The sequence below is a fragment of the Caenorhabditis elegans genome, chromosome III (assembly GCF_000002985.6).
Source record: "Caenorhabditis elegans chromosome III".
NCBI lineage: Eukaryota > Metazoa > Nematoda > Chromadorea > Rhabditida > Rhabditidae > Caenorhabditis > Caenorhabditis elegans.
Window position 1 is genome coordinate 12,061,298 of NC_003281.10, and position 1,100,060 is coordinate 13,161,357.

Consider the following 1,100,060-nt stretch of genomic DNA (forward strand, 5'->3'; position numbering starts at 1 on the left):
TCTCTTTTTCATATCCAAGGCCCATTCCGGTTTGATCTACAAAAAATGCGGGAGAAAAGACACAAATTTCTCAATTGATTTCGCATGGTTAAGAACGTGCTGACGTCACATTTTTTGGGCCAAAAATTCCCGCATTTTTGGTAGATCAAACCGTAATGGGACGGCCTGTTGCCACGTGGTATATCCCCACGTGGTGTCAGGCAGTCTCATTGCGGTTTGATCTACAAAAAATGCGGGAACTTTCCCCCAGGAAAATGTGACGTCAGTACACTCTCATTCGATGCTAAATCAGCTGAGAAATCTGCGTCTCATCTCCCGCATTTTTGGTAGATCAAACCGTAATGGGACGGCCTGACACCGCTCCGTCCTCCTCTCGTGGTTGCGCCTAACTATCGCTAATTTGGTGTTTTTTTTCGGTGTTAGACTATCTCTACTCGAACGATGCCACAAACGTCGGCGTGGCAGCTCAACGACACAACTGCTAGACCACCACCACCACCACCACCACCTGGATCTGAAGCTGGAGGATCGGATGGAGCATCTATGAATGGAGCCAACACATTGCCACGTGTATCGAAGAGGGTTTCCGCTGCTGGAAAAACGTCGAATATTCCACGATTCAAACGACGTAAGAATTGAGTGTTTGGCTTGAATTTCCCCGTTGGTGGCTTGCTTGCTTCAGCTTACGGGATATGGTTTTTTTTAATGATGAATCCGTGAATTTTGCAACAAAAAAGCAGCGTCGCACAGAAAAAGAGGCGGAGCGTAATTTTGCAACCCTGCGGCACGGTTTTTTCTCCTTTTTTTCTGAATTTTTTTTTTCGATTAATTTCATTTTTTTTACAACCATGAAATATCCTCACAATCTAATAATAAGTAAATTGGGTAATACTTTCATTCGAAAAAAGACAAATAAAAAATAGAGAAAAAACCGTGCCGCAAGGTTGCGAAATTACGAAATTACACTCCGCCTCTTTTTCGGTGCGATGCTGCTTTTTTGCAAAATTCACGGATAGATTGTTTAATTTCAATAGTACTGAGTTGAAAACTTGAAAAAAGAGACATTTTTATTTGTAAAAAGCTATTAAAAAATGATTAATACCGTCAGACTGTTGAAAACGATTTTTCCGGCAAATCGACAAATTGCCGGATTTGCCGGAAAAAAATGGCCCCTAAATTTTCCGGCAAATCGGAAAGTTGCCGGATTTTAAATTTTCCGCAAATTGGCCGATTTGCCGGAAAAAGCGGCCCCTAAAATTTTCGATTTTTCTATTTTCCGAAATTCAGAAAATTACCCATAAGATATGATTTTTTAAAAATCTAATTTTGTTTATATATTCATGATAAAGAACATCTAAAAATAAGAACAATGATCAAAGTTTAAGCGAATTTTTAAAAAATCGAAAAAATTTCGAAATATCGATTTTTCGATTTTCAAAAATCGAAAAAACCGACACCCTTGATCGTTATCACTATTCGAAAATAATTGAATCTAAAGAATCGAGATCCTGTAAATCTACACTACAGTAGTCATATAAAGAATTACTGTAGTTTTCTTTTCGCTACGAGATATTTTGCGCGTTAAATATTTTTTTGTGTTCCCGTGTAATATAATCCTAATTTCCAGCCCATCTCCCTCATTCGACACGTCCTCTCTCCGCAGTCTTGACATCATCATCATCTCCAGTTGTTCATAGAAAGATCAGTCCATCATCATCTGCTCCATCAACATCCTCCGCACATCGTCGATTCTCGCATCTTCCTCAACAACACTTCCACCATCATATTCATCACAATCAGACCGCAGTGATCAGTGAAGAAACACTGACAACTCCACGAGCATCGACTCTTAATCTCAATCAGACAAGCGTCTTCCCAACGGCAATTTCCCAGGGAAGCATGCCGAATAGTGGCACGAACACTGCGGAAGCGTCAATGACGTCATCCGTATGTGCCATGGAAACCGAGGGAACGAATGGAGATGAGCTCGCAGAGTCCAGGGATATGGTCTCAGAAATGCAGCGGAGGTGTCGAATCGGGCCATCCGGGTATCCGCATTTACTGAAAGCCAAGCGACTCCGGTTCTATAGAAATGGGGATCAATATTTCAAAGGGATTCAGTATGCTTTACAAAGTGACCGGGTGAAGAGTATGCAACCACTTATGGAAGATTTGATGAAAACTGTAATCTGTGACTCGACGGCTCTTCCACACGGAATCCGTCACATTTTCACGATCGACGGCGCTCAACGCATCACTTCCGTAGATCAATTCGAAGACGGCGGTGGTTATGTGTGTTCGAGTACCGACGCTTTCAAACCGGTCGATTATTCGAGAGCCGCCGAGCCAAGTTGGCGTCTGACACTTGCCAATCGATACAATCGACACTTGGAGACGAAGAAGCTGGCGTTGAGTGTCGTAGAGCCGTGTCATGAGAATACGGATTTCGTGTTTCCACGAATTATCAAGGTTATTCGGAATGGGGTGAAGCCAAGGCGGATTAGTAGGCATTTGTTGAACAAGAAGACGGCGAGGTGAGAGCAAAAAATCGCCCCGACCAATCAGCGATTCGCTCCGCCGCCCACTTTCCAACCAATCAGGCGACGTGGGTGGAGTTCGAAGGTGTTGATTGGTCGGGTGAAGTCTCATTTTGAAGGGAATTCAAAAATGATTGTTTTTTTCGCGTTTTTCCTATTTTCCTAAGGAAAAAAAAATTATTTTTCAACCAAAAAAAGTGGCGGCGATTCAAAATTTTGAATGAAAAAGACAAAAAATTCAAAAAAAAAATATGCGAAAGAACGAAAAATTCGAATTTTTCTGCGACCAATCAGCAATTCGCTCCGCCCATTTTTCGCCCAATCAGGTGAGGTGGGCGGAGTTTGAAGATGCCTAAACGAGAACTCCCGCCCACTTCTTCAGATTGGTTCAAAAGTGGGCGGAGCTAATCGCTGATTGGTCGCAGATTTTTTTTGAATTTTTTGTCTTTTTTCTTAAAAATGTTGAACCGTCGCAACTTACAAAAAAAAAATTTTTTTTCATTACGAAAATAGGAAAAAAGCGAAAAAAACAATCAATTTTGAATTCCCTCCAAAATGAAACTTTACCCGACCAATCAGCGCCTTCGAAACCCCCCCCCCCCCCCCCCCCCCACTTCATCTGATTGGTTGAAAAATGGGCGGAGCAAATCGCTGATTGGTCGCAGTGGGAATTTGTCTAAAATTGGAAAAAATCGGTGTTTTTTGTTTTTTTTTCGAATTTTTTCCCAAAAAAAACACAAAAACCCAATTTACACTGCGACCAATCAGCGATTAGCTCCGCCCACTTTCCAACCAATCAGATGGAGTGGGCGGAGTTCGAAGGCGCTGATTGGTTGGTGAAAATTCGGTTATATTCCCTCCAAAAAGAGAACTCCCCGCCCACTTCATCTGATTGGTTGAAAAATGGGCGCGGAGCTAATCGCTGATTGGTCGCAGTGGGAATTTTTAATTTTCTCGTTTTTTTTTTCAAATTTTGTCCCAAAAAAAAACTTAAAACCCCAAAAAAAAAAAAATTCCAGATCCTTCGACCAAGTGCTCCGTGACCTGACATTTGTCGTGAAGCTCGATTCTGGAGCAATTCGAAAACTATTCACACTATCCGGACGGCCTGTTCTCAGTCTACAGGATTTTTTCCGAGACGATGATGTATTCGTTGCGTATGGTGGAAATGAGAAAATGGCTGCCGATGATCTACTTGTGGCTTCGGAAGAGCACAAATCTGTTGGATCGGGAACGTCGTCGAATATGAGGAGGTTTTGTTGCGGCGATTTTCTGGTCAAAATTAGGGTCTCGACACGAAAAATCTGAGTTGAAAAATGTTTTTTAAAAAATCCATAGAATATTCTAAAAAATCGATTAAAAGTTTTAAAAATCGATGAAAATTTTAAAAAAAACCGATAAAAATAGAAAAAATCTTGAAATCGATGAAATTTATTTTTAAAAAATCGATAAAAAATTGCTGAATTTTTTTAATCGATGAAATATTCCAAAAAATTTATTAAAATTCGTTTAAAAAAATCGATAATTTTCCTTCTTTTTTTTTGTTAAATTCTAAAAAAACTGATGAAAATGAATCGATTAAGATTTAAAAAAATCTATGAAATTTTTTAATTTTTTAAATTTAAATTTTAAAAATCTGTAGAATATTCCAAAAAAATCGATGAAAAATTGTGAATTTTCCGCTCAAAAACCGCAATATTTTTTTTATTTGAAAGGACCAAAAAAGTAGCGAAATATTTTCGAAAAATAAAAAAAAAAGTGCTTTTTAAAAAATGGTCTCAAAATTTGAATTCATTTTTTCTGAAAAATCGAAAAAAATTTTTTTGAAATTTTTTGAAATTAAAAAAAAAAACCAAAAACTTTCATTTTTCATATATATAAAATGACGTTAAATATTTCCAGAACAAGCCGCCGTTCAACAATGCCAAATCGTAACGAATCACTACGTCACGATCGATCTGGAAGTGTTATTCCGGATCAAGATCAGCAACGGCTTCCACCTCTTCTTGACGAAAAATTCCAGCTTGTCAGGCTCATTGGAGATGGAAATACGGCTGTTGTCTATGAAGTTATTGATAAGTTCGTGGTTTTTTTTTATTTAAAAAAAATCAGTTTTTCGTTTTTTTTTTTTTTTTTTGAAAAAAATTTGAAAAAAATTCTTTATCCGCTTATATTTTTCAGGCATTTTCAGGCATTTTTACGGGAAGAAAACTTGATTTTTTGATTTTTTTTTTGCGGAAAAATGTCTGAAAATATGACAAATTATGTTTCAAATTACAGAAAAAATATAAAAAAACCAATTGTTATACATAGCTCCTGGAAATGAGATTTTTGGGAAAATTAAAAAAAACACTCTCGAAAAATCGATAAAAAAGAAGTTATAGAAATTTTGTATATTTTTCTTATAAAAAAAGAGAAATAGCCAAAAATTTGAAGTATTTTTCTGAAAAAAATCTGGAAATTGAAAATTGAAGCTTCTAGGTTTAGCCAGAGATGGGCTGGAAAGATTTTTTCCGGCAAATGGGCACATTGCCGGATTTGAAAACTTCTGCGGCAAATCGGCATACCGGAAAATTGCCGGAATTAAAAATTTCCGGCAAATCGGCGAATTGCCGGAATTGAAAATATCCGGCAAATTTGGCAAATCGCCGATTTGCCAAATTTGCCGAAAATCTGGCAATTTCCGAAAATTTGTGAAACTGTACATTTCCCGAAAATGAAAATTTCCGGCAAATTTGGCAAGTTGCCGGTTTGCCGGAAAAACGGCAATTTCCGAAAATTTTTGGCGAAATGTGATATTTGCCCATTTTTTCAAAAAATTTCAAAAAGGCGCATTTTTAAGTGTTTCCGTCTTATAAAAAATCCCTCTAAACACTTCCGGCAAATTGATATCCGGCAAAATCGGCAAATCGGCAAATTGCCGGAATTGAAAAATTTCCGGCAAATTGCCGATTTGCCGATTTGCCAAATTTGCCGAAAAACTGGCAATTTCCGAAAATTTGTGAAACTGTACATGTCCCGAAAATGAAAATTTCCGGCAAATTTGGCAAGTTGCCGGTTTGCCGGAAAAACGGCAATTTCCGAAAATTTTTGGCGAAATGTGATATTTGCCCATTTTTTCTAAAAATTTCAAAAAGGCACATTTTTCAGTGTTTCCGTCTTTTAAAAAATCCCTCTAAACACTTCAGGCAAATTTATATTCAGCAAAATCGGCAAATTGCCGGATTTGAAAAATTTCCGGCAAATTGCCGATTTGCCGATTTGCCGAACTACAACCTACTAATCTCTAACACTTTCCAGAACAAACAACGATGATCGTAAAGCGATGAAGGTGATCGCAAGAGAAAATGTGATTGGAAAAGAGCATCTAATTGAGATGGAGCTGGCGATTCTTCAAAAAATCGATCATACATTCATTGTTCAACTCTATGATCACTGGTTTGTCGATGATTCCTACTACTTGTCACTCGAGTTGATTGAGGTTTGTTTGAAAAATCCAAAAAAAAAATTGAATAAATTCAGAGAAACCACGACGAAAAATCGCGAACGAATGAAAAATCCAACTTTTAAAACGAAAAATTTTCGATTTTTGACTAAATTTGAATCCCCGCCAAAAATGAGGACTGTATAAAAAAAATTTAAAAAAAGGCAAAAAATTCTGAAAAATTCTGAAAATCAATTTTAAAAAAAGGCAAAAAATTCTAAAAAATCGATTAAAATTCTAAAAAAATCTATATAAAATTTAAAAAAACGCGATGAAATTTTCTTTAAAAAATCGAAAAAAAGGAATGAATAATTTGGAAAAAAATCTATGAAAATTTAAAAAAAATTGAAAAAATTCTAAAAGGAATTCTATAAAAAATTGAAAAAAAAAGCGATGAAATTTTCTTTTAAAAATCAAAAAAAAAGAATAATTTGGAAAAAAATCTATGAAAATTGAAAAAAAAAAATTTTTAATCCTAAACAGAATTCTATAAAAAATTGAAAAAAAAAATCGAAAATGAAAAGTCCCATTTTTGAAACGAAAAATTTTATCAATTTTGCAATCCCTCCAACAAAATGAGAACTCTCCTCGACCAATCAGCGATTCGCACCGCCCACTTTTGAACCAATCAGATTGAGTGGGGGCGGAGTTCGAAGGTGCTGATTGGTCGGGGAGAGTTCTCCGTTTGGAGGGAATTCAAATTTAGCCAAAAAAGATTTTTTTAAAAATTAAAATAACAAAAAATTTGATTTTTCCAGATGGGTGATCTATTCGAACATCTGCGAATTGTTCGTCGTGTTCCTGAACGAGATGCTGTTCGAATGATGACGTGCCTCGGGCAAGCTCTTGAATATATTCACGAGCTGGGAATCGTGCATCGTGATGTGAAGCTGGAAAATCTGCTGGTAATTTTTTTAAATACCAACCAGGGATGCCACAAAAAAATTTTTCAAACAAAAAAAATACAGAAAAACAAACAATTTTCGATTTTTGTTTATTTATACCAACTAAAACATGACATTTTTGGAAAAAATTTTTTTTTTGTTTTTTTTTTTTTGATTCGAAAAAACTAAATTTATATAGAAAAAAACCCCGTTTGTCTTATTTTTCAGACGGTTTTCTGCAAAAAAAAAAATTATGTGAAATTCTCGATTTTTAAACAATTTTCTCAACGGAAGGTGTTTCATGAAATGTGTGCACATAATTTTTAAATTTTTAAAATTTTTTTTTGCAAAATTGAAAAAATCTCTTTTTGCCCGAATTCCTATTTGAATTGCCGCCAATTGGATTTGTTCGATGGAGCGCGCTTGCACGTTTTTAAATTTATTTATTTTACTTTTTGTTATTTTCCACCGATTTTTTATGTTTTCGGTGTATTTTTGCATGAATTTTAGAGAAAAAGTCAAAATAAATGCAAATTTTCGTTTAAAAAGCACGCTTACAGGCGTGAATCAGAGAAATTAATTAATTCAGGTTCGAAATCGTTTAAAAGCGTCATTTTTTTCATTTGAACGCCTGTAATAATGCAAAATAGAGGCGTTAAAATGAAAAAATGACGCTTTTAAACGATTTCGAACCTGAATTTATTAATTTCTCTGATTCACGCCTGTAAGCGTGCTTTTTAATCGAAAATTTGCATTTATTTTGACTTTTTCTCTAAAATTCAAGCAGAAATACACCGAAAACATTAAAGATCGGTGGAAAATAACAAAAAATAAAATGAATAAATTTAAAAACGTGCAAGCGCGCTCCACCGAACAAATCCAATTGGCGGAAAATCAAATAGGAATTCGGGCAAAAAGAGATTTTTTCAATTTTGCAAAAAATCATATAAAATTTAGAAAATTTTTTTGAATTTTTTTATCATGATATTCGGTCATTGTGGTACCATAGGCATGTTTTAAAGCAATTTTCCCACTGGCGCTACTCCACTTAAAAAAAAAAGCAAATGTAGAAAAATATTTTTATTGTAAAAAATCTCAAAACTTCCCAGAAAAAAGTAAATTTCAGGCAGTTTTCGAGATTTTTTGAAGTCAAAATTAGGTAATTCATTTGCGCGGGAACTCAATAAAATAGTTGTCTAATTTTTTAAAAACATTTTTGCAAAATTGAAAAAAATAAATATATATTCTGATATTTAGTGCTCTAAAAAAGTGATTTAATTATGATCTCTCAGATCGTGAAAGACGAGTTTGGTGAGCTCGGAGTAAAGCTCGCAGACTTCGGATTGGCCGCCGAGATGCCGAAAGATTTTGGAGTTCTATCAACAATCTGTGGAACGCCGACCTACGTTGCCCCGGAAGTACTCAACAAAACGGGGTACGGCTGCAAAGTTGATATTTGGGCTGCCGGAGTGATTCTCTATGCGATTCTCGTCGGGTTTCCGCCATTCCAGAGCTCTGATGGATCGGAGCAAGACTTGTTCAGTGCGATTATGAGCGGAGAATTCAGCTTCCCATCACCATCTTGGGATGATGTGAGTGCACGACGGGAAAATTTGCCGATGAAAAAAATTTGATTTTTTGAGCAATTTTCCTGGAAAAAAGTGTAAAATTTCAGAAAATACTGAGTTCTCGCACGAAATTGCCAAATTTGGTCAAAAAATTCAAAAAAAAAATCATTTCCTCAAATTCTAGACGAAAATTGATTTTTTTAAACGCTTAAATCAAACGGGAATTTTGCAACAAAAAAAAACCGCACACAAAAAATAGGCGGAGCGTAATTTGGCAACTTTGCAGCACGGTTCTTCCTTTTTGTTTTGGCAAATTACCGATTTGCCGGAAATTCATATTTTCGGTAAATTGCCGATTTGCCGGTTTTGCCGATTTGCCGGTTTTGCCGATTTGCCGGAAACTTTCATTTTCGGTAAATTGCCGATTTGCCGGAAACCTTCATTTTCGGTAAATTGCCGATTTGCCGATTTTCCGAAAATTTTCATTTTCGGTAAATTGCCGATTTGCCGGAAACTTTTATTTTCGGCAAATTGCCGATTTGCCGGTTTAGCCGATTTGCCGGAAACTTTCATTTTCGGCAAATTGTCGATTTGCCGGAAATGTCCAATTCCGGAAATTTGCCGGTTTGCCCATTTCCAAAAATTTTCATTTTCGGCAAAATCGCCGTTTTGCCGTTTGCCGGGTATCAGATTTGCCGGAAATGTCAAATTCCAACAATTTGCCGGTTTGCCGATTTGCCGGAAATGTCCAATTCCGGAAATTTGCCGGTTTTGCCGATTTTCCGAAAATTTTCATTTTCGGTAAATTGCCGATTTGCCGGAAACTTTTATTTTCGGCAAATTGCCGATTTGCCGGTTTAGCCGATTTGCCGGAAACTTTCATTTACGGCAAATTGTCGATTTGCCGGAAATGTTCAATTCCGGAAATTTGCCGGTTTGTCCATTTCCAAAAATTTTCATTTTCGGCAAAATCGCCGTTTTACCGTTTGCCGGCGGGTATCAGATTTGCCGGAAATGTCAAATTCCAACAATTTGCCGGTTTGCCGATTTGCCGGAAATTTTCAATATCTGCAGATTGCCGATTTGCTGGTTATCCAATTTGCCGGAAATTTTCATTTTGCGAAATTAAGCTCCGCCTCTATTTCTGTGCGGCGCTGCAGTTTTTTTTTTGTTGTTTTTTTGCAAAATTCACGGATCGATCGTTTAAATAGAAGCAGGAGCATTAAAAAAATCGAATTTTTCAGGTCTCTTGGTCAGTGCGACATCTGATAATGTGTCTCATTCATACGGATCCATTCCATCGGTATTCAGCCGGTGAGCTTCTCAATGACGAATGGATGGTGGTAAGCTTTCGAAAAAAAAAATTGATTTTCCGAAAAATAGCTTGAAATTCTGGATTTTTGGAAGAAATTTACATTTTTTCTTATCTTTTTTATTTTTGTTTTAATTTCAAAAAATCTATTTAAAGGTGGGGTACCGAAATCTGGGAAATATTTTTAATTGACTTCAAATTTTCCCCTGATTCCGAATATCGATGTGAAAAAATTCAAAAAAATTCCCTGATTTTATATTTGAGCTTTAAATCGCAAATTTCATTTGTGCACCCATGTGCTTTTTCAAATACGCGCCGAAATAAATTATCCTTGGAGCGCGTTTTTGCCTCATTTAATTTTCTCTATTTATTTTTTTTTTTCAGTTTTTCAGCTACATTGGCACGAAAGAATTTATTTTTGAAAAAAAATCCGATAATATAAAAAAACGAATGAAAATAGCTGAAAAACTGAAAAAAAAATATATGGAGAAAATTAAATGAGGCAAAAACGCGCTCCAAGGATAATTTATTTCGGCGCGTATTTGAAAAAGCACATGGGTGCACAAATGAATCTCGCGATTTCAAGCTCAAATATAAAAACAGGGAAATTTTTCTGATTTTTTTTCACATCGAAATTCGGATTCAGGGGCAAATTTGGATTGTCAATTAAAAATTATTCTCAGATTTCGTTACCCCACCTTTAAATGAAATTTTTAACATTTTTCCCCATTTTTCCAGAATCTCGGCGACGTGGATCCCGAGTACGAGGAGTGGGCTCATCGATTTGTGCAATCTAAAATGCACGTGGAAGAAGAGCAAGAGACACCGTACGAGTACTACACTTCTCGACGAACTTCGATGGATGAGCTATCGGAAAGCGCCGCTGTCGAATTTTCGTATTCCTGTGAAAGCTGAATATTGACTATTGACTGATATACGCAATTAAATATATTCGATATCAATTTTCTGATCATCACATTTACTGTTCAACCACCCCCCCCGTTCTTCTTCTCTAAAATAATTGGCATCGTAACGGGTCGTTTTTGCTTTGTGTATTGAAATTTTCTGTGAAAATGCACCCCCTCCCCCCCCCTCCAAATAGTTCTTTTTTTTTGTCTCTTCTCCTATCAAATCGTCTGAAATGTGTGCCGGTTTTTTTTATTATGCAATTGTGCAGCAGCTTATTTCTTCTATAAATTATTATTGATTTATTTGTGAAAATTTAGCCCCAATTTGCTAGAAATTTGTGAAAATTTAGATCCATTTTGCTAACAAAATGTGTGCCATTTAGGCCCATTTTGTTCAAAATTTATGAAAATTTAGGCCCATTTTGCCCAAAATTTGTGAAAATTCAGGCCCATTTTGCTCAAAATTTGTGAAAATTTAGGCCCATTATGACCAGAAATTTGTGAAAATTTAGGCCCGTTTTACTAAAAAATTTGTGAAAATTTAGGCCCATTTTGCTCAAAATTTGTGAATATTTAGGCCCGTTTTGCTCAAAATTTGTGTAAATTTAGGCCCATTTTGCCCAAAATTTGTGAATATTAAGGCCCATTTTGTTCAAAATTTGTGAAAATTTAGGCCCATTTTGCCCAAAATTTGTGAATATTCAGGCCCATTTTGTTCAAAATTTGTGAAAATTCAGGCCCATTTTGCTCAAAATTTGTGAAAATTTAGGCCCATTATGACCAGAAATTTGTGAAAATTTAGGCCCGTTTTACTAAAAAATTTGTGAAAATTTAGGCCCATTTTGCTCAAAATTTGTGAATATTTAGGCCCGTTTTGCTCAAAATTTGTGAAAATTTAGGCCCATTTTGCCCAAAATTTGTGAATATTCAGGCCCATTTTGCCCAAAATTTGTGAATATTCAGGCCCATTTTGTTCAAAATTTGTGAAAATTCAGGCCCATTTTGCTCAAAATTTGTGAAAATTTAGGCCCATTATGACCAGAAATTTGTGAAAATTTAGGCCCGTTTTACTAAAAAATTTGTGAAAATTTAGGCCCATTTTGCTCAAAATTTGTGAATATTTAGGCCCGTTTTGCTCAAAATTTGTGAAAATTTAGGCCCATTTTGCCCAAAGTTTGTGAATATTCAGGCCCATTTTGTTCAAAATTTGTGAAAATTCAGGCCCATTTTGCTCAAAATTTGTGAAAATTTAGGCCCATTTTGCCCAAAATTTGTGAATATTCAGGCCCATTTTGTTCAAAATTTGTGAAAATTCAGGCCCATTTTGCTCAAAATTTGTGAAAATTTAGGCCCATTATGACCAGAAATTTGTGAAAATTTAGGCCCGTTTTACTAAAAAATTTGTGAAAATTTAGGCCCATTTTGCTCAAAATTTGTGAATATTTAGGCCCGTTTTGCTCAAAATTTGTGAAAATTTAGGCCCATTTTGCCCAAAATTTGTGAATATTCAGGCCCATTTTGCCCAAAATTTGTGAATATTCAGGCCCATTTTGCTCAAAATTTGTGAAAATTTAGGCCCATTATGACCAGAAATTTGTGAAAATTTAGGCCCGTTTTACTAAAAAATTTGTGAAAATTTAGGCCCATTTTGTTCAAAATTTGTGAAAATTTAGGCCCATTTTGCCCAAAATTTGTGAATATTAAGGCCCATTTTGTTCAAAATTTGTGAAAATTCAGGCCCATTTTGCTCAAAATTTGTGAAAATTTAGGCCCATTTTGCTCAAAATTTGTGAATATTTAGGCCCATTTTGTTCAAAATTTGTGAAAATTTAGGTCCACCACGGGGTTCTGGCCTTCCTCATTGAATTTTTCGCGCTCCATTGACAATCGCCTGTCGGACAACGCGTGGAAAAGTGTCGTGTACTCCACACGGACAATTACATTTAGTTTTACAATCGAGCCGCGACGCGACACGCAACGCACCGTAAATCTACCCCAGATGTGGCCGAGCCATAATGGCCTAGTTCGGCAAACTCTTCCATTTCAATTTATGAGGGAAGCCAGAAATCCGTGTAAATGGCGAAACACAATCTAACTTTTGAAAGATTCAAAAAAACTGTTTAAAAAATTTGTTTTTTCAGAAAATCCGATACAAAAAAAAGTTAAAATTAAAAAAAAGATTATTGAGGGAATATATTGAGGAGAGTAAAGTAGTTTGTACCGGTAAATTGAATTTATTAAATGCGGATCAATGGTGGTGATATAATGAAGTAGAACATTTGAGCTAAGGTTGAGAGAGAGAGATGGAAGAAAAAAAAAGAAGTTCAATATTCACCTAAAAGGAAACAGAAAACTTTTCAGGAAACATTTCAAGTTGGTATGGTTTTTGGCAAATTTAGACCCAGGTGGCACGTGGTGTCAGAGTGTCACATGTCGGTTTGATCTACTTAGATCTACAAAAAATGCGGCAGAATTCTCAACTGATTTCGTATGGTTAAGAACGTGCTGACGTCACATTTTTTGGGCGAAAAATTCCCGCATTTTTTGTAGATCAAACCGTAATGGGACAGAAAGGCACCGCGTGAGGTGGGGCAATTACAATAAAGTATTTCGAGTTAATCCAATCCAGGTGGCATCAGCATTCCAGTTGGATCTCCAGATGTTCGTTGCTTTTGCTTCTTATCTTTCATTCGTCGGTTCTGAAAATAATATAAATATTACTGGAAGTCAAAATTCTGAAAATGCGTATTGCACAACATATTTGACGCGCAAAATATCTCATAGCGAAAACTACTCTTTAAATGACTACTGTAGTGTCGACTTACGAGCTCAATTTTCGAAACTAACTTTTTTTTTGAATTGTGACAGCTATCACGTGGAGTCAGAGTGTCCCATTTCGGATTGATCTACGTTGATCTACAAAAAATGCGGCAGAGTTCTCAACTGATTTTACATGGTTAAGAACGTTCAAACGTCACATTTTTAGGGCAAAAAATTCCCGCATTTTTTGTAGATCAAACCGTCATGGGTCAGCCTGGCACCACGTGAGCTATATTAATTTGTTTCTTTTGTTTAATAATAATATTCTATCGATAAATTAATAATCCATTTTAAAACTCGAGCCCGTATTACTGTAGTTTTCGCTACGAGATATTTTGCGCAAAACGCATCCTCGGAATCTAGTGTTTTCTTAGTAATCAATAGATGCAGAATTTCTGATACACGCAGTTATACGATTATTGAATCAAATTGTCCATTTGGAATGAAACATCTTAATAATAAGTAGGGCATCCGTGTAGCCTGCCTGCCTGCCTGGCCTCAAGGCGACCTTCGCCTGCCTATCGCCTCAATCTGCGCTTTTTCATCTATTAATTTTATTTTCATCACATTTGAAATTTGAAAATTCACGTCAAAATGCAAAAAAGAGGCGGTCAGGTTTCAGGCAGGCCCCGAAGCCGCGCCTGCCTACCATGGAAGCCAAAAATACTCACTTGGAACCAAATTTTGACTTGTCGCTCAGTCAAATGCAAGTACTTTGCAAGTTCCCACCGCTTCTGCTTACTGACGTAGGTATTGTACAAAAACTCTTTTTCCAACTCCAATGTCTGCGCTTTCGTATACGGCTTCCTCTTTTTACGCATTGCGTGTGAAGAGGACGTCCATTCTAGTTGACCACCGTCTGAAATAAAAATTTTCAAAAAAACTTCAAAAGCTTAAAAACTTTAACAAACCATTCAAATTTCCATCTAAACTTGGCATTGAGTAGTTTGCAAACGGATATTGTTGTGGATAAGAGTATGGCCAAGAAGATGCAGCAAGACTATTTGAATAGAAATCATTGTACATTGATTGATTAACCATCATATTAAACTCTGTTGGAAATCGACCAGCATTGAATGGGTACATTCCGGCTGCAGCCGCTGCTGGCATTGACATACCACTGCTGAAATTGATTTTATTGGTTTTTGTGTTGAGAACACATACTTGGTGTCACAGTGTCTCATTTCGGCTTGATCTACGTAGATCTACAAAAAATGCGGCAGAGTTCTCAACTGATTTTGCATGGTTAAGAACGTGCTGACGTCACATTTTTTGGGCAAAAAAAATCACGCATTTTTTCTAGATCAAACCGTAATGGGACAGTCTGGCACTACGTGTACTTATTGAATTAAGAATATGAAATTTATAATGTCGGGGTATTTTTTGTATATCTTAAAATTAAAAAAAAACAACTTTCGGCAAATTTTGGCTACTTTTCAAAACAAATCAATAATTTTCGGTAACTATCGGCAATTTTTGGCAATTTTTGGCATTTTTTGAAAACTATCCGCAGCTATCGACCACTTTCGACAAATGTTGACACTGTTTAACAAATTTTCAGAAAGTTCAATAACTTCTGAAAACTATCGGCAACTATCGACAACTGGCAGCCTAAAAGTTGCCGAGCTTCCAATTTTTCGAAAAAATTTCGGCAATTTTTGTGCAATCGGCAAATTGGCAAATTGCCGGTTTGCCAATTTGCCGAGTGGCCGGCTTTTTCGATTTTCAAATTAAATGTAGGAGCATTCATAGAATGCGTAAAATTTTGCCCATTAAAATTGAACTTTTGAAATTTCCAAAAAAAATGTGCAAAACCACAATTTGCCGGTTTGCCGATAGGCCGAAAGTTACAATTTCGCCAATTTGCCGGAATTTTTTGATTCTGACAATTTGCCAATTTGCCGAGTGGCCGGCTTTTTTGATTTTCAAAATAAATGTAGGAGCATTCATAGAATGCGTAAAATTTTGCCCATTAAAATTGAAACTCTGAATTTTCGAAAAAAAAATTGCAAAACCACAATTTGCCGGTTTGCCTATTTGCCTGAAGTTTTCAATTCCGGCAATTTGCCGATTTGCCGGAAATTTTTGATTCCGGCAATTTGCCGATTTGCCGTAAAAAATCGTTTGCCGCCCACCCCTGATTATCAAGGCTATTTATAATTCGAAATTTTTCGGGGCCGGCCGCTGAAGTTGCCGAAAGAAAATTAGGCGTTTAGGAACTTCATGCTTATGGAAATGGGCAAAAATTTGGCTATCTATTGCCGAAGTTGTGGTAATTGTCAAATTTGTATTCTAGTTAAAATTAAAAAGTTTCCACTTGACCGCGATATTTAAAATACTTAACAAACCTCGTTGGGAGTGGTGCAACCTGAGGACTGGAAGCAGTGTCGGATCCTCGTTCCGAATGATTGTCCGCTTGTGTCCTTGATAAATTGTTCGATGCAGAACTGCTGGAACCACTAGAAACACCAGATGATCCAGATACAGATTGCTGCAGTTGTGCAGCTCTTGTCGACCAAAAGTTGTGTTGCATTGCTGCTGCTGCCGCCGAAGACGTTGTTGCAGGAGAATCCGAACGTTTAATGAACGGAGACGTCGGTGATTCATCATGAGTTTCATGAGAATCAGAGCTCTTCACAAATGGGGGTGGCATATTAGAATTGTTCATCATCTGTTGCATCACCGAAATCATTAGGATGATGACGGGAGCTCGCTGATGTTCGGGCGTTGTCTACCGTGAGCAAGCCTGCAAGAAAAGCACTATTTTTGGGGTTTCAGCGGGGAGAGATACTAAAGAAAAGTGGTAAGGTCGGGGGTAAAACGAGGTTGTTAGCGGAAAACAAAAACAGGTTTGGCAAAGACCCAAAAGTGGTGCTTTTCTCTGTGGCATTGCTGGGGGGTAGAGAACGAACATCGGCTCGACGGAGGAGCAAGTAGTACAGGAAGTACAGGATACACTGACAGACATACACGTACAGAGAAAAACGAAACAACTTTATGGGTGCCTTGCCAATTGAAAAAAAAGAGTTATTAAATCATGAAAAAGGAAAAAGAAAGTTGAACTTGAATCGAAAAAAGAGTCAAAGAGGACGACAAACAATAAGGGAAAAAATATAGTGAACGGTGTCTAGGTACCGGTTGGAGAGAACGAAGAATGGGCTAAAAACACAACCCTGTGCAAACGAGATTTGGGACAAAAATTATGAAATTGAGAGAGAAGAGAGCAAATTGAATAATGAATAAGAATCAGAAAAAAATCATTAGTTAGAACACTTTGTGTAAATAGAGAAAATCAGTTGATCAATCGCTCGATGCACGGAGTGACTGGAGCACCGTGGGGGAATGGCCCGGAATGTCGTTGACGCAGTTTCTTGTCCTTCATTCGTCGATTCTGAAACAGTGAAGTTAAGAGAAAGCAAAACAATTCATGCAATGTTAAAATGGTTGGAGTTTAGACAAAACAACATATTTACGGTTTTTGACAATGTTCAGGCGCGGTTTCAGGTTTCTAAAGTTTTCAATTATTTCTCATGGTAGGCAGATGCGGTTTCAAGGCCTGATGCCTGCCTGAAACCTGCTCACCTTTTGCCTCCTTTTTGCACATTTCCATTTTTACGTGAATTCACAAATGTCCAACTTATTTATTTGCACTCTGATAATTAATTACGAATGTTACTTTAGTTCAAAAAAGTGTGGCTACAAAAAGTGGTGCCAGGCTGTCCCATTACGGTGTGATCTACAAAAATGCGGGAATTTCTTCCTAAAAAAAGGTGACGTCAGCACGTTCTTAACCATGTGAAATCAGTTGTGAACTCTGCGCCTCTTATCCCGCATTTTTTGTAGATCAACGTAGATCAATCCGAAATGGGATACTCTGACACCACGTGCTGAAAAGTAATTTTTAACTTTTAAAGTATGGTTATTGATGGATTAGCGCCAGTGAGGAAATTGTTAAAAACTACTCCAGTGGTGCCAAAATGATAGCAAAACTTTTCCAAAAAAATTTTGAAAATTTTGACAAGTTTGACAAGTTTGAAAAGTGACAATTACTCAGTTTTTGAAAGTCATAATTTTGGAAGTCTGCCAAAAAAATTCCTATAAAACATTCTAGAGGTCGGAACAGGTTTAAATATTTGGCATTTTGCCAAAACTTTTCTGGAAATTTTAAAAAATTTTTCAATTTTTTCGAGTTCGTTTTGGCTGGCGCTAAATATTGTATTTTTTCAATTATTAGTGCCCAAACCTTGTAAATGTTCAAAATATTGAAATTTAGTATTTTTCAGATGTTCGTTTTTTGAAAATCCAGAGAAGCTCAAAATTAATTTTTAAAAATGAGGAAATTTGGGAATTTACCAAAATTTCTGGAATTTTTTTCATTAGGACATTAGATAAAAATTCACATTTATGATCTCTAGACTTTCCGCTGAATACTGCCTATAACATACCTGGAACCAGACCTTGACCTGCTTCTCATCAAGCATCAATTGTGCAGAGAGTTCTGATCTCCGCTTATTCGTGAGATATTGATTGACAGAATACTCGTACTCAAGTCTTGATATCTGATCTTTCTTGTACGGTTGTCGCTTCTTCTTCCCGTCATGTGAGATTGCCCACGGAAGATGCATTGCAGCGTTCGGAGTTGTTGCCGCACTGCTTCCAGCCGTCGTTGGAATTGTGATATCTGAAAATAAAATATTTTGATTGCAGTAAATCAATAACTATAAAACAAGATGGAGCATATATATATTCTGAGACGTCTGTGTGATGACACAGACTGAGAGCAGGTGGGGGGAGGTTCCAGTCGTAAAATTGGGGTGGGCCATGTTTTCGGGATAGAAGGCCCGGGGCAGACACACATGCCGGTCCCTTTCAACTCTAATTAATTGGACGGCGACGCCAGGAGCTGTCTAGATTACGGTAAACTGAGCATATGGGGGGGCCAGGGTTGTGCGGCAAATCTCAAAATTTGCCGAGCAAGACAAATTCGGCAAAATTGGCAATTTTGCCGTGTTTATTAAGCTCAGAAAAATGTGATACTTTTTGATATAATTTTTTAATTTTGTGTCAATTTACTAAATTTTTGGAGGACAAAATCAAGTGTTTTGGTCAAAATTGTATTGTCAAATTTTGCCTAGCTCGACAAACGGTAATTTCGGCAAATTTGCCGCAAACCCCTGATGGGCAGCCTCTAACTCGTTTTCCGTGAAATTTATGCAACTTTTTAAGGACATATGAATTCAAACAGTTGAAGAATTTCCGGGAAAGTACCTGATTACAAAACTCAAAATTATTGACGCGCAAAATATCTCGTAGCGAAAACTACAGGGGGCTTGATTTTTGAAATGAATTGAGCAAAAAATGAGAAAATAATATGAAGAAGCCACAGTAGTCATTTAAAGAATTACTGTAGTTTTCGCTACGAGAAATTTTGCGCGTCAAATATGTTGCGCAATACGCATTCTCAGAATTTTGTCTTTCCCTAATAACTCACGGCAGGGCGCCTGGTACATCAATACAAACGTGCTCTACTGATAACTTGAGTAAATTAAGGAAGATCTACTCAACTATTACTAACTACGTCTCGGACTCTTCTACAAAAAAAAATTTCCAAAATTCCTGGGAACATCTGCCAACTACCCACAACAGGATGATTTTATAGCCTTCTTGCATGCCCGTTTCTCCAGGTGTTCTTCTATTCTGCTCGGAGATTACGTAAATGTTTTAGGCCTTTTAATACCAACATATTCCGTTTACCTGTTATATCCTAATCCTCCCCATTTACAACAATTTGATATATGATGATCCTTGACGGGGACAATACCTCCTAGACCCCTATTGATACAACATTTTACGATTTATTGAATTTGATGATTCAGTTTACGCTTGCGAATTCTAAAGGTGTTTACTTTGCCATTTCAGTCATGCCATAGAGTTACCCTTTTTTGCTGTGAAACTTACTTGAGAATCGATTTTTTCAAAATTCAAAAAAACCCGAAAGTGTACAGTGTACAGTACTTTATCTTTCAAAAAATCAGAACAAAAAACAATGAAGGGCAAAGAATTTGTAGGAGAAGGCAAGTGGCACGCCGTCGTCGTCGACTATAAAACTAGCGTCATAAAATTCTAGACAACACTACTCCTCACACTGGGACCCGGTCGGCATACACTTTGAACTTCAAATGAACAACTTGCCGAAAGGATACGGAAGAAGATGAAGATCACATCTGGCATCAGAGAGAGAAGGGATAAGCTGTTGGAAGTTAGAGCAGGGTTACGGTACTTTTTAGTCAGGAATGTCATTTTTCTAGAACATCATTTTTCATAGCCGTGAATCATTTCCATAATCGAATCAAAAAAGGAACATCAAAAAATGTGGGTGCTTCGACGATTCTTCAAAACTAAAACTTGCGTTAAAGATTTCTAATTATCGTAATAGTATTGCACTTAATTCTGAAGACACGTAAATCGAGACAAACGCTACAGTAGTCATTTAAAAAATTACTGTAGTTTTCGCTACGAGATATTATGCGCGTCAAATATGTTGTGCAACACGCATTCTCAGAATTTAGCGTAACTGTAATATCACGTGGTGTCAGAGTGTCTCATTTCGGCTTGATCTACGTAGATCTACAAAAAATGCGGGAGTATGAGAAGCGCAGAACGTGCTGACGTCACTTTTGTTTTGGGCAAAAAATTACCGCATTTTTTGTAGATCAAACCGTGATGGGACAGTCTGGCACCACGTGTAATATTTTCACGGCACGGCAAATGGTACATCCGTGGAAATGCGCTCCATCGAACACCGTGCATAACCCGGATTGGACGCGTTATAAGGAAAAAACTTTGGCCTAATGAATTTAGAATTTTTTGTGAATACTGTAACTTGATTAAAAAATTTTTAAATGAACCATCCGTTTTTGAGAAACACGCACCCAAACTGCCAGGTATACGGTAGACAAACTGCGTAAAGGTACCACTTCTCGGGTATAAGCTTTCAAAATTAAACAATATGGTGCAATACTAATAGAGAAAGTTACTAGATGCTTCAAAAAGTGCTCAAAGTCGCTTAAAGTCCTTAGTTCTTTCTCCCGCTAATCTCGATATCGAATTCCGCATTATATCAACATGACAAGCAGCTTTTAGTTTTAGTAATACGTGTCACTAAAATCGATAAAAAAAAACTACGGACGCCGTAGCGAGACCCACTGAGAAAAACATTATGTACCTTTAGAATAGCCCTTCCCGATCCCAAAAGAACATTCCAAAGAAGGCTCCAACATGTCTGTCGTATCCCCATCCAGCTCTTTCTCCCTCATCTTCGCCCATCCCTAACTACCGTATCTCAATTTGTCCTTCCCCTAATTGAAATGGGGGCTGCCCCCCCCCTCCACTCGCTGTTTTTAATCCGAAAATTTGCGCAGCAGTCGTCGTGACGCCAAAAAAGAGAGTCTCTCTGCCTCTCCAAATACGGGGAGCGGGACGAAGCCAAGCAGCCACACGGAGTCGTAAAATCGAAAATGGAGATAACACACAGCAAGCGAGAGAGACGGGGAGAAAAACGAAATATTTTGGGCGAAAAGGCAATTTGTGAATGAGTGATAGGGACATGTATAGCGCCCCCCCGAAAAGTACCATAAGGCGCCAAGTTGAGTTATTTTATAGACTGTTGATTTGTTGCTGGGAGGTTTGAGATTTGAGATTCTATTACACTGGTTTTTGATCTTTTTTATTTGAGAATGGTGATTCACAACTTCCAGCATTAAAAAAAATCTGAAAGTGCACCGTATATTCCCTTTTAGTATGGCGCCCCCCTCACTCGACTTTGACCGTTTATATCTCGGTTCTCTTTGATTGATCATATTTCAAAAATTCAAACGACAAAATCTTTTTCAAATCTATTGTTATGCTCTGGTTTTTAAAGGTACCAAAAATCTTCTGAAACCGCTGAAATATAAGCCGACAAAGTCAATTGATAGGGGGGGGGGTCATACTAATAGGAAATATACGGTAGTATAAACTGCTATACACACCTAGTTCAAAAGTCATGGGGTACTTAGTAATTCTATTCTAGTTAAAGAAAAAACAGTCCCGCCGGATGTCAGTTGCTGTAAACAAAGTTATGTAATTATGGCAATATCAAGGATGTGGAAAAAATCAACAGCAACATTTTGTTAGTTGGAAATTTTTTGCTAGCAGTTATCATATTCGAGTTACCTATACTTGTTTGAGCAATTCAAGCAAATCACCGTAAAAGCGAAAATAGCTAATATATAAACTTAAATGAGTTCAGGAAAAAAACCTAAATCCTAAAAGCTACGTTTTACATAAGACATTAAAATACGGCATACCTTACAAAAAATCGATATTGGTATAATTAGAACCACAGCTTCTGACACTTTGCCCCTTCTCTACCGTACCATAAAACTGATGTAAAGTGTCTGTTATCGATATAGTCTTCTCCTCTCCTTTTTTGCCTTTTCTCCAAAAAAAAAAGAGTGTCGCCAGTGCGTGTTTATACACGTCGTCGATACACACACACACACATATACAACTTGAAAGGGTCGCCGCTGGCGCCGCGAGGAGAGTGCACTCTCCGATTACTGTATGGGGGCAAAAAAATGAAGAAGATTCTATATAAGGAAGAATGACGAACAAAAAAAGAGATGATCGGAAGATAAAGTGGTACGGTAGGAATTGAAGGCGCGTGTGTGATTTGATATCGATTACTAATTGGGCAAGGGCGAGGCGAAATTTATGGGTGGGGGAGGTCTCAACGGTAATTAATAATTTTATGATTGTTATGCGGAAAAGGAAAGGAATGAGATCCAAATAGGCTGCGAATTGACTTATGATCTTTTAGAAAGTTCCGAGTTACGGAGCAGAAAACCGTGTTCTCCTACCCTTGCAACTCGCGGCGGTAAGATCAAAGCTAGTGATAGCGAGGAATGCGGAGGTGGGCGGGCAGATGGAAGAGCACAATGACATAATAGAAGTGAGATGTTGGAACTAACCACTTAAATTTCCATCGAGACTTGGAATGGAGTAGTTAGCTGTGAATTGATACGGTTGTCCGTATGAGTACCAACCAGTTGAGGCCAGCGGATTTTGATAGAAATCCGTGTAGACCGGGTTCATCATCATTCCAAACTCGTTGGCAGTTGGCATTCGACTTGGTCCGAACCCATACATCCCTGCTGTTCCAGGCATAACCATTCCTGTGCTGAAAATGATAGATGTCATTTGCCAAATCAACTTCACACTAACCTAGACGGCGCTAGCTGTGGACTCGACCCAGTTTCAGATTCTCTTTCCGAACGGCTTTCTCCTTGTATCGACGGTATGGCAGCAGCAGCACTTGGCCAGAAGAATGGAGTTTGTTGGACAGAGGTGATAGATTCTTTAGAGTCTTCTGGAGAGTCGTTATTAATCATTTGTTGCATCACCGAAATCATTCCATATATGAGCAGCTTGGGGAGTTATTTGGGTTTGGAGATCTGTTTTTGAACCTGAAAGTTGAGCACTTTGCGAGATTGAGCTTGAAAAAGTAAGGAAAAGAAAAACGAGAATTTAAAAAGCTTATATTTGAACACTACTGTAGCACTTGTGTCGATTTACGGGCTCGATTTTTGAAATGAATTTAGCACGGCTTGTAAGAGCTACAGTAGTCATTTACCGTATATTTCCTATTAGTACGGCCCCCCTCACTCGACTTTGAACGCTTATATCTCGGTTCTTTTTGATCATATGTCAAAAACTCGAACGACAATATCTTTTTCAAATCTATAGTTATGCTCTGGTTTTTGAAGGTATCAAAAATCTTATGAAACCGCTGAAATATAAGACGACAAAGTCGATTGATGGGGGGCCATACTAACTAGATATAAAGCTTTAGCTACGATATATTTAGGATTTTGACGCGGAAAATTAATTAATTAGTAAATAAGCTTATAACAGTAATTATTATTTATCGGCGACAAACGCGGCAATCAAAACCTTAAGCACCAATAAAATAATTTTAAACCTCATAAACCTTTTGAGGGTAATAAAATAAAAGCTGGGGGGGCACATAAATAACATAAATGTTGAAACATGCATGCGAGACAAGTAATAAAGATTAAGAGAGCACTAAAAAAGTTTTATAAACGCATTAAAAAGGTGTTTCCTCTTTCCCCCTTGTGTTGGAAAACACCAAAGAGACTATAAAGAGAATAAGGGGCGGGGGGCCGTGAAAGGTGATGAGGCCGAGGAGCAGAAAGGAGGACACTACATAACACGCACGCTCCACCCACTTGTCTACCGTACCCCTCTGACGAATTGGGCGGCGAGGAGCGGGGCGGGCGGGGAACAGAGAATGAATAGGAGAGACAAGTTGAGTGCAAAAAGCAAGGGAAAAGCAAATTCCATGATTTTGACAAATATCAACTTTTTATTCCCATATATATGATACAAAATTTGAGCGTTTTTTTTTCAATTTTATTATATCAATTCATTTGAAAAAAAAACCCGACCTCCTGCACTCCGTATTCTATGATATAATTTTAGTATAGGAAACCTTCCACCAATTTTACGACTGGATTACCTTCCGATCCGATTTGCCTTTTAGTCAATGGACAGGAAGAGAGAAAGAGAGGTCGCCACTTTTTTTTCTTTTTTCTCGCTTCGGTTTCTGGTCATTCTATTTTTCTTGTCAAGAGGATTTAGATTTGAAATTTAAAAAACCCCCTGAAGCTTGAGTATTTAAGCTTCCCGCACACGTGGTGCCAGAGTGTCTCATTTTGGATTGATCTACGCTGATCTACCAAAAAATGCGGCAGAGTTCTCAATTGATTTTGCATGGTTAAGAACGTGCTGACGTCACATTTTTTGAGAAAAAAATTACCGCATTTTTTGTAGATCAAACCGTAATGGGACAGCCTGACACCACGTGGCGGCTTATACCTCGGCTGTCTTCAGTTTTACCAAAAAATTTGCAATAACCAAAATATAGGGAAACACTTTGCACTTATTTTGTCCGTTTGCAATTGTTTGATAAAACCAAAGCGAACCGAGTTTTAGGCTGTCAAAGTAGAGCAGGGGGTGCTTTTTTAGAACAGTTTTGATTTTTTAGATACAGGTTTTTATTTAAATTTGAGACCCTAAAACTATCGTGAGACTTAGGCTTAGACTTAGGCTTGAGCTTAGGCCCTTTGAAATTCTAGAAACTTATTTCTGGAAAATCAGAATGAAACTTTTCAAAAAAAAAAAGGATTAAATGCTTTTATGGCGGTTCAAAATTTTGAAAAAACACCTATATTCAGCTTTTCCGTGTCGGAGAGGTTGGAGACTTTTTTGTATTTTCCTGGGCTTCCATGTAGGCGTGAAGACGCCTGCCTGGCCTTAAGGCGACCTCCGCCTGCCTTCCGCCTCAATCCGCGCTTTATGCTCTTAATTAAACTTCCATCAAAATGATAAAAATGAGAAAGTTTGAAATTTTTAAATTCAAGTAAAAATTCAAAAAAAATAACGAGAAATTGCATTCAGAAGAAATATATTTTTTGTCAAATGTTCGAATACCGATAGAATAAATTAAAAATTTTAATGCATTTTTTTCATCTTTTTAGATTTTTTTTAAAATAAAATTCGTAAACATTTCCATTTTCCACTCATTTTTCAGTTCAACAATTCCGCTCTATCACTTCCATTTCCCGTTTTCTTCAACTCATTAGGCCCAACGATTTATGATTATACAACCTACTTAAATTTGTCTGCGATTTTTGATGAATTGGGTATTGAGGGGGCAGACATGTTGGAGCCAATGGGAGTTGAAATTTAATTTTAAAAAAATATATAAATTACAAAATTATTTTTGGAAAAAGTGTATTTTAAACTTTTCTGAAACGTTCAAAAACACTATTTTGTCGATTGTCAAATCATCTTAAAAAGTTTGTTTGCAGAAAATTATTTATTTTTTGTATAAAAAAGGCGCAATTAAGTGGTGGTGGAAAAAAAATTTTTTGGACCATTTTTTGAATCTATTGATAATTTCTTGAAATAGAAAATCTGAATTTAAATGATTTGCAAATAGAAAAATTACTCAACCCGATCGCATAATTTTTGTCCAAAAAAATCAATAATTTTCGGCAAAAAACCTTTTTTTTTTTAAATTTTTTTTCGAATTTTTTTGGATGATAAAAAGAAAAGAAATCAAGCAAAACCTGAAAAAAGAGCTCTGGGCTCGGATACTCGGACTTGTCAGAAGATTTTGAAATTACCGCCAAATGGAAGATTTTTCAGAAAAATCGATAAGCAGCAAAAAAAGTTATGAACTATATAACTTGAAGCTCATTTTTCTTCCCGAGAAAAATGAACTCTAATATTTTTTTTAATCTATTGTTCCATCTTCTCGTATATTGTTTACTAAAAAAGAAAATTCCTTGTTAGTTTTAAAAAAAATTTATTCTGAAGAAACTTGTGAAAATAAAAAAAAGCTTTTTTTTTGTCTGACCGATGTTTCTAAATTTTTTCGTTGAAGGTGGAGTAGCGCCAGTGAGGAAATTGTTTAAAAAAACCATTCCTATACTACATATTAATGTATTCTTTGAAAAAAGTGGCAATTACTAGGTTTTTGTCAGTTTTTGAGAAAACTACAACGTTTGAATATTAGTATTTTAAAATTGAGTAGGCAATAAAATTCGAAGGGACTTCCAAAAAGTGGCAAAAACTGACAGTTTTCGAATTTTCAAAAAATCATTCAAAATTTATAAATTTTAAAACATGCTTTAACTAGATTTTTTGTTTTTAGTGCCAAAGGCCTGTACTCCAATTTTAAGGAAATATTTTTCCAAAATATTTTATTGAACAGTTTTCAAATAGCTAGGAAAAAAGGAACGGGTACCTCTATGACTCCCCAATGAGCATTTCATACTCTGGACCATGACTCTTATCATTTGTAATGGTAATAAAATTCAGCGTTTTCTGTGTGTTCTCACAGAAGAAAACGACGTTCACTTATCTTTACCAATCACTTTGTCGGCCCTTGGAGCATCGGCAAAGACAAAAAGGATCGTAAAATGGTAGAGCATGTTAAGATAAAAAAAACAAGGAGTGCCTGATTTGAACATGGTCCGACACCTCTGTTTGGATTGTGTTACCTAACCCGAAAAAACATGTGTTTGACCTTTTTGCAAGAAGGTACCGATATCACAGGTGATAAAAGTGATATTGATTTGAATTTGAATTAAGCACTGCCTTTTACGTAAAACAATATTTTTTATTGATTTAAGCTATTTCAGAACAAAAACTCCTTCCGGAAACACAGTCTTTTTTGCAAATTTCTCGAGCTTATATTGCAGTTATCATTTGTTTTATTAAAAACTGGCCAACTAACAAATTATTTGATAGATATTTTTCTATAGTTTGTAGTTTATTTTTCAATGATGTGTTTAAAACAAAGTGAGATGTAACTTACTATTGAACATCAGAATTTTTTAAAAGACGTGAATGAGTAGTATCAAATTTTGAGTATCATAATAAAAAACATTCCTAACCGACAAAGAGTTTATTGATTTTTTTTAAATTTAATTTATATATTTTTTCTATGTCTATTACTGCTCGGTTGTCTTTAGTTCAACTGAAAAAAAAATCAAGCTCTTTTCTGGAGTTATGCAATTAGTTTAAAGCATTTAAAGTAGATCAATCCAGCAGTATTAGAAAAAATACGGTTAATTAAGTGCTCAAATATGTGAAACTCTATGAATAAATTTCTCAAAAAGTATTATATTTTCCGAAAAATGTTGCTATTTTCAAAACTTTGCCTAAAATTTTTTATGCATTTTTTATCGAGTTTGAGCATTTTAAGTGAATCAATAAAAATTTCCACTGGTCTAAATTCAAACTGAATAATGTTTCTTTAACCAGAAAATATACTCCACTGAACCAAAAAACAACTAGAGCCAAAGTATCAAAGATACTCGCCGCAGAGCACACTTGATGAATCGGTTATTTTCAGAGATGAGCGCACCGAGATTACAGAGTTGAGGGAAGAGGACATCTCTTTCATTTCCCGCGTATTGTTTACAGTGACTAGATGGTGTCATGAGATATTGATTGGCATGTGATGAATATAATGAATAAAATGAAAAACTGACAGACATAGAAAAAAAAACAGGGCTCAAATTTATGATAGTATAATATATAGCTGTCAAAATTTTCAGAAAAAATCTACGCTAAAAAAGTTGAAATATATTAGTTTCATATTCAGACTGATTGAATTGGAAAAAAAAGGAATACGGACAGGAGCATATCAATGATGAATTACATTTGGATAAGGGGTTATACACTATAGTGATCCATCATTTCTTTATCAAGGAGCTTGACACTTATTTGATAACAAATGATAACTTTATGGAATTGAGCTAGTCTCGTGGAAGGAGGTGAAAATATTATGGAAAAACACCAAAAATTGGGTTTTTATTCCAGAAAAATTGATATCTCGAATAATTGAAAATCGATAAAAATATAAAAATGCGGAAAATTCATCAAATATATTAGGGGCAAATTCGGCAAATTACCGATTTGCCTGAAATTTTTAATTCCGGCAATTTGCCGGTTTGCTGATTTGCCGGAAATTTTCAATTCCGGCAATTTGCCGGTTTGCCAATTTGCCGTAAAAAATCGTTTGCCGCCCATCAATGGAATATATGATATTTTTAATAATAATTCAAAAAAAAACATTTTATTCGAAAAAATATACTTTGAAACATGATTTTCAAATAAAAAAGAGCTTAAAGAAAAATAAATTACAATATTGAAAATAAAAAATATCCGGATTTGGTTCGAGGGATCTATGTGTATAGTTTTCAATTTCAAATTACTGATAGAACTACAAAGCTATGAAAAAAAAATGTTTCAAAAATATTTGGCTAATGTATTCTCACAATCAGAAAATATCTACACGAGTTTTATATTTTAATTAATTGTTTTCAACTTTCTCCCAATTTACCAGAACTTGAATTAGGCGGATTTTATGCCAAAATTGCCAAAATGACCAAATATAAAAGTAAAACTTTTCAGCCAAAAATTTGAATATTTCTTTTTTATTTTCAAAATTTGGCAGTTGTTGAGTTTTGCCATGGTTTTTGCCAAATCGGTAAATTGCCGGAATTGAAATTTCCGGCAAATCGGCAAATCGGCAAATTGCCGGAATCAAAGACTTTCCGGCAAACCGGCAAACCGGCAGTTTGCCGATTTGCCGAATTTGTCGACAATCAATTTGCCGAAAATCTTCAGTAAAATCCAGACTATCAAGTTTTTGCTAAAAGATTTCTGACAAGTCGTAAAAGAAATACACCATATGCACCACTCAACTTTTTGTACTTTTTTTGCACCATTAGACACTTATGCTTTTCACCACCCCCATTCCCAAGGTAATAAATTTCAACGTCTAGTGTGCATAAATCTTTCAAGGTGCGCGAAGTTGGGGCTTTCTCCTAAAGTTGAGGATCTACTTAATTCCGGTGATGTGATTTGTGGAGTTTTTAACTTTCGTAACCACATTCTTTCTCATTTTTTTTTTGGAAGGGCGAAAACGAAGGCTATAAAACAAGAATCGGAGGTTTTGTGGAAAGGGACTGAACACGGGTTACGGTAGTTGTTGGAGAGCAAGCACACACACATGACATTGTCGAAAAGGTAAGAGAATGAAGAAGAGAAGGAAAGGTTTATTGTCGTGTCGTCAAGTGTGCGAAAAAAAACGGAAAAGCACGGAAAAACTCATGTATTTGGAAAAGTGACAGGGTATTGTAGGGAATATAAAGAAATTATAAATTTCAAATTTTCGTGGTTGATACGGCCTAAATGATTTTTGAGATGATTAACTTAAAGGTGGAGTAGAGCCGATTTATTTTAGCGAAAATAGACCGAATATTAGGGCTTCCATGTAGGCGTTAAAACGCCTGCCTGCCTGACCTTAAGGCGACCGTTCATTTTTTATATTGGTTCTTATCAAATTGACAGAAATTAGAAAATTAGAAATTTGTAAAATCACGTAAAATGCAAAAAAATAGGCAAAGTTCCAGCGTGAGGCGGGCAGGTTTCAGGCAGGCGGCAGGCAGGCAGCAGGCCTTGAAACCGCGCCTACCTACCATGGAAGCCGTACCGAATACTCATGCTTGTAAAATGACTGAATATAAAAACAAAAAATAATTTTTTTAAATGAAATTTGTGTAACTGTGAAAGTTATTTTTGTAGAAATTTAGTGGTTTGTCAAATCTTTGAGTGACTTTTCAAAACAATTGAAAGCATTTTTTAGATATTTTAGAAGCTAGAAAATTCAGTTTTTCAACCGTTTTTGTACTTTTTGGCTCAAAAAATTATTGTTAGGAGTTTTCAATTTCAATCCATAAGCCGTGAAACACAATTTGTGTAGCTAGCTATCATAGAAAAAAATCATGTCATAAATCAGAGTAATCAGAGCCATGTTAAAACTATAATATTTTGAAGAACTAAATTCATATAAAAATGAATCACAAAACGTTGAAACCGAGGATTCATAAAAATTGAACAAAAATTTAATATCTCAGTGCCTGGTACTGAAGAATGAAGGGTGGTCTATAGAGGTCAAGACACCTCGCAAAAAACAGTGGAACACATGCTATGATATCATAAAATAGACTTTCAGAAAGACCCGCCACACAGGAATTAAAACGAAGTGAAGTGTGAAGAACAGTGTTTGTTCAGAGCTCTTGTGTGGACAAAAAACTACAATTTAAAATTAAAGCTGCCAAGGTCATCGTTTGTTGATTAAAGTACTGTGGTTTTTCTACAGATCAGAATTTATTATTGGTGCCTGAACTTCTGAAAGGACCAGTTTCATATTTTAATTATGTTTAAAACATTCATATTTCAACATTGTCGAAGTTTGAACATCCGAGAGTGCTGTGGATTTCTCGAAAAATGGCGCCCGGTTATTTTGAATCAAACAAAATTTCCTAAAATAAAAAAAAAGTTTTATTATGATATTTGTTCCAGGGGTGTGAGGCAAACGTTTTTATTCGGGAAATCGGCAAATCGCCAATCTGCCGGAATTGAGAGTTTCTAGCAAATTGGCAAATTGCCGAAACTGAGCATTTCCGGCAAATCGGCAATTTGCCATAATGAAAGCTTCCGGAAAACCGGCAATCTGCTGTAATTGAACGATTCCGGCAATTTTGACAAACTGGCAATTTGCCGATTTGCCGAATTAGGCAATGGCAATTGCCGAAAATGTTCGAAAAATTGTGGTTTTGCACATTTTTTGAAAATTTCAGAATTTCAATTTTAAACTACAAAATTGTACGAATCCTATGAAGAACCCTACATCTATTTTGAAAAGTAAGCAAATTCTATGAAAATATCTAGAAAAAACGAGGAAAAAAATTTCAAAAAAGACCAATTTTAAGTGTTTCCGTCTTGTATAAAATTCCTTTTAAAACTTCCGGCAAATTGATATCCGGCAAATCGGCAAATCGGATATTTGCCGGAATTCAAAATTTCCGGTAAGCTGGCAAACAGGCAATTTGCTGGAGTTGAAAGTTTCCGGCTAGCTGATATCCGGCAGACGACAAATCGGCAATTTGCCGGAGTTGAAAATTTCCGGCAAGTTGATATCCGGCAAACGGCAAATCAGCAATTTGCCGGAATCGTGAATTTCCGGCAAATTGGCAAATGGGCAATTTGCCGATTTGGCGCCTACACGGAAGCCCACATTTCCCTACTGGCCATTACAAGTGACTATAAACTCAGGTATTTTCAATTATATACATCTACCCTTTTGAAAAAAAAAAAATTTGTATTTCCAAAATACCAGCTTTTTCGAATTGCCGGCACAGTACAAAAACCCATGTTTTCCAGTAAAGATTAAATACTCCCGAATACCTATCGGCTAATTTGCTAATCCATTAACCACACAAGTAGGTGTTTTCCAGTGACACGTGTTGATCGATGACACGTATACACCTGCATGTCTACAAACAAACAATTAGTGAGCAAAAGAGCCGACACCTTGTTCTGAACTTGGATGACCCCCTTCACAGGTAGGCCGCCGGCAGATTAATGACAGATGGGTTGAATGATTTTTGAGGGAATATATTGTTTTAGTAATATGAAAAGTTACATAAAAGGGGGTTTTAACCTTAAAAATCAACGGTTTTTCTTTTGACAATTAGAATAATTGGAAAAAAAAAATCTTGCCGATTTTGAAAAAACTTTTTCAATTCTTTTTTCTGAATTTTTTTTGAATCGCAACGCAAGATAAGTTTTATGAAGATTTATGTGTACCTTTTTTGCAAATTTATCTAAATACGGATTTTTAAAAATTGATTCTATACATTCTTGGTCAATCGAAAAAAATAAAATTTTTTGGAGTTTTTTTTTGTTTTCCGGCAAATTAAAATGTTTTTTGTATTTTCTAATGTCTTGCCGTCAACGGATCTTAAAAAAAAACCCAAAAAAGACATTGCTGAAAACGAAAAAAAAAATTTGGCTAAAGTGGAAAATCATTTTAAAAAATTTAGCTTATTTTATAAATTTTTAAATAATTTTTCAGAGTTATTTTGGATGATCCGAAACGACCGAATATTAAAATTAAACACTCCAAAAAATTTTAGATTTTTTTAAACTTCGTAGTCAAAGTTTTTGGCAAATTGCCAAATTTTTTGAAAAATATGAGCTTTTAAAGAAATTCAGAGCATGTTCTGACCAGGGGTGTGCTGGAAATCTCAAAATTTGCAGAGCTCGGCAAATTTGGCAAATCTACTTTTTTAAAAATAATTTTCCGTACTTGGTAAATTCGGCAAATTTGTCGAGCTCGGCAAACAGCAAATTTGGCAAATTTGGCAAACTTGCCGCACATCCCTGGTTCCGACCCCTAGAATGTTTGAACACAATTAATTAAAAAAAAATTAAAGTGTAATAATCGTTGGAAAAAATTTTTTTTTGGTCGACTTCCAAAATTATGAGTGCGAAACTTTTTGGTAAATAAAAGAGCAAATAAAAAAATTCCAAAAATTTTTTTAAACCATAATGTTGGGTAATTTTGGCACAATAGGACAGCGATATCTGGCTTCTCTCATAAATTGAAATGGAAGAGTTTGCCGAACTAGGCCATTTTGTCAAGGTCATATCTGGGGTAGATTTACGGCGCGTTGTGTGTCGCGTCGCGGCTTGTAAAACTAAATGTATTTGTCCGTGTGGAGTACACGACTTTCCGGCAGGAGATTGTCAATGGAGCGCGAAAAATTCAATGAGGAAGGCCAGAACCCCGTGATAGGAGTATTTACAAATTTTTTTCCCACTAGTGTAACTCCAATCTCCAATCTATTTCCTTAGCCTATTTTAGGAATTTGTTGAAAAAATTTTCTACTCTAGGATAACTACAGTACCTCGAAAGAAAATATGTTATTTCTACTGATAAAATGTCTTCCCACACACTAATCCTTTTCTAACCCTATCATCTCCAAGTCCCGCCTACTTTCAATCTACAGTACCCCACACAGAGAGTGCCACGCTTTATCATTAATAATTGTGGGCTATTAAACATCGTTAATGTTATTTTAAGATTACGAATGAGTGTTATAGTTGTGAGGAGGGGGTATCAGACAAATAGGAGGAGGACAGGACACAGACAGACTGACTGGCACAAATATGTGTAGTTCACCTTTGAAAATTTTTACTTTGAAAATTTTTCAGTCCGATTTTCAAAATTCCGGTCCATTTTGATTACAGAATAACAACAAATCAATAATCAGTAATAAGGAGACAATCAGAGCAAATAGAGAAAATGCATGATATATGGTGTCGTGAGGTTGTAAACTGGTTGCCTGTCTTCGCCTCCAACGGCGGTTACTTGAAAAGGACTCCACACTGGTTATCAGTTGATTAGACAAGGGGGAAACAGGAGAAATGAAATAGCAGGGGGCAAAAATAATGAATGAATAATGAAAACGAGAGAGAGAAGCGGCTCTTTGGAGCTCAAAGGAAATGACAAATGTTCAGAGAACTGTTGATAACAGGAAATGAGGAAATGACATTAGCCTGAATTTGCGGTGACCCAAGCGTTTCAAGAAAAATTGTCAAAATTCCACTCACGAGATGTCGGGCTCTGTATCTATTGAAATAACACTCTGGTCTTCCTCATATAGTTTTTTGCGCTCCACTGAGAATCGCCTACCGGACAACGCGTGGGAAAGTCATGTCCCATTTCGTTTTGATCTACGTAGATCTACAAAAAACGCGGGAGTCGAGAGGCACAAATCTCAACTGATTTTGCATGGTTAAGAACGTGCTGACGCCACATTTTTCTGGGCGAAATACTGCCGCTTTTTTTGTAGGTCAAACCGTAATGGGACATCCTGGCACCACGTGACGCGCCGTAAATCGACCCCCAGCCGTGGCCGAGGCGAAATGGCCTACTTCGGCAAACTCTTACATTTCAAAATATGAGGGAAGCCAAGTTTTCAAAATTTCAAAAAATCTCAATCTCCCGAGATAGTTAATTTTGGCAATTTTTCTACTGTCTGTTTATAATAAAGTGAGGTATGATAAAAACAAATTCCGACGGTGCCAGGCTGCCCCATTACGATTTGACCTACAAAAAATGCGGGATTTTTTTGGCTAAAAAATGTGACGTCAGCACGGTCTTAAACATGCGAAATCAGTTGAGAACTCTGCCGCATTTTTTGTAGATCTACGTAGATCAAACCGAAACTTAGACAAACCTAAAAAATTCCGATTTTTCCACAGGTTATTTCAAAGAAATTATAATATGTATATCCCTTGCACCATAAAACTTTAATTTTTCTGTTCCTCCTAACCATCTGCATAAATGTACAGATGTGTCTTCGTCGTCTTCTTCTATTTGTGCATGTGTGTATTTGTGTGCTCAATTAAGTCGTAAAATTGAACCATCAACTCGTTTTCCGTTTCCTTCAGCACAGCTCCATGGGACTTAGAACTATCAGGGATAAAAAGAAACTTGATTCAATTAAAATTAAATAAAATCATGAAAAGATGAGAATCTCGATTTTCCTGTCCGATTTTCTTTCAAGTTTGCCGCCTCAGCCGCCTCAGGTTTACGACTTTTTTATCAGCAAAAGATTGGGGAGAGAGCTCCACATTGATCACTGTTTGAAGATGAATGATGATGAGGGAAGATAAAAAGGGATTCACAGAACTTCTAGTTGAAGCGTAGACTGTATTTATTTTATGAGCATGGCCGTAATACTAATTTTACATAGAAGGTTGTCGCAATAGCGAAACTATAATAATTCTGTACTTCTGTGTTTGAGATTGCTAGATTTACAAAGCTTTGCTATAAATTATGAAAATAGACCGTAATTATTTTTTTCTAAATTTTTAATGATTTTTTTCCAGTTTTTCAAAAAAAAAAGTTCTAATGATTAGGCCTTTTTATGAGTATTCTACAAAATTCAATGACCTAGGTTTTTTTGATATATTACTAAAGTTGTTACATTAGAATATCAGACAGTTGAATTTGCCGGAAAACTGAAAATTTAAAAAATCCCAGGGAACTTGAAGTATTACAGAAATTCAGAATAATTTTCACCCAATTGTTAAACTTTGACAGCTTATATTTCAATTGTCAATTGTTCTATCAGAAAATTGTCAACTAACAAAGTATTTTTCAGTTCTTTTTCTATAGATTTACAATTTTTTGGCAATTTTTTGATATCCCTCAAGTGAACCGAGCTATAACCTTTTAAAGGGAGGTAGTTGGATACTAATAGAGAATATACGGCATTGTAAAGGAAGCATAACATATTGTTAAAATCTTAAATGTGGAGTAGCGCCAGTGGGGACATTGTAAAATAAAATCATAAAACACTCAGAAAAGTTTTGACAAATTGCCAAATTTTTGAAAAAATATAAGCGTTTGGGGGGAATCTAGTGCAATGTGGCATGTTTCGATCCTTTAAAAAAGTATAAAAATGTAGAAAAAAAATTTTTTTTGGTCGACTACCAAAATTATGAGTGGCAAAACCTGAATAATTGCCAATTTTTGGCTCCAAATAATGTACAAAAATGCGGAGAAGAGTTCTCAACTGATTTCGTATGGTTAAGAACGTGCTGGGGTCACATATTTTGGGGAAAAATTCCCGCATTTTTTGTAGATCAACCCGTGATGGGACAGCCTTACACCAGTTAGCTATACCGAGCACACTATCGTTTCGAGACCCGTTTCGAAAAAAACAAAACTTACTGTGCTGTTAACAACTTGAGCTTGAAAGGCTTACATCAGCATCAAGCCTAAAACCACGAAATCAAAAAAAATCTAAAATTGATAAAATAAATCAGTAATAGGATTTCATCATTTAACACATCTGCTTATAAATAGCCATTTCGACAAATTTCCCTCCTACTTTTCATTTGCTTGTTTTCTGTGACAACCCTGGCGGTTTTTCTTTTGACATCTTTTGACTTAGGTGATGACTCAATCGGTCACTGATTTATTGGATTTGTTCTGGGTGGTATGCATGGAATGTTCGAACATGTTCTCCATATCTCGACTCGGTTTTTAATGTTTTGCTGGCGGTCTCTTTTTTCTGTTCCCAAACAACTTTATGGTCCTTATTGGCCCCGGGTGTGTAAAACTTGCGCAAGACGTCAAGAAGGTAACATCTTCATTTACCTCCCCGTTTTTCTACAGACAGGTGTTGTATACACACACACACAGATAGCCAAAAAAACTATAAAAACAGATCTGTATCTGTGTGCTCGTGCAAACCGCTTTGGAGGTGCCGGCTGCATCGTCTGTAAAACATCTGGCACACACGGGAGGAGGAGGAGGAGGAAGATGTCGGGAGAAGGAAAAGAGCAACTTTACGACCACCAACAGATTGTGAAATTGAGATAAAACGGATGAAGAAGTGGTGGTATTGATGTTGGAACAAGGGATTGTAGGGACCTGTTTGAACCCTGTCTGGGAATCTATTCTTTCCCAGTCTGGTCGTTTCTGTATGGTTAAAAAATATACGATTTTTTTCAACAGAAATACACTAGGTTGAAAATTGAATAATTGAAAACTGCTTTTGGGGAAGTTTCCAGAACTTTGAACTTGGTGAAAAATGTACTTGAAAATTTCAAAAAGAAAAAAAAATCAAACCGGCAATTTCCCGATTTGCCGAATTTGCCGGAAAAAATCGAAGTTGTAATTATTCAGTTTTTGCCACTTTTTTTAAAAGTCATCGACCGAAAAAATTTTGAATTAATTTTGAAAATCCTTTGAATTTTATGATCTACTTATGTTTTAAATGTCAAAATGCAAACCAGGGGTGGGCGGCAAACGATTTTTTTCCGGCAAACCGGCAAATATGCGAATTGCCGGAATTAAAACATTCTGGCAAATCGGCAAAATTTTTCCTATAAATATTCCTATTTCTATTTCGAAAATTAAGCAAATTCTATGAAAATATCTGAAGAAATCGGGGAAACAATTTTAAAAAGGCACTGTTCAAGAGTTTCCGTCATAAAAAAAAATTCCTCTAAGAATTTCCGGCAGATTGAATTCCGGCAAATTGGTAATTTGCCGAAAATAAAAATTCCGGCAAATTGGCAAATTGGCAATTTGCCAAAAGTCTATTGCCGATCTATCAATACAGTAGATATACACCGACCAATCACCGCAATGGGAGTATCCACTAACTGTTTTGAAAAATGTGTGTTTTTTTTTGAGAAAAACTACAGTACCTACAAAAATCCTCGGGCTTGTCGGGCTCCGCCGCACCTTGCACTGACTTTTTTCTTTCAATTTAATGGCTCATAAGAGTGTGTCTTCTTGGTGTTCACTCTCCCTCTACACCTTTTCCCACGAATCTCTTCTTTTCCGCATCGGGCTCCGCGCCCTCAATCACTCATTAGTTGTTTGTACTTGTCGGCTTTTCGGCCCTTGTTACTTTTTCACTCACACACGTGTTCATCTTCATAGAGGAGACAAGCCGACATGGGAGGTCATAAAAAACACGGAGAGGGTGCAGACAAATTGGTGTAATGGAATTGAGGAAAAAAAGAGAATGGGGTGAGAAATGATGAATTAAAATGTAAAAAGGGGTGATGGGGAGAGAGCTACGGAGTTATACAATATTTCAGATAATTGTAGAACAGTTAAAAATCGAACAATTTTAGTACATATAGTGTAGTCGAAATTGTCTGAAAATACCAAATTTCATAATTAAATCTTTTGAAAACGTTTCAAAAACAGATCTAAAGTTGGTTAAAATTTGATATATGGTCCACTTGTCAATGTCGCAGCGGCAGGTGAATCATCAGAAGTTACCGAATTTTCCCAAATTTTACCAAATCTGGTGATCCAATGTACCTAAATCGAGCTTGAAAACGCAAGATAATTAACTTGTATACCCAAAATTATACGGTGGTTTCGAAAAAGTTAGCTCCCAGCTGCAAGACGGTCAAGCAATAAAAAAGCAATAAAATATCAGTTTTATAAGCTAAAATTGATCTGTTGGAGTAAAATAATACTTTTAGACAATTATAAAGGCCAGACATGCTACAGGGTGGGCCAAAAGTATGGTAACACATGAAGCGCTCGTTTACATGAGCTTTTCGCGCGACTGCCACGTCATACGTACATTCTTCTATCGAATACTGATAGCTGAATAAATTTCCTTCAATTTGACTTAAAATTTGTAATGTTTCCCAATAAGGTGCGATCTTTATCACCTCGACAATTTGGCGAACCCTTTCGAAAAAACGGTAATTTGGCACGCGGCGCTTCCCACACAAACACACCTCCCACGCACGCCAATAATTTTCAGATGTATGATTTTTATGTTAAATTTAAAGTTAAAGAAGTGAAGAAGCGTTTTTAATTGTTTTTGTAGCATATAAAATTTTCTGTGTCGACACTGGCGCCTAGCAAGAACCTTGAATGTCTCATGAATTCAACTTTGCGAAATTTACTCAGTTTTTTGGTTTCGCAAGGCGTAACGACCCACAAAATCATCCGAGCTCAATTTTCTAAAAAAATTCTGGAAAGTCAGGTCAAAACGTCTCGAAAAATACTAAAATGAATTTTTCTGCATACTGCTACTCGCCGCTCACATCCATCTTTCCGGCGACTATGCCATTCAAGACTTAACCTACTGCCGCAGTCCATGACAGAAATACCGTGATAGAAATTATTTGGATTTTTGTTTTTAAAGAATCTCTAGACCAAGGGCATTCTTTGAACTATAAAAACTTGTAAGACACTTGATGGATTCCTCGAGAAAAATGTAGAAATCCCGCAGAATGCCGACTTGCGTGCCATAAAGGTCGTGATCTCAAAAGTTCTGAAGGCCTGCAGCGATGCGGATGGGAATATTTTGAAAATTCAAAACGTTCATCTGGTCAGTATTTTATGGAGAACAAAACTTGTACAAATTGATGTAATAACTCTCTCCACTAGTAAAGTTATAGAGCTGCAAACGTGTTACCATACTTTTGGCCCGCCCTGTATAAAACCAAAAATCATGGTCCATTGGAATTTTCTCGCACTTTATCGATTCCCATCATAAAAACATAAAAATTGGAGTAGACAGAGATTGACTGCATGAGTGAATGGTATTTTAGCAAATATTAAAGAATTAATGTTAGGAATCAATGGGAATTATGAGATACATTTATTATTCCTGGCTCTGTTTTCAAGCTTACGTTAGGAGCAGGGGTGTGCGGCAAATTTACCAATTTTGCCGTTTTTCGAGCTCGGCAAGTTTGACGAATTTGCCGAGCAGCGGTAAATTTCGAAATTTGCCGTAAACTAAGAGGACTTCTAGGTCATTTTGTGAGGTTCTTGGAAGCAGATATAACAGGAAAAATTATTTGTGCTCTTTTTATCTTCTACTCCACATTATTGGCTGCTCTCCCATTTCAAAAAAACCCTTCTCAACAAATTCATACTTTACAGTTAAAAAAAGGCAAATGATCAAACGGAATTCAAAGTTGTGTGTGTGATACAGTTGATAAAAACCAGATCATAGTCACCACCAGTCGACGAAAATAGAGAAAAGACCATAAACAGACTACCGTAACCCCTAAACGGACACTCGGCTGTAAAAGAGGCCACGGAGGCGACGGAATTAAGGTGTGGAAGGGGAATAAGAGAAGACCAGTGGGATTTATTTAGTTTATTGCGTTTGATTGAGAATCACTTGAAATTATCACTGAATAGGATTCGGGAATATTATTACAAAGGGGATTTAAAAAAAAAATTTTCGAGTTAAAAAAAATACATATAGTGAGGTTTGAAAGTTGTCAAAAATATACTGCAATCAGCAAATTTGGCGATTTTGGCAATTGCTGAAATTGCCGGAACTTCTGAAATAGTTGAAGTTTCTTAAATTGCCGAATTTGCTGAAATTGTCGAAAGTGCTATTTCAGCAATTTGGACAATTTGGGCAATTCCAGCAATTTCAGCTATTTGGGCAATTTGGGCAATATCAGCGGTTTCACCAATTTTGACAATTTGGCAGTTTTAGCATTTTTGGCATGTTGGGCAAAAACCAGCAATCTTAAAGTATGCTGATTTTGCCCAAATTGCCCGATTTGCTGTAATTGCCGAAATCGCAAAAATTAGTGAAATTGCTGATATTGTCCAAATTGCTGATTTTGCCCAAATTGCCAAAATTGCCAAAATTGCCGAAATTGCTAGAATTGCCCAAATTGCAAAATTGCCAAACTTGCTAAAATCGTTGAAACCCGAAATTGCCTACATTGCTGAAACTTCTGAAATTGCTAAAATTGCCAAAACCTCTGAAACTTCTGAAATTGCCAAAATTGCCCAAATTGCCCAAATTGCCGAAATTGCTAAAATGGCCAAAGTTGCTGAAATTGCCAAAATTTTCCAAATTACCAAAACTTCTGAAACTGCCGAGATAGACGATAAATTTAAAAAATGTTCAAATAAAAATAAAATCCATTCATTATTATCAACAAAAATATCATACATAGTTTGGTGAAGGACATCACAGAGGTGAAAGGCAATTCAATACATTGGTCATTTCAAAATGTTGAACAATTTCGAAAAAAATCAACCGTTAAACGGGAAACTATTCACTTGGAATGTGAGATGAAAGTTGGAACCTCCATTGGCGTTATTTGTATACTGAGCCTGAGCTGTGCCGGGTGCTCGAGAAATTTGAGATCCAGATGCAGATGGGTACGGTATTGATTGATTATTTGCCATGGCGTAGTTGTTTTGAGCCTAAAAATGTGTAGTGCTTATTTCTGACTATTGTGCCATAGTTTTTGTTTAGAAAAATACTTATTCAAATTAAAATGTGAACTCGTAAAAAGTTCTAACAATGAAAGTTTCTAGAATATTCGAGAGTTTTTGAACAACTGGGAACCTCTCATAATTTAACTTACTATTCGAACAATTGGATTAACTTGATCCTGGAACACCCTCCTCGCTTGTTGCCCATACTGTGCCTGTTGAGTGGCTTGAGTATTCAAGTTACAATAGTTATAATTCTGCTGATTAGTCGTATCCCAGTTGGCCACATTTCCAGTCTTCACGAAATCCGACCACCTCTGTCCCATTTGATTAGCCACCTGTCGATCCTGTGGAGTATAGTTGGAGTTTGTCCAAATCGTTTCCGACATTGTGATGAAGTACATGTCCTGTCCCTTGAAGACCGCTGAAAATTTCCAATTTAGAATAAGACACTTTGATAATAAGAGATTACGTTTCCAGTTGGCTCCTGTGTCGGGAACAGTGTTTCTTCCAACTTCCGAGACGTGAGTGAACTGATAGACACGGACGTGACGGGCGCCGTTTTGCATATAAGATTGGATTTGTGTTGTGGTCAATGAGGTGGACTGATCAGATGCAATCTGAAAAATGGATCGAATTAAATTAACTTGTATGTAAAGTATTTTGAGGGTAGCAACAAAATTGGTTTAGCTCCGAAATTAATGCGCTAGCTCCAAAAAACGCCAAAAAAATGCGATTCAGCAGAGAAAAATTCTAGAAAGTTGAGAGATCGACGCCTAAGCTTAAGCCTTAACCTAAGCCTGAGCCTAAAACTAAACCTAAGCCTAAGCCTAAGCCTAGGCTTAAGCCTAACTGATGAGATGCAATCTGAAAAGTTTGACTAATTTGAAGCATGGCGAAAAATTTGCGGCTATTCAAAAACGCTTGGTTTTTTTTAGTTGGAATTCAGCAAGGGGAAAAATTCAGAACTGTATCCTCTAGCGTAAGCCTGAGCATAAACCTAAGTCTAAGCTTAAGCCTAAACCTAAGCCCAAGTCCAGTCCTAGGCCTAAGTCTCAGCCTAAGCCCAACCCGTACTTCTACCCACCGATGAAATGGTCCTCAATTGAGAGAAATCAGTGACTCCATTTCCATTTCCATTAACAGTTTGCATGCCAGTAGTTGCTGGCTGATCTCTTTGATACCCGTAATTATTGTTCACATTTGAATATTGTGTCACATTTGTGTAGACTCCGTTATTCTGATATTGATTCGAAGTTTGCTGGTTTTGATTTTGATTTTGGCCTGAACTTCCGTATTGATTCTGATTGTTGGTTTGAGAGTAGGTATTCCCTTGGTTGCTGTACACTTGCTGATTGTTGGATTGTTGTTGTTGTTGCTGTTGATAGGATCCTGGATTGTTGTACACTTGTTGATTTTGATTACTGTATTGATTTTGATACGATCCTTGATCCCTTTGTACTCCTTGCTGATTTTGATTCTGATTCTGATAAGTAGTCTGTTGTCCAGCAACCACTCCTCCATAATATGCTCCCTGATTGTTAGTCTGTTGACCTCCCTGATCGTATTGATATTGATTATTTGTCTGTTGGCCTTGAGTATTCTGATACTGATTATTTACTTGCTGCCCAGTACCAGAACCCTGGTATTGACTATTCACTTGGGCTCCCTGCTGGCCTAGGGCACCTGTATTGACCCCGTAATTGTTTGAAATAATATTTGAAACTTGATTGGCTTGAGTCTGATTGAGCTTGTTCTTGCGGGCAAAGTCAAAAATCCAATCATCCAAATTATTTGGATCACTTCCTTTTCCAGTATTAATCAGTTTAAATGCATAATCAGCATCCTCATCTTGGACTGTTCCAATAATAATTGGAATATTTGGGCGTCTAGTTGTCAGACTATCAATTGATCCAGGAAGGAAAGAAGTGTCTCGAACAATCATCCACGTGGCATTAGGACCCCCCGGCTGCTGATTCACAAAGAAATCGACAGTATAGTTTTTCATGCAATTTTGAATGTTCTGGGTTTGCCCATTATTCCACTGATCTGGAGAAATGTTACACAATGTCTGAGCAAGCTGCTGACTTGGATCGTCATATTGAGCATTTGCAGAATTATAAGAGCTTGTCGAAGTTATTGGCTGTGGTTGATAACCATAGTTATTCTGATATCCAGCATTTCCATATCCAGTATTCGATTGATCGTACATTGGTCGTGGTGTGGTGACCTGAACTTGAGGATTTGTTGGTACTGCAGGAGTTGGGTTGTAGCAACTGTAGACTGAGCCACTTTGGACAATTGCTTGGTTGAAGAGATCTGAAAATTGGAATAATTTTGCCCATTTTTCAAATATTGTGACGTTTTAAATGGAAAATTTGAGCCCTTCCAACCAGGGGTCCCCAGCCTAAGCCGAAGCCTAACTCTAAGCTTAAGCCCAAGCCTAAGCCGAAGCCTAACCCTAAGCCTAAGCCTTCCAACCAGGGGTATGAGGAAAAATTGCCAAACTTGCCGATCACGGCCAATTTCAAAACTCGGAATTTAGCAGAGGAAAATTCCAAGAAATGCATTTCCCAACGTTTTTAAAAAAGCGGGTTTTCAAATCCTCTAGCGTAAGCCTAACTTAAGCCTTAGGTTATCTAAGCCTAAGAATAAGCCTACGCCTAAGCCTAAGCCTAAGCTAAAAAAGTAACTCACTCTGACTCATCGGACTCAAACAGTGAGCCGATACTGCACACGCTCCATCATCCTGCCCGGCTACTGTAATTTGGTTCGGGTTTCCTCCAAAGTTCACAATTTCCGTCTTAATCCATCTCATTGCTTGAACTTGGTCCAACATTCCCAAATTTGATTGAACAGAATTTGTGTAAGTAGTGAAGAAGCCGAGTGCTCCGATACGGTATTGCATGGTGACAACTACAATTTGACGTTGAACCAGATTAGAGATTATTCCCTTTTCCTGGTTTTGATCACATCCTCCATTTGAGAAACCATTCGATCCATCGATAAGAACAAGAACAGAAAGGTTGGCGTTGGTATTTCCAGCCTAAATGTTCAAACATCACAAGTTGTTCACGAAAAACAACTTGTTGGTTTTACAAGTTTTAACAAGTTTTCACAAGTTTTTGTTTGAATAACTGAAAGCTACGCTACTATTGACACTGAAATCATCAACATCTAAAAGCTCGAACCTGTGGAGTGTAAACATTAAGATATAGGCAGTCTTCGTTCGTCGGCCCACCGGCATTCAGCTGTGGGCATTTTGGTCGGAAATATGTGGCATCGTGAAGTGTCGTGTTAAATTGATTTAATGGTTGAGGAGGTTGTAAACGGAGGTTTCCGACTGGAGCTTGACAATATGGAATTCCGGTGAAAGCATTCGCCTGACCAGAGTAGAGTTGAGATTGGTCGTTTCCTGAAATTTTTAGATTTAAAGTTTTGGAATTACTTACAATTAAAGGAGTTTTTTTGATAAATGGAAAGTTCCGGCAAATCGGCAAACCGGCAAATTGCAGGAATTAAAAATTTCCGGTAATTCGGCAAACCGGCAAATTGCCGAATTTGCCGAATTTGCCGGAAAAACGGCCCGTAAATTTTCGGTAAATTGTGGTTTCGCACTTCTTTTTTTTTAGAAATTTGAGAATTTCAATTTCAAATGGCAAAATTAAACGCATCCTATGAATGTTCCTACTTTTATTTTGAAAGGTAAGCAAATTCTATAAAATATCTAAGGAAAACGGGAAAAAATTTCAAAAAGGCACAGCTTCAAATGTTTCCGTCTTATAAAAAATCCCTCTAAACTAAACATTTCCGGCAAATTGATATCCGGCAAGCGGCAAATTGGCATAACGGCAAATTGCCGGAATTGAAAATTTCCGGCAAATTGGCAAATTGCCGAACGGCAATTGCCGCCCACCTAGTTCAGAATGCATTATCACACTTTCAAACAAAGTTCTGAAAGCTACAAAATTTCTTCAAAATTTCAAAACGTTCCTGGTTATTTTCGGAATAGTTTGAGAATTTAATGTGTTTAAAAATAACATTTCATTTTTAAAACAAAAATATTTAAAAAGTGGGGATGTTGTGCCAATGTTAAAACGACGGAATATGCAACATTACTCTAGATTTCCGTTTTCAAAAAATTGGCAATTTGCCAAAACTTTGACTGAAAATTTCAAAAAATCTCAATTTTTTTGGAGTTTTTTATTTTGATATTCAGCTACTCTACCAAATTTTTAAATTAAGTTGCGTAGAAAAATGAAAAAAATCTTACAAACCAACTTACCTAAATTGACCTGCCTTCCCTGTACAGAACCTTGGGAACAGCTAACTGTCACGTAATTTGACTGCTGATTCTGATTCTGATTTTGGTATTGAGCATTTGAAACATTTGAAAATGCAGAAAATAATGTCAAAAATAATAGCCTCCGCACAGCCATCGTTCGTCTCAGTAACTGACTGACACCCAGTGGAGTATTTAGAAAATTGAGCGCCAAACTTATCACTCTTTTCTTCTTCTTCTCTTGGGGACCGGTTACCAGTTATATTCGGTTACTTTTCACCTAACCTCTCTTACTTTGGCATCATATTTCTTTTTTGAAAAGGGAGGGAGCAAACAAAGAGGGTTTTGAAATAATGTTTGTCTGGACGGGGGAGAGAGACAAAATGGAAATTGAGCAGAAAAATTGAGGCTATGATGATCAATGAGGATTATATCCCTGATGAATCATTGATCTTCGAATGGTTTTTGGCATTCGGTCAAAATACAAAAAAAGGAGGTCAAAAAGTGACTTATTTTGAAATCTTTAGCAATTTGACAGGGATCTATTGAGAAATTGAAGGTTTTTTAGGATTTGAACATTGATCCTCTACATCAGAGGCGGGCGGAGAATGAAACATTCCGGCAAATCGGTAGGTAAATTGGCCAAACTTGAAAATTTCCGGCAAATCGGCAAATTCCGCGAACTGAACATTTCCGGCAAATCGGCAAATTGCTCGAACTAAAATTTTCCGGCAAATCGGCAAATTGCTCGAACTAAAATTTCTGGCAAATCTGCAAATTGCGCAAACTGAACATTTCCTGCAAATCGGCAAATTTCCGGCAAATCGGAAAATTCCGCGAACTGAACATTTCCGGCAAATCGGCAAATTGCTCGAACTAAAATTTCCGGCAAATCGGCAAATTGCGCAAACTGAACATTTCCTGCAAACGGCAAATTGCGCAAACTGAACATTTGCTGCAAATCGACAAATTTCCGGCAAATCGGCAAACTGCCCAAACTGAAATTGTCCGGCAAATCGGAAAATTGGCCAGACTGAAAATTTCGGTAAAATCGGCAAATTGACCTAACTGAAAATTTCCGGCAAATTGGAAAATTGCCCGAAAATAAAACTTACGACAAATCGGCAAGCCGACAATTTGCCGAATTCGCCGGAAAAACGGCAAACTTAAATTTTGCACAATTGCGACTAGTTTGAGTTCAAATTTATCAAAATTCAGATATGATTTTTCGATTGAAAATCACAGTATATAGTCTCCAAAGCAGCCACGTTGAGGTGTCCTGATCAGACTACATTGTAGTCTTTTTTTCTAACTGATAAGAAGACAACATTATTGTCTGTTCTTTATAATCACTGCGTCTTTGTTTTTCATCTTCCCTTTCTTTTTTATTTTTGGTATACTTTTTTTGCAAATATTTAAAATTCTAATTTTATTCAGTTTTGCCCGAAATGAAAATTGAAGAAAATATGGAACTGCCTGTGATTCTTGTTACAAGCGGAGTTTTACTGCCAGGCGCAAGCCTTAAAATACCTATCAGGTCGAAATTAAAGTGAGTTTTTTTCATTGCTATTGTACTTTTTAAAAAGATTTTTAATGATCATAAAAAAACCAAATTTCATAGCAAAACTTTTCAAAAAAAAATTTGTAATTTTTTTAATTTACTGTCAAAAAGTGGCAATTACCTAAAAAACCAATATTTTTTTGAAAATTTGGCAATTTGCCAAAACTTTATCTGGAAGTTTAAATAATCTAAAATATTTTGGAGTCGTTTTACATAGATCATTGTCGTAATCCTCACCTGCGCTACTCCACTTTTTTTTTTGGATTTTTTTAAATTTTAAATTATTTCTATAAATTAAGCCGATTTAAAAAATTATCTTTTTTATCCAGCATTCAAACAATTGAGAAGTACCTGACACGTAGTTCCAATGACAACTACGTAGTAATAGCCTACAAAGTGTCAACTGATAAAGTATACGAAGTCGCTACAATCGCATACGTTGAAAAGTTATTTGGATGGACGTTCAACTCAACAGTTCACTACTCGCTGGATGTGATCGGATTGCACCGTGCAAATATTGACAAGTTGTCTCTTCCGACATGCATTGTTTCGAAAGTTGTTGATTTGAACGAAGGTAACGGGAGTTTTTGAAGCTTTTAGGAGGATTTTTGTGATTGTTATAGTTTGTTTATTGCTAAAAATATTTTAAAGGTAGAGTAGCGTCAGTGTTGAAATTCTAAAAACCACTCTTATGGTACCAAAATCAAGGGTGCGCGGCGACCGGAAATTTCCGGCAAACTGCCGGCAATTCAGGCAATTGCTGGTTTTGGAAATTTCCGGCAATCGGCAATTCCGGCAATTGCCGAAATTGCCGGAATTGCCGATTGCCGGACCATTTTCAAATCTAAATTGTATTTTAGAAATTGAAAAAATTGTAAAATTTTATAGCCATCTCCAATCAGAATGCAATTGAAAAACTTGTTACTGGCGCCAAAATCATTGCCTCAAACTCGTTGACCGATAAATTTTCACGAGAAATTTACTCACTAATCGATGAAAAGGAATATGGAAAGTTGGCAGATCTCTGTGTCTCGCAAATGAAATTCTTGGGATTCATGCAATTATTAGAGTTTCTTGGTGCAAATGGAACTGATGCAAGAGTTGAAATGTGCATAAAATGGATGAATGAGAAGAAGGATGTGAGTTGATAATTTTTGAAAATGTGCAAAAAATCTTATAAACATTTATATTTTAATTTAGTTTTGACACACCAATAAGGTCAGTTTAGCCCTAGACGAGCGGCGGAGCTTACCCATAAGTTTCGATCTGAAAATATTTCAAAAAAAAATTAATTTTTTCTACGATTTTTATTCCTTAAGTTTGTTTTAATTACTTGTGTTAAATTACCTCAAAAGCTCATATATTTAAAAATTTGGCACTTTGCAAAAACTTTATAAGCGTGTTTAGAAAAAATCCCCACTGGCGCTTCTCCATTTTTAAGTGAAATTTTCTCAAATAGAATCCATAGAATCCATGTTGTAAAAAATGTTGAAATCGTTTTGATCAGATTTTTTGAAAATACAATTTTTTTCAAAATGTCCTTTCTTAAAAGTTTTGTTCACTGGTTTCACTAAAAAAAACTTACCTAAAGTACGGACAAAAACACCTTAAAAATAATTCGAATTTTCAGTAATTTCCTCATAAATATAACATCTTGATAATTGATTTACAGGCAAATACTCTCAAACTAAAAGTGCCAAACTCTTTGGAAGCAAGTTTTCCAGTTGATGGAAAGAAGAGAAAAATTCCAAATGTTAAAAATCAGGTGGAGCAGTTGGAGGAGAAGCTCAATGCAATTGAATTTTCTGATGAAGTTTCGGTATTTTTTTTCTACATCAAGAAACATAAAGTTTCTAATACACAGCTAATTTTCAGGATCGTGTGTACTCGGAGCTCCATCGTTTGAAAAGCATGAACGCCCAACAAAGTGAATATAATATTTTAATGAATTGGTTGGAACTTGTATCATCTCTCCCATGGAACACGTCAACTATTGATGATATTGAGCTCCACAAAGCTCGAACTATTCTCACAGAATCCCATGAAGCAATGGATGATGTTAAGGAACGAGTTCTTGAACATTTGGCTGTTTGTAAAATGAATAACTCGGTTGGCAACCAACTATATATGCACTTCAAGTTAAGACTATTATCGTATTTCAGGTAAAAGGAATGATTTTATGCTTTACCGGACCACCTGGAATCGGAAAAACTAGTATCGCAAAGGCAATCGCTGAGTCGATGGGAAGGAAGTTTCAGAGGTTTGTGGAAAATTAATTTTACGCCATTTTCATACTTATCGAAAATATTTCCAGTCTGCCCATAGTTTGGCAGTGCAGGGGTACTGTAGGAGTTCAAATAGGGGTACTGTAGTAGTACTGTAGGGAACTGTAGGGTTACTGTAGGAGTACTGCAGTGGTACTGTAGGGGTACTATAGGGGTACTGCAGGGTATTGTAGGAGAACTGTGAAGTACTGTAGTAGTGGTAGTGTAGTGGTTCTGTAGGAGTGCTGTGGAAGTAATGTAGGGGTAATGTAGGACTACTGTAAGGGTACTTTAAGAGTATTGTAAGAGTACTGTAGAATTACTGTAGTGTTAGAAAAAAATACAGGTTTTGTTGTCGAAGAGATAATAAATTCTGGTTGACGAGGGATACGGTCGGAGTACTGTAGTAGTACTGTAGGGGTACAGTAAGAGTTTTGTAGAATTATTGTAGTTTAAGAAAAAAAAAAGTTCTGAAGGAATGTTGAGTTGATGTTAGTGGATGAATACGGTTGGGGTACTGTACTAATGCTCTAGGGTTACTGTAAGAGCACTGTAGTTTAGAAATAATATTTTTAATGGGGTAATGGTTTGCGGTTAGTGGGGAATATGGTCGGAGTACTGTAGTAGTACTGCAGGGGTACTGTAAGAGAACTACTGTAGAATTATCGTAATTCTCGAAAACAAAATGAGGTTTTGTCTTTATAATAATTTGGGGTTAGTGGATGGATACGGTTGGAGTATTTTAGAAGTACTGTAGGGTTACTGTAGTTTTAGAAAATAATGTTTTCTGGAGGGATATGTCCGGGATACTGTATTGATACTGTAGGGTTAGTGTAAAAGCACTGTAGGATTACTGTAGTTAACGATAGTTGTGGTATTTTAATTTTGGTGGGAAATTCAAACTTTATAGGAAACACTTTGGCGGGAGTTACCCCTCTCTTTGATTTAGAAATTTTTTTTTCTCCAAACCTTAGTTATCATATTTTAGAGTCTCCCTCGGCGGGATTCGCGATGAAAGTGACATACGTGGACATAGGCGTACCTACGTTGCAGCAATGCCTGGAAGAATAATTGAGGCTCTGAAAACCTGTAAAACAAATAATCCAGTCTTCTTGTTGGATGAAGTTGACAAGTTGTATTCTGGTAATCAAGGAAGCCCGTCGGCTGCACTTTTAGAGTTATTGGATCCAGAACAGAATTCTACGTTCCATGATCATTATCTGAATATTCCATTTGATGTGTCGAAAATCATGTTCATAGCGACAGCGAATGATATTGATCGTCTGGAACCTGCGTTGAGAGATCGGTTGGAAATTATTGAAATGAGTGGATATTCATTAAAGGTACAAACAGTTATAAAGTGTTATTGCCGTTTAAAATTATTAATTTCCAGGAAAAAGTGAAAATTTGCGAGAACCACTTGCTGACCCGTCAATTGACAAAACATTGCATTAGCCATGATTATGTGAAATTGGAGCGACAAGCAATTGTAGCAATGAGTAAGTATTTAGAATTCGCATTGCTTTAAAAGTTTCAAAATTTTCATATTTGAAAATTTATCAAAACTTACGTTTGATCTACGCATATCATCGAAAAATGCGGGAGAAGAGACGCAGACTTCTCAACTGGTTTCCGCATTTTTTGTAGATCAAACCGTTATGGGACAGCCTTTCACCACGTGAAAACTTATAATTTTACTTAATGGGGAAACTATTGTAAATTGTAGTGGAGCCTATGAATACAAAAAAAAATCGATGAAAGTGGCTGAGTTTGAATTTCGCGCGGAAAAGATTTTAAGCGGGAATTCACATTTATTATAGTTTTTGTATGGTGTATGGTCAGAAAATTCGCGGTTTTTTTTTTATTTTAAAGAATTTTCAAAAATTTTCTAGGTTTACATAATATCCCAAATTTGAAAAGAATGTGTTGTTAAGTATTGAAATAAGTATCAAATTTAAATGTAGGCGCCAAAACGCCTGCCTGCCTGACCTAAAGGCGACATCTACCTGCCAATTTTTTTTACTTTTTACAAGGGGTTCTGGCCTTCCTTATTGAATGTTTCGCGCTCCATTGACAATCGCCCGCCGGACAACGCGTGGGAAAGTTTTGGTTTCACAACTAAAATCGAGCCGCGACGCGACACGCAACGCACCGTAAATCTACCCCAGATATGGCCGAGCCAAAATGGCCTAGTTCGGCAAACTCTTCCATTTCAGTTTATGAGAGAAGCCAGAAATCCGTGTCAGAATGAGCAAAATGAGAAAGTTAGAAATTTAAGAATGCACGCCAAAATACAAAAAAAATAGGCGAGAGGCAGGCAGGCACCAGGCCCTGAAACAGCGCCTGGCTACCATGAGGGGCTACCTAACTTTTTTTTCATCTTTCAGTCGAAGAATATACTATGGAAGCAGGAGTCCGCCAACTTGAACGAAACGTTGGTGCCATTTGTCGCAACGTGGCTCTTCGTTTGGCAGAAGCTCTCAACTCCGATCCAGGTGCAGATGTTCTCCCAGTCATGGAACTTCCCATACAAATATCAGCATCCAATATTCACAAAATCTTGAAAAATAAACATATGAAACGAGTGAAAATTGTGGAGAAAATGAGGCCATTACCAGCGGGAGTATGCTTTGGATTGAGTGTCACGACGATTGGAGGAAGGGTTATGCCAATTGGTAGGTTTTAGAAAAAGGTTTTTGAAACTTTGATTAAGAAAATTTTAAAAATTTGAGAAGCATCAAAATCCAAAGGAACCGGTAAAATAGTAACAACTGGGCATCTTGGAAAAGTGCTAAAAGAGAGCATACTCGTGGCAAAAGGATGGTTGAGCGCAAATTCTGAGCGCCTGGGGCTTGGAACACTGGAAGATCAAGATATTCACGTTCATCTTCCAGCAGGTGCGGTGAATAAAGATGGGCCATCTGCTGGAACAGGATTAGCGTGTGCTCTTGTTAGTTTAGCAACGAATATTCCACTGAGAAGTGATGCAGCAGTTACTGGTGAAATATCATTGACGGGTCATGTGTTACCGGTCAGTTGAATGATTATAGATCAAGAAAAATATTAATTTATTAATTTTAGATTGGAGGCGTCAAAGAAAAGGTGTTGGCTGCCCAACGAGAAGGTCTTCGTCGTGTAGTTCTACCAAAATCCAACGAAGAAGAATATTTGAAAATGGATGAAGATATTCGACTAGAAATGGATGTTGTGCTAGCTGAAACCATTGAAGATGTCATTGGAGCAATGATGGATAAATCACCAGTTCTTGCGAAATTGTAAATAATTTTGATAAATCGTTTTTATAAATAATTATTTATGTAACATACTATTTTTAACCACTTATATTTTCAGGACCGTATAGGATAATTCAATTATTTAAATCAAAAGTTTCTATAGAAATGTAGAAAAATGTTAGTTATATCTGAAAATGATATTGAACTTCTTTAAAAGCTTGAAAAATTCCTTAAATTGAGTCAGAAAATTGCCGTGGGAAGTTGAAATTTAAGGCATTTTTCAAGCTTTTTAACAAAATTAAATATTATTTTTAGAACCTACAATTCTATAACAATTTTAGATCTAAAAAGTTGGATTTATATATTACTGATTTAGAATGCTCTTGCTCTAAATGGAAAATAATTGTTTATTTTATTATTTTCTTTTGGTGTTTTCCCCACAAAAGACCGCCCAATGTTCAGTTCTAATGTAGCACTTCAGAAAATCAAAACATATCTCTCTCTCTCTCTCTCTCTCTCTCTCTCTTCTCACTTTGTGTTGCCGACATTCGTACCAAGCTGGCAGCAACCATGTCTGCCAAAGGACACCTATCAAGTATTAGGAAACCCCGCTGAAAACCGACTGGATACGCAAGATTGGCAGTGAGTTTTTTTTTGTGGAAATCGTTAAATTCACTACAATGGTGACCGATTATGATAGTAAAAAATTCATTAAATTTTTATAAATTTTATATGATTTTTTGAAATTTGGAAAAATCTCAGTTTTTGCCACTTTTGGACTTTGAATAAAAATGGTCCAAAATTTAAAAAAATGTAAATTTTGATTCTGATATTTGGCCATCATTGCCCTATTGATGTTTTTTAGGCAAACGAACGAGAACGCGCTCGCTTGCGTGAAAATTTCACGGTGAAATCAATGAGGCTTTCAGAAATTTGATGCAAATTTTGCCATGGGAGCAAAGCAAAGGTATTCCGACAAGGCATCAAATTCTTGTCAAAGCGATTTTGTAAGTTATTGATATCCGTTTTCTGAAAACCAAGTAATATAATATTTTCAGACATATCAAAAATCTCTACGATTTGCTTAGTTAGCGCAATGATTGAAAAAAAACAATTTTTTTAAAATTTTCATCCTTACCTTACTACTTTCAATACCACTTTATTTTAGAAAAAATAACAAAAAATTTATTTCAGATATGTATAGCAATGTGAATATATTTTGCAGAAATGTTTAAAAACATTCAAAACTTAAGCTCTCTGATTGAGATCATAGTTTCCAAAAAAAGTACTATCAAAATTCTATATTCTAAATACAAAAAACCGTACCGAGAAATACCATACAAGTGATAAAAAATAGAAATTTACAATAGAAGAAGAAGAAAAAGAAGAGATTGATGGAAGATGATTCGTTTTTCTTGAAATTTCTTGTGATGGATTGAGACATTTTGCTTTGATAAATGAACGAATCGAGCGGAATGATGCAGTTGTACTACAGAAGTTGATGTCAGACATCTCCTGAAAATTATTTGATACTGGAATCAGGGGCGGGTGGGAATTGCCGTTTGGCAAAATCGGCAAATCGGCAAATTGCCGGTTCGCCGAATTTGCCGAAAATGAGAATTTCTTGAAAGGGTGTTTTGCCAAAAAAAAAGTCTCAAAATACCGAAAACCGATACAAATTATAGAATTCGAAATTTTTTAAAAATAATTTTTTTGATTTTGCAAATAAACTGGTGCATTTGAGATGTTTTTTGTGGGGGGGGGGGGTGAGGATTTATTTAAAAATGTTATTCATCTATTTCTTTGGTTTAATGATTTTAAACATGATTTTTCATTTCTGGGCGTTTTCCACTAATTTACTTTTCTGCGGAAAAATATCTGAAAATTTGAAGAAAAACAATTTCCAATTTTATATCACAAAACGAAAGAAACCAATTATTATAGCTGGAAAATGTTAAAATTAGGTAATTAAAAATTGGGAGTTCAAAAAGAACTTTTAAATTTTTTTTTGCAAATTTCAAAAAAATTATTTACAAAATTAGAAAAATGTTACACTTTTTACGTTTCAAACAATTTTTGATTTTTTTTTAATTTTAAAGGACTAACTTTTTAAAAAGTGGCAATATTCAGTTTTTGCCAATTATTTTGATAGTTGTTGACCGAAAAAAATTGTCCTTAGAATTTTGTGATCTACTTATGTTTTGAACATCAAAATTCAAACCAGAGGTGGGCGGCAAACAATTTTTTTAACGATATTTTTTCCGGCAAGTGGGCAAATCGGCAAACTGCCGGAATGAAAAATTTCTGGCAAAGCGGCAAAATCCGGCATTTCGCCGATTTGCCGAATTTGCCGGAAAGCGGCAGCTGCCGGAAATTTTCTGCGAATTGTGATTTTGCAGTTTTTCTGGAAATTTCAGAATTTCAATTTTAATCGGCAAAATTGTATGAATATTCCTACATCTATTTTGAAAAATTAGCCAATTCTATGAAAATATCTAAAAAAGACGGGCAAAACAAATTTCAAAAAGGCACAGTTTAAAAAAAAAGGATTAATTCGAACATGCCCCATTTTAATAGTTTTCTCAAAACCGGCAAAAACTCAGAAATTTCCACTATTTTTAAAAATGTTTAAAAATGTTTTTGAAAAGTTATACTATGATGTTTGGTCATTTTAAAGCTACACAAGTGGTTTTTAATCATATAAAATCCTTACCTCAACACTAGTCATCCATTTCATCCCACAACTACACTCCAATGTATTCTCTTCTATTCTTGTTTTAAGTGCTCTTGACATAATTGATTCAGATGTATCCAAGTCTCCGATTGTATTTCTCAATATTTTAAGTTCTCCCAGATTCTCAACATTGGCAAATGCTCGTGCAGAAATTGTTCCAAGTTGGCAGGCGTGTAGTTCAATTACTTGGATCGTTGTTAGGCCGGAAAATGCATCGGGTGCTATAGAAGGAACTTTGCTGTGTTCTATCAGAAGCTGCAAATTTTATGATTAAATTTTTTTTTAATTGAATAAAACTCAGCTTGTTAATGAAAATTTCAAATTAATTTTCAAATTAATTTTTTAAACAATTTTTCTAATTTTTTTGGCTAAATTCAAAAGGTATTTTAGTTTTCTCTCTTATTCGAATTTAAAATTTTCAGAAAAAATTCAATAACTATCCTAAAATAGATAATTTTCAAATTATCGATATTTCTTAGCGAATTCTGAAAAATTATTTCAGGCCCAATTCTTTAGATGCGGTTGAATTTTTAGGCTTACACTTAGGCTTAGACTTGGACTTAGTTTTAGTCTTAGGCTCAGGCTTAGGCTTAGGCTTAGGCTTAGACGGGGGAGGTGACAAAACATTTTCAGATAATTTTTCTAGTTTCTTCGAATTCTCCGAAAAACGTCGCAAAATGTCAAAACTTGGGAATTCATATGCGCGGGAATTCAAATTTTTTTTTGCAAAATTGAAAAAAAAGCCATTTTTTAAATTTATTATTAAAAAAAATTTTGAGACAATCTTCTCAAAAATCACAAAAACTTACATGAGATGTATGTGACAAGGTGCTAAATGTGCTCGGTGGAATGTCGAACTGAGAGTTTTTAAAGTGAACCACGTGGAAACGCGTCGAATTTGTGAATATCTCGGGCTCAATGAGCACAACTCCGGAAACAGTGAGAAAATCGAGCTGAAAAATTTAATATTTTTAGTTTTTAATTTTAAACAAAAAAAATCTACAAACCTGATTGATATTTGCAAAACAGTGCCTAGAAAGAGCCAATTCTTCTCCAGAAATTGTCAGCTCTCGAATATTTTGTGCATTTCGGAATGTGTGCCCGTCGATTCGATGAATCGGAGTTTTTTCGAAAATTATCTTGAGACCCATTTGATTTTGAATTCCACTGAATGCGTTCTTCTGGAGTTCTGTTAATCCGGGGCAGGTGGTGAATTTTATTAGTCTGAAAACATACAATTGTTTAGCGGAATGTGAATTAGGCAATTGCTGTCAAATTTTTTCCGGCAAATTTTTTCCGGCATAACGGAAAATCGGCAAATCGGTTTGCAGGAAATTTTCAATTTCGGCAATTTGCCGATTTGCAGGAAATTTTCAATTCCTGCAATTTGCCGATTTGCAAGAAATTTTCAGAGCATTTCGGAATGTTCGAAGCATAGTTAAAATATGCGAAAAAATTCAGGAATTGTCATTTTTTGACCGAAAATTCGAAAAAGTGTTGAAAATTGTTTCTATGATTTCTCAGGTTTGCCCATTTTATATGTAAGTTTATAAATTTTTCTTATGAATTTATTATTTTTGAAATATCAATTTATTTACCTAATCTTCTTCAGCCCCTTAAATGCCAATTTCTCAATTGTTCCAAGATTCGGATTATTCTCAAATTCAATTTGCATCAACTTTTCCATTTTTCGAAACGAATTTTTCTCAATTGTTCGGACAGAAGAGTTTCTGATGACGAGGCTTTCATATCCAGACGGAAGCCTGTCAGGTAGAGTTACAACTTGTTGCCCTTCACATGTCACCTGAAAATATATCAGTCTTGTCACTCAATCATTATTTGAGAAGGTTTTTGAAATTTGAAATTTGAGCAAGCTAAAAAATTTGAAATTAGAGAGTTTAAGATCTATTTTTTGAGACTAAGTCAAGTATAGGTTTTCCGTGTAGGCGTTAAAACGCCTGCCTGCCTGCTTGACCTTTAGGCGACCTCCGCCTGCCTCTCGCCTTAATACGCGCCTTAACTTGATCTTCATCAAACTTATAGAAATGAGAATTTGAAATTTGAAAATTCACGTCAAAACGCAGAAAAAAAGGGAAAAGGCCAGCGTCAGGCGGGCAGGTTTCAGGCAGGCGCCAGGCCTTCAATTTACCTGTTGCTTGTCCTCATCGCATTGGCATCCCATCGGACAAGTGTCTCGGAGGGCATTTGAATATTTCAAAAAATGAAATAAAATCAATAGTTTCCAAATAAAAATGTTGAATTTTTGCACATCGGAAAAAAGATTCATTTGAGTATTATTCGAATGAATAGCATTAACACGTCGTTCCTAACAACAAAATCATCAGAGATCAATCTGAAAAAAAGTACATTTTTTAGATTTAAAAAAAAACCACGAAAAAAAATTCAAAAAAGCAGGTTTCAGGCAGGCGTCAGGCCCTGACATCGCACCTGGAAGCCCTTCCTTACACATTTAATGAGGTGACTCCAATGACTTGTCACTCAAATAATGAGCATGTTTACTCAAATGAGCATGTGTCACTCAAATAATGAGCATGTTTACGGGGGGGGGGGGGGGGGGACACCAACAAGTTGTGTGTTCCGAGCTCGTAAAAAATGAGCACAACAAGTTTTTTAGTTTTTGAAAAAAAATGACTAGATGATGATGGGGGCATAGATGGAATCAACACAAACAACATTAGTTTTAAGTTTTAAAATGTTATAATATGACTCATGATTTGATTGGATTAGAAAGGGAGAGGAAATGAGTTAAGATTTTCAGAGCCACTTTTTAAAAAAAAATTCCAGTTTGTTTTTGCAATGGTAGTTTCTAAAAGTTTCAAAAAAGTGTTTTAAACAGCTCTGAAACGTTAAAAATTTTATTTCGGAAACAAGAGAAATAAGTTGGGAAATTCAAACTTTATGCGAAAAAATTTTGGCGGAAAGTTAAAAATTTCTGCGAATTTTTTTTGGCGGGAAATTCAAATTTTCTGTGAAAAATTTTTTGGAAGGAGATTCAAATTTTCTGAGAAAAATATATTGGCACGAAATTCAAACTTTCTGATTGTGAGAAAATAATTATTGGCAGGGAATTCAAATTTTCTGCGACAAAACATTTTGGCGGGAAATTCAAATTTTCTGAGAAAAAAGTTTTTTGGCGGGAAATTCAAATTTTCTGAGAAAAAATATGTTGGCGAGAAATTCAAAATTTCTAAAAAATAATTTAGCGGGAAATTCAAAAATTCTGAGAAAAATTTTGGCGGGAAATCCAAATTTTCTGAAACTATGTTTTCAGGGAAATTCAAAATTTCTAAAAAATAATTTAGCGGGAAATTCAAAAATTCTGAAACTATGTTTTCAGGGAAGTTCAAATTTTTGGGAGAACACTTTGGCTGAAAATTCAAATTTTCTGAGAAATTTTTTTGGCGGAAAAAAACACGAAATACACGAAAAAAAAAAAAATCAGATCGAAAAACAAAATGTTTTTGCCTAAAAATTTTAATTTTTTAGTGAACCAGAATAAATTTAAACTTTTGATTTTCAGAGGAAATTTTCCAATTGTCATTTAAATTTCGTAAATCTCAAATCAAAACAATAAAACACATGGACCACCCAACAAGTGACAGAGCGGCACACGTCTAATGTCAAAAGGGTGTTTGAAAAGTGGATTGATATCAGAACGAAGAGAAATGATAAACTAACATGTGTGCACTGACACTGAACACTTTATCTCTATCTTTCTCACTCGATCCTCCTTATCACACAATATTTTTATAAAATGTGGAATTCTATCTGAAGATCGGATACTTGAAGGTGTAAAGCGATATGGCCTGGGCTCGCGGAGCTCATCAAGAGTGAAATCGGAAGGGGTGGAGTCTAGAAGTCACTTAATTATCTCTTTGCCTCCGGCGATATTCTGAATATATATTCGAGAAAATTGAATTTGAAGAAAGCGTATTGTGATGGGGGAAATTACCGAAAAATGAGTTTGTAAGAAAAAAGTTTAGTCCAAAGTTGAGAGTTTTTAAAAACAAATAGAGAGGTTTGAGTCAGGGGTGGAAATTGCCATTCGGCAAATCGGCAAATTGCCGATTTGCCGATTTGCCGATTGCCGGATATCAATTTCCCGGAAATTTTTAGAGAGCTTTTTTAGAAGACGGAAACACTAACCTAAAACAGGGGTGGGCGGCAATGGCAATTCGGTAAATGTTTTTCCGGCAAATTCGGCAATTCGGCAAGTTGCCGGTTTGCCAATTTGCCGGAACTTTTTGAAAGGTTTTTTATTAGACGGAAACACTATAAACTGTGCCGTTTTGAAATTTTTATCCCGTTTTCTTTAGACATTTTCATAGAATTTTCTTACTTTTCAAAATAGATGTAGAAACATTCATGGGATGCGTACATTTTTGCCGATTAAAATTGAAATTGTGAAATTTCCAACAAAAAAATGTGCAAAACCACAATTTGCCGAAAATTTCAAATCGGCAACTTGCCGGTTTTGCCGATTGGCAGTTGCCGGAAAAATCGTTTACCCCTAAATTGAATATAATTTTTTTCCAAAATGATCTTATTTTTCATAAATATAATTTTCGCGTAATATTTAAATTCAGTTGATTTCGGTTTTAAAACTAAATTTGAAAATTAAAAAAAAATAAAATAAAAAACTTTCGATTTTTCGAAAAAATTTATACTATTTTTCTCGGTAGAACTTAAAATTATGACGTCAACCCTGTTGATGAACCTGAAATTTGCAAGTGACGTCATACACTTCATACGTTTATTTGCCGCTTTTTACAGAGATCAAAAGAGAGTACAGTTCGAAATTTCTTTAAACTAAATAAAATAGACACCGAATATACCTGTTTGAATTTTTTAAATTTTCTAATTTTTTTTTTTGATATTTCAAACGGCCTACATAAAAAAAATTTAAAAACTAAAAAAATAAAAAATAATAATGTGAAAAAATATGTTTTAAATTTTTTGTAATTACCTAAGATAGAACTCTTAGGATATATTTTGTCTCAAGAAATTTCTAAAATTTTACTGTAAATCTAGAAAATTGGCATATCCCTCGGCAGTTGCCTGAGGCAACATTCTCATTAAAGACGTATCTTTGAGTAATATGAAAAAGCATAAGTGAAGAAGTCTTGGAAAAAGTATCATGTTTCATAGATATATATATTTCTTAGAGAAAGAGATGCACACAGAAACAACAACAAAAAATAATATGAAATTGAGAGAAAATCGTTGAATCAGGGATGGACGGGGACACCTGTCGGCGAAGTCCAATGGATTTATGAGCTGCTCACGGAGCACACGAAGAAGAGCACAAATGACTCTTTGAAATATGTTGATGTTGTAGAGGCAAAATCCTAGGGATTCTGAATAGAGACCTTTTTTCATTAAAAAAAAGGGAAATCGAACATTAGGAATTTTGGATATTTAACTATAAATACCCAAAAAAATTTGAATTTCCCGCTAAATATTTCCCGGATTTCAGACTTCCCTCATGAATTGAAATGGAAGAGTTTGCCGAATCAGGCCGTTTTGATTTGGCCATATCTGGGGTAGAATTACGGCGCGTTGCGTGTCGTGTCGCGGCTCTGTTTTAGTTGTAAAACTAAATGAATTTGTCCGTGTGGAGTACCACGACACTTTCCCACGCGTTGTCCGGCAGGCGATTGTCAATGGAGCGCGAAAAATTCAATGAGGAAGGCCAGAACCCCGTGATATTTTTCTCAGAAAAGTTGAATTTCCAGCCAAAAATTTTTTTCTCAGAAAATTTGAACTTCCCGCCAAAAATTTTTCATCAGAAAGTTTTAGTTTCCCGCCAAAATTTTTCTTAGAAAATTTGAATTTCCCGCCAATTTTTTTTGTGAGAAAATATGAATTTCCCGCTAAATATTTTTCTTATAAAATTTGAATTTCCCGTCAAAATTGTTTTCTCAAAAAATTCGAATTTCCCTCTAAATTTTTTTGTGAGAAAATATGAATTTCCCGCTAAATATTTTTCTTATAAAATTTTAGTTTCCCGCCACAAACTTTTTCTCCGAAAATTTGAATTTCCCGCCAAAATTTTTCTTAGAAAATTTGAATTTCCCGCCAAATTTTCTTGTGAGAAAAAATGAATTTCCCGCTAAATATTTTTCTTATAAAATTTGAATTTCCCGGCAAAATTGTTTTATCAAAAAATTCGAATTTCCCTCCAAATTTTTTTGTGAGAAAATTTGAATTTCCCGCCAAAATGTTTTTTTTTCAGAAAATTTTGATTTCTCGCAATTAAAAAATATTCTTTTAAAAAAAAGTTTTTTGAAACTCGTGCTGAAAACCTTTTTTTAAACTTACGCAAAGCTACAGTAATTCAAATTTTTTACTGTGCGTCGCGTGTCGCGTCGCGGTCAACTCTAATTTTCCAAGTTTGCTCTGAAAATTTAGGGACCTTTTTCTACACAAATTTAAAAGTTCAGAGGTTTTTTTCTGAAAATCTTTGCAAAATTGGTCTGAAAAATGACTAGCACTAAACGATTTAGTAGGTATCTATTCAAAAAAAAGTTACTGTAAAAAGCCGAGCCAATGTTTCCCCTGCCATAACCTGTTTGATAACGTAAAATAAAATTTCAATATTTATATGTCAAATTCAATTAATATTATTAGTTATTATATATATATGTTTTTTGAAAAATCTGTTTGTGCATAGTAATAAAAACAACAAAAAAATGAGAGACAAAAAAGAGAGATAATAAAGCGAAAGAAACGAATTTTTGGGAGTGATTTGATGAGTGTGGGGGAGCCTAGGGATGCCTAGGGGTTTAAGCTTAACCTATTATGAGAATTAAAAAATATTACAAAATGTAGGAAAATTGCACAAAGAAGAATTTTGGTGAGAGAGAGAGAGAGAGAAAGAGAGAGAGACAATACACACGGATCCCTGAACAGAATGTATGTTTGCTGGAGAGAAAAACGGTTCCTAGAAAAAAGAAAAAAATTTTAAAAAATGGAAAAAATGGGAAAAATCACAGATTGTTATGGGGGCTTTATGCTTTTTTGTTAGTGTTGTGTCAAATAAATAAGGAAAATGTTGAAATGAGAGAAAGAAAAAAAGAGAAGAGGAGAAGAAAAGGACTCAGTTTTCAATACTTCCTAACTAGATTCCTCCTCCTCTTCTTCTTTTTTTTTCTTTTTAAATTGCAACTTTTTCAATGGGGTGAAGAACAATAAATAAGTAAAAAAATAGGAAAATTAAAAGGTTTTGTAAGGCACTGTGTTGTACTGGAAGTTTTTAGAAAACTGGTTGCGGAAATGCTGGGAAATTTTTGGGGTTTTGGGAATTTTTTGTGAGCTGAAATTGCTACTCCAACGTTTATTTTTTGCAGAGTTTCAATAATAGAATATCCGACGACGTTCCAAAATTTTCTAAAAATTTTCCAGAAGGCTCTAGAACATTCCAGAATTTTTTCGAATTTTCCAGAAGGTTCTAGAACATTCCAGAATTTTTTCGAATTTTCCAGATAGTCCTAGAACATTCCAGAATTTTCTAAAATTTTCCAGAAGGCTCTAGAACATTCCAGAATTTTCCAAAAAATTTTTTTAGCTTTTTGAAGCCATTAAAATGATCAAAAAAATTGAGGAAGCTTTTAAAAAAAAAAGTATTTTTTTCTGAATTTTTTGAAAATTTTAGAAAAAACCACCAAAATGTAACCTTTTTGAAAAATTAAATAGAAAATTTTTCTGAATTTTTTTTCCAAAATTTCACATATATGTACCTCTAAAAAAATCTGCAAAAAGCCCTACTTTTGCGCAAAAAAAACCCAAAAATTAAAACTTTCCCAACATTTCAAAAAAAAATTCAAAAAAGCCAAAGATATCACAATTCGAGACGTGTCACAATCAGGATGAGATAATAAATTTCCGACAATAAAAAAAAACGTAAAATTTTTCAGCTAAAAACTATAACTGCTGGAGCACAACTTGTCCCTTCATATCCTGTGCATAACTTGGCGGTACAAATGGATCACCATTATGCTCAAAGTCCAGCTCAAATTTTGACGGATAAAATGGATCAGCCTGGCCTTGGACTGCTTGCACAAATGATGTTGGAATAAGGTATGGGATGTCAAGGCCATGTTGCGGCATATGAGTCATTTGTCCTTGTGGAAGAGGAATTGGAGCCGGAGCTGTGATTACTTGTGGTGGAGCTTGAACCATTAACCGAGCATGAACACTTAGGTCTGAAATTAAAATGGTTTTTTGATAAAATCAAAGCTTTTTTAAAAACATTGCAGAAAACCGAAAATGATCAACATTCTAATGTTAAAAAATCGGTTAAAAAATATTTTTCGCAATTCTACAAAATGTCATGTCGCACCATGTTTAAAAATATTGCATTAGGCTTATGATTAAGCTTAGGCTTAGGCTTAGGGTTCGGCTTCAGCTTAGGGTTAGGCTTCAGCTAAAGTTTATGCTTAGGCTTGGACTTAGGCTTAGTCTTAGGTTTAGGCTTAGACTTAGGCTTAGGCTTAGGTATGGACCTAGACTTAGGCTTAGGCATAGGCTTAGGCATAGGCGTGGCGTCAGTGGCGAGCGTTAGCTCGGCGGGGCTAAGTAGATCATATAGGCAATACGAAAAAATTCAAAAATTCAAAAAGGACAGTCCAAAAGTGAGTGATTCATGTTTTAGATACAATCTTGAATTTTCAATATTTGAAACATAAGTAGATCATAGAATTCGAATGAAAGTTCTGTTTTGCCACTTCCAAAAAGTGGCAAAATCTGAGTAATTGCCACTTTTTGACGCAAAATTCAAAAAAATTTCAAAATTTTTAAAAGTTTAACTGTAAAAACCCACCTGGATACGGTGCTGGCTGGAAAATCATTCTCTGTTGTTGCTGTTGAAGCTGCTGTTGCTGCTGCTGCTGTTGTTGCTGATGTTGTTCCAAATTTTCTACATTTACATCTGTTTTAATCTGATGAGCTACTCCATTTTGTTGTTGAGGTGGTGTCTGTTGTTGCTGTTGCTGTGAAACTCCATTACGAGGGGGTGATGGTCCTTGTGAATGGGACGAGTTTGCTGGAAAAAAGTTTATCTTTGGAATTTTGTAAGATGGGAACTTGATGTCAGGGTTTTGTACAAAATGTAGTTTTTTTTTGGGTTTTCAAAAACTTCCAAAAAAACTATGGGGTTATCCAGAGGATTAAAAATCCATTTTTACCATTTTTACCCTATCCAAATGGGGTAAAAAATGAATTTTTTACCCCATTTGGATAGGGTAAAAAAATGGTTTTTTATCCATTTGGATAACCCCATTATAGATGAAAACTATGTTTTTCTTCACAAAATTTCTAATTCATTTTGAAAAACTTTACTTCGACGTTTGTAAATTTTAGCACTCTCAACGTTAGCATAGTTTTTTTTTTATTTCTTAAAACTCACAATTAGGTCTCTGTTGATGTTGTTGAACCTGTTGCTGAGGCGTCTGTGGTTGGGGGATCTGCTGCTGTGGTGGTGCTTGCATTTGCATCTGCTGCATCATTTGTGGTGGTGGACCCGTCATATATTGAACTCGTTTCACATCAAAATGCATTTGGGATTGTTGCTGTTGCTGTTGTTGAGATATCACTGGATTTATCAACTCATAACTCCTTTTCGGAGCTCGTTGAACGAAATCTGCTGGATTCTGAGACATTAATGATGGCACACACTCTATGCTTTGGGCATTGTTGCAACGTTTCTTGGCGCACATTGCTCCGGGGATGTGTCGGTTTTCGAAAAACCTGGAGATTTTTAATTAAGTTATATTTTTTATTAATATTATAGAAGACGAAAACGTTTGTTTTTCTTTGAAAAAAAAATCCAGTTTTATAAATGACTTCCGTACATTTTTTTTAAACAATGTGTCCAGTTTTTCGATTTAAAAAAAATCAAAAAATTTCGGATTTTTCATTTCTCAGAGAAAATATTTGTTCGATTCTTAGAAATTCCAGTTTTTTCACGGATTTCTGGTTTCCCTTATAAATTAAAATGGAAGAGTTTCCCGAACTAGGCCATTTCAGCTCGGCCATATCTACGGCGCGTTGCGTGTCGCGTCGCGGCTCGGTTGTAAAACTAAATGTATTTGTCCGTGTGGAGCACACGACTTTCCCACGCGTTGTGCGGCGGGCGATTGTCAATGGAGCGCGAAAAAATCAATGAGGAAGGCCAGAACCCCGTGAATATATTAAATAAAAATACTATAGGTTTTCAAAAAACTACAAAAATTTGTCATGAAAAATCACCAAGACTTTTCAAAAAAGTACCGAAATTCCTAAATAGATTACAAAAAGTTTCCAAAAAAACTATCGAAAATTATTTTAAAAATTCTGAAATGTTTTTAACCAATTTAACTTAAATTTTTCCAAAAAAAATTAAAAACAAAGCTAACGAAAAATTTCAAAACAAATTACAGAGAATTTCTTTAAAAGTGCCAAAATTTTTTTCAAAAAATTTCAAAGTGTTCCAAAAAGTTAAAAAAAAATTTGAAATGAAATTACCAACAAAAAAAAGACAAAACGATTTCAAAATTTTACCGAACATTTTCAAAAAAAAATATCGAAAATTAAAAATTAAAAAATTTGAAAAAGTTTTTGAAATTTTACCAAAATTATTTTACAAAATTTTTTTAAACCGAAATTTTACAAAAAAATACAGAAATTTTCTAAAAATTACTGAAAATTTATTAATACATTCAAAAAGTTTTCAAAAAAAATTACCAACGTTGTTTTTTTTTTTAAAAACCAAAAACGAACCTTTTATCCAAACATACTAAACAAATTTGGCAGTCTTGCATTCGACAATCCTCACATGCATTACAACCGACACGAGCTTTGAATGTTGGAGCATCTCTCTAAAAAATGCACAATTTCAATAATTTACTTTCAAAAAATTATTTCTCCACCTGCAATCGATTCTCAAGTACTCTTAAACATCTTCTCTCTATACAACTCTGTTTCTTAACACCAGGACCTCCAAACTGTGGTGAATCCTGACAATATGTGCACTGACCACATGGCTTACACTGGCAACCACGACACACTCCACATCTGGAAATGTTTCTGAATATTACTGAAAATTGATGATGGTGCAAGATGGAGGGGAGCAGCAGCAAATTATTAGAGCAGTGATTGATGTAGAGACAAACTGTGTGTGTGTGTGTGTGAGGGGGGTCTTGTAGGACCCTACATGTGCCAACCCACTAGGTACTCTGTTCTCTCTGTGTAAGGTTTTTTGGTTTTTTTTTATGTGTTGAGAAGTTCCATTGCAAACTATTATGAAAAGTCAAAAATATTATTCATGCATTTTTGTAATTTTTTAAAAAATCATTTGAACGAAGCAGCGCCATTTTGAAACTTTTCAAAACAAATTTTGTAACATTTATTATTGTTAGTTAAAAATTGGCAATTACTGAATTTTTGCCACTTCTTGAAAATAAAAAACTATAGCCCTACAATTTTTTTTGCCGGCAAATCTGGCAAATCAGCAAATTGCCGGTTTGACGATTTGCCGGAAATGTTCATTTGCGGCAATTTGCCGTTTTGCCGGAAGTTTTCAGAAGGATTTTTTATAAGACGGAAACAATTAAAACTTTGCCTTTTTGAAAATTTTCCCCGTTTTCTTTAGATATTTTCATAGAATTAGCTTAATTTTTCTAAATAAATGTAAGAAAATTTATAGGATGCGTACAATTTTGCCCATTATAATTGAAATTCAGAACTTTTCAACACAAAAATGAGCAAAAAACACAATTTGCCGGAAATTTTTAATTCAGGCAATTTGCCGGTTTGCTGATTTGCCGGAGATTTTCAATTCCGTCAATTTGCCAATTTGCCGGAAATTTTCAATTTCGGCAATTTGCCGATTTGCCGAAAAAATTTGTTTGCCACTTATTTCTGGATTGAATATCAATATTTTAAACATAAATAGACCATAAAATTCCAAAACAAAAGTGGCAAAAAAATTTGAAACAAAATTAAATTTTTTTTATTTTTTGAAATGTTTTACAATAATATTTGGACATTTTAGCACTATAAAAATGGCGCTACTCCACCTTTAAACTACATTTCCAAAAAAAAACACGAATTTTCAATTCCCGTGTAAGTTACAAAACTGTAAAACTACAGTAGCCAGTCACATGCGGTTAAAGTATAGAGAAGCAGAGATTTCATGCATTTGGTTAGATGTGTGATGGTGTACGTGCTACAGTAACCCATTTTTTTCCAAAAATTTTTGGTTGGCACAGATTTTGGAAATATCTTCCGGAGACATGCTTATTACACATTTGCAAAAAATGCGGGTCTCGAAATGACCGAAACTTCACAGCTACAGTACCCGTACTTAATTTGGGATTTGAAAATCGGGGAATTTATTAAAAGTTTAATATGGTTTTATAATGACCAAATATCATAATAACAAATATTTAATTTAAAAAAAAAAATTTTTCTAGTCAAAAAGTTTTATGTTTTTTGGGTTTCTCCTGTTTTTGGACTCAAAAAAAAAATTCCAAAACTTTTTGAAAATTTGTACTATGATATTTGGGGGTCCTTTTTAGCACAATTGGACTTCAAAAAATTAGAAAAGAACCTTTGTAAATAATTTTTTTTAATCATATAACCATATTCTAGATTCCCAGTGAGACCTTTTGCATGATAACTGTCATAAAAAGTGTAGTTGACATATCAGGTGAGAATTGAATAACCTAGGCGTCTATTAGATCCTTATCTTTATCTTGGTCAAGGTTTTTGGGGGATTTTTGATCGAACTACAACGAAATTGGGTACTATCGGGGTGAAAGAGGTGCAAAATAATTAATTTATTTGAAATATTAATTGCTGAAACATAAAACAGAAATAAAAAGAAGTTGTGGACTCACCTGCGCGATGTCGTCGACCTATGCGAGGACATTTCCCTAGTGGATTGCGGACAAGAAGCTCTACTAACAAATTACACACTTATGAAGAGTCGGATTATATTGGATGGAGGTGGGTGTTCGGGGGGTCACTTTTAGAGGAGCTTAGAGGAGTATCAACCTTTTTTTGAATGAAAAATTACAGTACTAGATACTGTATTTTTGCTTTTGGACTTGCATACCCATTTATCTATTTTGACGGCTTGTCTTGAATTTTAGCAAAAAAATTTTAATGTCAAAATGTAGGGAAATATTTTTCACGTATTTTCTCAATTGCCAATTTTTCGATAAAACCAAAAATAACTGAGATATCAGATCTTGAGCAATCGGAATGCTAGTCTAATAGGAAAAATATGGGAACTTGAAACCAGGTATGTGCGGCAATCGAATTTTCGGCAACTTCGGGAATTGCCGGAAATACCGAAATTTCCGAAAATTTTCAAAATCGCCAAGTGCCGGAATTGTCGCTTTCCGGAAATTCCCAAAACCGGCAAGTGCCGGAATTGCCAACTGCCTGAAATTGCCAAAACCGGCAATGGCCGAAATTGCCAATTGCCGGAAATTTCCAAAACCGGCAAGTGCCGGAATTGCCGAAATCGCCGAAAATTTCCAAAACTGGCAATTGCCGAAATTGCCAATCGCCGAAAATTTCCATAACCTGCAATTGCCGAAATTGCAAAAATTGCTGAAAATTTCCAAAATCGCCAAGTGCCGAAATTGCCGAAAATTTCCAAAACCGGCAATTGTCGAAAACTTAAAAAACCAACAAGTGCCGAAGTTCCCGATTGAAGATAACTTCCAAAACCGGCAAAAGTGCCGAAATTGTCGAAATTACCGAAAATTTCCAAAACCGACAATTGCCGAAATTACCGAAGTTGCCGAAAATTTCCAAAACCGGCAAGTGATGAAATTGTCGAAACTGACAAAAAATTCAAAAAACCGGCAAGTGCCGATATTTTCGAAATTGCCGGAAATTTCTAAAACCGATAAGTGCCGAAATTGCCGAAATTGCCGATTGCCAGAAAGTTGATAACCATCTCCCAAAAAAAAGTGACCCCCCTACACACCCGCCACACACTTACCTTTGTGATCGATTCATGCTCGACGGTACTGGAGGTGTAGCCGAAGCGGCCTGAAGGGGCGGCGCCTGACTGTTTTGTGACGATGAACCGTGGGCGAAAACTGCCACGTGGTGAGGCAGGGGATGGTGCATTTGGAGCATTTGAGGTGGGGGCGGGCCCCCGTTCATTGGAGCACCCATATGCATCATGTTCATTTCCCCCTGCAAAAATAGTATACGTTGATTGAAAATTGTTTGAAAAATTACGAAAAGGGAATAATAGAGCATATCACGGGAACACAAAATTCTGAAAATGCGTAATTGGCAACATATTTGACGCGCAAAATATCTCGCAGCGAAAACTACAGTAGCCTAGGATTAAGTCTAAGCCTAAGCCTAAGCCTTAGCTTAGGATTAAGTCTAAGCCTAAGCATAAGCCTAAGCCTAAGTATAAGCCTAAGCCTAAGTATAAGCCTAAGCCTAAGCCTAAGCCTAAGACTGAGCCTAAGCCTAAGCCTAAGCAAAAGCTTAAGCCTAAAATTGAGAAATTTCAAAAATTTTCAATAATCGAGCTTCGTAAATCGACAGAAGCGCTACAGTAGTTTTCGCTACGAGATATTTTGCGCGTCAAATGTGTTGCACCATACGCATTTTCAGAATTTTGTGATCTACTGATATTGAGATGAAGTTTCAAAAAAAAAAGTCACTAGAAGAAAATGTTTTTCCAGAAACCCTAAGTGTTGTTGGAAGAAGAGATGAAAAACGTGTTTGAGAGGGGGGGGGTGTGAATAGGTACACATGAGTTGTGTGGAGAGAAAAAGGGGCAAAAAAGGTAATAAGATTGAAATGTAATCATATTTCATACAACACATTGACTTGAGCAAAAAGGGTGGAGCAGCAGCAGCAACACATAGTAAGAGGTGGGAGAGACACCTCTTTTTGTTGCCTATTTTTTGCATTCTTATCCCCTTCAGTTAGTTTAGTAAAACGATAGAGAGACTGGGAAGTGTCAAGGTTTGCTTTTTCAGTGAGCCGTTTATTTTGAATTGTTAGGGCTTCAGAAATATCATCAGTTATACTACGGTAAGGTGGTAAGTAATTGATTACATTTAACATGGTATACTGTACCAGGGGTGTGCGGCGAATTTGCTGAATTTGCCGAATTTGCCGCACACCCCTGTCTATATCCTAAACAGATTTTTTCGTTCATTTTCATCAAGTCTCAATTTATTCCACAGAGTCTGGTCTGTAAAACATTTGATACTTCCCCTGATCAGTTCAAATCTTTTTCCTTCCTTCCTATATTTATTTCTATTTGTATACAATGGATCGATGCAAAGCGCGCCCGCGTCCTCCTCATTTTGGAAGTGTGATAGTGGTGATAAAATATCACACAATATTAATGATCAGGAATAATCTGCTCTTTGTGGAAGGTTGAAAGGTAAAATAAAAACGAAGACATGAAGGAAGCAGGGGAGCGGTTTTATCGACGAGTGTTTTATGGGCCACTCCTTGACAACCCCAGGCCACAAGAAAAACCCACAGTTTTTTCGGTACGGTATTGATAGGTAAAATGACCATTGAGGTCTGAAGTTTTTACTGCAAAACTACATGGGATTAGGCTTAGGCTTAGTCTTAGGCTTAGGCTTCGAATTCGGCTCAGGCTTAGGCATAGCTTTAGGCTGAGGATTTTGCTTAGGCTTAGTTTTAGTCTTAGGCTTAGGCTTAGGACTAGGCTTAGGCTTAGGCTTATGCATAGGCTTAGACTGAGGATTAGCCTTTGGATTAGGCTTAGGCTTAGGCTCAGGCTCAGGTTTAAATTTAGGCTTAGCTTTAGGCTTAGGCTCAAGCTTAGGTTTAGGCTTAGGCTTAGGCTAAGGCTTAGGCTAAGGCTTAGGCTTAGACTAAGGTTTTTGCTTAGGCTTAGGCTTTGTTTTTGGCTTAGGCTTAAGATTTGGCTTAGGCTTAGGCTTAGACTTAAAGCTAGGCTCAGGCTCAGATTTAGGCTTAGGCTTAGGCTTAGGGGGAACTTTAGGCTTTGGCTAAGGCTCAGGCTCAGTCTTAGGCTTAAACTTAGGCTCTGGCTTAGACTGGCTTAGGCTGGCTTAGGCTTGTTTAGGTTAACCTAGGCTGGTTTAAACAAGCCTAAGCTTAGGCTTAGGCTTAGGCTCTGGCTTAGACTGGCTTAAGCTGGCTTAGGCTTGTTTAGGTTAACCTAGGCTGGTTTAAACAAGCCTAAGCTTAGGCTTAGGCAGCTTCCTAGAAATTTCAGAACAAAGACTTTCTGAAAGGAAAACAATTCAGCGACAGACAAAAAATGCCAAAATGGAATTTTGTAGTAAGAGAAAAAGCGGTAGATATTTCAAAAATTCAATTTTTTGTCCAGAAAAACCGACTTTGGACTCCATTGACTCTTAGATCGAGAAAATCAAAAAAAAAAAGAAACAATGACCTGTAAAAGGTGAAAGAATGTGAAGATAGATTGAAAGAAGATGAGAAAGAGTTGAAAATTGAGTGAGGTGTTTGTGTGTGTGTGTTTGCATTCCTTCCTCTCGAATAGTGCTTGGGGAGGTTAAAGAGAAGCTTCATTGTTTCACTCTTTGGGAATGGGAATGACGAGTCGTTTTTGTGAGCCGACCTGACATAAATGGCCGGAAAATGTAGAAAAGGCGGGGACTCTCATCAGGGGTCCCAATAAGATTTTGTGGAGTATGTACAAAACATCATTTGATGATGGATTATGATGAGCCCGAAAATGAAGATGCTCTCAAATTGTGATCCGTGGTGACAAATCGACAAGAGGGAAAACGAGACAATGAAGAAGATGAAGTTTCTCATCAAAAAGTATTCAGAAACTGACAAGGTGCTCGGAGCAATAAAAGAGCACACAAAAGTCAGAGGGGGGGGCACGCTCCCCCCAATTTCGAAACAAGAATCGATTGTTCGATATTTGCGCACTGTCCACCCCATGGGGCACTGTGCTGCTGAGTGGAAGGACAGTTTTCGAGGAGAAAACAAATGGAAAAAGAAGGAGAATTTTGTAGTATTTAGTTCAGTGATGATTGATGAGAAACGATTTCGAGAAGGAGAATGGAATAAGAGGAGACCATGAGAGTTAATGCATGATTATTGGAATTTGAATGAGTGATGAGATTTTGTAATTTAATGGGTTCAAATTGGTATTTGATTATCATAACTATCTGACCTCGAAAATGCCAATTCAAAATCCAGAACGTGAAACTGAATATTTATTAAGCCTGTAAGTTAGTTTATTTCAGGGATGGGCGGCAAACGATTTTTTCCGGCAAATTGGCAAGTTTCCGGAATTAAAATTTCCGGCAAATCGGCAAATTGTCACAATGCCGGAATTTAAAATTTCCGGCAAATCGGCAAATTGGCGATTTGCCGAAAATTTTTGGCAAATTGTGGTTTTGCACATTTTTTTGGAAATTTCAGAATTTCAATTTTAATCGGCAAAATTGTGCGCATTCTAAGAATGTTCCTCCATCTATTTTGAAAAGCTAGCAAATTCTATCATATGAAAATATCTAAATTTCAAAAAGGCACAGTTTTAAGTGTTTCCGTCTTATAAAAATCCCTCTAAAAACTTCCGGCAAGCTGATATCCGGCAAATCGGTAAATCGGCAATTTTCCGAAAATCAAGTTTTTTCCGAAAACCATATTTCCGGCAAATCGGCAAACTGAGATATAAACTGTCAAAGTTCATTTCAATATTATTGCTAGAAAAACACCAAAAGTTCCTCTACAACTTCCTCCTTGTTTCCATAAAAATTCGTTTACACAGCTTAAACAGTCCACACTCTTGACCTACTACTACGTGTGTTGGACTTCAGTACATATTGAAGTAGTTTTCAAGTTTTTTCTTCTAAAACTTGGCGTTTGACAGGTTGAAGATCAATTAAAGATGATTTGGGTGCAAGAAGTTGATAGTGAAAATTGAAAAAAATATTTGAAAAAAACAAAAATAAACTTTGAATTTATGGTAATTTACGATATTTAGACGTTTTAAAGAATTAACGTAACCTGCAGAAATACCCTAAATTCCTCAAAAAACAACCAATTTTTAAAGAGAATTTTACCGAAATTTTGACTGAAAATTTTAGAAAATCTAAAATTTTGTGAAGGACATGATTTATTCGGGTATTTTGGATTATTAATATTGTATTTTATTCAAAATATATTTTTCTTAATTAGGTAAAAAGTAGAAAAAATCAGTTCAAAAACTGCCCACTTTTTTTTCAAAAATTTGGCAATTTGATAAAATTTTGACTGAAATTTTTGAAAACTTATAAATTTATTCGAGTGAATTTTTTGTAATAAAAATTCAAGTTAGACTATTATAAATGTATTTTAAACAGATTCCCTCATTTTAACGGACTAAAAAAAGTAGAAAAAAACAGTCAAAACCTATTAATGTTTTTTTTTAGAAAATATGGCAAATTGCCAAAAAAGGGGGGACTATAAATCTAAAAATTCAATTCCAAAATCCCAAAATCCAAGAAATAAACCTAGTTGCTCACTTTGCTCTACACAAATTGCTCTTTATAGGATTACCATCCACCCATCTGCCACAGTCCCCACCCGACTTGTAGAGCAACAACAACAATCAAAACCTAATAATATAATAAGAAGAGTAATAATAACATACAAGTGAACATCCTTCTTCTTCAAAGAAGATTGGGGTGGCCTCTTGACCCTACTGAATGGAGATACAGAAGGGCACTTTGATGTGAAGGACACACACATAGGAAGGGGGAAAAGTCGAATGAAAATCAGATAAAAGTTTTGGAAGAAATTGGAAAAGTTTGAAAAATGGAGATTGTAGAAGAATAGACCATTAATTGGTAATTGGCATTGGGAAAGTGTTTTGTGAGCAGAAAAAAGTTTTGAGAACTGTAGGAAATATTTTTTGAAAATTGGCAAATTTAGGTTCTATAGTACTGAAATACCCAAATATCATGGTCTAAGCCTAAAACAAAAACTAAGCCTAAGCTTAAGCCTAAGCCTAAGCCTAAGCCTAAGATTAAACCAAAGTCTAAGCCTAAGCCTAAGCCTAAGCCTGAACCTAAGCCTAATTAATTTCGACTAAAAATCTTCCAGCTAAAAAAATTTTGGATTGTTTAATTGTGATATTCGGGCACTTCAAACTATAATAATATTTTTTTGAAAAAAAAACAGTTTGGAAAATTTGCCAGTTTACGAAAACTTAAATAAAATTCTGTGAAGTTTTTAAAAATTGTGAGCACAGCACTGGCTCGCAGCCGTACAACTTTCTAAAAAAAATCATAATCAAAATGTAGATCTCCAAAGTTAATTCAAAACTGATTGATTCCCCCAGAAAAATTTTTTGAAAAAATTTAATACAGTAGTTATCCATTTTGAAATAATTTTAAAATATTTTCAGTGCAAAAAACGAAAGAAATCAATCAAAAAACTTGGAAAAAATTTTCAAAGTATTTTCTGTGATTATTCTTAGTAGCTTCTGCTCTGATTTCCTAAAAATTTGAAATCTCGAACAATTTTTCCATAGGCTATATATTTCTATTCCAACCAAAAAGTTTTCTTTGATCTATTTTTGTTAGGTAGCTAAATTCAAGAGACGCAGAGAAAATAGTGATTGTAGTTTAAAACAAATGACACGAAATCAGATAGTTAGTGATAAGACTTTTGAAGAAAAAAAAATGATAAGAAAATTGAAGATGGAAAATGAATTGAAAATGAATTAAAAATCAAGAATTTTCGGAACTTCGAAAAAACCTTTCTGTTGTAGTAGTAAAATGTAGAAACCTAAATATTGAATACTCTCCAAAAATAATAATTAATGTGTGATGGGAATAATCCAAAGAGAAGCGATGATGAAACGTGAGAAGAATTGAATCTGAAAATATGTGAAAATTAGTAAGAAATAAAAAAGGGAAAAATGAAAAATTCAAGGCCCAGAAAAAAAATTGAAGGGGGAGAGGAGGTGCTTATTAAACATGTATTCTCTATTTCGATTCATAGATTCATCGAGGAGTGAAAAATTTGAAAGTCGAATTTTTTGAAAAATGAGCTGTGTGAGCCCCACGTTTCCTAGTTTTTCCATATCGAATATTAATATTTTTTAGGATTCTGGATTTTTTTTTTGGCTTTTTACGGAATTTTTAATGAGATGTACAGATTTTCGGGAGTAGTTTGAAAACGTTAAAATTTTAAATATTTTTTTTTGCTTTGAGTTGGGTATAAGAGATTAACTGGATCTATAAAATTAAATACATAAAAGAAAGTTTATTTAAAATAAAATTTTGGAAAATTAGCAAATCTTTTGGCAGTTTTACAAAATTTTGGAAAGTTGGAAATTTTTGGAAAATTGGTAAATTTTTGGTATGTTTTTAAAAATTTGGAGCCTTTTTATGGATAATTGGGAATCGTTTGGTAAATTTCCAAAATTTTGGAAAATTGACACTTTTCTCATGAAAGTCCAAATTTTGGCAATATTCCAAATTTTTGGTAAATTGCCTAATTTCGGAAAGTTGGAAAATTTTGGCAAATTGGCAAATGTTTAGTAAGTTGATTTTCAGATTTTCTAGAGTATTCGAAAGATGCATTTTTAACGAATAATACATATTTTCTGCATAAAAATTGAGAACAGAAAATGTGGAGATCTTTTTATAAAATTTACAGAGTTGTTTTTTCAATTTGGAAAAAAAATCTTGGAACAGGTACGTATAAAAACTACCTTTTGAAAATAAACATTGAAACTTTCAATTAAAAATTCGGCAGCTTGTCAAACTGTTGGAAAATTGCTATAATTTTAGAAAAAAATTTCAAACATTAAAAAACGTTTTTTTTGTTGGGAAACTTCCAAAATAATTTTAGTTGCATTTTTGTCAAATTATATTTTACCATTAGTACCTTTAAAAATTTTCCAAAAAAAATTAAAAATCGCAACAATCAAAAAAAAAAGTTCTCAAGAAGTCACGCCAAAGTCACTCACTCTCACTAATTGCTATCTTTCAATTTTTCTCTCAACAAACACAAAAAGAACTTTTTGATAAAATTATAAAAACCACGAATGATGGATAAGACACAAGAGATGTACAAAATCTAGAGAGACGCAGACAAATCGAGACATCCCTCCTGGAGCAATTTTTGATACAAAGGGCAACTGTTCGGGGTCAGGACACCTTTTGACACATAAATCTTATTGGAATAAAGAGAGAATTTAGGATGGAAAGAGAGAGAGAGAGAGAGAGAGAATGAGAAAAAGAACGGAAGAATTAATGCATTGAAAATGCAAAGAAAAGAGGTGAAAAAGATTCTTGAAAGATATGGTTGTATTGGTGGGTAAAGAAGAAGAAAAGACACCTAGAGCCTAATGGTTGGGCAAGGTTGAAACATTGTCAAGGACGTTCCCTACAATAAATAAATTTTTTGGTTCTTTTTTCCGGATAATTTTGAATCAAAAATATTGCCTTTTACAATAATTCAAAATTTAAAATTGGAAAATTTGCCTTAAAATCTCCAAAATAGTCTCAAACTCAAAAAAACAAACCGCAACCAATCAGCGGCTTGCTCCGCACACTTTTGAACCAATCAGATGGCGTGGGCGGGGTCCGAAGATGCTGATTGGTCGGGGAGTTCTCATTTTGTTAACTGCTTTTTTCTAAATTTGAGACAATTTTTGATATTTTAACGCAAATTTTTAGATTATTGAAAGTTTTCAGATAACATTTTGGGAACAGAATTATAATTTAATCTCAATGTGACAAAAACTGAGAATTTGCCGTATAAACAATTTTTTGTGAAATTGAATATTTTTATTTTTATTTGTCCGAAGGATTTCTAACAAAAAACTTAGAAATGTATTTTTGAAAAATTTCAAAAAATTACTGGGAATTGTAAAAACTAGATTTAAGACGCCAAAATGATCAAACAGCATAGGAAAAGTTTAAGAAAAATTTTTGAAAATTTTTTCTTCCATTCAAAAAAAATCGGCAATTACCTAGTTTCTGCCACTTTTTTGGAATTTTATGGTCTACTTATATTTCAAATATTAATATTCAAATATTGTAAGAACTCAAAAATACGACAATGGTAGTTTCTACTTTTTAAAATTAAAATAAAAATTTTAAAATTTGGGTCTTTTTGTTGGAAATTTTTTATAAATTGAACATTTTATCAAAAAATGAATTTCCAGTCAATCGTACACGCACTCTCACACACTAAATGATACATTTGTAAACCTGACAATTATCATGTGAGAGTACTGAAGGAGCACCACTTCTTCTTCACTTTCTGACTTGCTTATCAGAAAATGAGTTGAAGTTTTGAAAGTTGAGAAAGAGCAATCTATTGTGGAAGGGGGAGCAGCAGGAGCAACCAGAGAAATATGCAACATTTCGATAGTTTCAGAAATTTATTTACTAATGATATTGGTAATTTTGTGAGGAGGAGCAGGGAAAGGGTTTTTTGCACAAAAAATATGTTCTATAATTTTACAGAGTTTTCAAATTTTTGGCAAAATGCCAAACGGACTATAAAATTGAGATTTTCTAGATTTTTCAAATTATTTTGGCAAAAATTTGGCAAAATGCCAAATTTTGGGATGAATTTTTTCGCTTAAAAAGGGGCTTAAAAGTTAAATTTTTACAATTTAAAACTGCAGAATTTTCTAGATTTTTCAAATTATTTTGGCAAATTTTTTGGCAAAATGCCAATTTTTCTGGAAAACAATTCATGTTTACAATAGGCTTTAAAAATTGAATTTAAATTTTTTAATTGGAAAAAGTTTTGAACTTTCTAGATTTTTCAAAATTTTCAAGCAAAGTTTTTGGCAAAATTTGTGATTTTCAATTAAATGTTCTCTTTAATTCTGGCCTTTTTAGACTTAAAATAAACTTTAAAATTTATTTTAGGACTAAACACTTTAGAATTTTCTAGATTTTTCAAATTTGGCAAAGTGACAAATTTTTTTTAGAAATAAAAAAAATTGTTTTATTCAATTTTAACATTTTTAGGCACCAACTTTAACAAAAGAGGCTTCAAAAGTTTAAATTTGTAAAAAGATTTTTCTAGATTTTTCAAAATTTTTCGGTCAATTTTGGGCAAAATGGCAAATTTTCCTTTTGAAATTTTTAAAGCTTTAAATGGGCTTCAAAAGTCTGAATATAAAATTTAAAATATAAAATTTAGACACCGGAATTCTGAAAATTATGCAAAAATCGGAAAGAAAAATTTTGGACGGCATCAAAAATTAAGAAAAAAATTATTTTGGCAAACCTCTTCAAAGTTTCCAAAATGGGAAAAAGTTTTCAGTTAGTCTATAAATTTAAATTATAATAAAAAAAATTTCAAAAAAATCCCTTTTTCCATACTACTAGAGTTCTCATTAAAACTTCAAAGATTTACATAGGACCCTACACAGTACTTGTAACAGGTAAAGGGATAGTAGTAGCAATCGAAAAGGTAGATAATAAGGAGAGAGAGGACATAGGGGGACAGCAAAGAGGAAAAGAGTTCAGGGTCAGTCTCTCAGTAGTTAGTGCTGCGTCTCTTCATCCCCCCAGCAGTCTCCAATGGTATCTATCGGATTGTATGGTAGGAATGAGGAGAGAGAGAAGAAGAGAAAAATTGGGGATGGATGTGAGGACCAACCAACAAGAATGACACTCCCTTAGAGGCACTCAGGGACCTACAAAAGATAAAGAAGACGGGCGGTCTCTTTCTCAGAAATATAAAACAGGTAAGGGTACACTATGTCAAGAAAGACACCACACACTCTCTCAATAGGTCATTTGGTATTGTTGAGAACTCTTTTCAAGAGGGAAGGATGTTAAGCTCATTATTTAGAGCTGGAGTAGGCCTCTGGTGCCAAAATATCCAAATATCATAATTAAAAATTTCAAAAATTTTCAGAAAAAAAAGTTCAATTTTTTGTTCACAGTCAAAAAGTGGCTGCCATTTTTGGTAAATTTACACGTGTTTTTTATTGATTTTTATAGGACTTTCATGGTAGGCGCGGTTTTAGGGCCTGACGCCTGCTTGATGCCTGCCTGCCAGCTTTTTTGTCTATGTTTGAACTTTCAAATTTCGAATTTTCTCATTTCCATCAATTTGCGTATTGAGGCGAAAGGCAGGCGAAGGCTGCCTTAAAGTAGGTCAGGCAGGCAGGCGGTTTAACGCCTACATGGAAGCCCTACGCGAAACCAACAAAAATACCCAATTTTTTGTTATATTTTAGTCATTTTTTTTTCAGAAAACTATAGCACTAATTTTTTGGCAATTTAGAAAAAATTCGCTCAAAAATATGTGAATCGATGATCATGAAAATATAATAATTTTGAAAAATTGATAACTATATAACTATATGTCCCCTGCCACCCACGCTCTCCGCCACAACAAGGTACTTGATCTTTCGTCCTACTGTAGATTTTCTGTTGAACCAGGGGCACTCATTGACTCCCCACTAGAAACACAACAGTGTTATTTGCTAAAATATGCCTTTGGAGCTTGTTCTTTGGAAGGTGGAGTATCAGGCTTAGGCTTAGGCTTAGGCTCAGGCTGAAACTTATGCTAGGGTTTAGGCTTTGACTTAGACTTAGACTTAGGCTTGGCCTTAAACTTAGGCTTGGGTTTACAGCGTTTTATGCTTATGCTTAGGCTTAGGCTTAGGCTTAGGCTCAGGCTACGGTCTAGGCTTGGGTTGGGAACAAGGGATTCACAGTGTTAAATTTTTTCAGAACAGTAAAAAAAACTCAATAATTGCCACTTTTGAACTGGCAATAAAAATTTTCCGAACATTTTTTTTGACACCATAACTAAATTTTTAGGCTTTCAAAATTTTGCAAACTGGCACAACTCCACTTTTGAATCAAAAAAAAATTGTTGAAATTCCTAAACGATTTGAAAAAAAATTTTAGTGGAGAAAAGTGATCTTCTCTCATTTGATTTATCAAAATGAACTGGGATTCCTGCCTGGGATCCCATATTCCCTTTCATCCAGATGTTCAGAGATGAGGAACAACAGCAAAAATATGAGGATTTTTCTCTTTCTTCTTTTTCTCCCATTTATCATTATTTAATCGGTTTCAATACGAAATGTGTGCCATTTCACATTGAATTTCTAATCGTCTTTTGGAGGGAAAAAGTTGGAAAATTTAGGAAAAAAAATCCATTTAATATTGATTGATTTGTTGAGCAATGAGTTTTCTGTAAAAAAATTTAGTATTAGTCTGGGCAAATTATATTTTTTAAAAAAATTATCACGAAAAAAATTCTCAAAAAATGGGAAAATTGACTGGAAAATTAGAAATAAAAATTCAATTTCATTTTTAAACGAAATTTTTCCAAATTAAGGAATTTTAAAACTAGAAAACAGTCCGGAAAATGGAAAATTTAACAAAAAGTTCGAATAAAAACCGGTCACAGTATCAGTAAAGTTGCATTGCACACAAAAAGATGAGAAGATTTGAATAATTTTTTTTCGTATTTTTGTCACTTTCACAATTGCCAGCCGGCTGAGAACTGGGGAAGTGAGTTTTACTCCAAAGGTCAGACCATATGGTTCTCATTTTCAAACTTTTTGGCTCACGGAACGCCTACGTTAAATATTAGTAGTGGGCAACTAATTGAATGGTTTTGGAAACTTTCAAAATTTTTTGGCGGGTATTCAAATTTCATTGGAATAATTTTGGCGGGAATTCAAATTTTTTAGAAAAATTTTGCCGGTAACTCCAATTTCTTCAGAAAAAAATTTTGGCGGAAATTCTCATTTCTATAGAAAAATATTGGCTGGATATCAATTTTTTGGAACATTTTTTGACGGGAATTCAATTTTTTACAGATACATTTTGGCGAAAATTCAAATTTCTTCAGAAAAGTGTTGGCGGGGATTCAAATTTTTTCTTAAAATTTTTGGCGAAAATTCAAATTTTGTCTTAAAATTTTTGGCGGTAATTCAAATTTCTACAGAAAAAAATTGGCGGGAATTCAAGCTTCTTCAGAAAAATATTTGCGGAAATTCAAATTCTTCAAAAAAATTGGTGGGAATTTAAATTTCTTCATAAAACATTGCCAGAAAATCAAATTTCTTCGGAAAAAAAATTGGCGAGAATCAAAATTTCTTCAAAACATTTTGGCGGGAATTCAAATTTCATCAGAAAAACTTGGCTGTATTTTAAATTTCTTCTGAAAATTTTTGGCGGGAATTCAAACTTTTTAGTCCACTGTAATTCGAATTTCTTTAAAAAAACATTTCAAAGCGGAAAATAGGACTAGTAAATCTCAAATATTTATAAAACTCAGACAGATACTTTTTGAAAAAAAAAAGAAAAACCGCATAGTTCCGAGCTGCAAAATAATCCAGTTTTATGGGCTCTCCCCACCCCCGACCGAATGTCCCAAAAAAGTCACATTTTCTTGTATTACACAAAAGATTATGAGGAGTGTGGAGGATGAGGAGAAGGTGTAGGAATGTCCTGAATGACCTAGATTCACCAAGGGGACACATGAAAAACTAGGGATGGAATAGTAGTAGAAGATGTGTAGAAGACAAGAAGAGACAGTCAGTCAGATGGAGACGAATGAGTGGCCTTGAACCAAAAACCTACACAGTTCTGTTGTGTAGAGAAACGTGAACAGGGGGGTTTGTTTTTGTTTTTTTTTAAGTTAGAGCTTTTTACAGAGTAGCAGAAATGAGGGGTTCAATTTTAAAAAACCAAAATAGTTTGAAATTAAAAAAATGGGAACAAATGAAAAATCCAACTGTGGCTTAACTCCCGACCAATCAGCAATTTGCTCCACCCACTTTTGAACCAATCAGGTGAAATTGACGAAGATGCTGATTGGTTTAAAAGTGGGAGGATCAAATCGCTGATTGGTCGCAGCTTCTAATTTAAGGAAATTTGATCAAATCTGAAAAATCACTTTTTTTTTCTGAATTTAAGACTATTTTTGATATTTTATTGCAAAAATCCCCAACTCTTTAACTTTAATTTTCAAAGTTGGCAAGTTCTCAGTCGACATTTTGGCTCATTCAGAAATTTTTCAAAATTATAAAAGTGGCAAAAACAAACAAAAATTGCCGTTTCTTTCGACTGTAAATAATTTTTAAAAAATTTTAAAAATCTTTTTAATTTTCAAAATATTAATGAAAAAATGTGTGTGCAATCTTTCAAAATTCCAATAAAAATAAATTAGTGGTCCAAACTTATATATATATATATATATATATAATTAACTAGACAACTTTCAACATTCTTGTATTTTTGGACTATCACAAAAATTTTGAGTAATATTAGAGACGGGCTTTTTTTTCCAATTTTGTTCAAATTTCAAGGTAACAAATTTTAGAGTCAGAACTTTTTTGTAATGAAAAATCTGGTACCAAAAAATCAAAAAAAAAACGAGCAATAAGTTTTGAAAATATAGTTAAATGCACTTTCGTCTTTCTTTCTCTTCCACTTCCACTCACTCTATTCTTCTCATTGCTGTCATTGCTTTGTTGACTCACGACTTTTGCCTTCCTTGACAGTAATCTTATTTTTCTAGTTGGAAATAAAGAAAGAGAATGCCTTGTTTGTTTTGGTCCTCGGTTCAACTTGAGTTGCAATAATGTACAGGTTATTATAAATTATTATTCTTTGAATTTTATTTTTAAAAAAAATCTTGCTTTAATTTACATAATATAGACCGCAACAACTGTAAAAAAATTTGAAAAAAATTCTAACTTTTTATGATTCTTTTTTTCAATTTTGGTAGAATAAAAAACGGCTTTCCTGGAAAATTTAACTGGTTTCATTAGGCTTGGGCTTAGGCTTAGGCTTAGGCTTAGGCTTAGGCTTAGGCTTAGGCTTAGGCTTAGGCTTAGGCTTAGGCTTAGGCTTAGGCTTTGGCTTAGGCTTAGGATTGAGTTGAGGCATTTTTGGCCATTATGGGTCTTTTTCTGTCATTTTTAAAAAACAAAAAAAAAGTCAATTTTGAGCCTAAAAGGACATTTTCAAACAAAAATTATTGCAAAGTACGCAATTTTTTGGAATAGAAAAAGTTATTTTTTCTAATGTTTTGGTGTCGAAAATTTATTTAAAAAATATAGTAAAAAACCAAAAAGCGAAACTTTTCCATAAAAATAAGTTCACCAAAAGTTTTAAAATATACGAAATATCATCTGTGACAGGGAAATGTCTCTCGAATTTTCGAAAAAGTGTTGTACTTTGCATTCATTTGATAGACAGAGATATCAAAGAGGAAGAGGTAAAGACGAGAATATTGGTATCATATTACAAAACATCATTCAAAGAGAAAAGAACGGAGAAAGTCTAGGTCAACTAGTAATATTAGTTGGTATGTGAGAGATTGACATATATCTAAAGACAAAAATTATCTCATTTTTAAATCTGTCGAAAAGTTTCGATTTGACGACTGTTCATTGTGTTTGACTTGCTCAACATTTTGACGGGAGTTCAAATTTTTTCACAAAAAAAATCTTGGAAGAAATTCAAATTTCTTCAGAATTTTTTTTGGCGGGAATTCAAATTCCTTCAAAATTTTTTTGGTGGGAATTCAAATTTTTTCAGAAAATTTTTTGGCGGAAATTCAAATTTCTACAGATAAATTTTTCGGCGGAAATTCAGATTTTTTTTAGAAAATTTGGTGGGAGTTCAAATTTTATCAGTAAATTTCGGCGGGAACTCAAATTTTTACAGAAATTTTTTTGCCGAGAATTCAAATTTCTTCAGAAAATTTTTTGGCGGGTATTCAAATTTTTTAGAGAAATGTTGGCGGGAACTTAAATTTTTACAGAAAATTTTTGGCGGGAATTCAAATATCTTTGGAAAGTTCTTGGCGGGAGTTCAAACCTAAAAAAGACAAATCAAGTTTTAAAATTAAAATTTAAAATTTAAAAACAGTGAAAAAAATTGATATTTGCGGCAAAATTTTCAAATTTTGTTTTCAAAATATAATATTTAATTTCTGCAAAACTTGGTTGGTCAAAAAAATCGGTGAAACTTTGAATTTTAAAATTATGAAAAATTGAATATTACTCAAAACACAAAATTAGAATCCAGGATACCCTGTTAATTTTTTCTAAAAAAAGCGCAAATCCGGTGTCAAGAGGCTTATAGGAGAATAATCTGGGTTTTATATTTTCCAAAAATCGGATTACAACTTGGAAAAAAAATTACGTAGAGGTTAAACTAAAAAAAAACCTAGAAACAGCTACTTTTTGAAAGTGCACAGAGAGAAGAAAGAATTGAACAGAGGGAAGTTAGCTAGTGTCTCGTTAAACTTGACGAATGGATGGGAATGGAATAAGAAAAACGAGATGTTCAGGGGAGGAAAAAGTTGAAGATGAACTGCTTGGAATCTACTTAGGTACACTTTGAACTTCTTGGTAAAGGTATATAGGATTAAGGTCTGAACGTTTTGGCTCTACAGCAAAGGTGAGCGGCAATTGCCGTCCGGCAAATTGCCGGTTTGCCGGTTTGCCGGAAATTTTCATTTTCGGCAAAATGCTGATTTGCCGGTTTCCGGATATTAATTTGCCGGAAGTGTTTAGAGGGATTTTTTATAAGACGGAAGCACCTAAAACTGTGTCTTTTTGAAATTCTATTCCCGTTTTCTTTAGATATTTTCAAAATAGATGTAGGAGCATTCATTCATATTTGCCGATTAAAATTGAAATTCTGAAAAAATTCCAAAAAATGCGCGAAACCACAATTTGCCGAAGATTTCCGAAAATTGCCGTTTTCCAGCAAATTCGGCAAATCGGCACTTTGCCGATCTGCCGGAAATTGTCAATTCCGGCAATTTGCCGATTTGCCGGAAATTGTCAATTCCGGCAATTTGCCGATTCGCCGTAAAAGGTCGTTTGCCATTTTCAAAAATTCAGACCAGTTGGTTTAACCGATTAAAATTGAAATTTTAAAATTTCCGATAAATGTGCAAAGCTACAATTTGCCGAAAATATTAGGCAATTTCCGTTTTTTCGGCGAATCGGCAATTTGCCGGAATTTTCAATTTAGGCAAGTTGCCGCTGTTGCCGTTCGGCAAGTTTATGTTCAGCAAAATTGGCAAATCGGCCGGTTTGCCGAAGTCGTCGATACCGGCAATATGCCGATTTGTTGAAAAAATTTTTTTGCCATGTTTAAAAATTCAGACCGCAAAACCTTGCTCCCATATTGCCCAGAGCCAGAATTTCGCTATTTTTGAGAGAGATATTTTGGTGGGGAATTCAAATTTTTAGAAAAAAATCGCGCAAAACTCGTTGAGACTTTTTCAAAAAATTAGGTAGCTTCTACTGCAACTTTTAAAACATTTTTGTTTTAATTTTTTACATTGAATTTTTTTATTTAAAAAAGGTCAGAAATATATCAAAACTGTGTTAAAAAATCAATAAAATCGGTATTAAAACTGTAAAAACCGAACACCGATCAAGTCATAACTTACATAAATCAAGATATTAAAAACCAGGTCAAGGCACCAATTTCAAGGCAATTAGAAAAGAAAAAAAGAAAGTACACAAAGTGCTATTTTTATGCATTCATTCTTTCTCTCTATTCCCCCCATTGAAACAAAAAAAACACCTTCAAAAAAAGAAAGAATGAAGACAGAAAAGACAGAAAGAAAGGAAGAAGAGTTTTCAGTGCTCCTCTGTGCACTCTCTTCTAAATAAATGCTCTTGTGTCTCGTTCCCGCGGGAAGAGCTTCAGGAGATCAGTGGAGAGAAAAAGAGCAAGAGAGATGGGTCAAATGTTTCCTTTGTGCTCCATCTCTTGTGGATGCTTTTTCAGTAGTGTTTACTGAAGAGAGTTTTGCTTCTTTTTTTTTGGGAACTGATGTAACAAGGAAAGTATTTCAGCTCACTTTTAGACTACCAAATAAAACCGGTGCTATTTAGGGGCCTTTAAAATAGGTCCCTACAAAAAATTTAGCGGGAGTCTGAAATTGCTATCCACTACTTTTGAGGCCCGTAAAACTACTCCAAATCATAATTCTTGAAAATTTTTCTTTCAGGCTTTTCTGAAGTAAGCAAATATTCTGGAAGCTTTTTGCAAATTTTCCTTTTTTTTTGCTTAAAATCTAGGGATTTTTCACATTTTTTCCAAAAATTGCAAATAGCTACCAACATTTTTTCTCTCTGAAAATACTCTAAAAATCATTTTAAAAAATAATAAAAATTATGGTTTGGAGAATATTACACATAGCAATTTCAGATTTTTTTAGTCCAAAAAAATTCTTCAATTGACAGAAAATGGCCGAATATAACTTCTTTTAAAATTTCAAAACTTTTCCGCATTTTCTATGATTTTTTCACGGATTTCTGGCTTCCCTCATAAATTGAAATGGAAGAGTTTTCCGAACTAGACCAGGCCATGTCTGGGGAAGATTTAAGCGCGTTGCGTGTCGCGTCGCGGCTCGATTGTTAAACTAAATGTATTTGTCCGTGTGGAGTACACGACTTTCCCATGCGTTGTCAGGCAGGCTATTGTCAATGGAGCGCGAAAAATTCAATGAGGAAGGCCAGAACTTCGTGTTTTTCAATTAAAAAAAATCCGACAAAAGCCAGTTAAATTTGCCAAAAGAAACCGGTATCTCCAAAAAATTTACGGTGCCCAAAAAATTGAGAAAATCATAAAAAATTTAGAAAATTTTCTAAACTTATCTACAAGTATTTTTTTTACTTTTTCCGTAAAACTGTTCCAAAAGTGAATTTTTACAGATTCATATAATGTTTAGGGTTTTTGGGAGTAATTTTTTTGGTCCTTGAGTCAAAAAAAGAAAGCTCTGCAAAAAATGGGCAAAAAAAGGGCAAAAAAAGGGCAAAAAAGTTATGCTCAAGCCGGTTTCAGCTGAGCTTTTCCCATGATTTTCTGAAATTGAAATGACATTAAAAGTGAGCACCTGCACACAAAATATATGATCAACACCACTCAATCACTATATCAATATGCTTAAGTGCTTGCATTAGAGCTCTCAGACACCTTTTTGACAGAATGAGCAAACACAGAGAGCTACAAAAATCAATAATCAGTAGCATTTTGGGAAAAAACATGGATTTATCTTAATATAATTTAGTAGTAAAAGGTGATGGAAGATGTCTTAATTGTGAGAGTATTTGTGTGAGTCACATAGAGAATATGAATGCAAATAGTGCTGGTAGGGTGCCACACAAAACAAAACACAAAGGAAAATAAATAAGACAGTGTGAGTGGAAAGAAGCCGGATATGGTGAGATTGACTGGATATTTGTGTGTGTGTGTGTGTGTGTACTTGTAATGGACAACGGTTATAGTGGATAGAGGATCTACCCACTTAGATGTTTAAAAACACCACTACCTGAAGTTCAGTATTTTTCCTATTGCTCTACTTTGGCGGCTTATAGTGGACGGCAAATCGGCAAATCGGCAAATTGCCGGAATTGAAATTTCCGGCAAACCGGCGATTTGCCGATTTGCCGACCACCCTTGGCTTATATCTCGGTTGTCTTAAGTTTCACCAAAAATGGTTTCACTGTCAAAGTGTAGAGAAATATTTTGCACGTATTTTGTTAAAATTGGCGCCAATTCGGCAGCTGCTTTTACATGGTGCCAGGCTGTCCCATCACGGTTTGATCTACAAAAAATGCGGGAATTTGTTCTGAACCATGCAAAATCAGCGGAGAACTCTGCGTCTCTTCTTCCGCATTTTTTGTAGATCTACGTAGATCAAGCCGAAATGAGAACTTCTGACACGTGTCTGACCACGTGGATTTTGTTTGGAAACTTAAATTATTTTAGACGAATTTGCCGAGTCCAAGCTTTCTGAAATTTGGCGAAAGTGTTTTTTTTTTCAGAATATTTTTTTTTCACAAGTCCAAGGGAACTATTTATAAGAGTTATCAAATTATTATAATGTGTACATCTGAAAATTTCGACAATTCCTCTACTTTGCCAGGCTATATCTCGGTTCTCTTTGGATTTATCAAAAAATTGCCAACTGACAAAATATGTACAAAATGTTTCTCTACATTTTCACAGTATAACATTTTTTGGTAAAATTTAAGACTATAAGCCGTTAAAGTTGAGCAATTTCGGGAATTTTTTTTTCGAGAAATCTGAAGCACTGTATTGCTTGCTTAATTTTAATATTCTATTCATGGATAAATTATTTAATTTTTATTTTGAAAATTGAGCCCGTAAATCGACTACAGTAGTCATTTACAGAATTACTGTAGTTTTCTTTTCGCTACGAGATATTTTGCGCGTCAAATATGATGCGCAATACGCATTCATAGAATTTTGATTTCCCTTTATAAAACGATAAAACGACTAAATATCATAACATAACGTGAAAAAAATTGTGGTAATTTTTCAATTTCGAGTCTAAAAATAGGGAAAACTGACTAGTGAATTTGCTCCATTTTTCGAAAAATCTAAATCATCGACGACTTCCAAAAAAAAATTCCAAAATATTTTATTATTACAATCTAATACTTCAATATAATATGTAACAACAATTGATCCTAAAATTAATTTCTGCACAACACAGGGTCACCCACACCGACTTCTCATTAAAATGGACAGGTTGGTTCCAAAAAGTAGGTACACTTCCTCTCTGTCTCTCTGAGAAAATAGTGGGTTATAATAGTACGTGGGGGGTCCTACTCACAATGAATCATAATTCTCAAGGTTGCTCATAAAAGAAGATAGTCAGGGGGGATGTCAAGGGAAAATTGGGGAGTGGATGGAAGGTAAGGGATCGAGAAGAAGAGGAAAAGTACAGTCTTTGAGGTGAGTTGTTGTAAATATTGAGAACGTTGAGAAGGGTAAATCAATTGGGTAAACACTGGAAGTGGTTGGTGTAGTGGTGAGAGTTGTTCTATCCAAAATCACTGGTTTTTGGTTTGTTTTTTCCTTAAAATCTGAATATATTTGAATATTACCATAATTTCAAGGTGCTCTTTGACTGAACCCTTCGTGGATCCACGTGACTGTCCGAGAAATCCGGCGAACCAGTTGAGCACCCCGCGTACCGTGCTCCGGTGCTCACCAGTACTGCGTCTCTCTCTCTCTCTCTCTGTGCTCAAAAACCCCCCGGCCCTCTCTCCCCTTTTGCAAATAGGCAGTGTATATTGAGGAAACAATAGGGGGCAAACTTTGCCTCTCCTTTCACTGTCCCATACACACACACACACACACACACATACTCTAATTCCTTCCATCATATCTGAGAAAGAGTTTTCGAGTTTTGGGGACCAAATTATTTAGGATTTAAGTTAACGATAGACTAGAGGGCCTGCGGGCCCGCCAGCGGTTGCTCCGGTAGTCGGCTTGGTGTCAGAGTGTCTCATTTTCGGTTTAATCCGCGTAGATCTACAAAAAATGCGGGAGTTGATACACAGAGTTCACAACTGATTTCACATGGTTAATAACGTGTTGACGCCACATTTTTTGGGCAACAAAAAATTCCCGCATTTTTTGTAGATCAAGCCGTAATGGGACAGTCTGGTACTACGTGCTACTATGCTAGTATGCAGCGGCATGAATTTTGCAAAATTAAGAATCCTTGCGGTATGCTCATGGTGTTCTGGCCTTGGTACAACAGCTAGATGAGTGCAAACGCGCTCTACCGAACGAACCCAAATTTGACCGGTTAGGAAATTTTCAATCAAAAAATTTCTTAATAGAAAAGATCGAGAATTTTTTTGCGATCATTTTTCATATGCATCGCAAAATCAAATTTGGGGTTAGTTTTCGAGATAGCAGCCAATATAGTTTTCAGACTGAGTATCATGAACCAATCCATCTAGTTTCTGTGCTACCGTGCCGTCCTCATTGAATTTTTTTCGCGCTCCATTGACAATCGCTCTCCGGACATGGGAAAGTCGTGTACTCCACACGGACAAGTGCATTTAGTTTTACAATCGAGCCGCGACGCGACACGCAACGCGCCGTAAATCTACCCCCAGATATGGCCTGGCCTAGTTCGGCAAAAACTCTTCCATTTCAATTTCTGAGGGAAGCCAGACACATCCGTGAATTTTTGACCATATCCACGTTTTTCTTGTCAAATAACAATAGCATATTCAACAGGACAATTGACAATTGAATTGAGATATGAGAAACAAGAAAAAGTAATTTGACTCCTGACTTCTTCTTCTTCTTTTTCATAGAGTGGATGGTGGATAGTGACATACAAACAGGGCACACAGTTTCGTGTTGACACTCTCTCTCTCTCTGGACAGAACAATATAAGACACGAACATGAAAAGGAAGATGAACAATGTTCCTGCAAAAAAAAGTTGAAGCTTGGAAGAGTTGGAGAAATTTTCACCAAATCAGCAATTGCCGGAAATGAAAATTTCGGGCAAATCGGCAAATTGCCAGGATTGAAAATTTCCATCAAATCGGCAATTGCTGAAAATGAAAAATTTGGGCAAGTTGACAAATCGGCAAATTGCCGGAATTGAAAATTTCCGGAAAATTGGCAAATCGGCAAATTGCCGCAATTGAAAATTTCCGCTAAATTGGCAAATTGCCGGAATTGAAAATTTTCCGGCATATCGGTGAATCGCCAAATTGCCGGAATTGAAAATTTCCGGAAAATTGGCAAATCGGCAAATCGCCGGAATTGAAAATTTCCGCCAAATTGGCAAACTGCCGGAATTGAAAATTTTCCGGCATATCGGCGAATCGCCAAATTGCCGGAATTGAAAATTTCCGGTAAATTGGCGGAGTTGAAAATTTCCAGCCAATTGGCAATTTCCGAAAATTAAAATTTCCGGCAAATCGGCACATTGCCAGAATTGAAAATTTCCGGCAAATTGGCAATTGCCGAAAATTAAAATTTCGGGCAAATCGCAAATTGCCCGGAATTAAAAATTGCATTTTGCCGATTTGCCGAAAAAACGACAATTGCAGAAAATTGTGGTTTTGACATTTTTGGAAATTTCAGAATTTCAACATTATTTGTTTTAAGTGGATCCGTCTTTTTAAAAGTCTCTTTAAAAACTTTCGCAAACGGCAAATCGGCAATTTGTCGAAAATGGAAATTTTCGGCAATTTTGCTCGTTTATTACATGTTTAATCCTAAATTTCGGTATATTTTCAGTCGCTGGGAACACAAATTTCATAAAATTTCGCTTTATTTTGTGTTAAAAACTAAATTTTCTCAGAAAAATTCACATTTTAAAGGAAATTCTTCAATTTGAACTTCCCGCTATTTTTATACTGTCTGTTTTATCAACAGGGCGCGTTTGCACTTTTCAACTTCTGGCTTTTTTCGCCTTTTTTAATCCATTTTTTCACATTTATTGATCGAAAATCTTGCGGATAAAGGCTATTTTTTCAAGATTAAATTAATAAAAATTTGAAATTACTTAAATTGAATCCTAAAATCTGTGAAAATCCCAAAATAATACTCTCAAATCGGAGCCAAGCCGTCAATACATAGAAAAAATCCAAAAAACCTTAAAACTGCTGATTTTTCCACTTTTTTCTACAATTTTCCGACACTTTTATAGGTTTTCCATGCCCTAAGTACAAATATGAACGGGATTATTCGTTTTTCTCCCCTCTCTGGCACTCTTGTCGTCTCTCGCCCTCTCACTTACCCCCGCTGTCTCGTTTTCCCATTTCTCGGTGAAATTTTGAACCAATTTTTTGGTTTTTACACTTATTTTGACGATTTTTCCAGTATTTTCGTGTAAAAATTGAGATTTCTCGTGTTTTTAACGTTATTTTATGTGGTTTTAAGTTGTAAAACTTTTTTTTGGGAATTTATCGATTTTTAAGGTAATTCGCTGCAAAAATGACGAAATCAAAGTCAAAAAAGGAGGATTTGATCCCGGAAATCGGGGATTTCACAAAGTTTTTCAAAAGGTTGGCATAATTAATCGAAAAAAATATAGAAAAAAAATTTAAAAAATCAATAAAATGTTGATTTTTCAGTCGATCAAAATTTTCCGACCAAATAACCGATGTTATTTCGAATGTCTACGAATGGTCGACATCACTGGAACCTTCAGAAGACAATCTTCCACTTCCATTTGTTTCGAAAAACGAAGAAGTCGTTTGGAGTTATCTGAAGCATCAGAATAAGCAATTAGATGGAATTAATAAGAAATATAAGGTGCTTATTCGCGGGATTTTGCTCGAAAAATCCTAAAATAATCTTAAATTCCGAAAAAACACAGAAGAAAATCGAAAAAATCGATTTTTAAAGTTCTATTTTTCAATTTTGGCGAAATTCCCTCCAATTCCCTCCAAAATGAAGAACGACCAATCAGCGATTAGCACCGCCCACTTTTGAACCAATAAGAGGAAAGGGGCGGAGTTCGAAGGTGCTGATTGTTCAGTACAAAAAACGGAGGAAAAACGAAAAAAAATCGATTTTTTTTTCGAATTTTGGTTAAATTCCGTTTCCGACCAATCAACGATTCGCTCCGTCCATTTTTGAACCAATCAGATGAAGTGGGCGGAGCTCAAAGACGCTGATTGGTCGTGCAGTCCTTATTTTAAAGGGAATTCAACAAAATTTTAAAAAATCGATTTTTAAAACGTGATTTTTCAATTTTGGTTAAATTCCGTCTTCGACCAATCAGCGATTCGCTCCGCCCACTTTTGAACCAATCAAATGAAGTGGGCGGAGTTTGAAGGCGCTGATTGGTCGGGCAATTCTTATTTTGGAGGGAATTCAAACAAGTTTGAAAAAAATTGCGTTTTTAAATTTCAAACTAAATTTTCGGGATTTTTGAAAAAAATTTCTAAAAATCCCGAAAAAAATGTCCTAAAAAATTTCTAAAAATTCCACAATTTTCAAAAAATCTAGAAATTTTTAGCAATTTCCGAAAAATTTCTAAATTTCCAAAAATATTGAACTTTTTTTGAAAATTTTTGAAAAAAATCGAGTTTTTTTTTCTGAATTTCAGGCTATTTTTTGGAGTTTTTTTTCACTTTTTTTTTCCTCAAAATTGCTTGAAAATGCTCCGAATTTCAGGGATTTCTTTCCGAGTTGATTGGAAAATCGCATATTCGGGTGGCGGCGAAAATTCAGGATTCTGAAGGTTCGGAAGATGGTTCTGATGGCTCCGATGGCGGCTCCGAAGAGGAGCTCGATGATGATGAGGAAGAGCTGGAAGATGAAGAGCTCGAGGATGAAATGATTGACGATGAGGATGAAGCCGATCTTTTTAATTTAAGCGAGAGTGATCTGAAGACGTTGGACGCTGATTTGAAGAAAATGGAAGAAGAAGAAGCCGGAGAAGAGAAAGAGGAGGTGGAAAAAGCCACAGAACAACCGAAAAAATTCAAGAAATCCATTGTGGACGATCAGTTTTTCAATCTTGACGAGATGCACGATTTTTTGCAAAAAACTGAGAGAGCTGGAGGCAAAAAGGCCGCTCAGGATGAGGAAATGATGTTTGAGGATGAAGTATGTACCTGGATGGCTGAAAATCTGCAAAATTTGGATTTTTATGAGCCGAAAAGTGCCAAAAAGTGCCCAAAAACAATTTTAAAAATACACACTTTTTTCCACAAAAAGTGCGCGAAGAAATTGCAAACTCCGCCCCCCTTTTTCCCGGCCAGAATTCGTAATTTCGAAATTAGAGTGCAATCGCGCTCCAACGCCAACACAACACAAGTATTGCCGGAATTGTTAAATTTTCGGCAAATTGGTAAATTGCCGGAATCGATAATTTCCGGCAAATCGGCAAATTGCCGGAATCGATAATTTCCGGCAAATCGGCATAATTGGAAATTTCCAGCAAATTGGCAATTGCCGAAAATGAAAATTTTGGCCAAATCGGCAAATTGCCAGAATTGGAAAGTTCCGGCAAATTGTCAAGTTGCCGGAATTGTTAAATATCCGGCAAACCGGTAAATTGCCGGAATTGAAATTTCCAGCAAATCGACAAATTGCCGGAATTTTAAAATTTCCGGCAAATTGGCAACTTGCCGGAATTGAAAATTTCCAGCAAATCGGCATATTGCCTGATTTGTGAAATTTCCGCCAATTTGCCGAAAATGAAAATTTTGGGCAAATCGGCAAATTGCCAGAATTGAAAAGTTCCGGCAAATTGTCAAATTGCCGGAATTGTTAAATATCCGGCAAACCGGTAAATTGCCGGAATTGAAATTTCCAGCAAATCGGCAAATTGCCGGAATTGCAAAATGTCCGGTAAATCGTAAATTGCCAGAATTGAAAAGTTCCGGCATATCGACAAATCGCCGGAATTGTTAAATATCCGGCAAACCGGTAAATTGGCGGAATTGTGAAATTTCCGCCAATTTGCCGAAAATGAAAATTTTGGGCAAATCGGCAAATTGCCAGAATTGAAAAGTTCCGGCAAATCGGCAAATTGTGGTTTTGCACAATTTTTTGTTGTTGGAAACTTCATATTTTCTTGTTCCAAACGAGACCCAATAGGCCAATTAGCGATGGAGCGCGATTGCACCTCAGTTTTCAAAAACCGCCTCGCTGCCATAATATATTAATCTCGATGAAAATTCCCTAAGAAAATGTGTGTGTGTGTGTGTTTTTTTCAAAATTTCAATTAAAAAAAAAAAAAAATAATAATTTCAGGATAGCTGGGACGGAAAAACCGACTACACGTATGAGGACTTTTTTGGATCTCGTGAGACAGTTGCTGAAACCGAAAAAATGAATGGAGAGAAGAAAAAAATTGAAAAAGATAAGAAACGGAAGGCTGGAGATAAAGCTGATTTATCACTTGATGATGGGTTTGTAGTTTGTAGTTTGGAGGAATTGGAGAAAAAAACGGAAAACCACAGAAAAAAACGAGAAAATCCCCCAACCAATCAGCGTCTTCAACTCCGCCCACTCCACCTGATTGGTTGGAAAGTGGGCGGAGCGAATCGCTGATTGGTCGCGGTCTCATTTTGAAAAAAATTCGGCCAAAATATTGAAAATCTGCGTTTTTTAGTTTTCAAAAAATGTAGAAATTCAGCAATTTCCGAAAATATTTAGAAATTTCTAAATTTTTGGAAATTTGAAATTTTTTTTTCACTTTTTTTTCGCCAAAATTGATGGATTTTTCATTATTTTGCGATTTTTTTTTTCGTTTTTCTCCAAAAATACTGTAAAAATGTAGAAAATCACTAAATTTATCCGAAAAATCACGTTTATTTCAGCTGAAAAAATCAAAAAATATTTTTCGAATTTTCTAGCTGAAATAAATGTAATTTTCCGGATAAATTTAGTGATTTTCTACAATTTGACACTATTTTTCAATGAAAATCGTTGGAAGCACATGGTGCAACATGACAAAATTGTAAAATTGCCGAAAATAAGTGAAAAAAATTTAAAAATCCCAATTTTCAATCTTTTTTCTAGGAACGCCGAAAAAATTGCGAAAAAAGTTGCAAAACGCGATGTTTTGAATTCCCTCCAAATGAGAACTCATCGACCAATCAGCGACTCGCTCCGCCCATCTCTGGACCAATCAGACGAAGTGGGCGGAGTTCGACGACACTGATTGGCCGGGGAGTTTTCATTTTGGGGGAATCCAAACAAAAGTGAAAAAATCGATTTTTAAAAACGTGATTTTTCCAATTTTGATCAAATTCCGTCTGCGACCAATCAGCGATTTGTTCCGCCCTTTTTTGCACCAATCAGGGTGTGTGGGAGGAGTTTGAAGGAGCTGATTGGTCGAAATGCTAATTTTGCGAATTTTTCGCAAAACTCGGAAAAATCCAACTTTCTGAAACTACGACCAATCAGCGATTTGCTCCGCCCACTTTTGCACCAATCAGGGTGTGTGGGCGGAGTTTGAAGGCGCTGATTGGTCGGGGAGTTTTCATTTTGGGGGGAATTTGAAATTTTAAAATCCAAATTTAAAAAATCGCCTTTTTTGTGATTTTTCCGAATTTAGGACTATTTTTTAATAAATTTTTAAAGCGAAAAATTCAATTCAAAAATGTTCTTCCAGAAAGAACAAAAAACGCGTTCGTTTCGCAATGGATGAGGAACCTGAAGAAGAAGAAGTTGAAGACGAGGAGCAAGAAGACATTAATGATGAAGAAGAGCCCCCAGAGGATGAGCCAGTGCTCCTCGGAGCCGACCTCGAAGAGCCGAAGGAAGAATCGGCGTTTGCCAAGCGTCAGTCCAAGATGAAGGAACGAATCGCTAAGCTTGAGGAGGAGAATTTGGCTCCAAAATCGTGGGAGCTCTCCGGAGAGGTTGCCGCCGATCAGAGAGATCAGAATACCCTGCTGGAGAAGCATGTGGATTTTGATCATGGAGCAAAACGTGCTCCAGAGGTTACCGAAGAGTTTACAGGTACGCTGATGATGGCTGGAAATTGGAAATTTTAGAAGAAAAACTATGGGAAAAGCGAAAAAAATCGGGAAAATCTCACTTTTTGAAACTGCGACCAATCAGCGATTAGCTCAGCCCATTTTTGGACCAATCAGATGGAGTGGGCGGAGTTTGAAGGTGATGATTGGTCGGGGAGTTGTCATTTTGCGATTTTTTATCAAAAAAAATCGGGAAAATCCAACTTTTGAAACTGCGACCAATCAGCGATTAGCTCCGCCCATTTTTGGACCAATCAGATGGAGTGGGCGGAGTTTGAAGGTGCTGATTGGTCGGGGAGTTGTCATTTTGCGATTTTTTATCAAAAAAATCGAAAAAATCCAACTTTTGAAACTGCGACCAATCAGCGATTTGCTCCGCCCATTTTTGGCCCAATCAGATGGAGTGGGCGGAGTTTGAAGGTGCTGATTGGTCGGGGAGTTCGAAAATTGAAAAATCACGATTTTTTTCTTTTCAAAGTTTTGAATAAAACAATTTTTTCGGCAGGAAATTAGTTTTTTGAAAAGTTGCAAAAATTTTATAAACAAATTTATTAAAATTGTATTAAAATTAACACAGAAAAAGAGGCGGAGCCTAATTTCGCAACCTTGCCGCACGGTTTTTCCTCTTTCTTTTTGTTGGTTTTTTTCCAATGAAGTTTCGATTTTACTTGTTTTATTTTCTTTCGAAAAACGAAAATAAAACAATTAAATTCAAAAATTGATTTAAAAAATGAAAACCGTGCCACAGGGTTGCGAAATTAGGCTCCGCCTATTTTCTGTGCGACAATGCTGCTTTTTGTAAAATTTACGAATGGAAATCGCCAAATTTCAACCATAAAATAGGCAAAGAGAGCCTCCGTAACACGGAAAAATTGGCGAAATTTGAGATTTGAAACCGTCGCACAGAAAAAGAGGCGGAGCCTAATTTCGCAACCTTGCCGCACGGTTTTTCCTCCTTTTTTGACCGGTGTTAATTTTAATATCCTCATAATAGCATTTTCATTCGAAAAAGAAAATAACATAATTAAATTCAAAAATTGATTTAAAAAAATTAAAACCGTGCCGCAGGGTTGCAAAATTAGGGGCTTCGCCTATTTTTCTGTGCGATGCTGATTCACGACGGATTGCTCGTAAAATTTCAACCATAAAATATGCAAAAAATAGTATTTTTTTCGCAAATTTCGAGGCTTTAGCTTAAAAATGCCGTTTTTTTTTTCAAATTTTAAGACGAAAACTGCCTCTTTTTCTGTGCGATGCGCAAAATTTTATTTTTTTCTAAATTTCAAATATAAAATAGGCAAAAAATAGCTGATATGACATGGAAAAATTGGAAATTTTCGAGATTTTAGCTTAAAAATTCCGTTTTTTTTTTTTTTTTTTTAATTTCAGCCATAAAATAGGCAAAAATAGAGTTTTTTTCCAGACCGCCTCGAGTCACTTATCAAGCAACGAATTCGTGATAAAGCCTGGGATGATGTGATTCGAGTGAAAAAAGTCGAAGCGAAAGGCGCCAAATTCGAAACTGAAGCCATCGAGAATCAAATGAATCAGAAAACTTCCTTGGCTGAGGTTTATGAGAAGGAATATCAAAATTCGACTGGAAATTCTGCAGATGGAGCAGCAGGAGCCACGAAGCCGAATGAAGCTCATGAAGCTATAAAATCGAAGATGGGAGATCTCTTCCGGCTAATTGATGCGCTAACTCATTTCGAGTATAAACCGGATCAAGCTCGCGAGGAGGTGAAAGTGGTCTCAAATATGGCTGCTCTACGTGTGGAAGAAGTCGGAATTACAGCTTCAACGGAGGCTCAGCTTATGGCTCCAGAGGAGATTTCGAAGAAGATGAAGGCGATTGAAAAGAGCAAGGATGAGAGAGACGCGACTGATAAGGCACGAGAACGTCGGCAGAAGAAGGCTAAGCAGAGGTCGATGCTGGAAAAGTTTGGCGAGGAGCGAGTTTTCGGAGAGCAGAAGGCGGTGAAGCTGGCCAAGAAGGAGAGGAAGGCTGGGAAGGAGAAGGGCGGCGGGGTGGATAAGATTAAGAGCTCGAACTTCTTTGCGAAGCTTCAGGAGACGGTGGCTGCTGAGAAGAAGGATGGAGCGGTGACGAAGAAGAAGAAGAAGATTGTGAAGAGATTGAAGAGTGATAAGAATTCGGCTGCTATTAAGCTTTAGTAATCGATTATTTTGTTTTTTTTTTTGTTTTTTGTTTTTATTTTTCTATTTTTCTATTACTGAAACACAAAATTCAAAATTGTGCATCATGTTTGACGCGCAAAATATCTCGTAGCGGCGAAATGACTACTGTAGTGTCGATTTACGGGATCTCGATTTTCGAAAATGAATTTATTTTATATGCAAAAAAAATACTATTAAAAGTATAGTTATCGATTCTTGAATTTTGCAAAAAAAAAAATTATTCTGTCGCACAGAATGTAGGGCGGAGCGTAGCTGCCGCACGGGGTTTGTCTCCGCCCCTTTTCCACTGTTTTTTTTCTCGAAGTTTCTAGTCTTTTTCTTTCTTTTTTTTTTGGATAAAGAGAAAAATAAAATAATAGTAAAATCGAAACTTTATTGAAAAAATCAACAAAAAAAAACAGTGGACGCTCCGCCCTACTTTCTGTGCGACAGAATAATTTTTTTTTTTTGCAAAATTCAAGGATCGATAACTATACTTTTAATAGTATTTTTTGCATATAAAATAAATTCATTTCGAAAATCGAGATCCCGTAAATCGACACCACAGTAGTCATTTCGCCGCTACGAGATATTTTGCGCGTCAAATATGTTGTGCGATACGCATTCTCAAAATTTTGTGTTCCCCGTAATATTTTTTCATTGTTACACCGCGTTATTCTTGTTGTTTTTTTTTTTTTTTAATTTTTACTTTGTTTTTTTGAAACGTTTTTTCCTTTAAAAAATTATAATTCTCCATGCTTTTTGTTGTTGTTTTCTATTGAAATATTCGGTACAGATTTACCGATTTTTATATCTTTGGTTTTTTTAATTTTAAATGTGTTTTTTTTTTCAACTCTTGGCGCAAATTTTCTGGCTTTTGCGTCTCGAAACGACATATTTTTATAAAATAAAAATTATAGTACTCTTTAAAGGTGCAAAATTTGTCGCTTCGAGACACCGGGTACCGCGCGTGGTGTGTTAGGCTGCCCCATTACGGTTTGATCTACAAAAACTGCGCGGGTAATTTTTGCCCAGAAAAATGTGACGTCAGCGCGCGCTCTTAACTATGCGAAATTAGTTGAGAACTCTGCCGCATTTTTTGTAGATCTATGGTAGATCAAATTCGGCGTAAAATCCCCTAATTTCCCCAATTTTACAGGGTTTTAATCGTCGCCAATTTTCTCCACTGAATCTCTGAATCTCTGTCTCATTTTTCGAATATTTCTCACACACCCACCACCCATCTAAACGTACAGAAACCAACAAAAAAAAACAGTGATTAGAAAAATGCAAAATTTCGGTGGTCCCGGAGGTCCGATGTATGGAGGAGCTGGTGGTGGTGGTGGAGGACCACCACGGGGTCCACCACAGCAACCGCCTCAACCACAGGGTGGTGGTGTTGCAGTGCCGTTTCCGATTCCGCAGGGTATCACTCAGGCTCATTATCATCAGTATAAGGTATATAGAAAAACTTTTAAAAAATCCGGCGAAAAAATAAAATTCCCACCAAAAAGAACTGCGACCAATCAGCGATTCGCTCCGCCCACTTTGCAACCAATCAGATGGAGTGGGCGGAGTTTGAAGCCGAGCAAAACCCAATTTTTTTTAAACCAAAAAATGAAAAATTTCGTAGTTTCAAACTAAATTTTCATTTTTGAAAAAAAAAATCATTTTAAAACTATTTTTTAATTTTCGAAAAATCGAAAAAAAAAGTCTTAAAATTTCTAAAAATTCCAAATTTTTCGGAATTTTTTCACTTCAAAGCTGATCATCCTTCAGGTGACGAAATTGCCTCTAAATAATAAAAAATCCCGAAAACTTCTAAAAATTTTGAATTTGCGACAAAAATTCCACAAAATTTGAAATTTCTCGATATTCACAATTCAAATAACTAAAAAAAAATATCGAAAGCTTCAAAAATTTATTTTGACGAGGCAAAAAGGTTTCTAGGCCATGGCCGAGTCCCCGACAAATTTCAGCGGCCATTTATCTTGCTTTGTTTTCTGCGTGTTTTCTTTCGTTTTTCACCGATTTTTTCCGCTTTTTCTTATCAAAACTAATAAATAAATACTTTTTGCAGATGCTAAAACAATTTCCGAGTAAAAAATTATGTATTCAGTGGGCAAGCAGCGGTGAAAGTGGGCATTGTAATATGATGGATTACGGGAATACAAAACCTAAACTTTTTCTGAAACATGATACATATGATGCTTAGATGCTAAAAGTACCTGATTTTCATAACGAGACCGCTTAAAAAGTTTTGAGATTTTCATAATTCAACATTTTGTGCCAAAATCTCGACTTTTTCACAAAAAAAGTTGAATTTTGAAAATCTCAAAACTTTTTCAGCGGTCTCGTTATGATAATCAGGTACTTTTAGCATCTAAACAGCATATGTATCATGTTTGGGAAAAAGTTTGGGTTTTTTATTCCCGTAATCCATCATATTACATTGACCACTTTCACCGCTACTTGCCGACTGAATTCACAATTTTTTCGTTTGGAAATTATTTTAGCATTAACAAAAATATTTATTTATCAGTTTTAATAAGAAAACACGGGAAAAATCTGTGAAAAACACAAGAAAACAAAGCAAGTAGAAAATGTCGTAAAATGTCGTAAATTGTGTGCAAACACCGATTTTTCGCATTTTTTCTCAGCCCTCGTTCGAAAAAAGTTGCAGTGAGTTTCAGAAATTTGAATTTTCCAAAAAATACAAAAAATTCTAATTTTTCGGAATAAAAATTTTTCTCCCAAAAATACCCATCTAGAACCTTTTAGGCGGCACAATTCTGCAAAATTTGAAAAATTTCATAATTCCAATCGATATATTTCTTTCCCCTTTCCCTTGCTTGCTACCAGTTATAATGCAAATGAGCAAAACTTCCCCCCACCTAGGGAGAGTAGGCGGTGCTTGTCGAATAGAGATAGTGTGCAATTTGAGGAGAGACAGAGAAACGAGAGGGTCACCTTTTCCGTATTAAATAGTCGATTACAAAATATAGGCAGTCAGTATTATTCATAGTTTTTTTGCAAAATGCCGAGATATCGAACGCTGTTAGAGTTTAAAGTGAGTTTTGACTGGCAGCGAAAAATTGAAAATTCGAAAAAAAAAATTTTTTTTAATTTTCAGAAAATTCGAAGAATGTCAAAAATTCCAAAATTTCTGATAGTGATTTCCTATATTTCCGAAATTTTCACAAAAAATTCCACAATATCCGAAAAATCGTTAAAAAATTTCAAAATTTCCGGAAACTCTCAAAAAAAGACTCCAAATTTTCCCCTGAATCCGAATATCTGTGTGAGAAAATTCAAAAAAATTCAGGAAATTTGTTTTTGATTTTTTTTTTCACATAGATATTCAGAATAAGGAGCAAATTTGGAGTAATTTAAGAATATTTCCCAGATTTTATCTAGAATTTTGATCTAAATTCTATTCTAGAAACTGAAGCGTTATAGTCAAGTATAACGGTTTACTATATATTTTTTTCCGCAAAAATGATAAAAATCGATAATTTAACCCTTTTTCCGTACAAAAATTCCTTAACATTCCAAAAAAGCCCAGCCAGAACTTTCATTGCAATCAAAAAAGGACACTACTACACTCCAAATCTGAATTTCCCAAAAATTCCCGAAAACTTTAGAAATTTTCAGAAAATTCTAAGAATGTCAAAAATTCCTGATAGTGATTTCCTATATTTCCGAAATTTTCACAAAAAATTCCACAATATCCGAAAAATCTTTTAAAAATTTCAAAATTTCCGGAAACTCTCAAAAATCTGATAATTTTTTTCTAAAATTGCTTTATTATACTCAAAATTGACTGAAAACACCTAATTTTATAATGAAACTTCTTGAAAAATTCTCAAGAAAAAGTTATGACGACTAAAAAAATGGCCTAAAATCAGTTAAAATTTGAAATTTGACCGACTTGTCGCAGCGGCTGGAAACTACCTTTTTCGAAATCACCGTCAAATTTTGAATATTTGAGTATACAATGTGAATATCTTGCGTTTTCAACTAGATTTAGGAATTTTAAAGTCGATGGACGGCGAGATTTTTAAATTTTTTAAACCTAATCTCGCCGTCCATCGACTTTAAAATACCTGAATCTAGTTGAAAACGCAAGAAAATTGAATTTTACACTCAAATATTCAAAATTTGACTGTGATTTCAAAAAAGTTAGTTTCCAGCCGCTTGACAAGTCGGTCAAATTTCAAATTTTAACTAATTTTAGGCCATTTTGTGAGCCGTAACAACTTTTTTTTTTTGGGAAGTTTTCAAGAAGTTTCATTTTGAAATTCGCTGTTTTCAGGCAATTTTGAGTATAATAAAGCAATTTTTCAAAAAAAATAATCAGATTTTTGAGAGTTTCCGGAAATTTTGAAATTTTTAAAAGATTTTTTGGATATTGTTTCAATTTTTTGGAAAATTTTGGAAATATAGGAAATCACTATCAGGAATTTTTGACGTTCTTAGAATTTTCTGAAAATTTCTAAAATTTTCGGGAATTTTTGGGAAATTCAGATTTGGAGTGTAGTAGTGTCCTTTTTCTGATTGCAATGAAAGTTCTGGCTGGGCTTTTTTGGAATTTTAAGGAATTTTTGTACGGAAAAGGGTTAAATTATCGATTTTTATCATTTTTGCGGAAAAAAATATATAGTAAACCGTTATACTTGACGCCCCAGTTTCTAGAATTTAGATCAAAATTCTAGATAAAATCTGGGAAATATTCTTAAATTACTCCAAATTTGCTCCTTATTCTGAATATCTATGTGAAAAAAAATCAAAAACAAATTTCCTGAATTTTTTTGAATTTTTTCACACAGATATTCGGAGAATCAGGGGAAAATTTGGAGTCGTGTTATTTAAAAATATTTCCCAGATTTTAGATAGAATTTTGCTCTAAATCCTCTAGGAACTGGGGCGGAATACTCAAATATAAGAGTTTGAAACACTTTTTTTTCCACAAAAATGAAAAATCCGGCAAAATTCCCTTCAAAACGAGAACGACCAATCAGCGATTCGCTCCGCCCACTTTTCAACCAATCAGATAGAGTGGGCGGAGTTTGATGATGCGATGATGCATTTTTGAAGAAAAAAAAATTTCAAAAAATATGTTTAGTTTTTTTTTTTTTCAAATTTCCCGATAATTTCTGAGAAAAATCCTTAAAAACATTTAAAAAAAATTTTAGGTGACTAAAATTTCTTAGAAAATTCAAAAAAAATCCCGAAAATTTTCTAGAAAATTCAAAAAAAAATCCCGAAAATTTCTTAGAAAATTCAAAAAAAAAATCCCGAAAATTTCTTAGAAAATTCAAAAAAAAAATCCCGAAAATTTTCTAGAAAATTCAAAAAAAAATCCCGAAAATTTTCTAGAAAATTCAAAAAAAATCTAGAAATTTCAAAATTTATGGAATTTACGAAAATCCCGAAAATGTTTTAATTTCCCATAATATTTGAAAATTAAAAAAAAAAACTTTAAAAAATCAGCAATTTCTAAATTTTTTGAAAATTCAAAAAAATTCAAAAAAAATCCCGAAAATTTTCTTCTAAAAATTTCTAAATTTCAGATAATATTTGAAAATAAAAAATAAAAAAACTCCACAAAAATTCAGAAATTTCTAAATTTTCAAAAATTCGAAAATTACAGAAAATTCAAAAAAAAAAATTTCCAGCAAGAGCTCACAAACTTCCAACAAAATCGGCTTGCCCTGCTGAATCAGGCGCTGAACAGAGGCCAGCTGACACATGAACAATTTCAACAGGAAGTTCATAATGTGAACGAGAGGATTCGCGGAGCAATGACTCAATACGCGGCACAATGCAGTCAACGGGCAGCGGCGGCTCAGCAGCAGCAGCAGCAGCAGAATCAGGCGGCGGGACAAATGCCGCCACCTCAGATGGCACCTGTGATGATGAGTGCAGCTGAAAAGAAGAAGCAGATGGAAATGCAGAAGCACCAACGGATGGCTCAGCAGCAACAAATGCAACAGCAGCAGGGAGGAATGAGCTTTCCACCTGGATCGACACTTCAGCAGCAGCAGCAGCAGATGAGGATGCAGTTTCAACGACAGCAGCAGCAGCAGCAACAACAACTTCAGCAAAATCCACAGAATCAGGGTTACGGTAGAATGGGCGGAGGGCCACAGTACCCTGGAATGCAGCAACAGCAGCAGTTGACACATCAGAATCCTGGAATGCAGCAGCAGCAGATGCAACAACCACAAATGCAACAGACGCCGCGTAAGGGAGAGATGGCGCGGAAAAAAAATGGGCAAAAAAACCGAAACATTTCCGGCAAATTGACGATTTGCCGGAAATTTTCATTTTGGCCAAATTACTGAAATTGCCGATTTGCCGGAAATTTTCATTTTGGCCAAATTACTGAAATTGCCGATTTGCCGGAAAATTTCATTTTTGGTAAATCGCCGATTTGCGGGAAACTGCCAATTCCGGAAATTTGCCGAATGTCCGGCAGTTTGCCGATTTGCCGGAAATTTTCATTTTGGCCAAATTTGCCGATTTGCCAGAAAATTTCATCTTTGGAAAATTGCCGGTTTGCCGAACTTGTGGGAAAATTTCAATTCCGTCAAATTGACGATTTGCCGGAAAATTCACTTCCGGCAATTTGCTGATTTGCCGGAAATTTTCAATTCCGCCAATTTGCCGATTTGCCGGAAATGTTGATTTTTGACAGCTTACCGATTTGCCGGAATTTTTCATTTTGGCCTAATTGTCGATTTGCCGGAAATTTTCATTTTGGCCGAATTGGCGGTTTGCCGATTTGCCGGAAATTTTCAATTCCGGCAACCTGCCGACTTTTGCCGGAAATTTTAATTTTCGCCAAATTGCCGATTTGCCGTAAAATTTCAATTCCGGCAATTTTCTGATTTGCCGGAAATTTTCATTTTCGGTAAATTGCCGGTTTGTCAAAAAATTTCAATTCCGGCAATTTGTCAATTTGCCGGAAAACTCCACTTTTGGCAATTTGTCGATTTGCCGGAAATTTTCAATTCCGGAAATTTGCCGATTTGCCGGAAAATTGCCAATTTGCCAATTTGCCTTAAATTTTCATTTTCGTCAAATTGACGATTTGCCGGAAAATTGTCGAAATTGCCAATTTGGCGAAAATTTTCAATTCCGGCAATTTTGGTTTTAAAAGTTTAAAAAAAGTTTTTTTCAGAAAATCGCAAGCTTTTGATCGAAAAAAATCGATTTTTTAAAAACTTTTTAAAATCACTTTTTTTTTGGTCCCAAAATTTGTCAAAATACAACAAAAAATGGCTTTTTTAACAAAAAAAAATTACAAACTTTTAGTGGAAATTCGCATCAATTGTTTCTTTTCCAAAAGATTAAAATGAAAAAAATAACCAAAAATCCAAAAAAATTTGTATTTCAGAATCCCACGGCCCGATTCCGGTCTCGAATCCGTCGTCTGCTCAGCAAATGCAATACTATCAGCAGCAGCAGCAGCAGCAGCTCCAACTTCAACAAAATCAGCAAATGCAAATGCAGCAGCAACAAATGCAGCAACATCAGCAGCAGCACCCGGGAATGGGTGGTCCAGAGATGGGTGGTCATATGCATGCTCAGCAGGGAGCTCCAGGCTCTCAGGCAGCACCAGTTCAGCAGCAGCAACAAATTCAGCAGCAGGCGCCTCCTCAAGCTCCAGCTGAAAAGACGGAAGATATGAAGTACAAGGAGCTGCTGAAAGAGATGAAGCTTCAGTACTTGGAGGCTCTGCAAGGAATGCAACGGCGGCAGGCTCAGCAGAAAGGTCTCGTGCAGATGGTGAATATACTTGAAGGCGATCGAATCGTCAGCTACGATCATCTGCTGAGTCTGAAGACCCCTCTGCATCGCCTGATGACCAGGGATTGCCCGACGTTCCCACTGATGGAAGAGATCCGGAAGGTTGTGTTCAAGAAGAAGGAGGATCGAGAGAAGGCGATGTTGATGAGCTTTGTTGGGGAGAAGGATAATCTTAGTGCACAGGTGGAAAGTGCGGATAAACGACTCTCCGAGCAGTCGAAGGATGATGATCCGATGGGGGTGAAGCCGTGGCGATCGGTGAAGCATTTGACGATTCGGGTGCCGGATTTTGTGAGGAATCTCACTGGGAATGAGGATAGGAAGGCGTTTCTGAAACGGCCACGAGCGGTGTCCGCGGAGGAAGATGAAGCTGTGGTGGGGGCGAAGAAGGTGAAGGAAGAGGAGCAGGATGATACGTCGAGTCAAGCATCCGAAGATGAGGATATTAGTCTGATACAGTCGGAGTTTGTGGTGTGTAGTCTTGTCGTCGGAGTATATTTAAGAAAAGAATAGCAGTTGAGCAATCTGAATTTTCAGAAAATTTGGGAAAAAGCCAAAAAAAAAAGTTTTTTAACCTTCGAAAAAAATTTGAAAAGCGAAAAATCCAAAAAAACAAAACTATCAAAATAATTTTTTTTAACTTTTGAAAATTTTTGAAAAAGCAAAAAAAATGTCTTAAGTTTCAAAAAATCTGAAAACGATATTTTTGATCCAAATAATCAAAAAAACTTTTTAAACTTTTTAAAAATCAAAAATCCAAAAAAAAAAACCATATTTTTTAATCATCGGCAAATTGCCGGAAATTTTCATTTCCGGCAATTTGTCGATTTGCCGGAAATTATCAATTCCGGCAATTTGTCGATTTGCCGTAAATTTTCATTTTCGGCAACTTTCCAATTTGCCGAAAATTTTCAGCTCCGGCAATTTGCTGATTTGCCGGAAATTGTCAATTCCGGCAACTTGCCGATTTGCCGATTCTCCGAAAATTTACAGTTACGTCAATTTGCGGATTTGCCGGAAATTTTCAATTCCGGTAATTTGTCGATTTGCCTAAAATTTTCAATTTCGGCATTTTGCCCATTTTCCGAAAATTTTAAATTCCTGCAATTTACCGATTTGCCGAAAGTTTTAAACTCCTGCAATTTGCCGATTTGCCGAAAGTTTTAAATTCCTGCAATTTGCCGATTTGCCGGAAATTATCAATTCCGGCAATTTGCCAGAAATTTTCAATTCCGGCAATTTGCCACAAATTTTAAATTCCTACAATTTGCCAGAAATTTTAAATTCCTGCAATTTGCCGATTTGCCGGAAATTATCAATTTGCGGATTTGCAGGAAATTTTCAGTTCCGGCAACTTGCCGATTTACCGGATCTTTTCAATTCCGGCAACTTGCCAATTTGCCGGAAATTTTCAGTTCCGGCAACTTGCCGATTTACCGGATCTTTTCAATTCCGGCAACTTGCCAATTTGCCGGATCTTTTCAATTCCGGCAACTTGCCGATTTGCCGGAAATTTTCAGTTCCGGCTATTTGTCGATTTGCCGGAAATTGTTGATTGCCGCCCACCCCTGGTCAACAGAATTATCAGTTTTTGAGCAAAATTTGACACCAAAAATGTTTTTTTCTAAATTTCTCGGGGTTTTTTTTTGTGTTTTGAAGCAAACCAAGAAACGGGCAATTTTCAAAAAAAAAAAAAATTTTTTTCCAGATAAAAACCGTATTTGACTCGCGAAAACCATGGATCGTACCACCAAAAGCTCGAGAAGAGCTCTCGAATATTTCCCACTGGAATGTGGATGAGCACTGTCTCCCATCGTGCTCCGCTACTCCGTTCATCATTGTCTGCATCAAATCTCCATCACTTTTAGTCAATCCACTGCGTATTTCTCTTCCACGTACCTACCCAATTGATCCGGCCACTGTACAATTTGATCGAACATTCCCACAGGACTCGGAGCACGGTCCAGTACTTCAGAAGCTGTTTGAGAAGAATCTGGGAGCCAAGACCACGGTTCGAACTATGACTGATTTTGTGGAAGCCTACTGCTCGGCGTGTGAAGAATATCAGATTTTTATGCCAAAGTATAATAACGAGTCGTGTAAGTTTTTGGTAGAAAAGATCGACAAATCAAAAATTTTCAACGAAAAAAATTGTTTTTTGATTTTAAAAATTACGTTTTTTTTCCATTAAACTTTACAAAAATATTTACATTTTTGTTTGCAAACATTTTTTTTGCAAAAAAAATTATAAGTTCGAAAAAGCGATTTTTTCATTTTTTCAAATTTTTCTAACATGTTTTTTTCAGAAATTAGCGAAAATCGAAAAAATTCAACGAAAAAAATTGTTTTTTTTTAATTAAAAAAAATACGTTTTTCCCATTAGACTTTCCAAAAATATTACTTTTTTTACAAAAAAAAGTATAAATGTTCGAAAAAGCGATTTTTTTTTTCATTTTTTCTAATTTTTCTAACATGTTTTTTTTCAGAAGTTAGCGAAAATTGAAAAAATTCAACGAAAAAATTGTTTTTTTTTTTAATTTTAAAAAAATACGTTTTTCCCATTAAACTTTCCAAAAATATTACTTTTTTTACAAAAAAAAGTATAAATGTTCGAAAAAGCGATTTTTTTTTTCATTTTTTCTAATTTTTCTAACATGTTTTTTTTCAGAAGTTAGCGAAAATTGAAAAAATTCAACGAAAAAATTGTTTTTTTTTTTAATTTTAAAAAAATACGTTTTTCCCATTAAACTTTCCAAAAATATTACTTTTTTTACAAAAAAAAGTATAAATGTTCGAAAAAGCGATTTTTTTTTTCATTTTTTCTAATTTTTCTAACATGTTTTTTTTCAGAAGTTAGCGAAAATTGAAAAAATTCAACGAAAAAATTGTTTTTTTTTTAATTTAAAAAAAATACGTTTTTCCCATTAAACTTTCCAAAAATATTACTTTTTTTACAAAAAAAAAGTATAAATGTTCGAAAAAGCGATTTTTTTTTTCATTTTTTCTAATTTTTCTAACGTGTTTTTTTTCAGAAGTTAGCGAAAATTGAAAAAATTCAACGAAAAAATTGTTTTTTTTTTAATTTAAAAAAAATACGTTTTTCCCATTAAACTTTCCAAAAATATTACTTTTTTTACAAAAAAAAAGTATAAATGTTCGAAAAAGCGATTTTTTTTTCATTTTTTCAATTTTTCTAATGTGTTTTTTTTTTCAGAAAAAGGCCTAATTTTTGTCAAAATTTCACAATTTCCACAGCCAATTTTTTCAGCCCCAGAGCAATCTTCCCAACCCGGATCCGCACATTCGTCTCAACAACAGAAAACGCCTGAAATGGCTTACCACTCACGCCTCCCCGCAGCTGTCTCGAATCCGATTATAGCTCAAAAAGGAATTGTTATCTGAGAGAGAAAAGCCCAGAAAAGGCCCAATTGGATTGTATGCACTGTGATACTTGTTCGTGGAATTTTAATTTTTTTTGTCTTCTGCCTATTTTATTTCTTCATTTTTAAAAAAATCGAAAAATTGATCGATCCGTGAATTTTGCAGCGTGGCGGCACAGAAATAGAGGCAGAGCTTAATTTCGCAATCCTGCGGCGCAGTTTTTCTACTTTTTTTTTGAAAAAAATCAACAAAAAAAACAGTGGAAAAACCATGCCGAAAGGTTGCAAAATTACACTCCGCCTCTTTTTCTGTGCGGAGCTGCTGCGAAATTCGAAAAATTGAGAAAAAAAATTCCTGTAAATAATTTTTGTACTTTTCTGAAAAAAAAACCAATCCAAAAAAAATTTCCTCAATTTTTCGTCATTTTCAATTTTTTTTTTTCTGTTGTATTTTTCTCCCCTCTTGCTCATTCATCTCCTTTTTAATCGATTTTTCCCAATTTTTTTTTCGGTAACCGTCTTCTTGTCTGTAATTATAGAATGAATTTTTCACAAAAACGCAAAAAAATTTATTAAAATTATCACAAGATTTGGGAAGGGAAAGGCAATTTTGGACCAGTTTTAGAGTTTCAGGGAGAGAAAAGTACCCATAGAAAAAAAATTTTGAGAAAATTTTTTTTTTTCAAAAATAAAATATCAATACTTATAGCTCAACGAATTGGAAGCTATTCGCAAGAGAGCAGAATTTTAAAGTGCTCAGCGCACTGACGTCATTGGATCCAGTTGCACATTTATTCACTGATCTACTGTAGAGCTTTCCGGCGTTCTGGAAAAAAATTAAATTTAATTTTTTTCCAATTTTTGAGTTAATATTGCTGTTTTATGATGCCTTATCAATATGGGAACAGTTTAAAATTTTAAAAAATTTTTAATGAATTTTTTTAAAATTTTCTGATTTTTTTCACTATTAGTTATTTGATAACGCTAAAAAAATATGCAAAAATTTTTTTTCAAGATTCAGAAAAGTTTAAATTTTGGTTAAAAAAATTATATCAAAAACATTTTTTTCAAAGAAAATTATTTGCATATTACAGGAACACAAAATTCCGAGAATGCGTACTGCACAACATATTTGACGCGCATAATATCTCGTAGCGAAAAGAAAACTACAGTAACCCTTTGAATGACTACTGTAGTGTCGATTTACGGGATCTCGATTTTTTAAATGAATTAACATTATTTATTTATCGATAGAATATCAAAATTGATAAAAACGAACTTTATTTCAAAAATCGACACAAGCGCTACAGTAGTCATTAAGTTTTCGCTACGAGATATTTCATATTTTGCGGCGCGTCAAATATGTTGTGCAGTACGCATTCTCAGAAAAAAAAATTGTGTTACCGTAATATGTAGTTTGACTTACCGAAACTTGCCACATTTGATGTGCTCCTTGATTATGACACAAAATGACACTAATCCCTCGTAAGGAATCTAGGCACATTCGGGATGAGCCCATCGGTCGTAGCTCATTCTGAAAATAATTTTTAAAATCAGGAGGTATTCAAAATAGGGAGGATTTTGATTCAAACAATCCAAAATAGTTTTAATTTTCTAAAAAACCACAAATTAAAAACGTCAAAAATTTTGGATAAACTGTACAAAAAATTAACAGTTTTTGCACATTTTTTGCACATTTTTTGCACATTGTATGCACATTTTCTGTACATTTTTTGCACATTTTTTGCACATTTTTTGCACATTTTTTCACATTTTTTGCACATTTTTTTGCACATTTTTTGCACATTTTTTGCACATTTTTTGCACATTTTTTGCACATTTTTTGCACATTGTATGCACATTTTCTGTACATTTTTTGCACATTTTTTGCACATTTTTTCAAATTTTTTGCACATTTTTTGCACATTTTCTGTACATTTTTTGCACATTTTTTGCACATTTTTTGCACATTTTTTGCACATTTTTTGCACATTTTTTGCACATTTTCTGTACATTTTTTGCACATTTTTTGCACATTTTTTGCACATTTTTTGCACATTTTTTGCACATTTTTTGCACATTTTTTGCACATTTTTTGCACATTTTCTGTACATTTTTTGCACATTTTCTGTACATTTTTTGCACATTTTTTGCACATTTTTTGCACATTTTTTGCACATTTTTTCAAATTTTTTGCACATTTTTTGCACATTTTCTGTACATTTTTTGCACATTTTTTGCACATTTTTTGCACATTTTTTGCACATTTTTTGCACATTTTTTGCACATTTTTTGCACATTTTCTGTACATTTTTTGCACATTTTTTGCACATTTTTTGCACATTTTTTGCACATTTTTTGCACATTTTTTCACATTTTTTGCACATTTTTTGCACATTTTTTGCACATTGTATGCACATTTTCTGTACATTTTTTGCACATTTTTTGCACATTTTTTGCACATTGTATGCACATTTTCTGTACATTTTTTGCACATTTTTTGCACATTTTTTGCACATTTTTTCACATTTTTTGCACATTGTATGCACATTTTCTGTACATTTTTTGCACACAAAATCGAACCGTCGATGAGTATTTCCATTGTTGCATTCTCTCCATATGATTACATTTTCTCATTTCCACCCGATTCCCATTTGCAATCCTTCCCTGCGAGTTTTCAGCGCTCAAACAATGTGTTCCATTTGCCATTTTAATCAAATATTTCTTTCCAGCGACAAGTATTTGGTTATTCAGCTGATTTGGTGTGTTATCCGGTAATAGTTCAGGATAGATATTTTCCAAATACCATTTGAACGGTTTACACTGCAAATTCCTACGTAGACTGATTCTCGATGTAAGATCACCGTAGTCGGTGAATGTACGGTAGTTTGGACGAGCTTCGAAGAAATTTTCAAGATATTCATCAAGCCATACTCTTGCCAGCCGGACTGAATTTTTTCCCATTGAATCCGTTTTTATTCCGTATGGGCGTTGGCGGCTGGAATTTAGTTTTTTTTTTTCAAAATCAAAAACCTTTCAAATTCAAGCCAGCAAATTGAAAACAAACTTACCGGAAAATGTGGCCAACTCGGCTGCACGGCATAATCAGAAGTTCTCCACCGCAGGTCCATATCTGAAATTTAGTATATGTATTCCGGCAAAGTAGGCAATTTGCCACAAATGAGAGGTTCCGGCAAATTGACAAATTGCCGAAATTGAGAATTTCCGACCGATTAGGCAAATCGGCAAATTGCAGGAATTGAACATTACCGGCCAATTCGGCAAACCGTAAATTTGCCAAAGATGAAAAGTTCCGGCAAATTGGTAAATTGCCGGAATTGAACATATCCGGCAAATTCGGCAAACCGGCAATTTGCCAAAAATGAAAAGTTCCGGCAAATTGGCAAATTGCCGAAATTGAACATTTCCGACAAGCTCGGCAAACCGACAATTTGCCAAAAATTAAAAGTTCCGGCAAATTGGCAAGTTGCCGGAATTGAATATTTCTGCCAAATTCGGCAAACCGGCAATTTACAAAAAATAAAAATTTTCGGCAAATCGGCAATTTACCGAAAATAAAATGTTCCGGCAAATTCGATAAACCGGCAATTTTTGACTAGAATTTTTTTTTGAAAATTAAGTGCCAACCTGTTTGGCGTAAATATTTTGAACGAAATCCTTGTAAAAAATTGGTTTTTTAATTTTACAAAATTTTAGAGGCCTGTAGGGCAATTTTATACTTTAAACTATTCGGGTTAGCCCTTTGAAACCTACCCTAACACTAATTTCCACATTTTCAGCTCCCCAAACATCCATTCCCTCATCATAACTTCCAATTTCAAAGAAATATTCTTTATCAATCGCAAAAAGACCACCAGCCATTGTAGGCGATTTCAACGGGTTCACATAATTCATCGGATCCTCAAAGTAGGATCGATGGGGGTAATCCCATTTGAATGTCATTGCCCAATTGACACCGCCTGTGCAAACAGGAGATTCCACGTATTTCATAGTGATTGCATCGATTATATCAATGATTGGGCATACGACACGACGGCGATTCTGTTTGATTTGATCGAGAAGTGGTGGAAGCCATTCTTCGTTTACTTCACAGTGACTATCCAGGAATACCTGAAAAAATATATTTTTTAATGTTTAGAGAAAATAAAAATTATACGTGGAAAACAATTTAATTGGTAAAAACTATACCTACTTTAATTTTTACTCAATAGGGTTTTTGCACTACTCACGAGGTGCTAGGCTGTCGTTTGATCTCTAAAAAATGCGCGAATTTTTCGCCCAAAAATACGTGACGTCAGCTCGTTTTAATCATACGAAATCAGTTGAGAACTCTGCCGCATTTTTTGTAGATCTATGTAGATCTAGCCGAAATGAGACACTCTCTGACACTACGTGACTACTGATAATGCACGTGGTTAGGCCTGTTGAATGGGTCGGGGTCGCGGCCCCGAACCATTTTCGGAAAATGTCTGAAATTGAAAAAACATGTTTTTTTGTTGTAAATCGTGTTTTTAAACGTTGACTCTTATGCTTGTTTGTATCGAAAGTAGGGTATGTTTTTTTTTATTGATGAAAATACGATAATTTTATAATTTTCAGCTTTTACACGTGTTTTTTGACAAAAAATAATTTTTCAAGTTTTTGATAATTTTCTGTTAAATTTTGAAAAATGGGTCGGGGACATGACCCCGACCCAAAAGTGGGTCGGGGCCGCGACCCCGACCCAAAAGTCTCGTTGATCTACAAAAAAGGCGGGAGAAGAGATGCAGAGTTCTCAACCTAATTTCGTATGGTTGAAAACTTGCTGACGTCACATTTTTTACGCAAAAAACTCCCGCAGTTTTTGTAGATCAAATCGTAATGGGACAGCCTGGAACCACGTGGAAACCACGTGGGTAATTCATGTGATTTCAAAAACTACAAAAATTTTGTTTTTTTCACAATTTTTTTCAACTTTTATATTTTTTTTGGTCTTTTTTTGGTCGTTTTCATGAGATTTTTTACCCAACTTCGGAATGCCACATTTGTTCTCATCTTTGTGGGGTTTTCCTTTTTTCTGGAAATTCCCCCCCCCCCCCCCCCAGAGCATTGTCTAAGCCTAAGCCTAAGCCTAAGCCGAAACCTAAGCCTAATTTTCAAGACACCACACGCTTTAAAACATCTATGCTCCTTTGAAAAGCGTTGTTTTTTACTAGGGCTCCATGTAGGCGTTAAAATGCCTACCTGTCTGACTTTAAGGCGACCTCCGCCTTCCTCAGTACACGCTTCATGCTAATACGTACGTGAACTATTTTTTAATCTTAAATTTGAATTTTGAAAACTCAATTTGAATAGTAGAAAAAAGTTTCAGGCAGGCTTCAGGCATGCCTTGAAACCGCGCCTGCCTATCGCCCTACTCTTCACATTAGAGAATAGTAACTTACCAAAACTTCTCCATTAGCCCTTCTTGCTCCAAAAATCTTTGCTCTAATCAATCCCTCATTCTTGTCAGTCTTCAAAAACTTTACTTTTTCCCATTGAATAATATGTTTTTCTCTGTACTTGATAGCTTCATCAGTTGCATTCGACCATTCACTTGAATCATCCACAAGTAGAATTTCATGGAGATGTTCTGGTTTTGTACGATCGAAAATTGAATTCACCATTCGGATTAGCACGGAAGGTGATTCATTGAAATAACAAACAACTATGGAGGCAGCTGGTAAGCTGTCGGAATATGTTAGAGAAGAGCATCTGGCATTTCTAGAGTCCTTGATCTTCCTTCTTGATCCAATTCGATCACTTAGTAATCCGTTAAACTGATACTTTTTATAACCTTCAACTTGTAGATCATCTTCGGCTTTTCCATTTATTTTCCCCAGCAAATCTGTGTCAATCTCAATTTCTTTTGAACGATCCGGGAATGTTGTGAATGATTTTGGAAGTGGTGGAGCGGCGATGTTCTGGAATAATTTGAACATTGAAAATTCAAAAGTAGGTATTACAATGCCTGCCTGCCTCTCGCCTCAATACGGGCCAAAAGCTGTTAATCTGATTTTCAACAAATTGAAAGAAATGAGAAATGAGAACTTTTGAAATTTGAAAGTTATTCACATCAAAATGCAGGCATGCGACGGGCAGATTTCAGGCAGGCGCCAGGCCTTGAATCTACTTATGATGGAAGCCCTTTATACCCTTAAAAGCATTCAGATACCTGTTTCTCGACCGCATCCTCTTCATCCTTTTCCGCGCCCTCATCATCATCAAAATCGTGTCGTCCCTGTCCTCCATTATTTAGTTTTTCATGTTTTCTCTGAATATCTGCGTTTCCACTATTCCATACTCTCTCGTTATCTTCTGGATACATTGAGACGTAGAGATATATAGTGAGAAGAATTGAAAAAAGGCATATTAATCCGACTGTTTTTCGCCTCCAAAGTAGGAGCATTCCTAAAATATTTAAAAATTGGAAATTTGTAATTAATTTTGAAATAAAAAAAATCAAAGAATCACGGGGCTCTGGCCTTCCTCATTGAATTTTTTGCGCTCCATTGACAATCGTCTACCTGACAACGCGTGGAAAATTCGTGTACTCCACACGGACAAATACATTTAGTTTTACAATCGAGCCGCGACGCGACACGCAACGCGCCGTAAATCTACCCCAGATATGGCCGAGCCAAAATGGCCTAATTCGGCAAACTCTCCCATTTCAATTTATGAGGGAAGCCAGAAATTCGTGTATATTTGTTCAAGAAAAAATATGGAAAAAAACCACGAAAATTCCGAAAATTTTGAAATTACAGTATTCTTTAAAGGTGCACACCTTTTTGCATTTAGAAAAAAATTGTTGTGTCGGGACCTGGGTTTGGGGCAAAATCCCTCAATTTTGTGTCTGGGAAATATTTTTTTTTTTTGAAATCTCGCCGATTTCTGGCTTCCCTCAAAAATTGAAATGGAAGAGTTTGCCGAACTAGGCCAGGTCATATCTGGGGTAGATTTACGGCGCGTTGCGTGTCGCGTCGCGGCTCGATTGTAAAACTAAATGCACTTGTCCGTGTGGAGTACACGACTTTCCCACGCGTTGTCCGGCGGGTGATTATCAATGGAGCGCGAAAAATTCAATGGAAGGGAAATCCAGAACCCCGTGCAATTTCACAAAAATTATCTTGCCGAGACCTGGGTTTTAGGGCAAACTTGCAGAATTTTACGCCAGAGTAATATTTTTTTTTCAAATTTTTTTTTTCCGAAATTGCTTTTTTTTTTGCAAACTTAAGTTTTGGCCTAAAATTTTCAAATTTACCCTAAACTGTTTCCCAAAAAAAATCTCTAAAACAAAAGTGAAAAGGAAAACTTTTAGGACATATTCGAGAAGTGGGGGGTAGGTATGTGGGAAGCAGCGGGACGGAATAGTGCGGAAAGAAGGACGATTGATGACACAGCTGAACACAGGAACATTAGAGATCAAACAAATTGAGAAGACGCAGACATACCGACAGATCTCTCGATGTACAATCCGATGGACACAAGAGGAGGAACCCCCCAAGTGGACACAGAAAGAGCGATGGGGGGATGAGGATTTTGTTTACTTTATTAACCGATTGAGGTTTTACTCCGAAAAAAAGTGAAAGCGCAAAGTGGTATTTGAACTGGCGGAGAGAGGAGAGACGCAGAGTGGCAGAGTACTCTAGATGTCTATGATCTCTCAATCTTTGAACTTGAATTTCTGTGCATCTAATGCGCGATATGTGGATAATGCATTATGATCCAAAAGGACCGAATATCATAATAAAAAACTTTGAAACATATAGATTTTTCATAATTTCCGGTCAAAGTTTTGGCAAACTACCAAAATTTTGAAGAATATGAGATTTTGAGGAAATTCAAAGAAATTTTGCAATGTTTTAATACGAATAATTGAAACAAAAGTAGAGTATAAAAATGTAGGTAATTTTTTTGGTCGACTTCCAAAAAAAATTATAGTGACAAAATCTGAGTGATTGTAACTTTTTGAGAGTAAATAATAAATTTTTTTTAGCGTTTTGGCACCACTTCACCTTTAGGCAAAACAAGCCTTTTTTGTAAATAAAAATGTAAATATTTTTCAAAAATTTGAAACTAGTAAATTTATCCAGTAAACTGACAATTGACTCATATAAGTGAAAGACGACTTTTTTAAATAAAAATATTTCAAAGAAAAATTTTGAAAAATGAACCAGTTGAAGCATTTCGTCGTTGATCGCAATATTTTGTGATTCGATTACCGCACAAAGGCTTCGTTTTTACGACGGAACAACAAGTTGGGCAAGCGATAATAATCTCAGTTTCTCGTGAATTCAATGCCATTTCAAAATGGGTGGATAGTAAATAGCGGCATCTAAACGTGGAAAACCAAATACAATTTTGAATCTGATGCTTGTTCAGCTGAATTTGGTTGGTTTGAAATGCTGAAGGAATAAATCGAAGCATATATTGGAAAATTTAATTGAATGTGAAATTTTATTATCTCGTATTGAGACAGTGGAAATTATTCAGAATTATGAAAAAAAACTGAAAAAAATTTAGCACTAGCCCTTCAATTGAACTATTATTAGGGGAACGAAAATTTGCATTTATTTTTAAATGTGGTGAAAACGCGCTCCACGGATAATTTGAATAGTTTCACCCGCAACAGTTGGGTCTTGTTAAGCATCAAACCGATAATTCAAATTTGTTTGTCACATTTCCCGATGATTTGTACAATTTTTATTCCAAAATTCATCAAAGTTTATTCACTAATGCAAAATGAAAATCATTAAAACATTGAAAAACATAACAGAAAAATACGAAAAATTCTTGAAAATCTACAAAACTATACATGCATACGTGAGAGAAGAACTCACCAAAATTTTGATAATTTGCCAAATTTTGCGCCAATTTACCAAATAATATTGGTAATTTAACAAATATTGACAATTTACCGAAAAATTTGGCAGTTTTCCAAAAAATGGACAAGTAAGTTACTAAAAAATTAACATTCCAACTCAAACCAATACCAATTAACTTGTTAACTATATATTGAAAAAATAATACATTAAAGGTGGAGTAGCGCCAGCGGGGAAATTGCTTTAAAACATGCCACAATGACCAAATACCATGATAAAAAAATTCAAAAAAATTTTCTATGTTTTATATGATTTTTTGAAAATTGAAAAAATCTCAGTTTTTGCCTAACTCCTATTTGAATTGCCGCCAATTGGATTTGTTTGATGGAGCGCGCTTGCACGTTTTTAAATTTATTTACCGTATTTCTTCTATTAATATGGCTGCAATACTATTTTTCGATGGCCTCCCCGCTTGCAATACTAATAGGGAGTGCAAGACTATTAGGGAGTGCAATACTAATTTTCAGAACATTTTCTGACTTTGAGCTTACTAGTTTTTTCCTGAAAAAGCTCGAATCATATGTAGAAATTCAGAAAATTTGATTTTCATATAAGTTCAAAAACTTCAATCTCGTAGAAATGATGTGAAAACTGTTGCAAAATAGGCAAAAAATGTTGTTGAAATCCTGAAATTAGCGAGACGGGTTTGCAATACAAAAAAGTTAACGCAAGACTATTAGAGAGTGCAAGACTAATAGGGAGTGCAATACTAATTTTCGGGAGGTCTCCGAGGGGCAATACTAATAGGGAGTGCAAGTCTAATACGGAGGCCATATTAATAGAAGATATACGGTATTTTATTTTTGTTATTTTCCACCGATTTTTAATGTTTTCGGAAAATGAAAAGGTAACGCTTTTAAACGATTTCAAACTTGAATTAATTAATTTCACTGATTTACGCCTGTACGCTTGCTTTTTAATCGAAAAATTGCATTTATTTTGACTTTTTCTCTAAAATTCATGCAAAAATACACCGAAAACATTAAAAATCGGTGGAAAATAACAAAAAATGAAATAAATAAATTTAAAAACGTGCAAGCGCGCTCCATCGAACAAATCCAATTGGCGGTAATTCAAATAGGAATTAGGCAAAAACTGAGATTTTTTCAATTTTCAAAAAAACATATAAAATTTAGAAAAATTTATTGAATTTTTTTATCATGATATTCGGTCATTGTGGTACTATAGGCATGTTTTAAAGAAATTTCTCCACTGACGCTACTCCACCTTTAAAAATATTTCATTCAATTTTAAATAAAAACGGTTTTTGAATTGATGCCACATTCTGCTTGCAGACTTCATAGGGGCAAACACGAACCAAATCGACAAGGGCCTGGATGTTGTTCTTTTCTGTGTCATAGGCCATTTCCAGATTTTTACATGGTACCCGACACCTGCAAAAGCATTAATTATATTTTTAAATTGAAAAATAAATCGATTTACCCGCATGGAATCAGTACAACGCCACTTGAATCCTCATCGGAACAGCACAAGTCGAACGGACAAGGGCCATGTCGGAGCTTGAGGCGGATGAAGTCGGTGTCTAAATTTTAAATTTGAGGAATTAAAATAAAAATTGGTGAAAATTAATAAAGCTTACCTGGAGCCCTACAAACTGGGCAACCATCGAAATCCCACTTGGAAGCGGTGGCCAAGCATGTTTCACAGAAAACATGGGAGCACCGGAGCATCGCTTTTGGCGTGGAACATGTGAATCCGATGGGACATCCAATTGAAGCTTGCGGCACATCTTTTCCAAATTTTCTCATCAACTCAAAGGCACCATACGATTTTTCCGGCATTACTTGGACGCTCGCCTGAAAATTGTGCGATTTTTTGTAGGAGGGGGGGGGGGGGGCTTCCATGGCAGACAGGCGTGGTTCACGTTGGCCTTTTGGCCTATTTTTTTGAATGAATTTACAAACTTTTAATTTTGTCATTTTATCAATTCGATGAAAAAAAATTAAAAGTTCATGTATAAGCGCGCCATTAAAAAAAATTTCCGTACATGCTAGAATATTTTGTTTGGTATTTTCTGGTATATTTGGCCATATTGAAAAGTTTTATAAAATAAAAAAGAAGCACTCCATATGATTTTCCAATACTTTTGAATTTTTGAAAAAAACAGCTTTAGGTTAAATTCTGAATGTTTTTAAAAATACTTCCGTACATGATCAAATTTATCAATTTTTAGGCCAATTTTGGAATGGTTCAACAATGTTTTTTTCTAATTATCAAGTTTTCTTTACGGAAAAATGTCTGGAAATGTGACAAGCTATGTTATAATTTATAAAACAAAGAAAAAGCACAGAAAAACCAACCAGTATCGTCGGAAAGTCGAAAAAATGTCAAAAATAAAGCTACTTATTCGCGCGGTAATTCAAAAATTCACCCTTTTCCATTTGTTTTTTTTTTGCTGGAGGGTTATGTCAAAAATTCTAAATGACAAAAAAAGTTTAAATCATTTTTCACGCCGCGGTTCTGGCTTCCCTCATAAATTGAAATGCAATAGTTTGCCGAAATAGGCCATTTTGAGCTTGGCCATGGCCAAGATAGATTTACGGCGCGTTGCGTGTCGCGTCGCGGCTCGATTGTAAAACTAAATGTATTTGTCCGTGGAGGACACGACTTTTCCACACGTTGTCAGGTAGACGATTGTCGATGGAGCCCGAAAAATGCAAAAAGGAAGGACAGAAACCCGTGCGTTTAGCTAACCTCCTCCACCGGCAGAATCAGAAGAAGCTTCATATAGTCCTTGGGCGGCGGCGCCAGAGTTCCTTGATGAATGAGCGTCTCTTTCATCGAACTGTCCGACCATCTAAAAAAAATTTTGTAAAGTTTTCCAGAAAAATTTTAGATTCTAGCTTTTCCAACCTGCAAGTTACTTCCTTATTTCCAGTATCGAAGAAGTCCAGCTTTACATAGTGTCCAGGGGACCTGACTGGTCTCGGGCCGGTGGCGAAGTCCCTGAAACAAATTTTCTTACTATAAATATTCTAAGGTTATGGATGCTACCAAATTGGAGCTCCATCGCTGTCAGCCATTTTAGCAGAGAGATCCGTTACGCTCTTGAGTTCTGTGTGGTACAAAAGCTTGAATGGTTTTTTCAGAACCATATTTGCCTGAATGATTGTTTTTTTTTAAGTTGAATATGGCTATTGAAGAAATTACCTTAAACACAATGTAGATGGAGAAATGATTGGTCCGACTTGCCTCCAGTGCACCCAAAATGTCATCGGCGACGGCGCAAACTGGTGATCGTGCATCGGACTCTGGAAGATTCATGACGTCCATTTTGCAAAACTGGTAATAACGGTTTTTGTAAATTTGTATTATTTCTGTGAGGAACAAAACAAAGTTCAAATTTTAAAAATTGTTTTCCGTGGGCAATTTGTGTTTTTTTTGTTGGGAGAATACGATAAATTCAAGCGCAAAAACTAATTTTCTATACAATGACAACATAAACAAACAAAACGAAACAGCTAGCTAGGTACGTGTGTCGTTCGTGCCGAGACCCAGATTTTAGTGGAAGTTCGAAAGGGAGTTTTTTTCTTTCATAAAATTGTTCAATATGGTCAAACATACCAGAAAATACCAAACAAAATATTCTAGCATGTACGGAAGTATTATTTTTAAAATGCAGAACTTAACCAAAAGCTGTTATTTTCAAAATTTTAAAAGTACTGGAAAATCCGATATAGTTTTTTTTTTCTTTCATAAAACTGTTCAGCATGGTCAAATTTACCACAAAATACCAAAGAAAATTTACTAGCTCGTACGGAAGTATTTTTAAACAAATTCAGAATTTTACCAAAAGCTGCTATTTTTCAAAAATTCAAAAGTACTGGAAAATCATATGGAGTGCTTCTCTTTTATTTCATAAAACTGTTCAGCATGGTCAAATTTGTCAACAAAAGCCAATTTTTTCCAAAACTACAGTAATCCTACCGCACTCCTACATCACCTCTACAGTACTACTACAGTACTCCGACCATATCCACCCACTAACCCCAAAGAAATATCCCTTCAACAGACGAAAAGCCAATTTTTTCCAAAACTTCAGTAATTCTACAGTACTCCCACAGTACCCCTACTGTACACCTACAGTACCCCTACAGCACTACTACAGTATCCCGACCATGTCCCCCCACTAACCCCAAATCAGTATTTCTTCAAAAGGCGAAAAGTCAATTTTTTCCAAAACTTCAGTAATTCTACAGTACTCCTACAGTATCCTTACAACACTACTACAGTACCCCCACTAGGTCCCCCCACTAACCCCAAACCAAGTACACTGCAAAGAAATATAAAAATATTTTTTTAAAGAAATTCAGTTTAAAATTGACCTAAAACGATATGACATCCGGTTGTCTTACTTTGACTTTCTCAGTGCTAATATCTAATTTTTCATTTCTGATGTACTCTATTTTTCCGGGATAAAAAATATTCTTCTGAATTTTTTCCCTTCTTTTTTTTTCTAAAACCAATACTAAATTTCTTGAATTTTGCAGAAAATTTGGAAAAAAATATGGATATAATTACCCATTTCCTATATTTTATTTCAAAAAAAAAAAAAACAAATCGTCATATTTTTGTCCACCTTCTAATCTATCAAATACCAAAGACCCCATCTCAAACCTGAAAAAAATAAGAATTGAATTGCTAATTTTGACGATTCAATGATGAACTCTCATTCATTTACTTATTTTCGTTTATTACTTCTTAATTTTCATTTCATTAAGTAATCCGTTTAGGGCAAATTATAGGAACTTTTTAGGGCTTCCCTGTAGGCGTTAAAACGCCTGCCTGCCTGGCCTTAAGGCGACCTCTGCCTGCCTCGCGACTCAATCCGCGCCTTATGCTCTTAATTTGATTTTCATCAAATGATAGAAATGAGAAAATTAGAAATTTGTAAATTCATGTAAAAATGCGTAAGAGGAGAGGCGAATGACCGGGGTGAGAAAGGCAGGATTCAGGCAGGCCCTGAAACCGCGCTTGCCTACCATGAAAGCCCTAGTGTGCCCACACTATGCGCACATCACAGATTGATTAACTGTGTACCATAGTTTTGAAATTATTTTCGTCCAATGCAGAGCTTATTATTGTTTGTTGTCATTTCCAGAATTGCGTGCCAACAACCCTGAGAAAATTAAAAATAACGAATTTCTCTGAATTCTGAATAATCTGAATTTCTGAACCCTTATTTCATATTTTCTCCCCAAAAAATAAAATTTTCACATGTCACAACACCAAATCTTCACCGGAAAATAACCATTTCAAACGCTGCTTTTTCGTTCCTTTTTACGTTTAATGAAATCCGAGACCATTTTTCCCACAATTCTCTTTTTGAAATGGCACTAAATTCAACGCCAACGCCCTATGTTTAATTAAGCTAAGAAAAAGGTATCAAATTTAAGAGAAGGAGGGGTTCTTGATTTACAAGATTAAGGTTTAAAAATAAAGATTTTCGGCTCATTTGATTATGTTTTTGTGGTGCGGTTTTATGGAGTGGAAAATTATCTTGATTTTGACTTTTTTTGGAAATTTTCTGTATTTTCTCGGATATGCTCTTTTTTCTTTTTTATTTTATTTTGAATTTCATTGATCACTTTTTAAATTGTTCAAAAATATAAAAAAATAATGGAATTGGTTCCCTGAAATATTAGATTTTGTCAACAAAAAATATACCAATTTCAAAAAAAGTTCCAATATATTTTTCTTACTTCTAGAAATTTTTAAGACTATCAAAAATTACGTATCCTAATAGTAGTGAAATTTTGTAATTTCAGCTCGAAATTGTGCTCCAGACCTGCTAAATTTTCTGTAGTAACCTATTTTGAAAATCCTCTTTCAAAGTGATTCCAATCAAAATTTGAAAAAAATATACAAAACTAGTGCTTCCCTGGTAGGCAGGCGCGGTTTCAGGGCCTGCCTGACACCTGCCCGCCTCACGGCGACCTTTCGGCTCTTGTTTTCCCTTTTTGACGTGATTTTACAAATTTCTAATTTTCGCATTTTTATCAATTTGATGAAAATCAAGTTAAGAGCATAAGGCGCGGATTGAGGCGGGAGGCAGGCGGAGGTAGGCAGACGGGCAGGCAGGCAGGCGCCTACATTAATGCACTAATTTACGATTAAACCAATTTTTCAAATTTCTCCAAACAAGCCCCGCACATTTTATGAATTTACCAATTATACATATTTCAAATTTTTTCGAAAACTAATTCCCAAGACTAGGTCTTCCATGGTAGGCAGGCGCGGTTTCAAACGCCTGCCTGAAATCTGCCTGGCCTTTCGCCTCTTTTTTGCATTTTGACGTGATTTTACAAATTTCCAATTTTCTCATTTCTATCAATTTGATAAAAATCAAATTAAGGCGCGGATTGAGGCGAGAGGCAGGCGAAGGTCGCCTTAAGGTTAAGTAGGCAGGCGTTTTATCGCCTACATGGAAGAAAAAATTTTCGAGATTTTGTGACAAAAACCGTGAATTTTGGCAGTTTTCGAATTATAATTATCGAAAAAAAACATTTCAAAATCTTCATATTTTTATGATTTCTAGAGAAAAAAAAGTTACTTAATTTAATTTTTCCACAAAAAATTCACACGGTCACACTCTTTTTGCTCTCATGACTTTACAATGACGTATTCCAAAAGCTTCTCAAAATCATCAAAAAATCCACCCGATTATTCCAGAAAATCCAATCATGCTCACAAGGGTCCCTGTCCTCATTTTGGCTGTCATTGTGATGTTGGCATTGTGCCAAGAGCCTGAGAAACCTGAGAAACGGCCGGCGTTGCTGTCCCGATACGGACGAGCTGTTCTTCCACGTTATGGAAAAAGGTCGGGCAATTTGATGGAATCGAGTCAGAATTCTTTGACAGGTAGGGGGATTAAAAAAATTTTTTTTTTTTGCATTTTGGCAAGTCTATAGAACATTTTGGACTAAAATTTATTTTTTTAGAAAAAATAAAAGTTACTTATAAAACTAGCACTTATAAAATGTATTTTTTGTAATTTTTCTTGAAAGTTTAAAATTGCCGGAAAACTCCAAAAAAATTGGGGTAGCTAAATTAACAAATTTTGAAATTTCTTCGCAAAATTTTGACCGTTTTTAAAAACTTTTATAACATTTATATTCGGTTATTACAACCCATTTTCTATAATTTAAAGTAAAAACAAACTTTTGGTAATTTGCCAATATTTTGGTAAATTGCCAAACTTTTTGGTAACTTGCCCAATTTTTTAAAATATATTTTCAAACTTTTTGGAAAATGCCAAATTTTTGGTATATTGGCAAATTTATTTTAGATTGCCCTACGTTTGGCGAATTGCCAAATTTTTGATAAAATGCCAAAAATTTGGCAAACTACTACATTTATTATAAATTGCCAACTTTTTGAAAAATTGGAAAATTTATGATGAATTGCTAAACTTTTGGTAAATTGCCAAGTTTTTGGCAATTTACCAAAAGTTTGGCAATTGTTGCCCAATTTTTAGTAAAGTACCAAATTTCTGGTAAATCGGCAAATTTATTATATATTGCTAAAATTTTGGTAAAATTCCAAATATTTGGAAAATTGCCACTATGTTGGTAGTTTGCGAAATTTTGAGTAAATTTCCAATTTTTTTCTAATTTATAAAAATTTTGGTAAATTGGCAAATTATTAGTAAGTTGCCACTTTTTTGGAAAATGCCAAATTTTTGGTAAATTGGCATATTTATTTTAGATTGCCCTACGTTTGGCGAATTGCCCAATTAATTCTAAATTGCCAATATTTTTGTAAATTACCAAATTTATTATAAATTGCTACTATTTTGTGAATTGCCAAATTTTTTATCCGACTTTTTCCATTTCAAATTATTCCAGAAGAATCATCGGACGTGGTTTGCCAATTAATCGATGGAAAATACATTTGTCTTCCAGTTGATGCTGTCAGATTCCGACCGTTCTTTTTGTGAAACCTCTCTGAAAATATTGTATTGTTTCTCTGCGTCTCTATGTCGTTCAACCATCTCTTTGCTTTCTCTCTCATTCAAATCCAAAAGAAATTAGAATAAATTTGTTTGTGGTGTTATTCTGGACATCAAGCTTGTCTAGAAGAGATTGTTTGTCTCAAGCCTTTTGGGAGGGCAAATATTCTTTAATTTACATTCATTTATGTATACGGCATTTTAATAAAGTCTGTGTCTGATGAATAACTGATAGGACGGCGGAAAGTTCCAATTTTGGTGCATTATTGCGACCTCAATATTATACCAGTAAATGTACAAATTGTAGAAACCCAGTGTCTGAAAAATTTTAAACAGATGAAATTTATGCCACTCAAAAAAACATTTTCAATAAGTCTCTACAAAAATTTTGCAGTCTAGGAAAACTTTTAACTAGATTTTTTAAAAATTAAATTTTTGGAAAAATCTGAAATTGTTCAGACAAAATTTTTTTTACAGGGTTTTCTTGGAGAGGTTAATGGTTCAATTAAACAGTGAGTAAACGTTAAATTTGTGTTTTAATGTGTGTTTTTTTTTCTTGAAACTCACTATTAAGGACTTTGCAAAATTTCGAAAAAAATATTTTCACGGAATATCGGTTTCTAAAATATTTTTGTAACTTGGGTAATTTACCAATTACAAACTATTACAAACCAAGTAGCTGCGTGCAAAAAACTAAACAATTTTGATACATTTCAAAGGACAGTTTTTCGAAATTTTTTTAGTTGAGCTAGCCCTGCATATTGGCATTAATTTTTGATAAAGTTGTTGACTCCAAACATGATAAGAAATGTCATTAGATAAGATTTTTGAAAAAACTGAATAAATTCAAATGAAAAAATATGAAAAATTTGGTATTTTCCCAAATATTTGGTAATTTACAAAAATTTGGAATTTTATAATAAAATTGGTAATTTACCAAAAATTTGACAATTTATCGAAAATTTAGCAATTTACCAAAAATTTGTCAATTTATCGAAAATTTAGCAATTTACCAAAAATTTGTCAATTTACCAAAAATTTAGCAATTTACCAGAATTTTTACAATTGTCCAAAAACTTGGCAATTTATCAAAAATTTAGCAATTTACCAGAACTTTGACAATTTACCAAAAATTTGTCAATTTACCAAAATTTAGAAATTTACCAGAAATTTGCCATCTACCAAAAATATGTGACTGGTTTTTTTTTAAATTTTCTAATGTAAGTTTTCTAATTTAAACTTCACGAAACATTTCTACATTGTAAAATAAAACTTCGTTCTAGAATTAAACATTTTTCAATTGCGATTTTCTGCAAATTTTTGAACCACAATGATTTTCAGGAATAGCAAAACAGTGTGAAAATATATTGTATTATAAATTCAAAATTTTTGAAACTAGACCACAAAAATTTACAGTTTAAGCCTCCACTTTTGAATTAATTTTGCAACCGGCTGTTCATTGCGCTAAAAATGCCGAGTTAGGTATGATGTTTCGGTGTTCTTTCCATTTTAAAAACTGTTTGTTATAGGCTTGGCTTTTGATAAGAGAAGCATGTAATCCTTAACTTTTCGCAGTAATAGATAAGACTTTTGTGAAAATTCTTGACCAATACACAGTAATGGAAAATGGCTCCGCCCGTGATTTGAATAGAATAAAAAGAGGTAAACGTCTACGTCTAAAACATTTAATAATATAATTTGATGTTAATGTTCTCCAGTTTTAGTAAAACTTTTCAAAAATATTTTGAATCTTTTTAATTTTGTCTCATAATTACTCACAATCAATCAGTTTTGTAACTTTGGTAACTTTGAAGTAGTTTTTCACAATTTCCCCTTTCTTCCATGTAGGCGTTAAAACGCCTGCCTGCCTCCATTTCTTAATTTGATTTCCAACAAATTGATAGAAATGAGAAAATTAGAAATTTGTAAAATAAAATCACGTCAAAATGCAAAAAAAAGAGGCAAAAGGCAGGCCCTGAAACCGCGCCTGCCTACCTTTCAATTCAAGAAAAGTACTTAAATCAAACTAATTAATATTTCAGAAATGCCCAGCATTCTTCAAAAATGTCTCATTCTCATTGTTCTTTCGTGCCTTCTATTTGACTGTGCCGGCATGCACCTCAAAGAAAAACGTCCTCCTCACCTCTACCACCAGCACCATAAACCATCAAAAGCTTGAACCAGCAACAACTCTATCACCTATAAGGCAACGACGAAGGTGTCTATTTCAAATTGATTTTGCATATTTGACCGTTTGCCCCAGTAAATGTCAGGAGGGCACTGATACCGGTAAGTTATTTTTTAATTAGCTGAAAAACAAATTTGTACTTTTTCAGGAAAAGTGGCCGACTACCTTCTGAGTTTGGGATGTTCGGATATGGATGTAATTGAGCGGGAAATGAAAAGAGTGTGTTGTCCTGAGTAATTAATTGTTTGTTATTTTCATATATACTACCTCAATTCTTGATTTTTGATGAACTAATTTTTTTTTTTTTTTTTGAATTTTGAATTTTGAATTTTTAATCAGATAAATTAAATTACAAACAACTCAGTTAGTATTGTATTGTGAGAGCAAAAATTATGCAGGCATTTCTGAAAAAGGCAGAGCTTAAGCGTGCTCCAACTGCCGATTTTTAAATAATTTGGATAATTTCAAAAACGCTTAGGAGTTGGAAGCATTCTGGCAGCTTCTGTAAAATTGAAATAACTTTTTTTTTAAATGCGAATCTTTTTGACCAAACTCGAGTAGGCACGTAGACACGTAGGCACGTAGGCACGCAGGCACGTAGGCACGTAGGCACGTAGGCACGTAGGCACATAGGCACGTAGGCACATAGGCACGCAGGTACGTAGGCACCAGGGCTGGGACTTTTTTGGTTTTTTTTTGTTGTTGGTTTTTTGGTATTTTGACGATTTTTCACGGTTAGAAATAAATTCAAGCATCAAAATTTTTTGTTTTTTTTGTTTTTGCATTTTCGAAAACTTAATTTTTTTGTTTTTTGGTCCAAATTGTTTTTTCGTCCCAGTCCTGGTAGGCACGTAGGCACGTAGGCACGTAGGCACGTAAACACGTATGCACGTAGGCACGTAGGCACGTAGGCACGTAGGCACGTAGGCACGTAGGCACGTAGGCACGTAGGCACGTAGGCACGTAGGCACGTAGGCACGTAGGCAAATCCAGCGGTAAACAGATTGTGTTTATGATGGATTTCGATGCATTTTTCAGAAACTGTGTAAAGCTCAATTTTATGTAAAGAAAATTGAGAAGTGGAAAGAAAAATTGAAAAATAAATATTTATTTATTTGTCCAGTATTTGAAAAATGGTTGCGATTTGGGTTAATTACTTTAGTTTTTTTTTAAGACTTAGTCGTTCATTGCATTTTTGAACAGTGTCTGCATATTCTCAAGAGAATAATCCGTTGAAATCAGGTCACGAATAGCATCGCCTCTTCCTTTCGACGATCTTCCAGTGAGCTTTCCTCTGGCAACCATCAAATTCTCAAGAATCGCCAAAACTCCGCTATCCTCAATTGAGACTCCCTCCGACTTTTCGTAGATCGCATCATGATCTTTCAATATTTTGGCGTTGGCGGCGGACAGGAAGCTGAAGACGTCGTCGTTGTTCGATTCAAGCTCCTGAAAAAAAGAGAGAAAATGAAAAGAATCAATTACAAGGGCACGTTATGCGTGCGCTTCGTACACCACCGTCAGTTCCGGTAACTTGATATGGATAATTGGTTTTAAAGTTTCTAAACTTTTCATCTAATTTTTCTATTTATAGCACAATCCTAAAAGCTGGCTCATAATTTTGCAATTTACCAAATTTTTTAGTGAGATTTTTTGTAATATCGAAAACAGTTTTGGAATTTTTTAACAATTTTTTAGTTTTTTTTTGCGAATTTTTGAAGGATTTTCGGTTTTGAAAATTTTTAAAATTTTGTTTTCTAAAAAAAATATAACATTTTTATCAAATGAATAGATTTTTTTTCAAACTAAAAAAATTTCCAAAGCTTCCAGAAAGCTAAAAAAAATAGCACTTTAAATTCAATAAACTTGGATGTTTTTTTCGACGTTCACTTTTTTTTTTGCAGTTTCCAATAACCTTTATAAAACCGGCAGATTGGCAAATTGGTAATTTGCCGGAAAAACGGCAATAGCCGAAAATTTTCGGCAAACTGTACGCTTGCGCATTTTTTTTTAGAAATTTCAGAATTTTAATTTTTATCGGCAAAATTGTACGCATCCTATATCTATTTTGAAAAGTAAGCAAATTCTATGAAAATATCTAAAGAAAACGGGAAAAATTCAAAAAATACAGTTTCCTGTGTACTTGTCTAAATCGGGCAAATCGACAATTCGCCGGTTTGCCTAGGTGCCGGAAATTTCAATTCCGGCAATTTGCCGGTTTGCCAATTTACCGAATGTCTATCTTGAAAAGTCAGTGAATTCTATGAAAATATCCAGAAAGAAAAAATTTCAAAAAGGCACAGTTTCAAGTGTTTCCGTGTTATAAAAATTTCTTTAAAAACGTCCGGCAAACGGATATCCGGAATTCGGCAAATCGGCAATTTGCCGGAATTCACGAATTTCCGGCAAATTTGGCAAATCGGCAATTTGCCGATTTTCCGGATTTGCCAAACGGGAATTGTCGCCCACCCCTGCTTTATATCAGTTTTTATTTAATTCGGAAAATATCCCTAACTCGATTTTTTTGTGCCCAATTTAACATTTTCTTTACTAACCTTTAACGCTGCTGCATACAGCTTATTCTTCTCAATATTTAACATTGATGTAATTTTCGGATCAATCAGTTTCAAGCAATGATTCACACTATCTTGATTCAATTCTGAAAACTAGAAAATCAAAAATAAAATTCAAAAGTATTCCAGACCACAAGCAACTTCCACACGAATCTGCATTTTCATCGTTTGCTCGCTCACTTTGTCACGAATTATACAGATTGTCGTCATACAATCAGAACGGAAAACTGCCGAACCTTTGCTGAAAATTGGTGGTTTTCTTTAGAGGGGGGCAGATAGCTCAGTCGGTAGTGGTGGCCGCTAGCAGTCTGGAGGTCACGAGTTCAATTCCGGCCTCACCCCCTAGGTTCACCCAGCCTCTATTGGGAAGTGGAGCAATCCACGACTGGATTATCGGCCACAGTCCCCGGCTAGGACGTGGCTTAAATTATAGCCCAGTGGGATCACCACCAGGCAGTGCACCTGAATCCCAGATCCGCAGTGCATAGCACTTGAAGAACGGATCGTCCTTTAATCCTTTTTAATTTTAATTTTTAAATTATCGTTTGCCTACGTGCCTACGTGCCTACGTGCCTTCCTATCACGTATTTCCAGCACTCCGGTGTTTGGTGTTCACTAATTTTTTGAAAGTTCAGGCGTACCCCCGCGTGTAGGCAAGAAACAGGCAGTTATTATATATATATACGAAAACCTTACAAATTAGTTATTTTTGTTTTTGTCACGAAAATCCATTTCTTCAAAAACTCACCTATAGACAACTTGAAGCTGTGTTCCTCCGTTAACTGAGCACTGATAATTGTTAGTTATTGTATCAGCTGGCGGGCATTTCGATGGAACATTTGGAAGAAGATTGTGAAGCCAGGCGTGTGCTTCAGCTATTGAGAAATTGCCTGAAAATTTTTGACGCCTACATGAAAGCCCTAGCCCACAGTTACGTAGCAATCTGCAAAATAATTTACCTGTAAACTGAAGAGTATTCATAGGACGGTACAAATCAAAATCATGTGATCGCATGTGAGAGGATAAAGCCTTGATGTAATGCGTTGTTATCTGGAAATTAATGCTTAAAGTATTTTTCAAAGCTCTTGAATTTTTCAATGAAATTAACTGGTCAGTTTTTCAGACTAAATTAGTAAGTTGGCAAATTGCCGATTTGTCGGACATTTTCATTTTCGGCAAACTGCCAAATTTGCAGAAAATAAACTATAGGTCATCCAAATTACAACTTTTAAAAATTAGCTAAAAAAAAATTTTTGACTGTAAAATTTTGTCATGGACGAAAAAGATGTCGAAAAAGTTTCTTTTTTTTGATATTCAAAAACACGGATTTCTGGCTTCCCTCATAAATTAAAATGGAAGAGTTTGCCGAACTAGGCCAGGCCATATCTGGGGTAGATTTACGGCGCGTTGCGTGTCGCGTCGCGGCTCGATTGTAAAACTTATTGTATTTGTCCGTGTGGAGTACACGACTTTCCCACGCGTTGTCCGTCAGGCGATTGTCAATGGAGCGCAAAAAATTCAATGAGGAAGGCCAGAACTCTGTGAAAAAATGTAAAAATTTCAAAAAAGCCTGCTCCTGAAAATTCCAGAAATGGCCAAAAACCGCAATTTCCTAAATTGCCGATTGCCGAAAATTCCCAAAACCGGCAAATTGCCGATCTCTGGAAATTTTGAAAACCGGACTAACCGAATAAAACAAGGTAAAATTTTTTCAATGTCCGAAATATTAGGGGTTTGAAAATTGCCAAAAATGCTCGGCAATCGAATTTTCGGCAATTTTGGCACTGTTTAATAATTTCCAAAACCGGCAACTGCCGAAATTGTCAATTTTCTCTGATATTTGGTCATTTTAGCACCTTTAAAGTTGTTTTGAACAACCTCCTAACTGGGTCTAATCCACCTTTACAAATGTCGGCGAATGTCTACAATGTCTACGTCTAGCACGTCATTTTGAACGATCTCCTTATAACCTCCTTTCACTGACTCAAAGCTTAATCATAGAGGCTCTTTTCTTCATTTTCCATCTCTCACTCCCTTATGGGCGGCACCATCCTAAGCCCCGCCCCATTTTGCTCAACCGTCCTCTCAGCCGCAAGCCTTCTCATTTTGTCTCAGAAAACGGAGGAAGAAATGCGTGGAATTGTGATTCTTCTGCTCATTGTCGTCAGCCTACTGCTCATTTCGACTGTTCACTCGCATCCGTTCTTCATCGCACTCACAAGATTACAGGTTATTTTCTCTTTTTTTTTTTTGAAAAATATATAGTAAATTGATGGTTACTGTTGTCTGATTACGTGGGAAGATTCTTAGTTATGATTAGGGGTGTTAGCCAATGGACATAGGGTTTTTTGTGGTAGGCAGGCGCGGTTTGAGAGCCCGACGCCTGCCTGAAACATGCCTGCCTCTCGCGTGCCTATCGCCTCGTTTTTGAATTCTTACATGAACAAATTTCCAATATTTTCTCATTTTTCAAGAAATAAGAAATTGAAAAAAAGATTGCATGTATTTTTTAGCAGAAGGCGCGGATTCAGGCGAGAGGCAGGCGTAGGTCGCCTTAAGGTCAGGCAGGCAGGCAGAAGAGTTTAACGCCTACATGGAAGCCCTAATTGAAAGCAAAAGACAATAGTTGTACAATAATTTTTTTTGATAAACTATCATACTTATGGCGAAGGGTACAATTAAAGGTTAATACAGTAAATGAAAAATTTCAAAAAAGTAGGTATTCCAAAATGCCTGCCTGCCTATTTTAAAACTGGTGAATTTGCGCCAAAATGCAGAAAAGAAACCAGGCAGGTTATAGGCAGGCCCGGAAACCGTGCCTGCCTACCATGGAGGTGGAAATTGTGTTTAAGCGTACTTAGGCATTTTGGTAAATTGCCAAACTTTCGAAAACTTTGTGCAAAAAAAAAATCCCTTGGAAAACTTCCAGAAAATTGATATTCGGCAAACGGCAAATTGACAATTTTCCGAAAATAAAAATTTCCGGCAAATCGGCAAATCGGCAATTTGCCGCACACTCTTGGCTCTGACTATGTTTTAATTAAATTGTATCTTCTAAAATGCACCAAATTTTCCAATTTGTTTTATTTTGTCTATCCCGAAATTTGGCACTTTCTGTTAATTTTTAGTGATTTTTAAAAAAACCCAAAGTCTCGAAATTTCTTAAAAATTCCAATTTCACACCTTTCTTTCCTAAACATTTTCAAGAATATGAGCTCGGCAAATGGCAAATTTGGCGAATTTGCCGCATCGCCCTGATAAAAACTAGCACTTGTCAATTAAAAGCCCAAAATTCTAAGTATAGAAACAACACTAATCTATTCTCAAAGTATTGTTTTCAACATATGTTCCCGCGTCTCTCTGGTAGTTTTTTTTAATTTTCTTGAATTTCAATGGTCTCCTCTCAAGGTTCGTTCCACGTCACCAGATACCACATAGTCGACATAAAAGGAGGCAGAGAGAAATATAGAGGAAACACATTGATAAATGAGTCCTTGGAGGCAGAAGGACCCCAATTCTTTATTCATTTTAGTGGTGTCTGTGTGACACCTTTATATAGACATGGAGGGAACATTGCTCAAAAAGGAAACAGGAATTGATACGAATTAGTTGAAGTGATATTTTAAAATTACGAAAAGTTTTACTATGGCTTAGGCTTAGGCTTAGGCCTAGACTTAGGATTGGATTAGGCTGAGGCATAGACCTAGACTTAGGCTTAGGCTTAAGCCCAGATTTAGGCTTAGACCTAGGCTTAAGCCCAGATTTAGGCATAGACCTAGACTGAGGATCAGGCTTAGGCTTAGGCTTACGCTTAGTCTTAGGTTTAGACTCAGACTTAGACTCAGTCGTAGGGTTAGGCTTAGGCTTAGACTTAGACTTAGGCTTAGGATAAGGCTTAGGCTTAGGCTTAGGCTTAGACTTAGACTTAGACTTAGACTTAGACTTAGACTTAGACTTAGACTTAGACTTAGACTTAGACTTAGACTTAGACTTAGACTTAGACTTAGACTTAGACTTATACTTAGACTTAGACTTAGACTTAGACTTAGACTTAGACTGAGACTTGGGCTTAGGCTTAGGCTTCAGCAGAACTGGGGGGGGGGTAATAAAAAAATTCCAGTCAAAGTTTTGGCAAATTGGCAATGTTTTGAATTGGCAAAGAAAGTTCTCTATAATTTTGTAATTTTGTAAATTGCGCTCTAATAAAGTTCAAATGTTTCACCAAACTTTCAGTACAAGTTTCGAGAAATTGACAAATTTTCAACACAAAAAATTGGATTTTTTCAGAAATTTATTTTCTGTTATTATAGCGCTATAAAAGAAATTTCTAAATATTCCTTAAATTTTCCAGGATGCCGAACAACTGATGTCAAAACGAGGTCTCGACAAATGTGGATGCAATCTTGGATGCTTCTACTCGTCAGCTCGAGATTGTATGAGTTGCTGTGCTCTCGCACTTTGACCAACCTCAGTTTTCTGATAATTTCTGAATTGGTGCGTGATGTGTGTGTGTGTTCACTTTTTTCTTGGTCTGGCTCATGAAATGAAATGAAATGAATGATATGATACCTGTTGTTCTGATTAAATTAGAGTTTCGTGGAGTTGGTGAAAAGTTTGGTTTGCCGGAAATTAGCTTTGCCGGTTTGCCGATTTTGCCGGAAAATTTCAATTCCGGCAATTTGCCGGTTTCCTGGAAATTTTCAATTCCGGCAAGTTGCCAGTTTTCCGAAGTTGCCGGAAAATTTCAATTCCGGCAGGTGGCCGGTTTGCCAAAATTGCCGGAAGTTTTCATTTACCTCAAATTTCTGGTTTTCCGATTTGCCGAAAATGTTTCATTCCGGCAAATCGCCTGTTTGTCGAAATTGCCGGAAATTTTCAATTCCGGCAAATTGCCTCTTTGCCGAATTTGCCGGAAATTTTTATTATAGGCAAATTGCCGGCTTGTCGAAATTGCCGAAAATTTTCAATTCGAAAAAATTGCCCGTTTGCCGAAATTGCCGGAAATTCTCATTTTCGGGAAATTGCCGGTTTGCCGATTTTTCCGGTTTTCAGAATTTACCGGAAATTTTCATTTTCGGCAAATTGCCGGTATGCCGAAATTGCCGAAAATTTTCCAATCCGGCGAATCACCGGTTTGCCGATTTGCCGGAAATTTTGTATTCGGCAATTTCCGTATTTGGCGTAAAAAAACCTTTCCCGTCCATTTCTCCTCGAGATTTTTTCTCAATTTTCATAAAGAATTAAAATTGTACAAAAATGCTTTCACAACTCACCTGAGCACATTTTGGCATAACTTTCGGGCAAACATATAGATTAATCACACCAGAATCCCCTTCATTAGCCTGAACTCTCAACTCTAGACGGCAAACATTTGCTTGACAACGATATGATGCAAGTAGTGGCCATGGATTCAACGCATCCTGCCGAACTTCACTCACAACTGACGCATTCTTTTCAACTTCCATCAGACGAATCGGAAGCTGACTTTGCACAACAACAAAATCGATTGGGATGACTAATTCGATAGTCAGGTTGTAGGCTCCGTGAGCAGCGCTGTACTCAAAGTTTTCATGAACCTGGAAACTATGAAAAAATGTGGAGCCTGTGCCACTTCCTTGTCTTTTCGTGATTTCTTCATATCTCAATCTCTCCTCGTTCACTTTTGTTTGGAGCTCCTCAACTTCTGATCTGAAAAAAATTTTTTTTTTTTTTTTGAAAATGATACTTGAACTTTTTTGATCTCTCTCTCTGTGTCATGTACATAATTAAAATGTTAACAAACATCGACGTCATTTGCAGAGTCCACACCAAATATCAAATTACCACACACATACTCACCTTAACTGTTGCATTTTCACACTGAAATTAGCGGCGACTGGAAGGTTTTCGATCATCGGACGGGATGTTTTGGCAAGCGAAAATAGCCATCCTAAACGATTTTTTGTGTTTTTATGAAATGTCGGGGTACGTACTGTAGGGGGCTATGGGGATTCTGTAGGGGTACTGTTGGGAGGTGGTACTGTAGAGGTACTGTGGGGTACTCTGTGGGTACTGTAGGAAAATTATGGCAGTGCTGTAAGAATACTGTCTGGGTACTGTAGGGGGTACTGTAGAATTACTCTAGGGGTAGTTTGGAGGTTTTGTGGAGGATTACTGTAGGATTACTGTAGTTTTGAAAAAATTGGCTATTAATCTTTTGAAGAGATATTGGTTTGGGGTTAGCAGAGGGATATGGTCGGGGTATTGTAGGAGCACTGTGGGGGTACTGTAGGGGTACTGTGTGGGTACTGTAGAAAAACTGTGGGGGTGCTGTAAGAATACTCTCTGGGTACTGTAGGGGGTATTGTAGAACTACTTTAAGAGTACTGTGGAGGTGCTGTAAGAATACTATAAAGGAGATGTAGTTTTGGAAAAATACAAGACGTCGTTTGAAAAGATATGTATTAGTTGGGGTTAGTGGAAGGGGTATTGTAGGGGTACTGTAGGAGTGCTCTAGGAGTACTGTAGGGGTACTGTAGTACTGTGTTCATACTGTGGAAGTACATATGGGGGACTGTAATGGTATTGTAGGATTACTGTAGTTTTGGAAAATGAGTTGTTGTATTTGCGAGATATTGAGTTGGGCTAAGTGGGAGTGGTAGGGTTGATAACCGGCAAACTTATTTTCCGGCAAGTTTGGCAAATTGGCAAATTGCCGGTTTTTTTGCCGAAAAAAAGTTTGCCGCCCACCCCCTCCCTGGTTGATTGTGTTCACTGAGGCATTATCTTGCGAATTAACTGTATTCGAAAACTGAGCAGTTACAAACCTGTAAATGTGCAAATAATAATATCAATCTCAGATTTTGAAGATACATGACCGCACGATATTCCAGTTATCGACTCGTCACAAGACTGAAAACACCTTTTTTTTCATAAGAATTTTGCAACTTCAACAAAAGCCTACAAAAGTTCCGAATAAATGTGCATGATCAGTTTCATCAATAACGTAAATCTCAATCAATCCATCTTCTTTTCCCACAATAATATCCGGAAATTGTCCGCCAGTCACATTGAAGCACACAATTGTTGTGACACAAGCTCCCGACGTTGTATCAATTTCCCATAGGATCTTTCCACCGCCTTGAGGTACACTAACAAGTCCCAGCCTGCCAGTTTTTGTTCCGTAAAGAACCAAAAGCTTCGTATGACCACCATCGCCCATAAAAAGGGAAACTGTGAATGGAACACTATCGAGTCGGACATCATAGGCGAAGTTGTTGCCTTCAATGATTTGAAGAGTTGAGTTACCACATGCGAGAATTGAAGTGTATTCTCGACTCCCCCATGCTTCTTCGAATACAAGGCTTACAACATCATGAATGTCTTCCGTGCAAAGATAACTCTGGAATTTGTTCGTAGATCAATTTTGAGTTCTCTCTTACTACAAAATTGGCCATTTTAGAACAGTTTCAAAATTGTGAATTTTTGCCATAAATTGTCCATTTTTGCCACATTCTCATGGTTTTTGATGTGTTAAACCTAGATTTTCTGAATTCTCCATATACGAATTACCCGTGTTCAACTAATTTAGACAACTTTTTATTTTTGCCCATTTTCATTTTTCTGCCATCTAATGACTGCCCAATTTTTTTCGGGCAAAAAAATATTTTTTTGGAAATTATTAGAAATAGGAAAAGGGCAAATTTTTAGGGTTCTGGCATCAATTTTGAGTCCTCTAACTACAAAAATAACCATTTTAGAGGACTTTCAAAATTGTCATTTTTTGCCATAAATTGTCATTTTTGCCACTTTTTATTAGTTTTTGATGGGTTGAACCTAGTTTTTCTGAATTCTACGTATATGAATTACCCGTTTTCAACAAATTTAGACAACTTTTTATTTTTGCCCATTTTCATTTTTCTGCCATCTTTTGGGCAAAAATTTGGGCAAAAAAAAAGATTTTTCTGGAAATGTACAAAACCACTATATTCTGAAAAAGGGCAATTTTTTAGCGTTCGGAGATCAATTTTGAGTCCTCTAACTACAAAATTAACCATTTTAGATTAGTTTCAAAATTGCGTTTTTTGCCGTAAATTGTCCATTTTTGCCACTTTCTAATGATTTTTGACGGGTTAAACCTAGATTTTCTGAATTCTCCATATATAAATTACTTTTTTTAAACAAATTTAGACAACTTTTTATTTTTGCCCATTTTCATTTTTCTGTCATCTTTTGGGCAAAAATTTGGGCAGAAAAAAATTATTTTTCTGGAAATATTCGAAACTATTATATTCTAAAAAAAGGGCAGTTGTTCAATGCTTGGAGATCAATTTTTCTTTTTTAAGTTAAATATTAAACTCAAATTTGAATGGTAAAGAGCTTAACCACAGTTAGTTTAGCGATGTGCACCAGAGGTGCGCGGCAAATTTGCCAAATTTGCCGAACTTGGCGAGCACGGCAAACGTTAAAATTTGCTACACACCAAAAAGGGTGTTGGAAAATGTTGAAACATTTTCGTTTTTCTATTATTCGAATTTCCGAAATATTGTTTTAAAAAATTCAAAAAAAAATAATGTTATTTTTCATCAACAGAAACAAAATCTGGTTATGACCAACGGGTGGTGCAAAAACCTACATTCGAATCCACCGTGTCATGATATCTACTGTAACTTTTTCGTCCAGTCAAAACCACATCCAATCCACGTACGAACATTCGATTCGCAACTTCAGCCATATTAGTTTCCATCGAAAAAAATGTTTTTCCTTTTCGATTGACTCCTCGAACCGTATTTTGTGATGCGACAAAGATTTTATCCTTTTTTTTCGACGATGCCGGGCCACCGAGAGCCAACGATTGAACAGGGTATCCTGGTTGAGTTTTGAATATTATCTGGAAATTTTTAAATTAAAATCCGGCAAAAATCGGAAATTCGGAAATTTGCCGGAATTGAAAATTCCCAGCATCTCTTCAAACGGGCAAAGTTTCGGAATTTAAAAGTTCCGGCAAATCGACAAGTAGCCAAAATTGAGCTTTTTTGGCAAACAGCAAAGTCGGCAAATTGCCATTTTTCAAATTTCCGGCAAGTTCGGCATATCTCGGCAAATCGCTTCGTGCATTTCCCGAATATTTTCGTAAAAAGTACAAAAATTGCTAGAAGTACGAAAATGTGCGACAATGGGTAGAAACTGGGTAGAACCGATATACCGGCAATTTGCCGACTTGCCGATTTTTTCTTTTTTGGAAATTTCAGAATTTCAGTTGTAAAGGGCAAAATTGTACGCATCCTATGAATGTTTCTACATCTATTTTGAAAAATAAGCAAATTCTACATATGAAAATGTCTAAAGAAAACCGAAAAAACTTTAAAAAAGGCACAATTTTAAGTGTTTCCGTCTTATCCCTCTAAAATCTTCCGGGAAATTGATATCCGGCAAATCGGCAAACCGGCAATTTGCCGATTTGCCGAACGGCATTTGTTTCCCACGCCTGTTTTAGAAAACTACATAGCATGTGTACTCCACCAGAAAAATCTGAAACTGTCTGGAAAAAATCATAAAAAATTTACTCACCGTGGTGTCATTCGATTTTCTCGATAAACAGATTAAGCTTCCGTTCTGTCCACCGACTACTATCTGCAAACATCAAATTGGTTTTTTTTAACTTTCACGTATCTCTGGCCTCCCTCATAAATTTAAATGGAAGAGTTTGCCTAACTAAGCCAGGCCATATCTGGGGTAGATTTACGGCGCGTTGCGTGTCGCGTCGCGGCTCGATTGTAAAACTATATGTATTTGTCCGTGTGGAGTACACGTTGTGCGGCGGGGGTGATTGTCAATGGAGCGCGAAAAATTCAAAGAGGAAGGCTAGAAGCCCGTGTATATATCTGATACATGCTTAAAGTATTTAAAAAAACCCTTACCAAATCGTGTTCTTTCTCCTTATCCGACGGAATAACACGCATGCAACCCCGATTAGTAGTGCCGACTTGAGCGAAATCAGTTCTCGAATAATTTTGCATTTTTTACAGTGGAAGCTGAGAGAAATGTGAGCAGAAAATCCAAGATTTCAATAAATGGAGAACTAGGAACCGCCGAGTCGCTGGTGTTGTCGAGTTACTATGGCAACATGAGCTGGAGAGGGGTCAGGTGGCTCATTGGGGTGACGGGTGAGAAGCGAGGTGTTTGAAAAAGATTGTAGTAGGTATTTGCTTAGGAAATGGGCCATAATGACCGAGTCTAAAAAACAGTGCACTGCGGCAAATTTGCCGAAATTACCAAGCTGGGCAAATTTGCCGAATTTGCCGTTTTTTTTTTTAATTTCACATGAGACGTATGTCATCTAAAAGCTATACTACAAACTTGGTGACCACCAAAATTCAAAAAATAATTTAAAAAAACAGGAATTGAAAATTTCCGGCAAATCTGCAAACTGCCGGAATTGAAAATTTCTGGCAAAACGGGAATTTGCCGGAACTGTAATGATCCGGCAAATCTGCAAACTGCCAGAATTGAAAATTTCTGGCAAATCGGCAATTCGCGGGAATCGAAAATTTCCGACAAATCGGCAAATTGTCGGAATTGAACATTTACGGCAAATCGGCAAAACGGCAATTCGCTGGAATCAAAAATTTCCGGCAAGTCGGCAATTTTCCGAAAATGAAAATTTCCGGCAAATCGGCAAATTGCCGGAATTGAAAATTCCTGGCAAATCAGCAAATTTGCGGCAAATCGGCAATTTGCCGAAAATGAAAATTTCCGGCAAATACGCAATTTGCCGGAATTGAAAATTTCCAGCAAATTGGCAAGTTGCCGGAATTGAAAATTTCTGGCTAATCAGCAAACTGCCGGAATTGAAAACTTCCGGCAAATTGGCAAATTGCCGGAATTGAAAACTTCCGACAAATCGGCAAATTGTCGGAATTGAACATTTACGGCAAATCGGCAAAACGGCAATTCGCTGGAATCAAAAATTTCCGGCAAATCGGCAATTTTCCGATAATGAAAATTTCCGGCAAATCGGCAATTTGCCGGAATTGAAAATTTCTGGCAAATTGGCAAATTGCCGGAATTGAAAACTTCCGGCAAAACGGGAATTTGCCGGAACTGTAATGATCCGGCAAATCTGCAAACTGCCGGAATTGAAAATTTCTGGCAAATCGGCAATTCGCGGGAATCGAAAATTTCCGACAAATCGGCAATTTGCCGACGAAAAAATCTTTCGCGCTTGTCCACGTGTAGTACAAAATTCTGTCGTAAATCGACACACACTTGCAAAATCACCTCTTTTTTAATTCCTGCAAACTGCAAATTTCAGGGGTTGATCTAATTTTAAAAAAAAAACAAAAATTTATTGAATAAAAAAGTCAAACTTTTTCAATAAAATGGAACGGGTTAACAATATATAATCGTTTAAAAAAAAAGGGAGATCATTTTTAGAAAATCAAATATTAATTTTAGAAAAAAAAATCATTCAAGACGTGGTCTTTTCGGATCCTGGGCTTCATCCTCGTCGTGTTCAGGCAGGAATTCACGTTTTTGAGCGGCGGAACTTTCTGTAGATTCTTGAGCCGGAGCAGCAGGAGTTGTTACTGAAAAAAAAGAATATTTTTGAACTTTTCAGGGAAATACTTTTAAATTACTCTAAATTTGCGCCTGATTCCGAATATTTATGTTAAAAAATTCGAAAACAATCCCCTGAAATCTCGTAAATCGACAAAACGGAATTTTTAAAGGATTTTTGGAAATTTTTTTAAAAGGATTTTTCGGAATTTTTAAGGATATTTGGAATATTTTTTGGAATATTTTTTTGAAATTTTTTAAAGTACCTTTCGGAATTCTTTACGATTTTTGAAGGATTTTTTGGAATTTTTTGTATTAAAAAATACAAAAAATAAGGAATTTTTTAAAGGATTTTTCGGACTTTTGTCGGATTTTTTAGAGCTTTTTAAAGGATTTTTTGGAATTTTTTGTATTAAAAAATACAAAAAATAAGGAATTTTTTAAAGGATTTTTCGGACTTTTGTCGGATTTTTTAGAGCTTTTTAAAGGATTTTTTGGAATTTTTTGTATTAAAAAATACAAAAAATAAGGAATTTTTTAAAGGATTTTTCGGACTTTTGTCGGATTTTTTAGAGCTTTTTAAAGGATTTTTTGGAATTTTTTGTATTAAAAAATACAAAAAATAAGGAATTTTTTAAAGGATTTCTCGAAATTTTTTCGGAATTTATTGGTTTTTTTTCCGAATTTTTTGGATTTTTAAAGGATTTTTCGGAATTTTTTAAATGATTTTTTCGGAATTTTTTAAAAGAGTCTTTGGATATTTTTCGGAATATTTTTTTGATTTTCTTAATTTTTTTTAGGAAATTTTAGGAATTTTTTGAAAAGGGGTTTTCGGATTTTTTTTTTGAAATTTTTTTTTTTGAGTTTTTTAAGGAATTTTTTTGGGCTTTTTTGGAATTTTTAAAAGGATTTTTTGGAATATTTTTAAAAGAATTTTTGTGGAATTTTTTTAAAGGATTTTTTGGAATTTTTAAAACATTTTTTAAAAGGATTTTTTGGAATTTTTTTCGGAATTTTTTAAAGATTTTTGGATATTTTTTAGAAATTTGTTTCGGATTTTTTTTGGACTTTTTTTGAATTTTTTAAAGGATTTTTTTTGGAATTGAAATTTTAAAAAATTTTAGGAATTTTTTTGGAGTTTTTTAAGGAGTTTTTTAATGATTTTTCGGAATTTTTGGAATTAAAAAAAAATTTCAGATAGATATTCGGAATCAGGGGCAATTTGGCAAACTTGGGGAATTTTTCGTTTCAAATTTTCGAATTCGAAACTTACCATCTGCTTCTTCAGTTCTCCGCTCAGCACCTTCTCCAAACGGACGGTCTAACGGATCCATAAGCAGCTGCTGATCCTCTTCCACCCGTGGCGGGCTACCGAATGCATCCATCAGTGCCTGTTGCAGGATATCATGTGGCTCTGCCGGAGACGGACTGCCTAAAGCGTCCATCAGCGCTTGCTGTAGAATATCGTCCGGTTCTGGAGCACTTCCAGATGCTTGATCTTCTTGTTCCCCGGCTCCAGAAGGCATGGAAGAAGTTTCCGGGAATCTTGAATCTTGTTCAGGCCGCTGAGCTTCCTGCCCAGCTGCAACTCGATAATCAGAGGAGGCGTCAAAGAATGACGGATTCGCTGGATGCTGATCTACCAGGAATTGTTCTGCTGAGAATTGAGGTGGTGCTGGTCCCATGATCGGAGACTCAAGATCCACGGAATCGGTGGAAGAATGATATGAAGCTGGAGTTGGAATGTCATAGTTGATTTCTACGGGCTCTTCGGGATCTTGTTCTTCTTCGGGCTCCTCGGCAGGTATGGCTTCTTGATCTTCTGATCTTTGATCCGGTGGAGCTTCCGAAGCTTCATTGAACGATTCCATTGACTCAGGATCTTGCTGTCTTGGCGAACGTGAAGCTTCAGAAGGACTTGAGCTACCTTCACCATTGGATTCATCAGAAGACTCATTGAACGAGTCTAGGTGAACTTGAAGATCATCTGATCTTTCTCCAGGATCTTCAAGGGATCCATTTGATGCATCTTCTTCCGGCTCCATCGCTGGTTGATCCAGGATGGCTTCGTGATCTTCTGATCCTTGATTCGGTGGTGGTGATGGAGCATCCGAAACTTCATTGAACGCTTTCATTGGCCCTGGATCTTGCCATCTTGGTGAGCCTGGAGCTTCATAAGAACTATCGGATTCATCCGATGATGCAGAAGATTCTCGGAGATTTTGAGGATCGTCTGATCTTTCTTGGACCGCATCCAAATCCGCGGAATCCAAAGAATCTTCAATGGGTCCAATCGATGCATCTTCTTCAGGTTCTGCTGCTGATTGATCCAGGATTGCTTCTTGAATTTCAGATCCTTGATTGGGCGGTGGTGAAGCTTTTGAAGCTTCATTGAATGCTTCCATTGGTGAACGTGAAGCTTCAGAAGGACTTGAGCTACCTTCACCATTGGATTCATCAGAAGACTCATTGAACGAGTCTAGGTGAACTTGAGGATCATTAGATCTTTCTTGGACCGCATTCGGGTCCGTATGATCCATAGGACCTTCAAGGGATCCATTCGATGCAGCTTCTTCCGGCTCCATCGCTGGTTGATCCAGGATTGATTCTGGGTCTTCTGATCCTTGATTGGGTGGTGGTGGTGGAGCTTCCGAAGCTTCAGTGAACGCTTCAATTGGCTCAGGATCTTGCTGTCTTGGCGAGCCTGGAGCTTCAGAAGAACTATCGGATTCATCAGATGATGGAGAAGATTCTCGGAGTCCTTGAGGATCATCTAATCTTTCTCGAGCAGCAGTCGGATCTTCATGTGATCCACTCGATACATCTTCTGCGGGTTCCACATCCTCATTCGGTCCTGTTAGCTCATAATGCATTGCTGGTGGGTCTTCTGATTCTTGATTGAGTGGTGATGGAGCTTCCGAAGCTTCAATGAACGCTTCCATCGGCTCGGGATCTTGCTGTCTTGGAGCTTCATATGAACTATCGGATTCATCAGATGATGAAGAAGATTCTGATCTTTCTCCAGCTGCATTCAGATCCGTGGAATCCATAGGATCTTCAAGTAATCTATTCGATGCATCGCCTTCGGGTTCCATCGCTAGTTGTTCCAGGATTGATTCTGGGTCTTCTGATCCTTGATTGGGTGGTGGTGGAGCTTCCGAAGCTTCAGTGAACGCTTCCATTGGCTCAGAATCTTGCTGTATTGGCGAGCATGGAGCTTCAGAAGAGCTATCGGATTCATCCGATGATGCAGAAGATTCTCGGACACTTTGAGGATCATCTGATCTTTCTCGAGCAGCATCCGAATCCGCGAAATCCAAAGGATCTTCAAGGGATCCATTCGATGCAGCTTCTTCCGGCTCCATCACTGGTTGATCCAGTATTGCTTCTTGATCTTTTGATCCTTGATCCGGTGGTGGTGGTGGAGCTTCCGAAGCTTCACCGAACGCTTCCATTGGCTCGGGATCTTGCTGTCTTGGCGAGCCTGGAGCTTCGGAAGGACTCGAGTTCCCTTCGGATTCATCAGATTCATCAGATGATGAAGAAGATTCTCGAAGATCTTGAGGATCATCAGATCTTTCTCCAGCTTCCGCGGAATCCATGGAATCATCCTTATCTTCTGAAGCTTCTTCTTGATATTCTTGACCCACTTGGCGTCTTTCCTCAGAATAAATTTGAGAATCGTCAGACTGGAAATTCCCCTCTGAAGCATTCTTGGGATCTTCATCTTCTCGGAGTTCCGGGTCCAGCAGCTCGAGCGGGGAAGGTTCAGGAGCTTCTGGAGCAGCATCGGATCCTTCTTCGATCGGTGCAGCATCAACAGTTTCGGGCGATTTCGGAGATGCTTCCGGATCTTCCAGCGCATCGTCAAAGAGCTCTTCCTCTTGTGGTGGAGCTGTATCAAGGTTCTCACGTTGTGGAGAAGAATTCGGAGATTCTGAACTACTTTCGGATCTTTCACTAGACTCTCGAGTTCCTGAGTGATCCTGGGATGCTTCTTCAGTAGAGCCATCAAGCGATGCTGTGACATCTTCTGAATCTTGGGAATCGTTCTGTGATTCATCGCGGACTCGTGGAGCGAAGAAATCTGCATCAGATCTTTCCAGAAGATCTTCTTCTCCCGCATGTGGTGGAGCTTGATCGGTATCCATCGGAAGGTTCAGAGCATCATCAGTGCTTTCATCTCCAGCTCCCGGAGTATCAGCTACAAATTCAGTGTGATCCTGGGATGCTTCTTCAGTAGAGCCATCAAGAGATGCTGTAACGTCGTTCTGTGATTCATCCCGAGATCCTGGATCTGCATCAGATCTTTCCAGAAGATCTTCTTCCGCTTGTGGTGGAGCTTGATCCATGGGAAGGTCCTGTGGAGTGTGATCCTGGGATGGTTCTTCAGTAGATTCATCTGGGGAAGCTGAACCTTGTGAATCTGCTGGGCTCTTCTCAGATGATGAAGCTGTGACAGTGATGGATCCAGCTTCTCCAGCTCCAGCTATCGTAGAATGCTCGGAGCTCTCGGAGCTCTTGTCAATTTCCATGGCTTCCTCGCGTGGTGGAGGTAGTTGTTGGAAAGCAGGAGTACAAAGATCGGCGGTTGAGATTGGTGGCCGTGGTCGAGGTGGTTGCATGATCACATGAGGTATGACACGTGGTGGAGCTGGTGATGCTCGACGTGGTGGCAATGGAAGAATGATCAGGTGTTGCGGTGGTTTTGTCGTTTTCTGGAAAAAAATTTGGACGTTATTCCGTGTAATTTATCGATTTTTGCCGGGGTTTTCAACGATTTTTTTCTAAAGTTTTCCGGAAAAAACCAAAATTGAAATTACAATATTTTTTAAAGGCGCACACATTTATTTCTTCGCATTTAACAAAAAAATTGTCGTGTCGAGACCGTATTTTTGGGGCAAAATTTCGCGTTTTCTCGATTTTTACTTATTCTGTAAAAATTACCTTATGTTTCTTTTCATATCTGACGACCAATTCCTGATATGTGATGGGAATTTGATAGTAGAACGTCTGCAAAATTTGGAATTTGTTGGAAAAAAAAATTTTTGATTTTAATTTTTTTTTTGTCCATGACAGAAAATAAACCGTTAAAAAAATTTTAATTTTGCAAAAATATTGTCCTATTTTTACTTTTTTTTCTGGATTTTCAGGAATTTTAGGAATTTCAGGAATTTCTGGAATTTTTCCCCGCAGGCCCGGCATAAGCCTAAACCTAGGTTAAGCTTGTGCCTAAGCTTACGCCTAAGCCTCAGTCTCGGTCTAAACCTTAGCCTAAGTCTAGGTATAAGCCTAAGCCTAAGCCTAGGTCTAGGTTAAGCATAAGCCTAGCCTGAGCTTAAGCCTGACCATAAGCCTAAGCCTGATATAAAGCCTAAGCCTAAGCCTGAGCTTAAGCCTGACCATAAGCCTAAGCCTGATATAAAGTCTAAGCCTAAGCCTAACCCTCTTAAAAAGTTACAAGAAGGTTTTTCCTTGCGCTTGGAGCGCAAAAGAAAAGAAAAAGAGCTATTTAGACTTAGGGTACCCAACTGGAATAAAACATTGGAAATCCCAATCCAACCAGCCTAAGGGCCCGAAAAACACACTAGGATGCCCAACTGGAATAAAATATTGGAAATCCTTATGACACACCGGCGGTATGGCGCGGCTTAAGCCTAAATAGCCACTTTTATCAAAATACATTTGAGCGAGGCTCGCGTTTTACTCTAACTTCTCAGGCAACTCAAAAGTAATCTGTGGATATTTTTCAGTAATCTAAATGAAGATTATTTCTAAGAAACTTGAAAATTTTGTAATATTTGAAGGGATGCGAGCAATCTCTACATATTTGCGATCAACCTTTGGAGATTTTTTTTCTTAGTGAAGTTATAGAATGCCAATATACAAACTCCTATCTCATGGGAAGAAAAGTTCAAATTCTGTACCTGCGTATATTTTTTTATAACTCCGTTTTTCCCACAAGAAAGGCCTTCTTCCCATGAGACAGGAATTCAAATATCGGCAGCATTCATAGGTACAGAATTCGAACCTTTCTTCACATGAGATAGGAAGTGGGACCTTTGATGAATATAATCACTCTGATGATATCTAATTCCGATGATTAATCCATTTTTCTTTCTCTCACATTTATGAACTAAAATGATTACTAAATTAAGGCGTGATATTCTAAGGTCTGATAACATATGATATTTATTTTTAAATTTAAATAATAAATTTTTTTAATTTTTGCTAAAGAACGAATAGTTTACAACCGCCTCGCTCAAATGTATTTTGATAAAAGTGGCTATTTAGGCTTAAGCCGCGCCATACCGCCGGTGTGTCATAAGGATTTCCAATATTTTATTCCAGTTGGGCATCCTAGTTTTTTTTTCGGGCCCTTAGGCTTAAGTGTGTCATAAGGATTTCCTATATTTTATTCCAGTTGGGCACCCTAAGTCTAAATAGCTCTTTTTCTTTTCTTTTGCGCTCCAAGCGCAAGGAAAAACCTTCTTGTAACTTTTTAAGAGGGTTTCATATATTTTATTAAAATCGGGTCGAAGCCCTGATTTTAAATCCATATTGTTTTTTTTTTGTCTTCCTCTATCCCTGCAAATAGGAAAGAGAATGTGTTCTTTCTCAAGAAGTAAAAATCATCATAAAATCTTGAAAACTGAGAGCAGGAGGTAATATTTGAATATATTGGTTCGTAAATGTGTGTCTCTCTGTGGGTGGGGTGGCGATGTGTTGGCAGCCAACCCTTCAACGAACTGTATCTCCCGCCTGTATCTCCCTTCAAAGTGAGAATTGAGTTACAAAAATTTGAGGGAATATGAAAAAAGGTGTGAGGATTTCGTAAAAAATCTTTTTCTACAAGAATTTCACCCTAAAACCAAAGATTTCTCAAAGAGAACAGCGCACGAAGCGGTGGTTTAAAAAAAAACGCGAAAAAAAACACACCGAAAGGGGGGGGAGGGGGAGGTCGGAAATGCAAATTTTGACTTTGAAGCTCTCTAAAAGAGCTCACAGTAGACTAGCGCGGCAATAGATATGTCGTAAAATATACATATCTGATCCTGTAACAGTAATTAGAGACCATATTTACAGCCAGCCTACATGCATCACTGTGGAGACTCTGTGGAGAGGGAGGAGGCAAGAGAAAGGGGAGGCAAGAGGGGGCGGGCGGGCACTGCTGAACCTTGAAAACGCCGTAGCTCCGCTCACAATTGGAATTGAAAAATGAAAAGTATATATTTGAAGTCAGCGTTAAAAAGAAAATATGATAGGATTTGAAATTTTGGAAATTGGTGAAGAATGAAAAAAAAGCCTCTGGAGCAAGGCTTGAAGCTCACAACTTCAGGAACGGGGCTCGAGGAACTCATGGCCAAAAACTTTTTGTTTGTCTCGCTTCTCATAGCAAAAATAATAAGATTGAGGGCATAAAATTCACATTTCAGTAAAAAACTGGTCCAGGAAAAGAGGGAAATTGAAATTTCGAGGTCAAAAATTAAATGTTCTAAAATCGTTGAAAATTATCGTAGAGAGCTGTGCTTTCAGCATCCATTCGGTATTTATGTACTAATTACGAATTTAACATAAAATCCCATTCGGTAATGGAAAATTTTTTATTTTTCCAGCAAAAACCTCATTTTTTTGACAACATTTTTTCTGGCTCGATTTTCAGAATGAAAAAATAACTTTTTTGGAATAAATTTTACTTTAAAATGTAGCCAGAAGCTTACTCTACAATACTTTCACCTCAAAACCCAAAATTTGTGAAAGAGAACAGCGCACGAAGCGGTGGTTTGAGGATTGCACCCAAAAAAACAAAGGGGGGAACATGCAATTTTCGCTTTCACACTAAAGAGCCCACTTCTATAGCTTAAAAAAGTCGTAGAATTTTTTCAAAATACACGTTGAAAAGAGCTCGTCGAGTTGTATACACCCCTGAAAAATCGTGAAATAATCTCAAATATTCGAATTTTCATTCAATTAAAACCACCAGTAAATGAGAAAAAAAAACGTGATTTTTGGAGGATACTCGAAAATACTCTTCATATCTCGGCTCAAAGAGCTCCAATCTTTCTGAAATAAAGCATACAGAGGTGAGGCACGCTTCTTGAAGAGAGAGCAAAAAACCGCATCAAAATCCATCCACCCGCCGTCAAGTTACACGCGCGTTTTCAAAGTGAACAAAAAACAGGGCATAAAAAAATTTAGACGCCCGCACCCGGACTCGAACTTTTTTTTATATTTTGAAGCTTAATATCTCGGCTCCTGTACATCGAAATTGGCTCAAAATTCACAAGAAACCTTATCCTGCTACGATCCTCCTGTCATTAAATTTTCGTGAGCTTAGGGAGAAAACTGACAAAACGCCAAACTTTCAAATTTTAAAAAATAGTTGAGGGTCATTTTGAAAACACCTTAAGCTCCATAACTCGGCGAGTTTTGATGGAATCAATTTGAAATTTTACACGGAAGCTTCTTAGTGGCCTATACGTCTCTGTGTTAAATTTCGCTTTGATCGGCCAACGGGAACCCTTTGAAAAATGAAAAAAACGTTATAAACCCAAGCCTAAATAGCGTCAGTGGGGGAGCGTTAGAAACCTAAGCTTAAGCCCTAAGCCTAAGCCTAAATCTAAGCCTAGGCCTTAGCCTAAACATAAGCCTAAGCCTAAACCTAACCTAAGCCTAAGCCTAAGCCTAAACCTATGCGAATAGGCTCATAAATTCGCTAAAAATTGGCCTAAAAATCGATAATTACAAATTTTTTGCGGAAAATTGTCTGAAAATTTCAAAATTAGGCAATTAATTTGCGCGGGAATTCAAATTTTTGAAAAAAAAATTTTTTTCAAATTTTTTAACAGGTCATTACGGTCTATTTTCTGACATTTAAAGCTATTTTTTTCCGTTTTTTTTCAATTTTTTTTTAAAACCAACCTCATCCTTATATTTCCGAATCAATTTCTCCATTCTTTCCTTCAAAATCCGTCGTTTTTCCGGATCGTCTTTTTGGTATTTCAATAGCTTCTCAGTGATTGCCGTAATATCTCTACACTGAGCTTTTTGATGATATTCAAACTTTTTCTGATCTTCTATCCAAATCATCAACGCATCATCTTCGATTTCGGAATAATGGAAAACATTCTGCAAAAAAAAAATTTTTTTTTTTTGAAATTTTTTTTTTCGCAATTTCTCCAGATTTTTTGTAGTTTTTAACTAAAAATTTGGTCAAATTTTCGGTTTTTACGTAAAAATCAGAGAGTTTTAACAAAAAAAAAATTTTTTTTGCAAAAAATGGTTGAAATTTAGCATTTTCTACTGTATTCCGATGTGAAAATGCATTTTTTTTCCTTTTAAAAACTAAAAATTTGCAACTTTTTTGTGGTTTTTTGCATTGAAAATTGAATTTTTTAGACTTTAGGCGTATTTTTATGAGCCAAAAGCCAAAAACCTCGATTTTTAATTCAAAATTTAAATTTTCGAGCAGATTTTGAAGCAAAAATCGACACAAAATCCTTAATTTTCACCATTTTTACACATTTTTAACTGATTTAAAAGCAAAAAATTATGATTTTTAACTCGAAATTCGAGTTTTCAAGCATTTTTTTTTGTCGAAAAATCAAATTTTTAACACAATTTTCAAACTAACCACTCCGACGACTCCGTTGTGAAGTTCAATAATTCTCATAATTTCCCTTAATGCATTTAAAGCACGCATTACAGCTGTACACTCGCCATCCAATCGCGGCTGCAAAAAAATTTTAGAATTTTTGATTTTCCAGAAAAAATTTTTTTTTTTGAAACATTTCAAAATTGTCATAATTTCCAATTTCTTATGAAATTTTAATCATTTTCCCGAAAAAAAAATTATTTTTATAATTTTTCAAAAATATTTTTTCATGTAGAAAATATATTTTCACAATTTTCTATTCATTTTCTACATTTTTAAAAAATACTTTTTTTTTTGATTTCCGAAATTTTTTTTTCTTAGTTTTTTAAATGAAAACTTCATATTTTCCCATTGCAATATATTACAGGAACACAAAATTCTGAAAATGCGTATTGCACAACATACTCGACGGGCAAAATATCTCGTAGCGAAAAGAAAACTACAGTAATCCTTTAAATACGACTATTGTAGAGCTTGTGTCATTTTTTTTACGGGATATCGATTTTTGAAATGAATTTTCGGATTTTCTGCCTTTTTCTAATATTATATATCTTATATATATTTTTGCCAAAAAAAAATCAATTTTCAGTCAAAAAACTCAAAAAAAAATCCGATTTTCATCAAAAATTTCATTGAATTCACATTTTTAGCCGAAAAAAATCCAGATTTCAGGAAAACTCTATTTTTGTGTAAAATTTCCAAATAAAATTCAATTTCCACCTATAAAATTGAAAAAAAAATGGAATTTCTGTTAAAAAAAAAATACAGAAAATTTAATTTTTAGTCAAAAATCGAATATTTTCAATTTTTCGAAAATTAAACATTCAAAAAAATATTACAGGAAGCACAAAATTTTGAAAATGCGTATTGCACAACATATTTGACGCGCAAAATATCTCGCAGCGAAAAGAAAACTACAGTACTCCTTTAACTGACTACTGTAGCGCTTGTGTCGATTTACGGTATCTCGATTTTTGAAAATTCGAAAATCGAGATCCCGTAAATCGACACAAGCGCTACAGTAGTCATTTCAAAGGATTACTGTAGTTTTCGTAGTAAAAAAGAAATTTGTGTTCTTCGAAACATCGAAAAATTTCGATTTTTGACTGAAAATTAAATTTCTGTAATTTTTTTTAAACAGAAATTTTGATTTTTTTCAATTTTATAGGTGGAAATCGAATTTTATTCGGAAATTTTACACAACAATTCGGCTAAAATTGGCTTCTTCTTTATTTTTTTTCGCTGAAAATTGTAAAATTCAGTTTTTTTTTTGAATTTTCTATGCTTTTTTGCTCGAATTTTGGTGGTGGAAAATGAGCAATTTTGAGCTAATTTTTAGATTTTTTCTCTCATTTTAGGCATAAAATCGCACCGTTTCGATTACAAACAACTGAAAAAGTTGTGTAAGAACGCGTTCCCAAATAATATACGGTGATAGATTCAGGTCAACAAGCTCATTTCGCTGGTTTTTCTTCGAAATTTCCATATTTCGATTGAAAATCTCAAGATCGTCGAGCAGAAATTGATGCCAAGGGAGGAATCGAGTCAAGTAGCCTTCTGTTCGAAGTGGCTGCAAAAAATGAGATTTTTTGAATAAAAAATTAAAAAAAAAAGTTTTTTTCCTTAAAAAATGAGAAAAAAAATGAAAAAAAATTGAAACATTTTTTTTCCTTAAAAAATGAAAAAAAAAAAGAAAAAAATTGAAAAATTTTTTTTCCTTAAAAAATGAAAAAAAAAAGTTTTTTTCCTTTAAAAAAATGAAAAAAAAAATTTTTTTCCTTAAAAATGAACAAAAAAAGTTTTTTTTTTTCATTAAAAAAAATGAAAAAAAAAAGTTTTTTTTTCTTAAAAAATGGGAAAAAAAAAGTTTTTTTCTTAAAAAATAAAAAAAAAAATTTTTTTTTTTGAAAATTACCTTGCAAGTTATCAGAACTTGTGATTTTTTGTAAAAATCATAAGCAATTTTCGATTTTAAAATATAATCATCGATAATTTCTTTGAAATAGGATGCAGTGGCTGGCAGTTTTGGTGGTTTTGACATTTTTGTGCTGAAAAAAATGACATTTTTTATTATAAATTATTGTCGAAATACGGCAAAAAGTGCGGTTTTGATGCATGTCGATTTACGGAGAATTTTGTACTACACGTGCACAAGTTTGAGCAATTTTCAATTTTTTTTCGCAATTTTTAGCTAAAATTCTGGTTTTTGGAGCATATTTTCTGATTTTTTTTCAAATTTTACACTGAAAATTAGCAAAATATCGACTTTTTATAATTTTTTAGGGCAAAATTCGATGTATTTATGGCATATTATAATGAATTATCGTTTTCTCATGTTTTTTTGCATAAAAAATCACCAAAAATAGGCCAAAAACTGCAAAATCATGCGAAAAAAAATTCCAGTTAGCTAAAATTCTGGTTTTTGGAGCATTTTTTCTGATTTTTTTTTTCAAATTTTGCACTGAAAATTGACAATATATATTGTTTCAGGTGAAAAAGGGACATTTTTAATTTTAAATGCAAAAAAAAATTCTGAAAAATCAAAGATTTTCGGCTAAAAACTGCAAAACCATGCGAAAAAATATATCCGCACTTGTCCACGAGGAGTACAAAATTCTTCGTAAATCGACATGGGAAAAACCGTGCCGCGCCGAAGATTTTGCAATCTTGCGGCGCGGTTTTTATGCATGTCGATTTACGGAGAATCCTGTACTACACGTGGACAAGTCTGAGCTATTTTTATATTTTTTTTGCATTTTTTGTAGCTAAAATTCTGGTTTTTGGAGCATTTTTTAAATTTTTTTCAAATTTTACACTGAAAATTGCTAATCGTTTTTAATATATCGTTTTTAATCTAAAATCAATAATTTCGTTGTTTTTTTTTTGAAAAAAATGAAAATTTTCGTTTTTTCCGATTTTTCTGGTTTTTTGGAAGAAAATTGTGTGTTTTCTTATGTTTTTCTTCACAAAAAAATCAGCAAAAATTTCGGCAAAATTGTCCACGTGTAGTACGAAATCCTCCGTAAATCGACATGGGAAAAAGCCTGAAAAATGCCTGAAAAAATTCAATTTTTAGCAGGAATTAAATGGATTTTACGAACCAACAAATTATATAGAATCGGGGAAAAAAAGTGTTTAACAAATTTTAATCAACGGGGAAGAAAAGGCAGAATAAAACAAAAAAAAGTAAGTAGTAACAAATCAACGAAAAAAAATCATTTTTCAGTGCGAAAATTTTTCCAAATTTCCGACCACTACTCCTGCTGCTCCGGATCAAGCTCCTCTGGATAATGATCCTTCACCTCCAAGTCTTCTCCATATTGAATTGTAGTGTCAATTGTCAGTAAAAGCTGATCAATACTCTCCTCATCTTCACAATTCAACGGAACAAACTTCACAATCGAATAATCCTCGAGCACCTGAGCAATAGTTCGCGTCAGCTTCCGATGCTTCGAATTCCAGACAGTCTCGTCTTGATCTACAATTGAGCGGGTATCTGTCTCGAGAAATTCGTCGACCAGTTGCTTATTTCTCTCCGATAACAGATCCATCTTCGTTAGAACATTTATCGCTGGGGTCTCAATTGCAACCATTGCAGAGAGCGCTGTAAGAGCTCCGGAGATGAATTTCTCGGCGTCTAAAACGAAATTCGTGTCGATTAGGAAGACGGAGCACACGTTAAAGTCCCATGATTTGAGAGCATCGACGATCTGACGCATAACTGGAAGATGCGAGTAGAGTTCGATCTGTCCCGGGCAATCGATCACGAAATAGTCGTCTTCTCCTTCGTCAAGCTCGTCGTGGAGCCATTCGAGATTTTGGACAAGGTATCTGGAAAAGAAAATGTTTTTAGAATTATTTTTCCATTTTTTTCCGAATTCTAGGCATACGCCTAAGCCTAAGCCTAAGCCTAAGCCTTAGTAAAATTTTTTTTTTCGATTTTTTTCAGCAAAATTGGAATTTTTTCGGTTTTTTTAAAGTAAAATTGATTTTTTTCGGTTTTTTTTCAGCAAAATTGGAATTTTTTCGGTTTTTTTCAGCAAAATTGGTATTTTTTCGGTTTTTAAGCTTAGGTTTCGGCCAATTTTGCTGAAAAAACAGAAAAAATTCCAATTTTGCTGAAAAAAAAACCGAAAAAATTCCATTTTTGTTGAAAGAAAAAACAAAAAAAAACCATTTTTACCAACAAAAAAACCGAAAAAATTCCAATTTTGTTGAAAAAAACCGAAAAAAATCAATTTTTGCCAAAAAATTCCAATCTTGCTGAAAAAAAATCGAAAAAAAAATCAATTTTTACTAAAAAAAACCGAAAAAATTCCAGTTTTGCCGAAAAAAAAACCGAAAAAAATCCAATTTTGCTGAAAAAAATCGGAAAACTTTCATTTTTGCTGAAAAAACCGAAAAAAAATCAATTTTTAATTTAAAAAAAAACCGAAAAAAATCCAATTTTGCCAAAAAAAAATACATTTTTACCAAAAAATTCAAATTTTGCAGAAAAAACCGAAAAAATCTAATTTTGCCTTCTAGGTTTTAGACAAGGTATCTGAAAAGCCTGAGCCTGAGCCTGAGCCTAAGCCTAAGCCTAAGCTTAAGCCTAAACCTAAATTTAAGCCTAAAGTTTACTCCATGCAAAACACCAGAGCTCCATTAGGTCCCAAAATCAACTCCTCGTCCTCCTGAACATCATTGACACTGATCAAATCGCGAACATCTGAAAAAAATATTCTTATTGTTAGTCCAATTTTTTCGAAAAAAAAAATCCCACCAACAACAGCTGGGTAATTAAAAACTTCACATGCCGGATCCAAATTCACCATTCGCAATGTTCTCCCGGTGCTTAGGCAATGATTATACATTACTGAACAGTAGGTTGACTGAAATTGGATTTTTATATAAAATTTTACAATTTTTCAGCGAGAAAATTTCGAAAAATCTCACTTTTCCACTGCCAGCAGGTCCCATGACAAGTTGCGCGTACTTCATTTTGTGCTGAAATATTAATTTTGAATAATTTTCAAAAAAAATTGCAAAAAAAACACTTGAAAATGTGGATATTCGCCAAAAATCAATAAAAAACACGTCGAAAAAATATTAAAAATTGAAGAAAACCCATTGTTCGATGGAGCAGGTTTGCATTGCACAGAGTCACTAGTGTTTCGGGGGAAGTGGATTTCCCAAAACATTTTAGATTTTCAATCGAATTTCTTTTATAAAACAAAAATGTTCAATAGTTTGATAATAATAATGAATATTTTAATTATAGAAAACTATTATTCTCATAATATTTTGTCTGTTTACGTTGTAACTCTGACAGTCAGGTTTTCCACGGAGTAGCCCATTCCTCATTCAGTAGCGTGTCAATTTGCTTTTTTATCCATTTTTGGCACATTTCAGAGCGATTTTTTAGCAAAAAAATGGACGGATTAACAGATGTGGACACAAAAGATGCCAACGTAATGCTCGGTTCCCTTATTCTTTTCTTCGCTACCGGCTGGCTTTTCTACACAAAACAGCTATTTAAAAATTACGAGGTTTTGAACATTTTTCATTTTTTAAATAGTTTTTTCTCAAATTTTTCATTCAGGTACACAACAGAATTGTCCAGTTCATATTCTCCCTGACATTTGCGTTCTCCTGCAGTTTATTCGAGCTGATTATCTTTGAAATCGCTGGTGTGATGGCCCCGCTGTAAGGAAGCTCTACAGAAACTTTTTCTTGAATTTTTTAAACGAAAAATGCTAAAGAATACCGATTTATGGCCTATTTAAAGTAAAAATTTCCTCTAAAAACAAAAAAAAATCGGCGACGCACAGAAATAGAGGCGGAGCGTAATTTTGCAACCCTGCGGCACGGCTTTTTCTCATTTTTCCGATTCGGAAAAAAATGAAAAAAAAAACAAGTAAAACCTTAATTTTATTGGAAAAAAATCAACAAAAAAGAAGGAAAAAACCGTGCCACAGGATTGCAAAATTACGCTCCGCCTCTTTTTCTGTGCGGCGCTGCTAATTTTGCAAATCACGGGATTTTGGCCTTCCTCATTGAATTTTTCACGCTCCATTGACAATCGCCGGACAACGCATGGGAAAGTCGTGTACTCCACACGGACAAATACATTTATTTCTACAATCGAGCCGCACCGCGCCGTAAATCTACCCCAGATATGACCGAGCCAAAATGGCCTAGTTCGACAAACTCTTCCATTTCAATTTATAGGAGAAGCCAGAAATCGGAGCAAATTTTGAAAAAAAAACACGGTTCTCCCAATTTTTGAGCTCTATTTTTCCACTTTTCTTTTAAAAAACCAGCGAAAAAGTTTTAGTGCGCAAAAAAAAGCAAAAATAGCAAGTGCGCTCCAGTGGACTGAGCGAATTCGGCTGTGGAACAGGGGAGTATTCGGAAAATTTTTCGATTTTTAGCATTTTTTCAGGGAAAATTTCACGGATTTCTGGCTTCCCTCATGACTTGAAATGGAAGAGTTTTTGCCGAACTAGGCCAGGCCATATCTGGGGTAGATTTACGGCGCGTTGCGTGTCGCGTCGCGGCTCGATTGTAGTCCGCGTGGAGTACACGACTTTCCCAAGGCAATTGTCAATGGAGCGCGAAAAATGCAATGAGGAAGGCAAGAACCCCTTTAAAGATTTTTAAGATATTTAGGAAAAAATCGTAAATAAAACCAAAAAATATCGATTTTTATTGAATTTTTTTTGATTTTTTAAAATTTTTTCAAAATTCAAATTTTTTACAGATCACGTTCCCGGTGTTGGACATTCTGTCTATCCCTAATTCTCATCACTCTTGTAGTAGTAATACCAGTATACACATCATATCTTATAATCCGTGGAATCGTCCGAAAACACCTGCAACTTCCACTTTCAATCGGTCTATGGCTAGTTTTTATCTACTTTTTCTGGAAAATCGGCGACCCATTCCCAATGCTCAGCCCAAAACACGGAATTTTCACAATTGAACAAGTCATCTCGCGTGTCGGAGTTGTCGGCGTCACAATTATGGCGATTTTGTCGGGATTTGGTGCTGTAAACGCGCCCTATTGCTACATGACATTCTTCACGAGACCCGTCGAAGAGTTTCATGTGTGTCAGCTGGAAAAGAAGCTGGCCCATACGATGGATTTGATAGTTTTGAAGAAGAGAAAAGCGGCTCGATATGAGCTGGAGAAAAAGCGACTTAGCGGAGAGAAAACTCAAAAGGAAACGACTTTTTTCGAGCGGTTTTGGGATAGTTTTAGTGAGCAGAGCAGTGGATCAACGTTGGCTTCACAGATTGAGTATGTGAGAAAAAGTCACTAATTTGACTCAAAATTGGGAAAAAAAACGAAAAAAAAAAACTCCCCAACCAATCAGCGATTCGCTCCGCCCACTTTTCAGCCAATCAGACGGAGTGGGCGGAGTTCGAGGACGCAAAATCCTTTTTTTTTTCAAAAAAAAACTTTAAAATCTTTTTTTTTGTTTTTTTTTCGGTATAAAAAACTTTAAATACCCGTTAAAAAATCCATTTTTTACCAAAAAAATCGCAAAAAAAAGACTTAAAATCCTTTTTTTTTTTGGCAAGAAAAAACTAAAACATCGATTTTTTGCCTAAAAAAGACTAAAAAATCCATTTTTGCCCAAAAAAAAAGACGAAAAATCCATTTTTTTTTGCCCGAAAAAAACTAAAAATCCATTTTTGTCAAAAAAAAAATCTTAAAAAAAGACTTAAAATTTTTGCCAAAAAAACCAAAAAAAAAACTAAAAATCCATTTTTGCCCGAAAAAAACTGAAAACTCCATTTTTTTTTCCCAGAAAAAAAACCAAAAAAAGACTAAAAATCCATTTTTTGCCCAAAAAAAGGCTTTAAAAATCCATTTTTTGCACAAACCCCCTTTTTTCCGAAAAAAAAACAAAAAAAACGAGAAAAAAATCACAAAAAAATTAGCAATCCAATTTAAAACCTGATTTTCAAATTTTGTATAAATTCCCAGACCAATCAGCGATTCGCTCCGCCCATTTTTCAACCAATCAGATGGAGTGGGCGGGGTTCGAAGATGGGAATTTAACCAAAATTTGATTTTTTTAATTTTTTTTTTTTGCGAAATCGATAAATCCCATATTAATATATAAAATTCCCAAAAATTTTTCCAGCCGCCTCAAAGAAGAAATAATTCCACTCGAGACCCTCGCCCGATTCCTTTTCCTAGATCTCGTCGAACTTCGCCAAATGTTGAATCGTGTGGAGTTCAGCAAGACATTCATGGGCATTTATTTCAACATTCTCGGACATTTTTTCTCAATTTATTGCATCTGGAAAATCTTTATCTCGTTTATTAATATCGTGTTCGATCGAGTCGGAAAAGTTGATCCGGTCACGAAAACCATTGAAATCGGTGTACATTGGATGGGTATTCCATTGGATATATCATTCTGGTCACAATATATTTCGTTTTTTCTCGTCGGCGTTATTGCAGTCACTTCTGTCAGAGGTCTTCTGATCACAATGACAAAGTTTTTTGTGTCGATTAGCAATGCCACGTCATCATTGTCGAATATTATTGCACTTTTGATGGCACAGATTATGGTTTGTAGTTTAAAATATGAGAAAAACCGGCGGAATTTTGATTTTTTTTTAGAATTTAAATTCCACAGAAACCGCAAAAAATTGCGGAATTATTTCAGGTATTAAGGTATAAGGTATAAGCGGGGAAATTGCTTTGACCGAATATCATGATAAAAAATTTCTAAATTTTATATGATTTTTTGAAAATTGAAAAAATCACAGTGTTCACCTAATTCCTATTTGAATTACCGCCAATTGGATTTGTTCGATGGAGCGCGCTTGACCGTTTTTAAATTTATTTATTTTATTTTTTGTTATTTTCCACCGATTTTCAATGTTTTCGGTGTATTTTTGCTTGAATTTTAGAGAAAAAGTCAAAATAAATGCAAATTTTCGATTAAAAAGCACGCTTAAAAATGAAAAAGTAACGAATTAATTAATTTCACTGATTTACACCTGTGAGCGTGCTTTTTAATAGAAAATTTGCATTTATTTTGACTTTTTCTCTAAAATTCAAGCAAAAATACACCGAAAACATTGAAAATCGGTGGAAAATAACAAAAAAATAAAATTAATAAATTTAAAAACGTGCAAGCGCGCTCCATCGAACAACTCCAATTGGCGGTAATTCGAAAATAATTAGGTGAAAACTGATTTTTCCAATTTTCAAAAAATCATATAAAATCTAGAAAATTTTTTAATCATTATATTTGGCCATTGTGGTACCATAGGCATGTTTTAAAGCAATTTTCCCACTAGCGCTACTCCACCTTTAAAAAACGAGAAAAATCGGCGGAATTTTGATTTTTTCGAATTTAAATTCCACAAAAACCGCAAAAAATTGCGAAATTATTAAAGGTGGAGTACCGAAATCTGAGAAATATTTTTAAATTACTCCCTGATTCCGAATATCTATGTGAAAAAGTTCGAAAAAATTTCCCTGATTTTACATTCCAGCTTGAAATCGCGAGATTCATTTGCAACCCCAAAGAAATTCTCAGTGGAGCGCGCTTGCTTCGTGTCGATTTACGAGAGATTTTTTTTCAGTTTTTTAGCGTTTTTCCTACATTTTTGAGTTCTGAGCTCAATAAATGTTAAATTGACACAAAAAAAATTTTCAGAAAAAAAACCTACAAAAAATCGACAAAAATTAAGGAAACACGCACGAAATAAATTTTAAAAAACGGAAAGCTCCCGTAAATCGTCACGAAGCAAGCGCGCTCCAATGAGAATATCTGTGAGCGCGCATTTGAAAAAAATGATTCGGGCGCGATTTCAAGGTGAAATATAAAATCAGGGAAATTTGTTCGAATTTTTTCACATAGATATTCGGAATCAGGGGAAAATTTGGAGTCATTCAAGAGCATTTTAACAGTTTTTTCACCAATTTTTCAATTAAATTTTCGATTTTTCAATAAAAAATTGAATTTTTCAGGGAATGTACTTCGTTTCGAGCGTCCTATTAATGCGTATGAACGTGCCCGAGGAGTATCGAACGATTCTGACGAGAATTCTCGGCGATTTGAAATTCAACTTCTACCATCGCTGGTTCGACGTGATTTTCCTAATATCCGCCGTCTCTTCTATTGTTTTCTTGACACTTATTCACAAATCCGGTTCTTCAATGTTTAGGGCATAATTATTTGTTTTTGTGGTTTTGTTGCTGGTATTTAAATTATTTTAAACTTCGGGTCGCATAGAATTTGAAATTCATTTGATAAAAAAACATTTTAAAATTGAATTGCGTTGAAATTTGGTAAAACTCGTAAAAGGAATGAAGTAAATACACAAGATATATATAAACACGAGGTAGCACGCTCCCCTCGAAGCCGAATAATTATTCGAGCGCGCTTGCTACGCTTCGCGTTTCAGCGTCGGCTGAGTTTTGCTTTTCCACTGAAAATAGCAGATTTATCGAATTTTTAGCTTAAAATTTTTTTTCGGCTTTTTACGAACCAACCTTTTGTTAAACGGTGAAAATCAAATTTAAAATGACTAAAATGAACTTTTTTCGTCCACTGGTTGTGAAATGGTTTGAATTTGAAGACATCAGCGGGATTTTTCGTATTTTCTGAATATTTTTCGATTAGAATTCGGTTTTAAACTATTTTTGACTCTAACGTTAGGTTACAAGTGCATTAAAACCGATTTTTAATTGAAAAATATTTAGAAAATAAGAAAAATCCCGTTGATGTCGTCAAATTCAAACCATTTTACAGCCAGTGAACGAAAAAAGTTCATTTTAGTCATTTTAAATTCGATTTTCACTGTTTAACAAAAGGTTGGTTCGTAAAAAGCCGAAAAAAAATTTTAAGCTAAAAATTCGATAAATCTGCTATTTTCAATGAAAAGGCAAAACACCGCGGGCACAGAAACGCGAATCGTAGCAAGCGCGCTCTAATAATTATTCGGCTTTGAGGAGAGCGTGGATAGTAATTTAAAGTTGCGCGGTGCCAATCTCCTCATCCGTCTGTTGCTCCTCGTCAATGTCGGCGAGCACTTCGAGAAGAATCTCCGTGTCATCGTCGATTTTTCGCATTTTTTCGTCGAGATCTCCGAGTTCGGCGACGAGACGCTGATTTCTGTCCATTTCATCGTCCAGATCCATTTGCAGACGGTCAGCCATCACGCGAAGATAGTTTACAGTTGGTTTTTCAGATGTTAGATCGGCTTCTGTGATTTTTGGTTGAACGTGTGGGACGTTGATGATCGTTTGCGTGGACACTGTGCCGTACTGCAATTTTTTTGATTTTTTTAAAATAAAATTTCAAAGTTTTAATAAATATCTATTATACCAGCTGCTTTCTCGTGTTCTGATGAATTAGCGATAATATACAAAGCATTGTAGATATATTTATGCCGATAAATCTTTTTAATCATCATTTCATACCTCAAACATCTGCGTCTCCACGTTTTTTGCCTCTTGATCATCATCACAGAACACGTCGAATGGAGATAAAACCGGTGTGATTGTGGTGGCAGAAGCCAGCGGGGACGGTGTGATTGGCTGATATTTCTTGAGTTGGGCGGTGAGCTTCAGCGGTTCTGGAATTTGCTTGGTGCCGGTGGCCTTCTCGGAGCCAAATGGACTGTTGCGTGCCGAGTTGTTGAGCTGTTGAAGGCCGATTCTGCTCATCTGAAATTTTTTTTGTTGAAAATTACACAAAAATAAGCAGAAAAAATTGAAATTGCGGCGAAAAATGGTGAAAATTTGAGTTCAAAATTCAAAAAAATAGATTTACGCGGGCCCCTAGGCCCGTAGGGTCTCGCCACGAAGCACGAGAAATTAAATTTCGAACCCTGCGCCTTTAAATTTACCGTACCCCAAAAATCGATTTTTCGGTGCAATTTGGAGAAATTAAATGAAAAAATACAAAAAAAAGAAGAAATAACCAGCTCTGATGATAAAAACAGAGAAATTAAATGAAAAAAAGACATCGACAAGGAGCAAAAATGCATTTTATACAGAAAAATAAGTATTTTTATAGCAAAATTAGAAGAATCCGGATTAATCCGAATTATTTACAGGTGCTCGTGTCGGGTTCTTCTTCGGAATCGCCGTTTTCACTTGATTTTTTCAATTTTTCGTTTCCCAAATCGAAGAGTCGCGTGTATTCAGTCTGTTTCGCGTCGAGCATCTCCGATTTTCGACTTTTCTCCACTTCCATCTGCAAAATCAATCGATAACTGTATATTAATATATCGCGTTGGAAAAAAATAAAACCTTCTCATTCAACGCTTTAATTCGATCCACTTCATTCTGTCGATTTGCAACAATTGACTCCCAATACGACATTTCTGGATTTTCCGTGTTTTTTCGATATTTTGTAATCGATTCCTCTGCTGTCTGTGTTGTCATATTTTCTACAGCAATCTAAAATAAATATTTTTCAATTTTTTTTTTTTTTTTGAAAAAAACTTACCTCTTCAGTCTGACATCCGACTTCTGGGGATAAATTGTTGGTTGTTGGCTCCCCGAGCACTACAAAATCACTCATCTCGAGAAAAATCGATAAAAACTGGCTAGAAATTGGTGAAAATGGTGTTGAGAGACAGGTGTTAGATTCGAAACACCCGCCATTGGTGAAGTGCGGTGGAGCGCGAGTGCGCCGCGTGACGTCACGGCTCCGTTGAAATGCAATTACATGCAATATTATAGAGATTTTCGAATAATATAAGAAATTATTGTTAGTTTCTGAATGAAATCTGACCAATAAATGATTAATTACAACATTTTTACAATATATCGTATATTTTGTATTTTAAATTGCTCTTTAAAAAATCGATCGATACACCATAACTTTATTTTACTAGAATAGTATATAAAATTCACTTTTTTTCCATTTTAATGCCAACTTCCTCCCCCAACCAACCCCAAAATCGTTAAAAAAATCGTATTTTTCATTCACAAATGTAGTTAATTTTAAGATTTACAGAACTAATATTCTATGAGCGGAACAGGATTGTTCAAAATGGTGTTGCAACACCAATTTGACGGCCTACTCGAAGTGATGCCTGGTTTGTAATTTTTTTTTCTTAAGAAATTTGAAAAATATCTCGATTTTCCAAAAATTTTCTCTTTTTTACACAAAATTTGTCGAAAAAGATTGAAAGTAATACAATTTCGTGATTTTTGCGCCAAAACTACGGTGCCCGGTCTCGACACGACAATTTTTAGTTAAATTGAACAAGGTGTGCGCCTTTAAGGAGTACTGTAGTTTTAAACTTTCGTTGCTGCGGGATTTTCGATTTTTTTCAATTTCAAGTAAATTTAAATTAAAAATTTTTTATTTAAACAAACTTTAAAAAAAATCGGATTTCTGGCTTCCCTCCATAAATTGAAATGGAAGAGTTTTTTGCCGAACTAGGCCAGGCCATATCTGGGGTAGATTTACGGCGCGTTGCGTGTCGCATCGCGGCTCGATTATAGTCCGTGAGGAGTACACGACACTTTTCCACGCGAAAAATTCAATGAGGAAGGCCTGAACCCCGTATTAAATTACAGTAACCTTTAAAGGCGCATACCTTTTCCATAAAACAAAAATTTGTCGTGGCGAGACCTGGTACAGTAATTTTTGCGCAAAAAAATCCCCAAAATTCCAGAAAATCCCCGCAAAAAACTTCGATTCACTTCTCGGCATATCGCTGCTGTCAATCGATATCTAGATGACAAATATTTTGATCCAAAGGAAGAAAAATGGTCAAATCTTCATCCCAAATATCGAATAGTTTTGGAGAACTTGATCCGCCAAACAGGGCCTCGACTGTCCCCTCAGGTGACACTTTTCCTGCCGAATACGTTTAACGGAGCATTTGCACCCAGGCAACCTTGTGAGTTGGTTTTTTTTCCCGAAATATTTTAAGTAATTCGAAAAACTGTAACACTTTGAACTAGTAAAAGCCAGACAGAATTTTTTTAAAAATTGGAAAATACTCTGAAATATTTTTTTGCACACGTGGTGTCAGAGTGTCTCATTTCGGACTGATCTACGTTGATCTACAAAAAATGCGGCACAATTCTCTCAACAGATTTCGCATGATTAAAAACGTGCTGACGTCACATTCTTTTGGGCAAAAAATTCCCGCATTTTTTGTAGATCAAATCGTAGTGGGACAGCCAGCCTGGCACCACGTGTTTTCATTCAAAAAATTAAAAAAAAAAAACTTATCTTGATTCCATGTTTTTTATGCTTAATTTTATTATATTTCTCTAAAAAAAAACACCAAAAATACTTTAAATCTGTGTTCCAAAATGTAGAAAATGGCTAATTCAGACACAATTTTGTCAAAAATTTGGCAAGATTTTGGCAAAAGTTCAAAAAAGACATTTTTCAACATAAAACGCTAATTTTTTACCTAAAATACTATTAAATTCCAAAAAAAAATGGCGGAAGAATTAAAAATCCATGAGAACTGTTCGACCAATCAGCGATTCGCCCCGCCCACTTTTGAACCAATCAGGTGGAGTGGGCGGAGTCCTCATTTTGAAGGAACTTCAAAAAAAAAAATTGAAAATTCGACTTTTTCGTGATGTTTTCTTGGTTTTTATTTTGTGATATTAACATTTTTGCAATACGGTTTTTTTTTAATTTTTTGGTCCGAAAAAACCAAAAAAAACTCCAACAATCTCTTAAAAATCCAAAAAAACCCCAAAAAATCTTTTAAAAAACCTCCAAACATCTCTTAAAACTCCAAAAAAACACCCAAAAATACCCAAAAAACCCCAAAAAATCTTTTAAAAAACCTCCAAAAATCTCTTAAAACTCCAAAAAAACACCCAAAAATACCCAAAAAAAAACCCAAAAAGGAGAAAAAGCCGAAAAAACCCAAAATTTATCCCCAAAAACCCAAAAAATAATTTCAAAAAAACCCCAAAACAAACCAAAAAATCTCTTAAAAACCTTTTTAAAACCCTAACAAATCCCTAAAAAATCACCCGAAAAATCCGAAAAAAAACACAAAAAATCCAAAAAAAAACTCCCCCAAAAAACCCAAAAAAAATCCAAAAAAAAATTCAAAAAATCCGCCAAAACCCCAAAAAAAAAAACCGAAAACATCCAAAAAACAAAAAATTCCAGTTCAAAAATTTTGCAATATTTCAGTCGGCCTACCATCCTACTTCTACCACACTTGCAAAAAAGCCGAATCAATTACACAGGCGACACATGCCATGAATCAAGAATACACAGTTAAAATGAAGAATCTTAATGATCAAATCGATGCATATATCTATGATACTCATCTGGATATATTAAAAGTAACAGAGAAACGTGGTGATTATTTGAAGAATATTCCTCATGATTTTGGAGAGCATCCTGACAACCCGAGAAATGGTCAAGACAATCCCAAAATAGAGCTAGAGCACAGAGAAATCCTATGGAACGGGCTCAAGGTTGTTCTAGAGAATGGAAGGTTTTACGAGACAAGTACCACAGAAACCAACGTCGTCGAGATATTCCTGAATGATGAGCTTCTCAACGATAAATTATACATCCTCAAAGCAGAATTCTTTGCTGCATTTTATGCTTCAGAAGAAGCAACCCAGATAGAGGTCATGGTACTATTTGACAACTATTTCATGGCTGGAGGAACAATTCAATACGGGGAGAAGCTTGTTTGTCACCTTCAAGAGATTCCTGGTACCTATGGGACTACCAGTTTCTCTTGTAGTTCGGATTTCAAGTCAATGGTCAGGAAATGTGGGCTGCCACCGATTCCGAGAATTGGATCTCCTTGGAATTCTGATTTAATGGAGAGCATCGCTGAACTTCAACAGGCAATTATTCGCCTTGAAAATCGAGTTTATGATAAAGATTACATCGGGAAGTATACTCATGAGAACGGAGGCTTCATTGAAGCCTATTGTGCTTCGTTGAAAAATCTGTCCAATACGTTGTATCTTCTTGAAGAGGGTACAATTGAACTTCCAGCACACTCGAAGAACTGGACTCCGCGAGAAAAGCTGGCTTACCTGTCGAATTTTGCTCCCGAAAAAGAAATGACGAGTTGTGAGATTGGAAAACCATGTGCGAGCTTTAAAATGATTATTGGACTTGCTAAATCGCTTCGGAAAAATCCGTACAACTTTTCGTTTTCTGGAGAGCTTCTGGCCGAGTTCAGTTTTCAGTGAGTTTTTTTTGTTAAAGGTAGAGTAGCGCCAAATGACCATAGTAAAAAATTTTAATTTTTTGAAAAATCGGAATTTGGCCACTTTTTTGGAAGTCACCCTACATAAAAATTTAGCGGCGGAAATTATGTTTCACTACATTAGAGGCCCGTAAAAATTCTAAAAAGGAATTTTTTTGCAGAATTTTGTAATTTGGAGAAAATATATCTAGAGATTTTTCAGATTTTTCAAAAAAAAATCCAAAAAGCTTCCAGAATACTTTTCAAAAAATTATCATTTGGTGCAGGTTTTTGGCGCCTAGGCTTACACTACCTACGATTAGGCCTAAGCCTAAACACAAGCCTGAGCCCGAGCCTGATCCTAAGCTAAAACCTAAGCCTAAGCCTAATCCTAATCCTAAGCCTGAGACTAAGCCTGAGCCTACGTCTAGACCTGAGCCTAAGCCTAAGCCTAAACCTACGCCTAAACATGAGCCTTAGTCTAAGCCTAAGCCCAAGCCTGATCCTAAGCCTAAACTTAAGCCTAAACCCAAGCTTAAGCCTAAGCCTAAGGCTCAGCTTACGCCTCAGCCTAAGCCTCAGCCTGAACCTAAGCCTATGCCTAAGCCTATTCCTAAACCTAATCATAAGCTTAAGCCTAATCCTACGTTTAAGCCTAAGCCCGACCCTGAGCCAAAGCCTAAGCCTAAACTTACGCCTAAGCTTAGGGATAAAGCCTAAGCCTAAACCTGAGCTGAAGCCCAAAATCTACGAAGTTTCGGTCGTTCTAAGACCCGATACCCCAAAAAAAAAAAAAAACTTTCAGAATCAGAATGGCAATGCTGTCAATGTATTTGGTGCTGGAACGAAATCTACCAGATGCTCCACATGACAATTCTCAATTTGTCATGACAACTCTGTCACATTTCCGACGGCTGTATATTGACAATGTGAAAAAAATTTACCAGATTTTTCCGCACTTTCCCGTTGAAATGCGGCCGGTTGTACTGGATGTCATGTGTCAAAGAGGTTAGTTGTTTTTTTTTCAATTTTTGGCGGGAAATTCAAATTTTCTGATCTCCAATTTTCCAGCGACACCAGCGAATTACCAGGAAATTCTAGAGATCTACAGCTATGAGCCGGATATGGTCACCAAAATGGTCCAAAAGTACCCATATATTTTACTGTTCACACCACACGTCACTCGACCACCGATAAAGCTTATCAGAGATTTTTCCGAGTACATGGAGAAGGAAATGATGAGCAGTGAGCAAGCACAAATGAGCCGAGTGGATGTCATTGTTTTGGAGGAAAATGAGCCAGATGGTCAGGAATCCGGTGTAGATTATATACTAGCTAGGAGCAATAAGCGAGCTCGTGTGGATTTTGGTAAGATTTTCGTCCAATTTAAAGGTTTTTAAAAGAGCACGCGCTTCTGGCTTCCCTCATAAATTGAAATGGAAGTGTTTTTGCCGAACTAGGCCAGGCCATATCTGGGGTAGATTTACGGCGCGTTGCGTGTCGCGTCGCGGCTCGATTGTAAAACAAAATTTATTTGTCCGTGTGGAGTACACGACTTTCCCTGTCCGGCAGGCGATTGTCCATGGAGCGCGAAAAAATCAATGAGGAAGGCCAAGTCTTTTTGAAAATCTGGAATTTTTCAGTCATTTTTCAGCAATTTTTTGAATTTTTTTCTCCGGAAAACACCAAAAATACGTTAAATCGGTGTTTAAAAATGTAGAAAATTAACAATTTTCACACAGTTTTTTGAAAAAGTCCAGATTTTTCGAAATGTGTTTTACCTAAATTAATCTGAAATTTCAAAAAAAAAATGGCGAGAAAATGAAAAGCCCAGCTTGAAAAACGCGATTTTTTAAAATTTAAATTATAGCCAAACTCCCCAACCAATCAGCGATTCGCCCCGCCCACTTTTCAGTCAATCAGGCCGAGTGGGCGGAGTTCGAGAACGCTGATTGGTCAGGAAATTTTTTTTTTTGGAAATCAAGCAATAGTATAAAATTTCAGAAAAATTGGATTTGCTGCTCGAAAGTATAATGCCAGAGGAAGCGCCGGCAAGGGACTACCGAAAAAATACCTCTGAAGGACACCTTGCCGAAATTTTTGGGCCAACGAATAATGAAGAAGCTGAAGAAGAGCCCTCACTACCATCATGCTCATATTCAACACCAAAACGAGTAAACCGCGCGAAACCAGCATTGGACAGCCCGTCTGGAAATTTAAGAACTGCAAACAAGGATCAAGTGGATTTACTCGATAATGTAATGCAAAGATCCGAGAAACGGCAGTGGAAAATGTGAATTTGGATAGCACACGTGGTGTCAGGTTGTCCCATGACGGTTTGATCTACAAAAAATGCGGGGATTTTTTTTGCCCGGAAAATGCGACGTCAGCACGTTCTTTTTTCCATGCGAAATCAGTCTTTTCTCTCGCATTTTTTGTAGATCTACGTAGATCAAGTCGAAATGAGACACTTTGACAGCACGTGTTAGTATTTTCAATTTTCGCCCAAAATTTGAACCCCAGTGCCATTATCAATTTGATTATCTGCTTTAATTTCTGCATACCACTGTCAATCTCATCATTTTCCACAAAGTGTAGGGCTTCCATGGTAGGCAGGCGTAGGCTGCCTGAAACCTGCCGACCTTTCGCCTTGAGACCAGGCAGGCAGGCGCCTTAATGCCTACCTGGGAGCCCTACCGAAATGTATTCTTTTGCAATTCAATTTTTTTGAAAATTCATAATTTATTTAATAACTTCCATTGTACATTGTATTTATTTCTTGCGATCATCTTTAATTTTTTTTTTGCAACTTCAAGAATAATAATATTTATTATAAAGATGCATACATATATTATTAAACAAACTAATAATAATATTAATTAAACAATTTAAAAAAAAACTCAAAATTTACTGAGTTTTGAAGAGATAGCAGTTGAGACCAGCTTGTGAGTGAAGGCAGTAACTTGTTGTAGAAGTGACAAATGAGAATGCACCTTGACTACAAACTACAGTGAATCTACCGCCCAGCTCTTGCTCGGCAGCCTCAACTAGTGCAATCTTGACAGCTGAAGACTCTCCGGTTGTCATTTCCTGGGAATGTTTTGGTTTTGAAAATGTGTTATTCGAAAAGGTCGAGGTAGGCACTGGATGCCTACCTATGTGCCTATATTGATTACAATACATTTTTGGAAGTCGGCTAAGAAGTTAAATTCCCACAAAAATAGTTTTCCAATTAAAATTTGAAATCCTGTGACGAATTGTTCCAGCTCTCATTGAAAATTTGCCAAAAAAAAATTAGAGAAACACCTAACAATACCCTACAGTACCCCTACAGTATCACTATAGTACCCCTGTAGTTTTATTACATTACTTCTACAGTACCACTACATTAACCCTATTTTGCATTACATTACCCTTACAGTATGTCTACAGTACCACTACAGTACCCCTATAGTTTCATTACATTAGCCACATAGTACCCTCACAATGTCGCAACAGTATCAATGCAGTATTTCGACAGTAATACCCCCACAGTGCCACTACAGTACCCCTACAGAACCGCTATGAAACCCGTTACAGTACCCCTACAGTTCCATTACATTACCCATACAGTACCCCTACAGTACCAATACAGTGCCACTAAAGTACCCCTACAGTATTACTACAGTACCGCCACAATATTACGACAGTATCCCTTACATTATCCATGTAGTTAGTCTACAGTACCCCTAGTTTTATTACAGTACCCCCACAGTGCCACTACAGTACCCCTACAGTACCCCTACAATTCCATTGCATTACCTATAGAGTACCCCTACAGTACCAACACAGTACCACTACAGTACCCACACAGTATTACTACAATGCCCCTACAGTATTACTACAGTACCCCCACAGTATTTCAGCAGTATCCCTAGTTTTATGACATTACCCCCACAGTGCCACTACAGTACCCTAACAGTATTACTACAGTACCCCTACATTACCCATGTAGTTTGTCTACAGCATTTCGACAGTACCCCTAGTTTTATTACATTACCCCCACAGTGCCACTACAGTACCCTTACAGTACCGCTATAATTCTATTACATTGACCATATAGTATGTCTATAGTACCCCTACAGTACCCTCACAATGTCCCTACAGTATCTTTTCTAAATGTTCTAATTTATATAATTTTTCAAAATTTTGACGAAATCCTCCCTTACTCTTGATCATTGACGCCTTATTGTATGTTTCTCTAGATTTTTTTAAAAATTATTCAAGGTTCTCATCTTTCTCTATATTTTCCAGTTTTTCTCGCCCACTCACCTGTCCAAATACAGGAAATTTGCCGGGCCGAGAACAAAAGATAATAAACGGGAATTATTGAAAGATAAGGAATCGTGAGATGATTATATCTCTCGGAAAATTGGCTAGCATGATGTCATATTTGGAATCAAGAAAATTCTTATAGAAAATTGTTTACCCAGAATTGATCTACTTTGTCAGCTTATATCTCGGTTCCCTTTGGTTTTATCAAAAAATTGTCAAAATGTAAAATACGTAAAAAATATTTCTCCACAAGTTTACAATACTACACTTTTTAGCAAAACTTATGACAACCGAGATATAAGCCGTCAAAGTGGTGAAAAAGTTTGGTGGAAAATATAAAATGTTTTATTTAACACACCTTTTTCATGATTGCCAAAAGAGAGTCATCATTGCAAGAGACATCCTTGGTACTAACTGATTCTTCCTCTTGGACACCTGCGTCGATTTCTGAAATTATACCAAATTTATTTTGATGAAAAGTTTTTTGATTTTAATATTTAAAGTAGAGAGTTTTGGCCAAAATATAAAATTTCCAATTTTTTTTTTTGAATTTTTTCTTAAAGAATGTATTAAAGAATTTATTTTGGTGTAGCTCAAAAGTTTTTTTAATTAAAAAAAAATAGTTTCAGCGCTTTTAATAAAAGTTAAAAAGCTGGAGTAGCGAAATTTTAATTTTTTTTTTATTTTGCATCGACGCGAAAAAACTGCCAAACTTCGTGTTAATTTTTCAAAATCTTAGTTTTTTTTCTGGTTATCACACTCTACATTACCCTACAGTACCCGTACAGTACCCCTACAGTATCCCTACAAGGCCCCCTAAAAAAAAGCGCTACAGTATCCCTACAGTACCCCCTAAAAACACTACAGTACTCTTACAGTATCCCTACATTGCTACTACAGTACCCCTACAGTGGCCCCCTAAAAAAGCACTACAGTACCCCTACAGTATTCCTACAAGGTCCCTAAAAAAAGCGCTACAGTATCCCTACAGTGCCCCCTAAAGAAGCACTACAGTACTCCTACAGTATCTCTACATTGCCACTACAGTATCCCTACAGTGTCACTATAGTATCCCTACAGTATCCCCTAAAGTTCCTCTACAGTACCCCTACAGTATACCTACAGTACGACTTTATTAGTGCTACAGTGTCACTACAGTATCCCTACCGTATTCCCCAAATTAACTCTACAGTACCTCTACAGTATCCCCTAAAGCAACTCTACAGTACCCCTACAGTACCCCTAGAATTTATAACGTTAAATATCAAAATCAAACCTCTCTTCTTTCTTCCACCGCACGCACAAGTTGGGCAACACGGCTGTGGAAGTTCGATACGTGGCAACGGGATTATTGGAATCCGAATTGGCGGCAATTGAATTTCAGTGAAACACATTGGTGGTGGAGGTGGAAGGCAAATTGGTGGAGGTTGACATCCACATCCTCCATTGAAAAATGTGCACGAAACCGTTGAAATTACGGAGAAAATTAGGAAAATTTGAAGAAAGCTTTGCATTTTGTCAGACTTTTTTTTTGTTGGTTTTGGAGAAAAAATCCAAGAATCCAAGGCACCTGGACATCTTAGATATTGTCCTTATAAGCTTTCATATCCAGAATTTCAAGTTTTATCCTTTTAGACTCCGCCTCTTTGTGGGGGGATTTCCAATTTTCTTCTTTTGGCTTTACATTTCTGGATTCGTTTCTCGAGACTTTCGCTAATGAAACATTTGTGAAAAAAAGAGGTGAGAGAAACAGGGAAAATGAGATAAAAAAGGATCCAGTTTTTCTACGCAAGATCATTGAATCATAACTGATTTTGCAATTTAGTGATAATTTTTTAAAGTTTGATACTGAAATTAAGCATAATTAAAAAATTCTAAAATTCTGACGACGTTTTTTTTTTTTTTAAATTTTCACTTTTGTAATTCAAAACTAAAACTCTATAACTGTATCTGTGAGAATACCGGAATTTCGAAATAAATTTTATTTTATCTTTCAACCATCATAATGTGAATTTCCTAACAGTTATAAAAATCAATATGACACAGTGATGTGTACGATTTTCCAATGCAAACAAAACATTTCACTTGCGTACGCAAAATCACTATCAATCAGCATGACTACAGTTTTCGATGAGATACCTGAGAGCATTTTAATCAAAATTTTGGAAAAGCTGGAATTAATTGACAGGTGACAGGCTCTTTTTTCAGTCAAAAAATTGTTTGTTGGAAAATTAAATATTGAATTATTGTAGACAATTTTACACCCCATTGATTACCTTTGCCAGCTTGTATCTCAGTTGTCGTTGGTTTTATTTTAAAAAAAAATCAACTAGCAAAATATACTTTGGCAGTTCATTTTCTATACTAAATAGTACAGTTAATTATTTGTTAAAGGTGGAGTAGCGCCAGTGTGGAAATTGTTAAAAACTACTCCGACGGTGTCAAAATGACCGAATATCATAATAAAACTTTTCAAAAAAATTTTGAAATTTTTTTTCATTGTCAAAAAGTGACAATTACTCAGTTTTTGCCACTCATAATTTTGGAAATGGTCCAAAAAAAAAAGTTTTTTTCTACATGTTTTAATTATTTGTATTAATGAATGTAGGGGTCGGAACATGCGACATTGCTTTGGATTTCCTGAAAAAGCTCATTTTTTTCAAATTTTTGGCAATTTGCCTAGACTTTGACCGGAACTTATGAAAAATCTAAAAACTTTCGGAGTGTTTTATTATGATATTCGGTCGCTTTAATATCTTCAACATTAAATGACATATAATCTTTAAAAGTTCAAAACTGACTATAGTCGGGTGCGAAGAGAACAAGCTGTATTTTTTTTTTGAAGGTAGAGTAGAACTAGTGGGTGAAAAATCAGAAAAAAAATCAAAGTTTTATATGATATTTAGAAAATTGGAATACTCAGTTTTTACCACTTTTTTGGAACTCGTCGATCAAAAAAAAATTTCCTTCGAGTTTTATAGTCCACCGGGTGTTCTAAATATTAATACTCAAACATTGTAGAGATATCTCTAGAGATTCTCTAAAGATTCTAATGCTATAGTTTTTTAAAGGTGGAGCAGCGCCACAGAATATCATAATTCCAGATTTTTCAAAATTTCCGGTCAAAGTTTCAGTAAATTACCAATATTTTGAAAAAAATGAGTTTTTTCAGGAAATCAAAAGCAATGTTGCATGTTTCGAATGGTAGGAAGAAACGATTGCTTTTGCTCGACTTCCAAAATTATGAGTGGCAAAAACTTAGTAATTGTCAAATTTTTGACACTAGATAAAATATTTTCAAAAAATTTTTGAAAAGTCTTTTTATGATATTCGGTCATTTTGACACCATTGGAGTAGTTTTTAACACTTTCCCCACTGGCGCTACTCCACCTTTAAGTGTCAAAAGCCGTTTAAAAAAGCACCATAGGAATGGTTTTTTTAAACCAACTTTAGATAAGTAATTTTCAGGTTAGTCATTCGAAAGACGTCGAAGAAATTCCGGACAACAGTGGACAATCTTATAAACATTAAAATAATACGCATAACAGTGAAGAACAATTTTTCGCGAATTTCATTGGATAATTACGAATTTGAGTACGACAATGTTGGTGATCACTGCATTGTTGCCTATGGGAATATCTCAAGAAATATCAATGGAGTAGATCATAAGAATTTTGCTTTCGGTGATTTGAATATGATTTTGAATATGTCAAAGCTGGAATTAAAGGAGCTTCAGATAATAATAATTTGTGGGCTTCTGGGAGAGCGTGAAAGCTTCATGGATATTTTCGAAAATCTTGATTCTATTCATTCTCGAAAATGCACTATTGAAGGATTTAATTCTCTGGAAATATCACGAATACTTTCATTTTTCAAAGCTGGGGTGCTTGAAGAAATCGATTTATGTTCGTTAAATTCAATATGCAAAAATAAGGAAATTATTGAACTTGAGCAATGGAAAAAAGCATTGAAGTTGGTATCCAGAAGCCATGTGATTCAGGTCGAGAATCTTTTAAGCTTCAAAGAGTTTGAGGTCTATGAGACAGCCATGACTAAGAGGAGAGCAGTTAAAATTAGAGATGTGAGTTTTGATTTACACCGTAAGTAGTAATAATTATATATTTTTAAAGCTGCAAGAGGGGTGGACGGCAATTTGCAGATTTGCCAGAAATTGTCAATTCCGGCAATTGCCGATTTGTCTAAAATTGTCAATTCCAGCAGTTTGCCGATTTGCCCGAATTGTTAATTTTCAGCAATTCGCCGATTTGCCAGAAATTTTAAATTCCGGCAATTTGCAGATTTGCCGGATTTTTTCAATTCCGGCAAGTTGCAGATTTGCCGGAAATTTTTAATTCCGGCAATTTACCGATTTACCGAATATTTTCAATTCCGACAATTTGCCGATTTGCCCAAACTGTTCATTTTTGGCAATTTACCTATTTGCCGGAAATTTTTAATTCCGGCAATTTGCCGATTTGCCGGAAATTTCAATTCCAGCAAATTTCCAATTTGCCGGAAATTTCAATACCAGAAATTTGCCAATTTGCCGGAAATTCCCACTCAAAAATATTTCTTATGTTAGCAAATTTTTAGGTACTCACAACATCAACAAGCTTAGAAACCGGAACTTTCGAGTTTGCATCGTTTTTCAATTTAAATCAAATTGCAACAGTTTTCAATCCAACCTTCAATATGGACAATTTTGTTAATTCGACATGCATTGACTTCACAAACAATGGTGGATCAAACTTTTTAATTCATCTGGGCCCAAGGTGTTTGAAAATCGAAAAAAACTTGAAATAAATGTAATTTTTGTAAAATTTTATGTAAAAACCAGCCGTTCGCACGCGCTGACTGTAGTTTTCGCTACGAGATATTTCAAATTTTGCGCGCGTCAAATATGTTGTGCAGTACGTATTCTCAGAATTTAGTGCTCCCGGGACTCTGGAAGCCCGTAAAGCTTGAAATTTCTTCTAATTTTTGCAGCAATCAAGCTCGAAGCGCTACGACAAATAATAAAAGGAATCGAATCTTCCCATCGAGACGATGCAGTCATCATTATCAGGAGATCTTCCATCTGAAGACATGAAAAGCTCCCTATAATCCCTAAATACACGTGTTGTCGTCACTAGGGGTGGCTATAGGTCGACCTAGGTCGACCTGCGACCTAGAGGGTTAGGTCGCATTGCGACCTGCGACCTAGCGACCTGCGACCTTGCGACCTGCGACCTAGCGACCTGCGACCTTGCGACCTAGGTCGCATTGCGACCTGCGACCTAGCGACCTAGGTCGCATTGCGACCTGAATTACCGACATTTTGTTCTCTTTCGGTTTTGATTCACTTGAGTTGTTAAAATCCGTATAACTCGAAAACTAAAGATTGCAGAATATGTGTATTCCACTAACATTTTCTCTATTAAGATTTTATAAGTTTATGCGTTGTTTCTAAAATTTCATTTTCCACTTTTCGAATTAAAAACGTAGAAAAAAGCACAGAACAAAGCATTGATTTCTACAAATTCTACAATTCTACAAAAAAAAAATTGAAATTTAGAAAGAAGGGGGAACGAAACCCAAAAGTACCATAGTTTTCAAGTTGAAACAATTTTAGTCAGCAGCAAATCCGGCGGATGTCGGCTGTTCTAACTTTTTTCGACAAGGTGTCTTATGGATAAGAAATCGAAAAAAATGTAAAATAAATGATTTGTAGCAATTTGTTAGTATACATATTCTGCAATCTTATGTAGTTTTCGAGTTATGCAGATTTTAACAACTCAAGTGAATCAAAACCGAAAGAGCACAAAATGTCGGTACATCAGGTCGCAAAGCGACCCAGGTCGCTAGGTCGCGATGCGACCTAAATGAAAACAGCGACCTAGCGACCTGGGTCGCACTCTTGCCACCCCTACTCGTCACCTATTCCATTGATCCCAATTTTTCACAATTTGATCATAATCAACATTTTTTTGAAAATCAATTTTTTTTGATTTTTCGTGAAAAAAAATTGCAAAAAAACCAGCGCCGCACAGAAAAAGAGGCGGGCATTTCTTCTTTTTCGATTGAAAATGTTATCCAAAAAGGACGGAAAAACCGCGCCGCAGGGTTGCGAAATTACGCTCCGCCTCTTTTTCTGTGCGGCTCTGCTTTTTTTGTTGCAAAATTCACGGAAAATCAAACAATCTTAATTTAAAAAATCGAAAATTTTCGTTTTTCGCTCGAAAAAAAAAATTAAAAAAAAAAAAATTTTCACTGAAAATTGACATTTTTCAAAAGGAATTTTTCATAATAAAGTGAATATATCAAAATAGAATAAAATAATGGCACAAAAAATCAGTCGTCTTAGGCTTCATCTTCATTATCCGACATCACAATTCGTCTCTTAAATGTGAGCTTCTTCGTGAATGGATCTTCATCATCATCATCTTCTCGTTCTTCCGAAGTATCACGTCTTGTTTCTGTGATTCCATTTCCAGCAATTGAGCCGCCTGTTAGTAGAGCATCCACATAGCTTCTCTGGAAAAAAAAACATAATTTAGTGTATTTTTTGGGAAAAATGGGAAAATTTCGATTTTTTCTGGAAAAAAACAGTCGAAAAAATGCTTCAAAAGGCGAGCTGAATCGGGAATTTTTTTGAAACTTTTTTTGGAAAAAAAAACGAAATTTTTTTTTAGTTCGCGAAAAATTTTAATTTTCTGGAAAATCCAAAAATCAAAGAAAAAAAAATTTTTTTTGTAAAATATCTTTCAATTTTTGCGATTTTCTTGTTTTTTTAAAGAAAATTTTCAATTTTTTTTTTCGATTTTTCGGGCGTTCAGTGTTCATTTTGTTGCTGATAAATTGGAAAATTCATATTTTTTTAATAAATTTTTTTTTGAAATTCCATTCAAAAACATACAAAGAAGTGCAAATTTTCCTTCATTTTCCGCGGAAAAAAAAAATTTTTTTGGACCATTTTTGAGTCTTATAGAGCAGGGGTGGGCGGCAATTGCCGTTCGGCAAATTTGGAAAATTGCCATTTTGCCGGAAACATTCGATTCCGGCAAACTGCCGGTCTCCGATTTGCCGAGAATTTTCAATTCCGGCAACTTGCCGATTTCCCGATTTGCCGGAAATTTTAAATTCCGGCAATTTGGCAAATTGTCGGAAATTTTCATTTTCGCCAATTTGCCGGAAATTTTCTATTCCGGCAAATTGCCAATTTGCCGGTTTTTTCGTTGCTCCAAAAAATCCCCAAAAAAGGACCTTATAAATAACAGCATCCTCTTCCAAATCACTATCATCCTCTGCAGCTGGTAGCTTTTTCTCTTCTTTTTCAGCACTATCATCATCGTCACTTTCATCACTAGAATCACTTTCCAGCTGAGCAAGCTTCCGTTTTCTCCCAGCAATCATTCCCATTAGAGTATTTGGTTTTTCAGCGACTTTTTCCAATTTCTTTTGAGCTTCTTCTTGCTCAATGTGCTCCTCTTCATCCTCAGAATCCGGAATAATTCGTTTACTCTTCATCACGATTTCCTCCTCTTCATCATCCTCTGAGCCTCCTCCGACATCATTTTCACTATCATCATCATCATCATTCAAAAAATCATCGAATTTTTTGCCGTTTTTCTCGGATTTTTTTGATCTCTCCGGAATTGTGGCGCCCAGTGATTCTAGATGTCGTTCCACTTGTCGTGTTGGCTTCTTTTCGGATAATCTTTTCATCACATATCGGACAATATTCACACCAACTGAAAAAAATATATAAAGTTTTCGATTTATATGGTGAGAAGCAGGGATGGCCGGAAACCGGCAAATTGGCAATTTGCCAAAAATTAAAATTTCCGGCAAATCAGGAAACCGGCAATTTGCCGAAAATTAAAATTTCCGGGAAATCGGCAATTTACCAAAAATGAACATTTTCGGCAAATCGGCAAATTGCGGGAACTGAGAATTTCCGGTAAATCGGGAAACCGGCAATTTGCCAAAAATTAAAATTTTCGGCAAATCGGCAAATTGCCGAAATTTTAAATTTCCGGCAAATCGGGAAACCGGAAAATTGCCGAAAATTGAAATTTTCGGCAAATCAGGAAACCGGCAATTTGCCAAAATTCAAAATTTCCGGCAAATTGGGAAACCGGCAAATTGGCGAAAATGAAAATCTCTGGTAACTCGGCAAGTTGCTGGAATTAAAATATTCCGGCAAATCGGCAATTTGCCAAAAATTGAAATTTCCGGCCAATGCGCAATTTGCCAGAAATTAAAATTTCCGGCAAATTGGCAATTTGCCAAAAATTGAAATTTCCGGCCAATGCGCAATTTGCCAGAAATTAAAATTTCCGGCAAATCGGCAATTTGCCAAAAATCAAAATTTCCGGCAAATTGGGAAACCGGCAAATTGGCGAAAATGAAAATCTCTGGTAACTCGGCAAGTTGCTGGAATTAAAATATTCCGGCAAATCGGCAATTTGCCAAAAATGAAAATTTCCGGCCAATGCGCAATTTGCCAGAAATTAAAATTTCCGGCAAATCGGCAATTTGCCAAAAATTGAAATTTCCGGCAAATCGGCAATTTGTCAAAAATGAAAATTTCCGGCAAATCGGCAAATTGCCGAAAATGAAAATTTCCGGCAAATCGGCAAACTTCCGGAACTGAAAATTTCCGGCAAATCGGCAATTTGCCATAAATGAACATTTCCGGCAAATTGCCGGAACTGAAAATCGGCAAATTGCCGAAAATGAAAATTTCCGGCAAATCGGCAAACTTCCGGAACTGAAAATTTCCGGCAAATCGGCAATTTGCCATAAATGAACATTTCCGGCAAATTGCCGGAACTGAAAATCGGCAATTTGCCGAAAACGAAAATTTCCGGCAAATCGGCAAATTGGCGAAAATTAAAATTTCCGCCATATCGGCAATTTGCCAAAAAATTAAAATTTCCGGCAAATCGGCAAATTGCCGGAATTCAAAATTTCCGGCAAACCGGCAAATTGCCGGAACTCAAAATTCCCGGCAAATCAGCAAATTGCCGGAATTTAAAATTTCCGGCCAATGCGCAATTTGCCAGAAATTAAAATTTCCGGCAAATCGGCAATTTGCCAAAAATGAAAATTTCCGGTAAATCGGCAAAATATTTTCGACAAATTCTAAAGTTTCCTCGACTTTTCCGGTACTTTTTCCAGTTTTTTTCAATTTCAAAAATAATTCGAGACAGGAAATTCAAATTTTCTGAGAACAATTTTTTTGGCGGGAAATTCAAATTTCTTGAGAAAAATTTTAATTTTTTCGGCGGGAAATTCGAGTAAAACCGTACGCATATTCAAAGCATCCGGAATATCATCATATTGCTCTTTGAGCTTCTTCAACTCTTCAATCAATCCCGTATCCCACTGCGGCAACGGCTTCTCCTTTTTCGGCTTCTCGTACAAAATATCCATATGAGCCAGTTGTTTCAAAATCTTTTTCCGCGAAATTTCCATTCCCAAATCTTCATTGAGCTTCTCCTGAAGAACATTAACCAAATCTCCTCGGGCTCCAGCTTCTTTCCACTCATCGTACCATTTCTGAATATCTCCAATTGGAAGAACCGAGTCCATTCGAGCTTTATCCGAATTTTTCCATTTTGCTCCGAGTAGATCAAAACCGAATTCGATTAGTTTTTTGGCCACCTTTTTTCGAGATCGGGCACGTGACAGATTGTGCTCGATAAAGTCCAGAACATCGATTCCTGGAAAAAATTTTTTAAATAAAATTTGAAAATTCAGCGGATTTTTTTTTTTGCTTCAAAAAATCCCAAATAGTCCAAAATTCAGAAAAATCAAAAAAATTTTTTAAAAAAACGTCTGACCAATCAGCGATTCGCTCCGCCCACTTTCGAACCAATCAGATGAAGTGTGGAAAAAATTCGATTTTTTCGATATTATCGGTCACTTTTCTATTTAAAAATTTTTATTTTTAACATAAAACCTCTTTTAGCTCCGCCCACTCCATCTGATTGGTTGTAAAGTGGGCGGAGCGAATCGCTGATTGAACGTTCAATTATTTTCTCAAAATTAAACAAAAAATTGTTATTTTTTGGTTAAAATTCCGAAAAAATTGGGTTATGTGAATTTTTTCGCGATTTTTCTAAATAGATTTTTTGTGGAAAAATTATAAATTTTTTTATATTTTCCAATAAAATCTTTTTTTAACGAAAAAAAAATTTTTTTTGGCCCAAAAATTTCAAAAAAAAAAATTTTTTCCCGAAAAAACCAAAAAATCGGCTATTTTTAGATTTTTTTTTGGGCAAAAAAAAAACGAAAACGTGACTTTCAATATTTTCCAGTAAATTATTTTTTTACAAAAAATTGAAAACTGAAAACGAATTTAAAATTTCCGGAAAACCGGCGAATTGCCGGAATTCAAAATTTCCGGCAAATCGGAAAATTGCCGGAATTCAAAATTTCCGGCTAATCGGCAAATTGCCGGAATTCAAAATTTCCGGCAAACCGGCAAATTGCCGGAACTCAAAATTTCCGGCAAATCGGCAAATTGCCGGAATTTAAAATTTCCGGCAAACCGGCAAATTGCCGGAATTCAAAATTTTCGGCAAACCGGCAAATTGCCGGAATTCAAAATTTCCGGCAAATTGGCAAATTGCCGGAATTTAAATTTTTTTTTTGGAAAATTTTTGTTGGAAGTTTTTTGGAAGTTTTTCTCGTCTTTTTTGTCGATTTTCAATTTTTTCGCAATTTTTTGTTGTGTTTTTCGGAGAAATTCAGGTTTTTTAAGCGAAAAAGCCAAAAAATCTGCGACTTTTCAGAATTTTTTTGGAGAAAAAAAACTGAAAAAGCCAAAAAATCTGCGACTTTTCAGAATTTTTTTGGAGAAAAAAAACCGAAAAAGCCAAAAAAAAAAAATCACCATCTCTAGTCTCCATCGTCCTATACTCCTCATACAAATTCCTGAGCTCAATCTCCAAATCCTCTGTCCAAACTCGAATATCAGCTTCTCGGCTTTTAACCCAAGATCCATATCCATTCTCAATCTCGAAACATTCCCGGGGTCCCTTCCAGAACAGGGCTTCAATCGCCAAGTCACCTGTGAATTTTGAGAAGAATTTCTTGAGCAAATGAAAGCCGAATTGATAGAGCTCGTAGAGTCGGCTAGACTTTCGAAGATCTTTGGAAAGGTGAGTGAAGTGCTCGTTGACTTTCGAGAAAACTTGAAAAAGGGAGACTTGGTAGAGCTTGATGGGCAGCTTCAAGTCGAATGCGATTCGATGGAGCATTTTTACGAGGGCTTGGTTGAGCTCAGTGGAGTTTTTCGAGAAGTCGTTGAGCAGGAAGACATACCACTTGAGAACGTCTACATTTGAAAATTTACAAACATAAGAGTCGAATTGGAAGTCGATCTCTTCAACTTTCCAAGCAGGAACCTCTTCTTCCTCTTCTTGCTCCGAATCATATGGCTCCGCCGGATCCTCTTCGTCGGGATCTTCAGCTCTATCCTCTGCCACCTTCATCTCCCTCGCCACCTCGTGCAAATCCGCTTCCAGGATCGCCTTCAGCTCGGCAATCTCCTCCTCAACACCGATTCCAGGTGCTCCAAAGATGGCTTCATCTCCGGGCCAGAGCTTCCTCGAAGTGTGGTAGAGGCCCACAGCTGCTGGGAGATCCCGGGCGCGGAGGGCGCGCTGGATTGCGAGCATCGCAAACTTTTGCTGGACGTCTGGCGTGATGTCGAGCTGCCAATTGACCGGGCTCGTGGATTCGGACTCTGGGAGCTCGTGGCTCAGGATCCGAGCCAAGGTGTCTGTGGATTGCTCCCAGAGGGATTGAAGAGCTGTGGCGTCCATTTTGTCATATTTCTTGTAAGCTGGATCCTCGTCGCAAGTTTTGCAGCTTTCCGCTTTTTTCAGGTCCTTCGCCACTTTTTTCATGTCAGCCTTGAGAAGTTGCTCGAGCTCTTGGAGCTGATCCTCCTCTCCCGGAGAATCCTGGAAATCCTGTAAATCCTCAAAACTCTTAAAGGTGGACTAACGGTTTGGACGATTTTGAACGTCGTATAGACCCAAAATGAGCTCAAATGAACGAATTTCGTAATGAAACTGCTCAAAAAATTTTCAAAAATTTTTTATGGCGGTTCAAAATTTTGAAAAAAATTACACTGATTTTAGCTAAAATCACGAATTTTTCCCATTTTTCCGGGGTCACATCCGTCCGAAGTTGACTTTTTTTTTGGAATTATCGTCCTTTATTACATACAGTGTCGGCCAAAAGTTGATGCGTTTTGTGTTTTTCAGTGATTTTTCAGTGATTTTTCAAAATTTTCAAACAAGTATAACTCTGAAACTAGTAACGTAATTAGGTATGAAAAGTTAAACTAACAAAATGTTGCCCACACGATGACGTATTTATTAGTGTTGCCTACATAACCATGTCAATAGATACAGCGCCCGACACCTCGCGAGTCAATTTTTGACGAATTTTTGTAAAACGCTTGTAGTTCAAGAACGAGACGTTTTCATGAAAAAAATTTTAGTAATAAAATAAACCGTATTGAATAGTGCATTGTTTGTATTTGACTATTTTGTCCAAAACAATGCACTATTCAATACGATTTATTTTATTACTAAAACTTTTTTCATGAAAACGTCTCGTTCTTGAACTACAAGCGTTTTTTTTTTAAATTCGTCAAAAATTGACTCGCGAAGTGTCGGGCGCTGTATCTATTGACATGGTTATTGTGCAACACTAATAAATACGTCATCGTGTAGGCAACATTTTGTTAGTTTAACTTTTTATACCTAAATTTCTAGTTTTAGAGTTAAACTTGTTTGAAAATTTTGAAAAATCACTGAAAAACACAAAACGCATATACTTTTGGCCGACACTGTATGTAATAAAGGACGATAATTCCAAAAAAAGTCAACTTCTGACAGATGTGACACGGAAAAATGGGAAAAATTCGCGCGATTTTAGCTAAAATCAGTGTAATTTTTTTCAAAATTTTGAACCGCCATAAAAAAATTTTGAAAATTTTTTGAGCAGGGTCATTACGAAATTCGTTCATTTGAAGAAGGAGTATCCTGAATGGGGAAATTGTTTTAAAATGTAGTATTCGTGCTCATCCTTACGAATATAACAAAAGAAAAACGGGAAAAATCCGTTAACATTGAACATTTTAAGCCAGAAAAATCGGCGAAAAATCTTCGAAATTTAACTAAAGAAATCCTAGGCCATGAGGATTTTTCGAATATTTTTTCTGTTCTGTATTGTATTTTTAATATAAGAATTTTATACAATTTCTTCTTCCCAGTTTTTTCAAACTTTTTGAGAAAGAAAAACGAATTAAAGTTTGAAAAATAACATTTAAATCAATGTGTTGTTGAACGAATATGGCCTAGAAATCGTGTGGTGGCCTAGGATTCATTCACGCGCGAATTTAAAATTAATCCGCTTTCATCCGCTTTCGTCGATTTCAGTGGCGATTTGCTCAATTTTAACGGATTTCTTCAAAAATTATTTATGGCGGTTCAAAATTATGAAAAATTACACCGATTTTAACTAAAATCACGAATTTTTTCCATTTTTCCCTGTCAAATCCGTCCGAAGTTGGCTTTTTTTGGAATTATCGTCCTTTATTACATATATTGGTAGTTTATCTCATTTAAATTCGTCGATTAAAGTACATTTAAAGCCGATAGGTAACCAATTTCGATGATTTTTGGTTCCATATCGGCTTTAAATGTACTTTAATCGACGAAATTAAACGAGATAAACTACCAATATATGTAATAAAAGACGATAATTCCAAAAAAGCCAACTTCGGACGGATTTGACAGGGAAAAATGGAAAAAATTCGTGATTTTAGCTAAAATCTGTGTATTTTTTTCATAATTTAAACGGCCATAAAAAAATTTTTAAATTTTTTTTGAGCAGTTTCATTATAAGAATTCGTTCATTTGAGCTCATTTTGGGTCTATAAGTTCAAAATCGTCCGAACCGTTAGTCCTCTTTTAAAACTCTCAGGCCACAAGGCCCTCGAAGCATGGTACAGCCCAACCGCTGCTGGAAATCCTCTGGATCTCAACGATCTTTGAATCGAAAGCTTGGCAAACTTCTGCTGAGCATCTACGGGAACATCAAGCTGCGAGTCGATCGGGTTCATTCCCCTCATCTCCGGCACTTCTTTCTTCAGAATTTGAAGTACAAGGCCCTTGGATTCCTCCCAGAGCCGATCGAGATCCTTCTTGCTCATTCCATCAAACTCCGAGCGGACATCCTCCTCGGACATCTTGCTCTTCTTCGTAGCCTTCCGCACCTTCACCTTCTTCGTGACTTTCTTCAATGCTCCTGTCTTCACAAATCTCTCGACAAGCTTCATGTAGTGATGTGTGGTGAGCACAAGCTCTCGGAGAAAGTTGTTAGAGAGCACGGAGCTCGAGAATTTCTTAATGATGAAAATCGGCAGCTCTCTGTACTCCTCAACGTTCACAATATGCTCCAGCGCTCGTTTCGCGAATTTCCGTTCATTCTCCTCCTTGGCATGCTCGTAGATATAACGGTGAAGGAGCACAAGCTCATTGTAAGCTCCGAGAGCATACTGAGCCTTCAGCCCATGACTCTTAGCTTCGACTCCCTTCAGCGTAGTCGCATTCTCCACGTATTCCGTGAGTTGGACGTTATTCTCGTGGAATGCTTCAACTCCGATGCACTCTGAGATCCTTTCGAGGAGATGATCCTGACGCGATAGCCTGACGAATCGGAGGACGAACTTGATCAGGAAGAAGTAGTTGATTTGGGATGTCTTTTGAACTTGCACGAAGACCGTCGTTTTCGAGCTTTTCATAAGCCTGTTGAAGCAAGTCTCAATGATTCGGATCACCATATCTCTCAGCATCCCACGAACTTCAGACGACGCGAAATGCGAATTTGTGTCGATTTCAAACGGTCTTCTATTCCTCGGAGCCCGCTTTTTCGCCTTCCGATCATCCAGAAAATTGTGCTTTTCCACGTTTTGAATCGGTTTGAACACTACTTGACTAGAATTCGCCGAGATTCCCTTAAGACCTTTGATTGTGTAGGATCCACCGAATCTCGAGAACGACTTTCTCTTCTGAGTCTCTTTGACAACGTGGTTTTCGATGATTTTTCGAAATTCCTCCTCGGTCTTCTTCTGTTCAGCTGTCGAAACTTCTTCAGACTTGGTGGCCAGATCCTCAGCTGTCTGCTCTTTCAGGATCAACGCGAAAATGTCGAGAATCGTGACGTGGAACTCTTTTTCTCTCGGCTGATTCGCGATATGCATCAGAGTTTTATCGATTCCCGACTCTAAAAACGCAATAATCACACGATCATGACTGCTATCCTCGATGCGAGTTCTTCGGCCTTCTGATGTATCCGGATTGATGGAAAACACGTATTTAATCAGCAAAACGATACGTTCCACCACAAGCCGAAGCCTCTCGTCGCGATCCTCGTACTCTGTATCGATGAAATAATTATCGATTCGTTTTTTGATGGCAGTGAAGAAGTGGGCGTCGGAGAAGGCGGTTTTGGCGCGACGGAGGTTCTCCTCGAGTTCCCAGTACATTTTCCATTGATCTCGATCGGCGGGAGGCTTGCCGCGCATCGTTGATATTGCAGGTTGGCACAGGTTCACCATTAATCTGAAATTAAAAAAAAATAAAAAAAATAGTGAGATCGCGGCGAGACCCAGCTTTACCTAATAGCAATATCGAATTCATCATCCGTCAAATCTTCACACTTCACCATCGGAACCAAATCCTGCTCGACAAGATTGTGCCGCCCGCATTCGATTCGAGCAGTGTGATCGTCACCGTCTTCGCGTAGATATCGAATTAAATCTCGGATGCTTTCTGAAAAAAAAAACATTCAAAATTGCAGAAAATGAGCATAATTGGCAAAAATTGCTATTTTAATCGATTTTAAATCGAAAATTCCGCTTATTCACCATAACAATCCGGTTCTCGGCTATATTTTCCATCTTCGTAGTATCCGAGAGCATGGACTGCTCCCTGGACGAGCACATTCATTGAAGAACCTGGAAATTTTTAAATTTAGCTGGAAATATTTCGAAAATAGAGAAAATTTGCGGCATTTCCAAGATTAAATTAGCCAATTTTTCGGTTTAAAGTCGAAAAAATCGATTAAATCTCTCGGAAATCTATAAAAAATGCGTTTTAAACTAATTTTCGCTTCAAAATTTGTTTTTTCGCGCGCTGTGCAACCACACTACGTACAAATGGGCGGAGTGTCTCCCCCCACAAAACACAGCACCCGGCGGAACCCGGCAAATGTCCGTCCACAGCAGATTAGTGGTCGCCAACGAAATCGTGTCAATTTGGTTTTAACCCAGTTTAACCAAGGTTAGCTGTCGTTTCGATCTCTCGAGAGAGTGTGTCGAATAAAAAATAATTTTTGGAATCGCTTCATCGGGGAATCCGTTGAAGCAAAATATTCAATTAATTTGTGGAACGTGAAGTTCTAAATTTGAATTTAGAAAGTTAGAAAATCAGAATTCTCGTTATTCCTTAATTCCTTAACTTCGAGCACAAGATGGGTGCGAAAATTGGGAAACTAATCAACGATGACTCTGATGTGAAAGAACTAGATGACTGGGACCCGGAGCTCGGCGAAGACGACGATACTTCTGCCACTTGGGACTCGTCAAGTTCTTCTGGTAGGCTCCTGGCAGGCGTATTGCGGCAAAAGGTAAAATTATCGATTTTCAGATGGAGAAACTGCTGATAATGATGATTTTTGCACACCTACTCACGACATTGGATACTCGAATGATCCATATTATGTGGAAAAGCGAATGGTTGCAGGATCCAATCAATTTGTCTATAATATCGTAAAGAGAAAGTAATAAATTTGGATTTTTCTCGAAATTTTTTGGTTGAAATGAATGTGCAATCGCGCTCCAGCGCCAAAGCTTGGCTAGTCGGCGCGGGAAAACCGTGTAAATTCGAAAATTTTCATTTATTTCCGTTGATTTTTCCCGTTTTCGAGCATTTTTAGTCGTTTTTTTCAGAATTTTAAGGTTAAATTGAGCTAAAAATCATTAAAATCGAGCATTTTTCGTTGTTTTTCAACGATTTCGATGCCGAAATTATGGAAATAATTGTTTCATGCAATTATCACCTTTAATACAAAATTCATGAAAAACGGATAAAAATTACGAAAAAACGGTTTAAATCGGCGAAAATTGTTGAAATTTTCGGCTTTACCGCCAAAAACTAACGAGACGCAAATTTTGGCGATGGAGCGCGATTGCATTTTGAATTAAAACTGGTTTTTTTTTTGCAAAATAAGCATTTTCATGAAATTTAAGATCTCCGGGTGATTTTTTTTGCTGAAAATTCGAAAAATGAGCAAATATCGATTTTTTAAAGCGAATTTTTCTAAAACTATACACCGAAAACCTAAAATCACTATTATACATTGGGAGCGGGGGATTCAAATAAATTAGAAATAAATAAATAAAATTATAGCAACACAAGAAGAAAAAACTGGCAGCGGGTGGGGAAAAAATGGAGAAATAAATAAATTAATTTTTTGGTTTTGGCAAATTTTTAATATGGAATTTCATTCTGGAAATATTGCAGTTGATCGTACATTTTCGAGCGAATATTCAGGAAGCAGTTGGTGATCACCGAGTACATGTATCTGGAAAAAAACATTTTTTTAAAGAATTTTCTACTGAAATTTTGTCATTTTTTTGGGCCAAAACTACAGTACCTTGGGTCTCGACGCGACTTTTTTGTTAAATGCGGAGAGGTGTGCGCCTTTAAACAGAGTACTGTAGCTTCGAAATTTCATTTTTGTCGAATTTTTATGGTTTTTTTGGGTTGAAAACGTCAAAATTTCCGCTAAAATCGATTTTTTTCTTTCTAATATCTATTTCACATTTGGCTAAAATTTGAATCAAAAGTCGGAAAAGATCTGAATTTTGGCAAAATATTTTCACGGATTTCTGGCTTCCCTCATAAATTGAAATGGAAGAGTTTTTGCCGAACTAGGCCAGGTCATATCTGGGGTAGATTTACGGCGCGTTGCGTGTCGCGTCGCGGCTCGATTGTAAAACTAAATGTATTTGTCCGTGTGGAGTACACGACTTTCCGTCAGGCGATTGTCAATGGAGCGCGAAAAATTCAACGAGGAAGGCCAGAACCCCGTGAAAATCGAAATTTTGGTAAAATTGTGTTCAAAAATTTGATTCAAAAATCCTGAAATTTGAAAAAAAACATTCTGTTGAAAATTCGACAAAAAATCAATATATATTTTTTTCGAAAAAATTCAATTTTTTTCTGAAATTTTATTAATTTTGTGATGAGAAAATATCAAAATTTTTTCTGAAAATGATAAAAATAGCGATTTTTGAAAAAATCTTTTTCTTTTTAATTCAAAACGGTGTGCGCCTTTAAACAGTAGTAATGTAGCCTTAAATTTTTGCAATTTTTACGAAAATAGAAAAAAAAACGGTTTTTATGGCAAAAAATGCAAAAAAATAGATTTTTTCTGAAAAAAAATTTTTTTTGTGAAAAAATGTTAAAAAATAGTTTAAATTCTGGAAAAATTTTTTTAAAATTTTTTCTACAAAGTGTAATTTTTCCCATTTTTGAAGCAAAAATCGCAAAATTTCACAAAAAACGTTCGAAAAATAGGAAATTCGCAAAATTTTCAACAAAATAATTTTTTTCTCGATTTTCTGAACATTTTTTCTTTGGATTTTTTCTTCGAAATTTTCGAATTTGCGAATTTTCTATTTTTCGAAAGTTTTTTGTGAAATTTTGCGATTTTTGCTTCAAATATGGAAAAAATTACACCTTTTTAAAGAGAAAATTAAAAAAAAAATTTCCAGAAAAAATCTATTTTTTTTGCATTTTTTGCCATAAAACCCTTTTTTTCCATTTTCGTAAAAATTCGCCAAAAAATCAAGACTACAGTACTCTTTAAAGGCGCACACCTTTTTGAATTTTTTTTTCAATTTTTTTCGAAATTTTCGATTTTCTCAAAAAAAAATTGCAAAAGCCCAAAATTCCACCTAAATTTTTTTTTTGATTTTCAGAAAAAAAATACTCGAATAATAGAAAATTCGCAAAAATTCCAGGAAAAAAAAAATTTTTTTTTGACAAATTTTCTGAATTTTTTTTCTCGAAATTTTCGAAAAAATTTTAAAAAAAATCGTAAAAACCCAAAAATTTTAGTTTCTCAGTTCTATAACATACTTCGCCGCATCTTTTTCATTCATTTCAGGTGCAAATCTGGCTCTCAGTTGATTAATAGTTTTTCCTCTAAAACATGGCAAATGTGTGTCCAACATCAATGAAACAAGTGAAACGAATGATTTGTGATAGGGTCGAACAGCGAGATACGCGTGAACACATAGGGAAGCAAATTGCCGGAATGGTGCCGCTTCCATTTTTCCACCCATTATTGCGACCATCTCTTCGCTGAGCTTAAAGTCTGGCTCGAAGCCTAGATTTCCGCCGGGACTGCTCTCGAACATGAAGCCAAAGTCTGGAAAAATTATTGGAAAATATTAATTTCCGGTAATTTTTTTTCGAATTTTTTCGAAAAAATTAATTATTTTTTGGATAAAAACACCTTCCAAGGTTTTTTTTTTTGCTCGAAATGACAGAAAATAGTCTCAATATTTTTTTTTGAATTTTTTTCTAAATTTAAATAAAAAATTTAGAAAAATTATAAAATTTTTTATAGAATAGATTTTAAATATTGAGGCTATGTTCTGTCATTTTGGGCTTAAAAATTTTTTTTTTTCAGAAATTCGAAAAAAAATTTCGTTAAAAAAATACCGGAATTATTCAATTTTGAATATTTTTTCAAAAAAAAAAATTTTTTTTTTTGGAAATTTCGGTATTTAATTTCGGTATTTTTTTAACGCATTTTTTTTTTCGAATTTCCAAATTTTTTTTTAGATTTAGGTAAAATTTTAGAAATTATTAGAAATTTCTTCAAAAGTGCGAAAAAAATAATTTTTTAAATGTTTTTTTGCCCAAAATGACAAAACATTGAATTTTTTTAAACTGTAACTTTAAAAAATTTAGAACTTTTTTTAAATATTTTATTTAAATTTAGGAAAAAATCTAAAAAATATTGAGGCTATTTTCTGTAATTTTGGGCAAAAAAAAATAACCAAAAAATTAGTTTTTCAAACTTTTTTTGCTGAAAATTTCGCGTTTCCGGCCAAATTTAATTTTTTTGTATGGTTATTAATTCGAAACAATCAAAATTTGTCAAATTTTGAAGATATTTTCAGAAAAAAATTGAAAAACGTCAAATTTTAAAAAATTTGGAATATTTTTAGAACTTTTTAATCGAAAAATCTGAAAAAAAAGGTTCGAAAAAATATCCAAAAAAAAAAAAAAAGGATTTTTCTGTTTTCGTAAAAAGTTTTCAAAACTTTTTAAAGTAATTTTCAGAACAGACCAAAAAAACTGTTTTCAGTTTTTTTTTTGGAACTTTTTTTCTAAATTTTTCGGGTGAAAAATCGAAATTTTCAAAGTTTGGTAGCCAAAAAAAAACGATTTTTTGGCAATTTTTTGTCCAATTCACTGCAACTTTTTCCTCACGAGGGACGAGGAAAAGTGGTTTCTAGGCCATGGCCGAGGGGCCGACAAGTTTCAGCGGCCATTTATCTTGCTTTGTTTTCCGCCTGTTTTCTTTCGTTTTTCACAGCTTTTTCTCGTTTTTTCTTATTAAAACTGATAAATAAATACTTTTTGCAGATGCTAAAACAATTTCCAAGTAAAAAAATTATGTATTCAGTGGACAAGCAGCGGTGAAAGTGGGCACTGTAATATGATGGATTACGGGAATACAAAACCTAAACTTTTTCTGAAACATGATACATATGCTGCTTAAATGCTGAGACTACCTGATTTTCATAACGAGACCGCTGAAAAAGTTTTGAGGTTTCCAAAATTCAACTTTTTTGGTGAAAAAGTCGAGATTTTCGCACAAAAAGTTGAATTTTGAAAACCTCAAAACTTTTTCAGCGGTCTTGATATGAAAATCAGGTAACTTCAGCATCTAAGCATCATATGTATCATGTTTCAGAAAAAGTTTAGGTTTTGTATTCCCGTAATCCATCATTTTACATTGCCCACTTTCACCGCTGCTTGCCCACTGAATACATAATTTTTTTACTTGGAAATTGTTTTAGCATCTGCAAAAAGTATTTATTTATCAGTTTTAATAAGAAAAAACGAGAAAAAGCTGTGAAAAACGAAAGAAAACAGGCGGAAAACAAAGCAAGATAAATGGCCGCTGAAACTTGTCGGCCCCTCGGCCATGGCCTAGAAACCACTTTTCCTCGTCCCTCGTGAGGAAAAAGTTGCAGTGCAATTTTTCAATTTTTTTTTTGAAGAACAAAAAAATCAATACCAATATGAATAATATGTCCATCCAAATCGATCATAATATTTCCATTATGCCTATCCTTAATCTGTAGCAAGAAACTGAACACCGAATAAGCAGCCATACTTCTCACAAAATTTCGTCTTGCTTCTTGGAATGTCTCACTACTCTCATCGCCGTATTGCGTCTGAAATATGGGGAAACAAAAATTAAGAGAAATCAAACTTTTTTTTTTGATATTTTTTGCGGGAAAAATTGAGTATTTATTGTTGTCTTTTTCACAGGAATGTTTTTTTTTCACATTTTTTCCATTTTTTTTCCAGAAAAAATTTAATTCCAAAAATTTTTTTCAACTTATTTTCTATTTTCTCTAGAAAAAAAGGTTTTTTTCGCACTTTTTTCAGATTTTTTCAGATAAATTTTTCAAATTAATTTTATTCTATTGAATTTTTCAGGAACCTTTTTTTGCATTTTTTGTGAGAAAAATATTTTTTAACATTTCTTTGACTTTTTTCTTGGGAATTGTTTTTTTTAGAATTTTTTTTTCCAGAAAATTTTATTTTATTGTATTTTATACCAGGAATTTTTAAAACATTTTTTCCATTTTTTTTTCCAGAAAAAATTTTATTCCAAAAATATTTTTGACATTTTTTTTTGGCATTTTTTTTCAGATAAATTTTTTTTAGTAAAAAAAAAATTAATTTAATTCAATTTGTTCCGGAAGCTTTTTTTGCGTTTTTTGTCAGAAAAATAATTTTTAACAATTTTTAGGCTTTTTTCCGAATTTTTTTCCAGAAAATTAGGTTTTATTGTCTTCTTTCTCAGGATTTTTTCAAATTTTACCTTAAAAACTCCTTTTTGGCATATTTCCAAAAAAAATTTTTTTTGTCCAGAAAATTTTTTTTTTTGGCATTTTTCCGAAATTTTTGCCATTTTTTTCGCTTTTTTCCGGAAAAAATTTAGGTCCAAAAATACATTTTTTTTGACATTATTTTCCCAAAAATTTTCATTTTATTGACATTTTTTGGCATTTTTCAGAAAAAAATTTTAAATTTTCCATAAATTTTTTTCAAATTTTTTTCTGGAAAAAACTGAGTTCCAAAAAAAATGTTGGCATTTTTTTTTAATAACCTTAAAATATTCATATAATCCAAAATCAGTCTGTCTTCCCAGTTGATCTCGACTCTTCGAATTCGGTACACACTCGATAACTCCACATCCTGGCGATGTGGCAACAACTCGATAAGGAAAAACTCGAACAGGGAGCCCAAGACCGGCCCAAACATTCTTCATAAGCTGCATAAGCTGCAGAGCCAACATATCTTGACGAACATCATCACCGACTTTAAAAATTGCGGCTTGCCAGCAGACACGACTGTCTTGCACTTTTTTGAGCTCTTCTAGATCCGCTTCTGTCGTTTTTCCGCCGTGCTCCGATTGGGCTTGAAGTCCGATGTGCTCTAGTTCGCGGACTCCACATCGTTTTACACGGAATCGAGCTGAATACATTTTTTTAAGCATTTTTTTTTCCAAAAATTGTATTTTTATGAATATTCTCCGAATTTTTTTTCTCGATTTTTTCTTCTATTTTAGGGAAATTTTTTTTGCCAATTTTTTGCCTTTTTTTGCAAAAATTGTATTTTTATTAATATTTTTCGAACTTTTTTCTTCTCTTTTAGGAAATTTTTTTTGACAATTTTTTCACCATTTTTTTCCAAAAAAAAAAAAAGTATTTTTATTGCTTTTGTGTCATAAAAATTTTTAAAGCATTTTTTATTGATAGTTTTCCGAATTTCGTTCCAATAAAAAAATTTCATTCACTTTTTTCCGGAAAAAAAAAAATATATAGTTTTGGCATTTTTTCAATAAAAAAAATGTGTCCAATTCTTCAGAGAAAATTGAAATTTTTCAATTTTCTCACTTTTTTGCCGGATAAAATTTGAAAAATTGGAAAAAAACCAAAAATGTTCGTTTTTTCCTTATTAAATTATCCTGGAAATCAGAAAAAAATATTTTCCAAAAAATTCAAATAAATTCTTTGATTTTTCCGTTTTTTTTTCAGAGAAAACTGTTTTTAAAAGGAAAAATTAAAAATTTTAGATTTTCTCGGAGTGTTTAAGTTAAAAAAATCTAAAAAAAGGTCATTTTTTAACTGAAAAATGTCCGAAAATCTATGAAAAATCGGCAAAATTTTTGTGTTTTCAGAGCAATTCAAAAAATTTAAAAGTGAAAATTTCCGTTTTTTTTTGAAATTTTTTTTGGCATTTTTCCAAATGTTTTCCATAATTTTTTAATTTTTTAAAATTAAATTTTAATTTAGAAAATGCCCAAAAATTCTTGAAAAATCGGCAGAAATTTCGTGTTTTCAGGGAAATTCAAAAAAAAAATTTAAAAAGTGAAAATTTCCGTTTTTTCCGGCATTTTTTTTTCGGAAAAATGCTTTTTTAAACATTTTTTTATTCAAAAAAAAAAGTGTTTTTTGGCATTTTTCCGATTTTTTTCCATAATTTTTTAATTTTTTAAAATTAAATTTTAATTTAAAAAATGCGCAAAAATTCTTGAAAAATCGGCAGAAATTTCGTGTTTTCAGAGAAACTTGAAAGCTTTAAAAGTGACATTTTCAGCTTTTTTGACATTTTTTTCGGAAAAAAACCTCAGAAAAATATATTTTTTCTCTTTTTTCGAATTTTTTTCCATAATTTTTTAATTAATTTAATTTAAAAAATGCGCGAAAATTCTTGAAAAATCGGCAGAAATTTCGTGTTTTCAGGGAAATTTGAAAGTTTTAAAAGTGAAAATTTCAGTTTTTTCCGGCATTTTTTTATCGAACAAATACTTTTTTTAAAACATTTTTTATTCAAAAAAAAGTGTTTTTTTTTTGGCATTTTTCCAAATTTTTTCCATAATTTTTTAATTTTTTAAAATTAAATTTTAATTTAAAAAATGCGCGAAAATTCTTGAAAAATTGGCAAAAATTTCGTGTTTTCAGGAAAATTTGAAAGTTTTAAAAGTTAAATTTTCAGCTTTTTTGACATTTTTTTCGGAAAAAAACTTTAGAAAAATATTTTTTTCTCTTTTTTTCGAATTTTTTTTCCATAATTTTTTAATTAATTTAATTTAAAAAATGACCGAAAACTCTTGAAAAATCGGCGAAAATTTCGTGTTTTCAGGGAAATTTGAAAGTTTTAAAAGTTAAATTTTTTTTTGGCATTTTTCCAAATTTTTTTTCCATAAATTTTTTAAACCTAAAAACGGTGCCTTCGCAGCTGACTGCATGGGTGTTCCAGACGAATAGTCCAAATCCAGCAAAACCGCTTCCGGATTCGACGGCAAATACGTAATCGTCTCAATTTTCACGTCAGCCAACGCTTTCAGGCACGCTTTTTTGCGAGCATCGCCTTTCGGGAAAGGCTTAATGGTTCCGGAGATGGCTGTAAGTTGATGGAAAAGCTTAAATTCGGCTTCATGGAATCGACGGGCGGCTCCTTCCAACTGAGATAAAATTTTTTGCATAATATCATTCAGCGCTTCGAATAGAACAGGATCCTTGACTTTACTCTCCTCATCTGTGAACATATTCGTTTGCATATTCCAAATTAATTGATGAGAAAGGAGTTGAGAATGTCCGGCAAGCCATATTATTAGTTCTGAGATGTATCCCATTGTATCGTATCTGGAAATTACTTTTGATTTGATTTTAATTTTTAAATTATCGATTTTTGAAACCGGCAAGTTGTCGGAATTCAAAACTTCCGGCAAATCGGCAAATCGACAAATTGCCGGAATTTAAAATTTTCGGCAAATCGGCAAATTGCCGGAATTTAAAATTTCCGGCAAATCGACAAATTGTCGGGATCGAAATTTTAAGCAAATTGGCAAATTGCTGGAATTGAACATTTCCGGCAAATCGACAAATTGCCGGAATTCAAATTTTCCGGCAAATCGGCAAATTACCGGAATTGAAAATTTCCAACAAATCGGCAAATTGCTGGAATTTAAAGTTTTCGGCAAATCGCCGATTTTTTCCCCAAAATTTCGAAATTTTTGGGTGAAAAAATTTAAAATTTCTAAAAAGTTTTTTTATTTATTTTTCAAATAATTTTCTCTGAAAATTATTTCAGATTTCTTTTAATCTGCAAAAATCTTTTGAAAAAACCAATTCTGAACACCTTCCCCTACCTAACAGCCTGCACAATCTGCGGAATATACAACAGAAGCTCATCTGCCGAGTAACTTCTCAGCACTCTAACCGCGTATTGCATCGAAATCGGATGCATCGGGTAGATCCGAGGTGTCAGCAGCGACAACGCCATCACCGGTGAGCATCGAGCCCACGTGAGCACATGTGACATATCCGATGTCTCAAAAACCGTAGATCCATTTCCAAGGAATAGTGGAAGAGCCTCCGGGATATGGGCTACCGGTTCAGGCTGCCCTCGGACCAGCACATCAACATATTTCACGAGCTCCGGCGATCCACGGAACCTCGATGGCAGTTGAATAGCAAGCTCCGGGGATATATCCCACGCCAGTTGGGCCTGCTCTCTCCATATATTCTTCTCACCGCCGGTCGCCTTTGCCTGAGTGAACGCCCCTCTCAAAAACTCCTCAGAGTCCAGAGCACAATCCTCCTGAGCCAACGCTAGCGGATGGAGCCAAGCACTGAGCCGCTCGATTTCATTAGCAACGAGTAACATTAGCATGTTACGCTGTTTCATCCATGTCTTGATGCGTCTGTCTTCCTCAATCGATAGCTTGGTTTCAATCGATTTTCCACTTCGAATAGACGCACTTGTAGCAGCCATTGACTTCTGGGAGGATAGCGTCAGGGTGTTCGCGTAATTTGTAGATGGTGGAAGCATCAGTGATGTATTCGGTGTCCCAGCCGCAGTTGCCGTAACCGGAGTCCCACTTATCAGTAGGCTCTTCTCAAAATTCGTTTGCATCTGCGACATTGTACTCGACATCACCAAATTCTTATCAGTCTTCGCCAGGGCCTCCTTCTGCATGTAATGCTTGTCATTCTTCAAGTGCTCGAAGAATCTCGTCAATAATCGAATATCCTCTCGAAGCCTCTCCTCGGGCTGAGTAGGACCTTGCGGGGCGATCGTGAAGTAGTGGAATGCACACGAGTAGACGCGCTGGCGAATCAGAACATTTGTTGGTCGGAGCAAACAAGCGTCTTGTTGGACCATACCGAGCACACAGGATAGCAACCGGAACCGTACTCCGACTGCTTCAATTCCACGCGTCACTTGGTTAATAGTCTCCTTTCTCGATGGGCCAGCAAGGCTTGCAGGATTGCTACAAGCTGTTGAGCCATGCAAATGACCGGTTCCAATGTGAGCCGATAGAGTCTGAGAGAACATCATTTCAAGAACGTCAAGCTGCTCTCTAGACGAGTAGGATGCGACGTCACATCGTTCACCGATAAACTCGATCCATTCTCGATGTGGCCGGAAGTTTGCAGACGGCGGGGGACGTTCAAGCTTCTGGCATAGCGGAGAGCCACCGACAACTTCCTTCTCAAAAAGTCCCAAGCCGAATCGAGAAGAGTCGGCGAACGCACGAGCCTGTTCGTGGAGGAACAAGCTGTGAGCTTCAGGCCGAGCGCTGAGCAGCCAATTCCAAGCCATCGTACACAGGGAGACGGTGGATTCGGTGAAATTGAGGAGCGGCGTTCGAACTAGCAGGCTTAGAATCCGTTCGTTAAGGGATCTCAGGCTAACAAAGAGAGCTGTGAGAAGGAGGACGGCTTGCTCCATTTCCATGTCTTTCCCAGATTTGCAGGCCCTTTGGAAGTCCTTCTCCAGGCGATCGATGAGTTGATTCTCAGCGGTAACCTGATCAATATCTCCACTAAGAGTAGTAGCCAGCATTCCTTTGACTTGACCGAGATAGTTACTTCTTTTGTAGAGGGATGTTAGGTAGGATCCACTTTTTCCCGATCCTTCACTAGTTGCATCAATCGCAAGTTGCATAGCGGCGTCTCTCTCCGAACCGAACTTCGATACATACTCTAGCAAGTTGCTATGCGTCGAGGCAGGCGCCCATCTTAAGGCTTCCTTGAGAATCTGCTTAACTCTCATTGAAAAGTCTTTCACAACGGATCGACGACCTTCGATAGAGTCCTGAAGTTGAATAGTCCATCCACCGAATCCCTCGATTGTGAACTGTGGCTCGCGGCACGTCGGATCCTTCTGCAGATTATCCTCAAGTTCCTGAAGAAGACGAAGTATTGTTGTGAGAACTTTCGTGTTCCATAGAAGATACGGAAACGCTTTGACAAGCTGGGAAAGACATGCATCAGCGACTTTCCGAACTTCTCGGAGATGATGATTGAACTTGAATAGCAGGAATTGAGCATGCCAAACCAGCGCTTCTTCCGTCGGCTCATCGTTGTCCCGTCGCTTCATCATTTTTTCGCACCACTCGAGGAATATTCGTGGAGCTGCTGCAAGCATACACGTCCAGAGGCCGGATTTATCTTTCCGCATCGTCTTATCCTCGATATATTTGAAGAATGAGCTGAATGCATCCACATGATTCGCATGGATCAGCCGCATCGTTTCCATTCGATGAACCGAAAGGAGATATGTGCAATTGGCAAAGTCGAATCTATTGATTAGTGGAACAGCTTCAGCCTGATGACTCAGCTCCGCGAGCACCGTATTCCTCATCTCCTGAAGCTCCTGTGGAGAAATCGAATCACTTCGGATCGCCGCATTATCGATTAGCTCGGATCTCAAATTTTCGGTTGCAATTAGGACGGGCGTCTTTGTGGCCGTCTCGCAAACGGCATTATACCATTCCTCGGGCCATAAGCTCGAGGATTCCACGTCGAAGCCGAGCACCGTGCAATAGAACCAAAAATCGCGGAACAGAGAGCGGAGCTTCGTAGTTGGCTCGGAGATTGGCTGCATTCGACGGAGTAGGGAGGCGATCTTTGGCATGAGGACTCCGAGGTTTCCAGCGCTGGTTGACATCTGGAAATTTCAGAGTTTTTTAGAGATTTGGGAAATTTATTACGGGGAACACAAAAATTCTGAAAATGCGTATTGCACAACATATATTTGACGCGCAAAATATAACTATATCTCGTAGCGAACACTACAGTAATATGACTACTGTATCACTTGTGTCGATTCCGAAAATCGAATTCCCGTAAATCGACACAAGCGCTACCGTAGTCATTTAAAGAATTACTGTAGTTTTCGCTACGAGATATAGTTATATTTTGCGCGTCAAATATGTTGTGCAATACGCATTTTCAGAATTTTTGTGTTCCCCGTAATATATAGTGTATACAGTACCATTTTTCTAGTTGTTTTTGTTTAAATTGACATTTTAAAGATGGAATATCGCCACTGGGGGGAATTAAAAAAATTTTTTATCCCGTCAGTTTAAAGGCGCACACTGTTTTGGGTCTCGCCACGATCTTAGCCATATTGACCTGCTGGAAGCTTGAAATTTCCCATATTTTACTGAATTTAAAATTGCATAAACGTATTTGCCAAAATTAATTGAAGAAATATGTGAAATTTCAAATCTGTAGCCACCACTGTGTGATGAAGATCGTGGCGAGACCCAACAAACAGCGAATTTTTATGAAAATATGGAGAAAAATTCAAATTTTTAAAGAAAATTTGGAGAACTTTCAACGAAATCCTCCCTCAGTAGCAATGCTCCATTTTCCCACTAAACTCAAAAATTGTCGGGCATGCACTTTTGTAAAGACTACAAACTACAAAAACTACAAAAACTACAAAAAACTTTGAGCGGAGGTTAGCAAGGGAGTTTGGAAGGGGGGTGCAGTTAAATGCTAAGTGCTTTAAAAAATCAAATTATGCCACAGAAAGCCGTGATTTTGCATTAAAACTCCGCCCACTCCCACTGATTGGTTGAAAAGTGGGCGGAGTGAATCGCTGATTGGTCGAATTTTAAAAAAAAGTTGAAAATTTGATTTTTTCTCGATTTTTTGTTGGAAAATTTGAAAAAAAAAATAAAAATTCTCGAATCACAACGTTCAATCACACCTTGACGGAGTTTACCGACGTGGACAGTGCCACAATGGTGAGCTGCAAATGATTAGAGAGGCAAGACAATTTTTGGAAATTTTTTTGAAATTTTTTTTTTTTCAAAGAGAAAAATTAAAAAATTAATTACCTTTACAGTACTCTTTGAAACTTTTTCGCCGACGCGTCGTCCTTCGATTCCAAGTTGAACGAATAACTCTAGTAGTCTGCAACAATGATTTTTTGATATCTCCTGTTTTCAAAAAAAAAAAAGTTTTTTTTCTAAAAAAAAAACGCGGATATATTTGTCTTATTTTGTTAAATAAATCTTTAGAAATTTTTAGAATTTTTCAAAAAAATTAAAAATTATTGAAGTTTGTTGGAAATTTTCTTTTTTTTCTGGAAAAAGACCAAAAAAAAGGATTCCCCTAGTTTTTATTCAAATTTTATTCAAATCAAATTCAACTTTTTTTCAAAAAAAAAAAATCGAAAACCTCTCAATTACCTAACAAGAAGTGTCATTTTATCATCTTCATTAGCCACCCCGGCAGCCATTCGACTCATTGCCACGTCAACAGCCAGTGAAACATGTCTGAAACAAATGTGTGTCGGTTTTTGCGATTTTTTTTCAAAAAATAAAATCGAAATTTTTTTATTTATTTTTCTCATCAATATAAACGAAATTAAAAACTTTTAATCATTAAAGGTGGTGTAGTCGAACACACCGAATTTTATAATGAAACTTGTTGAAAACTTCTCAGAAAAAAGTTATGACGGCTCAAAAAATGGCCTAAAATTTGTTAAAATTTGAAATTTGACCGACTTGTCGCAGCGGTTGGGAACTAACTTTTTTGAAATCACCGTCAAATTTTGAGTACACCAGTTTAGATTAACTTACGTTTTAAACTTGAATAAGGTATTTAAAGTCGATGGGCGGCGAGATTTTGGTTCAAAGAAAATTGAAAAATCTCGCCGTCCATCGACTTTAAAATTCCTCTTAATCAAGTTTAAAACGCAAGTTAATCAACTGGTGTACTCAAAATTTGACGGTGATTTCAAAAAAGTTAGTTTCCAACCGCTTGACAAGTCGGTCAAATTTCCGATTTTAACTAATTTCAGGCCATTTTTTGAGCCGTCATAACTTTTTTCTGAGAAGTTTTCAAGAAGTTTCATTATGAAATTCGGTGTTTTCAGACAACTTTAAGTCAAATAAGGCAATAAAAAAATTCGACTACTACACCACCTTTAATTTCAATTCCGTAATAATATTAAAAATCATTCTCACGTGTATCTCTGATCATTCGATTCATTATTTCCCTGACTATAGACACGATTCGATGATTCTATGCAGATCTGGGTGAACAGCTTCCACACATTTTCGTAGATCGATCTCTGAGAAAAATCAGGAATTTTAATTTTTGGCGGCGGGAAATTTAAAAATCGAAGCTGCTTACCGCTCCGGCTATCCACATCTCGGCTAGACAACGAATCATAGTCACATCCAATTGAGACGGCGGATTCGCGAATCGTTGCAGATAGATTTGAACCACCATTTCAGGTACTTCGACAGCAGTCGAATCAACTAATCCAACACCAATTCCTCCCAATGTTTGAATTGCATTCTCACATACAAGGGAGACCACACTGCAAAAATTGATGGAATAATCGTAGACTACTTACTAGGAAATAGCCAATCTATAAGATCAATAGAGAATGTGAAAAAAAAAACATTCGCGACAGCTAAAATATTTCTCTGATTCCGGATTTTAAAATAAAATCCTGCCCGACTAGCGGGCCCTATGGGGCCCGCTAGTAGAGGTGGGGTTGGGACGAGTCCGCTAGTTGGCGCGGGTTCTCGGCTTCGCCTCGAACGTGCGATTGGCAATGTTTTGGGTCTCGCACCGCAGGCCTGCGGCCTGCGTTGCTTCCTCTACCAGTTTAGGTAGCTGGCGCAGGTTCTCGGCTTCGCCTCGAACTTGTGTGTTTGTTTTTACTGTTTTAAAAATATTTATTGTCTCCCTGCAGTACACAATTTAGATTTAGAGCGCCTGCGGCGCTCTGACCCGGCAGTAAAAGCAGGCTGGCATAGCAGGCCTACGGCCTGCTCTGCCTGTAATTTAGATTCAGAGCGCCTGCGGCGCTCTGACCCGGCAGTGAAAGCCTACTGGCATAGCAGGCCTTCGGCCTGCTCTGCCTATAATTTAGATTAAGAGCGCCTACGGCGCTCTGTCCCCGCGAAGAAAGCAGACCTCAAAATTAAAAAAATGTTTTATTTTAAAATTAAAAAGGATTTTTTTATTTTAAAATTAAAAAAAAATTTTAATATATTTTTATTTGAAAATTAAAATAATAATTTTCAACCCCTCAATTACAATAAATGAACAGTCTCAAATACATTACCTCCTTTCTTGCAGGAAGAAAGGTGGATAGACTGTTTTACAGCCCATTGGGGACCTCTTACAAAAACAAATGTGGCGATGTCTATTGTTCTTCTATTAAGAGATATGTCGTAAAATATACAAATCTGATCCTGTAACAGTAATTAGAGACCATATTACAGCCACCCTATGCATGAGAGGGAGGAGGCAAGAGAAAGGGGAGGAAAGAGGGGGGCGGGCGGGCATTGCTGAAACTTGAAAGCGCCGTAACTCAGCTCATAATAGGAATTGGAAAAAGAAAAGTATATATTTAAAATCAGCGTTAAAATTAGAATATTATAGCATTTGAAAATTTGAAAATTGGTCAAGAATGAACTTTTGAGCTTCCTGAGCATGGCCTGAAGCCCACAACTTCAGGAACGGGGCTCGAGGAACTCATGACCAAAAAATTTTAGTTTGTCTCGCTTCTCATAGCAAAAATAATAAGAATTAGGACATAAAATTCATTATCCAACAGAAAACTGATCCAGGAAAAGAGGGAAATTGAAATTTCGAGGTCAAAAATTAAATAAACTAAAATCGTTGAAAATGATTGTAGAGAGCTGTGCTTTCAGCATCCATTCGGTATTTATGTACTAATTACGAATTTAACATAAAATCCCATTCGGTAGTGGAAAAGTTTTTATTTTTCCAGCAAAAACATCATTCTTTTGAGAAAATCATGAAATTTGCGATTTCTGAAGTTATTTTTGACTTTTTTGTAAAAAAAAGTATATTTTTGAAGAGTAAATTTCCTGAAAAATACGTTTTTCGAAATATTTACCCCAAAAAGTGCCAAACTGACCGACTTATAGGCAAAAGAATATCAAAAATCACTAATTTGCACACCAAAAACACAAGGGGGAATGCGCACAATTTCATTGAAAAATCGTCATTTTGTGCTTTTTTCGTAACTTTCCGGTTGGATAATGAGAAAACTATTTAGAAAAACGGATTCTACGTTAAAATTTACATTTGGTGGTGTAAAATAAAACAAAAATACGAACGTTAAACATGTTTTCAACGCAATTTTCGAAATTCCGGGATTTTTCGAGTCCGATTTTCAAATCATCATAACTCAGTTCAAAATTGATGAAATTGCAAAAACTGAAAATTTTTAACAATCCCAGATATACAGTTACCTTATCTCGAACATTTTATACTATGACCTCTAAACGTGTGCAAAAAAAGCGACACGACACGCGAAAAAAGTGATTTTTTCGTGTTTCATCGCGAATTTCTCTTAAAAGATAAAATCAAATCAAATAACCATTTAGATACGAAGATAGAAAAAACGATTCTCTATTTCCTACAAAAAAGAAAATTAAAAAATGTGCAGGTACAGCAAAGTTAGAGACGAAAGTGCACACGCAACTTTTTTAATTTTTTGTGACACTTTGTGCGCAAAAAGTGACGACCCTTGCCGGTTCCGGATTTAATATAGGAAGAAGGCAGATTTCACTTTTAGGGGGAGAAAATTTGCATTTGAAAAATATGCGTTAAATCTAGTGGATTAACCTATAACTGTGAAACCAACTCATCGAGAAGCCCAGAAAGGTGACCACAACTGTTTTCTGCTCTGACAACGGCCTGCGGTTAACAGTTGTGCGGTCACCTTTCTGGGCTTCTCGATTACTTGGTTTCACAGTTATAGCACTGCAACTTTTTCCTCACGAGGGACGAGGAAAAGTGGTTTCTAGGCCATGGCCGAGGGGCCGACAAGTTTCAGCGGCCATTTATCTTGCTTTGTTTTCCGTCTGTTTTCTTTCGTTTTTCATCGATTTTTCCCGTTTTTTCTTATTAAAACTGATAAATAAATACTTTTTGCAGATGCTAAAACAATTTCCGAGTAAAAAATTATGTATTCAGTCGGCAAGCAGCGGTGAAAGTGGGCAATGTAAAATGATGGATTACGGGAATACAAAACCTAAACTTTTTCTGAAACATGATACATATGATGCTTAGATGCTGAAGTTACCTGATTTTCATAACGAGACCGCTGAAAAAGTTTTGAGGTTTTCAAAATTCAACTTTTTGTGCGAAAATCTCGACTTTTTCACCAAAAAAGTTGAATTTTGGAAACCTCAAAACTTTTTCAGCGGTCTCGTTATGAAAATCAGGTAGTCTCAGCATTTAAGCAGCATATGTATCATGTTTCAGAAAAAGTTTAGGTTTTGTATTCCCGTAATCCATCATATTACAATGCCCACTTTCACCGCTGCTTGCCCACTGAATACATGATTTTTTTACTTGGAAATTGTTTTAGCATCTGCAAAAAATATTTATTTATCAGTTTTATTAAGAAAAAACGAGAAAAAATCGATGAAAAACGAAAGAAAACAGGCGGAAAACAAAGCAAGATAAATGGCCGCTGAAACTTGTCGGCCCCTCGGCCATGGCCTAGAAACCACTTTTCCTCGTCCCTCGTGAGGAAAAAGTTGCAGCGATAGGTTAATCCACTAGATTTAACGCACTTTTTTTCAAATGCAAATTTTCCACCCCTAAAAGTAAAATCGGGCAGGATTTTATTTCAGAATCCGGTATAGAAATATTATTTTAGCTATCGAATGCTATCTTTTCACATTCTCTTTGGGTCTTGTAGATTGACCCTCCTAGTTAGAAAATATATATGTCAGAGAATAGAAGTGGAGCACACCGGTGGGGGGCCAGATGCAACATATCTTCACATCTTTCGGGCCATGCTAGGAATTATCGGAGAAGAGGAACATTAAGCGAAATCGAAATGCCAAGTGAACATGCGGCAGGATTCTGCTAAGAATGCTTGAAGAAAGGGGTTTTTCGGCGTGTAATTTAATCGGTTTTAAGCTCAAAACCGATTGATAAAATCCAAAATTAATTCTTTTTTCTCTCAATTTGGGGCTTCTGTTAGAGTATAATAAGCTAGTGAGACTTTGCATTTTTAGACCAAAAATGGTCCAAAACTACCAAATTTCGTAATGAGACGCTCTTAAAAAATTTATCTAAAAAAGTTATGGCCTTTCAAAGTTTCGGAAAAATGGTCAATTTTTAGCTAAAATCTCAAATTTTGACAATTGCTCGGTGTCGCCGCAGCAGTTGGAATTGAATTTTTACTCGATTAACATTCTTTAATGCATGTCTTCGTAATTTATTGCATGTTATTTCGTTGATTGAGATGTTTTTTTCTGGGGGCCAATGCGGACACAAAACTGTATCATATTTGTGTCCGTCCGCATCGATCGAAAAAGTATCTCAAAGAGCGAAATAACATGTAATAAATTGCGAAAACGTGCATTAAATGATGAAAATCAAATCAAAAATTAAGTTCCAACCGCTGCGACACCGAGAAATTGTCAAAATTTGAGATTTTAGCTAAAAATTGACCATTTTTTCCAAAACTTTGAGTGACCATAACTTTTTTTGAAAAATTTTCAGCACGTCTCATTACGAAATTTGGTAGTTTTGGGGGCCATTTTGGGTCTAAAAAAGCAAAGTCTCAAATTTCGGTCTTGGATTAGTATACACATTTTCAAAGTAATTTTTTTCTAAAATTATCTAAATTAAAATTAAATTAATTCACTATAATAAAACCAGGAGGCATCTAAAACTAAAGTCAATTGCATTCCATTCTAGCATACCTGAAATCGGGGTGATTCGATCTGAATAAAAATGAAAACCGGATAAATTATGAGAACAAGTACGGCAAAAAATATACAGAAAACATTCCAATACTCACAAATTATTGGCATTTGAACAGACGAAAAGTTTCGTTGAAAGTCCTGCCAAACACTGTTGAACACTATCACTTTCCATTCGAATTGACGATTTTAATGCTCTGCAGATTGCTTTTATCGCTGAATTACGAAGTGCATCGAGAGATAGTTTTCTTTTGGTGATGGCGTCAATCAAGTTGTTACTCGATTTGGAATGCTGAAAAAATTGAGATTTTGTCTTTAAAAATCCAAAAAATAGTCTCAAATTCAGAAAAAACCACGAAAAATCGCTTTTAAAACCATAATTTTTCAATTTTCGCTAAATTCCAACTGCAACCAATCAGCGACTCGCTCCGCCCACATTTCAACCAATCAGGTGGAGTGGGCGGAGTTATATTGGAGGCCGCCCACTCCATCTGATTGGTTGGAAAGTGGGCGGAGCGAATCGCTGATTGGTCGCAGTGGGCCAATTTAGCCAAAATCGGAGAATTCCGCGGTTTTTAGCGATTTTTAAGCGTTTTTTTTGGAGAAAATCTAGCTGAATAGGTCAAATATCCAGAAACTACGAAAAATGCGAAAAAACTAAAAGAAAATTTCAAAATTTTTTTTTTTTAAAGTTATATATTTTTAGGTTTTTGCTTACTTTTTTTCAAATAAAGAAGGAAAAAAAAGTTATGTCGAAATTTTGCTGTTTTGCGCCGGTGCGCCTTTAAAGAGTACTGTAGTTTAAAACTTTCATCGATATTTTTTTGGTAAAAAAATTATTCAAAAAGCTCGTAAATTTTAACATAAAAATTTTTAAAAAACTTTGAAATATCGATGAAATTCAAATTTCACAAAAAAAAAAAAAAACGAAAAAAATTGCGAAAAACGCGGGATTTCTCAATTTTGGCTGAATTCCCACTGCGACCAATCAGCGATTCGCTCCGCCCACTTTCCAACCAATCAATGGGCGGGGGGGCGAATCGCTAATTGGAGGTGATTTCATATGAAAATTTCAAAAATTCGCTTTTTTTTCGAATTTTCCTAACGAACATTTTGATTTTTTTGTTTAAAAAAAAAATCACTTTTTTTCAATTAAAAAAATTAAAAAAATTAAAAAAGTCAAAAAATGACCTGAATAACGTCTCCAGCCGACTTTCCCCTCTCTAACGTCGAATCCGACGCCAACTTAGTCAACATTGGCGCCGGTTCCAGCAGAAATCTCTGCAAATTCTGAATAACCGCCGTCGTCGCCACAGCCGGGAATTTCTCCGCAAGTGTCGCCATACTTGAAATGGCTTTTAGGTAGAGTGGCAATTGTGAAATTATCGTTTTCTGAGTCTGATTGGCGAATAATCGAACTATAATCTCAGTGCAAATCGCATCGGCGTCCATATCATCTATCGCCGCCCACGCGATCAGCTGCAGGCATACTGTAGCTGATTGGATATTCAATTTTTGACGGGATACTTCTGTGGAAAGGCTCGATTCGGAGGAATGTTGAAGGGAAGAGAGCTCGGCGTCCAGCTTGGAAAGTGCTGTTTTCGAGAAAATACTAATTTCTTTGGCGAATTTTTCGGAGATTGGAGAGCTCGGAGAAGCTTCTTGTAGCGAATTTCCACAATTTTCCTGGTTTTTATCGGAATTTTTCACTGAATAAGGCCCCAGCACGTCTTTTAGCAGAGTTAAACAGCACAAATTCGTGATCTCTGACATTGATTTGTACGGATTCCGTTTCACACCACTTCCACCACTAAATATCTCCCCGGAAATCTCGTCGAGCGACTCTAGAAACTTTGAATCCATCAATCGCTGCACCGAATCGAAGAGCTTCTCGAGATCCTCGGAGCTCATCGTGAGCTTCAGGCCTCCGGTGTAGTTGTTGAGCAGGAATGATGCTCCGAGCTTATTATACATTCGGATGAGACGGGAGGATTTTGAGTCGGTGAGAAGAAGGGGATCGGAGGAAGAAGCATCACAGGAGGTGTCGAAGGTGAATTCGTCGCTGCTGATTCGGTGTTTTCTGAAAGAATTTTTATGTGAATTTTGCAACCACGCCACACAGAAAACGAGGCGGAGCCTAATTTCGCAACGTTGCGGCACGGCTTTTTCCGGCTTTCTTAAATTGATTTTTTTCCAAAAAACTTAATTATAGTTTTAGAGGTTTTATGAATTTTGCAACAAAAAAAAACAGCACCGCACAGAAAAAAAGGCGGAGCTTATATTTCGCAACGTTGCGGCACGGTTTTTTTGGCTTTTTCAAAATACAATTTTTCCAACAAAAAAAACTTTAGTTTTAGCGGTTTTATGAATTTTTATGTGAATTTAACAAAAAGCAGCAGCGCCGCACAGAAAAAAAGGCGGAGCTTAGTTTTGCAACCCTGCGGCACGGTTTTTTTAGCATTTTTTAAAATAAAATTTTTCATAAAATAAATTAATTATAGTTTTAGAGGTTTTATGAATTTTGCAACAAAAAAAAACGCGCCGCACAGAAAAAGAGGCGGAGCCTAATTTTGCAACCCCGCGGCAGGGTTTTTTCCGGATTACAAAAAAACAATTTTTCAAAAAAATTAATTATAGTGTTAGCGGTTTTATGAATTTTTATGTGAATTTCGCAACAAAAAAAACCGCGCCGCACAGAAAAAAAGGCGGAACTTAGTTTTGCAACCCTGCGGCACGGTTTTTTTGGCTTTTTAAAATACAATTTTCCAAAAATTCAATTTATTGAAAATTTTAGAATTTTTTATATGTTTTTACCAGCTGTGGACCGCACCTCCGGCGCGGTCCCTGACTTCTGGGTCTAAAACTAATTTTTTCTGAAACTACCATAACCCTACAGTATTCCTACCGTACCACTATTGTACCACTACAGTACCCCGACTATATCCCTACACTAACCTCAACTAACTATCCCTTCAGCAGCCAGAACTTCTGAGACTACAAAGACTACATAGACTACAAACTATGGGCACACAGAATAAGCGCTTTATATATAGTAAATGATTCGATTTTCACCTTTTATTGCATATTTTGGTCGATTATCTCGCATTTTTCGTTGATTTAGGCGCATTTTAAGCCGATAGCCACTCAATTTGATGCCTATCGAAAGGTAAAATTTATCTAAAACAGCGGAAAAACGACCAAAAACTGGGAAATTGCCAAAAATTGGAATTTTTTATCGAAAATAAGGTGATTTGTACTGTTTTTCTGTCAATTTTTCATCATTTTCTTCATTTTTTTCCCAAAAATTCCGTCGAAAACTAACATATCCGCTCCACCAGCGCCCTTGCACTTTTTAGTTTCATCCACGGGTAGCGGAAAAATCAGGGAAATTAGCGGAGTATCATAGTCAGCTGAAAATCGTCCAATTGAGCGTAAAAGTCCCAGAGCATAGCACATAAGCTTAATCACATGCGAATAATTGTGCTCCAGGCTCTCCTGATCCTCCAAAACATCGTAAATTGATGAAACTGCACAGGCGAGAGCATCCGCTTGAGCTGAAACGATTTGTTGGCGGAATCGTGGAAGATGGGCGGCCAAGTCGGATAGTGAAGTGTTGAAGCAGAACGAGAATTGCTCTTGGATAGGGATTTCTGCAACAAAAAAAAATTTTTTTCAAAATTTTCAAAAAATTTTCAAAAAAATTTTTTTTTTCCAAAAACCCACTATCAGATTTGTTCAAAAGCCCATCATCAATCCATTTCATGTGCGGAAGAGCAATTAGAGCACGGAGCAGCATTGGAACAAGCTCATCGGCGTGCTGAAATTAGGAAAAATTTAATTTTTTAGCCGTTTTTTTCAGTTTTTTTTCCGCAAACCTGTCCATGGCTATGCAATAAATAATTTGCGATCGCTATTAGTGAACATCTGACATTATGGCTTAACGGCTGAGCTTCGAATTGCTCTTCCTTGTCGTCCAGCGCGAGAAGATTGAAAATTTGCGATAATTTCGTGTTTTCATTCTGAAAAAACTCAATTTTTATTGAATTTCTAGCCCAAAAACTCACTTGAGCAATGCAAATCGCCAGACATTGCTTATTTGTGAACACAAAATCCTCGATATCTCGCATTTTTTCATGGAAAATCGAGAAAAAATAGAAAAAATCGGTCTTTTCAGTCCATTTATCGGAAAACCGGAGGCAGAGAGAGAGTGTGGAGAACGAGGAGAGCGCAGAGAAAAACAGGGTTGTGGTTTCTAGGCCAGGGGTTTTGTAATACTCTCGGATAAGTTGGAATTCAATTTTTAGAATCGGTTTTCTTTAGTTTTTCGCTAAAATTCTCCCATTTTTGCACTTTTTTTTTTGCATTTAACATTAAAAAATCATTGTATTGGTGTAAAATCTACACAAATTCGCCAAATTCTGACTAATTTGGCTGAAAATCATCATTGAAAATATAAAATAATATAAAATTTATTTTTATTTTCCAGCCATGCCGACGTTCAAGCTTGAAGAAATGGATGATGATGTCCCATACGGTGGAGACAACGATATGTACTTCCGACAGTGGCGTTTGCCGTCGATGAAGCCGATTTTAGATGAAAAGTGGGCCTTTTCATCGAAAAAACGTCTGAAAACAAGGGGTTTTTTTGCAGATTGGACCGAGATTTTCAGGATTCGGTAACGAGAAAAGAGGATTATATGCGAGAAAAAGCTATTCGAAGACAAAAGCACAGTGAGAAGTTCGATAAGAAGTTTGAGGACCTTGTTAAGGCGATGAGCGAGGTTGACGTCGGCTCGAAGAAGGAAAATCGTCCATTTTTGAGAAAACCCACAGATTTGGAGCTGAAAAAAGCACGGGAAGATTTTGAAAAAGAGTTCGCTTCTCCGAGTTCCACAGCTCGAATGGTTCCGTTCACAGCGAGGTAAATCTGGCCGAATTACGGATCATCTGGCACCGTGCCAACCCCGCTGTTTTCTCGAAGAAAAACGTGACACACAACGATGCTCCGATGTTACGCGTGTTGTTTAGCATGAACGGCGGCGTTTTTTTTGCGTTGGCAAGGATATTATTCGAGAAAAAACGAGAAATTTTTCGAATTTTTAAATTTGATTATAATAAAAATTTCTCGAAGAAAATTTCAAAGAAACACCGTTTTTCTTTGAGGAAAATCGAAAATCGAAAATCGAAAAAATTTGAAAATCATTCAGCTTTCAAAAAAATGTTTTAAACTACATCACTTTTTAAAGGCGCACATACATTTTTTGAATTTTGGCAAAAATTAAAAATTTGTCGTGTCGAGACCCCCATGAAATTTCGCACAGTTGAAAAACGAAAAATTTCAATTTTCAAAAATTCGCTTAATATTTCGGCCATTATTCACTTTTTTTTAGGAGGCATTTTCTGTTTCTTTATTTTTTTTCAGGGGTGGGCGGCAAACGGCAAATTGCCGGAATTGAAAATTTCCGGCAAAACGGCGAATTGCCGAAATTTAAAATTTCCGGCAAAAAGGCAAATTGCCGAACTTTAAAACTTCCGGCAAAAAGGCATATTGAAAATTTCCGGCTAATCGGCAAATTGCCAGAATTGAAAATTTTTCGGCAAAACGGAAATTGCCGGAATAGAAAATTTCCGGCAAATCTGCAAATTGCCAGAATTGAAAATTTCCGGCTAATCGGCAAATTGCCTGATTTAAAATTTCCGGCTAATCGGCAAATTGCCAGAATTGAAAATTTTTCGGCAAAACGGAAATTGCCGGAATTGAAAATTTCCGGCAAATTGCCAGAATTTAAAATTTCCGGCAAAACGGCAAATTGCCAGAATTCAAAATTTCCGGCAAATCGGAAAACCGGCAAATTGAAAATTTCCGGCAAAACGGCATTTTGCCGATTTGCCGAACGGCAATTGCCGCCCACTTCGATGTTTTTTCTCATTAAAATAGACAAAATTAGATTAGAAATCGAATTTTATGTATAAATCATTCAGCTTTCAAAAAAAGTTTGAAACTACAGTACTCTTTAAAGGCGCACATACATTTTTTGAATTTTGGCAAAAATTACAAATTTGTCGTGTCGAGACTCCTAATCGAAAATTTACAAAGTTTTTCAGAGGAAATTCGAAAAATTTCCTGGAAAATTTTTAAAAAATCGGTCAGAAAATTATCCATAAAATTCGATTTTTCATCGAATTTTGTTTATATTGATGAAAAAAAATTTTAATTTTTTAAATTTTTTTTTCGGTGCCAACCCCGAAATCGTAGATCCGAAACCTCAAATCTAATTTTTTTTTTCGAAAAAATTTAATAAATCCTATTTTTGCAGAGTCCGCCCACGCCAAAATCCGATTTTCGGCGAAAACATGGCAAGCCTGAAGTCGATAGTTCTTCCTCCTCCTGCTCCAACAAAGCCAGCTTCAACTCCAAAAGATGCTCACGAGACAGTCTTCTACCCGCAAACTCATGATTCATTCAATTTAGATCACTACAACGGGTCTCGACCATCGTTCGCATTTGCCGGAATCCATGGAGCCACGTCGACGCCAGTTTCGAAGCAACCGCCGTTCCCGTTGTTCTCTGAACAAATCACTGAGGAATGCGGTGGCGGTGGCGGCGGCGGCGGCGATGATAGTGTTTTTGAGAGGACTGACTTTGTGACGGCTATGGAATCGCCTGTTCTTCAGAATGACGTCATGAAAAAGGCGCTGGAAGCTCAAAAGGCAAAGGAAATGGAGGAAAAACGAGAAAAAGCGGCTCCGAAATTCGATTTTTCCGCTGGAATCGGCGGCTCAATTCAAGATTCCAAAGCAAAAGCTCAAAAGGGAAACGAAGCCTTCAGAGAAACAGATCTACAGAAAGCAGTACTCGGAGAATATAATGCAGCTCAGAACTATAGGGAAAATTCTCCAAAATCGTCTGATCCGGCGGCTCCGAAATTTGGCTTTTTCGCAGACATCGGCGGCTCAATTCAAGATCCCAAAGCTTCTGAAAAATCAGAAAATATGGGAAAATTTGGCTCAGAAACTTCTCCAAAATCACCAGCAGCTGAAGCCACACGTTTGGCTCCAAATTTCGATTTTTCCGCAGGATCCGGCTCCGGCTCAATTCATGATTCCAAAGCTTCTCCTTCTGAAAAATCGGGACGTTTTGGTGCAACAACGACAGGAAATTCACAGAAATCATCGATTTTCGGTGGGAACTTGCCTCCAAATGAGCCTGGGTTTTTTGGTGTGAAACCTCCTGGAAATGCACCCAAACAAGCAGAAATCCCCGCTAAAACTACAGGAAAACCGTCGATTTTTGGAGCAAACTCTCCTCAAACCAGTGGATTTTTCGGTGTGAAACCTACTGAAAATGCCCCGGAAAATGCTGAAATTCCAGCTAAAACTACTGGAAAATCGCCGATTTTTGGAGCAAAATTACCTCCAAATGAGCAAAAGCTGTCGACGATTTTTGGAGGAAGCTCTCCCAAAACCACTGGATTTTTACGTGTGAAGCCTGCGGAAAATGCCCCGGAAAATGCAGAAATCCCCGCTAAAACCACTGGAAAACCGCCGATTTTTGATGAAAAGCCGCCGGAAAAAGCTCAAAAACCATCAGTCCGGCCATATATTCTATTCAAAAACTACATTGGCCTTCTGAAGACACTCGCCGACGATAAGAAATCATTCGAATCTAGCGCCGATCCACATTTCCGAGCTCTTTTGAAGAGGACCATCACTGAAAAGGTGCCATAACGATTTGATCTACAAAAAATGCGGGAATTTTTTCCCCCGCGAAAAATGTGACGTCAGGGGCGGGTCTGCGTCTAAATTCCCGCATTTTTTGTAGATCACAAGGAAATGGGACATTCTGACACCACGTGTTATTGTAGAGCCAAAAAAAAAAACTCTAATCACTTTTTTTTTTCAATTTTGCAAAAATTTAAAAAAAAAACGGTCGAATTTTATTTGAATTCCCGCGCAAATGACGTCATTTTTTGAGTTTTCTGGCTAAATTGATCGGTTTTTTCTTCTATATATGTTTTATAACACTTTTTGTTAACTTTTCAAAAATGTTCCGGTAATTTTTGACCAAAACATTCAAATTTGCAAAAAAAATTAAATGCTTGAATTTATTTTTAGAAAACCGTTTTTTGGTAAAAAAAAAATTCCTGTAAATTTCCGCTTTTTTTTCGATTTTCGAAATAGTTTTTTTTTTGGAAAGAAATCCAATTTTTATCCCACAAAATTTCCGGTAATTATTTTCTACGAAATTTTTTTTCCGAAAAATCTGTAAAATTTCCGCACTTTTTCCGATTTTTTTGATGAAAAAAATTATTTTTTCCGAATTTCCAAAAAATGTTTTTTAAAAATAATTTTAATTTTGAATTTTTTTTTCAAATTAATTTATTTTTGATTAAAAAATTTTTAAAATAAATTATTTCATGTTTTCAGAAAAAAAGTGAAAAAATTTTTAATTTTAGAGTAAAAAATTTTGTAAAAAATTGGCAAACTGTGACAAAAAGAAAAAAATTTTTTTCAGGTCACCGTGTTCACACAACGCCAAACATCGCCTGAATCTCGTGCCGAAATTCTGGAATTTTTCAAAAATTTACTGCAGAAGCAGAAAGTTCACGGATTCGCAGTTATTGGTAGTGCACCTGTATTGGAGTTGAAGACTGATGACGATGTCAATTATGCAGTTTTTTGTATTGTTGAGAAATATATTGTGAGCAATGATGTGCCATTTTTCGAGAAAAATTGAAAAATCGAAAATTTTTGATTTTTAAAAAAATTGTTTCTTGAAATCAAAAAAAAACCTTTCAAAATTATCAAAAAATCACAATTTTCCGGAAAATCGGAAAAGAAACGGAAATTTTCTATTTTTAATTTTATCTAAAAATATCAAATCTGAAAACAAGTAAAAAAATTGAAAAATTTTTCGATTTTCTGTGGAAAAAACTAAAAAATTCCGATTTTCTGTGGAAAAAACTAAAAAATTTCGATTTTCTGAAAAAAAAAAATAAAAAATTCCGATTTTCTGGAAAAAAACCTGAAAATTCCGATTTTCTGGAAAAAAAACCTGAAAATTTCGATTTTCTGGAAAAAAAACTAAAAATTTCGATTTTCTGGAAAAAAAACTAAAAATTCCGATTTTCTGGAAAAAAAACTAAAAAATTTCGATTTTCTGGAAAAAAAACTAAAAATTTTCGATTTTCTGGAAAAAAAAACTAAAAAATTCCGATTTTCTGGAAAAAAAAAACTAAAAAATTCCGATTTTCTGAAAAAAAAAAAAAACTAAAAAATTCCGATTTTCTGGAAAAAAAACTAAAAAATTCCGATTGACACACAATTTATTTTCAAAAAAAATCGTCAAAAATGAAGAAAAAAACGCTGAAAAACCGAAAAAAAAGCTCCCGTAAATCGACATGAAGCAAGCGCGCCCCAATGTGAATTTTTTTTTGGCGCGCATTTGAAAAAAAAATTATCGGATTTTTAATTTTTTTTATTCCAGAAAATCGAAATTTTTTTAATTTCTTTTCCAGAAAGTCGAAATTTTTTAGTTTTTTTTTCCAGAAAATCGAAATTTTTTAGTTTTTTTTCCAGAAAATAGAAATTTTTAGTTTTTTTCCAGAAAATCGGAATTTTTTAGTTTTTTTTTCCAGAAAGTCGAAATTTTTTAGTTTTTTTTCCAGAAAATCGGAATTTTTTAGTTTTTTTTTCCAGAAAATAGAAATTTTTAGTTTTTTTCCAGAAAATCGGAATTTTTTAGTTTTTTTTTCCAGAAAATCGAAATTTTTTAGTTTTTTTTTCCAGAAAGTCGAAATTTTTTAGTTTTTTTTTCCAGAAAATCGAAATTTTTTAGTTTTTTTTCCAGAAAATAGAAATTTTTAGTTTTTTTCCAGAAAATCGGAATTTTTTAGTTTTTTTTTCCAGAAAATCGAAATTTTTTAGTTTTTTTTTCCAGAAAATAGAAATTTTTAGTTTTTTTCCAGAAAATCGGAATTTTTTAGTTTTTTTTTTCCAGAAAGTCGAAATTTTTTAGTTTTTTTTCCAGAAAATCGGAATTTTTTAGTTTTTTTTTCCAGAAAATCGAAATTTTTTAGTTTTTTTTCCAGAAAATCGAAATTTTTTTAATTTCTTTTCCAGAAAATCGAAATTTTTTAGTTTTTTTTCCAGAAAATCGAAATTTTTTAGTTTTTTTTTCCAGAAAATCGAAATTTTTTTAATTTCTTTTCCAGAAAATAGAAATTTTTAGTTTTTTTCCAGAAAATCGAAATTTTTAGTTTTTTTCCAGAAAATCGGAATTTTTTAGTTTTTTTTTCCAGAAAATCGAAATTTTTTAGTTTTTTCCACAGAAAATCGAAATTTTTTAGTTTTTTTCCAGAAAATCGGAATTTTTTAGTTTTTTCCACAGAAAATCGAAATTTTTTAGTTTTTTTCCAGAAAATCGGAATTTTTTAGTTTTTTTTTCCAGAAAATCGAAATTTTTTAGTTTTTTCCACAGAAAATCGAAATTTTTTTGTTTTTTTTCCAGAAAATCGGAATTTTTTAGTTAATTTTCCGTTTTTTTTTTTACTTGTTTTCAGAAAAAAAAAATCATTTTTTTTCCTTATTTTCGATATTTTTTAAAGGAAACCAAAAAATCGGAAAATTCCGTTTTTTTTTTTTTGATTTTCCGGAAAATCCAGAAAAAGTGTCAGTTTTTACAGAAAATTTCGATTTTTTTGATAATTTTGAGAGGGTTTTTTTTTTTTAATCCAAGCTGAAATATAAAATCAGGGAATTCGATTTTTTCACATTGATATTCGGAATCAGGAGCGTAAATAGCGTGGAAAAGTTAAGAAATTAACAAAAAAAAAAAATTTTTTTCCAGTCACTGGCCGAACTCGACGAGGAACTGGCTCCAACAATTTCCGATCTAATCTCTCGGCTCTCGGTAGCCCATCGACGTGTCGAGAAAGTATTCATTGTGCTCATGTTCAACAAATCGACACTTTTACGACAGAATCCTGAAGAGTGTCTGTCGAAATTTATGGAGCACACGACGGCTGAGAATTCGGATGCGGTGGCAATTGAGTGGAATCAAGAAAAGGCGCTTGTCACGCTTTTCTTTACGGTTTTCGCCAAAAGTGTGTGTTATTTATTTCCCATGTATTTCCCATGGGGACTAGAAAACTCAGATTTAAATAATGGCCTAACAAAAGCACGCGGACGAGGAAAAATCCGAGGCTGTGTAGTCCTCTCGGAGTTTTCTTCGATTTTCTTTTCGGGTTTTTCGCCTATTTTTGTCGTTTTTTTCTCTTCATCAAATAGAAAATCTTGTCAATTTTCTGAAAAAAAAGCAAGAAAAACAGGTGTCCGAGAGGAGTCCACAATCAGCGTTTGCGTGCAACTAAAGAAAATCGAAGAAAACTCCAAGAGGACTACACGGCCGAGGATTTTTCCTCGGCCGCGTGCTTTTGTTAGGCCATTTTTTTAATTGTCAAACGGCGTTTTCTAGTCCTTCGGAAAACATTTTCCGGCAAATTGACGGAAGTGCCGGAATTGACAATTTCCATCAAATTGCTGGCAAATCGGCAAATTGCCGAAACTGAAAATTTCCGGCAATATGCCGATTTGCCGGATTCGAACATTTCCGGCAAATCGGCAATTTGGCGGAATTGAATATTGTCGGCAAATCGACAAATTGCCGGAATTGAAATTTCCGGCATATCGACAAATGCCGAAAATTAAAATTTCCGCTAAATGCCGATTTGCCGGAATCGAACATTTCCGGCAAATCGGCAATTTGCCAGAACTGACGATTTCCGGCAAAAAGCTTATTCCAAAAAACAAAAAAGTTTTTTTTTTTAATTTAAAATTTAAAAAACCTTTTAAGAGTGCAAAATTGGAGTTTTCAAAAGTTTTGAAAAAACAAAAAAAAATATTTTTTCAGACGCCACAATCGCTTCAAAAGGATACAAAATGGTGTTGAACGACGATTTGCTGTGGAAATATGTGAAAATGTCCGTAGATCACGTGCTCGAAATTCCAAAAGCGTCGTTTATTCTTCTGCAATTGATAACGGTATGAGAGGAATTTCGCCGCGGATTTCTGGCTTCCCTCATAAATTGAAATGGAAGAGTTTTTTGCCGAACTAGGCCAGGCCATATCTGGGGGGTAGATTTACGGCGCGTTGCGTGTCGCGTCGCGGCTCGATTGTAAAACTAAATGTATTTGTCCGTGTGGAGTCCGGCAGGCGATTGTCAATGGAGCGCGAAAAATTACAATGAGGAAGGCCAGAACCCCGTGAATTTCAACAAAAAAACCCATTTAAAAAATTAAAAAAAAAATTTTTTTTTTGCAGACCTGCAAGCCCCGTCTCCACACAGATTATGCGCGATGGAACGAAATGCTCGGATCAATCCAAAATGCAATTATTCCGGAATTGGAGTCGAATTCGTTTGAAGGTGATGAAGCGATCGTCAGTCAGTTGGCACAAATGGCTGCCGTACTTCAACAATAACGTTTTTTTAAATGAATTTTCTGTGATTTCTTGATTTCTCGGCCCCCGATTTTACCTATTTATATCGTCATTATTTTCAATTTTTTTTTTGGTGTGAGAAACAAACTTGTACTATGATTTTCTCACATATTCCGCGCTGGTTATCAATTTATTTTTTTCTGTTTAATAAATATTTTTGAGATCCAAAAACTGTTTGTGTTTTTTTTTTCAAATTAAAGACAAAGTGGCCATTTTGAATGCTAAAAAAATGAGCAAAAATGGCTCTAAGGCACGAATAATAGCCAAATCAAAGGACGATTTTTCGGGCGAATCGGCAATTTGGCGGAATCGAAAATTTCCGGCAAATTGGCAAATTGCTGGAATTGAAATCTTCCGGCAAATCGGCATATTGCCGGAATTGAAAATTTCCGGCAAATCGGCATATTGCCGGAATTGACCATTTCCGGCAAATCGGCATATTGCCGGAATTGACCATTTCCGGCAAATCGGCATATTGCCGCAATTGAAAATTTCCTTCAAATCAGCATATTGCCGGAATTGAATATTTCCGGAAAATCGGCAAATGCCGGAAATTAAAAATTCAGGCAATTCGGCAAATTGCCGGAATCAAAAATTTCCGGCAAATCGGCATATTGCCGGAATTGAAAATTTCTGGAAAGTCGGCAAATTGTCGGAATTGAATATTTCCGGAAAATCGGCAAATGCCGGAAATTAAAAATTCAGGCAATTCGGCAAATTGCCGGATATGAAAACTTCCGGCAAATTGTGGTTTTGCCCTTTTTGTTCCTGGAAATTTCAATTTTAATCCGCAAAATTGTACGTATCCTATGAATGTTCTAAATAGGAGTTTCCGGCAATTTGTCGATTTGCCGGAAAATAAATTTGCCGAACGTCAATTTCCGTCCACTCCTGAGCCAAACTCACGTTTTTCCACGTACAAAGTCGTAAATCGTAAATCGACATGCACCGCCTTTTGTTTCCAAAATTCGAGCAATAAATCGACGCTACAGTAGTCTTATTTAAACCATTACTGTAGTTTTCTTTTCGCTACGAGATATTTTGCGCGTCAAATATGTTGTGCAATACGCATTCTCGTAATATTTTTCTAGAGAAACCGTTGAATATTTATCAAATTTTTATTGAAATTCCAACAAAAAAATTTTTTTTTAAAGATCACTGCTTTCTATTTTTCTCATTTAATAGTTGAGAATACAAAGAATCCGGATTCAACAACAAATTCGACGGCGTATCGAATTCGGCGACTCGTCCAGCATCTAATACTACGATTCTGCAACAAAAAAAAGTTTAAAGGATCATTGGAATTTGAGAACTTTACCTATCAGAATCTACAATAGTATCCAATCGATGAGCTATTGAGATGGTGGTTGATTGTGGGAAATGCTGTCGAATGGCTCTTTGTACAATTCCGTCGGTTACTGTATCGACGGACGCAGTTGCTTCATCCAATATTACTATACGGGCTCCACGGAGCAACGCGCGGCACAGACAGAGAAGTTGACGCTCGCCAACGCTGAAAACAACAATTAATTTTAAACATTTTTAAAATTCCGGTGAAAGTGCGCTCCACTGACAAATTAACACGCTCCGCTACTATAAGTTGAGCAAGCAAATTAAGCAAATCGGCAAATTGTCGGCTTGCCGATTTGCCAGAAATTTTCAATTCCGGCAATTTGCCGATTTGCCGTTTTTCCGGCAAATTTGGCAAATCGGCAAATTGTCGGTTTGCCGATTTTCCGGAAATGTTCAACTCCGGCAATGTGCCAACTTGTCGATTTGCCGGAAAAATCGTTTGACCGTAAATTCAAACGTTTTCAGTTCTTTCAAGTTTTCGGTAAATCGGAAAATTGCCGAAATGAAATATTCCGACAAATCGGCAATTTGCCAGAATTGAAAAATTCCGGCAAATCGGCAAATTGACAGAATTGAACAAAATTATCGGCAAACCGGCGAATAGGCATATTTGCCGAATTTTGCCGAACCGGCAATTTGCCGAAAAAATGGCAATTGCCGACACAGCACAAAGCGGCTTTGCCGCTAATACCTAACGAGACCCAACGAGTGGGGGGCGGAACTTCTCCACTTTGCCGTGGAGCGCGTTTGCACCTCAAAACAAACCTCATATTTTTTCCACCTTCTGCAATATATCGATCCAGTGTCTTGTCATCTTCCTGTGCAAACTGTTTCAATTGACAAATTTCCAAGCAATTCCAAATTTGATCGTCGGAATATTGATTGAAAGGATCCAAATTGAATCGGAGAGTTCCTGAGAAGACGACTGGTTCTTGTGGAATAATTATGAGTTTGGAGCGGAGCTGATGAAGGCCTATTGTATCGATTTCCACGTCATCAATTTTTATGGTGCCGGATTCTCCTTCGATCATTCTGGAAATCAAGGTAGGTTTGAAGATAGGCGTAGATAGGCACGTAGGCAGTAGCAGTCACGTAGGTACGCACGCAGAAATGGGCATGTAGCTTGACAAGTATGTGAATAGTTAGACTAGTAGTTAGGCACACAAAGCGGTAGGCATGCATGTAGGTAGGCACGCAGGCAGAAGCAGTTGCATAGGTAGGTAGGTAGCCATCATATAGATAGGCCCATAGATAGAGTTAGCCTTGTAATTTGGTACGCACACACATACTTTTGTGCCTACCTGACTTGGTAACGTACATATGTGCATAGGTAAGTAAGTAGGTTGACAGGTACGTAGGCAGAGTTAGGCGCGTAGGTGGACACAAAGGCAAAAGTAGTCACGTAGGTAGGCAGGCATGCCTGTAGGTCGGCACGCATGTATGTATGCTGGTAGGCATGTTGGCAGGGTTTGGCGCGTAATTAGGTATGCAGTATTTAACTAGGTAGGCATGCATGTTTGTAGGCACGTAGATAGGGGTAGCCACCTAGGTAGGTACGCAGGCATACAAACATGTACAAAGGCAGATTGACAGGCACGTAGGCAGAGTTAGTTAGGTATGCAATTATTTAGTTAGGCAGGCGAGCAGGCACTTAGATATAGGTAGTTTTGTAAGTAGGTACGCACGCAAATATGTAGGTAGACAGGCTTGATCATGCCTACATGCCTACCTTTGTGCCTACCTGCCTTTGCCTGCTCTAAAACGTACCTATACAATGCCATAGTCAATGAACTCTTCCCGGATCCCGTCCTCCCAATGACTCCGATTCGTTCACCTCCTTCAATTTTCAAATCGATATTTTTCAAAACCAGCGGCAAATTCTTTCGATATCTCATCGAAAAACCATCCAACTCGATTTTCCCCTTCACCGGCCACTTCTCCTCATTCTCCAAACTTTTTTCGATTCTCCATGGAGCTTCTGGCTCCAGCTTCTGATATTCATTGACTCGTTCAACTGACACAATATTCGACTCAATTTCACTGACACTTCTCACACAAATGTTCAAAACTTCGGTGATGGTTAGAGCGTATGATACTGATAGTCCAGCCATTCCGGGTGTTAGCCCAAAATATTTAGTAGAGAGTGTGGCTGATAGAGAGGCGAAGAGTACACACGTGTTTCCGAGTAATTCGAGTCGAGTGGCTAACCATCTATTTGACATATGAGATAGATAACGGCATTGTGCAAATTTATCCACATTTGTCGATAAAGCTGTAGTCGTGCGTTCCGTCTGAAAATCGAGTATTGGGTTTTTGGGGTGTTCAATTGCAAAAGTTTGTCTACAGTAACCCCATTGTACCCTGGCATGATGCATGGCAGAAGTAGAAGTGCTTGCAGCCGACAAATTACGGGTTGAAACTGTTAGCAGACAATTCCTTACGGGTCAGAATTGCTTGCAGCCGACAGTTCACTAGTCGAAACTACAAGCAGACGACACCTCACGAGTCAGAATTTCTTGCAGCCGACAGCGCACTAGTCTAAACTGTTAGCAGCCGACATCTTACGGGTCAGAATTGCTTACAGCCGGAAGCTCACTGGTCGAAACTTTGAGCAGCCGACACCTTACGGGTCAGAATTGATTGCAGCCGACACTTTAGATATTTAAACTGTAAGCAGCCGACACCTTAGGTTAACAATTGCTTGCATCCGACACCTTGCGGGTCAGAATTTCTTGCAGCCGATGCCTTATAGGTAGGAACTATAAGCAGCCGACACGATAGAAGTCGAAGCTCTAAGCAGCCGGCCCCTCACGGGTTAGAGTTTCTTGCAGCCGACGTCTCGCAGGTAGAAAATATTAGCAGCCGACATCTTACGGGTCCGATTTGCTTGCAGCCGACACCTTAGAGGCCGAAGCTGTAAGCAGCCGATACCTTAAGGTCCTGAGTTTATTGCAGCCGAAGCCTCACAGATAGAAACTGTTAGCAGCCGACAGTTTACGGGTCAGAATTTCTTGCAGCCGACGCCTCACAGATAGAAACTGTAAGCAGCCGACATTTCACTAGTCAGAATTTCTTGTGGCCGACACTTTAGAGGACGACACTCTAAGCAGCCGACAGTTTACGAGTCAGAATTTCTTGCAGCTGACGCCTCACAGGTAGAAACTGTTAGCAGCCGACAGTTTACGGGTCAGAATTTCTTGCAGCCAACACTTCACAGGTCGAAAATGTAACCAGCCGACACGCCAGAAGTCAAAGCTCTAAGCAGCCGACACCTTACGGGTCAGAGTTTCTTGCACCCGACGCCTCACAGGTAGAAACTGTTAGCAGCCGACACTTTACGGGTCGGAATTTCTTGCAGCCGGCATCAGCCGTAAAGCGCGTTTCCGCACAATAAGTTCTGGAATACAGTGGACGCAACTTTTCCCCTACCTTATCAAACGCCCTGATTGAACTTGCACCATGAATTGATTCAGCAATCGTTGACAAAATCGGTGACCGATTAGCACTCTCCAGACGTTTTAATTGCCTCGATGTAGGAATATAGTAGATCATGACAAAGTAGTAGATCAAAATTAAAGGCGCCGCGCAAACCAAGAAAATTGGAGTTGAGATGGAGATCAGTACAAGGATCATGCAAGCATTGAGTAAGGTTTGTGTGCACATTCGGATGTTGTCCTGAAGCTTGTCGATTACGTCGAGATCCTGAAATGATGGTTATTTCTGGAAATCTGCTCAATCATAGCTTACTCTTGATAATCGATTGATTATTCTTCCAGTTGGAGTTGTGTCAAAAAATGAGATCGGAGCAACCAGAAGAGCATGAATTAATGGAGAATGGAGTCCATAGGAAGCTCGGAGACTTCCGATTGTGAGAACGGTAAAGGCCAGAGCAAGTAGGAGCACTGAAAATTTTTTTTAGATGTGAAAATTTTGGCAAAGCTTTTGGTGAGCGGCAAATTTGGCAAATTTGCCCAGCGCGGAAAATTTGGCAAAACCACATTTTTGATATTTTCTGTGCTTGGAAAATTCGGCAAATTTACCGAGCTCGGAAAATTCGGCAAATCTGCATTTTTGACATTTTCCGTGCTCGTGAAATTCGGCAAATCCGCATTTTTGATATTTTCCGTGCTCGGAAAATTGAGCAAATTTGCCGAGCTTGGGAAATTCGATAAATCCGCATTTTTGACATATTTCGTGCTCGGGAAATTCGGCAAATTTTGCCGAACTCGGGAAATTCGATAAATCGGCATTTTTGACATTTTCCGTGCTCGGAAAATTTGACAAATTTGCCTAGCTCGGCAAACGACAAATTCGGCAAATTCGGCAAATTTGCCGAGCTCGGGAAATTTGGGAAATCCACATTTTTGACATTTGCCAAGCTCGCAAAATTTGGCAAATTTGCCCAGCGCGAAAAAATTCGGCAAATCTGCATTTTTGACATTTTCCGTGCTCGGAAAATTTGGCAAATCCACAATTTTCATATTTTCCGTGCACAAAAAATTCGGCAACTTTGCCGAGCTCGGGAAATTCGGCAAATCTGCATTTTTGACATTTTCCGTGCTCGGAAAATTTGGCAAATCCACAGTTTTCATATTTTCCGTGCACAAAAAATTCGGCAACTTTGCCGAGCTCGGGAAATTCGGCAAATCCTCATTTTTTTCTATTTTCCGTGCTCGGGCAATCCGGCAAATTTGCCGAGCTCGGCAATTTCGGCAAATCGACAACTTTGACATTTGCCGAGCTCGGCAAATCCGGAAAATCCACATTTTTAACATTTTCCGTGCTCGGAAAATTCGGCAAATTTGTTGAGCTCGGAAAATTCGGCAAATTTGTTGAGCTCGGAAAATTCGGCAAATTTGTTGAGCTCGGAAAATTCGGCAAATTTGTTGAGCTCGGAAAATTCGGCAAATCCACGTTTTTGACATTTTCCGTGCTCGGGAAATTCGGCAAATCCACATTTTTGACATTTTTGGTGCTCGGACATTTCGCCAAATTTGCCGAGCCCGGGAAACGGCAAATTCGGTAAATTTTCCACACAATCCTGTTTCAGGCATTTTCATGAACTTTTTTCTAGTTCAAAGTGCTCCTCTGCCTCTAATCTTTTTTGAAGTTACATATTCAAAAGGCCACGTTTCGATTGCTGCTAAAAAATTCTCCATAAAACCCCGCAAACTCACTTTCCAATCCTCCGAATCCTGCGTAAACAATCAAACGTGTCTCAACACTGACTGGACCATCAACCGAACTCGTTGAATTCAAATAGTCCACGGAGCTCAAGGTCGCTTTCTTAATCGCCGCGTTCTCATTTGACCAATCAGATAGCCAAAGAGATCTCATAATCATGACTGTGAAATGAGCAATGAAAAATATCAAAAACGCTGAGGAATTGAATATTCCCATAGTTTTGATATAAAGCTGATAGACACTCTTCTTCACTCGACCCAACTGCACATTCTCCACATTTTTCTCCACTTTCTGGGGCTTCTCCTCAGATTTTCTAGATTTTTCCGAAAAATGTGAATTCGTCCGATCGATTTGACTGCTCTTCTCGATTGCGCCATTATCTCCATTTTCTAACACAGGTACAGGTGGTGTTACAGATGCTTCCGAACTTTCAGCTTCTTCATCAGCCACGTCTTCATCCGAATTTTCACATTCAGACCAAAGTCTTCCAAATGGTCCATCTACATATGCAATGTCTTCGAAGGATCCGTGTTGCACAATTTGGCCGTCTGAAAGAAGCCGATTAGGTTTTTAGGAATTAGGCTCAGGCTTTGGCTTTGGCTTAGGCTTAGGCTCAGGCTCAGGCTTAGGCTCAGGCTCAGGCTTAGTCTTAACTTCAGGTTTGTGCGGAAGATGATTTGGAGTATTTAATTTAAAAATTTGGTCACATTGCACCATACCTTCAATAACATAAATAGTATCCACATATTTTGTATACTGTAGATTGTGGGTCACCAAAACTCGAGTCTTCGATCTTAAGAGCCCATCCGGCCCAATAACTTTATCGAAAAGAGCTCTTCCAACATGTGCATCAACTGCTGATAATGGATCATCCAGTAGATAAATGTCCTTGTCTTGATAAACGGCTCTTGCGAGTGAAATTCGAGCTTTCTGACCTCCGGATAGTGTTATTCCCTGAAAATCGGCAAATTGGCAAATTGACAGAATTGAAAATATCCGGCAAATCGGCGAATTGCCAGAATTGAAAAATTCCGACAAATCGGCAAGTTGCCAGAATTAAAAATTTCCGGAAAATCGGCAAGTTGCCAGAATTAAAAATTTCCGGTAAATCGACAAATTGACAGAATTGAAAATTTCCGGCAAATCGGTAAGTTACCAGAATTGAAAATTTCCGGTAAATTGGCAAATTGCCAGAAATGAAATATTCCGGGAAATCGGCAAATTGCCAGAATTGGAGTATTTTGGAAAATCGGCAAATTGCCAGAATTGAAGTATTTTGGAAAATCGGCGAATTGCCAGAATTGAAAAATTCCGACAAATCGGCAAGTTGCCAGAATTAAAAATTTCCGGAAAATCGGCAAATTGCCAGAATTGAAGTATTTTGGAAAATCGGCAAATTGCCAGAATTGAAGTATTTTGGAAAATCGGCAAATTGCCAGAAATGAAATATTCCGGGAAATCGGCAAATTGCCAGAATTAAAAATTTCCGGAAAATCGGCAAATTGCCAGAAATGAAATATTCCGGGAAATCGGCAAATTGCCAGAATTGGAGTATTTTGGAAAATCGGCAAATTGCCAGAATTGAAAATTTTCGGGAAATCGGCAAATTGCCAGAATTGAAAATTTCCGGTAAATTGGCAAATTGCCAGAATTGGAGTATTTTGGAAAATCGGCAAATTGCCAGAATTGAAAATTTTCGGGAAATCGGCAAATTGCCAGAATTGAAAATTTCCGGTAAATTGGCAAATTGCCAGAAATGAAATATTCCGGGAAATCGGCAAATTGCCAGAATTGGAGTATTTTGGAAAATCGGCAAATTGCCAGAATTGGAGTATTTTGGAAAATCGGCGAATTGCCAGAATTGAAAAATTCCGACAAATCGGCAAGTTGCCAGAATTAAAAATTTCCGGAAAATCGGCAAATTGCCAGAATTGAAGTATTTTGGAAAATCGGCAAATTGCCAGAAATGAAGTATTTTGGAAAATCGGCAAATTGCCAGAATTGAAAATTTTCGGGAAATCGGCAAATTGCCAGAATTGAAAATTTTCGGGAAATCGGCAGATTGCCAGAATTGAACATTTCCGGCAAACCGGCAAATTGTCAGAATTGAAATATTCAGGCGAATAGGTAAATTGCCAGAATTGAAAATTTTCGGGAAATCGGCAGATTGCCAGAATTGAACATTTCCGGCAAACCGGCAAATTGTCAGAATTGAAATATTCAGGCGAATAGGTAAATTGCCAGAATTGAAAATTTCCAGTAAATCGACAAATTGACAGAATTGAAGTATTTTGGAAAATCGGCAAGTTGCCAGAATTGAAAATTTCCGGCAAATCGGTAAGTTGCCAGAATTGAAAATTTCCGGCAAATCGGCAAATTGCCAGAATTGAAAATTTCCGGTAAATTGGCAAATTGCCAGAAATGAAATATTCCGGGAAATCGGCAAATTGCCAGAATTTAAAATTTCCGGGAAATCGGCAAGTTGCCAGAATTGAAAATTTCCGGAAAATCGGCAAATTGCCAGAATGGGAAAATTCCGGAAAATCGGCAAGTTGCCAGAATTGAAAATTTCCGGCAAACCGGCAATTTGCCGATTTGCCTGGTCTCAATTATATGGAGCTTGAAAACTGAAATTTTTTGCAACAAAAGTTTCAAAAATTCATAATTTTGGCAAATTTGTCCATTTTTTGCCCATGAAATTTCAGAAAATCGCCAAAATTGACGCCCATCTTTATGAGCCATGGAAAATCAAAATTCACCCTTTTCAGTAAATTTCAAGATCCCCAACCAAAAAAAGACTCACATTTTCGCCGACCATCGTATTCTCTCCTTGTTGAAAATGTCGAAAATCCGTCTTCAATTGACATGAACCAACAACTTGATCATAAAAATAATTGCTCAACTCATTTCCAAACAGAATATTTTCTTTAATAGTTTTATTGAAAATCCACGAATGTTGGGGCACATACGCAATCGAACCGCCCACTTTGACACGCCCATCCAGAAGGACCATTTCATCGAGAACTGCACTCAAAAGTGATGATTTTCCACCTCCAACACTTCCAACAATAGCAATTAATTGGCCTGGTTTGATGGTGGCGGAGAGCTGAAACGATATTTTAAATAATTGGTAATTTGCCGGTTTGCCGGTATTTTAGATTTTCGCCAAATTTCCGATTTGCCGAACATTAATTTGCCGGAAGTGCTTAGAGGGATTTTTTATATGACAGAAGGACTAAAAATTGTGCCTTTTTGAAATTTTTTGCCCGTTTTCTTTAGATATTTGGATAGAATTTGATTAGTTTTCAAAATAGATGTGGAAATATTTAAAAATAATTTAAATTCTGAAATTTCCAAAACAAATGTGCAAAACCACAATTTGCCAAAAATTTTCGGCAATTTGCCTGTTTGCTGATTTGCCGGAATTTTTGATTTTCGACAAATGCCAATTTGCCGAACATCAATGTGCCGGAAGTGTTTAGAGAAATTAAACTTTTTTTGGCAAATTCAAAAAATCGGCAAATTGCGGGTTTGCCGATTTGCCAGAATTTTTTAAAATCGGCAATTTTTCGATTTGCCGGACATTTTTGGCAAATTCGGAAAATCGGCTAATTGCCGGTTTGCCAATTTGCCAGAATTTTTTCAAATTCCGGCAATTTTTCGATTTGCCGGAAATTTGAATTCCGTCTTTTTGCCGATTTGTCGATTTGCTCGAAAATTTTGGCAAATTCAGCAAATCGGCAAATTGCCAATTTGCCGGAAATTTTCGGCATATTTAGCAAATCGACAAGTTAGCCGTTTTGCCGGTTTGCCAGAAATGCTCGGCGAATTCAGCGAATTGGAAAATTTCCGATTTGCCGGAAATTTTCGGCAAATTCAGAAAATCGGCAAATTGCCGGTTGGTCGATTTGCCGGAATTTTCAATTCCGGAATTTTGCCGATTTGTTGATTTCCCGATTTGCCGAAAAAAAAACCACTGGTCGCCCACGGTTTTTTTTGAGCTTACATCCTTAAGAACCGGCGGATTCTGTGGTCCTTTCCAATTCAACGAAGCATTTTTGAATACAATAGCATTTCCCAAAGCAACTTCCGTTTTTCGTTCCATCTCCTCATCATTCAGGAATTGGCGGAGACGTTTGTTGGATACACGGGCCTGTAAATATGGCCAATTTTTAATATTCTCTTTTACTTTGGTTTTACGGAAATATCTCAAAACCCATGGTAGTTCTTGAAATATTTCCAACTTTCAAAATGTTGCCAAAGAATTTTTCTACATTTTTTTCAATTTCCCAATTATTTAATTTTATGTCAGAAAAGGCTAGAGCAGCTGACATCAGGCGGGTCTGTTTTGAAACACCCAAGGTATTTTAGAAAATCGGCTCAAAACAAACCTGTCAGATGTCAGCTGCTGTAACTTTTTTTTGGAATATAGTTTTGGAATATAGTTATATAGTTTTAAAATTGACGAAAATGTAGAAAAAAAAACAAAAAAAAATAGAAGATTCCATTCCAACTTACCTGAACCAAAGTATTGATCAAATTGGCCACCATTCTCATGGGCTGTCTCAATTGATTGAATATAGTAAGTGCAACAAATGCAACAGACGGAGTAAGTCCATTTTCGTCTGGAGACCATAAAACATAACATGTGAATGATCCGATTGCTACCAAGAAGGGACTTGCCGCATTTGCAACGTCGACAATTCGACTCAAAATGCACACATTTCGGAGCATTTTCACCTCTTTTGCACGAAGGCGGTTTATTTGGTCTTCGAATGACTCTTCCCAGGCGTAGAGTTTTACAACTTTGATTCCGTTTAACATCTACAAAATTGGGGATATTTAATTATTTTGGCGGGAAATTCAAATTTTCTGACAACAATTTTTGCGAGAAATTCAAATTTTTCTGAAAAGAATTTTGGCGGGATATTCAAGTTCTCTGAGAAACAATTTTGGCGGGAAATTCAAATTTTCTGAGAAATAATTTCGGAAAATTTAAATGTCCTGAGAAATAATTTTGGCGGGAAATTCAAATTTTCTGAGAAATAATTTTGCTGGGAAATTCAAATGCTCTAAGAAAAACTTTAACCCAAAATTTCAAATTTTTCTGAAAATGATTTGACGGGAAATTCAAAGTTTCTAAAAAAAAAAGATTGGCAGGAAATTCAAATTTTTCTGAAAATAATTGGACGGGAAATTCAAAGTTTTTCAAATAATTTTTTGGGGGAAATTCAAATTTTCTTGTAGCAATGGCGCCAAACTTAAAATTTCTGAGAAACAATTTTGGCGGGAAATTTAAATTTTCGGAAAAAGGATTGGCGGGAAATTCAAGTTTTCTTATACCAACTTTGATGTTAGATTCAAATTTTCTGACAAAAGTTTTGGCGGGAAATTTAAACTCTCTGAGAATTAATTTAGGCGGGAAATTCAAATTTACTAAAAAAAAAGGTTGGCGGGAAATTTAAATTTTCTGATTGTGAGAAATAATTTTGGCGCAAAAAAGCAAATATTCTGAGAAACAATTTTGGGGGGAAATTCAAATTTTAATTAAAATAATTTTGGCGGGAAATTTCAATTTTCTAAAATGCATTTGGCGGGAAATTCAATTTTCTGAGAAACGATTTTGGCGGGAAATTCAAATTTTCTGAGATCAATTTTTGCGGGAAACTTAAATTTTCTCAAAAAAAAAATTACGGGAAATTCAAATTTTCTAAAAAAAAGGTTTAAATTTGGGGGGAAATTAAAAATTTTTTTCAAAGAAAGGGAATTCAAATTTTCTCATAACAACTTTGGCGCCAGATTCAAAATTTCTGACAAAAGTTTTGTGTCAGGCTGTCCCATCACGGATTGATCTACGAAAAATGCGGGAATTTTTTGGCCAAAAAAATGTGACGTCAGCACGTTCTTAACCATGCAAAATCAGTTGAAAACTCAGTGCCTCTTCTCCCGCTTTTTTTGTAGATCTACGTAGATCAATCCAAGATGAGACACTCTGACACCATGTACCTCATTAGACAACTTCGTCCTTTCATCCTTGATTTTCATCTGTTTCTGTTGGGACAACTTGATAAATCTCGAAGTACACAAATTCAGTGGAATGAATAATATCATAATGCAAACTCCAGCCATTGCCGCCCATCCCAGTGTTATGGCCAACATTGTCATGGCTAATGTTACCTGAAAATTAAAAAAATAACAATTTCAAAATTACCTAGCAAAAAGTATGAATTACCTGAAACGGAACCGACCACATATTCTGAAGATAAGGCACAGAATGAACAATAATTTCAATATCAACAGCTGCATGGTTAAGAATCTCTCCAGCTGTTCGATTTGACCGGGCTGATGGACTTAATCGGAGGATTTTGTGAAGAATTGCATTGCTGAGTACGGTTTGATAGTATACCGCTTGACGGCACATTCCCGCAATCTAAAAATATTTCTTATGTACCAAAAGTGTTCTTTAGGCCTAAAATGGTCCAAAACTACCAAACTTTGCATGTAAGGAGACGTTTTAAAAGTTTTTCAAAAAAAAAGTTATGGCCGCTCAAAGTTTCGGAAAAAATAGTCCATTTTTAGCTAAAATCTCAAATTTGGCAGCTTTTCGGTGTCGCTGCGGTTGGTGCTCAATTTTTAAAAGTTGCCAAAAATAAGCCATTTTTTCCGAAACTTTGAGCGGCCATAACTTTTTGTTGAAAAAAATTCAGAATGTCCCATTACGAAATTTGGTATTTTTGGACTATTTTGGGTATAAAAAAGTAAAGTCTCAAATTTCGGTACACGGGATTTTGGCCTTCCTTATTGAATTTTTCGCGCTCCATTGACAATCGCCTGCCGGACAACGCGTGGGAAAGTGTCGTGTACTCCACACGGACAAATACATTTAGTTTTACAATCGAGCCGCGACGCGACACGCAACGCGCCGTAAATCTACCCCAGATATGGCCTGGCCTAGTTCGGCAAACTCTTCCATTTCAAGTTATGAAGGAGCCACCTTTAAATCGAAATTTTTACATTAAAAAAATTCAATACCTGATAATTTTGAAGTAACGATCTGGTGGTTGAGCAAGAAAACATTATGCAAGCAATTGCAATACCAAATGACAATGGCTGGTCGTGAAGAGATACATAGTCGATTAATTGTCCGAAGTTTCAGAAAATTAGAATAATTTCCAGACAAAAAGTACTTACTTTAAAAGAATTGGATTAAGATAATGAACAATGTCAGCTGTAAGTCTGGCAAGAGTTAGGGTGATTATTGTGGCACGCTGGATACGAATGAATGGCCAAACTATTGAAGTTTCTCCGGATTCTGGAATTTTTTTGGAAATTATTTGTAAATTATTTGTGTTTATTTGTAATTTGATGGAATTGTAGGTATTTAAAATAATTTTTAAAAATTTGTTGTGATTTTTTTTGTGGCAAATTGCCGATTTGTCGTTTGCCGAATATTAATTTACAGGAAGTTTTTAGAGGAATTTTTTATAAGACGGAAATACTTAAAACTATGCCTTTTTGAAATTTTTTTCCTCGTTTTTTCTAGATATTTTCATAGAATTTGCTTACTTTTCAAAATAGATGTATTTTCATAGGATGAGTACAATTTTGCCGATTAATATTAAACTTCTGAAATTTCAAAAAAAAATGCGCAAAACCACAATTCGCCGAAAGTTTTTGGCAAATTCGACAAATTGCCGGTTTGCCGATTTGCCGGAATTTTTCTGATTTGTCGGAATTTTTTAATTCCGGCAATTTGCCGATTTGTCTGAAATTTCAGTTCTGGCAATTTGCTGATTTGCCGATTTGCCGGAAATTTTTGGCAAATTCAAAAAATCGGCAAATTGCCGGTTTGCCGATTTGCCGGAATTTTTCATTCCGGCAATTTTTCGATTAACCGGAAATTTAAATTCCGGCTATCTGCCGATTTGCCAACTTGCGAGAAAATCTAAATTCTGGCTATTTGCCGATTTGCCAAGTTGCCGGAAAATGTAAACTTGTTTTCTAGATTAAAAAATTCGAATGATGGAAAAATTCTTTAAAAAATCAGAAATTATGGTTTTACGAATTTCATTTTTTCATTTTTTGTAGACTTTTTAAAATTGAATCCTCCATTTTACAATCATTTAAAACATTAAAAATTAAAAAATAAAACATTTTCAAACTTTTTTTCAAATTTTAGAGATTTAGATACATAGCTTGTACGGAAGTATTTTTTTAAAAATAGATAAAAATATATAAAAGCTGATTTTTTCAAAAATTCAAAAGTATGGGAAAATCATATGGAGTCATTCTTTTTTATTTCATAAAACTGTTCAGCATAGTCAAAAATACCAGAAAATGCCAATCAAAGTACAATATGTGTACAGATTTTGTATAAAATTTAACAGTAGACTTTTTTTTTCAGATTTTGGGTTTCTTTAAAAATTTCATTTTCATATCAAAAATTTTTTTGATGTTTTCAAAATTCGAAAAATATATTTAAAAACGTAATCTTTTTTTTAAATTCTGAATTTTTAATTTTTTTTTTGAAAATTGAAAAATTAGATTTAAACCTTTTTTTATTAAATTTTTAGATTTCCACAAAATCAAATAATATATTTTCATATAAACAATTGTTTTTGAAAGATTTTTCGATGTTTTTGAAAATCAGAAAATCGAAAAAAATTTCGCTTTTTTTTCAACTTCTGGATTAAAAAAAAATTAAAGGATTAAAGGACGATCCGTTCTTCAAGTGCTATGCACTGGGGATCTGGGATTCAGGTACACTGCCTGGTGGTGATCCTTCTGCGCTGTAATTTAAGCCACGTCCTAGCCGGGGACTGTGGCCGATAATCAGTCGTGGATTGCTCCACTTCCCAATAGAGGCTGGGTGAACCTAGGGGGGTGAGGCCGGAATTGAGCTCGTGACCTCCAGACTGCTAGCGGCCACCACTACCGACTGAGCTATCTGCCCCCCCATTTTATTTTTTCTATATTTACTAAATAATTAGATTTTTTAAAAACATACAGAAATTCCCAAGAAACTCACTTCTCCCCGCTTTTTCCTTATCAAATTCGGCTCTCCACCGTGTATATAACCATTCTGAAGTGGCATTTTCGTTCAAATTATGCAAACTTTCATTGGTAAGTGGCTGTTTTGCACCAGCACGGATAAGGGGATTCAGCCAGCAGAAGAAGATTTTCGAGAGAAATGAACTTTTCTCTTCCGGTGTTTGTTCGATTTTTTGTTCCTGAAGTGTTAATGGGATTAATTTTAAATTTTTTAGAAAATTAAAAAAAAAGTTACATCCTCCCCTAATCGCTTTGTGGAGCTTGCTAGAAGTGCTGTTTCAGCCATCAGAAGCACAAATTCGGCAGTGACGCCGGCGTCAAATGTAGATTCGAATACCTGAAAAGTAGGCAGGCACAAATTTATGCCTGCCTACCTAGGTAGGCTTACACAAATTTCTACAATTCACAATTATTTGGTACAATTTTATTATTACAATTTCTCAAGTGAAAATTCCATGCAAAACTTGACGAGTCCTAAAGGTAGGCAGGCAGGCAGGCATAGGCACTTTTGTTTTTTGTAAAATTTTTGCATATTGGAATAAATAATAATTCAAAAACTTACTAAAACCAGAACCTGAACTGCTTTTAAAACGAGAAGAATCAGAAAAATGAGACAAAATGAGGGATGGATTGAGTGAAGACGTTTTGACAAGAGACTGAACCAAATGCAGCAGTTTGCCTGAAAATTATTTTTTTTTAATATGCAAAAAAACTCTTTAAATTCAATTTAAATACGGCTTCATCGAAATACAGCTGAAAATTAAAAAAAAAAATTAAACAAATTTTAAAAGTTGAATCCGGAAAAAATCTTACCAATATGTACACTCAAAATAATAAAACTGCGTGGCGTGTACTGCAGAAAACCTCATATTCAGGCCTCGCCTTTTTCTCGTCCACTCACGGAGAAAAGGCAAAAATTTGGGGACCAACCAATATCAGGCCGCCGACATCCTACGGGTTCCGCGCGCCGCTATGTTTAACTCGCAGCGGGCGGAGACAGCTCACCACGCCCACAGCGAGTTAAACATAGCGGCGCGCGGAACCCGTAGGATGTCGGCGGCCTGATATTGGTTGGTCCCCAAATTTTTGCCTTTTCTCCGTGAGTGGACGAGAAAAAGGCGGGGCCTGAATATGAGGTTTTCTGCAGTACACGCCACGCAGTTTTATTATTTTGAGTGTAGTGAACATTTTTGGTCAATTCAATTCCGGCAAATTGCCGGAATTGAAAATTTTTGGCAAAATGGCGAAATTGGAAATTTCCGAAATTTGCCAAAAATTTTCGGCAAATCGGCAAACCGGCAAATTACCAAAATTGAACATTTCTGGCAAACCGCTGATTTGCTGAATTTGCCAAAAAATTTCCGGCAAATCGGCAAACCGGCAATTTGCCAGAATTGCAAATTGCCGAAAAATCAGCAAACCGCTAATTTGCCGAATTTATCGAAAAAAAAGTTTTGGCAAAGAGTACTTAAAATTTTTTATAGAAATACGCAAAAGAACGCAGAAGGGGGCGGAGCCTGTTATCGATTTTTCTGGTGCTCGGGCATTTTGGCGTATTTTTGAAGTATATTAAATGAAATAATTAATTAAATTTATACAGAAAATTCCAACAATGTTTAAAAATTTATGAAAAGTACAAGTGATCAGATGAGAGAAAAATCAATACTAGGCTCCATTCTAGGCTACTTTGAGCTTCAAGTTAAATTTGGTCAAACTAATATAATCAATTAGACATTAACTTGATCAAATTCCCTCTTTAAAAAACTCTACATTTCTCACAAAAGTACAGACTTTTTTCATATGTTCCCGCATTTTTTTCTTGTCTTTTTTTCAATCATATGTACAAAAAATGTGTATCAATTTATTTCTTTTCATGTCTGCGTCTCTTTTCTCATGAAAAGAGCTGAAAAATACAGCAAAAAGACGAAAAAAAAGAGAGAATGCGGAAGAGTTCAGTTGTTATGGAAACACAAAAGAAATCATTTTTAATATTCATTTGGAGCAATAAAAACTTTTGAAAGTATATGTAATAGTTTTTTAAGATTGGCATTTTTTATTTTAATGGAGTTTGTTAGGGGGAAAATGTTACAAAAAAATTATTTTTTTTAAAGAAGGGCCGGAAAAATGATGAATACTATTTTTAAAAAAATTGAAATATACACTGAGAAATTCGTAGCTTTTTGCCCCGAAAAATAATTTAATATATAACTTTTAACAACTACATTTTTAAAAAATTTCAAATTTCAAGAGAAATCTAAAAATTGACATCAAAAATCTGAAAATTCACTTGAGGTTACGGGGGGTTATCACTTAAATTCTTTATCATTTTATCATCATTTTCTGCTCAATTGTCTTCTGTTTCTAGTGCTACCTGATTTTCACTACTATTATATTTGCCGCAATTTTTTTCGAAATTTTATTTTAACCTTAAAGCGGATAGATGAAAAAACCTTTTTTTTTCATAAATTACCAAGTTTTCTTCTCAAAAAAATGACTGAAAATGCGCCCGAAAAATTCGAAATAAATTATTAAATTTGCTCGGGAATTCAAATTCAAAAATAATTCCATTAAAGCAAAAATAAAAATTAAAAAATTTTTAAATAAAATTTTACTGGTGTTCCAAAGTAGTAAAATAGTATTTGAAATCAGTTTTTTTTCAAAAACCAAGAAATTGAGCTCCGCCGAGCAAAATATTGTCTATAAATCAAAAATTTTAATATCTTTACACAATTTTTCTCAATCTTTTTCTTGTATTCTCTCTTTTTCCCCATACTTTTTTGCTGTATTATTTGTATGAAATTTGAAACTAGATGGACATTTTGTGCACAATATGCTATGACCTCTACCTGGATATGGTGCTAAAAATTAGAAAATATCATAGTAGAATTTATTGTGAAAATTTTTTTGAAATTTCTTCGGTTAAAAGATAAAAATTGGTAATTACCCAGCTAGTTCCTACTATAATTTCGGAAGTTGACAAAATCATTTTTTTTAATTTTCTAAAAAAAATTTTTTTAAATTGGCACAAAGTTTTGAAAAGGCTGTTAGTGCGGCAAACGATAATTTCCGGCAAATCGGCAAACCAGCAATTTTCCAAAAATAAAAAATTCCGGCAAACCGGCAAGTCAGCAATCTGGCGAAAATAACAATTTCAGGCAAATCGGCAGATCGGCAATTTGCCAAAAATGAAAATATCCGGTAAATCGGCAATCTTCCAACAAAAAAAAACCAGCAAATGGGCAAACCGGCAATTTTCCAAAAATAAAAAATTCCGGCATGCGGCAAGTCGGCAATTTGCCGAAAATGAAAATTTCAGGCAATTCGGCAAACCGGTATTTTGCCAAAAATAAAAAATTCCGACAAATCGGAAAACCAGCAATTTGCCAAAAATAAAAAATTTCGGCAAGCGGCAAGTCGGCAATCTGGCGAAAATGACAATTTCAGGCAAATCGCCAATTTGCCAAGAATGAAAATTTCCGGTAAATCGGTGATTTTCAAAAAAAAAACTTGTAAATCGGCAAACCTGAAATTTTCCAAAAATAAAAAATTCCGGCAAGTTGGCAAACCGGCAATTCGCCCTGTATATTTTAGACAAAAACGAATTGATTTTGAAAAAAAAATTGCACGATATCTAGGCGTAGGTTTGCATACAATTTAAGAATTTTTTGTCATAAAAAATTTCTGGAAAATTCCAAGAAAAAATCCACCAGTCTTTCATAACATAATGCTCATGTTTTTGAAAGTTTCGAAAGCCCTCCGGTAGTAACATGATACATTGGAACCGCCCACACAAGTTACAAGAAATGATATGATATTTGATATGATGATGGTAAATGAGCACAAAAACATTCAGGAATTGTTTTTTTTTATTTTTGGGAAAAAGCTCAGATCTCAGGGTTTTTACTGGGAGAAAATCGAAAATCGAAAAAAAAAATGTTCAAAAAAATATCTGGAAAAATGACTGGGTATTTTTGAAATTTAGAATCTTTTCCAAAAAGAAAGAACGAAAAATCTGATATGTACCACATATCTCCTTTTCCACTGAAAAAAAATTCCCTTTTTTTGTGCTGCTCATTTTTATTTGCTCTTCACACCTATATAACTCACGTAGGAAAGTACTTGAAGAAATCGGAGAAGCGGCAAAAAATGATCAGTTTGATTGAAATAAAGTGCTCCGAAAACAGCATTGTCGACGAGCAGAAGCACTTGCAAAATCTGAAAATTCTTGGGATTTTTCAAATTCTGAAAAATGTCAACACAGACAATGATCAACAATGATCAATTACAAAATAGTGTCAATGATCATCATTTTTTGGTAAATCATCTATTTGTTTTATGTTGTTTGCACAGAATCTACAGCTGGAAAAAATCACAAAAAAAGTTATCAGCAGAATTTGAAAGTTTAATTGGTTCAATTTGAGTGGATTTTTTGAAATAGGCTTTAATTTTAACAGGTAGGACTATTGAAATCAGATAGTACAAAATTAAGCTAAAGCTTGGGCTTAGGCTTAGGTTTAGGCATAGGCATAGGCTTAGGCTTAGGACCAGGCTTAGGCATAGACTTAGGCTTAGGCTCAGGCTTAGTCTTAGGCATAGGCATAGACATAGGCATAGGCATAGGCATAGGCATAGGCAAATGTTTAGGCTTAGGCTTAGGCATAGGCTTAGTTTTAGGCTCAGGCTTAGGCATATGTATAGGCATAGATTTAGGCTTACGTTAAGGCCTTGGGAAGAAATTAGAAAAAGAAAAATTCCAAAAAAATCCAGAAAAAAATGGAAAAAACGTCAACAATTTTTTTATTGGTGACTTCCAAAAAATTGGGAAAAACTGATATATTTATAACTCACCAAATGTGCCCAAAAATATTTGGGAGCTCGCAACTTGGGCTCATTATCTCGAATAATTCGTACAAATACAGGTATGAGAAGCCAGAAAGCCAACAGTGGAATAGCTGCAATTGCATCACGAAATAATAAGCAATAGGGATCCTGAAATATGGAATAGAACATTTATAAGAGTACTTGTAGACTTGTAGGCTTGTAGAATTTGTTCAAATTTTTTTATTTAAAAATTTTGCGGATTTTCCAAGTTATTCAGGGTGTTCAGGAGTAGGTAAATATATTATTTTTAAATATTTTTAGTGAAGTTGAAATTTTTGCCGCCATAATTTTGCACGGTTGTTTTTTTTTTTGAGAAAAACGAAAACGGAAACGCCGAAAAATTAAATATTAAATTTAAATATCTGAAAAAAAATTAAATATCTGAAAATCCGAAAACCTCAATATATTTCTTAGAAACACCCTAAAATCGGTCTACATAAATATATTTAAAAATTCCAAAAAGCTTCCGAAATCTTCACCTTCTCCTAAATTTCCTAAAACTTTAAAAGTCTTCAGAAACTACATTTGGAACAATTTGACAGAACTCCAAAAAATTACAGATCGACTCAAAAACCAAGTTAAAACCCAAGTTGGACAAGAAATTCCAAAAAAAAATACCTTAAAACCATCTCCAAAGCATTCCTGCTGATACCTCATGTCGAGGGGGCGAGGGGGTTAGAAGTCAATCGAAAACGTCAACTTTTATAAACTCTGCCGAGAAGTTTCAACTATTCTACGGGATCACTTTACGACACACACAGGAGTCACGGAGCAAATTTGCATTTTCCAGTTTTTTTGAAACTGAACATGCCATTGTTGAACCTGAAAAACGGATAGACACCACATATCAATTGATCAATTCTGATTTTGTGAACTGTTGGAAAAGTATAACGTGAGTGACGTCATTGGAATTTCAAATTTTGGTTTCAATGGAAATAACGTTTCATCTTGAATTAAAATTGGTTACATAAAAAAGTCCACAATTTTTTTGCCAGCTGCAGTATTTCGTTCCAGAATATAGTTGATAAAATGTAGTCAGAAAAAAAATTTGGCTACATTTTGCACAGTAATATTTTTTTTTAACGATATCCTTCAAATATTTTTTTCAAATTCTAGTTTTTTAACGTTTTAGTTAAATTTCCACGTGGATTAGAAATTTATTCATATTGAATTTTCAAATTTTAGCATGAAAATGTAAGCCTGAAACAGAGCCTTGGGCTACGGACTAATCCTAAAACTGTCTGGGTCGGATAGATTTTGTGTAGATTTACGGCGCGTTGCGTGTCGCGTCGCGGCTCGATTTTAGTTGTAAAACTAAATGTATATGTCCGTGTGGATGGAGTACACGACTTTCCCACGCGTTGTCCGGTGGGCGATTGTCAATGGAGCGCGAAAAATTAAATGAGGACGGCCAGAACCCCCTCCCCCGTGCTAAGCTTATATATTAAGCCTGAAGACTACGCCTAAGTTAAAAAAGGTGAAACTTATAGTCAACGTTTTTTAAAGTGAACAAAAAATATTGTCATTTTATGATTCCCTGAAAAAATGTAAAAGTTCGAATTTAAACTTAAAACACATGGCTTCTTTTCATCACGTTTATTTTGTATTTGCTCAATTTTTTAAAACTGATTGTGAAGCCAAAAAATTGAAATTTAAAAACAAATTCCATTTGAATTACTCTAGCTGGTTTTTATACTTTTAAACTACTATTTTTCCTCAGTCGTAAATATTTTTGACCCTCATTTTTTGCTCCTCGTTTCGCCTTAACTATTTTCTACCAGTTCCTGAAAAATATAATATTAAAATACTGCTTGTACAAGCTTGTCCCTTTATATATTTGTATTTACAAATGTTAACTCGCCAGCTAACTGAGCCAGCTCAAAATACATACACATGGTCTCTTTGCTCAGAAATTGAGCAGAACTAGTGGCTCATGCTCTTGAAAAATATTGTTGTTTTATGATTAAAAACTCAACGAACAGTTGTATCTAGCAGGAGTATTTAAACACTGAACGTAATGGCTGCAAGCACCACTAATTGTTATACCCAAAAATGGAGTAGCGCTTTTGAAAGTTTGTATAATGCAAATATATACTAATGCAAAAAAACACTCCAAAAATTGTATTCAGGTTTTTCAAGCAAACAACTTTTTGGGAAGTTCTTTTTGAGATAGATTTTTTAATAAATTAAAAAAAAAAAAAAGGTGTCAGAGTGTCCCATCACGGCAAGAACGTGCTGAGAAAAAATTCCCGCATTTATTGTAGATCAAAACGTGATGGACCAAAGTTACATTTTTTTCATAAATTTTTCATGGAAAAATTCTGACTTTTTTCGTCCTGGTTTTGCCCTACAGTAATGAGCTTCTTCGTTTTTTTTGAAAATCGTACCGTCGAAAACTGAAGTAGCCACTTGTTCAAACGAGGGCTATTTGTGCATCTACGACAGGAGTTCTTATCAATTGTGTACACCAAGAACAAATAGTTCCATCATAGCTGTTCAAAATCTCATTACTCATCGCTTGTTGTGTATTTAGTTCAAATTTTTTTTTGAGTTACAAGTGTACTTGGATGGCTGTTAAAAACCTCTGTTTTTCGTCTAATTTTTGTATAACAGCGAGAAACCAATTAGGAAGAAAAATTGCGAAACCCAATTTTTCTCTTTCTCTGCGTATCCATCTGCGTTCCCTTGTGATATTTCGATACTCGTTTGCAATAGATGAGACCACTTTTCTTTCTTTTTTGATTCTTCTTTTAGTTAGAAAAACGTTAAATCAGATACAATCCTCAATAAAATAAACTTAATTTTAGCAGCCGACAATTGCCGGTTGCCTTAAAATTGAAGTAAATCCAGCAGCTGACAGCTAGCGGTTGCAGGAAAAAAATTCAGTAATTTCAGCAGCCGTCAGTTGCCGGTTGCCGAAAAAATGCAGTAATTTCTACAGCCGACAGTTCTCGGTTGCCGAAAAAATGCAGTAAATCCAGCAGCTGACAGTCACCGGTTGCCGAAAAATTGCAATAATTTCAGCAGACGACAGTTGCCGGTTGCCGAAAAATTGCGATGATTTAAGCAGCCGACAGTTGCCTGTTACCGAAGAATTGCAGTAATCTCAGCAGCCGACAGTTGCCGGTTGCCGAAAAATTGCGATGATTTAAGCAGCCGACAGTTGCCTGTTACCGAAGAGTTGCAGTAATCTCAGCAGCCGACAGTTGCCGGTTGCCGAAAAATTGCGATGATTTAAGCAGCCGACAGTTGCCTGTTACCAAAGAATTGCAGTAATCTCAGCAGCCGACAGTTGCCGGTTGCCGAAGAATTGCAGTAATCTCAGCAGCCGACAGTTGCCGGTTGCCGAAAAATTGCAGTAACTTCAGCAGCCGACAGTTGCCCGTTGCCTTAAAATTGCAGTAATTTCAGCAGCCGACAGTTGCCGGCTACCGAAAAATAGCGGCAATTTCAGCAGCCATTCAGGGGAGTAATTTGATGAGACTAAACCCTCCCAAAAATTTACTTCCGTCTCAAAAAATCGTTACTGATCACCATCTCTCATTGCAAAACATATCACTAATTGGCGAACTATCTAACGTTTTTAACAGTGATACCCCCTTCTTCCGTCTTACCAAATTAGTCACCGATCCAAATAAATTTTCATCAATTCAATGTCCCATGTCATTCCAATATATAAAACCATTGTGATTTAGTCAATCCACATTCTTTTTCGTTCTTGACGTTAATAGATGCAAAGTTTTGGAGGTGGAGTTTGAGACGCCAATAATGGAAACTGTTTAGATACCATAACAAATTAACCTTTTTTAAAAGATAAAACGGTCATATTTCCTCTTTTTTCGAAAAATGTTCAGGGGTTCTCTCAAAAAGTTGACTTTCTAATTTTACACATTTTGGAGTTCACCGACTGAAATTTTTATGAACGAACAAAAAACGGTAGACCTTTAGTCTTATAAAAATGTTTAATTTTCCAATTTTCCCTAGTGAAGTCATAAGATATACCATACTTTTACCTGCCCCAGAACCCAATTTTCCCGAGCCTACAGTATCCCTACAGTAATCTTACAGTGTATTTACATTTTTGTATACGCATTATGTACATCAATCCTACAGTACCCCTACAGTGCCCAAACCATATCCCCCTACTAACCCAAACCGATATCCCTTCAAAAGACGAAAAGCCAAAATTTCCAAAACTACAGTAATCCTACAGTACCTACAGCAATCTTACAGGGCCATTACAGCACTACTACAGTACCCCGACCATATCCCCCACTAACCCCCAAATCAATATGGTTTCAAAAAACAAAAACTAAATTTTATGGAATCTACAGTAACCTTAAAGAACCCATACAGTACTGTCACAGTACCTCGACACTATCCCCAAACTAATATTCCTTCAAATGAAAAACCAACACAATTTTCTTACAATTACAATAACCCTACAGTACCCCCACACTAGCCCCTAAACCGAAATCCCTTCAAATGTATAAAAGAACACAATTTTCCGACAACTACAGTAACCCTACAGTACCTCTACAGTACTACTACAGTACCCCGAAACTATCCCCCCTAACCCCCAAACCAATATGTCTTCAAAAAAATAAAAACTCAATTTTATCTAATCTACAGTAACCCTAATCTACCCCAACAGTTTTTTTACAGCACCTCGACACTATCCCCACTAACCCCGAACTAATACCCCTTCAAATGAAAAACCAAAACAATTTTCCTACAACTACAGTAACCCTACAGTTCTAGTACAGTACCTCTACAGTACTACTACAGTACCCCGACCCTATCCCCCTACTTACCCAAAATTAATATCTCTTCAAAAGACGAAAAGCCAATTTTTCCAAAACTACAGTAATCCTACAGTACTTCTGCAGTCCCCGTACAGTACGCCTACAGTACTCCGACCATATCCCCCTACTGACCTACAATATTCCTTCAAAATAGGAAAACGGTCTATTTTTCGAAATGACAATAACCCTACAGTAATCCTACTGTACCCCTGCAACACCTCAACTTGAAATTTTTAATCAGCAATTTTTGTGGTCACTCTTCATTATTCTACCGTAAACCATATACATTTTTGTCATTAAAACTCCTATCACCGAGCCAAATGTGCATTTTTAAATGTCAAATTACTCAACGTCTGCTCCATTTTTGCAGTGTCGTTTCGTGCTCTCCTACTCTCTATTCTTCCGTTTTCTTATCATTTCTTTCAACTTCTGTTTTCGAACATTAAGTTTTAAGATCATTTTTCAAAATGGAGACCCCGTTCATTTGGGATCAAAATTCGCAGGTTTCATCCAATAACATGGTAGGTTTTTTTTTAGAATTACAAAAAACTAAAAGTTCTCAAAAACGACATCTATTTCAGAATATCCAACAGCAACAAGGAACATCATTCCAGCCAAACTGGGACTATCCAGCACCCCAACTTGACCCTCTTCACCAGCAAAATAAGCAGACGTACTATCAGAATGACTACCAGCAGAACTTCCAACAGAATAACTCTTGGCAGGGACAGGACCAAAACTATCAACAATATCAATTTACCAATTTAATTGCGTCAGACCAAATTCAGGAAATTGGACAAAATTTCCACAAAAATACAACAATGCACGACGAATTTCAAAAAGCCCAGTATAATCTCATCGTGGACGAACCAATGGATGATGGGCAGCAGGCACGGGATGAAGGTCCTCTGGAACCTATAACATCCTATTTTCCGGCACAGTTCTGTCAGGGAACGGAGGACCCGGTGATTCAGTATGGCTACACACATCCATATACGCCATGCAACAATAACAATAACAATGGTGAGGCAGAAAACAAAGCAAACAGGTATATAATAATTTAAATTTATTTCAAGGCAATGAATATATTCCCACATACAATTATGAGAATGAGGCTCCGTGGGCAAAACTGGAACCCCTTACTCCGATTCTTGATGTTAGCCCTGCTGCATCTGTCCAATCAAAAGTTGATGTAAGTTATAGAGCCTGAGATTCAATAATTTTTCAATGAAATTTTCTGAGAGTTTGTGGCTCATAAATACCAAATAACGAATTTTTTAATGAGGCGCGAAAAAACTTGAAATTTCAAAATTGGCCAAAAATCCGCAATTTAATATATATTACTAAATCTTTTAATGATAAACTATTTGAAGAATTGGCAAACGGTCAAGAAAAACCAGCGAATTCAGCAAAACACGCGAGAAAAAAACGAAAATGACGTCACTCATTTGCGCGGGAATTTTTGAAAATTTGAAAAAAAATCATAAAACATTTAGCAAATTTTTCAAAATTTTTTAACAGGTATATTCGGTTTTTAGGGTCTATTTTCTGTCATTTAAAGTAAAAAAAATTATAATGCATTTTTTTCCAAAAACTTTGAACCGCTATAATTTATTTTTTGCTCTTAAAATTGCTCCAAAAAAAAAATTATAGTAGTAGATCAAAGTTTTTGGAAAAGAATGCATTATTTTTTGCTTTAAATGACAGAAAATAGACCCTAAAAACCAAATATACCTGTAAAAAAAGTTTAAAAAAATTTTCTAAATTTTTTATGATTTTTTTCAAAATTTTCAAAAATTCCCGCGCAAATGAGTGACGTCATTTTCATTTTTTTCCGCATTTTCTGGCTGAATTCGCTGGGTTTTTCTTGGCCGTTTGCCAATTTTTCAAATAGTTTATCATTAAAAAATTAATAATAAATTATAAATTGCGGATTTTTGGCCAATTTTGAAATTTCAAGTTTTTAGCCAGAAAACGCAAAAATATCGAAAATGACGTTACTCATTTGCGCGGAAATTCAAATTTAATTCGCACGTGGTGCCAGGCTGTCCCATTAGGGTTTGATCTACAAAAAATGCGGGAATTTTTTGCCTAAAACAACTTGACGTCAGCACATCAATTGAGAACTCTGCGTCTCTTCTCCCGCATTTTTTGTAGATCTACGTAGATCAAACCGAAATGGGACACTCTGACGCCACGAGAATTCGGCCGTTTTTTTGATTTTTGAAACATTGAGAAAATCATAAAAAATTTAGAAAGTTTTTAAAAATTTTTTACCAGTTATATTTGGTTTTCAGGGTCTGTTTTTTTGTCATTTAAAGCAAAAAATTGTTTGGAAAACTTTAAAAAAAAGGTTTTATAACTATTTTCATATCTAAACTTGATTTCCAGGGCAATCACAAAAAAGAAATGGCGAAGAAATACTCTGCAAAATGCTTGGAAAAGAAGAACGTGGCACTTAAAGAGAAAATGAAAGATGTCGAATTACAATCATGGGAGGGAAAGCGTTTAGCCAAGGACATCATTGAAAATGAGCAACACCTCCAGACAGCTGTGAACGTTGTGTTGATCCCATTCTTGGGTGATAACAATTCCAACAATTTCAACATTTCTCAAGAGGACGTTAAGCAGTGTTTTAGAAGATTTGTGGATGGGAAGAAAATGATTAGTTATGAGACTGGGCAGTGTATGGAAGGAGATGAAGCGCTCAGAGCTCAAAAGGAAAAAGTCGACGTTGCAACTGAAAACTTTGAAATTGCGAAGAAAAACAATCGGAATAAGAAGATGATGGTAGGAGTTCGAAATTATTTTAATTTTATTTAGCTTAATTAGATTTTTGAATTCCAGGCAAAAATAGAGAAAGTTGACGAAAAAACATTTGCCACGCGTCAACATCGTACAAAGAAGATCAAGGAGACGATTGACTATGAGTATCAAAGCATGCTGTTGAACTATGTAAGTGAGCACAAAGTTGAGTCGCGATGTGCGCATAATGTCCGAAATTGGTTTCGAGAATATTCAAATTTCTCCAGAGTTTCTCTGAATCTTCCGGAAGTTTCTTAAAACTTTCAGAAAATAATTCAAACATTCTAGAAGGTTTCTGAACCTTTTAAAAGTTTCAAAATAATTTCAGAAGAATTTTTTATAATTCACCAAATGTTGACTTCCTAGAAGTGTAAAAAGATTTTCAGAATTTATTACCAAAAGTTTCCCCAACTTTCTGAAAAAATTTTCAACTTTTTCTAGAAATTACCAAACATTTCTCAAACTTTCTAGAAGTCTTCCAAACCTGCAAGAAGTGTAAAAAAAATTTCAGAATTTTTTCGAAATTACCAAAAATTTCCCCATTTTTCTAGAAGTTTCCCGAGCCTTCCAAATTGTTTCAAAAAATTTCAGATTTTTTTAGAAATTACCAAAAGTTTCCCCAATTTTCTGGAAATTTTGTGAGCCTTCCAAAAGTTTCAACAAACTTTCAGAATTTTTTATAATTCACCAAATGTTTTTGTAACTTAAAAAAAATTCTCGAGCTTTCTAGAATTATCAAATAAAATTTCAGATTTTTTAAAGAAATTACCAATAGTTTCCCCAATTTTCTGGAAGTTTTCCGAGCCTTCCAAAAGTGCCAAAAAATTTTAAGAATTTTCTAGAAATCACCAAATGTTTCCCCAATTTCCTAGAAGTTTTCCAACCTTTCCAGAAGTGTTAAAAAACTTTTAGAATTTTTTTAAAATCAACAATAGTTTCCCCAACTTTCTAAAAGGTTCCCGATTTTACCAAAAGTGTAAAAAAATTTTCAGACTTTTTTTTTTAGAAATTACCAAGAGTTTCCAAATTTTCTGGAAATTTTGCGATCCTTCCAAATGTTTCAAAAAATTTCAGAATTTTTTTTAGAAATCACTAAATGTTTCCCCAATTGTTCAGACGTTTTCCAACGTTTCCAGAAATTTCACAAAGTTTCTCAAACGCCTTAGCCATTTCCTGAAATTTCCTTGAATTTTTAAGAACGTTCTAGAAGTTTCTGGAAATTTCCAGAACTTATTCAAAGGCTTGCCAATTTTTTGGAATTTCACTTTTCAAATTCCCGCCGATAGTTTTTAAAATAGTTTTTTTAAATTGTAAATGTCGCTAATATCAAAAAATGAATACCCGCCAAGTAAAAAAAAATTCTGAATTCACTCCATTTTTTTTTCGAAATATAAAATATGGATTCTTTCAAATTAAGAACTAATGAACTAAATTTCAGGAAGTGTCAAAGAACTGTACGATTACGAATCTTTGGACGCAATGCTGGAATTCACTTTTACCCTATGTCAAAACCATCATAAACTACAACCAGGATAACTTGATATCTTTTGCACAGAGCCGGGGACAGGAAAAGCAACTGCAACAGCTTATTGAAAAGATTATGAAAGAGAGTGAACAGAATGAGAATAATTTTTTCCCCGGATAACTTTTCATTATTCATATTTGTGTAAATGTATTTGTTTTACAATCAGGAAAAACTTGTACATTAGCTCCCATGGAATTTCAGATGACCCAATCCTACTCCGCAATTCTTATTTGTTTATATTGTTACCGAATAAAATTTGTATAATTTTACATACTAGTTTTGCAGATAAGTTTCAGGCAAACAAGGGTTTCATTTAACACATTTTTTGCAAATAATTTAACTTCACTGTAAGGAAAAAAGTTTAAAACATATATTCCGTGGGTAAATTTGAAGCGAGAAATTTAGGGTAATAAAAATAATCTTAAAAACCAGTTCATAAAATGAAAAGGATAGAATAAAGGTGTTTTGTATGAACTGCCATCGATCTTATAAGGGTTTATTAAGTATAATGGGAAACAGACGAATTGCATCGTAGGACAGAGAAAACGAGGGAAAGGAAGAAACGACACGTAACGGGTTAAAAGGTTAAGAAATGATGACAAATGAGCTTCTCCTCTCCTTATATAGGCTTCCAGGGTTAAAGGCGCAGCCTTTACCTACAACGGGTCTCGGCGCGACAATGCGACCAACGGTCAAATGGCGGCGGTTTGAATCGGGGTGTCTCCTCTACACGAATTGTCCATCGAGTAGAAATCGTTGTCCTTGACCGATTTCGTCCGTTCTTTCTGTAAATTATCAGAAAGAATTTTCAGGCAAATAATAATATTAGTAATTATTTATACAAAATGAGAAGTGAAAGGGTGGGAATCCTTAAAATAGTAAAAGCCGTGGAAACATCGATGAATCGAATAAGCATAGATGTATACGGTAGAAATTTTGTTACGTGTGTCGTTCGTGGCGGGACCCGGCTCTTCCTTTGGCGGCAGTTCAAACTTGGGAGTATAGCCAGTTGAAAAATTAATTAAACCTACATAGTGGTGAAAGTTCAAAATTGTGAAGACTTATGAAAGTTTACAGTAATAAAGCTTGAGCTGAAAGTCAATTAAAGTAATTTTTCACTTCAACTTGTTTTCCAATTTTTGCAAAGCTTTGCTGAAAGCCTCCCATGTTGTTTTGTAAATTCGACAATTTACCAAAGCTTTGAATTGAAAATTGTCGAAAATCAAAATTTTTGTTAACAATTTTTATCATTTTTCCCGTTGTACTTGAACCAAAGCATACATCTGCAACTTTTCTCCGGAATGAATGTTGACAAAATATTATCATTAATGAAAATTCAGAAAAATTTCAGAAAAATTAATTTGCTAATAATGAATGTTTTTTGGAATTTTTGGAGTTAGTCATAAAACTCAAAATGTTCAAAACCGCTTAACAAACATTACATTTCCTCACTGCTAGGCATTATGTTATCGGTGGGTCTTGCGAAATAGCTCTCTTGCTCATTCGTTTCCCAATTATTTGATAATACTTGTCATCATAAAACAAAATTTCCTCAGACTGTGTTCCTATATAACTTGATATTTGATGGCAATTTGGAATAATTTATATTCACAAACTACATAAATTTATTATGTCTTCAGATTCTTTAACATCTTTAACATTCGAGTTGTCAAAAAATGACGTAAGTTTAAATTTCAAAATTTGGTGGCGGCAAGTTCCTGTTCCAGTTCAGGCTGTCATATCGCGGTTTGATCTACAAAAACCGCGGGGGTTTTCCCCCCAGAAAAATGTGACAACAGCTCACTCTTAACCATGCGAAATTGATTGAAAAGTCTGTGTCTATCTGTGTCTAGAAGCGTTTAAATTCCCGCAATTTTTGGAGATCAAACCGAAATGGGGCATTCTGACATTACCGTGTTTTCTGCATTGTTCTTGAAGCTTATATTGCTACTTGTAAAAAACGTAATTTACAAATTTTAAAGCTTCCCGTTTTTCAGAAAAACAAAAGCAGAGAAAAGAACAAATTGCACTCGGCTGTGTGTTTGAAGAAGAAAAAGCAGAATTTGACAGATAACCAGGAACTGTGTGACAAGCTTCAACTAGAAATAAACATTTTACAGTCACAAATTCATGAAAAAGAGAAAACTTTGTGCCTCGGCAGTTGCCAGGAAGACCTGTTCAACTTTTTGCAGTATTATAATAATAACAAACAGGCCATTGAAAAAATGGTAGAACATGGGAAAAGCCAAGATCAAAATTTAATAAAACGACAAAAAGCACTAGCTGATGCAGAAAACGAGTTGAAAGTCAAAAAGGAACACAATGACAATAAAAGGGAGATGGTAATTTCAATAGTGAATTGAACTCTAATTGGATTCTAATTCAGGCAGTCAGAGAAAATGTGAGTACTGTGACAATTGCTACTCGGTACAGTCGTGCAAAGTTCAATTGTGACATGTGTTTTTTTAGTGTGAAGGCTATGATTTTAGAATATGTAAGTTTGAATTTTTTTTTTTGAAAATTTATTCATGGTAGTTTGTTACCATAAAACTTTTCTTATGCATAATAATTTTATTTCTCAGGAAATTCGAAAGTGCCACCAAATACTTGATCTACTCAATCAGATTTACAACTTACGGGTTTCTTGTATTCAATATGTAATCACATTTCAACTTCCATTAATCATGCACATTCCATGCAATGTGGCGGTCAGTCAATTAAAGCGACCAACATTTGTATTGCATTGAATAATCATGTCGGTTTTTATTTTTATTTTTAAATAAAGAACAAACATTTTTGTAGGAACTATAACTGGATTTATTGTTTAATTCAACGGGTTCTGCTGGTAAGTTTTAAAATAAAACCTACCAAAAAATGTGTTCATAAAATTTTAACACTAAACCAATAAAGGCAGAAAAGAGACAAAGAACCCGTCTGATAGCAGAATATCTGAGGTAGGTCCCAGGCAACCGCACCTGCCTACTAGCAATGAATTAGCAAAGTTGAAACGATGTGGCTCCACAACTGTTGTTTTTACAGTGAATCGTTGAATTTTTATTCTAGTATAATAGTATTAAAATAAACGAGTTTTTGATATATTTCTGGATTTTTAAATGAATTTATGACTTTTTTACAAGATGTTCCTTTCTTGAAATAAAAAAGGATGAGAATATCTCGGCATTTTGCTCTAACTTCTTGCCCAAGTTTGGCCATAAAAATATTAACCTGCAGGATCAGAAGTTGGCTAAACTTGGGCAAAAGTTTGGCAAGACTTTGGCAAAACTTGGATTCAGGCGACATCAAAGTTTACCCAAAGTTTCACCCAACTCTTGCCAAACTTCTGGCCAAGTTTGAAACGAAACAAGATAGTTGGAGCAAGTTTGGCAACAGTTGGGTGAAACTTGGGTGCAGCCTGAATCCATATTTTGCAAAAGTCTTGCCCAACTTTTGCCCAAGTTTAACCAACTTCTGATCCTGTAGGTTAATATTTGTAATGCCAAACTTGGAGAAGAAGCTAGAGTCACATGCCGAAATAGCCGCCAACCTTAAAACGGTCATGATTTCCCCAATAACAGTGTACTTCAATTTTTTATACAATCGAAAATATTCCGAGGCTTCTGTTCGTTGTTCGATTTTCCGCAATTGGGCAGATACTGATCAGTCAACCTGCATGTCGTTCAGAAATTCAGTTTTCTATATTTTTTCTTTCGTTCCATGTATGATCCGGATCATTTCATTAGATTTGGATCGGATTAAATTTTTTAATATAATAGAAAATCGGAGAGATTTGAAATTTTTCCATTTAGTTTCAAACAGCTAGCTATGAATATGAAAATAGCTGCTCCATCAAAACGACCTGATTTACAAGGAATTCGTGGTCTGGCAATTATTGGAGTTGTATTTTTTCATTTTTGGCCTAAACAGTTCCCACATGGACGTCTGGGTGTTGATCAGTATGTCATTTTTCATTTACTTTAATAACTATATATTATAATTTTAAGTAAATTTCAGTTTCTTTGTGCTCTCCGGATATCTAATGTGCATGTTACTAAAACAGAAGCTCTCGGAACTACCGAGGTCAGCAGTCAGGTCGTTGTTTTTTGTAGCAATCTGGCCGAAGCCGGTTCGAATGGTTCATAGTACCATTGTATTGTATTGTATTGTATTTAGTACGATTGAAATCGTGATCAAAAATAAATAGTGAATAGACATGAATAAGTTAAGGCCCAAACATCATAGAGAGATTGATAATAATCACAAAAATTGATAATAAACATACAGAAAATGAATTATCATCTGAAAAGTTGATTAGTTGGTACATGAATGTGCGGGTGTCAGGGAGATGAATAATGGGTAACATGAAAGTAGTGGACATAAAAGTATTAAACATGCATAGGACATGAGGTGCCAAAATAAGATTCATTGCGCTAATTTTCTATAGAACTTAATACTCTATTTGTGAAAAAGTGCCTTCGTAGTTTGGTTTTGCATTTCCCCCAGACGAACTTGGTTTTGGTACGAGTTTTACTATTTTTGTCTGTTTTGAAAAATTGGTCAGAGTCAATATCAACTTTGTTCACTAGCATTTTCGACAAGAAAACTTTATCAATAGCTTTACGCCGAGTCTCTAAAGTTGATAAGTAAAATAGTTCATTACGTTGAATAGCGCTATTATAGTCGGGGTCATCTGTTCTGATGTATTTTCCCTTTTGCCTGCTGTATAGTTTCCTAGTGAACGAGTTTTGTACGGATTCAATTAGTCAGGAATTGACTAATCAATACCTGGATAATAAGACAAAATATACCTGAAAACTAGAAGAAAAGAACAAAACACAGGTTTTATATCTCACTCACGTCTTTTATTGAGACCAAAAGTGTGGAGATTGACTCCAAAAGACACTAAAACACAGTGTAAAACACAATTTGAGACACCAAAGTCTCCCAAAAACCTAAAACCTTAAACAAAAACAACAAAAACCTAAAATTGTAACAATGGAAAAAAACGGCGAGCCTTACGGCGTCGACCGGCTTGCAACCGTTCTTGCGGGAGAAGTGATGACAATTGAAGGATTCGCGTCGCCAAGTGCGCAAGGCACGGAAAGTGCGTCAACAAGTGCGCAAGGCGCGAAACTTGTTAAGCGGGAATTCAGAGTTTCTAGGCGTGTCAGAATGACAAAAGAGCTTGCCTTTGATGAAAAATAAGAAGAAAAACGGGCAAACCCGACAAATTGCTTTAATATCTTGTTTTTTCAACGGACTACTTACTTCGGTACCATATTCAAGTATGGATCTCACAAAAGTTTTGTAAAGTAATGTATGGAGCCTCTTACTACAATAGTTCGAAAATATTTGATGGATCATAAACTTAGATTTCATTACTGATTTTTTCCAATGCATTGAAAAGCTAAGGTTTGGTTCAATTTGAAATCCTAGATCTCTGACAATAGTACTCCGAGTATATACCTACCTGTGAAAATTGGAATTCGACACAAAAACCTCTCTAGCGCGGCTTAAATTTACTTTCCTGGCCCACAAACGTACCAATAATATTTTTAAAAAATCTAGAATCCAAATCTATCAAAACATTTCCGGAATTCCATAATTTTTATTTTTGGTTCTTTGTGGAATTCCGGAAAAAAAAATTATGGAATTCCGGAAATGTTTTGATAGATTTGGATTCTAGATTTTTTAAAAATATTATTGGTACGTTTGTGAGCCAGGAAAGTAAATTTAAGCAGCGCTAGAGAGGTTTTTGTGTCGAATTCCAATTTTCACAGGTATATACAGGTGTCTATCGCGGACCTCGATCGATGTCTGCTGCGCATTTAGCATAATGTTTCCCAAAATTTCGATGCTCTGATCAGAGATCAAACTACATAGGGACAGAAGGACACGCGCTTTATATATAGTAAATGATACCAAGTTTCGTAACATGTTTCGTGATTTTCGTAATTGCACAATCCACACCTGATCAGTCTCGGTGAACAAAGTACCTGCACCCTAAAATTATCAGCAGGTCAGAACAACAGAGACATCAATGTCAAACAGCTCTCTTATCAGTTATTGACTCATTTTTCTTAAAGTTTAATGATGACCGTAACACGCCCAACCACTCGGAATCAGGGAAGTTGAGATTATATCAAGATTATAGATTTTTTTTTGATTTTTGTTTCATTTTTCCAGTGACCCCTCTTTATTTGACTTTTTAAATATGTGCAGCGTCATGCGTTTTTCTACTTCGTCCACATTTTTGATAACTCAAAAAGGCTTAGCCGTTTTTTAAAGGGATTTTTGACCCGACTTTGGAATGCCCCATTTTTCCTGATTTTTAAAAAATTTTTCCTATTTTTTCTGGATTTTATGAGTTTTTGGAAATTACTCTTTTTCTCTTTTTTTTTTCCTCCGAAGCCTAAATCTAAGCCTAAGCCTAATCCTAAACCTAAGCTTAAGCCTAATCGTTCAACTTTAGAAGAATACATATATCTCAAATGTCATTGGTTTTGTTTAAAAAATTGTAAGCCGAGTAAATATTTGAGGGAAATTCGGCAATTTCCAAAATTCAAAATTTTCGGCAAACGGCATAGTCGGTATATTGCCGTTTTTCAAATTTTCCGCTAATTCGGCAAACCGACAATTTGCCAATTTGCCGAATTTGCTGGAAAATTTCAAAATATGGGTTTGTCTGATTTGAAATTTCCGGCAAATCGGCAAATTGCCGTAATTGGAAATTTCCGGCAAATCGGCAAATTGGCAAACCGGGGAAATGCCTTTTTGCCGAAAAAACGGCCAAATTGTGGTTTTGCACATTTTTTGTTGGAAATTTCACAATTTCAATTTTAATCGGCAAAATTGTAAGAATGTTCCTACATCTATTTTCAAAAGTAGACAAATTTCATGAAAATATTTTGCCGGAACTGGAAATTTCCGGCAAATTGGCAAGCTGTCGGAATTTAAAATTTCCGGCAAATCGGCAAACTGTCGGATTTGAAATTTTCGGCAAATCGGCAAACTGTCGGATTTGAAATTTCCGGCAAATTGGCAAGTCGCCGGAACAGAAAATTTCCTGCAAATTCGGCGAACCGGCAATTGCCGTTTTGTCAAATTTGCCTATAAAAAAATTGCCGCAATTACCGCTTAACTCTGATACAATATCTAGAACAAAATATGTGCTGTTAGGCTCACCCCATGTTTTTTTTCCAAGTGGGAATTTTTTGACTCTTACGATAGTACCTGTGACTCAACCTGAATCAGTGAGCTTCCGCAAAAATGAACACGAATTACGTATTGACGCTGACTAATTTTCTCTGGAAATTGTCTGATATGACGCCGTTTACGTCATTTCTCTGGCCCTTATCAGTGCCTTTTTTCAAATATAACCCTATAGTTTTTCTCGATTCAATCATTGCCTCTTATCATCACTTCAATTTTGACATTTCAGATTCAAAACACAAATGGAGATCGACCCGAATTGGAACTACAATTCACATAACCACGTGGATTCATGGACTCCAACTCAGCAAAATGCACTTCAGAAACAACAGGATTATCCAGATTTTCCAGCCGATTCAGATCTTGACTATATTCAAAGAAAGTACTCACAAAATGATAATTACCAGAAGCCAGTTTACGAACTTCAAGTATATAATCCGATGAATCATGGGCAATTGGATATTCCAGAAGGTCCATTGGAACCATGGATTGGAGAGGAGGAGGTACTGGAGATGGGGAACAACTATTGTAACAATAATGGTGAGTGGCTACAAGAATATTCGCAGGCCCGTAAAATCTTCAAAAATATAGTTTTTTTGAATTTTTTGGCAAAAAAAAATGTTAAAATTATTATAGTTCACTAAATTAAAAATTCAAATTTTGGGCTGAAATCTGTCTTTTTTCCGGCAAATCAGCGAACCGGCAATTTGCCGAACAAGAAAATTTTCGGCAAATCGGCAAATCTGACTTTTGCCGAACCTGACTTTTGCCGAGCACTTTTGCCGAACAAGAAAATTTCCGGAAAATCGGCAAATTGCCGGATCTGAAAATTTCCGGCAAATCGGTAAACCGGCAAATTTCCGAAACTAAAAATTTCTGGAAAATCGGCAAACCGACAATTTGTCGAAAATGAAAAGTTCCGAAACTAAAAATTTTCGGAAAATCGACAGCCCGGCAAATTGCCGGAACTGAAAATTTCCGCAAATCGGCTATTTGTCGAAACTGAAAATTTTCGGCAAATCAGCAAATTGCCGGAATTGAAAATTTCCGGCAAACCGGCAACTTGTCGAAAATGAAAAATTCCGGAAAAATGCCAAATTGCTGGAATTGAAAAATTTTGGCAAATCGGCCAATTGCAGAAATTGAAAATTTCCGGAAAATCGGCAAACCGGAAATTTGCCGAATTGCCGGAACTGAAAATTTCCGGAAAATCAGCGAATTGGCAAATTGCCGAAAATGAAAATTTCCGGCAAATCAGCAAATTGGCGGAACTGAAATTTTCAAGCAAATTGTCAAATTCGCGGAACAAAACATTTCCGGCAAATTGGCTAATTCGCGGAACTGAAATTTTCCGGAAAACCGGCAACTTGTCGAAAATGAAAGTTTCCGGCAAATCGGCAAACCGGCAATTTGTCGAAAATGAAAACTTCCGGGAAATCGTTAAATTGCCGGAGTTGAAAATAACCGGAAAATCGGCAAATCAGCAAATTCCCGGAATTGAAAATTTCCGGAAAATTGGGAAATTGCCGGAAATGAAAATTTCCGGCAAACCGTCAAACCGGCAGTTTTTCGAAATGAACCATTCCGGCAAATCGGCAATTTGCCGAAACTGAAAATTTCCGGAAAATTGGCAATTTGCCGAAAATGGAAGTCTCCAGCAAACCGGAAAATTGCCGGAATTAAAAATTTCCGGCAAATTGGCAAATTCGCGGAACTAAACATTTCCGAAAAATCGGCAAATTGCCGTAACTGAAAATTTCCGGCAAACCGGAAATTTGCCGAATTGCCGGAAATGAAAATTTGCGGAAAATCGGCAAACCGGAAACTTGCCGATTTGCCGATTTGACGGAAAAAAATTGCCGAACGCTTTGCCGAAATTTCCGCCCTAATTAGAGCTGCCAAAGTAAAATTGAAAATTTGCATTGGCAAGTTTTTAAGTCATAAAATCAAAATTTAAAGGGGGATTTCAGTTTAAAAAATTTAGTACAAATTTCAGATCTTCTCATTTAAATTGGGAATAAACGTTCCGTTTTCAGGATATGCCATTCCACAAGTTGAAGCCAAGAACACAGTTGAATGGCTCAAAATGGAGCCAATTCCTGCTGTTCCGTCACCAGTGGCAATGGAATTAGAATCACCGATTGCATCTATTGATGCACAATTGGATGTAAGTTGTGATAATATTTTTTTTGTTTTCAAGTATAAATTATGTTTTCAGGACTATCGCAGAAAAGAGAAGGCAAAGGGGTACTCTTCAAAGTGCTTGAAAAATAAGAAACTCGAATTGGAGCACAATAAGGAGAGATTTGAAAATTTGACATCGGAGAAGACTGATATAGTTTCTAAAAACCTAGAAACAGAAAAATTGCTTCATTTCGCTTGTGATAGAGTTTTGATTCCATTCTTGGGTGATAACAACTCCAACAATTCCAATATTGGAACTGAAGATGTCATAAGCTTCTTGCACAATTTGGAGGTTGAGAAAAATAAAATCTGGCAGAAAAGTTTGTTGGAACGGCAAAAGGATGATACATTGGTGGTTGCTGAAAAATTGCAAAACATTAAAAAACGAGAATTGGATGTTGCTACCTACAATAAGGATAATAAAAAGGAGATGGTAGGTGTACCTATAGGTCGTAAAGTGTGCTCAAATGCGCGAATTTTTCAAATTTTTATTTATGGCGGTTCCAAATTTACTCCAATTTTTACAATTTTTCTGTGTCGCAGCGGGCCAAAATTGATTTTTTTTAAATTGAATTATCATCCTTTATTGCATGTTTTGATAGTTTATATCAGGGACGACAAATTTGGCAGACTGGCAAATCGGCAAATTACCGGTTGCCGATTTGCCGATTTGCTGGAAAATTTAATTTTCGACAAATTGCCGATTCGCCGGAAATTTTCAATTCCGCCAATTTGCCAGAAATTTTCAATTCCGGCAATTTGCCAGAAATTTTCAATTCCGGCAATTTGCCAAAAATTTCTAATTCCATCAATTTGCCGGTTTGCCGAAAATTTTCATGTTTGGCAAATTGCCGATTTGCCGGAAATTTTGAGTTCCGCCAATTTGCCAGAAATTTTCAATTCCGGCAATTTGCCAGAAATTTTCAATTCCGGCAATTTGCCAGAAATTTTCAATTCCGGCAATTTGCCAAAAATTTCTAATTCCATCAATTTGCCGGTTTGCCGAAAATTTTCATGTTTGGCAAATTGCCGATTTGCCGAAAATTTTCATGTTTGGCAAATTGCCGATTTGCCGGAAATTTTGAGTTCCGGCAATTTTCCAGAAATTTTCAATTCCATCAATTTGCCGGTTTGCCGAAAATTTTCCGTTCATTTGCCGATTTGCCAGAAATTTTCATGTTCGGCCAATTGCCGATTTGCCGGAAATTTTCATTTTCGACAAATTGCCAATTTACCTAAAATTTTCAATTCCGAGAATTTGCCGATTTGCCGGAAATTTGCAGTTTCTGCAATTTGCCGATTTTCCCGTAATTTTCAGTAGGAACATTCTTACAATTTTGTCAATTAAAATTGAAATTCTGGAATTTCCAAAAAAAAAATGTCAAAACCACAATTTGACTAAATTTTTCGGCAATTTGCCGGTTTTCCGATTTGCCGGAAATTTCAATTTCGGCCCTTTTCTGATTTGCCAGAAGTTTCAATTCCAGCAATTTGCCAAAAAATTTTAATTTCGGCAATTTGCCAAAAAATTTCAAGTCCGGCATTTTGCCGATTCGCCAATTTGCCGGAACATCTAAGGCGGATAGGTAACCAAAAATGGCCAAAAATTTGCCACTTTTTGGCTGTAACTATCGGATCATTACGAAATTCGTTTATTCGACGGCGTTTTTAGTATAAAAAATTTTAATTATATATCTAATAATTTTCCAGGCGGAACGAGAAAAAGTAAGTCAAGTAACCTTCGCTACTCGACACAACAGGGTGAAGATGGATTTTGAAACTATTCATTATAATTATGAAGCAAAGGTTTTGGAATATGTAAGTGTTTATTGTGTTAACAAATACCATAGTTAAAGATTCAAAAAATTAAAACTTTTAAAAAAGGTACAACAATTTCTCTCGACTACCATAATTTTGAAAGTCGATCATATTTTTTATAAGATATTTGTATATTTATTTGATTTATGTCTAGGCACATGGTGTCAGAGTGTCTCATTTCGGTTTGATCTACGTAGATCTACAAAAAATGCGGGAAAAGAGACGCAGAGTTCTCAACTGGTTAAGAACGTGCTGACGGGCAAAAAACTCCCGCATTTTTTGTAGATCAAATCGTAATGGGACAGTCTGGCACTACGTGTCTAGGTGAAAAATAATAATAATAATAATAATTTATTACGCTCGCTGGGAGACGTGAAGGAATACAGAATACAAAAGTTATCATTGTTCGCTTGAACTAGAATTGGTGCAGTCGGGCAATTGTTTCCATTCCATTAGAATGTTGTCCGTGTCCTTGCGTTGTCCTTGCGTAGACTCCCCCATCCTTGCGTTGTCCTTGCGTAGACTCCCCCAGTGGGCGAGCGATTCCCGAGTGAAAATAATCACGGAATGAAAATAATCACGGAATGAAAATAATCACGGAATGAAAATAATCACGGAATGAAAATAATCACGGAATGTTTTTCTAATTTCAATATCTCTTGTTTATAATTACAGGACATCAGAATAGAAGCTGAGAAGAATATGCTTTTCGGCTACTATTGGAGCTTATTTGTTCCTCACGCCAGAGAAATTCCTGGGGAGTTCTGGGAGAAGGCCTACAATTCTATACAAAACCCTGACCAGATGATACAATTTCAGGAGCTCCGCAATATTATTTTCAATCCGGGATAATTTTTGGATAACGTTTTTCTGAATTGTGGCGTGTGTGCACAGATTTCAAAAAAAAAATTTAGGCTTACTCTATGAAATCTGTGCAAACATTTTAATTTATTCATTATTTTTTGTATTTATATTGCATTTTTAATAAAATTTATAGTTTTTCCCTGCTTGATGAACTTTAATGAATTTAGGAAACTAGGATTAGTTTTTTTAATTTTCCAAAAAAGGGAGCAGCGGCAGAGCAGGTTCTGCCATGTTACGAAAGTTTTGAAATTGTCAAAAAAAAATCTGTACGAACAGTAAAACAAAATAGTTTATATCAGTGGAAAACATATACAAATTTCAAAGAAATTTAATATTGGAATTTTTGTTCAAAATTTGTAGATCAATAGAAGTATTTTCTTCAAATTTGAAAAAAGCCTTACAGCTGTGTAATATGTTTTTTTTCACTTTCTTTAAGTTAAACCAGTGGGAAAATTATTAAAAGCCCCTTTAATTGTGCCCAAAAAACAAAAAAAAATTTATTTCGTTTCAAAAAGTGGTAATTATTCCAATTGAAAATTTCCGGAAAATCGGAAAGTTGCCGGAATTGAAAATGCCCGGCAAATTGGTAAATCGGCAAGTTGCCGAAATTGAAAATTTCCGGAAAATCGGCAAATTGTCTGAAATGAAAGTGCCCGGCAAATTGGCAAATCAGCAAGTTGCTGGAATTGAAAATTTCCGGAAAATCGGCAAATCGGCAAATTGCCGGAATTTAAATTTCCGGAAAATAGGTAAATCTGCAAGTTGCCGGAATTGAAATTTCCGGCAAATTGGTAAATGGACAACTTGCCGGAATTGAACTTTCCGGCAAATTCGGCAATTTGCAAGTTGCCGGAATTGAAAATTTTTGATAAATCGGCAAATTTCCGGGATTGAAAATGCCCGGCAAATTGGTAAATCGGCAAATTGCTGGAATTGGAAATATCCGGCAAATCGACAAACCGGCGAATTGCCGATTTGTCGGAAAAAGGGCCAAATTGTGACTTTGCACTTTTTTTTTTGGAAATTACAGAATTTCAATTTTTATCGGAAAAATTGCACGCATCCTATGGATGTTCATACATCTAGTTTGAAAAGTCAGTAAATTCTATGAAAATATCTGAAGAAGATGGGAAAAAAATTTCAAAAAAAGCACAGTTTTAAGTCTTTTAAACAAATCCCTTTAAAAGCTTCCGGCAAATTGAACTTCGGCAAACGGCAAATTTTCGGAATTGAAAATGCCCGGCAAATTGGTAAATCGGCAAATCGCCGGAATTGAAAATTTCCGGCAAATTGGCAAACCGGCAATTTGCCGATAGGCAGGCGTCAGGCCGTAAAACCGCGCCTGCCTACCGTGGGAGCCCTAGGTGCTACTCCACCTTAATTTTTTTTGTTTGAAAAAACAGTTTTTAGACAGTTTTAAAACGCTATAACTTGGCTGATTTTTTGGAAATTAAAATTTCATGTTTTTTCAAATTAATGTAATTTCAATTTGGAGTTACTTTTTTCCTAAAAATCTGAAAATTCCTTCATACTCTCAAACCATGATGCAACTCAGTTTTCCGACCCTTTTGTGCATTTCGTTCAACAATATCAATTCCGTTGCTCTGCCATCATGAACGAAACTGCTCAGAAGACTCCTTCTATACACAGTGACACGTCATTGACTTATCATCACGTCTAGAATGTCTGTGTCTCTTGATTAAACATGTACTTTCACCACATAAAAACGGACAAACATGTCTATCTTAGCAGGAAAGACTGGGGCAAAAGACGCGGTGATTATTGTGTGACAGACAAGCAGAGAAATTGTTTCTCAACTTTTATCAGTTAGGTATCATATTATCACATTTGTTGGGGCATCAACTTGTTACTTGCATTTGGAATGGGCAGTGAGTTGAGTAGAAAAGTGAACATACAAGTTCAGAAACTTCAGGATTTTCACAGGTGCAATTTGCCGATTTACCAATTTGCCGGGCATTTCCAATTCCGGCAATTTGCCGGTTTGACAATTTGCCGTAATATGAATTTGCCGGAAGTGTGTAGAGGGATTTTTTATAAGAAGGAAACACTTAAAACCGTGCCTTAAAGAATTGTTTCCCATTTTCTTCAGATATATTCATAGAATTTACGGACTTTCCAAAATAGATGAAGGGTCATTTCTAGGGTGTGTACAATTTTGCCAATCAAAATTGAAATTCTGAAATTTCCAAAACAAAATTTGCTAAACCACAATTTGGCCGTTTTTCTGGCAAATCGGCAATTCGCCGGTTTGCCGATTTGACGGACATTTTCAATTCCGACAACTTGCCGATTTTCCGGAAATTTGCATGGGCCGCTATTTTTGATAAATTTAGTGAATTCTAGAAAAAAAACTGGAAAACTGGATGCAATATGATAATAAAACTTGATGAAAAAAAGCTTTTTTAGGTTGGTCAATCTATAAAATATTGAAATTCCTATTAAAACGAAAGATTTTGAAAACTAGTTTTCCTACTACTAAAGATTACTTCACCCTTTAAATTTAAAAAACTGAAAAGTCCTCGAAAATTTTTTTAAAGGTTTACATTTTTTTTCGAGCAGTTTCAACTTCCAGATAAACTTTCAGCACTTTTTCAGTTTTTCCAATCCAAATTATAGTTGTTTTCAATCAAATCAAATACTTTTCTATACTTTATCATTAAATGTAGACTTGGAAAACACATTTCAAATCGGCAAGTTGCTGGAATTAAAAATTTCCGGCAAATCGGCAAATCGGCAAAATGTCTTTTTGCCGAATTGGCCAGAAAAACGGCAATTGCCGGATTTGAAAATTTACAGCATATCGGCAAATTGGCAAATCGTCTATTTGCCGGATTGAAAAACTGCAATAGCCGGAAATTTTTGTCAAAATAAAAAAGCAAGTTCTATGAAAATATCTAAACATAACAGGAAACGAATTTTTCAAAAAGGCACAGTTTTAAGTGTTTCCGTCTTTAAAAAAACCCCTCTAAAAATTTCCGGCAAATCTGATATCCGGCAAATGGCAACTCGGCAAATTGCCGTAATTTTTTTTTGGCAAATCAGAAAATTGCCGGAACTGAAAATTCCTGGAAAATCGGCAAATTGTCGTAACTGAAAATTTCCGGCAAATCGGCAAATTGCCGGAACTGAACGTTTCCGACAAATCGGCAATTTGTCTAAAACAAAAATTTCCGGCAAACCGGCAAATTGTCGAAAATGAAAATTTCCACTTCAACAATGAAACATTTTTCCTGTAGGCTTCAGACAAAAATTATATTTCGTCCTTTAATCCTTTTTTAATCAGGTTTCACTTCACTGTGAATCTAATGAATTATATTATTAAAACTGAAAATTCCGAGAATTCATTTGGATAAATTCTAAAATCAGGGTTTCAACTACCAAAATATTACATGGATTCTGCTCAAGAATACATTGTTCTTCATTTTTTCAAACCTTTCTCGAGCCACAGAACCGCTTTTGCTACATGTCCTGGAAAGATTTATCTTTCATTTTTCGCTGTAATGCTTCATTGTAATGCTTCATTGCGTCCCATTTCGGTTTGATCTACAAAAATTGCGGGGAAAGAGACGCAGAGTTCTCAACTGATTTTGCATGGTTAAGAACGTGCTGACGTCACATATTTTTGGGCGAAAAATTCCCGCATTTTTTGTAGATCAAACCGTAATGGGACAGCCTAGCACCACGTGATGCTTCTGAAATTTGGTTTTGGAATGGGTTTCTATAGATACCTTTTTTCAGCTTTTGATATGCCTTTCCAACCCATTTTTATACAATATAATACCTAATTAATCTGTCAATTGCATTTACATCCATCGAATGTACAATTGCGATGTATTGGAAATTACAGCAATCAGTGCCCATCCCCCATCAACAGTCTCTTATCAATCTTGCTAATCACCTTCACTGTCCCCCCCCCCCCCCACTGTCTCAACCACTGCTCAGATACCAAGTATGTCGCACAGTATTTCCTACTCTGTTTTCTCTAAGGCTCTCACATCTTTCCTCTGACTATTTCTCATTTTTTTGATGCTGCCCTCCTCCTCTATTCAATACAATCAAACGATGTCATGATGCAGGCAAACATCATGCATTCACTGTCTTCACTCTTCTTAGCAAGAAGTTGTGTTCTCTTATCACACACACACACACACACACACTGTCTCCCCCACCATTGGTCTCTTGCCTTTTTTTTGACTGACAACGACGATTTTGAATCTAAGGAACTGGGGATAGGTATGTTTTGAAATTTTGGTTAGGAAAATATGGAAGGATCAAGCTCCGCCCTTGATGATTACTGTAGATTCCTGAATGCATCAGTGAGTTCACGATGGGCATCAGGGCTCTTACATTAGGGGCCAAATTGCCGAAGTTCCGAAGTTTCCGCAACCAGAAGCTGCCGGTTGCAGAAACTTTGGCAATTGCCGGTTGCTGGCGACGTGTATGTATATCTCGCGTCCAAAACAGGGTGGGTGGCAATTGTCGTTTGGCGAAATCGGCAAGTCGGCAATTTGCCGGAATAAAAAATTACCGGCAAATCGGCAAATTGCCGGAATTAAAAATTTCCGGTAAATTGGCAAATTGCCGGAATTAACTATTTCCGGCAAATCGGGCATATCGGCAAATTGCCGGAATTAAAAATTTCCGGCAAATCGGAAAATTGCCGGAATTAACTATTTCCGGCAAATCGGGCATATCGGCAAATTGCCGGAATTAAAATTTCCGGCAAATCGGAAAATTGCCGGAATTAACTATTTCCGGCAAATCGGGCATATCGGCAAATTGCCGGAATTGAAAACTTCCGGAAAATCAGCAATATGTCGAAACTGAAATTTCCTTTAAATCGGTAAAATGCCGGAATTAAAATTCCCGGATGATCGGACAAATCGGCAAATTGCCGGACCTAAAAATTACCGGTAAATTGCCGGAATTAAAAAATTCCGGTAAATTGGCAAATTGCCGGAATTAACTATTTCCGGCAAATCGGGCATATCGGCAAATTGCCGGAATTAAAATTTCCGGCAAATCGGAAAATTGCCGGAATTGAAATTTCCTTTAAATCGGTAAAATGCCGGAATTAAAATTCCCGGATGATCGGACAAATCGGCAAATTGCCGGACCTAAAAATTACCGGTAAATTGCCGGAATTAAAAATTTCCGGCAAATCGGCAAAATGCCGGAACTGAAAATTTCCGGAAAATCGGCAAATTGCCGGAATTAAAATTTCCGGAAGATCGGTAAATTGCCGGAATTGAAATTTCCGGCAAATCGGGCAAATCCGCAAATTGCAGGAATTAAAAATTTCCGCCAAATCGGAAAAGCGGCAAACTGTCGATTTGCCGAAATTTCCGGAAAAACGCCTTTTGCCGAAAATGTTTGGCAAATTATGATTTTGCACTTTTTTTTTGGAAATTTCAAAATTTCAATTTTAATCGGCAAACTTTTTTCCTACATTAATGTTGAAAAATCCCTTTTAAAATTTCTGGCAAATCGGCAATTTGCCGAAAATCAAAATTTCTGGCAAATCGGCAAAATTAGTGTTTTGATAAGAATCAGCAAACTTTCTCATAAGTTCGTTACAAAAACAGTCGCGAACCAATAAGCGAAAGACGAGGAACCAATAAGCGAAAGACGATGCGAAAAATTTTTTAAAATGCACAATTGGGCCTGGCCCGAAAGTTTCAGACAAGACCAAAAAATTCCAAATTTTACAGAATGAATAACGAAACAAGTGGCAGTCGTGACATGATTCTAAAACACTTTGACTCCACGCAAAACAACCAGAATTCGGTAAAGCTGGAACACGAGTCGTCAGATAACAATGAATCGTCAGGCTCCCAGAACTTTGTATTCAACTTTTTAATGAGCCAACTGCAAAACATGGGTCCAGTGGAGATAAAACAAGAAGTAGAGGCGAAGATGTTGGATGATATAGAAGATGAGTACACTGATAATAATTACAATGAAGGCTACTCAAAGATGGATACAGATGGGGATTTGGAGTGGGAAGAGGAATTTAAGAAATTGAATAAAGATCCGAGTAAGATGGACAAGAGAGAACAGGTTTGTGTGGATTTTTTACAACTTCTAGTACAAAATTTAGGTTAGATGTACATGCCCGCCTAACGCCTATTTTTTGTAGTGTAGAAAAAGATTTGTTATATCTGAAAATAATTTCCAAATTTTTCTGAAAAGCCTCACTCAAATCAGGATAGCAATTGGGGCTCAGCAAATTTTTTTGTCGACGAATTTGGCAAATCGGCAAATTGATGGTTTGCCGATTTGCAAAAAATTATGATTTCCGGCAAAAAAAAACTGCCGATTTGCCGTTTGCCGGAAGTTTTCAATTCCGAAAATGTACCGATTTTCCGATTTGCCGGAAGCTTTAAATTCCGGCAGTTTGCTGATTTGCCGATTTGCTGGAAGTTTTCAATTCCTGAAACTTACCGATTTGCCGGAAATTTTCAATTCCATCGATTTTGCCGATTTGCCGGAAATTTTCAATTCCATCAATTTGCCGATTTGCCGGAAATTTTCAATTCCGGCAATTTTTCGATTTCCCAATTTTGCCCGAAAAAAATTTGCCGGAAAATTTGATTTTCAGCAAAAAAAAAATGCCGATTTGCCGGAAATTTTGCTTTTCCGCAATAAAACTGCCGATCTGCCGGAATTTTGATTTTCGGCAAAAAACTGCCGATTTGCCGGAATTTTGATTTTCGACAAAAAATGCCGATTTGCTGGAAATTTCAATATCGGCAATTTGCCAATTTGCCGGAAATTTCAACTTTGGCAAGAATATCAATTTTAAATCCAAATTATTCAGGAACGTCACCGTCAAATGGCCAAAAACCGTGAGTACGCCCGAAAGTGTGTTCAAAAGAAAAAAGATCAACGAAAGCATGCGGAAATTCGAAGTAATCAAATCAAAAAACGCATTCAACTTCTCAAAAATAAAACGGCGATAAAAGAGAAAAATGCGAATTTTGCAGTGGATTTGAGAAAAATGATGTCAGAAATTGGAGTAGAACGGCTGAAATTGGAATATGAAAATGAGAAAATGGAATTGAATAAGAAGTTTGCTGAAATGTTTGCACAGGATGAAACTGTTAATTTGAATTTTCATGTAGGTTTTTTCTCTAAATTTCAAAAAAAAAGTGACCAATTTGCCGAAAATTTATTTTGCCGGTTAGCCGATTTGCCAGAAATTTTCAATTCCGGCAATTTGTCGATTTGCCGGAAATTTTCAACTCCTGAAGTTTGACGATTTGCGGAAATTTTCAATTTACCGATTTGCCGGAATTTTTCAATTCCGGCAATTTGCCGATTTGCCGGGAATTTTCAATAACGGCAATTTTCCGATTTGCCAGAAATTATAAATTCCGGCAATATGCCGATTTGCCGGAAACTTTCAATACCGGCAATTTGTTGATTTGTCGAATTGCTGGAAATTTTTCAATTCCTGCAATTTGCCGATTTGCCGGAAATTTTCAATTCCATCAGTTTGCCGATTTGCCGGAAGTTTTCAATTTGCCGATTTGCCGGAAATTTTCAATTTGCCGGTTTGCCGGAATTTTTCAATTTGCCGTTTTGCCGAAAATTTTCAATTTGCCGATTTGCCGGAATTTTTCAATTTGCCGATTTGCCGATTTGTCAAAAAAATAGCGAATAAATAAAAAAGTCCTACTTTAGTTTGAGTTTTTTCAAAAATGCAAAACTGAGAACTGCGACCAATCAGCGATTTGCTCCGCCCACTTTTCCACCAATCAGATCGAGTGGGCGTAGTTCAAAGATGGTGATTGGTCGGGGAGTTCTCCTTAGTTTGTAAATCCCGTTTTTAAACTTTTTTTGTGGAATTTCTGAATTTCCGACTTTTTCTTTTGAAAAGTCAATTTTAAAATTATTAACCAAATTATAGAGGCTCGCCAGTGCTCGAGAAGAATTTGAAAAAGCTGCTGAAGACCTACGTCTAAAAAACGGAGTAATTGGGACTTTAGGTTCCCGAAAAATCCGAGCAAAGCAGCAAATGGAGTGGAGACAGCATTTGTATCAAATATCTGCACATGAACATGTTCGTTTATATAAATTCTTACCTGAAACAGTCAAAATGAAGAAAATCCCGTTAACTGAAACATTGGGGAGAATGCTCAAAAATTGGCCTAAATTAGCCTAAAGTTCTAGTTGAAAAAAATTTTATTTCGAGACGAATCATGTAATTTTAGTTCATTTTTTAGAATTTCCCAATAAAATTGTAAATTTTTCCAGAATATTTTTTTAAAAATAACTTATTACAGGAGCATCATCGTGAGACAAAACTTGCCGAGTTGGCAGACGAATATGTTAAGCAAACGGTACCAAAAGCTGCTCCCCTAGTCACCTCAATTCCTAAAGACATGTTAGATCAACTAATTAAAAACAATAAAACTTTGGATTTGGAAGAGCTGTGCCGTTTTGTTGCTGATAATTTGTGTTTGTTACAAAATGATAATGATGATAAAGAATCTGTTGTTAAATAAATTATGGAATTTATCCGATGGTTGTACTTTTTGAAAATGTGTTCTTATTCATTTATTCTCCTTGTAGTCTAAATATTTTTGCCGGAATGGAACATTTCCGGCAAGTTCGGCGAACCGGCAATTTGCCGGACTGGATATTTTCTGACAAGTTAGGCAAACCGGCAATTTTTCGGAATGGAAATTTTCTGTCAAACCAGCAAATTGCCGAATTTGTAAATTTCCGGCAAATCGACAAATTGCCGGAATTGAAATTTCCGGCAATTCGGCAATTTGACGGAAAGGAAAATTTCCGGCAAGTGCGGCAAATCGGCAATTTGCCGGAAAAAAACACTTCGGCAAGTTGTGGGTTTGCAAGTTTATTTTCTGGAAATTTCAGAATTTCAAAACGATAATCGCAACATTGCCATAATTGAATTTTCTGGCAAGTTAGGCAAACCGGCAATTTTTCGGAATGGAAATTTTCTGACAAGTTAGGTGAACCGGCAATTTTTCGGAATGGAAATTTTCTGGCAAGTTTGGCAAACCGGCAATTTTTCGGAATGGAAATTTTCTGGCAAGTTTGGCAAACAGGCAATTTTTCGGAATGGAAATTTTCTGACAAGTTAGGCAAACCGGCAATTTTTCGGAATGGAAATTTTCTGGCAAGTTAGGCAAACCGGCAATTTTTCGGAATGGAAATTTTCTGGCAAACCAGCAAATTGCCGAATTTGTAAATTTCCGGCAAATCGACAAATTGCCGGAATTGAAATTTCCGGCAAATCGATAAATTGCCGGAATTGAAAATTTCCGGCAAATCGATAGATTGCCGGAATTGAAAATTTCCGGCAAATCGATAGATTGCCGGAATTGAAAATTTCCGGCAAATCGATAAATTGCCGGAATTAAAAATTTCCAGCAAACCGGCAAACTGGCAATTCGCCGATTTGCCAAATTTACCGAACTTTTAGTGCTGGCGCGTTTCCTCAGTACAAAATCGACACTCAATTATTTACAAAAAAAAAAATTTTGCTGATAAAAAGGGAGTATAAATATCACCTTAGGCAAGTATCAAATCCAGTCGGCTTCTTGCCTGATTCCTGCGTAATTTGGTCAGTCGGGATTTTGTATGAATATTCTTCTAATAGGTAAACGTAACCGAATATTGTTTTAAAAAAGGCCAAAAAAAAACTCCTTTCCTTTTAAAAACTCTCATTTTGTCGAATTAGTTTGTGATTCCGTGTTCCCCGATTTCGAGAGTTTATGGAAGCTAAAAGGTTAAAAGTCGTTTCGAGACGCAAAAATCTAGAAATATGATTTAATTTTGAAAATTTTAAATTCTAAAGTTATAAAAATAATTTATTCCCTGCGTTTTTCGATATTTTAGTTCACTTTTTGTACGAAAAGTTTCGCATTTCTGCTTCTCTGAGGTAAAAAAAGTTAAGTCAGTAAGTGCGCTCCATCGACAAAAATGGTTTTTTAACTGAAAAATGTGTTTTTTCTCCTTTAAAATTGAATTTTTTACAGGAAAATCAAATTTTGGATACTTCAAAAGGAAAAAAATAGAAAAAAAACGGAACGAATCCAATGTAAAGTGAGTTTTTAGCTCAAAATTATGATTTAAAATGCAATTTTGCAACAAAAAAGAAAAATGAATTTAAATTCTTGTTTTTGAACAAAAAATCGATTTCCATGGAAAATTTAAATTTTTAGTTTTTTTTGTAATCGTGACGTTTCTGTGCTCCAATCGGGCCAATTTCCTCAGCACGGGTCTCTTTTTTTTCTGTAAAATTTCGTTGATAAGAGCCCAAGTACACCGCAAGATTTTATTTGTGTCGTTTCGAAAAATGACTCACTATTATTTATTTGTTCTGCTCGCCGCTGCACGTAGTTTTTTTTTTTTTTTGAAAAAAAACTCGAATCGGAAATGGCAATCAGGCCACAAAAATCACGCATTTTTTCTAGAAAAAGTGCCGAAAAATTTGATTTTTAGAGAAAATTTGGAATTTTTCGTAATTTTTTCCAGCACATTTTGAAAAATTCCCATCATTTTGAGGAAAAAACTCTCAAAATTGCAGATTTAACCGAAATTTTATGAAAAATTCCAAAAAACAGTGCAGAAAGTTTCAAATAATTGAACATTTTTCGAATTCTTCTGAATATCACAAAAAAACGAAATTTTTAAATTTAGCTAAATTCCCTCCAAAATTAAAACTGCGACCAATCAGCGATTTGCTCCGCCCACTTTTCAACCAATCAGGTGGGATGGGCGGAGTTTGAAGATGATGATTGTTCATGGGGGTGGGCGGCAAACGATTTTTTCCGGCAAATTCCCGGCAAATCGACAAATTGCCGGAATCGAAATTTCCGGCAGATCAGTAAATTGTCTGATTTGAAATTTCCGGCAAATCGACTGCAAATTGCCGTAATTAAAAATTTCCGGCAAATAGGCAAATTGCAGGAATGGAAAATTTCGGCAAATCGACAAATTTTCGAATTTGAAATTTCCAGCAAAACGACATTGCCTGTATTGAAATTTCCGGCAAGTCGACATATTGCCGGAATAGAAACTTCCGGCAAATCGACAAATTGCCGGAATTAAAGTTTCCGGCAAATCGACATATTGTCGGATTTGAAATTTCCGGCAAATCGACAAATTGCCGGAATTGAAATTTCCGGCAAATTGTCGGATTTTGAATTTCCGGCAAATCGACGACAAATTGTCGGTATTGAAAATTTCCGGCAAATCGACAAATTGCCGGAATTGAAATTTCCGGCAAATCGACAAATAGCCGGAATTGAAATTTCCGACAAATCGGCAAATTGTCGGATTTGAAATTTCTTTCGGCAAAAACCGGCAAATTGTCGGATTTTGAATTTCCGGCAAGTCGCCATATTGCCGGAATAGAAACTTCCGGCAAATCGACAAATTGCCGGAATTAAAGTTTCCGGCAAATCGACAAATTGTCGGAATTGAAATTCCGGCAAATCGACGACAAATTGCCGGATTTGAAATTTCCGGCAAATCGACAAATTGCTGGAATTTGAATTTCCGGCAAAAACGGACAATTTGCCGAATTTGCCGAAAAAAAATTTGGCGAACCGTCCACCCCTGATTCGGTCATTTAAAGGCGCACACTGGTTTCAAAACAAATATTGTCGCGTCGAGACCCTTTTCGCTAAAATTAGATCTTGTTAGCTTCGAAGATACACTACTTGTCTCAACAAATTTACTTTCTTCAAACTGATCTACAAGGCCAAACTACGATCACTTTTTGTGTCGATCTTTCCTTCCGATCACATCATAGGACTACAGACAGCACTCTCTCCATTTCCCACACTATTTCTTGTCTGAGGAAATGCGGACAGCGTAAACAGAAAATTTCGTGTTTCTTTCTCTCTCGCTCTCTTCGTTATCAGCACTCTCTTCTCTGCTTCACTCTGGCGCCCTCTCCCACCCCATCGCCTAAAATTTTAAAGTGAGGAAGACCCCATTCGCTTCATTTCTGCCTTCGATTTCTGTAGTTTTTACTATTTTTGGAAGTCTAATTTGTTGGAAAAAAGTTGATTTCAATTAATAAATAGTACTTAACGTGAGTATTTCAAAATAGCCATGCAATGGAAGGAAAATCAGGAATTAAGCAAATGAATTGCACAGTTATATATAGTTATTAAAATTTTGCAAAAATAGATGTAAAATCTCCAAATTCCCACTTTTTTGTGCACAATTTGGAGGCTTAAGCTACGTGTTAACTTAGACAAGTTTTAGGCAGGTAGGCATCTAAAATTAGTAGCGAAATTGAAGGTTTCTGCTAAATTTGGCCTGTTTGAACAGTTTTTCATTTTTGATTGGTTCAAAAAATTGCCTGGGATTTTCTTGTTACGAACTATATTACCGATCCAGACAGAGAGAGAGAGCGTGTGTAGTCAATTGAAGAGACACAGACATCTCGGGACCCAAAGGGCGGTGCGCGGGGGAAGAGCCGATTTGTGTCGATTTACGGAGCGTTACTCTTAAAGGAGGACTAACGGTTCGAACAATTTTGAACGTATAGACCCAAAATGGACTCAAATGAACGAATTTCGTAATGAAACTTCTCAAAAAATTTTCAAAAATTTTTTATGGCGGTTCAAAATTTTGAAAAAATTGCACTGATTTTAGCTAAAATATCGAATTTTGCCCATTTTTCCGGGGTCGCAAAAATCAGTTCAGAACTCTGCGTCTAAATTTCCGCGATTCTCGTAGATCAAACCGATATGGGGCACTCTGACACCACGTGCACACTGTATTTATGTATTTATGACGGTTCAAATTTTAGCCAAATTTAGCTGAAATCTTCAATGTTGCCTCTAGGTACATTAGGCATCTAATTTTAAATGCCTACAGGCCTAAAATTTGCCTAACAGTTAACACGAGATAGGAACGCAAAATTGGAGGTTTTAGTTAGGTTTAGCTTTATTTTTTTGAAGTGTTACTCTTCCGTAAATCGACACAAATTGACTCTTTCCCGGGTCCCCAGATGCCTGTGTCTCTTCAACTGACTACACTCTTTCTGGATCGGTAATAGCTTAGCCTTTGTAGCATTCTCTGAAGTCCGATCCGATGACTCGTTCCGTTGTTTTTTTCCTGCAAATTTCCCAGTTGAAAATTCAATGCACACTTTTCAGAAAAGAAACTATCAAAAATGAACAATCAAAATAACAATTTCGTCGATTTCTCGGAAGATGATGATATGATGGATGCGGACTTTTTGGTAACTAGCCTTGAAAATGCGCCGCCTCATCCAATAACCGATTATTCGCAGGGAGTCGTCATACCGGATGACCTGATGAACGCTTCTCTTGAGTTTCAACGAACGGAGCCTTTTTCATTCATACCAGCCGAGGAGGATTTGGCTCCGATGGAGATTCTTCCGAATAATCAAGGGGATGTTGAAATGACGGCGGTGGATAAGAATCCGGATAAGGTATATTAAATAAGAGTTAGGCCCATGAATGCTTACCGGTTTCTAGGTATTGTTCGAACTTCGCGTCGAGACCCAAATTGAGCCAACTCTCAACTATATAAACGCGGAGAATGAGGCAGTTGAATGGGATATAAAGAGTTATTATGGTTAGTTGAATAACGGGTGTATAAATATAACGGATGTATAGTATTAATATATATATATATACAGTGCGTGCAACTTCTATAGCGCCCCCTATTTTTTTCGATTTTCAGTACTTTCCAAAATTTTTTTCGAAAAACGGTAAATGCCATTCGATTTTAAATGTCGAAAAACCCCCTTGTCGTAAATTGTCGTAAAAAACCCCTTGTCAAAAAATATGCGCTATAGAAGTTGCACGGTCGTTTTTAAGACTTTTTGACCTATAGTCCTCGCAGTGTTTGATATTTTTCGATAAAAATTTACGACAAGGGGTTTTTTGACATTTAAAATCAAATGGCATTCACCGTTTTTCGAGAAAAAAAAATTGGAAAGTACTGAAACTCGAAAATAATTGGAAGCGCGATAGAAGTTGTTCGCACTGTATATATATATATATATATATATATATATATATATATATATATATATATATATATATATATATATATATATATATATATATATACCAGCCGTGGCTTCTGGAGCTGACTTCTGGAGCTGAAAACCAATTTTTCTGAAACTACCGTAATCATACAGTACTCCTACCGTGCCACCATTGTACCACTACAGTACCCCAACTGCAGACTACAAAGACTACATAGACTACAAACTATGGACAAACGGAATAAGCGCTTTATATATAGTAAATGATAGTATTATATACTATAGTATTAATATATACATATATCATATATTATAGTATATATATATATATATATATATATATATATATATATAGTAATATATTATAGTATTAATATAGTATTAAAAAGTATGATATAAAAATCACCCGAAAATGGTGATAGGAGGAGTATAAGGGATGATTATCTCGAAAAATCATATATTTCTCTTGTCGGAAATAAATGTTAGCAACAGCAACATAAACATGATTCATACTTCCTTCGGAATTGCTAACACTTAAATTTTTTTCCCTGATCAATGACATTTATTACGATAAGCAGCATATGTGATCAATTAGCTGGTCAGCTATATAATTTATCATTAGGAATAATTGAAATTGAAAAACTTTAGAGCATTAATACTTTAGAGCATCACCGAAAAATCAGTTTTCAGTAATTTTTTTCCTAGTAAATTCGTAAAAATTTATTCCATTTTAAAGGCACATGATGTTTTTTCTGAGTGGGTCTCGTCACGATCTCTGTGCATGTGCAACATTTTTGGATATTAAAAGTTCGAAAGTGCACATATATAAAGCCAGGATTTATATGTATATGCGTGCCAGGCGTGGGCGGCAATAGGCAAATTGCCGGTTTGCCAATTTGCCGAAAATCGTGAATTCCGGTGATTTGCCGATTTGCCGAAAATTTTCAATATCGGCAATTTGCCAATTTGCCGGAAATTTTCAATTCCGGCAATTGCCGATTTCCCGGAAATTTTTAATTTCGGCAATTTTCCGATTTGCCAGAAATTTTAAATTTAGGCAATTTGCCGGTTTACCAATTTGCCGGAAATTTTAAATTCTTGCAAATTGCCGATTTTCCGGAAATTTTTAATCTCGGCAAATTGCCGATTAGCCCGAAATTCACAATTCCGGTGATTTTCCGATTTGCCGAAAATTTTCAATTTCGGCAATTTTCCAAATTTCCGAAATTTTTCAATTCCGTCAATTTTCCGATTTCCCAATTTGCAGGAAATTTTCAACTCCGGCAATTTTGCCGATTTGCCTGAAATTTCCAATTCCGGCAATTTTCCGATTTGTCGGACATTTTCAATTCCGGCAATTTTCCATTTTGCCGGAAATTCTCAATTCCGGTGATTTGCCCATTTGCCGGATATTTTAAATTACTGCGATTTTGCCGATTTGCCTGAAATTTCCAATTCCGGCAATTTTCCGATTTGTCGGACATTTTCAATTCCGGCAATTTTCCATTTTGCCGGAAATTCTCAATTCCGGTGATTTGCCCATTTGCCGGATATTTTAAATTACTGCGATTTTGCCGATTTGCCGGAAATTTTCAATTCCATCAATTTGCCGATTTGCCGGAAATTTTCAATTCCGGCAATTTTTCGATTTCCCAATTTGCCGGAAATTTTCAATTCCGGTGATTTTGCCGATTTGCCGGAAATTTTCAATTACTGCGATTTTGCCGATTTGCCGGAAATTTTCAATTCCATCAATTTGCCGATTTGCCGGAAATTTTCAATTCCGGCAATTTTTCGATTTCCCAATTTGCCCGAAATTTTCAATTCCTGTGATTTTCCGATTTGCCGGAAATTTTCAATTCCGGCAATTTTTCGATTTCCCAATTTGCCCGAAATTTTCAATTCCTGTGATTTTCCGATTTGCCGGAAATTTTCAATTCCGGTAGTTTGTCGATTTTTCGGAAATTTTCAATTCCATCAATTTACCGATTTGCCGGAAATTTTCAATTCCATCGATTTTCCGATTTTTCGGAAATTTTCAATTCCATCAATTTACCGATTTGCCGGAAATTTTCAATTCCATCGATTTTCCGATTTGCCGGAAATTTTCAATTCCGGTAATTTGTCGATTTTTCGGAAATTTTCAATTCCATCGATTTCCCAATTTGCCCGAAATTTTCAATTCCTGCAATTTGCCGGTTTCTCAATTTGCCCGAAATTTTCAATTCCGGCGAAATTGCCGATTTGCCGGAAAAAATCGTTCTCCCCCACCCTGTGCACCTTAGAATTATAAATATTACAATTTTCTACATATGACATCATACATCATATGAGCGAATCTTTAAAATTTGCCCGCCCGTGCTGAGATCGTGGCGAGACCCACTTAGAAAGCACCGTGCGCCTTTAAAGTAGAGTGGCGAATTAAAAAATGTTTTATTTACGAATTTATGATAGTTGAATTGGCAATTATTTTAAAGGAATTTAAATAATAGGAAATAATTGCTGATCGATTTTTGGAATTTACAGTTTTTACCGTTGAAAATTGAAAAAAATATATTTTCTTCCTCATATTTTTTTGCAATTTTAATTGTAATAAATCAGGTTTCATTCCTAATTAAACCAACTAATTTCACATTATTCCTCATAATAAATCAATCATTTCTGATTTTTTGACCCGTCGCTAATTGATGCCGAAATAGGCGAAAATAGGCGTGGTATTGGGATACTACAGGCGGACATATATATATATATATAAATTGATAAGAGAAATTGGCGGTTTTATAGACTAATAAAGTGGTGTTCTTTTTTGCTCATTCTTAATTCGTTGGTTCATTTTTAACTTAAAAAATTGCTGATAATTAGCGGAAAAAATGAATGTCTACATTTTTGTTCCTTTCCGGATACGGGAGACTGTTATTAAAACGGAAATTGGTTAGTCATCATGGTGCCAGGCTGTCGTCCCATCACAGTTTGATCTACAAAAAATGCGGGAAATTTTTGCCCAGGAAAATGTGACGTCAGTTGAAAAGTCTGCCGCATTTTTTGTAGATCAACGTAGATCAAACCGTGTTTCATCCGAATTCTAATTTTTTTGCAGATTTCGATAATCCACAACGCCCAGCACAAGCTGATGAAGCCGCCACATATCAGGAAAATGGCTACGGATTTGTTGATTTTCAGCCATTCGGTAAGGCTTAAAGCTTAAAGGCTTAAAGGCTTGAAGGCTTAATTTCCAATATTTTCAGCCCAGCAGCAGCAGCCTGCTTACAATGGGAATGAGCCGGAATTCTTGATCCAAAGAATGCAAATTACCGATGAGACGTATGCAAATGCTCATTTCCATCAGAATGAGTATGCGATTGAAGAAAGTGAGAAAATTTCTGGCAAATCGGCAAATTGACGAAATTGAAAATTTCCGGCAAACCGGCAAGTTGCCGGAATTGAAAAATTCTGGCAAATCGGCAAATTGACGAAATTAAATAATTTTCCCGTTGCCTACCCGCCTGCCTACAGGCATTGCATTAAAAAGGAAAAAAAACTAATTTTTTGCGTGTTGGTTTTCTTGGAAGATTTGAATTTCCGCCAAAATTTTTTTGCCAAAAAATTTGAATTTCCCGCCAAAAAAAAATTTTCAAAAACAAAAAAAAATTGAAAATTTCTGGCAAATCGGCAATTTGCCGGAATTAAAAATTTCCGGCAAATCAGCAAATTGGCGGAACTGAAAAATTCAAGCAAATTGTCAAATTCGCGGAACTAAACATTTCCGGCAAATCGGCAAATTGGCGGAATTGGAAATTTCCGCCAAACCGGCAAATTGCCGGAATTGAACATTTCTGGCAAACCGGAAATTTGCCGGAATTGGAAACTTCTGGCAAACCGGCAAATTGCCGGAATTGAACATTTCCGGCAAATCGGCAATTTGCCGGAATTGAAATTTTTGACAGATCGGCACTATTGCCGGAATTGAAAATTTCCGACAAATCGGCACTATTGCCGGAAAAAAATGTGAATTTTTTCAAAATTTTTTTAAATCCCAATTTTTTTCTTTTCAGAGCCCTCTCTTTTCTCTCCGTCTTCCACTCCATCCTACTGCTGCACAAGCGGTCCAATAAGCCCAGCATATACTCCAATTGGCAATAATGCAAATGCTTGTGCTCCAACGAGATCCCGCCGTACCTCCACAGCCAGCAACAAATCTGGTGGAAAAATCGGAAAAGTGGCGAAGCTCGGCGAGAAATCGAGCGGCGAGAAGAGAACTCGCATGACAAAAGCCGAAATGAGCCGATTGGTGAGCTTTTGAAGTGAAATTTTGCGGCGATTTTACATATGAATTTCCGTAAATTTTGCAAAAAGTAGCCTTGCCGCACATAAAAAGAGGCGGAGCCTAATTTTGCAAGTTTGCGGCACGGTTTTCCTCTTTTTGTTGAAGTTTTTCGTCCGAAAAAGTCAATTTTGTCAAAAAAGGAAAATCGAATTTTTATTCAAAACAACCAACAATAAAGGATGAAAAACTGTGCGGCAGGGTTGCGAAATTAGGCTCCGCCTATTTTTGTGTGCGGCGCCACGGCTTTCAATTTTTTTTTCATTGTTTTTTCGCGATTTTTCAAAATTTAAGTGTTTTTTCACTAACAATAAATTCAATTTTCCATGAATTTTGCAAAAAGCAGCGTCGCCGCACAGAAAAAGAGGCGGAGCCTAATTTTGTAAGCCTGCAACACGGTTTTCCTTTTTTGTTGAGTTTTTTCTTTCGAAAAAGACAAATAAAATCGAATTTTTATTCAAGAAAAACCACCAAAAAATGGAGGTAAAACCGTGCGACAGGGTTGCGAAATTAGGCTCCGCCTCTTTTTCTGTGCGGCGACGTTGCTTTTTTCCAAATTTTTGCAATTTTTTCTCGCTATTTTTCAGAATTTAAGTGCTTTTTCACTAACAATAAGTTCGATTTTCCGTGAATTTTGCAAAAAGGACGCAGAAAAATGGGCGGAGCCTAATTTCGCATCCCTGCCGCACGGTTTTTTGTTGATTTTTTCACATTTTCACACTTTCGTTAGAACAAAAAGAATAAAACCATGAAAATCAAAATTATATTGAAAATTTTTTTTAACCGTGCCGCAGGCTTACAAAATTAGGCTCCGCCTCTTTTTCTGTGCGGCGACGCTGATTTTTGCAAAACTTTTTTATTTTTATTTGGAAAAGTAGACGATGAAAAATGGATAAACTAAGAATTTTTGAATTTTTTCCATGAATTTTGCAAAAAAGAACATCGTCGCACAGAAAAAGAGGCGGAGCCTAATTTTGCAAGCCTGCGGCACGGTTTTTTGTTGATTTTTCGCTTAAAAAACTTTTGATTATGCCTGATTTATTCCCTTTTTCGAATTAAAATGTTAAACAGAAAAAATTTTAAAAATCAACAAAAAAAACCCGTGCCGCAGGGTTGCAAAATTAGGCTCCGCCTCTTTTTCTGTGCGGCGACGGTACTTTCTGCAAATTTTCAAAAAACTTTTGTTTCTCGGAAAATAATAACGCTGGAAAATTGATGAAACGACGAATTTTCAAATTTTTTTGGAATTAATAATGGTAATAAATTAAATAATTTCAGACAGAAAAGGAGAAGCTGGAGCGCAAAAAAGAGCAAAATCGTGCAAATGCCAAGAATTGCGTAAAAAATCGCAACAATAGCAAGGAAGAGCTCAAGCAGACGCTGGAAATGCTCAGAGAAAAAGTTCAAGAAGCCAAGCGTCAGAATGAGATGCAAGAGAATGGCCTATTGGCGGCCTACGAGACTAATATTTTCGCAGTACAGGGGAATAACTTCCCATATGGAAGCCTGGAGCTGTTTTACGATCAATTGCAAGGATCGAAAGCCGAGGCTGTCGAGCAAGTTCAATATGACAATAATGGAGAAGTGGTGCAGTTGGAAGAGGTAAAACATCGGCCACGGCCATGACCGCGCGGGCGCGCGGAGCGGTTGTGAAATTGATAAAATTGGAAAAAATTGGAAAAAAATGAACAAAAAAATAAATTTTTTTCTAAAAAAATCGAAAAAAAAATTTCTTAAAAAATCCAATTTTTATCAATTTTTGAAAAAATAAAAAATTAAAAAATACTTTATTTTTTATTTTTCATTTTTCACGATTTCTGATTTCTGGCTTTCCTCATGAATTGAAATGAAAGAGTTTTTTGCCGAACTAGGCCAGGCCATATCTGGGGTAGATTTACGGCGCGTTGCGTGTCGCGTCGTGGCTCGATTGTAAAACTAAATGTATTTGTCCGTGTGGAGTCCGGCAGGCGATTATCAATGGAGCGCGAAAAAAAATCCAATGAGGAAGGCCAGAAAGGGCCCGTGTGGGGATAGATGAAATCGGAAAACAATGGTTTGAAAATTTACAAAAAAATCAGTTTTTTTTTCTAAAAATATGAAAAATTGCCAAAATTTTAAGGCTTTTTTTTTTTGAAAAATCGAAAAAAATGTAAAAAAAACAAAACAATCCAATTTTTATCGATTTTTGATAATAAAAAACATAAGAAAAACTGGCAAAATAGCAACAAAAAAAAAGTAAAAATTTAAACTAAACAAAAAATCCAAAAACACTATCAAATATAGTTTTTTTTTAAATTTTTTCTTTTTCACGGGCTTCTGGCCTTCCTCATTGATTTTTTCGCGCTCCATTGACAATCACCCCCGCCGGACAACGTGTACTCCACACGGACAAATACATTTAGTTTTACAATCGAGCCGCGACGCGACACGCAACGCGCGCCGTAAATCTACCCCAGATATGGCCTGGCCTAATTCGGCAAAAACTCTTCCATTTCAATTTATGGAGGGAAACCAGAAATCCGTGATAAAAAACATAAGAAAAACTGGCAAAAAAACTTTAAAAAAATTTTTTTTTTGTGAAAAATCAAATTTTTTCCCCAATTCTCAACATTTTCAGGCCTTCAACAAAACCGAACAGGACTACGGACAATACACGAGTGTCAAAAAAATCGCAGGACTACCTCAAAATACGTTTGCTTCGAAAAAATCCCGTGCGAAGACGGCTTTCGAGATCGCCGACCATCAGTTGAATCTCAAAAAGGAGGAGGTTGAGCTGAGGGAGGCGAATGCGATTAAAGTGGTACTCAATCAAATCACAAGAGAACTGAACCGATACATGGATGGTGCCAAGCTTGCCGAGCAGCAGGCTTTTGATGAGAATTTCCAGCAATTTGAGCCAAGCTGAAGGATTTTTTGAGCGAAAAAAATATTAAAAAATTAAAAAATCTTTGAAAACTAGTTATTTTTATCCAAAATGTTATATTTAAAGCTTCAAAAATCCATTTTTTTCTCAATTTCTCACCGACCAATCAGCGACTTTGAACTCCGCCCACTCCGCCCACTCCACCTGATTGGTCGCAGCTTTCCCATTTTATCCAATCAATTGTATTTTACTTCGATTTTTTCTGTGAAAAATTCCATTTTCATGTTTTATTTTTTTCCCATTTCTCACTCCCCAAATACGGTTAATTGTTTTTTTTTGTTTCAAATCAAATCGGTTTTAAAAATGAATAGCATGAAATAAATTTTAATACTTTTTTTTGTCGAAAAAAAAATAAATCCGTAAAATTTGGAGGGGGGTGGACATTTACAGAAAAATGTGTGTGTGTGTGTGGAAAATAATAATTAAATATTGAAATATTTTTGTGGGAGCAAAAAAAAAAGGAAAAAAATGGTGTTTCGGCGATATAAAAGGGGGAGATTCTTCGGAATTTTTGGGCGAGAAAGAAATTTCGAGAAAATTTCGAGAAAAAATTAGAGGAAATAGTCGGCGTGCGGTTTTTTGGCCGGTGCTCCGCGATTTTCTTGTGGAGCAGCTTCGAAAATTGTGAATTCCTTGTTGAGATTCTCGTCGAGCTCGAGAATTGCCGCCACGTTGCCGCATCTGGAAAATTTTCATTAAGTTTTTTTTTACTGCAAAAAAAGCTCAAGTTTTCCGGGAAATTCAATTTTTCTTTTGAAACAAATTTTTGGGTTTGATCTACAAAAAATGCGGGATTTTTTTGTCCAAAAAATGTGACGTCAACACGTTCTTAATCATGCAAAATCAGTGCGTCACTTCTCCCGCATTTTTGTAGATCAAACCGAAATGGGACACTCTGGCACTACGTGATTTTGGCGGGAAAATTTTAAATTTTCTGGAAACAAATTTTGGCGGGAAAATTTAAATTTTTTGGAAACAAATTTTGGCGGGAAAATTCAAATTTTTTGGGAACAAAGTTTGGCGGGAAAATTCAAATTTTTTGGAAACAAATTTTGGCGGGAAAATTCAAATTTTCTGGAATCAAATTTTGGCGGGAAAATTCAAATTTTCTGGAAACAAATTTTGGCGGGAAAATTTAAATTTTCTTTTAAAAACATATTTTGACGGGAAAATTCAAATTTTTTGGAAACAAATTTTGGCGGGAAGTTTAAATTTTTTTGGAAACAAATTTTGGCGGGAAAATTCAAATTTTTTGGAAACAAATTTTGGCGGGAAAATTCAAATTTTTTGGAAACAAATTTTGGCGGGAAAATTCAAATTTTTTGGAAACAAATTTTGGCGGGAAAATTCAAATTTTCTGGAATCAAATTTTGGCGGGAAAATTCAAATTTTCTGGAAACAAATTTTGGCGGGAAAATTTAAATTTTCTTTTAAAAACATATTTTGACGGGAAAATTCAAATTTTTTGGAAACAAATTTTGGCCGGAAAATTCAAATTTTTTGGAAACAAATTTTGGCGGGAAAATTCAAATTTTTTGGAAACAAATTTTGGCCGGAAAATTTGAATTTTTTGGAAACAAATTTTGGCGGGAAAATTTAAATTTTCTTTTAAAAACATATTTTGACGGGAAAATTCAAATTTTTTGGAAACAAATTTTGGCGGGAAAATTCAAATTTTTTGGAAACAAATTTTGGCGGGAAAATTCAAATTTTCTGGAAACAAATTTTGGCGGGAAAATTCAAATTTTCTGGAATCAAATTTTGGCGGGAAAATTCAAATTTTCTGGAAACAAATTTTGGCGGGAAAATTTAAATTTTCTTTTAAAAACATATTTTGACGGGAAAATTCAAATTTTTTGGAAACAAATTTTGGCGGGAAAATTCAAATTTTTTGGAAACAAATTTTGGCGGGAAAATTCAAATTTTCTGGAAACAAATTTTGGCGGGAAAATTTAAATTTTTTGGAAACAAATTTTGGCGGGAAAATTTAAATTTTCTTTTAAAAACATATTTTGACGGGAAAATTCAAATTTTTTGGAAACAAATTTTGGCGGGAAAATTCAAATTTTCTGGAAACAAATTTTGGCGGGAAAATTTAAATTTTCTTTTAAAAACATATTTTGACGGGAAAATTCAAATTTTTTGGAAACAAATTTTGGCCGGAAAATTCAAATTTTTTGGAAACAAATTTTGGCGGGAAAATTTGAATTTTTTGGAAACAAATTTTGGCGGGAAAATTTAAATTTTCTTTTAAAAACATATTTTGACGGGAAAATTCAAATTTTTTGGAAACAAATTTTGGCGGGAAAATTCAAATTTTTTGGAAACAAATTTTGGCGGGAAAATTCAAATTTTCTGGAAACAAATTTTGGCGGGAAAATTTAAATTTTCTTTTAAAAACATATTTTGACGGGAAAATTCAAATTTTTTGGAAACAAATTTTGGCGGGAAGTGTAAATTTTTTTGGAAACAAATTTTGGCGGGAAAATTCAAATTTTTTGGAAACAAATTTTGGCGGGAAAATTCAAATTTTTTGGAAACAAATTTTGGCGGGAAAATTCAAATTTTTTGGAAACAAATTTTGGCGGGAAAATTCAAATTTTTTGGAAACAAATTTTGGCGGGAAAATTCAAATTTTCTGGAATCAAATTTTGGCGGGAAAATTCAAATTTTCTGGAAACAAATTTTGGCGGGAAAATTTAAATTTTCTGGAAACAAATTTTGGCGGGAAAATTCAAATTTTCTGGAAACAAATTTTGGCGGGAAAATTTAAATTTTCTTTTAAAAACATATTTTGACGGGAAAATTCAAATTTTTTGGAAACAAATTTTGGCCGGAAAATTCAAATTTTTTGGAAACAAATTTTGGCGGGAAAATTCAAATTTTTTGGAAACAAATTTTGGCGGGAAAATTTAAATTTTTTGGAAACAAATTTTGGCGGGAAAATTCAAATTTTCTGGAAACAAATTTTGGCGGGAAAATTTAAATTTTCTTTTAAAAACATATTTTGACGGGAAAATTCAAATTTTTTGGAAACAAATTTTGGCCGGAAAATTCAAATTTTTTGGAAACAAATTTTGGCGGGAAAATTCAAATTTTTTGGAAACAAATTTTGGCGGGAAAATTCAAATTTTTTGGAAACAAATTTTGGCCGGAAAATTTGAATTTTTTTGGAATCAAATTTTGGCGGGAAAATTTAAATTTTTTGGAAACAAATTTTAGCGGGAAAATTCAAATTTTCAGAAAAAAATTGTATTTTTTCCTAAAAATTATACTTTAAATGATAAAAAAGTGACCAAAAATTTTAATTTTTCGTCTTTTTCACGAAAAAAAAATTTCCGTTTTTTTTCCAAATCCATCCCGTACCGATAACAATAGTTGGGCGCCGACCAAACAGTGAGCACTTTCTCGTTGAAATGCCATTTATATCCTTCCATAACCAATTGATGAGCTCTACAGATCAAATCGACTCCGTTCGTTTCGCAAAACGTTTTCGACGCGTCCGCTCCGAATAGATAACCGGCTCCGCGTGGACTTAGGCCCCATCCAACATTTCCTTCTTCGGGGTCCGACCACAGTAGATCACACATTGGACCGTCGTGGGGAACCTGGAAATTTTCAGAATTTTTTTTCGCTTTTTTAGCACAAATTTATACGTTTTTCTATCAAAACGAACAAAATTTGATTAAAAAATTGATTTTTTTTTCAATTTTTGAGGCGGAACGGTGGTTTTGCAAACCTGCGGCGCGGTTTGATTTCTGTCGATTTACGGTGGAGTTTGTGCTACACGTGGATAAGCGTTTTTTTTTTTTTTTCGAATTGTTCTTCAGTTCTGTAATTTTTTTTGTAAACACTATTCAAAAAATATATATATATGGACCCAATTTTTAATGTTGAACACCAAAAAAAATTGGCAAAAATGGCCCAAAACTGTAAATTTACTATTAGAAAAAATTAAAAAATTAATCGACGCTTGTCCGTGTGTATTACAAAATTCTCCGTAAATCGAAATATAGCAAACCGCAGACTTGCAAAACCTTCGCCCCGCTGGAAAAAAGTGATTTCTCGAAAAATTTAACGTAAATTTTGAAATTTCGCTTCAAAATATCCGAAATAGTATCAAATTCAGAAAAATAAAAAGATTTTTCAATTTTGAATTCCCTCCAAAATGAGAACTCAAACTCCGCCCACTCCATCTGATTGGTTGAAAAGTGGGCGGAGCGAATCGCTGATTGGTTGAAGACAAAAATCGCGTTTTTGTGGTTTTTTTCTGATTTTGAGACTATTTTTTGAATTTTTTAGTATTTTTCGGGGAAAAAATCGAAATAAATGAAATAAAAATTAAATTGGTCGATTTTGATGAGAAAAAATTAGAAAAAAGTCTGAAAATTAAAAAAAAAAATTTTTAATGAAAAAAACGGAAATTTTTTTTTAAACGGAAATTTTCGGAAATTTGCCGATTTTCTGGTTATTTTCATTTTCGGCAATTTGCCGATTTGCCAGAAAATTTTAATTCCGGAAATTTGTCGATTTGACGGTTATTTTCATGATCGACAAATTGCCGATTTGCCAGAAAATCTTAATTCCGGAAATTTGCCGGAAATTATCAATTCCAGCAATTTGCCGATTTGCCAGAAATTTTCATTTTCGGCAGTTTGTCGATTTGCCGGAAATTTTTAATTCCGGCAATTTGCCGTTTTTCCGGCGAATTCGGCAAATTTCCGACTTGCCGGAAATTTTTAAATTCCGGCAATTTGCCGATTTGCCGGAAATTATCAATTCCAGCAATTTGCCGATTTGCCGGAAATTATCAATTCCAGCAATTTGCCGATTTGCCGGAAATTTTTAATTCCGGCAATTTGCCGTTTTTCCGGCGAATTCGGCAAATTTCCGACTTGCCGGAAATTTTTAAATTCCGGCAATTTGACGAATTGCCGGAAATTTTCAATTTCGGCAATTTTCCGATTTGCCGAAAATTTTTAAACATGGCAATTTTCCGATTTGCCAGAAATTTTTAATTACGGCAATTTGCCGATTTGCCGGAATTTTTTAATTCCGGCAATTTTTCGATTTGCCGGAAATTTTCAATTTCGCCAATTTGCCACAAATTTTTTAATTCGAACATTTGCCGATTTGCCAGAAAATTTTAATTCCGGCAATTTGTCGATTTGCCGGTTATTTTCATTTTCGGCAATTTGTCGATTTGCCAGAAAGTTTCATTACGGCAGTTTGTCGATTTGCCAGAAATTTTTAATTCCGGCAATTTGTCGATTTGCCGGTTATTTTCATTTTGGGCAAATTTGCCGGTTTGCTGATTTGCCGGAAATTTTTAAATTCCGGCAATTTGCAGATTTGTCGGTTATTTTCATTTTCGAAAATTTTAAAACTTTCCGGCAAATTCGGCAAAATGCCGGAAATTTAAAAAATTGTAATTCACCGAATTTTAACCGAAATTCAAAGCAAAATTCCATTAAAAACAGCATATTTTTTGCGTTTTACCTCCTGCTTCCGATCAATAACACGAATCTGATCCATAGTACTAATCGACGGGGATAATCCACCATGAACACAGAAAACCTTCCCATCAATTACAGCGGCAAGTGATAAGTAGTCGAAAACTTCGGTACAATGTTTCCAAACAGACGCATTTCCATATTTCCGAAGGCATTCATCATAGAACCCGTAGACTTGAGTAATCTGGCGACTTTCGTGATTTCCACGGATCAACATCATTCGATCCGGATAGCGAGCTTTCAGTGCGAGAAGTAGAAGGAATGTCTGGAAAAATATCGATTTTTTGGGAGTTTTTTTTGCAATTTTTTCGCCAGGAAAATTGCAAAAAAGCGGGGGCACCTCCACAGAATAGAAGCCTCGATCCACGAAATCTCCGAGGAACAAATAGTTGGTGTTCGGCACTGGTCCGCCGACTTTGAAGAGCTCCATTAAATCGTAGAACTGGCCGTGGATGTCTCCGCAGATCTGGAAATAGAATTTAAAATGGAAATTTTGATTTAAAAATCGATTTTATCCAACCAACCGTCACCGGAGAATCGATAACCTGGACGTTGCCCTCTTCCGCTAGGATTTCACGAGCTTTTGCGCAAAGTGTTTTGACATCTTGCTCCGCGATGAGCTCACATCTCATCAGCTTTTCTATGTGGCTGAAAATATTTTTTTTTTGTTGATATTTTATTGTTTTTATATCAAAACTGCTACCGATCCAAGTCATGAGTTGTTAGCTGGTCCGATGGGCCGGAAGTCGGTGAGTCGACACGTGAAAATGTGGAATTTGCAGAGTCGGTGCACGCCAGAGCCATTAAAAGCTGTAAAATACGTTGTAAATCGATTTTTTGAATTAATATTTAATTTAAAAACGAAAAAACGAAAAAAACCAATGAAAACAGGCGAAATCGACTTTAAATCCAGAGTTTTTCGTGCAAAAATATAAATTCAGTGTAATATTGGCATTGTGCCAGATTGCCAACAGAGCGCGATTGCGCCGTGTGGACGAGAGAAACCTCGGTCGCGGCCAGGAAATTTTTTTTTTTTTTTAATTTTAAAAATTGTTTTTTCGGAAATTTTCTCTGTTCTAACCAGTTTTTTTGCGAATAATTCAAATAAATTTCAGTGAACAATGTCAAGTTTGGCGAAACTCGGGTACTTTTTCGACGAAAAAGGCGTGCTGAAAACGGAGAAGGACAAAAAACCCTTCAAATTCACTACACAGGAGGATTATGAAGAACTGGGAGAAGCAGTTGATCTGGAAGTTTATGAGCTTCTGGAGACACGTTGTGGGCTGAAGAGAAAGGCGGTAAATTAAGAAATTTTTAAAAAATGGAAAAAAAAATTTAAAAATCAAAAAAAAAAATTTTTTTTCAGCTAAAACTTCCAGGAAAAACCGACGAGGATGAGGATCTAAGCTTCATTTTTGTGTCGAAAAATTTCAAAAAAGCTGCAAATCTTCTAGTATTGATCCACGGAAGCGGTGTCGTCAGAGCCGGACAATGGGCTCGTAGACTCATTATCAATGATAATTTGGAGTGTGGAACTCAGATTCCGTATATCGAAAGAGCTATTGAAAATGGATGGGGTGTTGTGGTGATGAACACTAATTTGAATGAAAGTAAAGATCAGGATTTGAAGGTGTGAAAAAACCCGGGAAATTTCGAAAAATTCGCTGAAAAATCGATTTTCAGTACTCCCGCACACCTGTCGAGCACGCTGAAACTGTCTGGATAGCGTGTATTGAGCCATCGAATGCTAAGAGCATCTACGTGGTGGCTCACAGTCGTGGTGGTTACGACACAGCCAGTGTGGTGGGATTTTCAGCACTTTTTTGGCAAAAAAAAGCGAAAAAATCGATGTTTTTCCGATTTTTCAAGGCGAAAATCCCTGTTTTTCTGAATTTTTTAAAGGAAAATGCAATTTTAATCTATTTTCAGCTTTTTTTTTGGCAAAAAAGAGCGAAAAAACGACATATTTCCGGATTTTTAAGGCGAAAATCCCTGTTTTTCTGAATTTTTGAATAAAAATGCGATTTTAAACTGTTTTCAGCTTTTTTTTGGCTAAAAATGAACGAAAAAATTGACTTTTTCCGAATTTTTAAGCCATAAAACCCTGTTTTTCTGAGTTTTTGGATAAAAATGCGATTTTAAACTGTTTTCAGCACTTTTTTTTTGGCAAAAAAGAGTGAAAAAATCGACTTTTTTTTTGATTTTTTAAGGCAAAAAAACCCTGTTTTTTTGAATTTTTGAATAAAAATGGGATTTAAACTGTTTTCAGCTTTTTTTTGGCTAAAAAAGAGCGAAAAAACGACTTTTCTCCGATTTTTTAAGGCAAAAATCCCTGTTTTTCTGATTTTTTTAAAGGAAAATGCAATTTTAATATATTTTCAGCTTTTTTTTTGGCAAAAAAAGCGAAAAAACGACATATTTCCGGATTTTTAAGGCGAAAATCCCTGTTTTTCTGAATTTTTTGAATAAAAATGGGATTTTAAACTATTTTCAGCTTTTTTTGGCGAAAAATCGACATTTTCGCGATTTTTTAAGGCAAAAACCCCTGTTTCAGGTCTCGCCACGACAAAATTGTGTTCAAGGAATAAGAAAAAAAGGTATGCGCCTTTAAAGATTACTGTAATTTCTAATTTTTGTTTCTGTGAAATTTATCGAGTTTTCGTAGTTTTTCTAAATAAAAATATTTTTTAATCTTTTGAAAAAAAATCGAAAAAAATTTTTTTAATTTAGTTTTCGCGATTTTTTTTAAATTTTTTCGATTAAAAAATATTTTTATTTAGAAAAACTACGAAAAATCGATAAATTTCACAGAAACTAAAATTTAAAACTACAGTACTCTTTAAAGGCGCACACTTTTTTGTATTCAACAAAAATTTGTCGCTTCGAGACCCAAAATTGAGGAAAACATGGAATTTTGCCTTAAAAACCCCGTTTTTTCGCTTTTTTTTTGCCGAAAAAAGTCCTGAAATCTGTTTTCAAATTTAAAAACAGCGGAAAATAGTTAAAAATGCATTTTTATTCGAAAAAAAATCGTGTGAAAAATTAAATTACAGTACTCTTTAAAGGCGCACACATTTTTCTATTTAACAAAAATTTGTCGCGTCGAGACCCGCCAAAATCATATAATTTCATTAAATTTCAGCTCAAAAAGTTTGGCGGAGACGATCGTATTTCGAAAATCTGTCTCACTGATTCTCCATGGTTCGAATTTCCGAAAAGTTGTGCACAACGGGCACGTCCATTGTTTGTCGTCAATTTCTTGGCTCACGGGGTAGTTATAAGGACGCAGAAAACGCGCTCCACGGGCAATTGAAGTCTCGTTAAGAATTTGGCGGAAAAATCGGGAATTCAGACCGGTTTTTCGACCAAAAACCTAACGAGACCCATGGTTCGTGGGTGGAGCGTTTCTTATTATCCGTGGAGCGCGTTTTCACGTTTCAATAATATACCGTATTTCCTCTATTAGTCTTGCATGCAAGACTAATTTTCAATTGACCCGTAGGGGTGCAAGACTATTAGAGGCTGCAAGACTAATTTTCGAAGATCCAATAGCTTTGTAAAATTTACCATTCATCGTCAAAAATTAGACATGAAACAGTCAAAATCGTACAATATATATATATATTTATATTATTTTATCTATTATTTGAACACTTTAAAATTTAATTTAGCTAAAAACTGGCAAAATTGTTGAAGTTTTGACAAAATACTGCTGGTCTGGCAAGAATAGGGGTGCAAGACTATTACCGTATTTCCTCTATTAGTCTTGCATGCAATACTAATAGAGGCTGCAAGACTAATTTTCGATTGGTCCGTAGGGGTGCAAGACTAATAGGGGTGCAAGACTAATAGAGGCTGCAAGACTAATAGAGGAAATACGGTAACAATTCTAATAATAATAAAATTTAATTTTCCAGGCTTTGAACTCTCCATCATACAAAGTTCGTGAATATCGTGAGGGGAACGTCGCCGAGCTGTGGGCCGGCACACAGATACACGAGTGGTCCAGTCATTGTGCAATTGATGCAGTTTTTCATATTTTGGAGACTGAAGTGCGTTATTATGCAATCCTGTGGCACGGAATTTTGTACTACACGAGGACAAGTTCGAATTTTTTGGCCAAAAATATGCTCAAACTTGTCCGAGTGTAGTACAAAACCACGCCACAGATACGCAAAAAATAATTAGTAGAGACATTACATACTCTAATTTTTTCAGATGACCCCCTCCAATTACGCGGAAGTTATGGAAGAGGCGAAGAAACTGGTGGTCAAGTCTGAAAATAGCAAGGAATCGGATGATGAGGCCCCGAAATCGAAGAAAATTTGTGTTTGATCTCAATTTGAAGCAGCAATTGACTTTATCTGAAAATATCAATAAATACGGTTCATTATTCAAAGTACGGACATATTACAAGAAATATAAAATATAAAGTTTTTAGAAAATTGTATGGTACCGGGAAAAGAAAAATATTTAAATTACTGGGCACACTACGAGATTGAGCAAAAATATACAAATATACAGCGAAAAATGGGATTTTTACAACTCTATCATTTATGGTGGTTCGAACATATCTGCCCGAAGACCGTCGTGGAAAATATCATCAGGGATACCATTTTCCAATACGAATTGATCTATATGCATTGCGATCTGCTCCAATGTTTCCGAAATTGCTTGGAGCTTTTCGATTTCCACTTCTCCGCATCTGTTTTGATATTCTAACATCTTCGTCTTTGCACTTTGCTTCGCGCGTGTTTTGCTCGATCCCTTCGCTGTTTCTATCAATTTCTCAGCAGCTGAATACATCTGGAATAAGATCAAATAAAAAACCAAACACTGAGACCTACAAAACTTTTCGTTGAGACGCGCTCGCGAAACAAAATCGGTGGCCGATATTATTTATTTTCACGGCCACATAGCAAAACATTTTCGAAAATGTGTGTGGCAGTTTGAGGTAAAAATTCCAAAAAGCACTAGAAAATTGCCTACTTTTAGATCATACTTGGTCAATTTTGCATAATGGTTTTAATTTAACCCTCAAATTTGTAGACCTGCAGAGAAAAACATTACGCGCTAATATATATTTAGGAAGATTTGAAAATACGCACCGCTCATGTTTTTTTGGCGTTACTCACTAAAGGACCGTCAGAAAGTGCCCACATCGGACTTGCATATGAGACCTGTGCCATTCGATAGTGCATGTCTTAAAACGGTTACTCGTGAATTTTTAGCGGTAAAACTCCAGAATCAAGCTCACGGCGGGCTCTCAAAGATCCGAAAATAGCACTTTAACGAAGCATTGGAGGGCCAATTTTCCATATTCACTTTGGTAGCTGATATCTCGTGGATAACTTTTTCACAGAAAAGCCAATATCGCGTGAAGTGCGGCAACTGCTGTTGTTATTTTTATGCTGCTATTCCGTTTCTAATGCTTTTCTCTCAAACAGAAATTTTTTGGTAAAAAACTTTCAACTACAAACTTGTTTTTTACAACAATATCAACAACTTATCAGTTGATGACTTTTCTATAAAAAAATTATCCACGGAGATATGAGCTACCAAAGTGAATTAAGAAAACTGCTTGTTTAGATCGTTACAACGCTTCGTTACAGTGCTATTTTAGGATCTTTGAGAGCCCGCCGTGAGCTTGGTTCTGGAGTTTTGCCGCTAAAAATTCACGTAACCGTTTTAAGATATGGGCTATCGAATGGCATAGGTCTCATATGCAAGTCCGATGGGACGGTTCCCTAGTCAGTAATATAATTTCTTTTCTTATATGTGAAAGGTTTGAAATTTTTTTAAACATTAAAATTGAATCAACTTTTAAATAACAGATATTCACAGAGTGTATTTAAAAAATCTTACTTCCTTTAGATTTCCAATATCTTCCCTGTTTTCCGCCGTTATCTCATTCATTTTCCTATATTCCTCTTGTTGGAGCTTCCCAACGAAGTCTTCGAAGCTCCCGTAAAAATAGTGTGTATTATATCGCTCCGATAGAACTTGATACTTTTCCACAATTTTGTTCCTTCTGAGTTGTGTCTTATACTTGGTTTCGTTCACAAGTGATTCAACTTCCAGATTCTTATTCTGCGCATCCTCAAGTTTCTTTTTTTGCTTTAAATCGTAAGTGGCGGTGTTTGTCCTGTTCTGTTTTTTAATGTGTTTTGTTTTTTCTTCGGGTGTCTGGAAAAAAATAGTTTTGGAGATCCAATCAGAATCGTTCAAAACAATGTTGAAAATTCAAAGATTACCATGCTCATCCGTTCGATTTTTGTCATTCTAGGTTTTTTTCCTGGTAGTTTTTCGGCAGGGATCTTTTTGATGGCAGTTTTGTTTGTTACCCTTTTCACGCTTGGTGTCTTCTTTGCAGGCATTCTTCGAATTGAGGATTTTGGCCTATGAGTTGGCAAATCTAAAGTTTCAAATGTTATGTTTATTCCTAGTAAAAAACATACTCAAAGGTGGAGTAGTATGATTGTTCATCATATTGTGGGGAGCTTGATGTACCTGCATTGACAAATGGACGGGAGTAGATGTAATTTCGGTTTGAGAAATTGGAATTGAAACACTTCTCGTGTTTTCGACTGAAACAGTGATTACATTATAAGATCAAGTGTGAATATTTGTACAAATTTGTTTTTTTTTGTGGAATTTCGAGTTCGCTGTAGATTTGAACTCTCATAATTTGCATATGTAGTAAACTATTACTTTTCCTGGGCAACTTAAATGAAATTTCAAATTTATAATACTGAGTTTTCTCCACTTTTCGAAACTTTTTATAATGTCATTTTGTCATTTAAGCATCACAGCGGTTTTGAGCATTTTCACTACTAGCCGGACTTCTCATTGTTCAAATGTACCCATACCTTTAGTTGTATACAGAATTTGGAAACGTTTGTCATGTAAATTAAATGTTCCTGTTTTATTTTATAAATTTTATTAGCTGAATATTCGATGTTCGTAAGCCATGCGAGAGGTTGGCTTGCAGCTTCAGAAAAAATCCTTTTTTCAAAAAGGTCTTACTTACTATATTTGCCAGAAATAATCCCAATTCAATTTTCAAATAAGAAAACAAGAAACTATGATAAGTTTCTCACAAAAACAGATTCACTTGCTAAACTTACTATCATTATCGTTAAAAAATTCATGTCCTTCTGAGTTGATCGTCTGGATTGGCGGATAATAATCTGAATAATGGAGTTATTGTTCTGAAGAAATTTCTTCTAACACTTTAACGCACCTTCTATCGTTGGCAGTCGATCTTGAGACGGAGCCTGCGGTGGGGTAATTTCCAGAATCAGCTCCCTCGGCTGTTCTATTATTGCAAGCTCACGACCAGCCGTTTGTTCATTCCGATCCTCTTGTTGTTCAAGTCCCCAATCAGTGTCAGAGTCTAAATAAAATTTGTTTTATTAAGTGATAACCTCTGAGCACTAACGGTTATACAACGGATCCGGTGGAGTCTCGTATGAAATGAACGGCGGCGGATTTTGATCTATAAAAGTGTTGACTATTGAAAAACGTTTTTTTTTTTCAGAGTGAATTTCATCAACTTCCCCACTGACTCCACATTCAACACAAATACTTTTTTCTAGTTTTTTAAAACAAACCGTTTTCAGTTGACTTCGCGATTCCCATAATCCAATTATTATCGGCATGGAAATCTTTAGGATTCTAAAAAAACGTAATTTAATCATTGTTAAAGATAAACTTTCCCACTGCGTCTTCAACCTAAAATGAATGTATTGTTAAAAACTTTTCCCAATTCTTTCCTCTCCGATTTTCAGATCTCATTAATTTTTCTGGTGTACATACCAAAGTTATCTCCAATCCACACTCGTTGTTAGTATCAACATCATTGATCATTTCAGTCCATCCATTGTCCTGCAGCGATTCATTTGCGTAATTCAAGAAACAAAAAATAGACGAACCAGATAAGTGCTTCTCTCTGAAGGTGCAATATCGACATGTGCCGAATCCAAGACGAAGTTGTTCATTTTTCAATGCTGCAGCTCAACTTTTTTCCCAATTTCCAAAAAAGTGTATATTTGTGTTACCATTTTTCCCTCTACTAGACTTGCGCCCCTATTAATCTAGTTTGATGGCTTATATTTTGATTGTCATGAACTTATGAAAAGTGTCAACAGGCAAAATGTAGAAAATTATTTCGCACGTATTGTGAACCGAGATATAAGCCGTCAAAGTTGAAAAATGGGGTGCAAGTTTGATAGTGAAAATTCGATTTATTCTACTCAGTCAAGAATTCAGTTGTACAGGGAAAACACGAAAAAACTTGACTGGAAAGCGTTTGAAAAATTGTAAGAAATTAGATAACGCCATCGATTTATATTGTCCATATTTCCTAATGTTAAAAAATAATCAATTGTTTCTGTTCGATCTGCGTCTCTCGTATGAAGCGCCTACTTTGGCGGCGCTTTCGAAAACTAATAAAACAAACATTTTTCAGGTTTTCAGATGGTCAGTCAATGCTTTCGGAAATTAATAAAAATACTAGAATTAAAGGTGGAGTAGCGCCAGTGGAGAAAGTGTTAAAAACTACTCATATGGTGCCAAAATGATTGAATATCATAATAAAACTTTTCAAGTAAATTTTGAAAATTGCCAAAATTTTGAAAAAAAATAGGGGTTGGAACATACGACATTGCTTTGGATTTTCTCAAAAGCTCATATTTTTCAAAATTTTGGCAATTTGCCAAAACTTCAACCCGAAGTGTAATATTGGATAATTTTTAAGTTAAAATGAGGGGGGCAATGACACAGTTGACATAAGAGCACAAATAAAACCCGAAAAGGAAAGCTTGTTAATTTTTCCCAAAAAAAAGGTATCTTGGTCTATGAGTAAGTTCACTTAACCTCTTGAAAATTTGGCATTATACTTACGCTGACATTTTCTAAATAATTATACACTAGTAAATGTGTGGGTTTATTCCCGTGCCTTGCATTACTATTACTCCAACTTCATTTTTTCTTCATTTGTAGTACATATTTTCATTGGCTTAGCTTAGCTTCAAACAATGATTGTGACTAGTCCACCTGTTCTTGATGTGGGGAGTGTAATAGATTTACCCACCTATTGTCTACAACAACCATGCCTAGGCACTAAAACCACAATTGAGGCTTTAAGTTCATCCGGAATTTCGTTTTTCTCAAGCTCAATTCTAGCTCAGAACGTAGTCAGTTTGATCAATTTAGTCATTCAATTGTTCTGCGTTTGCTTTATTTGGAAAAATGGTTATTTGAAATTAGTAAGTATATTATGTACCTGTGAGAAAACACGCGGTTCTGGCTTCCCTCATAAATTGAAATGGAAGAGTTTGTCGAACTAGGCCAGGCCATATCTGGGGTAGATTTACGGCGCGTTGCGTGTCGCGTCGCGGCTCGTGTTTAGTCCGTGTGAAGTACACGACTTTCCCACGCGTTGTCCGGTGAGCGATTGTCAATGGAGCGCGAAAAACTTATTGAGGAAGCCCAGAGCCCCGTGAGAAAACTAAAAATATAATTCCAGAGCACATTCTTCATTATTCTCTTTATTCATTCGTCTATAATCTCACTTCGTGTATTTGTATACATTATCAGTTCACTTGCCAGTGCATTTATTATTGATTCAAGAACTTTATCCGGATTTTATTTTATTCAACCATCGCTGTATTTGGACTACTCCAGTAATTTCTTCTCCGTAGCCATAACATTCCTTATGTCACTAAACCGATGTCTAAGTTTTGGGGCAAAGCCTTTAAACTCCAGAATTTTCGATGGGGCGAATGTAGTTGCTCCGGTTCTTCTAGCACTTTCCAGCTCTATATCATGTGCAGTTATATGCATCAGGTCTTCTTCAATTGAAAGACACTTCCTTCCCACTACAGGATTTATTAACATTGAGACAAAGTTGAATTGGGTTTCCTTGGTAAGATACCGTATTTCCTCTATTAGTATTGCACCCAATTGTTCAACTTTGACAGCTTATATCTCAGTTATCGTTTGTCCTATTCAAAAATTGTCAACTAACAAAATGTTTGTTAGTTCTTTTTCTATCAACTTGTAGTTTATAATATATTGATATCTTAAAAATGAACCGAGATATAGCGTTTCCAAGTTAGGTAGTCGGGTGCAATACTAATAGAGGAAATACGGTACTCATTATTTAGGCCAAAAGTTGTCTTTCTTTTTTTTAAATTTTTTTTTCAGTTTATAAACCGAATGTTCTTCATTTTCCCACTCGCCTCTATTGCATGCTACATTGTTTTATTTTACGTTCTACGGAGCCAAAACAAGCAGGCTTTCACCAAATCCAAAAGCCGGAATCAAGGAGAGCAAAAGGTATTTGTGCAGCTCTTGATAACTGCCATACTGTATGGGGTGAGTTGATATGTAGACCAGGAGTGTGCGGCGAGCTCTACAAATTTTGAAATTCGCGGCACAATCCTGAAATATTTAGGCTTAAAAATCGTATAATATACTTTACAGGTAACTCAAATATTCTATGAAGCCATTGCATTCTTTCTTATAACTGAAACTTCACTTAAGCTATTCCTTATTTCCATATTCAATGTATTAAATTATCTTCCTGAAATATCTCTGCCCCTGTCAGTGATTGCCAGCAAAATTCGACTTGGCGAAAAACGAATCGCACGTGTTGCTCCAAAACTAACACTTGAAATGAATAGTGTGAAAGCTGTAACAACTGGTGATAAAATTTAAAGTTTAAATGTAAAGTAGGGCTTCCGTGTAGGCGTAGGCGACCGTCAGGTTTCAGGCAGGCCCTGAAACCGCGCCTGCCTACCATGGAAGCCCTAGTTTATATGAAATATTTTTTTAATTATGGAGTAATACTTTAATACATACTGTTTTAAACATTCTATATTTTATGAATTTAATAAACAATTTTTATTGCAAAAATAGAAATGACGGCTGCTTCGAAGGTCTTGAAATTAGAGTTTTTCAAATTATCAATAAATTCTGAGCAGCTTTAAAATAAGCATTCTATCAAAAATTATCACGTGGTGTCAGATTGTCCCATAACGTTTTGATCTACAAAAAATGCGGGAATTTTTTCCCCACAAAATGTGACGTCAGCACGTTCTTAACCATGCGAAATCAGTTGAGAAGTCTGCGTCTCGTTACCCGCTTTTATTGTAGATCACACCGTTATGGGGCATTCAGAAGTTTTTTTTTTGAAGCTTTGAACTACCTAATATTGAATTTTCAGTTATTCATTTATAAGTTTACACTATATAATTATTTTGAGATTTTTTTTTCAGAGCGGGTGGGTCTTATTAATAACAAGCAAAACTTTTATTCAACTCTGTAATTAATCATGTTTCTGATGATCAATGTTCTCTTGGGCTTTCGAATTTTTCTGGATTTGTCCGATTTTTGATTCCTCTCCTTCTGTGATTGAATTCAAGAATGCCGGGCGTACAGTGTCCTCCTTTCCAACCAATGCACAATAGATTCTCACCACAAGCTCAGCAATACGATAGGTCGTCAAGAAGAAGAGGATCTGAATTTTAATGAGCTTATTGTACGGGGAAAAAATATTTATTCTGAGACTGGTTTAAGTTAGGTAGGTAAGGCTAGGTAGGTTAAGTTAGGTAGGTAGAAATAGGCATTCAAGTGCTAGGCGGCAGCGGGCCAAAGGAAACCTACTCAGTTTGAATTTAGTTTGTTTTTTTTGGAAATTCTAAAAATCGGAAGCCTGAAAAAAGCGGACGTTCTTTGGTTTTTTTTGTTTCTAAAAATAAAAAAATTTCCGGCAAATCGAAAAATTGCCGGAATCGAACTTTTCCGGCAAATCGGCAAGCCGACAATTTCCCAAGTTGCCGAAAAATCATCGGCAACTTGGTATCCGGCAAGCGGCAAGTCGGCAATTTGCCAAAAATGAAAATTTCCGGCAAATCGGCAAGCCGACAATTGCCGCCCACCACTGCATGTGATGTCAAACTGTCTCATTTCAGTTTGATCTACAAAAAATGCGGGAATTTTTCGCCCAAAAAACTGTGACGTCAGCACGTTCTTAACCATGCGAAATCAGTTGAAAAGTCTGCGTATCTTCTCCCGCATTTTTTGTAGATAAAACCGAAATGAGACAGTTTGACACCACGTGCCACTGTATTACGGGAACTCACAATTCTGAGAATGCGTATTACACAACACATTTGACGCGCAAAATATCTCGTAGCGAAAACTACAGTAATCCTTTACAGGACTACTGTAGCGCTTGTGTCGATTTACGGGATCTCGATTTTTTTGAAATCTTCGATGTATCGATAGAATATCAAAACAAGGAAAAAGCGAAGAAAATGGAATATAGCCGATCGAGCCCGTAAATCGACACAAGCGCTACAGTAGTCATTTAAAGGTGGTGTACCGAAATCTGGGAAATATTTTTAACTGACTCCAAATTTTCCCCTGATTCCGAATATCTATGTGAAAAAATTCAAAAAAAATTCCCTGATTTTATATTTGAGCTTGAAATCGCGATTTTCATTTGTGCACCCGTGAGATTTTTCAAACGCAAAATGTTGCCGCGCAACGACACTCCGCTAAACAGTGCGCGTTTGTGTAGATTTACGGGATTTATTTTTTGCCTATTATTTATTTTCCTTCAGATTTAACGGGTTTTCACCGTTTTTTCTCAAGTTTTTGCCAAAATGTTCGAGATTATTCATAAGGAAAGCAAAGAAAAGTAGAATATAAAGAAAATTTATTTTAAAAAACACAAAAAACAGACAGGAAACACATTTCAGCATATAATTAGACGAGTGGCGTTGATGCAGCGGCGAAGATGGTCGAAGTTGATCGGAAATCTGAAAACTCGGAAGTTTTATTAATTATGTTGCTGTTCGTGAATGAAATTTCAATTGTTAAAAGCATACATATATTTTAATTATATTTTTCTTCGGCATTGCTGCAAAACAGAGTAATTGTAAGATTTCTTGACAGCTTCTCAATTTAATTAAGGAAAGTGGTATGAAAATTTTTAATTTAGCCTTTTAACAAGTGACTTACTTTAAATCCTTTTCTGTTGTGGATCGTCCTGAAACTGGGTGATTTTGCAGGTCTGCCTGAAAAATTCGTTTTAAAGTTATTAAATTAGCGTTTTTACAACGAAATTAAACTCAATTGACTTAAACACGTGTTAAGAAGAATATTTTTGCAAAAACTAGAGAAAAAAACGGTGAAAAACCGTTAAATCTGAAGGAAAATAAATAATAGGCAAAAAATAAATCCCGTAAATCTACACAAACGCGCACTGTTTAGCGGAGTGTCGTTGCGCGGCAACATTTTGCGTTTGAAAAATCTCACGGGTGCACAAATGAAAATCGCGATTTCAAGCTCAAATATAAAATCAGGGAATTTTTTTTGAATTTTTTCACATAGATATTCGGAATCAGGGGAAAATTTGGAGTCAATTAAAAATATTTCCCAGATTTCGGTACACCACCTTTAAAGGATTACTCTAGTTTTCTTTTCGCTACGAGATATTTTGCGCGTCAAATATGTTGCGCAATACGCATTCTCAGAAATTTTGGGTTCCCGTAATATGATCACCACAAAAAATTGTGCTGCTATGAAAAAAAATTTTTTAATCCGTTTAAAAAATTCCCAGATTTTGATTTTTTTTTAAATTTGCAAATTTTTTAAGAATATAAAAACATATACCAAGTTTCAGCTTGAAATAAAAAAAGGAAATTCCCGCATTTTTGTAGATCAAACCCACGTGTTGATATCTAAATTTTAAACTTCTTTACCTGACACACCACTCCCCAAATCACAAACACATAACTGTTCACATCACGTTTTCCAATCAAAATCGACGAATCAAGTCCAACAGCGAAATTCGAGACTGCTCTCATATTCTCACTAATTTCATTCGGATCACGCATCCAAGTGTGATAGCAGGCAAGTAGGAAAAGGCATGTGGCATAGAGTGAGAAGTAGAGAAGAGCTGGAGAAATTGGAAGAAAGGCTTTCATGGCTCGTTGGGATAGGGATTTCCACGAGGATTTGATGTCGTATTGGGTGGAGGAAATCTGGAATTGAAATTGAGAAGGGATGTTAAAGATGGAGTAGCGGCAGTGGGGAAAGTGATAAATACTACTCCTATGGTCCCAAAATGGCCGAATATCACAATAAAAATTTTCAAAAAATTTTTAAAATTTTTTATTTACTGTCAAAAAGTGACTCATTTTTTAAATACCACTCATAATTTTGGAAGTCGACCAAAAAAAATAATTTTTTCGTACATTTTTATACTTTAATTTTGTTTTAAAATTTTGGCAATTTGCCAAAACTTTGACAAAATCCCCACTGGCGCTACTCCACCTTTAAATATCTGAAAATTCAAATAAAAATTATACCGATTTGATTTCCACCTTCTTCTGCTCGGATTTCTGTTTGCGGAAGTCTAGAACAAAATCAGTAAATTCATTTTCATCGCCTAATGTCTCATAAATGCCCATATCATCTAAAAATCCTTCCAGCTTTTGATCAGTCCACAGCACGAAGCGAAGAACATTCCAGCCGTATACAAGAGAGCCCACCAAGGTGTAGATCACAATGTACCAGGAGTATCTATCGTTTATATCGGCATCTGAGGAACGGGAAATATTATCGGACTTCGGCAAATCGGCAAATTGTCGTATATCAACATTTCCGGCAAATTGGCAAACCAGCAAATTGCCGTTTTGCCGGACTTGCCGGAAAATCGGCACTTACCAAAAAACTTCCGGTAAATTGTGATTTTGCACTTTTTTTGCAAGTTTCAGAATTTCAATTTTAATCGGCAAAATTGTATGAATGTTCCTACATCTATTTTGAAAAATAAGCAAATTTTAGGAAAATATCTTTTTAAAAAAACGGCCAAGAAATTTCAAAAAGGCACAGTTTTAAGTCGCTCTAAACATTTCCGGCAAATGGGCAATTTGCTGAAAACCAAAATTTCCGGCAAATCAGCAAACCGGCAAACCGGCAATTTGCCGATTTAAGCTGCTTCAGAGCTGATTTAGTCGAGTTATAGCGTTTTGAAAAACACCAAAATTTTCTATTAAAAATATGTATTTAACTCTAATTTTTTGAGAATTTTGAGCTGAAGCTTGTATGGTATTTTAATTTTGAAAAAACAATTCGCAAGTATTTTATTAACTTGAAAACAACTTTTTTTTTCAATTTTTGGATTTTTTGGCAATTTCAAAACGCTATAACTAGGCTGAATTTGCTCTGAGGCAGGTAAATGGGCTCATATTACCGGAAAAATTTTAAGAATGCGTATTGTGCAACATATTTGACGCGCAAAATATCTCGTAGCGAAAAGAAAACTACAGTAATTCTTTCAATGACTATTGTAGTGTGGATTTACGGTTTATTTATTTTTAGAACATTCAAATTAGGTAAAGAAATGGAAAAAAATTAATACGAAGAACCCAAAGACAATAGAATATCGCTGATGGAGCCCGTAAATCGACACAAGCGCTACAGTAGTCATTTAAAGAATTACTGTAGTTTTCTTTTCGCTACGAGATATTTTGAGCGTAAAATGCGTTGCGCAATACGCATTTTCAGAATTTTGTGTCTCCGTAATAAGTATTTTATAAAACTAATAATATGGCATATCGAATTCAACTTACCAACTCCGATAAAAGTACTGACAACGAATAGAATATCTCTTTTCGGAGGCCCATCAATCGTTTTATTCGCTAAAACCAATTCCATGTCAGCATTCCACAGAACAGTAGAGAAATCAATGTGCTATAATTGAAATTTAGTTTTTTTTTCAAATTCACGGGCTTCTGGCCTTCCTCATTGAATTGTTCGCGCTCCATTGACAATCGCCCTGGGAAAGTCGTGTACTCCACACGGACAAATGCATTTCGTTTTACAATCGAACCGCGACGCGACACGCAACGCGCCGTAAATCTACCCCAGATATGGCCTGGCCTAGTTCGGCAAAAAACTCTTCCATTTCAATTTATGAGGGAAGCCAGAAATCCGTGCAAAAAAACACGGGTTTCTGGCATTTCTCATTGAATTTTCGCGCTCCATTGGCAATCGCCTGCCGGACAACGCGTGGAAAAGTGTAGTGTACTCCACACGGACAAATACATCGGTTTTACAACTAAAAACGAGCCGCGACGCGACACGCAACGCGCCGTAAACCTACACAAAATCTCGCGGACTCAAAATGGCCTAGTTCGGCAAACTCTGCCATTTCGATTTATGAGGGAGGCCAGAATTCCGTGAAAAACTTACAGAAGAGTTTTCCATCGCTGCATCCGTCGCGTTCTGAGCAATCTCTTGTGCTAGATCCCATGAATCGAAGGTGATATAGGTGTTCTTTTTGATTGTGAAGACACCGAGAACAAGAAGCCCAATGATGAGAAAAAAGAAGGAAACATCTGAATTTGGTATTATCCATCACAGAATTTTCCAAAAAATTGCGGGATTTTTATCGATTTTTCATATAGTTGTTCGTTGAAAAAATATTTATTTCTTCAAAAACTAAAATAAAACTATTTATTTACAAAAAAATCGATGAAAACTCCGCAACTACACAAGTTCGAAACTACAGTAATCTTTAAAGGCGCACACCTTTTTGAAAAATTTAGGTTAGATGGGTCTCGGCGCGGAAAAAGCATGCAATGAAATCAATTTATTTTTTGCGTTTTGCGCGCCAAGACCCATCTGATAGATTTTCTACAGTAATTTTAAAGGTACATACAGAAAATTAATATTTTTAATGTGAATTTCGCGACGAGACCCTTTTAAAACTTACTGATAAATAGTCGCTGGCGTTTTTTACTATTTCCAATGACTCGAAGAAACATTTTTTTTGTGAATTCAGAGCATGAATTTAGTGAATTCAATTCAAAACTGCGGCGGCGTGGAATATAGTTGCTAGGCGTTCATATGATGTTGCTAGACTACTGAAGCACACGAAACTTTATTTTTTTTTGTTGGAGTTCAACATGAAATTCAGCAATTTACGAATAAAATAAGACATAAAGAACGGAGAGAAAAGTGGTGATGAGATCGGCGGTTCGATCGCAAAAATCAATTTTCGGGATGGAAAAATACGAGGATTATGGTACAAGTTGGATTAAATGAATATTAAAAGTGCTTCGAGAATTGGTGATGGAGCTTAAGCACGTTCTCCGCGGATGCGTCTGGCGAGTTGCATGTCCTTTGGCATGATGGTGACGCGCTTGGCGTGGATGGCGCACAGGTTGGTGTCCTCGAAGAGTCCGACGAGGTATGCTTCAGATGCCTCCTGGAAAAAAAAAAAGATTTTAATTAATTTTTTTTAAATTTCAAATTCAAACTACAAACCTGGAGAGCTCCGATGGCAGCCGACTGGAAGCGGAGATCAGTCTTGAAGTCCTGGGCAATCTCACGAACGAGACGTTGGAAAGGAAGCTTGCGGATGAGAAGCTCAGTCGACTTCTGGTAACGACGAATCTCACGGAGAGCGACAGTTCCTGGACGGTAACGATGTGGCTTCTTGACTCCTCCGGTGGTTGGAGCCGATTTGCGGGCGGCCTTGGTGGCCAACTGCTTTCTTGGAGCCTTTCCTCCGGTGGATTTACGAGCGGTTTGCTTGGTACGAGCCATTGTTGTTCTGGAAATTGAGAATTGAGAATGGTTGGAATAGTGAGGAAATGTGAGAGCAGAAGGAGAAGAAGGAAGAGTAGAAGAAGAATCAATATGAAATGGCCCTACGCGTTGCGGTCGCGTCGCGTGTCACTATCGATCGATATTGATTCAGGGAAAGATGGAGCCAAGAATTCTTGTTTGCAGTTTATTCTAGACATTTATATACAGAGCACACAGAAAATGTACTCTTAATATTTAATTTAAAGTACGAATTGGTACAGCAGATGCTCAATAAACTGATGAGCAGCTGCATACAGAAGGATGAATGAAGGAATCGACCGCACCACATATGATTGAAAAAGCGCGCGCACCCTGACACCACCGCGTTGCGGTCGCGTCACGGTCGAAATGCGCGCGCTTAGTAGGTGCGCTGCGGTCGCGTCGCGTGTTCGATCGATAACGTAGGATTTCGGAAGTGATGATGAAATAGGAGGTGTAGGAAATTGCGAAATTCTCATAAAATTTGAAAAAGTTGCTGAATTATTCAAGACTACGTATTTCTAAATTCTTTTCTAAAAAAATTAGTTTTGTTAAGAAGTTTTCTGCTGATTTTCCTGATTTTAATGGATAATCCCGTAAAACCGCACTGAAATTCTCGCCGCGACGCGGCCGCTTCGCGCATAAACGTGGCATCTAACTAGGTCGAAATCGATGCTAAGCCGATAAATTCTTAAGAAACATCTACTTTAATGGACTACTTCCAACCTATACCGAAAAAGGCTGTCAACTCGAGAGTACAAAATAAGCCTGTGGAAAAAAAAGGAGAAGAAATGAGCCAAATTGCAGTATAAAGCCCGCAAAATGGTCCGAAAAGTTGGGAGAGCGCGCGCGCACACGCACGCACCTCTCATCACGACGACAAACAGAACAACTGACAATATATATTCGAATGGTGTCGGGGCGGGGCGGGAACGAGTAAGAAGTACGAAGCCAAATTGGTGTCCACACTATAACGTTTGATACTCAGCCAACACGAAGACACGTGACGACACAGAGAGCAAAGACTTGGCATTGTGCCAAGTCTCCGCCTCCTCCCCCCTTTTGTCGTATCGATTTTGTGGGGTCTGGACCAAATCCGGATTAAAGCTGGAAAACTTATGCCAAGAAATATCAAATCTTTCAAAAATCCTCATTGAAAATCTGGAAAATTAACTTTAAACTTCAGGTCGCGAAGGATCCTGAATCCACGTGGATTTTCAGAAAAATTACTAATCGGGCAAAATTTTTTAAAGAATTTCATTTCTAGCGATAACTTAGCGATTCATCCGTAGATTTTTATGAAATTCGAGTATATTAACCGGAATAAGGTAACGGACCAAACTGGAAATTTTCAGGAAAAAATATGCGAAATGAGCTGAGATATGAATTAAAATGCTGCGAAATTCGAATTTTCCAGACGGAACGAAACAACAAAATGCAAAAATTTTACGCGCGCTAGTTTAATCGGGGGGCCACTCTCTTGCAAACACACACTATTTCCGAAATGCGTGCCGCTTCTCTGCGGTCTCTTCAGTGTCGCCGCTGCTCTCGCGCGATTGCGGACTTTGAACGCATTTCTTGAGAAAATATAGTAAAAATTGGAGTTTCTTGGGATCGAGGAGGATTTTTTATTTAAAATATTCAAAGAAATTGCACTAATAGTAAAAAATCTGATTACTGTTCAAGTTGAAATTTCAAAAAAAAAAAAAAACAGAAACAGTAATTTTTCTCAATTCCACAGAAAATTGAAATACTGGATACTCTAAAAATATTCCTCTTCAAATATTAATATTTTCTAAATGATTTGAGGAAGTTTCAGAAAAAAACGCATTTCCAGATCTAAATAAAGGTTTATAACAAATTTCTGCGGGTAATTTTGAAGATAAAAACAGTAAATTGGACGAAAAATCTTTAATTTTCTAAATTTCGAAGAAAAACATCAAGAAATTAACATGAAAACGAGGAAATCAATCTAATATTTCTTTAAATTTAACGTAAACACAACTGTGCATTTTTGCGTCGGCGTGTACAGCATTGCGTACGTGGCGCCACAATTGACGCCATATTGGTTCTCCGGTTGAAATATCATCATTTTTAAAGTTTCTCAATTTTTATCAGTTTTCAAGGTTTGAATTCGTTTTTTTAGGCGATTTTTTCGATAAATTGGCTTGAAAATTCAATTTCCAGGGAAAAATGAGAGATCCACACGTTTCTTGTCGTGTTATTTCAGTTTTTATTAGTCTCAACTTATTTAAAGCTATTATTTATTTTTTCCAGTGTTAATGGCTCCACCTGCTTCTACTGCTTCATCAGCTGACCCTTCTAAGCCAACGGCTCAAAAATTGACCGAAGAATCCGATGAGAAAACTCTTCGCAAATATTTCAGCACAAAAGTCGATGATGCGCAGGTTTGTTGTATTTTTTAAAAAGTTTAGCCCAAGGGTTTATCAAGTATTTCAGCAAAAAGTGGCCGACAAATCACAAAATGTGCGTCGTCTGCAAGCTCAGCGTAATGAGCTCAACACAAAAGTTCGTATGCTGAAAGAAGAGCTTCAGCAGCTCCACGAGCAAGGAAGTTACGTCGGTGAAGTGAGCAAAGCCATGGATAAGAAGAAAGTTCTTGTGAAAGTTCATCCAGAAGGAAAATATGTCGTCGACGTGGATAAATCCATTGATATCAACTCACTGAACACAGGAGCACGTGTTGCACTCCGAGCCGACAGCTATGCTCTTCATAAGCTTCTTCCGAATAAGGTGGACCCGCTGGTTTCGCTTATGATGGTCGAAAAGGTTCCTGATTCAACATACGAGATGGTTGGAGGTCTCGACAAGCAGATCAAGGAGATCAAGGAGGTTATCGAGCTGCCAGTCAAGCATCCCGAGCTCTTCGATGCTCTTGGTATTGCTCAGCCAAAAGGAGTCTTGCTCTTTGGACCACCAGGAACTGGAAAAACACTGTTGGCTCGTGCAGTTGCTCATCACACCGAGTGCACGTTTATTCGAGTTTCCGGCTCCGAGTTGGTGCAGAAGTTTATTGGAGAAGGAGCACGAATGGTTCGTGAGCTCTTCGTGATGGCTCGTGAGCATGCTCCATCGATCATTTTCATGGATGAAATCGATTCGATCGGATCTAGCAGAGTTGAAGGATCCAGTGGTGGAGATTCGGAAGTTCAGAGAACAATGCTCGAGCTTCTCAATCAACTGGATGGATTTGAGGCGACGAAGAATATTAAGGTGTGCAAAAGGAGCATATTGACCGAATATCAGGATTTAAAAAATTCAAAAAAAAACATTTTTTCTAGATTTTATATAATTTTTTGAAAATTGAAAAAATTTCAGTTTTCCCTAATTGCTATTTAAATTACCGCCAATTAAACTCGTTCGTTGGAGCGCGCTTGCATTATTTTTATTAATTTTTTAAAAAAATTATTCTCATCATTATTTCACTGATTTTCTTCATTTTTTGGGGTTTTTTCATCGGAAAATGAAAGAAATAAATAAGAAAAATGCAAATTGTTCATTAAAAAATAACTGAAAATGCCTAAAACAGGTGAAATTATGTGTTCCGACGACGACGAGCCTGAAATTAATATTTTTCGGACTTTTTAACAAACATTTTGCATTTGTCTTGTTTATTTCGTTTATTTTCCGATTAAAAAACTTCAAAAAATGAAGAAAATCAGTGAAATAATGAGAATAAATTTTAAAAAATTAATGAAAATACTACAAGCGCGCCCCAACGAACGAGTTAAATTGGCAGTAATTTAAATAGGAATTAGGGGAAAACTGAGATTTTTTCAATTTTCAAAACAAAAAAGCATATAAAATCTAGAAAATTTTTTTGAATTTTTTAAATCATAATATTCGGTCATCCCACTTAGCGTAGTCCACCTATAAATATTCCAAGCTTCTATATATAAATGTTCAGGTCATCATGGCAACCAATCGTATCGACATTCTCGACCCCGCACTTCTCCGTCCCGGCCGTATCGATCGTAAGATTGAGTTCCCGGCTCCAGATGAGAAGGCTCGTGCCGATATCCTCAAGATTCACTCGCGCAAGATGAACTTGATGCGAGGTATCAACATGGCCAAGATCGCCGAGCAAATTCCCGGAGCATCGGGAGCCGAAGTCAAGTCGGTGTGTACCGAGGCTGGCATGTTCGCGCTCCGTGAGCGACGTATTCATGTGACGCAGGAGGATTTCGAGATGGCTGTTGGAAAGGTTATGCAGAAGGATTCGGAGAAGAATATGTCCATCAAGAAGTTGTGGAAGTAAAAATAAAAATGCAAATTTCGACTTTTTTTATCGATTACCCCCCCCCCCCTTTCACTGATTTTATTGTAAAAAATGGACCCTATTTATTTATTGTCTTTGACCTCCCGTGCTCTCCTTCTTTTGCTGAATAATGCAATCTTTATTCGAAAAAAAAACGTCTAAATTTCTAACAGGATTATTCATTGCTTCCCATATTTATTCGAGATTCCCTTTTCGTCTAAAAAGTCGGAAATCTCTCCGTCTTTGTGCATTGAAATGAGAATATCACATCCGCCGACGAACTCTCCCTTCACATAGACTTGTGGAATTGTTGGCCATTCGCTGAAAATCTTGACACCTTCTCTTAGCTCCTGATCGGTCAGAACGTTGTAGTCTTGGAATTTTACATTGTGGAAGTCGAGAACCTGAAATGGGAAAATGTGATTTTTTGGGATTTTTTCTTTTTTTTTTTAAAGCGAAACTATTACGGTAGCACTAAATTCTGAGAATACGTATTGCACAACACATTTGACGCGCAACATATGAAATATCTCGCAGCGAAAACTACAGTAATCCTTTAAATGACTACTGTAGCGCTTGTGTCGATTTACGGGCTCTATCAAAGCTGGTAAATCGACACAAGTGCTACAGTAGTCTTATTTAAAGGATTACTGTGTAGTTTTCGCTACGAGATATTCCATATTTTGCGCGTCAAATGTGTTGCACAGTACGCATTCTCGGCATTTTGTGGTTTTGTAATATTTATCATCGAATTTTTGTCGACTTCAAGCTAGGAAAGCTCGAAATAATGAGATTTTTCAAAAAATTTTAAAACAGCGGCCTTTTAAGCTCGAATTTTACCAATTTTACCAAAAGAATCGAATAAAAATCAAATGCTGGCCGTTGTGATACGGAAAAACTGGTAAAATTTATTTTGATTTTTTTTCTGAATTTTGCAATTTTTTTCAAAAAATTTGAAGAAAATCGTTCTTTTGAGGCGATTTTAAGCCCAAGAATTACACTAAAAATGCTAACCAATTAGCGATTCGCTCGGCCCACTTTTGAACCAATCAGACGGTATGGGCGGAGCGCGAAGACGCTGATTGGTCGGAGAGTAGTCAAATTTGAAAAATTGCCTATTTTGCAATTTTTTTTTGTTGAATTTTCCACTTTTTTCCACAAAATCTCCATTTTCCCGTACCAATTTAACATTTCTCGAGAATCCACACGCTGGCTCCTGTTGTGTTCCCTTCATAAAAACGACAACATCATCTTTTTTCACGATTCCGTCGATTCGTTTGCGAACTTCATCGCTAAGTCCGCCACCACCGGCTGATGAAGCTGAAGCCGAGAAGTTGGCTGCTCGAACCATTGAGAACGCTTGACGTGATAGTACGCGCAACATGGCTGGTTTTTTTTGGCTGAAAATCGGGGTTTTAGAGGAAAATTTAGGAAAGCAATTACAAAAAACCACCAAAAAATCGCGAAAGATATTTTCAAATTTTGGCTAAAAAATTGATTATTTTTGTTGAAAAATTGGAAAAATAATTTTAAAAAATCTATAAATTTTCAGTAAAAACCGAAATAAAATCGGCCACATGATTTTTTTTCGGGCGTCATAGGGCACTATTTCGCAATCAATTGTTCAATTTTTTTAAATAGAAATTGATAATATTTAAAATTTCAAAATAAGCATTAGTTTTTAAACTCTTACAAATCGGAATAATAATAAAAAATTAAAATTAGAAATTTTTTCTTCGAAAGGAGAGCACTCGTGTGTTATAATAAATACCAGAAATTGAGGTGAGAACTTGAGCGGGAAAACAATAACCGAAATATTTTGAACCCGGAGGAGGTGAGAATTTACAAAAAATGATGATAAAATAATCAAATAATTAAATATGAATTCCTAGATAAAATGGATAGTAATTGAAATATTCACAAGAATGAATGAGATTTTTTTTCTTTGAGAAATTGAAAAATAAGATTTTCGAGTAAAAGTGCTAGAATGAGGGTAAAATTGGGGGTGGGTTTTTCGCAAAAAAAAAATCATAGAAAATATTGAGCAATCGGTTGCTTTTTCGGCTCTCCTCGATTCTCCACTGTTGCCGCTTCGAAAACTTCAAAAACGGGGTCGCTGTCGATATTTTCCTCGGTGACCTCCATGATTGCCGCCACGTTTCCGCATCTGAAAATTCGATGTTTATTCTAAATTGTAAATAGGAAGGCGCAGTTTCGGGTTTGCAAGCCTGCGGCGCGGTGTCGATTTACGGAGGATTTTGTACTACACGTGGACAAGTTTTGGTCTATTTTTGCGAATTATTTTCGTCTTTAACATTGAAAATGGTTAATCAGGGTTGATTCCGACTAATAAAATCGAAAAACGAGCTTTTTTCTGAAATTCTAAAAATTTTGGGTTTTTAATTTTCCGATATTTCGACTTTTTTTAAAAAGATTTTTCTAAAATTAGATTAAATTTTGAAAATTTTTCTTCTTTTTAGGTGGCTTTTTTTTTTGTTTTTTCTCATCAATTTGAACAAAATTAGAATTTAAAAAAAAAACGAATTTTATGGTTATTTTCTAACAAATTTTGTGTTTTCGGTGTTTCGATTTTACAGAAAATCGGCAAAAAACTTTTTTTTTCAATTTTTCGAATTTCCTTGAAAAACATCGAAAAATGACACCAAAAACCGGTCAGAAAATAAAAAATTTAAAAAAAAAGAAAATTTTCTGACCGTTTTTTTGGTGTCATTTTTCGATGTTTTTCAAGGAAAATCGAAAATTTGAAAAAAAAACATTTTTTGCCGCTTTTCTGTAAAATCGAAAAACCGAAAACACAAAATTTGTTAGAAAATTAACCTGTTTCACTTTTTTTCCTTAAAATTTTACTCGAAATCATGACAAAAGTACAATTTTGATAAAAAACATTTTTTTTTGCGTTTTCGGTTTCGAAAAAATCCTTTTTTGTCGGATTCAGACCATTCTGAACGCTTTTTTTTCACAAAAATAGTCAAAAAACAGTAAAAAATCGGGTTCTCAGTTGTCCACGTGTAGTACAAATCTGCAGGCTCTTATCTATCTGTTTCGACAGTAAAATTCAATTTTAATGCATTTTTTGGAGCAAAAATTCACAAAAATTCTACCGATAGCAGTAATTGGGCGCCGACCAAACTGTGACGACCCGCTTGCGAAAATGAAGTTTATATCCTTCCATAACGAGCTGATGAGCTCGACAGATTCGAAGGAAATCATTATTCTCGCAGAACAGCTCGGCAGCATCTCCTCCGAACAGATAACCGGCTCCACGTGGGCTTATCCCCCATCCGGAGCACCCCTCTTCAGGATCAGACCACAGCAGATCACACATCGGGCCCTCGTGTGGAACCTCAATCTTCCGATCGAGAACTCGGATCTGGTCGAGAGTTGCGATGGAAGGTGACAATCCTCCGTGCACACAGAACAGCTTTCCATCGATAACCGCCGCAAGCGATAGGTAGTCGAAAATCTCGGTGCAGTGCTTCCAGACCTGACCACTTCCATATTTTCTCACACACTCATCGTAGAAACCGTAGACCTGGGTGATCTGCCGGCTTTCATGATTTCCGCGGATAAGAGTGATTCGGTCGGGATAACGACATTTGAGAAGCATCAGAAGAATGAAGGTCTCGACGGAATTGTATCCTCGATCCACGTAATCTCCGAGGAATAGGTAATTGGTGTTTGGTGGAGAGCCACCGACTCGGAAAAGTTCCATTAAATCGTGGAATTGCCCATGGATGTCGCCACAGATCTGAAAATCAAAAATTGAAAAATTTAAGTTTTATCTCTTTAATCACGGCGCGCCAGGAACTCCAGAATTCGCGGGGACATCAGTTTTTTTTTTGGCTTCTATAAGAAATATTTTTTCATTTTTTGATTTATAATATTGTTGAGAGGCATCATCCGAATTGAAAATGTGTAAAATTATGAAATTTGACCGAAAACTGAAGGTTTTGCAGTTTTGCAGAAAAAAAATCACCACAGCTTTCTTTAAAATGTATCAGTTCCGTCAGTTTTTCGATTTCAGAGTCATAAAATATGTCATTTTGTAGAGAAAAGTCTGTTTCACTAAAATTTCAAACGAAAATTCTGAAAATTGAATATTGTTTTTATTAAAGACTGAAAAATCGAAAAAATAAGATTTTATCGTAAAATTGTTGATTTTTTTTTGAATATTTTTATATTATAAATTAAAGAATTAAAATTTCAAACGTAAATTTTTGTGAAACAGACTTTTCTCTACAAAATGACATATTTTACGACTCTGAAATCGAAAAACTGACGGAACTGATACATTTTAAAGAAAGCTGTGGTGATTTTTTTCTGCAAAACTGCAAAGCCTTCAGTTTTTGGTCAAATTTCATAATTTTACACATTTTCAATTCGGATGATGCTTCTCAACAATATTATAAATCAAAAAATGATAAATATTTCCTATAGAAGCCAAAAATAGCCAAAAACTGATGTCCCCGCGAATTCTGGAGTTCGTGAGGTGTCGCGCTCCAATAATTATGAACACTCCATGAGGCCATCAATAACGCACTGTGACCGGTGTATCGATGACTTGAACATTAGCCTCCTCGATCAAAATCTCTCGAACTTTGGCGCATATCGACTTTACTTGTGTCTCGCAAATCAGCTCGCATCTCATTGCAATCTCGATTTGGCTGAAAAATTGGTTTATTTCAAGGAAAAACTGGATTTAAAAATGATTTACCGATCAAGATCGTTCGGGCCTAATTGATCCGGTCCTGCGGCATCTTCCTCGAGCATCTGGAAGGCAGAAATTGAAGTTTTTTTCTAGTTTTGAGCAGAAAACGGTCAAAAATGCATCAAATCGTTTGTTTTAAAACGGAAATCTATATGAAAAAAATTCTAGAATCTTATAAAACAACATTTATAAGGAAATTTTCGAGGAAAAGAGATTTTCCGTACAAAAATAAAAAAGTGGAAGATTTTTGCATGATGTTCAATGGAGCGCGTTTGCCTAGCAAGTTTTTCGCGGCAATTCAAATTAGAATTTTTAGAACAAAGTTTTGCCGGAATCAGTTTTAAGAAAACATTAAAATGCTGAAAATTAAAATCGATTTTTTAAATCGTGAGCTTAAAACTGAAATTTTCGTTTTAATGACAAAAACTCATTTTTCCCGCCATTCAAAAAATGGAAATATTCGAAATACTAGTGAATTTTTATTCATTCAAGCAGGCAAATAGATCTATAAATAAGGAATCGGGGTTTAATATTTAAATCGAATCAGGATGACACCACGAGGAACACCAGTAAATCTCGAATTTCTTGCTTCACATCACCGATCATGACATTCTGGAATAAGCTTCTTGATCCTTGTTATTGTTGACTGCATCACACTGTACTTTGGGCTCATCAACGATCTCTAATTTCGGCGCACTTTCGATAAAAGTTGTAAAAGTCTCGAGCAAATCATTAATTTGTTGAGCCTTGTGCTTGTCAACCTTCCCTTTTGTGTCATCAGAAATCTTAACCTTCGGAGCTCTATCGATAGCAGTCGCAAAACTCTGAAGCACATCGTTGTGCGATAAGCGCATCCGAGTGAATTCTTCGAAATTGAAGGAATCATCGAAGGATCCGGCAGCATCCATATGAGAAGTCTCCTGACGACTTGAACAACCTTCTCCGTCTCGCCTGCTCCTTTTACTGTAGTTTACACTGGATCCTGTGTTGCTTGAGTTCCATGATCTTTTCGTCCATCATGTTGACCTTTGAGTTTCATTTTTCCGTCGTTTGCGACGTACTCAATGATTCGATTTTGATTATCCAATCGAACAATTCCATGCTTTTCAACTCTGAAATTCAATTCCAGCCTATGAGGTTAAGTTAGAAATTTTGCTTACTCAGAAAGAAAATTGGTCTCCATCTTCCCACTCAACGCAAAAATCATACGGATGCTCAAATCGATTGATAAGTTGTCCAAAAGAATCATATTCCGTGCCACAACTCCATGGAATCTAAATTAAAAACCTCGAAGACAATCAAGAAAATTATTTTCACCTGTTCCTATAGGTGGTAACATCAAGTACACCATGCTCGAGAGCACGAAACTTCCCGAACACCCTCCGCTGATCAATTGGTTCGTTGGACTTTTCAGTCTTGTTCACAAGAAATTGGACAAATCGGACAAACTCGGGGCTTTCTATATCTACTGAGCAACGACCATGTCTTCCTTGTAACTCAAGCTGCCCATCAAATGATGTGAATTTGCATATACGATTTTTGTCGTCGAGCTGAACACTGCCAAGCTGTTCGATTCTGTGAAATTGTATTTTTATGGTAGTAACGTTATTCCACATAAATGTTCTCTTTAATGTGATATTATAGCGACACAGAAAGTTGAGTCTTTTGAAATTGAAATGCGATCGCGCTCTACGGTCAAACGAGAGCGTTCCGCCCATTTTTTTTGGGTCTCGTTTAGTATATTATTTTTTGGCGGCAAATCGTAAATTCGAGCAGTTTTAAAAAATTATTATCAATTATAACCAAAAGTTTTATAAAATTGAATTTTATTCAAAAACAAGTATTAACTAGGAATTTAGAGCTCCGTCTTCTCATCCATATCGACATCCGATAAATCGATATCCTCCATTACCGGAAGTTCCTTATCCTTTCCATCCCATGGCTGGGTTTCGACAATTTTCAGGAAGTTGTTGGAAAGATGCGTGGGCTGAAAATTAAAAAAAAATTATTTTGATGGATTTTAATAATTACCTTAATTTCTAGAACTCTTCCTTTTCCATAATTGACCGCATTCAAGAATTCCTTGATCCCATCAACAGAAAATTGTCCAATTTGTGTGCTATACATCATTTTCTTCGGGCTCATCGCGATGAGCACCGGGAATCCGTAATCTCCAATTTCAAATGCTCTCTGGACGTTTTCCTGTGCTCCGCCTTCCATCCAAACCCATCCGAATGATCGTTTTTTGAAGATCGTCGCTAATTCATTCAGCATATCGATTTTTTGTTTTCGGCACTTGGATTGGCAGTCGAAAATGCTCGGAAGGAATGTGAAAATGCACAATTGCTTGTCCTTGCACACGGTTTCAACTACAGCTTTGCCGGTTCCCTCAACAACTTCTGGAGCTGCTCCAAAGTCATCATACTTGGATTCTGCGTAGGAAATCAGATCGGTTGAAGTACGTCCACCTTGATAATCCTCTGCATCGGAAGCTGATGATGTACCTGGAGCGAAGAATTTGATCGTCGGGAAGCCACGGATTCCGAACTTTTGAGCGATGGACTCGTGAGCAGTTGCGTCGAGAGCTCCAAACTGAAATATTATAGGTTTTTGGCAATTCAACAAAATGACTCGCGTAATTTTCGGTTCGCCTTACCTTAACCCTTCCACCCATTTCCTCTGCCGCCTTTTTCCACTCTGGCTCAAGCTTCTGACAGTGTCCACACCACGGAGCAAAGAATTCCACCATCCATGGCTCCTTGCTGTTCAGGACGAGCTTGTCGAAGTTCGAATCGGTCAGAACCACCACTTTTCCCTTTTTATCCGATTTCTTGGATTTTTCTGATGATTTTCCCTTCAAACGTTGCTCCAAGCTCTTTTCAATAGATTTTTTGACAGCATCAGCTATTCCTTTCGCAGTTCTTGGACCATTATAATCGATCGGCTTGGATTTTTCAGTCGCTCCGAAAATTTTAATCGTTGGATATCCTTTAATGGAGTATTTCAATGGGATTTTCTGATGGACTGTCGCATCGATTGCTCCGATTTCGGCAATTCCTTTGAGCAGCTTGGCTGCTTTTTTATACTCTGGGACAAGCGATTTACAGTGGCCACAGCTGAAAATTTACTTTTTCTTTGAATATTGCTAAGAAATGATCTGTTAAAAATTCTTACTATGGCGCATAAAACTCCACTATCCAAATGCGATCACTTTTCAGTACTTTTGCGTCGAAATTCGAATCCGTGAGCTCAAAAACGCTGTCCTTGGCAGTGTAGAACGTCGAAGACCCGGATATAGCTGAAATTATGTATAAATTTTCTGAAGATCAGGCAAAAACTCACCGAAAACTAGAAGAATCCATAAACTCCGCGGCATTTTTGGAGGTTTTTTGCAGTTACACTGAAAATTTATCAGAAAAATTGCATATGTGTGGCGTGTGCAGATCCACGTGGAAAGCGTTGGGGCGCACTTACATCATCGAAATTCGCTCAGCTTTTTTGAATTTAATTTAAAAAAATAAAAAATATATTTACATATAATTTTCCCGTCGCACGACGAGCACGTGGAAGAGGTTTCCTCAACTTACTAAATATTCTATTTATTTCAAACTAAATGGAGTTCATATTCAATGATGACTTGATCTTTTACTACGGAAAATACTTTTTTACTACCTCATCTTTTACTACGTGGATGTTTTACTACGTTTTACTGTTTTGCTACGGACGTATTTTTACTTCGTGGAGGGATACTGTTGGGTTACTGTAGTGGTATTGTGTAAGTAACAGTTTTCAGATTATATACTTTAGTTTTTTTTAATTGCCAGAAATTTATTCACTATGAAATGAGCTTGCTCTCTTGTAAAACTTGTAAAAATTCCAGAAACATTCATGACATTTGAAAAATCCTCTATAAATGTTTCTCAAACGATTTTCTGAAAAAGAAAAATGTAGGTCCGATACGTTTGAGAATGCAGTCTCGCTAAACACTCTTATCTCGGTCGTGTCAAAAAGATTTCAACTACAAAGTTGTTGAATATAGCATGGTCTACAATTTGTCAGTTGAACATTTTTTACCAAATTTTTTTCGCGGAGTTATCGGTACTCGGAGTCAATAAGTTTTGTGAACACACTTTTGGAACCATATCTCCGTTGTTTTAATCTAAAATCGTGATATAAACATTCAAGTTGATCGAAAACAATAAACAGCTTATTCTATACAAGATTTGATAAATGCAAAATAAACATTTTTGAAGTTTTTGATCAAAAGTGTTGAAGTCTAAATTTCAAACATCTGACCGATAACTAACCGAACCCGAATGTTGTTTATTACATTTTAAAAACTTATAAATCAACGGATATGGAACTAATTTGTTGGTTACGCGAAAAAAGTTAATTACTCCCACAGTACCACTACAGTAACCCAACAGGATTTCTCCACTAACAATTCGTAGTAAAAGATACGAAAAATAGTGAAAAATAAAATCCCTGCCATTGTAGTAAAAAATTTTTCATAGTGAATAAATTTCTAGAAATTAATAAAAAACTATACTATATAATCTGAAAACTGTTACTCACACGATACCACCACAGTAACCCAACAGTGTCCCTCCACGTAGTAAAAATACGTCCGTAGCAAAAGAGTAAAACGTAGTAAAACATCCACGTAGTAAAAGATAAGGTAGTAAAAAAGTATTTTCCGTAGTAAAAGATCTATGTGGTCAAATCGTAGTAAAAGATATCACGTATTAAAAGAGCTAACTGTAGTAAAAGATCTAGATGCGGAATTCGTAGTAAAAGAGATTCCGTAGTAAAAGAGATGTTGTAGTAAAAGAGATACGTAGTAAAAGATTAAGTGGTAAAACAGTATTTGCCATAGTTTTGCACCCCTTCATTTGTTCCCTAATTTTAGGAATTCAAAATTTGCATTATAAAATCGTTCTAAAAATTAGGAAAACTTTTACAGACTTGGTATAACAAGTCAAAATTGGCAAAATATGAGTACAATTCGGACAATTTTTGCGTATAAGTCGTAAAATTCGCCCATTTTGGTTCATAAGTTGTCATTGAAATTGATGATATTATGTCATAACTTAATCGCAAACATGAGAAAAAACCTGTTCAAAAATTAGTTTTGCACCTCCATTAGTTTTGCATCAAATTAGGTGTCCGAAAATTAGTTTTGCATGCCTTACTAATAGAGGAAATACGGTAGGTAATTCCCATTTCTTCGGTGGAGCATGGTTCTGCTTAACTAGAATTTGAACCACGGACAACCCTCACCTCATACGGATCAAATTCCTCATCAAGGAAATGAAAATCAGCGACGATTCCCTCCAAAAAGCACATATTCAGGGCAAAAAAGATTGCAGATTCCCGTTATTCGTCCCCAATCTCTGTACATCTCCATACAATTTCACCACGAGGTTCTTGTTGAAAATTCGATGATCAGTGTGTTGTCTCACTTTCAATGAACATTCGTTCAAATTGGCCACTGCAATTCCACCACGGCAACTGAATCGTGGCGATAACATCAAGACAGGGTTGTAAGCAGTCCTCATAGTTGTCCGTGGAGCACGTGTTGCCGGTTTTCGGGTCGTATCTGGAAAATTTTGATGATTGTTGTGGAATGGGGAGCCATTCCACAATGTCTCGTCCTACGATCTCTTCAGAGATCTCTCAGACGAGGATTCTATGACAAAGAGCCGCAGAAGTCATTCTTTCTTCTGCGTCTCTCGCTCTCATACGCTCTCTCACAAGAGTCACACTCGCGCTCCACAGCGACATTAGCTGCGCGGCGACTCAAGCGACGACAGGATACGCAGCCATTGGACGCCACCACTTCAGTCTTGATGCTGCGCTCGTGCCGAACGGTCGTGCGTGGCACTTCGCTCCCGACGTATCCCCCATTTTCATTTGTAATTGCCCCTCACTATTATTCATGTACTTGCTCCGATATCCAAGGAGAACCCGACAACCTCTGATAACCAAAGAGAACCCGACAAACTCCAATAACCAAGGAGTTTCCAGACCTTCCCCCTACTTTATCCTCTCTCCCTCTTTTATTGTAATTCTTATAATTACTATATAAATTAATATATTTATACATTTGTTCTGTCACTAGCTCTATATACAAGTCTCCTCGGGAGCAAGACCACCGCATTCATCCGCACTGCCACAGCGCTCCTTCCAGACTATACATACTCTTTCTTCGGTCTCGAGTCACTCTTCGTTACGGCTTAAAGGTTCGGTCGCCGCCTCCGGGTGCCACAACAATGATTGAAAAATACAAAGTTATGTCCCACTCACTTTATCGGCAATCGTAGATCTCCAAATTTTACAGATCTTTTGAAAATTGCAGGTTTTGAATTGAAGTTGAAATTGAGTGGTGGAATTGTCTGCCAATTATTGCAAAAGTTGATTGACTTCTTCTTTCTTGAAATGTTGACCTCAATGTGATCGAATGTGTGGTGGGAACCGAGGAAACCGTCTCAATATAGGCGTCCGACCAGGAGACGAGGGTTGTTCCTTTTGTTGACAAATAAAACTGATGAATTTCATTGCACAGTTGAACAGGGAGAGTACGAAGGAATGACAAATTCGATTGGAGGATGAGGTTGAGTGGAGAGGGCCAATGTGTTATCCTGGGAAGAGGAGAGGAGGATAATGTTTTGTTGGAAATTATCGATTCTATGTAGACCTACGGGGACTTTGGAAGTTTTTGTTTTCTTCAAATAAATACATACAATTTCAGGAAAATCAGAAAATAGACTTCGACGAGGAAAACGGAAAACAAAAAAAAACCGCTTTCCCAACGGGAAGAAATGTATAACAAAGTTAAGTTGTTAATTGAAAATATTTGAAATAACACTTCTTGTGCCGTTTTACACTTGGGCAATGAGTTTGGCAAGAGATCTATCTCGGACCAAATTTGGGAGTAGCCGAAACCAAGTCTTGCCAAATTCTTGCTAACTTTTGCTCAAGTTTTGCCCAAGTGTCGGGCAAGTTTTGTAAACATTTTGGTATATTTTTCAAGAAATTTTTAATTTTCAGAATGTGTATATTATTTTGTATGCCAAAAAACTGATTAAAGTTAGCCCAAGACCTAGAAATTTCAATTTATTGGATTCAAAAATCAGCCATTTGCTATTCAAAAAGTTTTGAGCATATTTTATTATTTATCGAACTCCTTGCCTATTGTCACTAACCGATATGCACACAGATTGTAACTTGGTTCACTAAAGATCTGTTTAAAATCAAACTTTTTTTCAAATAAAAATAAATTCAGTGAGAATAGAAGAGACCACATAACCAAGTAGTCTGGAAAAGTGCCGAATTTGGGCTGAAATTGAAAAACGTATTTCACAAGAAACACAATCACATGTCCAACTATGCTAAAAAGAACTCCTTCCGACCAAAACGTCATAAAGATTGGAGATGCCAAAAACAACTATGAATCAACTAGGATGGTTTGTTGATACTGGGTACATCATCATACTTGGTACATATTCAGGCATCTCTGTTGCTCTTTAATGCTGTTTACAACTCTGTGAGTACGTGATAGGAGAGGCGATAGGTAGACCTGTTGCGGCCTATCGCCACCCCTAGTACGTAATAGCACCTGTCAACTGTCTGTCAACTGGTTTGAGCAGAACAACTTGCACAAAAGATAAAGGGCGATGCCGACTCCTTGAAAAATTAGGAAGAAAAGACATGGTGTGGCTATGTTTTCTCCATAGGATTGCCTGCTAGAGGCCGCTCTCTTTCCAGGCAGATGATATCTCCCCAGAACGGTGGCTCTGCCACTCTGACGATTAAATATACAGAAATTCAAGATAAAGTCCGAAAAGTAAATGTTAATAATATAGGAACTACCAGAATACCGTCCATGTCTGACAAACAAAATACGCCTAAAAATGTAAACCAAAAAGAATTTATTTCGAAATTCGAAAATCCGGGAACATGTTCCTAGTAATTTTCGTAACGCTTTGTTTCAAATCCTATAAATTTTTCGAACGTTTTTAAAGGTTTTAAGTTTTTTTTAAATTCCTGAAAACTTTTCTCAGTTTCCGTAACAATTTAAAAGTAGTTCAAAACTTTATAAGTTTTTTGGCGGCTTTTGATAGTTTTTAAGACATTCTAAAAAATGGTAAAAGTTGGTAAAAGTTCAGAATTTTTTGATTTTGATTATGAAAAATAGTATCAAAATAATTCAAAGCGTCATCAAAAAATGGGTTTTTTTTCAAAATAGATATAATCTGTTTTTTCTATTTCTAGTGGCTTGCACCACTCTAAAAACTTCCTAAAACAGTTTCTGAAATAAGTAAAAAGTTTTCAAATCCCCAAACTGTATTACAACATTTTTTGTTAAGATTTCTGTTGATTTCCGATAGTTTTGGAAACATTCTGAAAACTCGTAGTTGCTTATCCAATATAGAACTTTCCAAATTCTCAAGCTATCAGACTAGAAATTTAAAAAAAAACCACGGACTGTAAAAGGGTACCTCTGGTCAAGACTGACGAAGCTTTAGAACCTGATTAGCCACAGGAATTTAAAAATGTTTTCTGAAAGTAAAATTGAAAATTAACTGATTTCAAAAAATTTCATCAAAACTCAAATTCAATTTTTTCAATTTTTTTTCGAAATTCTATTTGAGATATTTGGCTAACAATTTTTTGTCCGAATTTGTTCAAGTGTGTCGAATTAATTCACTTAACATAACTACTCACAGAGCCTGTGCTTAAAGCATTTTAAATTATTCGAAGAACTTAATAGAAATCAATGAAATTCAGTACTAAATCAAAAAATCTTGGTAAAGTGGAAAGTTTCAAAATAAAACTATTATATATCCAAAGATTTGTTCAATTGCATTAAACAATCTTTTTGACTGTTTTCTTTCAGGAAATTAACTGAAAATATACTTTACTGTGCTCGTTTTTGAGATTACGGCCAGGTACCCATTTACAGCCCGTGCGGTCGTCTCCCCCTTCTTCCCACAGGTCCACAACGCCCCCTTCCGGCAGCCCTCTATAGGAGACGATCTCACTTTTGTCTGTGTCTCCGCCTCTATCACGCTCTCTCTCTTTCTTGGCTCAGGGGAAACGCCGGGTTGATCGTGTTTGAGTTGATCGTGTTTGAGTTGATCGTGTTTGAAGCGGATTTCCGATCTAAATTTTTATAAATTAAAAAGAACCTTTTTCCAACAAAAAAACAAAAAAAATCCAAAGAAAAGAGTTGAAATTCTCTTCTCGACTTTTACTCAATTTTCACTCGACTTCTAGAATAATTATTCTAGAAGAAGTACGCTTTCCAACTTTCCTTCTCTTTTTTCTCACCCCAATCCCTTCCCAAATCCCTGCACCTGTTATGTTATGCATGCTCCCCTTTGTGTTTGAACATGGATCGCCGGATCGAACGATGGATGGATTCTCTGGAACTGTTACTGGAACAGTCTTTCGTGCTTCGGACAATCAATGGACACTGCTACATCCCTCTCTCTTTCCCCCTCCCCCTCTTTGTTGGAAAGTTAGTACGAAACTTCTGAAATCAGAAGTTTCTCAATCATTTTCTCATTTAGTATCAAACTTCTAAAAACAGAAGTTTAAATATAACACCGCTAAGACAACTGTCTGAAACGGGAGATCGGAATTGAGGCTTAAACACATCATACACCGTACTCAGAGGTAGCGAATAAAGGCTAATGACCAACATCATGCTAGTACTTCTGTTCCTAACGAACAATGAGAACCGATGTTGGGCCCATACTGCGATACGATCGGGCGGTTCTTGCTCTATGGAATACTTGGGTGATGATGTGCAGTTCTTACGGTGTAGAGCATCACATGAAGAAGCAACTCCTATTCTAAGCTATCGCCACCACCTGCATAATCACCAAGCAACAGCAAGAAGCAGCAAAGGACGACCGAGAACGTAAGATTTTTTTTCAAAATTTTTAACATTTTTGATTCAAAAATTCGAAATTTAGTTCTCAAAAATCAAAGATTCCAAAATATTGGAATCAATTTTTTTCTGCCAAACCCGAATTTTTCTTTTTAAAAAATCCTGAATAAAAATTTCTGAAAATTCAGGATAAAAAAAAAACCCAAGAGCTAAATATTTCAGTGGATTCATTCGGTCGGGTATTCCGGAATGGCTCCGGCCACAAAACTGTGCCTTACAAAACTGTGTTTTCCGCAACCATCACACGGTTTCGAAATGGAAAACATCGTTTTACAAGGCACGATTTTGTGGGCGGAGCTAATCCGGAATACCCCGACCGAATGAACCGCCCCCGGCATTCTTCCCAGGAGGCCCAAAAGGCCTTCTGGTGAAGTGAGGGGGACGGCTGACCGCGTGCTCTTCTACTTCCCAGGAGCAAACTTTTCGAATATGCGGCCCCATGTGAAGAACTTTCTTCTCAGAATCATTATTTCCGGTAATTAAAAAAGTACATTTTTACAGAACAGAAGAAGAAGGAACAAACGACGACGGAAAGAAGACATGGACAAAAGGTGGCGATAGTATGGAGTTGAATTGAAACGAGATCTCACTCAAAAGATCTCGAGCGACGATGGATCGGGATGGAACGATGGATTCAAATGCGACGATTGGGATCGGCGGACGGGATGGATTCGGGATGGATGAGGATGGATCGGAATGGATCGGGATGGATCGGGATGAATCGGGATAAATCGGGATAGATCAGGATGGATCGGATGGATCGGTATGGATTGGGATGGATCGGTATGGATTGGGATGGATTGGGATGGATTGGGATGGATGGATCGGGATGGTTGGTTGGAATCGGGTGGAAGCGAGAGCAACGACGACGACAACGACAACGACGACCACAGCAAAGGATCGGGATGGATGAATCGAGAAAAAAATTAAACGATGCTTCAGATAATCTGATTTTTACAGACTTTTTTTACTTTTTTACATTTTTACATTACATTTTACATTTTTACAGACAGACGCGACGACGAACATCAGGATGGGTGGATCGGGATGGATCGGGATGGAACGGGATGGATCGGGATGGGTCGGGATGGAAGATCGGCATGGTTGGATCGGGAGAAGGCGAGAGCAAGGACAAGGATGACAACGACAAGGTCAACAAAGGATCAGAATGGTGAGGAAAGATTTAAATTATGCTTCAGCGAAACTGATTTTTTACAGATCGACGATCAAGTCGACGAAGGAGGATCGTGCCGGAAGGATCGGGATGAGACGACGTTGGAAAAAGGGAGTCCGAAAACACGGGAAATGGTAACAACAAACTCAAATGATGCTTCAGCTAAACTGATTTTTACAGATCTACGATGAAAACAGGATCAGGGCAGAAGGATCAGGCCCGAAGGATCGGGACGAGAGGACGATGGAAAGAGGGAGACCGGAAACACGGAAAATGGTAAGGAAAGATTTAAATTATGATTCAGCTAAAAAGATTCTTTTACAGATCTACGATAGAGACGACGAAGAAGGATCGGGCCGGAAGGATCAGGCCGGAAGGATCGTGACGAGACGACAATGTTCAGAGGGAGTCCGGAAACTCGGAAAATGGTAACAACAAATTCAAATGATGCTTCAGCTAAACTGATTTTTTACAGATCTACGATAAAAGCGACGACGACGAACAGGATGGATTGATCGGAATGGATCGGAATGGATCGGAATGGTTGGATCGGGAGAAGGCGAGAACCACGGCAACGACGACGACGACGAGGACAACAAAGGACCGGAATGGTAAGGAAAGATTTAAATTGATGCTTCAGCTAAACTGATTTTTTACAGAATTATGATGAAGACGACGACGAAGGATGGAACGGAACGAAATCAGGACAACACTTTATAATTTATTTTATATTTCATTTTATTCTTAATTTCACTTTGTTTTAATAAAAAAAACTCTTTTCACTTGTTCTCAATGTGAAACAATAAATCTTTCTCGATTTTAAAACCAGGGTTTTCAGTTGTTTCTATTTTTTCTCCGTCACTCTCTCACGACTCTTTTCCGCCGGTTCGAGTTTTTTCGGAAGTAGATTTTCCGCCGATTCAATTTTTTCCGCAAATAGATTTTTCCGCCGGTTCGAGTTTTTCCGCCGGTAGATTTTTCCGCCGGTTCGAGTTTTTCCGCAAGTATATTTTTTCCGCAAGTAGATTTTTTCCGCAAGTAAATTTTTCCGCCGGTTCGAGTTTTTCGGCGAGTAGATTTTTTCCGCAAGTAGATTTTTCCGCCGATAGATTTTTCTGCCGGTAGATTTTTTCCGCAAGTAGATTTTTCCGCCGGTTCAATTTTTCCGCAAGTAAATTTTTCCGCCGGTTCGAGTTTTTCGGCAAGTAAATTTTTTCGCGCTATACTCTATACGCTATACGCTATACGCTATACGCTAATTTTGAAGTTTTCAAAAAAAAATAAATTTTGGAAAATTTTATTAGATAGAGGTAGTCAAAGAGCATTTGAAGGTAGTCAATGAGCATTTATACATCAGATCTCATCTCCATTTTTTCCGGAATTTCAGGAAATGAGAAAGTGCACGACCTTCTTAGACATCAAAAAGTAACATGTTATTGAAAATTCTGATTTTTCAGCGAAAAAAACTGAAAATTCTGAAAAATTAGATAAAGGTAGTCAATATTCTAAGGTAGTCAATGAGCAAAAGGTAGTCAATGAGAAGGTAGTCAATGAGTTTTTGCCAAAAAAGGGAAGGTTGACAAACACAAGGCTCAACAAATTAATGATTTGCTCGAGACTTTTACAACTGTTATCAAAAGTGCGCCGAAATTAGAGATCGTTGATGAGCCCAAAGTACAGTGTGATGCAGTCAACAATAACAAGGCACAAGAAGCTGATGTGGAAGGATCTGAATATGCGAAGATCTCGATGCTCAATGTACTCGACAAGCTGGACAATATGCTCATTTCTCTTGAATCGGAACTTTTAAATGAGTTGCTAAATGAGATTGAACAACTTCGCGTTGGACCGGCGAATAAGGTAGTTGAGGAATATCAACTTTTCAGTTTAATTCTATCTTTTTTCAGATGATTCCGTTGAAACTATTCATCAATGCCATGGAGTCGATGTTGCAGAATATCACTGGAAAGTTCCAAACGAAAGATGCAGATAGGAGTACACCAGCAAAAGATTTTTTGAAGACTTTTAAGCTTCTTTTGAAATGGTTGAAGGTTCCGTTGCTTGCCAGTTTGCTGAAAAAAGTCGAGGAAGAAATTGACAAACTCGGAGACATTGAACAAGTAATCTTGATAAAATATGTTGGTCAATAAAATCCAAATCTTATTCCAGAATGTCATGATCGGTGATGTTAACCAACAAGTTCGAGATTTACTGGTGTTCCTCGTGGTGTCATCCTGATTCGATGTAAATATTTAACTCTGATTTCTTATTTTATTTTTTAAAGATCTATTTGCATGTTTGAATGAATGAACATTAACTGGAATTAATTATAGGCAGGCTTGAAGTATACTTATGCGTCGGCATGAGGATGTAGGTATCCTGGTACGTGATATATTGTATGCAGAAAAGAAATTAGGTAGGCGTAAAGTAGGCACGTAGGCAGACACGTAGGTAGGCGCACAGGTAAAAATTAATTATGCACGTAGGCAGGCGCGTTGGCTGGCAGTAAATAGGCACGAATGTAATGTGTAACCGCCATGCAGGTTTATAATCCAACATGAGGCAGGCAGGTAAGTAGGTAGGTATGTAGGTTGCAGTAAAATAGGCAGACATGAGCGAGTTGTATATGACGTCATGCAGTAGGAATGTAGGAAGGCACGCAGGTAGGCATCTAGTAGACGAAGGCACACACATGAGAGCCTAGGCGAAAAAATAGACAACCCTGTACAGAACCGCATAAAATTATTTATTCTGCTCAGTGAGCACAGTTATCAAGTAGTTCTCCGAATTCTTACCACAAAAGCCAAAAGCCCAAATAACTTCCAAAAAAGGAGAATTGCACCGACTGCGATGAAATCCAACCAAAAATGCTCCACTTTAAAATCCTGGTCACTAATGAATTTTAGGCCATTTGAACATTCAAATTGTGTAATGACAGGTTTATCGCAGCCTGCAATGTTCCATTTATTCAAATTTCTGAAAAAGTTCTTAGCCGACCTTTAATATCTCCATGATCCTTAAAGAATGCAATCATAATGGCTTCAAACGCATAATGGTACCATGACACGTAGGTCAACGGAAGATAGTACACTGGGACCGCATCGACAGTTATCAGGAATCCACCAAAAACCATAACAGGCACAGAAATCAGTGGAGCAACCATAAGGGACATAGTGATGTCCCCACAGATGGACACGACGGCGTGAGCTGGAAAATGGGAGAGTTGAGGAATGTAGGCAGGTAGGTAGATAGGTAGGTAGGTAGGTAGGGTAGGCTAGTATGTAGGTAGGTAGGTAGGCAGTCACTTAAGCAAAATGCAGGCGTATAGGCGGGCATGGAATTGATGCGGAGACAGTCAGACAAAACTTAGGTATCAGGTAGGCACGTAGGAAGGCGGACACAAGATAGGCACGGGTACAAGCATGTAATAGGCATCAGGTAGACTGCCTGCCTATTTATTGCTGGATTTCTTGTAGAAATGTTTTTTTTGCAAAACAAAAGGACGGTCAGGCATGAAGCAGGCATGTAGGTATCATACAAGAATGAGGTAGGCACAAAGGCAGGCAGACACAAGATAGGCACAGGTACATGCATGTAATAGGCAGCAGGTAGACTGTCTGCCTATTTATTGCTGATTTTCTTGGAAAACTGTTTTTTTTTGCAAAACAAAAGGACGGTCAGGTATGAAGCAGGCATGTAGGCATCATACAAGAATGAGGTAGGCACGTAGGCAGGCAGACACAAGATAGGCACAGGTACAAGCATGTGATGGGCATCAGGTACGCGCTTAGTAGGTAGGCAAGTAGGTAAGTAAGCATAATAGACGCCCATGAAGACTGTCTATTTGTTGCTGATTTTCTTGTAGAACGGTTTTTTTTTGCAAAAAAAACAACGGTCAGGGATGCAGCAGTCTTGTAGGCATCATACAGGCATGAGGTAGGCATAGGCTTGATGCGTAGGCAGGCAGAAATAGGAACGGATGCAGGCATCTAATAGGCATGAGACTGTACAGGAATCAATGCGTAGGCAGACAGACAAAATTCAGGACAAAATTCACAATCGAGCCGCGACGCGACACGCAACGCGCCGTAAATCTACCCCAGATATGGCCGAGCCAATAATGGCCTAATTCGGCAAACTCTTCCATTTCAATTTATGAGGGAAGCCAGAAATCCGTGGGCGGGAAATTCAAATTTTCCGGAAAAAAATATGCCGGAAAATTTCAAAATTTCTGCAACAACAATTTGGGGGGAAATTCGAATTTTCTGCAAAAAAAATTTGGCGGGAAACTGAAATTTTCTGCAAAAAAAATTCGGCGGAAAATTTCAAATTTTCTGCAAAAAACATTTGGCGGGAAATTCAAATTTTCTGTTAAAAAAAACCCAAACCTACCACAGTCAAAAGAAAGCGAAAATGTACTTTTTCCGTCTTGAAATCTGAATTAATCCTCTCCCAACCAATGCAAAAAATTGAAAGAACCAATTTCGATGAATCGTCTTCCGCAATTGCTCGTCGTTTTTCAATTTCTTTTCAACAGTTTGAGGTGTTTGTGAACGTGTGTCAGTTGTCAGTTGATAATTTTGGATTTTCTGAAGAAAAATCGATAAAAGGCGGGAAAAATCAATAATGTTCATTCTAGTGACAAACCTTAATTCTTCTCTCGTAATCTAGTTGCTTCTCACCAATTGATCTCGACAAAACTCGTATGAAATGATCACTGACGCTTGTGAGTTCAGGGACAGGAGATCCTAATCTGAAATTTTAAGAAATTAAATAATTCCAGAATTCACGGGGTTCTGGTCTTCCTCATTGCATTTTTCGAGCTCCATTGACAAACACCTACGCGTGGGAAAGTCGTGTACTCCTTACAACTAAAACCGAGCCGCGACGCGACACGCAACGCGCCGTAAATCTACCCCAGATATGGCCGAGCCAAAATGGCCTGACTCTTCCATCTCAAAATTCCGAAACTAACTTCACCAAAAACCCTTCAACATCCTTTGTAGAACCCTCATATGCAACTTTTCCCTGACACATCACAATTAGCCGATCAGCCAATTGATAAACCCATGTAGATGGTTGATGAATTGTACATATCACTATTTTGCCATCTCATGCCAAATCTTTGAGGCATGACATCACTTGATGAGACATGAATGAGTCCAGGCCAGATGTTGGCTCATCACAGAACAAGATTGGAGGATCGGTGAGAATCTGGAAATATGGGTTTTGGTGAAATATTTTGAAACATCTCTTCGTCCATCAACTTTAAAATTAGGTATTCGAGAATCGAGTTGAAAACGCAAGATATTCAAAATTTTACGGTGATTTCAAAAAAAACGTTTCCAACCGCTGCGACGTCGAGAAGTCGTTCAAATTCTAAATTTTAACCAATTTCAAGCCATTTTTTGAGCAGTTAGAACTTTTTTTTGAGAAGTTTTCAAGAAGTTTCATTATAAAATTCGGTATTTTCAAACAAATTTGAGTCTAATAAAGCAATAAAACAGATTTGACTACACCACCTTCAACTGTGCAACACTTTTAAAAGTAACTCACCTCACAAGCAAACGCCAATCGCTTCTTCTCTCCCCTCGATATTCCCTTCTCCTTAACCGATCCGATTCTCGTATGCTCACAAGTTTTAAGCCCGAACGTGGTGAGCATTTGATCTACCAGGCTCGCTCTTTTCTGTGTGCTCAATCTCTCGGGGCTCTTCATTTTAACAGCAAAATGTAGAACTTCTGAGACAGTCTGGCTAGACATAAATACATCCTCCTGTTGAACATATGCACTTAATTGTTTCATTTCGGAACTCGAAAGGGACCGTCTGAAAATAAAACCAAGGTGTGATCAGGAACATTTGTGGATAGGCCTGGGCCTAAGCTTAAGCCAAAGCCTAGAAAAATATTCCTCTTTACCCATTCATCATAACATCTCCTTTGATTTTCAGTCCATCCATATTTCTTCCAGTTAAAACATTCAAAAGTGTCGTTTTTCCAGCTCCGGAAGATCCCATTATGAAGGTTAGCTCTCCGGCAAGGGCACGACCGTTGACTGAAAAATAGGCATAAGTTTAGGCTTAGGTTTAAGCTCAGGTTAGACTTATGATTAAGCTTGGGCTTAGGCTTAGGTTTAAGCTTGGCGTCAGTGGGGGAGCGTTAGCTATTTAGGCTTAGGATTTTCCGGTTTTTTTTGATTTTTGAGGAGGTTCCTGTTGGCCGATCAACGCGAATTTTTACGGAGTTAGTCTTAGGCCTATGCTTAAACTTAGACATAGGCTTAGGCTTAAGCTTAGGCCTAGGTTTATGTTTAGGCTTAAGCTCAGGTTAGGTGTAGTTTTAAGCTCAGGATTAGTCTTAGGCTTAGGCTTAGGCTTACGTTTAGGCTTAGGCCTAGGTTTATGTTTAAGCTTAGTCTTAAGCTTAGAAATAGGCACATAGGCAATATATTGCGCGGCAATTCAAAATTTAAAAAATTTGTTAGACTTTTGGACTAAGGGCTTAGGCTTAGACTTGGGTCAGGCTTAGGCTCAGGCTTAGACTCAGGCTTAGGCTCAGGCTTAGACTCAGGCCTACCCTTATCCAAAATACGTCCCTGAAGTGTGTCCTTCTTCTTTTTGATTTCCTCTACAGTAATCCCTTTCCATGTCAAGATTCGATCGCAATATTTGGAAACTGTTGAGTCCTTCACAATATCCTCAAATACTCCAAAATCCTGAGAAATTGAAATTGTCTGTTGGGTTTTGTCAACCAAAAATCGATTTTCTGCTTCGTTAATATCGTCCTCGACAATTTCTGCTTTCAGGTTCTCCACAGCGGTTTTCATTTTCGATTTAGAAGTTGATGGCTGGGTCTTATCAGGGAGCAGTTCATCATCTCGGATTGATTGTGTTTTTTGCTGAAAAAAATCGATAAAAAATCGATAAATTTCGATATTTTACTTTAGACCAAAATTGAGCAAAATTGAAAAAAAAATCAATAATTACCTCCGCCGGCTCGGTGAGCGCATCATCTGGTGTTAAAATATCGTTAGTCATTATTGATTTTTTAAATTTAAATTGTTGGAAATAAATAAATTAAATTTATTGATTTTTCACGGAAACCTCGTGCTAGGTAGAATAGCGTGAAAATCTAGATTTATTTTTTTGGTGTTGTTTTACTCCAAAAATCGATAATCGGAAAAATTTATTATCGTAATTCAAACATCGAGCGACAGGCGGACATCATCGAAAGAAGGTAAATTTTACAGAAAAATAGGCAGCCTTTTTTGAGCCTACCGTGTGCGGCAACCATGATTTTCGGCAACCGGCAATTGCCGAAGTTGCCGAACCCAAAAAATTTCGGCAACCTGCAACTTTCGGTTGCCGAAACTTCCGCAACTTTTCGGCAACCGGCAACCAGGTTTCAAAGTTTTTTTTGTTGTTAAAATTATATATTTGAGCTTTCTGGAAAATAGTATGGTCGTTTTTTTCGTTTACAGTGAAATTTTAGCATTTTCAAGGCTCACTTAATGCTTTTTTCTGAGCTACAAAATGTTTCACATTGATATTGACAGTTGCCGGAGTTGCCGAACTCTAAAAATTTCAGCAACGGGCAACTTTTGATTGCCGAATTTTCGGCAACTTTTCGGAAACCGGCAACTTTCGGTTGCCGGTTGCCGCACAGCCCTGGTGCCTACGCCTCGCTCAAAAATCTAATTTTCAGACATTGAATTGATTCCCGATTTGCATTCGATTTCAATGAGGTCTTTTCTACTTTGTCAATTCCTATTGCTACCATTTCTTCTCCATCATCTCAACGCCCAACCTAATGGTTTGTCAATACACACTTTTTTAATCCTAAAATTTATTCTAATTTCAGACCCTCTAACCGCAGCTGATCCAGGAAAAACTAGTGGAGGAGGTGGAGGTATACATTTTACAATTTGAATTTCAGTTTTACCCGCTATCTCCCCCGCAATTTCCCGTTTTTTTTCGGTGTTGCCCGCTATTTGGCCTCGATTTTCAAGGAGTCCTGGCCTTCCTCATTGAAATTTTCGCGCTCCATTGGCAATCGTCTGCCGGATAACGCGTGGGAAAGTCGTGTACTCCACACGGACAAATAAATTTAGTTTTACAATCGAGCCGCGACGCGACACGCAACGCGCCGTAAATCTACCCCAGATATGGCCGAGCCAAAATGGCCTAGTTCGGCAAACTCTTACATTTCAATTTATGAGGGAAGCCAGAAATCCGTGATTTTGCAATTCTATTTCATTAAATATTCTGAAAATTTATGAACTGTTTGCAGCAGGGGTGTGCGGCAAATTTGCCGAATTTGCCGAGCTCAGCAAATTTTCGGATTTTCCGCACATTCCTGGTTTGCAGTTTAACTAACAAGCTAAATATTACATTGATATTTTCAGATCCCCCTGCTGGAGGCCAACCAACTCCTGGAGACGCTGGAAACCCAAATTCGCAAGCTGGAGATTCTGGAAAGCCCAATCCACCAGCTGGAGATCCTACGAAGCTAAAACCTGGAGGTGGAGGCCCTGCTGGAAAACCTGGTCCAAACGCTGGAGACACTACGAAACCAAATTCGCAGTCTGGGGATCCAAAACCTCGAGGTGGAGACCCTGCTGGAAAGCCCAATCCACCAGCTGGAGATCCTTCGAAGACAAAACCACAAGGTGGAGACCCTGCGAAACCAAAACCACAGACTGGAGGTATAGCTTTTTAAGCTTGTTTTTCTGCAAATCAACATGTCTAAACTTCCAGATCCATATGCCACCAACTCTACGGTGAAACCAGCAACTGCTCCGGTAACTCCAGAGCCAACTGTAAAGAACACAACGGCCGCTGAGCCAACTACAGAAGCACCACCTCCTCCGACTACAAAAGCACCACCTCCTCCAACTACAAAAGCACCACCTCCTCCAACTACAAAAGCACCACCTCCTCCAACTACAAAAGCACCACCTCCTCCAACTACAAATAAGGAGGTGACTACAGTAGCACCAGTACCTAAGCCGGCTCCAGTTACCGGTAGGAAATTATTCAATTCATTGGAACTTTTTAATTTCAGCTTCAATTTTTTTCAGCCCCAGCTCCAAATCCGCCTGCACCTGAAAATACGACTGCAAAAGTGGAGACAACTAAGCCAACAAAAGCTGCGCCGCCTGGTAATATATTTAATTCAAATTTATTTATAAAAATTTCGTTTTACTTTCAGCGCCGACCCCGGTGCCTAACCCGGTGCCGAGCCCGCCTCCGCCTCCTGCAAACACAACTGTAACCGAGGAGAAGACTACAGTACCACCAGCTACAGATGGTAAGGCTTTCGCATGACCTACTCGTGTGCCTATTGCCTTATTAGGTAGGCATGCGGGGGCAGGCATGACCTTTTCTTATTTTCAGAACCAGCACCGAAAACTGTTGCCACAACTGAGAATCCGAAACCAATAGGTAATATATTTAGTGCATCAGTTTTTTATTTTCAAGCCTATTTTTCCAGACAATTCTACTCCCCAAAAACCACCCAATCCACCAGTGCCAATTGTTGAAAATACGACAAAAGCTCCAGGGACTGGCAAAATTGGTTAGTTTTTCCCGCAACATTTTATTATTGAATTTTCTGAATTTCCGAAATTTTGTAGCCAGCAATCACACTGAAGAAGGCCCAAAGGATCTAGGTTCTGGTACTCCAGATGCTCAAGCCCAGAATGGAACAAAGTCAGCGGAACAGTTGAAGGAAGAGGAGATTAAGTGAGATTTTTATTTTCAAGAAGAATTGTAGGCCTCAAAACGCCTGCCTGCCTGGCCTTAAGGCGGGCAGGTTTCAGGTCAGACCCTGAAACCGCGCCTGCCTACCATGGAAGCCCTGATTATTATGGGGACGCAGAAAAATGGTGGAAACGTTGTAAACGCGCTCCACGGAGTTAGGTCTCGTGCGATATTTGGCGGCAAAACTGTAAATTTAAACGTTAGTTTCGCCAATGTTCAAGAATTTTTCCACGGTTTCGTAATATTTTCCAATTGATTTTAATGTTTTTTTTTTGTTGCCAAAATTATGCATAACGGATTTCTGGCTTCCCTCATAAATGGAAGAGTTTTTGCCGAACTAGGCCATTTTGGCTCGGCCATATTTGGGGTAGATTTACGGCGCGTCGCGTGTCGCGTCGCGGCTCGATTGTAAAACTAAATTTATTTGTCCGTGTGGAGTACACGACTTTCCCACGTTGTCCGGCAGGCTATTGTCAACGGAGCGCGAAAAATTCAGTGAGGAAGGCCAGAACCCGGCGAACAAGATAAAACGTATCAAAAATTCCTCAAAATTGCCGGAAATAATTGAAAACGTTTGAATTTCCGATTTCTGCCGCCAAACACCTAACGAGACCCGACTGTGGCCATGGAGCGCGCTTGCATATCACTTTTTTTTTCATAATTTTCCAATTTTTTTCCAGCAAAAAGAAATTCGTTTACGAGTTGTCAGCGTGCTCCGGACTCATCATTGTCAGTGTTGCCGGCTACGTGGCATCGTTCTTGGCACATGATTATGCGAAGCAGATCGTGAAATCCATCAAGCAATCGAATAAGAAGCTCAAGTGAAAACTGAAAACTGATTAAATAAAAAAGTATTGGAAAAATTTCATGTTCACAGGAAGTTATCGGAGGGGGAGGGAGGCTAAGTGTACAGGAAATTGAGCAAAACGAACATTTCTTATAAAAATACAGTATAATATCTCTCTCTCTCTCTCACTGCCCGTAACATGTTCATCGGCAGAAGTTATTTGGGGGGGAGGGGAAAATCGATAAAATGTCACTCTCACTAAAAAGGAAAAGATCAGGAAAAAGAATTTTGGCAATACAATTTTGGAGAGAAAATATATATCGTTGTAATAATTTCGCTACCGTAGTCTCTGTAAACAGTCAAATCTACTCGTCTTTGGGGTTGGGGTCTCGACACGAAAAAAATGAGGTTTTACATAATTTTGGAAGAAGAAGAAAAAAAAAAGAAAAAAAAGGATAAATCATGAAGAAGCAAAAGCAAAACAAAAAAACGCAGAATTATCGTCCAGTCGGTTTTTCTCTAGTAGAATCCACATTTCTGATGAGTTCCGTTTGAGCGACCGCCGAGCTTTCGTCTTGGGAAAATGCGAAGCCGTCTGAAAAAAATTGGGAAATTTAATGAATTTTAGGCCAGCGGTGAGCGGCAAACGATTTTTTTTCCGGCAAATGGGGTAATTTGCCGGATTTGAAAATTTCCGGCAAATCAGCAAATTTGCCGGAATTGAAAATTTCCGGCAAATCAGCAAATTTGCCGGAATTGAAAATTTCCGGCAAATCGACAAATTTGCCGGAATTGAAATTTTCCAGCAAATCTGCAATTTCGCCGGAATTGAAAATTTCCAGGCAAATCGGCAAATTTGCCGGAATCGAAAATTTCCGGCAAATCAGGAAATTTGCCGGAATTGAAAATTTGAGGCAAATCGACAAATTTGCCGGAATTGAAAATTTCCGGCAAAACGGCAATGTGCCGATTTGCCGAATTTGTCGACAAAAAAATTGCCGCACACCCCTGTTTTACGCCAAAAAGGCGTTGCAAAAACCGATAGGTTCCACCGAGATTTGAACTCGGGTCGCAGGATTCAAAGTCCTGAGTGCTAACCGCTACACCATGGAACCGACGGCTAGTGCACACACTTGAGAGTGTACAAGATATTGCGGGTGTTAACAAAAGAGATACTTACATCTCGTCTGTTCAGCAAGTGCTAGTGAAGCTTCTGATGCAGTTCTTGATCGTGTACTTCCAGTGGTACTGCCACGTAGAGATGATGTCAAAAGCCGCATGTTTTCGAGTACGTTTGATGAATAGCTGGAATGAAAATCTATGAGTAAATTGTCGGAAAAGTCGGAAAAAAGCTTAGTGAACTGAAAATATGTGAGCTGCTGTGGGGAGGTATTATTACACAGACGTCTAAAAATTGAGGGCCCGTACATGGTGTCAGGCTGTCTCATTGCGGTTTGATCTACAAAAAATGCGGGAATATTTTTCTTTGCAAAAATTTGTGACGTCAGCACGCTCTTAACCATGCGAAATTAGTCGAAAAGCCTGCGCATTGAATGTAGATCAAGCCGAAATGAGACATTCTGGCTCCACTTGGGCCCGTAAATCGACACCAAGGCTACAGTATCTCGCGCGTGGTGAGACCCTTTATCTTTAGACATCTACGTAATAATAAAGGGAGAAGGTGGTGGTGGTGGTGGACAAACAGACGTACAGACAGACACATTAAGCTGGCCTGATCTGTGTTGGTTACAGACAGGATTACTGTAGGTTACTGTAGCTAATTATGTAGGCTTGAAATTGTGAATTGTTCGCTGGTTTTTAGAAAAATTGAGAGATTTTGATAATAAAATTCACAAAAAAAACCGGGGAAATTTTGCGATTTTTGCCCCGAAAATACGGTACCTAGGGTCTTGACACGATTTTTTAAATGCGAAAAAGGGTCTGCGCCTTTGAAGGCTACAGTAATCCCGAACTTTCGTTTCTGTATAGTTTTTCTCACGATTTATTGAAATTTATGTGTTTTTTGAACAAAAAAAATTCGAAAAATTCCACAAAGTTCGAAATTACAGTACGCTTTAAACGGCGTACAGCCTTTTTGCATTTAACAAAAAACTTGTCGCGTCGAGACCCCGGGTACTGTAATTTTTTTTTCCAAATTAGGCGGCTGACAAGTAATAAAACTACAATTTTCGATATCTTACAGCGGCGGTTTTTCGAAAAACGAAAGGGCTAAAGAATCTAATTACGCTAGGTTACCACGGGCCTGGTGTCAGAGAGTGTCTCATTCCGGCTTAATCTACGTTGATCTACAAAAAATGCGGGAAAAGTTCTCAACTGATTTCGCCGGGTTAAGACCGTGCTGACGTCACATTTTTTTGTTGGAAAAAATTCCCGCATTTTTTGTAGATCAAACCGTGATGGGTCAGACTGGCACCACGTGGGTTACTGTAATTTCCCGGGGGAAACCAACAAGAACGCAAGCAGCTCCGAAATGAAAAGCCAAACACATGCGGAAACCACACAAAATTACCGAAAAATAACAGTAGATTCTTCTGTAGACATAGATTACGGTAGGTGTCAATCGGGGGGAATGTAGAATACGGTAGTAGGTGAAGGGTACTGTAGCTCCAGCGATGATGATTATGATTATGACGAATTGCAGAGAACAATGCAAGAGGATTACTGTAGAATTCGGATAGAATTTCAAAACGTTTGATGATTGATATGCACGTGTTTCAATAGTCGATAGAAAAGTTTGCTTGAGGAGTACTGTAGGATGATTACTGTAGGAGGATTACTGTAGGAGGATTACTGTGTCATAACCTCGTCCCACTACCATCTTCTTCATCATTCACCACAATGCTCGTCACATTGTTATCCTCCGCTATGAACGCGCGATTCGTGTACGAGCTCCGCTCTTTCCGACCACGTGGAATCTTGTATTCCACCTCATGCTCGTCACGTGTACTCCACGTGGACAACTCGGTGCTACCGTAGTCGGGGCTCTTGGCGCGATGATGTTTTCCATTTTTTCCATTCAACTGTGACTTCTCGACGTAGCCATTAGGTGGCGGTGATGTAGCACTTGGATGAGATGCCGCCGTCGTCGACGTCGGCTGAATTCGTTTTCGAAGGCTGAATCGATTGGCGAACACGTGTGCACCGTCTTTTGTCGGTCCTTGATAGGCGGCCCAGGAGCTAAATGGGATTTTTTTTTCTGGCAGGGAATTTCGGACACAATTTTTGATGAAAATTGGAAGGAATCACCTGGACAACAGTCACACACAACACAACAATCAATAACACATCGCTGCTCCACTGCACTCGAAATGGCGGGAAAATATTATTTTTTTAAATTTATGACGTCATAGCGCATTTTTCAATTTAAGCGTCAGTTCTTGTGAAAATTGTAGTGATTTTTGAAATAAATGTCTCGTGTTAATTGACATTATTATAAATTTTTCGAATTTCGGAACAGCACCAAAAATGAAACAATTTGACAAACAATTATTCAAAATGCGCTGTGACGTCACAAATTTTCAAAAAATTGATTTTCCCGCCTTTTCGTGTGCAGTGGAGCTGTGATGGCACTCAACTTGACACCACAACAATCACACAACGATCACAAAAACTTCAAACTTTTGGCGGTAAAAGTGCGAGCGAACTTGGTGAGATATTTTTTTTCATAATTTATTTTTGTATTCTATAGAAATTATTTGGGGCGGGGGGGGGGGGGCACAACGGAGCGCGTTTGCAATAGGTGCTTTAGTAGTTACAGTAGTAACCCATGTGGTAAGACCCAGGAACATAAATTCAAAAGATTCGAGCTGCTCAACCAAAAATATGCACATACACACACATGTCATTCCGATGTAGAACACACACACACACATTCAAACATATTCCGTTATTCCGTTCAGTTATTATTTAATCAAAAAAAAAACAGTCTGGCTGCTGCGCGATGGAGCGCGTTTTCTACTCATTAGAAATATCGGTTGAAATGAGAAATTTCTCTCTCTAGAGAAACACGCTTCACTACATGAAACAACACACTATTCAGAATTTTTTCATTTAATGAAGAAGGAGTAGTGCCGTATTGGGAGAGTATGTTATAAATGAGCGAATATAATTATTAAAAAGTTTGGAAATTGCTCGAAATTGTAAAAATAAAAGAACGGCTCTGATGTATATTTGAATTGCCGCGAAAAGTGCATTTTTCCACCTTCTCATGTTTTCGTAATTTCTCCACGACATATATGTATATATTATCTCTTTTAATAATTAAAGAAATAATATACCGCAGAAAAAACATATATGTACATATATATACAGTACATATAATATAGTACATAATATAGTATATAGTATAATATAATATAGTATATAGTATAATATAATATAGTATATAGTATAATATAATATAGTATATAGTACATATAGTACATATAATATATGTACATATATATAAACATATATATACACGTATATCATTTTTGTATATTTAAAGGTGGTGTAGTCGAATTTTATTTATTGCCTTATTAGACTCGAAATTGTCTGAAAACACCAAATTTCATAATAAAACTGCTTGTAAACTTTTCAGAAAAAAGTTATGACGGCTCAAAAAATGGCCTGAAATTAGTTAAAATCGGAAATTTGACCAACTTATCAATGTCGCAACGGCTGGAATCAATTTGTTTTGAAATCACCGTAAAATTTTAAGTCTACAAGTTGATTACCTTGCGTTTTCAGCTTTATTAAGGTATTTAAAAATCGATGGACGGCGAGATTTTTAGTTTTTTTGAGACAAAACTCGCCGACTTTACTCCATCGACTTGTAAATACGTTAATCAAGTTTAAAACGCAAGGTAATTAACTTGTGTACTCAAAATTTGACGGTGATTTCAAAACAAATTGATTCCAGCCGCTTGACAAGTCAAATTTCCGATTTTAACTAATTTTAGGTCATTTTTTGAGCCGTCATAACTTTTTTTTTGAGAAGTTTTCAAGAAGTTTCATTATGAAATTTGGTGTTTTCAGACAATTTTGAGTCTAACAAAACAATAAAAAAAATTCGACTACACCACCTTTAATTGAAACTCAATAAAACGAGAATATTCCAAATGTTTGAATATTCAATCATTTCCGACTATTTTCTATCATTTTTTCAACAAAATCCCACAACGCGACACTACTTCACTTTTTAAAGACTATAACGTTACGTTACTATATCGATTAAATAATGCAATAACTAATTAATAACTCGTACCTAAACCCATTCGCATACGGCTTTTAACCGTCGTTCAATGGCTACTATTATGGTATGTAGGTGCACGTGTTTTCTGTAATATTTTCAGATGGGGTTTTTTTAAACTTAAAATTGGCCTAGAATTGGCCTAAAATTGGCCTAATTGGCCTAGAAATTCCAGATAAGTGTGCAAAAACTAAAAAAAAAAGGAGTGCCTGTGTCTGTTGTCCAGGTGTCTGTTTTTAAGGGAGAGAAGGAGTTGTTAGAAAGAAAAAAAAATTCTAAATTGGTTAATTTTTAGATTTAGGATTTTTTTTGAAGACAAAAAAAGTTAAAATTGTCTCTTTTTGTCGCAGCAAGTACGCTCCACCGAAATTTTCGATTTTTTGGAAAAAATCCCAATTTTTTGTAGTTAATTTCGGTACAAATCGATAATTTAACAAAAAAATTTTGAATTTTCAAAATTAAATTTATATTGTTATTGATTTAAAAAAAATTTAGTTTTCATAAAATTATCGGAATTTTTTTTTGAATTTTTTTTAATCGAAAAAATTTTTAATCGAAATTTCCTCAATTTTCTCAAATTTTCCGGCAAAACCACCTTTCCCGTGGAGCGAATTTGCATCATTTTTTTTTGCCGAATTTGGTGTGTGTAAATAGAAGCGCAAGCCAACCTGGCTAACCGTTCGAATCCGTTGAACGATGTTGTCCGTTTGTTATACATTACAGCAAGTTCACGTGGTGTTGGCATTGCGATTGTGAAAAGACTGCAAAAATTGAGAGGATTACTGTAGTTTTTTTGGATTTTTTCAAAAATTCAAACTTTCGGCAAAATCGGCTAACCGGCAATTTTTTTAGATGGCAAATTGCCGGAATTGAATATTGCCAGCAAATCGGCAAATTGCCGAACATGACAAGTTTCGGCAAATTCGGCAAATCGAAAAACTTGCCGGAATTGAAAATTCCGGCAAACCGGCAAATTGCCGAAATAGAAAATTTTCGGCGAATTGCCAAATTTGCCGGATTTGAAATTTTCGGCAAATCGGCAAATTGAAGGAATTCAAATTTTCCGGCAAATTGGCGATTTGCCGGAATTCAAATTTTCCGGCAAATTGGCAAATTGCCGGAATTGAAAATTTCCGTCAAATCGGCAAATTGACAAATTTGCCGGAATCGAAAATTTCCGGCAAATCAGCAAATTGCAGGAATTGGAAACTTTCGGCAAATCGGCAAGTTGCAGGAATTGAAAACTTTCGGCAAATCGGCAAATTTGCCGGAATTCAAAATTTCCGGCAAATCGGCAAATTGCCGGAAAATCGACAAATTTGCCGGAATTTAAAATTTTTGACAAATTTGCCGGAATCGAAAACTTCCGGAAAATCAAAAAATTTGCCAAAATTGAAAATTCTCGACAAATTGACAAATTTGCCGGAATTCAAAATTTCCGGCAAATCGGCGAATTGCCGGAAAATCGACAAATTTGCCGGAATTTAAAATTTTTGACAAATTTGCCGGAATCGAAAACTTCCGGAAAATCAAAAAATTTGCCAAAATTGAAAATTCTCGACAAATTGACAAATTTGCCGGAATTGAAATTTTCCGGCAAATTACCTTTTAATAACCAAATCCCATAGCAGCGTGGCAAGTGGAATGAATAAAAGTGCAAGCCAGAACGTATAAGATGACATCATAATTGCAGCCATTCCAGCCATATCTGCACCGATTCCACCAATGTGTGGGAAGACTAGAGAGTATACAATAACGAATACAATCCAAAGGCCAATCGATCCAATACACGCGACTACTACAGGCCATGTCCATGAATCACATTCTAGTAGGGCTTTGAAGCAGACAGTGGCCACCACGAACTGCAAGAAAAATTATATATATATATATATATATATATATATATATATATATATAGATGGTTAAAGTTTTGAGATTTTCCTAGAATTTTCAGTCAAATTTATGGAAAATCGCCTAATTTGTATGTTTTGCAATGTTTAAAACAGCGGATATTTCAGGGTTCAACGATTTTTCGGCAAATTGCCGGAATTGAAAATTTCCGGCAAATCGACAATTTTGCCGGAATAGAAAATTTCCGGCAAATCGACAAGCCAGACAATTAGAATGAATTTTATTCATGCGTACACAGCACAACATATTTGACGCGCAAAATATAACTATATCTCGTAGCGAAAACTACAGTAATCCTTCAAATAAGACTACTGTAGTGTCGATTTACGGGCTCGAATGGATTAAAATCGTTTATCGATCAAACATTGAAATTAGGCTGAAAATCAGAAAATAAAGCGAAGAATCGAAGGAAAATGGAATATCGCTATCGCAATTCGAAAATAAATTAATTTCAAAAAATCAAGAAAAATTAAGCCCGTAAATCGACACAAGCTTTAAAGAATTACTGTAGAGCTTGTGTGTCGATTTACGGGATCTTGATTTTTTTTTGAAATTAATTTATTTTCGAGTTGCGATAGCGATATTCCATTTTCATTCGATTCTTAGCTTTATTTTCTTATTTTCAGCCTAATTTCAATGTTTAATCGATAAATGATTTTAATTCATTCATTCGACACTACAGTAGTCTTATTTGAAGGATTACTGTAGTTTTCGCTACGAGATATAGTTATACTTTGCGCGTCAAATATGTTGCGCGATACGCGATAGTCAGATAAACAAGTTTTGGCGGGAAATTCAAATTTTCTGCGAATATTTTTTGGAGGGAAATTCCAATTTTCTGATACATATTTTTTTGGCGGGAAATTCAAATTTTCTGAGAAATATTTTTTGGCGGGAAATTCAAATTTTCTGAGAAATATTTTTTGGCGGGAAATTCAAATTGTCTGCGAATATTTTTTGGCGGGAAATTCAAATTTTCTGAGAAATATTTTTTTTGCGAAAATTTCAAAAATTGGCCATTTTTAGCGGTTTTTTTCCCTGAAAAATTGACAAACAGTGTTTCAAATAAAATTTTTCGTCGGTTTTTTTTGTTTTTGGCGAAATATTTAATTATTTCCACTTTTTTTCAAAAAAAATTAATATATTCTCCTTTTTTTTTTTTCGCGGCAATTCAAATTTTATTTTTTAAAAATAGGAAAATAATCCTAAAAAATTATCATTACGCCTTTAAATCAATAAAATTTTTAAAAAGTTTTCAATTTGAGCATTTTTACCGTATATGCACAATTTCCGAGCATAAGCCATCCGCCAGTGAGCCCATTATCCCAGACAACTTGATGCTCCATTGTCGCGTAAGTCAAGAAGAACAGCGATAATGAATGCACAATGGCTAGGCCAATCCAAAGTGAGAAATTCTGAAGAAAAAAATTAATTTCAAAAAATTAATACTTTATTACGTTAAAAATTCGACAAAATTATCGTTAGAAAATCTCTTGATTTTTTTTTTTCAAAAAAAAATCTCAAATCAAGTGATTTTCTACAGTTTGGCACTAATTTTTAGGTGAAAAAATAAAACATAGGAAATTTTGTAGGATTTCCATCAATTTCTGAAGAAAACGCGAACCCCGATACTAAATGCTCGATTCTGGAAGCTTGCATACAACGCCGGATACTTCATAATTTGTTCGGCGGGAACTGGATGATCAAACAATCCGAGTACGACTGGTGGCCATGCAGTGAATATTACATTGAACATTCCTGAAGAAACGTTGAATTTTTATGAGCTCGTGTCGCGGTTTGATCTCCGAGAATCGCGGGAATTTAGCAATAACAAAAAAATCCCGCATTTTTGTAGATCAAACCGCCGCGATTGGACATATTTTATTAGATTTTTAATTACCAATAGTCCATCTCTCGAAAATAGTCTGTCCAGACCACGCGGAGAACATGGCAAACCACAGCTCGATGATGTAGAGGCAAATATTTTTGTAGAATGAGTACAGTATCACTTTGACTGAACGATCGTGATTCCATGCGCCATGGACCAGGAGAAGTCTGGAAATTGTATTATAGCAAAACTACTATTACACATGAACACCTAATTCTAAGAATGCGTACTGCACAACATAGTTGACGCGCAAAATAATTTGAAATATCTCGTAGCGAAAGTTACAGTAATCCATTTAAATATGACTACAGTAGCGCTTGTGCCGATTTACGGGCTCGAATCGTTTAAAATCAAAGAATTAATCGATAAAATATTGAAATTAAGTTAAAAATGAGAAAATAATGCAAAAAAAAAACGAAGGAAAAGCGGAATACGGTTGGCATATTTGGCGTCCGGTCGTCCGGTTTTGACCTTACTTTGGAATTTTGAGAATTTTCCGAAGCTAGTTTTTCACGGCTGCTGACAATTTCCGAGTTTAGCCACTCACTATACTTGATCATATACTTTGATAATAAGTGCCCAAACTCGGAAATTGTCAGCCGCCGTGAAAAACTAGCTTCGGAAAATTCTCAAAATTCCAAAGTAAGGTCAAAACCGGACGACCGGACGCCAAATATGCCAGCCGTATTCCGCTTTTCCTTTGTTTTTTTTTTGCATTATTTTCTCATTTTTAGCTTTATTTTATCGATAAATATTTGATTTTAAACGATTCGAGCCGCCCGTAAGCCAACACAAGCGCTACAGTAGTCATTTAAAGAATTACTGTAGTTTTCGCTACGAGATATTTTGCGCGTCAAATATGTTGTGCAGTACGCATTTTCAGAATTTTGTGTTCCCGTGTAAATCTTTAAAACAAAGAAAATGTGTTAGAAACTTTTTCGAATGATTTTTGAGAAAATGTTGATTTTTATAAAATAAAAAAAAATAAAATAAATATTTTTCATAATTATTTGAAGTTTTGCAGACCTAATTGTAAGTTAAACTAATTTTCTTCAAAATCAAAAAAATTGTAAAAAAAATTCGCCGATTTGCCGGAAATTTTCGATTCCGGCAATTTGCCGATTTGCCGGAAATTTTCGATTCCGGCAAATTGCCGATTTGCCGGAAATTTTAAATCCGGCAAATTGCCGATTTGTCAGAAATTATCGATTCCGGCAAATTGTCGATTTTTCGGAAATTTGCAATTCCGGCAACTTGCCGATTTGCCGGAAATTTTCAATTCTGGCAATTTTCCGATTTGCCGGAAATTTGTAACTCCGGCAATTTGCCGATTTGCCGGAAACTTTCAATTCCGGCAATTTGCTGATTTGCCGGAAATTGCGTTTTCCGGCAATTTGCCGATTTCCGGCAAGTTGCCGATTTGCCGGAAATTCTCAATTATGGCAATTTTCCGATTTGCCGGAAATTTGCAATTCCGGCAATTTGCCGATCTGTCGGAAAATTTCAATTCTGGCAATTTGCCGATTTGTCAGAAATTATCGATTCCGGCAATTTGCCGATTTGCCGGGATTGGTGAATTTTCTTTTTGAAAAAGATAATGCTCAAAAAATTAAAAAATCTAAAGAAAAATACATCGATTTTTTTGGAAATATACCAAATTTCATATAAAAAAATTCATTTTTCGATTTTTCGAAAATATAAAAATATTGCTAGAAAACCGAAAACTCGAAGAAAAAATTTTTATATAATTTTTTTCCAATTTTTTCAAACAAACCTCCTCAAAAAATGAAATCTCGGAATAGCATAATCCGAGGCCGAAGCAGCCTGCAGGCCTTCTTCCCCCGAAATTCCAACTCCAACATTCGCCGCCTGAATCATTGCAACATCATTTGCTCCATCACCAATTGCCAACACAACATGCTTCGCCAATTTTCGGACCATTTCAACGACTTCTGCTTTTTGCATCGGGCTCATTCTACAACATACAACTGCATGACATCGCAGAGCAAGATCTCCGAAATGTTTCCGAGCTTCTCCAGTTAGAGCGTGAAGCAGTGATTTTCCATCAATAACCATTGCAAATCCTTTTTCCTGCTTCTCAAGTTCAATTGCTCTCGCCACAAATTGCTCCAATTTCTGATAAGTTTCCTCGTAAGTCGTCTTGTCGACAATCAATAATTCTGTATTTGTATGACATAGAGCACATGAATGAGCAATATTAATTGCAGTTTCACGTTTATCACCAGTTAACATCCATACACGAATATCGGCTGCCATCAGTGCTTGGATCGTTTCGGGAACCCACTGAATATTGGGAAATTGGGAAAAAAAATAACTTTTTAGGTCGATAATTTAGTCAAAAATCGATATTTTCATTTAAAAAATTAATTTTTTTCCATCAAAAATCAATAATTTGGTCAAAATCGATAATTTAGTTATTAAAAGGTCGATAATACATTTTTTTAACAATCGATAATTTGAAAATTGATTTTTTAAAATGTAATTATCTATTTTTGACTAAATTATAGTTTTTTTTTTAAATTGAATTATCGATTTTTGACGAAAAAAATCGATTTTTCAAATGGAATTATTGCTTTTTGATTGAATTATCGATTTTTATGGAATTATCGATTTTCAATTAAATTTATCGATTTTTGACTTGGATATAGCTTCGGGAATCCACTGAACATTTGTTTTTTCATTATTTTGAAAAAAAAAATTATGTCAGATTCAAAGGTGTTCTATTTTTTTTTTTTGAAAATCGACAAATTAAAGTTTTTGGTTTTTCGATTTCTTGATTGAATTAGATGGATGAATCAGTTAGAAATCGATATCTTCATTTAAAAAAAAATTTTTTTCCATCAAAAATCGATAATTTAATTATTAAATGGTGGATAATTCCTTTTTTTTTAACACTCGATAATTTAAACATTGATTTTTAAAAAATGTAATTATCGATTTTTCATGTAATTATCGCTTTTTGATTTAATTATCGATTTTTAAAAACTTAAAATTATATATTTTTGACGAAAAAATGAATTTTTAAATATAATTATCGATTTTTTAAAGATTAAATTATCGATTTTTTTTATTGAATTATCGATTTTTTATGAAATTATCGATTTTTAAATGAAAATATCGATTTTCGACTGATTTATCGATTTTTGACAAAAAGAATCGATTGAAAAAATAAAATTAGAGGTTTTTGATTTAATTATTCATAGTCATTATCGATTTTTTACAAATTTAATTATCGATTTTCGACGAAAAAGTCTATTTTTGACTGATTTATCGATTTTTGAAGAAATTATCGATTTTTGAAGGAAAAAATCATTAATTTTCTAAATGAAATTATCGATTTTCGGCTGAATTATCGATTTTTAAAAATTAGATTATCGATTTTTGACGAAAAACTGATGTTTTAAATGAAATTATCGATTTTTGACTGAATCACTGATTTTTTATTTAATTATCGATTTTTTTCCAAATAGAATTATCGATTTTTGACGAAAAACTGAATTTTTAAATGAGATTATCGATTTTTAAAGTAGGAATTATCGATTTTTGGCTAAATTATCGAATTTTAATTCAATTATAAATGTTTTAAAAATGAAAGTATCGATTATTATTTCCAAATAGAATAATCGATTTTCGACGAAAAAGTCTATTTTTTTTTAGAAATTTTCGACTTTTTAGAGAATAATCGATTTAAAAAAAAAAGAAATTATTGATTTTTTGACGAAAAAATCGATTTAAAAAAATGAGAATACTTTTTTTGACTATCGATTTTCGGCCTAATTATCGATTTTTAATGAATTATCGACTTAAAAAAACTAAATTAACGATTTTTTAAAGATTAAATTATCGATTTTTGATTAAATTATCGATTTTTTATTAAATTATAGATTTTTTACTAAATTATCGATTTTTCACGAATTATCGATTTTTGGCTGAATTATCGATTTTTCTTAAATGAAACCACCGATTTTTGATTTAATTATCGATTTTTAAGAAATTAAAATTATCGATTTTTTAAAAATTGAATTATCGATTTTTAGCGAAAAAAATGAATTTTAAAACGATTTTTGACTAAATTACCGATTTTTTATTTAATTATCGTCTTTTGAAAATTTAAATTATCGATTTTTGAATCAAATTTTTTAATGAATTTCTTGAATTTTACAGGGGGGTTTCCATCATTTTCCAACCTCCTGAAGCTTATCCTCAATCGCAGTTGCTCCAACCAAAATCATATTCCTTTCAAGCTTCTCCGCCGCATCAGCGAGCAGCTTAGCACGATTATCAATTGCCAAAATGGCTTTTTTGTACTCCGGAGCCCACTGTGAATACTCTTGCTCCGTGAGATGTCTCATCGAAAAACAAAGTGTACGATATCCAAAAGATGCATAATCTTCAAGATGCTCCGTACAATACTCGACAGCTTCTTCTTGCTCTTTTCCGTGCTCCAACCGTTCAAAGATTACTGTATCGGCGCCTTTTGTGTATAGTTTGATGTCTCCTCCAGCACCATCTCGAACTATCACACTCATTCGTTTTCGATCCGATGTGAAATCGATAACGTCGAGAATTTCGATGGTCTCGTCTTCACCAAACACGTTACAAATCACTTTTTGTGGCTGTCTTGTGTGAAATGATACAGATTGAGACGCGGCTCCACGGACTAAAGCGGCTTCATCTGGACTACTTGATTGATAGATTAGCTGACCATCCTTGTTCTCGGGAACAACTGAAAATATCGAATTTTTACTTAGAAAATTGAATTTAAAGTCGATTTTTTGGTGTTTATAATAATAATTTTCTCAAAAAATGGTCTATTAAATTTCGCACGTATATTCCGGGAATTTGCCGGTTTGCCGGAAATTTTCAAATCCGGCATTTTACCCCAAATTGTGATCCGAAATCCGGAAAATATGTCTAATTGATTCCAAATTTTCCAACAAAAAAAAGCTGATTTCCGTTTTTCAACTCCTCCATTTTTGTCGTTTTTTGATCAATTTTTGTTTTTGAAAATGTGTTTTTTTTAAAGGTTAATGAAACATTTTATTATCAAAAAAAAAATATTTAATTTTTTAAAAAACGTTGACTTTGACAGGTTCTATATGAGGGATGGGCGGCAAACGATTTTTTTTTCCGCAATTCGGCAAAATTGCCGGAATTGAAAATTTCCGGCAAATCGGAAAATTGCCGGAATTGAAAATTTCCGGCAAATCGGCAAAATTGGCGGAATTGAAAATTTCCAAAATTGCCGGAATTGAAAATTTCCGGCAAATCGGAAAATTGCCGGAATTGAAAATTTCCGGCAAATCGTCAAAATTGGCGGAATTGAAAATTTCCGGCAAATCGGCAAAATTGGCGGAATTGAAAATTTCCAAAACTTTTTTTTAAATTTTAATAAAAATTTAAATTAATTTTCATAATTAAGAGTACCGAAATCTGATACCGAATATCTATGTGAAAAATCAAAAAAAAAGAATTTCAAAAAAAACAATACAGTGTTTCCCCATATTCATGTATGTAGAAAAATGTTTTTAAAAAACGCACGCATGGTTTTTGAATTTTTTGACATTTTTCTACATTGTGTAGAAAAATGTCGAAAAATGCAAAAAAAAACATGCGTTATTCAAACATTTTTCTACATACATGAATAGAGGAAAAACTGTATAAAAATACTTTTTTTTTGCATTTTTCGTTATCATATATATATACGTATTCGCGATATATATATATACCCATAAAAATTCAGAGGGAATTTGAATTTTTTTGTTGCAAAATTGGAAAAAAAATCATTTTCAGTATTATATTCTCAAAACCAGTACCAGTATGACAAACAGCCATCATTTTCAACACTTCCAGAATACTCGTCGAATGTTCATCTCCTTGACGATAATCTTCAATTAAACTTGCATCTGCAAACTCATCATCCTCATTATTTCCATAATTTCTAGATCCAATTGATAGTCGTTTAAACTTCATCACATTCCGTGTAAGAGTGCCCGTTTTATCCGACATTATAAACTTGACTTGTCCCAGTTCTTCATTTAAATTCGATGTTCTAGCGATGGCACACGAATCACTATTCACATCGTACATTTCGATATCGTTGTTGATGTAGATTGCCTGGAAATTTTGGAATTTTTCGTGATTTTTTCAGGGAAAATCGGGAAAATCGATAAATATTAAAAAAAATATTTAGAAATTAACCATAAAATTTGATTTTTTTTCAAAAATCAATTTTTTTGAATTTAATAAGTTTACGCCTCATTTTGTGAGCCAACAATTTTTTTTCGATTTTTTTTTGAATCGAAAAGTCGATAATTTTTCGATTTCCCAGATTTTTTTTGAAACTAAATTTTGTTCAGAAAACAGAAAAAAACTAGGCAGCCATTTTTTTTTGTCTACAACTTTGGCAATTTGCCTGATATATTCAATTCCAGCAATTTGGCGGAAAATTTCAATTCCGGCAATTCGCCGATTTGCCGGAAATATTCAATTACGGCAATGTGCCGGTTTGCCGGAAAATTTCAATTACGGCAATTCGCCGGTTTGCCGGAAATGTTCGATTTCGACAATTGCCGTTTTATCCGGCAATTTTGGCAAATCAGCCATTTGCCGGTTTGCCGATTTGGCGGAAATTTAAATTCTGGCAACTTGCCGACTTGCCGCGAAAAATCGCAAAAGAAAAACGGTAAAATCGTGATTTTTCAATTTTGGCTAAATTCCCAGAACTCCTCGACCAATCAGCGTGCTCGACCTCCGCCCACTCCATCTGATTGGTTCAAAAGTGGGCGGAGCGAATCGCTGATTGGTCGGGGAATTCTTTTTCTCATTTTAGGTGAATATTCAGCCAAATCGCGCAAGATTTCTCCGTTTTGAGACTATTTTTAATTTTTGTTTAAATGCTGCGAAATTTCAAAATAATCTACCTGGAAGAATCGAACAACTTCCAGTGTGACTTGCAGTGAAATCGGAATCAAATTGTTGTAGAGAATGAAGAACGTGAGTACACCCCACAGGAATGAGCCTTTTGGATCGTGTTCTGCAAATTTTGGATTTTTTTTTGGAATTTTTTCCATTAGATTTTGTTGTTTTTTGCTGGAGAAAATCGAAAAAAAAAACTGAATTTTTTTTAAATTATCGATTTTTTTAAAAGTTGAATTTTTGAGAAATTCCTGAAACTTTGAAATTCGAGATTTTTAAAAAAGATTTTTTGGAAATAGATTTTTTCCAGGAAATTTTAAAAAAATTCTGAATAAATATTTCAGCAGATTTTTTCTTTTTTTTTGTTGAAAAATTTCGAAAATCGAGAAAAAACTATAGGGAAAAGAGCGAAAATTGTGGATTTTTTGAAAAGAAAATTTGAAAAATTTAAACATATTCGCGATTTTTCTTGGTTTTTTGTAAGAAAAATATAATTTTAGCTTTTTTTAGCCGGAAATTTTTAATCATAGAATTAAAAAAAAAACTATACTTCGAAATTTGTCGGTTTTTTCAAATTTAATGAAATTGTGATTTTTCTAGATTTTTTTTTCAAAAAATTTCACCGAAATTTTCTCGAATTTTTATTTAAAAAAATCGATAAAAAAATGGAAAATTTCCTTTTTTCCAGTAAACTCCCAACCAACTCACCAAGAAAAGACAAATACCAAGCCTGTGGAATATTATTTCCCCTCCAAATTTCCGATCCAGTAGCGGATATTAGCGCGAGTGCGACTAGAACGAAAAAGAGGAAAATAATTCGATAATTCGTCTGTACATCGATTGTTCCACTTTTCAGCGGAGCTCTTTTCGAGTTCATGAGCAGCTTTGAGTCGTGTCCAGTGTAGATGACGGCACCAAATATCCATGCAGTGTTTTTTAATCGGGCACCTGTGTGTGGAAATCAATTTTTAGGGGACACTGCAACTTTTTCCTCACGAGGGACGAGGAAAAGTGGTTTCTAGGCCATGGCCGAGGGGCCGACAAGTTTCAGCGGCCATTTATCTTGCTTTGTTTTCCGCCTGTTTTCTTTCGTTTTTCATCGATTTTTTTCGTTTTGTCTTATTAAAACTGATAAATAAATACTTTTTGCAAATGCTAAAACAATTTCCAAGTAAAAAAATTATGTATTCAGTGGGCAAGCAGCGGTGAAAGTGGGCATTGTAATATGATGGATTACGGGAATACAAAACCTAAAATTTTTCTGAAACATGATACATATGATGCTTAGATGCTGAAATTACCTGATTTTCATAACGAGACCGCTGAAAAAGTTTTGAGGTTTTCAAAATTCAACTTTTTGTGCGAAATTCTCGACTTTTTCACCAAAAAAGTTGAATTTTGGAAACCTCAAAACTTTTTCAGTGGTCTCGTTATGAAAATCAGGTAGTCTCAGCATTTAAGCAGCATATGTATCATGTTTCAGAAAAAGTTTAGGTTTTGTATTCCCGTAATCCATCATATTACAATGCCCACTTTCACCGCTGCTTGCCCACTGAATACATAATTTTTTTACTTGGAAATTGTTTTAGCATCTGCAAAAAATATTTATTTATCAGTTTTATTAAGAAAAAACGAAAAAAATCAGTGAAAAACGAAAGAAAACAGGCGGAAAACAAAGCAAGATAATTGGCCGCTGAAACTTGTCGGCCCCTCGGCCATGGCCTAGAAACCACTTTTCCTCGTCCCTCGTGAGGAAAAAGTTGCAGTGGTGGTGTGGAGTTGCAATTTTTGAATAACTTTTGCTTTTTCCCAAAAATTTTGATCCAATTTTAACGTTTTTTTTTCCCGCAAAATTCACCTTTTTTCTGGAAATGTATGCTTTTTGCAATTTTTTTTTTTTTTTGTTCGATTTTTTTTTTCTTTTTTTTTTTTTTTTCGATTTTTTCGATTTTTTTCGATTTTTTTTACATTTTTGGGTAAATCTTGGCGTTTTCTTTTTCGAAATTTGAGCTTTAAAATTGCAAAATTTAGCCCTTTTTCTGAAATTATTAGCTTTTTTCTTGGAAATTTATACTTTTTTGTTCGGAATTCAGACTTTTTTCATTAAATTTTGGCTTTCACAATTTTTTTTTGAAATTCGAAAATTTTAACATTTTCCGATAAATTTAGTTTTTTAATTGCAATTTTGCCTTTTTTGTGTAAATTTTGGTTTTTTTTCTTGAAATTTTAGCTTTAAAACTGCAAAATTTAGCCGTTTTTTTCTTTTTCTTTTTGTAGTTTTTTTCAATTTAGCCGTTTTCTTTCTGAAATTATTACCTTTTTTCTGGAAATTTATACTTTTTTCATTAAATTTAAGTTTTTACAATTTTTTTTTGAAATTCGAACATTTCGACTTTTCCTCAAAAATTCCTCAGAGATGTGGTCTTTTTTTACGAATTTTTGGAATTTTTTACAGATATTGTTGTAGAAAAATTGTGCCGTTTTTTCTCGAAATTTATCGAATTTTCGGCTTTCTTACTAGGAAATTGACTTTTTTGCCTGCTTCCCCCCCCCCCCCTCCCCGAATTTTTGAGCTTTTTAAACGAAATTTTCAGCATTAAAATAATTTTTTTCACCTCTCAAAAGCAGCTGATCAATACCGAAATGTCTGGCAACTCCATTAATTTCAATATTTCCATTAAATTCATTAACATGTCGTGATGGTGGTTCACAAGTGATTTCAGACTCGAATTGGCTCAATTTTTCCGGAGAAGTCATTGTTGAAGTGATATCCAGCGCTTGTTTGATTTTTAAATTCGTTTCTCCGTCTAAATTCGATGTTTCAATATATGCCATTCCTTGTTGTTCTGATGATGCCAATAGAAGTAGATCAGCAGGGAATAGGCTGTCATTGTCAATTCGGATGAAGTCACCGACGCTTACCTGTGCAAAATTTGGATGGAATAATTTTGTTTCGGACGTGAAATTTATCTTTTTTGTTCGAAAAAAATAGTTTTTATTGGGTTTTATTGAAAAAAATTTTTTTTTAGTTCAAAAATAAGAAATATAAAATTTTTGGGTTTTTTTGAACCAAAAACAATTTTTTTAAAATTTTTTCAAAAATAAGAAATACAAAATTTTTGGGTTTTTCGGAGAAAAAAAAATAGTTTTTATTGGGTTTTATTGAAAAAAAATTTTTTTTTAGTTTTTTCAAAAATAAGAAATATAAAATTTTTGGGATTTTTCGGAAAAAATTTTTTTTTTGGTTTTTTGCAGCAAAAAACCATTTTTTTTTGTCGAAAATTTGAATTCCTGGTTTCTTTTTTTTTTGCATTTTTGGGACTAAAAAACCAAAAAGACTCAATATTCTCTAGCAAATTGTGGGGTTTAAAGGTTTTTTTTTTAATATTTAAATTCGACTTTTTTTTGAATTTTCAAATTTTTTTGGTCCTGGCCATGCTGGTGACAGCTGAATTTTTGAAAAAATGGTTTCGACAGTTTTAATTTAGTTTTTTTTTCCGGCAAACGGCAAATACGGCAATTTGCCGGAATTGAAAATTTCCGGCAAGCGTCAAAGTCGGCAAATTAGGCAAACCGGCAATTTGCCGAATTTGCCCGAAACACGGTGATTGCCGAAAATTTTACGGTAAAATTGATATCCGGTAAACAGCAAACAGACAAATTGCCGAAATCGAAAATTACAGGAAAATCGGTTATTTGCCGGAATTGAAAATTTCTGGCAAATCGGTAATTTGCAGGAATTGAAAATTTTCGGCAAATCGGCAATTTGCCGAAATTCAAAATTTCCGGCAAATCGGTAATTTGCCGGAATTGAAAATTTCCGGAAATTTTGGCAAACCGGTGATTTTTGATAATTTTTAAAAATTCCGAGTTATCTTCAAGCTCAAAATCTTTTTGATTTTTTGTAATGAATTTTTTTTTGAAATTTTTTTGCCAATTTTCAATTTCCAATTTATTTTCAATGTATTTTTCTTCTTCTTCTCAATCTCACATCTTTCCACTGTTTCTCAATCCAATGTCCATCGACAAGAATTTCGACAGAAAATGCGTTAACTTTATTATCACTTCGCCGTCTTTTCACATCTTCGAATATTTCTTTTAGTGCAGAAACTGATAAAATTATCAGAAATGGGACGGCTGTCGTGTATCTTCCAGTCGGGCTAACGTCGGGAATTTGCTGAAAAAAAGGAAAAATTTAAATAAATTAAAGGCGGACTACACTCTGTGTGGGGAAATTGCTTTAAAACACGCCTATGGTACCACAATGACCGAATATCATGATTAAAAAATTTAAAAAAAATTTCTAAATTTTATATGATTTTTTTGAAAATTGAAAAAATCTCAGTTTTTGCCTAATTCCTATTTGAATTACCGCCAATTGGATTTGTTCGGTGGAGCGCGCTTGCCCGTTATTAAATTCATTTATTTTATTTTTTGTTATTTTCCATCGATTTTTAATGTTTTCGGTGTATTTTTGCTTGAAATTTAGAGAAAAAGTCAAAATAAATGCAAATTTTCGATTAAAAAGTACGCTGACAGGCGTAAATCAGTGAAATTAATGAATTCAGGTTCGAAATCGTTTAAAATCGTTACTTTGTCATTTTTACGCCTGCCAGCCTGCTTTTTAATCGAAAATTTGCATTTATTTTGACTTTTTCTCTAAAATTCAAGCAAAAATGCAACGAAAACATTAAAAATCGATGGAAAATAACAAAAAATGAAATAAATAAATTTAAAAACGTGCAAGTGCGCTCCATCGAACAAATCCAATTGGCGGTAATTCAAATATGAATTAGGTGAAAACTGAGATTTTTTCAATTTTCAAAAAATCATATAATATCTAGAAAATTTTTTTGAATTTTTTTATCATGATATTCGGTCATTGTGGTACCATAGGCATGATTTAAAGCAATTTCCCAACTGGCGATACTCCACCTTAAAAAAAAAGAAAAAAATTTCGCACTACAAAAAAACGAAAAAAAATCGCAAAATTTGGCTGAATTCCCTCCAAAATGAGTGCTGCGACCAATCAGCGACTTGCTCTGCCCACATTTCAACCAATCAGCGTCATTCGACTCCTGATTGGTCCAAAAGTGGGCGGAGCCAGTTGCTGATTGGTCGCAGTCCTCAATTTGCAGAGAAATTAGCAAAAATCTCGATTTTTTTCGGTTTTCTCTCGTAAAAGCGAGCAAAATCTCCATTTAAAACCAAAAATTAACCTGAAGAAGGGCGATTGCTAGGAAAAATATATTATTGTAACGCCGGAACTGTTCATACAAAAATCTGGGAAGAAATGAGAATCCATTGTACTTGCAAGTGCTGAAAAAATCAATTTTTTACAGAAAATGACTGAAATTCCAGTAAAAAACCTTATTCTATTACTGCAAAATCGTTGAGCATGCTGGTGGTGGGGATCTCTGACTTTGCCTGAAAAAAAATTATTTAAAAAAAAACCAAATTTTCGGTTATTTCGTCAAAAAAATGCTGAAATTTCACAAAAAAAAGCGAAAATCCAGCTTTTAAACCGGCGTGAGAACTGCGACCAATCAGCGACTCGCTCCGCCCACTTTTCAACCAATCAGATGAAGTGGGCGGAGTTCGAGGACGCTGATTGGTCGGGGAGTTCTCAAAGATGAGCTTTTCGTTTTTTTTGCGCATTTTTTAATGATTTATCAGAACTTCAGATATTCTTGGGCTTTTTTAAGCCTATTTTTGGCCCTTTTTAAGCCTATTTTCGGGCCTTTTTAAGCCTATTTTTGGGCCTTACCAAGATGGATATGTCGATTATTATCTCTTGCCTCTGTGGGCATTATGCTCCAAAAAGTGTTTGACCTCGACTTCTTTGCTATCGATTTTTTGTTGAATTATCTGGAAAAAATTAGTTTTTTTTTTGAAAAAGAGCATTTTATTTGAATTTTTAAGCAATTTTTCGTGGGTAATTCAGTTTTTTTAGGGAAAAAGTAGAAAAAATCCAGGAAAATCAATAAATTCAGCCAGAAAAGGCGAAAATATCGAAAATTTCAGTTAATTTCGTGGGAATTCAAAAATTATTAAAACTATTTATTAAAAACTATATTAATTTATTAAAAGTTATTAAAATAAATAAATTAAATAAATTAATAACTTTTAATAAATTAATAAAATTTGTAATAAATAGTTTAAATAATTTTTGAATTCCCGCGAAAATGAATGTTTCGATATTTTCGTCTTTTCTGGCTGAATTTATTGATTTTTCTGGGGTTTTTCTACTTTTTCCGTTGAAAAAAACCGAATAAACCGCGAGAAAATCGATGAAACTCCAAAATTGGGCTTATTTATGATTTTTTTTCGGCGAAAAAATGTCTGAAAATTTGATTTTTCCTGAATTTTACGATTTGAAACACAAACTTTCAATTTCTGAGGCATTTTCCATCGATTTTCGAAGTTTCAGCGAATGTTCTTTTTTCTTCGCGGAAACTCAAGAAAAAAGTTGTTTTTTCGCAAAATTGGAAAAAAAATCCTTTAAATCTCTAATTTTTATGGTTTTTTTTTCTAAAATTCAACGAAAAATGGTGTGATTTGTGTGATTTACAAATAAACTTTGAAACTAAATAAATATTAAAAAAATATAAAAACCCACGAAAAATCAAACAAATTATCGATTTTCGGTCATAGAATGACGAGGAGCCTGCAGGAAAATCCAATTTTTTTGTTGGAAATTAATTAATTAATATAATATTTATTTAAATAAACAAAAAAAAAAGGTGAAAAAAAACGTAGCAAACACGGAAATAAGTTCACCCCCAAAAAGCAAATAATGTTCGTGTCAACTTCCTTGGGGAGGCGAGAGAGCAAGAAGGTGTGAGACGCAGAGAAAAACACTGGTTTTCCGTTAAAAAAGAGTACATGGCCTTGAAAAAGTGATTCATATATGTTGTATTTTAATTTATTTTTCCATATTGTTCAATTTTTTGAACAAGAATAAAATAAACATGGAAGAAGAAGAACCTCGGCACGTCACGGAAGCATGGAAATAGTGTGTGAACAGAAGAGAGTGCAGGGAGAAAGCATGGAGCCTCTTTTTTGTTTAGAATTTTTTTTGTTTGAAAATATCGATTTTTATTTTGGTTGGGCTTATGTGCCCAGGCTTGGGCTTGGCTTAGACCTAGCTTAAGCTAATAATTCTTAGGCTATTTTAAGGTTCTGAATAGGTGTAACTGTGGAAAACGAGCTGAAATTCGGGCTTTTTCAACTTTAAATGTAACGACCGAAGATAACTGAAAAATTTCTAAAAATGTGTTTCTAAATATATTTGAATTTTTCACAATTTTGCAAACTAATTAGGTCCCGACAAATTTTTGGATAAATCGGTTTTCCGGCAAATTTAACTGAAAATTTAAAAAAATTTAAATTTTTTTTCTCTTGTATGAATACGTCATAAATATTTACTAATTAAATATTGATGTATCCCTGATAAGAAGAGAAGAAGAGAAAAGACACACTGGAAATGAAAACATTTTCGACGAACTTTGATCATTTGCCAAATTTTCTGTCTTTTTTTTTTAGAACAATTCGATATTTAAAGGCTTATTCATACAATGGCTTATTATGAAGTCGCAGAAAAAACGGGACTTTTTTCTACGTTTCCATAATAAATCATCGTATGAATACAGCTTCAGACCCGCTTTTACGTATAAACCCAAAGTGTGCTGAAGTTAAAAAAATTCGTAATGAAATTTCTCAAAAAACTCTTCAAAAATTTTTTATGAAGGTTAAAAATTTCGAAAAAATTACGCTGATTTTAGCTAAAATCTCTAATTTTTCCCATTTTTCCGTGTCGAATCTGGCCGAAGGTTGACTTTATCTGGAATTATCATCCTTTATTGCAAATTTTGGTAGTTTATCTCATTTAATTTCGTCGATTTAGGTACATTCAGGTAACTAAAAATCAATTGGTTACCTACCGTCTTTAAATACCTTAATCAACGAAATTAAATGAGATAAACTACCAAAATATGCAATAAAGGATGATAATTTCAAAAAAGTCAACTGCGGACAGATGTCTGGCGGAAAAGTGGCCAAAATTCGAGATATATATGCTAAAATCAGTGTAATTTTTTTCGAAATTTTGAAGCGGAATAAAAATTTGAACCATTTTTTGAGCAGTTTCATTACGAATATCGTTCATTTCAGCATATTTTGGGTGTATTCGCAGAACTTTCCGAATTCTTTAAACTTTTCAGACAAATCAAGCTCTAGGCAATAGCCCTGGGGGAAAGGCCTACATAATAGTGGAAATAAACCCAAATTCACGTGGTGTCAGGGGCAGTCCCATAACGGTATGATCTACAAAAAATGCGGGAATTTTTCGAAAACTCTGTATCTCAATTTCCGCATTTATTTTAGATCATGCCGTTATGGGACAGTCTGACACCACCACTGCAACTTTTTCCTCACGAGGGACGAGGAAAAGTGGTTTCTAGGCCATGGCCGAGGGGCCGACAAGTTTCAGCGGCCATTTATCTTGCTTTGTTTTCCGCCTGTTTTCTTTTGTTTTTCACAGCTTTTTCCCGTTTTTTCTTATTAAAACTGATGAATAAATACTTTTTGCAGATGCTAAAACAATTTCCAAGTAAAAAAATTATGTATTCAGTGGGCAAGCAGCGGTGAAAGTGGTCAATGCAATATGATGGATTACGGGAATACAAAACCTATACTTTTTCTGAAACATGATACATATGATGCTTAGATGCTGAAATTACCTGATTTTCATAACGAGACCGCTGAAAAAGTTTTGAGGTTTTCAAAATTCAACTTTTTGTGCGAAAATCTCGACTTTTTCACCAAAAAAGTTGAATTTTGGAAACCTCAAAACTTTTTCAGCGGTCTCGTTATGAAAATCAGGTAGTCTCAGCATTTAAGCAGCATATGTATCATGTTTCAGAAAAATTTAAGGATTTGTATTCCCGTAATCCATCATATTACAATGCCCACTTTCACCGCTGCTTGCCCACTGAATACATGATTTTTTTTACTTGGAAATTGTTTTAGCATCTGCAAAAATATTTATTTATCAGTTTTATTAAGAAAAAACGAAAAAAAAATCGATGAAAAACGAAAGAAAACAGGCGGAAAACAAAGCAAGATAAATGGCCGCTGAAACTTGTCGGCCCCTCGGCCATGGCCTAGAAACCACTTTTCCTCGTCCCTCGTGAGGAAAAAGTTGCAGTGAACACGTGCAAAATGACAACAAGATGGAAGAAAAATTAAATTGAAAATCGTATTCATTTTGAAACAAAAAAGTCTATTCTGGGTTCAAAAAGAAATCGAAACGAAAAAATTTCGCAACAAGAATCATAGTTTGTTCTCTTCGCCTTGAAATACACTCTCACATACAGGTGACGCAGAGGTAAACTGTGATCGGAAGGAATGATGGTAACCTGACTATATTGTGTGTCTGTGTCTCTTCTCTTTTTTTTTTTGTCTGCCTGTATATATTTACACAGCGCCAATAGACCCAGATCGAGGAGAGAAATCGTTGTTTTGAGAAGGTTTTTTAACATTCGAAAATATTAGGAATCGCTGTGAAAACTGAGGAATTTTCCTGCAAAATAGGAGTATTTTATTTGAGAAATTGATTTGCGGAAGATCTCTAAAAGTTACATAAAATTGAAAGTTTTGTGGGGAAATTGTTTTAAAACACGCCTATGGTAATACGAGAACATAAAATTCTGAGAATGCGTATTACACAACATATTCGACGCGCAAAATATAACTATATCTCGTAGCGAAAACTACAGTAATCCTTAAATGACTACTGTAGCGATTGTGTCGATTTACGGGCTCGATTCTCGGAAAAAAAAATCATTTTTCAAATTTTGACAGCGATATTCAATTTTTCTTCGTTTTTTCGTATTTCTCAGTCATTTTTGTGCTTATTTTTAATATTTTATTCATTAATAAATTAATTTAATTGAAAAACGTCCAGACGTATTTTTACATTTCCCGTCTATTTCCGTAATAGGCGGTTAATAACGTAGAAATACGTCTGTATGAGTTTACTCATCAAAATGACACGAATATTGGACGTTTTTAAATCAAATTAATTTATTAATAGGTAAAATATTAAAAAATAAACACAAAAATGACAAAGGAATAGGAAAACACGAAGAGAAATTGAGTATCGCTGTCAAAATTCGAAAAACGTGGATTTTTCCAAGAATCGAGCCCGTAAATCGACACATTCGCTACAGTAGTCATTTAAGGATTATTGTAGTTTTCGCTACGAGATACTTTGCGCGCCAAATATGTTGTGAAATACGCATTCTCAGAATTTTATGTTCCCGTAATACCACAATGACCGAATATCATAATAAAAAAATTCAAAAACAATTTCTAGATTTTATATGATTTTTTGAAAATTGAAAAAATCTCAGTTTTCACCTAATTATATTTGAATTACCGCCAATTGAACTCGTTCGTTGGAGCGCGCTTGCATTATTTTCATTAATTAATTTTATTAATTTTCATTATTTCACTGATTTTCTTCATTTTTGAGGTTTTTTTTATCGGGAAATGAAAGAAATATACAAGAAAAATGCAAAATGTTTATTAAAAACTGAAATTAGTATTTCTCGGAGTTTTAGGCATTTTCAGTTACTTTTTAATAAAGATTTTGCATTTTTCTTGTATATTTCTTTCATTTTCCGATTAAAAAACCCCAAAAATGAAGAAAATCAGTGAAATAATGAAAATTAATTCAAATAACTAATGAAAATAATGCAAGCGCGCTCCAACCAACGAGTTCAATTGGCGGTAATTCAAATATAATTAGGTGAAAACTGAGATTTTTTCAATTTTCAAAAAATCATATAACATCTAGACAATTTTTTTGAATTTTTTTATCATGATATTCGGTCATTGTGTCCCCATAGGCATGTTTTAAAGCAATTTCCACCTTTAAATAAAATCGAGAAAAAATGGCGTCAAAAGACATATGTAAAAGCTGTTTCTCTTTGTATATTCACACAGAATATAGCCCGATTTTGGAGGTGAAAAACCGGTTTTTTTGTATTCTTTACGCCACATAAAGTGATATGGAAGAGAAAATCGACATATTTATGTACTTGGAGTACGAGTACATTGGAGAAAAAGGGTGAACTACTGGAAAATCTGGGAAATTTCAGAAAAAAATTCCGAAAAATCTTTTTTGCTGAAAAAAAAATTTGTTCGAAATTTGGGAAATACTGGAAAATTTTCATCAAAATTAAAGCGATTTTTAACGTTTTTGCTTGGGAGATACTATTTGTAATTTTAATGTTTGGTGAGGACAACAGAAATGACCTTCAGCGTACGGAAAACGATTAAAAGACACATTTGAATCGAAAATAGCGTGAAAAACATGAAAATATCGGAAAAATAGCTTTAAAATTGGATTTGAAAGCAAAAAATGTATCAAAAATCGAGAAAAATGCTTGAAAAAGTTGAAAAACTCAAACAAAAAATCAAAAAAGGTTTTTTTAAAAATCTGTGAGTATCGCAACGAAAGCACAACTTGAGGCATGCGCCTTTAAACCAACCGTAACCAAATTCGGAGGCAAAAAAAGATTTCTCGCTGTTTTTTCAGTTTTAAAATCACTTTTCACGTTTCTTTTCGCAGTAATTCGTTTGCAAAACATCTGAAAAAATTTTATTTTATAAGAAATTATATAAAAATCGCTATAAATTGAGTTTTTGCCCCCAAATTCAGCACGGAGCACTTCTCAATTAAATATAATTTTATTTTTTAACATTGAAAGCTTTCATAAAATTGAGCTTTGTTTGTAAATAATCAGTGAAAAAACACAGAAATCTTCAAAAAATAAAGAAAAAGTTTTTAAAAATCTGTGAGTCCCGCAACGAAAATAAAACTTTAGGCATGCGCCTTTAAACCAACCGTAACCAAATTCGGCGGCAAAAATGGATTTCTCGCCGTTTTTTCAGTTTTACAATCACTTTTTAGGTTTCTTTTTGCAGTATTTCGTTTCCCAAACAATTAAAAATCAAATTTTCTTTTCCAGATGGCTCAAACAAAGCCGATTGCCGAGCAAATGGCTGCACTCAACAACTCAGATGACACGTCGTTCGCTGCCGATCGATCGAACAGTCTTCTGAATGCGACGTGCCCGGCGAGAATTCAAAATTCAGTAGATCAACGGAAAATCAATCGATCATTCAATGATTCGCTGTCGTCCGGATATAGTGGAAAATGGCTTCGTCCAAAGCGTGAAGCGCTCAAGATCACTCCATTGGCTCAGATTGACGAGGCGCCGGCAACTAAAAGACATAGCTCGGCGAAGGATAAGGTTTTGATTTAAAAAAAAAACTGAAAAATATGCAAAATCGATTTTTTTTCCAGCACACAGAATACAAAACGCGACTTTGTGATGCGTTCCGCCGTGAAGGATACTGCCCGTACAACGACAATTGCACATATGCTCACGGACAAGATGAGCTGAGAGTTCCGGTGTGTCTGAAGCCTGGAAATCTTTGGAAAATTTTTTTTTCAGAGACGCCGCCAAGAGTATTATTCCCGAGATCCACCACGTGAGCGCCGTGATTCTCGTTCTAGACGAGACGACGTGGATACAACAATCAATCGATCGAGTTCTTCAGCATCGAAGCATCATGATGAGGTGCTGATCGGATGGAAATTCGCTTTTTTGACAAATTTTCGCAGTTTTTTCGCTAAATTTCATTTAAAATATGCTTATTAACACATTATATCACTATTTAGACGAATATCTTGTAGAAATGTTGGGTTTTGTTCGAATTTTCTCTACTTTTTGAGTTGCTTCACGAAGAAATTGTGTTCTCTTTCATTGTACAGAAGAATCTATGTTTTACAAGGGAAAAAAGTAAGATGGTGCAACATTTTCTCGTGAATCGACTCTAAAAGTAGAGAATTATCGAACAAAACCAACATTTCTACAAGATATTCGCCTAAGTACTGATATTATGTGATAATAAATGAAATTTAGCGAGAAAATACTGCGAAAACGCCTTTTCAGACCCAAAACCGCCTAAATTTCTCGAATTTTCAGGGCTAAATCATTTTAAAACTCCAATTTCGCTCAATTTTCCGTGTCGAGACGGTCCGAAGTTGATTTTCTGGAATTATCATCCTTGTTTTGCATCTTTTAGTAGTTTATCTCAAATTTTTCCCGCCTGCAGACAGATTATGTGAGATAAACTACCAAAATGTGCATTAAATTATGATAATTCCAAAAAAAGTCAACTTTCGGCCGATGCGGCACGAAAAATTGCCAAAATTCGAGGTTTTTAGCTAAAATTATCAAAACTTTGGACAAAAATCATCCATTGCGCAGCGAATTTTTGGGGTTATACGTTCAAAATGTTTATTTTAAAATGAAATTTAACGAGAAAATATAATATACTGCGAAAACGGCTTCTCAGACCAAAAATCGCCCAAAACTCGAATTTTCAGGGCTAAATTGGCTAAAAGTCTTCATTTTTGGCAAGTTCTCCGTGTGGCGACGGAAAAAAAGCCAATTTCTGGCAAAATTGAAGATTTTCAGCTAAAATTAACCCTGTTTTTCAAAATTTTGAACAAAAATCGTCAATTTCAGCGAATTTTTGAGGTTTTACGTTGCAAAAATCCTTATTTTTAAGTGAAATTTAGGGAAAATATTACAATATTTTACTTCCAGAATCGGAGACCCAGCAACAACCACGGAAGCTCGAATCGTCGTCAGATTTGTCACAATTTCGAGAGAGGAAACTGCAGATATGGTCCAAGGTTCTAGGAAATCTGGAATTTTTATTAAAAATAAATAAAATAAATTTTCCTTTCAGATGCCGCTTCATTCACGTCGAACAAATGCAACATTTCAATGCGAATGCGACGGTTTACGCGCCACCTTCTTCCGATTGTCCGCCGCCGATTGCCTACTACCATCATCATCCACAACATCAGCAACAATTCCTGCCATTTCCAATGCCATATTTCTTGGCTCCACCGCCGCAAGCTCAACAAGGAGCTCCTTTTCCAGTGCAATATATTCCACAGCAACATGATTTGATGAATAGCCAGCCAATGTATGCACCAATGGCACCGACATACTACTATCAACCAATTAATTCGAATGGCATGCCCATGATGGATGTGACTATTGATCCGAATGCCACGGGCGGTGCGTTTGAAGTGTTCCCCGATGGATTCTTCTCTCAGCCACCACCAACTATTATTTCCTAATTTTGCCGTATTTTCCATATTTTGTTTTGTATATTTATCCACTCACCCCCTCTCTTTGTCCTGTGAATGAACTTGTGCCAAAAAAGCCAAAAATAATTTACTTTTTTTAAAGACATATTAAAACTTGAAAACTTGGAACAATACGGTGCGAAAGCGAAACAGAGACAGAAAAATGAACAAAGAGATCCGTGAAAAGTGAACGATGATTTAGGCTTCTTGTTGGGCGGCGTGGATGAGAGTGATGTTGTCTCCTTTGAGAAGAATTCTGCCGATCTTGTTGCGTCCCTTCGTCTTCATGTTCACCTCCTCGGCTTCGTCGAACACGACATTCATGAACTCGTCGAATCCGATGATGTAGCCCTCGAGACGGTGGGTGACATCCTCGTACAACCAGATTTGGACCCGAGTGCGGTTTTGGAGATATCTGAAATTTGGGAAATTGTTTTCTACTGATTAGTGAAAAAATATTACCTGAAGATGAGGTTCACAGGCTGAACCATCACTTTGTTGAGCTTTCTCGTCGACATTTTTGCGGGATGATCTGTAAAAATCAATATATTTTTTGAAAGACACAAATTTTTAAGATAAATATCAAGAAAACTCGATTTTAGCAGCTATTTAAGCTCAAAAACTACAATTTATGGCTTTAAAACATAATTTTTCACATTTTACATAAATTTCAACGAAAAAAAATGCCAAAAAACTTCAAATTTGAGCAGAAATCGGCTATTTTCTCGACAAAAATAATTTCGAAAATTCGTTCAAAAAAGATGAGTACGCAAGCACCGTGACGCACAGTTGCGGACTTTGTAAACCGTACCCCTGCATAAAAAGGCGGAATTTTGAATTTAATAAAATGCAGTTTAGAACAAAGAAAAGCACGGAGAGAATTGTGATAACTAATTATTTGTATTTAATTTTAAATACTACATAAAACTGAAGATTGGAACGAGTTAAAGCTGGTATTTGCGGTTTATAGCCCCAAAAGTTAAGGCTTGTTAGGCAATTATCGATAAAAACAACGAGAAATTCGTGAAATCGGCAAAAATTTATAGAAAACGTTTGAATTAAATTAAATTTACGCTTTTGCCGCCAACACCTATCGAGACCCTAGTTATAGGGGCGGAGCGTCATGGGAGCGCGCTTGCAACTCGATTTCAAAAAGTTTCGCTGTTTGTACAACATTCTCAGTTGTTCTTAATCAGTTAAATAAGTTTCAAAATTTTCAAAATCATAAAACACAGTTAATGCTAAATTAAAGTCTAAAAAATCAGGTGATAAGGGGTTTGGACGACCAAAAAGCGACCTTCGCTCGAAAATTGATAAACTAACTACACTTTTTCCGGAAAAATGATGGAAAAATCCTGATTTTCTTCGTTGAATCAATTTTTGTTTCATTTTTAACACTTTCACATGAAATATTTCAGTTAAAATGCTCAAGCTAATTGGGTTTCTTATAATTTTGGGTCTCGCAACGGCCGACAAGTGCTCAGATTGTTTGGCTCAGGGGAAACAGTGAGTTGGAAGCTTACAATTCTGAGAATTCGTATTGCGCAGCTTATTTGACGCGCAAAATATGAAATATCACGTAGCGAAAACTACAGTAATTCTTTAAATAAGACTACTGTAGTGCCTATGTCGATTTACTGCCTCAACTTTCTTAATCAAGCTCGTAAATCGACACCAGCTCTACAGTAGTCATAGTTTTCGCTACGAGATATTTTGCGCGTCAAATATGGTGTGCAATACGCATTTTCAGAATTTTATGTTCTCGTAATATACCTTTTTTCAGCTGGTGTGTTACTGTAAATGCATGTGGATTTACGCCATGTGTCACTACAATTACAGTGAGTTTTTTTGAAGAAAAAAAAATTACCCATTTGATCGCCAATTCCATTTTTCAAAAATCAATAAAAAAAAAAAATTTCGGCGATCAGAAACGTTACAGAAAGCCCTAAACTGCCCGGAACTACCAGATAAAGCCCACGCTTACGATGATTCATTTATGAGGAATAAGGTATTGATCACACATTCTGCTGCCTACAATATGGACCCACAAAAGTGTTTTACGTAGGTTCACCTTCTAGATAAACCTTAAAAATCGATACTTTCAGTAGTAAAATGCCTTCGATGAAAGTTTCCAAAACAGTTAATGTCAATTGTGATAGATATGGGCCAAGTGAGTTGTTTTATTAGCCCACGGATTTCTGGCTTCCCTCATAAATTGAAAAGGAAGAGATTGCCGAACTAGACCATTTTGGCTCGGCGCGTTGCGTGTCACGTCGCGGCTCGATTGTAAAACTAAATGTATTGGTCCGTGTGGAGTACACGACTTTCCCTTTCCGGCAGGCGATTGTCAATGGAGCGCGAAAAATTCAATGAGGAAGGCCAGAACCCCGTGTCTGTAGTTTTCTCAAAAAGTGGCAAAAACTCAATAATTGCCAATTTTTGACTGCCAATAAAAATTTCACTAAATTTATTAAATTTATTTTAAGTTTTATTGAAATTTTTTTAAAATTTCCCCACTGGCGCTAAAAAATCCAATTTTCAGAAGCAATGTGCTTCAGCTTCACGGCCATAGATACTGTCCAAAAAGTGATTGCAATGACGTTTAGAGGGACAGAAGGAGCAGCTCAATTGTCTGAAGAAATTTTGGATTTCTTCCAGTAAGTTCGGGAAATGGCAATTTAAAGTTTAATTGGATTTTTGTATTTTTTCTTCTCACGACTACAGTTTTGCACATTTTTATGTTATAAAAAACCAAAAAAAAATTTTTTTGCCTTTTTTCTCAGCTTACCACAAAACAATTTCGACCAAAAATAAATTGAAAAAATTAAAAAATTTTTTGCACGGTTTTCGGACTCAAAAAAAGCTGAATGTTCCTGGAACTATTTGTAAAATTCAAAATTCAAAATTTTCACGAATTCTCTAAAAGGTTCCAGCAAATTCCACAACTTTCTTGAATTTTTCAAAAAAGTTCTTGAGCATTCAACAATTATTTTTGGAATTTTCCAAAGGTTACAGGACGTTCCAATTTTTCAAAAAAATTTCTCGCAAAAAATGTTTTCTCAGAAAATTTGAATTTCCCTCCACATAAAAGATTGTTCTCAAAAAATTTGCAAACACACATTTTCAGCGGAAAAAAGGCGTTCTTCGACTCTGGAAGTGTATTCGAATATTTCTACGATGCCTTCCTATTCCAATGGAATGGAGGTCTTCAACAAGATCTTCGAAAACTCAAATACCAATACCCTGACTATGAAATCTGGGTTACTGGACACTCGATGGGTGGTGCCATCGCCTCAATCGCAGCTTCTTATATTGTGAAAATCGGGATTTTCACCCCGGATAAAATCAAATTAGTGACACTGGGACAGCCAAGAACCGGAGATTATGCGTTTGCCACGTGGCACGACGCAACGTTCCCGTATTCATTCCGTATTGTTCATCATAGAGATATTGCTGCACATATTCCACCAATGGAGGGACAGGACGAGCTTTTCCATCATAGAACTGAAGTTTGGTTAGTGGTTTTGAATTGGTGGTGACCAGGGATGTCGCCAAAAAAATGTTGGACATAATTAAATTCTCCAATCTTCTGAATTTTTTTCCCTCTCCCAACACAGCGGTTTTTGCTACGTGGCCTAGAAAAAAACATAAACTCTGCCAATGATATATCATAAATTGAAATGGAAGAGTTTGCCGAACTAGGCCATATCTGGGGTAGATTTACGGCGCGTTGCGTGTCGCGTCGCGGCTCGATTTTAGTTGTAAAATTAAATGTATTTGTCCGTGTGGAGTACACGACTTTCCCTGTCCGGCAGACGATAGCCAATAGAGCGCAAAAACTGCAATTAGGATGGCCAGAAGCCCGTGACAGAGCGGTTTTCGCTACGTGGCCTAAAAAAAGCATAAACTCGGTCAATTTTTTATCTTTGATGTTCCACGGCGGATGTTTCTGAAACTTGATGAGAATGGTTCTATCGTGGAGATTTATGAGCAACTGCTCCGTATCCATGTTATGATGGTGGCCGAGTTTTTCATATTTCACGGCCAAGTAGTAAAAGCCGCTATGTGCCAACTAAAAAACCAAAAAACCAAAAAACCAAAAAACCAAAAAACCAAAAAACCAAAATAGCCAAAAAAAAAAATCTAAAAACCCAACACGCGGTTCTGGTCTTTCTCATTGAATTTCTCGCGCTCCATTGACAATCGCCTGCCGGACAACGCGTGGGAAAGTCGTGTACTCCACACGGACAAATGCATTTAGTTTTACCATCAAGCCGCGACGCGACACGCAACGCGCCGCAAATCTACCCCAGATATGGCCGAGCCAAAATGGCCTAGTTCGGCAAACTCTTCCATTTCAATTTATGAGGGAAGCCAGAGTTCCGTGCACCCAATTTTTCCAAAAAAACCAAAAAAAATCCATTTTTTTCAACAAAAAAAACCAAAAAAATATATTTTTGCCAAAAAAAAACCAACTTGATCTACTCTAAATTCTGTATTTTCTACAGGTACAACAACAACATGACAATTGGTCAACCCTACCAATTGTGCGCAGAAGCTGATGGCCTCTACTGTAGCAACCGTAACCTCGACTACAGTGGTGAAGATCATGTCTGGTACTTTGGAATCAATTTTGTGGAATGGGGACAAGCCGGATGTCCATAATTCTCAAATTGTTAATTTCTTGCATTTTATCAAAGATTTTGAATGCTTAAAAAACATTTTTGAAGTTTGGAAAAAGGAAAAAAAATTCAGAAAAAAGTACAAAATTTGGATTTGACATATATATTCTTCACCGCCAACTTTATAGTCATATTGACTATATACGCGTACAAAATTTGTTAGTTCTTTTCAGCAGGATTTCACTCATTTTCATCATAACTCACGTCTTCTGGTGTAGAAGAAATTTTTTATTGCTGTATTAAAATTGAAACGGTCTGAAAACATTGAATTTCACTTTGAAACTTCTTGAAAACTTCTTTTAAAAAAAGTTATGACAGCTCAAAAATTGTCTAAAATTAGTTAAAAACAATAGTTTTAGGTCATTTTTTGAGCCGTTATAACTTTTTTTGAAAAAGTTTTCAAGAAGTTTCCTTATGGAATTCGGTGTTTTTAGACAACTTCAAGTCTATTAAAGCAATAAAAACATTCCGACTACACCACTATTCACGAAGAAAAATGAGTATGGTTTCCGTTAATCATTCATCAGTTCTGAGGGGTTTTTTCAATATCCGGCGGTGTTCGTTCATTTATGTTTTAGGAGTTTTTTTTTTAGATTTTCACAGCATTTTCGAAGAATTGTGTTTCCAGATTGATGAGTGAGGCAAATAATCTGAAAACTTATTCAACTGAAATTGCGAATTTAATCAATAAATTGGATATAACTGATGTTTTGACAAGGGATCAGATGATTGGACAAGGATTTGAAGAAGTTACTGCGTACTCTTATAAAGTTGGAAGGTTTGCGCTATGAGAGATTTTTTTTCGGAAATTTCGCTGTTTGAATTTCAGAGGTTTAGGGCAGGGGTGTACGGAAAATTTGCAGGATTTGCCGGCAGATTGCCGGAATTGAAATTTCTGGCAAATCGGCAAATTATTGAAATTGAAAAATAATTTTGGCTCTTTTTGAGCACCAAAAAATATCCACGGAAAATTTGTTACACTTGCCGTGCTCGGCAAATATTTAAAAAACCGATTTTTGCCGAATTTGGCGAGCTCGGCAGTTTCAAAATTTGCCGCACACCCAAGGTTTAGGGCAATTTTAATTTTTTTTTTTAAATTCAGATTAACAATGGCTATGGACCACGCGTCTTTGTGCACAAATAACCGTTGTTGCCGTGGTTTTTGCTTTAGTATTAAACGGATTTTAAAACATTACGGAGAATGTTATCACCTGGATTGTATGGAGTGCCATCGATTTAATATGGTTGTATTTGAACATTCCGTATTTTGTGGTGATAGCCGAACTTGTAAGATACCTGGATGCTTGTCAATTGCCAGAGCAAATGGAAGGATTTCTGATACTGCTGGTGAGATATCTCGGCATTTGGCTCTAGCTTCTTGCCCAAGTTTGGCCCAAAAAGTATTAACATGGGTTAGAAGCTGGCTGAACTTGGGCAAAAGTTAGGCAAAATTTTGGCGAAACTTGGATTCAGGATCTACCAAAGTTTAAGCAAAGTTCTCACCCAACTCTTGCCAAACTTTGGCCAAAACTTTTCTTGTTTTGTTTCAAACTTGGGTAAACGTTTGGTAAAGCCTGAACCCAAGTTTCGCCGAGGTCTTGCCTAACTCTTGCCCAAGTTTAGCCAGCTTCTAACCCATGTTAATATTTTTGTGCCAAACTTGGGCAAGAAGCTAGAGCCAAATGTCAAGATACACGGGGAGCCAGAATGTCTTATTTCGATTTGATCTTCAAAAAATGCGTGAGAAGAGACGCAGACTTCTCATTTTATTTCGCATTGTTAAGAGCGTGCTGACGTCACAATTTTTCTGGGAAAATATTCCCGCATGTTTTGTAGATCAAACTGTAATGAGACAGCCTGACACCACCTTTGAAATTAAAAATGATGAGATATTTTTCAGTGGAGCCCTGCACTTCTACTCAATAAACTGCTAATATTTAATTATTTTATAAATTATTTTTGTAAATATCATCATTTTTAAAACACTCCTACATATGGTAGCACAATTACCAAATATTATAGTAAAACTTTTTTTTTTTGAAAATTGGAAAAATTGTATTTTCCATTGAGCATAGATCCATTGATTTATTCATTTTTTGCACGTGGTGTCAGAATGTCCCATTTCGTTGTGATCTACAAAAAATGCGGAGACGAGGCACAGATTTCTCAATTGATTTCGCATGGTTAAGAACGTGCTGACGTCACATTTTTTGGGGGAAAAATTCCCGCATTTTTTGCAGATCAAACCGTTATGGGACAACCTGACACCACGTGTTTTTGCCGAATTTGCCGCACATATCAAAAATTTGACAACACAATTTTGACCAAAACTATTGATTTTGTCCCCAAAAAATTAGTAAAATGACACAAAATTGAGAAATTTTGATGTTTAAGCAGACATACTACACGGAACTTTTTCAGAAACCAGATGTTTAATAAGAAATTCAGTAGCTTTGGTGCTCCAAAAAACATTAAAAAATATAACATTTTTGGGAGATTCCACGGCAAATTTGCCGTGCTCGGCACATTTTAAGATTTGTTGGAAAAATTTTAAACACTTTTATTCTAAAAAAAAAGAGGGAAACTATTAATTTATACGTGAAAAAACAAAATTTTTTTTTCTGAAACCATGAAAAATCGACATTTTTTCGAGAAATTTGATTTTCGCGTGAAGCACCAAATGTTCCCCCACGTGGCAAAACTCTACATCTCCCATATCAATCAGTTTTCAATTATTTTCGTATATTATTAGACGACTCAAAAGTGTACAAGTATGGATACAATCAGAAGAGATGAAACTTCCCGCGGTGAGCACTCGAGCTCCTCAAGTTTCCGCAGCAATCTCAGCTCAAATTCGGACTCCATTCAGCAGTAAGTAGTTCTCTATTTCACCAAACAAAAACTTGGCGAAAAACAATTCAAAATTGTCTGGGTTCTGCTATGTATGCTTTTAGATCTTCTTTTGCAGATTTCTAGACCCCTGAGGTAGGCACGCACAGTAGGCAGAGTAGGCGTGTAGGTAGGCGAATAGGTAGGCACGCAGGTAGTCGATTTTGCCCAGAGAGTTTCGGTAGTTTTTTGATTTTCAAAAAAAAGTTTGAAAATCACAAAAACCGAAAATTTTTGGGTAGACTTGAAATAGACTCTAGGTAGGCATGAGTTCAACTCTCCACCACGGAAAAATTTTTTGCGAAAGTATGCATTTGTGAAGAATAACAACTGCTACAGCATCTTTACCTATTACGAGTTCCTCGAATTCCTGCTTACATTTAAGATCACTCATTGGAAGTTGACTGGAAAAAAGGAGCCGAATTGTATTGAGAAGTGGGATGAGCTGAAGCAATGGAAATGAGATCTTAAAGAGTTTTTTGTAATGTGAAACTATTACTATTATTCACTGCGTTTATTTGAACGTGAAAAATGAGAATAAAGATGAAAAAATCAAAATGATATCATGGTTGTTCCTAGTTCATTCAGAATCTTCGAGCTCAAAAAACTGAGTGATCTATATATTGATTTTGCCCGCTATTAGTTTCCTAATGAACTTACCATCTAGAATCTTTCTTCCGTCTGCTAAAAGCACCAGACCAGACCACGGCGTGTAAATTGGTACCTCTGGCCTAGAAAAAAGCTTGGAAAACAAATGTACGCAATTATGAAAATGCGGGTGATGTTTGCGGACTTGACTACCGTAGTCCACATAAATTTTAGCAATTAATACTTCCCGGTTTCGTTTTATATGAAAATATTGTTGAATTTAAGCAAAAAAATGCATTAGTTTCATAAAAAAGAATAAAAGAAACACTAAAATTATATGAAGTTCAAATACAAAAAATATGAACTACGCATTGAACGAAACAAAGCAGTTTGAAGCTGCATTAAGGAACGGCGCTTTTACGTGTAAACTTGTGACGGCGGGTATACATTTTATGTACTTAAATTGTTCAAAAACCTTCATTTAGTCAATTGGTGAAGTTTCAAAAACTTTGTGAATCTAGTTTTTGAAAAAATTTAAAATTTGTGGCAATTTTACCGATTTTTCGTGAATTTCCGAGATAAAATTGAAAAATTCAATATGAACTTGTGACGGTGGGTATGGATTTTATGCACATAATTTGTTTGAAATAGTCTACCGAGTAAACTGGTAAAGTTTTAAAAACTTTGTGGATCTAGTTTTTGAAACAAGTTCAAAAAGTGCCAATTTTGCCGAATTTTAGTGGTATTCGGAAAATAGAAAAATTCAATATGAACTTGTGACGGTGGGTATGAATTTTTTGCACATAATTTGATTATAATAGTCTACTCAGTAAACTGGTGAAATTTCAGAAAATTTGTGGATCTAGTTTTTGAAAAAAATTCAAAAATGTGCAAGTTTTGACGCATTTTCCTAATAATTGCCTAACAAATCGAATTTCCACCTTTATTTAGGAAAATAATCGTTTTTAAATGTGATTTATTCATTTTAAAAACAATTTTTTGTATATTTTTGTAGTTCTGATCCATTATGATGTCTCATTCATCGATTTTCAATGGCATTAAAAATTTAAATTCAAATTTCGCGCGCTTTGCCGCGGCCATAGCCTAGGATTCTCACTTTTCACTTTTCGCTAGGCCAGATGCACCAATTTACACGCCGTGAGACACTTTCGATCTATCAGCTGAGTTTAAATAGTATTTGCCTGTCCACTTTCAATGTGAAAAAAACTTCTGTTGGTGAATTTCCTACAGGTCGGTGTTCTGCTATTTCTGTTCTCCAGACGTCTTTATCTAGTTTCAGTTTTGTGAGATCACTATTTTTTAAATGTTTTTTTTTACAAAACTCTAGAACTGATGGTTGCTACAAACTGTTGCTCACTATTTTTCTACACGATGAAACATGTTTCTAAACTCATTCTAAACCAAAAACTTTTCCATAATTTTAACTTAGGCGTGTAGGCAAAGGCTGCAGGGAAAAACGAAAAAGCGAACAAAATTGATTATTTCAAAAACGAAAATGATAATTTTTTGGGCGAAAAAAGTGAAAAAAAACGGGAACACGGGAAACATTTTTTGTTTTATTTTGTTTTTTACAACGAACAATCTACAGTCCTGATAGGCAGAGTAGGCGTGTAGGTACGTAGGCACATAGGTAGCCGCATAGGTACTTATCTATTTGTTCTGTACAAAAACAAATTTAATTTAATTCCAGACAATCCTCCGATTCAAGTTCTCAGAGATCCACGTACACTGAGGTTGTTGGAACTGGACCACTCGATGCTGTGCAAGATAATTCCACTGAGATGCTTTATTCGAGAAGAAGTGCAGAGGATTTGCGTAGTGAGCAATCGAGCAAAACGAGCTCAAGCACTGTCAGCTGCACCAGCTTAGGATCAAGCAACATCAGCTCCAGCAGCAGACAACCAAGCAACGGCAGCTTCAGAAGTTCAGGATCGAGCAATGGCAGCTCGAGCAGCAGCCGACGATCAAGCAATGGAAGCTCCAGCAGTTCGGGATCTACAAGTGACAACTCGAGCAGCAACATCAGCTCCAGCAGCAGACGATCAAGCAATGGCAGCTCCAGAAGCTCCAGCTCGAGCAGTGTCGGCTCGATGAGCTCAATTGCAAGCAATGTCGGAAGTATTGACTCATTCAGTGACGGCTCAGTCAATTCGAATTCCAATCAGCAGTAAGTAGTTCTCTATTTCACCGAACGATTTTGCCAATTTTTTTTTGATCTATCGCAGCCACTTTTTTCTATCGCAGCCACTTTTTCAGACTTCTAGATCCCCTGAGGTAGGCACGCAAAGTCCTGATGGGTAGAGTAGGCGTGTAGGTACGTGAATAGTAAGGAGGTAGGCGCATAGGTAGGCATGCAGGCAGGCAAGAGATGGCAGGATTACCAGCTTGTGATTTTCCTATGAAAATATTAATTTCAATTTCAGACTCGTCCCAAATCCAGAGATCATTCTTGCGGATCCTCGTGCTCTGAGAGCCTGCATGACGTACCAGATTCTCCAGCAAATGACTAGTTTTGATGCCTACACTGAAATGTGTGAATCGCTTGGGACGGATTTCATGGAATACCGCCGGTTCGACTACTGATATTGTGGATTGGCCAATGGGACTCTCAATATGTTCTTAAGAAGCTTCACCCAATTGATAGGTAAGATTTGATAGCATTTGATAGCATTTTCACGGTGCGGAAATTTGCAAATTGTGAATTTTAGTTGTCAATATTTATCAGAAAATCTAGCAGATGTCTAGGTTGACACTAGGTAGGCACGTAGGCATGGTGAGGATAGGCAGGTGGGAACGTCCAATTTTAGAAATAACTTTTAAATTTAAGTGAATCCGTGCCGTGATACTTTCTATTTTTTTGTGAGCACACAGTATTTTTTTCAGACTAAGTGCCTGTGGAGTGTCTCAAACTTTCAAGTCGATCATTGACGCGCAGTGCTCCAATATGACGGACTGTGCCGTGGTGTTGAGTAAAGGATTTGTGGAATTGATTATAAACGAAGCCTGGGTGAATTATCGAGAGTGGATCGACGAATCTTTTCAAGCCGGATGCCGTTTGAAGTACGAAGATCGAGAAATCATTCTACCGAACAAAACACCACTGGAGGTTGCTATGAAGGATTTATCAACGTTTATGCATGGTCGAGAGTTGAGCCTGGATAGTTTTATGGTGACCACCTGGGAAGAAGACATGGATTTATACGATCCTCTCATCTCTCTCCTTCATCAAATTGGAAGTGTTCCAGCCAAATATGTGATTATCGAAGGAGCAACTTCCGAGAAGACAGCCCAAATCCTCCAACATTTTGAGGCTGGAGTTTTGAAAAAGTTGCGAATCAGAGCTGATGTGGCCGATGCAGCTTCCATCCAACCTCTGGTGGCGCTCGATCAATGGAAATCAGTGGACAAACTTCATTTGACCTGTCACGCCAAACAATTCCAGTTCTTCGTCAAGCATCTCAAGCATCTCAAGGCAATGAAAGTCGACTTTTTTGGACACAATTTATCGAAGGGAGATATGATGAAATTTCGCGATGTAAGTTTCTTTAGAGTTTTCAATTGACCTATTCAAGTTTTCAGGAAGTTATCGTGAAATCGAGCCGTTTCAAAGTCTACAAGTTCAAGCGAGTTCACTACAGTTCGAAAGAGTTGCTGCAAGTGCTATGTCCGATGGAGTCTCCAATCGATTCATTTGGCAAGATCGACATTGAAACCGACAACGCTACATTTTCCATCGAGTTCGACGACGATTGGTTCCAGATCAAGAAATCTCTGGAATGATCTTTTGACTTGAACCTGTGATTTGTGAATGAAGGATTAGAACTCGAATTCTCTCAAATTTGAATATTCGTTTTTCCGTCAATAAAAAAACATGGGAAAGAATTGTAATGAGAAGTGGTTCATGTACGAATTCGGGGCTCAACCAGGTTATGCTTTGTGTTCGGCAGGGCGCATTTACACTGATTTGATTTTCAGCTAGAAGTTTCAACTTTCTGAAATTTAATTTCTGACAATTTACCAATTTGCCGGAAATTTCAATTCTGACAATTTGCCAATTTGCCGGAAATTTCAATTCCGGCAATTTGCCGATTTGCCGGAAAATTTCAATTCCGGCGATTTGCCGACTTGCCGAAAATTTAAATTAATTTAGAAAGTTGAACAAAATTCAAGTCCGGCAATTTGCCGATTTGCCGGAAATTTCCATTAATTTAGAAAGTTCAAAAAAATTCATGTCCGGCAATTTACCAATTTACCGGAAATTTCAAATCCGGCAATTTGCCAATTCTCCGCATATTTCAATTCCTGCAATTTGCCAATTTGCCGGAAATTTCAATTCCGGCAATTTGCCGATTTGCCGGAAATTTTCAATTCCGGCGATTTGCCGACTTGCCGAAAATTTAAATTAATTTAGAAAGTTGAACAAAATTCAAGTCCGGCAATTTGCCGATTTGCCGGAAATTTCCATTAATTTAGAAAGTTCAAGAAAATTCATGTCCGGCAATTTACCAATTTACCGGAAATTTCAAATCCGGCAATTTGCCAATTCTCCGCATATTTCAATTCCTGCAATTTGCCAATTTGCCGGAAATTTCAATTCCGGCAATTTGCCGATTTGCCGGAAATTCAAATTCCGGCAATTTGCCGATTTGCCGGAAAATTTCAATTCCGGCAATTTTCCAATTTGCCGGACTTTTCAATTTCAGCAGTTCGCCAATTTGCCGAAAGTTTTAATTCCGGCAAATTTCCGATTTACCGGACTTTTCAATTCCGGCAATTTGCCGATTTGCCGGAAATTTCAATGCCGGTAATTTTTCGATTTGCCGAAAGTTTTAATTCCGGCAATTTTCCGATTTGCCGAAAGTTTTAATTCCGGCAATTTTCCAATTTGCCGGACTTTTCAATTTCAGCAGTTCGCCAATTTGCCGAAAAATTTCAATGCCGGTAATTTTTCGATTTGCCGAAAGTTTTAATTCCGGCAATTTTCCGATTTGCCGAAAGTTTTAATTCCGGCAATTTTCCAATTTGCCGGACTTTTCAATTTCAGCAGTTCGCCAATTTGCCGAAAAATTTCAATTCCGGCAATTTGCCAATTTGCCGAAAAATTTCAATTCCGGCAATTTTCCAATTTGCCGGACTTTTCAATTTCAGCAGTTCGCCAATTCTCCGCATTTTTCAATTCCTGCAATTTGCCAATTTGCCGGAAATTTCAATTCCGACAATTTGCCGACTTGCCGGAAATTTTCATTAATTTAGAAAGTTCAAGAAAATTCAATTCCGGCAATTTGCCGATTTGCCGGAAAATTTCAATTCCGGCAATTTGCCTATACGAAAAACTGATAAATTGAACAGGAAACCCAATAAAAACTAATTTATAAATACATTTCATTCAGTTCATAATTACATTTTCGGGCAACCCTGTGATCCCCAATCAGGCATATTAATATCAAAATAGGTTAAGTGATCCGGTGGATAAGAGTCCAATTGTCGATTACTACAGTAGAGGCCATCTGCTTCCGCACAAATAAGATATGGGTCTGTGCTTGACATGTTGTTGTTGTACCTGAAAATATAAATTTTGCAATGTTTGTCTTACGGTATTGGGTCTCAACACGACCTTTTTTTTCTTTTTTTTTTTCTTCGATTTCACCAAAAATAGCCTTAAATTTGGCTTTTTTTAAATGAATTTTTGGTACTTTTTAAAAAAATTTATGGCTTTTTCGATATTATCTTTTTATTTTTTAATTTAAATTGTTTTTTAAAACTCAATTTCGACATAGAAAGCATCAAAATCAACAAAAAAAATTCTTGAAGAGTTTGAAAATACGGCAATATCTAACGAGACCCAAATTATGGGAGCTGGGCGCTTTAAATCGGCGTTGGAGCGCAATTGCACTTCAAACTCAAATTTTGCGTTTCCACATGTTAAAACAACAGGGAAATTGGAGCTACAGTACTCCTTAAAGGCGCACATAATTTTGCATATTAAAAAAAATCGGTCGTTTCGAGATCTGTGAATAAGGAGTAGCACCAGTAGAAACATGTTAAAAACTACTCCTATGGTGCAAAAATAACCAATTTTTCTGGCTTCCCTCATAAATTGTAATGGAAGAGTTTGTCGAACTAGGCCATTTCGGATTGGCCATACCTTGGGTAGATTTACGGCGCGTTGCGTGTCGCGTGGCGGCTTGTAAAACTAAATGTATTTGTCCGTGTGGAGTACACGACTTTCCCACGCGTTGTCCAGCTTGTCAATGGAGCGCGAAAAATGCAGTGAGGAAGGCCGGAACTTCGTGAATTTGAAGAAAAAAAACTAACCAAACTTCTGTTCTGTGATGGAAAAGCTCATCCTTTCCATATTGCGGAGGAATGTGTGGAACAATATCCCTATGATGAACAATTCGGAATGAATACGGAAAAGTCTTATCATGCCAAACAGCATAATCATAATCGCCGGTTCGCGGTTGTCCCATCGTAACAAGTTTCACTTGATCACCAGTATAAAGTCCTGAATGGACAACATAAGAAGCTGCAATCGATGCAATTGCTCCACCAAGTGAGTGCCCAGTAACCCATAATTCATACTCTGGATATTGGTATTTTAGTCGACGAATTTCTTGTTGAAGACCTCCATTCCAGAGGAAAAAGAATGCATCGTAGAAGTAGGTGAAAATGTGTCCGGCATCATTGAAAAATGGCTTTTTACCCCTGCAAAACTTCAACAAATTCACAAAGGGAAAAACACGATTTTTTAAAATTTTAGCTAAATTCTAAATTCCCCGACCAATCAGCATCTTTGAACTCTGCCCACTTGCTCTGATTGGTCCGAATGTGGGCGGAGCAAATCGCTGATTGGTTTTTTTTATTGATTTTAAGATTTTTTTTTGGTTTTTTTTACAGAATTTTTTTTTGTATGAAAAATGTTTGAAAAATTTTAATATGAAAAAATTTATGAAAAAACCGATTTTTCATATTTTTTTTCTATAAAACTCAGAAAATTTCAAAGAAACGGACGAAAATCTACGAAAAATCGATAAAAATTTTGAAATTTTGAACTACGGTACTTTTTAAAGGCGCACACATTTTAGCATTTTACAAAAAATTGTCGCGTCGAGACCGTGTATTGGGTTTTGGCGCAAAAATCTTAAAAACAGCTGGATTTAACCATTTTTACTCGAAATTTTAAAATTTTTCGACAAATTCTGAAAATGCGTATTGCACAACATATTTGACGCGCAAAATATCTCGTACCGAAAACTACAGTAATCCTTTAAATGAGTACTGTAGCGCATGTGTCGATTTACGGGCACAAAAGAATTAAAATCATTTATTTATCGATTGAATATTAAAATTAGGCAAAAAGTGAGAAAATAATACGAAGAAACGAATGAGAATGGCACTTCGCTGTAAATCGAAACAAGCGCTACAGTAGTCATTTAAAGGATTACTGTAGTTTTCTTTTCGCTACGAGATATTTTGCGCGTCAAATATGTTGTGCAATACGCAGAATTCCGTGTTCCCGTAATAAATTCAATCTCACGTAAAAAAGTCCAAAATCTCTTCAGTCAACTGTGTGGCTCCTTGAGTTCCCCGAAACGACATGACAACGACTTTTTGTGTTGTATCGAATGATGTGAAACCGAAACAATCGGTTTGTGGCCCAACTTCTGAGCAATTTACACTAAAAGTTTTGGATAGTGTCATTGTTGGCATTGAGTTTCTGGAAAAAAAACGCCGTTGGTAGTGTTTAAAAAAATGTTATTTTTTCAAAACACGGATTTCTGGCTTCCCTCATAAATTGAAATGGAAGAGTTTGCCGAACTAGGCTCGGCCATATCTGGGGTAGATTTACGGCGCGTTGCGTGTCGCGTCGCGTCGCGTTTCTAGTTGTAAAACTGAATCTATTGGTCCATATGGAGTTCGGCTGGTGATTGTCAACGGAGCGCGAAAAATTCAATGAGTAAGGCCAGAACCCCGTGTCAAAATTTTTCTCACTTGAAACATTTCTGTGGATTATTATTGAATGCGGCAGCAGTTGTCAATAAAATTTTTGTTCTCACAAATGTATCATCATACGCGTGTGCTTTATCAGGTAGTTCCGGGCAGTTTAGTGCTTTCTGGAAACGTTTATATTTGTAGAGTTTACAAAAAATCAGTTTATCAAATCGTGATTGATAAGATAACTTGTCCCATTACGATTTGTTATACAAAAAATGCGGGGTTTTTCGCCCAAAAAAATGTGACGTCAGCACGTTCTTAACAATGCGAAATCAGTTGAAAACTCTGCGTCTCTTCTCCCGCACTTTTCGGAGATCAAATCAAAATGGGGCTTTCTGGCACCACGTGAAATTGTGATTGATAAGATAACTTACAGAAATTGATGTTAAACATGGGGAGAATCCGCATTCGTTAACTGTTACACACCAGCTGAAATTCGAAAAAATTGTTACATGCCGGGCAAGCCATTTTGTGCCTACACCTTCTTACAAATTTGCCTCACTTTTCCGCTTATGTTTTATGCTATTATGGTGGGCAAAAAAAAAAGAATTATTTAAAATTGAGGTTCAAGCGCGCTCCACGGGCAAAACTTGGGTCTCGGTAGGTATTTGAATCTATTGAATCATTCGAATACCACTTAAAAATTGAAATTCCCGGTTTTGTCTCCAAAGACCTAACGAGACCCAACTTTTGGCGGTGGAGCGCATTTGCATTTCGATTTTAAACACTCACTGTTTCCCCGAAGCAATACAATCGGAGCACTTGCTTGACTCCACAAGCTGAGCGCCTAAAATCGTGAAGAATATCGAAAAATAGACTAGAAAATGCATCGATTCCTAAAGAAATAGGAAAACTGATAAGAAACCCGAATTTTATATAAATTCCGCTGGGCGGCGCACATGTGAAAGCTTATCAGTTGAAAGGAGCAAAAAATTGAGCACAGTTTAACATTTTTCGCAAAAAAAGTTGAACTTTTTATCTGTAATTACATGGCATATCTAGTTCGATTTAAAGTTATTTTTAACTTGAATATTTCCTTTTCTTTCCGTCTTCTTCATTCTATTCGGAACCACTGTTTTCTCACACTTTCACCAAATGTTTATTTTAACAAAAAAAAAACCGAAAATTAATTGTAAGAGTGTACGATGGTGAGGGGCACTGTGAAACTAAAATTTTCGAATAAATCGAAAAAGGCCCAAAAAGAGTGGAATAATGATAATGGGACAGTGATGTATTGATTAAAAAAGAAGGGAGTAAATTCTAGAAAAGAAGGAAGCTAAACATGGAGAGAGAGAGAGAAGTAACGAGAATAATAATAAAACATTTGATTATTTGTCAAAAAAAATCTGAGGGGAAAAACTGGGGGATACATACAGGCACAAAGCTTGCAAAAAAGGGGGGGACTACTGATTAACAATCGGATTTCTCCACGTGCACAACTGCTTCGACGTAGAATTGATCAGTGACAGCCATGTTTGAAGATCTTGAGCTGTATCGGCCGCCAGCATAACTCGAAGACGCTCAATGCCACGTGGATCCGATGTATCCATTTTTGGAGCCCAAACATCAATGTGGAAGCTATTCGGGAATGGGCAAATGTCTTCAACTACCGATGCACCTTCGGAACGGCAACACGTTGAAAGATCCATTAGTGCAGTGTAACCCTACAATAAAAAAAGTTTAATTTTAGACAAAAAAAATAAAAATTTAAAAACCTTAGTTCCCTCATCTTCTGGCTGCTTCCAAAACTTCATCTCTCCATTCTCAAGAGCACACCAGTATCTCGTCCACGATCCGAGCCCCTCGCCAGTTCTCTGATACATTGACAAGAATCCGTGATAAGTGATATCAGCTCCATCGATCGCCTGTTTGCGTACTTTCATCTGTGTAATACCTTCGAGCGGATATACAGTATGTGACATGTTGTACAAATGTTTTCCAGGGCAATTGATGTCGAACGAGAATGTTCCGAGCAAATTGAAGTTGGATGTGGTCGACGAAGTTGATGATGACGATGCTGCTGGATCGACGAATAGGCTCTGGTTTGCTGATGAAGTTGATCCGCCGCCCAGGAATGTGTTACGAGTCTAGAAATATTACTTATTTCCAGGTTCTATTGATATACACGTCTAATTAAAGGCGCACGGGTTTATTCAGAAGGGTCTCGGAGCGCATGATAACCTCATTTATTTTCCATTTTGCAATCAAATTGCTTGCGAGTATGTAGCGAAAAATTCGCTTAAAACAACGGCGCGCCGAGACCCATATGAATAAATCTGTGCGGCTTTAAGAACACGGCCCGAGAAGTGGTACCTGTACGCAATTTGTCTACCGTATACCTGGACGTTTGGGCGCGTGTATCTCAAAAACAGTTGTCCAGTTTTTTTGTGATGCATATAAAAAATGCCCGATATTAAATTCTACATTTTTTGGACCAAAGCTTTTTTCGTTATCACGCGCCCAAACCTGGTCTACACTCAAATTATCAGTAGAGCGCATTTGCATGGATGTACCACTTGCCGGAACGTGAAGAAGATGAAGTTATGATACATTATTAACAGAAAACAGAAGAACAAGACATTTGACAATAACAAACAAACAAACAAACAGACATACATCATGCAATCTTCTCCACAATCTACAGGGTAGGGGCACTCTCTTCTTCTCCTCACTTGCTAAGTTTTCAGCAGCTGTCATTCTCGATTCATGCTCACACTCATCAACAACATCATAACAACACCATTTGTCGATATTCTATAGCAGCAGACATTTCGAATTTTCAACGGACGAGTATGTAAAATATGACAAATATTTCGGAAAAAAACAAACAAACCTTCGCCTTAAACGTCGAATTCTTCAACTTGTACTTATCCTCGTGCGACGTCGATTCTCGCATCGATCGTTGTCCATAAATCTCGACAGTTGCTCGGAAATCCGGTGGAATCCCGGTCAACATCAGTGGTACGGGAAACTCGAGAACACCACGACGATTCAGACCACCGTCGCTTGTCACCATTTTCGACACGTCGACTTGCTCGCCGTAGCGGAGAATCGCCGCGAAATAGAAGACTTCATCGGATTTCTTGCTTGACGCAATATTAGCTGACACATAATCACGAGCCATGTTCACTGACAACTGGGATACTGTTATCGTTCCACGTGGTCCATCGATACTGGAAAAAAATTGAATATTTTTTTAGGTGAAAAAAAAATTCGGAAAAAAAAAACTAACATTCTCGGTCCATCTCGTTTCAATCGATCATACTCAGTGAGAAGTGCTCGATGCTTTTCCACATGACGAAGCATTGCCCATTGTGCTTCAAATTCCTCACGCGATCCACGGAAACTTGGCTTATCCCGGGCCAATATCATTGCTCTCTTGGATTGAGCAACAAGCTGCTCTTCAACTTGAATCGCTCGCTTGATACGATCGTGAGCATCCTTAGCCGACTCGACAATTCGTGCTCCATTCGCAGGCCCGGTGGTGAGCTGTCGAAGTTTCTGTTGTGATGTGAGCGATGATGACATCGGCGGAGCAGATGGACTGATTTGACTGATAACTGGCCCGGCCAGCACTGTCGACGATTCTTCGTTTCTGTCTCGTTGAATTTTTCGATAAAACGAAACAGAGTAGGCCAGTTGAGAACTTGATTTTCGTGATCTTTCAGGTACAGGAAATTGTGTTGTTGCATCGTCATCCTCTTCTTCTTCCGGCTCATAGGGTTCAGATTCATCCTCATTTTCAGTTTCTTCTTCAATAACCTCCGCCGGCGGCCTATTCTTTTCCAAACGTTGCAACGGAGGCTCGCGATATGGGCTCGGCGTTCCAGCCCCAGATCCTTCCATAAATCCAAATGCATTATCAATGAATTTAGAAGTATCCTCTTCTTCTTCCTGAAGAATTCCATCTTCTGATATCACGTCTCCTCCATCATTAAATTCTGGAGCTTCAAACACATCATCTTCTTCTTCTTGCTCATAACGAGTACTTTTCGATGCAGGAGAAGCCGTGTTACTCCGAGCACCTTGCGAGTAGAGCGACGAGGCGGATGGTCCTTTTCGCTCTGATCTGTGACCAAGCTGTTTCGGAATCGCACTCTCCTTCATCTTAATTGCCGTAGCAATCAACGAATCTTCGGTAGCATCAGGATGTATTGGCGTGCCAGTTGCCGACGAAAACTCCCATCTCGACTTCAAATTCTTCAGCTTTCCAACTCCGGCTCCAACTGGTGGCTCATTACCAGCAGTCTTCTCGTCGGCACGAGCTCCCTGCACAACTGGAGTATTCGATTGTCCTCTCCATTGAGTTTGAACTGGAATCGGTGCAGTCGCGACGATCCCCACTACGGGGAACAGGTGCTTCTTTTGTTGAGCAGCATGACGATGGTTTGGAGTCAAGTGGCTCTGCTGGGCTACTGTAGGTGCCAATGGAGCCACGTGGCGTGGCGTTGGAACTGGTGCTGATGTAGGTGCAGGAGGCGCTGTCTGGAAATGGAGAGAAATCCGGTTTGGCTTTTTGCATCCGCAACATTTTGAATTTCCACTGAAAATAGCAGATTTTTCAGAACTATCAAATTTTTAGCTTTAGAATTTTATTTTCTGCATTTTCCGAACAAACTTTTTCGTTAAACAGTGAAAATCGAATTTAAAATGACTAAAATGAACCTTTTTCGTCCACTGGCTGTGAAATGTTTTGAATTTGAAGAAATCAACGGGATTTTTCTTATTTTCTAAAAATTTTTCTATTGAAAATCGGTTTTAATACATTTTTAATAGAAAAATATCTAGAAAATAAGAAAAATCCCATTGATTTTTTCAAATTCAATCCATTTCACAACCAGTGGACGAAAAATGTTCAGTTTAGTCATTTTAAATTCGATTTTCACTGTTTAACGAAAAAGTTTGTTCGGAAAATGCAGAAAATAAAATTTTTAAAGCTAAAAATTTGATGAATCTGAAAAATCTGCTATTTTCAGTGGAAATTCAAAATGTCACGGATGCAAAATCGCAACAATCGTGTTTTGCAGGGGGGATTTTTTCTAGTTTAATTAAATATTTTTTAATTTCCAATCAGTCGCAATAATCAGCTGCCAAGAGCATTTTCCACATCATATCTACTCACAACATTCGCGCTACTACTTTTCTTCAATTTCTCCTCAAACTGAAGCCGTCTCGTAGTCGCAATTGATCCTTCGACTGCGGCGGATTTCGATGGCGAGAAGATGCTCTCCGACAGAGTTTTCGGTGACGACGTGCTTTTTGGAGTCTGAAAGAGAGCAGTTAGTAGGTGAGGTGATAGAGGCGTGAAGCAAAAAACCAAAAAAACATACAAAATGCACAGGCGAGAACATGGATCTTCCGATATCTTTAGAAAACGGTTTTGGCGACGACGAGACAAGTGCATTGATGTTGTTGTTCGAGGTTTTAGTGAGCAAATACGAAGAAGTAAATGTATTAGTCGTGGTTTTTGTTGAAGCCGAGTCCTGTGGAGCATTCGATATTCCAGACGTTGTAGAGCCTGATGCACCGGAGATCGTAGTTAAAGTTGTCGTTGACGATGATGATGATGTCGCAGATGAAGCTTCTTTTGGCACCTTCTACACGACAAAAAAAAAACAAAAGGATTAGGCAACAAAGGATTTTCTCGAAAGCGTGCGAAATTATCACTAAAAAAGGCGTGCGGACTATGTATTTTGGAGTTATTATCGAAAAATGTTTCTCAAAATCTCATTTTTAAGGCTATGTCCCTTTAAGATTTGTGTAGATTTACGAGCTCGTGTACTATGCGTGGACAAACGTGAATTTATGTTCTTGCAGGATTTCACAATTTTTCGCTAAAAAGGGTGATTTTTCACTTTTCGTCCATTTTTCTGCATTTAAAACTGCCAGTCTACCTATTATATATTGTAATTTTACAAGACATGTCTTCCTAAAAACGCAAGGATTTATTCCGATGGGTCTCGTCGCGCTAAAAAGTTTATGATTAAATTGTTTTTTATTTTTCATTGAAATTACGTTGTTTTAAGCGATTTTTATCGACAAAATTCGCTATACGAAGCAATAAACTTTTGGCGCGCTGAGACCCATCTGAATACATCCATGCGCCTTTAAAGGTGGACTACGCTCAGTGGGGAAATTGCTTTAAAACACGCCTATGGTACCACAATGACCGAATATCATGATTAAAAAAATTCAAAAAAATTTTCTAAATTTTATATGATTTTTTGAAAATTGAAAAAATCTCAGTTTTTGCCTAATTCCTGTTTGAATTACCGCCAATTGGATTTGTTCGATGGAGCGCGCTTGCACGTTTTTAAATTCATTTATTTTATTTTTTGTTATTTTCCACCAATTTTTTAATGTTTTCGGTGTATTTTTGCTCGAATTTTAGAGAAAAAGTCAAGATAAATGCAAATTTTCGATTAAAAAGCAAACGTACAGGCGTAAATCAGTGAAATTAATTAATTCAGGTTCGAAATCGTTTAAAAGCGTTACTTTTCCATTTTTACGCTCGTAAGCGTGCTTTTTAATCGAAAATTTGCATTTGTCTTGACTTTTCCTTCAAATTTTCTGTAAAAATACACAGAAAACATGAAAAATCGGTGGAAAATAACAAAAAAAAATAAAATAAATAAATTTAAAAACGCGCAAGCGCGCTCCATCGAACAAATCCAATTGGCGGTAATTCAAATAGGAATTAGGCAAAAACTGAGATTTTTTCAATTTTCAAAAAATCATATAAAACCTAGAAAATTTTTTTATTATGATATTCGGTCATTGTGACCCCATAGGCGGGTTTAAAGCAATTTCCCCAATGAGCGTAATCCACCTTTAAGAAGGCAAGTCAAAATCTTGAGAAAATACGACAATATTAGGTAGATTGGCAATTTTGAATGAGAAAAATTAACGAAAAACCGTGAAATCCTGCACGAAAATAAATTCGCGATTGTCCACGCACAGTACACGAGCTCGTTAAAGGGACATTGACTTTTCCCAACATTCTACCTTTCTCATAAATGTGTGCGGTCCATATTCTTCGTTTGAAACTTGCTGTCTTTCTCTCAAAATCGCCTCTCGATTATCACACGATTGTGCGTTGATAATCGTATTTTCGTGTGTTATATGCTGATTCATCGACAGCTCTCCACAGCTCAGCGACGACGTGGTGACGTTCATCATTTCGGCAGAGCCTCCGAGCACAGTGCTCTGATCGTTTACAGATGATCCGGATCCTCCGGAGAAAATCGACGATTCGTTGGGCAGATAGTTCACATTCACAATTGGCTGGGCGAATTTGATGCGGCGAGCTTCGAAATCCGACATTCCGAGAGCGATTTCGGGAGCACTTTTCGACGATACCGCTACATTTGGGCTTTTCATGGCTTGTGCTCCAGCCGGAGTACACAGGACTGCTGGACGTGTCTCTCCGATCGACATTCGTGGAGATCTTCCCTTCATATATGCTTCTTTCGGCTTATTGTACTGTGATTGGTAGTCATATTCGTATTCATCGATTTCTTGAGCCAACATTGAGAATCTCGACGTCTTTTTGGAGCTTGACTCGTTGACTGTGGCATCTTTGAACGAATTTAATGAATTTTCAGCGTTTTCCTTCATATTTGGAGTTGTCTCCTTTGGCTCTTGAGGGTGAAAATGCACTGGAGTTGACGGGCCGTCGTTGCATTTTGAGGAGCTTCCGAAGACTTTTGTTGGAGATGCAACTGAAAATCAAACATATTAATTAATATATTTATATTTCTGTATTCTTAAAAACCCCAAAATATACCTTCTTGCTTCACAGATGTAATTTTTGAGGTCACTGGCCCATTCTCCTTTGCCACCTCTCCTTCGCCTGACATTTCGGCTTGCCGAACTCGTATGCGTTCCATTAGAGAATCGAATTGATCCCCCATTGTATTTACAGTGTAGTTCTGCAAGAAAACAATGTTTCCAAGAAAATCTCATCAAAACTTGCGAACAGTTTCAACGAATTCGTAAAACGACGCACTTTTCGCAGCTTTTCTTGTAGAAAATAATTAAAATTGACTAATACGCGTTTATATCGGGCAAAATTCGTGGAAAACGTGTCAAAAAACAGGAAAAATGTGAAAATTCACGTCAAAAAATCGAAAAACGTTTAAAATCGAGTTGCAAAATTTGAATACATTGTTTTGGCGGCAACCAGGTCTCGACGCGTGGTGGGACCCACGCGTGAAAAAAAACGCGCCTTTAATCCCGCGCATCTGCGTCTCTTCTTTTCGCGTGCTCTCTCTCTCTCTCCCTCTCGCGGGATTTCGTCAAAATAAAAAAAAATTTCGAAAAAAATCATTTATTCAATTAATATTTACAAGAAAAAGTGCCATATTAAGTCGTGTGAGCACCAGAATTATTGCAACCTGCATCAAAAATTCGAAATTATCACAATATGATTAAAAATGATTTAAATTTTTAAATTTATGCCAAAACTGCGTTCTCGTCTTGCGCAGGCTCTTCGTCCTCATCCTCCAGCACAAGACGTCCGTACTCTTCTTCGTCGGATTGTCGCTGTAAATTAGAGGAAATTGAATTTTGCAGAAAACCAACAATAATATAATTACCGAATAAACAATGATTACAACAAAAACGGCAAGCCAGGCGATAAGACCAAGTGACAAGCTGATAACACCTCCAATAAATGAATAATGTTTTGCGTTGAAAATATTAATCAGCTGATCACGAGTTCCTTGATCGAAATACGCAGTTTCGTTCATCCAAAGGACTGGAACAACGACGTTTGTCGTGTTTTCGGTGACACTGAAAAATCGATAATTATTAGAGATTTCAATTTCGTAATAGGTAAACCTCAAGGATCCCTTGACCATTCCCACATTAATCTGCATAATTCTTTTCGCTTGAGTTGGAACGCCGGCAGTTGGCTCAATATCTACAACAGTCAGGTCATTTGAAGCAGTTGGCACCGAGAGCCCAGTGACGGAATGCCACAGCTCCATTGGTGAGTTGTAGAAGTGTGGATTGGATAGATAGACACGTGGATTGCCGGCTTGGCATCGTGACAAGTCGATAAGACCGGCAGGGAGGCAGTTTTCTGGAAAAATTAATATTAAAATTTAAATTTAAATTTACAATCGAATTTTTTAAAATAAAACTCTCTCTCTCTCTCTCACCAATTTGCACAGTAGTATTATCAAAATATCGCGGCATTCCATTCTTATTACAAAATGCTCGATTCTGCGGAAGAGCAGGATCGTAAAGATCCAAAGGTGGTGCATATCTCCACGAAGGAACCCCATTCACAGCGACATCTTTTGTGTATTCCATTTGAATTGATCTACATATTTGCGGCACAAATATCGTCAATCTGTCTTCTCGTTTCAGCATCGGACTGAACAATTGTCCATCGGTTCCGTTAATCATTCGTGCGTATTTAGTATCCCATGTTCCTTCGGGCATTTCTGTCATATTATTCCACGTGTATAAATGACCGATTTTCGATGGAGATGGCACGCCAGCATCCACTTCGTATATTCCGTCTGTTGTTCCATTTTGCTGAAGAAAAATCAATATTTTGGAAGGAAAACCGTGCGGCATGGTTGCGCAAAATTTGGCTCCGCCTATTTTTCTGTGCGGCACCTTGCAAACTCATATCTTACCCCATAAAAGAATCCAACTCTCCGCTGAAGAGAATTCGTTTCGCAGAGGAATTGAAGAATTTTATTTTTACAAACGATATCGATTATCGGGTCTTCGTATCCGTCGAATAGAGCATCGCTTACTTTTACCTAAAATTTCACTATTATATTACGGAGAGCACAAAATTCCGAGAATTGCGTATTGCACAACATATTTGACGCGCAAAATGTGAAATATCTCGTAGCGAAAACTACAGTAATTCTTTAAATGAGACTGCTGGAGAGTTGTCGATTTACGGGCTCGAATTGAAAAAAATTCGAGCCCGTAAATCGACACAAGCGCTACAGTAGCCATTCAACGAATTACTGTAGTTTTCGCTGCGAGATATTTCATATTTTGCGCGTCAAATATGCTGTCCAATACGCATTCTTAGAAAAAACTATACCGTAATATACGGAGCCTCGGAGACCATTTTTAGCACTGACTCAATAGCAAATTTGATTCGAACTCCAAAAATTGTCACATCAGCCGCGTCGATGAGCTTTTGAAATACAATATTCGGAATTGTAACCTTCATATCCAAATGGCACGTTGGACAAGAAGCATTTTTGTTGAAATGATATAATTTTTGATTTTTATAGAATACTCGGGTATCATTGTCAGCAAATCTATGATAGACCTTCTCTTGTACTTCGCTGAAAAAATTTTTAATGGGATTTTGCTTCAAAAAATTTAAAAATAGCCTCAAATTCTGAAAAAATAACCCTGATATCGAAAAAATTGAAATTTGATGAATTTTTCCGCAATTTTCACCGTGTTTTTGTGGTTTTTTTTTAATTTAAAGGTGGACTGCGCCTATGGGACCACAATGATAAAAAATTCTTTGAAAATTGGATAAATCTCAGTTTTCCTCTAATTCCTATTTGAATTTCCGCCAATTGAAGTCGTTGGAGCGCGCTTGCATTATTTGCATTATTATTATGTTTTTTTTTCTATTGATTTTCTTTACTTTTTAGGGGGTTTTAATCGGAAAATAAAAGAAATAAACAAGAAAAATGCAAAATGTTTATTAAAAAGTAACTGAAAATGCCTAAAACTCTGAAATTATGCAATCCGACGACGACGAGCCTGAAATTAGTATTTTTCGGAGTTTTAGACAACATTTTCCGATTAAAAACCCCCAAAAAGTAAAGAAAATTAATGAAATAATGAGAAAAAATGAAAAAAAATTAATGAAATAATGAGAAAAAATGAAAAAAAATTAATGAAAATAATGCAAGCGCGCTCCATGGAACAAATCCAATTGGCAGAAATTCAAATAGGAATTAGGGGAAAACTGAGATTTTTCCAATTTTCAAAAAATCATATAAATTCTAGAAAATTTTGTTGAATTTTTTTATCATGATATTTGGTCATTGTGACCCGTAAGCATGTTTTAAAGCAATTTCCCCACTGGCGCTACTCCACCTTTAAAAAATTGCCTCAAATTCTGAAAAAATTACCCAAAAAATTGCGAATTCTGTGGTTTTTTTTCTGGTACTCAATAAAATTTCTGGTACAAATCCCATACTCAAAAACGAAAGGTCCAATTTCGTGAAGATTCGGTTTTTCGTGTCTTTTAAGGATTCCATCAACATTTGTCACGTTGAACATCCAAATATTCAACTGCATTGCGTATAATGGTTTCAGCCACGACTTTGTCATTGCATTCGGTACCTCTGTACCATTTTCGTCGCGTGTGTAGCCGAGAAAATCTTGCTGAAAACGGAGTTTAGGAGTTTTTGATTTTTTTTTTACTTCAAATTTTTTTAAAACTCACATCAATAACCTGTCTATTTACAATTCTATCGATTGGAATTCCGATTAACAAGAGAACTCCCGCCGCGGCGAGCAGTAATCCCAAAATAATTGCCGAGCCGAAAAGGCACGGCGCTTTTTTCAACATTTTACTGAAAAAAAAAAATTCAATTTCGCAATTTATAGCAATAAAAGTGTTCTGTAAAGTGAGTAAATTAAAGGATTTTAAAAAAAATCAATAATCACAGAATTTTCTTGAAGAACAGGATTTTTTATGGTTTTCTGCCAGGGAGAAAAGTGAGTAAACAACAAAAAATTGGGGTCTGGTGTTGGTCATGATCACGAGGTGGCTGGCGGACTAGTCTTGTCGGAGTTCTAGGCTACAAGAACTCTTGGGGACACCTGGGGAAATTTTGATGACGTACACAAAGTTTTTTAAATGTTAATTGTTAAATTTGAAAAAAAAGACAATTTTATCGTTAATTTTGCTAGCAAGTTTGCTGAAAATCAATTTTAAAAACAAAATGCGCGGCATATCAAATCTCAATGTTGGCCATGCACCTTTAAATCCACCGTAGCACCTCAAGTCGGCAAATTTGTAGTTGTATTTGCTCTCTAATCATTAAACTCAGATTGAAAACATTAAAAAAAAAATTATACGCATTTATTTAACACATTTTCCATTCTTCAAAAAAATTTGTGAACACGATAAACCGCGTTTTTCAAAAATCTGTAAAATTCGTTTCGAGACCCGAGGAACAAATTAAGCTGTGCGCCTTTAAGGAGTTACGGTATGCCTCGGGAAATGTTTTTAAATATTTTCCTTCCTATTTTTGACGATTTTATTCAAAAAATAACAATATTTTCCTCGATAAAAAATGATTAATATTGAAAATTCAGATGCAGGCACTGCAAGAACGCCTCGAAAAACTTGAAAATGCGACCGGCAGTGAAGTTTGGGAGGTCTTGAAAGCGGTCAGTTTTATACTTTGATATGCTTCTAAATAAATTAAAAATACACTTTTTTTTCAGTCAGAACCCGAACTTCGTCAAGATCTAAGCTCTCTTCAAAAGCTGAAAGCTGACAAAGAATCCGCGGCTCGCGAAGCTCTGACAGCACTGAAAACAAAGAAAAATGAGCTGAAAAATCTGAAAAATGACGTGGAATCCTTGAAAAATGAATATAAAACATATATTGAAATGGTGGAAAATGGCTTAAAACAAAGTGGATTAGATATAAAACAAGTTGTGCAAGTTTTCGAAAGAGTTTTGGAAGAATCTTTGTTAGTTTTTCAATTTTTTGCAATTTTTTGCAATTTCTTAAAATTTCAGATCGGAAAAACGCTTGGCAATATTATCAACAATCGATTCAGCGCATATTTCTGACATAAAATCAATAAAAACCCCTGTTAAATCAATATTGAAGCTACTGGAGGACCCGAATAAGCTACAACTCAGAATTTTAGTGCAAAGCGAGCTCCGGGAGTTTTCAAATTCTGCAATCGAGATTTTCCGTCGAAGTCTATGGGATTTGTTTCAAAATCAAGGAATTCCGATGAAAAATCTCGGGGAAATGCCGAATTCGGAGGATTTTCTTCAAAAAATTGGCGAATTATTTCAATTTTCCACTGATTTAGACAAACTTATCGCTGGAAATTGGGGAAAATCGATTGAAAATCTAATTTCCGCAGCATTTGGACAACTTTCCAACTATTGTATCGATATTATTGAGAACGAGCGAGGAGAAGCCGATTTTGAGTGGATTTTGAAAAGTTCACATGATTGGGCGAAAAATTTGAGTCAAATCCTGCAAAAAACAGTGGAAAAGTCGAATTTGGAGTCGGAATTGAAGCAGGAATTCGAGGAAAAGTTCAACGAGAAATTCGTGGATTTTATTAAATTAATCACGAGAAAATTCTTGGAAAAGGTGCTTAAAATTGATTTAAATCACGCGGTTCCGGCCTTCCTCTTTGAATTTTTCGCGCTCCATTGACAATCGCCTGCCGGACAACGCGTGGGAAAGTGTCGTGTACTCCACACGGACTAAAACCGAGCCGCGACGCGACACGCAACGCGCCGTAAATCTACCCCAGATATGGCCTGGCCTAGTTCGGCAAAAACTCTTCCATTTCAATTTATGAGGGAAACCAGAAATCCGTGATACCCTCAAACTCAAAAAAGCCAGAAAAAAACGAAAAAATCCGAGAAAAATCCAATTTTAGTTTGAATTCCCGCCAAACCAAGAATCGCGACCAATCAGCGATTCGCTCCGCCCACTTTCCGACCAATCGGCGGATTTTTTCGTTTTTTTTTTGTGATTTTTTGAATTGTTTCCAAGCAAAACTTTTAAAATGTCAAATTACAGAACATAAAAGAGCCTACAATATTCTCAAATGTGGCTCAGATGCTCAAAAAGTTCAAAATTTCGTCGGAATTCAACTTATCGGGAGATCGAGATCTACAGGAACCATTTTATGAGCCGAAATTCATGAGCAGATGGATTTTGGTATATTACATAGTCGCGAAAATTTCAGAGTACCCGGTCTTGACACAACTGTTTGCGCCTCTAAAGATTACTGTAGTTTCAAAAAAAATTTTTTTTTTTTAACCAATAAAAACCGAATTTTCATTCGTTTTTTCTAGTTTTTCGTTTAAAAACGTACTAATTTCTCAAAACAGTTGAAAAATACCAAACATTTTTAAAAAAAGTCAAGAAAAACTATGAAAACTTAAAATTTTGCATAGTTTTCCGATAAAAACCCTCCAATTAATTGAAAATCTGAATTAAAACACGTAAAATCGTTGAAAACACCAAAAATTTGGCAAAAAATCCAAATTTTCTCAAAAAGTCTGATATTAAGCACCTAACAACAGTCGGAAACCACTAGAAATTCTGAAAAACTAGGAAAAATTAGGAATTTTCGTAATTTTAATTGATTTTTCATGGTTTTTCGATAAAAAAACCTACTAATTGAAAAAAAAAATCTGATTAAAAACGCAAAAAAATCGGGAAAAATTGGAATTAAATTTAAAAAAATTAAGAAAACTCGGAATTTTCAAGAGTTTTCACAATTTTTGCGGTAAAAAAAATGAAATTTTGAAAAAAAAACCCAGGAAAAACTATGAAAAATCTGATTTTTTCGATAAAAAAAGCTATAAATTAGTGAAAAAAACCAAAAAAAAAGTCGGATTTTTCATAGTTTTTCGGTAAAAATCTATTAAATTTTGAAAAAAAAGTCAAGAAAAACTATGAAAAATTGGAATTGATTGAAAAGCTTAATTAAAACGCGTTAAAACAGTTGAAAACAGCTGAAAACACAAAAAATGTGAAAAAAAATTGAAAAAAACCCTTCAAAATGATCAAAAATCTAAAATTAAGCACCTGAAAACTGTCGGCAATCACCTAAAATTTTGAATAACCCAAAAAAAAACTAGGAAAAATTAAAAAATTTCGATTTTTTGAATAACTTTTTGATAAAACCCCATAAAAATTGTGCCTACAGTATTACAAAAATTCTGAGAATTCGTATTACACAACATATTTGACGCGCAAAATATGAAATATCTCGTAGCGAAAACTACAGTAATCCTTTAAATGACTACTGTAGCGCTTGTGTGTCGATTTACGGGTCCAGTTTTCGAAATGAAAATCGAGATCCCGTAAATCGACACAAGAGCTACAGTGGTGTCCATTTTGGTGTGATCTACAAAAAATGCGGGAATTTTTTTATCCAAAAAATGTGACGTCAGCAGTGTTCTTAGCCATACGAAATCTGTTGAGAAGTCTGCGTCTAAATTCCCGCGTTTTTGGTAGATCACACCGAAATGGGACAATTGACACCACATTTAGAGGATTACTGTAGTTTTCGCTACGAGATATTTCATATTTTGCGCGTCAAATATGTTGTGCAATACGCATTCTCAGAATTTTGTATTTCTGTAATCTTTAAAGGATGACTAACGGTTCGGATGATGATTGAACGTATAGACCCAAAATGAGCTCAAATGAACGAATTTCGTACTGAAACTGCTCAACAATTTTTCAAAATTTTTTTATGGCGGTTCAAAATTGTGAAAAAATTACACTGATTTTAGTTGAAATCACGAATTTTTCCCATTTTTCCGTGTCACATCTGTCCGAAGTTGACTTTTTTGGAATTATCATCCTTTATTGCATATTTTGGTAGTTTATCTCATTTAATTTCGTCGATTAAAGTACATTTAAAGCCAATAGGTAACCAATTTCGATGATTTTTGGTTACCTATCGGCTTTAAATGTACTTTAACCGACGAAATTAAATGAGATTAATTACCAATATATGTAATAAAAGACGATAATTCCAAAAAATCCAACTTCAGACAGATGTGACACGGGAAAATGGGAAAAATTCGTGATTTTAGCCAAAATCAGTGTAATTTTTTCAAAATTTTGAACCGCCATAAAAAATTTGTGAAAAATTGTTGAGCAGTTTCATTAAGAAATTCGTTCATTTAAGCTTATTTTGGGGGTCTATACGTTCAAAATCATCCGAACCGTTAGTCATCATTTAAGGCGCATGTCTTTTTGTTGCATTTAGCAAAACTTTTTCGTGTCGAGACCAAAAAAAAGATTCTTGCAGCTTGAAGTGGAAATGTATAAAATCACATGCGACAAGCTTCTATCATCTGCTTCATGTTTCGAACCCCTTCCATCAATTTTCATTGGAAAAAGTTCGAATTTTTGGTGGGCTTCCGAGGTTACTGTATTCTTTGATCAATGGATTTCACGAATCGATAATAATATTAATTGTCTCGAAAATTTGGATGCTCAAAGAGCATTTTACGAGGTTTTATACGCTTTGATGATTGATTTATGCACACGAATTCATGTGGAAGCCAATCGATTATATTCGGAATCATCTTGGTCAAATGATGTTTATTTAGTGATGAATACGGTTTGGGAGTTGAAAAGATTGGTTCAGGTGGGCAGAGGATATTGATTTTTGAAAAAAACAACAAAAAAAAACGAAATTTATCTTTTTTTTTGTTTTGAAAAATCGGAAAAAAACCATTTTTTATTTAAAAAAAACTGAATTTTCAGTGTTTTTTCCAATTTTTCTTGTAGAATTTTTCTGAATTTTTAATAATTTCAAACTAAAAAATAGATTTATTAATTTTTTTTTTGTTCTGAAAAAAAAAATATTTGAAAAAAAAATATCAAAAATCACGGTTTTTTTTTATTATTTTTTATCTGAAAAATTAAAAAAAACCGCCCAGAAAATTCAATTCAATTTTACAAAATATTTTTTTAAAAACCTTTAATTTATTACATGACCACACCAAATTCTGAGAATGCGTATCGCGCAACATATTTGACGCGCAAAATATCTCGTAGCGAAAACTACAGTAATCCTTTCAATACGACTACTGTAGCGCTCTTGTGTCGATTTACGGGCTATTAAATGGGTTTAAATGACTTATTTCAAAAATCGAGCATCCCGTAAATCGACACAAGCGCTACAGTAGTCATCTAAAGGATTACTGTAGTTTTCGCTACGAGATATTTTGCGCGTCAAATATGTTGCGTAATACGCATTTTCAGCATTTTTTGTTCATTTAATAAACGTCACGGTCCGATAAGTAATACCTGTACGCAATTTGTCTACCGTATACCTGATTTTTTATTTTTTCATTAAAAAAAAATATTTTGTAAAAAATTGAATTTTCTGGGTTTTTTAAAAATTTTTCAGATCAAAAAAAATCATTTATTCTATTTTTCTAACAAAATATTTTTTAAAAAATTGCAGAAATTGTTCTAAATAATAAAAAAAATTCGTTAAAAAGTTTTTGAAAAAAATAAAAAATAACCGTTTTTCTTGGAATTTTTTATATTTAGAGCAATTTCTAAGTACAATTTTTAAAAAATATCGAAAAACACCAATTTTGTTAGAAAAATAGGAAAAAATAATTTTTTTCATCTGAAAAATTTTTAAAAAACCAGAAAATTCAATTTTTTACAAAATATTACATAATCACAAAATTCAGAGAATACGTATTGCACAACATATTTGACGCGCAAAATATGAAATATCTCGTAGCGGAAACTACAGTAATTCTTTGAAATTTCTACGGTGGGCTTGTGTCGATTTACGGGATCTCGATTTTTGAAACTAATCGAGATCCCGTAAATCGACACAAAAAGCGTTACAGAAATCTAAATTTTTCCAATTTTGTAAAAAATTCAATTTTTAATTTTTTTTTTATCGTAAAAATTTTTGTCTATTTTCTAATAAAAAAATTTGCATTTTTAATGATTTTTGTGCAATTCGGTTTGCAAAAAATCTTTAATTTAAAATTTTTTTGAACTTCTAAAAATTTCAATGTTTTAAAGTTTTCTTTTAAAAAAAAATCAATTTTTTTTTCTCTAAATTCAAAAATTGATTGAATTTTCCAAAATTTTTTTTCTGGGCAAAAAAAAAATTTTTCTGAAAATGTACAAAACCGCTATATTCTGAAAAAGGGCATTTTCCTAGTGTTTGGAGAGCAATTTTGAGCCCTCTAACTACAAAATTGCCCATTTTAGAGGAGTTTCAAAATTGTGACTTTTTGCCATTAATTGTCCATTTTTGCCACTTTTTAATAGTTTTTGATGGGTTGAACCTAGTTTTTCTGAATTCTACGTATATGAATTACCCGTTTTCAACAAATTTAGCCAACTTTTTTTTTTGCCCATTTTGATTTTTCAGCCATTTAATGACTGTCCTTTTTTTCTGGGCAAAAAAATATTTTTTGGAAATCATTAGAAATAGGAAAAGGGCAATTTTTTAGGGTTCTGACATCAATTTTGAGTCGTCTAACTACAAAATTGCCCATTTTAGAGGACTTTCAAAATTGTCATTTTTTGCCATAAATTGTCATTTTTGCCACTTTTTATTAGTTTTTGACGGGTTAAACCTAGTTTTTCTGAATTCTCCATATATGAATTACCCGTTTTCAACAAATTTAGGCAACTTTTTATTTTTGCCCATTTTCATTTTTCAGCCATCTAATGACTGTCCTGTTTTTGCAGATTTCAACGGAATCCTGGCCAATGCCACCATTTGAAGTAGAAAAAGCATATGAAGATGAATGGAATCGCCTGAGTGGAATGATTGTTGAATATTTAAATGATATAGTTGATAATATGGATAGATGTGTTCGATCGAGCTATGCTAGTGATAAGCAAAAAGTGATTAAAGAGACATTTTTTCATGTTATTAAATGTTTGAATAATGTTACAATCAAAGCGAGCAAACCATCGACAAGTCGGCTGTTGAATGTATTAATTGAGCAATTATTCAAGAATTTACAATGTCGATTTGATAAGTGGCAGGGTTATTGCAGGTACTGTTTTCCTGAAGAAATCCCAAAAAAAATACAAATTTTCACATAAAAATTCAGAAAAATCACCAAAAAAACGAAAAAAAAATTGCCCGAAATTTTCAATTCCGGCAATTTGTCGAATTTGCCGGAATTTTTTGATTCCTGCAATTTGCCGGTTTGCCGAAATTGGCAGAATTTTCAATTCCGGCAATTTGTCGAATTTGAAAAAAAATTTCAATTCCGGCAAATCACCTAATTTGTCGGAAATATTCGATTCCGGCAATGTATCGAAAACGCACTTGGCCAGATTTATATTTTTCCGCCAAATCAGCAATTTGCCGATTTGCCTGAAACTTCTCAATTCCGGCAATTACCTAATTTGGCAGAAATTTTGATTCCGGCAAGTTACCGAATTTGCCAAAATTTTTTGATTCCTGCAATCTGCCGGTTTGCCGGATATTCTTTTCAATTCCGGCAAACTACCGAAAATTTTCGATTCCGGCAATTTTCCTGTTTGCCGAGTTTGCCAGAATTTTCGATTCCGGCAAGTTACCGAATTCGCCAAAATTTTTCAATTCCTGCAATTTACTGAATTTGCCGGAAGTTTTCAATACCGGCAATTTACTGAATTTGCCGGAAATTTTCGATTCCGGCAATTTACTGAATTTGCCGGAAATTTTCAACTCTGGCAATTTGCCAGTTTGCCGGAAATTTTTAATTTTGGCAATTTACTGAATTTGCCGGAAATTTTTAATTCCGGCAATTCGCCGGTTTCCAGAATTTTTCAATTAGGGCAAATTACCTAATTTGCCGGAAAATTGCCGGTTTGCCGATTTTGCCGGAAACTTTCGATTCCGGCAAATTACCAAATTTGCCGGAAAATTGCCAGTTTGCCGAATTTGCCGGAAATTTTCGATTCCGGAAATTTGCCGAACTTGCCGAACTTGCCGGAAATTTTCAACTCGGGCAATTTGCCAGTTTGCCGGAAACTTTTAATTTCGGCAATTTACTCAATTTGCCGGAAATTTTCAACTCTGACAACTTGCCAGTTTGGCGGAAACTTTCAAAATTAAAAAAAAAAAAAGAATAATGCTCATCGGTTTCCCGGAAAGTCAAAAAATCGAAAAAAAATTTCAGAAAAATCCAAAAAAATTCAATTTTGTAATTCAAAAATGTATTTTTCGAAATATCGAATTATTTTTCGAAATATCGAAAATTTTTCCATTTTTTCCAAAGAAAATTGATTTTTTCAAATAAAAAAAAAGGAAAATTCGAAAGAAAATCAAAAATGCATTGATTTTAATGAAAAAAAAGCAAAAAAAAGCAAAATTTTCTGTAAAATATTGAGAAATGATCGAAAATTATTGAAAAATCGATTTTTTTTTCTCGAAAAATTGGTTAACCAGCAAAAAAACCGAAAAATTTAATAAAAAACATATATTTTCCAGCACTGAAGTCCTCGGATGTTTCTACACTCAAATCTACTCGAATCTTCTGCCCCAACTCGACGAACTTCACAAAACCGATCACTGGAACCGTGAAAACGCGTCTCGATCTGAAATCTGCCGCCTTGATGCTCTTCTGAAAATGGCAGCAAACTCGGACCCATCAGGAGAACTCGTTCGTACAGCATTCCGATCGATTGACGAAGAACAAGTCATTAAAATGCTCGGAGAGCTCGGAATTCATTCGACAAGTGATCACGCTTTTCAGGATTATCAGATTTTGGCGGAAAATTGGCAGAAAATCGAGGAAAAGGGATTCGGATATGGCGATTATTAATTAAAAATTTTTTTTTTTAATTTATGTATCTTTTTTTCTGAATAATAATTTTATTTCGAAACTAAATTGCAATTGCGCTCCAATGCCAAATGAACTGTGACCTTATATATTGGGTCTCGTTAGGTATACTCATTTTTCCTGGATTTTGCTGTTTTTCTGTTGATTTTAATGGTTTTTATGGGAAAAAAATTTTCTCAAAACAATTTGAATTTCCAATTTTGCCGCCAAAATACGTAACGAGACCCAAATTATCAGGTTATCATTGGAGCGCGTTTGCATATCGAAAATCGCGTTATTATTTGCATCTGTAATATCACTGGAACACACAATTCTGAGAATGCGTATTGCACAACATATTTGACGCGCAAAATATGAAATATCTCGCAGCGAAAACTACAGTAATTCTTTAAATGACTACTGTAGCGCGTGTGTCGATTTACGGGGTCTATTTTCGGAATGAAATCGAGCCTGTAAATCGACAGAAGCGCTACTGTAGTCATTTAAAAAATTACTGTAGTTTTCGCTGCGAGATATTTCATATTTTGTGCGTCAAATATGTTGTGCAATACGCATTCTCAGAATTTTGTGTTCATGTAATACGCCTGTAATTCTTTTTTTTTCCGGGTTCTTTATTCTCTTCTTTTTTAAATTTAATTGTATTTTTTTCAATTAATTTCTTCAATACAGTGATTTAAAAAAAAACATCAATTTTTAACCACAGAAAAGGCAAAATCCAAAGTTAATATTTTTAGGATTTTTATTTTATTTTTCAAAAAACTTTCTTTTAGCTCTTCAGAATGGCTCTTCTCCTAGTGATGGGCATCCCAGCTTCTGGAAAATCCACATTTCGACGAAAAATCCAAACTGCTCACCGGGAGCTTCTCGAATCCACGTCATTTGACGATTTCCGTATGATGCGAACGCGCTCCAGTGATAAAAATGCGCGCCAAACTCGAAAATCGTTCGAGTGTCACGTGGAATCGTGCATTTCCGAATCTACATCGAAAATTTACGTCATAGAAGACATTTTCTATCTGAAAAGTATGCGGCACCCGTTTCAAAAAATCGCCAAAAGGCATGGCTTGCAGTTTGGAATAATTTTTCTGAAAGTTGGAATAGTCGAAGCGCTGAGAAGAAATTCGCATCGAACTGGAATCGAGAAGCAGAAAAATGAAACAATTCGGAAAATTTTTGAAAAAATGGAGGATCCTGATGAAATTCTCGAAAATTCGATTGTTCTGGAGACGGATGAGGTGGAAATTGACGTGGAAGTTGTGATGAATAAGCTGAAATTCGATTTTACTGCCAAAAAACCAATAGTTCCAGAAGTTTCACTAAAAAAATCGCATATTCAGGTAAACACGGACAAACACATTTAGTTTTACAAGCCGCGACGCGACACGCAACGCGCCGTAAATCTACCCCAGATATGGCCGAGCCAAAATGGCCTAGTTCGGCAAACTCTTCCATTTCAATTTATGAGGGAAGCCAGAAATCCGTGGACGTATTATCGCGGAAAATTCCGAAATCGAGATGCAATCGCGCTCCACGGACAAAAGTCTCGTTAGGTGGCAAAACCAGATATTCGAAGGTTTTTAAAATATAATTTTTGTGATTTTTCACATTTTCAAAAAATCATTCCGACAAACGAATAAAACAAAAAAAAATAAAATTTTCGAATTTACGGTTTTCCGCCAATACCTAACGAGACCCAAAATTTGTAGCGTCTTCATCTGACGTTGGAGCGCGATTGCACTTCGAAACATTTTTCTGCGTCCCCATAATAATATTGTAACTATTCGGCACGTCACTTTAAAGGAACACATCATTTCTTCCGTTGGTCTCACCACGATAACAGTGGGAACACTAAATTCTGAGAATGCGTATTTCACAACATATTTGACGCGCAAAATATGAAATATCTCGTAGCGAAAACTACAGTAATCCTTTAAATGGCTACTGTAGCGATTGTGTCGGTTTACGGGAATTATTTATTTATCGATATAATATTAAAGTTTAGCTAAAAACGAGAAAAAAACCCGTAAATCGACACAAGCGCTACAGTAGTCATATAACAACTTACTGTAGTTTTCTTTTCGCTACGAGATATTTCATATTTTGCGCGTCAAATATGTTGTGCAATACGCATTCTCTAAATTTAGTGTTCCCCTAATAGCAAGAGCTCCTATTTTTAGCGTCTTATTGTACCAAATAAATCAGTGATATATTTCCAGAAACCTCCACCACCATCAAAACTCGAATCTCTGGATGTTCTAACCCGTCGATTGGTGTCTGAACTAATGCAAAATGATAAAACAATGAATGGTCGAAAACTCAGTGATGCTAGGAAGAAGCTTCTGATAGATTTATCTGGAAATTTGGAAATTTCAAATGAAAACGATCCCAAATTCTTATATGATCTCAAATTGAAATTAATTGAATTTTATGATAAATAAATATTATATAGATTTTTATCTTTGTTTTAATTGTCTGAAAATGCGACATTCGAAATTGAAATTGCAATTGCGCTCCAATGCCAAATGAACTGTGACCTTATATATTGGGTCTCGTTAGGTATACTCATTTTTCATGGATTTTGCTATTTTTCTGTTGATTTTAATGATTTTTATGTCGAAAAATATTTCTAAAAAATTTGAATTTCCGGTTTTGCCGCCAAAATACCTAACGAGACCCAAATTATTGGGGTGCGCTCGCACTTTGGAAAAAAATCAAGTTTTTTTGCATCTATAATATTATACGAACACAAAATTCTGAGATTGCGTATTGCACAACACATTTGACGCGCAAAATATCTCGTAGCGAAAACTATGACTACTGTAGCGCGTGTGTCTATTTACGGACTCGATTTTCGAAATAAAATCGAGCACCACCGTAAATCGAAGTACTGTAGTTTTCGCTACGAGATATTTAAATATTTTGCGCGTCAAATGTGTTGTGCAATACGCATTCTCAGAATTTTGTGTTCATGTAATAAACGCACTGCCCTGAGAGAAGTTGTACCTGTACGCAATTTGTCTTCCGTATACCTGAACGTTTGGGCGCGTTTTTCTCAAAAACGGCTGGCCAACATTTTTGTGATGCATATAAAAAATGTCTGAAATTAAATTCTAAATTTTTTGGACCAAAGCTTTTTTCCTTAAAACGCGCCCAAACCTGGCTAAACTAAAATTATCAGTAGAGTGCATTTGTATGGATGTACCACTTGCTGGGAAAACGTTCTCGGAAATTTCAAGGGAAAACCAGAAAAAAACCCCTCCTCTCACACTGCAACGTGGCTCTGATTGTTCGTGTAGCCCAGTGACAACAAAAGACCTCTCCCCATCCATAACATTTACATATTGATATCATTCGTGCTGGCTTATTCACTTTTATATATACCTTTCACACTTTTCCATCGCGTTTATTCGTTGAAACTGATCATACCGTAATTCTCGAACTGCCGGAAATCAAATGAGACGTTTTTTAGTTTTCGGTGAGTTTTTTTGGTACTAGTCCTAAATCACCCCGCCACTTTTCCTTTTCTACGTTTTTATCGAAGAAAATGTAAGGAAAAGTGGCGGGGTGATTTAGGACTAGTACCGTTTTTTTTCCGGAAAAATTTTCCAAGTGCAAAAAAAACCATTTCGCCTTAAATTTGAAAATCTCGTAGGTATACATGTAGGTACGCCTTCATGCCTACGTGCCTTTTTTTGTTCTGTCTATTTTTCTGCTCAAGGCTATCACAAAAAATTTTACCAAAAAAAAAAAAACGATGAAGCTTGTCAACTCAAATTCGCTCAGTAGGCACGCTCGAACAGGCAGGCGGCAGGCAACGCCTACATTGCCTACTATAAGCAATAAATAATATTATCAACCTTCAAAGCATTTCCTCAGTTTCAGGTTTGCTGTTCGTATCAGTTGCGGGTCAACAGCAAGTACCTGTAATCCAACAGGCTCCGCCAAATTCACCAGCTCAGCAACAACAGCAAGCTCAGGCTCATGCTCCACCGGCTCAGGCCAAGCCGATCGTCCAACAAACCCAACCTGCTCAAAAACAACAAGCTCAAGCTCCACCAGCTGCTCAGCAAATTCCTGTAGTTCAGCAGGCCCCACCTGCTCAACCAGCACAGCAAAAGCCAGTGGCTCAGGCCCCGCCGGCTCAGGCCAAGCCGACTGTTCAGCAAGCTCCAATACTAGTGGCTCAAGCTCCGCCAAATCCGCCTGCTCCCCAAGCTCAACAACATCAAGCTCCAGCTCCACCAGCTGCTAGGCAAATTCCTGTCCAGCAACCTCCCAAACCTGTAGTCCAGCAGGCTCCTGCTCAACAAGCTCCAAAGTCAGTGGCTCAGGCACCGCCGGCTCAGGCCAAGCCGATTGTTCAGCAAGCTCAAGCTCAGCCTGTAGTCCAGAAGGCTCCTACACAACAACCTCCAGTAGTTCAACAAACTCCTCCACCTCAGCAACCTGTGGTTCAGGCTCCAGTGGCTCAACAAGCTCCACCATCACAGCCACAACAGGCTCAAGCTCAGCCTGTAGTTCAGCAGGCCCCGCCTGTTCAACAGGCTTCACCAAAACCAGTGGCTCAACCGGTTCAACAGCAACCAGTGGTTCAAGCTCCACCTAAGCCAATAGTTCAGCAGGCTCCGGTAGTTCAACAAGCTCCACCGCCAAAGCAACAACAGGCCCAAGCTCAGCCAGTACAGCAGCCGCCAAATCCAGCACCGGTTGTACAACAAGCCTCGGCTCCAGTCCAACAAGCTCCGCCAAAACCAGTTCCTCAGCAGACTCCTCCAGTCCAACAAGCTCCACCAAAGCCGGCTGTTCAACAAGCTCCGACCCGAGCTGCTCCGGCTCCGCCAAAACCAGCGCCCCAGCAGGCTCCCCCAGTTCAACAGAATCCTCCTAAGCCGGCTGTTCAACAAGCCCAGGCCCCAGTAGTACAACAAGCCCCTGCTCCACCAGTGCAGCAAGCTCCGCCAAAACCAACACCTCAGCAGGCTCCCCCGGTCCGACAGAATCCTCCTATGCCGGCTGTTCAACAGGCCCCATCCTCACAACAGGCCACACAGGCTCCGCCAAAGCCAGCTCCTCAGCAGGCTCCCCCAGTTCAACAAAATCCTCCAAAACCTACACCTTCTCCAGCACCACCAGCTCAGAAGGCCCAGCCCGTTACCCAACAACAGGCTTCAGCTCCGCCGACTTCACCAAGTGCACCGGTTCAAGCTCCGAATACCCCTACTCAGAAGGCTTCAAGCCAAGATCCGATTGTCCAGCAGGATCCACCACCAAAAGAGCCATCAATTTCTAGTGAACCTACAACCACAAAGAAGCCCAGAAAATCGTTCTCTCCGGGATCAGCCACACCTAAACATACACAACCTTCAGAAAATGGCAAAGCCTCGGGCAAGACTGTTGGCAAGGAAAAGGAGTAAGCTACAGTTTTGGCGCGAAGTTTTGGTGTCAGAGTGTCTCATTTCAGCGTGATCTACGTAGATCTACAAAAAATGCGGGAGAAAAGACGCAGAGTTCTCAACTGATTTCGCATGGTTAAGAACGTGCTGACGTCACATTTTTTCGGGCAAAAAATTGCCGCATTTTTTGTAGATCAAGCCGTAATGGGACAGACTGGCACCACGTGCAAAACGTCAGTTTAAAGGCACTCGCTGTTTTCTGAGAACATATACCAAATTTTGCAATTTAAAATTTGAATTTCCAATAGTTTTATTTTTGTTTGTTTAAATCATGGAAATTTGGCCAAAGCTGCATTTTTTTGTTGATTTTTCAACCTTTTTCCGAAAAAATTTGGTCGGCGCTACTATTTTTTTAACGTTGGCGCGAAATTTAAATTTTCAGATACCTTTTTTTTTTGGGGAAAAATTAAACATTGATTGGCGGGAAATACAAATTTTATGATCAATATTTTGTGCCGGGAAATTCAAATTTTCATTTAAAAAGTTTTAGCGGGGAATTCAAATTTTCAGAGGAATATTTTATGGGGGAAATTCAAATATTCTGAGAATTTGTTCGGCGGAAAATTTAAACTTTCACAAAAATATATAATGGTGGGAAATTAAAATTGTCATTAAAAAAGTTTTAGCGGGAAATTTAAATTTTCTGAAAAATATTTTATAGCGGGTAATTCAAATATGCTGGAATTTTTTTTGGCGAGGAATTGAAATTTTCTGAAAAAAACAATTTTTGGCGGAAAAATCAAATTTTCTCAGAAAAATTTTTGGCGGGAAATTCAAATTTTCCGATAAATATTTTATGGCGGGAAATTCAAAATTTCTGAGAAAAGTTTTAGCAGAAAATTCAAATTTTCTGAAAAACATTTTTTAGCGGGAAATTCAAATTTTTTCATGAAAACGGCTGATTTTTTGGTTTTCCCCCAGCAAGTATCCAAAACAACAAATCCCTCTTAAATTTTTTTCCAGATCCAATTCTCCAGAACTCTCACCAAACGTTATCTTCGCAATTTCTGGAGCATTTTTCGTGTTACTTGGGATATGTCTGTTGAAATGCTGCAAACGAATTTCAACAGAGGATAAATTAAAAATGTTGTGATTTTATTATTTTTTTCAATTGTAGTTTTAACTTGGAGTTTTGTAACGATCTAATTAATGATCTTTTCTTTGTTTTTTTTTCCATTTTTTTATTTTTTTCTAAATCATAAATTTCTCTGATATGTTTTTGAAATGTCTAAAATAAAACCAAATTTTCAATTTCATTTTTAAACGCAAAATTAATATCATAACACTTCGAATTTTCAGAGCGTACCCCCTGTTGCGCTATTTTATAGCCTAAAGCATTGTGCTCAAAGAGCCCCCCCCCCCTCCGCACACTTTTCTTGCTTTTCCTCCTCCTTCCCTTTTTAAGGGGAAGAAAATCGATAGTGTAGTAAAAGCTGAGAGACGCAGAGAAACATGGAAAGTGGCGTACGTCATCGAGGGCTCCGTGGAGCTCCAAATGAGGAGCATGTGCTCATTTTCAGAGGGGAGAAACCTTCTTAACTTTTTTTTGTGTTTGAGGACTCATCACAAAAAAATTTTAATTTCAGACTTTCAATCTAAATGCTCAGAACTTAGTGTTAATCCAAATAAAATTTCTGTTTTAAAAAAATGGAAGAAGACGTAGTGGAGTCGTGTGAAGCAACACCGGTAAGTTTTTTATTTTATTTGTATTATTATTAAATTTTTCAACATTTTGGCGTTTTAACTGAAGTTCGAGAATTTAAAAAAATTTAAATTTTATTTTTGAACTGTTAAAAAAATAATATAGTAAAGTTATAACTATATATATACAACACTATATATACTATATAACTATATATATATATACACCTTTTTCCCAGACAAATTCCACATATGGAACACCTGTTCGTGTAGCATCGCCCCTTATTCATAACGAAGATGACGTCATCCCGACGACTGCCGTGGAAAATTCCTTATACTCGAAATGTAATGCAGTACAGGAACAAGAATTTGAGAGGTTTGTGGGAAGTTTTTTTTGTGGAAAAAAAAATTTAAAATTGCAGATTAGAGTCGCAAAATGCAGAATATCGAGAAAAGCTGCTGAGAACAATTCGAGAACGGGATTTGAATGAGGAACTTTTGAAGTAGGTTTTCCGAAAAATGTCGAAAATAAAAATTCGTAAGCATGAATTTTGATGTAAAATTTTCAGTTTTCAAATTTTGCAGTGCGGAAACTGTAGATAACTTTTTCGCAGCTCAATTAAAAAATAACTTTCAAAAATTGTTCGAATTATATTTTTTTAAGGTTGTGTCTAAAACATGTTTCTAGGCCTAAGGCTTAGCTTAAGCCTAAGCCTAAGCCGAAGCCTAAGCCTAAGCCTACGCCTTAGCGTAAACCTAATCCTAAGCCTAAGCCTACGCCTAAGCAGAAGTCTAAGTCCAAGACTAAGCCTAGGCCTAAGAATAAGCCTAAGCCTAAGCCTCAGCGTGAGCTGAAGCCTAAACCTAAGCCTTAGCCTGAGCATAGGCAAAAGCCTAAGCCTAAGCCTAAGCCTAAGACTAAGCCTAAGCCTAAACCTAAGCCTAAACTTTAGCCCATTTTTGTTTGCAGAAATGTTCAAAATCAGCACAAAAAAGAGTTGGATGCTCAAGTGCGAAGAATTCGAGAATTAGAAGTTCAACTCAAAACCACAACGGACAGAGGACTGGCTCAGGAAGCACATTTTAATGTGACAACTAAAGAAATGTCACAGAAATTTAATTTGGCTCTTCAGCAGGTATTTTTTTTGTTTTTTTGATGTACAATTTTTCAGCAATTTTCATTTAAATATGGGCCACAATTTCAGGCCACAAAAAAAGCCGAACAATGTGATAAGGAAAAGAACGAAGCGGTTGTAAAATATGCAATGAGAGAAGGAGAAATGATGAAGTTAAGGGACGAAATTTCCAAGAAAGATAGTAATATGAAAGTGATCAAAGAGGAATTGGAAGCTGCAAGGAAAGCACAGAGTCAGGAAAATTTGGATGATTTGGAGAAAACCGTGCAGAACTTGAAAGTCGAGATTGAAAAGTTGAAGCATGAACGTTTTGATTTTGAAAATCGAATGAAGATTGCCGAGAAACGAGTTGAGGTGGGACTACGACTTTCAAACAAAATAGGCAAAAAGAGCTTTTTGACTGGAAATTTAAAATTTTCCAAAATTTTTTAAATCCGTTTTTTAATGGTATTTAATAATTTTAGCATCATATGAATCAGGGGAATTTCAAAATTTGCCCAGCTCGGCAAATTTGGCAAATTTGCCACACATCCCTGATATGAATGGTTTTTAATCATTTCCCCACTAGACGTACCCCACGCCTACCTCCCGCCTACATTGCCGCCTGAGCTTACTCTTCTTTCTATTCTGAGCTTAACCTTCAATGTGTAAATACCATACCAAACACCCGATTTTACGCCAGAATGCAGAAAATAGGCGCTAGGTAGGCAGGCGAGAACGCATGATGATTGACCGACAATTCTACAAAATCATGTGGTGCAAGGCTGTCCCATTGCTGTTTGATCTACAAAAAATGCGGCAATTTTTTGCCCGAAAAAGTGTGACGTCAGCACGTTCATAGCCATGCGAAATCAGTTGAGAACCCCCTCTTCTCCCGCATTTTTTGTAGATCTACATAGATCACACCGAAATGAGGCACTGCCGAAAAGTTGAAAAAAATTCTGACGATTTCTGAGAATGCGTATTACACAACTTATTTGACGAGCATAATATCTCGTAGCGAAAACTACAGTAATTCTTTAAATAAGGCTACTATTGCGCTTGGGTCGATTTCCGGATACAATTTATTATTCGATACAATATTTTTGTTGAAAACACAAAAATCGAGCCCGTAAATCGACACAGTCGCTACAGTAGTCATTTAAAGAATTACTGTAGTTTTCGCTACGAGATACTATGCTCGTCAAATATGTTGTGTAATACGCATTCTCAGAAATTAGTGTTCCTGTAATATTTTACATTAATTTTTAAAAAATGATTTTCAGAGTTTATCATCCAACCTATCAGAGTCCAAACAACAGGGAGATATGCTCAGAAAGCAACTGATTCAGGCAAAGGATGATAAACATATTATTCAGGTACAATATTCATGGATTTCTGGCTTCCCTCATAAATTGAAATGGAAGAGTTTGCCGAATTAGGCCATTTTGTCTCGGCCATATCTGGGGTAGATTTACGGCGCGTTGCGTGTCGCGTCGCGGCTCGAATGTAAAACTAAATGTATACGCGTTGTCCGGCGGGCAATTGTCAATGGAGCGCAAAAAATTCAATGAGGAAGGCCAGAACCCCGTGATTTTCACAAACATATAGCTCTTGAGCTCTTGATTACTTTGCTCTTTTCAGCAATACGAAGTAAAGCTTCAAACAAGTACTGCTGAACTTGAACGTCGACTCCGAGAATCTGAGCATGACGTAGAACGACTCCGAACTTCTCAACTGGAAATGGCAACTAAATTTGAAGAGGCTTCAAGAGAAAATACGGATCTTCTTTCCAAAATTGACATTCTTCAAGACCAACTGAGTTTAGAAGAGGATCGGCGGAAGCTTTGTGAAGAGCAAATCGATCGATTGAAAGGAGTTGAAAGTTTTGTGGAGAGTAGTAGCCATCGAATTGAAGAAACCGAAAAAGAACGAGAGACTGCAGAAGAAGATCGAGAACAAGCGGAACTTGAAGCTGCAGAGTATAGGGAGCAAGTGGAGAAAATGTTGAAATTGACACAGGAGTTGACGGAGAGGAATATGGAGTTGCAGAGGAAGTTGAAAGATGAAGAAGGGAAGGTGAGTTTTTGTAGCAGAAGGAGATTTCCAAAAATGTATATATTACGCGGCAATTCAAAATTTAAAAAAATTTTGCTACTTGTGTATTACAAAAAAAATTTTGTTAGAATTTTGGACTATGGGCTTAGGCTTAGGCTGAGGCACAGGCTTCGGCTTAGTTTTGAGCTTAGGCTCAGGCTGAGGCTTAGGTTAAGGCTTAGGCTTTGACTTAAGCTCAGGCTTGGCGTCAGTGGGGGAGCGTTAGCTCCCCCACTGACGCTATTTAGGGTTAGGATTACAGCGTTTTTTTCATTTTTCAAAGAGTTCCCGTTGGCCGATCAAAGCGAAATTGAACACAGAGACGTATAGGCCACTAAGAAGCTTCCGTGTAAAATTTCAAATTGATTCCATCAAAACTCGCCGAGTTATGGAGCTTAAGGTGTTTTCAAAATGACCCTCAACTATTTTTTAAAATTTGAAAGTTTGGCGTTTTGTCAGTTTTCTCCCTAAGCTCACGAAAATTTAATGACAGGAGGATCGTAGCGAAATAAATTTTCTTGTGAATTTTCAGCCGATTTCGATTTACAGGAGCCGAGATATTAAGCTTGCAAATTAGAAAAAAGTTCGAGTCCGGGTGCGGGCGTCTAAATTTTTTTATGCCCTGTTTTTCGTTCACTCTGAAAACGCGCGTGTAACTTGACGGTGGGTGGATGGATTTTGATGCGGTTTTTTGCTCTCTCTTCAAGAAGCTTGCCCCACCTCTGTATGCTTCATTTCAGAAAGATTGGAGCTCTTTGAGCCGAGATATGAAGAGTATTTTCGAGTATCCTCCAAAAATCACGTTTTTTTCTCATTTTTCGCCTCTTTTTTTTGCAGGAAAATTCGAGTTTTTGCGATTTTTACGAGATTTTTTAGCAGTTTATAGTACTCGACGAGATGCGTCGAAAAACATACAAATCATCCAGATCCATCAGCTATGAGCTCTTTTAGAGAGCTCCAAAGTCAAATTCGCAATTTTGACCTCCCCCCTCCCACTTCGGTGTGTTTTTTTCGTGTTTTTTCGCAAACCACCGCTTCGTGCGCTGTTGTCTTTGAGAAATCTTTGGTTCCAAGGTGAAATTGTTGTATAAAAAGATCGTAGGTACATTTTAAAGTAAAAATTATTCCGAAAAAGTGATTTTTTCATTTTGAAAATCGAGGCAGAAAAAAAAATTTTTTCCAAAAACTTTTTTTTTCCCCTTCTCGTAGGATGGCGGTCGTTTGAGATATTTTGATTTTGAGGAAAAAAAATGAAATTACAAATATTTCTAAAGCGATAGAGCAAAAAAATTTCGAAAATTGAGTGAAAACTCACTGAGATAACCGACCTTGAAGCAAGTTACTGCCGTTTTTGCGTTGTTCATTTTTCAACTTTGAGCGTTTATTATTCACTCAATCTGTGATCAATTTTAATTCTATTTTATTACATTGATTTAAAATTTGACGCTAAATCCGAAAAACTAAGTTTCAAAAAAATTTTAGTGAAAATTTTTTTCAGCACCGCCAAAAAATCGAGTTTTTCAGCACTGATTTTTTCGAATTTTTGCGATTTTTCACTCATTTTTTAATGAATCTTTGTTTTCTTTTTTGTGTTCAATGAACAATATTTATGAAAAATGAAATCTACTAACAATTTGTGAAAAATTTATTTTTGAAAATATTTTGTGCCAGTTTGAAATTTTTCAAAAAATTAATTTTCTGCCTCTTGCCCAGAAAAAGTGGTTTGGTCTGGTGTTTCAACAATAATATTTTTGAAATCCTCACACCTTTTTTCATATTCCCTCATATTTTTGTAACCCAATTCTCACTTTGAAGGGAGATACAGGCGGGAGATACAGTTCGTTGAAGGGTTGGCTGCCAACACATCGCCACCCCACCCACAGAGAGACACACATTTACGAACCAATATATTCAAATATTACCTCCTGCTCTCAGTTTTCAAGATTTTATGATGATTTTTACTTCATCAGAAAGAACACATTCTCTTTCCTATTTGCAGGGATAGTGGAAGACAAAAAAAACAATATGGATTTAAAATCAAAAAAAGAAATCCTTATGACACACCGGCGGTATGGCGCGGCTTAAGCCTAAATAGCCACTTTTATCAAAATACATTTGAGCTCTGCTCGCGTTTTACTCTAACTTCTCAGGCAACTCAAAAGTAATCTGTGGATATTTTTCAGTAATCTAAATGAAGATTATTTCTAAGAAACTTGAAAATTTTGTAATATTTGAAGGGATGCGAGCAATCTCTACATATTTGCGATCAACCTTTGGAGATTTTTTTTCTTAGTGAAGTTATTGAATGCCAATATTCAAATTCCCATCTCATGGGAAGAAAAGTTCAAATTCTGTACCTGCGTATATTTTTTTATAACTCCGTTTTTCCCACAAGAAAGGCCTTCTTCCCATAAGATAGGAATTGAAATATCGGCAGCATTCATAGGTACAGAATTCGAACCTTTCTTTACATGAAATAGGAATTTTATATCAACCAAATTAACCCTCCAATAAAGTGAGACATTTGATGAATATAATCACTCTGATGATATCTAATTCCGATGATTAATCCATTTTTCTTTCTCTCACACTTATGAACTAAAATGATTACTAAATTAAGGCGTGATATTCTAAGGTGTGATAACATATGATATTTATTTTTAAATTTAAATAAAGTTTTTTTTATTTTTGCTAAAGAACGAATAGTTTACAACCGCCGCGCTCAAATGTATTTTGATAAAAGTGGCTATTTAGGCTTAAGCCGCGCCATTCCGCCGGTGTGTCATAAGGATTTCCAATATTTCATTCAAGTTGGGCGTCCTACTATGTTTTTCGGGCCCTTAGGCTGGTTGGATTGGGATTTCCAATGTTTTATTCCAGTTGGGTACCCTAAGTCTAAATAGCTCTTTTTCTTTTCTTTTGCGCTCCAAGCGCAAGGAAAAACCTTCTTGTAACTTTTTAAGAGGGTTAGGCTTAGGCTTAGGCTCATACTTAGGCTTAGACTTATTCGGGGCTTTGGAGAAAAAAAAGACAGAGAGAAATTCCCACAAATTTCTAAAAATTTAGGAAAAAAAAAAGAAAAATGGGAAATTCCAAAGTTGGGTCAAATAATTATTTTAAAAATCCGAAAAATCGTTTTCTTGTATTTAAACATTTTGGCGGTTTAATCCTAAATAAATGCTCACTATTTCTCAAAAAAGTGTCAATTTTGGCATTTTGCAAAAACTGAAAATTAAGTACATTTAAATAAAAATCAGAATTTTTTAAATATAATAACGCGATTCATTTTGAATTTCTTTTAAATTTTTCACTAAAAATTTGAAAAATTTAACCAATTCTACTTCATTTAACCTCCCTAAACAAGTTTCAAAAATCTTAAAACGGTTATTTTTTTCATTTTGAAATAAAATTCATATTCCAAGATTTTTAAATACCTTTTCTGCAATATTAGATTTGAGGTAATGCTAATTAATTTCCAGAACACATCCCACAATTCTACTATCGAAAAACTTCAAGTTGAGCTAACAACAAGCTTGGAACTTTGCAAATCGTTTGAAGAGACCAATTTGAAAATTTCAGAGGAACTTGAAAATTTAAAAACAGAAATGCAAAAACCAGTGACATTGGAGTCACTTGAAGAAAATTTTTATAGGGATAAATATGATGAAGCTTCGAGAAAATGTGAGTTTTTGGTAAAAGTTCTAAAAGCACAAATCTCTTTATTTTTCAGTGGAACAAACAGAAGCTAAGCTTGCAGAAGAGAAGAACAACTTCTCTGCATTTAAGAAGAAAACGAGTGCAACTTTGAAAGAGCTCAAATCCGAGTTGAGTGGATATCGGAAGAATAATGGAGCTGGAGACTCTGGAGCGGCTCTCGGAGCACACGTTTTGGCACCGCCAACTTCTTCGGATCCTTCAATGTCTTCGAGGTCGAGGGCTAGTTCAATTACTAGTATTGATCGGGTTACGGTATGTTGGAATAGTTGAAAAAAATCTTCATTTTTCAAATTTTTGAAAAAAAATTAGATATTAAATATTATCGGTTTTTTCTATTCAAAAATCAAAATTTTAATAAATTTAAAAAATGATTTGGTACATTTTAACTTACAAAATTGAAAAAAAAAGAAAAAAAATTTTTGGTTTTTCTGAAATTGAAAAATAGAAAATTATCGTTTTCAAGTTTTGAAATTAAAAAAATTGGTATTTCGATTTAAAATAATTTTTTTTTAAATCATCAAAAATTATATTAAATTCAAAAAAAAAATTCTCTGAAAGCCCATACAAATCAAAACAATTTTTTTCTCCAAATTCAGAACAAATTTATAGAATTTTTTAAACTTTTTAATTGATATTTCTTTCAATTTTGCAACCAAAAATGGCAAAAATCACGTGATGTCAGAGTGTCCCATTTCGATTTGATCTACCTAGATCTACAAAAAATGCGGGAGTTGAATAAAACAAGCTAAAATTTAAAATTTATTTCTCAGAAAATTTGAATTTTCCGCCAAAATCCTTTTCTGAGATAATTTGAATTTCCCGCCAAAAAAATTCGGAGAAAATTTGAATTTCCCGCCAAAATCATTTTCTGAGAAAATTTGAATTTCCCGCCAAAAAAATTCGGAAAAAATTTGAATTTCCCGCCAAAATCATTTTCTGAGAAAATTTGAATTTCCCGCCAAAAAAATTCGGAGAAAATTCGAAATTTCCCGCCAACAAAAAGTTTCTGGCCTGTAAAAAATCACAGAAAAAGTACAATTTTTCTGTCCAAATCGCTCCTTAAACTAAAATTTCTCCAGAGTACATCCCGTGAGGAAGAGGTCTCTTCAGCAGCTGGAGAAGAAGCCAAACGTATTGAAAACGAGGAGCAAAAGCTGAATATGCAACAGATTATGATCGATAAAATTGTAATTTTGCAACGAAAATTGGCTCGGAGGACTGAAAAATGCGAATTTTTGGAAGAACACGTCAGACAGTGCCTCGAAGAACTTCAGAAAAAGACCAAGTGAGCTTTTTTCTGTCATTCACGGGGTTTTGGCCTTTCTCATTGCATTTTTCGCGCTCCATTGACAAGCCGGACAACGCGTGGGAAAGCCGTGTACTCCACACGGACAAATACAAAAACCTAACGAGACCCATTGCTCCGGTGCGAAGCGTTTCTAATTGTCCATGGAGCGCGTTTTCACGTCGGTTTCAAAAAGTTGTAATTTTTCTGCAGACCGAATTGAGAAAATGTGGAAAATTTGAAATTTTCAGTATGTGGCAATTTTTTTTGTTGCATTTTTTGATAATCAATCTGGTAAAACTACATGGTAATCATGTAGTTTTACAACTAAAATTGAGGCGCGACGCGACACGCAACGCGCCGTAAATCTACCCAAGATATGGCCGAGCCAAAATGGCCTAGTTCGGCAAACTCTTCCATTTCAAAATATGAAGGAAGCCTCTACTTTCTTATTTTCAGAATAATTCAACATTTTGCACTTCGAGAAGAAGCTTCACTTCTTATGCCATCTGAAGGATCTTTGGAGAAGGTATTTTGGAATATTAATTTTATTTTAAAAATTTCAAAAAATATATTTTAGTTATTCGCAAATTGTGAATTTGTTCAAGTAAGTTGGAGAATGTTGTGATGTGAATTAATTTTTTTTTGTTTTCAAAATTTTGAAACTTGTTTAATTAGTTAAAACTCGCCGGAAAAATTTTCTAATTTTTAAAAAATTTTTTTACATTTTTGCCGGAAAATTTTCTCTGAATTTTTTTGGCGTCAAATTCAAATTTTATCATAAATTTTTTGGCGGGAAATTAAAATTTTCTCAGAAACATTTTTTCGGCGTGAAGTTCAAAACTTCTCTGATTTTTTTTACGGGAGATTTACATTTTCTCAGAAACATTTCTTTGGCGCGAAATTCAAATTTTCTCAGAAACATTTATTTGGCGCGAAATTCAAATTTTCTCAGAAACATTTCTTTGGCGCGAAATTCAAATTTTCTCAGAAACATTTCTTTGGCGCGAAATTCAAATTTTCACGTGGTATCATGTTGTCCCATTACGGTTTGATCTACAAAAAATGCGGGAAATTTTTCCCTAAAAAATTGTGACGTCAACACGTTCTTAACCATGCAAAATCAGTTCAGAACACTGCGTCTAAATTTCCGCGATTCTCGTAGATCAAACCGATATGGGGCACTCTGACACCACGTGATTTTCTCAGAAACATTTTTGGCGGGAAATTCAAATTTTCTCAGAAAAAGATTTCGGCGGGAAATTCAAAATTTATCACAAATTTTTTTTGACAGGTAATTCAAATTTTCTCATAGCCAGAAAAAGATTTGGGCGGGAAATTCAAATTTTCTCAGAAACATTTCTTGGCGGGAAATTCAAATTTTCTCAGAAACATTTTTAGAAACTTCTAGGCAACTCTAGAAGCTTCTAGAAAACTAACGCAAACGTCAAAATTTAGCTAATACAATATTTAACCCGATAAAAAGTTTTTGTATTATGTAGTTGATTTTCAAAATCCCCGGTCTGAATTTGATCTCACTGAACCATTAATACTTCAGAAAACATACGTGTGAATTTACGAAAAACCTTTTGCCAAAACTTATTGGGTGGTAATTTCCGGAATAAAACGGATATTTTGTCAGGTTCCAATTGGTCGTAAAAGTGCTGCATACGCTCTGATGGGTGCCATGTTCACGTCTTCCGGAAATGAAAAGAAGCAAGTTCAAATTATGACGGAAGTGAATTCACGGCTTCAGGCGGTTCTAGAAGATGTTATTCAGAAGAATATATTAATGAGGGTGAGGGAAATTTCCTGAAAATTTTGAGAAACCAGAGAATTTCTAGAAAAACTCTGGAAAAAGACAAAAAAAATCTGGGAATTATAGAAAACTTTTAGAAACTTCTGGAAACTTTCAAAAATTCTGGAAAGTTCAAAAAACGTTTGCGAACCTTGAGGAATTTCTGGAAACATCTGGAAAGTTTTGACAAAATTCTAGGAGTTTTAGGAAACTTCTGGGAACGTTAAAATATTCTGGGAATTATGGAAAACTTCCGGGAACTTTTTAGAGAATTTGGAAAACTTTTGGAAAATTCTGGAAATTTTTTGGAATTCACGAGAAACTGTGATAGAGTCTTGGAAGTTTCAGGAAACTTCTGGAAAGTCTTAGCAAAATTCTAGAAGTATTAGAAATTTTAGGAAACTTTTGGAAAGTTCTGGAAAGTTGTAGGAAACTTTTTTAAAGCTTTCTCTGACATTCTAGATACTTCTGGAAAGTTAAAAACAAATTCTATGATTTTTTTTTGAAAACTTTCTAGGAAATTTGGAAATTTTCTGAAAAATTCAAAAAAGTTCTGAGAAACTTTTGGAAAGTTCGGAAAGTTAACAAAATTCTAGAAATTTCAGAAAATTAAAGGATTAAACGGGAACTTTCCAGAGAATTTGGAAAACTTCTGGAAAATTCTGGGAATTTTGGGAAATTTTTTAAAAGTTTCCTGTAATCTATCTAGAAAGTCCTGAAGAGTTAGAAAAAAGTTCAAGGAATTTTTTTTGAAAACTTTCTAGAAAAGGTGGAAATTTTCTGAAAAATTCAAGATCTAGAAATTCTAAGAAATTTTTGGAAAATTCTGGAAAAGTTTTTAAAAAAATCTAGGAATTTCTGAAAACTTCTGGAAAGCTAGTAGAAACTTCTAAAAACGTTCAAAAACTCTGGAACATTTTTTTAAAAATTCTAGGAAGTTTAGGAAACTTCTAGAACTTTCTAGAAACTCCTGGAAAGTTAAAAAATAATTCTCGGAATTTTAGGAAAATTCCGGGAATTTTCTAGAGAATTTGGGAAACTGGTGGAGAGTTCTGGAAAGTTTAAAAAAGTTTAGGAACCTTGAGAAATTTCTAGAAACTTCTGGAAAGCTAAGAAATTCTGGAAATTCTACGAAACTTCCGGGGAATTTCTTGAAAACTTTCTAGAACCTTCTGAAAAAATTTTAAAAAAATTCTAGTAATTTAGGAAACTCCCAGAAAATTCTTGAGAACTTTCTAGGAAATTTGGAAATTTTCTGAAAAATTCGAGAAAGTTCTGAGAAACTTTTGGAAATTACTAGAAAGCTCTGTAACGTTCGGTAAGCTTTTCTGAAACTTGAGAAACTTCTAGACACTTTGAGAGATTTCTGGAAATTTCTGGAAATTTCTGAAAATTTTTAGGAAAATTAAATCTGAGCTTGAAGTGTGCAAAAAACTGAATATTATTGTTTATAAAACATAAATTCAAAAAGTATAAATTTTCTTAATTTTCAGAGCTCCGTGGACACTTTATCAGCTGATAACACCCGTTTATCACGTGAAAACCGACTGCTAAGCCTATCGCAAGTTCGAACAACTCAGGATAATTAATTGCAAAAATTAAAATTGAACACTTTATTTTTGTGCCTTTCTCTATTCATTCTCCCCATTTTTTCATCATCATCATATCCCAAAAGTTTTCCGCCAAAATAAAGTGACTAAACCCATAAACCCTGCCACCTGGGACCCTTTGTTAGCTCCGCCTACATTTCCATTTTCAAATTAGGGACCGCCTGAATTCACATTTCAGTGCTCAAAGAGCTTTTTCTGGTCTGCCAGTTTTCTACGGAATTTTACGAATTTTTGAAAAATGCCATTTCATCTTGCACTGGGCCTTTCAAACTGTGAGCAAATTTACGAGCCGGGCGGTACAATTGAAGGATATGTTACGTTTGATCTACGGGAAAGTGTTAAGGTTGGTTTGGGTCTCGACGCGAAAATTAAGAGATGTAGTGTTTGATCTACCACATGGGAAAAGTTTTGGCGGGAAAATAAATTTTTATATAAAAGACATTTTTGGGGGTAAAATCAAATTTTCTGAAAAAAAGTTTTGGCGGTTAATTCAAATTTTATGTGAAAGACATTTTGGCGGTAAATTCAAATTTTCTGTGAAAGACTTTTTGGCGGTAAATTCAAATTTTTTGTGAAAGTCATTTTGGCGGGAAATTCAAGTTTTCCGAGAAAATTTTTTGGCGGGAAATTCAAATTTCTCACAATAATAATTTTGGCGGGAATTTCAAATTTTCTGAGAAAACCATTTTTCCGGGAAGTTTAATTTTTCTGTGAAAGACATTTTGGCGGGAAATTCAAGTTTTCACAAAAAACATTGTTGGAGGAAATTCAAATTTTCACAAAAAAAAGTTTTGGCGGAAATTTCAAATTTTTTTCAGAAATTTTTTTGACGGGAAATTAAAATTATTTCGAGGTACTAGGTACGGAAGGGTTACTGTAGGATTATTGCTTAATTAGTGTAGTTATGAGAAAATTGAGCTTCTGCAAAGGTAGGTGCAGGTCGCCTTGTAGGCAATGCTAGGCAGGCAGGAAGTAGGCACTTCCAGGCAGGCAGGAATTTTTAGGTATAAAACATAAACATTTTTCGATAGCAGTTCTAGATTCAAAACTTTTTAAAAGAATTTGAAAATTTTGCGGTCTTCATAAATACCAAATTCAGGTAAAAGCGATCCGAATCTCCGCCGAAGGTCTCGCCACGACAAAATGGTTGCTCTCGGAGAGCTCCAAATCGTCACACGGGCGGTCTCGAGAGGTGTCCTACTCTGCAAAAGTGACCTATTTGGACGAGGAGCAAATGGTGTGGAAACCATCAGAAGGACACTCAAAATCATCAGTATTCCCCGGAATCCATGTGTATCCATTCAAATTTCAAATTCCTATTGGGGTACCGCCAAGTTTTGAAGGAGATCACGGAAATATTCGGTATCATATGAAAGCGACTGTGGAGAGACCGTGGAAAACGAATCGATCGGTTACAAGATATTTGACCATTTTGCCGCCAAAAGATTTGAATAAAGAAGTATTGGCGTCAGAGGAGACAAGCAGTTGGAAGTCGAAAAAAGTCGGATTTTTTCTTTTTAGATATGGAAAAGTTAATTTGCAGGCAAGTACCTATCTGAAATTGACAAAAACACGGATTTTTCTGGCTTCCCTCATAAATTGAAATGGAAGAGTTTGCCGAACTAGACCAGGCCATATCTGGGGTAGATTTACTGCGCGTTGCGTGTCGCGTCGCGGCTTGTAAAACTAAATGTATTTGTCCGTGTGGAGTACACGACTTTCCCACGCGTTGTCCGGCTTGTCAATGGAGCGCGAAAAATGCAATGAGGAAGGCCAGAGACCCAAGAAAAATTGACTGAAATTTTGTGAAAAATTCATATTTAGTCAGTGAAAATTTAGATTCGAATTCCCAAAAAAGGATACGTGCCAGGGGAGACTATATCTATCGAAACAAACATTGACAACATGTCCTCCCGTCCAATTTTAAAGGTGAGAGAGCAAGTGTGCTCTATTGCGAATTTAATAATATTCAGACGGAATGTTACCTGATTCAACAGTGCAGATTTCTTGCATATCGCTATGGAATTTCTGGTCCAACAGATGGCCGACGGGCTTCATCACTTTCAGAAAATGATCGATATTTGTCGCGAAAAAGAGATGAGATTAAGATTGTTTCAGGTAAAGTCTATTAATCTCAGCTGTTAATCTCGAATATACCCATCTCTTACAGTAATCCACGAGATGCACATAGAGCCCCGTACGGAGCACAAAGCAAAAATGCGTCTGAAAATCCCTTGTACTTGTCCAACATTCGACAGTACTCTTATCCACGTGGAGTATTTTGTTGTAGTCAAGCTGCATGTAAAGTGTCGAATGAGGAATACTGTAAAAGCTGAATGCCCGATTATTATTGGTTCAAAACCGCTGGCAGATGAGCATGTGGATCCACGCACTCCTACCTATCAGGAGGTTGCCACGTTTTCGGCGTTAACGCACAGAAGTATGATGTCGGTGGATGAGGTTTGTCCTAGTAGTACTGTAGGGGTACTGTAGGATTACTGTAGTTCTGAAAAATTGTCTTTTGAAGGTATATGAGTTTGGGATTAGTAGGGGATATGGTGGGGGGTACTGTAGTACGCTAGAGGTATTGTTGTATTACTGTAGTTTTGAAAAAAAATTGTATTTTGAGTGTATATGAGTTTGGGATTAGTGGGGGGGGGGGGGATATAGTCGGGGTACTGTAATTGTACTCTAGGTCCTAGAGTTTAGGGGTATTGTGGGTGTACGGTAGGATTACTGTAGTTAAAAAAAAGACTTTCTGTCGTTTGAAGCGATATTGGTTTGGGGTTAGTGGGGGGACATGGTGGGGTACTGTAGTAGTACTGTAGGGTTACTATAGGAGTACGGTGGGGTTACTGTAGTTGACAAATTGACTTTTCGTCTTTTGAAGTGGTATTGGTCTGGGAGTTAGTGGAGGCATATGGTCGGGGTATTGTAGGGGTACTGTAGGATTACTGTAGATTTGGAAAAAAAATGATTTTTCGTCTTTTGAAAGGATATAGATTTGGGGTTAGTGTGGGGATATGATCGGGGTACTGTAGTAGTACTGTTGGGTTACTGTAGTTTTGGAAAAAAAGAGATTTGGTTTTAATAAGGGATATGGCCAAAGTACTGTAGCATTACTGTAGTTTTGGAAAAAAAATGACTTTTCGTCTTTTGAAAGGATATAGGTTTGGGGTTAGTGGAGGGATATGGTCGGCACTGTAGTAGTACTGTAGTAGTACCGTAGGGTTACTGTAGTTTTGGAAAATATGAGTTTTTGTGGATATTGAGATAAGGCAAGTAGACATATGTTGTCTGGCGACTGTTGTAGCACTGTAGGAGCATTGTAGGGTTACTGTAGTTTCAGAAAAAGTAAGAAAATCTCCTGGATTTCCTGAAAATTAGAGACGTTCCTGGAAAGTTCTGAAAAATTTGGAACAGCTTTTGGAAAATCCTGAAAAAGTATAGAAACTCAGAAAAACGTTAGAAAATACTTTGAGATTTTTGAGCAGCTTCTGAAAACTTCCAAAGTTACCAAAACAACATCCAGAATTTTATTTTCACAATTTCTCCGAATTGTAATGAATTAACTTTTTCAGAAGCTCACCCCAAAATACGTCTATTACCCGAAATATGGAAAATCAAGGGATGATGAAGCTGACGAGCCGCCGAGTTTAACAGATCTTCAACTTCCACCAATCGATTCATTATCCGATGATGATTGAGATTATTCTTTGGAAAAATAATAATAATAATAATGTTTCCTATGGAAATTTAAATGTTGAATACATAAACTTAAAGTTCTCATTTATTTTAATTTTTGGGTTTTTGGAAGAGTTTTCCGAACTAGGCCATTTTGGCTCGGCCATATCTGGGGTAGATTTACGGCGCGTTGCGTGTCGCGTCGCGGCTTGTGAAACTAAATGCATTTGTCCGTGTGGAGTCCGGCAGGCAATTATCAATGGAGCGCAAAAAATTCAATAAGGAAGGCCAGAACCCCGTGTGTTCTGAAAGGCACAATAATTAGGCAGACAGGCAGGCAGGCGCGTAGACCTCCGAGAACTGCCGACACACCTGGAAGGGCAGGCAGGCAGGTAGGTAGGGATAGGTGTTTAAGACAAATACAAAAAAACGCAAATATTCATTGACATTCATTTTTTCCAAATTCTCCAACATCAATACCAAAATAGTAGATATGATCGATAATATTATACAACAAAATCTGATTGCTACAGTAATCCCCGTCCGCCTCACTGCACACTTTATAATTCGACAATGGCCACATTTCTTTGGGATACCATATTTCTGTACCATGATGGAACAGCGGAATCGGGCCGATTTTCGGTGGAACGTGTGGAATCGGATCTCTCGAGTTGATGACACGAAATGAGTAGGGAAATGTGGCGTCGTGCCAAGCGGCGTGATCGTAGTCCGCGACACGTGGCTGACCGAAGGTGACAAGTTTTATGCGGGATGGTGGGAATAAATTGAGTTTTGCAATGTATGATGACGTCACTGATGCCAGAGCTCCGCCAAGTGATAGGCCTGTTATCTGGCATATAGTTTTTTTTTCGGGGGTTTTTGTTGAAGGGCTGTGCGGCAAACCTAACTGCATACTTCAGAGAGATATTATTGGTGTCCATGCTAGGCAGGCGCGGTTTCAGGGCCTGCCTGAAACCTGCCCGCCTCACGCCGTTTTTATGGGACTTTTTGGTCCGACCTCGGAATTTCCCATTTTTTTTATTCTTCTGGGTTTTTAGAAATTTCTGGTAATTTCTTTTTTCTTTTTCCTAAGCCTAGGTCTAATCTTAAGCCTAAGCCTAAGCATAACACTAAGCCTAACTCTAAGCCTATGCTTAAGCCTAAGCCTAAGCCTAAGCCTAAGCCTAAACCGCGATATCAAACGTTTTTTTTTAATTTTTGCAAATTTAACCCGTTTTCAATTTTTTTTTTGTCATTTTTTGCTATGTTTGAACAGTGATGATTACGCCGAAATTATTTTTAAAAAATAATTTTAAAAATTTTTTAAATAAATTTTATTTCATTAGTTTCGGAAAAAGCATAACAGAAAAGAAGAAAAATGCTTGGAAATCGACAAAACTAATTGAAAGCCGCCAAAACCTAACGAGACCTTACTGTTAGGGGCGGGGTGTGCCCTTGGAGTGCGTTTCGGTTTGATCTACCATAGATCTACAAAAAATGCGGGAGAAGAGACGCAGAGTTGTCAACTGATTTCGCATGGCTAAGAACGTGCTGACGTCACATTTTTTTTGGGCAAAAAATTCCCGCATTTTTTGTAGATCAAACAGTAATGGGACAGCCTGGCACCACGTGTTATAGTGATTTTTGCTTATCGGAAATTAAAATCAAACGTTTGAAATTTAGGTGAAATTTAGGAAATTTAGAAATAAAAATTTAGCAAAAAAAAAACCAACCCATAACTCGTAATCATCTGTCCTATTTGCCAATATTCTCCGAATGCCATGCTCGAGCCCACCAACCCATAACAAATGAAATGCATTGTAGAAATACTCGTAAATTTTCCCGTTATTGTAAAATGGTCTAGAACCTCTGAAATTTTCGGAAACTTTTCCAGAATTTTACTAAAAATGATCATTTTTCAGAAATTTAGCATTTCCAAATACCTTTCATTTCACGGATTTCATTTTTCACGGATTTCTGGCTTGCCTCATAATTTTAAATGGAAGAGTTTGCCGAACTAGGCCAGGCCATATCTGGGGTAGATTTACGGCGCGTTGCGTGTCGCGTCGCGGCTTGTTAAACTAAATGTATTTTTCCGTGTGGAGTACACGACTTTCCTATGTCCGACTGGCGATTGTCAATGGAGCGCGAAAAATTCAATGAGGAAGGCCAGAACCCCGTTCATTTTTTTTCAAAAATAAAAAGGTCAATTTTCCCGGAAATTAATTAAAATTCGAACCTGTGATAAGTCAGCATTTGTTCCAATAATTGAAGTATTCCTTCAGATCCTCGAAATCCCATAAATATTCGTTTTTCCACTTCATCCACACCAATGTACGCAAAACATTCGGAAAAAACGATGGGCCGCGGATTATATTCCACCCACCTGATACTGTCCAAAAAATATGCAATCCAAGAAATTATTATTTGAGGAATCGCTGAAAATTTTCGTTTTTTTTTTCAGTTTCAGATTTTCGCTGCGGGACCCCTTCTGGCTTCCCTCATAAATTGAAATGGAAGAGTTTGCCGAACTAGACCAGGCCATATCTGGGGTAGATTTTAGTACACGGCTTTTCCACGCGTTGTCCGGCTTGTCAATGGAGCGCGAAACAATGCAATAAGGAAGACCAGAACCCCGTGCAAAGAATCCAAGGTCTCGCCACGAAAATCTCAATTTAAAATCGCAACTTACAATCTGTTGAATAAGAGCACTCTACGGAGTAAGTGCCGATCAATTTACTATTTGAGAAGATTTTTCTGCAAAAAACGGAATTTTTCAAAAGTTATTATAGATCCATAGATTCATTAAAATGGGTCTCACCGCGCAATTCCCCAAAAAAAAAAATTAAATGCTACCGTAAACATTTCATCGCGGTGAGTCCCATCCAAATATATACGCGGTCTCGACACGACAATTGTTTCAAAAATGTGTGCGCTCTTGTAATAGTACTGTAGCTTGAAAGTCGTTCCAGAGAAACACTATTTAAAGGAGCACACATCTTTCTGAATTTAACAAAAACAATTTTCGTGTCGAGACCCGTTGTTGCCAACTACAAACTTCAGACACGGCAACGGATTATCTGAGTATGCTGCTGCAGATAATGGCATCATTTTCTGTCTTGTGAACTCATCATCATATACTGCACTGGCATTCCGGGTGTCCGGGCAATTTAGGATTTTCTGAATTTTTAAAAAATGATTTCTAATTGTACGCAAAAATTCATATCGATCATTTTGCAAAAAAAAAACGGCGCCACACAGAAAAAAAGGCGGAGCGTATTTTCGCAACCCTGCCGCACGGTTTTTCCGATAAAGTTTGGTTTCCACTTGTTTTATTATCTTTTTTCACGGATTTCTAGCTTCCCTCATGAATTGAAATGGAAGAGTTTTCCGAACTAGGCCAGGCCATGCGTGTTGCGTTGCGTGTTGCGTCGCGGCTCGATTGTAAAACTAAATGTATTTGTCCGTGTGGAGTACACGACTTTCCCACGCGTTGTCCGGCTTGTCAATGGAGCGCGAAAAATCCAAAAAGGAAGGCCAGAAAAATGTTATTTTCTTACGAGAATTATTTTCAAAAAAAAAACCGTGCCGCAGGGTTGCGAAATTACGCTCCGCCTCTTTTTTTTGTGCGGCGCTGTTTTTGACGGATCGATCGACAATAGTAACTGAAAATTTACATTGATCCATTTAATGCAAAACGGCAAAATTCCACATCGATCGAACATCGGGCAATACACTTCGCCACGCTGAATACATCTGGAGCATAACCCGGGAGTTGTCGGGATAACGTGAGAAATGCAAAGAATCAGGAGTGGAAAAATAGACAAATGGATTTTCTGTGACATTATATTTTATTTAATTGAAAAAAAAAATTTTTTTTGCAGTTTTTTTTGTTTTTTTAAAGGTGTTTTTATAGGTGTGCATCTGTTCAAATAAAAGAATTATATCATCCAATAATAACAAAAACAATTGATTTTCATTACAAAATTGATATGCCCACACGCTTCTGGCTTCCCTCATATTTTGAAATGGAAGAGTTTGCCGAATTAGGCCATTTTGGCTCGGGCATATCTGGTGTAGATTTACGGCGCGTTGCGTGTCGCGTCGCGGCTCGATTTTAGTCCGTGTGGAGTACACGACTTTCCCACGCGTTTTCCGGCTTGTCAATGGAGCGCGAAAAATGAAATGAGAATGGCCAGAAGCCCGTGCTTGTGCCGCAGAGAAAAGCGGCCGTGTACTACTCGTGGACAACTAGGAATTGATTTTTTTGCATAAATTCTTGATTTTACATTATTTTGGCCAATAAATTTCTAAATTCTGGCTAATAATGATGTTTCCGGTGAAAAATATCAAGTTATCAATTTTTTTTTACTTGCTAATTAGTTTAAACACAAAAAAAATCAGCAAAAATGATTCAAAATCAAGGATTTTAGACTAAAACTTCAAAAAAATCAATTCAAAGTTGTCCACGAGGAGTACACGACGGCTGATGCGCCGCAGGCTGCGAAACGAAGCTCCGCCTCTTTTCCCGTGCGGCGCTGCAAAATTAAAAGTGTTAACAAAAATGAAATTTATTCGAAAAAATCAGAAATGAAGAACAAAAAACAACAAAAAAAAAACAGAAAACTACTAAATATTCACAAAGCATGGTGGGCAATACAGAATTTAATTAATTATATGATGATTATTTGAAAAAAGTTTCCGAAGAAATTTCAGAAAATGTGAGACGCCTTGTTGGGTCGAAGATGAGAATTCGCTCGAGAAGCTCGAAGAGTGGGATGGCGGCACGATCATTTCGGCGGCGTTGCTTCTGAAATTCAAGGGATTTAGGGATTTATAAATCATTATTTTACACAGTCAGCTTACATAAAGGGGTAGTGGCGGGTCGAATGAGGATTTTGCTCTCTTCTTCATGTAGACATTGCCATCGATGCAAATCATTTTTTTCCTGAAAAAAAAAATTATTAAATTATTAAACTTATTTTCTAGTTAAAGGCGGACTACACTCTGTGTGGGAAAATTGCTTTAAAACACGCCTATGGTACCACAATGACCGAATATCATGATAAAAAAATTCAAACAAATTTTCTAAATTTTATACGATTTTGTGAAAATTGAAAAAAATCTCAGTTTTTGCCTAATTCCTCTTTGAATTACCGCCAATTGGATTTGTTCGATGGAGCGCGCTTGCACGATTTTAAATTTATTTATTTTATTTTTTGTTATTTTCCATCGATTTTTAATGTTTTCGGTGTATTTTTGCTTGAATTTTAGAGAAAAAGTCAAAATAATTGCAAATTTTCGATTAAAAAACACGCTTACAGGCGTAAAAATGAAAAAGTGACGCTTTTAAACGATTTCGGACCTTAATTAATTAATTTCACTGATTTACGCCTGTAAGCGTGTTTTTTAATCGAAAATTTGAATTAATTTTGACTTTCCTCTAAAATTCAAACAAAAATACACCGAAAACATTAAAAATCGGTGGGAAATAACAAAAAATAAAATAAATACATTTAAAAACGTGCAAGCGCTCCATCGAACAAATCCAATTGGCGGAAATTCAAATAGGAATTTGACACAAACAGATTTTTTATTTTCAAAAAATCATATAAAATTTAGAAAAATTTTTTGAATTTTTTTTATCATGATATTCGGTCATTGTGGTACCATAGGCTAGTTTTAAAGGTGGTGTAGTCGAATTTTTTTATTTCTTTATTAGACTCAAAATTGTCTGAAAACACCGAATTTCTTGATGAAACTTCCTGAAGACTTTTCAAAAAAAAGTTATGGCCTCTTGAAAAATGGCCTAAAATTAGTGAAAATTTGAAATTTGACCAACTTATCATTGTCGCGGCGGCTGGAAACAATTTTTTTTTGAAATTGTCGTCTAATTTTGGGTATACAGGTCGATTATCTTGCGTTCGTCCATCGACTTTTAAATAACTTAATAAAACTGAAAACGCAAGATAATTAATATCTATAACCAAAATTAGACGACAATTTCAAAAAAAAAAATTGTTTCCAGCCGCTGCGACAATGATAAGTCGGTCAAATTTCAAATTTTCACTAATTTTAGGCCATTTTTCAAGAGGACATAACTTTTTTTTAAAAAGTTTTCAAGAAGTTTCATCAAGAAATTCGGTGTTTTCAGACCATTTTGAGTCTAATAAAGAAATAAAAAAATTCGACTACAACCACCTTTAAAGCAATTTCCCCACTGGCGCTACTCCACATGTAAGTATATTTTCTATGTAGTTAAATTATTAATTACTTGTTTTCAGCTGCTTTTCTCATCATTAAATAAGACGGAGCTTGTTGAAGAATCAATTGCATCAGCTCAAACTGAAGCTGCTCCGTATCGTGCTCGTCATTTCCGTAGAAAAGCAATTCTCCAGTGTACAATTCACTGAGAATACATCCGAATGACCAGACATCGGATCTCGTCGAAAAAGGGAGTCCCATGAAGATCTCCGGTGCTCTGTAGTTTTGTGTCTGCACAACTTCCGATGATTTCAAATCCTCCTGGTTGCTCTTTCGAGCATTTCCGAAATCGATAATACACACATTGAGCTCCTCGCTAGGTGAAATATAGCACACATCTTTCCTAATTTCCGTGGTGAAGGTACACGTGGAAGTGAAGCAGATATTCTCTGGCTTTAAATCCAAATGCACAATTTCCATTTTTTCCAGCTTCTTCATAGCGGACAAAATCTGTGCTCCAATTTCTCGAATCGTTGCAATTGGGAACGAGATTTCCTTGTTCGGCACCTCCGACTTTGTTGAATCCATAACGCTGAATAACGATTTTCCTCTCAATTCCATCAGAATAGCAATTCGGAGATATCCTTCTGGAACTGAAGCCATTTTTCCACTTTTCACGAGTTTGATCAAATTCGGGTGGTGAGCAGCGGCGACAGATTTCATTATCTGTAAATAATTGGGGATTGAAAGCTGAAAAATGGGGGGAAAAAAAATTATAGATTATTTAAATACCTCACTTTCGCGAACCCAGTCTTCGCATCCAAACTGTGTGTGTCCTGCTTTGAAGAGCTTCAGCGCAAATTTCTTCTTCTTCTAAAATATTAGATTTAAAATTTAAAGCACAATTTTAAAACAAAAAAACCTCAGCATCAGCAACCTCAAAAACTGTGCCAAAAACTCCTTCGCCAAGAACCGACACATTTTCAACTGAAAATTCAATTAATTTCTTAAAAAGATAACGTTTTTAAAAGTTTTAAAACAACTTACGATCGGTTCCCCAATTCGTGCGAAATGATTTGTCAGTTGTGCCATGAAAGTCGACAAATCGTCTGAATTCGAGCTTCTCACCACAGCTTGAATAGGCTTTTTTAGCCGGTAAGGAGTGGTGTTGGAGACAGGTGCTCGCACGTTTCATCTGAAATTTTAGGCCAAGTTAGGCAAAATTAGTAGTGAGTCGAATAGGAACAATAGAAATAACAGGTCACATTTGCATTGAATTTGGAATATTTTTAGGTATTTTTTCTCGTAAAATGTAAGAAAATCAATTGAAAAACCAAAGAAAAAGGTTGAAATTTAAATTTCTTATATTAAAAAAAAAAAAAAACTTTTAAGTGCCGGTTACGGTACGCAAGTCCGCAAACACGCTGCATACACTCCACAACTACCGTAGTCCACGGGCGGCCGCATTGCGCAATTGCGTGAATTCATAATCCTAAAAGTTTTTTTTTCATTTTTGTCCTATTTCCTTCAAAGTTTGTTCGTTTTCCATCGATTTTCACCATTTTTTTTGCACGAAATATTTTAAATTATCAATATTCTTGATACAAAAACTTTATTTTTCCTAATAATTCCCGTTTTTCAGCCATGGCTACCCGAAACATGCTCCAATCATATGGAAAACGCGGAATTTACGTTTCACTGGCTGTCGCTGTCGTCTCGACTGCCGCCTTCAACGCATTTTACGTCTGGCCACGTCACAACAAATATGAAGAATTTTTCGCGTCAGTCTGATCCTCGCACAAGTTTGTCTCAACGAAAACTTGCAGAAACTACGATCCGTACACTAGAATGAAGGAGATTTGCGCTGCTAACAAGGGATACATGCATACTTGTCCGAAGGAATTGGCGAAATTGTACGAGGAGAAAGGAAAAGCTGTTGCCGAGCACTAAATTTTCGATGAATTGCTTATAACAAAGCACTATTATGTCTTGTTTTCTTTCATTCTTGATCAGTATTTACATTGTGTTTTATACCACATGCATATCTTCCTTTTTTTAAAACCATTTTGTAACAACGAAAACCTCCCTTTACAGATAATAATGGCTGAGAATAAGAGTTCGAGTGAACTGCCCGATAAGAAGACTCTTGATATGAACAAGGAATGGGTGCAGGAGCTGGAGGCTGTGAGTTTCCAAGTGTTTAACTTATAAATATTTATTTTTTTCAGATTTTCTACAGCTACAGAAACTACGACGTGAGCAAGATCAGAGTTCAACAGTTTTTGGACAGATCATCCAACTTCCTCATCTACGATTTCTACACCTCCAACCTTTCTCTGGAGTATGTGAATAATGTCACCTTCAGTACCCTCATTTATACAAATTTTCAGCGCGACGCAGTATTTCCAAGCAGGAATCACTCAAAAGGACGTCGGACTGAGCAAAGACTACATCCTCCTCATGCGGAAACTCTACAGTATGCTGACGGAGCCGAGCAAGCAGTTCTTCCAGGAGGAATTCGTGAAGGAATGGCAATTTCACGAAATTGATTATACGCCATACTTCGAAACGCTCGTACCCAGATTCAGGGAGAAAGTTGCGAGCCTATTGGATGAAATTTCCAAAAATCCAAAAGAAGTCGACGATGATTTTCAGGAAGAGGTAAAAATATAATTATTTTCGAATCACGGTTCATATCGATATTTCAGCTCCGCTGGCACCTGCTCTACTCACCAGCCACCACTCTTATGGAAATGTTCACTCAATGCCTCAAGAACTTCGACATCGCCGGAATTTGCATAGAAGTGTGCCAAAAAGTGCCACAATTGTTCTTCGATCGTCGGTTGAAAATGTATCACACGGAATACGAAACCGATCGAGTTGAATCACTCATGGCTCTCGTTTTCCGCAGATTGATCCTCAATAAGCGTTGGGTGGATACTAGTAACGAAGAGTGGCGCAATTTGGAACAACTCGCAAGAGTCATATGCTCAGGAAAGGAACCCGCGTTGATGTCCGCATGGGCACTTCTGGATGTGGTGCTTTGCGAACTCTACACAGAGAACAGAATTCCCATGATATCGGTGGAGGTTTTGAGCGAGATTGCTGCAAAAATTGTCGAAAACTTCGATAATTTGGAGTATGCCACGTCGGCGAGATCTAAGCCAGCTGACAAAGTTCTCTTGACTCCCTCGATCATTTGTTTCTTGCTCAACACTATTGATGACGCGAACGTTTCGAATACAGTCATTGAAAACTGTAAAATGATTCTCAAGGCGATTGGTCAATCCATGAAGCAGCCATTCGATGATGAAGCGAAGAGCTACTTGACTTCTGAGGTTTTGAGAAAATTCCCGTGGCCCGTAGAATTCGCATGTTCAACGTGGTTCAAGTCACTGGAAGTTGAGAAGCGACGCATTCCATCAGCGATCTACAAAGCAGTCAATGGAGCAATTGAGGAGACATTCGACGAAAGAAGCGGAATTTTTGGTCAATCGGACAATAAAGGAGACGCAGAACGATGCTCGTCTCCATCATCTCAATCTTCAGTGAAGACGGCGATATCGATTGGCGATAAATCAGGCACCGCTGTTGATAATTTGAAGATGAATGAGCTGAATCTGAGCCCAATGTCAGCAGAAACTGTAGAAGATGAGAAAAGCTGTAAATCCGCGTTGGTCGCAGAGATATTCGAGGAAATCCCACTGGAAACTGATCAAAACATCTCAGTTTTTGAAGATCCACTCGAAGTTCTCACGGAATACCTCGATTATATCATCACGATGGGAGTGTTCGACGTCTCGTGCGCCAACGAGCTCATGTGTCACAGCTCAGTCACGTTTGAATCCACGGAACAGCTGGAGAAAGTTATGAAGAAGGCGTTTGAGGAGAACTTCGAGATCGCAAAAGCCGGCCCACAGCGTATCAGAGAGATTTGTGCGAAGATTTTGGAGGTAATTTTTTTTTGATTTTTCAATAAAATTAATTTCTGAAAATCGGCCATTTCTGAATTTCTATATTTCCAGGTTTTCGCTCCAAGCTCGTCGGAATCGGACCACGACCGTATCGCTTCTTCGCTCATTGAGGTCATTCCAACAGAAAAATATGAGGACACTGGACCAAGATGCACTCAGGATTTAAAGAAATCGGAAATCATTCAGCCTCTGGTCATCATTCCAGACAAAACATCTATGGAACGCTGGCCGCCAACTGGTAGGAAAATGATACTAAATTATCGATTATTTCGTAAATAATTCTGATTTCTTGCAGAATACCGTTATAAACCAAATGAAATCAATGGATCTCGTAACTCTGCACGACATGAACGTGAAGTTCGCAAGCAAGTTGCATTAACCAAATCTTTGGAAATGGCTCAACTTCATCGCAATTTGTGGGCGGAAAGCGAGAGAAATATGGACCACTGGACCCGACCAGCGTCCCCAGGCAATCGTCCATTTTTTGGCGGATCTCGCATGAACTCGTCCACATCAAGTATGTTTTTAAAAGAAAGCCAATATGTTTTGTTTTAATTATAATTTTTGTAGGAGCGCATGGCAGCTCTACGAACGGGTTCCGTTAAGCCGACTGATCGCCCCTGGAATGTTTAAAACGTTCATTTTATTTTTGTTCTTTTGTTTTCAATTTTTCGTTCCTGATTTTTGTTGTAAAATGTATTTCGCATGGTTTTACCCCTTTTTCACTGAGTTGTGGCCCTAAGTCACCGTATTCTTTTTGTTGTTACCCTCGGAATTTTTTAAATAATTACCCTCGGAATTTTTTAAATAATTTTTCCCGATTTTTTCCTAGGAATATGTTAACGTTGAGGTTTCTTCCTCAACGTGAACATTTTAACTCAATGGTGCTCCATGAGGCCATTTCCTTTTCAATGAATTTTTTAAATTAAAAAAAAACGACAAGATTTGGCCTCTGGTATTTATTTAGAAATATGTTCTGAAACTTTTGTGAATATTGTTAGAGTGTGCAATTGCGCGTCAATTCACGTGTTTTCACACACGACACGCGATAGGAGAGAAACCTGAAGAAAAGATCCACTTTTAATGCGATATTTATCCCTTGATTTTATTGATTTTTGAGAAAAAAACGTTGCTTTTTTCCAGTAATGAGCGGATGGTTACGAAATATTCAAGGACAATTAACAGATTTGGCAAATGAAGTGCTAAATGAGGCGAATGATGTGTTGGCAGAGGCCACAGAAGAAGTTCAAGATCCTGATGGAGAGATTATTGTGAGAATTATTAATTTTAAGTTAAAATTGTTAAAAATTGGAAAAATTCAGTTAAAAAACTCGAATTTTAAATAAAAAATCAATTTTTTAAACCAAAAAAAACTTCCAGGTAGCTAAAAAAAAGGCAGCTGAAGCCGAAAAGCAACTTGCAATCGAAACTTCGCGTGTCGAACTTCTTGGAAACGAAAAGAGCCATTTGGAGCAGCAGCTGTATGATGCTCATGTCGAAATGGACGCGATTGGGGCGAAATTCAACGGAATGGTTAAGCAGAGAGATGATGAGATTAAAAAGTTGAAGGTGCACCTGAAAAAATGGAAAATTTCGCGTTTTTTTGCACAAAATTACCCAAAAAATAGCTAAAATTGGAAACAAATTACCCGAAAAAATCGAATATTGAAGAAAAATAGTTAAAATTGAAAAATTTTGGAGAAAAAAGTATTTTTTTTAGCTCCAAATTGCCCAAAAAATAGCGAAAATTGATAAATTTTGGCGCAAAAAATCGAAAAAGAAGCTCTTTTTTTCTTATATTTAAAAATTTTGGCCAATAAAACTTATTTTTCCGTCTTGCAGCCAGCTTTTAGAGTTGAAAATTAATGAAAAATTCGAGAATTCCCTTAAAAAGTGACTAAAAGTACTTTTATTCTGCAAACGGCATCGTTCAGGCCACTTTTTGAGGTAATTTTCGAAATTTTTCAACGAAAATACATATTTTCCATGTTTCTACATTAATTTTTGATTCAAAATTGCTGTTTTTAATTTTTAAAATCATTTTTTTCTCATTTTTTTCCGTTAATTTTGCAAATAAAAGCGGCGCCGCACAGAAAAAAGGTGGAGCCTAATTTTGCAATTCTGCGGCACGGGCTTTCCACTGATTTTTAAACATTTTTTTAAACATTTATATTTTTTCTAGCAATAAAAACGAAGTTCGAAAAAAATCAATAAAAATGAGGAAAAACCGCGCCGCAAGCTTGCAAAATTAAGCTCCGCCTATTTTTCTGTGCGGCGACGCTGCTTTTTCGTTAAAAAATTCCGAAAAATTCATTTTCTAAGCTTAAAAAGTGCCTATCGATTCAAAATGTAGTTTTCAATTTTTAAAATAATTTTCTCATATTTTCCCGTTAATTTTGCAAAAAAAAGCGGCGCCGCACAGAAAAAAGGCGGAGCCTAATTTCGCAACTCTGCGGCACGGGTTTTTCACTGATTTTTGAAAATTGATTCTTTTTCTAACAATAAAACCGTAATTTGAAAAAAAAATCGTGCCGCAGGCTTGCGAATTAGGCTCCGCCTATTTTTCTGTGCGGCGACGCTGCTTTTTTGTTAAAAAATCCCCAACAATTTTTGCAGACCCAAATGGAGCAACTCCAAGAATCCGGCTGGAATGAGTCTACATCAGATATTGATCAGATTTGTGAGCTCAAAAAGCAAGTTTCACACTGGAAATCACTTGCTGAAGAGAAATCTGGAGACGGCGGCGGCGGCGGTGAAAAAGAAGAAGAAGAAATGATCAAATTATCAGAGTTAGAAAAACGAATCGAAGCTCTCCGGCAACAGAAAGAGCACGAAATTCAGTCACTTGTCGAGTCACACGCTGAAAATGTACTTGAAATGAGAGAAATGTATGAGGAAAAGATTGCCGCAATGCAGGTGAGGATGGAATTTTGGCGGCGGAAAAAGAGAGAAAAATCATCGAGAAGAAATTGTGAATTTGGCTGAAAAATGCTCTTTTTTAAATTAAAAAATTGTTTTTTTTTTGTGATTTTGTGATTTTTAGGCCAAAAAAAAAACAAAAAACAAATTATTTTCGCTTTTCGGTTGAAAAAAAAAATTTTAAAAAAAATTGTCAAAATTAACGGAATTTTTCTATATTTATACCCTAATTATTCTCCGGATTCTGAATATCGATGTGAAAAAATTAAAAAAAAAAAATTGTCAAAATTAACGGAATTTTTCTATATTTATACCCTAATTATTCTCCGGATTCTGAATATCGATGTGAAAAAATTCAAAAAAAAAAATTCCCTGATTTTATATTAATTTTTTTTAATCCGAAAGTTTATTGGCTACCTAGTGTAAAAAATTCAAAATTTAGGCGATAAATTTTGCTAATGAAAAGAAAAAAAATTTATTTTTTTAGAAAAGTCACAAGAATTTCAAATTTCAATGTAAAATAAATATTTAAAAATCCGGAAAATCATTGTGAAAATTTGATTTAAAAAAATAGATTTTAAAAATATTCATCCCATACACACGGTTATCACAAGCGTGGCGTCTCTGGTGGCAAAATTGGTCGTTTGTATTTTTTTTATTAGGTCTCCAAATAAGTTCCGGGTCAAAAATCATAACTTTGTTCGCTGTGTATCGATTTTTATGAAACTGTGGGAATTTATGTTATCAACCATGATCTTTCATTTGACAATAGTCACAAAAGTTTTTGACCACCCCAAGTGCCCTAACTCGGAGCCAATTTTTTCAGGCATTTTTCTGATCTCGGTTCTTTTCAGGTTTCAATTGAGGTTTGTGTGCGGATTTTGCTTTGTTTAAAACACAATGTAAGAAAACAAAAAAAAAGTTTGGAAAAAAATCCGTCCAAAAAAATTTTTTTTGTCGGTCGTCAAGAAATCTTCAAAAAATTTTTTTTCGAAAATTCTCGATTTTTTATACAAAAATGATGTAACCATGTGCAAACTATTTTTACACATACAAAACATTTCAATTTATTGCGTCACACTAAACCAATAACAGAAAACACAGCTTTTTCGAAAAATTTTCGAGTTTTTGGAGTATTTCTCGAGATCCAAATTTCATACTCAAATGTTTTGTATGTGTAAAAATAGTTTGCACATGGTTACATCATTTTTGTATAAAAAATCGAGAATTTTCGAAAAAAAATGTTTTGAAGATTTCTTGACGACCGACAAAAAAAAATTTTTTTGGACGGATTTTTTTCCAAACTTTTTTTTGTTTTCTTACATTGTGTACTAAACTAAGCAAAATCCGCACACAAACCTCAATTGAAACCTGAAAAGAACCGAGATCTGAAAAATGCCTGAAAAAATTGGCTCCGAGTTAGGGCACTTCGGACGGCCAAAAAATTTTGTGACTATTGTCAAATGAAAGATCATCGTTGATAACATAAATTCCCAAAGTTTCATAAAAATCGATACACAGCGAACAAAGTTATGATTTTTGACCCGGAACTTATTTGGAGACCTAATATTTAAAGGTGGACTACGCTCAGCGGGGAAATTGCTTTAAAACACGCCTATGGGCCCACAATGACCGAATATCATGATTAAAAAATTTTTTTTTAAAGTCTAGATTTTAATTTTTTGAAAATTGAAAAAATCTCAGTTTTCCCCTAATTCCTATTTGAATTTCCGCCAATTGAACTCGTTCGTTGGAGCGCGCTTACATTATTTTTATTTATTTATTTTATTTATTCTCATTATTCCACTGATTTTCTACATTTTTTGGAGATTTTAATCGGAAAATGAAAGAATGAAAAATCACTGAAAATGTCTAAAACTCTGAAACTATGCGATCCGGCGACGACGAGCCTGAAATTAGTATTTTTCGGATTTTTAATCATTTTCAGTGGTTTTTTCATGAATTACTTGAACTTTTCTTTCAATTTCCGATTAAAACCTCCAAAAAATAAAGAAAATCAGTTGAATAATAAGAATAAATTAAAAAAAAAGAATGAAAATAATGCAAGCGCGCTTTACCAAACGAATCAATTGGCGGAAATTCCAATAGGAATTAGGGGAAGGGAAAACTGTTATTTTTTCCAATTTTCAAAAAATCATATAAAATCAGTGAAATTTTTTTGAATTTTTTAAATCATGATATTCGGTCATTGTGACCCCAAAGGCATGTTTTAAAGCAATTTCCCCACAGAGTCTAGCCCACCTTTAAATAAAAAAAAATACAAACGACAAATTTTGCCACCAGAGACGCCACGCTTGTGATAACCGTGCCGCAGGTGCGGATGTATGGGATGAATATTTTTAAAATCTATTTTTTAAAATCAAATTTTCACAATGATTTTCCGGATTTTTAAATATTTATTTTACATTGAAATTTGAAATTCTTGTGACTTTTCTATAAAATAGATTTTTTTTGTTTTCATTAGCAAAATTTATCGTTTAAATTTTGAATTTTTTACACTAGGCAGCCAATGGATTTTCGGATTAAAAAAAAATTAATATAAAATCAGGGATTTTTTTTTGAATGTTTTACACATAGATATTAGAAATCAGGAGAAAATTTGAAGTCGTTCAAAAATATTTCCCAGATTTTCGGTACTATTTCAAATTCAACACTGCAACTTTTTCCTCACGAGGGACGAGGAAAAGTGGTTTCTAGGCCATGGCCGAGGGGCCGACAAGTTTCAGCGGCCATTTATCTTGCTTTGTTTTCCGCCTGTTTTCTTTTGTTTTTCACAGCTTTTTCCCGTTTTTTCTTAATAAAACTGATAAATAAATATTTTTTGCAGATGCTAAAACAATTTCCAAGTAAAAAAATCATGTATTCAGTGGGCAAGCAGCGGTGAAAGTGGTCAATGCAATATGATGGATTACGGGAATACAAAACCTATACTTTTTCTGAAACATGATACATATGATGCTTAGATGCTGAAATTACCTGATTTTCATAACGAGACCGCTGAAAAAGTTTTGAGGTTTTCAAAATTCAACTTTTTGTGCGAAAATCTCGACTTTTTCACCAAAAAAGTTGAATTTTGGAAACCTCAAAACTTTTTCAGCGGTCTCGTTATGAAAATCAAGTAGTCTCAGCATTTAAGCAGCATATGTATCATGTTTCAGAAAAAGTTTAGGTTTTGTATTCCCGTAATCCATCATATTGCATTGACCACTTTCACCGCTGCTTGCTCACTGAATACATAATTTTTTTACTTAGAAATTGTTTTAGCATCTGCAAAAAGTATTTATTTATCAGTTTTAATAAGAAAAAACGGGAAAAAGCCGTGAAAAACAAAAGAAAACAGGCGGAAAACAAAGCAAGATAAATGGCCGCTGAAACTTGTCGGCCCCTCGGCCATGGCCTAGAAACCACTTTTCCTCGTCCCTCGTGAGGAAAAAGTTGCAGTGTTCAAAAATCCCCCCCCCCCCCCCCATTTTCCAGGTACTTCCCTACAATGCATCATCATCAACATCAAATGCAGATGCCCTTGACGCTGTTATGCTCGAACGAGAAGATCTGCTCCTCCTGCAACATCAAAAATCTACGAATGGAAGTGACGGCGGAGATGGTGAACGGCCTGTCGTTGTAGATTTGGGAAGTCACGATGAACTTGTTGATGAACGAATTCGACAAATGGAGGTGGAACTGCAACGGTGTAGAGATGAGAAAATGGAATGCCAACACAATTCGGATGCACAAATTGAGGATTTGAAGACGCAGAATAAGGAGCTGGCGAATGCTTATACGGAGTTGAATGAGGAATTTGAAGGGTTCAAGGAGGTAGAGCAATCCAAAATTGTCACTGAAATTCAGGAAAATATCATAAGACAAAAAAAAAAGAGCATCTTTTATTCGGAAATTTATGAATTTTCTAGCAAAAATCCATGCTTTTTTCGATAAAAACTAGTGTCAAAATGTAGAAAATCACTTGATTTATCTGAAAATACAATTTATTTCGGTTAAAACAGTTATCAAAAAAAAATTCGACCAAAAAACCAAAAAAGTTTTGAAAAAAAATGTTTTTTGGTTCGAAAAAAAAGGAAAAGAAAGCCCTGGTACCCTGTAAGAACCCTGTAAAAAAAACCTTCAAAAAATCGAGAAACTATGAAAAATCCAACGTTTTTTTCTTAATTTTGAGAAATCTATCCCGAAATTTCACGATTTGTGCGCTAACCAGTGCTAAATCCGGAGAAAAACGATTTTCTCAAAGGTTTTTCCGCTAAAAACACACGACGAATGCCAAAAAAAAAGAAAAGAAAATAATGTTTTTTTTTGAAAAATTAAGAGAATTTGAGCTTTTTCTAGCAAAAAAAAATGCATTTTCGAAGAAAAAAACGCGATAAAATATATTTTTCCATTAAAAACTAGTGTCAAAATATAGAAAATCACCTTGTTTATCTGAAAATATCACTTATTTCGGTTGAAACATCTGAGAAGTTGCACAAAAGGTCGTTTTTGCGCATTTTATTTGATGTTTCAACTGAAATAAACGTTATTTTCCATATTTTGACACTAATTTGCAATGAAAAATCTAAATTATTATATTTTTTTCTCATAAACATGAGCAAAATTTGAAAAAAACTCTATATTTTTGTTTAAAAAATTTTTATTCATTTTTTTAAATTCATTTTATTTTTTAAATCGTTTTTTTGCTGAAAATTTCATACTTTTTTTGTGTATTTTTCACTGGGAATTCCATGCTTAATTCCTAAAAATTGAAAAAAAAAATTAATTTTCAGCAACACACAGCCACTCAAAATGCGAACAACGATCTGAACCGACGCATCGACAGTTTGAAGGCGAATCTAATTGAATATGAGGAGAGATACGAGATTTGTAAAAAAGAATCGGCGGAAACAGCTTCACAACTCATCAAATTAACCAATGACTTTGCACGTCTTAAAACCGGAGTTGATAGTGTCAGTCAACGGAGAGAAGACTGTGATACAATGGTTAATGAGGAAGTTGATAAGTTACGAGCATCACTTGAAGAGACACGTCAAGATAGGGAACATCTTCGATCCGATGTACAGAAGTTCCAGGTTGCTGTTGGAGAAATTGATGTGGAGCTGGATAAGCTGCGAGAGGCTAATCGGCTGTTGTTGGGGGAGAATGTCGCGTTGCAGGAGAACTTGGCAAAGTATACTTTATTTTGTAGGCCTTAAGGCGAAAAAAATTTTTATAGGAAATTTTAATTTCCAGATGGAAAATAAGAAAAAAAAACTTTGAACTTGAACAAAAACAAGCTTTTTTTTGAAAATATATACATTTCTTTTTCAGAAATTATGAAAAATCGGTGAAAAATAAGAGGAAAATTTAAATTTGAAAGAAAAAAAATGCAAATACGCTCCATTGGACAAATAATTTTGGAGGGTGATTCTTATTTTGAAAGAAATTTGAAAATCAGTCAAAATTGAAAAAATCTCGATTTTGAAATTGGTTTTTAATTTTTATCGGATTTTTCTTTATATTTTCATCATAATTTTAAATTTTAAGTGTTTTCACAGTTTCTTTGCCAATTTTCGCGATTTATTGGTTCTTCTGAATCTGCGACGTTTTCCAAGAAAATGCTCATCAAGTTCTCCTCCACCTTTAAAGGTGGTGTAGTCGAATTTTTTTAATTGCTTAATTAGACTCAAAATTGTCTGAAAACACCGAATTTCATAATGAAACTTCTTGAAAACTTCACCGAAAAAAAAGTTATGACGGCTCAAAAAATGGTCTAAAATTAGTTAAAATTTGAAATTTGACCGACTTGTCAAGCGGCTGGAAACTAACTTTTTTGAAATCACCGTCAAATTTTAAGTATAAAATTTAATTATCTTGCCTTTTCAACTCGATTTTTGGTATTTTAAAGTCGATGGACGGCGAGAGTTGGTAACAAACAATTTAAAAGTCTCGCCGCCGTTCATCAACTTTAAAATACCTAAATGAAGTTGAAAACGCAGGATAATTACATTGTATACTCAAAATTTGACGGTGATTTCAAAAAAGTTAGTTTCCAGCCCGCTTCTTGACAAGTCGGTCAAATTTCAAATTTTAACTAATTTTAGACCATTTTTTGAGCCGTCATAACTTTTTTTTTGGTGAAGTTTTCAAGAAGTTTCATTATGAAATTCGGTGTTTTCAGACAATTTTAAGTCTGAAAAAAAATTTAAAAAATTCGACTACACCACCTTTAAAGGTGGAGGAGAACTTGATGAGCCTTTTCTTGGAAAACGTCGCAGATTCAGAAGAACCAATAAATCGCGAAAATTGGCAAAGAAACTGTGAAAACACTTAAAATTCAAAATTATTATGAAAATATAAAGAAAAATCCGATAAAAATTAAAAACCAACTTCAAAATCGAGATTTTTTCATCTTTGACTGATTTTCAAATTTCTTTCAAAATAAGAATCACCCTCCAAAATTATTTGTTCAATGGAGCGTATTTGCATTTTTTTTTCAAATTTAAATTTCCCTCTTATTTTTCACCGATTTTTCATAATTTCTGAAAAAGAAATGTATATATTTTCAAAAAAAAAACTTGTTTTTGTTCAAATTCAAAGTTTTTTTCTTATTTTCCATCTGGAAATTAAAATTTCCTATAAAAATTGATATTTATCTCGAATTATTCTTCTAATTTCCAGTAAAAATACACTGGAAACTCCTAGATATTCGTAAATTATAAAAAAACCACAGAAAAATGAAAAAAAAAAAGTTTTAGCTTGAAAAAATGAAATTCAAGAAAAAAATTCGATTTTCCCTGAAAAATAGAAAAATCTAAAAATATTTGACCTCTTTTGCCTCTTTTTCCTTCAAAAAATTCGAGATTTTTTCAATCTTGACTGTTTTTTTTTCAAATTCCCTCCAAAACGCCCACTTCCATCTGATTGGTTGATTGGTGCTCGATTTCGAAGTTTTTCCTTATATTTTCTTTAATTTCAAGTGTTTTCACAGTTGTTTCTTTGCCAATTTTTTAAAAATTTCTTTTTCTGAATTTATGACTAATTTAAATTTTTTTTAAAGCAAAATCACCACTATTTATTCTCCTGAAAGTCGAATATCGATGTGAAAAAAATTCAAAAAAAAAATTCCCTGGTTATAAAATACAAATATTAATTTTTGAAAATCCGAAAATCGTGTCGATTTAATATTTTCTATTCTTATTCAATTTTCACACCACCGATTCTCCCGTTTTTCCACTGTTTCACAATGAAAATTTCAGTGATTTTTTCTCAATTTCTGACATTTTATTTATGAAAAAACAAACAGTATTTGTGGGTTGTTTTCATTGATAAAAAGTCAGAAATTGAGGAAAATCACTGAAATTTCATTGTGAAACGAAGGGGAAAACGAGAAAATCGGTGGTGTGAAAATTTAATTTTAAAAAAGCAAAATCTACACCTGCGGCACGGTTCACATGGCAAAATTTGTCAGATTTTCAAAAATTATTAGGTCTCCAAATAAGTTCCGGGTCAAAAATCATAACTTTGTTCGCTGTGTATCGATTTTTTTGAAACTGTGGGAATTTATGTTATCAACCATGATCTTTCATTTTAAAATGATCACATAACTTTTTGACCACCCGGAGTGCCCTAACTCGGAGCCAATTTTTTCAGGCATTTTTCTGATCTCGGTTCTTTTCAGGTTTCAATTGAGGTTTGTGTGCGGATTTTGCTTTGTTTAGAATACGTTATTAGAAAACAACAAAAGTTTAGAAAAAAATCCGTCAAAAAATTTTTTTTGGTAGGTCGTCAAAAAAAAGTCCAAAAAATTTGTCTTCAAGAATTCTTGATTTTTTGTACAACAATGATGTAACCATGTGTAAACTGTTTTTACACATACAAAGCATTTCAGTTTGAATTTTGGATCTCGAGAAAAACTCAAAAAACTCAAAAATTCTCCGAAAGAATTATGTTTTCTATTATTATTTTAGTGTATCGAACTAAACTGTTGTGTTTTGTATGTGTAAAAATGGTTTACACATGGTTACATCATTTTTGTACAAAAAATCAAGAATTTTCGAAAAAAAATTTTTGAACTTTTTCTGACGACCTACCAAAAAAAATTTTTTAGACGGATTTTTTTCCAAACTTTTGTTGTTTTCTTACAATGTATTCTAAACAAAGCAAAATCCGCACACAAACCTCAGTTCAAAGCTACAAAGAACCGAGATCAGAAAAATGCCTGAAAAAATTGGCTCCGAGTTAGGGCACTCCGGGTGGTCAAAAAATTTTGTGAGCATTTTAAAATGAAAGATCATGGTTGATAACATAAATTCCCCCAATTTCAAAAAAATCGATAAAAGGCGAAGAAAGTTACGATTTTTGACCCGGAACTTATTTGGAGACCTAATAATATAAAATCAGGGAATTTTTTTTTTTTGAAATTTTTCAAAAAAAAACTACTAAAAATGCATTTTTTGTTGCAGTTACGAGGACACAATGAAGAGCCTAATCTCGTCCAGCGAGCAAGATATTGGAAAATTCCGTGAACAATTCGGCGAAATTCAAGAAAATCATAAGCAACAACGTGAGGCTATGATTGCTGAAAACGATGCGTTGAGAGAGGAATCGGCGGCGATTAAACGGCAAAGAGATATTGTTCTCGAGGAGTCCGCACTGCTTAAAGGTAGTTTTCCTGTGGAAATTTATATTTCCAAAAAAAAGCTGAAAAATTGAAAACAAATTTAATTTGAATTTGCAAGAAAACACATTTAAAAATCAAAATTATTTGATCAATTGAGCGGCGAATTTGCATTTTTTTTTCAAATTTAAATATTTCCTCTAATTTTTTAACGATTTTTCACATTTCCTCTGGAATATAAATTTATATATTTTCAAAAAAAAGCCAAAAAAAAAAAGTGTTTTTATTACATTTTTTGTTCAATTTTAAAAAGTTTCCATTATTTTCCATCTGGAAATACAAATGTTTAATTATTCTTAAAAATTTTAAGTAAAAATATAAAAATACACTGGAAACATGCAAAAAATCGGTGGAAAATGAGCTTAAAAAATTCAAGTTTGAGGAAAAATGATTATAATTCAAAAATCTACCATGATATTCTTCTAAATCTCAGAAATATTCGTAAATTTAGAAAAATCCACAGAAAATGAGAAATCATCTAATTTTTCAAATTTAACACACGATATTAAATTTTAGCTTAAAATAAAAAAAATAAAATTAAAACAATTTTTTCGATTTCTCCTCAAACATTTTTTTAAAAAAATTCGATGAAAAACGCTCAAAACTGCAACTTAAAATCGAGATTTTTGAAATTTTGGCTGATTTTCAAAGTGAGAACCGCCGCGACCAATCAGCGATTCGCTCCGCCCACTTTCCAGCCAATCAGATGGTGTGGGCGGAGTTCAGAGACGCACACGTTGGTCAAAATTTGGCAAAATTGTAAATTTCAGCTTATTTTAAAACTATTTTAAAGTATAATCCTCCCATTTTTTTTCCAGAAGTCAACGAAAAACTGAAACAAAAATCGGCAACAGAAGAGTCAAAAATTGAGCTTCTACAGAAAAAGGCAGACCTTCTGGAACAAGTTTTGGAAGAAGAACGAGCAAATCATCAGAGAGAAAAAGATGAAGCAGTAGAGCAAAAGAAAAATAATTTAGAGTCTCAAATTCAATGTGATGCTGATGATGATGATGAAAATTCGACGGAGGAGCAGAAGCTGAACAATGAGATTAAAATTTTAAAGGTGCATAGAGATGCTGGAAAAATCGAAAAACTTTAACTTTGAATAGAATTGTAGCCTAAATTTTTTTTTTGATTTTCACTGAAAAATGGCCGAAAAAAATCGAAAAATGTAAGAAAATTACAAAAAAATTCAATTTTAAAAGTTTTCTGTTTTTTTGGAAAACATTAAATTTTTTCGATTTTTTTTTCTCTGAAAACACCATAAAAAATCCAAAAAAAGTAAGAAAAATTCCAATAATTACTAGAAAATTTGACTGAAACTCACGAAAAAAAAAAACGTTCAGAGGCTATTTTCGCACTGTTTTTAAAAAAAATTTTCGGTTGAAAATTGAAAAAAAAACGCCGCTTCGAATTCCACAGAAATTTTTTAAAAAATTTGGCAAAAATAAAAAAGTTGCCTAAATTTGTTGAAAACGGGTAATTCATATATGGAGAGTTCAGAAAATCTAGGTTTAACCCGTCAAAAACTATTAAAAAGTGGCAAAAATTGACGAAAATGGCAAAAAGTCACAATTTTGAAACTCTTCTAAAATGGGCAATTTTGTAGTCAGAGGACTCAAAATTGATCTCTGAACACTAAAAAAAATGCCCTTTTTCAGTTTATAGTGAAAATTTTTTTAAAAAAGCGTTTTGTTTCTGTCAAATTTTCTTGTACTTTCTGTATCAAAATTTATTTATCGATCCTAGAATTTTGCAAAAATTTTCGTCACACATAAAGTGGGGCGGGGCGTAGTTTTCGCAACACTGCCGCACGGGGTTTGCCTCCGCCCCTTTTCCACTGCTTTTCTTGTTGATTTTTTCAATAAAGTTTCGATTTAACTAGTCTTTTTCTTTTTTTTCCGAATGAAAATGTTATCCAATTCGAAAAAAAGAGAAAAAGACTAGTTAAATCGAAACTTTATTGAAAAAATCAACAAAAAAAGCAGTGGAAAAAGGGCGGAGGCAAACCCCGTGCGGCAGTGTTGCGAAAGCTACGCTCCGCCCCACTTTCTGTGAGACAAAAATTTTTGCAACATTCAAGGATCGATAATAACTTTTGATACAGAAAGTACAAGAAAATTTGACTGAAAAAAAAAACGTTTTTTTTTTAAATTTTCACAAAAACTGAAAAAGGGAATTTTTTTTAGTGTTCAGAGATCAATTTTGAGTCCTCTAACTACAAAATTGTCCATTTTGAAGGAGTTTCAAAATTGTGATTTTTGCCATTTTCGTCAATTTTTGCCACTTTTTAATAGTTTTTGATGGGATAAACCTAGATTTTCTGAACTCTCCATATATGAATTACTTGTTTTCAACAAATTTAGGCAACTTTTTTATTTTTGCCCAATTTTTTAAAAAATTTGTGTGGAATTCGAAGCGGCGTTTTTTTTTTTTCAATTTTATACCGAAAAATTAAAAAAAAACAGTGCGAAAATAGCCTCTGAACGGTTTTTTTTTCGTGAGTTTCAGTCAAATTTTCTAGTAATTATTGGAATTCATCTTACTTTTTTTTGGGATTTTTTATGGTGTTTTCAGAGAAAAAAAATTGAAAAAATTTAATTTTTTCCAAAAAACAGAAACCTTTTAAAACTGAAGTTTTCTAACATTTTTCAATTTTTTCCGGCCGTTTTTCAGAGAAAATCAAAAAAAAATTCAAGGATCGATAAATAAATTTTGATTGTGCAGGTTTGAGGCAATATATATATATATACACCACGATGGATCTCACCACGATGGGTCTCACCACGAAAGGCCTCACCACGACGGGTCTCACCACGAAAGGTCGCTTTTTTTTCGAATTTTCCAGAAGGTTCTGGAACATTCCAGAATAATGTTTTCAAAAAATTAAAATTTGAATTCCCGGCAAAATGTTTTCAAAAAAATTCCAATTTGAATTCCCATCAAGATGTTTTTGAAAAGTGTTGAGTGGTTTATCGCGTACCTCGATCGATGTCGGGTGCGCATTCATCATAAGTAGCCTCAAAATTTTCTGAAATAATTTCCAGTGCTGAATGTTGTGACGTCATTTGTGACGTCAGAGACATACGGAATAGCGCTTTATATATAGTAATGATATATATAATTTTCAGCTCCAACTACGCGAAGCTCTCGACGCGAACACAGAAAAGACTGAAGAATGTGAAAAACTGCACATTGAGACACGAAATCTCGAACGAGAAGTGGATCTTCGTCAGAATTGTGTCGATGAGATGATTGCACAGACGAATACCCTCCAAATGCAACAAGAGAGCATGTCGACAGCAATGAAAACCCTTCAGAAGCAGATTCTAGCGAATGAACGAGAAATTTGTCAGTTGGAGGAGAAGCTCACCGAGTCTGAACTGAAAACTCAGAGATCGGAGGAAAAAGTGAAGAATCTCGAGGATTTTATTGTTGGGGAGAGGATGGAGGAGGCAGAAGCAGAAGCAGAAGCAGCAGCGGATGGAGGAGGTGCTCGGAATGAAGTTTCACATTTGAAACGATATATTGCAGATTTACAGGTGAAAATTTTGGAAAATTCGGAAATTTTCTGTTTTTGCCGAAATTTCGCCGAAAAACGGCGGGTTTTTGTTGAGTTTGCCGGATATTTTCATGTTCGGCAAAAATGCCGATTTGCCGGATATTTTCATGTTCGGCAAAAGTACCGATTTGCCAGATATTTTCATGTTCGGCAAAAGTACCGATTTGCCAGATATTTTCATGTTCGGCAAAAGTACCGATTTGCCAGATATTTTCATGTTCGGCAAAAGTACCGATTTGCCAGATATTTTCATGTTCGGCAAAAGTACCGATTTGCCAGATATTTTCATGTTCGGCAAAAGTACCGATTTGCCAGATATTTTCATGTTCGGCAAAAGTACCGATTTGCCAGATATTTTCATGTTCGGCAAAAGTACCGATTTGCCAGATATTTTCATGTTCGGCAAAAGTACCGATTTGCCGGATATTTTCATGTTCGGCAAAAGTACCGATTTGCCGGATATTTTCATGTTCGGCAAAAGTACCGATTTGCCAGATATTTTCATGTTCGGCAAAAGTACCGATTTGCCGGATATTTTCATGTTCGGCAAAAATGCCGATTTGCCGGATATTTTCATGTTCTGCAAAAGTACCGATTTGCCGGATATTTTCATGTTCGGCAAAAGTACCGATTTGCCAGATATTTTCATGTTCGGCAAAAGTACCGATTTGCCGGATATTTTCATGTTCGGCAAAAATGCCGATTTGCCGGATATTTTCATGTTCGGCAAAAGTACCGATTTGCCGGATATTTTCATGTTCGGCAAAAGTACCGATTTGCCAGATATTTTCATGTTCGGCAAAAGTACCGATTTGCCAGATATTTTCATGTTCGGCAAAAGTACCGATTTGCCAGATATTTTCATGTTTGGCAAAAGTACCGATTTGCTAGATATTTTCATGTTCGGCAAAAGTACCGATTTGCCAGATATTTTCATGTTTGGCAAAAGTACCGATTTGCCAGATATTTTCATGTTTGGCAAAAGTACCGATTTGCCGGATATTTTCATGTTCGGCAAAAGTACCGATTTGCCGGATATTTTCATGTTCGGCAAAAGTACCGATTTGCCAGATATTTTCATGTTCGGCAAAAGTACCGATTTGCCGGATATTTTCATGTTCGGCAAAAATGCCGATTTGCCGGATATTTTCATGTTCTGCAAAAGTACCGATTTGCCGGATATTTTCATGTTCGGCAAAAGTACCGATTTGCCAGATATTTTCATGTTCGGCAAAAGTACCGATTTGCCGGATATTTTCATGTTCGGCAAAAATGCCGATTTGCCGGATATTTTCATGTTCGGCAAAAGTACCGATTTGCCGGATATTTTCATGTTCGGCAAAAGTACCGATTTGCCAGATATTTTCATGTTCGGCAAAAGTACCGATTTGCCAGATATTTTCATGTTCGGCAAAAGTACCGATTTGCCAGATATTTTCATGTTCGGCAAAAGTACCGATTTGCCAGATATTTTCATGTTCGGCAAAAGTACCGATTTGCCAGATATTTTCATGTTTGGCAAAAGTACCGATTTGCTAGATATTTTCATGTTCGGCAAAAGTACCGATTTGCCAGATATTTTCATGTTTGGCAAAAGTACCGATTTGCCAGATATTTTCATGTTTGGCAAAAGTACCGATTTGCCAGATATTTTCATGTTTGGCAAAAATGCCCATTTGCCGGAAATTTTTGTTTTCCGGTCCACGAAAATACGCGTAGATTGGTGATTTATCGATCTTTTAAAAGAAAGTTAAGACTTAAAATCAATCGATACATATTTTTAAAAAATTGCCTAAAACACTAATTTTCCACTTTTTCGCCGAAAAATGCCTGAAATAGCTTTGAAAATTTTGAAAAAATGCACTGAAAACATTTTTTAAAAAACATTTCCAGCTAGAAAATAATGTATTTTTGGAATTTTTTTTTTTAATCCTTCCCACAAAATAACAAAACTACAAAAACAAAAAAAATCGATTTTTTCAGTCAAAACTCTCGACAATGGAAGAAGAGCTAAAAGTGCTCCGAGAGCAGAAACTTGACGAGAATAACGAGGCGACACAAGTCCGTCAAATGCTCGAACGTGATCTATTTGAAGCTGAAGAAGTCGATCGGGGTCTACTCGAAGGAATTGAGAATCGTGTTAAAGGTTAATCGTGGCGAGACCCAACCTCACGTGGAGCCAGGCCGTTCCATTACGGTTTGATCTACAAAAAATGCGGGAATTTTTTGCCCAAAGAAATGTAATGTCAGTACGTTCTTAACCATGCAAAATCAGTTGAGATGTCTGCGTCTTTTCTCTCGCCGCATTTTTTGTAGATCTACGTAGATCAAGCCGAAATGAGACTCTGACACCACGTGACTACTGTGGAAGAAATAGATTCGTGAAAAGCAGCGTCGCCGCACCGGAAAAGAGGCGGAGCTTAATTTAGCAACCCTGTCGCACGGTTTTCCTGCTTTTTTGCTGGTATATTTTAAAATAAGGTTTCGATTTCCATTCCAAAACAGAAAAATCGAAATTTTATCGAAAATATCAAATTTAAAAAAAAAGGAAAAAACCGTGCCGCAGGGTTGCAGAATTACGCTCTGCCCCTTTTTCTGCGCGGCGCTGTTTTTTCATCAAAAATTAATGTAGAAATGTGGGAAATTTTTTTTTTTTTTTTGAAAAATTTCGAAATTGACTTCAAATAGCGCCGAATTTTGCAAAAAAGCAGCGTCGCACAGAAAAAGAGGCGGAGCTTAATTTAGCAACCCTGACCCACGGGGTTTTCCTCTTTTTTTTAAACTGATTTTTTCAATAAAATTTCGATTTACATTCCAAAAAATTGTAAAATTGAAATTTTAAATTAAAAAAAGGAGGAAAACCCCGTGCCGCAGGGTTACAAAATTACGCTCCGCCCTTTCTCTGTGCGGCGCTGCATTTTGTTGCAAAATTCGTAGATTGATCAGGAGTGATTTATTATTTTGAAGAGAAAAGGCTGCCTCAAAATATTTAATTTTAAAAAAATCATTTAAATAGCGCTTTAAAATTGCCGCACAGAAAAAAAGGCGGAGCTTAATTTAGCAACTCTGCCGCACGGTTTTCCTGCTTTTTTGCTGGAATTTTTAAAAATAACGTTTCGATTTCCATTCCAAAAAAAAAAAAGAAAAATTGCAATTTTATCGAAAAAAAATCAATTAAAATAAGAGAAAGAACTGTGCCGCAGGGTTGCAAAATTACGCTCCGCCCCGTTTTCTGTGCGGCACTGCTTTTTTTATTCCAAAATTCGCGGATTTTTAAGTTAGTTTTTCAAATTTCTTTCAGAAATGGAAGATCAGCTCGAAGCGAAGGTTAAAGCATTGAAAGAAGCTAAAGAAGAATCATCAAAACTCGAGAAAAAGCTTGAAAAAGCGGAAAAAGAGCGGATTGCATTAGAAGTTTTGGAAGAGCAGAACAGATTTTTGAATGAAAAATTGGAAAAATTGATGGAAAAAGTAACCGAATTCAATTTTAAAATTTTTTGAATTAAATTTTTTTTTCAGGAAAATTCTGACCAAACTGGTGCTTCTCAAGCTACAGCAGAACTTCAAAATTCTTCAATTTCTCAATTAACGGAGCAACTGGAAAGTGTGAAGGCTGAGAATGCTCGCTTGGCGTCGGAAATTGAAAAATCTGGATTATCAGAGAATTCTGATGAGCTCAGAGCTCTCCAGCTCGAAAATGAGCAATTGAAGGTGAAAATTATCGATTTTTCCAGGAAATATTGAAATTTTCCATATTTTCTGGGCTTTTGTGAAATCTAAAATCGATTTTCAGAATTTTCCCTTTTTTTTAATATTCAGTGTTCAGAGAATTTCAGTCGAAACTGTTAAAGTTGTCCACGTGTAGTACAAAATGTTTCGTGAATCGACATACAAAAAAGTTTGAAAAATTTATTTTTTTTTAACCAAAAAAAGAACAAAAAATGCAATTTTTGTCAAAATACCAAAAAAATTGATTTTTCGTCAAAAAAACCAACAAAAAATGTTTAAAAAAACTTTTTGTTTTCCACTAAAAATACAAAAAAAAAATCAATTTTTCGTCAAAGTGCTAAAATATCAACAAAAAAACCCAAAAAAAAACTATTAAAAACAAGAAAAAATCAATTTTTTGTCAAGATATCTTTTAAAAAATCGATTTTTCGTCAAAGTGCCAAAAAAATTAAAAAAAAAACACTTTCCCATCAAGATACCTTTTAAAAAGTCAATTTTTCGTCAAAATATTTTTTGAAAAAACCAATAAAAAATCGATAAAAAATCGATTTTTCGTCAAATTACCTTTAAAAAATCGATTTTTTGTAAAAATGCCAAAAAAAAACCAAAAAATGGGAAAAAAATCGATTTTTTGGCAAAAAAATGTTAAAAACCAAAAAAAATCAATTAAAAAAACCGGTGCTTGTGTATTACATGCCCTCATTTCAAAGTAAAATTAAATTTCCACTAATTTCTCTAATTAAATTAAACGTGATATACATTTTTCCTCTCTAGGCTTAGAAAATGTGATTTTCTAAGCCTAAAAATACAAAACTGTGGTTCGCGTTTTTATTTTTCATAACTTAAAAATTCACTATTAAAATGAGGGCATGTAATACACAAGTACCAAAAAACCTTAAAAAAACTTAAAAACTTAAAAAAAAACACTTTTACCTTTAAAAAATCAATTTTTTGTCGAATTATCAACAAAAAACCCAAAAACTTTCAAAAAACAAAAAAAAACCACAAATACCTTTTAAAAAATCAGTTTTTTGTCGATTTATCGAGAAAAAAAAACCAATAAAAAAATGAGGGAAAAATAAATTTTACATCTATCAGGTTGTCCCATAAGTTTTTGTACTATTTTTTTTTTGAAAAAAATTTATTTCTCTCAAGCGACAAGTAGTACTATTCACACAAGTATTCACCATTAGTGTCCACCACTTGTTGCCATTTACTAGGTAACATCATGATGCCACGGGAGAAGAAATCCGGCGAACGCGATGAGAAGAAAGTGGAGAGTTCAGTTTTGAGATGCTCTTCGTCGTCGAATTGCTTGTCGCGCATGTAGTCACTGAGAGACAAGAACAAATGGTAGTCGGTTGGTGCAAGATCTGGAGAATATGGTGGATGCGGTAAAACAGTCCAACCAAGATCTTGCAGCTTTTGGAAAGTCTTCTTGGCGACATGAGGCCTAGCATTATCGTGAAGAAAATATAGTTTTTCATATTTTCCGTTGGTCTTTTCTGCAACTCGGTCCAATTGGGCACAATAGTAATCAGCAGTGATAGTTTTATTAGTTGGCAACAATTCCCAGTGCACGGGTCCTTGAACACCCCACCAGACACAGATCATAATCTTTTTTGGGTGAAGATCAGGCTTTGGCGTCGGTATTCCTTTCTCACCGATCGGAAGCCATTGACGTTTTCTGGAATGGTTAACATAGAGCACCCACTTCTCATCTCCAGTAACCAGATTGTTCAGCCAATCGAACTTTCGACGAAAAGTTAGAAGTTGAGTACAAACGTTGACCCGAGTGAGCTTCTGTGATGCCGAAAGTTCATGAGGCACCCAAATTCCAAGTTTTGAAGTAAAACCAAGGCGACCCAAGTGACGTGCAATTGTGCTATGACAACACTCAAGCTTCTCTTCCATTTCACGAAGACTAAGACGAGGCTCTTCCTCCACCAGCTTCACTAGGTCTTCTTCATTTAACTCTACCGGTCGCCCAGAACGTTCTATTTCTTCGAGACTGAAGTCGCCGTTCTTGAACTTTTGAAACCAACTCTTTGCTGTATTATAAGAGAGTGCTCCCTCACCCATCGCACCGCATATGTTTCGTTCCGCTTCCATTGCTGAATGACCAAGACGAAATTCATAAAGAAGAAGCAATCTAACGTCTCGACGTTCAAGTTTGATGATTGTCATCGTGGCAAAGTAGAAATGGATGAAATGAATCTTTTCTGAAAGGGGACGACCCGACCTTGACACGACCTACGATGAAAAAATTTTAAAACTTTCTAGAAGTTTTGGAAAAATATTTGAAAAAAAGTACAAAAACTTATGGGACAACCTGATAGATATCAAAAAAACGCCAACAAATCTTTAAAAAATACCCAAAAAAGATCACTAAAAAATACAAAAAAAACCAAAAAAACCCAAAACTACCCGAAAAAAAACACACAAAAAAATCAATTTTTCGTCGAAATACCAAAAAAAAACCCCGAAAAACCGAAAACAAAAGCCTAAAAACTACGCATAAAATAACTTCCAAAACACAAAAAAAAACCATTTCTCGTCAAAATATCAAAAAACTTTTAAAAAATAACTTTTTCCTCAAAATATCAAAAAAGCAGAATTTTTTTTTAAATCCAAGTTTTTCACCTTAAAATTGCAGTTATCCCAATCCACATCATCAACCGAAGAGCTCCGAGCAGCAATTGCCGTACTTCAACAAGAAAATGAGCATTTAAAAGGAGTGGCAAAAACGCAATACGAAGAAAGTGTAAAGTATTACGAACAATTTCAAGCGATGGTAACACACAATCAACAGATGAGTGATCAAATGGAACAAGTACAACGACAAACTACAGTAATCCAAGGGACAATGGCCGCCGAGAATGAGGCTCACGAGAAGAAGGTGAAAGAGCTACAACGACTGCGAGAACATTTGATGATTGTTGAGGAGACATCGACAAGAGAAGCTGTTGAGGCTGAGCAACGGGAGACCGAGTTGAGAGCAAGAGTTAGGGAGTTAGAGACGAAGGGGCATCAGGTAAGGAGAAATTTTCGATTTCAGTCCCCGGCTAGGACGTGGCTTAAATTACTGCCCAGAGGGATCACCACCAGGCAGTGTACCTGAATCCCAGATCCGCAGTGCATAGCACTTGAAGAACGGATCGTCCTTTAATCCTTTAATCTTTTAATCCGGAAAATCGAAAAATCTCAAAAAAATTATTAGGTCTCCAAATAAGTTCCGGGTCAAAAATCATATCTTTTTTCGCCTTTTATCGATTTTTTTTGAAATTGGGGGGATTTATGTTATCAACGATGATCTTTCATTTGACAATAGTCACAAAAGTTTTTGACCACCCCAAGTGCCCTAACTCGGAGCCAATTTTTTCAGGCATTTTTCTGATCTCGGTTCTTTTCAGCTTTGAATTGAGGTTTGTGTGCGGATTTTTCTTTGTTTAGAATACATTGTAAGAAAACAACAAAAGTTTGTGTTATGTATTCGAAGGCCGAACAAGGAGAGAAGACGAGTAGTTTATTACATTACTAAACTAAGGAATAAATAAGTTAGTTCATAGAGTTCACGTTGTGCGATCTTCTTAGCCACGTCGTAGGTCAATACACGTTGATACCCAACAGTTTGGAAAAAATCCGTCCAAAAAAAATTTTTTTGGTTGGTCGTCAAATAATCTTCAAAAAAATTTTTTCAAGAATTCTTGATTTTTTGTACAACAATGATGCAACCATGTGTAAACTGTTTTTACACATACAGTTTGAATTTTGGATCTCGAGAAAAACTCAAAAAACTCAAAAATTCTCCGAAAGAATTATGTTTTCTATTATAATTTTAGTGTATCGAACTAATTTGAAAAGTTTTGTATGTGGGAAAATAGTTTACACATGGTTACATCATTTTTGTACAAAAAATCAAGAATTTTCAAAAAAAAAATTTTTTTGGACGGTTTTTTTTTCCAAACTTTTGTTGTTTTCTTACAATGTATTCTAAACAAAGTAAAATCCGCACACAAAGCTCAATTGAAAACTGAAAAGAAGCGAGATCAGAAAAATGAAAAAATTGGCTCCGAGTACGGGCACTCCGGGTGGTCAAAAAGTTATGTGATCATTTTAAAATGAAAGATCATGGTTGATAACATAAATTCCCCCAATTTCAAAAAAAATCGATAAAAGGCGAAAAAAGTTATGATTTGTGACCCGGAACTTATTTGGAGACCTAATATTTAGACAATTAGTTCAAATAATATGAAATTCCAACAGATGTGTGCGCCTTCTGAGTAGTACGGTAATTTCAAAATTTCTCTCATTTCTGCTGAATTTTTATTGATTTTTCATAGTTTTTCAACAAAAAAAAGTTCGTGCTATACAACGAAAAAATCCAAAAAAAATCACTTGTTGTGATTTTATTTCAATTTTTCGCAAAAATCGAACATTTTCGTTTAAGAGCTTGAAATACTGTCAATTTTACTACTTTTTAGTTTTTTCTTTTACTTTCAACATAATTTGTCCATGTTGAAAGGAAAAAAAGAAACACTAAATATATAATTTTCTGCTAAAAAGTAGAAAAATTGGCAGTATTTCAAGCTCTTAAACGAAAATGTTCGATTTTTGCGATAAATTGAAATACAATCACAACAAGTAATTTTTTTTTTGGATTTTTAGTTGTGTAACACGAACTTTTTTTTTTAAACTATGAAAAATCAATGAAAATTCCGCAGAAACGAAGGAAATTTTGAAATTACCGTACTACTCTGATTAAAGGCGCACACATCCGTTTGAATTTTATTAAAAAGAACGGAAATTAACGATTATGAATTTTTTGTTTCGAAATTTTAACTTCAAGCTTAGAAAAATAAATTATTTTAATTTTTTAGTCATATTTTGATTTTCTGAACGTTTGACACATTTTTTCCCGGAAAAAAATATTTTAGAAGGTTTTTTAGGCCAATCAATAATTTTTTAAGAACAAATTTGAAGTTAACTGTGTGAAATTTTTCAAATACCGAATTTTTTTTCTCTATATTTCCCCAGGTAGAAGAAGGCGCTTCCGAGTCAACACAACAATATCAAGTACAAATTGCATCGCTGACGTCACAAGTCGAAAGTCTCCAAAATAAGACGACGGAATGGAAGAAAAAGTTTGAGACAGAAGTTTCGGCACGTCAACAGACACAGGAAGCACTGACAAGCCTTCAGAATGTTGTTCGGGAATTATCGATTGATCATGAGAAAGATTCGGCGTTTGCTAGTCATCGGAATCTTGAATTGCAGACTATGATTGGGGTACATTTTTGGTGTTTTCAGACCAAAAAACAGAAAAAAAAACATTTTTTTTCTTTCATCTTTGTGACAGCCCTGGGTTACTGTAGATACGGGCTGTAGATTTTTTTTTTCCAAAAAAACCCAAATAAAGCTTTAAAGGAATTCTGCTAGCTCTTTTTCACCAAAAATTATCAGAATTCCGCAGAATTTTTAAAAATTGGTTTTAATCAATTTTTAAAGTACTAAAAAAAAATTTTCATTAAAAACATGCTCAGTTTCTCTGTTTGCTACTCGGAAAAAATTAGAAAACTGATTTAAAACAATTTTTAATAGAAAATGCAAAAAAAGCGACAAAATTTGATTTTTTGCACGCCGCGTGCCTTTAAAAAGGCATCTTTTGAAATAACGGTATATTACAGGAATACATAATTCTGCGAATGCGTATTGCACAGCATATTTGACGCGCAAAATATCTCGTAGCGAAAACTACAGTAATCCTTTAATTAAGACAACTGTAGTGTCGATTTACGGGCTCAGACAGCATTTCGTGTTATTTTCCTATTTTTTGCCTAATTTCAATATTATATCGATTTAAGAAATCGACACCAGCGCTACAACAGTCTTATTTAAAGGATTACTGTAGTTTTCGCTACAAAATATTTTGCGCGTCAAATCTGTTGTGTAATACGCATTCTCAGAAAAAAAGGGTTACTGTAACTTTTAAGGAGCACACCTTTTTGATCAAAAGTCGTTCGTTCTTGGCGAGACCCGGAATCGTAATTTTAGTTGAAAAATTACGATTTTAGCTACAAATTATGTTAAAAAATTTTTTTTTAATTCTCTAAAAAATAACGTAAAAATTTTTTCGCATTTAGTGAAAAACATTTTGGTACTAGTCCTAAATGACCCCGCCACTTTTTTTTTAGTTTGTGTATTATTTTCCCTCATTTTAATATTATCCATTTTAATAAAACGTGATGTCCATTTTCCATCTTTAGGCTTAGAAATGGTTATTTCCTAAGCCTAAAAATACAAAAACTCCACACGTTTTTATTTGAAAAAGTGGCGGGGTGATTTAGGACTAGTACCAGCATTTTTTTTTTTGAAATTAAAAAATTACATTGTTTCTTGACAATGTATTTTTTTCCAAATAAATGTACATTTTTTTAGACTCTCAACGAAGAAATCGCGCAAATTCGTGAAGACCTTGACCGCCAGTCACTGGGAAAACAAGCTTCGGAAGAAGAATCCGAACGGAGACAATTGCAATTGGATTCTAAACAAAAAATTATTGGTATGAACTATATATATATATATCGTAGCGAAAACTACAGTAATCCTTTAAATGACTACTGTAGTCGATTTACAGAAATAATTCATTAATTGATAAAAATGACAAAACAATACTGATCGAGCACCCCCGTAAATCAACACCAGCGGCGCTACAGTAGTCATTCAAGGGATTACTGTAGTTTTCGCTACGAGATATTTTGAGGTTTTAAATATAATAGTAATAATAATCACTCATTATTCCAGAAGACCTTGAAGTTCAAATCGAAGAGCTCCGATCTCCGAAAAAACCAACAGAATCGTATCGTATCGATGATTCAACACTTCGCCAGCTATTTCTCAGTTATTTTGTGTCGGATGCCGCGAAACGGCCCGATATAGCACTGCTTTTGGCGAATGTTTTGGAATATCCGGCTGAAGAAATGGATAAGGTGATTAGAAAACGACGATACAGCCCAAGCAGGGCAGCAAGTTTTCCGAACTGGCAAATTTGCCGAAACTCCCCAAGGCACTCCGAAAAAAATGCCTTGCAAGAAACAAGAACCAGGATTTTTTGCAATAAAAAAAACTGAAAAATTATGTTGAAGTGAATAAATATCACGAAATTGCTTGCTAAAACATTTATAGAATTTTCTTAATTTTTTAGTGACTTTCGCTTTTTTTTTAAAGTAAAATTTTCGCATTTTTCGTAATTTTGTAGTTAGAGGACTCAAAATTGCTTTCCGAACACTAAAAAAGTGTCATTTTTTGGAATATAGTAGTTATTTTTTTGCCCAAAAAAAAGGACAGTCATTAGATGGCTGAAAAATGAAAATGGGCAAAAATAAAAAGTTGGCTAAATTTGTTGAAAACGGGTAATTCATATACGTAGAATTCAGAAAAATTAGGTTTAACCCGCCAAAAACTATTAGAAAGTGGCAAAAATGGACAATTTATGGCAAAAAACACAATTTTGAAACTTCTCTAAAATTTTCGCTTTTTTTTTGCAAAAATGATTAGTTAATGTTCAGTTATGGTTTCCTATGTCAATTTTATTTCAATTAATTTTAAAAAAAGGGGAATTCCTGCGAAATACACATTAAAAATAGGGATTTCAAAAAATTCTAACAAGGAAAGGAAGTCAATCTAGTCCCGGATTTTGAATCGAGACATATGCCTTTTGAAAGCTTATGTTTAGACTAGATCACCACAAAAATTTCAGCGGCGGAACTCAACTCTGAACCCCTGAAAGCGCCATCTGAAAGTGCTCCAGTGCATTTTTTTGCTGAATTCTAGGTCAAGTAAATGGCCTTAAAAGTGGCTATGAGCGGTTAAAAATTGTTTTTGGGGGTCTTTAGGGACAAACAAACAATGTGGAAGCTTTTTGGAAATTTTTATTTTTTTGCAAAAAATCTGAAATTTTTGGAAGCCAAATTTTTGGTCAAAAAAATTTAAAAAAATTATAAAAAAATTGAATAAAAAAATTGCCACTCAAAGAATCGAACACGAGACCTTTATTCCGTTTTACCATGCATTTACCATTCGGCGATCAATCCCTGATTTTTATTGTTTTCAATGTTTTAAATCATTTTATAAATATTGAAGAAGATTTTTGTATATGTAAAATGAATAAATACGAAATAGTATTGAAAACTAGGAGGGCGCAGAGAAAATTTTTCAGATGGCGCTTTCAGGGGTTCAGAGTTGAGTTCCGCCGCTAAAATTTTTGTGGTGATCTAGGCTAACCATAAGCTTTCAAATGACATACGTCTCGATTCGAAGTCCGGGACTAGATTAACTTACTTTCCTTGTAAGGCAAAAAAAATAAACAAAAAAACTTTTAGAATATCAAAAAGTGTGACATTTTTCCAAGTCTGTTGCTTAGAACGGCAAATCTTTGAACGGCAAAAACGAGTTTTGCCGAGCTCGCCAAATATTGAGCAATCCAAAAAATAATGTCATGAAAAGAACCAGGAACCAGAAATTCTTGTGAAAAAAAAACAAAAAAAATATTTATAAACACCAAATTTTGCAAAAAAACGGAAAATAGATATTTAACATTAAAAAAAAAATTCAAAATCAAACAAATTACAGTTTCTAGAAGATTCACATTTTCCAGCAAATATTGCCAATTTTTAAAGACATTTTTCCGCGCTAAATTATCGTTTCACTGGTCAATATCACGTTTTTTTTAAGGGAAAAATGTCGGAAAATTTGAAAAATGATACGCCGAAAATCAAAAAGCTTGCGAATTTAACAAAACAAATAATACAACATTTAGGACATTTTTTTACAGTAAAAATGTTGTACAAATTTCGTCAAAATATAACTTTATTAACATTTTTAAAAATTAGACGAAAAAAATCAAATAAAAAAAGAAAAGAATTTTCAGTTCAAATCAGCTGTACGACAATCATTCGGTCAACAACAACAGCAACAATCCTCATCATTCTTCTTCGGATCCGCTCGTTCGACACCTCCACCAAATGGCCCAACGATTGCTGATCAATTTGTGAGGTACTGTAGCTCGACGAAAAATTATTACCCAGATGAAAAGTAACAAAGAATTCAATTTTAATCAAATTTTGTTCAGGTATTTTTGAAAATTCGAAATCTTTTTCGAAATATCGGAAAAACTGAAAATTAACCGTAAAATTTGATGATTTTTTTGTCTAATTTTGTTCATATTGATGATAAAAACTCACCAAAAAAAACATAAAAAGGTATACTTGAAAGAAAAATTCTCATATTTTACAAAAGATCGAACTGCCCATTTTGATTTTTCAGCCATCTAATGACTGTCCTTTTTTTTGGGCAAAAAAAATAATTTTTCTGAAAATGTACAAAACCGCTATATTCTGAAAAATGGCATTTTTTAGTGTTCGGAGAGCGATTTTGAGTCCTCTAACTACAAAATAGCCCATTTTAGAGGAGTTTCAAAATTGTGATTTTTTGCCATAAATTGTCCATTTTTGCAACTTTCTAATAGTTTTTGATGGGTTAAACCTAGATTTTTTGGAATTTTCCATATATGAATTACCCGTTTTCAACAAATTTAGACAACTTTTTATTTTTGCACATTTTCATTTTTCAGCCATTTTTCAGCTAATGGCCTTTTTTTTGGGCAAAAAAATAATAATTTTTCTGAAAATGTACAAAACTGCTATATTCTAAAAAATGGCATTTTTTAGTGTTCTGATAGCAATTTTGAGTTCTCTGACTACAAAATTACGAAAAATGCGAAAATTTTAATTAAAAAATTGCAGATTCCTCGAGGCGGAATCCGAATCGTCTCGAACTGCTCCACACCTTCCAATTCGATCACAACAACAACCATCGACACCTGGGCTATCACTGGAATCACCTAGACAAAAGTATGCATTTTAAAGATATACAGAAGAGATAAAAATTTGAAACAAATTGGAAAAAACGTGTAAATTTGAAATTAAATTAAATAAAATTCTAGCTGAAGTCTCCGAATTTTCCGAATAAAAATTATTGTACTCTATCAAACAGTAATATTTTCAAAAAATTTCAGAAAAAAGACAAAAAAAAGAAGGTTTAACCCTTCAAAAATATATAAGAAAGTGACAAAATTGGGTACTGATTTTTTTGAAAAAATACATTTTTTTTAAAGTAATTTGTTGGTCCAAAAAAGAGGAAGGCTCACAATTTTTTTTTTAATTTCTAAAATTTTTGAAAATAAGTATTTCTATAAATGATATCTATCCAGGTTTAACCCTCCAAAAATAAGTAAAAAGCGCCAAAATTGGCGAATTTTTTAAAATAAAGCCCGAAAAATTTTAGAAAATTCCATAAGAAAGGGGAAAAAACCGTTGGAAATGAGTGCTTTTCCAGAAAAATAATTATAATTTTGCACATTTTTTCAGATCTCCAAATCCACAAAATTCGAGCCAAACAGCGTCTGCTTCATCATCAGCTGCCGCACTCGATTCCATTCTTCGATAGTTGTTCTTTTATAATTCAGTAAAACATCAAAATAATTGTACAGGTCCCCCCGCTTCCCCCCTAAGCTTCGGGTTTTTCACCGAACATTTAAAATTATTTTCTAGGGTTCTTTTTTTTTTTTTTTTGAGTTTCTTCGAGGTTTTCTCATAGTCAAATCAAATTTTTCTAATTGTAAATATACGAGTTTTAGTTTTTTTTTTTTCTGTAAACAATAAAAAATATTTTTAAAAATTTTGGGACATTTTTATCTTGATTTTGATAGATATATTCAAACAAATATATTTCTCTAAATTTATTAAAACCTCTCGGGTTCTTTCTTTGTTCCTCAATTCTTTCGCTCTCTATTCCGTGACGTCTCCCTTTTTGCACTGAGTCTGCATTCTGACGTGACGGTGTTTGCAGACGCCGCATCACATTTTGCCGCGAATTCTTTCTTTCGAAAAAATAAAGTTTTCGTGTGTTTTCAGATGATTCTTCAATTTAAACGCTTTTACGATAGGAAAAGATTCCAAAATGCACAAAAAGAACGGTAAGTCGATTATTTATTATAAATTCTATGAAAATCATCGAAAACGTGCAGAGTACAAAAGATATCGCCAACACTGTCAGACTCCGATGATCGATGTCAAACCCGGATGTTGCGATAATACGATAAAGTAGTGGATACAGGAAATGTTCCTATTAACTGCTCCACCTATTTGGTGAAAAGTGGTTTATATTGAACAATTTCCCCATTCACTGCTTCATTGTGGGATTCCAAAAAGCCACCATAAAAGAACGGTAAGTCGATTATTTATTATAAATTCTATGAAAATCATCGAAAAATTGCAGAAGACGAGAGAGAGAGATCGCCGTCAACCTCAGATTCCGAAGCGGCTCGCCGAGCAGAGATCGCTGAAAAAAGACGAGAAACGTCGTTAAAAAGAAGAGATGAAGAACAATGAGTCGGCAGAGGAGAAACGAGCTCGGCGAATGGAGGAAAAGACGCAGATGACACTCTGATTCCGCCATCAGCGTTGAATTATACGAATCTTAGTAATCCATTCAACGATACAACAAAGCTCACTCAGACGTTTGTCTGCGGCAAAAAGTTGGAAAGTGATCTGACGCAGAATGATATCACTAAACAGTGAGTTTTTGTTGGAAAATCGAAGAAAAATAGCGAGAAATTCGATTTTTGATCTTAAAATTAAAAAAAAAAACATCTCGATTTTTCTTGAAAAAGTAGAAAAAAGCGACCGAAAAATTGATATTTCGAATTTTTTTTCCTGAAAAACCCAATGTTTTCCAATTCCAGAACGCCGCCGAATTCAAGCATATACCGTGACTCGCGGGCCGCCGCCAAAGAAGACATGGAAATGATGAAACGTGACGCGGATCTCCGTGCCGGACAAAAATATCCGACAGAACAGAATTTTCCGACGAGAATCCGCATACGGTGAAATTTCCCGATTTTGAACTCGAAAATCCGATGGAAAACCTTAAAGGTAGAGAGAAAAGATCTACTGAAAATCGTGAAAATTTGGAGGAAAATCGAAAATTTTTTCAACATTAGCCCAACTTTTTCCAGAAAAAACTGAAAAACACAGGATTTTTGCCAAAATTCTCCAGAATTTTGTCCGAGAGGAGTACACGGTGGCCTAGAAAACTTGATGACGTCATTTTTCTCGAATTCACCCTAGTTTTTTAGAAAAAAACTGAAAAAAATATGTTTTTTTTTCCAATATTTGCCAAAAATACTTATGGGGTTATTCAAGTAATGTAGCAAAATGTATTTAAATACATGTTTTTATCTACTTGAATAAGGTTGTGACGTAATTTTTCTACACTTTTTAATTTTCCGACACTACTTGAATAACCCCATTAGATTTGTCCGAGAGGAGTACAAAATTCAAATTTACTAGCGGAAATTAATTTTCAGAGAGAAAAAGTAATTAATTTTCTTTAAAAAATCAGTTTTTGTCGGGTTTTCCCTGAAAAACACTGAAATTCAGCAAAATTTTGTCCGAGAGAAGTACACGGTGGCCTAGAAAACTTGATGACGTCATATTTTAAAAATTCACTCGATTTTTGCCAAAATTCTCCAAGATTTTGTCCGAGACGAGTACAAAATTCATATTTACTAGCAAAATTGGTGCATTTTTTGGAAATAAAACCACTTTTCAGTTGAAAAATTATTTTTTTCTCTTTAAAACTCTCTAAAATTCATCAAAATTTCGTCCGAGAGGACTTCAAAAGTGACCTAGAAAACGCGATTCTTTTCCAGCTTCATGCAAATCAGTCGACGACTACGAGGATCTCATCGAGGACATCAAAACGTACAGAGAAGTCGACGGATGGGCAAACAACGAGACTTGGTGGATGGATGTTACACGAATCGCCAAAGACGAGAGATTCAGAAGAAAGCCGCACAGAATCGAGGTGATGTGCAGACCGAAGTGCAGAATATGTTCAAGGTAGTGCCTGAAAATGCTGAAACTTCAAAAATCCGGCAAAAAGCCCAAAAAAAGCCCATATTTTTTCACAATTTTCATATTTTTTCAAATTTCAATTTCTATTCCGAGTTCTCTTCCTCCACCTCAACCGGCTCCTCTTCCTCCGCAATCGTCGGAATCTCATCGTCACGGCACATCACAAAACGCGGAATCTCATCCGGCGTCGGCTCCCGCTCGAAATCCATATTCTCCTCGTGATTCATCACACCTCCGAGCTCCTTGTAGATTTGCTCCGTGAGCCCTGCCAACTTGACATATTCGTCCTCGACAACCGAGTATTCCTCGGCGAAAACCACCTCGGCAATCTTGTGGAACACCTCTGGAAGCTCCGCGAACTCCTTTCTCTTCTGGAACTCGGCCTTCTTGACTCGAGCCTCTTCGCGGCTCAGACTTCCCCATGGGAGCTCGCCGAGCACCAGGTGAACCAGCTGGTAGAACCATGACTCGAGATCCTGCCGGGCGCCAACTAGTCCATCGTCACTGCACGGAGCATAATCCAAGCAGCCAGCGTAGCTAGCAATCGGAGCTCCATCATCACCAGAAGTGTTCTTGACCAAAGACGAGATGTCCGCCATGAAGAGGTGACGGCTTGCCGCATCGTAGTGGAAGCTGTTGAGATCCATGTTGCGGACGAGGTAGCCATGCTTGTGAGCACATCGGATCACCTAAAAATGAGCAGTTTATCGAATTTCTACAACGTTCCGTTCCGTAAAATTGACAGGAATTCTGGAGATTTCAAGCAAAATAAGCTGAAATTGAGGCTTCCTTGGTAGGCAGGCGCCTGCCTGGGATCGCCATGAAGCCAGGCAGGTAAGCAGGCGTTCCAGCGCCAACACTTAATTTTCGGAAAATTCAGAAAATCGAGGAATTTCTGAGTTTTTTCACTTTTCCAAAGACTAGCAGTTTTGCGCCAAATCGCTAAAATTTCCGGCAAACCGGCAAATTGCTGGAACTGAGCATTTCCGGCAAAGCGGTAAATTGCCGGAATTGAAAATTTCCGGCAAATCACCAAACCGGCAGTTTGCCGAAAATCAAAATTTTCCGGCAAATCGATAAATTGCCGGAATTGAACATTTCCGGCAAATCGGTAAATTGCTGGAACTGAACATTTCCGGCAAATCGGCAAATTGCCGGAATTGAACATTTCCGGAAAATCGGCAAACCGGCAATTTGCCGAAAATCAAAATTTTCCGGCAAATCGGCAAATTGTCGGAATTGAAAATTTCCGGCAAATCGGTAAATTGCTGGAACTGAACATTTCCGGCAAAGCGGTAAATTGCCGGAATTGAAAATTTCCGGCAAATCACCAAACCGGCAGTTTGCCGAAAATCAAAATTTTCCGGCAAATCGATAAATTGCCGGAATTGAACATTTCCGGCAAATCGGTAAATTGCTGGAACTGAACATTTCCGGCAAATCGGCAAATTGCCGGAATTGAAAATTTCCGGCAAATCACCAAACCGACAGTTTGTCGAAAATCAAAATTTTCCGGCAAATCGATAAATTGCCGGAATTGAACATTTCCGGAAAATCGGCAAACCGGCAATTTGCCGAAAATCAAAATTTTCCGGCAAATCGGCAAATTGTCGGAATTGAAAATTTCCGGCAAATCGGCAAAAAAATTTGCCGGACGGCAATCGCCGCCCACCCCTAATTGACAGTGCCAGAAACTGCAATTTTTGGTGATTTTTTCGCTAAAAAAAGTCCGGATAAAGACGGGAAGCATGAGTTAAGAAGCTCAAGCCCAGTCACAGCCTTCGCTGCGTGGCCGGAAAAGAGAAAACTCGGCCACGTGGCAAATGTGCTTGAAAAATGCCAAAAGCCAGAAAATTTTGCGGGAAATTCCTGGTTTTCACAAGATTTTCGAGCCAGCTCGTACTCGACGTTGTGCTCCTCGAAGAGCTCCGACTTTTGAGCAATTGACGGTGGTGGAAGAGCCGGTCCGATGGCTTCTTGCTCAAGCTCCTGATGCTCCATTGTGTCCATTTTTCTTAGAAGCTGACAAGTTGAACGTTTTGAGTGAAAACAATTTCTCAAACTGATTTGAATAGTCGAGAGTTTCTGAAGGGACGTGGTTTTTTTTTTGGAAAGAAATGGTCACGTTTGTGAAAAATTGACAAAAAAAAACAATTATTTTTGCTGATTTTAACAGAAAAATCTGAAATTCAAGCGATTTTTACTGATTTCCAGCCAAGTTTTTGTAAAAAGAGCTGAAAATTTCATATAAAAAAGGGAAATCTTCCAATTTCTGGCATTTTTGCCGGCAAATTCATCAGATTGGCAAATTGCCGGTTTGCCGATTTGCCGGAATTTTTCGATTTTGGTAATTTGTCGATTTTCATATTCATAGAATTTGCCTACTTTGCAAAAAAGAAAAAAAGTGCAGAACCACATTTGCCGAAAATTTTTGGCAAATTCGGCAAACCAATTTGCCGGAAATTTCAATTCCGGCATTTTACCAATTTGCCGGAATTTTCAATTCCGCCAATTTACCAATTTGCCGGAAGTTTCAAATTTGGCAATTTGCCGGTTTGCCGGATATTTCAATTCCGCCAATATACCAATTTGCCGGAAGTTTCAATTACGGCAATTCGCCGATTTGCTGGAATTTTCAATTCCGCCAATTTGCCGGTTTGCCGGAAATTCCATTTCCGGCATTTTACCAATTTGCCGGTATTTTCCATTCCGCCAACTTGCCGATTTGAGAGAAATTTCAATTCCGGAAATTTGCCGATTTGCCGGAATTTTCAATTCCGGAATTTTCAATTCCGCCAATTTGCCGGTTTGCTAGAAATTTCAATTCCGGCATTTTACCAATTTGTCGGAAGTTTCACTTCCGCCAATATACCAATTTGCCGGAAATTTCAATTCCGGAAATTTGCCGGTTTGCCGGATATTTCAATTCCGCCAATTTACCACTTTGCCGGAATTTTAAATTCCGGCATTTTACCAATTTGCCGGAAGTTTCAATTTCGGCAATTTATTAATTTGCCGGAAGTTTCAATTTCGGCAATTTGCCGATTTGCCGGAATTTTCAATTCCGGAAATTTCAATTCCGGCATTTTACCAATTTGCCGGAATTTTCAATTCCGCCAAATTATCAATTTGCCGGAAGTTTAAATTTTGGCGATTTGCCGGTTTGCCGGATATTTCAATTCCGCCAATTTACCACTTTGCCGGAATTTTCAATTCCGGAAATTTCAATTCCGGCATTTTACCAATTTGCCGGAAGTTTCGATTCCGCCAGTTTACCAATTTGCCGGTTCGCCGAGTTGCCGGAAAAAGAATTGATCAAAATTCAAAAAGAAATTTCTCAGGTTTCTCAAAAACTTTGAAGTTGAGAAAAAAATAAAGTGCCAATTTTTGGCAAAATTTTAAAAATTATCGTTCAAAAGTTTGAAATTTTGAGCTGAAAAAAAATATTTTGTGCAGAAAAAAATATTTTGAGCTGAACAATAGTATTTTGAGCTGAAAAAAAAAATTTTTAGCGGAAAAATAATTTTTTTCAGCAAGAAAATGGTTTTTTGAGCAGAAAAAAAAGTATTTTGAGGTGAACAATAGTATTTTGAGCAGAAAAATAATTTTTGTGCAGAAAAACACTTTAAAGGCGGAGTAGCACCAGTATGGAAATTGCTTTAAAACACGCCTATGGTAGCACATGGACTGATTATCATAGTAAAAATTCAAAAAATTGTTCAAAATTTTATATGCTTTTTTGAAAATTGAAAAAATCTCAGTTTTCGTCGAATTCAATTTGAACCTACCGCCAAATGATTTTAGCGATGGAGCGTGCTTGCTCGTTTTATTTTTATTTTTTGTTTTTTCACCGGTTTTTTCATGTTTCAGTGTATTTTTACGGGATATTTGAAGGAAAGGTGAAAAAAAAGTGATTTATCGATTAAAAATCAACATTAACGGCGTAAAAACAAAGAAGTGACACTTTACACGATGTGGAGCCTGAAATGATTCAATTCACAGGTTTACACTTTTTAATGTTGATTTTTAATCGATAATTCACAGTTCTCTTAACTTTTTCGTAAAATTTCCTGTAAAAATACACTGAAAACATAAAAAATCGGTTGAAAATTTGAAAAATAATCACTGGGCGGGAGGTTCAAACTGGATTCGACGCAAACTGAGATTTTTTTCAATTTTCAAAAAATCATAAAATTTAGAAAATTTTTCTTATTTTTTTACTATGATATTTGGTCATTGTGGTACCATAGGCGTGTTTTAAAGCAATTTCCCCACTGGCGCTACTCCACCTTTAAAAATTCCCTTGAAATGAGGAAAAATAATATAAAAATGATAGAAAAACACCATTTAAAAAAATAATGATTTTTTCTTCAATATTTGTAATTTTTCAGTCAATTTTAAGCCCAATTCAAACAAATTCCTTTTAAAAATAGCTGAAATTCCTAAAAATCAACCAATTTTTTTAGCAGATCTTCTACGCTGACCTCCTCAACATGACAGAGGCGCCAAGAATCGGCTTAACACCATGTGAAGACCCGGATGTTGCGATAATACGATGAAGTAGTGGATACTGGAAATGTTCCTATTAACTGCTCCACCTATTTGGTGAAAAGTGGTTTATATTGAACAATTTCCCCATTCACTGCTTCATTGTGAAATTTCAAAAAGCCACCAAAAAGAACGGTATGTTGAATAATTATCATAAATTCTATGAAAATCATCGAAAACTTGCAGAAGACGAAAGAGATCGCCATCAACGTCAGACTCCGATGATCGATGTGAAGACCCGGATGAATTATCATAAATTTTATGAAACGCACTGGATATGTCGATGTCAAGCCAGACAACATCGGTAAGCGTGGATGCTATGACAACAAAAAAACTACATATTTTCAACAATGAAATTTCACCAAAATTAGTTTCAACAAAAAAAAATATCAAAAAGTGATATAAACTCTCAAAGTAATTGGCTATCACAAATCTTCCATTTTTTATACTGTGTTATAATTTAATTGTGTTGGCAAACACATACGCCGCCCATTTGTATGAAAGTAGCTTGCAAGTGGGCGGGGTCTGTGTTTGCCAACATAGTTAAATCATTTCACCTGTACAGTTCCTATGAATTTTGTTTTTTTGAATAAAATGCTTAACTTTAAATTCAAATTTCTTCATTTTTGGTTTTCAGGACGAAAACTTGATTGAACCAGCGGGATCTGACATGATTATCGCCCGGAAAAAATTTGCAACTTCAGAAATTGTGGAGACGAAGGTGAGGCTTCGTTTTTCTTTTATATAAAATTGATGCATCTTGTTTCAGAAGGTGCTGCTACATCACGAAAAAACCAACCTGAGTTGGCAAAGGTTCAGTGTGAAAGACACCAGCGAAACGTGAATGTATGAAATGGACCTTTTCAAGCCAAGCGGAAAGTGAAGGAGGAGATGGAACGGGTACTTCGGTACTAGGGAAAGTCGCCAGTATACTGATCTAGCTCAGAAAACTAGTTCAGGACCCCCCCCCCTCTGGAGTCTGAAAAGCCGAGGACAGACGGGAAGGCCGCGAGGCACATGGTGGGTAACTTGATCAGAAGCCAGTAGATCTTCGGATCCGACGGCTCTGGTTAAGAGGAATCCTGGTATAAGTTGGAGTGGAGACACGGTATCGCTGACAATGGGGCAACCCGTCAGCGGATCACCACAGCAATCTCACAATCCGGTGGTTATGCGGGTGGGCCAATCTGTTGGAGGGTGTTCCTAGTTGTCTGACCCGTCAGATACTAGGAATAAAAGCTTGCTGCTGGCTTTGACAGCACTCATGATGGCCCCTCACCTCAAACTTCCATAAAGCAACTGGTGGTCCCGTTAATTCGGGCCCTTGCCACTATTGCGCTCCAGGCTCGCCAATGGATTGAATGGGAACGTTTTCACTCTGGTGAGCAGTTTTTGTAGAAAATTTTAATTTTTCCACGCTTTCAGGATGAATTAAACACAATTAATCGATTCGACAACTCCTACATTTGTCCAGAGCACGGAAAAAGTTACAACTTCAGAAATTATGGAGACAAAGGTGAGGCTTCGTTTTTCTTTTATATAAAACTGATAAATCTTGTTTCAGAAGCCTAGCAGCTTTGGTTCTGTTTGGATTTGTCTACGATCGCAAGAAAAATGTAAGTGTTCAAAGTGTTTAAATTAGAAAAAAAGAGAATAAAAATTAAATTTCAGACTATGGAGGAAGAGAGGGAGGAGGTCCCTAGAGATACCATAATCAACAGCGACAAATAGGCGGATACGGAGGCGGTTATGGCTCCGGCGGAGGTGATGGTGGAGCATCCTATCACCAGCCGTACAATCAGGATCAGAGACGTGGTGGACGAGGTGGCGGTCCTCCAAAATATCAGAGATCACCGTATCGAGGTGGCCGAGGGCGACGGAGGTGGAGGCTTTCAGGGAAATTCATCACGGAGAAAATCATTATTCAATCCATCTTTCTTTGTTTTTTATTCTCTTAGTTTTCCTTATTTCATTGCCATATTGATTTCTTCATAAATATCCCGATTAAAAAATATCCCTTTTCAGAAGTTTCAGAAGTTCAGAAGAAAAGTTTAGAACATTTTCAGAAATTGTTTTTTTGCCCAAAAAAGGACAGTACGAATTGGGCAAAAATGAAAGGTTCCTAATATTGTTAAAAACGGGTAATTCATATATGGAGAATTCAGAAATACTAGGTACTTGTCCTTCAAAAACTAATAAAATGTGGCAAAAAATGACAATTTTGAAACTGCTCTAAAATAGGCAATATTACAGTTAGAGGACTCTAAATTGATCTATAAACACTAAAAAATTACCCTTTTTAAAAATATATCGGTTTTGAACAATTTCAGAAAATTATTTTCTTGCCCAAATAAAAAAAAGTACAGTCATTACATGGCTGAAAAATCAAAATGAGCAAAAATAAAAAGTTGTCTAAATTTGTTGAAAACGGGTAATTCATATACGTAGAATTCAGAAAAACTAGGTTTAATCCATCAAAAACTATTAAAAAGTGGCAAAAATGGACAAGCATGGGCAAAAAATTACAATTTTGAAAGTCCTCTAAAATGGTTAATTTTGTAGTTAGACGACTCAAAATTAATGTCAGAACCCTAAAAATTTGCCCTTATCCTATTTCTGATGATTTCCAAAAAAATATTTTTTTTGCCCAAAAAAAAGTACAGTCATTAGATGGCTAAAAAATCAAAATGGGCAAAAATTCACAATTTTGAAACTTATCTAAAATGGTTATTTTTGTAGTTATAACACAAAATTGATCTCCAAAAACTAAAAAATTGTCCTTTTTTAAATCAAAATTCATATTTACTAGGGTCCTTTTTTGTTTCTTTGACGTTTTCGTAGTAAGCAAAATCGAATTTTTCTAATTGTAATTATACGATTTTTAGTTTCTTTTTTTCTGTAAACAATAAAATATTATTGTAAGATATTTTTAAAAAACAAAAAAAATTCAGAATAACCCATATTTATTTTTCTCAGCAAGTGTTCTTTTGTGTGTGTGGGTATGTATTTGGGGGTTCTTTTTTTACAGGGCTTCTTGTGTGTGATATATTATAAGTGTGGGTGGCGGTAATGGGGGGGGGGGGGGGGGAGGCATGACAACTATTAAAAACAACGGAAAATAAGGGCGGTTTTGGCACTGTGCCAACAATTTTCGGAGGAGGATGAGCAGGGCGAAAATGAGGAGACAAAAAGTAACAGCGAAATGAAAAAAAAAATGAAAAATGTTAGAAAAATAAAAGAAAACAGTAAGAAAAATAAAATCCCGTTGTGTAAGAATAGAGACATATCCGTTGGTTGCAGACAAAAAATAAGAATAAAAATAAAAGAAAAAATATGATATTTGAGAGAAGGGGGTGTAGGCGCTTTTGAGGGGGGAAATTTTCATCTATGTACATGAAAAAAAATCAAAACTGTTTTTGTATTGGTCCTCTTATTTTTTGGTGTGGGTGTGTCAAATCTACATATATATAGATTATGGTGATCTACACAAAAGACAAACAAAAAAAACGAAAAAGTCAGGAAAAATAAGAGAAAATGGATAGTTTCCAGTGAATTTTCGTTCTGAAAACTCTGTGCAATGCTAACAAGTGTGGGGGGGGGGGGGCATTCTAATTTCAAAAAATTCAGAATTTTGAAAAATATTTGAAAATGTACCGGCAAAAATGATTAAAATGTGTGGTTCATTTGTACATCTATACATATACATATACATATACATATACATATACATATACATATACATATACATATACATATACATATACATATACATATACATATACATATACATATACATATACATATACATATACATATACATATACATATACATATACATATACACATCTGTACAAAATGTACATCTTTTCGGGCCAATTTTCAAGAAAGTTCTTTACTTATGGGCTTATGTGATGTTTAAAGAAATGCAAACATCATTTTTTTTTCTACATTTTTCGGCACGTAATGAATAGGGGGAGATGTATTAAAATACATGTCTGCTTTTTCAGCACCACATGAATAACACCATTAAACCCAAAAAATCAATAGAATTCGCCATTTTTCGCCACACATTTAAATCATCGTTAACGATAAATTTTCAAATCTTGAAAAAATTCACAAGTTCTTGATGGGGATTTACAACTTTTTTTGGGGGAAAAATCAATATCTACGTTGCGGCAGAAGACGGGCCCGGTGTTGAGCAATCAATTGATGGTGGTGGAGCTTCTTCGTCATCATCATCATCATCTTCAACTTCAATACCTTCTGGAATACTGTGTGGTGGAGAATCACTGGACGAAGCGCCGCCAGTTGATGTACCCGATGCGTTACGAGTTGGTGGACCACCACCACCCGCTTGTTGGGATTGTGGTGGTGGTGGTGGAGGCTTTTGGCATGGATCCAGTACGAGATTTTTGAGAATATCAGACAGTGAGACTACTCCGACGACCTGAAAGAATTGGAATAATTTTTTGGAAACATTTCGAATTTTTCGAATTTCAGGCGCGCGGCTTCAGGGCTTGCCTGAAGCCTTCCCGCTTCTCGCCTATTTTTTTTTGTTGCAATTTTACGTGAATTTTCAATTTTCTAATTTTCTCATTTCTGAATTCTTCATATACGAATTACCCATTTTCAACAAATTTAGGCAACTTTTTATTTTTGCCCATTTTCATTTTTCAGCCATCTAATGACTGTCCTTTTTTTTGGGCAAAAAATTTTTTTTCTGAAAATGTACAAAACCGCTATATTCTGAAAAAGGGCATCTCATTTAGTGTTTGGAAAGCAATTTTTTGAGTCTTCCAACTAAAAAATTGACCATTTTAGAGGAGGTCCAAAATTGTCCATTTTTGCCACTTTTTAATGGTTTCTGACGGGTTAAACCTAGATTTTCTGAACTCTCCATATATGAATTATCGCGTTTTTAACAATTTTTTGATTTGTAAAATGTTCAATTTTTTTTTGAAAATTGGAAATTTTTGAAACCACAAAAAAATTTCAATTTTCCCAAAAAAAGGTATTTAAAAAATAATTTACGAAAAAAAAATGGAAAACGTTCGTTTTTTGCGGAAATTTTTCAATTATTTAATTTATTTAAAAATACATCTACAAATTCCTACATTTTTTGTACATTAAAAAACAGTTTTTTTTTCTCAATTTTCATATGTTTCTCTTAAAAATGAAAATGGGCAAAATAAAATAAAAAAGTTGCCTAATTTGTTGAAAACGGGTAAATAAAATATGGAGAATTCAGAAAATCTAGGTTTAACCCGTCAAAAACCATCAGAAAGTGGCAAAAATGGACAATTTATGACAAAAATTGACACATTTTTGTAGTTAGAGGACTCAAAATTGATCTCTGAACACTAAAAAATCTTTTATTTTTTGAATTTCTCTAGAACACCAAAAATCACAAATTTTCCGTAATTTTTGAATATTTTTCAATTTTCTCTCACCTTCTTATCCTGATCAGTCACAATCAATCGATGAACTTCTGCCTTCACAATTGCTTCAAGTACTTGGAACAGGGAATCCGTTTCCAGGCATGTCTGAACTCCTTCGAACCACTGAAAAAAAAAATCAAAATTTGGCCTATATTTGAACTAAGAAAAGGCCTTAAAATAGTCTGAAATTCTAAAATTCCACATAAAATTAAAAAAAAAACTTTAAAAAATCGAGATTCTTCAATTGTGGCTCATTTGCATTTATTCCAAAAAAAAAAAAACTGCGCGACCAATCAGCGTCCTCGAACTCTGATTGGTTGGAAAGTGGGCGGGGCGAATCGCTGATTGGTCAGAGCGGTTTTAGCACGATTTTTTCGTTTTTTCGGTGTAAAAATGTTACCTCCGATCGATGTTGCAGAGCCTCTTGTACTGTACAATCCAGCTTATCATATGAACTTTCGGCGGCCAAACTGATCACATCAAACTTTGCATAAATATCAACAACTCGTCCATTTTCATCAATTAACGGAAGTGCCGAAACTCGATTCTTGAGGAAAAGCTCCAAAGCGTCGTGGATCGGCGTATCCACGTGGCAACACAGAATGTCACCCCAGGCACCGATTCCGAGTTCACGTGGAGTACACGACATGAACGATGGACGAGGTAGATCACGCATCTGCAAAATTTTGTTTTTTTTTTTTTGAAGCAAAATAGTGAAGCTGTATGATTTTCGAGTGTAACTTTTTTCAAAAAAAAACCGGCAAATCGGAAAACCGGCAACTTGCCGGAATTGAAAATTTCTGGCAAATGGGCAAATTGTTTGAATTTGGCAATTTGCCGGAATTGAACATTTCTGGCAAATCGCAAATTGCCGGAATTGAAAATTTCCGGCAAATGGGCAAATTGTTTGAATTTAAAATTGCCGGGAATTTGGCAATTTGCCGGAATTGAACATTTCTGGCAAATCGCAAATTGCCGGAATTGAAATTTCCAGCAAATCGACAAATTGCCGGAATTGAAAATTTCTGGCAATCTGCTGGAAATTAACAAATCAGCGATTTGCCGGAATTGAAAATTCTGGCAAACCGGCAAATTGCCGAAATTGAAAATTTCTGGCCAACCGGAAAATTGCAGGAATTAAAAAATTCCGGCAAATCGGGTAATCTGCAAATTGCCAGAATTGAAAACTTCCGGCAAATCGGCAAATCGCCGGAATTGAAAATTTCCGGCAAATCGGCGAACCGGCAATTTGGCAAAATTTAAATTTTCCGGCAAATCGCGGAAAATCGCCGGAATTGAAAATTTCTAGCAAATCGGCAAATTGCCAGAATTGAAAATTTCCGGCAAATCGGCGCATTGCCAGAATAGAAATTTTCCGGCAAATCGGCAACTTGCCAGAATTGAAAATTTCCGGCAAATCGGCAACTTGCCAGAATATGAAATTTCCGGCAAATCGGCAATTTGCCGGAATTGAACATTTCTGGCAAATCGCAAATTGCCGGAATTGAAATTTCCAGCAAATCGACAAATTGCCGGAATTGAAAATTTCTGGCAATCTGCTGGAAATTAACAAATCAGCGATTTGCCGGAATTGAAAATTCTGGCAAACCGGCAAATTGCCGAAATTGAAAATTTCTGGCCAACCGGAAAATTGCAGGAATTAAAAAATTCCGGCAAATCGGGTAATCTGCAAATTGCCAGAATTGAAAACTTCCGGCAAATCGGCAAATCGCCGGAATTGAAAATTTCCGGCAAATCGGCGAACCGGCAATTTGGCAAAATTTAAATTTTCCGGCAAATCGCGGAAAATCGCCGGAATTGAAAATTTCTAGCAAATCGGCAAATTGCCAGAATTGAAAATTTCCGGCAAATCGGCGCATTGCCAGAATAGAAATTTTCCGGCAAATCGGCAACTTGCCAGAATTGAAAATTTCCGGCAAATCGGCAACTTGCCAGAATATGAAATTTCCGGCAAATCGGCAAACTGCCGGAATTGAACATTTCCGGCAAATCGGCGAACCGGCAATTTGGCAAAATTTAAATTTTCCGGCAAATCGCGGAAAATCGCCGGAATTGAAAATTTCTAGCAAATTGGCAATTTGCCGGAATTGAAAATTTCCGGAAAATCACCAATTGGCCGGAATTGAAAATTTCCGGCAAACCGGCAATTTTTCGATTTGCCGAATTTGTCAACAAAAAACAGTACTTTTTTTCAATTTTTTACATTTTTAGAAAATAATTGTTTTTGTATTTTCTGGCACAATTCAATAATTTGAACATTCACTAGATTTTCAGAGAATTTTTCGGGAATTTAATAAATAATTTAGCCATTTGAAAATTATTCGCAAATTTTTATAAAAAAATCACTGAAAATTCATTTTTATTTTCCAAACAAAAAAAAGAAAGGAAAACTCACATAAAGTGATAAGAACTTCATAATTCTCTTATGTGTCAATATATATGTAATATTTCCAGTTTTTCGATCCAAAACCGGCAGTCTGTGTACTTTTGACTCGCACAGCAGTTCAACTGCTCTATGGAGGCTCTCATTTGGATCAATATATACAAATGGTCGAAGTGTTCCGTCCAACTCGAATTGATCCCGCCAATGGCTGATTTGTTGATCTTCGAGCGCGCGGATTCGCTCGGAGTTGTCTCCTTTGTCGTAGTGCCTGCAAATTTTCTGATTTCACACACACATTTTTAAACAGCAATTTATGACATATTTTCAACGACCTGTCTAGAATTTTTGCTGATTTTTTAAATTTTTTTTTGAGAAAAAAAAATTTTTTTTTAAATTTTTTAAAACTTTTTTTTCTGATTTTTTTTGAGTTTCCTATGCAAAAAAAAATATTTATTTTCCTGGGAATTTGAAAACAATACAATAATTTGAATTTTTGCGAAAAATCGAAAAAAAAATCAAAAAATTTTTTTTTTGTTTGCTTCTTCAGCCATCGTACATGTCGTGTACTTCTCGTGAACTTTTTTGTGGAAATTTTTAAAAATGCTTGAAAATAGACCGAATATAATTGTGAAACTTAAAAAAAAAACCTCAAAAAAAAATTCTTAAAATATTTTTCGGGCGGTTTCTCTAGAATATAGAAAAAACGAGCAAAGTTCAGCTGTAGTAAATATTAAAGTTTTGCCAAAATTCAAGGTTTCAGCTGAACTTAGTAGGTTAGGTGGTACCCGAGATTTCAGGCAAATTTTTCCGGTAAATCGGCAAACCGGCAAATTGCCAGAATAGAAAATTTCCGGCAAATCGGCAAATTGTGGTTTTGCAAATTTCATTTTTAATCGGCAAAATTGTACGCATCCTATGAACATCTATTTTAAATAAACAAAAATTAAAATTTTCCGGCAAGTTTGATATCCGGCAAACCGGCAAATTGCCAGAATATAAATTTTCCGGAAAACCGGAAATTTGCCGAAAATCGAAATTTCCGGAAAACAGGCAAATTGCCAGAATTGAAAATTTCCGGCAAATAGCCAGAATAGAAAATTTCCGGCAAACCGGCAAATTGCCAGAATTTAAATTTTCCGGAAAACCGAAAATTTGCCGAAAATCGAAATTTCCGGAAAACATGCAAATTGCCAGAATTGAAAATTTCCGGCAAATAGCCAGAATAGAAAATTTCCGGCAAACCGGCAAATTGCCAGAATTGAAAATTTCCGGCAAATCGGCAAATTTCCAAAATTGAAAATTTCCGGAAAACCAGCAAATTGCCAGAATTGAAATTTTCCGGCAAATCGGCAACTTGCCAGAATATAAAATTTCCGGCAAATCGGCAAATTGCCAGAATATAAAATTTCCGGCAAATCGGCAAATTGCCAGAATAGAAAATTTCCGGCAAATTGGCGTTTTGCACATTCTTTTTTTTGGAAATTTCAGAATATCATTTTCAATAGGCAAAATTGAATGCATCCCATGAATGTTCCTATATTTATTTTGAAAAAAAATTTGAAAATGTAGCAAATTCTATGAAAATATCTAAAGAAAACGGGCAAAAAAAATTTCAAAAAGGCACAGTTTCAAGTGTTTCCGTCTTCAAAAAAATTCCTCTAAAAATTTCCGGCAAATTTTATATCTGGCAAACCGGCAAAATGCCGGAATTGAAAAATTCCGGCAAATCGGCAATTTTCCAATTTGCCGAATTTATCGACAAAAAAATTTGCAAACAGGCAGTTTTAAGTGTTCCATCCTTATAAAAAAACCCTTTAAACATTTCCGGCAAATCGGCAAATTGCCGGAAATGGAAATTTCCGGCAAATCGGCAATTTAAATATTGCCCGTTTTGAACCACCATTTAATTTTTCCAACTTCTCAAAAAATTCAACTCACTTGCACAAAATCTTAATAAAATCCGTAATTGTTAGCATTCCGGTGAATCGTTGATTATCGGTATCCCATAGTGGTGCAGCACGTACTCCGTTATAAACCAGAGCGTAGAATGCCTTTCGAACAGGCAAATGTGTGTCGAATACCACTAATTTGGACGATGTCGGGATAAGATCGTAGCATTTGTGAGCCTTCATGAATAAAGAATATACAGCGTCGTGGTTATCTGGAAATGAATTTGAAGAATAGTTGGGGTAGGCGGGGGGTGGAGGTTTTAAATTCAAATTTTCATAAAATTAACAAATCTTGAGAGCGTTAAAAATTTTGGAGCAATAAAAAAATAACACTGCAACTTTTTCCTCACGAGGGACGAGGAAAAGTGGTTCCTAGGCCATGGCCGAGGGGCCGACAAGTTTCAGCGGCCATTTATCTTGCTTTGTTTTCCGCCTGTTTTCTTTTGTTTTTCACAGTTTTTTCCCGTTTTTTCTTATTAAAACTGATAAATAAATACTTTTTGCAGATGCTAAAACAATTTCCAAGTAAAAAAATCATGTATTCAGTGGGCAAGCAGCGGTGAAAGTGGGCATTGTAATATGATTTTTGGGAATACAAAACCTAAACTTTTTCTGAAACATGATACATATGCTGCTTAAATGCTGAGACTACCTGATTTTCATAACGAGACCGCTGAAAAAGTTTTGAGGTTTTCAAAATTCAACTTTTTGTGCGAAAATCTCGACTTTTTCACCAAAAAAGTTGAATTTTGGAAACCTCAAAACTTTTTCAGCGGTCTCGTTATGAAAATCAGGTAGTCTCAGCATTTAAGCAGAATATGTATCATGTTTCAGAAAAAGTTTAGGTTTTGTATTCCCGTAATCCATCATATTGCATTGACCACTTTCACCGCTGCTTGCCCACTGAATACATGATTTTTTTAGCATCTGCAAAAAATATTTATTTATCAGTTTTATTAAGAAAAAACGAAAAAATCGATGAAAAACGAAAGAAAACAGGCGGAACACAAAGCAAGATAAATGGCCGCTGAAACTTGTCGGCCCCTCGGCCATGGCCTAGAAACCACTTTTCCTCGTCCCTCGTGAGGAAAAAGTTGCAGTGAATAAATTGAAAATGGATTTTTTTTTTTGCTCATCTGACTCAATTTAAGATATATTTTAAAGCTGGAAAGCATTGTAACTGTTCAGAACTAGTTATTTTTTATTGAATTAGAGCAAAACCGGCCTACAAAACTATATACTTAGTTACTATTAGTAGTAAGTATTCAGTAAGCACCAAGGGTGTCAATTCCCGTTTCCCGTTTTTCCCGTTGTCCCGTTTTTGGGGTGTTTTCACGGGAACGGGAATTCCCGCTGTCCCGTTTTTTTTATTTTCACGGGAACGGGACAATTTTCCTCATGATTTTGTTTCAAATTTTAAAGTTCTGTTTTTGAGTTTTGTACCAAGACGCTAAGCAGAATATGTATCATGTTTCATTCATGCAGATTAATGACTTACATGCAGTTTTTTTAATCAATTCGCCTCGAATACACTAAAATTTGCGCCAACTGTGCACTCTTTTTTTTTTAACCGCCCCGTTTGTCCCGTTTTTTGAGTGTTTCAAAAAAACGGGAATTCCCGTTGTCCCGTTTTTAAAATTTTCACGGGAACGGGAATTCCCGTTTTTGTAATTTTTACGGGACATTGACACCCTTGGTAAGCACTAACAAGGGAAGGCTCTGAACTCGTTATCGGACTTCGTTACGTCACTGTATACATTCGATAGAGAATGGTAACAGATGATCAATCCGAAAAATTTAGCTGCTTCAGAGCAGGTTCGACCAAGTTACGACACTTTGAAGTTGCCGAAAAAAAAAATCCAACTTTCAATTTTTTTTTTTGAAATCGCCGTCACATTTTGGGTGTAGACGTCAATTATCTTGCGTTTTCAACTTCCTTTAGGTATTTTAAAGTTGATGGACGGCGAGATTTTTAAATTTTTTTTGACCAAATCTCGCCGTCCATCGACTTTAAAATACCTGTAAATGAAGTTGAAATCGGAAGATAATAACACTGAATACTTAAAATTTGACGGTGATTTCAAAAAAAAAAATTGTTTCCAGCCGCTTTGCAAGTCAAATTTCAAATTTTAATTAATCCATTTTTGGCCATTTTTGAGCTGTCATCACTTTTTTTGAGAAGTTTTCAAGAAGTTTCATTATGAAATTCGGTGTTTTCAGACAATTTTGAGTCTAATAAAGCAATAAAACAAATTCGACTACACCATCATTAAAATTAGTATTCAGTACTTAATTTGTGAGTACTAACTAACATATTCAGAGTATATTCTAAATCTAGTACTTCAGATAAATGTTGAAGCTTGAAAGAATTGAAATTGTTTAAAATTAGCTCGGTATCGAATTAGAGCATAACGACCGAAAACGATATACTCTCCTAGTAGTAAGTTAGTAAATACTAACTATTCAGAGTATATTCTGGATCTGGAAAAAAAAATCATATTCTTTTTTTTTTAATTTTGAATTTCGAAGCCTCCAAACCAAAAATTTCGATGTTTACTTCCAAATCCAAACTCTCATATTCATAATTTTTCACTTCTAAACAAACCGAAAAAGATGGCGTTAATATCCGGCACCGCAGTGCCAATCGACATCGAATCAAACGACGAGAATAGTGATGCCTGTAAAATTACAACACTCAAATTACTAACCCGCTTCAGACGTGTGCCACGTGTAAAAGTCAAAGTTCGGATCGGAAAGCGGCGCCTTGACAACACCCGATGGCCCAATTGCTCCCGGTGAGACACGTAGTGATGACATTGAATTCGCATGCTTGCGAGGTACACGGAAGATTATTACCGGAGGTTTTGGGATCGGAGGCTCGGATCCTTGTTTCGGTGGTCCACCTCCTCGAAGCCTCATCTCATCAGCTAAATCTTGAAGCTTCGTGTGCGACGTGTTACCCACTCGCGATTTTCCATAATGTCCTGAAGCTGGCAACGATTTCACTGTATCATAGTTATCCTGTGTATAATCCTCTTCATCCTCCTCCTCCTCCCCGGCTTCATGAATCGCTTCAGCATCTTTGGCTCGTCGTTTCGTGCTCCGTCCGAAAAGTGTCCGACGAAGGGTTCCAGACGCCTTGCTCTTCGCCGTTTTAATCCATCCTTTTTTGACGGGTTTCGTGACTGGCGGAGCTGTCGTTGGCTCGTCGTCAACTGATATCACAAGTTCACCGATTGGTGGGAGGCTACTATTGTCGTTGAGCTGATTTGATGGGGGCCCTCCGAGAATATTCTTTTTGGCAACCATAATTTCAATTTCAATTTCAAAAAGCAGCGCAAAAATCAATACAAAAGAAGTAGAAGAAGAAGAAGAAGACACACACTAAGTTGTACCGTGTGCTGCAACAAATATGTGATGCGACATCAACACATTTGGATATAGAGAGATTTCTGCAAAAATAAGCAAATTGTGAAAAAAAAAAACGAGAAGACGAAGAAGATAAATACGAGGAAACGGAGAAAGTTATGAGAAAAAACGTTCAGTTTGAATGGAATTGAAATTATAGGGCCTCTACACGACAAATATTCTGTGCACCTTTAAAGAGTACTACTGTAATATCGCATTTTTCATAGCTTTTCAATTAAGACCGGCAGAAACAGAGATAGTATTTAAAGGCGGTGCTAGGCCTTTGTTGCAGTGAACATAAAAAATATTTGTCGTGTCGAGACCAGGCACGTGGTGTCAGAGTGTCCCATGCCGGTTTGATCTACAAGAATCGCGGAAATTCAGACGCAGAGATCTCAACTGACGGCAGAATTTTTTGGGGTAAAAAATACCGCATTTTTGTAGATCACGCCGTGATGGGACTTAAAAATCATTTTTCGCTCCGAGAGAAAGAGAAAAAGGTCAAAAATTGATTTTGTTGCGTTGAATGAAAATTATCACAATTTTTTTATCAGAAATATCAACTTTTTGTGTTGATGGGGTAAACACGATTACGGCGGCGGAGAAAGTGACTTAGTGTTGTTATCAGTTCGTCGAAAATGAAAAATGAAAATGAAAACTACGTGGAAATTGCATAGGAATTTCTTTTTTTTTTGAAAAACGAGGAGCGACGAGTTGATTTGTGTTGTGGAAATATGGTTACTGATAGCACTTTTAGTAGATTTTTGATTCTTACGTCCTTTTTATTTTGAAAACTACAGGACTATTTCCGATTCAATTCTATTAGAAATAGTAATTCTCAGCTTTTGAAAACCATCAGTTTCTAGCCTAAAAATGGAAAAAAAAGAGCACTTTAAATTGTTAAGGTGGCCAGAAGAAAGGGTGGGCATTTGCGTTTCAAGAAAATTTCAAGAAATTTCAAGTTTTCTGAGTATGTAAAATTGTAGTGTTGAAAACTGTTTTTATGTAACTTATAGAGTTAGAAGAGAAGTATTTAATCTATTTTAGATATTTCAAAAATATTGAGCTTCAACTATTTTACACCTCATTTTGTGTGAGGAAATTCAAGAAATTCAAGACAAGAATTTTCTTGAAACTCAATATTTTAGAAACATCTAAAATGGAAAATATACTTCTCTTCTAACTTTATAAGCCAAATAAACATAGTTTTCAAAGCTACAATTTTAAATACTGAAAACTTGAAATTTCTTGAAACGCAAATGCCCACCCCTGGTCAGAAGCCAGAGAGCTTACGATTTCCAGTAGAATTTAATCGGAAATAACCGCAAAAAATCATTCATGACAGGCTGCTTCCCTGGTAGGCAGGCGCGGTTTCAGGGCCTGCCTGCCCGCCTCACGCTGTCCTTTCGATTAAAATTAAAAATTAAAATGAGGCGAGAGGCAGGCGGAGGTCGCCTTTAGGTCTGGCAGGTAGGCGTGGTAACGCCTAGGCCTAAACTAGGACCCAACTTTCAAACAAAACAATTGATTGAAGCACGCAGGGGAAAATCTGATCCAAAAGTGATGCGAGATGTTGCCGAAACATAGAGAGAGAGAGAGAGAGAGAGAGAGAGAGAGAGAGACAGAGAGAAAAAGAGAGAAAGATAGCAATCAGTGAAAGAGGTTCTTCTTATCACTGATAACTGACACTGACCACACTACAGGACCTCTTCCTCCCACATATTCTCTAGTGATGGTCACATGGTGGTGGTTTTAACCCGTAAGAGGAGTGATGGAAGAGAGAGAGAGAGAGAGAGAGAGAGAGAGAGAGAGAGAGAGAGAGAGAGAGAGAGAGAGAGAGAGAGGAGGAGGAATATAAGGAGATAATGTACTTATCACAAGGAAACACTTGCGAGAGAGAGAGAGATAGTACATCGAGTGAAGAGGGCACAGGCATCAGGGAAAACACACTGTTGTTTTATGGGTTCAAGAAAACGACTATTTTCTTTTTTTTCCCCACTAGTAGGGATCAGAGATGTGCAGCATTCGGCAAATATAGAGGTTTTGCCGATCTTCCGGCATTCGGCAGAATTTTAAAGGAACGTCATATGACACAGGCGATTGTTTCAGGGCAAATCGACAAATTCGGCATATAGCCGTTTTTCAAATTTTCGGCAAACCGGCAATTTGCCAAAAATGAAAATATCCGGCGATTCGACAATTTGCCAAAAAAGACAAAATTTCCGGCAAATCGGCTAACCGGCAGTTTGCCAGAATTGAAAATTTCCGGCAAACCGGCAAAAGCCATTTTTCAAATTTCCGGCAAACCGGTTAATTTTCCAAAAATTACAATTTCCGGCAAATTGCCGACTTGCCGGAATTGAAAATTTCCGGTAAATCGGAAAATTGCCGAAGATTAAAATTTTCGGCAAATCGGTAAATTGCCGGAATTGAAAATTTCCGGCAAATCGACAATTTGCCGAAAAAGACAAAATTTCCGGCAAAGCGGCTAACCGGCAAAAGCCATTTTCAAATTTCCGGCAAACCGGCAAATTTTCCAAAAATTACAATTTCCGGCAAATTGCCGATTTGCCGGAATTGAAAATTTCCGGTAAATCGGAAAATTGCCGAAGATTAAAATTTCCGGCAAATCGGTAAATTGCCGGAATTGAAAATTTCCGGCAAATCGACAATTTGCCAAAAAAGACAAAATTTCCGGCAAATCGGCTAACCGGCATAAGCCATTTTCAAATTTCCGGCAAACCGGCAAATTTTCCAAAAATTACAATTTCCGGCAAATTGCCGATTTGCCGGAATTGAAAATTTCCGGTAAATCGGAAAATTGCCGAAGATTAAAATTTCCGGCAAATCGGTAAATTGCCGGAATTGAAAATTTCCGGCAAATCGACAATTTGCCAAAAAAGACAAAATTTCCGGCAAATCGGCTAACCGGCAAAAGCCATTTTCAAATTTCCGGCAAACCGGCTAACCGGCATAAGCCATTTTTCAAATTTCCGGCAAACCGGCTAACCGGCATAAGCCATTTTTCAAATTTCCGGCAAACCGGCAATTTTCCAAACACTACAATTTCCGGCAAATTGACGATTTGCCGGAATTGAATATTTCCGGTAAATCGGTAATTTGCCAAAAATGACAATTTCCGGCAAATCGCCAATTTGCCGAAAATGAAAATTTCCGGCAAATCGGAAAACTGCCCGAATTGAAAATTTCTGGCAAATCGGCAAATGATAGAAATTTTTATAAAACAATTTGGGAAAAAAAACGACAACTAACTATTCGACATTTTTCAGCGAAAAAAATTGGGAAAATTGAAAAAATCAGAGACAATTTTTCAATTACAAAAGCAATCATCAAACTCAGAGAACGATCAAATTTTATGCTGAACAAGTTGATGATGGTTCCACCCATATTCGGACAGCAGCAAAAGTGATCTACGAAATAGACTATTTAATGAAAAAAAGGAGAGTGTGATCGTAGAATTTGTGGCGCAGAAAGTCAGAAAATGATGATTTACGAACATTTTCGAAACTATTCGAAAATCTTGGGGGGATGAGATGAGATGACACACGTGGCAGAGATTCGCTTTTCATTATTTTCTGTCTCATCTCTCTCTCAATTTTTAAGCGTTCTATTTTTTTGTCATAATTTTTCAAAACGCGAAAATTATGGAATTTTTTCTTCTAATTTCGAAAAAATCTTATAATTAGGTGTGTTATGAATCAGAGGTGGGCGGATATTTTTTCGGATATTTTCTAATAATGAATTTATCAATAAGTATTGATGTAGTTATTCTGGAAGAAATGTATCCGAACAAAAGAGTAACTATTAAGCAACATTTTAATATGATAAGACCTAGAAAAATTCTACAAGTTGCCCTTACCGAGACCTTAAAACTTATTAGCCGAGCAACATCGGATATCGGATATTACGGATATTACGGATATCGGATAATGGACTTGCATATCGTTTATACAGAAAACTTGTAGAATTTTTCTAGGTTTTATCATATTAAAATGTTGCTTAATAGTTACTCTTTTGTTCGGATACATTTCTTCCAGAATAACTACATCAATACTTATTGATAAATTCATTATTAGAAAATATCCGCCCACCTCTGTTATGAATGGACACGACACAAAAAACATCATACTTTCAACAAACTTCCATAAAATACTCAAAATCGAGAGGAAAAAAAAAAGTGTCACGTAAATTTGCATATGACATTCCTCGAAACTCTCTCTCGTGCTATTCAAAATTTCCGATCGAAATTTGAATAATCCTATTTAGGTGAGAATGATGAAATGAAAAAAAAGTGCGTGAATATCATGTACAGAAACTATCACAAACACAAAGCGAAACTTGCTTCAAAAAATCCAAAAGAAGAAAAACGAAAAAAAAAGTCGACATTTTTAAATTTCGGCTGATTTCCTCCAAAATGAGGAGAACTCCCCGACCAATCAGCATTTCGCTCCGCACACTTTTGAACCAGGGGTGTGCGGATAATAGCCGATTTAGCCGAATTCGCCGATCGGCTAATTCGGCTAACTCGGCTAATATTAGCCGAATTAGCCGTTAGCCGACTTTTTGGCAGTTCGGCTAATACGTAGTTATCCGTTAGCCGATTTTGGCCGATGTTAGCCGAATTCGCCGATCGGCTATTTCGGCTAATTCAACTAACATATTTTTTTGGAAAACAAAATGTGGTGAATTTGTATGATTTTTTTCTATTTGAACAGTCGTTCATCCCTGAATTTGCTCAATAACAGTGAAAAAATTAACCCAAAACCTGAATTAACAGAATGGACAAAAAAAGCTTAACCAAATGAATATTTTCCGAATTAGCCGAATTAGCCGAAAATTAGCCGATTTGAATGACTGAGATTAGCCGAATTAGCCGTTTGCCGAAAATTTTGAAATTAGCCGTTAGCCGAAAAAATCGGTTATCCGCACACCCCTGTTTTGAACCAATCAGCGTCTCTGAAGGCGCTGACTGCTCGGCGAGTTCTCATTGTGTGGAGGAAATTTAGCGAAAATTGAATCGATTTTTTGCATCTAAAAATATATATTTTAATGGATCTTCCTTCAAAAATTGTGCCAAAACCTTCTCTGGCGGATTCAAGGATGGATTGCCGTTCGATAGAAAAAAAATGCGAAGAAGAAGAAGAAGAAGAGGCCCTCTGCTGGGTGCTGCTGTGCTGCTGCTCGACGAAAAGAACAAATAATAAAAAATGGGAAAAAATAAAAAAAAATAAAAGAAGAGGGAAAAGCATTGGGAAACAGCAAAGAGCAGTTAGGTGTGTATAAAAGTTATTAATTTCAAAATTTTTTCAAAAGATAATTTAAAATGGGAAAAACTGGGAACTTGGAAAATTTATATAAAATGCATAATTTTTCAGATTTTTTTTCCAATGAAAGTTTTCAATAATTTTATAGCCAATAATTTTTTTTTCAATAATTTTATAGCCATTTAGGCATAAGATTTTATTTTTTTTATTTTTTTTTATTTTTTATTTTTTTTATAGCCATTTAGGCATAAGATTTTTTTTCGTTGCGAATTTTAAAGTTTCCAAGAAAATGCCAAAACTAAAAACTAGGTAGGTCATAAATTTGCGCCGCGGGAATTCAAAAAATTCAGTAACTTGAAGGGTTTTTTAATTGCAAAAATTACAATTTTTAACATGGTAAAACTCGAAATTCTCCTCAGCGCAAAAACTAAAAATCAAAACATTTTTTCTCAACTTTTCGTCGTCAGACTACTTCAGTCTTAATATTTGCACACCACCAATAATAAATCCATTTGCACACGGCAATTCAATTTTTTTTTCTTATTTGGTTGTTCATGTCATTTCATCGATTTATATAATAGTCTTATTTATAAGCAAATATACGCATTTTATTCAAGCAAATGTACCCAATTTCCGGGAGAATTCTTTTTTTTTTTTTGGATTTTGGTTTTAACAACCTTTGGGCGCCGCAGAAATTTCTCGAAATTTTTATTATTCGGTGGTATATTTTTAGATTTGGAAATAGTTTTTTTTTTAATTAAGTTTATTTTAAAATTAAATTCTAGCGAAATTTTGCACACGGAGTTCTGGCCTTCCTCATTGAATTTTGAATTTTCGCGCTTTATTGATAATCGCCCGCTGGACATGGGAAAGTCGTGTGTACTCCACACGGACAAATACATTTAGTTTTACAATCGAGTCGGGACGCAACACGCAACGCGCCGTAAATCTACCCCAGATGTGGCCGAGCCAAAATGGCCTAGTTCGGCAAAAAACTCTTCCATTTCAATTTATGAGGGAAACCAGAAGTCCGTGAATTTGCGGCACAAAAATACGGTAGTCGGTCTCGACACGACGACAAATTTTTCGCTTAATGCAAAAAGGTGTGCGCCTTTAACAGCAGAGTACTGTAATTTGAAACTTTTGTTGTTGTGTATTTATTGATTTCTCATAGTTTTTCTATTAAAAGTACTGAAATTTTGGCAAACCGGGAGAAAAACTATGAGAAAATCAATGTAAATCAATTTCACAGCAATCAAAGTTCCAAATTACAGTACTCCTATTAAAGGCGCACATCTTTTTGCATTTACGAAAAAATTGTCGTCGTTTCGAGACCGGCTACCGTATTTTAGGGGCAAAAATCGCAAATTTTCTGGGTTATATGTGGAAAAACTACTAGATTCAAAAAATTGAAATTTCCGAAAAATGCAACCAGACACTAGGTAGGTCAAAAAAAAATTTCTAAGCTAAAAATAGGCTAAAAAAGTGCAAAAAAAAATGCGCTCAAAATGGTTGCTCAGGGCACCCATCTCCACGCACTCACTCACTAGAAAATTCCATTGAAAAATGGGCGAAATGTTGGTGGAGATTGTTTCGAAATACACATTCGATTAGAGATCGAGAGAGAGAGAGAGAGAGAGAGAGAGGGAGAAAAGAGCACAAATAAATGTGCTCACAGAGCCTCCGCCAAAATTATGCGAATTTTTCGAAAAAAATCCGCGGGAAATTGCACATTTTTCAGCGATTTTTGAAACATTTCGAAGCCAAAAAAAATTCAAAAATAATCATAATCCATTGATAAGTGCACGGAAATTCACAAAAAGCTCAGAAATTATCAAAAATTTTCGTTGGAAAAATAAATGTTGCTCAAGAAAATCGTTTAAAAAAAATGCTGAAAAGCGGAAATAGAGCAAGAAAAATATGCGCTTTCCGCCAATTTCAGCTCTGAAAAAAAAGAGCATTTTCAGATTTTCTTGGGAAATTGCGCCATGCATTAATAGAGGAGGTCTCGCCACGAAAAAGGAGCAATAAAATTGGATGCGCCTTTAAACTGAACGAAAGTGCAAATCCAGCTGGCGGAAAAACCAAAAATTCAAAATTTTTCAATTATTTCTTCGGATTTTTGAAAATATGTGTAAAGTTGGAAAAATTCCGGCAAATCGGCAAATTGCCAGAATTGAAAAATTCCGGCAAATCGGCAATGTGCCGAAAAAAAAAATTCCGGCAAATCAGTAATTCGCCAATAATATAAAACTCCGGCAAATCGGGAAATTGGCGAAATTGAAAAATTCCGAAAAATCGGCAAATTGCCAGAATTGAAAAATTCCGGCAAATCGGATTTGGCATTGGAGCGCAATCGCACTTTAATTCGTTAAAGGGTCATCCAAAAAAAAAACGTTTTTTTCGTGACAAGACGCCCTACCGTAATCTGAAAGAAAATCTGGAAAATCCTCGATTTTCTCATCGAAAAATTTCGGATTTTTTGTTGCAATTTTGACATAAAAATCATTGAAACAAAGGAAAAAAAACTATTAAAATACACCAAAAATATACAAAAAATGGCCTAACAAGACCCAACTTTTGTGTGTGTGCGGGGGCGTTGTTCGTTGGAGCGCGATTGCTATTTCATTACAAATTGGGTATTTTTGAGTTCAAATTTCAACTACCCAGTTCCCAGTTAATCCGATTAGAACAAACGATCAAAAATCGAAAAAGTCATTAATCTAGTTGGGCGCTGTTGTTGATAGGGTCGTTTGTGGGGAAAAAAGCAAAAAAAAAAAGAATAAAAAGGGAAAAAGTTGTCCCAAGGGGAGCCTGATCGAGTTAAGACAAAGCAGAGAGCAAAGCAGAGGAAGAAGATAAGAACATCGGAAAGGGAAACTCGACAGAGAAAATAGTGTAGAAAAACAGAAACTGGTGGGGCCGCGGACTTGAAAAACAAAAAAAAAAAACCAAGATGATGCTCACGTGGTTCTCAGGATCCAGGCTCCAGGCATCTCTCGTCAAGCTCAAGGACACATGAAGCCAATACGCACCCCGGGGGGAGATCTGGGACGCAGACGCAGACAGTTAGAGAGATGTGTGAAGAACGAGAGAACAAGCAAGCAACAGTTGGTCCCCGAGCCGCCGAAACAAAAAAACGATGAAGATGAGCACGTTTGCACAACAATCGATTGAAGTCATCAAACGATTTTTCCGGCAAATCGGCAAATCGGCAAAATGTCGGAATTGAAAATTTCTGGCAAATCGGCAAAATGTCGGAATTGAAAATTTCTGGCAAATCGGCAAAATGTCGGAATTGAAAATTTCCGACAAATCGGCAATTTGCCGGAATTGAAATCTCAAGCAAATCGGCAAATTTCCGGCAAATCGGCACATTGCCGGAATTTAAATTTCCGGGAAATCGACAGGTTGCCAGAATTGAAAATGTCTGGCAAATCGGCAAAATGTCGGAATTGAAAATTTCTGGCAAATCGGCAATTTGCCGAAAATTTAAATTTCCGGCAAATCGACAAAAACTTTGCCGAATGGCAATTGCCGCCCACCTCTGATGTAGGTGCCTTTTGAAGGGGAGAAAAATGGAATTTTAAAAATGGTAGATCAAAAGTGAACGAGCTAATGATCTACCGTAAAGTGGGCAAATTTCGCCACTAGTGTCGATTAACGGACAGCAGCGTGTAAGATACTCGTAAATTCGCACAAGTTACAGTAGTTCGATGTCCGACAATTTGCACGTAAAATGTGGCAAAAAACGTCAAAATACGTATGAAACCTCTTTACGGCAAATCCGAGCAATCGGGTAAAAATAATTAGAAAACCGGCAAGAGCAAAGGTTATAGGAAAACGCTGCTAGACATTTCGAAGCTCGTCTGACTTTTGATCTACTCTTTCCATCCGGCACCACATCGTCGCTGTGTGTCGTCAACAAATCCTTCTTCTTCTTCTCTCCATTTCATTTCCTATTCAACGTAGGACATGTCATATATATATGGCTCTTTTTCTAGCGCTATTTGACCTCCCACCCGTTCAATGTCACATGAGACACCACCACGCTGACATTACGGTTTGATCTACAAAAAATGCGGGAATTTTTTGCCTAAAACAATGTGACGTCAGCACGTTCTTAACCATGCAAAAGCAGTTGAGAACTCTGCTGCCACATTTTTTGTAGATCTACGCAGATCAAACTTAAATGGGGCACTCTGACATCACGTGCTAGGTGTGTCTGCTCAAATCCCTGCAAGAAATTCTCAAATTTCAGCGGAAAATTGACATTCTGTCGGTCGGCGAGGGGAAGCGAGAAGACGTTGACTTTCGGTCTACGGAAGTGGGATACCAGCGGCATTTATGAATTAATAACCGGGTTTTGAGATTCCGAGAATTTTACGGGGAGCAATAACATGCTGGTTAGGTTGAACTTGTATCGTGTCTAATTTCGGCTTGATCTACGTAGATCTACAAAAAATGCGGCAGCGGAGTTCTCAACTGATTTCGCCGGGTTAACAACGCGATATTATATATACGTCACATTTTTGTGGGCAAAAAAGTTCCCGCATTTTTTGTAGATCAAACCTTGATGGGACAGCCTGACACTACGTCCATCGTTTGACGTCTTGCAGGCGGGAGAACAAGGCAAAAATAAATCAGATCAGTCCAATCACAGAATCAAACGATCAGCTTGGAGGTGGTTCAAAGGGATCAAAATTCCGTAGAAACCTACAGAATTCTGCAGAGTAGATTTCTAGCCAAAGAAGTGAGCACTTCAAGAACATCAACAAGAAACGCAGGAGGCAAAACGAAAAGCCGAGGAGAAGGGGAGAGACAACAAGAGAGAGAGAGAGAGGGAGAGAGAGAGATGGAGACGCGAAGAATTCATTTGCAGAAGGATGATGAAGCCGCGACGTCTTCTTGGTGGTGGTGGCGCTGGTGCTGACCACCACACGGGTCACTCACTGGGCTTTTCGTCCGCAAGTTGTGTATGTATGTATGGAAAACATGAAGCAGGCGGTGGAGATAGGCGTGAGAAGCAGAGAAGAAAATAAGAGTAGCGAGAGAGAGAGAGAAATGTCCGAGATAGTCAGACAAAACAAAGAGTCAATTGAGGTAGAGTCGTCTCGGAGAAGCAAAGAAGTTCTGTGTTTGTGTGTGTGTGTGGAGGTTAAGATGCTCCCGCCGCGAAGAGCACAATAATACGGAGGAGGTGACGTCATTTTTGTAATCAAACGCAGGAAACACATTACGTGCATATTTCATAGTATCGATTAAAAATCCACCTATCAGGGAAACGCAAAGTTCTGAGAATGCATCATATCTGACGCGCAAAATATCTCATAGCGAAAATTACAGTAATCCTTTAAGTACGACTACTGTAGCTTTATGTATCGAGCCTGCTACAGTAGTCTTATTTAAAGAATTACTGTAGTTTTCGCTACGAGATACTTTGCGCGTCAAATTCGTTGCGCAGTACGCAATCTTCGAAATAAGTCAAAAAGTCCCATTTCGCTGTGATCTACGAAAAATGCGGGAGGGAGGTAAGACGCAGACATCTCAACTACTGATTTCGCATGGTTAAGAGTATGCTGACGTCACAATTTTTCTGGGCGAAAAATTCCCGCATTTTTTGTAGATCAAAGCGCAGACTGACCGCGTATCTAGAAAACGCATATTTATTCTCAGAAATGCACAAAAAAGCGAGTTTTTTCAACAAAAAAAATCAACAGAAAGAGATGAAAACACACAGTAAAACTAGATTCGCCATCTTACTGATTAGAAATCCAATTTTAGAGGCCGAAAAAAAGCGGAAAACTGAACAACGGCAAATAGGATTTGCAGGTCTTTCGCCTTTGGCATTGCGCGGAAGGAAAACAAAAGAAAGAAAGCTGGAAAATTATTTCACTGGCTAGAAAATGGTGTGTGAGTGTTGGGAAAGTCGGAGGAAAATATCTCTAATAAAGAAAATCCATCCTAAAATATGAACTCTTCTGTTCAAATTCTATAAGTTCTTCTGGATTATGGGTTGGGGTTAGTGGGGGGATATGGTCGGGGTACTGTAGGATTACTGTAGTTTGGGAAAAATAGACTTTTCGTTTTTTGAAGTTAGTGGGGGGATATGCTTTGGGGTTATTGGGGGATATGGTAGGGGTACTGTAGGGGTACTGTAGGATTACTGTAGTTTAGGAAAAATTGACTTTTCATCTTTTGAAGTGATACTGCTTTGGGGTTAGTTGAGGGATATGATCGGGGTACTGTAGTAGTACTGTAGGATTACTGTAGTTTAGGAAAAATCGACTTTTCGACTTTTGAAGGGATATTTGCTTGGGGTTAGTGGGGGGATATGGTCGGGGTACTGTAGGAGTACTGTAGGATTACTGTAGTTTAGGAAAAATCGACTTTTCGACTTTTGAAGGGATATTTGCTTGGGGTTAGTGGGGGGATATGGTCGGGATACTGTAGGAGTACTGTAGTTTGGTAATAAAATTCAACAAATTCATCCTAAAATATGAATTTTTTACATTTTTTTTTTGTTGAAAAACCATAGATTCTTCATTTGCATTCCTTCATCTCGTCGTCATTCATTGACGATTTCGGGCATATCATTATCGATTCCCGATCCGATCATGTGACTTTTACACGTGGGGTTTCATAGTTTTAAGCCCCAAAAAAAAAGCCAACTAACCTCTTTGATTAGCAGTGCCGTATGATTGATCGTCGGCGACGAGAGATCCAATCCCGAATCGAAACTTTTCAACGTTCCACCAGCGGTGAACGATGCCCGATGTACTCGGCCACTGATCGTTTGACGACGTCCCGATGGGCTCATTCCGATTGGTTGAGGAGGAGGAGGAGGTCCATTGCATCCGTCACACGAGGCACTTGCACGCGCGGCAACTGATTGTGGTGAGCACATTGGGCTCGACGAGAGTTGAAGCTGAATAGTTGAACATTTAATTTTTGAAAAAAAAATTTTTTTTTTTTAAGCTGAATTATATTTGAATTTGAACTACCGCGCAAATGAGTGACGGGATTTTTTTCAAATGTGAAACATACGTTGTCAATTTTTTTCAGAATAAATTCGCTGAAAATCTAAAATTCTACATTTAAAAAAACGTTTTTTTCCGGAAAAAAATGCATGAAAAACTTACAAACCCCCCCCCCCCACCTGTTTAGCTGGAAAACGCAAAAAATGTCAAAAATGACGTCACTAACTTGCGCGGGAATTCAAAAATAATTCAGTACTTTTTTTTTCAACATTTTGAAAAATTCGATAATTTCTGCTGTATTCGGTATCAGGGGTGAGCGGCAATTTTTTTGTTGACAAATTCGGCAATTTGCCGGGAATTTCAATTCCGACAATTTGCCGATTTGCCGGAAATTTCAATTCTGTCGATTTTCCGGAAATTTTCTATTCGGGCAATCTGCCGAATTGCCGGAAATTTTCAATTCGGCCAATTTGCCGATTTGCCGGAAATTTTCAATTCTGCAAATTTGCCGGAAATTTTCAAATCGGGCAACTTGCCGATTTGCCGGAAATTTCAATTCTGCCGATTTTCCGGAAATTTTCTATTCGGGCAATCTGCCGAATTGCCGGAAATTTTCAATTCGGCCAATTTGCCGATTTGCCGGAAATTTTCAAATCGGGCAACTTGCCGAATTGCCGGAAATTTCAATTCTGCCGATTTGCAGGAACTTTTAAATTCGGGTAATTTGCCGATTTGCCGGAAATTTTCAGTTCTGCCAATTTGCCGGAAATTTCAATTCTGGAATTTTGCCGGAAACTTCAATTCTGACAATTTGCCGATTTGCCGGAAATTTCAATTCTGAAATTTTGCCGGAATTTAAATTTCCGGTAAATCGGCAAACCGGCCATTTTCCGATTTGTGCGTCAAAATCGAATGTTTTGAATTATTCAGAATATCGAAAAATCCTTTTTAAAAATATTTTTTTCGCCAATTTTTCATTCAAATTTCAAGCTTCTTTCTCTCAAAATCCTACCGAATACGTGCGATTCCTTCCACGTACAAAATCCACCACCTGTGACACTGGACTTCTTCGTTTCATATTTGAATCCTGTAAATGATTGGCCATTTGAGTATCAACGAATAGTGGACGAGAACGTGGTGAATATGAGTTGGATGCTGAAATTTGAGGCGATTTTTAGTGATTTTTTTTCACATTTTAGAGAAATTCTAGATGACTTTTTGGATTTTTCACCTAAAATTTTAACCAAAAATAATAATTTTAGTTTAGGAATTCCCGAAAAATTACACAAAAAAAGGCTTTAAAAAAGAGGCAAATTCGCAAAATTTGCCGTTTTCCGAGCTCGGCAAATTTCCAAAAACCGGCAATTTCAAATATTGCCATTTGCCGGAATTTTTCATATTCGGCAATTTCCCCAAAATTACCAAAACTGCCGAATTTTCGCCAAAAAAAATAAATTCACAATTTTTAAAGCTCTAGAAAATTTATCAATTCATCAACTTACGATGAACAGAGCTCTGTTGTACACCCGAATTTGCTCCGCCGCTTGACGATGACGATGAGCCCGAATTGTTTGAGCCTGAAAAATTGGAATTAAAATAAAGAATTTCGAGAAAAAAGTATTTATTGCAATTTTTGAAACGTCGTTTACCATATTTTTCACCCACTTTAAAATTTTTAGCAATTTTTCTTACTTTTAAAATACATACATATATATCTATATATAAGCATAGCAGTTTTGGTAATTTTGGGGCAGTTGGCGAATATGAAATATTCCGGTTTGAATGTTATGTGTATGTTTTATACATATATATCATTTTTGACACCTTTTTAAGAAAATTTTGTACTTAAAAATTAAGAATATCGACCCACAAAAATGTGCATGGAATTTATATATATATATATATATAATATATATAATACATACACATAACATATACAGATTATATATATATATATATATATATATATATATATATATATCTTTTCTTTAATTAAATACATATATATCTATATATAAACATATATAAATTCTATAGCTATTACACATCTTTTTGTGGGTCGATTTATATCTATATAATATATATACAGATTTTACGCATAACATATACATATTGTATATATATATATATATATATGAGGCTATTTTCAAGAAATTTTTCGACTGAAAAATGGAGAAAATCGACCCACAAAAAAATGTGTAATAGAATTTTTTTTCCAGAATTTCTTGAAGTCAACAAAAATCAATAAATTTTTTTTTGATTCTCAACATTTTGAAAAATGTTCCACCCTTGATCCCATACATAGTCCATTACGCGATGAAGAACACGGATTTGATGATGATGATGATCCAAATGATTTATCACTGCTCAAAATTCGCTTCCGAAACTTCCGAATCAGACCCTTCGACGGAAGTGGTGATGGATGCTCGTGCTCTGTTGCTCCGTGATGCTCGGGCTCTTGTTCAATCATCGTTTCCAAACTTGTTCGATTACCACAAGAGTATCGATCAATCGTCGTCGGCTCTCCGTCAAACGAAAACGACTTTTCAACTCGTCGAGCACTTCCCGGAGCACTTTTACTTTGCTCTTTTGTGCTTGACCATCTTCGTCGGGGACTTATCGCTCCGCCGGGAAGAGCCGCCGCCTCGTCTTCTTGGCTCGACGGAGTTGCCGCCAAGAACACTAAAAGTGCCGATGGAGTCCCTGATCGTTGGGTATAGGGATCGGGTGATGGTGGAGGTGGGAATACCAGATTCGACGGGGATACTGTAGCCATTCAGTTCAGATGTGCTGATCCCTTGAAAATTTGAAATGTCGGAAAAATAATAAAGGAATACGGAGGGAGAGAGAGAGAGAGAGAGAATACAGATACAAATATAAACAGGAACACAAAATTCTGAGAATGCGTACTGCACAGCATATTTGACGCGCAAAATATCTCAACTACAGTAATTCTTTAAATGACTACTGTAGCGGTTGTGGTCGATTCACAAGCACTACAGTAGTCATTTAACAAATTACTGTAGTTTTCTTTTCGCTTCGAGATATTTTGCGCGTCAAATATGCCGTGCAGTACGCATTCTCAGAATATTGTGTTCCCGTAATATTATACAAAAAGTTGTGTAATGGTAAGGAGCAAGTAACCTCCAAAAAAGCAATAAACGGAATTTATGAGGAACCTTATCACACGGAGAAAGAAAAAACTGTCAATCAGAATTCGATTTAATTTAGAGACTCTAAATGCGCCGAATTTCATTACGAAAAAACTGCCGGAAAGTGCATTTCAGTACTATTTTTTCGAAATTTTTTGAAGCTTCATGGTGCAATTCGGTCGTATTATAACCACTATGATGTCATCAAAATAACCGAATAGCATTAGTAAAACTTTTCAAAAAGTGGCAATTACTGTGAGTTTTTGCCACTTTTTTTGGTTGAGAACACTATAGCCCTGTTGCATGTTCAAACCAAGAAGGGTGACCGGCGAACGAGTTTTTCCGGCAAATCGGCAAATTGTCGCAATTGAAAATTTCCGGCAAATCGGCAAATTCTCGACTTTAAAATTTCCGGCAGATCGGCAAATTGTCGGAATTGAAATTTCCGGCAGATCGGCAAATTGTCGGAATTGAAATTTCCGGCAAATCGGCAAATTGGCGGAATTGGAAATTTCGGCAAAGCGGCAAATTGGCGGAATTTAAAATTTCCGGCAGATCGGCAAATTGCCGGAATTGAAATTTCCGGCAAATTAGAAAATTGCCGGAATTGAAATTTCCGGCAAATTGGCAAATTGCTGGAAAATCGGCAAATCGGCAAATTGCCGGAATTGAAATTTCCGACAAAGCGCTAAATTGCTGGAAAATCGGCAAATCGGCAAATTGCCGGAATTGAAATTTCCGGCAAATCGGCATATTGCCGGAATTGAAGTTTCCGCTAAATCGGCATCCTGTGCACGAAAAAAAACTTTCAGACTTTTCATTCAAAAAAAAAAGATCTAAAGTGCCTTGGTTCTTTCCGGATTTCAGATTAAAAAAAATCGAGCGAAAAATTAGACAAAAACGAGGCTTTTTCCACCTCAAAAAGCCAATAGATATTTTTCTCTTTTCTCTTCCTATGCACATATAATGCAATAACAACAATAGTGACACACACACACACAGCCACCAACCAAATGGGAGGCAAATAAAAAGAGAAAGAGAGAGAGCTTCAAAAAAAGATGGATAAAATTGGAAAATCCGGGGAGATTATCCTGGAAACAAAAATGTTAATATTCTAAAGTCGCTTCTTTTTTCGGAATAAAAATGAAATGTTTTCCGGAAGTAGCTATAGCTTTGAATTTTTGAATTCACTCGGTGATTAGAATTCCAAACATATATACATCCGGATTCTGCTGGTCAAAAATCGCAAGAAGAAACTGTGATTTCAGAAGCTACACGTGGTGATCTACCAAAAATGCGGGATTTTTTCCCCAAAAAAAATTGACGTCACCACGTTGTTAACGATCGGCACGTGGTGTCAGGCTGTCTCATTACAGTTTGATCTACAAAAAATGCGGGAATATTTTTCCAGAAAAACTGTGACGTCAGACATTCTTAACCATGCAAAATCAGTTGAGAACTCTGCATATCAACTCCCGCATTTTTTGAAGATCAAATCGAAATAGGACATTCTGACACCATGTGCAGAAGTCTGCGCCTAAACTCTCCCGCAATTCTCGTAGATCACACCGGCCAAAATGGGACATCTTGGCATCACGTGAAGCCTGGAGGCGTGAGGTAGGCAGGTTTCAGGCAGACCTTGACACCGCGCGCCTACCAACCATGGAAGCAGTAGCACAAGCTTCAAAATTGAACAACGTGAGCTCCAGCGGACCGAATTTCAGTACGAGACAACTCAAAAAAGTGACCAATAAATTTATTGCATATTTCCAATGCTCATTACGTGTTAATTCGTTGAGTTAGGCACATTAAAAATGTCTAGCCGACTTAAAATGTTCCTAAATCACCAAATTTACGCGTAATAAATGATCGGAATGTGCAATAAATTTTTCGATCATTTTTATCGCTTCCGACGAAAAAACTCATAGATATCATATTCTCCGGCCGGGTGCAAACCGATTAAACAAAAATCATAACACAGACGACACGACGAGATCATGACGATTTTTGATTTTCACAACATTTGGAAGCGTTGTCTTTTCCGTGAGTGTCTTTCTATTCTTCTTCTTCTTCTTTTTCTCTTCCTACCACTCCTCACTCATATCATCAAAGGTTCATACACACGAACCCGTTGGCACCGCACGTTTCATAACATTTTGGGCGCGATTTTACTGATGTGCCTGACCTTAAGGCAGGTTTCAGGCAGGCATCAGGTCCTCAAACCTCGCCTGCCCTCCACGGAAGCCCTGACCGGGTTTCGGAATTAAATAATTTAATTTTCCGGAAAAACGATAAATCAAGAATTATCGGTTTTCTCCGGAAAAAAACCGTGATGTGAGAGTTGGTTCCAAGACATGGAACACTGAGAAACGAATTTCCGACAAAATGGGGCGGTGGAGTCCATGCATGGACACGTGATTGTGCACCGGGTGCCCTTTCAAAGGGACACTGAGTCACCGTCGCCTTGCCCAATAACCTCAGCACCCAACTAGTGTCGTATCATGTGAGGAGCAGAAAAAGAAGAAGAACAAAAAATGACACAACTGATGATGACCAGTGGTCATCCAACAGTTGTGACTTTTTCTCACCAAAGGTTATGGGTTACTGTAGAACTCTTGCTCACGTGGTTCAGTGAACCATGAGCCAAACGGAAATGGAGACCTACATCTCGTGAGCTTTAATTACATAACGTATAGAGCTAGTGGGCCAGCAAACAGAAACATTTTTTTTTTCGTTTCAAAAAAATTGTAACTTCGTATAGTCACTGTGATTAGCTTTTTTTCGGATCTTCCGAAAATTAAGCGAAACCTTGGTAGATCAGGGGCTTGCCGAGCAATCAGACGGCGGAAATCGCCAGAAAAACTATTGTACACAGTTAATGTGGTGTCAGGCTGCCTTAATCACCATGGCTTGATCCACAAAAAATGCGGGAATTTTCGGGAAAGCCATGCTAAATCAGTTGACAACTCGGCGTCTCAACTCCCGCATTTCTTGTAGATCAAACCGAAATGGGACACGCTGACACCACGTGGTTTAATCTGACTCGACACAGAATGTTCCGAGATGAAACTATGTATTCGAGCATTTTATTTGACTATATTCAAAAATGCATACATTTGTTTTTCAGGCCAAAAGAATCAGTCACAATAAGCGTCTCCTTTTCCGTAAATTTTCGTGGTAACTGGATCCTGTTTTCGTGATTCGAAAATGAGAAAAAATGAGAAAACAGAAGAAGAAGAGCGTTCAGATTCAAAAGTTGCAATTTTTAACAAAAAGTAATATTTTTTCCACTTCCACTCCACAACACGATAGCACCAACCATTTTTCCCGATGATGACCATTTGATTTTTGATCAAAAAATTTCGTATCATTATCACCACCAAAATGTTAAAGTAATGATCATGTTAGTTTCTGGTTGTTTTGATTTAAAAAAAACATTGTAAAAGTACAACGGGCGCAACAAAACACATATCAAATTGTGCGGAAAAAACTAACTGAATTCCACAGAAACGAAGCGGCAGTGCAGAATAGTAAACAGGAAAAGTAGAGTGTACTTGAAGAAAGGCTTCACGGGCTCACTTCATTTCCAGACGTTCGTCTTTTTTTTTTTTGGGAAACCGTTGGTGTCAACAATAGAACGACCGAGGTATAAACATTTTTAGATGAAAAAAATGTTTTTTTTTTTGGAAATTTCCGGTTCTAGTTCGACTAGTTCGAACTCTGTTCGTTTTCCAGATGGCTCGGGCTTCCAGGTTTTGTCGAGTTCCAATAAGCCATGAAAAACGTTCAGAGGCTTAATGTGTAGGGTTAAGCAGAAGCTATGGAATTACCAAGGTCAGACTACCGAAAGAAGCCTAGACTCGTGCAGAAGGCTTCAAGACAGCGGTGCGCGGCAAATCCGGGAATTGCCGGTTTTGGAAATTTTTGGAAATTTCTGGCAATCGGCAATATCGGCAATTGCCGGTTTTGGAAATTTCCTGCAATCGGCAATTTCGGCAACTGCCGGTTTTGGAAATTTCCGGCAATCGGCAATTCCAGCAATTGCCGCTTTTGTGAATTTTCGGCAATTCCGACAATTGCCGAAAATGAAAATTTCCTGCAATCGACAATTTCGGCACTTGCCGACTTTGGAAATTTTCGGTGATAGACAATTTCAGCTATTGCCGGTTTTGGAAATTTCCGGCAATCGGCAATTCAGGCAATTGCCGGCTTTGGAAATTTTCGGCGATTGGCAATTCTGGAAATTGCCGGTTTTGTGAATTTCCGGCGATTGGCAATATCGGCAATTGACGGTTTTAGGAATTTCCGGACAATCGACAATTCAGACTATATTTCGCCAATTGCCGGCTTGGGAAATTTCCGGCGACAGGCAATTTCGGCAATTCAGCCAATCCTTAAAGGATTAAAACATTTTCAGCTTGAAAAGAGAAAATTGCTCCCAAATCTACAAACACTATCAAATTTATATTTCCGCCAATTCCGGCAATTCCAGCAATTGCCGGTCTTGTGAATTTTCGGCAATTCTGGCAATTGCCATGCATCAAGCTCAAAGGATGAAATTCAGTCCGCAATTTTTTCTCGAGATGAAGGAGCTATGTCCAAAACCAAATACCTCCAGAAAATGAAAAATGAAATATATTGTTTGGCTTTTATTAGAACAACTTTATCAGCTGCTGCTGCTGTTGCTGTTGCGCCAAACGGCCGGTGTCTCCGAAAAAGACCAAAAACCAAGTGTCCCAGAAGTGTGAAACTCATACGAGATTTGTCGAGGGACTGACTTATCACACACTGATTAGAAACCAAGGCACTCACACAAATGGGCTGAACTGCGCCTCTACCAATTTCCAATTTCCCGTGCTACACACACACACACACACACACACACATCTTCATTTTTTTTATCAAGCAAGCACAATCTTCATGTGGTGTCCTCCTTTTCGGCGTGTGTCTTCTTCGTCTCTTACTTCTCGTAGAGGATCGGGCGCCTGGTCGCCATCGGCCGTCGTCACGTGGTCAGCAGCAGCATTGGGTTGGAAGAGACGGAAAAAGATGTAGAGAGAAGAAGAAAAAAAGAAGAAAACTAAGACCTAAGGTCAGTATCAACAACTGCAGCGACAGCAATAAGTAGTGGAGGTAGGGGGGATTAATTCTATTAATTCTATCATCAAGAGCAAAACATATTACGGGAATGCGTATTGCACAACTTATTTGACGCGCAAAATATCAAACTACAATACTTCTATAACTGACTACTGTAGCGCGGTTATGGTCGATTCACAAGCACTACAGTAGTCATTTAACACAGTAATCAATTATAGAAGTACTGTAGTTTGATATTTTGCGCGTCAAATAAGTTGTGCAATACGCGAACTTTGTGTTCCCGTAATATTAAGATTCAACACATGGAGTCAGATTGTCTCATTTCGGCTTGATCTACGTAGATCTACAAAAAATGCGGCAAGAGAAAAGACGCAGACATCTCAACTGATTTCGCATGGTTTAGAGCGTGCTGACGTCACAATTTTTCTGGAAAATGATTCCCGCATTTTTCGTAGATCAAACCGCAATGGGACAGCCTGGCAACAATTATATATGTTCTCAAGTCGAGTTTGAACATTTATTTAACGTCAAACGTGTTCCTCCATCTCGCCGCGTGATAACGATGATTCTTGGGGTTATTTATTGTTGGAATAAAAGCTTATCGCTTGGGGGGGGGGGGGGGGGGTTATGTGTGTAATTTTGTGATTGACTGGTCAAATTGTGAGGCGACGAGAGTGAGTTTGGTGAGTTCCACAGGAATGAATACTTTTTATTCATGTATATATATATATATCAGGGGTGGGCGCAATTTGTCGACAAATACGGCAAATTGCCGACTTGCCGGAAATTTTGATTTTCGGCAAATTGCCGACTTGCCGGTTTGTCGATTTGCCGGAAATGGTTAGAGGGATGACGGAAACACTTTAAACAGTGCATTTTTTGAAAATGTATTCCCCGATTTCTGCGTACAATTTTGCCGATCACAATTGAAATTCTGAAATTTCCAAAAAAAAATGTGCAAAACCACAATCTGCCGGTTTTTCCGAAAATTTCAATTCCGGCAATTTGCCGATTTTGCCGGAAATTGCCAATTCCGACAATTTGCCGATTTGCCGGAAATTTTCAATTCGGGCAACTTGTTGATTTGCCGGAACTTTCAACTCCGCCAATTTGTCGGTTTGTCGGAAATTTCAACTCCGGCAATTTGCCGATTTTCCGAAAATTTCAATTCCGCCAATTTGTCGGTTTGCCGGAAATTTTCAATTCCGGCAATTTGCCAATATGCCAGAAATATTCAATTCCATCAATTTGCCGAAAAGTTTCGGCAATTGCCAATTTGCCAGAAATGTTCAATTCCGGCAATTTGCCGATTTGAAAATCGTTTGGTGGAGTAGCTTAAATGAGAATTTTGGTTCATTTAAAAAAAAATCCAAAATAGTCTCCTATTCAGAAAAAGCACAAACAAAAAACAAAAAAATCGTGAAAAATTGAAAAATTCAATCTTTAAAAATCACGATTTTATTCATTTTATTCTCCGCCCACCCTTTCTGATTGGTTCAAAAGTGGGTGGAGCGAATCGCTGATTGGTCGAAGTTCTTAGAAGGAACTTAATCAGCATTGAAAAATCGAGTTGTTAAAAGTCTGAATCCTGATGTCCTTAGTTTCTATAGAGACTACCGGCAGTCGAGCTCCAATACCTCCGTCTTAAAATAGATCCAATTCAAGGTTAGACACATGTAATTCGAAAAAATTCATTGAGATTTCTCCACAATCCAAAAGCAATAACGAAACAACAACGTCTAGCCATTCCATCTCTTTTTTGGCTCTTCAGATGCTCTTTTTTCATCTGTGTGCTTTCCTGCACCCTATATGGGTGGCTGGTGGTATTTGACGGAGAATAAACAATCAAGAAGAGAAGCCTGGTCTTTTTATAGCTATGAAAATCTGAGCACTTTCTTTTTTTTTCTGGAAAGTGGGAGAAGCTGCAAAATTCCGGCGAGGAGGATTGCGTGATAAAGTCGAATGAATAGAAAATTCCAGTATAATTGAACATTAGCAATTCAGAGTTCACACGTGGTGTCAGAATGTATCCCATATCGTTGTGATCTACTAAAAATGCGGGAATTTCGAAGAGCAGACTTTTCAACTGATTTCGCATGGCTAAGAGCGTGTGCTGACGTCGTCACATTTCCCGCATTTTTTGTAGATAAAAACTTTATGGGACAACCACGTGAGTTCGCCAGAAAATTTCCAGCCAAAAGAAAAATCTTCCGAGAGCCTGAGAACGGCGCTATCCATTTAGAAGGCGAAAGGCTCCAATTTCAACAGGAACAATCAAATTTCATTCGATAGAATTTTGCGCGGGGTTCGAAGAATAGTAGAAATTCTTGAAGAAGTTGCCTGAAGACTGGGAAAGCCTATAATCTCAATCTCTGAATAGTCCGAGGATATTTCAGGAAAGTCGAGTTCCAATTCATAAGCCGACAAAAGAAACGTGACTAATCGGATTTTCACAGATTTTTCAACAAAAAAATCTATTCCAGGAGGCCGAATAGTCCAAAGTTTCAGAAAATCAAGCAGAAATAGAGATTTTTCAGTAAAAATCGGAAAATCAACAAATTCTAGATACCCTTGGGCTCTAGAACCGGACGAAAAATGGAATAAAAGTTTCTTTCCATTCGTGCTCATTGCTGCTCACAGAAGAAAAAAACCGAACCCACAAGAGGGCACACGGAGCAGCACATCATTTCAATTTCGTTCATCAAACCAGAGTGTCTAAAGGAAAGAAAAAAGAGAGTGGATTGAGGAGAGAGAGCAATCAACGCGATAGAAGGTCCTTGTTCCGTTGATGGCAGGAAAATGAATCAATGAGTAAGAGGAAAAATGGAAAGAGAATAGAGGGGTTCAGCATATTGTAGAGAAAAAGAGAAAATACAATTTCAAACGGTCGACCTACAGTTCCTACATATTTTCCAGCTATTCTACGTGTTTTGTATCTATCAGTATCTATATATCAGTATCAGTCTATATAGTATCTATATACTATCTATATGTATCTATATACCCGAGAATTCCAAAAAATTGCTTTTTTAGTTTCGCCAAAAGATGTAGCAACATGAGAGTAGTTTTTATGTTATTTAAACTGATTATTGCTTACTTGGCCCAATTATTGTACATGTGATTTAAAGGAGGACTCGGATGATTTTGAACGTATAGACCCAAAATAAGCTCAAATGAACGAATTTCGTAATGAAACTGCTCAAAAATTGTTCAAAAATTTTTTATGGCGATTCAAAATTTTTAAAAAATTACCTAAATTGATTTTAGCTAAAATCACGAGTTTTTCCCATTTTTCCGTGTCACATCTGTCGTCCGAAGTCAGTTTTTTTGGAATTATCGTCCTTTATTTCATATATTGGTAGTTTATCTCATTTAATTTCGTCGATTAAAGTACATTTATAGCCGATAGGTAACCAAAAATTATCAAAATTGTTTACCTATCGGCTTTAAATGTACTTTAATCGACGAAATTAAATGAGATTAATTACCAATATATGTAATAAAGGACGATAATTCCAAAAAATCCAACTTCGGGCGAATGTGACACGGAAAAATGAGAAAAATTCGTGATTTTAGCTAAAATCAGTGTAATTTTTCAAAATTTTGAACCGCCATAAAAAATTTTTGAAATTTTTTTGAGCAGTTTCATTACGAAATTTGTTTATTTGAGATCACTTTGGGTCTATACGTTCAATCATCATCCGAACCGTTTTGGGAGAATCACCTTTAAGGTCCATTTTCAGATAAGTAACGAGAAAAAAGTCACATTTCGTTACCTCTCCACAGTAAATGCTGCTAAAACATGATAAAATGCATAATAAAACGACTTGTAATCAACGGTAGGGCAACGATGTAGGCTAGCGAAATTTGAATTTTTTCTACAGAAAATGTACATAAAAACGTGTTTTTTTTTTTGAAATTAAAAAAACACATGTTTTGAGAAGTCTTGTTATTAAATTCAGTAAATTAAGTCCATTTTAAACCATTTTTCTGTTATCCTTTAAAGTTTAAAGTTTTCTCCCAATTTTTGTTCAATTGGCTTTTTTTTTAAAATCAAATTCAAAATGAGTTTTTAAAAAACCCCCACCGTTCAAATCAGGCGGTCTTTTCAGCGATTTCGATCCTCCAGCTGCTCCTCCAATAATCGGACTTGGCATTTCAACATCTTTCATACTAATATCATCAGCCACCATACAACAACTCGTTTCATCCATCATTTCATCACTTGTATCATTATTCGTTGACCATATTATTGCTTCTTCAGCTGTCTCGTCCGTGTGACTTTCTCGGCGATGTTGTAGCAGGTGACCTGAATATTTATATATATATATATATATATATATATAAATATTTTTTTTTCCGTAATTTTTGGAGGGAATAGGAATTTGGAAAATTAAAGGGTTTTTTGTCCTTAAAAGTGGGTGTAGTCGAATTTTTTTAATTGCTTTATTAGACTCAAAATTGTCTAAAAACACCGAATTTCATAATGAAACTTCTTGAAAACTTCCCTAAAAAAAGTTATGACGGCTCAAAAAATGGCCTAAAATTAGTTAAAATTTGAAATTAGACTTTGTCAAGCGGCTGGAAACTAACTTTTATGAAATCACCGTCAAATTTTGAGTTTTTGAGTATAAAATGTGATTATCTTGCATTTTCAACTTCATTTACAGGTATTTTAAAGTCGATGGACGGCAAGATTTGGCTAAAAAATTTAAAAATCTCGCCTTCCATTGACTTTAAATTACCTGTCAATGAAGTTGAAAATGAAAGATAATTAAATTTTATACTCAAAATTTGACTGTGATTTCAAAAAAGTTAGTTTCCAGCCGCTTGACAAGCCAAATTTCAAATTTTTAACTAATTTTAGGCCGGAATTTTAATTTTGAGCCGTCATAACTTTTTTCTGAAAAGTTTTCAAGAAGTTTCGTTATGAAATTCGATGTTTTCAGACAATTTTGAGTCTAATAAAGCAATTTTTAAAAAATTCGTCTGCATCACTTTTAATGTTAGAATACAGTCCCAATATACCAAATATAACTGTTTAAAAAATTATAAAATTATTCTAAATATTTTTTTGATTTTTTGTTTAATTTTGCAACAAAATAAATAAAAAATGGCCGAATTATTTTTGAATCTCCCGCAAAAAATTTGAAACATAATTTGTTTTTTTAATTTTTCGAGAATTTTTTGCGTAAAGAATGCTTTATTAAATGTTAAATTATCGATTTTTGGGTCAATTTTAGAGTTTTGACAAGTTTATTTCCGATTACAAAATATTCCTTCTTACGGAAAAATGTCTGAAAATTGACAAATTATGTTTCAAATTATAAAACCATTTTAAACGCCAATCATTTACGCGGGAATTCAAAAATAAATCTTTCTTCTATTTTTTTAATTAAAAAAATCATTAAAAAATTTTGAAAATTTTTATAAACTTTTTTACAGTTGTATTCAACAATTTGCCGATTTGCCGGAAATTGTCAATTCCGACAACTTGCCGGAAATTTTAAATTCTGCCGATTTGCCGGAATTGAAATTTCGCAAAAAAAAATTTTGTCGCAAAAAAAAATTAATTTTTCGAATAATTTTGTTACATTTTAGGCCAAAACAATTTTCTTTTTAAATTGCTGGCAAATCGGCAGTTTGCCCGAATTGAAATTTCCGGCAAACCGGCAATTTGCCGATTTGCCAAATTGGTCGACTAGAAAAACAACTTTCAAAAAGTGTTTTTTACTTTAAATTCGGCAATTTTGTTGCAAAAATTTTGAAAAAACAAGAAATTTTAAAAAAGTTCCATTCCATCATTCAGATCAAAATTATAAAACGATACAAAATTAGTATTAATTAAAAAAAAAAAACTAAAAATTTTTAAAAAACCGAAATTTGAACTAAAAAATTGCAAAAAAATAAAATAAACGGCTGAAATATAATTTCTTTGTCGCAAAAAACTAATTTTTTGAAGTGAAATTGTTGAGTTTTAGCTCAAAAAACCGTTTTCTATGCGGATTTTCAGCCGATTTTTACAAGTTATAATCGATAATTTCAGCTCTTCATCACTTCTCAATTCCTCTTATTAACCTGAATTATTCGACGAAGACGACGGAGAAGTCGGAAAAAAGACTAAAAGTCCGCCGTTTCCAAGACTATGCGAAGATCGCATTCGAAGCCCAGGCTGAGCCTCCGAATTCGATCGATTTCTCATCTGATTTCCAACAATTGAGCCACAGAAAACCTCTGGCGGCGGAGAGCAGACCGGCGGGAATCCGAGATCTGCAAAAAAATATCAAAATTTTGAGATTTTTGAGCCAATTTTATTGCTCACCTTCATCTAAAAGCGTCTCTGATGGCAAGTTTAGGCTTGCTTGCCTCATTCGTCGTCGATATCCATCCATAAATCTGAGAAATAATTAATCATTGAAATATTGATTTTTTAAAAACAAAAAATTTTAAAAAAAACATTTTAAATCGATTTTTTTCGAACTTTCACGTGTTTCCATTGAATTTTTTGAGAAAAAAAAAGCAATTTAATTATCCACCTTGACCCGTGAGGTGAAGTTTGCGACGGTGACGGTAATTGACGAAGGGATTGTTGTGCACACAGAATTTCTGCAATTTTCTTTTTATTTTATCGATTTTAAACTATCATTTTTTCCACCTCTGGGACTAGCGCCCGGTGTATAAGGTCTTTTGTGCCCACTATTCTGCTGTTGCTGAATTTCCCCGGTTTCCACGTCGACCGACGCTCGCGAATACACGTTTCTGGCCACCGGCGACGTTGGTGATGTCGCTGATGATTGGCGTAGTGATGACATAGTTTTCCACCTAGAAATTGGAAAATTTTAGCAGGAAAAAGGCGTTTAGAATATAAATATTTTCAAAAAAGCATTATCGTTGCGGGACCAATGGTGAAGTATAGTTGGTGCGCCTTTAAAGGACACCGTACTATTTTTCAATTAATATTTGTTTTCTTGTCGAAATTTGTAATTTAATAGTTGGAAAATTAATTCTTAATTTAATTAAAATGCCTTGCAAATTTTTCACATATTTAAAAATGGCTTCAAAATGCCTAAAACGTCGTAAAAACAACATTTCGCCTCGAAACCCATAAGACGTAATACGACATGTGCCTTTAAAACTACAGTAACCCATAATTTCAAATGAAATTTTTTTTTTTTTAAATTGAATTTCAAAAATTCGGAATTTACCAGGAATGCCAAAAAAAAATTTTTTAATTCGTTTTTGTGAGACAATTTTAATGTATTACCTAGATGCAAAAATTTGCACCAAAAATATGATACCGGGTCTCGACACGATCTACAGAATTAAAAAAATTGAGGAAAAATGTCTGTATGGGGGTCTGGGAACGTATGGGGCGCCAATGTTGGCCTTGCCTTCGAGACGAAGAGAGCGCAAGACGGGGGGACAAGGACAGTGGAATAAAAAAAAACGCAAAAAAGTGCGAGTAAACGATGCCGGGCGGTGGCGGAGGGGAAACATTCGGGACATGAGATGGGATACTGTGGAGTAGGGTCAGGACACACACATACACACACCAACTGGTGAAGAATGATGTCATTGGTGTGCGGAGGGCAAATATAAATGTGTTGGTGAAATGACTGGTGCGCAAGAGAAGCAACAAGAGATCACAAGGGCAATATTCAAATTGGTCACCGGATTGAACAGTGTTAAACGTTCAAATACTGGTGTGGGAGATCGTTTTTAAAATGTTTTTATGAGGATCTTGTGTCAAGGTTAGATTTTGGTTTGTGAGCGATAACCTAGCGGAAAAATTCGAAATGGGAGATTTCCGGAAGGTGTCAGACAATTTTCCTAGTCACCAGATGTTCGGTCTTTCCACGTGGTGTCAGAGTGTCTCATTTTGGTTTGATCTACGTTGATCTACAAAAAAAATGCGGCAGAGTTCTCAACTGATTGGTTAAGAACGTGCTGACGTCACATATTTTTTGGGGAAAAATTCCCGCATTTTTTGTAGATCAAATTTAAAGGTGGAGTGGCGCCAGTGAGGCACTGAGTTTTTGTCAGTTTTTGAGAGAACTATAGCACTGTATAATATTCGAATTAAAATTAGCCCATAAAACTCGAAAGATTTTTTTTTTGATCGACGACTTCCGAAAAAGTAGCAAAAACTGAGCAATAACCACTTTTTGAAACAAAATAACTTCTAAAAATTTTTCTAAAACTTTTTTTTTCAAAAAAATGAGAAATGAGACTGATTTGCAATAATTTCCCCACTGGCGATATTCCAACTTTAACAGAAAATAATAACGTTTACCGTATTTCCTTAATTAGTTTTATATTCCGGCAAATTCGACAAAGCGAAAAATTGCCGGTTTGCCGATTTGCCGGAAATGTGTAGAGGGATTTTTATACGACGGGAACAATTAAAACTGTGTCTTTTTAAATATCTTTTTCCCGTTTACTGTAGATATTTCCATAGAATTTGCTTAATTTTCAAAACAAATGTAGGAACATTCATAGGATGCGTAGAAATTTGCCGATTGAATTTGAAATTCTGAAATTTCAAAAAAAAAAGCGCAACATTTTTGGCAATTGCCGTTTTTTCGGCAAATTCGGCAAACGGCAATTTGTCGGTTTGCCCGAAATTTTAAATGCCGGCAATTTGCCGTTTGCCGAAAAATTTAAATTCCAGCAATTTACCGATTTTTCAATCTGCCGGAAGTTTTTAATTCCGGCAGTTTACCGATTTGCCAATTTGCCGGAAATTTTCAATTCCGGCAATTTACCGATTTGCCAATTTTCCGGAAATTTTCAATTCCGGCGTGCTTTTATAGTTTTCAGTTTTCTTCAATCGAATTGGGCTCATTTATTCGCCCTCTTATTCATAGAAAAAAAATAGAAAAAAAAGTCAACGTCGCGAAAAATTACCAGCTTGCTTGGTTCTAGAATGTTCAGTTGGAAAAAGAGCTGGAGAAATAAAAAGATCGGATCTAGAACGGATCTAGAACAAAAATCTAGAACATCCTTGAACCGTGTCAAAACGTCTATACAACACATTTACGTTCTGTGAATCACAAAGTTACAGAGAAAACTGATTATAACGGTAAAACACGTAGTGTCAGGCTGTCCCATTACGGTTTGATCTACAAAAAATGCGGGAATTTTTTGCCCAAAAAATGTGACGGCAGCACGTTCTTAACCCTACAAAATCAGTTGAGAACTCTGCCGCATTTTTTGTAGATCTACGTAGATCAAATGAGACACTCACGTGGTAAAACGTGGATGTTTCAAATACGTCTAGACAACAATCATTAACTATTAATCCTCAATCCCGGATGTTCTACTATTCAGGTTATCACTTGCTGTTTTTGTTGCTGTCATCACATGACGCATAAAAAAGGGAAAAGCAATGTGTCATAATTATTGTGTTGTACATAAATATGACATGAATAGTAAAATGATCAGCATTGCTAATCATCAGACATCATAGATTATTTTCGTGATTTTTATGAATATGTTCTTTCTTTTGTTGCTTGATCATTGGGGAACTGTTTTGGGGTTTTCTATGCCTGTCATACTTAAAATGGGCCAAAAAAGGCTATTTTAAGCCGGTTCAACAAAAGTTCGAAAACAAAAATGTGAATTTTTCAAGAAATTTCGAGCATTGAATATTAAAACATACAGTTTAAATGTGAAAATCGTTAAAAAAAATTTTGGGGTGACTTTTTCGCGCTCCATTGACAATTGCCCGCCGGACGTGGGAAAGTCGTGTACTCCACACGGACAAATACACTTAGTTTTAAAATCGAGCCGCGACGCGACACGCAACGCGCCGTAAATCTACCCCAGATATGGCCGAGCCAAAATGGCCTAGATTTGCTCATTTTAAGACCATAATCCTTCTTCAATGAACTGTGTTTTGTGTTCTGTTTCAATATTCCTCATATGTTATTCATGTTCTGCCGATATGTTTTCGCTTTAAGACTTTTTATTTTCGGACTTTTCGAGTGGTTTGTATCAGGGGTGGGCGGATATCCAAATTTTCGGATATTCGCTATTTCGGATGATCGGAAAAAAGTCGGACAACGGCTATTTCGGATAAAAATATCCGAAATATCCGAAATATCTGATCTGCTAATTCAAATATTTCGGATAATAATATCCAAAGGAGCCGCCAAACGGATATTCGCTATTTCGGATATTTGGAAAAAAGTCGGACAACGGCTAATTCGGATAAAAATATCCGAATATCCGAAATTTCCGATCGGCTAATTCGGGTATTTCGGATAATATCCGCCCACCCCTGGTTTGTATGTATTAGAAAATTGAACATAACATTCGAAAATTGTGTTAGTCTGTACTTTTGTTTGAAAATTCAATATCAAAGCTTTTATGAAAACTCGGCTCGGTGAACTATAGAAACCTCCTTAAAATTGTTGGCCGAGTTTAGGTTTTTCTAGGCCACTTAGCAAAAATACGATCAGTTATCGTCTAAGTCACGGATTTCTGGCTTCCCTCATAAACTGAAATGGAAGAGTTTGCCGAACTAGGCCATTTTGGCTCGGACATATCTGGGGTAGATTTACGGCGCGTTGCGTGTCGCGTCGCGGCTTGATTGTAAAACTAAATGTATTTGTCTGTGTGGAGTACACGACTTTCCCACGCTTGTCCGGCGGGCGATTGTCAATGGAGCGCGAAAAATTCAACGAGGTTTCAACGAAAAATTATTGGCGGGAAGTTCCAACTCTCAGAACGACAGTTTTTTTTTGTAATATTAAATAGATAACTAGGTTTGAATGGAGAACACAGTGAGCAAGGCAAACGGAACAAAAGATATATGTGTTTGTGTGAGTGAGTGTGTTGGGAATAGAAAAAAAAGAGTGACCACCACCAGCTGCCTTTCAATGGGGGAAAAAAGGACATATTGACGGAATAAAAAGAAGGAAAATGAGATGGGGGAGGGAAACGGAGTCAGAGCAGATGGTCGAATGGCCCGGGGGACGGTTGTAAAAAGTAATAGTCAAAAGGTCAAACAATTTCCTTTTTTTTGCATTTCTCACATATTCCCGAAGATTTGGCGGTCACTTTGGGGCGGTTTTCACGACATGGCCTCGAAAAAACTCGGCCACCAATTTATCTTTTTCTTCCACGATAAAAAACATTATGGTAGAGATTTTTCCTTTACTTCATAAAATATTAAAACTGAAAAAAAAATTTAGCAAAAATTCGAAATGACAAAAAACCATTTTTACCTTAAGGAAATCTGTGCTAAATACCATATTACGGGAACACTAAATTCAGAGAATACGTATCGTGCAACATATTTGACGCGCAAAATATCTCGTAGCGAGAAGAAAACTACAGTAATTCTTTAAACGGCTACCGTAGCTCTTGTGTCGATTTACGGAGCAAATCAGAAATTTGTTTCGAAAATCGTGATCCCGTAAATCGACACTACAGTAGTCATTTCAAGAATTACTGTAGTTTTCTTTTCGCTACTTGATATTTTGCGCGTCAAATATGTTGTGCAATACGCATTCTCAGAATTGAGTGTTCCTGTAATAACATTTTTCTCGCTGTGCGCCTTTAAAGAGTACTGTGGAATTTTTATCGATTTTTTTAAAAATAATTTTTATAATAATTTTTATTTAAAATAATTTTTATTTATTACAAAACTTTAAAAAAAAAGAAAGAGAAAAAACTACAAAAAATCGATAAAAATTCCACAGTACTCTTTAAAGGCGCACAGCGAGAAAAATGTTATTACAGGAACACTCAATTCTGAGAATGCGTATTGCACAACATATTTGACGCGCAAAATATCAAGTAGCGAAAAGAAAACTACAGTAATCCTTTAAATGACTAAAATTGTCGTGTCGAAACCCGAGTACCGTATTTTTTTTACTTAAAAATCGCTAAATTTTGCGTCATCAGATCTGTCTATTTGAAATTAATTAGAGTTTTAAAATCTTTAAAATTCCCCTTATTTTAAGTTAATAACAAGCCAATTTGATGAGAAAATGGGGCGGCTCAGAGCATGGAATCTCTCTCCATTTATGTTTTTTTTTTGCGTTTTTTTTTCTCTAATTCTATTCTCTTTTTTTCTTTTTTCTCTAGACCATGCATTTCAATCAATTTTTCTGGCCGAAAAACACGAAAACAAAGAAAAAAGAAAGAGAGAGAGAGAGAGAGTTGAAGAACGGAAAGAAATTGAATTTTTTTGGGAATTTTTGGGAATTTTTTAATGCAACTGCGCTCAATTGCTACGTGGCCGAAAAAAATAAAACTCGGCCACTATACAAAAACTGGTTTATTTTGTTGTTTTCTAATATTTATGGTTTTTTTTTTTTGAAAAAATTGATGAGTTTTGTGAACATATTACTTTGAAAAGGTCTTAATAAAAATTTCCGCCAAACCGGCAATTTGCCAAAAATGAAAATTTCCTGGCAGATCGGCAAACCGGTAATTTGCCGGAATTGAAAATTTCCGGCAAATCGGCAAACCGGCAATTTGTCAAATATTCAAATTTCCGGCCAATCGGCAAATCGGGAAATTGGTGGAATTGAAAATTTCCGGAAAATTGGCAAATTGCCGGAAATTTCAATTTGCCAAAAATGTAAATTTCCGGGCAAATCGGCAATCCGGCAAACTGGTGGAATTGAAAATTTTCGGGCAAATCGGCAAACCGGGGAATTATTGGAATTGAAAATTTCCGGCAAATCGGCAAACCGGCACTTTGCAAAAAATAAAAATTTCTGGCAAATCGGCAAACCGGGAAATTCAAATTAAAAAGGGAATTTTTATGAGGAAATAATATTTTTTTGCTTTGAAATGCTAGTTTAATGATTGTCAAACTTTTTAAAAGTTTCTGATTGACCAATTTTCCCAGCCGTCTTAAGGTAGTGTTCGCTCATTGGTCGACTATTACGTTTTTTCTCATTTTTTCCCTTTAAATTTCTTTTAATTTTTAATCTGATTTTTCGGAAGGTTGTCTACTTTCAAATGATGTACATAAATACATGTTTGCACCCGGAAAGAACCGAAGAATTATCTGATAACATAGTAAATAAAAAAATTCGGAGAACAATTTTTTGACAAAAAGTTGTCACTAGAAAAATAATTGTCAAATATTATAAAATAAAAAAGTTCGAAAAAACATAATCCTAGATATCTTTTATATTAATGATATCATACGAAATCATAGGATTATCAGCGGAAATCCATTAGAACATTTAAAAATAGAATTGATTTTTAGTTTTTACTAAATTTTTCAGATTTTTAGACGGCTACATGTTTTGTCACGTGCGTAAAAGTTTCTGGCACGTGCTTCTACAATAAATTTAATTTTTTGGTCAGTTTCTGGGAAAAAGTCAGTGTTTTTAGAAATTGTGATTTTTTTATTTTATTTATTATTTTGATTTTGATTTTCGGCAATTTGCCGATTTGCCGACTTGCCAGAAAAAATCAATTGCCACCTACCCCTGGCCAGAAGCGCATTCTAATAGCTCTTAGGAGATCTTAGAAAAATTAGAAGAAATCAGTAAATTCCTGTACAAAACCAAGAAAAAATTCGGCGAGAACAAATAAAACCCACAAATTCTTAAAACTTTTAGGAGGTTTTGGGAAAATTTTTAGTGTTTGAAAAAATATATAAAAATTATTAAACAATTTTTTTTAAAAATTATTTTCAGTCGACAAAAAATTGAGCATTGAAAATCGTTAATCCCTAACTTCAAAAAAAAATTCTGTATGAAAACTGCACAAAAAATATTGAATGAATGCAGAAACTGAACACAAAAAACGGCCGTTTATCAAACTGTTTACTATTTGTTGGAACGCGGCACACAGCTATAAAAGTCAACTGGAAACAATAAAAATTAATCGAAAAGTAGAAAGAAAAGTGCAAACCAATTGTTTCCTGCTGACAAACAACGTTCAAATATTGGGAATACGTGAGATATCTTTAGTTTACCGAATTACTCTTGGTACATGACTATTTTGAATACATTTTTATTTTTGGAGGAGTGCAGGTTTTCAAGGGTAAGATATTTTATTTGAAAGCTTCTAACAATTAGTTAGATCAAAATTAATTTAAGTTTTTTTTTAAATCAATTATTTTTTGGAAAGATGTAAATATCAACCTTAATTCTAAGTAGTAAATTCTGTTTCTTGAAAAAAAGGAAAAATTTTCCAATTTTATGCGCAACTGCAATCAGGCAGAAAAATAACTAACATATTTTAAAAAATTTTTTTAAATTTACAATAATTAGTTTTTTGTGTTCGGAAACTTTTTAATTTTAAATAAGTTTAATTATTTCTCAGGCAAAGGCCAATAATCAATATTTTATACCAATTTAGGTATGATTAATTACATGAAACAATATAACTAGACTTTTTAATTAAAAAAACGAAATTTGGAATTTTTTAAATCATAGTATATTCTAAGTTAATTATTTGAAAAGCTTGAGAAATAGTCAAATAATTAGACAAAATTTAAATGTTTTTAGAGCTAGAAAAAAATAACTTTTTGGAATAAAAAAATTAATTTCAAGTTTTATACACATAGTTGTTTCAAAATTGAAGTTTCAAATTATTTTTAGGCCAAACATTCGAAAAAAATTCTAAACAATTTTTCAAATTTTTTCCAAGTTTTCTGATAAAAATTCTGGATATTTTTAGGTTGTTGTGCCTAATTTTCCACACTAAAAAAGTGAGCGTTTTTCAAAGTTAAAATGTTTCAAAAGTGTTTTGGAAATTTAAAAATTTTAAATTAAAAATTATTTTTTAGGCCAAACAGTTTGAAATTGCTGCTAAATCCCTTAAGTTTTAACTAATTTTCAAATTTTTTGGGACAATATTTCTAGGTAGCTATGCCTGTTTTCGTAGGAAAATATTCTAGGCACCAATCATTACAAGCTTTTTCTAGACAAACCCATAAATGAAAAGTGCAAAAACAAAACAAAACAAACTTTCAAAGATCAAAAAGTATTAGCCTACTTCTTCTTCTTCCAGAGAGCCCCATGGCATCTCATGATTCTTTGGCCTAAAACCAAGAGATACATTGGAGAGATGAAGAGATTTAGACAATGAGGCAAAGTGCCAACGATCAGACATAGTGTGTGTGTGTCTGCGTCTCTGACCAGTAAGAGAGACAGGCACGTGTGGTCCAGGAGGAAAGAGAGAAGGGGAATCACAGAGAGAGACACAGACGGATAAGATGAACGTCCTGACGGTGAATTGTCGTAAACATTCTCTTCTTTTTTTTTGGTTTTTTCTTCCTTCCCATCTGCAAATAAACCCCCCCAACTGCCTAACTCTTCATGTCTGGGCATCGCGAGTTTAGGGTTTATTTTTTTCAATGGAACAGATCAAATTTGGAAAGAGTACACACATGGGATGTAAATCAGGGCAACAAAAATTGAAATTTGTGAAAAAAAAACAACAAAAAAAAGTAAAATTATTTTGAGCTTTTATTATAGAAAAAAAGAACATTTTGCTGGAAGATTTTTGTAAAATATGAAAATGTTTAAAGTATAGAAAAGGGATCAATTTTTGTTAAAAATAAAAAAGTATGCGCCTTTAAAGAGTACTGTAATTTCCATTGATTTCGCTTAGTTTTTCTCACGATTAGTTTATAAAAATTTTTAATTTAAATATTTGCGTTTTTAATTAATCAATATAGTTTCGATAAAAACTATGCAAATTAATTCAAATTCGGTGAAAAATCTGCAGCAACAAAAGTTTAAAACTACAGTACTTTTTAAAGGCGCACACCTTTTTGGCTTTAACAAAAATTTGTCGTGCCAAGACCGGCTATCGTATACTTTTCGTTAAAAATCGCAAAACTTCGCGTTTGGGTCATATAATATCAGGGGTCAAATTCGGCAAATCGGCAAATTGCTGGTTTCCCTATTTGCCAATTCACCGATAATTTTAATTCCGACAATTTGCCGGAAATTTCAATTCCGGCAAATTGGCGATTTACCGGAAATTTCAATTCCGGCAATTTGCCGACTTGCCGGAAATTTCAATTCCGGCAATATGTCGATTTACCAAAATTTTCAATTCCGGCAATATGTCAATTTACCAAAAATTTCAATTCCGGCAATTTGCAAATTTACCGGAAGTTTCAGTTCCAGCATTTTGCCTATTTGCCAGAAATTTTCAATTCCGGCAATTTGCCGATTTACCTGAAATTTCAATTACGGCAATTTTCCGGTTTGCCGGAAATTTTCAATTCGGGCAATTTGCCTTTTTGCCGGAAATTTCAATTCCGGCAATTTTCCGATTTGCCGGAAATTTTAATTCCGACAATTTGCCGATTTGCCGAAAATTTCAATTCCGGCAATTTGCCGATTTGCCGGAAAACATGTTTTGCCGCCCACCCCTGGTTCAGATAACAACTACAATTGAGAAAAATTTTTTTAAATTTACAATATTTGTGACAAGTATAACAATAATCTAAATATAAGTTTCCAAAATTAAGAAAAAAATACAGAAAAATTTACGGAATTTATTTTTTTTTCAAAAAAAGTGTTTGCAAGTGAGTATACCATATGACACAATGATGAGTGTATGAGTAAATAGTTCCACTTTTTTTTGGATTTTTCTAATTTGCCGAAAAATATAGTTTATCTAGAATAGTTCAAGCTAGAATATTGAACCTGTAGTATTGGAATTTAAATAAAAGAAAATGACCCATAGTAATACAATATAAGATTTCAAAATTCTAAAAAAAATATTTCTAGAATTTCAAAAAAATGTTTTCATGGGCTTCTGGCCTTCCTCATTGATTTTTTCGCGCTCCATTGTCAATCGCCTGCCGGACAACGCGTGGGAGAGTTGTGTACTCCACTAGGAAAAATAAATTTAGTTTTACAAGCCGCGACGCGACACTCAACGCGCCGTAAATCTACCCTGGCCGAGCCAAAATGGCCTAGTTCGGCAAACTCTTTCATTTCAATTTATGAGGGAAGCCAGAACATGTTTTCTGTCTATTTTCTGCCATTTAAAATCAAATTTGAAATTTTAAAAAAATTTTAAAGCGTCTCGAAATATAATCGATTAATGCACTATTTACATAAGCCAGATGAAAAAAAATTGCAAAAATGCAAATTTTCTTTCTGAAAAAAAAAACATTGTTGTTTTCACCCATACAATTGTTCACTAGAGCGCACTTTTCTACTTCCGGAAACCTTGGAACTCTTGCATTTCTTGTTAGGATGCACTTTGTGTTTTTCAGCGAGAAAATAGATTTTTAGATTTTCTGTGCAAAGAATTTCAATTTAGGGGCATTTTGTAAGGGATCTAAAAATATCTGTGGCGCTGTAGGCACATTTTTAGGCGCCAGCCTACGTGCCTACTTAACTTCTAAAATTATGCAAATTGAGAAAAAACCACAAACGAACAACGAAAAAATCGCGAAAAACTTTTGAAAAATTTGTTTTCTCAAATTTGGCTCAATTCCTTGAGTTCCTCTAAAATGAGAACTGCGACCAATCAGCGATTCGCTCCGCCCATTCTTCAACCAATCAGATGGCGTAGGCGGAGTTCAAAGATGCTGATTGGTCGGGGAGTTATCATTTTGGAGGGTATTCAGGGGCAAATTGCCGGAATTGAAATTTCCGGCAAATCGGCAAATCGGAAAATTGCCGGAATTAAAAATTTCCGATAAATCGGCATTTTTGCCGGAATTGAAATTTCCGATAAATCGGCAAATCGATGAAATGCCGGAATTGAAATTTCCGGCAAATCGGAAAATTGCCGGAATTGAAATTTCCGATAAATCGGCAAATCGGCAATTTGCCGGAATTGAAATTTCCGGTAAATAGGCAAATCGGAAAATTGCCGGAATTGAAACTTCCGGTAAATCGGCAAGTTGCCGGAATTGAAATTTCCGATAAATCGGCATTTTTGCCGGAATTGAAATTTCCGATAAATCGGCAAATCGATAAAATGCCGGAATTGAAATTTCCGATAAATCGGCAAATCGGCAATTTGCCGGAATTGAAATTTCCGGTAAATAGGCAAATCGGAAAATTGCCGGAATTGAAATTTCCGGTAAATCGGCAAATCGGAAAATTGCCGGAATTGAAATTTCCGATAAATCGGCAAATCGGCAATTTGCCGGAATTGAAATTTCCGGTAAATAGGCAAATCGGAAAATTGCCGGAATTGAAATTTCCGGTAAATCGGCAAGTTGCCGGAATTGAAATTTCCGATAAATCGGCATTTTTGCCGGAATTGAAATTTCCGATAAATCGGCAAATCGATAAAATGCCGGAATTGAAATTTCCGGCAAATCGGAAAATTGCCGGAATTGAAATTTCCGGTAAATAGGCAAATCGGAAAATTGCCGGAATTTAAAATTTCTGGCAAATCGGCAAACTGCCGGAATTTTGGCAAAGTGTGGTGTTGCACATTTTTTTTTGCAAATTTCAGAATTTCAATTTAAAAAAACGAAAAAAAATTTCAACAAGGCACAGTTTTAAGTGTTTTCATCTTATAAAAAACCCCTCTAAAAATTTCCGGCAAACCGGCAATTGGCCAAAAATGCGTTTCCCTGACTATTTTGGTTTTTTAAGCAGAATAAAAAACTAACTTTCTCTGTGAAAATGCCATTTGTGTCATCATTAGCGGCATTAAAAGTGATGGAGGCTGGGGTCTATCTGAAAAAGTTTTCTGATTTAAAAAATAAATTATAAATTTTTTGAAACAAACCATTTCGACTACTTCTACTACTTGTACACGGATCGTCTGGATGTGATGAAACAATGATTGATGGCAAGTCGAGTTGCATCTGAAATGGATTCAAATTTACTTTTAGGAATTTTAGGATAGGAAAATGAAAAATTTTAGGAATGATATTGGGATAAAACTTGATTTTTTATAGTTAGTCCTTCAAAATTTTGAGTACAGACAAAAGGAAATCCGGGAAACTAAAGATTGTATTTTTTTATTTGTTACCAAAAAAATCAGTAAATTGCAATTTTTTTGAATTTCTGTTCGAAAAAAATTGTTCACACAATAAAGAAATCAAGGGTGGGCAAACGATTTTTTTCTGGCAAATCAGCAAAATGCCGGAATTAAAAATTTCGGGTAAATCGGCAAAATGCCGGAATTGAAATTTCCGGCAAATCGGCAAATTTTCAAATTGCCGGAATTAAAAATTTCCAGCAAATCGGAACATCACCAAATTGCTGGAATTGAAAATTTCCAGAAAATCGGCAAATTGCCGGAATTGAAATTTTTGGCAAATAGGCAAATAGGCAAATTGCCGGAATCGAAATTTCCGGCAAATCGACAAATTTGCAATTTCCCTAATTAATTAAAAGCTATTTTAAGTTGAGTTATTTTTATCAAAAAAAAATTAGAAAATTGCAATTTTTCGGTTTTTTTTTTCAATCAGAAAACTAAAAATTAATCAAAAGCTATTTGGACTTTAGTGAGAAAAATTTCAGAAAAATTAAAAGCTTAATATTTTAGTTCAACAAAAATTGTTTCCTTTTTTCAAAAAAAAAGATCATACATATAAAAGAATGTAGGAATGGAGGAATGCAAAATGTCAGTGAGCCAGAAAAAAAAGGGAATCAAAGAAAATGGAGAAAAAGTCAGTAAGAAAAGGAAAAAGAGAGGGGGGGGGGGAAATAACCAAGTTAATTATATCCTTTTTCCTCTTTCTCTCTCTCTTTTTTATTCCAATTGCAACAAAATATTCGTGTTTTATTGCAATTTTATAAGGTTTCCGTTTTATTTTGTCTATAATTAAGATGAATATGGCATAGGCACGTAGGTAAGGAAGGTAGGCAGACAGGCTTGATTTAGGCTTGTAGCTAAGCATATATGTAGCTATGAATACAAGCGGTTGGCACGCAGGTAGGTAAGCGGAAGGCATAATGTAGGCACCTAGGTAGGCATACATATGCGGTGGGAGCGTAGGTAGGTAGACAGGCATGATTTAGGCACGTTCGTAGGCAGGTAGGCATGATTTAGGCTTGTTGGTATGCATACATAAAGACATGCTTTTGGAACGCAGGATGGTAGGTAAGCAGGCATAATGTAGGCACGCAAGTATGCGTATGAAGACATATGATATTCACGTAGGTAGGCAGGAAGGCATGATGTAGGCTTGTAGGTACACATACATGTAGCTATGAAGACAAGCGGTTGGCACGCAGATAGGCAGGCAAGTATGATTTAGACACGTTGAAAGGCAGGCAGGAATGATTTAGGCACGTTCGTAGGCAGGTAGGCATGATTTAGGCACGTCGGTAGGCATATGAAAACATGCGGTAGGCATGTTGGTAGGAAGGCAGGCATGATTTAGGATTGTAGGTACGCATACATGTAGCTACGAAAACCAACGGTTGGTACGTAGAGCGGCATATGAACACATGTGTTAGGCTCGTAGGTAACTAGTCAGGAAGTCATAGTGTAGGCACGTAGGTAGCCATATGAACACATGTCGTAGGCGCGTAGGTAGGTAGACAGGAAGGCAAATTTAGGCATGCAGGTAGGCATACATGTTTACACGCGGTAAGCAGATATGAACAAGCATGACTTTAGCCGTACATACATGTTCAAACCTACATGCTTGTTCATGTTTTCCCGCCTAATCGCCTATTTATTTGCCTGCCTACCTACCTACATGCCTCGGTGCCTGCCTGCCTGCCTACATGCCTTCTTCTACCTACGTTAATCCATCATTTTCAAAAAATTGCCAAAATTGCGTGCTCTGTGAAGTGTGAAAAATTGGAGTGCGTTAGAAAAGAGAAAAGAGAGAGAGTGCGGGGGACACAAAATTTCAGATATTTCTAGACATTGTCACATGAAATTCATGGTTGTTTACGTCTCTGTCGATGACGAAAAGACAATTCGAAGAATTAAAATTAAAATTCTAATAATTTAAAATTCATTGCACAACTTTCATTTGGAACTTCTTGTGTTCTCAAAAGCTTGTACATACGAAAATTATTTCCAAAAATTTTACTTAAACTGCAAAACCAATCCCAGCCGTTGATTGGTTCGAGAGTAGGCGGAGCAAAGCGCTGATTGGTCAATCGTATTTTTTCGCGACTGGATAATACGTGTTTCTGAATAAATGTGCCTAGAAGAACATTTTGAAGGAAAACTAAAACGTATAATTTTAAAACTTGAAATCTGAAAATTGTACCCTATCTATAATTTTGGCTTGTTGCACTGAACTTGAACTATACAAAAATTTATGAAATCAATCTAAAATTCACAGATTTCTGGCTTCGCTCATAAATTCAAATGGAAGAGTTTGCCGAACTAGGCCAGGCCAAATCTGGGGTAGATTTACGGCGCGTTACGTGTCGCGTCGCGGCTCGATTTTAGTTGTAAAACTGAATGTATTTGTCCGTGTGGAGTACACGACTTTTCCGCGCGTTGTCCAGCTTATCAATGGAGCGCGAAAAATTCAATAAGGAAGACCAAAACCCCGTGAAATTTTGCAAAAAAAAGCTCGAAAATCAAATAATGGTGTTTAGCAAAATTTTTGAAAAAAAAAGTAGCTCCGACCAATCAGCGACGTGTGCCACGCCCCTTGCGCTGATTGGTTGGCGCTGGTTAATTGAAATTTCAAACTTAGTTTTTAATTTTGGTTTTTGCGTGAGAAGAAGTTCAAAACTTTAGAGTGATATTCCAATCGAAACACTCAGAAAAATCACGGGGTTCTGGCCTTCCTCATTGAATTTTTCGCGCTCCATTGACAATCGCCTGCCGGATATGGGAAAGTCGTGTACTCCACACGGACAAATACATTAAGTTTTACAATCGAGCCGCGACGCGACACGCAACGCGCCGTAAATCTACCCCAAATATGGCCGAGCCAAAATGGCCTAACTCTTCCATTTCAATTTATGAGGAAAGCCAAAAATCCGTGAAAAATATAATTTTGAAATAGAAAATTTAAAAAAAAAAAGCGCCCGCCAATCAGCGACGTTGGCCACGCCCCTTGTTTGTTGATGATTGGCAATGTTGTAACGATTTGAAGTCAATTTTTTGATTCGATTTTTTCAAAAAAAAAAAGGATTTCAGATTTTCAGAGTGATTTTTCAGAGAAAATAGAAAAAATAACAACATGAACATTTCTCAAATAGCCTCATTTTCTCATTCTTAGTCGTCTCTTGGATCCCATCAAAAAACTCTAAAAACAAAGCAAAAAAAAAAGAAAAAAAACGGAAGATTGTGATCAATTGGTGGAGCACCAAATGGAGCACATACACATGTGTGTGCTTCAAAAAACAACTCTTTACATTCAATGTGTCCAAAAAGAATTTGGAAGGGTGTTTTTTTTTCTCATTTATCCTCTTCACATATAGGGAGAGAGATAGGAGAAGCTGAAAATAACAGAAGCAGATATTTTTTCTCGGAATTTGTAGTTTGTGCACTTGCGGAAAGAATATTGAAAAATTTTTTTGAAGTTCGGAATTTTTTAAAATTAAATTTTGCAATGAAATTTCAGAATAAAGTTTCAAAAAAAAAGCTCCAAAAATTTGAAAATTTTCATAGTTCAAAATAACCGACTGAAATTTTTGTTTAATTCGAAAAATGGAAAATCAAGAATTTTTGCTTTGTTTTACTTTTTTATTGGAGTAAAAATCGAAAAACAATTAGAAAAAATATTTCTAAAAATATTTGTTAATTTTAGGCACGGGGTCCTGGCCTTCCTCATTTAATTTTTCGCGCTCCATTGACAATCGCCCGCCGGACATGGGAAAGTCGTGCACTCCACACGGACAAATACATTTAGTTTTACAATCGAGCCGCGACGCGACACGCAACGCGCCGTAAATCTACCCCAGATATGGCCGAGCCAAAATGGCCTAGTTCGGCAAAAAACCCTTCCATTTCAATTTATGAGAGAAACCAGAAATCCGTGCTTAGGTGTCGATAAACCAGAATTTCAGTTTTTTTTAAATTATTTTTTTTGTATTTTTTTAATGAAAATTTTACTTTTTAGCTAAGAATTCTTTTAAATCTTCAGAAACATCAAAAATATTTGAATCTCTCGGAAAAAATTGTTTGCTCAGAAAATTTGAATTTCCCGCCAAATTGTTTTTCTATAAAAAATTTGAATTTCCCGCTGAAATTTTTCTACAAAAATTTGAATTTCCCGCCAAAATTGTTTTCTCAAAAAAATTTGAATTTCACGCCACAATTGTTTTCTCAGAAAATTTGAATTTCCCGCCAAAACTGTTTTCTCAGAAAATTTGAATTTCACGCCAAAATTGTTTTCTCAAAAAAATTTGAATTTCCCGCAGAAATTTTTCTATAAAAATTTGAGTTTCCCGCCAAAAATGTTTGTTCAGAAAATTTTAATTTCCCACCAAAATTGGTTTCTCGGAAAATTTGAATTTCCCGCCAAAATTTTCTGAAAAAAATTTGAATTTCCCGCTAAAATGTTTCTCAGAAAATTTAAATTACCCGCTAAAATTTTCTCAAAAAGTTGAATTTCTTGCCAAAATTGGTTAATCCGAAAATTCGAATTTCCCGCCAAACAAAGCTGACTAAATTTTTTTAAAAATTTCCCATTTTTACAGTAAAAAACCTTTAAAAATGTACTAAGTTTTAATGAGAAAAATTTGAAAATTTATCAAAATCTAATAGCAACGCTCGGAATTTAATGACATTTTTCCTATAAAATTCCAACAATTAAAAAATTGCCAATTATTCGATTTTCAAAAAAAAATTACAAGTTTCTTTTCATATAAAAATATCCGAAACATTATCAAAAAAATAAAAGTAAAAGTGAACTTATGAGGGTTTCCAGCAAAAATCTACGAAGCAAATAAGAGGATTTATGAGAGAAGTGTCCAGAAATAGAAAATTAAGAAGGAAGATCATAAGCGAAAGGAGCTTAAAGCACAAGTCGGTCACCAATATTTAGAAATTATAAAATTTTTGGATTTAATTTTATGATACTTGAAACTATCCAAAAATATATATAAAAGATAGCAAAAAGTTCCGAAAAATCTGTCCTAAAAAGCGTATTCTGACCTATTTCAAATATTCTGAATTTTTTTAGTTGAAAAAAAAACACATTCTTATAATAATAAATTCTACGTCTTGTAAAATATGTAAAATAAATGATAAATGAAGCCAATAATTATGTGTTTCTCTTCCTAGACTTTTACATTGTTCACGTTTTATGAGATGTTTAATCGGCTTATAAATAGTTCGTAAGAAAAACATTTTCATGGTTTGGTAAACTTCAAATTTTATAGAAAACCGTTTAATGCAGTGTAAAACTTAAATTTTTAATTTCTAAATTAAATAGTAATTTATATTTTCCTATATTGTTATGTGGAGTTTTATTTCGTTGAATGAAAGGCTAAAAATTAGGAAGCTTAAAAATTTGCAAAAAAAAAAGAAGCAGGAGAAAATGCAAGCTATCTGCTTAGCATTCTGAGGCATAACTAATAAAATATCTTCTAATGAATTTCTAAATGTTATTATTCATTCCTCTCTTTTTTTTCTACCTCAAGACACCATACACGTCAGAATATATGTACTTTTATGTTCTAAATATAAAAACAATATTTCATAAATAGATCAGAGCTCGATAAACTTTGAAATAGGATTTTAATGATTATTACATGATCATTTTTCAAAACTTAACCAGTGGAGATTTTAGATACCAGAAAAACAAATCAAATATCATTTTCGAACACACTTCGAAAACTTTTTTTTTAGCTTTTTGAAAATTTTCAGATTTCAAAAACAATTTCAGACTACAAACCTGGCGTTTTTAAAACGCTTAAAAGTAAAATCAGATTGTCTTTAAACAAACACAAATCTGAAATTATCAAATAATATATTTTTTTTAACTGCACTGAAAAAAATCAGAAAATTCAGAACACATTATTTAAAAAGTTAATGTATGTTTTGTCATAAGGCGCGGATTGAGGCGAGAGGCAGGCGAAGGCCGCCTTAAGGTCAGGCAGGCAGGCGTTTTAAGCCCTACTTTTCCTTGTTAAATATCAACTTAATTGATCGAATTTTTAAGTAAGTAAGCTGAAACAAAAGCAACTAATACATATACACGCATTAAATCGAAATCGAGAAAAGAGAATGAAAAATTATAGAGGCATGTAATGATGGGCTTCATTTGAAATTCGACTCGAAGCCTTCGTCTTATGTGCTTGAATTAGTGTTATTAATGTTTTCTTGGCAATGGAGAGAAATGGGGAAAAGAACAATTGGTATTCTGGCTCATTGAGCACAAAGAGCATTGAATTTAGTTTTTGGCGAAATTTTTTTTTTTTAGAAAGATTTAGAATGTTCCAAAAATTTCTTAAATTTTCCAGAAGATCATTCCAGAAATTTTTCGAAATTTCTAAAAAGTTCTAAATGATTCCTAAATTTTCTGGACCTTTCTAAAAAATTCTAGAACATTTCAGAATTTTATCGCATTTTCCAGAATGTTCTCGATCTTCCTAGAACTTTTTTCAATTTTCTACAAAGTTCTGGAACATTCCAAATTTTTCTTGAATATTCCAGAATGTTCTAGACGCTTCTAGAATTTTCTTGAATTTTCCAGGAAGTTCTAGATCAAAGCCAAAGCCTAACACCTAAGCCTAAGCCTAATTCTAAGCCTAAGCCTAAGTCAAAGCCTAAAATAAAGCCTAACGCCTAAGCCTAATTCTAAACCCTCTTAAAAAGTTACAAGAAGGTTTTTCCTTGCGCTTGGAGCGCAAAAGAAAAGAAAAAGAGCTATTTAGACTTAGGGTGCCCAACTGGAATAAAATATAGGAAATCCTTATGACACACTTAAGCCTAAGGGCCCGAAAAAAAAACTAGGATGCCCAACTGGAATAAAATATTGGAAATCCTTATGACACACCGGCGGAATGGCGCGGCTTAAGCCTAAATAGCCACTTTTATCAAAATACATTTGAGCGAGGCGGCTGTAAACTATTCGTTCTTTAGCAAAAATAAAAAAAAAACTTTATTTAAATTTAAAAATAAATATCATATGTTATCAGACCTTAGAATATCACGCCTTAATTTAGTAATCATTTTTACTTCATAAATGTGAGAGAAAGAAAAATGGATTAATCATCGGAATTAAATATCATCAGAGTGATTATATTCATCAAATGTCTCACTTTATTGGAGGATTAATTTGGTTGATATAAAATTCCTATTTCATGTAAAGAAAGGTTCGAATTCTGTACCTATGAATGCTGTCGATATTTGAATTCCTATCTTATGGGAAGAAGGCCTTTCTTGTGGGAAAAACGGAGTTATAAAAAAATATACGCAGGTACAGAATTTGAACTTTTCTTCCCATGAGATGGGAATTTGAATATTGGCATTCAATAACTTCACTAAGAAAAAAAATCTCCAAAGGTTGATCGCAAATATGTAGAGATTGCTCGCATCCCTTCAAATATTACAAAATTTTCAAGTTTCTTAGAAATAATCTTCATTTAGATTACTGAAAAATATCCACAGATTACTTTTGAGTTGCCTGAGAAGTCAAAGTAAAACGCAAGACGAGCTCAAATGTATTTTGATAAAAGTGGCTATTTAGGCTTAAGCCGCGCCATACCGCCGGTGTGTCATAAGGATTTCCAATATTTTATTCCAGTTGGGCATCCTAGTATGTTTTTCGGGCCTTTAGGCTTAAGTGTGTCATAGGTACAGAATTCGAACCTTTCTTTACATGAGATAGGAATTTTATATCAACCAAATTAACCCTCCAGTAGAGTGGGACCTTTGATGAATATAATCACTCTGATGATATTTAATTCCGATGATTAATCCATTTTTCTTTCTCTCACATTTATGAAGTAAAAATGATTACTAAATTAAGGCGTGATATTCTAAGGTGTGATAACATATGATATTTATTTTTAAATTTAAATAAAGTTTTTTTTTTAATTTTTGCTAAAGAACGAATAGTTTACAGCCGCCTCGCTCAAATGTATTTTGATAAAAGTGGCTATTTAGGCTTAAGCCGCGCCATACCGCCGGTGTGTCATAAGGATTTCCTATATTTTATTCCAGTTGGGCACCCTAAGTCTAAATAGCTCTTTTTCTTTTCTTTTGCGCTCCAAGCGCAAGGAAAAACCTTCTTGTAACTTTTTAAGAGGGTTTCATATATTTTATTAAAATCGGGGCGAAGCCCTGATTTTAATAAAATATATGAAAAATCTCTACATAGCGTCAGTGGGGGAGCGTTAGCTAAGCCAAAAAAAAAAAAAAGCCAAAACCAAAGCCTAAGCCAAAGCACAAGCCTAAGCCCAAACCTAAGCTTTAGTCAAAGCCTGAAATCAAGCCTAAGCCTAATTCTAAGCCAAAGCCTAATCCTAATATTAAGCCTGTTCGTAAAACTAGGCCTGTTCTCGGTGAGACAACTACCCAATATTTTTCAATGTCATCAAGCTTGAAATCCGCTGGCTGGAATTAATTTGCAGAGGAATAGGCTTCACGCATTTTAATTCATTTATTGTGTTGAAATCTCTACATGAATATCTAGTAAACTCGGTTGGAACCCGTTCGGACCGGTATTTTGAAAATAAAGGGGGGGGGGGAGGTGGGAAAATTACAGCAAAATCTTGAACATTTGAATCTAGAGAAATTTAGAAAATATCGTCCATTTCCGGTAATTCTTCCAATGCTGATCGAGATTTGGGCGCATCCTTCTCATGAACTCTTTTGATGTGCTTCCTCAATTCTGATGGAACCGGATAGGATTTGTGGCAAATTGTGCATTCAAAGCGATTGGATTGTGAATGAACACGAGCCTTGTGTGTTGACAAAGCGGTGACCGTTGTGAATCGTTTTCCGCATTCAATGCAAGCATATGGATGCTTGGGCTGAAAATTTTAAATTTTAATTCATTAATTTTAAATTTTCATTCATTAAAGGTGGAGTAGCGACAGTGGGGAAATTGCTTTAAAACATGCCTATGGGGTCACAATGACCGAATATCATGATAAAAAAAATTCAAAAAAAAAATTAAAAATTTTATATGATTTTTTGAAAATTGAAAAAAAATCTCGAATTGCATCAATTTCCCATTTAAACTTCCCGCCAAGTGATTTTATCGATGGAGCGCGCTTGCTCGTTTTTATTTTAATTTATTGTTATTTTTTCTTATTTTTCGCCGATTTTTCATGTTTTCAGTGTATTTTTATGAGAAATTTGAAGAAAAAGCCAAAATAATGCAAATTCTCGATTAAAAATCAACTTTACAAGCGTAAATCTGTGAAATCAAATACTACTGGCTCCAAATCGTTTAAAAGTGGTACTTCTTCGTTTTTACGCTTGCAAAGTTGATTTTTAATCGAGAATTTGCATTATTTTGACTTTTTCTTCAAATTTCTCATAAAATTACACTGAAAACATGAAAAATCGGCGAAAAATAAGAAAAAATAACAATAAATTAAAATAAAAACGAGCAAGCGCGCTCCATCGATAAAATCACTTGGCGGGAGGTTTAAATGGGAATTTGATGCAATTCGAGATTTTTTCAATTTTCAAAAAATAATATAAAATCTAGAATTTTTTATCATGATATTCGGTCATTGTGGTACCATAGTCGTGTTTTAAAGCAATTTCCCCACTGAGCGTAGTCCACCTTTAAATTCTTATCCTTACCGATTCAGCGCTAATGTATCTCACAGCCGTGACATTTGGATCGTTCTTGGCATCTGGATGTTTTCTACCAACATGCCGGAGCATTGATTGTCGGCTCGCGAAGCTCTCTCCACACACTTGACACGATTTATCCCTATAGGAGACTGGGCTTGTGATTGGCCCAGGCTGACAGCTTGAGAATGATGCATAACTGACGGTGGAAAGAGCTGGGCTTGACGGCAAACTTTGTACTTTCAGAATCTTCGATACTCGCTGTTTTTCAATAATTTTCTCCCTATTCTTGCAGTACCATTCGTGAGTTTTGACAGATGTTGATGGGAATAGCTCCTTGCAAATCGAGCACGGCGCCTTCCATACTTCAAGTTCATCCGCATCCTCTTGATGATGCCGGATTATGTGACTTTGCAACGATTTTTCAGATTGAAAGACCAGTGAGCAGTTGTCGCATTGGATTTCCTTGAGATGGAGGGCCATATGAGCATCAAGGTTCTTCTTGCGCTTATAAGCTTTTCCGCACAGCTTACAACGATGCTTTAATCTAGACAAATCATGCACTTGATCAGTGTGAATCTGGAGAGCTTCAGCGTTCGGGAATGCTTTCGAGCACATAACGCAAGTGAAAATCGATCCAGCAGTGTGTGGCTTCAACAGAGAATCTTCCAGCTGTTGCTTTTGCTCGACTTTCCATTGTGATTGGCTCATTCGGATAAGCGATTGAAGTTCCTGGAATAAAAAGTTTCAGTTGCAAATTAAAAAAAAATAATCTTACCTTCGCCTTCTGCTCAAGCTTCTCATCTCCAGAATCGTTTAGCCTGCGCTCGATCCTTTCTTGGAGGTCTTGATAAGCGTCTTTCCGTTCGTAAGGATACTTGATTTGGACATCTTCCTCTTCCTCGTCTTCGGATTCAACTTCTTCAGCTACCTCGGGAACTCTTCGGTCTTCCGGCTCAAATTCCAATTCTTCAATGAGTTTTTGGAATTCATTGACATTTTTGTTCTTCTGAAAATAAAAAAATAAGTAAAATTGGTCGGCGGTAGTGAGAAGACCTCAGCATAAAGCATCTGAGTAGGTTTAATTTTCCCAAGTTTGAGTTTAGTTTTTTTGGTTGGTTTAATTGGTTTAATTACATTTTTGTTCGAGGATAAACATTGTCACTGACACACCCAATGGCTTCGAATAGTGTTTGCCGAAAAAACACAAGATTTGATCGAAAAAAAAGCCATTTTTAAAGAAATTTGACATTTTTTAATAAAGGATAACCGTTGAAAAGTTGTTAGCGTCCGCTTCAGAATTTGACGATGATGAGCAGCTTGTCACAGGAGTTAAATCAGCGTACGACATTGGATAATCGTAAATCTCCATTAAAAATGAAGAAATAGCGCAGAAAATTGACGAAACTGGTTGTGTGTTCACTTCGAAAATCGATGAGCGCGTGACGAAAGAGGGGGGAGACGCGTCGCGGTCGTGCGACGCGTGCAGCAATGCTTCGGTGTTTGCGGACTTGCTTACCGTATACCTGGAGAAAATTGCGATTTAAAAAAAAAATTTTACATAGTTTTTCTAGTAAAAAAAGGAAGAAAAAATGGATCTGTGCATTAATCCTTTAAATTTTCGTCCAAATATTTGATATAATTAAAAGAAAAACTCAAAATTTCTCTGAAAACCGCATATAATTTTGAAGAAACTATTACCATTAACTTTTTTTGCGCGCCGATACCCATCTGAAAAATATTGTGCACCTTTAAAAACACATTTTTAGACTGGAGAAAGAAAAAAATTCGATTTTTTTAAAACTGTTTTTGGAGAAAAAACCAAATTTTTTGAAACTACAGTACTCCTTAAAGGCGCATACCTTTTTCCGCATTTAACAAAAACAATTTTCGTGTCGAGACCCCCGGGGACCTTAGTTTTGGACTACAGTAATCTCAAAGTCCTATTCAATTGGATTGGAAAAACGAAAGGGAACAAAGAATTCTTCTTTTTTCACTTTTTCGACCTTTCTTCTCTGCGTCTCTCCGATATTCACACTATTTTTTATTTCAAAAAAGTATTGCACTTTTCATGGCCACCCACTATCTTTTTGGCGCCCAGGTGGCCTTGGGAGGGAAATTTTTTTTTTTTTTTAATTTTTCGAAAAATTTGAATTTTTATGTCTGTTTGCTTGTGTGTGTGCGTGTGTGTGTCTATAAAATGCAACAAAAATGTAGGTTCTTTTGATTTTTATGATTTTTTTGTCATTTTTTTTTTGAAATTCTTCAAGTTTTTTTTTTTTGTTTTTGCTGGTTTGTTGCTGGAAAAATGGGATATTCCAATCACAGGTATAGGGGATAGAAAAAAAGAGAAACAGAGAAAATGGGGGACAAAAAGAGAGAGGATTACCGCGTGCAGAGAGGTCGTTTGTGTGGTTTTTTGAATTTTTGTTGGAAAAATCTTTTAAAAAAATAATAGTAGGAGATTTCGAGAGAGAGAGAGAGAGCAAGTTTATTTATACAACAGTACTAATATTGAGGGGAAAATGGGAAAAAATTTTGATTTCGGGGGAATTTTTTGTTGAAAAAATCCAAAAAATCCAAAAATCCACACACAAAAAACCTCCCCGAACACAAAAATTACACCAAACAGTGGGGGGTGGGGAAAAAAAAAGACGACCTCGTAATTGTTAATGAGGGAAATAAAAATAGTTTCGAAGATCATTAAGAAGAGACTGAGAGAGAGAGTGGGATTGGGCGGCGGCGGGCGTTTCGCGGGACGAAAAATGAATCCCGCACGATGAAAAAAAAAAAATGAAAAAAAAAGGAAAAAGATAAAATAGGATATTTCAACTGTGAAAAAAAACAATAGAAAATGATGATGGGATGAGATTTTTCACAGCTCAAAAGCTTGAAACCCACAGAAAAAAAACAACGAATGGAGGGGAGGGGGGAATCATTTTTAAAAATATATATTACAGATATAAATGTGTACGTATATTATATTAAAAATGATTTTTTTTTAGAGAATAAAATACTACAGAAAACACGGCTCAAGTGAGAGTACCGAGATGATGAGACACATATTATTGGGTGGGTGGTTGCAATATTAAAGAATCGCAGATTTTTCCAGCGAATCTGATTATTCGGTCGGGGATTAGGCAGCGGACAGAGTGGGGGTGTAAATACATTGAAATATTTGAGAATCATGGGAGAGAGAGAGAGAGAGAGAGATATGCACAAAACAATGAATGACCATCAAAAAATCTCAGGAGGATTGAAAATTGGCGATGAGCAGCAGTAGCAGCAGTAGCAGAAGCAGCAGCAGAGAGTTCAAATTATAGACCGATTGTCGACGGCATCATGAACTTTTTCCGTTCCAGCAGTGTTACCGTTGACATCGAACTGAAAAAAAAATACGCGTTTTGAGAAATGTGCATTTTTTTTGTTCTTTTTCGGATATACTCCTCTGACAAAAAATAAAATTTCCTGAGCAAAGTAAAACTCCTACGTATTCTTGCATAGAAATTAAGGATCTTAAAGATTCTTGCTACTCAGAATTTTCTGAAAATTTCAATTTTTTAAAAAGAAAACTCAGAATTTTCTGAAAAATTCAATTTTTTAAAAATAAAACTTGCTCGAAATCAAATTCTCAACAAATTTTAATTTCAACAGTTTTTCAAAAACCGTGTAAAACTTTTCAAATTTGCTCTCAAAAATCAAAAAAAAAAAAAGCAAAGAAAAACTAACGAACTCTTTGATGGAATGATCTCGTGCTCCTCTAGCCGGCGATGGTTGTTGATCATCATCATCATCCACGCCATTCATCAATTTTTCCTTGAAAGCGACAGCTACCGCGTTGGCAACAACAACTGCATGCTGTTCTTGTGGCGTATAGCCACCCCATTCGGTTGATGAATTCGATTCTGATGGTGATCCACTCGGCTCTCTCCAATCATCTGAGTCCGACACCGTTCCGCACATCTGCAAAAAAGAAAATAGGAAAATGGGAATTTATTCGACTTTTTTCAAGATTTTTCAAGACAAGTTTAAAAAAAAATTCAAAATTGCTATAAAGGTGGTGTCTGTCGAATTTTTTAAAATTACTTTATTAGACTCAAAATTGTCTGAAAACACCGAATTTCATGATGAAACTTCTTAAAAACTTCTCAAAAAAAAGTTATGATGGCTCAAAAAATGGCCTAAAATAGTTAAAATTGGAAATTTGACTTGTCGCAGCGGCTGGAAACTAACTTTTTTAAAACCACAGTCAAATTTTGGGTATAAATGTCAATTATCTTGCGTTTTCAACTCGATTTAGGTAGTTTAAAGTCAATGGACGGCGAGAAAATGGACGGCTTTTAATTTTTTAACCAAATCTTGCCGTCCATCGACTTGAAAATACCAAAAATCGAGTTGAAAACGCAAAATAATTAAATTTTATACTCAAAATTTGACGGTGATTTCAAAAAAAAAAATTGTTTCCAGCCGTTGCGACAAGTCAAATTTCAAATTTTAACAAATTTTAGGTCATTTTTTGAGCCGTCATAACTTTTTTTTGAGAAGTTTCCAAGAAGTTTCATTATAAAATTCGGTGTTTTCAGACAATTTTGAGTCTTATAAAGCAATAAAAAAAATTCGACAACACCAAGTTTAATGACAGAATACCGTCCCAATATAGCGAATATAACTGTTAAAAAAATTAAAAAATGTTTCTAAATTTTTTAAAATGATTTTTTATATATTTTTGCAAAATAAAAAATAAAAAGGGCCAAATTATTTTTGAACTCCCGCGCAAAAAATTTGAAGCATAATTTGTCAATATTCCAGACATTTTTAATTTATTAAATGTTAAATTCAGGAATGACACAGAAACGCGGAAAAAATCGCGAGAAAATGAAAAATCCAACTTAAAAAAAAAACGGGATTTTTCAATTTTGACTAATTTCCATTCAAAATGAGAGCTCCCTGGCCAATCAGAGTTCTCATTTTGGAGGGAATTCGCATTTTTAAGAATCGTATTTTTAAAAGTGGGATTTTTTCCTTCTTTTTCGAGTATTTAAAAAAAAAGCCTCACTACCTTTGCCGGAACCGGCGTCGGTTCCGCTCTGTCCGCTCTTCCGTTTCCCGAAAGCGGCGGCGAAAGTTCTTGCAGCGGCGGTTTCAGTTTTACCACTCCACCACCACCACCACCACCATTCATTTGATGCCGAACTTTTTGCTGGTGATGCTGCTGCTGCTGGTGCTGATGCACACCCACGACAGTCTGATGTTCATCTACATCCATATCATCATCATCATCTTCTTCATCCTCGTTCTTATCATTTCCATTCATTCCATCGTCTTTTGATGATGATACAGTTATTTGAGCTTCATCAACTTGATCATCAACCTCCATCCGTTCAACTTCACTATCATCCGATTCTGTGTGTGTTTTGGTACTTCCATTCGTCGTGGTTTCGGTAAATTCTGCAATTAAATAATTAAAATAGGCCCAAAATAATCTATTTTCCCAGGTAAATCGTTCAAAATCTCACTTTCAGACGTTGTTTCCCGCTTTTTCAGCTCATCATCCACCTCTGTATCTCTCCACGATGATTGTTGGCATCTTGAAGTCCATTCCCGTTCAGTTTCATCATCGTTGAATGCGAACCGATTACTGCGAGCGAAATACAGAGATTTCGGGCTTAGATCATCGGTTTCTTCTTCGGTACCAAGCGAACTGTTTCGAGCACGGAAGGTTCTGGAAGAAAAATATAGTTTGCATATTAAAGGCGCAAGGATTTATTGGTATTGGTCTTAGCGCGAAGAAAAAAGTTTATGGCAGCTTTCTCTGAGGCCCCACGAAAAGGGGATCTGCGAAAAGGAGAGCTGGCACTGTGCCAAACGCACAAAACGCTTTTTTATTCTCATTCAACGCACGACGTTTTTTTGTATTTTCACGCTAAACAGCGCGCGATGCGTAATAACGGAGTGTGGTTATAACAAAGTCGTGCGTTGAATAAGAATAAAAAGCGTTTTGTGCGTTTGGCACAGTGCCAGCCCCCCCCCCCCCTTTTTTGTTCTGCTCCCCTTTTCGTGGGGCCTCGCTATCTCTGTGATTTTGTGGTTTTTCCTCGCATTTCCAATTGAAAAAAAAACGGGTTTTAAATAATTTTAACCTGAAATTTCGCTAAAAACGAAGAAATTCCATTAAAAATGCACAAAAAAGACTGGAAGCCCCAACAAAACAGAATGCAGCTCAGAACAGAATTTACCAAAACAGAATGCAGTGGGCGGAGCCAATTCGCAACCACCGCATGCTTATTTCGCAAGTCTCGCACGTTTTTTCCTTGATATTGTTGCATTGTTTCAAGAGAAAAAAAAAACGTGCGAGGCATGCGAAATAAGCATGCGGTGGTTGCGAATTGGCTCCGCCTACTGCATCCTGTTTTGGTAAATCCTGTTCTGAGCTGCATTCGGTTTCGGTGGTGCCTCCAGTCTTTTTTGCATTTGTAATGAAATTTCCTCGTTTTTAGCGAAATTTCAGGTGAAAATTATTTAAAACCCGTTTTTTTTTCAATTGAAAATGCGAGGAAAAACCACAAAATCACAGAAAAAGCTGCGAAAAAATCCAAAAGCTTTCTCTGTGATTTTGTGGTTTTTCCTCGCATTTCCAATTGAAAAAAAAACGGGTTTTAAATAATTTTAACCTGAAATTTCGCTAAAAAACAAAGAAATTTCATTAAGAATGCGAAAAAGACTGGAGGCACCACCGAAAGGAGAACAGGAGAACCTAAAACTACGCCCATTTTTCCGTGCCGCGCGCAAATTTTTGCAGAAATTGCTGCAATTTTTCGTTTTACAAACGAAACAACGAAGCTCCGAAATAACACATTCAGAGCTTCGTTGTTTCGTTTGTAAAACGAAAAATTGCAGCAAATTCTGCAAAAATTTTCGCCGCCCGGCACGGAAAAATGGGCGTGGTTTTGGGTTCTCCTGTTCTCCATTCGGTGGTGCCTCCAGTCTTTTTTTTTGTTGCATTTTTTAATGAAATTTCTTGGTTTTTAGCGAAATTTCAGGTTAAAATTATTTAAAACCCGTTTTTTAATTGAAAATACGAGAAAAAATACCACAAAATTACAGAAAAAGCAGCGAAAAAAACCAAAATCTCGTGAAATTAAGATTCTTATTCAAAAATCTCACCTTGAACTATCCGCGACACAATACTCGGCCCATGGATCTGTCGAAGTGCGTTCGTCGTTGTCGTCTCGATTGCGAGGCATCCGATCGAATACAACTCGCCCACCTCGTCCCATTCGTCGGCGTACAAAGCCAAGAGATCGAGAAACTGAATCCTGTGAATCCCGAACAAAAGTTTCAAAGAACTTCATGTTCGACGGCACCATATCCGTTGATTTTGACGATGATGATGAAGCCACTGCTGCTTGAGTCTGTACTGGAGGTACTGTAGCAGGCGCTGTAGGCACATTGTAAACGGTGAGAGCCGCGCGATAAACACATCCTCTCCTCCGCTTGAACGCAAATCGCCCATTCGCCAACGACTCTCGAACTGGCTTCGTTGTAACCGTCGGAACATTTCCACTGTGTTGTCCAAAGAGCGACGGCGGCCGATTCCAACTTTCTGCATTCTTTTTAAGCCAGGCTTTCGATATTAAATCCTTATCAGCAATCTTTCGTCTCGGCTTCTTCCTCTTCTTCACTTCATCTGATCCGTTGATTTCTGCCAGTGGTGGTTTCACGACTTCCAACGTTGCTGCTGCTCGAATCTTTTCGGTGATCTCATTGAACGAACTCGGAGAACCACCAAAATCTGACATCTCCATTCGTTTCGCTAAAATCTCCGATTCCATATCAATCAACGCGAGCTTCTGCTTTTCTCGTCGGGCAGTCATATCGAAGAGCTGTTGAGCTTTCGACATGTCATGTACCAACTTGAGAATCTTCTCATACGAATCTTCATCGTTTTTCCGATTCTTTCGAGTCTGCATTTTCTCGGCACGTCGACGGAATGCAACGTACGGATTGATAACACCTTGTCCATCCTGTAAAATGAATTTTTAATTGAAAATTCTAATTTTTGCGTATAGAAAATGAGTGAATTTCGTAATGAAACTTGCCAAAAGCATTCCAAAAATTTTTTTATAGCGGTTCAAAACTTCGAAACAAATACACTGATTTTAGCTAAAAACTTGAATTTTGGTCATTTGCCCGTGTCACATCTGTCCAAAATCGACTTTTTATGGAATTATCATCCTTTATTGCACATTTGGCTAGTTTATCTCATTTAATTTTGTTGATTAATAAGGTACATTTAAAGCCGGTAACCAGCCAAAAACTATCAAAATTGGTCACTTATGGGGTTATTCAAGTAGTGTCGGAAAATTAAAAAGTGTAGAAAAATTATGATAGTTTTTGGTTGGTTACCTATTGGCTTTAAATGTACCTTAGTAATCAACGAAATTAAATGAGATAAACTAGCCAAATGTGCAATAAAGGATGATAATTCCAAAAAAAGTCGATTTCGGACAGATGTGACACGGACAAATGACCAAAATTCAAGTTTTTAGCTAAAATCAGTGTAAATTTTCCGAAATTTTGAACCGCCATAAAAAACTTTAAAAGTTTTAGAGAAGTTTCATCACGAAATTCGTTCAAAATAGTCAAATTCTTACCTTCCGACATTCTGTCCTGACTCTCGGAATTAATCCACCGACTCCAACACAACCAGACGTCGTCGCAGCCGATGTTCGCTTCGACAGCCAATATTCGTATATTTCGTACACGATTGATGAGTCCAGTGCTGCAATTAAACGATATTTTTGGGGGGGGGGGGTTTCAATGGAAATTTCGTCAACTTACATTTATGCAAATTAATCACCGAATCTTCGCTCGCGATCTGTGTCTCCGATGAATGGCTCTCCACTGTGTCGAATATCTTTTCCAAAACGCGCGGGTCAATGTGAGTGTGATCTGATAGCCATGCTTCATCTTCTGTGTCGTAGTCATACTCGGGTTCGTCTCGTTCGAGTGCTTGCCAGGCTGAAAATAAATCACATTTTCATAGAAAATTCCGGTTTTTCTCCTTTTTTCGCAAAAACTGTTCAGAAAAAAGGGAGGTAACTAAACAAATATATCGTCATCAAATTCTGATCCTTTTCAAATGATAACTGATAAGAAACGCAGAAAAATGTACTTTCTCACTTCAAAACAGAGAAGTGTAGTTAAAAAAAGAAAAAATTTGATCAGGGAACAATATTTCGCAATTTGTTTTCTTATTTTTCTGGGAGTATGGGGGTGAAAGTTCATTTTTGATGCATTAAAGATACCGAAATCTGGGAAATATTTTTGATTGACTCAAAATTTTCCTCTGATTCCGAATTTCAACGTGAAAAAAGTCGAAAAAATATACCTGATTTTATATTTAAGCTTGAAATCACGAATTTCCGCGCCCAAAAAAATCGCATTGGAGCGCGCTTGCATCGTTTGATTTGTTTCGTTTTTCAAAATTTATTTTCGCCGAATTCAATTTTTTAAACCAGTTTCATTCATTTTGGCAGAAAAAAACTCGACAAAAATGAATGAAACAAGCGAAAATAAATTTTAAAAAAGACGAAGAAAATCAAACGATGCAAGCGCGCTCCAAAAAGAACACACAAACACAAAGCTTGAATATAAAATCAGGGAATTTTTTTTTGAATTTGTCACATCGAAATTCGGAATCAGGCGAAAATTTGGAACCAATCAACAAACATTTTTGAAGGTTTTAGCCAGGAAGTCTGAAAAATCAAGTTATTTTCTTTCGAATTCAGAGAGGAATTTGAAAAAATAATAAATACAAGAAAACCCAAGCGGAAATTAATTTCAAAAAACCGGAAATTAAATTATTTTCGCCGAAATTTTGGTTAAAAAAACTCACCATGAACTTTGATATACTTTGAACGGTGCATTTTATTCTTGTTGTGATAAGTGGAGTGATAGCGTTGATCTTCGACTCGGTCGACTTTTGGAGTTGGAATGACATGGTTCAGCTGAATACCCGATGTACTGGCTTGCTGGGCAGCAATCGCTTCTTGCAGGTGTTTTTCCTGGAAATTTAAAATTTAAAATTTAAATAATCATTTAAAATCATTATTTCTGTTTAATTTTTTTTTCAAATTTGCATTATTATTCCTGGTGCTAGACTCCTGGAATTTTATTTAGAATCCAATAAATTTGCAAAAATTTTGAGAAAAAATACCCCACAGGGCATGTCTTGGAAGAAGAACAAACAAATGACGTCACCAGGGGTCAAGAGGGTGGGAAAAACTAGAAGATTGACGGAAAAAGGTGTAATAAGTCGGCATAATTGGGAAATTGTGTCAAAATTTGGACAGAAGAAGGTTGTTAGCACTCAGAGAACACTTTCTGTGATAGAAAAAGTCGTTTTTAACGGAATTTATTACTTTTTAAATGCTTTTTCTCGAGATTTCGCCTTCATCTCAGGCTTAGCAAAATGATTTTTTAAAGCCAAAAATTAAAATAGAATTAAAATATTAAAAAAAAACATTTTGCGGGTAGGACAAAACATTTTAAGTTAGTTAATTGAGCTGACTTTGAGAAAATAAAATCTAAATTGGAAATAAATTCAAAGTATGAAGTTTCCGTCGAAAAATAACGATTTTTTCATAATAAGAGTTATGTATAACTGCTTAAACTGATTTTTTTTATGATTTAAGAGTTGTAATAAAGGCCCACCGGCGGCTAAAAGAGAAAAGAGAAAAATCAAAAATCAAAAATCAAAACTTAAAATTAAATAGAATAGGATGAATTAAGAGAATTGTTAAGTTTAAAAGTGTAAAAAAGAAATAAAAAATGAAAATAACTATAAAAGCGATCCAGAAAGGCAAAGACAAAAATAGTGACGTCATCAGGGATCAAAAATTTGAAAATTCTTCAAAGTAGTCGGAAAACGGAATTAAAACATGATTCGGATAGAAAAAAGCACCAGGAATTCGAAAAAAGACATTAAAACTCGAAAAATTTCAAAATGGAGCAGTAATCCATAATCCACCAAAAACCAACCTGTTCTTCTTCTTTTTCCATGCCAGACGGCATTTGTGTCACCGCCCGGTTTCCAACACTGCATTCTGATAGGTCCGGAAGTTCGTGGCCCCAGTATACAGTCATAGACCGGTTCGAGTCGAGCGCCCGGGCTCGAAACGCCTTCGAAGTAGTGGCCATCTTTCTGTACTCCCACGTTGTAACTACGGTTAAGAAGAGCGGCGAGGACGCCGCACGTGTTGAATCGCCACGGACTTTGCGATGAATTCATCCGCCGATGACGGCGAGCATAAAAATCAAAAATGAAATGAGCTGAGCACTGTGTTTTAAGCAGTACTTTTTGAGTCTTTTTGTGTGTTTGGGGGGGGTTAGCAGTGGAATACAACAGAAGGCCCTACACTCAGGCCAACTATCGACTGGTTGAGCGCGGGGGGGGGGGGGTCTCCTTCTCTTCTCACAGACACTCACACTTTGCTCTCTTTCCCTCGCGCACACTCTCCTCTTACCACACTATCTTCCTCGTCGCCACTCTCTTCGTCTCTCGAAAATGTGTTGTCTCTCGTCGGAAAACACTCACTAGAGAGGCACACAGAGCGGCCACGTCGCACCACACACAATCGCACACACACACAAATAGACGACGCGACGCTGCCGCTCCGCATTACTCAATGCCGTTGAGTGCGGCGCGGTCGCGTTGCGTGAGTCTCGTGCTGATTTACGAGAGGTGTGGTCGAGAATGAACTTTAATTTTTGGAATTTTCAGCGATTTTTAGGGGATTTTCGTTGATTTTTTTAAAGTTTTATTAAAATATTCGTCCAAAAATAGCCTGAGAAGCTCTTTTTGTTCAAAAATTTCTTGTTCATTAGTGGATTTTTGTTACTTTTTCGAAAAGTAACTTGTAAAAATTATTTTCGAATTGTTTTGCAGTTTTTTCTCTTAGAAATTAATTTAAAAACGTTGCAATATGCTTGAAATGAATATCAGTGAAACTTTTTGTCGAAAATTCAGTTTCGCAACTTTGAAAATTAATTTCGTAACATTCCGTTCAGTTTTTTTTTTCTAGAAGTATCTGAAAATAATTTTATTCGTGAAAAAATCACACTTTTCAGGTAAAATGGACGAGGATAATCATCGCATCGAGGAGAGTGAAATTGACGAGGTAATTTTTTTTTTTTGAAAAAAATTCAATTTTTCAACAAAAATTGAAAAAAGAAAAATTAAAAATTTTTACAGATCATCGAAATCGACGATGATGCCGAGATGAAGTACGCTAGTGACGACGAGGATCAGCAAAGTACTTCGAAGTATGGTTTAGATCGAGAAAATAACGATTTTTCATTGAATTTTTACACAAAAATTCGGTTTTTGCCATTAAAATCGCCCATTTTCCAGCGCCGACGTTCCTGCAGAAATCATCGATGATTCTCTAATGTCTCTCCAGGCACACGCTCAAGACTGTTTCACAGTGGCTCTGGCTTCAAATCGTTGGCTCGCGACCGGTGGAGAAGACGATGTGGCTTTCCTTTTCGATCAAAACCAATCCGAATCCGAGCCAGTGCTTAAGGTGGAGCACAAGGATTCTGTCACTCAAGTGATGTTCAATCATAGCGAAACTTTGCTGGCTACCGGCGATTTGAGCGGGAAAATCATGATCTCTGAGATGGCGACGAAGAAAGTTCGCGCGGAGGTTGGTAGAACACCCACCGTTGTATTCCACTACGCTCTGTGGGGAAATTGCTTTAAAACACGCATATGGTACCACAATGACCGAATATCATGATTAAAAAAATTCCAAAATTTTTTCTAGATTTTATATGATTTTTTGAAAAATGGAAGAATCACAGTTTTCACCTAATTATTTTTTAATTTCCGCCAATTGGATTTGTTCGGTGGAGCGCGCTTGCACGTTTTTAAATTTATTTATTTTATTTTTTGTTATTTTTTATCGATTTTTAATGTTTTCGGTGTATTTTTGCTTGAATTTTAAAGAAAAAGTCAAAATAAATGCAAATATTCGATTAAAAAGCACGCTGACAGGCGTAAATCAGAGAAATTAATTAATTCATGTTTGAAATCGTTTAAAAGCGTTACTTTTTCATTTTTACGCCTGTAAGCGTGTTTTTTAATCGAAAATTTGCAATTATTTTGACTTTTTCTCTAAAATTCAAGCAAAAATACACCGAAAACATTAAAAATCGGTGGAAAATAAGTAACAAAAAGTAAAATAATTAAATTTAAAAACGTGCAAGCGCGCTCCATCGAACAGATCCAATTGGCGGTAATTCAAATAGGAATTAGGGGAAAACTGTGATTTTTTTTTCTATTTTCACAAATCATATAAAATCTAGAAAATTTTTTTGAATTTTTTAATCATGATATTCGGTCATTGTGGTACCATAGGCGTGTTTTAAAGCAATTTTCCCACAAAAAAAAATTGCAGATCGACGAATGTAACGATCTGGAATGGATGTGCTGGCATCAAACTGCGGATATCTTATTTGCGGGTGATAAGGACGGAATTTTATGGATGTGGTTGATTGGAAATAAGGGAATTGCACAGTCAAAGGTAGGGGAAATTATTAAAAATTGGAAGAAAAAAAACGGTGGTTTTATCGAAAAATTGACGTTTTTCCGGTTTTTTTCGAGAGAAAAAATGAGGAATTTATGATCTTTGGTGTGTTTTTCATAGAAACTTGAATTATTTTCAGTGTTTTACTGAATATTTTCCGAAAAAAAACTTTTAAAAAACTTCCGATTTTCCGGTGTTTTTTCGAGAGAAATCCAAAAAAAAATTCTCGATTTTTTTCGCTGTTCAAAACTTTTTTAGGAGCAGAAAATTGGACAATTTTTGACTTTTCGTTATTTTTCGAAATAAAAATCGAACAATTGGAGTTTTTTTTAAAGGAATAAAACCCGAATCCCCGTTTTTTCGGTGTTTTTTTTGAGAGAAAATCGAAAAAATTGTGTTTTTTCTAAATTTTTCAGAGAAAAAAATGGAAAAAAAATCTGAAAAAGATAGGAAAATTATAATTTTATCAAAAAAAAAGTTGATGCGGGGAAAAAGCAAATTTCTTTTAAAAAAACGGAAAAATGCCGATTTTGATAAGAAAAAGAAGAAAATTCGTAGAAATCGGTTTTTTTAAAGAAAAATCGAAATTTTTCGTTTTTTTTTTTTCAAATCAGAAAACCGAATTTATCAAATAATTCGATTCTGGATATTATAAAACATTGTAAAAATCAAATTTTCCACTCAAAACATCAATTTTTCGGTTATTTCATTTCCACTATATACTATTGGCTGTAAATGTCTCATTTTTCTCATGAAAAAGACCGAAATTATGGTTTATGACATACTACCACAGATGTACACAAGTTGACCCCCTTCCAACAACTGAGCTCTGCACATTTTTTAGTACGTACCATCTGCTACTATGACCTCTGTAATAAGAACATCTGGCAGTGTGGTACTGCTGCTGCTGCGTCATATACTAATCCTGCTAACCTATGAAAGGCGGAAAATTGAGGTCTCGGGTGGAATTAGCAAGAAAATGGCCTAAATTTTCCAGAAATTTCAATTAAAGGTGGTGTAATGGAATTTTTTAAATTGCCTTATTAGACTCAAAACTTGTCTGAAAACACCGAATTTCATAATGAAACTTCTTGAAAACTTTTCAGAAAAAAGTTATGGCGGCTCAAAAATGGCCTAAAACTAGTTAAAATTGGATATTTGACTTGTCAAGTGGCTGGAAACAATTCGTTTTGAAATCACCGTCAAATTTTGAGTATACAAGTTGATTATTTTGCGTTTTAAACTTGATTAAGGTATTTAAAAATCGATGGAATCGATGGCGAGATTTTTTTTTTTTGAGCCAAAACTCGCTGTCCATCGACTTTTAAATACCTAAATGAAGTTTAAAACGCAAAATATTTACACTGTACACTCAAAATTTGACGATGATTTCAAACAAAAATTGTTTTCAGCCGCTGCGACAAGTCAAATTTCCGATTTTAACTAATTTTCGGCCATTTTTTGAGCAGTCATAACTTTTTTCTGAAAAGTTGTCAAGAAGTTTCATTATGAAATTTGGCGTTTTCAGACAATTTTGAGTCTAATAAGGCAATTAAAAAAATTCGACTACACCACCTTTAAAAGCGGCCGCTTTTAGAACTTTTCTAGTCCAAATCCGTCTACATTTTGAACTTGAAAAAACACCAATTTCAAAAAAAAAAAAGATTTCTCAGAATCTTAGAATCCTTCAGAGTTCAGCCTTGAAAGTCCCTTTTTTTCGAAAGTGAGGAATCTCTTGTAAAAACGGCGTTTTTTTTTTTCGTCCCTCGCCTTGTCCGAATCTTTTTGTATGGTTCTCTGCACTCTCTTCTCCACTTACTACTTCGTCATTAATCTTCCATTCTCCTCTTCTTCGTCGTGTTCTCTGGCGTCTCCACAATCTGTATCTCTGCCGTCTACAACTGGTCACTCGATGTCTGCGTCTCGGTGTCATTTGTGTCCTCGCCGTCTCTGTGTTGACAGATCTCTTCATGGGGGTTTCGGTTTCCGCGTTTTCTCTAACCGACACTCTCTCTCTCTCTCGTGCAATACAATGACGAGAGAGAGAGGGAGAGAACCGGAGAAAAATGGGAACTGACAGCATCCCCAGCGATTGTGGCAGTGGCTGCAGCGGGGGACTGACATGGAGAAGCGAAATTCTAGGGACCGAAATGCAATTTTCCACGGAAAATGGTTTTGACGAGTTCGTAAAATCTCAAATTGCAAATTTGAAAGCTACGTAACTTTTTTGTAGAATCGGAGTTGCCTCGTGGTGACAGACTGTCCCATAACGGCATGATCTACAATAAATGCGAGAATTGAGACGCGCAGTGTTTTCAACCGCAAAAATTCCCTCATTTTTCGTAGATCATACCGTTATGGGACAGTCTGGCACTACACAATTTGCCTGAAATGCTGAAACCCGGATTTTTCACGTTACTAAGATCCCTCTCGGAACCTGAGATCTCGCAGGAGGAGAATATTGTAAAACGAGATGATCCGCCGCCGAAAGTGACACGACACACTGAAGCTGCTCCTAGAATTCTCCGATTTCCCCCTGTTGCCACAAAAATGAGAATTTTTGAAAATCAATCTGACCTTGTCGTCCACCACCACCACTTCTTCCCAGAAACGGTTTTCCCAGAAAAAGAAACGAATGCGCTACGAGAAAATTGCTATTTTCGCTATTTTCGCATCGACGGACGGGTTCACCACTCTGCCGCGCTGAGCAGCACAGCTCTATGAATAAAACATTAGTTTGCTGACTGACTTGTGTGTGTGTGTGCCAAACGGAAACATACACACACACCCAACACAAAAAGGGACTCGGAAAGGCAAAAAAATTTCAAATTTGAGTTGGTTTTTTCCCCCTTCCTCTTTCTTTTTTTCTGCTTCGTCTTGCCGCCGCCGAGGCGACCCCATGGGGGAGCGAAATCCAAATAGTGACGGCGGTGCAAAAGACCACACACACAATTTGATACCCGGCTACCTCCCTGAAGGCTACCACCTGTCGGTGCTAGAGAAATTGAGGGAGAACCCGCCGAAATGAGGTGAAATGACCGGTTACACGGAGAAGACAGGGTGGGGGGGAACAGAGATAAGCTACTGTGTGGTAATTAGCATTACAAGTGGACAGAGGTCCCCCTCTCCCCCTTCATCACTCATCATTAGGGGGATTGACAGATTTGACATAGTTTTATTGGAAAAGATATTGGTAGTTTGGTTAAAACCGCCACGCTTGATCTACGTCTTGATCTACAAAAAATGCGGCAGAGTTCTCAACTGATTTCGTATGGTTAGGAACGTGCTGACGTCACATATTTTTGGGCAAAAAAACTCCCGCGTTTTTTGTAGATCACACCGTGAAGGGACAGTCTGGCATCATCAGACTACATAAGTTTGAAAAGTTGAAAAAGAAAACTGGACTACTGCACCAGTTCTACGTTTTCCCATCAACTTGGCCCTTTTGTGATTGTTTGTAAGCCTGAAAGTAAACTCGTAAAGGCCATCCATCTATTTGTCTGTCGGGCCTATCCATCCGCTCCCCCATCTCCTCGTTCCATCAACTTCTACACCGCAGTCTTCATCTCCGATGAAAGTAAATTTGCTTTCGGGTTGTTTGTTGGCGACGGCGGCGGCGGTGGCCTCGAAACGGCGACCAAAAAGACGGTGGTGGGAAGGAGGATTTTATAGTGCAATCCTTTTTTTCGGCGATTTGAAAGCAAAAAACCTTCAAGCAGGGAGAGGGAACAGAGTCTGTATGCATTCTGAAAGGAAGAGTTAGGTTCCATGTAGGCGTTAAAACGCCTGCCTGCCTGACCTTGAGGCGACCTCCGCACCTTTTGCTCTTAATTTGATTTTCATCAAATTTCAAGTAAAATGACACCGCGCCTGCCTACCTGCCTACCATGGAAGCTCTACGATGAATCATCTTACTGGAAATTTTCAGAACGTTCTGTGTTAAATTTCGACATAATCTGCACGTGACTGAAAAATGTTTTCTGGAATTTTCGAATTGTTCCCGACTCTGATTCACCATTGTTGCGGTCGGTGTTGACCCCCTTTTTGCCGCCTCGCTGACTGCTCCTCTCCTACTCGTTGTGGTCTTGTGATAAGAGAACACAATTCGGTCGGGTGACTTGTGTATGTGTGTCTATTTGATCATCATCAAAGCTCATGGTTCTCATGTTCCCGTTACGCAATATGCCACCTATTGCGTAGGCAGGCAAGGACTACGAAGCCTAGAGCCTAGAAGCCTAGAAGCCTAGAAGCCTTCCTTAAACCGGAAAATCTGGAATAGCAGATAATCTCCGTTGTTGTTCTTTTCAATTGCACAACCACCAAAAACCAATTACTTGGCGTCTTTTCTCCATCCACTTTTGATAACAAGTGTCTCATTAAATTAACAAGCAAACACAGCCGTCTGTCCATCTCTATCCGAATTAGTGTTCTTGAAGAGAGAAGAAAATTGGCCATTTGACCTCTGTTTCCCGCGCGCGCGCAGTGTTTTTTGCTGCCGAGAACTCTCCTTAAGGCGGAGTCTATAACGAGCGGATAAATGGGAGGAGGCAGGTGTTGTTGAGATGATGATGATGCAGGCAGGCAGGCAGACAGACAGAGACAGCAGGAGAGATTATCAAAAGGACACGTAGAGTTGTTGATGATGATGATGATGATGAAGATGTGAATTGGAATAATTGGGAACTGAAGCAGAATGGAGATAAGATGGTACATCTGAACATGCTGAAAGTTGGTGGAATCCTATCCTTACGGTTTGATCTACAAAAAAAGCGGGAATTTTTTGCTTTAAAAAATGTGACGTCAGCGAGAACTATGCCGCACTTTTTTGTAGATCTACTCTGACTCCACCTGGAAATCGCCTGGAAGCCTGGATTATTGCTGTCCGGCAGAAGTTGTTGTGAAGTGAAGCAAATGTAATGATCGAAAGCGAAAGTGCAGCACAACAATGGAAGTGTTGTTCTCTACGCGGGCGGTAGCCACCGATTGCACAACGAGCTTTCTTTGTCCGTAGCTCTTTGTTTGATTGATCTACGAAGTAGTTACAAAGTAGATCAAGAGAAAAGAGCATAGTTACTGGATGTCTAACAAGGAACTTGATTTTCTCGATTTTCAGCTGCAAAATTGCTTGAATAGTCAAAAGGTTGTGACGTAAACGCATATCAGAGATCCATATTTATCACATGCGGCAGGCCTCATGATGGATAGGGTTTCCATGGAAACGTTCGGTGATTGAAGAGGCGGTGGTCAGCTAAAGCCAGCGTAAACAAGTGCTCCCCGCTCCGACGACGAGCACAAATCGAATTGGGATTTGGACCGAAAATAGAGTGAAGGATTTGAGAAGCTCGGGCTCAGAATGGGGCTCAGAGGGGCTTCTTGTTAATCCTGTGCTCGCTCTCTTCTGAGAACTCTGCGTAGTGCAGGGGTTGAGCAGATGGCTCCAAGGACCCCGCTTTCATTTTTTATGAGATACTCTAATGCCTCGTTGTATGGAAAGAAAGACATGTGGTCCTTTTAGAACCCGATGGGGGTCCGCCGGCTCTATAATTAGCAGCGAAGAGCAGCACAAAGAGAGAGAGAGCTCTATTTGAGACACAGCAGGAAGAGAGTTTTGTATTAGAAAGGAGGAGGAAGTTGGGTCGTTTAGTGGGGATAATGAGCAACAATTAGTCTATTGTCGAAATTAATTTGGCTCCGATGGAGATAAAACTGGAATTCGCTGGCTCAACACAGTGAATTGACACTGAAATTGCGGCAATATGCAAGTCATCACGGTTTGATCAACAAAAAATGCGGGAATTTTTTGCCCAGAAAACGTGACGTCAGCACGTTTTTAACCATACGAAATCAGTTGAGAACTCTGCCGCATTTTTTGTAGATTTACGGTAGATCAAGCCGAAATGAGGCACTACGTGAATATGCCGAGTTATCGAAAACAAAATACCAGATTCCCTGAATGAGATATCTTTTTCTTCAGATTTTGAGAATTTTTGTGTGATTTTCGAAAGTTTTGAACTCGAAAATTGTCGAAAAATTTTGATTTCGATGATCTAGGCATTTTTTAGGCGATTTCTGCTTTTCCGAGCCTCTGAAAGTGAATCCTTGGCATAAATACGTCGATACTCAGCGAACTGTCATGCCTTTGGCTTCAAGTTAAATCGCCTGCCTGCCTGGCCTGAAGGAAAACACAGGAATAGTCGTGAGGCGGGTAGGCTTCAGGCAGGCCCTGAAAACGCGCCTGACTACCACAGAAGCCCCCCTACTTGCCACAATTAAGTCGCTACTCAGCGAACTGTCACACACCTTGTTCTCCTCCACTCTTATTGGTTCTGTATAACATGGCTGTTGACACTTGAGAGAGAGAGAGGCTATCTCGACTATGCATCTTGTATGTATTATTCATTATCACGTGATGATGATCGTCGTCTCTTACTTCTTTTTCGAGAGTGAAGAGATAGTGCGGAAAGATAACTAGAAAGAGGTGCAGAAACACACAGACAGACGCAGTTTTTGGCGCGCGCGCGCGAATGTTTTGATAGTGGTGATAGTGGAGAAAGGAAAAGGAGAAGAAGAAGAGCTCTTCGTATTGTATACACACACACACACACACACCCACTAGTGCACATACACAATCATAACAATAAATATATAAATATTTGGAAGTGGGAAATACGAAACTAGAACTGGAAATGTTGATGGTGTACGACGATGGCCGTAGGGCTTCCATGAAGGCGTTGAAACGCTGCCTGCCTGGCCTTAAGGCGACCTACGCCTGCCTCTTGTCTCAATTGATTTTCATCAAATTGATAAAAATGAGAGCATTAGAAAAAGTTGTAAATTCACGTTAAATGCAAAAAGGAGGCAAAAGGCAGGCGCGAGGTCCCTACGGAAATTAATATATATATATTTTTAGAGAGCAATTTGTACTTTCTGAATATATATTCGGATTCTATATTGGGATTCTGGACTATATTTTGACTGAAAATGCAATAATTTTTCCAATAATCCAAATTTTCAATATTTTCCGCCTGTAGCGATGATCTGAAAATTCTGAAAAAATGAAAAATCAATTCCAGGTATATGCTGGAAATGGTTCATCGTGTACAACAGGATGCCTGATGCCGGACGGAAAACGTATTATGTGTGGATATTCGGATGGAATCGTTCGTAAGTTTCTCTGAATATTACACATTCTTGTAAAAATTGTTTAATTTTTCGAGTTTTAGGTATATTTTTCCCCCATTAAAATGTTATTTCTTATACCATTTATATTTTATCTAAATGATGATTTAATAATATAAATCATTTGGTTTGATTTTCGATAATCTTATCATAATCTCCACACACTTTTTTCTCGTGTATCCGATTCGAATTAAACTTAGAAATAAGAAGGAAAAAAAAACAAATCTTTTACGGATTAAATGATACGATTGACGACATTCGAGGATTAAAAACGGATAATACTGATAAAAAAGATGGCGATTTTTGGAGTTGAATGGCTATTTTTATTTGGAATTTTTGAATAAAAAGGGAATATCGAGACAAAAAAAGTATTAAATTTTAATTAAAAATCTGATTTTTGTTTAAAGTTTCGAGAAAATGTAGAAAAAATGTGAGAAAAAAAAAGACTGGGAAGCTATAGATTTTTCAAAAAAGGGCAATTTTTATGAGTTTTTTAATAAGAAATGTTTATTTTAAATCGAAAAAAAACCACGTTTTTGGAATTTTTGATAAGGAAGTCAGAAAATCTTTAGATTCATGAAAAAAAGAACAATTTTGGCGGAAATTATGGAAAATTTCCGGCAATTTTCCGAATTTGACGAAAATGAAAATTCCCGGCAAACCGGCAATTTGCCGAATTTGCCAGAAAATTTTCGGAAACCCCGCAATTTGACGAAAATTAAAATTTCCGGCAATTTTCCGAATTTGACCGAAAATTTTCGGTAATTTGCAGAATTTGCCGAGAATAAAAATTTCCGGCAAACCGGCAATTTGCCGAATTTGCCCGGAAATGAAAATTTCCTGGAAACCGGCAGTTTGCCAAATTTGGCCGAAAATTTCCGGCAAACCGACAATTTGTCGAAAATAAAAATTTCCGGCAGTTTGCCAAATTTGGCCGAAAATTTCCGGCAAACCGGCAATTTGTCGAAAATGAAAATTTCCGGAAAACTGGCAATTTGCCGAATTTGACTAAAATGAAAGTTCCCGGCAAACCGGCAGTTTGCCTAATTTGCCCGAAAATTTCCGGCGAACCGGCAATTTGCCCGAAAATGAGAATTTCCGGCAAACCGGGAATTTGCCTAATTTACCCGAAAATTTTCGACAATTTGCCGAATTTGCCGAAAATGAAAATTTCCGGCAAACCGGGAATTTGCCGAAAATGAGAATTTCCGGCAAACCGGGAATTTGCCTAATTTGCCCGAAAATGAAAATTTCCGGCAAACCGACAAACAGCCAAATTTTCCCGAAAATTGTTGGCAAATTATGGTTTTGCCCATTTTTTTCTTGAACTTTCGCAATTTCAATTTTAATCGGCAAACCCTTTTTTTGTTGATTTTATAACTCGTATTTTATAAAATTTTTACAGGTTTGTGGCTTCTCCGTGAGGAAACGAGCACTCATCTCTACTTCCACTCCCCAATTACTGCCATCGATCATCATGTAACACAGACAGTTGCAATTATTGGAACACAATCTGGTACAGTGAATGTAGTTAACACTGCTTCACCGGATAATGTGCTGAAAAAGATTTCACTGTTACCACCGCCCGGCGTCAAATCGACAACGATTACGGCCGCCGGAACAGCTGCAATGGAAGAGGGACGACAAGAGGAAGAGGAGGACGAGGATGTTGGAAATTGTGTTGAAAGTCTTGCGATGGCACCGTCACATCCATGGTTTGCTGTTGGACGGAATGATGGAACTATGTGTATTTATGAAATGGATTCCAATTCACCCAGAAGCATTTTCCAGTCGAATCAGATGATGGTTAGTTATATTATTTTCTGTGTTCAATATTTTAAAATAAATGGGTCTTTTTTGGCGGCCCAAAATGACAGAGTACAGTCCGAATATACCGAATATAAATGTAAAAAAAATTATAAAATTTTTTTAGATTATTATGATTAATTTTGAATAATTGATTTTTACGGCAGCAATTCCAAGGTTTCGGCAAATTTCTCTGCAATTATCAAGATTTGTTGAGAAATAAGGTCCTTTAAATATCAATTTTTGCCGGAAAACGCAAAAAAATTGTCGAAAATTGTGTAAAATTGCCGGAATTGAAATTGTCAGACAAATCGGCAAACCGGAAAATTTTTTTCCAAATTAAAAAAAAATCATTAAAATTTTGAAAAAAAATTTTTTTTTAACAGTTATATCCGAAATATTGGGACTGTAGTATTCTATCATTTCGGACCAGTGCTCAACCATTAAAATCTCGAAAAAAAAGCTTCCCAATCAGAGTTGGGACAAAAATAATTTCGGACCAAAAAAAAAAAAAGAAACATTCCGATTTTCGATCTATTTTTCTTTTTTTTTTCGATTTTATTTTTGAAAACTAGCAGTAGCGCTAGTGGGGAAATTGCTTTAAAACACGCCTATGGTACCACAATGACGGAATATCATGATAAAACATTTTTCTGGATTTTATATGATTTTTTGAAAATTTGTTGGAAAAATTTTCAAAAAATCATATAAAATTTAGAAATTTTTTAAAAATTTTTTAATCATGATATTCGGTCATTGTGACCCCATATGCGTGTTTTAAAGCAATTTCCCCACTGAGCGTAGTGTAATTTTTTTTTTTTTGGAAAATGAATGTAAATTACATTTATTTCGCTATTTTTCTTCCTTTTTTTGATCGCTTTTTAACACGAAAATAACGACGGAAATCGAAAAATCTATAGCCTTGGTAAAGTATATTTTGCTAAAAATTATTTGACAATTTTTAATGTCTAAAAACCCCCGGGAAAAAATCCGAAAAATTGGAAAAATCACGATTTTATTGCAGGCAATTGTAAAAGTAATCTGGTCGATGGAAGGCAATGCACCATACGTGACAGCTGGCTCAATTGATGGAACTATCCGTATTTTTGATGCCAGAGACAGCTCGCTGGTCAAGGTAATTTCGTTTTTTCTTACAGCTTCAAAAACGAATTAGGAGAGGAGTACACTGCAACTTTTTCCTCACGAGGGACGAGGAAAAGTGGTTTCTAGGCCATGGCCGAGGGGCCGACAAGTTTCAGCGGCCATTTATCTTGCTTTGTTTTCCGCCTGTTTTTTTTTCGTTTTTCATCGATTTTTTTCGTTTTTTCTTATTAAAACTGATAAATAAGTATTTTTTGCAGATGCTAAAACAATTTCCAAGTAAAAAAATCATGTATTCAGTGGGCAAGCAGCGGTGAAAGTGGGCATTGTAAAATGATGGATTACGGGAATACAAAACCTAAACTTTTTCTGAAACATGATACATATGCTGTTTAAATGCTGAGACTACCTGATTTTCATAACGAGACCGCTGAAAAAGTTTTGAGGTTTTCAAAATTCAACTTTTTTGGTGAAAAAGTCGAGATTTTCGCACAAAAAGTTGAATTTTGAAAACCTCAAAACTTTTTCAGCGGTCTCGTTATGAAAATCAGGTAGTTTCAGCATCTAAGCATCATATGTATCATGTTTCAGAAAAAGTTTATGTTATATCTCCAATTTGTAATAATAATAGAAGAGCTTTATTAGAAAGCAGTAATAATAAGAGAGTTCGAGAGTTCACGTGCTTCTCATTGTCGAGTTGTTATCGCCAAGTAGTGCGAACACGTTCACGTCTCGCCGTAACAGTTTAGGTTTTGTATTCCCGTAATCCATCATATTACAATGGCCACGTTCACCGCTGCTTGCCCACTGAATACATGATTTTTTTACTTGGAAATTGTTTTAGCATCTGCAAAAAATATTTATTTATCAGTTTTATTAAGAAAAAACGAAAAAATCGATGAAAAACAAAAGAAAACAGGCGGAAAACAAAGCAAGATAAATGGCCGCTGAAACTTGTCGGCCCCTCGGCCATGGCCTAGAAACCACTTTTCCTCGTCCCTCGTGAGGAAAAAGTTGCAGTGGAGTAGCGAAATTCGGAAAATATTTTTAAATTACTCCAAATTTTCCCCTGATTTCTAATATCAATGTGAAAAAATTCCAAAAAAAATTTTACTCTTTCCCTGATTTTATATTAATTTTTGGAAATCTGAAAATCCGTCTGAAAATGTGTAAATTCCAATTTTTTTATTTTTAACTTTGTTTTACATTGAAATTCTTGCGATTTACTTCAATTTCTGACTTTTTATTAATGAAAACAATAAAAATTACATGAAATATAGTTTTCCGGCAATGTTTTGCTGAAAATCTGATATTTCATGTAATTTTGTTTGTTTTCATTTTAAAAAAGTCATAAATTAATGGAAAATACAAGAAGAATTTCAACATAAAACAGGAGAAAAATCGAGAAAATCGGTGTGAAAATTGAATAAAAATTGGAAAAATCCAACGAATTTTCCGGATTTTAAATAATTAATAGAAAATCAGGAGAATTTTTTTTTTTTGGAATTTTTTTTCCACATTGATATTCGGTATTAGGAGCATATTTTCGTTTAAAAATCGAAGAAATATTGTTAATTTCTAAATTTTCAGGAGCTTCACAACGGCGGAGACGAGGTTTTGGATGTTTTGGTGATTCAATCGAATCCTCATCGCTTCATGACTGCCGGCAGTGGAGGAATTGTTCGTGTTTTTGATTTGAACTGAGAGAGATTTTCTTTAGAAATTATACTTTTTTCTACTTTTTGTTGTGTTTTTTTTTGTCCTAAATTTCTGGTTCCTGTTCGCCTTTCCGGTTTTCCCGATTTTTTTCGATGCAAATGACAGAAAATAGACCGAAAAAACTGTTTTTAAAAAAAAAATTTTGGCAATTTTTTCAATTTTCCGCCCACTTGTTGGATATATTCATTTTTCTGACAAATTTGACTGGTTTTTCAGTTAAAATTGTCAGAAAAACTGAAATATCCAAGAAATGAGCGTAGCCTAATCGCCCTTTTTTATTTTTGAAAAAAAAAACATTTAGGCCAGTTTTTTGTCATTTAAAGGAGGACTAACAGTTCGAACGATTTTGAACGTATAGACCCAAAATGAGCTCAAATAAACGAATTTCGTAATAAAAGTGCTCAAAAAATTTTTTAAATTTTTTTATGGCAATTCAAATTTTTGAAAAAATAACACTAATTTTGGCTAAAATCACGAATTTTTCCCGCTTTTCCGTGTCACATCTGTCCGAAGTTGGCTTTTTTTGGAATTATCGTCCTTTATTACATATATTGGTAGTTTATCTCATTTGATTTCGTCGATTAAAGTACATTTAAAGCCGATAGGTAACCAAAAATCATTGAAATTGGTTACCTATTGGCTTTAAATGTACTTTAACGAAATCACATGAGATTAATTACCAATATATGTAATAAAGGACGATAATTCCAAAAAAAGTCAACTTCGGACAGATGTGACACGGAAAAATGGGAAAAATTCGTGGTTTTAGCCAAAATTAGTGTTATTTTTTCAAAATTTTGAACCGCCATAAAAAATTTTTGAAAATTTTTTGAGCAGTTTCATTACGAAATTCGTTCATTTGAGCTCATTTTTGGTCTATACGTTCAAAATCGTCCGAACCGTTAGTCCTCCTTTAATTCCTGTTATTCTAGTTATTCTAGTTATTCTAGTTTTTTTTTCTGACCATGCTATATTTGAAATTCGCCGAAACAAAAAAATATAATCCCCATTGAAGCCCCCCCAACAATTTTCGTTTTTGTTATTCATTTGATACCAATTCCCCCATTTTTTTTGTTTTGTTTTGTTAACACCTCGTTTTTTATTTCTGTTCTGTTTTCTGATATTTTTTTTGTTATTTAACATTTTCTGGTTTTCTAAGTTTATCATACATAAACTATTTGTTGTTGAACCGTTCAAGATTTTTTTTTTGATTCGCGACAAAAAATCCGGCAAAAGTACGGTGTGACTATCTCAATTGGTTATAAAACTCGTCTTTTAGGTCTTGAAACGACAAATTTTTTTGATAAATGTGAATGCGCCTTTAAGGAGTACTGTAGTGTCAAAGTTTTTTTTCGATTGAAAAATTTTTTTTTTTTTGGAAAAATTGATGAAAATTAGGATTAAATTTTTTTAAATCGTTCAAAAAAAATTTTTTTTTTAATTTTTTTGCGCTATTTTTAATAATTTAACTATAGTTAAACAACTAAATTTTCATCAAAAATCTATGAAAAATCAAAAAAATCAACGAAAAGCTCTCAGAAACGAAATTTTCAAACTAAAGTACTCTTTAAAGGCACACACACCCGTTTACAAACACAAAAAATTGTCGTGGCGAGACCCCGGCAAGCACAAAATCGTGAAATTCCGTATATGTGTAATATTTAACCAGTTTTCACGAAAATAACTTTTTGTGCGATTTTTCCGCCGGGGTCTCGTCACGACAAGTTCTTGTTATTTGCGAAAGGGTGTGCGCCTTTGAAGAGTACTGTAACTTTGAAATGTTTGCCTTGGATTTTTTTTTGGGAAAGCCGTGTACTCCACACGGACAAATACATTTAGTTTTACGCCGCGACGCGACACGCAACGCGCCGTAAATCTACACCAGATATGGCCTGGTCTAGTTCGGCAAAAAACTCTTCCATTTCAATTTATGAGGGAAGCCAGAAATCCGTGAAAATGGACAAATTTCAACAAATCGTGAGAAAAACTCTTAAAAATCGATGAAAATTTAAATTAAATTTTTTTTTCATCAATTTTTTGTATTTTTCTCACTTTTATTGATATTAATCGATAACCTATGGGAAATTTATTTTAAAAATTTTTATTAAAAATTCTGTACTCTTTGAAGGCGCACATCTTTTCGCATTTAACAATTGTCGTTTCGAGACCCAGGGTACCGTAATTTTAGCGCGAAAATCAGTCTTTTTTCCAGAAAAAAAAATGGAAAAACCGAATTATCAACTGTATCGTAATACAACATTGGGACAGGCCCTTCAGAAAACGCTGGATGATTTTGTCGGCGATCAAATGATACCTGATAGCTTATCGAAGAAAATTATGGATTCTTTCGACAAATCAATCAATAAAATTCTTCCGCATAAGGCGAAGAATAAGGTAAAACTGGGGAGAAAAAGACAAAAAAAAAGTTTTTTCTTTTTTTTTTCGAAAAATTTCGCTATGAGCTGTGAAAAGGCGCTCCACGGCTCGATGAATTTTTTCATTTTTTTTTTCATTTTAATTTTTCGCGCTCCATTGACAATCGCCTGCCGGACAACGCGTGGGAAAGTCATGTACTCCACCACACGGACAAATACATTTAGTTTTACAATCGAACCGCGACGCGACACGCAACGCGCCGTAGATCTAGCCCAGATATGGCCGAGCCAAAATGGCCTAGTTCGGCAAAAACTCTCCCATTTCAATTTATGAGGGAAGCCAGAAATCTGTGCCCACTCAGAAAACAATTTTCCCGGAAATTTAAATAATTATTTATATATAAAACAATGAATTTTTCAATGCGAAAAATTACAAAAAAACACAGCAAAAAATAAATAAATATATAATTTTTTTTTCCCCAATTTTTCAGGTGAATTTCCGTGCTGACAAACTTCGAGCCTATCGGTATTGTGACAATGTTTGGACATTCATCGTCGAACAAATTGATCTACGCGATGCAGTTGAGGGCGGGACAGTGGATCGATTGAAAATCGTGGCCTGTGACGGACAAACCAAAGGACAAATCGGTCATGCCTAGAGCATACGTGCTCTATTGAGAAATAATTTCGAATTTCCTGCCCCTGTGATATATTATTTATTTTCCCAAAAATTTATTGTATATTTTAAACTTTTTTCCATGGTTTAATCTCGTTTTTCTGTGTATTTTTCTTATTATTCTGTGATGATGTGTAATATTCCCCATTGATTGTGACTATTTTTTGTGATTTTTGATATCTAGCTCATCCCTTTGAAATATCGATTTTTGAAAACATTTCTGTGAAACAATTAATATTTGGATTTTTTTTTCTTGTGATAAAATTTTATTAAATAAACATTTATTTTATTGTGCAATTTTGGCGCCAAAATACGGTAATACATGGTCTCGTCACGATAAGTTTTTGTAAAATTTTTGTAAAATACGAGGAGGTGTGCGCCTTTGAAGAGTACTGTAGTCTCAAAATTTATATCGATTTTTGGGGTTTTTCTGGTGGTGCTAGGCTGTCCCATCACGGTTTGATCTACAAAAAATGCGGGAATTATTTGCCCGAAACAATGTGACGTCGACACGTTCTTAACCATCAGTTGAGAACTCTGCCGCATTTTTTGTAGATCTACGTAGATCAAACAGAAACTGGACACTTTGACGAAAATCGCTTAAAAAACATCAAAAAGTAATCTTAAAAATCGATATTTCCAAATACTGTCACTTCAAAGGCACATAACCTATTTTTTTCTGAAATAGCGATCGTGCCGAGACCCAACTGAATAAAAGTATCTCTCTTCAATGTTTTTTTTATTTCTTAATTATTTTTTCCAAGAATTCACAAATATTCATTTCCCAATACGTTCAAATCCAAAACTTTCCCGCCGTTTGCACCAATGCAATCGCGCTCCACTGCTAATTCATCATTTTTCGTCCAATTTTCCTCATTTATCGCCCAGTTTCAATCAATTTTTCTCGTTTTTTTAACCGAATTTTTTGCTGGAATTAAATTTAAAAAAATTAAATTAACTTTCAGACAAAATGGACTCATTGGGTAGCTCAAAGAAGAAGAAAAAAGCCGAAAAGAGCGCGAAAAACGAGGTTATTCAAATTCGCATCAGTGTCGCGAAGCCGGGCAGCAAGAAATACACTCATGTCGATTGGGAGGAACTGCTGAAGAATAATGTATTAGGGAATATTGAAATAAATGGAAAAAATTGATTTTTTCAGGGAAAAGAGCGGGACGAAGATGATCTCCGCAGATTTTACGATGAAGACACACTTTTTATGGCAAAAAAGCTCGGGGAGACGGTGGGGATTAATCCGGATTATCGATTTTTTTGAAAATAAAGCGTTTAATGGAGCTTTTACTTTCAGAGAAGCAAAAGTGGAAAGAAACTTCGCGTTAATTTGGACCAGCTGCAACATTTCAACCGAAAGTGTGGATATGATATGGATGATGACTTTATTGATGACACAGAAATAGTAAAAATTTTATAAATCAATAAATTTTATATATCACGCTCTCCTCGCGCGCTGGCGCGGCGCACCTCACGAACTCCAGAATTTGCGGGAATTCGTTTCGCACGGGGACAGCAGTTTTTTGCTATTTTTTGGCTTCTATGGAAATTATTTTTAATTTTTTGTTTTATAATATTCTTGAGAAGCATCATCCGAATTGAAAATGTGTAAAATTATGAAATTTGACCGAAAACTGAAGGTTTTACAGAAGGAAGCCACTACAGTTTTTGAAAAAATGTATCAGTACCGTCAGTTTTTCGATTTCCGAGTCGTAAAATATGTCATTTTGTAGAGAAAAGTCTGTTTCACTAAAATTTTCGTTTGAAATTTTAATTCTTTAATTTACAATATAAAAATATTCAAAAAAAATCAACAATTTTACGATAAAATCTTATTTTTTCGATTTTTCAGTCTTCAATAAAAACAATATTCAATTTTCAAACGAAAATTCTGAAAATTGAATATTGTTTTTATTAATATTATTAAAGACTGAAAAATCGAAAAAATAAGATTTTATCGTAAAATTGTTGATTTTTTTTGAATATTTTTATATTGTAAATTAAAGAATTAAAATTTCAAACGAAAAATTTTAGTGAAACAGACTTTTCTCTACAAAATGACATATTTTACGACTCGGAAATCGAAAAACTGACTGTACTGGTACATTTTAAAGAAAGCTGTGGTGATTTTTTTCTGCAAAACTGCAAAACCTTCAGTTTTCGGTCAAATTAGATAATTTCACTGCAACTTTTTCCTCAAGAGGGACGAGGAAAAGTGGTTTCTAGGCCATGGCCGAGGGGCCGACAAGTTTCAGCGGCCATTTATCTTGCTTTGTTTTCCGCCTGTTTTCTTTCGTTTTTCATCGATTTTTTTCGTTTTTTCTTAATAAAACTGATAAATAAATATTTTTTGCAGATGCTAAAACAATTTCCAAGTGAAAAATTATGTATTCAGTGGGCAAGCAACGGTGAAAGTGGGCAATGCAATATGATGGATTACGGGAATACAAAACCTAAACTTTTTCTGAAACATGATACATATGCTGCTTAAATGCTGACACTACCTGATTTTCATAACGAGACCGCTGAAAAAGTTTTGAGTTTTTCAAAATTCGACATTTTGTGCGAAAACCTCGACTTTTTCACTAAAAAATTTGAATTTTGGAAACCTCAAAACTTTTTCAGCGGTCTCGTTATGAAAATCAGGTAATTTCAGCATCTAAGCATCATATGTATCATGTTTCAGAAAAAGTTTAGGTTTTGTATTCCCGTAATCCATCATTTTACATTGACCACTTTCACCGCTGCTTGCCCACTGAATACATTTTTTTTTTACTTGGAAATTGTTTTAGCATCTGCAAAAAGTATTTATTTATCAGTTTTAATAAGAAAAAAACGGGAAAAAGCTGTGAAAAACAAAAGAAAACAGGCGGAAAACAAAGCAAGATAAATGGCCGCTGAAACTTGTCGGCCCCTCGGCCATGGCCTAGAAACCACTTTTCCTCGTCCCTCGTGAGGAAAAAGTTGCAGTGTCTGGAGTTCGTGAGGTGCCGCGCCAGCGCGCTCCAATAATTATGAACGCTTGAGGAGAGCGTGTAAATATATATATATATAATTTATTTTTTCCAATTAGTTGAATTTTTCCAGGTTGACGACGAGCCTACAACATCGAAAAAGGGTGGATTTTATGTGGGAAAGGGTGATGTGAAGGATTCAAACGACGAGGATGAGGAAGAAGAAGAAGAAACCGATGTGGAAGAATCGATTCAGGAAGTTCCGAAGAAGGTGAAAATCAGGAAAATCAAAGAGAAATCTGGCGAAAAATCCAGTAAATCCAGTGATTCTTCATCATCCTCCTCGTCCGATTCGGAGGATGCTGCTGGGCCTCCGAGAATGACAGGAGCTCCACCGTCAATTCGAATGGTTTCTTCTTCTTCTTCTTTGAAGAAGCTTCCGGCCCCTCGAAAACCATCCCCGCCGCCGGCTGTAGAGCCCACAAGATCTGTGGAAATTATTGAGAAGCCTGAAAAGACTGAAAAGCCCGCCGAAAAGCGAAAAACCGCGGCCACCACATCCGCACTGGAGCCTGCTGAAAAGAAGAAAAAGCCGGATAGTAGTAGTAGTTCGGAGGAGATAATTCTTATTGATGATAATGCTCCGGCTGCAAAGAAGCAGCCGGAAAGTGCTCAAAAAGGGTCCACCACAGTCACCATGTCAGCCAAGAAAATCTGCAAACAACAGGAAGAAATCGCTGTACGTAGGAGGCAAAACTATCAGCAAATTGAGCGAAAATAGACTCAAGTTGCCCTAAAAATCTCCATTTTTTGGAGATTTTCTCGAAAAAACCAGAAAACGGGGCCGAAATTCACCGAATATAACTGTATAAAAATTTTTTTTTTCAATTTTGCAACAACAAAAACAATTGTCATTTATCCGGTTGTCTTTCCTCCTTTCTAAAATTTTTTTAGCAAAAAAAAACTCAATTTCCATTTAAAAAAGTCAATTTTCCTCATAAAAACGTGGAATTTCAGCCAAAATATGCTCATTTTTCAACAATTTTCACCTTAAAAACCGAAAGTTTTAGCTTTTGCCGGTTTGCCGGAAATTTTTAATTCCTGCAATTTGCCGGATTGTCGGAAATTTTTAATTCCGGCAATTTGCCGGATTGTCGGAAATTTTTATTTCCGGAAATTTGTAATTCCGGCAATTTACCGGTTTGCCGGAAAATTTTAATTCCGGCAATTTTCCGGTTTGCCGGGAATTTTTAATTCCGGCAATTTGCCGGTTTGCCGGGAATTTTTAATTCCGGCAATTTGCCGGTTTGCCGGAAATTTTTAATTCCGGCAATTTGCCGGTTTGCCGGAAATTTGTAATTCCGGCAATTTACCGGTTTGCCGGGAATTTGTAATTCCGGCAATTTGCCGGTTTCCCGGAAATTAAGAAATAAGAAAAAAATTCGCCGAATCTCTAAATTTGACGTAAAAAATCGATAATTCAACATTTTTTAAAAACTTTTTTCGCGGAAAAATATTGTAAAATTTGAAAAATTATATTTAGGGTAAAAAGTAGACTTTAAAAGTAAATTTGGCCAAATAGGTTTTTAGGGTGAAAATTGTTGAAAAATCGGTCAATTTGCATGAAATTCCACGTTTTTATGTGGAAAATTGACTTTTTTTTTTTACTTTTTCGCGGAAAAACATGGTAAAATTGGCTGAAATTTTAGGCTTTTTTAGGTGAAAATTGGCTGAAAATTGACTTTTCAGGCGGAATTTGAAGCACTTTTTCATGGAAATTTTGAAAAAAAAAGACAATTTTTCAGAAGCAGAAGCCGTCATCATCATCTGTAACTCCATCAAAACCAGCTGCTCCAACAGCTTCAACACCGAAAAAAGAGGAAATCGGGACTCTTGAGACGTTCCTGAAGAATATATTTGCAAATTTAGATGCAAAAGGGAAACTTTATCAGGAGAAAAAGTTGAAAACTTTCGATACGGAGACTTTAAAGGAGATAACAACGTTTATAGATGTAATGAAGCATCATAAAACTGAAAAAGTTAATATGGAACCGTTGATTTATTCGTTGGCGAAATCATTTGGAATGACTACGCAAGAAGTTATGAAACAGGTTGGAAACGTTGAGAAATGAAGTATTTTTTCTCGAGAAAATTAGCGAAAAAAAAAGTCAAAATATTCAAGAAAAAGTGCAAAAATTGCAAACGATTTTTCTGGCAAGTCGGCAAAATTTCAGAATTAAAAATTTCCGGCAAATCGGCACACGGAAAATTCCCGGCAAACCGGCAAATTGGCAGAATTAAATGTTTCGGCAAACCGGCACATTGCCGGAATTGAAATTTTCCGGCAAACGGACAAATTGCCGGAATTAAAGTTTTCCGGCAAACCGACAAATTGCCGGAATTAAAGTTTTCCGGCAAACCGACAAATTGCCGGAATTAAAATTTTCCGGCAAACCGGCCAATTGCCGGAATTAAATGTTTCGGTAAACCGGCAAATTGGCTAGAATTAAAAATTTCCGGCAAATCGGCAAAATTCCCAATTTACTGGCAAATCGGCACACGGGAAATTCCCGGCAAATTGGCAGAATTAAATGTTTCGGCAAACCGGCACATTGCCGGAATTGAAATTTTCCGGCAATCGGACAAATTGCCGGAATTAAAGTTTTCCGGCAAATCGGCAAACCGGCACATAGAAAATTTCCGGCAAACCTATAAATTGCCGGAATTGAAATTTTCCGGCAAACGGACAAATTGCCGGAATTAAAATTTCCGGCGAACCGGTAAATTGGCGAAATTGAGAATTTCCGGCAAACCGGCAAATTGGCGGGATTACAAAATTCCTGCAAACCGGCATACTGCCGGAATTAAAAATTTCCGGCAAACCGGTAAAATGCCGGAATTTAAATTTCCGGTAAAATCTCGCCAATCCGACAAATTCCTAATTTACCTGGAGATCGGCAAACCGGCACACAGAAAATTGCAGGAATTAAAATATTCCGGCAAAACGGCATATTTCCGGCAAATCGGCAAACCGGCACACAGAAAATTGCAGGAATTAAAATATTCCGGCAAAACGGCATATTTCCGGCAAATCGGCAAACCGGCACACAGAAAATTTCCGGCAAACCGGTAATTTTTCCGAAAAAAAAATTGAAAAAAAAAACTCCCGAAAGGTTTGCCCGAAATGTCGATGATTTCCAGTTCCTTATAATTTTTTTGGCAAATTTAGCAAACTGCTTTTTGCCGATTTGCCGGAAACTTTCAATTCCGGCAATTCTGCCGATTTGCCGAAAAAATCGTTTGCTTTAATTGCTTTTTCCATCATACAAAGCAAAAAAAAAACCCCCCACTTTTTTCAGGTCGAACAAGAAATTTCGTCGAAAAAGGCAACAACTCCAAAACCTTCAACAAATGCAGTTTTATCGACAATTTCATCTCAAAAATCATTGGAAAAAAATGCAGCCGATTGGAAATTAACACAAACGGATTTACCCACAATGGGAGAAAAAGATATACAAATGTTGACGACAATTGTTCGATCATGGAAAAGTAAAAAAGAAATATCGAATTCAATGGTGACTGGATGGCTGAAAGATGTGAATCAATTGAAAATGAACGCAGATCAAGCGAGGAAAAAATTGTACGGGGTTTTGGAATTATAATAAATTAAAAAAAAAAAATTTTGCAAACAAAATCACTCAAGAGAAATTTTTAAATTCCGCGTCAAAAATTGGAAATTTTACTGGAAAGCGTATTTTATTTTTAATTTCAACAAAAATTTGGCAACATTTTTGGAGCAGAATTCGAAAATCGCAAAAAAAAAATTTTTCAAAAATTTTTTTTTTAATTTTTCACATTTTTTTAAGCCTAAAAACAATAAAATTTCATTTTTAAATTTTTTTGAAAAAGTACTAACGGTTCGGACGATTTTGAACGTATAGACCCAAAATGAGCTCAAATGAACGAATTTCGTAATGAAACTGCTCAAAAAATTTTCAAAAATTTTTTATGGCGGTTCAAAATTTTGAAAAAATAACACTAATTTTGGCTAAAACCACGAATTTTTCCCATTTTCCGGGGTCACATTTGTTCGAAGTTGGATTTTTTGGGATTATCATCCTTTATTGCATATTTGGCTAGTTTATCTCATTTAATTTCGTTGATTAAGGTACATTTAAAGTCGACATGTAACCAATTTCGATGATTTTTGGTTACCTATCGGCTTTAAATGTACTTTAATCGACGAAATTAAATTAATAAATTAGATAAACTACCAATATATGTAATAAAAAACGATAATTCCAAAAAAGCCAACTTCGTACAGATGTGACCCCGGAAAAATGGGAAAAAATTCGTGATTTTAGCCAAAATCAGTGTAATTTTTTCATAATTTTGAACCGCCATAAAAAATTTTTGAAAATTTTTTGAGCAGTTTTATTACGAAATTCGTTCATTTGAGCTCATTTTTGGTCTATACGTTCAAAATCGTCCGAACTGTTAGTCCACCTTTAAAAAAAATTTAAAAATGAAATTTTATTTTGTTTTTAGGCTTAAAAAAATGTGAAAAATTAAAAAAAAAATTTTTTTGAAATTTTTTTTTTTGCGATTTTCAAATTCTGCTCCAAAAATGTTGCCAAATTTTTGTTGAAATTAAAAATAAAATACGCTTTTTGTCCAGTAAAATGTCCATTTTTTGACGCGGAATTTGAAAATTTCTCTTGAGTTTACCCCTGTTTGTTTGCCGGTTTGCACTTTTCCTACACTTTTTCGTCCGATTTTACCTGGAGCAAAAAATTGCGTAAAACTATTGCTTTTTCTCGTAAATTTTCCTATTTTTAACTGGAAACCTAGTTTTGCCAACAAAGTTTTTCTGAAAATTCCAATTTTTGGTTAAAAAAAAATTTTTTTTGTAAAATTCTGAAACCTTTGTTCAAAAGCTAGTTTTCGGTGAAATTGTCAAAATTTATTATATATATATATAATTTCAAAAATGTGTGAAAAATTCCTTTTTTCCGTGAATTTGCAAATGTATGCAGGGAAAATTTGTTTTTTTTTCCTTAAAATTTCCAATTTTCGTTTAAAAAACTAGTTTTCCCCGTAAAATTGTTACAAATTTTGTAAAAATTCTAAAAGTGGAGTATCGATAATTGGAAAATATTTTTAAATGGCTCTCTGATTCCGAATATCTATGTGAAAAAATTCCAAAAAATTTTGTCCTGATTTTATATTTGAGCTTAAAATCTCAGAATCTCTTTTTTTTTTCGAATTTGGCGCGAGAGTTGTCGATTTACAAAATTTTTAATAATTATCGGATGCTGATTTCCGTTTTTTCAACGATTTCCCTTCATTTTCGTTCAGTTTTTTTTTCCAAAATGTAGTTTTTAAGCTTAATTAAATATAATATGTTATCAAAAATTTGCTCGTTTTTTGATAATATAATGTTTAATTAAGCTTAAAAACGTTAATTTTCATTAAAAAAAAAACTTACCGACGAAAATTAAGGAAACTCGTTGGAAAACGGAAACCAGCGCATCCGATAATTATTAAAAATTTCGTAAATCGACTCTGACGCCAAAATTCGAAAAAAAAGAGATTCTGCGATTTTAAGCTGAAATATAAAATCAGGGCAATTTTTTTGAATTTTTCCCATCGAAATTCGGAATCAGGGAGTCATTTAAAAATATTTTCCAATTATCGATACTCCACCTTTAGAATTTTTACAAAATTTGACAATTTTACGGGGAAAACTAGTTTTTTAAACAAAAATTGGAAATTTTAAGGAAATAAAAAACAAATTTTCCCTGCATACATTTGCAAATTCACGGAAAAAAAGGAATTTTCCACCACATTTTTGAAATTATATATATATATATATAAATTTTGACAATTTCACCGAAAACTAGCTTTTGAACAAAGGTTTCAGAATTTTACAAAAAAAAAAATTTTTTTAACCAAAAATTGGAATTTTCAGAAAAACTTTGTTGACAAAACTAGGTTTCCCGTTAAAAATAGGAAAATTTACGAGAAAAAGCAATAGTTTTACGCAATTTTTTGCTCCAGGTAAAATCGGACGAAAAAGTGTAGGAAAAGTGCAAACCGGCAAACAAACAGGGGCAAACTCAAGAGAAATTTTCAAATTCCGCGTCAAAAAATGGACATTTTACTGGACAAAAAGTCGAAATTCGGAATCGGGGGGAAATTTGGAGTCATTTAAAAATATTTTCCAAATTTCCTTTGAATTCTCGAAATTATATATGAAAATTATATTTAACATTCTCAATTTTTGCAGCTTCGACATCATAAATACTTTGCCGGATTCGTCTGAAAAAAATGGTGGTGGTGGACAGCAAGATGCCAACGATGTATGTGGAATTTCGGGAAAATTTCTGTGAAAATTACCATAAAATTCGATTTTTTTTTCAAAAATCTAATTTTGTTAATATTGATGAGAAAAAAAACATAAGGAAACATGAAAATGTCTTCTAAAAATATGAAAAATATTCAAAATTTAAAGCTAATTTGTGAAAAATCGGAAAATTTTCATTTTTCGAGTATATACATTAAAATAAATCGAAAAACCCTTTTTTTGCAATTTGCCGATTTGCCGGAAATTTTTAATTCCGGCACTTCGCCGGTTTGCCGGGAATTTTCAATTTCCGAAATATGCCGGTTTGCCGGTTTGCCGATTTTTTCCCTTTTCCATGAAAAAGTGCTTCAAATTCCGCCTAAAAAGTCAATTTTCAGACAATTTTCATCTTAAAAAACATAAAATTTCAGTCAAATTTACTTCAAAAATATATGCCGGTTTGCCGGAAATTCTTAATTCTGACAATTTGCCGGTTTGCCGGAATTTTTTACTTTATCCAATTTGCCTCTTTGACGGAATTTTTCATTCCGGCACTTTGCCGGTTTGCCGGAATTTTTAATTTTTTTTTCAAGACCATAATAATAATAATATTAATTAATTTTCTCGAATTCAGATTCCAAAACACGAACGATCACGTAAAGCTCGAATGTTTCTCCACCAATGGGTCTATTTATCTCGTAAATTTTTGGAGCTTCAACTTCCAAAATTGAAACATCATTCTCCACCTGTCGAAGGTCTCGCAAAGAAGCAAGTTATCGCTGCAAATGCAATAAAAGAAGGTGTTAGGAAGCAAATTTCACTTTTTGAAAATAAGAAAGAGTAAGATTTTTTTCCAAGTTTTTAAACAATTTCCTAATTTCCTAAAGAACTTCCAGTCGTCTGCCCGGTGATCCTGTCTACGTATTCCAGTTTACGGAGCCTGTTTTGTAAGTTTTGAAAATTTGAAAAAAATTTCTGACTTTTTCTATAAGTATTTTTGAAGAAAAAAAATCTGAATTTGGAAAAAAAGGAATTTAGATTTTTTAAAAAATGTTGAAAAAGTTCAAAAAAATTGAAAAAAAAACCAGAAATTCAAATTTAGAAAAAAAAAATCAAAAATATAGAAAAAATCATTGACAAAAAAATTAAAAAATTTTAAATAGGCAAAATTCCCAATTTACCTGCAAATCGTCAAACCGGCATACCGAAAATTTCCGGCAAACCGGCAACTTGCCGGAATTAATATTTCCAGCAAACCGGCAAATTGGCGGAATTAAGAATTTTCGGCATGCCGGCATATTTCCGGAATTAAAAAATTCCGGCAAACCGGCATGTTTCCGGAATTAACAATTCCCGGCAAACCGGCATGTTTCCGGAATTAACAATTCCCGGCAAACCGGCAAGTTGACGGAATTAAAAATTTCCGGAAAACCGGCATATTTTCGGAATTAAAAAATTCCGGCAAACCGGCAACTTGCCGGAATCAAAAATTTCAGGCAAACCGGCACATTGCCGGATTTAAAAATTTCCGGCAAACCGGCATATTTCCGGAATTAAAAATTTCCGGCAAACCGGCACATTGCCGGAATTAAAAATTTCCGGCAAACCGGCAAATTGCCGGAATAAAAAATTTCCGGCAAACCGGCAACTTGCCGGAATTAAAAATTTCCGGAAAACCGGCAAAGTGCCGGAATTGAGAATTTCCGGCAAACCGGCAAATTGCCGGAATTAACAATTTCCGGCAAACCGGCAAAGTGCCGGAATTGAGAATTTCCGGCAAACCGGTAAATTGCCGGAAATAAAAATTTCCGACAATCCGGCAACTTGCCGGAATTAAAAATTTCCGGAAAACCGGCAAAGTGCCGGAATTGAGAATTTCCGGCAAACCGGCAAATTGCCGGAATTGAGAATTTCCGGCAAACCGGTAAATTGCCGGAAATAAAAATTTCCGACAATCCGGCAACTTGCCGGAATTAAAAATTTCCGGAAAACCGGCAAAGTGCCGGAATTGAGAATTTCCGGCAAACCGGCAAATTGCCGGAATTAACAATTTCCGGCAAACCGGCAAAGTGCCGGAATTGAGAATTTCCGGCAAACCGGTAAATTGCCGGAATTAAAAATTTCCGGAAAACCGGCAAAGTGCCGGAATTGAGAATTACCGGCAAACCGGCAAAGTGCCGGAATTGAGAATTTCCGGCAAACCGGCAAATTGCCGGAATTAACAATTTCCGGCAAACCGGCAAAATGCCGGAATTGAGAATTTCCGGCAAACCGGTAAATTGCCGGAAATAAAAATTTCCGACAATCCGGCAACTTGCCGGAATTAAAAATTTCCGGAAAACCGGCAAAGTGCCGGAATTGAGAATTACCGGCAAACCGGCAAATTGGCGGAATTAAAAATTTGCCGCAAACCGGCATACTTCCGGAATTAAAAATTTCCGGCAAACCGTCAAATTGCCGGAATTAAAAAAAAATTTTAAAGTTTTTAAAAAATAAATTGAAAAAAATTCAATAAAAATTAAAAAAAATAATTCAAATTTTTTTCTTTTTAATTTTAATTTTTTTTTTTTTGCAGAACCGCAGTCGCCCCATACTTGGAAGATCTCGTCGATTATGCGCTCGCGGCGAAAAAAATCGAGTTAATTGTATCCGGAATCGACGCTCTACACCAATCAACTGACGGAAAAATTACCATAATTCAATTTTATATTGAAATCTGCCGAAGACTTCAGAAATTATCATTTCTCGCCGTTGAAGAACCAATGAAAAGTCGTCTGAAAGAAGCAAATGAACAAATTATGAAGCATCAAGTTGTTCAAATTCCAAAATATCAATTGAAATGGCCTGATGGACAGGCGGAGCCATCTCTGAAAGGGCTTAATCGAGAGCTTTATGGTAAAGATTTTAGATTTTGGATTAAAAAAATTCTGAAGTTATATGTAAATATTTAAATTTAGTGGAAAAACACTCAAAAATATATTTTTAAACTTGAGAAAAAAAATTTTAAATTTAGAAAAAAAATCTGAAAAAAAAATCTTTAAAAATTTTAGTTTTTTAAATTTTTATTCCAAGTTTTTTTTCGTCAAAATGTTCAATTTAGAGCTAAAAATCGCGGAAATTTACTGAAAAAATGCGGATTTTAGCAATTTCGCGGAAAACTATATAGATTTTTAACAAAATTTCTGAATTTTACGAAATAAAGCAAATTTTTTGTCTCCAAAAAATTGAAAACTGAAAAAAAACGGAAAAAATCAGAATTTCTCGGTAAAATTTTTTGTTTTTCACAATTTAGTGAATTTACGGAAAAAAAGAAGTTTTTTTCAACAAAATTTTGAAATTTAACATTTTTTTTAACAAAAAAAATTCGCAATTTTCCACGATTTCTCACACATTTTTTTTGCGGGAGATTTTCAAAATTTGTTGGAAAATCACGAATTTTTTCTTTTTTCCATGATTTTGCCAATTTTATGGAGGAATTTCAATCAATTTTCACAACAACAAAAAAAAATATTTTCTTACAATTTACAGGTAGAAATTATCGGAAAATTGCAAAAAAATTGTGGAAAAATTCAAATTTTCCATAATTTCCAGTTATTTTACCATTTTTTTTCCATAAAAAATCACCAAAACATGTTGATTTTTATGTAAAAAATGAAAAAAAAAAAAAATTTTAAGGAAAATCTGAATACCCCAAAACATTGCAAAATCTTCTTTTTTTTTTTGGAAAATTTTCTCTGAAAAATTCAAATTTTCCATAATTCCCAGTCCCCCCCCCTTTTTTTCCTAATTTTTCTCGTCAAAATGAGCAAATTTACGAAATTTTTTTAAAAAATTCGGAAAAAAATCGCCGACCAATCAGCGATCTCGAGCTCCGCCCCTTTCGTCTGATTGGTTCAAAAATGGGCGGAGCGAATCACTGATTGGTGGAGGGAATTCGAAAAAAAAAATTTTTTTGAATTTTTTCCAGAATTCGACAAATCAATTCTCTCCATGGTGGCGGCTAAACCATCAGCTCCTGCAACTCCAAAAGCTTCATCATCTACAGCCCTCCGCCCTTCTACGTCATCAACTCCATCTCAGCAGCAATCCACGTCAACTGCAAAAGCTATGACGTCATCATCAACATCAGCAGAAGATGCGAAGCGCTTACTCGCAATGAATCAACTTGTTCAGGTAGAAGCAAATGGAAATGCGGATGAACACGATCAGAATATGAAACCACAATTTTGAAGATTATTGATTTTTTTTTTTTGCTTTTAAAAATCCACTATTTCCTTTTTTAGGCCAAAAAACCCCGACATTTTGAGATTTTTTGGTGGAAATTGGTGAAAAACGGACTAATTTCGACGAAATTTTGCGTTAAAAACCACAAATCGAAAAAAATCACAATTTTTACTCCCCGACCAATCAGCGATTCGCCCCGCCCACTTTTCAACCAATCAAATGAGGTGGGCGGGGTTTGATTATGCTGATTGGTCTGCGAATTTTTTTTGAAAATTTTATTTTCCCCACCTAGATTAGTAAAAATTTCAGATAACTCCCCGACCAATCAGCGATTCGCTCCGCCCACTTTTCAACCAATCAGATGAAGTGGGCGGAGCTCGAAGATGGTGATTGGTTTGGGGCAAAATTTATCGAAAATTCTTTGAAATTTAAAAAAACTCGAAATAGTTGCAAAACGAACCGCTAAAAATTCGCCAAAATTTTTTTTTTCAAAAATTTTAAAAATTCAGGTTTACGCGGGAAAATATCTGCTCCCGACCGGCAATTCAGTAAGTTATTCATCATAGTATGTGCTTGCCTTCTCACTTATTTTATGTCCCGACATTTTCAAGTTCCAGCTCCAAAAATTGAGCCAAATTTTTTTTTGGAAAATTGTGAAATTTTCAAAAAAAAATTAATTTTTCCTGAAAAATACGTTTTTTTTTCCACCCGTAAAATTCCCAATTTTTGGCGCGGAATTTGAAAATTTGCTCTTGAGTTTGCCGGTTGTTTGCACGTTTTCCCTTTTTTTTTAATAGTTTTTGGTGTTTTTTTTTTTTGGAATTTTTTGTTGGTGGTTGGTTTGCACTTACACTTTTTCGTGAAATTTTTTGAATTTTCCGCGGAAAAAATGCTTGAACTTGCTTTTTATCGTAAATTTTCAAAAAAATAAGTTTTTTTTTTGTAAAATTGCCAATTGTTGGAAAAAAAAAACTAATTCTTTTTGGTAAAATTCCGAAATTTTTGTAAAAAAAATTTCAATTGAAAATTCAGTTTTTTCCCTTAATTTTGTTGAAAAAATACGTTTCTTTATCGTAAAAATTGCAAATTTTTTCAATGAAAAATACCTTTTTGCTATAAAATTTCCAAAATTTCGCTTAATTTTAGGCTTGTTCCTAATTATTTTCTCCCCACAATGTCACATTTTCCCCAGTTTTTGCTCGTTTTTTTTTCTGATTTTACACCTCATTTTTCACATCTCACACACACACAATATTTCCTTTGTAAACTAATTATTTTATTCAATTAATTGTATTTTCCCCCTTTTTTTGTTCGATATAAATGTTGGTTGTTGTAAAATTTCGAAAAGTTTGCTCCAAATTCAACGAAACCACGGAAAAAATCGCGAAAAATGAAGAACTCCAATAGGAGGACTCCCCGACCAATCAGCGATTCGCTCCGCCCACTTTTGAACCAATCAGAGAGGAAGTGGGCGGAGTTCGGAGTCGCTGATTGGTCGGGGAGTTCTTATTTTGGAGGGAATTCAAACAAAAATTGAAATATTCAATGTTTCAAAAATCTTAAGCTTGTTCTTAGGCTTAGGCACAGGCTTAGGTTTAGGCTTAGGCTTAGGCTCAGGCTTAAACTTAGGCTTAGGCTTAAACTTAGGCTTGGACTTAGGATTAGTCTTATGCTTACTATTAGGCCTAGGCTTACGCTTAAGCTTAGGCTTAGGCTTAGGCTTAGAATTTAGGCTTAGGATCCGGCTTAGTCTTTTGATTAGGCTTAGGCTTATTCTTTTCGTGGGTTCCCTGATTTTTAGGCTATTTTTGATTTTTTTTTTGTGTCTGCATGCTTGCTTTCTGCACACCCATTAACACTGCAATTGTTACAAAACAATGATTGTTTAAAACAAAAATTCAAAAAATTATAGACGGCAGACATTTGTGATCCAACAATTTGTCTAATGAATGATGATATTCTACTGATTATGGTAACAGCTGTCTATTCGTGTGGTATACCATTGGTTAATCAAATGAATATGCTTAAAGTGAGTGCTTTAAATTATAGAAAATTGGGTCAAAATTGCCCATTTTAGAGGAGTTTCAAAATTGTGATTTTTTACTTTTTTACAATAAATTGTCCATTTTTGCCACTTTCTAATGGTTTTTGACGGGTTAAACCTAGATTTTCTGAATTCTACGTATATGAATTACCCGTTTTCAACAAATTTAGGCAACTTTTTATTTTTGCCCATTTTAATTTTTCAGCCATTTTTCAGCCACTGTCCTTTTTTTTGGGCAAAAAAATAATTTTTCTAAAAATGTACAAAACCGCTATATTCTTAAAAAGGGCATTTTTTAAGTGTCCAGAGATCAATTTTGAGTCCTCTAACTACAAAATTGCCTTTTTTAGAGGAGTTTCAAGATTGTGATTTTTTGCCATAAATTGTCCATTTTTGCCACTTTCTAATAGTTTTTGATGGGTTAAACCTAGATTTTCTGAATTCAGCATACACGAATTACCTGTTTTCAACAAATTTAGGCAACTTTTTATTTTTGCCCATTTACATTTTTCAGCCATTTTTCAGCCATAATGACTGTCCTTTTTTTTTGGGCAAAAAAAAAATAAATTTTCTGAAAATGTTTGCAATCACTATATTCTAAAAAAGGGCAAAGAAAACTCTAACTAGAAAGTTTTCAGAATGTCCTATGCCAAGTTGGTCAAACCCGAATGGCTCAGACATTGGCAACACAAAAAACTCAAAATAAGCAGTGCCTGACCCAAAATGACTATCAACTACTTTTTGATTATTTTGGAAAGTTTGAAAAAGCATTAGAACAACGAAAAGCAAAAAAAGAAGAAGCTGAAAGATTGAAGAAATTGGAGGAAAAATTGAAAAAAGAGAAGGAGAAACAAGCAGAGAAAGATAGAATTGAGGCGAAGAAATTCGAAGAGCGGATGAAAAAAGAGCAAGAAAAACAGGAAGAAAAAGAGAGAAAAGAACGGGAAAAACGAGAGGAAAAGGAAAGGAAAGAGAGAGAAATTCGAGAAATTATGGAGAGGAAAAAGAGAGAAGAAGACGATCGAATTGCTGCGAAATTACAAATTGCTCAACAATTAGAGAATGACAGGAAAATGAGAGAAGCTGAAGAAAGTGCACGGAAGGAGACGGAACGGAGGGCTAAAATGGAAACTGTTAGTTATTTGGAAAATCCTTTTTTTTTCAAAAAAAGTGTATTGTTTGACAAATAGTTGTGTAACTTTGTCTGAAGCTGAAATAGACCCAGAATTTTTCTTAAAAAGCTTAGGTTTAGATTTAGGCTTAGGCCTAGGTTTAGTCTTGGGCTTAGGTTTAGTCTTAGGCATAGGCTTAGGCTTAGGCTTATGCCTTCGCTTCGATTTGGACTTAGGCCTAGGCTTATTCTTGGGTTTTTGATTGAGCTCGGGATTAGGCTTAGGCTTAGGCTTAGGCTTAAGCTCAGGCTTGACATAGACTTAGGCTTTGGTTTAGGCTTAGGCTTAGACTTCGGCTTCAGTTGAGGCGTAGGCCTAGGCTTGGGCTTTGGCTTGGGCTTAGGATTAGGATAGGATTAGGCTTAGGCTTAGGCTTTGGTTTAGGCTTAGACTTAGGCTTAGTCTTAGTCTTAGGCTTAGGCTCAGGCTCAGGCTGAGGCATAGGCTTAGGCTTAAGCTCAGGCTTAGGCTTAGATATAGGTTTTGGTGTAGGTTTAGGCTTAGGCTTAGGCTGCGTCTTAGGCTTAGGCTTAGGCTTAGGTTTTGGCTTAGTCTTAGGCTAAGGCTTAGACTTAGAATGAGTTTTACGCTTAGAACCAGGCTTTGGCTTAAGCTTAGGCTTGGGCTTAGGCCTAGGTTTAGATAGAGACTTAGACTTAGGCTTAGGCTTAGGATGAGTGTTAGTCTTACGCTTCGGCTTGGCGTCAGTGGCGAGCGTCAGCTATTTAGGCTTGGGTTTATAGCGTTTTTTTCATTTTTCAAAGGGTTCCCGTTGGCCGATTTAGGCTTAGGCTTAGGCTTACTCGAACTTTTTTGTCTATTTTTCTTGAGAGGAGCTTTAGACCACCAGGTAGATCAAAATTAAATTTTTTGAAACATTCGCGATCGTTTTTTTTCCGAAATAAACTTTACTATGTAAATAAAATAAATTATAGACTTTTTTGAAACATTTATTTTAGGCTCGGGCTCAGGCTTAGGCTTAAGCGTAGACTTAGACTTAGACTTAGGCTTGGCGTCAGTGGGGGAGCGCTATTTAGGGTTAGGATTACAGCGTTTTAGGCTTAGGCTTAGGCTTACTCGAACTTTTTGTCTATTTTTCTTTTAGACCACCAGGTAGATCAAAATCAAGAATTTTCGAAACATTCGCGGGCGTTTTTTTCCGAAAATAATTTTACCACATAAATAAAAAATTGATGAACTTTTTTTGAAAAATTTGTAAAAAATTTTTCACTTCACCTATAAATCTCTTTGCATAAATTTCCGATTAGAAATCTGATTCTGACTATTTCAAAAGCATGTATAAAGCAACAAAACTCTTCCCGTTGTGTCGTAAATGTGAATGTATATTTGAATACAGGAAGCAGCAAATGCACTACAAGGACTCGAAGAGGACCTTCTCATGGATGATATCGATTTTATGACTCAACAACAAACAAAAGTCGATGAGGTGTGATTTGCATGGTGCATGACGAAATTTGTTGTTTAAATTTGTTTTTAAAATTAATTTTTTAAAGTTAATTTTGCTGCATTAAATCGCAGATTTCTGGCTTCCCTCATAAATTGAAATGGAAGAGATTTTTGCCGAACTAGGCCAGGCCATATCTGGGGTAGATTTACGGCGTGTTGCGTGTCGCGTCGCGGCTCGATTTTAGTCAGTGTGGAGTACGCGTCCTCTCCACGCGTTGTCCGGCAGGCGATTGTCAATGGAGCGCGAAAAATTCATTGAGGAAGGCCAGAACCCCGTATGCCTGAAAACTCTGAAAAGCCAATAAGTGGGCGGGGCTATGATTCCCCCCAAGCAAAACAACTTTGAAATAGTATTTATTCGTGTTGAATTAAATGTTTTTCATCATTTTTAAAATATATAATTCGAAAGTTCCCAGGAATCTGTGTCTCCCGATTCTAAATATCCCCAATTAGACTCCGCCCACTTTTTGGCATTTGCAAGTTTTTTTTTCGGTTTTTTTGTTGCATAACGCCCGTTGATTGCATGATTTTTAATTTTTGTACAATATTTTTCTTAAAAATTGCTGCTTTAAAAGTTGAGCTTGAAGTTTTTGAAGTACTCGAAAAAAAAAATTTCAATTTTTTAACAAAAAAAACCGAAGCTTTTTCAGGAACGAAAAGTGGCGGAAGCTCGGCGAGCAGTTGAACGTGAGAATCAGATCAAAATGATGAGGGCTCAACAGCTGCAAAGACGGCAGGAAGAGGCTCCGCCCCCTCAACAAGCTCCAGCTCCACATGTAAGTCGAGTTGAATAGGGCCAAAAAATTATTTTTTAGAAAAAAATCACAAATTAAGGAAAAATTCAATTTTAGTTTGAATTCCCTCCAAACCGACAATGACGACCAATCAGCGATTCGCTCCGCCATTTCTAAACCAATCAGGTGGCGGGGGCGGAGTTCGATACGCTAAAATACGTCGAAATATCAAAATGTCAAAAAAAATGTTTAAAAAACGTCAAATATTCAAAATAATCAAAATTGCAGAAAATGAACCGCCCGACCAATCAGCGATTTGCTCAGCCCACTTTTGAACCAATCAGGTGGAGTGGGCGGAGTTTGAAGACGCTGATTGGTCGGTGAGTTCTCAATTTGGAGGGAGTTCGAAAAATCGTTTCTGTTCAATTTTTCTGGTTACGAACTTTTAGAAAATAAATTTTTAATTTCAGACACAAAAGATTCAAGTGAAAAATGAGCCAGTAGATCATTCATTCGATATTCTAAAAGAAGCAGAAAAAGATGCACACATAATTCCAACAAAATCAATAAAAGCCGAGCCGCTGGACGTTCAAAAACCGCTTAGCGCATTTGAAAAGCTTGCATCACTTCGTGGTAGGACCCAATCTGCTGATATGAGAAGAGGCGGGGACTCTACGGAAATGCCGAATGTGACACAACAATATCAAGCGGAGCAAAATCATCTAGCACAAAGTTCGAATAATTCTCAGTACAATGGTAAGGGGAATATATTATGGAGACGCAGAAAAAAGCTTCATTTGAAATCAAACGCGCTCCACGGAAAATTGAAAACGATACGCCCCTGTACCATGGGTCCCGTTAGGTATTTAACGGCAAAATCTATGAACAAATTCTATCAAGTTTTTAATGATTTTTTGTTGAAATTATTCAGGCATGTAGACATGTATGCATGTAGGCATTTAGGCATGCAGGCATGTAGGCATGTAGGCATGTAGGCAAGCCCTGAAACCGCGCCTGCCTACCATGGAATATCTACTGAAAGTAAACCATAAAGTCGAACAGCTTTCAAAAAAAATTTTAAGGGCTATTATTTTCTAAGTGTTAACAACGAACTGATATATTTGCAGCACCAAGTACAAGTTCCCAGCCACAACATTTCCCAACAGAGCCTTCAATACGCCAACCACCTCCCCAACAGAGTTACAATTCCAACCAAATGCTCCAAAATCCACGACAGCAACCCCAAAACCAAATTGTGCAAAATTTCCAAAGTGCTCCGCAACGACATCCCCATCAAAATCCGCAAATTGCCACGTCATCTTCATCTGGAGGAGTCAATCAGTTTTATAATAATGGTGGAGCTGCACCGCCAGTTGTCGAACAACAAGCCGCTAATAGAAGTTTGTGCTTTATAATTTAGTTCGAGAAAAGTAGCCCTAAGCTTGATCCTAATCCTAAGCCTAAACTTAAGCCCAAATCAAAGACTAAGCTTAAGCCCAAATCTAAGACTAACCCTCTTAAAAAGTTACAAGAAGGTTTTTCCTTGCGCTTGGAGCGCAAAAGAAAAGAAAAAGAGCTATTTAGACTTAGGGTGCCCAACTGGAATAAAACATTGCAAATCCCAAAACCAGCCTAAGGGCCCGAAAAACATAGTAGGATGCCCAACTTGAATGAAATATTGGAAATCCTTATGACACACTTAAGCCTAAGGGCCCGAAAAAAACTAGGATGCCCAACTGGAATAAAATATTGGAAATCCTTATGACACACCGGCGGTATGGCGCGGCTTAAGCCTAAATAGCCACTTTTATCAAAATACATTTGAGCTCGGCTCGCGTTTTAAAATAACATCTCAGGCAACTCAAAAGTAAAAAATATATATAATAAAAAATATATATATAATAAAGATTATCACTAAGAAACTTGGAAATTTCGTAATATTTGAAGGGATGCGAGCAATCTCTACATATTTGCGATCAACCTTTGGAGATTTTTTTTCTTAGTGAAGTTATAGAATGCCAATATTCAAATTCCTATCTCATGGGAAGAAAAGTTCAAATTCTGTACCTGCGTATATTTTTTTATAACTCCGTTCTTCCTACAAGAAAGGCCTTCTTCCCATGAGACAGGAATTCAAATATCGACAGCATTCATAGGTACAGAATTCGAACCTTTTTTTACATGAAATAGGAATTTTATATCAACCAAATTAACCCTCCAGTAAAGTGGGACCTTTGATGAATATAATCACTCTGATGATATTTAATTCCGATGATTAATCCATTTTTCTTTCTCTCACACTTATGAACTAAAATGATTACTAAATTAAGGCGTGATATTCTAAGGTGTGATAACATATGATATTTATTTTTAAATTTAAATAAAGTTTTTTTTATTTTTGCTAAAGAACGAATAGTTTACAGCCGCCTCGCTCAAATGTATTTTGATAAAAGTGGCTATTTAGGCTTAAGCCGCGCCATTCCGCCGGTGTGTCAAAAGGATTTCCAATATTTTATTCCAGTTGGTCATCCTAGTTTTTTTCGGGCCCTTAAGTGTGTCATAAGGATTTCCAATATTTCATTCAAGTTGGGCGTCCTACTATGTTTTTCGGGCCCTTAGGCTGGTTTTGGGATTTCCAATGTTTTATTCCAGTTGGGCACCCTAAGTCTAAATAGCTCTTTTTCTTTTCTTTTGCGCTCCAAGCGCAAGGAAAAACCTTCTTGTAACTTTTTAAGAGGGTTTCATATATTTTATTAAAATCGGGGCGAAGCCCTGATTTTTAATCCATATTGTTTTTTTTGTCTTCCTCTATCCCTGCAAATAGGAAAGAGAATGTGTTCTTTCTGATGAAGTAAAAATCATCATAAAATCTTGAAAACTGAGAGCAGGAGGTAATATTTGAATATATTGGGTCGTAAATGTGTGTCTCTCTGTGGGTGGGGTGGCGATGTGTTGGCAGCCAACCCTTCAACGAACTGTATCTCCCGCCTGTATCTCCCTTCAAAGTGAGAATTGGGTTACAAAAATTTGGGGGAATATGAAAAAAGGTGTAAACATTTCAAAAATATTAATTTTGAAACACCAGACCAAACCACTTTTTCTGGGCAAGAGGCAAAAAATTAATTTTTTGAAAAAATTTCAAACTGGCACAAAATTTTTTCAAAAATAAATTTTCACAAATTGTTAAGAGATTCCATTTTTTATAAATATTGTTCATTGAACACAAAAAAGAAAACAAAGATTCATCAAAAAATGAGTGAAAAATCGCAAAAATTCGAAAAAGTCCGTGCTGAAAAACTCGATTTTTTGGCGGTGCTGAAATAAATTTCTACTAAAATTTTTTTGAAACTTAGTTTTTCGGATTTAGCGTCAAATTTTGAATCAATGTAATAAAATAGAATTAAAATTGATCACAGATTGAGTGAGTAATAAACGCTCAAAGTTGCTTTGAGAAGCGAGACAAACAAAAAGTTTTTGGCCATGAGTTCCTCGAGCCCCGTTCCTGAAGTTGAGCTTCAAGCCTTGCTCCAGAGGCTTTTTTTTTCATTCTTCACCAAAGTAATAAACGCTCAAAGTTGAAAAATGAACAACGCAAAAACGGCAGTAACTTGCTTCAAGGTCGATTATCTCAGTGAGTTTTCACTCAATTTTCCAAAATTTTTTTGCTCTATCGCTTTAGAAATATTTGTAATTTCATTTTTTTTCCTCAAAATCAAAATATCTCAAACGACCGCCATCCTACGAGAAGGGAAAAAAAAGTTTTTGGAAAAAAATCGAAAATTTTTTTTCTGCCTCGATTTTCAAAATGAAAAAATCACTTTTTCGGAATAATATTTACTTGAGAATGTGTAAAAAATCTTTTTCTACAAGAATTTCACCCTAAAACCAAAGATTTCTCAAAGAGAACAGCGCACGAAGCGGTGGTTTAAAAAAAACGCAAAAAAAGACACACCGAAAAGGGAGGGGGAGGTCGGAAATGCAAATTTTGACTTTGAAGCTCTCTAAAAGAGCTCATAGTAGACTAGCGCGGCAAGAGATATGTCGTAAAATATACATATCTGATCCTGTAACAGTAATTAGCGACCATATTTACAGCCAGCCTACATGCATCACTGTGGAGACTCTGTGGAGAGGGAGGAGGCAAGAGAAAGGGGAGGCAAGAGGGGGCGGGCGGGCACTGCTGAACCTTGAAAGCGCCGTAGCTCCGCTCACAATTGGAATTAAAAAATGAAAAGTATATATTTGAAGTCAGCGTTAAAAGGAGAATATGATAGCATTTGAAATTTTGGAAATTGGTGAAGAATGAAATTTTTCACACTAAAGAGCCCACTTCTATAGCTTAAAAGAGTCGTAGAATTTTTTCAAAATACACGTCGAAAAGCCCTTGTCGAGTTGTACACCCCTAAAAAATCGTGAAATAATCTCAAGTATTCGAATTTTCCTTCAATTAAAACCACCCGAAAATGACGAAAAATAGCGACTTTTGAGTTTCACTCAAAATATCTCGGCTCAATGAGCTCCAATCTTTCTGAAATAAAAAATACAGAGGTGGGGCAAGCTTTTTGAAAAGACAGCAAAAAACCGCATCAAAATCTATCCACCCACCGTCAAGTTACACGCGCGTTTTCATTTACCACTTTTGTCGGATTTTGAAGCTTAATATCTCGGCTCCTGTAAATCGAAATCGGCTGAAAATTCACAAGAAAACTTATTTCACTGCCGTCCTCCTGTCATTAAATTTTCGTGAGCTTAGGCCGAAAACTGACAAAACGCCAAACTTTAAAATTTTAAAAAATAGTTGAAGGGCATTTTGAAAACACCTTAAGCTCCATAACTCGGCGAGTTTTGATGGAATCAATTTGAAACTTCAGACTTAAGCTTATTGGTGGCTTAAACGCCTCTGTGTAAAATTTCGATTTGATCGGCCAACGAGAACCCTTTCAAAAATCGAAAAAACGTTATAAACCCAAGCCTAAAAAGCGTCAGTGGCGAGCTAACGCTCGCCTCTGACGCCAAGCCTAAGCCTGGTTTTAAGCCTAAGCCTAAGCCTAAGCCTAAGCATGGTCCTAAGACTCAGTTTAAGCCTAAAACTTTTTTATTACAGGATCATCATTCACAATGTCTCATTCAGTTCAACAACACCAATCTCCTCTCCAACAACAATTTCCAATCAATTCATATCAATCACCGAGTCATCATAATAATAGTAGCTCAATGAGCAATTCCTCATTAATGCAAACACCACACAGTAATAGTTCAATGATTGCACGGAGTCCACAATTTCCATCTCATACGGTGAGTATTTTTGGTCATGAAACTATTCTGACTCTTCAAAAATTCTACGACTTTTTTGGAATTTTTTCTGCATTTTTTGAATGTGTAAATTATTTTAAAGCTCATACAATTTACATTATATTACATTATATTACATTACATATATTTCAGTCCCCAATGTCCCAACGATTCCATACCCCACCATCAGTTGGGCATCAAATGGTGCAGAGCCCATTGTCTCAACCGAATCCTTCGCCTCTTCAACATTTCAACTTTTCGCCACATTCCTCCAGTTTTTCATCACAAAGACCTCAGTAAGTTTCAGGGTTTTTTTGGAATTTTTGTTCGAGGAGAAATGATTACAGAATGCCGCCACAACGTCAAATGAGCCAACAAAATCTCATGCATCAACAGCAACAACCACAAAATCATACTCAACATCAGTACCAACATCAGACATTCAGTTCTCAGCAACAACAGCTTCAACAACATCAACACCAGTGAGTACATTTTCAGAAAAATTATTTTTTTTGCCCAAAAAAAGGACAGTGGCTGAAAAATGGCTGAAAAATGAAAATGGGCAAAAATGAAAAGTTGCCTGAATTTGTTGAAAACGGGTAATTCATATATGGAGAATTCAGAAAATCTAGTCTTAACCCATCAAAAACTATTAAAAAGTGGCAAAAATGGGCAATTTATTGTAAAAAAGTAAAAAATCACAATTTTGAAACTCCTCTAAAATGGGCAATTTTGTAGTTAGAGGGCTCAAAATTGCTCTCTGAACACTAAAAATTGCCCTTTTTCAGAATATAATGGTTTTGAACATTTTCAGAGAAATTATTTTTTTGCTCAAAAAAAGGACAGTCATTAGATGGCTGAAAAATGAAAATGGGCAAAAATAAAAAGTTGCCTAAATTTGTTGAAAACGGGTAATTTATATACGTAGAATTCAGAAAATCTAGGTTTAACCCGTCAAAAACCATTAGAAAGTGGCAAAAATGGACAATTTATGGCAAAAAATCACAATTTTGAAACTCTTCTAAAATGGGCAATTTTGTAGTTAGAGGACTCAAAATTCCTCTCCGGACACTAAAAAATTGCCCTTTCTTTAGAATATAGTGGTTTTGTACATTTTCAGAAAAAAAAATTTGGTTTGCCCAAAAAAAGGACAGTCATGGCATGAAAAATGAAAATGGGCAAAAATAAAAAGTTGCCTAAATTTGCTAAGCACGGGCAATTCATATATGGAGAATTCAGAAACTCTAGTCTTAACCCAACAAAAACTATTAAAAAGTGGCAAAAATGGGCAAATGTGTCATGCAAAATTGGTAATTTCCAGAATCCGGCACCAAATGAATACCAACTACCCACCGCCACCAGGCTACAATCATCATGGCCATTAACTCTTCCAGGAGAAGTAAAACATTTTAAATCTCGTGTAAACAATTGTAAACGCCAAAAGTAAAATCCGTCAAACGGTTAATAATATTATTCTATTACGAGAACACTAAACTCTAAGAATGCGTATTACACAACATATTTGACGCGCAAAAAATAACTATATCTCGTAGCGAAAACTACAGTAATTCTTTGAATGATTACTGTAGCGCAATTTAGAAAATTTAGAAAATCGAAAAATTCAAAAGTTTTCTGAATTAAGATTTAGTTAAGTAAATTTAAAATGTTTCAATTTTTAATATTCTATCGATAAATAAATTATTTTATTCTATTCGAGCCCGTAAATCGACGCTACCGTAGTTTTCGCTACGAGATATTTTGCGCGTCAAATATGTTGCACAATACGCATTCTCAGAATTTATGTCTTCCCGTAGTAAACCTCCATGTTAATTATTTCCCAATTTATTTATTTTATGTGTTTCATGGCATTAATTTTATATGTTATCAATTTTAAATAAATATCTCGAAAACTTTATGATAATAATATCTAGAAAAAACCCGAATGAATGGAACAATTGAAAATAAATTAATGATACACCCACGCACAACGGAGAATGGAAAACAGAATTTCAAAATTTTGAATACACATACTTATAAATAATTACTAGCATTATATTTTTGAGTACTCTAATCACTGAACTACATGTTTAAAAAAAAGAGAGAATAGATATGTCCAAAATTGAATTTTTTCTGCGAATATTACTTGACTAGTGAGTTTTCGAAAAAAATCTGTTTTTTAGAATTGATTCTGTGACAACACAAACTTATAAATAATTACGAGCATTATAATTTTGAGTCCTCTATCCACTGAACTACACGTTTTTAAAAAGAGAGAGTAGATATGTCCAAAATTGAATTTTTCTGCGAATAAAAACTAATGACTACTGTAGCGCTGGTGTCGATTTACGGGGGTTTTATCGATTTTGCGCGTCAAATATGTTGCACAATACGCATTCTCACAATTTTGTCTTCCCGTAGTAAACCTCCATTGTTTCTCAATTTATTTATTTTATGTGTTTTATGGCATTAATTTTATATTTATGTTCTCAATTTTAAATAAAAATCTCGAAAACTTTATGATAATAATAAAATAATAAAACCCGAATGCAAAAGATGGAACATTTGAAAATAAATTAATGGTACACAAACACACAACGGAGAGAATGGAAATATCACGAATTAGGGGAAAAAGTGGGGTGGGAAAAGGCAACTAGAAGAGATGGGGGGGACCCGTTAAAAAGTTTCAATTTATAAAAATATTCTTCTTCGATTTCTCTATAATTTCGATACTTCATTATCAACAATTGGTTTATCGACGCGGCCGGGATCGTTGACCACTTGAACTGCTTTCTTGTACCATTCGGCTCCATTTTTATGAACATCTTCCGTTTTTTTCGCGACTAGTTCGTCGGGTTTTCCTGGAAAAATTCGTACTTTGTTTTATGATACTCTCAAAATAATCGAGATTGCAGAAAAAAAACCGCCCGACCAATCAGGTGATTCGCTCCGCCCACTTTTCAACCAATCAGGTGTAGTTGGCGGAGTTTGAAAGCGCTGATTGGTCGGGGAGTCACGGACGTCGTCTGGCTTCCCTCATAAATTGAAATGGAAGAGTTTTTGCCGAACTAGGCCATTTTGGCTCGGCCATATCTGGGGTAGATTTACGGCGCGTTGCGTGTCGCGTCGCGGCTCGATTTTAGTTGTGTAAAACTAACTAAAAAAACAATTTTTTGTCCTTCAAAAACTGAAAAATTTTCGTTTCTCGATTTTAGAAGAAAAAACCGAAAAATTTAACAATTTTCAATTTTTTTTTTTTAAATAATTTTTTGATTTTCTAAATTTCGAAAAATGCAAAAAACAGTTAGTTCTTAGAGCTTTTTATTCATTTTATTGCGTTTTTCGGAAAAAACTTTTTTTTTGTTCTTTTTTTTTTATATTTTGAGGGAAAAAAATCGATTTTTCTAAATTTTTTGCAATTTTTTCCTATTTTTGAAGAAAATTATTAGTTTGCTTATGTTTTTTTTTCAGAAAAAAAATTGTGAAATTTTTTTTTGTTAAACATTTTTTTGAGTTTTCTTTTATTACGAGGGAACGCAAAATTCCGAGAATGCGTATTGTGCAACATATTTGACGCGCAAAATATCTCGTAGCGAAAACTACAGTAATGACTACGTTTGTGTCGATTTACGGGCTCGATTTTTAAAATAATGTATTTATCGATAGAATGAATATTAAAACTAAGCAAATTTCGAAAACCGAGCCCGTAATCGATGTACGGGCTCGATTCACAAGCGCGCTACAGTAGTCATTACTGTAGTTTTCGCTACAAGATATTTTGCGCGTCAAATATGGCGTGCAATACGCATTCTCAGAATTTCGTGTTCCCCGTAATAAACTAATTGCATAATTTTTAATACAAATTTCTGGCTTCCCTCGTAATTTGAAATGGAAGAGTTTTTGCCGAATTTCGGCCATTTTGGCTCGGCCATATCTGGATAGATTTACGGCGCGTTGCGTGTCGCGTCGCGTCGCGGCTCGATTTTAGTTGATTTTTAGGTCAAATTTTGAGATTCAGTGGTTTTCTGAAATTTGCAATCTCCTGACCAAAAAATGGATAATTCAGCAATTCTGTATAACTTTTTCGCTGCAAAAAACATTGTAAAACTTGATAAATTATATTTAAGGTGAAAAGTGGGCCAATTTATAATTCTAAACTGAATTTGGCTAAATTTTTCGGTTTTCAGGGTGAAAATTGTTGAAAAATGGGCCAAATTGACTAATATACCATGCTTTTAGGTGGAAAATTGACTTTTCAAGCGGATTTGCGGATTTTTCACAGGAAAACTTGCAAAAATTTAACACGGATTTCCGGCTTCCCTCATAAATTGAAATGGAAGAGTTTTTTGCCGCGAACTAGGCCATTGTTGGCTCGGCCATATCTGGGGTAGATTTACGGCGCGTTGCGTGTCGCGTCGCGGCTCGATTTTAGTTGTAAAACTAACTAAAAAAACAATTTTTTGTCCTTCAAAAACTGAAATATTTTCGTTTCTCGATTTTAGAAGAAAAAAACCGAAAAATTTAACAATTTTCAATTTTTTTTAAAATAATTTTTTGATTTTCTAAATTTCGAAAAATGCAAAAAACAGTTAGTTCTTAGAGCTTTTTTATTCATTTTATTGCGTTTTTCGGAAAAAACTTTTTTTGTTCCTTTTTTTTGATATTTTGAGGGAAAAAATCGATTTTTCTAAATTTTTTGCAATTTTTTCCTATTTTTTGAAGAAAATTATTAGTTTGCTTATGTTTTTTTTTCAGAAAAAAAATTGTGAAATTTTTTTCAGAATCCCGAATCAAGAATTTTCGATTTCCACTAGAAACCCTGACCATAGTTTGGTGGATTTGCATTCGGATCATATCCTAATCTCCTTAACATCGGCGCAACCGAATCCATATCAGCAACAACATCCTCAGGAATCGTTCCAACCCATTTGATAAGAGCATCAAGATTAACCGGTTTAACGACTTGATCCGAGCTCCGTTCCACATTCGATAAAGAAATATCTTTTCCAATAAGCTGCTCATGGTGCAGCACTTTATCATCCCACGGAATATCCAAAAACTCTGTAATTCGCCGCATTTGTGCTTCCGGATGTAGCACCAGCTGCTCATAATACACTTTCAAACAATTTTTCTCTCCAACCGATTCACACTGATCTACCATTATTTGAATTGCCGCATTCCATTTCGTCATGCATTGACGGAAATCGTTCAAATCGAATCCGGTAATTGTGACTTTTCGTGAGATTATACTATTCACGGTGGCCCGTCCATCACGGATCATTAGAAGATATTTGGCATTTGGGAAGAGTTCTTTTAGGTAGACGGCTGATTTCATTGTGAATGGATCCTTGTTGCAGAGACGAGGAGCCCGATCTCCGTGGCCAACCATTATCTGATGAAAAAAAAATTAAATTGTTAAAATTGGCGGTTTTCACTAAAACTTCCTATAAAAGCTGAATTTTTAGGGGTTTTCACGTGGCTTGCTCTACGTCTTGATCTACAAAAAATGCGGCAGAGTTATCAACTGATTTCGCATGGTTAAAAACGTGCTGACGTCACATTTTTTGGACAAAAAAATCCCGCATTTTTTGTAGATCAAACCGTAATGGGACAGCCTGGCACACTACGTGGGTTTTTAGATTTTTGTAAAATAAAAATATTTTTCTTTCGATTTTTGAAAAAAAAGTTTTTTTTTTTCGATATTTCTCTTTTTCTTTTTTTAATAAATTTTTAAATGATTTTTCTCTATAAATAAAAACAAAAAAAAAATACTTTTCAAGGTAAGATTTTTATTGAATTTTATTTTTAATTTTAAATTAAAGAAATTAATTAATTAATTAACTTTTTTGAATTTTTAAAATTAGATTAATTTTTTTTTTAATTTCGGAGTTTTGTTCGGCAAAAATTGACTTTCGGTTTTTAGTTTTTTGGTAAAATCAGATACATTTTTCTCGGATTTTTTTACCTTTTTTTGGTTGTACTTTGGTAGTTTTTGTGGTTTTTAAAGATTTTTTTTTAGAAAAAAAAAATTTTACCTTTGCCAAAAATTTACTATTTTCGGTTTATTATCTGTTTACTATCACTTTTGTTTTTTTTTTGTAAAATTCAATTTTTTCGTGTGTTTCGGGCTTTTTTTGGTGGTTTTTTAGAAGGTTTTCTATGATTTTTTCGGGTTTTTTTGATGTAGATTATACTATAAAACCGTCTGCTACCTAATTTTAAAAAATGATGAATTTTTTTTTTAATTAAAAATTAATATAAAATTTAAAAAATTTGCATTTTTGGCGTCTATTTGAAAGTTTAAAAAAAATCTTTTTTTACAGAATTATGTTTTCCGGCAATATTCTAGTTTTAAAAACCGATCTGAAATTTTCCAGATAATTTTTTTTCACAAAATACTGTTTTTTATGATTATGATTTTTAAATTGTTTTGGAGTAGGCAAATATTTTTTTTTTTATTTGTTCCACCACAACAATTTTAACGTTATTTTTTTTCCGAAAAATCTCCAAAAATCCAGAAAATATTCTCAGTGCTCAGAAGTGTATGTCTCACCTCCATGATAAACGAGCTGATCGCATTGTTAATCACTTCACCCGTCACTCCAGCCTGCTGCAGTCGATTCCACTCCTTTTCCGACTTTTTCCATTGTGACCGTAGATTCAGGATGCGTGGAATGACACGTGTCTCCTCACCACATCTGACTTCTGGATGAGCGTCAAGCATCGCACGCATCAGAGTTGTACCGGAGCGAGGAACACCACCTGAAATGTTGAATTATAGATCAAAACTTGACCTGAACAACAGTAAAACGGTACACATGACACTAGGTACCAACAAAAAGGACTTTACGTACTCGATAAACGGGCAAACTAACAGAAAAGAAGATGTCGCTAGAGATTTAGGTTTTCTCATCGCTCCAAATCTAAAATTCACGGAGCATTGGAAAAAAGCAATAAATGCATCCAAATATCAACTTAGTCAAATATTTAATATGTATAACAGTAGAAACCCAAGATTGGTGACCTTGCTTTACAAGACATTTGTTAGACCTCTTCTTGAGTATGGAACGGTAATTACTAGCCCAATTAGAAACTCTGAAACAAGAGCCATTGAGTCAGTTCAAAACGCATTTACTAGACGATTATACAGTAGAACACAAGGCAAATACATCTCGCCAACTGACCCGGAGTATAAATCTGCATCCGAACGCAATGAACTTTTTGAGCTCACAACACTACAAACGCGGCGCCAAATCTATGACAGAAAAACTATTATGAAGATGATTAATGGTAAACTAGATCTCAACGTACCTCAATTTTTTACATATTCTGAAAACACACGAACACCGTTCCAAAAAGAAAGTCTCATGGAGCAGATGTAAAACTAAAACTAGAAAGCATTTTATTGTAAACCGTACGCTGAGTAACCCCAAGTTTCTAAAACATATATCAGATCTTGAATAACGAGATGTCTGACAACTGATGATTGCAACATGGACTACCCATATAACATTATTTCCTCCCGCCTGACCTAACGGTTCTGTTAACAAACTTTCGTTCCTATTTATTTTTCTTGTTTCTATCCCTCTTATTCAGTGTATTGTATTTATGATCTATTGTATGTGTACATTTTTCTTTTTTCTTCAACTTTTTCCACGTCTCGAGCGTAAATAAATAAAATAAAAATAAATAATATATGTATATGAAATTTTGGGTTTTGAAGTGATATTGAGTTGGAGTTAGCATAGGATCGGGGGTACTGTAGTAGTACTGTAGGATAACTGTAGTTTGAGAAAAAAAAAGTTAAGCTCATGCGTGTATCAGAATTGGGTTTGAAAATTTCATTTACGAATTTTTTTTTGTTGAGAAGCAAAAAGCAAAAATATTATTAGCAAAATCCCAGATTTAGCTAATGCTTCTTTAAAAGTGGTGTAGTAGAATTTTTTATTGCTTAATTATTAGACTCAAAATTTTAAAAAATTTTCAAAAAAAAAAATTTCTTAAAACACCGAATTTCACAATGAAACTTCTTGTAAACTTTCCAGAAAAAAGTTATGACGACTTGAAAATGGCCTAAAATTAGTTAAAATTTCAAATTTGACTTGTCAAGTGGCTGGAAACAATTCGTTTTGAAATCACCGTCAAATTTTGAATATACTATGCAATTATCTTTGGTTTTCAACTCGAATTTTTTTCAAATCTCGTCGTCCTTTGACTTTAAAATACCTTAATCGAGTTGAAAACGCAAGATAATCAAATTGTATACGCAAATTTGAAGGCGGATTTCAAAAAAGTTAGTTTCCAGCCGCAAGACGGTCAAATTTCAAATTTTAACTAATTTTAGGTCATTTTTTGAGTCGACATAACTTTTGTTTGAGAAGTTTTAAAGAAGTTTCATTATGAAATTCGGTGTTTTCAGACAATTTCGAGCCTAATAAAGCAATAAAATAAAAAACAACTACAAACATTTTAGCAGTCGAACTGAACTTTTTCAGTGCATTTTTTTCACTGGGCTTGTAAAATTGCTCCAAATATAGTTTTTGTGCAGAATTTTTGATAATCCCTATAGACCTATAGGGGGTGGAAAAACACAGCTGTTTGGAATTAGTTAAAGAAAAGCATTTGAAAAAATTAAAAAAAAAAATTTCCAGAGTGTAAATCCACGTTTGGAGAAATTTTATGAGCATCCGAAGTAGTGACATGTAGTGAAAAAATGTTCAGTGTGACCGCTATTTTCTGGCTCAAACACGGTTTTCTGGATTCCCTCATGAAAAATACAGTATACATGCTTTCCATGAAACATTGAGCTTGATCTTTGTGACACACACATTCCGAGCTGTCAATTATGATGGCTCCTTCCGTCCCCGTGTTATCATAACCCATATAATAAACTTATCTACCTATATATATATGTCTGTAAACATGGTAGCTGTCAATTATATCAATAGAATGTAGTTTAATTGGTTTTCCAACGACGACAAAAACTTTAAAACTATGCTTAAAATGTGACACGCACTTGTGATACCGTATGAAATCTGACACATTTATGATTCCCAAAACCTGAAAACCTACAGAAAAAAGTTTGACAGCTAGCAGCTATTCAGGAAAATGATACGAGCCCCCAGTGCCAGCAATTGGGGGTTACTGTACTCCCAGGAAAAACACAAACTTTTTTAGGGATCAATGAGCATATTAAATTGGGTTAAAGCACCAATGATTATCAGAATAATTGCAGAGTACGGGAGAAGAAAAACAAAATACAAAATTGATAATAATAAGATTGTGTGTGTGTGTGTGTGATTGACATTATTTTCTTTTTCGAATGAAAATGTGTAGATTTTAAAACGCTCAAAATATTTAAATATATTTTTGATCGAATTCTTGAATTTTCTATGAGATTTATACCTGCTCGGGAATCAAAAGACTCAATTTTTAGGACTTTTTAAAAAAAATGTTTTCAAATATTTAGTTATTTAATTTTTTTTTACTATCATAGAGAAGGAGCTATATTATACTCAATATGGGCAAAAAAACATTTTCTAAATTTTTTAATCCAAACTTTAAAAAAGTATTCCGAAAACTCAGCAATCTTGAGCCATAGCAGGGGTGGGCGGCATATTGCCGGTTTGCCGATTTACCGGAAATTTTCAATTCCGGCAATTTCCCGGATTGTCGATTTGCCGGAAAAAAATCGCTTGCCGCCCACCACTGAGCCATAGTAATACAAAATTTGATCGAACTGAAAATCGCCCAAAAATTCATGAAAGTTGCCCTTTTTAGGTGCATTTTTCAGATTTTTCAGAATTTTCAATTGAAATAAAAATTATTTTCAGGCTCTGACACTAAAATTTTGAAGGTTTTATTGTTTATTGTAGAAGTTGTAAATTTCCGGCAAATCGGAAAATCGGCAAATCGTCGGAATTGAAAATTTCGGGCAAATCGGCACAATGCCGGAATTAAAATTTCCGGCAAATCGCAAAATTGGCGAAAATTAAAATTTCCGGTAAATCCACAAAATGCCGGAATTGAAAACTTCCGGCAAATCGGCAGAATGCCGGAATTGCAAATTTCGGGCAAATCGGCAAAATGCTAGAATTGAAATTTCCGGCAAATCGGCAAAATGCCGGAATTGGGAATTTCCAGCAAATCGGCAAAATGCCTGAATTGGAAAATTTCCGGCGAATCGGCAAAATGCCGGAATTGAAAATTTCCGGCAAATCGGCAAATTGGAAAATTACCGGAATTTGAAATTTCCGGCAAATCGGCAAATTGGAAAATTATCGGAATTTGAAATTTCCGGCAAATCGGGAAACCGACAAATTGCCGACTTGTCGAATTTGCCGGAAAAACGGCATGTGCCGAAAATTTCCGGGAAATTGTGGTTTTGCACTTTTTTTTTTGGAAATTTCAGAATTTCAATTCTAATCGGCAAATCGCTGGAATTGAAAATTTCAGGCAAGTCGGCAAAATTGCGGAATAGAAATTTCCGGCAAATCGGAAAATTGTCTGAATCGAAGCTTCCGGCAAATCGGGAAACCAGCAGCTTGCCGGAATTGAAAATTTTCGGCAAGTTTTGCAGGGGCAATTTGCCGATATTCCAATCCCTAGAATCTACAAGATTTCACCCAATTCCACCAATTTTCCAATTCCTTATTACTGCCCCCCCCCCATCTTGACCTTGATTTGTGCCCTTTTTCGCGAGATCCAATTCAAATTCATTCATTACCTATGAATATGAAAGGAGACGTTCTATTGTATCCATCATCACTTCGTACTGACGTTAATTGATGAAAAGGTAACGACTCGTCGCCGTCGTCGGCGGCGGCACCATTGAATTTCTCCCGATGGTTACTGTAGTACGGGTCGTCTGCAGTTCTGGAACAATTGGAATTTTGATTTTTTGAAAAATAATATTACAGGAACACAAAATTCTGAGAATGCGTATTACACACGGTCTCCTGGAGTGTTCAGGCGCCTCACGAACTCCAGAATTCGCGGGAATTCGTTCCGCGGGGACAGCAGTTTTTTGCTATTTTTCGCTTCTTTAGGAAGTATTTTTGATTTTTTGATTTATAATATTCTTGAGAAGCATCATCCGAATTGAAAATGTGGAAAATTATGAAATTTGGCCGAAAACTGAAAGTTTTACAGAAGGAAGCCACTACAGTTTTTTAAAAAAATGTGTCAGGATATCCTGTTTTGCGATTTATGCGTCGTAAAATATGTCATTTTGTAGAGAATTAAAAGTTTCATAAGAATTTTCGTTTGAAAATTTAAAATTGTTTTTATTAAAAACTTAAAAATTGAAGAAATCAGATTTTAACGTGAAATTGATGATTTTTTGAATATTTTTTTATTAGAAATTAAAGAATTAAAATTTCAAACGAAAATTCTTATGAAACTTTTAATTCTCTACAAAATGAAATATTTTACGACGCATAAATCGCAAAACTGGCAATCCTGATACATTTTTAAGAAAGACGTGGTGACTCCTCTCTGTAAAACTTTCAGTTTTCGGCCAAATTTCATAATTTTACACATTTTCAATTCGGATGATGCTTCTCAAGAATATTATAAAACAAAAAATCGAAAATATTTCCCATAGAAACCAAAAATAGCAAAAAACTGATGTCCCCGCGAAACGAATTCCCGCGAATTCTGGAGTTCGTGAGGTGCCGCGCGAGCGCGCTCTAATAATTATGAACACTCCAGGAGGCTGTGATTACACAACATATTTGATGCGCAAAATATAACTATATCTCGTAGCGAAAACTATGACTACTGTAGTGCTTGTGTCGATTTACGAAACTCAATTATTAATCGATAAACTGTTAAAAGAAAACACAGCATAATTACAAAACATGACGGAAAAATAAGAAAATTGAATATCACTGTCACAGTTCGCAAATCGACACAAGCGTTGTAGAGCTTGTGTCGATTTACAAGCTACAACAGCGATGTTCATTTTTCTTATTTTTCCGTCATGTTTTGTAATTATGCTGTGTTTTCTTTTAACGTTTTATCGATTGAGTTTCGTAAATCGGCACAAGCGCTACAGTAGTCATAGTTTTCGCTACGAGATATAGTTATATTTTGCGCGTCAAATATGTTGTGCAATACGCATTCTCCAAATTTCGTGGTCCCGTAATACACAAAGTGGGAAAAACAAGGAGCAATTTCTATTTTTTTAAATAATCCAAACTTTACAAAAAAAAGGTATTACAAAAATACAGTAAAGATGATAACTTTTTTTGAAAACAGGTGTTAAATTTGGCATAATGCTTTACCTCGCAGTAATAAAATAGAATAGTATAAAAACGACGAGGAAGAGGACGAGTAGCAACTCTCGATTTTTTCTCATTATAATATTCGCCTTTCTCATTCAATTTTGGCTGCTGCTGCTGCTTCACTATGAGTGCATCGGTGGGTGGGGTTTTATTGTCCTGAAACACAATTCGGTATATTGATTTATTTGCCGTGGGAAACAAAATCGGAGAGAGAGAGAGAGATAGAGATATTAGGTAGAGAGAGATGTGTGATTCGGATAGTGTATTTGAAGGTTGAAAAAGTGAAAGAAGGTCACCATACTTAATTAATACAATTCCAATACAGGTCGGAAATGATTAGGAATTATTTTTCGTTTAAAGGTGGAGTACCGAATTTTGAGACGCTGCTTTTTTAGACCCAAAATGGTCCAAAACTACCGAATTTCGTAATGAGACGTTCTAAAAAAATTTCAAAAAAAAGTTATGCCGCTCAAAGTTTTGGAAAAAATGACCTATTTTTAGCTAAAATCTCAAATTTTAGCAACTTCTCGGTGTCGCAGCGGTTGGAATTATTTTAATTTGTTGAAAATTTATAATTACTCGTTAAAAGCCGCTCAATTCTCCGTCGATTTTTGAGCATTCTCATATCAATAAATTTTTCAAGCCTATAATCTATGTCAAGTATAGCGAAAAGAATATCCGAATGGAAGAAGAAGGTCAGTGCAAATTGAGGACACACTCCGAACATATATAACTATATTAACTATATGGTTTCTGATTTCTTATTTTCTGGTTGTTAACTGGTGGAAGGACATAACGCAAAGAAACTATTAAACTTTGTAAGAACAAATCGGAATTCCAACGATATCCATAGATTTTTATCTCGGAATTGTTTCTGGATAGACGGACGATGATGTAAGACGGTTTTTAATATATAACGGTTTTGATAATTTTTTTCGAGTTTGAACTTTGATTTATTACGGGAACACAACATTCTGAGAATGCGTATTACGCAACATATATGACGCGCAAAATATGAAATATCTCGTAGCGAAAACTATGACTACTGTAGCAAGCTTGTGTCGATTTACGGGCTCGATTTTCGAAATGATTTAAAATCATTTATGTATAAAAATATTAAAATAAAATTTTCCATCAACGCTACTTTTTGAAAAATTCGAAATTCATCAAAAAAAATTTAAAAAAAAGGAGCCCTTTAACAAAACATATTTCCATGGAATTTTCATGTTTTAAATTTTCCCAGTTAATTTTTGGGTCACTATATCGTCTTTTCTATACAATTTCTTTATTCGTTCGATTTTTCGATTACTTTTAGAAAAAAAACTCGAAAAATAGAAAATTTTCGGTTTTCCGAAAAATCTAAAGTGATACTTCTGAACCAAATCATATTTCCGTGATATTTTCAAATTTCCAAATTTTCCAATTAAGCGGCGAAAAAATAAAGAAAAGGCGTTCAAGTCCCTGTGGATGTCAAATAGTGTGCCAGTTGCTAGACAACCGCTGAGCTTTGCTCCAAAGTGCTGACATTTTTTGACGTCGTCCACTTGATGAGACGCTTGATGAAATGGAAAAAAAAGTATTTCTAGTGAGCAAAAAAAAAAGGAAAAAAGCACATCCTTGTAAAGCGAGAAAAAGCAGAGGCTAATCAACGAACGTTGGGGGCATGCTTTCCGCTTTTCAGAATGCCAATTTTCTATTTTTTTTCTTTTTTTCTCTGAGAGCAAAAAAATGAGTTGAAGCCAATTTTTGGCAATTTTCCAAGCCATCTAAGCCATAATGACTGTCCTTTTTTTTGGGCAAAAAAAATAATTTTTTGAAAATGTACAAAACCGCTATATTCTGAAAAAGGGCATTTTCCTAGTGTTTGGAGAGCAATTTTGAGTCCTTTAACTACAAAATTGCCCATTTTAGAGGAGTTTCAAAATTGTGAATTTTTGCCAAAAACCAGCCAAAACGACCAAAAATGAGGTAAAATTTGGGCGAAAAGTGTTATCTTTTGAGAAAGAAGAGCGGATATAGCCGCCGTAAACATACTTATACATCTTCTTTTGCTTTCATAGAGCCCCCCTCATCTACACTTCTTTGCTCAAATATTTGCACAAAATCAATTTCTGGTGGTTAAGAGAGAAAGTGGGGGATGGGTGGGTGAATTGGTAATGTGTGAAAAACAATTTTTCCGGACAATCGACGAATTGCCGGAATTGAAAATTTCCGGAAAATCGGAAAATTGCCGGAATTGAAAATTTCCGGCAAATCGGCATACTGCCGGAATTAAAATTTTCCGGCAAATAAGACAAATTGCCGGAATCGAAAATTTCCGGAAAATCGGCATATTGCCGGAATTAAAGATTTCCGGCAAACAGGCATATTGCCGGAATTGAAAATTTCTGGCAAATCGGCAAATTGACGGAATTAAAATTTTCCGGCAAATCGCTGAACCGGCAAACTGCCGAAAATGGTGAGAATGAAATCGGGAGAATTTTGGGAATTGAATTTAAGAAATATTTCAAAATTGGGAAAAATTACTGCTTACTGAAAAAATCAGAATTTTTCAACTGTTATATGTACAATAAAAATGCACGAAGAAAATTGTGGAAATGCGCTCGAGGGTTAATTTGAAACGTTCCGCCCCTGGAACCATCGGTCCCGTTAGGTATTTGGCGGCAAAACCGTAATTTTTTTTTATTTTTTAGTTAGTTGCGCCAATTTCCAGGCCTTTTTTCGTAAATTTTTATGCAGAAATTATGTTTTCAAATTTTTGTAATAATAATAGATAAAAACGACGGAAAATGCTTGAAATTGGACAAAAACTAATTGAAAACGTTCAAATTCACTTTTTTTTCCCGCCATCAAATACCCAACGAGACCCATGGATCGAAGGCGGAGCGTATTCAATTTGCCGTTGAGCGAGTTTGCAAGTCGATTCCAAAAGTTAAACAGTAACAATTCCAAGTGTCTTTTTTTGTGAAAAGGGGAATAATTTGAAATTTTGATTTGCTTTTTTTTTCGGATTTTTCAAAGATCAAAATTCAATAATTTTCAAAATTTACAATTCAAAAACGCCGAATTAATAATTAATTTTCGCCTTTTAGATTCCAAAAATAAGAAAAAGAGCAGCAAAAAAGAGCATTTGGTTGAAATATTCAGAAAAACTGCGGTGATTTATGTCCGAGAACTGCCTTTCAACACTTTATTGTCTCATGGGAATTCGAAAAACGTTTGGAAAGAACTTATGTATAAAAACATTATTTTCAAGCGGGAACTTAAATTTTTGGCAAAAAAATCCGAAAATCTCCTTCTCATCGCATTTACGACACACAACACTAAGCACCTGTCATAATCTCGCCTAACAAATGGAGTGAATCGAAATTTGCGAGAAACTAAGTGATGAAAAATGAATGGAAGAGTGGGAGCGCGCGCGCAGGACAGAAAATTGGGGGTGCGAGTGAAAAGAGAATTAGATGATTGGAGACATCTAGAAAGTTAGACAAACTGCTGGAGGGTGTGTTGTCCTTTGGGTCAAAATGAACACATTGGAAGGTGGAAGGAAGGAGGATGACAGGTGACACACACGTGGTCGCTGGCTGTCCTTTTGCATAATTTTGAAGCAAACGCGCCTCATTGAGAATTCACGTTGGCGCCAACTCTGGCTATCCATTGGGTGTGAGAGACGCAGATACTACTTTTTTCTCTGGACGTGAAAAACGCAAAGAATAACCGTTTTGCCGTCTGCGTCTCTTCTTTCACACGCTATTTTGGTTGTGGACGAGGAATTTTCCTCTTCCAGGATTTTCTAGGCCATTTTCTCACATTTCTCAAGTTTTCTCGTCCGCGAGAAAACGTGAATTTTGAGACAGCCAGCGAGCACATGGACACAGCATGTTATATGCCAATCGGTACGCGTACTTTTAAAGGGTGAAATTGCTTTGCCTATCGTGAAGGTTTGCCGATTTGCCGGAAACTTTTAATTTCGGTAAATTGACGGTTTTCCATATTGCCGGAGTTTTTAATTCCGGCAAATGTTGGCAAATGTTTTTCGTCGACAAATTCGGCAAGTCGGTGAATTGCCGGTTTGCCGGAAATTTAATTTTCGATAAACTGCCGGTTTGCCGGAAATTTTCAATTCCGGCAATTTCCCGGTTTGCCGATGTGCCAGAAAATTTCAATTCCGGCAATTTGCGATTATCCGGCAAATTTGGCAGGTCGGCAAATTGGCGAGTCGCCGGAAATTTTCATTTCCGGTAACTTGCTGGTTTGCCAATTTGACGGAAATTTTAATTCCGGCAATTTGCCGATTATCCGGCAAACTTGGCAAATCGGCGAATTGACGGTTCGTCGATTTGCAGGAAACTTTCAGTTTCGGTAAATTGACGGTTTGCCGATTTTCCGGAACATTTGATTCCGCCAATTTGCCGATTATCCGGCAAATTTGGCCAATCGGAAAATTGGCGTTTTGCCGATTCACCGGAAATTTTCAATTCCGGTAAATTTGCGATTATCCGGCAAATTTGGCAGGTCGGCAAATTGGCGGTTTGCCATTTTGCCGGAAATTTTAATTCCGGCAATTTGCCGATTATCCGGCAATCTTGACAAATCGGCGAATTGACGGTTCGTCGATTTGCCGGAAACTTTTAATTTCGGTAAATTGACGGTTTTCCATATTGCCGGAATTTTTAATTCCGGCAAATGTTGGCAAATTTTTTTCGTCGACAAATTCGGCAAGTCGGCGAATTGCCGATTTGCCGGAAATTTAATTTTCGGTAAATTGCCGATTACCCGGCAAATTTGGCAGATCGGAAAATTGGCGGTTTGCCGATTTGCCGGAAACTTTTAATTTCGGTAAATTGACGGTTTTCCATATTGCCGGAATTTTTAATTCCGGCAAATTCGGCAAGTCGGCGAATTGCCGATTTGCCGGAAATTTAATTTTCGGTAAACTGCCGGTTTGCCGGAAATTTTCAATTCCGGCAATTTCCCGGTTTGCCGATGTGCCAGAAAATTTCCATTCCGGCAATTTGCGATTATCCGGCAAATTTGGCAGGTCGGCAAATTGGCGAGTCGCCGGAAATTTTCATTTCCGGTAACTTGCTGGTTTGCCAATTTGACGGAAATTTTAATTCCGGAAATTTGCCGATTATCCGGCAAACATGGAAGATCGGTAAATTGACGGTTTGCCGATTATCCGGCAAATTTGATTCCGCCAATTTGCCGATTATCCGGCAAACTTGGCAAATCGGCGGTTTGCCGATTTGGCGGAAAATTGGTTTGCCGTCCACCCCTAAATTTTTCTAAATTTTTTAATTTTAATATAAATTTTTAACTTATAATTAAAAAAAAAAATTAAGCTAAAAATAAGTTTCGAGTATCACCGTATGATGTTTGGACTAGGTTGGACGGCAAATTATTTTTTCCGGAAAATCGGCAAACCGGCAAATTGACGGAATTCGCCGATTTACTGAATTTGCCGATTTACTGAACAAAAAATTCTATCAACTAGATAAAAACACACACATAAAACTGCTCAAAACGTAACAGAATACTCGTATGAATAATAATAATAATGTTTTGGTTGATATATTTTTGGAACAAAAGCGACATTCAATGTCACAAAGTGATATTTACGACCGGTCTAACAGTGGTGTTTGCTTTGCAGGTTCACATGAAAGTCCCATTTCGTTTTGATCTTCGAAAAATGCGGGAGAAGAGACGCATCTCATCTGATTTCGTATGGTTAAGAGCGTGTGCTGACGTCACTATTTTCTGGAAAAATATTCCCGCTTTTTTCGTAGATCAAACCGCAATGAGACAGCCTGACACCAAGTGCGTTTCAGTTGAAAACATTACTATAAAATTATATATGAATATCACAATAGTTATTTTTTTTTTCAAAACCAACCACCACGAGAATTCGTATAAACGATGCTAATTTCTCAGCGAGACGACAAACGTTATTATTACTCACTGACTATGAGCAGCAAAGAGAGAAAGTGACTAACAAATCTTGTTTACACCCTACTTTTCAAGAATGAATAGGCTTTTGGTATGAAGCAGCAATCTATGATTAAAATTATAATTGCTTGGAAAATGTCGGAGAGTATAACTATTTTGCCTTAGTATTTATTTAAATGTGAATTTTTTTTAAATTCAAACAACAATTTAGCAAAGAAAACAGGGAAAATGTTGGACCAAATTCGATGCTCGAAAATCTCGAAAAAAAAAGTGTGGGACAAGAAGTATTTAATATCGGTGACGACGAATATTTTAAAACCATATAAAAACAAATTTTGCGCCAGAAATGGGTCTCGACACGATAATATTTTGTTAACTGTGATTTAAAACTTTCTGCGTTCAAAATTTTATAATGATTTGTTGAAAAATTATTTTTTTTTTAAACAAAAAAATATATATATTTTCTATCGAAAAACAATGAAAAATCGATGGAAATTGCGCAAAAACGAGAGTTTCAGATTACAGTACTCTTTAAAGGCACACACATTTTCTTAGTTAACACAAAATTTATCGTGGCGAGACCTGACATCGTATTTTTGGCGCGGCAAATTCGCAAAATTTCACGAATGGGTAATAAATGTATTGTTTTTCAATGTTTGTTTCTAAAAATTGGAAGATAAATAGATTTTCGAATATTTTTTGAAAAATCGGGGAACCTTAAACATTAGTCGATTTTTCGATTTTCTCTGATTAAAAAACGGAAAAATCAAATTCAACCGATTTTTCCGGCAAATCGGCATGTTGCCGGAGTTGAAAATTTCCGGCAATTGCCGCCCAGAGCTCATTTTGAGCACAGAACACAAAAGAGCAAATAAGCAAAGTACATGGCTTGTTTATATGCTCTCGAAAACTGATAAAAATCAGCGAAAAAGTCTATTATAACTGATCAGAAATTGAATTTCAGAGAATAAAAACGTCAAATTCCCGGAAAACATGCACGCAACAGTTTAACGTCAAAGCCCATGTGGAAAGAAGGGAAGAGAGGCTTGAAACAAGTTTTTGAGAGGAGGGGAGGCGAAAAGAGGAAAAAAAAACATTTTTCGAAAATAAGGTGATCGGCGATGGAACCGGTTTCAAGATGGGTAAAAATGAAGATTTTTTGGTGTTTTAGTGTGAAGAAAAATCGATTATTAAAAAAAAAGTTTTTAAAAATTTTAATTTAAAAAAAAAAAAATTTTCCTATGAAAAAGTATGCGCCTTTAAAGAGTACTATAATTTTACTTTTTCGAATTTTTTTTTTGGATTTTCAATAGTTTTTCGATAGTAATTAAGCAAAAATTATGAAAAATCGATAAAAAATTACCGCAAAAAATTTGTATTGTAATACTATTTAAAGGCGCACACGTTTTCTCATTTCGCCGAAATTTATCGTGGCGAGACCCCGAGTCCGGTATTTTTGGCCCAGAAAACGCATGACATTTCTAATAAAAATTTTTCGTTTGTCGATTTGCTTAAGCTTTTCATCCAGAAAATATGAATTTTTTGTTTATTTTCTAAAATTTTTTTTTCCGATTTTTAGGTTTTTTTTTGAGAGAGAAAATTGAAAAATTGACGAATTTTTGAAAAATCGGTTTACAATTTTTTCAAAGATAAAAAAAAATGTAATTTTCGAAATTTCATTGATTTTTCACCGTTTTCTCCAGTTTCCGTTTGATTTTTGTTGAAAAATATCTCAAATATTGGCAAAATCAATGCAAATCGGCAAGTTAAAAATTACGGCACTTTAAAGGATCATACCCCCTCTTGAAAATTTGCCGTGGCGAGACCCCGTTTCTGAGGGGAAAATATAAAAATTAGATTTTCAATTTTTCAGCAGTAATCCGAGTAATTGTTAGTAGTTTTGTTAGTAAATTTTTCAATTTTATCAAATGAAAACCTGAGAAATTGCAAAAAAAAAACACACACAAATATATTTAAATTTATATTTTTAGATTTTTCTGAAGATAATAAAAAATCTATATTTTTCCAAATTTTGTTATCAAATTTGATGAGAAAAAAACATAAGAAAACGCGCATCGTATTTGACGCGCAAAATATCTCGTAGCGAAAACAGTGACTACTGTATTGCTAGTGTCGATTTACGGGCTACAGTAGTCCTATTTAAAGGATTACTGTAGTTGTCGCTACGAGATATTTTGCGCGTCAAATATATTTCGTAATACGCATTCTCGGAATTTTGTGATCCCGTAATAGAATTGTCTTTTAAAAAGAAGGAAAAAAAACCACAATTTCGTCTCAGCTCGATCTACGAAAAATGCGGGAATTTTTTATACAGAAAATTGTGAAGTCTGCGTCGAAATTCCCGCGACTTTCGGAGATCAAACCGATATGCGACATTCTGACACCACGTGACGCATTTCTTATGAAAAAATCGTAAATTTTTGCGCTTAAAAATAATTTCTCTGGTTTTTTTAAAAACAACTATACAGAAAATGGACGTGCACTTTGTAAGGGAGCTTTGCCATTTAGGTGAGAAGCAGGATATCATTTAAAATGAATTGGATGAGCAGAAACCAACTAGGCGTCGACTTTCAAAGAAGAAATGAGAAAAAGTATAGTTTTCGAAAAAAACGATAACTTTTTAGAGATTGTAGAAACCCAACAATGCATGAAATTGTTGTTTCTTTTTCTTTTTGTTTGTCTTGTTCAATAAATAAATAAAAAAATTACGGGAGCACAAAATTCAGAGAATGCGTATTGCACAACATATTTGACGCGCAAAATATAACTATATCTCGCAGCGAAAACGATTTACAGCGAAGTTCCATTTTCATTCGTTTTTCAGTATTATTTTTTTTCCATTTTTTGTTCAATTTTAATATTCTATATATCGATGAATAAATGTTTTTTTTTCGTTCTAAAAAAATTGGAAAATTGAAAAAAATTATTTTCCGAAAAAAGTGGCAAATATTTGTTCTAAATATTCAAAAAAAGATTTTTCTATTTTACAAAAAAAAATTTCAAATATTTAATGATTTTTTCTGGGTATTTTTTTTCAGAATTTTAAGAAAAGTCATTTCAAAGTCATTTTCTTAAAAATTTGAAAAAAAAATACCCAGAAAAAATCATTAAATATTTGAAATTTATTTTTTGTAAAATAGAAAAATCTTTTTTTGAATATTTAGAACAAATATTTGCCACTTTTTTCAGAAACTTTTTTTTTTTTTCAATTTTCCAATTTTTTTAGAACGAAAAAAAAAAATTTATTCATCGATATATAGAATATTAAAATTAAACAAAAAATGGCAAAAAAAATAATGGAACTTTGCTGTAAATCGTTTTCGCTGCGAGATATAGTTATATTTTGCGCGCGTCAAATATGTTGTGCAGTACGCATTCTCAGAATTTTGTGTTGCCGTAATAAAAAACAGCGAAATAAAATTATCATCTTAAGAAATTTAATCATCCTTATCATCATCATCTCCAACATCAGATTCATCTTCACTACTTGATGGATAAGTGACATGCCGCTGCGTCCTTACTTCATCCGTCGCACCTTCCTTATTCCCTTCCACAATTTCCCATTTCACACTATCCGCTTCCAAATCTGCACGGAGCAGTCTCTTGAGCTCCTTCTCAACCTCTGGAGCATCCATAAACTTTTTCTTCTTAGTCTTTCGAAATCGCTTCTTCCTCGCCGATTTCATGGGAGGCGTCAGTCCGTGCGGGTATTGCCATTGTTTTGCCTTTGCCGCTGCTGCTTTCTGAGCAGCATCTTCAGAGCTTGAAGCTATTGAATTGATGGAATCATGGGTGCAGACAAGGATCTGTGAGACATCTGCGACTTTATACAGGCTTTTGTTGTCTAATGTCTTGTGGATTTCTGTTATAGTGGGAAGATCCAGGATTTTTCCATTTAACAGTTGATTTCCGATTCTGACTGTGGAATTTCGAGCGTCTGAATTCAAATTTAACGAGAATTCCTCGTGTTTTCCGTCCGATTGAATGATTTTCTCGATTCTACCCACACAATCTTCAGGTACACGTAGTACAATGTGACTTTCGAAGTCTGGTGGATCGTCGGAAGATGCTACTGGTGTGTCGTCGAAGAATGATTGTGGCTGAAAAATTTCTATTTTTTTGGAAAAAAAACACATTTTTTTGCCCTAAAGGTGGAGTAGCGCCAGTGGGGAAATTACTTTAAAACATGCCTGTGGTACCACAATGACCAAATATCATGATAAAAAAATTCAAAAAATTTTTCTAAATTTTATATGATTTTTTGAAAATTGAAAAAATCTCAGTTTTTGCCTAATTCCTATTTGAATTACCGCCAATTGGATTTGTTCGATGGAGCGCAATTGCACGTTTTTAAATTTATTTATTTTATTTTTTTGTTATTTTCCACCGATTTTTAATTTTTTTTGTTTTCAGTGTATTTTTGCTTGAATTTTAGAGAAAAAGTCAAAATAAATGCAAATTTTCGATTAAAAAGCTCGCTTACAGGCGTAAAAATGAAAAAGTAACGCTTTCAACGATTTCGAGCCTGAATTAATTAATTTCACTGATTTACGTCTGTCAGCGTGCTTTTTAATCGAAAATTTGCATTTATTTTGACTTTTTCTCTAAAATTCGAGCAAAAATACACCGAAAACATTAAAAATCGGTGGAAAATAACAAAAAACAAAAAAAATACATTTAAATACGTGCAAGCACGCTCCAACGAACGAGTTCAATTGGCGGAAATTTAAAAATAATTAGGTGAAAACTGTTTTTTTTCAATTTTCAAAAAAGGATATAAAATTAGAAATTTTTTTTGAATTTTTTTACTATGATATTCGGTCATTGTGGTATAATAGGCATGTTTTAAAGCAATTTCCCTACTGGCGGTACTCCATTTTTAAATGATAGAAAATAGACCCTAATGACCGAAAATTTTTTTTTTATATTCCGAAATTTTTTACGATTTTTTCTCGATTTTCAAAATATTTTTTCATCAACGTTTCTCCGTTGTTCTGTCAATTTTTCCGAATTTTTCCGGTTCAAAATTGGCTTAAAATCGATAATTTCGTATAAATGCACATTTTTTTGCGAAAAAAAACCTGAAAAATTGTCAAACGGTGTTTTAGGTAATTTAAAGCAAAAAAAAAATGTTTTTCGCCTTTAAAATGTGTTTTTTCACGGGAAAAATATGAATTTTTAGATCGAAAAAAATATGCATTATTTGTAAACTTTACAAAAAAGTAACTTTTTTGTTAAAAAAGCTGAAAAACGGTGTAATTGCTCACTTTCGGTCCTCTCTTCATCGGCGGCCGCACTCCCGGATAAATTGACATTGTGAACTGCAATTTTTACAATTTTTATGAAAATTTTTAGATTTTTTCCTTAAAAATGCAAAGAAAAACATAAAAAATCGGGAAGAAAAACTGAAAATTAAAAAAAAAGAATTGTTTGTCCTGTTTGTCCTAGAGGAGTACACGGCGTGGTGGCCGAGACCCCGACTCGGCCAGGCAAGTTTTTTTTTTTTTTTTTTTTTTCAGCAATTTTAAACGTTTTTTTTTGAGTTTTTTCACGAGATTTTCACCATTTTTTTCCAGAAAATCAATGAAAATCGAAGAAGAATTTATCTCTGCTAGTGTAAACCCACGGTCGCACTGCCTGACCGCCTGCAAAACCGCCCCACTTGTCGCCTATGCCTCGTCACTTCAAATCGCAGTTCAAACAATTCCAAAAGTGAAAATCGAGATGAATTTTATCATTTAAACTTCAAATAAATTACAGGATGACTCAGAAGTCGGTGTTATCAAGAGCACCTCGGAGCGTCGTCATCAAAAACCGATCACCGTGCTGAAAAGACTAAAATCTTCGGAAATCGTCGCCGATGAATTTGTCACTGGCGGTGTGGATTCTCGTGTAGTTTTATGGAAACTACGTGGAGAACACGTGGAATACGTCGCAGATCTGACAGGTTGCGATGGAAGTGTCGGAAGTGTGTGCGGATGTGTTGAAGATGGACGGAAAGTTGTAGCCGCTGCTTGGGTTCGTTTCAGAATTGCAAAAAAAGCAGCGGCGTCGCATCTCCATTCGGCTTGGTTTTTCATGATTTTTTGTAGATTTGAAGAAAAAAAACAACAAAAAAAACAGAGAAAACACAAAATTGTCTTTAAAAATGACAAAAATGGCCAAATCCCAAGTGTTTTATTTCGAAAAAAATAAAAATCCAAGCTCAAAAAAATCAGGAAAAAGCGTGCCACAGAGTTGCAAAATTGCGCTCCGCCTCTTTTTCTGTGCGGCGCTGTTTTTTTTGCAATTAAAAATCGATTTTTTTGAAAATATCGAAAAATTGAAGAAAAAAAAAATTTTCTTCCAAAAAATAACAAAAATGGCCGAAATTTGAGTTTTTCTTTCGAAAAATCAAAAATTTTCAGCCGAAAAAAAACCACAAAAAATCAGGAAAAACCGTGCCGCAGGGTTGCTAGGCTCCGCCTCTTTTTCTGTGCGGCCCTGCGTTTTGCAATTAAAAATCTAGTTTTTTGAATTAAAATCATAATTTTTTTTTTTAAATTTTCAACTTTAAAAAATTCAAAAAAAAAGAGAAAAATCGAAATTTTATCGAAAAAAATTCACAAAAATCAAGAAAAACCGTGCCGCAAGGTTGCAAAATTAGGCTCCGCCTCTTTTTCTGTGCGATGCAATTTTTGCAATTTTATATTCAATTCTATATCTAAAATTTATTTTTTTTTTTCAGGTATCCGAGACGTCAAACGGCTTTCACGCATGGTGGACATCTTCAATTGGAGATCTTCTAAATTCCACTGAAATTAAATTGGATCACAAAGCATTTGCGCTCTGCCTAGACGCTATTTCCATTCAAAATTCTGTACTCTTAGCAGTCGGAACTTCAAAACGATTTGTAGAGTTATATGGAGAATCGGCAGACAAAAAATCGTTTTCTCGGCTGATTTCTGTCGCTGGACACACTGATTGGATTCATTCGATTGCTTTTAATGGTTAATTTTGCATTAAAAAATATGAGAAATTGGCGGAATTTCAGAGAAAAAATCAGTTAAAATGGCTAAAAAGAAAATTAAAAAAAAAGGGAAAATTGTTCCGAAAAAGGTTTCAAAATTAGGTAATTTTAGGTTTTTCAAAGAAAAAAAAAACAACGTTTCTCTACCAAAATTTAAGTTTTCAATTTGAAAAAAAAGTTCTCCAAAATCGAAAAAAACGAGAATTTTCCAAAACAAAGGTTTGAAAAAAAACCTCAGAATTCGGAACAAACGAAAATTTTAACCTTTTTTCTGAAAATTTTGTCAGACCGATTTTCAAAAAAAAAAAAACTTCGAAAAAAAATTCTGAAAGCAATATTATACAAGAATACACAATTTTTAACACGGATTACGTCCTTTTTCATATTTTTCGGTTTTTCTCAAAAAATAAAGAAAGAAAAACCCGAAAAATTGAAAAAAAACACGTTTTTTTAAAAGATTTTTAAAAATTTAAGGTTTTTAAAGTTAAAAGTAAAAAAATCTGCAAATTTCAGTTTTTTTTTCTGAAAAATTCGTTGTTTTCCAGTTAGTTTTCAAAAAAAAAACCGAATTCTGTTAAATATATTTAATTGACTCCACATTTCCTCTGATTCCGAATATCTAACAGTGAAAAATTTCAAAAAAATTTCCCCGATTTTATATTTCAGCTTGAAATCACGATTTTCATGTGTGCCCGCATCACTTTTTTTTTTCAAATTCGTGCGCGAAGATATTCGCATTGGAGCACGCTTGTGCATTGTTTGATTTTCTTTGTTTATTTTATTTATTTTCGCGAATTTAGTTTTTTAAACTAGTCATTTCATTCATTTTTGTCGATACAAAAATATTTTCCAGAAAAAAATGAATGAAACTCGTTAAGAAAACTGAATTCGGCGAAAATGCAAGCGCGCTCCAATGCGAATTTATTTGGGCGCGTATATGAAAAAAAGTGATGCGGGCACAAATGAAAATAGTGATTTCAAGCTGAAATATAAAATCAGAGCGATTTTTTGTATTTTTTCACATCGAAATTCAGATTCGGGGGAAAATTTGGAGTCAATTAAAAATATTTTAAAAATTTCTCTTTTCGATTTTTTTTTTGAAAAGTAACTGAAAAATGAAAAAAATTTCCGAAAAAAAATCTGAAATTTGCGAATTTTTAAACTTTAAAAACTTTTTTTTTTCTTTTCAAAATTTAAATTTTCAAAAAATTCCGAAATTTTCCAGACAATAGGGAGGTTTCTCTATTTTTCCGAAAAAATTCAATTTTTTTTCGATTTTTCGCGCAAAAAATTTGAGAAAAACAATGTTTTTCGTTCAAAAATTGCGAAAATTTGACGATTTTTCCTGAAAAAGTTTAATTTTTTGAAAAAAGTAGTTTTTTCCACTAAAAAAAGCGGAAATTCCCTTTTTTTTTTTAATGTAAAATGTTTTTGTTTTTTTTCGATTTTCAAAAATCAATGAAAAAACGAAATTTTTCGATTTTTTCTGTAAAAAATTTGGGTTTTTTTTTCGATTTTCAAGTAAAAAAAAAGGAAAAATTGTCCCGAAAAAAATATATTTTTTGAAAAAATCGCTTTTCAATCAAAAAAAAACAAAAATTTTCGATTTTTTGCGAAAAAAATTTGAGAAAAACTTGGTTTTTTGTTTAAAAATTGCGAAAATTTGTCTAATTTTTCGGTTTTCAGAAAAAATTGTTTCCAAAAGTATTTTTGCAATAAAAAGTTGAATTTCTCTATTTTTTTCCAAAAAAAAAAAAATTTTTTTTTTAATTGTTCAAAAAAAAAATTTTTTTTCTTTAAAAATTTTAGTTTTCTGAGAAAAGTAGTTTTTCCACTAAAAAAACAGAAATTCCTTTTTTTTTCTTTTTCAAAAATTGTTCCGAAAATTTTTTGGAAAAAAATTTCGTTTTTTTTTCAATTTTTTTTTGAAATAATTCGCAATTAAGAAAAACTTAGTTTTTCGATTAAAATTGCTACAATTTGTCGATTTTTGCTGTGAAAAAAATTTAATTTTTCTGATTTACAACTTAAAAAGAAAAGAAAAAACAAAAAATTGCGAAAATTTGTCTATTCTACCTGTAAAAATTTTAACTTTTCGATTTTCAATTTAATAAGATAATTTTCGATTTTAAAAAATCCCCAAATTTTCCAGACAATCCCGATCATCTTCTCGTCGCCTCAGCTGGACAAGACACTTATGTCAGACTATGGGCAATTGAACCAGAAACTGATGAAAAGTCTGAAAATATTCGCGAAGATTCTTCAACTACACCACCAGATGAACTGACATCATCAGCTAATCTCTTCTCAATCAACTATACACCATACCGTTGTAGTTCACATGCTGTAATGCAGGGACATGATGATTGGGTTCATTCGACAGTTTGGTCAAATGATGGAAGAGTTCTGCTCACGGCGAGCAGCGATAAAACTTGTATTATTTGGAAAGAAATCGATAATCTTTGGAGAGATGATGTTCGGCTGGGAATTGTTGGTGGAGGACAGGCTGCTGGATTCTTTGCTGCAGTTTTTTCTTCATCGTTGGATTTGAAGGATTCCGGCGAAAAGTTAGAGTTATTCGAGTTTTGGAGTAAAAAAAAACAAAAAAAAAATCTAAAATTCGGTTTTTGACTCCTCGCGGTTGATTGTTTGGAGTTTGCCAGAAAAATAGCCAAAAAAAACAAAAAAAATTAATTTTGTCTTTTAAGAAAATTTTATTCGAAAAAAACCAGAAAAGAAACACAATTTCCTTCAAATACAGAACAAAATTATTTGTTTTTCCGAATAAAAAAAACCAAAAATCCAAAATTTGCCTTAAAAACCCAAAAAAAAACTTTTTTTTTCCAATAATCATTTTTTTTCGGAAAAAAACCAATTTTTTTCAAAAAAAAAAACTAAACAAAAAATGCATTTTTCCGAGAAAAAAACCAAAAAATTGATTATTTTACTAGGAAAAGCTCAAAAATAGCCATTTTTGCCAAAACAAAAATCATTTTTGTCAAAAAAAAAACCAAAAAACCAAAAAAAAATAGCAATAAATAAGAAAACGACAAAAAAATGTACCGAAAAATCCCGATTTTGCCTAAAAAAAGACATTTAAAAAATATATTTCTGCCAAAAAAATCTTTTTTTTTTCAAAAAAATCATTATTTTACCAGAAAAAGCTCAATGAATAGCTTTTTTTGCCAATAATGTCTTATTTATGACAGAAAATTCTAAAAAAATTGATTTAAAAAAAAAAAAAAACAAAAAATGAATTTTTCGCCACAAAACCCAAAAAAATTCATTGTTTTAACAGAAAGAGACCAATAAATAATCTTTTTTGCCAAGAAAAACCCATTTTTGGCAAAAAAAACCCCAGTTTTTTTGGCAAAAAAAACCCCAGATTTTAAAAAATCCCAAAAAATCGATTTTTCAAGACAAAAGAAACCTTAAAATTAATTATTTTTTCGGGGAAAAAGCCCAAAAATAGCCTTTTTTGCCGAAAAATCCAATTATTTTTCCAAAATAAAATTTGAAAAATTCATATTTACCACAAAAAAAAGCCCCAGAAATCAATTTCTAAAATAACATTTTCCAGAAATGCCGAAAATGTGGTGATCAGCAGCTCATATTTCGGCGGCCTTCACTGTTGGAAGTCCACAGACGAACAGAAAACCTTCTGGACAGCACTACCAATGACTGGTGGACATGTTGGAGAAGTTCGCGATGTTGATTGGCATAGATCTGATGACGGGGATTCCGGCTTTCTGATGAGTGTCGGGCAGGATCAGACTACGAGAGTTTTCGCGAAAAATGGGAGACAGGTAAAAAAAAGTTTTAAAAAAATTGAAAAAAATGAAAAAAGGAATGAAAAAAATGAAAAAAAAATGAACAAAAAATGACAAAAAATGAGACAAAATTGAAAAAAAAAACGAGAAAAAAAAATGAGAAAAAAAAATGAAAAAATTGGAAAAAATGAAAAAAGGAATGAAAAAAAATGAAAAAAAATGAAAAAAAAATGAAAAAAAAATGAAAAAAAATGAGAAAAAATGAGACAAGATTGAAAAAAAAATGAGAAAAAAAAAGAGAAAAAAAAATGAGAAAAAAAAATGAGAAAAAAAAAATGAAAAAATTGGAAAAAATGAAAAAAGGAATGAAAAAAAATGAAAAAAAAATGAAAAAAATGAAAAAAAATGAAAAAAAAATGAAAAAAAAATGAGAAAAAATGAGACAAGATTGAAAAAAAAATGAGAAAAAAAATGAAAAAAAAATGAGAAAAAAAATGAAAAAATTGGAAAAAAATGAGAAAAAAATGAGAAAAAAATGAAAAAAAATGACAAAAAATGAGACAAGATTGAAAAAAAAAATGAAAAAAAAATTGGAAAAAAATGAAAAAAAAATGAGACAAGATTAAAAAAAAATGAGAAAAAAAATGAAAAAAAAATGAGAAAAAAAATGAAAAAATTGGAAAAAAATGAGAAAAAAATGAGAAAAAAATGAAAAAAAATGACAAAAAATGAGACAAAATTGAAAAAAAAAATGAAAAAAATATTTGAAAAAAATGAAAAAAAAATGAGACAAGATTGAAAAAAAAATGAGAAAAAAAATGAAAAAAAAATGAGAAAAAAAATGAAAAAATTGGAAAAAAATGAGAAAAAAATGAGAAAAAAATGAAAAAAAATGACAAAAAATGAGACAAAATTGAAAAAAAAAATGAAAAAAATATTTGAAAAAAATGAAAAAAAAATGAGACAAAAAAGAATTACTTGGATTTTTCGCAAAAAATACCGTACACTGTGGTTTCGCCACGAAAAGATGTGCGCCTTTTTTTCAATTTTTTCTCATTTTTTTTCTCATTTTTTTCATTTTTTTTTTCATTTTTTTTCTCATTTTTTTTCTCATTTTTTTCTCATTTTTTTTTTCATTTTTTTCTCATTTTTTTCATTTTTTTTTTCATTTTTTCCTCATTTTTTTTTCATTTCTTTCTCAATTTTTTCTCATTTTTTTCTCATTTTTTCTTTCATTTTTTCTTTTTTTGTTTACATTTTTTTCATTTTTTTTTCATTTTTTTAAAAATCATTTTTATGACAAAAAAAAATGAACAAAAAAAAAATTTTTTTTTTTAATCCTCCAAAATGAGAAATCCCCGGCCAATCAGAGATTCTCTCCACCCACTTTTCAACCAATCAGCGTCTTTGAACTCCGCCCTTCATCTGATTGGCTGGAAAGTGGGCGGAGCAAATCGCTGACTGGTCGTGCAGTTCTTATTATCTTTTTTGTATTTTTTTGTAGGATATATGAATTTCATTGCGAAAAATTGAAAAATCTAGCTAAAAAAGCAATTTTCAAATTTCCGACCAATCACCGTCTTCGAGCTCCGCCCACTTCATCTGATTGGTTGAAAAGTGGTGGGCGGAGCAATCGCTGATTGGTCGGTGAATTTTATTATCTTTTTTTGGTTTTCTGTAAGATATATGAAGTTCATTAAAAATTTTTGAAAAAAAAATTGAAAAATCTAGCTAAAAAGGCTATTTTTGAATATCCCGACCAATCAGCATCTTTGAACTCCGCCCACTTCGCCTGATTGGTTGAAAAGTGAGTGGAGCAAACCCCGCTGATTGGTCGCATTTTTCTAGCGTTTTTTTCTGAATTTTTAATCATTATTTTCAAATTTTCAGCAGTCCTACGTAGAAATCGCCCGTCCACAAGTCCACGGACACGACATGCAGTGCCTTTCATTCGTGAATCCATCGATTTTCGTCTCCGGAGCCGAAGAGAAAGTGTTCAGAGCATTTCGAGCTCCAAAATCATTCGTTAAAAGTTTGGAGGCGATTAGCGGAGTCCCCACGGAAAAAAGTTTCGGTGACAGTGATCTGGCAGAATTTGGAGCATGTGTACCTGCTCTCGGGCTATCGAATAAACCAATGGTTGAAGGGGAGACTGTTGATGGTGAACACTGGGAAGAGGATGCTTTTAGAGCTGCTCCCGTTGTTCTTACGTGTAAGACATTTTTTTGAGAAAAAAAAAATTTGTACAGGATTTTTAAAAAAATAAAGGTTTTTTTTTGGGTTTTTTGGGTTTTTGTAAAATCGAAAAATTTTTGATTTTACAAATTCTTGAAAACATTGAAAAATTTCGAATTTCTTCAAAAAACATCGAAAAAATTGAAAATTTTTGATTTTACTTGAAAAACATCGAAAAAATCAAAAAATTTCAGATTTTCCTCAAAAATCATCGAAAAAATCGAAAATTTTCAATTTTTCTCAAATAATTTCGAAAAAATCAAAAAATTTCAAATTTTCCTCAAAAAACATCCAAAAAAAAAACGAAATTCTTTCGATTTTTCAGAAAAAAATCGAAAAATTTTGTACTTTCCTCAAAAAACTTCGAAAAAATCGATAATTTATCAAAAAATTATCGATTTTCCTCAAAAAACCTCGAAAAAATTCAAAAAATTTTCGATTTTTCTTGAAAAATATCGGAAAAAAAATCGAAAAAATTCTATTTTTTTTGAAAAACATAGTAAAATCAACAATTTTCCAAATTCCTCGACAAAAAACCAAAAAAATCAAAAAATTTCAGATTTTCCTCGAAAAGAAATCGAAAAAATGGAAAATTTCAGGTTTTTCAGAAAAAAAAATCGAAAAATTTTCGATTTTCCTCGAAAAGAAATCGAAAAAATCGAAAAATTCTATTTTTCTTTAAAAACATCGAAAAAACCAAAAAATTTTCAATTTTCCTCAAAAAAAAACCAAAAAAAAATCAAAATTTTTTCGATTTTTCTTGAAAAAAATTTTAAAAATGCTTCACCAAAAACGAAAACCTGAATTTTTCACCCAGACGCGATTTTTGTGCCAAAAATACGGTACCCCGGGTCTCGCCACGACAAATTTTTGTGTTGTTAACTGCAAAAAGGTGTGTGTGCATCTTTAAAAAGTACTGTAACTTCTAACTTTCTGTGAAATTTTTTTAAAGGTTTTTCGACGTTTTTATAATGATTAGTTGGAGGAACAATTTTATTTTTTGTATTTTTGCAACAAAAAATAGTTTAAATCGAGAGAGAATTTCACGCCGGACAATGCGTGGGAAAGTCGTGTACTCCACACGGACAAATACATTTAGTTTTACAATCGAGCCGCGACGCGACACGCAACGCGCCGTAAATCTACCCCAGATATGGCCGAGCCAAAATGGCCTAGTTCGTCAAAAAACTCTTCCATTTCAATTTATGAGGAGAGCCAGAAATCCGTGTTTTTGGTTTTTGTAAAATCGAAAATTTTTCGATTTCTGTAAATTTAGCTTTAAATTTTGGCCATTTTTCTTCTTTTTAGAATAATTTTTAATTGTTTTTTTTAGCAAAAAAAATCTAATTTGATGGTTAATTTTCTGAACATTTTACGTTTTTCGATTTTAAAAAATTCAAAAAAAAATGACAGGAAATTTTGCGATTTTCGTGAAAAACGAGACACTAATTTTTTTGCAAAATTCAGAAAAAAAAATCCGAGCGGGGTCTCGCCACGACAAATTTTTGTTGTTAACTGCAAAAGCCATGTGCGCCTTCAAAGTGTACTGTAAATTTACTTCTCGGAATTTTTTCATCGATTTTTTATTGTTTTTCGATTGAAAAAAATAGTCATTTCACTAGATATTGACGTGATTTCTTAAAGGCGCACAAATTAATTCAACTGGGTCTCGCCGCCGCGCAAAAAAAGTTCAAATGCACTATTTCTCATTAGAAATGCTTTAAATTTCGCACTATTTTATCGCACTATTTTATTTTCTTAACTTTTCAAAAAAAAATTTTAACGATAAATTTAACTAACAACGGAGGACTTTCATTTAAAAAAAACAGGGATACGAGGAAGCACCCGCGCAATATAAATCCGAAAAAAATCCGTGCGCCTTTAAGGAAGCATGACAAATTTTTGTGAAATTACAATAATTTTTCTCACGGGTTGTTATAGTTTATGTGTGTGTTTTTTTTCAATCGAAAAACTATGAAAAATCGATAGAAATCCAGAAAATTTGCAAAAAATTACAGTACTCTTTAAAGGCGCACACCGTTTTTCCGAAAAAAAAAATCGAAAAAGCATTAAAATTTTGCAATTAACAAAAAAATTAGACTTTTTTTCCAGCTCCTCCAACAGAAGACACTCTACAACAGAACACTCTATGGCCTGAACAGCACAAACTATACGGACATGGATATGAAGTTTACGCTGTTACTGCGAATCCTACTGGAAATGTACTGGCGACTGCGTGCAAGGTATAAATTTCCAAAAAAAAAAAACAATAATAAATGCTTTTTTCCAAGAGAAAAACCAATTTTTTTCAAAATTTTGTGCATAAAAAACCCAAATTTTCCGACGAAAAAATCTCAATTTTCGCCAATTATGCCTACCTACCTATGCCTACCCGGTGCCTACATATGCCTAACTACCTAGCCTATATTTTGTCAAAGTTAGATTTAAAAAACGAATTTTAAAAGTTTTTTTGAAAAGTTTTTTTTTTGAAAAAACTTTGTTTTTCGAATTAAAAAACGCCCAAAAAATCGAAAATTTTCACTTTTTCGAATTGTTTTCTGAATTTTTTTTTGCCGATTCTTAAGGTTTCCAAAATTTCAGTCCAGTCACGTGGAGCACTCGGTTGTAATGCTGTGGAGCACGTCGAATTGGTCCAAAAAGTCTGAAATAATTGGTCATCAGTTGACAGTTACCCAAATCGCGTGGAATCCATCTGGAACACGACTACTCACTGTCAGCAGAGATCGAACCGCCAAGTTGTACACGGAGAAAAATGGAGAAGGTATACTTTTTTTGTGAAAAATTTTGGGTCCCGCACCGAAAACTCATGTGGTACTGTAGTTATTGTTCGAAAATTGATTGTTTTTCAAAATTTGCGAAAAGAGTATTAAAAAATCGATATTATTGGAAAATTTTTCAAAGAAAATATTTTTTTTCGAAAATTTTTGGCAGATATTTGGGACTGAGATTTTTTTTTTGATTTTTGAGTAAAATTGAGTAAATTTTTGAAAATATTTATTGAAAATTCATTCGAAACGTCCTGAAAACTAGCTACAGTACCCCAGGAGGAGTTTTCGTGGCGAGACCCGAAAGTGAGTACCAAAAACTGATTCTGAGAATGCGTATTGTGCATCATATTTGACGCGCAAAATATAACTATATCTCGCAGCGAAAACTACAGTAATTCTTTAAATAAGACCACTGTAGCGCTTGTGTCGTTTTCGTTTGATTTTGTATTTCATTCATGCGTTTTAATATTTATTTTGCTTATAAATACTTCGTTTTCAATGCATTTTAATGAAAACAAATTTATTTAAAATACATTGAAAACGAAGTATTTACAAGCAAAAAAATAAATATTAAAACGCATAAATGAAATACAAAATCAAACGAAAACGTGTTTTTTGAAACCGATAAAAGCAACGAAAATGTGTAATTTCATTGAGTTTTCCCGTTTGCCGCGCGCTCGCGACCCCCGGTCGAGGTTCGCTTTTTTCACGGCCACATGCACAAAATTTGGAGAATACGTATTTCACAACATATTTGACGCGCAAAATATGAAACATCTCGTAGCGAAAAGAAAACTACAGTATCCTATAAAAAACTACTGTAGCGCCGCTGGTGTCGATTTACGGAAGTAAATTCATTGCGAAATCGAGGCCCCACGAAAAGGGGAGCAACGAAAAGGAGAGCAACGAAAAGGGGAGCTGGCACTGTGCCAAACGCACAAAACGCAATTTTTCTCACGCAACGCACGTTGATTTTTGAAATTTTCTTCTAGAAGATACGCTTAACAACACGCGACGCGTAACATCGGAGCATCGTTGTATCGTTTTCTTCGAGAAAAATAGCGTTTGGCACCGTGCCAGATCCCCTTTTCGTATCTCCCCTTTTTGCAGATCCCCTTTTCGATCTGCTCCCCTTTTCGTGGGGCCTCGCGAAATCCTAGCCCGTAAATCGACACAAGCGCTACTGTAGTCTTATTTAAAGAATTACTGTAGTTTTCGCTGCGAGATATAGTTAGTTATATTTTGCGCGTCAAATATGATGCACAATACGCATTCTCAGAATCAGTTTTTGGTACTCACTTTCGGGTCTCGCCACGAAAACTCCTCCTGGGCTACTGTAGCTAGTTTGCAAAACGTTTCGAATGAATTTTCAATAAAATTTTCGAAAATTTATGCTAAAAAGCTGGCAATTATTAAAATTTTCCTTGTTTTTTTCTTCACAAATTTTGAAAAAAAAAATCTATTTTCCATCAATAACTACAGTACCACATGAGTTTTCGGTGCGGGACCCAAAATTTTTCACAAAAAAAGTTTCATTAAATAAAACGAAAAACTCGGGAAAGAATTAAAAATGCAACTTTTAAAATGCGATTTTTAAATTTTGACTGAACTCTTTTCAAAATGAGAACTCCCCGACCAATCAGCGATTTGCTCCGCCCACTTTTCAACCAATCAGGTGCTGATTGGTTGAAAAATGGGCGGAGCAAAGCACTGATTGGTCAGGGAATTTAACTAAAATTGAAAAAAAAAGTCGGATTTTCCATTAATTCCCGATTTTTTTTCGTTTTTTCTTTTCTAAATTTCAAACGATTCCAGATTTTTTGCTCCATCTTTATTTTCCAAAATTTCAGTTGACGGCTTCGACTACGATTGCGTTTGGACTTCCGGCAAACAGCATACTCGAATCATTTGGGCTTGTGATTGGATAGACGATGAGCACTTCGTCACAGCTTCCCGAGATCAAAAAGTCATTGTTTGGGCTGAATCCGCCGGCCAAACAGCTCCAAAAGCGACAGTTAAACTCGATGAGCCGGTCACTGCGATTGCTGCTGTTTCAAAGGATGTTATAGTTGCAGGACTACAAACCGGAGAGCTCATTGTTCTTCGATTTGATTCTGAAGGACTTCACGTGATCGAAAAAATTGGAGCCAACCGAATTCCCATCGATTCTGCAGTTTTGCGTTTGAGATTCTCGAAAAATGGAAGAAAATTAGCTGTAGCGACGACTGATGCGAAATTGAGAATCTTTAATGTTTCCCAGTGATTTATTCCAAAATTGTTGACTAATTTGTTATTTGTTTCTGTTTTCAATAATAATTTAAAAAAGTAAAAACACAAGTCAAAAATTCAAAATTTTTATTCGAAATTCCAAGTCGAAACTCACCTGGCTGATTCATTTTTGTGAGCCGGGAAGCGGGTCACCGGCTCACCTGAACATGGCGGATTAGTTTTTTCTCATATTCGAGGGGATTTTCCTAATAGATTTCGGGGTTTTCGAACCCAAAACTGTAAAATTTTTCCTTCTTTTTACTCTCGTCAGGTCAAAATTTAACTAAATTATGTTCCTAACAATACCCAGGGGGCAAATCCAAAACTTTTCCCATAAAATCCTTTTTCCGGGGGTCCTAGTGTGTGTGTGTGTGTGTGTGTGTCGATTCGAAAATCGTGTAAAAACCGATTCGATCCTCGATCGATATGGTGTGTCCCCGCTTTTGATCGTCCAGCGATCCTTTAGTTTCCCTCCTTATAGAGTCCTCCTCCTTTCCTCCAATAGTTTGAATGAAGCGGAGTGGAGGCTGAAACAAAACATTTTATTCGTGGTTCCTCCAACAAAAGAAATTATTGAATAATAATAGGTGGGGCTGATGAATACTTGGATGTGGTTGTTTGAATTAAGGATAGGTGATAAAAAATAGAAGAAATTGTGGATATATATATCCAAAAAGATCGATAAAAAGAAAAAGGTGTGTGTAAACAGGAGAACATGAGGCATGGAATTGTATTAGAAACAGCACAAAAAAAAAGAAATTAGCAAGATATAGTTGTATCAGAACTCTCTGTCAGACGACTCAAATTGCAAAACGATACCGTTTCAAGAATCAGACGCTGTCTCTTTATTGTGGAGATGGTGAGCGAGATGGACTGCGACTGGCCGAGCGAGAACGAGAGCGGGAACGGCTGCGAGAGCGGGAACGAGAACGACGAGGTGAGTACTTTGGCGAAGCACGACGTTCGGCTCTTGGAGAGCGCGAACGGCTACGATCACGGCCACCACCACCGCTTCCGCCTCCAGAAGAGTTGTCCTCACGAACGCGAATGTAGGCAGTTTCACCCTGAAAAAGAAAAATTTAATTCAATTTTTGATTTATTTTATAGTTTCAAAAATAGTAAAAACTCACCTCATGTGATCTGAACTTGGTGTCATCAAGCTTGCGAACAGCGTACTTGACATCCTCGTAACGAGTAAACTCGACGACTCCAGTTCCATCTCGAGCCACATCCGCATAGCAGACGTCTCCAGCATCACGCATATGATCCTTAAGATCCTGCCACGACCCGGTTGGTGGAAGACCTTCAACGATCACTCGGTATCCGGTTCTTCTCTGAGGTCCACCTCCACGACCACCACCACGTCCTCCTCGGAAGTCTCCACCGCGGTGATCACCTCCGTCTTGGAGTGGGCGACCGCCTGGGCCACGTGGTCCGACTCCACGAGTGAACTCGACGCGAATGCGACGGCCATCGAATTCGTAGCCATCGCGAGCACGAACCGCATCCTCGGCATCTCTGGAATAAAATTGATTAATTAAAGTATTTGAAATCAATAAACGAACCTGTGATCTTCGAACTCGACGAAAGCGAACGCCGGTCCACGTCCTGACTTGATATCGACGTACTTGATGCGGCCATACTTGTGGAAAATGTCCTCGACTTCCTTCTCTCGGACGTCTCCTGGCAGGTTGCCAACGTAGACTTTTTGGTCCTCTGAGCCGCCGCGTGGCATGTTTAGTACACTGAAAATGAAGAAATAATTATGATTATTTGCAAAAAATCGGCGACTGAAGATTATTGATAATAAAAAAAATACTGGGCCTAAAATCCTTCAAATTACTGCATTTACTTGACTGAAAAGAAACCCAGAATCGAGTAAAATTTAGAAAAATGAATATTCTCAAGCATTTCTTCGAAAAAATAATAAAAATTGTCTGAAAAAACAAGAAATGAGTGTGCCACGGCCTTCGTTTTCGAAAAAATAACGACCGCGACGCGACCGCAACGCGTCATATGAGCATTCTCCCGCCAAGTTTGAACGAGTTCGGTGGAGCGCGCCTGCGTTATTTTTAGTCACGTATTTTTTTATTTTTTGTGGTTTTCGGTTTTTTATTAGAAAATAAGAAAAAATAATAAATTTCAGAAATTCTAAATGCCAAATGAAATTGAGGAAGGCAGTGGTTTGGACGTTGGTGAGTTTTTAATCGAAAATTTAATTATTTAAATCGAAAAACTTGATTTTTTCAGCCTCCCGACTTGCTGGAAAGAAGAAATGGGTTACTTGTTCCATTCTGCTTCTCGTAAACCTGCTAAACTACATGGATCGATACACAATCGTGGGAGTTATGTCGCGGCTTGCAACATTTTTCGATATCGACGATAAGGGGCAAGGCCTTTTGCAAGTAAAAATTGAATAAAATTGTGGAATATTAATTAAAAACCGAATAATTTCAGACAGTTTTCATTGTGTTCTACATGTTTTTCGCGCCATTATTCGGATATTTGGGTGATCGATACAATCGAAAAATGCTAATGATCACTGGAATTTGCATATGGATTTTAGCAGTCTTTGCATCGTCTTTTTGTGGGGAAGGGGTAAGGGAAAAGGGAAAAAAACGATAATAGAAAGGAAATAATGTTGGAATAAATTACTAAGACAGTCTGAGCCCACTTCCAGTGGTAGATCAAAAGGCGGAGCCAAAAACGCGGGAAAATCGCGGTCTGGAGGTCAATGAGCCCGATGGGAAGGCTCTAGAGGTCAATCCAATAATGGAATAATGACACCGAGAAGAGAGAAGATAAAAAATGACGTTTATAACGCTTTTTTTGGCAATTTTTGCAAAAATCATGCGAAAAATGCTATTTTGTGGCAAATTTTCACTGGAAATACACAAATTCTGAATATTTTGCCGCGAAAATCGAATAAAAAGAGAAAAAAAAGAATATTTTTGTAAAAAAATTCCTATAAAAAGCGGAAAAATTACCAAAATTCTAAGATATTTTTTGGAATATCAAAAAAAAAAGTGCTTCAAAATTTTGAAGAAAAAAAATTTAAATCTGAGTTTTTTGGGGCAATTAATGCATTTTTCACCAAAAAAAGAACACAAATTTGGATTTTTGTGAAAAATATTCTTTAAAAAAGCGGAAAATGTCCAAAATTCTGAGAAAAAACTAAAAAAAAAAAAAAAAATTTTTTTGCAATTTTTTTGAAAAATCCCTCAAGTGAATAATGCGTTTTTTCTCCAAAAAATTGATTTTTGTGAAAAATATTCTTAAAAAAGCGGAAAATGTCCAAAAATCAGAAAAAATGGAGTTTTTTTTTCAATTTTTTTGAAAAATCCAAAAAATACTGATTTCCGGCCATTTAAGATAGGGCTTCCAGGTAGGCGTTGAAACGCCTGCCTGCCTGACCTCAAGGTGACCTTCGCCTGCCTCAATCTGCGCCTTATGCTCTTTGATTTCACGCAGGCCCTGAGCCATAATTTTAGCTTTAAAAAACCTGAAAAAAATGGAAAAAAAAACATGCAAAAGGCGATAATTGAGAAACTTTTTCAATGAAAAATGGGCAAAAAATGGTGATTTTTGGGACAATTTTTCGTGAATAATGCGTTTTTTTACCCTAAAAAATTGATTTTTTTTTAATTTTTAAATAATTTTAGCACTACTACCTGTTTCTCCTGTGCCGCGGAATTGTTGGAATCGGAGAAGCCTCGTACTCCACAATCGCTCCAACCGTCCTATCAGACCTATTCAGTGGTGGCCTCAGAAGTCGAGTACTGATGATGTTCTATTTTGCAATTCCAGTTGGAAGTGGTCTCGGATTCATTTCTGGGTCAAGTATTTCACAGGCAACAGATTCATGGCAATGGGGTGTTCGATTTTCTCCGATTATTGGAATAGCTTGTCTTGGATTGATGTTATGGTTGTTGGATGAACCAGTGAGGGGAGCTTGTGATGGAGCACGGCAGAATGGAGATGAAGCTGATTTGATTGGCGATATTAAGTACTTGATGTCCATGTTAGTGTGCTTATTATCAGAATTTTTTTTGATTAAAAAAATCGGAAAAATTGAAGAAAAAAAATGCGTTGCTGCGGAATTTTTTAAAGTGTAAATTTATTTAAAAGTTCAAAAATAGTGTGATTTTTAAGTTTTTGGGACTATTTTTTCGACATTTTCGAGCAACAAAAATTCATTTTTAATTTAAAAAAATGCGTCTCTATATTTTTATTTTTTTTAATTCGAAAATTTGAGATTAAAAAATTTATATTTAAATGATCTAATAGTTTTTTTTACTAACAATTTAAAAGTGGTGTAGTTGGATATTTTTAAAAAATTACTTTATTAGACTTAAAATTGTCTGAAAACACCGAATTTTATATTGAAACTTCTTGAAAACTTCTCAAAAAACAAGTTATGACGGCTCAAAAAATGGCCTAAAATTAGTTTAAATTTGAAATTTGACTTGTCGCAACGGCTGGAAACAATTTTTTTTTTTGAAATCACCGTCAAATTTTGAGTATACAATGTAATTATCCTGCGTTTTCAACTTCATTTATGTATTTTAAAGTCGATGGACAGCGAGATTTTTTAATTTTTGAAACCAAATTTCGCCGTCCATCGGCTTTGAAATACCTATAAATGAAGTTGAAAACGCGAGATAATTAAATTTTATACTTAAAATTTGACGGTGATTTCAAAAAAGTTAGTTTCCAGCCGCTGCAACAAGTCAAATTTCAAATTTTAACTAATTTTAGGCCATTTTTTGAGCCATCATAACTTTTTTTTGAGAAGTTTTCAAGTAGTTTCATTATTAAATTCGGCATTTTCAGACAATTTTGAGTCTATTAAAGCAATAAAACTATGTTACGTCTATGTTAGTTTTTATTAGGAAAAAAATTCAAAAAAATTGTTTAAAAAAAAAAAATTTACTCGGACAAAATTTGAAAAAAAAATTAAATTCAATAAAAATGCCCTGATTTTATATTAATTTTTTAAAATCCCAAAATCCATTGGTATCCGTTTTCATATCAATTTCAAAATCGATTTCAATCTTTTCCCATTGTTTTGCGTTGAAATTCATGACTTCCATTAATTTCTGACTTTTTATCAATTAAAACAGCCAAAATTGCATGAAATATTAATAAAGTTACAAATTAATGGAAAATCACTAGGATTTCAAAGTAAAACAACGAGAAAATCGCTGTGAAAATTTAAAAAATTAAAAAAATGAATGAAAAATATTTGAAATTCGAATATTTTAATTTAACAATAGGTAGCCAATGGATTTTCGGATTAAAAAAAATTAATATAAAATCAGGGATTTTTTTCTATTTAATTTTTTCACATTGATATTCGGTATCAGGAGAATAAATAGGGTGTATAGAAAAATTTTAATTTTTTGCTTCAAAACATGTCTATGGTACCACAATATCATAGTAAAAAAATTTTTTAAAATTTTCTAAATTTTATATGATTTTTTGAAAATTGAAAAAAATCTCAGTTTTTGCCTAATTCCCATTTGAATTACCGCCAATCGTTCGATGTTCGATGGAGCGCGCTTGCATGATTTTAATTTTAATTTAACAATTTCTCTCATTTTTGACTGATTTTTCATGTTTTTTTTCGAGTAATTCTATTGGAAATTTAATGAAAAATTCAAGATAAATGTAAATTTTTCACTAAAAATAATTGAAAACAGAGAAAGAACATTTTCCAACGACGTTGAGCCTGAAATAATCTATTTCAAAGATTTAGGCTTGAAAAATTTACATTTATCTTGAATTTTTCATTAAATTTCCAGTAAAATTACTCGAAAAAACATGAAAAATCAATCAAAAATAAGAAAAATTGATAAATAAAAATTAAAACAGAGGCAACCGCGCTCCATCGAACATCGAACGATTGGCGGTAATTCAAATGGGAATTAGGCAAAAACTGAGATTTTTTCAATTTTCAAAAAATCATATAGTTTAGAAAATTTAAAAAAATTTTTTTACTATGATATTTGGTCATTGTGGTACCATAGACATGTTTTGAAGCAAAAAATTAAAAATGTTCTATTTTTTTGGCTCGATTTTGTCGAAACAAATTGAAAAAAAAATTTCAAACTTTTTTAAAAAGAAAATTACAAAATTCAATTTCTTAAATCGAAATTTTTTCGAAGTAAATGAATAAAATCGCTAGAAAAAGTTATTTAACAAAAAAAATATTAATAATTTGTAGTAAAACATTCTACCTCGCCTCGGCCGCCTCAATTGCCTCATTCTTCTCAATTGGAACAATGAGCTGGTGGACTCCACAATACGTTGGATTCTCGTATGCAGTTATTCATAATGTGCCAAAAGTACCGGAGACGGAGCTTACACAGTAGGGTTTTTTGAATTCAAACAAATATTTTTTTTTAGATGACAACACAATTTTTGCACGTGATTTCGTCGAAAATTTGTGTGAAAATTTTGAGAAAAAAATCTAATTGAAGACTATTTTTTGCGCTTGTTAAGTATATTTTCAATCGAAAATTTGCATTAAATTTATTTATTTTTTTCAAATTTAAAGTGAAATTGCACCTGAAAACATGGAAAATTGGTTTAAAAAAATAAGAAAAAATAACAATTAATTTATAAAAAAAATTTCCGGCAAATTCCGGCAACGTGCCGGTTTTCCAGAATTTCTAAATTCCGATAAATTGCCGATTCGCTGGAAATGTTGAATTCCGGCAATTTGCCGATTTGCTTGAAATCTTAAATTCCGGCGATTTGCCAGTTTGCCGGAAATTTTAAATTTCGGCAATTTGCCGGTTTGCCGGAAACTTTCAATTCCGGCAACTTGCCGATTTGCTGGAAGTCTTAAATTCTGGCATTTTGCCAGTTTGCCGGAAATTTTAAAATTCCGGAAGTTTGCCGTTTTGCCGGAAATTTTAAATTCCGGCAATTTGCCGGTTAGCCGGAAATTTTAAATTCCTGCAATCTTCCGCTTTGCTGGAAATTTTAAATTCCGGCAACTTGCCGGTTTGACGGAAATTTTCATTTTCGGTAATTTGCCGGTTTGCTGAAAGTTTTAAATTCCGGCAATTTGCTGATTTGTCGAAAATTTTCATTTTCGGCAATCTGCCAGTTTGCTGGAAATTTTAAATTCCGGTAATTTGCCGGTTTGCCGGAAATTTTAAATTCCGGTAATTCGCCGATTTGCTGGAAATTTTAAATTCTGGCAATTTGCCAGTTTGCCGGAAATCTTAATTTTCAGCAATTTGCCGGTTTGCTGGAAATGCTTATAGGGTTTTTATATGACCGAAACACGTAGAACGGTGCTTTTTTGAAATTTTTGCCTGTTTTCTTTAGATATTTTCATAGAATTCGCTAAGTTTTCAAAATAGATGTAGGAACATTCATACAATTTTGCCGATTAAAATTGAAATTCTGAAATTCCCAAAAAAATGTACAAAACCACAATTTGCCAATTTGCTGGAAATTTTGAATTCCGGCAATTTGCTGATTTGCTGAAAAAAATTATTTTTTACAGTTATTTTGGCCCATTACGGTCTATTTTCTGCCATTTAAAGCAAAAAAAAATTCTGACACCACTCCACCTCCAAATTATTTAATTTTCAGAATCAATCTAATCTTCGGAATCATAACATGCATGGCTGGCCTATTGGGTGTCGCTACAGGCTCAATTTTATCACGAGCATGGAGAGATGGTAGCTCAATCTTCCGTAATCATGCCACCGAAAAAGCCGACGTCTATATTTGTGCTCTATCAATGTTCGTGGCTCTTCCATTCCTCTTCTTTGCCATATTCATTGCTGAATACAGTACAAATGGCTGTCTAATTCTCATCTATTTCGCCATTATGTCAATGTGCCTGAACTGGTCTGTAAATGTGGATGTTCTCATGTACGTAGTGGTTGCAAACCGCCGGGCAACTGCTCTCGCCGTTCAGACAATGGTTGCACATTTATTCGGAGACGCAGCGAGTCCGTATATCATTGGAGTACTGTCAGATATGTTACGAGGAGACGATGCATCTGCAGTTGGACACTTTTTTGCACTGCAAAAGGCTCTATATGTACCAACTTTTATGTTGGTCGTTGCTGGCGCATTCTATTTGGCTGCCACTTTCTTTGTTGAGGATGATCGGAAAGAGGCGTTGTATCAGATGGATGGTGGGTGTAGAAATGTATATAAATTTGAATCTAAATTGCTCCAAGGGTGTCGGTTTTTCGATTTTTCGATGTTTTTTTAAAGTGAACATTGGGAAATTGAAAAGCGAAAAATTTTGATTTTCCTGAAAATTCCTGAAAATCGGAAAATGTTAAGTTTAGAAAATTAACCATAAAATTTGATTTAAAAAAAATATAATTTTGTTTAAATATTTAATTATACATATATATACATATATATATATATATATATATTGCCTCAAACAATCAAAGGGTCAAAAATCATAACTTTGTTCGCTGCAAATCGATTTTTATGAAACTTTGGGAATTTATGTTATCAACGATGATCTTTCATTTGACAATAGTCACAAAAGTTCTTGACCACCCCAAGTGTCCTAACTCGGAGCCAATTTTTTTCAGGAATTTTTCAGATCTCGGTTCTTTTCAGCTTTGAATTGATGTTTGTGTGCGGATTTTTCTTTGTTTAGAATACATTATTAGAAAACAACAAAAGTTTGGAAAAAAATCCGTCCAAAAAATTTTTTTTGGTTGATCGTCCAAAAATTTTCGAAAAAAATTTTTTGTCGAAAATTCTAGATTTTTTCTACAAAAATGATGTAACCAAGTGTAAACCATTTTTACACATACAAAACACATCAGTTTAGTTTGATACACTAAAATGATAATAAAAAATATAATTTTTTCGGATAATTTTTGAGTTTTTTGAATATTTCTTGAGATTCAAATTTCAAACTAAAATGAATTTTATGTGTAAAAATGGTTTACACTTGGTTACATCATTTTTGTAGAAAAAATCTAGAAATTTCGACAGAAATTTTTTTCGAAGATTTTTGGACGATCAACCAAAAACAATTTTTTGGACGGATTTTTTTCCAAACTTTTGTTGTTTTCTAATAATGTATTCTAAACAAAGAAAAATCCGCACACAAACATCAATTCAAAGCTGAAAAGAACCGAGATCTGAAAAATTCCTGAAAAAAATTGGCTCCGAGTTAGGACACTTGGGGTGGTCAACAACTTTTGTGACTATTGTCAAATGAAAGATCATCGTTGATAACATAAATTCCCAAAGTTTCATAAAAATCGATTTGCAGCGAACAAAGTTATGATTTTTGACCCGAAACTTATTTGGAGACCTAATAAAAAAGAAAAAAAAATTATTTGCAGCCCCCGATAACTGGCACCACGACGATCCTTCGGAAGACTTGGATGACCTACTTTCTCACGAGAATCCTGAAACAGTTGAAGGAGTTGAAGAGCATCCGGCTGATATGATTGTACCGCTTGCACATTCTGATGGAGATACAGCTTGACGATACGATGAGGAACAGCAACACAGACAACGACCTTCATTTAATTCTTCGGTAAGTTTAAACGGTTTTTCTATCAAAAAATTGAAAAAAAAAAAACTGCTTGAAATTCTTGTTTTTTGCGTAATTTTACATTAAAAACCGCCAAAAACCGCTAAAATCTGAAAGTTTTGTACATTTTTTGAATACCGCTTCTTATGAAATTGGATTTTTCAGGCTCATTTTATAACTTTTCAAACCCTTTTCCGAAAAAAAACCACCAAATCGCCGATTTTTAGGCCAATTTCCTTCGGGTTTTCAAGTTTTATTAACGGAAAAGCGCCTGAAAAATTGACAAAAAGATCGTTTTAAATGAAATTTTGAACAAAAAATCGAGAAAACCCGACGAATTTAGCCCGACAATATCGAAAATGACGCAAAGAATTTTTGAAAAATTTTCAACTGTAATATTCTGTCGTTATTGGGTCTATTTTCTGCCATTTAAAGCAATTTTTTGCGTAATTTTACATAAAAACCGCCAAAAAAGACCGAATTTCATAGTAAAATTGTTCAAAATTATGTCAAAAGTGTTTAAATTTTTAGTAAAAATAGTTTAACTCTAAAATTTCGTACTTTTGAGATTTTTTTGCAAGAAAAATGTCTCAAATTTGTTTAAATCCGGCCGAGTTTCAGATTTCAACCGTTTTTGTTTTTGGCAAAATTTTGTAAAGTTTTACTATGAAATTCAGTATTTTTTTTGGATTTTCCTGATTTTTTTCCGAATTTCAGCAGATTTTTACAGAATTTAACCCTTTTTTCTTTTAAAAATTTGTTGAACTTTCTATAAGTAGCGTCGCGCAGAAAAAGAGGCGGAGCGTAATTTTGCAACCCTGCGGCACGGTTTTTCTTCAAGATTCCTCCTTTTTCATTCAAAAAAAAAGAGAATAAAACAAGTAAAATTGGAACTTTATTGGAAAAATCAACAGAAAAAGCCATGCCGCAAGGTTGCAAAATTACGCCCCGCCTCTTTTTCTGTGCGGCACTGCACAATTCACGGATCTTCAAAAAACCCGAAATATTTTCAAATTTTCAGAAAATTTTTGGGTTAAGACGGAGCTCAAAGACGCTGATTGGTCAGAGAGTGGGCGGGGCGAATCGCTGATTGGTCGGAGAGTTCTTAGTGATTTTCTGGTTTTTATAGAAAATTCCGATAATTTTTGGGATTTCGATTGTTTAAAAAAATCCAAAATAGTCTCAAATTCAAAAAAAAACCACAAAAAACGGAAAAAATCGCGAAAACTCCCCGACCAATCAGCGACTCGCTCCGCCCATTTTCGGACCAATCAGCGTCATCGAGCTCCATTTAACCCAAATTTTATAGATTAAAGATGAACGTAAAAATATAGAAAAATATTCAATTAGTTTGAAAATAAAATTTATTTTTTAACAATTTTATTTTCAAACTAATCGAATATTTCTATATATTTCTACATTCATCTTCAATCTATAAAATTTGGGTCAATACGGAGCTCAAAGACGCTGATTGGTCAGAGAATGGGCGGGGCGAATCGCTGATTGGTCGGAGAGTTCTTAGTGATTTTCTGGTTTTTATAGAAAATTCCGATAATTTTTGGGATTTCGATTGTTCAAAAAAAAATCCAAAATAGTCTCAAATTCAGAAAAATCACAAAAAAACTTTAAAAAATCGCGAAAACTCAAATTTTCAGACCCCAGACGACATTGAAACACTCGCTTCCGTAGACGAAGATGGTATTAATCTAGAAGAAGACGCATGTACAATTAAATTCGATTCGATTCGCCGGAAAAATGACGATAATTCCGTGGAAAACGGGCAAAATGCCGCCGATTTATCCGATGAAACGGATGAATGGGATGTACAGAGACCAGATTCAGGAGATGATGATCCTTGAGTTCGTTTTAGACGTCGTCGTCGTGATGGTTGTGTGTGTGTGTGTAGAATCGTTATTTCCGTTGTTGTAGCTGTTTCTCATAATTTTTAAATTTTTTTTCCCAGCAAATTTGGGTTATTTTCGATAATTTTAACAATTTTTGCTGTAAAAATTATCTAAAATTCAGAAAAACCGCTAAAAACTTCCCGACCAATCAGCGATTCGCCCCGCCCACTCTCTGACCAATCAGCGTCTTCGAACTCCATATTGATACAAATTTTATAGATTGGAGATAAATGTAGAAATATAGAGAAATATTCGATTAGTTTGAATTTTTTTTAGATTCGATGTTTTTACATACATTTTTGATTTTTAAAATTTGGGTTAATATGGAGTTCGAAGACGCTGCTTGGTCTGAAATGGGCGGAGCAAGTCGCTGATTGGTCGGGGAGTTTTCGCGATTTTTCTGAATTTGAGACTATTTTGGATTTTTTTTCAAACAATCGAAATCCCAAAAATTATCGGAACTTTCTATAAAAACCAGAAAATCACTAAGAACTCTCCGACCAATCAGCGATTCGCCCCGCCCACTCTCTGACCAATCAGCGTCTTTGAGCTCCGTATTAACCCAAATTTTATAGATTGAAGATGAATGTAGAAATATCATTTACTATATATAAAGCGCGTGTCCTTCCGTCCGTTTGTAGTTTGTAGTTTGATCTTTGGTCTTTGAACTCTGTAGTTTGTAGTCTCAATCACCTAAGAGGGGTCCTATAGCCCCCGCCCCTTTTGTGACGTCATCACAAATTGGCGGGAAATTCAAATTTTCTGAGAAATCATTTTGGCGGGATTTCAAATTTGAATTTTTTGAAAATATTTTGGCGGGAATTCAAATTTTAATTTTTTTGAAAATATTTTGGCGGGAATTCAAAATTTAATTTTTTTGAAAATATTTTGGCGGGAATTCAAAATTTAATTTTTCGAAAACATTTTTGGCGGGAATTTAAATTTTTAATTTTTTGAAAATATTTTGGCGGGAATTCAAAATTTAATGTTTTGAAAATATTTTGGAGGGAATCCTAATGTTCAAAAAGTGGACATTTTCACCTTTTTTCATGAGATATTTTTGTAGGATTAATTGAATTGATGATATGTGTCAAACATGTCAAATTTTGCCAGTCGTTAGCACGCGCCTTGGCGCGTGCTAGCGGCTGGTAGAGAAATATTCGATTAGTTTGAAAATAAAATTGTTAAAAAATAAATTTTATTTTCAAACTAATTGAATATTTTTCTATATTTTTACGTTCATCTTTAATCTATAAAATTTTGGTTAATACGGAGCTCGATGACGCTGATTGGTCCGAAAATGGGCGGAGCGAGTCGCTGATTGGTCGGGGAGTTTTTTCGCGATTTTTTCCGTTTTTTGTGGTTTTTTTTGAATTTGAGACTATTTTTTGGATTTTTTTAAACAAGCGGAATCCCAAAAGTTATCGAAATTTTCCTATATTTATTCATTTTGTATATCTGTAAATCTATGACCTTTTTTCTTTTTTTTCGATTTTTTTTCCTCATTTTCCTCTTAATATGGTGCATTTTAGCTGTGATTTTCTCATTTCCCATGCTAGTTTTTTATTTTTATTTTTGTCAAAAATTCAATAATTCTGGTCAAAAATTGGACCAAAAATTAATTTTTTTTCTCTCTCTGTCCTCCCCTCTCATCTAATACCTATTAATTATTATTATCAGTTACGTGTAATTTTTTTTCCGTTTGTGCCTAAAAAAAACATAATTTTTGGAATAAAATTCCGTGATTTAGAATTTTTTTTTGCAATTTTTTTTCGTGGTTGTGGTAGTGGTTTTGTGATCCATTTTAAGCTTATTTCGATTTTTAATTTATATATTTAATTTTTTTTTTTTCAAAATTTTAAAACTTCTTTCAGAACTAATGAAGCCGAGAAGGGCACCAGTAATTGTCAAAGCTTTTGATGAAAATTTTCAGAGACCCACCGAGGAAAGAGGTACATCCAAATGAGTCGAAATTGAAATTTTAAGAAATTCAAAAAAATTCAAAAAAAAACTTTTTTTTTTTTTCTTTTTTTTTATTTTTTCACAAAAAAATTCGATTTGTTGGTACTTTTCAGAACAAAATTAAAAAACAAAAAATAACGATTTTTAAATTAAAAAAAAAAGATGAGAAATTGATGAGAAAATGACGGAAATTATGAAATTTTCTAATAATTTTTTTTTTCGATATTTCCAAAATTCGAAAATTTTTGTTCTTTATTCTTCAAAAAAATCTTTTAAAAAACACTGCAACTTTTTCCTCACGAGGGACGAGGAAAAATGGTTTCTAGGCCACGGCCGAGGGGCCGACAAGTTTCAGCGGCCATTTATCTTGCTTTGTTTTCCGCCTGTTTTCTTTTGTTTTTCACAGTTTTTTCCCGTTTTTTCTTATTAAAACTGATAAATAAATACTTTTTGCAGATGCTAAAACAATTTCCAAGTGAAAAAATCATGTATTCAGTGGGCAATAGGGCTGTGCGGCTGATGACTCGGCTGATGGAGCAAATCAACGTTTTTCAACGTATTAGCAATGATCAATTAGGGAATACTTGTATTTGCCATATCGGCTGAGTCTTGAGCTTCTGATTCTAGAAAAAAGTTTTTAAAAAAGTGCACACCCCTTCCAGAAAAACTCGTTTTTCCAATCAGCCGACAGCCGACAGCCGAGTTACTCGGCTGATTCAAAAAGCCGACTGTTTTGTCAAGGTGTGTGCACTTAAAAAAAACTTTTTTCTAGAATAAGAAGCTCATGACTCAGCCAATACTGCAAATACAAATATTCTTTAATTGATCAGTGCTAACACGTTGAAAAACTTGATTGTCTCCATCAGCCGAGTCATCAGCCGCACAGCCCTAGTGGGCAAGCAACGGTGAAAGTGGGCATCGTAATATGATGGATTACGGGAATACAAAACCTAAACTTTTTCTGAAACATGATACATATGATGCTTAGATGCTGAAATTACCTGATTTTCATAACGAGACCGCTGAAAAAGTTTTGAGGTTTTCAGAATTCAACTTTTTGTGCGAAAATCTCGACTTTTTCACCAAAAAATTTGAATTTTGAAAACCTCAAAACTTTTTCAGCGGTCTCGTTATGAAAATCAGGTAGTCTCAGCATTTAAGCAGCGTATGTATCATGTTTCAGAAAAAGTTTAGGTTTTGTATTCCCGTAATCCATCATATTGCATTGACCACTTTCACCGCTGCTTGCCCACTGAATACATGATTTTTTTACTTGGAAATTGTTTTAGCATCTGCAAAAAATATTTATTTATCAGTTTTAATAAGAAAAAACGGGAAAAAGCTGTGAAAATACAAAAGAAAACAGGCGCAAAACAAAGCAAGATAAATGGCCGCTGAAACTTGTCGGCCCCTCGGCCATGGCCTAGAAACCACTTTTCCTCGTCCCTCGTGAGGAAAAAGTTGCAGTGAAAACGCGAGATTTTCCGACATAAAAATTCAAATATCGAATAATTTCCAGTGCTTTTTTTTCCATTTTTGAAATCAAAATCAATTTTTTTAAAACAATAATTAGATTTTCCGGAAAAAAAACCCCGCGAAAAAGCGAAAACGATTTTTTTTTTGCAGATCCATACGATGATGTTCAAGTGGAAAAAGTGCTCAAAGATTTGTCATTTATACGAATTAAATTAGATCAGATCGTCCTACCGGACATTAATCCATTCATTCAGAAATTGCATAACTATCGGGAATTTTTCGGGTGAGATAATCGTCGTTTTTTTGTTTTCGGAAAAGTTGAATTTCCCGCCGAAGCAACTTTTTTTTTCTGAAAAAAATGAATTTCCGCCACAAAATTACCGCCAAAAATTGAAAAATGATGATTTTCCATCCAAATTTTTATCAGAAAATTTGAATTCTCAGCTAAAAAATGTTTTTTTCTCGAGAAAAAATTGATTTTTTCGCCGAAATTTAAAGGAGGACTAACGGTTTGGACGATTTTGAACGTATAGACCCAAAATGAGCTCAAATGAACGAATTTCGTAATGAAACTGCTCAAAAAATTTTCAAAAATTTTTTATGGCGGTTCAAAATTTCGAAAAAATTACACTGATTTTAGTTAAAATCACGAATTTTTCCCATTTTTCCGTGTCACATCCGTCCGAAGTTGGCTTTTTTGGAATTATCGTCCTTTATTACATATTTTGGTAGTTTATCTCATTTAATTTCGTCGATTAAAGTACATTTAAAGCCGATAGGTAACCAAAAATCATCGAAATTAGTTACCTATCGGCTTTAAATGTACGTTAATCGACTAAATTAAATGAGATAAACTACCAATATATGTAATAAAGGACGATAATTCCGAAAAAGCCAACTTCGGACGGATGTGACACGGAAAAATGGGAAAAATTCGTGATTTTAGCTAAAATCTGTGTAATTTTTTCGAACTTTTGAACCGCCATAAAAAATTTTATGAGACATGTTTGAGAAGTTTCATTACGAAATTCGTTCATTTGAGCTCATTTCGGGTCTATACGTTCAAAATTGTCCGAACCGTTAGTCCTCCTTTAAATAAATAAAATTTCCAGGCCAATTTATTCTCAAAAATTTGAATTTCCCACGAAAAATTTTGCAAAATTTATAATCTTAACAAATTTTTCAATTTCCAGATTCCAACTCGAATACACATTTCCATGCCTAGATGCAGTTTCAAAATCGCTTAAAACTACCATTAGAATTCCGGAAAAAGAGGTCGATATTATGAAGATTGTATTTAATCATAGAGTCAGTTTTTCATCTGAAAATTCAGAAAAAGCGTGAAAAATCACTAAAAAAATCGCGAAAAATGAAAAATTCAACTCAAAAAATCGATTTTTCAATTTTTTCGTTGAATTCCGTCCAAAAAAAGAAAAGCGACCAATCAGCGTTTCGCCCCGCCCACTTTTCAACCAATCAGATTTTTATTTTAAAAAAAAGCTTTAAAAATCAAAATATGACTTCCCGACCAATCAGCATCTTCGAACTCCGCCCACTCCGCCTGATTGGTTGAAAAGTGGACGGAGCGACGATCGCTGATTGGTCGCAGCTCATTTTGGAGGGAATTTAACTAAAATTGAAAAATCGCGTTTTTAAAGCAATTTTCGTGTTTTTTTTTTAATGGTGCGTCCATAGTCTGCGGAAAACGGGAATTTCCCGCGTGCGGAAGCGTCCATAGTCTGCGGAAAAAACAAGGAGTTTCTCGCTTTTTTTTTCCTCAAAATTCAAAAAAGTAGGCGTGGCCAACCAATCAGCTGTTGTTTCTTGTTTTCCCATTGCTCAGCTTAAAATTTTACAGCCTCTAATTGGTTGAACACGCCCACTATTTTGAAATTGACCAATAACAAAGCGAGAAACTCCTTGTTTTTTCCGCAGACTATGGACGCTTCCGCACGCGGGAAATTCCCGTTTTCCGCAGACTATGGACGCACCATAAATATTTTATGTTTTTTGTTGGATTTTTGAAGCAAAATTTGCTGGGAATTATGAAAATTTGTTAAAAGTTTTCAGCTTTCAGTTTGAGTTTTTTCCAACTAAAAAAAGTGTAAAATTCTGAAAAATAACGAAAAATAAATAATTCAACTCTAAAAAGCGTGATTTTTCAAATTCCCTCCAAAATGAGAACTGCCCCTGACCAATCAACGCCTCGCCCCGCCTACTTTCCAACCAATCCGCGATGAAGTGGGCGGAGTTTGAAGATGCTGATTGGTCGGGGAGACTTTTTCTTTAAAAAATCGAAAATAGTCTCGAATTACGAAAAATCACAGAAAAACGCAAAAAATGGCGAAATTATAAAACTCTGACCAATCAGCGTTCTCGAACTCCTCCCACTCCACCTGATTGGTTGGAAAGTGGGCGGAGCGACGATCGCTGATTGGTCGGGCAGTTCTCATATTGGAAGGAATTTAACTAAAATTCAAAAATCGCGATTTAAAATTTTTTTTTTTGAATTTTATGTTTTTTGTTAGATTTTCTGAAGCAAATTTTGATGGAAACACTCACGAGGGACGAGGAAAAGTGGTTTCTAGGCCATGGCCGAGGGGCCGACAAGTTTCAGCGGCCATTTATCTTGCTTTGTTTTCCGCCTGTTTTCTTTTGTATTTTCACAGCTTTTTCCCGTTTTTTCTTATTAAAACTGATAAATAAATATTTTTTGCAGATGCTAAAACAATTTCCAAGTAAAAAAATCATGTATTCAGTGGGCAAGCAGCGGTGAAAGTGGTCAATGCAATATGATGGATTACGGGAATACAAAACCTAAACTTTTTCTGAAACATGATACATATGCTGCTTAAATGCTGAGACTACCTGATTTTCATAACGAGACCGCTGAAAAAGTTTTGAGGTTTCCAAAATTCAACTTTTTCGGTGAAAAAGTCGAGATTTTCGCACAAAATGTCGAATTTTGAAAACCTCAAAACTTTTTCAGCGGTCTCGTTATGAAAATCAGGTAATTTCAACATCTAAGCAGCATATGTATCATGTTTCAGAAAAAGTTTAGGTTTTGTATTCCCGTAATCCATCATATTACGATGCCCACTTTCACCGTTGCTTGCCCACTAGGGCTGTGCGGCTGATGACTCGGCTGATGGAGACAATCAAGTTTTTCAACGTGTTAGCACTGATCAATTAAAGAATATTTGTATTTGCAGTATTGGCTGAGTCATGAGCTTCTTATTCTAGAAAAAAGTTTTTTTTTTAAGTGCACACACCTTGACAAAACAGTCGGCTTTTTGAATCAGCCGAGTAACTCGGCTGTCGGCTGTCGGCTGATTGGAAAAACGAGTTTTTCTGGAAGGGGTGTGCACTTTTTTAAAAACTTTTTTCTAGAATCAGAAGCTCAAGACTCAGCCGATATGGCAAATACAAGTATTCCCTAATTGATCATTGCTAATACGTTGAAAAACGTTGATTTGCTCCATCAGCCGAGTCATCAGCCGCACAGCCCTATTGCCCACTGAATACATAATTTTTTTACTTGGAAATTGTTTTAGCATCTGCAAAAAGTATTTATTTATCAGTTTTAATAAGAAAAAACGGGAAAAAGCTGTGAAAAACAAAAGAAAACAGACGGAAAACAAAGCAAGATAAATGGCCGCTGAAACTTGTCGGCCCCTCGGCCATGGCCTAGAAACCACTTTTCCTCCTCCCCCGTGAGGAAAAAGTTGCAGTGAGAAATTATGAAAATTGGCTCAAAGTTTTCAGCGTATCGTACTTCTCAATATGCACAATGATCAGATTGAACACTGGCAGAAATCACAGCTAACTATTCATCTACTCGTCAATATGATTGTTAATGGCAGGCAAACTGTACGTAAATTTTCAGAATTTTCACATGATGTCAGGTTGTCCTATCGCTGATCTACTGCACACAAAAATGGCGGGAAAAATATATTTGAATTTTTGCGCCGTCACAGCGCATTTTTATGGCATTTCCAATCACTCTTCAAATAAATTTTCGTGTGTGTTAATATATAAAATTGATAATTCAACGAAATTTGAAAAAAAAATTGGCAAGTTAAGTTGAAAAATCTGTCACCGAAATTGGAGAGAATTGTCTTTTTTAGACCAAAAATGACCCAAACCTACCGAATTTTGAAAATTTTAAGTTCTAGGTTTTACGAAAATGGTGGTAAAACTCTTTTTTTTTAACTAAATCTCAAATTTTGGGAATTATTTCGTTAATTGAGATACTTTATCGGTCAATGCGGACACAAATATGATACAAAAGTATCTCAATTAACGAAATAGTTCCCAAAATTTGAGATTTTAGCTAAAAAAAAAGTTTTACCACCATTTTTCGTAAAACTTAGAACTTAAAATTTTCAAAATTCGGTAGGTTTGGGTCATTTTTGGTCTAAAAAAGACAATTCTCTCCAATTTCGGTGACAGATTTTTCAACTTAACTTGCCAATTTTTTTCTTCAAATTTCGTTGAATTATCAATAATTTTATATATTAACACACGAAAATTTATTTGAAGAGTGATTGAAAATGCACGGCCTCCTGGAGTGTTCATAATTATTAGAGCGCACTCGCGCGCGGCACCTCACGAACTCCAGGATTTACGGGAATTCGTTTCGCGGGGACATCAGTTTTTTGCTATTTTTGGCTTCTATGGGAAATATTTTTAATTTTTCGTTTTATAATATTCTTGAGAAGCATCATCCGAATTGAAAATGTGTAAAATTATGAAATTTGACCGAAAACTGAAAGTTTTACAGAAGGAAGCCACTACAGTTTTTTAAAAAAATGTGTCAGGATATCCTGTTTTGCGATTTATGCGTCGTAAAATATGTCATTTTGTAGAGAATTAAAAGTTTCATAAGAATTTTCGTTTGAAAATTGAAAATTGTTTTTATTAAAGACTGAAAAATCGAAAAAAATAAGATTTTATCGTAAAATTGTTGATTTTTTGAATATTTTTTTATTAGAAATTAAAGAATTAAAATTTCAAACGAAAATTCTTATGAAACTTTTAATTCTCTACAAAATGACATATTTTACGACTCTGAAATCGAAAAACTGGCAATCCTGATACATTTTTTTTAACTGTAGTGGCTTCCTTCTGTAAAACTTTCAGTTTTCGGCCAAATTTCATAATTTTACACATTTTCAATTCGAATGATGCTTCTCAAGAATATTATAAAGCAAAAAATCAAAAACATTTCCCATAGAAGCCAAAAATAGCAAAAAACTGCTGTCCCCGCGAAACGAATTCCCGCGAATTCTGGAGTTCGTGAGGTGCCGCGCGCGAGTGCGCTCTAATAATTATGAACACTCCAGGAGGCCGTGAAATGCCATAAAAATTCGCTGTGACGGCGCAAAAATTCAAATATATGTTTCCCGCCATTTTTGTGCATGGGACAATCTGCAACTACCATGTGATTTTTGATAAATAATTTTTTTCAATTTTCAGACTCGTCCACTGGCGAAATGTCATGTGAAACTTGCCGAACTAGTTCGCCCGCCGTATCTAATTTCCCGGGATTTTGATTTTGTTGGAGACGATTTCGAGGGTACCGCCGAACTTCGAATCGATTTGGGAAGCCGTGTGCAGTCGCTGACGGAAAAACTGACGAATCTGCGGAATGAGAGAAGCTTTGACGATAATACATTTATAGTTTCCGATAGACAAGTTGGACGACGGACTCGATCACGGAGCTCCAGCAGGTGTAGAGCACACTCGTCGCAGAGTTTGGGAAGTGCTACGAAGGATTCTGCGAGGGCTTCTGCTTCTTCGTCGGCGGCGCCTTCTGAGATACATAAAAGGTTGAGTATTTCACTGCAACTTTTTCCTCACGAGGGACGAGGAAAAGTGGTTTCTAGGCCATGGCCGAGGGGCCGACAAGTTTCAGCGGCCATTTATCTTGCTTTGTTTTGCGCCTGTTTTCTTTTGTATTTTCACAGCTTTTTCCCGTTTTTTCTTATTAAAACTGATAAATAAATATTTTTTGCAGATGCTAAAACAATTTCCAAGTCAAAAAAAAATGTATTCAGTGGGCAAGCAGCGGTGAAAGTGGCCATTGTAATATGATGGATTACGGGAATACAAAACATAAACTTTTTTCCAAATATGATACTGCTTAAATGCTGAAGCTACCTGATTTTCATAACCAGACCGCTGAAAAAGTTTTGAGGTTTCCAAAATTCAACTTTTTGTGCGAAAATCTCGACTTTTTCACTAAAAAAGTTGAATTTTGAAAACCTCAAAACTTTTTCAGCGGTCTCGTTATGAAAATCAGGTAATTTCAGCATCTAAGCAGCATATGTATCATGTTTCAGAAAAAGTTTAGGTTTTGTATTCCCGTAATCCATCATATTGCATTGACCACTTTCACCGCTGCTTGCCCACTGAATACATAATTTTTTTTACTTGGAAATTGTTTTAGCATCTGCAAAAAGTATTTATTTATCAGTTTTAATAAGAAAAAACGGGAAAAAGCTGTGAAAATACAAAAGAAAACAGGCGCAAAACAAAGCAAGATAAATGGCCGCTGAAACTTGTCGGCCCCTCGGCCACGGCCTAGAAACCACTTTTCCTCGTCCCTGGAAAAAGTTGCAGTGCGAATTAGGTTCTCCACAGAAAAATCGTTGATTTTTTAAGAAAAAAAAATTGAAAAAAAATCGATTATATATATTCAGATCGCAATCTGTCACATCAATTCCTGCTGCTTCAACATCCACCACCACTCCGACACCGATTCTAAGACCCTCAACACTTCAAATTCCTGCGCAGTCCTACGTGGCACCACCACGGCCAAGAATCGGATCGTCGGCTTCTTCGATGGGATCTGATTCGGTTTTTGTTCGGGATCCTCCTACTGCTCAAGGAGCACCACCACGAGTTTTCGAATTTCCAGACTCCACAGAGTCTCAATTCCGTGAGCGTACTCATCGAACGGTCACGGAGTCTTATGGTGCATCGACAGTAGCCGATACGGTAGAAGAAGTCAGTCGACATGGTGGAAAGTATTATTTGGAAGTTACAGTCCATCAGGCTACTGGATTACCTCCTATTGAAGATGAAAGGTATAAATATATATACCAAAAATACATGGTCTCGACACGATATATTTTTTTCAGATTTTGAAAATAAAAATAAATAAATAAATAAAAATTTCGGGAAAACTGTAGAAAAAAAAAGAAAAAATATGAAAATTCAGAATATTTGCCGTTTTTCCGTTGGTGTTCCGGGAAAAAGACGACATTTTTTAAAGGAGGACTAACGATTCGGTTGATGGTTTGAACGTATAGACCCAAAATGAGCTCAAATGAACGAATTTCGTAATGAAACTGCTCAAAAATTTTTCAAAAATTTTTTATGGCGGTTCAAAATTTTGAAAAAATTACACTGATTTTGGCTGAAATCATGAATTTTTCCCATTTTCCCGTGTCACATCTGTCTGAAGTTGGATTTTTTGGAATTATCGTCTTTTATTACATATATTGGTAATTAATCTCATTTAATTTCGTCGATTAAAGTACATTTAAAGCCGATAGGTAACCAAAAATCATCGAAATTGGTTACCTATCGGCTTTAAATGTACGTTAATCGACTAAATTAAATGAGATAAACTACCAATATATGTAATAAAAGACGATAATTCTAAAAAAGCCAACTTCGGACAGATGTGACCCCGGAAAAATGGGAAAAATTCGTGATTTTAACTAAAATCAGTGTAATTTTTTCAAAATTTTGAACCGCCATAAAAAATTTTTGAAAAATTGTTGAGCAGTTTCATTACGAAATTCGATTATTTGAGCTCATTTTTTGGGTCTATACGTTCAAAATCATCCGAACCGTTAGTCATCCTTTAATTGAAAATCTTTAAAAAATCTGAAAAATTGTTAAAAATTCGGAAAAAATATTAAACTCTAGTTTTTTTCAAGCAAAACTCTGTAGATTTTCAGGAGAAAAAATTTTTTTTATTGGTTTTGTTTAAAAAAAAAAGAAATCGAAAATAAAACTAAACAATGTTTTTTGTTGAAAAAAATAAGATATTTTTGTGAATATTTTAGAAAATCGAAATTTCTTAATATTTTTCTTCGTATTTTCGGTGGTTTCCAGAGAAATTATTTTTTTTTGTAAATTTCGAACATAAAATTTGAAAAAGAAGCACATTTATTACAATTTTTCGATTTTTCGACGTTTTTTCTGAAAAAATCGAAAATTTTGGATAATAAGTTATTTTTCGGGCACAAAAGTACCCGGTACCCGGTCTCGAAACGATCGATTTTTTGCAATAAAAAGTGTGTGCGCCTTTAAGGAGTACTGTAGTAAAAGTTCGTAATTTTCCAATGATTTTTTGAATTTTTTTGTTTCACAGAAAATTTATTTTTTTTGTCGAAAAATGTATATTTCGATGAGAAAAACTGAATTTTTCTGTGAAACAAAAAAATCAAAAAAATTATTGGAAATTTTCGAAATTTTACTACAGTACTACTTAAAGGCGCACACACTTTTTATTGCAAAAAATATGTCGTTTCGAGACCGGATACCGTTCTTTTGTGCCCGAAAAATAACTCGACATACATTTCTTTCTCGATTATCAAAATTTTTCGATTTTTTCTGAAAAACGTTGAAAAATCTTTAAAAAAATTATTTTTTGTCTCGATTTTCACAAAATTTCCTTAAAAAATGCTTTTAAAATAGTGCGTGTGCCTTTAAGGAGTACTGTAGTAAAATTTCAAATTTTCCGATAATTTCTCTATTTTTCCACAGAAAATTTCATGTCTCACGAAACACGAAACAAATTTTTATCGAAAAAAAAAGTTTTTTTTTCGATTTTTTTTCTGGAAAAACGCCGAAATTTGTCAAAATTATCTTATTTTTCTAGATTTTCAAAAAAAAAGTCGCATTTTTCCTAAAAACTTCAAATTTTTCAATTTTGCAGTGGCTGCCTCGCAAGCCCATCAACGCTCGTTTCAATTCTCGGACGTGACGGTGATCTCCGCTCGCCGGTATTCCGCAACTCTCGAAACCCGAACTGGAATTTTATGGCCCGATTCGCTCTAAGCTCCGAACGCCGGAATCTCGTCGTAAAAGTGATTCATCGAGGCGCCCTCCTTGATCTACCACTGGGATTCGTCTCAATTCCGCTTCCAACACCGAATTTCAGTAGATCTGTGTATGAAATGACGGATATTACAAAGATGGCCGCAAAGTATACACATCAAGTTCCAATGTTGACGATAAGTGTGGAAAAAGTGCGGAATATCGATGATGATGATGATGATGAGGAGAATAATCATCATTATGAGCAGTTTCGGAAAAGAGCTCACTCGTCGAGAAGTACCCAGTCATCTCCACCGCCGCCGTCAGCTCAATATTTGCTGCGTATCGAATCTCCGCCAATTTTGGAGAGCAGTGAAGTTATCAAGGAGCGGATGCAACGATGTATGGCGGATTTGGAGAATATGATGAGGGGAATTAACAAATAATTATTTTTTTTATTTCTTATTACAACTTTTTTTTTGTTCTTAATTTCACTTTATTTGACGTGTTTGACACTTTTTTACTATTACGGGAACACTAAATTTTGAGGGGGTGCGCGTATTGCACAACATATTTGACGCGCAAAATATGAAATATCTCGTAGCGAAAACTACAGTAGCGCTTGCGTCGATTTACGGGGGTTAGTTATTAAAAATGAGGCCCCACGAAAAGGGGAGCTGGCACTGTGCCAAACACACAAAACGTATTTTTTATTCTCATTCAACGCACGACTTTTTTTAAATTTTTTACGCTAAACGATGCGTAATAACGGAGTGTGGTTATAACAAAGTCGTGCTGGCACAGTGCCAGCTCCCCTTTTCGTGGGGCCTCATTTTTAATAACTAACCCCGTATATCGACACAAGCGGAGCTACAGTAGTCTTCGCTAATACGAGATATTTCATATTTTGCGCGTCAAATATGTTGTGCAATACGCATTCTCTGAATTTTGTGTTCCCGTAACACTACTACTCGATTCGATTTGTTTTCTTTAGATACTCAAAGTATAAATGAAGAATCTCATGTTTGTTGCGTAGTTGGCGATCCGAGAACAGAGAACAGTAGAATAAAAGTGTGAAATTTGCAATTTCTCGAGTTTTACAACTAAAAACGAGCCGCTGCGCGCCGTAAATCTACCCCAGATATGGCCGAGCCAAAATGGCCTAGTTCGGCAAACTCTTACATTTCAATTTATGAGGGAAGACAGAAATCCGTGAATTTCTCTCGATTATAACCCCAAAATTGTTCAAAATATTTACCCTCCAAAATGAAACGTAATTCTGTGCAAACACCATCGCCATTATCCAATGTTCATCCCTACGCAAAAGTGCACTATTCCACGCGTTTTGTTGATTTTATATTCCGTCTTCGCCACAATAAAAATGCGAAAATACATTGATTTTCGGGGTTTTTTGTTGCTTTTCACTCAAAATGCTTCCCTTCCAGATGCCAAAAAACCATGAGACGCCACATCATCACGGAGAAGTAAGAAGTTGGCTGGCGGAAAGTGGGCATTTTTTAATTTGCGCCGGTGGAATATTGATTTGTTATTTTGTTTTTGGAATTCAACAAGAGAGAATGTGAGTGCGAAAATCAAGAATTTAATAATTAAATGGTTTTCTTTCCAGCGTCCAAGGAAAGTACGAGCTTCCGGATGAATCTATCGAGAAATTCACGTTCACACAGGCGCTCGTCTTCTTTTTATGCACAGCAAACACAATTTACGCGTTTTTAATTCGAAAAAAGACGGAAATTGACAATGTGCCAACGAAGTAGGAGCCAAAAATCTAATAAACTCTCTAATTTTTAATTCAAAAAATCGAATTTTTAATTCAAAATTTCAGAATGTACGCCGCCTCGGCAGCCAGTTATCTTCTAGCAATGGTAGCGTCGAATCAGGCACTCCAATACCTGCCGTATCCGACTCAGGTGCTTGCGAAGAGCTGTAAACCGATTCCAGTAATGATATTCGGAGTCTTGTTCGCACATAAAAGCTATCACTGGCGCAAGTACTGTTACGTACTGATGATTGTCGTCGGCGTTGCAATGTTTTTGTATAAAAATAAGAAAGGCGGTGCCGAGGACAAGGACTTTGGATTTGGAGAGCTGCTTTTGGTACTTGGAGAATCGAGAATTTCCTGAAAAAATTTGAAATTCTTCTCTTCCAGATATTCTCACTTGCAATGGACGGAACCACTACCTCAATTCAGGATAGAATCAAGAAATCATATCAGAGGACGGGTACTTCTATGATGTTCTACACGAATTTATATTCTAGTCTTTATTTGTCAGCGGGTAGGTTTTTTCACAGATGGACACTACGCTCAGTGGAGAAATTGCTTTAAAGAACGCCTATGGTACCACAATGACCGAATATCATGATAAAAAATTAATTTTTGGCCGAAAAACGTCTAAAAACCTTCTAAAATTCCTGAAAACCCCTCAAATTTTTTTCCGATTTTTCAGGAATTTTCTCGAAAAATCATCAAAAATCCATATTTTATCAAAAAAAACACAGAAATGCCCGATTTTTGGCCTTAAAACGTTCAAAAACTATTTTTTTTTTGCTGAAAATCTTCAAAAAAGCCATCGAAAACTGCAATTTTTCACTGGAAATATTTAAAAACTCGATTTTTATCAAAAATAACCCAACAAAATGTCCACAAACTTCATTTCTTTTCTAGAATTTTCATCAGAAATCGTAGGAATTACGAATTTTCCTCCGAAAATGTTCAAAAAATTCAGGGAAGAATTTTTTTTTTGGGATTTTTGAACATTATCGGAGGAAAATTCCTACTAATTCCTACGATTTTTGATGAAAATTGTGAAAAATTCGTGATTTATTTTTTGATATTTTCTGAAGAAAAACGACGTTTTTGGACATTTTTTAGGTTATTTTTGATAAAATATGGAGTTTTTAATTATTTCCAGTGAAAATTTGCAATTTTCGATGGCTTTTTTGAAAATTTTCAAAAAGAAAAAAGAAAAGGTTTTTGAACGTTTTAAGGCCAAAAATCGGACATTTCTGTGTTATTTTTGATGATTTTTCAAGAAAATTCCTGAAAATCGGGGGTTTTTTTTTAATTTTTCAGGAATTTTAGGTTTTTGGACGTTTTTCGGCCAAAAATATAATTTTTTATCATGATATTCGGTCATTGTGGTGCCATAGGCGTGTTTTAAAGCGAATAAAAATAATTTTTATTCCAGGCCTCCTCGTAACCGGTGAACTTTGGTCGTTCTTCTATTTCGTACAACGTCATCCATACGTTTTCTGGGATTTAACCGGGCTCGCAATTGCTTCATGCCTCGGACAATGGTGCATATTCAAGACAATCGAAGAGTTCTCACCGTTGACTTGCTCAATTGTCACGACAACACGGAAATTGTTCACAATTATAATATCGGTGCTCTTCATGAATCATCCGCTCTCTGGACGCCAAATTCTCGCCACGACAGTCGTTTTTAGTGCACTTACAGCTGATGTTGTTGATGGAAAAATGACGGCTGCAAAGAAGCCATTGGCTGCAACTGAGCCAAAAGTGCATAATAAATAAATGTGTTTCTAGGATCTTCTAATAATTTTTTTTCTGTTTTCTAGCTCTAAACTTGTATTTATTTCATTCTTGTTCTACCAAATTCCCACGGATTCTACGCTTTATGTTTCTAAATTATTATTCTTTTTTATTTATATCTGCATTTTCTTCTAAAAACTCTGGTCATTTTCTTGTTTTTTTCTTGGTAATTATAAAAATTAGTCATACAAATCTTGTTAAATATCTGGCTATTCAGTGAACAAACCATTTTCCGCTCTAAATTCGACCCGAATCAATCGAAAAATGGCTCAAAACGATGCCATCTGGCTGCAACCCCCCTGTCGTCTCTCAATTTTGTGTACTCTCTCGCAGCCACGCACGCGACGCAACGCACTCGCGTCGCGGTCGCAGTTCTTTTTCAAATTTATCGCGCCATTTTTGTTTTGCCTCATATTTATCGGCTCACGATTGATTTTCGTCGAAAAACGCGCTTAATCGATTCCTTTTTACCTGAAAAATGTTGTTCCAATTGGAAAACCAGTTGAAGATCGATGAATTTTCAAGAAAATCATTCAAATAGGCAAAACCCGCTGAACTTTGAAATTCGATTTTTGAGTTTTTTGAAGAAAATATAATTATTTCATCATTTATGTTGGTCCTGTTGGTCCTCAGCATAGAAAATTCGGACATGACATTAGAAATTCATAATAACTGCTCCCAATATCGGGATTAGAACGATTTTCAGCTCAAAATATGGAAAATTGGTTACATAAACCGCATATTTGTAGCATTAATCTTGAACAGCTATATGGCATTAAAAAAAAATATATATATACATTGTTTTTTCTCTCGAAGTTTCTCTTTTTGTTTCTAAAATCCGGAATATAATTTAAAAAACCACATAAATTTCAATTTGCAGTACGAGTTCCCCCCGAATCACAATGCCGGCAACACCGGTGCGTGCTTCAAGTACTCGAATAAGCAGACGTACATCATCAAGATCAGTGGCTGATGATCAGCCATCAACTTCGTCTGCGGTGGCTCCACCTCCTTCACCCATTGCCATAGAAACTGATGAAGATGCGGTAGTTGAGGAGGAGAAAAAGAAGAAAAAGACATCAGATGATTTGGAAATTATCACTCCAAGAACTCCAGTCGATCGGCGAATTCCCTACATTTGCTCGATTCTTTTGACTGAAAATCGATCGATTCGCGATAAATTGTACGATTTTTTAAATTTAATTACTTTCCTCAAATCCGAATAATTATTAGATCGCGCTTCGCGTTTCTGCATCCGCGGTATTTTGCCTTCCCACTGAAAATAGCAGATTTATCGAATTTTTAGCTTAAAAAAAAAATGTTTTTTCTGCATTTTTCAAACAAACCTTTTGTAAAACAGTGAAAATCGAATTTCAAATGACTAAAATGAATTTTTTTTTTGTCCACTGGTTGTGGAATGGTTTGAATTTGAAGAAATCAGCGGGATTTTTCGTATTTTCTGAATATTTTTCTATTAAAAATCGGTTTCAAACCATTTTTTGACTTTTGAATAGAAAAATATTGAGAAAATACGAAAAATCCAGCTAACTTCCAGCTTGTTCAAATTCAAACCATTCCACAACCAGTGGACGAAAAAAGTTCATTTTAGTCATTTGAAATTCGATTTGGTTTGTTTGAAAAATGCAAAAAAAAAATATTTTTTAAAGCTAAAAATTTGATAAATCTGAAAAAAATCTGCTATTTTCAGTGGAAAGGCAAAATACCGCGAAGCGCAGCAAGCGCGCTCTAATAATTATTCCGCTTCGAGAAGAGCGTGTATTATTTCATTGTTACATTTCAAAATTATGAATTAATGTTTTTCAGGGTTCTGAGCAGCGGTCCAGTTCGTCAAGAAGATCACGAAGAACAGATTGCTCGAGCTCAACGGATACAGCCAGTTGTCGATCAAATTCAACGAGTCGAGCAAATGTATGTGAAGCTGAAAAATTGCACCACAAATCAATTATTCTAATCTTGTTTTACAGCATACTCAATGGTTCAGTGGAAGATATTCTGAAAGATCCTCGATTCGCAGTAATGGCAGATCTCACAAAAGAACCACCACCAACACCTGCACCTCCTCCTCCAATCCAGAAGACAATGCAACCGATTGAGGTGAAAATTGAGGATTCAGAGGGCTCAAATACGGCTCAACCGAGTGTTCTGCCCAGTTGTGGAGGAGGAGAGACGAATGTGGAAAGAGCCGCCAAAAGAGTGAGTTTTGAAGATAGATTGGTGTGTAAAAAATGAATGTTTATATATTCACTGCAACTTTTTCCTCACGAGGGACGAGGAAAAGTGGTTTCTAGGCCATGGCCGAGGTGCCGACAAGTTTCAGCGGCCATTTATCTTGCTTTGTTTTCCGCCTGTTTTCTTTCGTTTTTCATCGATTTTTTTCGTTTTTTCTTAATAAAACTGATAAATAAATATTTTTTGCAGATGCTAAAACAATTTCCAAGTAAAAAAATTATGTATTCAGTGGGCAAGCAGCGGTGAAAGTGGTCAATGCAATATGATGGATTACGGGAATACAAAACCTAAACTTTTTCTGAAACATGATACATACGCTGCTTAAATGCTGAGACTACCTGATTTTCATAACGAGACCGCTGAAAAAGTTTTGAGGTTTTCAAAATTCAAATTTTTTGGTGAAAAAGTCGAGATTTTCGCACAAAAAGTTGAATTCTGAAAACCTCAAATTTTTTTCAGCGGTCTCGTTATGAAAATCAGGTAATTTCAGCATCATATGTATCATGTTTCAAAAAAAGTTTAGGTTTTGTATTCCCGTAATCCATCATATTGCATTGACCACTTTCACCGCTGCTTGCCCACTGAATACATGATTTTTTACTTGGAAATTGTTTTAGCATCTGCAAAAAATATTTATTTATCAGTTTTATTAAGAAAAAACGAAAAAAATCGGTGAAAAACGAAAGAAAACAGGCGGAAAACAAAGCAAGATAAATGGCCGCTGAAACTTGTCGGCCCCTCGGCCATGGCCTAGAAACCACTTTTCCTCGTCCCTCGTGAGGAAAAAGTTGCAGTGTTATTGTAAATCTCACAAGAGTCTGGCATGATTTCTCAAAGGCGCATGGATTTATTCAGCCCTAAAATTAAATAAATCCATACGACTTTAAAGGTGGAGTTCGGAAAATGAGGATTTTACTTTAAAATGCTCAAACTAGTCCCAAATGCCGAATTACCACAAAAGAAAAACGGAAAAAAATTCATCAAGTTTGAAAAAAATGCGGATGATTTTGTTGAAATTTCAACGCTCGCTAATATTCCTAATTTGAACCGCGCTTTTGTCCGCGCCGCACTCTGTAGAATTGCATCCGCGCTGTTTCCTTCCTCTTCCGGCGCCCTACTTCTTTTCGATTGGAAATGATGAAAAAATGAGACAAAACTAGAATTCACGTAGCGCGTCGGAAATGATGAAAATATCATGGATGCAGCAGATCTACGGAGTGCGGCGCGGACAAACGGCGCGGTAATTCAAATGAGGAATATTAGCGAGAGTTGAAATTTCAACAAAATCAGCCGCATTTTTTTCAAACTTAATGTATTTTTTTTCGTTTTTCTTTTGTAGTAATTCGGCATTTGGGGCTAGTGTAAGCATTTTAAAGTAAAATCCTCATTTTCCGAACTCCACCTTTAAAGGTGGAGTACCGAAATTTGAGACTTTGCTTTTTTAGGCCCAAATTGGTCCAAAACTACCGAATTTTGTAATGAGACGTTCTGAAAATTTATCCAAAAAATGTTATGGCGGTTCAAAGTTCGGCAAAATAGGGCCCATTTTCAGCTAAAATCAAATTTTTTTTTCCAACTTTTTCGGTGTCGCAACGTCTGGAGCCTAATTTTTATTTATTAATCACTTTTTAATAAATATTGTAGCCTTTGATTAGGCGTTTATTCGCTGATTTAAGTACATTTATGGTTTTTGGGGCACAAATAAAAGTTTCATTTTATGCCCCAAAAACCATAAATGTACTTAAATCAGCGAATAAACGCCTAATCAAAGGCTACAATATTTATTAAAGAGTGATGAATAAATAAAAATTAGGTTCCAGACGTTGCGACACCGAAAAAGTTGGAAAAAATTTTGATTTTAGCTGAAAATGTGCCTTATTTTGCCGCGAACTTTGAACCGCCATAACTTTTTTTGAGAAAGAAATTTTCAGAACGTCTCATTACGAAATTCGGTAGTTTTAAACCAATTTGGGTCTAAAAAGTTTCAAATTCCAATAAAACATACCAAAGTCTTGTGAAATTACAATAAACTATTCCTAAACGTATTATAATCCATTCTCAATTCTTGCAGGAAGCGCATGTATTGGCTCGAATCGCCGAGCTCCGTAAGAACGGCTTATGGTCGAACAGTCGTCTGCCAAAGTGCGTCGAACCTGAACGTAATAAAACGCATTGGGATTATCTACTGGAAGAGGTCAAATGGATGGCAGTTGATTTCCGAACCGAGACGAATACGAAGCGAAAAATCGCCAAAGTTATAGCTCACGCCATTGCGAAACAGCACCGCGACAAGCAGATCGAGATTGAGAGAGCCGCCGAACGGGAGATCAAGGAGAAGCGAAAAATGTGTGCAGGAATCGCGAAGATGGTACGGGATTTCTGGTCGTCTACGGATAAAGTTGTGGATATTCGAGCGAAGGAAGTTCTGGAGTCGAGGCTCAGGAAGGCGAGAAATAAGCATTTGATGTTTGTAATTGGACAAGTCGATGAAATGAGCAATATTGTGCAAGAAGGACTTGTTTCATCGTCGAAATCCCCATCAATTGCATCGGATCGAGATGATAAAGATGAAGAATTCAAAGCACCTGGCTCTGATTCAGAATCTGACGATGAGCAGACAATTGCAAACGCGGAAAAGTCACAGAAAAAGGAAGATGTTCGACAGGAAGTTGATGCTCTTCAAAACGAGGCAACTGTGGATATGGATGACTTTTTGTACACTTTACCGCCGGAATATCTGAAGGCTTATGGTCTGACGCAGGAGGATTTGGAGGAGATGAAGCGCGAGAAATTGGAGGAGCAGAAGGCTCGGAAGGAAGCTTGTGGTGATAATGAGGAGAAAATGGAGATTGATGAAGTTCGTAGGATGCTCCTAAAAAAATTACCTAAAAAAAATCGATTTTCCCTGGAAAAAATCCTCTGGAAATGACCCGAAACGTCATGGCGGCTCGAAATTTTGAAAAAAAAAACCCCCCAAATTTCCAGCTAAAATCTCAAATTTTATTGCATATTTTGGTAGTTCTTTTGTTGTCCGAGGTGCGTTTTTCAGCTGAAAATGTACCTGAATCTGCAAGTAAACGACCAATATATGCAATAAATGATGATAATTAATTTCCGATACTGAAATGTGGGCGAAATTTGAGATTTCGACTGAAAACGTCTTAAAAATCACCCAAAACCCGGCTTTACCGCACGAAGGTTTGAAGAAAATGGCCAATTTTTAGCCAAAATCTCAAATTTCGTCCACTTTTCAGTCAGAAATTAGTTTTTTGAAATTAATTAACACCTTTTATTGCATATTTTCGTCGTTTATTCGTTGATCGAGGTGCTTTTTCGGTCGATGGGTGCACAAATTCGGTAATTGTGCATCCATCGGCTGAAAATGCTCCAGAATTTGCGAATGAACGGTGAAAATTTAAGATTTTAGATTGAAATAAGCCGTTTTTTAGAGAAAATTGGTCGTTTTGAGACATTAAATTCAATTTAAATCCCCTCTTTATTTTCAGAGCCCATCATCAGATGCTCAAAAGCCTTCCACCTCAAGCTCAGATCTCACCGCCGAGCAGCTTCAAGATCCAACAGCTGAAGACGGCAACGGTGATGGTCATGGTGTACTTGAAAACGTGGATTACGTGAAGCTCAACAGTCAGGATAGTGATGAACGACAACAAGAGTTGGCGAATATCGCAGAAGAAGCGCTGAAATTCCAGCCAAAAGGATATACACTTGAGACGACACAAGTCAAGACGCCCGTACCATTCCTGATTCGAGGACAACTGAGAGAATATCAAATGGTTGGATTGGATTGGATGGTTACACTTTATGAGAAGAATTTGAATGGAATTCTTGCCGACGAGATGGGCCTGGGAAAGACGATTCAAACGATTTCCCTGCTGGCTCATATGGCTTGTAGTGAATCGATTTGGGGACCACACTTGATTGTTGTGCCGACGTCTGTCATTCTGAATTGGGAGATGGAGTTCAAGAAATGGTGTCCGGCTCTGAAGATTTTGACGTATTTTGGTACGGCGAAGGAGCGTGCCGAGAAGCGGAAGGGATGGATGAAGCCGAATTGTTTCCATGTGTGCATCACATCATACAAGACGGTTACTCAAGATATTAGAGCTTTTAAGCAGAGGGTGCGTAGAAATTTTGAAGATTTGCGGCGAATTTGGCGAATTTGCATAATTTTTTTAAAACCAATTTTACCGATAATTGCGAAATTTTTCAATTTTATACAGTGGTCGGAAATTGCTATAATTAGTATAATTTTTGCAAAAATTGGTACTTTTTTCGAAATTTTGAACCACCATAAAACATTTTTGAACAATTTTTAAGAGGTTTAATAACGAAATTCGTTCATTTGAACACATTTTGGCGATATGAATCGCCCGAAAATGTCCCCCAATAGACCTAATTTCTTAACAAAAATTTAAAAAAAAATGGCCCAAAATTGTCTCAAAATTTCGAAAAAAAAACCGTAATTTCAGCTGAAATCTCAAAATTTGCCAAATTTTCCGTCTCACGGAGATCAGAAAAAGTTTTTTGCATTTTTTTGTGGTTTATTTTAGCGTTATTTCGTTAATTTAGATACATTTTAGCCCAATTTTTGCAAAAATTATACTAATTATAGCAATTTCTGACCCCTGACAAACTTTGAAATTATCGGTAAACTTGGTATAAATGGTTTTTTTCCAAATTTTTAAAGCGATATTAAAGGTGGAGTACCACAATTTGAGGCTTTGTTTTTTTTTTTGGACCCAAATTGGTCCAAAACTACCGAATTTCGTAATGAGACGCTCTGAAAATTTCTTTCTCAAAAAAAAAGTTACGGCGGTTCAAAGTTCGCGGCAAAATAAGGCCCATTTTCAGCTAAAATCAAAATTTTTTCCCAACTTCTCGGTGTCTCAACGCCTGGAACCTAATTTTTATTTATTCATCACTTTTTAATAAATATTGTGGTCTTTGATTGGGCTTTTATTCGTTGATTTAAGTACATTTATGGTCAGTGGGGCACAAAATGTAACTTTTTTTCCCAAAGACCATAAATGTACTTTAATCAACGAATAAACGCCCAATCAAAGACCACAATATTTATTTAAAAGTAATGAATAAATAATAATTAGGTTCCAGACGTTGCGACACCGAGAAGTTGGAAAATTTTTTTATTTTAGCTGAATAAGGGCCTTATTGTCTCAAACTTTGAACCGCCATAACTTTTTTTTGAGAACGTCTCGTTACGAAATTCGGTAGTTTTGGACCAATTTGGGTCTAAAAAAACAAAGTCTCAAATTTCTTGTTAGAGATTTTTTAAAAATTGATATTTTTTTTTTCAGGCCTGGCAGTACCTAATTCTCGATGAAGCTCAAAATATCAAAAACTGGAAGTCCCAACGTTGGCAGGCTCTTCTGAATGTCCGTGCTCGACGTCGCCTTCTCCTGACCGGAACTCCACTTCAGAACTCTCTAATGGAACTGTGGTCGTTGATGCATTTTTTGATGCCAACAATATTCTCAAGTCATGATGATTTCAAGGATTGGTTCTCGAATCCGTTGACAGGGATGATGGAAGGAAATATGGAATTCAATGCTCCACTAATCGGACGACTTCACAAAGTGCTCCGTCCGTTTATTCTGCGGCGGCTCAAGAAGGAAGTTGAGAAGCAGCTGCCAGAGAAGACTGAGCATATTGTGAATTGTTCGTTGTCAAAGCGGCAGAGATACCTGTACGATGACTTTATGAGTCGTAGATCAACAAAGGAGAATCTAAAGTCTGGAAATATGATGTCGGTGCTCAACATTGTGATGCAACTCCGAAAATGTTGTAATCATCCGAATCTCTTCGAGCCGCGGCCAGTTGTTGCTCCGTTCGTCGTTGAGAAGCTTCAGCTCGATGTTCCGGCTCGTCTCTTTGAAATTTCGCAGCAAGATCCCTCCTCCTCCTCAGCTAGTCAAATTCCGGAAATTTTCAATTTATCCAAAATCGGCTATCAATCTTCCGTTCGATCTGCAAAACCACTCATCGAAGAGCTTGAAGCAATGAGCACTTATCCGGAGCCACGAGCACCAGAAGTTGGCGGATTTCGGTTCAATCGGACGGCTTTTGTTGCAAAGAATCCGCATACGGAAGAGTCGGAGGACGAAGGTGTTATGAGAAGTCGTGTTCTGGTGAATTTTTAGGAAAATTGAGAAAATGATCTAATTGTTGAATTTTTTAAAGAATTTATGGGCCACAAGCCGATTTGCCGGAAATTTTGATTTTTGGCGATTTGCCGAAAATTTTGATTTTTGGCGATTTGCCAGAAATTTTGATTTTTGGCAATTATCCGATTTGCCGGAAATTTTGATTTTTGGCGATTTGCCAGAAATTTTGATTTTTGGCAATTATCCGATTTGCCGGAAATTTTGAATTTTGGCAATTTTCCGATTTGCCGGAAATTTTGATTTTTGGCAATTTGCCGAATTGCCGGAAATTTTGATTTTTGGCAATTTGCCGAATTGCCGGAAATTTTGATTTTTGGGGATTTGCCGGAAATTTTGATTTTTGGCAATTTGCCTATTTGTCGGAAATTTTGATTTTTGGCAATTTGCCGATTTGTCGGAAATTTTGATTTTTGGCAATTTGCCGATTTGCCGGAAATTTTGATTTTTGGCAATTTTCCGATTTGCCAAAAATTTTGATTTTTGGCGATTTGCCGATTTGCCGGAAAAACATTTTGTGAGCCAATTTTCTCGAAATTTGGGCTTCAATATTTTCAAATTATTCCAAATTTTCCACTGATTCCGAATATCTAAGTAAAAAAAAATTCCCTGATTTTATATTTCAGCTTAAAATCGCTAATTTTCGCGTCAGAGACGACGTCATGTGTCGATTTACTGGATTTTTAATCTTTGTCGGATGCTAATTTCCGTTTTTCAACGAGTTTCCTTCATTTCCATCGGTTTTTGACGAAGTTTTCTTTGAAAATATGTTCTTAAGGTCAATTAAACGTTTTATTATCAAAAAAAACTAGCAAAATTGGCTTTAAAAACACATTTTCACAGAAAACTCCGACAAAAACCGACGAAAATGAAGGAAACCCCCCGTTTGAAAACAGAAATTAGCATCTGATAAAGATTAAAATCCCGTAAATCGACACATGGCGTCTGGCGTCTCTGGCACGAAAAGTCGCGATTTTAAGCTGACATACAAAAAAAGAGGGATATATTTTTTTACGAATTTTTCACATAGATATTCGAAATCAGGGGGGAAAATTTGGAGAAATTTGAGAAAATTTCTCAGATTTCGGATTAAAAATATTCAATTTTTGTTTTCTTATATTAAAAAAAAATTAACTTTTATAATTTTTCAGCCAAAACCAATTAATGGAACAGCTCAACCACTTCAAAATGGAAATTCAATACCACAAAATGCTCCAAATCGTCCACAAACTTCATGCATTCGTTCAAAAACCGTCGTAAATACAGTTCCACTGACCATCTCCACCGATCGAAGTGGTTTTCATTTTAATATGGCCAATGTTGGAAGAGGTGTTGTTCGTTTGGATGATTCAGCACGTATGAGCCCACCGCTCAAACGTCAGAAGCTCACCGGAACTGCAACGAATTGGAGTGATTATGTTCCGCGACACGTTGTTGAAAAGATGGAAGAATCGAGAAAAAACCAGCTGGAAATTGTTCGAAGGCGATTTGAGATGATTCGTGCTCCGATTATTCCACTGGAAATGGTTGCGCTGGTTCGAGAGGAAATTATTGCAGAATTTCCACGTTTGGCTGTGGAAGAGGACGAGGTTGTGCAGGAGAGGCTTTTGGAGTATTGCGAGTTGTTGGTGCAAAGGTAGAATTTTGAAAATTATTACTTTGCTTTTTTTTAAACCAAAATTGGCCCAAAACTACCGAATTTCGTAATGAGACATTCTGAAAGCTTCTCAAAAAAAAAGTTTTGGCCGCTCAAAGTTCGGGAAAATAAGGCCCATTTTCAGCTGAAATCAAAATTTTTTCCAACTTCTCGGTGTCGCAACGTCTGGAACTAAAATTTTGGAAAACGAGAAATTTTCCATTTTTTGCAAGCTGAAAAATCAAAGTTTTTTTTTCCTCAAAATTGGACAAACAAAAAAATTTTTTTTTGAAAATTGATCGAAAAAATTCAAAATTTCTATAATTTTTCGATTTTTTAAATAAAACTTTCATCATTTTTCTTCCAAATTTAGTTTTCTCGATTTTAACTTTTTTCAAAAAAAAATTTTTTAATACGAAAAAAATTCAATTTTAGCTCTAATTCTTTTTTAGACCCAAATTGGTCCAAAACTACCGAATTTCGTAATGAGACGTTCTGAACATTTCTCAAAAAAAAGTTATGACGGTTCAAAGTTCGGCAAAATAAGGCCCATTTTCATATAAAATCAAATTTTTTTTCTAACTTCTCGGTGTCACAACGTCTGGAACTTAATTTTTATTTAATTATTACTTTTCAATAAATATTGTGGTCTTTTATTAGGCGTTTATTTGTTGATTTAAGTACATTTATGGTCAAGTGGGGCCCAAATAAAAGTTACATTTTGTGCCCACATGACCATAAATGTACTTAAATCAACGAATAAACGCCTAATCAAAGGCCACAATATTTATTAAAAAGTGTTGAATAAATAAAAATTAGGTTCCAGACATTGTGACACCGAGAAGTTAAAAAAAATTTTGATTTTAGCTGAAAATGGGCCTTATTTTGCTGAACTTTAAACCGCTATAACTTTTTTTTGAGAAATTTTCAGAACGTCTCATTACGAAATTCGGTAGTTTTGGACCAATTTGGGTCTAAAAAAGAATTAGAGCTAAAATTGAATTTTCTTCGTATTAAAAATTTTTTTTTTGAAAAAAGTAAAAATCGAGAAAACTAAATTTGGAAGAAAAATGATGAAAATTTTATTTAAAAAATCGAAAAATTATAGAAATTTTGATCGATTTTTTCGATCAATTTTCAATAAAAAATTTTTTGTTTGTCCAATTTTGAGGAAAAAAAAAACTTTGATTTTTCAGCTTACAAAAAATGGAAAGTTTCTCGTTTTCCAATTTTTTGATGTGGATTTTTATGAGAAAAAATATATAATGTCACAAAAAATAGATTATTATCTAAAAATCGAAAAAATTAAATTTTCCAGTTTTCAGGAAAAAAATCGTTAAGAAATTGTTTTTCCATTAAAGGTGGAGTACCGAATTTTGAGACGCTGCTTTTTTAGACCCAAAATGGTCCAAAACTACCGAATTTCGTAATGATACGCTCTGAAAAATTTTCAAAAAAAAAGTTGTGACCGCTCAAAGTTTTGGAAAAATGGCATATTTTTAGCTAAAATCTCAAATTTTGGCAACTTATCGGTGTCGCAGCGGTTGGAACTTAATTTTTATTTAATTGTCATTCATTAATGCATGTTTTGGCATTTCATTATGTGTTATTTCGTTGATTGAGATGCTTTTTGTGCCTGCATCGACCAAAAAACCATCTCAATCAACGAAATAACACATAATAAAATGCCAAAATATGCATTAAAGGATGATAATCAAATAAAAATTAAGTTTCAACCGCTGCGACACCGCTAAGTTGCCAAAATTTGAGATTTTAGCTAAAAATGGTCCATTTTTCTAAAACTTTGAGCGGTCACAACTTTTTTTTTGAGAAATTTTCAGAGCGTCTCATTACGAAAATTGGTAGGTTCGGACCAATTTGGGTCTAAAAAAGCAGCGTCTCAAAATTCGGTACTTCACCTTTAAAGTTTTCAATTTAAAGTATAAATTATCCAATCAAAAATTGACGAAAAAATTTTTTAAAAATTTTTTCTTCCGAAAAAAAAATTAATTTTAATTTTTGTTAGATTCGGAATGTACGTCGAACCAGTGCTGACCGATGCTTGGCAGTGTCGTCCATCATCGTCTGGTCTTCCATCATATATTCGCAACAATTTATCAAATATCGAGCTGAATTCTCGTTCTCTTCTCCTCAACACCTCCACTAATTTCGATACCCGAATGTCGATCTCACGTGCTCTTCAATTCCCAGAACTCCGTCTGATCGAGTACGATTGTGGAAAGCTTCAGACGTTGGCTGTTCTGCTTCGTCAGTTGTACCTGTACAAGCACAGATGTCTGATCTTCACGCAAATGTCAAAGATGCTCGACGTTCTGCAGACCTTCCTTTCTCATCACGGTTATCAGTATTTCCGCCTCGACGGTACCACTGGTGTCGAACAAAGACAGGCGATGATGGAGCGGTTCAACGCGGATCCCAAGGTGTTTTGCTTCATTCTGTCGACGAGATCCGGTGGTGTTGGAGTCAATCTAACCGGTGCTGACACTGTGATCTTCTACGATTCGGATTGGAATCCGACGATGGATGCTCAGGCTCAGGATAGATGTCATCGTATCGGACAGACGAGGAATGTCTCGATTTATCGATTGATTTCCGAGCGAACAATTGAGGAGAATATTCTGAGAAAGGCAACACAGAAGCGGCGACTTGGAGAGTTGGCAATTGACGAGGCTGGCTTCACACCCGAGTTCTTCAAACAATCTGACAGTATTCGGGATCTTTTTGATGGAGAGAATGTGGAAGTGACTGCTGTGGCAGATGTTGCGACGACGATGAGCGAGAAAGAAATGGAGGTTGCGATGGCAAAGTGTGAAGATGAAGCTGATGTGAATGCGGCGAAGATTGCGGTGGCCGAGGCGAACGTTGATAATGCGGAGTTTGATGAGAAATCATTGCCGCCGATGAGCAATTTGCAAGGAGATGAGGAGGCTGATGAGAAGTATATGGAGTTGATACAACAGGTAAAATTCGGCGGAAATCGGAAATTTTCCCATTTAGAATATCAAATTTTGCCCGATTGTGTCGTTTTTTGATTTTTCGATTTATTCGATTTGTTTTTGAGGGAAAATCGGAAAAATGTTCAGAAAATTAACCATAACATGTGATCTTTTTAAAATCTTAGCGCAAATGTCTTCTAAAAAATAAAGAATGACCAAAAATTTTAAGCTAATTTTTGAAAAACCAAAGAAAAAATTTAGATTTTTCGATGTTTTCCGAGACAAAAAGACAAAAACGGAAATTGTCGAAAATGAATGAAATTTTTAATTTTTCAGCAAAAAAAAAATAGTACTTAATTTTAAAAAATGTGATCATTTCGGTAGGAAAATCTGGAAAAATCGATTTTCAAACAAAAAAAAACCGAGCCTCTACAATCTTTTTTTTTCCCGAAATCTCCAGAACTTCTCACAATAACAACTATATAAATTTCAAAATTTCAGCTCAAACCAATCGAACGATATGCCATTAACTTTCTTGAGACACAGTACAAGCCAGAATTTGAGGAAGAATGCAAAGAGGCAGAGGTATATTATTCCATTCATCTGACTTTTTTTTTTTTTTTTTAAATTTAAATTTCACCAAATTAATTACAGGCTCTTATCGACCAAAAACGCGAAGAATGGGACAAAAATCTCAACGATACCGCCGTCATTGACCTCGACGATTCGGATAGTCTGCTGCTCAACGATCCTTCGACTTCTGCCGATTTTTATCAGAGCTCAAGTCTTTTAGACGAGGTACGCGATCGTCGTCGTCGCAGCAGCAGCCTTCTCCAAAAAGCCGCTCAAAAACCGGCAAAAAAGCCTCAAAACTTCCAAATTCGTGCTCGCTCCCCGTCTAAGCGTAAATCTCAGGCTCCTTCCTTCGATCCATATGTTTCGTACGCACCGCACGCGCTCGCTTCTCCCCCGGATTCCCCGCGTAAGAGAAGATCACGTGGTGCGCGTAGTTTAGGTAGTGGTGGTGGTGGTGGTGGTGGTAGTAGATCTGTTGGAAGACCTGCCCGCCGATCAGTGAAGAAAGAAGAATCAGATGATGATGATGAGGATTATTGCCAAGAAGAGGAAGTGAAGCGAAATCCGGCAGAAAAGGTCCCGCCGAAAAGAAAACGAGTTGTGTTTGTGGAACCTCCAGAGGTGAAGCCGCCGGAGCCGAAAAAACGAGTTGTTGTTCCTGCTCCATCATCATCATCATCAGCTCTAACTACTCTTCCACAACAAGGACCGCTGATTTCGTTGCCAAAAGCTGTGCCAGTTGTACCTCGGCCCCAACAACAAGCACCACCACAGCTCATCAAAAAGCACCAGCAGACTCTGATGCCTGTGAAGGTGCTCAAGATTAGTGGTGGTGGTGGTGGTACTCCAGGACCATCCAGTGTATCGCCAGGTCCATCAATCCTCCGAAGAACCGTTGTTCCAGGCATAGGCGCTGGTGGTGTTGGACGCCTACCGCTTGTCAGAATGCCTGTTCGCCCTCCATTTCCTGGCTCGCAAGCTCCTGCTCCACCGCTGAGAAGTGGTGTTGCTCCAACAGCTCCTGCAGCAGCTCCACGCCAGTTCGTCGTTCCGTCGTCGAGAGTTCGAGTTATCACGACGAGAACTCCGGTCGCCACCACCATGGTGCAACAACAACAAAGCCCGAGCCCGTTGATGTTTCCAGTCCGGGTTGTGCAAAGGCCCGGGCCATCTGGACCACCACCACCTGGACCTCCAGATCGCCCAGGATTTGGAATCTATGAGAAGCCGAGATTCTCACTTGGATCACGAAGAAGCCGTGGAGATTCGGGCCCGGAAGATCCGGCGCCACCACAGCCACCACCACCCACCACTTCTAGGCCACCGCCACAAGCCTAGGCGCTAGGATTTTCCTTTTTTTTTTGTTGATTTTTGCTCTTTTTTTGCTCTCTCATGATTTTATAATCTCATTTTGCTTTAATATTTCCATTTTTTTGGATGTGTGGAATTTTTTTTTTTGAAAATCGGGAAAAAACGAAAAATTTGAACTTTTTGGTGATTTTCAGAGAAAAATCCGTTTTTAAATGAAAAAATCGGAATAATTCAGATTTTTCGAAAAAAAAAACCGAGAAAATTTCAAATTTTCAGTTTTTTTTTTCAAAAAATCGAAAAAAAAAGTAAATTTTCAGAATTATCAGCCAAGTTTTTGCGATTTTTTGAAAAATTTCAATTTTTGGCAATTTTTGGGAAAAAATCAATTTTTAATTCAGAAAATTGGAAAAATTAAGATTTTTCGAAAAAAAAAACGAAGAAAGTTTCAAATTTTTAGCTTTTTTCAAAAAATCGAAAATCGGAATTTTTTTAATTTTTCGAATAAAAAAAATCGAAGAAATTCCAAAACTTTGCGTTTTTTCTTGAAATTATCTGAAAACCGGAATTTTTTTTCAAAATTCGCCATTTTTTGCGAATTTTTGTAATCTTTTTCCGAGAAAACTCGATTTTTTAAATCTTAATAATTCAGATTTTTCGATTTTCTTTTGTTCCAAAAAGTCAAAAACCGAACAATTATTTATTTCAAAAACTCTAAAAATTTTCAATTTTTTGGAAATTTTCGGGTATAAAAAAAACCCATTTTTAAATCAAAAAATCGGAAATTTTTGTGATTTTTCGATTTTTTTCACTCCAAAAAAATTCCACACAGCAAAAAATAAACTCCGCGCATTTTTGAGCGCACCTTTCAATGTTTTAATTCTTATCACGACGTCAAAATTCGGTTATTTTTCACACACACACATTTTCCTCCCGAGCGGTTCTTTTTTTCATGAGTTCTCCCATGTTTTGTTTTTATATTTGAGACATTTTTTTTTGTTGATAAGTTTCAACTTCTTCTTCTTCTTCTGACTATAAACGTTTTTCTCCATGTTTTTTGCCTGTTTTCTGCCGATTTTTTGACACCCAAAATTTTTTTTCATTTTCGCTCGAAAATGCACGTCGTTGGCTCTAGCTTTGGCAAGTTTTTAACACTGATTTTCTGGTTTTTTTTTTTTTTTGCAGAATTTTTCAGAGATAGGGGGCTCATTCCAGCAGGGTTTCCCACTATATTTCGCATTTTTTCCAAAAATTTTTGTATTTTCAAAAATTTCCAAAAAGAAAGGGGTTTTCTTTACCAAATTTTTCTCGCCACTTTTGGCTTAATTTTGGCTTTAGAGATTCGATCGAAAAAATTGCGAAAGTGGCGAGAAATCTCACTGGTTTGATGTTTGACCCCCTACTATAGAAAATTTGAAAAAAAAAAAAAAAAAAAAAAACTAGACGAAATTTGTGGAAATCTTGCTGGAGTTTGACGAGTCGATGGTGGATTTTTCTTGAAACGAATGAAACGGTGATTTTGGATCGGAGAAATATGGCGAAAAATGGTGAGAAATGACGAGGAGGAGGAAGAAGCTGAAAATCTGGAGGAACAAAAATTGTGTGGAAGTCTCGGGAAGAAATTAGAATTGAAATTTTAAAGTGTTCTGAGAATTTTTTGTGTGAAATTTTTTTAAATCTGTAGATCAAATATCAAAAAAAAAAATCAGAACTATTACGTGTTTATCCACAAAGATGAGAAAAATCGCCATATCTGGCGCGCAAATGAACCCGCGGGAAGAGACAAAACTACTGTAGTTTTTAACCAATTTGTGTAGATTTACGAGCTATTGCGTCATCGAATTGAATTTAATTTTCAGGCGTTTCACACGTTTTTATATTGAAATTTATCTATTTATTGAATCAATCTTAAAAGAAAACACAAAAAATTTTTTTTAAAAATTGCGGCTCAAAATTAAATTCAATTCGATGACGCAATAGCTCGTAAATCTACACAAATTGGTTAAAAACTACAGTAGTTTTGTCTCTTCCCGCGGGTTCATTTGCGCGCCAGATATGGTGATTTTTCTCATCTCTGGATAAACACGTAATAACATTTCTCGGCACAATAAATTTTTGCTGAAACAAGTGCGCGCCTTTGAAGAGTACTGCAATTTCAAACACGGTTTTTTGGTTGGAAAGCACAGTACTTTTTCAAAGGTGCACACCTTCTCGAATTTCTCTTCGTGTCGAGACCAAGAATGCCATTTTTCGATTTTTAAAAAATCAAAAAAAAAATTACCTTTTTAAAGGTGGAGTACCGAAATTTGAGACTTTGTTTTTTTCGGCCCAAAATGGTCCAAAACTACCGAATTTCGTAATGAGACGTTCTGAAAATTTCTCAAAAAACAACGTTATGGCGGTTTAAAGTTCAGCAAAATAAGGCCCATTTTCAGCTAAAATCAAAATTTTTTCCCAGCTTCTCGGTGTCACAACGCCTGGAACCTAATTTTTATTTATTCATCACTTTTTGATAAATATTGTGGTCTTTTATTAGGCGTTTATTTTATTGATTTAAGCTTATTTATGGTCTTTGTGGCGTTACATTTTGTACCCTAAAAACCATAAATGTACTTAAATCAACGAATAAACGCCTAATCAAAGGCTACAATATTTAGTAGAAAGTGATAAATAAATAAAAATTAGGTTCCAGACGTTGCGACACCGAGAAGTTGGCGAAAACTTTGATTTTAGCTAAAAATAAGCCATTTTCCCAAAACTTTGAGCGGTCATAACTTTTTTTTGAGAAAGAAATTTTCAGAATGTCTCATTACGAAATTCGGTAGCTTTGGGCCATTTTGGGCCGAAAAAGCAAAGTCTCAAATTTCAGCACTCCAACTTTAGCCTTTACCTTGGTGAAATTTTTTAATCTGTAGTATACTTTATTTTTGGCCGACTTTTTGAACACAAATTCGGTGTTAGTTTAAAAAAACAATCAAAACTAACATATTATCCAGACGCGAAATTTTTGTCGGTTTTCTTCGCGCCAAAAAGTACGGTAACAGGTTTCGGCACGATACATTTTTGTTAAAAGGTGCTGCTCCTTTGAAGAGTGTCTAATAATTTTCAACTTTCGTTTCTGTTGGAATTTTCTTCAATTTTTCATAGATGTTTTCGATGAAACAAAAAATTAACACAAAATCGTCGTGTCGAGACCCGAAAAAATTTTGCGTCTGTGCAACAAACCCGGAAAATTAAAGTAGCATATTGATCCAAATTGCCGATTTGCCGGAAATTTTGATTTTCGGCAATATACCGATTTGCCGGAACATTTGATTTTCTGGAATATACCGATTTGCCGGAATTTTTGGTTTTCGGAAATTTGCCGGAAATTTAGAATTCCGGCAATATGCCGATTTGCCGGAAATTTTGATTTTCGGCAATATGCCGATTTGCCGGAAATTTTGATTTTCGGCAATATACCGATTTGCCGGAACATTTGATTTCCGGCAATATGCCGATTTGCCGGAATTTTTGATTTCCGGCAATATGCCGATTTGCCGGAAATTTTGATTTTCGGCAATATACCGATTTGCCGGAACATTTGGTTTCCGGCAATATGCCGATTTGCCGGAATTTTTGGTTTTCGGAAATTTGCCGGAAATTTAGAATTCCGGCAATTTGCCGATTTGCCGGAAATTTTGATTTCCGGCAATATGCCGATTTGCCGGAAATTTTGGTTTTCGGAAATTTGCCGGAAATTTAGAATTCCGGCAATATGCCGATTTGCCGGAAATTTTGATTTCCGGCAATATGCCGATTTGTCAGAAGAAATCGTTTGTCACCCACACGTGTATTGATTTGATTTTTCTAGATAAAATTCTACGACGAGCTGGACGATATCATGCCAATCTGGCTTCCACCATCACCACCAGATTCGGATGCGGATTTCGACTTGAGAATGGAAGATGATTGTCTCGATCTGATGTATGAAATTGAACAAATGAACGAGGCTCGCCTACCACAAGTTTGTCATGAAATGAGACGTCCGTTGGCTGAAAAACAGCAGAAACAGAACACGTTGAATGCGTTTAATGGTAATATTTTCAAAAAAAAATTTTTTTGAAAAAATTCAATTAAATTCGATTTTGAGCAATTTTTATCGTGAAGATTGCATAATTTTGAGATTTTGCGCCAAGATTTTTGTTAAATTGAAAAAAAGAGATGTGCGCCTTTATGGAGTACTGTAGTTTTGAAAATTGAAATTACAGTACTCTGTTTAAAGGCGCACACATGTATTACGTAGCGAAAAGAAAAGTACAGTAATTAGTTAAATAAGACTACTGTAGCGCTTGTGTCGATTTACGGGCTCTGAATTTTATATGAATTTTTGAAAACTAGAAACATCTCAAATTGCATAAAATTACCATTTGAACCTCCCGCCAAGTGATTTTGTTCGACGGGGCGCGCTTGCACGTTTTCTATTTTAATTTAATTCAATTTTTTTTGCTTAATTCTCACCGATTTTTCATGTTTTCAGTTTGATTTTGATGGAAATTTGGAGACAATATCAACATAAATGCTTTTCAATCGAAAATGTGCATTTATATTGACATTTTCTCCGAATTTCCATCAAAATTAAACTGAAAACACGAAAAATCGGTGAGAATTAAGCGAAAAAATTGAGTTAAATGAAAATAGAAAACGTGCAAGCGCGCTCCATCGAACAAAATCAATTGGCGGGAGGTTCAAATGGGAATTGTATGCAATTTTCAAAAGGTCGTATAAAATTTTGAAGAAAGCAAATTAAATTTAAAAAATCGAGCTCGTAAATCGACACAGGCGCTAATTTTCAAAAAAATAAAATGACACCCAAAAAATCATAAGAAAATCATAAATAAATATTACGGGAACACAAAACTCAGAGAACCCGTATTGCACAACATATTTGACGCGCAAAATATGAAATATCTCGTAGCGAAAAGAAAACTACCGTAATTTAAAAACATTTAAATGACTACTGTAGCGCTTGTGTCGATTTACGAGATCTCGATTTTCTAAATAAATTTTTTAAAAAATGATGTCAGCGATATTCCATTTGACTTTGTTTCTTCGTATTATTTTCTCATTTTTGCTTGATTTTATTTAATTTTATAATTTTATTTAAAATCAAGCAAAAACGAGAAAATAATACGAAGAAACGGAGTTAAATGGAATATCGCTGACATAATTTAAAAAAAAAATTTAATTAGAAAATCGAGATCCCGTAAATCGACACAAGTAGTCATAGTACAGTAGTCATTTAACTAATTACTGTACTTTTCTTTTCGCTGCGAGATATTTCATATTTTTATTCATATTTTTATTTATTTTCATATTTTTATATATATATATATATATATATTTCTTGGCGTTCTAATGCAGTTTCTCTCAATTAATTCCAGACATTCTATCGGCAAAAGAAAAGGAATCGGTGTACGATGCGGTCAACAAGTGCCTTCAAATGCCACAATCCGAAGCGATCACAGCAGAATCTGCAGCGTCTCCAGCATACACGGAACACTCATCATTCTCGATGGATGATACAAGCCAGGATGCGAAGATTGAGCCAAGTTTGACTGAAAATCAACAACCCACCACCACCGCCACTACTACTACTACAGTACCCCAACAACAACAACAACAGCAGCAGCAAAAATCGTCGAAAAAGAAGAGAAATGATAATCGAACGGTACGGAGGTTACTAGCGAACAATTTCAAGAAATTTTGAATTTGTGAAAATTCAATTCCGGCAATTTTTCGATTTGCCGGAACTTTTAATTTTCGCCGAATTGTCAATTTGCCGGAAATTTTGATTTCCGCCGAATTGTCGATTTGCCGGAACTTTTCATTTTCGGCAAATTTTCGATTTGCCGGAACTTTTAATTTTTGACAAATTGTCGATGTGCCGGAAATTTTGATTTTCGACAATTTGCTGATTTGCCGGAAATTTCAATCCCAACAATTTTCCGATTTGCCGGAAATTTCAATCCCAACAATTTTCCGATTTGCCGGAAATTTCAATCCCAACAATTTTCCGATTTGCCGGAAATTTCAATCCCAACAATTTTCCGATTTGCCGGAAATTTCAATCCCAGCAATTTTCCGATTTGCCGGAAATTTCAATTCCGGCAATTTTTCGATTTGCCGGAACTTTTCATTTTCGGCAAAGTGTCGATTTGCCGGAACTTTTCATTTTCGCCGAATTGTCGATTTGCCCGAACTTTTAATTTTTGACAAATTGTCGTTTTGCTGGAAATTTTGATTTTCGACAATTTGCCAATTTGCCGGAACTTTTAATTTTTGACAAATTGTCGATTTGCCGGAAATTTTGATTTTCGACAATTTGCCAATTTGCCGGAACTTTTCATTTTTGCCAAATTGTCGATTTGCCGGAAATTTTAATTCCGGCAATTTTGCGATTTGCCGGAAATTTCAATTCCGGCAATTTAAAAACACTAAAAACCAAAAATTTTCGGTTTTCCCGTTTTTCGATGTTTCAGCTTTTCTCAAAAAATTGCGATTCCCCGAAAAATCGAAACAATTTTCGGGGTTAAAACCGGGAAATTCCTAAATTCCTATTTAAAAGAATTGAAAAAAAACTCTCAAAATTCCAGGCTCAAAATCGAACAGCTGAAAATGGTGTGAAACGAGCGACAACTCCACCACCATCATGGCGTGAAGAGCCAGATTATGATGGAGCCGAATGGAATATAGTTGAAGATTATGCACTACTTCAAGCAGTTCAAGTCGAATTTGCAAATGCTCATTTAGTCGAAAAATCGGCGAATGAGGGAATGGTGTTGAACTGGGAATTCGTGTCGAATGCCGTTAATAAGCAGACAAGATTTTTCCGCTCGGCCCGTCAATGCTCAATTCGATATCAAATGTTTGTTCGGCCAAAAGAGCTCGGACAGTTGGTGGCTTCTGATCCGATTTCCAAGAAAACGATGAAAGTCGACCTATCGCATACTGAATTATCTCATTTGAGAAAAGGACGAATGACTACGGAGAGCCAATATGCTCATGATTATGGAATATTGACTGATAAGAAACATGTGAATAGATTTAAAAGTGTTCGAGTGGCGGCAACACGGAGACCTGTTCAGTTTTGGAGAGGCCCTAAAGGTAGAGGAGGATGGCTTCATAATAGTCACTGCAACTTTTTCCTCACGAGGGACGAGAAAAAGTGGTTTCTAGGCCATGGCCGAGGTGCCGACAAGTTTCAGCGGCCATTTATCTTGCTTTGTTTTCCGCCCGTTTTCTTTCGTTTTTCACCGATTTTTTTCGTTTTTTCTTAATAAAACTGATAAATAAATATTTTTTGCAGATGCTAAAAAAATTTCCAAGTAAAAAAATCATGTATTCAGTGGGCATGCAGCGGTGAAAGTGGGCATTGTAATATGATGGATTACGGGTATACAAAACCTAAACTTTTTCTGAAACATGATACATGTGCTGCTTAAATGCTGAGACTACCTGATTTTCATAACGAGACCGCTGAAAAAGTTTTGAGGTTTCCAAAATTCAACTTTTTTGGTGAAAAAGTCGAGATTTTCGCACAAAAAGTTGAATTTTGAAAACCTCAAAACTTTTTCAGCGGTCTCGTTATGAAAATCAGGTAATTTCAGCATCTAAGCATCATATGTATCATGTTTCAGAAAAGTTTAGGTTTTGTATTCCCGTAATCCATCTATTTACATTGACCACTTTCACCGCTGCTTGCCCACTGAATACATAATTTTTTCACTTGGAAATTGTTTTAGCATCTGGAAAAAGTATTTATTTATCAGTTTTAATAAGAAAAAACGGGAAAAAGCTGTGAAAAACAAAAGAAAACAGGCGGAAAACAAAGCAAGATAAATGGCCGCTGAAACTTGTCGGCCCCTCGGCCATGGCCTAGAAACCACTTTTCTTCGTCCCTCGTGAGGAAAAAGTTGCAGTGATAGTCTAAAATTCGGAGGAATTTTTTAAAATTGGAAAAAATTGTTAAATTTTTTTTTTCTGGAAATTGGAAAATCACAAATTTTCGATTTTTGTTTGTTAAAAAAAAAAAGAAAATTGGCATAATAAAACATTTCTTTTTTTTTTGAAAATTGGGAACTTCTTAATATCAGATTTTTTAAGTAAGATTTTTTTGATTTTCCGGAAATTCGGAAAACCTGAAAATTTTCAACATTTCAAAATAAAAATTTCCGTTTTTTTTTTCTGAAAATCTCCAACAAAAAAAGGTCAAATCGTCAGAATTATTGTTGGAAGTGGCGGTTTTTCACGATTAGAGTTCAGTATTTTTTCTTCTGAATTTCAAATTTGAAAAAAAATCGAATAAACTGTAGAAAAATGATAGAAAATTAACAAAAATTCTGATTAAAGGTAAAGGGAAAATAGACCGTAATGACCGAATATAACTGTTGAAAATATCAACAAAAAAAATTCTGAATTTTTTGTGACTTTTTCAATTTTTCAAGAATAAAAAAAACGACCGAATAAAATATTTGAATTCCCGCGCAAATGAGTGACTGGTTCTGGCCAATTTACAGTCTTTTTATAAAAGAAAAAATCTAGAAAAACCGGCGAATTTAGCCAGAAAACGCAAAAAATTAAAAATGACGTCACTCATTTGCGCGCGGAATACAAATTTAATTAGGCCGTTTCTTTGATTTTTGAAAAATTGAAAAAACCATTAAAAAATTTAGAAATTTTTTTGAATTTTTTACAGTTTTTTATTCGGTCATTATGGGGTTATTCAAGTAGTGTCGGAAAATTAAAAAGTGTAGAAAAATTACGTCACAACTCTGTATTCAAGTATATAAAAACATGTATTTAAATACATTTTGCTACATTACTTGAATAACCCCATTAGGGTTTATTTTCTTTAGAGCAAAAAAAAACATGTTTGGCTCTACTCCACCTTTAAATGAAAAAATCGACAATTTGTGATTTTGCAATTTCCAGAAAAAAAAGAAAAAAGTTGCTTTTTGGAAAAAACCAAAAAAAGCCATTTGAAAAATTTTATTTTCCAAAAAAAATTATTTTGCAGCTCTAGAATCTCGAAATCTGCAATCTCTAAACGGCGGAATGCCACCACGACACGAGTCGAGACTCGCCGAATTCGACGTAAAAACCAATATTCGCCTGGACGCCGAGGACATTGTCACAATGTCCGACGAGTCGATTGTCGCCTATGAAGCGAGCAAGAAGAAGCTACTGGCCAGTCGTCAAACAAAACCCTCACCACGTCAAGATGTCCGATTCCATACGCTGGTTCTTCGGCCGTATACCGTACCTGTGACAACTGAGTACTCGGCTGCACCTTCTCGTCGTGAAATGCGCATCGCTGTTCCACCGCTTCAGCCTTCGGCTTTATCTACGATTTCCTCAGTTGCTGCTGCTGCCACGTCTGGGCCACTACCATCAATTCAGCATTTGCAGTCGTCGTCTACGGGCTTGGGATCTCAGCAAAATTTGCAAAATTCGCATAATTCTGAGCAAAGAAATAATGTGCAAAATATGCATCAAAATCAATATAATTCAAGTCAAAATCCGCCAATACCTATCCGACAAATCGGAGCAGCATCATCACACCAACATGATCAAGGATCTCAGGGGCCTGGGGGAAAACCACAAGCCTATCACCTGGTGCAACAGGGATCACAGCAACAGCAGCAGCAGCAGCAGCAGGCGACGTTACAGCGAAGAAATGCGGCGGCGGCGGCAGGGTCGAATGTGCAGTTTATTCAGCAGCAGCAGCAGCAGCAGCAATCGGGTAAAAATTGTATGGATTTATAGGAAATTATATGAATTTGCGCGGGGATAGCCCCGGCGAAAAACGGGAAAAAGCGACAATTTAAAAAAAAATCGTGTGAAAATCTCAATTTTTTACAATTTTGAAAGTAATTTTTTATTGAAAAAAGTGGAATTTAGGCATTCATCCAGAGCAGGGCTGGGACCAAAAAAAATTTTTGGACCAAAAACCAAAAAACAAAAAATTGAAATTTCCGAAAAATCAACTTAAGCATCAAAAATTTTTTGTTTTTTTTTTTGTTTTTTGGTTTTTTTTGGTATTTTGACGAAAAAACGATTTTTTGGTTTTTTGGTTTTTCGAGACCAAAAAAACCAAAAAATCCAAAAAAATGTTTGCCGTGTCTAGTCTCGACCTAGACACGGCAAACATTTTTTTTTTTTGGATTTTTTGGTTTTTTTGGTCCCGAAAAACCAAAAAAACCAAAAAATCGATTTTTCGTCAAAATACCAAAAAAAAACAAAGAATTCCCAGCCCCTTTCGCCAAAATTGCCGGATATTTTCAAACCTCAAAAAAAATTTATAAAGGTGGACTACATCCTGTGGGGAAATTGCTTTAAAACATGCCTATGGGCTCACAATGACCGAATATCATGATTAAAAAATTCAACAAAAAAATTACTAGATTTTATGTGATTTTTTGAAAATTAAAAAAATCTCAGTTTTCAACCTAATTCCTATTTGAATTTCCGCCAATTTGATTTGTTCGATGGAGCGCGCTTGCTTTATTTTTTTTTATTCATTGATTTTATTTTTATTAGCATTATTTCACTGATTTTCTTCATTTTTTGTGTGTTTTTGGTGGGAATTGAAATGAAAAAAAACAAGATAAATGCAGAAAGTCTGTTAAAAGGTCATTGAAAATGCTTAAAACGGCAACAAGCTTGAAATTTGTATATTTTACACAGTTTTACGCATTTTCAATGACTTTTTAACAAACTTTCCGCATTTATCTTGTTTTTTTCAGTTCAATTTCCATTAAAAAACACACAAAAAAAAATGAAGAAAATCAGTGAAATAAGGTTAATAAATAAAATAAATGAATAAAAATGATGCAAGCGCGCTCCAACGAACGAATTCAATTGGCGGAAATTCAAATATGGAATTAGGTGAAAACTGAGATTTTTTTTTCAATTTTCAAAAAATCATATAAAATCTAGAACCATTTTTTGAATTTTTTAATCATGATATTCGGTCATTGTGACCCCATAGGCGTGTTTTAAAGCAATTTCCCCACAGGGTGTAGTCCACCTTTGACGAGGTTTGAAAATGTCCGGCAATTTTGCCGAAATTGCCGGAAACTTGAGATTTTTCAGTGAAAAATTCCAAATTTCATGTGGAAAACTGTTTTTTTGTTTTTTGGAAAATGCAACAAAAAAAACTATTTGGCGCGAAAACGCGGATAGTTTTGCCAATTTTCAAGGATTTTCCGCTATTTTTAATGTTTTTATGCCGAATTTTACTTTAAAAAATCATAATTATTCGGAAAATGCTCGAAGAGCATTTCCAATTGTCTGTGGAGCGCGTTTGACTAATCAGATAATATTCCAGGCGGTCAAGGACAAAGCTTCGTTGTCATGGGCTCGCAGAGCTCATCAAATGATGGACAAGGTGGAGCATCGACCGTCGGAGGAGGAGGAGGAGGATCACAACAGCCTCACCAGCAGCAGCAGCAGCAGCCACAACAAAGAATACAGTACATTCCACAAGTTACCGGTAGCGGAAATAACGGTGGAGGTGGTGGAAGAGGAGGCTACGGTAGTACACTGGTCATGCCAAGAGGAGGACGTGTTGTCAGGGTTGGTAGAAATACAAAATCGCGAAAAAACGGCATTTCCGGCTTCCCGACCAATCAGCGATTTGCTCCGCCCACTTTCGGACCAATCCGCTGACCGAGGCATTTGATTGGTTTGAAATTGGGCGGAGCAGCGAATTGCTGATGCGAAATACGGGAAGTTCTCATTTTGATGGAAATTCTGCAAAATTCTTTAAAAAAAACAAAATCTTCTCAAATTCGGAAAAAATCACAAAGGAAATCGAAGAAAATCGCGATTTTTGATTCCCCGACCAATCAGCGATTTGCTCCGCCCACTTTTGAACCAATCAGCGTTCGAGGCATTTGATTGGTTCAAAACTGGGCGGAGCAGCGAGTTGCTGATTGGATTTTTCAGTTTTTAAATTTTTAAAGCTTTTTTTAACGGAAAAATTCGAGAAAACCATAGATTTTGATGAGAAATGATGAAAATTTTCATGAAAAAATGGAAAAATGATTGGAAATTAATCAAAAAATCTTGAAAAAAAATTTTTTTTCAGAGAAAATGCTTCATTTTTGGCTCTGAAACGCCTCTTTTTTATTTGTGCCTCCCCGACCAATCAGCAATTTGCTCCGCCCACTTTTGAACCAATCAGCGACCGAGCGATCCGATTGGTTTGAAATTGGGCGGAGCTAAAATGATTTTAAAAAAATTCCCGATTTGTTTAATCTAGAAATTTAGAAAAAAGAAATATAGAAAAAAAATAGAAAAAAATTAAAAAAAAAAAAACAAAAAATCGGAAAACGTCGGAAAATATTACGAAAAAAATTTTTTTAATTGATTTTTTTTCGAAAAAAACTAAAATTTTAACCAAAAATTCAAAGAAAAAATTTGTTTTTGATTTTTTTTTCGAAAAAAAAAAAAATTTTAACCAAAAATTCAAAAAAAAAATGTTTTTCTTGATTTTTTTCCAAAAAAACTAAAATTTTGACCAAAAATTCAGCAAAAAAAAAATTTTTTAATTGATTTTTTTTTCGAAAAAAAATAAAATTTTAACCAAAAATTCAAAAAAAAAATTTTTTATTGACTTTTTTCGAAAAAAACTCAAATTTTAACCAAAAATTCAAAAAAAAAAATTTTTTTTTTGATTTTTTCCGAAAAAAACTAAAATTTTAACCAAAAATTCAAAAAAAAAATGTTTTTCTTGATTTTTTTCCAAAAAAACTAAAATTTTGACCAAAAATTCAGCAAAAAAAAAATTTTTTAATTGATTTTTTTTTCGAAAAAAAATAAAATTTTAACCAAAAATTCAAAAAAAAAATTTTTTATTGACTTTTTTCGAAAAAAACTCAAATTTTAACCAAAAATTCAAAAAAAAAAATTTTTTTTTTGATTTTTTCCGAAAAAAACTAAAATTTTAACCAAAAATTCAAAAAAAAATTTTTTATTGATTTTTTTCCAAAAAAACTAAAATTTTGACCAAAAATTCAGCAAAAAAAAAATTTTTTAATTGATTTTTTTTCGAAAAAAACTAAAATTTTGACCAAAAATTCAACAAAAAAAAAATTTTTTATTGATTTTTTTCGAAAAAAACTAAAATTTTGACCAAAAATTCAACAAAAAAAAATTTTTCCAGCCAGCGGGAACTCTACCAGGCGGTGGACGTCTGTATGTCGATCATAACCGTCATCCATATCCAATGTCGTCAAATGTTGTGCCAGTACGTGTTCTACCAGCCACGCAACAAGGACAACAACGAATGATGACAGGACAACGTCGTCCGGCTCCAGCGCCCGGTACTGTCGCCGCAATGGTGTTGCCGAATCGAGGAGCTGGTGGAATTCCGCAAATGCGCAGTTTGCAGTGAGTTTTGCACGGAAATTGGACGATTTTCAGCGAAATTTTCGGGAAAAATGGCTATTTTGTGTTTGAAATTGCGAAATTTCACGATTTCGTCTTAAATACGGTGCCAACCTACCCCATGACGGTTTGATCTACAAAAAACGCGGGAATTTTTCACACAAAAATATGTGAGACGTCTGCACGTTCTTAACCAATCGGTTGAAAACTCTGCCGCATTTTTGTAGATCTACGGTAGATCACTGCAGATTTTAAGAGAGAAAAATAAATAAATAATCCCACAAGGTTTTTAAAATTTTTTTTTCAATCGTAAAAAATAGCGAAAAATTGTTTTTCGCGTCGAGACCCTACGCACATTTTTTTGCAATTTTCGCTTCAAAATTACGGTACCGGGTCTCGACACGACATTTTTATTGTGTAAAATACACAATTTTTTGGAATTTTCATCGATTCGAATTTAAATATTTTTAAATGATTTAATTAATTCTTAACGAAAAAAAAAAAGTTCGAAACTGCAGTACTCTTTAAAGGCGCACACATGTATGTATTTATAAAAAATGTCGTGTCAAGACCGTACTTTTGGCTCACAAATTGCAAAATATTGCGGAATTTTTTTTAATTTTAGATAAAAAAAAACATGAAAAATCTATGGAAACTAAACTTATAATTTAAAAAAAAATTTTTTTAAGGTGGACTACGCTCAGTGGGGAAATTGCTTTAAAACACGCCTATGAGGCCCCAATGACTGAATATCATGATTAAAACAATCAAAAAAAATTTTCTAGATTTTATATGATTTTTTGAAAATTGGAAAAATCACAGTTTTCACCTAATTCTTTTTGAATTTCCGCCAATTGGATTAGTTCGGTGGAGCGCGCTTACATTATTTTTAATTATTTATTTTATTTATTCTCGTTATTTGACTGATTTTCTTCATTTTTTGTGTGTTTTCCTCGGAAAAAGGAAGAAATAAACAAGACAAATGCAAAATGTTTGTTAAAAAGTAATTGAAAATGCGTAAAACTTTGATATTCTGAGTTCCGACGACAACAAGCCTGAAATTAGTATATTTCACAGTTTTTCTCATTTTCAATTACTTTTTAACAAACATTTTGCATTTGTCTTGTGTATTTCTTCCATTTTCCGAGGAAAAAACATAGAAAATGAAGAAAATCGGTCAAATAACGAGAATAAATAAAATTAATTTTAAAAAAGATGCAAGTGCGCTCCACCGAACAAATCCAATTGGCGGAAATTCAAATATGGAATTAGGGGAAAACTGTGATTTTTCCCATTTTCAAAAAATCATATAAAATTTGGAAAATTTTTTTGAATTTTTTTAATCATGATATTCGGTCATTGGCGCCCCATAGGCGTGTTTTAAAGCAATTTCCCCACTGAGCGTAGTCCACATTTAATTTTCCAAAACAGCACATGCTAATCCTCCAAGTTATTCCAGACGAGGCAGTTACACCGGCGGTGGTGGTCAGCAACGAATCAACGTGATGGTTCAACCACAACAAATGCGCAGCAACAATGGCGGTGGAGTCGGTGGCCAAGGAGGCCTCCAGGGTGGTCCAGGAGGTCCGCAAGGAATTCGTCGGCCACTCGTCGGACGGCCACTACAACGAGGAGTCGATAATCAGGCGCCGACGGTTGCTCAGGTCGTTGTTGCTCCGCCGCAAGGAATGCAGCAGGCATCACAAGGACCACCCGTACTTCATATGCAGAGAGCGGTTTCCATGCAAATGCCGACGAGTCATCATCATCAAGGCCAACAGCAGGCTCCTCCGCAGAGCTCACAGCAGGCTTCGCAACAGGCTCCCACATCGGATTCTGGGACGAGTGCTCCGCCACGACAAGCACCACCACCACAAAACTAGAATTTTCCCCTATTATCCTATTTTACCCCCCAAAACTCTATTAATTAAATAATTTCCTTCCTATTTTTTTCTTCGTGTGAAGATTATTTGTCCCCCAACCAAGGGTGTCGGTTTTTCGATTTTTCGACGTTTTTCAAAAAAATTTCGATTTTTCGAAAAATTAGCTTCATATTTTGGCTATTACTCTGCTTTTTAGAAGAAATTTGTATGTTTTTTCTTGAAAATATAAGCAAAATTAGATTTAAAAAAAATCATATTTTATGGTTAATTTTCTGAACATATTTTTCAATTTTCGATTTTCACAGAAAAACATCGAAGAATCGACAAAATCGAAAAATATGTTCCGAAAATTAACCATAAAATATGATTTTTTTTAAAATCTAATTGTGATTATATTTATAAGAAAAAACATACAAATTTCTTCTAAAAAGCAGAGTAATAGCCAAAATATGAAGCTAATTTTTGAAAAAACGAAAAATTTTCGATTTTCCAAAGAATCGAAAAATCGAAAAATGACACCCTTGCCCCCAACTATCTCTGTATATTATTCATCTATTATTGATTGTTTCTTTTTGTTCCTCGAAATTTTTTGAAATTAAAGTTCTCTTCCCCACCCCGATTTCCGTTGCTTTATTAATCGCGATTGATTAATTGTTTTTCCATAAATCCCCAACTATTTATCTCTGTATATTATTCATTTATATTATTTATCTTTTATCTGTGTCGATTTACGGTATCTCCGGGCCGTATGATTTTGAATTCTCTTCTCAAATAAAATTGTTTTTCATCTAACATTTGATACGTGTTTTTCTGATTTTTTTGTATATATATTTTCCATGTATATATTTCTTTTTCTTTTTTCTTTGCTCCAACTTTATTTTAAATAATGCTTTTTTATCAAGAGATTTTTTAAAAAATCGATTTTTTTTAAAGCCAGGAATTCTGAAGAATCGAAAAAAATGGAACTATTTTTCAAATAATGAGAAAGTTTTTTTTTTTCAAGAAAAAAATAATAAAATTCTGATTTTTTTAATAAAAATTTAATAAGTTTTTGAAGATTTTCATTGAAAACATCTAAACTATTCGATTTTTGATTTTAAATTTTGAAAATAGAATTTTTTAATATATTTTTTTCAAATCGTTAAAAAGAGAATGCCGGAATTTTTTAAAAATTCTTTAAATTTAGAAATAATCGGAAAATTTTCGATTATAAAACGCTGTATAAAACGAAAAAAAGTGGATTTTGATGAAAGAAAAAATTTTCTTGTAGTTTTTTTCAGAAAAAAATTACTTTTTATTCTCCATTTTTTGTTGTTGAATTTTTGAGAAAAAACTCATTTTGAAAAAATCGAATTTTTTATATTTTTTCTAATCGTAAAAAAAATTTTAAAAATGAATTCCGGTAATTTTTTAAAAAATAATATTAATCTATAGTTTTGTAGTTAAAAAAATGTTTCACATAAAAATCTAAAAATTTTTGATTTTAAATTAAAAAAAAATCGAATTTTTTAAAATTTTTTTCAAATCGTAAAAAAAGAAACAATAAACAAAAGAATTCCGGAAAAAAATTATATTATGATTATAAATTTATAGTTCTTTACTTTTTTAAAAGATTTTATTTTAAAAATTCTAAAATGATCGATTTTTGGTTTTTTAAAATAATCAAAAATGTTTGATTTTTTTTAAACGTGAAAAAAATGCAAAGAAAATGAAATCCGGCAAAAATTGTAATATAATTATAAATCTATACTTTTGTGGTTTTTTCCAATATTTCTATAAATTCTTGATTTTTAAAATAATCAAAAGTTTTGATTTTAAATTTTGGAAAAATTGAATTTTTGTATATTTTTCTAATCGTAAAAAAATTTTTAAAAAAATCGAAAGCGGATTTTTTTCTGCTATTTTGTTTTTTTTTTGAAAACCGGAAAAAATACCAAAAATTGATAGTTTCGACCACTCTGGCTAGACTACCAAAATTGAATTTTTTTTTTCGAATTGAGAATGGCCGTGGTCTCATCAGTAGCTAGCCATTCTCTTTTTATTTCAATTTTTAAGAAAAAAGTCTCTAAAATTTTGAAAAAATCGATTTTTTTTACTTACTTTGATACTTTTTTTATATCTTTTCAAATCTTAAAAAACAATTTTAAAAATTGAATTCCGGAAATTTTTTTAAATAATATAAATCTATAGTTTTTTAGTTTTTAAAAAATATATTTTTATAAAAATCTAAAAAGTTCGGCTTTTGACTTTTGAAATAATCGAAAATGTTTGTTTTAAATTTTGAAAAAATATAAAAAATTCGATTTTTTCAAGATAAAAAAGCGAATTTTTTGAATTTTTTTCAAATCGTAAAAAATGTCTGTAGTTTTTTTAAAGACTCTCATAAAAATCTGAAATGTTCGATTTTTTATTTTTAAAATAATTTTAAAAAAATTTTAATATTTTTTATCGTGCGAATTTTTTACCAACTATAATTTGGAATAATTTTCAGGATCTCAAAATATCCCACAATCGCGCAAATATGCCAGGAAGCAATGAAGATTGGATAAAGAAGGAGGTCGAGGACCAGGACACCAACGCCAACAGCTCGAGCTCCAGCATAGCCGTCTCGCGTCAGCTCGAAGGGAATTCTGCTGTTCCTGACGCCATCGACCTTCTGTCTTCTCAAATCAAAAGAGAAGTTGAAGAGGAGGATGATCGCAACGATGAGACTGGACCCCGTTCGGAGCCCGTGGATGTTAAGCCGTCTCCAAAACGCCCAACGAAGAGGTCAGCCGAGACCTGGACGACGGCTCGGCGCCAAGCAAGAAACGGTCTACGGCGGGAGACGGTTCAACTCATCGATTCGCGTATGTGAATGTTGGAGTCCGCCATCCATACGATCCACGCCATCTTGTCATGGAAACTTCATTGAATGAAATTAGGTAAGGAATTATTGAAAATAATTATTATATATCCATTTTAATTCAATTTTTTTTTTCAGAATCGAAGATTTCGAAATAATCCAGTATCTTCCGATGCCCTTCAGGACTTCGATTCCCATGAAGCTAGTGATCTTCGCAGTGAGAAGTGAAGAATCTGCCGAGAAGATCCGCTCGTTAATCGATCCTTCGATGTGGATCGCGGCTTTTGGTGGCGGAACCGAAACTCAAAAATTCTTGTGGAGCGAGCTGACGGTGGAGGATTTCGTCAAGGCACACATAATGGCCAGCAGGTAAGCTTTCGAACATACTTAATTTTTTAAAAACTAAAATTCAGCGCAACCGATGACGTGCCATATGAGGCAGCCATGGCGGATCGAGAATCGCTCAAACAAGCTGTAAATGATGCCAGCTCTCTGAAAGGCTTGAAGGAGGTAATAATTTAGAAATGACAGAAAATGAACCGTGATGACGAAATACATCTGTAAAAAAATTATAAAAAATTCTAAGCTCCGTTTTTAATTTTTTTTTTCAGTTATATTCTGTCATAGCGGCCTATTTCTCTGGAAAAAAAAATCCAAAATAGCCTCAAATTCGGAATTATGCTTCGATTTTTTTTCTGCGGTAGTCCTGAATTTAAGACGATTTTGAATTTTTGTAGCTGCCTTTCGCCACAATTACGTTAAACATTTCAGAGCATGTCGAAAGCTGGATGGAGGATCGTGAGTAAGATGCGGAAAGATCTCAATGGAGCCTGATGATCCCCTTCCCAGCACACAAGACAGTTTTAATTTTGTGTCTGTATAGTTTTATATTAAGTTTTGATGATAATGAATTTTTTTACGGTTTTATCCATCACTTGGCTCGATTGAAGCTCCTATTGTGCAGCACACACGGCGTGTAAATTAGTGCATCTAACCTAGGAAATGCGATTTCTAGGCCATGGCCGAGGATCCGACTAGATCTTTTTTGATGGTGTTTGTACAGAGTTAAATTTCATTTTGGAGGGAAATTGAAGGAAATTGAAAGAGAAATTAATTTAATAATATTAATTTGATTTAAATGACCAGAACAAAACAAATAAACTGAATGACAAGCCAATCGATATTCGTCCAGACTGGGATGATGTTATATGAACTCTTTCACCTGAAACATTTAAGTTTTTTTAATAAAAGAGCAAGCGCGCTCAAACGCGAAAACGCTCGATCCACTTAATCTGGATTTTGTGCCGATTCATTTATTTCAAGCTATGCTCGTTTTTTTCTGTTATGTTTCATTAAAAAGACCGAAAACATAACAAAAAGTGCCTGAAAACGAAAAAAAACCGGCGACATTAATTGAAAAATTCAAAACTACAATTTCGCCGCCAAAACCCAACGAGACCCAAAGTTTCAGCGCGGAGCGTTTCCACTTGGCCGTGGAGCGCGCTTGTATATAAAAGGACTTAATTTTTTAAAATACTTACCGCAGTTACTTCCAATGTATGTCAAATTCACTCGATTCTCCATTGCAGGGTTACTAAAATATGCTCCAAATAGTTGGCAAGGCGTTGACTTGAATAAATCGGGATGGTTATCTTGGATGATTGCAGTTCGATTTCCTTTTGTAATTATGTTCTAAAAAGTCATTGTAATCATTTAAAAGTGGAGTAGCGCCAGTGGGGATTTTGTCTAAATGCACTTATTATGATCCAAAACAACCGAATATCATCATAAAACACTCCAAAAAGTTTAGTTTTTTCATAATTTCCTGTCAAAGTTTTGGCAAATTGGCAAAATTTTGAAAAATGCGAGCTTTTGAGGTAATTTAAGGAAATGTCGCATGTTTCGACCCCTACAATTATTTAATACAGATAATTTAAACAAAATTAAAACATAAAAATGTAGAAATTTTTTTTGTTTTGGTCGATTTCCAAAATTATGAGTGGCAAAAACTGAGTAATTGCCACTTTTTGACAGTAAATAAAAAATGTTCAAAATTTTTTGAAACGTTTTATCATGATATTTGGCCATTATGGGAGCAAATGAGTGGTTTATCTATTTTTTCACTGGCGCTACTCCACCTTTAAGCATGTCTGCCTCACCATAATCCCATTTAATCCAACGTTTCTTAGATTTGGATTCGAATATATTTGAATGACTGGAAAATATGTTACGTTACCATTCAATGCACCAATATAAGTCATTTGATCGAGAAAATTCAAATCGGTGAGATTTGTGTTTCTGATAGTCAATGTTCCGAATAAAAATTGTAACACTCCTAATTTGGAAACATATTTTTCATCTTCATGGTCTATTAATAGATCTCCAAGGATATACATACATGTATCTGATAGTTTGCTCATTGATTCAAATGTGCAATAAAATGACGCATCCAATGGACCAGGATCTTTGCAAAGTTTCGCTTCAATGTTTTCAGTAGAAATTCCAAGGTTCAATAGGGCAACTATCTCAGTAATGGTGACACAAAAATCAGGATGAAGGTTTTCAAAATTGAAGTATTGCCTTTTATTGTATGTACTGTATTGTATCATACTGGTTTGCTCAACTGTATCTATAACTTTCTGAAATTTTATGTCATTATTTTCAGAAATCGCACTAGGCAGGCAAGCCTGCCTTACCGTCAGAATTGGCAGTCCCAGTCGAATCATTTCCGGATTATCTTGTACATTCAATGCTACACTAGCTATATCCGAGTTATATTCGATAGTTTGCAGGTTTTGTAAAAACGACAAACTCTGTAGATTAGTGTTCCGAATTGCAATAGATCCTCGAATCATTGTGACATTCAAAAATGAATCATAATCGAAGGTTGCATTAATATTCACTAAATTTAGACCAGAATCTAGAGTTTTGCATTTGGAGTACTCCTTAACATTTGATACATTAACTTTTTCACCATCACATCCTGAAATTTGACTATTTTTATACTGTTAAAAAATTGTTTCTCACCACAATCCTTTAAGTTCCCTCTGACAATGAGCTCATTATACATGTGTAAAAAGCCGCCATCACAGGAAAATTCCAGTTTCGGATTATTCTCGATTCTAATATCACACGCCTCGATACCCCGATCACGGTACAAGTAGAGATCGTAGAGCACACTGGGGTCGTTTAATTGTGAATTGTTTCGGATGTAAACACCGTCTGAAATCTGAAGTTTAAGAAAAAATTAAGTAAGTTTTAATCTACATGTTGATCCGTTTTTGTTGAAAGTATCAAAAAATTAACTGGAGTCAGAATGTCTCATTTCGTTTTGATCTTCAAAAAATGCGGGAGTTCAGACCTAGACATCTCGTCTGATTTCGCATGGTTAAGAGCGTTCTGACGTCACAATTTTTCTGAAAAAATATTCCCGCATTTTTTGTAGATCAAATTAAAATGAGACAGCCTGACACCACGTGGAGTTCCTTATATACAAAAAAGTTGATTTTTCGCTCGTGATTTTTCGTTGTAACATCATGAAAAATCCAGTGTTCTCTGCAAACCACTAAAATCCACTTTTTTGTTTCAGCCGCTCCGCAAGCAGCTTCGTCGAGGTCATGGCAGCGGCCGAGTTTCCCACTCCGCTGAAACTCGGCACTTAATATATGAACGACTAAGCTAGCAGGGCCGCCATTCTACCTTACCAGCAAAAATGAATTCGTTCACTTACACACATCACACACCACATTAAAGTTTCCTTTTTCTTTGTCAGCTGTAAAAACCGAAAGGCTTGTCAGACTAGTATTCTCAATATTAAATCCTCCTTTTAGTGTTCGCATCTTCTCAAATGCTTTCTTCATTTGCTCCACAGTTAGATCAGTTTCAGAATCAATAAATATAATTCCACATACTTCTTTACACTTTGGGAACGATTTGATTGTCACCGAGTTTAGCTGGGTTTCATTGAATCTACAAGAAGGCTCTGGAAACAAATATTAATGTATTAATATTAAAAAAATACTGTTGCTGACTTACTGCAATAAAATACAATGAAGACTTGCTCTAAAGCTTTGATTCGAGTTGAAAGAACATCGGAAGTAGGCACAGCGCTTGCAAGGAGAATTGGGATGAATAAGTAGATTATTGATATCATGACTAGAATTTGGTTTAAGCTTTGAAATATGAAAACTCGAGACCTTGTAAGGGGTGAAGAGAAGTTGGGAAACTACCAATTATCCACCGAATCACGGGTCTTAGGAAAACCAAAATGTTGAAATTCGTCATCAAATTTATTTTTATATTTTGAAATAGTAAGAAAAAAAAACCTTCCAAGCATGGTGTGCTCTTATATATTCCTGTTAATCAACCTATTGGTATTTATTCCTTATTGTCTAGGCAACAGTGCAAATGAATTTCGAAAAGCTTTAAAATATTACATACCCAGTGAGTTTCTGTACAAACCAAACATATAGAAAACGGTGGAGTATAATCAAAAAACTTTTTAAGCTTTAAATGACTGAAAATAGACCCTAATTACCGAATATAAAATTTTGTAAGATTTTTTCAATTTTTCAAAAATCATGAATTCCCGCGCAAATGAGTGACGTCATTTTCGATATTTTTCGGGCTCAATTCGCCGGTGGTTTTTCTTGACTTTTTCTTTTATAATTGAAAAAAGTAAATTTTTCAGACACTTTTCCGTGAATAAAACTCGATAATCCGAAAGAAATTACCGTAAAAATCGATAATTTTACATATCAAACAGGGTGCTTCAAAATTAAAAAACACGGGGTTCTGGCCTTCCTCATTGCATTTTTTTCGCGCTCCATTGACAATCAATTGCCGGCCGGACAACGCGTGGGAAATTCGTGTACTCCACACGGACAAATACATTTAGTTTTACAATCGAGCCGCGACGCGACACGCAACGCGCCGTAAATCTACCCCAGATATGGTCGACCCAAACTGGCCTAGTTCGGCAAAAAACTCTTCCGTTTCAATTTATGAGGGAAGACAGAAATCCGCGAAAAAACCCCGAAGAATTGAGCCAGAAAAATGCAAAAATATCAAAAATGACGACACTCCTGACGTCAAAATGAGCACATCACGAAGAGAACTTTTTATTCTGAACATAAATTCCGGCAATAGAAATTACAACTAGAGAATGAATAATTTCAGGGTGTCAAGGTGGGACATGGCAAAGTATATCCGCCCCAGAGCAATATGAAACGTGTAATACTTTATATGGAGGCCTGGAGATAACTTCAACCTCAGATATATCCAATCTACGAAGTTTAAGAAATATTATAACTGTGGAGGGATTGATTAATATTGAGAACACGAACCTTCAAGATCTCTCATTTTTTCAAAGTCTGAAATTCATAGAATATCAAAATGTTGGATCTACTGTACTCAACCTTCGTAATAATTCACAAATGACACGTCTGGGTCTGCCAGCTCCGGTATTCAACGCTTCACAGATTTTAGATACATGTATTTCATAAATAATTTTTCAGGATATTAGTACTGTAGGGCAGATCCAAGAAATTGCATTCATTAACTTTGAGAATTTGCACAAAGACTTTTGCTTGACAGTCGCAGAAGTTGTACATTATTTCGAATTAAATAAACTTTCTGTCGATAATTTCCATGTGAAACTTTGTGATGAGGAAGACTCGAAATATGTTATATGTCACGCTGAACCGCTGAAAACATTATTGAACAATTGTGAAGTAATTATTGGAAATTTGATAATTGAAGCTGGCGATGAGGGTTATATTTCAAAATTGGATTTTACCAAGTATCTATTCGGAGCATTAATAATAAGGAACACTAATCTAAAAAAGATTAAAACTTTGTTTCACTTGAGCCTTATTTGCTCTTTCGAGGGTAAGCCGCTGCACCAGAACAAAGGGCTCCTATATAGGCACCTAAACTGGGTGTCACATGTGTAGATTGACTATTCCCTAGTTCAATATTTTAATTTTCAGATTCTTTGCCACTTATTCAAATACATTCAAACGTAAACTTGAAAGAAGCAGTGTTGGGTGGAATAGTCGTGAGTGATTTTTAGTTGAAACAAGTATTGATTTGATTGTTAAAGAATCTGATAACCGGAGGAGAAAGGGTTGCAATTTTTCAAGATAATCACCCTGATTTGTTTAAATCAAAGGAATGTGATTTGTTCGACCGAAATAATAAAACAGATTTTTTGAAGACCCTCGTCAGTTTGACATATATCGGAGGAGACTGTGGTAAGTTATTCATGGATTCATCAGGGCTGGAAAACAGTTCAACTACGTGTTTGCACTGAACTCAAAAATTAGCTTATATCTCCGTTGGCGTTTGTTTTATTAAAAATTGCTAACTGACACAATATTTGTTAGATTTTTTTCTACAGATTTGCAGTTGAACATTTATTGATATCTTTTAAACAAACCGGGTTATAACCATTTGAAGTAAAGTACAGTACGTTTTTTTTCCCACTTCTACGTTTTTTTGGCGTGCGTGGCGAGACCAATGCCGGGACCATCGCGCGTAAATGCGCCCCCGTTTAAAGTCATAGAAGTGGAAAAAAACGCACTGTCCATAGATGGGTGAAATATTATTAGAGGAAACCTGGTAAAAATTGCAGTTAAAAAAAATTTTGAACTCATTCCTTAAAAAGCGGCAAAAACATCGGGGTGTGCCAACAAAGTTACACTTAAATCATTTATTACTTTAGGAATAACTGTGTAAAAAATAATGTTTCAGGAGACGAAAGAGTTAATATCACATTTTCAAATGCAAGTTCCCTCTCCATATTCTTCGTTATATCAAGTACCGTGTTTTTTTTTATTTGTTTGTTTTTCAAAATATGACGTGATACATATATGAAAAATCAAAGGTAATTTGGATATTTGTCGTTCATATTTCTTCTGAAGCTCTATACTCAAAACTACACTCAAAATTACTGTTTAGAAAATATACTTTCACTCAGAATGACCAATTGAAAAATAGACTTGCGGTATTGTATTTTTTAAGCAATACAACTTCCAGCATTAAAAAAAACTTTTGATTGTGCTTGAAATCTTCGAACCGCCTGGGTTGGAGAAGGGATAGGCGGCAATTGATCATCTAATTTGTTCCGGCTCATTGGCATATTGCCAGTTCGCCAATTTGCCGGAAATTTTAATTTTCGGCAAATTGCTAATTTGATGCTTGCCGAAATACATCGTTTGCCGCCCACCGCTGGGTTGGAGTCCACCGAAAATGTCAGTCGGTGGCCATTACTCAACATATCATTACTTATATATAAAAGAATATCGTACGTCTGTCTCCTTTGTAGTTTATAGTCCGTGACGTCACATATATTTTAGAAAAAATGAGATTTTGTCTTTTGAAGTTATATTGGTTTGGGGTTAGTAGTGGGATATGGTCGGGGTACTGTAGTAGTACTGTAGGATTACTGTAGGAGTACTGTAGGATTACTGTAGTTAAGGAAAAATTGACTTTTCGTCTTTTGAAGTGATATTCGTTTTAGGTTAGTGGTGGGATATTGACAGGGTACTGTAGTAGTACTGTATTGGTACTGTAGGGTCACTGTAGGATTACTGTAGTTTGGGAAAAATTGACTTTTCGTCTTTTGAAGTGATATTGGTTTTAGGTTAGTGGTGGGATATTGACAGGGTACTGTAGTAGTACTGTAGGGATACTGTAGGGTTACTGTAGGATTACTGTAGTTTGGAAAAACTTCACTTTTCGTTTTTTTGAAGAGATATTAGAAACCTCGAGAGAAATGCTCTAGAACCTTCTGGAAGATTCGAGAAAATTATGTAATGTTCTAGAACCTTCTGGAAAATTCGAGAAAATTTTGCAATGTTCGTGTCGAGACCCATCGTGGTGATACCCATCGTGATGAGACACATCGTTAAAAAAATTTGGCGGGAAGTATAAATTTTCTGAGAAAAGTCATTTTAGCGGGAATTTCAGCTTTTCTAAAAAAGACTTTTGGCGGGAAATTCAAATTTTCAGAGAAACCTTATTTGTTTTAGTACCTTCTGGAGGCTTCAAGAAAATTCTAGAATGTTTCACAACCAACTGGAAAAATTAGGAAAATTATGGAATGTTCTAGAAACATCTGAAAAGTTCGGGAAAACTCTGGAATGTTCCAGAACCTTATGGAAAATTTGGATGTTCTGGAACTTTCTGGAAAATCGGTAGAGTTCTTGAATGCTCCAGACTTTTCATGAAATTTCTGGAAAGTTCTAGACTGTTCCAGAATCTTCTGGAAAATTCGAGAAAATTCAAACTTCTGGAATGTTTGTGGCGAGAGCCATCGTAAAAATTTTTTGGCGGGAAATTCATATTTTCTGAGAAAAATTTTTTGGCAGGAAATTCAAATTTTCTCCTTTATTAATTTGGAGCCAGTCGGAGCACGCGCTTCGCGCGTGCGAACGGCTGGTTATTCAATGATTTCATATCAGCTGACAATTAAATGTGATAGACAAGTCTATAATTACTGGTCTTTATATAATACTAGCCTTTGAAACGCCTCGAAAACTTGTGTTTTGCCAATATTCTTCATTTCTCCCATGGCAACTGTACCCAAAAAGTATATAGCTACTACAATAGGCACCTCTAGAGATGAGTCTGGTGGGTCACTTAAATTTCTTTTTGAAAACCTCTTTAAAAATCACTATGACAAAATAGTATTCCTACTTGCTACATTTAACACACTCTATGTAATTGCTTCATTCTCCGGATTTTTCCTGAACATGGTGCATCTTGCAGTTTTAACAAGGAAGGCTCTGAGAACAAATTTGGTGTATACTGTGATGATTGGTATTTGTCTCAATGACTTGATTCAATGCTTTTGCACAATTTGCAATTTGTTTATGGAGTGGAATATTGTGTATAAAGTTGAAGACTGCGAAGAAAAACCATACTTTCACATTTTAACTGACATCTTGGCAGAAACAGTTCAATACATGAGCAGAAGATGCTCTAGTTTACTTGGACTCTTTATTGCAGGATTTCGAACGATTTCCGTATTATATCCAATGAGTAATGTTGCCCGTTTGAATATAAAAACTGGATATTTCATCATTTTTCTAATATCAGGACTCTGCGCCGGATGGAGTGCGTTCTACTTCAGTCAAATTAAAATTTACAAAGTAGATCGGTACGTTGTTTGAATTGCACACAACTTTCAAAAATATTCAGTTTCAGGTGCTCAAATGTTAGAACATACTTGGATACACCACCAACACCAAGCTACATGCCCTATACATTGGAAAAGGGAAAGCATGTACTGACATTTCAGGTTTTGGATGGAGCAATGGCTCTTTTAGTTGATCTACTTTACATAATTCTTGTTATCCTACTTCTTGTAAAGCTGCACATGACAGCACGAATAAGGAAAAACATCAGTAGTGATAAGTTAGTAATATAGTTTTTGACAATAATGAACACGAATCAGTTTTAGATCAACAAACACATCCAAATTGTTAACCTTAATGGCTTGCTCGTTTTGCTGTTCGGAAACGTTGTACGGATCCTTTTTCTTTGCAGATAGATTTATGTTGTATGGCTACAATGATCGGTAGGTACTCACTAGCTATCTTTATTTATGAATATCTTACAGACGCTTTTTCGAGCAGGCTCAATCATTTGTTCTAACCTTCCAAATTTTCAACTCTGTAGCTCACTGCTTCATCTGCTTTTTTCTGTCTTCGCAATACAGGGAGACAGTTAAAACTATGATTCGTATCAAGACACCGCCTACAGTGATGGTTTTGGAGAGTTCGGTGCACCCAACGACAAGAGAAACTTCAAAAACGTCAAACCTAGTTATTTGATTTTTGATGTTGATTTGCTTTAATGTTGACTTAAAAAATAAAGAATAAATAAATATGGCGAATTTAAAGATGTGTTTTTTGATATTTTAAATTCTTCCTGTGCGTTTTTCTACGTCTCGCAAACGTCAAAAAAAAATTGTGCCTACGTCTTGCACTTTAGCGTAAACTCCGGTGTTGGATGTTTCAGCAGTGTAGAATTGTAGTGCACCTGCTGTTAATCAAAAAATGTGTTGTAAACGATTGTCAGATGGAGCTGCGACCAAGATTTAGAGATCTTCAAATGTCTGAACTAAATAATCATTTATTAATTTTGAAATAACTCATGTTTCAGGAAACGAAAGGTAATATCAAATTTTCTAAAGCAAGTTCATTTTCCATTATGCTGATATTTGCTATATCAAGCATTTTCCTTTATGCAGTTGAGCTTTTAAAATAAAATGATTTTCTGAGTTAATTTTTCCTAATTCTGAAGCTTGAAAGTTGGAGCCCACTGGTAATTGCTGCCTTGCTCACGAGTTCCAAAATTATTCTGGTCAACCCTTACAAGCTGATACCGTCCATTTTATTCAAATTTACCTCACGATCCTCACCAGCTGGTAGCGATGACTAATAAGAAGTAAATTTTTATAACTAGAGTCTGGTTCAAGTTTTGAACCAACACCTTGCTTTATCAGTTCAGCGTTAGCTCTATCGAGTCTAATTTTTTTTGCGTCAAAAGAGTCATTGTAACAAACTTTACAATTCTACGGAAACCGTTTTTTCAACAGAAAGAACTTCTAAATTTTCGTTTAGACTACTGGTTTTTGCAAACCTCGGCAAGTTCCAGTTAATGAATTTTGACCCTCCGAAACTTATAGACATTCCTAATAGCAACTAGTGGGCTATACATGCCACATAGAGATCGCACACTGAAAATGGCAGTCTGTGGTCAATGACTTCATATCAGCTGACAATTTACTTCTGATCAACAAGTCTAGAATTACGGGGGCTTTAGTTAATAATAGTCTTTCATAAGATTCTAAACCCACGCTGAGCTTCACCAACTTTTCTCTCATGCCAACTATTCCCAAAAAGTATTTAGCTACTACAACACCTTACTACGAAGATGAGACGGGTGATGATCATATTTATATGTTTTTTTTTGAAAACCTTCATAAACACTTTGAATTAGTGACGGTTCTTACTGATGTAACTAAACAACTTTATGACATCGCTTCATTCTCCGGATTTTTCCTGAACTTGGTGCACCTTGTGATTCTAACCAGACGGGCTTTGAGAACAAATTTGGTGTATACTGTGATGATTGGTATTTGTCTCAATGACTTGATTCAATGCTTTTGCACAATTTGCACTTTATTCATGAAATGGGATATTGTGTATAAAGTCGAGGACTGCATCGAAAAACCATACTTTCACATTTTAACCAACGTCGTGGCGGAAACAGCTCAATACATGAGCAGAAGATGCTCCAGTTTACTTGGACTTTTCATTGCAGGATTTCGAACAATTTCCGTATTATATCCGATGAGTAATGTTGAGCGTTTGAGTACAAAAACTGGATATTTTACCATTTGTCTAATATCTGGGCTCTGTGCCGGATGGAGTGCGTTCTACTTTAGTCAGTTTCAAATTAAAAAAGTCGATGGGTATGTTATAGATAATTCTTTAAAGAATGACTAACGGTTTTGGTGATTTTGAATGTTTTATGAAATTTTGAGATTTACCGCATCGTATAGATTTAAAATACGCCCAAATGAACACATTTTGAAATAAAACTTCTCAAAAAACATTCAAAATGTTTTTATGGCGGTTCAAAATTTCGAAACAAAGGGCTAATTTTAGCTGAACTCTTCAATTTTGTTAGGACATTTTTTTCTGTGTCACGACGGCCAATAGGTAATTTTTTTTATTGAATAACCCTCCTTTATTACGTATTTCGGTCGTTTATTTCACATTAGTTTAAGCAATAAAGAATGGAAAAAGAAGATATTTTTCAGCTGCTGCATCACAGAAAAGCTCGCAAAATTGATCTTAATATTAATGTTTTTTAATTTTAAACCACCTTAAAAGATAAATTTTTGCGAAGTTTCAATACGAATGTCGTTAACTTATGCACATTTTGAGCCTATACGTTCAAAATAACCAGAACCGTCACGTGTAGTCAGAAAGTCCCATTTCGCTTTGACCTTCGAAAAATGCGGGAGTCGAGACGCATACATCTCATCTGTTTTTGCATGGTTAAGAGCGTGGTGACGTCACAATTTTTCTGGAAAAATATTGCCGCATTTTTCGTAGATCAAACCGCAATGAGACAGCCTGACACCACGTGAACCGTTAATCTTCATTCAAAAATAATATCCATTTTCAGATGTTCAGATGAAACTTTAGATGAACCAATGCGGACAAGCTATGTACCTTATGCATTGATAAAGAAGAAATATGTACTGACATTTCAATTTTTGGATGGATCAATGGCTCTTCTGGTTGATGTACTTTACATGCTACTAGTTACATTACTTCTCATAAAGCTGCACAAAACTGCGCGAAAAAGGAAAAATTTAAATAATGACAAGTTAGTGCTACTTTTTTGAAAACTTGAAAACAACGAGCCCATATAAATTTGAGATCGAGAAACACATCCAAGCTGATCATCCTGATGGCTTGCTCGTTTTGCTGTTCAGAGACTTTGTACGGATCTTTTTTCCTTGCTGATAAATTCATTTTCGATGGTTACGATGATCGGTAGACCAAACTAACTCGTTATTTTTACGAACTAATAAATATTTTCGCAGAGAGACGTTCGACAAGGCTCAACCATTTGTTCTAACCTTCCAAATATTCAACTCTGTAGCGCACTGCTTCATCTGCTTTTTCCTCTCTTCACAGTACAGGGAAACAGTAAAAGATATGATTTGGTTCAAGAAAACGAAGAAACTGATGGTTTCGGAGAGTTCTGTACACCCAACCACAAGATATACTTCAAGAACCTCAACTTTTACTTTTTAATTTTTTTCATTCGTATTAATCATCATTATTTATTAATAAAAGAATATGGTACTTTCGTTCTAAACAATGTGTGGGAAATTCAAATTTTCTGAGAAATTATTTTTTTTCCGGGATTTCAAATTTCTAAGAAACATTTTTTGGAGATACCTTCAAATTTTGCGAGAAAATGTTATACGGGAAATTCAAATTTTCTGAGAAAAAAAAAACCTTTGTTGGGATACTCATCGTGGCAAGACCCATCGTGGTAAGACCCATCGTGGTGAGACCCAAAATTTTGGCGGGAAATTTAAATTTTCCGAAAAAATAACCTTTTTCCGGGAAATTCAAATTTTCTGAGAAAACAGTTTTGGCGGAAAGTTCAAATTACCTGATGAAAATGTTCGGCGGGAAATACGAATTGTCTGAAAAATGTATTTTGGCGGGAACTTCAAATTTTCTGAGAAAATGGTTAGGCGGGTAATTCAAATTTCTGAGAAAAATGTTAGGCGAAGCGGGAAATTCAAATTTTCTGAGAAATTTTTTTGCTGGAAATTCAAATTTCTGAGAAAAAATACTGACCGAAAATTCAAATTTTCTGAGAAAAAATACTGACCAGACAGTTTTGGTGGGAAATTCAAATTTTCTGAGAAAACATTTTTAGCGGGACCTTCGAATTTTCTGTGAGAAATGCTAGGCGGGAAATTCAAACTTTGTGAGAAATTTTTGGCGGGAAGTTCAAATTTTCTAAGAAATTTTTTGGCCGGAAATTCAAATGTTCTGAAAAAACATTTTTAGCGGGAACTTCAAAATCTTGAAAATATTGTCAAGCCACTTTAAACAACAACTTCCAAAAAAGTATTAGTTTCAATTTTCTGTAATTGCCTACTTACCTACCTACGGTTTGCCTGCCTACAAGTTTACTTGATTACCTATTTCTTGAATTTTGCCTGCACTGTGGCCAGACAGATTGATGTTTGCAATTTATAGACTTTATTTAGTGCACCTGCAGTTGATTAAAAGGTTTCGAGTATCTACGTCAGCCAAAATTTTATTTGAAATGTTGTCAGAGATCAAAAATCATTAAATTAATACAACTGGAAAAGTATGGATATACATAATAATAATAATAATAATAAGGCAATCGAGATTTGTCCAGATTCAAACGAAGTTATATTCACTCTTTCACCTGAAACATTTTCCACTATACATATAAGGACCCACGTGGTGTCAAACCGTAATGGCGCAGCCTGACACCACCAAGGGTGTCAATTCCCGTTTCCCGTTTTTCCCGTTGTCCCGTTTTTGGGGTGTTTTCACGGGAACGGGAATTCCCGTTGTCCCGTTTTTGGGGTGTTTTCACGGGAACGGGAATTCCCGTTGTCCCGTTTTTAAAATTTTCACGGGAACGGGACATTTTCCCTCATTTTTTGGCTTTTTAAATATCTGTTTAATATTGAAAAAATCGATAAAAATGTTTATAATGCAGTTTTTTTTATAATTTGCCTCGAATACACTAAAATTTACGCCAACTATGCACTCTTTTTTTTAAACCGCCCAGTTTGTCCCGTTTTTTAAAATAAAATAATATACCGCAGTTACTTCCAATGTATGTCAAGTTCACTCTAATCATCAAATTGGGCGTACTATAATGTGCTCCAAATAGTTGGCAATTAGTGGATTTGAACAGATCCGGGTGGTTGTCTTGTATGATTGCAGTTCGATTTCCGTTTGTAATTACGTTCTAAATAATAAACTGATAAGATTAAGCATTAAAGTATTATATTACCTCAACTCCATTCAATCCAACTTTTCTTAAATTTGGATTCGAATATATTTGAATAACGGGAAAGTCTGTTACATCACCATTCAATGCACCAATAAACTTAATTTTATCCAGAGAAGCCAAACTAGTAAGATTTGTGTTCTTCACAGTCACAGTCCCAAATAAATATTCTGTATACTTTAATTTTGATAAGTATTTTTCATCACCTTCCCCGTTTATCACTAAATCTCCAATGATAACGAGACATATCTCGGGCAATTTACTCATTGACTCAAAAATGCAATTTTGATAGTCATCTAACTTCCCAGGATTTGTGCAAAGTTTCGCTTGAATGTTAATAGTTGAAATGCCATAGAACAGAAAGTACCTCATCTCGGATAATGTTAAACAGAAATCTGGGTTTAGATTTTCAAAATTGAAATATTTAATTTCATCATCCCATGTATAATAAGGATCTGTCATGTCAACAACACCCTGAAATTTGAAATAATGTGCTGTTAAAAACCGAGTTTGTGTACTCCGCGTGGATTTATTTAAATGCACGATGTCCCAGTTTTTAGCTAAAATACTTGATTTATTTAGCATCTTTTTTTACGATTAAAAAAAATTTAAAATCAAAATCAATAAGGCACCAAATCATGATCTACTTTTTTCATAGAAAACAGTTTTGACTGGAAATTCAAATTATTTGAGAAATATTTTATGACGGGAAATTCAAATTTTCTGATAAATATTTTATGGCGGTAAATTCAAATTATTTGCGAGATATTTTTTGGCGGAAAATTCAAATTATTGGAGAAATATTTTTTGGCTGGAAATTCAAATTTTCTGAGAAATATTTTTTGGCGGGAAATTCAAATTTTTTAAGAAAATATTTTGGCGGGAAATTCAAAATATTTGAGAAATATTTTTTGGCAGGAAATTCAAATTATTTGAGAAATATTTTATGGCGGAAAATTCAAATTATTTGCGAGATATTTTTTGGCGGGAAATTCAAATTATTTGAGAAATATTTTATGGCGGGAAATTCAAATTTTCTGAGAAATATTTTATGGCGGGAAATTCAAATTTTCTGAGAAATATTTTATGGCGGTAAATTCAAATTATTTGCGAGATATTTTTTGGCGGAAAATTCAAATTATTGGAGAAATATTTTTTGGCTGGAAATTCAAATTTTCTGAGAAATATTTTATGGCGGAAAATTCAAATTATTTGCGAGATATTTTTTAGCGGGAAATTCAAATTATTTGAGAAATATTTTATGGCGGGAAATTCAAATTATTTGAGAAATATTTTTTGGCGGGAAATCTGAATAATCTTGAAATTATTTTCAAGCCAATTTTTTTTTTGATTGGACACTTATAAATGCCAAAAGTTACAAAAATACACGTTTTTGTATTTCTCACATGACTCATTTTCAAAATCACATTCCCCCTTACCGTCAGCTTCGGTAATCCAAGCCGAATCATTTCCGGATTATCTTGAAGATTCAAGACTATACTCCTATTAATCATATCCTTGCTGTATCGAATAATTTGCAACTTTTTTAAAAACGATAAATTTCGCAGATTTGTGCCACGAACATCGATATTTCCTCGAATCAGCGTGATCTTCGAGAAAGGAGCAAGATCAAAAGTTTCATTGATATTTGATAATTCTAGGCCAGAATCTAGAGTTTTACATTTGGAGTATTGTTGGACATCTGATATATTGATTTTCCCACCGATACATCCTAAAACATCGAATTTATTATTTTTCTGTAACTGCACGGGGTTCTGGCCTTCCTCTTTGAATTTTTCGCGCTCCATTGACAATCGCCCACCGGACAATGCGTGGGAAAGCCGTACACTCTACACGGACAAGTACTGTTAGTTTTACACAACTAAAATCGAGCCTCGACGCGACACGCAACGCGCCGTAAATCTACCCCAGACATAGCCAAGCCAAAATGGCCTAGTTCGGGAAACTCTTCCATTCCAATTTATGAGGGAACCCAGAAATCCGTATAACTGTCATGTTCTCACCACAATCCTTCAAATTCCCTTTGACAAGAAGCTCATTGTACATGTGTAAAAATCCACCATCACAAGAAACTTCAAGCTTCGGGTTGTTCTCAATACGAACTTCACACTCCTGATCACCCAGGTCCCGGTACAAGTAGAGATCGTATAGCATACTAGAGTCATTCAGTTGTGAGTTGTTTCGTATGTGAACGCCGTCTGAAACCAACGGGCTAAAAAAAATAAAAAATAATAAAACAAATTGTTTTATGACGTAGAGCATTTTTTTTATTGCTTTATTAGACTCAAAATTGTCTGAAAACACCGAATTTTGTAATGAACCTTCTTGGAAAATTCTCGAAAAAAAGTTATGACGGCTCAAACAATGGCCTAGAATAGCCGTTTTCAACTCGATTTAGGTATTTTAAAGTCGATGGATGGCGAGATTTTGTCTAAAAATTGTAAAAATCTCGCCATCCATCGACTTTAACTTACCTACACCACCTTTAATAGGAATATCTAAACTTACACACATCACACGCAACATTGAAGTTTCCTTTTTCCTTATTCGCTGTAAAAACCGAAAGGCTTGTCAGGTCGGTATTTACAATACTAAATCCTCCTTTAAGCGTTCTCATTTTCTCAAATGCTTTCTTCATTTGCTCCACAGTTAGATCAGTTTCAGAATCAATATATATAATTCCACATACTTCTTTACACTTTGGGAATAATTTGATTGTCACTGAGTTTAACCGGGTTTCATTGAAACTGCAAGACTCTTCTGGAAAAAAAAGAAATTTTAAACACAAACCAGGGGCAAACCAGGGAAATTGCTGACTTACTACATTGGAAAAAGTTGAAAACTTGGTCCAAGTCAAATCTTCGAGTTGAAAGAATATCGGAACTTGTTAAAACGCTCGAAAAGAGAGCTGGAATGAACAGGCGAATATTTCTTCTCATTTGGACTGTGATTTAAGCTTTGTAAGATCGAAAACTTGAGAGGCAACAGTAGGTAGGAATTATCCGCCGAGTCACGAGAAAAACTAAATGCTCATTGTGAGCATAAAAATATATAATTAGAACTTTGAAATTTGTCATTTACCAGACAAATCTTTCTGCCCTTACACTTCAATATTCTCTAGTTCTAAAAAAAAGTTCTAAAAAAAAAAAGATGTATTCATGTATTTCCCTGCTAAAATATTTATTTTGCATGTCAATTCTTTCAAATTGCATGGCAGATAGAGCAAATGATGTTCAAAAAGCTTTAAGTTATTACAAGATTAGTAAGTTTCAAGAGTGGGCGGCAAACAATTTTTCCGGCAAACCGGCAAATTGGCAAATTGCCGGAACTAAAAATTTCCATCAAATCAGCAAACCGGCAAATTGAAGATTAGCCGAATTTGCCGGAAAACCTGCTCATATATCTATTTTGAAAAGTAAGCAAATTCTATGAAAATATCTAATGAAAACGGGATAAAAATTTGTTTCCGTGGCAAATTGATATCCAGCAAACGGCAAATCGGCAAATCGGCAAATTGCCGGAATTGAAAATTTCCGGCAAAGCGGAAAACCGACAATTTGCCCACTTTCCGATTTTGCCGGGAATAATATATTTGGCGATTGCCACCCACCCCTGTTCTGATTTATATAGTGTTAAATTTTTAAAAGCTCCAATTTGAAAATTTAATTGACTAGTTTTTTTCCAGATGAAACGTGTGTCTTCAACGAAACAGAAATCAACTCAAAAACTATCAAAAAATTTCCCAAGTGTGATAGAGTTTATGGCATCATTTTCATTGATTCAAATACTGATTTAACAGTTTTTCAATTGAAAGAGGCATTCAAATATATGAAGAGTCTAGTTGGCGGCCTTATGATTGAAGACACTACAAATCTGACAAATCTCAACATTTTCGCAACAGAAAACTCTTCCTTTTGGATTGCGTGTGCTACATGTATCAGAACAATTTTCAAATAATAATAATAATATATTGCCTACTTTCAGATGGAGTATTCATACGGAACAACACACAATTGGTAGACTACAGTATACTTGACAAAATTCATTTGTATAAACCATCTAAACGTGAGGAATGTGAATATCGAATTGAGAATAACCCTAAACTTGACGTTTCTTGTGAAGACAACAATTTATATACGTATACGTATTTACAAGTGACAGGAAATTTGAGAGATTGTGGTAAGATATTTAGTTGAAAGTTAGGTGGGGCAACTAAATAAATTAGTAAATGTTGTGGATAACTTTTTGTTATTAAAATTTTATTCATGAAAACACTCAAGTTTTGAAATTATGGAACATATCTCAAATTTTGGCATTTTTGGCAAATTACCAAAAATATGTATAGCAATATATCAAAAATGCGGTATTTCTTGGTAAACTGCAAAACTTTTAGTATATGACAATTTGACAATTTTCCAAACGTATGGAACTTTACCTAGAATTTGGCAAATAAACGAAAGTTTGGCAATTTGGCCAGTCACCAAAAATATAAAAATATCCTAAAAATTTGAATTTTTTGGCAATTAAGCCATTTTTCAAAAACTGACAATTTATCAACAATGTGGCAAGTTTTCACTTTTTTGACAATTTAACACAAATTTGACAATTTTCCAAATTTCTTGGCAATTTTCCAAACATATGGAACTTTACCTAAAATTTGGAAATGTTCCAAAAAATATGGCAATTTTCCGAAGAAATGCAAATTTGCCGAAAAATTGGCAATATATCAAAACGAAACGAAATTTTACAAATACTTGGCAATTTCCAAAACATATGGAACTTTACCTAAAAATAAGCAATTTTCCAAAAGTTTTGCCAATTTTCCAAAAATATGGCAATTTACCAAAATTATGGCGATTTTCTCAAAAATTTGGCAATTTACAAAAAATATGGCAGTTTTCCGAAAATTCAGGAATTATCCAAAAAATTGGCAATGTACCAAATTAACCAAAAGCATGTTAAAAAATTTGGCAATTTTCCAAAATTTTGACAATTTAAACATTTCAAGTTCAATTTAAAAAATTAAGGTAAACTATTTTATGAAACTAATATAACTTCAAAATTCGCTCACCTAGTTCACCTTTAAAATAATAATTTTCTAAAAACAAAACATTGTTAATTTCAGGATGTCAAGGTACAATAAGAAATGTATCTTCTCCAGAACATTATGAGACATGTAATACATTATATGGCGGCTTGCAGCTAAATTCAACCTCAAATATATCAAATCTACCAATGTTAAGAAATGTCATAACTATGAAGGGATTAATTAATATCGAAAACACCAGCATTCAAGATCTATCATTTTTTCAAAGTCTGACAACTATAAAATATCGAAATGTAGAATCTGTTGTAATCAATCTTCGCAATAATTCACAGATGACACGATTAGGAATGGGGTTGCCAAATCAGGAATTTTCGGTATTTTTACTTTAAAAAAAGTTAGGTTTGGGATGCGGGGGCGTCTTTAACCCGCCTCAAGACTTGAGGCTCAAGTAACACGGATTTCTGGCTTCTGGCTTCATAAATTGAAATAGAAGAGTTTGCCGAACAAGCCATTTTGGCTCGGCCATATCTTGGGTAGATTTACGGCGCGTTGCGTGTCGCGTCGCGGCTCGATTGTAAAATCGATTGTAAAACTATTTGTGCGTGGGGATTACATGACTTTCCCACACGTTGTCCGACAGGCGATTGTCAATGGAGCGCGAAAAATTCAATGAGGAAGGCCAGAACCCCGTGAAATAACACCTGACATAGTTAAAAATTATTTAAATAGTCTAATTTAAAAAGTTTTCAGGACATTTCTAGTGTATACAATGGCCAAGAATATACCCTGGTAAACTTTGAAAACTTGCATGGAGATTTTTGCTTGACAATCTCGGAAGTTATTTTTTATTTCTGGTTTTGCACACTTTCCGTAAAGAATTTCCATGCGAAACTTTGTGACGAGCAAGACCCAAAACATGTTATATGTCACTTTGAATCGTTGAAATCGTTACCGAACAATTGTGATGTAATAATTGGAAATTTGATAATTGATGCTGGCGATGAAGAATTTATTTCAAAAGTGAAAGCTACCAAATATCTGATTGGAACACTGATAATAAGAAATACAAATCTGAAAAAGATTGATACTTTGTCTGAATTGCTTCTGATTTGTTCTTTTAATGGTAAGTCGGTGGAAGTTTTGCTTTTTACGTTTTTATTTTCATTGATTTTTGATTCACAGATTTTTGGGTTCCCTCATAAACGGAAGAGTTTGCCAAACTAGGTCACTTTGGCTTGGCCATATCTGAGGTAGATTTACGGCGCGTTGCGTGTCGCGTCGCGGCTCGATTGTAAAACTAAATGAATTTGTCCGTGTGGAGTACACGACTTTCCCACGCGTTGTCCGGCGGGCGCACGGGGTTCTGACCTTCGTGTACTCCTCACGGACAAATACATGTAGTTCTACAGCTAAAATCGAGCCGCGTCACGCAACGCGCCGTAAATCTACCCCAGATATGGCCGAGCCAAAATGGCCTAGTTCGCGGCAAACTCTTCCATTTCAATTTATGAGGGAAGCCAGAAATCCGTGCGGGTAATTGTCAATGGAGCGCAAAAAATTCAATGAGGAAGGTCAGAACCCCCGTGATTGATTTTCAGATGCTGTGCCACTCGTTCAAATACATTCGAATAAACAAATGAAAAAAGCTAATTTGGGAAGAGTGATCGTAAGTACCGATTCATCGAAATTTTAATATTGATTGGAATATTTAAGAATCTGGTAACAGGAGGTGAAAGAATCGCCATTATCCAAGATAATCACCCGGATTTGTTCAAATCAAGGGAATGCGACTTATTTCCTTACTTATACACTTTTGTTAATTTGACATATATCGGAGGAAACTGTGGTAGGTCGTATCAAAATGAAGACATTGAGTTCTAAATCATACTAAAAAAATTTTTTTTTTTTCAGGAGAAAGAGTTAATATTACATTTTCAATTGCAACACCACTCTCCATTATTTCAGCATTCATTTTGTCAAGTTTAGCTTATGCAATTAATTTTTAATAAGAGGTTTTATGATACATGTTCTAATAAAGAGTTTCTTACAAACCTTTCAAAAATTCAAAGTTTTTATAGCGAACTCACGGATTTCTGGCTTCCCTCATAAATTGAAACGGAAGAGTTTTTTGCCGAACTAGGCCAGGCCATATCTGGGGTAGATTTACGGCGCGTTGCGTGTCGCGTCGCGGCTCGATTGTAAAATCGATTGTAAAACTATTTGTGCGTGGGGATTACATGACTTTCCCACACGTTGTCCGACAGGCGATTGTCAATGGAGCGCGAAAAATTCAATGAGGAAGGCCAGAACCCCGTGAAATAACACCTGACATAGTTAAAAATTATTTAAATAGTCTAATTTAAAAAGTTTTCAGGACATTTCTAGTGTATACAATGGCCAAGAATATACCCTGGTAAACTTTGAAAACTTGCATGGAGATTTTTGCTTGACAATCTCGGAAGTTATTTTTTATTTCTGGTTTTGCACACTTTCCGTAAAGAATTTCCATGCGAAACTTTGTGACGAGCAAGACCCAAAACATGTTATATGTCACTTTGAATCGTCTCCATTATTTCAGCATTCATTTTGTCAAGTTTAGCTTATGCAATTAATTTCTAATAAGAGGTTTTATGATACATGTTCTAATAAAGAGTTTCTTACAAACCTTTCAAAAATTCAAAGTTTTTATAGCGAACTCACGGATTTCTGGCTTCCCTCATAAATTGAAACGGAAGAGTTTTTTGCCGAACTAGGCCAGGCCATATCTGGGGTAGATTTACGGCGCGTTGCGTGTCGCGTCGCGGCTTTTAGTTGTAAAACTAAATGTATCTGTCCGTGTGGAGTACACGACTTTCCCACGCGTTGTCCAGCTTGTCAATGGAGCACGAATAATTCAATGAGGAAGGCCAGAACCCCGTGCGAACTTTCAATGAATTTATTATTGAAAGACCGATAATCAAGTTTGAAATTTCTGCGCTCTCAAATTTGTAGGTACATAGGTGGTCATGTGTTTTTTCTACCTTGTCATTAGTCTATGATTGCTTAAAAAATTTGACATTTTGCAGAAACCTTTCAAAATCAGAATGATCATATTCTTCTGGTAGTTTTCTACGAATGTCTCTTATTGTAAAAACCAAGCTAAAAACTGCCACTTTATCGAACTACTATCCCGACGGTTATTGGCCAGAACCAGAAACAAAATCTCCGTTTGCTATAGACTACTATCAACTAATTTTAGACAACGAGATACTAGTTGATGCTGATTTAATACAGCCGTTTATTGAAGGTTTCAAGACTGTCAAAGGTTTTTATTTCAAAAGAAAACATTAATAATAGTAATGAGGTTGATAATAAAAAATCCTGAAGTTTTAAATTCAGCACGGCAAATTTGCCGAATTTGCCGTGCTAGGAAAATTTTGAGATTTGCCGAACATCCTTGAAATACATATATTACCAGACGTTCGCACGCGGAAATGCGCGTGCTCCGACCGGCATATGCCAAATTGTTTTATTAAATTGTAAATTGAAAATGTAAGCTTTTTGTACACTAAAACATTTTCCTGAAGTTTGATGGACCTTTCTTGAACTTTTCGAACAATTTTAAAAATTTCCAGATTTTTCTAGAAAGTTCTAGCACTTTCCAGATTTTTCTTAAAAATTCTAGAACTTTCCAGATCTTTTTAGAAAATTGCTTCTCAGAAAATTTGAATTTCCTGCCATTACTTATGGGCCGATATCTCTTCAAAAAACAAAAATTCAAATTTCCCAAAACTACAGTAACCCTACCGTATATCCACAGTACCCTCACCGTACTACTACAGTACCCCGACCATATCCCCCCACTAGCCCTAAACCAATATCCCTTCAAAAGAAAAAAAACTCAATTTATCCTAAACCACAGTAATCCTACAGTACTACTAAAGCAGAAGCCAAAACTTTGCACACTATAAAGACTACATAGACTACAAACTCCGGACAGACTAACTGTATTTTTTTCATATATAAGTAATGATTTATTCTTATTTTAGATGTATTGATGTTTGTTGGATTCCTATTAAACCTGTTCCATTTCCTTGTTCTCTGCCAAAAAGAGTTACGTTCAAATGTAGTATATAACGTTATGCTTGGCATTTGTGTTTGGGATATTCTAATATTTCTAATCAATATTATATGGATAACGCTTGAATTGAATTCTTTTTACAACGACGAGATGGATTTTTGTAAATCCACTCGTCCATACATTCACATTTTCATTGAAATTGTATCTATTGTCGTTTTTGAAATTGGTAGACTGGCTTCCTCGACATTTTCCATATTTTTGGCGGTATTTCGATCGTTTTCTATCATGTTTCCAATGAGCCCGTATATTATTAAAATTATGAATAATCAATATGCATTTAGGGGTATTTTAGCTAACTCGGCTATTTCAGTTTTTTGTTATCTACCCTTGTATTTTAGTTACAAAATTCGAAGAGAAAAATTGTGAGTTAATTTTTTGTGGAGTTTTGTGTGTTTAAAACCTTAAAAATTTAAAAATAAAAAATTCAGATGTGACCTACCTTCCTATTACAAGAGATTTGAAATCAAAGAGAATTCAAATTTCCAAAACTTTTACGCAAATATCGATGGATTTTTATATATCACTATGAGTATTTTATATGTGGTTTCCACAGCAATACTCGTTGTTAAGTTGCGAGAAAATAAGAAGAAAAGAGTTAATTTAGTGAGCAACGATTCGAGAAATAAGTAAGTATGATCTGCATAAATAGTCGTATTGGAAAAAAAAAATTAAAAATTAATGCTTTTACTTCAGATCGGAAAACACTTCCAATCTCGTAATTCTGATGGCTTTTTCGTTTTTTATAAATACACTTATAAGTGGGACCTACTACCTAATTATAACAATTGGTAATCAATTATCAACACATATTGCCAGTATTGTGTATAACTTTAATTTTCGTTGAGTGAACAAGAAAACACAAAAATTTCAGGTTTCATATCAAAAACTTTGAGAGCTTGCTGAAAACAATGACGATTGTCAATTCAAACACACATTGCATAATTTGTTTTTTGATGTCTGCAAAATATCGAGAAACTTTGGGAATTGTGATTCGAAAGAAAACATCGGTATTTTCAATTGAATAGCATCAAAATATAGGAAAAAATTTTAGACAACGTTCACCAAATTTTCAACAGCATCTGTTACATCTGCAATCCAACAACGTTTCACGCAATAACCGAAGAGAATAAAGCTTTAGAATTTAAAACCAATGTAATGATTACTGGGATTTCAGCTATGGAGTCCGAGCTATGACATTTATAACAATTTTAAAAAATTTGTTTCGATTATGCAAGTATTTTCGAGAAACGGTCCTACAAAAAGGTTGCGTTCTGCAAATGCATTCAAGTGGTGAAGATAATCAAAATAAAATTTTATTTTTAAATAAAAATTCAAAACAAAAAATCACGAATTGTTCACAGGATACGAATTAGAGAATTGAAGAACTTTGGAGAGACGACAGCTAATTTAAAGCAACGACTAGGAAGGGACCATCATGTAGTAGCTCCAGTAGAATAAGCTGAAAATAGCGATTTTTCAAAAAGATTAGGCGCGAAGTTCTAATTTTAGATTTTCAAAAAAAAAGTGAGATGTAGAAAGTTCGAGAAAATTCTGAAATGCTTTGGAACCTATTAGGAAATTCAAATTTTTTTTGGATAATCTGCCAACTTTCAGAAGATTCGGAAAGTTTTTGAAATGATCTAGAACCCTCCAAAAAAATTCTAGAAATTTTTTTAATTGTTGGTAGAAAATTGTCTGATATGTACTAGAACCTTCTAGAAAATTTTTAAAAATTTTGAAATATTCTAGAACCTTCTAAAAAATTCAAAAAAAAAATGAGATGGTCTGGAACCTTCTAGAAAATTCGAAAAAATTTTGAAATATTCTAGAACCTACTAAAAAATTCAAAAAAAATTTGAAATGTTCTGGGACCTTCTAGAAAATTTTTAAAAAAATTGAAATGTTCCAGAACCTTCTAGAATATTCGAAAAAAAAAACATTGAAATGTTCTGGAACCATCTAGAATATTTTAAAAAAATTCAAAATGCATTGGAACCTTTCTAAAAGGTTCGAAATTTTTTTTGCATTATCTGGAATCTTCTAGAGAATTCAAAAAAAAATGTTGAAATGTTCTGGAACATTTTAGAAAATTCAAAAAAAATCTGAAATGGCCTGGAACTTTTTAGAAAATTCAACAAAATTCAGAAATATTCTAGAACCTTCTAGAATATTCGAAAAAAATTTGAAATGCTCTGAAACCATCTAGAAAATTCAAAAATACTTCGGAAATGTTCTATACCTTTGTAGAACATTTTTTTAAAAATTTGAAATGTTTAAAACCTTCCAGAAAATTCGAAAATAATTCTGAAATGTTCTAGAACCATCTAGAAATTTCGAAAAAAATCTGAAATATTCTAGAGCCTTTAAAAATTTTTTTATAAAATTTTAAATTGTGCTAGACCCTTGTAAAAAATTAAAGAAAATTCTGAAACGTTCTGGAACCTTCAAGAAAATTCAAAAAATATTCAAAAATATTCTGGACCCTTTTAGAAAATTACCACCTTGGTAACTTACTTAAAAACAATAAAGCATACTGGAAACACAACCCGTGAGTATTTATCAATAAGATTAACATCTCGAACACGAATCGTCGGAATCACTTTCCGTGCTCTTCGCCCAATTCCTGATATTGATTGTTTCATGGATACATTCATTCGAGCCAAAGTCATTCTTCGCTTAGCTCTGCAAGTTACGAAAAGTTGAACTGCACTACAATAAAAGACCCACCTAGCCGAGCTTCTCCCTTTGAGATGATGTGTCTTGTGATTTAAGGAAGCATGCGGCCTTGCTCCTTTCAGGGAAGTCGTTGAATATCTCGGATAGTCAGGCGATTCCGATTCTTCACTTATCGTGTTACCAGCTCGGCATAGTGGTGGAATTGGTGAAGATGAACGCTTCTTGGGTTTTGAGGTGCTTTCAAACTGGAAATTATGTTATACGATAATTAATCGTTTAAAAAAAATTATCAACTCACATTATTATTCTGAGCAGCTGTGTTACTCGTGCTCATCGCCTCTTCAAGAGCTTCAACCCGCCGATCTTGAGGTTGAGGTACACCCTGTAATTTTTTAAATTTTTTTCCAAGTTTCCAGTTTTCCAAACAAAAACTCACATCCATCAACCCACTGGGCACCCATTTTTGAACATTCACCGCCGACTCGCGGTCCTCTTTATTCGCTCCGTTGACTGGCCACCTAGGACAGGGTTTTATAAGGTAAAAAAAAAACCAGCTTACTCGTTTCCTCCGCCACCCTTTCCTCGTTCACGTCCCCAGTAGGAGTAGTTGACGGCTGCGTACTCTAGAAGTGCGGCGAAAACGAAGACGAAGCACATAACCTGAAGGATGAAAATGCCAAATTCCGACCAATCAGCGCTCAGCACCGCCCTTTCTTCAACCAACGAGCGGAGCCGGGCGTCGCTGATTGGTTTGGAAGTGGGCGGGGCTTGACGCTGATTGGTCAGTGTTGGAAACTTGATTTTTTAAAAGTTGTGTTTACTTTTCTAGTGGAATATCAAAAAAGCCTTCTTGACACTTTTTTTAAAGGTCTTTTTTCAATTGAAAATATTACGAGAACACAAGATTTCGAGAATGCGTATTGCACAACGTATTTGACGCGCAAAATATAACTATATCTTGTAGCAAAAACTACAGTAATCCTTTAAATGACTACTGTAGCGCTTGTGTCGATTTACAAGCTCGATTTTTGAAGTTAATTTCTTTACGAATAGTGACAGTGATTTCTCTTTGAAAATTAAAGTTAAGCAAAAAAGACAGACACGAAGAAATTCATTACGAAAATCGAGCCCTTAAATCAACACAAGCGCTACAGTAATCATTTAAAGAATTACTGTAGTCAGATATTTTGCGCGTCAACTATGTTGTGCAATACGCATTTTCAGAATTAATTTGAAACGTGGCACGGCCCGAGAAGTGTTACCAGTACGCAATTTGTCTACCGTATACCTGGACGTTTGGGAGCGTTTTTCTCAAAAATGGCTGTTCCAACATTTTTGTGATGCATATAAAAATGCTCGAAAATAAATTCGAATTTTTTTGGACCAAAGCTTTTTTCCTGAAAACGCGCCAAAACTCGGCTAAACTCAGATTATCAGTAGAGCGCATTTGTATGGATGTACCAATTTTTAGGGGTCGTGTGTAATACGGGACCACAAAATTCTGAGAATGCGTTCTGGGCAGCATATTTGACGCGCAAAATACCAAACTACAGTAATCCTTTAAATGACTACTGTATCGTTTGTGTCGATTTACGGGCTCGATTTTTTCCGTAAATCGACACAAGCGCTACAATAGTCATTTGAAGAAGTACTGTAGTTTTCACTACAAGATATTTTGTGCGTCAAATATGTTGTACAAGTAACTAGTTTGAAACTCAAACTCACCAGATAAATATCAATACTCTTCACATAACTGATCCTCGGCAAACTCTGCCGAACTCCCGTCGAAATCGTCGTCATCGTGAGCACAGTTGTAATACCAAGAGCCACTCGAGCACTTGTAGCTTCATGATTAATCCAGAACGATACCCACGATAGCATTACAATAAGAACACATGGAAGATAGGTTTGGAATATAAAGTATCCAACTGATCGTCTGAGTTGGAAAACGAGAGACAGTCGTTGATAAGATCCTGTTGCAGTGGAGACAATGCTATCTTCGGTGTGGAATCCGGTTATGGTGAACTGGGGAACATCGGCTTGTTCGACGCCGTGCACTGCTAGTGGGTAGTTCCATTTCATTAGGACCTCGGAAGTTGTGTACCCGTCTGGAAATTAAGTCAATGGGAAAATTTTTAGTAAAAAGTTTTTTAATTGAATTTTTGTATTTTTTCGACAAAACAATAGCTTTTTTTTTGAGAAAACTATACGATGTTTCGAATGAAAAAATTGAAAAAAAAACATTTTTTTGATCGACGACTTCCACAAAAGTGGCAAAAGTATGATTTCTCTAATTTTCAAAAATCATAAAAAATTAGAAATTTTTTGAATTTTTTAAACTATGATAATTGGTTATTGTGATTACTAAATTGTCGGTTTGCCGATTTTTCACAAATTTGCCGAAATGAATTTCGGCAAATTTGTCGATTGCCGGATATCAGATTTGCCGGAAATTTGTTTGGACAAAAGTTTCCAGAAAACGCCGAGATTCATTTAGAACTTACAAGATTCAATCTCAACTGTGCAATTCTGCGAATCCAGCGGAAAATTTCTAAGATTCATGGAGCAACTCAATGTTGACGTGAGCCTCATTCCATATGCAACCTTTCCATCGACATTTATTCGGAGCATCTTGTTTCGTTCAGTGACTTCATGCAAATAAGAATGCTTGTCATTGGCCAGAAATGTGTCAGGTACCCAGATGTTTCTGGAATAATTTAAGAAACTTCTAGAAGGCTTGCCACGGTTTTTAGAAAATTTTTTTTGTTTTTAGAAAATTATAACTAGAAGTTGTGAAACTATTCAGCTCAGTTTAGTGCAGCGGTGGGGCGGCAAAATCGGCAAATTTATGTTCCGGCAAAATCGGCAAATCGGCAATTTGCCGGAATTATTAAATTGCGGCAATTTGCCGATTTGCCGAATATCTGTTTGCCGGAAGTTTTAGAGGGATTTTTAATAATACAAAATCACTTGAAACACTTTGCAACTTGCCGGAAATGTTTAGTTCCAGAAATTTGCCAATTTGCCAAATTTGCCGGAAATTTTCCAATCTGGCATTTTGCCGATTTGCCGGAATTTTTTTTTCTTTCGACAGTTTGCCGATTTGCCGAAATTTTCAATCCCGGCAAATTGCCAATTTGCCTGAAATTTTTAATTCCGACAGTTTGCCGATTTGCCGAAAATTTCAATTCTGGCAATTTGCCGATTTGCCGGAAATTTTCAACTCCGGCAATTTGCCGATTTGCCGGAAATTTTCAAATCCGGCAATTTGCCGATTTGCCCGAAATTTTCAACTCCGGCAATTTGCCGATTTGCCGGAAAAAATTGTTTGCACCTTTTGTCTATTGCACATGTTTTTCAATATTTTTTATTTGAGAAATTAGCCTCAAAAAATAAAAAAAATTTTTCGGCAAATCGGCAAATCGACAAATTGCCAGAATTAAAAATTTCAGGCAAATCGGCAAACCGGCAAAACGCTCAAAAATTGCCAAAAAATTTTGAGCACGTTTACAAATGTTTCGGCTAAAATTTATGTTATTTTCAGATAAGTGCAGCCCATATTTGCTCTAGTTCAGGGATGCAAATTTCCAAAATTTTTCGAGCTCGTCAAATTCGGCAAATCTCTTTTTTCAATATTTGGAGAGCACTGTGAATTCGGCAAATTTAGCAAATTTGCCGCACACCACCCCTGCGCTAGTTGTCAATCTTACTGTGAAAATTCTCCGCTCAACGTCATCTCATCAATCGGAATCTCATTGCTCCACCGTAACCGCTCATCTGTCCAATATTGATGCAAGTACATTGTGAGAGTGTAGTCCTGAAATTTTTTGTTTTAATGTTTCCCCGCCGAGCAAGTTCTTGTGTGCTCTTTTTCCCTCTAACCATATCAACTTCGGAAATCGAGTCGAACGAGGCAATGATGATGTCCATCGTCAGAAGAAGAGCGTCTCCTGGAAAATAAGAAGGCATAGTGTCTTGTTTTTGGAGCAGCAAAACGAATGGGTGAGTGTGCTGACAGCTTTTTTGTTTGGGCATGTGATAACTGCTCCCCGGGGAGCCGTGAACTTGAGAGCCCGGGAAAGGAGTTTTCGTGTTTCTCAGTCCTGACAACTTTACGATGGCAATAGGAGACAAGGAAATGGAATAAATAATCAGTGAGCCGAAGATCAGAATGTATATTTGGAGCATCAGAAACATCAGAAACCGGACAGCAAAGACTAGAAAAATTCAGAAAAATTTCTGAACCCTCTGAAAAATTTTTAATGAAAAATTGTATTCAGCCACTAAAAAATTAACTGAAAAATTATTAATTTTTCCATTTCAATCACATTGTTAAAAATCAATTAAGAAGGCGCGAAGGTCAGGCAGGCAGGCACGTCGACTTATATTACGGGAACACAATATTCTGAGAATGCGTATTGGACAACATATTTGACGCGCAAAAAACTCTCTAAATGACTACTGAAGCTCTTGTGTCGATTTACTTGCTCAATTTTTAAATTTATTTATTTATCGATAGAATATTAAAATAAAACAAAAAATACGAAAAAACGAAAAAAAAAATGGAGTATCGCTCGTAAATCGACACGAGAGCTACAGTAGTCATAGTTTTCGCTACGAGATATTTTGCGCGTCAAATGTGTTGCGCAATACGCATTCTCAAAAATGTTATGTTACATATGATAATTTAGATTTTGGGATTTGAAAATTTGAATTTTCCAATTTTCAAAAAAACTTCCAAATTTTGCGATTTTTCACCATTTGCAAGTGTTGTCAGAGTGTTTCATTTTGGATTGATCTACGTTGATCTACAAAAAATGCGGGAAAAAACGCAGAGTTCTCAACTGATTTTGCACGGGAGCGAAAAATTCCCGCATTTTTGTAGATCAAACCGTAATGGGACAGCCTGGCATCTGCTCAAAGCGTGATAATTTCATCGTCGATGCAAATGCGCTCTACCGTTCAGTGAGTATAAAACTGCTAAGATAGATTATTGCTCGTAGATCATGCGTCAAAATCATTTGTTCAAATTTCTACCCGTTTTTGGGATAAATTCATTTTAAAATTTGTGACTACAGTCTAAAATAGAAATTGCACCAGATTTTACGCCAAAATACAGCCATGTAGGCACGGCTGCCCCATCGCTCCACTGCACACGAAAATGGCGGGAAAATATTTTTGGAAAATTTGTGACGTCACAGAGCATTTTGAATAATTGTTTTTCAATTTTTTAGCGTCGATTTTCGCGAAATTTTTTCTGAATTTTTAAATAACTTTTTCGTGTTAATTTTAATTTATTGATATTAGCAGAAATGCTAATTAACACGAAAATTAATCTGAAAAATTGTAAAAAATTTAATGAAAATCGGCGCTTAAATTGAAAACCAGTTATTCAAAATGCGCTGTGACGTCACAAAATAATATTTTCCCGCCATTTCGTGTGCAGTGGAGCGATAGGACAAAATGACACCATGTGTCTTTTTTCAGTGCATTTTCAGCATTTTTCAGCATAGCATTTTCATGAGCACCTATGAGCCGCTTTAACAATTACCTTCTTCAAAAAAAAGGCGAGGGTGGATTCTCAGGCTCTCACATGTTTCTTCATCCAAATAACAAGAAAAAAAGTGAATTGAATTTTAAAATAATCAACTCCTTCTACCTCTTTTTTTTGGTCCCGATTGCCTCTCTCCCTCTTTTCAGCGAGCAAAAAACTGACCGAAACTCCCGACTAAAACAGACAGAAAACGGCTCTGCGGGGAAGAATCAAATCAAACTCTATCGAATTTTATGACGGAAATAGTGTGGGATATGGAGAGGGTTTAGCGGAAAATTGAATGTGTGACACACTTTTTGTTTCTTGACAAAAAATACAAAAGTCGATGAATTGGCGTCTAGAGTACTGGAGAGAGCGCAGACAGCGAGACACTCTGTTTCTCTGCGTCTCTTTGAGGAGCAAGTGTAGGCTTACCTCCAAAACCAGGCCTCAGCCTGATATCATAGTCCAAGAGTAGGTCACTAAGCAGAGAAGAAGCATTCGAGTACATTGTCTGGCTCCGGTTGCTCCAAGATGAGCTCATTTGGTCCGAAGTTGAGTTGTTGTGAGGTCTATAAAAATTGTAAATTTTGAATTTTTTTCTAAAATGATGAAGCCCATAAAAAAATTTTTGGAGATTTTTTGTGCATTTTCCACTGCTCGCGGAGCCCGTAGAGTGCTTCAGAAGCTGGCTTTTAAAAATTTCAGGAAAATTCCAAAATGTTTGCCTACTGTTAAAAATCATTAAAATTATCAAAAGTTAGTAAAATTTGTTTAGGAACAATTTTACGGACGCCGCCTACCTACCTACAAGACTACCTAGGTAGGCAGGCACGTAGGCACATGTGCACCTACACTTACTTTGTCCCATTTTGGCAGAAAATCGTTGAAACCAGCAGCAATGTGATGGACACGTGGAATATCCTCCGAGTTTTACTTCGACGCATTCTGAATTTTTTAAATTAGAGAAAAAATGCTGAAAATTGTAAGAAATTTCCAAAATCTACTAAATCAAGAGGATGCTGCTCAGCATATTTCGAGACAGGGTGGATAAGACTTGACGTGAGCACACAGACAAGTGAGGGGCGGTCCCAGAGCACCCCGCGGAGAGAACAGTGAGACGCAGAGATGTATAGAGAGACCCTTTTTTGTCTTTTTGACACTTCAAATGTTGCCAGAGATATCGCTTTAAATGCTTGGAGGAATGGGAGAATGAGAGGCGGGTCAGAGGTAGGCGAGAGGCAGACGATAGGCAGGCGAGAGACGGGCAAGAGGCAGGCGATAGGCGGTCGATAGGCGGGCGTGAGGTAGTGTATAGGCGTTCAGGAGGCAGGCAAAAGGCAGGTTAGAGGCAGGCGAGAGGCGACTAAAAGTCGGAAAAGAGGCGTCTTAGAGGCGGGTAAAAGGCGCTCGAAAGGCGTTAAGAAGGCAGGCAAAAGGCGCCCAAGAAACGGCCTAGAACAGGACGAAAGGCGTTCAGAAGGCGGGAAAGGGGCGTCCAAGAAGCGGGTAAAAGGTGCTCGGAAGGCGTTGAGAAGGCAGCCGAAAGGCGTTGAAAAGGACGTTAATTTACAAAGCCAAAATACCAAACACAGTAGCTTAAGCCAAAAATCAGAGAAAGGCAGGCAGATTTGAGGCAGGCGCCAACGCCTGAGGTGCGCCTCGTCCACAACAGGGGTGTGCGGCAAATCTCAAAACTTGCCGTTCTCGGTAAATTCGGCAAATTCGGCAAATTTGCCGCACACCCCTGGTCCACAAAAAGAACAAAAAATTAAAAGGAAAAAGTCTCAACATGAGTTTAACTCAGTTTTTTTAGAACTTTATGAAGAAGTTCTTAGAAATAATAATTTTGCATTGATCCTCTTACACGGACCAAAACACAAGAAAAAAGAGAAAAGTATAGTCTACCCTACCCCATTTCCAGAAACAATACTAAAATATAAATGAAAAATGTGATGCTCATAAAAAATGTTTCATAATGCTCGCCCAGAAAAAAAGTCATAATAAAGCCATCAAAAAATGGGGTGACTAGAAGGAGAATTGCAATTTTGTCGCGGTTGGTCCCAGAAAGAAAGATAGAGGTCGATTCAAAATTCATGAACAATTCCGTAAGGCTCCCCCTAAATTCCTTCCTTCCTTTTTTTTTCTTCGGGAATTTTTTTCTTAGTTTTCTGCCCATGATATTTTTTCGGGTTGTTTCATTTTTCAAGCTTTCTAAAAATTTATTGGAAATTTTTTAAAGGTTTTATGGATTTTTAAAATTTAATAACTCTCTAGCAACATATTGCAAAAATTATGAGAATATCAAAACAAAAAATAGCGAAAATTTTTTAAATTTACATAGTACAAAAACTTGTCGTGTTGATTTGAATTTTGAAATTTGCCGGAGTCAGCAAATTTGGTAAATTTGGCAAACTTGCCGTGGTCGTCATACTCGGTAAATTGAAATATTTTTTGAAGCTCAAAAAGTGCCAAAATTAATAGAAAAAACTAAGTTCACTGGGTTTCGTTCGATTTTTGCCTATTGCGCGTTTAGATTTTTTGAATAAAAAAATGGAAGAAACACGATGCTATGCTAAATTCGGTCCACATGTTTTAAATTGCCGAGCTCCGCAAACGGCCAATTCGGCAAATCCGGCAATTTCGGGAAGTTTAGAAAATTCGGCAGATCCGGTAATTTTGGGAAATTCGGCAAATTCGGGAAATTTGGTAAATTCGCCTAACTCGCCGAGCTCCGCAAACGGCAAATCCGGTAAATTCGACAAACCCCATAATTTCGGCAAATTCGGCAAATTCAGTAACCTCGTCAAGTTTGGTAAATTCGGCAAACTCAGCAAATTCGGCAAATCCGGCAATTTCGGCAATTTCGGGAAATTCGGCAAATTTGCCGATCTCCGCAAACGGCAAGCCGGTAATTTCGGGAAATTCGATAAATTCGGTAAACCAAGCAAATAAGGCAAATTCGGCAAACTTGCCGCACACTCCTGGTGTTGAGACTGAGTACCGTAATTTTGGAGCTCTTAAATTTTTAAGCGTGCGAAACTTTTTCAGAAAATTTTGACATACATTTTCTGTATGCGCATCCAAATAAACAAACCATACAATTTTGGAACTCCAGAAAAAATTTATAAGTGCCCGAAAAATCTTGAATTTTGGTATTCAAAAATATTTGGTATACATAGGTATTGGATAATATTTTTGGTTAATCCAAAAATTTGAGCAAAAATTAGTTCCTGTCATATTAACCTAGAATACCGTTTGCAAAAAAAAAACGCCATTTTTTCATTAACAGGCACATAGTAAAAAGCAATGTTTCAGTTAAAAGTGGAACACGTAGAAAACAACAAAAAAAAACGAATGCAGGAACCCAATTAGCTGCCATGTCACATACACATATTTTTGGTGAGAAGTCAGTAGAAGAACAACGGGAGAAATGAAGGAAAGATGAGCTTCTTCTGCTTCTGCTCCTTCTTCTTCACAAAAATGGTGTGACAAACATGTATTCACCCGCTCCCCTTGGGGGCCTATATTTGGTGGATAGAAAGCGGGTGTCACTTTCTCCTTCTATTTCTATGTGCCCTTTATGCGCGGCTTTTTGTCGTTTTGAATCTCAAAAACCCGATACTTGTCATTTTTGTAATGTTCTAGGACTTTTGGGAGTACAAATTTTATTTTGACGTTTTCCTGCCCGTTCGAAAAATCCTCAAAAATTTGCTTTCTACGCCAGTTTCTAGTAGGGCTTTTTGTCCAAAATGACACGTGGTGTCATGCTGTCCCATAGCTCCACTGCACACAATTGGCGGGAAAATATTGTTTTGAAAATTTGTGACGTCACAGCGCATTTCGAATAATTTTTTTCAAGCATCGATTTTGTGAAATTTTTTTATAATTTTTCGAATAAATGTTTGTTTTATTTGACATTTTTGCTTCAATTTCTAAACTTAACTTGCAATTTTTTTTTAGAATTTCGGTGAAATTTCGGTGAAAATTTTAAAAATTAAGTAACATGAGAAAATTATTTGAAACATGGTAAAAAAATTTAACAAAAATTGATTCAAAATACGCTGTGACGTCACAATTTTTCAAAAAATTATTTCCCGCCTTTAGTGTGCAGTGGAGCGATGGGACAACCCTGACACCACGTGATATCTCCACGTGGTGTCAACCTGTCCCATAATGGTGTCAACCTGTCCCATAATGGTAACGGCATAAAGGTACGATCTACAATAAAAGCGGGAATTGAGACGCAGTGTCGCATGGTTAAGAGCGTGTCGACGTCACACTTTTATCGGCAAAAATTCCCGCATTTTTCGTAGATCATAGCATTATGGGACAGTCTGACACCACGTGTATCTCGAATAAAACAGTTTAAAAAAGTTTTAAAAGAAATTTTCCAAATTTTTTGGAGTTTTCTGACTTTCCCCCTCAAATGAATAAGCTAGTTTTGGATTTTCTTGATTTTTTCAGGGTTGAAAAAATTAAATTCATCAAATTTTTAAGGAAAGCAATTTTTAAAAAATTAATTTTTTCCGGCAATTTTTAAAAAAATGTTTTCAAATTTAAATTTTGCGATTTTAATTTTTTTTTAAATTTTTGTGAAATTTAAAATCCTTAAATTCGGAAATTTCAATATTTAAAATTGGTTATTTTATTTTTTTTATACATAGCTCAGTCCTACTGTACCTTCTCCTACTGAAATGTGTATTTTCCTGACAAAAACATGTAATTTCCTTGTCTCTGAAGAGTTTGAAATTTTCAAGCCTATGATCAACGATTCAGAAGCTTAAGAAATAACAAAAATTGTAGGCTTTTTTGAGTTCTAGTTCCTTCTGAATTTCTAAAACAATTTCAAAAAAAAAAAAAAAAAAAATTTCGTGGCGAGACCATTTTTGGGGAAAATTGCATCAAGGGGGTTCTGGTCTTCCTCATTGAATTTTTCGCGCTCCATTGACAAGCTGGACAACGCATGGGAAAGTCGTGTACTCCACACGGACTAAAATCGAGCCGCGACGCGACACGCAACGCGCCGTAAATCTACCCCAGATATGGCCGAGCCAAAATGGCCTAGTTCGGCAAAAACTCTTCCATTTCAATTTAAGAGTGAAGCCAGTAATTCGTAAAGTCCCAAAATAGAAAATAGTGAGATCCTACAAGGTGATATACGAAAACCAAAAGTAAAGGAGTAGTACGTCCTAAAAACACAACTCTTTGTTTTGAATGACAACTTCTTCTTCTCCTACCCTCTTCTTCATCCCCGGGGCTCCGTTAAATCAATCTGATGATGCACTATTCACAAGCATTTACGGGAAATGTGAGCCAATTTCGAATCGGTGATTGAGGCAAAAAAAGGGGGGGGGAGGGGGAGCATAGAAAAACGCGTTATTTTTGAAAAAGAAGAGCTTTCGTCTCGTCTCTCGGCTCGGACGACAATGACTACTTTTTTAGACTTGTTCACTAAAATTCCAAAGATTTCTGAACATTTCTAAAGAAATCCCAAAACTTTTAAGAGGTGTTTTTTTTTTGCTCTAAATAGCAGAAAATAGGCTTAAAAATCAACGTTTAATTTTTGAAGGCAATTATTATGGTTTTTCGGCGGTCTTTGGAATTTCTCATTGCTCGTTGTTTTTTTTTGAATTTTCTAATTTTCCGGGATTTTTTTCTCTTCCGCCTCCCCTCCACCACCAAGCTTAAGCCTAAGCCTAAGCCTGACTCTACGCCTACGTTTAAGCCTAAGTTTAAGCCTAACTCTAAGCGTAAGCCTAAGCCTGAGATTAAGGATAAGCCTAAGCCTGTGCATAAACCTAAGCCTAAGCTTAAGTCTAAGCCTAAGTTTAAGCCTAAGTCTAAGCCTAAGTTTAAGCCTAACTCTAAGCGTAAGCCTAAACCTAAACCTAAACCTAAGCCGAAGCCTAAGCCTAAGCCTAAGTTTAGGCCTAAGTTTAACTCTAAGCCTAAGCCTAAGTTTAGGCCTAAGTTTAACTCTAAACTTAGGCCAAGGCTTAAGCGTAAGCCGAAACCTAAACCGAAGCCTGAGTCTAAGCCTACGCCTAAGCCAAAGCATAAGTCTGAAAAAAATGTCTTGAGTTTTGCCTGAAATTTCAAAAATAAAAAAAAATTACGCAAAAAAGTTCAAAAATTGAAGAAAAATTCTAGACTATTTTTAAAAATTTTTAAGCTCCTAAAAAACTAAAACATCTAAATCTACCGGTTTTTACCAAAATTAGTGTTTTAATTATTTTCCGAAAAAAGTTAGAAAAAATTTGTTTCCACTCCTTGAATTTTTATCTGAACAACTCTAGAGGTTTCTAGAGGTTTCGGGCTCATTAACACGACTTTATTCTTGGCTCAAAAAATCATATTTCCCAAAAATTTCAGCCAAATCATGGTGACCGTATTCATAATTCCCATCATTGCTCTAATCCATGGACATCATTCTCAGGCTGTCATAGACATGAAGAGACAACGGTAAGATTTACGGACAAACAAACAAACATACAGATATTTCAGGTTAAGCAGCCGAAGCACAACTTACAATCAGACGTTGATCCGCTATACCACCAAAGTTTTGGATACGATTTTGTTGAATCAAGACAAGAATTTTCGACCCGTGAATCCTGGTAAAACATTTCAATGATTTTTATACTACTAAAATATATTTTCAGACAACTCTCCACTTCAAGTTGAAGTTGACATTTCGATCCGATCAATGGGTCCAGTTTCAGAGCAGAATATGGTAAGATACAATTTTTTTTTGAAATTTTGAATCCCCACCAAAACGAAAAGCCACACGGACCAATCAGCGTCGTCGAACTCCGCCCACTTGATCTGATTGGTTTGGGCGGAGCAAATCGCTGATTGGTCGGGATGTTCTCAATTTGGAGGGAATTCAAAAATGTTTTTTTTGTGATTTTCTTGGTATTTCTGAATTTGCAGATTTTTTTCATTTACGATACTCCGGTTTTCAGCTTTTAGAACGTATCTAAATCAGGCTTCTTTAGCCCAAAAAAGTGAAATGATTGTTAATTTTTTATTATTTTAAAATTGCTTTTCCTGATTCCTGAAAGCTCCTAAATAATGTTTGCTGTTGTCTTTCCTCTCCTGCATTTTATCGTGAAAAGTTAATGACACAGAAAAAGAGAAAAGGAAAGAAGGATCTGGCAGGATACACTTAAAATACATGTAACATTGTCACGGAACTCTGTAAAAAAAGAAATTCTAGTTCCTAGATAAGAGGGAAAAATAAGGAGTATGAGGGGAATGTGTTCAACGAAAATTCCATAGTTTGTAGCCTATGTAGTTTATATAGTATGTGACGTCACACTCAACGTCTTTAAGAATTGTGGGTGGTGTCTTCGTGGTGAGACCCTTCGAAAATATTTTGACGAGAAATTTAAATTTTCTGGGAAAACTATTTTGGCGGGAAAATATGATTTTTCAGAGAAAAATTGTTTGGGGGAAATTTAAATTTTTTAGAAAATATTTTGGCGGGAAAATATGATTTTTCGGAGAAAAATTGTTTGGCGGTGCACTCAAATTTTTTTGAGAAAATATTTTGGCGAAAAATCGAATTTTCTGAAAAAATTGTTTGGCGAGAACTTTCCATTTTCTGAGAAAATATTTTCGGCGGGAAATTTAAACTGCCTGAGAAATTATTTTTGGCGGGAAGTATGATTTTTCGGAGAAAAATATTTTGTTGTGGGAAAATTAAATTTTTGAGAAAATATTTCTGGCTTCCCTCATAAATTGAAATGGAAGAGTTTGCCGCGAACTAGGCCATTTTGGCTCGGCCATATCTGGGGTAGATTTACGGCGCGTTGCGTGTCGCGTCGCGGCTCGATTGTAAAACTAAATGTATTTGTCCGTGTGAAGTACACGACTTTCCCATGCATTGTCCGGCGGGCGATTGCCAATGGAAAAATGGAGAAAAATTCAACGAGGAAGGCCAGAACCCCGTGAATATTTCGGCGGGAAATTTAAATTGTTTGAGAAAAATATTATGTTTTGAGGAATTCAAAAAAAAAAAAAACTTTCAGGAAATTCTAAGAAAATTCTGGAACGTTCTAGAACCTTCTGGAAAATTTGTGAAAGCTTTTTAAATATTTTTTTTTCGAAAAAAAAAACAAAGCAATTTTTCAGCTCTGGCGAATGACTTTTTAGTCAATTTTCAGACAAAAAAATAGTGCAAGATTAATTTGTTAATTTTGTTTAAAATTTCCAGGAATTTTCACTGGATTGCTACTTCCGTCAAAAGTGGCTCGACAGACGTCTCGCGTTCACCCCAATCAATCCTTCCAAACCCGAAATTCCACTGGCCAGCAAGATGCTAAAAGACATTTGGATACCGGATACATACATTAGAAACGGACGAAAATCATATTTACATACACTAACGGTGCCAAATATTCTATTCAGAGTACGGTCAGATGGTCAGGTTCATGTTTCACAAAGGTGGGTTGTTCGTTGCTTGAAAAAAGTACCAGCTTTATGCCTGCCCACCTGCCTAAGCCTGCCTACATGCCTAAGTACTTGCCTGCCTTCTTACGCACCTGCAGATTGTCAACGTGCCCACTTAATGCCAATACTTATCTAAAGACCAGTCTGCCTGAGTAAGCCTACCTATCTGTACATTCTGCCTACCTATGTACCTGCCTACCCATGCACCTGCGAACCTATGCGCCTGCAAACCTATGCGCCAGCATATCAATCTGCATGCCTATTGACCTACACCTCTGCCTAATTGTTTACGGCTATGTAAATAATTACGTCTACCTACAATCCTGCCTGCCTACCTATTTACTTGCCTACCTACTCTTACGTAGCCGCATACTGTCCCTTACTAGACTAACAATCACAAGAAAAAAAATCAAAAGAAGCAATTTTTATCAGTGTTCTGCCAGGGCTCAATCCGAAAAGTGAATGTCCTTCCCGACAACGATCAAGTACAAAATCGGCTCCGAATTCATGTTGACAATATCGTGGAAACGAAGATTAGTGTCAGTCAGCGAGATCGGCAGGAGATCGGCTCGGCTCATGGGCTTCTGGATGCTGTAGTAGAAGCGGGACTTCTTCAACAGATCTCTGCAAAGTTTGATGGAACTTTGGCATCAAAGTAAACACGTACTTGTAAGGAAACAAGGCTCTGACAATAGCAGAAAGCCGCGCCGAAGACGGGAACTCCAATTCCAATTGGGCTCGGAGAACATTGTGACCTTGGTTCTTCAGAATGCAGACATGAATTGGAATCGATTCGATTGCTCCGGCGTACTGAAAAAAAAAATCGATTTTATATCGATTTTTGTGTGCATTTTTCTGCATACCGAAATGTTCGAGGTAACAGATTCCGATTGCCCAACGCAGACCTTATCCCCGTTTGCCTTTGCAAGTTGAATACAATACTCATTACAACATCCGGGAGAACCATCGAACAATGGAGTGCTTGATGCTTTTTTACGGCAACCCGAACAGATCACATGATCACATCCAAATATGACGGTATCTGTCCATTCGATAATTCGAGCACACGGACCATCGCATCGAGCTTCTGAAAGTTTTTCAATATGTATTACTAGGACAGTGGCGGGCTATCTAGCGGCGCGCTGTGACAGCCTCAGCGCCATTCGCCGGCGTCGCCGGCAGACGCAAGCGGCGGGCAACATCGGGCGAGTAGCTGGCGCCAACTGGCAATAGAGAAGGCAACTCACTTCCTGAAAACTTCATCATTGACGAAATTTTCTTGGCCGATTGCACGGGCGACTTAGCTTCCAACGAATCATCCGACAAAGAGCTGGTTACAGATCTACTCTGCGATTCTGTCTTTTTCGAAGAACTTTTGATAGATCCCTCTAACTTCTTGTCCGTCTTCTTCTCCAACCAAGTGATTGTGTACGACAACACTGGCTGATTTCCACGGAATTCGGTTGTCAAATCGATTTTCTTAATTTCCGCTGCAGTCTTCGGATCGATGCACGGCGGAAGATACATCTTGGCGTTATCCTGGACTTTGCTCGGCCAAAATGGCATATCCGACAGATTTTGGTAGGGCGAGTTGTTGGGTTGGGTGCCGGTTCCGGTTCCGAAGAGTTGCTCGAATTTCGTGTGGCGTTGGCGTGTTTTCCTATAAGGATTAGAATTTTTCAATTTTTTAAATTGAGAAAAAAATCGGGTTTTTGGTAGGTAGGCGTGCCTACCTACAAATTCGCATGTCTTCCTGTTACCCTGCCTTCTTGCGTTCGTGCTCACCTACTTAAAAGTATGCCTACCTGCAGAATGCCGTACTTACTTGTCTGCCTTCTTACACACCTGCACATTACTCATATCTAACTGCCTACCTACGCGCTTACTCACCTAAAGATCTGCCAACCTATGCGCCTGCCTATCAACCTGCATGTTTACTAACCTACGTGTCTGCCTGATTACCAGGCATTGTCTACCTACCTATCTGTACATTTGCTAAATATATAATTACGCCTACCTACGCGCCTGCCTCTGCCTGTTTGAGCCTGTTTGTCAACCTATGTGCCTAACTTCCTACGTGTTTGCCTACTGCATCGTGTCTACGTGTTTCTCAAGCTAAATCTGCTCTTGCCTACCTACTCTTACTGTCTTATGTGCCTGCCTACCTCCGCGCTTGTGCCTACCTACTCACGAAAACTCACTCAATATTTGGTTCCATGATTACTTCTGTTAAATCCAAATGTTGACCAATTGAGTGTCTTCTCTTCTTTGAATGATAAAATGGGAATGATTGAAATTCTCCCCCCCCCCCCCCCCCCCCCACTGACTCGTTTTGTCATGCTGGAAAAAATTTTAATTAATTTTTTTAATTTACAAGTGGAATGTCACGTAGTGGATTTTTTCCAGTTGCTTTTTTTAAATGAAAAATCCATATATTTTTTTGAAATAATTTTATGGAAAATTAAAATTGTATTTCCAGACTAACAATCCGCTCCCGTTGCCAAATGTTTCTGAAAAAATTCCCGATGGATACACAAGCATGCCCAATTGAAGTTGGATCACTTGGATACTTTTCAAAGGATGTAGTGTACAAATGGAAGGATGTTGAGCTGGACGCAAAAATGGGCAACACGTTGAGCCAGTATCAAGTATTGTCACTATCAAAATCGGAGAGGAATGTTTCGGATTTTAGGTTCTCCGATCGAAGTAAGTAGACAACTATTTTAGAGCTACCATAGTAGGCAGGCACTGCGGTTTCAGGACCTGACGCCTGCCTAAAACCTGCCTGCCTTACGCTGCCTTCACGTATACTTTAGCATAATGCGCAGAAACAGACGGAGGTCGCCTTGAAGTCAGCCAGGCATGAGTTTTAGCGCCTACATGGAAGACCTACTATTTTTTTTCCAATTTTTGCAAAATTTCGCCAACTTTCGTCAATATTCGCCAACTTCTGCCAACTTTTGTTGAATTTTGTCCAATTTTGTCAATCTTAACTCATCATTTTCGCGCTCCATTGACAATCGCCTGCCGGACAACGCGTGGGAAAGTCGTGTACTCCACACGGACAAATACATTTAGTTTTCCGTAAATCTACCCCAGATCTGGCCGAGTCAAAATGGCCTAGTTCGGCAAACTCTACCATTTTAATTTATGAGGGAAGCCAGAAAAAGCAACCAAGATATGGGCGGAGCCTACTCGGCAATTCCCGACAGCCTCTTCCCCAAGTTTGGGCCTTTTCAGCTTCTTACCCAACTCTTGCCAACTTCTAACTCAGCGTATGCCCAAGTCTTACCCAACTTCAACAATTCTAGTGTAAACTCCCTCGCCCGAGTTCTGCCCAAGTCTTAGCCAAGTTTTGCCAACTTCTTACCCAAGTTTGCAAATGTAAAGAACAAACAAGATTCCGAAATCCCGCATGCGCAATGTTTAGCGTAAATCGACACTTTGTCTTTTGATTAATTTCTATTTAAAATAGAGGAATTTCAATGTGATTGAAAGAATTCACAGGAAAACTTGTCCCTTCAAAGGCAAATTCTAAATATTTTTCTCTGATGGCTAACATTGTTTAAAAAAATGTACGAACAAAGTCTGATTTTTATTGCCATTTTGTCTAATAAGCCATATAATTTTTCTAAAAATAAAAAGAAAAGTTATCTTCAGGATTATTCTTCTCCTAGTCAGTCCAATAGTCAAATAATAGTCAGTCAATCCTATGCATCAAATTTTGAATTTTTCTAAGACTGAACTGTTCCTTTAAAATGTAAACTTTTATAAAATTGAAAGACATGAAACAAACATGAATTACAGTAATTCTGTAAATTCTGAACTTAGAATCATTAGGGAGCACACTTGAAAACAAATGAAATAAGGTATGTGAGAATACCGTATCAATCAGATATGTCTGGTACTTCCTCAAAAATATCTATCAGAATATGAGTACGAAATATTATTACTAGTGTGCTTCTTTTCGCGCGACCATCATGGCTCAGCAGGTAAGACTTCGGCACAACGGGAAATGAGATCAAAGTTCAACACACAGGTATAAATTGGGTAAGAAATAGGCAAAACTTGGGTAAGACTTGGGTAAGACTTGGGCGACGCCTCGGGACGACGATGCAGTCGACGACTTTTTTCATTTTTGAGGCGGCGCCCAACTCTTGCCCAAGGTTTACCCAAGTCTTGGCAACTCCTTATAAATGTTTTTATTTTTTGGGCAAGGCTTGGGTAAGAAGTTGCGAAGCCTTGGGTAGGAAGCTGGCGGCAAACGCCGAGTAATATTGATTTTTCCGGTGATTGGTGATTTTAGATTTAGTAGTAACAATATCTGAAAAATATGAAAACTTTTGGAGATCTGTGAAAAACCAATTATAGTATCCGCCTATTTCTTGGCACAGTTTTCAGATTTTTTTTGTAGTTTTCATGTTGGAAAATCTGCAAAAGTATTTTGGCAACGTCTTCGACAATGCAAAAAATTACAACTCTTGAAAATTAGCAGAAAATCAATAATAGGCTCCGCCCATATTTTGGCATAAAAGCCAATAATTTCCAAAAAATTCCAGACATCTCTGTTCTCAATGTATACTTCAAACTACAACGTCAACAAGGCTACTATATCCTTCAAATCTATACGCCGTGCACATTGGTAGTTGTCATGTCATGGGTATCATTCTGGATTAATAAGGAAGCATCGCCAGCTAGGGTCTCATTGGGAATTATGACTGTGCTGTCAATGTCCACAATTGGATTTGGTCTGCGGACGGATTTGCCGAAAGTTTCACATTCTACAGCACTGGATGTCTATATTTTGTGAGTGAAATATTTTTTAGGCAAGTTGCCATGGAATAGGCATTGGGTAGGTACTTGCCTACCTCGTGCCTACTAAAGGCATGTAGGCACGCAAGGAGCCTGAAATATTTATTAGGTAAGAACGTAGGCAGGCATAAGATGGGCATTTTGGTCAGACTCTAATTACCTACTTGCCTACAAATTAAAGTCACATAGGCATGTACATGGGTATGATAATAGAATGCAATAGGTATGAGGTGGGCACGTAGGTAGGCATGGGATAGGCATTATGATGCCCACTTCAACTTACCTACGTGCCTACATCATGCCTACCTGCCTACATTTCAGAACCTGTTTCGTCTTTCTTTTCGCTGCAATGGTGGAATATGCAGTGATAAATTATGCGCAAATTGTATATATTCGGAAACAAATTCACGACTTAAAAGGTCTCGAGCAGAATACCGCGGTGGGTTTCTGGTTCTTTTTATCTAAAACAAATATTTAAAATTTTCAGATGGGCCAAATGTTCACAGCAGGTCTGATGGGAGCCCGCCGCCGTGACACGATTCAGGTGGACGATCTGACTGTGGAGAAGGAAGAAGCTCGGCTTAAAGCAGTTCCATGGTGGAAGAAACTGTGTTTTAAGGATGAACAGGGAAATACTTCAAGTGAGTGGCAGTTGGAAAAAAAAATTAATTTTGAAAAAAATTCTCCAGTGTTCTACCGTATGGCTGTGAAAGCAGCAATTGCCAAGAAAACTTTGAGGAATGGAGATCCGGCTGAGGTATTGATTCATTTTTGGATTAGGCTTAGGCTTAGGCTCAGGCTCGGGCTTTGGCATAGGCTTATGCTTATGCTTAGGCTTAGGTCTAGGCTTAGGCTTAGGCCATGGCTCAGGTCACTGCTTTGGCTTAGGCTTAGGTTCAAGCTTAGGATAAGGCAAAATCTTTCAGGTCGTCAACAAAATCGATAATTTCTCGAAACTGGCATTTCCGACGCTGTACATCATATTCAATGTATTTTACTGGGTTGCATATCTACATCTGATCCCCGATGAAATCGATAGTCTGCCGAATATTGCTGGTGGATTGTATTGATTTTTTTAAACATTGAAGTAATAATAATAATAATAATAGTGATAATAAACTTGTGAGAAAAATTTTTAATTTAAAAAAAAAACATCAACTTCTAGCTTCTAGCGTTCATAATTTTTTGGAATGAACTTGCGCGACACCTCACGAACTTCTGAATTTGCGGGTTCGCGAAACTCAATGAAGTCTCTTTTTATCGACTTTTTTAAAAACATGCCCGACACAACAAAAATCGATAAATGGATCCGGCTCTTTGATTTTTTTTTAGAGGACACTTGAGAGAAAAAATCTTTAATTTAAGAAAAACCATCAAACAAAAAAGGGAAAAGAGTGACTAGAATATGACAGCCTGGAAAGACAATGGAAACAACAACTCTATAAAAATCATATTATTGAACATTTTTCGAGATCGATGCAATTTCTGGAGCCCGTTCCAGGTCACCTTTTTCTGGATTTATTGATTGATTCTTTGAGCAGCATTGGGAGAGTTTCTGGAAGTAAAATTATTAGGATGGATAACACTTTCTAGGCTTCTGGTAGGCCTAGCGTCGTTTGTCAGGCTTCTGGAATAGAGCTTTTTTTTTTTGATATTAAGGATTACATTTTTGGACCTAGAACTTTAAGTTTAGCTGCGTTAGAGGGGTTTTTGTGTTTGGGAGAGTTTCTGGAAGTAATATTATTAGGATGGATAACATTTCCTAGGCTTCTGATAGGCCCTTGTCGGACAGGTAGGCAACTCTATTACCTCCACCAAAACATCAGTCGTCCACAATGCAATAGCCATGATATGCAGTGAAATGACAAAAAGACGATGAGTTCCTGCACCAATATGATCGAACATGAGTACTCCGTAATAGATGAGAACTCCACAACAACGAGCAATTTCAATGTACCGGGCATACCATCTGAAATGAGAATGTTGGACTGGTGGAGTTGAACGGTTCCCACACACGGTTCTGACTTCCCTCATATTTTGAAATGGAAGAGTTTGCCGAACTAGGCCATTTTGGCTCGATCATATCTGGGGTAGATTTACGGCGCGTTGCGTTTATTTGTCCGTGTGGAGTACACGACATTCCGGCAGACGATGGTCAATGGAGCGCGAAAAATGCAATGAGCAAGGCCTGAACCCGGTGAGCCCACCGACTTTGGAAATTTCAGCTTTTCTGACAAAAATCGATAAAGAATTACGTTATCGGAAATTATTGATTTTTTTCTTCAAGATGGAATTATAATCAGAAACGTTTCATCAGAAAATGTATATGTTCCGATAAAAATCGATAATTAGCAATTATTGATTTTTATCGAGAAATTACGGATATCGCTGTCCATTGGAAATTTCTGAGTTTCGATATGAATATGAGATAGGAAACTAGCAATTCCCGACAAAAATCGATAACCGCTACAAATATTAAATCATCGGAAATTATCGATTTTTTAAGAGAACGCTACATATTTGTGGGACATACGCGACGCCGTGAGCCGTCCGGCAGCGGCGCATATCAGTGTACGCTGCCGCTGGCGCAGGCGAATGAAGTTTGCGCCGGCGCCAAAGGATGCGCCGCCGGATTTCAAGCCCCCCTTTTAGCCGTTTTTTTTTAATGTTTTGATGTGAAATTCGTGACTTCCGTCAGAAATTGATGATTGGCGAAAATTGGCAATTATCGATTTTTATCGAATAACTACAAATATTTCTGTTTCAGCAGAACTTCAGAGTTCCAATACAAAATTAGCAATTTCTGACAAAAATCGATAATCGCCAAAAGTACTATATCTTCGAAAATTATCGATTTTTTAAGAGAAAGTTACACATATTGCTGTTTAGCTAGCGCTCGAAAAAATGACCGAGATTTGAAAGCGCTGTGACAAACGCGACGCCGTGCGCCGGTGGCGGCAGCGCATATCAGTGTGCGCTGCCGCTGGCGCAAGCGTATGAAATTTGCGCCGGCGGATTTTAGACGAATTTTTTTGAGTTTCAATATAAAATTCCCGACAAAAATGAATAATCGTCAGAATATTTTTTTTAGTTTCCACACTTACTTCATATCAAAAAATGCTCCAAAACATTGCATCGTAACCACAAAGTATGCAATCTTGACTGTACAATCCAAGTAGCTCAAATGATTCCGGTCGTATTCAAAATGGAAGAATATAGCCAACAACAACAAGAATGACGATGCCACGTAAACTTTCACTAGGATCCTCGCAGGTGGGCTGTATCTGAGAACAGGTTTCTCTGGCTCAGGTACTCCGTGAGCTGGATTAACCATGCTCATCCAATGAAAGAACGGGGTGACAGGAACCCCTGGGAACCAGCCCGGCGGGAATACGGTTGCTTTCAATTTGTTCACAACTCCAGGAAACATGGGCTCTCCTTTCACATCTTTTGTGAATCCTTTGAAAATTAAAATGTCCCAAAGAGCATGGAATTGGAGGTAGATTTGATTGAAAGTGTTCTCGTTGGTAACTAATCCATAGATTGGTGGGTCATCGTGACGTTCGGCTTCAAATGTGTTGAACATCTGGAAATGACAAAAAAAACTTTAAAGATGAAGTTCCACTTGTGGGTGATTTTTTTCTCACAAAAAAAATTGGCGCAAAATTCAAATTTTCTGAGAAAATTCACACTTTTTCAGTCTGTTTGAATTTTTGCGCCAAAATTTTTATCATAAATTTTGAATTCAGCGGAAGAATATTTTATCCTCCATATGAAATTCAAATTTTTTGAGAATAATTTTGGCGAGAAATTAAAATTTCCTATGAAACGGTTTGGGCGGGAAATTCAAATTCTCTGTGAAAAAATTTTCAACAAAACTTTTTCTTGTGGGAAGTTCAAAATTTACGGGAAGGAAATTGGGAGCAAAATTTAAAATTTTCTGAGAAATTCAAAAATTTCTAATTTTGCGCCAAAATATTCTTGCAATTTTAAATATTTGGCGGGTAATTTGAAATTTTCTGAACATCTTTTTGCCGGGAATTTGAAATATTTTAAATAAAGTTTTGGCGGGAAATTTAAAATTTCTCAGAAAAACTTTGGCGGGAAATTTAAATTTTTTAAAAACAATTTTGGCGGGAAATTCAAATTTTCTCGGAAAAACTTTGCCGGGTAATTCAAATTTTTTGAGAATAATTTTGGCGGGAAATTCAAATTTCCAGTGTCAATTTTTGGCGGGAAATTCAAATTTCCAGTGTCAATTTTTGGCGGGAAATTCAAATTTCAAGTTTGTTTGACTAAATTACCTTATCCCAAATAATGAAAACTCCTCCATAATTCTTGTCAATACAATACGGATTTCTTCCATGATGTACTCGATGATGAGACGGAGTGTTGAATACTAAGCCAAGGGGTCCCATGGTGTCCACCAACTGAATTTTAATAATTTTTTAATAAAAATTGAAACTAATATCTAACAATTAACTCACCGAGGTATGCATGATAAATTGGAAAATCTCCGAAAAATATCGATGAACTAAAAATATTGATGGAGGGATGAAGAATGCCTGAATACAGTCATAGATCGCTAATCCAGCATCTTGTATGGCAGCTTGTCGTAGAGCAGTTGAGAAATTGTAGTATTCGGAGCTATGGTGAATTGTGTGAAGACCCCAGAAGAAGCCGGCTTCTGGAAATTTAGTTTTAATGTAAGTTTTAATGGACTTTTCAAAAAAAAAATTTCAAAAATTTCAAAACCCTTTTTTTTCAAAGAGAAGTTGGAATTTGCTACATAGTTCGGAAATTTTCTCGCATGTTTTTTGCGCTTTTTCTTTTTAAAAAAATGGTGCAAAATTCAAATTGCTGAAGATAATTTTTGGCAGGAAATATAAATTTCTGTGAGAACTTTTTGGCAAAAAAGCCAATTTTTTTTGAGAAAAAATTGGCTGTAAATTTAATTTTTCTGATAAAATCATATTTGGCGAGAAATTCAAATTTTCTGGAAAACTTTATGCGGGAAATTCAAATTTTTCGTGAAAAAATTGACAGGACATTCAATTTTTCTATGTAAAAATTTTGGCACGAAGTTCAAATTTTCTGAAAAAGCTTCAGCGGGAAATTCAAATTTTCCTAGGGCATTTTTGGAGCCAATTTCAAATTTTTTGAGAAAAGCTTTGGCGGCGAGTTCAAAGGAACCGATTTTTTTGAGGAAAATTTTGGGGGATTTCAAAATTCAGATTTTTTAGAACACTTCTGGCCAGAAGTTTAAAGTTTCTGAGAAAATTTCTTTCTCTGAAAAATTTTAGAAATTTCTGAAAAAAGTACTCACCATGCACAGCCCGATGCCCCAGATAATACATAAAATCTTGAAAGAACAGGCAAAAAATCCATGTCCACGGGGAATCCCATGGAAGTTCTAATATTCGCCAGTTATCCCACACAATCACGTACAAGAATATCGCGACAGCTCGACCACCAAATCTGGAAAATATATATTTGTCCTCTATCCACTTTGACTCCAACTTTAGTACTAATAATTACGCCTGAGCCTAAGCCTAAGCCTAAGCCAACGGGAACCCTTTGAAAAATGAAAAAAACGCTGTAATCCTAACCTTAAATAGCGTCAGTGGGGGAGCTAGCTAACGCTCCCCCACTGACGCCAAGCCTAAGCTCAAAATGTTTCCTTACTTGAAGCATTGGCTGAGCATTCCAGCACAAATTGACGTTATTGAATCATTGAGTGCAAATCTGTCTTCATGTCCGGAAATGAATAAAATGAAAAACTCGGCAGTAAGAAACACCAGCCACCACGCAGAAACTTCAGCGTTATAGTTCGGAACATCATCAATCGACTCGACGGTGGTCTCGTAAGGTGAGATAAGGTAGAATGCGTGACGAAGATTCGTGAGAGTTAGTCTGAAAGTTGGAGTGGTAACAAGTTAAAGTGGCTAGTAGCCACCTATGCTTGCCTACCACGCAACCTACGTGCCTACAACCAAAAGTAGCTCACCTATCCAGCAATCGATGTCCCAGTGACGTATTTGAGAATACCCTATCCAACCATGCCGTCTCGTTCATCCTCTTTTCATTTGGTTAAAATTTTGTGGAGAAGAGTTCTGGAATTTTTTTAGTCGACTTTAGGCCATACATTTGAGCCTAGGCCTGAGCCTAAGTCTAAGCCCAAGTCTAAGCCTAAGCCGAAGCTCAAGCCTAAGCTTAAGCCTAGGCCTGAGCCTGAGCCTAAGCTTATGTCTAAGTCTAAGCCTAAGCCCAGGCCAAAGCCTAAGCCTAAGCCTAAGCCTAGGCCTAATTTTTTTCAGATTTTTTTAGTGAAGGGGGATAATTGAACAAAATTCAGAACTTCAAGCTTTGGAAAAAAAGAGATGAGAAAGAAGAGGAGACATACATATAGGGAATATTCGTTGTTTAATTCTGGTAGGTTGATCTTCGATTCAACCTTGGCAAAACGGATGACGTAAGAATAATGGTAAGAAGAAGCCGAATCGAGGGAAAGAAGAAGCTGATGTTATTGATGAGAGTGAGAGAAAAAAGAGAGAGGAGGCTACAAGGAAAAGACCGGTCTAAGGAATGGATAAAATGACTAAGACAAGGGAGAAAAGTAGGCATCGGAATGAATAACACAGGCGAACAGATTCACGGATGGGTTTGTTGGTAGATTTAGGCCTAGGCTCGGGTTTAGGCTTAGGCTTACGCTTAGGCTTACGCTTAGGCTTACGCTTAGGCTTACGCTTAGGCTGAGGCTCAGGCTTTGTCTTAGGCTCAGACTTAGGTTTAGCTGCAAGGCCTAAAGTCTCTTGTATCATTGAAAAATAATTTGAAATTCTTTTTCTCACAGTCAAAAAGTGGTGATTTCTCAGTTTTTACCAAAAATAATTTCATGTTATAATTTTTGTCAGTTTAACGTTCTAATCATATACTAATTTTTAATGTTCACAAATTTTAAACCAAAGCATTCCAATTCCTAAAAAAAATAAAAATTTTGGAGAATTTTGAATTTTTTGACAAATTTTTTACTAGCGCCACTTTATCTACATACTTTGGACTAAGATAAAACACAACAAAACATCCATACTTTTCAGAATTCCCTGCTTTTATCTTCCTGCCTAATTGTTAGGCTGGTAAGTTGCCGCTGCATAATAGGTCTGTGATTTAGAAGCTAGAAGCGGCTAAGATGCCCAAGTCGGCAGAAATTGAATTGAGAATTGGTTCGATGGTTGTGTCACTTTGATTCGTGGTCTTCTAAGTACTAAGCCAGGACAATACTGACTTTATATATGGGCATTTTTGTATATATCTGACAAGATAGAGATCTAATAATTACGCAAGTCGTATGAAAATGAAATTTCTCGGATTTTAATCTACAGCCGTAATTTTTACTTCTAAAAAGTATTGAAAACGGGATTAGATATCTAGAGACTTGTGTAACTTTAAGGTATTGAAGACTTTATTACAGTATCGGTAGAAGTTGTGTAAAATATTAGAGTAAGGTGAGATGGATCAAGAGACGCAGGCAGTCTGTTTCTCTATGTTTCTGAAAAAGTTTCGAATTTTTATTGGAAAATTGTCAAATTTTTAATAATTGTATAAACTTTGATATACGACCTAAATTTTTGTTGAATTGCCAAATTTTGGAGAATTTCCTAATTTTTGGTAAATTGGCAACTATTCGAGAGATTGCAATTTTTTTGGTAAATTGTAAGAATTTTGATAATTCTCCATATTTTTTGTAAATTGCCAAATTTATTTTGAAATAGCCGAAATTCTAGTAAACTGCCGACTTTTTGGTAAATTACCAAATTTTTGGTGAACTTCCAAATTTTTGGTAAATTGTATAAATTTTGATAAACGGCCAAAACTGTAGTAAATTTCCAAAATTTTAGTAAATTGGCATTTTTTGGTATGTAACCATTTTTTTGGGAAATTGGCAATTTAAAAAAAAACTGCCAAATTTTTGATAAATTCTCCAAGTTTTGATAATTTGCCAAATTTTTGGTGAATTGGAAAATTTTTGCTAAATTGTCAATTTTGGTATATTGCCAAATTTTTAGTAAGTTTGCAAATTTTGATAAATTGGCAAATTTTTGTGAATTTGTAAATTTATTTGTATTTACCAAATTTTTGTTAAATGTACAAATTTTTGGTAAGCGGCCACATTTTTTGGTAAACTACTAAACGTTTGGCAAATTGCATGAAGTTTGATAATCGGCCTAAATTCTTGTAAGCTGCCATTTTTTTTGGTAGATTGTCAATTTTTTGATAAATTGTATAAATTTTGATAAACGGCCAATTTTTTGTGAATAGCCAAAAATTTTGGTGAGCTTCCAACTGTTTGCCAAGTTAACTTTCGAGATATTGCAAAAATTTTTCGGAACATCAGCAAGTTTGGTAAATTTATAAATTTTTGGAAAACTGCCAATTTTTTGATAAATTGACAATATTTTGTAATTTGCCAAATTTTTTGTGAATTACCTGTGGTATGAAATTCTTAGAAAAAAAACGAAAAACTACAATATCAATTAAATTATACAAAAACGGTTTGCCAAAGTAGAACTACAATTAAAATGGCAAATGTAAGCGTCTCATCTGATACATCCCACTGATCACAATCTCGTGTCGCTCGCGCGAAATTCAATTCATCCCGGTCTGTCGGGCCGCCCGTCGTCGTCATCTGAGAGAGAGAGACAGAAAGGGTAAAGGAAAGGGAAACCTGATCGGTGGCTTATTTTCACTTCATTAGCAGCAGCAACAGCATCAGCTAAACAGGGAGTTCTCTGAAGGAGAAATTGAGTGGTGGCGGCGGTGGACAGCGGTAGATGAGGGATGATGATAGAGGTGGTCACAGTTGAAGTATACATTTGAATAAATTATACAAGTTGTGAAAGGCACAGGATCAAGGGGATCAGGAATTTCGCACTTCGAGACTATTGTATAGAAATCCTCGGCAATTCGATGTACCAAAAATATTGCAAAATCAGATTCACTTTTGGTAAATTGCCAAAATGCTTTGATGAATTGTCTCTTTTTGGTGAACTGCCAAAATTTTGGTAGATTGCCAAGTTTTCAATAAATCACCAAATTTTTTGGTAGATTTCAAAATTTTGGTAATTTATTGAATTTCTGGTATTGTCAAATTTTTAGTAATTTGGCTACTTTTTTTAAATGGCCAAATTTTTTTTTGATAAATTGACAACTATGCTGTAAGTTGCCAATAATTTTTGGTAATTGCTAAATTTTTGGAGAAATTCCAATTTTTGAAACTTGCCAAAAACTTGTTGAATTGACATATTTTTTCGTAAGTTTCAAAATTTTGGTAAGTTTCCAATTTTTTTGGTAAATTGTCAAAAATTTCGGTACAGCTTTTTTTAAATATTAAGTTAAAGTGGCATAAACATTTTTTCCAAAACTACAATCTGATGCCAGAGACCCCCGAAAATCCCGAGAAATCCCGATAAATTTCACTCTTACGAAATCTGCGCGACAATTTCCTAGATATCTCGATTGTACGTGCGAATTGCGGTTTTTGTGTGATGTCCGAGTAAGAAATTCAAAGAATAATATTAAGCATCAAGAGGTGTTGCATTTTGAAGTTGTCTCGCAACTAAAATAGAGATCACTTTTTGGCGGGCGGAAAAATGTTCCCGAATTGTTTATTTCTTTGAATTTTTATATTTCGTTTAATGCTTGGTATAATATTTTCAACCATTTCAAATTTAGGCTTAGGCTTAGGCTTAGGTTTAGCCTCAGGCTTAGGCTTAAGCGTAAGTTTTGGCCTAAGCGTAGGATTAGGCTTAGGCCTAGGCTCAGGTCTAGGCTCGGGGCCAAACTTACGCTGAAGCTAATTCTTAGGCTTGGGCTTAGGCATAGGCTTAGGCTTAGGCTTAGGCTTAGGTTTACGCTTACGCTTACGCTTACGCGCAGGCTTAGGCGTAGGCTTGGGCTTAAGTTTAGGCTTAGGCGGGACAGTGGGGGATAATTCCAACTTCAAAAAAAAGTGCACGAAAATCTGAAAATGTCACAATCTGACGTCCAAAGGCGTTAATAGTTACAAAATCCCAAAAAAATGTACAAATACCGTGAAAAATCGTCTAAATCGTCAATTGCCTAAACATTTATCTTTAATAATTTCACTATATTATGCGCCGTACTTTTTTTGAACATATGTAATATACATATATTTTTGAGTATTTTTGGAAAAAATTGTTTCTTTCACGTTAAGATTTTATATTTTAGCAGGCTTTTAGGATGAGTTTTTTTTTTTTTGGTAAAGTGAACACTGTTTTACTAGGAAATGAATACACACAACATTCTGTGAAAAGAAAAATTAAACACAGAAAATCAAGTAAACCTTAGATTTTTCACCTATTTCTAAACCCAACAAGATCTCCCACAAAGGAACACGTTTCCATGGGATTCGTCTCATTGGTTACGGTTATTACTTTGACCATTCCAGAAAAGAGACGAAAGTAAACGGAACTGTGTTGAATCGAATCGAATCGAAAAATGATGGATTGAATTGGTTTGATGAAGGGGAAACTTTTGTGTTTCGAGAGAACATCTGGGAATTTATGAATAGGTGAGGAGAGAGGGAAATAGTAAGAAGAGGAGGAGGAGGTGGTAGAAGCGCAGATTAAGGTCAACGCACTCGGATTTAGATGTTATTATGGTGTCTTATGGGGCGTTGATCATACTTCTGGAACACTGCGGGCGGCAATTTGAAAATTCAAAAATTCGAAAAATTCGAGAGTATCAACAAAAAAAATTTGGACCAATTTTGTCAGTTACATAGTTGCTGCCAACTTAAATTTAATTTTTTGATCTGTATAATTTTGGAGAAACAATTGTTAGTACAGGCCAATATTCAGACACCAGAAAAAAATTTCGCCAGAAACACAAAAAAACCAACAAAAAAAATCCGGAGCACTGATCTCCCACCAATGCCGACCGTTTCCAAAACTACAGTAGCCCTACAGTACTCCTACTGTTCTATCGTACCCGAAAACTATCACTCACTAACTCTTTTGATAAAGCTGAAAACTACAGTAACCCTATAATAGTACAACTACAGTACCTCGAGACTATCCATCTATACTAATTTCACAGTAATCCTAAAGTATTCCTACCGTACCAATACAGTACCCCAAATCTATATGTCATTTCACAAAAATACAGTAATCCTAGAGTACTCCTACTTTACTACTAGATCCGTCACCTACCCCGACTAAATACCTATCCAAATTCTCAAAGCTCTGAATTTCGGAAACCATAATAGTACTTCTACAGTAACCATAGAGTACTCCCTTGCAGGGTTACTATCGGTTTGGAAATTTTTTGTTTTGAGCTAGAGTTGGGCTACCGTGTGGTAGCAGTACTGTAGGATTACTGTAGTTTCGGAAATTTTTAATAATTAGTGTTGTAGTACTGTATGTGTACTGTATGCCTGCTGTATAGTTACCGTAGTTTTAGAAATTCTGAGTTCTGAGGATAACCCTACATTATCAATACTGTACCCAACGCTACTCAACTTAATCCCTACCCAATCACACTACAAAAGCCAAAAAAACACAAGTTTTCAAAACTACAGTATTCCTACAGTAACCCTACTACGGTACTCCAACACAATCCCCCTACCTCTTTAAAAGCCGAAACTTAAAATTCCAAAAAACTATAGTAATCTTACAAATCTAAATTTTTTCAAAAAATTGCAGGTGCAATCCGAAAAAAGTTTATTGAAACCCCTTTTGGAAACTAACAATTAAATGAAAAACACAAGACTAAAAAACCATGGTTGCCACATGGCATGAACCTGAAGCTAAGACGTCCGTCGTCACTATGCCTCAAAATTCTCAAAGATCAAATCAAAGCTAATAAACAGTTTTTTGTATCCCCTCTCCTCATTCGTTCCGCATACTCTTCTTCTCTTTTTCTGTCTCATAAAACAGGAAGTTTGTATGTTGTTATAGCATACATTGAAAGAATGTGTTATAAAAAAAACTTGCGAAATTTTTTACAACGGTTTTTTTGTGGTGAAGAAACAAAAAAGACACAAAAAATGATTGTAAAGCCTCAAATTTAAATCATGAAAAATATCCAAAAGCTGTTTTTTTTTTCAAAAATTCAAAAGTACTGGTAAATCATATGGAGTCATTCTTTTTTATTTCGTAAAACTGATCAGCATGGTCTAATTTACCAGAAACTGCCAAACAAAGTATGCCAGCTTGTACGGAAGTAATTTTTAAAAAATTGAGAATTTTACTAAAAGCTGTTTTTTTCAAAAATTCAAAAGTACTGGTAAATCATATGGAGTCATTCTTTTTTATTTCGTAAAACTGTTCAGCATGGTCTAATTTACCAGAAACTGCCAAACAAAGTATGCCAGCTTGTACGGAAGTAATTTTTAAAAAATTGAGAATTTTACTAAAAGCTGTTTTTTTCAAATTACAAAAAGATAATTTTGCCTTTTTGGCAGTATTTATATGGTTTTAGATATTAGATTTTTTTTCTATAATTATGGGTACGTTTTTAGACCGTTTGGACAATTATTCTTTAAGATCTCTCAGTCTTCCGATGGTGGATCTGACGGTAGCCGCAGTGACGGTTCCGTAGACGTAGGCTCCTCCGGCGACGACCTTGTCGCACTGGGCACAGTTTGAGATTCCAGTGTCCGTACTTTCCGACGATTTCGACCGTTCTCTTGGCCTTTTTGACTGAATTACCTTGATTAACTGGATTAAAACAGTTTACCAGAAAATATCAAGCAAAATATACTAGCTCGACCGGAAGTATTTTTTTGAAAAATTGAAAATTTAGCCAAATGCTGAAGTTTTCAAAAATTCAAAAGTACTGGAAAATCATATGGAGCGCTTCTTTTTTCTTCAATAAAACAGTTCAGCATGGTCTAATATACCAGAAAATACCAAAAAAAAAAGTATGCTAGCTTGACTGGAAGTTTACTTTTAAAAATTGAGAATTCAACCAAAAGCTGTTTTTTTTTTCAAAAATTCAAATGTACTGGAAAATCATATGGAGCGCCTTCTTTCATAAAAGACACCATTTTTAGTGTTTCCGTCTTATAAAAAATCCATCTAAAAACTTGGGATGTTCAGCAAAAGGCAGGTCGGTAATTTGCCGGAAATTAAAGCTTTCGATAGATCGGCAAAACGGCTAATTGACGACGATAGAACTCTCTAAATATAGTTAAACCGCACAGGTTTTATTCACAATTTTCTAGAGTACAAAAAATGATATTGAACTGGGGAGAACCCTTGGAACAAATGAAAAAAATCTGTCGTTGGCACGCTAGTTGCCGATATTTTGCTTTCTCATGTCCTTTCTAGCTTCTCCTACAGATAAGAGACGTTTTATTACACATTTCGAGATGTTTTAAATCGGAGAATTCGTTTTCTAGTACAATTTATAAAGTTGCGAATTTCGCGCCTCTGTAATGGACTGTTAAAGGAAGTTAAAGTATGAACGTAGAAACGTCATACGTTCGACTAGTCATGGCACTCATGAGAAAATAAGTTATTTTGAAAATAATTGCATCCTTCTACTAATATTTTTCTCAATTTCTGTAAAAAATTGTAACAGTATCTTACCAGGGAACAGAGATATGGCCAAATCTGTTCTCACTTTTCAGATTAAAAAAAAAATAGTGAAAAAAGGGCTGTGGATAATTCCAAACATTCATTTGGCAGAACCTGGAAATGAATGTAAAACACACCGCAGCTGTTAAATCTTATAGAAATATATTTTCTGTCCTAAAAATAGTATATTAACTGTGAAATGAACCCGTTTCAAAACTCCCACGATCAAAAATATGCTGCGTGCCAAAAGGTCGTCAGCATGAAAGGATGCGTTACTTTGACGGTGCTACTACAACTCCGTTGTTTGACAAATTAAGAAGTTTTTTATGTTAAATAGAAGGAAAATATTTTTTCTATTGCTTCAACACAAGACTCTTTATTTTTAACGTTTAAGTCGCCTAAAAACAAACCGAGACTGAGCGCGACACTTGTCACCATAATTATGGACCACCCTGTATATTTGCTGGTTAATAATATTTCAGTTGAACGACCCAAACCGAAAAAAGGCGTGCAAAAAGCGTTGCGGGCGGAAATGTAATGCACTTTATTCAAGATCATTAATAAATTTTCCAAAGGACTATCTACATGAGTTGGTCATCCGTATAGAAGGGTTCCGTGTGTTCTCGAATAATTACCAAATCGGGCATCTCCTCGGGAATCTGAACAAATGAAAAGGTTAACTCAAAAAGCCTGGCTGACCCATCACGGTTTGATCTACCAAAAATGCGGGAATTTTTCTCCGCATTTTCCGCATTTTTTGTAGATCAAACTCATATGGGACACCCGGACACCACGCGACTTACATTCGAAACGGTGTCATCTTCGCGGACTTCTGAAAATTAAAATTTAATTTTTTTTTCGAAAGATTACAAAATCAACTTACTTCTCGACTTCTTCTTACTGAAACGAACATCCATTGGAGCACTTTTGCCGCTTTTCAGCTGCTTCTTCTCGGTCCGCCTATCCGGAGTGAGTGGGGCCCCCGGCTGAGCTGGCTGCGGAGCAAGCGGCTGGTCATGACGATTCTCTCCTTTTTTACTCGAATCAACTGTATCTTCCTGAATGAAAAACGGTTTAAAAAAGGCCTGCCTGCCTACCTGCCTACTAGCCTATACTTGACGTACCTTACTCTTAGTTTTCCTTCTACAGAAGCACATATTGTCACACCTTCAATACGATATTTGCTCACAGCGATACAAATTGAAAATTTATGAAATGATTGATTTTTTTTTTGAATTTCAATAAATGGGCATTTTTATCAAGAATTAGAAAAAAATAAATTAAGAAAAAAAAATTGACGTCAAATTATTTTTTAATTTTTAAATTTAAAAATGTCTTAAATTTCACGCCAACCGGTTTTGCCTGGACATAACGCCTGCTTGCCTTTTCGCCTACATAACGCCTGCTGGCCTTCTTGCCTAGATAACGCCTGGATGCCTACATACGTGCCTTCTCGCCAACACAACGCCTACTTACCTACTGGCCTACACAACGCCTGTTTGCCTTCTCGCCTATATAACACCTGGATGCCTACCTACGTGCTTACTCGCGTACATAACGCCTACTTACCTACTGGCCTACACAACGCCTGTTTGCCTTCTCGCCTATATAACACCTGGATGCCTACCTACGTGCCTACTCGCGTACATAACGCCTGCTTGTCTTCTTTCCTACAAAACAGTTTTTTGCCGACTCGCCTACATAACGCCTGTTAGCCTTCTCGCCTACATATCGCCTGCTAGCCTTCTCGCCTACATAATGCCTGTTAGCCTACTCGCACGTACAAAGTCTGGATGTCTTTCCGTCTACATTACGCCTGCTAGCCTTCTCGCCTACATAGCGCCTCATTGCCTACTCGCCTACATAACGCCTGCTAGTCTTCTTGCCTTCTTAACTCATGCTTACCTACTGGCCTACATAACTCCTGTTTGCCTTCTTGCCTATATAACACCTAGATGCCTACCTACGTGCCTACTGGCCTACATAACGCCTGCTTGCCTTCTCGCCTAGACAACGCCTGGATGCCTACATACGTGTCTACTGGCCTACATTATGATCATCTCTCTGCCTACCTACGTGCCTATTTCAGGACTGCCGATACTTTTCAGTTTTTGGAAAATCTAGCATATCCTTGGCAATGTTTTTAGTTTTGATTTGATGAAATGTCCTAAAAAAACAATATTGGGAAATGTTTCTCAATCAAGAGGTGCACCAATCTTCCCGGTCACACAAAAAACCTAGCTACAAACCTAGCTACATTTACATATCGATCTATTCTCGACCAGATAGTGCTCGGTAACCTCCCCAGAGCCTGAAAAGGGCCCGATCAATATAATGACGTAGCCGTTTTCATTGTCTGTTCTATCTCCCTTTATTCTTATTTGAACTGCATTCACCTCTCTAATGAGACCTTCTGATTCGTTTTGCTGTGGAGACAGCGACTGCATGCTGCTCAACAGTTTTGTGTACGGATATCAAATTCCGGAGATTTTGATGAAGCCTACTGATGTAAGATTTTTATTTTATTACAAAAAATAAATAATTTAATATTTTTACTTCAATTTTCAGAACGTCGAATTAATTTCCAAAGTTTTTGAGAACGTGAAAATTCTTGAAAAAATATTGGAAAATGTTTCGACAGATGCGATGGGCAAATTAGATCTAAGAGTGAGTTCTGTAGAAAATTAAAATTCTCAGAGAGAAAAATATGATAATTTGGCAGGTAATTCAAATTTTCTGAAAACAATTTTGGCAGAAAATTCAATTTTTTTAATGATAATTTTTTGGCGGGAAGTTGAAATTTTTTGAGAACTTTTATTGCAGAGAATTCAAATTTTCTGAAAACAATTTTGGCAGGAAATTCAAATTTCCCGAAAAAAATCAGGCCGGAAATTTTTTGTAATTTTTTGAGAACAATTTTTGGCGGGAAATTCAAATTTTCTGAGAAAAGATTTTGGCAGGAAATTCAAATTTTCTATGACAAATTTTTGGCGGGAAATTAAAGTTTTTGGAGAAAAGTAATTTGGCAGGAAAATCAAATTTTTTAAGACAAATTTTTGGCGGGAAGTTCAAATTTTATGCGAAAACAGTTTAGTGGTAAATTCAAATTTCCCAAAAAAAATCAGGCCGGAATTTTTTTGTAATTTTTTGAGAACAAATTTTGGCGGGTAATTAAAATTTTCCCATACCAAATTCAGACGAGAAGCTCAAATTTTTTTTGGCGCAAAATATTGGCGGGAAATTCAAAAAATGGATGTAAATAGTCTAAAACTTCTAGGATCTTCTGGAAGCTTTTTTTCAACCTTGAAGCTTTTTGAAGGTTTAGGAAACCCAAAGAAAAGAAAAAAATTTATTTAAAATTTATAATTTATGGGCTAAATCAAAAAAAAAATGGTCCAAGTAACACTACAGAATTTAACGTATAAATTTCCAGCTAGTCAACAAAAACATCAACATCGCCTTGCTCCGTAGAATCCGACAAGAGCACCGAGACGTGCTCATCAGAGGAGCATCCGATTGTCGATTTGATTTGGAGCAAGATGCTAAGCAAAACTGTCCAGATTGTTCAGTTTTTATAAATCCACAAAGGGTGACTATGGAAAAGTTGGAGGATTATTTTCGGTGAGTATATATATTTTTTATATTGTTCAGAGCACATCTTTCAGATTTTTGAAAGAAATCGCTGGAGTCAAAGTTCGAAGAGTTGGCGTCGAGGATGTTGCAAAAATTTGTGATCAGAGGGAAATCCATGATAGGGTCATCAATTCTTTGATTGGCAATGATGGTTAGTTTTTACTGATTTTGTTTTGTTTTTCAAACCGTCCCAAATGCATTTAAAAAAAAATTTCCAGACCAACTCGTAGAGGAATTTTTCGGAATGAATGATATCTGCAGTGGATCAGATGAGTGTGGAATTATTGGCGGTCGATGTAGAAAATATGGTCCGATTCAGGAGAATATTTTCGATATTACACTGAAAACACCACATCATTTTGAGCATTTAGAAGTTTCAGACACGTAAGTTCAGTTTGAACAGTTAAATTGAGATATTGAGTTTGGGGTTAGTGAAGGGACATGGTTGTGGTACTGTAGGATTACTGTAGGGGTACTGTAGAGGTAATGTAGGATTACTGTAGAGATACTGTACTATTAGTATTGTGGGGATACTAAAGGGGTGCTGTAGGAGTACGATATTTGTACTTTAAGGGCGCTATAGCGAAAGTGTAGTAGTACTGTAGAGGTAATTTAGGGATACTGTAACAATACTGTTGTAGTACTACTGTAGGGGTAATGTAGGGTTACTGTAGGGATACTGTACTATTGGTACTGTGGGGATAATATAAGGGTACTGTAGGAGTACGGTATTTGTACTATATAAGAATACTGTGGAGTTACTTTAGTAGGACTGTAGAGGTTTTGAAGGATTACTGTAGGGATACTGTGATATTAGTATTGTGGAAATATCATAGGGGTACTGTAGGAGCTCTGTAGTAATACTACAGGGGTACTGTAGGAGTACCTAAGATATAATGTAGTAGTACTCTAGGGATACTGTAGGGGTACTGTAGGGTACTGTAGGATCACTGTACTTTTAGAAAAATAGATTTTGTCTTTACTTGGAGTATTGAGTTGGTGTTAGTAAAGGAATATGGATGAGGTACTGTAGGATTACTGTAGTTATACTATAGGGATACTATAAGGATACTGTAGAAGTACTGTAAGATTACTGTAGGATTACATAGTTTGAGAAATAATGATTTTTTGTCTTTTGATGGGATATCGAGTTGGGTTGGGCTACTGTAGGATTACTGTAGGGGTACTGTAATAGTTATATAGGAGTACTGTAGTAGTTATAAATTCTATAAATTATACTTGTTTTCCTTACAGACTCCTACATAGAATCGTCTTGTCGCTTGCCGATTCGTCGCAATCAAATTTAGCAGTAATTGATAAATATATAAATTCAAGAATTTCATGTGATTCCCTGACTCTGATGCCATCAATCCTACTTGGAACCAGGAAATCGTGGATTCCATGTCAACTCCAAGTTATGCGACAAATCGTAGAGCTGATTGTGGTGAAATGGAATGTGAAGAATTTGAGAATTGAGTTTGGAGAGTTGCCAGAACTAGATCTAAGTTCTGGAGACTTGGATTTGAACCAGAAATTGATTGGTTTAGAATTTGAATCTGTAGCTAATTATTCTTTGGAAAACCTTGATATTTGCCTGGAATTCAGTGAACTTCTCGCTGATGAAATGGAGCAATACCTGAAGTCACCTGAAGAACCTTCACCAATTGATGGATTAATTTCAAATGTTCAAAAAATATTTTCCACTAAATTTTTGACTCTGGAACTTCCCAAGGCATACATTCTCATGACACCTTTCAACTTGAATAAGTTCATCGGAAAGTTCATGAGAATGATTGAAAGCTCTCCGAGCTCTCCGACGATAAGAAATTCCAAAATAACAGTCAAGCTTTATCCAATGAGCTCACAGCTTATTTCTAGAACAGCTCCAGTCTTCAACTACAGAACACAGAATGTGCCGGAGATTTTGAATTCTGGTGCTCGGCTTGTCTCCGGGCCAATAGATCAAATTCAAAAAAATTCAAAAGACTACTTTCACCTGAAAGATATAGTCTCAATACCAGACGATAGATCAATTGGATATCGAACTCAAGTTCATATTTGGAAGGGAAGAAGGTTTTGTTTGGAACACGAAATGGCCAATTGCACGATAGATTTTGAAATTTATTTTGAAATTGAATTTTTGGAGAAGTTCTTCAGGAAGAGGCCTGATGTTAAGGGAGCTGGATTTTTGAGACATTTTTGGACACCTGAGTTACTGGTGAAACATTTTTAATTTTATTTGTTTTTTTGTGTTTTTTTTTGTTTGATGGGGTTATTCAAGTAATGTAGCAAAATGTATTTAAATACATTTGTGACGTCAGAAATGTATTTAAATACATGTTTTTATATACTTGAATACAGTTGTGACGTAATTTTTCTACACTTTTTAATTTTCCGACATTACTTGTTGAATAACCCCATAAGGGTAGGGTAGCAAACATTATTGCAAAATTTTTGAAAAGTGGTATTTACCGAGCTTTTGCCACTTTTCACAAAGCTATAACACTGTTGCATTTTTGAAACCCAACAATTAGGGGCTGCAAACGTTTTTTTCCGGCAAATTGGCAAACCGGCAAATTGCCGATTTGCCGGAAAAATTTCGGCAAGTTGTGCTAGTGCACATTTTTTTTTGGAAATCACTGTATTTCAATTTTAATCGGCAAAATTGTAGACTTCCTATGAATGTTCCTACATCTATTTTTAAAAGTAAATAAATTCTATGAAAATTTGCAGAAAACAAAAATTTCCGGCAAATTGGCAACCCGGTAATTTGCCGAAAATTTGCCAAACTGCAATTGCCGCCCACCCCTGGTTCGAATATTAATTTTTTTGATCGATGACTTTCAAAAATGTGGAAAAACTGAGATTTTTTCAATTTTTAAAAAATCATATAAAATGGCAAAAAATTTTTACTATAATATTTGGCAATTCTGCCCCACTAGCGCAATTCTGCCCCACACCTCATCTTTAATGAAAAAAATTTTTTTTTTTCAAATTTTTCATGTTTTTTCCTGTTCAATTTTTTCTGAATTTGTTTCTGATTTAAGTTTTTAATTGCTTCATTTTTTAAATAAATTAATTTTTCCGTTTTCAAGAAAAATCCTTGTTTTTCTTAAATTAAAATTTTGAAATTTTTAGGCGCACCGGCAAGTTTTTGGAAATATCACCCAGACGCAAATTGCGCAAAGTTTTGTGATTTTGCGGAATTTTCATCAAATTTTCTTCAGTTTTTTAAACATAACACGGCCCGAGAAGTTGTGCCTGTACCTACCTGCGGTACCTACCGTACCCCGGCTACGTTTACGCATGTTTTTCAAAAACGGCAATTTTTTTTACGGCAATTAATTTTAAAAAATGACAAAAAACGATTATCTTATTTTCGTAGATGAAGTTTTACCATAACTCGCTTCACGGATTTCTGGCTTCCCTCATAAATTGAAATGGAAGAGTTAGGCCAGTTTGGCTCGGTCATATCTGGGGTAGATTTACGGCGCGTTGCGTGTCGCGTCGCGGCTCGATTTTAGTTGTAAAACTAAATGTATTTGTCCGTGTGGAGTACACGACTTTCCGTTGTCCGGCGGGCGATTTTCAATGGAGCGGTCAGAACCTCGTGTCGCGTCTTAACCAGGTCATGCTTTGTGTTCGGTAGAGCGCATTTACACTGATGTACCGTTTGCCGGGCCATGACTCATATTACGATAACACAAAATTTTTGAGAATGCGTATTGCACAACATATTTGACGCGCAAAATATCTCGTAGCGAAAATTACAGTAATTCTTTAAATTGCTACTGTAGCGTCGATTTACGGACCCGATTTTCAAAAATAAAATTGAGCCCGTAAATCGACGCTACAGTAGTTTTCGCTACGAGATATAGTTATATTTTGCGCGTCAAATATGTTGCGTAATACGAATTCTAAGAATTTTGTGCTCTCGTAAAATGTTCCCGGAAAATTTTAAATTTTCTGGAAAACTGTGAATCTTTTTTGTTGTTATTTTTCGTAATTTTTCAATCATAGCCAGCATATTCCACACACACACCTAATTCCATTAATCCATCTGAAAATATGTGTGGCAACCTGCCATTCGACCCTAGGCAGCCCCGTCATGCATCGTCAATCACTTTCGATAATTTTTTGAGAGAGAATTTCCCTAGCAGTGAGTAATTGTATGGAGGAACGAGCGAATTAGAGAGTAAAAGTATCCGGATTTTTGCGTTTTTTTTGTGTTTTTTTTTTTGGAAAAATTTTTGGATCATGTAATCTAGGCGAAGTCGAGAATCCAAAAATCCAAAAATTTTGGCTTACCAGAAAATCATGCAAATTCTCTCACTCTCAATAATCATCACTGTACTCTTCCAATCATCCTATTCCAATTATCAATCCTATCACCACAAGGATCACATCAATCCGAACCCACAACCTTATCACCAAGGGAATGCCTATGAGCATCAAGCCTATCAAGGGCTCCAAAATATTCACGATGACTTGGCGAATCAATACCATCAGGAGCTTGGATATCCGACGGGGCCACCACTTCCACCGCCGCCTCCGCCACAGCCGGCTAATGGATATCAAGTAAGTTATCGTATTTTGGGTCTCGCCGCGAAAAGAGTACACTGGAAAATTTTTAATTTTTCAAATTTTTATTTACTGTTTGAAAAATACCGTTTGTAAATTTTGGGGAAGGCGGCAATTTCCGGTTGGCGATTATTTTTTGTCGACAAAACGGCAATTTGCCAGTTTGCCGCTTTGCCAGATATTTTCATATCCGGCAATCTGCCAACTTGCCGGAAATTTCAATTCCGGCATTTTTCCAATTTGCCGGAAGTTTTCAATTCCGGCTTTTTTCCGATTTGTCGGAAAATTTCAATTCCGGCAATTTGCCGATTTGCCGGAAATTTTCAATTCCGACAATTTGCCGATTTGCCGATTTGCCGGAAAAATTGAAAAAAAAATTGGGTGTAACCCATCAAAAACTATTACAAAGTGGCAAAAATGGGCAATTTTTGGCAAAAAATCACAATTTTGAAACTCTCATAAAATGGGCAATTTTGTAGTTAGAGGACTCAAAATTGATCTCCAAACACTAAAAAAATGCCCTTTTTCAGAATATAGTGGTTTTGAACATTTTCAGAAAAAAAATTTTTGCCCAAAAAAAGGACAGTCATTATTAGATGGCTGAAAAATGAAAATGGGCAAAAATAAAAAATTGCCTGAATTTGTTGAAAACGGGTAATTCATATATGGAGAATTCATAAAATCTAGGTTTATCCCATCAAAAACTGTTTGAAAGTGCAAAAAATGGACAATTTATTGTAAAAGTTCACAATTTTGAAACTCCTCTAAAATCGTTAATTTTGTAGTTAGCGGATAAATGGCAAAAAATTCATAATTAACCGGTTTTACGGCTAAACTTTTTTGAATATAGTTCCTAATTCCAGGATCCCCAAAACTATCAAAATCACTACGAATCTCCGCCAAGCCTGTCGTCAGCTTCTGCAGCTTCATGTCTCTCAAGAATCCGGCTGGCCGCCACGTTTGATCCGATAATTTCAGCGAAAATCAATCGATTTATTGATTCGATGAGAATCGATCGGTTGAGGGCTTACGTTTGTGAACGGGTTAGTTTTCAAAAATATTATTATCCAGACGCAAAAATTTGGCGCCAAAAATACGGTACCCGGTCTCAACGCGACAATTTTTTTCTCAAATTTTGATTTAGTTTTTCAATAAATAAAAATATTGTTATCGAAAAAATAAGAAAAATCGATAAAAATCCCGCAAATTTTGAAACTACAGTAATCTTAAAGACGCACAGGCGCACACCTTTTTGCAATTAACATTCCGTGTCGAGACCCGATAATTTTGGCTCGAAAACCGCAAATTTTCGTGTTTTTCTTCTTTCAGACGGCCTATTTTTGCGATGAAGTGCAACAAAAAGAGGTCGGCGACTTGTTTCATCAATACGATCGATCGATAGAAATAATCGATAAAGTACGTCACGAGTTGACGAGTACGGAGAAAGATCAACTAAATATGATGGAGAACTTGAATGACACGTTGGCCGAGCAGACATTCTTCGTTTACAAGTTTCATGTGAGCTAGCCCATAGCCTTTTTGAAATTAGCGTGAAAACGCGCTCCACGGCCAATCCGCCCCCGAGCCATGGGTCTCGTTAGGTATCCGGCAGGAAAACTGTAAATTCAATTTTTTGTCGATTTTCAAGCATTTTTTGTCTTTTTTTTTAATGTTTTCGTTGTTTTTAATGAGTTTTACGCCAAAATTACGGGTTTCTGGCTTCCCTCATAAATTTAAATGGAAGAACTTTTTGCCGAACTAGGCCAGTCCATATCTGGGGTAGATTTACGGCGCGTTGCGTGTCGCGTCGCGGCTCGATTTTAGTTTTAAAACTGATGTATTTGTCCGTGTGGAGTACACGACTTCCCATGTCCGGCGAGCGATTGTCAATGGAGCGCGAAAAATTTAATGAGGAAGGCCAGAAGCCCTAACGAGACCCAATTGGCCGTGGAGCGCGTTTCCACATCGATTTCAAACGCTGGATTTTTCTGCGTCTCCATAATAATTACTACTATCAATTTCAGCAACTAAACCCAGTCGACCTGGCGGTTCTAACATCTGCGAAAGCTTCTCTCACCACTGCTCTTTCTGCAACAGACCCGGATGCTTCATTGAGCAAAGCGATGGGCTCATTTAGCCCTCAGGATTTGGAAAGAATGGCTGTAAGTGTTGAAAAATCAAAAAAAAAAAATTTTATTTATTTTTCCAACAAAAAAAATTGAAATTTCCTTCTCTTCTGAATAAAAAATCAGCAATTATTCAAATAAAATAATTTCGCAATATTTTAAAATTCCTTCTTAAAGGCGCACAGGTAAATTCAACTGGGTCTCGGCGCGCAAAAAGTTTATGGTGGTTTTTCTTTTTTATTTTTTTGTTAAAAACTGTTTAAATCAATTTTTATTCATTCTCTGACTGGAAAACGGCAAAAAAACTGATTTAAAACAATTTTTAACAGGAAAAAAGAAAAAAAAGTACCATAAACTTTTTTGCGCGCCGAGACCCATCTGAACAAATCTGTGCGCCTTTAAGACGGAAATCTTGGAAAATTACGGGAAATTAATAGTTTTTTTCCCGATTTTATTTGAAAAAACCTGAAAATTTTTCGATTTTCTAATAAAAAAGGCCTATATTTGGGGTTTTCTGAAAAAAATTCGACTATTTTCCAATTTTCTCGGAGAAAATCTTAAAATTTTCAATTTTTCTCAATTTCCAGGCTCTTCCAGTCTCCCAACTTCCCGAAGAGGTTCGAAGTCACTTGGCACGTTGCCAGATAACTGCTCCAGAAGTCGTACACGATACCGTGGCGTTTTTGTTGTCAGTGATGGGATCCAAGCAGACAAATTATCGGTAGAGCATAGAGATTTCGCGTATTTCGCGCACAACATATTTGACGCGCGCAAAATATGTTGCGTTACCGTAATAAAATGATGAAATCGGAATTTTAATGAATATTTTAAAGCAGCACAAAAAGTAAAACTGGACGCAATATAAATATAATTACATGGAAAAAAAAATGGGAAAAGTGAAAAAATTTTGAGCCAGATACAACAATAATTAATCGATAATTCACAAATTAACACCCTGTCCAACGAGCCCCTTGTCCATGAATCGTCTTCTCGCGAAACAGAGCCACCACTTGCTCGGACGATCTTGGGGATCCGGGAACGCGAGATCACACAGACGGGCGCCGATTTCTTGGCGAATTTGTTGCAAATAGGCACGCATTTCGTCCTCGTCCGGTTTCGATTGGGGCGCCTTGTACATGCTGTTCAGTGGGAATCCATTTTCACCGGGAATTGGAAGCAAATGACTGAGAGCCAAGGCGTGAAGATCCTTTTGGCCGGCTATCTTGTTTGGGCTCTGAAAATTTGAAAAAATTTGCAAAAAAAAAACATGTTTTTACGCTTTATTTCACTCAAAATAGCCCGAAAAGACCGAATTTTGTAACTAGAATTTTTTTTTATAATTTCCAAAATTTTGAGAAAAAAAAAAGTTGGATTTCTCCGAAGAAAATCGGAAAAATTTCGGATTTTTTCAGTGAAAATCGAAAAATTTTCGGATTTTTTCAGGGAAAACCAGAAAAATTTTGGAATTTTCAGGGAATATTAAACAATTTTTAGATTTTTTTCAGGGAAAAACCAAAAAAATTCGATTTTTTCAGAGAAAACCTTAAAATTTGTGGATTTTTCAGAGAAAATTGAAAGAATTTGGGATTTTTTCAGAGAAAATCGAAAATGTTTCGAATTTGAAATTTTCTACTTAAAAAAATCTGTTTTCGGTAGGAATGTTCAAAATATCCATTGAAATTCGGTATGTTTGGGTCTTTTTTTCTTATTTTTCAATCTAAAAAGTAGGTTTTTTTCGTGCAAAATCCGTACTTTTTGCAATTTTCTGAGGCACTCGGTGATGTAGAAGATGAGATAGATCATTGTACGGTCCGCGGGACCTTTGATCTGAAAATTTCTCAATTTTAATAGGGAAAAATCTCGAAAATCAACCTCAAATTCGCGGAAAAAGATGTTCGGCTTGAAGTAGGTGAGCGCTTCGTCGATGATGTCATCCTGATTGGTTTCTGCAATAATTTTAATATATAATATAGGTTTTTTCAATCAATTTTTGAAGACTTACGAGGCGCTGGACCCTTGAAATTGGTTCGAATCGGAAGTTTTCCCATATTTGTGTTGCCCAATGGCAAAACTTTGAGTTCAGTGTCGAATTTTGAGTGGTATGCCGGCATTTCACTGAAAAATAAGTGTTTTGTTTGGAAAAATGCATAGAAAACGGCTTATTTTCGGATACCCGAGGGGGGGGGGGGGTAAGTACATAATGAGTCACTGCGGCTGCGAAAAAAAATCGATAAATTGTGAAATTCGAGTTTTAAATTAAAATATAAGTATTTTATTCGATAAAAATGCAGTTTTTGAAGCGATAATGTCGTTGCGGACGCGAAAATTAAAGTAAAACCCGAAAATACACTTTTATTCGGAAATTCGTGTTAAAATATATGAAAACTTGGAATTAATATGATTAATATCAGCTTACAAGTTTCCTATAATCAGATATTTAAGAAAAATTGGAAAAAATCAAAGATTTTCTGCTTTTTAAACGTTTTTTCTGATGAAATTCTCTCCAGGAACGGAAAAATAAATAATAATCTCGTGTAAGTTTACGGTAAACAAGGCGCGACATCGGAATATCGGAGCATCGTTTGGAAATTTTTAATGAAATTTCGCGATTTTTTGCGAAAAAAACGATAAATTCAGGGAAATTCCAGCTGCAAAACAAAGCAAAAAACGTTAAAAATGTATGATTTATAATCAATAAGTCAAAATATCACAGTGAAAATGTGCAAAATGTATAAAAATCAATCCCTCATCGCTTTCTTCTGAGTTTGCTCGATTTGCTCATGAAAACTTTGTTTCGAGAGCTGTATATAGTCGATCGGGGAGATTGTGAGCAGCGAAACCCAACGTCCCAGCGATTTGAACGAGTCGGCGGCGAAGATGAAGCTTCGAGCAGTTCTGGAAAAAAATCGGATAATTTTAGGAATTTTCAATCGATTTTTCATCGATTTTCGATAAAACCGATAAAAATTCAGTTTTTTTTTGGAATTTAGTATTAATTTTTCGTGTTGAGACCCGGAAAAAACGCACGATTTGAATTTGATTTCAAAAGTGAAATCCTTGCCAATCTTATTCTCATCACATAATTCGATAAAACAGTCTTCAATAATTAGTAGTAAAAATGGAGGAGCCGACGTCTCCTCTTCGGTTTTATTGTACACGAAAAGCATATTGGCCTTGAGAACACCCCAGCCGGCACGCCATTGGAAATCCTGAAAAAAACTTTTTTTTTTAATAAAAAAATCATTTTTTTGATTTTTTAAATTTTCAAATTACTCCAAATTTCCCATATTTTGTTTTAAAAAAATTCAAAAAATTTCAAAAATCTTATATTTCAGCTTGAAAGCGCGAAACAATTTTCAAACTCGCGCCAGAAAAATTCTCATTGGAGCGCGCCATGCCATGTCGATTTACGAGGGGTTTTTTTGCAGCCAAATTCGGTTTTTTAAACCAGTTTTCTTCATTTTCTTCGGTTTTTTTAAATTAAAATGTGTTTTTTCGTGTAAATTTGGGTATTTTATTATTTTAAAAATTGAAAAATCAGTAAGTTTCGTTCACTTTACACGAAATAAATTATATTTCAAAAAAAAAAAATCAAAGAAACTAAAATTTGCAAGTTTCTTTGATTTTTTTGTTGAAAAATTTTTTTTTTCAAATTTTAAAAATCATAAAATTATTTCACATTTTCACTTAAAAAAACGCGAAAAATATAGAAAACTTGTTGAAAAACTGAAATTTGCAAACAAAATCTCTCGTAAATCGACGCGACATGGCGCGCTCCAATGATAATGGCCCTGGCGGATTTTAAGCTGAAATATGATAAAAAATTTCATTTTTTTATTTTTTGGAACTTTTTTGCAATTCCACTTTTATTACGGAACGACTAAATTCTGAAAATGCGTACCACGCAACATATTTGACGCGCAAAATATCTAGATACAGTAAAAAATATTTTGCGCGTCAAATATGTTGTGCAGTGCGCATTTTCGGAATTTTGGGTTCCTGTAATAATACAAGACGATCAAACTCTAAAGCACCTAACAATTGGTTTGATCTCCACGAAAACGCGAAAATATTTATCTTTTTCACGAGGTCAAAGGGTCACGGAGCACCTGACATGTCTGTGGTGCCATGCCCCGTCTCCCGAACAACTGCTTCAGTACCTGCTGCAACTGCAAAGGTCCCGAAAATCTTCTCTCAAACGTCGGATCCGAACCCAGCCGGAATAGTGAATTTGCGTTGGCGAGCATATCGTGTGTGTGGTGCTGCTGGAGAATGAATTGGATTTTTATATTTTTGGCTGCTGCGGTGGCGATTGGTTGTGAGGCGAGACAGGAGAGAACGGTAAGAATTAAAGAAATTTTTTTAGGTGGAGTAGCGCCAGTGGGGGGAAATTGCTTTAAAACACGCCTATGGGGTCACAATAACCGAATATCATGATAAAAAAATTCAAAAAAATTTTCTAAATTTTATATGATTTTTTGAAAATTAAAAAAAAACCAGTTTTCACCTAATTCCTATTCGAATTACCGCCAATTGGATTTGTTCGATGGAGCGCGCTTGCACGATTTTAAATTTATTTATTTTATTTTTTGTTACTTATTTTCCACCGATTTTTAATGTTTTCGGTGTGTATTTTTGCTTGAATTTTGAAGAAAAAGTCAAAATAAATGCAAATTTTCGATTAAAAAGCACGCTTACAGGCGTAAATCAGTGAAATTAATTAATTCAGGTGTGAAATCGTTTAAAAGCGTTACTTTTTCATTTTTACGCCTGTAAGCGTGCTTTTTAATCGAAATTTTGCATTTATTTTGCCTTTTTCTTCAAAATCCAAGCAAAAATACACCGAAAACATTGAAAATCGGTGGAAAATAAGTAACAAAAAATAAAATAAAATAATTAAATTTAAAATCGTGCAAGCGCGCTCCATCGAACAAATCCAATTGGCGGTAATTTGAATAGGAATTAGGCAAAAACTGAGATTTTTTTCAATTTTCAAAAAATCATATAAAATCTAGAAAAATTTTAAAAATTTTTTATCATGATATTCGGTCATTGTGTTACTCCACCTTTAAAAATTTAAAAAAAAAATCAATATTTCAGTACACAGTTTGCCAGAAGCCTGAAGGCGACCTTCATTATTTCAAAGAAGGCCGAAAAACTGACGAAGAGCTGTGTGCAAAACGTCTTGCCACCGCTTATTTCCATGATGAAGTGAACCAAACTGGGTAAAATTGGGCTTAAAACCAAAAAATTGTTGTAATTTCGTGCAATTCAGATGGGCTTTCCTCGAAGTCGATGTGATCAGCCCGAAAATTCCACATTATTTGCAAGGATATGCTGCAGGATTTGCTGAGGGTAAGTTTTTTTTCAAATTTTACAATTTTTAGCTTTTTTTAAAATGAATTTAGCTTAATTTTTTACATATTCTGGCAAAAAACCGAACAAAATAAGTTAAAATACGCTTTAAAATCCATAAAATTAAGCAAAAATAAATGAAATAAATAAAAAAATGATGTGTAGATTTACGAGAAACATGGCGCGCATGCGGGATACTGGAGTGTCGTTTGCACTGAAATCTCTTTAATAGGTTTATTTAAGCTTAACAATAAGACTAGTTTAAACTCGACGGAAAATTTAAAATTTACGTAAAGAGAATTATATTAGAGAAATAAAATAAACATTTTTTTATGATGGCAGGGTTTATTAACTATTGGTAAGCTAGCCAAAATCTCATTAGAGCGCAATTGCAATAACGGAAATTTCAAAAAATTATTTAAGCAATTATTAAGGTCGCGCCACCCGTCACCTCATCGATCTTCACATCATCAACACCGTCAACGGCTACTGTGACGGAGCGAAGCATTTTTGCGATGAGCTCGGTGAGTTCATGGTTGACAATTTGAAGTGGATGGAGCAGGAGATCAGGGAAAATCCGGAAGATGAGTACTGGCAACAAGTGAATTTGACTGTTAATCAGCTTTTTGGTTTGATTCATGGATATGAAAACCAGCTGGGAGCAGAGATTGATTTCAAGCAGATTGCTGTGCATCCGATTTTGTAAGCTCTTTTTTCCAGGTCTCGACACGACAATTTTTTTTTCAAATGCAAAAATCTGTGCACCTTTAAAGATTACTGTCATTTCAAAAAAAAGCTTTATCGATTCACCATGTCTAGATTACGCCTTCGGTGCGCAGAGCGGTTTTTACTACGTGGCCGTAAAATAAGAAAACTCGGCCACCTTCATAACATGGATACGGAACATTTTCGCAAAAATCGCCACGGTGGAACTATAGAACCCCCTTTCGAGAACATTCTCGTCAAGTTTCAGAAACATCCCACGTCAAAAATCCCAGATAAATCATTGGCCGAGTTTTTGATTTTTCTAGGCCACGTAGTAAAAGCCGCTCTGTGGGTGGTTCATTTTTCAACGTCTGACTGTTTTTCAGCATGATTCAAATCGCCGGCGACCTCGAGGATCTCGCTATGAAATTTAAAAAACCAGAAAATCCGAAGAAAGTCTTCTCAGGCCCAGGACATTGCTCAGCGCTTGTTAAGGTTTAATTTCTCTAGGTTTTAGTTTTATAAAGTAATTTTTTTCAGCTTCTCCCGAAAAACGAGGATATTCTCTTCTCTCATGTCACGTGGTCTTCATACGGTACAATGCTTCGAATTAACAAGAAATACTCATTCAAAACTGGAGATCCAGGACAGATTTACTCGTTTTCCAGTTATCCAGGTAGATCATTTTTCTGAAAAAAAGTGGCAAAAGAAAACGGAGCGAGTTGCTCTGCTCTGATTGGTTGAAGAGTGGGCGGAGCGAATCGCTGATTGGTCGCGATTTTCGTTTTGAAGGTAATTCAAAATTGGTGGTTTTATAAGTTGGATATTTATTTTTCTCCGTTATTTTTGGGGTTTTCTGAACTTGACTTAGGCTTAGGCTTTGGCTTGGATTTAGGCTTAGGCTTAGGCTTAGGCTTAGGCTAAGGCATAGGCTTAGGCTTATGGTTAGGTTTTTGATTGGATTTAGGCTTAGGCTTAGGCTTAGGCATAGGCTTAGGCTTAGGCTTAGGCTAAGGCATAGGCCTAGGCTTAGGCTCAAGTTTAGGCTTAGGCTTAGGCTGAAGCTTAGGCTTAGGCTTGGCGTCAGTGGCGAGCGTCAGCTTTTAGGCTTGTGTTTACAGCGTTTTTTTTTTAATTTTTCAAAGGGTTCCCGTTGGCCGATCAAAGCGTTAGGCTTAGACTTAGGCTTAGGCTTAGGCTTAGGCCTAATCGGAGGCTTAGGATTATTTCAATTTTTAGAAGCAAAATCCCTCAAAAAGTTCAAATTTCCAGCTTCCATCACATCTACTGATGATTTTGTTCTGACCTCTGCCAAACTTGCAATCCTTGAAACAACAATTGGAAATTACAATGAAAAATCGCTCGACCTTATCACTCCAAATACTGTTCTCACTTGGATTCGTGCTGAAATTGCTCACCGAACGGCTTCATCTGGGCTACAATGGGCTGAAGCATTCGGGAGACATAATAGTGGAACTTATAATAATGAATGGGTGGTTGTTGACTATAAACAGTTCCATAGAGGAAAAGAAGTTCAGCCAGAGACTGGAATTATTCATGTTGTTGAGCAAATGCCGTGAGTTTTATAGTTATTTGTAGGCATGCCTACCTGTGTGCCTACAGAGACTAGGCTTTACCTGTAGGCCGCAAAAAATCTTATTCACGAATTCGTGGGGATCTAAATTTAAAAAAAATGCCACAGCAGCTTTCTGTGCCTGCGCCTGCCTAGTCTGAAATGGTTGTACCTAGGAGTGCAAATTTTTCTGTCTACAATTTCGGCAAGTCGGCAAATTAGCAAATCGGCAATTTGCCAAAAATGAAAATTTCCGGCAAATCGGCAATTTGCCAAAAATGAAAATTTCCGGCAAATCGGCAATTTGCCAAAAATCAAAATTTCCGGCAAATCGGCAATTTGCCTAAAATCAAAATTTCCGGCAAACCGGCAATTTGCCAAAACTGAAAACGTTTGCCGAACATTAATTTGCGGGAAGTTTTTAGAGGGATTTTTATAAAACGGAAACACTAAAAACTGTGCCTTTTTGAAATTTTTTCCCGTTTTCTTTAGATTTTTTCATATAATTTTCATAAGATGCGTACAAATTTGCCGATTAAAATAAAATTCTGACATTAAAAAAAACGTGCAAAACCTTTATTTGCTGAAATTTTTCGGCAGATCGGCATTTTGCCGGTTTGCCAATTTGCCGGAAAACATCGTTTGCCGCCCACCCCTGTTTCAATCAATAAAAAATTATTTTTTTTTAATCGACAATTTCCAAAAACAAAAAAAAATTCTCCTATTGACTGAAAATAAACAATTTTCTCAACAAATTTTTTGAAAGTTTTATTATGATTTTTAATCATTTTCCCATTTGCCTTCAATTTGTAATTTTGAAATTTTGAATTAAAAAGAAATTGAAAAATTTGCCGGGAATTTCAATTCCGGCAGTTTGCCGGTTTGCCAATTTGCCGGGAATTTCAATTCCGGCAACTTGCCGATTTGCCGATTTTCCGAAAATTTTAAATCCGGCAGTTTGCCGATTTGCCGGAAAAAAATCGTTTGCCGCCAACCCTTGGTCCAAACTTCCTGAAAAATCCAAAATTTCCAGAGGCCACATAGTCCATTCCGACAAAACAGCCCACTTATTCCGTGAAACCTATTGGCCAGGCTACAATCAACCATACTACAAACAAATTATTCGATTCTCTGACACTGACAAAATGGTGGAAAAGTTTGGTGACTGGTACAGTTATGATAAGACACCACGTGCTCTTATCTTCAAACGAGATCACAATACAGTCACTGATATGAGCTCAATGATTGCGCTTATGAGATCAAATAACTATACAAAGGATCCACTTTCCAAGTGTGACTGTAATCCACCATATTCCGCTGAAAACGCGATTGCATGCCGTTCTGACTTGAATCCTCTCAATGGAACGTACCCATTCAAGTCGCTTGGTTTCCGGGATCATGGAGCTATTGATGTGAAGGTCACCAACTCAAAACTTATCAATAGTCTGCAATTTACTGCTGTATCGGGACCACCTGGAGGTGTTACTAAAGATGTGCCAATTTTCGATTGGAAGACCAGTCCATTGAGAGAAAAAGTGCCACATTTTGGGCAACCGGATAGATGGAAGTAAGGAGCAAAACACTCACGTGGTGTCAGGATGTCCCTTGATCTACAAAAAATGCGGTCCCGCAATTCTCGGAGATCAAAAGATCAAACCGACATGGGACGTTCTGACACCAAAACGGCAGTAATTCTCTCAATGACTACTGTAGCGCTGGTGTCGATTTACGGGCTCGATCACAAAAAAATTCATTTTGAAAATCGAGCCCGTAAATCGACATTTAAAGGATTACTGTAGTGTTCGCTACGAGATATATAGTTATATTTTGCGCGTCAAATATGTTGTGCGATACGCATTTTCAGAATTTTTTGGTCCCGTAATAACACAATATGTATTTTCAGCTTTGCCCCAGTGACCTACAAATGGAGAAAAGATGCTCACCGCCATTACCATCTTTACCAAAAACTTCACAAGGAATTGTCTTCACTATAAACTTTTCTCTTTAAATTAATAAAGCAATCATTTATTTTCTATAAAGTGTAGTTTTTCGGCTTCTGTAGGGTTACTGTAGATCTGTGAAATTTAAGGTACTGTAGTGATACTGTAGGGTTACTATAGTTTTGAAAAAATTAGGGTTTTGTAGTGGTACTGTAGAGATACTGATGGGATACTGTAGTTTTGGAAATATCAAGGTACCGTAGTGGTACTATTGGGCTAATGTAGGGTTACTGTAAGATTACTGCACGGGTACTGTAGTTTTGGGAAAATTAAGGTACTGTAGTGGTACTGTAGGGTTACTGTAGTTTCGGAAAAAAATTAAGGTACTGTAGTGATACTTTAGGGATAGTGTAGGGTTACTTTAAAAATTGAGTTTAGAGCATTTGGAAAGGCTAGTAGGAAATAATGTTGGGATACTGTACTAGTACTGTAGGGTCACTGTTTGGGTACTGTAGTTTTGGAAAAAATTAGGTTTCGAGCATTTAAAAAAATATTGATTGGTGGTACTGACGAGGTACTGTAGTGATTTCGTAGTGTACTTCTAGGATTACTGTAGTTTCGGAAAAATTGAGTTTTAAGCATTTGGTCACGTGTTTCGGGCTACTGTTGTGGTACTGTAGGGTTACTGTAGTTTTGGAAAAAACTATTTTTTTTGTTGCATTTAACTAAAAATTAAATTGTAGTAGCGGTACTGCAGGGTTACTGTAGTTTTGTAAAAATTAAGATATTGTAGTGCTACTGTAGGGGTACTATTATTTTAGAAAAATTAAAGTACAGCAGTGGTACTGTAAGATTACTGTAGGCTTACTGTAGTTTTGGAAAAAACTATTTTTTTTGCATTTAACTAAAAATTAAATTGTAGCAGCGGTACTGCAGGGTTACTGTAGTTTTGTAAAAATTAAGATATTGTAGTGCTACTGTAGGGGTACTACTATTTTAGAAAAATTAAAGTACAGCAGTGGTACTGTAAGATTACTGTAGGCTTACTGTAGGTTTGGAAAAAACTATTTTTTTTTTGCATTTAACTAAAAATTAAATTGTAGTAGCAAAATATAAGGTACTGTAGTGATGCAGTAGGGATACTGTAGGGCTATTGTAGTTTCGTTAAAATTAAAATACATTAAGCTTGTTGTAAGGTTACTGTAGTTTTATAAAAATTGTGGTAGTGTAGGGCTACTGTAGTTTTGGAAAAAATTCTTTTTTTTTGTATGTTGCACCTAAAATTGGTTTTTTAAATCCTTTATTGCAATAGTTTATTGGAATTTTTTTCAACTTAAACTTAAAAAATAGTTTCAAAAATTCCGCTGAAACTATTTCTTACGCAAAAAAAATGTTTTACGCCAAGAAATTGCACGGCAATTTTTCTGACTGCTAGCTGATTTTTCCTGTGTATCTTACGCTACTGTACTACCGTAAACCTTTTTTGTAAATTTCCCAAATTTACCACATTTTTTTTTTGTAAATTCTTCAAAGTGTGAATAGTGTCCAGGTATTATATTGTGTGTTGAAAAGAGAAATTGAAAATTGTCTGGTAGCCAAGAAATGACGGTGGTGGTGGTGTCCTACTTTTTGATGAAAACCTCTTCTCTTTTTGACAGACGGCCTCAAGTACCCATGTCTCCCCCTGTCCATCAGTCGGTTTTACGCCCTTTTCAACATTCTCGTCTTATTTACTACTCTTCTCCCTTCAATCCATCAAGTGCCTCGGGAACGGCGCCATTTATGGCCGAGATTTTATTAGATTGAGACACCAAAAAAGAAGATGAGAAGATGAAGTTCTTGTCTTCGCCATTCCTTTTCTGCTGAAGCTTCTTGTTTTATTTATTCCTGCCAGATCCGTTAGGCTTTTTCTCATTTTTGATTACTACAGTAATCCTGTAGACTTCAATGGGCTTAAAAACCTATTGCTTTATTAGACTCAAAATTGTCTGAAAACACTGAATTTCATAATGAAACTTTTTGAAAAGCTCTCAAAAAAAAGTTATGGCGGCTCAAAAAATGGCCTAAAATTATTTAAAGTTTGAAATTTGACCGACTTGTCAATGCCGCAGAATTTACCAAATTTTACCAAATCTGGTGATTTTAATTAAATTGAGAATACAAGATAATTAACTGGTATACTCATAATTAGACGGTGATTTCAAAAAATTTAGTTTCCAGCCGCTTGGCTAAATTTCAAATTTTAACTAACTTTAGGCCATTTTTTGAGCCGTCATAACTTTTTTTTGAGAAGTTTTCAAAACTTTCCATTATGAATATCGTTTTTTTCAGGCAATTTTGAGTCTGAATTCTAAATTTTTCCAATTTCAGAGACCTTGCAAAACTAAAAAAAAATTATTCAAATTTTAGCTAAAAATTAGGCCATTTTTTTCCAATAACTTTGACCCACCATCACTTTTTTCTGGGGAATTTTCAGAATGCCTCTTTACAAAATTCGTTATTTTTGGAAAATTTAAAGTCTGAAAAGCAATGTCACGAGTTTCGGTACTTAATAATTTTTGAGAATCTGTGTCAAAAAAATTGGAATTTTGAAAATTCCAATTTTTCCTAGGTTTTTTCTGGGTTTTTTCAATTCTTAACAAAACATCCTTATCACTTTATCTAAATTCTAGTTTCCAATCACTTGAAATCAGAAAATCAGGTCGTGGCCGGCAACTTTTTATCCCTTTCTGGTAGAATTGACCGTGAACTAATTGTCTTTTTCACAGTTGATCACCATTTTATCATCTCTCTTTTTTTGGGATTTCGTTTAAATAGAAAAGTTGAAGAATTCGTAAATGTTGCAATGTTTACTTATTGCGAGGCAAGTTTCACGAATTCTCAATTGTATAGACGTTAAGATTTCCATATTTTTAGGAAAAAAAAATTGTAGCATTTTCGGAAATGTATTTACTAGGTTGTCATAAAAAGTTGAGAAATTTGGAAGAAATTTTCCGTTTTTTAGTCCAAAAATTCGGCAAAGCGGCAAATTGTTGCCGGAAATTTTAATTCCGGCAATTTTCCGGTTTGCCGGTATGTCGGAAGCTTTCAATTCCGGCATATTGTCGATTTGCCGGAAATTTCAATTTTTGCCGTTTTTTTCCGGAAAATTCGGTAAATCTGCAATTTACATTGTTTGCCGATTTGCCGGAAGCTTACTATTCCGGCAATCTGGCAATTTGCCGAGTTGCCGAAAATTCAAATTTTAGCCGAAATTTATCGACAGTTGCCTTTTTTGGCAAATTCGGCAAATCTGCAATTTGCCGGAAATTTCGATTACGCCAACTCGCCGATTTGCCAAATTGCCAGAATTTACAATTTTTGCCGGAAATTTAAACGTTTGCCCTTTTTCCTGCAAATTCGACAAATCTGTAATTTGCCGGTTTACCGATTTGGCGAAAGTTTTTAATTAGGCCCGATTGCCGATTTGCCGAAAATTCCAATTTTGGCCGAAACTTTTCGACAATTGCCTTTTTCCGGCAAATTCGTCAAATCTGCAATTTGCCGATTTACCGGAAATTTCAATTACGGAAAATTGCCGATTTGCCGGAAAAATTGTTTGCCGTTTGCATATAGCTATTTTTTTTAAAGTATTGTTGAACCTTCAAACTTCAAAAAATTTTAAAACCACATTATGTCGGCTGCTTGATAAATGCCACCTTCATTCACTTTCAACACATTGACCCAAAACTTTTACTCTGATATTCCTCATTACCTCGTTAAATCTTCTGAACGTATTCATCATTTCTATATCCATAACATTTTTGCAGAAATGACACGATTCCTCATTCTTTCACTTTCCCTCGTGTGCCAGATGGTGTCCAGTGAATTCCGAACGTCGGTTTTTGAGTCGTCAAATCGGTCAGAAGGAGATAAGATTATTCTGACAGCACACGGAATGGGAATGGATGATGTTAATCGAGTCGTTATTCCAGGTAAGGGGTCGGAGTCGGAGAAAGAATTCCAAGTTAGTATCTCCAGCTATTGTTCAACTTTGACAGCTTGTATCTCAGTTGCCGTTGGTTCTATTAAAAATTTGTCAACTAACAAAATATTTGTTAATTATTTTTCTATAACATAAAGTTTATTATTTATCGATATGTTAAAAACGAAGTAAGGTATAACCTTTCGAAGTAAAGCAATCAAGAGAAATACTAATAGCAGTAGGACGTTGCTGGCATGTTCCCCGCCATTTTTCATTAAAATTTAATGATAAAATATGTATAGAAAAATATTTTCTCTATCTGGAAATATTTTTTATTTGGATTGAAACAACCGAGAAAGTGTTTAAAATTCGCACCAAAATTGAAAAATGCCGGTGAAAATTGCTGTCAATTTTTCGGCAATTTTCACCGGCAATTTTCAACTTTCGGGTCATTTTTGAACACTTTTTCGGTTGTTCCAAGCCAAATAAAAATTATTTTCAGATAGAGAAAATATTTATATATATACATATATTGTATCATCAAATTTTATTGAAAGTCGGTTTTACTAGATTTTACTTCCTAAAATTAAAATTAAAATTCCAGTTACAAATGGTCATATTCCACCACTACCATGTGTGACATCAAATGCAGGAACTCACCCACATGGATCTACATTCACCAAGAATAATTTCCATTACACATGCAAAAATGGGACGGCGGAAGTTGTTGGTAAGTTGATTATTTTTTAGACCACATTTTTTTCTATCAAAATTACCAATTTTTAGTTAACTAATTTTCTTTTTTTTTTTGCGAAACCAAAAAATCGGAAAACCGGCGTAGTGTCAGACTGTCCCAAAACAGTTTGATCTACAAAAAATCCATGCGAAATCAGATGAAATGTCTGCGTTTCACATTTTTCCTCTTGCATTTTTTGTAGATCTACGTAGATCAAGCCGAAATGAGACAATCTGACACCACGTGAAAATTTGAAAATGAGAAAGCCAAAAAATGAAAATTTTCGATTTCTCAGTTTTCCGAATAGTTGGAAACTAACATTTTTCAATAAAAACCAAAAAACCGGCAATTTTGCAGCTTGCCTCGCGGATGATGGTTCAGTAATTCAACTTGGTCGAACCTTTGTCCGAAGTGGAATGAAACACTTTTGCAGTATTCAAGGTGACAATGTAACATATAAACAAGAAAGTATGTGCTATGAAAATGGAATGCATTATAATGTTGGAGACTCGTTCCGTAATGGATCATTCAAATTGACGTGTCGTGAACAAGGGATTTATGTTGAAGGTATGCGATTTTTTTTGATTTTTGATCTATTTTTCAGAACTGGAAGTTTATCAATTTTAAAAATAAATTATTTTGAAATTTCTTAGAATTTTTTCAAATATCAAAATTTCTAGAGATTATTTGTTTCATTTTTCTAGATTTTTAAAATTGAATTATTAAAGTAGTGCACTATTGAATTTTTCCTAAATTTTTCTGAACAATTTTTGAAATTTCTGGTAATTTATAAAATTTAAAAAAAAAGAATTTCTGAAGCTTTTTCTAATTTTCTGGACCTGTGGAATTTTTTGGGAGTTCCAGATTTTATTTTGTTTTCTCAAAATAATTTTGTAATTGCTTTTAGAATATTCTCAAATTTACGTAAAATCACCTGATTTTTTTTTCGAATTTCCCTGGAATTTTCGAAAAATGAACATATTTCCTTTAAATTTATAAAAATCATTCTGAAATTTTCTTAAGATTTTTAGATGTTTTATTTTTTAAAATTAAGTTTTTTATATGTTGAAATTACTTTTTGAATATTCTCAAATTTTCATGAATTTTTGGAAGTTTAAAAAATAATTCTGGAATTGCTCATAGACCCTCTCGAACTTTTTTCAATATTTGTTTTTTTTTAATTTTCTTGAAATTTTTTAAAAATTTTTTCAGAAAAATTTTGGTGTTTGCTCTAGATACTTCCAAATTAAATTCCCAAATTAAAAAGAAAATCTAAGTTTTTTAATTCAACTTTTACTGAAATTTCTCATTTCTTACTGTTTCAAATTTGCTGAAATTTCCTGAAAAAATTTCTTTCCAGGATGTTACATGCAAAATAGCTTCAGCGATCTTCTGATGTCCGGAGAATCAAGAATCGAAAATGGAAAACGTCATGAATGTGAAATCATCGGTCCAGGAAAAGTTAGATATGTTGTGAAAAGTGAGTTTCATGATTCCCTTCAAATTATAAAAAGTCGTTACAAGACCCCCAAGAGCGAGGCACTTATCATTGATATGCTGATTTCACAAAACTCTTATCAATTTTTTATGCGAAATTTCCAATACTTTATCGCCGATTTTATGGTCAGGTGTGCTAATTTGCTGTTTGAAAATTCATCGGAGAATCGCAACATTTGCTGAAAATCGACAAGAAAATTGTAGTTTCTGACTATAAAATGTTGCAGAAATGATTTTGAACTTTGTGCTCTTCTGTAGAAGTTGTAATATGTTAAAACTACTGCAAGGATTAGAAATAAAATTGGAAAAAATTTTCTAGATTCTCCCAGAAAGGAAATTTGAATTTCCTGCTAAAATTAATCCCAGAAATTTGACCTCCCGCCAAAATTTTATTAAGAAAATTTGAGTTTCCCGCCAAATGTTTCCTCAGAAAGTTTGAATTTTTGCCAATTATTCTCTTCGAATTTTCACAAAAATTATTATCAGAAAATTTGAATTTCGCGCTAAAATTTATCTTAGAAATTTGAATTTACCGCCAAATGTTTTTTGAAAATTTTAATTTCCCGCAAAAGAAATATTCTCAAAAATTATAATTTTTCGCAAAACTTTTTCTCATTGTCAGGAAATTCGCATTTCCCGCCATAATTTAACACTGAAATTTTTGATATTCCGCATACATTTTTTTACCAAAAAATTTGAATTCCCCGCCATGTTTCTTTTCTCAGAAAATTCGAAATTCCCGCCAAAATTTTCATCAGATGTATTGAATTTTCTTATGATATTTTTCTCAGAAAATTTGAATTTCCCGCCGAAACTTCTGTCTAGATATTCACTGTAACAAAATTTTTAGATTTTTCAAAATAGTTTTTTAAATAAATTAAAGTTGGTTTGAATTTCGAAAATGTTGAAATACAGTGAAAAATATATTTTTGAAAGTTTTTGCAACAATGAAACGTGCTCATTTTTGCAACATATGAATTGGCTTAAGCTCCAATTTCCAGTGCTCGGATGCATGCACGAAGGACAACAATACAGTACTGGTCAAATGTGGACACATCAACATGTCAGATATCAATGCAAGAACGACGGAACCCTATTGGTTTTGGGTGAGCTTTTTATTATGTTTATTAGAAATATTTTTCCGGCAAATCGGCAAACTGCCGAAATTGATAATTTCCGGCAAATCGGGAAACCTGCTAATTGCCGGAGTTGATTATTTCCGGCAATTCGGCAAAGCTACAAATTGTCGGAGTTAATTACTTCCGGCAAATCGGCAAACGGGCAAATTGCCCATAAATTTCAATAAGGCACAGTTTTAAGTGTTTCCGTCGTATAAAAAATTCCTCTAAAAACGTTCGGCAAATTGATATCCGGCAAATCGGCATATTGACGAAAATCAAAATTTCCGGCAAATCGGCAAACCGGCAATTTGCCCAGTTTGTAGTACGGTAGGCTACAGTACTCCCCCCACCTGAATTCCAAAACTTTCAGTTCCTGGTTGTCACTGGACGAGGGAATTATCTCTTATCACACCCATATTTTAGTGTCAACGAAAAGTACAAATTGTGACAATGAAATGATTTCGTGTGAGAAAGGAAATAATTCAAGTTTCAAGATGAAATGTGACTTTTGGTCGTTTTTTGAATTGCGGTGTAGATTTACGAGAAACTTGTTTCTTGTCTAAATTCAGGTTAAATAGATTTTGAAAATATTATTTTTTGAATACTCTGCCGGTTTACGGAGCTCTACGGAATTTTGAAGCTTTCTGGAATTTTTTTAAGAAAAAAATCTGAAAATGTTTTCCTATTATTTATCTTTGAAACTTTCCAAAATCTTCTAAAATCCTTTTTTTAAGAATTTGTATATTTTTTAATTCTTAAAATCTTCGAAATTCGGATATTATCCGCTTTTGGAGCAACTGTACGAGCCCAGAAAAAAATTTTAAAAAATTTTAAATTCTTAAAAACCTTCAAAAGCCTGCTAAAACCAACTTTTGAGCAACTCTACAAGCCCTGAAAAATTTTTAAAAAATTTTTTCAGTATTTAAAATTTTGAAAGTTAGTTAAAATCCACTTTTGAAGCATCTCTACGACCCCTGAAAAATTAAATTAAACATTTGTTTCACCTTTAAAAATCAAGCAAAACCCACTTATGGAGCAACTCTAAGAGTTCTGAAAATTTGAAAATTTTTTAATACTCATAATGTTCACAAATTTGCTCAAATCCAATTTTGGAGCTACTCTACGAGCTCTGAAAATTTTTAAATTTTTTTTTAATCTTCAAAATCTTCTAAATTTTTTAAAAATTTGAAAATTTGGTTATCATTTCAACCCCCTTTCTAGAATTTTCAAAATTCGTAGCACAAAAATTTTGCTCTGATCAGATAACCTAGTGACCGCGTGAGTACACCCTTGCTATCGCTGAAATTTCTAGTGGGCACGAGTTTTTTCCAGCGCGATAATTTCAGAATTTCTTTGGAAAATTCTGAGGGGTCACGAGAATGATTATTGAGGCTACAGCATAGACGGAAAATTTCAAAAAAAAATTATAGGTTGCCTGGACGATGGACTCTTTATTGAATTGGGACGGGATCTTTTGATGAATGGAATGGCTCACAGATGCTATCAAGTCAACACTACGGTATTCTATCACAAGTGAGTTTTCTGAGAAGATTGAGTGATACAGAGAGTGATACATTACGGTAGTAGTGTAGCGGTGAGCTCAATGCAGATTTACTGCACCTTGTGTAGGCTTACGGAGCTCTATGTGCAATTACGGAGTTCTATGTATTTAATTTGGGAGAGTGGTGTATTACGGTAATAGTAGGTACGGTAATAGTATTTTAAAAAGCTATTCAAGGTCTTTAAGGAGTTTAATAAGTCAGGTCATTGTCCGTAAATTAACGGGAAATTCGAATCTCCCGGTAAAAGTTTCCTCCGAAAGATTGAATTTTTGCCAAATTGTTTAATCAGAAAATTTAAAATTTCCGCCGAAATTCCACCCTAAAAATGTTAATTCCTACCAGATTTTTTTTTCAGAAAATTTTAATTCCCTGCCAAATTTTTTTTTCAGAAAATTTAAATTTCCCGCCAAATTTTTAGGAATTCGGGATTGGATACTTTAAAACCTTATCGTGTGAAAAATTTGATGAAAATGGGTAATTCATATATGCTGAATTCGAAAAATCTAGGTAAACCCCTTCAAAAATTAGTAAAAAATGACAAAATTGGGCAATTTTTTATAAAAATTCACAATTTTGAAACTCCTCTAAAATGGTTAATTTTTTCGTTAGAGAATTTTTTCGTTAGTCCTTTTTCTATTTTAAATGGTTTTTTACAAGTTTCCAAACAGATTTTTTTATGCTTTTTGGAACTTGGATCTGTTTGAAAGTACTCTGAAAATTGTTTCCTATTTTTTTGAATTTTTAAAACCTTCCAAAGTTTGCTAAAATCTACTTTAAGAGCAACTCAAAAGCCCTGAAAATTTTAAAAATTTTCAAAAATGTTCTAGTTTTAATTTCAACAAGCAATCCCCTAGAACTTCTAGAATTTTCAAAATTTGTAGTTCGACAATACTCTAACTTACAAAAAACTAACTTGATAGTAAGACGAATATTTTCAATTCAAAAATAACTGAAAAAATTAAATCTACAAAAGCTCCCTCTTTTCCAATATCCAATACTTCAAAGATCTTGTTTTTTAGTTTTTTCTAAGAATGTTCCTATTTTGTCCCAATAGAGCAGACTAGAAGCCGGTTGTTTTTCTATATTTTCAGAGTGAACTTTTTCTTTTTTGTGCGCTTTTCGTAGCTGTAGACTTGTTATTTTCTCAGATTTTTTTTTCCAATTTTCTGGTGAACTTTTTTGGTGAATTAAAGTGCCCGTTTATTAATTTCGGAACAGTCTGGGTTTTTTAGAACCTTTATATTTTAATGAAAATATTTTTAAAAAACTGTGAAATTGCAAAAATTTATCAAATACTAGATTTTCATCACAAGGTAGCTTTCGTAAGTTCTATGTAGATTTACAAAGGTCTATATAGATTTACAAAGTTCTATGTAAATCTACAACGTTCTATGTGAATTTACGGAAGCCTTTGTAGATTTACGAAATTCTATGTAAATTTACAAAGTTCTATGTGGATTTACAAAAGTCTATGTAGATTTTCAAAGTTCTATGTAGATTTACAAAGGTCTATATAGATTTACAAAGTTCTATGTAAATCTACAACGTTCTATGTGAATTTACGGAAGCCTTTGTAGATTTACGAAATTCTATGTAAATTTACAAAGTTCTATGTGGATTTACAAAAGTCTATGTAGATTTTCAAAGTTCTATGTAGATTTACAAAGGTCTATATAAATTTACAAAGTTCTATGTAAATCTACAACGTTCTATGTGAATTTACGGAAGCCTACGTAGATTTACAAAATTTGATGTAGATTTACGAAGCCCTCTGTGGTCTTACACAGTTTTTTTTGGATAATCAAAAAAATTCCTACCATTTCTTGCTCATTTTCAAAAGGTTACACGGTAAGGGATCAGTGATCAACTTCCAGAAACTTCTCTCTCTCCTTCCATCTCTCTCAAAAGTCTAGTCACGTTCCCGTTCAGAAACCACAAAGTCATAAAATTTGAACGACCAGATTTTTTTTTTGCCGTTTGCAAACCAGTAACCATCCTTGATTCATCATGATTTTGATGATCACTATTGGAAAAAATCACTTTGATCAAAAAAAAATTCAAAATTGACGTGTTACGAACGTCTATTTTTGATTTAAAAAAGTTCACATGGGCAATTGGGCTTTGATCATTAAAAAATGTTTTCTATGTAGATTTACGAAGTTGTATGTAGATTTACGGAGCTCCATGTAGATTTAAGTAGAACTACGTAGATTGACAATGTAAGAAGTTCTATGTAAATTTGCAATGTTCCATGTAGATTTACAAAGTTATATGTTAGTTTACAAAGTCCTGTGTAGATTTACGAAACACTATGTACATTTACTGCACCTTGTGTAAATTTACGGAGCTCAATGTAGATTTACGGAGCTCTGTGTGGATTTACAAAGCTCAATGTAGATTTACGGAGATCTATGTTCATTTACTAAACTCCTTATAGATTTACAGAGCTCAATGTAGATTAACGGAGCTCAATGTAGATTTACGGAGCTCTGTGTGGATTTACGGATCTCAATGTAGATTTACGGCGTTCTATGTAGATTTACGACGTTCTGTGTAAATTTACGAAGTTCTGTGTAACCAAAAGCCCAAATTTTTCAGATTCGCTTGTGAGCAATCTTCATTGTCAGAATGCGTTTCCCAATCGATGCACAGAAGATTCAGAAGACACCAGGAAATGAGAATGAGAGCTTAATTTTTTTTTTGAAATCCCCTTTTCCCTCTTTTTCCAAAAAAATATAACGTGTACATTTAAAGACATTGAACTGGTTTATTAATTTTCTTTGAGAATAAGTTTGTATTTTCTGTATTTTCTACACGAATAAATACTATTGTGAACAACAATTGAATTGGATTCAAATGAGATTTGGTAAATGTGGTATAACCCGTGCAACGAACACACACACACAAAAATTTGGGGAAAGATTACTGTAGGAATGTGGGCTACAGTAGCAAGAAGTAAATACAGATAAAAGGTCAGTGTAGAAGACGTTGAAGCTTCTATGCTCGAGTTCTGGTGTCTGGATTTCTGCGTGGGCGAGAAACTCCTTTGGATAGTTTGGTGCAGAGGACGTAGCTCTTGTTCTTGGTGTAGTATTCGGTCAATTCGACGAGGTTTCTGGAAAATGTTAAAGTTAAGGTTATATAAATATATAGGTACTATAAGTAGGTATGTAGGCAAGTAAGTACTATATGAATATATAGGTACTATAGGTATGTATATATATATACTTACTACTTACATACTTACTATATCTTTTGGTTACTATATATGTGACTTTCGATCTCAAGATAAGCATGTAAACAGAGAATCACATGAATTTAGTGGCCTTCGAGAAAAAACATTTCAAAAAACACTACAAGTTGTTTCTTGTTTCTATGATCTATTTGTTTTCCCCCATTTCTTCTCCCTCTCTTATCAAACTTTGCAGAAACTCACTTAAAACTTCTGTCAATGTCCAGCTGAAAAGCCATCGTTCCGTTCTTCTTCTGATAATTCCTAATCACCAAGTGCTCGACTTTCGTCTTTCTCCAAATCGACAGCACATATTTTTGACGGAAAAAGCTGATGAGAAACGAGGAATCCGAAAATCCGTTCGACATTAAAATCCGCTCAGCTGACTTCGGATCGACGTCGACGAAAAACCAGCTTTGTGCTCGGTGAATGTCCTCGAGCTTCACTTTTGAGAGCTCTTCGAAGCTGCCGAATTTCTTCGCTTTTTCGGCTTTTCGTGTGCCTTGTGGAATGAGCTTAACTCCAGACTTTTTGAACTCGACTGGGACAAGATCATTGTCATCAAAGTGAGATGGAAGCGAGCTTGTGGTTGGAGTGGCACCGAATTCCATTTCCATGAAGTCTGGCTCAAAGGCAGATGGCTGAGATGGGCTGACGAGGTCTCCGGTGGAAAAGCTTCGGTATTGTTTGTCACTGAAAATGTTCAATTTAAAATTAAAAAAAAGTTCATAGTTTGAAATTTTAAATTTTACTTCAAAAAAAATCGAAAATAGTTTCAAATTCGGAAAAAAGACGTTTTTTAAATTTGAATTCCCTCCAAAATGAGAACTCTGTGACCAATCAGCGCCTTTGAGCCCCGCCCACTTCATCTGATTGGTTCAAAGGTGGGCGGTGCAAATTGCTGATTGGTCGCAGATCTCGTTTTTGAGGGAATTCAAAATCGCGGGTTTTGAAGTTGGATACTTCTTTTTCCGTCACATTTGTGGTTTTCGAAATTTGACTTAGGCTTACGGTTCGGCTTAGGCTTAGGCTAGGGCTTAGGTTTAGGCCTAGGCATAGGCATAAGCATAGGCATAGGCATAGGCTTAGGCTTAGACTTAGGCTTGGCGTCAGTGAGCTAACGCTCCCCCACTGACGCTATTTAGGGTTAGGATCAGGCTTAAACTTAGGCTTTAAACCACCTATAAATCAAAAAAAAAAACTCACGCTCTAATGGAGCTTGTCCAGTTCTTGATGTGGTCAAGAAGTGCCGAAAATCGGCGACGTGGTAGTAGAAGAGTCATTATTCTGAAAAAGTGAAACTGTTTAGAAATGTAAGGTGAAAGGTAAAAGGTAAATAAACAAGGTTCAAAAGCCAAAAAGAATGCAACTCTTTATATATATGATTACAAAACTGACTGACCGACTACATAAAAAAAAAAGATCGCGATATGGGTGGGAAACCGAGGGCGGAGTCCAAGAGACACGTGTGTGGGAAGAAATGGGAATTGAAAGGGTAGAGACGCAGAGAAACAGAGGAACAATTGGGCAGAGATGGGAGAAGGGGGGGGGGGGGGGGGGGGAAGTGATCGCACTATGATGCTTTGATAATGAGGGTCATGCCATGAACATGGGAAAAGTATGGTTTTCATTGTTTTTTTTCGGAAATTTGCCCGTTTGATCTACGTAGGTTTGGAATTTCCAAAGCGCATTTTTTCAGAGATCAGAAAAATAGACCTTATTATGAAAGGTTATATCTTGCTTAATTTGAATAGGATCAAAAAATATTCAACTACAAAGTGATAGAAAATGAACTAAGAAACATTTTGTCAGTGAACAGTTTTTATATAGAACAAACTATAACTGAGATATGAGCTGTCAAAGTTGAACAACATTAAATTTAATGGTACTCTCCAACAATCTTACTCTAAAAAAATTTACCTGACTTAGAGATGTTTCTGCCTAGTTTTTAAAAACTTGGCAATTTACCAAAAATTTGGCAGTTGACTAAAATGTTGGCAGCTAACAAAAAAAATTTGGCATTTGACCAAAAATTTGCCAATTTATCAAAAATTTGGCAATTTACTGAAACTTTGGCAGTTTACCAAAAAGTTAGCAATTTACTAAAAATTTGGCAATTTACTACAAATTTGCCAATTTACCAAAAAGATGGTAACTTTTTTAAAATTGATCAAAAATATGGAAATCTGCTAAAAATTTGGCAATTTACTAAAAACTTGGCAGATGACTAAAATGTTGGCAATTTACCAAAAATTTGGCAATTTACCAAAAACTTGGCAATTTACTAAAAATTTGCCAATTTACCAAAAAGATGGTAATTTTTTTTTAATTTGAAAATTGATCAAAAATTTGGTATTTTACAGAAAATTTGGCAATTTACTAAAAATTTGGCAATGTACCAAAAATGGCATTTACTACAAATTTGGTAGTTTACCAAAAGCTTGGCAATTTACAAAAATTTGGCAATTTATTTTTTAAAAAATTGGAAATTTACAAAAAACTTGGCTTTGTTTTTAAATTTATACTATTACAGCATAAATTTTCCAAAAAAAAAAATTAAAGTAATTTTTCAAAGAGCAAATGGGCAACAAAACAAGAATATGACAGAAAATAAGTCGATAATGAAGGACCAAGAATGCGGAGAGCGGGGGCTCTTCTGCGTATCGTGTCGAGACCACTTGCCCTGCGGGAAAAACGAATGCCATATGGGGCCGCGATGTGTTCCAGACTACAGAGACTTTGTGAGAGAATCTAGAGATCAGCGGGAAACAAACGAGTAAATATTATTTTCCCCCTCCACAATGCAATTTGTAGATCAAAAGTAGATCAAAAAGTTTTAACAATTTTTAATTTGATTTTACAGAATAACTAAAAATAGGCAGAAACTTGAAACGAGGTCAAGTTTTGCTGATATTTAATTCCGAGAAAGTGTCACATTTTCACCTGAAATTTCAGACATGTCTGGCTTGAAACTAGATTAATATTGAAACGATTTCAAATGTTATATACCATAAGTCAAAACTAGAAAATGAAGAGGAAGTGAACTTTAAATATAATGAATGGCTTCTGTTCTCTGACTCAAAAGTAAGAATTTGTTAGATCAAAAGAGCTTCTGATTTGTGATATTAAAAAAAAAAAGAAAAAAAAGAAGAGAAGCTGAGGTGACATGAAAAAAAATTAATTTCCCTAAAGGCATATGGGGGAAATGGGATGAGGGCGACTAGGAAATAATATATTGAGCGTGGGTGGGCTGGTGGAATCATAAGGCAGCTTTTAGAAAGCGCCTGCCTGCCTATGCCTAAGTAGTTTATGCCGTTTAGCTAGGCAGGCACGTAGGCAGGCAGGCCAATCAAGAATGTCGTTTTTTTTTCGATTAAAAAATTGTGGATTTTTTTTCAAATTTTTAATTATCTTAAAAATGTTTAGGATTAAGGAACAAATACTTTTTGGAAATTTTTTTACAAGAAAAAAATTAAAAATATTTTTCAAAAATAGTTGTCCACAGTTAACTCTATTAAATTTCAGGGGGTCAAAGTTTAAATTTTGCCAAAAAACCCTTTTAAAAAATTACGAAACTATATGGTTTTCCAAGTGATATGTCAAATAAGATTAATGTTCAAGGTTTGATAAGATAGAAAAAATTGGACAGGAAGAACATGAGAAGATTGAAATAAAATAGTTATAAAAACAGGTTTTTCTACACAATTTTGACCTCAAGATAACGAAAAAAAAGTGGGCAAACTAGAGACTAAAAGTCGGAAATTGAATATATTAATACTAATACTTATACTACTTCTAGGAAAAGGGAAAAATGCCGAAAAGGGATGGGTGAAATGAAGGAAGCAGGGGACGATGAAAAGAGAAAAAGAGTGAGAGAGTATTAGAGAACACGACAGAAAAATGTACTTTCTCGTTCGGAAGGAAAAGTGCAACTGGTCACTTTTTCTTATGGCGTCATGTGGAAGTTTTTCTTTTGTTCTCTAATTCTCTCTTGAAAATTTTAAAATGAAAATTGCCACCTTATTTGATTTATTTCAATTTTTTTTAATATGATGGAGTCGGGTTATTAAATTTTGAAAAACATTTTTTTTTTGAATATTTAGTAATTTTGAATTGGACTTTTTAAAATGTGTTATTATTAAACAAAATTTGAACTTTTTTTTTTGAAAATACATTTTTGTAAAACCATCTAATTAAATATTCGCATGGCAATTTGGCAATTTACAAAAAAAAATTAGCAACGTACCAAAATTTTGGAAATTTACCAAAAATTTGCCGATTTATCAAAAAGTTAGAAACTTACTAAAATTTGGCAATTTACCAACAATTTGGCAATTCTCAAAAATTTAGCAATTTACCAAAAGTTTATGAATTTACCAAAAATTTGGCAATTTCTCAAAATGTTGGCAATTTACTAAAAAGTTAGACATTTACCAAAAATTTGGCAATTTACCAAAAAGTTAGAAACTTACTAAAATTTGTTGGCAATTTACTAAAAAATAAAAATTTAGTGAATTGCTAAAAATTTGGATATTGGCCAAAAATTTGCCAATTTACCAAAAAGTCGGAATTTTTTCAAAACGCTTGGCAATTTACTAAAAAAAATTGAAATTTCACTAAAAATTTGGCGATTTGCCAAAAACTTGGCAATATGGTGGCAATTTACTAAAAAGTTAGACATTTACCAAAAATTTGCCAATTTACCAAAAAGTTAGAAACTTACAAAAATTTGGCAGTTTACCAACAATTTGGCAATTCTCAAAAGGAATTTACCAAAAGTTTGGTGATTTGTCAAAATGTTGGCTAATTTTTTCTGGTTTTAAATTTATTTCAAAACTTTAGAATTTTTGAGTTTAAATGCTACAGCATTTTTTTTGGATTTTAATGCTAAAGAAAACTTGCAAAATATTTTTTCCGGAATTTTTTAGAACCAAAAAAAACCGATTTCCCAAAATCATTTCAGATTTTTTTCGAATTTCACATTTTGAAAAAAATAATTTAAGAAAATTAAGAAGCTCACAAAACTGCAAGCTTATCCTTATCTTGCTCTCAGCTTTTTATACTTTTGAGCCAAAGATTTGAAATTAAAAATATCAAATATCTGAGAAAAATGGGGAAACGCTAAAATTCCTGACATGCCTGGAATTATTTTTAGATTTTTTTTCAGACAATGTTTGAAGTGCAATAAAATTTTGCAAACTTCATCAAACTTCCAAAAAGTTGTAAATTATTTCCCAGTCCCACACACTTTTCCACATTTCCACGTGAACACCATCGCCCAACCCATCAAAAGTAAAAAAAAGAAGATGGACAATTTAATCTCTTTAAAAAAAACTAGAAGAATCGAACAACCAAAGATGTCAGAATGAGTAAAGAGTGTAGAGATTGGGTTGGCAGTGTGCCAAAAATAGGCCGCAGAGAAATAGGAAAACAACGGCCCGTTCAGAGGACTCGTGACTTTTTGTTTTGGCTGGGACAGGGAAGAAATAAATATGAACAAAAAATAGGGGAAACCCCCTGAAAGCAGATAGGGCTTTTTTCAAGAAATTGGTGACTTAGCAAAAATTTGACAAATTCCAAAAAATTTGTGATTTACTAAAAATTTAGCAATTTACTATAAATTTGGCAATTTACCAAAAATTGGCAATTCACAAAAAATTTGCCAATTAACCAAAAATTTGACCATTTATCAAAAATTTGATAGTTTACCAAAAATTTGGAAATTCACCAGAAATTTGGAAATTTACCAAAAATTTGGCAATTTACTAAAAATTTGGCAATCTGCCTAAATGTCGGAAATTTTCCAAAACGTTTGCCAATTTACTAACAATTTGGCAACTGGTCGGCAGTTTAGTAAGAAACGGCAATTTACCATAAATTTGGAAATTGACCAGAAATTTGGCAATTTACACAAAAGTTGGAAATTTACTGCAAAATTTGACCATTTACCAAAAATTTGGCAATTTACCAAAAATTGGCAATTCACAAAAAATTTGCCAATTAACCAAAAATTTGACCATTTATCAAAAATTTGATAGTTTACCAAAAATTTGGAAATTCACCAGAAATTTGGAAATTTACCAAAAATTTGGCAATTTACTGCAAAATTTGACCATTTACCAAAAATTTGGCAATTTACCAAAAATTGGAAATTTACAAAAATTTGGCAATTCATCAAAAATTTGTATAAACTCCTTTAAAAAAAAATTTACAAAATTGTTTTTAAAAAAGGTTTTTTTTAAATTTATACTAGTTGCATAAATTTTCAAAAAACAATTAAAGAAATTTGGAAACCAAAAATTTGGTCCTTTCACTAAAATTTGGTAATTTTTCAAAAAATTGGCAATTTACTAAGAATTTGAAAATTTACCAAAAACTGGTAACTTACTAAAATAAATTGAAAATTTACCGAAAAATTTGGCAATTTACCAAAAGGCGCAAAAGGTACCGAAATTTACTAAAATTTTGGTAATTTTCCAAAAACTTGGTGGCTTACCAAAATTTTGGCAATTTACGAAAAAGTTGGTAGTCTACTAAACATTTGGTAAATTACCAAAAATTTGGAAATTTATCAAAAACTTGGCAATTTACCAAAAATTTGGAAATTGGCCAGAAATTTGGCAATTTACAAAAAAAAATTGGAAATTTACAAAGTTTACAAAAATTCAAAATTCATTTTTATCTACATCTTGTAAGAAAAATGTTCCCCTAGTTAAAAATAAAATTTCCCTCTCGTAAATTTAGAAACACGTACAAAAGAAGACACAACCTCCTGGTGATCTATGAAATGTCAAACAAAATTGATCTACAATTTAAATAAAACGAGGTCTCGTCATCGATAAAATATGATCCACTTGCTTTTTGGGTTTTAGCTAATTTAATTTCAGATTTTTAGGCCAAAGACAAAGACACGGGAATTTAAATTTCAGTATATTTTAGACTATACTTCAATTAAGAGAATTATGGGAAAATAATCATGAGCTCAAATATTTTTTGAACTTTCAAATAAGTTCTGATACTCTATTTCAAATTAAAGTTTCTTTGAATTTAAAAGCAGCTGGCTAAGAAAACATTGCTCAATTATTTTCTTCAATGATCCCTGGAAGCGCGTGTTCTTTTCCATATTCAATAATCTTTGAGCCACAAAGAGGCAACATTTGAATGCACACTTCTATTTTTGGAAACTAATTTGTAATTTACTCACATGTTCTGCAACATTTTTCTCTTCTCTGTTTCACTAATCTAATTCAAAGTCGTTTTTTTTTGCTACTATACACTTTTTATGAAGCATGTAACTATGATGGAGTTGTAACTAATAATTAAATAATGTTTCGGAGTACATACATTGTACTTGAAATTTGATTTTTAGTAGATTTCTGAAGAATTAACATATGAATTCATACATATAGATATTGAAAGGGTATGATTGATAAGCCGGAAGTATAATAATAAATGATGATTCATTGGCTTTGGGGAAATGAAAAAAGAAAAAGCTAGGTGGCGTTTGAGAGAGGAAATGACAACTTTTGAGAAGATATTACTGGAATTCGGAAGAAAATTTTATTATCTTAGAATTATAGAAAAAAGGTAGATACAACTAAAGTGAAATCCTTTAAAAAAATGGGGCTAAAATCTGTGATTTGCTAAAAATGTCATAATTGTCAAAATTGGAGAGCGCTAAATTTTTCAGTTCAATAATTTTTGAAATTTTCTTTTAATTTCAAGAGGAACAAGTCTCCGACCACAAAACAGGCCAACAAAATAATAAAACACGAATTACCAAATATTAGGAATTTTGCAAAAAAGTTTAATCTGACAAAAACGAACCCGCGAAATGTCAGCCGCTCCAACTTTTTAACCGTTAATTGGATTATACTCTTTCGAACAGAATTTTTTTTGCAAATTGTATAAGTTTCTGAGTTATGATGAATTGAAAAATTTTCAATATTTTCAACAAAAAAAATGTAAAAATAAATTCGAAAAATGCCGAAAACTGGAAAAACCAAGATGCAGCCGACATCTTACAGGATTTGAAAAAACGCGTAGTTTGCGGCCGACATCTCACTGTTTTCCATAAACTCCTAGAGCGTCGGCTGCAACTAATTGTTGGTTTCGCGTTCCGCAGATTTGAACGATCTATCTTCAAGAAAAAAATTTGCTGCAGACCATTCGCAAATTTTATTGCAAAATTGAAGCGCCAAATCAATTAAATTGTCTAGACGTTTTTGCTTCTTTTTTTGTATAAAAAAGCTAGCAAAATTGGCAGATGATAATTATATTTAATTTTGAAAAAATAAACTTATCACAAATAAATGAAAGAAAAATTTTACTTTTGAATGCAATTTTGCGGAATCACAAAGTTTCTGATTCAAATTATCTCCTTTAAAATTGCATCATTCAATGAAAATATTACAATAGTCGGCCAGTGAAAATATGGCAAAAAATGACGAAATAATTTTTTGATTTCGTTGGAACAATATAATTTATTTGGAAACTTTTGGACTAAAATTTTGGACTATAACAATTTACCAAATTCAAGAAAAAAGTATAGCTTTCAGCTAGATGAAACTGGATATTAGAACATATCAAAATGTGAGGAAAGATTAGATGAGCGCCAAATTGGATTAACACCTGATTGCACTTTTCTTCAAATTTTTTGAAACGTTCTTGTCAAGAACAGATTGAGTGCGACGGAGCAAAATATCATGTTTTATTAGACTCTACTTATTCCAGAGATGACTTGAATTGGCAATTTAAAAATATTTTATGTGAATTGCATGAAGGCGGAGGTTCCAGTGAGGTGTTAAAATGACTGAATATCAAAATATTATTTTTAGAAAATTTTTTTATTTTGAGTCAAAAGTCAAAAGGCCAAATTTTTTGGAAGTCGTCGATTAAAAAAAGTTTTGTTTGAATTTTATAGACTAATTATGTTTCAAATATTAATATTCAAACATTGTAAGCCAAACATTGTAAGGCCACCGGCAAATTTGCCAAATTTGCCGGTGGCCGAGCTCGGCAAATTCTTGAAATTTGCAACACACACCACAAATTGGATTTTTAAAAATGTGACCAAAACTTGACCATAGTGCTCTTAGAAATATCAAAAATTCTCTCATTTTTCGGAGTTTGCTCAGCACGGCAAATTTGCCGATTTTGCCGAGCTCGGCAAATATTGGAAAAAATATTTGCCGAATTTGCCGAGAATTGCTTTAGATTTGTCAAAAAATGGCAAAAGCTCAATACATTTGTTTTTAATTGTGAAAGTATTTTTAGCATCATTAGAGTAGTTTCAAACAAATTCCAAAATTTTCACTTGAGAACTGATGAACTCAAATGTAAAGTTATCAAAATTACAGAAGCTATAAGCTTATCCTAGATGAAAAGGGATAAGCTGCCAACTATACGAAAACTCGTGATTGATATAAAAAAGATTATCCTTTCTCTTCGGTTTTATATACATTTAAGCCAAGTGACTCGATATCAGATTTGAAAAAATTTGGAATTGAAAATATCAGATATGACGCACAACTTTAAAATTTGGGGGTTTTTAAAATAGTTTTAGATTATTTTTAGAATTTCTAATATTTTGTTACAGCCCAGGGGTGGGCGGCAAACGATTTTTCCGGCAATTCGCCAAACCGGCAATTTGTAAAAATGAAATTTTCCGGCAAATCGAAAAACCGGCAACTTGCCGAAATTGAAAACTCCCGGCAAATCGCCAAACCGGCAATTTGTAAAAATGAAATTTTCCGACAAATCGGAAAACCGGCAACTTGCCGGAATCGAAAACTTCCAGCAAATCAGCAAACCGGCAACTTGCCGAAATTGAAAACTTCCGGCAAATCGGCATAATGGCAAGTTGCAGGAATTGAAAATTTCCGGCAAATCGACAAACCGGTGATTCGCCAAAATGAAATTTTCCGACAAATCGGCATAATGGCAAGTTGCAGGAATTGAAAATTTCCGGCAAATCGGCAATCTGGCAATTTGCCAAAATTTTTAATTGATCATAATTCCGGCATCCGGAAAATTTGCCCAATTTTAAATTTCCGCCCACCCTGTCCCATTTCTCCCAGCGATGAATCATCATTTCTGATAGAGTTACGAAACGTTTCGAAAATTGAACAAAGACCTTGATATCGTCATCAAATCGCCTCATAGAATGGTCATCGGAAGAGAGGGAAAAGATAAGAAATAAGAGATCAGAGATTAAAAAATGAACGAAATTGAGGAGAAAACGGTGTACTTTTAAGTGTCAATTTACGGCCTGAATGATGGGTCATTCAGAGTTGAATGAAACACGAACCTAGGTTTTGCAAAACCAGTAAACCCGTTGTGAAAATTGCAAGGGAATATTTTTTCGGGTACTGAATACTGAAAAATATTTCTAGTTTCTGAAATAATATCAAAAACTCAAAAACATCCAATTAAAATCTAAATGAATCTAATTTCAGTGTGTGGAGTTGCAGCCGACACTCTACAGGTTTATGGGAAACCCGCTAGATGTCGGCCGCAAGCTATGCGTCTTTGAAACCCGTACAGTGTCGGCTGCTCAGTAGGTAGAGTTGCAGCCGACGCTCTATGAGTTTATGGGAAACCCGCTAGATGTCGGCCGCAAGCTATGCGTCTTTGAAACCCGTACAGTGTCGGCTGCTCAGTAGGTAGAGTTGCAGCCGACGCTCTATGAGTTTATGGGAAACCCGCTAGATGTCGGCCGCAAACTATGCGTTTTTCAAATCCTGTAAGGTGTCGGCTGCACTTGGTGTGTTCAAAATGACCGCAAACGAGACTAGCTTTTCTTAACTTTTGAGAAGAAAGTGCTGTGAATATTATAAAATTACAAGTTTTTCTCAAACCAAAAGAAGTCACCAAAAAATAATTGAAACGTGGATACAAAGCTAGAACTTCATGAAAAACGAGACGGTAAGAGAGGGCAAACCAGAGCAAATAGTGTTTCGAAAATTCGTTTTCAAATTGAACAAACATAGCATTTTTCCCAGGTTAACAGACCATTGGAGGTCTAGCTTCAAGATCAGAAGATCACCTTTTTTGACCGATTTGGTCACGATATGGGTTTAAAAAAATTTGTAAAAAAACAAAAATCATGCCTACCTGAGCGCCTAGAAGGCAGCTTGCCTATAGGCAGGCGGTTAGGCATCTTCGTGCCTATAGGCAGGAGGGTAGGCATCTTGGTACCTATACGCAGGCGGGTAGGCACCTTCCTGCCTATTGGAAGGATGGTAGGCATCTTCGTGCCTATAGACAGGAGGGCTGGCATCTTCGTGTCTATAGGCAGGCGGGTGGCCATCTTCGGGCTTATATGGAGGCGGTAGGCATCTTTGTACTTATATGCAGGCAGGTAGGCATCTTCGTGCTTATATGCAGGCGGGCAGGCATGCTTGTGCCTATATGCAGACAGGTAGGCATCTTCGTGCCTACCCGGAAAGCGTCGGCTGCTTTTTTATGTCTAGGAAAGCGTCCCCCTCCCCTCAACTAACCGGGCACGCGCACCCGGGAAATGTCGGATGCGACCTAGTTTTTTTTTATAGTTTCCTTCTGCACTCAGATTTTGTGACAACATTTCCTAGCCTCCCTTCTTCTCCAACTTTTGATATCTTATCAATGCTACAGTAGTACAAGAGTACATTGACTAATCACCGGCAATTAAATCACATCTCAAAAGGATAGAAACACTGACGAAAAAGTGCGTGAGAGAATTGATGAGATTCTGTGAAACCCTTTCTTTCGGAAAAGTACACTTGTCGCCTTTTAGTTTCATGTGACAGTGAAGACGGTAGTTTTTGCCCTTTTGCGGAACAGGGATCGGAGGAGAAAGTCAGATGACGGTTTAGTCCTTTTGAACTATCAAACCAATTCTATGAAATGGGCCTAGCTTTAACTAAAAAGTTTTTTTGTAGATGGAGCAATTTAAAAAGTGTGCTGTCGAGAAAAAAATCCGGCAGTTTTGTAGATTTTTTCTATCAATTTTTTGACAATTTTTGAGCACTTTTAAATTGGTGCAACTATTATAAAAATCATTTGTATCATTAAATTTTAATTTTAAAGAATTTTGAGCACTTTTTTAATCAATCGCGGTGTCTCCATTGTGCTCTTTGAGCACTACGCACATCCCGAACCACCCTGACAAATCACAAGGTTTTATGACTCACTTTTTCGTAGCCATGCTTTCGAAATGTGTGATTTCTCTCTTATCTCACTACTACAGCTTTGATTGAACGCGACGGGCAGCGTTAAATTTTATAGACTACAAAATATAATTTTCCGTGACAGCGAGATTCGTCATAACTGTGGGAGGCAATGATGCCGGCTTTTCGATTCCGGTGTTCGGTTGAGGATGAAGGGTTGAAGCAGGGGTGCGCGGCAAACGATTTTTTTCCGGCAAATCGGCAAATTTGGTAAACCGGCAATTTGGCGGTAAAAAGGTAATTGCCAAAAATGTTCGGCAAATTGTGGGTTTGGACAATTTTTTTTGGAAATTTTAGAATTTTAATTTTAATCGGCGAAATTGTACGCATCCTATAAATGTTCCTACATCTATCTTAAAAAATTATTTTTATTTTTTAAAACTCCCTTCAAAAACTTCCGGCAAATCGGCAATTTGCCGAAAACGAAAATTTCCGGCAAATCGACAAATTGCCGGAATTGGACATTTGCCAAAAATAAATTTGCCGAACGGCAATTGCCGCCCAGCTGGGTTAGTCCAAATTTTGCCCGAGTTTGAACCAAACTTCGGAGCGGAGCGTAAGCCGTCCTGTTTGCTAAAAAAAACTGCATTAATTTCTGAACCAGGTTCTCGAAACGCGAACAGTTGGGCCCCAACGCTGCCAACGAAATCAGGCAATTTGCCGGTTTGCCGAATTTGCCGGAAATTGTTAATTCCGGCAAATATCATTTAAAATTGAAATTCTGAAATTTCCTGAAAAATGTGTAAACTTACAATTTGCCAAAAAAAAATTGGAAATTTGCCGTTTTCCGGCAAATTCGGCAATTTTCGGATTTGCCGGTTTGCCAAATTTGCCGAAAATTTCGAATATCGACAATTGCCGTATTAACCGTTTGTCGGGAAAAATCGTATCGTACCCGCTCATCGCTTGCAATGAGCCCTGCACCATAATGCGCACATCGCGAATTTACTGTGTACTCTCTCATTTCCTCTCTTCTATAATTATTGCCACTGATCAGCGATCCACCCTTTCAGGTCACAACGGGCTTTTTCTTGTTTTGTGTTCATTGTTCCCCATCAGTCATCAAATGTTGCCTTATCACAAAAAACGAGGGGAAAGCTGATGCTGATCATAAGTCAATCATTGAATTCTATAATTATGCCATTCAATTTCTCTGCTTCTCAGATTTGATTAACTATTTCCAATTTAGATCTTAGAATAATCTATTCAAAATTTGCAAAACCGGTTGCTTCACAACTGATGTCATATCTTTTGATTTTATTCTTCGACCGTTGTCATCCGTATAGATTCTCACACACAAGGCGTTGAAATATATCTATAAAATTACTGCGGATAAGCGAAAGAGAGGTGAAAGGGTTTGTCAACGACAAACTGATCAAAACGGGACAAGGAAACGAAGTGGAAAGAAGAATAGAGAAAGAAATGACGATGATGAATGGAAAAAGGAAGAAGAGAAACTCAATTGGAGGAGGAAATTCGAGGAGCGGGGGGAAGGATACTGAAATGATAAGGATAGCGGATTAGATATTCTTTGAGGAATAGGGTGAATTATTGCATTGGGGATTAAGTAAGGGATGGGGGTGGAAGGGATACCAATTTCTTCCTCGCGATGTAGGTATCAGGGGTGTGCGGCAAATTTTGAAATTTGCCGAACCCGGCAAGTTCGGCAAATTGGCTTTTTTAATATTTGCCGACTATGGAACAGTCAGAAGATGCCCATCGGACTTGCATATCAGACCTATGCCATTCGATAGCCCACGGCTTAAAACGGTTACTCGTGAATTTTTAGCGGCAAAACTCCAGAACCAAGCTCACGGCGGGCTCTCAAAGATCCAGAAAATAGCACTTTAACGAAGCATTGGAGTTTCCAATTTCACTTTCGTAGCTCATACCTCGTAGATAAATTTTTTACAGAAAAGTCATCAACTGATAAGTTGTTAATATTGTTGTAACAAACAAGTTTCTAGTTAAAAGTTTTTTACCAAAAAATTTTTGTTTGAGATAAAAGCGCGTGAAGTGCGGCAACTGCTGTTGTTATTTTTTGCTGCTATTCCGTTTCTAACGATTTTCTCGCAAACAAAAATTTTTTGGTAAAAAACTTTCAACTACAAACTTGTTCTTTACAACAATATCAACAACTTTTTAGTTGATGACTTTTCTGTAAAAAATTTATCTACGGAGATATGAGCTACCAAAGTGAATATGGAAAATTGCTCCGTTAGATCGTTAAAGTTCTTCCTTACAGTGCTATTTTAAGATCTTTGAGAGCCCGCCGTGAGCTTGGTTCTGGAGTTTTGCCGCTAAAAATTCACGAGTAACCGTTTTAAGACATGCACTATCGAATGGCATAGGTCTCATATACAAGTCCGATGGGCACCTTCTGACGGTTCCCTAGTGAGCACGGCGAATTCGGCAAAATTGCCGTCGTCGTCATACTCGGTAAGTCGCAATATTTTTGATGCTCAGAAAGTGCTAAAGTTAATGGAGAAAAATTAATTTCACCGGTTTCCGTTCGATTTTTGCCTAATTTGGATTTCTCGAATAAAAAATGAAAGAAACAGGATGCTATGATTTTTTGTTTCGCTTAATTTCTGATCGAAACCATTAGTTTTGGACACAATTTTTATTCAACATTTTTCATGTGTGCGGCAAATTTCAAAATTGGTCGAGCTCGGCAAATTCGGCAAGTCAACATTTTTGAAAGTTGGCGAGCTCGGCAAATGGCAAATTTGCTGCACACCCATGATAGGCATACCGAACAGTCATGCGACCTCAACGCGACTAGCACCAAAAACAATTAACTTGCTCACTTGCCGATTTGCCGAACGTTTTGCCGGAAAACGGCAAACCGGCCAATTGTCGGAATTGAACATTTTCGGCAAATTGACGAACCAGCATATTGCCGTTTTTGAAAATTCCGGCAAATTCGGCAAACCGGCAATTTCGATCTGCCGAAATTGTCGGAATACCGGCAACTGCCGAAAATTTTCGCCAAATTGTGCGTTTACACATTCTGGAAATTTCAGAATTTCTAATTTAAACGACAAAATTGTACACATGTTATAAATGACCTTACATCTATCTTGAAAAGTCAGTAAATTCTATGAAAATATCTTTTAAAAAACGGGAAAAAAATTCAAAAAGGCACAGTTTTAAGTGTTTCTGTCTTATAACAAATCCCTTTAAAAACTTCCGGCAAGTTGATATCCGGCAAACGGCAAATCGGCAATTTGCCGGAATTGAAATGCCTTGCCCTGCCGATTAGCCAAATTTGCCGTCGTCGTATGTCGTGTTTTGTATAATTCTTTGCGATTAAGTTTTGATGAAAATTTCAAAAATTCCGGTTGTGCAAAATTTCAGTGAAAATTAAATAATTTTACATAGTTGATTTTCTATGTGTCCATTGGGAAGCTTATAGAATTGTGCTCACCGAGCACAATTCTATTTTCTTCGGTATATTAACAAACATTTGGAAATGCCTGCAGGGAACCAGAGCCCGTTCATAAATGTGACAGTGATGATGGAAATTTCTTCAACCTGATTCAAGGATTTGTTATATCAAAAGCTTAGAAAAACTGAATAGTAATAAAGCCAGAAATCACTACGTGCATATCAGATTAAATTTTGATTCGGTAGATTGCATGGAGATGAAATTTAAACTATTTTAAGATACTATAGTCGAGTTATGTAGTGTGCATGTAACCAGTAGGTTTATTATGTTATTTATTGAAGTTAGTACGTGCATTTTTGCAGAAAGAAATGCCCTGGAGATGTATCAAAAGTCCGTTGCTTGATCTTCAGAAGAAATAGAGAATCCATTCAAAGGATTTACGGCTTTATTGGGAGTAGTCAAGACTCATTTTTAGGGATAAAATCGAACTTTGAGCCTGAAACTAAGATTCTGGATTATTGAAAAAATAAAAGAAATGCATTCCTCGGGAGCGCGTTTGATGTTAGGCACATGAAGAGGCGGGAGACAGGCGTCCCTGTCACGCAACGGTATAGTTAAGAACCTTTTATTGTAAAGCTGAAAAGCAGAACCAAATCGGTTTGAAGTCTCAAAGAAACAAACGATAAGCTAATAACGGAGAGCCGGAAACTTGAGAATCATTGGAGAATAACAACTTGGAACTGTTTCAAGAAATTGTTCAATGATTAAAACAAAAAAAAGCTTTGTAATGCATTTTATTTGCACAAAACGGATGGAAGTTCAATTCAAGCCTTTGGTGGCCCAGCAGATCCAAACAATCCATAGACCAAAGCTTTGGAGAAAAGGAACGAAGAGACCAAAAGCATTTGATACATGTGGTGCTGAAAATAAAATATTTTTGAAATCATTTTGCGGTCATCTTACTCTGCTTGGTGGCGTCATATTCTTGTTGGCAATTTGAAGAAGTGCACCGGAAGCAACGCTGTAGAGGGCACTCAAAATGAAATAGGAGAAAGAGAGACTTCCAGAGACGATTCCAAGCAAAAGCTGAACCCCGAGAGCCGCACCGATTGCACCACCCAACAATGGAGCACGAGCTGTACCAACTTGTCCAGCAATCAACGGATATGCGAATGCAATAACCATTGGAGTAATGAATCCGAGAGGCTGTCCGCTCAAGTAGGTGTACGAGATCGAGTGTCCCATCAGGATTCCTTGAGCCAATGCCAAAACCAACAGCTGAAATCTTGTCGCAGACGTTGAGCCATCCTCGGCATTCAAGTAATATGCACCGGCTCCAGGGAGTACAAGCGATGCGAAAATTGCCGCACCACCTCTTCCGATGAAAATTCCAAAGATTGGCGAGAGCACGTAGCCACCAATGATGCTGGCGATGCCGGCGCCAAGAAGAAGGATCGAAGACCATCCGAAGATTTCAACGACTGAGGAAGTTGCTAAGCCGACTGGTTGTTGGGTCTCTTGAAGAGCCGAGAGGAGCTCCTGGGTTTGTGGTTGGATTTGGGATTGGAGCTGTTGGATTTGAGCAGGCCCTTCTTGTTGGAGAGCAGTGGCACGTTGGCGGAGCCCTGGAAAATTAATAAGTTAATGATTACAAAGGTGATTCGTGATGTGTGCATACTGCCCCCGAATAGTCATTTGCAACAATTGACTTGCGATGCGTTTTGCGCCCTGGCAGAATTGTCATCATAGACATCATCGCAATCGAAATTGAGCACCGATTTCGTTGGCGATGTTTCCACAATGTCAATCCGAGGTTCTCAACTGTAGAACTTGTTCTCACCTTCTGCAGCCTGTTGGATGTCCTGAACATAATTGGCATATGTCTTCGTCACGAATCCAATCGATGCGTCTTGTCCGCCTCCTGTACCAACTTGAGATCCTCCAGTTTCTGGAGCACCTGGTGGAGCAACTCCGGCGTCAACAGGTGAGGCGGCGGCAGCTGGAGCTGCACTCGGGTCCATTGCGGGTTGTCCTCCTTCGGCCATAGTGCTGAAAATTCGGATTTTTTGATGAGCCAGAATAGAAATTTAAATTCGAAATTTCCTGCACAGGTAAAACGTCGTACATGTTTAACACACGTATTATAAACATACCGCGATTTACCTGTGCAAAAAGTTTACAAAAAAAAACTAACCTTGAAGTTGTCCAACTCGAGGTATCGAGTAATAATCGATAATTGAAATTTTTGAAGAATTTTCTCCTATTTATACACACAATCCACGTGAATTGGGACAAAGTAAAATGAGCATAATTTATTGTAATTGTCATCCAAAAAAAGGTCACGGAAAATAACTATGTAACAAATTTAATTTTAATGAAACTCTTGCAAATAATCTCGGCAAGTCTACCAAACTGGGTAGTTCAAAATGCAACTTTAGAAATTAGAAATAAAATTAGAGATGCAGATAAATATGTGATTTGTAATGTTAACTGGAAATGTTAACAGGTGATTAGACGTAGTGGGAATTGGTTAAACTTAATAGTTGCCAAATTCCAAATTATAATTTTATTAATCAAATTCGATCTCGTTTTCCAAGTGACTTGTTGCAATTGGGACATCTATGGTGAACATCCATGAAGCAGCGACACCAGAAGCAAACGATAAAACAGGGAAGAAAAAGGCAGGTGATGAATAGAGCAAAGTTCAGCATTCCAAATACTTGCTCGGTTTTTGTAGTCACGGTTTCCTGGAATAGAAGATTCATTTTTAGATTCATATTTTTAAATACCAGGAATTTTTGGAAATTTTAATTTTTCAAAACTGTTTTAAAACTTTGCGCCCAAAACTCGAATTCTACAATATTACGCTTAGGCTTAGACATAGGCTTAGGCTTAAGCTCAGGCTTAGGCTTATGATCAGGCTGAGGCTTAGGCTCATGGTTAAGTTTAGGCCTAGGCTTAGGCTTGGCGTCAGTGGCGAGCGTTAGCTACGCTATTTAGGCTTGGTTGGGCTTAGGCTTAGTCTCAGTCTTAGGCTTAGGCTTAGGCTTAGGTTCAAGCTTAGGCTTAGGCTTAGGCTCATGGTTAAGTTTAGGCCTAGGCTTGGGCTTGTGAAAAAATTTTAGCGCAAAAATCAAATTATAATTTTTGGAAAATTTTTGTGGCGAAGATCAATTTTTGAAACAAGTTTGGCAGTAAATTCTAGTTATGATTTTTCGAAAAAAAAATGTTGGCGCGAAATTAAATTTTTAATTTTCTCAGAAAACCTGACGCAATAAAACCAATTTGAGTTTTTTTTTTTGCAAAATTCTTCCAGAAAATTGAAAAATTTTTTGGAAATTTTTGAAATATAATATTTTACCTACCTGGCAATTTGTGCAAAATTCGAGATATGGCGTTTTATGAACCACATATTTAACTTCTTCTGATTTTGGAGCACAGCTGTTCACATTGAGCATTTGGAAAAATGAAAATTTTGGAGAAGGAAATTGTGAAATTTACGAGCTCCAGAAGCTCAATTTTATGCCTTTTTTGCTGCAGAAACAATAAAAACTAAAAAAAAAACCAAATGAAATTTTCATTGAAAAATTTCAAAAAATAATTGGAGATTTGGTATTTGGATTCAACGGGATTCAATGGGGAAGACAGAATTTACAGATTTCAGAATTTTTTGGGAAAAAATTATCTTCTCTTATAAGAGAGAATAGTTCCACAATTTGGACATGAATGTCTCGAATCTTTGAATCCGTCAAGGCAGAAGCAGCACAGAAGTGGGAAGAACACGAAGAGCCCAAGGAAGAGCATTGTCCATGAGCAGAAGCCCATTGTACGCTCGACTCTGGTGCATACATTTGTCTGAAATTTTTTTGGATTGTTTTGGGGGAATTGGAGTCGAAAAAAATTTTTTTTTAGTTTTTAGGAACTCACATTACAACGAGGACAGAACTCGGTGTACGGCTCGAAGGATGGAGCCATTTTTGTGCCGACGATGATAATTTCCTGCGGTTGTTGAACCACATAGACCTGTAAAAATTCAGAATTCAAGTTTTAAACTTACCCGAATTTCATTGAAAATTTCAGAGATTTTTTTTCGGAATTTTTTTCAACTGTACATAATTATATTTATAGATTTATTTTTTTAAAAGAATTTTTGATTTTTCGGAAAATCGAGAAATCTAATAGTAAATAAAAATTTTCAGAAATAGACAAAAAAATTCAATTTTTATCGAATTTTGTTTATGTTGACACGGGATTCTGCCCTTCCTCATTGAATTTTTTGCGCTCCATTGACAAGCCGGACAACGCGTGGGAAAGTCGTGTACTTTTTTTTTCAAACCTAATTATATTTCGAAAATTGAAAATTTTTCCACCTTGTTCCAGTTTTATGTACCTAGTTAAGGCGCAATTTTTGACTCGAAATAAATTTTGGAAAAATTCCAATTAAAAAAAAATTATAATTCTGAAATTTGGCCATTTCAGCACCATATCTCAACTAACCGGTCCCTGTCCCGGTCCCTGTTGTGGCATTTGTGTTGGTGGATAAATAATTGTTGGTGGCGGCTGCTGTGCTTCAGCGTATGCTGGTGGAGCCTGTGGATATGGTGGAGCTGCGCCCTTGGAGTCCATTGTATATTTGATTGACTGAAAAATTGAAAATGCGGAAAGCTTAAAGTTCAGAGAATATAGCAAAAAAATGGCACATGGGATAAGTTGAAGGGCATGTGAACTTTTACTAGTGACAAATTTTCGATCACCATATGGCGAGTGAGTCAGTGGACAATCTCTGAGGAATTATAGCATAGGAAGAGAAATTTATATCGATAATTGTTTGAAAAAATCTCATGAGCGCAAGCCTAAGTCTAGGCCTAAGCCACAGCCTAAGCCTCAGTCTCAGACCATGCCTGAGAATGAACCTAAGCCTCAGCCTGAACATGGGCCTGATTGTGAGCTTAAGCCTAAGCCTAAGCCTAAGACTAAGCAAAAGCCTAAGCTTGGAATAAACAATTTTCTGAATTTTTTCAAAAGTTGTATTACTATAATTGGTTGATTTAGCACTATAAGAACCGAGAAAAAATTAAGCTACACTAGAAAAAAATTTAAGCTACTCTACCCAAAGCCTAAGCCTAACCCAAACCCTAATACTAAGCCTAAATCTAAGCCTAAGCCTCGGCCTCAGACTATGACTAAACCTAACCCTAGGCCTAAGCCTAAGACCAAGCCTAAGCCTAAGCCTAAAACGAAAGAAATATAAATTTTCCAAAACAAAAGTAAAAAATTAAGCTGTCAACTCCGTCACTTGCAAGCGTCAAACTCAGAAGAAACATCTGGTTAACACAAACTTTTTGATTCTAGAAAAATGTCAGGTTCCAATAATATCAAAATGACAGAGAGAAAGGCACTGACTTTGAGTTGTGAGAACTCAAGTTTTGAAAAACCTTCCGGCGCGTGTCCCCCATGGCAACCGACGTACGCCTTATAATATCTGATATCATACTGGTAACCAGCCAACTGATTAAATTATACATTTCTCTCTCACCTTTTTTTTTTGTTTTTGACAACTTGTCAAAAGCAAAAGTGAGCTTCGGGGAAAATGGGGAAATATTGAAAGGAGGCAGAGAAGCTAGAAAATGTCCTGCCTTCCTTCCTGCCTGCCTAAAAATGCCTACTATAGCTGGACAATATACACAACATTTGAATTCTAAGTTGTCAATTTCGTGCAAAGAATTGATGAAGCTGAAATGAGCGGCTCATTATTCCGGAATTTTTTTTAATTGTGTATATTTTTGAAAAAAAAATTTCCTCTGAATTTTTAGGATATTGGTAACTTCTGCAATCTTTTTAATTAATTAAAGAAATTTTTAAATTTTTTTAAAATTTTTTCAATTTAGCAAAAAATAGAATAAATAAGAAAATTATTTTTGAATTCCCGCGCAAATGAATTACCTAATATTGCAATTTTCCTAGTAAATTACCCCTGCAGTACTTCTACAGTACCCCTACAGTACTCCTACAGTACCAGTATAGACTAGAAAAATGACAAATGACAGATAAACCGTAATGACCATTTTTTTAATAATTTTTTTTGCCAATTTCGCAAAAAAATGGAATAAATGAGATAATTTTTTGAATTCCCGCGCAAATGAATTACCTAAGTTTGACATATTCCAGCTATTTTTGATTAGGATTTATCCGATTTTTCCTTCCGGAAAAAATTTGCTAAAAATCAATGGTTTCACATGAATTTATATATTTTTTTGCAGGGAAACTGCCTGAAAAATTTCAAAACTATTATAGGTAATTCATTTGCGCGGGAATTCAAAAATCAATATATATTTTTTATTTGTGCAAAATTTTTTTAACAGTTATACTCGGTAAATACAGATAGAAAATAGACCGTAATTACCGAATATAGCTGTTAAAAAATTTAAAAAATTAACATTTTTCAATTTTCTGTTAAATTCTGAATTTTAAAAACAATTATACGTTTTTTGATGTACACATAGAAAAGTTTTGTTTGGAAAAATGTTTAAAGTGATAGAAATTACTTCAATTTTCAACTAAAAAAGTTGTTTCGTACACACTCAACACGTCATATTTGTCGCCTACATTGAAGTTGCAATTGTCAAGGTCGATCAAAAAATACAAACAAAAAAGCGCGGTGAAGTTAAAGATCATAGGAAAATATATGTAAAAAAATAAAAAATGTGTTTAAAATTGTTCAAAAGTCCACTGATTTTCGATTGTTTTAGTCCGTTGCCAGGACAACACGGGGAAAGGAAGGGCTTCTCGGAAAAATGGCAAAGCATTGGAAACGTGACTGAACAAGTTTTAATCTTAAAGTCAAACTAGGTAAGTTGTGATTATAGTTGAATTTTAATCAAGTATTAAACTAAATACAAAAAATCATTTATTTTTATAAACCTCTTTGCAAGCAGATCCACGTAAGTTTGTGTGAATCATGAAAACATGAGGAATCGTAGAAGGGATATGTAGAGGAATAGAGATGAAAAGAAGAACAAAAAAAATTCGATTTCCATTCCCGTCAATCGAAACAAAACGAAGCGGCGGGTGGGGTTGAATTGATTATATGAAAGGGAGAAAGGACAGGTTAAGAACACATGTGAAGGGATAGGATGAAAAAGAGACTCAGACAGCTAGAGTTTATAGCTTCTCTCCTTCTTGGAAATATTTGGTTGAAAAAAAATTTTCTTAAAGGTGGAATTGCGTAGTCTAGAACTGTGAAAAAATGTCACAACAAAATATTTGTTTTAATTAGAACTTTATTTTTGCAACACAAATTCTGGTCAATTTTAATTGGTTTTTCTTAATTCCGCCTTTGCATTAACTTGCGTAGAAAAACAGAAAAGTTGTGGGCTTGGCATCAAGGGAATTTTTCGATAAAATTAAAGTTTTACAAAAATTACACACAAAAATTTTGGAAATTTTAAATTTTTTTTTCAAGTCAGCAAGCGGGAAGAATTCAGTTTTCACCAATTTTTTGAAGTTCCACTTCTGACGGCAGTTTGATTCTAATTTTTAGAAAAATTATGAGCGATAGAATTTCTAAATACCCGAAAAAAATTTACCCCACCTTTAGGATAAATCTATTTGCTGACGTATCCTTCCAAAATACACAGAAAAGTTATGTGATATATGTGGGAAAACCTAGGGCTTAAAGGCTGAAAACCAACAATTCTCGCACGTGGAATTTTCTCATTGTCATGTTTTTCTAAAAGTTTGCATGGGTTTTTTTCTCCGATTCTTCGGCGTTTATCAGATATTTTTTTGTAAAGCAAGACATATTTTTTCGGTTAAAAATTGAAAAAAAATCCAGTTTTTATTTGGTAATTTGCTAAAACTTTGACTGAATTTTTTTTACCAAAAAAATTAAGCATTTATTTTGATAATTGGTCGCAAAATGGCATTTTTTAAATATCAAAGTTTAAACTGATAGATGGAAAGATAATAAAATACAAAGCAATTTTATTTTTTTCTGGTAAAAAAAATATCAAAGATCTAAAAACGCAATTTGGGACGGCATCTATGATGACACGACTATAAAGGAACGCCAGAAATTATTAATTGAATCCAGGAAAGCATAATTAGAAAGAAAAATGAGCTTACGAAAGAAACGTGTCATTAGAAAAAACAACATTCAAAAACTTAGTACTCAGAGAGGATATGACGTCAGAGAGGAAATGTGCTCAAAATTTCAAAGTCAAATTAAACTAGACTCTTTTCAACTTTGAAACTTTAAGTGGACATGTCTAAAATTTTAATTGAATGTCTAAAAATAGTTGAACTGGTGGGAAATATATTAGACGAGGGTTAGTGGAGGAATTACTGAAGGGGTACTGTATGGGGTACTGTAGGGGTACTGTAGGGTCACTGTAGATTTCAAGAATTGATTATTTGTATTTTGTATTTTGAAGCACTATTGAGTTGAGGTTAGTGGAGGGGTATGGTCGGGGTCAAGGGTGTCAATGTCCCGTAAAAATTACAAAAACGGGACAGCGGGACGTCCCGTTCCCGTGAAAATTTTAAAAACGGGACAACGGGACGTCCCGTTCCCGTGAAAACACTCAAAAAACGGGACAACGGGACAAACGGGACACGGGACTTGACACCCTTGGTCGAGGTACTGTAGGGGTACTGGGGATACAGTAGGAGAGCTGTTCGGGTACTGTAGAAGTACTGTAGGGGTACTGTAAATTAATTATAATTTTGGAAAAATTGAGTTGTTGTCGTTTGAAGGGATACTGAGTCGGAGTTTTTGAAGAATTAGAGTCAGGGTACTGTAGGGGTACTGTAGGAGTACTGTAGGGGTACTGTGAAGTGTTTTATTTTTGATTTGGCAGATTTTAACATTAGGAAGTTTTAAAATATTCTAGAAACATTTCAAATCTTCTGTAAAATTCTGAAAAACTCTTGAAACTACAAGAAACTTTTGAAAAAAAAAAAACGAAAAAATTTTCAATATTTTGAGAACATTCTGGAGATTACGAAATCTTCTAGAAACTTCTAGAGACTTCTATAAAATTCCAAAAAATCCTAGAGAGTTCTGGAAAAATCTAGAAAAAAATTAACTTCAAATCGTATTATTTTAAAGAATTTGAAAAAAAAATTAATAAATTTCGCAATAAATAGGAGAAGGGAAAAATAATAAAGTATGTACATTACGTCTCAAGTGAAACCTTATACCTTTTCCCACTTCCCATATTTTTCCATTTGAGTTGTGGTTGTGGGGTAATATTTTTTGGCAAAATAATAATTTTCAGAAAATTAAAAATTTTATTTATTTTTCACTTTTTCTGTTTTATTGTAACTGTTTAATAAAAATAAAAATAAAAATTTTCAACCAGACACGGGGTTCTGACCGTCCCCGTCCTTATTGAATTTTTCGCGCTCCATTGGCAATCGCCTGCCGGACAACGCGTGGGAAAGTGTCGTGTACTCCACACGGACAAATACATTTAGTTTTACAGTTAAAACCGAGCCGCGACGCGACACGCAACGCACCGCAAATCAACCCCAGATATATCCGAGCCAGAATGGCCTAATTCGGCAAACTCTTCCATTTCAATTTATGAGGGAAGACAGAAATCCGTGACCAGAAAAAATACAGGAAATGAAGATAAGGGTACTTTCTGACTTTCTGACTCAGCCAAGGTTTTTTCTCGAAATTTGTTTGCACAATATTGAGCTGATAAACACGAGGAATTGATGAATAACAGGTCGAGAAACTAGCTTTTTGTGCAGTTAGCATTAGCACTCCCCGCCCGGAAAACGCCTCTCTGAAAAAAAAATTTCGGGAATATAGACAGCACCAGCCAATATAAATAGCCTCAAGCCCCCAATTGAGCCAGATATCATTTTTTTCCAAAGTGTAAAGGTACCGGAATTGTAGAAAATTAAAATAAAAAACTTATTCAAATAATTCAAATAAGAAAAAAGTATGAAATTTTGGTTTCAAATTTTGAAATATTTCAACATAAAATTGGAAAAAGTAGACATAATATTTATGTGAATGTTAACATCACAAAAGGTGATGGAGGGAAGGAAGCAGAGGAACAAAAAACAGAGTGATGCAAAAAAGCAAATAAAAAGGGGAAGAAATAGGGTGACGTCATTGTTCAGTGCAATTTTATAAAAATAAAAATATATGTTTACTGTAGAGGTACTGTAGGGGTTCTGGAAGTGGTGGTACTGTAGGAGTACTGTAGAGGGGTCGAGGACTGTACTGTAGATCCCTCCAAAAAAATTAGCGATGTTTCCAAAATGCTCAGTGAGCACAGTCGACCTGGAATCGAGCGTGCTAGACGCCAACAGCCGACTTTTCCCATCAGCCGCATAGCCCTGCCAGGTTGGTAGACGTGCGGTTCGTGAGTAGGCGTGAAGTAGGCCGTCCAGTAGGCAAACCGAACTGGCACAAAAGACGTATATTAGAGTGGCAGTTGTGTTGAAAGTTTTTTTTTTTTAATTTTTTTGCTCAGAATTAACTTGAACTCAGAAAACAACTCAAATTCCAACAAAACTTAAAATTTTTTTTTGACAGTCAAAGGCAATTACTGAAGTGAGTTTTTTTTTCGAATCCCTACAATGTTTGAATTTTAATATAATAAATCCAAAAAAAAGTGGCAAAAACTCAGTAATTGTCTTTTTTTTGTACTTTTTGCAAAAAATCCTTATTTCAGAAGTTGAAGCAAACTCAGAATATTTGAAATTAATTTTTCTTCATTTTACAAGAAGAAAATATGTTTTTTGGTTAAAATTTTGTGTGCAGTAGAGATCTATAGAGAGATGGAATAAACTGACACCAGATGCTCACTTCTGTGCACACTCTGGAAGTATTTAGAGTAATTTAGAAGCTTGCAAAATGTCCATATTTAACTTTCCGAAGAAAATGTTTGGTAGCCCCTTTGCATGTGCTCGCTGGCTGTCTCTTTCACGGTGGCACAGCAGCTAGATGGGTGCCAACGCGCTCTACCTAACAAACACAAATTTGACCGGTTAGGAAATTTTCAATCAAAAAATTACTTAATAGAAAAGATAGAGAATTTTTTTGCGGTCATTTTCCATATGCATCGCAAAATCAAATTTGGGGTTAGTTTTCGAGATAGCAGCCAATATAGGTTTTCAGACTGAGTATCATGAACCAAGCCATCTAGTTTCTGTGCTACCGGGCTTTGTATAATTTCGATGAAAACGCGCCCCATTGAGAATATTGTCGGTGAAATTCACTCGGACAAGCGAAGACAAGGAATGAGGCCGTCTCGTTGTCTGCGTCTCATCTTTTACACGCTATTTTCTTCTCCGAGAGGACTACGCGAACGGGGGGGACTAGGAATCCTCCTATTCCACCGTTTTGAAGGCCATTTTGCTCATTTTTTCACGTTTTCTCGTCCGCGAGATCTTCCACATTTTTCTAACTTTCCAGAGATTTCCAAATCTTTCCAGTTGAATATCAAGCTTTCTAGAAAACTACCCAGCCATCTGAAGTTTTTTCCAACTTTCCAGAAAAGATTGCCAACATTTTACAATTTTATATTTGAAAGAATTATTTTTTTTTACAAAAAAAAAACAAAAATAAACGTGACACCATTTACCTCCATGTGGAATTTTGTTCTACGTCTTGTAGGTTTCCGGTATAAAAGGCTCTGTCAAACGGTTTTTCTCTCATTCTTCTATTTTTCTCCATAATGGATCCACAACATGGATCTCCGCCACCATCGTACGCACAAGCTGTCGCAGACACTGACGACGTCATTCCGGAATCGAAGAAAACTGCATCTCCCGGGGACTTGGTTGTTTCGGTAAATTGCTATTCTTCAGAATATGTGTCTGGGTTTTAGGCAAGCATACCTACTACGTGCCTACTATGCCTACTATGAGGTACAGTGCTGGCCAAAAAGATATCCACTTTTGGTTTTTTGTGTGTAACTTTTTTCTAAGTGGTTATTTTGTTTTGAAACTTCACCACAGTGTTCACAAAATCTAAAAACACAATATTCATCAAAAATGTTCAACAGATTTTGAAAAAACTTCAGAAAAATTCAAAAAAATCGAAAAACTAGAAATATTGAAAAAACCGAGGTTGCAAGGAAATGACAATTAAAGTACCGGAATATGAGCAATTGGATTTAAAAACAACATAATTATGCTTAATACTTTGTCGCGTATCCGTTTGCATCAATAACAGCTTGACAACGACGTGGCATCGAGTCGATCAGCTTGTGAATAACTGACATGGGGATAGCTTTCCAAGCGTTTTCCAACTGGTTGAATTTGGCATCTGCATTTGAAGCCCGAATACCTCCAAGACGTCTTTCCAACTCTTCCCACAAATGCTCTATTGGATTCAAGTCCGGAGACTGACTTGGCCAATCGAGCAAATGCACACGACGACGTTGAAACCAGGAACGCACATGAAGAGAAGTATGCTTAGGATCGTTATCCTGCTGAAACACGAAGCCACGGCCCACATTTTGAAGTGCCCAGGGTCGCATTGTAGTTTCCAAGATGTTTTCGTATTGAAAACGATCCATAATGCTTTGGATTCTCCTTAGTGGGCCCATGGAAGTGCTGGTGAAGCACCCCCACACCATGACGCTCCCACCTCCATGCTTAACGGTTGGGCATTGATACTTTGGAGAGTACCTAGAGCCAACAGGACGACGTACCCAGGAATTTCCATCACTCCCGAACAAATTGAACTTGCTTTCGTCAGACCAGATGTGTTTAGCCCATTCCTGACGTCCCCAACGAAGATGCGCTTTTGCCCACGCAACTCGAGCCATGCGATTTTTCTTACTGATGAACGGTTTCTTGACTGGCTTTCGTCCGTGTAGTCCTGCTTGCTGTAAACGTCGACGAACAGTTCGTTTACTTGGTACAGGTTCATTTGGAGAACTTATAATCATTTGAATATCCGTGGCGGTCCTATGCGGATCTTCTCTTGCTGATCGGAGGATGTTGCGATCCATCCTATGGGTTGTCACTCGAGGCCTGCCGGGCGAGATTCTCAAAGCGACGGATTTCTAAACATTTATTATTAAAAAATAATATTTTTCGAACTCACCTCAGTTTGGTACTTCTTGATTACTTTCCAAATAGTCGACGGAGAACGTTGAATTTGCAGCGCGAGCATTTTCGTGGGTATTCCTTGTTCGAAGCCAGCTACAATGGCTTTCTTGACGTCCAAGGAAAGATTTTTACACCCAACAGATTTTACCATACCTTAAAAATAATTTATCAACCAAACAAATCCAGTGCAACAAAAAGAGTGCGTTTTATTGATAATTCAAAAAAAATAATGAAAATTGGAAAAACGAAAAAATCAAAAAATTGAAATAAAATTCAGAAAAAATCGATAATCATGTAATGTTTGGTCCGCAAATTTGCGTAACATTTCGCTTTATGCACACGGAAAAATTCAAGTCAAATGGATGCTTGAGAAAAAAGTTACACACAAAAAACCAAAAGTGGATATCTTTTTGGCCAGCACTGTATAAGGCTTAGGTCGTCTTCCGGGCAGGCACAAAGGTTGCCAATTTTTGTGTGTTTACAAAAATCACTCAGAAAATCGCATTTTTTTTACGGCTATAGAATTGCAATGTCAGGCTGCCCCATTGCGGCTTGATCTACAAAAAATGCGGGAATATACTCTAAATTCCCGCAATTCTCGGAGATCAAACCTTATACTTGAGTTTTCAGAGAAAAGAAGCTGGACAAGTCGTCGTGGCAACACCGGTAAAAAGATAATAAACCAATTCAAAACATGGATAATTAATTTCAGTACATGTATTACGAGAAAGTTGCTCCATCATTCAAACCCTACCAGGAATATTGTCCAAGATGCAGAGTGAGTGCTCTACTTCACAAGCTTATATCTCGGTTGTCTTTAGTTTTATTTAAACAATTTTAACTAACAAAATATGCAGAAAATATTTCTCTATATTTTCTCAGTGAAAAATTTTTTGATAAAACCCAAGCCAACCGAGATATAAGCCCTCAAAGTAGACACATTTTCAAACAACAATTTTTTCAGTGTACCGTTGTGACAGTTGTCGAATACGAAATGGGATGTTTCGCTTGGCTTATTATCATATTGATTATCTTCGTCGCCTTTTTCCTCATCTACATCCTTTGTTGCATTGATATCCGTGACGCAATTCATCATTGTCCGAACTGTGGAATGGTCCTGTCGCGTAAAAAGAGAGGATAATTTTTGAGAATCTCAACAAGTGAAAGCCCAATTCGTGTACTCGTTTAAATTGCACTCAATCACTTATAACGTTCGGAATAAATATTTTGTCGGGGTTTCTTGGCGGGGTAAACCACCTCGTCCCAGACTTGTTGTTTTACTGTGCGTCGCGTGTCGCGTCGCGGTTCTGTTCTCGGGAATACTAGTTCGGTGCACCATGACCTCATCAGTCGTGTCGAGATTTTTTAAATAATTGGAAATTTTAAAATTTCTATTTTTCTTCATTTTAGACATCAAATTTTCCTGAGTTTGTTAAGCACGCCGAATTTGCCGACCTCGGCAAATTTTGAATTTTGGCCACTTTTAACATCATCCAGCAGTACATGCTGGTGGCCTGCAATGCTATCGTGTTTCGTTCAGACCCAAAAATCGGGGATCAGGGCCACCCTCTTACTCTTAGAAACTTTAGGCCACTTCTTTCCCTACTACCAGCAGAGCAGGCCTTCAATGAGACTACGTATGCTTTTGGAAAGACCAGTCTATCCAGATTGAGGACCGCAGGCCCGAATACACTTAGAAAAAACCAAGGAATGATATTATCTTCGAATGACTATGGCTCAGTCAATTTTGGTTCAAAACAATCCGAATTTTCCCCAGTTTTCCAACTTAATTTTCTGCAAAGCGTAGCGCGTTAGGTGCGATAGTCCTTGTAAAGTAAAAAGATTGAACCAAAAAGTTGAACAGTTAGAAATTTAAATTTTCGAAGCTTTACCCGAATTCCCAATTTGTTTCAGTTTATGGTAAAACCTTTCACTAAACTCATGCCACTGTGAACTGTTGGGAAGATCCCACCGAATCCTACAATGTAACAATCACTGTAAAGCAAAAAGAGTGAACCCAAAATTTGAACTGTTTTTTCAAAAACTGGAGATATTTTAATTCTCGCAGTTTTTCTCAATTTTCCAATTTGTTTTTCAGTTCATGGTAAACACATTTTACTAAACTCATGCCGTCGTAGACAGTTGGACAAGTCCACAGAATCTACAATGTAACAATCACTGTAAAGCAAAAAGAGTGAACCCAAAATTTGAACTGTTTTTTCAAAAACTGGAGATATTTTAATTCTCGCAGTTTTTCCCAATTTTTCAATTTGTTTCAGTTCATGGAACAACCTTTTTTACTAACAATGTACAAAAGAAGAAGAGGGGCAGACAGCTCAGTCGGTAGTGGTGGCCGCTAGCAATCTTGAGGCCATGAGATCAAGATTGGATCAAGATCTATCATGAGATCAAGATCTATTGGGAAGTAGAGTAATCAACGACTGGACTATCGGCCATATTCCCCGGCTAGGACGTGGCTTAAATTACAGCCCAGTGGGATCATCACCAGGCAATGTACCTGACTCCCAGATCCGCAGTGCATAGCACTTGAAGAACGGATTGTCCTTTTAATCTTTCAAAAAGAATCGAAGGATCTCCCGTGTGGTTGTGGGGACAATGAGAGGGAGGCTTAGATCACCACCTAACCTGTGGTAGATCGCAGCCCTATCCACAAAGAAAATCTGTGGACGTCCTCAAAGAAGGCCGCCCGTGCCCTCGGACTGGCCAACAAACTTAAAGGGTGGAGAGGAACACTAATGACGAGCGACTGAAAATGGCGCTAGCGTCACGTTTTCGCACATTAACAACAAAGAAGCCCACGGCCCGAAAAAAGCCCAAGCAGCCCACGGCTTAAATTGCAGACCAATTACCATACTACGAGTGCTCCTTTTCGCTCCATGAGTCGTCGCCGCTGTCGTCCTTCCGTCCAACCTTCGTCCAACAGTCCCTCCGTCCATCCGTTCAATCAATTTTTGCTGGAGTATCTAACGCATCTGAAATTGAAAAATATTAATATTTGATTTCAAAAGCCCACGGCCCAAGAGAAGCCCGAGAAGCCCAAGAAGTCCACGGCTTAAATTGCAGACCAATTACCTTCCTATGAGTGCTCCTTTTTGCTCCATGTGTCATCGTCGATGCCACCCATCCGTCCCGTGCTGGAGGATCCAACGCGTCTGAAATTGAAAAATATTATTTATATTTTACTTTTTTAAAGCAAAAATGGAAGACGCATAGCAGAAAAAAATCAATCAATATTTTGAAAAACGGGGAAAAATGCCCAGAAAATTTTACAATTTCTCTAGCCAGAAAAAAATTGGAAATTGTTATTGTTTTAAACTACAGTAATCCTACAAAATTCCTACAGTACTATTACGGGAGCACTACAAAATTTTGAGAATGCGTATTGTGCAACATTTATGACGCGCAAAATATCTCGTAACGAAAACTACAGTAATTATTTAAATGACTACTGTAGCATTTGTGTCGATTCACGGGCTCAATTTTCGTAATGTTATAAACACGTGTGCGCCTTCAAATAAAAAACAACATTTTGTTGACGCGTTTTAAAACATCGAAAAAAATTGAAAGAAACAAAAGTTTGTAACTACAGTACTCCTTAAAGGCGCACACCTTTTCGCTTCTCAGAAAAACTTGCGTCGTTTCGAAACCCTATACTTTAATCTTAAAATCGATAAAAACGCGAAGTTTTGCGGTGAAACATTTGTCAACGTGCAACTCGAAAAGAAAAAATCACGAAAAATCAGAAAATCCATTCTGTGAGAAAAAAAAAACAGCCGTACTCCAAGCCACCCATTGGAAAAAATGACAAAAAATGCAAAACAATTCCTCACCTGAACAGAGAAAAAATGTCGCGTTGAATGAGAGAGTGGGACGAAAAAGGAGTAGATCAAAAAATAAATGTTTGTGGCAGGTCTGGAATCTTTCGAATACTCGTTTTAAAATCATTTTAAACACTTTTAAATCATTAAAATTAGATTTTAATTAATCAATTTATTAAAATATCAGTTGTGGTAAAATTTAACTGCGCCATCTGATAAACTGATTTAAGATTGTATTCGCTGCCGCTGAATTAAATGTTTTGCGCGTCAATTAAAATGCCTTGTACGCGAATGCGCGTCGCCTGCAAACACAAACAAAATGCTCCTAAAACTGGCTATTCTTGCCAAAATCTTCGACTGCGTTGAGATGATTTCGGCGTTTCTTTTTTTTGCGAAAATTCGGTCATGTAGAAAGTGTAGAAATACTTTGCTAAATATTTTTGATATTTTAGTCGAAAAATTGTATCAAAGAAAATGACCGAATTTTCCCAAAAAAAAGCGGCTGAGCGAGAGGAAACCCTTTTGGGATGTTTTTTTTTCTTTGAGACTCAAAAATTTCTTTTCAAAAAAAGACAACTTCTTGTAATTTTTGAGAATGCGTATTGAACAACATATCCGACGCGCAAAATATCTTGTAGCAAAAACTACAGTAATATGACTACTGTAGTGTCGATTTACGGACCCGGATTTTTGAATTGTTTGAATAGTGATAGAAGAAAATTAAATATCGCTGTCACTATTTAAAAATAAATTCAATTCGAAAATCGAGCCCGTAAATCGACAAGAATTTTCGCTACGAGATATTTTGCGGGTCAGTTATGTTGTTCAATAAGCATTCTCAATATTTAACCATCTTAATCATGAAACTTCAAAATCGGAAGAAAAAAGTATATTCTAATATTCAAAAAAATCTTCAGTCTTCCTCTTCTTTCCAGTCTGGCACGTGGAATGCGAGATGGAATAGTTTTGGGGGCACGCAGACATTATATCAAATCTCGATAGGCTAAAAATGGCGGGGAGTTGGAAGAGAAGAAGAATCTGGAAAAATATGAATGTGGGGGGCTATTGAAAAGAAAATGAGAATCATATTCATTAGAATAGTTGGGAAACAACTAAACGGAAAATTGAACGATAATGGAATGCGAAATGTGGAAGTCGTCAGAAAACGTGAGATTAACGTGAACAAAATATGGATCTCCACGATTTCACAAAAACATAATGGTGGGGCTAGCTTTGGAAAATAATGAACAATGTATAAAATTATTGAAGTTATATCGGTGTATTGAAGATCGTCTGGGATGGAACACATGATGAAGGAGATCAGTCTATTGATTCGCTCCAACTCCGTCGTCGGCGGCGAGAGATCGGCGATAGTAGTCGTTGGAGGCACCTTGATAATCAGACGATCCTCTGTAGTACTTCCCGTGATTCTTATTCAGGAACACAATCAAATCGTGAACTCCAATCATGATGCGCTGAAAATTGATTTATTTTATTTTTGGAGCATGGGACTACGCTCAGTGGGGAAATTGCTTTAAAACACGCCTATGGTACCACAATGACCGAATATCATGATTAAAAAAATTCAAAAAAAAATTTCTAGATTTTATATGATTTTTCGAAAATTGAAAAAATCTCAGTTTTCACCTAATTATTTTTGAATTACCGTCAATTGGATTTGTTCGATGGAGCGCGCTTGCATTATTTTCATTAATTAATTTTATTTTTTCTCGTTATTTGGCTGGTTTTCTTCATTTTCTATGCTTTTAAAAAGGACAAATGCGAAATGTTTGTTAAAAAGTAATTGAAAATGAGTAAAACTGTGAAATATACTAATCTCAGGCTTGTCGGAACTCAGAATATCACAGTTTTACGCATTTTCAATTACTTTTTAACAAACATTTCGCATTTGTCCTATTTATTTCTTTCATTTTCCGAGGAAAAAACATAGAAAATGAAGAAAACCAGTCAAATAACGAGAAAAAATAAAATTAATTAATGAAAATAATGCAAGCTCGCTCCATCGAACAAATCCAATTGACGGTAATTCAAAAATAATTAGGTGAAAACTGAGATTTTTCCAATTTTCAAAAAATCATATAAAATTTATAAAATTTTTTTGAATTTTTTATCATGATATTCTGTCATTGTGGTCCCATAGGCGTGTTTTAAAGCAATTTCGGGCTCCTGAATTCACGGAAAATCGTTTTTTTTTGCTATTTTTTATTTATATTAATGTTGAGAAAAATGATACGCATTGAAAAAATGTAAATTTTGGAAATTTGGCCTCAAACTGGATCGAAACCGTCAGTTTTTCGATTTCAGGATCGTAAAATATTCAATTTTGTGGAGAAAACGCAGATTCACAAAAAAAAATTGATTTTTAAAATTAAACAAGGCAATTTCCCCATTTTTCAATTTTAAAAATCAATGTTTTGTGAATCTGCTTATTCCCTACAAAATGGGATTTTTTATGATCCTGAAATCGAGAAAATTGACGGTTTCGATCCAATTTTCGGCCTAATTTTTCCAAATTTTACACCTTTTCGCCAAAAAAAAACAGATTCCGTGTGGAAACCAGATTCAGGAGACGCTCCAGGAGTTGAACTTCGAACATACGTTAATAACATGATCATTCCATTGAGTGAGCTTCAGGTAGTCCGGGAGCTTTGCGAGCATTCTCAAGAAATGCACAATTCCGTACTCTTGAGATGGACGGAATCCACTATCCTGCAGGGCGGTCGGGTTTGTGATGTCGATTCCCTTCTCCATAGCTCGCTTTTTGACAAGGTCATTGTACTGTGGCCGCTCGAACTTATAGAGCAGTTGGTAGCTGGAACTAAACAATTCATCCTTACATCGTAACTGTTTCAAGTGGGATTGGGGCGACTATTCTACGAAGCGGAGGGCATTATGTGTACTCACTGCTACTTTTATCGAACGAGGGACGAGGAAAAGCGGTTTCTAGGCCATGGCCGAGGGGCCGACAAGACTTAGCGGCAATTTATCTTGCTTTGTTTTCCGCGTGTTTTCTTTTGTTTTTCAAAAAAATTTTCCGTTTTTTCTTATTAAAACTAAATAAAAGATAAATAAATATTTTTGTAGATGCCAAAACAATTTCCAGGTGAAAAAATTGTGTATTCAGTCGGCAAGAAGCGGTGAAAGTGGTCAATGTTATATGATGGATTACGGTAATACTAAACCTAATCGTTTTTCTGAAACATGGCATTTATTCTGCTTAGAGACTGAAACTATTCGATTTTCATAACGAGACCGCTCAAAAAGTTCTGAGATTTTTGCACAAAAAGTTGAATTTTGAAAATCTCAAATCTTTTTCAGCGGTCTCGTTATGATGAAAATCGGGTAGTTTCAGTCTCTAAGCAGAATATATACCATGTTTCAGAAAAGGTTTAGATTTAGTATTCCCGTAATCCATCATATAACATTGAGCACTTTCACCGCTACTTGCCGACTGAATACATAATTTTTTCACTTGGAAATTGTTTTGGCATCTGCAAAAATATTTATTTATCTTTTATTTAGTTTTAATAAGAAAAAAACGGGAAAAGTCTATGAAAAATTAAAGAAAACACGCGGAAAACAAAGCAAGATAAATGGCCGCTGAAACTTGTCGGCCCCTCGGCCATGGGCTAGAAACCGCTTTTCCTCGTCCCTCGTTCGAAAAAAGTTGCAGTGGTACTAAACATTGGGCTACGTGCAATTTGCATGCATCTGTTTAACATATTCGAATTAACCAACCCCAAAGTGACATTAAAATAGTCGACGAGTCCACGCGCGGTGCAAATCAGAGCCAAATTCGTGATTTTTATATCAGCTTCCTCGTATTCGATGAGCAGATCATCGACCGTTCTCATTTGCTCATTACTGACCGGAATGGTTTTGATGTACTGAAAATGTTGGATTTGAAAATCGGAAAAAATGATATTTTAATTTTTTTTATGCTTACGTCCTCGATGATTTGATCAACTGAATACTCGTGTGGCACGATGTTTATGAAATAACGGCAGACAAGATCGTAGTCATCGATCAGGATCTTTCTCAGTGGCTTCGGAAGCTCGACCTTCATATCGTCGGCGGTCATAACCGGCGCAATTGTCACCGATTTCGCCTTTTTTCCCTTCGACGTCCCCGGAGTGTCATCACGATCGTCTCGTGGTGCTTCAGCCGCAAGACTTTTCTTCTTCGGCTTCAATGCAGTTGTTGGCAGCTCTGCGTTGTGTTTCTCTGCATACTCCGAGGCTGTTCCCTTGAAAATGCGGTCTTTCTCCTCGCCGACTGGGATTTTCTCATCGTATCGATTGTTCCAGCCCTTGAAGTGAACGCAGTAGAGTTCCTTGCCATCGCTGTTGGTTTTGATATCAGTAATTTTGGCATCGTATGGTTTGCCTTTGTAGATGCACGCGACGTTCTCGCCGACTTCGAAGTTCTTCTTTGAAGACATCTGAAGGAATTAAAGAAATTAATCGATTAATTGGTGTTTTAAGCGAGTTTTAGCAGCAATTCTAGCCAATGATGTATATTTGAACGATTTTTAATCAAAAAATAGATTAAAAATATCGAAAATTCGATAAATTTATCGATAAAAACAAAAAAAAAGCTTTTCTCAAAGCTCAACGGCATTTTCGCAATTCAAACCCCCCTGCGGCGCGGTTTTCTAAGCAAATGCAATAGCGCCGCGCACGAAAAAGTACGCAAACACCACGACGCAATAATGCAGACTTCCAATTTTGAGACGTCACCACTAGCTTTTTGCTCATTTCTTTTGGGTTTTTTTGGATTTCTATTCAATTTTTATTCTCAAATATATTAATTTTCAGATGACGGACGAGCCGGTGAAAGTTGTGAACAAATGGGACGGTCCAACAGTGAAGAATGCCCTTGATGAAGTCGTCAAAAAGGTTTGCTCTCCGAAACTCCAAAATTAAAATTAAAATTAAAATCTTTCGTTTCAGATTCTGAACGACAAAGTCGGATGGACGGAATCGCATAATCTAATGAATCTGCGTCTTCTCATCTCATTCATCGGCGTCGCGTTCTCCGCGTTCGCCTGCGGCTACGACTACTACGAGCCGTTCCCAAAGTCGAAAATCGTGCTCGCCGTGTGCTCGGTTTCCTACTTCATATGCATGGGAATTCTTCAAATGTATCAGTGGTACGTCGAGAAGGACTGCATCTACGAGGCCACCGAAGTCGACGGAAAACAATCGAGAAAATGGGCGTGGAGCTCGGAGATCAAGGCTCACGACGATAAGTACACGCTGTCGGCCGAGTTTAAGAAGGAAGGACGCTCTGGACAGGGAAAAATCACGAAATCTATCGGAGCTTATATCGATAACGATGGAGAGATCATCGTGCCACTTGTGAAGAAGGAGGTCGACGACTTGTACAACCGCTTGATTCGTAGCGAACAATAATTTATTTAATTTATCTGGTTTTCTTGGCCTAATTTATTTCCCCTTTTCTTCGCTTTTCATGGGTGCCCCTTTCTCTCTCCATCTATCCTGTTTCTTGTCTGTCAAAAGCTAATATTTCCAGCATTTTATACAATATGAACTTGTCAATTTCGGTAAGAATTCATTGTACAAATAGCTTGAAAAGAACAATTAACAAACACAAAATTTTAGCAATTTAACAATTTATTAGCAGATCCCATCTACTTCTTCATCTCGAGCATCTCTGCGTACTTCGCGGCCGAGCCCTTGAACAATCGACCCTGCTCCTCGCCGACTGGAATTTTCTCATCGTAACGGCTGTTCCATCCTTTGAAGTGAACGCAGTAAAAATCCTTCCCATCAGTGTCGGTTATGATGTCAACGATGTACGCGTCATATGGCTTTCCGTTCTGTGTGCACGTGACTTGCTCACCGATTATGAATTGTTCTCTACGTTTTCCGACTAGCCGCGGAGCGTTCTCTTTCGTCGCTTGAGGCTCTGTGGATTTTTCATGGTTTCTAGCGGACTGAAAATGCAAAATTTATTATTTAAAGCTTCAATATTCTCTGAGCAGTACCTTGCGCATTGTGACAACTGGAGCTCGGTAACCATCTGCTATCCCTTTAAAAATACGGTCTGTCTCCTCGCCGATTGGAATTTGCTCATCGTAACGATTGTTCCATCCTTTGAAGTGAATGCAGTAGCACTCCTTTCCATCCTTGTCGGGCTTGATGTCGGTGATGACCGCGTCATATACTTTTCCCTTGTAGGTGCATGCGACTAGCTCGCCGATTACGAATCTTGTGCCAGCTGCATCATTTGTTGAGCTGCTCTCACCATCCTCGGCTCGGCTGCTGGCGGACTGAAAAAACATGAATTCAGTTATTTAAAATTCCAAGATTTTATGAGCAGTACCTTCGGAGCTGCGGATCCCTTCGCTTTACTGGCATCCTCCACAGGTTCAATTCGAGCTTTCTTCTGGCTCTTCAGCGCTTCATCTTCGGTCTCCTTAGCAACAGTCAATCTCTTCATTGCTCCAGTGGCCTCTACTGTCTTTCTCGAGGAATTGTGAGTAGTTAGCGGCGGCTCCACTTTCAGAGCACTTTGTGAAGATTCTTTGGCTTTTGCTTCAGGATCGGTGGCTTCAGAGTTGCTCTCACCAACTTTTTTAGCGGACTGAAAAAACATGAATTCAGTTATTTAAAGTTTCAAGATTTTGTTAAGCAGCACCTTGCGCATCGGAGCTGTAGACCCCTTCGCTTTACTTTCTTCGGCAGAATCTACTGGCTCAATTCGAGCTTTCTTCTGGACCGTTTCCTTCGGAGCTTCATCCTCAGTCTCCTGAGCAACAGTCAATCTCTTCATTGCTCCAGTGGCCTCTGTTGTGGTTCTCGAGGACTTGCGAGTAGTTAGCGGCGGATCCACTTTCAGAGCGTTCTGTGAAGATTCTTCGGCTTTTGCTTTAGGATCGGCGGCTTCTGAGCTGCTCTCATCAACTTTTTTAGCGGACTGAAAAAATATGAATTTATTTATTTAAAATCTAAAGATTTTATGAGCAGCACCTTGCGCATTGTGGCAGCTGGAGCTTTTGCAGCCTTCTCCGTTGCGCCTGAAGATGTTCCATTGGAATCTGCGGAAGATGAAGCTGTCTGCTTTTGCTTTCCAGCGACTACAGCCGTCACCACAGTCTTGTGGCTCTTCTTGTAATAATCCTCCACTGTCCCTTTGAAAATACGGTCTTTCTCCTCGCCGATTACAATTTTCTCGTCATATCTACAATTCCATCCTTTGAAGTGAACGCAGTAACACTCTTTTCCCTCTCGATTATTCTCGATTCCGATAATTGTGGCGTCGTAGGGATGGGTCTTGTAGACACACGTGATGTCCTCGCCGATGGCGAAGTTTTGCTTTGGAGTACGATTAGGAGCCATCTGTAAAAATTCGTTTTTTTTTAATGAGGGAAAATTGGCGAAAAGAGTGGAGAAATGTGACGAAAATGGAAGAAATCTGATGGCGGGTGGAAGTTCTTCTCCAAAATATGGAAATATATTTTATTATTTTGGAATTCAAGTTTTAGAAAGAAAACTGTGCTTTTAAATCACAAAATTATAGGTTAAATTACGGGAAAATTTAAAAAAGCGCGGAAGAAACTGCTGAAAATCACTAAAATCAAGAGGAAAATCTTCCTGAAATTTCTCTAACTTATCTGATCTTTTGCGAGTTTTACAGCGCGATTTTTAGGGAATTTGTGCGGATTTCTGTATTTTTCAGAAGTTTAAGTTAATTAAATGAGTAAAAACTACTAGAAATTTGGGAAAACTGCTGAAAATCACTAAAATTAAAATGAAAAGCGTTCGAAAAAACGAGGCCCCACGAAAAGGGGAGCAGAACGAAAAGGGGAACTGCAAAAAAGGGATCTGCGAAAAGGGGAGATACGAAAAGGGGAGATACGAAAAGGGGAGCAACGAAAAGGGGATCTGGCACTGTGCCAAACGCTATTTTTATCGAAGAAAACGATACAACGATGCTCCGATGTTACGCGTCGCGTGTTGTTAAGCGTATCTTCTAGAAGAAAATTTCAAAAATCAACGTGCGTTGCGTGAGAAAAATTGCGTTTTGTGCGTTTGGCACAGTGCCAGCTCCCCTTTTCGTATCTCCCCTTTTCGTATCTCCCCTTTTCGCAGATCCCCTTTTTGCAGATCCCCTTTTCGTTCTGCTCCCCTTTTCGTAGGGCTTCCCAAAACAGGATGCAGGGACGGGACCTTTTCGCAACCACCGCACACTTTTTTCGCAAGCCTCGCACGTTTTTTCTTTTGAAAAAATGCAACAATATCATGGAAAAAACGTGCGAGGCTTGCGAAAAAAGTGTGCGGTGGTTGCGAAATAGGCCCCGCCCCTACTCACGCGTGGCCACGTGGCACACGTGGCACACGTAGCGATTGAAATAAACAAATTATAACTTAAATTAGTTTGTGAAATCGGTTTCTCTCCGACACACGCGTCACACAAAAATGCGTATTTTGTGTATTTTGTTTTCATTGGTAATCTTCGGATTAATAGTTCATGTATTGGTGAGTTTTTTAGACATCCTTCGATTTTTCTAGACCATAATGTTTCACCATTTTTCAGCCAACAACCACCACACCAAATGTGCCTGTTTCCGCCGCTACGAACACTTCAAACGTGACCGCTCCTACAAAAAGTCCTAATGCGACCGCTCCTGCCGGCAATTCGACGAAAAATGTAAACGTGACCGCTCCTGCCGCCAATACGACGCAGCTTGCTCTTGTGAGCTCGGCGAGCCCTCAAACCTGCAAAAATGGAAACGGCACACACTGCCCGTCATGTGCATACATGATCAATGTTCACAAGGACACGCCGAAGTACATCGGATATGGCATCCTGATCGCCTTCGTCATTTTCCACATTTTTTTGTATTTCTACCTCGAGGATCAGAAGGCGAGGGTAAGTGAAATTTTGCCAGTGGCCTAGCTTTTTATTGATTTAAGTTATATTTAATGAAAAGCGAATTGCGTACTCCACGTGGACAACTTTCAACATACGAAACCTTCTTTTCAGGAGCAGAAGAAGTATTTTGAAGAGCTCATCGCTGAGCAGATGGCGGCTAGGAAGCGAGAAGAACAAGACGATCAGCAGCACGAGGATGAGGAGAAGGAACGCCGAGAGCGGTTGGCTTATGGAATTGCCGCGAATCCGGTACGTTTTATTATCGATTTTTTTGCAACGTGGCCTAGAAAAAGCGAGAGCTCGGCCAAGATCTTTGAAGGTGGCCGAGTTTTCGCATTTCGCGGCCACGACGTAAAAACGGAATTATTAGCATTGAAAGAGCATTGAAAAACACAGTTTTAAATTTCAGTATGTGGTAGCAGAGAGCAAGACTCCCAATGGAAACGTCACAAAAGTGATGGAGAAACGACGATCCGCGGTGGCCCCGCCCATCACACCAGCCCTCGGAGCAGGCTCGACCAACGGACCATACGAGAGTCGGACCAAGACCGCTCAAAAGGAAGAAGCAATGAGCTGTCACTTGCAAGTGATCGCCGACAATTGGGGACGTGGAAAGGAGCTCATTTCGCTCATCAATGATTTGGATCTCCCTGCGCCGCTGGTGACGACAGAGGAAAAGGCGCGGTACGCTTTGGAGCTCGTGCAACATCATGTGGAGAAAATGACCGAGCAGAAGGTTTTCCTGCACGGATATCTTGATGATGGACCGCCGTTCGTTTGCTCATCGGAGACCTTGGAGAAGGAGATCTTCAGCGATGCCCGTCTTGAGCTGAAGCTTGAATTGACGTCACCGGTGCACATGAAGATGGACGTGTTCTCTGTGAAATTGGAGCCACAACAGAAGACAGTGCTGCCAGAACCCACCAAGGAAACGCCGAAAACCGACGCTCTCCTCACACCGGGATCTCATGTAAGTTTAAAGGCACACGCTGGGTCTCACAACGATTTTTGTTTTCAGATTAAGGGAAGATCAATGGCGGCTGAATCGTCGAAGCGCAAAGCCCCGAAGCTGTCCACTGATTTGACGAACTTGGTCCCACTGCTCCAACAAGCTCAGATGCTTCCAGTCACCGAAAAGGCCACCAAGGAGAAGCTCCAGACTCCGGTAACTTAAATCTCATGATCTTTTTATCTAAAATTTCAAATTTTCAGAAGCAATCGCCAATGCCAGGCACTCCGGAAAATACGTCGCTCCCACCGTCCTTGATTAAGAAGAAGAAGAAGGAGTCGACATCGGAACAAGCAGCGCCGGAAGCGGTCGTCACTGTGGACAAGCCACACGATTGAAGTTCTCCTGAGCCCCCGACCGCCTCTCAACTTACTTGTGATTTTCCCCCGTTTTTAGGTCTTTTATTTTTTCTATGGAGCCCCATTTCCCCTTTTCTATGCTCATCGTTCCCCACAATTGTATTATTTATGACCTCGTATAGTCCCATTCATTTTTCAGACTCCCCATCCGTATTTATTTCCCCACACAATTTCACTTTTATTACTTTTCTCTGACAATAAATTTTTTTTTGTCAAATTTTGTTTCTCTTTCGACATCAAGGAACTTTCAGTTTAATGATTTAGTGGATTTAGTGATTTAGTGGGTTACTGTAGCTCTTAAAGGCGCACTCAGTTTTTTACGGGCGAGATTCAGGTGTTTCTAGGAAGTCTGTTTGCGATCATATTTTATCAGATTTTTTTGGCGCATAGATTAACGCGGGGTTTTTTTTTGGCGCATAGATTAACGCGGCAAGGATATCTCGCACCGATATATCAAAATTTGGCGGGAAAACGAAAATTGTACCCATTTCTGCCTAAAAATAATTCAAAAAATCGCAAAATTCGGGGGATTTTCAACGCAAAGATCAGTAAAATATTGAAAACGAGTATTTATTGAGGATTTGTGAGCAATGGGGATTTGATGTGAGGTAAAAAAAAATAAAAACAAAAGGTACAAGAATAAAATATACATATAGGACCCGCAGAAATTGAGATTTAAAAAAAAATTCAAAAAAAAGAAGGAAATTCAATTAATTGTGCATACTATTGGTCATTTCTAGCTTAAAAGGATCACTGAAAAGTGAGGGACTTTGTCGGAAATTATAATTATTCGATGTTGAAGAAGAAGAAGCTCCATTAACCAGCGTCGGGGAATCCCAACTTCCAGGATCCATTGGTTCTTCACATCCTCTTGATGATTCCGTATTGGATCCTACATCATGATCCGCTTCAACTGCGGATAGCTCTTCGTCTCCTCCGCCTCCAAACTGCATCTGCTCCAGGCGGGCTCCGATTCCAATTCCAGTGGTGAAACTTTGATGATCAGAGAACGGAGATGGCGATTCATCGTCGGATTGCAGTGTTTTCAGGAATTTTCCAATCTTGTTAAGCCTCAGCGGAGTTGTCGCAGTGCTCACATCAGTCAGTTGGCCTGAGGAAGAAGCCGGACTGATTGGAGCCGAAGATCGCCATGAACCGAAAGATCGGAGAGGATATGAGCCATCGGAGTTGATTCCACGGAATTGACGAGTCAGATGATTTGAGGAGGACTCTGCGTAGATGTGCTCTCCGGCGTAGGGATCGCTGCAAAAATTTGAATTTTTTAAAAGGAATTTGTGTTTTTTTGGAGGCACCACAAAAAGGAAATATGTGGGAAGGAGATCTAGGCGAAGATCTGGTCAAAGAGAAGGAATGCTAGACTTTTTGGGTTTTTTAAGAGAAAATCGGGAAAAAAAACTTGGAAAAAAAAATTTCCAATTTTTTTTGCTGAAAATTTTGGTAATTGTGTCCCTCTTTTCAAAAAATTTGATAGAAATTGATTTTTTCTTCGATTTTTCAGCAAAAAAACTGCTTTTTTTTGACAAAATTTTTTTATTTTTACAATTAAAATCGAGCCGCGACGCGACACGCAACGCGCTGTAAATCTACCCCAGATATGGCCGAGCCAAAATGGCCTAGTTCGGCAAAAACTCTTTCATTTCAATTTATGAGGGAAGCCAGAAATCCGTGTAGAATTCGAATTTTAAAAGTTTTTTTTGGTTTTTGCTCAAAAAAATTTTTTTGTTAACAACACTGCTTGGGCATGTTTTTCGATTTTTTTTTTTGAAAAAAATTCACAAATCAAAAATTTTTATTTTTTCAATGTCAAAATATCGAAAATTTTCGTTTTTACAAGTCAAAAAATTCAAAATTTTCGTTTTTTGAAGTCAAAAATTCCAAATTTTCGTTTTTCAATGTCAAAAAATGTAAAAAATTCGTTTTTCGGTGTTAAAAAATGTAAAAAATTCGTTTTCCGGTGTTAAAAAATTCAAATTTTCGTTTTTCCATGTCAAAAACTGTGGAAATTTGCGTTTTTCGATGCCAAAATATCGAAAATTTGCGGCTTTAAAAGTCAAAAAATATAAAATTTGCGGTTTTAGAAGTCAAAAAATTCAAAATTTTCGTTTTTCAATGTCAAAATATCGAAAATTTCCGTTTTTCAATGTCAAAATATCGAAAATTTCCGTTTTTCAATGTCAAAAAATTCGAAAATTTTCGTTTTACGATGTAAAAAATTCGAAAATTTGCGTTTTTCAATGTCAAAATATCGAAAATTTCCGTTTTTCGATGCCAAAATATCGAAAATTTCCGTTTTTCGATGCCAAAAAATTCAAAATTTGCGTTTTTCAATGTCAAAATATCGAAAATTTCCGTTTTTCAATGCCAAAAAATTCGAAAATTTTCGTTTTTCAATGTCAAAATATCGAAAATTTCCGTTTTTCGATGTCAAAAAAATTCAAAATTTCCGTTTTTCGATGTCAAAAAAATTCAAAATTTCCGTTTTTCGATGTCAAAAAAATTCAAAATTTGCGTTTTTCAATGTCAAAAAATTCCCTTTTCCCCCAATATCTCTAAAAATTAATTTTTTCAATTTTTGATTTTTCGGAAAATCGAAAAAAAATCAAAAAAATGGGCGTGATCTCCATTTCTCGCCAGATCTCCTTCTCGCAAATCTCCTCTTTCCATGCAGTTGCCTCGACACCTACCGTATCCCCCCAACAACCACGGGCGCCCCATTCCTCCTATCCACCAACTGCTGACTTCCTCCAGCACTATCCCTCGACCGCAAACTCGTCGAATCCCGCTCGTCAGCCTCCGTGATCCGATTCAGCGCTCCGTAGATCTTCTTATTGCTCTTCCGTTTCCGCTTCTCTTCCCGATACGATGGCATATTGCCGAATTTGATCTGCCGATCTGGGGATTCCTCGTCCTTCTCATCGCTGGGCTTCGGGATCTCCACCACCGAACGTCGCCGATAGCAAAGCATCAGACAGACCAGGCATAGGAGTAGGAAGACTCCGAATCCGAGAAGAATCGCGAAAAGGGTAGCAGTCTCCAGGGTGGTTCCAATGTTCAGGTGAGGTATCATGATGGTTTTTCTCTCGGATGATTTTTGTGAAGATCCCCCCGAACCTTCTTCCCCAAATCCCATACTTCCTTGATAAGTCGACGAATTCGATCGAATATCACAAGCCACCCCAGACCACCCATTAAAACACACACATCTCGCTGTAGTCGTACAATGGCCGTGGCCGGAGCACAAAAGAGCAAGATTATTGGTAGGACAAGCGGTCGCAGAGCTCACCGAGCTCATCTCCACGCAACTTCCAGCCACACAAACTCTTCCGGATGCACAATTTGTGCCGTCGGATGTCAGACCAACCGCGGCTGACGCAATCGATTTGCACTGGATTTGGTGTGAGTTTTCCGTGAAATGAAAGGTAAAAGCTTTGAGTGACGAGTCGATCGGAGTTATACTTCCACTGTGGCAATGTAGGGTTCCACATCGGGTATCCTCAATTTGACATGGGTGATAAGTTCCGTCGGCTTGCCGCTGTCCACAATTCGCGTACTCGGCTCCTTTGGTATTCTGCTCAAAGCACACTGGCTCCGCAACTCGAGCTTCTCGTCCCCAAAGCTTCTGACATTGTTGGTGACTATCCGAACAGTTTCCTCTCCAGCATTGTCCATCAGTTCCACAGACGGTACCGTCGATTAGATGACCATCAGGCGGGCAGTCTCCCGATTTTCCGTCACATTGCTCGGCTACGTCACACGGAGATTTTGAAGATCGACACGTGTCGCCAGCTTTTCGAAGTTCGCAACGATGACAGCATTTGTGATGGGCGGCACATTGAGCATGTGGACGGAGTGTGCATGTTAGCGGGTCACAGCAAGGATCTTGGCAATTCTCACGACTTCCACAATCACATTCTTCGGAACCGTCGACGACACCGTTGCCGCACTCGCGAAGTTCCGAGACCTAGAAGAACAATTTTTTTTTGAATTTTGAATTTTGTGTAAAGGGTGGGCATTTTTTCTGGCAAATCGGCAAAAATTGCCGGAATTGAAATTTTTCGGCAAATCGGCAAACCGGTAAAATTTAACATTTTCTCTTTTACAAGGCATAGAAATCTAGAAAATTGCCGGAATTTAGAATTTTCGACAAAGTGGCAAATTGCCGGAATTTAAATTTTCCGGCAAATCGGCAAATTGCCGGAATTGAAAATTTCCGGCAAATCGGCAAATTGCCGGAATTTAGAATTTTCAGCAATATGCCGGAATTTAAATTTTCCGGCAAATCGGCAAATTGCCGGAATTGAAAATTTCCGGCAAATCGGCAAATTGCCGGAATTTAACATTTCCGGTAAATAGGCAAATTGCAGGAATTTAAAATTTTCGGCAAAGCGGTAAGTTGCCGGAATTGAAATTTCGGCAACTTTCCGGCAAATTGAAAATTTTCGGCAAATCGGCAAATTGCCGGAATTTAAAATTTTCGGCAAATCGGCAATTTGACAAATTTGCCGGAATTGAAAATTTCTAGCTAATCGGCAAATTGCCAGAATTTAGAATTTTCGGCAAATTGCCGAAAATCAAAATTTTCCGGTAGTTCTCAAATCGGCAAATTGCCGGAATTAAAAAAATTCGGCAAACCGGCAAAATTAGAGATCATGTAGAAAATAATTACTTGAAATGGCTTATTCAGCAAACACTGAATATTCCCATCCTGCCATATTCCATGCATTCTAGCCACCGAACACTTTGAGAATTGCCACGAGAACGGAGAACCACCACCACCGCCAACTCGTCCCGGCTGCTGCCGCATCACACATTCTGGCGATGGTTCACACGAGCACGCAGTCGTATCATGCTCCAACCCGAGCAAATGGCCAATCGATTGAGCCAGAAGCTCGCCGTTCCAGTGTGTCGCGAATTGTTCGACACCCTTCACAATTACTGCCGAACGAGCGGTGCAGATACTCCGAATCGCCGCATTCGACACTTCTTGATTGGCAAATGAGCCGGCTGTGAAGAGGATCGAAGCGTCTTTTTGAATATGATAAATGTGCCCAGAAGCATAATCGACGACACCACTCAAAGTTCGCTCAATATCTTCCCAAAGATCGATTCGTTGAACATCAGTCCAAAGTTCGACGTATACAGCGGAAAGGCGAATGTTGAGGTCACGGGAGAGCATCTGGAAAAATATAATTGAAATTTAGGAATTTAAAATAAATTTACTTTAAAACACGCCTATGGTACCACAATGACCGTATATCATGATAAAAAAAAATTAAAATTTTCTAGATTTTTAATGATTTTTTGAAAATTGAAAAAATCTCAGTTTTCCCCCTAATTCCTATTTGAATTACCGCCAATTGGATTTGTTCGGTGGGGCGCGCTTGCAATATTTTTAATTATTTATTTTATTTATTCTCGTTATTTGACTGATTTTCTTCATTTTCTATGTGTTTTCCTCGGAAAATGGAAGAAATAAATAAGACAAATGCAAAATATTTGTTAAAAAGTAATTGAAAATGCGTAAAACTGTGAAGTATACTAATTTCAGGCTTGTTGCCGTCGGAACTCAGAATATCACAGTTTTACGCATTTTCAATTACTTTTTAACAAATATTTTGCATTTGTCTTATTTATTTCTTCCATTTTCCGAGGAAAACACATAGAAAATGAAGAAAATCAGTCAAATAACGAGAATTAATTAAAAATAATGCAAGCGCGCTCCACCGAACAAATCCAATTGGCGGAAATTCAAAAATAATTAGGGGAAAACTGAGATTTTTCCAATTTTCAAAAATCGTACAAAATCTAGAAAATTTTTTTGAATTTTTTATCATGATATTCGGTCATTGTGGTACCATAGGCGTGTTTTAAAGCAATTTCCCCATTGGGCGCACTCCACCTTTGAAGGGAGGCGCATTTATCCGGAATGGTCTTGCCGCGCGTTTAGTCATCATTTTTAGCACTTTCTGTGTAAAATTCGCGAAGATCACATGTAGATCACAAAATATTTATGACTTATTTTTGTATTTCTGTTGCTTTTTCACAAATTAATTGTGATCTACGTGTGATCTACGCGAGTTTTGAACAGAAACTGTTAAAAATTATGACTAACCGCGCGGCAAGACCATTCCTCATAAATGCGCCTCCCTTTAAAGTCGTAGAAGTGGAGGAACAAATGCACAACGGGATCTCGATTTTCGATTTTTGAAATTAATTTCTTTTCCAACTTTAATATCCAAAAATCCAAAAATCGAATCCGTAATCGACACAGAAGCGCTACAGTAATCATTTAAAGGATTACTGTAGTTTTCGCTACGAGATATAGTTATATTTTGCGCGTCAAATGTGTTGCACAATACGCATTCTCAGAAATTTAGAAACTCACCGAATCCGCAATATTCAATGATTCGAGCATATATGAGATGGCATCCAGATCGTGAAGTCCGCGGGCTTTCATCTACAAATTTAAAACATTTTATCAGAGAGACGGAGCAAAGGTTTTGCAAGGCTGAGGTGCGGTTTGACGCATGTCGATTTACGAAGGATTATAGAGGCACCACGGATTCAAGAGCTCGTGGAATTCCGAATCTACCATTTCCGATTCGGAAATGGTAGATACGGAAACGGTAGATCCGAAATCCCACCAGATCTTGAATCCGTGGTACCTCAATATACTTCTGTTAATTTTGCAAAAAGCAGCGTCGCACATAAAGAGAGGCGGAGCCTAATTTCGCAACCCTGCGGCACGGTTCTTTCCGCATGTCGATTTACGAAGAATTTTGTACTACACACGGACAAGTGTGCCATCTGTTCTGCGCGAAATGTAAATGCAAAACTGCACCCTCATTTCAATTTTCTGCTTGCATCATGCCAATAAAAATTCCCGGAGGGGGGTATTTGTCAGATTATAATCTGCGGGGTTTCGAGGAGGAAGGAATTAAAATTCGCGGGGGTTAAAACATGGCAGAACGCGAGTTCTGGCGTTCTGAGTGATTGACAAACTGCCAAATTTCTATTGAGATGAGTTGAAATTCGTATAAATTGATTTTGGCGGATTTTTGGAAATCCTATAGATTTTGTGATGAAAAATTGAATTTCTAAAAGTTTTTTTATAAAAATATGGGGCTTTAAAATTGAAATTAGTGGAAAAATATCACCAAGAAGCGAAATTTTGCGATTTTTGAGCCAAAAAAAAACGGTCTCGACACGACAACTTTTTGTTAGATGCGAAAATGTGTATTCGGAGCCCAAAATTGCTCAAAAGTAAAAAATGCCAATTTTCACAAAGTTTCCGAGAAAATTTTTGGATTTTGGTGCCAAAAAAAGGTTTTTAAAGCTAAAAATAATTTTTTTTTTATTAAAAAAAAATGAAAAATCAATTTTTTTAAAAATGTTTTTATAACAAAAAATTGTCGTGTCGAAAGCGCAAAATATCGAAAACTTTCGCGCCTGGATAATAAGAAAAGCTAGAATTTTTGAATTTGCCAAAATTACGGTACTCGGGTCTCGACACGAAAAATTTTCTGTTAAATACGAAAATGTGTGAGCCTTTAAAGAATACTGTAGTTTCGAGCTTTTTTTTTCGTGTTTTTAACAAAAAATAACGATGAAAAACGAAAAACATAAAATACAGTACTTTTTAAAGGCGCACATATTTTCGCATTCAACAAAAAAAAGTGTCGTGTCGAGACCCGTATTTCCTACATTTTTCTATTTTTTTTCCAATGTTTCAATACGATAATGTGTGTGCCTTTAACGAGTACAGTAATTTCAAATTTTGCAGAATTTTCATCGATTTTTTAATTTTTTTTAACAAAAAAAACGATAATACGTTACTTTTTAAAGGCGCACATCTTTTCCCATTCAACAAAAAAAATTGTCGTGTCGACACCCGTATTCCTGACATTTTTACATTTTTTTTAAATACAAAAAGGTGTGCACCTTTAAAGAGTACTGTAATTTCAAATTTTGGGGAATTTTAATCGATTTTTTAAAATTGTTAACTATAAAACGATGAAAAATCGATAAAATACTGTAATTTTTAAAGGCGCACATCTTTTCCCATTCAACAAAAAAAATTGTCGTGTCGAGGCCCGTATTTCTGACATTTTTCCAGTTATTCAACACAAAAAGGTGTGCACCTTTAAAGAGTACTGTAATTTCAAACTTTGGCGGAATTTCATCAATTTAAAAAATTTTTTTACAAAAAAAAAACGATAATACGTTACTTTTTAAAGGCGCACATCTTTTCGCATTCAACAAAAAAAAATTGTCGGGTCGAGACCGCAAAAAAAAACCGAAAAATTTCGTTCCTGGATAATAAGAAAAGCTAGAATTTTTTAGAATTTGTAATAAAAAAATTTGTAGGCAAAAAAAGTATTTCTGAAAATTTCCCTGTTTTTTATAGAAATTTTCAAAGAAAAATTTTTTTTTCAGCTAATTTTTGCGACTTTGAAAAAAAAACGTTTCGGCTCAAAAATCGTAAAATTTCGATTCTGGATAATATTTTTCCACTAATTTCAATTCAAAAATACTTAATTTGATTTTTTTCACATTTTTCATCACAAAATCTATAGAATTTCCAAATTCCTTTCAAATTTTTTTTGACGCTGAAAATCGAAAAATTTCGCGTTTGGGTTATTTAAAAAATTAGAAAAAAGTAGGATTTATGGCAGTTTGAAATTTTTTTCGATAATTTCAGGCAATTTTATCGGATAAATCGAATTTTGCAGTTTGAAATTCATTCCAAAATTTCCAAAAAAAATTGCAAAATTTCGGCAAAACCTGTTTTTTTTTCAATTTTTTTTTAAATAAAAAAAAGTATTACAAATTCATAATCAGCAATAAGCGCAACTTCCACATATTTCGTCCTTTTCGAAACATCTCGTTTTTTATTATGCTCATGATGATGGCTCCGATGCTTATGAACATGCTTCTTCATCCGCCGTTGACCAACCGCATGAGCCATCGAACTTCCACACTTTGCCTCTTGACTCCATTCGGATTTATATAGAATATGCGGATGCCTTCTCGAATTCCGATCCCCGCCATCTAGTGGCCATATTCCGAATGTAGTTCCGTTCGCGAATGAGATAACTCCACGGAGCCCGTTGCACGAGCTCAACGCCACAAATGAGCTCTCCTCTCCGCCTACAGTACCCTGATAGTAGCAATTTTCCACACGATTTTGAATAACCCGCTCGCCATCCGCATCCAACTTGTGGAAAGCCGTCTGGTTCAGGAATATGAAATTATTTCGTTCCAAGACCAGCTTCAGACGGCCCAGTTGATTGGATCGTATCACAATTGTCACGTGAGAGTAGTGTTCTTGAGCTTTTAGGAAATAATTTCGCGTGTCAATTCCGATTCGTTCGTTTTTATCGCGAATTTGGAAGGGGTGAACAACTTCGTAGCCATCTGCACGCATTGTTTCCATGAAGGCTTTATTGGCAGTCGTTTGACGGATATCTACTGAAAATTCAAAAGTTTTTAGGATTTCTTCTGGCTTTATATACATTCCGAGATTAAGATAAATTCCGTGAATATAAAATTCTGAGAATGCGTATTGCACAACATATTTGACGCGCAAAATATGAAATATCTCGCAGCGAAAACTACTCTTTAAATGACTACTGTTTTTCCCTTGAAAAACGAAGAGAATTAAAATATTAAATACTAAAAAAATCAGCAAAAATGGTCCGAAAATGAGAATTTTAGGCCAAAATTGTAAAACCACTTGTCCACGGGTAGTACATAATTATTCGTAAATCGACATGCATTAATCCGCGCCGCGGGTTTGCTAATTTAGGCTCCGCCTCGTTTTTTAAGCCGAAACTGCGCCATAGTTTTGAATGAAAAATATCTGTTGATTTTAAAAAAACGGAAAAATTTGAATTTCCCGCCTAAATTTTTCTACGGGAACACTTCCGAGAATGCGTTTTGCACAACATATTTGACGCGCAAAATATGAAATATCTCGCAGCGAAAACTACTGTTTAAATGACTACTGTAGCGCTTGTGTCGATTTACGGGCTCGGTTTTTTTGAAATTAATTTATTTTCCTTCTTTTTTGTGTTATTTTCTCATTCTTTGCTTAAATTTCATATTCAAAAAATTTTGTCGATTTAAGGGATCTCGATTTTTGAATTCAATTTATTTTCCTTCGTTTCTTCGTATGATTTTCTTATTTTCTTATTTTCTACCTAATTCGTGTAAATCGAGCCCGTAAATCGACACAAGCGCTACAGTAGTAATTTAATGAATTACTGTAGTTTTCGCTACGAGATATTTTGCGCGTCAAATATGTTGTGTAATACGCATTCTCAGAAGTGTTCCCGTAGAAAAATTTAGGCGGGAAATTCAAATTTTTTCGTTTTTTTAAAAATCAACTTTAGATATTTTTCATTCAAAACTATGGCGCAGTTTCGGCTTAAAAAACGAGGCGGAGCCTAAATTAGCAAACCCGCGGCGCGGATTAATGCATGTCGATTTACGACGAATTATGCACTACCCGTGGACAAGTGGTTTTACAATTTTGGCCTAAAATTCTCATTTTCGGACCATTTTTGCTGATTTTTTTAGTATTTAATATTTTAATTCTCTTCGTTTTTCAAGGGAAAAACTCGATGAATTCATTATATTCCACCAACAAAAAAATTCGAATTTTAGCTAAAACCGCGCCGCAGACTTGCAAAATCATCAAACTCCGCCTTTTTCTAAGTCCCAAACTGCCAAAAAAGACCGCAAATGCTAGTTTTTCCCCGCTTTTTTTTTGAAAATATTTTAAAATTTCGGTGGTTTTTCATCAACATAAACAAAATTTCCCAGAAAATCGAATTTATTCGATAACATCCTTTTATGTATTTATTGTATTATTTTTTAAAAATGTAATCGCAAAAAAAAAATAGATTTTTCAGAAAAAAACATTGTTTTTTTTCCAAAATTTTGCTTTTTTTGCTGAAAAATCGCCAAATTTAAAGATATTTTCGAAAATTCGGGAAAATTTTTTTTTTCGCTTTCCATGCCACTCACCTTTACCCAAAACTCCCCCAAGAGTGCACATCACTAAAAGCCCGAGCATCGTTATTTTTGATGCACAAATCATGTTCTGTGAGTGAGTGATGATGATGATGTTATTATGATGATGATATCCTGTTGTCTTTCCAACTACACACCATTATCTATCAGAGTAGATGGAAATTTGGGCAGTAGTATAGGTTTTGGGTTTTTGCAGATCTGAAAAAAGTGAAATTGATGGTGAGATTTTTCTAAGAAACTGTTTAAAAATTTGAAAAACGAGTGAAAATTTAGTTTAGAAGAGATCGGAAAGAAGAAGAGAAATTATTAGAGAGATTTAGGAAAAACTCAAGAATTAGAAATCTGGGATTTTTGGTGGGAAATTCAAATTTTTGTATACTTTTTTAAAATTTTTTAGCGGTAATTCAAATTATCTCAGGAAACATTTTTGCGGAAAATACAATTTTTCAAACAAAAAAATCTGGTGCGAAATTTAAATTTTCTCAAGAAAAAAAAACATTTTTTAGGCGGGAAATTCAGTTTTTTCAGGATGATTTTTTTCGCGGGAAATTCAAATTTTCAAAGTTAAAATAGTGGCGAGAACTTCAAATTTTCTAAGGAATAATCAGGCGGGAAATTTAAATTTTCGTACACTAATTTTTTAGCGGTAATTCAAATTTTCTCAAAAACCTTTTTTTTTGGCGGGAAATTCAAATATTCTCAGAATTTTTGCCGCTAATTGAACATTTTTCAGATACTGTTTCAAGGGGAAATTCAAATTTTGCAGAAAATTTTTTGACGGGAAATTCAAATTCTCTCTGGAAATATTTAAAAAAAAAACATTTTTTGGCGGAAAATTAAAATTTTCTCAGAAATTTTTAAAGCTCTAAATTTGAATATTTTCAGATATTTTTAAAGGGGACATTCAAACTATTCCAGAAACATTTTCGGCGGGAAATTCAAATTTACTCAGAATTTTTTTTGGCGGGAAAATAAAATAGGTATTCGTGTGGTTAGTCAGAATAAACAAAAAAAGTTCGTCGAAATTTAATGGGGCAGAAATGCAGTGAATCATGGCTTTCTCGACTAATACTTTATTTTCAAATCTCACGTGGTGCCAGAGTGTCTCATTTCGACTTGATCTACGTAGATCTACAAAAAATGCGGCAAAGTTCTCAACTGATTTTGCATGGTTAAAAACGTGCTGACGTCACATTTTTTGGGCAAAAAATTCCCGTATTTTTTGTAGATCAAACCGTAATGGGACAGCCTGGCACTACGTGAAATCTCTGGAAAAGTACAGCTTTTCCTCGAGCTTTTCCTATATTCCCATTCAAAAATTTTCATGAAAACCGACACAAAAAGAGAAAGGAACCGGTGGTTCGGATGGAGAAGAGGCACACTTTCAAATTCAATCACAAAGTACTCGAAAAACGGATAGAAAATCTCTCTTATGCCTCGCTCTACTTTGGTCATTTTGAGAGTAAGTGTCGAGAGAGAGAGATGGGAAGAATTCTGCAAAAATTTGCATATGAATGGAAATTTTCGCGAGTATGAAATATAGCGGCGCATTCTCATATTCATAAATGCTTTGTCGAGAGTCTCGTCACACACATTCAAAATTTTAAACCATTCAAAAGGCCACAATTTTCGATAACGGGAATTGTGAAAACTTTTTTGGTTAAAGTTAGAATAAAAATTCGGGGATTAAAGGTACCCATAATGTATAAAGCTGGGTTCGGCAAATTCGGCAAATCGGCAAAAATTTCGGAAATTTGCCGGTTTGCCGGAAATTTTTCTATTCCAGCAATTTGCCGGTTTTCCGGAATTTTCAATTTTATTCCGACAGATTCGGCAAATTGCTATTTTTTTCAAGATTCGGCAAATCGCCGGAAATTTGCCGGAAATTTTTCTATTCCAGCAATTTGCCGATTTGCCGGAAATTCTCAATTCCGGCAATTTGCCGGTTTGCCGGAAATTTCGATTTTATTCCGGAAAATTCTGGAAATCGGAAAATTGCCAGAAATTTGCGGGTTTGCCGAAAATTAAAAATTCCAACAATTTGCCGGTTTTCCGGAAATTCTCAATTCCGGCGAATTCCGGATTTGCCTGAAATTTTTCAATTCCGGCAATTTGCGGGTTTGCCGGAAATTCTTAATTCCGGCAATTTGACGGTTTGCCGGGAATTTTAATTTCATTCCGACAAATTCGGCAAATCGGCGAAATGCCGGTTTTCCGGAAATTCTCAATTCCGGCAATTTGTGGGGTTGCCGGACATTCTCAATTCCAGAAATTTGCCGAAAATTTCAATTTACTCCGGCAATTTCGGCAAAAATTCAACTTCTGAAAGTTGAACTTTTCCGTTTTTGCCGAAAATGTTAAAAACCAGAATTTCCCGAAATTTTTCAAAAGCGAAAAACTGCTAATTTGCCGAAAATTGGAAAACTATCTGTTGCCGGAGGAGTTGCCGAAAACTTTGAAAACCAGAAATTTCCAAACTTTTTGAAAATTTTGAAAAAACCACAAATTGCCAAAGTTGCCGAAAATTCAAAAAAAAAACACAGCAACTGCCGAAATTTTTAAAAGCCAAAAATTCCAAAACACAACAATATCTAAAGTTGACGAATTTTCGCCGAAAATTTCCAAAAACGCAGACATTGCCGTTCAAAATTGCAGAATAAAAAAAGAGCCCAGTGAACGAGAGAGCACCGTCACGAAGAGTATCAGACAGTGAAACAGCAGGTGACAGATCTACCACGGACCGTCCTCTTTTGGGTGGTGTATTCACCCAATTGGGTACCCAAGAGGAGAGGGGACACACACACACAATACCCTGCCCTTCAGAAGATGACAGACATGCGTGGAGGGCCCAGAGAGACAAGACAAGGAGGACACTACTCAAACGACGACAGGTGGTTTCAGAGAAGATCACAGCCTAGAGCAGGACACCCGGTCATATAGAAAGACGACATGTTCGATTACACATTTGGGCATCCCCCCTCTTTTCTCTTTGCCATTTCACTGAGAACAGGGGCAGGTGGCACTAGGAAAACATCATATTACCGAAGAGCTTCTGCAGATTACCCCCAACTAGATTATTGGGTTTCAAAACACGGATACATTATTAAATAGATCATTTTTGAATTTGAATTGTCTCAGTTTTAGAGGTGGTGTAGTCGTATTTTTATTTATTGCTTTATTATACTCAAAATTGTCTGAAAACACCGAATTTCATAATGAAACTTCTTGAAATCTTCTCAAAAAAAAAAGTTATGACGGCTCAAAAAATGGTCTAAAATTAGTAAAAATCGGAAATTTGACCAACTTGTCAATGTCGCAGCGGCTGAAAACAATTTTTTTTTGATATCACCGCCAAATTTTGGGTATACATGTCTAATACCTTGCGTTTTAAACTTGATTAAGGTATTTAAAAGTCGATGGACGGCGAGTTTTGGTTTAAAAAATTAATTAAAAATCTCGCCGTCCATTGACTTTTAAATACCTTAATCAAATTTAAAACGCAAGATATTAGACATGTATACCCAAAATTTGGCGGTGATTTCAAAAAAAAATGTTTCCAGCCGCTGCGACATTGACAAGTCGGTCAAATTTCCAATTTTAACTAATTTTAGACCATTTTTTGAGCCGTCATAACTTTTTTCTGAAAAGTTTTCAAGAAGTTTCATTATGAAATTCGGTGTTTTCAGACAATTTTGAGCCTAATAAGGCAATAAAAAAATTCGACTACACCACCTTTAAAAATCATTACTAAAAATTATTCAAGTAGTGTCGGAAAATTAAAAAAAGTGTAGAAAAATTACGTCACAATTGTATTAAAATACACAAAAAAAACATGTATTTTAATACATTTGTGGCGTAATTTTTCTACACTTTTTGATTTTGCGACACTACTTTAATAACCCCATAAATGAATTTTCTAATCGACACCAAAATATTCAATTAATGTTGCAAAACGTATTAAAATATATGTTTTAATACATACATTTTAATATAGTTGTGACCAGTGGAAACGATTTTTTGGCAAATCGGCAAATTGCCGGAATCGAAAAATACCGGCAAACGGCAACTGCGGCAAACTGCACATTTTTTTTGAAATTTTAGAATTTCAATTTTATTCGGCAAAATTGTACGCATCCAACGAATGTTCTTACATTTATTTTGAAAATTAAGAAAATTCTAAGTAGAAATCAAAAGAAAACAGGAAAAAAATTTCCAAAATGGCACAGTTTTAAGTGTTTCCGTCTTATAAAAAATCATTTCCGGCAAATCGGTAAATTACCGGAATTGAAAGTTTTCGCCAGATCGGCAAGTTGCCGGAATTTAAAATTTCCGGCGAACCGGCAAATTGCCGGAATTAAAAATTTTCGGCAAACCGGCAAACTGGAAATTTGCCAAAAATGACAATTTACGGCAAACCGACACATTGCCGCAATCGAAAATTTCCGGCAAATTCAGCAAACCGGCAATTTGCCAAAAATGACAATTTCCGGCAAACCGGCACATTGCCGGAATCGAAAATTTGAATTAAGAAAACTCGGCCACCCTCATAACACACCATTTTGGAGCATTTTCTCAGAAATTGCCAAAAATTGCCACCGTAGAAACGATTGAAACCTCTTTCAAGACTATGTTTCAGAAACTTGTACCTTGAAAAATCAATGATGAACCCGATGGCCGAGTTTTTGATTTTTCTAGGCCACGTAGCAAAAACCGCTCTGTGATAAGAGGTTTTGTACGTTTAAAGTTACAAAAAACACCCCAATGCGAAGAAAAACAATTCGGCCAAACGGCATATTCGGCAATTTTGCCGGACATCCTTGTTTCAAGTGTACCAAAAGCGAGAACACAAGTCAATCTGTCTCTTGAAGCTTCTCCTCCTACCCAGTAGAGAATTGTCGTCCGAGAATCGGGGTGAACGATCAGATAAGACAACGTCAAGAGCCCTCTCCGTGCACCACTAACACTAATTTCACTGTTGTCAAAACGACATCAAGATCTTCATCGTTCCCACGATAGAGGCGAACGAGGAGAGCACGACAAAACGGAGCCAAAGAGCACTGAAAGGGAGGAGCAAAAATAATGAATAGGCGAATAGTTGTGTGGGTGGTCAGTGCGCTGTCCGCTGGGCGACCAAGAGCCATCACATAAACGATTAAGAGGGTGGGATGGAACTGAAGAAGTGGAGGAGGAGGAAAGACGTCTTCTTTTGGAATTTTGCTCTGAATTGCAAAATGGGGTGGAAGGAAGTGGTGAAGGGGGGACAATAATGAAGGAAAATATTATGATGAATATTATTTTCATTTTTTGCGGAATTTAAATTTCCGGCAAGTCGGAAAATTGCCGGAATTGAATATTTCGGCAAATCGGCAAACCGGCAATTTGCCGAACTTGTAGACAGAAAAAATTTCCCGCCCACCACTGGTCCAGATAGAGAACATGTGCAAAATTGACAAAATTTGGTGTAATTTGGCAAAAGTGACAGAAGTTGGCAAAAATTTGGCAAAAGTGGCAAAAGTGGTAAAAGTTGCCGAAAATTTGGCGAAAGTCGGCAAAAGTTGGAGAAAATTTGGCGAAAGTCGGCAAAAGTTGGAGAAATTTGCAAAAAGTTGGCGAAAGTTTGCAAAAGTTGGTGAAAGTTGGCGAAAATTTGGCGAAAGTCGGCAAAAGTTGAAGAAATTTGCAAAAAGTTGTCGAAAGTTTGCAAAAATTGGTGAAAGTCGGCAAAAGTCGGCGAAAGTCGGCAAAAAAAATTCGCCAAATATTATTTTTAACAAATTTTCGGTGTTTTTAAAAGAAATTGGATAATTTTCGATTTTTTTCTCAACAATTGAAAAAAAAACAAATTTTAAACTATATCAAAAATACGTTTATTTAAGTAATTTTTCAAATAAAATATATTTTTAAAGTTATATTGAAGCTTTAATTTTTTTTGAACATGAATAAAAAATGTTTTTAAAAAATCGAAAATTTTTGATTTTTAGGCAACATTTTTTTAAATTACAAAAAAAAATAATTTTTCAGATTTTCAAAGATCTGTAGGTTTTTGGTTTTTTTTTCTCAATTTTTTTGCCAAATTAAAAGGAAATTTCTAAGGGTTTTAAAAAAGTTACTCCATTTCACAATTCTGAGTCACTCTGGGCTACTGATGAGATTCTGAGCACCAGTGTGGTCACCCTGTTGAGCCGATATATTTCGTCATACTCTATTCTTATGGAATAAGGGAATAAACGGAGTAAACGGGGAAAGATTCGGGGGTCCAGTTGAAGGACATGGACTAAAAAAATAGAAAAAAGAAAGGAAAAGAAGGGTTTTAGTTGATTAGGTTTTCACGCCTTCTCTTCAACTAATTTTCTTTTTATTTTATTTTAAAGGTGGTATTTTCAAATTTTTTTATTTCTTTATTAGACTCGAAATTGTCTGAAAACACTGAATTTCATAATGAAACTACTTGAAAACTTAACAAAAAAATGTTATGACGCCTCGAAAAATGGTCTAAAATTAGTTAAAATTTGAAATCTGACCGACTTGTCGCAGCGGCTGGAAACTTTGTTTTTTGAAATCACCGTCAAATTTCGAGTATACCATGTAATTATCTCGCGTTTTCAACACCATTTAGGCATTTTAAAATCGATGGGCGGCGAGATTTGATACTTTTAATAATTTTTTACCAAATCTCGCCGTCCATCGACGACTTTAAAATGCCTAAATGAAGTTGAAAAGGCAAGATAATCACACTATATAATCAAAATTTGACGGTGATTTCAAAAAAAAAGTTAGTTTCCAGCCGCTGCGACAAGTCGGTCAAATTTCTAATTTTAGCTAATTTTAGGCCATTTTTTGAGCCGCCATAACTTTTTTTTGAGAAGTTTTCAAGCAGTTTAATTATGAAATTTGGTGTTTTCAGACAATTTCGAGTCTAATAAAGCAATTTTTTAAAAATCGTCTACACCACCTTTAAGCTTCTTCCAGTTTTCAGTTTCAATGACAACGGAAAATAAATTATTTCAGATTTTTGTTCTGACTACTACTTGGCGAATACTTTTATTTACTGCATGCCGTTCACTAATATTGGGGGAAAAATCCTATGAAGAATTGGATTTGTAGTAACACGAAATTCCATCTTCCAGGGGGTGGTTTGGCAAAAAAAAGAAAAGAAAAAAGCAAAAAATTCTGATATACTGAAAAATTTATAAATTTTACATTATTATGTTAATTTCGCATTTTTCCAAAAAAAAAATCACAGTCGAAAATTTAAAAAAAAACTATTTTTTTTTACGTTTTTGCAAAAAAATATAATTCAGGTGCATACTAGGTGTGAATAATAATTTATTGTTCACGGTTGGTATTGGTCATTAGCAACACGTGGTGCCGGGCTGTCCCATTACGACGGTTTGACTTACAAAAAATGCGGGAATTTATTCCGCAAAAAAATGTGACGTCAGCACGTTCTTAACCATGCGAAATCAGCTGAGAACTTTGCCGAATTTTTTGTAGATCTACGTAGATCAAGCCGAAATGAGACACTCTGGCACCGCGTGTAGCAAAATCCAGTCGAACGGCCGTACTCGGCATTTGCCGGCTAATTCTTGCCCAATAGTTATTAACTTGGTTCAGAAATTGGCGAACCCTGGGTTAACCTATTAAAGGTGGACTAATGGTTCGGACGTTTTGAACGTATAGACCCAAAATGTTCTCAAATGAACAAATTTCGTAATGAAACTTCTCAAAAAATTTCCAAAAATTTTTTATGGCGGTTCAAAATTTCGAAAAAATTTTACCGATTTTAGCTAAAATCTCGAATTTTGCCTATTTTTCGGTGTCACATTGGTCCGAAATTGACTTTTTCGGAATTATCATCCTTTATTGCATATTTTGGTAGTTTATCTCATTTAATTTTGTTGATTAAGGTACATTTAAAGCCGATATGTAACCAAAAATGGTCAAAATTACCTATCGGCTTTAAATGTACCTTAATCAACGAAATTAAATGAGATAAACTACCAATATATGCAATAAAGGAGGAAAAAGTCAACTTCGGACCAATGTGACACCGAAAAATAGGCAAAATTCAAGATTTTTAGCTAAAATCAGTGTAATTTTTTTCGAAATTTTGAACGACCATAAAAAACTTTTGGAAATTTTTTGACAATTTTCATTACGAAATTCGTTCATTTGAGAACATTTTGGGTCTATACGTTCAAAATCGTCCAAACCGTTAGTCACCCTTTAAGGCTGTTTTAGCCGAAGTCTAAAGGTTTTTTAATTATTCAAAGCTTTCAAAAGTCAGGCATCTGTTGACGCCTGCTTCTAGCTATGGATATTAGAAGAGTGGATTTGCCCATCTGTATGATATTTGAGACAGGCAGGGCCTCCCACTGCGGTGTTTAGCACAACAGTTGACACAAAGCCGATTAGTCGCCATCTTTTGTCGTCGAAGAACTGTCTCCAGGGAAAACAGACGGGCGGGAAGAACACCATGCGGAGACGAACACCGAGGGATTCTAATTCTTGATTACTAATTGAATTAGATAAGCGTGTGTAGTTCAATTACTACAATGTTTCCATAATGAAAACTTGTGTGGAGTAACTGTATTTAGTACTAGTGCCAAAAGTTTGAAGCAGAGGTTTTCCAGCAAATGTGAAAATTGCCGGATTTGAAATTTCCGGCAAATCGGCAGGTTGCCGGAATTGAAATTTCCGGCAATTTACTGGAATTTAAATGTTCGGCAAATTACTGGAATTGAAATTTCCGGCAAATCGACAACTTGCTAAAAGTCAAAATTTCCGGCAAACCTGCAATTTGGCGAAAATTAAAATTTCCGGCAAACCGGCAAATTGCCGAAAATAACAATTTCAGGCAAATCGGCAATTTGCCGAAAATAAACATTTCCGGCAAATCGGCAAATCGGCAATTTGCCAAAAATCAAAATTCCCGGCAAACCGGCAGTTGCCGAAATTGAAAATTTCCGGAAAATCGGCAAATTCTCGAAAATGACAATTTCTAGCAAATTGGCAAATTGTTGATATTTGAATTTACGGCAAACCGGCAAATCGGCAATTTGCCAAACGTCAAAATTTCCTGCAAACCGGAAATTTGCCGATAATTAAAATTTCCGGCAAATCGACAATTTGCCGAAAATCAAAATTTCCGGCAAATTAGAAATAAGCCGAAAATCAAAATTTCCAGCAAACCGGAAATTTGCCGATAATTAAAATTTCCGGCAAATCTGCAAATGACCGAAAATAAAAAATTCCGGTCAATCGGCAATTTGCCGAAAATCAAAATATCCGGCAAACCGGCAAATTGCCGAAAATAAACATTTACGGCAAATCGGCAACTTGCCGAAAAGTCAAAATTGTCGGCAAATCGGCAAATTGCCCAAAATCAATATTTCCAGCAAACCGGAAATTTGCCGAAAATGAACATTTCTGGCAAATCGAAAAATCTTGAAAATTAGGGTTCCACTCGACGAGGGGTTCAGAGGGGGGGGGGGGGTAAAATCGTAAAACCCGTGCACCCGAGCAAACGCACTAAAGTGTCCACAGATGCGTAGAAGAAAAGGGAACGGCTGACTGGGCGTGTATAGGAATTAAATGCCAAGAATGGGGCGGCGGAGTTCAGAAAAAATTATTCCGAAAGTCGAGCTTCACATGGTGCCAGGCTGTCCCATTACGGTTTGATCTACGAATAATGCTGCGCGCCTCTTATGCCGCATTTTTTGTAGATATACGTAGATCAAGCCGAAATGAGACACTCTGACACCACATGGAGCTTCCGCGCATAAGGTGCCATCTGTCTCAATAGATGCAAGTATAACCAAAAACGAAGTGACAACTTTGATGAATTACTAGTACCATGGTGCATTTTTTACACTCACTTTGAATAAAAAATCCAACGAAGAGGCCCACCAGGAAGCTTAATGCTGATTTATGGGTGGATAACGAGGACGAAATAAAAATTCGGGAAAATAGCGGATGAAGGAAATTTAGGAGGGAACGAGGTGCCATGTCTGTCCCAATACAGCTTGATCTACAAAAAATGCGGGACTTTTTCCCCAAAAAATGTGACGACGTCAGCACGCTCTTAACCATGCGAAATCAGACGAGATGTCTGCGTCTCAACTCCCGCATTTTTTGAAGATCAAAGTGAAATGGGACTTTCTGACTTCACGTGGGAGGGGTTCCAAGCAGGGATGTCGTTTTTTTTTTCAGTCAAAAAACAATTTAAAAAAATTTTCTAAAAATGTGTTTTCGGAAGCAAAATATCGAGAATTTTGTGTTGGTTTTCTGGGGAAATACGATTTAAAAAAAAAATTTTTTTGGATTTTTCAGGAGAAATTTGATTTTTTTGGATTTTTCTGGAGAAATTGGTTTTTTTTGGGTTTTTGTTGGAGAAATTCAATTATTTTTGAAGAAATTTCGGTTTTTTCTGGAGAAATTCAATTTTTTTTTTGGATTTTTCTGGAGAAATCCTATTTTTTTTTGTTTTTTTCTGGAGGAATTCAATTATTTTTTGGTTTTTTGAAGAAATTAAAATTTTTTTTTTTGATTTTTCTGGAGAAATCCGGTTTTTTTTTTGACGAAATTTAATTTTTTTTAAAGATTTTTCTGGAGAAATTCGATTTTTTTGTGGTTTTTTTTTTTGAAGAAATTCGTTTTTTTTTCCATAAAAATCTGAAAATCTCAAAAATTTACATTTTTTTGATTTTCCGAAAAACCGGAAAATTGAGCAAATTGTTTAGAAAATTAACGAAAAAAATTTAATTTTTTGCCGAAAAAAAATGTATACTTTTCACATTTCCAAGAGATCTTTTCCCCGCGAAACAAAGCTAATTATAAATTCATTCAAATTTTCGGCACTAAACAAAAAACGTGCTTCTTCTTCAAAAAAAAAAGGCGAGATATTTCTCATCCGGAAAGGAGCTTCAAGCAAGCGGAATGTGTCAATCATTCATGAGATAACGGCGGAAGGATTAAGATGAGAAAACTGAAGAAGAAGACGACGACGTGTCTATGACAGGAAAGGAGAGGAATATTATTCAATTTTTTTCGAAAAAAAACATTAAAAATTCGCTCAAAAAGTTCAGATTTTTATTCAAAATTTCAGATTTTTGACAGTTTTCAAAAAAAAAAAACATAAAATTTTAGAAAAAAAAATAGAACTGTCACTAAATTTCAGATTTTTCAAAAAAAAAAAAAATTAAAGGTGGTGTAGTCGAATTTTTTTATTTCTTTATTAGACTCAGAATTGTCTGAAAATATCGAATTTCATGATGAAACTTCTTGAAAACTTTTCAAAAAAAAAGTTATGGCCTCTTGAAGAATGGCCTAAAATTAGTGAAAATTTGAAATTTGACCGACTTATCATTGTTGCAGCGGCTGAAAACAATTTTTTTGAAATTGTCGTCTAATTTTGGTTATAGATGTTAATTATCTTGCGTTTTCAGCTTTATTAAGGTATTTAAAAGTCGATGGACGAAGAGAATTTTTGGTGAAAAAATTTGACAATTGAAAATTTTCCTATTTTTTTCTGAAAATTTTTCGGATTTTTCTTTAAAAAATCGAAATTTTATCGAGAAAAAATCTACAAAGGTTGCGAAATTACGCTCCGCCTCTTTTTCTGTGCGGCGCTGCTTTTTTGCAAAATTCACGGTATTCTCGACATTCACTGCAATTTTTTCCTCACGAGGGACGAGGAAAAGTGGTTTCTAGACCATGGCCGAGGGGCCGACAAGTTTCAGCGGCCATTTATCTTGCTTTGTTTTTCGCCTGTTTTCTTTCGTTTTTCACAGCTTTTTCCCGTTTTTTCTTATTAAAACTGATAAATAAATATTTTTTGCAGATGCTAAAACAATTTCCAAGTAAAAAAATTATGTATTCAGTGGGCAAGCAGCGGTGAAAGTGGTCAATGCAATATGATGGATTACGGGAATACAAAACCTAAACTTTTTCTGAAACATGATACATATGCTGCTTAGACGTTGAAATTACCTGATTTTCATAACGAGACCGCTGAAAAAGTTTTGAGTTTTTCAAAATTCAACTTTTTGTGCGAAAATCTCGACTTTTTCACCAAAAATGTTGAATTTTGGAAACCTCAAAACTTTTTCAGCGGTCTCGTTATGAAAATCAGGTAGTCTCAGCATTTAAGCAGCATATGTATCATGTTTCAGAAAAGTTTAGGTTTTGTATTCCCGTAATCCATCATATTACAGTGCCCACTTTCACCGCTGCTTGCCCACTGAATACATAATTTTTTCACTTGGAAATTGTTTTAGCATCTGCAAAAAATATTTATTTATCAGTTTTAATAAGAAAAAACGGGAAAAAGCTGTGAAAAACAAAAGAAAACAGACGGAAAACAAAGCAAGATAAATGGCCGCTGAAACTTGTCGGCCCCTCGGCCATGACCTAGAAACCACTTTTCCTCGTCCCTCGTGAGGAAAAAGTTGCAGTGACATTCTCAAAGTAAACGACAAGCTTCCATGTGCAAAGGAATAAGTATCAGAAAATAGTAAAAGTGATCCGGAAAAAAGGTGTAACTTGGCTCATTGAGCCCCAGAAGTCATTGACCTGGAAGCACATTTGCGCGCCTTTGCACCCTCCAGACACTTTGTGGTTAGTGTGTGTGTGGCGGCATTGGGCTGTCAGACAGAGAGCAGTGAAACTCATAAATCTGGCCGTCTCCTAAACGATTAATTGCCTCCTCCTCCTCCTCCCTCCGGTACCCCATTTCATTGTTATGCTTTTGACCGTTTGCCGCCCGCTGTCAGCTCAAAATTCATGGATTAGAGTGGAATTTGCAACATGACAATGTTGAAATAACTGTTGGGAAACTCGAGAAATGCCATCTGGTTGTGATTTGGAGCGAAATTTCTTTGGAAAATGTGCTTTAAAACATGCCTAGCAGGGCTGGGACATGGTTTTTTGGTAGAAATTGACGGAAAATTGAATTTTGGGGTTTTTAAGACCAAGAAAACTAAAAATGTTTTTCAAAAAAGCTGTTTTAGTTATTATGACGGAAAAACAATCGAAAATTTGTCGTTTTTTTTTCGGGGAAAGTTGATTTTTTAGAAAATTCGATTTTTTTAGAAAATTCGATTTTTTTTGAAAAATTCGACTTTTTTCTCGGTTTCTTGGAGAAATTATTTCTTTTCTTTTTTTTTTGAATAAATTCGATTTTTTTTCGGTTTTTTGGAGAAATTCGACTTTTTTGCCGAATAAACTGCCAAAAAGCTGGAAATAAAGGGATTTTAGATAAAAATACGGGATTTTTACACTTTAAACCGTCATCAGTACGAAATTCGGTAGTTTTGGGCCATTTTCAGTATGAAAAGCCCCCTTAAACTAAATTTCACAAATTCAGGCTTGAAAGATCTGAATTACACCCTGGAAACAACTAAAATGCGCACAAAATGGAAATCTTTGAGGAAAAGGATCAAAAACTGGAATTCCGCCTACAAATGGGAAGACACATGAAAAAACTAGTAGAATATAGTGTAAAAATCAATATTAACGTGCAGAAACAAGCGAAAAACATTTTAAAACAATTTAAAACCATTTAAAACAAAAATTAATTAAAATTTGAAACTCGTGCCGAAATTTAAACGCTTCACCTCTCAAAACACGCTTTTACCGTAGTCCGATCAACAGAGCGGCCGACAAGTGACGCATAAGTGTACGAAACACGCTCCTCAACGCACTCCTCGCCCGTCTCTCGTAAATCGATAGAAGCAACGTTTTTGAGCATTTTTTCAGGGAGCATGTTGATTTTTTTGATATTTTTTGTCTTAAATTGATGAAATTTCAATTAAGCTGCAAAATGAAACTAATTTTTTGAGATTCTGACGAGATTTCGATTTTTTAGAGCTGAAAAATGCTTTTTCATGGTTTTGTTGATTTAAATTGTTCCTTTTGCGATTTTCTCATCTTAAAGCTCATTGTTTTCAGGTAACATGGCCTCGTTGACCCGAGCTGTAACCCGACTGGCCATCGCCGGCCGCCAAGCCGTCCGGACCATCGCCACCACCACCCCAGTCTCCGGACACGGTGACGACATCATGGAGAAGTGGCCCGCTGATAGTGAGTTTTTTTTTTTGAGTAGGAGTATTTGATATTTTCCCAAAAACCGGCAGTATGAGAAAATAGCTAAACAAATACTACGTGCTAAACACCACATTTTAAAAAATGCTTTCAAAAGTTCAATTTTTTGATTTTAGAGTTCGACAATCACTTCATCAACTACCTCAATCGCCCAGAAATCGACGGATGGGAGGTCAGAAAGGGTATGTTCTCGAAAGCACTGCAGAAAAAATTGATTTTTCCCTTAAAAATGGATTTTTCCGGAAAAAAAATGCACCAGCTTTCCGTAGATCAATTTTCTAGCTTTCAGCTCTCTCCGAGTTGCATGACTACGACGTTATCCCAGACCCAAAGGTCGTCGAAGCTGCCCTTCGTGCGTGCCGCCGTGTCAACGACTTTGCTTTGGCTGTTCGTTTCCTTGAGGCTATCAAGATCAAGTGCGGAGCCCAGAAGAACCGTGATACCGTCTACGCCTACATTGTTAAGCAGGTTCGGCCCCAAAATTCTAATTCTTACAAGCTGCGGCTGCTAGCCGCCAGCTCATTCTAGTCACATCTTCAGAATCTTTAATTATCAGCGAATTTTGAAGTGTTTTTCACTGGGAAAAAAACACGTAGTTTCTTTTTCCAGGTCGAGCCAGTGCTCAAGGAGCTCGGAATCGACACACCGGAACAACTCGGATACGGAGAGCCAGAATTCTTCGTGCCAGAGCCGGAATATTGGTGGGAGAAGAAGTGGTACAAGGACTACGGATACGACAAACACCCAAATATCCAAATTTAAATTTTCCATTCTGCAAATTTAGTGGCTCAGTCTGTTTATTTGATTTTTAGAATGTGGATATGATAATGTCACCGCGAGATAACGATAAACGTTTGGATCTGACTGTTTTTCAGAGCCCCTTTAATGTTCAACTTCCCCCTTAAATTCATAATTTTAATTTCTTCTTTTTCTCCATTTACATCTCTTCTAAATTTTGAATAGAATTTTGATGGATATGGATCGGTTGAATGCTGATGCGGGGGCTTCTCATTTTCGAAACCCAATTTTTTATTAGGACATTTATTCGATTAGTCATTTTTCAGGAGCCGTCGGAAACGTCAGAAGTGATTAGAAATGCATGAAGGCTTCGATTTCGGCTCTCCCGGAGCTCAATATTTTCAGGGTACCTCACATCCAATTTCCAAGTCATCCTGCAATTTATTCGGACATATTGACGCAGCCGGACGGACCATCGATGAATTATTAATATTCCATATGGATAACGATGTCATCAGGAGATGACGATTACTTTTTCTGACTTTTCCCAACTTTTTTGTGGACATCTTTTCGTACTCGCTGGAGCACAACGGACACTTTTTGAAACATTTTTTTTGCCTTTTCTTGGATGATTGATGTAATACAGTAGGACGACATGTACTTGAAAGAAAAAATCCCATTTTTCCTGAAGGATTTATAGTTTTTACTAAATTTTTTTTTTCGGTTGCCCGGCAACATTTTGCCAATTTTCAAGTGGTCCCCCGCAGGTTTTTATTCGAATTTCAAGTGTAGCGCCCACCACATGACGTCTGAAAATTCGAGAAGGAAGTGTCATTGGAATGGAAAATGTAGAAAACAGTGAAGTTTCGGGATAAAACTTGAAAAAATCTAAATTTTTTGCGTTTTCACTGCGAAAAACTTGATTTTTTAGCTCAAAAACGATTTTTCTACACAGAAAACGAAAAAAATTGCGATTTTACGCTCAAAATACGGTGCCGGGGTCTCGACGCGACAAATTTTTGTGATTAGCGAAAAGGTGTGCGCCTTTAAATGGTACTGTAGTTTGAAACTTTTGTTGCTGCGGATTTTTTAAATCAAATTTTTAAATATATTATTTATCCACCAAAAGGAAACGTGGAGAAAAACGATTTTCCGTTCCTGGTCTCGACGCGAAATATTTTTGTTAAATGCGATATAGGTGTGCGCCTTTAAAGGGTACTGTAATTTCAAACTTTTGTTGCTCTGGAATTTTTATTGGTTTCAAATTTTTGTTTTTTCGAAAAAAAATACGTTTACATAGCTAAAAAAATTTGAAATAAAACAAAAAAAATATGAAAAATCGATAAAAATTCCGCAAAAACACAAATTTGAAACTACAGTACTCTTTAAAGGCGCACACTTTTTTCGCATTCAACAATAATTGTTGTTTCGAGACCGAGGACAGTAATTTTGCGCAAAAATCGCAATATTTCGCGTCTGAGCAAAATGCGGAGCGCAGGAAAAATACGGATTTTGAAAACACGCTCCACGGCCGATCGAAATTTCTCCGCCCCAGAATTTTGGGTCTCGTCAGGTATTTGGTGGCAAAAATGCTTTTACAAGGTTTACTAGGTTTAGGGTTACTGTAGTTCTAAAACTTTTTTCGTGGCGAGACCATATTTTTCGTGATAAATTACAAATCCCCGTTAAAAAAAGTAATACTAAGTTATAAAGCTCCTCTGAGACCTCCTAATATTTGGGTGAACAATCGTAAATTTTTAGGTTGTCTGGAAAAAAATATATAAATATTATTACAAGCTCCCTTTTATGAATTATTCAAATTCTCGCGCCAAGAATTTATCACTGGAGCGTACTTACCAAACTTTAGTCCATTTTCTAATCAAATCCACCACCGTACATTCTCTTCTACTAATGGACTTTTCTTTGAAACGTCCCAAATTCCGGGCAGAATCACCGAATTTCGTTCCCCAGAAAAAATTCCAGTTGACGTTGCTCCGCGCGCTAATGAATACCCCAGAGACTCCAGAAAAACTGGGAGCCGCCCGTCTTTTTTGTTTTTGATGATTTTTGGGACTAAAATTCCAAATTCTAATTATTTTCCATTTTCCTACAAAAAAAAATTTTCGGAGCTCATAGGAAGAAGTTATATCATGGAAAAAATCTATCTGGAATGAGCGTTAATTAGAAAAAAAAATAATGGGAAAAAAGAAAACAAAAACAAGAAAAAGGCAGATAAATAGGTTAAGAAAGTACAAAAAGCCCGAGGGAAACTGACCTGATGTTGTTGACGACTTTTCTTGAAGAATGCGTGGGCTTAAGAAGCCTATTTACTACCTAAAATTGGCCCTTCTTCACGGGCTTTCAGAGTCCCTCATATCTTGAAATGGCAGAGTTTACTGAGAACCTAGGCCGCGGCCAAGGCCACGGATTTCTGGCTTCCCTCATAAATTGAAATGGAAGAGTTTGCCGAACTAGGCCATTTTGGCTCGGCCATATCTGGGGTAGATTTACGGCGCGTTGCGTGTCGCGTCGCGGCTCGATTGTAAAACTAAATGTCCGTGTGGAGTTCACACGACTTTCCCGGCGGCCGATTGTCAATGGAGCGCGAAAAAATCGATGAGGAAGGCTAGAAGCCTGTGCATCATTTCCGCAAATTTTTTGAAGCTCCGTCGCGGTCATGGCCGATGTTCCCAACTCTCTCGGAACGCTCCGTCTTCATAAAATGGGTCTCATTAGGAATTTGGTCGTTTTAGCTATTATTCGTTATTTTTAATGATTTTTTTCGATTTTTTGATTTTTTGATTTTTTTCGTCACAAAAAACATTAAAACACACTGAAAAAATTAGAAAAATTAACGAAATCAGGAGATATAAAAAAGTTTGAATTTACGATTTTGTCGCCAAAAACCTAACGAGACCCAAGTTATGTCACTATGCGGCAATTCAAAAAAAGACAAATGTGTTATTTTGTTCTGGAAGTTACAATTTTTCACAAAGTCAGACCAATTAGAGCAGCCTCTTTCGAGTGAAAAAAGAAAAGAAAACACTTAACGAGCACACACAAATTTTAGAAGAAAAAAAAACGGAGCACCACGTGGAGAATTGCACGAAAACAACATTAAGCGATGGTTCTATACTTCCTTTTTTGTTCTGAACGTTTAATTTGGGAATAGTTTGAGCAAAGCCTAGGCTGGTCTAGGCTGGTCTAGGCTGGCCTAGCCCAGCCTAGCCAAGCATATTTTAGCCTAGACTCCCAGCTTGGCTAACCTTGCCTAGAATCCCAGTCTTGCCTAGCCTAGCCAACCTTACATAACGTATCCTACGCCTACCTAGTCTAGCCTCACCTAGCCTAGCCTAGCCTAGCTTAGTATACCCTTAACTAACCTAGTCCAACCTTATCTTACCTATCTTATCCTATGTCTACCTAGCCGGGCCTAGCTTAATCTAACTTCCCAGTCTTGCCAAGCCTAGCCAAGCCTAGCCAAACCTAGTCAAGCCTAGCCAAGCCTACCCTCACCTATCCCTGCCTAGCTTAGCCTAGCCTGGCCTAGCCTTACCTAACTTATCCATCGCCTGCCTAACCTGGCCTAGCTTAATTTGTCCTATTCTTACCGAGTCTAGCCTAACCTAACCTAGTCTGTCCTAGCCTAGCCTAGCCTAGCCTCACCTAGCCTAGGCTCACCTAGCCTTGCCTACTCTTCACTAGACTCCTAGACTTGCCTAGCCTGACCTATCAATACATCTGCTCTGTTCAAACATTGACCTCCTCTGTCACTTAACTCAATATGCCCCTGGGCCTCCTTACGGAACCTCCGATACATTTTTTTTGGTTTTTTTTATTTTTTATTACTTCCGGGGCAGATTCTCAGATGTTTGAGGTGTTTTCTCTTTTCCAATTTTCCCGGAAAATTTTAGCGAAATCCTGCTAATCCGGGGACCCCATCCCCTCGGCTAATTAGTATTTGTTTTTTTTTTCGTAAAATTTTTAGTGCTACCGTACTCTTGAATTTTGTTTCATTTTTTTTTCTTCTCCTCGAGCTCTACCAAGCCACGCCCACAACATTTCACTTTCAACACCGAGCTCCGCCCATTTTGAAGTCTCCTCTGGCTCCAACTGAGAGCTCTCTTCATATGATGATCTGCCTGCCCACCGCGCTTCTGCTCTCCGCGTTCGTCGTGGCCGCCAGTGGCCAGGAGGCACCGGCTGGAGCCGGAGCTTCTGGAGCCGCACAGGCTCCACACAATCCGAAGGATTGTCAAGCGGTGAGTCAAAAAAAAACCATTTTGTTCTAAGAAGTTTAAAGTCATGTTTATAATTGGGTTTAAAAAAGTTTTTTTTTTCAAAACTGCAAGTGGAAGTTATAATGAGATAGTTTAGTGCATTTTGGAAAAGTTTTTCGAAAACTAAGTTAGGGCCTGCGTGACGTCATACATCCCATGGTTCTCAAAATTCTGAGAATGCGTACTGCGCAACATATTTGACGCGCAAAATATCACGCAGCGAAAACTAATGACTACTGTGTATTGGTTTGATCTACGCAGATCTACGAGAATCGCGGGAACTTAGACGCAGACTTCTTAACTGATTTCGCATGGTTAAGAACGTGCTGCCGTCACATTTTCTGGACAAAAAATTTGATAAATATGATATTCTTTTGATCCTCATGACGTTTCGGTTGTAGTAAACTTAATAAGATCACAATTTCTGCTCATTTTTCGGGGGAGGATTGGATGCACAATAAAGATTAAACAACTTGCGATGAATAGAAAAAAAATCTATTTTCTTTTTCATAGTTAATCTAGATGATTCTAACCTGATCATACTATTCTCTGTTTGATTTGAATGTGTTTTTTTGTGGGGTTGGAAAGTAGTAGATCAAAGTTTTTTTAGAACTCCACTTTGGTAGATCATAACTCGGTTCATTTTATAGATAGCAAAATTTTTTAAACTATAAAGTTGCAGAAAAAGAAAAAACCTATATTTTTCTAGTTAACAACTTTTTGATAAAGCTAAAGATAGCCGAGATATGAGCTGTCAAATACGGGCTTCATCTCACCGTAGTCCTCGACAAAAATCTGAACCTATAATTACAAGGCTTCCGGTTGGTTTTTTTTTTGAAACCATGTAATTTTCGTGCTTTTCCCAAGGATTTTGTTCCGGAATAATCACTGGGTTTGAAAAACGTACTACTGTAAAAAAACACATTTTCCAGATTCTGGCCAACAACGGCGATCAACAAGAGGCGCTTTTGTGCCAATTAAGCGAGAGCAGCATGCTTCTTGCTCAGCTCGGAGCTCTCGTTTCGGAGGGAGTTGAACGTCTCGTTCAGACTCACGGTAAGTAGGCAGGTAGTAGGTAGGCAGTAGGCAGGCAAGAGGCAGGCAGTAGGAAACAGGGGCACCGCCGAAAATTTTTTTTTCGATTTTTCGGTTGTTTTTGAGCATAACAGAAAAACAAAAAATTTAAAAAAAAACCGAAGATCCGGCAGCCCTGGTAGGTAGGCAATAGGCAGGCAGTAGGTAGGCAGTCGGCAGGCAGTAGGCAGAAGGGGTGCCTTTGCCAGGTTTTTCGGTTTTTTTGGGCAAAACCGAAAAATCGGAATACCGTAAAATTGGAGTCTGAAAAACGAAAGTTGGCAGTAGGCAGGCAGTAGGCAGATAGTAGGTAGATAGTAGGCAGGCAGTAGACAGGCAGTAGGCAGCAGAGGTGCCTATGCCAGGTTTTTTTGGTTTTTTGAGCATAACAGAAAAACAACAATTTTTTCAAATAAACCGAAAATCCGGCAGGCAGCAGGCAGGCAGTAGGAAGGCAGTAGGCGGGTAGTAGGAAACAGAGGCACCGCCGAAATTTGTTTTTTCGATTTTTCTGTTTTTTTTTTAGCAAAACCGAAAAACGAAAATTAAAAAAAAAAAAACAGAAAATCCGGCAGGCCAGGTAGGCAGTAGGTAGGCTGAAGGCAGGAACTAGGCAGTAGGCATGCAGTAGGCAGGTAGTAGGCAAATACTAGGTAGGCAGTAAGCAGGCAGTAGACAGGCAGTAGGCAGCAGGGGTGCCTATGCCAGTTTTTTTTTGGTTGTTTTATAGCAAAATCGAAAAATCGAAAAACCGTAAAATGGGAATCTGAAAAACGAAAGTTGGCAGCAGGCAGGCAGTAGGCAGGCAGTAGGCAGGCAGTAGGTAGCAGGGGTGCCTATGCCAGTTTATTTGGTTTTCTGTCTTAGCAAAACCGGAAAACAGGAAAACCGGCAAGCCTAGTAGGTAGACAGTAGGCAGTAGGCATGCAGTAGGCAGGTAGTATGCAGGCTGTAGGTAGGCAGTAGGCAAGCAGTAGGCAAGCAGTTGGCAGAAGGGGTGCCTTTGCCAGTTTTTTCCCTTTGGTTTTTTTTTAGCAAAACCGAAAAACGAATTTTTTCTTTAAAAAACACCGAAAATCCGGCAGGCCTGGTAGGTAGGCAGTAGGTAGGCAGTAGGCAGGTAGTAGACAGGCAGTAGGCAGCAGGGGTGCCTTATCCAGTTTTTTTGGTTTTCTGTCTTAGCAAAACCGAAAAATGGAAATACCGTAAAATTGGAATCTGAAAAACGAAAATTGGCAGTAGGCAGGCAGGCAGCAGGCAGTAGGCAGACAGTAAGTAGGCAGTAGCAGGCAGTATGCAGAAGTAGGAAACAGGGGCGCCGCCGAAATTTGTTTTTTCGATTTTTCGGTTTTTTTAAAGCAAAATTATTTCAAAAAAAAAAGCAGAAAATCCGGCAGGCCTGGTAGGTAGGCAGTAGGTAGGCTGAAAGCAGAAACTAGGCAGTAGGCAGGAACTAGGCAGTAGGCAGGCAGACAGTAGACATCCGATTTGCCAGCTGCATGAGTCAAACTTCATTTTCTCTGCATCAAATAAGCCTCCGGTGACCCAGCCGAAAGCCTAGACTATCAATCACGTTCCGCCATTTTCTTGAAAAAGCCCCTGACTTTTAAAATGTAAAGCGCCAAATTCTTTTTAAATTCTTAATGATGGTTGTGCTCTTGCTTTGAGGTCTGATCCCAATGGGAAACGTTGTTGCAGGATTGGCTCTCGAGGAGGAGACCAACGAGGGAGACAATGACATGGAGAAGCGCAAGCACGAATACCTCCGATTCGGAAAGAGAAAGCACGAGTATCTCAGATTTGGAAAAAGGAAGCACGAGTACTTGAGGTTTGTGATTTTTTTTTAGTTGTAAGGCAGGCAGTAGGAAGACAGTAGGCAGGGTGTAGGCAGGCAGTAGGCAGACAGAGAGTAGGTAGACAATAAGCAGGCAATAGGCAGGCAGGGAATAGACAGGCAGTAGGCAATCAGTAGGCAGGCAGTAGGCAGACAGGGAGTAGGAAGACAATAAGCAGGCAATAGGCAGGCAGTAGTAGGCAGATGTTATTATGGCGCCGCAAAAAGCTGCAACTGTTAGATGGGGGCAAATACGCTCCAACGTACAAATGAATACACCCAGGAAATTTTTGGAACCAATTTTCTTAACGAGACCCAAATTATGGCAGCGTTTGGAGCGCAATTGCACTTTTTTTTCGAAAAATTGTCATTTTTGCGTCACCGTAATACTTCTCAGGTCTCTACACGAATTTGCTTGTTTTTTTTTAATACAGAAGGAATTCAAAAGCCTATAAAGATTACTGTAGTGTCCTGCAAAATATTATTTATTTACACAAAAATAATACGGACAAATTCTCGAGGAAATGATAGAAAAACTTTGAAAAATCGATGAAAATCAAAGTCGCACACCTTTTCGAATTTAACGAAAAATTTGTCGCGTCGAGACCTGTATTTGTGGCTGAAAAATCGTGTAACAAACTTGCGCGTAAAATATGATGTCTGTGCATCGAATTTTATGCGCGAATTTTTTTTCCCACTTTCACGGGGTTCAGGCCTTCCTCATTGCATTTTTCGCGCTCCATTGACAATCGCCTGCCGGACAACGCGTGGGAAAGTCGTGTACTCCACACGGACAAGTGATTTAGATTTACAACTAAAATCAAGCCGCGACGCGACACGCAATGCGCCGTAAATCTACCCCAGCTATGACCGAGCCAAAATGGCCTAGTTTGGCAAACTCTTCCATTTCAATTTATGAGGGAAGCCAGAAATCCGTGATTTTTCGAGCACAATTTAACGGAGAGAACAAGCTCTGATCTTCGCACTTTTCCGTAACACTATTAAACTTCAAAAATTGAATTTTCGACTCAAATTCGGTGTTCTTTTTGTTTGTTTCTAAATCAAATGTCACACGATGTCTCTAAAGGAAATTGTGTTCCATCAAATTTCCCCTATTTTTTTCAGATTCGGAAAGAGAAAGCACGAATACTTGCGTTTCGGACGCAAATAAGAAGGGAATATCTACTATCATCGAAGAAACATCTTTGAAAACCATACAAATAAAAGAAGAAAAAGACGGAACTACAGTACACCATTTTTTTTTGAAAGATTTTTTTTTCTATATTTTTCTCTCTATCTCTTTTCTCTCTCCCTCTCAGCATTGTCGAAAGAAGAAATTGTAATAAATCTTGTCGTTGGTTAAGAGTTATTTTCTAGAAGTCAGAGGAAGATAAGTGCGCAACCGACATTAAACAAGGTTCACGATGAACCACTTTAAAAACGATTTAAAGAAAGCAAACTTCTGGGTCTTGTAGAAATTTCTGGGAATCTGGATTTTTTGACAAGTTTTGCTGGAATGCTCAGAAAAAAAAACACTTCGAATTTTTTAAAATGTACGGTAAATTTTTTATTAGAATTTTTGTCAATAATTCCAAAAAATGAACAAAAACGCAATTATAAGATCCCTTCGAGATAAATGGAACAAAAAAAAAAGAATAAATATAAGTAGATCGTATTAGAAATTTACATGAAAATGAGCAATAAAAAATCCCAAGACTTCTGCCGAATTACTGCACGTAAACTCCACGATCGTATTTATTGAACTTTTGCGAGCGCTGTAGAATCTTATCGTTGACAAGATTTGCAACGAAAATGGCAGCGATGCCGAGGAAGCATCCAACGTTGAGTCCAGCCATTGCCTGTAAGAAATTAATTTTGAAAAGTTTGTTAAATTTGGCAAGAGTTCGCGAAGTTTGGCAAAATTTAGCAAAGTTTGGCAAAAGTTGGTAACTTTTGGTAAAAGCAGGCAAACGTTTGCGAAAGTTGGCAAAAGCTGACAGAAGTTTTTGAAAAATTGCACGATTTTGAAACTTTTCTAAAATGGGCAATTTTGTAGTTAGAGGACTCAACATTGCTCTCCGAACACTTAAAAAATGCCCTTTTTCAGAATGTAGCGGTTTTAATTTGTACATTTTCAGAAAAATTATTTTTTTCCCCAAAAAAAAGGACAGCCGTTAGATGGCAGAAAAATGAAAATGGGCAAAAATAAAAAGTTGCCTAAATTTGTTGAAAACGGGTAAATCGTATATGGACAATTCAGAAAATCTAGGTTTAACCCGTCAAAAACCATTAGTGGCAAAAATGGACAATTTATTGCAAAAAATCACAATTTTGAAACTCCTCTAAAATGGGAAATTATTTAGTTAGAGAACTCAAAATTGAAAAACTCCGTTTTTTTTAGAACACTGACAAAGTTTAGCAAAGTCGGCGAAAGTTTGGAAAAAGCTAGCGAAAGTTGGCAACTTCTGGCAAAATTTTTATAAAAAATGGCAAAAGTTGGAGAAAGTTGGCGAATTATGGCGGATATTGACGAAAAACTCCAAGATTTTAATTTAGAACACTGGCGAAATTTAGAAAAAAGTTGCCGAACTTCTGCAAAATTTGGCAAGTGTTCATTTGGTGTCAAAGTGACTCATTTCGGCTTGATCTACGTAGATCTACAAAAAAATGCGGGCGAAGAGACGCAGAGTTCTCCACTGATTTTGCATGGTTAAGAACGTGCTGACGTCACATTTGTTGGGCGAAAAATTCCCGCATTTTTTGTAGATCATATCGTAATGGGACAGCCTGACACCACGTGAGTGTTGGCAATAGTTGGTAAAAGTTAGCAAAAACGAATTGCCAAATTGCCTAGAATTTTCGAATTTTCAACCTACCCCAATCCATCCAAATCGTTCGCCAGTTTCAATAATTGTTCTCTGAGAGATTGTGCCACCAATTCCAATAATGATAAGCCATCCTATAATTCCAGCAGTTGAGAAGATGATTTCCTGAAAATTAGATTAATTTGCAAAACCCAGTAATTTAATAATTTCTAGCTCTTGGAAACATAGCTTAACCTAATTATCCACACAACTAATTACGCCTACCCACACACACACACTTTTTCCAAGACAATTCAATTTTCTAAACAAAAAACCTGCAAATTTGAAAATTTATAACTCACCGCAAATCCACAATTCGTTAGCGGAGTATCCTCTCCACGTTTTGCCAAAAGGAATGACATGAGAATTGAGACAAGGCAGTAGAGAAGTGTCAGTGCAGAGACAATATAAATGATGACAATGTCATAATTAATTGAGATGTATGCGGTGACATATGCTGGGTCCAGGAGGATCAGTGTGACAATTGTGAGAATCTGAAAAAAATTTATATATGATTTTCGGCAACATGTTTCATTAAATTGATGATGAATGGCAATATATTATGGGAACACAAAATTCTGGAAATGCGTATGGCACAGCATATTTGACGCGCAAAATATCTCGTAGCGAAAACTACAGTAATCCTCTCAATGACTTCTGTAGCGCTAATATTTTATCGATCAATAAATAATTGCCGTAAATCGACACAAGCGCTACAGCAGTCATTTAAAGGATTACTGTAGTTTTCGCTACGAGATATAGTTATATTTTGCGCGTCAAATATGTTGTGGAATACGTATTCTCAGCATTTTGTGTTCCCGTAATATAGAAAAATGATTGACTGATACGAAAATATTTTTTTATTGAAGTTAAAGAATGTCAAAAAAATGCTCAAAAATGCTCCAAAATTAGCTGAAAATTGCCGATCTCCTAAAAAAAATAATCCGACAGAAAATGACAACTTTGATGCAGTTTTTGAGCATTTTAATCAATTAAAAAAAAATTATTTAGGTGTCATTTTGTAGAATTGTTTCATGAATTAAAAAAATTTACAAAAAAAAAGCGTTATTTGCAATTTGCAACACAAAGTTTCTTTCTGAATAATTTCCCAATTTTATTTTGAATAAAAAGTTTTCCAGCAAATTAAAGCAAATACGGTAATTTTCTTACGGGAACACAAAATTCTCAGAATGTGTATTGCGCAACATATTTGACGCGCAAAATATAACTATATCTCGTAGCGAAAACTACAGTAATCCTTAAAATGACTATTGTAGCGCTCGTATCGATTTACGGTAATCATTTATTTTATCGATATAATATTAGCGCTACAGTATAAATAATTGATCCTTTCAAAGATCGCCCCCCGTAAATCGACACAAGCGCTACAGTAGTCATTTAATGGATTACTGTAGTTTTCGTTTTCGCTAAGATATATTTTGCGCGTCAAATATGTTGTGCAAAACGTATTCTCAGAATTTTTTCCTCAATTTCCAGTTTATTTCCAAATGTATACAGTTCCGGTGCATGACTAATGTCTTCAGGTGGGTGGCGGGTCGTCTTCAAAGTTTCACCCCGCAATATGCAAATATTTGTTTGTAGAGCGAGTATGCTCTTTACGATGGAAAGTCTCAAGGTCTACAGCCTACTGATAACAATGGTTAACATTGTTTTACGTTATATATTTGGAAAATGAGTGAGAGATAGGCTAGACGCAGACAATTTGGAAAAGCAAAACAATTTTAGAAAGAAGTTTCGAAAAAATTCGAAAATCGATATTATGGGAACACAGAATTCTGAGAATGCATATTGCACAACATATTTGACGCACAAAATATAACTATATCTCGTAGCGAAAACTACAGTAATTCATTAAATGACCTTGTGTCGATTTACGGGCTTATATTAATTGATTAACCGAATAGTGACAACGTTAAAAAAATCGAGCCCGTCAATCGACACCAGCGCTACAGTAGTCATGTAAAGAATTACTGTAGTTTTCGCTACGAGATATTTTGCGTGGCAATAATTTTTTTATATTCTCGGTCCCTCAGAGGTGCTGCGTGGCCTAGAAAATTCTAAAATTCGGCCAGACATTATTTAATGTAAGCTGAGAGGCCCAGGTTTTCAATTTTTCTAGGCCACGTATTCTAGGCCACCCATTCAGCGCGAAAAAAACTTACAATAATCACAATTTTAATGCCCATACCGATGAGCAGCTGGCTTGGAAACGCCATTTTCTGTAAATATTAAGTAAAAAGAACTGAAAAATAAATTATACATTAAGAAAAAAGTAGGGGATAGGTTGGAACTTCGCTCCATTGATAATGCAAAATTTTTCACAATAGAGCTTATTTGCATAGAATGGGATTTCGAAAAAATTGATATTATGAAGACGCAGAAAAAATCGGCTTTTCAAATCGAGGTGCAAAGGCGCTCCAATGAAAAATTTGGGTCTTGTTGGGTATTTACGTCTGGCTTCCCTCATACATTGAAATGGAAGAGTTTGCCGAACTAGGCCATTTTGGCTCGGCCATATCTGGGGTAGATTTACGGCGCGTTGCGTGTCGCGTCGCGGCTCGATTGTAAAACTAAATGTATTTGTCCGTGTGGAGTACACGACTTTCCCACGCGTTGTCCGGCTTGTCAAATGGAGCGCGAAAAATTCAATGATGAATGCCAGAACCCCGTGAAGTCGGTTTTTCAAATCGAGGTGTAATCGCGGTTCAAATTTGGGTCTCGTTAGGTTATTGGCGTTTTCAATTATTTTTCGTATTGTTTTTGTCGAAATAATGTTTCAGCATTAAAAAATACTGAAAACTAAACAAAAACGACTAAAAATGCTTGAAAATTTACGAGTTTCCCGCCAATACCTAACGAGACCCAAGACCCAGGGGCGGAGAGTGTTAATTTCGCCGTGAAGCGCGCTTGCACCTTGATTTCAATTTTTTTTTCAGGTTTACGAGCGATGCAAATAATTGTTTCAACTCAAAAAATCTTCTATTGGGGGAGTACACAAAGGGTTTTCAATAGAGCGCGTTTGCTGACCTAATTATTTAACAAAAATAATTATATTTGGACGCCACGGGGTTCTGGCCGTCCTCTTTGAATTTTACGCGCTCCATTGACAATTGCCCGCCGGACAACGCTTGGGAAAGTGTCGTGTACTCCACACGGATAAATACAGTTAGTTTTACAAGCCGCGACGCGACACGCAACGCACCGGAAATCTACCCCAGATATGGCCGAGCCAAAATGGCCTAGTCCGGCAAACTCTTCCATTTCAATTTATGAGGGAAGCCAGAAATTCGTGGGGGCGCTTTAGCAGGAAATTTAAAAATTTTAAAATTGAAGGATCAGAAAACCTGCCCTATTGAGAATTAATCTAAGTCTTCTAAATTTAAAAGGGCCCAGAAGTTTGATTTAAAAAATCGAAAAAAAAAACAATTTTCCGTATAGTCATATGATGACAGTATACAACATCAGTTTCCCTGCAGAAAGTCGAAAAGTGAAGAGAGATGGAGAAGCAGGCGAGAGACCTCCCATCGCTCGCCGCGCCGGTGAATCATGAAAGAGCAAATATAGAGTGTCTGTGTCTCTCTCTGTCTTCAACACTATTTTCATACTTCTACATTTCTGAACCTCTCATATTTCAATGTTCCATGGGGGGCTTGACTGTTTGCCTACGGAATTGCATAACAAGGTGAGCAGGCAGGTAGGAGGGGGGGAACCGAATCGATAAATTGTATACGTTGAGGAGGTTGACTATTTGCATTTCGGCGGCTTGAGCCCTAGCGGGAAAGGGTTCCAAGCTGCTGAACATGTGCACAAATGAGCAAATGAAAATGTTTATGTAGAGGAAAAGCTCGACTTTGATAGAATCGATAGTAATTTAATATGAATTTTTTGAGGAAATAATGGAAAGGGCATCAGAATTTAGCGGGTCTCGACACGACAATTTCTAGGCGGAACAGGCAGAAAACAGACCGTAATGACCGAATATAAGTATTTAAAATATTTGGAAAAAATTTTTTTAAAAATTGATTTTTTTTTGGATTTTTTTGCAGAAGCCGGCCGTTTTTTTTGGAAATTTTGAAAAAAAATTTAAAAAAATTGTTTTTTTTTAAATTTTTTTTTTTGCAGAAAAAAGGATATTTCCAAAAGGTTGCCGGGGCTTAATCAGTCTTTTTTTTGTTTTGAAAATTTTGGAAAAAAAATTCTTAAAAATTAGGAAATTTTTTTTTTCAATTTTTTTTCAAATTTTAAAAAGCTCATTACGGCCTATTTTCTGCCATTTAATGCCGAAAAAAAAATTTCCAGCAAAAAGTCGTGGCGAGACCGCTATTTTTGGTGCAAAAATCGTTTGTGTAATATAAAGGGCGGGTAGGAAGGGGGAGGAGAAGATCTGAAAGAGCACATGAAAAATTATGGAAAAAGCGGAAAAATGTAAGCGAAAAGGGGAAGAAATCGGATGTTTGGCAGAAAAAAAATATTGGAAAAAACACTGAAAATCTAGAATTTGTGCACAAAATGGGGAATTCGCTTCAAAAAATCCCACTTCATCTGATTGGTCGAAAAGTGGGCGGAGCAATTCGCTGATTGGTCGGCCAGAATTTAGCCAAAATTGAAAAAAAAAAAACATTTTAAGCCGTTTTTTTTTGTGGAATTTCTGGATTTTTTGGGTTTTCCAAAAAAATCCAAACTTTTTGGATTTTTTTTCAATTTTTCAAAAAAAAAAAACGGCTTATTAGGCTCCGCCCACTTTTTGGAGATGTTTTTTGAAAAATAAATTCCAAAAAAACACTTAAAATTTCCGGATATCCAAGAAGTGGGCGGAGCCTGATAATAAATTTTTTGGATTTTTTGTTTAATTTTTCAAAAAAAAAAACAAGGCTTATTAGGCCCCACCCACTTTTTGGAGATATTTTTTCTGGAAAATAAATTCCAAAAAAAAAAACACTTAAAATTTCCGGATATCCAAGAAGTGGGCGGAGCCTAAAAACCAATTTTTTTTGGATTTTTCAACAAAAATCTAGAAAATCAGTGTTTTTGTGGTAACAACAAAAAAATATATAAAAAAAGTTCAATTAATAAATCACATGACTGGCGGAGCTCTAGCCGAGATGAAATCAATAGCTCTGTAGATCAGTGAGCTAATCGGACGGGGGCAACTCGAGCTCATCGCAACATTCTGAAGTGATCCACGCATTTGCGCGAACGCTTGACGAGTCGACGGATTCCGTCTGGAGGCGTATCTCAGCGAAAGGAACCGGTAGTAGGCGAACGGCAGGAGCAGTGATCCTTTTCCACTGAAAATCAGCGAGACGAGCAGTGGAACGAGAAAGATTTCCGAGCAAGCGATGATTCCGAGAGCATTTTGGGTTTGATGAGCAGTGAATTGTTCCAGTTTTGGGATGATTGAGCTGGTGTGACCGGTTTCACGTAGGATTTTCGTCTGAAAAATTACTTATTAAATGTGGAGTAGCGTCAGTGGGGAAATTGGTTTAAAACACGCCTATGGTACCACAATGACCGAATATCATGATTAAAAATTCAAAAAATTCAAAAATTTTTTTCTAAATTCTATATGATTTTTTGAAAATTGGAAAAAAATCTCAGTTTGCGTGGAATTCCTATTTGAATTACCGCCAATTGGATTCGTTCGATGGAGCGCGCTTGCACGTTTTTAAATTTAATTATTTTATTTTTTGTTACTTATTTTCCACCGATTTTTAATGTTTTCGGTGTATTTTTGCTTGAATTTTAGAGAAAAAGTCAAAATAAATGCAAATTTTCGATTAAAAAGCACGGTTGCAGTCGTAAATCAGTGAAATTAATTAATTCAAGTTTGAAATCGTTTAAAAGCGTTACTTTTTCATTTTTACTATGTCAGCGTAGTGCTTTTTTATCGAAAATTTGCATTTATCTTGACTTTTTCTCTAAAACTCAAGCAAAAATACACCGAAAACATTGAAAATCGGTGGAAAATAACAAAAAATAAAATAAATAAATTTAAAATCGTGCAAGCGCGCTCCATCGAACAAATCCAATTGGCGGAAATTCAAAAATAATTAGGCAAAAACTGAGATTTTTTCAATTTTCAAAAAATCATATTATCATGATATTCGGTCATTGTGGTACCATAGGCGTATTTTAAAGCAATTTCCCCACAGGGTGTGTACCTTTAAACAGTTATTTTTGTGGTCATTTAAATCGAAAAATTTCAACTCTACTACGGCCCGAAAAACCGATTTTCGTAAGGACATGTTATATATTTAAAGGGGGAGTAGCGCCCGTGAGGATTTTGTCTAAATGCACTTATAATGATCCAAAACAACCGAATATCATAATAAAATACTCCAAAAAAAAATATATAGATTTTCATAATTTCCGGGCAAAGTTTTGGCAAATTGCCAAAATTTTGAAAATTACAATCTTTTTGAGGAAATTTAAAGAAATGTCGCATGTTTCGACCCCTACAATGTTCTAATACAAATAATTTAAACAAAATTAAAACATAAAAACAGTCGAAAAAAAAAATGTTTTTTTGGTCGACTTCCAAAATTATGAGTGGCAAAAACTGAGTAATTGCCACTTTTTGACAGTAAATAAAAAATGTTCAAAATTTTTTTGAAAAGTTTTAGGAGGCTAAAAGCATACAATTTTGATCATGTTTCGAATTTCTCTCAACTCAAAAACGTGCGTAAATGACCACCAAAAAATGCAAAAAATTCAGATTTTTTTTTTCAAAATCAGGGTCATAAAAAATGTTTTGGGCGTTTTTTGAGAAGTTTCTTTATGAAATTCAATAGTTTTGGGTCATCACTGCAACTTTTTCCTCACGAGGGACGAGGAAAAGTGGTTTCTAGGCCATGGCCGAGGGGCCGACAAGTTTCAGCGGCCATTTATCTTGCTTTGTTTTCCGCCTGTTTTCTTTTGTTTTTCACAGCTTTTTCCCGTTTTTTCTTACTAAAACTGATAAATAAATACTTTTTGCAGATGCTAAAACAATTTCCAAGTGAAAAAATAATGTATTCAGTGGGCAAGCAGCGGTGAAAGTGGTCAATGTAAAATGATGGATTACGGGAATACAAAACCTATACTTTTTCTGAAACATGATACATATGCTGCTTAAATGCTGAAATTACCTGATTTTCATAACGAGACCGCTGAAAAAGTTTTGAGGTTTCCAAAATTCAACTTTTTCGGTGAAAAAGTCGAGATTTTCCAAAATTCAACTTTTTCGGTGAAAAAGTCGAGATTTTCGCACAAAAAGTTGAATTTTGAAAACCTCAAAACTTTTTCAGCGGTCTCGTTATGAAAATCAGGTAATTTCAACATCTAAGCAGCATATGTATCATGTTTCAGAAAAAGTTTAGGTTTTGTATTCCCGTAATCCATCATTTTACATTGACCACTTTCACCGCTGCTTGCCCACTGAATACATAATTTTTTACTTGGAAATTGTTTTAGCATCTGCAAAAAGTATTTATTTATCAGTTTTAATAAGAAAAAACGAAAAAAATCGATGAAAAACAAAAGAAAACAGGCGGAAAACAAAGCAAGATAAATGGCCGCTGAAACTTGTCGGCCCCTCGGCCATGGCCTAGAAACCACTTTTCCTCGTCCCTCGTGAGGAAAAAGTTGCAGTGGTTCAGTCCAAAACTTTACCATAAAAGTGCAAGCATGAAGAGCCGCATAGATAGTAACTGGAAGAGCAGCCATGCTTACTGGAGCAGCCATCAGGAATACGACAGAATAGACGAGATAATGGAATGAATCTTCGATGATGAGACGCTGAATAAACTGCGCATTCAGTGCAAATTGTCCTTGAATTCTCGTGTGAAGACGGAGGGCGAATGTGGCGGCGGCTGAAAAAAAAAAGTTTTTTTTTGGAAAAAAAAATCTCAAATTTTGCGGTTAAAAATTGGATTTTTATTCAATTTTTTGTCATATTCTGCACATTTTTGCAAGAGCATCGCATAGAAAAAGAGGCGGAGCGTAATTTTGCAACCCTGCGGCACGGTTTTCCAATGAATTTTCGATTTTTCTTTTTTCTCAATAAAAATTGGATTTTATTCAATTTTTTGTCATATTTTGCACATTTTTGCAAGAGCATCGCACAGAAAAAGGGGCGGAGCTTAATTTTGCAACCCTGCGGCACGGTTTTTTCTCCATTTTTCTCAATAAAATTTCGATTTTACTTGTTTTTCTCTTTTTTTTTCGAATAAAATTCTATCGAAAAAAGATAATAAAACATGTAAAATCGAAAGTTTTTTTTTAATCAATTTCAAAAAAGCAGTGGAAAAACCGTGCCGCAGGGTTGCAAAATTACGCGCCGCCTCTTTTTCTGTGCGATGCTGCTTTTTTTTTTTGCAAAATCTCACATTTTTTCGTTGATTACGGTACTTTTGTAGCCGATATCGACGTTTAATGCACCGTGAATTTTGCAAAAAAGGAGTATCGCACAGAAAAAGAGGCGGAGCTTATTTTGCAATCCTGCGGCACGGTTTTTTAGCTGCTTTTTTAAAATTGAATGTTTTAAAATAAAATTTTTGATTTTTCCTCTTTTTAGAATAAAATTCTATCGAAAAAAGATAATAAAATATGTGAAATCGAAATTTTATTGAAAAAAAAAATCAATTTCAAAAAAGCAGTGGAAAAAAACCGTGCCGCAGGGTTGCGAAATTACGCTCCACCTCTTTTTCTGTGCGATGTTGATTTTTTTTTGCAAAATCTCACATTTTTCGTTGATTATGGTACTTTTATAGCCGATATCGACTTTAAATGCACCATGAATTTTGCAAAAATCAGCTTCGCCGCACAGAAAAAGAGGCGGAGCGTAATTTCGCAACCCTGCGGCACGGTTTTTCTACAGCTTTTTTAAATTGTTTTTTTTAAATAAAATTTTTATTTTTCTTGTTTTTCTCTTTTTTTCGATTAAAATTTTATCGAAAAAGGGTAATAAAACATGTAAAATCGAAATTTTAATTTTAAAAAATCAATTTTAAAAAAAAACACTAAAAAACTGTGCCGCAGGGTTGCGAAATTACGCCCCGCCTCTTTTTCTGTGCGATGCTGTTTTTTTTTGCAAAATAAAGGACAAAAATTAGCAGAGTCTGACGAAAATCAAACGGAGAAATCGATAATTTTTGGGGATTTTGGCTAAATTATGCAATTTTTTCGAATTTTTTCGAATTCCCGGTCTGAAATTCGGGCTTTTAGGCTTTTGCCAAATAACGTACAAGCTGCGAAGATCTTATAATACGCAGAATGAGCCGGCACCAATCCAATAAACGGAATCATGTAGTTCAGAGCAAAAAAGACGGTCAAAACTCGTGCGGCGAATAGCACACACTCCATTGTGTTCGCCGAAACGTATTGCTGGAAAATTATTGATTTTTAGTTGGAAAAAACTGCAAAAATTCTCACTGAAATCGAGGAATAAGCTGGCGGTGGTGGTGGTGGTGGGGCACTCGAAGATCCAGAAGATCCAGCTCCGGTGGATGAAGATTGATGATCATCGGGTTCTTCGACAATTTCGACCATTTTTGTGAAGTTTTTCTGCAAAAAAATCTGTGAAATTGGGAAAAAAGGAAAAAATTGAGGTTAGGAGACGTGGATTAGCCCAAAAATTGCGTAGAATGTTCCGGAATCATCGATTTTTTTCTGTTTTAAACAAAAATTAAGGCAACGCATATTGAAAATCAAAAGAAAACACCAGCGGTTTCTATGGAAATCAATTAACGAGTATGTGGAGCCGCAGAGCACACATTCTCGATAATACTTGAGAACGACCGCAAACACTTTGACGGCACGTTGCACAGAAAATATTTTTGTGATTTTTTACTTTATTTACTCATAATAATCGTTTTAAACTGCTTTTATCGGATATAAATTCATAAATTTGAAGAAAAACTGCAGAATTTCTCTAGCTAGAAATAAAAAATAAAATTAATTGTCGTCAAGTTGTGCGCATTGTACGCAAGCAGCGTGACGTCAGATTGCACAGTTTTCTTTTTTATATAAAAAATTTAATTTAATCTTTTTTAAAATCAAATTTCCGCTATTCAAATAGATTTTAAGAGCTTATTTTAAAATAAATTAAAATTTCCTGAATTTCAGAATGCTAAAACTCGCTTCATCCCTCAGAACTGGTCTTATAAGCCGAAGCATCCGAACATTAGCGCCAACAGTGAACCCGGCCGAGCAACAGCAAGTTCAAGCAGTTTTACCCGACAAACTGTACAGCTCAGTTGAAATCGAGTATCGTGGGCACGACAAGGCGGTTTTGAAGTCATATACGTCGTTTTTGCAGGTATTTGAACGTTTTTCAGGTCTTTTTGATTTTAAATTGCATTTTTCATTTATTTTCAGCAAGTCTGCCAACACCTGGAGATTCCTCAAGGTCGTCTCGAAGTTCTTCCGTATATTCGATGGGTTCAGCCGGCTCTGCGCTCGAAATTCGTCCATAAAAAATATAAATTGCATTATGAGACGAGAACACACATTTCTAAACTTGAGGTTGGAAAATAATTAAACGCCTATGGGGTCACAATAACCGAATATCATGATAAAAAAATTCAAAAAAATTTTCTAGATTTTATATGATTTTTTGAAAATTAGAAAAATCTCAGTTTTCCCCCTAATTCCTAATTGAATTTCCGCCAATTGGATTCGTTCGGTGGAGCGCACTTGCTATATTTTCATTAATTTATTTTATTTTTTCTCATTCTTTCACTGATTTTCTTCAATATTTGCGTATTTTTATCGGAAAAAGAGAGAAAAATGCAAGATAAAATCAAATTGTTCATTAAAAATCACTGAAAATGGGTAAAACTCTAAAATTATGAGTTCTGGAGACAACAAGCTAGCTTGAAATTAGCATATTTTACAGTTTTACCCATTTTCAGTATTTTTTTTTTATGAAGAATTTGCATTTTTCTCTCTTTTTCCGATAAAAAACCACAAATATTGAAGAAAATCAGTGAAATAATGAGAAAAAATAAAATAAAATCAATAAAAATAGAGCAAGTGCGCTCCACCGAACAAGTTCAATTAGCGGTAATTTAAATAGGAATTAGGGGAAGGGAAGAAAGAGATTTTTTCAATTTTCAAAAAATCATATAAAGTCAGGAACATTTTTTTGAATTTTTTTATCATGATATTCGGTCTCTGTGACCCCAAAGGCGTGTTTTCACCTTAAATTTTTTTTTCCAGATCCTCAACGTGACTGGCTCCACAGCTTCAACATTCCTCGAATACATCCAACGAAACATCCCAGAAGGCGTCGGAATGCGTGTCGGATTCACCGAACTTCAACCACTACCGCTGACAATTCAGAAAAATTGATTTATAACCAAATTCTAGTGTGTAGATCCTTATTGTTATTTCGTTTTTTTTTCCTTCTTCAAATTGTTTACTTTTAATGAAATAATAAAGGTGGACCTCTCACCTGATTGGTCGGAAAGTGGGCGAAGCAATTCGCTGGTTGGTCGGCCAAAATTTAGCCAAAATTGAAAAAAAGGTGTTTTTTTTCTGTGGAATTTCTGAATTTTTAGGATTTTCCAAAAAAAATCCGAATTTTTTGATTTTTTAACAATTTTCAAAAAAAAACTGCTTTTTAGGCCCCGCCCACTTCTTGGAGATAGGTTATTTTGGAAAATAAATTCCAAAAAAAACACTGAAAATTTCCGAATGCCCAAGAAGTGGGCGGAGCCTAAAAATAAATTTTTTTGGATTTTTTTATTTTTCAAAAAAAAACGGCTTATTAGGCCCCGCCCACTTCCTGGAGATATCTGTTTTTCTGGAAAGGAAAAAAATTCCAAAAAAATCACTTGAAATTTCCGGATATCCAGGAAGTGGGCGGAGCCTAAAAATAAATTTTTTTGAAAATTTCCAGTAGATCTTTGTTGTTGCATTTTTCTCTATATTTTCAAATTGTGTTTGCTTTTATTAAATATATAAAATGAGACCAAAAAACATGGCAAAACAAGTGAAAAAGATCAAAATAATTATGATTTCCCGCCCGAATCATCGATCAATAACGTTCACGTCTTCTGTCATCATTGCGATGATGCCGGCTCGAGCTTCGGTCATATCCATGACGATCGTGATGACGGTGTGGCGTGGAATTCTGATGACGTCCATTGTACGGAGGAGCGGATCTATTAATTTGTTGCTGCATCATTTGATTTACAAAATGTTGATGAGGAAGCATTTGCGGAGTCGAATATTGTGGAGGACCTGGAAAATATTGATTTTTCGATTTTTTTTCCGACATTCTTGCGTTTTTCGGCTGAATTGGTTACTTTTTTCAGCGAACTTTTTTCAGCTTTTTCAATTTTATTCAATTTTTTTTAGTTATTTTAGGTACATTAAGCTTGTTCTCATGAAATTTAGGTCTAAAAATCTAGAACTTTTCAGAAACTTCTGCAAAAAAAATCGATTTTTTGGAAAAATTAACGAATTTTTCCGACATTTCTGCGTTTTTCTGCAGAAAATTTATTGGTTTTCATTGAATTTTTCTCTAATATTTGATTTTAGGAATGATTTTTCAGACTTTTTGCCGCAAAAAAAGTCCCTGAAACTCTCTAAAATTGGCCACTTTTGAGCTTCAGCAATTTTTTTTTGCGGAAAAATGTCTGAAAATTGGACAAACGATGCTCTTTTTTTCGTCTGGTGTAATTTTTTTTCCCAATTTTTGAGTTATTTTAGGCCTAATTAGGTAAATTGAGCCTGCTTTTATGCAATTTAGGGCTAAAAATCTCCAATTTTTCAGATTTTTGAACAAAAAAAAATTTTTTCTAATTAAGATTTTTTCACCGATTTCTCACTTATATTGAGGGGGTTTCGGAAAAATTATAGATTTGTTCTTCTAAAATTCCTCAAAAATTGGCTCAATTTTTTAAAAATCAAATTTTCCGGCTAATTTCCGCAAAAACCTTGCAAATTATCGATTTTTAGGGTTTCAGCATGTTTTTTTGCGGAAAAAAGGTTGAAATTTTGAATTTTTTGCAAAAAAAAATTTTTAAAAAAAAGATTTTTTTTCCATTTTTCAGTTATTTTGAGCCCGTTCTCATGTATTTCAGGCCTAAAAATCTCCAATTTTTCAGAAATTTCAACTAAAAATCGATTTTTTTGCTACCTCTTTCCCCTCCGCTTCTCCAATGTCCTCCGGATCCTCCCATCAGTGGAGGTGGCGGTGGAGGTGGAAGAGGATCATATTGTCGATGATGACGAGGAGGCTGCTGCTGCTGCCATGAGTCACGGTTGTTTCCGTTTCTGGAAAAGACAAAAAAAAAATGATTTTTCGGCCTTTTTTTGTTGATTTTCAACGTTTTTCTTCGATTTCTGAGATTTTTAATCAAAAAAAAAATGTTGTGAGACAGAAACCAAGCCAACGCCGGGTATAAAATAAAGCCGAATTTGATCTTTTTATCATCGTCTGAGTTAGAGATGAAGCTTCTTATCGTATTTTTCGCTGTAATTTCTGTGGCTGCGGGGCAGAGCGTGAGTTTTTTATAATGTTTTTTATAATTAAAGGTGGTGTTACACCACTGGTGTAGTAGAATTTTTTTTAAAAATTGCCTTATTAGGCTCAAAATTGTCTGAAAACACCGAATTTCATAATGAAACTTCTTGAAAACTTTTCAGAAAAAAGTTATGACGGCTCAAAAAATGGCCTAAAATTAGATGAAATCGGAAATTTGACCGACTTGTCAATGTCGCAGCGGCTGGAAATATTTTTTTTTTGAAATCACCGTTAAATTTTGAGTCTACGAGTTGATATTTTGCGTTTTAAACTTGATTAACAAGGAAAGTCGAAAAATTTAATGTCTGACTTTGGCATGACATAGTATTTTTTTCGATAAAAGAGTGAAAATAATGATGCCTCCAAAAAATTTAGCTGCCCGGTCCAGGTTCGGCAAAGTTATGACGTTTTGAAAGTGACTGGAACACCTTTTTACAAAATTTCAAAATTTTCAAAAAAAAAAAAAATTTTCTAAAAAGAGGAAAAAACTGTTTTAACTTATCCAAAAATGAGAAAAACATTTATCATACACGTTTTTTCTCACCACAGACCAAAAAGCACATTGCTTGATCTACATAACTTGAGGAAAATTCCAAAAAGTACATTTTTTTGCAGATTTAATTTGTGGGTTTTCTTGAGAGGTATAACCTAAAACTTGCATAGCATATGTTTTTCATTGTTTTGAATAATTTACACACATTTGCTCCTCTTTTTAGAAATTTTTTTTTGTTGAAAATTTTGAAATTTTGTAAAAAGGTGTTTTAGTCACTTCCAAAACGTCATAACTTTGCTGAACCTGAACCGGGCAGCTAAATTTTTTGGAGGCATCATTATTTTTACTCTTTTATCGAAAAATACTATGTCATGCCAAAGTCAGACATTAAATTTTTCGACTTTCCTTGTTAATCAAGTTTAAAACGCAAAATATCAACTTGTAGACTCAAAATTTAACGGTGATTTCAAAAAAATATATTTCCAGCCGCTGCGACATTGACAAGTCGATCAAATTTCCGATTTTAACGAATTTTAGGCCATTTTTTGAGCCGTCATAATTTTTTTTGGAAAAGTTTTCAAGAAGTTTCATTATAAAATTCAAAAAAAAAATCAATTTTGTTTCTTTTCAGATCATCTGGAACAATAACAATGCTAACAGATTCCCAAGTTGCTTTGGTACGATTTTTAACGCTAAAAAATCAATAAAATTCAATTTCCAGCCTGCTCCACTGCCGCCGGCTTCGTCGCCAACATTGACGGCCAGTCTACAAATGCTCGGTGCACTGACGCTGCTTCAAATCCAGCCGAACGATGCCCAGGATGTTGTGCATCCGTTGCTCTTGCCGCCGGGCTCTCCGCAGATCGCGCCTCCGGATTCCCGTCGACAAACGGAAGAAGCTGTGTTTGCTGCGTCAGATCGTGCTAATTGAGCCTTAAAATCCTTGAATTAATCCAATAAACTCTACCTATTCCTGTTCCGATCATCTCTATAGCTATCCCGTCTTCCGTCTCGATCCGGTGCCGCTACCGATCGAACTCTTTCCTCGATTTCTCCTTTTTTTCGCTTATATAATTCCTCCTGATTTGTGCCATTTCGCGGCTTTACTTGTAGTTCTTGATTGAAAAGTCGCACTCCATTCATCAATTCAATGGCGAATAGTACAGATAATTCGTCCTGAAATTTATTTTTTTTTTTAAATTTTTCAGCGAAATTGCTTACCTCAAACTCCACCAATGCGAATTTTGCATTAGAATCCCTCACATCTCTCAGAATAACTTTTACAACGGGGCCGGCTTGAATAAAAAGCTCTTCGAGCAATTCTTCATCGACTTCTTCTGAAAAATTGGCCACGTATATTGTGCGCTCTTCTGGAGGCGATGGCGTTGGTTTTATTTCCATTTTTTGCTGAAAATTCAAATTTAAATTCGAAATTTCGAAAAAAAGGCTGAAAATTCACTCATGTGAGAGAAAAAGCGAGAAAAACGAGAAAAACCAAATAAATCCCATTCCCATTCCCGGATGGCGCAAACATGTCCTCGCTGACGCGTTTCTCGATTTTGCTGGCGCATATCTCGTGCATAGAGAAAAGCCAGCACGGCACTAGAAAAGTAGAACCTAGCCGACAAAAACTGGTTGTTTTAGCAAATTTACTTAACCTTTTTCCGTTTTTTGTGAAAATTAATTGTTTCCAAAGTATATTTCAGGTACTTTTACTAGTTTTTTCCGTGTGTCGAGTGGAGAAGAGGCTCGCAGAGCTCTACAGTTCGATTTAAAGCAAAAATTAATATTTCTCCATGGAGCGAGCGGTGTATTTATTTTTAAAATTTTTATACAGCTAAACCGCTCAATTCCTGAGAATTAGCTTTGTTTGAAACCAAACTTAAATTGACTTAAAAATCCATATTTCTACCTCAAAAAATAAATCGAATCCGTCTCAAGAGCCCTTTAGCCACCCTTTAGCCCCCTTCTTCCTCAGAAAAATGTCCGCTTTTTTTTAATTCAAAAGAAAAAAGGTTATTTCTTCCTCATTTTTCTCCTGTATGACGAATTTACCTGCTTTTCAGATCGTCAGAGCGCCCAAATGAGTCATTATTTATTTGTTTTACTAACTATTTCATAGCAGTTTCAAAAAAACTAGAAAGTTCTTTTCAGGTTCAGGCTATGAGGAACAATATTTTTCTAGATTGATAAATAAATATTTCTCCGTTGTTCCGCAATTTTTATCGAGAAAAAACAAGATCAGGCGCCCCCTCGTGGGGTTTTTTTTCTGAAAAGTGCAATTTCCTGCCTCTCTTTTGCTAGACGATTCATTAAAAACCCACAAATGATGATGATAAGACATCAAATTTTGATTTCTTTGGCATTTTTTACAAAGATTTTTGATTTTTTTTAAACGCTAATCGTAATTTCGTACTTTATTTAGTGTGTTTAAACCATAAATTGTTAGAAATCTTGTCTCAAACACATATGTGCTCATGAGCATGCTCACAAATACTTTTTGATGACAAAAACAATTATTTTCACTGATAACATGTAATAAAACATAAAATGAACATAAAACATGATTTTTAATGCAAAAAACCCCTTTTTTCGAAGAATTTTGATTAAATTTGATATTCCACTACTTTTCCCCAGCTCTTTCACTTTCCGCCTTTTCTGGGTCTCCCCCGTCGTCTCCCATATCTCTTCTTCCCCGTTCGTTCTCCCATTTTCTTGGCTAATTGCCAAGAAATTGGAACAACGCCACATCTGTCTCGCGCGCCACTGCAACTTTTTCCTCACGAGGGACGAGGAAAAGTGGTTTCTAGGCCATGGCCGAGGGGCCGACAAGTTTCAGCGGCCATTTATCTTGCTTTGTTTTCCGCCTGTTTTCTTTTGTTTTTCATCGATTTTTTTCGTTTTTTCTTATTAAAACTGATAAATAAATACTTTTTGCAGATGCTAAAACAATTTCCAAGTAAAAAATTATGTATTCAGTGGGCAAGCAGCGGTGAAAGTGGCCAATAATCATATTACAATGCCCACTTTCACCGCTGCTTGCCCACTGAATACATGATTTTTTTACTTGGAAATTGTTTTAGCGTCTGCAAAAAGTATTTATTTATCAGTTTTAATAAGAAAAAACGGGAAAAAGCTGTGAAAAACAAAAGAAAACAGGCGGAAAACAAAGCAAGATAAATGGCCGCTGAAACTTGTCGGCCCCTCGGCCATGGCCTAGAAACCACTTTTCCTCGTCCCTCGTGAGGAAAAAGTTGCAGTGCACCGAATCATATGTTGAATTCATTAAAAATTTCCAATTTTTAAAATGTTTTTTACAGTTTATAGAAATTCAATTTTTGGAATATTGCGGTAAAAACGGTCTCGACCAAGGGTGTCGGTTTTTCGATTTTTTTAGAAAATCAAAAACCAAAAATTTTCGATTTTTCGATTTTTGAACAATCGAAAAATCGAAAAATTTTTCAAAAATTAGCTGAATATTTTCGCCATTATTCTTCTATTTAGAAGAAATTTTGATGTTTTTTCTTATCAATATAAACAAAATTAGATTTAAAAAAATCATATTTTATTGTTAATTTTTTGAACATTTTTTTTTTCGATTTTTTGATTTTCCAGAGAATCGAAAAATCGAAAATTTTCGTTTTTCGATTTTCAATTTTTCGATTTGTAGATTTTTCGATTTTCACCTAAAAATATCGAAAAATGACACCCTTGGTCTCGACACGAAAGATTTTTAGAAAAAAAGGGAGAAAAAAACCGTGCCGCATTAGGCCTAAGCTTCGGTTTAGTCTTAGTCCTAGGCTTAGGCTTAAGCTTCGGCTTATTCTTAGGCTTAAGCTTAGACTTTGGCGGGAATCTGAAACATTAAAGGCGCATGCCTTTTCGCATTAGTCAGAAATGTGTCGTGTCGAGACCCCTTGTTGATTCTTCCGAATTTCCATTGTTAACCAAATGATATTCATTGTCGGAAGGAAATTATATTATACATATAATCTCGTTCAGTATAGTACAACGCCGCTTCCGTACCGCCCATTCATCACCTGTATGGCTGCGTCTCGTCTCTCCTCACTCTCGTCCCTGCCAACCTAAAGTTTGCCTTTCTTACCTAGTTTTGTTAGCTCAGGGAGCACACAATTCTCCTTTTTTTTCTCAAGATAAACATTATTATTTTAACTTCTCTGCGCGATCAAAGTTGCAATCGATATACTACGATTTTTCTCGTTTTTTTATGGAAAAAACCCCAGTTTTTTTTTCAGAAATGGCAAAAAAACAGAAAAAATCAACGGAAAAGTCGGAGAGAACAGTGGAGTTCAAGGAGCCACCGAAGCCCGCGAACAGTGAGGAAAGGTTGGTCTCGACGCGACAATTTTTGGCGAAAATTGGACAGAAAAAATTGATAAAGAAAAAAGTGAAAAATTTTCGATTTTCAAAAAAAGTACATTTTCTACTTTTTTTTTGACGGTTTTTCGATTTTCTCTGAAAAAAAACTGCGAAAAATCGGAAATTGGCATTTTCCGAAAAAAAAAACCTTTTTTACGCCAATTTTTCAGACATTTTCCCCGAAAAAATTGAAAAAATGTCACAAAAAGTTTTTTTTTTTACTTTTTCTGTAATGAAAACCCCAAAAACCCGATTGATTATAATTTTTGCGGAAAAATGCCAGAAAAATTGGAAAAAAAACCGTGTTTCAATTAAATATGCTCAAAAATTGAGAAATTAACCCATTTTTAATTTTTTTTGTAATTAAAAAAATCATAAAACATTTTATAATTTTTTCAAATTTATTTTCGTTGATATATGGTCCATTTTGTATAATTTAAAAAGAAAAAATCCATAAAACTACCGTGTTACAGTAATACTAAAGTCTGAAAATGCGTATTGCGCAACATATTTGACGCGCAAAATATCTCGGAGCGAAAACTACAGTAACCCTTTATATAACTACTGTAGCTCTTGTATCGATTTACGGAAATAATCAATAAATAATCGATAAATCGACAAAATATTAAACGGATTTTCAGAAAATTGAATAAATCGCTGAGAATCGAGCCCGTAAATCGACACAAGCGCTACAGTAGTCATTTAAAGGATTACTGTAGTTTTTTTTTCGCTACGAGATATTTCATATTTTGCGCGTCAAATATGCGGTGCAATACGCATTCACAGAATGTTGTGTTCCCATAATACGGTAGTTTTAGGATTTTTTCTCGTTTAAATTTTTAAAAATGGACCGTAATCACCGAGAATAACATTTTTTTTAATTAAAAAATTTTTATGATTTTTTTTTCAAATTTATGTGGAAAAACAATTTTTTTTTCAATTTCTCAGGCATTTTTCCGCAAAAAAAGTATAAATTTTTTAGGAAAAATGTCTGAAAAAAATTCTTTAAAAAATATTCTTGATGAAAATTCAGTCAATTTTTTTTTCAATTTTTCAGGCATTTTTCCGTATAAAACTTATAACTAAAAGTTCAATTATCGATTTTTTTCTCAGAAATCAAAAAAAAATTATTTAAAGAAATATTCTTAATGAAAATTAAGAAAATTAATTTTTTTTTTCCAATTTTTCAGACATTTATCGATTTTTTCTCAGAAAATCAAAAAAAAAATTGCAGATTAAAGCCAGCTGGCCGAGGAATGAAACCATCACCATCTCAAAATACATTAAATCGAATGGAACGTGAAACGATCGTTTTCTGGCGCCGACCCCACATCGTCATACCATATGCTCTCATGGAAATTGCACATCTCGCCGTTGAACTATTCTTCAAAATATTGGCTCATAAAACGGTGCTCTTGCTCACAGCCATCTCAATCGGGCTCGCCGTATACGGCTATCATGCTCCAGGAGCACACCAAGAACACGTTCAGACCATCGAAAAGCACATTCTGTGGTGGTCGTGGTGGGTGTTGCTCGGCGTTCTCTCGTCGATTGGACTCGGCTCAGGATTGCACACATTTTTGATCTACTTGGGACCGCACATCGCCGCGGTGACAATGGCGGCCTACGAGTGTCAGAGCCTGGATTTCCCGCAGCCACCGTATCCGGAGAGGTGTGCGGAATTTGCTGAGAATTTTGCTTAAAAACTGTTAAAAACTGAAAAAATAGCAAAAAAAAAATCAAAAACTAAGAATTTAGTCGAAAATTTGTTATTTTTGAATGTAAAACTGCTAAAATCTTCTCCACGAGAAGTACACGAGCGTCGTAAATCTACATACGCGTTTTTAGTGTTAAAATTCAGTTTAAAATTGTTGAAGCGGCTCATTCAGACGATACGAGACGAAATTTGCTGAAAATTTACGGCAAATCATTGGGAAACACAAAAAATTGCCCAAAAAAAGAACAAAATCCAAGAATTTTGGGCAAAAACTGACAAAAATATTCAAAAAATCTATTTGCAATTGTCCACGAGGAGTACACACAGTTTGGCCAGTTTTTTTCTAAAAATCTTGGTTTTGAACAATTTTTGGGTTTTTATAGTTCAAAAATCGATAAACTGGCCATTTTTAAATGTAGAAAACTTGAAAAAAATGGCAAAAATGATCAAAAACCAAGAATTTTCGGCGAAAACTGCCAACTTCTCCACGAGGAGTACACGAGGCGCGCGTAAATCGACACAAAGAGAGATTTTCTGGGATAAATATTGAATTTATCTGTGCCCTTTAAAATCTCGACGAACTTAATTTAGTTCGAGATTTTACACACATAAATAAAATGAGCAAATTTGTTGAATTCGCGGCGAGACCTACTCAGGAAAAAACTACGTGTGCCTTTAAACGGAGATCTCAAATTTTTTTGCGAATTTACGATATTAATTTTCACATCACGGATTTCTGGCTTCCCTCATAAATCGAAATGGAAGAGTTTTTTGCTGAACTAGGCCATTTTGGCTCGGCCATATCTGGGGTAGATTTACGGCGCGTTGCGTGTCGCGTCGCGGCTCGATGCACGACTTTCCCACGCGTTGTGCGATTGTCAATGGAGCGCGAAAAAATGCAATGAGGAAGGCGAGAACCCCCCGTGATAAATACTTTGGAAATTTATTATTTACCGTTATTTCACGAAACCTTGTTAGTTTAAAGGCGCACGCTATTTTTGGGTCTCGCCACGATTTTTTTCAAAATTAGAATTTTTGAATTAATTTAAATTTCAAAAAAACCTCAAAATCTTCTTTTTGTTTTCAGCATCCAATGCCCCTCAACAAAAAGCTCAATCGCCGTAACATTCTGGCAAATCGTGGCGAAAGTTCGCGTCGAATCACTGCTCTGGGGAGCCGGAACTGCTCTCGGCGAGCTCCCACCGTATTTTATGGCTCGAGCCGCCCGAATCTCTGGCCAGGAGCCTGACGATGAAGAATATCGAGAGTTTTTGGAGTTGATGAATGCTGACAAGGAAAGCGATGCAGATCAGAAGTTGAGCATTGTTGAACGGGCGAAAAGCTGGGTGGAGCACAATATTCATAGATTAGGATTCCCGGGAATTTTGCTGTTCGCCTCGATTCCGAATCCGCTTTTCGATTTGGCTGGAATCACTTGTGGACACTTTTTGGTGCCGTTTTGGAGCTTTTTTGGAGCAACTTTGATTGGAAAAGCGCTGGTTAAAATGCATGTTCAGGTAATATATTATAACCTTTTTTCCAGAAAATTTGGAATTTCCGCCACTTTTTTTTCCCAAAAAAATTGAATTTTTCGCCAAAAAATTTAATTTTACAAAAAAAATTTTTACATACAAATCTAGATTATTCTCAAATCTAGATTATCATTGATAAATTCATAACTTTTCCGATTTTTTTTCTCGACTTTCTCAAAAAAAAATTTTTTGAGGGTTTTGTCGACAAATTCGGCAAATCGGCAGATTGCAGATTTGCCGGAAATTTTTTCAATTTTGGAAATTTGCCGGAAATTTCAATTCCGGCAATTTGCTAGTTTGCCGGAAATTTTTTCAATTTTGGAAATTTGCCGGAAATTTCAATTCCGGCAATTTGCTAGTTTGCCGGAAATTTTCAATTCCGGCAAATTGCCAGTTTGCAGGAAATTTTCAATTTTGGCAATTTGCCGATTTGCCGGAAATTTTCAATTTCGACAAATTGCCAGTTTGCAGGAAATTTTTAATTTTGGAAATTTGCCGGAAATTTTCGATTCCGGCAATATACCGGTTTGCCGAAAATTTTTAATTCCGGCAAATTGTCAGTTTGCAGGAAATTTTCAATTTTGGAAATTTTCCGGGAATTTTCAATTCCGGCAATTTGCCAGTTTGCCGGAAATTTTCAATTCCGGCAATTTGCCAGTTTGACGGAAATTTTCAATTCCGGCAAATTGCCAGTTTGCAGGAAATTTTCAATTTTGGCAATTTGCCGATTTGCCGGAAATTTTCAATTTTGGCAATTTGCCGATTTGCCGGAAATTTTCAATTTTGGCAATTTGCCGATTTGCCGGAAATTTTCAATTTTGGCAATTTGCCAATTTTCCGAAATTTTTTAATTTCGACAATTTGCCGATTTGCCGGAAAACCCCCTGCTTCACAGTTAATTTTCCATATAGAACTACTATATTTCGACATTACATTTGAAAAAAAACCGGAAATTACCAATTAATCTTATTACTTTACAGATGGGATTTGTCATTCTCGCATTCAGCGACCATCATGCCGAAAACTTTGTGAAAATACTCGAGAAAGTGAGTTTTTATTCATTATACCTCAATTTATATGTAAATTTGTGTGCAGATTCCGGCTGTCGGGCCATATATTCGTCAACCAATCAGTGATTTACTGGAGAAACAGAGAAAAGCGCTTCATAAGACGCCAGGCGAGCACTCGGAGCAGGTAAATTGAGGAGATTTGAAGGAAATTTGAAAAAAAAATGAGACAAGTATTGCTAAATATAAAAATAAAATTTTTGACAAAAAAAATAAATTTTAATAAGATATTTATATTTTAACAATTTTCTCAAAATTTGAACAAAAAACTGAAAAATAAAATTGAATTTTAACAAAAAAGTTATATATCAACAAAAAATCAAAATTAAAAATACAATTGTAGCAAAAAATTAATTTTGAAAAAAAAAAGTTTTAATGAAAAATTTGAATTTTAACTGAAAAATCAAATTTAAACGAAAAAAAGTTACAATTTTTTGGTTTTTTACATAAAAATTAAAATTTTCACAAAAAAAATCAAATTCTACCAAAAAAATTTAAGTTCTAAAAAAATAAAATTTTGAGAAAAAAATTTAAGTTCTAAAAAAATATAATTTTGAGGAAAAAAAAGGCTTAATTCTGACAAAAAATCCCTTAAAAACTGTTTAACTAATAAATTTAAATTTCTACAAAAAAAAAAACATTTAAATTCTAACAAAAAATGCTTCAAAAAATTTTTTAACGAAAAAATAAAATTTTACTTTTTTTTTTAAATTTAACAAAAATTAACAATAAAAATTTTAACAAAAAAAAATTAAATTTCAAAAAAAATTTTAATTTTAACGAAAAATTCAAATTGAAACATTTTTTCTCTCTAATAAAAAAAAATCAAGTTTTTACGAAAAAGTTAATTTTAACAGAATAAAATTTTTTAAAAAATTTTTCACAAAAAACATTTGAAACTAATAAAACATGCTCTGAAACTTTTTTAAACAGCATTTCAACGAAAAAAATGAATTTTAGCAAAAAAAATTAAATTGTTTAAAAATCAAATTTTTCAACAACAAAAATTTTAATTTATTTAAAAAAACTATATTTTAACAAAAAAAAATCAAAATTTCACAAAAAGCTTTAAAAATTTTTTAACAGAAACATTTCAACGAAAAAATTAAATTAAACAATTTATTTAAAAAAAAAAAGAATTTTAAAAATAATTTTAAACAAAAAAAAATTATATTTTCAAAAAATTATTAACAAAAAAAACTTTAAGATCACATTTTTTATAAAATAAATTCAAATTTCTCAGAGCACATCCTACCTGGCTTGGGGTCTCTCACTTATGGTAACCTTCATGATTCTCTTCTTCTTCCTCTCAATTGTCAATTCACTGGCAAAAGACTATCACAAGCGGTTATGGGAACGAAAACGGCGACAAAACAAGGTCGAGTAATTAGGTACAACTGCCCTGACACACTGCCCATTTGTCATTAATTTTCTAATTTTTTTCCTTTTAAAAAAATATGGAAAAATTGTTTTATTTCAACTTTTCAATTGTTCAGGATTTGATAGATGAGGAAAATCAAAGTTTTGAAGAGGAAGAAGAAGAAGCCGTAACTCCGCCATCATCATGCCCGCTGCTGTTATCAGATGGATTTGAAGGAGTTGTTGTTAAGAAATGAGAAATAAGAAATAATTGTATAATTTTTTTTTCCAAAAATTTAAATTTCTAAACTAAAATTCGAATTTTTGCATGCAAAAAACACCCACTTTTTGATCTCAAATTTGCACTTATTAAGCACTAAAAACCAATAATTTCTTCCCTTTAAAATCTAAAAAAAATCTTCCAATAACCCCCCCACTGATAACAACAACAAGGCATTTTTCACTCGACGACCGGTGGCGGAGCGCACGTCTTCTTATTCTTCTTCTTCTTCTTCTTTTCCTACCTTTTCTATCCCACTTTTTCCCCGGAATTTTGAGATTTGACATGATTTTTCAGAGAATTTCGAGTTTTGAGAAAAAAAAAATCAAAAAAGCGATTTTTTGGTCAAAAGCCGAAATTTAAAGCTAGTTTTTTTGGAAATATCGATTTTTTTTTTGAGAATTTTTCGATTTTCCAAAAAAAAAATCGAAAGTTGTTTCCCGAAAAGCCGAAATTTTTTTTGAGATATCGAAAAATCGGAGAATTTTTCGATGTTTCCCAGAAATACTAAAATTTTGAATTTTCCGGAAAAAAAATCGTTAAAAAATTAGTTTCTTTTAAAGACCGAAATTTAAAGTTTTTTTTTTGGAAATATCGATTTTTTCCGAGATATCTAAAATTGAAAGAAATTTTCGATTTTCTGAGAAAAATACGAAAAAATCGAAAAAAAAACCCAAATTTCGGTTTTTTCGTAAAAAAAGTCGTAAAAATGTAATTTTTTTCCTGAAAAATCGGAATTTTTTACAAAATATCGGAAAATACTCAAAAAAAAGCTGAAAATTTCGATTTTCCGGAGAAAAAATCTTTTTAAAAAAATATTTTTTTTTTCAGAAAATAAGAAAAGCCGAAATTTATAACTATTTCTCCGGAAATTCGAAATTTTTAACGAAATATCGGAATAATTTTTAGATTTTTCAAGTTTGACTTTGCGAGAAAAAAATCGGAAAAACCTCGATTCGACGCCGAAAAATGCTCCTTTTCGAAAAGATTTTTGAAATTTCAGAAAATCGACATGCAAGCGCGCTCCACGGCGAAATGACAACGATGATCCACCGCCCTCAAAAAGTTGGGTCTCGTTAGGTATTTGGCGGTAAAACTGGTAAAACTCCAGTTTTGCCTCCAACGAGACCCAATTTTTTGGGGCGGTGGTGGAGCGCGCTTGCACAAGCTGAAAGCATTTTTCTGCGACTCGATAATATTTTGAAAACCTGTGTCAATTCTCGAAATTCTTTTTTTAAAAAATAATCCCGAGCTTCTCTCAGTCCTCCTCTATGAGGATGTTCCTTTTTTTTGGTTTTTCAATTTTTTTTAAAATTCCAAATTTCTGTTGTGCAATTCACTTCCCCCCAAGAAATCCCAAAAATCCCCAGTTTTCCCCAAAAATGTTCCGTTTTCATGTGATTTTTCCCCCATTTTTAAAACATTTTTTTGACTTTTTTTTAAAATGATTATTATTATTGTTTTCTATTTCATGGCCGGTAAATTATTTTTTTTCTTTCTTTTTTTTTGCTCTTTTTTTTCAAGAATTTTCGAATTGTTTGAAGGGCTGCTCATCTAATCTTTTGTCATTTTGTTCTGATGCCATCATTTCTGAGAGGACCTTTGAAGACTCGTCACGAAACGGGAGGGGGGCTCAAGTGAGCATTATTATTATTATTATTGTCGCAAAAAGTTTACCCCGGGCTCCCCCTGGCTCCCCTCTTTGAGCAAGGGTTTAAGGGCTCATTTTGATGACGAATTGCTCATTGGGATTATAGTCACGCCCCTCTTTTGGAGCAACTACACAACTGAGCCACAGTAATCCTTGGGGGCGGGGTCAGTAGGACCCCCTCCGGAATAGGGAAAAGCTCAGTTCACCGCCAAAAATGTCCTCTGCTGCTGCTGACGAAAGTGATGCTGTGCTCGAGAATCTTATTGCGAAAGGTGGGTTACTGTAGGTTGAATGGGTCTCGCCACGACAATTTTTTTCGATGAAAGGTGTGCGCCTTTAAGGAGTACTGTAGTTTGGAATTTTTATCGATTTTTTAAAAATAGTTTTTCGATTGCATTGATTCTTGACAAAAACTATGAAAAATCGATAAATATTCCGAACTACAGTACTCTTTTTAAGGCACATACATTTGTTTGCATTCCACAAAAAATGTCGTGTCGAGACCGCAAAATTTCGCGATTGAGTAATAAAATAAAAGTGCCAAATTTCACAGATTCGATGTAGAAAATGAAGGTCTTTTGAAATTTCTCAATACTAATTTACACATATTTTTATTAGGATTTTTTTTAATATAAAAAATCTTCTCTTGTCGATTTACGCAGTTCGTGTACTCCTCGTGGAGAAGTTTGTGTGCAGTTTTGCCCATTTTCGCTAATTTTTGATTAGTTTTTAAAAAAATTAAAGTCAGATTCAGGCAAAAATATATGAATTTGCTGTTCAAATCCCCGTTCGGCAAATTCATTTTCCGGCAAATTCGGTAATTTGCCGATTTGCCGGAAATTTCCATCTTCGGCAATTTGCCGATTTGCCAACTAGCCGGAAAGTTTCAATTCCGGCAATTTGCCGGTTTGCCAAATTTTTCAATTCCGGCAATTTGCCGATTTGCTGGAATTTTTCAATTCTGGCAAGTTGCCGTTTTGCCAATTTGCCTGAAATTTCCATTTTCGGCAATTTGCCGGTTTGCCGGAAATTGTCAATTTTGCCAATTTGCTGATTCGCCGGAAGTGTTTATTTTCGGCAATCTACCGGTTTGCCGATTTGCCGATTTGCCGGAAATTGCAGTTCCGGTAATTTGCCGCTTTGTCGGAAATTTTCAATTCTGGCAATTTGCCGATTTGCTGGAAACTTTTAATTTTCACTTTTAATAGATTCCCGGCCAAATAGCATAAATTCTTAAAAATATAATAATCCCTAAAAACTGAAAACTTTCCAGAAATCCTTCCCCAAACCGGCAACTGGGAAGGAACCGAGGAATTTCTTAATCGAATTGTTCAGGTAAATTTCGAATCATTTTTTTAAAAATTTTTCAAGTTTCCCTGCGTTTCCAGGTTCTTCTGAAGTACATCAAAGATCAGAATGATCGTGATCAGAAGATTCTGGAATTCCATCATCCAGATAAAATGCAAATGTTGATGGATTTGTCTATTCCAGAGAAACCGGAGAGCTTGTTGAAGCTTGTGAAGGTAACGAAAAATAATTTTGTTCTTTCCTATTAAGCTCAGGATTAGGGGCTTAGGCATAAGCTTAGGCTTGGGCTTGTGCTTGTGCTTAGGCTTTGGCTTAGGTTTAGGCCTAGGTATAGACTCGAGCGGCTCAGGAAATATTAATTAGTTTGAACTAGGAGTTTGAAATATTCGGATTTAGTTTAAGAGCGGAAAAAAAATTGATTTTCCGAAATGCGATCAATCAATGATTCGCTCCGCCCAATATTCTACCAATCAGTTGAAGTGGGAAGAGCTGGAAGACGCTGATTGGTTTGAAAGTGGGTGGGGTAAATTGCTGATTGGTCAGCTTTTATTTTGGCGAGAGTACTAGCGAAGGGTTGCCAGAAGGAAAAAAAACTTAATTTTTAAAGAATTTGGCCTATTTTGTAGTTTTTAGCAAATTCGACTATAAAATTTTGGGAAAATCTTAGATAAGCCTAAGCCTGAGCCTAAGCATAAGCCTAAGCCTAAGCCTAAGCATAAGCCTAAGCCTGAGCCTAAGCCTAAGACTAAACCTAAGCCTAAACCTAAGACTAAGCCTGAGCCTCAGCCTAGGCTTAATCATATGACGCAGCCTAATCCTAAGCCTAAGTCCAAGCTTAATCCATGCTCAATCTTGAGCTTAATACGAACAATTTTGAAAAATCAAAAATTCTTCAGCTCTAACGAATCTGTCAATTGCTAGTCGTTCAGAAAATTCAAATATTCTCAAAAAAATTTCATTTTCAAAGTAATAATAATTCCATCGTTTTTTCATATCCTTGTCCCACCAAAAAACATTTTTTTTTCATTTCCAAATCCTATTTCCGCACTCATTTTTCTCATTTCGCCCTCGGGGCACAATATAAACCATTAACATGCTCTTTTCCTCTTTTCTACCAGACATCTCGAAAACACTTGAAAATGGGGGGCTCCAGTGCTCTTTTCATTTGCACACACATACAATTTCCCCAAAAAAAGGACATTACAGAGCTGTGAAGATGTGCTTCGATTGGGTGTACGTACTGGACATCCACGCTTTTTCAACCAAATCTCGTGTGGACTCGACTTGGTTTCGATGGCTGGGGAATGGCTTACCGCAACTGCAAATACTAATATGTGGGTATTTGAGGGGAAGGATTAAGCTTAGGCTTAGGTTTAGGCCTAGACTTAGGCTTGGGCTCAGGCTTAGGCTTATGCTAAGCCTTAGGACTAAGCTTAGGCTTAGGTTTAGGCCTAGGCTTAGGCTTGGGCTCAGGCGCAGGCTCAGGCTTATGCGAAGCCTCAGGACTAGGCTTAGGCTTAGGCTTAAGCTTAGGCTCAGGCTTAGGCTTAGGCGTAGACTTAGGCTTAGGCTTAGATCGTGAAGGGACTTTCAAAATTGGCTTCAGAGTTTTTTCAAATTTAAAAACTCCGAGAAAATTACCAAAAACTCAGGAATTGCTCCTGAGGCACACAGATGAGCATTTTTACGTGTAAATTGCTCAATTTTGTTGCGATGAAGTTTTGAGAAAAGTCCCGCAAAACTTTCTAATCCAGCAATGAATATGGAAGGTTTTCTGAAATGCAAGCTTATGTAATTTTTTACATCTTTATACATAGATTATTAATAGAGAGGTTTTTTTAAACTAAAATTTGCTAGTAGGCTAAAACCTATTCAGAGTGGTACAATGCATTTAAAAAAAAAGAAAAATTGTTTAATTGTGTATTGTAATGTGATTGTATAGTGAAGAACTGACCTCATTAGGCTTTCACATAACAGTCAAATTATACTCAAAGTGATGCTCGTACTTGGCTGAGCTCTAACAAGCCGAAATTATAGGCTCAGTTTAAGAAATTTAACAGTACTTGCCGATCTTCAAAGTATACGTCAAGAAAGCGACAAAAAATTTAACAAAGGCAGTAGGCAGGCAGGCGCTCTTTCCTATGATAATAGTTAATAATATAGTTTTCAAATGTATAATATTTTAATAAAGCCTTTAGAAAATTTGAACATTTTTAAAAAAGTCTGGAAGCTAGAATCTTTCAGGTTCACCTATGAAATCGCGCCTGTCTTCATCCTTATGGAAAAGTCGGTAATGGCCAGAATGTGGGAAGCAGTTGGATGGGATCCGGAAAAAGCTGATGGAATCTTTGCACCAGGTGGAGCAATCGCCAATTTGTATGCAATGAATGCGGCACGTCATCAACTTTGGCCACGTAGCAAGCATCTCGGAATGAAGGATATTCCGACATTGTGCTGCTTTACTAGCGAGGATGTAAGATTTTTTTAAAATTTAAAGAATTAATTTTTGGCTGTTACTTATGAAACATTTATTCAACATTGAAATATTCCTCAATTTTTTGAATTTTTTTTGCGGGTTTTCTCAAGTTTATACGCAAAAATTGATAGTCCTTGTAAAGTTATTCGGCAAAATTTGGCAAAACTTGTTTTCCAATATTGGCCGAGCTCGGCAAATTTGGCAAATTTGCCGTGCTCCGAAAATAGAAAAAGTTTCGGATATTCCCAGGCTATTACTGAATCCTTAGCACAAGCGGCAATTTTCGTTCGGCAATTTTTTTTTGTCGAAAAATTCTGCAAAATTTGACAATTTGCCGGAAACTTCCAATTCCGGCAATTTACCGGATTGCCAATTTGCCGGAAAATTTCAATTCCGGCTAATTGCCGGTTTTGACGATTTGTCGGAAATTTAAATTCTGCCAATTTGCCGATTTGCAGGAAATGTTCTATTTCGGCAAACAGCCGGTTTGCCGAAAATTTCAATTACGGCAAATTTTTTTGTCGACAAATTCGGCAAAATGCCGGTTTGCCGATTTGCCGGAAACTTCCAATTCCGGCAATTTATCTGTTTGCCGATTTGCCGAAAATTTTCAATTTGCCGATTTGCCTGAAATTTCCATTTTCGGCAATTTTTCAACTTGCCGGAAATGTTCGATTCCGTCAATTTACCGATTTGCCCATTTGCCGAATTTTAGAAAAAATGTTTCTCCACGAGGAGTACACGAGCCGCGTAAATCTACAGACGTTTTCTGATTTTTTTTCCGGCAAAAGCCGGTTTTCCAATTTGCCGGAAACTTCCAACTCTGGCAATTTACCGGATTGCCAATTTGCCGGAAACCTTCCATTCCGGCAAATTGCCGGTTTGCAAGTTTGCTGGAAATTTTTATTTTTGGCAAATCGACGAATCGCCGGTTTGCCGATTTGCCGGAAACTGTCAATTCTGGCACATTGCCGGTTTGCAAGTTTGCTGGAAATTTTTATTTTTGGCAAATCGACGAATTGCCGGTTTGCCGGAAACTGTCGATTCCAGCAAATTGTCGGTTTGCTAGTTTGCTGGAAATTTTTATTTTTGGCAAATCGACGAATTGCCGGTTCGCCGATTTCCCGGAAACTGTCAATTCTGGCACATTGCCGGTTTGCAAGTTTGCTGGAAACTGTTACTTTTGGCAAATCGACGAATTGCCGGTTTGCCGGTTTGCCGGAAACTGTCGATTCCGGCAAATTGTCGGTTTGCTAGTTTGACGGAAATTTTTATTTTTATTAAATTGACGAATTGCCGGATTACCAATTTGCCTGAAACTTTCAATTTCGGCAAACTGTCGGATTGCCAATTTGCCGGAAACTTTTATTTTTAGCAAATTGTGGGTTACAAATTTGCCGAAAATTAAAAAAAAATTTAAGTGCAAACCCTGCCGATTTGCCGATTCGTCGGAAAAATTGTTTGCCGCCCACCATTTTTGAATAATTTTGTTCGGTCAAATTTTTAAAATCCAATTTTGTGGGCCGTGCGGCAAATTTCCAAGTTTGTCGAGCTCGGCAAACGGGAAATTCGGCAATTTTTGAAATTTTTTCTCTGCCACTTTTTTCCTCTAAAACCTTAAATTTGCAGAGTCACTACTCCATCAAATCTGCCTCCGCTGTTCTTGGCATTGGCGCAGACTATTGCTTCAACATTCCAACCGATAAAAATGGAAAAATGATTCCAGAAGCTCTAGAAGCTAAGATTATCGAATGTAAAAAAGAGGGTCTGACCCCGTTCTTTGCCTGCTGCACAGCCGGCTCAACTGTCTACGGAGCATTTGATCCATTGGAGCGAGTCGCAAACATCTGTGAACGTCATAAGCTCTGGTTCCACGTGGATGCCGCTTGGGGTGGTGGAATGCTCCTGTCTCCCGAGCATCGGTACAAGCTGGCAGGAATTGAGAGAGCTAATTCAGTGACATGGAATCCACATAAGCTCATGGGAGCACTTCTCCAGTGCTCGGCATGCTTGTTCCGTCAGGATGGACTACTGTTCCAGTGTAATCAAATGTCGGCTGATTATCTATTCCAACAAGATAAACCGTACGATGTGAGCTTTGATACTGGAGATAAAGCCATTCAATGTGGACGGCACAATGATGTTTTCAAGCTTTGGTTGATGTGGAAGAGCAAGGGAATGGAGGGATATCGTCAGCAAATTAATAAGTTGATGGATTTGGCCAACTATTTTACCAGGAGAATTAAGGAAACTGAAGGATTTGAGTTGATTATTGAGAATGTGAGTTTCGGTGAGCAATTGCCGGTTTGCCAATTTGCCGGAAATATTCAATTCCGGCAATTTGCCGAGTAGCCTTTTGCCGGATATCAATTTGCCGGAAGTGTTTAGAGGACTTAAACCTGTGTCTTTTTGAAATTTTTTCCGTTTCTTTAGATATTCATAGGATGCGTACAATTTTGCCGATTGAAGTTGAAATTCTGAAATTTCCAAAAAAAAAAATGTGCAAAGCCACTATTTGCCGAAAATTTGGGCAATTGCCATTGTTCCGGCAAATTCGGAAAATGGGCAATTAGTCGGTTTGCCGATTTGCCGGAAATTTTCAATTCCGACAATTTGCCGGTTTGCCGATTTTCTGGCAAAAATCGTTTGCCGCCCACCCTTGGATCATAATATTTTGGTCAATTTTTCGTTTTTTTTTGTTAATTTTTCTAAACACTTTTTTCGATTTTGTGATTATCTCTGAAAAATCGAAAAAATATTAAAAAAAAAAAGGAAATTGAAACATCTAAACATTTTTTAAACTGCTTGAAAAATATCTAAAACACTTTAAATCGAAAAAAATCAAATTACATACCTTCGAGGCGAGTTATGCCTGTCTTGTAGGCAGGTAGGCACTGCTAGGCACCTACTAGGCAGGAATTTTGAAGCCTGCAGTATGATTACTTCTTTAATTTTTATGAAATTTATAAAATGTTTCACTGGGTTTAAAAAAAAATTAATTTCAAAGTTAATTTAATTAAAACAAAAAAAAACTTCAAATTTTTCAAATTTTCAGCCCGAATTCCTGAACATTTGTTTCTGGTACGTGCCTTCAAAGATTCGAAACTTGGAGCCTGCTGAAATGCGTGCTCGTTTGGAGAAAATTGCCCCAAAAATTAAAGCCGGCATGATGCAAAGAGGTACCACAATGGTTGGATATCAACCGGATAAGCAGCGACCAAATTTCTTCCGAATGATTATTTCGAATCAGGTATGGAACAGGCGTTTAATGTAATTTTTTGAAACAAATAATTTGGTAATTTGGCAAAAAATGAAATTTTTTATATTTTCTATTTTTTGACTGTAAAGAAAATATTTCAATTTCGAAAATCTTGTGGAGGCAACTTTTCAATAATTTTTTTCTCAAAATTTTCAGGCAATCACTCGCGAGGACCTCGACTTTCTCATCAAGGAAATTGTGGACATTGGAGAGTCTTTGGAATAATTTTTTCGCGCTGCTTCTGTACCTTTATATTATTTTGAGCTCCCCATATGCTTCTTAGATTTGAAAATGTTCAAGAAAACCTGAAACCCAAAAAGAAATGTATATTTTATGAAACAGTATTTAATTTATTTATTGCATTATTTCATATTATATAAAGATTGTAGTGAATACGACACTTTTTTATAGATTTTCTGAATTCTCTGTATATGAATTACCCATTTTCAACAAATTAAGACAATTTTTTATTTTTGTCCAATTTTTCAGCCTCTAATGACTGCCCTTTTTTAGGGCAAAAAAATAGTTTTTAAATGCAGAAAAAAATGCATAAAAGCCCTAAAAATTGAAAAAAAGGACAATTTTTTAGTATTTGTACACTAATTTTGAGTACTCTAACTACAAAATTAACCATTTTAGAAGAGTTTCAAAAGTGTGAATTTTTGTCAATAAATGCCAATTTTTGCCACTTTTTAATAGTTTTTGATGGGTTTAATCTAGATTTTTGTTGGATTAAACCTAAATTTTTTGAATTCTCCGTATATAAATTACCCGTTTTCAACAAATTCAGACAATTTTTTATTTTTGCCCATTTTTTTCAGCCATCTTATGACTGTCCTTTTTTTGGGCAACAAATAATTTTTCTGAAAATTTTCGAAACTCAAAATTGATCTCCGAACACTAAAAAAAATTGCCCTTTTTTTAGAATATAGTAGATTTGAATATTTTCAGAAAAATTATTTTTTTTGCTCAACAAAAAAAGGACAGTAAGATGGCTGAAAAAAATGGGAAATTCATTGTAAAAATTCACAATTTCCAAACTCTTCTAAAATTGTGAATTTCATAGTTAGAGGACTCAAAACTGATCTCGGAACACTAAAAATTGTCTTCTTTTAGAATATAGTAGCTTTGACCACTTTCAGGAAAATTATTTTTTTTGCCCAAAAAAAGGACAGATGGCTGAAAAATTGGACAAAAATAAAAAGTTGTCTAAATTTGTTAAAAACGGGTAATTCATATATGGAGAATTTAGAAAACTAGGTTTAACCCACAAAAAAACTATTAAAAAGTGGCAAAATTGGACAATTTTTGGCAAAAATTCACACTTTTGAAACTCTTCTAAAATATTTAATTTCGTAGTTAGAGAACTCAAAATTAGTGTACAACAACTAAAAAATTGTCCTTTTTTCAATTTCCAATGATTTTGTACGATTTCAGAAAAATTAATTTTTTTTTTCCAAAAGGAAAAAAGTACAGTCATTAGATGGCTGAAAATTGGACAAAAATAAAAAACTGTCTAAATTTGTTGAAAATGGGTAATTCATATATGCTGAATTCAGAAAAACAAGGTTTAACCCTTCAAAAACTATTAAAAAAGTGCAAAAAATGGGAAACTTATTGTAAAAAATCACAATTTTGAAGATTGATCTCCGAACACTAAAAAGTTGTGATTTTTCTGAAAACAGTGGTTTTAAACAGATTTAGAAAAAACAAAATTTTGACCAAAAAAATAATAATAAATGTAAAAAAAATCATTTTCAAATTTTTGATTTATGAAAATTAAAAATTTTGAACTTTAAAAAAAAAAAAAAAATCAGAAAAAGTGGGAAAAAATTTACTATTTATTTTGAAAATTCCGTAAACTTTTAAATGATATAATCGCCCCTTCCTCCCCTTCTCAAAAAAATTTATTTCTGTTTCAAAGAGAGTTCGGTGGCAAATCAAATAATAAAATAAAAGAAAATTCTCATCTTCTGCAAACAATGGCCGATGCATTTTTCGATCCAACTGCTCCCGTCGCGAATGATCAGAAAAAACCCGATGACGAGTACCACAATCTCGCCGCGATGCCCTACGACAATCTGAATCCAAATGCGCCGACAGTCGGAGGAACACCGCCACCGCCACCGCCAGATGCTCACGGAGCCGCCGGTGGGCTCGTATCGGATAAGAAGGTGGCAAGTGGTGATGTGGTTGGTGATGGGGTTCAGGAGTTGCCCGAGTCGGATCCTTCGTCCATTAAGCCGAGAGTCAATAAGGCGAAGATCAAAAAGTTGAAGAACAAGCTTGTGAGTTTTTACGTTATCGATTTTTAAAAATATTGATTTTCTATGAATTATCGATTTTTTCACAAAATATCGATTTTCTATAGATTATCGATTTTTTAAATACCGATTTTTTATAAAAGTTCGATTGTTCGCAAAATATAGATTTTTTATAGATTATCGATTTTTTTTACAAAATATTGTTTTTTATAAATTATCGATTTTTTTTATTAGTGATTTTCAATAAATTATCGATTTTTCAAACATTGATTTTCTATAGATTATCGATTTTTAAAATATTGATTTTTTTTACAAAATATCGATTTTCTATAGATTATCGATTTTTTTCTAAATATTGATTTTCTATAAACTATCGATTTTATTAAAATTATTGATTTTCCATAGATTATCGATATATACATTTTTAATTTATCGATTTTCTCCCCACTATTGTGCAAAATATTCCTCCCAAGAAATCTTCAAATATTTCCAGAAAAACGCGAAAATCGTCTACTGGACAATGCTCGGAATTTGGACGATTTGTCTGGTTTTATTCGTTCTCGTTTACTTCAGTATTTTCCCGCTTTAAATAAAACAGTTTGGGTGGAAAATGAATAAAGATATTGGATTTTTCGTTCGATTTTGTGTTGTTCTTCAAAATATAGATTTTCAATAAAAACTATTGATTTTTCAACAAAAAATAATATTGATTTTCTTTCAGTGTTCGATTTTTCAGGAATACAATTATCGATTTATTTTAAATTATTGATTTTTCATAGATTATCGATTATTTTTTAAATATTGAAAAAAAATGATCGATTTTCAAACATTGAGCCATAATGAATTTTTGATTTTTTAAATATTGATTTTTCATAGATTATCGATTTTTTTTTAAATATTGATTTTCTAAAATTATCAATTTTTAAAAATACTGGTTTTATAAGATTTATCAATTAAAAAACTGATTCGTAGCAAATTAACAATGTTTCAAAAATAGAGATTTTTTTATAAACAATCGATTTTTTAATTATTGATTTTCTATAAACTATCGATTTTTTGAAAATATCAATTTTCAAAAAAATGATCGATTTTTAGAATATTGATTTTTCGAATATTACTGACTTTCTATTAATTATCGATTTTTCAGAAATATTGATTTTGAATAAATTATTGATTTTTTAATATTTCGATTTTCTTTCAAAAATTTCAAAAAAAAAAAATTAAAGCCATTTATTATCGATTTGACAGGATTGGACAGTAAGGAAAAATATGAACATTAGTAGGCATCTCTGGATGTGCCAAATGAATACAACCCGTGTGAGTAGGTCAAAAAACTGACAGGAAAAGTCGAGAAAAGTAAACGTTTTGAAAAAAATGAAATTGATTGGAAAAAAAAAACGTAGAAGTTTGCCCGTATCGTAATAGATTAGAAGAACGATGGAGGACTGGAATCAAGCAGTTTCCTGTTGTTGACACGTGTCACAGGAATCGATTTTCTCGTCGAACGGCTCCACTTGGACAGTGGCGACGGCAACTCCGAATCGCCGGCGGATCAGGGAACGGGCTTCGGCAACATTTTCCATGGCGCGGTTAGGAGATTCTGGAATATTGGAAGAGTTAGAAAAATATATTTTTATTAAATATTAAAATTCAATATCATGAAAGGCAGCACTTTTCCCTTGCAGAACATTCCAGGAAATTTCCAGAAAACTTTGAATTTCCCGCCAAAATTGTTTCTCAAAAAATTTGAATTTCCCTTCAAAATTCTCATTTAAAAATTTGAATTTCCCACCAAAAATCATTGGAAAAAATTGAATTTTTTTGCCAATTTTTTTAGAGCACATCTGAATTTTTTTTCAAAAGTTTCATTTAAAAAATTTGAATTTCTCGCCAAAACTGTTATTGAAAATTTTGAATTTATCTTCAAAACTTCAATAGCACGTGGTGTCAGGCTGTCTCATTGCGGCTTGATCTACTACAAATGCGGGAATATTTTTACAGAAAAATTGTCAGCACGCTCTTAACCATGCGAAGTCAGATGAGATGTATGCGTCTCAACTCCCGCATTTTTTGAAGATCAAATCGAAATAAGACATTCTGACCCCACGTGCAACAGAGAGACAATTTGAATTTCCTGCCAAAAAATTTTTAAAGGAAAACTCGATTTCCCGGCAAATTTTTCGAAAGAAAATTGTTTGAATTCCCGCCAAAAATTTTATAGCCAAAGTTTGAATTTGCCGCCAAAACTAACAGTTTAAAATTTTGAATTTCCCGCCAAAATTCCTATAAAAAATGTTCGAATTTCCCGTTAAAAATTATTCTCAGAAGATTTAAATTTCCTCCAAAATCTTTATATCAAAACTTTGAATTTCCCGCCAAAAATTATTCAGAAAATTTAAATTTCATTCAAAGTTTTTCAGAGAAAATTTGAAATTTTTAAAATCCAATTTTTGCTCTAAATTGAATTTCCCTTCAAAATTTTCATTTAAAATTTTGAATTTCCGGCCAAAAATTGATTGAATAAATTTGCATTTATATCCACAATATATATTTAAATTATTTGAATTTCCCGGTAGAAACTTCAATGGAAAAATTTGAATTCCCCGCCAAAATTATTTTTTAAAAATTTGAAATTCCCGGCAAACATTTTTAAAAGTAAATTTGAATTCCCGCCAAAATAACTATTGAAAAATTTGAATTCCCGCCAAAATCTTTATTGAAAAATTTCAATTTTCCGCCAAAATTTTCTCAGTTTTACTCAAAACTCCAAAATGAGAAGCCACTCACCAAGTGCCAAATGCACCGAAAACGCAGTCTTATCCATTCCAATAGACCATAAATGCAAATCATGAACACCTTTTACACCTTCCAACGCACTCAACGCCTTCTTCACATCACTCAAGTCATAGTGGCTCGGTGTGGCTTCCATCAAAACGAAAAAGATGTCCCGCATAACTGTAACCGTCGTGAAGAGCACGATAATCGAGAAAAGGAATGTGCAAATCGGATCGGCAAGTGTCCATCCGGTAAACCTAATGATAAGGGCAGCAATCAGGACTCCAATGGATTGCACCAAATCTCCAATGACATGAATCAGAGCAGCTCTAACATTCACATTCTTTCCATCATGAGCATGTCCATGACTTGAGTGTCCTCCATGAGTGTGCCCATGACCTCCAGTTCCGAAGTGCAACACCAATCCCATAACGATATTAAAAAGGACTCCGACGCCCGCGGTGATGAGCATCACATCAGCATCCACCTCATGCTCATTGTTCACAATTCGCTGAATAGCGACGACGACGAGCACTGTCGTGAGCACCCAGAGAATGATCACAGACGTCAGAGCACCAAGAACTTCGGCTCGCTCGTAACCGAATGAAAGACGCTTCGATGCGGGAAGACGTGCACAACGAATCGCAAAAATTGAGATGATGAATGAGAGAAGATCACTGAGCATGTGTCCGGCGTCTGTCATAATTGCTAGCGATTGAGCCCAGAATCCACCGACGAACTCGGCGGCGATGAAGACTGCGGATAGTGCTGCAACTGCCCATAGCACTTTTTCTGCTCGGCGACCCTGGAAACGAGAAATATTAGTTGGAAAATCCAAACAAAAAATTTTATGTCCATTTTTTTTTTGGCGAAAAAATGTTTTTTTTTAAAGTTATACACTGTGTTTTTAAAAAAATTACTACTAAAATTGTGCGGTAACACTGAATTCTGAGAATGCATGTGGTGCCAGGCTGTCTGTCCCATTACGGTTTGATCTACAAAAAATGCGGGAATATTTTGCCCAAAAAATGTGACGTCAGCACGAACTCTGCGTCTCTTCTCCCGCATTTTTTGTAGATCTACGTAGATAAAGCCGAAATGAGACATTCTGACATCACGTGAGACTGCGTATTGCACAACATATCTGACGCGCAAAATATCTCGTAGTAATTCAGTAATTCAATAAATTACTACTTTAGCGCAGTTTTTCTTTGCTTTTTCGTATTATCTTTGTTTTCATTCTTTGCTTAATTTTGATATTATATCGATAAATCTATGAACATAGAGCCGCGTAAATCGACACTACAGTAGTCATTCAAAGAATTACTGTAGTTTTCGCGTCGAAATATTTTGCGCGTCAAATAATGTTTTGATTTTTTCAGAAAAATATTCAAATGTATAAATTCTTGTCATATTTTTTGCGTTTTTTTTTCGCATTTTTGTCAAAAAAACGTCCCGCTAACTGAAAAATGCCTTGATTTTTATATATTTCAAATAAAATTGCAATTTTTCAAGAACATTTTCAGGGAAACTAATTTAAATTTGGAAAAAAAATCAGTTATTGAAATTTTCGACACTTTTCCAATATTTTTCAACATTTTAGGATGAAATATTCAATTCACAGGAAGTCGTCGTATTGCTAGATATTTGTGGGCGGCAAACGATTTTTTCCGGCAAATCGCCAAATTGCCGGAATTGAAAATTTTTGGCAAATCGGCAAATCGACAAATTGCCGGAATTGAAATTTCCGGCAAATCGACAAATTGCCGGAATTGAAAATTTCCGGCAAATCGACAAATTGCCGAAATTGAACATTTCTGGCAAATCGACAAATTGCCGGCAAATCGGCAAATCGACAAATTGCCGGAATTGAAAATTGCCGGCAAATCGGCGAATTGCCGGAATTGGAAATTTCCGACAAATCGTCAAATTACCGGAATTGAAAATTTCCGGCAAATCGGCAAATTGCCGGAGTTGAAAATTTCCTCTGATATGTATAATTGCGAGCTCGTGTTTTGGCTTGATTTTAAAAAAAACACATTTTTATGCTAAAATGGTCGATTTTGGGCTTTTTACATAGATAGCAATAATTAAAATTAAAAGCAACATTTTTTGAAAAATTTAGTTTTAATATAATGGTCATTTTAATAGAGGTAAAAGTTGAGCCATGTTGCAAAAAAATTTGCTATGTACCTTTTGATATTTCTCATCATGACTATGCTTATGCGCTCCTCCTCCTGCTCCACTACAATCCGAAGAGGAATCATCATTATTGTGTGTGTGTGAGTGCCCATGACCCCCATGAGAGTGCCCATGCCCATGACCGTGATGATGGTGGTCAATAGAGTCGGCAGATACTCCAGAATCCGAAGAGGACACCGACTGGGTGTCCTCTTCGATGTTGGCGGGCAGGTTGGATGAGGAAGAGTCACGTTTGTCACTGGATAGGCGGATTGATGACGGAGATATCATTGAGATTGTCATAGTTCTAGAGATTTCAAAAAATATATTTAACGGGAATTAAGAGAAATGAGTACGGCACGTGTATGTGTGTCAGGCTGTCCCATCAAGGTTTGATCTACCAAAAATTCCCGCAATTTTTGTAGATTTTCGTAGATCAAAACGACGTGGGACACTCTGACAAGAGCAGCGAAATTTCAAAATGAAAAACTTAGTTACTTAGTTCCGCGATTTTTTTTGTTGTCCCCTTTCAAAGAACAACACAAAGACTGGGGAGCGGTGGAATGCGTTTTGACAAACAAATAAACAAGACAAAAATGGGGTGAAAAAAGAGAATAAGGAACACAATAAACAGGAGAATAGGAAAAGGAAATGGAGAACAAAATTGAATATGGGAAAACGTTCTGGCTGATAGGAAAAAAAGGAAAAAAATTGAGTGGGAAGGAAGGTCGCAAGATTTTTTTATGCAAATTTTTAAAAATCAAAGATCTTTCGAGTCATGCAGGAATTTGTTTTTTTTTTGGATATGAAGCTCCAAGAGCTCCGCGAGCCAGCTTACTTTTGGACGTATTTCAATAGAAATACATTTTTTTCTAAAATTAGATTCTTATGAAAAAGTTAGTACTTTGAATTGAAAAATTCGAAGGTTTTCAGTGCATTTTTTAAAGTTTCAAAGCCAGTGAAATTTCGTGAATATTTTCAAAATCTGTATTTTTTTGGATTTTTTTCCAAAAAATTTTTTTTTAATTTTCAGTTATTTTTCAAAAAATACCGACTTAAATGCCAGATTTTTTTTCTTCAAATTTCATCGTTTAATTCAAAAAAAATCCGGCAATTTTTAGATTAAAAAGAATAGAAAAAAAAATATTTTTTGCCTTAAAAAAGTTTAGAAAATTTTCAAAAAATCGAAAAATTTTATATTTTATTTTTCAAAAATACAATTTCTGAAAAAAACCTCAAGTGGTTCTTAAATTAGGTAAACATTTAATTTTAAGCTTCTACAACTTTTATGAAAAAAATTTTGACATAAAATTTTCAAAAAAAAATCAGTTTTAACAAGATAAAAAGAAATTAGCTTGAAAACTCCGCTTTGCACAAATTTTTAAGTTTTTTGGAAAAAAATTCCAGGAAAAAGTTATATGAAAAACCAAAAAATTCATGCCAAAAGTTCAAAAAAGCAAAAAAGCAAACAAATTCTTACAAAAAATTGGAAACTTTTCAACAGAAAAAAAAACTTCAAAAAAAATTCTTATTGCTTTCTGCAAAGCAATAAGAATTGCAAGACTGAAAATGTGAGGCATTCAAAAAAAATTCACAAGCGCATAATAAGAAACACGAGGAGAGAGATTATAGATAGTCAATGAAGGAAAAGCAGAAGAAGAACCAGATTGTATTTCCTGCCATCAAGCATCTATCTATCTAGCAAAAACGAGAGACTTGCAAGTGAAAAGTGAAGGAAAAAAAAAACGATTTTGATCTACCTCCCTGTAAACGAGGCGAAAGTGTAAAAATTATTGTTAAGCTACTGGGAATTTAATTAATTTTAATTTACAGACTTTGGCAGACTTCTAGAAAATAAAAAGGTGAAACAAAACTTTGGTCAAGATCGTTTGATGTGCCGTTTATGTAGGCGAGAGATGGACATAAGACTGCCTCTAAATGGTCTTCTGAATTCAAAAAGACACAAATTCTATGTCTTGAACTTCAAAAAATAAGTTGAGAAAATGTAAAGATCAAGTATTTTGTGTTTTCATCCATCAAAAATCCTTCAAAAATCTCAGAAAAAAGTTGTTGAAAATTTGAATTTTTTGGGGTCGAATTTCCGGTATTCTCTACTTTTTGGCTACATTATTATTTTTTCGACAAACTCCCAGAAAAGTTGTGGAAACTAGGGAGGAACTACAAAAAAAAAGGTACAAATTTTCAGGGCTTGAATTGAACTTTTTCAAACTAGTTGGGGAAAGAAGGAGTCAACAAAATAATTAGTGATTTTTTAGAACTCATCAGAATTTTTACAAAAACATTTTACTTAGGCTTAAGATGAGGCTAATGCTTAGGCTTAGGCGTAGGCCTAGGCTTAGGCTTAAGCTTCAAATTAATTTGTGTTCAAAAATTGTGATCTACAAGATTCTTAGGAAAAAAATAAGAATCCTTTAAAAAAATCATCTTCTGATCGCTTGATCTCTGATTTTAATACAATTTATATATAAAAAAAATATTATTAGATGCCCTTTAAAAGGCTCATGTGATAACATAAGTAGCAACAATATCACGTGGAAAAATATTAGGTAATTTAAAAATATTTTCTAGAGAACTGAAGAAAGCAATAAAAGTGCAGAAAATGTGAAACGGAAATTGTTTCGAAAAAAGACAAAAAAAGAAAGAAAAAAAGGAGGCCGAGATGATTTACACACCTCCCACACATATGAGAAACTAGTTTTTTTTTGTTGGAAAAATGATAGAGTTGAGACAAAAAAAAAGAGAGATCAAGTAAAGTGAAAAGGACGTAATGTGAACCGAACTCTTTATCAGTATAGGTGTCTTAAAAAAGTGTCAGCATTTTCGTGATTAAATGTCGGGGCTTTTTCATAAAATTTATATACATGTCGACGGAGGAGGAGGAGGAGTGAAAGTGTGATAAGGGGGAGACGTCATTCTAGTTTGTGATACAGTTTCGTGAAATGTATTCCGGAGAAGTACTGCAATTAGAAATGACCTTATTAGGAGTGTGCGGCAATTGTGGCGAATTTGCCGCAAACACCTCAAATTGGATTTTAAAAAATTGACCGAAACTATTGATTTTGTTCAAAAAATTATAGTAAAAAAACATAAAATTGAGGTATTCAAAAATTAAACTTGTGCTAAGAATTTAGTAATTTTGGAGCTCCTAGAAATATCATTAAAACTTTTTAAAATTTTTTTTTGGAGTTTGCCGAGCTGGGCAAATTTTGACTCCTTATGATGGCTCAAAGAGCTTCAAAATTTAAAAATCTTGCCAAGGTCAGCGAGTTCACTCACAAAACTTATAGGATTAGTGAAAGGTTACTGTAAGAGCGCTTAGTAACGTAACCTGTGCAAAAAGATCTACTTTTAGCCACAGCGACCATGTCGTATTTTCTATATTAGTCTCGCACTTAAAGGTGCTTTAGTCAATTTTTTAAAAATTGCTTTATTAGACTCTATATTGTTTGAAAACACGAAATTTCATAATTAAACTTCTTTAAAACTTCTCAAAAAAAAGGTTATGGCGGCTCAAAAAATGACTTAAAATAGGTTAAAATTTGAAATTTGACAGACTTGTCAAGCGGCTGGAAACTATTTTTTTTTGAAATCACCGTCTAATTTTAGGTATGGAAATCAATTATTTTTCTTTTTCAACTCAACTTGAGTACAATTAAGGTCGAAGGATCACCAGATTTGGTAACTTGCGACATAGACAAGTTGGTCAAATTTCAAAATTCAACTAATTTGAGGTCATTTTTTGAGCCGCCATAACTTTTTTTAAAACTTTTTTCAGCATTTTTCAAAAAGTTTCATTATCAAATTCGGTGTTTTCTGACAATTTTGAGTCTAATAAACTTTACTGATATCTCAACCAATTAAAACTTTTTACTAAACAAAAATTAATAATAAAAACTTGGCAATTTTTGATCATTCCTAGGACCGCCAAGATGAATTTATGGGTTGCACTACTATTCGAGGAAGTATGGTATACTATCGACTACTGTAGTTTCGAGAGCATCAGGAACCTTCTCTTACAGAAAATATTTGATAATTCCTAGAACCGCCAAGATATGAGCTACGGGTAAAATACGGTATATTATCAGTTGCTGTAAGGTCACGTGTCGCCTGTTCCGGTGAGAACATCAAGTTCAAATGCACAACGAGTAAGTTATTAAAACAAACAAATAGAAAAAAACACATGTCACTTGAACTTCTGACTCAGCATGATTTCATCAAAAATCGTTCATGTATTCCGCTTTTCATAAGTTTCTTATCAGTAAATGTCAATTGAAGGAAAATAGAAAAATGAAAAATGTGAGGGTCAAAGATGGGGGAAAATTGAAAGGACTGTTTATAGGGCGCCAACTATATTTATAGTACTGGCGGGAATTTTGTAGGGCATATTTCTGAAATTTTGAAATTTTAAATTCTAGAAATCGTCATCACATGGAAGCTATGTAGTGGACGACGCCTTCAGAATTCTTTCAATTTTTCTCATAATTATTAAAAACGACGAAGAGACATAGACAACACCGGACATATCAGAAGGCGTTGATATGTGACAGTAGCCATCAAACATAATGTATCAAGTGGACATGGAGAAGGACCGGAATTTGGCAATTTTTGTGTGGTGATATTTTTGAAGATTCAAAGAGAAAAATTTTAAGATACAGAAACCGACGAAACTTATGAAATTTCGGGAATAAAATAGATTTGAGCCTAAATCTTAGCCTAAGCCTAAGCCTAATTGTAAGCCTAAGCCTTAACCTACGCCTGAGCCTAAGCCTAAGCCTAAGCCTAAGCCTAAGATCATTTAAACATTTTTCCGTTCCTCATGATCTTATGATGAAAGTGTGAGAAATGTGAGTTAGCAAGGAAAAATGATCGAAACATCACGTTTCTATCTCGTTTCCAAAAATGTTCAACCAATCAGTTGAAAGTTGAAATCAGAAACTACAATTGATAAAATGGAAAGTTAAAACTACGGAAAAAAATCAAGCAGGCAATCTAAAATTTCCGTAAAAATATATTACGAGAACACAAAATTCTGGGAATGCGTATTGCGCAAAATATCTCGAAGCGAAAACTACAGTAACTCTTTAAATGACTACTGTAGCGTCGATTAACGGGATCGGGTTTTGCAATGAATTTCTTTTTTTTTTTAATTTTTATATTTTATCGACAAATCAAAAATCGAGTCCGTAAATCGACACCAGAGCCCAGATACATTCAGTGTAGTCTCAGTCGACCGATGCTAACAATTTTTGTTCCGATGGTTCAATGACATCATCACTGTTCTTGCCCTTCAAAGATTGAAAAGTTTGTACGGAGAATGGCCAAGAATCGGTTTTGATTGGATGTATCTATAGTAAATAACGTAAGAATTAGAAAAAAAAATATAGAAGAGGTCAAAAATCTACCTCCAGAGACCAAAATACAAAAAATTCTTAAATTAGAATTTGGGGCTGTCCAGTAATTATTTGAAAAGAGTAGCTTGAAGAAAAATCTGGCACAAGATTCTGGTCTCATAGCGAAATAAATCGGGTTATTGTAGTTTTAATGAACTCTTGGAAGCTACGAAAAAGAATCAGAATTAGCTGAAATCACGGAGTCTTCTGTTCCATTTTATACCACGTTTCCTGGGAGCAAACACCACCAAATTCGTGGCACTTTTCTACAAAAAAAAAATCGTAGCGAAATATCAGCATAATGTTGAAAACATAATGTAGAAACTAGCAACTAGAAAATCGTGCGGGAAATGAAGAATTTTTTGACTGAAACTGAGAGAGATAAGGATTGTGATTGTTTTTCTGGAAAAATGATTTAGTTTCATAGATTGAACATCATTTTTCGATTGCTTTTTTTTGATATCGTTTTATTTATAGGCAGGCACGCCTTGGCACGATTGCCTTAGTTTCGCCTACCGCCTATTTCCCAATATAGTATGCTCAGCCTTCAATCTATAGGCACGTTTGTATCCAGGCATAGGTCGCCTTGAAGGCAGGTATGCCTACGTGTGTGCCTTGGTTTTTTGTGCCTACGTGTGCCATGAAAATAGGCAAATAAGCAGGCAGGTATGTTTCATGTACTTTCAAGTCAGGCAGGCTTTTCATGCGAAAGTGTGCCTAGATGCCAGGCACGCAAGCATTCTTGTGCCTACCTGTCTTTTTGTGCCTTGAAGTCAGGCAAGCAAGTATTATTGCGCCTACATACCCCGCCTTTCATGCCTAGGTGTGCCTTAAAGCCTATAATATTGCCTAGGTACATTGCCTTCTGTGCCTACATTTACCGTGATATCAGGCAGGCAGGTAAATGTCTGCCTACACGTCGAGCCTTTCAAGCCTACATGTGCCTTGAAGCCTATAATATTGCCTAGGTACCCTGCCTACCGTGAAATCAGGCAGGTCGGTATTTTTGTACCTACCGAGCCAAAAATCTTCAACTCCGAATCTATAATCCCCAAAATAATCTCTATTCTTTCTTGACATTTACCCCATTTCTTTCAATTCAAAAAAATAGGTCTCACCTTCGGTTTCTGGTCGCCACCATCATCATCACGCGGCGCTTTTATTTTCATAATAATTTCAGAAGCAGTTTTTTCGAAAATAAATTGAATAGAAAAAAAAAACTGACACCAGAAAAATAAAAAAAAGTTAGAGGAGGTTGGGCGGAGGAGGACGGAGTTGATAACAGAGAAAAAAAGGCTGATTTTGAACGGTAAACCATCAGATTGGGCTGGGTTAAATCAACTGGAATTGTTGTTACTGTCAAAAAAAAAACAAAAGAAAGTGTTTGGAAAATATGCCTGCCTGCCTCCATGCCTGCTTTGGAAATTATATTTTTAAAAATAGAAAATAAATCTTGGAAAAGGCCCCATCACGGATTTCTGGCTCCCCTCAAAAATTGAAATGGAAGAGTTTTTGCCGAACTAGGCCAGGCCATATCTGGAGTAGATTTACTGCGCGTTGCGTGTCGCGTCGCGGCTCGATTTTAGTTGTAAAACTAAATGTATTTGTCCGTGTGGAGTACACGACTTTCCCACGCGTTTTCCGGCAGGCGATTGTCAATGGAGCGCGAAAATTTCAATGAGGAAGACCAGAACCCCGTGCGACCTGTTATAATCTTAGTGAGAAAATTAGTTAGCGGCAAATTTGCCAAATTTGCCGGGCACGGTAAATTTCAAAATAGTGGGCTTGTCAAATTTGCCGAGCTCGGCAAAAATTTGCTCATTTCAAAATTCGCCGCACAACCTGTAATTTCTGATTTTTGGCAATTTTCCTTATGAATACAATTGTTTTGGCACTGCGCCAGAAATTCTTGTTGTTTAACGTTGCACTTTCACTTTACAGCGACCTCCTGTCCTTAGAAAAGTTACACACTTGACCATAAATAGGGGATTATCGGTTGGTCATATAGTGGTTTGATTTTTTGTTTGTTTGTTTGTTTGTTTTTGCTAGATTTTGCAAAAGAGACTATCACTGGCACTGCAATGACAAAAAATCATAGCAACAAAAATTCCACAAATTTTCTACATTTTATATAATTTTTTGAAAATCGGAAAAGTCTCAGTTTTCACTAATTTTTTGGAAGTCGTCAATCAAAAAAAACTGATGTTTCAAATCCCGGGGTGGGCGGCAAACAATTTTGTCCGGCAAATCGGCAAATTGTCGGAATTGAAAATTTACGGCAAATCGGCAAGATGCCTATTTGCAGAATTTGCCGGAAAAATGGCAAATTGACGGAATTGAAAATTTCCGGCAAATTGCCAAAGTTGAAATTTTCGTCAAATCGGCAAATAGGCAAACTGCCGGAATTGACAAATTACCGGCAAATTGGAAAATTGTCTATTTGCCGAAAAAAAGCTGAAAAAATGGCAATTGCCGAAAATGTTCGGCAAATATATAAAGAAACCGGGGAAAAAGTTTCAAAAAGGCACAGTTTTAAGTGTTTCCGTCTTAAAAAAATCCCTCTAATCACTTCCGGCAAATTGCCGGAATCCAGCATTTCCGGCAACTCGGCAAATCGGAAATTTGCCGGAGTCCAAAATTTCCGGCAACTCGGCAAACTGGCAAATTGCCGATTTGCCGAATTTGCCGAACGGTAAACACTGCAGAGATTCCAACATTTGAGAGTGCCATATAGTTTTCTCAAAAAGGGGAAAAACTGACTTTTTGGCTGTCAATACAAAAATTTTAAGAAACTTTTCGAACTACTGTGATGTTTGGTCCTTTTGGCCAACTTCCACACTGGTGCTGCTTCACCTTTAAAAATTAAAAAAAAGTTTTTGGTCGACTTCTAAAATTATGGCAATTGAAAGTGAGCCCCACTTTGACTCTAAATTGAATAAAAAATGTTTTAAATTTTTTGAAAAAGTTGTAGTTTGATATATTTTTTTATTTTTTCAATTTTTTTTTTGCACAATATTTATACAAAAAATTCCAAAAAAAAAAAAAAAACTAACCGTATCCTCCCGTGAACTCGCAGAATCCGTAGATCCACCTCTCTCGACTCTGGCAACCATATCGTCGTCGTTCTCGTCCCAATAATGACAATGAGTCGTCAGAATTGAACGTCTTCCAACAAAATCTCCTCCTCCGCCTCCTTCGCCATCTCCCTCCTCCGTCGAAAACGCTACAAATCATAGTCTAAGTTTAATCCGGAAACCGCGTCTTTTTCTGACTAGAGGCGGTAAAAAATTGGTCAAGATCATTTTGTGTGTTTTGTTAAACTACATAAGATGGTCTTCTGAATTTCTGCCGTGCAGAAATCATAGAAGACACATTTTTTGTGATTTTGATCTGCTAGACGCGGGAGAAAGTTTTTTTTGGAAAAGATCAAAAAATGACTCAGATTTTTTGAATGTACTCAATCAAGACAAATTTACTAAAATAAAACCCCGCCAAATTACACATTTAAAGAATTAAAGAAAATTTTGAAAATCTTTTTTATTAGGTTACAGAGCGCTTGTTTTCAACTGAGCGTTTTGCAATTAAAATCGAGCCGCGACGCGACACGCAACGAGCCGTAAATCTACCCCAGATATGGCCGAGCCAAAATGGCCTAGTTCGGCAAACTCTTCCAGTTCAATTTATGAGGGAAGCCAGAAATCCGTGTTTAAATATAAACTTTTTTTGCAAAGTTGAAAAAATCATATTATAAATTTACAAAAATTAATCAGTTTCTAAAAATACCTACATTTTAAAATAGAGGTGCAATTGCGCTCCACGGACAAATAGAAACGGTCCGCCCACAAAACCATGGGTCTCGTTAGGTGTTTGGCCGCAAAACCGGAAATTCGAACGTTTTTGATTGTTTTTCGAAAAACGAAACAAAAAATAATTGAAAACATTTGAATTAACAGTTTTGCCGCCATTACCTAACCCAAAGTTTGGGGGCGGAGCACTTTTATTTAGCCGTAGAGCGCGCTTGCACCTCGACATTAAAAACGAGCATTGTATGACTTTAAACATGCAAAAATCCTCTAAATTTCTCATTAATTTCTCACAAAATTGGTGGTCGAGTTTTTCTTTTACTGCGCGGCCATGTGTGCGGAAAATCTTTTGATTTCTATCAAAAAGTTGGCGCTGATCATCTAATCAAATCAAAGAATTAATGACATCATTTTTATCATTCATTCTATTTCGTTTTCTCATGTGAAACTTTATTTTCTTGTGATTTTCACGGCTTTCTGGCTTCCCTCATAAATTGAAATGGAAGAGTTTTTCCGAACTAGGCCAGGCCATATCTGGGGTAGATTTACTGCGCGTTGCGTGCCGCGTCGCGTCTCGAGTGTAAAACTAAATCAATTTGTCCGTGTGGAGTACACGACTTTCCCACGCCTTGTCCGGCGGGCTATTGTCAATGGAGCGCGAAAAATGCAATGAGGAAAGCCAGAACCTCGTGCAAAAACTCACTCAAACTTGACAAGAGCCACAGTTTGTTGCAGAAATGTGTTGTTGAAAAATTAGAAATGATTAGCTTTTCTTCAATTTTTATTTATTTAAAATGTATTTATTTTTCGTCCATTTCACGTGCAACAGAGCGCGTTTGCTCAAATTATATTTTTTAAACTTTTGAATCATTCCAAAATTCTTATCGTGAACCTTCTTATCAGTTGCACTTTTCGCGCCTGGCACCAAATTGTAAAATTTGAATTTTAAAAATTTTCGTCATTTTTAGAAACTTGTCCTTTTAGGTCTTCTGCAAAAAAACTCACTTTCAGCAAAATTTTCGTCATCTGAAACCAGTCCTCTTCTGTCTGAAACGTCGATTTCAGCCATTTTCTGAAGAAAAATAATTAAAATTATAAATAGGGAACATTTAAAATTAGATTTCTAAATGTGCTCGATTGAGAAAATTCGCGGTCTTGGAACGACAAAAACTTCGTTAATTGCAAAAAGTTGTTGTGCGCCTTTAAAGAGTACTGTAATTTCCAAATTGTGTTTCTGCAGAATTTTTTTTAATCAATTTTTCATGGTTTTTCGATAAAAATCTCAAACAAAACACGAGAAAACAATAAAAAAATTTTAGAGTTTTTTGCAAAACTGGAAAAAAGCCTTTTTTGTTTTTTTTTCTCAAATGTAAATTCTCATAAATATTTTCCAGGTTTTCTACAGATTTTTTTTCTTTTTTATTGATTTTTATTGAAATTTAATTTAGATACTTGATAATTTTATAGATTTTTATCGAAAAAACGATAAAAAATTAATGAAAAATCCGCAAGAACACAAGTTTGAAACTACAGTACTCTTTAAAGGCGCATGCCTTTTTGCAATGTAAAAATTGTATTTTTTTTAATTTTTAAATTTAACTTTTTCAGTTTTCTCCGGGTTTCATTGAAATTTTCTTTTGATATTTGATAATTTAATCGATTTTTATCCAAAAAACTACGAAAAATTAATGAAAATTCCGCAAATACACAAGTTTGAAACTACAGTACTCTTTAAAGGCGCACACCTGTTTGCACAAAACTAAAATTGTCGTGTCGAGACCAAAATCCTAAAATTTTCGTTTGAAAAAAAAAAGAACATAGAACATTAAAAATTTTCGGTCAAAACCGACAAGAGAAGATTGCAAAGAAAAGATATAGAGAAATCGTGAGAGAATTAGAGAAAAATACAAAAAAAAGATAAAGAAAATTGATAAAAAAAAGAAGAAATTTGTGCTGTCGTATTGATACGAACAATTGGTTGTTCAGTGGCAATAAATTGCAAAAATTAAAATTTTTCGAGCATTCGGTCTATTTTATTTGTTATACGCCCTATTCAGGACACAAAAATCGATAAAACAGTGTGGGGTATCCTCTCCATATTGAAAGGTGGGAAGGGGCTGACAAAAGAAATATGCGGGGAACACGGGAAAAGGCACCTAGAAACAAAACATGAGGGTTCATAAATAAAAGCAAAATCTATTTGATAAAACACATCGGAATGGCACAGGAAAATCTACAAAAAAAAAACGTATTCTAGTAATATTTTCATAGAAAAAAAAAGCATCACAAAAAATGAATTTAAGGCTTCGATTGAAGAGTCTCCAACATCGGATAATGCTCCTTGTACTCCGCAACATGAGCATCCAGCTCATCTCTCTGACGGCGAAGTCTGAGTGGAAGCTCATCATAAACATCCTCGAACAAATCATGATAATGCGCCTTCTTCCGCTTCTCAGCTGCGGCGAACTCGGTGAGCACACGCTTCTTCACCTCTTTCTGCCATTCCATCTCCTTCTCCTCATTCCACCATCCACGTTCCGTGATGTACTTCTTGAAGCGAGTGATCGGATGATCCTTGTCTCCCCATGTTTGAACTTCATCGGAAGATCGGTAGGCGGTCGAGTCGTCGGATGTTGAATGATGGCCGAGGCGGTAGGTCATGGCCTCGATGAGCACTGGGCGGTTGGTGAGGGCGACTCGGCGGGCTTCTTTTGTCGCGTTGTAGACGGCGAGAAGGTCGTTTCCATCGACTCTGGAAAAAATTTTGAAATTTTTTGTTATTTTTTAAATTTCCAATTTTATATTTCAAAAATAGCTCATTTTTCCTCTTTTTAGAAGATAATATTAGATTATATAGATAGAATATTCGCAAGTGCCGCACAGAAAAATGGGCGGGGCGTAATTTTGCAACCCTGCGGCACGGTTTTTCCTTTATTTTTGATGATTTTTAAAAAATATATTTAGGTATGCAAACAGATACTGAACAATCGATCCGTGATTTATTTCTTGCAAAAGAAAAAAGCTGCGTCGCACAGAAAAATGGGCGGGGCGTAGTTTTGCAAGTCTGCGGCGCGCCTTAAGATTCGATTTTTTTTTCAATTTTTGGCAAAATTAGTCAATTTTCTGAAAATCTACAATTTTCTCTTCTTTTTCGTAATTTTGTTCCACTTTTTCCCGCGATTTTCTCGTAAAATAAACGGCACGCCGCAGGTTTGCAAAACCTAAGCTCCGCCTCTTTTTCTGTGCGACCACAGAGTTCTGAAAATGCGTATTTCACAACATATTTGACGTGATAACATATGTTGTGCAATACGCATTTTCAGAATTCTGTGATCGCACAGAAAAAGGAGCGGAGCCTCGTTTTCGCAAACCTGCGGCGCACTTTTTTAGGCTGAAATTCTTATTTTGGTGATTTTTTACCGATTAATTGTGGGTTTTTTCTTTAATTTTCGTATATTTTTTTTATATTTTCGAATTTTTGCCAATTTCACGAGAAAATCGCGAAAAAATGGAGGAAAAAAAGGGAAAAACAAGAGAAAATTGTAAAATTTCAGAAATTACAATTTTTTTTGTCAAAAAATGATTCAAAATCAAGCAAAATCAAGCCAAAAACTGCAAATTCTTGCGCTCCGCCTCTTTTTCCGTGCGGTGGCACTGCTTTTCAACGAATCCAGTTCTCTCTACCTAATAGTATGAAGACCATAAGCCGGTCCCTTTCCAGCAATTCCATCTCCTCCATACTGTTCACTAGTCGGCGTAGAAATGGCGTATCCGTTGTTTCTACAGAAGAAAATAATCGGGCATTTGAGAGTGGCGGCGAAGTTGAACGCTGCGTGAGCATCTCCTTCAGAAGCGGCTCCATCTCCGAAATAGACGACTGCGATGCGATTATTATCCTTTTGTTGCTTGAAAGCGTACGCTGAGCCGACGGCTTGTGGAAGTTGAGTGGTCAGTGGAGATGAGATTGTGACAAAGTTTCGCTCTTTTGTTCCGAAATGCATTGGCATTTGGCGGCCTGAAAATGGAATTTTTGGTTTTTGAAAAAATCTTGGAATTCGAAGACCAGCGGCTGCTGGAGCTTTTGTTCAAAAATTTTCAAATTTTTTTTTCGGATTTTTAAAAAATTCCACTCAATTTTTCCTTAAAAATCGATTTTTCTTCGAGTTTTTCATCAGATTTTTCCTTTTTTTTTAAATTTTTTCGTGATTTTTTTTGTAAAAAAGACAAAAAAAAACGACGCCGCACAGAAAAAGAGGCGGGGCGTAATTTTGCAACCCTGCGGCACGATTTTTCGAGACCCGAAGAACTCGGGGGATGTCCAATTGGGGGGATTACCAACTCGGGGGATTGGCCCCGCCCACAGAACCGTGGCTTGCAATACGCCCATTTCTGCAACTGCCGCACGGTTTTAAAAATATTTTTTCTTGTTATTTCTCGCTCTATTAATAAAAATACAGTTTTAAAACCGTGCGGCAGTTGCAGAAATGGGTGTATTGCAAGCCACGGTTCTGTGGGCGGGGCCAATCCCCCGAGTTGGTAATCCCCCCAATTGGACATCCCCCGAGTTCTTCGGGTCTCGATTTTTCCTGGCTTTTTGATGATTTTTTTTCAAATTTTTTGGATAAATCGATTCGTGATTTTTTTGCAAAAAAAGCGCCGCCGCACAAAAAAAGAGGCGTGGCGTAATTTTGCAACCCTGCGGCACGGTTTTTCCTCCTTTTTCAATGGTTTTTTTCAAAATTTTTTTGAGAAATCGATTCGTGATTTTTTTTTGAAAAAAAATAGCGCGGCACAGAAAAAGGGGTGGAGCGTAATTTTTCAACCCTGCGGCACGGTTTTCCTCTTTTTTTGATGATTTTTTTCAAAATTTTTTAGATAAATCGATTCGTGATTTTTTTTTTGCAAAAAAAAGCGCCGCCGCACAGAAAAAGATGCGGAGCGTAATTTTGCAACCCTGCGGCACGGTTTTTCCTCCTTTTTCAATGATTTTTTCCAAAAATTCACAATTTTTCTTATTTTCTTTTTTTAAGTAAAAATGTTACCTAATTCGCACAATCTTATGAGTAGTAAATTGAATAATATTTTCAAGAAATATTGTAAATTTTCGGAGAAAAAAGGAAAAATCAACAAAAAAGAGGAAAAACCGTGCCACGTCGTTGCAAAATTACGCCCCACCTCTTTTTCTGTGCGGCACAGTTTTTTTTTGCAAAATTCGGGAATCGAAGTGAAGAAAAATTGAAAAAAAAACGGAAAAATAGGTTGACTTTCTCCAGAAATATCGATTTTTTAAAAGCAAAATCAAGGTTTTTCTCGGACCTTTTCCCAAGTCATCCGCATTTCCATAGCACTGATTCATGAAATTCTCCATAGTATATCCTCTCCACAGCAGGACCCCGGCTTCACGATATTGTCCATAAATCAGATCCTGTGGCTCGAGAGCGGCGGCACTTCCGACATGATTTCCTTCTTCTCCGAAGCTTGTCATATAAAACGAGATGCGTCCTTGACGCTGCGAATCATACAGGATCCGATCCATAATATTCAGCTGTGTCATCGTTTTGTACATTTTCAGCGAAGTTTGCTCGTCGAAATTTGGGTCCTGCGACTTGTCGATGACGTCACCGACGGCGTTGGTGACTCTGTAGATTGGCAGTGCTGGCGTGTCGTCGGCGTTCACGATTTCTAGTTTTTCAGTGAAAGCGGCCTGAAAAAAGTGAAGTTTAGTATTTTAAATGGGGAAAAAATAGAAAAATAATAAATTAAGAATAAATTACTTTTCTATGGCCCAAATACTTTGAGCTGTACTCGCTGAGCCGGAAAGCGTCTCCTTCAACGGTAGAAGCCATGCTTCTGACGGTTGCCACCCGTCTCGAGGCGTTGAGAAGTGCTCTGTGCATCTGAAGGGAATAAGGAATTAAAATTTTTGAATTAAAAATATTTTTTTGAATTTTTTCAACAAAAAAGATACAATAAAACGTGGCAAATAGTCTATTGAATTTGCCACAAAAAAAATGCAAAAAAATGCAAAAAACCTGTGGAAAAATCACCAGCCACAGAAAAAAGTCCGCAAAATGTCGTCAAATGTGGTGTATTGACGACACTTTGTGTCACTTTTCATGTGTTTCAATCACTTTCAGTGATAAGAGCTGAGAGATATTTGGCGGAAAATCGATAAAAATCAAACAACTAACAATCGGCAGAGTTTGCAACAAAAATCTGAGCCGGTTCTCTTATTCTCTTGAAAAATCTACAGTAACCTAGCAGAAGTTTAGAGGCCTAGGTTTTTTCTTTCGAAAGCTTTCTAATAAATTCATTGACTTTACAATGAAATTGATAAAAAATAAATCGTTATTTCATCGAAAAAACTCTAAAAATCCACAGTACTCCTTAAAGGCGCATACCCGTTTTTATTTCACAAGAACTTGTCGCGGTGAGACCTTTTTGCTCAAAAATCTTTTTAAAAAAACGAACCATTTGATGATTTCCCCAGGGAAAACGCGTGTTTCTTCGGCGAAAGACAGAACAAGAAATTGGATTTTCTAATCTTTTTCCAGAAAACAGGGCGACACGGGAAACTGAATTTAAAAAAATTTAAATTATTGATTTTCTTTAGATTAGAGAAAAAATTAATCATTTCTCGATTTCTATTCATTTCGAACGAAAACAGCAATTTATTATCGGTAAGAACTTTTGAATTTCGACTGAAAATGTGATTTTTTCATTGAAATTCTGCAGATTATAAAACAAAAATATTGCAATTTGTAAGGATTCCCACCCTTTTCACTTCACATTTTACATAAATAAATACTAATTTATTTGCCTTTAAATTCTCTCTGATAATTTACAGAAAGAACGGACGAAATCGGTCGAGGACAACGATTTCTACAGCGAAGGCAATCCGCGAGGAGGAGAAACTCCAGTTCAAACCGCCGCCAAGCTACAGAAGGTCGCCTTGTCGCGCCGAGACCCGTCGTCGTTAAAGGCTGCGCCTTTAACCCGGAATGCCTATATAAGGAGAGGACGACGCTCATTTGTGATCATTTATTAACTCTTTAACCCGTTACTTGTCGTTTTCCCTTTTCTCTCGTTTACTCTGTTTCGACGATGCAATTCGTCTGTTCCCTTTTACTTAATAAACCCTTATAAGATCGATCAGTGTGCGTGAGTGGCAGTTACATCCTATACCTTTATTAATTATGAGCGAAGAAGATGATCACGACGTGGAGACTGCACTGATGGTGAACCTGTAATTACAGGAAGACGGGGACGATTCGAAACATTTTTCTATGGAATTGATGTCTGTTGTTCGTGGATTCCGGTTGGTTGGGACCAGGGCTGGGACTTTTTCGTTTTCGCGTTTTCGTTTTTTCGTTGTTTTCGGGGTTTTGACGAAAACGAATTTTTTCGTTTTCGTTTTCGAAAATGTTCGAAAAACGAAAATAAAACGACTTTATTTAATTCTGGTATTTTTTCCACTTTCTTTCGAAGTTTCGCCGAAATTTTGAAAAATCAATTATTTTCTGCTAAGACTCAGAACTGAAGATAAACTTTAAAAACAAAAAAAGCAACAGTTTTCAGTTTTGGAAAACAATTAAAATACTCTTTTGCGTAACAATAGATTCATTCATTTTAAGACAGGAAGTTTCTTTGTTCTGAGCTCCAATGTTGGGCTATCTTATTGAATGCACCGAATTTGGCTAAAAATTCATTCAAGCAACAAGTAAAACATATTTCCACAGTATCTAATAAATTTTTGATGATTTTTGCTTCAAAAAATGCAAAGTAAACTCAAAATCAGAAATACCACAAAAGAAAAGCGTGAAAAATCCCCGTGATTTTTCAATTTTGGCGTGATAGACCAATCAGCGATTCGCTCCGCCCATTTTTGAACCAATCAGATGGCAGCTCTAATTTTGGAGGGAATTCAAACAAAAATCGCAATTTTTTATTTTTTTTTTGTGGTTTTTTTCTGAATTTCAGACTTTCCATTTTTCAGACCGCATACTTCATCTTCATGATCCTCATCCACTGTTTTCTCAACTTTTTTTCTTTGAAGAATTTCTGGAATGATGAAAAAATATATTTTAAAATGTGACTGTTTCGGATTTCATTCATTTTATTTACTTTGTGTCAATTCTTCTCGCTTTTATGTCAGTTGGGTTTCAAATCATTGGGTTGCTGTATTTTAGTGTGCTGCTGGTTCCGCTGTTCTTGTTCAGTGTAAGCACGTGCTCGCTGGCTGTCTCAAAATTCACGTTTTCTCGCGGACGAGAAAACTTGAGAAATGTGAGAAAATGGCCTAGAAAATCCTGGAAGAGGAGAATTCCTCGTCCACAGCCAAAATAGAGTGTGAAAGAAGAGACGCAGACGGCAAAACGGTTATTCTTGGCGTTTTTCACGTCCAGAGAAAAAAGTAGAATCTGCGTCTCTCACGCCCAATGGATAGCGAGAGTTGGCGCCAACGTGAATTCTCAATGAGGTGCGTTTGCTTCAAAATTATGCAAAAGGACAGCCAGCGACCACGTGTGTAAGTGGGATCACACACACACAAAGAGAATGTGTACTGCGCAACATATCTGACGCGCAAAATATCTCGTGCACGTGGTGTCAGAAAGGCTCATCGCGGTTTGATCTACAAAAAATGCGGGAATTTTTTCCTAGAAAAATTGTGACGTCAGCATACTCTCAACCATGCGAAATCAGATGAGATACCTGCGTCTCTTCTCCCGCATTTTTCGTAGATCAAATCGAAATGGGACTTTCTGACTCCATGTGCTCGTGGTGAAAACTACAGTAATTCTTCAAATGGCTACTGTAGCGCTTTCAATTTTCCTCCACTTCTTCGGCTTTAAAGGAGGGTTTTTCCACGCGTGACGGGACCAGTAGCCATTTAAACAGGATTACTGTAGTTTTCGCTACGAGATATTTTGCTCGTCAAATATGTTGTGCAATACGCGCTCTCAGAATTTTGTCGAATTTTTTATCCAAACTTTTCAATCATAATTTTTTAATATTTTCAGATCCTCGAGCCCATGTCATCTCCAAAACCCGAACCATCGACTGTGACGTCACCGCCTCGTTACAGCTACTGGGAACGAACGTACGGAGGGCTCGGAGATGTCTGTCAATTCACCAACAACTGCAAAAAGTCACTAGGAATTTTTATGGAACTGGGTATGAAATGAAATTGTTGTGAAATGAATTACACGTAGAAAATGGAGATTTCCATGGGAAACAGGGGGGAAAATGAACACTAAATTGCATATATATCTGGGCAAAAAATCTAAAAAATCGAATTTAAAATTAATCTAGATTAAGCTAGTTTCCTTCATTCCTGAGCTGCTGAGCTTTCGAAGAATCCGGCACAATCATCACACTTTTCGGCGTTTTGTCTGCAAAATGGAAGACGTCGAAGATGACCTCGATGACGATGAGCACGATGATCATCCACTCCAGATGGGATGCGTGGCGAAGGGCGATCGTGTTGTCGACCATCTTCACGAGCTCCTCACAGTAGTCGAGCCGCTTGTTGAGGAGACTGGAAACAAAATTTTTAAATGGAAATCGGGACAAAAAATTTGTATTTTTTTTTTTGAAAATTGGAAAACAAATTTTTAATGAAAATTTAAAAAAAAATTGGAAAAAGATTTTTTAACGAAAACTTGTATTAAAAATCTTTTTCTTTTTTTTTTGAAAATTAGGAAATATGACTTTTCTGGAAAATTAAGAAAAAAATTTTTTTAAAGTAAAAATATTGAAACTTATTTCCCGAAAACTAATTTTTTTTTTGAAAATTAAAAAAGTGTTTGTTGAAAATTTTTAAAATTAATTTTGATAATTTCGATTTTCCGGAAAATCGAAAAATTACAGGAATTTGAATTTTGAGATTTTTTAACGCAAAAATACAATTTACCGGTTTCGGCTTTTTTTTTGAAATTTTTCATCGAAACTTTTCAATTTTTTAAGAGAAATTCGAAAAATTACCCAAAATTCAATTTTTTATAAAATTTTGTTCAAGTTGCTGAAAAAATCACTTTTTTTCTAAAAAATAAAAGAAATCAAACTTTTGAAGCTATATTTAAAAAATTCGATCATTTTTTTTTCGAAAAATGAAGAAAATTTAAAAATTTAAAGCTAATTTTCAGATTAATCGATTTTTTTCTCTAAATATCGCAGTTTTTCGTAAAATCGGATTACAAAAATCCGAAATTTCTGTGAATCATGTTCTGGCTCTAGATTTTTCGATTTTTACGTAAAAAAAACCAAAAAATTCTGATATGTATCGAAAAACTCATAAATTTTTCGATTTTTTTTCATGTTTTTAGCAAAAAAACTTCTATCGAATTCAGTGTGCGCCTTTTTTGGAATATATTTTAAAAAAAAAACAAAATTTTTTAAAGGCGCACACTCTTTTTAATTTGAATTTTTTTCGCGATTTTTTCAGATTCCTAACCCTATCCGTCTGTCTAGTGAGAAATGGCGTCCCGTCATCGTATAATATTTCTCCAATTCAGGTCGTTCCCAATAGAAATCCTTATTCAACAGGGTACAATCAAGATTAATCGAGTGTCGAAGAGCTGCGAATTCTCCGGATCTCATGAGAGCCTGCTTCCGGCTCCACGGAATCTTTCCCAGAGTTAGCGATTTTGTAGTGTTGGAGAGTGGCTCCGCAAGATTGTTTAGAAGACTTTCCCAGACTCCGATTTTCACGGAAGCAGCGAATCCCTGACTGAGTGCAAATCGCTCTAAAATTGCTTCGTTCGAGCCGTGGAAGGCGTCCAAATGTTTTCCCGAGAGGTAGAAACGATCTTGACGAATGGTGGATCCTGTAGACCTGGAAATAATAATTTTCTTTTTTAATACTTTTGAGTTTTTCTTAATTTTAAAGTTTCTGCTGGAAAATGTCATTTTATTTTTCTTTTTTTTTTGAGTTAAAAATTGCAAATTTTGCAAAAAAAAAAGAGGAAAAACCATGCCGCAGGGTTGCAAAATGACGCCCCGCCTCTATATCTGTGCGGCGCCGTTTTGTTTTGCAAATTTCGCTTATATTAATAAAAAATTGTAAATTTTTGAATTTTTGTCGAGTTTTTCCTAATTTTGAAGCTTCTATTGGAGAAAATTATCTAAATTTTCTTTTTTGAACAAAAAAAGTGAATTTTGCAACAAAAAAGCAGTGTCGCACAGAAAAAGAGGCGGGGCGTAATTTTGCAACCCTGCGGCACGGTTTTTACTTACTTTCTTTTTTTGAATGAAATGTTATCCAATTTGATTATCATAAGGTTGTGAGGCTAAAACTCAAATTTAAAAAAAAAGAAGTAAAAACCGTGCCACAGGGTTGCGAAATTACGCCCGCCTCTATTTCTGTGCGGCGCCGTTTTTTTTTTGCAAATTTGACGATTTCAAGAGAAAACGTACTGCTCTGAAAATTTATAGAACATTCTATCCTGCTCATCCATCACAATCATCGAGTCATATGGAGCATCTGCGTATCGTTCGAGCTCCCGTAGAATATGCGATCGCTGACTAGAATCAACGTTCCAAAAAACGACAACTCCATCTCGAAACACGAAAATTTCACTGAGTTCGCCTGGATTGATGGTATATTCCAGTTTTTTGACAAAGTGCAAGCTGTCATCCGCGTCCTCGTCGATTGCAGTTATATTATACATTCCATTGAGCTGTGCATCCATGATGACCTCATTGAGGTTCAGTGATTCTGAAAGTGCCATGGCGACGACTGAAGGTTCTCGTAGGGATTTTGGAACAACCGATGAAGCAACTGGGCGTCTCTTCTTCATCTTTCTAACTTGAACCCGTTCCAGATTAATTATCTCTTTGGGCTGGGTCTCGCTCCGCAGAAGTGCTGTGAATGAGAACTGGCGCCTGGCTGGACCCGGCTTTGTAGCTACTAGAGCTCCCCGAAGTATTGATTTGAGCATCTGTATTTTATAATGATTCTTTGTTACCATGTACAAATCTCATTCCAAAAATCCAATATTTACGAAATTTACGTTTTGCACAAATAGCGACATTCAATTAAAATTAACGATTTATTTGCCAACACATGGACTGGAACGAGTGAAGATTACTTCAGCTTCTTCTTGATGCGGAGCTCGCTGGAGTGTCCGCACTTCTTCTTTCTGCAGTTGCTGGCACGTGGTGGGAGACGAGCATAGCACTTTCTGCAGATCTGCTTGTCGCAGTTGTACTTCTGGGCGAGCTGACGGAGAGATGGCTCGATGATTCCTGAATTTAGAAATATTTCTCAATGCCTGAACATTAGAAAAAAACTAACCTCCACGAAGACGGAGCACCAAGTGGAGAGTAGACTCCTTTTGGATGTTGTAGTCGGAGAGAGTACGTCCATCCTCGAGTTGCTTTCCTGAAATTAGAAAATTATATTGGGTGTTTTGCCCGGAAATTAATTCAAGAATATATCAGGTCTGAATAATAACGTACCGGCGAAGATCAATCTTTGCTGATCTGGTGGGATTCCCTCCTTGTCTTGGATCTTGGCCTTGACATTCTCAATGGTATCGGAAGCCTCGACTTCGAGGGTAATAGTCTTACCCGTCAGAGTCTTGACGAAGATTTGCATGACTGAAATTATATAATTTGAAAAGAAACCGAGTAAAATTGTCAGAAAATGACGGCGAGAGCGAAACATTTGGAGGAGAGCGTAGGGGCAAAAATTATTGATTTTTCTTTAGAGACTAGTTTCAAAGGTGACAAAAGACGTTATAGACCGCATAATGTGTGTAACTACCCATTTAGAACAAAGAGGAAAGAATATTTTGCGTTAAAAAGCTGTAAAAATTCAAGAATAGAGAAATTATTTAGCAAAAAAATGAAATTTCATAATAAATTCGTTTTCCAAGCTTAAAATACAACAGAATCTCCACTTTCTATGCTGAACAAGCGTCCAGAACAATATTTTGATTAAATTGAACAGAAATTTGGAAAAATTTCGCAGAGAAACGGCGAAAATCGAGCAAAAAAACGGAAAAAATTTAGGCCCAGCGACACAAATGGAGGATTGCCGTGGTGATGGGTCTCGCCGCGAAATTGAGAGACGGCGAAAGTACGGTAGAGAGCTGCAGGATTTACGGGAAGGGGGAGAAGAATTCGAATATTATTTTTTTGTTTCAAACGTTTTTCGAACGTTTTTTTATTGATTTCTTCGAGTTTTGTTATGAAATTTACAGTTTTATTGATGAAAATTTTGTTTTTTATTGCAGAAAACTTCAAAAAATGCCAGGCGCTGACTACAGTGCTGTAAAAGGTGGTGGATTGAAATTAAAAGCCGGAAAAAAGAATTTGTAAGTGACATATTCAAGTTTAAAGTGTATAAAATCCTCCATTAATTCACTCGTTGCAGATTCAAAGTGGGAAAGGAGAAAAAGAAGAAGAACAAAGACGACAAGGAGAAAATCGATCCAGACACCGTCGAAAATGGTGGTTGGCGCAAAATTGCCGATGAATTCGATATGAAAGGAGGAACCAACGTCGCCATCGAAGTTGCCAGTGGAGCCGGCTCAACGCGAACTTATGTCGCTGCAATGGACAACGGAAAATTCACAATTGGATTTCCACATCCGGAGGGAGAAGGCCCGAATCCTGAGGAAATTTTCGCGCTCGTCAAAACTCCAGACGATAGTAAAATCAGTTTGAAGACAGGATTCGGAAGATATGTTGGAGTGGACAGCGAATATCAATTGGTTGCCATGGCTGAAGCTATTGGATCCCGCGAGCAATTCGTGTTGGTTTTCCAGGAGGGAAAAACCGCGTTCCAAGCCGTCTCCTCACCACTTTTCCTCTCTACAGTTCCAAATAAAGAGGGGCATATTTATGTGGCTAGTAGAACCGCTACGGAGAATGAAATGGTTAATGTAAGTGCTAATTTAGATATAAATAGATAAAATCCGATTAAATTCAATTTCCAGATCCGTACAGACGCTATACAAGAAGGCCCAGTCGATTGGAGATCTGTGGAAGACCGCAAAAACGCTCGGGAGTGTGAGACGGCCTACGTGAAGATGTATCAGCACTCGAAGGTTGATCTCAAGAACCGACATATTGCGATTGACGTGAAGGACAAGAAAGGAGTTAAGAAAGCGCAGGCCGACGGAAGTGCACACGAGCTGCTGCTGGACAGACGGATGAAAATGAAATCTGATCGATATTGTTAATAATCTTCACTTGTATTTGTTCTGTAAAATTCAATAAATTCTCTAATAATTATTCTTTTACTTTCTTTTTTTGTTTAAGGATGGAGTATCGTCAATGGGGAAATTGCTTTAAAATACTCTTATAAGAGCTCTTATAGGGCCACCAAAAATCTCAGTTTTCACTATTTGAATTACCGCCAATTAAGTTTGTTCGACGGGGCGCGCTTGCATTATTTTTAAAATTTAATCTTATTTATTCTCGTTATTTGACTGATTTCCTTTATTACTTGTGTATTTTTATTGGAAAAAGAGAGAAAAATGCAAGATAAATGAAAATTGTTCATTAAAACATCACTGAAAATGCGTAAAACTATAAAATTATGAGTTCCGACGACAACAAGTCTGAAATTAGCATTTTTCACACAAGTTTTACCAATTTTCAGTGATTTTTTAATGAACGATTTGCATTTTTCTCTCTTTTTTTAGATAAAAATACACAAATAATGAAGGAAATCAGTCAAATAACGAGAATAAATAAAAATTAATTAACTAAAATAATGCAAGCGCGCTCCATCGAACAAATCCAATTGGCGGAAATTCAAATAGGAATTAGGGGGAAAACTGAGATTTTTCTAATTTTCAAAAAATCATATAAAATCTAGAACATTTTTTTGATTTTTTTTTTAATCATGATATTCGGTCATTGTGACCCAATTTTGTGACTTTTTGTGACGTTTCAAAGCAATTTTCCCACTGAATTCAGCTTCAGCTCGCTTTTTCAAAGTTTTCTCTTCCGAGACGAGATTAATGAAGGCCATATGCCGTCCTTGGATGGCATGCAAGCTTCAAGTACTTCCCCTCCACTCTTTTCCTTGAAATCGTACCTTCCTTTCGCCTATACTCCATATGGAAATCCGGTTCCACTGTCAATTCACCGGATGTTGTTGTATAAAAGAGGAGGCATATGAACTGTAGTTTACCAAATTCTGCCGAAAAAAAAAATGGCAAAGTCTACTACAATTTTTCTAGTATTAGTTGCCGGTGCAGTGGTTACCGAGGCTGTGAGTATTTGGAAATTAAAAAAAAATAGGTCTCGAAAATATGATTTTTAGATTTTTAAAAGGTATTTTGAAGCTGAAATTGCAATTTTTCAACTAAAATTACGATTTGCCAGGTCTCGCAAAGAACGATATATATTTATATATTTTTGAACAAAAACGGTGTGCGCTTTTAAGAATTACAGTAGCCTATTTTTATATTTTTAAATTTATTTTAAAGCTGAAATTGCAATTTTTCAACTAAAACTACGATTCCGGGTCTCGTACAGAGCGACATTTAATTTATTTTTTGAACAGAAAGGTGTGCGCCTTTAAGAATTACAGTAACCCATTTTCTTTTTTTTTTCTTAAAAAATCTTTTTCTGTTGAAAAACTACACTGAAATATTACGGGAACACAAAATTCTTAAAATTCTTCTTGCACAACATATTTGACGCGCGAAATATTTCGTAGCAAAAACTACAGTAATTTCTTAAATGACTACTGTAGCGCTTGTGTCGATTTACGGGCTCGATTTTTTAAAATTAATTAATATTTGAAATCGCAGCATTATTTTCTCATTTTTAGCTTAATTTTAATATTTTATCGATAAAAAATAATATTTTAATCCACCCGAGCCTGTATATCGACACAAGCGCTACAGTAGTCATTTAAAAAATTACTGTAGTTTTCGCTACGAGACATTTTGCGCGTCAAATGTGTTGTGCAATACGCAAAAATTGAATTTCGTGTTCCCGTGATACACGAAAATTCCCTAAAATCCAGAGAAAATTTTGGAAAATCGAAGAAAACTTGGAAATTGGTTACTAGTTTTTTTAAAGGCGCACACAATTTTTCGCGCCAAATTTTTTGAAAAACTTATGCTCCTGGCGAGATTGAGTGTGCCACGAAACATTTCCACATCAAAAAAAAATCGATTTCTTCAACAAAAAAAAATCTCTGGTGGGTATCACAATTTCGCGAAATTCTGGCACGCGCTATTTTGGGTCTCGTCACGATCTCAGTCATAGTGACTGCTACAGGCGCCAAATTGTACAGAAATGTTCATTTTGGATAGAAAAGAAAATATAACAGATTTTGCAAATATTATACATTTGCGTTAAAAATTTCTGAAACTCTTTTCAGTGCTTATCATCCGGAGTGTGTGGCTCATCATACTGTGCTGCTCCGCCGGCAGTCTCATGCTCTCCATCGTCATGTCAACCCGGCTACTCTTGTGGACAGTACGGTTGTGCGAGGAACCGCGCCAGAAGTGCAGTGACACAAAAAGTCGAGGGAATCTTTATCGATGACTCTGGAAATTCCAAGGAAAATTCGAGAGAAGTTGGTGGTCCAGTGGGATTACCGAAGCTGAAGGTACGATAAGAAGGGTGACATTTTGGGTCTCACCACGATCAGTTGAAAAAATTTTAGGGTCAGAAAAACAACATCTTCGGAATTCGCCGCGAGTCTTCTCGTGGATCCTCTGAGGTTCCCCAGCCAACAGCCGTGAATTACGAGAACTCCACATTGCTACAGTATACCGTAAGTTTTTTTTTGATCTACTAAATGTACGGTAATCAATCATATGTTAATTTTGCAAAAAGCATCTCCGCACAGGAATAGAGGCGGGGCGTAGTTTTCAAATCTGCGGCACGGTTTTTTCCTCTTTTTGATTTTTTTTTCACATGATTTTTTCAATAAAGTTTCGGTTTTATTACGGGAACACAAAATTCTGAGAATGCGTATTGCGCAACATATTTGACGAGCAAAATATATCGTAGCGAAAACTACAGTAATTCTTCAAATGGCTACTGTAGCGCTTGTGTCGATTTACGGGCTTATCAATCGACAAAATATATATTTTTAAATGGCAAAAACTTTAAAAAAAAACTAAAAAAATGGAATATCGATGCTACTATTCGAAAATCGAGACCCCGTAAATTGACACAAGCACTACCGTAATCATTCAAAGAGTTATTGTAGTTTTCGCTACGAAATTGCGCGTCAAATATTCTGCGCAGTACGCATTCTCAGAATTTTGTGTTCTCGTAATACTCGTTTCATTAAAAAAAAGGTAAATGCTATCCAATTTTTTATCATTAGTTTGTGAGGATATGTCATGTTTCACAAACTAATGAGAGTTAAATTGGATAAAATTTTCCTTTAAGAAAATAATAAAAAAGAAAAACCGAAAGCGTTCTACTGGAGTATCGACTCCCGCAATTTTCGGAGATCAAAAGTTCAGGCTAAAAAATTCTGCTCCTGAAGCTTAATCATACGTTGACCCACTTGTACTTCTTTATAAAAAATCACAGTCTTGTACCTATTCCTGAACTTTTGTACCGTTCCACCACTTCAACTTCTTCCCCCTCCTCCTCCTAGTTTACCCGAATTTCCGGGATATTGCGCAACTACTGCATATCCGGTTGTATAATTACCCTCCCCCTGGGGGCGTCTTTTGATGTTTCAAAGTTTTCCTTTCACTTTCCACCCATATATATATATTTTATATATTTATTACAGAATCCCAACTTCATCTTCCGACAATGTTGCGAACAACGGGGACTTCCAGACGCTTGTCTCAATAAGTGTCATTTCAATACCTATACGAAAGATGCGGTAAAACTTATTAGTAGATCATTTTGAAAAACAATATATTTCAGCTCCAAGGAATGTACTTCAAAACCGACGGTTGTCCACTGGAGGCCGCCGCTGATATGCACTTTTGCGCGGCTCAGGGTAGAGATCATACACAGTGTTGTGTTCGAAATGGTGTTACTACTACGCTGGCCGGGCAAAAATGTTTGACTTTTTGTGATCAGAGACCTGATAGGTAAGTAAGCTTCTAGTTAACCTCTAATGAAGCTTAAGGGGCCAAAATATAGGCGATGAAAATTGTGTTATCACTGAGTCCCCCATGTAGGTACAAAAAATTTATCTTGACTAAATCACGTAGTAACAAGGAATCAACAATGAAAACTACAAAGAAACTGCGGTTGTAGATCATTTAACAATTCCTAGGAACAGTATTCTATATAATTTTTATCTTTTTCAGAGTAACAAAACTTGATTATTCCTACGTGCCATGCTACGATCGCTTTGAAAACATGAAGCAATGCTTCTACAATGAGATCAAGCAACGGGCCGAGCAACAATTTGGAGCATCCCGACGAAAATAACCAAAAAAGATTTGCTTATATGTATTTTAAGTTATTCATATTCAATTTATCAACTACCCCTTGACATTACCGTGTCTTTCTTTCATTTCATCAGATAAAAAACTAGAATTCAACTGGTACTGGTTCTGAAGGCCTTTTCCGGCCTAAACTTGGCCCAAACCGAGGCCCAAAAACTACATTTTCCCTTTTACAAAAATTTATTCTCTAGAAATCTCAAAAAATAAGGTTCTTCAATGCTTTCTCTTCCTCTTGTTCTTCATCTTTGGCTTAACGCTCAACTCGGCCACCTTCTTCACGTAGGTGTAGGCCATGTACGAAGCTACGTAGGCGGCAATACTGGTTGCAACAAGGACACTTCCGGTTCCAAGCTCGGCAGCAAACACTCTCTTCCTGAAATTTTGATGTTTGAATGTTGAAAAAGCTGGTGGAGAATCTCTCACTTCAACTCCTCCTCATCCTTTTCTGCCTGTGTTTTTTTATTGCTCGAACTCTTCAGTGGTTGTGCTTCAGGAGTTCCATCCTTTTCGCCAGAAGTTCCGTTTTCGTGGACCGGATCGACGGTTTCTGAAAGATAGATTTTGAAACTGGTCAAGAGAATAATTGGTACCATTTTTGGGTGGAGTCACTGGTGGCTTTGGTTCTGGCTCTGGTTCAGGTGATGGTGATGGTGGCGGTGGTGGCTGTGGATTAAGAGGCGAAGCCTCGGTGACTGAAAGAATTGTTGAAAAATGAGCTTCCAATAGTATCAGAAGTCGTGAACTTCTGCCCACTTACCAGGATCCACTGGGGCATCTGTTGTCTGCTGAGGCAGTGCTGTAGATTGCGATTCGTTCGGACCATCCGTGACTGGTTCTGGCGTTGACTTTGGCTCTGGCTCTGGCTCTGGTGATGGTGGTGATGGTGGCTGTGGATTTGGAACTTCGGTAGCTGAAAATTATTTAAAAATGAGCTGGAATGTTTTCCAAAAATTTCAGAACACACCAGGCTCCTCTGGGGCATCTGTTGTCTCGTCAGGCAATGCTGTTGAAGCTGTTGATAGTGGTTCTTCCGAAGTTGCTGGATCAACGATCACAACAGGCGGATTTGTCTGCACAACCGGATCAGAAGTCGTCGTACTTGGATCTTTCGCAGTTGCTGGTCCAGAGATCACAACAGGCGGATTTGGCGGCATAACCTGAGCAACGGTAGTGTCATTTGGTTCTTCCGAAGTTGCTGGATCAACGATCACAACAGGCGGATTTGGCGGCATAACCTGAGCAACGGTAGTGTCATTTGGTTCTTCCGAAGTTGCTGGATCAACGATCACAACAGGCGGATTTGGCGGCATAACCTGAGCAACGGTAGTGTTGTTTGGTTCTTCCGAAGTTGCTGGTCCAGAGATCACAACAGGCGGATTTGGCGGCATAACCGGAGCAACAGTAGTGTCATTTGGTTCTTCCGAAGTTGCTGGATCAACGATCACAACAGGCGGATTTGGCGGCATAACCTGAGCAACGGTAGTGTTGTTTGGTTCTTCCGAAGTTGCTGGTCCAGAGATCACAACAGGCGGATTTGGCGGCATAATCGGAGCAGCAGTAGTGTCATTTGGTTCTTCCGAAGTTGCTGGTCCAGAGATCACAACAGGCGGATTTGGCGGCATAACCGGAGCAGCAGTAGTGTCATTTGGTTCTTGCGAAGTTGCTGGATCAACGAACACAACAGGCAGATCTGTAGGCACAGTCGGAGCAGCAGTAGTGTTGTTTGGTTCTTCCGAAGTTGCTGGTCCAGAGATCCCAACAGGCGGATTTGGCGGCATAACCGGAGCAGCAGTAGTGTCATTTGGTTCTTCCGAAGTTGCTAGTACAGGGACCACAACAGGCGGATTTGTCAGCACAACCGGATCAGCAGTCGTATTCGATTCCTTCATGGTTGCTGGCTTAGGGTCTCCACCATCGAGATTCAGAGGTTCATCTGCAGCAGGTGTAGTCGTACTTGTCTTGTTCGTAAATGAAGATGTACCGTTATCATCATCAGGGTTCAGACTCCCATCTGAAGCTGGAGTAGTCGTACTTGTCTTCTCCGTCGATGAAGAATTATCGCCTTTATCATTCGGAATTAGAAGTCCATTAGAATCAGGTGCAGTCGTACTGGTCTTGTTCGCAGATGAAGATTTCCCGTCGTCATCACCCACATTTGGAAGTCCATCTGTAATATGAATAGTATTATTCATCCTATCCGTGAATAAAAATTTACCGTCGTCATCATCAGGGTTCAGACTCCCATTTGGAGATGCAGTAGTCGTATTTGTCCCTTCTGTGGATAAAGGCTTTCCGTCTCCATTTGCAAGTCCATCTTGATCAGTAGTAGTCGTACTAGGATCCTTCGCTGTTACTGGCTTAGGATCTCCACCATCAGAACTAGTCGTACTGTTTCTATCCGTCAATAACGATTTCCCGTCTCCATCATCAGGGTTCAGACTCCCATTTGAATCAGCTGTAGTTGTGTTTGCCTTGTTCATCGATCCGTCTCCAGCCGGATCTGATTGTGTTCCGTTGCTTGGAACACCTGCATTGGGAGATGGATCAGCATCATCTGAAAAAAGTTCGTATTGATGGATTTTTGTTGTCACAGAAATCTTCACAACGTACCATCTTGTCCAGCTCCAGTACCATCATCATTACCATCACCAACTCCATTACCATCATCGTTGGACCACAGCTCATATCTTTTGACTCGACCAACTGAATCTGGATAGCGTTCTGAAACAAGTAAAGTTATAGTTATGTAATAGCACGGCGGACTACACGTGGCAAACCGAGCCGCGACGCGACACGCAACGCGACACGCAACGCGATACGCAACGCAATACGCGACGTGATACGCGACGCGACACGCAACGCAATACGCGACGCAATACGCAACGCGACACGCGACGCAACACGCAACGCGATACGCACCGCGACACGCAACGAGATACGCCCCGCTTGTCAATACTGCGAGCTCCCGGATGGAGAAAGAAACATACCGTAAACCTCTCGTTGACCAACCGCTTGATGAAGGAAGAACGTTATCAATAACAATTGACAAAGACGGAATGATCTCATAACGACACGAAGAATGCGAGATCACTTGAAATTTCTGAAAAAGAGAATAAAAATCGATAGATTTTTTCGATTTCCCCCCGAGAAACACTCACCTTTGAAGATTTGGTTGATTCCGCAAAGTTCGAATGTGAGCAATAAAATTTTTGAATATTGATTTTCGGTAATTCCAACAACTAAAAAACCACGTGTTCAAATAAACTTTGAAAGCTCACGTTTTCAAATTTTTAATTAATCAATAATCAATTAAAAAAGCAGAAAAAATCCAGCTTCTTGACACGATGCTTATAATTTTCCTGCTCCTGCCAAGCCTATCAATATCTGGTACCTCAAACTACAGTAACCTTTTTCAAAATTTCTATACTTCAGGCGATGAGCCATGTAGCTCCAAATCGTGCTCAGCAGGACCAGCTGGAAATACAGAATGCCAGAATTATGGATATTGTAACTCGGAGAAAAAAGTTTGCTGTCTAGGTAGGCAGAATACATTTTTTAAAAATATTTAAAATAAATTTTCAGGTCACTATAAAAACTGTACTTCTCCTGAAAGTCGTGCTATCCGGCCCAGAATTTCTTGTAAAAACCATGAAGATTGTGAAATGAGCTATTGCGATCAGAAGCTCGGAATTTGTTGCTCAGGTAAATCAATAAATTGGGGGAATTGTTAAAAACCACTCAAAACCACGAAATTTTCTTTTCCGGCAAATTGCTGATTTGCCGGAATTTTTGAATTTCGACAATTTACCGATTAGCCAATTTACCGGAAAGTTTCACTTCCGGCAATTTGCCGATTTGCCGGAAAATTCAATTTCGGCAATTTGCGGGATTTTCTGGCAATTTGCTGATTTGTCGGAATTTTCATTTCCGGCAATTCGCCGATTTGCCGCAAATTTCACTTCCGGCATTTTGTCGATTTGCCGATTTGTCGGGAAGTTCCAATTCCGGCAATTTGCCGATTTGCCGCATGTTCCGTTAATGGCAATTTGCCGATTTGTTGGAATTTTCATTTCCGGCAATTCTCCGAGTTGCCGCAAACTTCAATTCCGGCAATTTACCGATTTGCCGTTTTGCCGGATATTTTGATTTTCAGCAAATTGCCGATTTGCTGGAAATTTTGATTTCCGGCAATATGCCGATTTTCGGAAATGTAGGTTTTCTACAAATTGCTGAATTACCCAAAATTTCAATTCTGGCAAATTTGCCGATTTGCCGGAAATTTTGATTTTCTGCAAACTGCCGAATTACCCAATATTTCAATTCCGGCGATTTGCCGATTTTCCGGAGATTTTGATTTCCGGCAATTTGCCGAATTGCCCAAAATTTAAATTCTGTGAAAGTTGCCGATTTGCCGGAAATGTAGATTTTCTGCAAATTGCCGAATTACCCATTATTTCAATTCTGGTATTTTTGCTAATTTGCCGGAAAATTTTATTTTCGGCAATTTGCCGATTTGCCGGAAATTTAAGTTCCGGTAATTTGTCGTTTTGATCATTTGCACAAAATTTCAATTCTGGCAACTTTGCCAATTTTGCCGGAAATTTCGATTTTTTGCAATTTGCCCGGAATTTCAATTCCGGCAAATTTGCCGATTTGCCAATTTGGCTGAAAAAATCGTTTGTAAACAATATTAAACCATAAAATTCAAAGCAAAAATTTTTTTGATTGACAAATTCCAAAAAAATCTGCAAAAACTTAGGGTTGCCCAGTTTTCTAAAAATCATATAAAATTCAGTTTTTTTTTTCAGAAGGGACTCACCAGAAGGATATTGCCCTAATAACCTAACATTTTATGGAATCGAACCAACTTGCAAAGGAAAATTCTCAAGAACGTGCTCTATAGATTCATATTGTTATCGAGGGCATTGTTGTCCGAGGCGTATGTAGTTTTCGGCAAATTGTCAATTTGCCGGAAAATTCTATTCCGGCAATTTACCGGTTTGCCGGAAAATTATCTTTAAAAATATCTTTTAAAACTTTCCACACTGGAAACTATATTTCAGACAAAGTCCACGGATCTACAGTAGCCCGCCGAATAAGACCCTATTATACAAATCGAAAATGCAGTCCCTACGAGGCTCCGCCATTCCGCTACACGTTTTGCACACGTGACACTAATCGATTAGCAATTCTTGGAATGTATATGGCAGATGGGTCGGATAACATTGACACAGAGAGATATTGTGGGAGTAACCGGTAAAAGTCTGATTATTTTTTGATTGAAAATTGGATTTTTTCAGGGACTGCTCAAGTACATCTGTATGTGTATTCACTAATTCAGTTGGCACTTGCTTTGTGGATCCTATGGTATGTTGTATTATTATTTCTGATTTCTGATTTTAAAGCCATAATTGAACTAAAAAATAATGTAAAAAATTCAAAAATTCTAGAAAAAAATTCTAGTAGAGTGTATAGTCGTGAATATGTAAAGCGGGAACACAAAATTCTAAGAATGCGTATTGCACAACATATTTGACGCTCAAAATATCTCGCAGCGACAACTACAGTAACTCTTTAAATGACTATTGTAGCTCTGGTGTCGATTTACGGGCTTGATTTTTGAAATTAATTTCAATTTCTGCTCAAATTGTGACAGCAATACTCAATTTTCTTTTGAATTTTTTTGTTGTGTTTTTTGTCATTTTTGTTTTTTCTTTCAATATTTAATCGATTAATAAAATATTTCCGTTACTGTAATTTTCGCTACGAGATATTTTGCGCGTCAAATATGTTGCGCAATACGCATTCTCAAAATTTTGTGTTCCAGTAACAGTTTCTGTGCAACCACACTGTGCCCCATTTCGGTTTGATCTACGTAGATCTACAAAAAATGGGGGGTGGGCGGCAATTGCCGTTCGGCAAATTGATTTATCGACAAAGTCGGCAAATCGGCAAATTGCCGGTTTGCCGATTTGCCGGAAGTGTTTAATTCCGGCAAATTGCCGGTTTGCCGATATGCCGGAGATATTCATTTTCGATTTTTTTTCTAGATATTTTCATAGAATTTGCTTACTTTTCAAAATAGATGAAAGAACATTCATAGGATGCGTTTTGCCATTTGGAAATGAAATTCTGAAATTCCCAAAAAAAAGGTGCAAAACCACAATTTGTCGAAAATTGTTCGGCAAATACGGCAAATCGGTAATTAGCCGGTTTGCCGATTTGCAGTAAATTTTCAATTCCAGCAATTTGCCGGTTTGCCGATTTGCCAGAAATTTTTAATTCCGGCAAAGATCGTTTGCCGCTACTGTAGCTCTTGTGTCGATTTACGGGCTCAATTTTCGTAAATAAACACTACAGTAGCCATTTAAAAAATTACTGTAGTTTTCGTTACAAGATATTTTGCGCGTCAAATATGTTGTGCAATACGCATTCACTGAATTTTTTGTTTCCGTAATACACAAAAATGGCTTAAGATCCATAGAAAAGTGCAAAAAATCTTTTAAAAAAACTTGGAAATTCGTTACTGTGGTAACGAATTTTTTTAAAGGCGCACACAATTTTGCGCGGCGAATTTTTGAATTTTTTTGACTGAATTTTGTGTTCCCGTAATAGTCAAAAAAATCCTCAAAAAAATATTTTTTTCAGTTCACACCTGAACCGTTGAACTTCTATGGACCTCTCTGGATTGCTCTATACACCATTATCCCTACCACTTTTCTCATTTTCGGATTGGTCTGCGGAATTAATTTCTGGAAGAAGGACTGTTATTATGCAATTTAATTGATTAATTTATTGATTTAAATGAATATTATTTGTTTGAACCTTTGTGTTTTTACTTTAAAGTATCGGAAAAGGTCACAAAAATACCTGTTTATTGGACAATGCCACTTCGTGTGTTCCCTTCAAAACACTTCAACATTTTCATTTTCAACAGTTTAAATCAAATTTTAATAATTGTCAGCTGTCATGATTTTTCCGAATTTCTTCGTATTTGTTATAGTTATTTTGCTGTCTGCTGATGCGAAAAAGATTTGGACCAAGGCTGATTTACCACAGTTCAGGTGAGCACACTCTGAAAATATATATCCTTATAGGGATGCTGTAGGATTACTGTAGTTTTGGGTAAACAGATTTTTTATTTTGAAAGGATATTGGGTTGAGCTCAGTGAAGGGATAGGGTTGGGGTACTGTAAGAGTACTGTAGGGTTACTGTAGTTTGAGGTAAACATATTTTTTTGAAAGGATATTGGGTTGAGCTCAATGGAGGGATAGGGTTGGGGTACTTTAGGATTACTGTAGTTTTAGAAAAATACTGAAATTTCAATCTTCTAAGAAAAATTTTGGCGGTAATTGATTTTTTTTTTGGAGAGAAATTTTGACGAGGTTGAATATTTCCGAGTAAAAAATTCCGAGGGATTTCACATTTTTCGGGAAAAAGCCTGGCGGGATTTCAAATTTTTTGGGAAAAATTTTGGCGGGAGTTCAAATTTTTTGAGAGAAATTTTGGAGGGGTTCTAATTTTCTGGGAAACAGTTTGGCGGAAATTGAAATTTTATCAGAGACAAATTTCAAGGGATTTCATTTGAAATTGTCCTCAAAAAAAGTTTGGCGGGATTTTAAATTTTTCGGGAAAAAATTTGGCAGAATAAAAAACATTCTAGACAGCAATTTCTGGAAACTTTTAAAAAAAGTTCTGGAAGGTTTGGAAAACTCTAGGAAAAAGGTGCAACCATTCATGTATTTTTTGGTCAAACTCTGGATATTTTCAGACCCAAAAAGCCAGTGGAAGAGCCCATCCCAACAGGCCCACGAAATCGAATCGTCGAGTGGAAAAATAATTTGAAATTCCAAGAAGTCAGCCCGAAGAATAATGTTTTCTGTCGGGTAAGCGTCCTTCTTACTTCTAAGTAACTACTCCAGATTTATAGATTTTCGGGCTTTGTGCTCACTATTCAACTGGTGTAGTTGTGCTGAGCATGCTCTCAAAATGGAAGGATCGTGGAATGATCTACCCGTACAAAAAGTACGACGGAACACCTGATTCCAACTTACCAATGACTGATTTGCACAATTTCGTTAGTAAGTTCTTTATTGTAAAGTTTCAAAATACCTACATATGATACTTTTCAGAAACTCTCCATAACAAGCCGAAAAATAATTGATTTTTTTAAATTCTATAAACGACTAGATTTTATATACGAAGTTGCAAATTCTTCATAAATGTACAAATACAGTTGAAAAGAAACGAGAAAAGACAGCACGGATTTACCCGAACTCTGAAGGCAAAGAAGAGGCGTGGGTGGGAAACCACGAAGAGATAAGTTAATGAGTGATCGGATCTTAACGATCTTAACGACGTGTTCCGTCCTCGAAGAAGACACCTCCGTCCAAGGCGCAATACTTTGGACAGATTCCACGTTCTCCTTGTGGTCCTGGCTGTCCTGGTTGGCCAGCTGGTCCGGCTTGTCCTGGATGACCTTGTTGGCCTGGTGGACCTGGTGGTCCTTGTGGTCCTGGCGCACCGTCGGATCCTGGACGGCCTGAAAAAAAAAACAAAATTTTTTTGATGATATTGAACCTTATAAAATTGATATTTAATACTTACCAGCTTGTCCTTGATCTCCTGGAAGTCCAGATGGTCCCGGTTCTCCTGGTGCTCCTGGATCTCCTGGCAGAGCTGGAGTGGAGATTGCTGGTCTTCCTTGCTCTCCACGTGGTCCATCTCTTCCTCCTTCTCCGTTGTTTCCGGGTGGTCCTGGTGGTCCTTGTGGTCCAACTCCTCCATCATTTCCATTTCTTCCTGGATGCCCCGATTGTCCCGGGTTTCCAGCATCTCCTGGTGGTCCTGGTGGTCCTGGCTCTCCTGGTGGGCATGGTGTGCATGGTGGCTCGGTGATCTCCTCACACACTGCTGGTGGGCGTCCTGGGAATCCAGGTGCTCCTGGAGCTCCCGGCCGTCCTGGAGCTCCGTTCTTTCCTGGTGGTCCGTCTGGTCCAGGAAGACCTGGCAGACAGCATCCCTGGCAAGCGGCGGCGTCACGCTTCAGACGTGTCGTCTCGTTGGAAGAACGACGCAGGAAGAATGGAAGATTCTTGTTTGGAGTCTGACGGAAGTTGTGCATTTCCAACATCACGTCACGGGCTGAGAGCTGCAAGACTTTCATATTTTATTGATTTATTGATTTTCCTCATGACTCATACCTTGCAGAATTGCATCTCATCGTGGACACGAAGGTGTACGGAGTGGATGTAGTTGTTGACAAGTGGCAACGTCACAAATACACTGACCAAGGCAATCAGTGAGAATGTGACGGCCGAGTAGGCGACAAATCGGAATGCCTTCTCACGTGAATCCTCCTCCATTTCGTGTATGACTTCTGGAATTGGGTCAGTGAGGAGTTGAAGGGAAAAGCATTCATAAGAAGATACATATACATAGTATACTAGAACTAGAATACACTAGATGATTATATATATACATAGTTAATACATAGGTTCAAAAGGCTTGGCCCGGAGCCTTATTTTCAGACCCTTTGTTTATGTTGCAGAGGAACTTTGAAGCTTAAGATTGAAGTCGCTAATAATATTTTAAAAATAACAGAGTCGGGATCAAATTTGATATAAATATGAATGTATGAAAGTACAAGTGTAATTAGTTAATTATATGAAGCTTAAACAAGAAGAATACTTATAGAAAGTAAGAAGTTAAAAATGTCATTTTTCTAATTAAAGTTTAGAAAAAGTAACAAGTTTAGCTCAAATATATAAGTTAACAATTAACAGAACAAGAAACTAGAAATTAAAATTCTTATCAGATAATCAGATAAAACGAAAAGAAAGTCGATGAGATAGCTTTCAAAAGGTGACGGTATCACAAAATGCCATTGCTACAGAGCTTATATAGACGACATATTGTACACGATACTACGACGCGCGCCGGGTGGGAGGCGGAGAGCGGAGAGAACGTGAGAAACAGAGGGAAAAACAGTGAACAAAAAAAGAAGAAACACTCGCAACGCAGAAGCTGAACCGAACTGTGGCATCGTTGCCGTCATCATCTTCAAAAAAAGTGAGGGGCGGGGATCTGGAGGTCGAGAGTTGGCTTGAGGAAGAGGGAAGGAGAGAAAGTTCTAGACGTACTTGATGGTTATGGAGAAAGGGAAATAGGAAATAGGGAAGTATGTATGATTAAGGGTTTGCGGGAGGAATGAGAAAGGGAAATGAAAGTTATTGTAAGGGTTCAATGATTGGAAGTCAGATGGTGGAGCTGATCTATTACGGGAGCAGTAAACTTTGAGAATGCGTATTGCGCAACATATTTGACGCGCAAAATATCTCGTAGCGAAAACTACAGTAACTCTTCAAATGGCTACTGTAGCGTTTGTGTCGATTTACAGGCCCGGTTTTTGAAACTACATAAATCGAAAATCGTAATCCGACAAAGTAGTAATTTGAAGAATTACTGCACGTGGTGTCAGGCTGTCCTATTACGGTTTGATCTACAAAAAATTCGGGAAATTTTTGTACAGAAAAATGTGACGTCAGCACGGTCTTAACCATGCAAAATCAGTTGAAAACTCTGCGTCTCAACTCCTGCTTCTTTTGTAGATCTACGTAGATCAAATCGAAATGGGACACTCTGACACCACGTGTTACTGTAGTTTTCGCTACAAGATATTCTGCGCGTCAAATATATTGCGCAGTACGCATTCTCAAAATGTTGTGTTCCAGTAACAGTTTCTGTGCAATCACGCTGTGCCCCATTTCGGTTTGATCTACGTAGATCTACGAAAAATGCGGGAGTTGAGACGCACAGTTCTCAACTAATTTGGCGTGCTAACGTCACAGTTTTCGGGCAACAATTCCCGGGTTTTTTTTAGATCAAACTGTGATGGGACAGCCTGACATCACAGCGGTGCAAGTGTGCTCTACCGAGTAATTGGGTGTAATTGGGTGAGCATATTAACACCAGTTAACAGAGCATTCTCCGTAGAACCCCTGCACCCCTGTCCATATTCGAGTGAGCAGTCAATTTCCAGCGACCATTGTTCTGAAGCTCGCTGTGACTGCTCCAGCAGATCTTGTTCAAAAAATGTTATTAAAAGTATTAAAAGTCACATTTTGAGCTCATAGCTCATTTTCAAATTTGTACGAAATTATGTCACCTATTAATCAGAATAGTACATGAAATACCCGTTCAATTCCTAATCAAGTAACACCAACACCATCAATCATCTCTGTGTTCATCGTCTCCTTCAACACATTTTCTATAAAAAGTGAATCATTTTCTCATTTCCCTGTGTTGCGCGCGCCGCGCGCAGCGGATCGTCTCGGTTGCGCGACCGCGACGTCTTCAGATGACACTTAGCTTCTGCTGCTGCTGTTGATTCTGAAAATTCGCGTACAGAATTTTTATTCATTTGGCATCACAAGAGATCGGAGAAGGAAGAGGGAGAGAAAATGAGGAACAGTTATGGGGAGGAGGAGAACAATAATAATCATCATCAAATGTACAGGAAAAGAGAAAGGAAATTATTGAAAGGGAAATTTATGTGGAAGCAAAGGGCATTGAATGCTAGATGTGATTTTAAGGCAAGGGAATTTGAAAAAAATTCTTTAAAAAAATCCTGGAATGTTCTAGAACCTTTTGGAAATTTTTAACAATTTCTGGAATGTTCTAGAACCTTCTCAGAAAATCAAAAATAATTTTGGAATTTTCTAGAACCTTCTGAAAAATTTGGCAAAATTTTGAAGTATTCTAGAGCCTTCCGAAAAATTCAAAAAAAAATCTGGATATTTTTTTGGGGTTTTATTTAAACAAAAACAACTATCAATATTATGCACCAGTTGTGACTTTTTCAACGCTTTTTGAACTGCGGAGCTCTACACATCATCCTCAAAACCCTTCAGCTTGCTCTTATTCCTCTCAATCTCCACATGTTCGCGTTCTTCTTGCATTCGCCTTCTCATCTCCATCGGCATATTCGGCAAATCCTCTGGCCAATGCTGGTAATAGAGCTTCTTGATTCGTTCGGCCGGCGTCTCTCGCTTCGCCCGCAGTGTCTCGTTCATCGTCTTGTACTTCCACGGAAAACCGATCTGGTCTGGTTCGGGCGCGTAGAAGTCGAGTCTGAAGAAAGTGTGAAAATTTTTGCGTGTGAGAGAGGGGTCTAGAGGGCTATTCACTAGAACATTTAAAAAATCCAGACGCTTCTAAAATGTTCTAGAACCTTCAGAAAAATTCCAAAAAAAATCCTGGAATTTTCGTGAACCTTCTGAAAAATTTGGCAAAATTTTGGAATGTTCTAGAACCTTCGGAAAAGTTTTAAAAAAATCTGGAATTTTCTAGTACCTTCTGAAAAATTCGGCAAAATTTTGGAATGCTTTAGTACCTTCTGAAAATTCCAAAAAAATCTGGAATGTTTTAGAACCTCCTGAAAAATTTGGCGAAATTTTGGAATGTTCTAGAACCTTCTGAAAAATTCTAGACACCTCTGAAATGCTCTAGCACCTTCTGAAAAATTTAAAAAAATATATTTTGGAATGTTCAAGAACTTTTTGAAAAATTACAAAAACATCTGGAATGTTCTAGAACCTTGTGAAAATGTTTTTTTTTTAATTCTGGAATGCTCTGGAACCTTCTGAATAATTCAAAAAAATTCTGGGATGTTCTAGAACTTTCTGAAAAATTTAACAACATTTTGGAATGTCCTAGAACCTTCTGAACATTTTTTTGGAAATTTTTGGAATGCTCTAAAACCTTCTGAAAAATTTTTAAAAATTCTGGAATGTTGTAGAACCTTCCCAAAATTCAAAAAATATTCTGGAATTTTCTAGAACCTCCTGAAATTTTTTTTAAATTTTGGAATGTTCTAGAACTTTCCGGGAAATTCGGAAAAATTGTGAAATGTTCTAGAATCTTTTGAAACATTCATAAAAATTCTGGAATGGCCTAGAACCTTCTGAAAAACTTGGCAAAATTTTGGAATGTTCTAGAGCCTTTTGAAAAATTCAAAAAAAATTTTTGGAATTTTCTAGAACCTTCTGAATCTCTCTAGACACCTCTTAAATGTTTTAGAACTTTCTGAAAAATTCACAAAAACGCTGAAATTTTTTAGAACCTTCTGAAAAATTTTATACACCTCTGAAATGTTCTAGAACGTTCTGAAAAATTCACAAAAACGCTGAAATTTTTTTAAACAAATAATAAAAATTTTCAGAAAATTCTGGAATGTTCTAGAACATTCCGAAAAATTTTAAATCGTTCTGGAATGTTCTAGAACTTTTTGGAAAATTTGGAAAAATTCTGGAATGTTCTAGAGCCTTCTGGAAATTTTAAGAAAATTCTGGAACTTTCTAGAACCTTCTGAAAAATTTTAGACACCTCTGAAATGTTCTAGAACCTTCTGAAACATTCCAAAAAAAATCTGGAATGTTCAAGAACCTTCAGAATAATTTGGCAAAAATTTTGGAATTTTCTATAACCTTCTGAAAAATTCACATAATTCTAGAATTTTTTTAGAACCTTCTGAACATTTTTTTAAAAAATTATAGAATTTTCTAGGACCTTTTGAAATTATTTCAAAAAACTTCTGGAATTTTCTAGAACCTTCTGAAAACTTCGGGAAAATTTTGGAATGTTCTAGAACCTTTTGGAAAATTTTAACAAATTCTGGAATGTTCTAGAACCGTCTGAAAAATATGGCAAAATTCTGGAATCATCTAGGGCCTTTTGAAAAATTCACAAAAATGCTGGAATGATCTAGAACCTTCTGAAAAATCGTAGACACCTCTGAAATGTTCTAGAACCTTCTAAAAAATTTTTTAAAAATTTCTGGAATTTTCTAGAACCTTCTGAAATTTTGGCAAAATTTTGGAACTTTCTAGAACTTTTTGAAACTCACTTTGTACTCGGGCCTGGTGCTCCAGGCCCTGGTGGAACATTATACCCCATTCTCCTCAAATCCTCCTTCCTCTGCTTATTCAAATGCCTCTGTAACTGCACATCAGGCACCGCTGGCCACTCTCTTCTCCAATCCGGAACTATTTCCGGAACCAACAGGTCACCCTTCGGTTTCGGGGTGAAAAGGGCCGCCGAGTCAAGAGCCAGATAAGGAGCCGCAGTGACAGGCTCAGGAGGTGCCAGTTGAAGTTGTGGAGGAGCGACAGGTCGAGAATAGGAATGAGATCTGTGATGATGCTTCTGATGGCGTCGAGCATCATTAGGATCCAGGTAAATTTTTGATACATGATTTCGACGACGCCTTCTGCTGTGCTTCGGGCGTGTTGAGATAAGGGATCCGGAGAGTCGAGAGAAGAATACTATCACAACAATGATTGTAATAACCTGAAGGGAACAATGTAGAATTTTTTTTTTCTTATAAGTTACTTACATTTATCGCAACTGACATCACGAATTCAAAAATTGACATAGTGAGTTGCTCATTGAATACATCCTAAAAATTAAAATTCTTTTCAGAAATTCTCAACTTTATTTTCAATAAAATTTTAAGAGTTTTTAGACACCGAAGTCACAGTCTTCTAAATAAGATACCTATTCGTTTCGAAAAAAATTAAATTAAAAAAAAAAAATTTCAGATGAATTTTTAGATAATCGAACATTTCTATAACGCGCACTTTTTAAAATTATAATAAATGAAACAAAATAATTATTTTTTATTACAGAAACAAAAATATTCAGGCAATGTTTTTAGGTTGCAATTACTATAAAATACTGCTCTTCAGAATTTCGTGTTCCCGTAGTGAAAAAAAAAACCTTCTGAACTTACCCCACTCCACCACAAAACCGAGTAAGCTGTTGTCATAATGCATAGCGGTACGGAAGTTCCAAACCACGGCCAAATTAACACTTTCAAATACTGAAAATGTGGTTTTATATGTTTAGAAGTAAAAGAAAGCTCACCTTAAAAGCTGCATACAAAAGTAAGACAGACGTGAGTAGATTTAGAATGGCAAAAATGACGCAAACGATTATGATGACGTACATGGCTGAAAATTGAAGATTTGTTCTTTTTTCGGTAGGCAATGTTTTTTGACCATATTTTAAAAATCATACTTTAAGCTGGAATTTTTTTTCCGGCAATTTTTAGTTTTTGGCGGAAAAGTCAAATTCACTCACTATCAGAAGAAATATTGGCCAAAAGTTCAAACTTTCTAATAAAACTTTTTGGCGGGAGATTCAAATTTTCTCCGAAAAATTCCGGCGGAGTATTCAAGGGTTCTTATGAAAATTCGTGCAAAAAACTCAAATTTTTCAGAAAACATTTTGGCGGGAAATTCAAATTTTCTCAGAAAACACAATTTTTCTCAAAAAAATTTTTTTGCCGGGAGTTCGAATTTTCCCAGACAACATTTTCGCGGAAAATTGAAGTTTTCTGAGAAAAACTTTCTGGCAAATTGCTAATTTTTGTATTGTCAGAAAAAAAAACTGACGGAAATTCAAATTTTCTTGGCAGAAAAAAACCAATTTTCGTAGAAAAAATTTATAAAAAGGGGGGGGGGGGGATATAATTTTCCTGAGGTAAATTTTTGCCGGGAAATTCAAATTTTATTAGACAAATTTTTGGCGGAAAACTCAAATTTTATCATAAAAAATTTTGGCAAGAAATTAAAATTTTGTTAGAAAACATTTTGGTGTAAAATTAATTTTTTTAAAAGTAATCTTTATTTTGATAAATTTTCCATAAATTCAAAATCAAAGTAACGCTGCTCTTATTAAAAAATTTTAAACGTTTTCTTACCATTAGCTCGTCTTCTTTCCGGGGTCTCCGTATAAATCTGATAAAGTCCAGGGAATCTTGCTTGAAATCCATCAATTCTAAAAATATAATTTCATTTTATTTTTTATGTCTTGATTTTTATAATTTAATAATTATAGTTTAAAACAAAATCAAAATGAATAAACTCACGCTCCAGTTGCCGGAAGTTGTCGATTTTCATACTCTGCCAGGATATTCTTGACAACTTGAAATTGCCATCCAAGAATTCCGAATTGAATAAAGCAATAGATCTGAGTAATGCATTGCAAATTTCAAAAAAAAAAATTGAAAACTCAACTTACAATATTCCAGACAGCAATCGCAATTGTGGCCCCCCGCAGGCAATAAAGCGGGTCCGCCATTCAAATAATTAACTGATATGGTCTGGTTATTGATTATGTTCTGGAAAAGTTAAAAACAAATTTAATCGTTTCTAATAACAAATTCTCAATTTTCTTATTCAGAAAAACCGGGAAAAGTATGACTCAAAACCTGTCTCACCATGTGAGAGTGTGTTGTATACTATAGGAAAAGGTATGTGGAAGAAGAGAGTGCAGAATGAAATACAAACAGTGAAGGAGCCATGCGGAAAGTCATCCCCACACAACCGATGCATGTATTTGTTTGCTTTTGAATGTAACCGCATAGCATCCTCCACCTTCCCGCAGATGTGTTGTCCTTGTTTAATTTATTATTGAATTTTCGAGAAAATCTATTTGAATATGTGTTGGTAGCAAAAGTATTTTCTAGAACTGAAGTGCAAGGTGGTATATATAAAACTGTTAGGCTTAAAGGAGGAGCAGGCAAGGTTGTAGGGCCTGACAACTGAATTCTGGCAACACTCATTTGGTTTCGCCGGCTCATTTTTTCGTGATCTGCATGGAAGTCCTCAAGTACCTATTAATAACGAGCTGAACATTTAAAAATATTCTAACATCCAGATTAGTCTTCTGAAATTGGGGAAAAAATGACCTTTCTTCAAATTTCCCAAGTTTCGAATTTTTGGTAATTTTGGATTTTTCTGGCTCATGGAATTTTTGGAAGTTCTGAAGTTTCCGAAATTTTTGAACATTTCGAATTTTTTGAAGTTCTGAAATTTTTTTGAAATTCTTTCCTAAATAAATTCAGAAATTCAGAAAAATTTTAGCTTTGGAAGTTTTTAAAATTTAGAAATTGCTAAAATTTTGATTTTCTTGAATTGTTGGAGTTTTTTAATTTCGGAATCTCCTTTTAATAAATTTTAAAGATTTTAAGAAAAACCCAAAAAGTTTAACATTTCGAAGTTTTTAGTTGTTGGAATTCTCTAAAATTTTTGAAATTTTTTTCTAGAATTTCAGAAAATTCCGAATTTCAAAAATTTCCAAAATTTAAAATATTACTGAATTTTCAGTTATTTTAAAAGACAATAAAATATTTAAATTTCTAAAGTAGGGAACTTTCTGAAATTCTAAAAATAAATTTTTAAACAAAATTTCAAAATTTCAATTCCAAAAATATTCTTCGAAATTTTTGAAATTTTGTAAACCAATTAATTAAGAATTTCAGAAAATTCCAAAATTCAGAAGTTTCAAATATTTTACTGGCTTTTGAAATAGTTGGAAATTTAGTAATATTTGAAAATTTGGAATTTTGGAAAATTTCCAAATAAAAAAAAATTCCGAAATTCTGGACAACTTTCAAATTCTGAAATTTGTAGTTTTGTTGGATTTTCAGGAATTTAGAAATCACTAAAATTTGAATTAAATTAAATTTGAATTTTTGACCTTTTTAAAAGTATAAAAAATATGAATTTTTATCATAATTTTTAAATTTTAATAACTCCCGAAATTTCAAAATGTTTCTGAATATCTGAAAAACCTTAAACCTTTTTGTATATTCAGGAATACAGAAAAATTTTAAAAATTCTAAATTTAGAGTTTTTGAATACTCTAAAAATTTTCAGTACTTCCAAAAATTGCAAATGCCAAAAAATTTCGGAAATTCCAAAAATCCAAAACTCCAAATTTCAAACCAATGTTTTCCTTTTTAATTTTTTTCCTCCTCAAACCATCATTTTCATATTGTCTTTTTCTTCTGCAGCTTCTTCTTCGTCATCTTCTTGCATACTATTTCCTAACTCTCTTTGGCAAAGAGTCTTTGCAAACCTTTCTCCCCTTTGGTGTTCCCCTTCTCTCCTAAATCTCTTCACAACCTAATAGTCTCTAATAGTTTTGCCCAGAAAATGTTGGAATGTCTGCTCATCTCCGTCTCTTCAAATTTCGCGTTTTTCGCGCATTAAAAATAGAACGCAGACACCGAGAGATGCGATGCAGGGAGGCCTTGAAGGGTGTGCGGTGCCATTGAACCACGTATGTTTTTTCCAATTTTCCTGCTTCTCTATCCATTCTTTTCCACTTTTAATCATGCCCAGGACTACTTGCATACATTAGGACGTCTTGTTGAGTTTCAAATCATATATCTAGTGTTTTTTGTAAGAGCTTTAAAGGTAGAGAATAATTTTAGGTTCCTAAAGTGCCCTAAAAATCTAGATTCCACTATAGTTATCCTGGAAACCTAGGAATTCATGACATTGTGGAGTGTCGCCAGTGGTGTGAAGTGCTTTAAAACATGCCTATGGCACCACAATGACCAAATATCTTTTTTTTTTGATTTTTGGTCACTTTTCAAAAAAACTTCCTACCAATTTTATGATCTACTTTTGTTTCAAATTTTAATATTTAAAGCAAACGATTTTTTCCGGCAAATCGGCAAATTGGAAAATTGCCGGAATTTAAAGTTTCATGCAAATTGGCAAATTGCCAGAATTTAAAATTTCACGCAAATCGGCAAACCGGTAACTTGCCGGAATTTAAAATTTCATGCAAATTGGCAAATTTCCGGACTTTTTTTTTCAGACAAATCGGCAAGCCGGTAAATTGCCAGAATTTAAAATTTCAGGCAAATCGGCAAACCGGTAACTTGCCGGAATTTAAAATTTCATGCAAATTGGCAAATTTCCGGACTTTTTTTTCAGACAAATCGGCAAGCCGGTAAATTGTCAGAATTTAAAATTTCAGGCAAATCGGCAAACCGGTAACTTGCCGGAATTTAAAATTTCATGCAAATTGGCAAATTGCCAGAATTTAAATTTTCAGGCAAATCGGCAAGCCGGTAACTTGCCGGAATTTAAAATTTCATGCAAATTGGCAAACCGGTAACTTGCCGGAATTTAAAATTTTATGCAAATTGGCAAATTGCCAGAATTTAAAATTTCCGGTAAATCGGCAAACCGGTAACTTGCCGGAATTTTAAATTTCATGCAAATTGGCAAGTTATCAGAATTTAAAATCTCAGGCAAATCGGCAAGCCGGAAAAATTGGCGATTTGCCGAATTCGCCGGAAAACCGTAATTGCCGAAAATTTTCGGCAAACTGTGGTTTTGCACATTTTTTTTTGGAAATTTAAGATATTCATTTTTAATCGGCAAAATTGTGCGCATCCTATGAATGTTCCTAAATTTCTTTTGAAAAGTACGATGAAAGCATCTAAAGAAAACGGGAAAGAAATTTCAAAAAGGCACAGTTTTAGGTGTTTCCATCTTATAAAAAGTCCTTCTAAGCATTTCCGGCAAATCGAAAAACTGGCAAATTGCCGGAGTTGAACATTTCCGGCAAATCGGCAAACCGGCAATTTTCCGATTTGCCGAATTTGTCGACCAAAAAATTTGCCGAATGGCAATTAATGTACTCTATATTTAAACAAAAATTTCTAAACAATTTGTGTCCCAGAATAATTTGCTTTTTTTCACTTAATTTCCTTTTTGCTGTGAACCTTAAATTCGGATTTCCTAGAGCAATTTCTTTATATTGATTTTCAGATGAACCCGGCGCTCTCCCCAGACCAACCATTTTTCGACAACCGAGTATCATCTTCCTCTCGCATTGAACATATAAACAATGATGGCCCAATGTCATTCACATCTTCTTGTATGAGAGATATGGGAAGGGAGAAGATTGAAATTGTCGAACGTGGTCTGCTCCATGCTCTCTATTGTCCAAGAGCACATCATTCGTGTTGCCTTCTGTGCACCCGAATGAAATTTGTCATTAGTCACACGAGGAAATGTGTTAGGCGACGGAGGGAGGTGTGCGAGGTGTGCAGTACAGTTGTCTCGATTACGGTATTTCATGCAAGAGTTTGTGACGAAGAAGAGTGCCAGATTCCGTTTTGTCACGAGATTCGAGATGCGATGGAGGTAATTGATGTCAGAATTTTTCAAAAAAACCGTAGGTTTAGGCTCAGGCTTAGGCTCAGGCTTAGGCTTAGGTTTAATCCTAGAGAGGGAGTTGGGCTTAGGCTTAGGCGGAGGCTTAGGCTTAGGTTTAAGCTTAGGCTTAGGCTTCGGCTTAGGCTTAGGCTTAGGCTTAGGCTTAGGCTTAGGCTTAGGCTTAGGATTAGGCTTAGGCTTCTGTTTAGGCTTAGGCTTAGGTCTAGGCTTAGGCTTAGGTTTAGGCATAGGCTTAAGCTTTGGCTTAGGCTAAGACTTATGCAGTTTTTGATAGGTGTCAAATGTTGGCCAAAGAAAGTTCAAATTTTCTCAGAACTTTTCTTTGCGGTAATTTCAAAAATTTAAAAGAAAAATATTTTGGCGGGACACTAAAATTCTCATAAACGGTTTTGGCGGGAAATTAAAGTATTCCACACAAAAAAAAATTTCGGCAGAAAAAACCTACTTTTGCAGAAAAAATTGACAAGAAATTTCAATTTTGTCACACAAAAAATTTGGCAGAGCCTAATTTTTTCTAGAGCATTTTGACAGAAAATTGAAGATTTGAAAGAAAAATTTGGCGGGAAATTTAAATTTTTAGAGAAAAAAGTTTCAAAACTCGCGGAAAATTAACCGCCCACCCCTGGTAGCTATGCGAAATATATTCTTTAATCAATTTACTAAAAATTATACAAAAATCAATTAAATTCCGTTTTAGACATATTCCGCCGGATCCTACCATCTCTACGATCTCGACCACTTGGTGCATCGAGTCGTCCGTCGCCTACAGGATCTCTCCCCCGATCAACAACTATCAGATGAAGAAGACGGAGAAGCTGAAGTCGCTGGAGATCAGCACTGGAATTATTTCAAATTTCTCGAGCAAGATCAAGTTGCCGAGGTCTCTTCCACAACAAATGACTAATTCATAGTACTTGTTTTTTTTGCGTTGCCAAACAATATGAAGTGTAAATATTTATAAAGTATTGATTAATTAATTTAATTTTTGATTTGAAGTTGGAAAAAAACTAGGGTCACGTTTTTTGCCACGTTGTCAAGAGATCGATAAGAGAGGGGAGGAAAATCGATATTCCAATTATTTCATAATTTCTCCTCGAATCAATTGATGGTCAATGAGGAAGCTGTTTAAAAATTAAGCAGAAGATTTACGAAGAAAATAAAAGAACCAGTGGACAATGGCTCAGTCAAATGCTTTAACAACAACAACAACCGGATCAAGTGCACCATCCGTGATTCCTCCAACTGCTCCAACAGCGTCTGTAAAGACAAAGGCACCAACGAAGGGACCTGTTCAACCACAAAAGAAGCCTACTACGGTGGATAACGGGAGAAGAGCCTACAGAAATCAAGTGGTGGTAGAGAATGTCGATCGGCAGGCATTTCGTGGTGTAAGTCATTGGATCCTTTTCTCCAAAAAAAAAGACGTGGTTTATTTAGGATATGTGGATTTGAGCACGTTTGCATAGTAAAAAGTTTCACGGCAATTTTCAAGTTTAATTCATTTTTAAAAAAATGTTGAGTCACCATATGGATTCTAAATGAAACCTATGTCATTTGAAGGAGGTCTTTCAAACTAGCTCGCTACAAAAATTTAGAGCACTTTAAAGTCGATCTGAAACTTTTTCCGTTCATTTTTCCATATTTTAGACAAACGGCTTTTTTTTTCGGCAAATTGGCAAATTGCCGGAATTGAACATTTCCGAAAATTTCCACATTTCTTTTGAAAACTTCAGAATTTCCATTTCAATCAGCAGAATTATAAGTGTTTCCGTCTTATAAAAACCCCTCTGAAAAATTCCGGCAAATCGGCAAATTGCCGGAATTGAGAATTTCCGGCATGTTGGCAAACCGACAATTTGCGGGAATCGAAAATTTCCACTTTTTTTTTTTGGAAACTTCAGAATTTCAATTTCAGCCAGCAAAATTTTAAGTGTTTCCGTCTTATCAAAATTCCTCTGAAAATTTCCGGCAAATCTGATATCCGACAAACGGCAAATTGCGGGAATTGAAAATTGCCGGCAAATTGGCAAACTGGCAAATTGCCGTAATTGAAAATTTCCGGCAAATCGGCATATTGGCAAATTGCCGGAATTGAAAATTTCCGGTAAATTGGCAAACTTCCAATTTGCCGAAAATGAAAATTTCTGGCAAATCGGCACACCTACAAATTGCCGGAATTGAGAATTTCCGGCAAATTGGCAAACCAGAAATTTGCCGAATTTATCGACAAACCAATTTGCCGTCCATCCCATATTTAACAAACCTGGAGGACCAAATTAATGTACATTTTTATTACAGATCGAATCGTTTCTGAGTTCTCTCGGACAAGCTGTCGGACTCGGAAATATCTGGAGATTCCCAACAACCGCTTATAAAAATGGAGGTTTATCATTTCTCATCGCATACGTTGTATGTGGAATACTGTTCGCCGTTCCAGCAATTCACATGGAATTCGCTCTGGGACAGTATGCAGCCAAGTCGCCGCCTGCGGCCTTTCGAAGAATGATGCCTATTTTGGAAGGAGTCGGATGGATGACTTGTCTAGTCGGAGCGATCATAGGTGTCTACTATATGATTGTCATCTCGTGGATAGTTTTGTACCTTTTCAATATAATATACGCTACCAAGATCAGCAAGTGTAATAATGATTGGAACAAGAATCGATCGACAATCTGTTATGAAGGTGTCAAGCAGAAGTTATGCAGCGGATATATGCTGAATAGTTCTCTGGTGATGACCAATTTGACTAGAAATGCGTCAGTGCACAGCAAAATGATGTATATTGATGGAAAGTGCCAGAACGCGACAAATATGAAGTTGGCAGTCGGGACTGAGCAGTTTTTTACGTATGTTGTGGGGAATCGTTTTTCGAAAAACTAGGCTTTTTATAGCGTTCATAATTATTTGAGCGCGCTTGCTGACACGTGGACTACAGGGCTGGGACCAAAAAACAAAAAATTAAAAGTTTTTGAAAAACCAAAACTGGACACACGCATCAGAGCCAAGGGTGGGCGGCAAATTTGCCGGTTTGCCGATTTGCCGGAAATTTTCATTTTCGGCAAATTGCCTATTTGCCGGATATCAGATTTGCCGGATATGTTTAGATGGATTTTTTTGCCAAACTGTGCCTTTTTGAAATTTTTTACAGTTTACTTTAGATATTTTTATAGAATTTGCTTACTTTTCAAAATAGAAGTAGGAACATTCATAGGATGCGCACAATTTTGCAGATTGAAATTGAAATTCTGAAATTTCCAAAAAAATGCGCAAAACGATAATTTTCCGAAAATTTCCGGCACATTCGGCAAATCGACAATTTGCCGAATTGCCGGGTATTTTCAAGTCCGGCAATTTGCCAATTTGACGATTTGCCGGATATTTTCAAGTCCGGCAGTTTGCCGGTTTGCCGATTTGCCGGATATTTTCAAGTCCGGCAGTTTGCCGGTTTGCCGATTTGCCTGAAATTTTCAAGTCCGGCAGTTTTCCGGTTTGCCGATTTGCCGGATATTTTCAAGTCCGGCAATTTACCGATTTGCCGCAAACTTCAATTCCTGCAATTTGCCGATTTGCCGGAAAAAATCGTTTGCCGCCCCCCGCCCTTGATCTACGCGAATTGCAGAAAAATTTAGACGCGTCTAGACCAGGGGTGTGTGGCAAATTTGCCGGCAAATTTTGAGATTTGCCGCACACCCTCTGATTTCGCAAGACGTCACAATTTTCTAGGGGAAAAATCCCGCATTTATTGTAGATCAAACCGCTATGGGACAATCTGACACCACGTCGTACATAGAATATCAACCAACAATATAATTTTTTCCAGAAACTTTGTTGTCAAACCATCGACAGGCTTTACCGACTTCAACTCGATCAACGTCCCGATGCTCGCCGCAGTTGCTGTCTGCTGGGTCATTGCAATCATTAGTTTGATACGCGGAATGAAGGCCATCGGAAAACTGTCCTATTACACTGTACTTCTCCCGTATGCTATAATAATTGCACTCATGATTCGCGGGCTTACTCTTGAAGGCGCCAGTACTGGATTACACTTTCTTTTTTGGGGAAAACCAAATGAATATGGACATTACGATTTTGCTGGGCTTTACGATCCGGACGTTTGGATAGCTGCGCTCATGCAAATGTGCTTTTCGCTGTCCATTGGACAAGGTGGACTCATGAATATTGGATCGTATAATAAGAAAACGTACAATTGGTATCGAGTAAGTTTATTATTATCGTCATTTATATACGGTACCTGGTCTCGAAACGAAAAATTTTTGTTAAAGGTGTGCGCCTTTAAAGAGTACTGTATTCTTGAACTTTCATTGTTGCGAAATTTTTATTGATTTTTCATATTTTATCGACACATAAAGCGAGAAAAAATCGTCGCTGAAAATTGAATTTATATATTTTTTAAAACATTAAAAAATTCATTCAATTATATTATTTTTATTGAAAAAAAACTAGGAAAAATCGATAAAAATTTCACAACAATGAAAGTTGAAAGCTACAGTATTCTTTAAAGGCGCACACCCATTTGCATTTGGCAAAAGTTTCGTCGTTTCGAGACCTGTTCCCGTAATTTTTGCCGCAAAAGTTTGCACCATATTTTTTGCCCAATAATTTCGAAAATTCAATAAAGGCGCGTAAATTATCTGGAGGAAACTCCCCCGCAGGTACGGTAGCTGGGAAAATTCGTTCGTGCCAGGACCCGAGGTCGTGGCTTAGGGTATTGAACACAATATTTTTCAACATATTTGACGCGCAAAATATCTCGTAGCGAAAACTACAGTAACTTTTTAAGTGTCGATTTACGGGCTTGATTTTCGAAACGCAATAAAATAATTTATTTATCGATTGAAAATTGAAATTTAGCAAAAATTTAGAAAGTATTACAAAGAAACGAATAAAAATAGAATATCGCTGTTACACATTTTTTAAAATTTCCCCCAGTTGAACATTTTCCCAGCTCCGTTTATGGCAGCCCGCCGGCATGACGCAGCGTTTCCTTTTTCAATGCATACACTCCTTTTCGCGGGTTTCCGGCGTGATCAGGTGGCCGAGTGGTTAAGGCGATGGACTGCTAATCCATTGGGGTTTCCCCGCGTCAAATCTCATCCTGATCGAACATTTTTTGTTTCAGGATGCATACTTGGTCGTCTTGTGTGACACGCTCATGTCTCTTCTTGGCGGTACGGCGGTCTTCTCGACTCTCGGCTTCTTGGCCGAGCAAAGGAACATTTCGATTTCAAATCCAAAAGGCTTCAATGAAGTTGTCCAGGAAGGTCATGCGCTTGCATTTATTGTCTACACTGAAGCAATCGCCCAAATGCCTTACCCATTCCTCTGGTACGCATTATTTTTCGTAATGCTTTTTCTACTGGGAATTAGTACTGAAATTGGTGAGTTGTTGGCAATTCTAGTTTTCATCTACATAATTGATATCTGATATCATAAACAAAGTTACAGTAATCATTGAAACAGTGTGTTCTTGTCTTGCGGATCGCTTCCACTACCTTCGCCAACACCGCTGGATTACTGTAGTAACAGTTTCAACGACATTCTTTCTATTAGGACTTGTCATGACGTCTGATGTAAGTTGATATGTTAAGTATACATCCTATGTTTCCCGTATCCAGGCTGGCTTCTATTGGTTCGACCTCTACGACGAGTATAGTGCAGGAGTCTCAGCGACCATTGGAACTGCAATCATGTGCCTCACAGTTTGCTGGTGCTATGGGCTTGATAATTTTCGAGCAGATATCCGAGAAATGTGGGAAGAACCGGAAAGCCGGCTCGATAAGTACTTGGGACCGGGCGCCTATGTTTGGACTATTGTCTGGAGATTTGTTACTCCGATCTGTTGTTTGGTTATAATGTTCGCTTGGATATGGGATAAAAAGTACCCATTCAAAGGAGACAGCAAGAAGTACCCTCCAGTGTTTGATGTATGTTGGATATAGCTTTTTGAATGGCTTAAAATATTTTATTTTCAGGCTTTTGGCTGGTTTGTAGCAGCGCTCCCATTTTTCGTTGTTCCAGTGTTTGCAGGTTTTGCAATCAAAAGGTTCAAGGATCTGAATATTGTAAGTTCTCGATAATGTGTGAATTTTCGCGCTCCATTGACAAGCCGGACAACGCATGGGAAGTTCGTGTACTTCACACGGACAAATACATTGAGACCGAGCCGCGACGCGACACGCAACGCGCCGTAAATCTGCCCCAGATATGGCCAAGCCAAAATGGCCTAGTTCGGCAAACTCTTCCATTTCAATTTATGAGGCACGGATTTCTGGCTTTCCTCATAAATTGAAATGGAATAATTTGCCGAACTAGGCCATTTTGGCTCGGCCATATCTGGGGTAGATTTACTGCGCGTTGCGTGTCGCGTCGCGGCTCGATTTTAGTTGTAAAACTAAATGTATTTGTCCGTGTGGAGTACACGACTTTCCCACGGGTTGTCCGGCAGGCGATTGTCAATGGAGCGCGAAAAATTCAATGAGGAAGGCCAGAACCCCGTGATGAGGGTGGTCAGAAACGCGTATTGTCTAATTTATTAAAAAATAATAATAATTTTCAGCCAATCCGTGGAGTTTTTATGGTTCAAAAACAACACCCCGCTTACGATCGAATCAGTGAAAAGTGGCCGGAGTGGAAGCAAAAAATTGGAGATAAACTGCCAGAGCTGGAACCTGGCGAGGATGACTTGGAAGATGGCTTAGAAGGATCTGATGACGATTTATTTTATGAGTACTGAGGTGTTTTCTGAATAAAGTCGGTTTTTAGAGAATCTTCTTCAAAAAATTGTTTAACATTACGGTCTCGATTTGAGGTTTAAGTATAAAAGATCTTATGTCGTATCTTATGTCAATTGCCGTTCGGCAAATTTATTTTATGGCATATTGCCGGTTTCAGTGTCAACAGGATTTGCCGAAAGTTTTTGATTTCAGTAAATTGCCGGTTTGCAGTTAGCCAGAAGTTTTCAATTTAGGTAAATTGCCAGTTTGCCGATTTGCCGGAAGTTTTTGATTTCAGTAATTGCCGGTTTGCCGATAAAACGTTTTTTTATAAGACGAAAACACATAAAACTGCCTTTTTGAAATTTTTTTCCTGTTTTCTTTAGACTATTTCATATGTAGAATTTGCTTACTTTTTGAAATTGACGTGCAAACTGCCGATTAAAATCGAAATTCTGAAATTTCCAAAAAAAAATGTGCAAAACCACAATTTGCCAAAAACTTGCCGGTTCGCCAATTTGCCGGAAACTTTAATTCCGGCGATTTGCTGACTTGCCGGAAATTTCCAATTTTGGCAATTTGTTGATTTGCCGATTTGCCGGAAATTCCCAATTCTGGCAATTTGCCGATTTGCCGATTTGCCGCAAAAGTTAGATTCCGGCAATTTGCAGATTTTCCGGAAACTTCAAGTCCGGCAACTTGTCGATTTTCCGGTAATGTAAATTCCGTTATATCGGCAAATTGCAGGAATTTTAAATTCTGGCAATCTGCTGATTTGCCGGAAATTTCCAATTCCGGCAATTTGCCAATTTGTCGGAAAAATCTTTTGCCGCCCAACTCCGGTTTTATTTTCATCCCTATATTTGAAAAATTTCACCTTAAAAACTTCCACCGATGTGTCTCTTTTTTTCCCTTGAACTTGTTGTGTTAGTTTGCCAGTCAGTTAGCATTATCTCCGTCCGTCCTGTCAGTTTTTTTCCGTTTCTCCTTTTCCTGTCGACCGACAATCATCTCCACACCATCTTGTCTTCTTCACCGAATTCGGAATGATGTCAGACTGTGAGAGTAAATGGATTGGAATGGCAGGTCACACACACACACATATACTTACAACCAGATCAGAGAATAAATGAGTCGATTGGGAAACACTGACGGTTTTACCATTGATCATTTGATTTTTTGTTCGAAAAACGGTTTGCAAAACTTGGAAACTACATTATTGTTCCAGTTTCAACTTGTTTCTTCTGTTCGCAGTTATGTACTCTAATTTTAAAGTGAAAGCACTTTTTTTAGAATAACTTCGTAGGGTCAAATCAACAAGCACTTAAAGGTGGAGTATCGTCAGTGGGGAAATTGCCTTAAAACACGCATATGGTACCACAATGACCGAATATCATGATAAAAAAATTCAAAAAAAATTTCTAAATTTTATATGATTTTTTGAAAATTGAAAAAATCTCAGTTTTTGCCCAAATCCTATTTGAATTACCGCCAATTGGATCTGTTCGATGGGGCGCGCTTGCACGTTTTTAAATTTATTTATTTTATTTATTCTTATTTTCCACAGATTTTTAATGTTCTCGGTGTACTTTTGCTTGAATTTTGAAGAAAAAGTCAAAATAAATGCAAAATTTCGATTAAAAAGCACGCTTACAGGCGTAAAAATCAAAAAGTAACGCTTTTAAACGATTTCACACCTGAATTAATTAATTTCACTGATTTACGCCTGTAGACGTACTTTTTAATCGAAAATTTGCATTTATTTTGACTTTTCTTCTAAAATTGAAGCAAAAATACACCGAAATCATCAAAAATCGGTGGAAAATAACAAAAAATAAAATTAATAAATTTTAAAACGTGCAAGCGCGCTCCATCGAACAAATACAATTGGCGGTAATTCAAATAGGAATTAGGCAAAAACTGAGATTTTTTCAATTTTCAAAAAATCATATAAAATTTAGAAAATTTTTTTGAATTTTTTTATCATGATATTCGGTCATTGTGGTACCATAGGCGTGTTTTAAAGCAATTTCCCCACTGGCGCTACTCCACCTCTAAATTAATTCTACAATTTTAATTTAATTCATGATTAAAATTTCTCAAAAAGCGCAAAAAAAAATCAGCCAAGTCTTCACAAACTTGATGTGAGACAGTTCTTTTCAGTTTGAAATCTAATATAATAATATATTACCCGGGCTCGAAATGTTAAGATTTTGGCCCCGAAACTACGGTACCCGGTCTCGACACGGCAATTTTTCGTTTAGCACAAAGAGTGCGCTTTTAATGGGTACTGTAGTTTCAAACTATTGTTGCTCTGGTGTTTTCATAAATTTTTAACATTTTTTTTGTTAAAAGAACTAGATTACAGTTAAAGGCGCACACCTTTTTGCATCTTACAAAAAAAATTAATTTTTTCACAAATGTTTTTATGTAGTTCAAATTTAAAAAAAGGGGAAAAAGTCAATTTGTCAGTTTCAGCAGTTTCAGCATTTGTGGTAGTTTCAAAAAGTTTGGTCAATTTGGGCAAAATTGCCAATTTCAGCAATTTCAACAATTTAAACGACTTCGAAATTTTTGGCAATTCCGGCAATTTTGGCAATTTCGGCAACTGTGAATAGTGGGAGAATTTGGACAAACCTAGAAATTTCAAAACTTTCGGCAGTTTCGGAATTTTCGGCAATTTCAAAAAATGGTTGAAATTTCAGCGATTAAAAATATTCGGCAGTTATGGAAATTTTGCCAATTTCAGCAATTTCAAAACATTTGGCAGTTTCAAAAAGTTTTGCCAATTTGGGAAAACTTGGCAATTTCACAGATTTGGGTAACATAATAAATGTTTTCAATACGCACAGTTAAAAAAAAACTACGTCATTAAAATCGAGTTCCAAAAGTAATTGCATGTTCCACAAATCATCAAATCTGAAATAACTAGCATATACTTATCGTCTTCTGTCCTGTAACCAGTTTTCTGACCGGTTCATCACCAGATATCAGTGTGTGTCCGTCAAATTGTTTTTTATTCTCTTTTTTTTTTGTTTTCCGATTTTGGACGTGTCGGGCACTATTTTCCTGTGTTGATTGATCATAGAGACAGTGGAATTTAAGTGGGGTTTCCTCGGTTGTAGGACTGGTTAAACTGTTTATATCAAATTGGAAAATCTAGTAGATACCAAGGTGTGAGTAGTAGTAGAAAACCGAGTGAAAATAGTTTTGGTGTTTTTTGTCCAGAAAAAAGGAGCTGGGTACTATAACACTAAACTAGTAAAAATGCATGCAAAGCAAGACAAAAGCTTCCAGAAACATGTAGGAATTTTTCAGGTAACAGAAAATGGTTGAAAATTATAAAGATGGTAATTTAACCAAAAAAAAGGGTTGTTATATTGTTTTTATATTTTATATTATTCAAAAAAATTTTACATGATTTATAGAAAAAAAAGTATAGAAATTAGAAAGAGCTGATATATTTTTGTTTTTTTTTTTTAATTAATGCGCAAATAAATTATTGTTAGTATTTTTAGTGTTTTCCAGCTAAATTAATTGGGTTTTCTACATTATTTTCGAAACATTTTCAGTAAAGAACACTTGAAATAAATTTGCCTTTTTTTGAAACAGGCCTAAAAAATCGATAATTGAAAATTTTTGAATAATTTTTAATCCATAAAAATGCCTAAGAATCGGACGTTGATGAAAAAAAAAGTCGAAACCAACACGTGGAGTCAGGAAGTCTCTATTCGCTTTGATCTTCGAAAAATGCTGGAGAAACGACGCAGACATCTCATATGATTTCTCATGGTTAAGAGCGTGCTGACGTCACAATTTTTTGGGATAAATATTCCCGGATTTTTCGTAGATCAAACCGCAATTTGCGAAGGAATTCAAATATAATTCTGTCATTTTTTTTTAGTTTTAAAAATTCAGAAATTTTTCATAATTTTTATAGTGATTTTCTTGGTAGCCCATTGGATATCATTTTTAGTAGAGTCGTTTGGGTGAACTTTTTAATTAATTTAATTACCGTATTTCCTCTATTAGTCTTGCATGCAAGACTAATAGAGACTGCGAGACTAATTTTCGAAGATCCAATAGCTTTGCAAAATTGATAATTTATCGTCAAAAATTTGTCTTGAAACAGTCTAAATCGTGCAAAATACATACTTTTCTATTGTTTTATCAATCATTTGAACACTTTAAAATTTAATTTAGCTGAAAAATGGCGAAATTTTTGAAGTTTTCACAAAATACTGCTGGTCTGGCAAGAATCGGGGCGCAAGACTATTACCGTATTTCCTCTATTAGTCTTGCATGCAATACTAATAGAGGCTGCAAGACTAATTTTCGATTGACCTGTAGGGGTGCGATATACTTATTCAATTCTACTTATAATATTTGCTTTCAAATAACATAAGTTTCATATAGAAATTTCACAAAATTTATTTTCTAAACTGCGCAAAGAACTGATCAAGTTCTTTGATCTAGCATAAATATTGCACCGAATTTTGAATTTTTGCGGATGCATAATATATTTTTTTTCTTTTAAACCGCATAACTTCCGTGATCCCCCAAGATGACAATCAGGCGAATGTTATTCACTTGGGTATAGTGTTATCACTAAACTGGTGAAAAAGGAAACTCGCATCCCTTGGTCAAGGAAGTCAATTCTCGATTCCAAGATTCCAAATGAAGGACACAACCAATCTTCGTGTCTTATGGTCGTTGAGACCTTCAATTTGGGTAAACAGGCCCAGCGGACATGAAGACTACTACTACTACTACCAGTGGCGAGAAATTCAATTTTTTGGAATCGGTAAAAACTGTTTTTGTGTTTTTGCAATGTGACTCTTGAGACTAACGGCTGTTATGGGAGGCAGAAAAGAGAGGAAGAGTGAAAGTAGTGAAGTGTAGAAGTGCGTGATTCGTTTTGAACATTTAATTTGATTTGACTTCAGGTTTTTCATGAAACGGAAACTATTCCGGCTGACAAAAAATGACAAAACCCTGCCCCCAGGCGGGATTGAACCGCCGACCTTCTGTTTACGAGACAGACGCTCTGCCACTGAGCTATACGGGCATGATTTTGGCTTCAGAAACTTGGTGTTAAGACGCAGGAGTCGAGAGAGGTAGAATAGTCAGACAAAAAGCATGGAAGGGGGGCTTGGCAAAAATGTAACATTTTTCGAACAAGCAATTTGCAAAAATTTTCTAGTTTCTTTTTAATTTGCACAAAAAATTATATCTCATAGCGAAAATTACAGTAATTCTTTAAATGACCACTGTGTGGATTTACGAGCTCGATTTTTGAATTTTTGACTTAAAATCATTCATTTATCAAAATAGAATATTAAAATTAAACAGAAAAATAACAAAATAATACTAAAAAAACTGAAGAAAATTTAATATCGCTGTCGCAATGGAAATTTATTTCAAAATCGAGTCCCCGTAAATCGACACCAGTGCTACAGTAGTCATTAAAAGAATTTTAAAGGATTACTGTAGTTTTCGCTACGAGATATTTTGCGCGCCAGAATTTTTTGTTCCCGTCCTATAACTACACTTAACTGGCCAAGTTTCAAAATCATGTCGAACAAAGTAACAAACTTTCAAAAGTTCGACCACAGAACTTCCCAATAAAAAACTTGTTTTTTGATCTCTACATAATAACAATCAGGCTAATTGTTCAGCTAACTGTGATGCCATTCCCAAGACGCGTTCTTCTCATCATGTGCTGCCCTTTTTCCAAAAAATAAAAAATACAAGAAAATATCATCAAATTCTGCTACAAATCACATCTGATCTACTATCTCTTCTACCACTCTGCCTTTTGACTTGTTTAGCAAATGAAGGTCAATTTAGAGCGAGAAAAGATTTGAAAAAGAAAATAAAACGGTAATTTTTTTTCGGATAGCATCGGGAATCAGAGACTATGTGGTTGTTCCGTGTGACGATCTACAAATTTTTCGAGAAATTTGAAATTTGGTAGAATAAGAGTAGTTGAATATTTGCCAGGGGTTATTTTTGCAATTTGCCGGTTTGCCGTTTTTGCCGGAAATTCTTATTTTCGGTAAATTGCCGATTTGCCGTTTGCCGGATATCAATTTGCCGGAAGTATTCAGAGGATTTTTTTACAAGACGGAAATACTTAAAACTGTGCCTTTTTGAAATTTTTTTGCAAAACCTTTTTCGGCACTTGCCGCTTTTCCTGCAAATTCGGCAAATCGGCAATTTGTTGGTTTGCCAATTTGCCGGAATTTCTCAATTCCGGCAATTTGCCGATTTGCCGGAAAAATAGTTTTTTTGGTCTTTCTGAAAAAATGAATTTCAAATTAATTTACTGCAATTACATAGATTTTTAAAATACATTTTGAAATAGGCCCCAAAATCTGGATTTTTCACCAAATTCGATTTTTTTTCAGGTATTTTATGTTTCTGGAAGATTTTTGGAAAATTTTACTTTTTGAAAAATTCTGAATTTTTTTTAGGTGAAAAGTATTCTGATTAAAAAAAAAATTAAAATTTATAAAAATAACACTATTCAAATTTTGACTGGAGATTTGCCAAATTAACAACAAAAACAATTTTTTAGTACATCTGTTCAAAATTTTTTTGAAAACTGTTCATTTTGTTTCAAAAAGTGGCACATACTGAGTTTTTGCCACTTTTTGAGAAAACTGTAGCACTCCTATGTATACTATATTTGAATATTAATATTTGAAACATAAGTATTTTGGGGTGGGCGGCGATTTCCGTTCGGCAATTTTTTTCCCACCAAAATCAACAAATCGGCAAATTGCAAGTTTGCCGATTTGCCGGAAATTGTCAATTCCGGCAATTGGCCGTTTGCCGAACATCAATTTGCCGGACGTTTTTTAGAAGAATTTTCTATAAGACGGAAACTGTAAAAAATAGATTTAGGAACATTTATAAGATGCATACAATTTTGCCGATTAAATTTGAAATTCTGAAATTTCCGAAAAAAATTTGCAAAACCACAATTTGTCGAAAACTTTCGGAAATTGCCGGTTTGCCGATTTACCGGAAATTTCAAATCCGGCACATTGCCGATTTGCCGATTTGCCGGAAATGTTTAATTTCGGCAGTATGCCGATTTTCCGGAAACTTCAATTCCGGTAATTTGCCGATTTGCCGGAAAAAATCGTTTGCCGCCAACCCCTGGCACACGGTACCTACTTGCCAAAAAAAGTCAACATATTACTGTAAAACACTTCTACCAAATGCAAAGGCCAAAAAATTTGGAGAGAAAAATCCCGAACCTTATTGGCACTCGATTTATTCGAAAACAGAAAACGGATGTTTTCTTTTAGAGATTCAAAGAACATAAAGATTTGCGTGCCATTTTCCAACTTGACAATAACAAATCCAAACGGTGGTCAAGGTTGATTTTTAAAAAGGTGTTCAGGAAAAAACAGGAAAAAGATTAGATGAATTAGTTAATAGGAAATTGACTTTTTTATTGTCGTCGTGCTAAAAACTTCCCTGTTTGGGAAAATGGAACATATATAGATATATCTTAGATGTACATTATTTTCCTATTTTCTATATATCCCAATCTATATAGGTATCTGTATTAATTTCCCCCAAAAAAAAAACGAAAACATCAACTGTTTCTACCTTTTCTATTTACTTCACCCCGTCTCCTCCCACACGATAGTTGCCACAATCCAAAGTGACCATGACTTTTTCTATTAAATGGGCGGAGAGGTTCTTCGCGCGACCTGAAATCACCGCCGAAATACCATTGCCGGAGATGGAGACGCAGGCGCCAACGGAATCGAGACCTAAAATGAAAATACCGTTTAGCAGGGAACCGAATGCTAACTAAACGGTTCTACCGGTGGGGTATAAAAGGACGGCGAAACGGATGGGAAAGGCAGTCAGGGAGACCAGCATCGAGATGGACATTGACGTGAGGCTCAAGGCTTACCGGCTTCTAGCCTTCTCGGCAGTCGCGTTCTGCGTTCTTTCCGTCGTTTCAGTAAGTCTAGCTTTTAATTTTTTATATTTAATATTTTTTTCTATAAATTTTATTATATGATTTTATAATAAAAAGGATTTTATTTACTTCACTTTTCTTGAAAAAGGTTGAAAAAATTCCAGGTATGCATCACCCTGCCGATGGTGTACAACTATGTCTCTGGAATGAGAGTTCGTCTAGTTCAGGAGGTAATATCATATATATCTTCCTATCCCTTTAATCCTGTTTTAAACCCTGTAAATTTAGGTCTCATTCTGCAAGCACTCTGCCAATGAGGTCTTCACTGAGGTCAACCATCTTCGTGCCAGCGCTACCAACAGCACCCGTAGCGCTCGTCACGCTGGATACGGAGGATACGCTCAGCCACAAGGAGGAGGTGGCGGTGGTGGAGGCCAATGCTCCACATGCTGCCGTCCAGGACCACCAGGAGCCGGCGGTACTCCAGGAAAGCCAGGACGTCCAGGAGCCCCAGGAGCATGGGGAATGCCAGGAAACCCAGGAAAGGGAGGAAGCGGACCATGCCACCCGGTTGTCCCAACTCCATGCAAACCATGCCCAGGAGGACGTCCAGGACCACCAGGACCACCAGGACGCCCAGGATCGGATGGACAGCCAGGAAGACCAGCTACTGGAGGAGGTGCCGCACCAAGACCAGGACCACCAGGACCAAAGGGACCACGTGGAGCCCCAGGAAACTCTGGAAGAGCCGGAGCACCAGGACAGCCAGGAAACGATGCTCACGGATACGGAGGAGGAGTCGGAGCCCCAGGACCAGCCGGACCACGCGGAGCCCCAGGACCAGCTGGACACCCAGGATCGTCGGGAGGTGGCCGTCCGGGACCAGCCGGACCAAAGGGAGCCCCAGGACAGCCAGGAAGACCGGGACCCGATGGACACCCAGGACAACCAGGACGTCCAGGACAATCCGGTGGATCCGGAAATCGTGGAGTGTGTCCAAAGTATTGCGCCATCGACGGAGGAGTCTTCTTCGAGGACGGAACCGTTCGCAGAAAGTAGAGAATCTTCGATGTTCATTGTGAATTTTGTATCACTGCCTTGCCTTTATTCACTTCAGGAATTTTATGTTTTACTTGTAATCTCAATAAAAATGAACTTTCAAATTAATAATAACAAACTAATTTTCTAGTTTTACATCAGATATCTGCTGAGCTTCTGCTCCTCTTCCGTCAAAATTAAATCAAATTGGCTGAGCAGCGGCCCAGTCAACTAGCGAAGTTAGGACATAGGTTTTCTTTTTTTTTTTTGTTGAAATGGGCAAATTGCCGGAATTGAAATTTCTGGCAAATTGGCAAATTGCCGGAATTGAACATTTGCCCAAATCTGCAAATTGCCGGAATTGAAATTTCTGGCAAATGGGCAAATCGCCAGAATTGAAATTTCCGCCAAATTGTGATTTTGCACTTTTTTCTGGAAATTTCAGAATTTCAATTTCAATCGGCAAATTTGTACGCATCCTATTTTGAAAAGTAAGCAAATTCTATGAAAATATCTAAAGAAAACGGGAAAAAAACTCAAAAAGACACTGTTTTTAGTGTTTCCGTTTTATAAAAAATGCCTCTAAACATTTCCGACAAATTTGATGATCCGGCAAACGACACACCGGCAATTTGCCGACGAAAAAAGTTGCCAAACGGCAATTGTTACTGGATCTTATAGTGATCAAATTTTGGAAAACTCAAGTACAGTCAGAAAAGCAGTCAGAACCCAGGGTCTATTAAAACATCTTTTACACATTGAAAAGTTACATATACTTGAAAAAAGGAGACATAGAGAAAAACTCAGATACTGTCTCTGACAATTTTTCTGCTTTGTGCCACTGAATGGTAAACAAGCTGAAAGGTATAAAAACTATTGCAATTTTTGACAGAATGGTATTTGAAATCAAGGATGATTATTCTACTGTTTGTGGTTTCCAGTGTAGTTGGAATTGTTAGGTTAGTTTTGTTTTTTTTTCAGATTTAGTATCGTAAATGGGGAAAACTTTAAATATCATTTTTTTAAACTTGAATCTACGAGAATGGCTAAATTTGAATTAAAAAGTATGTTCATTATAGTTGCTCTATTTATTTTTTGATAATTGGTACGTCTATCAAGCAGAAAATGTTTTTTTTTTTTAAGTTTTTAATATGTACTCCAGCGGTTCATCTACGTAAAATAATGTTCTATAAAATAAAAATAAAAGCGCGGCAATTTAAATTTTAATGGAATTGTTCTGACTTTGATAAGTATTGAGCTACGTGCCAGGGATGGGAGGCAAATCGGCAAATCGACCATTTGCCGAAAATGAAAATTTCCGGCAAATCGGCAAACCGGCAATTTTTCGACAAAAAAATTTGCCAAATGGCAATTGACGCCCACCCCTGATATTACGTTAATTCTTTAATAAAATTTCAAAACTTTTATTATAATCTTACAGTTACTATTTCTGGACATGGACCTATTGGAGACGTTGTGGAATTCCTGGCCCACAGGGTTACCCGTTCTTAGGATCAGCTTTAGATATGATGGATCACGAAAACCCTCCATTTTTACAACTTAAAAAATGGACAAGCCAATATGGAAAAGTTTATGGAATTACTGAAGGACTTTTGAGAACACTGGTGATCTCTGACACCAATTTGATACATGAGGTTTTTGTGAAACAATATGATAATTTTTATGGAAGAAATCTGAATCCAATTCAAGGTGATCCTAATAGAGAAAAGAGAGTGACCTTATTCTCAGCTCAAGGCCATCGGTGGAAGAGATTGAGGACTATTGCGAATCCCACGTTTTCCAGTAATAATTTGAGGTATTAAAACAATTTCCTCAAAATAAAAAATGCTAATTTCAGAAAAATACAAGTTACTGTAGAAGACAGTGCTCTCGAACTTTTGAGGCACATTGAGCAGCATACAGCAGGCGGGAAAGCTATTGACGTTTTGGAGTAAGTTTAGAGGTTTTTTGAATGACAGAAAGTAGACAGTAAAACTGTAAAAAACATTTTAAAAAGTTATATTTTTTTGTACGTATTTTTTTTTTAATTTAGCAAACCTCTTTAAAAATTAGATAATTATTTTCAAAATCCCGCGCAAATCACTTACTTAATTTTGACATTTTCGGGGTTTCCAGATAAATTAATTGGGTGGGATTTCCTCCGTAGTTTTATTTATTTAAAAAAAATTGATAATTTAAAAAAAAAGTAAAACATGGATAATTTTACTTGAATTTCTATTGTTTAAGGAAAACAAATATTTAATTTGCGCGGGAATTCAAAAATAAATATCTCCTTTTCTATTATTTTTTGAAATTATCTACGTTTTATATCATTTATTGAAGAAAAAGAAAAATAGGAAAACACAAAAATGTCAAAATTAGGTAATTAATTTGCGCGGGAGTTCAAAAATAATTAGCTCTTTTTTTTTTAATTTTAGCAAAATTGAACTTCATAAAAAAAATTCATTAAAAAGATTAATTAAAAAATTAAAAAAATAGAAACTTTAAAAAAATTGTTACAGTTATATTCGGCCATTACCGTCTATTTTCTGGCATTTAAAGCACAATTTTTCTTGACACACTTTTAAACAAACTAAAAAAAGTTGTAATCCTTTAACTAAAACTTTCAGATATTTCCAAGAATTCACAATGGACGTGATTGGACGCATAGCAATGGGACAACCAGACTCACTAATGTTCAAAAACCCATTACTACCTTGTGCTCGAGACGTTTTTGGCAAACCACGGACCGCTTTATTTCTATCTGGAATTTTATTCCCATGGATTGGTCCGATGATTCGAAAAGTTGTATTCTATTTCACAAATGTTTTTAATAATCCAGCAGCACAAATTATGTATCAAACTGCAAATGCGGTGGAGCAAAGGATTAAGCAAAGAATGGCTGAAGAGAAAGCTGGAATTGATCCAGGGGAGCCCCAAGATTTTATTGATTTGTTTTTGGACGCAAAATCGGATGACATGGAATTAGAGAATAATGAGGATTTTACAAAAGCCGGAGTGAAAGTCACTAGACAATTGACAAAAGATGAAGTTGTTGGACAGTGCTTTGTATTTTTAATTGCTGGATTCGATACAACAGCCTTATCACTATCATATTCTTCATTCCTCCTGGCAACTCACCCAAAAGCTCAGAAGAAATTACAAGAAGAAATTGATAGAGAATGTGCAGATCCAGAAGTTACATTCGATCAACTATCAAAGTTGAAGTATATGGAATGTGTTATAAAGGAGACGCTCAGAATGTATCCGCTGGGAGCTTTGTAAGTTTTAAATTCCAATAATTTTTTTTAGGCGCTCAAGCTTTTTTTCAGATGCTCAAGCTACTTTTTTAGATGCTCAAGCTATTTTTTTTAATGCTCAAGCTATTTTTTCTTGTATCTTGAAAATTAGTAATTTCCAGAGCAAATTCTCGCCGTTGTATGAGATCTACTAAAATTGGAAATTATGAAATTGAAAAAGGCGTCGACATTTTATGTGACACGTGGACACTTCACTATGACAAAAGTATTTGGGGAGAAGATGCTGAAGAGTTTAAGCCTGAAAGGTATGACTTTGAAGCTACTACTTATTAATTTAAAAATTTGTAAGATGGGAATCAGGAGACGAGCATTTCTATCAAAAAGGAGGATATATTCCATTTGGATTGGGACCTCGACAGTGTATCGGAATGAGATTGGCCTATATGGAGGAGAAGCTTCTTTTGTCACATATTCTCAGAAAGTATACATTGGAAGTTTGCAATAAGACCCAGATTCCGTTGAAGCTTATTGGTTCAAGAACTACACAACCGGAAAGTGTCTGGTTGAATTTGACGCCGAGGGATGATAATTGAATTACGGGTCTTTTGTACATATTAATTTTAGTATACTTTGTGAAATATTCTAAAATCTTTATCCTCCAAATTTTTTAGTATATAAAATGCTTCTTAAAAGTCTGTAGAACCAATTTTTAATTTTTTTTTAAACTGGGTTACAAAAATTTTTGTCTTAAGATAGAATGACTCAAACAAATTTCGATTTCAAAAATTAAAGCCAGCGTCTTTCAAAAAAGCAAATAGCGTCTCATTTACAATAACCAACACTGGAAGGAATACAGGAAGGGAGAGCACAACAGAGCAAGCGGGAAGACTGTAGGTCACACTAAACCGACAGAGGCCGCATAGATCAAACTGAAGATAAGACATATTGTGTGTAAAGGACCTCACAACAATTCTATAGAAATATGACTTCATCTACTGATTGGAAGTCCAAAATTTGCATCAGCAATCACAAAATTAATAATTCTGATCACAAATAGTCAGAAAAGAAGTCTCACTGAAACTCTACCCACAAACCAAAAAATTGATAGACAACTAGAAATTGGAGACTTAGACAGACCGGCAAATAACTTTTGTGACCAAATAGTGATTTGTGGGGAGTATGACGATAAGGTAGTAAACCAATAAGATGTATAAATAGGAAGAGAGTTTATTTGGTTTTGTAGACCATTCAAGTTTTGAGTTTAAAAAAATTGAAATGGCAATTATATTTCTTGCTATTTTAACTTCAATTATTGGAGTTTTAAGGTTAGTTATTGCAGTTTTTTGTATTTTAAAATTAAATCAAAACAAAAACTTTGCAGCTTTTACCTCTGGACATGGAGTTACTGGAAGCGTCGTGGAATAGCTGGACCATCTGGCTATCCAATTCTGGGAAGCGCTTTGGAAATGTTGAGCTCAGAAAATCCACCATATCTCCAACTGAAAGAGTGGACAAAGCAATATGGAAAGGTTTATGGAATAACTGAAGGACTCTCAAGAACACTAGTGATTTCGGATCCTGATTTGGTGCAGGAAGTGTTTGTGAAACAATATGACAATTTCTTTGGGAGAAAGCTGAATCCAATTCAAGGAGATCCGAATAAGGACAAGAGGGTCAACTTGTTCTCGTCTCAAGGTCATCGATGGAAGCGGCTGAGAACTATTTCGAGCCCAACTTTTTCTAATAATAGTTTGAGGTGAGTTTCTATACTTGATATTAGGCCCGAGTCTACAAAATGCAATTTTAAAAGTTTCCTAACTTTCAAAAAAAGTTACCAAAATGGATGTGTTATGAACTAAAAGATTTAGAAAAATATTTTTTTTAGTATTTGGATTTTTTAAATTTCAGTTGGAAAAACAGACGGATTAAATTTATATTTCGTTTAAAATCAGATTAAATTAATACTTTGATACGATTTGATTTTGAGGTATAATTTTTCAAAATTACATAAATTTGTACATAGAACAACTATTTTTCGTTTATCTGTACATATAGATAGAATTACACTCACTACCAAATAAATATCGTAGAGTACTAAAATGACCAAATAAAATAGTAAGACTTTTCAAAAAAACTTTTGATACTTTTTTATTGACTGTCATAATTTTGAAAGTCTGCAAAAATACATTTAAATTGTTTGTATTTAATTATTATAGGTGTTTCCACCTGTAACAATGATCGAGATTAATACAAAACCCATGATTGAAAAATTTTGAAATTATGTATATTTTTTCGGGCGCTTTCGACTATAATAAATGTATCTAAAGTCCAAACTCCCACTGAACTATTTTTGAATAAATGTATGAATTTTCAAAAAAAAAAAGCCCATTAGCTTGGAATGCCAGTGTTTCATTAAAAATTAATCTATATATAGACTATAGTCAGCGTTTTTTTTTTTAATTTTCAGAAAACTGAAAACAACCGTCGAAGAATGCGCCGTGGAACTATTGAGACACATCGAGCAACACACTGATGGCGGGCAACCAATTGATTTATTGGAGTAAGTATCAAAAATAGAACTGATTTTATACAATGTTGGGCATTTTCAGTTTCTATCAAGAATTCACTCTCGACGTAATTGGACGTATTGCAATGGGACAAACCGATTCTCAAATGTTCAAAAACCCGTTGCTCCCATATGTCAGGGCAGTATTTGGAGAACCACGAAAAGGGCTTTTCCTCTCCGGATCACTTGCTCCATGGATTGGACCGATTCTCCGAATGGTTATGTTTTCATTGCCGAATATAGTGAAGAATCCAGCGGTACACGTGATTCGTCATACTTCAAATGCAGTGGAACAAAGGGTTAAACTGAGAATGGCCGATGAGAAAGCTGGAATTGATCCAGGAGAGCCCCAAGATTTTATCGATTTGTTTTTGGACGCAAAATCGGATGACGTAGAATTAGAGAATAATGAGGATTTTACAAAAGCCGGAGTGAAAGTCACTAGACAATTGACGACTGAGGAAATTGTTGGGCAGTGCTTTGTATTTTTAATTGCTGGATTCGATACAACAGCCTTATCACTATCATATTCTTCATTCCTCCTGGCAACTCACCCAAAGGTTCAGAAGAAATTACAAGAAGAAATTGATAGAGAATGTGCAGATCCAGAAGTTACATTCGATCAACTATCAAAGTTGAAGTATATGGAATGTGTTATAAAGGAGACGCTCAGAATGTATCCGCTGGGAGCTTTGTAAGTTTGAAATTCCAATAATTAGGGTTTGAAAAACTAATTTAACTAACTTTTATAGAGCAAATTCTCGATGTTGTATGAGAGCTACTAAAATTGGAAATTACGAAATCGATGAAGGCACAAATATTCTTTGCGACACATGGACACTTCATTCGGATAAGAGTATTTGGGGAGAGGATGCTGAAGAGTTTAAGCCTGAAAGGTAGGTCTAATTTAGGATAGTGCCAGGGTACCGTAGCAATACTTGGGGGATGCTATAGGATTTCTGTAGTTTAGAAAAAAACACATTTTGTTTTTTGATAGAATAGTGACTTGGGGGTACTGTAGGAGAACTATAGGATTACTGTAATTCTGGAATAAAAACAAGGTTTTGGTCTTTCAAAGAGATTAATATTTTGCAGTTTGAGAATAAATGTTTGGATGAAAAGAGAATGTAAAATCCAGGAAAAAACACAGTTTTGCTCAAACTCACTACTACTACCCTCTGCTAGAGCATATTAGAATCAGGGGTGCGCAGCAATTGCCGTTCGGCAATCGAATTTTCGGCAATTTCGGCAATTGCAAAAATTGCCCATTGCCGCGCAGCCCTGTGCTGGGGTACTGTAGAACTACTGTAGTTTTGAAAAAAACACACACTTTTTGTCGTTTGAATGAATAGTGACTTGAGGTACTGTAGTGGTATTGTAGGAGTACTGTAGGATTACTGTAGTTTTTGAAGAAAAATTGAATTTTGAAGATTTAGTGGCTTGAAGGAAAACTCTATACGAAGGCCAGCTTTGAACTTTTTGAGATAATTCATGGGAAAATTAAATTCAAATATCTTCTAATTCCGTTTTGCAACAAAATGCTTCACGAAAGAAGATTATAACTTTCTGAAAATTACTTCTTGAAATTCTGAAATTTCTAGTCGATATGAGGATGTTTAGAACATTTTCTAAAAATTAATAATAAAATTGGCTCTAAAATTGTTTTTCATAAATAAACTGCAAAATCAAAATAAAAAACCATATAATCATAAACTTGAATTGTTCACTAATTCTTATGTACCAATGTTTTAAAAAAAGTAATTTTAGATGGGAATCAGGAGATGAGCATTTCTATCAAAAAGGAGGATATATTCCATTTGGATTGGGACCTCGACAGTGTATCGGAATGAGATTGGCCTATATGGAGGAGAAGCTTCTTTTGTCACATATTCTCAGAAAGTATACATTGGAAGTTTGCAATAAGACCCAGATTCCGTTGAAGCTTATTGGTTCAAGAACTACACAACCGGAAAGTGTCTGGTTGAATTTGACGCCGAGGGATGATAATTGAATTATTATGGGTCATTTTTGATATTGTAAATGTTTATAATTGATATCCAAATCCAATATATTGGATATAAATTATTTGTTCTCATGACAGTCTTAATTTATAGAAAAAACGGGAAAAAAAATTTCAAAATGGCAAATCAGCAAACCGGCAATTTTACTTGTCAAACGGCAATTGCCGCCCACCCTGTTTCGGCAAACGACAAATCGGCAAATCGGCAAACCGGCAAGTCGGCAAATTGCCGGAATTGAAAATCCGGCAAGTCGGCAGTTTGCCGAAAGCCTCTTGAAAGTCTTGATTTCAAATATACATTTCTGTTCAAAAATTACAATTTTTATAGATTTAGAATCTTACAAATCTTCATTATGGAAACATTTTTCCTAGGCATGTAGGCAAAAATGCCTAGCCGCCTTTAATGTGGCTTACGCTTGCCTGACAAAATGACGCGCGCCGCTGGAAATCTTTATCGTACGAATAAAATACAAAACTAGTAGATCTCTTATTTCCAAATCTCAATTTTCCGTGTTTTTCTCAGCAACCGGCTTCACCGCAAATGATTGTCTTCTCATTTCCTGATTCTCAGCCATTAGCTTCATCACATGCTTCTTGACATCATCTGAATCCATTGAGCCTCCATCTTCCAGCCATTTCTGCACCTGACACGTCGACTCATCCGGCTCCACGAGCAAATCCAACGTTCTCGCGTCTTGCCAATTGCTCTCGTCTTCTTCGTCGCCGGTAGCTTCTTGTCTGAAAATTTCAATATTTCCTGGGACAAGCTACCAATATCCTTACCCCATCATAAATGCATCGGCAACTTCCGTCACAAAATCCACTCTCCGTTTCATTTTTCCCAAGTTTTTAATAGTCTTTCTGGTGTCCTCATCTTCAGATTCAAATCCAACGTGCATAGCAGTGCCGACTTTATTTTTCACCGAGATGACACTTTCAGACGACTTGCTTTTTCCGATTTTCTGGAAAAAAAAAATTTTCTTCAAAAAATTGATCCAATTTACAAACTGATCATTTGAAATTAGTGCCAAAATATAGAAAATCACTTGATTTTTCTAAAAAAATTACATTTATTTCAGCTGAAACATCTGAGAAAATGCTGCATTTTCTCAGATGTTTCAGCTGAAATAAATGTGCTTTTCCATATTTTTACACTAAATTTAAATGACAGTGGCCCGGGGACGAGGTTTACAACCTTCACGGCCACCTCTTCCATTTGCAGAATTTCTGCTCCAAACTCACAATTTGTGGCTTCAAATTAATCTGCGGTTTCAGTTGAAAAGCCCATCCCATGACTTTATCCAACGTGGCAATTCCAAAAGTCCATTTGGAAATCGATTGAAAAACGAAGAAATATGTCATATAAACGGCAGCTTTCTCCTTCAATGAGCCCGTTATCGGAGCGATTCCGGAGCCTTTCGTCTTGAATTTCTTGAGAACTTCTAGAGAAACAGCGAAAACTAGAATATATGCCAGGTAGAGATGAAAGAGGAGGTATGCAGTGATACAATCAACTGGGTATTGGATTGAAATCGGGATGATCACACGGATATACGATGTGTATATTGAGTAGAACTCGGAGAATCGGATTCCTGAAAATTTGAGCAATTTGTTTTGCCATTTCTTGCCAAGTGACTTACCATTTGACAACGCTTTTGTACACTTGACAGTCACTTCTTTCCCAGTATTCCATAGAGATCGAGCCTTGAACTGAACATCCATTTTTGTGATTGATTTTGGAGATTATAATTTGTAAGGAATAAATTATTTTTCAAAGAATCTAGACGCCACGTGAATTTATTTTCAAGATTTTTCCAGGGGTTTAATTTATTTTCAAGGGTCACGATAATTTATTTTTTAGAAACAATCAAGGATAATATTGTTATTTTTTACGTGAAAATAGCATATAATTGATGTTTCCTGCTAAAAAATAAGAAACAATATTGTTTTTTTTTTGGTTTTTTTGTTGGTAATGACCAAATAACATAGTGAAAAAATTTTAAAAAAATTTCTAGATTTTATATGATTTTTGAAAATTGGAGAAATCTAATTTTTTGCGATTTTATTGGAAACCGTATATCGAAAAAAATTTCATTCGAATTTTATGCTCTACAACAGGGATGGATAAATCCGGCAAATTGTCGGAATTTTTGACTTCTGGAACATTGCCGATTTTCCGCCTTGCCGGAAATTTTGATTTTTGGAAAATTGCCGATTTGCCGATTTGCCGGAAATATTGATCTTTGACAAATTTCCGCCTTGCCGATTTGCCGGAAATATTGATTTTCGGAAAATTGCTGATTTGCCGGAAATATTGATTTTTTTGGAAAATTGCCGATTTGCCGGAAATTTTGATTTTCTGAAAATTGCCGATTTGCCATAAATTTTTATTTTCGGAAAATTGCCGATTTGCCGGAAATTTTTATTTTAGGAAAATTGCCGACTTGCCGGAATTTCAATTTCGACAATTTGTCGTTTTGCCGAATTGCCGGTAATTTTAATTTTCGGAAAGTTGCCAATTTGCCAATATGCCGGAAATTTTGATTTTCAGAAAATTGTCGTTTTGCCGAAAATTTAGATTTTCGGAAATTTAATGCAGTCGCCTTTTTCCGGCAAATCGGCAAAAATTTTGATTTTCAGAAAATTGCCATTTTGCCGAAAATTGCCGATTCGCCGGAAATTTCAATTCCGGAAAATTGCCGACTTGACGGAAAAATTGTTTGCCGCTGGCCCCCGGTCTACAGTACACATTCCTCTTTTTTGCGTCATCTCAACTATTAAAATCTGATGCCGAACAAAGCATCCACACTCTCTGCATGCACAAAAAATCCATTCAAATGCATATGAATCATGGGAATACGGTGAACTGATAGAGTGTGATAAAGTGAGAGAGCTGCAGAGATTTAATGTATTCGGCTCGCCTCTTCGCCCATCACACCAACGAATCATTCGGTCTTCAAGGCTACCTCGGACATGGTTGGCCCAACATTTTCTTTTATATTTTGCTAATTTTCTATTTGAATTTTAAATAATAAAAATAATAAATATTAAAAATAATTTGCTTCGAGGATGTGAACCCTTAAGAATGTAAGTGTTTTAGTTAATGAAATTTTATGAAATTTAAAAACATAAATTTTCAGTTCAAAATGCTTCAGCTTCCTGATGCACGCAGTATGCGACAGTGCCAGTTTCTGCGTTGGGATCGTCTGAAAAGTGTAAGAGGTAAGATTCATGACAGTGTCAGATTCACGAATAATTAAATTTTACAGTGAGTACAAAAACGGAGGGTGTGGGTGGCTGAATGATAATATTGGTAACAAGTTTCGGCATGGTTTTCCGTGAATCTGAAGGTAAGAGCTTTTTTCAAAATGAATATTGGTTTCTTATAACTCTCGCGCTTACTTGTTGATTTGAAAGTTTCAAAGCTGCAATTTTTGAGGCCAGCCACATCGGAATTCAGGTCCATAGATAGCCACATCGGTCAACCGCTATTGCCCGCTAGCGCCCGCCAAATTTGCGTAACTCGCATTTTTGATTTTCTGTGAAATTAAATCAAGCTTGTAGGTGCTCAGGTAGGCGCATATTTGCCTACGTTCGTGGATTACTCTAGACGAACCAATGATCTCAAATTTCAGCAAAAGCTTCGGCTATGGCCGCAGGAACAGAAATAAGGATTGGTGAGCTTCACTCAGTACGGAATAGGACTAGCTTTTGCTTCGGCATCGTCTTCGTTAAAATCCAGAGGTAAGAATTTTGATAAACTAGAATAAATTTTATACCTTTTCCTTTTTTTTCAGCACTTCAACGTGGGAAGTACGAACAAGTACGAACCCCCAACTGAACTCCAATAATTTTTGAATTTTTATATTTCTCTATTAAATTATGGTATGTTTTCTGTAATGTAAATAATTTTTTTAAAATTAGTTCCTATTATATTTAAAATTCAAAACAATTATAGTAGTACATCAAAATTTTGTAAAAACAAGCCCGTAACCTACGGTAGACAAGAAAAAGCGGAAATAGCTGGTGACAGCGAGCCTACATGCCTACATGCCTACATGCCTACATGCCTACGTGCCTACATTAGAGAGACGTGAAAAATAATTGGCCCTTAAATTAAATAAATTTAAATATTTTTCAGTTATAGCGTCAAGATGTGGTTTCACAGGACCAATATTATCTGGATTCTTATCTCGTTTTCTTGTATGACGTCATGCCATTCTACCAATCAAACAGTTACCGCTGGTGCAGGAAGCTCTTCTCCTGGTAAGAAATCGCCTGCTACCGCCCGCTACCGCCCGCTACCACCCGCTACCGCCCGCTACCGCCCACTACCGCCCGCTACCACCTGCTACCGCCCGCTACCGCCCGCTACCGCCCGCTACCGCCCGCTACCGCCCGATACCGCCCGCTACCGCCCGCTACCGCCCGCTACCGCCCGCTACCGCCCGCTACCGTCCGCTATCTCCCGTACGTTCGGTATGTCCGATACCGCCCGTGTCGCATGTTACCGCCCATACCGCCCGCTACCACCTGTTACCGCCCGCTACCGCCCGCTACCGCCCGCTACCGCCCGCTGTCGCATGTTACCGCCCATTACCGCCCGTTACCACCCACTACCGCCCGCTACCACCTGCTACCGCCCGCTATCGCCCGCTACCGTCCGCTACCTCCCGCTACCGCTCCGTTATGTCCGCTACCGCCCGCTACCGCCCAGTACCACCGTTACCGCCCGCTACCACCGCTACCGCCCGCTACCGCCCGCTACCACCCGCTACCGCCGCTACCGCCCGCTACCACCGCTACCGCCCGCTACCGTCCGCTACCAACCGCTACCGCTCCGTTATGCCCGCTACCGCCCGCTACCAACCGCTACCGCTCCGTTATGCCCGCTACCGCCCGCTGTCGCATGCTACCGCCCACTACCGCCCGCTATCGCCCGCCATTGCTTTCTCAATTCAAAACTAAACGAAATTCCTTTTTAGTGGATAAACTTGCTGATATTGTTACCAAGATGCAATCACTCGCTCGCCTAGTTAACGGAATCTCCTTGGAAATTGGATTCATCGATGGATCCATCCCATCTGACGACGCAATTGCTGAACTCCTCTACACAGATCCTTCCAAGCTTCAGGAGATGATGTCTGTGAATTCCAGTGTGGCAAATCGTATAACTAATGGCTTTGACACTATTTATTCCGACATATCCAGCGCTCCAGACAATGTTAAAATTATGGAAAAACGGTTGGCGGTCCTGGAGGACATTAGTCTAATCCTCGACACTGTTAGCCTTGAGAAAGTAGACAGCAAAGACTATGGAACAAAACTTCGCGACGTTGGAGAGTTTGTGAATAAATTTACCCAGATCCATGAGAAATATTGGACGGAGATGAAGAAATATCTTGATGACATGCACCGAATCTTCACTCACCTTGTGACAGATTCTCCGACTGACTCAGAAATTGAACAAACGGTAGAGTCGTTTCCAGACTATGTCAAGACATTTGAGAATGTGCAAAAAGCAGTGCCATACTTTGAGCAAGTTGTTACAGTTTTACGGAGAGCCAAGGAGATTGATAATATGTTCCTGGTTTTTCGACCATTGATATTTGAAAGTCAGCTCCGTTCTCAGCTTGCATCTACTGGAAAATACGACCAGGAATCTATAGATCTTCTGGGTAAGCTGTTCGAAGACGTTCTAGAGTTTTCTCAAGACTCAAAGTCTTTTCTGGAAAATCTTGAATCCATCGAAAATCTGATTTGGAGTAAGGCTACTACAACAAACTTACCAGTTCAACTTATGATTGGATTCACTGAAGGATCAAAAGATATTGAGCTGCTTCAAGAATCTTCTGGAAGCATTTTAAATTCTTCAAGAGTATCTAGTAGCCTTGAAACGGCATTTAAATCCTTCGGCAGTTTTGGAAAGGATATTTCTAATTTTGAATCGTCATGGAAATCCACGCTCAAAAGAGCAAATCAAAGCTCACTTGATGAAATGAAAAATATGCTAAAAATAATGTCTTCGTTATCGTATTTTAAAAGTGTCTCCGCTCACCTGGAAGCAATCACAAAATGTGATGCATCTGGGAGTTCCTCAACAGAAAGTCTGACTGAGTTACCTGTGATTTACGCCAATATGAAATTTTTGGATCAAGGATTGAAAATGCAAAGTAGTTTTGATTACATTAATCAATTCAAAGATCTTTCCTTATTGATCACACGTTTTACAATTGGTCCGGAAAAGGATAAAATACAGGAAGCAAGGAGTGTTATTGCATGGTTCAATGTACAGAATGCAAACAGAATACAGAACGCAAGGAAATTTGTGAGCGATTTTGAAAAATTGCAAACTTCGATGACAAAATTGGGCGATCTTCTCAAAATTGTTGGGGAGTCATTTTCTAAAATCGAAGGCTATCAAAAAATGATAACTGATCCAAAGCATTTGAGCTTTTACCAGTGCTTAACAGCAGCTAAAGATAAAGAAGGAGGCGTTAGGGCATTGCTTGAAAATTTTGCAGTATTCAGAGCAATTCCTAGTTCAACTATTGCTAATACAAAATTAGTTGTAGACGGTATCACTGATTCTCAGCACAAGCTTCAAGCACTTCGTTCGATGGCTTTGAAAATGAAGAGTGTTGATGGAAGAGAAGCATTGGCTTTGAAAACTTCATTTCCGGATTCTCAAAAAATTGCATTTGATTTGGGATTGGCTGTACTTGGAGTCTCAACCATCAAGAAAGTTATAGACAATCGAAGTGAATTGGCACCTCTGACGAAAGAATTGAAAGATATTGAAGAAGCAGCCGGGAACTCTACAGAAGATATTTCAACGTTGCAAGATCTCAAATCTTCTGTTATCTCGATGTTCAAAGGAATTGATGATTTTCTTTCATCTGACTTTTCTAGCGATGGAAAGATCTTTGAGGAAGCTGCCAAGATACCTGGAATCGCAGGTTTTAATTACAAATCATTGAAGGCTGCTGTAGAAGCAGTTGATACGACTGGCAAGTTTTCCGGAATTGTCAATGCCCTGGAGGTTATTACAAATTTGGACTTGGACTTTGAAAAGTATGATATTAAATCAGCTTCTTCTTCACTGAAAGCACTGGATGCGTTTTTCAATAAATACGAAGCAACCTTATTTCCACCAACTACTACGATTCCTCCAGCTACACCTCTATCATCACCTGCTCCTTCAAATCAATCTCCGCCATCTCAACCTCAACCAGGACCCCGAGGATCCTCGCCACCAGCACCGTCGGCACCTTCGGCACCTGAAACTGATACGAATAGTCTTGCATTGGTCGACTTAACCGATTCACCTGCTGATCCGACCCCGGAAGTCTCGGGATTCATGTGGTTCATTTTGTGAGTTTTTTTTTTTAATTTGGGAGCTGGGACTCCTTCAACAAGAGTTATCATTGGGGCGCGCTTGCTAACCTTTACGTTTTCTACTACTGCAAATCAGTTTTTAAAGTGAACTTTTGGATACTACGGAGCATATTCAGAGTTTTCAGGCAAAACGGAAAGTGCAACGCGTTTGGGAGATTTTCAATCAAAAAATTTAGTACGGAAAACGCTCAGCAGCAAATTCAGGTAGTGCGCATTTTTTGAAGCGAAAATTGAAATTTTCTAGACTTTCCATTATTTTTTCCTATTTTTTAGTAAAAAATTTGAATTCCTCGCGCAATTTTACATTCAAACATTGTTTTTCTGGGATTATAGCTTGATGTTTTAATTTCCCGGGGTACGGTAGCCCCAAAAATACGCAAACACCGAGAGGCTCACGACAAAATGCACATTTTTTTCTATTCGTGGCGTTAGCGGTCTGAAAATTGAGTCCCGGGGACAGAAAGTGATGAAACACTCTAAAATCGACTCAGCTCTTGAATTTTCTCGAAATTTGGATCTGAAAAAATCCTTTTTTTTCAGAAAATTCGCGAAAAATCTCGAAAAAGTCGAAAACACCCTCGAAAAATTTTAAATTTAGTGCAATTTTTGAGTTCGCAACGAAATTTCGCTTGGACAAACTTTTAGCCGAAAAATTTGATTTTCGGTGTACTGTAACCTCAAGTGTACGCAAACACTGCGGATCTTACGACAAAATGCACATTTTTCCTTTTTTTTTGAGGCCAGTGGTCTGAAAAATTACCCCCCGGGGTAGAAAACTACGGGAAATATGAAAATCGACTTTAAAATAATTTTCCAGGATATCATATATTTTATTCTTTGTGATGGGCACTGCTGGTACCGTGTTTTTCGTGAAGCGGTTCTTGAAGACGGGTCAAAATGTGAAGCCAAAAACTCCAAAGAAGAAGATCAATGGAAACTCTAGTGCAAAGGACGATGTTACAAGTCATCATAATTCCGACCCGCTGAGAAGTGCAAGAAGCTGAAAATTCCAATTATTGAACTGTAAAATGTTATGTCTCTGAAAATGAATGATGATTTTGCCCGGTTTTTCAGAATTAAAATATATTTTTAATGGAAAATTTCGATAGTTTTGGTCAATTTTGATCAAGGTTTTTTATAATTGCTCAAACTGGGGTTTTCATGGTAGGCAGGCGCAGTTTCACCTGCCTGGAACCTGCCTTCCTTGCGCCGGCCTTTTGCCTCTATGCATTTTGACATGAATTTACAAATTTTTAAAGTTTTCATTTTTATCAATTCTCATCAATCTGATGAAATTCAAATTAATAGTAAGAAATTAAAACAAGTGGCATGAGGCGCGGATTGAGGAGAGAGGCAGGCGGCGGTTGCCTTAAGGTCAGGCAGGCCATGTAGGCGTTTTAACGTTTTAACGCCTACATGGAAACGCCTACATAGTTCAAACAGTTGAAAACTTTTTTGAATGAACGGAAAATAATGATTAAAAACACTTATGTGGGGCTGAAATTATTTTAATTTTTTTTAATTTTTAGGAAATTAGGCACACCACTGGAAATTGTTTCCTAGAAGTCTTTTTTAAAGAAAATTCAGTGAAAAATCCACAAATTCCAAGTAGAATATTGTTGTTTGATCAGGGTCACATTTTTAAAAATATGTCAATTCCAGCTTGTTTTTTTTCAAATTTCTCCTTCTCTCTCTCAAACTCTCACAATTTCCCATCTTGCTGCAACAACTCAAAAATCCGTTGAAATATACATAAGTGTATGTGTCATCTGGCATACACGTGTTTGGTGCTCGCGGAGCATTTCACACATTTCCCCCAGTGTGACCTTCTCCTACATTTTCCCTTACCCACAGGAGAACATCTCTTGTCAAACTGCTCCGCTTCAAACTATCCGTCCAATCTGACCTTCTAATGGGCACCAACAATGTGAATTCGTGTGAGTTTTGAAATTGGAGATTACTTCCAGGGAGTATATGGGCCGTAGAATGTAGAAAAAGGGATGAACTTTTTAGTGTCGAGAAGGCTTTTTTTCTTCTTGAAAACGACATAAAATTGATCCCCCTTCTATGAAGATTCGTACATGAGGGGATTACTGTGCGTCTAGTCGTTTATCATTATTTTTGGGGCTCAACTGACCGTGGGCGGGCAGCAACTAGTCTTTGTTAAATTTTGGGAATAACTATTCTATTTTAAATTTTTTAAAGCTGCATTTTTCCAACTAGAAAATTTTTCCTTAAAAATTTTTATTTATCCCAAAATTTTCTGTTTAGTAAAATACTAATGCAAAAATTTGAATTTACCGCTAAATTAAAATACAATTGAATTCCCGCCAAAAAAAAACCAGAAAAAAATAATTAAATTTTTCGACCAACATTTTCTCAAGAAAATTTAAAATACCACCAGGTTTTAATTTCTTGCCAAATTATTTGCAAATCTGAATTTTAACATTTTTTGTTGGGAAAATTTAAATTTTCCGTCAAACTGTTCAACAGAAAATTTGAATTTTCCGCCCATTTATCTGAGAAAATTTTAATTTCATGCCAACAGCTTTTTAGAAAACATTTTAATTTCCCGAAAAAATTAAATTTCTCGCCAAAAATTCTCATGACAAAGTTTGATTTCCTGACAAATTTTTTAAATAGAAATTTGAATTTTTCGGCAGATTTGTTAAAGAGAACATTTGAATTTCCGCCAAAAATAGAATTTATTTATTCCATGATTAATTTGTTGATGAGTCCGAAAAAAAATAAGGAAGAAAAAACTTGACACGGAGTTTATTTTCTGGAGTTGTTTTTTATTTTTAAGAAATTGGGAATGTGGCGAGGAAGGGGTAAACTATTTCGAATGACTGAAAACGAATAGAGTAGCTTTTTTTTAAATTTTCTTATTTTCAAAAACAGGTTGTAGGAACCTGAATATCTATCTAAAAATTCTTTTAAAAAATCTTGATTCGAATTTCGTGCCGCAAAATAATTTTAGTTATTTTTTTCAATTTTTAATACATTTTTTAAAAATCTACTTCCCTAATCAAAGTAACCAATTTTATTTTAATATTATCCTTTCAACTCAAACTTTGCTCATCTCAGACATAGTAAGAAGCATGTCAAAAATCCGAGACTAAACATGAAAAAGAGCTCAAAAAGAGCAATTTCTCTGTTACTTTGACCCAACACGCCTCGTTTTTCCTATCAATCAAACTCTTAAAAACCCCCCAAAATTTCCGAACATTTTTGAAGAAAGTGGGTCGTTTTTTGGATTATTTTTGTCCTAGGAAAGTACGTTTTTTTTTGTTTTTTTTTCTGGGATTTTATAGGTTGTTTTGAAGTTTTTTGAATGTCAATTTGTTTGATGTTTAAGGAGAAACTCTAATTTTTATTTTTATTTTCTTATTTTTTTAAAGCTTCCAAAAATGTCTCCAATAATTTAAAAAACTAAAAGCAAACAAATAATGTGCCTCTAATCTAATTTAATTTCTAAAAAAAAAAGAATTCCTAAAACTCAGAACGTCACCAATAAAATGCCCACAAAATTCCGGAACAAAAGAAAACGAGCAATTTGTTTTTTTTTCTTTCTTTGCTCCAGACTAATGGGGCTTAAAAAGAAATAAAATAAACTTGAGTGACCCAATCAAAAAGCTAATAGCTCATCAATCGTGTGTGTGTCCCTTGTCCCATCAGTCATTTTTTCTTGTTACAAAAAGTTTAAAGACTAGTGAAGCTATTTTTAAATAACAAACTCAATCATGTCTCAACTTTGTGAGTTTTTTTTTTAATTATTGTAACTCAATTTCAATTTTCTCAATATATTTTCCCCCGAAAATTTATAATAGTGCGTAGGAAACCCCTGAAATGCTAATTGACTAGACCAAAACTGAACCAAAATAACCAAAAACTTTTTTTCAAATTTTTCAATTGACGGAATTGAAATTTCCGGCAAACCGGCAAATTGGCGTTTTTCAAATTTTCGGTAAATTCGACAAACCGGCAAATTTGCCCTATTTGCCAAATTTGCCGGAAAAACGACAATTGCCAAAAATTTTTCCGGCAAATTGAAGTTTTACAACTTTTTTTTTGAAAATTTCAGATTTTCAATTTTAATGTGCAAAATTGTACGCATCCAATGAATTTTCCTACATCTATTTTGAAAAGTATGCAAATTCTATGAAAATATCTAAAGAAAACTGACAAAAAATTAAAAAAGGCACAGTGTTTCCGCCTTATTCCGGCAAGTTTATTTCCGGCAAACGGCAAATCGGTAATTTGCCGAAAATTAAAATTTCTGCCAAATGAGCAAATTGGCAAGTTACAGGAGTTGAAACTTCTTGGCAAGTCGGCAATTTGGCAAATTGTCGATTTGCCGAACTTGTCGACAAAAATTTTTGCAGAACTACAATTGCAGCCATTTTTATTTAGTTTTCCACGATATTTGTAGGTTGCTATTGTATTCTTTAAGTTGGCAAACTCTGATCATGTCCATCGAATATTTTCCTAGTTATTAAAATTCTAAAAACCTTTGCTCCCCGCTTTCTTTCAATTACTTTGATGCATTGAAGGAATATATAAAAATTGAGTGAGTTCAAAGACTTTAAATACAAAATCAATCTGCAAAATGTTCCAATTTCCACCCGGAACCAATTGACCTTCCATTTCTTTTTATGACTACGACACACTTCCGTTTTGGTTCATAAATCTTTGCAGAAAAATTGAAAAGAGGTGTTTCCATGTTTCCAAGAAAAAAAGGCAGCAAGTAAAAATTACCACAGCGGGATATCAAGAATTTTTCGGAACCTGGACCACCAATCGAAATTTTCACTTTTTCTCTAGACTTCCCTTTCTTCATTTACTACTACTAAATAATATTCCAATTATACTTCTTCTCTCTTTTCTTATTTAATTAAGACAAGTGAGACGAATAACGAGAAGATCTAGTGGCCAACAAACAATTTCTTGAAGGCTGGCTCTTCTCAAGAAATATATATATATTTTTGTTTTTCTGAATATTTTCTGAATATTTTCTTGTCTAAAAATGAACAACTTCCACCCAAACCCTGCTACTTTTGCTCTATCCTCTGCGGCTAAAATGATGGTTCCAGGTATGTGAAATTTGAGAGTTTACTGAACAGGGTTTTAGGTTTTTTTCCAAATTTGGCGGAAATTAAATTTTTTTTTGATAAAAGTTTATATAACTTCGAAATATTTTTTATGTCTGAGAACGTTCCTGGATTCTTTGTGGGGATTCCAGAATTTTTTAAAATTTTTCAGAAGATTCTAGGGGATTCAGGATTTTTTCGAAATTTTCCAAAATGATCTATAACATTCCAGAATTTTTTTTTTAATTTTTCAGAATGTTCTAGAACATTCCAGAATTTTTTAAAATTTTCCAAAAGGTTTTAGAACATTCCAGAATTTTCTCGAATTTTCCAAAAAGGTTCTAGAACATTCCAGAATTTTCTCGAATTTTCCAAAAAGGTTCTAGAGCATTCTAGAACTTTCTGAAGTTTTCCAGAAGGTCCTAGAACAATTCAGAATTTTTTGAAATATTTCGAGAAGGTTCTAGAACATTTCAGAATTTTCTGAAAAATTCCAGTAGGTCCTAGAACAATTCAGAATTTTTGAAATATTTCCAGAAGGTTCTAGAACATTCCAAAATTTTCTGAAAATTTCCAGAAGGTTCTAGAGCATTTCAGAATTTTTTGAAAAATTTCAGAAGGTTCTAGAACATTCCAGATTTTTTTTAAAAATTTCCAAAAGGTTTTAGAACATTCCAGAATTTTCTCGAATTTTCCAAAAAGGTTCTAGAACATTCCAGAATTTTCTGAAATTTTCCAGAAGGTCCTAGAACAATTCAGAATTTTTTGAAATATTTCCAAAAGGTTCTAGAACATTTCAGAATTTTTTGAAAAATTTCAGAAGGTTCTAGAACATTCCAGATTTTTTTGAAAACTTTGAAAAGGTTCTAGAACATTCCAGAATTTTCTGGAAATTTTCAGAACATTCTAGAACATTTCAGAATTGTCTTAAAATTTTTGTAAGGTTCTAGAACATTCCAGAGTTTTCTGAAATTTTCCAAAAGTTTCTAGAACATTCCAGAATTTTTTGAAGTTTTCCAGAAGGTCCTAGAACAATTCAGAATTTTTTGAAATATTTTCAGAAGGTTCTAGAACATTTTAGAATTTTCTGAAAAATATATTTTTTATATCCTTTGCGGTTTTTTGTTAATCTTTTAGTACATACCGAAATTTTGAGTAACAATTATATTACCTTGTGAATGTGTTTTCTCCGAACATGTACATACAATTATAATTGCTTGTTGAACTTTCCTTGCTCTTTTTCCTTCAATTTTTGGCCTCTGCCCTTTTTTCAACTCAAGCCCGTCACTTAAATGTCTAGAATTCCAAAATTGGGGTCAAACTTGTTGAGGGTGTCCTCCAGCCATGTGCTCTCCTCATATTCAGTAAAATGATATTTTTGCAGGCGGCACGTACGGAAGTGTTTGTGGGAGGGTAAATTGTGAAAAGACAATAAGAGAGTTGACATTTTTTTGTGCAAAAGAAAATGGAAGGGATTTTGAAGAAAATTGTTGGAATGCAATTTTGAACAGAAATCAGAATTTATGAGCAATTTTAGTAAATTATTTAGGACCAAACTTCCTCATTTTACTAATAGAAAAAAAGAACACCGAGGGGCTTTCTACAATAATTAAATCTTTTGAAAACCAGGAAGGGTGACAAATTTCATTTTCAACAAAAAGATCCTGGGCTCTGTGAGCCAGATTTTTTTTCAGCGAATTTTGTTAGCACTGTCTTTTTTTCGTTTGTTTTTTGTCTATTTTTGGAGCTGTCAAAAGTGCCGAAATTGAAAATACCATGTACCCCTGATTCAAACTTTGTTGTTATATATGTAAATTAAAAATTGCGACAATTTGCCGTTTTCCAAATTTCCGGCAAATTCGGCAAACTGGCAATTAGCCGATTTGCCGAAAATTTTCGGCTAATTGTGGGTTTGCACATTTTTTCTGAAAATTTCGGAATTTTAATTTCAAACGAAATAATTGTACATATCCTATGAATGTTTCTACATCTGTTTTGAAAAGTAAGCAAATTCTATAAATATGTCTAGAAAAAACGGGGGGAAACATTTTCAAAAAGACATAGTTTTAAGTGTGTCCGTCTTATAAAATACCCCTCTAAAAACGTCTGGCAACTTTAAATCCGGCAAAATGCCGAATTGCCGGAGTTCTAAATTTCCAAAAAATTCCGCAAACCGGCAATTTGCAGATTTGACAAATTTGCGCCGCCCCCCCCCCCCCTGGCATGTACGGCGAGTTTCAAAATTTGTCCAGCTCGGCAAATTCTGGAAACTTGCCGAAATTGTTTTTCGGAAATTTTTGCCGTTTTCGGTAAACTGCAAATTCGGCGAATTTGCCGGTGTGAAGAAGAAGCTGTAATTTTTTTATTGTCTAGTGTATTATTTTTATAAGAATGCAAGTCTATAACCAAAAGCCATTGGTCACAGCCTGCCAGATGTCAAACTTTTGTCTCTTCTTCTTCTTTTTTCATGTGAAATCAAAGTAACAAGTGTATGACAGATCCTCTCTTGCCTCCCTCACAAGCCTATTTGACATTCCAATCTCCACCACACTTGCTCATCAATTATTTATGCAAAAGTCAGAAGGATGAGTGATGATGTAAATGGGTGTGCGTCGCCACAGAACATGTCACGCAAATTGAGAAGGACTTTAACTCGCGAAATATCACGGAAAATTGAGAGATTTACGGATAAATGATGAGAAAAAGAACTGGAATCTAATTTAGGCGGGAAGAAAAAAGTCTAATGATTGAACACCACAAGAGCTGAAAACTGAAATTTTCTCTGAAGCTCGAGGGGCAGGAGGCGGAGTTCCCCTCTTCTTAGTGTTCCATTTGAATCTGATACTTTGAAGCTATTCTGGGCTCTCTTTTTTCCAGGAAGCGGGGGCTCTCTTTTCGGGTGACATTTTGATAAAATTCTATTGTCCGGCCAGAAACAAGATGTGTGAGTTTTTATTGCCAAAATAATAAAATATTATTGGAAAAAATTGTCAAAATATATATAATTTTTTGAAAGATGAAAAAATCTCTTTTTCGGATTTTTCCATTTTTTTTGAAGTTTTATATTTTTGGAATTTTATGATCAATTCATATTTCAAATATTAATATTCAAATCAGAGTGGGCGGCAAATTCCAGTTTGCCGATTTACTGAAAATATGGCAAACTGCCGTTGGCCGGATTTAAATTTTCCGGAAGTTTTTCGAGGGATTTTTATAGGACGGAAACACTTAACACTGTGCTTTTTTTACATTTTTTTTCGTTTTCTTTAGATAATCGAATTCGCTTAAATTTTAAAATAGATGTAGGAACATTTATTGAATGCGTACAATTTTGCAGATTAATATTGATATTCTGAAATTTACAAAAAAAAATGTGCAAATTTTAAATTCCGACGATTTGCCGGTTTGCCGATTTGCCATTTTCATATAAATCTATTGTCTGGTCAGAAACAAGATGTTTTAGGTTTTTTTGCCAAAATAATCAAATCTTATCGTAAAATTTTTTTTATAAATTGCCTTGAAAATTGAAAAAATCTCAGATTTTTCCTTTTTTTTTTGAAGTCTTGGAATTTTGGAATTTTGGAATTTTATGATCAATTCATATTTTAGTTATTAATATTCGTTTGGAAAATCGAAAAACTGCCGGTTTGCCGGAAATTTTTATTTTCGTCAAATTGTGTTTTGCCGGATATCAGTTTGTCGGAAATTTTTAGAGGGTTTTCACACCTAAAACTGTGCCTTTTTGAAACACCAACACACCTAAAACTGTGCCTTTTTGAAATTTTATTCCCGATTCTTCTTTATCGGTGTACGGTATGATTTCTTTAGACAATTTGATCGAATTTGCTTACATTTCAAAATAGATGTAGAAACATTCATAAAATGCGTACAATTTTGCCGGTTGAAATTGAAATTCTGAAATTTCCAAAAAAATGTGCAAATCGTCAATCTGCCGAAAATTTTCGGCAATTGCCGTTTTTTGCAGCAAATTCGGCAAATCGACAATTTGTCGGCTGGCCGATTCGCCGGCCAATCGTGATTCAAATTTTGTAGGGGCTCGAACATGCTATAAGGATTTCAAAAAAGTGGCAAAACTTCTGTAATTGCCACTTTTTGAGTGTCAAACATATCTTTTTTCCAAAATTAAAAAAAATGTTTTACTATGATAGTAATTTGTAGCACCATATAAGTGGTTTTTAACATAAATAACGCAATTAAAATAAAATAAAACTCGTAGAAAAATGTTTTTTGATCTACTTAAAAAATTATCTATTGATAAAAATTTTACTAGGTTAAATATTTGGCTGTCAAATTTTTTGTTGAATTCCTTTTGGAAATTGAATATTTTATTTTATTTTTGTCTCAAAATATCGCAAATTTTGATTGAAAAATTCGATATCTTAATGGTAATTTCACCAAAATCGTACACTTTCGGTCTTCAAACATAGTTTTTCTTTAAAAATGTATTGTATGACGTTTTATCAATATATAACCTGATTAGAATCTCCTTCTCCTTGTTCTTCTGAATTCTTTCAGAACTCCCAATGTCCGGTCCATTAAACCTCTCCGGAAAAAACTCCCCGCGGAGCCATTTAGAAAGGAACTTAGTCAGTTGTTACGAGACAAAAAAAAAACGAGGAAAATTTATTTAAAGTGTGAAGTAGTTGGACAAATTTGAGGGAATAAAGAGTTATTGTTAGGAAAATGTTTTAGAAAAATTTTTTTGGGGAAATAATGATTGTTGAGACTTTGATGTTGAACCCATAAGCTGGTTTGCTTGATTTCTACTAACCTCGACTCAGTTTAAAAAAAATTTCCAATTTTAAAATTTCCACAATTTCCAGACTACGAAATGTACAAAATTCACCGCCAAGGTCAACAACTGAATGGTGTCAATGGAAGTGATCAGCAGAAAAAATTAACCAAGAAGGTGGGTAAATCCCTTTTTGAAATAAAAATAAACTTCCAAAAAATTTTTGGTCGGAAGTCGACCAAAAATTTTTTTTCAAAGATTTTTTTTAATAGCATTTTAATTTCTTGTTGAACCTATATTAAATACTCAAAAAGTCACATTTTCTGAAAATTTCGAAAAATCTGGATTTTTTGATTTGATTGAATAGCAAGACTAGACCGTCTAAAACAATTAAGAGTGTTCAAAAATTTTAGTCAAAGTTATGGTAAATTGTTAAATTTTTCAAAAATGTGGACATTTTGAGAAATTTCAAAATAACATAAAGATAATAAACATGTGGAAAATAATTTTTCAAACCATTTCTAAAATAATAAAATAAAATCTAAACTATTGTGGCTTTTTAACAGTTAATTTTCAAACAAATTATGAATAGTTTTTTAATGATATTTTGTAAATTTAGCACAGTTTTAAAAAATTCAAAACTGCAAAAAAAAAAAGTTTAAGTTGTCTAAAATCTTCATTTTCGTAATCATTCAGTCATTCCACATCAGGGACATGCGGCAAATTTGGCGAATTTGCCGAATTTGCCGAACTTGGTACGTTGGTGACCTACAGGTTTTCTGATTTTCTCTGTGTCCCCCCTTTCGGTGTGTCCATGCCTGGCCGATGGGAGGCAGAGCAAATCGGGAAGACTGTAGGATGCTATGTGCCAAGTTATAGATATAGATCGTACTATAGATAGGCATCAGGGGTGTGCGGCAAATTTCCCGAATTTGCCGTTTGTCAAGCTCGGCAAATTTTGAGATGTGTCGCACACCTTTGTTCTACATGTACGAAAATTTAAATTTTAAAAATAAATATAGCTTTTTTCAATGCCAAAAGACTCGAAATATAACCAAATAAACGAAGTTTGTTATAAAAATTCTTTAAAATGTCTTAAATTTTTTTTGACAAAAAATTCCAAATTTCGAGCCTAATTACAGATAAAATCTCCCCATCTATTTCCATTTAAACTGCTACAAAAATTTTTGAGAAAGTGCAATAAGTTCTCGTTATGAAATTTGGCCAATTAGATATTCATAGCCGCCTAAAATCAGCCAAACCTTTTTTTCCTCCCGAGACAAAAATCAGATGGACCGGAACAAACTCCTTCTGCGCAAACACACAAACCGCATTAAAATCCTATTCATTTTTTTTGCGCAAAAGTTTAAAATTTTTTGTCCAAAAATAAGGCGGTCATTTTAATCCTCATTCCATCCTTCATTGGCATCATCCAAATGCCTGCTCTTGGAGCACTCAAAATCCCAAAACTTTCTAAAAACGTCTCGAATTACTTCTCTCCAGCTTTAGCCACTCAATGCACTCTGACAAATTGCTCATTGCCATCGTTTGGAGATTTTTGTCTAGTTTTGGATTTTTAAGAATTTTTTTGCCAAGCTGAATACTTATGTAATGCTTGAAAACATAAAAATATAATTAAAAAATTTCAATTTTGTTTTTTTATTTTTTTTAGGCCTTTGGGAATGTTTTAAACAAATTTTTTTTCTCCGATGTTCACAACAAAAGTGACACAAGACTCAGCGACCGACATCTCACAGGTCCGATTTTGGAGAAAATATAAAAATGGGCCTGTGAGATGTCGGCCGCTAATTCTTGTGTCAATGTTGTTGGGAAAAAATCGAAAAAAACTCATTGTTTTTGAAAACTTTACCGAAAAGCAAGAGGATTTTTTTTTCAATTTTCACAACAATTGCAACACAAGATTCAACGGCCGACATCTCACGAGTCAATTTTTTACGTTTGCTCCAAAATCGAACCTGTAAGATGTCGGCCGCTAAGTAATTGTAATAGAATATTAAATTAAATATGAATAATGTGCTTGATCGACATTTTTTTTGGCTTTCAAGTTTCCATAAATACTTCTTTTTTTTTCCAAACTTTTGCAATTTTTTAAACATATATAATTGAATTGAACCATTCACTCAAAATCACCAGCCCACTTTCCGCAAAAAAAAAACGAATTGGCTATCGTAAAATAATAATAAAAATGAAAAAGCACTCAACTTTTTTCTTCTAATTTTTCATAGCTTCTTCGAAGATCATTTTTCTTTTTATCATTTTTCCTTCACTCGTGGCAAGACCTTCTCATTCTCAAGTTCTCATTGGAGCGCACTTTCCCACCTTTACTTGATTATTCAGAAGTGCAGAGTATATGAATGCATTTTTCGAGTATTTTGACGAAAACGGTCTTCCACCGCCGAAAGCGGCGCAATCGAAAAAGGTTCGATTTGATTTAGAGAAGGTAAATGTTATAGTGAAACAGAAATCCCAATAAAGTTTGTTTTTCTACCCAAAATTTCAGAACACATTTCAGAAATCAAAAGGAGTCTCGGAGGATGATGATGAGGATGAGAAGACGAAATGTAAGGTGGCAACTATTCGAATCGAGGATCATGATGAAGAAGTGGAAAAGAAGAAAGTTGAAAGGAAAAAGCGAACTCAAGAGGATATGGTGGCTGATTTTGTCAAGATTTTGGAGCAAATGAGTGAGTGATAAGGTTTTTATGTAGGTACAAGTAAGCCTACATTGTGCCTGTGCCTATGTGTGTATTTCACATCGAAATTGAGAAACTAGGCAGTAGGTAGGCCCTTGGATAGGCAGGCGTAGATTTGGCAGCTTAGACTTGAAATAGGTATTTTGGCAAGCAGGCACTTGATCTGGTATGTGTAGGGGAAGCACTGAGGCACGCAGGCAGACACAAGTTAGGTACTTAAACAGACAGGCGGGAGGCAGGTAGGCATAGGTAGAAACTGAGTCAGCTAGACATGAGGATGGCATTGAGGGGTAGGCTCGAGGTAGGTAGGCAGGTAGGCATGAGATAGGTAGGCAAACGGTAGGCACTTGAGCAGGCAGACACAAGGTAGGTACTTAAACAGGCAGCCTTAAGGGAGGTAGGCAAAAGGCAGACGCTAAGACGCCAAGTTACTTTGATAGGCAGGAGTAAGGCAGAGTAGGTTCATTGGCATATATACATGAGGTAGGCACTGATAGGCAGGAGATAGGTAATTTGGCAGGCAGGCATGAAATAGGCAGGCAGAGGTAGACATTGAGGCAGGTGGAAGATTTCACTTAAAATTTGAAAAATATGAACTGGAAATTTTTCCGTTTTGTTCAAACTTTTTAAAACGTTTTTTAAACAAAAATTTTCACAAACTTAATTCTAAAATTTTTCAGTGAATCCACGCCAGGCAGTAACCTCAATAATATCTGCTGGAATGGGGGTCGCCGCAATTACAGTAGCCATCATCTTTTTCGGAAGTCTACCAGAAAGTGCACAAAATGCAAAACAACTTGTGGTTGTTCTGGCGGTGTATGGTATTCTACAAATTGTTCTGGCGACTGCATTCTTCATCACATGCATGCAGACAACGATTGCCGTCTCGAAGGGAGTTAAGGTAATATATTTTTTCTTTTTGAAATTTTCAAGAACTAAAAAGAAGAGATTGTTAAGTAAGTGTCTGAAGTCATGAAACATTTGCGAACCTACTTTAAGCTGTAGTCCGATTCCCTATTTTTCTATTTCAATTTACGATTCAATTTTCAGGACGCATTTCAAATTGTTGTTGGTCTTCTGGTTGCTTTAATTTATGTGGCTGTTACACTCATATCGTTGGCTGTTGGAGTCTTTGGTAAGTTGCTAGATTAATTAAGATTAGATTCATAAGATTAGATTCACTATTTTAGAAAATTATTTTAGAATTTTAGTGAATTAGAGAGAGGCTTTTGCTATTTTTTTTTTTTGCTTGCTACTAAACCTACGACTTTGGAAACAAAAAATAATAAATCATTTCCAGGTTTCTACAAAACCCTGTGCATAGTATCATTTGTGGAATACGAGGATCTCGAATCACAATTCTACTGTCCGCCGCCCGTATTCTACACATCTTTAACCGTATTCATACTTCATATCGTTCTTATTGTCGCCAAATGTTGCTGTTGTAAATAATAATTACTATGTTTTTGACCATCAATCGACCTCATATTATGTACATTCATAAAATTTTTAAGAGTAAAAGTTTGAAATTCATTTGGTGCACATTGAGAAACTATCATGCCCCTCTCTCGCCCGGAAAATTCCCTCAAAAATGTCAAAAAAATCACAAGTCAAAAGCTCGGTTGCTCCCTCCTTCAAAAGGCCTCTAAATTTGAACTTAAAACATAAAGCACAAAATAAAGTTTTTCATTTACAATAGACAGTTCACTTTTCCTTCTCTTATTGACTTTTCGGTTTCTCCTCGACCTTCTTCTGGGCCCGTTCGTATTTCCTGACTTCGTAGTTCGGATGTGCCTTCTTAAACTCTTCCAACTTCTTATCACAATAATCTTCCATAATAACTGTTGTGTCATTCATGTTTGCAGCTCTTTCCGCTGTAGGTCCGTCATTATTATCGTGATATTTATCAGCAAGTATTTGTTCGTGGTAATAGGTGATAGCATCAAAGCTTCGCCAATACAACACTCCTTCCTTTGCCATGACTCCTTTCGTGATGCACACGATCAAATACATGAGTTGCTGTGCACTTTGAACGGCTCCAAAACGACAGTTACGGACAGGGCACACAACTGAAAATTGAATAAAATACTTATACTTTGCTTCAAAATAACATACTGCTAAGCAAGTTGGTGGTACGTTCAGTAGTACACAGTTGAATTCCATACTTGATAGCCACGAGAGTTCCAGTACGTCCGACTCCTGCCGAGCAGTGCACCAGAACACTTGTCTTGTAACTTTCGCAGAATCTGATGATGTCCAGTGCATAGTCAGGATTTTTCGGAGCTCCGTGATCTGGCCAGGCAGTGAAATGAAGAACACTGACAGTCTTTTTCAATTTCTTGTCCTGCCTGAAAAGTATAGCAGATTTATTTGAATTTGGCTTAGAGGAGACCTAACGGTTAAAAATTTTCCAAATCTCAATCAGCATACTCATTTAACTGTGCAGTCACTAACCCTGAATTGAAAAATTGACTGCCTTCGGGCCTCAGATCGCCACATTTCTACGAATGTCTTTTTTTTTTCAAAAATCCCATCAAAAACCGCGCCGGCCGCCCAAGAGCCGCCCAAGACCTAAACCTGATCTTAAACCTAAGCCTGAGCCTAAGTCTAAGTGTAAGCCTCAGTCTAAGCCTTTAAGTCTAAGCCAATCCTCAGCCCATAATCTTTAAAAAAGGTTCAGTCAAATACCCACCATTGATCGTTCTTGTATTCAAGGTTGTACATTACAAAACTCTTCTTGTCGGTGAAATTTTCCAATTTAGTATTGATAGACTTTGTCGTGACCGTGTACCTTCCAAACGTCATTTTCTCGCCAACTTTTTCCGAGTAGTATGGTGCAAATTTCCTATCTAAAACGAAGATTTTTAAATAAAGATATTATTTCAAATCAGTCAAACCGTCCGATTCGATCACAGATGCCAACTGAGCCACAATTCCCACATCATACTGATCAATTACAGCCCAGTGCTTCTCCAGTGTGCTCTTTTTGGGTTTTGGCGGCACCTTCGATATCTTCTCAAGATGTTCTGTACCATCCATAGGTCCCTGAATCATGGATTTTCTTGAATATAGTGAACATTTCGAAAACTCACTTGAGCCATAATCCACGAGATCTCTCCAAACTTCATTACATTCGCATTGATGAAAGGATCGGGAAATCCTACCAGTTTTGCCATAGTCTTAGGTTCACAAAGGAACAGTGTGTGCCTGAAAAATTAACTTTACGGTAAATGTATTTTTAAAAAAACAATCAAACCGTCTCTGAGAAATGTTCGCTTGAGTGTTCGTGCTAACCATTACGTCCAACTTCCATATGGTATCGTATATACCTTCAGCCCATTCTTGGGGGCTCTTCGTACATAGCTTCGCCGCTGCCACACGAATACCTTGAACCACAACATCCGAGAGAGCAAGACTCTCCTCGGGCATCACTGAAAGTTACTTAATTAGGTTTAGAATTTACGCTGAAAATATATTTTTTTTGATACCGTTGCCAATTTTCCATATGAGTATAATTCCGAAACTAGGAATGATAACATAAAATGCTCAACTAATCGAATATTGCTCGTAATCATGAATATTTGTTCTATATTTTTGAATTATTTACAAAAGTCATGGCAATAAATACACATTTCTACAAATGATCAGCATGAATAACAACTTACTTTGGGTATCTTGCAGTTGGAAACTTTGAAGTGATGGATGATCAGCCTGAGTTTCATCGACACTAAGCTCCTTGACAACTGGAGCAGGAGCCGGAACAACAGGAGCAGGAGCCGGAACAACAGGAGGAAGGACCGGAAGTGGAGCAGGAGGATCATCAGGTTTATCTTCCTTCTTCTTCTTCTTTTGGAAAAACACGAAGAATAGAATCACACCGATTATTGCAACAACTAGGAGACCACCAACTGCACCACTGAAAAAATAAATTTTAAATATTTAACAACAAAAATCTAAACTTACATGATATACAATAGCATATTTGACTCTTCTGGAGTAGCTGCAGGTGTACTCGATGCCACAGGTGGAAGCAATGGAGGGCTCGAAGGTGACGGGTTTCCATTCAAGGATCCTTTGTTGTTGGGTATCGGCACAGGAGCAGCTGCAGTTGGGTCAGAAGTAGTAGGTTGTGGACGGAGAGCCGCAAGATTCGAAGCATAGGAAGCAAAGAATAGATCCATGGCCTTCAAGGTAGCAGGTGCCTCTTTGAATTTGTATTTCTGGAAGTCTAAATCCATCGTGGAAAGTTTCTCGAGAGCATCGATGACTGATGAATACTTTGTGCCATCCACTGCTTTGACTGCATCCATAATTGCAAGAAAATCAAATCCAGTGAAACCTTTTATGCTCGAAGCTTTATCAAAAATCTTTCCATTGCTCTCGAAATCTAGTGTACTTCTTTTCCTCTTCAATCCCTGGAATCCGTTGATTGTCTTGACAAATGTAGTTATCCCCGAGAGTGTCGTAGAAAGAGATTCTGAAAGATCTTTCAGTCTCGAAAGACTCAGTGTCAGTGTTGTGTTAGATTTTGAAGTTTCGATGATTTCAGCGTGTTGCTCCTTAATTGTTTCCAACTTGACTCGATTATCTTGAACTTTCTTGATTTGTGACAGTCCTTGAACTGCCATTCCCAAGTTAAATGCAGAAATCTGTGAGTCTGGAAGTGAACCATTGAGAGCTAATGCTTCTGGACTTGTGACATTCTTGAATCCTGTGCCAGAAACTTGCAAACTCTTCAGACTTGGTTGGGAACTGATCACACTATTTACAATAGCATTTTCAGAAGGATTGGAAAGACTCCGAATGCTTTGAATGACTGATATCATCTGAATCATGGGCATACCATCATCTGCTAGGTCATTCAAACAATCATAAAATTTCAAAAAATGAGGAGCATTGACTTCGTTGTGGTAACTACCAATATTTTTGAATTTTCCGTTGACTTCGTCGGCAAGCTTCGGCATTTCACCAACTGCTGATTGAAGAGCATCCAAATCCTTTTTGAAATTTACCAAGATTTCCAGAACTTTTTCGAATTTTGGCTCACTTTTCATATTTTTAATCACAACAATTTTCCCTTCATCTGTCGTAGGCGGATTGACTAGAATGTCTTTCAAAACTGTTAGGTTTTTGAGTTCATTCAAGTATTCAAATCTGCTCAATTGTCTAACTTTGAGATTAAGTTGATTCATAAGCTCCACTACTTCGCTTATTTCGGAAATGTTATACTTTGGATCATGAAAATCAGAACCGCAATTTGCAAAACTGTCAGTTGTATTGATGATCGAAGACACATCTGGCAACGTTGTTATCTCTTCTTGGATCTTCGATATTTCCTCCATTGAATGTTGATTGTTCTCATCTTTCATAGACTGCCATTTGGATTCAACTGGAGCAAGGAGTACCTTCAGAGGATTCAACAATCCAAAACCTTTTACGAGATCACTTGCGATCACAGAATGATTAATAATTCGATTCTTGATCCAATTGTGGTATACAGCTTGAATTAACTCTTCCAAATCAAGTTTTCCCGATGGAAGTCCGGCAATGTACTTGTAAGACAGCTCCAGGCCATTTACATGACTACCGATAACTTTTCGCAAAGCTTTTAAGACTGGTAGAAGAGATTGTGAACTTTGAATCGACTGGTGAACATTTTGGAACTGCTCTTTCAGTGCGTTCATCAATTCATCCTCGTAGCTTACTTTGGCGACAAGCATATCTCGAAAAGTTTTCTCAGCAAGTAAAAGTTCCACGAATGAGTTTGCATTTTCAAATGAATTTTTCAATTTGTTAATAGTATCAACAATATTGGAAAAACTCAAATCCTTATCTTCTAGTATTTTTAGATCGCTGACAATTGCTTGAAAGTAATTAGAAACGTCTTCCACAGGTTTTCCATCTTGCCAATTGCTAATCTTATTTAACAAAGGTATTACTCTGCCAGTAGATAAAATGAGTTCACCGTCAATCGACAAACGTAACTTCGAAAGGATGTCAAGTTCCGTTTTATACTCATCTTTTCCAGGTAATGTAGAGTAGTTCCTCATAATAGAACAGCCCTGCCTAACCTTTTCAAGAACAACCAACCGATTTTGAATTGCAGTGACCAACGGCGAAGTATACTGGAATGCAGTTGACCGATCTTCTAGTTCTTTCAAGCCGGTTTTGATGGCTGCGGGATCCATTGAAATCAACTCTTGCAGCTTGACAGGTCCAAGATGGAGAAGTTCCGCGATTGCATCATCAGACGGTATGGATCCATCGATAAGTCCAATTTCTAAGGAAATTCCATTGACCAGTCGAGCGAGGGTTGCATGTTTTCCAGGACATCGGAGAGCTTGTCATCTGAAAAACAAATGATATGAAATTTTGAACAATCTTTAATAATTGATTTTTCTGTTTATTTGAATTGAATATTTTGTTAAAATCAAGTTTCAACTTTCAAAAACCGCCAGCAAAACAGCGAAAAGAAGGAGAATCATTAGAATAATTTCGACAGCTTCTTAGGCATTCAGGTATTCGGGTTGGCAGCAAGCAGGCAATATTAGGTAGAGTAGGAGCTGGCAAGGCAATGTGTTTCAAATTTCCAAAACACAGCCTAGACTGGGGCTACGTGGAAATACGTGGAAGCCTTCCACTTTATCAATTGAGCACGTTTTCATATTAACACGTTTCATGGCAATTTTAAAATTATGAAAAATATAAAAGTCATAAGTTTAATTTCCACGTAGCTCCAACTCATGATGATGTGCAAAACGCTTCTAGAAAGATAGTAGTCTCCTAAACGCCCTTAAATATGACGCCACCTACGGTATACATAGGTGTACTTGACTTCTGATGCCTATTTCAAGTCTGATAAACTCTTAGCTGATTATTTAAACTAAGGGTCACTCTTACATTGAGAGTGATCTCACGTAAAACACAAGGCTGGCTCAGGTCGCCTCTACCTACTCGGCAAATTGATCCTCATGGAGCGCGGTCGGGGCGCGACTAGATTACTGGTTTGCGATCCAATCACACGTTAATTTCGTACATTTTTCAAACTCAGAATGCACACGGAGCAGACTCGATTAGAGCGCGAATGTGGCACGTAAAAAGCGCGAGAAAAAATGTTACTGGAGCGCCTCGACCGTGCAACAGGAGGAGCAACTTGCTGAGTACATAGCAAGCCTAATAGGTTCATAAAAAGCCGCCGCAAAATTGTTTCAAACCACATAGTTCAAGAATTTGTAGAGAGCATATCATTCTTACTTGGAGCACGACGGAAACGGTGAAGAGCAGGCAGGCCAGTGTAGAAGTCCGTGTCAAGATTTGGTGATGATGTAATGATTGCTGAGTTGATCGGTTCTGAGGACGTCGCCTGTTGGAAGCAAAGTAATATCCAGATAACTGGAATGCAAACGGCACGGAGCCACATGTTGTATATCTGCAAAATATACAACTTTTAGACACTGAAAACAAAACAAAAAAGAATAACTTACCGATTAATCACTTGTTTCGTTACAGATGGCAATTTGAAAACGAACGAAGTTGATGACAAAATCGAATATTGATTTTTCGATTCTTTGATTTTGATTTGATTTTTGATCAAAAAGATAGATAAGAAAGGTAGAGCAGAGTTTATGGGGTGTCACGGTAAAATAAAAATACAAAGAAAGTTGAATGTGGTTACAAATTGGAAAAAAAATGCCACGCGAAAATAGTTTTTAATTTTTAATTTTTAATTTTAATTTTTAATTTTTAATTTTTTCAAGTCAACAAATCTTTCAAATTGTCCTGTTTCACTTCATTTTATGGCAGTGCTCGCCATAATTTTTAAAATATTTTTGATATTTTTTATCTCTCTCTTCTTTTCATTACTTTATAAGTTCCGTACAAAAAAAAAGTTCAATAAACGTTTTCAATTGTAACACGGAACTGTTTTTCCCGTTCTTTTTCCTTGCAAATCTCTCACTTTCTTTTTCTTTTTAAAGTAAAAACCTCCACCAACATTTCTACCATTGCGCCGAAATATTGTTTGAAAAAAAAACCTGTTCAAATTGGAAGGAAGTGACTGAAAGAGGGATCTGAAACTGTGTGTTCAACTTTGAAAAATTATATCTCGGCTGCCTGTAGCTTTATCAAAAAATTGTCCACTAAGAAAAAACGCACACAATATTTTTCTATATTTTGGTAGTTTACAATTTTTTGATAATATGTAAGACAACCGAGATATACATAAACCGTCAAAGTGGAGATATAGGAACCCGGAAGATGTCGGCCGCATGCACTCGAAATTTGAATAATTTTTTTAGCTCTTTCATATTGTAGTTGTTTTACTCTCCAACCGCAACTTTTTTGGGCAATTTTCGCGCAATTTTTCATGGGTTTTGCCAGACTTTGGAATGTCTACTTTTTTCTGAATTCTTGAATTTTTTTAAATTTCTTTTTTCTCTTTCCCCCACCCAGCCTAAGCTTAAGCCTGGACCTGAGGCTAGGCCTAAGCCTGAGCCTAAGCTTAAGCATAAGCCTAAGCCTGAGATTAAGGCTAAGCCTAAACCTGTGCCTAAGCCTAAGGCTAAGCCTGAGACTAAAGATGAGCCTAAGCCTAAGCCTACGCCTGAGCCTGGGCCTGCTGCTAAGCCTAAGCCTAAGCCTAAGCCTAAGCCTAGGCCTAAGCCTAAGCCTAAGCCTAAGGCTGAGCCTAAGCCTAATAGAAAGCCTATCTTCCAGTTTCTCTTTTTATGACATTGTGAGTTCATAATTTTTGGCAGAAAATTAACTTTTTTCTTTTTTTTTGCTTTAGATTCAGGACAAATATCTGACAAATATTTTAATTTTTGCTGTTCCCATTTTTATTTGTCTTTTTTTCAATTTGAAATCTGAATAAATGAATTACTAAAACAATCAAAATTTTGCATTGTTTGTTCAGCCAGTACGGTCTTGGACGTGTTGAGCCATTTCCCACTTTTCCATCCCTCAACTCGGCCGGAAATTGAGACCACATGTGATTGTTGATCTAGAAAAGAAATAGAGAAATTTTTCAACAAAAAAAACACGTGATCCGTCGAAAAGGAGACGAACGGTATACAAAAAAAAACTTGTGACATTGGGTGGAGAAGAAGGTGTGAATAGAAGAAAAATGAATAAGAATAGAATTCAGTTGATTGCGAATTGAATTGACAGAATGTTAGTAATAAAAGAAAAAAGAACAAATGACAATTTAATTTTAAAAAAAAACATAACATTGTGAACTTCTAAAAGATTATCTGAAAATGTTACAAAAAAAAATTTTAGATTTCGATTTAAGTAACTTAAATACAAATTTTTAAATTTTTTTTTTTTTGAAATCGGCCATCATGAAGAAACGTCTTGTACGGGATACGCCAAAAAAATTATTTGTTTGAAATTGGATTTAGAATATTTTTTGCATGTTCGAGGTCTAATTGGAATATTTTTTGAATATCAAAAACAATTTTTTTTCTAACAAGTAAAAATATTAGTAGAGTTTATCCAAATTAAAAAAAATTTTGCATTTACAGTCAAAAAAATTTATACGAGTTTGTGCTCATTTCTGCTTTTAAAAATTAGAAATTTTGCAAAAATCAGAACTCGTTACAATATAGTTAGAGTATAAGTTATTTTAAAAAAAGTTTTTTTTGGTAATTTCTAAATTAAAGAGTTTCCACTGTTTGAGTATAAGCTTAAAATATGAAAAAAAACAGCTTTTAAAAGTTTTTAAACGTTTTTTCGAGCCATGGCTCTGATTTTTTTTGCAAAATTTAATAACACTTTATGGAAAAAGTAGAGATTAAAAATTTGTGAAAAAATCAAAATTTACTTTTTCAAATTTTTAAAGTGGGATTTTGCTTCAAATTAGAACTAGAACTAGAACATTGATTAAATTTTTAAATATTTTTTTTTTCAATTTTGTAAGAAAATTTAAAATGGCTGAAACGTATTTCGTTTTTCTGATAAAATTTAGATATTTTTCTGATTTTGTTAAGACCGTCAGAAAATAATAATCGAAAAAAAAACAGTTAAATCCGTTTGAAATATATTATTGCAAAATTGAAAAATCTTTGAAATTTTTGAAAATTTTAATAAATTTTATAACTGTTTGTAAAATTGGTCAAAAATTCCATGTTTCTGTATAAACTTCGTTTTTTTTGTGTTTTTTGTGTCTAACAAAGCAAAACATTTCCATTTTCCAAATTGAAAATTTTTCCTGCAGAAAAATTATCTCCCAAAAAACTTTTCACGCGGTGTCATTTTTCCAGTTCCTCGTACATTTATCTATCTCTTCACCAATCTCCCATTTTTCGACCTCTTGTTTTCAGTTTCCTGCTTCTCAGTTTTCAGCTTTTACAGCCCGTTCTCCATATGTTCATCTATCATCTATTTCTTGTTTTCTCTTCCCGTCTGTCTCTGTCCATATTTACTTTTTCTCTTTTTTTTTCTTTGGAAAAAAAAGACAATTTCCATCCATAAATACTCAATTCAATGGGGGAAGTGCGGGAGAAAGGAGAAAGAGATGAAGAAAAATCGAAAAATGAAATGGAATTTAGAAATGGGCACTGTTTGAAATGAATTATGATGAAGAAGAAGTAATGAAAAAAAATTTCAAAAAATAATAGTTACTAATAGAAACACTATAATAATTATTGAAAATTTACAAAAAAATCTATTCGGAGGTGTCAAAAAAAACTTCAAGCCAAATTTTCAGGGTTTCAGAATTGTGGTAACTTACTCGACAGAACGACTAAGACTACTTTCCTTGGTAGGCACAAATCAGGCCCCCGGCGCCTGCCTGAAAAAACTTTTCAGTTCAAATTATGTATCGAAGTGGCTGAAAATTGTTAGTTTTTAACGGAAATTTGTTTTTCAATCTCTCAGATGTTCTAAGAATTTTTGTATTTTTTAACTTATATTGTTGAAAATTTGGGTTAGTGAGTTTCAGACCATTCTGTAGAAAAAAAATGGAATTTTTTTATGCAAAAATTTATGCTGAAAATCGTAAAATCTGATAACTGAACAGTAGTTTTTAATTATGGAATTTAGAAAAAAAATAAATTTAATTAGAATTGTCTTCTCATTTTCAGTGAAAATCCACATTTATTGGAAATAAATCTCAATTTCTGGGGAAAAATTTGACGGTCTTTTCAGGAAAGTAACAATAATATTCCTGAAATTTTAATAATCTAAAGTGATTTCCCTTTCTGGGGAAGCGTAGGCTAAGGCTTAGGCTTAGCCTTAAGCTTAGGCTTAGAGCACTAGTTGTGTTACCCAAAATTTACAAGTAAGAATTAAAATATTCCTTCTCTTTTCTGCTTCGAATTTTTCCTATCAACATCACAATTCCCAGACTTTTTAAAAATTTTTCAAGTAGATCATTTCCAACGCTTTTTTTCTCATTCTTTGCATAAATATTCGCTCAACAATTTTGTTGTTCTCCCTCATCCCTACATAGTTATGTTTATATAGACAAATGACGTCATTCGGCTCCCCTCCCCCCAATATTTTTTTTGTTTCCCACAAAAACATTTAAATGCCTCATCCTCTGCACTTTTGAAATATTCCGGTGAAAACCCATGAATGATACGAATTCATTTTTCGTATGACAAAAAAGAGAACATTTGATAAGTGATAACCGAACCGTCAAGTGATAAGAAACAGCAAAATGGGTGTCTTTCTGATGAAAGAAATACTGATAAGAATGTGGAAAGCTTTTGGGTGACCATTCCCAATTTTGTGTGGGCAGAAAGTAGTGGGAAAATGATAGCCGATGGAGGGTGTGCACTGGAAATTTTGAATTTGCAGAGGAGTTTTGGGAATTAAAAGTGTAGTGTTGTTTAAAAAAAAAATTAATTTATACAATTAGCTAAGAAATATACTCGGAATTTGGCTCTAACTTTTTGCCCAAAAATATTAACTTGGGCAAAAGTTGGGCAAGACTTTGGCAAAACTTGGATTCAGGCTGCACCAGAGTTTAACCCAGGTTTAACCTAACTCTTGCTGAACTAAATTTTGATGAAGCCTGAATTCAAGTTTTAATAATGTCTTGCCCAACTTTTGCCCAAGTTTTGCCAACTTCTGATCCAAGTTAATATTTTTGGTCCAAGCTTGGATTCAAATGCCGAGTGTATGTATTAATGTAATATTCTAATGGAAAATAGTATTACAAATTTTCAAAAACGTCTTGGAAACTGGAAGAAGATACCTGGAAAAAATTTGAAATCTAACACAAAATGAATTAGAATTTGTAAAGGTGGAACTACTCCTATGGTGCCAAAATGACCAAGTATCATAGTAAAACTTTCCAAAAAAAAGTGGAAATTTTTTATTTACTGTCAAAAAGTGAGTTTTTGCCAATGAAAAAAATTTGGAAGTCAACCAAAAGAAGTTTATTTTTCTATGATTTTAATGCCTTAATTTTGTTTTAATTATGCGTTAAATAATTCTACTTAAAAGCTCTGTTTTTTCAAAAATTCGGCATTTTGCCAAAACTTTCTGCCGAAATGTTTTGGTATTTTTTATTATGATATTTGGTATTTTTCGATTATTGTAAGTGTGTTTAAACAAAATCCTAACTTGCGCTACGCCACATTCAAGGTGGTCCTAAACAACTGTAGATTTTTCGAAATTTTCAGTAAAAGTTATGGTAATTATCCCGATTTATACAAAAATTTGAGGGTTTTTTTTTGTTGAAAAATTTGCAAAAATTATAGCAGATTTGAACAAGTTCAAAAAAATCGCTAAAAAACAATTTTGTGGTCGACGTCCAAAATTATATGAACAGAGTTTCCACTACTTTCTCTGAAAAAATTAAATTTCTAGATTTTGATTTTTTAAACGTTTTATCATGCCACGTGGTGTCAGGCTGTCCCAATACAGCTTGATCTACAAAAAATGCGGGAATTCTTTGCCCAAAAAAATGTGACGTCAGCACGTTCTTAACCATGCAAGATCAGTTGAGAACTCTGCGTCTCTTCTTCCGCATTTTTTATAGATCAACGTAGATCAATCCGAAATGGAACACTCTGACACCACATGTCATGTCAGTTGGTCATTTTTCCAACAAACAATGTTTTATTTCAGCTTTCCAAATAAATTTCAAATATTTTTTCTCTATTCTCAAATACTCCAATTTCCATTTTCGTAATGCCAAATACAATGTTGCAAAATTCTCACCGAAAAATTTGAATCCCTTGCTCAGAAATCCCCCGAAAATGTCAAAAACATCATCATCAAAAAATAGTGCTCTTTTTGTCTCTTTAGAAGCTGCTGCTCATGTAAATCTGGGTTCTCTTCTCTCCGTCTCTTCATCTCAAACACTATTTCTCTTAATTTTCAATTCAAAAAATAGTGTGAAAATGATAGAGAGACAGAGAGCGCATTAAGAGGTTGGGGCGGAGATGAGATACGCAGAGAAGCATACAAAAACAAACTGTCAAGCTATCTGCGTCTCTGTCGTTGTTTCATCTCTAGCCACTCAGTCAGTTGACTTACTTCTGTTTAGGACACGCGTGTCCCTCTTTCTCGCTGGAAAATTGGAATTCAGAAGACACACAATTTCTCGAAGATGTCCAGAATAATTACCAATGCTATTTGAAGCTTCGTTGATTTCAACAAGGAATTTCAGAATTTGCAGATTATTTTTTTTTCGGTTGGTCAAATCAAATTGTGTCAATTTCCGAAAAACTAAAAAAAATAAAAAGATTTTTCGTTTGGATCCGAAAATCTGGACCAAAATTCAAGTGAGATTGAACAAAAAAATTATTTTTAAAATATTTCAAACTTTGAAAAGGAAAATTTTTAAAAAATACATCAATGGGCCTACCACAAGCCTGGATACCTACATGCCTACTTCGAGCCTGCCTACCAGTGCTTGTCACAAGCCTGCGTACCTAAATGCCTACTTCAAGCTTGCCTAGCTGCGTGCCTACTCCGAGCCTGCCTACCTAAGCTCTTTTCACAAGGATGTGCGCCTACATGCCTACTTCAAACCTGCTCACCTACGTGCCTTCTCCAATCCTGCCTACCTAGATTCTTGTCACAAGCCTGCCTACCTACCAGGGCTGAGCGGCTGTCGGCTGGCGCAGCCAGCCGACAGCCGAAGTTTTCACGATTTTCGGCTGGTAGCGGTAGTACCTACCTTCTTCTCATAAGTCTGCGTATCTACATGTCTATTCCAAGCTTACCTATCTACGTGCCTACTCCAACCCTGACTACCTACGTTCTCGTCACAAGCCTGCGTACCTACGTGCCTACTCCAAGCTCATCTGCCTACGCGCCAACTCCAAGCTTACCTACCTACATGCCTACTTCAAGCTTGTCTATGTACCTCCACCTTGCCTATTAGGTTGGCAGGCAAACAGGATTTTTTGTGCCTTTTTCCGAAATTAAAAAAAAATTTCAAGTTCTCAAAGTCGCTCGTAAATATTTTAGTTTCAGAGTTTCCACCTGCAAATTATTTTTTCCAAAGAAAATTGAAATATCCGAGTGTACCTGAAAAAAGTTGAGTTTTAATTGTCTGCACCCCCACCTCAAGATCCCTGGACTTGTGTGTTTTAGTTTAACAAATGCAGTCCCTTCTCTCTATCTATACATATCTGCGTCTCACCATTTCCAGTCATCTTTCGTTTACCCTCACTTGTTTCCTTTTTCTTGCACCCCCATCCCATCCCATCGCCCCTCCACTCCTCGCCCCTTCGGGGGGCCTCCGACGAGGGGCGATTCGTCGGATTGTCTGCGACTCTACCATTTTGCACAGTGTCTTGGATTCGGAGGAGAGTAACTACTCGATGCCATCATCAACGCATACACACAGCGCAAGGGGACAACAATCGAACAATTGGTGGTGGGGTGGCGGGAAGAGAGATCACATGAAAGTTAGAGACGTAACTCTGTATAGGAGACCGTCGGGACGTTAGACACAGCTGTTTGTGAATGAAATTGAGAAGGAAAAGGAAACGAAGCACAAGGAAACACACACAAAAAATGGAGAAGAAGAAGAAGAAAATGGAGAGGACAAGAACTGTACGGTATTTATTTGGTTTACTATTCCCACCTTTCTTCAAAGGGGGACCCCTTGGGATCTTTCGGGACCCCCTTCGGAGGTGGCGGCAGGATTTCTAGACATTTCAGATCTTCAGACTAGCGGCTTTTACCTCCACCAGAAAAAAAAAGTTGCAGTTCTATGACTCAGGACCTTTGATTTCGCGGAACTCAAATTCTGGAGAGAGCAGAACAACCGGAGAGAGAAGTCAGCTGACAAGCGGCGCGCGCCGATCAACGATCTGACTGATTGCCCGCAGGTGTCTCAACTAGATTATGTTGCAATTTTGATAAACTTCTAACAGTTCGGGTGAACGTAAAAAGGAAAATGTTACAGTTTTACAGTCGTACTGGGAAAGAAAATACACGATATATCAGGTTTTGGAGTTTTTGTTTGATTAAGTTGTTACCTGAAATAAAACATTAAATTTGGAGTATAGATTTCAAAAATATATAAGATTAGTCTTATGATGGTACTAAAGTAGCCAAATTTCATACTAAACATTTTCGGAATTTTTGGAAATTTTTTTAGAGTCAAGAATGGTGAAAATTGAGTTAACACTGTCGCAAGCTGGAGCTCCTAAAATTTTGAATTTAAAATATTTTAAGCATAATATAATTTAAATCTTGAACTGGGAGACCACATTTTTAAAAAAATCATTAACTTCCAAAAAAAAATTGTGAAAACTGAATTTTCAGCTCTTTTCCTCGAAACTGTGCGGTCCAACAGTGTAAACGTATTAGTATTGCACCCGACTACTTAACTTTGAAACGTTAAATCTCGGTTCATCTTAAAGATATCAAAATGTTATTAACTATAAAATAATAGAAAAAGAAATAGCAAATATTTTGTTAGTTTACAATTTTCAAATAGAACAAACGATAGCTGAGATATAAGCTGTCAAAGTTGAACAATGGAGTGCAATAATAATAGAGGAAATATGGTATTTTTATAACACATTTTTTTTACAATTTATACATTATTAAAATAAAATTGTGCGTTTTCTCTGTATATTTTTTTTTCAAGTATTTAAAAATTGCATCCGAAAATTTTCAAAACTTTAGAAAGTTTGCCAAAGCTTCAACTAAATATTTTCAAACATTTCATATGTAGTATCATAAAAATGTGAAGTCAAATTAGTGACATTTTGAATAATTTTCTTGGATACCAGAGTCAATTCGTGATGTGCGGATAATGGCTCACTGAGCACATAATAGCAAAAAGTTGACAATTTGTGAATCCTGCGTCTTCAATAATTTTTTTTGATATGAATAAGTATCAAATTTCCCACAAGATTTTTTTTCCATCTAGAAAATATGCCTCCATTCTTGCATCCCCCGTTTTCTTTTTCTTCTCAGTGACTGAAAAATAGCCTTCGGGAGGTAACATTTTTTTGATTTATATAGTTTCGAATCAGTATCCTCTAGACCCTACATAAAAGTATCAAGTGTCTCTGAGAAAGTCCATAGATCAAAGCGCCTACGTCAACTCACGTGGGGTGTGGAGTACCTGAACAGATAGAAGTTTTATACTTGAGAAGGTGGGAGTCATGTAAAATTCGAAAGAATTCCAAAGATATGTATGATTTATTCCATATTCAGGAGTTTATTGAGATGTGTAATACATAGTAGTTGTGCTTAATCAGAAATGCATTCCTAATTTGCTCACTTCACAAATTCGATGCTCAAAGATCTGTCAAAATTCATCAGATGACTCTAAAGGAGCCGAGAGGGGGATTATCAACCATCTGCATACAAGGTCCTCAATGCGAAATGACGCGTCGTAAAAAGAGATGATTGACTCATTTGTTAATAGGCATTGTGCACCTGGAGCAGCATTGCACATAAAAGAACCCATAGAATTGGATAATTTGGGGATAATTAAAATTTTTATTTAAGAGCCCATATAGCAAATTCTATTTTCGGGCAACGCGATATTTTCCGCTTTCCTTGCCAATTTCCAATTTTCTCCCCTCTCTCTACACCCATTTACTCAATGTCTTGTGATCTTTGGAAAGTCACACGTATTTTTCACTCTATCGTTCTCCTCTCGACTCGTTGTCTGATTGAAATTGGTGACAGTGAGAAATAAAAGGGCGAATGAAGGGTGAAAGATTCAGAATTGATAAAGATAAATGTTTTTTGTTGGTTATGAGTAAGGTTTTGAAAATCAGGTAACATGATTCTTGGGATTATTTGAAGTACCAAAATGACTAAATATCATAGTAAAACTCTTCAAAAAAAATTGTTCACAGTCGAAAATGGCAATTACTGAATTATGCCGTTTTTTGAGAGAACGTCAATTTTTACAGTGTTTGAATAACTATACTTGAAACATAAATGTACCATAAAATTTTGGCGGCAAAATCTGAGATTTTTCCAATTTTCAAAAAAGCATACAAAATTCAGAAATTGTTTTTTGAATTTTTTAAACTACTATATTTGGTCTTCAAAGTGAATCTTCAAAGTGTCTATATTTTAATTTATGAAAATAGAAAAGAACCATAAATCTTCCAATAATTAACCCATGTAAATAGACACCATATTATCCATATTAGACTTGTACCACTTTTTCTCTACTTTGACGACCCATATCTCGGTTGCCTTTAGTTTTATCAAAAAATGTGTCACTACGAAAATATGGAAAAATAATTTTCACGTAGTTTGTTAGTTGAAATTTTTTAATGAACCCAAACGCAACCGAGATATAAGCTGTCAAAGTTGCAAAAATTGCACATTTTTTAAAAATTTAACCGGGCCCAGATTGCAAAAAGGCTTGGCCTATGTCCTATATCCCCGAATAACGTGGATCTCAAAATGTTACCTTACTATAGGAATACATTTTTCAAAAATTTTGCACAATCTAGTCACCGCTACCATACGAAAACACAAAAGTTCTTGGCCGAACGGAGACTTATGCTGTGCACACAAACCGGTCGCCTCTCAATTTGGTGCACGCATTCCGAACAGTCCGTGGGTCATAGTGACGTCATTTGTCATCTGGCACGTTGCCATCTTTCTTCTTCTTCATTGCAATCAGGAGAGAAAGAAGAGGACACGCGCAATGTCGAATATACATTTACGCTGTAACACACACACATTTATCCCCCCCCCCCCCCCCCCCCGCCGTCTCTTATTCGATCGAAGGTTACAAAATTAGAAGAGTTTCAGTCATGCGGATTTGGGATTTTGGGATATTGGGAATTAAAGCTGATAAGAGTATGAAAAGATCTAAATTTAAATTTAAGTATTCCCATGGATTACAATCTAAAAATACTACCCTCCACCTTGTGATGAGACCGGAAAAACAGATTTTTCAAGGAAATGAATTTATTAAAATTGTGAAAGTTATAGGTACCAAAGCCCGTCCCAGATGACATCAACAATCAAAATATCCATTTAATCTCCAGACGAGGAAACCTACTCTGCTGGATTTTACACTAAAAGTCGCAGTAAACAACTTCAATAATAGCAGAGACAAAAATAATATTATTAGCTGGTCCTCACTTATTTGAAATGTTATACAAATTAACTATTACGAGAGCAGAAAACTTTGAAAATGCGTATTGTGCAACATATTTGACGCGCAAAATATAACAATATCTCGTAGCGAAAACTACAGTAATTCTTTAAGTGACTACTGCAGCGCTTGTATCGATTTACGGGGCTTGATTTGAGACAGCGATACTCCATTTTCCTTAGTTTTTTCTTGTTTTGTCATTTTACAAAACAAATATTTTGTTGATAAATCAATTAATTAATTTAAAAAATCGAGCCCGTAAATCGACACAAGCACTGCAGTTGTCATTTAAAGAATTACTGTAGTTTTCGCTACGAGATATTGTTATATTTTGCGCGTCAAATATGTTGTGCAATACGCATTCTCGGAATTTTGTGTTCTCGTAATACGATATACTTCAATTTCAATTGAAACTATGTGATCGCAATCAGGTTTTCAATCAACAAACTGACATTTTTCAAAGTTTATATTGTTCTGATGGGCATGTAGACACACCGGCGCACCCACAAGTACACAGTTTCAGTTTGTCGGACAATTTCTGCAAAAGTTCGTTTGTTCGCACTAACGACTGCCCATCATCATCAAGATAATCGTCTGCCGTTTTTTTTTCCTCTAAATGAGGCACTTATGAGAAAAATGGCAGGTGTCAGTTTGTGGAGAAGACCGCAAATAGGATTTTTATCAGATTATCAGATTGACGTTTTTAAGATTTAAGAAAGAGTTTCTGAAATAGTTGTATTATGCTCATTTTGGATAATAATGGGAGTTTGAAGGTGAAGTAGTGTTAAAAAAGACCGTAATAATTAAAAAAAACGGTTAAAAAATATTTAGAAAATTTTATAATTTTTTATGATTTTTAAATTTTGCAAAAAAGAAGTTAAGTGATAATTATTTTTGAATCCCCGCGCTAACGAATTACCTAATTTTGACATTTTCGCGTTTTCCAGCTATATCGTTTGCAAAATTTTCAGAAAGTTTTCCGGTGAAAAATTGGCTTTACCGGAAGAAATTTGCTGAAAAAAAAATCAAATTTGCCTTAAAGATCGGTAATTTTACATGAATGTATAATATAATTTTTCTGGAAAATTTTTTGAAAATTGACTTAAAAATTCGTTGAAGAAGAATCAGAAATTCTAAAATAATTATCTCTTTTTTAAATTTTTGCAAAATTGAAAAAAAAAATCACAAAACATTTTTAAAAATGTTGTAAATTTTTTCAAGCAGTTTTATTTGATAATTACGGTAATAAGGTATAATTTTTTGACACTACTCAACTTTCAATAGAGTATTTCCATAAAGAACCTTATTTATGAAACATTGAACAGCATTACATAGTGTTAGTCAGGCTGTCCCATCACAGATTTGATCTACAAAACATGCGGCAATTTATTTTCCAAAAAATGTGCCGTCAGCACGTTTTTAACCATGCAAAATCCGTAGTCCCAGGCTGACCCATTACGGTTTGATCTACAAAAAAGCGGGAGTTTTTTGCCTAAAAAATGTGACATCAGCTCGTTCTTAACCATGCATTATTTTCCCGCATTTTTTGTAGATCAACGTAGATCTATCCGAAATGGGACACTCTGACACCACGTGTGGAGAACTCTGGGTCTTAACTTCCGCATTTTTTGTAGATCTACGAAACCGAAATGGAACACTCTAACATGTTAACAGCACGGGAAGCACCCTAAACGAATTCTACCCGGAAATGCAGAATCACCAAAAAAAAAGAAATTTTCATTAGAACATGTGGGACTATTTTATTGCCTCTGTTTAACATTTCCTATTTCCCCATTTCCACTTTCAGCTGCTTCACAGCCTCATGAACTTTGATTTGTTACTTTTCCATCTTTACCAATTCTTCAAACTGGTGTGTTGTGTGCCGTTTTGGAGGAGAGAAGGGTCCGACACACACACACGCGGTTTTATTATTAGAAGGCTACTGCTGCTGCTGCTGCTGCTTCTGTTGTATATATGTGTGTGTGTGTGTTTCGCTCACGCACTCACAAAACGCTCACACACACACTCATTTTCTCCCCCATCGTGGGTGCGCGCGCCGCACAGAATATTCCATGCTTCAACAGAAATGCCTGCGTCTCTGGAAAAAGCGAGCTATTCGGGAGTTGTGGGACGACGCTCGCGCGCATACACGGACACACGAAAACAGGCGGAGAGGCGAGAGAATTGGAGAGGCAGAGACCTCCCACCATGCGTTGAAAATTATTGACCTGCTGACTGGATATGGAAAATGTTGGAAAACGAATCGGCAATGAGGGATTGGAAAAAACGGTCATGGATTGTTGGGCAGGAAATTAAACAATTAAATAGTTAAATACAAAATTGTTTTACTTTACAGTCCGTCAGAATTTTTATAGGTACCCTTCCGAAATCTAGAACTGCACAGGACCAAAGTACAGTAGATTACAATTTTCAGGAGGCCATTCGTTAAAATTTATGCTTCCAGGAATAAAGTTCACCCGTCCAGTAGAATTTATGCCAAGGAAGTAAAATTTTAAAAAAACTTAAAAATGGAGTAGCGCCAAAATGACCGAATATCAATATACAACTTTTCAGAAATTTTTTAAAAAATTTTTATTTTCTGTCAAAATGTGACAATTATTCAGTTTTTGCCACTTTTTGGAAGTCGACCAAAAAAACAAATTTTTTTTTCTACATTTTTATACTTTAATTTTGTTTTAATTATTTATATTAAAACATTGTTGAAACATGCTCATATTTTTCAAAATTTTGGCAATTTGCCAAAATTTAGTCCGGAAATTATGAAAAATCTAGAATTTTTTGGAGTGTTTTATTATGGTATTCGATCGTTTTGGATCATTATAAGTGTATTTAGACCATTACTTCATGATCTTCATAGAGATTATTATTTTTATTTCAAAATGATTTTCACTGACGGATGTTTCAGAGCATACCAGACATTCTTAAGATAATTCCACTAATTTATTATTATTATTACATACATATACATAAACTATATAATTTAAATGTCTCTTTAAAAAATATTATTGTTATTCAGATGTCTGTATTTCTCTGTTCATCAGCGATAGAATACTACGTATCTCCACAATTCAGCCAAAGGCAGGCAGTATGGGGACAACTTGCAAAACAATCATTTTTGTGTGTGTTCGTTATCATCACATTGACCATAGTAATATGAATGTACATGTGTGTTTCACAAAACACAAAAAACATTTTTTTTTTTTTGAAATATATGTAACTCATGTGGGCGATATATTGTTTGATGTACAAAAAAATTTATCGAGTTTGGGCATAATTGGTGCCAAAAGGAAAAGCTTACAAAACTCATCAAACTGAAATGAATACAGAACAAAAAAAATTATTTAATTGGCCAGACTCAATTTTGGAATATATAAAAGTTAAAGTTGGCCCAAAAATTCCTGCATTTTACATATTATTCTGACAAGAGCTGAGCAAGAAAGTTCCCATAAACAGCCAACACCTCAAAATTCAAAATTTCGTTTTGTTACTGTTTCACAAACATTTCGCCTCCTCGTTTTGTTTAAAATACAACACTACACAAAGATGAATCATATAGGGTTACCCTTATTGTGCTAAGGAGTATAATACTTTTAGCGAATTAATTTATATACATACATTATACTGTTCAGAAATTTCGACCCTTTTGTAATGGATTATTTTTTAAGTATCAATCGATATGTGAAATAAATTTTTTTTTTGTGCGAAAACTTTTTACCTGAAAAATAGTAAAATACAAGATTTGACTAGTCAAACTATTTATATGGATATTTTACACCGACAATATCAATTATAACGTGCCCAAGTTTTCCCAATTTTTCCCAATTTTTTCTAAACTTCCATGTAATATTATAATTTTTCAACAATTTTTCCGGAAAACAAGAGCGTAAGAAATGAGAACAGGCATAGAGGTTATCGATTCAACAATCAAAAACATTTAGAACCTGAAACATACGCAATTTTGGAGGTTTTTCCACTGGAAGCAGCCGCATCATGGTGCACAAATCGATGAAAAGGAGGGAACGAAGAGACTGCTGGACAGCGAAATTAAACTTTTAAAAAACTTTCAGAATTTTGAATTTGACAGTCTCAGAGTGTTCTTTGTATTCTTGTCGGTCTAGTCATGTATTTTTCATCGAAATTCAGCAAGGATAAACCACTATTATTTCCGTTCGGAAGATGGTGCGCGCTCGTCAAAAACGAGAGGCGGCGCTGCATTTGCGGAGGAATCGTCGCGTCGCGGTCGCGCGTCGTATATATAGAGACGCGGTCCAGTGCGATCTTTCTAGTTTGCAATCGGTGTGTCGCACGACGGCGCGCTGTGTTTGGTGCACTGAAGAAGAGAGCGCATTCACTCTCGCCTGCCTCCACAGAAGACGTGCACGCGCGCGCGCTTCCTCACAAGTGCTCGACGATTACGGTAGCGCTTGTAGAAGCACGCCACATCTAACAAAGACTAAATTGACTTCTAAATCCACCCCCTAAATAATTTGGGGTTCATTCGAAAGCGCTCGACAAGCTGTTTATTACTATCATGGCCGATTATTACGGACTTTTTACTAGTGATACGAGATCCGTGTCTGACGGCGAGTCCGACGGTGAACGCCGACTTCGTAGAAGTCGTCGAAAACGCGGCGGCGGTCGTTTCAGACCCTACTCGCCAGACTATTCTGACGATGAGAAGACGAAGCCGACTAAGAAAAATCAGAAGAGACCTGACAAACAGGACAGGTAGGTGCTTGCTCGGAAAAGGAGACTGAACTTCATGGATGCCTGATGATCTAAAGTGTTACAAGTAGATTATTTAGCCAAAATATCTAGTTCAAGTATTTTCCTTTCGACCTTTTGTCCTTAACTAGTTCTTCACATTCCTTATAAAAAGTAGGTATATTCCTTTGTAATCCATCTCTTTCAGATTCGGAATGGCTCCACCCAACAGTACCCAGTTCTTATTAGAGGATCGTGAAGCGAGAGCAGATGCCGAGTTTGAGGTTAGAATACACAACACTGATAGTGATCTACCACAAACCAATTTGGCGGTTTGACTAGACCTCCAAAATTGTTGTTTCCGTCAAAATCTACTATGGAATTCAGTGTTACCACGTGATTCGCGTGACTTGAATCTGAATTCCAAAGTGCACTTCAAAATGCCCGGATTTTTGCCAAATTTCTTGAGAAGCCCCGTTTAGGGGTTCTGATTGTGATTCTGAAAAAAAATTTCAAAAATCGATCAGAATCGAGCCGTTACGCCCGTGTGCAAACGCCACCTTCTTTTCTCTGCGTCTCTTCGTCTCCAATGCATCTAGTCCCCTCGGAAGAGTGAGCGGCCCGACTGGGGGCGACCTTATAATGAGATGGGAAGACGGAGAAAAAGGACGAGAGGAGAAGAAATTTGACGAGAATTGGGTGTCACGTTTTCTGAAAAAAAGAAGTGAAATTGCACCGTAGTCCAGTACGGTATCTCCACGAGATATCAGATCCTTTTTCCCGACCCTAACCCTAGATTTTCCAGAACGAGCAGAAATTCGAGGCTGCCGAGCGTCGCCGGGTCCGAACAATGAGCGGATCCTACGAGCATATGCGCCCGGCCTATTGGTGCACAATTGAGCCTGCAACAACGACGGCGGACTTTGGAAGCGACGACAACAACGATCTTGACAGCACCTCCGGTGAGAGCGAGGCCGATCGAGAGATGGAGCGAGAATTCGAGACCGACTACCTGGAAGTGAAGCGTGAACGGATTCAGAGTATGACTAGATCGCAGGTATGCGTTGTTTTGCGTTTTTAAAAGAGTGGGGGGGGGGGGAGGTGGAAAGAAGGGCTGGGAGAGAAGAGATGGAAAGTGAAAATGGAAATGGCTGTTGCTGGTTAATGGGGAGGGATGGTTACGGTATGTTCCGATACTTTTTCTGAAATTTTCAAATTCTCTGGAGCTGGGGTACAGCTATTTTCATTTTCTCATTCAAAAGAGAGGGTTACGGCAGATCATGTTTCATTTCCAAAAGTGATGAAATATGAATCAAGACACGATAATGCGTATTGCACAACATATTTGACGCGCAAAATATAACTATATCTCGTAGCGAGAACTACGGTAGTTTTTTAAATGACTACTGCAGTGCTTGTGTCGATTTACGGGCTCCATTTTTTAAATTAATTAATTGATTTATCAACAAAATATTTGTTTTGTAAAATGACAAAACAAGAAAAAACTAAGGAAAATGGAGTATCGCTGTCTCAAATAGCGCTTGTGTCGATTTACGGGATCAACAAATTTTTGAAACGAATTGTGGCATCGATATTCAGATGGCATCGATAAATCGAACGGAAACTCTTTTTGTAAGCCATGCCCGTAAATGGACCCTACAGCACCGCCCGGCAAGTGGTACATCTATGCAAATGCGCTCTACTGATAATTTGGGTGTAGACCAGGTTTGGGCACTAAAAAAGTTTTGGGCCAAAAAATTTAGAATTTATTTTCGGACATTTTTTATATGCATCACAAAAAAACTGGGCCTCGGTCAGGTATACGGTAGACAAATTGCGTACGCTTGCCGGGCCGTGTGCAGTAGCCATTTAAAGAATTACTGTAGTTTTCGCTACGAGATATTTTGCGCGTCAATTATGTTGCGCTAGACGCATTCTCAAAATTTTGTGTTTCCGCAATAGACCGTAGTTTTTATATTAGTCGTACCCCTTTTTGCTCGGATTTTACGAAATTTTTTGATAAAACCAATGGCAGCCAAGATATGAACAAGGTAAAAAATAATTCTCACTACCATAACCCTCTCTTCTCATCTTGTTTTTTAAAAATATTTTTTTTAAAATTTGTGGGCGTAGAATGAGCAACGGACAGGTAAGTGTCAGGCATAGGCGGAAAAAAAAAATTATTTCCCTGTACCAAGAACCCCACGTGAAATCTTATAGAGTCTGGCATCAGCTCCCCGCCCGACCATACAGAGACATAAAGAGAGTGATAAAGTGTTTGTGCCAGGAGAGATGAACACCTTCAGATGCCTTCAGACCTTCAGACCATCAGATCAGCATTCCAGAAATTTCAATATTTTTTCTCACTACTAGGACTTTTATTACACTCTACATACCATGCATACATACATATATACATATATATATATATATATATATATATATATATATGCACCATCTATGGGTACTTACTGGCCGCCGCGCAGCTCATTCAAGACCTGACAGCTCGCCGAGCCTTAGCCCTAACATATATATTTGCTCATTGCTCATCACCATCATCATCACCGTTCAACGTTTTTTGCCCTCTCCCCGCCCCGTCTTTTGTTTTCTTCTTGTGCGGTACTCGCTATCTCTAACTAATATCAACATTTTTTCAGCTCGCCGCCGAACTTCTCGAGAGAGATCAGGACACGCAAGTTCTGACACGAGAGTTAGGATCCAAGGAGACCGAGAATCGACACCTTCGGAGCCTTCTCTCCGCACATGGGATCTCTCCGGATGAGCCAGTGACGTCGACCACAGCGATTGTAGTTGGACAGTCGAAATCACCAGTTGTTGCCAACTAATTTACTCCCTTAAAAACGTAAAATTCCCCGCTTCCCCTTCGCAAAAAGTCTGCTAGTATTCCGGCTGTTTAAGAAAAATAAAAAATAATCCGGTAGTCGTTAATCCTAGACTTCATTTTATCCTGTTTTGTAAATAAAAGCTCCATGCAAAAACAATGCACATGGGCTCTGGGGCAGATAGAGCACATTTGCATTGTTTTGAAAATCAATTTTTTCATGTTTTTAATCCTGTTCTTCTTCTTCTTTTTTTCAAGCACAAAACTTGTTCCACCCCCCCCCCCCCCCCCCTCATTTAGCATTTCCCTTGTTTCATTTTTCAATTTTTGATTTACTTGTTCTCCCTGAGGTCTCCCCCCGATTATGGGTACTGTTTCTTCCCTGAGGCTGGTACCTCCTTTTTATTCTTTTCGCTTCGAAACCCATCCCGTTAAAAAATCCTCATCATCCACGTGGTTTTTATACATTTTGGACACGATGATCACTGCTTTTTTAGCATTACGGGTATCCTTTTTTTCGATGAATTCGAAATTCTCACCCATTCTTCCTCCCGATTATTTTTTTTTGTTGCCCTCGCCTGAACGTTTGTGTGCCCCTTTCGATCCACCGTCCTCTTTTGGTATTTTACACGAAAAAAATTGAAAACATGAAAAAATATATAAAATCATTAAACCTTTGTTATCTTGTCAACTCTACTGAAAAACTTGTTTAAAAAATTTGAAGATCAGAGCACATTTGAAATTCCATATTCTCCATAATTCTCAGTTTAAAAAAATTTGAACATCAATACACATTTGAAATTCCATATTCTCCATAATTCTCAGTTTAAAAAAATTTGAAAATCAATGCACATTTGAAATTCCATATTCTCCATAATTCTCAGTTAAAAAAAATTTGAACATCAATACACATTTGAAATTCCATATTCTCCATAATTCTCAGTTAAAAAAAATTTGAACATCAATACACATTTGAAATTCCATATTCTCCATAATTCTCAGTTCAAAAAAATTTGAAAATCAGTGCACATTTGATATTCCATATTCTCCATAATTCTCAGTTTAAAAAAATTTGAAAACCAGTGCACATTTGAAATTCCATATTCTCCATAATTCTCAGTTTAAAAAAATTTGAAAAACAGTGCACATTTGATATTCCATATTCTCCATAATTCTCAGTTTAAAAAAATTTGAAAACCAGTGCACATTTGAAATTCCATATTCTCCATAATTCTCAGTTTAAAAAAATTTGAAAATCAATACACATTTGAAATTCCATATTCTCCATAATTCTCAGTTTAAAAAAATTTGAAAAACAGTGCACATTTGATATTCCATATTCTCCATAATTCTCAGTTTAAAACAATTTGAAAACCAGTGCACATTTGAAATTCCATATTCTCCATAATTCTCAGTTTAAAACAATTTGAAAAACAGTGCACATTTGAAATTCCATATTCTCCATAATTCTCAGTTTAAAAAAATTTGAAAAACAGTGCACATTTGATATTCCATATTCTCCATAATTCTCAGTTTAAAAAAATTTGAAAAACAGTGCACATTTGAAATTCCATATTCTCCATAATTCTCAGTTTAAAACAATTTGAAAACCAGTGCACATTTGAAATTCCATATTCTCCATAATTCTCAGTTTAAAACAATTTGAAAAACAGTGCACATTTGAAATTCCATATTCTCCATAATTCTCAGTTTAAAAAAATTTGAAAACCAGTGCACATTTGAAATTCCATATTCTCCATAATTCTCAGTTTAAAAAAATTTGAAAAACAGTGCACATTTGATATTCCATATTCTCCATAATTCTCAGTTTAAAACAATTTGAAAAACAGTGCACATTTGATATTCCATATTCTCCATAATTCTCAGTTTAAAAAAATTTGAAAAACAGTGCACATTTGAAATTCCATATTCTCCATAATTCTCAGTTTAAAAAAATTTGAAAATCAATACACATTTGAAATTCCATATTCTCCATAATTCTCAGTTTAAAAAAATTTGAAAAACAGTGCACATTTGATATTCCATATTCTCCATAATTCTCAGTTTAAAACAATTTGAAAAACAGTGCACATTTGAAATTCCATATTCTCCATAATTCTCAGTTTAAAAAAATTTGAAAAACAGTGCACATTTGAAATTCCATATTCTCCATAATTCTCAGTTTAAAAAAATTTGAAAATCAATACACATTTGAAATTCCATATTCTCCATAATTCTCAGTTTAAAAAAATTTGAAAAACAGTGCACATTTGATATTCCATATTCTCCATAATTCTCAGTTTAAAAAAATTTGAAAATCAATACACATTTGAAATTCCATATTCTCCATAATTCTCAGTTTGAAAAAATTTGAAAAACAGTGCACATTTGAAATTCCATATTCTCCATAATTCTCAGTTTAAAAAAATTTGAAAATCAGTGCACATTTGAAATTCCATATTCTCCATAATTCTCAGTTTAAAAAAATTTGAAAAACAGTGCACATTTGATATTCCATATTCTCCATAATTCTCAGTTTAAAAAAATTTGAAAAACAGTGCACATTTGAAATTCCATATTCTCCATAATTCTCAGTTTAAAACAATTTGAAAAACAGTGCACATTTGAAATTCCATATTCTCCATAATTCTCAGTTTAAAAAAATTTGAAAAACAGTGCACATTTGAAATTCCATATTCTCCATAATTCTCAGTTTAAAACAATTTGAAAAACAGTGCACATTTGAAATTCCATATTCTCCATAATTCTCAGTTTAAAAAAATTTGAAAACCAGTGCACATTTGAAATTCCATATTCTCCATAATTCTCAGTTTAAAAAAATTTGAAAAATAGTGCACATTTGAACTTCCATATTCTCCATAATTCTCAGTTTAAAAAAATTTGAAAACCAGTGCACATTTGAAATTCCATATTCTCCATAATTCTCAGTTTAAAACAATTTGAAAAACAGTGCACATTTGATATTCCATATTCTCCATAATTCTCAGTTTAAAACAATTTGAAAACCAGTGCACATTTGAAATTCCATATTCTCCATAATTCTCAGTTTAAAACAATTTGAAAAACAGTGCACATTTGAAATTCCATATTCTCCATAATTCTCAGTTTAAAAAAATTTGAAAAACAGTGCACATTTGATATTCCATATTCTCCATAATTCTCAGTTTAAAAAAATTTGAAAAACAGTGCACATTTGATATTCCATATTCTCCATAATTCTCAGTTTAAAACAATTTGAAAACCAGTGCACATTTGAAATTCCATATTCTCCATAATTCTCAGTTTAAAACAATTTGAAAAACAGTGCACATTTGAAATTCCATATTCTCCATAATTCTCAGTTTAAAAAAATTTGAAAATCAATACACATTTGAAATTCCATATTCTCCATAATTCTCAGTTTAAAAAAATTTGAACATCAATACACATTTGAAATTCCATATTCTCCATAATTCTCAGTTTAAAACAATTTGAAAAACAGTGCACATTTGAAATTCCATATTCTCCATAATTCTCAGTTTAAAAAAATTTGAAAAACAGTGCACATTTGATATTCCATATTCTCCATAATTCTCAGTTTAAAAAAATTTGAAAAACAGTGCACATTTGAAATTCCATATTCTCCATAATTCTCAGTTTAAAAAAATTTGAAAAACAGTGCACATTTGATATTCCATATTCTCCATAATTCTCAGTTTAAAAAAATTTGAAAAACAGTGCACATTTGAAATTCCATATTCTCCATAATTCTCAGTTTAAAAAAATTTGAAAATCAATACACATTTGAAATTCCATATTCTCCATAATTCTCAGTTTAAAAAAATTTGAAAAACAGTGCACATTTGATATTCCATATTCTCCATAATTCTCAGTTTGAAAAAATTTGAAAAACAGTGCACATTTGAAATTCCATATTCTCCATAATTCTCAGTTTAAAAAAATTTGAAAATCAATACACATTTGAAATTCCATATTCTCCATAATTCTCAGTTTAAAAAAATTTGAAAAACAGTGCACATTTGATATTCCATATTCTCCATAATTCTCAGTTTAAAAAAATTTGAAAAACAGTGCACATTTGAAATTCCATATTCTCCATAATTCTCAGTTTAAAACAATTTGAAAAACAGTGCACATTTGAAATTCCATATTCTCCATAATTCTCAGTTTAAAAAAATTTGAAAATCAATACACATTTGAAATTCCATATTCTCCATAATTCTCAGTTTAAAAAAATTTGAAAACCAGTGCACATTTGAAATTCCATATTCTCCATAATTCTCAGTTTAAAAAAATTTGAAAAACAGTGCACATTTGATATTCCATATTCTCCATAATTCTCAGTTTAAAAAAATTTGAAAACCAGTGCACATTTGAAATTCCATATTCTCCATAATTCTCAGTTTAAAAAAATTTGAAAAACAGTGCACATTTGATATTCCATATTCTCCATAATTCTCAGTTTAAAACAATTTGAAAACCAGTGCACATTTGAAATTCCATATTCTCCATAATTCTCAGTTTAAAAAAATTTGAAAAACAGTGCACATTTGATATTCCATATTCTCCATAATTCTCAGTTTAAAAAAATTTGAAAATCAGTGCACATTTGAAATTCCATATTCTCCATAATTCTCAGTTTAAAAAAATTTGAAAACCAGTGCACATTTGAAATTCCATATTCTCCATAATTCTCAGTTTAAAAAAATTTGAAAATCAATACACATTTGAAATTCCATATTCTCCATAATTCTCAGTTTAAAAAAATTTGAAAATCAGTGCACATTTGAAATTCCATATTCTCCATAATTCTCAGTTTAAAAAAATTTGAAAAACAGTGCACATTTGAAATTCCATATTCTCCATAATTCTCAGTTCAAAAAAATTTGAAAATCAGTGCACATTTGATATTCCATATTCTCCATAATTCTCAGTTTAAAAAAATTTGAAAACCAGTGCACATTTGAAATTCCATATTCTCCATAATTCTCAGTTTAAAACAATTTGAAAAACAGTGCACATTTGAAATTCCATATTCTCCATAATTCTCAGTTTAAAAAAATTTGAAAACCAGTGCACATTTGAAATTCCATATTCTCCATAATTCTCAGTTTAAAACAATTTGAAAAACAGTGCACATTTGAAATTCCATATTCTCCATAATTCTCAGTTTAAAAAAATTTGAAAAACAGTGCACATTTGAAATTCCATATTCTCCATAATTCTCAGTTTAAAAACATTTGAAAAACAGTGCACATTTGAAATTCCATATTCTCCATAATTCTCAGTTTAAAAAAATTTGAAAAACAGTGCACATTTGAAATTCCATATTCTCCATAATTCTCAGTTTAAAAACATTTGAAAAACAGTGCACATTTGAAATTCCATATTCTCCATAATTCTCAGTTTAAAAAAATTTGAAAATCAATACACATTTGAACTTCCATATTCTCCATAATTCTCAGTTTAAAAAAATTTGAAAAACAGTGCACATTTGAAATTCCATATTCTCCATAATTCTCAGTTTAAAAACATTTGAAAAACAGTGCACATTTGAAATTCCATATTCTCCATAATTCTCAGTTTAAAAAAATTTGAAAAACAGTGCACATTTGAAATTCCATATTCTCCATAATTCTCAGTTTAAAAAAATTTGAAAAACAGTGCACATTTGAAATTCCATATTCTCCATAATTCTCAGTTTAAAAACATTTGAAAATCAATACACATTTGAAATTCCATATTCTCCATAATTCTCAGTTTAAAAAAATTTGAAAAACAGTGCACATTTGAAATTCCATATTCTCCATAATTCTCAGTTTAAAAAAATTTGAAAAACAGTGCACATTTGAAATTCCATATTCTCCATAATTCTCAGTTTAAAAAAATTTGAAAAACAGTGCACATTTGAAATTCCATATTCTCCATAATTCACAGTTTAAAAAAATTTGAAAAACAGTGCACATTTGAAATTCCATATTCTCCATAATTCTCAGTTTAAAAAAATTTGAAAAACAGTGCACATTTGATATTCATATTCTCCATAATTCTCAGTTTAAAAAAATTTGAAAAACAGTGCACATTTGATATTCCATATTCTCCATAATTCTCAGTTTAAAAAAATTTGAAAACCAGTGCACATTTGAAATTCCATATTCTCCATAATTCTCAGTTTAAAACAATTTGAAAATCAATACACATTTGAAATTCCATATTCTCCATAATTCTCAGTTTAAAAAAATTTGAAAATCAATACACATTTGAAATTCCATATTCTCCATAATTCTCAGTTTAAAAAAATTTGAAAATCAATACACATTTGAAATTCCATATTCTCCATAATTCTCAGTTTAAAAAAATTTGAAAATCAATACACATTTGAAATTCCATATTCTCCATAATTCTCAGTTTAAAAAAATTTGAAAATCAATACACATTTGAAATTCCATATTCTCCATAATTCTCCGTTTAAAAAAATTTGAAAAACAGTGCACATTTGATATTCCATATTCTCCATAATTCTCAGTTTAAAAAAATTTGAAAAACAGTGCACATTTGAAATTCCATATTCTCCATAATTCTCAGTTTAAAAAAATTTGAAAAACAGTGCACATTTGATATTCCATATTCTCCATAATTCTCAGTTTAAAAAAATTTGAAAAACAGTGCACATTTGAAATTCCATATTCTCCATAATTCTCAGTTTAAAAAAATTTGAAAAACAGTGCACATTTGAAATTCCATATTCTCCATAATTCTCAGTTTAAAAAAATTTGAAAAACAGTGCACATTTGATATTCCATATTCTCCATAATTCTCAGTTTAAAAAAATTTGAAAAACAGTGCACATTTGAAATTCCATATTCTCCATAATTCTCAGTTTAAAAAAATTTGAAAATCAATACACATTTGAAATTCCATATTCTCCATAATTCTCAGTTTAAAAAAATTTGAAAAACAGTGCACATTTGATATTCCATATTCTCCATAATTCTCAGTTTAAAACAATTTGAAAAACAGTGCACATTTGAAATTCCATATTCTCCATAATTCTCAGTTTAAAAAAATTTGAAAATCAATACACATTTGAAATTCCATATTCTCCATAATTCTCCGTTTAAAAAAATTTGAAAAACAGTGCACATTTGATATTCCATATTCTCCATAATTCTCAGTTTAAAAAAATTTGAAAAACAGTGCACATTTGATATTCCATATTCTCCATAATTCTCAGTTTAAAAAAATTTGAAAATCAGTGCACATTTGAAATTCCATATTCTCCATAATTCTCAGTTTAAAAAAATTTGAAAATCAATACACATTTGAAATTCCATATTCTCCATAATTCTCAGTTTAAAAAAATTTGAAAAACAGTGCACATTTGATATTCCATATTCTCCATAATTCTCAGTTTAAAACAATTTGAAAACCAGTGCACATTTGAAATTCCATATTCTCCATAATTCTCAGTTTAAAACAATTTGAAAAACAGTGCACATTTGAAATTCCATATTCTCCATAATTCTCAGTTAAAAAAAATTTGAAAACCAGTGCACATTTGAAATTCCATATTCTCCATAATTCTCAGTTTAAAACAATTTGAAAAACAGTGCACATTTGAAATTCCATATTCTCCATAATTCTCAGTTTAAAAAAATTTGAAAAACAGTGCACATTTGAAATTCCATATTCTCCATAATTCTCAGTTTAAAAAAATTTGAAAATCAATACACATTTGAAATTCCATATTCTCCATAATTCTCAGTTTAAAAAAATTTGAAAATCAATACACATTTGAAATTCCATATTCTCCATAATTCTCCGTTTAAAAAAATTTGAAAAACAGTGCACATTTGATATTCCATATTCTCCATAATTCTCAGTTTAAAAAAATTTGAAAAACAGTGCACATTTGATATTCCATATTCTCCATAATTCTCAGTTTAAAACAATTTGAAAAACAGTGCACATTTGAAATTCCATATTCTCCATAATTCTCAGTTTAAAAAAATTTGAAAACCAGTGCACATTTGAAATTCCATATTCTCCATAATTCTCAGTTTAAAAAAATTTGAAAATCAATACACATTTGAAATTCCATATTCTCCATAATTCTCAGTTTAAAAAAATTTGAAAAACAGTGCACATTTGATATTCCATATTCTCCATAATTCTCAGTTTAAAAAAATTTGAAAATCAATACACATTTGAAATTCCATATTCTCCATAATTCTCAGTTTAAAAAAATTTGAAAATCAGTACACATTTGAAATTCCATATTCTCCATAATTCTCCGTTTAAAAAAATTTGAAAAACAGTGCACATTTGATATTCCATATTCTCCATAATTCTCAGTTTAAAAAAATTTGAAAAAAAGTGAAAATTTGGAATTCCATATTCTCCATAATTCTCAGGTTTAAAAAATTTGAAAATCAATAAAAATTTGGAATTCCATATTCTCCATAATTCTCAGGTTAAAAAAATTTGAAAAACAGGGGACATTTGGAATTTCATAATCTCCATAATTCTCCGGTTTAAAAAATTTGAAAACAATAAAAAATTTGAACTTCCATATTCTCCATAATTCTCAGGTTAAAAAAATTTGGAAAACAGTGCAACTTTGGAATTCCATATTCTCCATAATTCTCAGTTAAAAAATTTGAAAAACAGTGCACATTTGAAATCCATATTCTCCATAATTCTCAGTTTAAAAAAATTTGAAAAACAGTGCACATTTGATATTCCATATTCTCCATAATTCTCAGTTTAAAACAATTTGAAAAACAGTGCACATTTGAAATTCCATATTCTCCATAATTCTCAGTTTAAAAAAATTTGAAAACCAGTGCACATTTGAAATTCCATATTCTCCATAATTCTCAGTTTAAAACAATTTGAAAAACAGTGCACATTTGAAATTCCATATTCTCCATAATTCTCAGTTTAAAACAATTTGAAAAACAGTGCACATTTGAAATTCCATATTCTCCATAATTCTCAGTTTAAAAAAATTTGAAAAACAGTGCACATTTGAAATTCCATATTCTCCATAATTCTCAGTTTAAAAAAATTTGAAAAACAGTGCACATTTGATATTCCATATTCTCCATAATTCTCAGTTTAAAACAATTTGAAAACCAGTGCACATTTGAAATTCCATATTCTCCATAATTCTCAGTTTAAAACAATTTGAAAAACAGTGCACATTTGAAATTCCATATTCTCCATAATTCTCAGTTTAAAAAAATTTGAAAAACAGTGCACATTTGATATTCCATATTCTCCATAATTCTCAGTTTAAAAAAATTTGAAAAACAGTGCACATTTGAAATTCCATATTCTCCATAATTCTCAGTTTAAAAAAATTTGAAAATCAATACACATTTGAACTTCCATATTCTCCATAATTCTCAGTTTAAAAAAATTTGAAAATCAGTGCACATTTGAAATTCCATATTCTCCATAATTCTCAGTTTAAAAAAATTTGAAAAACAGTGCACATTTGAAATTCCATATTCTCCATAATTCTCAGTTTAAAAAAATTTGAAAAACAGTGCACATTTGAAATTCCATATTCTCCATAATTCTCAGTTTAAAAAAATTTGAAAAACAGTGCACATTTGAAATTCCATATTCTCCATAATTCTCAGTTTAAAAAAATTTGAAAAACAGTGCACATTTGAAATTCCATATTCTCCATAATTCTCAGTTTAAAAAAATTTGAAAAACAGTGCACATTTGAAATTCCATATTCTCCATAATTCTCAGTTTAAAAAAATTTGAAAAACAGTGCACATTTGAAATTCCATATTCTCCATAATTCTCAGTTTAAAAAAATTTGAAAAACAGTGCACATTTGATATTCCATATTCTCCATAATTCTCAGTTTAAAACAATTTGAAAAACAGTGCACATTTGAAATTCCATATTCTCCATAATTCTCAGTTTAAAAAAATTTGAAAATCAATACACATTTGAAATTCCATATTCTCCATAATTCTCAGTTTAAAAAAATTTGAAAATCAATACACATTTGAAATTCCATATTCTCCATAATTCTCAGTTTAAAAAAATTTGAAAATCAATACACATTTGAAATTCCATATTCTCCATAATTCTCAGTTTAAAAAAATTTGAACATCAATACACATTTGAACTTCCATATTCTCCATAATTCTCAGTTTAAAAAAATTTGAAAACCAGTGCACATTTGAAATTCCATATTCTCCATAATTCTCAGTTTAAAAAAATTTGAAAAACAGTGCACATTTGAAATTCCATATTCTCCATAATTCTCAGTTTAAAAAAATTTGAACATCAATACACATTTGAACTTCCATATTCTCCATAATTCTCAGTTTAAAACAATTTGAAAAACAGTGCACATTTGAAATTCCATATTCTCCATAATTCTCAGTTTAAAACAATTTGAAAAACAGTGCACATTTGATATTCCATATTCTCCATAATTCTCAGTTTAAAAAAATTTGAAAAACAGTGCACATTTGAAATTCCATATTCTCCATAATTCTCAGTTTAAAAAAATTTGAACATCAATACACATTTGAACTTCCATATTCTCCATAATTCTCAGTTTAAAACAATTTGAAAAACAGTGCACATTTGAAATTCCATATTCTCCATAATTCTCAGTTTAAAACAATTTGAAAAACAGTGCACATTTGATATTCCATATTCTCCATAATTCTCAGTTTAAAAAAATTTGAAAAACAGTGCACATTTGAAATTCCATATTCTCCATAATTCTCAGTTTAAAAAAATTTGAAAAACAGTGCACATTTGAAATTCCATATTCTCCATAATTCACAGTTTAAAAAAATTTGAAAAACAGTGCACATTTGAAATTCCATATTCTCCATAATTCTCAGTTTAAAAAAATTTGAAAAACAGTGCACATTTGATATTCCATATTCTCCATAATTCTCAGTTTAAAAAAATTTGAAAAACAGTGCACATTTGATATTCCATATTCTCCATAATTCTCAGTTTAAAACAATTTGAAAAACAGTGCACATTTGATATTCCATATTCTCCATAATTCTCAGTTTAAAACAATTTGAAAAACAGTGCACATTTGATATTCCATATTCTCCATAATTAGTGCACATTTGATATTCCATATTCTCCATAATTCTCAGTTTAAAACAATTTGAAAAACAGTGCACATTTGATATTCCATATTCTCCATAATTCTCAGTTCAAAAAAATTTGAAAACCAGTGCACATTTGAAATTCCATATTCTCCATAATTCTCAGTTAAAAAAAATTTGAAAAACAGTGCACATTTGAAATTCCATATTCTCCATAATTCTCAGTTTAAAAAAATTTGAAAAACAGTGCACATTTGATATTCCATATTCTCCATAATTAGTGCACATTTGATATTCCATATTCTCCATAATTCTCAGTTTAAAAAAATTTGAAAAACAGTGCACATTTGAAATTCCATATTCTCCATAATTCTCAGTTTAAAAAAATTTGAAAAACAGTGCACATTTGAAATTCCATATTCTCCATAATTCTCAGTTTAAAAAAATTTGAAAAACAGTGCACATTTGATATTCCATATTCTCCATAATTAGTGCACATTTGATATTCCATATTCTCCATAATTCTCAGTTTAAAAAAATTTGAAAACCAGTGCACATTTGAAATTCCATATTCTCCATAATTCTCAGTTTAAAAAAATTTGAAAAACAGTGCACATTTGAAATTCCATATTCTCCATAATTCTCAGTTTAAAACAATTTGAAAAACAGTGCACATTTGATATTCCATATTCTCCATAATTAGTGCACATTTGATATTCCATATTCTCCATAATTCTCAGTTTAAAACAATTTGAAAAACAGTGCACATTTGATATTCCATATTCTCCATAATTCTCAGTTCAAAAAAATTTGAAAACCAGTGCACATTTGAAATTCCATATTCTCCATAATTCTCAGTTAAAAAAAATTTGAAAAACAGTGCACATTTGAAATTCCATATTCTCCATAATTCTCAGTTTAAAAAAATTTGAAAAACAGTGCACATTTGATATTCCATATTCTCCATAATTAGTGCACATTTGATATTCCATATTCTCCATAATTCTCAGTTTAAAAAAATTTGAAAAACAGTGCACATTTGAAATTCCATATTCTCCATAATTCTCAGTTAAAAAAAATTTGAAAACCAGTGCACATTTGAAATTCCATATTCTCCATAATTCTCAGTTAAAAAAAATTTGAAAAACAGTGCACATTTGAAATTCCATATTCTCCATAATTCTCAGTTTAAAAAAATTTGAAAAACAGTGCACATTTGATATTCCATATTCTCCATAATTAGTGCACATTTGATATTCCATATTCTCCATAATTCTCAGTTTAAAAAAATTTGAAAAACAGTGCACATTTGAAATTCCATATTCTCCATAATTCTCAGTTTAAAAAAATTTGAAAAACAGTGCACATTTGAAATTCCATATTCTCCATAATTCTCAGTTTAAAAAAATTTGAAAAACAGTGCACATTTGATATTCCATATTCTCCATAATTAGTGCACATTTGATATTCCATATTCTCCATAATTCTCAGTTCAAAAAAATTTGAAAACCAGTGCACATTTGAAATTCCATATTCTCCATAATTCTCAGTTAAAAAAAATTTGAAAACCAGTGCACATTTGAAATTCCATATTCTCCATAATTCTCAGTTTAAAAATCAGTTTAAAAGTTTAAGGTCTGACAAAGAAGAATTTTTGGAGCAAATTTGATAATTTCATAAAACTTGAAATTGATGTTTTAATCAAAACTGTGGTCATGTGATCACATTGGATCATGCAGTTTTATTTCAAATTTTAAGTTATTTTTCTGATATGGAAGAAAAATGAAAATAACATTAAAACTAACTAAAACTAACTAAACTAAAAACACAAATATTTTCATTCAAAAATAATTTCCAAACGTTATACAATGCATTTTTTTCCACTTCTACGACTTTAAAGGCGCGCGCATTCATACAAAATGGTTCCGTCATTGGTCTCGCCACGCGCTCAACAAATCAATGGGATGCGCGTGGCGAGACCATTGCGCGAAAATGCGCGCGCCTTTAAAGTCGTAGAAGTTGGAAAAAAATGCACTGTAATGGTGGTAGCATTTAATAAACATCGTCTTTTTTGAGTCTATTCAAATGAATATCGTAGCTATAAAAACATGATAAATTTTGAAAGAGATATGTTGAAATTTTTTTTGAAAAGCAGTTCACATTTGAATTTCCAATTTTTCCATAAATTTCAGTTTCAAAATTTTTAAAATCAAATCTTGAATTCCATATGACTCTTTTATATCATCCACCCTAAATATCTTCTTCTCTCCAAACTAACCATTTTCATGCTTCTTATGCTTTGTGAAATTCTTACAACAATTTTCGTAGCAAAACAATTTATTATTTTCGAAATGGGCAAAAAGTGACATATTTTCCCGTAAATGATAGCGGAAGAATTTTGAACATTTCAAATTTCAAATGAAAGTGTGGTTGATTTGAAAAAAACGATTTAAAATTAGAGAAAAAAAATCGAAAAATAAGACGCCTATGGCACAAAGAGCAAAGTTTCAGAAAAAGTAATCAAAGATGTAAAGAAAGAAGGGAAAGTAGGAGGAAAAATTTATGAAAATCGGAAATAACCGGAAAATCAATAAGTTGGTTGCTGTTGATAATTGTTTGGTGGATAATAATTTCCTCCTTGTGGATATCCTCCCTGCTGCTGCTGCTGTGAATAACCGCCTTGCTGTGGTTGTTGATAATATTGTCCGTATTGCTGTTGCTGCTGTTGTTGTGGTGGATAGTTTTGCATTTGATATTGTTGTTGTTGGGAATAATCATCTGGAATTTCAATTATTAGGTCTCGACACGACAAATTTCTGTTAAAGGAGGACTAACGGTTCGAACGATTTTGAACGTATAGACCTAAAATGAGCTCAAATAAACGAATTTCGTAATGAAACTGCTCAAAAATTTTTCAAACATTTTTTATGGCGGTTCAAACTTTTGAAAAAATTACACTGATTTTGGCTAAAATCACGAATTTTTCCCATTTTTCCGTGTCACATCTGTTCGAAGTTGGATTTTTGGAATTATCGTCCTTTATTACATATACTGGTAATTAATCCCATTTAATTTCGTCCTTTAAAGTACATTTAAAGCCGATAGGTAACCAAAAATCGTCAAAATTGGTTACCTATCGGCTTTAAATGTACCTTAATCAACGAAATTAAATGAGATAAACTACCAATATATGTAATAAAGGACGATAATTCCAAAAAATCCAACTTCGAACAGATATGACACGGAAAAATGGGAAAAATTCGTGATTTTAGCCAAAATCAGTGTAATTTTTGAAAAATTTTGAACCGCCATAAAAAATGTTTGAAAATTTTTTGAGCAGTTTCATTACGAAATTCATTCATTTGAGCTCATTTTGGGTCTATACGTTCAAAATCGTCCGAACCGTCAGTCCTCCTTTAAATGAGAAAAGGTGTGCGCCTTTAAAGAGTACTGTAGTTTCCAACTCTAGCTAATGAAACTTTTTTCAGAAAAAATTCGATTTTTTAGCGAAAAATAACCAAAAAAAAAACTGAAATTCGATTTTTTCGGTAAATTCAAAAATTGAAAAAAAAAAAATTTTTTTGAGCTGAAACAAAAATTAATACATTTTTAATTTATTATCCATACGCAAAAATTAGCGATTTTTGCCACAAAATCACTGTACCCGGGGGTCTCGACACGACAAATTTTTGTTAAATGCGAAAATGTGTGCACCTTTAAAGAATGCTGTAGTTTCAAATTTTGCAGAATTTCCATCGATTTTTCTAGAAAACTCGGCTGCAACGAAACTTCGAAACTACAGTACTCTTTAAAGGCGCACACATTTTCTCATTTAACAAACAATTTTCGTGGCGAGACCCAGGGTACTGTAGTCTTGAGACAAAAATCGCCAATTTTTGCGTCTGGATAATAAAATAAAAATGTTTTAATTTTTGTTTAAGCTCAAAAATAAATGTTTTTTTTTTGATTTTTGAATATACCGAGAAATCAAATTTCACTTTTTTTTTGGTTATTTTTCGCTAAAAAATCGATTTTTTCTTTCTAAAACTTCGAATTTTTCGTAAATTTTCCAATTTCTCACCATGATACTGTTGATCGTCACGCTTATCATCTCCACAATCGAAAATCGATCGGCAACAGAAATAGGCACCCAGGCAGCATCCACAGCAGAGGAGAAGAAGGATAATGATGACACTGCAATAAATTTTGGGAATTATTGATTTTTTTTTTTTGGAAATTGCAAAAATTAAAAATCGTCCAGTTTAGAGCTAGATAGGAAAGTTGAAAACTCAAAATTTTTGGAATCTGAATATATATATATATGGCACAGAAAAAGAGGCGGAGCATAATTTCGCAACCCTGCGGCGGTTTTTTCTTTTTTGTCTACTGATTTTTTTGCAAAAAATATCGATTTTTCTTGTTTTTTCTCTTTTTATCAGAAAAAACAAGAATAATCAATTTTTCTTTCTGGAAAAAAAATCAAAAAAGAGAACAAAACCGCGCCGCAGGTTTGCAAAATTACGCTCCGCCTCTTTTTCTGTGTGGCGCTGCTTTCAACAGTATAGAAATTTTTTTTTTAATTGTGGAAACATGCACTTAAAAGCTTCAGGAAATTTAAAAAAAAACAGTGTCGCTCAGAAAAAGAGTCGGGGCATAATTTTGCAAGTCTGCGGCGCGGTTTTTTCTTCTTTTTTGCCTACTGATTTTTTTTAGCAAAAAATATTGATTTTTCTTGTTTTTTCTTTTTTTTCCAGAAAAAACAAGTAAAATCGATTTTTCTGTATGAAAAAAAAACAAAAAAAAGAGAAAATACCGCGCCGCATGGTTGCAAAATTACGCTCCGCCCCTTTTTCTATGCGACGCTGATTTAAATTTTTTGAAACACTGTGAAAACATGCACTAGAAAAATTGCCTTAGGGATAGGAAAGTTGAACAGTTTTAGGAAATTTCAAAAAAAAAAAAAAGTGTCGCACAGAAAAAGGGGCGGGGCGTGATTTCGCAACTCTGCGGCGCGGTTTTTTCTTCTTTTTTGGCCTGTTAAGTTTTAAAAAAATTTATACTTGTTTTACTCTCTTTTTTTTTTCAGAAAAAAATAAGTAAAATCGGATTTTTTTTTTGGAAAAACCGCGCCGCAGGGTTGCAAAATTACCCTCCGCCCCTTTTTCGGTGCTTTTTTTTTGGAAAATTGTGAAAACATGCATTATTAGTGAGGAACATGAAGAGAATAAGTACACACACACACATTAAAAAAACACCAAAACCTATAAAATCAATAATCCTGCACCAGTCCAGCATTCCCGTAGTTGTCCCTAAACATGATTTTTTTTCAATTTCTAGTCAAATACACGTAATTTATATACAATTTTCATGGAAAAAAAAGTTTAAAAGACACAAATTTTCAGACAAGGACAAAGTGTGAGGGTTGGCTGACGGCTTCAGCCTAATGAATTTCTGAAAAATCCGAAGACAAAAAGACACGAGATAGTGAGGAGGAATGTTGAGTTTTTCAACAATTTTTTTTGGTGAAAAGTTGCAAAATTGAACAATTTTTTCATTTCTGCACAGATTTTTTGATGAAAAATATGGGAAATTGCAAAAAAAAAATCGTTTAAAATAGGAAACAAAGCGCAAACAAGTACATGAGTGCGATGGTTCCAGCCGATCCACCGGATCCGTGACTTCCACCGGCTCCTCCGGCAGAATTTTGGTTTTGAACTGGAGCCGGACAGCAGTCGGTTCCACAGCACACTTCACGTCCGGCTTTGCATGCCCATACAATGTTCTTCGGTCGCGATCCGTCGGGGTATTGGATCTTGAAAATTTTGATTTTATTATCACTGTCGGAAATTTTCAAAATTTGCATTCTCTAGAAACTTAAAATTTAAAATCTAGAGTTCACGACGTGAAGCACTATTTTTTCTATCTTGATTGAACTTTTTTAAAAATAAAATACGTTATTCCCAACATTTCCCGGACAATAAATTTCATTGTTCGTCACTTCGATTTGATTCAATAATGATTGGTGTTATTCTCTTTCAAATCAATTTTCTGGTAAGTTCTCGTTCACATTTATTATCAAAGCTCCGAGATTTGATCGCGCGCCGGGCCGCACCGCCGGCGAACAGCGGATGGCTCTGTGCGCCGACGGCGGAGGAAAATGGTTACTGCCGTGGGTGCCGGTGGCGGTGAAACATTGCTAGTGCTGTGGGCGCCGGCGGTGGTCAAAAATGGTTAGCGCTGTGCGCGCTGACGCCGGCAAAAGCAATTAGCGCCATGAGCGCCGGCGGCTGCTCAAAATGGTTAGCACGGTGTGAGACTTCGCCAGTGAACAGCGGTAAGTGCTGGGTGTGCCGACAAAAAAAATGGTAAGCGCTGTGTGCGGCGGTAACTACGGCGGTGAAAATAGTTAGCGCTGTGTGCGGCGACAAAAATGGTTACTGTCGTGTGCGGCGGCGGCTAAAAATGGTGATCACCGTGTGCACCGGCGGCGACCAAAAATGTTTAGCGACGTATGCGCCGGCGGCGTCGAACGACAGATAGCTCCGTATGTGCCGGCGGCTGCGAGACATGTTTAGCGACGTGTGCGCCGGCGACGGAGAAAAACAGTTAGCGCTGTGTGCGCCGGCGACGGCTAAAAATGATTCGCGCCGTATGTGCCGGCGGTGGCTAAAAATTGTTAGTGCCGTGGGCGCCGGCGGCGGCGATCAATGGCTAGCGATGTGTGCGCCGGCGGCGGGTGAAAATGGTTAGTGCCATATGCGTCGGCGGCGGAGAAAACCAGTTAGTGCTAGGCGCGCCGGCGGCGGTGAAAAATGGTTAGCGCCGTGAACGCCAGCGGCGGCCAAAAATGGTTAGCACCGTGGGTGCCGGCGGCGGCAAAAACGGTTAAAGTTACGTGTGCCGCCGGCGGCGGCGAAGAATGGTTAGTGCCTTGTGTGTCAGCGGCGGCCAAAAACGGTTAGTGCCGTGTGTGCCGGCGGTGGCGAAAAACGGTTAGTGCCGTGAACGCCGGCGGTGACAAAAACGGTTAGCGCTGTGCGCGCCGGCGGCGTCTTAAAATGGTTAGCGCTGTGTGCGCCGGCGGCGGCGAACAATGGTCAGTGCCTTGTGTGTCAGCGGCGGCTGAAAATGATTAGCGCTGTGTGCGACGGCGATGGCAAAAAACGGTTAGCGCTGTGTGCGCCGGCGTCGACGGCAAAAATGGCTAGCGCTGTGTGCGCCGGCAGCGTCTACGAAAAAGTGATTACCGTCGTGTGCGCCGGCGGCGGCTGAAAATGACTAGCGCTGTGTGCACCGGCGGCGGCGAAAAACGGTTAGTGCCGTGGGCGCCGGCGGTGGCCAAAAATGGTTAGCGCTGTGCGCGACGGCGATGGCAAAAAACGGTAAGCGCTGTGTGCGCCGGCGTCGGCGGCGAAAATGGCTAGCGCTGTGTGCGCCGGCAGCGTCTACGAAAAAGTGATTACCGTCGTGCGCACCGGCGGCGGCTAAAAATGGTTAGTGCCGTGTGCGCCGGTGGCGGCGAAGAATGGTTAGTGCCGTGAACGCCGGCGGCGGCCAAAAATGGTTCGCAATGTGCGCGCCGGCGGCGGCTGAAAATAGTTATCTCTGTGTGCCGGCGGCGGCGGCAAAGAATGGGTAGTGTCTTGTGTGTCAGCGGCAGCCAAAAATGATTAGAGCCAAGTGCGCCGGCGGCGGTGGCGAGAAATCGTTAGTGCTAGGTGCGCCGGCGGTGGCCAAAACGGTTAGTGCCGTATCCCCTGGCGGTGGCTGAAAACGGTTAGCGCCGTGCGCAGGCGGCGGTGCAAACGCTCGATTTCAACCCCTAATCAAAAACTTTTCATTTTACAGGCGATCGCACTATTTACCATCTTTTGTGCAAATCGGAAAAAGAAGAATGGGGCAGATGGAGAAGGCGGCGATGTCTCTCTTGTTCAACCGGGCGCTCAGAAGAACGCGCCGGCACCTACTACAACAGGAGCAAAACCAATCAATGACGATTTCTCGGTTGGTGTTCCATTGCCGAATCAACCGTTGGCCGATAAGTCAGAAGAGAGGACAATGGCGTAAGTTGCATACAGCTGGACGAATTTAGCCGCGACGCGACACACAACGCACCGTAAAAAAAAACGTTCCGCCTCCAAAAGCAGGGTCTCGTTAGGAAATTCACATGCATTTTTAGAACAATTTCAGCCTGAAAATCAAATAAAAAATAGAAACGGAAAAAATAACGAAAGGAAATTTTTATTTCGCCGTGGAGCGCCGCGCTTGCATCCCCCGAATTAAATTAAATTTTTCCAGAGACATCGAGTCGATCCAAAGTGAGAAAGTGCAGATTCGAGATAAAAAGATGAAGTCAAAATTGGCTGCTCCGGGTGCTCCGCCGAAGCCTGCACAATCTCCCGGTGGTGGTGGTGGTGAGAAAATTAATGTTTTGAGATCACCGGCTGCTGCTTGAGAACTTGAGAATTCGTCGTCGAAATTTTCAATAAAGTGGTTTTTTTTTAAATTTTGAACCATCGACACAGATGAAACTGGTGCTACAGTAACCCGCGTGGCGGGACCCAAAAAGTCGAAATTGCCTGGAATTTAGGCAATATGGGGATTGATTTTGAAAGCTGAGAATGTGAGGAATATGAATTTTGCAACGAAAAAATTCTGTGAAACGCTTCAAATTTTTGAAGAAAAAAAAACCGCCCAATTTTCGGCGAATTCTTCTTGCTACTCACATTTTGAAGAACCTGCTCCGGTGTTGGAGTAGTTGATGATGGAGAAATCGTCGTTGAACCATCTGGAGAGGCTGTCGTTGTCGATGTTGTTGTCGGTGTGGTGGTGGTGGTGGATTGCTGGAAAAAATTTGAATTGCGTTTTTTTTTGTTGTATTTATTAAAACAAATATTCAAGTTTAAATCAGGGCCGGAAAATTTAAATTCCGGCAATTTGTTAGTTTGCCGGAAATTTTGATTTTCGGTAATTTGCCGGTTTACTGGTTTGCCGGAAATTTTCAATTCCGGCAACTTGCCAGTTTGCCGGTTTGCCGGAAATTTTCATTTTCAAAAATTTGCCAGTTTGCTGATTTGCCGAACATCAGTTTGCCGGAAGTTTTCAGAGGGATTTTTAATAAGACGGAAAAATTTAGAACTGTGAAAATTTTGGCAAATCGGAAAATTGCCAAATTGCCGATTTGCCGGAAATTTTTATTTTCGGCAATTTGCCGGTTTGCCGATTTTCCGGAAATTTTGATTTTCGGAAAATTGCCAGTTTGCCGATTTGCCGGAAATTTTTATTTTCGACAATTTGCCGATTTGCCGAAAATTTTCATTTTCCACAATTTGCCAGTTTGCCGATTTGCCGGAAATTTTCAATTCCGGCAATTTGCCGATTTGCCGATTTGCAGGAAATATTTATTTTCGACAATTTGCCAGTTTGCACGATTTGCCGGAAATTTTTATTTTCGGCAATTTGCCGGTTTGCCGATTTTCCGGAAATTTTGATTTTCGGAAAATTGCCAGTTTGCCGACTTGTCGGAAATTTTTATTTTCGACAATTGGCCGATTTACCGATTTGCCGGAAATTTTGGTTTTCAAAAATTTGCCGGTTTGTCGATTTGCCGGAAATTTTAAATTCCGGCAAAGTGCCGATTTGCCGGAAAATTTCAATTCCGGCAATTCGCCAGTTTGCCGATTTGCCGAAAATTTTCATTTTTTAAAAATTGCCGGTTTGTCGATTTGCTAGAAATTTTCATTTTCGACAATTTGCCGGTTTGCCGGAAATTTTCATTCTCCACAATTTGCCAGTTTTCCGATTTGCCGGAAAGTTTCAATTCCGGCAATTTGCCGGTTTGCCAATTTGCCGGAAATTTTCATTTTCAAAAATTTGCCGGTTCGCCGATTTGCCGGAAATTTTCATTTTCAAAAATTTGCCAGTTTGCCGATTTGCCGGAAGTTTTTAGAGGGATTTTTGATAAGACGGAACAATTTACTGTGAAAATTTTGGCAAATCGGAAAATTGCCAGTTTGCCGATTTGCCGGAAATTTTTATTTTCGGCAATTTGCCGGTTTGCCGATTTTCCGGAAATTTTGATTTTCGGAAAATTGCCAGTTTGCCGATTTGCCGGAAATTTTTATTTTCGACAATTTGCCGATTTGCCGAAAATTTTCAATTCCGGCAAATATCTTGTTTGCCGGTTTTTCGGAAATTTTAAATTCCGGCAATTTGCCGAGTTTTTTTGCGCAAAATTCAATTTTTTCCGGTGAAAATCGATTTTTCAAAAAAAATTCAAGTTTTTCGACAAAATTTGGAATTTTTCATTATAAATTTCGAGTTTTCGAGATAATTTTATACAGAAAATTAGGATTTTTACTAAATTTTCGACAAAAATTGAAATTTTCTCGAAATTCAGAGTTTTTGGTACTTTTTTGACGGCAAAATTGAATTTTTCAGATTTTTTCGGTGAAAATAAAAATTTTTCATGAAAAAATACAAGTTTTTAACACAAAAAAAATCGATTTTTTACAAAATGTTAAAAAATTCCAAAAATTGAAAATTCTCGGATTTTTTTTTAATTTCGTTAAAAATGGGATTTTTAGAGAATAAAAAATCGATTTTTTAAATGGAAGTTCCGAGTTTTAGGAATATTTTCCAGCAAATTTTTTTCCGGCAAACCGGCAAATTGCCGGAATTGAAATTTCCGGCAAATCGGCAAATTGCCGGAATTAAAATTTTCGGCAAACCGGCAAATTGCCGGAATTGAAATTTTCCGCAAATCGACAAATTGCCAGAATTAAAATTTCCGGCAAATCGGCAAATTGCCGGAACTGAAATTTCTGGCAAATCGGCAAATTACCGGAATTGAAATTTCCGGCAAATCGGCAAATTGCCAGAATTAAAATTTCCGGCAAATCGGCAAATTGCCGGAACTGAAATTTCTGGCAAATCGGCAAATTACCGGAATTGAAATTTCTGGCAAATCGGCAAATTACCGGAATTGAAATTTCCGGAAAATCGGCAAATTGCCGGAATTAAAATTTTCGGCAAACCGGCAAATTGCCGGAATTAAAATTTTCGTCAAATCGGCAAATTGCCGGAATTGAAATTTCCCGCAAATCGACAAATTGCCGGAATTGAAATTTCCCGCAAATCGACAAATTGCCGGAATTAAAATTTCCGGCAAATCGGCAAATTGCCGGAATTAAAAATTTCCGGCAAACCGGCAAAATTCCGGAATTGAAATTTCTGGCAAATCGGCAAATTGCCGGAATTAAAATTTCCGGTAAATCGGTAAAATGCCGGAATTAAAATTTCCGGCAAACCGGCAAAATTCCGGAATTGAAATTTCTGGCAAATCGGCAAATTGCCGGAATTAAAATTTCCGACAAATCGGCAAATTGCCGGAACTGAAATTTCTGACAAATCGGCAAATTGCCAGAATTAAAATTTCCGGCAAATCGGCAAACTGCCGGAATTGAAATTTCCGGCAAACCGGCAAATTTCCGGCAAAAAACTCAAAATTTTGATTCCCACCTGCGCGGTCAACTGGCTCAACGGAATTGAGCACTGGAATTCTCCATTGCGAACTTGTCCGTGATTATCCCAATTATAGTTACGTCCATTGTAATTAAATGGCTCGGTTGCCGACTTGATAATAGCTTTTCCGGCTTCATAGGCTAGAATTCCTCCGGCTGCTCCGAGAGCTCCACCGATCAGAGCTTTCTTGAATGTTCCACTGCTCGATTGAGAGCCGAGACCGGTGCCTGGACGGAATCTGGAAAAATTTGACGGTTTTTGGTTGATGTCAGGCTCCTTGAAAATGTATTTTTATTTATTTTTAATTTTTTCAGTTCGATGCAAAATTCATAAAAAAATATCAATTTTGGACACAAAACTCGTAAAAACCACTACTTTGAGCTAAAAAAAGAAAAAAAAATCCAATTTTTTATCAGAAAAACTGAATTTCGTAATGTCAGGCGTCTGGCAAAATTCTAAAAAATTTTAATTTGGTTCAAAATTCGAAAAAAAACCCTATTTTGACCTAAAATCGCACATTTTCGGTCTATTTCTGCACAAAATGCGTATTGCACAACATATTTGACGCGCAAAATATCTCGTAGCGAAAAAAAAAACTACAGTAATTCTGTAAATGACTACTGTAATGTCGATTTACGGGATCGATTTTCGAAATGAATTAATATAATTTTCTATCGATAAATACTGTTGAAATTAGATTATCGATTCATGAAAATTTGCAAAAAAAAATTTGTCGCACAGAAAATTGGGCGGGGCGTAACTTTCGCAACACTGCCGCACGGTGCTAGTCTCCGCCCCTTTTTAATGCTTTTCCTGTTGATTTTTTCAATAAATTTTCCATTTTACTTGTATTTTTCTTTTCTTTTTTGTTCAAATGAAAATGTTATCCATTTCGAAAAAAAGAGAAAAATACAAGTAAAATGGAAAATTTATTGAAAAAATCAACAGGAAAAGCATTAAAAAGGGGAGGAGACTAGCACCGTGCGGCAGTGTTGCGAAAGTTACGCCCCACCCCGTTTTCTGTGCGACAATAATTTTTTTTGCAAAATTTAAGGATCGATAAATTAATTTCAACACTATTTATCGATAAAAAACTTTTTTATTTTATTTCAAAAATCGAGATCCCGTAAATCGACATTAGTGCTACAGTAGTCATTTAAAGGATTACTGTAGTGTCTTCGCTACGAGATATTTTGCGCGTCAAACATGTTGTGCAATACGCATTCTCAGAATTTTGTGCACCCATAGACCGAAAATGTGCCTAAATCAACGCTAATTTCGAAATTTTAGCTCAAAATAGGGGCTTTTTGAGTTTTGAACAAAAATATAAATTTTTAAAAAATTTTCCAGACGTCTGACATTACGAAATTCAGTTTTTTTTTGGTACAAAATTGAATTTTTTTTGAAATTTTCGAATTTTGAGTTATTTTTTATTTTCAAGACGTCTTAAAAAATGTGTCAAAGTGTCCCATTCCGGTTTGATCTTCGAAAAATGCGGGAGAAGAGACGCAGACTTTTCAACATTTTCCTGGGGGGGAAAATTCCCGCATTTTCTGTAGATCGAACCGCAATGAGACAACCTGACAACCACGTTGGAAGAAGGGGTGTCGAATTTTTTTCCACTAAAATTTAGAATCAAAATAGTTTGGTTTTTAGATTTTCAGAAAAATCTCTTAAAATTTCTGAAAAATTTGAAGGTAGAGTACCGAAATTAGAGACTTTGTGCTTTTTTAGACCAAGATTGGTCCAAAACTACCGAATTTGTTAATGAGAAGGTCTGAAAATTTCCCAAAAAAAAGTTATGGCGGTTCAAAGTTCGGCAAAATAAAGCCCATTCTCAGCTAAACTCAAATTTTTTCCAACTTCTCGGTGTCGCAACGTCTGGAACCTAATTTTTATTTATTTATCACTTTTTAATAAATATTGTGGTCTTTGATTAGGCGTTTATTCGTTGTTTTAAGCACATTTATGGTCTTTGGGGCACAAAATGTAACTTTTATTTGTGCCCCAAAAACCATAAATGTACTTAAATCAGCGAATAAACGCCCAATCAAAAACCACAATATTCATTAAAAAGTGATAATTAAATAAAAATTAGGTTTCAGACGTTGCGACACCGAGAAGATGTAAATAATTTTGATTTTAGCTGAAAATGGGCCTTATTTTGCCGAACTTTGAACCGCCATAACTTTTTTTTTGAGAAATTTTCAGACCTTCTCATTAACAAATTCGGTAGTTTTGGACCAATTTTAGTCTAAAAAGGCAACGTCTCAAATTTCGGTACTCCACTAAAATCCACCTTTAAAATTTCGGTTAAAAGTTGAAAATTTAATTATTTTTCGACTTTTTTCCAATTTCTTTCGTGATTTTCTTGAATTTTAGAGACTGTTTCAGGTATTTTAAGCCAAACTTTGAAGCCCGTACCCTCCATTATTTGGATGGAATCCTCCCTGATTCGGGTGGAAGCCACCTTGATTCGGGTTCGGATGGAATCCTCCCTGTGGATTATTGTTGAAATTGTTGTTCGGTCGTGGCTGATTGAATCCACCGGATCCTTGATTCGGATGGAATCCTCCTTGATTATTGTTGAATCCTCCTCCTCCGGTTCCTTGTTGAACTCCAGTTCTTGATCCACTCTGTCCGCGACTCGAGAATCCACCACCACCTCCACCGCCACCTGACAGGCTGCCACCGCCACTCGAAGATCTTCGGGCCTCGATCGGGCCGGCGGTCAAGACTAGAAGACTGATGAGGCCTATATATAGATGCCGGAACATCTGAAAAACCAATAAAAAGTGTCGTTTTTCAAATTGGTACGGGAAATCATCTTAGAGAGAAAAACGTTTATTCATCATAAAAATTATAGTATTTTTCGTCATTTATCGCGAAAGATTGAACAAATCGCGAAAGAATAAAAATCTAACTTAACGAGATCTGCATGACCAATCAGCGATTCGCTCCGGCCCCTTTTCAGCCAATCAGAAGGAGTGGGCGGAGTTCGAAGACGCTGATTGGTCGTGCAGTTCACTTTTTGGAGGGAATTCAAGCAGGGGAAATTAGCCAAAAATGATTTTTTGTTTCAATCTTGTGAGTAAAGAATAAGTAAATTTTCAGATTTCTAGAAAGTCGGCAAAAATTCACTTTTTTATAAATTAAAATCAGCATAGTTTTGATATATCTCAAGATTTTTTGATTTACAAAATAATAATGATAATTTGCAAATGATTTTTTGCCTGCAAATCGGCAAGTTGCCGGAATTGAAATTTCCGGCAAATCGACAACTTGCCGGAATTGAAATTTCCGACAAATCGGCAAATTATCGGAATTGAAATTTCTGTAAACCGGCAAATCGCCGGAATTGAAATTTCGGGCAAATCGACAACTTGCCGGAATTGAAATTTCCGGCAAATCGACAACTTGCCGGAATTGAAATTTCCGACAAATCGGCAAATTACCGGAATTGAAATTTCCGGCAAATTGGCAGATTACCGGAATTGAAATTTCCGGCAAATGGGCAAATTGCCGGAATTGAAATTTCGGGCAAATCGACAACTTGCCGGAATTGAAATTTCGGGCAAATCGACAACTTGCCGGAATTGAAATTTCGGGCAAATCGACAACTTGCCGGAATTGAAATTTCGGGCAAATCGACAACTTGTCGGAATTGAAACTTTCGGTAAATTGTCAGACTTGAAATTTGCGGCAAATCGGCAAATGGTCGGAATTGAAGTGTCCGGCAAATCGGCAAATCGGCAAATTTCCGGAATTTAAATTTCCGGCAAATGGGCAAATCGCCGGAATTTAAATTTCCGGCAAATGGGCAAATTGCCGGAATTGAAATTTCCGGCAAATCGGCAAATTGCCGGAATTGAAATTTCCGACAAATCAGAAAATTGCCGGAATTGAAATTTGCCGATTTGCCGAACGGCAATTGCCGCACACTTTTTTGAAAAAAAAAAGGATTATGTAACAAAATCCGTCAAGGTGAGCACAAAACAGCCAAAATAGGGGAACCACCGGAAACACTCGACTCAATAGCCCAGCTCAATATGGCTCAGGCTCATATATTCAGAGCAAAAAAAAACAGAGCAATTTGAACAGCTGTAAAGTCAAAAGTTGACTTTGCTAGTTATTACGGGAACAATAAATCATGAGAATGCGTTCGTGGAGCATTTTATTTGACGCGCGATATCTCTTAGCGAAAACTACAGTAAGAACTTGAAAAACTATTGTTATTTGAGTTCTTACTGTAGTTTTCGCTAAGAGAAATCACGCGTCAAATAAAATGCTCCACGTACGCATTCTCATGATTTATTATTCCCGTAATAGTTCACAGTGGGAAAACAACAACCGAAAACTAAACCGGAACCGGCCGGCGGATCGAAATCGAGAATGGGCGGCGGTTGTGGTGGCTTTATCGATTTTATCGGTATCGGTCTCTGTGTCTTCTTCTATTCACGAGAAGGGAAGGAGAAATCGAGAAATCACCAGGGAGTGAAGGTCAAAACGGCAAAGTTTTTTTTTTGTTTTATTGTGGTAAGTTTCGTGATTTCATCACTTCATTTGCCAGATACTAGATGACGTGGAAACTAGACAGTGTTGTTTTGAATCGATGGGTGGAAAAAGTGAAATGGAAAAAGGGAAACGGTCCTCGTCGTCGCGAGACGAAAAACATACACAGTCGGGGAGGTAGGTGTAGGTCAAGAGAGGAACCACGTGTGGGAAACTTCTATATATGATGCTTATATATGACGAATTTATAATTCGATTGTCTAGTGGATGGTACCTAATTGGATCGGTGACTAATGGGGTTATTCAAGTAATTTAGCAAAATGTATTTAAATACATTTGTGACGTCACAAATGTATTTAAATACATGTTTTTATATACTTGAATACAGTTGTGACGTAATTTTTCTACACTTTTTAATTTTCCGACACTACTTGAATAACCCCATAATACAAGAGACGTGTTATTTGACTTTGTAGACTTTTTTGTCAAGAAGTTATTTTATATTTAAAGGTGGAGTACTGAAATCTGATCAATATATTTTTAAATGAATCCAATTTTTCCCTTGATTTCGAATATCTGAGTGAAAAAATTCGAAAAAATTTCGATGATTTTATATTTCTGCTTGAAATCTTTTCAAACACCGAATTTTCGCGCCAGGGCGGCCATGTGTCGATTTACGAGATTTTTGTATATTTATAAATATACACAAATTTCGTAAATCGTTTTTTACAATATAATTATGAAATTTTAAATCTTTATAAGACGCTGATTTCCATTTTTAACGAGTTTCCTTCATTTTCGTCTGTTTTTGCCAAAGTTTTTATTTTGAAAATGTGTTTTTAAACGTCAATTAAACATTATATTATCAAAAAACGAACAAAAAATTTCCGATGGTCACAACTCGACGGAAAATCTGAATCTTTCCCGGCTGAAAGTTTTGTTGACGTTTTAATAATATACTGTTTAATTAACCTTAAAAAACTCAATTTCAAAAAAAAACTTTGGCAAAAGCCGACGAAAATAAAGGAAACTCGTTGAAAAATGAAAACCAGCATCCGATAATTATCAAAATTTTCGTAAATCGACACATGGCGGCTCTGGCGCGAAAATTCGGTGTTTGAAAAATCTGCACAAATGAAATTCGCGATTTCAAGCTGAAATATACAATCAGTAAAATTTTCTCGTACTTTTGAGGTTTACAGTTTAAGACAACAAACCCAGAAGGCCACCTTTAAACTAAACTAGAAAATAATTTAAAAAAAAATAATTGACTGGATCTCAAATTAAAATTATAATCCTCAACTTTGCTAATTATAACAATTTTAAAACCAAACTAGCAACATTTTCCATTGAAAAACGCTAAAAAAACGCCGAAAATATTGGAAATAGAATAGTTCTCTCCCAAACTATATGACGAGACGGAAAGTTCGAGAATCATCAGTCGAGGCAACACAACAATATGTTTCGCCTATAATTCGACATAACAACAGTGAAACCATTATAATAACCATTGTGAGACTAATTTTGCGTTGACGATGATTTCGATTTATATGATGTGTGGATTCAGAGAAAGAAACGGGAATCGAGAAAATCATAGTCTATTATTATTTCTTCGCAATGAACGAATTATGAGGAAAATTTAGTTTTTTTTAGTAGTTTTTCCTTTTCATCAAAATTTAGTGATAGAATGTAGAAAAATCGTTGCTTTGTAAATATTTTTTAAAAAATGTCTGAAAGTTGGAAAATTTAAATATTTTTTTTTCGACTTTTTTGCATTTTTTTTAAATGTTTCAATTAAAATAAGAACTATTTTCCAATAAAGCACATTTTTTTAAAAACTTCCAATCACTAAATATCGATCGAGTTCAGCTATCACAGAGTATATAATTTTATTTATCTTGGGATGAAAATTGGGAAATGCGAAGAAATACCGAATATCAGTGGCAAGGAAGTAGTAGTTCGTGAACAAATAAACCGACACTTGGACAGACAAACAAAATATGGTCAACAGCGACTGTTTTGACCAAAAAATGATGTTTTTTGGAAGTTAAAGCCAAAAATCTGAAGCCCAACTAGCCTAGAGCCTTCAGAAAATTCAGATTTTGAATGCATAGACCCAAAATGGCCTCATATGAACGAATTTCAAAATGAAACTTCTCAAAAATTGTTCAAAAATTTTTTATGGCGGTTCAAAATTTCGAAAAAATTACAACGATTTTAGCTAAAATCTCGAATTTTGCATGCTTCTCTGTGCCGCATCTCACCGAAGTTGACTTTTTTGGAAGTATCCTCCTTTATTGCATATTTGAGTAGTTTATCTCATTTAATTTCGTTGATGATTAGAGTACATTCAACCAAATATCATTGAAATTGGCTTCAAATGTACCTTAATAATCGAATTTAAATGAGATAAACTACCAAAATAAAATATGCAATAAAGGACGATAATTCTAAAAAAAAGTCAACTTCGGACAGATGCGACACGGAAAAGTATGCAAAATTCGAGATTTTTGCTAAAATCAGTGTAATTTTCTCGAATTTTGAACTGTCATAAAAAATTTTTGAATCAATTTTGAGAAATTTAATTTCTAAATTCGTCCATTTGAGCTCATTTTGGGCCTATTCGTTCAGAGTTTTTGAGCAAAAAAATCTAAAAATACGACGTAAACTAGTTAAATTACTCTAGACTTTCAAAAATTGTTTGGATAACACTGCGGAAAAGCTCAGCAAACAAAAGTCCCACAGTAACAATGAGAAATGACGAATGGAATCAAAGATGACGGTTTTGTCGACTAAAAAATTGCTAAAAATTGCTAAAAATCAACTGAAAACCGAACAAAAAGATGGCAAAAAGTGTCGAAATCCGATGGATTCGTTGAGACATCGAAAAAGGTGTGTCGTCGTCGTCGTTGGTCTCCCGCGTAACCAGAATTTGAGAGAGAACGACCTCCCATTGTCTGTGTCTCTTCGATTTATATAGTACATCTCGTTGCGTTAGGCGCAACATTATTATTGTTGAATTTGGACATTCATGCCTTTGAATGCAAGCAGGGAAATATGGGAAATTGGGAGAAAATAGAGAATTTGAGAGTCAAATTTAGTAGCAAAATTCTGGAAAAATCGCTAAAAATCTTGGAAAAAATTTTTTTTCGAAAAATTGCAAGTAAGAAAACAGAAAAAATGAAGTTTTAAAATCATTAAATCAAAAAAAAGTTGAAAATCGATATTACCGTATCTCTTAAAGGCGCATGCATGGTAACAAGCTATGGGTATCACAACGATTTCATTTTCAAGGCTGTAAAATGAATTTTTTTAGACAAACATTTTTTCCAAATAAAAAATTAATTATTCAAACTGTCTCTTCTCTTTTAGAGCCGTTTTTCATCTTTAAAAGCCAAAAAACAGCTTTCAAGTACAGTAAGAACTTAAAGGCACATGCATTAATCAACTCTTTTTGGTCCCACCACGAACAATTCGAATTAGTTTTTTTTTTAGTTTTATGCGCATTTTGAATATTTCTGGAGCTTTTTCTCCAATTTTCGCTCAATTTTCGTGTTTTTTTCTCGAAAATTTCACTTTTTTCAAGTTTAACTTCAATAATTACACATTTTTGCATAGTTTTCCGCTTCGAAATATGGTATTTACACTTGTTAGTCACCAAAAATGAAAAAAAGTCGCTTTTATCGTCTTTTTTTTCGGTTCCGATAACGATACTATTGTTTCCTTTGCTTTTAGAATTTGAAGGGAATTTTTTCTTTTCTACTTTTCCATTTAGCAGTTCAATTTCCCCCCAATTTTGAATTATTTTATTAAATTATGTAATTCGCCTGAAAACTATATTTAATTGAAATTTCTTAAAAGTGGTGTAGTCGAATTTTTTTTATTGCCTCATTAGACTCAAAATTGTCTGAAAACACCGAATTTCATAATGAAACTTCTTGAAAACTTTTCAGAAAAAAGTTATGACGGCTCAAAAAATGGTCTAAAATTAGTTAAAATCGGACATTTGACCGACTTGTCAACCGGCTGGAAATAATTTTTTTTGAAATTTGAACGTCGTGAAATTTTGAGTATACAATGTCATTATCTTGCGTTTTCAACTTCATTTAGGTATTTTAAAGTCGATGGACGGCGAGATTTTTAATTTTTTTTAAACAAAAACTTGCCGTCCATCGACTTTAAAATGCCTAAATCGAGTTGAAAACGCAAGATAATCAACTTGTATACTCAAAATTTACAAAGTGATTTCAAAAAAGTTAGTTTCCAGCCGCTTGACAAGTCGGTCAAATTTTCGATTGTAACCAATTTTAGGCCAATTTTTTGAGCCGTCATAACTTTTTTCTGAAAAGTTTCCAAGAAGTTTCATCATAAAATTCGGTGTTTTCAGACATTTTTGAGTCTAATAAGGCAATAAAAAAATATCGACTAAGAAATTCACCAAGAATTCTTCACGAAGACTGTTCCGTTGTGTGCACCAGATTCCCCGCCAAAATGCACACTTTCCCCCGTCTCCACGCTCCGCATGCTATTTCGCCGAATTGTTGACTCTGGTGGCTCCGATCTCAAGAGCCACAAAACGTTTCTTTTTATTTTAATATATAATCTACTTTTTGTACTTTTTGCAGTATATTGGAAATATTCATTATTATTTAATAAATAAATCTGGGGATATTTATTGATTTTATGTATTTTTAAAAACAATTATTTTTTTATTCTCCCGCCGAAAAAAAAATAAAAGATTGCCCCTCATTCTCTCATCGCTGCTGCATTTCACTTTATTCACACGTTTTTTTCCCCCGGCCATCCATTTTTCATTTTCGGACACAAAAACGGACACTCTATATATTTCTTCTCCACTCTCCTCCACCTCTTCCTCCTATCTCTAACCTCCTGCGTCTCGGATCGATGAGTTGAAAAAGAAAAAGAAGAAGACACACTACATACTTCTGTTGCTGGAGACACACACACACACAAAATGCAATAATCTTGGTGCATGTTAATCCGGAGAAGAACAACCAGAAGCCGTGTGTTGGAAAAAGAAGAAAAAACTTGGTTTTTACTGCGAATTTCTTCATTTTCCCGGGCTTTTTCGGCATTTTTTTACTCAAAACCGGCAATTTTCACTAAAAATTTCAAAGGCCCGGTTATAAATGATTTTTTTTTCAAGCAATTCCCGTCTAAAAACCTTTTCTGCAGCAGTTTCCATTAAAAATTTTTAAAATTCCGGTTGAAAATTGGTTTAAAAAGCTGATTCCAGCGCTTTTTTTTCATTTTCCGGGATTTTTTCGGCATTTTCGTTAAAACCCTTTTCTGTGACGGTTTTCACTTAAAAAAATTCGAAAATTCCGGTAAAAATCGGTTAAAAGCAGATTTCAGCGGATTTTTCGAAGCATTTTCCATTAAAAAACCTTTTCTGTGGCAGTTTCTACTAAAACTTTCGAGAGTCCCGGTTAAAAATCAATTTAAAAAGCTGATTCCGGCTCATTTTCTTCATGTTCTCGGATTTTTTTCTGCAATTCCCATTTAAATTGGTTTAAAAAGGAGATTCCTTCGCGATTTCCCGAAAAATAATTCGAAAAATTCGATTTCACCCCTTTTTCTCATTTGAATATCATCTATCAATATCCGGCATTTTTCCAAAATTTTCTCCGAAAATTTCGATTTTAGCTCACTTTCTCATCCAAAAATTATAGCTTTTGCATTTCCTACCCATAATACCACCGGATATTGAATATTATCCATCAATCACGTTTTTTATTCTGAATTTTTAGTGTTTAGTAGCGCTTGTGAGTTTTTTTTGCATTAAATAGGCAAAAAAACGGTCAAATTTTTCAGAAAAAAAGCTAATCTCAACAAAAAAATTCGGTTTTATTCAATTATTACCCTTTCCTACACTTTTTGTTCGTTTATCTTCCGTATTAACTAAAATTGCATGCCTATCGACTCAAAAATTCTACTAAAAACGAAAAAATATCGAGATAAATTGCCAAAATGTGCAATAAAATATGATAATTTAATAAAACCTCTATTCCAGTCTCTGCATCAGACCGAAATTCGGGATTTTTGCGTTTTTTCGATATTTTTGGAAAGTTTCATTATGAAATTCGGTTTTTTTTGGCCCATTTTGTGTATATTTCTGCCACATTTTTTGCTTTTAATGGGGAAAATGGACCGTAATAGCTTTGAAAAATGTCTGAAAAAGTAACAAATGTAACTTACATCAAAAATTCTTTGAGAATTCATTTTTTTTTACAAAATTGAAAAAAAGTCATTACAGCCCATTTTCTATCATTTAAAGCACATTTTCACCGTTTAAACCTTTAAAAAATCATAATTTCTCTATCAATTCTCCTCCGTTAAATTGTCTAATTCTTCTTTTTTAAATTTTAATTCCCAAATATCGAATTCAATTTCAGTAAACCTTTGCCTACCTCCCCAGAGCGCGGGGCTGCTTGGTGTTGGGGGTTCCCACGTCACAAATATACCTATCAGAATAAAATCATGTGTAAACGGATATCAGCATTATTGCCAGCTGCCATCGCTTGGGCGCTCATCATTGGATGCTCCGTCTCATTTTTCTGGTTCATCGCACCGCAGATTTGGAATCAATGGCACACGTGAGTGTGCGATATTGCGAATTTGGGTCTCGACACGATTAGTTTTTTTTTGTTAAATGCATAAAGGTGTGCGCCTTTAATTGGGTACTGTGTATATTTAAACTTATGAAAAAAATTAAATCGATGAAAATTCTGCGGCAACAAAAATGTATAATTACAGTACCAAATCAAGTTTTCAATAAAACTTTATAGAAAATAACCTTGATTTCAATAAATCGTAAGAAACTTTAAATAGTATTTTTTTTTAAATAGTATTTAAAGTTTCTTACGATTTATTGAAATCAAGGTTATTTTCTGTAAATTTTTATTGAAAACTTATCTTGGTACTGTAATTATACATTTTTGTTGCCGCAGAATTTTCATCGATTTTATTTTTTCAAAGTTGAAATATACAGTACCTGATCAAAGGCGCATACTTTTTTGCATTTAACAAAAAGTAATCGTGTCGAGACCCTTATGCCTTATTTGATTTTTTGGCGCGAAATAGAGATCGATTTTTTTTCCAGACCGGGGCTGATACTTATAGCAATCGACGTGGTGCTCTTCCTGATGGTTTCCTCGAATCTTTTGATGGCAATGCTTCTCGATCCGGCTGTTCATCCATATGGTAGACACAAATCTGGAGAAAAATCATGAAAAAATAATAATTTAAATTTGAAAAAAAAGGAAATTTATCGAAAAATCAGGGTTTTAAGTCTAAAATTTGTCTGAAAAAATGCTATTTAATTTTTGTTGAAAAAAAAATTAAAATTAAATATTATTTTCAGATGGAATTTGCCATTTTTTAATTGAAAAAAAAACTGAATTATCCATGAAAATCCAAGCAAAAACTGCTAAAATCTCGAATTTTGCCAACTTTTCCTCTGTCACAACGGTTGGAATTATTTCGATGGTTTATTTCGCATTAATCTAAGATTTTGATTCAAAAATACCGAAATTGGAAGAAAATCGACCGAAAATGTCGAAAAAATCAACGAAAAGCACGCATAGAACAGTGATAATTGAATCAGAAGAAAATTTGCAAAATTTGAGATTTTTGTAAAAATTGAGAATTTTGAGCACGTTTTGAGCTCATTTAACAACGAAAAAATTCTGAAAAGAACCTATTTAATATTGAAAAAAATCGAAAAATCAATTTTTTGCAAAATAAGATTGAAAAAAAAATTTAAACTGAATTTTTAAAACATTTATTCGACATTTCTTGATTTTTTCAGTGAAATATTTAATGTTAGCAGAGTTTCAGCAAAAAAAAATGCAAAAAATAAGAGAAAATTAGTTAATTTTGGCGGATTTCAGTTACGCAGGAGAATTCAAAAATTTTTGCAAAATTTTTTTATTCAAAAAAAATTTCAAATTCATATTAATCGACTACTGAAAATGTTGAAAAAAACAACGAAAAATACGCATAGAACAGTGATAAATGAATAAAAATCGGAAATTTGCAAAATTAGACGATTTTTCCGAATTTTTAAACGATTTTGTTATGAAATTTGGAAATTTCAGCTTATTTAAACAACAAATTTGAAAAAAAAATAGACGAAACCCTCCCAGAAATGATTTTTTTCCAATTTTGCAACAAAAAAATTAAAAAAAAAATCGAAATTTCTTGATTTTTTCTATGAAATATTCGATATTTGCTTATTTTTTTGTGATTTTGCTGAAATTTCAGAGTTTCAGCAAAAAAAGATCTCGCGAATTTTGGCGGATTTCAGTTACGCAGGGGAATTCAAAAAAAAAATGAAAAAAAATTGCAAAATTTTTTTTATTCAAAAAAAATTTCAAATTCATATATTTAATTCGTTTTTCTTCTAAAAAACCACAAAATCTCAATTTTGCAGCGATCGGATCCGAAGAACCGACACAAGTGGATGATCTACGTGCTCCTCTCTACAAAAATGTGGATATCAATGGAATTACAGTACGAATGAAGTGGTGTGTCACGTGCAAATTCTATCGTCCACCCAGATCAAGTCATTGTAGTGTTTGTAATAGGTAATCAAACATTATTACATTAAAAATTAAATTTATTATTAGGTCTCCAAATAAGTTCCGGGTCAAAAATCATAACTTTGTTCGCTGCGAATCGATTTTTATGAAATTGTGGGAATTCATGTTATCAGCCATGATCTTTCATTTGACAATAGTCACAAAATGTTTTGGCCGTCCGAAGTGCTCGTACTCGGAGCCAATTTTTCAGGCATTTTTCAGATCTCGTTTCTTTGCAGCTTTGAATTGAGGTTTATGTGCGGACTTTGCTTTGTTTAGAATACATTGTAAGAAAACAAAAAAAGTTTGGAAAAAAATCCGTCCAAAAATTTTATATTTTTTTTCAAAGTTTTTTTTTTCGAAAATTCTTGATTTTTCATACAAAAATGATGTAGTCATGTGTGAACTATTTTTACAAATACAAAACATTTTAACTAAGTTCGTCACACTCAAATGATAATAGAAAACATAATTTTTTTGAAGAATTTTTGAGTTTTTTGAGTATTTCTCGAGATCCAAATTTCAAACTCAAACGTTTTGTATGTTTGAAAATAGTTTGCACATGGTTACATCATTTTTATACTAAAAATCAAAAACTTTCGAAAAAAAAATTTTTTGACGACCGACAAAAAAATTTTTTTGGACGGATTTTTTTCCAAATTTTTGTTGATTTCTTACGATGTATTCTAAACAAAGTAAAATCCGCACACAACCCTTAGTTCCAAGCTGCAAAGAAGCGAGATCAGAAAAATGCTTGAAAAAATTGGCTTGGGGTTAGGGCACTCCGGGTGGTCAAAAAATTTTGCGACCATTTCAAAATGAAAGGTCATAGCTGATAACATAAATTCCCAAAGTTTCAAAAAAATCTATAAAAGGCAAAAAAAGTTATGATTTTTGACCCGGAACTTATTTGGAGACCTAATACATTAAAAATTAAATTTATAATAAATTATCTAAATTTCAGATGTATTGAAACATTTGATCATCATTGCCCGTGGGTGCATAATTGTGTTGGAAAACGGAATTATAGGTAAGGACAGGATTTAAGATTGCCCCCAGATTTCAAAATTACACTTTTTTTTTGTGCTTTATGGCACAAAAAAATTTGAAAAAAGCTTTAAAAATTGGCAAAAGTTTAGCCAAACAAAGCAAAAATTGACAAAATGGCAAAAAAAAATTCGCGTTACCAAAAGTCTTGAAAAAATTGTTTTTCGAAAAAAAAATATCATGAAAATGGCAAGAAATCTAGCAAACAATTAGACCAAAAAGATTTTCAAAAAATGCCCAAAAAGGCAAAAATTACAACAAAAAAATTGGCACTTTTTATTTTTCAAAAAAAGTGGCAAAAATAGCGAAAAAAAAGAAGCAAAAAATGGCAAATAAGATTTTTTAAAAACCAACAAAAAAACCAAAAAGCAAATAAAAATCGGCAAAAAATTTCAAAAAATTGGCAAAAAATTTGAAAAAAAGGCAAAAATTGTCACAAAAAAATTAGCAAAAAGTTAGACCAAAAAAATGTTTTTAAAATGTCAAAAAAAAAGCGAAAAGAGCAAAAAAAATTGGCAAAAAATTTCAAAAAATTGGCAAAAATTGCCACAAAAAAAATAGCAAAAAGTTAGACCAAAAAATGTTTTTAAAATGTCAAAAAAAAGCGAAAAGAGCAAAAAAAATTGGCAAAAAAAATGTGAAAAAGATTTTTTAAAAAATCAAATTTTTTTTTCAAAATACCAATTTCCAGGTACTTTTTCTTCTTCCTATGCAGTTTGAGCATTCACATGATGTACGTCTTCTTCCTATGCTTTGCATATGTTTGGTCAGGATCGTAAGTTGCTATCCAAAAAAACTACAGTAATCTTCTCAACCGCCGCTAGATTTGATTTAAGAGACACAAACGCCCGTGATCACATTCTATCACCTCCATATCTCTGTGCAATTGTACTTCTGGCTCTTTGTGCAGTTCTTTGTGTTCCGGTCATTGGGCTGACCGTATTCCATTTGGTGCTCGTGGCTCGAGGACGAACTACAAATGAGCAAGTTACTGGAAAATTCACGTCTGGATATAATCCATTTACAATTGGATGCTGGGGAAATTGCAAGAAAACTCTGTGTCATAGTCAACTGCCGACGTAAGAAGAAAAAAATCGAATTTTTCTGAAAAAATTTAAAGAAAAAGCGTTGAAATTTTTTAGAAAACCGAAAAAAAAAAATTTCAGTAATTTTTGAATTACCGCACAATTATTTTTTTTGCAAAAAAAGACATTTTTGTAGAAAAAAAAATTAATAACCCGAAAAATCGATAAATAAATGCCAATTTCCTGGTTTTAAGCCAATTTTGTGAAAAATAATGGTTCTAGATATATTTAAAATGAACACTTGAATAAATTTAGCTGAAAATGGCAGAAAACGTAAAAAGAAGTAAAATAACCGGAATTCAAAGCAGTTTTTCAAAAAGCATCTAGCTATTTAACCAAGAAAAATGAAGAAAAAGCCAACAAAATTTAGCTGAAAATGGCACAAAAATGAAAAAAATATGAGAAAACGTTTAAATTTTTTTCTGAAAAAAAGTAAACTAACCAAAATTCAGAACCCCCTTTTCAAAAAATAGAAAACATTTTTTTTTCGGTTTTGGTTGAAACAAAAAATAATAAACCGAGTTTTGAATTCTGAAAATCAGTTTAAATTGTGCTCTACATTAGCTTTTAACAAATTTTATTGAAAAAAAGAATCAAAATTTCATTTTTCTGAAACAAACCTAATTTTTTTCCTTAATCAAAAAATATGTATCCTAACCAACCGTTTTTCGATTTTTCGAAAAATAGAAAAAAGTTCAATTTTTACCAAATTTTGTTAAATTTTATGAAAAAAAACATGCGAAAACTTATAAATTTTGTCTAAAAAGAGGAAAAATGACTAAAATTTCTTACCAAGCTTTTTTTTTTGAAAAATTGAAAAACCTAGAATTTTCGATTTTTCAAAATCGAAATATCGGAAAAACGAAAATTTACGATTTTAGTTAAAAAAAAATAAAATAAAAACCGATTTTTGAGTTCTGAAAATCAATTCAAATTGTGCTCTACATTAACTTTAACAAATTAAAAAAAAAGATTTTCCGAAAAATATAAAAAAAAAGTTCAATTTTTACCAAATTTTGTTAATTTTGATTTAAAAAAAAAACATGAGAAAACATATAAATTTTGTCTAAAAATTAGAAAAATGACCAAAATTTTAAGTTTTTTTTTTTGAAAAAAAAAGGAAAAACCGTCACCCTTAATCCTTACGTAGATTCAAAAATAATAGATTTTTTTCCTAAAAATTAAAAAAAACTCTGCGTTTTTTTTTTCAGTTTCAATTCAGCAAAAAAATGGTCTTAAATGCTAATTTATCGATTTTAAAAAAATAAGTCGCAATTTATTCTTTGAAATATCGGAAAAAACGAAAACGTTCGATTTTAGTTTAAAAAAAAAGAAAATCAATTTAAATTGTGTTCTTTATAAATTTTTTAACAAGTTTTATTGAAAAAAGAATTGAAAATTTCATTTTTTTGCCTTAATTTAAAAAAAAATTCTGGAAAATAGAAAAATCAAAAAAAAAAGTAAATTAACAATACAACTAAATTTTTTCTTAATTTTGTTAATTTTGATGAAAAAAAACACAAGAAAACATACTTTCGTCTACAAAATATGAAGCTTTTTTTTTGTTGAAAAATTAAAAAAAATGAAAAAAAAAATTTAAATTTTGGATTTTACCTAAATCAAAAAAAAAATCGAAAAACCGGCATTCTTGATCATAATTTTTCGATCAATTTTAGAGAAATGAGGAAGCTTTTTTCCTAAAAATTTTTTTTTTAAATCTGCGTTTTTTCAGTTTCAAATCCCATGTGATGGAATTCCGAAAGCAACGAAAAGAAGAGCAAGCTCGTCTTGCGAACCGTATAAATGGCCCAGTTGAAGAGCAAAATGCGCATGCAGATGATGAACGTGACGAGACATCTGTACTATATGTTCCCGATCAGAAACGAGCCGACGGAAAAATGGTCGCAGTCGTGGAATTCAATAAGAACAACTCTGTGTTACGTCAGCAGAACACGACGACAACGACGTCACGGTCTGAAAGTCAAAATCGGATAACTGAAAGTCAAAGTCAATCGATGTCGATGAGTTCGGGGTGTGATGAGTCGAGGATTACTGTAGGAGGAGGAGGCGGAGGAGCTGAAGCCGATGGTTCTACGTGTAATTTATTTGAAATGGAGAGAGGAGGAGGTAGGCACAAAAAAAATCTGTAAAAAATTAGTTTATCAAATTGAAAATTGATTTTTTGTAAAAAATTAATTTATTAGCTCAAAATTTTTTTTTGGTTAAAAAATTAGTTAAATATTAGTTTAATTAGTTTAAAAATTAAAAAAAAATCAAAAAATTAGTTTATTAGCTTAATTTAAATAATATTTAATTTTTTAGTTCTAAAATTTAAAACAAATTAGTTTTTTCGGTCAATTTAAATAATATTTAATTTAATATATTAATATTTAATGTTTATATATTTTTTAAATTTTTTTAGTTAAAGATTATATAAATACTAGTTTAATTAGTTTAAAAAAACAAAAAATGTTAATTAAACATAAAAAATTAGTTAAATTAGTTAGCAAAGTTGAAAAAACGTTAGTTAAAAATAAAAAATTAAAAAAAATTAGTTTATAAGCTCAATTTAAATAATATTTATATTAATAAATTAATATTTAATTTTTTTAGTTAAAAAATTAGTTAAATAAGTTATTAAATTTTTTAAAAAAATTTTGATTATTTTTGGTCTGAAAAATTTCGATTTTAAAAAAATTCAAAACTGACCCCTAGTTTCAGCAATTTTGGTGTTTCGAATTTGGAATTTTCATCGGTTTTCTCTCTTAAAATTTTATATCAAAGTCAAATTTTATAGAATTTTCAAAATTTGCTGCATTTCGAAATTTGGCCTAAAATCGGTAAAAAACGTGCCAAAAAATGTTGAATTTTTGAAAAATGAATAAAAATTGAAAAAAAATTGAAATCTTTCGATTCATTTATTACTACTGTAACGCTTGTGTCGATTTACAAAAAGCGACTACAGTAGTAATTTAAAGAAATACTGTAGTTTTCGCTACGAGATATTTTGCGCGCGTCAAATATGTTGCGAAGTACGCATTCTCTGAATTTTGTGTTACCGTAATAAAAAATTATATACTGATTTTTTTTGCAGATTTTAAATCCAAATCCCACTGAAATTTATTTTTGGTTTAAAAAAGCAGTTTTAAAATTCTCTGTACTGTTAAACAGTACAACAGTCAACAGTACAGTCAACAGTACAGAGAATTTTAAAACTGCTTTTTTAAGCCAAAAATAAATTTCAGTGGGATTTGGATTTAAAATCTGCAAAAAAAATCAGTATATAATTTTTTATTACGGTAACACAAAATTCAGAGAATGCGTACTTCGCAACATATTTGACGCGCGCAAAATATCTCGTAGCGAAAACTACAGTATTTCTTTAAATTACTACTGTAGTCGCTTGCCGTAAATCGACACAAGCGTTACAGTAGTAATTAAAATTCATTCGAATTCATTCGATTCTATGATATTTTGATGAAGATATTCAATTTTTTTCCAAAAATTCAACGAAAATTAAAATCTATTTTCAAAACCTTATCAAAGGTGTAATTCGGAAAATTTTCGGGGGTTTTTTTTTCAGAAAAATTCAAATTTCTAGAAATTTTTCGAATTTCATCAAATTTCGATGAAAAAAAAACCCACTAGAAAACATACAAATTTCCTCTAAAAATTTAAAAAAAAAAGGGTCCCTTTGAATCTAATTGTTTTCGAACGGCCCATTGATTACTCCCACGTGGCTCATCGTTCCAAGTTTTAAAGGAAAATTAATGACGTTTTTGTCTTGTTTTTTTAAGAAAAAAAGGGTTTGCTCTTTCATTCACTAAATAAGATAAATTGCAAGAAACTTGTTTTTTTTTTAAGAAATTTTTGAAAAAAAACATCTGTCCGAACTCCCAGTGGAACAAATTATTTTTGCAATTTTGGAAAAAAAAATTCAGTAAATTTCGGTAGCGAGGGTGTCTCGGTTGTTTTCCGAAAATCGAACAAAAAACGTTAAAAAAATTATTTTAAAATTAATTTTTTGCTCCAAATGACCGAAAATATATCCTAACGGTCGTTTAAAAAATTTAAAATACAAAAAAAAAATTTTTAATTAAATTTTAGTTTTCCGGCTTTATTAATAAAAATTTTAATTTTAATTTTTATAGTCTGGCATATTTCCGAAGAAAAACTTGTTATCTCAAGTAGTTTCTTAGATAAAAATTCAAAATTGGGCTAAAAGTCGATAATTTCACGTGGATTTTCAATTTTTTACATAAAATTATTTAGAAAATTTGAAAAAAAAAATCATTAAAAATTTAGAAAAATTTTATAAATTTTTTTAATAGTTATTTTTCGGTCATTGCGGTCATTTTCTGTTGGAACACAATTTTTTTGTGCGAAAAATGTGCAAAAAATGTGCAAAAATTGTGAAAAAAATGTGCAAAAAATGTGCAAAAAATGTGCAAAAAATGTGCAAAAATCGTGCAAAAAATGTGAAAAAAATGTAAATAGTAAATTCAGGAACACCACGGCCGAACTCATCACTTCGAAGTGCTCGAGTTCACGATGAGACTGTTGATACTCCATCGGCAACTCATCAATCGTATGAAGAAGCTCTAGAAGAAGCATTACACGGCCCAGCGTCACCGGTCACAACTGAAGATTCGATAAATTCGAAATCCGGGAGACGGACACCTTCCAGGACGGCGACGTCTCCAACTTCTGGCAGTGCTAGTAGGTTTTTAATTTATTTGGTAATTGTATTAATTAATTCTATATAATTTTAAAAAAAGTGCCAATCCACCAATAATTCAGCAGCAAAAAATCTGAAAAAAACGTCGATCTGAAGGTATTTCAGATTTTATTTAAATAGTCTTTTTTTTGAAAAAATCGGTTTTTTTTCCAAAATGCGCCCACCGCGTTTTTCTGCTCATAGGCGCTCTTAAAAACATAAAAAGTCTGCAAAAATTGTGAAAAAAAAACTAAAAAATTAAACAAATTTAATTGATTTTGAAACCTTTTTGAAGCCAAACTTTAAAAAAATTCAAAAACAAAAAAAATTAAAATCTATGAAAAACCACCACACTCTGCAAAAAAATTTTTTTTTGGAATTTTTGTTCTCAAAAAAATCCATTTTTTTTTCATAAAACTGTGCAGAAAACGAAAAACTGGCCCAGATTTATTGCAAAATCGAAATTTTTCCAATATTTCGAAAAAAAAATTATTCAAAAACCATACATTTTTTTCTGATTTTCCGAAATATAAAAAAAAAATCGATTTTCCAACAATTTTTCTTTGAGAAAACCAATTTTTTTCAAAAATCTACATTTTTTCGACGACACCTTTGCCAAAATTCGAAAAAAATTCAAATTTTAATGAAAATTATATTTTTTCGATTTTCAGGATTTTTAGACTTTTTTAAACCAATTTTTCTCTGAGAAAACCAAAAAATTCAAAAAAAAAATCGAAAATTTTTCGACGACACGTTCGCCAAAATTCGAAAAAAAATTCAAATTTTAATGAAAATTATATTTTTCCGGATTTTTAGACTTTTTTAAACCAATTTTTCTCTGAGAAAACCAAAAAATTCGAAAAAAAATTCAAATTTTAATGAGAATTATATTTTTCCGATTTTCCGGATTTTTAGACTTTTTAAACCAATTTTTCTCTGAGAAAACCAAAAAATTCGAAAAAAATTCAAATTTTAATGAGAATTATATTTTTCCGATTTTCCGGATTTTTAGACTTTTTTAAACCAATTTTTCTCTGAGAAAACCAAAAAATTCGAAAAATTGAAAAAATCTCGAATTGCATCAAATTCCTATTTGAATTACCGCCAATAGTTCGATGTTCGATGGAGCGCGCTTGCATTATTTTAACTTTTATTTATTAATTTTTCTTATTTTTGATTGATTTTTCATGTTTTTTTGAGTGGTTTTACTGGAAATTCAATGAAAAATTCAAGATAAACATGAACAATCAATCAAAAATAATAAAAATTGATAAATAAAAGTTAAAATAATGCAAGCGCGCTCCATCGAACATCGAACAATTGGCGGTAATTCAAATAGGAATTTGATGCAATTCGAGATTTTTTCAATTTTCAAAAAATCATATAAAATTTAGAAAATTTTTTGAAGTTTTTTACTATGATATTCGGTCATTGTGGTACCCATAGGCATGTTTTAAAGCAATTTCCCCACTGGCGCTACTCCACCTTTAATGGAAAAAATCAGCAGAAAAAACCGCGCCGCACGGTTGCAAAATTACGCCTCGCCTCTATTTCTGTGCGACGCCGATTTTTTTTTTGCAAAATTTACAGATCGATTGATTGATTTTCTATAAAATTTCACCAAAATTGTCGAAAAAAAATTCGGGATTTTTTTGAAATCCAACGCATACAAAGACATAGTTTCGATATTTTTTTTTAGTTTTTCAGCTATATTGATAGATTTTTTAAATTTTTTTGTTGTGATTTTTAATTTAAAACACAATTTGACAAATTTGCCGACATCTGGCAATTTTTTTGGATTTTTTGTAACGAAAATTTGTGTTTTAAATGATTAAAAAAACGCAAAATTCAAATTTTGCGGCTATTTTCTGTCATGTACAATTATTTAGGAATGTTTAATAATATTGAAATTGTAAAAGTTTAGAATTAAATTTCAATTGAATGGTCTAATAAAATGTCTAAATTCATTTCCTCCTAACCGTTCCTCCTAATCCCCTCATGAGTCTTACAGCACCTTCCGCCGAGACCACCACCGCGTCATCAGTGATCCTCAACGGTGCATCATCAAAGCCACGTGGATTCACGGACGCCGTACGGTTAGCCGATATTTTGGCGCGAAATCAACAACAACCAGTGTGACGTCATCAACTCTGCAGAGCCCCACCTCTCCTCATACAAAAGTACATATCTAGGCATTTATATTTATTAATTGAAATTTTGGTTTTTTTTTTTTGAAAATTCTGTTTTTTGATCATTTTTCTTTGTATTCTCTTTTCCTGTTGCTTTTTGAATTTTTTTTTCCCAAATCTCTCTCTCTCTCTGTTTTATTGTTAACTTGTGCATTTTTCAAAAAACGAATCCGATGCTTCTCATTAAATACAACGACCCCCCCCCCCCCCTCTACTCCATTGATCCAAAAAACGATTATCGCTTTATCACTGGTACTTTGCTTGTTTTTTATCTTTTTTTTGAATTTCTATGTCTTTTTTCCCTCTCTCTATACCACTTTGTGCGAGAAAATGTGAAAATTTTCCGAGTATTTAATTCGAAAATCTGGATTTTTTGGTTTAAAAATTATTGGAAAAACTAAATTCTTTTAATTTTGAATTACCCATATTCGGAGGATTTTCATGTTACTCAGACGCGGCTAAATTTTTTTGGCAATTTTTGCGTCCGGTCTCGACACGACAAAGAGTACTGTAATCTCAAAAGTATTGCTTTGGATTTTTTAAATCGATTTTTCAACGTTTTTCTCATATTTTAGTTTTAAATTTATTTAAAAATTTAAATATATTCAAAAAACCCATAAATTCTTTAACAAACGCGGCCATGAAATTTTGAAACTACAGTACTCTTTAAAGGCGCATACACGCGAAAACTGCCAATATTTTTCGCGTCTGTGTAATAGACAGTAATATTATCATTTCCTCTTCTTTGTTCATCCAATGCTTTGAATTATTTGGTATTTATTTTTGTGATTTTCGTGTTTTCTTTTTCCGAAAAAAAATGAGCCGTCTAAATGTTGGTATACATTAAAACAAGAGAAGATTAATTAATTATTTGTTTTCACTGTCTGCGTCTCTCCTCTCTCTCTCTCACCAACACACAACTCCCGGATGTCCCGCCCAATTCTCGCGCACTCTGCTGCAGACATACAGACCACGCCCACTTTTTGGGACATTTGGACACCGCCGACGGAGGTTGACTTTTTTAAAAATGCGAAGGTTTTCGAACATTTGTGTGATATTATTCTCGTTTCTTTATGCGACAGGTTTGTTTTTTTTCTCGGATTTTTAACGTGGCCGCCGAAAAATTGGTGGCTTTTAAAATGGAATTTTTAGGCCACAAGTTCCCTGGATTTTAGAAAACTCGGCCACCGATTTTCGCGCGGTTTTCAAACCCTGAAGTGCAATCGTGCTCCAGCGCTAATGGGGTCTCGTTAGGTATTGGCGGCAAAACTGTAAATTCAGAATTTTCAGCGTTTTTTGTGTCAAAATTTTTTTTTAACATGTTTTTAACATGTTTAACATGTAACATGTTAAATCAATTGGAAATTTAAAAAAAAAACACTAGAAACAACGAAAAATTCTAGAAAATTTTTTGAATTTCCGGTTTTGCCGTCAAATACCTAACGAGACCTATTGGTGTTGGAGCGCGATTGCACATTTTGATTTCAAAAACCCTCACAGAGCGAGTGTACAACGTTCGAATAAATGCTCCTTATTCATTTTATAAGCGTGGCCGAGTTTTCTGATTTTGCAGCCACGTAGTAGAAACCGCTCTCACAAGGAGTTCTGGCCTTCCTCATTGCACTTTTCGCGCCCCATTGACAAGTCGGACAACGCGTGGGAAAGTCGTGTACTCCACACTGACAAATACATTTAGTTTTACAAGCGAGCCGCGACGCGACACGCAACGCGCCGGAAATCTACATCAGATATGGCCGAGCAAAAATGGCCTAGTTCGGCAAACTCTTCCATTTCAATTTAGGAGGGAAGCCAGAAATCCGTTCGCTCTGTGCCCTTATTGTGGTTTTTATTTGTCGTTGGAGCGCGATTGCACACTTCGATTTCGAAAAATCGAAGTTTTATTGGAAAATGATCAGCTTTTTACATTTTTGAATTCAAAAATAAACAAGAAATATATAAATTCAAACGAAATTCAGTTTACAAGTGGATCACAACCACTTGACTTGAATCCTCGCATTACCTCTTCTCAACTAATCCCATTCTCAATCCATCTGCCCCTTGGAGCTCGACGGAGCCCTCCCTCAAAGTTTACTTATATAGAATAAACTACCAGCTCGCCGAGCTTAAGGGCTCCTTTTCCGAAACGTGTCAATTATGCAGGCTTTAGCCTCCCGAAACGAGGCGTGTAAAAAGGGCAGGTGGTGGTGGCCGAAAACTTTTTGTTTTAGTTTTAGTTGTAGCAAATCGAGCGGAAAGAGGAAGAGCCACTTTGTTGTTTTCACGTGGCTCCGAGAGTCCCCCATTTCTACCTGAGAGACATCTCTCCGGCTGGGATATATCGTGGGGCCTGAACAAGTGGCAAAAATCTCATAAAAATTGAGAAGATAACTCTTTTTTTTGGGTAAAATTGCAAAAAAAAAATCACATTGAACTTCATTGCAAGCTATGTCATTTTCGAACTATCCTGTTGAATAGGCTCCTAAAAAAATTAGCAGCAAAGGAGCAATTTGAACTTTTAAAAAAATTTTTCAGATTTTCAAAAAAAAACATTTTTTTAAATTTTTTCTAAAACTTTGGCAAATGATTAACAATGTTAATATTAACCATTTTAACACTTTCAGACTTAATCTTAATCTTTTCGGTGTTTTCTGTGCTTAAAAATATAATTTTTAACTACTTGCCAGTAATTTTTTTGTAATTTTCTGAAAAATTTCAAAAACATTTTAAATATAGAATTTTTGAAATTTCCACTAAAACTGTGTTTTTTTCGATTTTAATGTTGTTATTGCAGTGTTTTATTATAATGAAAAAATTTTTAAACGTTAAAAAAAGTAGTTTTTTTTTGAAAAATCTGAAACAAAAGTTTCTTCAGATTTTCAAAAAAAAAATTCTAATTTTTTCTGAATCTTTTGCAAATCATTAACAATGCCAATATTGGCATTACAAAATTTTAATTTTTTTCGCTATTATTCAAGCCAAAAATCTGGCAGCCCAACTGAAAAATTGTCCATCTAGGATAAGCCACATAAAAAAACCGAAAATAAATTAGTATTGTGTTTAAAAATATTTAAAAAATCAAAAATAGACATGTTTAGTGACTTGCTGAAGTGCCTAAACAATTTCGAACAATACAACATTTTTTGAAATTTTCAAAAAATGATTAAAAAGTTCAAAATACCTAAAAAAAATCATTGACAATCCCAGTTTCTAGGGGTTTCGCACCTTTAAAAAAATCTGAAAGTTCGAAAACTTTCAAAAAATCCTCCACAGAACATTTATCATTTTCAAATTGATTCTCTCTATTTCTCTCTTCATCTGGGAGGTCAGGTTAATGGCCTCATTTCGGGGCGGCAAAACAACCTGAAAGCCCTTTGAAATATGACAAAATTTGAGCAGACATCCCAAGAAACTTACCACACGCGGGGGGGGACTTAGCAAGGATGGTGTCATGTTGTGTTGTACAGAGGGGAGGTCATAAGGTCTAGTACTTTTTAAATCGAGTTTTAGAGAAGTAGAATATATTTTAGAGGCACTTACAATAGTTCAACATAGCCGAATATCATAATAAAAAATTCCAAAAAGTTTCAGGAAAAGTTTTGGTAAATTGCCAAAATATCTCAAAATCTGGTTTTTTTTCAATAATTTCGAGCATGTTTTAAAGAAATCGGAAAAAAAATGTTTTTTTTTGGATTGACTTCTATGATTGGTCTGAAAACTAATTTCCCCCCCCCCCCCCAATTTTTGAATACACACGTGGTGTCAGAGGGTCTCATTTCGGCTTGATCTACTTAGATCTACAAAAAATGCGGGAGAACAGACGCAGACTTTTCAACTGATTTCGCATGGTTAAAAACGTGCTGACGTCACATTTTTTTGGGCAAAAAGTTCCCCGCACTTTTTGTAGATGAAACCGCAATGAGAAAGCCTGACACCACGTGAATACAGACAAAAAAATTGAAATCATCAAAATTACCAAATATCATAGCGGAAAAATTTCAAAAAAAATTCTAAATTTTATATGATTTTTCGAAAATTAGAAAAATTTGCCAAAGTTAAAAAAAAATTGAAAAAAAAGTTTTTGCCATTTTTTGGAAGTTGTCGATATAAAAATAATGTTTTCTTCCGAATTTTATATTCTCTTTACCTATATTTAAATATTAATATTCCAACAGTGTAGGAATTGTGACCTCTCAAAAAGCGGCAAAAACTCAGTAATTGCCACTTGTCAGTAAAAAAAGCAAAACATTAATTTTTTTTAAACAGTCTTACTATTATATTAGGTCATTTAGGTGCTGCTTCACCGTTAAAGGTACACACCCCGCGGCAATAGGAAAATTCCGACAATCGGCAATTCCGGCTATTGCCGGTTTTCAAAATTTCCGGAAATTTCGGCAATTTACCGGTACACCATTTTTAAACAAGTCCCAGGGATTTAAATTTTTAAAAGCCTAAGAAGCTCCCTACTAAATTGAAAATCCTTGAAGTTCCCCCGAAATTATGATTTGTTTTCTCGAGAGACCCCGTGTCAACGTTTCCCACAATTTTGCCTGTCACCATGTGAATTCCCGTTCCCCCTTCTCCGCTTCCCGTGTCCCCTGGATATGATGTCCCCGGGGGAAGTCTCAGAACAAGAAGCCGTTTGTCTTCTTCTTCCGTCGGCGAGTTTTTGCTCCCTTATACTCTCCTCTGCTCCTCCTTCTTTTTTCCTAGCCCATTTTGCTCCATTTCAGGGGGGATAGTTTAGGTATTGAAAACGGGGGAAGAGTTTGTCTCCTCAAGAATATATAAACACGTTTAGGGAAAGAAGAAGGAGAAGATGACGAAGAAAAGTTTTGAGGAGCATTGAATAAGGAAATGGGATTTGTTGTAGAATTGAGAGAGAGAGAGAAAATGGGACATGATGGGATATGGGATGACGGGGGGAAAGGTATGGATGACGGGGGGAAAGAAGCGATTTCTGGTTTAGAATTGAACGAACTAAAAATTATAGAATTTGGACTTTACTAAACACGGATTTCTGACTTCCCTCATAAATTTAAATGGAAGAGCTGTCGAACTAGGCCATTTTGGCTCGGCCATACCTGGGGTAGATTTACGGCGCGTTGCGTGTCGCGTCGCGGCTCGATTGTAAAACTAAATGTATTTGTCCGTGTGGAGTACACGACTTTCCCACGCGTTGTCCGGCTTGTCAATGGAGCACGAAAAATTCAATAAGGAAAGCCAGAACCCCGTGACTAAACATTTATATACCGTAGAGTGAACGCAAAATTTGATCCAACATTTTTTTGAGGAGTTCCCTATTGTGGATTTTTTCAGACTTTTGAAATTTCAGTAATTTTAAATAAGAATCAAAAATTCCGGAAGATTTTTTGGAAATTTGTTTTTTTTTTCAAAGAAATTTCCTATCTTTGAAAACTTCAAATCTTTGAAATTCTGCAAAAAAGGAGCTTTGGAGCAAATTTATGGAGATCGAAAATAGTGGAAAAAATTTTTTTTGAAAAAATTCCAGTCCGATTTTTTTTCAGTTTAAATTGCTCCAAGGTACCTTAATTTTCGTAAGGATTTATATAAAACACATATTTTTTTTGAATGAAATGATTTTGATTTAGAAGTTAAAAATTAAGAAGCAACTCTGGAGCAAGTGAAAAATTTTTGCTCAAAATATTTTTAGAGCTACATTGAATTTACGGATTACGGTCAGTAGGAAATTAATTAAATCCTATTTTAATGGTGTTTATGGAACCAAATATTTCATAATAAAAGTAGCTTTTATTCCGAGTCAAAGCGATTTTGGAAGTCGTCGATTAGTTCTAAAAGGATTATTTTTAAAAATTGCAACAGTATTTTAGATTTCTAAAATAAAATAAATGTTTTGAAAATTTGGCTACTGTACTTTTTAAAGGCGCAAACACTAAGTTTTTGGGCCGGTACCTCTAAATAAAAGCCTGGCGAGACCGAGATCGGCTTTATAAGTCACAGAATTTTGCAAATGTGAAATGTTACGGGAACACTAAATTCAGAGAATGCGTACCGTGCAACATATTTGACGCGCAGAACATCTCGTAGAGAAAACTACAGTAATTCTTCAAATTACTATTGTAGCTCTGTAGTTTTCGCTACGAGATATTTTGCGCGTCAAATATGCTGTGCAATACGCATTCTCAGAATTTTGTGTTCTCGTAATAGTATTCAACATTATAATTTTACTCATCCTGCTCGGAAATTCCAAGCATCTGCCTCCTACTCTTCAACTATCACCTCTTCTTCCAAAGACCAAAACTCCTTGAGAATAATATTTTAGAATGACCAAAAAGTTCCACTATTTTTCCCGTTTTCGGAACTCCCCACTTTTCTTATCGTTTTCTCATAATCGGGGGAGCTAGTAGTGGTGTGCTCATCAAAATGTTGAGTAAGTACGAATGCGAAAAGCAAACGGAGAAAGATGCGAATCATTTCCGTTGAATATTCAGTGAATAAGCATAAAAGAAGTTGATGGTCAAAAGTATAGAAAAAGAAGTAAAGTAAAAATATGTAAATGCAAATTTTTCGCCTATTTGCAGGACATGGTGCATCGGAGGAGGTAATGGCGTGTCTTCGACAGGAAAGGTCTCGAGTGGAAAATCCATCACAAACGATTGTTAATGTGGTGGCGGAGAATCCGGCTTACTTGCATTGTAGTGTACCTCCAGACGCGGAGCATGAGGTAGGGTATTTTGAAGATCCGGGGAGTTTAAATGTTTGTTCGAATTTTACGAAAAATTAGATAAAAATTATTCAAATCACTATTTCTACGGGAACACAAAATTCTGAGAATGCATATTGTGCAACATATTTGAACCGCAAAATATCTCGTAGCGAAAACTACAGTAATTCTTTAAGTGATTAATGTAGAGCTTGTGTTGATTTACGGGCTCGATTTTCGGAATAAAATTGTAGCAAGCGATTTTTTCCGGCAAATCGGCAAATCGGTAAATTGCCATAATTGAAAATTTCCGGCAAATCAGCAAACCGGCAAGTTGCCGATTTTTCGAATTTGTGGCCAAAAAATTGCCGAACGGCAATTACAGCCCTGCTCTGTCTCAGACTAGAAAAACAAAATTTCATCAAGTACGAAAAAAGACTGCTAATTTTGAAGATTTTTCAACTTTTACTATTTGTCTATTTTGAATTACCGCGCCTCTAAAGGTCTCTAAACTCCGCCCATTTTTCCGTGCCGCACTTCAATTTTTAAGCTTTTTCTGATTTTCGGTAGAAACAGTTATAGTTCTCACAAAATATTTTTAATTGAACATTTATTTTTGTTTTCATGGTATTTTCGAATTATGAACTCTTAGGTCTATTTTTCACGGATTTCTGGCTTCTCTCATAAATTGAAATGGAAGAGTTTGCCGAACTAGGCCATTTTGGCTCGGACATATCTGGGGTAGATTAACGGCGCGTTGCGTGTCGCGTCGCGGCTCGATTTTAGTTATAAAGCTAAACGTATTTGTCCGTGTGGAGTACAAGACTTTCCCACGCGTTTTCCGGCGGGCGATCGTCAATGGAGCGCGAAAATTTCAATGAGGAAGGCCAGAGCCCCGTGAAAAAATATTATTCATCAAAAAAAAGTTGTTTCCAAATATTTAGGTGTTTTAAGATAAACGTATTTTTAAGTCAAAATTAGAAAAGGTGCGTCAAGCCCGTATTGCGGCACGGAAAAATGAGCGGAGTTTAGAGACACAAGTGCGGAAATTCAAAAACACGGGGTTCTGGCATTCCTCTTTAATTTTTTCGCGCTCCATTGACAATCGCCCGCCAGACAACGCGTGGGAAAATCGTGTACTCCAGACGGACAAATACATGTAGTTTTACAACTAAAATCGAGCTGCGACGCGACACGCAACGCGCCGTAAATCTACCCCAGATATGGCCGAGCCAAAATGGCCTAGTCCGGAAAAACTCTTCCATTTCAATTTATGAGGGAAGCCAGAAATCCGTGAAAAATTATTTTATTTTTCGTATTTCATGATGGGTTTCATGGTCTGAGAACGGTCTAATTTTCTAGATTTGGCCTAATATTTAGGTGTTTAGGAATGAAGATAAATATATTTTAGGTGAAAATTAGAAAAGTTGCGTCAAAATTTACCAAAACCGTATTGCGGCACGGAAAAATGAGCGGAGTTTAGAAAAGAGATTTGAAAGAGTTGAAAATGAACCAAAATCAATGCTCTTTTTTTTCAAACTCAATGAATTTTTTTCTTATAAAATCCCAAGGATTCGGCCAAACGATATCAAATTTATTTTTTACTGGAAATCGCTCTGTTACTTGTCTAAATTTTTTTATAATTTTTTTCCGAAAAAAAAATTTGAAAACTTCCTTGTTCCAACCTCCTTAACTTTACTTTTTCTTTCTATTTCTCTATTTTATCCATCTCTTTTTTCTTGATTCCCCTGGTTGCAAAAACGTTGTCTTCTTGTCGTGGATTGAAAAAAGGAAATGGCCAATTACGAGCTTCCTGTCAAAGTGTCCCTCCCCCCTCTTCTCATGCCGCCCATCTTTTTGAGAAGAGTCCTATGCTTAGGGGGTTGCATCATTTGGCTCATGAATCGGTAATTAGAAAGAACAAATCAAAAGGATGGGGGAAGGAAAACGGATGAGGAAGGTATAGAAGCTATTCATTAGGTAATTATTATTCTTATGAATGAAAGAAAATTCGGAGTGGAGAAGGGGGAAGAAGAAGCATTACTCATTAGTTTAACGGAAAAAAATTGTGGGAATTTCCGTAAAAACGTGGGCTAGACAATTCTGAGGGTGCAAAAAATTTTCTGTTACAGACCAATCAGGCCACGGGGTTCTGGCCTTCCTCATTGAATTTTTCGCGCTCCATTGACAATCGTCCACCGGACAACGCGTGGGAATGTCGTGTACTCCACACGAGTATAACCGAGCCGCGACGCGACACGCAACGCGCCGTAAATCTACCCCAGATATGGCCGAGCCGAAATGGCCTAGTTCGGCAAACTCTTCTATTTAAATTTATGAGGGAAGCCAGAACACCGTGCAATCAGGGTTGTTGCAAAAAAAATTTCGACCAAAAAACAAAAAAAATTATTTTTTTCGGGAAAAACTGATACTTTCAAGTTTTCTAAACAATTTTTTTTTCGATTTTTCGATTTTCCGGGGTCGCTGTCTCGATTTTTTGGCGATTTGGGCAAAAAACTGCCTGCCTACGTGCCTGCCTTCTACCTACAGCGTGCATTTTTAACCTTCATGTGTATTTGATATAAGCCTAAGTTCAATTTTACGCTTGGTTGAAAAATTTTAATTTTTCAAATTGATGCAAAAAAAGGTTGAGAACGCCAAGACGTTGGCGGAGCTTAATGTGGAAATTTTTGCATCGGAGACAGAAACTCCTGAGAAAAATGGTATTGATTCACATTTGATTGTTTTTGTTGTTGTATTATTTTCAAACTAAGTATAGAAAGCGATCAAGTTGGAAATTTGCTCGGGAAGTTTTGTATAGGATGTAAAATTTTCCAAATTAAGCCCGCCCATTTCTTGGTTATCTCAATGTTTTTGAATTGAATTTTCAAAATTTTCTAGTTCAAAACTTTAATTTAATACATTTATTTAACCATTTAATTTTCCAATTAATCACAATTTCATTGTCATCCAATTTTACACATTCCTCTATTGACGTATACGCGCGCGCGCGCGAAAAACTCAACGACCGTAATCGAATCGTCCTTCTTGTCGCTTTTGTGTTGTGGAGTCTAGCTGCCCGAAGAAGCACTGTTATTATACCATTATATCCCCCCGATAACTCGCTTCTCCAATAGAACAATGAATGCACATAAAGGTGTGTGTATGGGTATGGGTATGTACAGTATGACAGTTTGTGGGTATGGTTTAGGGAAAAAAGGTTGAGGGGATCCCTAATTAGAACTAGATGGTTTGAAAAAGTAATTCCCAAAAAAAATTGCCTGAAAGTTGAAAATTTCTGGAAAAAATTCTATAATTTGCTGGCAATTTTCAACAAAAATGTTCAACTTTCTAAAAATTCTATGAGCCTTTTTCCAATTGTCTCAACTAAAATGAACGCAATTTTCAAATTCATGTATTAATACAGCAAATATTTTTGCACATTCTAACACTAAATTAAACAAATATATTGGAGAACAGGCCCATTTTGTGCCTACAATTGGGCCCACAAATGCCGCGAGCCCATGTCTCCAAATATCTCTGAATAATTTTTTTTTTGCAGCAGTTTTATACTTTAAATTCCCCAAAGTTTCAAAAAAACTCAAAATATATGTATTATTCCAGATTGCATGGACCCGAGTCTCCGACGGAGCCTTATTGACAGCTGGCAACCGCACCTTCACACGAGATCCAAGATGGCAGGTGTCAAAGAAGTCTGCTAATATTTGGGTATTGAATTTGAGGTGAGAAGTTGGGAAATATAATTGGAGGAGGTTAGAAAACAACCAGTTTGAAATTTATTAAAATAAGATCGCTAACCGTTATAAGTTATTTATAGTAAGTTATATAGTAAGTTATATAGTAAGTTATATAGTTAGTTATATAGTAAGTTATATAGTAAGTTATATAGTTAGTTATATAGTTAATTGTATAGTAAGTTATATAGTTAGTTATATAGTAAGTTATATAGTAAGTTATATAGTTAGTTATATAGTTAGTTATATAGTTAGTTATATAGTAAGTTGTATAGTAAGTTATATAGTAAGTTATATAGTAAGTTATATAGTAAGTTATATAGTTAGTTATATAGTTAGTTATATAGTAAGTTGTATAGTAAGTTATATAGTAAGTTATATAGTTAGTTATATAGTTAGTTATATAGTAAGTTGTATAGTAAGTTATATAGTAAGTTATATAGTTAGTTATATAGTTAGTTATATAGTAAGTTATATAGTTAGTTATATAGTAAGTTATATAGTAAGTTATATAGTAAGTTATATAGTTAATTGTATAGTAAGTTATATAGTTAGTTATATAGTAAGTTATATAGTAAGTTATAGTTAGTTATATAGTAAGTTATTTAGTAAGTTATAGTAAGTTATATAGTAAGTTATATAGTTAGTTATATAGTAAGTTATATAGTAAGTTATATAGTTAGTTATATAAGTTTGTATATTTCCTGTGTATTTTTTCACATTCAATATACAACGTTTTAGTAAAAAAAATTGAGCCAATTTATTTTTTCCTCTGCTACTTATGCTAGCAAAACTCTTTTCTTTTTCAGACGAGCCGAGCAGCAGGATTCGGGATGTTATTTATGTGAAATCAATGACAAGCACAATACAGTGTATGCAGTTTATTTGAAAGTTCTGGAGCCACCACTTCCATCTCCATCTTCACTGCAGAGTGAGTTCTAGTTGGGTTTTCTCTGAGTTTGGAGCATTTTTTTTTAGCTTAAGCTTATTATAAAATTTAAAGAAACTACAGTAACTATTATCTACTTTAACAGTATTTGTGTGAGTAAGTAATAAGTTTATTAGCTAGAGATTAGTTGTAAAATATGATTTCAGTCGTCTTAAAGACTCATAAATTGTGATATAGAAATTTCAAAAGATTACTGATTTCCAGAAAAATCCACAAAACTGATGGCAAACATGTCTGGGGATGAAGTAGTTCTTAACTGTACTGTAACATCAACTGATAAGGATGAAGAAGTACTTGATGTGGTATGGACAAGAGATGGAAATACGATAAACTTTAATGACACTGAAAGTAAGTTTTTGCCTACTGAATATGGGAGTTTCATAAGTAAATTGTGAGCGAAAATAGTTGTCGGTTTTGCCTACCCTTCGCCTAACCTTGCCTTTGCTATCTTAAACTGCTGGGATAGGCTGGGCTAGACAAATCTAGTGTAGGCTAGGAAATCGGTGGGTAGGTTAGATATGTTTAGGATAGCGATAGTAAAGAAAATATCCTAAACATGTCTTTGCCTAGCCCTGCCTGGCCCAGCCTACCCCAGCCTAACCCAGCCCAGCCCAGCCCAGCCTAGCCCAGTTTTTTGTTTTGCTGGAATTGCAAGACTCTGATGTAAAAGTGAGAAAATCATTATACTTCTCTCAAAATCACGACAAACTTCAGCTAAAAATTACCGCTTTCCAAAAATGTGCCAGAAAAAGGCAGGCAGGCACCTAAGACAGAAACGTTACCTACCTATTATCGCTCTTGCATGAATATATGTAATTGAACTTTTGATCTGAAATTGCTATCCTAAACATGTCTAACCTACTCTACGATTACCTAACCTACCCTAGCCCAGCCTAGCCCAGCATAGCCCAGCCTAGCCCAGCCTAGCCCAGCCTAGCCCAAGCATACCCAAATATATATATAGCCCTAGCATACCCAAATATTGAATTGCTTAGAATTGCAAATGAGTGGTTTGTATGTGTAAGTTGATCGACTTGTTCAGTTTACATTACTCTGTCTCGTTCGGGGTAGCCAAAACCTCACAAAACAAACAAGTTCCTTCCGGGGGGACCACCAGAAGTTGGAGACGTCCCCCCACCATTTTCCAATTTCCTCTCAATTACCACACACACTGCTTGAATAAAAATCCCGTGTATGTATACTACATCATGGACGAGCGGAACTATAATTGGCGGATGGATGGATTGGATTAGATCGGAGAGAGCGGGAGAGAGAGAAGCAGGTGTGCAATGGAGCGAGTATGAGTGATGATAGAAGACACCTCGGGATGTTTGGAGGACCGGGGAGGGGGATAATGTTTTATTCATCATTCCGCCACTCATCATCATCTCTCAATTCAATTGAATTGTGTGTATTTAGAAGAATAAAATATTTGGAGGAGATAGGCATACGAAAACTGCCGGGGTCTTCCGTCCTTCCCGTCAAGAGCGGTCGGAACAACTTAGCAGCCGACGTCCTACGGGCATCTACAGTAGCCAAGAACTGGGCGGCAGTTCCTGAACTTTTGGCATTTTTTGAGAAAACTATAGCACATGTTCAAGTCCTTTAGATATTTGAATAGATCATGAAATTCGAAAGAAATTTTTTTTTGATCGACGGCTTCCAAAAAAGTGGTAAAAACTGGGATTTTTCCAATTTTCAAAAAATCATAGAAAATTTAAAAAAATTTTACTACGATATTTGGTCAGGGTGCTATATTCTCTTTTTTGGATCCAATCTACAGTATACATTTTTGAAAAACACCAAAAATATGGGTGAATTGATGCAAAAACTTGAAGAAAGCCAAGAAGTGGGCCGGGCTCAATGTGGAAAATTTAGCATCGGAGACAAAAATTCCTGAGCAAAATTTAATTGTTTCACATTAAAAAATCAGGAAAAATCCCTTTTTTGGTGTGAAGTCTCCGGAAAATTGGCAATTGGTGGTTGAAAAAAAGGCAAAAATCTGATGCAAAAATTGAGAAAATTTACTATAATAAGATAATTCAAAAAATACTGCGAAAATTCTAACTTTTGCAGAAAATTGCCTGAAGGAGGTAGGCAGGCACCTAGGCCTAAAAAGTTGCCTACCTACCATGTAATTAAAATTTTGATCTGTAATTTTCAGTACACTATTTTCACTAATTTTGTGTCCTGTAAATTGCTCTAAAAACAATTTTATTTTTTGGATTTCTAAGTGAGTGAAATTATTTCTCTCCTCTGCAGTTCTCCTTAATTTAAAATTTTCAAACCATGCACTTCTCGCGTTCCTGCCTCCCACCCTAATCCTCTCAATTTCGTTCGAAAATTTACATAACGAGATCTCGAGGTGTTGAGTAGTACAAGTGTTTGAGCTCTCTTATGTATAATAAGGTACTTGATATTTTCGAAAACAGAAATTGAGGTGGTTGGGGGAAGAGGGGATGTTTGACTCCTAGTTGTAGGGGAAGTTGAGAAAATTCGATAACCAAAATGTGTTTCCAGAATACATTCTGAAAGTGAAAAGAGACGCTGGAGTTGTGATTGAAACGATGCGAATCCGGAAGGCGACAATGGAGGATGATGGGAATTACGCTTGTGAGCATAGTCAGCAGAAGGCGTCACAAATTGTTCACATCAATAGTAAGTTTAAATCAAAAATTGCATTTAGAGCAGGGGTGTGCGGTAAATTTGTCTATTTTGCCAAATTTGCCGAGCCCGGCAAATTTCAAACTTTGCCGCACACCTTGATTTGAAGTAGGCATGCATTGTTTTGCCTACCTATTGTTTATTAGGATCAGGGGTGGGCTGCAATTGCCGATCGGCAAATTTTTTGATGGCAAAATTGGCGAATCGGCAAATTACAGGTTTGTCGGTTCGCCGGAAAATTTCAATTCCTGCAATTCACCGGTTTGCCGATTTGCCGGAAATTTTCAATTCCGGCAATTTGTCGGTTTGCCAATTCGCCGGAAAGTTTCAATTTCAACAATTTGTCGGTTTGCCGATTTGCCGGAAATTTTCAGTTCCGACAATTTACCGTTTTACCGGAAATTTTCTATTCTAAAAATTTGCCGTTTTGCCGGAAATTTTCAATTCCGGCAATTTGCCGATTTGCCGGAAATTTCCAATTCAAGCAATCTGGCGGTTTGCCGATTTGCCGGAAATTTTTATTTTCGTCAGTTTGCCGGTTTGCCGATTTGCCGGAAATTTCCAATTCAGGCAATCTGGCGGTTTGCCGATTTGCCGGAAATGTTTATTTTCGTCAGTTTGCCGGTTTGCCAATTCGCCGGAAATTTCAATTCCGGCAATTTTCCGGTTTGCCGGAAAAAGTCGTTTGCCGCCCACTTCTATGTTAGGACACCATTGGGTTACTGTAGTGGTGCAATAGGGATACGGAAGAAGACCCTTTCTGAAAATGGGCGAATTCTGACGAGAATTAATTGCCGGTTTCCTATCACTTTCCTATCAAAATTCAAAAAAAAACATTTTTCAGAAGCAGAAGCTCAAACATCCAACTCTGCAACATTCCCTTGCTCCATATTCTCCATTTCAATTTTTATGTATTTTTTATATTTATAGCTTATTCCTGAACATCTGAAAATTAACTATTACTATTGAATTATCATCAAAAAAAATTCTCAATGATTCTGACTTCCTCTTTAAAGTGCGGGTTTTTATTTTTTAAATAAATTATGCTTGAAACTTTATTAATAGTATTATTCGAGATCATTTTTTTCAGAGAATCAAAATATAAATAAATTACCAATTACGTAGATATCTGCTATTTTTCTTTAAGTTCTTCTAAATCAGGATTTTTCGATTTTCGACACGATTTACAACGGTTCAGTTTCAGGCTTTCAAAGGCCTCTATATATTGTTGGTCCCTCTTTTTAGTGTGCCATGCCAGAATTTCATAAGATTCCCGGTCGTTTGTCTGAAACATAAATGTTTTTTAAGCTTAGTTTTTCAAAAATTACGCTTAGGCTTAGGTGTAGTTTTAGGCTTAGGCTTAGACTTAGGCTTAAGCTTAGATATAAACCTAGGCTTAGGCTTAGGCTTGGCGTCAGTGGCGAGCGTTACGCTATTTAGGCTTGTTAGGCTTAGGCTTAGGCTTAGGCTTAGACTTAGGCTTGGGCTTAGGCTTAAACTTAGGCTTTGGCTTAAACTTCGGCTGAGGCTTGGCGTCACTGGCGAGCGTTAGCTGACGCTATTTTGGCTAGGGTTTATTATGCTTAGGCTTAAGCTTAACTTTATATACTAGGTTTAGGGTTAGACTTAGGCTTAGGCTTAGGCTTAGACTTAGCCCGAGGCTTAGATTTAGGCTTAGGCTTAGAGTTAAGCTTATAGGGTGGGCTTGGGCCTAGGCTTAGGCTTAGGCTTACAAGCTAGGCTTACAAGCTTGAAACATATCAAAATCTGCATCTTACCGCTTCCTCTATCATATACATAAATGGAAGTTGATTTTTTTTGATCCCAACGTCGCCGGCAAGCAAGCCAGTAATGAACACATCTTCAACCTGGAAAATTGCTATACTTACTATTACGGGAACAGTAAATCATGAGAATGCGTACTTGGTGCATTTCATTTGACGCGCGATATCTTTTAGCGAAAACTACAGTAAGAACTCAAATAACAATAGATATTTAAGCTCTTACTGTAGTTTTCGCTAAGAGATATCGCGCGTCAAATAAAATGCACTAAGTACGCATTCTCATGATTTATTGTTCCCGTAATAGTTAGGGTCAAATTTTTAGGAAGAAAATTTATCTTCAAAATTAAAACATCTTGTGAGTTTTGGATCAAGATACTAGAACTACTGAATGTGATATGACGCTTCTAATTTAACGATTTTACAATTTTTCCACATCTACAGAAATAAATTTCCTATGCTTTGTTGCTTCGACAATCCGTTTTGCAGCTTTTCGTGTCAAAAAATACGTTGGTCCCGATAAATATGATGGATAAACTGAGCATTTGAAAGAGTTTTTGGAAATTTGCCTGAAAATTCAAATTTTGCAGTTACCAATGTTGAACAAAGTTACCATTTTGCATTGTCTTCCCCATGATTAACTGCAACTCCAGCTTCATATTTCTCACCGTAAATGGAAAAAGTTGACGTATTGATTGTTTTATCATTGATTAGTGGGGTGAGTTGATCCGGATAGAAAAGGACGTCTTCATCGATTTTGCCAATTAGATTGGGTGATTTTGTTTTTGAAATTGAGTAAAGTAGCAAGGATATTGTCTGAAAAAGTATAGGTTAGTTCAAATCTGGCTTTTCCGATTTTCAGAAGCCCGAAAAATCTGAAATTTTAGAAAATAAAAATAAAACTCTGTGCAGGTGTATATTTTCGGTATTTTGAATTTCAAAAAAAATTGGGAAATTTTATAATTGTCGAGTTCAACGAAATTTATTTTATTATGTTAAAGTTATTATTTTTTAGAAAAAAGCGGCCTGAAAATTTTTCTCTGCGCCCTCTCATTTTCTTATGCTATTTCTCATGTTCTTGTATTTTAAGTCTATGTCAAAGAGTCCGATTTTCTTGTTGTTATATTTTTGACTGAAAAAAAAATATTTTTGACGGAAAAATTTTTTTGACTGAAAAAAATTGTTTTGACTGAAAAATTTTGGTCAAGAAGTTTCACATTTTCGCTTACTTTGACATAGACTTAAAAATACAGGAGCGTGAGAAATAATATAAGAAAGTGAGAGGGCGCAGAGAAAACTTTCAGACCGATTTTTTTCTTTAAAAAAATTAATAACTAAATTTCGTTGAACTCGAAAATTGCCGAATTATCAAATTTCTATTTTTTTTAAATTCGAAATACCAAAAATATGAACCCACAACTAGAGTTTTATTTGTATTTTCTTAATTAAAAAACTTTTTTTTTTAATTCCAGAATGTCCAAAATCAGAAAAAGAGAAATTATTAAAATAATTATTTTTCAAATGACAAAAATTTTTTTTTTCAAAAAATATATACCTTATATGATAAATTGAGATAATTATCCTCCAAATCAATGACAATCATATCTCCAAAAACTTTGGCTTCTTCCAAAACCACTGCATTCAATTTCTCGTCTGCTCCATTTATTCCGACCAGAAATAATGCCTTCATCCTTCCATCGCCAATTATTTGACTATTTTCTGGATTCATCCAAGTTTTTCGTAGAATGTTGCGACGAGCGAAATTGTCACAATTCGAAGAAACAATCATTAGTATTTCCGAATTTTCCAAGAAATTTGGTAGATGAAGCCATGTGTAATTTTGTTGAATATCAGTGAAGGCGATACGAAAATTGGAACCATCGTCGATTGTATTTCCTAGGTTGTTGTCTGAATAATTAATTGTTTGAAATTTTTTTAAAGGTTGAGATATTTTACTATTTTTGACAAATTTTCATTTTACACGACGGAAAATATGCCGTAATGACTAAATATTGACTGTTAAAATTTTTAAAATTTTTTCTAAGCTTTTTTATAATTTTCCTAAATTTTGCAAAAAAAAATTTCAAAATTTTGATTATCATTTTTTTAACCTAATTTTGGCATTTTCGCGTTTTCCAGCTTTTTTTAAATTTTTTTAAAATTTTCAGTCAAGGTTTTGGTATGTTTCCAAACTTTCAACAGAGAAGTTTTGAGCAATATCGACTCTTCGAACTACTTATAAATGACTAAAACAAAATTAAAATATAAAATTAGTATAAAAATTTTTTTGGGCACATCACAAAAACTAACACATATGTACTGTTTTTTTTTAATTTAGAAATTAAAAACTTATAGCTAAAAACTTTTGTAAGTACTCACTCTCTTGCCACTCGTCTTGTATACACTCTCGATCGATTTGGGTGAATTGTTGAGTATTTTTGTATACTGAAAAAAATATTACTGGCGCAGGAAAAAATTAAAAACTTACGAAGCAAGAATCCCGACGCAACAATGATAAATATTACAACTAAACGATTGACTCTTGATGAAGCTCGACGGCTTTGCCGCATTGGTGGACTGAAATTCATTTCAGTCGAAATAAAACTATAAAGTACTCAGTATACTTCAGTATAGTTTTTTTTTGAAAGTTCATTCTGCGGTGGGAAATTTATTTCAAAACTATTAAAAAGCTGTTCAAATTTGGAAAATTCTAACAAGCTTTAGGGGAACAATTTCAGATTTTTTCCAGAAAAAATTGTTGAAAAAGTTTTTAGAATATTTGATTTTGCGGAAAAAATTTCATGTTTACAAATTCTTTCATATTGCTTTCCTACTATTAATAAAGTTTTAAAATTATAAAAGTATCGCAAAAATCCAATTTTAAAAACCTTAAAAACCCAATATTTTTGATTTTTTCCACAAAATTTTATTTCAAGCAGGGCCCCGAAACTAGTGAAACACGTTTTCACTGAAAAAAAATTTCAAATCAAAAGTTCACAGGGTAAGAGCAGAGGTGTGTAAGGTTTGTAAAGCTTTTTGGAAATTTCAATTTTTTCAAAAAAAAAAATCTAAAATTTTTTAAAAACAAAAATTTGAAATATTTGCCCACTGTTCAACAATTCTGAAAACATACAAGGTTCTAAAAAATTCATTGAAAATTTGGGTTTTCAAATTTCGGGGTTAAACTGACCCTCTAAAACGCAAATTATTTCTCACAAAGTTGATTAGTAACTTTCATAGAACATCAACAACTAATATCTAACTTTTTAAGCATTTAGAGAAATGAAAACTCACGAGGTAACAAAATGTTCGTAGTAAGCGAATCTTAACGGTTGTTCTGAAAATTTAAAAAAGGTGATTTTAAAATAAATAGACCGAGAGAACAAAGCACAAAAATATCCACATCATTTCGCATTTTATGGTTTGTTTGGTTTTGCTCGTTTTCCAAAAAGCGATACTATTTCTCATGCTTCGCTTGATATTTGCATACCAAGAAAACTGTAGTAAAAATCTACTTTTTTTTGATTACTTGCAAGCAAGGTTGAAATTTATTATTATTTTTTTCTGAAATTTGAAATTTAATATTTAAAAATTCAAAGAAAAAAAAATTAGAAAACAACTTTTTTTGAAGACGATTTTATTTATTTTTATTTGGGTCTCATCACAATAAAATAGTTATAAATATTTGTATCATCATTTTTTGTAATTATTAATATAGGTATATTTTTTTCAATTCAAAACCACTGACTCATTTCCTTGCTATACATTTTCCCATTTTTCACCCGGTGGAAAAATGTGATAACTGCGAAAAAATTGTTAATTGTACTTTTGTATAGTCGGGTGTAAAGTATAAAAAATTGAATGCTATACTATAAAACATTTAGTTTGGTCAGAACAGTGAGATCTTTGAGCTGAGCATAGAAAATAAAACCTTCAGATAGAAAAGATTAGAATGAAAATAGAATTAACAATTTAAAAGTGGAGTACGGCCAGTGGGGAAATGATCTAAAATGATTATATATTGTAGTAAAAGTTTGCAAAAAAAATTTTGGAACTTTTTTTCCCATTTTTTAAAACCTATTTTTTGGAAGTCGTTGATCCAATAAATTGATTTTTCTTCAGTTTTATATTTTAATTATTTTTAAAATATTAATATTTCTACATTTTTTAAAAAGTGTCCTGGAAAAAATTCCTAAATTTTGGTAAATTTTGGTAAATTGGCAATATTCCCAAAAATGTGGGTTTTTCGAGAAATTAAATTCTATGCTATTTGAGCGAACTACAATAATGTTTAAATGTATATACATCAGCTGAAAATTACTCAAATATTTTTTCTTTCGAATTTTCTTTCGAGTTACAAGCTTTAAAAAAAAAATTTCAAAAATATACCCGCAAGATGTCAGCCGCTCTAGCTTTCCTCACAGTGGAGTTCACAATAATTTGGTCACAACAAAAGTGTAGAAAACGTTAATATAAATATTTTGTCAGTTGAAAAATTGTTGCAAATCTTATCAGCTTTTAGGTAGTACATAATTAAAAAATATGAAAAATCAATTGAAAAGTTATTTTTTTATTGTTTTTTTTTATTCCTGATCGACGTCCAAAATCATGATAGATGAAAAAAAATAAACTGTGAATCAAAAAAATTTTCTAAAATTATTTTTGAAAAGTTTTATTATGATATATAATAAATTTCTATATATTCTATAGTTTTAGCAGAGTGATTTTTAAGAAGGAATTAATATTATTGAGAATAAATTTTTCTTCCTGACGTGAAATTATTAAAGCAAGACTTAGACAGCATGAGAAAAATAAAATTGAATGTAACCAACTGATAACGGAAAATTATCATATCAATGAAATATATTTGCTCACCCACCTGTGTACCGGCTCACTAAATCGTGGGACACCCTCTCCACAGAATTTATTGATGAGTTTCGACCAGCCATCATTGCTTTCGTGCTGTAATAAAGTTTGAGAAGAGTACGTTATTACGGTAATACATAATTCTGAAAATGCGTATTGCACAACATATTTGACGCGCAAAATATCTCGTAGCGAAAACTACAGTAATATGACTACTGTAGTCGATTTAATAGCAAGGGCTCAATTTTTGAAATGAATTTCTTTTTGAATAACAACAGCGATATTCTTCGTATAAATTTCATATTTTTTGCTAAATTTTAATATTCTATCGATAAAAAATCGAAAAACTTCAAGGTTTTTATGGAAAAAAATCTTTAAAAAAAATGGACAATTCGAAAAAATTCAAATTAAAACAATAAGACGTTTTCGAAACATTTTGCCACGACGTTCTTAAAAATTAAAAATTTTTAGACAAACTATAAACTATAGGGAAACTTGAAAAATTCGGGAACTTCAAAAATTCATATTTTTCCCGAAAAACTTTTAGAAAACTAGATTTTTGGAAACTTGTGCAAACTTGTCGGGAGTTTGAAATAGTTTCAAACTCCCGAAAAATTTGTGGAATTTGCTGGAAAGTTTGAAAAACTGGAGAGTTCGGGAAAACTTGAAAAACTTTTGAAAAAAATCTGGAAAGATATAGATAATTCTGGAAAAGTTCTAGAAAAGGGAATGAAATTTAAATTCTAGAAAACTCGAAAAAATTTCTGTGATTTTTGGAAAGTTCCGGAGATTTAGGACAAAGTTCGGACTAAAGTTTTTTAAACTTTAGAAAGTTTAAAAAACTTCTAAAAAATTTTAGGTACTGGAGATTTTTGGGAAACTCGTAAAACTTTTGGAATTTTCTAGAAATTTTTGAAGGGATTTTCTGGAGAGTTCGATAAGTTTTTGGAAATTTCGGAAAATTTCTGGAAAGTTGCCACAAATTCCAAAAGTTCTCGAGCAGAAGCACTGAAAACATATTTTTCAAAGGCGGAGTCTCATTTGAGGATTATTACAGCCAACAAATTATTGTACTTTATGTGAGAACAGAAACAAAAATTGTTGGAAAAAATAATTTTATAGTCACCTTTTTTAGTGCATAACATAAATTCAAAAAAAAAAATTGAACCGCTACTCGATAACCTATAAATCAAAAATCTGGTGGAAACAAAATTGGAAAAAAAGAATCAAAAACAGTCATATAATACTTTGGCAAGTTCGTTGTTTATGTTTGATCATCAAATTTTGCCTCGATGATTTATTTTCTCGTTATATTTAAACCAACAGGATATTACGGGAACTCGAAATTCTGAGAATGCGTGTTGCACAAAATATTTGACGCGCAAAATATAGCTATATCTCGTAGCGAAAACTACATTAATTCTTTAACTAACTACTGTAGAGCTGATTAAATTTAAGCAAAAAATTAGAAAATAGCAAAAAATTACAAAATAACAAATAAAAAAAGTATTCGAAAATAAATTAAATTCAAAAAACACGGATTTCTGGCTTCCCTCATAAATTAAAATGGAAGAGTTTGCCGAACTAGGCCATTTTGGCTCGGTCACATCTGGGGTAGATTTATGGTGCGTGTCGCGTCGCGGCTCGATTTTAGTTGTAAAACTAAATGTATTTGTCCGTGTGGAGTCCGGATTGTTGTCCGGCAGGCGATTGTCAATGGAGCGCGAAAAATTCAATGAGGACGGCCAGAACCCCGTGATATAAATTAATTTCAAAAAATCGAGCCCGTAAATCGACACAAGCACTACAGTAGTCATTTAAAGAATTACTGTAGTTTTCGCTACGAGATATAGTTATATTTTGCGCGTCAAATATTTTGTGCAATACGCATTCTCAGAATTTAGAGTTCTTGTAATATAATTTTTGCTATTATGGTGCCACAAAAATTTGAATTTTGAGATCAACGTGCAGTCACGCTCCAATGCTACAATTTTTCGTAATGTATTGGCGGAAAAAACTGGAAATTTAAAAGTGTTCATTAATAATTCTAACACGGTCACTTTTTTCCTAAATTACTGAGTTCTTCCTGTCAAAAAGCGTCGTTTTGAATTCTGTGAACTCCAAGAACGATATTTATTGATTTTTTACAAAAAAATTAACAAAAAGCACGAGTTTCTGGCTCGACCCCTCGGTGTATTTTGTGCAAACACCATCACGCGCAAATGCATACACTATTTCAACGCGCTGCGTGAAAATTCCTCTTGCGATTTCAAATATTTTTTCCCGCCATTTTCCAAAATTTTGGAGAGGGGGGTCGAGCCAGAAACCCGTGAAAAAGCAATCATTTCAGGCGAAAAACTGTAAAATCGTTTGAAAAAAAATTTAACTTCCAGTTGTCCACGAGTACTTCTCCCGCATTTTTCGTAGATCAAGCTAAAATGGGACACTGGCGTTGGAGCGCGATTGCATTTTGATTTCAAAATTCGTTTTTTTTATCTAGAAATTTGAGATTTCGGCTAAGCCTGCCAAGAGAGCTTGGAAAAATTCGAAAAAATTTAAAAACGAAAAAGGCCCTGCTCTCTTCATTGCCCGTAGCAACCACGTCTTTTTTTTTCGGGACCATGTTTAGAAACCAAGCTTTTTTTAAAAGGAGATTTATTAAATAAGAACAATTTTTGGCAACAATTTTTTCAGTGGGGAAATCGAGGTAAATAAATGGACAAAAAATTGGGGGAAGAGATCAGAAATGTTGTAGGTAAAAAGAAATGGATTTGAAAGAGAAAGAGTGAGAAACCGAGTGGACATGAGATTTTCAAGAGATTTTCAGATGCAATATTATAGAAAAAATACGATCGCACAAAAATAGACAACGACGTAACGACACTCCGCTATTTTTAAGCCCCGCCTCTACGATTTCATTTGCACTGCGGCCGCCACATTTCAGTGCAAATGAAATCGTGGGCGGGGCTTAAAAATAGCGGAGTGTCGTTGCGTCGTTGTTTATTTTTGTCGCGTTCGTATTTTTTCTATAATTTTAGGTCTCCAAATAAGTTCCGGGTCAAAAATCATAACTTCTTTCGCCTTTTATCGATTTTTTTGAAACTGCGGGAATTTATGTTATCAACTATGATCTTTCATTTTGATATGGTCACAAAAATTTTTGACCATCTCAAGTGCCCTAACTCGAAGCCAATTTTTTCAAGCATTTTTCTGATCTCGCTTCTTTGCAGCTTTGAATTGAGGTTTATGTGCGGACTTTGCTTTGTTTAGAATACATTGTAAGAAAACAAAAAAAGTTTGGGAAAAAATCCGTCCAAAAATTTTTTTTTGGTCGGTGGTCAAAAAATGTTTTATTTTGATAATAGAAAACATAATTTTTTCGAAGAATTTTTGAGTTTTTTGAGTATTTCTCAAGATCCAAATTTCAAACTCAAATGTTTTGTATGTTTAAAAATAGTTTGCACACATCATTTTTATACTAAAAATCAAAAACTTTCGAAAAAAAAAATTTGAAGTTTTTTTGACGACCGACCAAAAAAAATGTTTTTGGACGAATTTTTTCCAAACTTTTGTTGATTTCTTACGATGTATTCTAAACAAAGTAAAATCCGCACACAAACCTTAGTTCAAAGCTGCAAAGAAGCGAGATCAGAAAAATGCCTGAAAAAATGGCTTCGAGTTAGGGCACTCCGGGTGGTCAAAAAATTTTGTGACCATTTCAAAATGAAAGGTCATAGTTGATAACATAAATTCCCAAAGTTTCAAAAAAATCTATAAAAGGCAAAAAAAGTTATGATTTTTGACCCGGAACTTATTTGGAGAAGTAATATTTGGGGAAATTTTTCTAGTTGACACGAGGTAATTTGTCGAAAATCGTGAATAGCTGTCCAAGTTCGTGTTGCTCTGGATCTGTGAATTTTGGAAGAAGTTGGCGGGATTCTTTGAGCGTTTTCACACTGTACCAATCGACACGTCCGCGGAGATCCATTATGCAGCATTTGCACTGAAAATTGGGGGAATTTTTTTTTGTTTCGAAATATTATTGGAAATGTTTTTAGAACATCAATTTTTGTATTTTTCAATGCATCTAAGGAAGGTCGTGTGTACTCCGAGTGGACAATTTTTTGCAAAATTTCAGAGTTTAATTAGCAAAAAGGTGCAACTCAACCATTTCAGCAAAAAAAATATTTTTTTAACAAAAACGGAAAAACCGAAAATTTTGTTTTTTTTTCAATATTTCCAAAGCTTTAATTTTGGTAATTTTTCTTATTTTTTGCGATTTTAAAAAATCGAAAAATTGACGTTTTTTTTTTTCTAAAATCGAACATTTTTAGTTACTTTTCTTTTTTTTCAATATTTCTAAAAAAATTCGAGAAATAGCTGAAATGTTGGTCATTTTTCTTCGTTTTTAAACATAATTAAAAAATTGATTTTTTTTTTGGTTTTTTTTTTACTTTTTTTTCCGATTTTTCGATTTTCCGGAAAATGAGATTTTTTCGTTTTTCAATATTTGCAAAAAAAAAAAGAATAATTAAACAATGCTTAAATTTTGGTAATTCTTATATTTTTAAGAGATATTTCTATGTTTTTTCATGAACAAAAACATAATTTGATTTAAAAAAGTTGAATTTCTCTCGAATATCGATTTTTAGAAAGTTTTTTCAACTTTTTGCGCAAACCGTGTTTTTTATTTAATTTTGTATTTTAATTATCATCATGCGAGAAAAAAAATTTTGAGAATACGTATTGCACAACTTATTTGACGCGCAAAATATAACTATATCTCATAGCGAAAACTACAGTAATCCATTAAATGATTACTGTAGCTCTTGTGTCGATTTACGGGCTCGAATGTATTAAAATGATTTATTTATCGATAAAATGATAAAACAATGCGAAGAAACTAATGAAAATTGAATACCGCTATTCTATCACTATTCGAAAAAAAATTAATTTCAATAATTGGAGCCCGTAAATCAACTACAGTAGTCATTTAAACAGGATTACTGTAGTTTTCGCTACGAGATATTTTGCGCGTCAAATATGTTGTGCAATACGCATTCTCAGAATTTTGTGGTCACACGTAATACGTACATCAATAACCCGTCCCTTCCATCCTTCATAATCTTCTGCACATCGAATCTTATCCAAATATTTCATCAAAAACAGCGGAACACGTTCGTTCAAAACCTCCAGTTCGGCAAGTCGTTCCAAAATATCACTGAATAGCTGCCCAACTTCTCCGCGTAAATCACTTTCGGATGCTTCTTCAAGTACAGTAAATGCCGTATCCAACATGACTTCTCCAATGTGTTTCCGTACTTTTTCCTCCGTTATTGCAAGTTCTTCATGGCAAAATAGGAAGACGGCAAAATTGAATATTGAAAGAGACATTTGAGTTGGAATTTGAATTTTCTGGAGATAAGCTTCGACCCAGAAGAGGAGAATGAATTTCGTCGAATCACCGACCTGGAAATTTCAATTTAATTTTCGCTTTTAAATGGTTCAAAAAACCAAAAACGCGATGTAAAAAAGTGAAAATTTAGCTAAAAATTGAGTTTCTGGTTTAAAATACAGCTAAATTTAGGGAAAATATTGAATATACACGGTGGTGGTTCAGTTGCTAGATGGGTGCAAACGCGCTCCACCGAACAAACGTGCATAACTTGGCCAGGAAGTACAAAATCGAAAATTCATCACAATAATAAAGATAGATAATTTCATTGCGCGGTCATTTCTTATATGCATCGCAAAATCGATTTTGAGTATCATGAACCAATCCATCGTTTTTTGCAGAACTAGGCCATTTTGACTCGTAGATTTACGGCGCGTTGCGTGTCGCGTCGCGGCTCGATTGTAAAACTAAATGTATTTGTCCGTGTGGAGTACACGACTTTCCCACGCGTTGTCCGGCTTGTCAATGGAACGCAAAAAATAAAGGCCAGAACCCCGTGTTGGGAAATTCAAGAATTTTAGTATAATAATTAAAAATAACGAGAAAAGTACTAAAAAACCGGAAAAACTAACTAAAAACGTTGGAATTTACGCTTTTGCCGCCAATACCTAACGAGACCCATGCTATGAAGTATCTGTGCTACCGTGTATACGTGTTACTGCGTTGCAATCGCGCTCCAATGCGAAATGCTCCGCCTTCATAGCATGGGTCTCGTTAGGTATTGGCGGCAAAAGCGTAAATTCCTACGTTTTTAGTTGGTTTTTCCGGTTTTTTAGTACTTTTCTCGTTATTTTTAATTATTTTATACTAAAATTCTTGAAATTCCCAACACGGGTAGTTCTGGCCTTCCTCATTGAATTTTTCGCGCTCCATTGACAAGCCGGACAATGCGTGGGAAAGTCGTGTGTACTCCACACGGACAAATACATTTAGTTTTACAATCGAGCCGCGACGCGACACGCAACGCGTCGTAAATCTACGAGTCAAAATGGCCTAGTTCTGCAAAAAACTCTTACATTTCAAAATTAAAACAACGAAAAATGCGCGAAAACCGGCGAATCTCTACCAAAAAATTTGAATTTCCGGGTTTTGCCGCGAAATATCTAACGAGACCCAAAAAAATGGCGGCGAGGCATTTGGCATTGGAGCGTGATCGCAATATGATTTTTTCAGAGACATCCCAGAATTTTTTTTTCGCAAAATGAAAATTCTCTAAATACAACTCGGGAAAATTTAATTATTTTTCGAATTTATTGACGAAAAAAATTCGGCGGAAAGATAAAAAATAATTTATAAACTTAAAAAAAAAAGTGCGCCCCATTGATTTTTTTGCGCCTCTATAATATTTTTTAAACTTTGAACCTACCGTATGTGGGATAACCTCCATTCCATCCTCTCCAAACATTTCGCTATCACAGATTGCGTTGGTGTAGAGCTGAAACAGTTTTTTTGAAAATTGAAAAAAAAAATTTTGCTTTTTTTTTTTTTGGAAACAAAAAAAAACAATTTTTGCAAAAAATTAGTTTTTTTTTGAAAATTAGACAAAAATGAAAATTATTTCTGAAAATTAGAAAAAAGTCTTGTTTTAATTTTTTTTTTTAATCTACATTTTTTTGAAAATCAATTTTTTCTAATTTTCAAAAAATTATAGAAAAAATTTTAATTAAAAATTGAAAAAAAAACGTTTTTGATTAAAAAATTGAAAATTTTATTTTTGGAAAATTGAAAAAAAGTATTTGATTTTTTAAAGTTAGAAAAAATTGATTTTTCCTAACAATTTAAATAATTACGTTTTCGAAAAATTAACGTTTTTCTTGAAAATTAATAAAAAATATTGATTTTTCTTGACAATTGAAATAAATTGAAATTTTTTTGAAAATAAAAATAATTTTTAGCATTTTTTGAAAATTAGAAAAAGCTTTGTTTTATTCAACAAAAAAAAACTAAATTGTTGAAAATTAGGAAGAAAAATAGATTTTTCTTGAAAAACTTTTTTGTTCTGAAATTTAATTAAAAAAATTTTTTTTTTTTTTGAAAATTGAAAACTAACAGGATTTTTTTCGAAATATAAAAAAAATTGAAGAAACGTATTTTTCGAATATGATAATAATTTTTTTTGAAAATATTTAAAAAAATTAAAAATTTTTGAGTTTTTTTTTTCCAAAAAGTAAAAATTTTCTGATAACAATGATTTTTTTTTCGAAAATTTATTTTTTTAAACGTATTTTTAAATTAAAAAAACAAAAAAAGTTTTTTTTTGATTTTTTAAATTTTTTTTTGAAATTTTTTTTTTTCAAAAAAAAAAAGTCCTAACCTCCAATATCCTCAAATGCCTGCAAAACTGAAGAACATCCAAATTCTGAGGATCATGAAGCGACATTTGCATTTCAACATGATTCATCTGAATTGCCATCTTCGCAAACGTCTTATCAATGTTGAACCAGGCGATTCCTCCCAATTTAGTCATCGAGCTGAGCACATCCCACATCAGAGCACGCATTTCTTTTGAGAATTTCTCGTGTCGTTCTTGTAGAAGACATCGGAGAACGGCTAGAATACCGACTGGCCAGCCACGATTGTCGAATAGTTCCGCTGAAACTTATGGGAGCGGTTTTTTTTTGGGGAATTTTTGGGGATTTTTGCTTTAAATTAAGGATGTCAAAAAATGGTCTTAATGAAAAAAGGAAATTATGGAAATTTTAAAAAAATTATCCAAGAAAAAAGTATTTCTCAAAAAATACACTGATTTTGATGAAAAATTGTTTTAAAAATCAAATCAATTTACTATATATAAAACGCGTGTCGTTCCGTCACTATGTAGTTTGATCTCTAATCCACTGCAACTTTTTCCTCACGAGGGACGAGGAAAAGTGGTTTCTAGGCCATGGCCGAGGGGCCGACAAGTTTCAGCGGCCATTTATCTTGCTTTGTTTTCCGCCTGTTTTCTTTCGTTTTTCACAGCTTTTTCCCGTTTTTTCTTATTAAAACTGATAAATAAATACTTTTTGCAGATGCTAAAACAATTTCCAAGTAAAAAAAAATGTATTCAGTGGGCAAGCAGCGGTGAAAGTGGTCAATGTTATATGATGGATTACGGGAATACAAAACCTAAACTTTTTCTTAAACATGATACATATGCTGCTTAGATGCTGAAACTACCTGATTTTCATAACGAGACCGCTGAAAAAGTTTTGAGGTTTCCACAATTCAACTTTTTGTGCGAAAATCTCGACTTTTTCACCAAAAAAGTTGAATTGTGGAAACCTCAAAACTTTTTCAGCGGTCTCGTTATGAAAATCAGGTAGTCTCAGCATTTAAGCAGCATATGTATCATGTTTCAGAAAAAGTTTAGGTTTTGTATTCCCGTAATCCATCATTTTACATTGCCCACTTTCACCGCTGCTTGCCCACTGAATACATAATTTTTTTACTTGGAAATTGTTTTAGCATCTGCAAAAAATATTTATTTATCAGTTTTAATAAGAAAAAACAGGAAAAAGCTGTGAAAAACGAAAGAAAACAGGCGGAAAACAAAGCAAGATAAATGGCCGATGAAACTTGTCGGCCCCTCGGCCATGGCCTAGAAACCACTTTTCCTCGCCCCTCGTGAGGAAAAAGTTGCAGTGTAATCATTTTGGGAAACCTTATGCTAAATGCGCAGCAGACATCGATCGAGGTCCGCGATAGACACCGTATATCTAATGTATTTTCTCAAAAAAGTCGGGGGCCGCGCGGCTGGTTAAATTAAAATTTATCAACAAAAATTGATTATTTTTCCAAACAAAAAAAAATAATTTTCCACTTTTCTGCGTTTTTCAAGGAAAAATAGGAAAAATGTGCCAATAAAGATAAGGACACTATAGAAAAATTGTTTTGATGAAAAAAATACGAAATTTTTTTGTAAAAAGTAGAAAAAATATCGGAAAATATAGAAAATTTGTCTTTCACAAAAAAAAAATTGATTTTGATGGAAGTTTTTTTTTTCAAAAATAAAAAATTATGCGAAAAATAGGAGGAAATTTAAAAAAAAAACGTTGGTAATTTATCCACAAAATTCAAAAATAATTATTTAAGAAATGTAGAAAATTATAATAATACCACAATGACCGAATATCATGATAAAAAAAATTCAAACAAATTTTCTAAATTTTATATGATTTTTTGAAAATTGAAAAAATCTCAGTTTTTGCCTAATTCCTATTTGAATTTCCGCCAATTGGATTTGTTCGATGGAGCGCACTTGCACGTTTTTAACTTTATTTTATATTATTTTTTGTTATTTTCCACTAATTTTTAATGTTTTCGGTGTATTTTTGTTTGAATTCTAAAGAAAAAGTCAAAATAAATGCAAATTTCCGATTAAAAAGCAAGCTTACAGGCGTAAAAATGACAAAGTAACGATTTTAAACGATTTCGAACCTGAAAACATTAAAAATTAGTGGAAAATAACAAAAAATAATATAAAATAAATTTAAAAACGTGCAAGTGCGCTCCATCGAACAAATCCAATTGGCGGAAATTCAAATAGGAATTAGGCAAAAACTGAGATTTTTTCAATTTTCAAAAAATCATATAAAATTTAGAAAATTTGTTTGAATTTTTTAATCATGATATTCGGTCATTGTGGTATTATTATAATTTTCTACATTTCTTAAATAATAATTTTTGAATTTTTTGGAGAAATTACCAACGTTTTTTTTAAATTTCCTCCTATTTTTCGCATAATGTTTTATTTTTGAAAAAAAAACTTCCATCAAAATCAATTTATTTTTGTGAAAGACAAATTTTCTATAATTTTCGATATTTTTTCTATATTTTACAAAAAAATTTCGAATTTTTTCATTAAAACAATTTTTCTATAGTGTCCTTATCTTTTTTGGTACATTTTTTCCTATTTTTCCCTGAAAAATACAGAAAAGTGGAATTTTCGGAAAAAGAATCACTTTTTGTTGATAAGTTTTAACTTAATTTGATTTTTAAAACAATTTTTCATCAAAATCAGTGTTTTTTTTTGAGAAATACTTTTTTTTTGTTAATTTTTTTTTCATTAAAATCAATTTTTTTTTGAGATAAAAATAGCCTTGGTCTTGGCACGACATCTTTGAAGATTACTGTAGTTGCGGAAATTTTATCGAATAAAAAATTGATAAAAATAGGGGTAAAAATCGCAAAAAATTCTAAATTTTCGAAAAAAAAAACATACGTCTCTCCATCGGTGCAATTTGATAGATTTTGCCGAGCAGCATTCGAATGCTCAGCAAAAATTGTCCGACATCCAAGCTTTGCTTTTGTGCCGCAAAGAAATTTGTCGTGTGACGAAGAAGCTCGTATACATATTTTCCCTCTCCGGGCTGAAAATTTAAAAATTAAAAAAAAAATTTTTTTTTTCGATTTTTTGAAAAATAGCTCAAAAATTCGCCAATTTTTCTTAATTTTAGGAAAAAAAATATTTTTCGATTTTTTGAAAAATAGCTCAAAAATTCGCCAATTTTTCTTAATTTTAGGAAAAAAATTTTTTTTTCGATTTTTTGAAAAATAGCTCAAAAATTCGCCAATTTTTCCTAATTTTAGGAAAAAAAATTTTTTTTTCGATTTTTTGAAAAGTAGCTCAAAAATTCGCCAATTTTTCTTAATTTTAGGAAAAAAAAATTTTTTTCCGATTTTTTGAAAAATAGCTCAAAAATTCGCCAATTTTTCTTAATTTTAGGAAAAAAAATTTTTCCGATTTTTTGAAAAATAGCTCAAAAATTCGCCAATTTTTCTTAATTTTAAGAAAAAAAATTTTTTTTCGATTTTTTGAAAAATAGCTCAAAAATTCGCCAATTTTTCTTAATTTTTGAAAAAAAAAATTTTTTCTGAAAATTTGGACTCGCCACGACAAATTTTTGTTAAAAGGGGGTGCGCCTTTAAAAGAGTACTGTAGCTTAAAAATTTTCATGCTGCGGAATTGAATTTTTATCGATTTTTAATGGGGTTTTCTCTCAGTTTATGTGTTCTTACAAATTAATCGAATTTTGCAACAAAAAAGCTGCATCGCATAGAAAAATAGGCGGAGCGAAATTTTGCAACCCTGTGGCACGGTTTTTTACTCTTTTTTCACCAGTTTTGATTTTTTCCAATAAAATTTACGATTTTTTTGTTGTTTAATTTTTTTTTCGAATTAAACTTATATTCAATTTAGTAAAATATTCAAAAAAAATAAAAAAGGAAAAATCGAAATTTCGTTGAAAAAAGTGAAAACCGGCGAAAAATTAGGAAAACCCGTGCTGCAGGGTTGCGAAATTACGCTCCGCCTCTTTTTTTTTGCAAAACTTAAACAAACTTAAAGGAAAACTATGAAAAATCGATTTTCCGCTGCAACACTAATTTGAAAGTACAGTAATCTTTAAAGGCGCACTGTTTTTCGCATATAGCAAAAATTTGTCGTTTCGAGACCAAAAAGGCGTCATAATTTGTCCATTCTTTTTTGCAGAAGAATAAGGAAAATGGCGAATTTTCGCGCTTTTAAAAAAAAAATCGAAATTTTTTTTCTAATTTTTTAAGCGTAGTTTTGGCCTAAAAATCGCAGAAATTTCAGGTTTTTCCTACAAAAAAACCGCCTACCGTATTCGCCCAAACCGCCACAATAAGTGACATATCGTTATAGACAGTACTATTCATTTCAGCCTTATTTCCTCGCGGAGCAACTGATTTTATCACATTTTCCATGAGAATTTTGAATTTTAAATGAACTTCTGGAGATGTGCATTGGCATAGGAACGACAGAATGTGGATGAGAATTGGTCGAGCGCTGGAAAAAAAATTTTTTCTTGGAAATTTTTTTTTGGAAAATTTTTAAAGAATTTTTTAAGAAATTGAAAAAAAAATTTTTTTTTTTTGAAAACTCGTAGTAATTTCCATTTTTCGCAGTTTATTAGCTTAAATTTTCGGGTTTTTTTTTGCCAAAAACTGTATTTTTTTCAGATTTTCTGCAATCGCGCTCTATTGCGAACTTTTTCGGAGGATTGCAATGGAGCGCGTTTTCTCTCCGATGAAAAATTGGAAATTAAAAAAAAATTGATAAAAGTCATTGCGGTAACCGGATAATTTGTCGTTTTAATCGATTTTTATATGAAAAATTGCAATTATTAGTCATTAAATACACAGAAAAATGATCAAAAATCTTTAAAACGGTTTTTAGGATTTCGTACTACAAGTTTTACAGTTTTTGGCAGAAATTCTTGTTTTAGGAGCTTATTTGCGCGGTTTTAACATTAAAAATGATCTATATTTACCATTTTTTAAGTGAAAATCGATACATTTTTGCATTTTAAACTCAAAAATTGCGTTTTTCTTGCAAAAAAAAAATGAAAAATTCAATTTTTCCCCCGAAAATCCAAATCTTACTGGGCATATTCTTCATGCATTGGCTCAAAAATCCTCTGAAACATCTCAATTGGAATACTGGCGAATAACCGATCGGAGCGCTCTCGATTTAGAAGATTATGCTGGAATTTTTCGATTTTTCGCATTTTTTCACCGCTCCGGGCACTCAAAAACCTGTAATTCGGTCGGAACTTTCACGAGAATCTTCATTTTCTCCTCGAAAGACGCTGTTGGATCCTCAAATAATTTAATGTGCTCTTCGATTTGAATTTCAATCTTTTTTTCGGCTTCTTCCTCTTTTTTTGTCATGGTTTCACTGCTTTCGTTGCTGGAAGGTTGAAAATTTAATGAATTATCGATAAATTTTGCGAATTTTAAATTAAAAAAATAAAAAATTACCTCATTTTGAGATCAATAAATCAGAAAAATAGTAGAAAATTGGAAAAATTAATGTTCAGCCGAGCACTTCTTCGTCATGGCGACATGGAGAGACTATGCGAAATCGAGAGACGCAGAGAAGCCGCGAAGCAAGCGCGCTCCACTGTACTCTTTTTTTTTCAGTATTTTTACACGCCACATGTAGCTTTTCAGCCTATTTTTCTGGTTTTCTAGGGTTTTTAGGCAATTTTTTATTTGTTTTTTGTTGAAAACTCAGACTTTAATTATGTAAAATCTAAAGTTTTACCTTAATTTATGATTTTCCGTCGAAAATTGCCTTTTCTCAACTAAAAAAATTACCAAAAATATTGGGAATTTTTAAAATTGCACTTGAAATTGTTGAAATCTCACTTAAAACGAGTTATTTCTGCCTATTTGAGGCTTATATAGCTTGTTTTTTATAATTGCACAACATTGTGGAATATTGCGATAATCGGGGGCACTCAAGAGGCGGTCTCCGCAAATTTTAGCAATTTCTCTACGTTTTTCGATAAATTTTCGGTGAAATTGTTGATTTTCTAGCTTGCCACGTCAATTTCCTGCTAAAAAGACACGTTTTCTATCAAATTTTTTTTTGTTTTTTTTTCCTATTTTCCATGTATTCTAGATGTTTCAAGCATTTTTCATATATTTTCTGTTGAAAAATCGAACATTAACTATGCAAAACCTGCTGTTTTACTTGAATTTATGAATTTTCGCTGAAAAAATTTTTTTTTTGCCTTTTTCAATGGTTAGGACTTGAAAAAACGACCCAAAATATCGGGAATTTCGAGTTATTTCTGCTTGAGCATTTTTTTGAGTTTTTCGGTGAAATTATTGATTTTCTAGCTTGTTTCCGTGCTAAAAACCACGTTTTCCATCCAATTTCATTGATTTTTGAGGTAAAACGAACAAAAAAGGCGGCGAGACCCATGCTATGTCCCTTTAAACCAGCGCGCTCTAATTTAAGAAATTTCCTCTAAAATATGAATTTTCTAACAATTTTTGCCTAAAAAACACGTTTCTTATTCAATTTCATCGCGTTTTTCAGGTAAAACGAACGAAAAATGAGTCGAAAAGGCCCATTAATAAAAAACAACGAGACGGACGTGCCACTGCGTATTGCTATTGTGGAAAAAGATCGCTGCAAGCCGAAAAATTGTGGTCTGGCGTGCAAAAGAGCTTGCCCAGTGAACAGACAAGGTATTTAAATCCTCGGTTTCTTTTTCACAAATAATTGCAACAAATATCCAGGAAAACAGTGTATTGTCGTCGAGGCAACTTCCACGATTTCTCAAATTTCCGAAATCTTGTGCATTGGATGTGGTATCTGCGTGAAGAAGTGCCCATATGACGCAATCAAAATCATCAATCTCCCAGCAAATCTGGCAAATGAGACCACTCATCGTTACTCGCAGAATTCCTTCAAGTTGCATCGCCTGCCAACTCCTCGCTGTGGAGAAGTCCTCGGACTCGTCGGAACAAATGGAATCGGAAAATCGACGGCACTGAAAATTCTGGCCGGAAAACAGAAGCCAAATTTGGGAAATTTCCAAAAAGAGCAAGAGTGGACGACTATTATCAACCATTTTCGAGGTTCAGAACTCCAGAATTACTTTACGCGAATTTTGGAGGATACTTTGAAGTGTGTCATCAAGCCACAATATGTCGATCAGATTCCAAGAGCTGCCAAGGGAACTGTTGAGAAAAATTTGACCCGAAAGCACGATAATGACAATTTGAACTCGGTTATTGATCAAATGGGTAGGTTTTTTCGGCGGAAAATTGGCTGGGATTCGTATTTTTCAGCGAAAATTTTACGTTTAAGTCGTTTTTTTCACTATTTTTCGGTGAAAAACTGAAAAATGAGTGATTTTCCTGAGAAAAATTGAAACGAAAACGCCGAAATTCGCTAAAAACGAAGAAATTTGATTTAAAAAATATCCATGTTTCGCAACAAAAAACATGTAAAATTAATATTTTGTTTTTAAAAAAATCACCAAAAAACCGTGCCGCAAGGTTGCAAAATGACGCTCCGCCTCTTTTTCTGTGCGACGCAGCATTTTTTTTGCAAAATTCGCACGGATCGGCCGTTTAATTTCAACAGTACTATAAAAATCGATTTAAAAACGTCCGCACCATCAAAATTTTGAAGCTACAGTACTCTTTAAAGGCGCACGCCTTTTTGCATTAAACAAAAATTTGTCGTTTGGAGGCCAATTTTTCAGAGAAAAATCAAGACAATTAAAAAAAAAATATTTTCAAAGCTTCTAAAATCAAATCTCTCCAAAAACTAGAAAAAAAATGGAATTTTTTCTTCTCCCCACTGAAAATTAACAGCTTTTTGGTCTGAAAAAATGTTTTTTTAAAAAACCAATGAATCCAATTTTTGCCAAAAATAACTAAAAATTTAAGTTTTTATCAAAAAAAATTTTTTAAAAAACACCCAAAATCCCCATTTTGTCATTTTTTTTTTCGAAAATTAAGAAAAATGGGCGAATTTTTAAGCGATTTTCGAGAAAAACAAAAATTTTACCGTAGTAATTTGAACCATGCAAATTTTTAAAATCAATTTCCGTCTGAATTTTGCAAAGAACGGAGCGTCGCACAGAAAAATAGGCGGAGCGTCAGTTCGCAACCCTGCGGCACGGTTTTTTTTGTAGATTTTTTAAATAAAATAATGTTTTTACTTGTAATGTAGAGGCACCACGTTTTCAAGATCTGTTCAAAAACAAGATCTACGAAAACAAGATCTACGTTTTCAGAATCTGGCACCGTGCTAACTGCGGTTTTCTCGATGAAAAACGAAACAACGATGCTCCGATGTTACGAGTCGTGTGTTGTTAAGCGTATCTTCTAGATGAAAATTTCAAAAAAATATTTTTCTGAACGCTAAACAACACGCGACGCGTAACATCGGAGCATCGTTGTTTCGGTTTTCACCGAGAAAGCCGCAGCTGGCACGGTGCCAGATTCTGAAAACGTAGATCTTGTTTTTGAACAGATCTTGAAAACGTGGTGCCTCAAATTTTTTTTTTCGAAAATTAAGAAAATGGGCGAATTTTTGAGCTATTTTCAAAAAACCGAAAAAAAAAATTTTCAAATTTTTTTTGCCGTAATAATATACCATGTAAAAAAATGTAAAAAATGTAAAAAATGTAAAAAAATAAAAAAACCATGTATTTTTCAGAGCTTCGTGGCCTTCTGGATCGTGAAATCGACCAACTCTCCGGCGGAGAACTCCAACGTTTCGCGATCGCAATGTGCTGTGTTCAAAAAGCCGACGTCTACATGTTCGATGAACCATCCTCTTACCTTGATGTCAAGCAACGTCTGAAGGCTGCCGCGATCATCCGCGAGCGTGTCAGTGATACGAACTATGTTGTAGTTGTTGAACACGACTTGGCAGTTCTCGATTATTTATCTGATTTCATTTGCTGCTTGTACGGAGTTCCTGGAGTTTATGGAGTTGTTACTCTGCCATCTGGTGTTCGTGAAGGTATCAACATGTTCTTGGAAGGATTCATTCGGACTGAAAATATGAGATTCAGAGAGTCAAAGCTCTCTTTCAAGACATCGGAGCAGCAGGAGGATATCAAGAGAACTGGAAATATTAAGTACCCGTCAATGTCAAAAACGCTTGGGAACTTCCATTTGGACGTTGAAGCCGGCGACTTTTCCGACTCGGAAATCATCGTGATGCTCGGAGAAAACGGTACAGGAAAGACGACGATGATCAAGATGATGGCTGGATCGTTGAAGCCTGAAGATGAGAACACTGAGCTCCCGCACGTCAGCATCTCGTACAAGCCGCAGAAGATCTCACCGAAATCTGAGACTACTGTACGCTTCATGCTTCACGATAAGATTCAGAACATGTACGAGCATCCACAATTCAAGACGGATGTGATGAATCCGTTGATGATGGAACAGTTGTTGGATCGAAATGTGAGAGTTTTTGAAGAATCGTGAATGGGGATTTTGCGATTTTGCTTCAAAATGTGCTAATTGATCTTCAGAATTCAGAATTGCCACTAAAAATCGAAAAATACTGAAAATTTCAGCTTTGAAAATCGTTCTCACCACTAAAACTTTTGGAAAGACAGTTTTTGGTCTGAAAAATTTAAAAAAAAACCAAAAAATCCAATATTTTTTCTAACAAATTTTATTAGGAACCGAAAAAATCCAATTTTTGAAAAAAAAAAATTTTTTTTCGTTTTTCCGTAATAAATTCGCAAAAATTGGATTATTTTGGAAACTTTTTGGCAAAATTTGTTTGGGAAAATCTATTATGTGTACACAAAATTCTGAGAATGCGTATTGAGCAACATATTTGACGCGCAAAATATCTCGAAGGGAGAACTACAGTAATCCAGTTTAAATGACTACAGTAGCGCTGGTGTCGATTTAAGGGCTCGATGATTTTCGAAACGCCGTAAATTGACACAAGCACTACAGTAGTCATTTAAACAGGATTACTGTAGTTTTCGCTACGAGATATTTTGCGTTTCAAATATGTTGCTCAATACGCATTCTCAGAATTTTGTGCTCCTGTAATAATTTTTGCCAAATAATTATTAGGAAACAAAAAAAAAAAGTTTTTTGTTAATTATAAAATCAAGTTTTTGCCAAAAAATAATTTTAAAAACCAAAAAATCCGAAAAAAAATATCCATTAGAGCCAGAATACTTTTAAAAACCAAAATGTTTTCTTTTTTTGTCAAAAAGTTTACAAAATAATCCAATTTTTGCAAATTTTTTATAGAAAAACGAAGATTTAATTTTTTTTAAACCTGACCAAACTCAATTACAGGTGAAAGAACTTTCGGGAGGAGAATTACAACGTGTCGCTCTTGCCCTTTGCCTCGGAAAAACCGCCAGTTTGTACCTTATCGATGAGCCATCAGCTTACCTGGATTCGGAGCAACGTCTTCACGCGGCAAAAGTGATCAAAAGATTCATTATGCATGCCAAGAAGACGGCGTTTGTTGTCGAGCACGATTTCATTATGGCTACCTATTTGGCCGACAGAGTCGTCGTTTTCGAAGGTCAACCGTCGGTCAAGTGTACGGCTTGCAAGTGAGTTTATTGTTTATTAGTGAGAAATACAGTGCATTTTTTCCCCATTCTACAACTTTAAAGACGCGCGCATTTATACAAAATGGTCTCGTCATTGGTCTCGCCACGCGCTCAACAAATCAATGGGATGCGCGTGGCGAGACCATTGCTCGAAAATGCGCGCGCCTTTAAAGTCGAAGAAGTTGAAAAAAAAAATGCACTGTATACCGTATTTCTTCTATTAGTATGGCCTCCCTATTAGACTTGCACTCCCTATTAGTATTGCACCTTGAACACCCTCCGAAAATTAGTATTGCACTCCCTTTTAGTGTTGCACTCCCTAATAGTCTTGCGTCTCTACTTTTTTTCGGTGCAAACCCGCGCCTCACTAAATTTAATATTTTAACAACATTTTCTGCGTCGTTTTCAATAATTTTCGTGAAAATTTTTATAAGATTGAAGTTATTGAACTTTTTTGTTGCAATTTCAATCAAATTTTCTGAATTTTTACATAAGATTCGAGTTTTTTCAGAACAAAAATAGTAAGCTCAAAGTCAGAAAAATGTTCTGAAAATTAGTATTGCACTCCCTAATAGTATTGCAAGCGGGAAGACCATCGAAAAATAGTATTGCAGCCATATTAATAAAAGAAATACGGTAATAATTTGTCAAAAAAATTTAAAACATGCCTATGGGGTCACAATGACCATCATGGTTAAAAAATTCAAAAAAAAAATTTCTAGATTTTATATGATTTTTTGAAAATTGGAAAAATCACAGTTTTCACCTAATTATTTTTGAATTTCCTGCTAATTTGATTTGTTCGATGGAGCGCGCTTGCATTGTTTTTATTAATTAATTTCAATTAATTTTATTTATTCTCGTTATTTGACTGATTTTCTTCATTTTCTATGTTTTTTCCTCGGAAAAAGGAAGAAATAAACAAGACAAATGAAAATTTAAAAAAAAACCAAAAAATCTAATTTTTTGCCAAAAAATTTAACAAAAATCAAAAAACACCATTTTTTCGCCTAAAAAATCGCAAAACACCTTAATATAATACCAACAAATTCAATTTTTCGCTAAAAAAAGATTTCTTATAATCCAAAAAAAAAACTTTTTCTGACAAACAATTATTCAAAAAACCAACAAACATAAACGATTTTTTCCCAAAAAAAAAACAAAACATCTAATTTTTGTCAAAACAAAACTACGATTTTTGCCAAACAATAATTTTTAAAAAACCAAAAAAAAATACATTTCTTGTCGAAAAATTTTAAAAAAACCGACAAATCCATTTTTTGCCAAAAATCCAATTTTGGTCAAGAAAAATTAATTTTAAAAACTTATTTTAAAAAAAAACTATCTTTAGAATAAACCAACAAAAATCCAAATTTGGCCAAAAATTTGTATAAAATAAAAAATCTAATTTTTTTAAAACAAAAACTTAAATTCGTTAAAAAGTAATTGAAAATGCGTAAAACTGTGATATATTGAGTTCCGACGGCAACAAGTCTGAAATTAGTATATTTCACAGTTTTACCCATTTTGAAATACTTTTTAACAAACATTTTGCATTTGTCTTAATTATTTCTTTTATTTTCGTATTAAAAAACATAGAAAATGAAGAAAATCAGTGAAATAACGAGAATAAATTAAATTAATTAATAAAAATAATGCAAGTGCGCTCCATCGAACAAATCCAATTGGCGGAAATTCAAAAATAATTGGATGAAAACTGTGATTTTTCCAATTTTTAAAAAATCATATAAAATCTAGAAATTTTTTTTGAATTTTTTAATCATGATATTCGGTAATTGTGGTACCATAGGCGTGTTTTAAAGTAATTTCTCCACTGGCGTATTACGTTTTTTTTCTGTATTTTTTTAAAATTAAACCAAAATAAAAATCATTGATTTTTCAGACCCCAATCCCTGCTGGAAGGAATGAATCGATTCTTGAAAATGTTGGATATCACTTTCCGTCGTGATCAGGAAACATATCGCCCACGCATCAATAAACTCGACTCGGTGAAGGATGTTGACCAAAAGAAGAGCGGACAATTCTTCTTCCTTGATGATAATTAAGCGCAAATCTGAGGCCATACGAAAAGGGGATACGTATATCGCGATGCGTAATATCTGTGCTTTGTTGTATCGTTTTCTTCATGAAAAATTGCGTTGTGCCAGGATCCCCTTTTGGTAGATTACCTTTTCGCAAATCCACTTTTTGCAGATCCCCTTTTCGTGGGGCCTCGAAAATTTCGTTGTTTTTTTTTTCGTTAAATTTATCAAAGTTTTCATTGAAAAATAATAGGGGTTGCTCTTTTCAGCAAGCCCAACTATTTTTCTATTCGAAAATTAAATTCATTTGGTTTCCTAGTATCCTGTTCCTCTTTTTTATTGCTACTTTATTTCATCTCAATATTTATTCCTTCCTTGTTATGATAAAAAGTGTTATTTATGCTTTGTTTATCAACAAAACGTATTAAGATAATTCAACACTCTGAGAATGCGTATTGCACAACATATTTGACGCGCAAAATATCTCGTAGCGAAAACTACAGTAATTCGTTAATTTACTGAATCGCTTGTGTCGATTTACGGGCTCGATTTTCAAAAAATTTTGCCGTGCTTAACAAACTCCGAAAAATTTGATACTTTTTTAAGCTTTTTGGAGCACCAAAACTACTGAAATCTGAACAAACATCTTGTTTCCGAATAAGTTCCGTATAGTATGTTTGTCAAAGCATCAAAATAACTCAATTTTGTGTAATTTTACTGAATTTTTGGCGAAAAAAAGAATAGTTTTGGTCAGAATTGTTGTGTTTGCCTGACAGTTGGGTTGTACGTCATTTTGAGTAAGGGAGGTTGAGCTTGAAAAACCGGGAGATGTCGGGTTTAGCCCGTTTTTCTCTTAATTCTTCTCCGATTAGCTCAAATGGTTAATTCCAGACCTCTAATCTTTATTCAAAATATCTTTTGCGCAAGCAAAGATAACTGACGCACTCTCGTGCTGGCGCACTTCTCGATGCTGGCGCGAAATCAAATTGTCATCGTTTTGAATGAGTATTTTGCCTCATTCTGGGTTTTCTATCGGTGGCGAATAGACGCTTGCCGAATAGAGCCACAGTTTCAGTGTTTTTGGTTTATTTTATTGATTTTATTTGGTTTCTGGCGTTTTGCCACTGTTTTCTCTTGCTTATATTTGTGTCTTTCGCTTGGTTTCTCACAATAATTACCGAATTTGCCGAGCTCGGCAAATTTTGAGATTTGCCGCACACCCCTGATAGGCATGTTTTAAAGCAATTTCCCCACTGGCGCTACTCCACTTTTAATTCTCAAAAGATTTTAAGAATATTTCATGCTAAACTGGTTGTAAAAACATAGAATATTCTTACAATCTTGTAAATTAAATAAGAAATTTGGAGATTCATAGATCGATCGTTTTATTTCAACAGTATTTCTAATTTTTTAAAAATATTTTAACTTTTTCATAAACAAGCTACATAATTAAATCGCTTCAAACGTGAATA

At 35.5% G+C, this 1,100,060-nt stretch overlaps 146 protein-coding genes, 2 long non-coding RNA genes, 47 other non-coding genes and 11 pseudogenes across 289 annotated transcripts; 107 read left to right on the forward strand and 99 right to left on the reverse strand.

Moving 5' to 3' along the window:
- Nucleotides 1–415: 415 nt before the first annotated feature.
- On the forward strand, nt 416–10,773 carry zyg-8 (Serine/threonine-protein kinase zyg-8; the record flags this gene model as incomplete). 2 transcript variants are annotated; one of them, NM_067170.8, is made up of 9 exons in its annotated part: nt 416–628; nt 1,628–2,534; nt 3,557–3,790; nt 4,440–4,616; nt 5,838–6,018; nt 6,780–6,926; nt 8,198–8,497; nt 9,718–9,816; nt 10,524–10,773. In NM_067170.8, 9 exons carry the CDS (start codon nt 442–444, stop codon nt 10,698–10,700), a joined length of 2,409 nt encoding a protein of 802 aa, NP_499571.2. The 2 variants fall into 2 exon arrangements, with proteins under 2 accessions (NP_499571.2, NP_001427166.1); NM_001440214.1 differs by lacking the exon at nt 416–628 and having other exon boundaries at nt 1,900–2,534; nt 10,524–10,700.
- Nucleotides 10,774–12,920: 2,147 nt separating this feature from the next.
- php-3 (Homeobox protein php-3) lies at nt 12,921–16,259 on the reverse strand. The gene is made up of 4 exons (NM_067172.7): nt 15,862–16,259; nt 14,425–14,636; nt 14,185–14,372; nt 12,921–13,392 (listed from the first exon to the last, which is right to left on the reverse strand). The coding sequence occupies exons 1-4, from the start codon at nt 16,203–16,205 to the stop codon at nt 13,309–13,311; spliced, it is 828 nt and encodes a 275-aa protein (NP_499573.1). The 5' UTR covers nt 16,206–16,259; the 3' UTR covers nt 12,921–13,308.
- A 236-nt stretch (nt 16,260–16,495) lies between these two features.
- Nucleotides 16,496–23,019, reverse strand: nob-1 (Homeobox protein nob-1; the record flags this gene model as incomplete). 3 transcript variants are annotated; one of them, NM_001383007.2, is made up of 4 exons in its annotated part: nt 16,496–16,904; nt 17,959–18,194; nt 22,525–22,733; nt 22,778–23,019. In NM_001383007.2, 4 exons carry the CDS (start codon nt 22,963–22,965, stop codon nt 16,806–16,808), a joined length of 732 nt encoding a protein of 243 aa, NP_001369824.1. The 3 variants fall into 3 exon arrangements, 2 of the variants coding, with proteins under 2 accessions (NP_001369824.1, NP_001367008.1); NR_147825.1 differs by having other exon boundaries at nt 16,806–18,194; nt 22,778–22,965; NM_001379944.1 differs by lacking the exons at nt 22,525–22,733; nt 22,778–23,019 and having other exon boundaries at nt 16,806–16,904; nt 17,959–18,138.
- Nucleotides 23,020–37,453: 14,434 nt separating this feature from the next.
- On the reverse strand, nt 37,454–38,180 carry linc-161. Its single transcript, NR_101861.1, has one exon. It is a non-coding gene; the product is annotated as a long non-coding RNA linc-161 (long non-coding RNA).
- Nucleotides 38,181–40,447: 2,267 nt separating this feature from the next.
- On the reverse strand, nt 40,448–46,244 carry cest-12 (Carboxylesterase type B domain-containing protein). The gene is made up of 8 exons (NM_067175.6): nt 46,155–46,244; nt 45,043–46,107; nt 43,949–44,172; nt 43,455–43,803; nt 41,845–43,076; nt 41,230–41,377; nt 40,910–41,181; nt 40,448–40,745 (listed from the first exon to the last, which is right to left on the reverse strand). The coding sequence occupies exons 2-8, from the start codon at nt 45,194–45,196 to the stop codon at nt 40,572–40,574; spliced, it is 2,553 nt and encodes an 850-aa protein (NP_499576.4). The 5' UTR covers nt 45,197–46,107; nt 46,155–46,244; the 3' UTR covers nt 40,448–40,571.
- Nucleotides 46,245–46,476: 232 nt separating this feature from the next.
- Nucleotides 46,477–52,171, forward strand: lonp-2 (Lon protease homolog 2, peroxisomal). The gene is made up of 11 exons (NM_067176.5): nt 46,477–46,588; nt 46,930–47,174; nt 47,489–47,739; nt 48,273–48,419; nt 48,476–48,709; nt 48,763–48,860; nt 49,853–50,207; nt 50,258–50,363; nt 51,252–51,539; nt 51,597–51,895; nt 51,946–52,171. Exons 1-11 carry the CDS (start codon nt 46,488–46,490, stop codon nt 52,141–52,143), a joined length of 2,322 nt encoding a protein of 773 aa, NP_499577.1. The 5' UTR covers nt 46,477–46,487; the 3' UTR covers nt 52,144–52,171.
- A 1,096-nt stretch (nt 52,172–53,267) lies between these two features.
- Nucleotides 53,268–57,184, reverse strand: lron-12 (eLRR (extracellular Leucine-Rich Repeat) ONly). Its single transcript, NM_001379945.3, has 6 exons — nt 56,981–57,184; nt 56,430–56,635; nt 55,839–56,055; nt 55,641–55,784; nt 54,811–55,086; nt 53,268–53,612 (listed from the first exon to the last, which is right to left on the reverse strand). The coding sequence occupies exons 1-6, from the start codon at nt 57,116–57,118 to the stop codon at nt 53,397–53,399; spliced, it is 1,197 nt and encodes a 398-aa protein (NP_001366666.1). The 5' UTR covers nt 57,119–57,184; the 3' UTR covers nt 53,268–53,396.
- Y75B8A.51 lies at nt 55,362–55,438 on the forward strand. The gene has a single exon (NR_052783.1). It is a non-coding gene; the product is annotated as an Unclassified non-coding RNA Y75B8A.51 (non-coding RNA).
- A 527-nt stretch (nt 57,185–57,711) lies between the features above and the next one.
- 21ur-14349 lies at nt 57,712–57,732 on the forward strand. Its single transcript, NR_052784.1, has one exon.
- Nucleotides 57,733–61,440: 3,708 nt separating this feature from the next.
- Nucleotides 61,441–69,046, reverse strand: Y75B8A.6 (CXXC-type domain-containing protein; the record flags this gene model as incomplete). 3 transcript variants are annotated; one of them, NM_001379948.2, is made up of 7 exons in its annotated part: nt 61,441–63,056; nt 63,674–63,895; nt 64,259–64,599; nt 65,611–65,708; nt 65,760–65,904; nt 67,731–67,793; nt 68,849–69,046. In NM_001379948.2, 7 exons carry the CDS (start codon nt 69,040–69,042, stop codon nt 62,776–62,778), a joined length of 1,344 nt encoding a protein of 447 aa, NP_001368600.1. The 3 variants fall into 3 exon arrangements, with proteins under 3 accessions (NP_001368600.1, NP_001368601.1, NP_001368602.1); NM_001379947.1 differs by having other exon boundaries at nt 62,776–63,056; nt 67,731–67,790; nt 68,849–69,042; NM_001379946.2 differs by lacking the exon at nt 67,731–67,793 and having other exon boundaries at nt 62,776–63,056; nt 68,849–69,042.
- On the reverse strand, nt 61,903–61,959 carry Y75B8A.62. The gene has a single exon (NR_101862.1). It is a non-coding gene; the product is annotated as an Unclassified non-coding RNA Y75B8A.62 (non-coding RNA).
- Nucleotides 69,047–69,209: 163 nt separating the features above from the next.
- Y75B8A.48 lies at nt 69,210–69,349 on the reverse strand. The gene has a single exon (NR_052785.1). It is a non-coding gene; the product is annotated as an Unclassified non-coding RNA Y75B8A.48 (non-coding RNA).
- A 1,326-nt stretch (nt 69,350–70,675) lies between these two features.
- Y75B8A.50 lies at nt 70,676–70,818 on the forward strand. Its single transcript, NR_052786.1, has one exon. It is a non-coding gene; the product is annotated as an Unclassified non-coding RNA Y75B8A.50 (non-coding RNA).
- Nucleotides 70,819–70,867: 49 nt separating this feature from the next.
- On the forward strand, nt 70,868–71,005 carry Y75B8A.57. The gene has a single exon (NR_052787.1). It is a non-coding gene; the product is annotated as an Unclassified non-coding RNA Y75B8A.57 (non-coding RNA).
- An 8,873-nt stretch (nt 71,006–79,878) lies between these two features.
- Y75B8A.46 lies at nt 79,879–79,953 on the forward strand. The gene has a single exon (NR_052788.1). It is a non-coding gene; the product is annotated as an Unclassified non-coding RNA Y75B8A.46 (non-coding RNA).
- Y75B8A.59 lies at nt 79,879–79,953 on the reverse strand. Its single transcript, NR_052789.1, has one exon. It is a non-coding gene; the product is annotated as an Unclassified non-coding RNA Y75B8A.59 (non-coding RNA).
- A 2,677-nt stretch (nt 79,954–82,630) lies between these two features.
- Nucleotides 82,631–82,718, forward strand: Y75B8A.58. Its single transcript, NR_052790.1, has one exon. It is a non-coding gene; the product is annotated as an Unclassified non-coding RNA Y75B8A.58 (non-coding RNA).
- On the reverse strand, nt 82,631–82,718 carry Y75B8A.56. The gene has a single exon (NR_052791.1). It is a non-coding gene; the product is annotated as an Unclassified non-coding RNA Y75B8A.56 (non-coding RNA).
- A 5,546-nt stretch (nt 82,719–88,264) lies between these two features.
- Nucleotides 88,265–89,821, reverse strand: linc-87. Its single transcript, NR_101863.1, has 3 exons — nt 89,771–89,821; nt 88,477–88,699; nt 88,265–88,430 (listed from the first exon to the last, which is right to left on the reverse strand). It is a non-coding gene; the product is annotated as a long non-coding RNA linc-87 (long non-coding RNA).
- Nucleotides 89,822–91,601: 1,780 nt separating this feature from the next.
- Y75B8A.7 (U3 small nucleolar ribonucleoprotein MPP10) lies at nt 91,602–98,958 on the forward strand. The gene is made up of 6 exons (NM_001392215.1): nt 91,602–91,688; nt 91,758–91,938; nt 92,806–93,240; nt 94,393–94,550; nt 95,759–96,108; nt 97,549–98,958. The coding sequence occupies exons 1-6, from the start codon at nt 91,618–91,620 to the stop codon at nt 98,298–98,300; spliced, it is 1,947 nt and encodes a 648-aa protein (NP_001379043.1). The 5' UTR covers nt 91,602–91,617; the 3' UTR covers nt 98,301–98,958.
- A 502-nt stretch (nt 98,959–99,460) lies between these two features.
- Nucleotides 99,461–110,063, forward strand: Y75B8A.8 (ARC105/Med15 mediator subunit C-terminal domain-containing protein). The gene is made up of 5 exons (NM_067180.4): nt 99,461–99,761; nt 103,982–104,549; nt 105,706–106,589; nt 107,827–108,217; nt 109,387–110,063. The coding sequence occupies exons 1-5, from the start codon at nt 99,591–99,593 to the stop codon at nt 109,518–109,520; spliced, it is 2,148 nt and encodes a 715-aa protein (NP_499581.2). The 5' UTR covers nt 99,461–99,590; the 3' UTR covers nt 109,521–110,063.
- On the reverse strand, nt 110,057–115,948 carry gly-11 (Putative polypeptide N-acetylgalactosaminyltransferase 11; the record flags this gene model as incomplete). 2 transcript variants are annotated; one of them, NM_001027777.5, is made up of 7 exons in its annotated part: nt 110,057–110,324; nt 110,925–111,032; nt 112,082–112,496; nt 112,570–112,631; nt 113,273–113,629; nt 114,943–115,461; nt 115,713–115,948. In NM_001027777.5, the coding sequence occupies 7 exons, from the start codon at nt 115,944–115,946 to the stop codon at nt 110,202–110,204; spliced, it is 1,818 nt and encodes a 605-aa protein (NP_001022948.1). In that variant the 3' UTR covers nt 110,057–110,201. The 2 variants fall into 2 exon arrangements, with proteins under 2 accessions (NP_001022948.1, NP_001022949.1); NM_001027778.5 differs by lacking the exons at nt 110,057–110,324; nt 110,925–111,032 and having other exon boundaries at nt 112,266–112,321; nt 112,363–112,496; nt 115,713–115,946.
- A 3,698-nt stretch (nt 115,949–119,646) lies between these two features.
- Nucleotides 119,647–121,722, reverse strand: Y75B8A.10 (RING-type domain-containing protein). The gene is made up of 7 exons (NM_067182.3): nt 121,594–121,722; nt 121,438–121,544; nt 121,297–121,389; nt 121,138–121,240; nt 120,023–120,239; nt 119,866–119,965; nt 119,647–119,816 (listed from the first exon to the last, which is right to left on the reverse strand). Exons 1-7 carry the CDS (start codon nt 121,714–121,716, stop codon nt 119,663–119,665), a joined length of 897 nt encoding a protein of 298 aa, NP_499583.1. The 5' UTR covers nt 121,717–121,722; the 3' UTR covers nt 119,647–119,662.
- A 3,391-nt stretch (nt 121,723–125,113) lies between these two features.
- lury-1 (LURY-1-2) lies at nt 125,114–128,819 on the forward strand. Of its 2 annotated transcripts, NR_052792.1 has the most exons (3): nt 125,127–125,304; nt 128,437–128,683; nt 128,731–128,819. NR_052792.1 is itself a non-coding variant. In NM_001268231.2 (2 exons), the coding sequence occupies exons 1-2, from the start codon at nt 125,127–125,129 to the stop codon at nt 126,380–126,382; spliced, it is 270 nt and encodes an 89-aa protein (NP_001255160.1). In that variant the 5' UTR covers nt 125,114–125,126; the 3' UTR covers nt 126,383–126,619. The 2 variants fall into 2 exon arrangements, 1 of the variants encoding a protein (NP_001255160.1); NM_001268231.2 differs by lacking the exons at nt 128,437–128,683; nt 128,731–128,819 and adding an exon at nt 126,291–126,619 and having other exon boundaries at nt 125,114–125,304.
- An 855-nt stretch (nt 128,820–129,674) lies between these two features.
- Nucleotides 129,675–141,240, reverse strand: osm-12 (BBSome complex member bbs-7). Its single transcript, NM_067184.3, has 12 exons — nt 141,055–141,240; nt 140,705–140,767; nt 139,770–140,024; nt 138,099–138,536; nt 137,962–138,046; nt 136,994–137,084; nt 136,429–136,843; nt 132,115–132,205; nt 131,904–132,045; nt 131,287–131,396; nt 131,138–131,241; nt 129,675–130,031 (listed from the first exon to the last, which is right to left on the reverse strand). Exons 1-12 carry the CDS (start codon nt 141,151–141,153, stop codon nt 129,759–129,761), a joined length of 2,166 nt encoding a protein of 721 aa, NP_499585.1. The 5' UTR covers nt 141,154–141,240; the 3' UTR covers nt 129,675–129,758.
- On the forward strand, nt 130,946–131,000 carry Y75B8A.54. Its single transcript, NR_052793.1, has one exon. It is a non-coding gene; the product is annotated as an Unclassified non-coding RNA Y75B8A.54 (non-coding RNA).
- Y75B8A.44 (uncharacterized protein) lies at nt 133,193–135,729 on the forward strand (the record flags this gene model as incomplete). The annotated part of the gene is made up of 2 exons (NM_001268232.2): nt 133,193–133,384; nt 135,507–135,729. The coding sequence occupies 2 exons, from the start codon at nt 133,193–133,195 to the stop codon at nt 135,615–135,617; spliced, it is 303 nt and encodes a 100-aa protein (NP_001255161.1). The 3' UTR covers nt 135,618–135,729.
- A 1,218-nt stretch (nt 141,241–142,458) lies between the features above and the next one.
- Y75B8A.13 (titin) lies at nt 142,459–154,399 on the reverse strand. The gene is made up of 7 exons (NM_067185.5): nt 154,264–154,399; nt 153,721–153,918; nt 152,328–152,426; nt 151,616–151,822; nt 147,641–147,706; nt 143,967–147,411; nt 142,459–142,722 (listed from the first exon to the last, which is right to left on the reverse strand). Exons 1-7 carry the CDS (start codon nt 154,387–154,389, stop codon nt 142,601–142,603), a joined length of 4,263 nt encoding a protein of 1,420 aa, NP_499586.2. The 5' UTR covers nt 154,390–154,399; the 3' UTR covers nt 142,459–142,600.
- Nucleotides 148,033–148,093, reverse strand: Y75B8A.45. The gene has a single exon (NR_052794.1). It is a non-coding gene; the product is annotated as an Unclassified non-coding RNA Y75B8A.45 (non-coding RNA).
- On the reverse strand, nt 151,282–151,383 carry Y75B8A.52. Its single transcript, NR_052795.1, has one exon. It is a non-coding gene; the product is annotated as an Unclassified non-coding RNA Y75B8A.52 (non-coding RNA).
- Nucleotides 154,400–155,481: 1,082 nt separating the features above from the next.
- Nucleotides 155,482–157,337, reverse strand: gex-4 (GPN-loop GTPase 3). The gene is made up of 4 exons (NM_067186.4): nt 157,287–157,337; nt 157,114–157,222; nt 156,972–157,059; nt 155,482–156,179 (listed from the first exon to the last, which is right to left on the reverse strand). The coding sequence occupies exons 1-4, from the start codon at nt 157,329–157,331 to the stop codon at nt 155,603–155,605; spliced, it is 819 nt and encodes a 272-aa protein (NP_499587.1). The 5' UTR covers nt 157,332–157,337; the 3' UTR covers nt 155,482–155,602.
- A 400-nt stretch (nt 157,338–157,737) lies between these two features.
- Nucleotides 157,738–162,639, forward strand: gphr-1 (Golgi pH regulator). 3 transcript variants are annotated; one of them, NM_067187.7, is made up of 5 exons: nt 157,738–157,879; nt 157,933–158,036; nt 159,094–159,633; nt 160,487–160,919; nt 162,334–162,637. In NM_067187.7, exons 1-5 carry the CDS (start codon nt 157,763–157,765, stop codon nt 162,535–162,537), a joined length of 1,398 nt encoding a protein of 465 aa, NP_499588.1. In that variant the 5' UTR covers nt 157,738–157,762; the 3' UTR covers nt 162,538–162,637. The 3 variants fall into 3 exon arrangements, with proteins under 3 accessions (NP_499588.1, NP_001407531.1, NP_001407532.1); NM_001420557.1 differs by lacking the exon at nt 157,738–157,879 and having other exon boundaries at nt 157,931–158,036; nt 162,334–162,590; NM_001420558.1 differs by lacking the exons at nt 157,738–157,879; nt 157,933–158,036 and having other exon boundaries at nt 159,092–159,633; nt 162,334–162,639.
- gmn-1 (Geminin homolog) lies at nt 162,591–164,034 on the reverse strand (the record flags this gene model as incomplete). Its single annotated transcript, NM_001392216.2, has 2 exons — nt 162,591–163,632; nt 163,789–164,034. 2 exons carry the CDS (start codon nt 164,032–164,034, stop codon nt 163,336–163,338), a joined length of 543 nt encoding a protein of 180 aa, NP_001379042.1. The 3' UTR covers nt 162,591–163,335.
- Nucleotides 164,035–164,341: 307 nt separating this feature from the next.
- Nucleotides 164,342–164,978, reverse strand: Y75B8A.18 (Clathrin light chain; the record flags this gene model as incomplete). Of its 2 annotated transcripts, NM_067189.9 has the most annotated exons (3): nt 164,342–164,566; nt 164,623–164,772; nt 164,822–164,978. In NM_067189.9, the coding sequence occupies 3 exons, from the start codon at nt 164,894–164,896 to the stop codon at nt 164,417–164,419; spliced, it is 375 nt and encodes a 124-aa protein (NP_499590.2). The 2 variants fall into 2 exon arrangements, with proteins under 2 accessions (NP_499590.2, NP_001129844.1); NM_001136372.3 differs by lacking the exon at nt 164,822–164,978 and having other exon boundaries at nt 164,417–164,566; nt 164,623–164,757.
- Nucleotides 164,979–165,334: 356 nt separating this feature from the next.
- On the forward strand, nt 165,335–171,361 carry Y75B8A.19 (RING-type E3 ubiquitin transferase). The gene is made up of 6 exons (NM_067190.5): nt 165,335–165,416; nt 166,002–166,229; nt 167,501–168,524; nt 169,330–169,532; nt 169,596–169,892; nt 170,529–171,361. The coding sequence occupies exons 1-6, from the start codon at nt 165,371–165,373 to the stop codon at nt 170,819–170,821; spliced, it is 2,091 nt and encodes a 696-aa protein (NP_499591.1). The 5' UTR covers nt 165,335–165,370; the 3' UTR covers nt 170,822–171,361.
- Nucleotides 168,848–168,980, reverse strand: Y75B8A.47. The gene has a single exon (NR_052796.1). It is a non-coding gene; the product is annotated as an Unclassified non-coding RNA Y75B8A.47 (non-coding RNA).
- Nucleotides 171,335–174,717, reverse strand: grl-15 (Ground-like domain-containing protein). Its single transcript, NM_067191.8, has 3 exons — nt 174,115–174,717; nt 173,197–173,285; nt 171,335–171,614 (listed from the first exon to the last, which is right to left on the reverse strand). The coding sequence occupies exons 1-3, from the start codon at nt 174,350–174,352 to the stop codon at nt 171,432–171,434; spliced, it is 510 nt and encodes a 169-aa protein (NP_499592.1). The 5' UTR covers nt 174,353–174,717; the 3' UTR covers nt 171,335–171,431.
- A 169-nt stretch (nt 174,718–174,886) lies between these two features.
- Nucleotides 174,887–177,660, forward strand: fbxa-89 (F-box domain-containing protein; the record flags this gene model as incomplete). Its single annotated transcript, NM_067192.4, has 3 exons — nt 174,887–175,026; nt 176,307–176,919; nt 177,432–177,660. 3 exons carry the CDS (start codon nt 174,887–174,889, stop codon nt 177,639–177,641), a joined length of 963 nt encoding a protein of 320 aa, NP_499593.2. The 3' UTR covers nt 177,642–177,660.
- Nucleotides 177,661–179,069: 1,409 nt separating this feature from the next.
- On the reverse strand, nt 179,070–188,867 carry tim-1 (Protein timeless homolog). The gene is made up of 7 exons (NM_067193.8): nt 188,776–188,867; nt 188,527–188,680; nt 186,805–188,470; nt 183,721–184,804; nt 182,132–182,545; nt 180,081–180,568; nt 179,070–179,351 (listed from the first exon to the last, which is right to left on the reverse strand). The coding sequence occupies exons 1-7, from the start codon at nt 188,855–188,857 to the stop codon at nt 179,178–179,180; spliced, it is 4,062 nt and encodes a 1,353-aa protein (NP_499594.2). The 5' UTR covers nt 188,858–188,867; the 3' UTR covers nt 179,070–179,177.
- A 298-nt stretch (nt 188,868–189,165) lies between these two features.
- Nucleotides 189,166–189,275, reverse strand: Y75B8A.49. The gene has a single exon (NR_052797.1). It is a non-coding gene; the product is annotated as an Unclassified non-coding RNA Y75B8A.49 (non-coding RNA).
- Nucleotides 189,168–189,278, forward strand: sls-2.8. Its single transcript, NR_002655.1, has one exon. It is a non-coding gene; the product is annotated as a small nuclear RNA sls-2.8 (small nuclear RNA).
- An 84-nt stretch (nt 189,279–189,362) lies between these two features.
- Y75B8A.23 (Protein kinase domain-containing protein) lies at nt 189,363–189,712 on the forward strand. The gene is made up of 2 exons (NM_067194.3): nt 189,363–189,504; nt 189,557–189,712. Exons 1-2 carry the CDS (start codon nt 189,381–189,383, stop codon nt 189,691–189,693), a joined length of 261 nt encoding a protein of 86 aa, NP_499595.1. The 5' UTR covers nt 189,363–189,380; the 3' UTR covers nt 189,694–189,712.
- Nucleotides 189,713–190,194: 482 nt separating this feature from the next.
- pifk-1A lies at nt 190,195–212,455 on the reverse strand (the record flags this gene model as incomplete). 2 transcript variants are annotated; one of them, NM_067195.7, is made up of 16 exons in its annotated part: nt 190,195–190,493; nt 192,056–192,347; nt 194,235–194,394; nt 195,339–195,706; nt 197,453–197,880; nt 198,387–201,193; nt 202,374–202,449; nt 202,728–202,814; nt 203,508–203,614; nt 203,677–203,866; nt 208,355–208,548; nt 209,448–210,336; nt 211,579–211,906; nt 211,980–212,073; nt 212,132–212,275; nt 212,321–212,455. In NM_067195.7, the coding sequence occupies 16 exons, from the start codon at nt 212,381–212,383 to the stop codon at nt 190,400–190,402; spliced, it is 6,321 nt and encodes a 2,106-aa protein (NP_499596.2). The 2 variants fall into 2 exon arrangements, with proteins under 2 accessions (NP_499596.2, NP_001431042.1); NM_001444096.1 differs by lacking the exons at nt 208,355–208,548; nt 209,448–210,336; nt 211,579–211,906; ... (1 more) ...; nt 212,132–212,275; nt 212,321–212,455 and having other exon boundaries at nt 190,400–190,493; nt 203,677–203,775.
- Nucleotides 212,456–212,742: 287 nt separating this feature from the next.
- Nucleotides 212,743–220,926, forward strand: glel-1 (RanBD1 domain-containing protein). Its single transcript, NM_067196.9, has 7 exons — nt 212,743–212,857; nt 212,908–213,177; nt 214,574–215,975; nt 216,772–216,957; nt 219,106–219,361; nt 220,168–220,298; nt 220,579–220,926. The coding sequence occupies exons 1-7, from the start codon at nt 212,745–212,747 to the stop codon at nt 220,735–220,737; spliced, it is 2,517 nt and encodes an 838-aa protein (NP_499597.2). The 5' UTR covers nt 212,743–212,744; the 3' UTR covers nt 220,738–220,926.
- Nucleotides 220,927–221,835: 909 nt separating this feature from the next.
- Nucleotides 221,836–241,887, reverse strand: mrp-8 (Multidrug resistance-associated protein 1). The gene is made up of 21 exons (NM_067197.5): nt 241,843–241,887; nt 241,192–241,332; nt 240,451–240,558; nt 236,906–237,022; nt 236,579–236,680; nt 236,321–236,522; nt 234,484–234,604; nt 234,325–234,436; nt 233,525–233,722; nt 233,299–233,469; nt 231,811–232,116; nt 231,299–231,445; nt 230,096–230,398; nt 228,012–228,246; nt 227,286–227,840; nt 225,856–226,010; nt 225,538–225,810; nt 223,876–224,399; nt 222,874–223,140; nt 222,074–222,268; nt 221,836–222,025 (listed from the first exon to the last, which is right to left on the reverse strand). Exons 1-21 carry the CDS (start codon nt 241,879–241,881, stop codon nt 221,911–221,913), a joined length of 4,386 nt encoding a protein of 1,461 aa, NP_499598.2. The 5' UTR covers nt 241,882–241,887; the 3' UTR covers nt 221,836–221,910.
- Y75B8A.53 lies at nt 240,955–241,006 on the forward strand. Its single transcript, NR_052798.1, has one exon. It is a non-coding gene; the product is annotated as an Unclassified non-coding RNA Y75B8A.53 (non-coding RNA).
- Nucleotides 241,888–246,483: 4,596 nt separating the features above from the next.
- Nucleotides 246,484–250,620, forward strand: pqn-92 (Prion-like-(Q/N-rich)-domain-bearing protein). The gene is made up of 6 exons (NM_067198.7): nt 246,484–246,550; nt 246,611–247,052; nt 247,106–247,221; nt 248,421–248,819; nt 248,877–248,984; nt 250,273–250,620. Exons 1-6 carry the CDS (start codon nt 246,497–246,499, stop codon nt 250,477–250,479), a joined length of 1,326 nt encoding a protein of 441 aa, NP_499599.2. The 5' UTR covers nt 246,484–246,496; the 3' UTR covers nt 250,480–250,620.
- A 1,268-nt stretch (nt 250,621–251,888) lies between these two features.
- Nucleotides 251,889–253,167, forward strand: Y75B8A.39 (Coiled-coil domain-containing protein 73). The gene is made up of 4 exons (NM_001027776.2): nt 251,889–252,040; nt 252,357–252,701; nt 252,746–252,853; nt 252,942–253,167. Exons 1-4 carry the CDS (start codon nt 251,990–251,992, stop codon nt 253,104–253,106), a joined length of 669 nt encoding a protein of 222 aa, NP_001022947.1. The 5' UTR covers nt 251,889–251,989; the 3' UTR covers nt 253,107–253,167.
- A 1,014-nt stretch (nt 253,168–254,181) lies between these two features.
- Y75B8A.37 (Acyltransferase 3 domain-containing protein) lies at nt 254,182–254,560 on the forward strand (the record flags this gene model as incomplete). The annotated part of the gene is made up of 2 exons (NM_001027775.1): nt 254,182–254,312; nt 254,371–254,560. The coding sequence occupies 2 exons, from the start codon at nt 254,182–254,184 to the stop codon at nt 254,558–254,560; spliced, it is 321 nt and encodes a 106-aa protein (NP_001022946.1).
- An 18-nt stretch (nt 254,561–254,578) lies between these two features.
- On the reverse strand, nt 254,579–255,756 carry Y75B8A.41 (annotated as a pseudogene). The gene is made up of 2 exons: nt 255,580–255,756; nt 254,579–255,164 (listed from the first exon to the last, which is right to left on the reverse strand). Coding segments are annotated over exons 1-2 (763 nt in total).
- Nucleotides 255,757–257,791: 2,035 nt separating this feature from the next.
- Nucleotides 257,792–262,570, forward strand: Y75B8A.28 (uncharacterized protein). Its single transcript, NM_067199.4, has 5 exons — nt 257,792–258,108; nt 259,605–259,735; nt 259,787–260,185; nt 261,463–261,570; nt 262,246–262,570. Exons 1-5 carry the CDS (start codon nt 257,811–257,813, stop codon nt 262,420–262,422), a joined length of 1,113 nt encoding a protein of 370 aa, NP_499600.2. The 5' UTR covers nt 257,792–257,810; the 3' UTR covers nt 262,423–262,570.
- Nucleotides 262,571–266,369: 3,799 nt separating this feature from the next.
- Nucleotides 266,370–270,977, forward strand: zip-12 (BZIP domain-containing protein). The gene is made up of 5 exons (NM_001383009.3): nt 266,370–266,688; nt 268,167–268,515; nt 269,276–269,575; nt 270,368–270,520; nt 270,744–270,977. Exons 2-5 carry the CDS (start codon nt 268,168–268,170, stop codon nt 270,963–270,965), a joined length of 1,023 nt encoding a protein of 340 aa, NP_001369823.1. The 5' UTR covers nt 266,370–266,688; nt 268,167; the 3' UTR covers nt 270,966–270,977.
- Nucleotides 266,650–266,688, forward strand: Y75B8A.63 (uncharacterized protein; the record flags this gene model as incomplete). Its single annotated transcript, NM_001361742.1, has 1 exon — nt 266,650–266,688. The coding sequence occupies one exon, from the start codon at nt 266,650–266,652 to the stop codon at nt 266,686–266,688; it is 39 nt and encodes a 12-aa protein (NP_001348757.2).
- Nucleotides 270,978–275,609: 4,632 nt separating the features above from the next.
- On the forward strand, nt 275,610–284,051 carry zip-1 (BZIP domain-containing protein; the record flags this gene model as incomplete). 3 transcript variants are annotated; one of them, NM_001383010.3, is made up of 8 exons in its annotated part: nt 275,610–275,695; nt 275,747–275,908; nt 275,955–276,054; nt 279,570–279,659; nt 279,718–279,840; nt 280,525–280,760; nt 282,072–282,395; nt 283,411–284,049. In NM_001383010.3, 8 exons carry the CDS (start codon nt 275,627–275,629, stop codon nt 283,696–283,698), a joined length of 1,392 nt encoding a protein of 463 aa, NP_001369825.1. The 3 variants fall into 3 exon arrangements, with proteins under 3 accessions (NP_001369825.1, NP_499602.3, NP_001293607.1); NM_067201.7 differs by having other exon boundaries at nt 275,610–275,908; nt 283,411–284,051; NM_001306678.3 differs by lacking the exons at nt 275,610–275,695; nt 275,747–275,908; nt 275,955–276,054; ... (1 more) ...; nt 279,718–279,840; nt 280,525–280,760 and having other exon boundaries at nt 282,180–282,395; nt 283,411–283,698.
- Nucleotides 276,369–276,495, reverse strand: Y75B8A.55. The gene has a single exon (NR_052799.1). It is a non-coding gene; the product is annotated as an Unclassified non-coding RNA Y75B8A.55 (non-coding RNA).
- Nucleotides 284,026–290,039, reverse strand: pph-4.1 (Serine/threonine-protein phosphatase 4 catalytic subunit 1). Its single transcript, NM_067202.6, has 6 exons — nt 289,933–290,039; nt 289,754–289,877; nt 289,570–289,695; nt 289,216–289,494; nt 287,083–287,324; nt 284,026–284,397 (listed from the first exon to the last, which is right to left on the reverse strand). The coding sequence occupies exons 1-6, from the start codon at nt 290,031–290,033 to the stop codon at nt 284,268–284,270; spliced, it is 1,002 nt and encodes a 333-aa protein (NP_499603.1). The 5' UTR covers nt 290,034–290,039; the 3' UTR covers nt 284,026–284,267.
- Nucleotides 290,040–290,344: 305 nt separating this feature from the next.
- On the forward strand, nt 290,345–293,617 carry Y75B8A.31 (FAM172 family protein homolog Y75B8A.31). Its single transcript, NM_067203.7, has 6 exons — nt 290,345–290,527; nt 290,596–290,859; nt 290,913–291,032; nt 292,372–292,500; nt 293,147–293,281; nt 293,448–293,617. Exons 1-6 carry the CDS (start codon nt 290,351–290,353, stop codon nt 293,562–293,564), a joined length of 942 nt encoding a protein of 313 aa, NP_499604.1. The 5' UTR covers nt 290,345–290,350; the 3' UTR covers nt 293,565–293,617.
- Y75B8A.32 (BZIP domain-containing protein) lies at nt 293,601–297,264 on the reverse strand. The gene is made up of 10 exons (NM_067204.7): nt 297,164–297,264; nt 297,048–297,116; nt 296,843–296,906; nt 296,671–296,727; nt 296,473–296,625; nt 296,357–296,419; nt 295,688–295,816; nt 295,484–295,644; nt 295,095–295,415; nt 293,601–294,035 (listed from the first exon to the last, which is right to left on the reverse strand). The coding sequence occupies exons 1-10, from the start codon at nt 297,227–297,229 to the stop codon at nt 293,784–293,786; spliced, it is 1,335 nt and encodes a 444-aa protein (NP_499605.1). The 5' UTR covers nt 297,230–297,264; the 3' UTR covers nt 293,601–293,783.
- A 1,003-nt stretch (nt 297,265–298,267) lies between these two features.
- Y75B8A.34 (Serpentine receptor class gamma) lies at nt 298,268–300,138 on the forward strand (the record flags this gene model as incomplete). The annotated part of the gene is made up of 4 exons (NM_067205.2): nt 298,268–298,498; nt 298,759–299,157; nt 299,439–299,609; nt 299,718–300,138. 4 exons carry the CDS (start codon nt 298,268–298,270, stop codon nt 299,949–299,951), a joined length of 1,035 nt encoding a protein of 344 aa, NP_499606.1. The 3' UTR covers nt 299,952–300,138.
- A 3-nt stretch (nt 300,139–300,141) lies between these two features.
- On the forward strand, nt 300,142–300,162 carry 21ur-14837. Its single transcript, NR_052800.1, has one exon.
- Nucleotides 300,163–300,540: 378 nt separating this feature from the next.
- Nucleotides 300,541–306,076, reverse strand: Y75B8A.33 (DUF221-domain-containing protein; the record flags this gene model as incomplete). The annotated part of the gene is made up of 6 exons (NM_067206.3): nt 300,541–300,753; nt 303,005–303,286; nt 303,614–303,846; nt 304,880–305,000; nt 305,502–305,647; nt 306,025–306,076. 6 exons carry the CDS (start codon nt 306,074–306,076, stop codon nt 300,562–300,564), a joined length of 1,026 nt encoding a protein of 341 aa, NP_499607.2. The 3' UTR covers nt 300,541–300,561.
- Nucleotides 306,077–306,177: 101 nt separating this feature from the next.
- On the reverse strand, nt 306,178–307,753 carry his-72 (Histone H3.3 type 2; the record flags this gene model as incomplete). 2 transcript variants are annotated; one of them, NM_001268233.3, is made up of 3 exons in its annotated part: nt 306,360–306,519; nt 306,579–306,867; nt 307,747–307,753. In NM_001268233.3, 3 exons carry the CDS (start codon nt 307,751–307,753, stop codon nt 306,360–306,362), a joined length of 456 nt encoding a protein of 151 aa, NP_001255162.1. The 2 variants fall into 2 exon arrangements, with proteins under 2 accessions (NP_001255163.1, NP_001255162.1); NM_001268234.5 differs by lacking the exon at nt 307,747–307,753 and having other exon boundaries at nt 306,178–306,519.
- Y49E10.36 lies at nt 307,022–307,247 on the reverse strand. The gene has a single exon (NR_101864.1). It is a non-coding gene; the product is annotated as a small nucleolar RNA Y49E10.36 (small nucleolar RNA).
- Nucleotides 307,754–309,158: 1,405 nt separating the features above from the next.
- On the forward strand, nt 309,159–311,311 carry rpt-6 (26S proteasome regulatory subunit 8). The gene is made up of 3 exons (NM_067208.7): nt 309,159–309,289; nt 309,342–310,115; nt 310,810–311,311. Exons 1-3 carry the CDS (start codon nt 309,164–309,166, stop codon nt 311,158–311,160), a joined length of 1,251 nt encoding a protein of 416 aa, NP_499609.1. The 5' UTR covers nt 309,159–309,163; the 3' UTR covers nt 311,161–311,311.
- glrx-5 (Glutaredoxin-related protein 5, mitochondrial) lies at nt 311,285–312,560 on the reverse strand. Its single transcript, NM_067209.10, has 2 exons — nt 312,341–312,560; nt 311,285–311,564 (listed from the first exon to the last, which is right to left on the reverse strand). Exons 1-2 carry the CDS (start codon nt 312,542–312,544, stop codon nt 311,340–311,342), a joined length of 429 nt encoding a protein of 142 aa, NP_499610.1. The 5' UTR covers nt 312,545–312,560; the 3' UTR covers nt 311,285–311,339.
- A 315-nt stretch (nt 312,561–312,875) lies between these two features.
- On the reverse strand, nt 312,876–315,951 carry pph-4.2 (Serine/threonine-protein phosphatase 4 catalytic subunit 2; the record flags this gene model as incomplete). The annotated part of the gene is made up of 4 exons (NM_001027727.6): nt 312,876–313,327; nt 314,283–314,929; nt 315,722–315,845; nt 315,896–315,951. The coding sequence occupies 4 exons, from the start codon at nt 315,949–315,951 to the stop codon at nt 313,189–313,191; spliced, it is 966 nt and encodes a 321-aa protein (NP_001022898.1). The 3' UTR covers nt 312,876–313,188.
- Nucleotides 315,952–316,433: 482 nt separating this feature from the next.
- On the reverse strand, nt 316,434–317,532 carry Y49E10.7 (annotated as a pseudogene). Its single transcript has 3 exons — nt 317,207–317,532; nt 317,050–317,163; nt 316,434–317,001 (listed from the first exon to the last, which is right to left on the reverse strand). Coding segments are annotated over exons 1-3 (1,008 nt in total).
- A 170-nt stretch (nt 317,533–317,702) lies between these two features.
- On the reverse strand, nt 317,703–319,291 carry Y49E10.4 (protein disulfide-isomerase). Its single transcript, NM_067212.8, has 5 exons — nt 319,232–319,291; nt 319,064–319,187; nt 318,546–319,005; nt 317,921–318,481; nt 317,703–317,876 (listed from the first exon to the last, which is right to left on the reverse strand). The coding sequence occupies exons 1-5, from the start codon at nt 319,263–319,265 to the stop codon at nt 317,745–317,747; spliced, it is 1,311 nt and encodes a 436-aa protein (NP_499613.1). The 5' UTR covers nt 319,266–319,291; the 3' UTR covers nt 317,703–317,744.
- A 1,946-nt stretch (nt 319,292–321,237) lies between these two features.
- Y49E10.5 lies at nt 321,238–322,447 on the reverse strand (annotated as a pseudogene). Its single transcript has 2 exons — nt 322,196–322,447; nt 321,238–321,488 (listed from the first exon to the last, which is right to left on the reverse strand). Coding segments are annotated over exons 1-2 (503 nt in total).
- Nucleotides 321,732–321,976, forward strand: Y49E10.37. The gene has a single exon (NR_160851.1). It is a non-coding gene; the product is annotated as an Unclassified non-coding RNA Y49E10.37 (non-coding RNA).
- A 3,152-nt stretch (nt 322,448–325,599) lies between the features above and the next one.
- Y49E10.30 (uncharacterized protein) lies at nt 325,600–326,424 on the forward strand (the record flags this gene model as incomplete). The annotated part of the gene is made up of 2 exons (NM_001268235.4): nt 325,600–325,817; nt 326,349–326,424. 2 exons carry the CDS (start codon nt 325,600–325,602, stop codon nt 326,422–326,424), a joined length of 294 nt encoding a protein of 97 aa, NP_001255164.1.
- A 169-nt stretch (nt 326,425–326,593) lies between these two features.
- Y49E10.26 lies at nt 326,594–327,688 on the forward strand (annotated as a pseudogene). The gene is made up of 6 exons: nt 326,594–327,018; nt 327,066–327,155; nt 327,202–327,297; nt 327,346–327,449; nt 327,497–327,632; nt 327,681–327,688. Coding segments are annotated over exons 1-6 (859 nt in total).
- An 899-nt stretch (nt 327,689–328,587) lies between these two features.
- On the forward strand, nt 328,588–329,259 carry Y49E10.8 (annotated as a pseudogene). Its single transcript has 3 exons — nt 328,588–328,881; nt 328,929–329,159; nt 329,191–329,259. Coding segments are annotated over exons 1-3 (594 nt in total).
- Nucleotides 329,260–329,792: 533 nt separating this feature from the next.
- On the reverse strand, nt 329,793–334,057 carry wht-9 (annotated as a pseudogene). Its single transcript has 10 exons — nt 334,007–334,057; nt 333,597–333,918; nt 332,940–333,075; nt 332,578–332,848; nt 332,164–332,235; nt 331,997–332,049; nt 331,669–331,774; nt 331,414–331,610; nt 330,019–330,228; nt 329,793–329,971 (listed from the first exon to the last, which is right to left on the reverse strand). Coding segments are annotated over exons 1-10 (1,597 nt in total).
- Nucleotides 334,058–334,167: 110 nt separating this feature from the next.
- Nucleotides 334,168–337,646, forward strand: Y49E10.10 (Proteoglycan 4). The gene is made up of 11 exons (NM_001379951.2): nt 334,168–334,256; nt 334,725–334,832; nt 334,881–334,928; nt 335,425–335,724; nt 335,777–336,043; nt 336,100–336,180; nt 336,231–336,329; nt 336,416–336,463; nt 336,513–336,596; nt 336,655–336,763; nt 337,462–337,646. The coding sequence occupies exons 2-11, from the start codon at nt 334,760–334,762 to the stop codon at nt 337,604–337,606; spliced, it is 1,254 nt and encodes a 417-aa protein (NP_001366931.1). The 5' UTR covers nt 334,168–334,256; nt 334,725–334,759; the 3' UTR covers nt 337,607–337,646.
- tat-1 (Phospholipid-transporting ATPase tat-1) lies at nt 337,604–360,421 on the reverse strand (the record flags this gene model as incomplete). 3 transcript variants are annotated; one of them, NM_001268236.3, is made up of 19 exons in its annotated part: nt 337,604–338,163; nt 338,749–338,873; nt 340,099–340,766; nt 343,488–343,580; nt 344,425–344,681; nt 346,005–346,145; nt 346,355–346,488; nt 346,631–346,785; nt 348,393–348,922; nt 350,827–351,365; nt 352,456–352,756; nt 353,563–353,675; nt 354,266–354,505; nt 356,173–356,479; nt 357,549–357,734; nt 358,777–358,876; nt 358,927–358,984; nt 359,325–359,425; nt 360,177–360,273. In NM_001268236.3, the coding sequence occupies 16 exons, from the start codon at nt 359,365–359,367 to the stop codon at nt 340,385–340,387; spliced, it is 3,579 nt and encodes a 1,192-aa protein (NP_001255165.1). The 3 variants fall into 3 exon arrangements, with proteins under 3 accessions (NP_001255165.1, NP_001022894.1, NP_001367088.1); NM_001027723.3 differs by lacking the exon at nt 340,099–340,766 and having other exon boundaries at nt 360,177–360,421; NM_001379952.2 differs by lacking the exons at nt 337,604–338,163; nt 338,749–338,873; nt 340,099–340,766; nt 360,177–360,273 and adding an exon at nt 342,835–342,907 and having other exon boundaries at nt 359,325–359,367.
- Nucleotides 338,600–338,689, forward strand: Y49E10.32. The gene has a single exon (NR_052801.1). It is a non-coding gene; the product is annotated as an Unclassified non-coding RNA Y49E10.32 (non-coding RNA).
- Y49E10.t1 lies at nt 338,612–338,683 on the reverse strand. The gene has a single exon. It is a non-coding gene; the product is annotated as a tRNA-Gln (tRNA).
- Nucleotides 360,422–365,595: 5,174 nt separating the features above from the next.
- Nucleotides 365,596–367,898, forward strand: pie-1 (Pharynx and intestine in excess protein 1; the record flags this gene model as incomplete). Of its 2 annotated transcripts, NM_001268237.2 has the most annotated exons (5): nt 365,596–365,880; nt 365,934–366,041; nt 366,085–366,210; nt 367,246–367,334; nt 367,391–367,898. In NM_001268237.2, the coding sequence occupies 5 exons, from the start codon at nt 365,596–365,598 to the stop codon at nt 367,788–367,790; spliced, it is 1,008 nt and encodes a 335-aa protein (NP_001255166.1). The 2 variants fall into 2 exon arrangements, with proteins under 2 accessions (NP_001255166.1, NP_001255167.1); NM_001268238.3 differs by lacking the exons at nt 365,596–365,880; nt 365,934–366,041; nt 366,085–366,210; nt 367,246–367,334 and having other exon boundaries at nt 367,416–367,790.
- Nucleotides 367,875–368,332, reverse strand: snr-6 (putative small nuclear ribonucleoprotein E). Its single transcript, NM_067219.4, has 2 exons — nt 368,262–368,332; nt 367,875–368,214 (listed from the first exon to the last, which is right to left on the reverse strand). Exons 1-2 carry the CDS (start codon nt 368,315–368,317, stop codon nt 367,998–368,000), a joined length of 273 nt encoding a protein of 90 aa, NP_499620.1. The 5' UTR covers nt 368,318–368,332; the 3' UTR covers nt 367,875–367,997.
- An 879-nt stretch (nt 368,333–369,211) lies between these two features.
- Nucleotides 369,212–372,569, forward strand: Y49E10.16 (Fungal lipase-type domain-containing protein; the record flags this gene model as incomplete). 2 transcript variants are annotated; one of them, NM_001268239.3, is made up of 7 exons in its annotated part: nt 369,212–369,305; nt 369,583–369,637; nt 369,739–369,860; nt 369,905–369,969; nt 370,342–370,456; nt 370,927–371,313; nt 372,308–372,569. In NM_001268239.3, 7 exons carry the CDS (start codon nt 369,223–369,225, stop codon nt 372,462–372,464), a joined length of 984 nt encoding a protein of 327 aa, NP_001255168.1. In that variant the 3' UTR covers nt 372,465–372,569. The 2 variants fall into 2 exon arrangements, with proteins under 2 accessions (NP_001255168.1, NP_001255169.1); NM_001268240.4 differs by lacking the exons at nt 369,212–369,305; nt 369,583–369,637; nt 369,739–369,860; nt 369,905–369,969 and having other exon boundaries at nt 370,347–370,456; nt 372,308–372,556.
- A 537-nt stretch (nt 372,570–373,106) lies between these two features.
- On the forward strand, nt 373,107–374,514 carry Y49E10.27 (TAZ-type domain-containing protein). The gene is made up of 3 exons (NM_001027726.3): nt 373,107–373,259; nt 373,584–373,828; nt 374,382–374,514. Exons 1-3 carry the CDS (start codon nt 373,114–373,116, stop codon nt 374,405–374,407), a joined length of 417 nt encoding a protein of 138 aa, NP_001022897.2. The 5' UTR covers nt 373,107–373,113; the 3' UTR covers nt 374,408–374,514.
- Nucleotides 374,515–375,217: 703 nt separating this feature from the next.
- On the forward strand, nt 375,218–379,761 carry fbxa-218 (FTH domain-containing protein). 3 transcript variants are annotated; one of them, NR_167471.1, is made up of 5 exons: nt 375,255–375,352; nt 377,670–378,146; nt 378,403–378,623; nt 378,863–379,514; nt 379,559–379,761. NR_167471.1 is itself a non-coding variant. In NM_001379953.2 (2 exons), the coding sequence occupies exons 1-2, from the start codon at nt 375,255–375,257 to the stop codon at nt 375,772–375,774; spliced, it is 117 nt and encodes a 38-aa protein (NP_001366930.1). In that variant the 5' UTR covers nt 375,218–375,254; the 3' UTR covers nt 375,775–375,929. The 3 variants fall into 3 exon arrangements, 1 of the variants encoding a protein (NP_001366930.1); NR_052802.1 differs by lacking the exon at nt 375,255–375,352 and having other exon boundaries at nt 377,761–378,146; nt 379,559–379,759; NM_001379953.2 differs by lacking the exons at nt 377,670–378,146; nt 378,403–378,623; nt 378,863–379,514; nt 379,559–379,761 and adding an exon at nt 375,756–375,929 and having other exon boundaries at nt 375,218–375,352.
- A 1,571-nt stretch (nt 379,762–381,332) lies between these two features.
- On the reverse strand, nt 381,333–384,809 carry Y49E10.18 (Fungal lipase-type domain-containing protein). Its single transcript, NM_067222.5, has 6 exons — nt 384,707–384,809; nt 384,349–384,403; nt 383,972–384,093; nt 383,517–383,696; nt 382,295–382,684; nt 381,333–381,539 (listed from the first exon to the last, which is right to left on the reverse strand). Exons 1-6 carry the CDS (start codon nt 384,802–384,804, stop codon nt 381,377–381,379), a joined length of 1,008 nt encoding a protein of 335 aa, NP_499623.2. The 5' UTR covers nt 384,805–384,809; the 3' UTR covers nt 381,333–381,376.
- A 246-nt stretch (nt 384,810–385,055) lies between these two features.
- ani-1 (Anillin-like protein 1) lies at nt 385,056–391,905 on the reverse strand. The gene is made up of 8 exons (NM_067223.9): nt 391,761–391,905; nt 390,980–391,695; nt 389,305–389,571; nt 389,097–389,240; nt 387,207–388,459; nt 386,808–387,147; nt 385,690–386,061; nt 385,056–385,638 (listed from the first exon to the last, which is right to left on the reverse strand). The coding sequence occupies exons 1-8, from the start codon at nt 391,885–391,887 to the stop codon at nt 385,378–385,380; spliced, it is 3,480 nt and encodes a 1,159-aa protein (NP_499624.2). The 5' UTR covers nt 391,888–391,905; the 3' UTR covers nt 385,056–385,377.
- Nucleotides 391,906–392,290: 385 nt separating this feature from the next.
- scav-3 (Sensory neuron membrane protein 2) lies at nt 392,291–395,553 on the reverse strand. The gene is made up of 8 exons (NM_067224.8): nt 395,424–395,553; nt 395,175–395,362; nt 394,050–394,299; nt 393,625–393,753; nt 393,139–393,520; nt 392,816–393,059; nt 392,572–392,767; nt 392,291–392,518 (listed from the first exon to the last, which is right to left on the reverse strand). The coding sequence occupies exons 1-8, from the start codon at nt 395,547–395,549 to the stop codon at nt 392,429–392,431; spliced, it is 1,605 nt and encodes a 534-aa protein (NP_499625.2). The 5' UTR covers nt 395,550–395,553; the 3' UTR covers nt 392,291–392,428.
- A 746-nt stretch (nt 395,554–396,299) lies between these two features.
- On the forward strand, nt 396,300–405,220 carry Y49E10.21 (the record flags this gene model as incomplete). 2 transcript variants are annotated; one of them, NM_001379954.3, is made up of 7 exons in its annotated part: nt 396,302–396,376; nt 396,434–396,684; nt 396,734–397,328; nt 397,767–397,907; nt 400,021–400,362; nt 402,450–402,763; nt 404,191–405,220. In NM_001379954.3, the coding sequence occupies 7 exons, from the start codon at nt 396,302–396,304 to the stop codon at nt 404,522–404,524; spliced, it is 2,052 nt and encodes a 683-aa protein (NP_001367267.1). In that variant the 3' UTR covers nt 404,525–405,220. The 2 variants fall into 2 exon arrangements, with proteins under 2 accessions (NP_001255173.1, NP_001367267.1); NM_001268244.3 differs by lacking the exons at nt 400,021–400,362; nt 402,450–402,763; nt 404,191–405,220 and having other exon boundaries at nt 396,300–396,376; nt 397,767–398,038.
- A 92-nt stretch (nt 405,221–405,312) lies between these two features.
- pstk-1 (Phosphoryl Seryl-TRNA (Ser/Sec) Kinase) lies at nt 405,313–406,996 on the forward strand. The gene is made up of 2 exons (NM_067226.2): nt 405,313–405,879; nt 406,759–406,996. The coding sequence occupies exons 1-2, from the start codon at nt 405,322–405,324 to the stop codon at nt 406,978–406,980; spliced, it is 780 nt and encodes a 259-aa protein (NP_499627.1). The 5' UTR covers nt 405,313–405,321; the 3' UTR covers nt 406,981–406,996.
- Nucleotides 406,997–407,871: 875 nt separating this feature from the next.
- On the forward strand, nt 407,872–411,247 carry Y49E10.29 (Prion-like-(Q/N-rich)-domain-bearing protein). Its single transcript, NM_001129259.4, has 3 exons — nt 407,872–408,017; nt 408,425–409,952; nt 410,959–411,247. Exons 1-3 carry the CDS (start codon nt 407,996–407,998, stop codon nt 411,086–411,088), a joined length of 1,680 nt encoding a protein of 559 aa, NP_001122731.1. The 5' UTR covers nt 407,872–407,995; the 3' UTR covers nt 411,089–411,247.
- A 331-nt stretch (nt 411,248–411,578) lies between these two features.
- On the forward strand, nt 411,579–423,354 carry cccp-1 (CARD domain-containing protein). Of its 2 annotated transcripts, NM_181971.7 has the most exons (14): nt 411,579–411,681; nt 411,876–412,012; nt 412,059–412,139; nt 412,607–412,772; nt 412,842–413,126; nt 414,038–414,130; nt 414,396–414,830; nt 418,328–418,529; nt 418,579–418,817; nt 419,645–419,850; nt 420,310–420,379; nt 420,431–420,457; nt 421,493–421,648; nt 423,142–423,354. In NM_181971.7, the coding sequence occupies exons 1-14, from the start codon at nt 411,643–411,645 to the stop codon at nt 423,235–423,237; spliced, it is 2,232 nt and encodes a 743-aa protein (NP_871700.1). In that variant the 5' UTR covers nt 411,579–411,642; the 3' UTR covers nt 423,238–423,354. The 2 variants fall into 2 exon arrangements, with proteins under 2 accessions (NP_871700.1, NP_499628.1); NM_067227.7 differs by lacking the exon at nt 420,431–420,457 and having other exon boundaries at nt 411,582–411,681.
- On the forward strand, nt 412,325–412,378 carry Y49E10.34. The gene has a single exon (NR_052803.1). It is a non-coding gene; the product is annotated as an Unclassified non-coding RNA Y49E10.34 (non-coding RNA).
- On the reverse strand, nt 412,325–412,378 carry Y49E10.33. Its single transcript, NR_052804.1, has one exon. It is a non-coding gene; the product is annotated as an Unclassified non-coding RNA Y49E10.33 (non-coding RNA).
- An 80-nt stretch (nt 423,355–423,434) lies between the features above and the next one.
- On the forward strand, nt 423,435–427,044 carry arrd-16 (Arrestin C-terminal-like domain-containing protein). Its single transcript, NM_067228.5, has 6 exons — nt 423,435–423,601; nt 424,358–424,801; nt 425,098–425,187; nt 425,232–425,376; nt 425,429–425,718; nt 426,840–427,044. Exons 1-6 carry the CDS (start codon nt 423,497–423,499, stop codon nt 426,963–426,965), a joined length of 1,200 nt encoding a protein of 399 aa, NP_499629.2. The 5' UTR covers nt 423,435–423,496; the 3' UTR covers nt 426,966–427,044.
- Nucleotides 427,045–427,381: 337 nt separating this feature from the next.
- Y49E10.25 (Fungal lipase-type domain-containing protein) lies at nt 427,382–430,787 on the reverse strand (the record flags this gene model as incomplete). Its single annotated transcript, NM_067229.2, has 6 exons — nt 427,382–427,792; nt 428,676–428,811; nt 429,182–429,380; nt 429,635–429,699; nt 430,001–430,122; nt 430,620–430,787. The coding sequence occupies 6 exons, from the start codon at nt 430,785–430,787 to the stop codon at nt 427,382–427,384; spliced, it is 1,101 nt and encodes a 366-aa protein (NP_499630.2).
- Nucleotides 428,030–428,131, forward strand: Y49E10.35. The gene has a single exon (NR_052805.1). It is a non-coding gene; the product is annotated as an Unclassified non-coding RNA Y49E10.35 (non-coding RNA).
- On the reverse strand, nt 428,030–428,131 carry Y49E10.31. The gene has a single exon (NR_052806.1). It is a non-coding gene; the product is annotated as an Unclassified non-coding RNA Y49E10.31 (non-coding RNA).
- A 710-nt stretch (nt 430,788–431,497) lies between the features above and the next one.
- Nucleotides 431,498–434,347, reverse strand: Y111B2A.1 (Protein kinase domain-containing protein). Its single transcript, NM_067230.4, has 6 exons — nt 434,194–434,347; nt 434,069–434,133; nt 433,939–434,019; nt 433,217–433,872; nt 431,809–431,890; nt 431,498–431,752 (listed from the first exon to the last, which is right to left on the reverse strand). The coding sequence occupies exons 1-6, from the start codon at nt 434,339–434,341 to the stop codon at nt 431,627–431,629; spliced, it is 1,158 nt and encodes a 385-aa protein (NP_499631.2). The 5' UTR covers nt 434,342–434,347; the 3' UTR covers nt 431,498–431,626.
- A 441-nt stretch (nt 434,348–434,788) lies between these two features.
- On the forward strand, nt 434,789–435,134 carry Y111B2A.2 (Mitochondrial cytochrome c oxidase subunit VIc/VIIs domain-containing protein). Its single transcript, NM_001392217.2, has 2 exons — nt 434,789–434,927; nt 434,973–435,134. Exons 1-2 carry the CDS (start codon nt 434,791–434,793, stop codon nt 435,094–435,096), a joined length of 261 nt encoding a protein of 86 aa, NP_001379273.1. The 5' UTR covers nt 434,789–434,790; the 3' UTR covers nt 435,097–435,134.
- Nucleotides 435,135–435,240: 106 nt separating this feature from the next.
- herd-1 (Edg1 TPR repeats region domain-containing protein) lies at nt 435,241–438,050 on the forward strand. Its single transcript, NM_067232.8, has 7 exons — nt 435,241–435,330; nt 435,375–435,487; nt 435,537–435,807; nt 435,855–437,099; nt 437,172–437,358; nt 437,416–437,637; nt 437,691–438,050. The coding sequence occupies exons 1-7, from the start codon at nt 435,247–435,249 to the stop codon at nt 437,723–437,725; spliced, it is 2,157 nt and encodes a 718-aa protein (NP_499633.1). The 5' UTR covers nt 435,241–435,246; the 3' UTR covers nt 437,726–438,050.
- Nucleotides 438,051–438,259: 209 nt separating this feature from the next.
- Nucleotides 438,260–466,755, forward strand: sql-1 (GRIP domain-containing protein). 2 transcript variants are annotated; one of them, NR_052807.1, is made up of 19 exons: nt 438,266–438,391; nt 438,501–438,689; nt 439,737–440,036; nt 443,538–443,876; nt 444,836–445,236; nt 448,511–448,710; nt 449,544–449,788; nt 451,453–451,548; nt 451,857–452,267; nt 454,271–454,433; nt 455,589–455,758; nt 455,807–455,998; nt 458,673–459,050; nt 461,054–461,305; nt 462,455–462,578; nt 462,821–463,005; nt 464,946–465,070; nt 465,820–465,927; nt 466,444–466,522. NR_052807.1 is itself a non-coding variant. In NM_001268245.3 (18 exons), the coding sequence occupies exons 1-18, from the start codon at nt 438,266–438,268 to the stop codon at nt 466,520–466,522; spliced, it is 3,987 nt and encodes a 1,328-aa protein (NP_001255174.1). In that variant the 5' UTR covers nt 438,260–438,265; the 3' UTR covers nt 466,523–466,755. The 2 variants fall into 2 exon arrangements, 1 of the variants encoding a protein (NP_001255174.1); NM_001268245.3 differs by lacking the exon at nt 451,453–451,548 and having other exon boundaries at nt 438,260–438,391; nt 466,444–466,755.
- Nucleotides 466,756–466,989: 234 nt separating this feature from the next.
- Y111B2A.25 lies at nt 466,990–475,551 on the forward strand (annotated as a pseudogene). Its single transcript has 13 exons — nt 466,990–467,051; nt 467,103–467,302; nt 467,354–467,651; nt 467,820–467,960; nt 468,093–468,232; nt 468,789–468,978; nt 473,463–473,676; nt 473,728–473,845; nt 474,179–474,262; nt 474,311–474,922; nt 474,967–475,057; nt 475,106–475,157; nt 475,213–475,551. Coding segments are annotated over exons 1-13 (2,541 nt in total).
- On the reverse strand, nt 469,075–470,994 carry Y111B2A.27 (annotated as a pseudogene). The gene is made up of 2 exons: nt 470,897–470,994; nt 469,075–469,682 (listed from the first exon to the last, which is right to left on the reverse strand). Coding segments are annotated over exons 1-2 (706 nt in total).
- A 1,815-nt stretch (nt 475,552–477,366) lies between the features above and the next one.
- aakg-1 (CBS domain-containing protein) lies at nt 477,367–514,104 on the reverse strand (the record flags this gene model as incomplete). Of its 7 annotated transcripts, none has more annotated exons than NM_001379957.2 (14): nt 477,367–477,988; nt 478,992–479,102; nt 479,380–479,655; nt 481,396–481,651; nt 483,322–483,544; nt 485,938–486,010; nt 498,702–498,953; nt 500,018–500,160; nt 500,508–500,582; nt 511,345–511,566; nt 513,336–513,527; nt 513,580–513,653; nt 513,794–513,863; nt 513,913–514,104. In NM_001379957.2, 12 exons carry the CDS (start codon nt 513,647–513,649, stop codon nt 477,707–477,709), a joined length of 2,175 nt encoding a protein of 724 aa, NP_001368615.1. The 7 variants fall into 7 exon arrangements, with proteins under 7 accessions (NP_001368615.1, NP_001368616.1, NP_001370107.1 ...); NM_001379956.1 differs by having other exon boundaries at nt 477,707–477,988; nt 513,913–514,069; NM_001379958.3 differs by lacking the exons at nt 511,345–511,566; nt 513,336–513,527; nt 513,580–513,653; nt 513,794–513,863; nt 513,913–514,104 and adding an exon at nt 501,307–501,781.
- Y111B2A.33 lies at nt 488,509–488,584 on the forward strand. The gene has a single exon (NR_052809.1). It is a non-coding gene; the product is annotated as an Unclassified non-coding RNA Y111B2A.33 (non-coding RNA).
- Y111B2A.32 lies at nt 488,509–488,592 on the reverse strand. Its single transcript, NR_052808.1, has one exon. It is a non-coding gene; the product is annotated as an Unclassified non-coding RNA Y111B2A.32 (non-coding RNA).
- Nucleotides 514,105–534,696: 20,592 nt separating the features above from the next.
- Nucleotides 534,697–538,432, reverse strand: gldi-8 (C2H2-type domain-containing protein). Of its 2 annotated transcripts, NM_067239.4 has the most exons (4): nt 537,130–537,387; nt 536,638–536,868; nt 535,869–536,591; nt 534,697–535,084 (listed from the first exon to the last, which is right to left on the reverse strand). In NM_067239.4, the coding sequence occupies exons 1-4, from the start codon at nt 537,229–537,231 to the stop codon at nt 534,848–534,850; spliced, it is 1,293 nt and encodes a 430-aa protein (NP_499640.1). In that variant the 5' UTR covers nt 537,232–537,387; the 3' UTR covers nt 534,697–534,847. The 2 variants fall into 2 exon arrangements, with proteins under 2 accessions (NP_499640.1, NP_001379274.1); NM_001392218.1 differs by having other exon boundaries at nt 536,638–538,432.
- Nucleotides 538,333–547,170, reverse strand: epc-1 (Enhancer of polycomb-like protein). Its single transcript, NM_001383013.2, has 9 exons — nt 546,903–547,170; nt 545,758–545,926; nt 544,701–544,880; nt 544,514–544,641; nt 543,024–543,883; nt 541,376–541,581; nt 540,919–541,307; nt 539,593–539,822; nt 538,333–539,243 (listed from the first exon to the last, which is right to left on the reverse strand). Exons 1-9 carry the CDS (start codon nt 547,059–547,061, stop codon nt 539,177–539,179), a joined length of 2,388 nt encoding a protein of 795 aa, NP_001370109.1. The 5' UTR covers nt 547,062–547,170; the 3' UTR covers nt 538,333–539,176.
- Nucleotides 547,171–547,247: 77 nt separating this feature from the next.
- Y111B2A.34 lies at nt 547,248–547,299 on the reverse strand. Its single transcript, NR_101865.1, has one exon. It is a non-coding gene; the product is annotated as an Unclassified non-coding RNA Y111B2A.34 (non-coding RNA).
- A 692-nt stretch (nt 547,300–547,991) lies between these two features.
- Y111B2A.12 (WD_REPEATS_REGION domain-containing protein) lies at nt 547,992–562,443 on the forward strand (the record flags this gene model as incomplete). 2 transcript variants are annotated; one of them, NM_001268246.2, is made up of 8 exons in its annotated part: nt 547,992–548,041; nt 548,116–548,186; nt 548,275–548,569; nt 549,323–549,448; nt 556,525–556,615; nt 558,036–558,436; nt 559,461–559,571; nt 561,128–562,443. In NM_001268246.2, 8 exons carry the CDS (start codon nt 547,997–547,999, stop codon nt 561,239–561,241), a joined length of 1,254 nt encoding a protein of 417 aa, NP_001255175.1. The 2 variants fall into 2 exon arrangements, with proteins under 2 accessions (NP_001255175.1, NP_001367264.1); NM_001379962.1 differs by lacking the exons at nt 547,992–548,041; nt 548,116–548,186; nt 548,275–548,569; nt 549,323–549,448 and having other exon boundaries at nt 556,567–556,615; nt 561,128–561,241.
- Nucleotides 562,444–563,468: 1,025 nt separating this feature from the next.
- gtf-2A2 (Transcription initiation factor IIA subunit 2) lies at nt 563,469–564,600 on the forward strand. The gene is made up of 2 exons (NM_067243.7): nt 563,469–563,650; nt 564,123–564,600. The coding sequence occupies exons 1-2, from the start codon at nt 563,477–563,479 to the stop codon at nt 564,288–564,290; spliced, it is 342 nt and encodes a 113-aa protein (NP_499644.1). The 5' UTR covers nt 563,469–563,476; the 3' UTR covers nt 564,291–564,600.
- Nucleotides 564,601–565,270: 670 nt separating this feature from the next.
- On the forward strand, nt 565,271–590,464 carry pqn-80 (the record flags this gene model as incomplete). Of its 19 annotated transcripts, none has more annotated exons than NM_001312958.3 (22): nt 565,271–565,421; nt 565,467–565,547; nt 565,614–565,721; nt 567,404–568,009; nt 569,076–569,381; nt 570,630–570,910; nt 573,560–573,632; nt 574,251–574,456; nt 574,504–574,563; nt 576,192–576,511; nt 577,584–577,789; nt 578,350–578,388; nt 579,753–579,869; nt 580,523–581,017; nt 582,414–582,503; nt 583,174–583,299; nt 583,728–584,013; nt 584,385–584,657; nt 588,362–588,552; nt 588,703–588,845; nt 588,897–589,031; nt 589,871–589,934. In NM_001312958.3, the coding sequence occupies 22 exons, from the start codon at nt 565,278–565,280 to the stop codon at nt 589,932–589,934; spliced, it is 4,350 nt and encodes a 1,449-aa protein (NP_001299887.1). The 19 variants fall into 19 exon arrangements, with proteins under 19 accessions (NP_001299887.1, NP_001255178.1, NP_001360800.1 ...); NM_001268248.4 differs by having other exon boundaries at nt 565,278–565,421; nt 574,513–574,563; nt 589,871–590,462; NM_001268249.2 differs by lacking the exon at nt 582,414–582,503 and having other exon boundaries at nt 574,513–574,563; nt 589,871–590,464.
- On the forward strand, nt 581,580–581,729 carry Y111B2A.31. Its single transcript, NR_052810.1, has one exon. It is a non-coding gene; the product is annotated as an Unclassified non-coding RNA Y111B2A.31 (non-coding RNA).
- A 584-nt stretch (nt 590,465–591,048) lies between the features above and the next one.
- tpst-1 (Protein-tyrosine sulfotransferase A) lies at nt 591,049–600,989 on the reverse strand. The gene is made up of 5 exons (NM_067245.6): nt 600,834–600,989; nt 599,273–599,421; nt 595,100–595,308; nt 593,371–593,938; nt 591,049–591,407 (listed from the first exon to the last, which is right to left on the reverse strand). The coding sequence occupies exons 1-5, from the start codon at nt 600,905–600,907 to the stop codon at nt 591,265–591,267; spliced, it is 1,143 nt and encodes a 380-aa protein (NP_499646.3). The 5' UTR covers nt 600,908–600,989; the 3' UTR covers nt 591,049–591,264.
- An 8,402-nt stretch (nt 600,990–609,391) lies between these two features.
- Nucleotides 609,392–612,126, reverse strand: taf-7.2 (TAFII55 protein conserved region domain-containing protein). The gene is made up of 2 exons (NM_001392220.1): nt 612,071–612,126; nt 609,392–610,903 (listed from the first exon to the last, which is right to left on the reverse strand). The coding sequence occupies exons 1-2, from the start codon at nt 612,116–612,118 to the stop codon at nt 610,241–610,243; spliced, it is 711 nt and encodes a 236-aa protein (NP_001379275.1). The 5' UTR covers nt 612,119–612,126; the 3' UTR covers nt 609,392–610,240.
- A 253-nt stretch (nt 612,127–612,379) lies between these two features.
- elpc-2 (Elongator complex protein 2) lies at nt 612,380–624,928 on the forward strand. Its single transcript, NM_067247.11, has 9 exons — nt 612,380–612,515; nt 612,564–612,821; nt 613,531–613,792; nt 615,965–616,379; nt 617,393–617,618; nt 619,473–619,794; nt 621,930–622,060; nt 622,419–622,599; nt 624,457–624,928. Exons 1-9 carry the CDS (start codon nt 612,387–612,389, stop codon nt 624,867–624,869), a joined length of 2,337 nt encoding a protein of 778 aa, NP_499648.3. The 5' UTR covers nt 612,380–612,386; the 3' UTR covers nt 624,870–624,928.
- Nucleotides 624,929–625,403: 475 nt separating this feature from the next.
- rsp-3 (putative splicing factor, arginine/serine-rich 3) lies at nt 625,404–626,619 on the reverse strand. Its single transcript, NM_001383015.1, has 3 exons — nt 626,440–626,619; nt 626,005–626,392; nt 625,404–625,938 (listed from the first exon to the last, which is right to left on the reverse strand). Exons 1-3 carry the CDS (start codon nt 626,607–626,609, stop codon nt 625,720–625,722), a joined length of 777 nt encoding a protein of 258 aa, NP_001370111.1. The 5' UTR covers nt 626,610–626,619; the 3' UTR covers nt 625,404–625,719.
- Nucleotides 626,620–627,020: 401 nt separating this feature from the next.
- On the forward strand, nt 627,021–636,952 carry spin-4 (the record flags this gene model as incomplete). 2 transcript variants are annotated; one of them, NM_001392221.1, is made up of 8 exons in its annotated part: nt 627,021–627,069; nt 627,125–627,279; nt 627,332–627,472; nt 628,537–628,895; nt 631,101–631,244; nt 632,486–633,039; nt 634,225–634,421; nt 636,074–636,952. In NM_001392221.1, 7 exons carry the CDS (start codon nt 627,030–627,032, stop codon nt 634,368–634,370), a joined length of 1,539 nt encoding a protein of 512 aa, NP_001380236.1. The 2 variants fall into 2 exon arrangements, with proteins under 2 accessions (NP_001380236.1, NP_001368702.1); NM_001379966.1 differs by lacking the exons at nt 627,021–627,069; nt 627,125–627,279; nt 627,332–627,472; nt 636,074–636,952 and having other exon boundaries at nt 628,657–628,895; nt 634,225–634,370.
- On the reverse strand, nt 632,206–632,562 carry Y111B2A.30. Its single transcript, NR_052811.1, has 2 exons — nt 632,464–632,562; nt 632,206–632,373 (listed from the first exon to the last, which is right to left on the reverse strand).
- On the reverse strand, nt 632,889–634,446 carry Y111B2A.29. The gene is made up of 2 exons (NR_052812.1): nt 634,276–634,446; nt 632,889–633,171 (listed from the first exon to the last, which is right to left on the reverse strand).
- A 1,244-nt stretch (nt 636,953–638,196) lies between the features above and the next one.
- On the forward strand, nt 638,197–649,844 carry sas-1 (C2 domain-containing protein). Its single transcript, NM_067250.6, has 7 exons — nt 638,197–638,274; nt 639,911–640,043; nt 640,954–641,068; nt 643,526–643,630; nt 645,239–645,591; nt 646,465–646,851; nt 648,717–649,844. The coding sequence occupies exons 1-7, from the start codon at nt 638,202–638,204 to the stop codon at nt 649,261–649,263; spliced, it is 1,713 nt and encodes a 570-aa protein (NP_499651.2). The 5' UTR covers nt 638,197–638,201; the 3' UTR covers nt 649,264–649,844.
- Nucleotides 649,845–650,262: 418 nt separating this feature from the next.
- hut-1 (UAA transporter) lies at nt 650,263–652,577 on the forward strand (the record flags this gene model as incomplete). 2 transcript variants are annotated; one of them, NM_067251.5, is made up of 5 exons in its annotated part: nt 650,263–650,396; nt 650,445–650,588; nt 650,661–650,931; nt 650,985–651,111; nt 652,024–652,577. In NM_067251.5, the coding sequence occupies 5 exons, from the start codon at nt 650,263–650,265 to the stop codon at nt 652,368–652,370; spliced, it is 1,023 nt and encodes a 340-aa protein (NP_499652.1). The 2 variants fall into 2 exon arrangements, with proteins under 2 accessions (NP_499652.1, NP_001293604.1); NM_001306675.1 differs by lacking the exons at nt 650,263–650,396; nt 650,445–650,588; nt 650,661–650,931; nt 650,985–651,111 and having other exon boundaries at nt 652,230–652,370.
- A 691-nt stretch (nt 652,578–653,268) lies between these two features.
- On the forward strand, nt 653,269–683,424 carry ssl-1 (Helicase ssl-1; the record flags this gene model as incomplete). 4 transcript variants are annotated; one of them, NM_001268250.2, is made up of 17 exons in its annotated part: nt 653,269–653,571; nt 654,213–654,317; nt 654,374–654,602; nt 656,710–657,495; nt 658,145–658,777; nt 659,975–660,805; nt 661,990–662,474; nt 664,501–665,455; nt 665,933–666,016; nt 666,086–666,229; nt 671,169–671,391; nt 672,739–673,025; nt 673,951–674,461; nt 676,374–677,108; nt 678,687–678,934; nt 680,526–680,752; nt 682,209–683,424. In NM_001268250.2, 17 exons carry the CDS (start codon nt 653,291–653,293, stop codon nt 682,630–682,632), a joined length of 7,188 nt encoding a protein of 2,395 aa, NP_001255179.1. The 4 variants fall into 4 exon arrangements, with proteins under 4 accessions (NP_001255179.1, NP_001255180.1, NP_001367266.1 ...); NM_001379967.1 differs by lacking the exons at nt 653,269–653,571; nt 654,213–654,317 and having other exon boundaries at nt 654,426–654,602; nt 682,209–682,632; NM_001268251.3 differs by lacking the exons at nt 671,169–671,391; nt 672,739–673,025; nt 673,951–674,461; ... (2 more) ...; nt 680,526–680,752; nt 682,209–683,424 and having other exon boundaries at nt 653,291–653,571; nt 666,086–667,345.
- Nucleotides 666,519–666,646, forward strand: Y111B2A.35. Its single transcript, NR_101866.1, has one exon. It is a non-coding gene; the product is annotated as a small nucleolar RNA Y111B2A.35 (small nucleolar RNA).
- On the forward strand, nt 666,865–667,105 carry Y111B2A.36. The gene has a single exon (NR_101867.1). It is a non-coding gene; the product is annotated as a small nucleolar RNA Y111B2A.36 (small nucleolar RNA).
- A 1,697-nt stretch (nt 683,425–685,121) lies between the features above and the next one.
- Y111B2A.21 (uncharacterized protein) lies at nt 685,122–686,404 on the forward strand. Its single transcript, NM_067254.4, has 4 exons — nt 685,122–685,556; nt 685,616–685,846; nt 685,891–685,987; nt 686,249–686,404. Exons 1-4 carry the CDS (start codon nt 685,531–685,533, stop codon nt 686,309–686,311), a joined length of 417 nt encoding a protein of 138 aa, NP_499655.2. The 5' UTR covers nt 685,122–685,530; the 3' UTR covers nt 686,312–686,404.
- Nucleotides 686,405–686,582: 178 nt separating this feature from the next.
- On the reverse strand, nt 686,583–689,634 carry irld-60 (Receptor L-domain domain-containing protein). The gene is made up of 7 exons (NM_067255.3): nt 689,513–689,634; nt 689,208–689,459; nt 688,505–688,699; nt 688,174–688,460; nt 687,637–688,116; nt 687,019–687,169; nt 686,583–686,699 (listed from the first exon to the last, which is right to left on the reverse strand). Exons 1-7 carry the CDS (start codon nt 689,628–689,630, stop codon nt 686,602–686,604), a joined length of 1,581 nt encoding a protein of 526 aa, NP_499656.2. The 5' UTR covers nt 689,631–689,634; the 3' UTR covers nt 686,583–686,601.
- A 177-nt stretch (nt 689,635–689,811) lies between these two features.
- irld-20 (Receptor L-domain domain-containing protein) lies at nt 689,812–692,337 on the forward strand (the record flags this gene model as incomplete). The annotated part of the gene is made up of 6 exons (NM_067256.1): nt 689,812–689,920; nt 690,656–690,939; nt 690,994–691,366; nt 691,468–691,535; nt 691,581–691,731; nt 692,231–692,337. The coding sequence occupies 6 exons, from the start codon at nt 689,812–689,814 to the stop codon at nt 692,335–692,337; spliced, it is 1,092 nt and encodes a 363-aa protein (NP_499657.1).
- A 1,713-nt stretch (nt 692,338–694,050) lies between these two features.
- srw-10 (G_PROTEIN_RECEP_F1_2 domain-containing protein) lies at nt 694,051–695,316 on the forward strand (the record flags this gene model as incomplete). The annotated part of the gene is made up of 4 exons (NM_067257.2): nt 694,051–694,640; nt 694,688–694,897; nt 694,944–695,060; nt 695,103–695,316. 4 exons carry the CDS (start codon nt 694,051–694,053, stop codon nt 695,314–695,316), a joined length of 1,131 nt encoding a protein of 376 aa, NP_499658.2.
- Nucleotides 695,317–696,369: 1,053 nt separating this feature from the next.
- srw-9 (G-protein coupled receptors family 1 profile domain-containing protein) lies at nt 696,370–698,322 on the forward strand (the record flags this gene model as incomplete). Its single annotated transcript, NM_001027806.1, has 4 exons — nt 696,370–696,962; nt 697,685–697,888; nt 697,942–698,058; nt 698,109–698,322. The coding sequence occupies 4 exons, from the start codon at nt 696,370–696,372 to the stop codon at nt 698,320–698,322; spliced, it is 1,128 nt and encodes a 375-aa protein (NP_001022977.1).
- Nucleotides 698,323–699,386: 1,064 nt separating this feature from the next.
- Nucleotides 699,387–703,044, reverse strand: irld-19 (Receptor L-domain domain-containing protein; the record flags this gene model as incomplete). Its single annotated transcript, NM_067258.2, has 7 exons — nt 699,387–699,487; nt 699,892–700,042; nt 700,088–700,558; nt 701,524–701,816; nt 702,109–702,303; nt 702,614–702,865; nt 702,927–703,044. 7 exons carry the CDS (start codon nt 703,042–703,044, stop codon nt 699,387–699,389), a joined length of 1,581 nt encoding a protein of 526 aa, NP_499659.2.
- A 211-nt stretch (nt 703,045–703,255) lies between these two features.
- On the forward strand, nt 703,256–707,751 carry irld-61 (Receptor L-domain domain-containing protein; the record flags this gene model as incomplete). 2 transcript variants are annotated; one of them, NM_001379970.1, is made up of 8 exons in its annotated part: nt 703,256–703,367; nt 703,791–704,039; nt 704,090–704,284; nt 705,231–705,526; nt 705,903–706,275; nt 706,751–706,818; nt 706,866–706,998; nt 707,064–707,158. In NM_001379970.1, the coding sequence occupies 8 exons, from the start codon at nt 703,256–703,258 to the stop codon at nt 707,156–707,158; spliced, it is 1,521 nt and encodes a 506-aa protein (NP_001366826.1). The 2 variants fall into 2 exon arrangements, with proteins under 2 accessions (NP_001366826.1, NP_001366827.1); NM_001379969.1 differs by lacking the exons at nt 705,903–706,275; nt 706,751–706,818; nt 706,866–706,998; nt 707,064–707,158 and adding an exon at nt 707,527–707,751.
- Nucleotides 707,752–708,266: 515 nt separating this feature from the next.
- On the forward strand, nt 708,267–710,297 carry srw-5 (annotated as a pseudogene). The gene is made up of 4 exons: nt 708,267–708,456; nt 709,181–709,634; nt 709,701–709,898; nt 709,966–710,297. Coding segments are annotated over exons 1-4 (1,174 nt in total).
- A 275-nt stretch (nt 710,298–710,572) lies between these two features.
- gab-1 (Gamma-aminobutyric acid receptor subunit beta) lies at nt 710,573–718,429 on the reverse strand. The gene is made up of 12 exons (NM_067260.6): nt 718,343–718,429; nt 717,917–718,053; nt 715,831–715,898; nt 715,659–715,765; nt 714,453–714,655; nt 713,674–714,056; nt 712,508–712,608; nt 712,385–712,466; nt 712,247–712,330; nt 712,000–712,193; nt 711,787–711,954; nt 710,573–710,731 (listed from the first exon to the last, which is right to left on the reverse strand). The coding sequence occupies exons 1-12, from the start codon at nt 718,426–718,428 to the stop codon at nt 710,692–710,694; spliced, it is 1,653 nt and encodes a 550-aa protein (NP_499661.2). The 5' UTR covers nt 718,429; the 3' UTR covers nt 710,573–710,691.
- A 5,427-nt stretch (nt 718,430–723,856) lies between these two features.
- On the forward strand, nt 723,857–731,879 carry lgc-37 (Ligand-Gated ion Channel). The gene is made up of 10 exons (NM_067261.7): nt 723,857–723,946; nt 723,989–724,098; nt 724,144–724,214; nt 725,700–725,929; nt 728,415–728,641; nt 730,495–730,741; nt 731,069–731,186; nt 731,235–731,388; nt 731,437–731,504; nt 731,674–731,879. The coding sequence occupies exons 1-10, from the start codon at nt 723,864–723,866 to the stop codon at nt 731,815–731,817; spliced, it is 1,452 nt and encodes a 483-aa protein (NP_499662.2). The 5' UTR covers nt 723,857–723,863; the 3' UTR covers nt 731,818–731,879.
- Nucleotides 726,346–728,223, reverse strand: BE10.1 (RING-type domain-containing protein). The gene is made up of 5 exons (NM_067262.4): nt 728,137–728,223; nt 727,183–727,595; nt 726,799–727,022; nt 726,603–726,745; nt 726,346–726,559 (listed from the first exon to the last, which is right to left on the reverse strand). The coding sequence occupies exons 1-5, from the start codon at nt 728,151–728,153 to the stop codon at nt 726,382–726,384; spliced, it is 975 nt and encodes a 324-aa protein (NP_499663.1). The 5' UTR covers nt 728,154–728,223; the 3' UTR covers nt 726,346–726,381.
- A 209-nt stretch (nt 731,880–732,088) lies between the features above and the next one.
- Nucleotides 732,089–736,860, reverse strand: agmo-1 (Alkylglycerol monooxygenase). Its single transcript, NM_067263.9, has 8 exons — nt 736,755–736,860; nt 736,433–736,660; nt 736,074–736,225; nt 735,235–735,434; nt 735,052–735,177; nt 733,852–734,333; nt 732,557–732,716; nt 732,089–732,302 (listed from the first exon to the last, which is right to left on the reverse strand). The coding sequence occupies exons 1-8, from the start codon at nt 736,820–736,822 to the stop codon at nt 732,201–732,203; spliced, it is 1,518 nt and encodes a 505-aa protein (NP_499664.2). The 5' UTR covers nt 736,823–736,860; the 3' UTR covers nt 732,089–732,200.
- Nucleotides 736,861–740,474: 3,614 nt separating this feature from the next.
- BE10.7 lies at nt 740,475–740,624 on the forward strand. Its single transcript, NR_052813.1, has one exon. It is a non-coding gene; the product is annotated as an Unclassified non-coding RNA BE10.7 (non-coding RNA).
- A 2,677-nt stretch (nt 740,625–743,301) lies between these two features.
- Nucleotides 743,302–743,464, reverse strand: BE10.6 (annotated as a pseudogene). Its single transcript has one exon. A coding segment is annotated over exon 1 (163 nt).
- A 1,413-nt stretch (nt 743,465–744,877) lies between these two features.
- On the reverse strand, nt 744,878–745,515 carry BE10.5 (Autism susceptibility gene 2 protein-like). Its single transcript, NM_001025966.4, has 4 exons — nt 745,473–745,515; nt 745,232–745,406; nt 745,152–745,180; nt 744,878–745,007 (listed from the first exon to the last, which is right to left on the reverse strand). Exons 1-4 carry the CDS (start codon nt 745,503–745,505, stop codon nt 744,930–744,932), a joined length of 315 nt encoding a protein of 104 aa, NP_001021137.1. The 5' UTR covers nt 745,506–745,515; the 3' UTR covers nt 744,878–744,929.
- Nucleotides 745,516–746,728: 1,213 nt separating this feature from the next.
- Nucleotides 746,729–751,065, forward strand: BE10.3 (FTH domain-containing protein). The gene is made up of 6 exons (NM_067264.5): nt 746,729–746,856; nt 746,917–747,015; nt 747,782–747,969; nt 748,014–748,132; nt 748,200–748,365; nt 749,236–751,065. Exons 1-6 carry the CDS (start codon nt 746,794–746,796, stop codon nt 750,212–750,214), a joined length of 1,614 nt encoding a protein of 537 aa, NP_499665.2. The 5' UTR covers nt 746,729–746,793; the 3' UTR covers nt 750,215–751,065.
- A 1,130-nt stretch (nt 751,066–752,195) lies between these two features.
- Nucleotides 752,196–755,510, forward strand: BE10.4 (DUF148 domain-containing protein). The gene is made up of 5 exons (NM_067265.5): nt 752,196–752,559; nt 753,426–753,605; nt 753,892–754,080; nt 754,587–754,724; nt 755,276–755,510. Exons 1-5 carry the CDS (start codon nt 752,299–752,301, stop codon nt 755,411–755,413), a joined length of 906 nt encoding a protein of 301 aa, NP_499666.1. The 5' UTR covers nt 752,196–752,298; the 3' UTR covers nt 755,414–755,510.
- arx-5 (putative actin-related protein 2/3 complex subunit 3) lies at nt 755,492–756,803 on the reverse strand. Its single transcript, NM_067266.4, has 4 exons — nt 756,691–756,803; nt 756,561–756,634; nt 756,441–756,515; nt 755,492–755,922 (listed from the first exon to the last, which is right to left on the reverse strand). The coding sequence occupies exons 1-4, from the start codon at nt 756,797–756,799 to the stop codon at nt 755,629–755,631; spliced, it is 552 nt and encodes a 183-aa protein (NP_499667.1). The 5' UTR covers nt 756,800–756,803; the 3' UTR covers nt 755,492–755,628.
- Nucleotides 756,804–757,360: 557 nt separating this feature from the next.
- Nucleotides 757,361–758,956, reverse strand: Y37D8A.25 (PH domain-containing protein). The gene is made up of 3 exons (NM_001027662.3): nt 758,849–758,956; nt 757,716–757,897; nt 757,361–757,583 (listed from the first exon to the last, which is right to left on the reverse strand). The coding sequence occupies exons 1-3, from the start codon at nt 758,933–758,935 to the stop codon at nt 757,427–757,429; spliced, it is 426 nt and encodes a 141-aa protein (NP_001022833.1). The 5' UTR covers nt 758,936–758,956; the 3' UTR covers nt 757,361–757,426.
- Y37D8A.2 (Putative phospholipase B-like 1) lies at nt 758,844–764,354 on the forward strand. The gene is made up of 9 exons (NM_067267.8): nt 758,844–759,029; nt 759,789–759,913; nt 759,964–760,043; nt 760,478–760,745; nt 761,135–761,243; nt 761,289–761,424; nt 762,021–762,324; nt 763,355–763,888; nt 764,225–764,354. The coding sequence occupies exons 1-9, from the start codon at nt 758,961–758,963 to the stop codon at nt 764,313–764,315; spliced, it is 1,716 nt and encodes a 571-aa protein (NP_499668.1). The 5' UTR covers nt 758,844–758,960; the 3' UTR covers nt 764,316–764,354.
- Nucleotides 760,317–760,467, reverse strand: Y37D8A.28. Its single transcript, NR_052814.1, has one exon. It is a non-coding gene; the product is annotated as an Unclassified non-coding RNA Y37D8A.28 (non-coding RNA).
- Nucleotides 764,355–768,070: 3,716 nt separating the features above from the next.
- On the forward strand, nt 768,071–775,977 carry Y37D8A.3 (Abnormal cell migration protein 18-like fibronectin type I domain-containing protein). Its single transcript, NM_067268.10, has 7 exons — nt 768,071–768,235; nt 768,830–768,955; nt 769,319–769,528; nt 770,322–770,441; nt 771,460–771,564; nt 773,010–773,112; nt 775,740–775,977. The coding sequence occupies exons 1-7, from the start codon at nt 768,073–768,075 to the stop codon at nt 775,831–775,833; spliced, it is 921 nt and encodes a 306-aa protein (NP_499669.1). The 5' UTR covers nt 768,071–768,072; the 3' UTR covers nt 775,834–775,977.
- On the reverse strand, nt 775,892–777,666 carry Y37D8A.4 (SH2 domain-containing protein). The gene is made up of 3 exons (NM_067269.5): nt 777,580–777,666; nt 776,578–777,066; nt 775,892–776,256 (listed from the first exon to the last, which is right to left on the reverse strand). Exons 1-3 carry the CDS (start codon nt 777,654–777,656, stop codon nt 776,139–776,141), a joined length of 684 nt encoding a protein of 227 aa, NP_499670.1. The 5' UTR covers nt 777,657–777,666; the 3' UTR covers nt 775,892–776,138.
- A 15,085-nt stretch (nt 777,667–792,751) lies between these two features.
- Nucleotides 792,752–794,197, reverse strand: Y37D8A.5 (Membrane transporter protein). Its single transcript, NM_067270.4, has 4 exons — nt 794,168–794,197; nt 793,814–794,022; nt 792,937–793,598; nt 792,752–792,893 (listed from the first exon to the last, which is right to left on the reverse strand). The coding sequence occupies exons 2-4, from the start codon at nt 794,016–794,018 to the stop codon at nt 792,798–792,800; spliced, it is 963 nt and encodes a 320-aa protein (NP_499671.2). The 5' UTR covers nt 794,019–794,022; nt 794,168–794,197; the 3' UTR covers nt 792,752–792,797.
- Nucleotides 794,198–794,546: 349 nt separating this feature from the next.
- On the reverse strand, nt 794,547–795,431 carry Y37D8A.26 (LITAF domain-containing protein; the record flags this gene model as incomplete). The annotated part of the gene is made up of 2 exons (NM_001027663.1): nt 794,547–794,720; nt 795,339–795,431. 2 exons carry the CDS (start codon nt 795,429–795,431, stop codon nt 794,547–794,549), a joined length of 267 nt encoding a protein of 88 aa, NP_001022834.1.
- A 104-nt stretch (nt 795,432–795,535) lies between these two features.
- On the reverse strand, nt 795,536–796,614 carry Y37D8A.6 (LITAF domain-containing protein). Its single transcript, NM_067271.4, has 3 exons — nt 796,471–796,614; nt 795,901–795,996; nt 795,536–795,828 (listed from the first exon to the last, which is right to left on the reverse strand). Exons 1-3 carry the CDS (start codon nt 796,597–796,599, stop codon nt 795,655–795,657), a joined length of 399 nt encoding a protein of 132 aa, NP_499672.1. The 5' UTR covers nt 796,600–796,614; the 3' UTR covers nt 795,536–795,654.
- Nucleotides 796,615–797,086: 472 nt separating this feature from the next.
- On the reverse strand, nt 797,087–797,210 carry Y37D8A.27. The gene has a single exon (NR_052815.1). It is a non-coding gene; the product is annotated as an Unclassified non-coding RNA Y37D8A.27 (non-coding RNA).
- A 6,440-nt stretch (nt 797,211–803,650) lies between these two features.
- On the forward strand, nt 803,651–806,322 carry Y37D8A.8 (LITAF domain-containing protein). The gene is made up of 4 exons (NM_001330976.3): nt 803,651–803,786; nt 805,687–805,722; nt 805,769–805,834; nt 806,021–806,322. Exons 1-4 carry the CDS (start codon nt 803,673–803,675, stop codon nt 806,195–806,197), a joined length of 393 nt encoding a protein of 130 aa, NP_001317723.1. The 5' UTR covers nt 803,651–803,672; the 3' UTR covers nt 806,198–806,322.
- A 3,409-nt stretch (nt 806,323–809,731) lies between these two features.
- On the reverse strand, nt 809,732–813,359 carry mrg-1 (Mortality factor related protein 1; the record flags this gene model as incomplete). 2 transcript variants are annotated; one of them, NM_067274.6, is made up of 4 exons in its annotated part: nt 809,732–810,370; nt 811,515–811,728; nt 812,655–812,803; nt 812,863–813,359. In NM_067274.6, 4 exons carry the CDS (start codon nt 813,355–813,357, stop codon nt 810,221–810,223), a joined length of 1,008 nt encoding a protein of 335 aa, NP_499675.1. In that variant the 3' UTR covers nt 809,732–810,220. The 2 variants fall into 2 exon arrangements, with proteins under 2 accessions (NP_499675.1, NP_001122727.1); NM_001129255.6 differs by having other exon boundaries at nt 809,977–810,370; nt 811,515–811,734; nt 812,863–813,357.
- A 374-nt stretch (nt 813,360–813,733) lies between these two features.
- spcs-2 (Signal peptidase complex subunit 2) lies at nt 813,734–814,486 on the forward strand (the record flags this gene model as incomplete). The annotated part of the gene is made up of 2 exons (NM_067275.8): nt 813,734–813,814; nt 813,869–814,486. The coding sequence occupies 2 exons, from the start codon at nt 813,734–813,736 to the stop codon at nt 814,328–814,330; spliced, it is 543 nt and encodes a 180-aa protein (NP_499676.1). The 3' UTR covers nt 814,331–814,486.
- Nucleotides 814,486–816,280, reverse strand: cec-7 (Chromo domain-containing protein; the record flags this gene model as incomplete). Of its 2 annotated transcripts, NM_001027656.7 has the most annotated exons (5): nt 814,486–814,875; nt 814,927–815,211; nt 815,265–815,525; nt 815,580–815,858; nt 815,912–816,280. In NM_001027656.7, the coding sequence occupies 5 exons, from the start codon at nt 816,278–816,280 to the stop codon at nt 814,570–814,572; spliced, it is 1,500 nt and encodes a 499-aa protein (NP_001022827.1). The 2 variants fall into 2 exon arrangements, with proteins under 2 accessions (NP_001022827.1, NP_001022828.1); NM_001027657.3 differs by lacking the exon at nt 815,580–815,858 and having other exon boundaries at nt 814,570–814,875.
- A 618-nt stretch (nt 816,281–816,898) lies between these two features.
- On the forward strand, nt 816,899–819,404 carry enu-3.5 (ENhancer of Uncoordination). Of its 2 annotated transcripts, NM_067277.6 has the most exons (6): nt 816,899–817,420; nt 817,479–817,814; nt 817,929–818,066; nt 818,227–818,787; nt 818,836–818,982; nt 819,030–819,404. In NM_067277.6, exons 1-6 carry the CDS (start codon nt 817,361–817,363, stop codon nt 819,162–819,164), a joined length of 1,377 nt encoding a protein of 458 aa, NP_499678.1. In that variant the 5' UTR covers nt 816,899–817,360; the 3' UTR covers nt 819,165–819,404. The 2 variants fall into 2 exon arrangements, 1 of the variants encoding a protein (NP_499678.1); NR_149265.1 differs by having other exon boundaries at nt 817,361–817,420; nt 817,479–818,066; nt 819,030–819,164.
- A 341-nt stretch (nt 819,405–819,745) lies between these two features.
- Nucleotides 819,746–830,441, reverse strand: unc-71 (Disintegrin and metalloproteinase domain-containing protein unc-71). The gene is made up of 6 exons (NM_067279.8): nt 830,238–830,441; nt 828,034–828,677; nt 825,592–825,663; nt 823,873–824,382; nt 821,891–823,167; nt 819,746–820,448 (listed from the first exon to the last, which is right to left on the reverse strand). The coding sequence occupies exons 1-6, from the start codon at nt 830,308–830,310 to the stop codon at nt 819,896–819,898; spliced, it is 3,129 nt and encodes a 1,042-aa protein (NP_499680.1). The 5' UTR covers nt 830,311–830,441; the 3' UTR covers nt 819,746–819,895.
- Y37D8A.29 (uncharacterized protein) lies at nt 830,342–830,383 on the reverse strand (the record flags this gene model as incomplete). Its single annotated transcript, NM_001361743.1, has 1 exon — nt 830,342–830,383. The coding sequence occupies one exon, from the start codon at nt 830,381–830,383 to the stop codon at nt 830,342–830,344; it is 42 nt and encodes a 13-aa protein (NP_001348753.1).
- A 13,752-nt stretch (nt 830,442–844,193) lies between the features above and the next one.
- Nucleotides 844,194–845,322, forward strand: cox-5A (Cytochrome c oxidase subunit 5A, mitochondrial). The gene is made up of 4 exons (NM_067280.8): nt 844,194–844,325; nt 844,463–844,528; nt 844,636–844,814; nt 844,956–845,322. The coding sequence occupies exons 1-4, from the start codon at nt 844,199–844,201 to the stop codon at nt 845,106–845,108; spliced, it is 525 nt and encodes a 174-aa protein (NP_499681.1). The 5' UTR covers nt 844,194–844,198; the 3' UTR covers nt 845,109–845,322.
- Nucleotides 845,323–849,212: 3,890 nt separating this feature from the next.
- Nucleotides 849,213–853,633, forward strand: flp-14 (KHEYLRF-amide 4). The gene is made up of 4 exons (NM_067281.9): nt 849,213–849,346; nt 850,297–850,420; nt 852,137–852,266; nt 853,398–853,633. Exons 1-4 carry the CDS (start codon nt 849,215–849,217, stop codon nt 853,441–853,443), a joined length of 432 nt encoding a protein of 143 aa, NP_499682.2. The 5' UTR covers nt 849,213–849,214; the 3' UTR covers nt 853,444–853,633.
- A 187-nt stretch (nt 853,634–853,820) lies between these two features.
- Y37D8A.16 (MARVEL domain-containing protein) lies at nt 853,821–857,378 on the reverse strand. The gene is made up of 4 exons (NM_067282.6): nt 857,320–857,378; nt 855,439–855,630; nt 855,149–855,262; nt 853,821–854,131 (listed from the first exon to the last, which is right to left on the reverse strand). The coding sequence occupies exons 1-4, from the start codon at nt 857,371–857,373 to the stop codon at nt 854,000–854,002; spliced, it is 492 nt and encodes a 163-aa protein (NP_499683.1). The 5' UTR covers nt 857,374–857,378; the 3' UTR covers nt 853,821–853,999.
- Nucleotides 857,379–858,968: 1,590 nt separating this feature from the next.
- Nucleotides 858,969–864,700, reverse strand: npp-25 (the record flags this gene model as incomplete). 4 transcript variants are annotated; one of them, NM_001383016.1, is made up of 4 exons in its annotated part: nt 858,969–860,591; nt 862,868–863,007; nt 864,382–864,520; nt 864,569–864,699. In NM_001383016.1, 2 exons carry the CDS (start codon nt 862,877–862,879, stop codon nt 860,232–860,234), a joined length of 372 nt encoding a protein of 123 aa, NP_001370967.1. The 4 variants fall into 4 exon arrangements, with proteins under 4 accessions (NP_001370967.1, NP_499684.1, NP_001335544.1 ...); NM_067283.5 differs by having other exon boundaries at nt 858,980–860,591; nt 862,808–863,007; nt 864,569–864,700; NM_001348641.3 differs by lacking the exon at nt 864,569–864,699 and having other exon boundaries at nt 860,232–860,591; nt 862,808–863,007; nt 864,382–864,499.
- A 559-nt stretch (nt 864,701–865,259) lies between these two features.
- mrps-10 (Small ribosomal subunit protein uS10m) lies at nt 865,260–866,589 on the forward strand. The gene is made up of 3 exons (NM_067284.7): nt 865,260–865,454; nt 865,514–865,660; nt 866,357–866,589. The coding sequence occupies exons 1-3, from the start codon at nt 865,263–865,265 to the stop codon at nt 866,486–866,488; spliced, it is 471 nt and encodes a 156-aa protein (NP_499685.1). The 5' UTR covers nt 865,260–865,262; the 3' UTR covers nt 866,489–866,589.
- A 483-nt stretch (nt 866,590–867,072) lies between these two features.
- Nucleotides 867,073–870,570, reverse strand: rbm-7 (RRM domain-containing protein). Its single transcript, NM_067285.7, has 4 exons — nt 870,385–870,570; nt 870,131–870,339; nt 868,284–868,420; nt 867,073–867,382 (listed from the first exon to the last, which is right to left on the reverse strand). Exons 1-4 carry the CDS (start codon nt 870,562–870,564, stop codon nt 867,177–867,179), a joined length of 732 nt encoding a protein of 243 aa, NP_499686.2. The 5' UTR covers nt 870,565–870,570; the 3' UTR covers nt 867,073–867,176.
- On the forward strand, nt 868,576–870,138 carry Y37D8A.19 (uncharacterized protein). The gene is made up of 3 exons (NM_067286.9): nt 868,576–868,648; nt 869,795–869,840; nt 869,885–870,138. The coding sequence occupies exons 1-3, from the start codon at nt 868,595–868,597 to the stop codon at nt 870,088–870,090; spliced, it is 306 nt and encodes a 101-aa protein (NP_499687.1). The 5' UTR covers nt 868,576–868,594; the 3' UTR covers nt 870,091–870,138.
- A 2,849-nt stretch (nt 870,571–873,419) lies between the features above and the next one.
- On the forward strand, nt 873,420–880,991 carry epg-3 (the record flags this gene model as incomplete). Of its 4 annotated transcripts, NM_067287.6 has the most annotated exons (7): nt 873,420–873,510; nt 874,778–875,215; nt 876,348–876,777; nt 877,773–877,838; nt 877,888–877,986; nt 879,103–879,237; nt 879,356–879,772. In NM_067287.6, the coding sequence occupies 7 exons, from the start codon at nt 873,422–873,424 to the stop codon at nt 879,473–879,475; spliced, it is 1,377 nt and encodes a 458-aa protein (NP_499688.2). The 4 variants fall into 4 exon arrangements, with proteins under 4 accessions (NP_499688.2, NP_001360486.1, NP_001360487.1 ...); NM_001372669.3 differs by having other exon boundaries at nt 879,103–880,991; NM_001372670.2 differs by lacking the exon at nt 873,420–873,510 and having other exon boundaries at nt 874,800–875,215; nt 879,356–879,475.
- A 362-nt stretch (nt 880,992–881,353) lies between these two features.
- Nucleotides 881,354–888,586, forward strand: unc-25 (the record flags this gene model as incomplete). Of its 3 annotated transcripts, none has more annotated exons than NM_067288.6 (8): nt 881,354–881,421; nt 882,423–882,484; nt 882,538–882,672; nt 883,664–883,791; nt 884,702–884,930; nt 886,563–887,213; nt 887,989–888,183; nt 888,349–888,586. In NM_067288.6, 8 exons carry the CDS (start codon nt 881,364–881,366, stop codon nt 888,415–888,417), a joined length of 1,527 nt encoding a protein of 508 aa, NP_499689.1. The 3 variants fall into 3 exon arrangements, with proteins under 3 accessions (NP_499689.1, NP_001022831.1, NP_001022832.1); NM_001027660.4 differs by having other exon boundaries at nt 881,364–881,421; nt 886,563–887,223; nt 888,349–888,534; NM_001027661.6 differs by lacking the exons at nt 882,423–882,484; nt 882,538–882,672 and having other exon boundaries at nt 881,392–881,421; nt 888,349–888,417.
- A 1,528-nt stretch (nt 888,587–890,114) lies between these two features.
- On the forward strand, nt 890,115–891,086 carry Y39E4A.1 (uncharacterized protein). The gene is made up of 2 exons (NM_067289.5): nt 890,115–890,480; nt 890,950–891,086. The coding sequence occupies exons 1-2, from the start codon at nt 890,175–890,177 to the stop codon at nt 891,043–891,045; spliced, it is 402 nt and encodes a 133-aa protein (NP_499690.1). The 5' UTR covers nt 890,115–890,174; the 3' UTR covers nt 891,046–891,086.
- Nucleotides 891,087–891,671: 585 nt separating this feature from the next.
- ttm-1 (Zinc transporter ttm-1) lies at nt 891,672–905,698 on the reverse strand (the record flags this gene model as incomplete). Of its 3 annotated transcripts, NM_067290.6 has the most annotated exons (4): nt 891,673–892,056; nt 893,244–894,036; nt 903,877–904,046; nt 905,632–905,698. In NM_067290.6, the coding sequence occupies 4 exons, from the start codon at nt 905,693–905,695 to the stop codon at nt 891,908–891,910; spliced, it is 1,176 nt and encodes a 391-aa protein (NP_499691.1). The 3 variants fall into 3 exon arrangements, with proteins under 3 accessions (NP_499692.1, NP_499691.1, NP_001299904.1); NM_067291.8 differs by lacking the exons at nt 903,877–904,046; nt 905,632–905,698 and adding an exon at nt 895,425–895,874 and having other exon boundaries at nt 891,672–892,056; NM_001312975.3 differs by lacking the exon at nt 905,632–905,698 and having other exon boundaries at nt 891,908–892,056; nt 903,877–903,936.
- Nucleotides 905,699–906,639: 941 nt separating this feature from the next.
- Nucleotides 906,640–911,201, reverse strand: bckd-1A (the record flags this gene model as incomplete). 2 transcript variants are annotated; one of them, NM_001038287.6, is made up of 5 exons in its annotated part: nt 906,640–907,378; nt 908,311–908,641; nt 909,943–910,330; nt 910,401–910,523; nt 911,098–911,201. In NM_001038287.6, the coding sequence occupies 4 exons, from the start codon at nt 910,521–910,523 to the stop codon at nt 906,925–906,927; spliced, it is 1,296 nt and encodes a 431-aa protein (NP_001033376.1). The 2 variants fall into 2 exon arrangements, with proteins under 2 accessions (NP_001033376.1, NP_001033377.1); NM_001038288.6 differs by having other exon boundaries at nt 906,925–907,378; nt 911,098–911,100.
- Nucleotides 911,202–913,774: 2,573 nt separating this feature from the next.
- Nucleotides 913,775–916,565, reverse strand: ZK1010.2 (DUF155 domain-containing protein; the record flags this gene model as incomplete). The annotated part of the gene is made up of 3 exons (NM_067293.9): nt 913,775–914,164; nt 915,080–915,460; nt 916,042–916,565. 3 exons carry the CDS (start codon nt 916,563–916,565, stop codon nt 913,945–913,947), a joined length of 1,125 nt encoding a protein of 374 aa, NP_499694.2. The 3' UTR covers nt 913,775–913,944.
- Nucleotides 916,566–916,665: 100 nt separating this feature from the next.
- On the reverse strand, nt 916,666–917,226 carry ubq-2 (Ubiquitin). The gene is made up of 3 exons (NM_067294.6): nt 917,086–917,226; nt 916,922–917,008; nt 916,666–916,872 (listed from the first exon to the last, which is right to left on the reverse strand). The coding sequence occupies exons 1-3, from the start codon at nt 917,222–917,224 to the stop codon at nt 916,712–916,714; spliced, it is 387 nt and encodes a 128-aa protein (NP_499695.1). The 5' UTR covers nt 917,225–917,226; the 3' UTR covers nt 916,666–916,711.
- Nucleotides 917,227–917,864: 638 nt separating this feature from the next.
- frg-1 (Protein FRG1 homolog) lies at nt 917,865–918,866 on the forward strand. Its single transcript, NM_067295.8, has 3 exons — nt 917,865–917,945; nt 918,005–918,515; nt 918,570–918,866. Exons 1-3 carry the CDS (start codon nt 917,878–917,880, stop codon nt 918,813–918,815), a joined length of 825 nt encoding a protein of 274 aa, NP_499696.2. The 5' UTR covers nt 917,865–917,877; the 3' UTR covers nt 918,816–918,866.
- A 906-nt stretch (nt 918,867–919,772) lies between these two features.
- Nucleotides 919,773–923,126, forward strand: dbd-14 (DB domain-containing protein; the record flags this gene model as incomplete). 2 transcript variants are annotated; one of them, NM_001268254.2, is made up of 6 exons in its annotated part: nt 919,773–919,855; nt 920,978–921,208; nt 921,266–921,376; nt 922,358–922,453; nt 922,498–922,667; nt 922,890–923,126. In NM_001268254.2, 6 exons carry the CDS (start codon nt 919,796–919,798, stop codon nt 923,011–923,013), a joined length of 792 nt encoding a protein of 263 aa, NP_001255183.1. The 2 variants fall into 2 exon arrangements, with proteins under 2 accessions (NP_001255183.1, NP_001255184.1); NM_001268255.1 differs by lacking the exons at nt 919,773–919,855; nt 920,978–921,208; nt 921,266–921,376; nt 922,358–922,453 and having other exon boundaries at nt 922,507–922,667; nt 922,890–923,013.
- Nucleotides 922,355–922,457, reverse strand: ZK1010.11. The gene has a single exon (NR_052816.1). It is a non-coding gene; the product is annotated as an Unclassified non-coding RNA ZK1010.11 (non-coding RNA).
- Nucleotides 923,127–923,195: 69 nt separating the features above from the next.
- ZK1010.5 (Proteoglycan 4-like) lies at nt 923,196–926,221 on the reverse strand. The gene is made up of 9 exons (NM_067297.5): nt 926,189–926,221; nt 926,018–926,130; nt 925,641–925,751; nt 925,246–925,584; nt 923,995–925,197; nt 923,788–923,940; nt 923,621–923,722; nt 923,454–923,577; nt 923,196–923,403 (listed from the first exon to the last, which is right to left on the reverse strand). The coding sequence occupies exons 2-9, from the start codon at nt 926,094–926,096 to the stop codon at nt 923,244–923,246; spliced, it is 2,271 nt and encodes a 756-aa protein (NP_499698.1). The 5' UTR covers nt 926,097–926,130; nt 926,189–926,221; the 3' UTR covers nt 923,196–923,243.
- A 153-nt stretch (nt 926,222–926,374) lies between these two features.
- Nucleotides 926,375–929,813, forward strand: ZK1010.6 (annotated as a pseudogene). The gene is made up of 7 exons: nt 926,375–926,417; nt 926,463–926,567; nt 926,613–926,732; nt 927,839–927,969; nt 928,094–928,286; nt 928,331–928,397; nt 929,679–929,813. Coding segments are annotated over exons 1-7 (794 nt in total).
- Nucleotides 929,814–929,999: 186 nt separating this feature from the next.
- ZK1010.12 (Secretory peptide) lies at nt 930,000–931,195 on the forward strand (the record flags this gene model as incomplete). The annotated part of the gene is made up of 4 exons (NM_067298.3): nt 930,000–930,094; nt 930,803–930,917; nt 930,962–931,112; nt 931,164–931,195. 4 exons carry the CDS (start codon nt 930,000–930,002, stop codon nt 931,193–931,195), a joined length of 393 nt encoding a protein of 130 aa, NP_499699.3.
- On the reverse strand, nt 931,108–932,410 carry col-97 (Nematode cuticle collagen N-terminal domain-containing protein). The gene is made up of 3 exons (NM_067299.4): nt 932,235–932,410; nt 931,639–932,182; nt 931,108–931,573 (listed from the first exon to the last, which is right to left on the reverse strand). Exons 1-3 carry the CDS (start codon nt 932,394–932,396, stop codon nt 931,383–931,385), a joined length of 897 nt encoding a protein of 298 aa, NP_499700.1. The 5' UTR covers nt 932,397–932,410; the 3' UTR covers nt 931,108–931,382.
- Nucleotides 932,411–934,429: 2,019 nt separating this feature from the next.
- Nucleotides 934,430–939,214, reverse strand: ZK1010.8 (MARVEL domain-containing protein). Its single transcript, NM_067300.6, has 8 exons — nt 939,115–939,214; nt 938,963–939,063; nt 938,795–938,871; nt 937,957–938,042; nt 937,823–937,912; nt 937,427–937,489; nt 936,938–937,380; nt 934,430–935,163 (listed from the first exon to the last, which is right to left on the reverse strand). The coding sequence occupies exons 1-8, from the start codon at nt 939,172–939,174 to the stop codon at nt 934,917–934,919; spliced, it is 1,167 nt and encodes a 388-aa protein (NP_499701.1). The 5' UTR covers nt 939,175–939,214; the 3' UTR covers nt 934,430–934,916.
- A 1,871-nt stretch (nt 939,215–941,085) lies between these two features.
- ZK1010.10 (histone acetyltransferase) lies at nt 941,086–944,061 on the forward strand. The gene is made up of 3 exons (NM_001268256.2): nt 941,086–941,160; nt 942,669–943,046; nt 943,777–944,061. The coding sequence occupies exons 2-3, from the start codon at nt 942,669–942,671 to the stop codon at nt 943,981–943,983; spliced, it is 585 nt and encodes a 194-aa protein (NP_001255185.1). The 5' UTR covers nt 941,086–941,160; the 3' UTR covers nt 943,984–944,061.
- A 102-nt stretch (nt 944,062–944,163) lies between these two features.
- On the forward strand, nt 944,164–949,858 carry snf-7 (Transporter). The gene is made up of 8 exons (NM_067301.4): nt 944,164–944,467; nt 945,378–945,925; nt 946,900–947,296; nt 948,220–948,478; nt 948,546–948,670; nt 948,716–949,024; nt 949,073–949,162; nt 949,657–949,858. Exons 1-8 carry the CDS (start codon nt 944,255–944,257, stop codon nt 949,831–949,833), a joined length of 2,118 nt encoding a protein of 705 aa, NP_499702.2. The 5' UTR covers nt 944,164–944,254; the 3' UTR covers nt 949,834–949,858.
- ZK1010.t1 lies at nt 948,126–948,202 on the forward strand. The gene has a single exon. It is a non-coding gene; the product is annotated as a tRNA-Ser (tRNA).
- Nucleotides 949,859–954,809: 4,951 nt separating the features above from the next.
- On the reverse strand, nt 954,810–954,881 carry F14F7.t1. The gene has a single exon. It is a non-coding gene; the product is annotated as a tRNA-Thr (tRNA).
- F14F7.6 lies at nt 954,810–954,882 on the forward strand. Its single transcript, NR_052817.1, has one exon. It is a non-coding gene; the product is annotated as an Unclassified non-coding RNA F14F7.6 (non-coding RNA).
- Nucleotides 954,883–957,710: 2,828 nt separating this feature from the next.
- On the forward strand, nt 957,711–958,929 carry col-98 (Nematode cuticle collagen N-terminal domain-containing protein). The gene is made up of 3 exons (NM_067302.6): nt 957,711–957,803; nt 957,926–957,991; nt 958,050–958,929. The coding sequence occupies exons 1-3, from the start codon at nt 957,723–957,725 to the stop codon at nt 958,818–958,820; spliced, it is 918 nt and encodes a 305-aa protein (NP_499703.1). The 5' UTR covers nt 957,711–957,722; the 3' UTR covers nt 958,821–958,929.
- Nucleotides 958,930–959,708: 779 nt separating this feature from the next.
- cyp-13A11 (Cytochrome P450) lies at nt 959,709–962,748 on the forward strand. Its single transcript, NM_067303.2, has 6 exons — nt 959,709–959,758; nt 960,241–960,615; nt 960,658–960,750; nt 961,430–962,080; nt 962,221–962,364; nt 962,409–962,748. Exons 1-6 carry the CDS (start codon nt 959,712–959,714, stop codon nt 962,650–962,652), a joined length of 1,554 nt encoding a protein of 517 aa, NP_499704.1. The 5' UTR covers nt 959,709–959,711; the 3' UTR covers nt 962,653–962,748.
- Nucleotides 962,749–963,249: 501 nt separating this feature from the next.
- On the forward strand, nt 963,250–966,720 carry cyp-13A12 (Cytochrome P450). Its single transcript, NM_067304.5, has 6 exons — nt 963,250–963,384; nt 963,441–963,815; nt 964,527–964,619; nt 964,669–965,319; nt 965,378–965,521; nt 966,393–966,720. The coding sequence occupies exons 1-6, from the start codon at nt 963,335–963,337 to the stop codon at nt 966,634–966,636; spliced, it is 1,557 nt and encodes a 518-aa protein (NP_499705.1). The 5' UTR covers nt 963,250–963,334; the 3' UTR covers nt 966,637–966,720.
- A 362-nt stretch (nt 966,721–967,082) lies between these two features.
- On the reverse strand, nt 967,083–968,411 carry F14F7.4 (uncharacterized protein). Its single transcript, NM_067305.4, has 4 exons — nt 968,286–968,411; nt 967,888–968,237; nt 967,429–967,607; nt 967,083–967,383 (listed from the first exon to the last, which is right to left on the reverse strand). The coding sequence occupies exons 1-4, from the start codon at nt 968,365–968,367 to the stop codon at nt 967,146–967,148; spliced, it is 849 nt and encodes a 282-aa protein (NP_499706.1). The 5' UTR covers nt 968,368–968,411; the 3' UTR covers nt 967,083–967,145.
- A 1,195-nt stretch (nt 968,412–969,606) lies between these two features.
- F14F7.7 (uncharacterized protein) lies at nt 969,607–970,561 on the forward strand. Its single transcript, NM_001268257.4, has 5 exons — nt 969,607–969,732; nt 969,786–969,867; nt 969,915–969,995; nt 970,281–970,389; nt 970,443–970,561. The coding sequence occupies exons 3-5, from the start codon at nt 969,974–969,976 to the stop codon at nt 970,501–970,503; spliced, it is 192 nt and encodes a 63-aa protein (NP_001255186.1). The 5' UTR covers nt 969,607–969,732; nt 969,786–969,867; nt 969,915–969,973; the 3' UTR covers nt 970,504–970,561.
- Nucleotides 970,562–970,703: 142 nt separating this feature from the next.
- Nucleotides 970,704–975,111, forward strand: F14F7.5 (uncharacterized protein; the record flags this gene model as incomplete). Of its 2 annotated transcripts, NM_001306694.2 has the most annotated exons (5): nt 970,704–970,738; nt 970,787–970,911; nt 971,631–974,019; nt 974,169–974,247; nt 974,861–975,111. In NM_001306694.2, the coding sequence occupies 5 exons, from the start codon at nt 970,704–970,706 to the stop codon at nt 974,984–974,986; spliced, it is 2,754 nt and encodes a 917-aa protein (NP_001293623.1). In that variant the 3' UTR covers nt 974,987–975,111. The 2 variants fall into 2 exon arrangements, with proteins under 2 accessions (NP_001293623.1, NP_001293624.1); NM_001306695.2 differs by lacking the exon at nt 974,169–974,247.
- A 3,630-nt stretch (nt 975,112–978,741) lies between these two features.
- Nucleotides 978,742–988,261, forward strand: F54F12.2 (the record flags this gene model as incomplete). 3 transcript variants are annotated; one of them, NM_001129228.4, is made up of 6 exons in its annotated part: nt 978,742–979,136; nt 983,978–984,063; nt 986,420–986,591; nt 987,281–987,501; nt 987,651–987,735; nt 987,901–988,261. In NM_001129228.4, 6 exons carry the CDS (start codon nt 979,070–979,072, stop codon nt 988,050–988,052), a joined length of 783 nt encoding a protein of 260 aa, NP_001122700.1. The 3 variants fall into 3 exon arrangements, with proteins under 3 accessions (NP_001122700.1, NP_001255187.1, NP_001122701.1); NM_001268258.3 differs by lacking the exon at nt 978,742–979,136 and having other exon boundaries at nt 983,986–984,063; nt 987,901–988,052; NM_001129229.3 differs by lacking the exons at nt 978,742–979,136; nt 983,978–984,063 and adding an exon at nt 986,258–986,347 and having other exon boundaries at nt 987,901–988,052.
- F54F12.4 lies at nt 986,277–986,350 on the reverse strand. The gene has a single exon (NR_052818.1). It is a non-coding gene; the product is annotated as an Unclassified non-coding RNA F54F12.4 (non-coding RNA).
- Nucleotides 988,119–994,145, reverse strand: F54F12.1 (WSN domain-containing protein). Its single transcript, NM_067308.3, has 10 exons — nt 994,085–994,145; nt 993,855–994,029; nt 990,564–992,948; nt 990,266–990,516; nt 989,857–990,031; nt 989,693–989,807; nt 989,498–989,645; nt 989,293–989,449; nt 988,716–988,948; nt 988,119–988,669 (listed from the first exon to the last, which is right to left on the reverse strand). The coding sequence occupies exons 3-10, from the start codon at nt 992,786–992,788 to the stop codon at nt 988,320–988,322; spliced, it is 3,654 nt and encodes a 1,217-aa protein (NP_499709.1). The 5' UTR covers nt 992,789–992,948; nt 993,855–994,029; nt 994,085–994,145; the 3' UTR covers nt 988,119–988,319.
- A 936-nt stretch (nt 994,146–995,081) lies between these two features.
- Nucleotides 995,082–995,304, forward strand: F54F12.3. The gene has a single exon (NR_052819.1). It is a non-coding gene; the product is annotated as an Unclassified non-coding RNA F54F12.3 (non-coding RNA).
- On the reverse strand, nt 995,085–995,307 carry F54F12.5. Its single transcript, NR_052820.1, has one exon. It is a non-coding gene; the product is annotated as an Unclassified non-coding RNA F54F12.5 (non-coding RNA).
- A 1,773-nt stretch (nt 995,308–997,080) lies between these two features.
- On the forward strand, nt 997,081–997,189 carry F54F12.6. Its single transcript, NR_101868.1, has one exon. It is a non-coding gene; the product is annotated as an Unclassified non-coding RNA F54F12.6 (non-coding RNA).
- Nucleotides 997,190–1,009,458: 12,269 nt separating this feature from the next.
- Nucleotides 1,009,459–1,013,008, forward strand: Y39E4B.6. Of its 2 annotated transcripts, none has more exons than NM_067309.7 (4): nt 1,009,459–1,009,908; nt 1,010,093–1,010,168; nt 1,010,690–1,010,941; nt 1,012,542–1,013,008. In NM_067309.7, the coding sequence occupies exons 1-4, from the start codon at nt 1,009,712–1,009,714 to the stop codon at nt 1,012,728–1,012,730; spliced, it is 714 nt and encodes a 237-aa protein (NP_499710.1). In that variant the 5' UTR covers nt 1,009,459–1,009,711; the 3' UTR covers nt 1,012,731–1,013,008. The 2 variants fall into 2 exon arrangements, with proteins under 2 accessions (NP_499710.1, NP_001380120.1); NM_001392222.1 differs by lacking the exon at nt 1,012,542–1,013,008 and adding an exon at nt 1,012,105–1,012,537 and having other exon boundaries at nt 1,009,479–1,009,908.
- A 13,169-nt stretch (nt 1,013,009–1,026,177) lies between these two features.
- pqn-83 (CX domain-containing protein) lies at nt 1,026,178–1,038,164 on the reverse strand (the record flags this gene model as incomplete). Of its 3 annotated transcripts, NM_001392224.1 has the most annotated exons (7): nt 1,026,178–1,026,636; nt 1,027,940–1,028,052; nt 1,029,120–1,029,167; nt 1,029,498–1,029,670; nt 1,032,585–1,032,701; nt 1,035,379–1,035,619; nt 1,037,806–1,038,164. In NM_001392224.1, the coding sequence occupies 5 exons, from the start codon at nt 1,038,156–1,038,158 to the stop codon at nt 1,029,128–1,029,130; spliced, it is 924 nt and encodes a 307-aa protein (NP_001379425.1). In that variant the 3' UTR covers nt 1,026,178–1,026,636; nt 1,027,940–1,028,052; nt 1,029,120–1,029,127. The 3 variants fall into 3 exon arrangements, with proteins under 3 accessions (NP_001379425.1, NP_001379252.1, NP_001367104.1); NM_001392223.1 differs by lacking the exon at nt 1,029,120–1,029,167 and having other exon boundaries at nt 1,026,182–1,026,636; nt 1,037,806–1,038,158; NM_001379973.1 differs by lacking the exons at nt 1,026,178–1,026,636; nt 1,027,940–1,028,052 and having other exon boundaries at nt 1,029,096–1,029,670.
- Nucleotides 1,029,825–1,032,361, forward strand: Y39E4B.13 (uncharacterized protein). The gene is made up of 3 exons (NM_067311.5): nt 1,029,825–1,029,909; nt 1,031,707–1,031,921; nt 1,032,157–1,032,361. The coding sequence occupies exons 1-3, from the start codon at nt 1,029,874–1,029,876 to the stop codon at nt 1,032,311–1,032,313; spliced, it is 408 nt and encodes a 135-aa protein (NP_499712.2). The 5' UTR covers nt 1,029,825–1,029,873; the 3' UTR covers nt 1,032,314–1,032,361.
- Nucleotides 1,038,165–1,046,394: 8,230 nt separating the features above from the next.
- Nucleotides 1,046,395–1,057,392, forward strand: dhhc-8 (Palmitoyltransferase; the record flags this gene model as incomplete). Of its 2 annotated transcripts, none has more annotated exons than NM_001420559.1 (9): nt 1,046,395–1,046,510; nt 1,047,017–1,047,117; nt 1,048,349–1,048,502; nt 1,049,461–1,049,526; nt 1,050,235–1,050,318; nt 1,050,368–1,050,622; nt 1,052,361–1,052,755; nt 1,055,135–1,055,347; nt 1,057,349–1,057,392. In NM_001420559.1, 9 exons carry the CDS (start codon nt 1,046,395–1,046,397, stop codon nt 1,057,390–1,057,392), a joined length of 1,428 nt encoding a protein of 475 aa, NP_001407508.1. The 2 variants fall into 2 exon arrangements, with proteins under 2 accessions (NP_001407508.1, NP_001370072.1); NM_001383019.3 differs by having other exon boundaries at nt 1,050,380–1,050,622.
- Nucleotides 1,057,393–1,057,496: 104 nt separating this feature from the next.
- 21ur-15589 lies at nt 1,057,497–1,057,517 on the reverse strand. The gene has a single exon (NR_052821.1).
- A 1,005-nt stretch (nt 1,057,518–1,058,522) lies between these two features.
- On the forward strand, nt 1,058,523–1,072,641 carry zig-8 (Zwei Ig domain protein zig-8). Its single transcript, NM_067313.7, has 7 exons — nt 1,058,523–1,058,616; nt 1,064,095–1,064,237; nt 1,067,841–1,067,959; nt 1,068,781–1,068,902; nt 1,069,125–1,069,268; nt 1,071,441–1,071,578; nt 1,072,429–1,072,641. The coding sequence occupies exons 1-7, from the start codon at nt 1,058,562–1,058,564 to the stop codon at nt 1,072,512–1,072,514; spliced, it is 807 nt and encodes a 268-aa protein (NP_499714.1). The 5' UTR covers nt 1,058,523–1,058,561; the 3' UTR covers nt 1,072,515–1,072,641.
- bre-2 lies at nt 1,072,609–1,078,329 on the reverse strand (the record flags this gene model as incomplete). Of its 4 annotated transcripts, none has more annotated exons than NM_067314.4 (9): nt 1,072,609–1,072,869; nt 1,073,363–1,073,452; nt 1,073,791–1,073,934; nt 1,073,979–1,074,181; nt 1,074,921–1,075,273; nt 1,075,745–1,075,810; nt 1,075,854–1,075,942; nt 1,076,660–1,076,702; nt 1,078,245–1,078,329. In NM_067314.4, 6 exons carry the CDS (start codon nt 1,075,933–1,075,935, stop codon nt 1,073,374–1,073,376), a joined length of 927 nt encoding a protein of 308 aa, NP_499715.2. The 4 variants fall into 4 exon arrangements, with proteins under 4 accessions (NP_499715.2, NP_001255188.1, NP_001255189.1 ...); NM_001268259.3 differs by having other exon boundaries at nt 1,072,628–1,072,869; nt 1,073,808–1,073,934; NM_001268260.1 differs by having other exon boundaries at nt 1,072,717–1,072,869; nt 1,073,802–1,073,934; nt 1,078,245–1,078,317.
- Nucleotides 1,078,330–1,080,869: 2,540 nt separating this feature from the next.
- On the reverse strand, nt 1,080,870–1,091,561 carry Y39E4B.10 (NR LBD domain-containing protein; the record flags this gene model as incomplete). Of its 4 annotated transcripts, none has more annotated exons than NM_001379975.1 (9): nt 1,080,870–1,082,234; nt 1,083,326–1,083,700; nt 1,085,053–1,085,121; nt 1,086,001–1,086,278; nt 1,088,890–1,089,037; nt 1,090,290–1,090,476; nt 1,091,073–1,091,173; nt 1,091,226–1,091,379; nt 1,091,451–1,091,561. In NM_001379975.1, 9 exons carry the CDS (start codon nt 1,091,453–1,091,455, stop codon nt 1,082,076–1,082,078), a joined length of 1,476 nt encoding a protein of 491 aa, NP_001366819.1. The 4 variants fall into 4 exon arrangements, with proteins under 4 accessions (NP_001366819.1, NP_001366820.1, NP_001391143.1 ...); NM_001379976.1 differs by having other exon boundaries at nt 1,081,449–1,082,234; nt 1,086,001–1,086,284; NM_001404178.1 differs by lacking the exons at nt 1,088,890–1,089,037; nt 1,090,290–1,090,476; nt 1,091,073–1,091,173; nt 1,091,226–1,091,379; nt 1,091,451–1,091,561 and having other exon boundaries at nt 1,082,076–1,082,234; nt 1,086,001–1,086,186.
- A 958-nt stretch (nt 1,091,562–1,092,519) lies between these two features.
- Nucleotides 1,092,520–1,098,987, forward strand: abce-1 (ABC transporter, class E). Its single transcript, NM_067316.8, has 5 exons — nt 1,092,520–1,092,671; nt 1,092,723–1,093,232; nt 1,094,659–1,095,416; nt 1,096,281–1,096,546; nt 1,098,450–1,098,987. The coding sequence occupies exons 1-5, from the start codon at nt 1,092,536–1,092,538 to the stop codon at nt 1,098,610–1,098,612; spliced, it is 1,833 nt and encodes a 610-aa protein (NP_499717.1). The 5' UTR covers nt 1,092,520–1,092,535; the 3' UTR covers nt 1,098,613–1,098,987.
- Nucleotides 1,098,988–1,100,060: the final 1,073 nt, after the last annotated feature.

Bases quoted from the DNA above. Each gene is read 5' to 3' on its own strand.
- Y75B8A.10 (NM_067182.3), bottom strand. From the start codon at position 121,716: ATGGACGTCATGAATCTTCCAGAGTCCGATGCACGATCACCAGTTTGC. The intron at 120,240-121,137 runs GTTAGCTAAACG...CACAATTTTCAG, and splicing joins TGATTCTGCCGGTGGAGGAG to GCGAGCGTCCAAGTAATGCC. The intron at 119,966-120,022 runs GTAAGCTTTATT...TTTAAAATTTAG, and splicing joins CCCAGTTTGTAGGGCTCCAG to ACACCGACTTCATCCGCCTC.
- tim-1 (NM_067193.8), bottom strand. From the start codon at position 188,857: ATGAATGTGCTCGTCCAGGGAGCAGTCCATGCTCTCGGATACTACGAA. The intron at 188,681-188,775 runs GTGAATAAGCGG...TTTTTTTTTCAG, and splicing joins CCGAGAACCGGATTGTTATG to AAAGCATCCGAGATTTAATT. The intron at 188,471-188,526 runs GTAAAGCTGGGT...TTTTAATTTCAG, and splicing joins GAATTCGATATTGCTATTAG to ATTAATGGTGAACCTGTGCC.
- Y75B8A.32 (NM_067204.7), bottom strand. From the start codon at position 297,229: ATGAACAACTTCGTCTTGGATTCGGCACATGTCGATATTGCACCTTCA. The intron at 296,907-297,047 runs GTATGTACACCA...ACGTTTTTTTAG, and splicing joins GTGGATTGGAGATAACTTTG to AATCCTAAAGATTTCCATGC. The intron at 296,626-296,670 runs GTTAGTGCTCAG...AATTTTATTTAG, and splicing joins ACCGGATCCGTTGTATAACC to ACTCTGACACTGATTGGGGA.
- mrps-10 (NM_067284.7), top strand. From the start codon at position 865,263: ATGCTAAAACTCGCTTCATCCCTCAGAACTGGTCTTATAAGCCGAAGC. The intron at 865,455-865,513 runs GTATTTGAACGT...ATTTATTTTCAG, and splicing joins CATATACGTCGTTTTTGCAG to CAAGTCTGCCAACACCTGGA. The intron at 865,661-866,356 runs GTTGGAAAATAA...TTTTTTTTCCAG, and splicing joins CACACATTTCTAAACTTGAG to ATCCTCAACGTGACTGGCTC.
- rsp-3 (NM_001383015.1), bottom strand. From the start codon at position 626,609: ATGCCACGCGGCGGCTCAGAGGACCAAAAAGTCTACGTTGGCAACCTG. The intron at 626,393-626,439 runs GTTCGTTTATTG...ATTTTATTCCAG, and splicing joins GTCGAGTTCGAAGATCACAG to AGATGCCGAGGATGCGGTTC. The intron at 625,939-626,004 runs GTGAGTTTTTAC...TTTCTTTTTCAG, and splicing joins CCAAGTTCAGATCACATGAG to GGTGAAACTGCCTACATTCG.
- arx-5 (NM_067266.4), bottom strand. From the start codon at position 756,799: ATGCCGGCATACCACTCAAAATTCGACACTGAACTCAAAGTTTTGCCA. The intron at 756,516-756,560 runs GTTGATTTTCGA...AGAAATTTTCAG, and splicing joins TCTTTTTCCGCGAATTTGAG to ATCAAAGGTCCCGCGGACCG. The intron at 755,923-756,440 runs GTACGGATTTTG...TCAAATTTTCAG, and splicing joins GCCTCAGAAAATTGCAAAAA to AGCCCAAACAAGATAGCCGG.
- cyp-13A11 (NM_067303.2), top strand. From the start codon at position 959,712: ATGATTATTCTACTGTTTGTGGTTTCCAGTGTAGTTGGAATTGTTAG. The intron at 960,751-961,429 runs GTAAGTTTAGAG...TAAAACTTTCAG, and splicing joins AAAGCTATTGACGTTTTGGA to ATATTTCCAAGAATTCACAA. The intron at 962,365-962,408 runs GTATGACTTTGA...AAAATTTGTAAG, and splicing joins GAAGAGTTTAAGCCTGAAAG to ATGGGAATCAGGAGACGAGC.
- sas-1 (NM_067250.6), top strand. From the start codon at position 638,202: ATGAAGCCGAGAAGGGCACCAGTAATTGTCAAAGCTTTTGATGAAAAT. The intron at 640,044-640,953 runs GTGAGATAATCG...TTCAATTTCCAG, and splicing joins AACTATCGGGAATTTTTCGG to ATTCCAACTCGAATACACAT. The intron at 645,592-646,464 runs GTTGAGTATTTC...ATATATATTCAG, and splicing joins CCTTCTGAGATACATAAAAG to ATCGCAATCTGTCACATCAA.
- lron-12 (NM_001379945.3), bottom strand. From the start codon at position 57,118: ATGAATCTTTTTTCCGATGTGCAAAAATTCAACATTTTTATTTGGAAA. The intron at 56,636-56,980 runs GTAAATTGAAGG...ATATATTTTCAG, and splicing joins GCGATGAGGACAAGCAACAG to GTGACATGTGAAGGGCAACA. The intron at 56,056-56,429 runs GTAAATAAATTG...GTATGTTTTCAG, and splicing joins AAGGGGCTGAAGAAGATTAG to ACTAATAAAATTCACCACCT.
- Y111B2A.1 (NM_067230.4), bottom strand. From the start codon at position 434,341: ATGAAACGTGCGAGCACCTGTCTCCAACACCACTCCTTACCGGCTAAA. The intron at 434,134-434,193 runs GTAAGTTGTTTT...TTGAATTTTCAG, and splicing joins CACGAATTGGGGAACCGATC to TTGAAAATGTGTCGGTTCTT. The intron at 431,891-433,216 runs GTAATTAATAAT...TTTTTTTTTCAG, and splicing joins AGAAAAGCAGCTGAAAACAA to GAAAAAAATGATTTGCATCG.
- tpst-1 (NM_067245.6), bottom strand. From the start codon at position 600,907: ATGAGAAAAAATCGAGAGTTGCTACTCGTCCTCTTCCTCGTCGTTTTT. The intron at 593,939-595,099 runs GTGAGACATACA...TTTTTTCATCAG, and splicing joins TCAGCTCGTTTATCATGGAG to ATAATGGTTGGCCACGGAGA. The intron at 591,408-593,370 runs GTCAGGGTTTCT...GAATTTTTCCAG, and splicing joins TGCAAATCCACCAAACTATG to GAAAACCCGACGAACTAGTC.
- gab-1 (NM_067260.6), bottom strand. From the start codon at position 718,428: ATGCGTCGAAGTAAAACTCGGAGGATATTCCACGTGTCCATCACATTG. The intron at 718,054-718,342 runs GTAAGTGTAGGT...CAATTTTTATAG, and splicing joins TTCTGCCAAAATGGGACAAA to ACCTCACAACAACTCAACTT. The intron at 711,955-711,999 runs GTGGGTCTTTTA...CGTAACTTGCAG, and splicing joins AAAGGGAGAAGCTCGGCTAG to AGCTAAGCGAAGAATGACTT.
- ani-1 (NM_067223.9), bottom strand. From the start codon at position 391,887: ATGGGGGATCAATTCGATTCTCTAATGGAACGCATACGAGTTCGGCAA. The intron at 391,696-391,760 runs GTATATTTTGGG...TTTGATTTTCAG, and splicing joins TACATCTGTGAAGCAAGAAG to TTGCATCTCCAACAAAAGTC. The intron at 387,148-387,206 runs GTTAGTTTTTTT...ATTTTTTTCCAG, and splicing joins AAACGAGATGGACCGAGAAT to TATCGATGGACCACGTGGAA.
- pph-4.1 (NM_067202.6), bottom strand. From the start codon at position 290,033: ATGGCTCTGGCGTGCACCGACTCTGCAAATTCCACATTTTCACGTGTC. The intron at 289,878-289,932 runs GTAGCAGTTTTG...AAATATTTTCAG, and splicing joins ACAACTCATGACTTGGATCG to CCACATAGAAAAGCTGATGA. The intron at 287,325-289,215 runs GTAAAACGCAAA...GAAAATTTCCAG, and splicing joins TTATTGATCGGAAGCAGGAG to GTTCCCCACGACGGTCCAAT.
- Y39E4B.6 (NM_067309.7), top strand. From the start codon at position 1,009,712: ATGGCCGATTATTACGGACTTTTTACTAGTGATACGAGATCCGTGTCT. The intron at 1,010,169-1,010,689 runs GTTAGAATACAC...TAGATTTTCCAG, and splicing joins GAGCAGATGCCGAGTTTGAG to AACGAGCAGAAATTCGAGGC. The intron at 1,010,942-1,012,541 runs GTATGCGTTGTT...ACATTTTTTCAG, and splicing joins AGAGTATGACTAGATCGCAG to CTCGCCGCCGAACTTCTCGA.
- gphr-1 (NM_067187.7), top strand. From the start codon at position 157,763: ATGGACGGATTAACAGATGTGGACACAAAAGATGCCAACGTAATGCTC. The intron at 157,880-157,932 runs GTTTTGAACATT...TTTTTCATTCAG, and splicing joins AGCTATTTAAAAATTACGAG to GTACACAACAGAATTGTCCA. The intron at 160,920-162,333 runs GTTTGTAGTTTA...TGAATTTTTCAG, and splicing joins TTTTGATGGCACAGATTATG to GGAATGTACTTCGTTTCGAG.
- cccp-1 (NM_181971.7), top strand. From the start codon at position 411,643: ATGGAAGAAGACGTAGTGGAGTCGTGTGAAGCAACACCG. The intron at 414,131-414,395 runs GTACAATATTCA...TGCTCTTTTCAG, and splicing joins ATGATAAACATATTATTCAG to CAATACGAAGTAAAGCTTCA. The intron at 418,818-419,644 runs GTATGTTGGAAT...AAATTTCTCCAG, and splicing joins CTAGTATTGATCGGGTTACG to AGTACATCCCGTGAGGAAGA.
- Y37D8A.19 (NM_067286.9), top strand. From the start codon at position 868,595: ATGAAGCTTCTTATCGTATTTTTCGCTGTAATTTCTGTGGCTGCGGGG. The intron at 868,649-869,794 runs GTGAGTTTTTTA...GTTTCTTTTCAG, and splicing joins CTGTGGCTGCGGGGCAGAGC to ATCATCTGGAACAATAACAA. The intron at 869,841-869,884 runs GTACGATTTTTA...TTCAATTTCCAG, and splicing joins CAGATTCCCAAGTTGCTTTG to CCTGCTCCACTGCCGCCGGC.
- glel-1 (NM_067196.9), top strand. From the start codon at position 212,745: ATGCCGACGTTCAAGCTTGAAGAAATGGATGATGATGTCCCATACGGT. The intron at 212,858-212,907 runs GTGGGCCTTTTC...GTTTTTTTGCAG, and splicing joins AAGCCGATTTTAGATGAAAA to ATTGGACCGAGATTTTCAGG. The intron at 213,178-214,573 runs GTAAATCTGGCC...CTATTTTTGCAG, and splicing joins ATGGTTCCGTTCACAGCGAG to AGTCCGCCCACGCCAAAATC.
- Y75B8A.13 (NM_067185.5), bottom strand. From the start codon at position 154,389: ATGTCAAAACCACCAAAACTGCCAGCCACTGCATCCTATTTCAAAGAA. The intron at 152,427-153,720 runs GTGCGATTTTAT...ATTTTTTTGCAG, and splicing joins AGTTGTTTGTAATCGAAACG to CCGCGATTGGATGGCGAGTG. The intron at 147,707-151,615 runs GTTGGTTTTAAA...CAAATTTTGCAG, and splicing joins TTCGGAAATATAAGGATGAG to ACGTTCTACTATCAAATTCC.
- BE10.1 (NM_067262.4), bottom strand. The intron at 727,023-727,182 runs GTGAGTTGCCTT...AAAAACTTTCAG, and splicing joins AATGATGAAGTTTTCAGGAA to AAGCTCGATGCGATGGTCCG. The intron at 726,560-726,602 runs GTACGTGTTTAC...CAAACTTTGCAG, and splicing joins AGAGCCTTGTTTCCTTACAA to AGATCTGTTGAAGAAGTCCC.
- gtf-2A2 (NM_067243.7), top strand. From the start codon at position 563,477: ATGGAAAAACCGAATTATCAACTGTATCGTAATACAACATTGGGACAG. The intron at 563,651-564,122 runs GTAAAACTGGGG...CCAATTTTTCAG, and splicing joins CGCATAAGGCGAAGAATAAG to GTGAATTTCCGTGCTGACAA.
- lgc-37 (NM_067261.7), top strand. From the start codon at position 723,864: ATGGTGACCGTATTCATAATTCCCATCATTGCTCTAATCCATGGACAT. The intron at 723,947-723,988 runs GTAAGATTTACG...CAGATATTTCAG, and splicing joins ATAGACATGAAGAGACAACG to GTTAAGCAGCCGAAGCACAA. The intron at 724,099-724,143 runs GTAAAACATTTC...ATATATTTTCAG, and splicing joins TTTTCGACCCGTGAATCCTG to ACAACTCTCCACTTCAAGTT.
- Y37D8A.2 (NM_067267.8), top strand. From the start codon at position 758,961: ATGAATTGGATTTTTATATTTTTGGCTGCTGCGGTGGCGATTGGTTGT. The intron at 759,914-759,963 runs GTAAAATTGGGC...CGTGCAATTCAG, and splicing joins GATGAAGTGAACCAAACTGG to ATGGGCTTTCCTCGAAGTCG. The intron at 763,889-764,224 runs GTAAGGAGCAAA...ATGTATTTTCAG, and splicing joins GGGCAACCGGATAGATGGAA to CTTTGCCCCAGTGACCTACA.
- osm-12 (NM_067184.3), bottom strand. From the start codon at position 141,153: ATGCAAAATTATTCGAGAACTGATTTCGCTCAAGTCGGCACTACTAAT. The intron at 140,768-141,054 runs GTAAGGGTTTTT...TGATGTTTGCAG, and splicing joins AGGAGAAAGAACACGATTTG to ATAGTAGTCGGTGGACAGAA. The intron at 137,085-137,961 runs GTTTGTAACTGC...AAAATCGTTTAG, and splicing joins TATTATTTGCACATTTACAG to GATGGCTATTTTCGCTTGCC.
- F54F12.1 (NM_067308.3), bottom strand. From the start codon at position 992,788: ATGGATCCCGCAGCCATCAAAACCGGCTTGAAAGAACTAGAAGATCGG. The intron at 990,517-990,563 runs GTAAGTTTAGAT...TTATTTTTTCAG, and splicing joins AATATGCTATTGTATATCAT to TGGTGCAGTTGGTGGTCTCC. The intron at 989,808-989,856 runs GTTTGATTGTTT...TTAATTTTTCAG, and splicing joins GCGAACATTTCTCAGAGACG to GCACACACTGTTCCTTTGTG.
- Y37D8A.3 (NM_067268.10), top strand. From the start codon at position 768,073: ATGACACGATTCCTCATTCTTTCACTTTCCCTCGTGTGCCAGATGGTG. The intron at 768,236-768,829 runs GTAAGGGGTCGG...TTAAAATTCCAG, and splicing joins TAATCGAGTCGTTATTCCAG to TTACAAATGGTCATATTCCA. The intron at 770,442-771,459 runs GTGAGTTTCATG...TCCAATTTCCAG, and splicing joins AGTTAGATATGTTGTGAAAA to TGCTCGGATGCATGCACGAA.
- ZK1010.10 (NM_001268256.2), top strand. From the start codon at position 942,669: ATGAACCCGGCGCTCTCCCCAGACCAACCATTTTTCGACAACCGAGTA. The intron at 943,047-943,776 runs GTAATTGATGTC...ATTCCGTTTTAG, and splicing joins AGATTCGAGATGCGATGGAG to ACATATTCCGCCGGATCCTA.
- grl-15 (NM_067191.8), bottom strand. From the start codon at position 174,352: ATGCAAAGCTTTCTTCAAATTTTCCTAATTTTCTCCGTAATTTCAACG. The intron at 173,286-174,114 runs GTTTGATTTTGA...GTATAATTTCAG, and splicing joins CGGTGGAAGAAAGAAGAGAG to AAATCGACGCAGGTGTCCAA. The intron at 171,615-173,196 runs GTGTGTTAAATA...AAACATTCCCAG, and splicing joins TTTTGGCAATCATGAAAAAG to GAAATGACAACCGGAGAGTC.
- Y111B2A.21 (NM_067254.4), top strand. From the start codon at position 685,531: ATGGAAACTTCATTGAATGAAATTAG. The intron at 685,847-685,890 runs GTAAGCTTTCGA...ACTAAAATTCAG, and splicing joins GCACACATAATGGCCAGCAG to CGCAACCGATGACGTGCCAT. The intron at 685,988-686,248 runs GTAATAATTTAG...TAAACATTTCAG, and splicing joins CTCTGAAAGGCTTGAAGGAG to AGCATGTCGAAAGCTGGATG.
- taf-7.2 (NM_001392220.1), bottom strand. From the start codon at position 612,118: ATGTCAATTTATCCGGGAGTGCGGCCGCCGATGAAGAGAGGACCGAAA. The intron at 610,904-612,070 runs GTGAGCAATTAC...GAAATTTTTCAG, and splicing joins CGATGAAGAGAGGACCGAAA to CCACAATCATTCTTCGACGA.
- agmo-1 (NM_067263.9), bottom strand. From the start codon at position 736,822: ATGAACGAGACGGCATGGTTGGATAGGGTATTCTCAAATACGTCACTG. The intron at 736,661-736,754 runs GTGAGCTACTTT...TCCAACTTTCAG, and splicing joins GGACATCGATTGCTGGATAG to ACTAACTCTCACGAATCTTC. The intron at 734,334-735,051 runs GTAATTTAGTCA...TGTCATTTCCAG, and splicing joins TTTTCATTATTTGGGATAAG to ATGTTCAACACATTTGAAGC.
- Y49E10.4 (NM_067212.8), bottom strand. From the start codon at position 319,265: ATGCCGCGGAGTTTATGGATTCTTCTAGTTTTCG. The intron at 319,188-319,231 runs GTGAGTTTTTGC...ACATAATTTCAG, and splicing joins ATGGATTCTTCTAGTTTTCG to CTATATCCGGGTCTTCGACG. The intron at 319,006-319,063 runs GTAAGAATTTTT...GTAAATTTTCAG, and splicing joins GTGGAGTTTTATGCGCCATA to CTGTGGCCACTGTAAATCGC.
- cox-5A (NM_067280.8), top strand. From the start codon at position 844,199: ATGGCCTCGTTGACCCGAGCTGTAACCCGACTGGCCATCGCCGGCCGC. The intron at 844,326-844,462 runs GTGAGTTTTTTT...TTTTGATTTTAG, and splicing joins GGAGAAGTGGCCCGCTGATA to AGTTCGACAATCACTTCATC. The intron at 844,815-844,955 runs GTTCGGCCCCAA...TTCTTTTTCCAG, and splicing joins ACGCCTACATTGTTAAGCAG to GTCGAGCCAGTGCTCAAGGA.
- Y39E4A.1 (NM_067289.5), top strand. From the start codon at position 890,175: ATGGCCGATGCATTTTTCGATCCAACTGCTCCCGTCGCGAATGATCAG. The intron at 890,481-890,949 runs GTGAGTTTTTAC...AAATATTTCCAG, and splicing joins AAAAGTTGAAGAACAAGCTT to AAAAACGCGAAAATCGTCTA.
- arrd-16 (NM_067228.5), top strand. From the start codon at position 423,497: ATGCCATTTCATCTTGCACTGGGCCTTTCAAACTGTGAGCAAATTTAC. The intron at 423,602-424,357 runs GTTGGTTTGGGT...TACCAAATTCAG, and splicing joins ATCTACGGGAAAGTGTTAAG to GTAAAAGCGATCCGAATCTC. The intron at 425,188-425,231 runs GTGAGAGAGCAA...AATAATATTCAG, and splicing joins CCTCCCGTCCAATTTTAAAG to ACGGAATGTTACCTGATTCA.
- rpt-6 (NM_067208.7), top strand. From the start codon at position 309,164: ATGGCTCCACCTGCTTCTACTGCTTCATCAGCTGACCCTTCTAAGCCA. The intron at 309,290-309,341 runs GTTTGTTGTATT...CAAGTATTTCAG, and splicing joins CAAAAGTCGATGATGCGCAG to CAAAAAGTGGCCGACAAATC. The intron at 310,116-310,809 runs GTGTGCAAAAGG...ATAAATGTTCAG, and splicing joins AGGCGACGAAGAATATTAAG to GTCATCATGGCAACCAATCG.
- Y37D8A.5 (NM_067270.4), bottom strand. From the start codon at position 794,018: ATGGCCGAAGGAGGACAACCCGCAATGGACCCGAGTGCAGCTCCAGCT. The intron at 793,599-793,813 runs GTGAGAACAAGT...TTAATTTTCCAG, and splicing joins CATCCAACAGGCTGCAGAAG to GGCTCCGCCAACGTGCCACT. The intron at 792,894-792,936 runs GTAAGATGACCG...TTTTATTTTCAG, and splicing joins ATATGACGCCACCAAGCAGA to CACCACATGTATCAAATGCT.
- zig-8 (NM_067313.7), top strand. From the start codon at position 1,058,562: ATGCGAAGGTTTTCGAACATTTGTGTGATATTATTCTCGTTTCTTTAT. The intron at 1,058,617-1,064,094 runs GTTTGTTTTTTT...GCCTATTTGCAG, and splicing joins CTCGTTTCTTTATGCGACAG to GACATGGTGCATCGGAGGAG. The intron at 1,069,269-1,071,440 runs GTAAGTTTTTGC...ATGTGTTTCCAG, and splicing joins AAACTTTAATGACACTGAAA to AATACATTCTGAAAGTGAAA.
- sql-1 (NM_001268245.3), top strand. From the start codon at position 438,266: ATGAGCGGATGGTTACGAAATATTCAAGGACAATTAACAGATTTGGCA. The intron at 438,690-439,736 runs GTGCACCTGAAA...CAATTTTTGCAG, and splicing joins ATGAGATTAAAAAGTTGAAG to ACCCAAATGGAGCAACTCCA. The intron at 449,789-451,856 runs GTGCATAGAGAT...TATAATTTTCAG, and splicing joins ATGAGATTAAAATTTTAAAG to CTCCAACTACGCGAAGCTCT.
- frg-1 (NM_067295.8), top strand. From the start codon at position 917,878: ATGCCAGGCGCTGACTACAGTGCTGTAAAAGGTGGTGGATTGAAATTA. The intron at 917,946-918,004 runs GTAAGTGACATA...CACTCGTTGCAG, and splicing joins AAAGCCGGAAAAAAGAATTT to ATTCAAAGTGGGAAAGGAGA. The intron at 918,516-918,569 runs GTAAGTGCTAAT...TTCAATTTCCAG, and splicing joins CGGAGAATGAAATGGTTAAT to ATCCGTACAGACGCTATACA.
- ubq-2 (NM_067294.6), bottom strand. From the start codon at position 917,224: ATGCAAATCTTCGTCAAGACTCTGACGGGTAAGACTATTACCCTCGAA. The intron at 917,009-917,085 runs GTACGTTATTAT...TTCTAATTTCAG, and splicing joins GCAAAGATTGATCTTCGCCG to GAAAGCAACTCGAGGATGGA. The intron at 916,873-916,921 runs GTTAGTTTTTTT...TTCTAAATTCAG, and splicing joins GGTGCTCCGTCTTCGTGGAG to GAATCATCGAGCCATCTCTC.
- Y37D8A.8 (NM_001330976.3), top strand. From the start codon at position 803,673: ATGGATCCACAACATGGATCTCCGCCACCATCGTACGCACAAGCTGTC. The intron at 805,723-805,768 runs GTAAAAAGATAA...AATTAATTTCAG, and splicing joins AAGTCGTCGTGGCAACACCG to TACATGTATTACGAGAAAGT. The intron at 805,835-806,020 runs GTGAGTGCTCTA...CAATTTTTTCAG, and splicing joins AATATTGTCCAAGATGCAGA to TGTACCGTTGTGACAGTTGT.
- Y37D8A.6 (NM_067271.4), bottom strand. From the start codon at position 796,599: ATGGACTCCAAGGGCGCAGCTCCACCATATCCACAGGCTCCACCAGCA. The intron at 795,997-796,470 runs GTTAGTTGAGAT...GAATTTTTACAG, and splicing joins AGGGACCGGGACAGGGACCG to GTCTATGTGGTTCAACAACC. The intron at 795,829-795,900 runs GTGAGTTCCTAA...AAAAAATTTCAG, and splicing joins AGTTCTGTCCTCGTTGTAAT to ACAAATGTATGCACCAGAGT.
- glrx-5 (NM_067209.10), bottom strand. From the start codon at position 312,544: ATGTTGCGCGTACTATCACGTCAAGCGTTCTCAATGGTTCGAGCAGCC. The intron at 311,565-312,340 runs GTACGGGAAAAT...TTCCCATTTCAG, and splicing joins TCTCGAGAAATGTTAAATTG to GTTCTCGACTTCCACAATGT.
- gex-4 (NM_067186.4), bottom strand. From the start codon at position 157,331: ATGAAGTACGCGCAACTTGTCATGGGACCTGCTGGCAGTGGAAAA. The intron at 157,060-157,113 runs GTGGGATTTTTT...TATTTTTTTCAG, and splicing joins TAATTACCCAGCTGTTGTTG to ATGTTCGCGATTTGATCAGT. The intron at 156,180-156,971 runs GTAAACTTTAGG...TTTCTTTTCCAG, and splicing joins GCTCTGGTGTTTTGCATGGA to ATACCTTGTCCAAAATCTCG.
- ZK1010.5 (NM_067297.5), bottom strand. From the start codon at position 926,096: ATGAGATCATTCCGTCTTTGTCAATTGTTATTGATAACGTTCTTCCTT. The intron at 925,585-925,640 runs GTACGTTGTGAA...AACTTTTTTCAG, and splicing joins TACTGGAGCTGGACAAGATG to ATGATGCTGATCCATCTCCC. The intron at 925,198-925,245 runs GTAAATTTTTAT...TTCATATTACAG, and splicing joins GAACCCTGATGATGACGACG to ATGGACTTCCAAATGTGGGT.
- col-97 (NM_067299.4), bottom strand. From the start codon at position 932,396: ATGGAGGAGGATTCACGTGAGAAGGCATTCCGATTTGTCGCCTACTCG. The intron at 932,183-932,234 runs GTATGAGTCATG...AAAGTCTTGCAG, and splicing joins ATGAGATGCAATTCTGCAAG to CTCTCAGCCCGTGACGTGAT. The intron at 931,574-931,638 runs GTAAGTATTAAA...TTTTTTTTTCAG, and splicing joins AGGAGATCAAGGACAAGCTG to GCCGTCCAGGATCCGACGGT.
- cyp-13A12 (NM_067304.5), top strand. From the start codon at position 963,335: ATGGCAATTATATTTCTTGCTATTTTAACTTCAATTATTGGAGTTTTA. The intron at 963,385-963,440 runs GTTAGTTATTGC...AAAACTTTGCAG, and splicing joins TCAATTATTGGAGTTTTAAG to CTTTTACCTCTGGACATGGA. The intron at 963,816-964,526 runs GTGAGTTTCTAT...TTTAATTTTCAG, and splicing joins TTTTCTAATAATAGTTTGAG to AAAACTGAAAACAACCGTCG.
- ZK1010.8 (NM_067300.6), bottom strand. From the start codon at position 939,174: ATGGCGGACCCGCTTTATTGCCTGCGGGGGGCCACAATTGCGATTGCT. The intron at 937,913-937,956 runs GTGAGCTTTCTT...CCACATTTTCAG, and splicing joins TTTTGTATGCAGCTTTTAAG to TATTTGAAAGTGTTAATTTG. The intron at 937,381-937,426 runs GTAAGTAACTTA...TGTTCCCTTCAG, and splicing joins TGATGTCAGTTGCGATAAAT to GTTATTACAATCATTGTTGT.
- Y49E10.27 (NM_001027726.3), top strand. From the start codon at position 373,114: ATGAGTGAGGCAAATAATCTGAAAACTTATTCAACTGAAATTGCGAAT. The intron at 373,260-373,583 runs GTTTGCGCTATG...TTTTAAATTCAG, and splicing joins TACTCTTATAAAGTTGGAAG to ATTAACAATGGCTATGGACC. The intron at 373,829-374,381 runs GTGAGATATCTC...GATATTTTTCAG, and splicing joins AAGGATTTCTGATACTGCTG to TGGAGCCCTGCACTTCTACT.
- BE10.4 (NM_067265.5), top strand. From the start codon at position 752,299: ATGCAAATTCTCTCACTCTCAATAATCATCACTGTACTCTTCCAATCA. The intron at 752,560-753,425 runs GTAAGTTATCGT...TCCTAATTCCAG, and splicing joins AGCCGGCTAATGGATATCAA to GATCCCCAAAACTATCAAAA. The intron at 754,081-754,586 runs GTGAGCTAGCCC...TATCAATTTCAG, and splicing joins TCTTCGTTTACAAGTTTCAT to CAACTAAACCCAGTCGACCT.
- Y39E4B.13 (NM_067311.5), top strand. From the start codon at position 1,029,874: ATGATTGGTGTTATTCTCTTTCAAATCAATTTTCTG. The intron at 1,029,910-1,031,706 runs GTAAGTTCTCGT...TTCATTTTACAG, and splicing joins TCTTTCAAATCAATTTTCTG to GCGATCGCACTATTTACCAT. The intron at 1,031,922-1,032,156 runs GTAAGTTGCATA...AAATTTTTCCAG, and splicing joins TCAGAAGAGAGGACAATGGC to AGACATCGAGTCGATCCAAA.
- enu-3.5 (NM_067277.6), top strand. From the start codon at position 817,361: ATGCGTATTTTGTGTATTTTGTTTTCATTGGTAATCTTCGGATTAATA. The intron at 817,815-817,928 runs GTAAGTGAAATT...CCTTCTTTTCAG, and splicing joins TCGAGGATCAGAAGGCGAGG to GAGCAGAAGAAGTATTTTGA. The intron at 818,067-818,226 runs GTACGTTTTATT...TTTAAATTTCAG, and splicing joins ATGGAATTGCCGCGAATCCG to TATGTGGTAGCAGAGAGCAA.
- zip-12 (NM_001383009.3), top strand. From the start codon at position 268,168: ATGAATAACGAAACAAGTGGCAGTCGTGACATGATTCTAAAACACTTT. The intron at 269,576-270,367 runs GTAGGTTTTTTC...ACCAAATTATAG, and splicing joins CTGTTAATTTGAATTTTCAT to AGGCTCGCCAGTGCTCGAGA. The intron at 270,521-270,743 runs GTTCGTTTATAT...AACTTATTACAG, and splicing joins AAATATCTGCACATGAACAT to GAGCATCATCGTGAGACAAA.
- flp-14 (NM_067281.9), top strand. From the start codon at position 849,215: ATGATGATCTGCCTGCCCACCGCGCTTCTGCTCTCCGCGTTCGTCGTG. The intron at 849,347-850,296 runs GTGAGTCAAAAA...CACATTTTCCAG, and splicing joins ATCCGAAGGATTGTCAAGCG to ATTCTGGCCAACAACGGCGA. The intron at 852,267-853,397 runs GTTTGTGATTTT...TATTTTTTTCAG, and splicing joins AGGAAGCACGAGTACTTGAG to ATTCGGAAAGAGAAAGCACG.
- Y75B8A.7 (NM_001392215.1), top strand. From the start codon at position 91,618: ATGACGAAATCAAAGTCAAAAAAGGAGGATTTGATCCCGGAAATCGGG. The intron at 91,689-91,757 runs GTTGGCATAATT...TTGATTTTTCAG, and splicing joins TTCACAAAGTTTTTCAAAAG to TCGATCAAAATTTTCCGACC. The intron at 93,241-94,392 runs GTATGTACCTGG...TAATAATTTCAG, and splicing joins AAATGATGTTTGAGGATGAA to GATAGCTGGGACGGAAAAAC.
- elpc-2 (NM_067247.11), top strand. From the start codon at position 612,387: ATGAAAATCGAAGAAGAATTTATCTCTGCTAGTGTAAACCCACGGTCG. The intron at 613,793-615,964 runs GTTAATTTTGCA...CAAATTTTCCAG, and splicing joins TCATTCGATTGCTTTTAATG to ACAATCCCGATCATCTTCTC. The intron at 622,061-622,418 runs GTATAAATTTCC...CCAAAATTTCAG, and splicing joins TACTGGCGACTGCGTGCAAG to TCCAGTCACGTGGAGCACTC.
- Y75B8A.31 (NM_067203.7), top strand. From the start codon at position 290,351: ATGTCAAGTTTGGCGAAACTCGGGTACTTTTTCGACGAAAAAGGCGTG. The intron at 292,501-293,146 runs GTAGTTATAAGG...TTAATTTTCCAG, and splicing joins TCAATTTCTTGGCTCACGGG to GCTTTGAACTCTCCATCATA. The intron at 293,282-293,447 runs GTGCGTTATTAT...TAATTTTTTCAG, and splicing joins TTCATATTTTGGAGACTGAA to ATGACCCCCTCCAATTACGC.
- Y37D8A.16 (NM_067282.6), bottom strand. From the start codon at position 857,373: ATGGCGTTTCCAAGCCAGCTGCTCATCGGTATGGGCATTAAAATTGTG. The intron at 855,631-857,319 runs GTAAGTTTTTTT...AATTTTTTTCAG, and splicing joins GCATTAAAATTGTGATTATT to ATTCTCACAATTGTCACACT. The intron at 854,132-855,148 runs GTAGGTTGAAAA...AATTTCTTACAG, and splicing joins AACGATTTGGATGGATTGGG to GCAATGGCTGGACTCAACGT.
- Y49E10.18 (NM_067222.5), bottom strand. From the start codon at position 384,804: ATGCATTTTCTAGTCTATTTTTCGATATTCTTCACGATTTTAGGCGCT. The intron at 384,094-384,348 runs GTAAGTTATCTT...AAACGTTTCCAG, and splicing joins CATGTTTAACATCAATTTCT to AAAGCACTAAACTGCCCGGA. The intron at 383,697-383,971 runs GTGAGAAAAATT...TTTTTTTTCCAG, and splicing joins AATCCACAGAAATGTTTCAA to AAACTCAATGCCAACAATGA.
- fbxa-218 (NM_001379953.2), top strand. From the start codon at position 375,255: ATGGATACAATCAGAAGAGATGAAACTTCCCGCGGTGAGCACTCGAGC.
- gldi-8 (NM_067239.4), bottom strand. From the start codon at position 537,231: ATGGAGATTTACGATTATCCAATGTCGTACGCTGATTTAACTCCTGTG. The intron at 536,869-537,129 runs GTTATCCTTTAT...TTTTATTTTCAG, and splicing joins ACGCTAACAACTTTTCAACG to AAGAACAAAAATGTCAATGA. The intron at 536,592-536,637 runs GTAAGATTATTT...TTTTTATTCCAG, and splicing joins AGCTTGAGCAGAAGGCGAAG to GAACTTCAATCGCTTATCCG.
- pstk-1 (NM_067226.2), top strand. From the start codon at position 405,322: ATGGCTCTTCTCCTAGTGATGGGCATCCCAGCTTCTGGAAAATCCACA. The intron at 405,880-406,758 runs GTAAACACGGAC...ATATATTTCCAG, and splicing joins TAAAAAAATCGCATATTCAG to AAACCTCCACCACCATCAAA.
- F14F7.7 (NM_001268257.4), top strand. From the start codon at position 969,974: ATGGTTTTCCGTGAATCTGAAG. The intron at 969,996-970,280 runs GTAAGAGCTTTT...CTCAAATTTCAG, and splicing joins GGTTTTCCGTGAATCTGAAG to CAAAAGCTTCGGCTATGGCC. The intron at 970,390-970,442 runs GTAAGAATTTTG...CTTTTTTTTCAG, and splicing joins GTCTTCGTTAAAATCCAGAG to CACTTCAACGTGGGAAGTAC.
- mrp-8 (NM_067197.5), bottom strand. From the start codon at position 241,881: ATGAGGTATCAGCAGGAATGCTTTGGAGATGGTTTTAAG. The intron at 234,605-236,320 runs GTGAGTTTCTTG...AAAAAATTCCAG, and splicing joins TAAGGAAAAAGCGGGGAGAA to AATCCGGAGAAACTTCAATA. The intron at 227,841-228,011 runs GTATGGTGCAAT...GGCTTCTTTCAG, and splicing joins TACTATTTATGTTATTGAAG to ACGGCCAAATTGTGCAACAC.
- unc-71 (NM_067279.8), bottom strand. From the start codon at position 830,310: ATGATTTGTGCATCAAAAATAACGATGCTCGGGCTTTTAGTGATGTGC. The intron at 825,664-828,033 runs GTAATACTTTTT...TTAAATTTGTAG, and splicing joins TTATTGCTGATTATGAATTT to ATGAAAGCCCGCGGACTTCA. The intron at 824,383-825,591 runs GTGAGTTTCTAA...ATATTTTTCCAG, and splicing joins CATTGAATATTGCGGATTCG to ATGCTCTCCCGTGACCTCAA.
- lury-1 (NM_001268231.2), top strand. From the start codon at position 125,127: ATGCTCACAAGGGTCCCTGTCCTCATTTTGGCTGTCATTGTGATGTTG. The intron at 125,305-126,290 runs GTAGGGGGATTA...AAATTATTCCAG, and splicing joins GAGTCAGAATTCTTTGACAG to AAGAATCATCGGACGTGGTT.
- Y75B8A.28 (NM_067199.4), top strand. From the start codon at position 257,811: ATGGAGATCGACCCGAATTGGAACTACAATTCACATAACCACGTGGAT. The intron at 258,109-259,604 runs GTGAGTGGCTAC...TTCCGTTTTCAG, and splicing joins CAACTATTGTAACAATAATG to GATATGCCATTCCACAAGTT. The intron at 260,186-261,462 runs GTAGGTGTACCT...ATAATTTTCCAG, and splicing joins AGGATAATAAAAAGGAGATG to GCGGAACGAGAAAAAGTAAG.
- BE10.3 (NM_067264.5), top strand. From the start codon at position 746,794: ATGCTGCTCAACAGTTTTGTGTACGGATATCAAATTCCGGAGATTTTG. The intron at 746,857-746,916 runs GTAAGATTTTTA...TTCAATTTTCAG, and splicing joins TTTTGATGAAGCCTACTGAT to AACGTCGAATTAATTTCCAA. The intron at 747,016-747,781 runs GTGAGTTCTGTA...ATAAATTTCCAG, and splicing joins TGGGCAAATTAGATCTAAGA to CTAGTCAACAAAAACATCAA.
- Y49E10.10 (NM_001379951.2), top strand. From the start codon at position 334,760: ATGAGGTCTTTTCTACTTTGTCAATTCCTATTGCTACCATTTCTTCTC. The intron at 335,725-335,776 runs GTATAGCTTTTT...CTAAACTTCCAG, and splicing joins ACCAAAACCACAGACTGGAG to ATCCATATGCCACCAACTCT. The intron at 336,597-336,654 runs GTTAGTTTTTCC...GAAATTTTGTAG, and splicing joins TCCAGGGACTGGCAAAATTG to CCAGCAATCACACTGAAGAA.
- Y111B2A.2 (NM_001392217.2), top strand. From the start codon at position 434,791: ATGGCTACCCGAAACATGCTCCAATCATATGGAAAACGCGGAATTTAC. The intron at 434,928-434,972 runs GTCAGTCTGATC...GAAAACTTGCAG, and splicing joins AAATATGAAGAATTTTTCGC to AAACTACGATCCGTACACTA.
- Y37D8A.25 (NM_001027662.3), bottom strand. From the start codon at position 758,935: ATGCTCGCCAACGCAAATTCACTATTCCGGCTGGGTTCGGATCCGACG. The intron at 757,898-758,848 runs GTACTGAAGCAG...AGTTTTTTTCAG, and splicing joins GACCTTTGCAGTTGCAGCAG to GATTTCCAATGGCGTGCCGG. The intron at 757,584-757,715 runs GTGCGTTTTTTC...ATTTTTTTCCAG, and splicing joins TTTGAAATCAAATTCAAATC to AACTGCTCGAAGCTTCATCT.
- Y37D8A.4 (NM_067269.5), bottom strand. From the start codon at position 777,656: ATGACTCTTCTACTACCACGTCGCCGATTTTCGGCACTTCTTGACCAC. The intron at 777,067-777,579 runs GTGAGTTTTTTT...GAACATTTTCAG, and splicing joins TGGACAAGCTCCATTAGAGC to TGACAAACAATACCGAAGCT. The intron at 776,257-776,577 runs GTGAGTTTCTGC...AACATTTTCCAG, and splicing joins GACATTGACAGAAGTTTTAA to AAACCTCGTCGAATTGACCG.
- rbm-7 (NM_067285.7), bottom strand. From the start codon at position 870,564: ATGGAAATAAAACCAACGCCATCGCCTCCAGAAGAGCGCACAATATAC. The intron at 868,421-870,130 runs GTAGAGTTTATT...TGTCTTTTCCAG, and splicing joins GATGATCGGAACAGGAATAG to AAACGGAAACAACCGTGACT. The intron at 867,383-868,283 runs GTAGCAAAAAAA...AATATTTTCCAG, and splicing joins GAGAAGCGGAGGGGAAAGAG to GTCCTCCACAATATTCGACT.
- scav-3 (NM_067224.8), bottom strand. From the start codon at position 395,549: ATGTTGAAAAAAGCGCCGTGCCTTTTCGGCTCGGCAATTATTTTGGGA. The intron at 393,754-394,049 runs GTATAGTTTTTT...GTGAAATTTTAG, and splicing joins CCGAGGCTCCGTATATTACG to GTAAAAGTAAGCGATGCTCT. The intron at 392,519-392,571 runs GTAATTATATTA...TCTAATTTACAG, and splicing joins TTGTAATCATTGTTTATTCG to CGACAATCCGACGAAGAAGA.
- F14F7.4 (NM_067305.4), bottom strand. From the start codon at position 968,367: ATGGATGTTCAGTTCAAGGCTCGATCTCTATGGAATACTGGGAAAGAA. The intron at 968,238-968,285 runs GTAAGTCACTTG...TCAAATTTTCAG, and splicing joins TACAAAAGCGTTGTCAAATG to GAATCCGATTCTCCGAGTTC. The intron at 967,608-967,887 runs GTGAGTTTGGAG...TTTTTTTTCCAG, and splicing joins TTAATTTGAAGCCACAAATT to AAAATCGGAAAAAGCAAGTC.
- lonp-2 (NM_067176.5), top strand. From the start codon at position 46,488: ATGAAAATTGAAGAAAATATGGAACTGCCTGTGATTCTTGTTACAAGC. The intron at 48,710-48,762 runs GTTGGCAACCAA...ATCGTATTTCAG, and splicing joins TTTGTAAAATGAATAACTCG to GTAAAAGGAATGATTTTATG. The intron at 48,861-49,852 runs GTTTGTGGAAAA...ATCATATTTTAG, and splicing joins ATGGGAAGGAAGTTTCAGAG to AGTCTCCCTCGGCGGGATTC.
- irld-60 (NM_067255.3), bottom strand. From the start codon at position 689,630: ATGATATCAATAATCTACTTATTCATCCCAATTCTCCTTGCAAGCGCT. The intron at 687,170-687,636 runs GTGAGGCAGACA...ATGACTTTTTAG, and splicing joins TTGGATTAAATGGGATTATG to AACATAATTACAAAAGGAAA. The intron at 686,700-687,018 runs GTAAGTATTTTA...TAAATGTTTCAG, and splicing joins ATACATTGGAAGTAACTGCG to GTGAAAGAGTTCATATAACA.
- snr-6 (NM_067219.4), bottom strand. From the start codon at position 368,317: ATGTCGACGAGAAAGCTCAACAAAGTGATGGTTCAGCCTGTGAACCTC. The intron at 368,215-368,261 runs GTAATATTTTTT...CCCAAATTTCAG, and splicing joins CCTGTGAACCTCATCTTCAG to ATATCTCCAAAACCGCACTC.
- col-98 (NM_067302.6), top strand. From the start codon at position 957,723: ATGGACATTGACGTGAGGCTCAAGGCTTACCGGCTTCTAGCCTTCTCG. The intron at 957,804-957,925 runs GTAAGTCTAGCT...AAAAAATTCCAG, and splicing joins GCGTTCTTTCCGTCGTTTCA to GTATGCATCACCCTGCCGAT. The intron at 957,992-958,049 runs GTAATATCATAT...CTGTAAATTTAG, and splicing joins GAGTTCGTCTAGTTCAGGAG to GTCTCATTCTGCAAGCACTC.
- BE10.5 (NM_001025966.4), bottom strand. From the start codon at position 745,505: ATGTGCTTCTGTAGAAGGAAAACTAAGAGTAAG. The intron at 745,407-745,472 runs GTACGTCAAGTA...TTTTTCATTCAG, and splicing joins GAAGGAAAACTAAGAGTAAG to GAAGATACAGTTGATTCGAG. The intron at 745,008-745,151 runs GTAAGTCGCGTG...TCATTTGTTCAG, and splicing joins AAGATGACACCGTTTCGAAT to ATTCCCGAGGAGATGCCCGA.
- php-3 (NM_067172.7), bottom strand. From the start codon at position 16,205: ATGATTTCGGTGATGCAACAGATGATGAACAATTCTAATATGCCACCC. The intron at 14,637-15,861 runs GTTTGTTAAGTA...AATCAATTTCAG, and splicing joins GTTGCACCACTCCCAACGAG to CAGTGGTATGTCAATGCCAG. The intron at 13,393-14,184 runs GTGAGTATTTTT...TATTATTTTCAG, and splicing joins AAGTCAAAATTTGGTTCCAA to AACCGACGAATGAAAGATAA.
- epc-1 (NM_001383013.2), bottom strand. From the start codon at position 547,061: ATGGCCACTACTTCGAAGGCGTTTCGAGCCCGGGCGCTCGACTCGAAC. The intron at 545,927-546,902 runs GTTGGTTTTTGG...TTAAATTTCCAG, and splicing joins TGGAAAAAGAAGAAGAACAG to GAAAAACACCTGCAAGAAGC. The intron at 539,244-539,592 runs GTTCGTTAGTTT...TTTTTTTTTCAG, and splicing joins CGAGATCATTCCATCAAAGA to TTCGATGTCAACGGTAACAC.
- Y49E10.29 (NM_001129259.4), top strand. From the start codon at position 407,996: ATGAGACGTTTTTTAGTTTTCG. The intron at 408,018-408,424 runs GTGAGTTTTTTT...CCTCAGTTTCAG, and splicing joins GAGACGTTTTTTAGTTTTCG to GTTTGCTGTTCGTATCAGTT. The intron at 409,953-410,958 runs GTAAGCTACAGT...ATTTTTTTCCAG, and splicing joins ACTGTTGGCAAGGAAAAGGA to ATCCAATTCTCCAGAACTCT.
- pqn-92 (NM_067198.7), top strand. From the start codon at position 246,497: ATGGAGACCCCGTTCATTTGGGATCAAAATTCGCAGGTTTCATCCAAT. The intron at 246,551-246,610 runs GTAGGTTTTTTT...CATCTATTTCAG, and splicing joins AGGTTTCATCCAATAACATG to AATATCCAACAGCAACAAGG. The intron at 247,222-248,420 runs GTAAGTTATAGA...CTTGATTTCCAG, and splicing joins CTGTCCAATCAAAAGTTGAT to GGCAATCACAAAAAAGAAAT.
- Y75B8A.19 (NM_067190.5), top strand. From the start codon at position 165,371: ATGGTGTTGCAACACCAATTTGACGGCCTACTCGAAGTGATGCCTG. The intron at 166,230-167,500 runs GTGAGTTGGTTT...GCAATATTTCAG, and splicing joins ATTTGCACCCAGGCAACCTT to TCGGCCTACCATCCTACTTC. The intron at 168,525-169,329 runs GTGAGTTTTTTT...AAAAACTTTCAG, and splicing joins CTGGCCGAGTTCAGTTTTCA to AATCAGAATGGCAATGCTGT.
- cest-12 (NM_067175.6), bottom strand. From the start codon at position 45,196: ATGGCTGTGCGGAGGCTATTATTTTTGACATTATTTTCTGCATTTTCA. The intron at 44,173-45,042 runs GTAAGTTGGTTT...TAAAAATTTCAG, and splicing joins GGGAAGGCAGGTCAATTTAG to GAAACGACCAATCTCAACTC. The intron at 40,746-40,909 runs GTAAGTTAAATT...ACACATTTTTAG, and splicing joins TTAATCCAATTGTTCGAATA to GCTCAAAACAACTACGCCAT.
- snf-7 (NM_067301.4), top strand. From the start codon at position 944,255: ATGGCTCAGTCAAATGCTTTAACAACAACAACAACCGGATCAAGTGCA. The intron at 948,479-948,545 runs GTGAGTTGTTGG...ACAAAGTTACAG, and splicing joins GGGAATTAGTACTGAAATTG to TAATCATTGAAACAGTGTGT. The intron at 949,025-949,072 runs GTATGTTGGATA...TTTTATTTTCAG, and splicing joins AGTACCCTCCAGTGTTTGAT to GCTTTTGGCTGGTTTGTAGC.
- Y75B8A.23 (NM_067194.3), top strand. From the start codon at position 189,381: ATGGGTGCGAAAATTGGGAAACTAATCAACGATGACTCTGATGTGAAA. The intron at 189,505-189,556 runs GTAGGCTCCTGG...ATCGATTTTCAG, and splicing joins GGACTCGTCAAGTTCTTCTG to ATGGAGAAACTGCTGATAAT.
- herd-1 (NM_067232.8), top strand. From the start codon at position 435,247: ATGGCTGAGAATAAGAGTTCGAGTGAACTGCCCGATAAGAAGACTCTT. The intron at 437,100-437,171 runs GTAATTTTTTTT...CTATATTTCCAG, and splicing joins TTTGTGCGAAGATTTTGGAG to GTTTTCGCTCCAAGCTCGTC. The intron at 437,638-437,690 runs GTATGTTTTTAA...TAATTTTTGTAG, and splicing joins CATGAACTCGTCCACATCAA to GAGCGCATGGCAGCTCTACG.
- Y75B8A.8 (NM_067180.4), top strand. From the start codon at position 99,591: ATGCAAAATTTCGGTGGTCCCGGAGGTCCGATGTATGGAGGAGCTGGT. The intron at 104,550-105,705 runs GTAAGGGAGAGA...TTTGTATTTCAG, and splicing joins ACAAATGCAACAGACGCCGC to AATCCCACGGCCCGATTCCG. The intron at 106,590-107,826 runs GTGTGTAGTCTT...ATTTTTTTCCAG, and splicing joins TGATACAGTCGGAGTTTGTG to ATAAAAACCGTATTTGACTC.
- abce-1 (NM_067316.8), top strand. From the start codon at position 1,092,536: ATGAGTCGAAAAGGCCCATTAATAAAAAACAACGAGACGGACGTGCCA. The intron at 1,093,233-1,094,658 runs GTAGGTTTTTTC...TGTATTTTTCAG, and splicing joins CTCGGTTATTGATCAAATGG to AGCTTCGTGGCCTTCTGGAT. The intron at 1,095,417-1,096,280 runs GTGAGAGTTTTT...ACTCAATTACAG, and splicing joins AACAGTTGTTGGATCGAAAT to GTGAAAGAACTTTCGGGAGG.
- Y75B8A.39 (NM_001027776.2), top strand. From the start codon at position 251,990: ATGTCTTCAGATTCTTTAACATCTTTAACATTCGAGTTGTCAAAAAAT. The intron at 252,041-252,356 runs GTAAGTTTAAAT...CCCGTTTTTCAG, and splicing joins TCGAGTTGTCAAAAAATGAC to AAAAACAAAAGCAGAGAAAA. The intron at 252,854-252,941 runs GTAAGTTTGAAT...TTTATTTCTCAG, and splicing joins AGGCTATGATTTTAGAATAT to GAAATTCGAAAGTGCCACCA.